This window comes from Triturus cristatus, chromosome 4_2, assembly GCF_964204655.1.
Source record: "Triturus cristatus chromosome 4_2, aTriCri1.1, whole genome shotgun sequence".
Classification (NCBI taxonomy): domain Eukaryota; kingdom Metazoa; phylum Chordata; class Amphibia; order Caudata; family Salamandridae; genus Triturus; species Triturus cristatus.
The window spans coordinates 53,650,296-54,701,406 of record NC_140586.1 but is presented as its reverse complement, the minus strand read 5'-3'; the positions used below and the strand labels follow the sequence as shown (position 1 = coordinate 54,701,406).

Here is a 1,051,111-nt window from a genome sequence, read left to right as displayed (position 1 = left end):
TGCATTAGTTGCAAGCCCAGGGAAAACAAAGACAAGAACTGCCGCTTCCGAAATATCTAAACAGATTTGAACGAAAAATTAGCAAGATGGAAAAAGCGTTGAGTGCAGTCCGACGATAACCCGTAAATAAAACCTGTGTCTTGTTTCCAGGGGCCAGGCTGCTAGTCTGGGAGAGGAAACTTACAGCACACCCTTGTGCTATCTTGGCTCCTATGCAGAACTCATAAGCAAGTTCCACAAAACCTGTGTACTTTTGCGTATGCCAAAAAGCAACTTGCACCACCGCACTTTAAAAGAAGTCTTTTGTACCATCTGGGGCACCAACTTTTGACTATCTTAATCTGCTATTTTAAATAGATTTTTAAACTCGAATGTTTTGTATATTGTTGCAAGGGTTTTAATAACTGAAGCAACTAAAGTTTACTTACTGAAGATAACTTGTATCAAACATCTTTTACCTTCACACGTCACAAATTGTTTTTTCCTCATAAATACATTTTTTTTCTTCAACCAATCACACGCTAACTGACTTTCCCTGTCAAGGTAATTCCTTCATCCACTTTGGTTTGATTAAATCACATTCCATTCCCACCTTGACTCGATTCTCAGACTACTTCGGTTCCGTACTGTACACAATACAATGGAGGCACTTTGTAATTATCTAACTGGGACCTGCTTAACGTACTAGTATACCATTCTATAAAGTTTACGTTTTTGCTTCTTTCTCTCTACAGGCAATCTTTCTTATGCACCTCTTACCTGTCTCTCATCACTATTTCATTACAAAGGGACGTGATAAATACATCAGATATGATTACAACTGACCCTCCTACTACATCATAATCTATACTCCAGTGCAAACTCCATTTAGGTTTCAATGTTCTTGCCTAAACGGAAAAAAAACGAGGAAGCATATCCTGAACCCTTAACGTCCTCTGAACTCACATGTATAAATCAAGTTGGATGGACAGGTCATATGTCCAGCTTCAGATGTCCATGGGTAATCCACTGAGTACAGGTGTATCAGTGAGAGTGCTCTGTATAGTAATCAGCACATTAAAACTGACAATTGGTGTCCTAAAATGGGACAGGGCTCGAGGTGATCAACAAAGTGGGTGCGTTGTAGTGGGCTCCAGTCTCAAATATACCGTCTCAGATGGGGAAAGGATGTGGTGTGGTCGAAAGGTTTTAAAGGTAAAAGTGGTAGCGGCGGTCTGAAAAGAAGGATACCTAGAGAGTGTTGGATGCTTAGAAAACAAGATTCGACTCTTAGAAGGGATAAGCTCACAGGAGACTGGGTGCTGAAGACATCCGCAGGAGGGGACCAGGAAGAACCCTCGTCATAGGTGGAGACTATGCAGAGATCGGTAACTGTTCTCAAGGCACCAAGTTATTTCTACTCTCAACAAAGGCGGCAGACTGAACTCCGTATATTAGGCCAATTTCCGGGCACGTCACGCTATCGCTGAGCTACCAATTTGAGAGATGGAATGGAAGATTCATTAAAATGGGGAGGGTTTTGTATAGAAGACGGGTTTGTGGGAGAGAAGCTCTTGATTTTGCAGTACCTCGTTTGAGGTGAGTGGGTTACACGGGGTAAGACAATTTTTTTGGGGGGGGGTAGGCAGAGAATAAAGCATGGGAGCTCACCGGTGGGAAGTGCGCATTGTACTTCTTCTTGCTTGGCATGGCTGTTGCTTCACACACCGTACACAAGGAGCGGCCACCAGTGCCGCTACAAGAGCCTCTGCAGCACCGCCGCCCGCTGTAGCCGGTATCCACAGGAGTCCCAGCGCCTGCTTCGCTCCGTAGAAGTAGAAAAGACTATCATCAGAAACAGCGGTGGCTTGACTTCAGTCAAAACGTCGCTCCTTTTGCGTAATGCGAGACCTATTGCATTTGCACCCACACACAGAGCCACACACACAAAGCCACCCACACAGAGCCACTCACATAGAGCAACCCACACACAAATAGAGCCACCCACAGAGTCACCTACACACACACAGTTACCCACACACAGGCAGACCCACCACGTATAGAGCCACCTACAAAAAAAGCCACACACACACAGAGCCACACACACAGCCACCCACAAACACAGAGCCACCCCCACACACACAGAGCCACCCCCACACACAGAGCCACCCCCACACAGAGCCACACAGTTGAAGTTAATGTTTTACTCAATGTTTATATGTTGCAGACATGCCGCTCTGCTGTCATATTGCACGAAAAAACAAACATCTGGAAAACACAAATTATCTAAGGTGAAGATAAATATAAACGGGACCTGCAGCGTGGACTTAGATGGCCATAAGGATTTTTAACGTAGTTGTTGACGACTTAATCAGTATTGTACCTTGCAATTTTATGACGATAAATAATGGACCCTGATACAAAAAAAAAATAAGTAGTTCTACCGTCCAAGCGTCTAGACAAGCTTCCCCACCCCCAAACTTTCCATTCTAGTTCCAGACACCAGAGCTCTTTACTTATGTAGATGTATCTAAAGATGCATTAGAATTGATAGAGCGCATGCAATTGCTGCAGATAAGCGCCCAGAGACTCCACAACTCGTTCCCTTCTTTCCCAGCAGCACTTACTCCCCGTGTTGATGATGTAGAGTTTTCCGACACAGAGAACACGTAGTCCCCGGGGATTGTGGTCGAGTCGCGCACCAGGAACGTCCCGTGTCGCTGGCCTTGCAAAAGGGCCACTGCCTCGACTCGGGTCTGTCGCCTCCAGTACCAAGCATCGCGGTCCTCTGAATCGAAGTGCCCGGACATGGCGCCACCGCCCCCGAGCGCAGCCCGAAATGGCGGCCGGAAACGCGGCCTCACCTACCGGAAGTGACGTTGAGAGCCGAGATCGCAACCAATGGGTGTTAACGGTAACCGGATTATCGGTCAGACGTTGCAGCTTTTCCTGTAACTATAGTAGGTGCCGCAAGTAACATAGAAAGGAGACAAAAGAAGTATGGCAACAAAATGAGGACTACATTTACCCTGTTGGGAATGGAGATAAAAAGAAGTCAGCATGTTAGGATTTCGAATTGAATAAACTTAAGTTGCAAGAGAATAACACTTTTGTAATCATTTACAGCAATTTGGAACACGCCAGCAGCAAGCCAGTGCCCCTCGTTCCGAGTCCATTGCCCCCACATCGTTCTAACTATAAATATCTCATAGAACAGAGACCGCGGGGCACGTTCCATATTGCATCATCTCATATCAGTGTCCATCTCAGCACATCGTCTCTTATAAAAAAAAGATTTGGCAAAACCTATTGGTCTTGGCTCTATTGTTTAGCCTCTAAATCTAAGTATACTCACGGCGGAGGCAAGTCGTGACCAACATCTCGGTGAGCATGACGAGTTAAACAAGCTACTACTTTTTGTACTTTAAATCGGGGGACAGTTGCAGTGAAATAGATTATTTTTTTAGGTCCCCCTCTCGTGAATCTGCAGACCGACACGGGAGCCGACAGCAGGGGTAGAGGACGCCATTAACACCGCCGCCTTTCTCCGAGATGAAGCAGAAATGCCTCGGAGAAACGCAGCGGCGTTTTCGGATTCGGGGGCGTGTTTTTCTTTTTCTCTCCTCTTGCCATTGGCTGGAGGAGAGAAAAACACGCCCAGCGAAAAGTAACGAAAAAACACGCCCCCGAATCCGAAAAGGACGGGGCTTGTTTTGCGAGACATGCCTCTTCTCCAATGGCTGGCCAGCATTTAAGAGGCCAGCCAATGGAGAAGAGGAGAGAAGAGGGGCGGATTCAAGCCCCTCTTCTCCAAGTCATTAAATCTCGCGAGCGAGACTGCGCAAGCGCAGCCTTCGTTAGCCGAGGCCTAAAAAGGACACTGACACGGCGAAATCCATGGGAGCCTTACAATCTCACCCTCCCAGACGCTCCTTTCGCCGCTCTTCCTTTCGGAGCACATCCAGAGGCTACTCCTCAGACACCGCCTCCACTTCATACAAATCCCCTACTCAGTCCACCTTTACAAGGGGTTACCAAACAGGCGGCTACAGGGGCAACAATAACAAAGGCAGAGGCAAAACAAACCCCGCCCGCTCTGCCACCGTGCCTACCCAATGACTTCCCTCCACTTCCCCCCAGACCATCCCACTCCGGTCGGGGGCAGACTCCAACATTTCCTTCCGGTCTGGACTACCATCACCTCAGACAAATAACACAAATAATTCAGTCAGGCGACTGCCTAGAAGTAATATCTACCCCCCCAAACATTCCACCCAGACAACGCCCAATGTCACCAGAACATCTACTGCTACTCAAGCAGGAGGTAATCTCCCTCCTAGACAAAAAGGCAATAGAACACGTTCCTACCAACCAACAAAATATGGGGGTCTACTCCCTATATTTTCTCATACCAAAAAGGGACGAGACTCTACGACCCATCCTAGACCTTCGCCCCCTAAACAAATACATACACTCAGACCATTTTCATATGGTGACGCTTCAGCAGGTACTTCCGCTACTTTCCCAAAATGACTTCCTCACCACTTTGGACCTAAAAGACGCTTATTTACACATTACAGTGCACAACACTCACAGGAAGTACCTCAGATTTGTAGTGGACGGCCAACACTACCAATTCAAAGTGCTCCCATTCGGAGTCACAACCGCACCACGAGTATTCACCAAGTGCCCAGCAGTGGTGGCAGCACATCTGCGAAGACAACCCATTCACGTCTTCCCATACCTAGACGACTGGTTGATAAAAGCCAGTTCATACAATCAGTGTGTACAACACACACACACCACGATCCAGCTACTTCACCAGCTAGGCTTCACGGTAAACCACAAAGTCCCATCTACAACCATCCCACATAAAACAATATCTAGGTGCCACTATTGACACCTCAAAAGCGCTTGCCTACCCCAATCCTGCCAGGATTGCAAGCATTCAGGCTCTACGCGCAAAATTCATAGCACAACACTCCCTTCCAGCTCGGGTGTTCATGCAATTAATAGGGATGATGGCCTCTTGCATCTTCATAGTACCTCACGCAAGACTCCAGATGCATCCTCTCCAAGAGTGCTTAGCGCACCAATGGAACCAGGCCCAGGGTCAATTAACAGATCTGGTGTTGGTAGACGGTTGTACCCATCGCTCTCTGCAGTGGTGGATCACCACAAACCTTTCCAAAGGTCGACCGTTCCTGGACCCGGTTCCTCAGATAGTACTAACAAACGCATCGCTCTCCGGCTGGGTAGCTCATCTATTACATCTCACCATGCAAGGCAAATGGACACCTCAACAGAAGCTACTCCATATCAACCATCTGGAATTACTAGCAATCTTCCTAGCCCTAAAATCTTTTCAAAGACAGATTTCAGGCAAGGCAGTCCTAATCCGCACAGACAACATGAAAGCCATGTATTATATTTAAAAACAAGGCGGCACACACTCTCCACAGCTCTCTCAATAAGCACAGAGCATATGGAGATGGGCCATACCCCAGAAAATCTTTCCCCTAGCCCAACATGTCCCAGGAGTTCAAAACACTATAGCAAATCTACTCAGCAGACAAACCCAACAACTCCACGAGTGGGAACTTCACCCGCAAGTTCTTCACCCATACTTTCAAATGTGGGGGCATCCACAGATAGACCTCTTCGCCACCCACGAAAACACAAAATGCCCACGCTTCGCCGCCAGATACCCACACCCATTGTCCAAAGGCAATGCGATATGGATGAACTGGTCAGGCAGATTTGCATACGCTTTTCCGCCTCTCCCACTCATTCCACTAGTGGGGCGCAAACTACAACAGCACTCCCTCATACTAATATTAGTAGCGCCAACTTGGGCCAGACAACCGTAGTACGCCAAACTGCTGGAACTATCGATAGTACCGCATCAAAAATTACGCCGCTCTCCACACCTCTTAACCCAGAACCATGGAGAGATCCGACACCCAGCTCAGCTCAACCTTGCGATCTGGCTCCTGAAATCCTAGAATTCGGGTACCTAAATCTTCCCCCTGACTGTATGAACATCATCAAAGAAGCTAGACGCCCTACCATTAGAGCGTGCTACACCGCCAAGTGGAAACGTTTGTTGTCTATTGTCATAACACCATCGATCCCCTAGATGTGTCCATTCAACACATCATAGGCTACTTACTCCACCTACAAAGGTGCAATCTAGCCTATACCTCCATTCGACTACACCGCGCAGCCATAGCAGCTTACCTACAAAACAGGCAACATCTCTCTCTTTAGAGTACCTGCCATTAAAGCCTTCATGGAAGGTCTTAAAAGAATAATTCCCCCCCAGAGTGCCACTCTCACCTGTGTGGAACCTAAATATCGTTCTCACCAGACTAATGGGACCTCCTTTTGAACCACTACACAAATGTGAACTTCAATTCTTAACATGGAAAACCGCTTTTCTTGTAGCCATCACTTCCCTCAGAAGGGTCAGTGAGCACTTACTATTCAAGAACCTTTTCTACAAATGCACCATAATAAGGTGGTTCGCCGTACCAACCCAAAATTCCTTCCCAAAGTAATTTCTCCATTTCACCTAAACCAATCTGTAGAACTACCAGTATTTTTCTCGCAACCACAGAACATTGCAGAAAGAGCTCTTCACACACTAGATGTCAAACGAGCCTTACTCTACTACATCGAGAGAACACAACCTTTTCGTAAGACCAAACAACTTTGTCTCTTTCTCTCCACCACACAAAGGCAACCCCGTCTCCAAATCAGGGATAGCTAGGTGGATTGTCAAATGCATTCAAATTTGCTACCACAAAGCAAAACGAATGCTATACGTTCCCCCTAAAGCCCATTCTACACGTAAAATAGGGGCTTCAATGGCTTTTTTAGGGAACATCCCATTAGATGATATCTGCAAAGCAGCTACATGGTCAACACTGCACACTTTCACTAAACACTATTGTGTAGATGTGCAAACTAAGCAACAAGCTAGTGTGGGCCAGGCTGTACTCAAAACATTATTTCAAACCACTGCAACAGATACCGGTGGTCGCCGCTAAGGATGGGTACTGCTATATAATCTATGCACAAGTGTGTAATCTGCAGCTCATATGCCTCGAACGGAATATGCTACTTACCAGTATGCATCTGTTCTTGGCATGTAGAGCTGCAGATCTACATACGCCCACCCGGCTACCTGTATCTGTTCCAGTTTATCTTATTTAGATAACACACACATGGGCCTCTTCACTGTTATTACTACGCTCCATCTTTCCCTGCTGGCGAAAAACAATCTGAAGATGGAGCCGAAGCCCATGCGCAATACGATCCAAAGGAGGAGTCACCACCTCGTGACTTCCAAAGACCTTCCAAGAGGAAAAACAAAGTGCAAACATCCGGGCCCAACACCAGATGGCGATCTATGCACAAGTGTGTAGATCTGCAGCTCTACATGCCAAGAACAGATGCATACTGGTAAGTAGCATGTTCAACGCTGTGGGCTGCTGAATTCATATCTGTGCATAGATCGCCGCCTAGTGTTGGGTCCGGATGATTGCACATTGTTGTCCTGGAAGAGTCTTCGAAGTATCACGAGATAGGTGGCTCCTCCCCTGGACTACAGTGCGCATGGGCATCGTCTCCATCCTTAGATTGTTTTTTTCCGCCATTGGGTTCGGATGTGACTATCTTAGCTCAAATTAGGAATACTCAGTTTTAGGCCAAAAGGCCTTTAGTTTTCGTCGGTACAGTTACCGTTCGGTGTCGACTACTAGCTTTAGTGCTCCGCACCCTCTTCCAACTTTCAGACCGGATCGGTCCGAACTTCGAAGCTCGATCGACGATGGAATCGAGGACTCCATTCAAGAGGTGTCCGTTATGCCAACTTAGGAATACTCAGTTCTGTAGTAGGGGATCTCTGTGTATAGTCATAATCTAGTGAATAGTCCCGCCCATGTGCGTGGACCCCGGAGCAATAAAAAATAATCTCTAAAAGGTGAAAAATCATGCAGACCTGCATACACCTTTAAGAGAGAATTTAATTTAAAGACAGATAATGCAGCCTATACCCACAGGCTACACTGTCCAGTACTTCAACTAGAATTCCACCAATATCCACAAACAGCACTGCCTGTCTAGTTTTTCTCCACATAGGAAAAAACCCTGCCTCTACCAGCAAAAGCCTCTGGAATGATAGAGAGGAAGGAGTGGACAGACAAGCCCCATAGGCTGCCATTATGTGGCTTGGAACAGGATACTGTGCCTTTAAGAAAACTTTCCAGTTTTCCAGAACTTTCCCCAGTATCCCAGAATGCCCAGCAGGTCCCATTTACTTTCAGTTCTTTTTTCCGGCTCCTGCTAGCAGGACCCTGGAGCATTGAGCTCTCCCCTTTTCAAGGGTTTAATTGAGATTTTGGCAATTTTTGTCACTTTTTCTTGTGTTTAGTAGCTGGTACTGTCAACATGCCTGGCTTGTTCGACAAGTGCCCGGAATGTGGTCGAAAGAAGGCTAAAACTGACCCACATGAGGTGTGCATAGCTTGCCTTCCCCAGTCCCACGTGCCTGAAAGCTGTACCATCTGCCACTCGTTTTCAGCCAGGACCCTGAGGGACAGGATGAAGAGCAGGCTTCAAGCTCTGGAGGAGCGAAGACTGAAGGCACCAGGTGGGTCTGGAGGGGCTGATTTGGCCCATACTGAGGCCTCTGGGGGGCTCCCCAGGGGCAGGAAGACCAGTAAGCGCTCCCGCTCCACGTCGAGGGCGTCGACGGCGACGTCGAGGAGGATGACCACCGTCTGTTCGCCGTCTCCCCAGGGCTCTGGGGAGAAGCGCCGTCGACGATCGCCGTCGAGGGACCTGAATAGGCCGCCGTCGACTACATCGCCGTCGTCGGCGACGACGCCGTCGTCGGCTTCGTCCAGCGGTCGGCGTCGAGTGCAGACCCGGCGTCGGCGTTCGGCGTCGAGGGATCGCAGCTCGCCGTCGATGAAGAGAAGGAGGTCGCCGTCGAGGCGAAGGTCGCCGTCGAGGCGAAGGTCGCCGTCGAGACAAAAGTCGACGCCGAGAAGATCGCCGTCGAGGCACAGGTCGACGTCGAGGCACAGGTCGACGTCGAGGAGAAGATCGACGTCGAGGAAGAGAGAGTCGCCGGGATCGGTGTACTCGGTGGTGTATACCCCGCCTCGGATGCCTCCGTTGCCTCCTCCTCTCCCACCTCTGCCACCTCCTCCTCCACCGCCGCCACCTCCTCCACCACCGTCTCCACCTCCGCCACCGCCTCCTCCGCGGCCGCGGACGCTGTCTCCGCCACCCCAGCCTCTGTTGCTGCCACGCACTCCTGCGGGACCGCCGCCGGTTCCCCCGAGGTCGGTTTCCCTTCCACGGTACCCGACTCCGCCGCAGGGGACCCCGAAGCCACGACGCCCACGGTCGCCTGGACCAGCGAGACCGGCGGACAGGCCTAAGCCGAAGAGGTCGCGCTCCCGCTCTCACAGGAGGCGACGATCGCGGAGCCGAGGGCGATCCTCGTCAGACTCAAGACGACGCCGCAGGAGGTATAGGTCCAGGTCGCGCTCCTCGGACAGGGACCTTTCCCCGACGCTGTCGGACTCCCCGGGGACTAGGGTGTCGCCGGTGGACGACTTGGTCTCGTTCCAGGAGGTGCTGTTGCGAGGGGCTGCGAAGCGGAATATCACGGTGACGGTTCCAACACCCACGACGTCCGTGATATTTGAGACGCTTCATAAAAGACACTTGTCTCGCCCCCTCCTGCCTCTCGTGCCTGGACTGGTAGAACCAGCCTTGGAACTGTTCCTCACTCCCGCAACGGCGAAGGCCGCTCCGTCCAGGCTCATGAAGAAGTATAGGGCCCCGGAGTCGGATCCGTCCTTTATGAGAGGGGACCCGAAGCCGGATTCGGTTATCGTGACGGCGGCGAGAAAACAACATGCGACCGCCCCGGCCTCCACGGTTCCACCGGACAAGGAAAGCCGCTGGCTGGACTCTGCGGGCAGGAAGGTGTGTGGTACCGCCGCCACCACGATGAAGGCGGCAAGTGCAGGGGCGTTGTTGGGCCGTTACGACTGGGCCCTGTGGGAATCCCTGCAGCAATATGCGGACCTCCTGCCACGAGACAAGAAGGAGGACTTCTTGGAGACGGTGCGCAAAGGCATGCTGGTTTCTAACCAAACGATCAGCGCAGCGGCGGATGTATCGCTATTGGCCGCCCACGCCTACTGTCATGGCGTCCACCAGCGGCGCCATTCCTGGTTGCGCCTGACGTCCCTCAAGCCGGAGGTGCAGCAAAGAGTGGCCAACCTGCCCTTCTCGGGGAAAACCCTGTTCGGGAAGCATGCGGACGATGAAATGGGCCGCATGAAGGCTGAGGCGGAAACCCTGACGGCCGTCGGGTTAGAGAAGGCCGAGAAAAAGAAACGACCGTTCCAGAGGAGGTTCGGGCCGAGGGCGTGGGCAGGGCTCGGGACAGCAGCAGCCACAACAGCAGCAGTTCCGCAAGCCCTTCCAGAAGCGCCAGAGGGGTAGAGGAGGCCAGCAGGCTACTACCACAAACAAGGGCCCGGCCGGGTCTCGGCCCTGAGCTGTTACTTCCCCCTCAACCGTTACCCACTCCAGTGGGGGGAAGCATTCAATTTTTTCCGGCAGAGTGGAGAAAAATTACTCAGGACAAGTGGGTGCTGAATATTGTTTGCAATGGATACAGTCTTCGGTTTATCAGCCCGCCTCCAGCGATTCCGCCGGTCAGCTCTCGCTTCCAGCTGAGGGAGCTCCAGGCGGAGGCAGACATCTTGTTGAGAAAAAAGGCGGTAGAAGACGTACCTTTGTCTCAAAGGGGAAGAGGTCTGTACTCTCGGTTCTTCCTCGTTCGCAAGAAGGACAAGAACGAGTTCAGGCCTATTCTGGATTTGCGACAAGCAAACAAGTGGATTCGCAGAGAGAAGTTTCGCATGCTATCGTTGCACCATATTTACCCTCAGCTGCAACGGGGAGACTGGCTCTGTGCCATAGATCTACAGGATGCGTACTTCCATGTGCCCATAGCTCGGAAGCACAGGAAGTTCCTGCGATTCCAAGTCGGCGCCAATCACTATCAATACACAGTACTGCCATTCGGGCTAAAGTCTGCTCCCAGGACTTTTTCGAAGTGCATGGCGGTGGTGGCGGCACACCTGCGGAGGAACAAGGTGTTTGTCTACCCGTATCTGGACGATTGGCTGATCAAGGCATCATCCTTCGAGGAAGCGCAAGAACACTTCCGATGGACGTGCGAGCTCTTGAACAAGCTGGGGTTACACGTCAACATGTCCAAATCGGTCCCGTCTCCGGTACAGTGCATACAGTACCTGGGGGCCTCCATAGATACGCGGTCAGCAAGCGTGTCTCCTTCGGAGGAGAGACGGTTATCACTCCTTCGGAAGGCTCAGGACCTCAGGACTGCTCCATCGACGACTGTGAGGAAGGTGTCGTCTCTACTGGGATCGATGGCCTCCTGTATCTTCCTCACTCCGCACGCACGTCTACACATGCGACCACTGCAGGAGTGCTTGGAGGATCAGTGGGATCAGAGGACAGGCTCTTGGGACGACAAGATCCGACTGTCTCTACATGCTCGTCAGTCTCTGAAGTGGTGGTGTTCGGCGGAAAACCTCCTCAAGGGGGTTCCCTTCCACAAGGACATTCCCACGACGAATGTGGTGACGGATGCTTCTCTCCAGGGCTGGGGTGCGCATTCCGGGGACCTGCAGATTCAAGGGAAGTGGTCTCCTTTGGAATCGACGTACCACATCAATTTCCTGGAACTCAGAGCTGTCTTCCTGGCACTGAAGGCTTTCCTTCCGTCCTTCCAGACCAACTCGCTGCTGATACAGACGGACAATACAACCACGATGTATTACCTCAACAAGCAGGGGGGGTCGAGATCGCGCACTCTGTCGCAGGGGGCGCAGGCGATCTGGCGCTGGCTGCTGGCCCGAGGACTGACGATTACGGCCACGCATCTGCCAGGGGTGCAGAATGCTCAGGCGGACGCCTTGAGCAGGCTGATTCAGGAAAACCACGAATGGGTCATAAACGACGAAGTACTAGGAGAAGTCTTCGCAAGGTGGGGGACTCCAGACGTAGATCTGTTCGCCACCGCCGAAAACAGCAAATGCCGAGACTTCGCATCCAGGTACTACCAGCGGGGGACGCTGGAGAATGCGCTATGGATCGATTGGTCGAACAGCTTTCTGTACGCTTTTCCACCCATTCCCCTGATTCCGGCGGTGCTCATCAAGCTGTCCCAGTCCAGGGCGCGGATGATCCTGATCGCCCCGGAGTGGCCCAGGCAGTGGTGGTTCACGGACCTTCTTCACCGGTCTCTCCTTCCTCACATGCGATTGCTGTGCAGGCCGGACCTTCTCACGAAGTTCGGGGGGCGGATGGTGCACCCCAACCTCTCGTCTTTGAGTTTGGCGGCATGGCTCCTGAAATAGTGCAATATGGTCATCTGAATCTACCAGACGATTGTATGGACATTCTGAAGGAGTCTAAGCGACCTTCCACTAGGACATCCTATGCTTACAAGTGGAAGAGGTTCTGTATCTGGTGTAAGTCCAAGAACTTTGATCCGACAACATGTAAGGAAGATGTCATCCTTCCATACCTTTTACATCTGGCGCAGTCTGGCCTTAATTTCCATTCCATTAAGGTTCATCTGGCTGCTTTGACTGCTTACAGGAAGTGCCCTTCACAGACGTCCTTCTTTCAAATTCCTGTGGTCAAGGATTTTTTGGAAGGCTTGAAGAAGGTGTTTCCTCCTGTCAGACTTCCCTCGCCTTCTTGGGACTTGAATGTGGTGCTGTCCAGACTGATGAGGGAGCCTTTTGAACCTATTCACAAGGCTTCATTGCAGCACCTATCCTGGAAGGCGGCGTTCCTAGTGGCCATTACATCGGCCCGCAGGGTGAGTGAACTTCAGGCATTATGTTGTCAAGAACCTTATACTGTGTTTCATGCTGCTAAGGTTGTGATGCGTACTCACCCTAAGTTCCTTCCTAAGGTTATCTCTGACTTTCATGTCAATCAGACCATAACTTTACCTACGTTCTTTCAGAATCCCTCTTCACCAGCGGAAAGGGCTCTCCATTCCCTGGATGTCCGAAGGGTGTTGAAATTTTATCTGGATAAGACCAAGGATATTCGTAGGTCTGACCAATTGTTTGTTAATTATGGCTCAGTCAGGACTGGTCTTGCGACCTCTAAGCAGTCCATCTCTCGGTGGATTGTGTCCTGCATACAGTTGTGTTATCAAAAGGCTAATAAGACCTTAGGGGGTAAACCTAAGGCTCATTCCACCAGGGGCAAAGCTGCCACGACGGCTTTGCTGCGTAATGTTCCGATTGCGGAAATCTGTAAGGCGGCCACTTGGAAGTCGGTCCATACCTTTGCTGCGCATTACTGTCTGGACACGGATGCCAGGGCAGATGCTCAGGTTGGGCAGGCTTCGCTGCGAAATTTGTTCGCCCAGTAGTGGTAGTGTCTTGTGTGTTCTCCACCGCTTTTGTTGTGTGGGGATGGGCTTGCCATTCTATTCACTAGATTATGACTATACACAGAGATCCCCTACTACAGAAGGAGTAGTTTCTTTTCTGTAACTCCAGTTCTGTAGTAGGGGTATCTCTGTTATAGTCATAAGCGCCCGCCCTCCTCCCCGGTGGAGAGATACTTATTCATATGTAGAATGCTACAGGTCTGGCGTGCTACGCCTTCAAAAAGAACTGAAAGTAAATGGGACCTGCTGGGCATTCTGGGATACTGGGGAAAGTTCTGGAAAACTGGAAAGTTTTCTTAAAGGCACAGTATCCTGTTCCAAGCCACATAATGGCAGCCTATGGGGCTTGTCTGTCCACTCCTTCCTCTCTATCATTCCAGAGGCTTTTGCTGGTAGAGGCAGGGTTTTTTCCTATGTGGAGAAAAACTAGACAGGCAGTGCTGTTTGTGGATATTGGTGGAATTCTAGTTGAAGTACTGGACAGTGTAGCCTGTGGGTATAGGCTGCATTATCTGTCTTTAAATTAAATTCTCTCTTAAAGGTGTATGCAGGTCTGCATGATTTTTCACCTTTTAGAGATTATTTTTTATTGCTCCGGGGTCCACGCACATGGGCGGGACTATTCACTAGATTATGACTATAACAGAGATACCCCTACTACAGAACTGGAGTTACAGAAAAGAAACTACTCCTTTTAGGCCAAAAGGCCTTTAGTTTTCGTCGGTACAGTTACCGTTCGGTGTCGACTACTAGCTTTAGTGCTCCGCACCCTCTTCCAACTTTCAGACCGGATCGGTCCGAACTTCGAAGCTCGATCGACGATGGAATCGAGGACTCCATTCAAGAGGTGTCCGTTATGCCACGCGAAGTACCCTCATATCGACGTCCACCCAGTCTGTAATAAATGTCTCTCGCCGGATCACGACGAATCGAAATGCATGGCCTGTGCACGGTTCCGATCTAAGAAGACTCTGCGGAATCGACGGGCAGCAAGGCTGGAGGCGCAGCAAGCAGCGCCTGCTCCCACCAACATATTCAGCACCGAGGACGCCGAGAGCGTGGAAGAAGTAGTCTCTAGCCCCGCTTCAGAACATGATTCCCGATCGGACGACGTCGATGAGGTAGGAGACTTCGACGCGGCCTACGGGGCCGAAGAAGACAGCTCTCCTGAGGAGCTAAGCCAATCCGTCGAAACGGAGGCCGAAACTGTACGTCGTCATCAGGCTCCGGTCGAGGGATCGCCTTCAGGCCTTACCCAAGATCAAATACATGGTTCCTCGGCCCCACCTTCCGGTCCGGCCTCGAACACTCTGCAAGAGCCACTATTACCGAAGTCGACCGGGTTATTAAACCCAAAACCATCCATCGCTCCAGTCCCTTCAAAAACGAAAGTGAAACTGGTGGTGGTCGGATCGAAGGCGTCGAAACCATCCACTGCTCTGACGCCGAAAAAAGTCGTCTGCTCCGACCGCGTACAAAGAGACTTCGGCGCCGAGCTCACCGCAGCGGATACGGTTGACACCCAGAAAAAGCACGCCCTCGGGCACCGCAAGGCACCGAGACCTTCGGTGCCGACATCGAAGGCCGTAACCTCCGCAGTCAAAATGGCCGCCCCGGCTACGTCAACGCCTAGCGCACCGGTGCCGACTAAGTCCTCGACTACGTTGACTGTCGATACATCCCTTCAGACCAGTGACCTTCCGACAAAAAAGTCGGGGCTGGCCTCGACGTCCACTACTAAGGTGCCCATCAAACCACCATCTGCGTTCACTGTGCAGCAGGTCTCCGCATCTTTGCAACGCATCCGTGACCGGGCAACCCTCCACTCTATCTCGGGTCCCGACACAACCAAACCCAGTAAATTGCACTCGGAGCCCACCAACATTACGTTTGGGCTGCCACCGGCATCGGCACCGAAACTATTTCAAATTCGGACACGTGTCCTCCACACACAGTCCACCACCTCTGGCCTTACAGAACAAGACTCTTCGGGGCCACAATTTATCGACGCCGTCACTGGCAGGTTAATGCTCCACAAGCGCAAAATAACGCCAGTTAGGGAAGAGGAGCCCTACAAAATTTCTCTTAAACGCAAGCTGCCAGCGGAGCAGGAACCAGTGCTCCAAGAACACTTCCAACTCTTCCATCCAGATCCGCAGTCCTTTTCTCCTACCCCTTCCGAATCGGACGCAATACAGGACTATGGCGGGGAGGATACCATCTACCCTGGGGACGTAGATCCTGATGAGCACCTACAAGACCCGGATCAGGCATGGGATGACCCCACAGACCAAAGTGTCGCGCCACATACTCAAGATGCGCAACTCTATAACGTAAAAACATCTCCTACAGAGGACACCGCTGCATTTAACGCCCTCATCGAACGGGCTGCTGCTCATCATGGGGTGGAACTCCATTCTGATGCCATTGAGGAAGACTTCCTGCTTGACACTTTCGCATATTCAGAAAGAACTGTAAAAACTCTGCCCATGTTAAAAGGGGTTCTCAAACCTGCCAAAGACATTTTCAAGGACACCACAAGAGCCCGGGTGTTAAATCCCAGGATTGAAAAAAAATACAAGCCTGCACCCGGTGACCCTAAATACATTAGGGGTCAGTTGCCATTAGACTCCATGGTGGTTGCCAATGCTCGCAAGAGAGCCCGCTCACAAACGACTGGTGATGCTCCTCCCCCAGACAAGGAGTCAAAAGTACTAGAAACATCGGGCAAACGCATTGCAGCGCAAGCAGCGAACATCCTGCGCATTGCCAATACACAGGCACTCCTGGCACGTTATGACAGGTCACATTACGACACGCTGGAGTCACTGCTCCAACATCTACCAGATGAGTATAAAGAGTCAGCGGAGCTACTCATTAGAGAAGGACAACTCCTCACTAATGCATCCATAAAATGCGCCCTTGACGCAGCTGACACAGCGGCTAGGGCAATAAACACAAGCGTCATGCTACGGCGCCATGCCTGGTTACGCATCTCAGGCTTCAAACCCGAGATCCAAAACAATATTCTGAACTTACCAGTTAACACAGAATTCTTATTTGGCCCAGACGTTGACACTACCCTAGAAAAAATAAAGAAAGACACTGACACTGCGAAATCAATGGGGGCTCTGCAAACGCAGCAATTTCGTAGTGGCTCCTTTCGTCGCTCCGGAAATAGGGGAACAACAAGGGGTCAGGGGTCACAACAGCAGTATGCTAAAAGTGGCGCACAAAGCACCTATGACAAAAACAACAGGGGTGGATATCGTGGATCCAGCACCAAGGGCAGGGGATGTGGCTATGGCAACACCAGGTCCTCTCCAAAGAACAAACAGTAACGCCCTCTCCTTACCCCCCGACCACATAACACCTGTCGGGTGACGACTCCAGCTGTTCCTGTCCGCGTGGAAGAACATCACCACGGACAGGTGGGTCAGGGACATCATCCAGCACGGGTACTGTCTAGAACTAACTTCCACTCCACCCAACATACCACCAAAGCACCGTCCTATGTCAGCCGAACACTTAGATTTACTCCAGCAGGAAGTGCTTGCTATGCTCGCAAAAGGGGGAATAGAAGTAGTGCCCATCGACCAGCAGGGCACAGGGGTGTACTCTCTGTACTTCTTAATCCCCAAAAAGGACGGCTCGCTCAGACCTATTCTAGACCTGCGACCCCTAAACCTATATATTCTGTCAGAGCATTTCCATATGCTCACCCTCCAGCAGGTTCTCCCACTACTCAGTCAGGGGGATTTCCTAGCCACGCTAGACCTGAAGGATGCATACTTCCACATACCCATACACCCTTCACACAGGAAATACCTCCGATTCACTATTCAAGTGAATCACTATCAGTTCAAAGTTCTCCCCTTCGGAGTAACAACAGCACCCAGGGTCTTTACCAAGTGCCTGGCAACAGTGGCCGCGCAACTGCGAAGACAAAACATTCACGTCTTCCCTTATCTGGACGACTGGCTAGTTCAGGCCAAGTCAGCACAACAATGTGCCACCCACATGTCCCACACCATTCACCTTCTTCACGATCAGGGATTCTCACTAAATTACCCAAAATCAAGTCTCCAACCTGCGCACGTACAACAATACTTAGGCGCAATGATCAACACTCTGGCTGCCACAGCTCAGCCAACTTTAGTGAGAATCAACAGCATACAACTGCTGATCTCAAAATTCCATTCAACACTCCCTTCCTGTGCGAGTGTTCATGCAGTTGATAGGCATGATGGCCTCCTGCATTTTCATAGTCCCACACGCGAGACTACATATGCGCCCGCTTCAGGAGTGCTTAGCACGTCAATGGAATCAGGCTCACGGGCAACTAAAAGACCTAGTGTTGGTGAGCGGTCGGGCATACAACTCTCTGCATTGGTGGAGTCCAAAAAACCTTTGCAAGGGCCGAATGTTCCAAGAGCCTGTTCCACAAATCATACTAACAGCGGACGCGTCTCTCCAAGGATGGGGAGCTCATGTACTCAATTACACAGTGCAGGGACTATGGACAACACAACAAAAGAAGATGCACATCAACCTTCTGGAACTGATGGCAATCTTCCTAGCCATGAAGGCATTCAAAGTACACCTGTGCAACAAAGTCGTGTTGATCCGGACGGACAACATGACTGCCATGTACTACATACAGAAGCAGGGAGGAACACACTCTCCACAGTTGTCTCATCTGGCTCAGAGCATGTGGAAGTGGGACATTCAGAGGAACATATTCCTCATGGCAGAACACCTCCCAGGCAAGGACAACCAGATGGCGGATCTGCTCAGCAGACACAGCCACCAAATGCACGAGTGGGAGCTACACCCATCAGTTCTCCAACCGTACTTCCAGCAGTGGGGTCATCCAGAGATAGACCTATTCGCCACAAAAGAAAACGCAAAATGCCAAAGCTTTGCCGCCAGGTTCCCACACCCACACCCACAGTCGCAGGGCAATGCGATATGGATGAACTGGTCCGGCAGATTTGCGTACGCTTTTCCCCCAGCACCATTAATACCGCTGGTGGCGCGCAAACTAAGGCAACACTCACTGACCCTTATCCTGGTTGCTCCAACGTGGGCACGCCAGCCATGGTACACCACCTTTCTGGAACTTTCCGTGGTGCCTCATCAACGACTGTGGATAAAACCAGCATTTTTAACGCAGAACCATGGCGAAATTCAGCACCCAGATCCCCAGCACCTGAACCTGGCGATCTGGCTCCTGAGGTCTTAGAATTTGGCTACCTAAACTTACCACCTGACTGTATGACTATCATCAAAGAAGCCAGGAGACCCACTACTAGAGCCTGCTATGCGGCCAAATGGAAAAGGTTTGTCATTTACTGCAACAACAATGACATTAACCCACTGGACGCATCTATTCAAAACATCATATGCTACCTCTTACACCTATACCGCTGTAATCTGGCATACAACTCAATACGCATCCATTTGACCGCGATAGCAGCCTACCTCCAAAACAGGCAGCACCTCTCCTTATTCAAGGTACCTGCCATCAAAGCTTTCTTGGAGGGACTCAAACGAGTAATTCCCCCAAGACACCCACCAGCACCAGTGTGGAACCTCAACTTGGTCCTCACCAGACTGATGGGTCCGCCCTTTGAACCTCTCCATTCATGTGAGATCCAATTCCTCACCTGGAAAGTGGCTTTCCTGGTGGCCATCACTTCCTTAAGGAGAGTTAGTGAACTCCAGGCACTAACCACTCAGGAGCCATTCATTCAGGTCCACGCAAACAGGGTTGTCCTACGCACCAACCCCAAGTTCATGCCCAAAGTCATATCACAGTTCCACATTATTCAAACTATCGAACTGCCCGTTTTCTTCCAAAATCCGCAAAATGTCGCGGAAAGAATGCTCCATACACTAGATGTAAAGCGGGCTCTCATGTACTATATTGACAGGACAAAGGTTTTTAGAAAAACTAAACAACTCTTCGTTGCCTTCTCTCCACAACACAAGGCAACGCCATTTCCAAAGCAGGAATAGCCAGATGGATCGTTAAATGCATTCAGATTTGCTATCACAAAGCTAAACGCACATTAACGGTTCCCCCACGAGCCCACTCAACACGAAAGTTAGGGGCATCCATGGCTTTCCTAGGAAACATCCATTTAAACGAAATTTGTAGAGCAGCCACATGGTCCACTATACATACATTTACCAAACACTACTGTGTAGATGTACACTCAAGACAGCAGGCAGCTGTAGGACAGGCTGTTCTCAAAACTCTTTTCCAGACTGCTGCAGCTGGCACAGGTAGCCGCCGCTAGGGGAGGTACTGCTATATATTCTATGCACAGATCTGAATTCAGCAGCCCACATGCCTCGAACTGATTATGCTACTTACCAGTATGCATCTGTTCTTGGCATGTAGGGCTGCTGACATTCATATCGCCCACCCTCCTCCCCGGCGCCTGTCGCGGCTGCAGCACTCAGTATTTTCTGTATAGCTTGGTCATCACTTACTATATCTACTCCATCACTGCCACAATGGCGAAAAACAATCTGAGGATGGAGAGGATGCCTGTGAGAAGTTGGCCTGATGTATGATGTCACTAGTTATAGTGTACACCTTATATCAGTCCAAATACCCTTATGGTGATTGGTTGTAAAGTCAACCTTATAGACCAGCTATCCTAGTGGTAGCATGGACAAGAGCAGTCTTAGGCTAAACTCTGAATGGCATGTGAAGCCAGCTGTGATACCATATATAATCCCTTGAATACCAAATGAAAGGACACCACAACAGATATATATATAAAATAAAGTGTATTTATTCTAAGCAAACCCTCAGCACTCTTTATGAGATTAGAGGTAAGTACAACACAGTCTTATTAATGCATACAGTAAGTCACACAGGTAAGTAATACAGTTAGGCCCTAGGGGCCACGCAAACCATATACTAAGTAAGTGGTATAAGAACCACTGTCACGGAAATAGAATAGGCCTAGGGAATCGCTGGGGCTACACTACACTAGCGTTAGTTAGGAAGTGGGAGGCCCACGGGATTCGTGTGCAGAGTGGAAACACTCACGCGTAATGCGTAAAAGTCAATAGCAATATTACAGTTTAGAAATAGATAGATTTAGGACACTTCCGGAGTAGCTAGGAAGTTGAGACTTGAAAACTAGACACTAGGATAGTCACTATCCTGATGAGCACCGGAGTACCCAAGTTACCTAGCCCACAGGCTGCGGGTGCATAGGGGTGAAGATGCGTCGTTTTCGTCGTCGACTCCTATGGATGCCTGAAGAAAGATGCTGACAGGCAGTCAGGGGAGAGTGTCCGGTGGATCCCAAGGCTGGGATCAAGAAGAGAAGAAACCTGCAAGCAGAGGGGACAGAGTCAAGGTCACTAGCCAGTGACCACGTGGAACCAGGAAGGAACCAGGCGATGTCGTGAAGAGTTGCAGGTGAAGGTGAAGCTTGTCGCTGCAGCCAGGAGGACCAGGAAGCGTCGAGGACGACCAGGACCAGGAGGCGAGCTGTCCCACGAAGGCTCTTGCTGTCGGCGGCGTCGAAGTTGGACTAGGACTCACCAAGCCTTGGCAAGCGGAACCCACGAAGAACAAAGGACTTGCTTCTGGTGCAGACCAGGAAGGTCTGGGGTGCTTCTTCTTTGCAGAGAAGCGGGAGCCAGTCTGGAGGAGCCAAACCAGCGCAGAAGATTTCAGGGTGCGTCGTCACAGAGGCCACTAGCCAGCGGGCAAGCAACCGGACAGACGCGGCAAGCAGGAAAATGCTGAAGGGCCCCACGCAGGACTCGTGGAGTGTGGGGGGCTGATCTTCGGTGCAGATGGTGCTTGGGGTTGGGGCTTCTCAATCCCCGGTGCACAACTTCGAGGGTACCTCAGAAGCTGCGCTGTAAGTTACTAGCCACTTTTCCCAGGTAGCCGGTCCCACGTCGCTCGTCGCCTCCACGGATCTCAGCTCTGCTACAGATGTGGATGAGGGTCGGAGAAGTCTGGAAGTCAAGGCTCTGGTCGGGCTCTGCAGTCGGTTCCTCGTAGAACGGTCGCAAAGCAAAGGGTAGTCTCTTGATGGTGCCTGTTTGCACAGGGTAGCCACTCCTTGGCTACAAGGGAGATTCTTCAGTCTTCTTCTTTCGTCGAATGTCGAAGGTCCAGAGTTTCTGTTCAGTTTTGCAGGTTCAGGATAATCTAAAGTCTTGAGGCCCAACTCCCACTCTTATACTAATCTGGGGGGCTGGGATACCTGCTAGGTCACGCCTTATGGGTGGGACCTGGGAGGGGGTGGTTACACCCACTTCCCTTTGTCCAGTTTCGCGCCAGAGCTGGGGCTGGAGTGCCCCAGCGCCGGTTTGAACTGGACTATGCAAGGAACACCTTGTGTGCCCCAGGCATGTCTCATTCCTTTCAGCCCACCCTGCCCCAATACACTAAAGGCTGTCTGGAGAGGTGCTAGCACCTCCCCAAGCAGGAAACCTATTGTCCAGGCCTCCCTGGCTGGGATCACTCCCAGCTGCAGGAGGTCAGACTTGTGTCGTGGCAGCAGCATCCATTTTGTGATGCTGAGGCTTTGGTCAGAGGCTAACAGTTGAAGTATGATTTTAACATGTCTTTTCCCTCTAGAAGGGGGGAATAATATTCTCATGTCCAGAAATGGCATGGGGGTATTATTCCCTAGTGTTAGACACCTTACACGACATGTTTTGATAAAGCCAAACCATAGTTACCATAACCGTCTAAGATTATAAGGCACTTTAAGAGTATATGGTAGGCTATATCATAGAACAGCTATAAGGACAAGGTTCCGAAAGCTGCAGACAGGCTCAGCTCATGCTAGAGCACCATCTCACATGTTACCAAGCACTCTGCCTCCAGGATTGTCAAGGCCTGCCATAGGAGTGACTGATAGGTACACATGTGTCTATATGTAAGTTAGGTATAGGAATACTACACCTAAGCAAGGGGTGATTACACGACCTTGCCCCAGCTGAGTGATCAGCCAGTTGTGTCAAAATGGAAGGCCAGGCCAGGGGTGGCATAATACATGCTGCAGCCCCTGGTAGGCCTAGGGTACACCTATGCCCTGGGTACCTAGGGTACACTGTACAGGGGCCAATAAGGTGATCCTATCCAAATGGGTTATGCACCTAAAGTACATAGTATTAATTTAGAGAGAGAACAGCAGGGCTGTGGGTCTGATTAGCAGGCCCACAGCCACATCTAAGTCGAAAACCAGTAAAGCAAAAGCAAAAAGTGGGGGTGAACATAGAAAGCAGACCCTACTCTCCTACACAACCCCCCCCCCCCAAACTTAGGGACATTAAACTAACCTTGACCAGTTGAGTCTTCATGTTCTAAGTGGAAATATCTGGAGAGTCCATCTGCATTGGCATGGTCAGTCCCAGGTCTATGTTCCACTGTGAAGTCCATCCCCTGTAGGGAAATGGACCACCTAAGAAGTTTGGGATTTTCACCCTTCATCTGATTTAGCCACAAGAGGGGCTTATGGTCTGTCTGAATCTTGAAGTGAGTGCCAAACAAGTATGGCCTCAGCTTCTTCAGGGCCCAAACCACAGCAAAGGCCTCCCTCTCAATAGCTGACCAACGTTTCTCTCTAGGGGTCAGCCTTCTACTTATAAAAGCAATGGACTGGTCTTGACCATCTACATTCAGTTGTGAAAGAACAGCTCCCACACCTAACTCAGAAGCATCTGTCTGGACAATGAACTCTTTGGAGTAGTCTGGACTTTTCAGAATAGGTGCACTGCACATGGCCTGCTTCAGGTCATCAAATGCTTTTTGACAGCTTACTGTCCACTGAACTTTCTTTGGCATCTTCTTGGAGGTCAAGTCATTAAGTGGTGTCACTATGGACCCATAGTTCTTAACAAACTTTCTGTAGTACCCAGTCAGGCCCAAGAAAGCTCTGACCTGAGTCTGGGTAGTTGGAGGAGCCCAGCCCTTTATGGTCTGGATCTTGCTCTCCAGTGGTTGAACCTGCCCCCCACCAACTAGGTGGCCCAGGTATACAACCTTGCTCTGCCCTATCTGGCACTTAGTGGCCTTGATAGTGAGGCCTGCCTTTTGCAGGGCCTCTAAAACATTCCTCAGGTGGACCAGGTGATCCTCCCAGGTGGAGCTAAAGACAGCAATATCATCAAGATAAGCTGCACAATAATCATCCAACCCAGTAAGGACTTGATTCACCAGCCTTTGGAAAGTGGCAGGTGCATTCTTCAAACCAAAGGGCATTACCACAAATTGATAATGTCCTCCTGGGGTCGAGAAAGCAGTTTTGGCCTTTGCACTCTCAGCTAGTCTGATTTGCCAGTAGCCTGCTGTTAGGTCAAATGTGCTCAAAAACTTAGCAGCTGCCAGTCTGTCAATGAGCTCATCTGCCCTAGGTATTGGGTGGGCATCTGTCCTAGTGACAGCATTGAGACCTCTGTAATCCACGCAAAACCTCATCTCTCTCTTACCATCTTGGGTGTGAGGTTTTGGCACAAGGACTACAGGACTAGCCCATGGGCTCTCTGAAGGTTCAATGACTCCCAGCTCCAACATCTTTTGTACCTCAACTTTTATGCAGTCCCTGACATGGTCAGGTTGCCTGTAGATTTTACTCTTCACAGGCAGACTGTCACCAGTGTCCACCTCATGGGTGCACCAGTTTGTCTGACTTGGGGTCAGAGAGAACATATGTCTGTAGGCCTGCAGAACTTGTCTGCAGTCCTGTTGCTGATGGACAGTGAGGCTGTCAGAAAAGACCACACCATCAACTGAGCCATCATCAGGGTTCTGAGTCAACAGGTCTGGGAGAGGGTCACTCTCTTCCTCCTGCCCCTCATCTGTAGCCATGAGTAGCCCCATGTCTGCCCTGTCAACATATGCCTTCAATCTGTTGACATGAAGCACCCTGTGGGGGCTTCTGGGAGTCCCAAGGTCCACCAAGTAGGTGACTTCTCCCTTTTTCTCAACAATAGTGTGGGGTCCAGACCATTTGTCTTGGAGTGCTGCTGGGGCCACTGGCTCCAACACCCACACTTTCTGTCCTGGCTGGTAAACAGTCAGTACAGCCTTTTGGTCATGCCAAGCTTTTTGGAGTTCTTGGCTCGCCTCAAGGTTTTTAGAAGCCTTCTTCATATACTCTGCCATCCTGGAGCGGAGACCAAGTACATAATCCACTATGTCTAGTTTGGGTTGTCTGAGAGGTCTCTCCCATCCTTCCTTCACCAAACACAGGGGTCCTCTTACAGGATGCCCAAACAAAAGCTCAAAAGGGCTGTAGCCAACCCCCTTTTGTGGGACCTCTCTGTAAGCAAACAGAAGGCAGGGTAAAAGGATGTCCCATCTTCGCCTAAGCTTGTCTGGTAATCCTTTTATCATTCCCTTTAGGGTCTTGTTGAATCTCTCAACAAGCCCATTGCACTGTGGGTGATAGGGTGTGGTGAACTTATAGTTAACACCACACTCCTTCCACATTGCAGTCAAGTATCCTGACATAAAGTTGGCACCTCTGTCAGAAATGACCTCCTTTGGAAAGCCCACTCTGGAGAATACTCCAAGCAGGGCCCTTGCCACAACAGGAGCTGTTGTGGTCCTCAGGGGAATTGCTTCTGGGTACCTGGTGGCATGGTCCACTATCACCAGTATGAATCTGTGCCCAGATGCTGTTTGTGGGTCCATTGGTCCTACAATATCTATGCCCACTCTTTCAAAGGGGACCCCCACCACAGGTAGTGGTATAAGGGGGGCCTTTGTGGTGCCACCTGATTTGCCACTGGCTTGGCAGGTGACACAGGAGCGACAAAACTCCTTAGTATCTTCCGACATATGGGGCCAGTGAAAGTGAGGGACAAGCCTGTCCCAAGTCTTGTTCTGGCCTAAATGTCCTGCAAGGGGAATATCATGGGCCAAGGTTAGAAGGAAGCCTCTGAACTTCAGTGGTATGACCAACCTCCTGGATGCACCAGGCTTGGGGTCTCTAGCCTCTGAGTACAGTAGCCCTTCATCCCAATACACTCTATGGGTACCTTGAGCATTCCCTGCAGCCTCAGCAGCAGCCAGCTGTCTGAGGGGTTCAAGAGAGGGGCAGTCTAATTGAGCCTGCCTCAGATCTGCCCTGGAAGGTCCCCCTGTCCCAAGAAACTCAACCTGATCAGGTTCAAGTTCTTCTAGGACAGTTCCTTCAGGGCTCTCAGAATCATCCTCCTGGGAGGGCTGATCCACCACCTGAGGCAGGGGGGAAGGCACAGCCTTAACCCTACTGCTCTTTCTCTTGGGTTGTGACTGGTCCATAGTTTCAGGATCCAGCACTTGTTCAGTGTTGCACTTTTTGGCCTGTGACCTGGTCACAGCAAGGACATGTGCATCTATCCCCAGCATTTCTGCATGGGTCCTATACTCCACTTCAGACCAAACTGAAGTTTCAAGATCATTGCCCAGTAAACACTCTACAGGAAGGTCTGAACTAACAACAACTTTCTTGAGGCCAGTTACCCCTCCCCAGGAGAAGTTAACAATAGCCACACTATGGGAGGTAGTGGCATTGCTAGCGTTGGTCACTAGGTAATTCTCACCTAGTATGATCTGTCCAGGGTCCACAAAAGCAGGTGTCACCATTGTGACACTAGCTCCAGTGTCCCTGTAGGCCTGAGCCATTCTTTGGTTGATAAAAGGTGTCTGTCTGTACTTGCCCAGGTTACTGGGGCCTACAGTAGAGGACAAAGCTAAGTCCCCATCACAGATCAGGACAGCCTGAGTAGGTACTCTGACTAGGCCAGAATCCTCCTCAGTTCCCAGGGTTAACCCTACTACACCCTTTTGCTGGGAACCACCACTTACAGCTGAACTAGGGGGTACAGTTGCCTTAGGGGCAATGGTGGCTGGGGGCTTATCCTTTTTGGTGCACTCACTAAACCAATGTGAGTTGGACTTACAATAGTTGCACCATGGTTTCTTTTGGCCATCTTTCTTCTTATCCTTTTTGGAACCACCCTCCCCCTGAGCCTTTTGGGGGCCTGGTGAAGACTTCTGGTCTTTTTGTTTCTGCTCATTACCCTTCTGGTCTGCCTTTTTCTGATCACCGCCCTGGTTCTGGTTTTTCTGCTTAACTCTAGTCCTGACCCATCTATCTGCCTTCTTTCCCAATTCTTGGGGAGAAGTCAGATCAGAATCAATCAGGTGTTGATGCAATAGCTGGTTTTGACAGTTGTTAAGTATTTGCTCTCTCATGATCAAATTATACAATCCTGTATAGTCCTTAACCTTACTTCCCATTAGCCAGCCTTCCAGAGCCTTAGTGGCACAATCTACAAAGTCAGTCCAGTCCTGAGTCTGTGTCTTCTGGGTATCCCTGAACAACAACCTGTATTGTTCAGTGGTTAGGCCAAACCCATCAATCAGAGCACTCTTCAGGACAGTGTAATTATCTGCATCCTCATCACTAACTGTGAGGAGCTTGTCTCTTCCTTTCTCAGAGAAGGAGAGCCACAAGATAGCTGCCCACTGACTTTGGGGTACCTGCTGTACTTTGCAAGCTCTCTCCAAAGCAGTTATACATTTGTGGATGTCATCCCCACACTTGTAGGGAGGGACAATCTTGCTCAGGTTTCTATTATCATAGTGCCTGTCTCTATCTCTAGGAATGTTGCTGCCACCAGTGGGTTCTAACCCACTTAACTTTTGCTCTCTAGCCAGAGCAAGCTTCTCTTTGGCAAGGGCAAGTTCTTCCCTCTGAATCCTCAGATTAGCCTCCCTCATTCTGGCTGCATGCTCCTTTCTCTCAGGTGAAGTCATTCCCCTGTGAGAGGAAGCATTAGAGATGCTAGAGACATGGGAGTGGATGGATTCCCTTGAAGGGGATCTGTCCCTCCTGCTTCTCTGTGAATGCCTACTTGTGGGTCTGTATGGGGGGACCCCATGCAAACTCCCATGTAAACTTAAGTTAGCCTGGCTAAGTCTCCTTACTTGGCTCTGGCTGTCTACCTCCCCATCTGAAGCCCCATCTGACTCCTCTGTGGTGGGTAGACCCTCCTCTGTGCCTAGGGCACCTGCCTGAGATGCCCTCTGAGCATCATACTCCTCTAGGAGTTGTCTTAACTGAAGGAGGGTAGGGTTTGCACCCTGTTTTATTCCTCTGGAGGTACACAACTGTCTCATCTCCTGGAATGTTAAGGTATCATATCTAGAGGGGATCTTTTGCAGACCTGATCCTCCTGAGAGAGCATCTACTTGATCTACTCTCAGAGACATGATCTAGTGAGGGTGTGGTGTGTGCACCTACCTACACTAGTTGTATCTACGAAACCTTTCTAGTAGTTGTAGTCAGGGTGTGTTATTCCCTTCAACCTACAACTACAAAGTCCAGTAGGACTTAAGTATAATAATCTATGTTATATGTACCTAGACAATATCTGTGTGATCTTTCAATTTAGTATCTCAAGATTACAATGGTATTACAACAGCAAGCTCAGATCCCAACCGCTGCTCACCAATGTGAGAAGTTGGCCTGATGTATGATGTCACTAGTTATAGTGTACACCTTATATCAGTCCAAATACCCTTATGGTGATTGGTTGTAAAGTCAACCTTATAGACCAGCTATCCTAGTGGTAGCATGGACAAGAGCAGTCTTAGGCTAAACTCTGAATGGCATGTGAAGCCAGCTGTGATACCATATATAATCCCTTGAATACCAAATGAAAGGACACCACAACAGATATATATATAAAATAAAGTGTATTTATTCTAAGCAAACCCTCAGCACTCTTTATGAGATTAGAGGTAAGTACAACACAGTCTTATTAATGCATACAGTAAGTCACACAGGTAAGTAATACAGTTAGGCCCTAGGGGCCACGCAAACCATATACTAAGTAAGTGGTATAAGAACCACTGTCACGGAAATAGAATAGGCCTAGGCATAGGGAATCGCTGGGGCTACACTACACTAGCGTTAGTTAGGAAGTGGGAGGCCCACGGGATTCGTGTGCAGAGTGGAAACACTCACGCGTAATGCGTAAAAGTCAATAGCAATATTACAGTTTAGAAATAGATAGATTTAGGACACTTCCGGAGTAGCTAGGAAGTTGAGACTTGAAAACTAGACACTAGGATAGTCACTATCCTGATGAGCACCGGAGTACCCAAGTTACCTAGCCCACAGGCTGCGGGTGCATAGGGGTGAAGATGCGTCGTTTTCGTCGTCGACTCCTATGGATGCCTGAAGAAAGATGCTGACAGGCAGTCAGGGGAGAGTGTCCGGTGGATCCCAAGGCTGGGATCAAGAAGAGAAGAAACCTGCAAGCAGAGGGGACAGAGTCAAGGTCACTAGCCAGTGACCACGTGGAACCAGGAAGGAACCAGGCGATGTCGTGAAGAGTTGCAGGTGAAGGTGAAGCTTGTCGCTGCAGCCAGGAGGACCAGGAAGCGTCGAGGACGACCAGGACCAGGAGGCGAGCTGTCCCACGAAGGCTCTTGCTGTCGGCGGCGTCGAAGTTGGACTAGGACTCACCAAGCCTTGGCAAGCGGAACCCACGAAGAACAAAGGACTTGCTTCTGGTGCAGACCAGGAAGGTCTGGGGTGCTTCTTCTTTGCAGAGAAGCGGGAGCCAGTCTGGAGGAGCCAAACCAGCGCAGAAGATTTCAGGGTGCGTCGTCACAGAGGCCACTAGCCAGCGGGCAAGCAACCGGACAGACGCGGCAAGCAGGAAAATGCTGAAGGGCCCCACGCAGGACTCGTGGAGTGTGGGGGGCTGATCTTCGGTGCAGATGGTGCTTGGGGTTGGGGCTTCTCAATCCCCGGTGCACAACTTCGAGGGTACCTCAGAAGCTGCGCTGTAAGTTACTAGCCACTTTTCCCAGGTAGCCGGTCCCACGTCGCTCGTCGCCTCCACGGATCTCAGCTCTGCTACAGATGTGGATGAGGGTCGGAGAAGTCTGGAAGTCGAGGCTCTGGTCGGGCTCTGCAGTCGGTTCCTCGTAGAACGGTCGCAAAGCAAAGGGTAGTCTCTTGATGGTGCCTGTTTGCACAGGGTAGCCACTCCTTGGCTACAAGGGAGATTCTTCAGTCTTCTTCTTTCGTGAATGTCGAAGGTCCAGAGTTTCTGTTCAGTTTTGCAGGTTCAGGATAATCTAAAGTCTTGAGGCCCAACTCCCACTCTTATACTAATCTGGGGGGCTGGGATACCTGCTAGGTCACGCCTTATGGGTGGGACCTGGGAGGGGGTGGTTACACCCACTTCCCTTTGTCCAGTTTCGCGCCAGAGCTGGGGCTGGAGTGCCCCAGCGCCGGTTTGAACTGGACTATGCAAGGAACACCTTGTGTGCCCCAGGCATGTCTCATTCCTTTCAGCCCACCCTGCCCCAATACACTAAAGGCTGTCTGGAGAGGTGCTAGCACCTCCCCAAGCAGGAAACCTATTGTCCAGGCCTCCCTGGCTGGGATCACTCCCAGCTGCAGGAGGTCAGACTTGTGTTGTGGCAGCAGCATCCATTTTGTGATGCTGAGGCTTTGGTCAGAGGCTAACAGTTGAAGTATGATTTTAACATGTCTTTTCCCTCTAGAAGGGGGGAATAATATTCTCATGTCCAGAAATGGCATGGGGGTATTATTCCCTAGTGTTAGACACCTTACACGACATGTTTTGATAAAGCCAAACCATAGTTACCATAACCGTCTAAGATTATAAGGCACTTTAAGAGTATATGGTAGGCTATATCATAGAACAGCTATAAGGACAAGGTTCCGAAAGCTGCAGACAGGCTCAGCTCATACTAGAGCACCATCTCACATGTTACCAAGCACTCTGCCTCCAGGATTGTCAAGGCCTGCCATAGGAGTGACTGATAGGTACACATGTGTCTATATGTAAGTTAGGTATAGGAATACTACACCTAAGCAAGGGGTGATTACACGACCTTGCCCCAGCTGAGTGATCAGCCAGTTGTGTCAAAATGGAAGGCCAGGCCAGGGGTGGCATAATACATGCTGCAGCCCCTGGTAGGCCTAGGGTACACCTATGCCCTGGGTACCTAGGGTACACTGTACAGGGGCCAATAAGGTGATCCTATCCAAATGGGTTATGCACCTAAAGTACATAGTATTAATTTAGAGAGAGAACAGCAGGGCTGTGGGTCTGATTAGCAGGCCCACAGCCACATCTAAGTCGAAAACCAGTAAAGCAAAAGCAAAAAGTGGGGGTGAACATAGAAAGCAGACCCTACTCTCCTACAATGCCCATGCGCACTGTAGTCCAGGGGAGGAGCCACCTATCTCGTGATACTTCGAAGACTCTTCCAGGACAACAATGTGCAATCATCCGGACCCAACACTAGGCGGCGATCTATGCACAGATATGAATGTCAGCAGCCCTACATGCCAAGAACACTTGTCATCATGGTCGGCCCCAAGGCAGTAGAGACACTGATGGTGGGGGTCGGTAACCGACATCAGTCGGTGACAGACGTCACACGGCTTTAACCCGTCCATCCCTACCGGCACCAGGAGTCAAGGTCGACTCGAAAGAATAGACCAAAAAAGTCCAAAAAGTTAGTCAAAAAGTGACTAAGGGTATGCTCTTCCCGAGTCTGCGCTTACTGGCGCGGAAAAAAGAACTGACGTCAGCGTGCGAGGCCGCGTCTAAGTACTCCGACGTCATCCCGGCGATCACGATGCCGACGAAGGAGGCAGAGTTGCAGACTCCGGAGTTGCAGACGACGCCTACCGACGCGCAAGGGTACTGCTGACGAAAAATCTTTCCGGATCCAGCCTGACGCCTGGGGATATTCTAAGATAAGGAATCTAACTAACGTGTGTCTTTCAGATGTGTCAAGTCAGGGAAGAGGCTGGTTTTGTACTCAGCTATGAGGGTGTGTCCTAATGGGGTATTGCTGTCAGGTGTGTTGTGTGGGTTGTCCTGGAATTTATATTTTTGTAGTTGCCATGTGGTTGTGTCATTGGGGTGTGTTCTGTGTTTTTGGGGGCATGGCTAGTTTGCTGTGTGCACTTTGTGGCCTCCTGTCGACCGCCATATTTGTCACGGAGCGTCCGCAGCGGTGGCTATGCTACAGCTCGCCCGCCAGCTATCCCATTCATCACTGTTAGCGAGCGCCGCGGTCGGAAACAGCGGAACGTAGTGGTAACATCGGGGATATCCTAATCTTCCGTGCAATGTCCCCACTGTCATGGCGGCGGGTTTGTGATTTTCCCCCGCAAATCGTTTTTTTTGGGCGGTTGATCCTGATTGTACAGCCGGTTTTGCCATGGTACCGGCGGGCGCTTGTTTTCCGCTACCATGGCGGTCGGGTGGTATTCCGACCGCCATCCTAATGGGCTCCTTTGTCTTCACTGCTGTAAAACTGATTTTTTGCCCAGTGACGTCAGAGGCCTGACATCATCACGCAAGGCTTCAGCAGTGCGCATTACCCTGTAAGGCTAGTTCCGTCGGCGAGGTTCCACGTCACAGATATTGCATCTCCCTCATGGTAATCACTGGCTGTAAAAAAGTAAGCCTTACATAAGAATGTCGCAGGTGTGCATAGGGCCTCACAATCTTGTCTGACTGCATGTCTGTGCTCGGAGAAAGAATTAAGCAGTCAGGGTCTGACTGTCAGGCACTTCAGACACTGCTTTTGAAATGAAAGATGGAGTAAAATTAGTGTAAAGTCACACAAGTAAGAGGGGCGGAGCACTATAGCAAAAGCCGCCCTTTCTTAAGCTGAGGAATCTGTGGTTAGAAGAACCCATCAAAATTAAAGAGACTTCTCTGACTGTGGGTTATGAGTTGACTGATGGCAGCAGGGCTTTAAGTGGGCCGGGTCTGAGCACCGGCAGTTTATTAAGGGAGGCCCCGAAACGGGTCTCTATCGGGCTCTGTTTTGTGCCCTAGCACAGGCGGCCCGTTATTTTTTCCGGACTGCACTGAGAGCAGGCACATCCATGTGAGCTGCTCACACTGCTCACTTCTCACTGGTGGAGAAGTTACTGCATGACTTCATGCCAGGTGAGCGTTGTAGGGGAAGAGAAATCCTTTAAAGAGAGTCTTTTTCTCGCTGGATTTCTTTCCCTTCTCTTTTTGAAACTCTGGAGCAGCAACATTGTCCTGTGGTAACCAGGGCTTTAAGTCGAAGCTTTTTCAATAATATTCAAGCCATAGTTGCTGCTTATTTATCTTATGCAACTATCGACCATCGACAAAGCCAATAGTCCTGACTTGTTGTAGGTATGATGCTACTTGTTGTATCATATATCTAGATGCAATGACCGAAACAGCAAAATACAAGTTGGGCGGCACACTATGGTAAACACAGATTTTTAGCTTACATATTTTTAAGCCACGCCCTTAATTACATTGGCCGTGCCCCTTTAAGAGACCCCCTCCCCCCCCCCCCCAGTTTTTACATCCCACTTAAAGCCCTGGATGGCAGTAATATTTTTCCTACATAGATAATAGTATCCACTATTGTGCTTTTTGTGTCCTGAACTAATTACACTTGCCTTGTACTGGGGTGACAGAAGCTGTAACTGCAATGATGATGCCTATTCTTTAAAGAGGGTCTACTGTTGCTAAAAAGCCATGGAATAACTGTTGCCTTGAGTTCACATTAGTCAGTCAGGTCCAGGCTTCATAAATAAGTTTATTTGAGACAATGCCCCTTAAACCATTTGAAATGTAGGAGTATTATATGGCAGCCACTGCTTCAGTGCCCTTAGAACCGAGGTGATAATATTAGTAATAAGTCTCCCTAACATTGCATGATTTATCACTCAAATTTCAGCTTTAAATAGATTTTGGAAATCCTTTTTTCTCAGAACGTTAGTTTATGAATTCTGAAACTACATACTTTTTCATATCAAATATAAAAATATGTTTGTCAATTTTGGTAACCATATATTAATTCAAACATGGGAAACCCTTTGATTTATTAGGCTGGGCTTCAATTAGGAGAGCTACTTGCAGGTTTCTGGAGAGCTACCAGTAGCTCGCGAGCTACTCGTTGGAGAAGCCTGTTTTGGGGATTATATCTTCTACTGAAGACTCAGAAAATAAAGCCAAGGTCTCACTGGCTACGGGGTCAAAGATCTGTGCGGCGAAATCACCCTTTCCCTTATAAAGTCCAGTTATGAACTCAACCCCCGAATCTTTTGGTAGCATGTTAATTTCGCCGTCCCCATTCCCTAGGAGGCCATATTTGGCCAGTTTCCAAATGTTTTGGACATCTTTCCATTCAATGGCCGACATCATCCCCTCCATTTTCCTTATAAAATGTTTCTTTAATATACTTTATTATACTTTTAGAACTGTTTTAACAATTCACAGTATGATAATCTATTTCTAATTGACTTCAAGGCCTACCGTAACTTAATTAACTTTCGCTTCATTAACTGGCTCTCCCTATCAAACCACCTATTCCTTTTCATCCCTTAATAAGTGCAAGGCTTTAATGTATTTAATTTCTTACGCCATTCTCTAACTAGGCACGTAACTCACAATGTTATTGTATTTACATATATATTTATAGGATCTCCCTCTTGAGATAAATGACAGTGTAGGTCAATATTGTTTTGTAGTTCCACTAGCGCATGGGTATGTTAAGCACTTATCCTCGTTGTAAGGTGCTTAGGAAATTCCATATCTAAGGGCATAATCGCTTCGCTACCTGCCATTTTTAAATGCAGTTTGGCTGTCAATGGGAAGTGATCACTCATTCGGTTTGGCAAAACCTGAAAGTCTTCAACCAGGGAGAAAAACCACGTTTGAATTAAAATATATAATGTATCGGCCATTCTATGGTACCATGCCTAAACGTCCGCTGCTCCGATATATCTGAAGCACAGCAGCTGTTTAGGCAGACAAAACTACAGCTTTGTAGAAAACCCTATAATTTGATCGATGTCTTGGAATTTTGGCACCATGGAAAGTAAGTCAAAGGTATCTTAAGGGCTTCCAATAAATCCCCAGTACTAGTCTCTTCCTGATCTGGTTGCATATTAAAAATCCCCAAAAACGAATATCAGACTTGATAGGTATAACACTACAATTTGACCAACATCTTCCTCCAATAATCTATAATGGATTACATAATATTTATATTCTCTCTGATTGATATACACCTTTACAATAACCATACTATATGCCTTTTCACCATAATTAAACAGATCTATCTTAGGCGCATGCAACACCTGGCTTACCCCCTTAGCAATTTGCGTAGAGATTAGAGTGAGTAATCCTCCCGAGTTGTACCCAGAGCCACTTGATGAAGCTTCACAGTAGATCTGAATAAAACCCGGGAAGGGCATGTATTCCCCCGACAGCCAGGTCTCCTGGAATTATAAAATCTTGTATTTCTCCAGATTTGTTTCCATTTGGTCAAATTCCAGGATACGTCTTAGCCCACAAACATTCCAAACTAATAGCGAAAGACTGTCAGGAGAAGTCCTGTCCTAATCAATATCATTTAACCTAGAAAAATTCCTGCCAGGTTACCTCCTACAGGCGAATTGGGCCACATCTATTGTAACCAAAGTTCCCTCTAATTTGTTTCCTCTGTGTGCGGCAGTGTAGGGTCTCTGTGCGCTGCAGCCATGGCTATGTGCGCCAGGAAATAGGCCGCGCGTGTGTGAAGCACCAAATATCACTCCAAACTTTTGCTTGAAAACCCAATCACCCCGCAGCCCAGCTCTGTTAAGAAGAGAAATTGTATTCCTCTGTCTGATGTAACATTTCCTATACATTGATTTACACACTATGATTCAGTGTCTCTGTGTAATGTGTATGCATTGTAAAGTGCTTAACACCTTTCACTGGTATGAGTGGCGCTAATAACAAAATACATATGAAAGAAAGAGGGGCTATGGAGACTTGAGGGGCACTGTTTAAGGTTGGTAATGAGAGTATCCATGGCGGAGGTGGTCATTGGGGCGCCAACAAACATTGTGACACCAGGCGCCACCAGCTCTAAAACCTGCCCTGTTCAATTGGCACTAATAATTACAGTGAAATTATGAAAACGTCCCACATTGCAATTTGAAACCTTGGCAGCTATGTTGCTGCATTTCTTTTCTTAATAGGGCTGGGCTGCGGGGTGATTGTGTGCATTTGTTAAGGTTTTCGTGTTAATTGCAGCTCATGATGGGGGCTGCGATTATCATGAAAACTTTAACAAAGGCACAGGGATATCTTAAGGATTTTGAGGGCCCTGGGCCAAACTTATTTCTGGGGCCCCTGATCAGAACAGCTTTTGATTTAAGATCCAATCTCAGCTTTTTCATGTCCTTTTTGGCCAGGTCACCGACACTGCAGAGGCACGCTGGTCCAAATTCTAAATGTACTTCCATCTAATATTCAGGGATAGTAATATGTGTTTTCAAAATTGTAACATAGCAGCCAGAAGTAAAATGAGAGGATACTAGTGAGAAATAGGATTTAGTGGCGGAGAAAGGGGGAGAGAGAACCAAAGGAGAAAAAAAGTAATGGCGCAAAGATGAGAAATGGAGAAGGGGGTAATGGAGAAATTGGTAAGAGAGGGACGGAACGAGAAAGGCAGCCAGAGGGTCTGGAGAACTGGGAGGGAGAACGGAGAATGGAAAACCGGTAAGAGAGAAAGCAAAGAACAGGCAGCGAGAGGGTAATGGAGACAAGAATGGGATGGGTGAGAAGGGGAAAGTGGGTAAATGTGGAGCGGGACAGATATGAGGAAGAGGAAAAAGAAGAGAAGGAAACGGCGAGAGCAGCTGAGGAGTGGAAGAAAAAAGGACAAAAGATATGCCAGAGAAGACAGCGAGTGTGATATGGCAAGGCTTCAGAAGTAGCATCTCTGCATTTCGACGTTGGGGTTCTGAAGGAGACTTTTTCGCCATCTTGTCATTTCTAAACGCTCGCTCCATGTAACCGTGCTCACTTGAACTAACTAAGAAGGGTGGAAGGCTGGTTAGGCCTTGCCAAGATTTTGAATCTTGCCAAGATGTAGGTCTTAGCAGTTGGCAGCTGCAAGTGTGTAAATGACTGATCCATCTGTCGGGACTATTCTCTTCACTAACACTTGCTCATTTCCTACCACACTCTCCAAACCACTTCCTGCAGGCACGATCTCAGGCTGCGGGTGCTTTGAATGGACTAGTCTTGCACTGGCATGGGGTCTATCCAGAGTGACCTCCCCCCCCCCGCATGGAAGACCCAACGCTTCCTGCAGCTTTTGGCTTCCACCCAGAAAACTCCCTTATTCGTGACATTTCCTCCTGGTAGTCTCCAAATCTCACATGTAGTGCCAGGTCTCATGTGCTAACTGGCAGATTTAGACTCTTTGTTAATCAGCACCTAAAGTGCCCTTCCTCACATTCTGATTGTGTGATGTTCCTAGCTGACAGTGGGTGACTTATGATGGACACAACGTTCAGGGCTCCAAGTGGGCCGGGTCTCACCGGTGCTGAGCACCTGCAGTTTTTTAAAGGGTCTCTATTGGGCTCTGTTTTGTGCCCTGGCACAGACAGTCAGTTTTTTTCCAGACTGCAGTGACAGCAGGCACATTGATGTGCGCGTGCCCACACTGCTCACTTTTCACTAGTGGAGAAGTTACGGCATGACGTCATGCCAGGTGAGCGTTGTAGGGGAAGGGAAATCCTTCAAAGAGAGTCTTTTTCTCTCTGGATTTCCCTTCTCTTTTTGAAACTCATGGGCAGCAGCAATGCCGTGGTATCACCAGGGATTTAAGTGGAAGCTTTTTCAATACTATATTCAAGCCATAGTTGCTGCTTATTTATCTTATGCAACTAACAACCACTGACAAAGCCAATAGCCCAACTTGTTGTAGGTATGATGTTACTTGTTGTATCATAAATCTGGATGCAATGAAAGAAACAGCAAAATATAAGTCAAGTGACGTACTATGCCCAGCACAGAAAAGTTTAATAAGTCACACAATCACCCCCAAGCTGCGCTCTATTAAGAAGAGAAATTCAGCAAGTCTACAAACAGGGGTGTGCTTTACATGCCATGTTTGTAGAGTTGCTACATATCTTTTCTTAATAGAGCCGGGCAGCGGGGTGATTGTGTGACTTAGCTAAACTTTTCAGGTTAATTGCAGCGCCCGTCACGAGCTGCAATTAACAAGAAAACTTTAACAAAGTCATACTATCACCCCGCAGCCCAGCTCTGTTAAGAGGAGAAATTCAGCAAGTCTACAAACAGGGGTGTGCTTCACACGCCGTGTTTGTAGAGTTGCTGCAAATCTTTTCTTAATATTTATTTATTTTAAAAGTTTTATATAGCGCTAGCTTCACCTGTGGGTATCAGAGCACTTTACATATACACAGGAGATAAAGGTTGCATTACATAGCATGATCTAAGGAAGCAAAAAAGATATAAGCAAAAGCATAATAATTAGGCACAACAGTGAGAGCTAAAGGTTGCATTACATAGCATGATCTAAGGAAGCAAAAAAGATACAAGCAAAAGCATAATAATTAGGCACAACAGTGAGAGCTAAAGGTTGCATTACATAGCATGATCTAAGGAAGCAAGACATACAAGCAATCCTCAGGAGGCGGAACGACGCACCAAACAGTCAAATATCAAATGGCATGAGCTGTGAGAAATACTCTTCTGAATGGAGCCAAAAGGACCCTATGAATATTTTACAGAACTGGTAACAATAGGTATGTAGAAAGCTGTGCTGTCTAGCCGTACCTACAATACTTGTAAGTGAATGGGTCTTTAGTTGAGTATTCTTTGGATCACACCAGCAACGCAGCCATTTACAACGCGCTGGAAAGTAGGAAGGGTCATCGAAAAGCAGAATAGGTAGCTTAAGTCAATCCAACCTCTTAAGTCTTGACAGCCCCCAAAAACACAATCTCTAAAACTCTTGAAAAACCATCTGCTTCGATAACTGGACTATAAACTGTAACTACAGTAAGAGCAGGATGTGTAACAGCAGCAAGTGGTCCCATCCCCTACAGAGGTTTGACTAACTACCACTTTCTGGAGGGAGGGAAGATGGTCCTCACTCTCTGCTTTGCTAGAGGGCATTCTAGCTAGAACCTTCTACATTGTCTTTTCCGAAATTATGTACCTCACAGCTTACTTTACCGCCCCCAAATGAAAAGCCAAAAAGCGACACCCGACGCCATACAAAATAAGTAAAATATTAATTCAAAAGAGAAACTTAACAAGATAAAATTATTATAACAACACGTTAATGTTCAGCATTAAAGTTGCTTCCCGTTAAGTCTGCTCACTACCAGATGGATAGCGAAGGATCGGCTCATTAATCTTTACCCAGCAAGCAAAAGACAGCGCTTTTTCAAACAGTAGCTATGGATCAGACGTCTGTATCTGGGTCAAAGAAGGGATTCCCTTGGGAGATGCCTCATTGCCCAGGGGAACCAAGGGCATATATTCGCTCTATGCATGAAACTGATAATCTATGGGCAGCGGGATGATTGTGTGACTTTGCTAAAGTTTTCAGGTTAATTGTAGCGCCCGTCCGAGCTGCAATTAACAAGAAAACTTTAACAAAGTCACACTATCACCCAGAGCAGCCCAGCTCTGTTAAGAGGAGAAATTCAGCAAGGTTACAAACACTGCGTGAGCTTTACACGCTGTGTTTGTAGACTTGAGAATTTCTTTTGTTACAAATGCGCTTATGTGGGCAGATTGTGAGCTTTTGTTTAACGTATTATGTTAATCGCAGCTCGTGACGGGCGCTGCAATTAACATGAATACTAAAACAAAAGCACACAATATGCCCAGCAGCGTGCTCTAGGTACAAAAGAATAAAGCAAGTGCCCTCCATAATCCCCCAGGAGGCTGCAAGACTTACCTGCCACTCCCTCGTCGTCTTTTCATAATTCCGCCCAGGAAATACCGTTTTTTCGCGCCGCTCGCTTTATTAAATGCAGCGGCGCAAATGCTCTTGCGGGATCATGTGCTGTGTGTGCGCGCTCCACACACAGCACTGCGCGCTCATGGCAACAGAGGTGCACGGGCGCGCATGCGCACAGCTTATTGCGAACAGTGATTGTAACTAGTCACTTCTATAATCATGCAGAGGTTATATCTCTTATATCCCATAGTTCTCCTTGAGCTATTGATCCTACCGTCTTCTAAAACCAGATCTACCTGTCTGGCACCAAGACCTGCATGATCATTTAAGAATGACTCCACATGCCTAACATCTGTTTTTTGGGAGAGGTACGAGTTTTATACCTTTTAAGGCTATTTCATCCCTTGCCTCCTCTACAATTGTCTTTATTAGCTAAAAAATAATGTAAGGTATGGTGTCTTACCTGTAATCCAAGTTCTCTCCTAGGGGAATCTCCAGTGAAGTCATAAGCATTGAATAGTTCCACCTACTTGTGAGAATCCCGGATCACTTTTCCATAGTATATCTTCTTAAGTGTAGATGTTCGCCTTTCTTCCAGAAGCCTGTAGAAACACTTAAGAAACAACATATTATGCAGTCCATAAGAACAGATTACAGAGGTGAAGTTCTTCAGATTGTACTTGCAAAAGGGTCATAATACCCATATATATACATAATTGAGATTTTCCTAGCGTTGGTGTCAGAAAGGCTAGATTTTATTAAGAACACAGAGGTGAGTATCATGCATTTTTTCTTGCTTTATTTTATAACAGCAGCCAAGAGAAGAAAAGACTACATAACCCAGAAAACCCTGGGAAAGAACTACATTACTTCACAATAGAACATCCAAAAGGACGTCGAGTACAGCCATAACTGTCTTGAGTGAGAGCAACAAATCCTCTTTTCTTGTCAAGAGTCAGCCAACATAAGATCCAAAAAGCCATAACAGAACAGAAACGTTAATAGAACAGTCACCAAATCCTTGAGAAAATCCAAAAGGAGTAGAGGACAATGTTACAAAAGGATGGCCTTGGAGCGGGTTTCTGCCATGAGGAATCCAGAGGAATAGATTCTCCAACAAGGTTAAGTTGACGATGCATTACTGGTTGAAGGCACTAGGACTGTGAAAGAAAGAAATCATGGAGGGATAGTAAAAACAGCAGTGGGGTAATACTCGCCTCCTTGTCTTTAATAAAAATCTAGCATTTCTGACACCAAGGCTAGGAAAATCTCCAGTTTATTACAAGACCAGAGGCTCATATTATGCTTGTTTGAAGAATTGAAATTACAGTGTCAGATGAGAAGTTGCTGTACAGTAACAAGTCCTGAACATATTAACGTTTGACCAACTACGAGCAGCAAGAAAAGAGGATTTATTGCTCTCAGTCAAGATAGTTATGGCTGTACTCGATCTCCTATTGGTAGTTCAATTGTGAAGTAATGTTGTAGTTCTTTCCCAGGGCTTTCTGTGTAATATAGTTATTTCTTCTCATGGCTGCTGTTAAAAATAAAACAAGAAAAGAATGATTAATATGAGCCTCCAGTCTTGTAATAAAATTTAAAGCCAATACTTTATAAAATAGCTTAAATCTTGTTCACAAACCCTTTCTGTAAAAGTAGAAAGATGAAGGATAGCAGGACAGAGTATTCCTATAGGCTGCTATTAAGTGAGTTTTAAAACCGCCTCTGTGCCTTTAAGCGCCCAGATACCACCAGTATCCCATCATGCCTAGCCGGTGGCAGTTGCCTCAGTTCTTTTTGACAAGATGCGTCAGTGATAGGGAAGTCCAAAATGTTCCTCTGTTTTGCCCACTGGGGGGGGGGGTAGGGTTGCTCATGACATTAATGGAGATTCCGCTAAGAGAGAACTGGGATTACAACTAAGAAACCATATCTTCACTCTTAGGGGAGCTCCATTGATAGACATAACCACTGAATAGAATAGCAAGTCCATTCCCACCAAGAGCGGTGGGAAAGACAGAGGAATGACGAAAGGACTGAATTAGGCAAATACATTTCTGAGAGAAGCTGGTCCTACTTGAGCATCTGCTCAAGCATCCGAATCCAATCGTGTGGCAGGGGATGTAATTATTCTAAATTTTAGGGATGCCTCTGCCGTCGAATATATATGCAGTACTGAAACCCATAGGCATAATACCCAAATAACCGCATTACATCTTTCATATTTTTACCCTACCCCTAGCCTGGAACCTTACCGCCCCAGAGCTAGGTTTGCCACTATGGGGCACTACCCTCCATCCTGCAATCTGGAAAATAGGGGAACATATAGGGAAGGTTGGTCCACCCGTGTCCCCCTTTCCCCGCTAAAACCACACTGGAATAGATTCAGTGTATTGGAAGAGGTAGATTGACTTAGTTTAGGCCCAAAAATAAACCATCAACCCACTACTGAAGCCCATACTAGGGTAAGCGCCCCAGAAGGGAAAGCACCATTAACAAACCCTAGTGCCAACCCACGAATTGACCAGATATCTGGGGGAAGGGCTAATAACATGACTAATTTGGCTACTGAGGGCCCTGAAAATTTGACTCAAGGTTGTGTAACACTGATTTCATGGAACATAGCCGGCCTTAAAAACAAATTGTGTACCCCAGAATGGCCTGCATTTATGGCAAATTTCGATATTTGCATAATGCAAGAGACCTGGGCATTGGAAGAGAGTTCCAGCCCGGCCTTTGCTACTTATGACATCTTGGCAACATTTACAGGCAAAGGCCGCCCATCCGGTGGACTAACAATCTGGATAGCTACGCATTTGGGAATCCAGGCTACGCAAATACCAACAAAATCCATGGATCTCCAATGCGTCCTATTAAAACCACCAAATAGTCCACCAGTAGCACTAATTAATGATTATTCGAGGCCAACCAGAAACGGTAAAGAATCGGACACAATCAATGACTTGGCCTCCTTTATCCTAGGGCTAGACTCCTCCATTGCCATAATCCTTGGTGGGGATTTTAACTGCCAATTCGAACCGCTGGGTGGTGTCGAGCTAGGCGACCAGGACGAAGTAGATGCGCTATGGCATATCCCAGATCCTGATATCACCCCAGTTAGAGCCTGGACACCTTTGGTGTTACAATTAAAATCTCTCTCGCTCACAATGTCCTTGCGGGCATGTAATGGGAGAATGGATTCTGACCGTCCTGCAACAGTAACATTTAATTGGGCTAATAAAGTATCCATCATTGATTATATAATGGTAGAAGCTAAAAATTGGGACAAGCTGAAGGACTTTAGAATAGAGAAAAGACGGGACAGTGACCACAATGCCTTAGTCCTAACTTTAAAGCCAGGGTCTTTTGGGCTAAATAACTGTGAGATTAAATCAACTATGGTAATGCCCCCACTCGTACTTACTAACAATAGAAGAAGGGTGAAATGGCCCCATTTGGCAAAGTCACCTTCGCAGCTAGCAAAAATCTACCAATTAGCGATACCTTTTATATCCCAGATGGCTGTCGCAACCGGGCATATACAGGCTGTGGAAATACACAAGCAATTAGTCACGACGCTAGGAGATGTCTTTTACCCTGTAGCCAGAGCCAAGAGGTCCGCGCCGAAAACCCACCCTTGGTATAACGGTGCCCATAAGAAATCAAAAAAGGAACTCCTTGCAGCTATTAAAGCAAAAAATAAATTGACTATTAGAGCTGCACGACAGTTATATAAGAAGGAATTGTCCAGAGGTAGGATGGAATGGGAAGAGGAGATGTGGGACAAATTAAGGGATGCCCTAGTGTCAAAGGATGCTAAACTCTTTTGGACACTAGTGAACTCCACTACGAGAGATAGTGGGGAATCTTTTTTCCCAAATATCGCTTCTTCAGTGTGGGAAACACACTTTGCCACACTGTACACTTCCCCTTCGGCCGCAATCTTGGAGAAATCGAATAGTGAAATGGCAATACAACTAGATGACTACCTCTGTACACCACCGGACTCAGATCCCCTGTGTGAGTCTCGACTACAGAGCCCAATGGATTGTGGGGACCATGTATGCCATCTAGATACCAGGCTGTGGCTGGCCCCTGGAAGTGTGGAGAGGATCTCAACTAAGGAAGTAGAACTCGCAATTGCTAGGCAGCCTTCTAACAAAGCACCCGGTCTCGATAAAGTCCCAGGAGATCTCTTTCGCTCCCAACCCAAAATTTGGGCACCATACTTAGCCTCACTGTTTAATGCAGTTTTACTGGGAGCCAATCTGCCAGAAACCTGGGTCGGGGCCGAGATTGTCCCTATTTTTAAAAAAGGATGCCCTTTAGCTCCCTCAAATTACAGGCCGATAAGCCTCTTGGATACTACCCAGAAACTTATGGGACAGATCATCCTGGACAGAATACTTGGCTGGGCAGATGAGAATAAAATAACTACTACTCTCCAGGCTGGGTTCAGAGCTGGGATTTCGACTTTGGACCAGCTTTTTAGGTTACAGGTCCTGTTTTGGAAGACTGTAAGATTGGAGGGTGGCAGTCTCTATCTGGTCTTCGTAGACCTACGGGCCGCTTTTGACCTCGTGCCCAGGGAAAATTTATGGAGGGTCTTGAAAAACTTAAATCTCCCCCCCTACTTATTAGACGTTTTAAAGCGTTTTCATAAAGGGAACTATGCCCAGGCACGTTGCGGGAAACACGGAGAGCTATCGGGCCGCTTCTTTGTTACTAGAGGAGTGCGCCAGGGCTGCGCCTTGGCTCCCACACTTTTTAGCCTCTACATAAACGGTCTGGTGGGTGAGCTGAACAATGTTAGGAATACTGATGTCCCTCGGTTGTCATCTGGACGGGTGCCTGCCTTGATGTTCGCAGACGACACTTTGTTGTTGTCGCGAACATCGACAGGCATCCAGAGGGTATTGGACGGCTTTGTCACATTTTGTGCCTCGCGGGGCCTTGAGATCAATTTAGAAAAGACGAAGTTTATGATCTTTGGCCCCCCAAAGCACACTCGCCCCTGCCCAGTTCTAAATGGTATCCCACTCGAAAGGGTTAGGACTTTTGTATATCTGGGTGTCACTCTGACTGAAGATTTCAGCTGGGGTCCCCAGGTAGTTAAATCTGCCCTGAGGCTTACACAGACAGCGGGTGGTATTAACAAATTTCAAAGGAAAACACAATTTAAACCAGTCTCCCCAGGCCTTGAAATGTATGGTGCCCAAGCCAGATCCGCCGCAATATACGGCACAGAACTCTGGGGTCATACCTGTGCACCGACCCTTTCCAAGGTAGAACATTTATTTATTAGAAACTTGCTAGGGCTCCCCCAGAGCACCCCGCTTATACCCCTGAGATTCGATTTAGGTCTAGAGCCCATTTCTGAACTCTTATCGAGTCGACCTCTCCTGTATTGGAGAAGGCTGTGGACGGCACCCGAGCTCGAAGACTTTAGAGCCGAGTTTGCTGCAATTTGGGTTCAGCTGAAGAGTAGAAACATACCCTGGCTATCCCATATTAAAACTGTATTATATCAGATAGGCCTCCCCCAATTATGGGAGACCCCCGAGGAAAGCTGTGTAGTGGTACAGAGAACAGAGCTGTTGGCTCTATTTAGACAGCATAATTTAGCTCTGTTACACCGCTTACCACCTAAGGGCAGGTTGACCATAGAATTTTTACAAATAAAATTGGTGCCGAGTAGGGAGGAGTTTCTAGATTTGATCCAACCCCCTATGGCAAAAAAGCTGTATATCCAATTAAGGCACGGTTGCCTTCCAATCGGGGAATTGACCTGTAAATGGGCGGGAAGAGATGTGGGGATTTGCCCAGTGTGCAATGAAACTAAATAAGATTTACCACATGTTCTATTCTTCTGTCCTGCCTACAAGGGAATACGCAGATCTTGGCTTGTGCCACTGTGCAGAAATCTGGGACTAAAAAAATGTGCCCAAGCCTGTAGGATCCTACGTTATGATACCTCACCTCCCATCGTGTTCTCCGTCTCTCGCTTTTTATATAGTATGTGGCGAAGGAGGTCCGCCCGGACTAATTAATTAACTGACTGTTTTTAACCCAGATGAATTAAATAGCTCATTATATTCTGCATGATAACCTTTGTTTAATAACCTTTTATTTCTTCAACTATTTATGTATTTTATTCTGTATGTACATATTTTATCTGTGCTTTTATGGTCATCGACCGAAATAAAGTTATCAAGCAAGTTTGGTGAATGTGTTAACAGATTTCTATGTAGCCGCTTTACAATTCTGCACAAGAGACATTTTTTTAATTAAAGTGGCAGTAGCTGCTTTGCCCTAGTAGAACGAGCCTTAGGTATTTGCTGAACGGGTTGATGGCCGTTTAGCCTCCTTGAGGATGTTCATGCAGTCTTGTGGCAGGTTCAAGTGTCTATACTGCACTAGCTCAAGACCAATGCTGACTAATTCAAGGAGGAGGGATTGGGGTGAACCATCTGGCCTCCGAATTTCATCAGTCTGGTCTGCATGGCAGCTTAACATGTGAACACTCTGACCAGTGAAGAAGGTCCGTGAACCACCATTGACATGGCCACTCCGGGGCTATTAAGCTCATTCTGGCTCATGAGTAGGACAGTTTGATGAGGACCGATGGGAACAGGGGGATCGGCCAAAAGGCGTAGATAAATTTGCCGGACTAGTCGATTCATAGGGCATTCCCAATTGTCCCTGATTGAAAGAATCTCGAGGCCAAGCCTTGGCATTTTTTGCTTTCTGCGGTGGAAAGCCGCACAGCCTGAAAATGCTTTGCACACTGTCTTCATGAAGGAACCATTTGGGGTTTTCTTGCAGAACTCTGCTGAGGGTGTCTGTCTGAACATTTTGTACACCCGAGAGGTGAGTCACCATGATCCATAGGTTTCTGACTATGAGCCATTTCTAAATTGCCTGGGCCTCGCAGGATAAGGGTCAGGACCTCGTTCCCCCCTGCTTGTTGAGGTAGAACATGGTGGTCGTATTGTCCATCTGAACAAGCAGGGACTGGGTCTTGAATTACGGGTGAAAGGCTTTTAGTGCTAGGTTAAATGCCCGAAATTCGAGGAGATTAATGGGATAGGTCATCTCTCTTAGAGACCATGTGCCTTGAATTTGGAGATGATCCATGTGGGCTCCCCACCCTAGTACTGATGCATCTGTCACTATGGTCTGAGAGGGAGCCTCTTGATGGAATAATGGTATCCCTTGAAGCAGGTTGGGTGGAGAACACCACCATTCCAGAGACAGCTTTGCATATGGGGAGAGTATGATCCTGTCCTCCCAGTTGGCCATCAGCTGGTCCCACTGATCCTTGGGGTATCCCCGAAGAGGACGCATGTGGAGCTGGACATTCGTAGTTAGGAAGCTACACAAGACCATCGAGCCCAGGAGAGATGACACTGACCTCACCTTGGGATCAGCTACTTTCATGAGAGAGTGATATTTAAGATGGATTGATTACAATCTCTCCTTCGAAGGACAACACACTCTTGCCTGAATGATGTCGATGGAAGCCCCCAAATAATGCAGAGTCTGAACAGGGCTAGACGTTGACTTGCTGTGGTTTATATGAAGCACTAACCGTTGAAGGACACTGCATGTCTAGTTGTAAAGGAGCTTGGCTTCCTGGGAAGAGGAGGCCTTGATCAGCCAACTGTCTAGGCGGTGGTAGATGAAGATTCAATGTTGCCTGAGGTGGGCAGCTACCTTTGCCATGCATTCCGAAACATTTCTGGGTGGCAACGTGATGCCAAATGGAAGTACTTTGTACTTATAATGATTCTGCCTTTTGACAAACCTCAAGCACATGAGATGTTTCTAGGTGATCGGTACAGGAAAATATATATCTTGAAGGTATATGGGGCAGATCCAATCCCCCTGGTGTAATTGGGGATAGATCTGATGTAATGCCAGCATCCAAAACTTTTCTCAACAAATCCATTTGTTGGCCAATTTCAGGTCGAGAATTGGTCAGAATTTGTTCTTGCCTTTCTTTTTCATGAGAAAGTATCTGGAATAAATGCTTGTTCTCTGTTGTTTGTGAGGAACAGGCCTCCACAGCATGCTTCTGCAGCAGGATATTGACCTCTGATTGTAACATTTGCAGATGGTGATTTGTTGATTTTGGTGGTGTGGTCGGTGGAGGACTTGTGAATCTGAAACAATACCCAGGCGTCTTTTGTGATTTTTTTGCCATTCTGCAAGAAAAAGAGAAATGCTTCCCCCCCGTGGTGGGTAATGGACGAGGGGGAAGAAAAGATTCAAGGCTTGGAGCCTGTTGTAGGTTTACCACTGTGAACAGGCTGTTGGGAGGATCAGGCTGCCTTCGCTGCTATTGTTGGTACAGTCGTTGCTGTTGAGTCTGCTGGCGATCATGAAACTAGTGAGGAGTTTGAACCCTCTGAGAGTTCAAACGCCACTGGTAGGGCTTGAAAGACCTCCTTTGTTCTTTTGGCCTTTCCAGGTTAACTGTTTAAGGGTCTCCATTTCGGATTTCATCTGAGCCATCTCGTCGTCAGTGTGGCTGCCGAAGAGTGTGGATCCAGAGAATGGGAGATTAAGGATCCTTTGTTGAGACTTTGGTTTGAGAGTCATGAGACAGAGCCAAGCAGGTCTACGTAAGGCCAAGCCATGACAATATCCATGTGCCGCCATCAAGCCTTCATTGACTATCTCTAGGAAGCCACCCCATTTGTTCCTGGGAAGACGTTGGCAAACTTTTGTATAGAGTCCTAAATGCACTATCATACCTGCCCAGAAGGGCTGCTGCACTGGCCCCCTTCATGGTGGTTGTAGCTGTGTTACATACTTTGCGACCTAGAGTCCAGCTTCTTGCTCTCTTCATCCGGTGGTACAGAAGAAGCATGCTGTTTCTTGGCTGCTAATATGACCACTATATCCTGAGGTGGGTCGGAGCGGAGGAAGAGAGGACCCTGCACGGGAGGTCAGTATTTTTTCTGTAGCCTCGATGGAGCAGACTTAGTTGAGGTCGGAGTCCAAAACATTTGCATTGCTGGCGCTAGGAGGCCTGGCACCAGATCTGGATCTTGTATGACTAAGATGGTGAGAGTGCCTTGAAGTTGGATGAACGCCGGGATCTGTGGCTTCTGGGATGTCGTGAACGATTGCACATTCCTGAACGCGATTTAGATCTTGGTAAAGGAGCTTCCACTAGTGGAATTGGTGCTGGTGGAAGGGGAACTGAAAGTGAAGGTGGAGATGGCGGTGGAGGAGGAGATTGTGGGGGAGGAGAGTCCTGTATAACTATCAGTGAAGAAGGAGTGTATACCCTCAAGTTTTCAGAGTCTGTTGACGAATAAATATGTCTCTCTTTCTCCTATGGTGATGTCCTCTGCACCGATATACTTGCCAACTCCGACCTCCTTCAATGTCTTAACGCCGCTAGATTTCTATTCGTTGACAGCTACGCACTCCTCAATGTCAATCTCAATCTGCACGTTGATGGCGTAGGTATCTTTGTGGTCAACCTACGCTGTCTTGACGTCGACCATCGCCTCTTCGTTGATGTCGACCCAGACCTTGACAGCGAACTAGTGGGTGCCGTACCTTGTCTTGACCTCGATCCTCTTGGTAGTCGGGAACAATGTTGTTTTTGGCTGGAACCCTTTTTTGGACCTTCCTCATCCTTCAGAGGTAGATGGCAGAGCCCTGGAAGAGGACTGACTCTCTCCTCGCTCTAAAGTCCCACCTTCAGACTGTGCCTGCTTCTTGCATCTTTCCTCAGTGCCATGGAAGCAAATTTTCTCCCTTTCTCTCAGGGTGCACCTTGAAAACTTCCTGCAATGCTGGCATTGTTCAGGAACATGACTTGCTGGAAGTCAGAGAATGCAGACGTAGTGATAGTCTGATTTGGCCTTCTTTCTTCACGGGCGGGACGCTTGTCAAACAAAGATGGCATTTTATTTGAAAAAATACCACAATTTTCTGGCGGAGAGATGAAAAACGTCAAATTAAGCGGTTGTCACCAAAATTTACTGCTGAATTTTGAAGAAAAAAAAGCCTAAAAGGCAGAGCTCAGTGCTCCAAGATACTGTCACCAAGAGCCAGAAAAAAAGAACTGTGGCAACTGCCACCTACTAGGTATGATGGGATACTGGTGGTCTTTGGGCCCTTAAAGGCACAGACGCTGTTTTAAAACTCACATAATAGTAGCCTATAGAGCTACACTGTCCTGCTAGCCTTCATCTTTCTACTTTTACAAAACAGTTTGTGAAAGAGATTTAATCTGTTTTTATAAAGTATTGGCTTTAAATCATGCATATATATGGGCATTTCAACCTTTTTTTTAACACAATCATCACTGTAGCCTGTTCTTATAGGCTGCATAATATGTTCCTAAGTGTTTTTACAGCCGTTCTGGAAGAAAGGTGAACATCTACACTTAAGATGATGTGCTATGGAAAAGTGCTCCAGGATTTCTGCATGTGTCAGGACTATTCAATACCTATTCAATGCCTATGACTATCAATAGAGGGCTGTACATGTATGGAAGACCTCAAGGAGCTTCAACCTATTTAGAGGTGTCATCTTCCTGACTCTCTTTCCTTGTTTGGCAATAGCAAAGTGCAAATACTAATGTCTCATTAAGTGGTTGCTGTCCCTCGACATATCTAGTTTTATTGGTTTTATCAATGTTGGCTCTGGTAACACACAACATTAGTTTTGACTGTTTTGGCAATAGTAATCCCATATGACTTCCTATGACTTTCCTGGGTAGATTCTAAAGCCCCACTTACATGGGCCGATGTTGTCCACATTTGTTTGCTGGTACCCTTATTAATGAATTGACCATAGCTCATTTGGCCAGCACCCCTAGGGAACCCCTTAGCTCTGGGCCTCAAATTTGACACTTGCTTCCCCTCTTGATATGACTTTTCTAATTCGCCTTTTTTGGGGGGGTTGTTTCTGACCAGAATATTTCTCCAGGTATTTGGTCTCTTTACTAGCAGCAGAATCTTGTCCCTTTGTATACAATTTCCTAACTTTTGGCTTCATCACCTTTTTACTATTCGTTTGTACCTCCTTTCATACCTTAAATTTCCCTTAGGTTTTCTCACCCTTTTGCAAGATGGTGCAGAGACAGAATATTGAATCACAAATATTGAGTTGCACAAAGATTGAGTTGCAAATATCGTGAGTCAGAAATATCGACAGCAAGAATTGACTTAAAGGTAGTAATACCGATTTAAAAAATATGAAAGTGTTTAATATCATTTGCAAAAATATAGGTGCCGATTCCGATCCTGGAAAAACCGGGTACGAACCGTTGGTCGGAGCGTTTTCTCCGTCCGACTCGTACCCGGTCTAAAAACATTACAACAATGCAAGTACGATTCGTATGGAAACACTATTTCCGTACGAATCGTACAAAACACCGACCGACAAAAATATACAGACAAATGTGATCCGGGAAAGCGCCGACGTGACGTCGGGACGCATCCAGGCTGCGTTTCACGAACCAGGAAGTACGATCCATACCGACGTCACCCCGCACGGATTATATTTTCCGGCTGCCACCATCCGCGTATGAATGGAGCGTTCACCCCACCAGTGTATGTAAGGCGCGTACCAACACCCCACCCGTGTATGGACGGCGCGTACCCCCACCCCTGTATGTACGGCGCGTACCCCCACCCGCGTATGTACGGCGCGTATCCCCACCCGCGTATGTACGGCGCGTACCCACACCCCACCAGTGTATGTACGGCGCGTACCCCCACCCGCGTATGAATGGAGCGTACCCACACCCCACCAGTGTATGTACGGCGCGTACCCCCACCCGCGTATGAATGGAGCGTACCCACACCCCACCAGTGTATGTACGGCGCGTACCAACACCCCACCCGTGTATGGACGGCGCGTACCCCCACCCCCATAAGAATGGAGCGTACCCACACCCCACCAGTGCATGTACGGCACACCCCCCCACCAGTGCATGTACGGAGCATACCACCACCGGTGTATGTCCCCAGCGTACATGGCCAGACACAGGAGGGGTGGGTGCCTATCACTCCCAGCAGTGCCCAGACACAGGAGGGGTGGGTGCAGAGTCCTCACAGCAGTGCCCAGACACAGGAGGGGTGGGTGCAGAGTCCTCCCAGCAGTGCCCAGACATAGGAGGGGTGGGTGCAGAGTCCTCCCAGCAGTGCCCAGACACAGGAGGGGTGGGTGCAGAGTCCTCCCAGCAGTACCCAGACATAGGAGGGGTGGGTGCAGAGTCCTCCCAGCAGTGCCCAGACACAGGAGGGGTGGGTGCAGAGTCCTCCCAGCAGTGCCCAGACATAGGAGGGGTGGGTGCCTATCACTCCCAGCAGTGCCCAGACACAGGAGGGGTGGGTGCAGAGTCCTCCCAGCAGTGCCCAGACACAGGATGGGTGGGTGCAGAGTCCTCCCAGCAGTGCCCAGACATAGGAGGGGTGGGTGCAGAGTCCTCCCAGAAGTGCCCAGACACAGGAGGGGGGGGTGCAGAGTCCTCCCAGCAGTGCCCAGACATAGGAGGGGTGGGTGCAGAGTCCTCCCAGCAGTGCCCAGACATAGGAGGGGTGGTGCAGAGTCCTCCCAGCAGTGTCCAGACACAGGAGGGGTGGGTGCAGAGTCCTCCCAGCAGTGCCCAGACATAGGAGGGGTGGGTGCAGAGTCCTCCCAGCAGTACCCAGACATAGGAGGGGTGGGTGCAGAGTCCTCCCAGCAGTGCCCAGACACAGGAGGGGTGGGTGCAGAGTCCTCCCAGCAGTGCCCAGACATAGGAGGGGTGGGTGCAGAGTCCTCCCAGCAGTGCCCAGACACAGGAGGGGTGGGTGCAGAGTCCTCCCAGCAGTGCCCTGACATAGGAGGGGTGGGTGCAGAGTCCTCCCAGCAGTGCCCAGACACAGGAGGGGTGGGTGAAGAGTCCTCCCAGCAGTGCCCAGACATAGGAGGGGTGGGTGCCTATCACTCCCAGCAGTGCCCAGACACAGGAGGGGTGGGTGCAGAGTCCTCCCAGCAGTGCCCAGACACAGGAGGGGTTGGTGCAGAGTCCTCCCAGCAGTGCCCAGACATAGGAGGGGTGGGTGCAGAGTCCTCCCAGCAGTGCCCAGACACAGGAGGGGTGGGTGCAGAGTCCTCACAGCAGTGCCCAGACATAGGAGGGGTGGATGCAGAGTCCTCCCAGCAGTGCCCAGACACAGGAGGGGTGGGTGCAGAGTCCTCACAGCAGTGCCCATGGAAATAAATGTGTGCAGTACCCACAGATACAATGCCCACAATTGTCAGTCAGGTGCACAAAGACCCTGCAGAACACGTTACACATGTGTGCGAGGCTGGGAGTACACACATGCATAGTGTGTAAAAGGGAACATGTCCACATGAAGTCACGTCTACATACTCGAAAGTCAAGTACAGTGACCACCCAGGATGCCACGAAGGATGCATATGGAGACATTGGCCAGCATGCATGGGCAAAGTTGAATGGATCCGTCACACACCAAGGATATGTAGACACAGCTCAGTACAACATTTAGGCAACACCCTGCAGGGAAGATGTCAGGGTCCACAGAGGAAGGAACACACCTTGGGACAATGTCACCATGCAGTAAGAGCTGAAAAGGAACAAAGTTATTTTGCAAATACCTTGTGATGGCACACAGATACCAGGGTCCACCCCATGAGCAGCACACTACTACATTTCCTAGACACCTAACACATTATCCCCACCCCAAATCATGGAGCAGCACCACCAACAGCAAGTCCAGGAAAGCATAAGTGTGCAAAAGAAAAACAAAAAGCTTTAATCAGCATTCGAATTGTCATTTTTGTAAATGTCCATTATTTACAAGGCCCATGGACCAGGCCATCAGCAAAGTCCTGGGGGGGTACACATCGGGACGTGTGTCCCCTAGCTTGCCTGCGCAGTTCACATGTCCATTTCATCCACAGAAGAGGGGGCATCATGTGGGGGGGAAGGACCAGGCACCGCAGGGACAGGAGGGGCAAGGGTAGGTGTTGTGGGTGCAGGGACGGAGGACTCCACCACAGGGGGTGGGGCAGCGCCAAAGGTGGAGGTGAGAAGGGCGCTGCACACGGTTGCAAGGTTCTCCAGCGTCTCCCCTGCACCCGAAGGAACCACAAGCCCCTAGGAGGGGGGGGGTCAGAGGGATGGGTCGCAGCGCTACTGGGGGAGGGTGTGGACAGGGGGGGGACTCAACTACCCTGACCGGGGACTTCTTTGACCGCTTGCGGGGTGGTGTCACCTTGGGGCTCAGGGAGAGAGCGGCCATGAAGGATTCCTTGTTGGAATCGTGGCCAGGAGAGCTGAGGGGAGTGGATTTGGAGGCAGGGGGTTGTGAAGAATGTGGACTCCCACTGTGGCTGCATGTCTTACGTTTTCCCCCGACCCAGTGGGTGTGCCTACTTCACCCTGTGTGTGCGTGACAGGAGGTGTGCGCTTGGGCTTCCCTGGTGGTGTGGTGCCTGTGTCTGGTGGGGTGCGTGCATGGGTACGTCTGGGTGTGCTTGGGACAGGCATGGGAGTGGGAAGTGTGGATGGTGCAGGGGTAGTGGGGGGGACGTAGCGCTGCAGGAGACCCACTGCTGCAGTCAGTGTCGAGTCTATGGACCTCAGCAACTGGCGTTGGTCAGACTGCGCAGCTGAGATGCCCTCCAGGTATGCCTCCATCTGGGTGATCACTCTGGTGTGGCCATGGAGGACATTCAGCATCGCAGTCTGACCAACCTGCAACTGGCGCAGGGTGTCCACAGACTCGGCATTTGAGGCAGCAGTGGAGACAGGGGCAGGGGGCGCGGTGCCTGGCAAGAAGGAGACACGTGGTGACCTAGCACGGCGGGAAGGGACCAGAGCAAGTTGGAGGCCGGTGATGGGAACGGAGGGGGCGGGTAGAGATTGTGTGCTGCTTTCAGCTGTGGGAGCAGCCTCCGCCCCCTCTTGGAGCTCAGCCTCGGACCCGTCTGCGTCATAGTCGGAGGTGTAACTGGACAGGTCCTCCGCCTCACTCCCCTCGGCCCCCGTACCTCTCGATGTGCCAGACAAGATAGCACTGCTGCCACTGGTGCTTGGTCCCTCCTCACGCTCCGTGCCAGTGTCTCCCTCGGAGTCCCCCGACGATGCTGTGGGCAAGGTGAAGAGACAGGAAATAATCAGACACCTGTATACATATGTCACATGAGTCAGATCTACATAGGTCACAGTGCATAGCCTGAAAAGCAACATGAGTAACATCTACAATACAAGGTACATATGTAGGCCCTGCAACACACAGCTGGTTGACCCACCATGCCACTGAGAAACAATGGAGTGCATGACACAACAGCAAATTACTTGATATCAAATTGGACAGAGGAGCCAGGCTCTGGGGACAATCGTGCACTGCATCTGTACCACACAGCATTGCCAAAAAAGGGATGAGCAGGAACCATGTCTATTGACTTTTTGCACATGCTGCAAAGCTAACGCATTGAAACATGCCCAACATGACTGGGTCACTGCACCTTGAGTGTATGTCCAGACAAACATCACACACAGGCCAGACCTAGCAAGGAGAATACAGATTTTGACATGTAGGCCTTGCCCGCACAAACCACCCCCTACCTGAGACAATGTGATTGAGACAGAGGAAGTACTGACACCTCTTACTCTGGATGAAAACACATGGGCTGCACTAAATCCTGATTGTACACAAACCACCACTGTTGCGCCTGTCCACATACATCATTGACAATCAACCATCATCAGATTGTCGTACCAAGACACACAGGCACTGCCCACCGTGAGTATGCACAAGCAAAATTGGGTCACACTGTAACGTGGACACATGTAGCACAGTTTATGCAAATACAGATGAGGCCAGGGTACAATGCCACAGAGCCAAACCTATGCCGAAGACACAGAGAATGTCCACATTGTTGGATGACACACATGATACCTAGGAAAAGGTGCCCCAGGGCACGGTAGTGGCCACACACCTCCATGGTCCTGGATGGATATGACTGCAACTGAAGCAACCGTACCAGCACTATGCATTACTCCCACTCATGCACATCATGTCAGAGGGCACAACATTAGACATGCATGCTGTAAGGCAGTACACTTCTAATACACACTCCTATGTCGGGACTCAGCATCAGTGCCAACTGACATGGACCCCACAATGACTGACCTGGCCAGGGCACAGGCAAGGTCCCAAAACCGCTTACACACCACCCCCACACATGATGCTGCAAGCATTGGGCACTTGGATTAACTGCCAGCCTAGATTACCTTGTGCAAGAGTGACTACCCACAGACCCAGGAACACATGGCAAGGAGGGGAGGGGAGGAAGAACAGCAGGTGTTCAATTTGGGGAACTGGTTATGCACTGCACATTTAAACCCTGGCAGTGTATCCATGCAACTGCGCACTTCCAAAAGCTGGGGACACACAACAAACACACATGTACCTACCCCCTTCCTGCTGCTGCTTCTCCTGTAAGCGCCTATCCAAGTCGGGGAAGACCACCGCCAGCACACGCTTATGGATGTGGGTCAGACGCCGGCGACCACTGTTCTTGGTGCTCTCAGGTGAGTCCCCCAGCAGGACCCGTGCAATCCTCCTTATCCAGCACCGGATATCCTGCCAGCGTTTCCTCACCTGGGCTAGGCGCCGCTTCCGACCCTCCGTCTTCCGCACGACACTGACGGCTCGCCTCCATATCTCCCCCTAGGCATGGACGCCTACCTGTGAGGATGCAAAAGTGAGAATACTTTAATACACCTGAGCAATGACACAGAGACACACATATAAATAATTTGTCTGGTTTGAACAGGCCATGGTATGCAGAAAACTCATTGCACCTTTGTCATAGGGACATTATCCTCTGGGCAAGGCAAAATGCACTACGTGGCAGTGAAAGTACACAGGTGGCATGAGGGGTGCCACACAATTAAGGATCCTGGATCACACTGTGCATCACAAGCTACACCAGGATTATGTACAGCACCTCAAAGCAGTCACATGCCCCAGCCCACTGACGCAACCTCAGCAGAGTACACAGACACACACAGGTACAGGACAATAACCTGCCATTGCCAACTGCGGGTACAAATCTCACTCTGCCCATGTGCCACTACACTGGGGGGTGTCACAGGTGTGGGGCTGGCTCAGCACGGCAGTCACACAGCACTGCTCCCTGCACACATCACATGGCCAGGGTATATCCATCCCTCATGCAGCTGGTGTACAACACTCCCCATATGCACTCACCCACATGACAGGGGACTTACACACACACACCAATGTCCAGGGGACGAACACATCATTTGGACACTCACAGCACAGGTACACTAAACAAACACACATCTATGGGTACTGTCACCTGTCACACTGGGGGGACCACAGAATCACATCAGGACTGTAGCAACAACATTCCCAGGAGGAGTAGCTAGGCAGAATGCGACATGCACCATGCATTGTTTTTCACAGTAAGCACTATGCAAGTGAGGAGTGCACACAGGAACTACAGCATGCGCTGCATGGGAGACATGAGGCCTTCCCCACCCTGGGACCCACTCCAAACAACATTGCATGTCTGTCACACAGGGACACAATGCCAGAAGTCACAATCATATAAAAGGGGCACAGTCTAAGCTAGTGGAGTCAGCCCTCACCTGCTCCCCTGGTCGACCATACAGCATGGTGTACTGTGGGAGGATCACATCCAGCAGGGCAAGGTTCTCCTCCTGTGTGAATGGCTGGGCCCTCTCCACAGACCTAGACATGGTGCCAGAGGAATCACGAGCAGCAGCAGTGTTGTGGAATGAAAGGATGTGCAGGCAAGTGCTCTCTCATGGGACCTGGCTGCCTTATATCTGCCTTGCTGGCCTGTTACATTTACCGGAGTACAGAGAGATTGGTCAGTCACATTAGCATCCTACGTTTCCTCCAATCCCTTTAAACCTACCCCAGTGAGGGGCTTTGCATGGTTTAAAAATTGAGCATGATGTCAAGTCAACAACCACTTTGCAACAAAGTATTTGTTTCAAACCGACTTCTGCTGGCCACCTGTTGCAAAAATTCAAACTGTAAACTCGGTCTCCATGACAACCAGCATGCATTTAGGCCATTATACTTGTCCCTCATGTGTCCCCTATGTTATTTCAACATTTTCACACAGGTACGGTGCGTTCCACGGCCCTAGGGCACCCCAAATGCAGTAATACGGACCGTACACGCGTGTGTAGGGTCCCTATCCCTATGGGTGTGCTGGCGTATGCGTACGCCATAGTAATACGGACCGTACACGCGTGTGTACGGTCCGTATCACTATGGCGTACGCATACGCCAGCACACCCATAGTGATAGGGACCCTACACACACGTGTACGGTCCGTATTACTATGGCGTACGCATACGCCAGCACACCCATAGTAATACGGACCGTACACACGCGTGTACGGTCCGTATTACTATGGTGTACGCATACGCCAGCACACCCATAGTAATACGGACCGTACACACGCGTGTACGGTCCGTATTACTATGGTGTACGCATACGCCAGCACACCCATAGTGATAGGTACCCTACACACGCCCTCAGAGCGTATGTACGGTGCGTTTCACACCTGACAGTGGTGACAGGCGGCACACAGACAGGAATAGAGCTGTCATACTTGGCCAAGGATGGACATCAAGGCATTGTCTGTGCAGTACTACATGTGTCGGGCACAGGTGTGTCAGGCTGTGATGTGGCACATTATTCCTGAGGTGTGAAGCTAATTTAAGTATGATGAGCTGCGTACACATGTCATGTGTGATGGTGCACTATGTGCCACACATCCCCTTCACTCCATTGACATGTGTGCATGTAGTACAGACTTGTTGAGCCATGCGTCACTGGCATGGCACAGTCACCGACACCCGCAACTGTCCCCTGATGCCAGGTAAACGGAATATCACCCCTGAGATGTGAATGCCCGCGTTGCACGCTGTGACTATGTCATGTGTGTGTCATGTGTTCCCATAGGTTTGCTGTAGGTGTTTGGTCAAATGCATCTGCAGTTGCTGCAACCAACATGTGTCTGTGTGTAGATGGGCATGGCACACTGTTACGCACACCAGCCCACATGTGTAATCCGACGTAAGGTGTGTATGTATGCATGGACGCGGAGTTTCATAACAAGGACATATCTGCATACTCTCAATGTATGTGTGATCAGTCTTGACATGTACTCCCTCATGGCAAGGTGTGTGGTCTGTCCTTTTTCTATGACATGTGACATGTGCATCTAGTGTTCCGCAACCTGTCTGTACAATAAACATCCTTCTTCTGCACATATGTGGATGTCTGTAACTCCTGTAATGCGTCTGCCTGTTCACTTACACTGGCCCACAGCTAGTTTCATGGCATGGCATATTGAGGTTGAGAATCGACGTTTGTAGCTGGCTCTTGGTAGGAGTGTCCCCTGCCTGGCATACGTGTCCAGGGCTCATTGCACAGACCTGACGCTGTATGTAGCATAAGTGTATTGCCTGTTGAACATGTGCTCAGAACATTGACATTGGTGGTGTACTGTACTCACTCTTCGTTGTCCCTTCAAATTCACTGCAGGGCTCCGCCTCTCCCTCGACCAATTCCGGACTTGGCTGACCTGAGGGAACATGACTGTATACGCCGCTACCGCTTCCCCCAACGTTTGATTGAGGACTTGACGACACGGCTGGCACCACACCTCCAACCGCTACACAGGTATCCTGGTGCACCGACACCCAAGATGAAGGTGATGGCAGCCCTACATTTCTTTGCCACGGGTACCTTTCAACATACCATTGCTCACGTTGGTGGCATGTCCCAAACCATGTTCAGCCGTGTGCTGCATGATTTTTTGGAGGCCATGTTGGTTCACCTAGATGAGTTCATTAAATTCCCAACTCCTGAGCAGTTGACAGGTGTCAAGCGTGAGTTCTATGCCCTGGGAGGGATGCCCCATGTCATTGGGTCCATAGATGGAACACATGTGGCTTTGGTACCACCACAGGCACAGGAGGTAGCGTATAGGAACCGCAAGAATTACCACTCCATTAATGCCCTTGTGGTGTGTCTTGCCAACATGGTGATTTCCCATGTCTGTGCTCGTTTTCCAGGATCAGCACACGATGCCTACATCATGAGGCGTAGCAGGGTGCCTGAAATGATGATGCTGCCGCTGCGCAACGAACGGGCATGTCTTGTTGGTGGGTATACTATGTCAGTCCTGTATTTAACGTCATCTTCCTGTCTTACTGCTTCTCCTGACCCACTTTTGTCCATGATATTTCCATGTAGGGGACGCTGGCTATCCCAACATGCCATGGCTGATCACGCCTCTCCGCAACCCCAGCACGGCTGCCCAGCACCGCTACAACAACGCCCATGGGCGGACCAGGCGAGTGATAGAAAGGACGTTTGGCCTCCTGAAGAGCCGATTCCGTTGCCTCCACAAGACCGGTGGCGCACTCCCATATGCACCGGTGAAGGTATGCAAGATCTTCCTCGTGTGCTGCATGCTGCACAACATGGCAGTGGAGAAAGCTGTGCCACTCATCCTGGATCCGGATGAGCAGGACCATCCACCCGTGGAGGATGAAGGGCTTGGTCACGAGGCAAGTGATGTGGAGGAGGAGGAAGCGGAAGAGGACATCCGGAGTCGCCTCATACGCAACTTCTTTGCTTAGTGGTGAGTTCCAGTGTCTGAGTGTGCACGCATTGGGCCGTGTGTGGTATGTGTTGCAATGTGTGTGTCCATCTGCATGTCTGCCAGGTGAGTCAGAGGTGTGTTTGGATGTGTCACTCGAGTGATGGTGCAATAGATGAATGTTTTTCCAGAGTCATCCTTGTCACCTAGCATGTTGACAACCTTATACGTGTTGAGTACCTGCACATGCATGCGGATGTGCTTCTAATGGCTGACTTCTGGTATGTCTCTCATCCACAGGTACTTGCGCATGCTGTCTGCTGGTGGCATTGTTGTGCTCCTGCTATTCCTCATGAACACGGCAACATGTGCTGAATCAGCGTTACATGCACGGACACGTTTGGAAATCGCCTTAGGGTAAGGGATGCAGTACGGCTTTTTGGGTGTGGTATTTGTTTTGATTGTGTGTGCACTGCTCCTGTTCATGTTTGGATACTTAGCATACATGTAGATTCACCATGGGGCACATGACATGGAGCTGAATTCACCTGAATTGATGGTCAGACTTGCTTACAGTCATCTGTAATGGGATTGTGGATTGTGATGGAGCCATCAATGTGTGTAACACTGCCCTCGGAAACATACGGGTTGCACCGGGTTGACATGGTGTGTGAATTCCCCATTGGAGGCACAATGGTGTATGGCAGCCTCTCCGTGAGCAGCAGGGGGTGTTTAGCTGTAACCCGTCACTTGTGTGCCAGTTCTATGGATTTCCAGCATATGTGGTGCAAGGGGGGTGCCAGTGTCGGTCCCACATGTTCATCCACATGACCTGTGTATGTGTTGACAGAGTTGCATTAGCATTCCGACACACATGACTAATAAAGGTGTCACTCTGCCTCCAAGGTGCCTCATCTCTGTCAATGGTGGTCTGTTGCCACTGTGCATGCGGCATGTCTGGCATAGTTATCAGAGATGGTGCATATGGGTCTATGTGTAGAGTGGCAAGATGCAAGCTGATTGTCAGGGATTAGAATCTGTATTGTGCATGATGTCCATGGCTGTCTAGGTATTGTGGCATGTCAGTCTCCACGACGGCCACTGTGCTGCATGTGCATCCATTGTGTGTGTGTGTGGCATGTTGAACTAGACATTCCTTCCTTGACATACACCTTTTGCATAGTTCCTTCCTGAGATCCTTGTATTTGTGTGCAACTTGGGGCATTGTTTTCTTGACATGGCGCATGCTGCTGCAGGGCCTGCAGCAAGGGCACCCAGTGTCAATGGAAACAAGCTGGTGTTCATCATGGATTGCTAGCTGACATGTGCTATGCTGATCAGCGGCATCTGTGCCTCATGCTGCAGCACACTCTGCATTATGCACAAGTTCCCCAGTTCCATCCACCTCAAGGCAAGAGAGACCATCCCCCAGGTCAACTACGACATCCGTGTCTAATCCTACCCTGCACTCTACAGACATGTGCGTTACAACTCCCATGATACTTGTCCACATTCAGGGTGCATCTGCACAGCTCTGCTTCTACATCCGGCGACCAGGCCACATCAACGTCAAACAGCGATGGGGGGAATGGATCACTGCCAGCAGCAGGTTGACCTTCTCAATCCACGCACACACTCAGGATGCAGCCCACAACCACAACACAACCTTGTGGCACTGTGATCCAAGACCCCATTGTGCCATCTCCAGGCATCCAACCTTGGCCGGACCACCATTCTCCACATCCACCTGACTCAAGCATGCAGGCCATGGTTCTGCCACCTGTCTACACATACCTGGGAGTTGCACCCCAGGACACTCCACATGATCCCTGACCTCTGCGCATGACTGTTGCTCTTCTAAATAGGTCTGTGGGCACAGTTGTGCGGGCACCCCCTCAGCTGGTTGGGCCTATCACGGGTGAGTATGGTGCTCCATGTCTGTATTGGATGATACATTGTGAGCCATGTAGGTCCTGTGCCAGACTCAGACCCCAGGGTATGCATGGTTGGAGTTACTTCAAAACTCAGGCATGGTTTGACTTTACAACACACACATGTAGTGGAATAATGCAAAATGAAGGCATCATCTCGTGATTGTGAAGATATTTATTTGTGGTGGGGTACGTGTTTGGGGGGATGACAAGAGGTGCTTGGCGGGAGTGTAGAATCCAAAGTTCACTGGGGGAGTTGGTATCCTTGCCAATGGAAGTCATCAGAGTCTTTGCCACAGTCTTTGTCAACATTGGTCAGACAGTGACCAGCAAGTCCATGTGGCAGAGAATGTCATTTGCTGTAGTGCTGCTGTTGGGCCCGAGGGCCAGGTGCCAGGCCAGGTGACCTGGGAGATGGTGATGTTCCGCTGACTCTCACGGTCTTTTGCGTGGACGACCCACCCTCCTGCGGGTACCCTCAGATGCAGGCCGTGACGATGCTTGTGATGCTCCGTCGGATGAATCCTCCTCCTCCTGATCCCTCCCTGTGGGTGGTGATGTTCTGCGCCTGGTGGCACAGGGAGGGTTGCCCATGTTGTCGGCAATCCGACGGAGTACATGGGTCATTTCCGTTTGCACCGCCACGAGCTCAGCCTGTCTTGCCTCCATCCGTCCTTGGTGTCGCTGTTGACAGGCATGTTGCTCGGCCTGCAGGGTCTTGATCTCCTCGAGGGTCCCCTTGATGTCGGTGAGGGTGGACGCAGTCTGGACCATGCCTCTGGTGTCACGCCGGTATGAGTCGAGGATGTTGCTGACGTGTGACATTACCGGTTCCTGAGCCAACTGGTCAGGTTCGCGCCTCCGCCGTCCTCCACTCCCACCACCCCTGCCCACTTGCACCTGGCCTGCCGTTGTGGGCACATCGGGTCTCCGGGACCCCTGAGGGATGGCATTTGCGGTGTCACCTGCCTCCTCCTGGGTGCCCGGGGAACCTTGTCCCTCCTGGACAGACTGGCTGTGTTGTTGTGTGCGGGCAGGGCTCCTGGGTGTCTCCTGGGATGTGGCAGGAATGGGGGTGGTGGTTGGCACAGTTGTACCTGACGCAGGTGCTGCAGGTGGTTGGACACCAGAGGGGCCAGGTTGGTCTGGGTCGTCCACGGAGTGTTGAGAGTCGTCGCTGCCGGTGGGGTCCTCTTCACGCAGAGCCTGGTCCTGTGAGTCTTCCCCCCCAGTGTTGGGGGGAGATCGACGACGTTGACCTGTGTGTGAGAGGGACAATGTTAATTGTGTTACATGCGACATCCATGTTTCATTCATTTTTGAGTTGGCACAGTTCCTCCGGGTGGTTGGATATGGCTTGCATTCCTCTCGCAGTGCACTTGTGCATGGGTATGTCCCTTGGCCACAGCTTTCGACACTTTACCCATGTGTGACACAATCTTAGTTGATGCATCTTTTTGGAACGCAGTGAGCAGTGTAGTGAGCGGACGTAGCAAGCCATGCAGAGCCACCTTACGTGTTGCACTGTACTTTGCCAAATGGTGTTTTCACCATGCTATTTGAGAATGCAGGTAGGTGACTTGAGCATTTGTGACAGGGTTCTACCAAACACAGTGGGTAGGTTTACTGGGTGTAAGGTTAGGTTTGTGCCTGCAGCACGGATGTACTCACTCGTGCACAGATTGACACATGTCCCAGTGTTTACCACAGGAAAAAGGGGGGGTTCAGGCACTGCCAAACCTTGTCTACATGCACACAGTCCACCTGCTGACGAGCGGACATGGCCACACCACCCAAGGGTGATTTGGTCTCCCTCTGTCTCCCTTTCTCCCTCCCTCTGTCAGCCTCCTCCCTCTGTCCGTCACTCTCTCTCTGTCTCCCTTTCTCCCTCCCTCTGTCAGCCTCCTCCCTCTGTCCGTCTCCCTCTGTCACCCTTTCTCCCTCCCTCTGTCAGCCTCCTCCCTCTGTCCGTCTCCCTCTGTCTCCCTTTCTCCCTCCCTCTGTCAGCCTCCTCCCTCTGTCCATCTCCCTCTGTCTCCCTTTCTCCCTCCCTCTGTCAGCCTCCTCCCTCCCTCTGTGTGTCACCCTCTGTCACCTCAGCCCAGCTTCCTGGGGACACACAGTCTGCAGGTCTTTCAAAGGCCATTGGCTTGTTCATGTGGGTTTGTTTGCATCTTGATTAGCTGCTGTTATGTGCTAATTGTGCCTCATACCCATGTCATCCGGCAACGCGGCCACCATTTGCAGGCAACACAGTACTGTGTGGGGACACACTGTTTGTATGGCTGTGCCCTAGGCCATATGGGCTGAGGGCATTGTTGTGTGCTTCAGAGTTGCTCTGTTAGTTTTGGGGCCCACCCTCCCGGCATCGGGGACATCCTGTCTTGTGTTGGTGTTTTGTGTGGCCTGTGACTTGGCATGGCCTTGCTTGGTGCATGGGGCATGGAGGCGCTAGTGGCATGTGTGTGTTTTTGGAGTGTGGTTGTGTCCGGTGCTGGCTTTGGGGGGGTTGCGTGCATGATTGGGATTTTGGTTGTGTATGGTGTTCCCCCCATGTGAGGTGAGTTGTTTGTGTACTCACCAGGGTCTGGGACTCCTTGTACTCCGTCTACTCCCACCGGCGGCAGCGTGGCCATCACCTTCTCCTCCCAGGGATGGTACTGTGCCGGTCTGCGGGGCGGCCCTCCTCCAGTGATGTTCCCCTGGTTGTGATCGTCCGTCATTTTGCGGCGGACCGTCCTCCGCAGATCGTACCACCTGGCTTGGCACTCATGCCTGGTCCTTCTGGTGGCCCCAACAGCATTCAAAGCATTGACTATCCTCTGCCACATGTCTGATTTTTCTGATATGCTGGTCCGTCTGACCAATGTTCCAAAGAGCTGTGGCTCGACTCTGATGATTTTGTCGACAAGGACCTCCAGCTCCTCCTTTGTGAAGTTTGGATTCTTGTTAGTGGGCATGGTGTGGGGTGTGGGTGTGGATGGTTGTGGGGGTGTGGGTGTGGATGGTTGTGGGTGTGTGAGTGTGGTTGTGAAGGTGTGTGTGTGTGAATGTGATGAGGGGGTGTTTGTGATGGTGGTTGTGTGAAGGAGTGCAAGTGTAAGGTGTATTGATGGCTGTAGTATGGTGCAGTGCGTTGTCTCTGTGGTCTGGCAGTGGTGGATCTGTTGCAAAGGATCATGGTTTGTGTGTGTTGGGCCTTTTTATTGGTCCATTTGTGGGTGTGGCTGCGTTTGAACTTTGGGTGGGTGTGTTATAAGGAGTTGTTGTGTTTTGGGCCTCTGTTTAGCTGTTTGCCAGTTGCAGGTCAGTATATGGGGTGTATTCGGGCTTGTTGGACATGTTTTGTGGTGTTGTCTGAATTGAATTGACTCTCCTTGTGTTGTTTGGGGTTGTCCTGGTTCAGTATGTGTGTTTTTGGCATCTGTACGGTATGTACATGCACTGGTGGGGTGTTGGTACGCGCCGTACATACACTGGTGGGGTGTTGGTACGCGCCGTACATACACTGGTGGGGTGTTGGTACGCTCCATTCATACACGGGTGGGGGTACGCTCCGTACATACACGGGTGGGGGTTCGGTGCGTACATGCACTGGTGGGGTGTTGGTACGTGCCGTACATACACTGGTGGGGTGTTGGTACGCTCCGTACATACACGGGTGGGGGTTCGGCGCATACATGCACTGGTGGGGTGTTGGTACGCGCCGTACATACACTGGTGGGGTGTTGGTACGCTCCGTACATACACGGGTGGGGGTTCGGCGCATACATGCACTGGTGGGGTGTTGGTACGCGCCGTACATACACTGGTGGGGTGTTGGTACGCTCCGTACATACACGGGTGGGGGTTCGGCGCGTACATGCACTGGTGGTGTTTTGGTACGCGCCGTACATACACTGGTGGGGTGTTGGTACGCTCCGTACATACACGGGTGGGGGTTCGGCGCATACATGCACTGGTGGGGTGTTGGTACGCGCCGTACATGCACTGGTGGGGTGTTGGTACGCTCCATTCATACACGGGTGGGGGTACGCTCCGTACATACACGGGTGGGGGTTCGGCGCGTACATGCACTGGTGGGGGTGTTGGTACGCGCCGTACATACACTGGTGGGGTGTTGGTACGCTCCGTACATACACGGGTGGGGGTTCGGCGCGTACATGCACTGGTGGGGTGTTGGTACGCGCCGTACATACACTGGTGGGGTGTTGGTACGCTCCGTACATACACGGGTGGGGGTTGGGCGCGTACATGCACTGGTGGGGTGTTGGTACGCGCCGTACATACGCTGGTGGGGTGTTGGTACGCTCCATGCATACACGGGTGGGGGTTGGGCGCGTACATGCACTGGTGGGGTGTTGGTATGCTCCATGCATACACGGGTGGGGGTACGCTCCGTACATACAAGGGTGCGGGTTTGGCGCGTACATCCGCGGCCGGGGGGGGGCGTTTGGCGCGTACATACGGGGATGGGGGGGGGTACATACGGGGGCTGGGGGGGGTGTTTGGCGTGTACATACGAGGGCAGGGGGGGTGTTCGGCGCGTATGCGGGCACATGTCTCCATGGTTGCTATAGGAGTTCGGTCCGTACGGTGTTTTTTCCATACGGTTGTAAAATTGGGAGGACGGGACGGATCGTACTTGCGCGGTCGGACTTCATTTTTCCGATTCGTACGGTAAATCGTCCGGGGATGTGTCGGACACATTTTCCGACCCGAGGACGTGTGGGGAAATTTTCCCAATGCGATTCGTATGGTCTTTTTCCCATACAAATCGTACTTGGCAGTTTGTACGCTACTTGTATGATTCGTACAGTAAAAAGACCGGATACGAATCGTACGGGGACATTTTTTCCTGGATCGGAATCGGCACCATAGTTGTTAAAAATATCATTTGTTTATTAATGTTATGTAATTTAGGAACTCATTATGATGGCGTGAGGATCGCCACCGCCGGCCCGGCGGTGGCGAGCCTCCTGCCATCACAATGTGATTTACCCACCGCCATATTAGGATGGCGGTGGGAATCGCATACGTTCCACGGCGGATGGAAAGTCTGTCCGTTATGGTCCCGCAAGGCGGTCCTTTTCCGCCCGTCTTGCGGAACCCGGAACCAGGGCATCATTGCGGCGGTGCCATGCAGGCACCACCGCAGTGATAAGGATTAGCTCTTCCGCCTGTCTTTTTGCGGCGGATATCACCCTGCAAAAAGGCAGCGCTACCCCCCTACATTTCCGTGCAAAGGTGGCAGGCACCACGTGGTGCCTGCCACGTTGTGCATGGAAATGCACATCGTGGACTTTTACCATTGCAGACGGTGCTTCAGCCACCAGCACCGTCTGCAAAGTTAAAGGGCCAGGATGTATCCTAATTGAGCTGGTGGGACCGCCGCATGTCTGGCGGGCTGTCCCATCACCGTTATGATGGCGGGCGGACTCATGTCCGCCCGCCATCATAATGAGCCCCTTAGTATATATTTTATATGTATGTGTTGTATTTTTTTGTGTAAGAATTGTTTTATATTTTTTTTTTATAACTCTTTTTATTAACCAAGAAGAAGTTTGTTGGTCATTATACATTTGCACGCAAGACTTTACAGTGTTGCATCTACAGACTGTCATACAAGAAGATCACCTCAAGGCTAGTAGTACTCAAGCCGATATCAGAGCAGGAACACTACGGTGTTAATGGTTCGTCAAGGGAAGGGAGCATGGGAGGTTCACACAAATGCCCACGGTATGCATTCCATTTTGACCAAACTGCCACCCATTTCATCGGGCACCCCATGCCGTATAAACTGTCTTCTCTTGCAGTATGCACCAGTCCATGTCCTTCTTCCATTCGCTAATCGTTGGAGGTGTTCCCGCTCCCCACAGGCGTGCTATATTTCGTTTTGCAATTGCCTGTCCAAGTGTTGCCCACATTCTACCTTTAACAGACAGGTCCGTGGGCTCCCAGATGTTTAAGAGGCACCTTTTAGCTTCAGGTCGTAATCTTACCCCCCAGATCGCACTCATACAATCGTGTACCTGCTTCCAATATGTTTATATTTGAGGGCATTCCCATACTATGTGAAGAAATGTCCCCTAGAATTGTTTATATTTTTAATATGTGTTACATTTTTAGTGGTCATTATTTTTTTTATTTGAATTTCGCATTTTTAGTTCTGTAGTGGGTTGTGGGTTTTTGGGGGGAATAGGGTGGGAAGTAATTTAATTATGTTAAATGTATTGATTATTTTTTATTTATTAATATTTGTTCAATTGAGATGTAGTGTTAAATATGTAAGGTTATTTATTATTAATTAATTGTGGTAATTGTGTAATTAATTTTAGGTGTGTGTGTGTGTGGTGTTAAGGGTGAGAAGTCATTTATTTTTAATTGGATGCTAATTAATTTTAATTAATTAATTAGGGTAATTGTGTAATTAATTGTAGATGTGTCTTGTGTTTATAGGTGTTAAGTAATATATTTTTTTAATTGTATTAATGAATACTTGGATGTTAATTTTAATTAATAATTGGTTATTATAATAATTGTGTAAATGCTTTTAGTTGTGTATTGTTGTGTTTATAGGTGTTACAGGTGGGAAGTAATTTATTTGTAATTGGTGAATTAATGATGTTAATTAATTTTAATTAATTGGTAATTATGGTAATTGTGTAATTAATTTTAGATGTTTGTTTTGGTAATTTGTATTTAATGAATATATAGTTGTTAATTAATAATAATAATTTGATATGTATTTTGGGTAATTGTTTTTATTTTTTTGTCTGTTTTTACTTTTAAAGGGGAAAATGGTGGGTCATATATACATTGTAATTATTATTATTTGTTAATAGTAATAGTTTTTAATTTATAAATAAGTTTTGATTGTTTTTTATTATTTTAGAGTTTAATTTAGGTGTGTGTTGTGGATATCATAGTGTTAAATTGTATGGAGTCAATTGATGTGTATTAGTTTTTTATTAATAATATTTTTAAATTGATTATTAATTATACTAATTTTGAGAAAAATTAATTAAAAATGTTGAAGTGTTTTGTTATTGGTATGGTGTTATAGGGTAGGAAATATAATAAATACATTTATGTATTAATTCATTTATTTGTAAATATTTTCTAGTTTAAAATACATTTTTAAATAAATGTATTTATTATTTTATATTACATATTTGTAGTTTGGTTTATATTTGGTTAATATTATAATATATTTTTTTAATGTATTTAATATATTTGATTTTCCATTTCTAAATATTGTTTATTTATTTTTATGATGTTTTATCATTTTTAATTAATTAATGTATTTATTTTTACGGTTTTGTATAGCGCAAACAAGACCCTAGCGGGTATCAGAGCGCTTTACAGGGCAAATATAGGTGAATGACATATACATATAAATACACAGAATTATGTGAATACAGTACTGGTAACTATTAGAGATTAGCAAATAACTACAAGTGAATTTGGATATGAGAATCGATTTCACTTCTTTTTTTAAAAAAGGAGCGGAGGGATTAAGTTTCGTTTCTGGGGGTAAGGCGTTCCAAATCCTGGGAGCCATTCCTAAAAAGGTACGATGTATGTTTTCTTCTTGGAGAAACGTTGTGGTTTAAGTAGAAGATTATCAGAACTCCTGGTAGATCTGCTACCACCCGATAGCACTAGTTTCTCCGCTAGGTACCTCGGGGTTTTGTGATGCAATGCCTTATGTGTCATTCAGGCGATTTTTTAATGGATTCTGGCATCAAAAGGTAACCAGTTGAGGGCATGAAGGTCAGGGGAAATGTGGCAGTTTCTTTTGTTGCCAGTGATGAGTCTAGCGGCTGTATTGATTGAGGCTCTTAGCAGAGCGGTCGTTAATTTAGGAAGGCCACAAAGAGCGACACTCCTATAATCAACTCAGGGAATTACTAGAGTTTGAACTCCCTGTTTAAAGTCATTTGCGGGTATGAAGGGTTTCATTTTTCTCAGGGTGCTTATCTGAAAATGTGCTCCTTTAGTTGCAGTGCTGATGTGCTTCTGCATATTTAGTTTATTATCCAGGGTTATTCCTAGGGATTTAGCGGAATCGATGATGAGAGGTTGACCGTCGAGTGCAGTTAGGTGCTTCATCCACTCGTGGATGATGGTTGCTTGGTTGAGGGGAGCAATTAAGAGGAATTCTGTCCTTAGTGTGTTTAGTTTTAAATGGTTCCTAGCCAGCCAGGTCTGTGTTTTTTGGAGCGTTGAGTTAGGGACTTGATGTCTTCAAGAGAATGGACCTTAATGTAGAGTTGTGTGTCGTCGGCGTACATGTGATATTGGATATTTGCGGAGTTGAGAAGCTCAGTGAGTGGTTCCATAAACAAATTGAAGAGTGTTGGGGAGAGGGAAGATCCCTGGGGTACTCAGAAAGTGACTGGGGTGGGGTTAAATAAGGATTGGTTGATCTTGAATATTTGTGTTCTATTTTGGAGGAAGGAGGTGAACCAGTTTAACACAGTTCTAGATATTCCCATTCTTTGCTTCAAGAGGTTCACATAGGTTGTCGTGTTTGACTGTATCGAAGGCTGAGGATAAGTCAAGTAAGATTAGCAAACAGGCTTTATTTTGATCCAGTATTTGTAATGCGTCATCTATTATGTGGGTCATGGCTGATTCGGTACTGTGCCCTCAAATCAAATCAAATCAAGGAGCATTTATTTTGCGCACACATCACCCGAAGGTCTCATGGCGCAGGCGGACGGCTCTCCTATTGTCGGCGGAAAGAGCCAGAGCTAGTGGTCAAACAGCAATGTTTTTGAGTTTCGGCAGAAACAATTATGGTCAGAAATAGTACGTACATCTGGAGGCAATTTATTCCATAGAGAAGGAGCAAGAAAAGAGAAAGCCCGACCCCCATTTCTGACAGTACGTACTCTAAATGGGGTGAGAAGAGATTTGTTACGAAATCGCAGGGGCCTACTTGGCTGGTACCAGCTGAGTTTTTTCCCCCAGTAGCCTGGACCCCTCCCATACATGTTTTTGTGTGTTAGGCATAAGATCTTAAAACATATTCTCTTCTTCACAGGTAACCAGTGAAGATGTCTAAGACTAGGCGCTGAGGGGGTTCTAGATGGAAGGTTTAACACCAGCCTGGCTGCAGTATTCTGCAAGACCTGAAATCTGGAAAGAAGGTCAGCATTTATTTCTGACAGCAGAGCATTACCGTAGTCCATACGGCTAACAATTCATCCCTGTACGAGAGGTTTTCTGGCTTCCAGTGGGATCCACTTAAATACCTTACGCAGATTGCGCATAATACCAAAACAGGTACCAATTATGTGGTTAACCTGTTTTTTCATTGATAACTGATTATCAATTTGGATTCCCAGATTCCTCACTGTCTGTTTGGGGGGAGGACAAGAGCCCAGGTTTGGTAGCCACCAATCGTCTGACCAATGTTCATGGGCCTTACCAAATAAAACGATCTCAGTTTTACTTCCATTCAATTGTAAGTGGTTGGTATTCATCCATTTATCTATATGGAGCATACAATTCCTGAAACGAGACTTTGTCTCGATGGGGTCAGGACCAAGGGTGATCAGAATCTGAGTGTCATCTGCATACGACACTACATCAAAGCCGTATGTTCTAATCACTGTGGCCAGAGGAGTCATATAGAGATTGAATAGTGTGGGGCTCAGAATTGAGCCCTGAGGCACACCCATCCTAACAGGCCTACTACAGGAAACCAGATCGCCAATCTGTACTGCAGAGACTCGGACCCTCAAATAACTTTTAAGCCACTCCAGGGCTTTCCCTCTGACACCAATATCCCAGAGCCGTTGTACTACAGTGCTGTGGGATATGGTGTCAAAAGCTGCTGATAAATCCAGCAAGATGAGAATAGATGACTGTCCTCTGTCTAATGCAATTCGGATATTATCAGTAACTTCTACCAGCGCGGTTTCAGTGTTATGAGCGGCCCTGAAACCGGACTGTAAAGGGTCTAATAGGCCGTCGCTCTCAAGATGGTCCACGGGCTGCCTATTGACCAGAGACTCGAGTACCTTCACAAAAAATGGGAGCAGCGAGATAGGGCGATAGTTGGTTAAAAGTTTAGGATCTGCAGTAGGCTTTTTCAAAATTGGTCTGACTCTGGCTGCTTTCCAAATCCTTGGTACCACTGATGTTGAAAGTGACCTATTAAATAAAATTGTGATGTCGTCTAATAGCACCGGAAGATTTTTAGACAAAAAACGTGGTGATACCGGATCGATTGGTGAGCCTGATTTAATTTTTCCCAAGGCCTTTGCCACTTCCTCAGGGCTATATTGGGAGAATACCTCTAGAAGAGGAAGAGGATCGTCTGGGGGGGGCGTGATGGTTTTCCTGAATGTTTAAATGTTGTTGCACAGGGAAAGAACTATGAATGATGGCAATTTTAGTTTCAAAGAATTCGGAGAGAGAGTCTGCCCACTCCTGTGAAACAGGAATTTCTGGCTGACCAGGAGGATTGGTAAATTCCTTTACGATGTTATAAAGTTCTTTGTTGGAGTTTGCCGCTTCTTCAATTCGGTTTAGGAGAAAAAATGTTTAGTTTGCCTAATGGAATCCATGTAACTACGATGGATATATTTATAGTTTTCCCGGTCAATTTGGGCTTTGCTTTTTCTCCATTTACGTTCTGCTGTCCAACAGGAGACCTTTAATATTTTTAATTGATCTGTAAACCAAGGGGCAATTCTGCATTTTATACTGACCTTGGTGAGAGGAGCTGTTTGGTTTAGTGTAGTTATTATTTCACCCTCAAAAAGAGAAGCTGCCTGGTCAATATTCTCCTCTTTACATAACGGTGAGAGGTTGAAATGGGCTGCAAAAGAGGTGGAGGTAACTTTCCGCCATGATCTGCGCCACATTTTCTTACTCCTCGTCTCATTTTGACTGGTTTGAAAGGGGCTTGTAAACTTCAGTAGGTCATGATCTGACCACAGTAGCGGAAGAGGAGGTTCTAGTATAATACTAGTGGCATTCGTGAATAAGAGATCAAGCGTATGACCTGCAACATGGGTGGGGCCAACCACCATTTGAGTTAATCCCAGAGTATTCATAGTGGTGATCAACTGATTTGTGTCTGAATCCAAAAGAATCTCGCCATGATAGTTAAAATCACCTATTAAAAGAAAAACGTCTGCAGCCAGAGCATGAGGAGCAATAGCTTCTAACAATTTATGAACAAAATCATTCTTTGGACCCGGAGGTCTATATATTAAAGCACCTCTCATAGTGCCTTGTTGAGCCAAGCCCTTTAAACCGAAAATGAAGAGTTCAAATTGACCTGTACCCATGGATTCTAGGGAGATGACTTCCAAACCCATAGTAGTTGCTATAAGAACCCCACCCCCTCTTTTCCCCTTCCTATTCAATCGGTTTATATTGTAGGTGGGTGGAAAGGCCGTAACTACATCCGTGGTGGCATTATCGTGTAACCAGGTCTCTGTTATAAAGCAAATATCTGGCGCTTCCATATCTAGAAGGTTCCAGAGCTCTATCGCGTGTTTAGGGATTGAGCGAGCATTCAAGTAGATTGCCTTTAGTAATTTAGTAAATGTGGTATTGTCTGATTTAGACCGAGGTCTAGGTGGGACCCATGGTATTGGGGCTTGTAAACAATGCTTTTCAAATGAACATGTATTGGTTAACTCCCTTAAATCAGCCGAGAGTTTACAATAGGGTTTATTTAGGCTTTTGAGCTCTTTACTGGAGTAAGATAATCTGGCCATAATCAACAACACACAGAAAAGTGCCAAGATGTATAACAATAAAATAGTGTAAAGTACCTTGGCTAGAACGGACCCCTGACCTGACAGCGTCCTGGCGTGGACGGGCGCAGACGGGCTTGCCTTTGGCGCGCCGCAGGCGCGTCCGTGCCCCGCCCCGCTTTAAGTAGGCCCGGGGACTGGTGGCATACCAGCTAGCGCGCTGACTGCAGTTCCGGTGAAAAGACTGGAAGAGTGAAAGAAATGGAGCCCGGTCGTCCCTCCGCTTCAAACGGCACAGGCCGTGACGGAACGGGGATTGAGGGCTAAATATACAGGTAAGCACTTTAAAAACATACAAATAGAAGCTTAAAAACCAACATGGAATACAATACGTCAATATGCAGGCAGAGACAGATAAAGTGGAATAGGGTGGAAAAACTACACTTCCGCCGATATTTTTAAGTTCCCTTAAGTCGCTATTTGCAATTAATATTCTAAAAACGGTTAGGCTTGTTAAAACAATTCCGTACTCAATAATAGCCGGCACTGAAGAGTGTCCCTGAACGAAAGCCCGATTGGAATTGGTCGAGCAGGTTGAAGTGGTCTATGTGGTTACTAAGCTGCACGTGGACACATTTTTCAAGCAGTTTGGCCAGGGTTGAAATGTTAGATATTGGGCGATAGTTATTCAGGTCTGATGGGTCTGCTGATACTTTCTTTAGGATGGGGGAAACCTGACCAGCTTTGAGGATGTCTGGGAAGGTTCCTTGCAGAAGAGAGATATTTATAATCCTAGTCCATAGGGGCACTAGCAGTGGAATGAAGGTCTTTAAGTGGGATGCTGGGAGAGGGTCTGTGAAATGATTGGAGGGATTCAAAGTAGTGAGCGCGTTTAGGATAGTTTCTTCGCTGTAGAAGTTAAAGGCGGTCTAGGAGGCGTTGTGCTTGAGGTCGAGCTTTGCAGAGCAGTTAAGCGGGGTCCCTGGTGTGGTCAGTGAGGAGTTTGTGTGTGGGTCGGTAAGGGATAATAGATCGTTAAGTAGGTCTGTCTTTAAGTTTTCAGTTTTTGTTGTGAAAAAGGAGGCAAGATCCTCGCAATTGGGGAGTGTATCCGGATTGGCTTGGGGGGAGTAGGAGACACCCTTAGATTGAGCTTTGATTATTTTGAACAGTTTTTTGGGGCGATTCTTAGCTTGGTCTAATTGTTTGCATATGAAATCAGCTTTTGGGCGTCTAATCCTTCTGTAATAGGCATTTTTGGTGCTTCTTAGTAATTTGAGGTGGGAACGGATGGGGTGGCTCTCCATTGTCTTTCAATTGCTCTCAATGATCTTCTGTCCTCATTTAGTCTACCATCATACCAGGGGTTTGAGATTTTTGTAGTGACTCTTTTTAATTGTAAGGGAGCTAAGGTGTCAAGTACCCTGTTCATAGAGTGGAAGTAGTGAGTGGTCATATCTTGTACATCCTTTAATCAATCCGGTGGGGGTGTGAGGATGTGACTAGCAGGATTGATGTTTTCTAGGTTCCTCCTCCAGATTTTCGCTCTTGATGGTTGGACAGAGAGTAGTTTAATTACTTCCCTGAAATGGAAAGTGATTATGTAATGGTCGGACCAATCGCAAGGGAGAATCGATTCCAGCTTGGTAGAGTCTGCTTTGGAAATTAATAGATCAAGGATTGAGCCTTTTCGTGGGTAGGGCTGTCACAGATTTGGGACAAGTTAAGGTCGGACAGGAACGCTTTGAGGCTATTGACCTCTGGGTCGTCAGGATCGTTCCAGTGGAGGTTGAAATCCCCCAGGAAGATCTGTGTATTCTGTTGTCCGACATTTGTGGCTAGGATATCCATCATGTGTTCGATGAAGGTAAGGTTGTTACCCGGAGGATGGTAGAAAGAGTGTAGTGAGCATATTGGCTTGTTATTGCTAGTGATGTGTAGGCAAAGGTATTCACAGGAGGAGTACACCGGGGAGTTGGAGCGGTTCACAGAGAGGTTGTTCCTATGGATGCAGGCAGTACCACCACCTAGCCTATCGGGTCTATCTAGTCTTGTGATGTGATAGTTTGGGGGAACTAGTATGTCTAAGATGGGCGTAGATGATTCATTTAGCCCAGTTTCCGTAAAAATTATAAGGTCGGGTTCATTGGTTATAATGAGGTCAGCTATATCGGCGGCATGACGAGCTGCCGATCTACAGTTTAGTAGGATACATTTTATCTGGGCCTTGGTCGGGGTGGTGTTCTGGTCGTGGTAGATGGGTACTCTTTTGAGGTTGTTTTCAACAATACCTCTGGGAGTGTGTCTAGTAATTTTGGAGGCAATGGAATGGATGGGTTGGATTAAGGACAGTTTCTGTGTATTCTCCGTGTGCGCAGATCTAGAGGGTAGGGAAGGGGGTTCGTAGGAATGAAGTAGGGAAGTAAGATCATTCGGTGATAGTATTTTCTTTTCCCTGATTGGACGGGATGAGGCATTGGGGTAAGGAACTGTTTTCCATCTGGGGAACAACTGAGGCGAGGGGCTAGTGCATGGCCGCTGGATGGGTTTCGCTTGTGGTTTGGGTTGTTGCCGAATCAGGACATGAAGAGTTTGGATGTCCTCTTTTATTTGTTGTAAGAATAGTAGTACCTCATCTAATCTGGGGTCAGATGTAGAAGTTGTCATATTGATCGCTTGGCCTTTGGTTAAGTGAGGAGGGGTTGTAGCTTGTGTGGAATCCCAGGCGTGACGTGAAGTTTTAACTGTTTGAGTGTGAATAGTAATTTTTACCTCTCCGCTATCCAGCACTTTCCCTACTGTTGCACTCATAGGAGTGGGAGTAGTAATTTTTATCCCTCTGCTATCCAACACTTCCTCTACTGTTGCACTCCCTGGAGTGGGAGTAGTCATTTTTACCCCTCCGCTATGCAACACTTTCCCTACTGTTGCACTCACTGGATTTGGAATAGTAATTTTTACCCCTCCACTATCCAGCACTTTCTCTACTGTTGCACTCACTGGAGTTGGAATAGTAATTTTTACCCCTCCACTATCCAAAAGTTATTCTACTGTTGCATTCAGTGGAGTGGGAATAGTAATTTTTACCCCTCCGCTATCCAACACTTTCCCTACTGTTGCACTCTTTGGAGTGGGAATAGTAATTTTTACCCCTCAGCTATCCAACAATTTCTCTACTGTTGCACTCTTTGGAGTGGGAACAGTAATTTTTTTCTCTCTAGTATCCAACACTTTCCCTACTGTTGCTCCCACTGGAGTGGGTATAGTAACTTCAGCACTGAAACTGCCCTGCTGGAGGTGGCCGAGACGGTTAAAGCCACGTTGGATAGGGGTGGGAGCGCAGTTCTGGTGCTTCTTGATCTCTCCGCGGCCTTCGATACCGTCCCTCACAAGCGTCTATTGCAAAGACTGGAGGAGGGCGGGCTTGGAGGCTCGGTACTGAAATGGATGCGATCTTTTCTCAGTAACCGTTCCCAAACAATCTGGACACCTCCTTTTTCAGCTGAAATCCCCTCCTTGAATGTGGGGGACCCGCAGGGATCTATACTTAGTCCCACGCTGTTTAATTTGTACATAGCCCCTCTTGCCCTTCTCGCCGAGAAGCATGGCGCTAAAATAGTGTCATACGCGGATGACACTCAACTGTTGTTGACGTGCGAGAAGGGCCCGGAGTTTAATGGGGACTGCATAAAAAACTGCCTCATGGAGATTTTTGCATGGTTTAATGACAACCAATTAAAGTGTAACTCTGATAAATCGGAGATCATCTTTTTTGGTTCCCAACCCCATGAAACTTGGCATTCCTGGTGGCCACAGGACATGTCCTCCCCACTATCGGAAGTCACGATTGTGAAAAATCTGGGGGTTAAATTGGATTCTACTCTCTCCATGAGGATGCAAGTCCAATCTGTGGTAGGCACATGCTTTGGGATTTTGAAGATGCTGAAATTTTTCTTCCACTTCTCCCACTATCACATCGTAAAACAGTGGTCCAGGCCTTGGTGTTATCAAGACTGGATTATGTCAACTCGCTGTATCTGGGACTCCCCGAGTATTTACTGAGTCGTTTGCAGATCATCCAGAATATGGCTGCCAGGGCTATTTTTCTAACGAAGCCTAGAACACATACTTCACGTCTTTTGTCTTCACTTCACTGGCTTCCAGTGCAAAAAAGAATTTATTTTAAAGCTCTAGTCCTGGTTTTTAAGGCCTTCCATGGGATCGGGGCACCGTACCTACGGGAAAGATTTCAGCCTTACTTACCTCAGCGCCCTTTAAGATCTTCCTCCCAGTCCCTGACTCCAAGGGTCAGGCTCTCGCGGGTAGGAGGAAGATTGTTTCAGGTTCTGGCCTCCCGACTTTGGAACGGTCTTCCTCTCTCACTGTGCCGGAGCCCGGACCTTTTGACTTTTAGACGAAACCTGAAGACGTGGCTTTTCCAGTTTTAGGTTTCTTTTCTGTTACGGTGACTAGGGACGTTTCGTTTTTGTTAGTTGTGGGTGGTCTTCTGCAGCGCCGGGACACTCCTTGGAGTAGCCGCGCGCTCTACAAATCACAGATAACATAACATAACATCCAACACTTTCCCTACTGTTGCACTCACTGGAGTTGGAATAGTACATTTAATTATTTTGCTATCCAACACTTTCCCTACTGTTGCAATGATTGTATAGGGAAATTTAAGTTGAAATATTTTTTAATAGATTAATGTTTTAATTTATTACAGATTTTTTAAAAAATATTTTAAATGATATATATATATTATTTTTATATAATTTTAAAGTTTTCAAATAAATTAAAGATAATAGTTTATCAATTATTTTAAAGTAAATATATATGTATTAATTATTATGTTTGTGTTTATCTTTTTAATTAAGTTTATTTGTTATATTTTGGTAAAATGTATATTAAATTTAATTTATTTTGTTGAAATTAATATTAATATATTATTTTATTTATATGTATATTTAAATTGATATTTTTTACATCTATATTTCTACATCGATATTTTAGATTCAATATTTTTCTACTTACCTTTTTAGGTATGGGAGTCAATATATTTGTAGTCTATATTTTTTCTCGATATTTTGAACATTGATATTCTATCAGTGAACCTTGCAAGACATCTGTGTCCTCCTTCGCTCTAAAGTCCTTCTCCTATAGACAACATAGTCACCTGTTTTCTTCACTAACATCGGGACTCTAGCTACAAAAATATCGGAGGCACCCCTTGCTCCTACTTCATTCTCCAAATGCCCTATTGGTATATTAGAATCATTCACCAACTCCACTGGTCGCACTAAGGAAGGCATACATTCATTAATAGCTTTCAATTCAGTTGCAATACAGTTGAGATACCCAATTTGTTTCTTTGATACATCATTATTTGCCACTGTTACTTTAAAAATCCCCTTCAGTTTTCTACATCAGTAATAATACATCAGCGAGAGACCCCTCCACCCTAATGTGCCGTAGAAATGTCTAGATTTGTGTAGATAACTGATTTGATTTGTCCAATAGGGATGGATATGCAGGGCAGTTAATGTCTTTCCGGCCTTTGTCTCTTTCATCCTTTGAGAAAGACAGTTCTTCATGATGCTTCTTACTCTTCTCCCAGAGAGAACTCCCCCCGTTCATCTTCTCTTTTGGGATCAGACATATTCACCAGCCGAATCACTGGAGAAGAAGATAATCGTGGTTCTGGTACATATAGTGAGTCTACACCCGGTTGAGAGACAAAAAGACTCCCTTCCAAACTGTTGATTTTCTTGCATCCACTACCATTGGATGCCTTGGGTACAGTAGTTGTTCCCCTGTTAACTTTTTCACAAAAATATTTCTCTACAAATTCCTTTATAGATGCAACCATTGGGGTTGTCTTAAGAGATTAGAGAGATCATATTTCTAAAAGCCTTCATGAAGCTCCTTTTGACAGTCAACACCAAATAGAATTTACCAGTCAATAGTCTTGGTAGTAATAAATAAAAATGTACTTGCAATGTAGAGTAGTTTGTAATACCACCAGCACTTGGAAAATGGACAAGAGACAGGGCTGAAGAGGAGCACTCTTACTTGATACAGTGCCCATCGGAAATACTGAAAATTTCTGTGCCTCGTGCAGATAGGGATATGGAAATATGCATCATGGACAGTAAATACCCTTGTACATTTGTAAATACCCTCTTCCGCACAGATCTGAGAGGCTCTGCATTGGTCTTCGTTCTAAAGAATTTCTTTGCCTGCATGAGAACATAAGGAAGAACATGAAATAGGAAGATCAGAAATTTTATGTAGAGCCTGTGTGGTAAATCAGGTAAGACACAACCAACACAACCATAAGGTTCACACCCCCAGCCAGTCCGCAGCGGTAGTTGAAGGAAGGTGAGTCTGCTGGGTTTTCAAAGCACTGCCTTCTTCAACCTCTCATGGAAGTATACTCTTTGTTTTCTCTGGGGAGGCATTTAGTAAATTGCTCCAGAGAATCCCATATGTGATCATAACCTGCTTAAAGAAAAGCTGTCTTCTGGGAGAACGTGTGAAGAGGCACTTTGTGTATAGGCTAGAATGGGTAATTAATGAGAGCTCCCAAGTCGGTGGGCTTTCAACAGAGGGGGCAAATATACACAAACATCCTTCCATGATGTCCTTCACTACTCTAGTCGAGAAGAGGGTAGGACCACTTGGAGCTATGAGATATCTGGAAATAGCCGCCAGATATGCTTTCAAAGAGTAAAGCTGTAATCCTGAGGTACTCAAAGAGTAAAGCTGTAATCCTAGGTATAGAAGATAAGGCAGGAATTCATGAGGACAGATCAATGCCTTGAAAGGAGGCCCAAAGCAGAACAGTTTTCAAGGACAGCAATATGCCTTTGCAGTGGAGAGTGCATGTTTCAATAATTTTCCTAGTTTGGTGGAATATTGAGGAAACCATACTTGGGTCTAAAGTAGCTACGTAGTCAGGTGTAGAAAGGCCATGCCATGTTGTAGAATTTGGCCCTGGTTCTTTGAGAGGAGATTTCGATGTATGTTTCTACTGAAAGATCCCAGTGATCTGAGTACCAAAATTGCTTGGCACACACTGGTGCGATTAGTATAAACCTGCATGGTTCTTTCCGAAGGACATGGGGAATTGAGGAAACGTGTAAGCAAATACACCTGACCAGGAAATCAAAAGCAATTCCCCCTTTGTCCTGGGACATCACCACCTGCTTGGAAAGTTTTTTCATTAGATTCATCTGGCATGAAGAGATCCAGGAGGTGTTTCCCACCTTCAAAACATCAAGCACAGCTGTCTTGTATCCAGTTCCCATTTGTGACAACCTACATTGCGTCTGCTTAAGTCATCAGACATGATGTTTTACAGTCCCAGCGCATGCTCCATTAATGTGATCCTTTATTTTAGAAACCAGTGCCGAAGAAAACGAGCTTCCTGTGGCAATGCTTTTGATTTTGTTCCTCCTTGTTTTCTAATGTAGTAAAAAGTTGTCATATTGTCTGCCATATAAGCACATTTTGGTGTATGATTAACAACAAGAATGCTTTCAGGGCAGACTTGCCTGCTCTGTGCTTCAGAATGTTTAGAGGCAGATTCTGTTCTTAAGGAGCCCAGAGAATGCTCGTGGAAAGATTTCACATACGTGAGCATCCTAACCTTCATGTGAAGTAAGTCATTTTCTGGAATTGTAGTTCTACAGAGTGAAGGACTTGGGCTGCATAAATATTTAATTTTGTGTCCCTACCAAATAGGGCTCATTTGATTTTGGAGGTTGTTAGAATTTGTTTATCCTATAGTCTTGAAATGCGTTTCCATTGCATATCTAGCTGTACGTGGAATGCTTACATTCTCAACCGACACTGTGGAATCAAGAGAATGAATGATATCCCCAACGGTATTTTGTATTTCATTACTGTATTGTGGGATTTTTCCTGGTTGTCCTGTCCCGATATTTTTTTTCTCTCTTTTTTGAGAAGGGTAATATTTTAGAGTATCAATAGTGAAGTGTGCTCCAAGAGGCAATGTCTGCTGAGGAGTGAGCATCGACTCTCTTTCACAGCAGGTTAGGCTCCATTTTTTTCACTCCTTTTCATGTCAGACCAACTGCTTTTATAGGTTGCTGCAATGAATGGGCTTTGATAATGCAGTGGTCTAGATATGGGAAAAGTTGTGCCCTCTGAAGCCATTGATATGCAGCCACTCAAGCCAGATATTTCATAAGTATTCTTGGTTCTGTCTTGAGCCCAAACTGAAGTGCTTTGAATTGTTAGTGACACTGTTACAGAGACAGACAACGTTTCCGTTTTTTGCTGATACAATATTTGAAATTATGTATCCAAGATTGTCTTTAACTAAAACTGCTGCCTCTCATTTGTATCAACCAACCAACCTACCTCTTTTTGCTGATACTTAATTTTACCTTGTCTTATTTTATTTTGGTTCTGGTTTGTTTACACACCTGGGGTCTTTTGCTACTATATTCTCTGTTGAGACACTTTCAAACTTAATTGTTTGAATGTTGTGGTTGTTTTGATTAAAACTCGGTTCGGCGGAACCGTATTACATATTGGCTGGCTTATCATTGCTGTTTCCAAATGTTTTTATTAACATTGTTATATCTGGATTTAATGTGCACAGAAATTTGTGTAATATTCATAATTTTCTTTTGAATGAGTACTATGTGAAGGATAAGTTACTTACCTGTAATCCTAGTTCTCTTCCAGGGGTATCCTCATCAAAGTCATAAGCACTGAATATTCCCGCCCATGTGCGGGACCCCGGAAATAATAAAATTATATATGCAAAAAACATACATATAAACAGCTCTGTATATGTATAAACATATATCATTTTTTCCAAGCAAATGCAGCCCCCATAATAGGCTAGACAATGTATATATAAATATCCAATAAAACATATAGGTATAATAATACACCTAAATCTCTTTTTTTTTTTTTTTTTGGTTAATGAGGTAAACACTCATAAGAAAGAAAAGAGAACACTGTGAGAAACACAGATCCACAAAACATTGTTAGCCTGCAGGCTGCATTGCAATACAATACCATAGAGACTGAAAAGCCTTGTACAGGTAAAAACTGGCACCGTGCCTTTAAGGCAGCCCTGACTCCAATATCCCATCATGCCTCAGGGGTGACAGTTGGGTCAGTTGTTCTTTGCGGGACCGTAGTCCTAAACACAAACATATATATCGTCCATGTGAAATAAGACACTCCTCTCGTTTGCCTGGGGAGGCGGGTGGGTTGCTTATGACTTTGATGGGGATACCCCTGGAAGAGAACTAGGATTACAGGTAAGTAACTTATCCTTCTCTTCCAGGGGATCCTCATCAATAGTCATAAGCACTGAATAGAATAGCAAGCCCACCTTCCACCTGCAGGCAAATGAAAAATGTACTATACATGGAGTAAGAAAATCATGAAACCAATTAATTATTGAACAGATTCCTCAAGGAGGCTTGTCCTACTTGAGTGTCTGCTCTGGTGTCCGAATCCAGACAATAATGTCTGGTAAAGGTATGGACAGATCTCCAAGTGGCTGCTTTGCAGATCTCGGAGAGTGGGACGTTAAGGAGAAAAGCAGCGGTAGCCGCTTTCCCTCTTGTAGAATGCGCTTTAGGGCGCGCCACCAACGGCTTCTGAGCCAGTTGGTAAGCCAATTTAATACTTGATACAATCCACCTAGCAATGGAACGTTTGGATGCAGCAAAACCTGTGCGGACAGCACCATAGTTCACAAACAATTGGTCAGATTTCCTGACAGCCTTAGTCCTATCTAGGTAGAATTTTAGGACCCGCTTAACATCCAAAGAGTGCAACGCCCTCTCCGCTGGCGAATAGGGGTTGGGAAAAAAGGTTGGTAAAGAGATAGCTTGATTGACATGAAAGTCTGACACCACCTTTGGTAATAAAGATGGATGAGTCCTCATCACTACCCTATTAAGATGAAACATCGTGTAGGGTTCTTTAGAACAAAGGGCTTGTATTTCACTCACCCTCCGTGCTGAAGTGATAGCTATTAAAAAAGCTGTTTTCCATGTAAGGTGCTGTAAGGTAGCTTTATGTATGGGCTCGAAAGGTGAACTCATGAGCTTTGAAAGAACCAAGTTCAGCTCCCAAGAAGGCGAGGGAGGCCTTACTGGGGGATAAACTTTTTTGAGCCCCTGCAAAAAATCCTTCACCACCTGCAGCTTAAAGAAAGACTGTTGCGATGGGGAGCGCCTATACGCCGTAATGGCCGCTAGGTGAACTTTGATGGATGAAAATTTCAACCCCGCCCTCGCTAAGTATAGAAGATAGGGCAAAATTACATCCTCTTGACATTTTGTAGGATCATACTGATGTTGACAACACCATATATAAAACCTCTTCCACTTACAGAAGTAAGAGTGTCTTGTCGAAAGCCTCCTGGCTTCCTTCAGTATGGACATACACTCCTGGGGAAGGTTCAAATGGCCATACTGGAGGACTTCAGGAGCCATGCAGTTAAGCTCAGCGAGGGAAGGCTGGGATGGTAAATCTTCCCCTGCATCTTGGTTAACAAGTTCGGCCTGCACGGCAGTCGCTTGTGAGGTCGGATCGACATGTGGAGGAGATCCGTGTACCACCACTGCCTCGGCCAGTCCGGTGCTCTGAGGATCATTTTGGTAGACAAATTCTGCAGCTTGGTCACCACCTTGGGGATTAGTGGGAGAGGCGGAAAAGCGTACACAAATGTCATTGACCAATCGATCAAAAGGGCATTCCCTATGGATCCTGGCCGATGGTATCTTGAGGCGAAGCCTCGGCATTTTGTGTAGTACTCGTCCGCGAAAAGATGTATTTGCGGACGCCCCCACTCCCCGAAGATGTCTTCTAGCACCTCGTCGTTGAGCACCCAGTCCTCTGGCTCTTGAAAATGACGACTGAGCAAGTCCGCTTGAACGTTGAGTTCTCCTGGCAGGTGCACCGCCTTTATCGAGATGTTCCTTGCTAGGATCCAGTGCCACAGGGACTGAGCTTCCAGCGAAAGCGTCCTGGATCGAGTACCCCCCTGCTTGTTCAGGTAGTACATTGTGGTGGTATTGTCCGTCTGTACTAGAATGGGACTCGTCCTGATGGCGGGCAGGAACGCCTTGAGAGCTAGGTGGACTGCTCTGAGCTCCAGCATGTTGATGTGGTACAACTGCTCGCTGCTGGACCACTGCCCCTGGGTTTGTAGTGATCCGAAATGTGCACCCCAACCTTGAAGAGATGCGTCGGTGATCAACGTCTGAGTTGGGGGTTCTTGATGGAAGAGAATCCCCCCCTGTAGATTGAGTGGCTTCAACCACCACTTGACTGACTGTCTGGCCGCTGAGGAAAGGCAAACTTTTTCTTCCCACCGGGAATTCCTCTGGTCCCATTTGTCCTTGAGATCTTGTTGGAGAGGACGCATCCTCAATCTGGCATTGGGCACTAGGAAAATGCAGGATGCCATGGCCCCTAGCAGAGACGAGATTTGTCTTGCCGTAGACAGATTGTTGGATATAATCTGCTTGCCTTTGAGGATAATGGATGACTGTCTCTCCTCCGAAGGAAACACTTTTCCTACTGCGGAGTCTATAGTTGCACCCAGGTAGTGAATTCTTTGTGTTGGCGAGAAGGTGGATTTCTTGACATTCACCCTGAGCCCCAATCTGTGACACAAATTCAGGCAAAGAGCCAGCTGCGAGTGAACACTCTGAGGCAATGGACCTTTCATCAGCCAGTCGTCGAGATAGGGATAGACGAAGACTCCTGCGCGCCTCAGCGCAGCCGCTACTACTGCCATGCATTTTGTAAATACTCGAGGAGCTGACTTCAGGCCAAATGGTAGAACCTTGAACTGATAGTGAGAGGTCCCCACCACAAACCTGAGAAACTTTCGATGACACTGTAGGATGGGAATATGAAAATATGCGTCCTGCAGGTCCAGCGAACACATCCAATCGCCTCTCCGGAGAAGAGGATATATTTGGTGGAGCGCCAGCATACGAAATTTTTCTCTTTTGATGTGTTTGTTCAGTATTCACAAGTCCAAGATGGGTCTGAACTCTGCTTTTTCGCTCCTTTTTTGAATCAGAAAATATCTGGAGTAAACTCCTCTCCCTCTTTGCGTTCTGGGCACTCTTTCTATTGCGGATTTGAGCAGAAGAGTTGCCACCTCTTCTCTTAGCCTCTTGAGATGTTGGCACAGGGCGAATCGAGGGAGGTTGACTCCGGAAACGAAGCGAGTATCCATGTCGCAGTATATTTAGAACCCACTTGTCTTTTTTGATGGATTGCCACTCTGGAAGATGGTGTGCAATACTTCCTCCCACTGGAGCGGTGGACAGCATCGGAGGAAGCGGTCCCTCATTGCTTTCCTGGAGCCTTGTTTCCAGAGTTAGATTGACGGTTGTTTCTACGTCCCCTAGATGGTCTGCGGGACTGGTATTGCTGCTTCTTTTGCCCTTGTTGGTCCTGATTTTTCTGCCACTGACGGGTTTGAACCCTCTGTTGGTAGTTACGCCTATCGTTCCCCCTACGGCGACGAAACTCCTTTCGTTTTTCTAGCCCCACGGCTTTCATGGTCTTAAGCTCTGCCTTCATGCGAGCCATTTCTTCATCCGTATGAGACCCGAAAAGCGAACTACCAGAGAAAGGCAGATTCAGTATTCTTGCTTGAGCTTCAGGCTTCAGAGCTGTCAACCTTAGCCACGAGGATCTTCTAGCTGTAATCCCATGGGCATACGAATGAGCTGCCAACGTTGCTCCATCCGCTGCTGCACTTATTACTTGGTTCGAGACCAGACTGCCCTCCTGTAGAATCTCTTCAAAGTCCTTTCTATCCTCTGAAGGAACTTTATCTATAAATCTCTGGAGGGAGTCCCACAGTGATCTGTCGTAGCGCCCCAGAAGCGCTGAGGCACTGGCTACCTTCAGGCTAGAGGATGCCGAGCCACATACTCTTCTCCCCCAAGAGTCTTGAGATTTACTGTCTTTATCTGGTGGCACTGTGGATGACCCAGCCACTGCATGAGTTTTTCTGGCAGCGGCAGTGATTACTGAATTCGGTGGCGGATCTGACTTGAGAAATAGAGGATCCTCAGGAGCCGGACGATACTTTTTAAGAATCCGCGCCGGCGCAGATTTGATAGACGCTGGCGTGAGGAAGATGTCCATTACCGGTTGCAGCAAACCAGGGACTAACGGCAAAAGTGGTCGAGATGCTGTTCGCTCATGAAGGGTTTCAAAAATGACAGAGGAGGTGGTCACTTGAACTGGCATTGGAATGTTTAATTTCGACGCTCCTCTGCACAACACTTCTTGGAAGGTGCTAATGTCATCCACCGGCGACACTCTAGAAGGTGGTGTATCTGAGAGTGTGGGCGAATAATCCCTTCTGGATGAACGGCTTGACGGAGATGATGTGGGGGACCTACGCCGCCTTCTCCCCGATCTGATTGATTCCCTTCTGCGAGAGGAGGACCTGGATCGCCTTCGTGGCGTACCAGAACAACGTTGGTATTCTCTTTCTCGAGAACGTGATCTTACTGCTCTCGACGGTAGAGTTACGTCTGTCAACCTCGCCAAGGAAGCATTAACTGCCTGAATCATGGAAGTGTCCTGCGGTATCTCCCTAGTAGGACTTTGAGTCAGAGCATTGTCTTCTTCTTGAGAGCTATGCTCCACTGGAGGAGCTGGAGATAAACCCAAAACCTCCGGCGATCCGGACCTAGATCTCGAACCATCGGATGCTGAAGGTGAAATCGAGATAGGACGCGGTGAATCGTGCTCAGATGTGGTATATACCAGCTTATGTGGAGATTTGCGTCTCGATACTGGCTTGAAAGTCAGACGTATGTGTGACGTTTCCTGATATCCCACCGCAGAGGAACGTCTCGGCGGTGATAGGCCTATCACCGGAGACCTGGATCTTGACACCAAGTGGATAATTGGCGATTTGTCCTGCCTCGACGTCGAGAGCCTTGTCGTCGACGGAGGACTTGTTCTGGACGGAGGCCTAGACCCCGACGGGGAATGTCGCCTCGACGTCGCTGTCTTCTCCAAAGCCTTGGAGACCTGTGAGGACGGAGGCACCTGCCTCGACGTCGATCCCGACGGAGGCGCATGCCTCGACGTCGACTCCGACGGAGGGCCCTGCCTCGACGTCGGTCTTGACGGAGGCGCCTGCCTCGACGTCGAATGTTCCGACGATGAATGCCTCGACGTCGTAAGTATATCCGCCGATGGTGGGTTCTTCTTCGACGGCGAACCTGGCCTCGACGACGATCTTGGCCTCGACGTCACTGTAGACTTCGAAGTCGAACGCCTACGATCTTCATGCGACGTCGACTTTTCTCTTGTTGATTTCGACGTCGAACGATGTCTTTCTCTTGACGTCGAGCGAAGTCTTCTTGACGTCGAACGATGATGACGTTCCTTCGACGCCGATAGATTCTTTGACGTCGAAGTTGCCGACGACTAACGCATCCGCTTCGCCGCCGGATCTGGAGTCGACGTTGATTTTCTTTTCGAAGCATGACTCCCCCTGGACTCCTCACCTCTCAGCGACGATCCCGCCGCTGGAGTCTTCGACGCCGAGCCCGACGCCGATGGAGAGCAAACAGGGACCAGCTGCTTCGACGTCGACCGCTCTGACAGGCCATAGAGCCTAATCCTCTCTCTCTCCTTCAAAGTTCTTTTGGAAAGGTCTTTGCAATGACGACATGACGCCGGAGAGTGAGATTCTGGCAGACAGACGATACACACAGCATGTGTGTCTGAAGAGGAATTCTTTTTGCCACAGGATGGACAAGGCATGAATAAAGAAGGCATTTTTCTGACAGAGAAAAATGTTGAAATTAGTCAGAAAACACAGGGTATACGCTTCCTCCACAGATATTAACAAGAGGAAGCCAAAAAAAAATTACAATAAAAGTAACAATTCTTGACTGACAATTCAAAAAGAAGAGAGCTGAAATCCAGGGTCCTGACTGAAGGAGCCGAAAAGAACAACTGACCCAACTGTCACCCCTGAGGCATGATGGGATATTGGAGTCAGGGCTGCCTTAAAGGCACGGTGCCAGTTTTTACCTGTACAAGGCTTTTCAGTCTCTATGGTATTGTATTGCAATGCAGCCTGCAGGCTAACAATGTTTTGTGGATCTGTGTTTCTCACAGTGTTCTCTTTTCTTTCTTATGAGTGTTTACCTCATTAAAAAAAAAAAAAAAAAGAGATTTAGGTGTATTATTATACCTATATGTTTTATTGGATATTTATATATACATTGTCTAGCCTATTATGGGGGCTGCATTTGCTTGGAAAAAATTATATATGTTTATAAATATACAGAGCTCTTTATATGTATGTTTTTTACATATATAATTTTATTATGTCCGGGGTCCCGCACATGGGCGGGAATATTCAGTGCTTATGACTATTGATGAGGATCCCCTGGAAGAGAACTCATGTTTCAAGGATCATACTCATCAGAGGCTGCCTCAAAAAAACGGAATGTAATGTATGAGGCTTAGATTTTTAAAGTTTTTTCTACGACTTACCCTGAGATTTAGAATGCCATGACGACTGACCTCTGGATGGAAAACAGGTCTGGGAACAACTGTTGGACTTGAACCTATCTTGCTGCGGAGTCTTACGATACTTGGGTGCGCATAGTATCGCCATTGGCACCCCTCAGTCCCCCCTCCAACAAAATACATTACCCAATAATAACACACACTCAGAATGTTTGATTGGGTACAAAATGCTGCAGGTTTATTACATACACCGTTATGTAATAGGTGGGTTATCTTACGGGCGATCCAAGGGCAGGCAACAAACTGGGCCGCCTGCCCGCCTGATGAGCCGGGTAGCACTGGGGCGAACCCCGCCTTTTCTGCCGTCCAAGTGATTCTCTTCCAGGATCACGTGACCGTTAGTAACTTCTACTCACGCCCCTTCCCGGGGCGGAGCGGAGCATAGCAAATCCCCGGTTGTTCACGCCCACAACCGCCCGAAGGACTAGCGGGGCGCCGACACGGCTTCCGGGACCCTCTCATGAGGCTCCTCGGATTTGGCTCTGGCACCCCCTATGGTGCCGCGCAGAGGTACCCTTGGTACCGGCCTGCTTCCAGATCGCCCTGTAACTCCGCCTGCAACGAAAAAAGGAAATATTACAATATTCTCACCCCCACCCACCTGCCAACCACGCCGGGTAAGCGGTAGGGAGGGATGCGGCGTGCGAGGCAACAAGAGGTCGCCGGCATGGTGGGGGAAGGCTATATAGCCTTCCCCCACGCCCAGCGGAGCCACGGAAGTGACGCCCGTCACGTCACTTCCGGGCAGGAAAGAGGAGGGGGACACTAGCCGGAGTCCCTGCCCCCCAGGAGGGGGGGGGCGGGGAGGGGTGACCGGTGCCCAGGCGACACTAGGGCGCCGACCGCTCTAGTGGCCCCCTGCGGGGGCCGCGGTCAGCGGCATAGTATCGCCATTGGCACCCCTCAGTCCCCCCTCGAACAAAATACATTACCCAATAATAACACACACTCAGACTGTTTGATTGGGTACAAAATGCTGCAGGTTTATTACATACACCGTTATGTAATAGGTGGTTTATCTTACGGGCGATCCAAGGGCAGGCAACAAACTGGGCCGCCTGCCCGCCTGATGAGCCGGGTAGCACTGGGGCGAACCCCGCCTTTGCTGCCGTCCAAGTGATTCTCTTCCAGGATCACGTGACCGTTGGTAACTTCTACTCACGCCCCTTCCCGGGGCGGAGCGGAGCATAGCAAATCCCCGGTTGTTCAGGCCCACAACCGCCCGAAGGACTAGCGGGGCGCCGACACGGCTTCCGGGACCCTCTCATGAGGCTCCTCGGATTTGGCTCTGGCACCCCCTATGGTGCCGCGCAGAGGTACCCTTGGTACCGGCCTGCTTCCAGATCGCCCTGTAACTCCGCCACAGCTCTGGAGGAGGCCACCGTCGCCGCCAGAGCCCCCCACCAAAGCAGCTCTAGTCTTACCTGCCACCTCTCCTGTCTGGAGCTTCCTGCAATCCAGATGAAAGAGCACCATCCCTGCTGGTTATAGATGGCCCCATCTATATCCCAAGCCCTTGACGCTATCCTGGGTCAGATAGTGACTGCTGAAACAAGAGGACCGTCAGGCCTGGGGAGTTGTGCCAAGAGCAATTCACCCCCATGCGTGAAAGTTCCACTGCTTCACTTGCCTCAGCCCCGAGCCAGCTCTGGGCGGGGTGACCGCCGACCCCCAGGCTCGCAAGGCCCCGTTTATGTGCTGATCTCACCTAGCTGTCGTTCTCCTAGCACTGAGTGCGCCTGAAGAACAAGTTACTTACCTTCGGTAACGCTTTTTCTGGTGGATACAGTATCTGCCTGTGGATTCCTCACCTTGTGAATATCCCTTGCGCCAGCATTCCACGGAACTTTTTTCCCGCAGCACTCCACGCCGACGACGTCATAATGCATCGGCTCCGCTCGCGACTCGTATGACGTCCCCGGAGCCATAAGAGAACCACGTCGGCGTGATGACGTCAGTTCCACCCATTTTTTCCGTGTCTCCGAGGCGAACAGGTGGACCAACGACACAGTATACAATATACAACCACATATACATAGTATACAAAGAAAAGGAATGCTAAATAACCAAGCATTTCCTACCAATGTACAAGAAAGTATAACAACATTTCAAACAAGACCTCTTTCACGGTATACAAAGGTGGACAACGGGGAGGCGGGTGGGCCAGTGAGGAATCCACAGGCAGATACTGTATCCACCAGAAAAAGCGTTACCGAAGGTAAGTAACTTGTTCTTCTGATGGATACATCTGCCAGTGGATTCCTCACCTTGTGAATAGATTCCCACAGCAGTCCCCACTCCCGGAGGAGGGTGTCCACCTTCCTATACCAGAAAGTCTTGCAAGACAGAGCACGCAAAGTAGCCCTCCCTCCTCATCTCAGAGTCCAAGCAATAATGCTTTGCGAAAGTATGGAGGGAGGCCCAAGTTGCGGCTTTACAAATATCTGCCTCAGGAACACCCCGGGCCAAAGCAGATGTAGATGATTTAGCTCTATTTGAATGAGCTCTAATACCCTCAGGAGGAGTCTTACCAGCCAGGGCGTAACAGATCTTGATGGTAAGGATAATCCATCTCGACAAAGTGCGCTTGTGCACCGCTCTTCCTTTCGAATGACCAACATAGCCAACGAAGAGCTGATCATCCAGACGAAAGTCTTTCGTTCTGTCCACATAAAAACTCACAGCCCTCTTTGGATCCAGGCGATGGAGTCTTTCCTCCTCTTTGGAAGGATGAGGAGGTGGATAAAAAACAGGGAGAGTAATAGACTGCCCCAAATGAAACGGAGTAACAACTTTTGGCAGGAAACCAGCCCTGGTCCTGAGAACCATCCTTATAGCATGTAATGTAAGAAAAGGGGGTTTAGAACTAAGAGCCTGAAGCTCACTCACCCTCCTTGCCGAGGTTATGGCTACAAGAAAGACCACCTTAAAGGACAACAGCCTCAAAGGACAGCTATGAAGAGGCTCAAACGGGGACCCCATCAGAAAAGTTAAGACAAGATTGAGGTCCCACTGTGGCATTACAAAGGGAGTGGGAGGAAACATGTTTGTAAGGCCCTTGATAAACCTCAGTACAACCGGAGATTTAAACAGTGACGGTTGATCAGGAAGGCATAGAAAAGCCGATAAGGCCGAAAGATAGCCCTTGACCGTGGCCACAGCTCAGCCCTGCTGAGCCAAGGAAAGAGCAAACTGGAGCACATTAGAAAGATGGGCTTTTAAAGGGTCAATGGACCTCTCTCCACACCATTTCACAAACTTAGACCACCTGTAAGAGTAAATGGACTTGGTGGAGTGTCGCCTGGCCGATAAAAAAACATCCACCACATCAGGCGGGAGAGAGAATGAACTCAGGTTGCCCCGTTCAATCTCCAGGCATGAAGGTGTAAGCTCTGGAGGTGGGGGTGTAGAACCTGCCCCTCCGACTGCGAGAGGAGGTCTACCCTCAGAGGGAGACGGCGCAGAGGGCACGAGGAGAGGTGGAGAAGATCTGTATACCACACCCTTCTTGTCCAATCCGGGGCGACCAATATGACTCGGGCCCGGTCTTGGCGAATCTTCCTCAGAACCCGAGGAATCAAGGGTATGGGAGGAAACGCGTAAAGGAGTTGCGAGCCCCAACTCAACTGAAACGCGTCCCCCAACGCTCCCTGCATCGGAAACTGGAGACTGCAGAATGACGGGCAGTGCGCGTTCTCGCGGGTGGCGAACAGGTCCACCCGAGGAATTCCCCACGTCCGAAAGACGAGGCGAACCACCTCCGGATGAAGCCTCCACTCGTGATCGGCGGAGAACTGCCGACTGAGACTGTCCGCACGTACGTTCAGCACCCCGGCCAGATGATTTGCCATCAGACAAATCTGATGGTCCTGAGCCCAGGACCATAGACGTAAGGCCTCTCTGCATAGACAAAGAGACCCCACTCCTCCCTGCTTGTTGACATACCACATCGCAGTAGTGTTGTCTGTCAGGACTTGAATCGACTGACCGCGAAGGGAAGGGAGGAAGGCCTTGAGCCCCAAACGAATCACCCGCAATTCCAGAAGGTTGATGTGAAGCAACCTTTCCTCTGGAGACCAAAGACCCTTGATCTCCAGATCCCCCAGATGAGCGCCCCACCCTAAGGTAGAGGCATCCGTTATCACCGTGGCCACCGATGGAGGTAGATGGAAGGGCTTTCCTTGAGACAGATTGCCCTCCACGCTCCACCAAGATAGATCCGCTGCAGCTTCTCTGGAGATCCTGATCGACTCCCTGAGATCTCCGTTGTGCTGATACCACTGCTTGCGGAGGCACCACTGGAGCGCCCTCATGTGCCAGCGTGCATGGCTGACCAACAGAATGCAGGAAGCGAACAGACCGAGCAGGCGAAGGACCTTCAGAACTGGAACAACCGCTCCATTGTGGAATAAAGGGACCATCTCCTGAATGTCGAGAATGCTTTGAGGAGGAGGAAATGCTCGACACACAGTAGTGTCTTGTACCGCCCCTATGAACAGGTTGCGTTGAGAGGGCACCAGGTGAGATTTGGGCACATTTATCGAAAAACCCAAGTCGAATAACAGCTGAGATGTTACCTGCAGATGATGTTGCACCATCTCTGGGGACTCTGCCTTCAGAAGCCAGTCGTCCAGGTAGGGGAAAACTGGAATCCCCGACCTCCTGAGATGAGCAGCCACCACTGCCATCACCTTTGTGAAGACTCGAGGTGCAGTAGTAAGACCAAACGGGAGAACCGCAAACTGGTAATGTTGCGACCCAACCATAAAACGGAGATACTTCCTGTGCGACTTCAGGATTGGGACATGGAAGTACGCGTCCTGCAAGTCGAGCGACACCATCCAGTCTCCTTGCTGCAACGCTTGAAGAACCTGCGCAAGGGTCAGCATCTTGAATTTCTCCTGTTTCAGGTAAAAGTTCAAGATTCTGAGATCCAGGATTGGACGCAATCTGCCGTCCTTTTTGGGAATCAGGAAATACCGGGAGTAGCATCCCTGACCCCTTTCCTGCTCCAGAACCACCTCTATCGCCCCTTTTTGAAACAAAGCCAGAACCTCCTTCTGTAAAAGAAGCAGATGGTCCTCTGAGCAGCAACCTTGGCAAGGAGGGTAAGGGGGAGGAAACTCCCGAAAGGGAAGGGCGTACCCAGTCTCCACGAGGTTCAAAACCCAAAGGTCTGATGTAATAGATTCCCAACCCCGCAGAAAGTGGGACACCCGACCCCCCACAGGTCTTACATGATCCGGGATGGGGGATCTAGGGCTGCTTCCCTGAAGCCTCATTGGGAGTAGAGGAGGAGGAAGAAGAAGAGGGGTTACGCCCAGAACCTCTCCGACCCCTTTGTCTCCCTCTATAGGACCTATAGAGGGGATTCTGTTGTTGCTGCTACTGCTGCTGCTGAGGCTGTCGGAAGGAGCGAAATGAAGACCTTCCGAAACCCCTACATTTTTTAAAACGGCTTTAGCAGGTGCTTGCAGACCCAAAGATTTAGCAGTCACCCTACTGACCTTGAATCTTTGAAGTGCGGAGTCAGCTTTTTCTCCAAATAATTTCTGTCCATCAAACGGCAAGTCCACCAATGTAGCCTGAACATCCGTGGAGAATCCAGATGAACGGAGCCATGCCTGCCTTCTTGTGGTTATAGACGAGCCCATAATTCTCGCCACTGAATCTGCTGTATCAAGCCCCGATTGGATAACTTGTCTAGCAGCAGCTTGGGTATCTGCGACCACCTCCATGAAGGACGCCTTATCATTATCTGGCAGCTTAGGGGCTAAAGACTTCATTGAATCCATTAAGGCATGCACATAACGACCCAGCAAGCACGTGGCATTGGTAGACTTTAACGCCATACTTCCTGAGGAAAAAGTCTTCTTAGCCGCCTGGTCAACCTTTTTGGACTCCCTATCAGCAGGAGACTGAGGGAACGCCCCTGAAGCATGCTTTGAGCAGGACGCCTGCACAACCAGGCTCTCTGGAGACGGGTGTGTTGACAGAAAATCCGGATCTCCAGGTGCCACCCTGTATCTTCTCGCCACCTGCCTGGAAACTGCCGGAGAAGAAAATGGTTTTCGCCAAACCTCCAAAACAGGCTAAAAAATGGCCTCATTAAAAGGCAGCAAAGGCTCAGATGTTGAAGTGGGTGAATGCAACACCTCTGTCAATAGATTAGACTTATATTCCGCAGAGGGTAGCTGCAAGTCCAACAGTTCTGCGGCCTTTTTAATAACCATATGGTAGGGAGCCAATTCCTGTGGTGGAGAGGATCTAGACGAAGTATGCTCCCACTCAGGGGTCATATCCAGGCCACTAGCCTCTTGTATCCCCTCAAACTCATCAGAGGATGTGTCCACTTCACCTTCCTCTACCTCCACTCTATACCTTCCTTCTTCCAATACCCTTTGGGCCTCCCTTCTTGATCGAATCCGTGGAGCCGGCGTCGTCGGCGTCGTAGTTGGAGCCAGAGGTGTCGGAGTCGGCGGCGCCAGAGACGGAGTCGGCGGCGTCGGACGCGGCGCCGAGGGAGTCGGCAACGGCGTCGAGGAAGGCTCCGAAGAAGGTCTATCCTGACGAAGCTGAGATGGGTCCCCAGACGGCGCCGGAAACTGCCACGAAGGCGCCATCGGCAGAAAGGGCATAAAGGGGGCCTGAGCGTAATGCTGCGGCACCCCTAACGTATACGCCATAGGACCCACGGGACCAGTCGGTGCACCGGATGGGAAGGCAGCCCGATTAAAGATTCCATACATGGCATTTGAAAAATGCAAAGAATCAGTACCTGGAGCCGGGAACTGTGGATAAGGTGCCGAACCTGTATCCTTCTGCGGAGTACCTGGCAGCGGCGCCGCAGTGTCCTCCACCGGAGCCGCAGAATCCTCAGTCCCTGGAGGAGGCTCTTCCCTTTGTTCCTGACTACCATTAGAGCCAGGCGACTCCACTGGAACCGGAGACGACGCCGGTGACTGCGCCAGTGACTGCGCCGGGGACTGCGCCGGTGATCGCGCTGGAGTCCGCTTCGGCGAAGAAGATCCTCCCGGAGACTTAGAAGGAGAAGGAGAAGGAGACAAGTCCTTACTTCGACGTCGTCGAGGCGAAGCCGACCTCGACCTCCTGTTCTTCGAGGACCGACGTCGAGAAGAATGTTTCCTTTTTTTATGATGTTTCTTCGACTTCAATGACCTCGAAGTCGACGACTCCGGCCTCGACCTCTCCTTCTTTCTCCCTCTCCTCTCCTTTCCGATCTTGGCCATAAAAAGCTTAGCCTTCCTCTCCTTTAATGCCTTCGGATTCATCCTTCTACAGCATACACAATCTTCAACATCGTGGTCAGACGAAAGGCACCACAAGCAATCCTCATGGGGGTTCGTCATCGACATATGGCCCCCACATTCCCTGCAGGGCTTAAAGCCCGACTTCCTCGTCGAAGACATTACAGATTTTACGAACAGTAACACCTAACAACTACAAAGTAGCAGGAGAGTACTGGAAAAACCGTTGCGCGTCGACGGCGTGGAAAAAAGGGAACTGACGTCATCACGCCGACGTGGTTCTCTTATGGCTTCGGTGACGTCATACGTAGTTGCGAGCGGAGCCGATGCATTATGACGTCGTCCACGTCGGCGTGGAGTGCTGGGGGAAAAAAGTTCAGTGGAAGGCTGGTGCAGGGGATATTCACAAGGTGAGGAATCCACTGGCAGATGTATCCATCAGAAACCTGCGTGCCCATCTATGGGACAGCAGCCCGCTAGCTAGGTGACGACTCCCCCACCCGCCTGGCTGCTCTGGCTATTCTGGCGAGAGGGATTCTATTTAACCTTTGAACAGTCCCCTTTGTTTGCTAAATCCTGTTGCGCAGGAGTGTTCATAACTGAAGTGTGTGGCCATGGACAAGGGACTCTCATGCCCTTGCCATGCATCCCTTATTCCTTATGGGAATTATGCCCGTTCAGCTCCTTCGGTGGTGAAACCCCCCAGGCATACTGGCTTAGAGAATCTGTCTGATTTAAGCAGTGCGCATTACCTGCGGCATGGTCCAAGCATCACGGATTGGCTAAGTCCTACTTTACCCATCCTAGAATGCTCCCAGATAAGAAGGTGTCAATGGGGGAGGGGAGGGGATACCCACCACCAGCCCAGGGCATCCCCAGTGGTGACAAATTACCTGCTCCGTTGAAGTTTAGTTTTAGTTACACACTGGGCGTGCCAAATGTTCTATTGACATAGTGTCCCATTGTGTTTGACACGCTGCTACCCCCATTATTGGGATGGCAGCACACTATGTTGGCTGACCGCAACCCCACCAAGCGAGGTACACGTGTCAGTATCACAGGTTCCCAGTTTCCTGCTAGCTCCAGTACACTACCATTGGTTCCGCTGGGAGGTACCCCAAACCGCAGTGGTCATCCGGACCTTAAGAAGCACCCCATTCTCACCTGGGCGCACCTCTAAATGATAGTGGTTTCACACAGCTGTAAGGCTAGAGACACACCTCTTAAACCTATTGACTGGTTTTGCTATTTGGCACCCTTATGATTGGAGCTCTGTGTTTACGCAGCGCGCATGCCCCCCTGGCACGGTGTTGCTGAAGAGCCGGGGTCTGTTACCTTAAATGTCTGAGGTGAGGGGTTGAGGAACACAAGACAGGTAGTATGCAACTGGAGGATGCATGTACTTCTGCCAATCCCTGGCAGCGGCCCAGCTGTGCCCCAAGACCTCGCAGAATTCACACCCTTGGGCTGTAAGCCGGTGGCATGGCAGGCTGTAGTTTAGCAGCTCATGACATTGCCTCCGTGTATAAACCCACACACTGTGCCCCACTACATGCCAGTGCCTATGGCTTAAACAATGCTTGTTAGTTGTATAAGAAGGATGAAGCAAAATTCCAGCTTCCCTGCGTAGCCTACTGCGGATGCTTCAATTCTGACCTGGTGGGACTGTCACCTTAACGTGTTGAACCTTCCTCAACCGTCTCCCTTCGATGAATAGCGAGCTCAACCACAAATGAACCAACACACTAATCAACTTCTGCAACAGCCAGACAGGTTACATACCCGTGATCAAGGTGCGAGAGCCCTTTGGAATCGGAGTGGTGGCGCACAATCCCCACCTTGGAGACCAAATGTTTTACCTCGTTGTACTGCGAGATCGGTGCATGCAGGAACAACACAACTATCCGTTGCCAACCCTGGGCCAGACGATAACTTTAGTCTAAATTGGGACCAGGGAAGACCCTGGTGATGTCACTGTTCAAGTCTGTGATGTCATATATGACCTCTCCCCCTGTGCTTTGTGTGATATTGGCCCTCCTAAGTGTGGGCAGAGCCCCGGGAAGTATACATGGGTTCTAGGCCGATAATGCACCCTTGTTCGTGGAGAAAGCTGAAGTCATGCTTGCCGGTACCCGGCCAAAAACCGACAGCCTTTTTCAACAGCAGCACATGCATCAAAAGACCTTGGTAAGCCCGGTTCCAAAGTAATCCCAATGTGCCTTGGCTGTAGAAGAGCTATCCCTGTACCTACTGGAAATGAAAACTTGGAGCTGAAGCCGCGAAAGCTAACTAACTGAAGACCAGGGACCGGGGTACTCCACAGGAGTATATACTCGCAAAGCTGGAGTCATGGAACACGACACGTATAGGATACCAGAGCCTGACCAGTGGACAGCGAGTCAACCGATACTCAGTTAAATATTGATGGATTTTGAGACACAGGCACCATCCAAACTACTGAAACCAAGTTGGCGAGACTAGTTCTATGGAGAAAAGCATTGAAATAATCGCTCCTCAACGTCAAATGACACAACTACGGTAACCAAGGCAGATGTACCGCAATGCCAACTGAAGGCAGAGTAAAACACAATTTCTGGCCTAGGGCTGTTCGCGGCAACACCTACATCGTGACGCCCAGTATTGCGCAAAGCTAGAATCGGCATACGCGCGCTTCTTACCGCAAGGCAGTTCTAAGGAACACCTGACAATTGTGCCACTATAAGCCAGGACTCCTGTCCGGCGGCCACTTCCTTATGCACCACACCTTGCTAACTTGTGCAAACTTGAAAATTCAGCCTATTTCAAGCCCTCAAAACTAAAAGGATGGCTTGGACGGCTGGCAACAGTGATTTTAATGCCAATTGCATTAATCCATGCCTTCGGGGTCATCTCACCAATAGACAGACAGTGCCAACTCCTGGCCGGCTGTCGCAAGCGCCAGTGAGCAATTAAGTCACGGGCAGCGCACCAGCACCCACTTAGTCAAATTACACAGTAAACTTTGTGCTGTAATTCAGCCTAGTGGCCGCTGTGTAGTTTGCCGCTATGTAATGGTCGCTATGTCATTGTATCCCTGTGATCAATACAATATGGGCACTCCCCTACAAGTTCATCTTATGCTTAGTCAATGCTTCTATTTTCATCAGATAAGTAAGCCACAAATCTGGCTCATTTGCGTAGCCACCAAGAGCTAGCCACCCCCATCGTAACTCAAAGTGTACTACGGGGGCCATATCAACTGTTAGGCAACACATCCCTTGCCTCTGCGAGATAAGCCGTTAACCAACCCTAAACCAAGGGACTCGTGCAAAGTGTATACACTATTAGCCATCGTCCCTTCTTCACTGAGGCTGCCTATACAAAGAATGGATAACACGCACCATTCCCATGGTCCTCCTGCTAGTACAAAGTAACGGCTCGACACAGTGCAACCCGGAATCCCAGTAGCTGCTTCTCAATCCTCCTGCTCACTGCTTTGTTTAGTACGGAGTTGACTGGATGTGCCTGTGCAGCAGGGCAAGATGACCAACAATTCACTGTGAATGTGGTTACCTACGTAGGGGTCATGAATTAATCCATCAAATATTTCCCACAGCATCTATGTTCCACAAAAGCACCACTCCGACGCAAACTGACGCCTCCCAGGTCCAAGGGCATCACTGATGTAAAGTGAGAGAAAGGGACCCCTGCCAGTGCCGTAAGCCGGTCCCCCTACTCAAGGCCTGTGCCACTCCCTGCTGGCCAGGCCAAACCGGTCGCTGCCCATGCTTCCGCATTGATCTCCAACAACCACTCCGCACCAGTGAAATAGTTATGTGGCAGAAAACCCATCCCACGGATGGGACAGCAACCCACTCGATCGATAAAGTGAACGAAACAACCCCAATCCATGATCATTCACGTAAACCACCGTGCCACCAAGGTGTGCCAAAACCCTTTGGTGCTACCGCCAACAAATTCGATTCCAGGTCGGCAATGTTCCCCCCTTGTGAAAAGGTTGCCTCTACCAAGGGGGGGGGGGGGAGGCCAGCTACAGGCGGCCTCTCTAACCTTGTAGTTTCCTGCAGCGCAGAAAAACATGGCAATGGAGTGGCAGATATTAATTAGGATGCATCGTGCTGTGCTCTGCCTGGTGAGGAGGCAGCGCTATCGTCCGCATGCACCGCGTGGCCTCAGGGAAGATAGTGCACGAAGCAAACCCCCTAGGGGCCCTGCCAGCCGCGTGATGACGTGCCCACAACCCAGCTCCTATTTCAGTCTCCAAGCGCAAATGGCACCGTGGCTGCAGGAAGACACTCCGGTGGAGATCAATTGGCCGCCTCTGCTCGCGCAGGGGTATGCTGCCCAGGGAGGAGTTGGCTAACTTCGCACTATGAAACTTATGTGCCATTTGGGACGTCGGGCTGCGGTCCCACTCCAACCGGGTCACTTGTTAATTTGTACACAGCAAAGCCTTAGCCTCTGCCCTGCAGCCTGAAATAACGCCCTAAACTATCCCGCCGGTCGTGCTGCCGTCACAGAGAAGCGGACCTTTGCTGTGACTGGCCTGGGGAAAACTGCCTCTAACCATACGTGCGCTCCGCTGTTCTGCTCCTACAGGCACCCGGAGCTTGCACAATTTGACCGGCCTCCCCCGGGAAAGGGACATAGCGCGCACCAATTATGCCCGCCCCTTCACCTCCTGTGGCCCGCGGTTGCTTTGTGGAAACCGCCACCCTTGCCTTGCCAACAGCAATCCCCCCCAGGTTCCTATCGCGCGACTCGAGAAACAGCAAGGCTTATTTATTTATTTATTTAGCATATTTATATCGCACGAACTCGAACCGAAGGTATTGGAGCGAAACAAACAGGACTGTACACGCCCTGCATATTTATATAGCGCGATCTCGACCCAAAGGTATTGGAGCGCATAACATGCGCACAGTGTTTGCATTCCCATTCAAAAGGGGAGATCGGGTAAACACGGAGTGATGAAATGACCCGCGCGACGAAACAGCAAGATTTTCCCATTGTTGTATATTTATGTAGCGCAAACTCCAACCAAATGTATTGGAGCGCTTAACGTCAGCACCGTGTTTACATTCACATTTGGGTAAACACGGAAGGATTAGATGATTTGCCCAAAATCGGGGACGTGGACGCGACCTCGAGGCCTCACACAAATGGCCTCCCCTCCAAACTCTGCCGGGCCCGACCGTGCTTCGCCGCCGGGTTAGGCACAACGAACCTAGTCAGAAATCAGCATGCGCGAGTTCCCTTCAATATTAATAACCGTGCTCGCGCGGGCATTTAAAAGACTACATAGTGTAACATGTGGGCGCATTCCCGGGCTATCGAGCGCGCGCATTTGAGCAGTATAATCCGCCCAGCCCCGCCCAGTACCGGAGCAGGGGCGCCGTGGTTGAGCTCCTATTTGACACCGGATCACATGTCCAAACCAGCGCACTGGCAGTTCCACTCGCCCAAGCAACACAGCAGAGACCGCGCAGGCATTCAAAAGACTGCACCTCTCAACACGTGGGCGCTCCCCATCGAACGCGCGCGGCGAGCAGCACATTTCGCCCAACCCCACCCCGGGCCGGAGCAGAGGCACCGCAAACAAGCCCTCGTTCAACACACGATCGAACGGCCCCGTTCGCGCACCGGCGGCTCGCTTGCCCAAGTCACAGCACAGGCGTCCTCAAAGCTCTCCGACCGTGGCAAATTCAACCCAGCGCGGGGGCGTCGCGGCCGACCCCGGGTGCCAGGCGGCATGCCTCCGCAGCATGCGGATGCCCCCCGGGGGCCTCCGAAACCGCGCGTCGTGCGGTTCGACTCGCCCGAGTCACACAGCGCAGGCATAGGGCACCGCGGCCAGGCCCTGACCCAATGCCCGGTCGAGAGTCTCGAACGCCACAGCATGCATCCACATACACGCTGGCGCCCCCCGGAGCCCCCGCCTCATGCACCGCAAAGCACCATGCGGGGCCTCGAACCCTGAAAGGGAAGGGCGCGCACATCGATCAGGCGGCACCTATCAGTAGCGCCGCCGGGAAACGCGAGGCCGCCCAAACCGCCCTGGATCGCAAGGCCTCTGTCCCTGGTTTCTTTGATCATACCAGGGAGGCTGGGTAGTCTGAACAGGTTATTACCAGCACTCCCACCCGCACCAATCTATACTTCTGCAAGCAAGGATGCAGACGACAGCCCCGCCCTTCCAAACCAGGTTCCAGGTAGCGCTGCTCGCCCCGAAGGCAGCGAAGCGCTCCCCTGAGCACCAGCTACGCCTTACCCGGGCACGGGGTGATGAAGAGCTTTGCCCAGAGTCCCCGTAGGTGGCGCGGCCCCGAGGCCCGGGGCCTGGTTTCAGCACCAAAGTCGGGGGCCTAGCCGACGGACCACATCCTCTTCCCAGCCAAACAAAGGGGGGGGGCCCGCAGCAGCCACAACCAGCCCGCGACCCTCCATGGGTTCCCGATCCGGGCGGCCGGACGGGCCGCATGCGCCCGGGTCCCCTTGCGTCCCACGCCTCGCACCTAGCCTTCTGCTCCGCACCCCACCCACGCTAGTGCCAGTCCGCCAAGCCAAATCAACCCACCTAGGGCCTGTGGGGCTCGTGCACCCCCCCCCCCCGCCCGTGGCAATCCATACCACAGGGCCCCGTACGCCTGGTACTGCCCAGGGACAGAGCCGGGGTGGGGGCGGGGTGCAAGCGGGACTCACCGTTATTCTGAAACACACGAAACGACGACGAGCAGGATGCGGCGTGCGAGGCGACAAGGGGTCGCCGGCATGGTGGGAGAGGGCTATATAGCCTCCCCCCACGCCCAGCGGAGCCCCGGAAGTGACGCCCGTCACGTCACTTCCGGGCAGGAAAGAGGAGGGGGACACCGGCCGGAGTCCCTGCCCCCCAGTATAGTATAGATTAGTGCGGGTGGGAGTGCTGGTAATAACCTGTTCAGACTACCCAGCCTCCCTGGTATGATCAAAGAAACCAGGGACAGAGGCCTTGCGATCCAGGGCGGTTTGGGCGGCCTCGCGTTTCCCGGCGGCGCTACTGATAGGTGCCGCCTGATCGATGTGCGCGCCCTTCCCTTTCAGGGTTCGAGGCCCCGCATGGTGCTTTGCGGTGCATGAGGCGGGGGCTCCGGGGGGCGCCAGCGTGTATGTGGATGCATGCTGTGGCGTTCGAGACTCTCGACCGGGCATTGGGTCAGGGCCTGGCCGCGGTGCCCTATGCCTGCGCTGTGTGACTCGGGCGAGTCGAACCGCACGACGCGCGGTTCGACTTGGAATGTCGTCAGTGCTGTGCAGAACTGCACCACCTGGTGGCAGACAGAGGTACTACTAAAAAGTTTCCGGATCCAATCAGACTCCTGAGGAAATATTTAAAAGGTGAGGAATCTATTAAAAAGGTGCGGAATCAGCGGTTATGAGGCTCTGTCAGAAACTACGACACATCAGCTAGCTATATGGAAAAAACACATGAATGCTGGCTAGGGACACCAACGAATATTGCATTGGTAGTGGTTTAAATTATAAAAATTTAAATAGAATATCTATGAAGTAATTGGCCAAACAAGACACCCACATGAGGTATCTACTAAGTAGGTGCTCACTGATAGCTGTTGGTGGATTTAAAAATAGTTTTTCTTGGAAGCACTGTGAATAAAATCATTAGCACCTAAGAATTTTACAGGGACACAATTGCTTATCTATATATAATTTTATGTATTTGAACTTACCAACTGATGGTCTGGTCCTTAATAAGGATTTCAGAGTTTATAAGGGAATACCAAAGGTATCCTGCCAGGCATTACAGCATTTTCCTGGCACCAGCGAAGGCCCAAAGAGACAGAGCAATCATTACAGTCTGGACCTGAAAAATTTAGTAAATAGGCGTTCTGTGTCCTTGCCAAATAATAATGGCTATAATGCACACAGAAAAAGGCTTGAGGAGATTTAACGACCGGCAGGGGGCAACTCCCCTCGTATCAAACTTGGCAACACAAACAAGCCACCCTGGGTCAGAATTGTAACAGCGGAGTCCCTTTTATAGGACGAATTCCCTCACTCACCCGTAGGTGGCATGCTTCACCTTCAGGGACCTTCTAGCACTGTGAACCTAGACACAGTGTGGGCTACACCCCTTCACTGTGAGGGAGGAGCTCAGGGATGTTTTATTTGAGATAGTGGGAGGCAAGAAAGAAAGCAGCGTCACACCTCTGCAGAGGGCATTTAGGCTGAAACATGTTGACCATTTGACCACGTAAAGACAATGCTAGGTTGAATCTTACTGTCATGGCCCACATTTTTCTTTTAATCCAGACCCCTGGATGTTCCATAAAAATGTATCTTTAACATACCAGGTAGTTAGTTTTAACCTCCCCTTCACTTTCTTCACACACTCCCTCCACGCCCGGCTCATTGGAAGGTTTTAGTATACCTCCGCACTATCTTAAATAAAACATCCCTGAGCTCCTCCCTCACAGTAAAGGGTTTGTAGCCCGCACTGCGAATAGGTTCGCAGTGCAAGGAGGTTCCAGATGATGAAGCATGCCACCGGGTGGGTGAGGGAATTCGTCCTATAGAAGGGACTCCCCAGCAATCCGCTTTTACAATTCTTACCCAGGGTGGCTCGTTTGTGTTGCCACAAATAATAATGGCTCCCAGTCCATGATCGAGCTCTGAAGCATGCAAGGCATGAAACGCAACTGTTACTGTCATGTCCTGCTCATTGGGGAAGGGGTGTGGCAAGAACACAGCACAGAAAAAGCTTGCTGTAAAGCAAACTTCAAGCGCTCTTTTAGGAAACAAAAAAGATGTAAACAATATGAATATATCAGCCTCACTGGCTTTCACTTTACAGCTCAGGTTTGAGCAGGAATGGAAGAATTACTCCTTTATTAGGGGTGAAGCAGCTAGTGTCTTTTTGTCTGGAGTACGGGTTGATGTACATCAGTCTTCATCAAGGGTTTTTTGTTTGCTTTTACTGTCCACATTTGTGTCTGGAATGGTGCTACACTGGAGTGTATTTATACTTAACTAAAATATGATTTAACCACAAGAGTAGGTTCTTTTTAAATCCACTCGATGTTCAAAAAATAACTTGAGAATGCCACCAAATGGAGAGGGGTTTTAAGGGTTTTGGCGACATACAGGGAGCATGACTACATGCATGTCCAACACTTACTGCCCACAATTGTAGTTTCTTGACAACTCTCATGGACAGTACTGCATCCTTCCACCATATCACAGGCCAACACATAGCATGGAACCCTGAATCAGGTATGAAGCAGCAAAATACTCAACAGCTTTCAGTCACAGAGCCTGAATCAAACATGTTTCAGAAAACAAAAGTCAAGTTAAGAAGTCAAAGAGCCCAGTGGAATTTATTGATTTTAAGAAATACTACAAAAAGGTAGAAAACATCACTGGCACTCCTACGTAAATGGACGTCTGCAGCACGGGCACTGCCCCAGGAGGCACGGACCAGGATAAAGACAACAGTCTCCCATTGAACAGCACGGCAAAAACACTGCTGCTGTAGCACACACAACTTTATATAATTTATATAAAATACAATATGTAGATTTGCAATAAAACATCTATATCACAGAATCAAATGCACTGAAAAGATTACATAAATAAGGCCATGATGGTTGAACACCCCCCAAATATTTGATATCTTTCCCCAAATCTCACAAGTCACACAACTTATCATACAGATCAGAAAATATCTACACAAATCACATGGTTAGTCGAACTACTGGGATGATTGGTTATCTGTTCACTCAGGTAGGGTGGTAAAAGAGCCACAACCACTAGGCCTGGTGTGCGGTGCATGAGAGCAACATCTCTGGGCAAGGTCGCGAATGGGCCATAGCCATGAGACCTGGCATGACAGATGGCAAAAGCACATTTGAGAACTTGAGGATTTATGAGGTGCAGGAAGGAAGTGAATGATGGTGAGCGGCAGACACCATGAGATGGTGAGTGACTGGAAGGCTGGTCGAGGGTTTCAGAAGGCAGGCTTTAGGTTGATGCTGAGCTGTGAGAACCTTCGTGATGCTTTGAGGTTAACAGGTAGGCCTAGGCAATGCTGAGTGAAGGGACGGCAAAATTAGCACTGTACTGAGGGGTTAGATGGCAAGAATGCAGATGAGCTGGGAAGGCAAGACCACGGTGATGCAAAAGAGAATGAAAGGGAAGGCCCAAGTGAGGCTGAGGGATGCAGGGAGGGGTTCAGGCAGAGGGATAAGAGGGAAGTTTCTGAACAATACTGAGGGACAATGAGGCGAGACTTGGACAATTCTCTGAGGGGTAACAAGAAAAGGACTTGGGAAGTGCTAACGGGGTCCAGAGGCAGTAAATGGGCCATGCTGGGTGGATGAGAGTGCAGGCACAACTGCGGAGGGCAAGGAATTGCCAATAGTGAGTGAGCAGAACTTGGTCAGTCGTGAGAAGGTAGGCCTGAGTGCTAATAATGCAGGGCATGTCAGATGGTGAAATCTGAACTATATTGATGAGATAAGAGGGAGAGAGCACTACATGGTGGATGCGGAGTCAGTGAGCAGGCAAACAATGCCTGATGGCGTAGGACACTGGTGACACTGAAGGCCATCGAAGGTTGCAGAAATGACTATGGTTCCTTTTGTCTGTTCTCTTGTCTCTCTCCAAGTAGGGATGTTTTAACATTCTCAGGCTTGTTAATGTCCCTGGATATTGTTGAGGAAAAGGCAGGGTTAAGGCAATATTTATCAACAAAGGAACATGCACACTACTTTCATCTGGAACCAGGCAACCAGCAGTATGGACAATCATCTACATACTATAGTCAGACCTTGTCCAAAGGATGGCAATGCTAGCAGGCGGTACGGCAAGACTTGGGTTGATAAACACAGTGTCAAAGCACGAAAGCTTATGGATCAGAGAGGAAAAGTCATGCTAGCTAAACTTAGCACTGATATTCTTAACTCATAAGGTTTGCAACTCCAGGGGCAGAATGACACCACGCCAACACTGCATTGATGAGAGCACACCAGGATAGTATAAAGTATGCAAGTGGCCCCTGCCTGAAGGCTGTCAGGAGGGAAATAGTTGGTAGCACTGTGTGGACAAGGGACCTCCTTTGCTGGCACTCCACAGGTGAGATAATATCACAGTGGCAATTCATAGACAAAACAATACCAGCTTGTTGTAGGAGCTTAGCCATATTGGACAGGAGAATGCTTAGTCATTACTGCATGGTTCCAAAACACCATGAAGGTTGGATGGGCAAAGGCTACCTATGACGAGGGCAGAGGGGCATGGATGGCACTGAACTTGCTGTAATTAATTAACAGCCCTTAACAGTTAGTAGCTAGTAAATCTGGCTGCAGGGAACAACATGCTGTTGCTCTTCTACACAAAAGGCACAACACACCCCTGCAGTGCCAGCTGCAACTCTAAGACATCTGCACAGCAAAGCATTTGCTACAGCTTACAACTGCTGCTCAGATGCACACAGAGCATCACACTGCGATTTCAGCACATGGTCTACCACCTGCCTGAGATAGCACACCTCATTGCCAGACTACTGCTGAAATACCTATAGGCACAGAGCACCCTACAGGAAAGGCTGATGCTGCTCCATTATCTTCAGCTCTCTACAGCACTACTGACAGCTTCAGCTCCAAAACCCATAAGTCAGGGAATTCAGACCTACTACAAACCAGCATAAAAAGGGAATGAAAACCACAGCGGTGTAGTGTCCAAGTATAGTACACTGCATAGTACTGCATGAGAAGGGACTCTATCACATAGTATACTACCCTGTACAGCAGCATCTGGGACTGCATGTTACTGCACAATGCTGGCTTAAGGTCTAATGCAGTGCAGCTACAGAGGACTATGGTCAGCTTCCAAGCACTGCAACATCTGGCTATTTCATAGACAACGTATGTCAAACTGTATCAGGTGCGCATATAAGATTCCTATTTTTGAGAGACCTTGACTGACTTGCATATATTTAAGGGTCATGCCAAAGGGTAACAATTTCTCATTGTACGTAGTGGCTTTGCGTTCTTTCTGGCAAATCAAATATATTTTGACGTGAAAAGATTTACCCAAGATAATCTTCAACTCCTATGCACTTACTACCCAGTAGAGACTGAGCCACGAAGAGAGCTTAAACACTGGGAATAGTATTAGCCCCTGGCATGGATACCCCATAATAGAGGCACACAATCCTGGGAAAGAATGAGAACCGAGGAAAGGTCAAAGAGACAGAAGAAAATAGGCCCGGGAAAAGAATCAGCTCCAGAGAATAAGGCAATGTGAAAACTTTGCATTTTGGCCTTACTGGAATCCGATGTTAAGCAGAAACCTTTACAAAAGGGCTACTAGCAGGCCTCTCCACAGAAAGAGAGGCGTAGCACATACACAATTGCACACATTCATTCCATATACACACCTGCACACATTTTACACAATAATGCAGAGAACACCGGCCTGCCGCGGAGGTCACTCTGCTCCACTTGTGCAGAATGTGTTTCTCTGCATGTGTTTTGCTGGTATGATGTTCTCACCCAGCACATCTGTCCAAAGTCTTCTGAGCATTACGAGGACCTTTGGCGTCATCTCCAGCAGGCGGCTTACCAGAAGGAGGCACTGCTGTCGGTGGGGGCTTTGCCCCTGAAAATTCCATTAGTATTCATGATGAGGACTTCTTGCAGTTATGATCTCCCAAGAGATAGGAGGATATCCTTCCCCAAGGGTCTTACTCCATGAAATGGCCAAATCCACTCAATGGAAGATTCCTTCAGTGGTTCTGAAGGCAGCAGAGCCAACAGAGCAGTTTGGCTCCCTCTGTTCGATTCAGGCTCCATCAACGCTAGGTGGAAGGGGGAGCTTGGACAAAAACCCCTCTGCTGTCTGTCCGTGCCAGCTTGAGTGGGGGCTCCATGGATTCTGCTACTAGGGTTGCAGAGTCATTGGTATGGAGGGAGATGTCCTGAGACATTTCATCATCACTTTCATCTTCTTCTTCTTCTTCCTCATCTAGTTGAGAGACAGAGAAAGACGCTGATGGTTATTTTCCAATTCAGTTCAGATCCTGCGCTTGACTAAGCAAGATTGACCTACCCATCCCCTTTACTTGTGAGATAAAAGCTAAAAGTCTACACTCCATATCCCCTTCCTTTCCTTTTCCTAGGATTCCATGGAGAAATAGGACATCCACTGTACAACTGCTTCCACTAAGCTAATCCTCCCAGTTCAACCACAGTGACCGGTAAGTCCACCTGCCCATTTCTTGAACACCCATTGTCCAGTGTGCAATCTTTCAGAGATTCACATAAGTCTGCACTTCCTGCTAAAGGTTGCGTTGCAGAGGGCCAGCACTGCATTACTGTTTCAGACCATCTAATAAATCCGAACTGTGAACCTCATGAAAAGGCCCCTTTTAACACAAGACCAGCTTCTGTCCTACAAGACATCTGTATTTACCTAACAGGCTTGCTTCTTCTGACTTACACAAGATCTGCTTAAAAACATATCTCCCTCTGCTTTACACCTGACCGGCCTTACATCAGACCTGACGCACAGCATCTTCTGTACCCTAGACCTGCTTGCATCCTTTACCAATCTTGGCTCAACCTCAAACCACACCTTTCTTCCGCCACATCTGCCTTACTCTAGACATGCCTCACAACACATCAGATTTTGCAACACATCAGACCAGCCTCCATCTTACAACAGCATGAAAATCCAGAATGCCCCCTCATTTCAGAGGGCAGCTTGCAGGACTCACCTTTATCAGGGTCAAGTGGGTTCAAGGTGCTCCCAAGGTTGGCAAACTAGAGATTGAAACAACAGGCAGGTTAGTCTTTGGGCATCTTTAGACTGTGCATTCCACAACAGTACACTTGCCACTACCTTTCACCGCTCATTCATTATGTTCCTTAAGAGGGGGGTCTACCACCAGTGACCTGTCGGTGATTTTTTATTTTGTCCCCTTGCTCTGTAAGCCTGTTACACAGGGGTCATGATTGTAGCAAAAGAAAGAATGAGAGGCATTGCCTCGTTTAATTCATGAAATGTGTCCCTGCACTTTAACACAGTGCCTGGCTGGGTCTCTATAGCTTGCTATACCCTGTTAAGCACAATCTAATACTTCCTTTCTGAGGGGGTTAGTTGTAAATATCAGGTAAATTATCTATACCTATTGCTTATGCAGGGACTGCACAGGTACTTTTCTTCATGCATCTGGGGTGAACCCTTGCAGTTCCTTCTGTCCTTTCTTTGGTCAATTCCAAGTTTGAAAGACCGAAATCAAGGCATATCATGTAAGTGGGTTTCTTATTTGTTTGTCATCGGCGTCTATACCGTTTCTATTTCCTTCTTTTTGTGTTAAAGTCAAATAAGATGTCCTTGATTTAGCCACACTGTTTGAGTATTTTCAGCTAAAAGTAGCTTTTCTATTTTTATTCAAATCTACCCCAGGCGATAACCTGAATTGCTTGTGCCTGCTGACACCTTGTAGATGGTTATCAGAGCACAAAGACCTTACATGGGTTAGGCTAGACTGATGATGGCCCTCAAGCTTTGGGATCTTTAATTGATTAACATGCTTTGAATTCCCAGAAACGTTATACACATATGAATTAAAACACATACATTATATGATAACTATATGTCAACAATTATATCCCAGAAAAATATGCATGGATCACCTCAGGCATAAGCAAAAGGTCTATGTCCAAAAAGTTAAAACACCATAGAAATAATGAACAGACAGAAGTAGGATAACCATACATATCCTAAAGTTGAATTCACAAATATGAAGAATTGTATTTCAGCAAGTTTGAATGAGGGATGATATATAACCACTCTACTCGTCCCCCACTGCCTACCCCAGCATTACTTGTCCTTTCAACTCTTTGTCTCTTTATGTATCAGTGGCATTTACTTTTTACTCACCCCACAACATTGTGTTATTGGTGTTATGTATACATTGCTCCTAAAGTTAAGTAACATTACCAGAATTTGGAACGTCAGTTATACAGTCTAGGGCTGTGATTACTGTTGTATTAATCTGAATGTTTACTGTACATGTTTAGGTAGAATGTTCTCATCCTACCTTAAGAAGATGATCAATCTTAAAACTTTTTAAACAGAATTAGGCATCAAGGAGACCTAGTTCATAAATTTATTTTCAGATCCTGTGCTTGATTAAGCAAGATTTCTATTCTCTTGAAACACCGGTAAAACCCATGCCACAGGAAACCGCAAACAAATAATCAACTGTTTAAGAATAATAACGATATACAAATAAGATACAAATGCGGAAGAAGAAAAAGTTACTTCCCCATAGTCCTAGTTCTCTGCAATGGGAATAACGTAGTAGGTCCATGAACTATCACTGTTGTGCCCATTCTAGCACTATCAGGACCAACCTAGCCTTGGAACGATACTGCTTAACCAGAACTGGGTATCAGCAGAATGTGAGGTGCAGGAAAATGTGAAAAGAAATTTCTTTGAATTATCTTTCAGAAGGCAGTCCATTTCGGCCCTGACTGGTAGTATCTGGAGGCATAACCTAGCAAGTCCTGTATCCTGCATCTGTAAACAAATCTGTTTGGGGATAACCACAGTCTTGGAAGGCATTTGGCAGAATGCAATTATTGAGAACCAGTCATAGTTTTCTTGCAATGACTTACTAAGGGGCATATCAACAACAACCAGCGATAATTATCGCTAAGCGCACTTAGCGCTAGGATAATTATCGCCGGCTAGCGTTGATTTTTATCGCTGAGATAGCGTGCTATTAGCAACGCTTATCTCAATAGCGATAAAAATCCTCACGCTAAGTGGCTAACGTGAGATTATCACTGGAAACCCAGCGATAATCACATGTTAGCTTGTTGATAGGGACAGACAAACTTAGCCATGATATCCTCCTTCCATAGGATATCATGGCTAAGTCAGAAAAATACCAGACGTAAAAAAGCAGCGTTAACCGCGGTTAGCGCTGCTTTTTTTGTCTCTAACAGGGTTAGCGATATTCTTGATAATAGGAGAAATGTGGCTTAGCGACATTTCTCCTATTATTTTACTCTGGAACGCCCCCTTTGCATCTCATTAGAGATGCAAGGGGAAGCGTAGAGTAAAAGGGTGCTAACATGCGAATTTGCATGTTAGCACCCTGTTGTTGATAGGGTGCTAGTTTTATCTCTGCTTCTTTGGCTTTTAAAGCCAAAAAAGCAGAGATAAAGCCCTTGTTGATATGCCCCTAAGTGAGTCTACTTCTGTTTTTTGAATCCCTGGAAGGGAAGAGCAGTGATGAGCAAGTCTATTAATCATTGCCAGATCGCTTGTGATTCCACAGAGAGAGGTCTGAAATGAGTCCGTCCCTGCTTGTTCAGATAATACAATGTTGTTGTATTGTACTTCTGAGGAAGGGAGTTTGATGTGAATAAAGGAACGACTTCAGAGCCAGAGGACTAATATCAATTGATATGAAAGATTTTCGGCTCTGACCATCTGCGTCATGAGCCTTTAGGTGACCTTTGTGAGCTCCCCGTTCCCAGAGAGACACAGCTGTAATTGATGTTTGGGCTAGAATGTCCTGATTGAATGTTATTCTCTTCAGTAAATTGTTATAATTGACATCACCATGGCATTTATTAGATTGCTGATTGCAACCGTGTCACCAGCTGCCTGAGACCTGATTCCACTGGTCCTCCTGGCGCTATTGTAAAGGCCTCATATGAAGTCTTGCATGACGAACCAGAAAAATGCAGGAAGTCATTTATCTTAGGAGGGATGATATATCTTGTGCCGTCGGATGAGGTGTTCATAACACACTGAGACAATTCAGATGAATAGATGATAGTCTCTCCTCCGAAGGGATAATATTTTCTGACCATAGTATCCAAGTTTGCTCCCAGAGAGGGTAACCTTTATACTGGAGTGACTATCAATATTTTTAGTTTGAAGTGACAACCCAATCGGGCCAGACACTTAAAAAAATGTTTCAGAGTTTCTTCCAATGGTGCTTGCTTTATTAACTAGTTATCTAATTTGGGCTAGATGAAGATTTCCTGTTTCCTCAGATGTGCTGCATTGACGGCCATATACTTTGAGAGTGTTTGAGGAGCTGCTTCAGCCCGAATTCTAGGACTTTATACAGGAAATGGCTATTGATCACCATAAAACATAGGACTTTCTGATGCTTCTTTATTATGAGAATGTGAAAGTAGGCATCCTAAAAGTCTATCGCTCACATCCAGTCCCTCTTACGTGATTGAGGGTAAATTTGTTGTAAAGTCAGCATCAGGAATTTTTCTCTCCTTCTTTATAACTTTGTTGTCCTGAGAAGAGTTTTGAATTCTTCATTTGGACTCTGGAGAACGTAACCGATAAATCCCTGTTACGTTTTGGTGAATGGAAACCACCTCCACTACATGCTTCTGTTTTGCAGTGTTTGCTTCCCTTCAAGGCAACTCCTCATGACAAGGAGAAGTCTTCTTTCGTTATTGAGTGGGAAAAGGAGACTTGAATCAACAAGAATATCTATTGTGAACAAATATTTAAGACCCATCTATGTGTTGTTATCAAGCGCCACTCTTGAAGATGATTTTCTGCAGCCACAGATTGTTGCTGGCCTCTCCTTTCTCTTGACGGCTTACGTGATTGGTGTGTCTGCCTCTGATGGTGTTGTTGATGTGACTATGGACAGGCTTGAACCCTCGGCAGGAAGAAAATTCTATCATATGACATGTATTGCTTCTTATATTCTTTCTTCTTCTCACGACTCCTAATATTTCAATCTATCTTTTCATTTGGCTTATTACTTAATTCACATGTGAGCCGAAGAGAGAGTTTCCTGAAGAAGAAGTTACCTTTGGTAACGCTCTTTCTGGTAGAGACTCTATCTAGCTACAGATTTCTCCCCTTTTGAATACTCCCAAAGCATCAGACTGGATCAGGCAGCAATTTTGTAGTGCCTCTGCACGTCGGAAGGTGGCACAGCACAGCTCTGCACTGACACTGTTCTGCTCTGGAAGTGATATGCAGGGTCTATAAAGGCACCCCGCCTGTGTGCTAATGTCAGCTGCTTTCTAGACTGTCCGTGCCTCCAGATGGGGAGCCCCAAAAGCAAACTGGTATACCAGTGTGCAGATTCCTACACTTGGGATCTTATTATGAGGTAGAGGCCAGTCGCAGACTAGGAAGGATGGAAATGTTTGTGAGGAATCTACGGCTAAATAGAGTCTCTACCAGAAGAACAAGTTACTTACCTTCGGTAACGCTTTTTCTGGTGGATACAGTATCTGCCAAGATAATCCATCTGGAAAGAGTGCGCTTGTGCACCGCTCTGCCTTTCCTGCAGCCAACAAAACCCTGGTCATCCACTCGAAAGTCTTTAGTCCTATTGAGGTAAAAGCTCACCGCCCTCTTAGGTTCCATGCGGTGAAGCCGCTCCTCTTCCTTGGAAGGGTGAGGGGGAGGATAGAAGGTAGGAAGGGTAATGGACTGCCCCAGATGGAAAGGAGTTACCACCTTGGGCAGAAAAGCAGCCCTGGTCCTGTGTACCATTCTTTCAGCATGAATGGTCAAGAATGGGGGTTTTGAACTCAGAGTTTGAAGCTCACTTACTCTCCTTGCCGAGGTAATGGCAATGAGAAAGACTGCTTTAAAAGATAATAGCGTTAAGGGACACTTGTGCAAGGGCTCAAAGGGAGAACCCATCAAGTAAGTTAAGACAAGATTTAAGTCCCATTGAGGCACAATAAATGGAGTGGGCGAAAATTTGTTGGTCAGGACCTTAATGAACCGTAATACAATAGGTGACTTAAACAAGGACGGCTGATCCGGCAAGCAAAGGAATGCCGACAAAGCCGATAAGTAACCCTTCACAGTAACTACAGCAAAGCCTTGCTGAGCAAGAGAGAGAGCAAACTGAAGGATGTTGGATAAACGAGCCCTCAAAGGGTCAAAAGACTGCTCTCCGCACCAAAGGACAAATTTAGGCCACCTGTAGGAGTAGATAGACTTGGTGGACTGTCGCCTGGCCGATAATATAACATCCACAACGTCAGGCGGGAGAGAAAAAGAATTCAGGTTGCCCCGTTCAATCTCCAGGCATGAAGGTGTAAGCCCTGGACGTGGGAGTGTAGAACCTTCCCCTCCGACTGTGAGAGGAGGTCTGCTCTGAGAGGGAGACGGAGCAGAGGGCACGAGGAGAGGTGGAGAAGATCTGTGTACCACACCCTTCTTGGCCAGTCCAGGGCGATCAATATGACTTGGGCCCGGTCTTGGCGAATTTTCCTCAGAAACCGAGGAATCAAGGGTATGGGAGGAAACGCATAAAGGAGATGTGAGTCCCATCTCAACTGAAACGCGTCCCCCAAAGCTCCCTGCATCGGATACTGGAGACTGCAGAATGACGGGCAGTGAGCGTTCTCGTGAGTGGCAAACAGGTCCACCCGAGGAGTTCCCCACGTCCGAAAAACGTGACGAACCACCTCCGGATGAAGCCTCCACTGTTGGTCGGCAGAGAACTGACGACTGAGACTGTCTGCATGCACGTTCAGAACTCCGGCCAGATGATTTGCCATCAGGCAAATCTGATGATCCTGAACCCAGGATCAGTGACGTAGAGCCTCTCTGCAGAGACAATGCGACCCCACACCTCCCTGCTTGTTGATATACCACATCGCGGTAGTGTTGTCCTTCAGGACTTGAACCGACTGATCGCGAAGGGAAGGGAGGAAGGCCTTGAGTGCTAAACGTATCGCCCGCCACTCCAAAAGGTAGATGTGAAGCAACCTTTCGTCTAGAGACCAAAGACCCTTGATCTCCAGATCCCCCAGATGCGCACCCCACCCTAAAGTGGATGCATCCGCTATCACTGTGGCCACCGATGAAGGAAGATGGAAGGGCTTTCCTTGACATAGATTGCCCTCCATGCTCCACCAAGAGAGATCCACTGCAGCTTCTCTGGAGATCCTCACAGACTCCCTGAGATCTCCGTTGTGCTGATACCACTGCCTGCGGAGGCACCACTGGAGCACCCTCATGTGCCAGCGTGCATGGTTGACCAACAGAATGCAGGAAGCAAACAGACCGAGCAGACGAAGGACCTTCAGGACTGGAACGACCGCTCCATTGTAAAACAAGGGAATCATTTCCTGTATGTCGAGAATCCTTTGTGGAGGTGGGAATGCTCGACACACAGTAGTGTCCAGTACCGCCCCTATGAACAGGTTGCGCTGAGAGGGCACCAGGTGAGATTTGGGCATGTTTATCGAGAAACCCAATTTGTACAACAGCTGAGTTGTAACCTGCAGATGATGAAGCACCTTCTCTGGCGACTCCGCTTTGATCAGCCAGTTGTCCAGATAGGGGAAGACTGGAATCCCCGACCTTCTGAGATGGGCTGCCACCACCGCCATCACCTTGGTGAAGACTCGAGGTGCAGTAGTAAGACCAAACGGGAGGACCGCAAACTGATAATGTTGCGACCCTACCGTAAAACAGAGATACTTCCTGTGCGACTTCAGGATGGGGATGTGGAAATACGCATCCTGTAAGTCGATCGACACCATCCAGTCCTCCTGTTGCAGCGCTTGAAGAACCTGCGCAAGGGTGAGCATCTTGAACTTCTCCTGCTTCAGAAAAAGGTTCAAGATCCTGAGGTCCAGGATTGGACGCAGCCTGCCATCCTTCTTCCGAATCTGGAAATACCGGGAGTAGCATCCCTGACCCCTTTCCTGCTCTGGAACCACCTCTATCGCACCTTTTTTTAGCAATGAAAGGACTTCCTCCTGCAGGAGAAGAAGGTGGTCCTCCGAGCAAGCACCTTGGCGAGGAGGGTAATTCGGAGGGAATTCCCGAAAGGGAAGAGCATACCCATTTTCTACAAGATTTAGAACCCAAAGGTCTGTAGTGACCGATTCCCAATCTTGTAGAAAATGGGTAAGCCGACCCCCCACAGGACCAACATGATTCAGAATGGTGGATCTAGGGCTGCGCTGCAGTGGTAGGAGGGAGGGAGGAAGAGGAGGAGGAGGAGAGCTGATGACCTCGCGCACAACCTCTGTTCCTGCCCCTGTAGCTCTTATGAAGGGTATTTTGCTGCTGCTGTTGCTGCTGCTGAGGCTGCCTGTAGGTCCGAAAGGACGACCTCCCAAAACCTCTGTATCTCCTATAAGATGAACCTCTAGGCTGTGCCTACAGGCCCAGAGACTTGGCCGTGGCTTTGCTATCTTTGAATCTTTCCAAGGCTGCATCAGTCTTTTTACCAAACAGCCCAGAACCATCAAAAGGCAGGTCCAGAAGCGTTGCCTGCACATCAGGGGAGAACTCTGAAGATTTAAGCCAAGCACTCCTCCTTGTGGCGACCGAGGAACCCATAATCCCCGCAGTGTCCAAGCCACTCTGGATAACCTGACGTGCAGCCGCCTGAGTGTCCGACAGGACTTCATTAAAATTCTGCCTGTCCTTCTCAGATAACTTAGGAGCTAGCTGTTTAGCAGAATCCATGAGAGCGTGGATATAACGGCCCAAGAGACAGGTGGCATTAGTTGACTTTAAGGCCATACTCGCCAAGGAGAATACCTTCTTGGCCGATTGGTCGAGCCTTTTCGAGTCCCTATCACTTGGAACCTGTGGAAAGGCCCCAGAAGACTTTTTTGAGCAGGCAGCCTGAACCACCAGACTTTCAGAAGAAGGATGGGAAGTAAGAAAGTCCGGATCTCCTGGAGCCGCCCTGTACCTCCTTGCAACAGACTTAGAAACAGCCGGAGCCGAAAAGGGCTTACGCCAAACCTCCATGACTGGCTCAGTGATGGCATCATTAAATGGCAGTAAAGGCTGTACCACGGTGGAGGGAGAATGCAGAACCTCAGTCAGGATGTTGGGTTTAAATTCAGCAGTTGGGAGCTGTGAGTCCAAAAGCTCTGCTGCTTTCCTTATGACCGTGTGGTAAGGAGCCACAACTTTAGAGGGAGCATAAGTAGGAGGAGTAAGCTCCCATTCCGGTGACAAATCAAGGCCACTTGCTTCTTTAAGTTCCTCAAACAAGTCAACAGACTCCATGAGCTCACCCTCTTCCATGTCTTCCACCTGGTACCTTTGCTCCTCCAAAATTCTCTGTGCTTCTCGCCTGGATCTAATCCTCAGAACTGGCGTCGGCGGCGCCGCCGCACACGACTCCGACGGAGCCGGAGCCGGCGTCGAACACAGATCCGGAGGAGGAGCTGGAGTCGAACGAGGTCGAGCTGGAGCCGGAGAAGAAGGGAGCGGCGTCGACGTCGTCGGCGCCGGGAAATGCCAAGACGGCATCGCTGGAAAGAACGGCATAAATGGAGCCTGAGCGTTGGCCTGAGGGACCCCCAGATTAAAGGCCATGGGACCCATAGGACCCGAAGGTGCTCCAGAGGGGTACATCGCTCTTGAAAAGACGCCATACACAGCATTTAAATAATGCGATGGGTCTTACCCCGGGCCAGGAAAGGGAGGGTAAGGCTCAGATTGAGGCATTACCGGACTCGGGCCAATCGCCGCAGACGGTGGAGCCAATGGAGCCGAAGACTCATCAGGAGCCTGAGCCTCTTCCACCGGAGCCGGAGAATGCGTCAGCGTCAGTGATGGAGCCGGAGCCGGAGAGCGCTCCGGAGAAGCCACAGGCGAAGTCGGGACAGGAGAAGCCGGATTTGACACAGAAGGAGAGGGAGAAACATAGTCCTTACGACGTCGAGGAGCAGGTGAAGTAGATCTCGGAAGCCGTCTCCATATCCGAACGGCATCGAGAGCCGTGCCTCTTCTTCTTTTATGTTTCTTCGACTTCGAAGCATGGCCCGACGTCGACTTCGAGCCCGACCTTGACCTCGACCTTGAGCGCCTTCGACCTCTCTTCTCCTTCCTCATTTTCGCTATAAATAGCTTAGCTTCTCTTTCCTTTAATACCTTTGGATTCATCTTGCGACAGCAAGAGCATCCCTTGACGTCGTGATCCGACGACAGGCACCAGACACAATCCTCGTGTGGATCCATGATGGAAATGTGTTTACCACACTCTCTACACGGCTTAAATCCTGACTTCTTCATTGACATCTTGAAAAGGAGAAAAGGAGAAAAGAAGAAAGCAGAAACACAAAGTAACCAGTAAAGCTACGGAGAGTCCCAGCAAACCATTAGCGTCGACGGCGCGGAAAAAAGGGAACTGACGTCATCACGCCGACGAGGTCCTCTTATGGATCCAGTGACGTCAGCGGAGCCGCGTGCGGAGCCGTGCTTCTGTGACATCGTCCTCGTCGGCGTGGAGAGCTACAAAAGTTTCCGAATGTTGCTGGCACAGGGGATATTCACAAGGTGAGGAATCCATTGGCAGATGTATCCATCAGAAAGTGTGTTACCAAAGGTAAGTGACTTGTTCTTCTTATTGAGACTTCTAAACGCAGATTCCTAACCTTTTGAATAGACACCCAAAGCGTTAGGGAGGTGGGCTGTAAATGGATTTACACCATAAAGTCCTTCAGGACCAAGCAGGCAAAGTGCCCTTCTCAGCAGACTTGACCATCTAGACAAAAAGTGCTTTCTACAAGAACATATGGAGGGACACCCACGCAGCTGCCTAGCAGATATCTAGGACAGTGATTCCATGTGCCAAAGCAGTGGTAGCAGCTTTGGCCCTAATGGAATGGGTATGTAGTCTTTCCGGAGGCTTCTTCTTCTCTTAATGAACAGATCTTAATGCAGAGCATGATCCAGCATGAGATGATAAACTTCTGCACAGCACAGCCTTGTTTTCACTCTAGTGAATCCCACAAAGAGCTGATCGTCTAACTGGTGCTCTCTGGTGCTATCAATGTAGAAGCTGAGTGCTTTTTTTGGGTCCAACTGATGGAGTCTCTCTTTCTCCTTATAAGGGCGAGGTGGAGCATAAAATGCCAGTAGAGAGATGGTTTGGTCAACATGGAACTGCGTCACATCTTTTGGGAGAAAGAGTGCCCTAGTACACAGAACCAGCTTGTCGGAAAAGAAGGTGGTGTATGGTGGATGAACACACAGAGCCTGAAGCTCACTCACATGACATGAGGAAGTAATGGCAACTAGGAATACAGTTTTGATGGTGAGAAGCTGTAAGCACACTGCGGAGCGGCTCCAATAGAGTAATAGAGTACACATCAGATACGTAAGGACAAGATCGAGGTCCCACTGGGGAATCACAAACAAAGATAGGGGAAACATATGCAGCCCTTTAAAAAAAAACACCTCACAACAGGGAATTCAAAGTGGGTTGATCAGGCAACCGTATGAAGGCAGAGAGGGCCAAAAGGTAACCTTTTAACTGTGCCTAGAGCAAGGCCTTGCTAGTCGAGAAACAGAACAAATAAAAAAACATCGGACAGTTTGGCCTGTAGAGGGTCAAGTGGGCGAGACCTGCACCAAACCACAAATCAGTCAACAGACCTATACAGTGTGTCGAGGGACGCCTGGCTTCCAGGATGACATCAACCAACTCCAAAGGAAGTTCAAAGGTGTTCAGCTTTCTCACTTAATCTCCACGCATGAAGGTGGATGTTGCAAAGGCTGGGATGGAAAACCAGACAGTACTGCTGTGACGACTGATTATTCTGCAGAGGCAGTCTGACTAGTGGGTAGATGCTCAAGCCCATGAGTTCTAGATACAATACTCGATGTCCCCAGTACAGAGTGATTAAGATGAGTTGGGCCTGGTCGTGCCTGTGGTCAGTTGGGCATCCGGATGGTGATAATTGTTGAGGGCTGCAGGGAAATCCTAGCAGCCCTAGCAGGCTTCCTGTGCAGCACACAAGAGTGGGCACATCTGTTTTTTGCTCCCACCCAGCGGGAGCAGTTTTTGTACTCCTTTCACCTTCAGATAGGAGCCGCAGACTTTTCAATGGATTGTTCCACTTTTTACTACCTGATTTTTATATTTTAATGTGAGTGGGCCTCACTACAAAAGTCTCACTCTTGGTCAACAGGCTGAGTGTGATAATCAGATTTGTATTATGGATGTCCAGACGGAATTTAAAATACCAATAACGTCTGTTTAAAAAACAAAACAGGCTGAGTGTGATAAGTGCCATTGTCTGAATTTTAAGATAAGGCAGCTACTGCACAGCTAGGTTAAGAGGCTCTGGGCTGCCTAAATGCGTGTTGCACTTGTGTGACTACTGTCTTGCGCAGCCAGGTATCTGCGCAGATGTAGTTTGTCTACGAAGAGACTCTTCAAGAATAAGTATTCAACGAACCCTCTAGAACGTTGTGTGTACCTGGGACATCATCTGCTTTGAGTTGTATTTGGTGTTGAGGTGCCCATTTCCAAATCATTTGGGCTTCTTGAGACAAAGCTTGAGATTTTGTACCACTCTGTTTGTTAATGTAGTGCACCATGGTGGTATTGTCCGTGCAAACCAATGCTGACAAATCCCTTATTCTGGGAAGAAAAGACTGAAGACTCAAAGATACAGCCCTGAGATCTAAGTGATTTATGTGAAGATCTATTTGGTGTTTTCCAGTGATCTTCAAGTCACATAGGTGAGCTCCCCACCCTTGAAGTGAAACATTGGCTGTGACAATTTGTGGTAGGAAATTTAATCCTGCCAAGAGATTTGTATCTAGAGTCCACCAAGGAAGAGTTGTCTTCATGTTAGGAGTGATGTGGATTAGATCTCCGTAAAAGCCTTGAGTTTGCACTCATTTTTTGTCCAGCTCTTCCTGCAGAAGTCGCATTTAAAGATGGCAAAATGGGACCAAAGGAAATCAAGATAACGCCATCCCTAAAAGGGACTTGAACAGGCAAACTGAAGCAGACTTTCTTTTCAGTAATATCTGTGCTATAAGCTTGAGCCTGTTTCTCTTTCTGTTGTTAACTATGCCATGTCCCATATGGGGAGGGGGAGGGGGGGTTTAAGAAAGCACAGGAACTTTGTTGACACACAAGTACCGCGGTTCCCAGTGTATGTCCTGCTGAATCCACTAACCTACCCTCTGAAGTCCTTAAAAGGTCATGGCGATGGCCCTAGGGGCAACGCAGCATGCAGTCCAGTCCCTTTGGGGCTCGAATAGAGTCCCTGACCACACCACATAACTACACTGAATGTGGCACTTGCTAAGCAAGGGAAAACTATCTTTATCTATAGAGAACAAATTGGACACATATCCAGTCTTGGGCCGCCTTTATTGCTCTCCTCTCCACCAACTTCAATGAGCTCACATGACCCAAATATCTTAAACGGCTACTACTCAAGTCCCCCCCCCCCCCCTCCACACGCAGGGCGGTGATGGACTCCAATTAGCAAATCACATTGGGGAATCAGAGACAACAGAAGGACCTTTGTAAGTGGGATATACTGTGATTTAACAGTGTGAAATTACTCAACTCTTTATTTACATCCGTTGAGATTTATTTCCGAGCCATGAGCTTCTGCTTTTTTAGTTTCCTTTGAGATATCTTTTTCTTTATAGCAACTTCCTTTTCTGGTTTAGGAACAATCTGCTCCTTTTCAGTGAGAATCATCTCAATATGGCAGGGAGAGCTCATGTAGGGGTTGATTCGGCCATAAGGTCAGTAGGTACGCCTGCGCATTTTGGGCGCCTTGTTCACTTGGATGTGCTCAATGACCAGTGAATCAACTTCCAGTCCCTTGAGTTCAGCGTTACTTTACGCGTTTTTCAGCATATGAAGCAAGAAGTCGTCACTCTTTTTAGGCCATCACCCCTGGCTCCAACCCCACTGCTTGGCCTGAGCACATCTTCCAACTCCACCATTGTAACGACGGAAAGGAACACACTGCTTCTAAAGAGTGACATCCTTCAGGTATTTAGTGGCTTTATGGATATGCATATCCTGGATAGCTTGAGGAGTCTCGCAGGTGTTCTTGAAATGGACCCGAAGGTTGGAACGCGTGCCTTGCATGATTTAGGAGGTTTTCTGGGTCGAGCGAAAAGCGCACCATTTTCAGATGAAATTACACATTACTTCTGCTATTGTGTGAAGGGGGGGTTCGGAGCGAGGGGGTTTATTCCGTCCTGGGGTAAGTTTATAATGCATCCCATGTATATGCTCCCGGCCTCTGGGTTGTAGGCAACAGAGCTGTGTGTTTGTTCTGTCTTTTCTTTGCCATCGATCAATTAAGCAAAAATCCTCCTAAAAAAAACCCCACTGACTAGCACTGATTTATTGAGTATTGCTGTTGAGTACCAGCAAGCTATGGTTACTAGCCCACAGCACCTCCCCAGAGCAGGCCTTAGACTGCTCAGCTTAGCTACCATTAGAGAGTCAATGTACTACAATGGGGTACTAGAGTCTCAGTAAAAAGACAATTGTGGACTTATTACTTGTGACGGGCTTGCATCCTTTGCAACTAATAAACAAATTTCCTTCCATCACCAGCACATTTCATGCATGTCATTAAAAAGTGTCCCACCCATCAGTGGTCCTCCCTCTTAAATAAGCACAATAATGCATTATCTACCAGTAGTCACCTACCTCTCCCATGACAGCGATTGGTGTTTCCCCCTTGGCTTGGGCCACACGGTGTTCGATGAGGTAGTACATGTACTCATCATAGAGAAGTCGGATGAGATGGAACGATCCAAAGCTTGCTGCACTTCGTAGAGTCAAATCACGAATTACCATGGAACTGGAAGAAGTGACAAAAAAGTTCATTAAATGGTGAAATTACCTGCCACCGTTCTTAACAGAGACAAGGCGAGGTGACCCAAACATGCACTGTAAAATAACAAGCCATCCCAGACAGTGCATCAAGCTAAATGAATTGCATTCAACTGTTACTGAAACACTACAGACCCAAAGCAGTCACACAGACAAAACAAACCAGAGTCAGGAATCAACACATAACAAGACCAAACTACTTCAACAAAGCAGTATACAAACCAACGCCATTTTAAGATCAGGCAGCCAGAAATACAAGGTGTCAATGAGCTGCAAAAGTGCAAGACAATGAAAATTCAGCAAAGCAACAACATCGCATTACCAAACCAGCCAAAGAAATAGACATGATGAAGTGAAGCTTACAATTGGGTAAGATGAAAAGGCAAAGGTGCGAGACCAAGAGACCCAAACAAAAGGACTTTAAATATCTCATACTTTTACAAGTTGAACCAAGTCAAAAAAAGCCTTGAAGAATCGCACATTTGAAACCTACCATAGCCATGAAAACAGTGTTAAGAACATCAACATTGCAAAACCAAACAAACCGCAGTGAAAAGCTGGCACCTCTGCAAGACCAAGTGCACCAAACAAACAGGCGCCCCACATTGTATGTGCGTTTCTGATCTTTGTTCTTCTCCAGTGAACATGCCAATCTGGGTGTCAAAAATGAAGGTCGTACACCTGTTATCAAGAGCTGTTTGACACAAGGGCTAAGGATCTGCTGAAAGAGGGTGTAATCCGAGTGTCCCCTCTCCCTCTACAACACACATTTGAGGATTGTTGCTATCCCGTTGGACCAAGCACTGAGGTGATTGGCAATTTGGGGCAGCTGGGTCTAGTTTCTCGTGTACTGGGCTTTTATTAACAGCACCCGCAAAACAGGTGGCTTCCTACTGTTCACACCACCATACCATAGCAGTTTTCCTTAATTGAAGTTCCTGCTTTTTCATATGTGTGGCATGCCATGTATGTACTTGTGTACATGTTTCACATACATGCAGGGTGGCTCGTATCCATATGGGGTAAAAGATATGGGCTGCACAGGACGATGGATGTTTTCCCTGCAGACTATCATGGTAAAGAAGTGGACACTGTGAACAAGCTACTTACCTTTGGTAAAGCCTTATCTGGTGGAGACTCTATCTACCCACAGATTCCTTACCTTAAAATATTTCCTAGACTGGATCCAGAAAATCTTGAGCAGTATCTCTGCATGCCGGTAGGTGGCGCAGATCGTCTCTGCAATGGCACTGTACACACCGGATGATGTGACGTGTGCGGTGTCTATAAAGGCGCATCAACATCAGTTTCTCTACGTGACTTTTTCCATGTAATAACCACAGAGTCACGCCTGAAGGCTGATTTATCAGTGTGCAGGGACTAACTGCCTACAGCCAGACAGATGTCCAAGACAGGGACTCCGTGAGCTAACGCAGTAATTGCAGCTTTGGCAGAATGAGCCCACAAGCCCTCAGGGAGTTGCTTTTTGGCCAATTGTAAGAAACTGGCTCTATATATACTGCACCAAAGTGAGGTACAGTGTGTATAGAGTCCATGAGTCCCCAAAGGTCGGCAGAGGTTAAAGTTAGATAGAACCTTACTCTCTAATAGTGGTAGCTTGGTTGAGCAGTAAGAGTATCAGAGGACAGTGTTAAGCATTTGATGTACACACTTAGTCAGCAAATGAATTCACACGCTCAAGAACTGAACTGTAGGCCAATTGTGTTTGTATAAAAAATATACTGTTAGAACCAAGCAAGCCTGGTACAGGTAAGCAATAAATAATTTTTAGTAATAAGTTATTGGATATAGAACAGTTTGAAAATGCAATAGAAATTGTACTTTGTTTGATTTACAGGGGAGCAGTAGTATGCAACACTTAGCAAATACAGTACATTGAAATGAATCGGCTTTTTCAGTAAATTACAGGTAACTTTTTGGAAGCACTGGGACATTTCCTGCAAACAGGTGAGTAAATACGTTTTGGTTATTTGAGCCATTTTTAAAGAATATGTTTAGTTTTCAAAACTCCACACTTAAAAACTTTTTGGAGAAAAAGTGTCAATGTTATCCTATGGAAGGAAAACAGGTTAACGGTTCACAGGTAAGGAATCGACTGTGGGAGTTAAGGTTCTGGGGTTAGACTCAGGGGTCTCCCAGGGTCAGTGATGCACTGTTGTTGCACCCTCAGCGGCACTAGGGCGGCCGGGTGCAGAGTGTTGAGGCCCAATGTTATCCGATGGGGGATAGGGGGCCTCCGGTTGGTGGCTGCTGGCAAGCAGGCCACTGGGTTGTGGGAGCAAAGCTCCTAGGGTTAAGCTTAGGGCAAGTTGGGGACCAAAGTAGCACTCAGCGGCACTAGGGCGGCCATGTGCAGTTTTGAGGTCGGGTGCCCTGTTATTTTCAATGAGAACCTCCGGGACAAAGAAACACTGCAGGTTCGGGGACGAGGATCTTCTGGGTGCGACCACCACTTCGAGGGGTAAGTTGGGATGTCGTGGTTTGGTTAGGCACTGTTGGTGTTGGCACACAGGGCCGCGGGGCGTCGGGTGCAGGGGTGCCTTTTGAGGTCGGATTTTCTTACCCGCTCTGGTCGCGGTAGGGGGGTCCTCTGGATTGAGGCTGGTCAGGGGTCGCCGGATCTCGGGTCAGGATCACCGGGGGGGACCTCCTCGTGGTGTTTTTCCACTCGAGCTCGGGCCGGGTTCAAAGTGGGCTGGATTTGCGGTTCTGGCTGGCACCAGAAGCTGCAGTTTAAACACGTCTGGTGTTCACGGTAGAAACAGTCTGGGAAGTGAAGGCAGGCAGATCCTCCGGGGTTTGTGAGGTTGCTGGTAGCTGGACACGCCTGGATTTCGCAAGAGCAGGTTCGAGGGGAGACAGGCCTGTAGGGCTGGGGCCAAGTCAGTGGACGTCGTCCTCTTCTTAGCTCTGCACGGCTCTTCGTCCTTCTTCTTCTTTTCTTCTTGTAGGTAGGCTGGATCTGCCTTCTTGGTTCAGGGCTGCCCCCTAAATACTGTATTTATGGGGCGTTTTAGGGGTCTTGAGGTCAGTAGCTAATGGGCTACTGATCTTAGGGTGACTACACCCTTGGTGTGCTCACCCCACGTGGGGGAGTGAGCACAATCCCTAGTCCTGATTGGGAAGTGCCTGCCATCTGCAAGATGGTGAGCACTGGAGAGTGGGCTTTACCTTGCCTCCCCCACCTGAGAGGTGGAGTTGGCAGAGGTGGGCACACCTCCTGGGCTGGCTAGTTTTTCCCGCCCGTCTTCCGGCCGAAAGGGAGGGGAGACAGGAAGGGGGCCTGCTCCTGATAGCAGGAGAGGCTGGGGGTCGCATTACAAAGGCTGCCAGGCCTTTGAAGCTCCCATGCCACAGATGGCTCTTCCTGGCCTGGGGGAAATGTGAACACCTCCACCCAGGAAAGGCTTTGTTTCTGGGCTCAGGGAGCATAGGCTCCCACCCTAGGGGTCCAGAAACATGCCTCGTGGTGGCAGGTTGGTGTGTACCAGTCAGAGAACCCACCAGAGGATGGTCGTTTTTCAGGGGGCATCTCTGAGATGCCCTCTGTGTGCATTTTTCATTAAATCCCGCACTGGCATCAGTGTGGGTTTAATGGGCTGAGAAGTGTGGGTTTAATGGGCTGAGAAGTTTGATACCAAACTTCTCAGCTTTCAGTGTAGCCATTATGGTGCTGTGGAGTTCGTAATGACAAGCTCCCAGCACCATATACTCTTAATGGCAGCACTGCACTTACAATGCCTAAGAATGGACTTAGACACTGTAGGGGTACAGGGCTCATACACATGTACCCTCACCACTGGCATAGGGCACCCAGCTAGAGGGGTGACTGATCTATGCCAGGGCAGTGGGCTGTAGGCATGGCACACAGGGATGTGTGCCATGTCGACTCTTTACTTTGTTCTGCACCAAAACACTCAGCCTGCAAAGGCAATGTTTGTGTATGTGAAGGTACAGGGCCTCTAAGGGTGGCACAATAAGTGCTGCAGCCCTTAGAGGTCTTCCCTGGTCACAGTGCCCTGGGTACCTGTGGTACCATTTACCAGAGGCTGACCTGTGGCCAGAGATGCCAATTGGGTTAGTTTTGGGGCAGGAACACAGGCCCTGGGAACCTGATTGGCAGGGACCCAGAGCACACCAAGAAAGAGTGCATCAGTAGTCTGGCAAAAAGTGGGGGGGGGGGTTACTGCAACAGGAACCCACTTTCCAACACCAATGTGTAGCAGATCTTAATGCAGAGTACCATCCATCTGAGTATGGTCCATTTCTGCGCGGTTTTCCACTTTTTCACGCCAGTGAACCCAACAAAGAGCTGATAATCCACCCGTTGTTTGTTGGTGCAATCAATGTAGAATGACAATGCTCCTTTCTGGTCCAACCTGTTGAAGTCTCTCCTCCTTCTAGGAGGGTAGAGGCAGAGGAATGAAGGTAGGCAGCAAGATGCTTCGGCCGATGTTGGAAAGTTTCACCAAGTTCAGCAAAAAGGGGGCACAGGAGCCTGTCTGGGAAGAAGTTGACTGTACAGAAGGTTAAAAGAAAGCTTCTGCAGCTTGCTGACCTTCCTGGCTGATGTGATGACCACCAAAAAGACTGTTTTGATCACAAGACATCTTAGGGGGCAATTATGCATGGGTTCAAATAGAGCATATATAAAAAAAAGTTAAAACCAAATTAGGGTCCCACTGAGGCATAACAAATGTTTGCAGGGAAATGATAAAGACCTTACAGAAAATGTTTCACAAAAGACAACTTGACTAGGGAAGGGTGGTCCAGCAACTGCAAAAAAGCTGTCCTCCACACCACTATAACAAAAGAAGCCACTTCTTCCGTAGCCACACCAGGAGCAGAGACCAGGCCAGTATCTGGTGAGGTGTCCACACCACTCGCATCAGTCAGTTCCTCATATCAATAATCCTCTGCCAATGGCACCTCAAGGGGGCCAGGGTAGCCATATGGATCCTTAGATCCGTCCCAAGCATATTTCTCACAGGGCCTGTCAAGAAATTAATACACTGCCTCCGATCTGACAGGTCATGGTCCAGTTGGCACAGGAGTTGATGTCTGATGACCCCGTCCGGTTCCATATCTAAGTTGTGAATTACAATGGGGTCGGCAGCGCTGGGAACCGCGCCTAATCCAAAGAAGGTTGTGGATTTGCACCCGCAGCTTGTCTGGATCTGGTAAAAGATCCAAAGGGTCCAACTGGTACTGAGGGCGAACCTGCCGGCGGGAATCCAGTTGGGGCACCTTCCAAGCCCATGGGTGCCTGAAGGGGCTCCAGAGGGGCCGGCTCGGCCAAAGATGAGGTATATAGCCTCATGGAATTTCTTCAATTGGGCGGGGTCGCTCCTGCTCTGGGAAATTCTGGGAGGCACGGAGTGAGCCAGACCCAGGCTTCGCAGTGGAAGTGTGGGAGCAGGTCCGAATTTGTGGCGTTGTTCTCACGCCATGTCCGATGACTTGTACTAGCAGAGTGAAGTCAGAGAGCGCTTTGACTTCTTGGTGGGCCCAGGATCTTCCACGCGATTGGGACCTGGAATGAAGCTGAGTTGTTCAGTGCACAGCAACCAGGAGCTTCATTTTGCTCTCCTGGACTGCTTAGAGGTTCATCACACAGCAGTCAGGGCAGACGTTGAAGTCGTGGGCCGGCTCCAGGGACCACAAGTAAGCCATGTGAGGGTCTGTCACAGACATTTGCAGCAACAGGCTCCACAGGGCTCAAAGTACACATTTCTTGGGGGACAATCCTAAGGCACACTGGGAGTAAGATTGCTTGAAAAATATTGATAAACGGTCAGAAAAAGGCAGTAAGAAAATGACTGTGGCAGCAACTTCCGTGTCCGTGCGGATGGCAAGAAAATAAAATAACTGATATCAGCGTGTTGGGATGGCCCCTATATAGGCACTGCATGCGTCACATGTCTGACGCGCTGCTGATTATTGCCACCTACTGGCAGAGGTACTTCTCAAGACTTTCCGGATCCAGCCTGACCCCTGGGGAATATCTTGAAGTAAGGAATCTACAGCTAGAAGTCTCTATCAGATATCCTACACATCCTTTGCAATAGAGCATTCTCCTCGATCCTGTGTGTGGGAGGTGGTTGAAAAGCACCATCCTGTCCGAAAACCAGGTCCCCTACTCTCCTTTGCACACCTGACACTCTGATCCCTTACTGAGCAGGTAATCATCAGCAACAAAACCACTTGGCTCAAAGCATTTGGATTTAATCAACAGAACATTGTGACAAGTTCTGACCAAGCTCACCAATGCCTACCTCGAAAGCACAGGGAGGAACAGGATTCAGAAGAAAGAAGCAAATCCTTTGATTTAAGAAAGAATTTGAATTTCAAAGAACGCGGGCCCTTTGATTGTCTCAGGCTTCCTATAAGAGGCCCAGAAGCAGATAAAAACTTGTCCCTCAAACAATAAAACGTGCTCTATGATTAAGAAGCTGCAAAGAAGCTACGCACGAGTGAAGCTTTGGTGAGTCTGCACTAGGTCCAACATGGCCAGTAACATCAGGGAAGACGTTTCTAGGGGGACGTGGCTTGGCCGGAGCCGATGGCGGATGCGTGAGTGACGGGCTCCACATCAGCCTCGCTGTTATCCTGCCTTAACTAAAGTCCGGGCCCCGGTATCACCCTGCCGACTATGCAAGGGAGGCGAAGGGACCTGGAGAGTGTCTCAACGGACCAGCGGCTCAATTTGACCCCGATTGGCGGAGTGTTACGAGGGAAATATCCCGAGGGGTTGAAGAGGCACAAAATGGCGGCGATCGAGGCTATGCTGCGCAGCTAAGCAGCACCCTGATACAGACTGGGAGTGCCCCGGAATCGGCGCGGCGCCTGGACTAGCGGCACCCTACTGTGCTGAATGGCGAGAACGGAATTGAGTTGAGGGGGCCGGCGCGGGGCCATACCGTTGAACTGAGAGTGCGCAGCCCTGCCCTGCGCTACGACATCGAGAGCCAGGACAGTCCCGCGACGAGGCCGCTGGAGACCTGGGACTGCCGTGGAGCCCACCAGGGCAGGCAGTGAGTCAGGGGCCGCCTGGGGACACGAGGACGGCCTGGGGAGAGAGACCAGCAGCGGTGGAACAGACGGTCGAGGGAGGAGCGCGCAGAGGCTGTGCACGCTGCCCGTGTCCGGGTAGATGCGGGAAGCTGTCGGACCCTCCCGGGGGCGCACTGAAGTTTGTTAATCGGGCGCTGTGAGGAGGAGGCTGACCTGATGAGAGGAGATACCAGCACGGAGGTCTGAGGAATATATGTAGGAGGCCGCACTGCAATGACCCTGGTGTAGAGCGAGAGGCGGTTGTGCAGACTAGCGCCCACTGAACTGGGGCCTGTGGTTGGACTGATCAGCAGTAGCGGAATCGAGCTGAGGGGACCGGCGCGGGACCGCACCATTGAAAGAGTAGACAGCTCGCTGCAAAGCGATAATAGCACGGAGGCCTGAGGTGTGTATGCAGGAGGCAGCGCTGCAGTGACCCCAGCACAACGCGTGGAAAGGCTGGGCAGACTAGCTCCCACTGAACTGGGGCCTATGGCTGTGAACGTGCGGTAGAAAATCTGAGGGACTGAGGCTCCTGCCAGGAAGGTTCTAGAGGGAGGTGATAGCTGATTGGCTGACTCTAAGAGTTTGGTCCTTTTTACATAAGGACTAGGATAGGCTGCTAAGGGGAGGCCCTTAGGCCTATTTTTCTCTATGTATGTCTATAAGACATTACTTTTTTATGTACCGGAGGCTCCCGTCTCGACGACGGGGAATGATTCAGGCATGTGAATCTATGAAAGACACCCCTAATACTGGATAATCCTAGATGGCACCACGCATTATATGGAATCCCCTAACGAGGCATGGGACTGGCTGGAGACCTATAGAAAGGAGGCGCCGAGAAGTGAGAACCCGGAGGGTTTACAGGAGAGCAATGCAAACAGGCCGAGGGGCTGACGCAGACGGCCCCGTAACGGAACCCAGAAGAAGCCCACAGATTCTCAAACGGCGCGGGAAAGAGCGGAAGTACTGCAGACAGTAGTGGCACTGGCGTGAGATCGAGCTGTTGGGTCGACCAAAGAAGCTGGCACCACAGGGGACTCAGCGGGCAATGACTCGGACACTTCATTGGGTAGCAGGGATCCCATGCCAGAGGTGACGCCACAGACGGCGGATGGCCTCATTTGATGGGAGGGAGTCCTGTCGAGGGTGTAAAGAGAAGCCCTGTTTGATTACTGAGCATGAGGGGCTGCTAGTATTGAGCCAGGAATGCTTTCTCTGCGAGAGGGCTGATGCACATGGAGGAGAGGGATCCAAGCCAACTGCGTACCCCAGCGCCTCTGTAAGCTGACAGAGGAATTTGTGTGTTTTTGAGGTTTGGATGGATACCTGTTCCAGAGTAGCTGTCCTGGGGAGGGGGAGGGGGAGTTGGGGATGTTGTTTAGTTTTGGGGAGTGTTGGGGACAGGCATGTCGCTACAGTCACTTTCAGTGTTGATTATTTAGTATGGCTGGGATGGGCTCCGCCAATAATCTGAAGTGTTTGTCATGGAATGTGCGGGGTATGCACTCTATGTGGCGCCGTCAAAAGTTACATGCCTACTTGATACGGAGGGGAGTGCACATAGCATTCTTACAGGAAACACACTTACAAGCACAGGAAGGAGTAGCATTATAGTGAAGATGGCGTGGTCAATTGTTCTATACAACCTATTCTGCTTTTGCTTGAGGGGTGTTAATTTGGATCAGGGCGGGGTGCCCTTACTATGTAGGGAAAAGCTCATAGACCCAGAAGGGCGGTATGTAGTGGTCCTGGGGAAATTGGATGGGCATGATATTGCTCTAGGGAGCATTTATGCTCCCAACACGGAGCAGCCAGCCTTTTTCTCGCAATTGTCTGGGAAACTGGCTCCTTATTTCACAGGCTCTGTGTTATGGGGAGGAGATTTTAACTGCATCTCAGGATTGGATCGCTCACACCCCCCGCTTCCAACTGCCCCCACACATAAGATTGCAGAGGCTAGACGTAATTGGCAACAAAGGTGGGGCTTAGTGGACATTTGGAGGGCTCAGCACCCGGAAGAGCCTGATTACTCGTATTTTTCCGCATTACATGACCTTCACCTGCGGCTGGATGCATTACTATGTACTCCGGACGTACATGCAGGAGTACAGGGGAGCGAGTATCTTGCTAGGACACTTTCAGACCATAACCCTGTCTTGATTTGGATGCAGTGGTCACGAATCCGGGCCCGGATACCAACATGGCGCCCGCGCCCGGAGGCTTTAGAAGACCAGGTATTCCGCGTAGCAGTGGGTGAATCTATCACGCAATATTGGAGGGACCGCCTCCACGCCCTTAGTGGAATGGGACGCCTTTAAGGCGGTGATTCGGGGCCGTAGCATTGCTGAGACAGTAGGGGTACGGAAGGTGTTGTTGGCAGAAGTAGCAGAGGCAGAACAGCGACTGCGAGAGGTAGAAAAAGACCGACCTGGGAGGCCTGACAAACAGACAGAACTGCTAGAGGCAAAAGAGGTAGTAGCAGGGCAGGTAGAGCGCTTGTGTTGTTTTGACTAAAAGGCTTATCTCGCCCGTACCCATGTAGAGGGGGACAAGTCGGGAGCTCTCCTGGCCTGGTTAGCTAGCCCATCGCGAAGAGGGACACCAATATTAGAGATCAGAGATGACCTGGGGAAGCCTGTTTTACTCAGGAGGGCATTAACGGGTTGTTCTATGACTTTTACAGGGAATTGTACAGGAGCAAGACGGCCAGCATGGGAGATGACTTATTTGAGTTTATGCACGAGCTTCAGCTTCCTCGACTAGATGACGATCAAGCGGAGGCGCTGGGCGGAGATATTGAACTACGAGAGGTGTGGGCGGCTATTAAACATATGGCACGGAATAAGAAACCGGGGTCGGACAGCCTCCCGATTGAATTTTATCTAACCTACACTGAGCTCCTGGCTCTGCACTTAGTAGACTTATATAACGAGGCCAGACGCCTGGGTCACCTCCCGGCCTCCACGAGAGAGGTGGTTATCATCCCTCTACTTAAGCCAGGAAAACCAGCGTGGGACAGGGCAGCATATGGCCCGCTCTCCATGCTTAACACGGACTACAAGATATTAAGTCGCGTATTGGCCACTCGGTTACTACCACACATGCCGACCTTAATCCATCGGGACCAAGCCGGCTTTATTCCTGCCCGAAATACAGCCTTAAATATTCAGCGCTTTTTGAAGGTGCTTAAAGCGGATACTTAGGCGAAAGACACTGCTGCAGTGTCTGCCGTTGATATAGAAAAGGCGTTCGATAGTTTAGAATTGCCGTATCTAGTCCATGTTATGGCTGGCTTCGGGTTGGGAGACACATTTTCAGCATGGACAGCGTTGCTCTGTCAGTCCTCCACGGCGAGAGTTAGAACAGGCGGGGTGATATCTGAAGCTTGTGAAGGGAGTCGGGGCACGAGGCAGGGGTGCCCACTGTCTCCACTCCTATTCGCACTAGCTATGGAACCCTTGGCGGTGAAAGCTAGAACTGGGAGGTACTACCGGGGTCTACAAGTAAGAGACCAGAACCACCATATCGCCATGGACGCGGACGATTTACTCATGTTCTTAGTGGATACGGCGCAAGCGTTAGAGGGGGCGAAGGCGCTGTTATGTGGCTTAGGTGAGGTTTCTGGCCTCAGAGTTAATTGGGCCAAATCTGCTCTATTTCCAACAGACGGTAGTAGGGGTGGCTCGCAGAGTGTAGCAGGAGTGCGGTGGGATAATAGATGCCTCCTGTATTTGGGGGTCCAGATTTATCATGCAAGACCGGATTTATTAGAGGGTAATGTGATTAGAGCAATGAGAGGACTGGTGGGCAGTTTTGAGTTCTGGGGCACGCTGCCATTGTCGGTGACGGGGCGAGTGGCCTTACTTAAAATGGTAGCCCTCCCTTGGTTGCTCTACTACTTTGCGACCATACCGCTTTGGATACCGGAGCGGGTTTTTAAACAACTTACGTCTATGATCTCAGGCTTTTTGTGGGGCACTGGGAGGCGCCGGGTAGCCCGATCTATACTACAGCGACCGCGTTCGGAGAGTGGATGGGCGGTTCCGGACTTCGAAACTTACTATTTAGCTGCACAGCTGCAGTGGTTGACACAGATAGTAGCGATGAGGTTGAGGGGCCCAGAACAGGAAAGAGGGGGAGCTCCGGAGCTGAAGTTGCTATCACAACTCGTCTTGGACCTTCCTGTTCGGATAGGAGACCTGCCTGAGGACCTTAAGACAGCGAGGCAGTGTTGGAGGAGGAGTGTTAAACGAGCGGGTACGACATTGCCATATGCTCACGATATACCGCTTTCCATGTGTGCGGCGCTTCCCCATGGGGGGTCTTGGCGAGAGCTGATCGACTGGGATGAGAAAGGTCTAACTACTATTAGGGACCTATATGAAGACGGGACTATGCTGCCCTTCCATGTATTGCAGGAGCGGTTTGACTTGCGAGGGGGAGACTTTTTGCTGCACGCGGCTCTTACGGCGGCCATTCGGGCGCACTGGAAGGAGGGCCAGACTGAACCCAGGACTTCTTTGGGTTGTCAGTATATTGTGACTTCTGCAGGGAAATATTAGGCAGTCACGTACCTCTACAAGCGATTGACCTAGGAGCAGCTGGCTCCCTTGGAAGTGCTTAAGCAAAAATGGGAAGTGGATGTGGGTGCTGAGATACCAGACAGAGTTTGCCTGACATAGTAACGCGGGTGTGGAAGAGCACTAGAAATGCTCGGTTTCAGTTGGCGCATTTCTATATTCTGCACAGGGCTTACCTCACCCCAGCGAAGATCAAAGCATATTTCAACACAGACGCGGATGAATGTCCACGCTGTAGAAGGGAGGGAGCGGATTTCCCTCATATGCTATGGGGATGCCCGTTATTAGCAAATTATTGGATGGAGGTGGTTGACCTGCTGAATGTAGTGACGGACAGAGGTTTGGAATTGGCTTTGAGGACATGCATGCTACACTGGTTTCCTCATACGGCTAAAAACAAGGTCACTAGTAAGTTCATAGACATGGGGTTATTGTTGGCCAAAAGGGCAATCACAATGCACTGGAAAGCGAGAATGCCCCCTGGAGTAGCTAGATGGAAGAAGGAATTTCTGAAATGGGCGGAATGCGATGGGGTAGTGCGGCTGCAACTGGCAAAGAGATCGGGGAACGAGAGGGCACTGTAGGCGGCCAGGGCATGGGAGCACTTGGTAGGATTGCTAAAAGACCCAGACAGTGATAGGGACGATAATACTGCGCCGCCCATGCAGAAGCTAGAGCAACGTCACGATGGTTCATAACAGCAATGAAGGGGATGCATTTGCAGCTAGTAGGATTGGCGGCCGGGGATGGAGCCACGCACATGTCCACATTTTCAGGCTATGGGACTAATCCAGCTTATGAGATGCTAAAGGTTACTGAAAGTAAGGTACAATATTAGACGCGACATGCCTGGGGGGAGGGAAGGGGGGAGGGTAGATGAGTGGTTTAGTGGCTTAGCTCTGAATTATTATGACTCATAGTGAGCTTATAACGCACAGATATTGTTTAATAGGGTGGTTTGGATTATTTTGGATTAGACTGAGGTTCATGCTTTTGTTTTTTTCTTTATTCTTGAATTGTTGATTGGATGGGAGTGGGTGGGAATCTAAGGGAGACCTCATCACAGAATAGGGAATTGTATGAATACAGTGGCGTATGAGATTTATGTAGCCAAGAATTGTCACCAATACGTGCCTAATGGATGTCAATTGGAAAACCAATAAAGGTTGTTTTAAAAAAAATCCCCCAAAAAATCAGGGAAGACGTATCTACCCCACTCAGACCTGGAGGTTTTTCCTCTCCACCTCAAATTTTAGGATTATGTTCCACTGCAACCATTTTGAGAGCAGAACCGTTCTTTAGGTCCTGTGAATACATAGTGACATAGGCATCAGAAGTTTAGACTGGACCCTAATCTTATATCTAAAATTCTTGTTTCTAACTGGTTGATCATGTGGAAGCCTTAAGCCCATTTGGTACCCTCAACTGGAGAACAGTGATCAGCTAAGTCTGAAATGCAAGCTTTTGAACTTTGGTACTCACTAATGGACACTGTTGTGGGTGCATCCACTATTTAGTGCCATGTCCTCCTTGCAGAGACTCGAGAGCAGTTAAGTCCCTATAGAGTCTCTCCCCCAGAGACTGTTCCCAATGTAACAGAACCCTGCAACTAGTAGTGCTTGCGAAAGGAGACCAAGACTTGTTTGAAGGGCCTTTCACACAATGAACTAATTGATTACACTGAATGTGGTCCCTGATTTGGTTTTAGGTGATGGATTTTGGATCTACTGGTTCTCCAAAGTCCCTCACCCAGTAGGTCAGAATAGGGCCCAATCTGTGTCATTGCCTCTATCTGGGATTTGCAGACAGAGCACTATCTTTTTCATATCTTGAAATTCTCATATTCTAAATATCTACTCATGCCATGTGAGAACCTTATTTGTACCTTGCAGCACTAGTATTGTCTGCAGTGCAGCTCTTAGGGTTATCACCACTTATCTCCCTCTCTGGGACCTCAGCAACTTTTCCAACATCTCCTCTATAACTGTTAACACATTCTACCAGAAGACAGTAAGCTTAAAAAATGCCACAGTAGGTATACTAATGTGCCCCTTTACATGCCACCCTCTCTAGCAATTCTGAGGATTGCTCCTATCCAAATCATGCATTATAGACAGGGTTTGATATCAAGACAACAATACATCACTAGTTTAGCATACAGGCTTCCTCCTCTTAGTGTTGTAGATGATTGTGTGTGTCATTTGACAGATACAATGTCAGTTTTCATCAGTGAGATGTTTCCCCAGCTCTTTCTCTCACCACCTTTGCCTGATGTGTTATCTGCCTGCTGGCTCGAAATTAGCCGCTCATAAATGGAAGATATGAAATGCCGATCATGGTTTTCGTTTAACATCCCTTTTCTAAAGTCTGTGAGGTCTCTGACAGATTGGAACCTCTCTTGCTCTGTCAAACCAAACTCTTTTTTCAGATCCTCAAAAGGGTTGATGTAAGACGTGTTTGTCATATGCCTCTATGTAGTTGCCAGAGCTTGTAATGAAGTCTGGGTTGGAGCAATGGGTATAAATGGGGACCGGTATATGGGGAATCCCTTATTAACAGCCACATTATTCCACAATCCCCTTGTTTCTGTTTTCCTTCTTAACCAATTTCTAACAAGTAGTGCAGTTGTGACACCTGACAGTAGAATGTCAAATTCGGCAGCGCCAAACTACCACTTTCTATAGGTAGGTGTAAAGTTTAATTGTCATGCATGGCTACTTCCCCGCTCAGACAAAATAGTTAATCAACAACTGATTGGGAGAGATAAGAGGTGCTAGTGTTTGCAAAAGGTACAGACACATTTGGAAGATTGTCATCTCCATTATGGCCACTCATGCCAAGTCTGAGAAGCACCACCGGTTCTATGTATGAAGGTTAGAGTGCACCTCTGCCAGGGGCAAGGAAGAAAATAAGTTACCTGTAAACTGTGGTTCTCCTGTATTGGTATCTTTCATAGATTCACATGCTTGACTCATTCCCCGTCGAAGTGGGAGTCCCACGGTGCATAAAAAGCAGTAAGTAATCACACTAACATTGATTTTTCTCTGTGAACTTTATTCACTTTAATATCAAGTCCTAGTCATTAGGTATGGTCCAAACTCCAGCCAATCCGTCAACAGCACCCTCTAGAACCCTCTCTACAGAGGCTACAGGCTCTCAGATTTTCGAGCACAAGTGTAGTATAAACCTATTAATAAAACAGGGGAGCCTCTATGGGGAGGAGGGTGGGTCGCATGTGAATCTATGAAAGATACCAATACTGGAGAACCACAGTTTACAGGTAAATAACTTATTTTCTTCTCCAGTATTCGGGTATCTTTCATAGATTCACATGCACAAATCCGGAAAGATAGCAGTTATAACATAGGTATGTATGTTCATACAAAGAGGTATGCAGTACACAATGTAAACAATCCTGTTCATCACCAAGTGTATATCAAACTCCTATACCACTTATTTATATATATATACATATATATATATATATATATATATATATATTATCTACTGGCGGTCGCCAGTAGATAGTTATAGTTAGGACCGTGTTTCCATAGGAAATCCGCAACATTCTATTTGGAATAACTTTGGCGCCGGTTGACGAATCCTCGCGAAATTTTCAAAATAGGTGGGGCGCTCCGCTCCGCTCCTACCCTGAAAGTCTCGGGGGGATTCGTCAAGCGGGGGCTGAGAAAAAAGGGGGGTCCCAAAACGCGTTTTCCCCATGCATTTTCCCATAGGACCTTTAGTCCGAGCTACAGCCCGAACGGCTGAACAGAATTACTTGAAATTTGGCAGAGAGGTAGTCCTCAGGTCAGAGATGTGCCTTTTGCAGGTCTGGTGTAAATCTGTTCAGTAGGTCCTGAGAAAATAGCATTTAAATCAATATATATATCTGTAAGCGCGCTCCGTGCGCTTACGGTAAGCTTACCGTACGCACCGTGCGCGCAGGGTGTGCGCACTGTGAAAAATCTGAAAAATAAATAAAAAATAAATACATAACTTAGCATTTAAAAAACCGTACAAATTCACTGAAAAAACCATAGGTTTCACACACGTTATAGTTAGGAATTAGCATTTAAAAAACCTTGCAAATTCACTTAAAAAACCATAGGTTTCACACATGTTATAGTTAGCTGTACATTTCACTGGTAAAAAACCAATGAAATTCCACGTTATAGTTAGATCAGGTAACTATAACTTGCGCGACCGCAATCCACAATGTGTCATTTCAGATGTCATCATTGATGTGATGAGTGATGTCAATGACCATGTCATGAGTGATGTAATATGTGACGTCATCAGCAGTTTATTGTGGGCGCGCAAGTTATAGTTACCTGATCTAACTATAACGTGGAATTTCATTGGTTTATTACGAGTGAAATGTACAGCTAACTATAACATGTGTGAAACCTATGGTTTTTTAAGTGAATATATATATATATATATATATATATACACACATACCTACACCTATGCATGTATATAAAAATGTATATACATACATTAGAATCTGACAATGCATATGCACAGAATAACAGTGACATCGACTATCGAAATAGCAGTTGTAAAACATAAAGGAAGGTGGGAAGGATAGAGGCTCACCTTATGAAAAAGATCATGTAGTACCGCCTTACTTGCAGCTTGGAGACCGTAATGCTTGGTGAAAGTGTGCCTGCTACGACCAAGTTGCAGCTCTGCAAATCTGCTGAATAGGCACACCGGCAAAGAGAGCCGTTGAGGAAGATACTGCTCTCGTAGAGTGAGCTTTCACTGTTGAAGGTAGAGGTTTGCCTGCTTGTTGATGGCAAAACTGGATTACAGAAGATATCCAATGTGCTATAGTTGAATGTATGACGTTACAACGCATACATTTACAACGCATGCTTTTACAACAGTTTTTACATCGCAACATCCTTTACAACGCATACATTTACATCGCATGCCACTACAACAATTTTTTTTAAAAATACATTTACAACGCATTCCATTACATCGCATTATACATTTACAATGCATACCATAACAACGCGTACCATTACATTGCATTTAATGTAAGTGTTGCATAGTGAAGGGGTAAAAATTACTATTCTAACTCCAGGGGGTGTAACAGTGGGTTAAGTGTTGTATAGTGTAGGGGTAAAAATGACTATTCTAACTCCAGGGGGTGCAACAGTAGGGTAAGTGTTGGATAGTGTAGGGGTAAAAATTACTATTTTAACTCCAGGGGGTGCAACAGTAGGGTAAGTGTTGGATTATGTAGGGGTACTATGCGTTGTAATGGTATGCGTTGTAATGACATGCAATGTAATACCTACGTTGTAGTGACATGCGTTGTAGTGACATGCGTTGTAGTGACATGCAATGTAATGGCTGCGTTGTAGTGACACGCGTTGTAAAGGATGTTGCGATGTAATGACTGCGTTGTAAATGTAGTGCGATGTAATGACTGCGTTGTAAAGGTTGTTTCCCATGAAGGATTTGTCCGAAGTATGACAGAGCCTTTAGTGAACTGGAGGAAAGGATGACGAGAAGTGAAAGCATGTATGTCTCTTACTCGTCTGACTTAAGTAAGAGCCAGTAGAAGAGACGCTTTTCATGTAATGTATTTGAGGTCAGCCCTATGAATAGGCTCAAAGGGGGCTTTCATAAGTTGCGCTAGTACAATGTTGAGATGCCAAGGCGGAGGTGGACGCCTAATTGGAGGGAACATTCTAAACAATCCTTTAACAAATTGTTTTATTATTCTTGATGACCAAAGAGACTGTGATCCATTCTGCAGTCGAAACCTGGAAATCGCGGCAAGGAACACTTTAATAGAAGAAAGAGAAGGGCCAGATTTAGCCAGTTGTAGGAAAAAAGGCAGTAACTGTTCCGGTGAAGATTGAATAGGGTGCACTTCAGAGCTTGCACACCAATGGCAGAATCTCTTTTACTTGAGTTTGTAAGTCTTGATAGTAGAACGCGCTCTGGCATTAGCCAGGACCTCCCGACAGTCAGCAGGTATTACTAGGTCGGCAAACTCATAGTGTTCAGGAGCAAAGCTGCTAATCATAGAGATGTTGGATCCGGATGGCAGACCTGGCCGCAATTCATTGTCAGCAAGTGCTGTAATGGGCGTAACAACCTGGGTTTGTACTCAGATAGGAGCAGAAGCTCTGTGAACCATAGAGGGCGAGGCCACCTGGGAGCTATGAGATAAATTAGGCAGGGTTCTTTCCTCATCTTCCGAAGCACCCTTGGGACTAAAGGAATCACAGGAAAAGCGTAAGCATAAATCTTTAGCCACTTTATGGAAAACGCATTCCCGTACGATCCCTGTTCGGGTAGCCAACTCGCGAAGAGTTGGCATTTGCAGTTCAGACTAGTTGCAAATAGATCCAACCTCGGTTTGCCCCACAACCGAAAGATGTGATCCAGCGTTGGCTGGTGAAGTTCCCATTCATGGTTGGTTGTAATCAACCTGCAATGAACCTGTCAGGATGTTGGCCACTCCTGGAACATGTTCTGCTGTTAGTGCGGTAGAAAATCTGAGAGCCTCGAGCCTCTGTGGAGAGGGTTCTAGAGGGTGCTGTCACCTGATTGCCTGGAGTTTGGACCATACCTAATGACTAGGACGAGATATTAAAGTGAATGGTTTTTCTCTATTAACTTTAATGTTAGAGTGATTTTTTACTGCTTTTTATGTACCGTGGGACTCCCACTTTGACGACGGGGAATGATTCAAGCATGTGAATCTATGAAAGATACCCCAATACTGGAGAAGCGCGATAACCATAGAGGTGAATGGCATTATGGATACACCCAGATACATCACTGCTTTTCTTTAAAGGGGAAGACTTGCTAAAGAGTCTCACATTGTTCTTGGGGGTGTGCCATGCCATGGCTTCAGACTTGGCTAAGTTTATCTTGAAGCCAGAGATCAGGCTGATAATGACTACAATGGGGCTGACAGCAATAACATAACATCATCTGAAAACATTGTTGAAGTTGTCCATACAAAGGGGATTGTTTTTATTTTTGCAGACAAGTGCAGCAAGGGCCTCCATCATGAGGCACACAAAAGGGGTGACAGGGGACATCCCTGCCATGTTCATCTATAGATTGCAATGGCAAAGATGTCATCACATTTGCCTTAACCCCTGGGGCTATGGTAGCTCGCCAAGGCCCCCGTCGTTAAGTAAGGCTCTACGTCAAATAATGAAAGTCTGGCCTTCTTGTAGGGCTGACTGACAATTACCTTCTTAGCATCTAGCAAGAGATGGATAGTATTTACTTCATGTCCCCTACAAACCCTCCACCGTATAGAGAATGTTCTTGGTATTGCACCACACTACTGGTCTGGGTCTACGTCTTATCTTTCAACAAATAAATAAATAAACAAACAAAGAAATTAAAAATCGCTGTATAGCTGTTAGACTTGGCTTTTTCAGCTTGTTTACCTCCAGACTTTTTGCTTTTTGGCCTCCTGTTTTTGACCCTTTTTTCGTTGGTTTTGGGACTCTGGGCACTTTACCACTGATATTCAGTGTTGAAGTGCATATGCTCTCTATGTAAATTGTGTTTATGGATTGGTGTTTTTCTTAGTTGGTCTATTTGATTTACTACTAAGTCCCTAGTACGGTGCACTGTGTGTGCAAAGGGCCAGTAAATAAAATGCTACTAGTGGGCCTACAGCACTGGTTGTGCCACCCACACAAGTAGCTTTTCAAAGGTGTCTCAGACCTGCCATTGCAGTGTCTGCATGCGTTTTTAACTGCCATGTCGACCCAGCAAGAGCACCCACTTGCCAGGTCCTTCCTTTTTCTTACATTTAATCACTCCTAAGGTAGGCCCAAGGTAGCCCCATGGGCAGGGTGCAGTGTATTTAAAAGGTAGGACATGTAGTGGTGTATTTTTGCATGTCCTAACAGTGAAAGAAGAATTGAGTTTAGTATGTCTGAACTGAGGATTTAAAACTACATCTTTTAGCAAAGATGATTTTTATATTGTGTGTTTGAAAATACCACTTTTAGAAAGTGGGTATTTTTTATTTGTCGAACCATCCCGTGTGCCTCTGCCTGTTTGTGTATTCCCCGTCTGGGTTCAGAGTGACAGGAGCAGGGGATATGCATTCATACTAGATGGACACATGAGGGAGGGGGGGGGGGATTTGAGGTGTGTTCTGCTTTTCCTGGGTGTCTCATATCCAGGCTGAATACACCTGGCTACATTTAGAGTAGCGGGAGGAGTTGTCGTTTGCCTCCGATTGGACTGTGGCTGTCTCTCACAACGCTGTCTCCACCTCTTGTGGTGAACCTGGCCTGAGCCAGGCTGAACTGGTTTATGAGTGCCAGAGGAACTTTGTTTGTACCAACTTCAAAGGAAAATGTGCTATAAATATTGGGGCCCAGAACTTTAGATTACTGCTGGACTAAGTAACCTACCAGAAGAAGTTGCTGCTTCTTTCGTGGGCAGGGAAAGGACTGGACTTTGCTTTTTGCATCCTAAGTATCTCCAAGGGCTTGATGTAGAGCTTGCCTCCTGTTGGAAGTCTCAGGAAAATCAAAGACTTCAACATCTTCTGGGTACCGGCTTCTGAATGTTTCAGCTGCCACAGTAGAGAAAAGGTAACACAACACAGTCAACGATGCTGCTGCCGGCTCCGTGACCTGAAGGCACCACAGAGGAGATCTCCACTCTTCGCATCGAACCCTGGTCCTACCGATGACACAGTTTGAAGCCGCCACTGATCCACTGCTTGCACCGTGATCTGTGCGCACCGCACTCCGCACCACCTCGCTACACACCGCCTCCCTGATGACACCACAGCACCATCACTGATGTGGCTGCCTGCACTGTGACCTGTGGACACCGCTTGTGGTGAACACGGAGCACCGTCCCACTTTGCACCGCAGCCCTGGTCTCACCAATGCTGCTGCCCCAAGCTGACATCGACGCCGCTGCCTGTACCATGGTTTGGGGGCACCGCTCGTAGGTTACTCGAGGCTCCGACCTGTGGGCCCCACACACCGCATTGCCCCTTCTCGCACCGCAGCCTTGGGTGTACCAACAACAGCGCTTCAGCAACAACAATGCCGGTGCCTGCACCAGGAAGAAAACAAGTTACTTACCTGTAACTGTAGTTCTCCAGTATTGGAGCTTTCATAGATTCACATGCCTGAATCATTCCCCGTCGTCGAGACGGGAGTCTCCAGTACATAAAAAAGCATTGCTTAGTATAGCAAACTGAAAAAAGGCCTAGGCCCATTTTCCTTTTACAACCCATAACCTTTGTTATGTAAAAAAGGACTAAACTAGTCTCTGAACCAATCAGAGCCTCTCACCCTCTAGAACACTCCTGAGAGAAACTTCAGCCCCTCAGATTTTTGTGCACTTGTGCAATAACACTCCTGGTGTTAAATCCGAGGTGAGCCTCTCAGGGGAGGAGGGATGTTGCATGTGAATCTATGAAAGCTCCAATACTGGAGAACTACAGTTACAGGTAAGTAACTTGTTTTCTTACTCCAGTTTTGGAGCTTTCATAGATTCACATGCCTGAATCAGAATAGTGAGCAGTAAATGAATGCACATTTTTTGTTACCCAATACCTGGAACAAGGGAACATAGGTAGTGTGATAAAAGCGGTATCCCTATACCAAAGCACACATATCAAAAATACTTTGCAAAATTACATCCAATACAATAAACAACAATAAAATGTGCAAATGTAGCTAATAAAGGAAGGAGGGATGGTAAAGAAGGCTCACCGTTACTGGATAAGGTTCCTCAGCACCGCTTCTCCCACCGCCACATCTCTTCCTGTAGCTGCATCCAAGCAGTAATGCCTGGTGAAGGTGTGCGTACTTGTCCAGGTTGCTGCCCTGCAGATATCCTGGATCGGCACTCCCGCAAACAAAGCAGTAGAAGTGGACACTGCTCTTGTCGAATGGGCACGGACTCGTGCATTCAGAGGTCGCCCAGCTGCCTGATGACAATACTCTATCGCACTGGAAATCCATCTGGCAATTCCCCTTTTTGACAAAGGGAAACCCTTCCTGGGTACGCTGAAGGCGACAAAAAGTTGTGAAAACTTGCGGAAAGGTTTAGGTTTTTGCAAATAGAACTTTAGACAGCGTTGGACATCCAGCGAGTGGAGAGTTTTTTCCGCCGCCGTTGTTGGTTGAGGAAAGAATCGTTTGAGAATTAGTGGTTCATTCAAATGAAAATCAGTTGGTACTTTTGGAATGAATTTTGGATTAGTCCTGAGTATCATTCTATCCTCCTTGAATTGTAAGAAAGGGTCTTGAACCGTGAGAGCCTGTATTTCCCCCACTCTCCTGGCTGAAGTGAGCGCGATGAGAAGTGCCACTTTCCACAACAGGAATTTAAGATCTGCCCTGTGTATTGGGTCGAAGGGCTGCTTCATTAACTGGGAAAGAACAATGTTCAATTGCCAGGGAGGTGGTGGAGGCTTTACTGGAGGAAAAACCCGGAACAATCCCTTCAAGAATTGTTTGATGACTCTTGCGGACCATAGAGACGGTCCAGAGGAAGTCCTTCTGTAGCGTGATATTGCGGCTAGGTGTACCTTTATAGATGCATGCGCCAAACCAGACTTTGCCAACAGTAAAATGTATGGAATAATCTCATGTGCTGCAGAGTTCAGAGGATGAATGTTACATCTTTTGCACCATAAACAGAATCTCTTCCACTTCATCCTGTACGTTTTGTTCATACTATCCGCTCTGGCTCTAGATAAGATCTCTCTGCACTCCGTTGTGATGTTTAGATGCTGAAATTCGCAGTATTCAGGAGCCAGGCCGCTAAGTGCAGTGATTTCGGATCCGGATGAAGTACTTCCCCCTGGAACATCGTCAGGAGTGATGGTATTGGCTGGAGGCGAATCAGGCGTTCCTCCGACAGTAGTAGAATCTCTGCGAACCAGTGTTGCCTGGGCCACCATGGAGCTATCAGGATTATCCTGCATGGTTCTTTTTTGATCTTCATAAGAACCCGCGGCAGGAACGGAATTGGAGGAAAGGCGTAGGCAAAGATGCCTGACCATGCCATCAAAAACACATTCCCCCAAGATCCCCGTTGGGGAAGCCAGCTTGCGAAGAACTGGCATTTTTTGTTCTCCACTGTTGCGAAGAGGTCTACTGTCGGTTTTCCCCATCTTTGGAAGATGTTGTCTAGACCCTTGGTCGATCTCCCATTCGTGGCAGGCGGATTTGAGCCTGCTGAGAGTATCCGCCTTGATGTTCTGATCTCCTGGAAGATGTTCCGCTGTTATGGATGTTATGTGTTGCAGTGCCCATTCCCATATCCATTGGTGTTCTTGAGACAGGGAGAGTGATCTTGTTCCTCCCTGTTTGTTTAAATAGTGCATTGCTGTTGTGTTGTCTGTTCTTATCAACACGGCTGATCCTTGAATCCTTGGTAGGAACGCTAACAATGCTAGGCGGACGGCTCTGAGTTCCAAGAGGTTGATGTGCATTTGCTGTTCGTGCAACTTCCAGCGACCTCTGACTTGGAGGTCCTGAAGGAACGCTCCCCAGCCTTCCAAAGACGCATCTGTCGTAATCACTAGGGGGGCTGGTTGAGTAAGGAATGAAAGACCTTGAGAGATGTTCCATTTTTGGGTCCACCATGTTGCCGCGTGGACCATGGTCGGCGTTACCCTGAGTATATCGTCGAAGGATCCTTTCGCCTGATGCCATTGAAGATCCAGCTGCTCTTGCAACGGACGCATCCTTAGCCTGCAGAAAGGTACAAGGGGAATGCAAGATGACATCGTTCCAGCAATGATTTGTACTTGCGTACTGAAAGAGACTTTCTTTCTATAAAAGCCTGGGATAGAGATATTATTCCCAGCTGTCTTTCCTTGGAGGGGAACGCTTTGTTTACCTCTGTATCTAGAATTGCTCCCAAGAAGGTGATGTTTCTTGTTGGCTGAAGAGATGATTTTCTTCGTTTAAAGTCAGACCTAATCTGGCAAACAGTTCCACGCAAGCCTTTGTTGACGACCGGGCCGACGCTGCTGATGGTGCTTTGACTAACCAGTCGTCGAGGTAAGGAAATACTTGGTGTTTTTGCTTCCTTAGAACCGCAGCCACTGGAGCCAGGCATTTCGTAAAAATTCTCGGGGCTGACTTCAGGCCAAAAGGCAGTACCTTGAATTGGTAGTGTTCTCCGGCCACCATGAAACAAAGGTACTGCCTGTGGGAAGGATAGATGGGGATGTGAAAGTACGCATCCTGTAGGTCCAATTTGGTCATATGATCCCCTGGGTTTAATAGCAGCAGAATATCTTGGAGCGAAATCATTCTGAAGGATTGCTTCTTGAGGAAAGTGTTTAGGGACCGGAGGTCCAAAATAGGGCGCCACTGGAGAATGTTTTTCTTGATTAAGAAAAAACAGGAATAAAATCCCCTTCCTCTCTGGGAATTCGGTACCGGTTCTATTGCTCCCTTTCGGAGCATTGTCCGAATTTCTCGACGCATCTGATGTAAGTTTTTGACCTCTTGGTGCTTTGGCGGTGTACAAGGGGGCGTTTGCAGAAGCTCTAGAGTGTGTCCGAATTGTATTATGTTGAGGACCCATTGGTCTGTAGTTATTTGCTGCCAATTTTGAAGATGATAAGAAATTCTTCCACCCAGGGGAACATTAGAGGAATAGGTGTAGCCGGATTCAGAACATCGTCATTGTCGACGTGTATTGTCCTTCCCCTGACGACCTCCTCGACCTCTAGGAGTAGATTTTGTGTAACCTCCTGCTTGTCGTGTATACTGCTGACGGTATGGCTGAGATGAGGTGGAGTAAGATGTGTATCTGCCTTGTTGGTAACCTCCTCTATAGGAGGATTGGCCCCTACCTCTTGAGCCTCGAAAAGGAACCTTCCTATATTGTAGCGTTCCTAGTGATTTTGCAGTGTCTGTATCTTTTTTGATACTCTGCAAGGCCTCGTCAATGTGCTTCCCGAACAAATCCTCTCCATTGAAGGGAAGGTCCAAGATTTTATCCTGGACTTCAGGCCTAAACGCTGTTGCTGTCAGCCATCCTTGTCGGCGTAAGACTGCCGCTCCCCCCAAAGATCTGAAGGCCGTGGTCGCAATGTCCATTGCGCAATCTATGACTTCAGCAGAAGTCCTTTCTCCTTCTTGGAGGATCTTTCTGGCTTCCTGTCTATCAGCCTCAGGAATGGTGTCCATGTAAGGCGAGAGGTCGCACCACATTTGCCTATCATACCTGCCCAGGATGGCCAGGGCATTAGCCGCCTTAACTAGAAGGGCAGACATGGAAGAAAACCTCTTCCCCGCATTGTCTAAGCGCCTGCCCTCTCTGTCGGGAGGTGGCGTAATTGGAGCTGATGGATTCCTTGATTTTTGCTGAGCCGCCTGGGTTATAACTGAGTCCGGCTTGGGGTGGCCTAGTAGACTAGCTGGAGCATCCGAGGGCGCTTTATATTTCTTGTCCAGTCTGGCGAGTACTGGAGTAACCGTTGCTGGTGTCTCCATGACCTTGAGACCTTCTTCCCATAAATGACTGACAATCGGGAGAGATCGAACTGTCATGCGATATGGCTCCTTGAAATCATACAAGAAATATTCCGTCATATCAGATGACATGGTGAGCGCATATCTCTGTGCAGCTCTCTCCATTAGATTATGGAACCCCCCGATGTCCTCCAGAGGAGAGTCGACAGGTCTCGATGAAGGAGATGAAGGGGACGGAATGAGATAATCGTCCCATTCTTTACTAGGGTCTGTTATCTCTCCCTCTTCCTGTTCATCATCAGAGGTCACTGGATCTTGTTGTGGTAGTGGTGATATAGGCAAGGACTCCGGTAAAACCTCTTGCTGTCCAACTGGCGTACATGGAATAGAGCGTGGCTGGAATGTAGTCACCGGAATTCTTTGAAAAGTCTGGGGTATAGGATGCCTCCTTTTATAATCGCCCAACATAAACTGCAGATCCGTTAGCAGTAAAGATGGAACGCTCACCATTTCTTCTTGGTATTCCTTACGATAGTGTTGCTGGGGATGATCCTGAAGCCCCCCATATTCGTCTTCCCAGTCATCCTCTTGGCACTTTACATGCAATTGCGAGGGGCTACTGGCATAGCCAAAAGGTCCATCATCATCTTCCTCCTGTGACTCTTCCTCCTCTAAAAGGTGGGATGGTAATAGAGGTGTCACCTTGCTTAGAGAAGTAAGATCTGAGGTAATTCTCCTCTTCCTTGCAAAATCCCGTTTTTCTGGGGGTTTTTGTCTCGTCGACGAGATCGCCGTCGAAACCACTGACGAAACTATCGTCGTCAACGCTGCCGTCGACGCTGCCGTTACCGTCGTCGTTGTTGCCGTCGATGATCCTGTTGTTGTTGCCGTCGACGATCCCGTCGACGATATAATCGTGATCGTCGTCGATGTCGTCGTCGTCGAAGGTCTCGTCGTCGACAGTGCTGCCGACGACGCTGTTGTTGATGGAAATATAGCCTTAACATTAAGTTTTACCTCACTTTTCTTCGTCGACAACACTACTTTCTTCGTCGACGCCCCCGTCGACAATGTAGATTTCTCTAATTTCTCTTCAGGAGGTGTGGAGGCTGGCTTCTTGAGAGAATGTTGAACTTTAAGGGGTGATTTTGAGGGCTCAGAGCTTGTCCTCTTAGTATGTTTTACCCCTGAAGCATGACCCTTGCTCTCCTTTTCCACACGTGGAGGAGATTTTGAGGGACTGCGCCCTGAAGACCCAATCGTGGTCTTTTTAAGAGCCTTCTCAGGTCTTTCCCCTGAGGTATTAGCCTGAGGAGATCTGTCTCTTTTCTGAGATCTCCTAGAAGTTGTTGATGCCTCCTCACTGTCACTAGACACAACGTCTTTCCTGGTCTTAAGTTTCTGAAGCCACAGTAAAAGCCTCCCTTCACGATCCCTCAGCGTTTTATTAAAAAAGTTATGACATACCTTACATTCTTTTGCCTGATGGTGTGGGTAAAGACAGTATATGCAATCCTTATGAGGGTCGTCTGTATATAGCCTTTTCTTTGAACAGTTGGCACAGGCTCTAAATAAACCTTTCTTTTCCTTGTCAGCCATCCTCAGAAGTTGGTGAAGAAAAAAGCAGTTGAATAAACTCTTCAATCTAGAATGAAGTAGAACCAAACTGTAGAATTTGAGCAGACCTCAAAGGAGACTCCCTAGCACAACGTGCGGTAGAAAATCTGAGGGGCAGAAGGTTCTCTCAGGAGTGTTCTAGAGGGTGAGAGGCTCTGATTGGTTCAGAGACAAGTTTAGTCCTTTTTTACATAACGAAGGTTATGGGTTGCAAAAGTAAAAGAAATAGGCCTTTTTTCAATTTGCTATACTACTAAGCAATGCTTTTTTATGTACCGGAGACTTCCGTCTCGACGATGGGGAATAATTCAGGCATGTGAATCTATGAAAGATCCAATACTGGAGTAACCGTCAGCACCGCAACGAGCACTGCCCTGCTTTGCACCACAGTCCTGGTCTTACCGACACGGCAAGACGACCATCACGAGCTGCTGCCTGCACCGCAACCTGAGGGCACCACACGTCGTACCACTCCGCTTCACACCGCAGCCCCAATGCCCGCCGACGCAAGTGCTCCTGACCTCAAACTCACAGAGTTTGATCTGCCACGCGTGTGAGCACCCCTACAGCAGCAATTTGAGCCCTAAGGCAGGGTGCATTATATTTTATGATATCTGCATGAGCAGATATGCCACTGTTATCTCTAGTTCTATAGCTAGATATTGCAAGTGAGAAGGGAAGTCATCTAGGATATGTACTGGGCACTGGTCAACACGAGTTTTCCAGCTTCATAATGGCTTCACTGAAACATGGTGTTTAGTATCAAACACCTCATATTAACAAACTCACCCTGATTCCAGTGATGGATTAATTAATACACACACCCAAAGGATACCTTTGAGGTACCCCTGGACCCTATTAGCCTTCTAGTGTGCTGGCGAACAAGTACAGTCTAGTCTGCCACCACAGACGAGTTTCTGATACCTAGGAGGTGAAAGCCCTGCTCTCACAGGACAGAAACAATACCTGCTCTGTGGAGAGGTGTTATCACCTCCTTCCCCCGAAAGGCTGGTAAATCACCATACCAAGGCAGGAGGCTTGAAAGGCCTTTGCTGCCTTTGATATGCGACCCAAGGCTTCCCCAGACAGGGAAAATGCCACCCTCTGCCCTGAGCCATCTGGCACCAAGACAGACGGGAAAATTAGCTATGCAAGAGGCGTGTTGCACTGCTACTGCACTCTTCTAGGGTGACCAAACCTGAAGTGAAAACGAATTTAGAAATTCCACCATTATGTGCAGGAACTCTGGGACAGGGTGATGCCCACTCCCCAAAGGAAGTGGTCATCTAGGGGCTGTAGTGAGCACAATGGTAAGTAGCCCATTGGCTACTTTCCTTAATGCCCCTAAATTGAGTATTCAGGGGAACCCCTGTTACTAGGACTTGAGATTTTGATGGACACAAAAGGAGTGGACACAGAAAACTGCTGAGCTGAGAACCGAGGAGCATGACTAACTCGGCGCCAACTCTGCCAGCATGCCTGCTGCGCCCGACCCTTGTGGATCCACTAACTCGTCCTGCAGCTGTACAGACTCTCCAAGAAAACCGGAGGTCTACCAGCGCTACGCCAATTGCCAAAGAAACTCCCTTGGAGTTGAGGCGCTACTACCCTGCAGCCGCAGGCACCAAAGACGCAAGACCCAGTTCACCAACCTGCCGCTCAACTGGACTACTGACACAGCAGCTGCCCAGAAAGAGGTAGCAGTGCTTCCACAGGTCAGGTCTGTGCTCCCTCCAAGTGTGGTGAAGCCAGGATCGATCAGAGCCACACAATAACAATACCTGGGGTACTGAACCCCTTGCAGCAGCCAAGGCTTGATGTGTCCAGAGCAGACAACAATGCAGAGGAAAACCAACCTGTACATCGAGGGACTTCAAGGAAACTGAGACCATTATCGTGAGTAGCCCAGCTGCCTTGTTTGCCGAGACAAAGAATTGAGTCTGCGACTGCCGCCACCTGACGCATCAAAGTAAACCTGCACCCGCACTCCACAGCTCAAGAAGTGGACCAATGGTGTCCCTACATGCCCGAGGATATCAAGGACGAGCCCCCCTGTAGGTCCCCACAGACTGGTCCCCAAGTCTCAGCTGGCAGCCTCTTTATGACCAGACTGTTTCCCATTGCAGTGAATGGGACACCGGACGCTGTAACACACCTCTGCACCCGGGCGCCCCAGAGTCATTAGAGGTGACCTACTGGTTTGGCCTTGGACCTTGCCCCATACTCACCTTAGGTTCCGGAGAACAGTCCCATAAGTCGCTGTTAAGTGCCCGAATGCAGTACATGTTTTCCCCCCATAGGATAACATTACCGCACCCACAAATTGCACTGTCAACTTTTGAAAACTGTAAAAATTGATAACTCGAAAAGTACTTACCCGATTCTGATGATCCTGGTATCTAAATTCATATAAAAGTATCTTATTTTTATAAATTAGTATTGGATTTCTTTATTGAGTGTGTGTCTCACTTACTGCCTTTGTGTGTGCAATAAATTTATGTAAGTATTAGAGTTTTATATAGCGCGACCCAAGAGGGTATTAGAGCGCTTTACAAAGGATCAAGGTGAGAGAAAAAGTCCAACGATAATAAACAGTAATAACAATCACAACAACAGTACAGGAAATAGCATAACCCAGGCGGGGTGAAAAACTTCTAAGCATACCGCTTTATAAATGATCAGGATGAGAGAAACAGGTAAGGCAGGCAATAATATACAATAATACCAATCTCAATGACTGTACAGGAAGTAGCAGTACCAGGGCGGGGTGAAAAACTCCCTCTAGTCCAACAGATAGATCAACAAAAAAGGCCAAAGTGTCAGAGATAGATTATTAGTGCGGACAGTGTGCGTTATCAGTGTTGAGATCATGGGAGCTAGAGCAAGAATTTGTTCATCAATTGCATTTTCATTTGTTTTTTGAAAGATGAGGTGAAGGGTTAACTCAGATTTCAGATGGTAGAGAATTCCAGAGTCTCTGGGCAATGCCAGAGAAGGCTTGATTGTAGGTTTTCTTCTTCTTGGATTTCTGCGGTTTCAACAATAACAACAAGGTGCTTCTTGAGGATTTAGAGTAACCAAACAACTCCAGTAGTTGTGCAATGTATCTCAGGTGTTGAAGTGTATGGCTTTGTGTGTCATGCAGGCAATTTTTAAATGAATTCTTGCTTCCTAAGGGAGATAGTTTAGTGATTTCAAATCAGGTGTGATGTGGTTATTGCCTTTAGATCCAGTAATGAGCCTTGCAGCTGAGCTCAGGGAGGCCCCTTTGGGGGGTCAACTTTGATCTAGGTAGGCCACAAAGGGTTATATTTCCATAGCTATGCCGGAATATCACTAGGGCTTGAACAACTGACTTGAAGTCATCTGGGGGAGGAAGAGTTTGAATTTCCTTAAGATGCTCAATCAGAAAATAGCTCCTCTGGTGGCTGCGCTGATGTGATCCTGCATGTTCAAGTTCTCATCAAACGGAATTCTCAGGCATTTTGTGGAATCGCTAACATGTGGAATGCAATTGAGGGTGGTTAAATGTTTTATCGATTTATCAATGTCTAGTGATTGTTTGGGGGGTTCAATTAGAAGGAATTGAGAGTATTTAGTTTGAGTTGGTTGCAGGTCAGCCAAGTTTGAGTTTTCTGTAGAGTTGCGTTGAGGGACCTAATATCTTCCAAGGAAGAGATTTTCAGGTAAAGTTGGGTGTCATCGGCATACATGTGATAATTGATGTTTGATGCTTTCAGAATTTCCTTAATGGCTCCACGAACAGGTTAAAGAGAGTGGGTGAGAGCAAGGAACCCTGCAGTACCCCTAATGAGACAGGTGTGGAGTTGGACAGGGAATGATTAATCTTTTGGATTTATTGTGGAGGAAGGAGGCGAACCAGTCTAAGATGGGACCACAAAGCCCCATCCTGTGTTCTATTAGGCAAGGAGGCTGTCATGTTTGACCATATCAAATGCTGACGAGAGGTCAAGAAGGATTAGAAGGCAGTATTAATTTCGATCGAGCATTTGTAATGAGTCAACAGCTATGTGAGTAAGGGCAGATTCAGTGCTGTGTCCCTGACGGAAGACAGATTGATATTGGTGCAAGAGTTGGAATTGCTCTATGTGATTGCATAGCTAGGCATGGATTCATTTCTCAAGGAGCTTTGAAAGAGTCAAAATGCTGGAGATATGGCGGAAGTTATTTTGATCAGTGTGGTCAGCCATGGGTTTTTTAAGAATGAGGGTTACTTGTCCGTACTTAAGGCAGTCTGGCATAGTGCCTTGAAGCAATGAAGCATTTACTATTTTGGTCAAGAGTGGGAGCAGAGAGGTTTTAATCTCACTGAAGAGATTCAAGGGAAGTGGATTGCTGAAGTCATTGAGGGTTTATGTGTTGACAAGATTTTAATATGGTAGTTTCATCAAAAGGTTTGAATGTGCTCCACAGGGCATTGTTTTTGCAGGTGTATGTGCAGGACGCTCAGGCCACACGGGTGGGTGGTGGCTGATGTGTGAGAGCACCGGTAGCAGATCCAAAGCAGTCCGTAGGTCATTTTCCATCTTACCCACGAAGAAGGCAGAAAGTTCTTCGTAGTTAGGTTGCGGATTAGACCCAGAGGGTTGGGTTGCCTGTTAGATTGCAATTTGACAAGTTCAAAGTTTTTTTGGTTGGTTCCTGGTGTAATTTAGCTGTTTCCTAAAGAAGTTTGTTTTTTAGCTACGTATGCATTTGTTGTAAATACTTCTCAAAGTTCAGGTGTTTGAGGTGTTCGAGAGAGGGGAAGAATCTTTATGACCATTCAGCCAATCTTAGATTGCGTCTTTCAGCATTTACGCTACCATTGTACCAAGATTTGGAGCCTTTGGTGGAAACTATTTAGTTGGAGGGGTGCATTAGCATCTAGAATAGTTGTCCTTGAATTAATGTAATGATCCGTAAGGACCTCAGTAAGTAGTCTGCCACTTGGGGGATATTTAAAAGGTAAGGAATCTGCAGTTGGAAGTATTCATCAGAAACCTAGACATCTAACCTCTTGAACTGCTAAGGTAGTCTTCACTGCCTTCAAATTAGGGGGTCCCATTTTTCGGATTAGAGAGCGGAGACATAGGAATAAACCTGATATATCAATTCAACAGATGATAGGGTTAGCTATGAACTGTGAATTTAACAGATGAAATCAGAATTATCGATCTAACAGTAGCAGAATTATTCAGTCTGTGAATCTAACTGATGACACCTGGCATGATTATAGAGTCATAGTAATGCAAAGAATGAGAATCTAGAACTGATGAGACCCAAAATAGCAATAGCATACCTGTAGAAGGACCACTTAAGGAGGAACAGTTTTGCTGCCTTTGGGAAACTAAGATTTCCCTGGTATGGTTTCAGCACTTGGTTCACTACCCCATCCAGCCAGGCTGCCCACTGCTCCAAAGAGTTTTGTTGCTGGAGGGTCAGCTTAAAGTCTTGCTCCAGGCGCTGCACCACTCGGTCCTCACAACGACACACCCAGGATGCCTGCTCCTAAAAGAAGGGAAAATCATATGCAGAAAAAGTTAATGTGACATGACCGTCACAGTATTAATGCTACATGCCGTGTGCAGTCCTCATAGGTCTAGGCCTCCAAGAAGGGAAATCACAGACAAAGGGAATGACTTGAAGAGATCTAGAACAGGCTTCACAAACCTGAACGAATGAAGACCGCATAGGCTCTTGCACATATAAAAAAAACACAAGACAGGGCCCAGATGGCAGGCACATAGATTGACTAGTCACCTGCCCTTGATGGAATGAAGACCAGACACATACAGACATGCAGGATGAAAAAAGGACAGGCTCTTTATGGCATTAACACAGATGAACTGCAGGTGGTCTACTTCTAAGGGAATGAAGAGTGCACTGAGACATGCATGGAGGGACGTATACCCACACACGCGAACCGGGTCTAGATGGCAGGCATACAGAGGAATCATAGGTTGTGTGGCTTTACTGTCCCTCATCAGGTTAGTATAATTATGAGGTAAGGTGACCCATAAGAGCTTCTGAGATTCCCCGCTTGGGTCCAGGAACATAGAGTGGATAATAGTTGGTATCCTAAGGCACTCTTAACAAGTTGCATAGAGGTGATGAGGTGCAAACACCACACTGATAATTACTTGTAACATACGATAACACCCCACCAGTACTGCACGTGTATGAGTTAAACCTCATAGAACGGAGACTAACTGCTGCTGAACCGGTTTCACCACTTCATAATTCTGTGGGGTTTCATGCTCCTATTTACCACATGGTTCATCAAGTAGTAAATGGGAGCAGGGGTTTATGTGCTTGGCAGTGGTAGCCTCAGGCATAAAGGAAGGGGTCAAAGTGTTCTGGCAAGGGGCACTGCTGCATCATCCCGTTTGCTAGAAAAGGTGGTCAAGCGGAGCCAGAGATGTGGCCTGCCTGCTGTTGCAGTGGAAGGCTAAAACAATTTTACTGGCCTTTTTTTCCAGGCAGTAAAATAGAGTGCTTTGTTTCAACACCCAGGAAACGAAGTGCGCAAACACTGGGCCACTCGTGATCAGGCAAGTGGAATTCCATACGGCAATTCTGCTCTGTCTGGCTCATAATGAGGGCTACATTTATTTTTTATTTTTCTTTGCTTTTAAAACACTGGTGTCCCAGGTCCACCAAGGTATTGCACTTGATTTTCCAGAGAAGGCAAGGAATCAAGGCTTAATCTGGATGTGATATGAGTTAGAGACCCAGATCAAGAATGACTCCTTTACGAAATTAAGAAAACACTCAGAAAAAAGTACAGAATGTGAATGGCATGTGCATACTTTTGTACACCTGCACCTGGAAACCTTGTACTGTCTCTGAAGTCATGGTGGAGAGAGGTGGAATAACCAAGTAAGAAATGAGTTACTTATCTGTAACTCCAGTTCTCCAGCACTGGTGTCGTAATATATTTACATGCTTAAATCACTACGTCATCAGGGTGGGTGTTGGAAATCCATCCCATATGTAAGCCTTGTTGCCCACAGGGGGAGGTGGGGTGTTTATTATTTAAACTTAGGACATGTAAAAATATAATGTTAATATGTACTTACACTGACAAACACCCAAAAGCTAATTTTCACTGTGACAGGCTTAGCTGTCCTATGTAGAAAACCAGAGTACATAATAAAATTATACTACTGCATCTCAAGAATGAGATGATCTAAAAACATAAGTAGACAACTATTTTAATAGATATTAAAAAACTCCAATTCAATGGTGAAGTCAGATTTGTATTAAACATTAAGGAAAATAACCTTTAGAAAGTTACCTTTTCCTTGCCTGAGGTTCCTGGGGACTAAATTTGTATTTGCAGCCTCACTTCTGCCAGCCTGAAATTAGCATCTGAACAGATGTCAAAATGGTGCAAAGTGCCACCACGAGCAAATAGACAGAACTGAATGAATGGGCACAGATGACTTCTCTGAACCTCTCAGAATATGCAGGGTAGTGGCCGTGAGCATCCCTTTTGACATTACAGTGTCAAATCATGTTGACAGGTCTGCTGGATTTTTACCATATAACATTGGGGTGCCTTCGGTATCTACTGTCTGGTTGCCACTTCAGAACAGTCCTGGACCTTAGAAAGATCAGAAGTGGACCGAACCTGCTATCTGCAACCTAAGAGCCCTGAAATGACTGGACCTGCTCTCTCTTGTACCCACGACAAAGATCTGGACTATAAGGCTGACCCCCGTTAAACTTACAGGCAAACAACACACTACTAGAGGTCTTTTTCTGCATCTATCCAGCTGATCAGTGGTAAATGGACCTGGAATGGACACTGCTATTTGGCCTTTGCCTGTCACCCTGTGAGTCTCGAAGTGCATCCCCTGAGGTCCTGGGGAGGCTTTAGAAATCTACTCCTGTGGTAGACTGGGACTTAAAAGACTCAAGGCAGAAGGGAAAATGTTTCACCAAGATGAACCTGGTTGGTGTATCTGACCCGCGCTCCATCACGGTCTGCATAAAAAGTGCACCAAGATACCGGTCTACCTTGCTAATGTATCACTGCCACTCTATTCTTCTTGAAGTAGTCCTATTGCAAAACGTTTTGTAAATTGATATCTCCGGTTCCCCTTATTGGATTTTTGTCATGTTTGTGTTATTTTGATTATTAAATTCTGCTCTACTTTTATAATTCGGATTTGGATTTTTGATGTTTTGAATTTTAGATTGATTACTGTTTTGGTACTGCATAAATACTTTATACTTTGCTCTAAGTTAAGCCCGTCTGCTCTGTGCCTTAATTACCAGATAGTTGAGCTCAGGTTAATTTAGTGAATTTGATGGTTTCACCCAGAAAAGGGTACTAGTGTTGTGAATATTCCTTGAAGTGGGTAGTCACCCACCCTAAATATTGATGCAGTGCCTTACTCTGGGAATCCCCTGGAATCTCTAATAGCAGCAAAACAATGTGAAAATGGCAAAAGGCCTCAACTTTTGTTTAGTAGCACATCCCCTTCATTTGAAGCAGCCCGAACGTCAGCCAATGAGGCTGAAAGGCAAGCCCTCCTACTTCCCTTAGAGGCCACTATAAAATTAGATTTCATAGCACAAAGTGTGAGAAGAGCATATAAGAACGGAACAGGAATGAGGGAGGGGTGCTTGTGAATATAACAAAGATGCCAACACTCAAGAACTGGAGTTACAGGTATGTAACTAATTTCTTCTCCAGCATTGGATCTTTCATTTATTCACATGCTTGAATCAGAATAGTAAGCAGTGCATAACACTCTTAATAAATATAAAATAGTGGGAAGCAGGCAAACCTTCACTGAAACAGGTTACGTAGGACAGCATGCCCCAATGCTGAGTAAGCTTGTGCGTTCACATCATAGTAAATGCATGCATTTCTCCATCTCCGTCTGCTGACGTACATGGCAAGAGAATCATTGTATTCTATGAAGTTAACTTTAGATGTGTTCTGTGGATCGGATTCACGGCGACAGCATGAGCTGGCTCAGGACAGTATTAAGCTCCAAGGGTACTGGTAGGCACCGTACAGGAGAACATTTTATTAACTGTGAGAAACAAGTGGTCGAATTACCTCCCGCTCTTCAAATTCGTGAGTTTACTGCCAGATGGACTCTTACAGACTAGTATTTAGACGCACTCGTGGCTAGGCTCAGCAAATATGGAAATATTTGGTGAGGTGCTAATGCGTCACTGGGAGGAACTCTTGGTTGTTTTACGGACATGGAAATGATGGATAATGCTGTGATAAGTTCTTGGAGTAACAGGTGCCTGGGCTTGTGCTAGAATGTTTTTATGCTCTATTGTGAGATCTAGATGATCAAACTCTAGGTCGTCGTGTACCATGCTGTCAAGCTCAATGACTGGAGAATTGTGGTATAGAATTTCCCAGTTGTACCTGGAGAGGAGATTGGGATGCATCTTCAATGGTACCGATAGGCATACAGGTAGGGTCAGAAATTCAGTGAACCAGTACTGATGAGACCAGACAGAAGCAGTGAGAATAAGAGTACAATGTTCTGCCTTAGCTTTCCTTGGGTCCCAGGGGATCTGGGAAAACCGCGGAAAGTCGTACTCAAAGACATTGGACATTTGATTCAAAAGGCATTGCCCCTGGACCCTAGTTGCCAAAACCTATTTGAGTAACAATGTTATTTCTAGTTGTTCTGGGTGGCAAACAAGTCCAGAGTGGGCCGACCCCCATTTGTAGAAGAGGTAGTCAACGTGATCTTGGTAAAGCTCTCATTCATGACAATCCAATAGTGTTCAACTGAGTGCGTCCCTCTAATTGTTTTGACATCAAGGGAAGGGCTCCATGGCGATGCCCACCTGGTGTGAAAGGGCCCAGTTGTATAGCATCTACCCCTCTTCCGACAGAGGTCAGGGCTTTGTTCCCCACCTGTTTGGTAATGTAAACATTGATGCAATGCAATAGCAAGAACGTGACCCAGCGCTGTTAAGAGTAAGCGCTATGTTTTAGGCTTTTTAATCTGAGGCACAGTTAAGCAAGTATGTGACGCTGCCGCTCTTAATAGGGCGCTGTATTGTACACCCTGTTAATTTGAGGCATTGTTCGGCAAGTAAGGGTGTGATGCCTCTGTCTTTGAGTTCGTTTTGGGAGTCTGCACAGAGATATGCCCTTAATAGCCGATAGGAATCTATCGATGACTGTTTACTTAGGTCTTTACAGCATTGAGATGTTATGCTCACTGCGCGAGGCTTTATAACATGAATGCGTTTAGAAACATCTAGAGGGGAGCCGCTAGAATCTCATGTGGTTATCATTACAGTTTATTTTTCGTATGCTCTACACCAATTAAGTTTGGCAGCAAATGTATTCCCTTTGTTGGCATTTACTGCAATAATATCGCCAAGTTACTTTTACTGAAGATATTTCTGTGATGTTTGCTAGGAGAAGTAATGGTGTCAGCTATTGGATAGTAACATCGCATACTCTGTTTGCTTACACCTAATGCTGCTTTAAAATGAATTCTTTTGAATACTAGTTTTCAGTTGAAGACTGAATCGCCATTTGTACGATCTTTGGATTGTGGCGTTATTATAATTTCGATTCCAAAATCATTGTAGGAGCCTGTCCATTTGTTTGATGTACTGTGTTTATGTATATAGAGTGCTATCACTGGTCATTGGTTGTTGACAATATCAGAACACGTTTTGAGTTTTGGAGCTGCTCATAGTGTTCGTTTATATCTTATGTTCCAAATGAGAGTTTTTTCAAAGTTGGTTAAACTCTTTTACAGAGTGGTGCCTCACGACCTGAGCTGTAGCCAGGTGAGGTGTTGTCCCTTACTCGCGAGAGGCGGGTAAGTCATGTTTGTACATCAGTGGCGTTATTATGTTAAAACTGATCTTTATGCACTGTTTTTAATCCTGACATTAAGAGGCAACCATTAAAGAATCTTTTGTCTCTTGATAGCCAGTTTTAGTTCACATTAGCACATTTTTTGCTTTAGTTTGCACTGCGCTAATCACTCACATTCAACAACATTAGCTCTTCATTCTGGGTTTTAGGAACCCCTAGATAGGGACATTATATTTGAAAACATCCCTGTGCTCTTTCCTCACAGTGAGGGGGTTGTAGCCCTCGGCTGTACTATGGTTTACAGCCGGGAGGAGATCCCAGATGATGAAGCATGTCACTTTGGTGAGTGATGGGATTCCATACTTTAAGATAGGACTTCCTCTGTAGATTTAGTTTTCATGGTGCACTTGTAGGCACATGAGTCATCATAACCTTAGGTGGCTTTCGTAGACCCTCCGACTGGTTGGTTTTATACATGTTGATTGGGGATTTAGTCTGAGCTGGTCTTTAACCCCTTCAGCGCGGCGCGGATTTCCGCGCCGCGCTGAAGGTTCCGTGCGCGGGCGGGTCATGACGGAGCGGTTCCGTCATGCGCACAGCGCAACCGACGCACATGACGGAACCGCTCCGTCACAAGCGTCGAACGGGTTAAAAGTTTCCCTTTGGACCTCCCTTCCAGGTTTTGTATTGTTGTTTTTGAGCGGCCATGGCTGCGGGCCTTTGTTTTTAGCTTCCAACATATTTGGTGAGCTTTTGTCAACACTTTTATTCTAGTTATTGGTCTTTTGTTTGTCATTAACTGGTATATCTAGCCTTCGATGATGACTTTGTTCAATCTATTCTAACCACCCCTATCATCGTGGACACGGTCCAGGGAAACAGCAGCAGCACCCAGTTAGATGACTGGGCATCACTCCTGGTATTATGGAAATCTCATGCCCGCACCCAGATACATGGGGCGGTCATGACCGAATACCTGAGAGCTAATTGTGCCCCCACTGGGTTCATTGTAACAAATGCACCTAGACTTTTTCTGAAGGATCAGAAATTCGTCAAAGATTGGTCACTGATTGCGTGGCGTTGCACGCGGGATTGGTTAGTGCTAATTATTAGCACGGCCAAACGCGTAGCAGACACCATACTCATTGAAATACAAGAGTTGGAAGCTCAAATTAAATCTGTAATCACAGTCACCGTTTTTAAGAAAAACAATGACGAATCAAACAAAACCACCAAAGAATTTAGAGATTCGATTCTGACCATGAAAATTGAGAAATTTAAGAAAGACCTGGCGAAATTTTCTTTGGAAAATATTTATCCTTATACCAGTGAGGGTTATATGCCACCTGAATTCAGTAAGAAAGGCCGCCGATATGGCTACAACTACTCCTCATCAGGAACCGATGAGTGGTCCAGTGACTCTGACTCATCAAATCCAACAAGCCAGAACAATCGCAATCAAGGGCGAGGCTGCAGGTTTTATCCAAGAGGTGGCGCATATGGACCTCCACCCCCTCCTCAACCTCAGTGGTGGCCACCGGGATCATGGGGTTATTCTAATACCTCTTTTCCTCCCCATGGCGTCCCTTTTCAACCACATTTTCATACTTACCCTGATCAGCCTTTTTTAAGGTATGGCAGAGGGCACGCACGGGGCAGACGAAGAAATCCTCAAGCACAGGTACACTAGGACTCACCGGTATCACCGATAGGCACGTGGAGCACGAAGAAGCTGACTCCACAACCAGGGACAAGCTCGAAAGGAATCTAGTGGTGAATCTTAGTGATCATGTTTTGACATCTGATGAATACGCGGCACTAAAAAGGGGACTCGGGTTTGTTCCCAGTTTTGAGGGAGATGCCTTTCAAACACAACGTGAATTGGCACAATTTTTTAGGAAGATACTGAATATGCTACTTACCAGTATGCATCTGTTCTTGGCATGTAGGGCTGCTGACATTCATATCTGTGCATAATTCGCCGCCTAGTGTTGGGTCCGGATGATTGCACATTGTTGTTCTGGAAGAGTCTTCGAAGTATCACGAGATAGGTGGCTCCTCCCCTGGACTACAGTGCGCATGGGCATCCTCTCCATCCTTAGATTGTTTTTCGCCATTGTGGCAGTGATGGAGTAGTTACAGTAAGTGATGACCATGCTATACAGTAATTCTGAGTGCTGCAGCCGCTACAGGCGCCGGGGAGGAGGGTGGGCGATATGAATGCCAGCAGCCCTACATGCCAAGAACAGATGCATACTGGTAAGTAGCATATTCAGTTCGAGGCATGTGGGCTGCTGAATTCATATCTGTGCATAGATTATATAGCAGTCCCTCCATTAGCGGCGGCTGCCCGTGCCAGCTGCAGCAGTCTGAAAAAGAGTTTTGAGAACAGCCTGTCCTACAGCTGCCTGCTGTTTTGAGTGTACATCTACGCAGTAGTGTTTGGTAAATGTATGTATAGTGGACCATGTGGCTGCTCTACAGATTTCCTGTAAAGGAATGTTTCCTAGGAAAGCCATGGATGCCCCTAACTTTCGTGTTGAGTGGGCTCGTGGGGGAATCGTTAATGTGCGTTTAGCTTTTTGATAGCAAATTTGAATACATTTAACGATCCATCTGGCTATCCCTGCTTTGGAAATGGCGTTGCCCTTGTGTTGTGGGGAAAAGGCAACGAAAAGTTGTTTTGTTTTCCTGAAGTCCTTAGTTCTGTCTATATAGTACATGAGGGCCCTCTTTACATCTAGTGTATGGAGCATTCTCTCTGCGACATTTTTTGGACTCGGGAAGAAAACAGGCAGTTCAATAGTTTGGTTCATGTGGAACTGCGATATCACTTTGGGCATGAATTTGGGGTTGGTACGTAGTACAACTCTGTTTGCGTGAACTTGTATGAATGGCTCTTGAATGGTTAGTGCCTGGAGTTCACTAACTCTTCTTAACGAAGTTATTGCCACTAAGAAAGCTACTTTCCAGGTGGGGAATTGAATCTCACATGAATGGAGAGGTTCAAAGGGTGGACCCATTAATCTGGTGAGGACCACATTGAGGTTCCACACTGGTGCCGGTGGGTGTCTTGGGGGAATTACTCGTTTGAGTCCCTCCAAGAAGGCTTTGATGGCAGGCAATCTGAATAAAGAGAGGTGCTGCCTGTTTTGAAGATAGGCTGCTATCGCGGTTAAATGGATACGTATGGAGTTGTATGCCAGATTGCATCGGTATAAGTGTAAGAGGTAACAGATGATGTTTTGAATGGATGCGTCCAGCGGGTTAATGTCATTGTTATTGCAGTAAATGACAAACCTCTTCCATTTAGCCGCATAGCAAGCTCTGGTAGTGGGTCTTCTGGCCTCCTTGATGATGTCCATACATTCAGGTGGCAGGTTTAGGTAGCCAAACTCTAAGACTTCAGGAGCCAGATTGCCAGGTTGAGCTGTTGCAGATCTGGGTGCAGAATTTCGCCATGGTTCTGCGTTAAAAGTGCGGGTTTGATCCGCAGCCTTTGATGCGGCACCACGGAAAGTTCGAGAAAGGTGGTGTACCATGGCTGGCGTGCCCATGTGGGAGCAACTAGGATGAGTGTTAGTGAGTGTTGCCGTAGTTTGCGTGCCACTAGCGGTATCAATGGCGCTGGGGGAAAGCGTACGCAAATCTGCCGGACCAGTTCATCCATATCGCATTGCCCTGTGACTGCGGATGTGGGAATCTGGCGGCAAAGCTTTGGCATTTTGCGTTTTCGTTTGTGGCGAATAGGTCTATCTCTGGATGACCCCACTGTTGGAAGTACGGTTGGAGTACTGACGGATGTAGCTCCCACTCGTGCATCTGGTGGCTGTGTCTGCTGAGCAGATCCGCCATCTGGTTGTCCTTGCCGGGGAGGTGTTCCGCCATGAGGAATATGTTCCTCTGAATGGCCCACTTCCACATGCTCTGAGCCAGATGAGACAACTGTGGAGAGTGCGTTCCTCCCTGCTTCTGTATGTAGTACATGGCAGTCATGTTGTCCATTCGGATCGACACAACTTTGTTGCACAAGTGTACTTTGAATGCCTTCATGGCTAGGAAGATTGCCATCAGTTCCAGAACGTTGATGTGCATCTTCTTTTGCTGAGTCGTCCATAGTCCCTGCACTGTGTAATGGAGTACATGAGGTCCCCAACCTTGGAGAGAGGCGTCCGCTGTCAGTATTATTTGTGGAACGGGCTCTTGGAACGGTCGGCCCTTGCAAAGGTTTTGTGGATTCCACCAATGCAGAGAGTTGTATGCCCGACCGCTCACCAACACTAGGTCTTTTAGTTGTCCGTGAGCCTGATTCCATTGACGTGCCAAGCACTCCTGTAGCGGGCGCATATGTAGTCTCGCGTGCGGGACTATGAAAATGCAGGAGGCCATCATGCCTATCAACTGCATGAACATTTGCGCAGGAAGGGAGTGTTGAGGTTTGAATTTGGAGATCAGCAGTTGCATGCTGTTGATCCTCACTAAATTTGGCTGAGCTGTGGCTGCCAGAGTGTTTATGGTCGCGCCCAGGTACTGTCGTACGTGTGCTGGTTGGAGATGTGATTTTGGGTAATTTAGGGAGAATCCCAGACTGTGAAGAAGGTGAATGGTGAGGGACATGTGGCTGGCACATTGCTGGGCTGACTTTGCCTGAACAAGCCAGTCGTCCAGGTAAGGGAAGACGTGAATGTGTTGTCTCCGTAGATGTGCAGCCACTGTTGCTAGGCACTTGGTAAAGACCCTGGGCGCTGTTGTTACTCCAAAGGGGAGAACTTTGAACTGATAATGATGGCCCTGAATAGTGAATCTGAGATATTTCCTGTGTGATGGGTGTATGGGTATGTGGAAATACGCATCTTTCAAGTCCAGTGTGGCTAGGAAGTCTCCCTGACTGAGTAGCGGTAGAACCTGCTGAAGGGTGAGCATATGGAAATGCTCTGAGAGAATGTAGTGGTTGAGGGGTCTCAGGTCTAGTATAGGTCTGAGCGAACCGTCCTTTTTTGGGATTAAGAAGTACAGAGAGTACACCCCTGTCCCTTGTTGGTTGACGGGCACGACCTCTATTGCACCTTCTTGCAGCATACTTAGCACTTCCTGCTGCAATAATGCCAAGTGCTCTACTGACATAGGACGGTGCTTTGGCGGTATGTTGGGTGGAGTGGACGTTAATTCAAGACAGTAACCGTGCTGGATAATGTCCCTGACCCACCTGTCTGTGGTGATGGTTTTCCAGACTGACAGGAACTGTTGGAGTCTCCCCCCGACAGGTGTTATGTGGTCGGGGGGCAGGGAGAGGGCGTCACTGTTTGTTTTTGGGGGAGGACCTGGTGTTGCCGTACCCACGTCCTCTGCCCTTGGTGCTGGATCCACGATATCCACCTCTGGTGGTTTTATCATAGTTACTTTGTGTGCCCCCTTTATTGTACTGCTGCTGTGACCCCTGACCTCTAGCTGCTCCTCTATTCCCGGGGCGACGAAAGGAGCCACTACGAAACTGCTGCGTCTGCAGAGCCCCCATTGATTTCGCAGTGTCAGTGTCTTTTTTAATTTTTTCGAGGGTAGTGTCAACTTCAGGGCCAAATAAATAGTCTGGGTTGCCTGGTTGACTTAAAATGTTGTTCTGAATCTCAGGCTTGAAGCCTGAGATTCTCAACCATGCGTGCCTCCGTAACATGACGCTTGTGTTGATTGCCCTCGCCGCAGTGTCGGCAGCATCCAGTGCGCATTTGATGGATGCATTGGTAAGGAGTTGTCCCTCTCTGATAAGGAGCTCCGCTGCCTCTTTATATTCATCTGTCAAATGTTGTAGCAGTGATTCTAGTGTGTCGTAGTGGGACCTATCATAACGGGCCAGGAGTGCCTGTGTGTTGGCAATGCGCCAGATGTTTGCTGCTTGCGCTGCAATCCGTTTGCCTGATGTCTCCAGCACTTTGGACTCCTTGTCTGGGGGAGGAGCATCACCCGTTGTTTGTGAGTGGGCCCTTTTGCGAGCATTAGCAACAACCATGGAGTCTAAAGGTAACTGACCCCTAATGTACATAGGGTCTCCGGGTGCAGGCTTGTATTTCTTCTCGATTCTGGGGTTCAGCACCCGTGCCCTGGTTGTTTCTTTAAAAATGTCTTTTGCAGGTTTTAGAACTCCTTTTAACATTGGCAGAGTTTTGACAGTTCTTTCAGAGGAGACGAAAGTGTCCACTAAGAAGTCTTCTTCTACAGTGTCAGAATGGAGTTCCACTCCGTGATTGGCAGCAGCCCGTTCTATGGGGGCATTAAAGGCAGCAGTGTCCTCTGTGGGAGATGTCTTTTTATTATAAAGCTGCGTGTCAGGAGTATGTGGTGCGGTACCCTGGTCGGTGGGGTCATCCCATGCCTGATCTGGGTCATGCAAGTGATCATCAGGATCGATATCCCCAGGGTAGGTGGTATCATCCCCTATATAGTCCTCTCCTGCGTCTGCCTCTGAATGCGTAGGAGAAAAGGACGGTGGATCCTGATGGAAGGGTTGAAAGTGTTCATGAAGCACTGGTTCTGATCCTGCCGGCAATTTGTGTTTGAGAGGAATTTTGTAGGAGTCCAGTCCCCTGTCTGGCGTGATTTTCCACTTGCGGAGCATCAACCTACCAGTGTCGGCGTCGATAAATTGTGCCTGTGAAGGCTCGATATCCTTTTGTCCAGTGGATGGGGACTGTGTTTGGCGGATAAGTGTCCGAATCTCGAACAGTTTCGGCGCCGTGGGTGGCGGCAACCCAAACGTGATGTTCGCCGGCGCCGAGGGTGACTTTGCGGCCTTGTGCGTGTCGGGACCCGACATAGAGTGGATGGTTGCCCGGTCTTTGATGCGTTGCAACGATGCTGAGACCTGTTGCATGGTGAACGCAGATGGCGCCTTGGGACCGATCGACACCTTGGAGGTAGGCGTCGAAGCGGCATCCGAATTTTGCAGTCTTTGGGTCGTGGATCCGAAGACAGGTATCGACGCTCGTCGGAGTCGATGACTTGGTAGGCGCCGCCGTCTTCGACGTCGACGCAGACGGGTTGGCCACTTTGACTTTGGTGGTTTGGGCCGTAATCTTCGGTGCCAGAGGCCGAGGTGCCATGTGGGGACCGAGGGCCTTCTTTTTCGGCTCGGCGCCCGAATCCGCTGCGGTGAGCTCGGCACCGAAATCTCTTTTGGCGCGGTCGGAGCCGATGACCTTTGCCGGCGTCGAAGGAGTGGAGGGCTTTGAGGCCTTCGAGCCGATCGCAACCATTTTCACTTTCGGTTTCGATGGAACCGGTGCGAAGGACGGTTTCGGTTTCACTGAAGGGAATCCCGTCGTCTTCGATAATAATGGCTCCTGTGAAATGTTCGAGGCCGGGCCTGGAGGCGGGGCCGAAGAACCGTGAGATCGATCTTGGGTAAGGCCCGTAGGCGATCCCTCGACCTGAGCCTTATAACCACTTGTTTTATCGGCCTCCGTATCGACGGCTTGGCCTAGCTCTTCGTTGGAGCTATCTTCCCCGGCCGCAAGGGCCTCATCGTAGTCTCCTACCTCTTCGACGACTTCTTCTCCCTGAAAGATCACCTCATCGTCGTCTTCCGATCTTGAGTCGTGTTCGGAAGCGGGGCTGGAGTCTACGTCTTCTACGCTCTCGGCGTCTTCGTCCTCGGTGCTAAAGATGTTGGCCGGGGCAGGCGCCCATTGCTGCGCCTCCAATCTCGCTGCCCGTCGGTTCCGGAGAGTCTTCTTCGAGCGGAACCGTGCGCAGGCCATACATTTCGAATCATCGTGATCGGGTGAGAGACATTTGTTGCATACCGGGTGGACGTCGATATGTGGGTATTTTGCGTGGCATAAAGGACATCTTTTAAAGGGAGTCCTCGATTCCATCGTCGATCGAAGTTCGATGTTCGGACCAAGCGGATCCGAAAAGCTGGAAGAAGGTGCTAAAGCACTAAAGAAACTGGTCGATACCGAACGGGAACAGTACCGACGAGAACTAAAGGCCTTTTGGCCTTAAACTAAATTTTCCTAACTTGAGCTAAGATAAGCACATCCGAACCCAATGGCGGAAAAAAACAATCTAAGGATGGAGAGGATGCCCATGCGCACTGTAGTCCAGGGGAGGAGCCACCTATCTTGTGATACTTCGAAGACTCTTCCAGGACAACAATGTGCAATCATCCGGACCCAACACTAGGCGGCGATCTATGCACAGATATGAATTCAGCAGCCCACATGCCTCGAACGTCTTCATTTCTTCTTTAAAGGTAAAGATCCAAACAGTGCTGTAACAGAGGCTGTTAATACTGGTCTTAAAGTTCGATCTCTGTTTAATCCACCTGCACACTCTGTTCCACCTCAGCTATTGGCATTCGAGAAAGCAGTCATTAATGAGGTTGGCGCATTACCAACATGCCAGAAACGGCAATTTCAGATTTTACCGAACAACGAGAGAAGAGCACTACAAACATTGCCGAAAGAAACGCAGATTACCATCAAGCCCGCCGACAAAGGCGGTGCCATAGTCGTCATGAATACATCTACCTATCGTTCGGAATGTCTCCGCCAGTTGGGTGATGTTCGATTTTATCAACTATTGAGAACAGATCCCACTGAGAGACTTTCATGTGAGATTAGTGATCTCGTGGAAGAAGCTAAGATCGCAGGTTGGATCACCAGCAATGAAGCTAATTTTCTCACTACCACGTATCCGGTAATACCATATTTTTATGTTTTCCGAAGATACATAAGTCCCAAAGACCACCGTTGGGGCGCCCTATTATTTCAGGTATAGGGTCTTTGCTTGAGCCTCTTTCCACTTTTGTTGATTACTTCCTATGCCCTGTGGTCAGTGAGATGCCCACCTATCTTAAAGACACTTCTGACATACTCAGACTATTACCAGACATTGAATTCAACCTGGCAACTGACTATTTGGTCAGTTTTGATGTATTATCTTCATATACCTGTATTCCCCAGGATGAAACTCTAGATGTCATCAGAGTTCTACTGGATAATCGAGATCTTGATTCCATCACTCCTGTTAACTTCATCATGGAGTGTGCCAGGTTGGCCATGAAGGAAAACTTCTTTCAATTTGAGGATTCAATGTACTTACAAATCTCAGGTACATCGATGGGCAGTGTTTTTGCGCCAAGTCTGGCGAATTTATATGTCCATCAGTTTAAACAGGAACACGTGCTCAACCTCACGAATCCCTTCCATGACCGCATTCTAACATGGAAACGATGTATTGACGATGTTTTCGTGGTCTGGAGAGGAGAAGAAGTTACAATCCATGAGTTTCAAACGTGGTTGAATTCAAGAAATGCTTTCCTGAAGTTTACTGTTGAAATCAGTAAGGCTAGTTTGCCATTTTTAGATCTGAGAATTTTTCCCATGGTGGATGGGTTGCAAAGTGACCTGTATAGAAAACCGATGGCTCGTAGTTCATTACTACTATATAGTAGCCATCATCCCAGGTCACTTCGCAATAATCTGCCTTTTGGACAGTTTTTGCGGATCAAACGCAACTGTTCAACTACAGAAAAATATAGAGAACACGCAGCCTCTCTCTCTTTACAATTAAAGGAAAGGCAGTATCCTAAAAAGCTGATTCGACAGTCTATGAAACGGGCATCCAATAACAACAGAGATGCGCTCCTAGAAGTCAAAACTACTAGGCCAAACACTGCCAGGCTCACGAGTGTCAACACATTCAATAGCGCGTTGAATGGTATTCAGAAAGCCATTAGAAGGCACTGGCGATTTCTGAACATTGAGAACGAAACTTTACCACTACCGCTCTTTGCCTTCAAAAGAAGCTCTAACATCAAAGACAGTTTAGTGCACACACGGCCTTTTGGTAAGGCTCTGACATCCTCCACTCAGAACACACTGTGGAATTTGCCACCGGTTAAGGGTCATTATCCTTGTGGGTCATGTGCGGCTTGCCCGCAGACGAGTCACACTACTACTGTCGACATTGGAACTGCGAGACCCTGGGCCCAAATGAAACATACGAATTGTAATAGCGATAAGCTCATCTATTTGATCACGTGTCCCTGCCAATTGAAGTACGTTGGCATGATGACTCGTAAGATCAAACTCCGTATATCAGAGCACAAAAGCACGATAAGGTGCAACAAGCAATCTACAAAACTGACCAGCCATTTCTTAACGTTTAAACATAGAGCAGATAAACTACGTTGGACAGTTTTGGAACAAACTACTATTTTCCCGCACGTTTCAGACATCACCCGTTTTCTTTTTCAAAAAGAACAACGCTGTGTGTTCAAACTTAAGAGTGATAGCTTAGGTCTTAATGATGAAGTACCTTGGACTCTGCTATATTTATCACAGTCCTCTTTTTACTACACAGTAATGACTTTTGTTTTGACTAATTGCCTTAATTTTATCGGGTCCTTAGTCATCACTTTAGCTTTTGATAGTGACGGTAGAAATCCAGACTGCTTGTGCGAAGTATCAAGCATTCTATGTCTTTACTTTTCTGGTCATCTTAACAAACATTGCCAAGTATATACGTTGTTGAGCAATTATATCTGTGTGCTACATCAGTATTTGACCAGATCAAGACATGCTGTCGAGGGTAACTTCTGGGTACTATGGAAGCACCTACTTTTGTTTTTGCGATTCTACCACTACGCAATATGGGCTCCAATGTACTCGTTCTTCTATATTGCCTACTGTATAGGTTTAATATGTTGTATTCTGATGTTAAGTTTATCTCTATTTCTATTTTCTGCCAAGTTGACACCGATTATAGGAATAGGTATCTCCAGGTTTGTTAACACAGTTTTTATGACGTGCTGGTTGTTTCAACATACTGCCAACTCAATGATAATTAGCTTATTGTTGATGAAACAATCAAGGTATTTTTAATCAGTTCAGAAATTGTTGGGTAAGCGATTAGCTTGGAAACCGGCAGACCAATATTACTCGGTCAGGAGTTTTGGTTTGAATTTGGTTTTTTCTAGGTTTATGAGTCGGGTTGCCCGAACGTATTACGTACTACATTCTCCATCATGCAAAGCGCCTCCGTCGCGTCAGGTCCAGCGCGACGTTGTTTGCCATTGATTGTTACACTATATAACGGCAACGAGGAGCCTCCCACGGTACCTTCGGTTGCAGCCTTGTACAGCCCGGGGTACCGACGGAGAGGTAAGTCTCTCAATAGGAGCGCTGTGTGTCCAGCTGGTTAATTCCATATTTTAGGCTTAGCCCGCAATGAAATAGCAAGAACGTGACCCTGCCGCTGTTAAGAGTATGCGCTATGTTGTAGGCTTTTTAATCTGAGGCACAGTTAAGCAAGTATGTGACGCTGCCGCTCTTAATAGGGGCGCTGTATTGTACGCCCTGTTAATTTGAGGCATTGTTCGGCAAGTAAGGGTGTGATGCCTCAGTCTTTGAATTCGTTTTGGGAGTCTGCACAGAGATATGCCCTTAATAGCCGATAGGAATCTATCGATGACTGTTTACTTAGGTCTTTACAGCATTGAGATGCTGTGCTCACTGCGCGAGGCTTAATAACATGAATGCGTTTAGAAACATCTAGAGGGGACCCGCTAGAATCTCATGTGGTTGTCATTACAGTTTATTTTTCGTATGCTCTACACCAATTAAGTTTGGTAGCAAATGTATTCCCTTTGTTGGCATTTACTGCAATAATATCGCCAAGTTACTTTTACTGAAGATATTTCTGTGATGTTTGCTAGTAGAAGTAATGGTGTCGGCTACTGGATAGTAACATTGTATACTTTGTTTGCTTACACCTAATGCTGCTTTAAAATGAATTCTTTTGAATACTAGTTTTCAGTTGAAGACTGAATCGCCATTTGTACGATCTTTGGATTGTGGCGTTATTATAATTTCAATTCCAAAATCATTATAGGAGTCTGTCTATTTGTTTGATGTACTGTGTTTATGTATATAGAGTCCTCTCACTGGTCATTGGTTGTTGACAATATCAGAACACGTTTTGAGTTTTGGAGCTGCTCATAGTGTTCGTTTATATCTTATGTTCCAAATGAGAGTTTTTTCAAAGTTGGTTAAACTCTTTTACAGAGCGGTGCCTCACGACCTGAGATGTAGCCAGGTGAGGTGTTGTCCCTTACTCGCAAGAGACGGGTAAGTCATGTTTGTACATCAGTGGAGTTGCTACAATGCACTATTATATGCATGTATCTTGATAACATCTGAGTAACTGATGTCTTGTAACCTTTTCTACACAGGTTGACCTTTACACATGGAACCTTCATCGGAATGGTAGTGTGGTATAGGTTGTATCGTATCCATTTAAAAAGTTTTTGGTTTACACGTTTTTTTAGCACATTTTACGCAGTAGCAATATATATCTAGGTCCTGAAGAAGGCTAGACACTCTTGGGTCATAGAGCCGAAACATGTAGACCACGTTTGCAGTTATTATTTTAAAACTGCTCGTTAGCCACTGTTTTTAATCCTGACATTAAGAGACAACCGTTAAAGAATCTTTTGTCTCTTGATAGCCAGTTTTAGTTCACATTAGCACATTTTTTGCTTTAGTTTGCACTGCGCTCATCACTCACATTCAACAACATTAACTCTTCATTCTGGATTTTAGGAACCCCTAGATAGGGACATTATATTTGAAAACATCCCTGTGCTCCTCCCTCATAGTGAGGGGGTTGTAGCCCTCGGCTGTACTAGGGTTTACAGCCGGGAGGAGGTCCCAGATGATGAAGCATGTCACTTCGGTGAGTGATGGGATTTCGTCCTTTAAGATAGGACTTCCTGTGTAGATTGTTTTCTTGGTGCACTTGTAGGCACATGAGTCATCATAACCTTAGGTGGCTTTCGTAGACCCTCCGACTTGTTGGTTTTGTACATGTTGATTGGGGATTTAGTCGGAGCTGGTCTTTAAACGTTTCCCTTTGGCCCTCCCTTCCCGGTTGTGTATTGTTAGGAATGCCTATGGACCATGTCTGTACTTCCTGACTGTGACCAACTGTTTGGCAGAGAAGGTCCTTGCCATGTGCCAAAACTTTATTAGCTTTTCTGCAGAGGAGTAAGTTTTTCCCAGGTGAGTATCCAGTATTGCTCCCAAGAACTGAAGCTTTGTTTGAGAATTGGAGAAATTTTCTGTGTTTAGTCATAGTCTCTGGATGAAGTGATGCCAGCAGTTGTAGAAGACTGTGCCTCTTCCCCCACGGTGCCTACCATGATGAGCCAGTTTCCTTGGTGTAGGTCCCTTGGTAACCCTTTTTGTCTGAGGAAGGCAGCAACTGGTGCTAGGCAATCGGTAAATATCTGAGGCACTGACTTGAGGCCAAATCGTAGTGCCTTGAATTTGTAGTGCTTCCCCACTGCTGCAAGACAGAGGTATTTCCTCTGCTTCTAGTGGATTGGGATGTGGAAATATGCATCTTGAAGATCCAGGGACGTCAGTTAATTGTTTTCCTGAATCACTAGAAAGACTTTCTGGAGCATTACCATGCGAAAGATTTGTTTCTTGAGGTACTTGTGATGGAGCAAGGACTCGTATAAAAGAGACTTGCTCGGATGCAATCTTCTCAGATAACTCATAATACTGTAATAATTGTGTTTGTAAATACTAATAATGCATCACAATTCGTACATTTAAGCTTAGGGGAAGCTTGCCTATGTGTCATACTAGCAAGTAACCAGAGTGTGACTAAAAGGGCTGCTAATGCAAAATTCTGTACTGCGTATGCGTCAACTACATCTATGTAGTAATGATGAGTTCTTGCTTGGAGGGAAATCTTTGCAGCTGCACAATCGCTTTCAAGATGGCCGCTTGGAACTTACATGTTAATGTGCATACTTTTGCTGAAACTAAACCATGCAAATTTAATAAAATGCTAATGCGAAAGATTTATACAAGTAAAGGGGTTTAGTGTAGAGATAGGTGGTATACAGTGAAATCATTTTATTTTGAATTTAATATGTCTCTTTCTGACTGCTTTATTAGTTCATATTTTGGGCCTCAAAGGATGACTGATGTCCATACCCCACGTGGTCTCCGCACAGGCGCACTTGTAACCCACCAGGAACCATGAAAATGTACTTGAAACTCCGCCAAGGACATGACCGCTACATGTCCTGGGAAAGAAGTTGTCTTCCTGACTGATGAATAAAGAAACTACTAAATGTATATTTTTGATCAATAAAAATGTGAATGCGGGTGGGAAATAAAGCTTGGGAAAGAAAAATTAAGGGGCAGGAACACTGAACAATAAGTTAAAAGAAAAGTATTAAAACTTAGCATGATGTGATGATCATCTCCCCTTTTCTGTCCAGGAGTTTCATATATTTGTTAGGAGTTTCATATATTTGAAACATTTAGGGGTGGTACATGCCATTAGAAAAGTATAATTGAGGTAGTTTAGTTAGTCAAAAACACCACAGCGAGACGAGAATGCTGAGAGACCGGGATGCTGTCCGAGAGTTGAATAAATGCTGAAGAGGAACCATTTTCCAGACTCAGAATTTTGAGCCAATTAATTAGAAGAACATCGCGGAAGAACCGAGGAGGCACACAATAGAAGAAGATCGCGGAAGAATCGAGGAGAAAGATAGTGTCAGAGAGGGGTGCGACGCAGGCGTCGTATCTAGAAGAGGTCATCTATCCTGTCTCTGAATCTTGTCCTGAGCCTTTTGTCACCTGATCTGTCCCAGGGGACCCATTTCAGCTCCTTGGCCAAGGGGTTGGTTTCCACACCATTCTAGGTAACTATAATTCTGTGTACTGCTCTCTCTGTTTTCTCCCTATTCAGGTACTGTCAATTTTTACCTACAAAAGTTAACTAAAAGGTCCATTGACCGGAGGAAAGTACATTTGGTCAGAAAGGTTTGGTAAGAAATGATTAAATACATTCATCTTACAGGTATTAGTACAACAAACTGACCCCAGCGGTATCTACTAGCCTATGTGAATGTGTGTGTGTTTATGGGCCCAGGTGAGTATATGGTAGTTGAGTACCTGAGGTTGGTAACCCGCTGGATCACTTGTTCATCTCCACAATATCCATAATAGATCTTCAATGTCCTGTTTTCTTCCTGATCAGAAAGAATCTGGAATGAAAACCCTTATTTCTTTAGGTATTTGGGGCTGTCTCTTTTGCTCCTTTGAGATGGAGGAGAGAATTTCCTATTGCAGCTCCCTAAAATGAAGGTGATGTTTTTGTCTGGGACGGCAAGCCTGTAGTTTCTGTAAGAACTCCAAAGTATGGTCTGAGTGTATAATATGCAACACCCAAAGGTCTGATGTTATGTCAAAAGTGGAAATTTCCTCTCTATATGCTGAGATGGAGATGTTAGAAGGGAGGCAGCTGAGAAAAGTAAAGTTGTTGGGGGGCGTGGCCAACCATAATGGCCTCGCGGACGTGATACGGATCGGCTCCGCTCCGAGCCTCGGAACTGCGGCTTCTGCAGTGCACCGAATGCCACGAACTTCGCCTAGAGATGTGGGGAGCGCTGTTAGCAGAGGACACTTCTTGTGCTTTCTAAAGCGGCTGGAGGAACGACTTTCTTATAGCAGCTGGGGCCGCAATGAAGACCTGCGCAACACTCAAGATGGCAGCAACTCCTGCCTCGCAATGATCGGCTCTGCCGGACTGAATCTCTACCCACTTTTGAGCCTGCTATACTGCGCGACGCCAGACCCCCCCCCACGTGACTGAAGAGAAGGCTGAGCAGGGCTGAACTCGGATCAGGAGTGAGGCCGGCAGAGCTCCCCTGGCCAGCATGACTGGGAGGCACGACCAGGAAGCACAGACCCAGGTGGAAGCGCGCGCTTTGAGCGGTGAGGGTGGGGTCTTCCTGGGCACCCACCACAGACCCACTTATGGACCCACAGAAAGTAGCCTTGGGGAGGGTGCCTCTGGCTCAATTGTTTGCTGCCTGACTTTAAGATGGCGCAGGGCAGGCTAATAGAGCCATCAGAGGTCCTGGCCGGTGGCTGATTCAACAGGGAGAGCTGACCGACATAAGGGTCACAAGCCCAGTGGAGCTGATCTTGTGAAGGATTCTCTCCCCACATTGGTTACAAGGAGCGAAGGAGCAACATGCCAAAGGACTTTGGCACTGCTCTGATTTGAGGCCCATCCATGGCAAGACCCCTGGGCCCGGAGCGTGCACCACACCCTGTCCTAGATCACACCGCTTTAATCAAATGCCCGCACGGTCCGGAAGCAGCTTCACGCTGACTGAGGTCCTCGCTCGTATGCCACCAAAAAAGACTCACACCAACAGTGTCTAAAGCTATTTCGCCCCAATGGAGTCCCGATTGGAGAACGAAGCAGAGAGCTGCATGCTGAGCGGGATGGCGCTCACCCGAGAAGAGAACCTGGTGACATTGAGAGACTTCAAGAAGGAACTCAGGGAAGACATTAAAGCAGACATTGGCGCCTTGTTTGACGCATTACGAGCAGAGGTGGGATCAAAGTTGGTTGCACTTCAGGCAGAGATCTTGAGGAGCAACTGAAACCTCTGGAGGAATGTAGGAAGGTGGATATCTGACTATGGTTACCCCCAACTTTTTGCCTAGTGTCTAGCTGGTTTTTCGACTTAGTTGGCCTGAGATCCTGCCATTCAGGGTCTCAGGCTGTCTGCTCTCTCTTTAAAATGGACTCCATGTACCCTAGGTACATAACCAATTGGTAAGGATCACCTTATTGGACCCTGTACAGTGTACCCTAGGTACCCAGGGCATAGGTGTACCCTAGGCCTCCCAGGGGCTGCAGCATGTATTATGCCACCCCTGGTCTGGCCTTCCAATCAGACACAACTGGCTGATCACTCAGCTGGGGCAAGGTCGTGTAATCACCCCTTGCTTAGATATAGTATGCCTATATCTACCCTTATATATAGACACATGTGTACCTATCAGTCACTCCTATGGCAGGCCTTAACAATCCTGGAGGCAGAGTGCTTGGTAACATGTGAGATGGTGCTCTAGCATGAGCTGAGCCTGTCTGCAGCTTTCGGAACCATGTCCTTATAGCTGTTCTATGATATAGCCTACCATATACTCTTAAAGTGCCTTATAATCTTAAACGGTTATGGTAACTATGGTTTGGCTTTATCAAAACATGTTGTGTAAGGTGTCTAACACTTTGGAATAATACCCCCATACCAATTCTGGTGATGAGGATATTATTCCTCCCTTCTAGAGGGAGAGACATGTTAAAATCCTACTTTGCTGTTTAACTCTAACCAAAGCCTCAGCATCACAAAATGGATGCTGCTGCCACAGACACAAGTCTGACCTCCTGCTGCTGGGAGTGATCCCAGCCAGGGAGGCCTGGACAATAGGGTTCCTGCTTGGGGAGGTGCTAGCACCTCCCCAGACAGCCTTTAGTGTATTGGGGCAGGGTGGGCTGAAAGGAATGAGACATGCCTGGGGCACACAAGGTGTTCCTTGCATAGTCCAGTTCAAACCGGCGCTGGGGCACTCCAGCCCCAGCTCTGGCGCGAAACTGGACAAAGGGAAGTGGGTGTAACCACCCCCTCCCAGGTCCCACCCATAAGGCGTGACCTAGCAGGTATCCCAGCCCCCCAGATTAGTATAAGAGTGGGAGTTGGGCCTCAAGACTTTAGATTATCCTTAACCTGCAAAACTGAACAGAAACTCTGGACCTTCGACATTCGACGAAAGAAGAAGACTGAAGAATCTCCCTTGTAGCCAAGGAGTGGCTACCCTGTGCAAACAGGCACCATCAAGAGACTACCCTTTGCTTTGCCCACGTTCTACGAGGAACCGACTGCAGAGCCTGACCAGAGCCTTGACTTCCAGACTTCTCCGACCCTGATCCACATCTACAGCAGAGCTGAGATCCATGGAGGCGACGAGCGACGTGGGACCGGCTACCTGGGAAAAGTGGCTAGTAACTTAAAGCGCAGCTTCTGAGGCACCCTCGAAGTTGTGCACCGGGGATTGAGAAGCCCCAACCCCAAGCACCTTCTGCACCGAAGATCAGCCCCCCACACTCCACGAGTCCTGCGTGGGGCCCTTCTGCATTTTCCTGCTTGCCGCGTCTGTCCGGTTGCTTGCCCGCTGGCTAGTGGCCTTTGTGACGACGCACCCTGAAATCTTCTGCGCTGGTTTGGCTCCTCCAGACTGGCTCCCGCTTCTCTGCAAAGAACAAGCACCCCAGACCTTCCTGGTCTGCACCAGAAGCAAGTCCTTCGTTCTTCGTGGGTTCCGCGTGCCAAGGCTTGGTGAGTCCTAGTCCAACTTCGACGCCGCCGACAGCCAGAGCCTTCGTGGGACAGCTCGCCTCCTGGTCCTGGTCGTCCTCGACGCTTCCTGGTCCTCCTGGCTGCAGCGACAAGCTTCACCTTCACCTGCAATTTTCACGACATCGCCTGGTTCCTTCCTGGTTCCACGTGGTCACTGGCTAGTGACCTTGACTCTGTCCCTTCTGCTTGCAGGTTTCTTCTCTTCTTGATCCCAGCCTTGGGATCCACCGGACACTCTTCACTGACTGCCTGTCAGCATCTTTCTTCAGGCATCCATAGGAGTCGACGACGAAAACGACGCATCTTCACCCCTATGCACCCGCAGCCTGTGGGCTAGGTAACTTGGGTCCTCCGGTGCTCATCAGGATAGTGACTATCCTAGTGTCTAGTTTTCAAGTCTCAACTTCCTAGCTACTCCGGAAGTGTCCTAAATCTACCGTTTTCTAAACTGTACTATTGCTATTGACTTTTACGCATTACGCGTGAGTGTTTCCACTCTGCACACGAATCCCGTGGGCCTCCCACTTCCTAACTAACGCTAGTGTAGTGTAGCCCCAGCGATTCCCTAGGCCTAGGCCTATTCTATTTCCGTGACAGTGGTTCTTATACCACTTACTTAGTATATGGTTTGCGTGGCCCCTAGGGCCTAACTGTATTACTTACCTGTGTGACTTAATGTATGCTTAAATAAGACTGTGTTGTACTTACCTCTAATCTCATAAAGAGTGCTGAGGGTTTGACTAGAATAAATACACTTTATTTTATATATATATCTGTTGTGGTGTCCTTTCATTTGGTATTCAAGGGATTATATATGGTATCACAGCTGGCTTCACATGCCATTCAGAGTTTAGCCTAAGACTGCTCTTGTCCATGCTACCACTAGGATAGCTGGTCTATAAGGTTGACTTTACAACCAATCACCATAAGGGTATTTGGACTGATATAAGGTGTACACTAGAACTAGTGACATCATACATCAGGCCAACTTCTCACATTGGTGAGCAGCGGTTGGGATCTGAGCTTGCTGTTGTAATACCATTGTAATCTTGAGATACTAAATTGAAAGATCACACAGATATTGTCTAGGTACATATAACGTAGATTATAATACTTAAGTCCTACTGGACTTAGTAGTTGTAGGTTGAAGGGAGTAACACACCCTGACTACAACTACTAGAGAGGTTTAGTAGATACAACTAGTGTAGGTAGGTGCACACACCACAACCTCACTAGAATCATGTCCCTGAATGGAGATCACACTGATGCTCCCTCAAGAGAGGAGAATCCTAGACAGGTTCCCTCTAGATATGATGCATTCACTTTCCAGGAGATGAGACAACTGTGTACCTCCAGGAGATTAAAACAGGGTTCCAACCCTACCCTTAGACAGCTAGTGGAGCTTCTGGAGGCCTATGATGCTGAAAGAGCTGCCAAGTATGGTGCCATAGCTGTAGATAAGGGTCTACCCACCACAGAGGAGTCAGATGGGGCTTCAGATGGAGAGGTAGACAGCCAGGGCCAAGTAGGAAGACTTAGCCAGGCTAACCTAAGTTTACATGGGAGTTTGCATGGGGTCCCCCCATACAGACCCCCAAGTGGGCTTAACCAGAGAAACAGGAGGGACAGATCCCCTTCAAGGGAATCCATCCACTCCCATGACTCTAGCATCTCTAGTGTTTCCTCTCACAGGGGAATGACTTCCCCTGAGAGAAAGGAGCATGAAGCCAGAATGAGGGAAGCTAATCTGAGGATTCAGAGGGAAGAACTTGCCCTTGCCAAGGAGAAGCTTGCTCTGGCTAGAGAGCAAAAATTGTGTGGGTCAGAACCCACTGGTGGCAGCAACATTCCTAGAGATAGGGATAGGTCTTATGACCATAGAAACCTAAGCAAGATAGTCCCCCCCATATCAGAATGGGGATGACATCCACAAATGGATGACTGCTTTGGAGAGGGCCTGCAAAGTACAGCAGGTACCCCAGAGTCAGTGGGCAGCTATCTTGTGGCTCTCCTTTTCTGACAAAGGTAGAGACAAGCTCCTCACAGTCAGTGATGAGGATGCTAACAATTACAAAGTCCTGAAGAGTGCTCCGATAGATGGGTTTGGCTTAACCACTGAGCAATATAGGTTGTTGTTCAGAGACACCCAGAAGACACAGACACAGGACTGGTCTGATTTTGTGGATTGTGCCACTAAGGCTTTGGAAGGTTGGTTAACTGGCAGCAAGGTGCAGGACTATACAGGATTGTACAACTTGAGTATGAGGGAGCAGATCCTTAGTAATTGTCAGAACCAGCTTCTCCATCAACACCTGGTAGACTCAGATTTGACCTCTACCCAAGAATCGGGAAAGAGGGCAGATAAATGGGTCAGGACCAGGATTAGGCCTAAAAATCAGGGTGGTGACCAAAAGAAAGATACCACCAAGCCTCAAGAGAAGGGTGGGGATAAAACAAAAGAGAAATCTTCCTCAGGGCCCCAAAACTCCACACAGGGTGGTGGGTCCCAAGCTCCCTCCTCTACCACAGTTAAAAAGCCTTACTGCCATGAGTGTAAAACTCCTGGGCATTGGAAAACTGACAGCAGTTGCCCAAGGGCTAAAAACAAAACTGTTCCTCCAACTACTCCTGTCACACCACCTATTACTATCAGCAGTAATCCCCCAGGTGGTGGGAGTGCCCCCCAAAATTTGGTTGGGTTTTCTTGGGGAACACAGGGGGATCCTGGCTTAGCCAATTCCCCTACAGCAGCTACTCTTGTCTGTGATGGTGGCATGGGGTTTGCCAACTTCACTGCCTGTCCCAACACTTTGGGTAGGTACAGACAGGAACCCTACATCAATGGTAGAAAAGCTGAGGCCTACAGAGACACTGGAGCTAGCATCACCATGGTGGCCCATAGGCTAGTTCCCTCTGAGCAGCTTTTGCCTGGTTTCTCATACCAGGTAACTAACATTGATGGCAAACAGAACAGTCATCCCATGGCAGAGGTATGTCTCAGCTGGGGAGGGGTCACTGGTCCTAAAACGGTGGCAGTGTCTCCAACCTTGCCTGTGGACTGCTTACTGGGGAATGACTTAGAACTCTCAGCTTGGGCTGAAGTTGAACAAGACACCCATTCTAAAATGGTAGGCCTTTCACAAAAGGGTAGTGGGGTTGTGCCAGCCACAACCCCTGTCCAAGTAGATTTCCTCCCTGAAAAGGTTGGAAGGGCAGTGGTAGCCACAGCCCAGGCAAAGACAGACTTCCCTGTAGAGACTGGCAGAGCTGTGACAGTCACAGCTCAAACCCAAACTGAGTGCCTCCCTGAAAAGGTTGGCAAGGCTGTAATGGGCTCAGCCCACACTCAGACTGACATAGGTGTAGTGAAGCCTGAAACTATGGATCACTCCACACAAACAGAGAGTAGTGGGGAGGAAGAAAAGTCTCCCTCTCCCCAGGCATTAGGAAAAGGTCAGCCTCCTCAGGGATCTGACCTCACCCCTTGTGAAGGAACTGCCCCAGAGGTAGCCAGGCCTGGCCTGGCAGAGCCTCTGATGTCAGTGGCCCCTTCCAAGGTGGGACCCAGTCTGGTGCAGGTAGCCTGCCTCTCTCTACCCTGCCTCAGTCAGCCCAGGGCTGCAGAGGTCAGGGAGGCCAGTGGACCCCAAGAGGGCCCCTGTCCACAAGAACCCCCCCATCAAAAGAATGAGGATTGCCTGGCTAGTAGCCCTAGCCAGGTGATGGGTAAAAACATTCCTGAGGGATCCCCTTTACAGGTAGTTAGGGACCTCCCCCAGAGGGATTCTGTTGGGCACAGGCAAACCTGGGACCTTAGGGCCCCAAACCTGACCTGTCCCTCCAGTAAGCCCACAAAAGGGACCCAGCCTCCAGCTTTAGGTAGCCAGAGGCTGACCCTGAGAGCACAGTGCAACTCAGTGAAAGAAAGAAAGGCATCCATGGTGGAGGATGATTGGAGGAAGCTGAGGCCTCACTTTGAGGACACTCACTTCAGTACTCCATCTCAACACCAGCCTTTTACTTTGCAAAGACACACCCAAGGTAGAGATTCCCTATGGTGGAGACCCTATGATACCTTTAGGATGAGGGATTGCTTAGTGGACCATGAGACAGGGGGTAACCATGCCAGTGCTGGTTCTTCCTTATATGGCCACTTAGGCAATAGAGGCTTACCTTGTCAAGGCCAGCCTTATCTCCTTTCGTTTGGGGGGGGGTTGTGTAGGAAGGTGGATATCTGACTATGGTTACCCCCAACTTTTTGCCTAGTGTCTAGCTGGTTTTTCGACTTAGTTGGCCTGAGATCCTGCCATTCAGGGTCTCAGGCTGTCTGCTCTCTCTTTAAAATGGACTCCATGTACCCTAGGTACATAACCAATTGGTAAGGATCACCTTATTGGACCCTGTACAGTGTACCCTAGGTACCCAGGGCATAGGTGTACCCTAGGCCTCCCAGGGGCTGCAGCATGTATTATGCCACCCCTGGTCTGGCCTTCCAATCAGACACAACTGGCTGATCACTCAGCTGGGGCAAGGTCGTGTAATCACCCCTTGCTTAGATATAGTATGCCTATATCTACCCTTATATATAGACACATGTGTACCTATCAGTCACTCCTATGGCAGGCCTTAACAATCCTGGAGGCAGAGTGCTTGGTAACATGTGAGATGGTGCTCTAGCATGAGCTGAGCCTGTCTGCAGCTTTCGGAACCATGTCCTTATAGCTGTTCTATGATATAGTCTACCATATACTCTTAAAGTGCCTTATAATCTTAAACGGTTATGGTAACTATGGTTTGGCTTTATCAAAACATGTCGTGTAAGGTGTCTAACACTTTGGAATAATACCCCCATACCAATTCTGGTGATGAGGATATTATTCCTCCCTTCTAGAGGGAGAGACATGTTAAAATCCTACTTTGCTGTTTAACTCTAACCAAAGCCTCAGCATCACAAAATGGATGCTGCTGCCACAGACACAAGTCTGACCTCCTGCTGCTGGGAGTGATCCCAGCCAGGGAGGCCTGGACAATAGGGTTCCTGCTTGGGGAGGTGCTAGCACCTCCCCAGACAGCCTTTAGTGTATTGGGGCAGGGTGGGCTGAAAGGAATGAGACATGCCTGGGGCACACAAGGTGTTCCTTGCATAGTCCAGTTCAAACCGGCGCTGGGGCACTCCAGCCCCAGCTCTGGCGCGAAACTGGACAAAGGGAAGTGGGTGTAACCACCCCCTCCCAGGTCCCACCCATAAGGCATGACCTAGCAGGTATCCCAGCCCCCCAGATTAGTATAAGAGTGGGAGTTGGGCCTCAAGACTTTAGATTATCCTGAACCTGCAAAACTGAACAGAAACTCTGGACCTTCGACATTCGACGAAAGAAGAAGACTGAAGAATCTCCCTTGTAGCCAAGGAGTGGCTACCCTGTGCAAACAGGCACCATCAAGAGACTACCCTTTGCTTTGCCCACGTTCTACGAGGAACCGACTGCAGAGCCTGACCAGAGCCTTGACTTCCAGACTTCTCCGACCCTGATCCACATCTACAGCAGAGCTGAGATCCGTGGAGGCGACGAGCGACGTGGGACCGGCTACCTGGGAAAAGTGGCTAGTAACTTAAAGCGCAGCTTCTGAGGCACCCTCGAAGTTGTGCACCGGGGATTGAGAAGCCCCAACCCCAAGCACCATCTGCACCGAAGATCAGCCCCCCACACTCCACGAGTCCTGCGTGGGGCCCTTCTGCATTTTCCTGCTTGCCGCGTCTGTCCGGTTGCTTGCCCGCTGGCTAGTGGCCTTTGTGACGACGCACCCTGAAATCTTCTGCGCTGGTTTGGCTCCTCCAGACTGGCTCCCGCTTCTCTGCAAAGAAGAAGCACCCCAGACCTTCCTGGTCTGCACCAGAAGCAAGTCCTTCGTTCTTCGTGGGTTCCGCGTGCCAAGGCTTGGTGAGTCCTAGTCCAACTTCGACGCCGCCGACAGCCAGAGCCTTCGTGGGACAGCTCGCCTCCTGGTCCTGGTCGTCCTCGACACTTCCTGGTCCTCCTGGCTGCAGCGACAAGCTTCACCTTCACCTGCAAAGTTCACGACATCGCCTGGTTCCTTCCTGGTTCCACGTGGTCACTGGCTAGTGACCTTGACTCTGTCCCTTCTGCTTGCAGGTTTCTTCTCTTCTTGATCCCAGCCTTGGGATCCACCGGACACTCTTCACTGACTGCCTGTCAGCATCTTTCTTCAGGCATCCATAGGAGTCGACGACGAAAACGACGCATCTTCACCCCTATGCACCCGCAGCCTGTGGGCTAGGTAACTTGGGTACTCCGGTGCTCATCAGGATAGTGACTATCCTAGTGTCTAGTTTTCAAGTCTCAACTTCCTAGCTACTCCGGAAGTGTCCTAAATCTACCGTTTTCTAAACTGTACTATTGCTATTGACTTTTACGCATTACGCGTGAGTGTTTCCACTCTGCACACGAATCCCGTGGGCCTCCCACTTCCTAACTAACGCTAGTGTAGTGTAGCCCCAGCGATTCCCTAGGCCTAGGCCTATTCTATTTCCGTGACAGTGGTTCTTATACCACTTACTTAGTATATGGTTTGCGTGGCCCCTAGGGCCTAACTGTATTACTTACCTGTGTAACTTAATGTATGCTTAAATAAGACTGTGTTGTACTTACCTCGAATCTCATAAAGAGTGCTGAGGGTTTGACTAGAATAAATACACTTTATTTTATATATATATCTGTTGTGGTGTCCTTTCATTTGGTATTCAAGGGATTATATATGGTATCACAGCTGGCTTCACATGCCATTCAGAGTTTAGCCTAAGACTGCTCTTGTCCATGCTACCACTAGGATAGCTGGTCTATAAGGTTGACTTTACAACCAATCACCATAAGGGTATTTGGACTGATATAAGTTGTACACTAGAACTAGTGACATCATACATCAGGCCAACTTCTCACAAGGAAGCAGCTGCCAATCTAAACTCTCAGCTACACTTTGTCTTGCTACGATGCGAGGATTTGAAAAATCGCTCCCGGAGAGACAATTTAAGAGTGAGGGTTCTGGAGGAGGGATGCGAGGAACCAGGCCTGGAGGCATTTATGGTGGGTCTTTTCTCCAGTATACTGGGAGACAACGGGATGGAAGTCCAGCTGGAACGAGTCCACAAGGTGGGCCCACAACTTCAAGGGGGAAACTAATGCCCAAGAGAAATTTGGATGGACTTACCTTTTTGGCATAGCCTTCTCGTTCGGCAACAAATCACACCACTTTATGGAGGTTGATGGGGCGGCGGCCCTGCTTGGTATCGAGAAGACTCCACCGCAGCAAGCAGCGACTTTTTGAGGGAATGCATGGAACCACGGTCACCGGGCCCCTGGCAGACACCCAAGAATGGTGGGAAGATGACGAGGGACTGAAAGATGCTGGAGCTTGTAATCCATGACTCTTTGCCTTTGCGTACCAACCTATCCACTCTGTTAAAAACTTAGAGCTATCACCCTGAGTGAGAAGTAACTTCGCAGCGGGCCTTCCAGAGCCCGAGAGCTTAGGAGGGTAGGCAATGATGGCGAAGGGGACCCAATATTTTATTAGCCCTGTGTTTACTCTTGCTCACTGAAGTGTTAGTTGAACTCCATCATTAGACAGTGTCCAAATAAGTCTTCAAGCGAGGCTCTAGGAGCGGACGTGGACTCGCCCCTCGAGTCACCAAGAGTGAGGGGTTTCCATAGTCTTGGAGATTTCCTAGTTCAAAGTTTTTGTTTAGTTTTCAATGTATGGTTTTCACCGTGGTGCATAATATGTGCTTTGAGTGACCAGGTGTGGGGGGGCTTGAAGCTGGGATGGGATGGAGGGTCGCTCGACCCGGTAAAGCAGTTCCCCACAATTATTTAAATGTCAGTTAACTGCAGGTCATGGAATGTAAAGGGTCTTAATTTCCCTAACAAGCGACAACTCCTCTGGAAATACTTAGGGGATCATCATGTCCGTATTGTAGCGTTACAGGAGACCCACCCCAGAAAAGGCGAGGTTCTCCCTTGCAACACAAAACTTACCCACGAATATTCTGATCGAGGCCACTTCTAAATAGAATGGGGTCGCCCACCTCTTTCACTCGTCAATTCACTTCCAGCCTCATGACACCAAAACGGATAAATCGGGGAGATTCCTCATGGTAAGGGGGATTTTAATAGGGTGCCCATGCACTGTCGTCATGATACATGCACCCAATTCCGGACAGTCAGAGGTTCTTCTCACATTTCCATCCACGTTGGAAAGCTTTGCATAAGGGGACATAATTTTACTGGGTGATTTCAACCTCATCTGGGACCCCACTGAAGACACCACCTATCCTCAAAGGTCAGTGGTGGGAATCTTTGGCAAGACCCTTAAAGCCTCACTACAATGCATGGGACTGATAGATTCCTGGAGGGCTCTCAATCCCACAGGGCGGAATTACTCTTTCTTCTCCCACTCACACAGATCCTACTCAAGGATCAACCACATCTTCATTAGCCAAGCACTCTGCAAGACGATCACGAGAGCTCAATTACACACGATATGTCTCTCGGATCACGCCCCACTGGAAATCCTGATCGACTGGCCGGCTCCGCACTCTAAACTCTCAAGGTGGTACTACTAAAACATCCTTAGCAGAGATAGACTTCTTGACGACAATTTGAGGAAGTCGATTAAAGACTTCTTCGCCAACAATGACCTCAAAGACACCGCTCATTTGATCAACTGGGACGCCTTTAAGGCGGTTATAAGGGGCAAATGCATTGCTCTTGCTACCACCTTAAAGAAGCAACAGACTGCGGAGCGACTGTCGCTAGAGGGTCAGCTGAGGGACGCCGAAAAAACACACAAGGACGCCCCATCTGTACTAACCTTATGGAAAGTAACCGCATTAAGGGGAAGCTCCAGGTGATATATACCAACAGAGCGGAAAAAACAATTTACATCTCCAGGCTCAAGGGTACAATGGGAACAATAAAATAGGCCCGTCAACTTAGGGCGAAACAAGAAAAAGAATATGTTAAACTTCTATAGCTCACTCTACACAGCAGACCCCTTAATAGCACAAGACCAATCTCACTATCTGGACTCGCTGACACTTCCACATGGTTTCATCTGCCATCCAACGAGAAGCTTAGCCAACCTCTTTCCAACGAAGAGGTCCAAAAGGCGATAGATACCCTTAAACTCAAGAAGAACCCAGGCCTCGATGGGTTCAGTGCCCAGTTCTACGGAACGTTTGCTGCTGAGCTCACCTGATGGTCCTTTTCAATTAAATAGCCACCTCCCAACAGGTATCCCCATCGACGGGATAAGCATTAATCACTACAATCCCTAAAGCAGGGAAAAGTCCCAAATTATGCACCTCATACAGACCTATAGCACCTTTGAACCTGGATGCCAAACAGTACTCTAAGATCTCAGTCAGCAGGCTGTAAAATATTTTACCTTCATTGATCCATCCAGACCAATCAGGGTTTATCAAGGGATGTCAGACCCATGATAACCTGCGCCGGATAATCCACCTAATAGATAAAGTACAGAAGAACATCCCGGCGGCATTACTATTAATAAATGCGGAGAAGACCTTCAACCGGGTTGACTGACCCTTCCTAATGCGCACCCTGAGCCAATTTGGGTTTGGTGAGACTTTCTTGAACATGGTGAAGGCTAACTATCATTCCCTCATTTCCCGAGTCTTGGTCAATAGAGTAGCCTCGAAATTTTTCAACCTATCAAGAGGCACAAGACAGGGTTGCCCCCTGCCACCCATGCTCTCCGCCCTCTGCATTGAACCATTTACAAAGCGGATAAGAGCTAACTCTGAAATTCGCAGGATCCAGTTTGGCCCAGATAAGCACAAAATTTCACTCTTTGCGGACGATGTCCTGCTTCCTATCACTGAACCGCACACCTCCTCCCTCCCAGTTATACAGGCCGAACTTAATAGTTTTGAGAAAGTAGTGGGTTTTAAAGTGAACCTTTCCAAATCTTTCTTACTTAACTTGACAATCCCCGATGATGGCCGCCATCACGGAGGCATTGCAGTTTCAATGTGTCCATAAAAAAATTACTTATCTGGGCATTACAATCACCCCTAAATTAACAGACCTCTATAAGGCTAACTTCCCTCCGTTGCTACGGCAACCTAAATCCGATTTTAAAAAATGGGGCTCCACATATATTACCTGGATAGGCCGAATAAATTCGATCAAAATGAACGTTCTGCCTCGCCTTCTCTATTTATTTCAGGGTCTTCCGATCACGATGCTTGCTGAGCTAAAGAGGATTACAAAATGTATTTGGCAGGGCACATGGCCCGCATATCCCAGCTACTTTTGACCAGACCGAGCCTGGAGGGGGGGTCACCCTCCCGGATTTTCCCCTCTATTACAGAGTTTCACAACTCCGGATTTTGGCTGAATGGTTCCTTAAAGCCTCTGACAAACACTGGATATGTAGAAAGTGCAAGTATTGTAATACTGGGAATGATTGTGCCTGAAAATATTACAAGACATGCTGTGAACTTGTGAAGAAGCAGTGTATTATCTTTAGATAACTGATGATCTAAGCTTGTGACAGAGCTCGGCTGAGCTTTACATGTTGTGATTTTTTCTTATAAAAACATTCTGAAAAAAAAAGTTACGTTGTTGGTTGCTTTGGGAGAACATTTGCGAAATGCTCCTTTTTCATTCTGAAATCTGCCACACCCTTGTCTATGGTTTCTATTGGGCGCATAAACTTGGTCAAATCTCGGTTGCCTTGGAGGTTAATATGGGGGGCCTTGACCTCCATATTGATTGAATCCTCCTCTGCAGCCCAGAGAGATCTTCGTGAGCTTGGTATGGAAGGGTCATCTTACTCTAGATGCCATGGGTCTTGGAGACTGATTTGTTGGAGGTTAACGGGGAGGAGGTGGTGTAGAGGTTGCTGGTATTGGAAGTGGTGGTGGTGGAGGCAATGGTGGAAACAGAGCAAGGGTGGACATAGGTGGCTGTTGAGGGATCAGTCCTTGATAGCTGTTCAGCATCTGTTGCAAGGTTGTGAAAAACACAACAGGTACCTGCAACACCTTAGGGTCCATATAGCCACAATGAGGTGCATAGGGCTAAGGGTAATCAGCTACGAAAGTCTGTGGCTGGTAGTCTAATTTGTGCTAACTCTTATCATCTAAATGCCTCCTTCAAACTTGGGGACACAACAAACATCCAACTGCATATGTCTACAATCTGTTTCAGAGATGTTCTGGTCGCTGAAATCACCTTCCAATTCAGAATCCAGAATGTGGTTAGGGAGGCTTACTGTCACATGGTGAAAATGTGACTGGCATAGAAAAGATTTGTCAATGTTGATGAAGTCGATGTTGGTAGTGACATCATCGGTGCTGTTGTTGAAGTGGGCCTGGTCATCTACAGTGATCTTGCCATCATAATTGTTACCATTATCGACAGTGATGTCAGCATCAAGGGTGTTGTTGTCGACAACTATAACTTTTTCTTTGCAGACGATGACACTTGAGTCACCTGTGGAGGCTGATGCTCATTTAGGACATACTTGATGTTGTAGTCAATGATGGTATTGACAATGATGGTACTATCATCTAAAACAAGGTCCAGTCTTCAAAGGTGTTGTCGTTGACAAAGAGGGTCTGGTCATCAATGATTTCTTTGGCATCGACTAGAGGACACTGAAGTCACCACCGGAAGCTGAGATTCACTGAGGACATCCAAGGAGTTGGACTGTCACGCTGATTTTTGTGCAGGCTAGTGTTCATTTTGCCTGGAGCATCTTTGAAGTAACTACAATTTTTTTCTGTGGAGTGGTGGCTGCGGGTGGTTTCGAATGCAAGCCCATCTCTGGGAAATCTTCATGTTTCTGTTTGTTCACCATCTTTGTAGAAGTGCTTTGTGGAGCACTTTTCACAGAATCATCCCCAGGTAAGGGGGCATCCCCTTAGAATGAAGGTATTATTTCTTTTTTAAGCCATATCCTTCAGAGTCTTTGAAGGGAAGGTGCTACAAATGCCACAGCTTGAAGGCTTATGCGCTGGATAAAGGCAGTAAATACATTGATCATATGTATCATCAGTTTAGATTTTCTTCTGACCACAAGTAGAGCAGGATTTGAATAGAGAGGTTTTCTCTCTGTCAGCCATGATGACAGTTGGTAACAGATGATAGGTCTCCCTGGTCCAGAAAAATGGAAAACATTCAGAAATGTACCTCAAAAACAAATTACAGTTCACTCAATGCTGCAAACCGGGTGGCAAAGCTCAAGGATACACAAGAAAATATCAGGATAAAGTCAATGAAAGGTTAGAGCAGAGCTTTCACAGAGACTCCCTCACACAGACATGCGGTAGAAACTTGTGCTATAGTGGCTTTTAGGGGGAATATGCGAGCTAGAACTTTCACATCTGTGACTGAAGTTCAGGTTGCTTCAAATGAGGTGGATCTGCTACTGAACAAATGCAACTGTTGTGGCTTATGCCCATTTTAACCTTTTTGATGCTATTTAAGAACACCGGAAATTCCCAGTCTGAAAACGGCAAATTATTCCAGCATGTGAATATTTGAAAGACCCAATGCTGTATTTAGCTACTGAGGCCAACATGGGAAGAAAGAACCACACCAGGGTATTTTGAATACTCAGTCAATGTGGGGATAGAGGCCAACACCAGGTCAGACTACCATTAACTGCACTCTGCGACTAGAGAAAGCATCAAACGTAAGCACCTTGTACCATGCCTATGAGGTTTTTATATATGAGGGAGAAAGTGTCACACAGTGAAAGATTATAACTTATTCAGAGTTCACCAAGAAGAAAGTACCACAGCAGAGCCCTTCATACCATCTTGGTGCGGTGGGCTTGAAGAAAAAAGCAAACAGTGCCACCTCACACCCAGCCACCATAGTCATTATGAGTATAGAGGCCGCACCAGGGCACCTTTTACCTGCACATTAGTAAAGTCCACACGGTTGAGGTCACTCAGCATCTGGTTGATTTGTGCTGTGTTTTGCAGGACTGCACGAGCCGCCTGGGCCAGGTGATTAAGGGATGTGTACCTCCGCAGTGTCTGGGCAAAGGCACTAGCAGCTGCCACCTGTGGGGAAAGCACGGGTCAAATACTGCTGGAAGTTATGGGCTGAGGATTTCAGATGGCATTAGGGGGGTGTCTCACCTTCACACGCACCATCTCTTCTGGAATATTCATCATGGCACTGCTTAGCCAGCTCTCCAAACTCTTGGCGAAGTTGCGGATGGCTTGTGTCAAGGCACCTGTAACAGTGAGAGAAATACCACACCAATTCGCTTTATAAAACATCAATACAAGATCAAGGCATGTAACAAAATGCAATGGATGGCACATGCGCCAAAGCTGTTGGGTCAAACATATATCATGTCACTTTAATATGAGCAACTCTGCATCGATTTTGTACGTGCTGTTTCACTTGGTATCTTTCCTGACAGGTAGACACAAATCATGAGTCTGTTATGATGTGCTTCATATTTTTTCTTTGATTGCTCCGGGTAGCTACCCTATTTGGCCCCACTGCTGCACCGGGACCTTTCAGGCTTGTAGAGTCCACCACTATGCTTGAAGAGTCTGGACATTATCTGTCTAGCAATGGCAGTTGATGATTCTCCCTTACTAACTCTGGCTCCTCTTAATAAAACCCTTTCATTACTTAAGAAAAAAAATCTCCAAAAGGAAAAAAGCATCAGAATAGGATATATCTATGTAATTCCACCACTGGCCCCAGTGCGGATCTGTTGTGATGGAAATGTCCCCTGCATGCATCTGAAATCCTGACTTTTCTTTAATTTAGCCCTGGAGTCACGCTAATCTAACTTGTGCAGAAGCCTAGGCTTCCCATCACATTGTAAGGTACAGGATCAGTTCTATGACCTGGAGGGCCCCACCAACACTGCCCTTCTATTTATCAATGGATTACAGTCCTTGCCCTGGGTACATCACATTCAGTGGTGGTGGCAGCAGTATAGCGTGTTTTGTGAATTTATGGTGTGACGAGACCTTTCTCTCTGTGCCAGTGACAGTGCAGTCTACAGACTGTAAGTAAGGGTGTGTGAGTCTGTATGTGCGTGTGTGGTGTGGGGCACATGTATGGTAGTAGCTGTTGGTGTGTTGTATGAGACTGAATACTGGGGCTAGTGGAATTAATTGCGGATGGCCCCGGTTGAGCATGGCACAAGAGAGAGGACGAGGAGAGCTTCCCCAGACAGAGGGCGTGCATACCCTGCATTGCTGTAGATGGAGGGTGAAGACCCAGACAATTTAGGTGAGGAGAATGGAGACAGGGCTATCGTTAGAAATTCCTTGAGAACCGTGGGCCAGAAGTACAAAGCATTTTTCCAGTCGCAAATGGCCTGATTTGCGGAATCCAACTATTTGCAATCGTAAAAATGCTTCTTCTTATGTACAAAACCAAACTGCTATTCAGCAACTTGTTACCATATTGCAATTTGGGTTTGTAACCAAATTCAGGTAAAATGATTGCTTCTTTTAAAAGCAATCATAGACATGATGGTCTGCTGACTATAAAAGGCTACCATCCCTGTGACAGCTGGAATTCTTAGTGTGTTACAAATTGTGACCTACTTCATTATTATTCATAAAGTAGGTCGATTTACGAACCAATGTGAATTGATAATTTACGAACTAACCTATAGGTTGGTTCTCAAATGAGCACTCTGGTCTCAAATTGCAACTGGAATTTTGCGACCAGAGTTTAGTACATCAGGCCTGTGTTAGCAAAAGGCTATTGAATAGTTCTTCCTAAGCACTGCCATTTGGTAGATGGAAAGAATGGGACTGCCTTTGCTGTTGTTTTAGATAAGAACATTTCTGGACAAGGCCTGCCTTTTGTCTTTATCTGATTACTGCTTCAGGAGAGCAATGGCATCCAGGTGCAGAGAACTCAAACAATGTTTTGGATACTCCTTTTGTAGCTTGCCACAAATCTATCTGCTGTGAGAACCATCACTCTGCACAATGAAATTTGAAAGAGAACAAACTTCTGAAGCCTGAGACAGGGCATCCACTACCCTATCTGGAATATGTGTATAAAGTTGGGATCCCAACCACCCTACTTTGTTCGAATTGTAAGTCCTTCATGACCAAGGAAGGGAGTGCTCCCTAGAGTACCGTGAGGACTGATGTGTGATCAGGGCTGGTGTCAGCATGACAGCCAGTCTTACTGGGCTCCGGGGTCATCACCTCAAGTCTACAACTTGCTGGAGAATCTGAGGGTCTGCCAAAGCACCTAGAAGCCTACCTGCCTGCTCAGAGACGGAAGGAGAGTGCCTGGTAGAAGGAGAGATTTTCGAGGAGGAGAAGCCTAGCATGTTCCCATGGTGTGGGGTACCTAGAAGTAGCTGACTTCTTACAGGGAGTGAGGCCAGTCCTAACCCAAATTCTAGTTGCTGCTCCCACCGCAAACTGCCTATAGAAGTATTCCCCAAATTGTCTCATGCAGCCTGGGGTTCCCACCATTGACAGGGGGTTATGTGCTGCTGCTACCGAACAAGGTGCCCAACCGAGAGAAGCGGCTTCATTAGTCGATGTCTGCTCAAAATGAGAGCCTATGTTTGAACATGAGGAGAGGAAACTGTTGTTGCTAAAACAAAGCTTTGCCGGCATGGAATTGATGGGCCAAAAGACTACTGAAATTACCTATGGACCAGTCTTTGGGTTAATCCCTTGTGATCTGTGCCTCTGTCTAGCCTGTGCCTGATCCATATTTTTGCCTGCGTCACACAAGAGAGTAGGAGGGAGGAAGCAGGCATCCTAGGAATAGCGGCATTATGTTCAGTCCCATAGGAGTATAGAACCCTGTAACCAACCACCTCAAGAACATGTAGTAACACTAAGTGATTAAAGAACAGGCTAATATTGGGCAAGACAATACTTTATTAAGTCTGTTGGTAGGTTGTTTAGATTTGAATTCTTGACCCCCCAACCCAAAAAAAAACTTCCAAACTACCTTCCTGAAATGCCTGTGACTGCATGCTATTGCTAACCTAAGAGTTAACGGACGAAACAGCTATTTTGGCCAAGTTTCTATAGCCATAGTAAGGCAGACACCAGGACACCAGTGGCAAACAACCTCTACCACCACTGTTGGGGCCCAGTGGTGCCTGTCTGTCCGGGGGCCACGCAATGGTAAGTTACTTACCTGTAATCCTAGTTCTCTTCCAGGGGTATACTCATCAAAGTCATAGCACTGAATAGTCCCGCCCACGTGCGGGGACCCCGGAGCAATAGCAAATAATATGCATATATCTACATATATATATAAATACCCATATATATAGATAATATGCATATATATATACATATGCAGCCTGAAAACATGTTACTAGGCTCAAAACTGCCACAATTGCAATGTAAATCCTTTACATTTGAAAATATAAAGAAACATAAGTCATGATATTCTTATAATATATATAAAGAAAACTGCTTTGAGTTTGCTTTGAAACACACAACCTTTATTTTTAAAAGTAAAAAGGCAAGATCATAGAGGCAGATTAGTCTAGAGAGGCTGCATATAGAAACAATTGGAAAACTGGCGCCGTGCCTTTAAGACCTCCAGGAACCCCCAGGCTCCAATCATGCACAACAGGTGACAGTTAGGTCAGTTCTTTTGGACGGCGTATAACAGTTTAATCACAGAATGGGTAACAGATACATATATATGGTCATGGTATTCGTCCGGGGAGGAGGGAGGGTTGCTTATGACTTTGATGAGTATACCCCTGGAAGAGAACTAGGATTACAGGTAAGTAACTTATCCTTCTCTTCCAGGGGATACTCATCAATAGTCATAAGCACTGAATAGAGTAGCAAGCCCATCCCCATACCCTGCGGACGAATACCAGCATATTAAAAAACATTTTACCAAAACATATATTACCCAAACAGATTTCTCAAGGATGCTTGTCCAAATTGAGCATCTGCTTGAGTGTCAGAATCAAGGCAGTAATGGCGTGCCAAAGTATGAACCGAACGCCATGTAGCTGCTTTACAAATTTCCTGACTAGGTACCCTTTTAAGCATTGCTATCGTAGCAGCTTTGCCTCTTGTAGAATGGGCCCTCGGCTTGCCCGGGAGCTGCTTATGTGCCAGTTGATAAGATGACATGATACATGACACTATCCATCTAGAAATGGACCTTTTAGAGACTGGGAAACCAGTGTTCAATGGACCATAATTCACAAACAGATTTTCGTACACTTTTTGTTTTATCTAGATAGAATTTTAACACTCTTTTTAGATCTAGTGAGTGCAGAGCTCTCTCTGCAGGAGTGACAGGGTTTGCAAAGAAAGTAGGAAGAGTAATCGACTGGTTGATGTGAAACTCCGAGACCACCTTAGGAAGGAACCTCAGGTGAGTACGTAACACCACTCTGTTCGCGTGAAAAACGAGATAAGAGCATAAGGCTTGTATCTCGCTCACCCTGCGAGCAGATGTGATTGCCATGAGAAAAGCAGTCTTCCACGAAAGATGCTGAAGGGAAGCTTTGTGGATAGGTTCGAATGGGGGACCCATTAACTTAGAGAGGACCACATTAAGCTCCCAGGAAGGAGATGGAGACCTAACAGGTGGGTAGACCTTTTTTAGACCCTCCAGGAAATCCTTAACAACTGGCATCTGAAAGAAAGACGCCTGAGTCGGAGACTTTCTATATGCTGTTATCCCTGCCAGGTGAACCTTTATGGATGAATATTGCAAACCTGCTTTGGCCAAATACAGTAAGTATGGTAACAGTACCTGTTCCTGACCTCGAATAGGGTCATGACCCTCAGCAGTACACCACATGTAAAAACGCTTCCACTTAAAAGCGTAAGACTTCCTCGTAGAAGGTCTCCGAGCCTCCTTCAAGATCTGCATGCAGTCTTGAGAGAGACCTAAATGTCCATATTGGATGAACTCAGGAGCCATGCTGATAACCTCAGGGACGGCAGGTTGGGATGGAACACCTTGCCGCCCGCCCTGGTCAGCAGATCCGGATGACATGGCAACCTCCTGTGTGGTACTTTGGAGAGATGAAGAAGGTACGGGTACCACCACTGGCGAGGCCACTCTGGAGCAGCCAGGATCATCTCTGTCTTGGATTTGTACAGTTTCCTGATCACCAGGGGAATGAGGGGAACTGGTGGAAAGGCATAGAGTAATGTCTCTGACCAGTCTATCAACAGAGCATTCCCCTTGGATTGTGGTTGTGGGTATCTGGAGGCGAAGACGCGGCATTTTGCGTTTTATGCGTCCGCGAAGTGATCTGTGTCTGGTGTTCCCCAGCCATGGAAGATGTCTTGCGCCACTTCTTGTTTTAGCACCCAGTCGTGTGCTTCTGCGAAATGCCTGCTTAGGCCGTCCGCTTGGACGTTGAGGACGCCTGGTAAGTGAATTGCGGAGATCTTCATGTCTCGTGCTAGAAGCCACTTCCAAATCGCCTGTGCTTCCAGCGACAGGGGTCTGGACCTGGTGCCCCCCTGCTTGTTCAGGTAGTACATCATTGTTGTATTGTTCGTCTGAACAAGCTGAGCAGTCGATTTGATGGAAGGAAAAAACGCCTTGAGAGCCAGATGGACCGCTCTGAGCTCCAGCATGTTTATGTGGTATAGTTGTTCTCTCTCAGACCACATTCCTTGGATCTGTAGTGACCCCATATGAGCGCCCCATCCCTGAAGGGACGCATCTGTCACCAGAGTCTGCTTGGGCAGTTCCTCTTGAAAGGGGACTCCTATGATGAGATGAGTACGTTGAATCCACCATCTGATGGAGAGCCGGACAGACAGAGGCAGAGTTAAAGTGTCCTCCCAGCGATTGGTGATTTGGGACCACTGATCCTCTAGAGTCTGCTGTAGAGGTCTCATGTGAAGTCTGGCATTTGGAACTAGAAAAATGCACGAGGCCATCGGACCCAGAAGAGATGAGACCTGCCTGGCCGTGGGCTGAGGTATCTTCAGGAGGGTGTGACACTTGTGGAGAATGGATGGTAGTCTCTCCTCCGAAGGATACGCTCTTGCGTTTACTGTGTGCAAAGTTGTGCCCAAGTAATGTATCCTCTGTGTTGGATTGAGGATGGATTTTTTTAAATTGACCTGTAGACCCAGCTGATGTAGTTGTTGGATGCAGTAAGCGAGGTGCTGCTGTAGAAGAGTTGGAGACACAGTCTTGAGAAGCCAGTCATCTAGGTAAGGGTAGATGAAGATTTGCTTCCTCCTCAAGAAAGCAGCTACTACTGCCATGCACTTTGAGAATGTGCGAGGAGCAGACTTCAGACCGAAGGGCAGGACAGTGAACTGGAAGTGGTCTGACTGGATGCGAAACCTTAGAAACTTTTGATGCTTTGGAGGGATTGGGATGTGGAAATAGGCGTCTTGAAGATCTATGGAACATATCCAGTTCCTCTGATGTAGATGCGGGATTATTTGACGTAATGCCAGCATTCTGAACCTCTCTCTCAGAATGAACTTGTTGAGAAGCCTGAGATCTAGTATAGGCCGGAACTCCTTGTTTGGACCTTTCTTTGGGACCAAAAAATATCGGGAGTAGACCCCCTGTCGACGTTGGTGTCAAGGGACCTCCTCAGTGGACTCCTTTAGGAGTAGAGCGGACACCGCTTCTTTCAGAAGATTTATGCGATGGATGACAGTCTTTCGAGGAGGAATAGGAGGTGGAGGGGACTTGAACCTGATGGAATACCCATTCCTCACTGCTTCTGTTGTTTCTTGGCAGCAGGTGTGGACTGTCTGGAGTTCCCTCCTCATCCTCTACCAGGACGACGCTGGTAGGACTGTGATCTTTCTTGATGTTGCTGGGATGACCACTGAGGGGTTAGAACCCTCTTTTGGTATTGGCGTCGATCATAGAGGCGGTAGCGCCGCCTGAAGTCCTTCCTCTTCTCGAGCCCAACCTCCTTCACGTATCCAGTTCGGTCTTCATCCTGGACATTTCTTCATCAGCATGAGAGCCAAAGAGCGATGTGCCATTGAAGTGGAGATTGAGGATACGATGTTAAGCCTCTGGCTTCAAACCCGTCAATCTCAGCCAGGCAGAGCGACGAGCACAAATCCGCTAAGTCAGAAGCATCAGCCGCTGCACTGATGACCTGATTGGCCATGAAGGATCTCCAGGAAATCTTGTTTGTCTTCCTTTGGGAGCTTCTCCGTGAAGCGTGAGAGAGAGTCCCACAAAGAGCGGTCATACCGACCCAGTAAGGCTGAGGTACTGGCAACCTTCATATATGATGCTGAGGTGGTGCACATTCTTTTGCCGACAGAATCCATGGCCTTACTGTCTCTATCCGGGGGTACCGCAGATGATGCTGCCCCCATCTGGTTCTTCTGTGCCGCTGACACAATAACCGAGTCCGGCGGAGGGTCAGCCCTTGGAAAAAAAAAGGGGGTCCTTCTCAGGAGCCTTGTACTTGTTAGTGATCCGAGATGGGGCCACACCACCGATGCTGGAGTAAGGAATTTTTGAAGAGCAGGCTCTAGCAGGCCAGGCACCAGGGGAAGCAATGGTCTAGATGGAGACCTTTGGTGAAGTGTTTCGAAGATGACTGACGTTTTAGCGGTAGAAACAGGCATCTCAATATGAAGCTTCGCAGCCCCTCTACATAGATCCTCATTGAAGGTCAGGATATCATCAATGGGCAATATTCTACTCGGAGGAGAGGAAGAAAGAGTAGGAGAGTAATCTGCCTTCGAATCTGAAGACCACGAAGAAGATCTATGGCTTCGTCTTCTAGGAGAGCGGTGGCGAGATCTGGATGCCCGACTCCTAGAAGAACGTGATGAGTGCCTTCTCAAAGATGGGGACCTTTGTGAAGTGGCACGTTGCTCATGTCTTTCAGATGAGTGCACTGATTGAATTATAGGAGACCTGGATCTGCTAGAGGAACGTGGCAGTCTTGTAATCCTGCGAATCTTCCACTCTCTTATGTCCCCCAGCCATCTCGGGGAGATATTAGTCACCCAGGCTGGAGTCGGCACTGGTGAGGGTTCAGGAGTGACTTGCATATCTGAAGTCCTGTGGAGGAAGAGGCACTCCTTGACGTCACAACCTGGGCGCCCTGCGTCGAGCGGTCTCTTGACGTCGCCTTAGGTCTCTTGGCAGGAGCAGACCCGTGATTGGAATGTGATCTCCTCGACGTTGGTCTCCTCGACATAGACCTGGATCGCGATCTTCTTGACCTCCTAGATCCAGAGGGCCTTTTGCGAGATCTCGATCTCCTCGACGGCGACCTCTCCGACGTCGACCTCCTTGGCAACCGATTCGTCGATGTCATGTGTCTTGACGGCGAATGCCTGTGCTGACGCAACGTCGGCGAACAACTGTGGCTCACTGGCGTTGAGGCCCTCGGTGTTCAGCTCGACTTCGATGCAAGCGGACCTCTCGACGTCGGTGGTGTTCTCGACGTCGCCATGGACCCTCTCGGCAGTGAGCTTCGACGTTGATGAGTCGACGTCGAGACACGGTCCCTTGACGTCGTAGGCGAGCCGGACCTGGACCACCTACACGTGGGTGTCGACTTCGTCCTATGGGTCTTCTCACCTGAAGTCGGTTGCTTCGACGGTGAAGGACGCCTCGGCATCGATTTCGACGCTGAATCAGAGCACAAAGGTATTTTAGATGTTGATCTGTCCCTTTATAGCGTGTGAGACCGGCGTCTCCTTTTCTCACCTTTCTCTTTGAGCTCCAGCCTTGGTTGAGAGGAGGGCTTCTTTGAGGGATGTACTTCTCGGCCACTTGCTGTTTAATTTCCTCTCTCCTGCATAGAGTGCAGCTTAATCTTCTCCCTTTCCCTAAGGGTTCTTTTTGAAAACTTGCTGCAGTGGTAACACTGATCTGGCTTGTGAGATGAAGGTAGACAAGCAAAGTGTGGGTCTGACTTAGCCATATTTTTTCCACAGGCCGGGCACTTATTAAATAAGGCTGGCATTATGACAGGAAAAAATAGCCAAAAATCAGAAAAAACAACAGGATTAGTAAGCTAAGTACTAAAGACGTCGAGTGAAACAAAATTATTTCACTTTAAACCAGAAAATAGTGATAAAAAACCACTAACTAGCGAGCTCAATGTTCCAGGATCCTCACAGAAGGAGCCGGAAAAAAGAACTGACCTAACTGTCACCTGTGTTGCATGATGGGAGCCTGGGGGTTCCTGGAGGTCTTCAAGGCACGGCGCCAGTTTTCCGATTGTTTCTATATGCAGCCTCTCTAGGCTGATCTGCCTCTATGATCTTGCCTTTTTACCTTTGAAAATAAAGTTTGTGTGTTTCAAAGCAAACTCAAAGCAGTTTTCTTTATATATATCATAAGAATATCATGACTTATGTTTCTTTATATTTTCAAATGTAAGAGATTTACATTGCAATTGTGGCAGTTTTGAGCCTAGTAACATGTTTTCAGGCTGCATATGTATATATATGCATATTATCTATATATATATGGGTATTTAAATATATATATGTAGATATATGCATATTATTTGCTATTGCTCCGAGGTCCCCGCACGTGGCCGGGACTATTCAGTGCTTATGACTATTGATGAGTATCCCACATAAAAGATCTTATTTGCTGAATTAATGAAACAGTGCAGCTTTTCTTCCGCATGAAGCTTTGTGCCTACAGAGTTTATTTTCTTTCTCAAACAATATACTGTAAATATACATAAGAAAACAAGTTACTTACCTGTAACTACAGTTATCCAGTATTGGTATCTTTCATAGATTCACATGCCTGAATCATTCCGCGTCACCGAGGCGGGAGTCCCACGGTAAATACAAAAGTAGTGCCAAGAGTAAATAATAGTAGTAGGCTAAAAGAAAAAGCCTAAGGCCTAAGTCTTAGTAGCCTATCTACATCATTATAGTAAAAAGAACCAAAGATTGGTCCCAGCCAATCAGCTGCTAGCACCCTTTAGAACCTTCCCAGCAGACGCAGTTCTCCTCAGATTTTCCTAGCACAAGTGAGAAGTAAGTATACCAGATATAGAGAACTGACTAGCCGGGGAGGAGGGTGGGTGCATGTGAATCTATGAAAGATACCAATATATAAATATTTAAAATCTTGCAGACATATAAATCTGTACATTTGCATGAATATTAAAGAATGGAATAATACATAAAAGCGCAAAAGTACCTGTTATCCTTAGTTTTCTGTAGGTAGAATTTTAATCAGCGTTTAACATCCAGCAAGTGTAATGCTCTTTCAGCTGGAGTGGGTGGATCCGGAAAGAATGTTTTTAAATCTTACCGGTTCGTTCAAGTGAAATTGTGTTGGTACCATAGGAATGAACCTGGGATTTGCTCGAAGGGTTACGTAGTCCCGAGCAAAATGTAAAAAGGGTTCCTTTATAGTGAAAGCTTGGATTTCACTAACCCTTCTTGCCGAGGTAAGAGCCAGTAAATGGGCAACCTTGCAAGTGAGGAATTTGAGATCAGCTTTATGGATAGGCTCAAATGGACGCTTCATTAACTGTGCTAGCACGGTGTTGAGTTCCCACTCTGGAGGGGTGCTCGCACTTGAGGGAAGGCTCGGAAAAGTCCTTTCATACATTTTTTGATAAGCGAAGAAGAGCAGAGAAAAGGGAATTATGAGCATTTCCTGAATCTAGAAAGAGCAGCAAGATGTACTTTGACCAATGATAAAGTAAGCCCAGACTTGGCTAGAGAAAGCAGATAATGGAGAACTTGTTCTGCAGGAGCTTGAATTGAGTGAATATTATTTGCCTCACACCAACAGCAAAATCGCTTCCATTTGAGGCGATAAGTCTTGATTGTGCTTTGGGCACGAGATTAGGCCAATATTTCACGACAGTCTTGTGAAATGTTGAGGTCCTTGAACTCTAAGAAATCAGGAGCCATGTGTGGAAGTGCAGTGACTGTGGGTCCGGATGAACCACTTGGCCTCCGTCCCTTGACAACATCGTAGGCGTCGGCAGTAGGCAAATGGGCTTGTCTTGAGACAATAGTAGAAGTTCCTGGAAACAATATTGGCTTGGCCAATGGGGTGCAGTCAGAATTAGACGGCAACCTTCCAGCTTCATCTTGCGGAGCACCTTCGGAATTAATGGTATTGGGGGAAAAGCGTACGCACAAATCCCTGACCATCGCATGGTATGTCTGGCTGTAAGGCTGTACTGGGATTGATACTGCCTATTCTGTTGGTTTTGGTATCCTCCTCTATATTAAAAACCATGTCCTCTCGCTCCTCTGAAAGATCCGCGCCCGTATTGATGGATGCCTAATGATCGTGCAGTATCCGTGTTAGTTTTTATAGCTAAGAGGGCCTCATCAATATGTTTACCAAACCAAAAACTCTCCATCATAGGCCATGTCTAGAATCTTTGTTTGCCCCTCAGGTCTGAAAGTAGTGGCTTTAAGCCATTCCTGGCGTCTAAGCACTGCAGCCCCTGCTAGCTGATGGAAGTTGGTGTTCACGATGTCCAAAGCGCAATCTATAGTTTCCGATGCGGCACGTTCTCCTTCCAACAGAATCTTTCTTGCTTCCTGCCTTCGGTCCTCAGGAAGGAGGTCAATGAGACTCGCCATGTCTGACCACATTTGACGGTCATAACAGCCGATTATGGCTAGAGGATTGGCAGCTCTAATAGAGGCCGCTGCCATGGTAGAGAATTTTTTGCCTATAAGGTCCAGACGACGTCCTTCCTTGTCAGGCGGTGTGGTGATAGGCGTTGCGGGATTTTTAGATCGCTGTTGGGCGGCCTGTGAAATTACTGAATCTGGCCGGGGGTGACCTATCAGACAGGATGGGCTGTTAGCAGGTGCACAGTATTTCTTTTCTATGCGCAGAAGCACTGCTGGAATAGATGTAGTCTATTATAGGTACCACTCTTGTGATCTTCCTGGACTCTTCCTTGAAATCATGAAGGAAACATTCTGTCTGTTCGACTAACTGGCAGTTGAAATCTAGATGCTGCCCGCTGCATTAAATTATGTACAGAATGCAGTCATAGATGAGGCCATCGTAGACGATCTCATCGTAGACTTTGCTGTCGTAGAAATGGTTATGTAGGCGAGGTTATTGCAGACGAGGCCGTCGTCATAGTTGACCGTCGTGAACAACCATCATAGATAAGGCTGTCGTAGACGACCGTCATAGACAATGCCATCATAGATGAGGCAATTATAGGTGAGGCCATCCGTAGATGAGGCAATCATAGATGAGGCAGTCCTATGATGGCCATCCATGGATGAGGCCATTTGGGATGAGGCCATTCATGGATGAGGACATTCGTAGATGGGGCCATTCGTAGATGGGGCCATTCGCAGATGGGGCCATTCGCAGATGGGGCCATTCGTGGATGAGGCCATTCGTGGATGAGGCCATTCATACATGAGGCCATTCGTACATGATGAGGCTGTCGTAGACGACCGTCATAGACAATACCATCATAGATGAGGCAATCATAGGTGAGGCCATCCGTGGATGAGGCCATTTGTGGATAAGGCCATTCGTAGTTGAGGCCATTCGTACATGAGGCCATACATAGACGTGGCCATATGTAGATGAGGCCTCATTGATAAGGCCGTCATAGATGACCGTCTTAGATGACCATTGTAGATGAGGTTGTCTTCGAGATGAGGCTGTCCTAGGCAATGCCATTGTAGATGAGGCCATTCGTGGGTGAGACCATCATAGACGAGGCCGTCGTAGACGGACATCGTAGATGAGGCCATCGTCGACGACCGTCGTAGATGAGACAGTCGTCGACGACCGTCGTAGATGAGGCCGTCATCGACAACCATCGTAGATGAGGCCGTCGTCGACGACCGTCGTAGATGAGACCGTCGTAGATGAGGCAGTCATCGACGACCGTCATAGATGAGGCTGTCGTAGACTACCATCGTAGACGACCGTCATAGGAGGCCATCGTAGACGAGGCCATCGTAGATGAGGTCAATATTGGTGAGGCAGTAATAGTAGACATGGAGTTTTGTTATAGACTCCTTAATGTCAGGTTAAGAGGATTTCCCTGATGTAGTGTCAGGGATGAAAAGGGAGTTGTAGGATCAGCCTCTGAGGAAGTTTTTTCCAATAGCCTTTCTCTGTGAGAAGTGCCTTATCAAGACAAGGTAAGTCCTTATGGCTTTTTTGCGCGCCCTCTGGAGGCTCCTGGTGCGACCTCTCCCTTTGACCTCTCCTATGAGGTGAAGGAATCCTCGTTGTCCTAATCAGAAGTGACAGATTAAAGTCTCTGTAATCCCAATAATAGCCTCATCTCTCAGAACGTGAGAGTTAATGAGGAAGAGGTTAGACATATTTCGTAGTCTATTACCTTGTTTTCTGCCACTCTGCCATATTACTGCCTTAATAGGGTCAGAGAAATGAAGTATGATCTTGGATGATCCAAAAAGAAGTAATAGCTGAAGAAACTGAGCAGAGCTCAGGGAGACACCCTTCACACACGACGTGCGGTGAAAATCTGAGGAGAACTGCCTCTGCTGGGAAGGTTCTAGAGGGTGCTAGCAGCTGATTGGCTGGGACCAATCTTTGGTTCTTTTTACTATAATGATGTAGATAGGCTACTAAGACTTAGGCCTTAGGCTTTTTCTTTTAGCCTACTACTATTATTTACTCGTGGCACTACTTTTCTATTTACCGTGGGACTCCCGCCTCGGCGACGGGGAATGATTCAGGCATGTGAATCTATGAAAAATACCCCAATACTGGATGAATATATAGGATACATAGGAAAGGGTAACAGTGCAATGTGGGCCCCTTTTAGAAGACACACGAATAGAGCAACCATGTAATATGGTCCAATGTTACCATTGAGGGGTTCTGTTGAAGTCCGAAATTAAGAGGACAGAGGGAAAGTGGTAAATGTCAGCAGAGTCCCAAGATGGCAATATAGAAACATTTTACTCATGTTTATTTTTTTATATCACATAGTAATTTTGGTTCTCAACGAATCAATGCTTTTTTCAACAAGGAAAGTTTTACTCAAATTCTGGAGTGCAATAGCGAGTGGATATACTTGTCTATAGTAAAACAAAGAGAAACATATTTAGTTATTTATCATGATTTAATAGGGTTGAGTTCAGATTACAACATGTTTTCTTCAAAGATTAAGTTCCAGTTTCACGAATGACTTATGATCACATAGTAGAAACCCACAATACACCATAGATTATTGTGTTTTCCCCATCAGAGCAGGTGTATGTGCATGTGTAGCAGTTAAATCGAACTGCTTAGTTAAGTTACGCCAGCAACTCCTATACTTTTCAACCACAGGGGTGGTGGGTGGTGCATCTGAAACTACAACACAAAAATCCAGAAACAGCATTTACAAGTAATATTTTCCATTTGCAGCATATGCTGTTGTAGATCACAGAAGTAGTGCCCCATTACCTTAATGCAGAGGCAGACAGAAAATGTAAGTAGTTGTACTGAATAATGTTTTTAGAGCAGTGTTGGCCACTTCAGGTTCTTTCCTTGCATTAAAGTCCAAACAGTAATGTCTGGTGAACGCGTGTGCAGATGACCATGTTACTGCCTAACAAATATCCATTCATGGGATGTTGCTTAAGAAAGCTATGATGGCACATTTTTTGAGAGTGAAATGAGCCTGCAGACTTTCCACAAGTTGCCTGTTTGCATGTGCATAACAAACTTGAATGCATTGTAGAATCCATCACTCTACGTCCCCATTGATAAAGTGGTGAGGGTGCAAAGGAAACAAATAACAGTTTTGTTTAGTGTAAGGGTTTGGTCCTGTCCATGTACTAACTAAGTACACATCTGACAACTAGAGAGTACAGTGCTCTTTGTGCCTTTAAAGGATATTTAATTAATTTTGGAAGCTCAATTGTTTGAGTAAGGTGAAAAAAGTGATTCCACCTTTGGAAAAGTGGAAGTGTACATATTACTTTGTCTTTGTGAACATCAATTAAGGATTAATCTACTGATCGCTCTTGCAGTTTTCTAACACTGAGTAAGAAAGTGAGTGCGACCAGAAAGCCAGCTTTCTAAGTAAAAGTTTGTATTAAGCATGAATGTTGCTGTTCAAAAGGCAGACACATTAGTCTTAAAAATACAATATTAATATCCTAGCTGGGCACAAGGGGCGCTCCTAGTGGGAGATCATCCCTCAACCCATTTTCGGAATGCTCTGACAATAGGAATTTTACAAAGTGTAATGGATTGTGTGATCTGGAAATAGGCGGCTATTGCCAGCAAATGGCAGTATAGGCTTGGTATTTTTTCTGAGAAAATAAAGGAATTTTACAACATAGAAAGATCTGTAGTAAGTGAAGGTTTGGTGTTTCATTTACAGGAATTAACAACACGTTTTTACTTTGCTATATAGCATTCTTGTGTAGTGGGGCGTTGTATGTCCTAAAGAAGAGTCATAAACTCAGATGTAAAGTTTGGGTAACCAAATTAGTTTAGGTAACCAAATGCTATGACCTCAGGAGCAAATTAGATGGATTAAGTGAATATGAATTGGAACGGTAAATTTGGCCATAGTGTATTGCAATCTGATTATACACTGACTTGTAATGTGGCTGTATCAACATTTCGAAGAAGTAAGAGTACCATACTGACACCTGGTGCATTTTGCACCCCATTGCTGGTATTAGCAGAAGAGGTGGAAAAGTGTATTCAAATGTCCCTGGGCAGTTTATCAAAAAGCATTCCTTTGGGAGGGAGGGTGTAGAAACCTGGGGGCATTTGTTGTTTTCTACTGTAGCAAACAGAACTCTCTGGTGTGACCCACTTTTGAAAGTATGTTTGAGAATCTTTATGAATCATTTCCCACTTGCATGTTTTCTGACTGGGCCTGCTGAGGAGTTTTGGGAAAAAATGGCTGTACCTAAAAGGTGTTCTAAAAGGAGGTGAATTTTGTAGATGAGCGCATAATCTTGTATTTTGTTGAGAGATCTGAGATGGCATTAACTAGTATGCCTCTCCTTGATACTAAACAACAGTCCATGGTTGTCATATTGATGGTGCAAATCAGGACAGTTTTGTGTTGTTCAATCAATCAATCAATCATAGCATTTGTAAAGTGCACTACATACCCCTGAGGGTCTCAAGGCTCTAGGGGGCGGGGGGGGGGGGGGGGGGGGGTGCTGCTACTGTTCGAAGAGCCAGGTCTTGAGGAGTCTCCTGAAGGATAGAAGGCCTTTGGTCTGCCGTAGGCGGGTGGGGAGGATGTTTCACGTCTTGGCGGCGAGGTGGGAGAATGATCTGCCGCCGGCGGTCACTCTTCGGATGCGGGAGATGGTGGCGAGGGCATGGTCTGCAGAGCGGAGCTGGCGGGCGGGGGTGTAGAGGCTGAGTCGGCTGTTGAGGTACGCTGGTCCGATGTCGTGGAGTGTCTTGTGTGCGTGGGTGAGGAGCTTGAAGGTTATCCTCTTGTTGATGGGGAGCCAGTGCAGGTCTTTCAGGTGTGGTGTGATGTGGCTGCGGCGGGGGATGTCCAGGATCAGGCGAGCGGAGGCGTTATGGATGCGTTGGAGTCGTTTCAGGAGTTTGACCGGGGCTCCTGCGTAGAGTGCGTTGCCATAGTCCAGTCTGCTGCTGACGAGGGCCTGGGTGACCGTCCTTCTTGTTTCTGTGGGGATCCACTTGAAGATCCTGCGAAGCATGCGGAGGGTGTTGAAGCAGGAGGAGGAGATGGCGTTGATCTGCTTTGTCATGGAGAGTGTGGAGTCGAGGATGACCCCTAGGTTTCGTGCGTGGTTGGTGAGTGTAGGGCGTGCTCCTAGTGCCGTCGGCCACCAGGAGTCGTCCCAGGCCGAGGGGGTGGAGCCATGGATGAGGACCTCCGTCTTGTCCGAGTTCAGCTTCAGTCGGCTGTTCCTCATCCAGTTGGCGACGGCTTTCACTCCTTCGTGGAGGTTGGTTTTGGCGGTGTGGGGGTCCTTGGTGAGAGAGAGGATGAGCTGGGTGTCGTCGGCGTAGGAGATGATGTTTAGGTCGTGCGGTCGGGCGACGTGGGCGAGTGGTGCCATGTAGACGTTGAATAACGTCGGGCTGAGAGATGAGCCTTGGGGTACGCCGCAGATGATCTTGGTGGCTTTGGAGCGGAAGGGGGGCAGGCGGACGCTCTGGGTTCATCCAGAGAGGAAGGAGGTGGTCCAGTCCAGGGCCTTCTCTTGAATCCTGGCGTCGTGGAGGCGTGCTCTTAGTGTGCGGTGGCAGACTGTGTCGAAGGCAAGCTTGGAAAGCTTTTAATGCTAGGGATACTACTTTCAATTATAAGACATTGTGTCACAATTGTTCTGTTTCCCCTGAACAGTGAGATGGGCAAGATGGCTCCCCATTTCTGAATTGAAGTGTCTATGGTGAGAGTTATGTACTCCCGGTGACCTACAGAGTCACTATATGGTGAGAATGCCTGTATTCCATCAAAGCAGTTAGTGCTTTATTTGAGGTGACAACAACACTAGATGTTTCTGAAGCCTAGTTGCCTGCGTCCACTGCAATTACAGACACTCTTGTAAAAGACGCATATGTAAAAGTGTATTGGAGAACTAGTGATGTGCATTAAGCCATCGTGGTCAATAGTTTGATCACAATCCTCAATATCAGAGATGTGATGTCTGGAACATTGGAATCAGTCTCTGAAACAGCCATACTCGCTCCACTGTTGCAAAGGCCAGGATTAACTGAATGTTTAGATTGCACTTAGCATTTTTTCTTTGGAGCGGGTGTAGATGAGATTTTGTTGGTGCTGATGATCAACCTAACACATATGACGTTAGGACACTGTTTTCTTTGTGAGTCGAGCACTGCTGAGCAGTTTTCCCTTTTTCCAGCCAATGAACCGAATAAAGGTAAAAATTAGTTATTTGGTGGTGTTCATGATTCATCATAACAGCAAGACTTTTGGTAAATATTATTGGTGCAGATTTTATTTCAAAAGGTAAAACTTTGAATTAAGAATGGTTTGCATCAACAGTAAATCAAATGTACTTCCAATTACTTGTTCGCACCAGGATATTGAATAGGTATCCCAGTGTGAACACTACTGAAGTCCTCTTCATGTAGGAGAGAAATCACTTTGTGTAAGGCTGTCATCTTGAAGTGGGTGGTGTGCGAGAAGGTGTTTAAAACCTCCAGACCCAGAACTGGAAGCAATGTGCTGTCCTTTTTTGGTAGAAGAAAGTACATGGAGTAGTCACCCTATCTTTGTATGTGCAATGCTACTTCCTCATTTGCTCCCTTGCTTATTAGTGAGTGCCTTTTTCTAGCTGAAGAGGCAGGAGGTCGTTGTTGAGCTTGTGCTTGCATTGCAGTATATATGGGGGTAAGTATGTGAACTCAATGGCGTATTCTATATAGCCTCATCAACATGTAGCCCAAAGAGGTGAGCACCAACAAATGGAAAATCTAAAGCACAAGTTACTTACTTGTGTAACGATATATCTGTAAGAGACATTAGTTAGTGATAGATTCCTTACCTTAGAATATCCCCAGGCGTCAGACTGGATCCGGAAAGTTTTTCGTCAGCAGTACCCCTGCACGTCGGTAGGCGTCGTCGTGCGGCTCCGCTTACGTCGCTGGCGTCGTAGCCGCCGAGATGACGTCGTCTGAGCTACTTAGACGCGCCCACGTGCGCTGACGTCAGTTCTGTACACAATTTTTCCGCGCCAGGAGCGCAGAGCCATGCCAGAAACCGACTACTTGTGCAATAGAACTAGGGCCCTAAAAGGGATGACCTGAACCTTAGAGAACAGTTCACAGAGCGGGAGGATGGGCGGGCCGTTAGGATTCTATAACTAACTAATGTCTCCTACAGATATATCGTTTTCACAAGTAAGTAACTTGTGCATCTGAAAGAGACACGTTAGTGATAGATTCCTTACCTTAAAATACATACCCAAGCAATAACAACCCCGGTGGTAGGCCTGCAAAGTGAGATTACACCAGAAAGTCACGGAGAACGGTACGGCCAAAGAAGCTGTCTCTCCGGACTTGACTTTCAAGGCAATAGTGCTTAGTGAAAGTATGCAGCGAGGCCCAAATGGCTGCCTGACAGATGTCCTGCAGAGGGACACTGCGTCCCAATGCAGTAGTAGCTGCCGTCGCCCTTGTAGAATGTGTGCGCAGCTTTACGGAGGTTCCTTTTTAGCCAGAGAGTTACAGGCGTTAATGTACAGGACAACCCAGTGGGAGACAGTCCGTTTGTGCACAGCCCAGCCTTTCGTGGCGCCCACGTAGCCAACAAAGAGCTGGTCATCTACTCGGAACGGTTGTGTGCGGCTGAGGTAGAATGAAAGCGCACGTTTTGGGTCCAGACGGTGGAGCCTCTCTTCCTCTCTGGAAGGCTGTGGAGGCGGAAAGAAAGTGGGCAGAGTGACAGTTAGCCCCAGATGAAAGGCAGTGACTCCTTTTGGTAGAAAAGAGGGACGTGGCCAAAGCACAACCGTGTCCGGATGAACCGCCAGGAAAGGAGGTTTGCGTGAAAAAGACTGGAGCTCACTCACATGCCTAGCGGAGGTGATAGCCACCAGGAAGACAGTTGTCATAGTCAATAACAGTAAAGGACTGTTATGAAGAGGCTCAAAGGGAGCACACATTAAGCATGTGAGAACCAGGTGCAAGTCCCAGTGAGGCACCACAAAAGGAATAGGAGGGAAAAGGTGAGTAATGCCTTTGAGAAATCTGTGGACAACAGCCTGAAATAGGCTGAAAGAGCAGAGAGGTAGCCCTTAACAATGCCCAGAGCAGAGCCCTGCTAGGTCAAAGAGAGAAGGAACAACAGGATCTCAGAAAGAGGGGCAGAAAAGGGGGGGGGGGGATATCCACAGCTTTCGCTGTGCACCATGCCACAAATTTGTTCCACCGGCAGGCGTACAGTTTAGGTGAGGGACGCCAGGCTGCCAGAATCACATTACAAACTTCAGGAGGCAAGTCAATTGGAATCAACTGACGCCGCTCAATCTCCACGCAAGGAGGTGGAGGCTGGACAGGTTCGGGAGGAGGACTGTCCCCTGTTGCTGCGACAGAAGAGCCTCCCGAAGAGGCAGTTGGATCGGAGGATCCACGCTCATACTGAGTAGCTGGGGATACCAAACTCTTCGAGCCCAGTCCGGTGCCACAAGAAGAACTTGGGCCCGGTCGCATCTGATCTTCAGCACTCTGGGTAGAAGTGGTATAGGCGGAAAGGCATACAACAGACCGACGGAATATGCTACTTACCAGTATGCTTCTGTTCTTGGCATGTAGAGCTGCAGAGCCACACACTTAGGATAAGATCGCCATCTGGTGTTGGGCTCGGATGGTTGCAGGTTTTTGTTGCCTTTTGGTCACGAGATAGGTGACTCCTCCTCTGGACAACAGTGCGCATGGGCATCCACTCCATCCTCAGATTGTTTTTCGCCATGATGGGAAATGATGGAGTGTATAAGAATAAAGAGAAAGGATGTCCATGTGTAATGTCTAATTAAGACAATGCTGGAACAGATACAGGTCCCGGAGAGGCGGGTGGGCGTGTGTGGCTCTGCAGCTCTACATGCCAAGAACAGATGCATACTGGTAAGTAGCATATTCCGTTCGAGGCATATGAGCTGCAGATCACACACTTAGGATAGACTATATAGCAGTGTCTCCCCTAGCGGTGGTCACCTGTATCTGTTGCAGCAGTTTGGAATAGAGTTTTTAGGACAGCCTGGCCTACGGAAGCTTGTTGTTTGGATTGCACATCAACACAGTAATGTTTAGTGAAGGTGTGTGTCGTAGACCATGTGGCTGCTTTGCAAATATCTTCTAAGGGAATGTTCCCTAAGAATGCCATGGAAGCCCCTATTTTACGCGTGGAGTGCGCTCTAGGGGGAACTGTAAGAGTGCGTTTAGCTTTTTGGTTACATATTTGGATACATTTAACTATCCACCTGGCTATACCTGATTTTGAAATGGGGTTGCCTTTATGTGGTGGAGAGAAAGCAACAAACAGTTGTTTGGTTTTGCGAAAAGGTTTGGTTCTGTCGATGTAATAAAGCAAGGCTCTTTTAACATCTAAGGTATGAAGGGCTCTCTCAGCTACTGAGTCTGGATTAGGGAAGAAGACTGGCAGCTCGACTGATTGGTTAAGATGGAAAGGGGAAATGACTTTAGGTAGAAATTGTGGGTTTGTCCTAAGAACCACTTTGTTACGATGTAGTTGTAGGAATGGTTCTTCAAGAGTTAAGGCCTGTATCTCACTTACCCTTCGCTGGGATGTGATTGCGATAAGGAAAGCCACTTTCCATGTCAGGAATTGCAGTTCGCATTTATGCATAGGTTCAAATGGAGGGCCCATGAGCCTTGTTAGAACAATATTTAGATTCCACACTGGGGAAGGTGGTAATCTTGGAGGAAAAATTCTTTTGAGACCTTCCATAAAGGCTTTGATGGCTGGTACCTTAAATAGTGACAGGTGTTGTCTATTTTGTAAGTAGGCTGCTAAGGCTGCTAGGTGTAGACGTATGGAGGAATACGCTAAATTGCATCTTTGCAAGTGTAGTAAATAGCAAATAATGTTTTGGATGGAAGCATCTAGTGGACGTATATTATTGTTAGTGCAGTAAATGGCAAATCTTTTCCATTTTGCAGCATAACATGCCCTAGTAGTAGGTCTTCTAGCTTCTTTTATGATATTCATACAGTCTGGTGGGAGGTTGAGGTAACCGAACTTTAAGACTTCAGGAGCCGTTCAGTTGCTGTGGATCTGGGTGTCTGATTTCTCCATTGTTCTGGGTTAATAAGGCCGGGGAAAGGGCAGTTTTTGATGTGGAACTAGCGATAGTTCCAGAAGTGTCGTGAACCAGGGTTGACGTTCCCAAGTGGGAGCTACTAGAATCAGTTTTAGAGACTGTTGTTTGAGCTTCCGTACCACAAGTGGAATGAGTGGGAGAGGCGGAAAAGCGTACGCAAATCTGCCTGACCAATTCATCCATATTGCATTGCTCTTTGACTGTGGGTGTGGAAACCTGGCGGCGAAGGTTGGGCATTTTGCATTTTCGTGTGTGGCGAACAGGTCTATGTCTGGTTGGCCCCATTTTTGGAAGAATGGGAACAGGACTTTGGGGTGCAATTCCCATTCGTGGATTTTCTGTGTCTGTCGACTTAGGAGATCGGCAACCTGGTTGTGAACCCCTCGAAGGTGTTCGGCTAGCAGGTAGATGTTTTAGGGAATTGCCCATCTCCAGATGTTCTGTGCGAGTCAGGACAATTGGAGAGAATGTGTCCCCCCCTGTTTTTGTATGTAATACATTGTCGTCATGTTGTCTGTGCGGATGAGGACAGTTTTGTTCCTTAGATGTACTTGAAAGGATTTCAGTGCTAGGAACACCGCTAGAAGTTCTAGGTGATTGATATGTAGCAGTTTTTGTTGAGTGGTCCATCTGCCCTGAGTGGTGTGTTGAAGGAGATGGGCTCCCCACCCTGTGAGAGATGCGTCGGTCGTCAGCACTACTTGTGGAAGAGGCTCTAAGAAGGGTCACCCTTTGGACAGGTTGATGGTGTTCCACCATTTCAGTGAGCGAAGTGAGCGAATGTCCACCAACACCAGATCGGTAAGTTGTCCGTGAGCCTGGTTCCACTGTTGTGCTAGACATTCTTGCAAGGGACGCATTTGAAGTCGTGCGTGAGGCACAATGGAGATGCATGACGCCATCATGCCTAACAGTTGCATAAACACTCTTGCTGGAAGAGAGTGTTGAGTTTGAAATTTTAAGATGAGGTTTAGTATGTTGGCTATCCTGGCTGTGCTGGGATAAGCTATGGCCTTGGAAGTATTTATGGTGGCTCTCAGATATTGATGTATGTGGCAGGGTTGCAGTTGAGATTTGGGATAGTTGATGGTAAATCCCAAGTCGTGTAGGGTTTGAATAGTGCGGTGAGTATGGAGAACGCATTTGTCGAAAGTATTGGCTTTTATGAGCCAATCGTCGAGATACAGGAAGACCTGAGGTGCGCTGCCACTACTGCTAAGCATTTGGTGAATACCCTGGGCGCAGTTGTTACTCCGAATGGGAGGACTGTAAACTGAAAGTGCTGTCCGTCTACCACAAATCTTAGATACTTCCTGTGAGCAGGATGCATGGGGATGTGAAAGTATGCGTCCTTGAGGTCCAATGTGGCAAGGAAGTCGTCTTGTTGAAGTAATGGGAGGACTTGTTGGAGAGTGATCATATGGAAGTGATCTGAGTGTATGTACTGATTTAGTAGTCTGAGGTCGAGTATGGGTCTTAAAGTCTCGTCCTTTTCGGGAATTAGGAAGTATAGAGAATATACTCCTGTACCCTGATGCTGGAGTGGAACTGGTTCTATTGCGTGTTTTTGAAGCAAGGACCGAATTTCCTGTTTAAGGAGTGTAAGATGGTGTGGTGACATTGGACGGTGTTTGGGTGGTATGTGTGGGGGGGTGTTTGTGAGTTCGAGGCAGTAACCAAACTGGATAATTTGTCTTACCCACTTGTCTGTTGTAATGGAATTCCAGACAGGTAGGAACTGTTGAAGTCTTCCCCCGACTGGATTGGAATGGTCTGGGGGGAGTGGGGGCAAGTCACTGTTTAGTGGCTGGAGAGGTGCGGGTGTTGGTATTGCCCCGACCTCGGCCCTTGGTGTTGTTTCCCCTATATCCTCCTCTAAAATATAATCTGTTAGGGGATGTTTGTGCTGAGGTTTTGAAAGTGGAAGAGGTGTCAGTTCCAACGTTTTTGGAGGCTCCCCTATAAAAGGAGCGTCGAAAGGAGCCTCGCGGTTGTGGAGACTGTAATGCTCCCATTGATTTAGCAGTCTCGTTATCTTTTTTCATCTTCTCTAGTGCAGTATCTACTGCGGGTCCAAATAGTTGCTCTTGGTTGAATGGTTGAGCAAGAATTGTTGTTTGTACTTCCAGCTTAAAGCCTGAAATACGTAGCCATGCGTGGCGTCTGAGTAGTATGCTTGTGTTGACCGCCCTAGAGGCAGTGTCCGCTACGTCTAGTGCACATTTGATTGATGCATTAGATATGAGTTTACCCTCTTGGATGAGGTCATTGGCCTGGGATTTGTACTGATCTGGCAGGTGTTGTAAAAGATCTTCTAACTGATCATAATGAGCCCTATCATATCGGGCTAATAGGGCTTGTGTGTTGGCAATACGCCAATGGTTAGCATCTTGTGCTGCAACTCTTTTGCCCGAGGCCTCTAATAGCTTGGACTCTTTGTCTGGGGGCGGTGTGTCGCCTGTTGTTTGGGAGTTAGCCCGCTTTCTTGCGCTTGAAACGACTAAAGAGTCTAGAGGGAGCTATGCTTTAATGTACGCGGGATCCTGTGGGTCCGGTCTATATTTTTTTTCAATTCGGGGGTTAAGAACCCTAGCTCTAACAGGGTCTTTAAAAACCTCTGTGGCGTGTTTTATGACTCCCTTAATCATGGGCAAGATCTGAACTGATTTTTGCGACTGCTCGAATGTGTCTAGAAGAAAGTCCTCTTAGGGTGTATCTGAGTGCATGGTGACGCCATGGAAAAGCGCCGCCCTGTTTATCAGCTGCCCAAACCCTAGGTGGTCATCAGGAGGGGAGGGTTTGGAGGGGTATGTAGTGGGATCAGGAATATCAGGTAAAGGGTAAGCCCAGTCATCTAAGGGTGCCGTATCCGGGAGTGTGAAAGGATCATTAGGATCATTAAGGTCATCCGATCCCCCCCGCCCCCTAAGTCATCATCATCATCCTGTGGAGGTGGTGTATGTGAAGGAGATGGTAGAGGAGAAGGAGATGGGGGCAGAGGGGGTGGGATGAGAGGTGATATAGGAGAGGAAGGACGAATGGGTGAGGTGGCGAAGTCCTTTTTCTTTATGGGAGCTGGAGGAGGTGTTGTGTCCAGCTTCCTTTTCTTGTATGGCACAGCGGTGACATGTCCGGTTTTTGGATTGATATAAATCCTTTTTTGCGTGGGATCCGGGCGAAAAAGTTCTTCATTGTCCGAAAGTGGCTTTGGTGCCGACTTTTTCGGTTCCGATCTATGTTTTGGATGATCGGTAGAGTCTTTGTTGACTTTTTTTGGTATCGACGATGGTTTCGGTGCCGAAGAACTTTTCGGTGCCGGCGGGGATTTCGGTGCCGAAGAACGTTTCGGTACCGGTGGAGATTTCGGTGTCGAAGAACGTTTTGGTGCCGGTGGAGATTTCGGCCTCGATGGTTTCGGAGCCTGCTTCGGTGCCAAGAGGTGTTGAGTCTTCGGTGCCGAAGGTATTGTGGGCACAATAACATGTGGTTTGCTCGAGCCCGAGCCACCTGTAGGCTTATATTTCTTCGGAGCCGGCCCGAGGGCGGGGCTTCTGAAGACGATTTTCGGTCGCGACTGGGGCCAGCTGGCGGAGTCTTGACCAATGTCTTTTTGGGGGGGTTGGGGTAGGGGCACTGGTACTCACTCGTTGCCCCGGAGTGATGAGGTCATCAGAATCGTCCGCCTCGGATACGATTTGGAGGTCTTCGGAATCGTCTTCCGGGACATCCTGGGCAAAGATGTCCTCTGGTTCTGGAGCTGGTCTGGCCATGATATGGCGTCGAGCTCTTCGGTCCCGGATGGTTTTCTTGGAACGGAATGCGGCGCAGGCTGGACAGCTGGATTTGTTATGTTCCGGCGAGAGGCACAGGTTGCAGACCTCGTGGTGGTCACTGTAGGGGAACTTTGTTCCACATTGGGGGCATTTTTTAAAAGGTGTCCTTTCCATGAGCCGTATCCGGAACCGGTCCGATTGGATTTCGACGTCGAGTTGTAAAGGTTTTTGGTTTCGAAAGCTGGATTTTCAGAAGTTTTCAGCCGGAGTGGAAAAGTTCATCCGAACTCAATGGCGGAAAAAAACAATCTGAGGATGGAGTGGATGCCCATGCGCACTGTTGTCCAGAGGAGGAGTCACCTATCTCGTGACCAAAAGGCTTCTTCCGAAGACAACAACAACCTGCAATCATCCGAGCCCAACACCAGATGGCGATCTTATCCTAAGTGTGTGATCTGCAGCTCATATGCCTCGAACAATATGATCAACAACAAATACTTTAATTTGTTTTAAATCATAGCATGCAGTGGAATAAAATAGCCAAATGTAACACAGTATAGCTAAACAAACACACTCAAAAAATCAACCATGCAGCAAGAGCAGTGTAGGAAGCTGGGTTTCTGTTGCAGTAACCCCCCACTTTTTGCCAGACTACTGATGCACTTTGACTTGATGTGCCCTTGGTCCCTGCCAATCAGGTTCTCAGAGCCTGTATCCTTTCCCAAAACCTGTACCTGTGTACCCCCAATTGGCACCTCCATGGCCACATATCAGTCCCTTGTACAAGGTACCGTGGGTACCAAGGGCACTGTGGCCAGGAAGGCCTCTAAGGGCTGCAGCACTTATTGTGCCACCCTTAGAGGCCCTGTACCTTTACACACACACACACCGCTATTGGAGGCCGCATGTTTTGGTGCAGAACAAAGTGAAGAGTCGAAATGGCACACATCCCTGTGTGCCATGCCTACAACCCACAGCCCTGGTATAGATCAGCCACCCCTCTAACTGGGTGCACTATACCAGTGGTGAGGGTACAGGTGCATGAGCTCTGTACCCCTACAGTGTCTTAGCCAATTCTTTGACATTGTAAGTGCAGTAATGCCATTAAGAGTAGATGGTGCTGAGAGTTTGTCATTACGAACTCCACAGCATCATAATGGCTTACTAAAAATTGGGAAGTTTGGTATCAAACTTCTCAGCACATTAAACCACACTGATGCCAGTGTGGGATTTAATGAAAAATGCACTCCGAGGGCATCTCAGAGGGTTCCCCGATTGGTACACACCAGCCTGCCACCATGAGACATGTTTCTAGACCCCTAGGGTGGGAGCCTTTGCTCCCTGAGCCCAGAAACAAAGCCTTTCCTGGGTGAGGTGTTCATACCTCCCCCAGGCCAGGAAGAGCAATCTGTGGCAGGGGAGCTTCAAAGGCCTTGCCACCTTTGTAATGTGACCCCCAGCCTCACCTGCTAACAGGAGCAGGCCCTATTCCTGTCGCCCCTCCTTTTCGGCGAGAAGACAGGCAGGAAAAATTAGCCAGCCCAGAAGGTGTGCCCGCCTCTTCCAACCCCACCTCTCCGGTGGGGGAGGCAAGGTGATGCCCATTCTTCAGTGCCCGCCTTCTTGCAGATGGTATTCACTCCCCAATCAGGATTAGGGATTGTGCTCACTCCCCCATTTGGGGTGAGCACACAAGGGTGTAGTCATCCTAAGGTCAGTAGCCCATTGGCTACTGACCTCGAGACCCCTAAAACGCCCCCTAAATACAGTTTTTAGGGGTTGCCCTGAAACAAGAAGACAGATTCCCGCAACCTAAGAAGAGAAAGGACAAAAGAAGACGCCCAGCAGAGGAGACTGCAGAGAACAACTGACTTGATCCCAGCCCTAACGGCCCGTCTGCAGTTTTCAAAAGTCACCTTGTCCTGCAGCCAGTGACCTCCAGAACCCTGGGAGGACTGACTGTCTTCAACAAAGACTGGATCTCCGGTGAACAGCAGCTCTGTTCAAAAGAAAATTCCAAAGACAGACTCTGAGCCAGCTGAGGACAAAGAAATCTGATGCCTGGAACAACCACTGCACCCGTCGCCTACCGCCCAAGTTTTAGTGGCCCACCGGTCCCAGTGAGGTCGCCCAGCGCTCCAGAGTCCGAGTCCACTGTGGGTTGACCCCTCCAGGACTCCCAAACGTCGCCTGCAGCCTTTGCACGGAGACGCCCCCCCAACCGCGAGTGGCCTCCAAGGTGAAAAGCAACCTCAAAAGACACCACTGCATCCAGCTGCCCTACGCACTGGAGAGATGCACCTACCTCCCCGAACCCTCCAACTTACCTGCCCAGCTGTTGGTTCCTTCTGGAAGTCTTTCTGGACCGAGCCTGCAGCAGGAAACCAAAACTGAAAATCCCATTGAAAACAACAGGGCACCCGACACCAAACCAGCACCCTGTGCCCAGCTGCCCCGGCACCGCTGCAGGTGCACTTTTTGTGCTAAACAGGATCCCCCTTTGCCCTGAGCTTAACTCCAGAAGCTTTGCTCCCACAACCCAGTGGCCTGCTCGTAAGCAGCAACCAACTGCGGGCCCCTTTTCGCCCATTGGATAACATTGGGCCTCAGCACTCTGCACCCGGCTACCCTAGTGCCGCTGAGGGTGTAACAAGAGTGCATCCTTGACCCTGGGGAACCCTTGCTCTAACCCCAGGAACTCAACCCCAAAGACCGATTACTTACCTGGTAACAGTTAACTTAATTTCTCTCCATAGGAATGTGGAGTTGTTTTTGTATGGAAACCTGAAAAATAACAATTGTGCAAAACTGATTTTACTTACCTTTTGTCTAGAAAATGTCCCAGTGTGATATTTAGGCATATCACACTGAGTAGAAAAAGTCATCTAAAAAGTAACTACAAAGTAATCTGTACAGTAATCTCAATACCTTGACTTACCTGTATTTCAAACATCTGCATTTGAACTTGTAAACACTGCATATTATATTGAAAAGCATGTATTTAACTTACCTGTGCTAGGCTTGGCTTGGTTCTAGAAATAAAATAACTAAACAAAACTAAACAATATTTTATACAAACAAAATTGGTATGAGTTCAGTCTTTGAGTGTGTGACATCATTTGCTGATTGAGTGTGTACAACAAATGCTTCACACTACCCTCTGATAAAGCCTTACTGCTCGCCCACACACTACCACAAATAGAGAGTAAGGTGCTATCTACTTTTACCTCTGTCTACCTTTGGGGTTCCACTGGACTCTGTGCACACTGTACCTCACTTTGGTATAGTATATACAGAGCCAGCTTCCTACAAGCAGCACGTAGGATGCTGCTGCATAAAATGAATTATTTTATTTCTTGCTCTGAATTCACAACTACATAGCTTGAATAACAAAATGGCCACACAGTTTGGGCTACAACTTTCTCGAGTTAGAAGCTGCTTTTTAGGTCTCGCACCTAGCGTTGCACTGCACAGAAGTGCTCGCGCAGCGCAAGGTATTTAGTAGGTGAAAAACGGGGTTTAAGCACTAACCTAGGAATCGCACATGCTCTTGCATGTGCTTTTCCTTTTGTGCTACCCCATTGGCCTTAGCGTGCGTCTTTTAATGAAAGACTGCATGCTATTGGCCCCAGGCGGGCGCATTGCTCCTCCCACGGCCTATTGGTGTCTATTACACACTTGGTGCGCGTAATAGACACCAATAGGCCATGTGGTTTCAATTATTGTGCCCAGACACGGGCGCGATAATTGAAACCACGTGTGTCGCTGTGGTGCGCGCGCACCACTCGAGGGCATGTTCTGTACAATAAGGAACGCTTTCGCGATCGCTTTCACTGTCGCAATTATAACATTTTAGAACTGCCGATGCAGCTTTCAGAATGCTCCCCAATGTATGTTCAAGGCGAGGTGAAGCAATTTCGAAGCTTCTGGTTTAGACTGAGGAACGTGTGATCTTGTGCTGCGGAGGTATCAGCGCACCTTAGATACACGTTATTTGGTTCACTGTGTATACTAGGGTTTCATTGTTGCATATGCTGCAGTATATGTCTATTATTGTTTCACGTTCGAAAATCAGGACAACTGTCTACTCTTTTAATAAGCTGTGCTTTTAGCTATCTCGTTTATAAACATCAGCTGCTACTGAGCGACTCGATCCTACTCAGCTGGAAGATAGACTTTGACCTACAGCTACAGACAACACACACAGCAGAAGCAGCTGCTGTGTAGACGGAGTCCCAGTACAAAAGCCTTAAGGGTCTTTCTAACAGCAAATCCTCCTCTGAGTGACACATCACGTCATTAGTAAGTTTAATTTATTCAAATTCTGCTTTAGGAAAGGATCTGTTTGTCACGATTCCACTTCATACCCTGTGTTTTCCAACCCATGGCTGCTGGTTTGCGCCACGCGCACATCTCTCAAATGCCGCATCCTGCAGCTCACTCGTCAGTAGCGGCCCCATTACGTTTGCGCGTGAAGGATTAGGCACGCTCCCTTGTATTCTTCAAGTGCAAATCCTGTCAAGAGCAGTCAGGTAATGGAATGGCCACGAGGGGGAAACTCAAGCAAAAGATGCTATCGAGCATGTTTATTCTTTGCTGCCAGGTCAGAGCCCCTCAAACACTGACCGGTGAAGCTGGAAAGGGTGATGAACAGCTGACAGGGCTACATAGTAATCACTCAAAATAGAACTTCTGCCTTAAGATTGTTGGCACCCAAGTGAAGAATGTTATCTCCCCACGCCATGAAGAGTCCTGGCCCTCATTTCAATTGGCAGGTTTATTTCTCAGGTCATTCTCTGACTTGGTTGAGTGATGAATAAGTTACTTACCTTCGGTTACGATATATCTGTAAGAAACATTAGTTAGTTAGATTCCTTACCTTAGAATATCCCCAGGCGTCAGGCTGGATCCGGAAAGATTTTTCGTCAGCAATATCCTTGCGCGTCGTTAGGCGTCGTCTGTGGCTCCGCGTCCGTCGTCGTGATCGCGGGGATGACTTTGTCTGAGTACTTAGATGTCAGTTCTTGTACATAGCCTTCTGCGCCAGGAACGCAGAGCCATGCAAGAAACCGACACTGGTGCCATGAATCTAGGGCCCTGAAAGGGATGACCTTAACCCTAGCTGTCAGTTCGCAGAACGGGGAGGATGGGTGGGGCGGTAAGGAATCTAACTAACTAATGTTTCTTATAGATATATCGTTACCGAGTAAGTAACTTGTTCATCTGAAAGAAACACGTTAGTTAGATTCCTTACCTTAGAATAGATACCCCAGCAATACCAACCCCGGTGGTGGGTCTGCGAACCAAGATCACACCAGAAAGTCCTGGAGAACGGAACGGCCAAAGAAGCCGTCTCTCCGGACTTGGCTCTCCAGGTAGTAATGCTTAGCAAACGTGTGCAGCGAGGCCCACGTTGATGCCTGACAAATGTCCTGCAGAGGGACTCCCCGTCCCAGGGCAGTAGTAGCCGCTGTGGCCCGAGTGGAATGGGCCCTCAGCCCCACAGGAGGTTCCTTCTTAGTCAAGGAATAACAGGCCTTAATGCACAAAACGACCCACCGAGAGATGGTCCGCTTGTGCACTGCCCACCCCTTCCTAGCGCCCACGTAGCCAACGAAAAGCTGGTCGTCCACCTGGAACTGTTTCGGGCGGTCCAGATAGAAGGAGAGCGCACTTTTTGGGTCCAGACGGTGGAGCCTCTCTTCCTCTTTTGAAGGATGTGAAGGCGGAAAGATGGTGGGCAGTGTAAAAGACTGGCCGATGTGAAAGGCAGTAACCACCTTAGGGAGGACAAGTCCTGAGAACAACCTTGTCTGGATGGACAGAGAGGAAAGGAGATTTAGAAGAAAGAGCCTGGAGCTCAGTCACTTTTCTGGCAGAGGTGATGGCAACCAGGAAAGCAGTGTTAAGAGTCAGAAGACGAAGAGGGCAATTATGAAGTGGCTCAAAAGGAGCGCACATCAGATAGGTTAACCACCAGGTTCAAGTCCCACTGAAGCATTACGAAAGGGACAGGAGGAAACATGTGAGTAATACCTTTAAAGAATCTAGCAACAACAGGGGACTTGAAAAGAGAAGGCTAATCAGGAAGCCGTAAGAAGGCAGAAACAGCTGAAAGATATACCTTGAGGGTGCCCAGAGCAGAGCCCTGCTGGGCCAGGGAAAGAAGAAAGAGGAGAACTTCAGAAAGAGGGGCGGAAAGGGGATCCACAGCCTTTGCTGTGCACCATGCCACAAATTTGTTCCACCTGCAGGCGTATACCGTTTTAGTGGAGGGACACCTGGCTGCCAGAATGACATCACAGACTTCAGGAGGCAAGTCAAATGGCATCAACTGTCGCCGCTCAATCTCCACGCATGGAGGTGGAGGCTGGACAGGTTCGGGTGTAGGACCGTCCCCTACTGCTGCGACAGAAGGTCCTCCTGAAGACTCAGTCGAATCGGGGGATCGATTGACAGACTGAGTAGCTCGGGATACCAGTATCTGCGTGCCCAATCCGGAGCCACGAGGATGACTTGGGCCCGGTCGCGCCTGATCTTCTTCAGCACTCTGGGCAGAAGTGGTGTAGGCGAAAAGGCGTACAACAGACCGCAACTCCACTTGCGACGAAAAGCGTCTCCGAGCGAGTGCCGCCTTGGAAATTCGAACGCGCAGAACTAATGACATTGCGCGTTCTCTTCGGTGGCGAATAGATCTAACCAAGGCTCTCCCCACTGCTGAAAGTGGCCTTGCGCCACTTCCGAGTTCAGACGCCATTCGTGATCCATCATGCACCGGCGGGTGAGTTTGTCCGCCCTGGCGTTCAGAGAGCCCGCCAGGTGATGAACCACCAGGGTGATGCCCTGATGTTCCAGCCATGTCCAGAGGCGCAGAGCCTCCTGACAAAGGGTCCACGGCCCCACCCCACCCTGTTTGTTGCAATACCACATGGCGGTGGTGTTGTCCGTGAACACCTGCACTACACTTCCCCGAACAGAGGGAAGGAATGCCTTCAGTGCAAGCCGGATCGGCCGCAGCTCCAATAGGTTGATATGGAGCCGGGACTCCGCCGGAGACCAGAGGCCTCTGATCTCCGCCTCTCCCATGTGGCCCCCCCCATCCCAGGAGGGACGCATCCGTCACCACTGTGTGCTCCGGTTGGGGTAGGGAGAGGCATCTGCCACTGGCCCAATCGCGGTCCGTGAGCCACCACTGCAACTGTCTTGCAGTGCCCTCCGAGATCAGGACGTGGTCGGACAGGTTGCCCTGATGTTGATCCCACTGGAACTTCAGGTCCCACTGCAGAGCCCGCATCCGCCACCTGGCGTGATGTACCAGCAGGATGCAGGAGGCCATTAGACCCAGCAGCCGCAGCACCAACCTGACCGAAACTCAGGATAAAGGCTGAAAGATCGGAATCAGAGCCTGAATATCCCGAACCCGCTGTACTGGAGGATAGACCCGAAACAGCGCCGAGTCCAGAACCACTCCAATGAAAAGAAGCTTCTGGGAGGGACTCAGATGTGACTTCAGCAAGTTGATGGAGAACCCCAGCGAATGCAGGAGGTCGGCCGTAGTCTGGAGGTGGGAGACGACTGCCTGGGGCGAGCCCGCCTTCAACAACCAGTCATCGAGATAGGGGAAGACTGGAACCCCTAATCTGCGCAGATGAGCTGCGACCACCGCCATCACTTTCGTGAACACCCGAGGGGCACTGGTGAGGCCGAAGGGGAGCACGGTAAACTGAAAGTGCTCGTGGCCTACCGTGAACCGCAGGTAACGCCGGTGGGCCGGTAGGACGGGGATGTGGAAATATGCGTCCTGCAAGTCCAACGCTACCATCCAGTCTCCAGGGTCTAGGGCAGCCAGAACCTGAGCTAAGGTGAGCATCTTGAACTTCTCCTTCTGGAGGAAGGCGTTGATGCTCCTGAACTCCAAGATAGGGCGTAGGCCCCCTTCGCCTTTCTTGGGAACCAGAAAGTAGTGGGAGTAACAACCCCGACCTACTTCTGGGCCAGGAACGCGCTCGATGGCCCCCTTGGCCAAGAGGGCCGTAACTTCCTCCTGCAGAAGCTGCAAGTGATCCCCCGACATGCGGTGGTACTGCGGTGGCATGGCTGGAGGGGTCGCCTCGAAGGGGAGGGAGTAGCCCCTTCGGACGATTTGCAGCACCCACCTGTCCGACGTGATGGTACGCCAGTGGAGCAGGTGATGGCAAACTCTGCCTCCCACTGGCGTGGAATGGGCCTGAAAGGTCGGACTAAGAAGGCTTTGAGGCAGGTGCAGTGGGGGCAGATGTGGGCTGACCGGCTCTCTGTCCCCCTGCTCCGCATTGGCGGAATCCACATCCGCGACCACGTTGAGGCTGGTTCTGTGGCCTGTGGCTATACAGACATGCAGGGGTGCCCCTTCCTTGGCCACGAAAGGGGTGAAAAGCGGAAGATTGTGGGCGCGGGCCGAGAGGCCCAAGGACTTGGCCGTAGCCCTGGAGTCCTTAAAGCGCTCCAGCGCACTATCCTCTTTGTCACCAAAAAGGCGACGGCCATTGAAGGGCATGTCCATGAGGGTGCTCTGAACGTCCCCGGAGAAATTCGTGGATCTCAGCCAGGCGTGGCAACGAATAGCCACCGTTGTCGCAAACACCCTACCTAGCGAGTCCGTGGTGTCAAGCCCACATCGAATTGAGTACCGTACGGCATCCCACCCCTCAGCAAGAGCCTGGGCGAGCCATGTCTGGGCCTCCTCCGGACACTGGGGCAGCACGTCCGCCACCGTATCCCACAAGGAGTGGGTGTAACGGTCCAAAAGGCACGCGGTATTAATGGACCGCAATCCCAGACTGAGGGAGGAAAACACCTTCTTCCCAAACTGTTCCAACCTTTTGGATTCCCGATCCGGAGGTGCGGACGGGAAGGCGGTCTGGTACGTAGAGGGCTGGATAACCAGGCTCTCAAGGGTGGGGTGCACTGACAGAAAGCGGGCGGTCGCCCGGAGCATGGCGGTGGCGCCGGGCCACGTACTGGTCCACAGGAGCGACTGTGGAGGGCTTGGACCAGGTGCCCATCAGAACGTCAGTGAGTGCTTCATTGAACTGCAGTAGAGGCTCCGAGGAGCTTACTGGCGGTTGAAGCACTTCAGTGAGGAGGTTAGTCCTCACGGCCGCTGCAGGGAGCTCCAGATGAAGGGCTTCGGCAGCCCTGCGCAGCACCACAGAATAGGTTGCACCCTCCTCCGTAGCCACGGAGGGAGGAGAGATGAAGCCAGTGTCAGGTGAAGTATCGAGACCACTGGCATCCCCCAGCTCTTCTGCCCAGTCCTGATTAGACTGGCACTGCTGTGTCAGAGGGTCCTCAGACCCCTCCCAGTCGTCCCCATCATCCGACTCCTGGTAGACAGGTTGAAAGGACGGAGCCGGGCGGTAGATAAATTGCTCATCCATCGGCGCCTCTCCGACGCCGGACCGTGGCTAAAACTGGGGATGACGTTGTCCAAAGACAGCGCCAGGGGCGGCACCATAGGGGTCGGCGCCGGCGGAGGGGTCGTAAGGTCAACCGGAGTTGACCAAGAGCCAGGCCTGGATCCCATGGGGGCCTGCGGCGTCGGGACCGTAGTCGACGACGGCGCCGGGGCCGGAGCCGCCGGCTCACTAGGCCTCCCAAGCGGACCCGCGTGGCCCGAAGGCGCGCCGACAGGCCGCGACGGCGGAGCGAGACTCCTCATGGCCACGAGCAAGTCCCGAATCTCGCCCGGAGTCGCATTAGGCCCAGGGACTGGAGGGTATGGGGCCGGATGCGACTCCTGCGGCTCCGATGGAGCCGCGCGGGTGGTGCCACCTGAACCCTCAGCCGAGTAGGGCGACCGGCGAGGGGAGTCAGAAGAGCGATGTCGCCTCTTTCACTTCTTCTTACTGTGCCTCGACTTACCTGAATGCCAGGACTTCGAACCCGACGAGCGGTGATGACTTCGGCTCCGCGACCGGTCCCTCGACCTCCTCCTCGACCGGGACCTTGAGCGGTGCGGAGCCGACTGCCGGAGCTCGAGGAGCTTGCGGGACCGCTCCCGCCTAGCCTTCGAGGTCAAGGCCCGGCAGTCGGGGCACGACTCGGCATCTGTCGTACTTTAATATTCGGGACCGCGTAGGGGACAGGGCCCTACCCCTGTCTATCTTGGTATTAGCGAACCGCAAATGGTAAACGCGGCATGTACGAGTGCTTTATATATCGTTCTAGCTATGAATGCACTGTGTACACGCTATTCAGCTTCACTACGCGGGTTCCATTTTAGAAGCAGTGGCCATCTTGTCATTGCCCTCACATAGGCTATAATGGAGTAAATACGGGCCTCACAGTACATGGGCTTTCCCTCTGACTTCTCAGTGACCTGGGCAGCTGGCTCTGCTGCCCCGGGTCAAACCGGTCTCACGAGCTCCCCTTCCTCCGTCCACCTGTGATTAGCATCAGGGCTTGACCCGTCATAAAACCCTTTCATTCTACACAATCCCCCGGCTAATCTCTTCCACACCTGCTTGTTCCTGCTTTATGACTTGTTTCCCAAAACAGGAGATGCTCATGTTTATTGGGGGGCCTATTGACATACGATGTGGGATCTGAACCTTACTGTGTAAATCATTGTGGGCTGGCCGAACTGGAATGTGGGATGGTCATCATGACTCTGCTTTTTCGTTTGTAATGTATACCTTTATATGGCCATGTCGTAAACCAAGGAATGTGTGCCTGGAGCATGATATTTTGTATTTAAGATGAAGTCCGTTCCTATGATTTTCAGCAGTCTCCTGAGAACATACACGCTGTTGTACTTCTAGGATACCTGTCATTGGTCTGCAGCCAATAAACGAATCTTTGACTTCACCCAGAAGACTCTGTGTTTCTGTAGGTCTGGAACAGGGTGAACCCAGAAGTCATAGGGTGTGTGCCCCTGCACCGCTGGGTCTAAAATACCCAGTACTTCAGTTTGGCGCCCAACGTAGGGCGATTTCAGCGGTACCAGTCCAAGCCAGAGGTTCGTGAGGAGCTTCGTGTGGAAATTCCGGAGGAAGGCCGCCACTTCATCGACCCCTGCATGTCGACGTGGTCCGAAAGTCTTTTCTGCGAGGTTCTCCGCGTCCCGACGGCTACGACGGACTGCTGCCCTGATTAATCGACCTGTTTTGGACCCTTGACGAGTTTTGAGAGAGCCAAACAATCGAGAGAGCCTTCTGGTGACGCCATCGATCAGCAATATTCAGTTAAGTATAAGTGGAGCGTCTCCTATTTGTTTTTGGTATCCTTCGGGATCGTTTGATTTGGTAATTTGGTACTTTGGAGTTTGCAAACGCCAAAACCAGAGGACTCGTGTATTCACGAGAATATCGTATTCGATAATCCTTTGACGTTTGGATCTAGACTAGTGAGCAAAGATGCCTGGTTCTGGACTATTTGGTAGAATATTCTGTTTGGGTTGTGGAAAAGATTTCCAGCTAGAGGAATCATGTCCGGTTCCTCCGGTTGGAACTCCAACTTATGAGCTCTATGTAAAACATGGCGTAGGCCCCATTGCATATAACGAAGTGTGGATCCACTACACCAGGAAAGATGGTGTTTTAAAATGGCCCCAAAATGGTAGTTTTGATACCGATATTTTAGATAATTTGGAAATTAAATTGTTTAAGAAGAAAGCCCGGCCGGCGATGTTTGACTCTTTCCGCTTATGGCGAAAGGAAGCCAAACAAAAGGAAATTAAGTTAGCGAAAAAGAATAAGAGAGAGAGAGGTATGTCAGTAATGCAAGCAGCTGTACAATTTAAAGACATTGAAGAGGAGCAAATGAGTGAGCAATTGCACAGGCAGCATAAGTTAGGGATTGACAAATGTTACCCAGCTTTGCCACATTCTAAGCAGAATGAGTCAGAAGAAAAGGAGAAAGATCCCCTGATGTCACATTTGTTGAGTTCGCCACCCCCGTATGCTCAAACTGCCACGGCGCCTCCCCAGCTTGTAAATATGCCGCCTCCAGTGCATATACTGCAAGCCTTGCCGTAACCGCCGGTTGCTTTGCAGCCAGTTCCTATTCCTGTAGCGCAGCCCTCTCAAGCGCCGCCAGTTGTGCTTCCAACTGCCCCCGCACTTCCTGCGACTTTGCCTAATCCAGTAACTGCCTCCCCTAACACTCTTCCTTCCACCACTCCAGTACCCGTCTCTACATCCTCTTTTCTTCCCTCTGTTTTTCCCCCTGTTCTCGCCTCAGCTTCTCCTTCAGCGCGACAACGCTTAGCTAATGTGGTTACTACATTAATGTCTCCTCTCTTTGAGTCAGCTGGTGCGACTCCTGGTTTACAGCGTAAGCAGTTGCGCAGCCAATTGCCTAACCCCGATGAGAAAAAGGTAATAGATAACATGGCGCGTAGATGGATCGTTTTTCCTTCACTGTATAATGTGGAATCAGTTGTCAACGTTTTCCATCAATGGGATGCCCCGAAACAGAGATATGTGTTTGAGAAAATGTGCGAAATTCTCTGTGAAGAATTGGAGGATAGTGGTAAAAATCCGAACCCGCAGGAATTGTGTAGAGTGAGGTTCGATTTTGGAACTGGTATAATTGTGGACCGCGAAGTAGATAAAGCAGTTGCGGTTGTATTGTCACTTAGGAATGATGATTGCCAACAATCATTGTTTGAACAAGAGGTCCTTGTGGGGAAAAAGGCAAAAGCGCGCCAATACCCTTTGAGAGAAGTTCCCCCGGTATGGAAGGAAGCGGTTGCAGCTGTCGGTGGTAACCCCGCTGTGGCAGCGCATTTCCAGCGTGTTTGGGTGCATGTTCCATGGAAGCGCTCTGAGGTGTTAGCGCTTAAGCAGTCCTTGCCTGATCCCCGTAAAAACCCAGCAGGTTATTATAAAGAGTTGTCACAGACGGCAGGGTCATGTATTATGAATCTGGCCGACATAGACATGTTGTTTGGTAATGTTGTTCCACAGCCTTTATGGGGATCAATTCGTAATGTAGATCACAATGCAGAACTAGGGGATACATGGGCCAACATTGTTGCTGCTGATGCTAGACAAACTGGTGGTGCGAAACCAGAACCTTTGGTAGCTGAATTGCCTGGTAGAATCATCACGTATATGAAGACAATAATGCCTGCGATGCGCATAAATTGGGACAAGTTATCTGCATGCAAGCAGAAGAAAGATGAGACAGTGTCAGACTTCTTTACTAGGTTTGAAGAAACGTTTATTGATCACAGTGGGCAGGATATGAGTACTGAGGGTGGCCAACGGTTATTTGTGGCTAAGTTTGTGCAGAATTTACTTCCTGACCTGTGTAAAAAATTAAAAGATTCAGAAAGTTCCTGGGCTGTTTCTTCTTCAGCGCAAATACTGGCTACTGCACAGTATTATGAAAATAGAGATAAAGACGAGAAAGATAGAACAGAAAAGAAAATGAAAGAACTGAAGACAAAGGTCCTTTTACAGCAGGCCTATCCGCCACGTGGAGGTCAGAATAATTATAGGCAACCCCAAGGTGTCTATCACCAACCCCAACAGTTTCAGAACAATCAGCAAATGAACGGGTATTATCAACCACGTGTCCCTGTAGGTCCCAACCAATGTTCATACTGCAAAGAGGAAGGTCATTTTAAATACAGTTGCCCTAAATTAATGCAGCGGAACGGTAATGCGTATGGCGCAAGAGGTAGGGGTGGTCAGCAAGCTCCTAGAGGCAGAGGGCGTGGAAGTGTTCCCCAGAACGCGCGTCCTCTGCCGCCTCAAAGTACCATCAATAGCTTTGATCAGCAAGCTAACGCGATTAGTAATACGGCCCAGTATTATAATAATGATTATTATGCAGAGGACGGTGATGCAGAGAGTAATGGTTACTAGGACAGCCGTAGACAGAGAGAGGGAGTTGTTTCAGTGCCAGTGGATCAGAGTGGACCGTATGTTGAGGTGACTACAGCAAATATAACGGAGCCTTTTCTGCTAGACACTGGTGCTGCAAAGAGTTCAATCATGCATTCAAAACTCCCTGGCGCACCTTTGTCTGGCGATATAAATGTTTCAGTAGGTTTTTCTGGCGCCCCGGTTAGGAACCCGATTTCCAGTCCCATGTCACTTTCTGTTGGACCTTGCGAGCTGAAAGCACCCCTAATTCTGACAACAGGTTGTGGTGAGAATTTGCTGGGATTAGATTTGTTGAAAAGATTGCATGCTACACTATATTGTTCTCCTTCAGGAGTACAACTTACATTAGGCAAGAAAGTGATTTCCCCAATGTATTTGTCTAAAAATACAATGCCGCCTGAATTGTCATCCCTTCCGGATGCCCTTTGGGCTACTGATCCCAATGATGTGGGCCTCTTGGAGATACCGCCATATGTGGTGACTCTAAAGGCTAATGTCAGACTGCCACGTATTCCCCAGTACAAGATCTCTAATGAAGGGCAGAAAGCATTGTTAGACATTGTCAGTGACTTGATTAATAAGGGTGTGATTGAAGAGACAAGAGGCAACGTTTGCAATAGTCCGATTTTACCTGTCTTAAAACGAACGGATCCTTCACAGCCACCTGTTTACAGGTTTGTGATTGATCTTAGAGAGGTTAATAAGATTGTTGTGCCACAGTTTCCGGTTGTCCCCGATATAACTGCCTTGTTAACAATGATTCCAGCCTCTGCTGCATGGTTTTCAGTGATTGATTTAAAGAATGCTTTCTTTAGTATCCCAATTGCAGAAGAGAGCAGAGACATTTTTGGGTTTAGTCTGGGAGGCCGAAGCTTCCGCTTCAAACGCGCTCCCCAGGGCTACTGTGAGAGTCCATCCATATACAGTCAGGCTTTGAAAGCGCAGCTTGATGCACTTGTTTTACCTAGTGGCGCTATCCTGATTCAGTACGTGGACGATTTACTGATCGCCGCGGATACTGAGAAGATTTGTAAAGAAGCCACATTGTCACTGTTGCGCCATTTATCCGCTTTCCATCACAAGGTGTCTCTCTCTAAGCTGCAATATTGTCGACAAGAAGTGACCTACTTAGGTCATCTCTTATCGAAGGAGGGAAGGAAACTGACCCCAGAAAGAATTCAAGCCATTGCACAGTTGAGTGTGCCAAAAACACAGAGAGAAGTACGTGCTTTCTTGGGCATCACTTCATACTGTAGGCATTGGATCCCTAGTTTTTCTTTGTTGGCAAAACCTTTAGTAGCTTTAACATGCAAAGACACACCGAATCCTATCCCATGGTCTGAAGAGTGCCAGAAAAGTTTTGTGGAATTGCGTAATGCATTGTGTTCAGCACCTGTGTTGGGTACCCCTGACTACAGTAAGCCTTTTACATTGTATGTTCACGAGAAAGATGGATGTGCGTTGTCAGTGTTAACACAGCCTTTTGGCGACAGACCGCGCCCATGCACATATTTTTCATCAACCTTGGACCCTGTAGCGAGGGCATTGCCAAGCTGTCTGAGAGCGACAGCTGCTGCAGCGATGTCTATCCGACAATCTGCTGGTTTGGTAATGGACAATACATTGATTGTTATGGTTCCACACGCTGTAGACACATTATTAAATAGGACCAAGACACAACACTTGACTAGTGCGCGGCTATCAGGTTATGAACTTACACTGTTAGCTAATCACATACACATAAAGAGATGTAATACGCTGAATCCAGCTACGTTATTGCCAGTCCCAGCAGACTCAGATGAGATTGAGCAACATGACTGTCTGTTCAGAACAGAAGAAGAGACGAAAGGGAGAGTAGATCTAAAAGATACTCCCCTGACTGAGTGTGATGGCACTTTATGGGTAGATGGGTCATGTTTTAAGCTCCCTAATGGTGACACGACTGCTGCATATGCTATCACGACTTTGCACACGGTCGTGGAAACTGCACGAGTGCCACATAATTCGGCCCAAGCAGCAGAATTAATCGCCCTCACGAGAGCATGTGTGTTGTCTGAAGGAATGAGAGTAAACATATACACAGATAGCCAGTACGCCTTTGGCGTGGCTCATAATTTTGGGCGACTGTGGAAGGAGCGTGGGTTCCTGACGTCGCATGGAGCTAAAATTCAGAATGGCAAGTTGGTGAATGATCTCCTTGAGTCACTGACCCTACCGTTGCAAGTTGCGATCATGAAATGCAGTGCGCACAGGAAAGTCACAGATGATGTTGGACGTGGGAATGCGTTTGCTGATGAGACCGCGAAAGAAACAGCACAGAACGTGAAGACTAGAATGTATGTTGCAGGCCCCGCAAGATGGGTTAATGATGTGGGAATGTGTGAGAACACAATAGAGAGTGTGAAGTCGCTTCAAGCTGAAGCCACAGAGGAAGAGTTAAGCAAGTGGAGAGAAAGTATGGGTAAGTTGGATGAGAATGGTTGTTGGATTGATCTGACAGAACATAGGCGATGGTTGTTGCCTGACGCATATGTGCTTCCAGTGGTTACTATGGCACATGGAATGGCACACATCAGTACGAAAGGTATATGCAAGTTGTTGGCTCCAGTATGGCAGAATGCTGGGATTCCCAAGTGTGCAGAGAATGTGGTCAAGAATTGCATAGTATGTTTGAAGTACAACCCTGGTAGGGGAACCCCAACTCCAGCTGGTCACTTTGCACCCCCATCATGTCCATTCGAAGTTTTGCAGCTGGACTTTATTCACATGGAAAGATGCAACAACCTGAAATATGTACTGGTGGTTGTTTGTGCTTTCTCAAAATGGATAGAGGCTTATCCTCTGAAAGATAACACTGCCCTATCCACAGCCAAAGCCCTTGTGAAGGAGTTTTTCCCTAGGTTTGGGATGCCAAGAATGGTGTGGTGTGATAACGGAAGTGAGTTTGTGGGTAAAGTGATGAAGAATGTATGTGAAGGGCTAGGGATAAAGCAGAAGTTCCATGCTGCAAATCACCCCCAATCAGCTGGATTAGTAGAACGCTACAATGGAGCCTTAAAGCTCAAGCTGGCCAAAATCCAGGCGAGCACCGGTCTTAAATGGCCTGACGCTCTGCCTCTAGCACTCCTGTCCACCAGAATGACCATACACTCACGAGTGGGACTTAGTCCTTATGAGGTCGTCTTTGGCCGCCCGGCTAATGTATGGGGCGTGCCAAGACCGGCGAAATTTAGTGAGATAGAACATCCAGTACTACTCGATTACCTGTATGATTTGACTGTTAAACTGCGTGTTTTGCACCAACAGGTACATGATACTCTTCCCCAAGCCTCTGAACCTCCTGGACACCCTATCAACCCTGGTACGTGGGTGCTAGTCCGAAATTTCCAGCGCAATAGCAACGACGAGCCTCGCTGGATCGGCCCTCATCTTGTTCTTCTTTCGACAAGATCAGCAGTGCGAGTGAAAGGGAAGAAGCACTGGATTCATGGTACCCACTGCAAAGTAGTCCCCTTGCCTCTGCCATATGACCAGTGGGTCAAGGAGGGTATCGCCGACTCGGAGACAGACATTGTACCTCGCTTTGTACCATTCAGCGACGCACGCATAAAAGGCACAGTTTCAGACCAAGAGAGTGACAATATTCTGCAGGAAGCTGTGCCGCCATCAAATCGACTGGACACCACTGAGCCTGAACTTTTGTTTCAAGACCAAACAGCACCTGGCCGTCTCCGCTATAATTTGAGACCTAGGCCCATGGACAAATAAAGATTTCCTCACTATTTTCCTTTTGACATTTTTGCTCTCCCATCTGAAGGACTTTCTTGATTTTTGTTTTTCGAACCACCATCCGGGTTCTGCCGCAGGGTCGCGGTGCTAAGACTTTGGGGTACAGGCCGAAGACGCTAGGTCGACGGTTCTGGTTGGTCTAGGGCGTTTCCCTGGACTGACAGGCGTGCCCCTCAGCAGAAGAAACTCATCCACCGCGAGCGGCCCGAGTAGAGGATGGAGTTTTTTAAGATGGAGAGACCAATTGAGGAAATGAACTCTAACGCAAGGATGTGTAAAATTATGAAAAGTAAATGTTTTGTCTTTTTGTGTCTTTTTATACTGTGAAGTATCATAATGTTTGTTGTAGGATTTGTGTTTTTCTCCGCTCAAAAGCCCATTGCACCCACTGAACAGCCTATATCTCCTTCTACTGCCTCCTCTCACTCTTTTCACCCTTTGCCTGAGCACGAACAGACCAGACGATCAGAGTTCGTAAATAACTCGTTTATCCAGCTCTTGCACCAGCACCAACTGGTAATGAATACGACCAATTGCTGGGTGTGTGGGTTAATGCCACATACCATTAACAAGGGTATTCCCTACCTGGTGTTGCCGTACAGTTACAATGGATCGTCATGGGCATTCCAAACCATGTTTCTCTATGCTCTAGATACATACTCCCCTCGCCAACCGCGTTCCATCAGACCTATCACCAATAATAAGGCTTTGATGAGAGGAGTTGCCGATATGAGTAGGGATATCGATGCATACTCATCCATTCCCAAAGAAGAGTTGAGACCTTATGTAGGATGGAACGCGACGGGGTATAGTATTAGTCTGGGTGAAAGACAGCGAAAAATCTCATCTCCAATCTGGGTCGTACCCCACATGGGTCGGTTCTGCTTACAGGGTAATGGTCAGAATCCTAGAGCTCAACTGGGAAGAAGTGACTGTACTGAAACGTACACCTTCCCGTCACAGTTTTCCCCTGCGTTTTTGGCTGCCAAGGGCACATATTTCATCTGTCATGACCGAGCATATACATGGCTGCCCCCTGATTTCTCGGGCACATGTTATATTGCGAACTTGCTACCGCCGACATTTACTGCCGCCTCTGACTATCACAAGACCAGAGTTGTGAGAGGTGTGATTAGTAAGGAGGATACTGCCGGTCAGGAAGCAGGAGACTTGTTCTTGGGTTTCCTGCCGTTTTGGGGACCTGTGGTCAATAGTAGGAACCTGAGACAGCTGACACGTGTGGTTGAATCCACTATCAATGTAACGGCTGGTGCCCTTAGTAATCTGACAGCTGAGCTCCAAGCGGATCGCCTTATGACTCTGCAGAACCGCATGGTTCTAGACGTTATTCTTGCAGACCGCGGTGGGGTATGCAAGGTCATCCAATCCAGTTGCTGCATTTTCATACCAGATAATGCTCCAACAGTGTATCAAGCCATCCCCAAACTCCATAAAATATCTGAAGCCATACACGTGGATAAGGGAGATTGGTCACTGGTGGGGTGGTTCTGGGAATTGATATCTGCCTGGGGTTGGAAAGTTCTGATGGTCATTGGAATGATCTTAGCCATTCTTTTCCTGTTCTGTCTGTGTATACAGTGTGCTCCTGCGATATGTGGTCTCTGTGCTACCTTATGTGTAAGGAAACCTGTATCGAGGGACGAACTAAGTAATAGGATGATGCTACAGCAACATCTCCATGACTTTGCGGACATTGACCTAGACTCAGATTAAGATGAGTATAGTGATTGCCTATGTACGGGCAAAAGGAGGGTCTGTCGTACTTTAATATTCGGGACCGCGTAGGGGACAGGGCCCTACCCCTGTCTATCTTGGTATTAGCGAACCGCAAATGGTAAACGCGGCATGTACGAGTGCTTTATATATCGTTCTAGCTATGAATGCACTGTGTACACGCTATTCAGCTTCACTACGCGGGTTCCATTTTAGAAGCAGTGGCCATCTTGTCATTGCCCTCACATAGGCTATAATGGAGTAAATACGGGCCTCACAGTACATGGGCTTTCCCTCTGACTTCTCTGTGACCTGGGCAGCTGGCTCTGCTGCCCCGGGTCAAACCGGTCTCACGAGCTCCCCTTCCTCCGTCCACCTGTGATAAGCATCAGGGCTTGACCCGTCATAAAACCCTTTCATTCTACACAATCCCCCGGCTAATCTCTTCCACACCTGCTTGTTCCTGCTTTATGACTTGTTTCCCAAAACAGGAGATGCTCATGTTTATTGGGGGGCCTATTGACATACGATGTGGGATCTGAACCTTACTGTGTAAATCATTGTGGGCTGGCCGAACTGGAATGTGGGATGGTCATCATGACTCTGCTTTTTCGTTTGTAATGTATACCTTTATATGGCCATGTCGTAAACCAAGGAATGTGTGCCTGGAGCATGATATTTTGTATTTAAGATGAAGTCCGTTCCTATGATTTTCAGCAGTCTCCTGAGAACATACACGCTGTTGTACTTCTAGGATACCTGTCATTGGTCTGCAGCCAATAAACGAATCTTTGACTTCAACCAGAAGACTCTGTGTTTCTGTAGGTCTGGAACAGGGTGAACCCAGAAGTCATAGGGTGTGTGCCCCTGCACCGCTGGGTCTAAAATACCCAGTACTTCACATCATGGTCGGCCCCAAGGCAGTAGAGACACCGACAGTGGTGATCCGTAACCGACATCAGTCGGTTACAGGCGTCGCACGGCTTGAAACCGGGCATCCCTACCGGCACCAGGAGTCAAGGTCGACTTGAAAGATGAACCAAAAAAGTCCAAAAAGTTTAGTCAAAAATTGACTAAAGGGTATGCTCTTCCCGGATCTGCGCTTACTGGCGTGGAAAAGAGAAGAACTGACGTCAGCGTGCAAGGGCGGCGTCTATATACTCCGACGACGTCATCCCGGCGATCACGACGCCGACGACGGATGCGGAGCCGCAGACGACGCCTAGCGACGCGCAAGGGTATTGCTGACGAAAAATCTTTACGGATCCAGCCTGATGCCTGGGGATATTCTAAGGTAAGGAATCTAACTAACGTGTTTCTTTCAGATAGCAACGTTTTACTGGAATGTTGTGCCTGCTCACTGTGACCACTTACAAGGCATTTAAAACATCTGTATTTGGCCGCAATGTGGCACTGGGATGTCGTAATTAACTTCTTCTCCTAGGTGTCTGCTAACGGTATATTATTAATCCTGCTATCTAGGCGCTTGGAGCTCCCCGCTTTCGAGCTCTGAAGGTATTAAATTCGGCATAAGTAAGAAAAAAGTATGCACAGATATACATAATAAACTCTTAGGGCAGGGATCAGTGCACAGTGCTTGTAAAACCCATGGCAGGCAGCTTTAGAAGTGTGACAATGCTGTCTTCCCTCTCTCTACCTCTCTCTCTCTGCCTCTCTCTCCCTCTACCTCTCTCTCTCTCTGCCTCTCTACCTCTCTCTACCTCTCTCTCTCTACCTCTCTCTCGCTCTACCTCTCTCTACCTCCCCCTCTCTACCTCTCTACATCCCTCTACCTCTCTACTTCCCTCTCTCTCTACACCTCTCTACCTCTCTCTCTCTCCCTCTCTCTCTACATCTCTCTCTACTTCTCTCTCTCTCTCTCTCTCTCTCTCTATCTCTCTCTACCTCTACTTCTCTACCTCTCTATACCTCTCTACCTCTCTCTACCACTCTACCTCTACCTCTCTCTCTCTCTAACTCTCTACCTCTCTCTAACTCTCCTTACCTCTCTACCTCTCTCTCTACCTCTCTCTCTCTACCTCTCTCTACCCTTCTACCTCTCTCTACCTCTCTCTCTCTACCTCTCTACACCTCTCTACCTCTCTACACCTCTCTACCGCTCTACGCCTCTCTACCTCTACCTCTCTCTCTCTCTCTCTACCTCTCTCTCTCTACCTCTCTCTCTACAGCTCAAACTTTAATAATGTGAGACCTATTGCATTGCAAATGCTTGTTTTAGTTTTACTTTGAGCTGGAATCAAAGCAACCAGTTATAGTCATTCAGTCTTTTCCTTTAGATCTCTAAATGACCAATCAGATACAACGTTTCATTTGAATGCCCCCAAATCAACAAGAACATGTTCACTCTCTCTCTGCATCTGAAAGAGGACAGAAGACTTGAGGGGAGTTCTGTTCGAGTTTAGTCATCAATACAGTGACTTAGCAGACACTGTGTTTTTCTTCCACTGGCTGAGTATCTCATGAGAGGTGCACTGCAGAGAAGGTTCCTAATCTTGCCAGGAACCTCCCAGTCAATAGGTAAGATCAGAGTCATCTGTGCCTCCTGATTATGACTCCTAGTTGCATATCCATCATTTCACCGGTTTACACAATTCTTGATTGAATGCCAGTTCTATATTCACAGACATGAAAAAGGTGATGGGAGGAATGCTTGCAAACAATCTAACCAATGGCAATTGCTTAGAGTAGCATTTGGTTCGAGTGGCACAGTGAACACTGGACCCATGTCTGGCATCCCCATCAACCATTCCACATATCACTTTTTTGTTTACTTTGGTTTCATGGCCACATCATGAATGTTTGGATGCTACATCTACAAAAAAACAACTCACCAAGTCATGGGGGGCAACTTTAAAGAGTGCATCTCCTGCTGTTTGTGGCATATTATATATGCCTATCTCAGTAACTTTCTTTCTTATTTCTCCTTTCCTTCCAGCAAAACACAAAAGCTGTTTATGGCTTCTGGGTATGGATCCTGAGACCACAGAAGGTTGGGGCTGATAAGTGCATGGCCAACCACATTTTCCAGTGCATTGGTACTCTGAACGTATTTTTCCAATCAGCAATCCACAGTCTGAGTCTCGGCCAAAGACTGATCAAGAGCCAGTCGAGTCAAAGTCTGATTGTCCCACAAAGCCTTTTCTGACTCTAAAAGATGGTTGTGGTGTAGGCAAAAATCATGAGAGCTCTGCTTTGAATTTATGCTACTCTGCCAGATCCTACCCACAACTTCGAGGCCATATTGCAGCATGAAAGCATCATGGCAATATTTAGCTTGATATTATAGTACATGAATCTCTCTGGAGTGTTCAGCTAAATTCCAAATTGATTCACCAAGATGTTAGTCCTAATGAAATGTCCCACTGAAATGAAGCACAGCTTGGGTATTTATTAATCATATGCACCCCTTTTCATAAGTAAATGAGGGGTTTGGAATGTCTACATCGTGCACCTGCAGCAAGCATGCCAACACCAAGCCTGCTCTGATCACCATCAACTACAAGCCCTCTCTGTCAACCACCAAACATTAATCTCTCACTTCTGGACTGGAATCTTGTCTGGGAACACCCTTTCCATACCTGCAGGGAATGACAATAATTTCTCAACACAAACAAGTGACGGTCTTTTCTGCAAACACCAAGACAATACATAATGGCCTGCACGAGCAGGTAGTGCAAATGGAAATTCACTGCAGTCAGCCCACCTTCCACAGAAGGGTGAACTAAAACTTCACAAATTAAGCAAGGAGCTCCAGCCCCATGCCTCCCTTCTTCAGTAAGTACATTCTGGGCTGCCTTTAGCCAGTTACAGAAAGCCATACAGAGAAATTCTTAAAGTGGTAAGAAAGTCTAGAAAGGACAAGAAGTTTCTGAAGGGAGATGCAGACAAAAAGAGGCAGAGAAAGTTTGGACCATTTACTAGATGTTCAATTCCCTCCATTCAAGATGTTCTACCCCAGAAATCTGGATCAGTCAGGAGCAATGATGGTTACCAAACTTCATCAAACCCACAACTAACTCCACCATCCTATCATTGAGTTATACAGTAGGCTTACGGAAAGGGTACACAAGAGAGAGAAACAGAAACTAGATATTGTCACATGCTTGGTTGAACAGATGGACTTGAGATAGGAACAATGATATCTAGCAAGTAAAGCAGAGCTTTAGTGCAGGCATGCAATGATGATTAACTTGTATGATACATGTGGTATACCTGCTGATTTTTACTGCATTTCCACTTTCTATTACAATTTGAAAATCAGTCTTAAATCAGTCTTTCTGTTGAACTGAAATACAAGTTTGATAAAGTACCTAACAATAAGGATTTAAATGAGCTTGTTTATCAATGAGAGCTTATTTCAGAATTATAAAACAACCTTTATGCTTGACTTATGTTTAAGGTGGCAAGTGGATAACTGTAACATGGAAGCATTCATTAATATCGCATGTGTCATTTCTACCCCTGGTTGGTGTGTGTGTGTGTGTGTGCAGCCGAAACGCGTCTCAGTGATTTGTTTTGCTGGGTTTGGAGAGGACCACACTTCATTAAAGCAGCCAATTTGTGAATTTACGTGTGCGTACTCCCTTTTTCATGGTGAAGTTGGGACTTTGTTTAATATATATATATATATATATATATATATATATATATATATATATTCCATATGAACTTGCTCCGCAATTGAAGACACCCACACAATGCTGAGTTTGAACCTTCTTTATTCGGGAGGCAGCAGCGGACTCAGGGAGAACCCCACAGCGTAGTGTTGCGCCACTTGCCTATGCGTTTCGAGAATCTATGCCTTCCTCATGGCATGGCGTTTGTCGGGAGAACGGAAGCATGGACATCATTTTGTACAGGTGATAAAGTTAATCTTAGTCCGGCCCCAGTGGGCGTGTTTCTGCAAAGCACCCTGGTTGATGTAGTCCAGAGCAATGTCAAGTGTCCATAGTGGGTGCCACTTCCATCGATCCCTCAGTCATTCTTGCCCATTGGGTCGCTGGCGATCCCCTTCCGAGTCCGTTACTTCAGTGATGCCCCTCCAAACAGGTACGTTGTTCCGTATACCGTGCCCCGGTTGTGACATACGGACCTGCGGCGAGCAGTGGGGTTGTCTTCGTGACCCTAGCTGGCCACACATATTCCATATGAACTTGCTCCGCAATTGAAGACACCCACACAACGCTGAGTTTGAACCTTCTTTATTCGGGAGGCAGCAGGGGACTCAGGGAGAACCCCACAGCGTAGTGTTGCGCCACTTGCCTACGCGTTTCGAGAACCTATCCCTTCCTCATGGCATGGCGTTTGTCGGGAGAACGGAAGCATGGACATCCTTTTGTACAGGTTAGCTATAAATCCTAAACCTTAATTCCTCAAAAACTACTAGGGGATTTACACCAAATCACAAAAGACATGTTTTCTAGGTAAGGATTGAGCTTTCTGCCAAATGTGGTGTCATTCTGTTTTGGCTGTAGCTGTGTCCAAAGTTCTTATAGGAAACTGCTTGGGAAAAACAAGTTTTGGGCCCAGCCACTTTTTCTGGGCCCCTGAAACTTTCCAGGAGGAAGCTGAAGAGATGAAACGTTTTTGGGAAAGTTTCGTAAAGATTCATCAAATGGTGCCAAAGTTAATTGCAAATCAAAAAAACTATTTTCTATGGAAACCTGGTCCTAACTAGAACTACAAAGTGGCAACTGTAAATATGCAGAATCCCCTTCCGAGTCCGTTACTTCAGTGATGCCCCTCCAAACAGGTACGTTGTTCCGTATACCGTGCCCCGGTTGTGACATACGGACCTGCGGCGAGCAGTGGGGTTGTCTTCGTGACCCTAGCTGGCCACACATATTCCATATGAACTTGCTCTGCAATTGAAGACACCCACACAACGCTGAGTTTGAACCTTCTTTATTCGGGAGGCAGCAGCGGACTCAGGGAGAACCCCACAGCGTAGTGTTGCGCCACTTGCCTACGCGTTTCGAGAACCTATCCCTTCCTCATGGCATGGCGTTTGTCGGGAGAACGGAAGCATGGACATCATTTTGTACAGGTGATCAAGTTAATCTTAGTCCCGCCCCAGTGGGCGTGTTTCTGCAAAGCACCCTGGTTGATGTAGTCCAGAGCAATGTCAAGGGTCCATAGTGGGTGCCACTTCCATCGATCCCTCAGTCATTCTTGCCCATTGGGTCGCTGGCGATCCCCTTCTGAGTCCGTTACTTCAGTGATGCCCCTACGAACAGGTACGTTGTTAACTTTATCACCTGTACAAAATGATGTCCATGCTTCTGGGTGCTGAGAGCCAACTTTAGTTGTATGCTCCCACCCAGTAGGAGCAACCCTGTTTTACCTGCCTGCCAGAGCGCGAGGAGATGTGGTTACTAGGGCACTGTCTACCAACAGGACCCAGGAGATGGGGCCTGTGGGCCATTAAGCGGTTTGTGGAGGGCCCCCTCGTATAGTTGTTTTTAAAGAGAATACAGCGACCCCAGGGCCCTGGCTCACTCTGGTTGTCTTTTAATTGAAAAGGGTGGGGGGGGCCACCTCTTTTAAGCACATTTATTTTTACCATGGTATTATTGCAATACTGCAAAAAAAATGTTGGTCCCAGTGAGGGTCCCTGTGGAACTCCCCACGAATTTGAAGGTGTCAGGCTATCCCTATTCTATATCCCCTGTATGTTATGTTTTTGTTTATTTTCAGGAAAAGGGGAATGAGTACGTGAGTTAAAAAATGGCTGCCAAACATCTTTTTTGATGTGAGACAGCCAATCAGATTTTATCTTTTGATCTGCTGGTTCTATGGTACGCAGCGTCTCTAGTTAGCTATAAATCCTAAACCTTAATTCCTCAAAAACTACTAGGGGATTTACACCAAATCACAAAAGACATGTTTTCTAGGTAAGGATTGAGCTTTCTGCCAAATGTGGTGTCATTCTGTTTTGGCTGTAGCTGTGTCCAATCTCTTATAGGAAACTGCTTGGGAAAAACAAGTTTTGGGCCCAGCCACTTTTTCTGGGCCCCTGAAACTTTCCAGGAGGAAGCTGAAGAGATGAAACGTTTTTGGGAAAGTTTCGTAAAGATTCATCAAATGGTGCCAAAGTTAATTGCAAATCAAAAAAACTATTTTCTATGGAAACCTGGTCCTAACTAGAACTACAAAGTGGCAACTGTAAATATGCAGAATGTTCATAATAATCAATGGCTCCAGAATGACATCCATTGGAGGCATGAAAAAACACAACTGTGGACATAGGTGAAAGATGCATCTTATATGGCATCCAGTACGTTATTTCCAATGAAGTCTGGAGACGCCAAAGACGCAGTGCCAAATCCAGGGACACTGCAGATGACGAGTGCTGTGGAGAACATTTTTGGATGCAGTCTGGCGTTTAAGAGAGGTTCAAGTAAGTTACTTGAGGGAGTTAATATCCTTTAGAAAGATATATGTTGAACTGGCAGCAGAAAGGTGGATGGCCTCCACCAGGAGATGAGGAGGAAGGAGTTCCCTTGAAGTTCTTGTGCTTCCTGAGTTTGGAAGAAAATTGACCTCTCCTTTATTCAAAAAGCCTTGGAGGAACGCCCCGTTAATGAGATTGGATGCAGACCCAATCTTAAGATCCGGAGGGAGATCTAAATTTAGATTTGTACAAACCAATGAGAGCTTCACTTTAGTCTCTTTTTAGACTTCCTTGGGTCACATCAAAGCACTTAAGTCGCATGATGCATCACCATGCAACCTCCTGGGATACAAAAAAAGTTAAGAATGTGGGTACATTACTGATATTTGATATCTGCATGAAGCGCAAGCCTGGATGCGGGAAAAAGTTTGGGGTGATATGGCCCTGCAGTCCCTAAAAACAGCAATTTCCCAAGAGCTCTGGAATAAAATCATTCTAAAAACTGTTGACACTCAGGGTCAGTTACAGGCACAGACATAAAGGAACATAGGCACCAGTGCACATCATAAGTGGAGTTCTGGCAGCCCTGATGATTAATTTGATTAGCGACAACTGGCAACAGTGGGACGTTATGACAACTTAAAGTTGTCTGCGTCCCAACTTCACCTTGATGGAAGGGTCAAGTAAGCAGTCAGCAGAATACTCCATCAATTAGAAACTGTGAATTACCTAACAAGGCACAATATTATTACTTATAAGCAAGAATTTTCTCAATTATTAATTTAGTCTTTATCAGACACCACATACAGAAGTCACGCATCATAAAGACAAAGGAGCTTTAAACAAATCTCAAATATCACACAGACCCAGGTTTCTCATACCTCACCAGCCCACATTTCATAGCAACGTCTCTCTGGAAAACTTGCACCTTGTACTTTACACCTAGGAGTCCCACACCTCTTACAGACCTCAAGTAAAACCAGGAGCCGTGCATATCTTACAGATCTTACATAGACCATCATTTGCACTTTGCCCCTGAACAATCCTGGTTTTCTTTGCAACCACTCCCTTTGCTTATATCAAAATCTGTCCTCTGCCACTCTCAATCCCACTGGCCTCTGCTCACGTCCTGTCTTCTACACCACTCCTCCCAATCTATTCACGACAAGATGTATTCTCTACACCAGCTCCACATCTTCACACAAGGAGGTCTGCATCTATACTGCTCTCATCTCTAACATGTGCAAGTCTTAACTACCACATCACCCCTCCCCCTAACCTGTGCCTACTGCACAAGCTATTGCAATACCACTCTTCCCTTTGCGTCATCCACCAGCCTCGTCTTCCTCTGTACTATCCCTTCCTCTGCTCTATGCTTCATGTCCAAACTGTAAAATATATATCACACAACCCCTGTCTATATTAACCCTCCTGATGAACAAGCCCTGACCTCACTTCCACAATCACACTATCTCCTGTAAATACTCTGTCTATCACCCTACCCCAAGCCTCATCATCTAGTTGCCCTCACACAGAGTCACTTACTAGGGATGGGCCTTAACACTTCCGGGATAAGGATCTCCACAAGGCCCTGGTACAGCAGGTTGTCGCAGTCCTTTGTCCATTTCAGAACAGGTTCATACTTTGAGAGGATGATCAGGTAATCTCGGGGCAGTCGCTTCTCGGCCTCATCATGTCTAGACACAGGAGAAGGACAAAATGTGAAGAACGGTGCAGAGGAAATTCATATGAAAGAAAAACTGTCACTTATTTACCCATGTCTTCTTCCATTAATCTTTAGCTATACATATATTACAAATATTTATTTTTCATAAAGACACATATGTCATCAGTGATGTAATATCTGACGTCATCAGCAGAGGATTGCGGTCGCGTGAGTTATAGTTGCCTGCACTAACTATAACGGGGGAATTTCATTGGTTTTTTACGAGTGAAATGTCCAGCTAACTATAACATGTGTGAAACCTATGGTTTTTTCAGTGAATTTGTACGTTTTTTTAAATGCTAAGTTATGTATTTATTATTTTTTTTTTAGGTTTTTCACCGTGAGCGCACCGTGCGCGCTCTGTGGGCACTCGGTGCGCTTCGGCGTGCGTGCACCTCGCGATTTAAAAAAAAATAATTGTTTTTTTCACCCTTGGGGGTCCTTCTGTGACCCCCTGACCAAGGCTAGGGGGTCAGGAACTGTCCACTCTGCCCCCTTTTCATGTTCTCCACCTTTTTTTTTCACCCCCTCAGACTGCGAGAGACAAAATGGCGGCCGACACTTCCTGGTTTCGACCGATTCGAATGTTTATCCGACATCTAACAACCAATCAGAATTGCGCTGGAAACTAGGTTGGAACTATAACTATCTACTGGCGACCGCCAGTAGATAATATACACATATACATATACACACACATATATATTATCTACTGGCGGTCGCCAGTAGATAGTTATAGTTAGGACCGTGTTTCCATAGGAAATCTCAAAATTCTATTTTGAATAACTTTGGCGCCGGTTGACGAATATTCGCAAAATTTTCAAAACTAATGGGGCGCTCCGCTCAGCTCCTACCCTGAAAGTCTCGGGGGGATTCGTCAAGCGGGGGCCAAGAAAAAAGGGGGGTCCCAAAACGCGTTTTCCCCATGCATTTTCCCATAGGACTTTTAGTCAAAGGTACAGCCCGAACGGCTGAACAAAATTACTTGAAATTTGGCAGCGAGATAGTCCTCAGGTCAGGGATGTGCCTTTTGCACATATGGAGTCAATCTGTTCAGTAGTTCCAGAGAAAATTGCAGTAAAAAGCACATACATATCTATAGCCGCGCACACTAACGTGCGTGAGCGTAATTCTGATTGGTTGTTACATGTCAGTCAACGTTCGAATCGGTCGAAATCAGGAAGTGTCGGCCGCCATTTTGTTTGTTTTCAGTGCGAGAGTGGAAAATGAAGGTGGCGAACGTGAAAAGGGGGCAGGGTAGAGAGTCCCTGACCCCCTAGCCTTTGTCAGGGGGTCCCTGAAGGACCCAGAAGGCAGAAAAAACCATTAATTTTTTTTTTTAAATCGCGGGGGTGCGCCAACCGTGCGCGCTCGGTGAAAAACCATAAAAAAAAAAATAACATTTTAATACGTAGTTTATTGAAAAATAAATATATAAAAAAAATAATAATACATACATAACTTAGCATTTAAAAAACCATACAAATTCACTGAAAAAACCATAGGTTTCACACACGTTATAGTTAGGAATTAGCATTTAAAAAACCTTGCAAATTCACTTAAAAAACCATAGGTTTCACACATGTTATAGTTAGGTGGATATTTCACTTGTAAAAAAACAATGAAATTCCCCCATTATAGTTAGTTCAGATAACTATAACTCGTGCGACCGCCACTCTATCACAAGGATGATGTCATCAGTGATGTCAAGAGTGATGCCACTGACCATGTCATGAGTGATGTAATATGTGACGTCATGAGCAGAGGATTGCGGGCGCGCGAGTTATAGTTATCTGAACTAACTATAACGGGGGAATTTCTTTGGTTTTTTACGAGTGAAATATCCACCTAACTATAACATGTGTGAAACCTATGGTTTTTTAAGTGAATATATATATATATATATATATATATATATATATATATATATACACACATATTATCTACTGGCGCTCGCCAGTAGATAGTTCTAGTTAGGACCGTGTTTCCATAGGAAATCCGCAACATTCTATTTGGAATAACTTTGGCGCCGGTTGACGAATCCTCACGAAATTTTCAAAATAGGTGGGGCGCTCCGCTCCGCTCCTACCCTGAAAGTCTCGGGGGGATTCGTCAAGCGGGGGCTGAGAAAAAAGGGGGGTCCCAAAACGTGTTTTCCCCATGCAATTTTCCATAGGGACCTTTAGTCCAAGGTACAGCCCGAATGGCTGAACAGAATTACTTGAAATTTGGCAGAGAGGTAGTCCTCAGCTCAGGGAAGTGCCTTTTGCAGGTCTGGTGTCAATCTGTTCAGTAGTTCCTGAGAAAATCAAAAGTAAAATCATATATATATGTGGGCGGAGCCTAACCACACATCTCATCCTGAGATCTGATTGGCTGTCAGCACTTCATCCAAGAAGTGTTGGCAGCCATCTTGGGACCAATATACATGATAGCACCTCATTAAAAAGCATTGCAGTTAATAGAAGGTTTTAAGACTTTAGTTACATTATAAATCATTTGTTGATGGTACCATACTCATTTTAGGAATTGTGGTGTGTTCTAAGGTGATTTCACCATGTGAAAAAGCCTTCTGCTGGGATATCATGATTGAGAGAAAAATATTTTCTCTTGCTTTTCCCACAGAGGTTTGGAAGGTGCTCTATAAGCTAAACTGAGAGCTTATTTTCTGTAAATTCACATTATCTTTCTCAGTCATGTGAGAATGAAGTCTGACATTCTCAGTAAAACATGTACATCCAACAAGGGCAGAGACTGTCAGTTGATTCCTTTGTGTTCTACTGCAGCTTCCCAGAGTGTTCCAAAGAACAACTAGAGCGCTAACAGTCCTACTTATGATAAACGTATGGCACACCTGAAGCCATCTTGCTTGGATTAAAGTGGTAAAACATTTAATTTAAAAAGGAACAAAATGAGGGGGTTCATTTTTCCATAACAAGTATGATTAGTGCTGCAGAAAGAAAAACTAGGGCACATTTTGACTTCTGAAATCCTCTTTTATTTCATTAAAAAATTCTGACATGCAGACTGAAACATGCACTTTCAATACCAGCAGCAGTTTCCCCTGGTGAGCAGTAGCTTTACTACAGTGATCTAATGAGCAAAAAGAGTGCTAACATTCTGAATTTATGGCAAATGTGTGACACATCTGAATGCCTTTTTGATGGAATCAAAGTAAAAAACTGAAAGTATTTCCTACTGAGGAGACTGCAGTAAATGAGGAAATTAGGAAACTTCATAACAAATAAGTCTCCCAAGATGGCCACCAGAGACAAAAGAGCCCAAATGTAGCCCAAATATCACCCAGATGTAGCCCAAGTATAGCCCAATTACAGAGTGTCCCAGAGTGTTCTTAAAAACAACTAGAGCGCTTACTGTCTTCATTATGACAAAAGTATGGCACACCTGAAGCCATCTTGATTAGAATAAACTGGTAACACTTAAAACATTTAATTTAAAAAGGAACACAGTGAGGGGGTTTATTTTGCCATAGAAATTATGATTAGTGCTGAAGAAAGAAAATGAGGGCACATTTTGAGTGACTTCTCAAATCCTCTTCTATTTCATTAAAAAATTCTGACATGCAGACTGAAACATGCACTTTTAATACCAGGAGCAGACTTCCATGGTGAACAGTAGTTTTACTACAGTGATCTAATGAGCAACTAGAGTGCTAACTTTCAGAATTTATGGCAAATGTGTGACATATCTGAATACCTTCATGATGGAATCAAAGTAAAAAACTGAAAGCATTTCCTACTGAGGAGATTGCAGTACATGAGGAAATTAGGAAACTTCATAACAAATAAATCTCCCAAGATGGCCACCGGAGACAAAAGAGCCCAAATGTAGCCCAAAATCACCCAGATGTAGCCCAAATATAGCCCAATGACAGAAGTGTGCAAAACACTTATTATTTTGTGTTTTTGCAGTGTTATATAGTGCAGACTTGTCAGGTATTGGAGTGCTTTACATGAGCATTGGTTACATCACACAAGAACAAATTCATTTTGGTTGTAGACATGGGGAGACTAAGTGATTTGACCAGAATCACAGAATGTCGAGCTGAAGCAGAAACTCCAACCTGGTTCCCCAGTTGCAAAGTCTGCAGTTCTGGAAGTAACACCACATCCTCTCCCCTAAGTGCAACATTTAATCAAGTGGTCAACTGGATAAAAAAACATAAAGATAACAAATAATTTAAAAGTGCTTTGTCGCTATTTGAAAAATCAGAAAATATGTCCTTATTTTAGTCTTTTAGAGCACTAACCATAATTTTGATGCCAATAAGACCCTCTCATATATGTAATTTCTAAAGGAAATGCTCTAGGTATTACAGTTTTGATTACATCAAGATGACGTCAGGCGTTCTACACTTTTGTAATAAATATAGAATGTTAGCAATCTAGTTGTTCATTAGGATACTGTTGAGAGGCAGAGGCCAGGGGCACGGACTCTGAAAATTGAAGGCAGGTAGGAGGGTGCAAAGGCAACAATTTAACCACACTGGGCAGGCAGGAAGGGCCTTGGCAGCACAACAGACTATGGAGGGCAGTGGAAAGGGGGGCAGGGGCAACAAACCAACAATACAGGACTTGCAAGAGAGGCTGTGGCAATGTAATAGACCATTGTGGGCAGAAGGAAGAGGCAATGGTAGTACAACCATACATGCCAACAGACCCGATTCAGCCAGGAAACGTCCAATGTTTTTAAGCTCAAATGGGCTTTATTTGATCTGTCTCCTGTCTACAATCTCCTCTTTTTCAATGTAACTCAAAGGGGAAAATCAATACCCCAGTTTTTTTTCAAAATCTCCCTCTTACCAAGTTCAAAATGTTCGCAAGTATGGTACATTGGATCATGGAAGGAAATGGGGTAGGGACATGGACTTGGATAACAGAGGACAGGAGGGACATGGAGAGGTGCACCAAACTGACCCTGTAGGGCAGGCATCAGGGTTTGCAGCAGCACAATACACCACACAGGGCATGCCGGACAGGAGTGCAGCACAACAATCCATAGAAAGCAAGAGGGAGGGGACAGGACCATGTACATGGACAACAGAGAACAGAGGGGCAAGAGGCAATGGTAGCTAGCTGACCATAATGGACAGACAGGAGAGAAAGCTGCAGCATAACAGACCATAAAGGGCAGGAGGGACGGATCAGGGGCATTACAATGGAACAGACAAGCCAGGAGGGAGGGAGTAGGGGTCTGCACATGTAAACAGAGGGCTGGGGGCAAGGGGGCACGGCAGGAGCAGCAAGATAGCCATGGAGGTCAGGCAGGATGGGCACTAGAAGCAAGACACACCATGAAGAGCAACAGTGAGACTGTGATGGCATACACACAGACCATGGAGGGAAGGTGGGAGGGGGTCAGGGGCAGCTAACTGACCACACAGGGAAGGTGGGATGGGCCATGGCAGCACAGAAGACCATGCATGGCAAGTGGGAGGGTTAGTGGCAGCACAATGGCTATAATGGGCAAGAAGGAGGGTGCAGGGGCATGCACAAAGGACGATGGAGGATAGAAGGGAGGGTCAGGACCTGTGCACAGACAAGAAAGTTCAGGGGAAGGGGCCTCACAACAGACCGCACGGGGCAGGCAGGAGGAGCAGTTGCAGCACAACAGACCAGGGAGGGCAGAAGGGTGTGGCAGTACAATGGACCATGTAGGACAGGAGGAAGAGGATAGGGGCATGGCATGTGGACAGGCAGGGTGGAGGTGGCAGGGACAGGTTACAGTCATCTGACAATGCTAGGCAGGTGGGAGGGGAGTGGCAGCTCAACAGAACACTCAGAGTAGATAGGAGTGGCAGGTCCATGGAACATGGTGGGCAAAAAGGATGGAGCAGGGGCATGCACAAAGACATCGGAGGGCAGGGGGAAGGAGAATAGGGGCAGCAAGCTAAGCACAGAGTTTAAGCAGGAGGTCAATGATGGGGCATAGAATTGGGCAATGGAGGGTAGGAGGAGGGGACTGGTACATCATACTAAATTGAGGGCAGTGGCAGCACATCAGACCATGCATGGCAGGAGGGAGGAGGCTAGTCCATGGATTCACACAACAGAGGATAGGGAGGAGGGGGATGGGGCAGCAAGCTAACTGTTCAGAGAAGGCGGGTATTAGGAACTTTATTGTTTTTAAAACGTGTGTCTGTGCGAACTACTTAAAATATGAACAAGTATGCAGCATAATCTCACTTTTATTCAGGAAGAAGAGGACGTTTGTGACTGTGACTCCGGGCTCACTTGGCAGAAACACCCCCTGACCCTCCACCCCCTATCGCAAAATGTAATGCCCGTGAAAAGGGTAGGTGAACACAGTGTTATATAGAACATAGTCCTGAGAGCACGATTGAAAATGAAAACTAGATGTAGTGTATGGTATAAACTATGCACCAAAAAGTGTGATATAAGATGAACCGGGAGTGAAATATAATATGCAATACATTGTGCGCAATGACAGATTCATTGGAGAGCGCGAGATAGCACAGGCACTAGCGCGTGCTATGCGATGTGCGGCTTGGAGTGTAATATGCACAGGGCAGTGTTGTGTAACCTAACTAGTCTCTAAAGTTGTAATATAAAATATGTGCTGGGGAGTGTAAGGTTGCATATGCACTGTGACAAAGATATGGATCCCAGATTGTAATATGTATGGCATAGCACTGTGCGTTATAACATAGGCATCGAGGAAGGCACGTTAGATGGGGCAATATAACCCGTGCGAAGACAAGTGTGGCATGACATATTCACGGGGTGGTGTTACAGTGCACATGGGCTAGAGAGTGTCATAGCATATGCACTAGCTGGTGGAATACAACACAGAGGTGTGTGGCACTCGGCAGGCAATGGTGGGTGTAACACAGCATTGGGCTCTGCCAGGAGCGCGCTGTGACTCTCAAGTGATGTTCGTCCCCTTTCCAGAGAGTAAAATAAAAAGTATTACACATCCGGCAGTGGATGTGTGTTTTATTAACCGTGAGGGGGGTTTCTTACATAGTTTTGGTCGAATTTTTGTTGAATCCCCTTTGAATGGCTTGGTGTGCATGTGTATTAAATGTGCCCGTCAATAGCTACCCATGTTTGTATAAATAAACGACAAGGGTGTCTACCGGGATTAGGCACGGTAGGGCATCAGACATGTCAGAGCTTCACTAGTGGTGTAAATACATTCCACGTGGATTCATTGTATGCATAGTCGCCTTTTAATGAATATCACTCAAATCGTCATGGTGATAGGTACGTACGGTTTGTCCAGCATGTCCTAGGTGTGTCTATAAATATATATTTTTTAAAAATAATAAAAAACAGTGGCCGGCCCTGGGGATTGGGGTCAAAAAAATATAATTAGGAGAAAGGCCCTGGGGGATGGGGTCATTAGGGCCAATAAATTAGAATAAGAAGGGGAACCACACAGCCCCCCTTCTTAAAAAATTAAAATAAATAAAAGACTGGCATCGTGCCGGAGGCCACGCCCCCTCCTTGCAGCACTCTGCAAACGCGCCCCCTGGCGAGTTGTAAGTTGGGGAATTAATTCCTCTTCAATACTGAGGGTCCCTGAGGGCCAACTAGCCCAACAGGCATCTCCAGTATGCGCCAGAGAGCTGCGCTGCAGACAGGTGTTCTGAGGCCAAGCCCCTTTTTACACCTCTCTGCAACGCAGCTCTGTGGCACTTACTGGAGGTACCTAGTGGTCTAGTTTGACCCTAGGGACCCTTAGGATTCAAGGGGACTTAATCTCTCAACTTAGAACAGCCACAGGGCGCGTTTACACAGTGGTGAAGGGAGGGGACGGGGCCTGAGGTGACGTGTGCAAACACGCACTATGGCACGTTTTAAATTGGGGATATAATTTCCCTTCAATACTGAGGGCCCCTGGGGGCTAACTAGCCCACCAAGTGCTTCCAGTAAGCGCCACTGAGCTGCATTGCAGAGAGGTGGTCCAGGCTGTGCCACTTTTTACACCTCTCTGCAACGCAGCTCTGTGGCACTTACTGGAGGTACCTAGTGGGCTAGTTGGACACTAGGGACCCTCAGGATTCAAATGAACTTAATCTCCCAACTAAAAACGGACACAGGGCGTGTTTACACAGTAGTGAAAGGAGGGGACGGGGCCTGAGTTAACGTGTGCAAAAACGCCCTGTGGCCTGTTTTAAGAGGTAGTTTTAATCCCCCTGCCCTATTATATACTAGGGGCTTACAGAGGAGCTCATGCTAATCACAGGGGGACCCCAACGCATAATGTTCCCTAGTGTATGTAGGTGTTTTCACTGTATTCTAAGTGTCTTTTAACATAGCACTGGCTCTAGGACTGGTTAGTCAGACTCAGTTACCACCAGTATCCATCTGAAAAAGTTGAGGGTACAGGATGATTTTGCAACAAGGATTCTTTCTGCTCTTCTTTTTGTTCTTTCTGCACGTTATCCTTCTTCCTGCACTTTTCTTCGTCTTTGAGGACTTCTGTTGCTTCTTTCTGCACTTCTTTTTTTTCTTTCTGTGCATTTTTTCTTCTTTCTTCACATGTCCTATCTCTGTAGGCATAGTTAGAAATTAGCATTTAAAAAACCTTTGAAATTCACAGAAAAAAACATAGGTTTCAGGCACGTTATAGTTAGGAATTTGCATTTAAAAAACCTCAGAAATTCACTGAAAAAACCATAGGTTTCAGGGGTGTTATAGTTAGCTGGACTTTTCACTTGTACAAAACCATTGAAATTCCCCCGTTATAGTTAGTTCAGCTAACTATAACTCGCGCGCCCGCAATGCACTGCTGATGACGTCACATATTACATCACTCATGACATGGTCAGTGACAACACTCATGACATCACTGATGACATCTCAAATGACATCACTGATGACATCACTGATGACATCATCCTTGTGATAGAGTGGCAGACCTCCTCTCACCCTAATATAACCTTTGATACACACATTCAAAAATAGAGACTAAAATTGTTAAAACAATGGACATACCAATACCAGTTACAACAACCTCTTCAGTAATTCTAAGATCCACATACACATCCACTCATTCACCAACAGTCCTATACAGTCACTCATACATGTACTCACTCATCATATGTACTCATACACCTATACATCCTGTTACACAATGCTACTCATCCATAGAGTTAATCACACACATAGTCACTCATGCTAATAAAGAATCAAACATACATTTACTTGCATATACAGTTATACACACACCACCACACTTACTTCTACGGAAACTTACACATACTTAGTCTTTTAAACAATCACTTATAGAAACACATACTTATTCATACAGGAACTCTTTCAATCTCTCACTCTCACATATACTCACTTATATACACCAATAGTCACATATACTAGTTTAAAACATATGTAGTTACTCATAAAGTCACTATTGAGACAGTCATTCACTCACTAACACACCCATACACACACTCATCCACCCATACAGTCCTGCACATATGCTGTCTTCAACACATACAAACAGTGAGTCACTCATTCATGCACCTATGCACTACGTAATACCCCCCACCGAACCATGCAGACACTCAGACTGATACTCAAAAAACCAACTAATAACCTATATAGACACCCATGTAGCTACTCACCAACCCATGCAGCCACTTATACACAAAGTGAGAGACTGATACAGATATTTACATATTTAAACATTACTCACTAAGCCATGTATTCACTATGATACACTTAATCAGTCAGTTACACAATCAATTTTTCAAAAACAAATCATCCATTTAGACACTTATATGCCCATTTATTCTTCCATCGACCTTGAGATATACATATATAAAACATATTTAATTTTCAGAAAAACAGACATTCACTGGATGATGTCATCAGTGATGTCATCAGTGATGTCATTTGAGATGTCATCAGTGATGTCATGAGTGATGTCACTGACCATGTCATGAGTGATGTAGTATGTGACGTCATCAGCAGTGCATTGCGGGCGCGCGAGTTATAGTTAGCTGAACTAACTATAACGGGGGAATTTCAATGGTTTTGTACAAGTGAAAAGTCCAGCTAACTATAACACCCCTGAAACCTATGGTTTTTTCAGTGTATATATATATATATATATATATATATATATATATATATATATATATATATATATATATATATATATATACATATATTACCTACTGCCGGTCGCCAGTAGGTAGTTATAGTTAGGACCACGTTTCCATAGGAAATCCGCAACATTCTATTTTGAATAACTTTGGCGCCGGTTGACGAATCCTCGCGAATTTTTCAAAATAGGTGGGGCGCTACGCTCCGCTCCTACCCTGAAAGTCTCGGGGGGATTCGTCAAGCGGGGGCTGAGATAAAAGGGGGGTCCCAAAACGCGTTTTTCCCATGCATTTTTCCATAGGACCTTTAGACACAGCTACAGCCCAAACGGCTGAACAAAATTACTTGAAATTTGGCAGAGAGGTAGTCCTCAGGTCAAGGAAGTGCCTTTTGTAGGTTTGGTGTAAATCTGTTCAGTAGATTCTGAGAAAATAGCCTTTAAATCAATATATATATCTGAGCCAGCTTACGGTGCGCTTACGGTGCGCTTACCGTACGCGTACGGTGGCGTGCGCGAGCGCGATTCTGATTGGCCCTTAGATCTTAGTAAACATTCGAATCGGTCGAAACCAGGAAGCGGCGGCCGCCATTTTCTCTCTCGCACTCTGACAGGGGGTTGAAAAACAAAGTGTAAATCATGTAAAGGGGCTGTTTACACAGCTCCCAAGCACCTAGCCATGTCGAGGGAGTCCCCAACGATCCCCCAAGTGAAAAAAGGCAATTTTAATTTTTTCAAAAATTTCGCCGATTACGCTTACCGTACGCGTACGGTAAGAAATTATATATAAAAAAAAAAAATATCCACATTCTCCCCACCCCGTGTGCAACATGTGCCCGAAGGGCACATTTTGTGCATGGCTCATCAGAGATAAACAAAACATATATTTTACCTGTCACAACAATGCTCATCATATGAGCTCCATGTGCGCACGGTGCGCGAAGCGCATCGTGCGTTCATGGCCCATCTAGCGTAACGTGGGCACGCGGTGCGCAAAGCGCACCGCGTGCTCACTGTGCGCGCACGGTACGCGAAGCGCACCGTGCGCGCACGGAACGAACTGCGTTAAGTGGGCGCGCACGCCACAAATGGCGTAAAGTAACTTAGCATTTAAAAAACCGTACAAATTCACTGAAAAAAACATAGGTTTCACACACGTTATAGTTAGGAATTAGCATTTAAAAAACCTTGCAAATTCACTGAAAAAACCATAGGTTTCACACATGTTATAGTTAGCTGGACATTTTACTGATAAAAAACCAATGAAATTCCCCCGTTATAGTTACTGTAGGCAACTATAACTCACGCGACCGTAATCCTCTGCTGATGACATATGTGTCTTTTTGAAAAAAAAATATTTGTAATATATGTATAGCTAAAATTTAATGGAAGAAGACATGGGCAAATAAGTGTCTAAATACAGTATTAGCATCAGCAGAGGATTACGGTCGCGTGAGTTATAGTTGCCTACAGTAACTATAACGGGGGAATTTCATTGGTTTTTTATCAGTAAAATGTCCAGCTAACTATAACATGTGTGAAACCTATGATTTTTTCAGTGAATATATATATATATATATACACACACACACATATATACATATATACACACATATTCACTGAAAAAAGGTAAATGCTACTTACCAGTATGCATCTGTTCTTGGCATGTAGAGCTGCTGCAGTCACATTATCAGATTATTGCATTAGATCGCCGCCTAGTGTTGGGTCCGGATGTTGCACGTTGTTGTCTTGGAAGAGTCTTCGAGATCTCACGAGATAGGTGACTCCTTCCCTGGACTACAGTGCGCATGGACAGCTCCTCCATCGTCAGATTGTTTTTTCGCCATTGTGGCAAAGTTGGAGGATAGTAATAGAAAGAAAAGGTGTCCATGTAAATGTATCTAAATAAGATAGTACTGCAACTGTGCCCGGCACCAGGGAGGAGGGTGGGCATGTGACTGCAGCAGCTCTACATGCCAAGAACAGATGCATACTGGTAAGTAGCATTTACCGTTCGAGGCATATGAGCTGCTGCAGTCACATTATTGCATAGACTGTATAGCAGTTCCTCCTCTAGTGGTGGTTACCGGTGGCAGTTGCAGTAGTTTGGAAAAGTGTTTTAAGGACAGCCTGACCTACAGAAGCTTGTTGCTTGGCTTGCACATCAACACAATAGTGTTTAGTGAAGGTATGTATGGTAGACCATGTAGCTGCCTTACAAATGTGTTCTAAGGGGATATTCCCTAGAAAAGCCATGGATGCCCCCATTTTGCGCGTGGAATGTGCTCTTGGGGGAATAGTTAATGTGCGTTTAGCTTTTTGATAACATATTTGTATGCACTTAACTATCCATCTGGCTATTCCTGCCTTTGAGATAGGGTTACCTTTGTGAGGTTGACAGAAAGACACAAACAACTGTTTTGTCTTTCGAATAGTTCTGTCTATGTAGTAGAGCAGGGCCCTTCTGACATCCAGTGTGTGGAGTGCCCTTTCCGCTACTGACTGTGGTTTTTTAAAAAAGACAGGTAACTCAATTGATTGGTTAATGTGAAAGCTAGTTATGACCTTTGGTAGGAATTTAGGGTTTGTCCTGAGAACTACCTTATTTTGGTGTATTTGCATGAAAGGTTCTTGAATTGTGAGTGCCTGCAATTCACTCACTCTTCTGAGGGAAGTAATTGCTATTAGGAAGGCCACCTTCCATGTTAGGAACTGTAATTCGCAAGAATGTAGAGGCTCAAAGGGTGGGCCCATAAGTCTAGTAAGTACGATGTTAAGATTCCAGACTGGGGAAGGTGGAGCTCTTGGAGGGATTACTCTTTTGAGCCCTTCCATAAACGCCTTAATAGGTGGTATGCGGAAGAGAGACACGTGTTGTCTGTTCTGGAGGTATGCTGCAATAGCAGCCAGGTGTAATCTTATAGATGAATATGCAAGATTACATCTTTGTAAGTGTAGCAGATAACAAATTATGTTTTGGACAGAAGCGTCCAGAGGATTGATTTGGTTATTTTGCCAGTAAATAACAAATCTTTTCCATTTGTTTGCATAACAGGCTCTGGTAGTGGGATGTCTTGCCTCTTTGATGATATTCATACAATCAGGAGGCAGATTAAGGTATCCGAACTCTAAGACTTCAGGAGCCAGATTGCTAGGTTCATTTGATTGGGGTCTGGGTGTTGTATCTCTCCATGGTTCTGTGTGAGTTGTTTTGGAGAGAGGTGTAGTCGTTGATGAGGGACGACTGAGAGTTCTAGGAGTGTTGTGTACCACGGTTGTCGTGCCCATGTGGGAGCAACCAGGATCATCGTAAGTGTTTGTTGCTTTAGTTTGCGTACCACTAATGGAATGAGTGGGGTTGGAGGAAAAGCGTATGCAAATCTGCCTGACCAGTTCATCCATATCGCATTGCCCTTCGACTGCGGGTGTGGGAACCTGGCAGCGAAGGATGGGCATTTTTCGTTTTCTTTTGTGGCGAACAGATCTATGTCTGGGTGTCCCCATGCTTGGAAGAATGGGAGTAGGACTTCCGGGTGAAGTTCCCATTCGTGGATCTGTTGACTGTGTCTGCTCAAGAGGTCTGCAATCTGGTTGTTCACTCCTGGGAGATGTTCTGCTAGAAGATGGATGTTTTGTGGAATGGCCCATCTCCATATGCTTTGCGCTAGGCGTGAAAGCTGCAGAGAGTGTGGCCCCCCCTGTTTCTGTATGTAGAACAGTGCTGTCATATTGTCCGTTTGGACTAGGACAGTCTTGTTGGCTATGTGTTTTTGAAAAGCTTTCATTGCCTGAAAAATTGCTAGTAATTCTAGGTAGTTTATGTGGTGTATCTTTTGGTGCGGCGTCCATAGACCTTGCACTGTATGTTGAAGTAGATGGGCTCCCCACCCTGTGAGTGATGCGTCTGATGTCAACACTACCTGTGGAACTGGCTCTTGGAACAGTCGCCCTTTTGAAAGGTTTTGTGTGTTCCACCACTGCAGAGAGCGATGGGTACGACTGTCTACCAACACTAGGTCCTTTAGTTTCCCGTGAGCCTGGTTCCATTGTGTTGCTAGGCATTCTTGTATGGGACGCATTTGTAGCCGAGCATGTGGGACTATGAATATGCAAGATGCCATCATGCCTATGAGTTGCATAAACACTCTTGCTGTCAAGAGAGTCTGAGGTTGGAATTTTTGGATCATTGCTTGAATGTTCTGTATCCTGGCTGGAGCTGGGTAAGCCTTTGCTACTGTGGAGTCTATAGTTGCTCCCAGATACTGCTGTATATGGGAGGGTTGTAGATGGGATTTTGGGTAGTTGAGGGAAAATCCCAGATTGTGTAATAGATGGATTGTGGTCACAGTGTGCTGCAGACATTGGTGATGTGATTTGGCCTTTATCAGCCAATCGTCTAGATATAGAAACACATGAAAATGTTGTCTCCGTAGATGTGCTGCCACTACTGCTAAGCATTTTGTGAACACCCTTGGTGCTGTTGTTACCCCGAAGGGTAGGACTTTGAATTGGTAGTGCTTTCCCTGCACTACGAATCTGAGGTATTTCCTGTGCGCGGGATGAATGGGTATCGAATATGCTACTTACCAGTATGCATCTGTTCTTGGCATGTAGGGCTGCTGACATTCATATCTGTGCATAGATCACCGCCTAGTGTTGGGTCCGGATGATTGCACATTGTTGTCCTGGAAGAGTCTTCAAAGTATCACGAGATAGGTGGCTCCTCCCCTGGACTACAGTGCGCATGGGCATCCTCTCCATCCTCAGATTGTTTTTCGCCATTGTGGCAGTGATGGAGTAGATACAGTAAGTGATGACCATGTTATACAGTAAGTCTGAGTTCTGCAGCCGCTACAGGCGCCGGGGAGGAGGGTGGGCGATATGAATGTCAGCAGCCCTACATGCCAAGAACAGATGCATACTGGTAAGTAGCATATTCGGTTCGAGGCATGTGGGCTGCTGAATTCATATCTGTGCATAGATTATATAGCAGTCCCTCCATTAGCGGCGGCTGCCCGTGCCAGCTGCAGCAGTCTGAAAAAGCGTTTTGAGAACAGCCTGTCCTACAGCTGCCTGCTGTTTTGAATGTACATCTACGCAGTAATGCTTGGTAAATGTATGTATAGTGGACCAGGTAGCTGCTCTACATATTTCCTCTAGAGGAATGTCACCCAGGAAAGCCATGGACGCACCTAACTTCCGTGTGGAGTGGGCCCTTGGGGGAATCGTTAATGTGCGTTTAGCAGCTTTTTGATAGCAAATTTGAATACTTTTAACGATCCATCTGGCTATCCCTGCTTTGGAAATGGCGTTGCCTTTGTGTTGTGGAGAAAAAGCAACGAAGAGTTGTGTTTTCCTAAAATCCTTTGTTCTGTCTATATAGTACATGAGGGCCCTCTTTAGATCTAGTGTATGGAGCATCCTCTCTGCGATATTTTCTGGATTAGGAAAGAAAACCGGAAGTTCAATAGTCTGATTCATGTGGAACTGCGATATGACTTTAGGCATGAACATGGGGTTGGTACGTAGTACAACTCTATTTGCGTGAACCTGTATGAATGGCTCTAGAATGGTTAGTGCCTGGAGTTCACTAACTCTTCTCAACGAAGTGATCGCCACTAAGAAAGCTACTTTCCAGGTGAGGAATTGAATCTCACATGAATGTAGAGGTTCAAAAGGTGGACCCATTAATCTGGTGAGGACCACATTTAGGTTCCACACTGGAGCCGGGGGATGCCTTGGAGGAATCACTCTTTTGAGTCCCTCTAAGAAGGCTTTGATGGCGGGCACCCTGAATAAAGAGAGGTGCTGCCTGTTTTGAAGATAGGCGGCTAACGCGGTGAGAGGATGTATGACGTTACAACGCACACTTTTACAACGCATGCACTTACAACGCATTTTTTACAACGCAAAATCCATTACAACGCACTACACTTACAACGCATGACACTACAACGCATTTTTAAAAACTACCTTTACAACGCATACCATTACAACGCATAATATTAAATTGCATTTAAGGTAAGTATTAGATAGTATAGGGGTAAAAATTACTATTCTAACTCCAGGGGGTGCAACAGTAGGGTAAGTGTTGGATAGTATAGGGGTAAAAATTACTATTCTAACTCCAGGGGGTGCAACAGTAGGGTAAGTGTTGGATAGTATAGGGGTAAAAATTACTATTCTAACTCCAGGGGGTGCAACAGTAGGGTAAGTGTTGGATAGTATAGGGGTAAAAATTGCTATTCTAACTCCAGGGGGTGCAACAGTAGGGTAAGTGTTGGATAGTATAGGGGTAAAAATTGCTATTCTAACTCCAGGGGGTGCAACAGTAGGGTAAGTGTTGGATAGTATAGGGGTAAAAATTACTATTCTAACTCCAGGGGGTGCAACAGTAGGGTAAGTGTTGGATAGTATAGGGGTAATAATTACAATTCTAACTCCAGGGGGTGCAACAGTAGGGTAAGTGTTGGATAGTATAGGGGTAAAAATTACTATTCTAACTCCAGGGGGTGCAACAGTAGGGTAAGTGTTGGATAGTATAGGGGTAAAAATTACTATTCTAACTCCAGGGGGTGCAACAGTAGGGTAAGTTTTGGATAGTATAGGGGTAAAAATTACTATTCTAACTCCAGGGGGTGCAACAGTAGGGTAAGTGTTGGATAGTATAGGGGTAAAAATTGCTATTCTAACTCCAGGGGGTGCAACAGTAGGGTAAGTGTTGGATAGTATAGGGGTAAAAATTACTATTCTAACTCCAGGGGGTGCAACAGTAGGGTAAGTGTTGGATAGTATAGGGGTAAAAATTACTATTCTAACTCCAGGGGGTGCAACAGTAGGGTAAGTGTTGGATAGTATAGGGGTAAAATTACTATTCTAACTCCAGGGGGTGCAACAGTAGGGTAAGTGTTGGATAGTATAGGGGTAAAAATTACTATTCTAACTCCAGGGGGTGCAACAGCAGGGTAAGTGTTGGATAGTATAGGGGTAAAAATTACTATTCTAACTCCAGGGGGTGCAACAGTAGGGTAAGTGTTGGATAGTGTAGTGTAATATTATGCGTTGTAATGGTAGGCGTTGTAATGGAATGCGTTGTAAAGGTAGTTTTTAAAAATGCGTTGTAGTGTCATGCGTTGTAAGTGTAGTGCGTTGTAATGGATTTTACGTTGTAAAAAATGCGTTGTAAGTGTAGTGCGTTGTAAAAGTTGCGTTGTAAAGGTTGTTCCCCGCGGTGAGATGTATACGGATGGAGCTATACGCCAGATTGCATCTGTATAAGTGTAACAGGTAACAGATGATGTTCTGAATGGATGCATCCAACGGATTAATGTCATTGTGAGTACAATAAATGACAAACCTTTTCCATTTAGCCGCATAGCAAGCTCTGGTTGTGGGTCTCCTGGCCTCCTTGATGATATCCATACATTCAGGAGGCAGGTTGAGGTAGCCAAACTCTAAGACTTCAGGAGCCAGATCGCTAGGTTTAGCTGCTGAATTGTGCCAAGGTTCTGTGTTAAAAGTTGGGGTGTTAGCCGCAGTCTTTGATGCGGTACCACGGAAAGTTCTAGAAACGTGGTGTACCATGGCTGGCGTGCCCACGTGGGAGCAACTAGGATGAGTGTTAGGGAGTGTTGCCGCAGTTTGCGTGCCACCAGCGGTATCAAGGGCGCTGGGGGAAAAGCGTACGCAAATCTGCCGGACCAGTTCATCCATATCGCATTGCCCTGTGACTGCGGATGTGGGAACCTGGCGGCAAAGCTTTGGCATTTTGCGTGTTCGTTTGTGGCGAATAGGTCTATCTCTGGATGACCCCACTGTTGGAAGTACGGTTGGAGTACTGACGGATGTAGCTCCCACTCGTGCATCTGGTGGCTGTGTCTGCTGAGCAGATCCGCCATCTGGTTGTCCTTGCCCGGGAGGTGTTCCGCCATGAGGAATATGTTCCTCTGAATGGCCCACTTCCACATGCCTTGAGCCAGATGAGACAACTGTGGAGAGTGTGTTCCTCCCTGTTTCTGTATGTAGTACATGGCAGTCATGTTGTCCGTCCGGATCAACACGACTTTGTTGCACAAGTGTACTTTGAATGCCTTCATTGCCAGGATGATCGCCATCAGTTCCAGAAGGTTGATGTGCATCTTCTTTTGCTGTGTCGTCCATAGTCCCTGCACTGTGTAAGTGAGTACACGAGCTCCCCATCCCTGGAAAGACGCGTCCGCCGTCAGTATTATTTGTGGAATAGGGTCTTGGAACGGTCGGCCCTTGCAAAGGTTTTGTGGATTCCACCAATGCAGAGAGTTGGATGCCCGACCGCTCACCAACACTAGGTCTGTCAATTTTCCTTGAGCCTGATTCCATTGACGTGCCAAGCACTCCTGAAGCGGGCGCATGTGTAGTCTCGCGTGCGGGACTATGAAGATGCAGGAGGCCATCATGCCTATCAGCTGCATGAACACTCGCGCTGGAAGGGAGTGTTGAGGTTTGAACTTTGTGATCAGCAGTTGCATGCTGTTGATGCTTACCAAATTTGGCTGAGCTGTGGCTTCCAGAGTGTTTATGGTCGCGCCCAGGTACTGGCGCACGTGTGCGGGTTGAAGATGTGATTTTGGATAATTTATTGAGAATCCTAGACTGTGAAGAAGGTGAATGGTGTGGGATATGTGGCTGGCACATTGCTAGGCTGACTTTGCCTGAACAAGTCAGTCGTCCAGGTAAGGGAAGACGTGAATGTGCTGTCTCCGTAAATGTGCAGCCACTGTCGCTAGGCACTTGGTAAAGACCCTGGGTGCTGTTGTTACTCCGAAAGGGAGAACTTTGATAATGTTGATCCTGAATAGTGAACCTGAGATATTTTCTGTGTGATGGGTGTAAGGGTATGTGGAATTACGCATCTTTCATATCCAGTGTGGCTAGGAAGTCTCCCTGACTGAGTAACGGTGGAACCTGCTGGAGGGTGAGCATATGAAAATGCTCTGACAGAATGTAGTGGTTGAGGGGTCTCAGGTCTAGTATAGGTCTGAGAGATCCGTCCTTTTTTGGGACCAAGAAGTACAGAGAGTACACTCCTGTCCCCTGTTGGTTTACGGGCACAACTTCTATTGCACCTTTTTGCAGCATACTTAGTACTTCCTGCTGCAATAATGCCAAGTGCTCTACGGACATAGGACGGTGCTTTGGCGGTATGTTGGGTGGAGTGGACGTTAATTCGAGACAGTAACCGTACTGGATAATTTCCCTGACCCACCTGTCTGTGGTGATGGACTTCCAGACTGACAGAAACTGTTGGAGTCTCCCCCCGACAGGTGTTATGTGGTCGGGGGGCAGGGAGAAGGCGTCACTGTTTGTTTTTGGGGGAGGACCTGGTGTTGCCATACCCACGTCCTCTGCCTTTGGTGCTGGATCCACAATATCCACCTCTATTGTTTTTATCATAGGTACTTTGTGTATTCCCTTTATTGTACTGCTGCTGGGACCCCTGACCTCTAGCTGCTCCTCTATTCCCGGGGCGACGAAAGGAGCCACTCCGAAACTGCTGCGACTGCAGAGCCCCCATAGATTTTGCAGTTTCAGTGTCTTTCTTAATTTTTTCGAGGGTAGTGTCAACCTCGGGGCCAAATAAAAAGTCTGGGTTGACCGGTTGATTTAAGATATTGTTCTGAATTTCAGGTTTGAAGCCTGATATTCTCAACCATGCGTGCCTCCTCAACATTACACTAGTGTTGATCGCCCTCGCTGCAGTGTCGGCTGCATCTAGTGCGCATTTGATGGACGCATTTGTAAGGAGTTGGCCCTCTCTGATAAGGAGCTCCGCTGCCTCTTTGTAATCATCTGGCAAGTGTTGTAGCAGCGATTCTAGAGTGTCATAGTAAGACCTATCATAACGGGCCAGGAGTGCCTGGGTGTTGGCAATGCGCCAGATGTTTGCTGCTTGCGCTGCTATCCTTTTGCCTGATGTCTCCAGCACTTTGGACTCCTTGTCGGGGGGAGGAGCATCACCTGTTGTTTGTGAATGTGCTCGTTTGCGAGCATTAGAAACAACCATGGAGTATAATGGTAATTGACCCTTAATGTACATAGGGTCTCCGGGTGCTGGCTTGTATTTTTTCTCGATTCTCGGGTTCAACACCCGTGCCCTGATTGTTTCTTTAAAAATGTCTTTTGCAGGTTTTAGAACCCCTTTCAACATTGGCAGAGTTTTGACGGTTTTCTCAGAGGAGGCGAACGTGTCCACTAAGAAATCCTCCTCTACAGTATCAGAATGGAGTTCTACTCCATGATTGGCAGCAGCCCGTTCAATGAGGGCATTAAAGGCAGCAGTATCCTCCGTGGGAGATGTCTTTATATTATAAAGCTGCGTGTCAGGAGCATCTGGTGCGTTACCCTGGTCGGTGGGGTCTCCCCATGCCTGATCTGGGTCTTGAAGGTGGTCATCAGGATCGATATCCACCGGATAAGTGGTATCATCCCCTATATAGTCCTCTCCGTCATCTGCCTCCGAATGCGTTGGAGAAAAAGACGGTGGGTCCTGAAGGTAGGGTTGAAAGGTTTCTTGAAGCACTAGTGTGGAACTCGCTGGTAGTTTCTGTTTTAAAGGAATCTTGTATGACTCCAAACCCTTCTCTGGTGTAATTTTCTGCTTGCGGAGCAGCAGCCGACCAGTGTCGGCGTCGATAAAGTGTTCCTGCAAAGGCTCGACATCGATTTGTCCATCGGATAGTGTCTGTGTTTGGTGGACACGTGTCCGAATTTCTAACATTTTCGGTGCCCTGGGCGGCGGCAATCCAAATGTGATGTGCGCCGGCGCCGAGTGTGCTTGTGCGACCTTGCGCGGTTCGGGACCCGACTTAGGTTCGAGGGTTGCCCGGTCCCTGATGCGTTGCAACGACGCTGAGACCTGTTGCAATGTGAACGCAGATGGCGCTTTGGAACCGGTAGGCACCTTGGAGGCAGGCGTCGATGCGGTGTCCGATTTTTTCCCAGTCTTTGGGTCGTCGATCCGAAGGTTGGTATCGATGCTCCTCGGAGCCGATGATTTGGTAGGCGCCGCATTCTTTGATGTCGACGCAGACGGATCGACCACCATGACCTTGGTGGGTTGGGCCGCAATCTTCGGTGCCATAGGCCGAGGCGCCTTGTGGGGACCGAGGGCCTTCTTCTTTGACTCGGTGCCGGAACCCTTCTTGGTGAGCTCGGCACCAAAGTCCTTTTTGGCGTGTTCGGTGCCGATGACCTGCGTCGGCGTCGAAGGAGTGGAGGGCTTCGAGGCCTTTGGTCCGACCTGAACCAGTTGCACTTTCGGTTTCGATGTAACCGGTGCGACGGATGGTTTCGGTTTCACTGAATGAAATCCAGTCGTCTTCGATATTAATGGCTCCTGTGAAATGTTCGAGGCCGGGCCTGGAGGCGGGGCCGAAGAACTGTGTGACTGATCTCGGGTAAGGCCCGCAGGCGATCCCTCGACCTGAGCCTTATGAAGACTTTGTCTCTCGGCCTCCGTATCGACGGATTGGCCTAGCTCGTCGCTGGAGCTGTCTTCCTCGGCCCCAAGGGCCTCAACGTCTTCATCCTCGAAGATCACCTCCTCATCGTCTTCCGATCGGGATTCACGTTCGGAAGCATGGCTGGATTCTATGTCTGCTACGCTCTCGACTTCCTCATCCTCGGTTCCGAAAATGTTGACCGGGGCAGGCGCTGATTGCTGTGCCTCCAATCTCGCCGCCCGTCGATTCCGCAGAGTCTTCTTCGAGCGGAACCGGGCGCAGGCCATACATTTTGACTCATCATGATCCGGTGAGAGACATTTGTTGCACACCGGATGGACATCGACGTGTGGGCATTTCGCATGGCATAAAGGACATCTTTTGAAAGGAGTCCTCGATTCCATCATCGAGCGTTGATCGATGTTCGGACTGAAGCGGATCCGAAAAGCGTGAAGAAGTTACTAAAAAAACAAAAAAGCTGGTCGATACCGAACGCGAACAATACCGACGAAATCTAAAGGCCTTTTGGCCTTAAACTAAAGTTTCCGAACTTGAGCTAAGATAAGCACATCCGAACCCAATGGCGGAAAAAAACAATCTGACGATGGAGAGGATGCCCATGCGCACTGTAGTCCAGGGGAGGAGCCACCTATCTTGTGATACTTCGAAGACTCTTCCAGGACAACAATGTGCAATCATCCGGACCCAACACTAGGCGGCAATCTATGCACAGATATGAATTCAGCAGCCCACAATCCTCGAACATGAAAGTATGCGTCTTTGAGATCTAGCGTGGCAAGAAAATCGCCTTGCTGTAGTACTGGTAGTACTTGTTGAAGTGTGATCATGTGAAAATGATCTGAGTGTATGTAGTGATTGAGGGGACGAAGGTCGAGAATGGGCCTGAGGGAGCCGTCTTTTTTGGGGATTAGGAAATAGAGGGAGTAAACTCCTTTTCCTTGTTGCTGCAGGGGAACTGGTTCTATAGCGTGCTTTTGTAGCATTGCTAAGACCTCTTGTTGCAATAGTATGGTATGTTCCTCTGACATTGGTCTGTGTTTGGGTGGTATGTTGGGTGGGGTAGATGTAAGTTCCAGACAGTAACCAGAATGGATAATTTGCTTCACCCACCTGTCTGTTGTGATGGATTCCCAGACAGGTAGGAACTGTGATAATCTGCCTCCGACTGGTGTTAAGTGGTCCGGAGGCAGGTGTAGGAGGTCACTGTTTGGGAGTGGTGGAGGTACGGTTGTTGTTGTTACCTCTACCTCTGCCTTTAGTATTGTTTCCTCTATATCCTCCTCTGCCTTTTTGAAACGTGTTTTGAGAGGTAGTTTGGAAAGATTGAGAGGTTTGTGTGTTATTCCCTGTACCTCTATAGGAGGATCTACGAAAGGAATGTTTGGATTGGTAAGAATGTAGTGCACCCATAGATTTAGCGGTGTCAGTGTCCTTTTTCATTTTGTCTAGTAGGACATCTGTTTCAGGCCCAAACAGGAAATCGTGGTTAAGGGGTTGATTGAGAATAGTGGTTTGCACCTCAGGTTTGAAACCTGATATGCGAAGCCAGGCGTGTCTTCTTAACATTACGCTTGTATTGACTGTTCTAGAGGCTGTGTCAGCTGCATCTAGAGCACACTTTATCGAGGCGTTAGTGATGAACTTTCCTTCTTGGATAAGATCAGTTGCCTGTTGTTTATATGGGTCAGGGAGATGTTGTAGTAGCTCCTCTAGTTTGTCATAGTGTGCTCTGTCATATCTAGCTAACAATGCTTGTGTGTTAGCTATTCTCCAGGTGTTGGCTGCTTGTGAAGCCACCCTTTTCCCTGAGGCCTCCAGTAGTTTGGACTCTTTTTCTGGTGGTGCAGCATCGCCAGTGGTTTGTGAGTTTGCCCTCTTTCGTGCATTGGCAACTACTAAAGAGTCTAGCTGCAGTTGACCCTTGATGTATGTAGGGTCGGAGGGTGCTGCTCTATATTACTTTTCCAGTCTAGGGTTGAGTATCCTAGCCCTAATGGGGTCTTTGAATATTTCTGGTGCATGTTTTAAAACTCCTTTGAGCATGGGTAAAGTGCGGGCACTTCTTTCTGTGGTTGGGAAGGTGTCCAGCAAGAAATCCTCTTACAGATGATCAGCATGCATATCTACCCCGTGGAAACTAGCAGCCCTGTCCACTAACTGATGAAATGCAATGGTGTCATCAGGAGGGGATGGTTTTGAAGGGTATGGTGTGGGGTCCAGAAGAGGTGTGTTATCTGATGAATATGGGTGTCCCCATGTGTCCAGGTTGGGATTTGGGTCATCAGGATCTTCATAAGGGTCCTGTGGATCATTATCTGTGTCGTCATCTGGGTCCCCAACAGGCTGTGGAGGCATGGGGGGTGTGTATGGCACATAAGGTAGAATAGGAGAGAGAGGAGGAGGGGTGACAGGCCTAATAGGAGAAGTAGCAATGTCCTTCCTCTTTAGAGGAATAGGAGAGGGTAATGCAAGATGAATTTTCCTCTTGTGGAGCACCACATGACCTGTGTCAGGGTCTATGATGATTCTTTTCTGTTTTGGATCGACAGGATCCGGAAAAAACAGCTCCTCCTCTGTATTTGGTGGTTTCGGCACCGAAGATTTGTGGTGTTTTTTGTTGGGAGTCGAAGGGTTTGTAGGTTTCGGCTTCGACCTATCTGGCTCGGGAACCTTCTTTTTGGTCGGTTCGGGAGTTTTCTTGATTTCGACGTCCTTTCTCGGATCGACCATTTTCTTGGGTTCGATCTGTTTTTTAGGCTCGGTGACCTTTTTGGAGTCGTTAGTCTTTTTCGGGTCGATTAACTTTTTCGGGTCGATATTTTTCTTGGGATCGACCTTTTTCGACTCGAGAAGCTTCGGCTCGACGTTTTTGGGAACGGTCGAGTCTTTCGGCGCCGGAGCTGGTGCCGTATGTGTTTTTCTCAGCGCCGAAGGCATTTTTGGTGTAGGGAGATACGGTTTGCTCGGTCCCGAGCTACCGGAAGGCTTTACTGTTATCTTCGGGGCCGGGCCCGAGGGTGGGGCTTCCGAAGGGATATTTCGATCGTGACGATGGCCTTGTGGCGATGTCTTGACCGGAGCCTTATGTGGGGTGATTGGGACAGGGGCATCGGTACTCACGTGCTGCCCCGATGGGATTGGGTCATCTGAGTCCGATTCTTCGACTGTGACGAGCTGTAGATCGTCCGAGTCCTCGGCATCCGAGGGGTCGTCGAAGATGTCGTCCGGTTCCGGTGCCGCTGCTTGCCGATGCATCGCTTGTCGATTGGCCCTTCGGTTCCTGATTGTCTTCTTGGAACGGAAGAGTGCGCAGGCTGAGCAGTCTTCTTCTCTATGCTCCGGAGATAGGCATCTGTTGCACAACGGGTGATGATCCGTGTGTGGGTATTTAGCACCACACTGGGGGCATTTTTTGAAGGGGGTCCTTTCCATGGGCCCGAGGCCCGAGTGGCGTCGATAGGCCCGGAGGCCTGCGTCGATGGAAATATGAGAAAATAAAGTCTCGTAAAGTTCTAGGGTATCGACCGGAGAGTAATCCCGTCGAGATACTTGGATTTGCCGTGAAGAAAGTTGAAAACTTCGGAGTCGAAGTTGGCGTCGCAGAAGTACATCCGAACCCGATGGCGGAAAAAAACAATCTGACGATGGAGGAGATGTCCATGCGCCCTGTAGTCCAGGGGAGGAGTCACCTATCTCGTGAGATCTCGAAGACTCTTCCAAGACAACAACGTGCAACATCCGGACCCAACACTAGGCGGCGATCTAATGCAATAATGTGATAATGTGACTGCAGCAGCTCATATGCCTCGAACACATAGGTTTCAGGCACGTTATAGTTAGGAATTAGCATTTAAAAAACCTTAGAAATTCACTGAAAAAAACATAGGTTTCAGGGCTGTTATAGTTAGCTGGACATTTCACTCGTACAAAACCATTGAAATTCCTCCGTTATAGTTAGTTCTGCTAACTATAACTCGCGCGGCCGCAATCCACTGCTGATGATGTCACATATTACATCATTCATGACATGGTCAGTGACATCACTGATGACATCACTGATGACATCAATGATGACATCATCCACGTGACAATCAGATACACCTCATCATACACTAGTATAACCTTTCATCACTCACTGTAAAATACAGAGTACCATATTTGAATTCATTGACACACCAATACAAGTTTCTAAAAACCCACTCAGTGATTCCTAGATCTACACACACCTCTAATCACTTACCTATTGATTCACTCATACATACTGTCAATGATCAATAGAACACTATCAAACATACTTATACACCTATATCGACATTACACACTAGCATACATCCTATTCACTTATGCAGTCATCCTACTCACTAATGCAACTTTTTCAGATGGGTGCTGGTGGTAACTGACTCTGTCTAACTAGTCCTAGAGCCAGTGCTATGCTAAAAGACACTTAGAATACAGTTAAAACACCTACATACACTAGGGAACACTATGCGTTGGGGTACTGACTGAATGATTAGAGTACTGCAAGGTGAGTGCCTGGGTGAATTTATAAGTGGTTGGATTTTGGTGCAGTGAATGGATTAGTACATGGTCCTGAATGGGTCACTAGAGGAGTGCATGCATGGTGGATAGGCGTTTGAAGCAGTCCATGTGCTAAGGCCTGGCTCAGTGCATGAGTACTTGGGTACTGACTGAATGATTAGAGTACTGCAAGGAGAGTCCCTGGGTGAATTTATAAGTGTTTGGGTTTTGGTGCAGTGAATGGATTAGTACTTGGTGCTGAATGGGTCACTAGAGGAGTGCAAGGGGAATAACAGGGTGTTTGCTGGAAGTGTATGGATACTGACTGGGGAATTGAAGGTGTGAAAGACTAGTGTGTAGGTGGTTAGAGGACTGCAGGCATAGCAGATTGGCTTTCGAAGCAGTCCATGTGCTAAGGCCTGGCTCACTGCATGAGTACTTGGGTACTGACTGAATGATTAGAGTATTGCAAGGAGAGTGCCTGGGTGAATTTATGAGTGTTTGTGTTTTCGCGCAGTGAATAGATTAGTACATGGTGCTGAATGGGTCAATAGAGGAGTGCAAGGGGAGTGACAGGGTGTTTGCTGGAAGTGTATGGATACTGACTGGAGAATTGAAGGTGTGAAAGACAAGTGTGTAGGTGGTTAGAGGACAGCATGCATAGTGGATAGGGCTTTGAAGCAGTCCTTGTGCTAAGGCCTGGCTCAGTGCATGAGTACTTGAGTAGTGACTGAATGATTAGAGTACTGCAAGGAGAGTACCTGGGTAAATTTATAAGTGTTTGGGTTTTGGTGCAGCTTTTACAATTTTTTCAGATGGATACTGGTGGTAACTGACTCTGACTAACCAGTCCTAGAGCCAGTGCTATGGTAAAAGACACTTAGAATACAGTTAAAACACCTGCATACACTAGGGAACACTATGCGTTGGGGTACCCCTGTGATTAGAATGACCTCCTCTGTAAACCCCTAGTACATAATAGGGCAGGGGGATTAAAACTACCTCTTAAAACGCACCACAGGGCGCGTTTGCACACTGGTGAAAGGAGGGGGGGCTGAGCTGATGTGTGCAAACACGCCCTGTGGCCGTTTTAATTTGGGGGATAAAGTCCCCTTGAATCCTGAGTGTCCCTTGGGTCCAACTAGCTCACCAGGTATCTCCAGTTAGCGCCACAGAGCTGCATTGCAGAGAGGTGTAAAAAGTGGCACGGCCTGGACCACCTCTGTGCAACGCCGCGCAGTGGCGCTTACTGGAAGCACCTGGTGGACTAGTTGGCCCCCAGGGCCCTCAGGATTGAAGGGGAATTATTTCCCCATCTTAAAACCCGCCACAGGGCGTGTTTGCACACGTCACCTCAGGCCCCATCTGTGAGAAAGTGCCATCTTTCTTGCATGGTATGCCCCCACTTTTTGCTGAAATGCTGATGTGCTTTGACTGAGTGTGCCCTGGGCTCCTGCCAATCAGGTGCCCAGTGCCTGTGTTCCTTTCCTAAAACTGTATTGAAGCTGAAACCCAATTGGCATGTCTGGCCATATGTCAGCCCCTGGTAAATGGTACCCTAGGTACCGAGGGTATTGTGACCAGAGAAGACCCCTAAGGGCTGCAGCACTTATTGTGCCACCCTTAGGGGCCTTGCACCCTGGCACCCACACACTGCCTTTGCATACTGAGTGTCCTCGTGCAGAACAAAATAAAGAGTCGACATGGCACACATCCCTGTGTGCTATGCCCACAAACCCACTGCCCTGGCATACATCAGTCACCCCTCTAGCTGGGTGCCCTATGCCAGTGGTGTGGGCACACGTGCATGAGCCCTGTGCCCCTACAGTACCCAGGGCCATTCCTGGGCACTGTAAGCGCAGTGATGCCATTAAGAGTAAATGGTGCTGGGAGGTTGTCATTACGAACTCCACAGCAGCATAATGGCTACACTGAAGACTGACAAGTTTGATATCAAACTTCTCAGCACAATAAACCCACACTGATGCCAGTGTGGGATTTAATGTAAAATGCACTACTGAGGGCGTCTTAGAGATGCCCCCTGAAACCTAACCTACAATCCATGTCTTGTATGAGAGGCTGCCTAGGCTGCCACACAGCAGACATGTTGCTGGACCCCTGGGTGGAGAGCCCCGCTCTCCTAGGCCTGCAACAATGCACATCCTGGGCGAAGTGGTAGGTCTCCTCCCCCAGGATGGGCGGGGGGAAGCTTCAAAGGCATACCGCCTTTGTGCGCTTCTCCAGACCACTTGCTGTACTTAGCAACTGGCCCCCACTGGTTCTGACCCCTTCTCTGGCGGGAAGACTGGTGGGAAACCCTACGTGAGGAAAGGAGGTGTGCCAGCCTGTGCCAACTCCACCCCTCAGGTGGGAGAGGCAGGTGAAGCACAACTCCAGGCCCCGGCCATCTTGAGGATGGGGAGCCCTGCCCAATGAGAGATAGGCACCTGCCCCCCTCCCACAGGAGAGGAGCAGGATAGGGTGTGTACTCACCCCAGGACAGGGACCTATTGGTCCCTGCCCTTCCCCCACCACCCTTAAATTTAGTATTTAGGGGCACCCTGAACCTTCCTTCCTCAGATCCCGATTTCTAAACAAGTGAGAAGACCAAGAAGAAGGCCTGCCGTACAGCTGCTAACAAGAGGACGACACCAACTGACTTGGCCCCAGCCCTACAGGCCTGTTGATCCTTGAACCTGCTCCTGCTAAATCCTGGCATTTCCTGCGGACAGCAACCTCAAGAACCCCGGGGGACCTGCCTGCCTTGACCCTCTTAGAGACTGGGACTCCCACGAGCAGTGGCTCTGCTCAAACAGCAACACCCCTGGTGCCAGCCAGGAACCGTGAATCCAGCCCACTCTGCATCCGCCGGGACCAGCCTGTGCCCGACCCTGAGGACATCCCCCCTGTGATTCTGACCTGGAATCCAGTGCCCAAGGGCCCTTCTCGACGACCCAGACAACGCCTGCAGACTTAGAACCAGGGACCCCTCCAACCGCGACCCGCAGAGGGTAAGATTTTCCGACGTCCAAAGACACCCCGGCACCCGGCGCCCCCCGTGCACCCGGCGCCCCCCGGCCTCCTGTGCCCAACTCCAGGGTGCCTACCTACCCTCCAAGATTCCAACTTACCCCTCGAAGTGTTCATCGCTCCAGAAGATCCACTGTCCCGAGCCTGCAGCCTTTGTTCCCTTTTAAAGATCTCCATTGAATAACATTGAGTGCCCGACGGCTCAAAAGCACCCTGCAACCAGCTGCCCGAGTGCCCCTGGCAGTGCAACCTTTGTCCTATCCTACTTCCTCATTTGCCCTGAGCAGGTCACCAGGAGCCCAGCTCCCACAGCCGCGTGGCCTGCTAGCCAGCAGCCACCAACCGAAGGCCCGCTGCCTCTCATTGGATAACATTGGGCTTAACTACCTCTGCACCCGGCTGCCCCTGTGCCGCTGAGGGTGTACCAACTGTACCTACCTGACCCTGGGAGACCCCTGAGTCTATGCCCAGAACCTTAACTCTGCCAGTCGAGTAGTTACGTAAAACCCGATAACTCACTTTTCTTCCATAGGCTAACATTGACTGGTTTCACTTGGAAATTCGTCTAAGTGTCGATTTTTGAAACTTACAAATATTCCTCTAAAATCAGCCGAACTACAAATTCCGATTTACTCACCTGTTATCAGGAGAGACCTCAGTGCTGCATCTTTGAGCCCAGTACTGATCCTGAAAAGTAATTCTAACCGTACTTACCAGTAACTTGAATTTCCTTCCATAGGATATCATTGCCTGCTTTTTGCTAAAAAAGTTTCTAAGTGTTGATTTTTGAAACTTGCAAATATTCTCTAAAAATCGTGCCAACGATAAAAACGTAATCACTTGCCTGTTTTAGATAGAGGTCCCAGTGCTGAACCTAGGAGTCCAGCAGTGGATTACAAAAGTAACGTGAACATACTTTACCTGCAAATTGATTGAAGGGGAATTATTTCCCCAACTTAAAACGCGCCACAGGGCGTGTTTTCACACGTCACCTCAGGCCCCATCCCCTTCCTTCACCACTGTGTAAACGCACCCTGTGGCAGTTTTAAGTTGGGAGATTAAGTCCCCTTGAATCCTGAGGGTCCCTAGGGTCAAACTAGCCCACTAGGTACCTCCAGTAAGCGCTGTTGCAGAGAGGTGTAAAAAGGGGCACGGCCTGCACCACCTCTCTGCAACGCAGCGCAGTGTCACTTACTGGAAGCACCTGGTGGGCTAGTTGGCCCCCAAGGGCCCTCAGGATTGAAGGGGAATTAATTCCCCAACTTAAAACACGCCACAGGGCATGCTTGCACACGTCACCTCAGGCCCCGTTCCCTCCCTTCACCACTGTGTAAACGCGCCCTGTGTCCATTCTAAGTTGGGAAATTAAGTCCCCTTGAATTCTAAGGGTCCCTAGGGTCAAATTAGCCCACTAGGTACCTCCAGTAAGCGCCACAGAGCTGCGTTGCAGAGAGGTGTAATAAGGGGCGTGGTCTCTGAGCACCAGTCTGCAACGCAGCTCCCTGGCGCATACTGGAGATACCTGGTGGGCTAGTTGGCCCTCTGGGACCCTCAGTATTGAAGGGGAATTAAAAGTAAAATCATAGATATATCTGGGCGGAGCCTCTACCACACATCTCATCGTGAGATCTGATTGGCTGTCAGCACTTCATTCAAGAAGTGTTGGCAGCCATCTTGGGACCAATATACATGATAGCACCTCATTAAAAAACATTCCAGTTAATAGAAGGTTTTAAGACTTTAGTTACATTATAAATCATTTGTTGATGGTACCGTACTCATTTTAGGAATTGTGGTGTGTTCTAAGGTGATTTTACCATGTGAAAAAGCCTTCTGCTGGGATATCATGAATCATGTTTGAGAGAAAACGATTTTCTCATCCTTTTCCCACAGAGGTTTGGAAGGTGATCTATAAGCTAAACTGAGAGCATATTTTCTGTAAATTCACATTATCTTTCTCAGTCATGTGAGAATGAAGTCTGACCTTCTCAGTAAAACATGTACATACAACAAGGGCAGAGACTGTCAGTTGATTCCTTTGTGTTCTACTGCAGCTTCCCAGAGTGTTCTTAAGAACAACTAGAGCGCTAACAGTCCTACTTATGACAAACGTATGGCACACCTGAAGCCATCTTGATTTGAATAAAGTGGTAACTCTTAAAACATTTAATTTAAAAAGGAACAATATGAGGGGGTTCATTTTGCCATAGAAAGTATGATTAATGCTGCAGTAAGAAAAATTAGGGCACATTTTCGGTGACTTCTCAAATCCTCTTCTATTTCATTAAAAAATTCTGACATGCAGACTGAAACATGCACTTTCAATACCAGCAGCAGACTTCCCTGGTGAGCAGTAGCTTTACTACAGTGATCTAAGGAGCAACTAGAGTGCTAACATTCAGAATGTATAGCAAATGTGTGACACATCTGAATGCCTTCTTGATGGAACCAAAGTAAACAAGCATTGAAAATGCAAGAGGTCTCGCCCTCGTTTAAGTTAAAGCAATTCTGTTTTTAAGTGGCTTTTTAGCTTTGCTTTTATTAGTGTTTTCCAAACTTTCATGTACATAACATGCATATGTATGGATATATGTATATGTATGCATGCATTTATATTTGTATTTATATAGATATGCAGATTATATATATGTTTATATATGTGTATGTATATATATATATATATATATATATATTTTTTTTTTTTTTTCACACAATTGAAAGAAGACGCGGCACTCCTCTCGATGATAGAGATGTTGGTTTAATCTCAGATAGTAACCCTCCTACGCGTTTCGAACCGTAGTTCCTGGTCACGGTAGACTGTTACAATGGTCCCTTTTCCCTTTCTTGGTTTTATACAGTTACTTCAAAATGCCATTAATGTTGCATTGTGGGTGTTGTAGTTAAACAAAATGCAAAATATACGGAATTAACATCATTCCTTACTGAAAAGTGCTACTTATACAGATAAAGTGGGTATTGTTACTTCAATGTCTTACTAAGTGTATAGAATTAATTGCTGAGTGCAAAACACCTACAGTGCAAGTGATTGATTTGTTTATATACAAATAATGTGTCATTGTAAATGGCAAATATTTGAGGCTGAGTGCCCATAAGTGCAGCAAAGTCTGCTGTTATGTGTGTCTGTATGGATACAAAGCAACCTGTAAACACAAATTAGTATACAGTTTCATGAGAAAATTGTTGTTATTATGTCATGTGTGTGTGATAATACAGCGATATTATTTACTGATACAGTTCTAGCCAGATGTTACTGTTATTGAAACGTTGTGGTGGAGTTGTAAAAAATGGTTGATGAGGTCTATAAATGTACATAAAGTTCCTCGTCCCCATTGAGGCCCCACGGCTGTTTCGTTTTGAACCTCATTATTAAGCGCGATTCAAGTCTGCGTAATTTTTGGGTGCGATTGCCACCTCGTTCACTTAGGGGCACTGTGATCAGTCCCGAGTACTTTATGTCCAACCATGATTTTCCCACATGTAGTGACATATGTCTGGCTATTGCATATGTCGTGTCTTGGTTCTGAATAGCACGCACATGTTCTAATATGCGCTTCTTGAGGGGGCACGTTGTACTACCAATGTACTGTTTTCCACAAAAGCATTGGAGGAGATACACTACAAAGGTGGATTCACATGTGATGGTCTCTCTTATCTGGAAGTTCTTACCAGCCGGATCATTGATGTTTTTAAGGTTTTTTCCAATCTTACAGGCTTTACAAGACAGACATTTGGTGAAGCCCTTCGATCTTGATTGTAGCCAGGTTTCAGGTTTTGTGGCTACAAAGTGACTCCGTACCAAGTGATCCGAGAGGTTAGGCGCTCTCTTGTATGATATCTGTGGATGTTCTCCTATAGACATGCCAATGTCGGGATCTTTTTGTAGTATGTTCCAATATTTGTTGAGTATTTTCCTGATCATAGGAGTTTCCTTACTGTAGGTGAGTATCAAGCGTGTTTGGTTGTCTTCTGTTGATCCTTTTGTCACATTTGATTTCTCACAGTTGGTTAACAGTTCCATTCTGCTTTTGTTCTTCATTTTCAATTCCCCTCTTGCAATATCAGCATGACTGTATCCTCGTTGTAGAAATCTGATTTTTGTTTCCTCGCATTTTTTCACCATCTCTTGCTCTTCTGAACAGTTTCTCTTCATGCGTAGTAACTCTCCGTAAGGTATGCTTTTCCTTAATGAGCGTGGATGGAAACTTTCGCCATGCAGGAGACTGTTAGTCGCTGTTTTTTTCCTGTGTACCGTTGTTTGTAAACGCCCATTTTTAATATAGACCTTAGTGTCTAAAAAATCAATTTCCTTAGGGCTCAGGTTATATGTGAAGCTGAGTCCCACGTTGTTGTTATTGAGTTCCATGAAGAAATTCTCAAATTCATTTGCAGTCCCTTTCCACAACACAAATAAATCATCTATGAAGCGTAGCCAGAGGGCTACGTTCATCATGTGGTGGTTGTTCTCCTCTCTCCAAGCTATGTTCTTCTCCCACCAACCCATCATGAGATTCGCATAGCTAGGAGAGAAGGAAACTCCCATCGCAGTACCACAGCATTGTACATACATTTTTCTGTCAAACAGGAAGATGTTATTGTTCAGACAGATAGAGATCATTTCAAGTAGCATTTCAGAATGTGCTAGTTGACTGATGGGTCTCTGCTTAAGGAAGTATTGAATTGCATGTAGGCCGTGATTGTGTTGTATTGAAGTGTATAATGATACTGCATCAATTGTTATTAAGAGATAGTTAGAGTTCCATTGGGTGTCCATAATGATGCGTAAGAAATCACCAGTGTCCTTTATGTATGAGCTGAGTGTTGGTACAATGGGTGCTAGAAAATTGTCCACATATAAAGACATGTTTTCATACAGACTCCCACAACTGGAGATTATTGGACGCCCAGGTGGTTTGTTTAGAGTCTTGTGGACCTTTGGAAGGAAATATATGGTGGGTATTATTGGATCCTCCACCATTATGAAGTTTTTTTCTTCTTCCGTTAGGAGGCCTTTGTTATGCCATTCATTGAGCCTGTTGTTCATCTCGCAAATTAAGTTGTTAATCGGATTCTTTTTCAGACACTGGTAGCTCCTTGTATCAAGCAGTTGGCGCATGGCTTCTTCCATATATTGTTGCTTGTCTTGGATGACAATGTTCCCGCCCTTGTCAGCCGGTTTGATTATGATTTGGTTGTTATTTTTGAGTTTTTGTAGGGCTGTGCGTTCTTTTTGTGTTAGATTTTCACGATTGTTGTTGTTGGGAACATTCTTGATTGATTCTAGGTCTCCAAGAACAAGTTCATAGAAGGTGTCAATCTTATTGCCCGGGTATAGAGTTGGGCAAAATTTGGACTTCTTTTTGAAATTTGTCGGTACTCGTTTGTCCGTTTTGATGTTCATTTCCACCAAAATTTGTTCGTCTGATATTTGAGTTGTTTGTGTCTCATTGGCTAATTCGTATGCAACACGCAACTGAGGTATTTCTTCAATGCGATACGGTTGGAGATCTTCCATATCTGATCCATGTAGTTGTGTGTCCTTCTTTTGAGGTGATTGTCTCGCAAAGAATTTCTTTAATTTCAATTTTCTTATATATTTATATAAGTCTATTTTGGTTTCAATTGGATCTTGGTGAATTTCCGGACAAAATGACAAGCCTTTGTTAAGGACATTATGTTCCAATTTGGTGAGGGTATACCTGGAGAGATTGATGACCAAGTCTGGTGATTTTTTGTTTCTATGAGATGTTGTTTCTATTTCCTTGTTGAGGTACGATTTCTCAGATTGTATCTTCCGCCTCTTCCGCTTGCCTCTTCTTGTCTTTCTTGTTGTTGGTCTGAGAAGAAGGATCCCCTTCCTCGTCCTCTTGTTCTGCCAGCACCACGACCTCTTGGTTTGTTCTTGGGTGCTTGCTGCTCCTGATAGAGCAGCTTCATCTCCTCTAAAAAAGTAAATTTCCGTGAGGCTGTTGGTCTCTGCTCCCCTTCACTCAGGTCAGACTCAGTTTCGCTTGACAGTTGACCAGTAGGCAGATCAGTGGTTGTCTTTTGCGTTTCCCATTGTTTTTTATAAACTTCAAACTTCCTTGCAAAAGTGAATATCGTACCATACTCATAATCGTCTTCATCTCTTCTGAATTTGCGTTGTTTACGTTGTATCACCTCTTCCTCGTGTTTATCTAAATTGCGTTCCATTTCTGCACGCAATTTTTTCATGGTATCGTCGTCTTCATTACTCGATAGTATTTGCGATTCAGCATTGGATATGAGTTGATGTAGTTCTTCAACATCACGCTTCGCATACTTAATAATGATGCGTATCATATTTTTGGAGCACTCCATATTATTTTTGCCCCACTCCTCCAACATTTCAGGTTTGGTATCCGGGTGGTTAGGAAGAGTGAATACGCGAAGACCCCTAGGTACCATATCATTTTCTAGGTATTTTTCCAGGGTGATAATTTCCCAACTGCGTGAGGTTTCCTTGCGTAAAAGTTTTTCTAGTTGAGAAAAAAGCTGTTTTATGGTGCTGGCACGAGGCGGTGTTGTTTTGTTTGTTCCACTTGTGTTTTGTAAGGTAGACCCCCTTTGGAACATGGTCTCAGCTTTGGTTGTCCTTTTCGAAGCTCTTAGTTCCATTTCTGCCGTTTGTTTGTGGTTTGTTGTTCTTAGTTTGTTTGTTGACTTTGACCCTTCAGACACTGTAAATTCGGTTGCTGTTGCCGTTGTTGTAATATCACTATATTCGTGAATATGTGGGACCCTGTAACGGTCTCTAATGGTTCTTTAACTGAGGCGATGGGGATGTGATGCCCCCACTGAGAGTACGCAGTTCATCGAGAGAGCCAAAATTACTCGTTGTTATACATTCGATAGATACGCGGCTTGTAAGTAGCAATTACGCGTGTCTGTTGAGGCTCGCTGCAGCATCAGAGAGGGAGGGTTACGAACACACAGCTCACAATCTTACCTGGGAGAATTTCCGACGCAGCGGCGTCCTCCGGCTCCGTGTGTCGGATTTCAACCTGGCAGTAGTGTGGCTCGGTATCGTTTTCTTCCTTTCTTGTTTTGCTGCTCATAGGTGAGGCAAAGACTGCTTTCTTCGTTCCATTCCGGAATTATCACAGTTCTTGTATAATGATGATCGAAGGCGCCTCACGTCGTAACGTTGTTTGTATTCTTGGGCAGCGATGATGCTGGGCTCTCCTCCGTTTAATTCAATTTCCACACAAGTGTCCCGCACGGAAGGAGCACCTTTCCAGCCGGTGCACACGTCGAGATCAGGACACGATCTCGGTATTAATTCCACACAATTGAAAGAAGACGCGGCACTCCTCTCGATGATAGAGATGTTGGTTTAATCTCAGATAGTAACCCTCCTACGCGTTTCGAACCGTAGTTCCTGGTCACGGTAGACTGTTACAATGGTCCCTTTTCCCTTTCTTGGTTTTATACAGTTACTTCAAAATGCCATTAATGTTGCATTGTGGGTGTTGTAGTTAAACAAAATGCAAAATATACGGAATTAACATCATTCCTTACTGAAAAGTGCTACTTATACAGATAAAGTGGGTATTGTTACTTCAATGTCTTACTAAGTGTATAGAATTAATTGCTGAGTGCAAAACACCTACAGTGCAAGTGATTGATTTGTTTATATACAAATAATGTGTCATTGTAAATGGCAAATAAGTAGCACTTTTCAGTAAGGAATGATGTTAATTCCGTATATTTTCCAGGAACTACGGTTCGAAACGCGTAGGAGGGTTACTATCTGAGATTAAACCAACATCTCTATCATCGAGAGGAGTGCCGCGTCTTCTTTCAATTGTGTGGAATTAATACCGAGATCGTGTCCTGATCTCGACGTGTGCACCGGCTGGAAAGGTGCTCCTTCCGTGCGGGACACTTGTGTGGAAATTGAATTAAACGGAGGAGAGCCCAGCATCATCGCTGCCCAAGAATACAAACAACGTTACGACGTGAGGCGCCTTCGATCATTATTATACAAGAACTGTGATAATTCCGGAATGGAACGAAGAAAGCAGTCTTTGCCTCACCTATGAGCAGCAAAACAAGAAAGGAAGAAAACGATACCGAGCCACACTACTGCCAGGTTGAAATCCGACACACGGAGCCGGAGGACGCCGCTGCGTCGGAAATTCTCCCAGGTAAGATTGTGAGCTGTGTGTTCGTAACCCTCCCTCTCTGATGCTGCAGCGAGCCTCAACAGACACGCGTAATTGCTACTTACAAGCCGCGTATCTATCGAATGTATAACAACGAGTAATTTTGGCTCTCTCGATGAACTGCGTACTCTCAGTGGGGGCATCACATCCCCATCGCCTCAGTTAAAGAACCATTAGAGACCGTTACAGGGTCCCACATATTCACGAATATAGTGATATTACAACAACGGCAACAGCAACCGAATTTACAGTGTCTGAAGGGTCAAAGTCAACAAACAAACTAAGAACAACACACCACAAACAAACGGCAGAAATGGAACTAAGAGCTTCGAAAAGGACAACCAAAGCTGAGACCATGTTCCAAAGGGGGTCTACCTTACAAAACACAAGTGGAACAAACAAAACAACACCGCCTCGTGCCAGCACCATAAAACAGCTTTTTTCTCAACTAGAAAAACTTTTACGCAAGGAAACCTCACGCAGTTGGGAAATTATCACCCTGGAAAAATACCTAGAAAATGATATGGTACCTAGGGGTCTTCGCGTATTCACTCTTCCTAACCACCCGGATACCAAACCTGAAATGTTGGAGGAGTGGGGCAAAAATAATATGGAGTGCTCCAAAAATATGATACGCATCATTATTAAGTATGCGAAGCGTGATGTTGAAGAACTACATCAACTCATATCCAATGCTGAATCGCAAATACTATCGAGTAATGAAGACGACGATACCATGAAAAAATTGCGTGCAGAAATGGAACGCAATTTAGATAAACACGAGGAAGAGGTGATACAACGTAAACAACGCAAATTCAGAAGAGATGAAGACGATTATGAGTATGGTACGATATTCACTTTTGCAAGGAAGTTTGAAGTTTATAAAAAACAATGGGAAACGCAAAAGACAACCACTGATCCGCCTACTGGTCAACTGTCAAGCGAAACTGAGTCTGACCTGAGTGAAGGGGAGCAGAGACCAACAGCCTCACAGAAATTTACTTTTTTAGAGGAGATGAAGCTGCTCTATCAGGAGCAGCAAGCACCCAAGAACAAACCAAGAGGTCGTGGTGCTGGCAGAACAAGAGGACGAGGAAGGGGATCCTTCTTCTCAGACCAACAACAAGAAAGACAAGAAGAGGCAAGCGGAAGAGGCGGAAGATACAATCTGAGAAATCGTACCTCAACAAGGAAATAGAAACAACATCTCATAGAAACAAAAAATCACCAGACTTGGTCATCAATCTCTCCAGGTATACCCTCACCAAATTGGAACATAATGTCCTTAACAAAGGCTTGTCATTTTGTCCGGAAATTCACCAAGATCCAATTGAAACCAAAATAGACTTATATAAATATATAAGAAAATTGAAATTAAAGAAATTCTTTGCGAGACAATCGCCTCAAAAGAAGGACACACAACTACATGGATCAGATATGGAAGATCTCCAACCGTATCGCATTGAAGAAATACCTCAGTTGCGTGTTGCATACGAATTAGCCAATGAGACACAAACAACTCAAATATCAGACGAACAAATTTTGGTGGAAATGAACATCAAAACGGACAAACGAGTACCGACAAATTTCAAAAAGAAGTCCAAATTTTGCCCAACTCTATACCCGGGCAATAAGATTGACACCTTCTATGAACTTGTTCTTGGAGACCTAGAATCAATCAAGAATGTTCCCAACAACAACAATCGTGAAAATCTAACACAAAAAGAACGCACAGCCCTACAAAAACTCAAAAATAACAACCAAATCATAATCAAACCGGCTGACAAGGGCGGGAACATTGTCATCCAAGACAAGCAACAATATATGGAAGAAGCCATGCGCCAACTGCTTGATACAAGGAGCTACCAGTGTCTGAAAAAGAATCCGATTAACAACTTAATTTGCGAGATGAACAACAGGCTCAATGAATGGCATAACAAAGGCCTCCTAACGGAAGAAGAAAAAAACTTCATAATGGTGGAGGATCCAATAATACCCACCATATATTTCCTTCCAAAGGTCCACAAGACTCTAAACAAACCACCTGGGCGTCCAATAATCTCCAGTTGTGGGAGTCTGTATGAAAACATGTCTTTATATGTGGACAATTTTCTAGCACCCATTGTACCAACACTCAGCTCATACATAAAGGACACTGGTGATTTCTTACGCATCATTATGGACACCCAATGGAACTCTAACTATCTCTTAATAACAATTGATGCAGTATCATTATACACTTCAATACAACACAATCACGGCCTACATGCAATTCAATACTTCCTTAAGCAGAGACCCATCAGTCAACTAGCACATTCTGAAATGCTACTTGAAATGATCTCTATCTGTCTGAACAATAACATCTTCCTGTTTGACAGAAAAATGTATGTACAATGCTGTGGTACTGCGATGGGAGTTTCCTTCTCTCCTAGCTATGCGAATCTCATGATGGGTTGGTGGGAGAAGAACATAGCTTGGAGAGAGGAGAACAACCACCACATGATGAACGTAGCCCTCTGGCTACGCTTCATAGATGATTTATTTGTGTTGTGGAAAGGGACTGCAAATGAATTTGAGAATTTCTTCATGGAACTCAATAACAACAACGTGGGACTCAGCTTCACATATAACCTGAGCCCTAAGGAAATTGATTTTTTAGACACTAAGGTCTATATTAAAAATGGGCGTTTACAAACAACGGTACACAGGAAAAAAACAGCGACTAACAGTCTCCTGCATGGCGAAAGTTTCCATCCACGCTCATTAAGGAAAAGCATACCTTACGGAGAGTTACTACGCATGAAGAGAAACTGTTCAGAAGAGCAAGAGATGGTGAAAAAATGCGAGGAAACAAAAATCAGATTTCTACAACGAGGATACAGTCATGCTGATATTGCAAGAGGGGAATTGAAAATGAAGAACAAAAGCAGAATGGAACTGTTAACCAACTGTGAGAAATCAAATGTGACAAAAGGATCAACAGAAGACAACCAAACACGCTTGATACTCACCTACAGTAAGGAAACTCCTATGATCAGGAAAATACTCAACAAATATTGGAACATACTACAAAAAGATCCCGACATTGGCATGTCTATAGGAGAACATCCACAGATATCATACAAGAGAGCGCCTAACCTCTCGGATCACTTGGTACGGAGTCACTTTGTAGCCACAAAACCTGAAACCTGGCTACAATCAAGATCGAAGGGCTTCACCAAATGTCTGTCTTGTAAAGCCTGTAAGATTGGAAAAAACCTTAAAAACATCAATGATCCAGCTGGTAAGAACTTCCAGATAAGAGAGACCATCACATGTGAATCCACCTTTGTAGTGAATCTCCTCCAATGCTTTTGTGGAAAACAGTACATTGGTAGTACAACGTGCCCCCTCAAGAAGCGCATATTAGAACATGTGCGTGCTATTCAGAACCAAGACACGACATATGCAATAGCCAGACATATGTCACTACATGTGGGAAAATCATGGTTGGACATAAAGTACTCGGGACTCATCACAGTGCCCCTAAGTGAACGAGGTGGCAATCGCACCCAAAAATTACGCAGACTTGAATCGCGCTTAATAATGAGGTTCAAAACGAAACAGCCGTGGGGCCTCAATGGGGACGAGGAACTTTATGTACATTTATAGACCTCATCAACCATTTTTTACAACTCCACCACAACGTTTCAATAACAGTAACATCTGGCTAGAACTGTATCAGTAAATAATCTCGCTGTATTATCACACACACATGACATAATAACAACAATTTTCTCATGAAACTGTATACTAATTTGTGTTTACAGGTTGCTTTGTATCCATACAGACACACATAACAGCAGACTTTGCTGCACTTATGGGCACTCAGCCTCAAATATTTGCCATTTACAATGACACATTATTTGTATATAAACAAATCAATCACTTGCACTGTAGGTGTTTTGCACTCAGCAATTAATTCTATACACTTAGTAAGACATTGAAGTAACAATACCCACTTTATCTGTATAAGTAGCACTTTTCAGTAAGGAATGATGTTAATTCCGTATATTTTGCATTTTGTTTAACTACAACACCCACAATGCAACATTAATGGCATTTTGAAGTAACTGTATAAAACCAAGAAAGGGAAAAGGGACCATTGTAACAGTCTACCGTGACCAGGAACTACGGTTCGAAACGCGTAGGAGGGTTACTATCTGAGATTAAACCAACATCTCTATCATCGAGAGGAGTGCCGCGTCTTCTTACAATTGTGTGGAATTAATACCGAGATCGTGTCCTGATCTCGACGTGTGCACCGGCTGGAAAGGTGCTCCTTCCGTGCGGGACACTTGTGTGGAAAAAAAAAATATATATATATATATATATATACACACACACATACATATATATAAATGCATATGCATATGTGTGCGTTTAGAGAGAGGCAGAGGTGTAGAGGTAGAGGTGTAGAGGTAGAGGTGTAGAGGTAGAGAGGTAGAGAGTGGTAGGTAGAGAGGTAGAGAGTGGTAGAGAGAGAGGTAGAGAGAGGTAGAGAGTAATAGAGAGTAGAGAGTGAGTAGTAGAGAGTAGTAGAGAGTAATAGAGAGAGTAGCAGAGATTGAGTAGTAGAGAGTAGTAGAGTGAGTAGTAGAGATTGAGTAGTAGAGAGTGAGTAGTAGAGTGTAGTAGAGAGTAATAGAGAGTGAGTAGTAGAGAGTAGTAGAGAGTAGTAGAGAGTGAGTAGTAGAGTGAGTAGTAGAGAGTAGTAGAGAGTGAGTAGTAGAGTGAGTAGTAGAGTTAGTAGAGTGAGTAGTAGAGAGTAGTAGAGTAGTAGAGAGGGTAGTAGAAAGTAGTAGAGAGTGAGTAGTAGAGAGTAAGTAGTAGAGAGAGTAGTAGAGAGTGAGTAGTAGAGAGTGAGTAGTACGTGAGTAGTAGAGAGTGAGTAGTAGAGAGAGTAGTAGAGTAGTAGAGAGTGAGTAGTAGAGAGTGAGTAGTAGAGAGCAGTGGAGTAGTAGAGAGTGAGTAGTAGAGAGTAGTAGAGTGTGAGTAGTAGAGAGTAGTAGAGCGTGAGTAGTAGAGAGCGAGTGGTAGAGAGCAAGTAGTAGAGTGTGTAGTAGAGAGTGAGTAGTAGATAGTAGTAGAGTGAGTAGTAGAGAGTAGTAGAGAGTGAGAAGGAGAGAGTGAGAAGTAGAGAGAGTAGTAGAGAGTGAGTAGTAGAGTGAGTAGAAAGAGTAGACGTGAGAGAGAGAAGTAGAGAGTGAGTAGTGGAGAGTGAGCTCTAGAGAGTAGTAGAGAGCGAGTAGTAGAGAGTGAGCAGTAGAGAGTAGTAGAGAGCGAGTAGTAGAGAGAGAGTAGTAGAGAGTGAGTAGTAGAGAGTAGTAAAGAGTGAGTAGTAGAGTAGTAGAGAGTGGGTGGTAGAGAGTAGTAGAGTGAGTAGTAGAGTAGTAGAGAGTGAGTAGTAGAGAGAGTAGTAGAGAGTAGTAGAGAACGAGTAGTAGAGAGTGAGTACTAGAGAGTAGTAGAGTAGTAGAGAGTGAGTAGTAGAGAGTGAATAGTGGAGAGTGAGTAGTAGAGAGTGAGTAGTAGAGAGCGAGTAGTAGAGAGGGAGTAGTGGAGAGTGAGTAGTAGAGAGCGAGTAGTAGAGAGTGAGTAGTAGAGAGTGAATAATAGAGAGTGAGTAGTAGAGAGAGTAGTAGAGTAGTAGAGTGAGTAGTAGAGAGAGAGTAGTAGAGAGTGAGTAGTTGACTAGTAGAGAGTGAGTGGTAGAGAGTAGTAGAGTGAGTAGTAGAGAGTAGTAGAGAGTGAGTAGTAGAGAGTGAGTAGTAGAGAGAGAGTAGTAGAGAGTGAGTAGTAGAGTGAGTTGTAGAGAGTGAGTAGCAGAGAGTGAATAGTAGAGAGTAGTAGAGAGTGAGTAGTAGAGAGTAGTCAGTCAGTGTCAGTCAGTGTCAGTGTCAGTCAGTCAGTGTCAATCAGTGTCAGTCAGTGTCAGTCATTGTCAGTCAGTCAGTGTCAGTAAATCAGTGTCAGTGTCAGTCAATCAGTGTCAGTCAGTTTCAGCTAGTGCCGCTCTGCTGACCTGGTTCTCTGGCTCTAAAGCAGCTCTGCTGACCTGGTTCTCTCCCTCTAAAGCAGCTCTGCTGACCGTGTTTCTCTGGCTCTACAGCAGGTCTGCTGACCTGGTTCTCTGGCTCTACAGAAGCTCTGCTGACCTAGTTCTTAGGCTACAGAGCAGCTCTGCTGATCTGGTTCTCTGGCTCTACAACAGCTCTGCTGACCTGGTTCTCTGGCACTAAAGCAGCTCTGCTGACCCGGTTCAATGGCTCTAAAGCAGTTCTGCTGACATGGTTCTCTGGCTCTAGAGCAGCTCTGCTGACCTGGTTCTCTCCCTCTAGAGCAGCTCTGCTGACCTGGTTCTCTCCCTCTAAAGCAGCTCCGCTGACCTGGTTCTCTCCCTCTAGAGCAGCTCTGCTGACCTGGTTCTCTCCCTCTAAAGCAGCTCTACTGACCTGGTTTCTCTGGCTCTACAGCAGCTCTGCTGACCTGGTTCTCTGGCTCTAGAGCAGTTCTTCTGACCTGGTTCTTAGGCTCTAGAGCAGCTCTGCTGACCTGGTTCTCTGGCTCTAAAGCAGCTCTACTGACCTGGTTCTTTCCCTCTAAATTAGCTCTGCTGACCTGGTTCTCTGCCTCTAGAGCAGCTCTGCTGACCTGGTTCTATGGCTCTAAAGCAGCTCTGCGGACCTGGTTTCTCTGGCTCTAGAGCAGCTCTGCTGACCTGGTTCTCTGGCTCTAAAGCATCTCTGCTGACCTGGTTCTCTCCCTCTAAAGCAGCTCTGCTGACCTGGTTCTCTGCCTCTAGAGCAGCTCTGCTGACCTGGTTCTCTGGCTCTACAACAGCTCTGCTGACCTGGTTCTCAGGCACTAAAGCAGCTCTGCTGACCCGGTTCAATGGCTCTAAAGCAGTTCTGCTGACATGGGTCTCTGGCTCTAGAGCCGCTCTGCTGACCTGGTTCTCTCCCTCTAGAGCAGCTCTGCTGACCTGGTTCTCTCCCTCTAAAGCAGCTCCGCTGACCTGGTTCTCTCCCTCTAGAGCAGCTCTGCTGACCTGGTTCTCTCCCTCTAAAGCAGTTCTACTGACCTGGTTTCTCTGGCTCTACAGCAGCTCTGCTGACCTGGTTCTCTGGCTCTAGAGCAGTTCTTCTGACCTGGTTCTTAGGCTCTAGAGCAGCTCTGCTGACCTGGTTCTATGGCTCTAAAGCAGCTCTGCTGACCTGGTTCTCTGGCTCTAGAGCAGCTCTGCTGACCTGGTTCTCTGGCTCTAAAGCAGCTCTACTGACCTGGTTCTTTCCCTCTAAATTAGCTCTGCTGACCTGGTTCTCTGCCTCTAGAGCAGCTCTGCTGACCTGGTTCTATGGCTCTAAAGCAGCTCTGCGGACCTGGTTTCTCTGGCTCTAGAGCAGCTCTGCTGACCTGGTTCTCTGGCTCTAAAGCATCTCTGCTGACCTGGTTCTCTCCCTCTAGAGCAGCTCTGCTGACCTGGTTCTCTCCCTCTAAAGCAGCTCTACTGACCTGGTTTCTCTGGCTCTACAGCAGCTCTGCTGACCTGGTTCTCTGGCTCTAGAGCAGTTCTTCTGACCTGGTTCTTAGGCTCTAGAGCAGCTCTGCTGACCTGGTTCTCTGGCTCTAAAGCAGCTCTACTGACCTGGTTCTTTCCCTCTAAATTAGCTCTGCTGACCTGGTTCTCTGCCTCTAGAGCAGCTCTGCTGACCTGGTTCTATGGCTCTAAAGCAGCTCTGCGGACCTGGTTTCTCTGGCTCTAGAGCAGCTCTGCTGACCTGGTTCTCTGGCTCTAAAGCATCTCTGCTGACCTGGTTCTCTCCCTCTAAAGCAGCTCTGCTGACCTGGTTCTCTGCCACTAGAGCAGCTCTGCTGACCTGGTTCTCTGGCTCTACAACAGCTCTGCTGACCTGGTTCTCAGGCACTAAAGCAGCTCTGCTGACCCGGTTCAATGGCTCTAAAGCAGTTCTGCTGACATGGGTCTCTGGCTCTAGAGCAGCTCTGCTGACCTGGTTCTCTCCCTCTAGAGCAGCTCTGCTGACCTGGTTCTCTCCCTCTAAAGCAGCTCCGCTGACCTGGTTCTCTCCCTCTAGAGCAGCTCTGCTGACCTGGTTCTCTCCCTCTAAAGCAGTTCTACTGACCTGGTTTCTCTGGCTCTACAGCAGCTCTGCTGACCTGGTTCTCTGGCTCTAGAGCAGTTCTTCTGACCTGGTTCTTAGGCTCTAGAGCAGCTCTGCTGACCTGGTTCTCTGGCTCTAAAGCAGCTCTGCTGACCTGGTTCTATGGCTCTAAAGCAGCTCTGCTGACCTGGTTCTCTGGCTCTAGAGCAGCTCTGCTGACCTGGTTCTCTGGCTCTAAAGCAGCTCTACTGACCTGGTTCTTTCCCTCTAAATTAGCTCTGCTGACCTGGTTCTCTGCCTCTAGAGCAGCTCTGCTGACCTGGTTCTATGGCTCTAAAGCAGCTCTGCGGACCTGGTTTCTCTGGCTCTAGAGCAGCTCTGCTGACCTGGTTCTCTGGCTCTAAAGCATCTCTGCTGACCTGGTTCTCTCCCTCTAAAGCAGCTCTGCTGACCTGGTTCTCTGCCTCTAGAGCAGCTCTGCTAACCTGGTTCTCTGCCTCTAGAGCAGCTCTGCTGACCTGGTTCTATGGCTCTAAAGCAGCTCTGCTGACCTGGTTCCTTGGCTCTAGAGCAGCTCTGCTGACCTGGTTCTCTGGCTCTAAAGCAGTTCTGCTGACCTGGTTCTCTCCCTCTAAAGCAGCTCTGCTGACCTGGTTTCTCTGGCTCTACAGCAGCTCTGCTGACCTGGTTCTCAGCCTCTAGAGCAGCTCTGCTGACCTGGGTCTCTGGCTCTAGAGCAGCTCTGCTGATCTGGGTCTCTGGTTCTAGAGCAGGTCTGCTGACCTGCTTCTTAGGCTCTAGAGCAGCTCTGCTGACCTGGTTCTCTGGCTCTACAACGGCTCTGCTGACCTGGTTCTCTGCACTCACAATGCATGCACCAGAGTTCGCGAAAATATATTTAAAAATAATATAGTTTTATTATAAGTACAAATATATTATTTTTATGAATATCTTCGATAATCTCTTGCCCTAATATGTATATTAAAGACACATGCATATCATTTTGGAACATAATTTTTTTTTGCAGGAGTCGCGCACATAGCGCGCCCCAGCACGTATATGACGTCACGCGGGACCCGTCACCGCGCAAGCATCTCGCACCGTAATACGCATGTGTCGCGAATGCGCAGGAGCAGGATTCGCGGACTGGTCGCATACCAATCGCGCACATCACGTAATATTAAATGTATATGATGACTGAAAAACATGCAGCCGTCGCACACCGTACGCGGATCCTTCACAACTTTTCTAAAATGGCGGCTAGAATCCACGCACCCACCGTGATGTGTACGCTTTGAGAGCGCGACTCCGGAAAGAAATTGGAATTTTTCTTTTTTTTTTTAAAGAAAATAATATAAATATATTAAAATAAAAAATGAAAACAATAAAAAATGTATCAATATTTCAGTTTGATTTTTTTTGTGCAATTTTCAGAAAAATATATAATGTTATTTAATGAATAAAAATTTATAAATAAACAGTTAAAAAACTGTAGAAAATCAGTACAAAAAAATAGCTAGAACTACTATCGCACTTAGAAATTAGCATCTAAGGGGGGGTTGGGATGGGAGGGGAGGTGAAGGGGGGTGTTGCAGGGGAAAAATAGAGAGTTCATTTATTGAAGAATCTTCTGTTCTAATTCTAAATTCAACACAGTTTTGGTACGGACAAGGCCTTCTGCCTTATTATTTGGTCTGATAAGTTCCCTTATGGTTTGCTTATTTGCACAAAGAGAGGGTTTGCTGCTACTATGTGATCACATTGATGTTCTGCCTTTTTTGCACAAAAGAGAGGTCTCTGCTGCTATTATATAACTGCACTGTATATTTGCTCATTTGCACAGAGAGAGGTTTTTTGCTACTTATTTGCAAAATTATTACACAACCGTATTACCCATTGTTTGTATAAAGAGAGGTTGCGCTCTTTTCATTTAACTTCACTGCTAAAGGCTCTGCTGCTATTGTACAACCATTTTGCTTATTTGCACAACCATATTACCCATTTTTTGCATAAAGAGAGGTTTCGCTCTTTTCATATAACTCTACTGCTAAAGGCTCTGCTGCCATTATACAACCACTTTGCTTATTTGCCTATTTGCTCAGTGAGATGTTCCTGTTCTTTAGTTGCATATTTGTACAAAGTGAGGTTTCGCTATTCTCATTATACAACGGTACTCCCTATCTGCCTATTTGCACAAAGAGTTTACTATTGAAAATTTTTGTATGATTATTTATTGCTGGTTTGTTGATTAATGCTTATTTTTACAGGCTGAAATTTAAAATTCCCTTAGCCATATTTATTTATTTCGGCTGCCTTGTCGCATGTTTCATCCTCCTCTTCTTGAAGAATTAATAATATGGTGAAGTTTATTTCTTTTAATACAAATGGTCTTAACAATGTTCGAAAAAAAAATGCTATTGAAAGTTGGTTAAAGAATTTAAACCCAGACATCATCTACTTACAAGAGACCCATTATAAAGATCAGGAGGACTCAGATAAAATTCTGAAGAATTGGGCCGGCCATAGGATATCTTCTTCAGCTGGGTTGGCACAGAGAGGAGTATGCATATTAATAGGAAAACATGTAGGTTTTACTCTGGCTGGCACAGCCATAGACCATAGAGGTAGATGGGCAATTGCACATGGTAAATTAAATAATATTGACATAATCCTCGCTACAATATATGCACCAATTTTAGATAACTCTCTGCCAATTTTACAGTTAAAGAACGCCATAACAGGGCTCCCTGGGTTAATATTATGGGGGGGGAGACTTTAATTTTCTTCAGATCCCTCAATTGGACTCCTCCAAAAAAGATCGCCGTCAAAATAAACCCCAAACTGCTTTGGCCATTCAATCTTGTAAATTAGATCTTGATATCATGGATCATTGGCGATTCTCCAATCCTCTTAAACGAGAATATTCATGTTACTCAGCAAAATATAATTCTGCATCCAGATTAGATTTTTTTTTAACTTCTCATGACTTAGAGTTATATAACTATTTACATCTGTCCAATGCTTTCTCTGATCATGTGTCAGTTTGCATGGAGGTAAAGTTGGGACTACAAGATATAAGCCCTATTAGAAGATGGTTTTTTAACAATCTTAACCTCCTTGATCCTAAATGGTGTACAGACATTGAAGAATTTATTGAGCAGTTTTTCACACAGAATAGAGGTACTGCCCCATTAAATATGATCTGGGATGCTTTCAAGGCTACACTCCGTGGGTTCATAACATCTAAAGAAATACCAAAGCAGAAGGCAAGAAAGGAGGAGAAAATAAAACTTCAAACCGATCTCACGGAAGGAACTCAAGAACACTACAAGACTAGATCAGCGCACTCAGGGCAAAAGCTTAATGAGGCTAAGGGCAGGATGAGGGATTTCTATTACATCCTGGGTGAAACTAATAGCAATCTCTATGCCCAGAAGATCTATGAGGAGAGCGAATATACAGGCAAGCTTTTGGCCTGGCAAGCCAAAGAAAAGCAGGCTCGCAATAGAATAGATCAATTAATTAATCCCATCACCAAATCATATGCTAAGACTACAGGCTCTATTGGCGAGTTGTTTTTAAAACACTATGAGGGAGTCTATCAAGCAATCGAAGGGGCCTCATCTGATTCCATTGGGGAGTTCTTAGAGCATCTGGCAATACCGAAATTAGACGATGAGGGCAAGAAATGCCTTACAGAGGACTTCTCAATGTCAGAATTAGATGACGTAATCAGCTCTTTTCCTAACGGTAAGGCAAACGGTGATGATGGTTTTCCTATTGAATTTTTTAAAAAATTTGGAGGAACCCTACATAAAGAACTTTTACTTTTATTGAATAACTTACTCCAAGGAGGTCCCCCGCCAGACTCCTTCCATTCAGCTGTGGTGGTTAGCATTTTGAAAAAAGGGAAGGACAAGGAGAATATAAATTCATATAGACCTATAAGTCTCCTAAATACAGATTATAAAATCTTTACAAAACTTTTAGCAAACCGATTGAATAAAATAGTGGGATACCTCGTAGCTAACGATCAGTGCGGTTTTATTGCAGGCAGACATCTCCACTCAAACACAAAGTTTGTATTGGAAGCACTAGATTTTTTTAAAACTAATCAAGTGAAGGCTCAAATCTGGTTTCTAGACGCAGAGAAGGCCTTCGACCTAGTGTCATGGGACTGCCTTTTTGCTATTTTGCACAGTTTCAATTTCCCGGATGCTTTTATCATACTTTTAAAACAACTATATATGGATTCTAAGGCACAGATTATCATTAACAAATCTAATATCGGGACATGTCTAGTCACTAGAGGCACGCGCCAAGGATGCCCTTTGTCGCCAATTTTATTTGCGATATTCATTGAACCTGTGGCGATTGCGATTAGGAATATACGCACCGACACAGCCCCAATAGTTGGTATGACTAATATAAAATTATACGCTGATGATATTGCCCTTTTCTTAGATTCCAAACCCTCTAGTCAATTGAAGATTCTAAAAATATTCTCAGATTTCCAGAATCTAGGGTGTTATAAAATTAATGTTAACAAGACAGAAATTATTTTAGTAAACTGCACTGTAGACACTTTAATACCAGAATTTAGGCAAATATATAATCTATCCCCAAAGAGGTATTTAGGAATATTTATATCGGATAATCTGGAAGATCTGTTTTCATTGAACTTCTCACCATTGTTAAAAAAGGTGGGGTCTCTTTTAGATCGTTGGAACTTATTACCCCTATCTTTGATGGGGCGAGCAGCATTAATACGAATGTCGGTCTTACCTCTTTTTAATTTTTTGTTTGATACCGCACCTTGCCCAATTCAGGTCTCTTTTCTTAATAAAGTGGATGCTCTGATTTCTTCTTTTCTTTGGGCTAAAAAATCTCCTAGGCTTGCACGTGACACTTTATATCTTCCTTTTGCACAAGGAGGGCTGTCCCTTCCAAATATTAGAGAATATTACTTTGCATCTTTTGCACATCATAGTTTTAGGTTTTTTTTCTCAGACACTAACGAAGCAGACAATTTTTTTATGAGGAAGATGCTGTCAGAAATAAAAATAATTGATCCAATTAGAATTATAAAAGATCCAAAGAAAGTTCGCTACAAGTCCCTTCAGTGGATTTTCAAACAGAAAATTCAGTTTTTGAAATTCTACTCCATCCCTAGAATAAGTAATACAACGGATTTGAACAACTTTAACTTTGGAGAAGAGGGAGGTATGGAGAGTAAAATAATAAATCTCTGGAAAGAAAACGGCTTTGTGAAGATTGAAGACTTCCTCATTGGCAATAGGTGGAAGTCATGGGATGAAATCTCCAGACAGGCACATTATTCACATTCCACCTTGAATTGGTCTTTCTGTATGCTCAATCAAAGGCTCAGAGGGTTGGATATAGGAAATCTATACCACAAAGAAACTATCTCGACAGCTATGAATAATAAAATTCCAAAAAAGATGAGCATCTGGATCAAATTATTAAAAGAGGATAAAGGGCAGGAATGTTCCAGTAGGATCATTGAGAGGTGGAAAAAGAGGGAAAACATTGAAATCAACAAGTTTGTATGGGACAAGATAAATAAATTTAATAAAATAATTTTCCGTGGCGCTAATTTTAGACGCATGCAATTTTACAAAAAATGGTTGATCTATAGAACTCCCGCTTATCTCCATAGTATCTTTCCCCTAGTTGTTGATAAATGTTTTCGGTGCGAGGAGAAAGGGAACTGGAAACATATTGTCTGGGAATGTCCTAAAATCCAGCCATTCTGGAAGGAAATTGAAAAATACCTCTCCTCTGAGCTTAAAACCATTATAATATTCGATGACTTAGTTCCTGTACTAGGCTGTTCTATGTGCCACACTCCATATGATGAGTCCCTTTTCATAGCTTCTTTAATAGCCAAATCTCTTATTTTACAGTCCTGGAAAACCGATCAAGTACCAACTTTTCAGGCTTGGAAGGCAAAATTATTACGAATCCAGGGCAGGGAAAGAAAATATGCACTGAGATCTGGGGCACTCAAGAAATATGAGAAGTTCTGGAGTGTGTTTGAATCGTAGTCCTTTTTACTGTATTTCCTGACAGCATTTAATTTTAACTATATCTTCTTAGCTAATAGTCTGCTAGAGTGTTTCTCCCTATGCATTTTGCACTTTATAATTGCACATTACACTTTACAATTGAGATTTGAATTGTCGAAATTCGTTGTTGTTTTTTGGCTTTACACTTTGCACTTTATAATCAAGTTTTCGAACTGATGAATTTGTAAAATGCTTTTACACCTATGTGCCTTGTACCGTATTAATCTTTCTACATATGTGTTCTGTATTGAAGATTTTGTTTTTATGAACTCTCAATAAAAAGAATTTAAAAAAAAAAGAAATTGGCATTTAAAAAACCTTTGAAATTCACTGAAAAAAACATAGGTTTCAGAGACGTTATAGTTAGAAATTAGCATTTAAAAAAGCTATGAAATTCACTGAAAAAAACACAGGTTTCAGAGACGTTATAGTTAGAAATTAGCATTTAAAAAAACCTTAGAAATTCACAGAAAAAAACATAGGTTTCAGGGGTGTTATAGTTAGCTGGCCATTTCACTCGTACAAAACCATAGAAATTCCTCTGTTATAGTTAGTTCTGCTAACTATAACTCGCACGCCCGCAATGCACTGCTGATGATGTCACATATTGCAACATTCATGACATGGTCAGTGACATCACTTATGATATCACTGATGACACCTCAAATGACATCACTGATGACATCATCCACGTGACAATCTGATACACCTCATCATACACTAGTATAACCTTTCATCACTCACTGTAAAATACAGAGTACCATATTTGAAACCATTGACACACCAATACCAGTTGCTACATACCCACTCACTGATTCCTAAGTCTACACACACAACTACCCATTCAACAACAGAATCATTTATACATGCAGTCACTAATTAATAGAACACTATCAAATGCACTTATACACATATATAGACATTCACACATCAGGATTTTAAGGGCATTTGTTCTGTGCTCACACCCTCTGCTATCATGTCTTCTCCAGAAGACCATTTTTACTCCTCTTATCAGGAAGTGGAGGAGGAATGGCCCCTCAACTTCTCCCTCCAGCAGTGGACCTAGCCCTCTCTCTGGCTATTTCTAAGGCGCTGGCTCCTCTTAGGGATCAGGTTGATAAGCTGGCGAAAAGCAGCCCTGGGGTGTTCAGTGACCCAGATCTGGTGGTGGCGGTTCCCAGTAGCTCCCAGATGGTGAATAAAAGAGCCGTTAAGCATAACGCGGGGCAGTTGGAAGGATATGATAAACTTACGGAGACCTTCCTCAAGAGTGCGCGAACGCTAAAACATGCACCCTGCCAGGAGGAGGAGGAGTCCGGAGAAAATTGCGACGCTGTCATCAATATTGTAGACCCCGACGGCGTGTTTCCCTTAGAGGGAGAGGGTGTATCGGAGGACGATTTCTCCTCCGATGAGGATAAGGACTCTGGCGTCCCTGGCATCCAGAGTCCCACTCCTCTCAGTCCCGGGTTGGGGACGGGGTCCACTCAGACATGTTCAAGCCTACCCAAATTTACCATCCTAGGTCGGTGGAGTGGACCCCTGACACCAAAGTGGCAGAGCATGTGGTGGGGAAAATCCATCAACCCCTTGAAAGGGAAGTCAGGAATAGGATGAGGGGAGAATGCCCCAGGCCCTCAGTGAAGGGGAAGGTGGCGCACACGCCTGAAATTGATGAGAAACTATGTACCTTTTTCTCCAAGTATATGAGTGATCCCAAGAAAGGAATTGATAGGTCTTGGACGTGGTAGGGCAAATGCAAAGAACGACCCATCTAGAGATGGTTCGTTTTTGCACGGCCCAAACTTTTTGGCGCCCACATAGCCAACAAAGAGCTGATAATTCAGGTGCAATTGTTTGTGCGATCCAGATAAAATGATAAAAAGTGCATGTTTTGGATCCAGACGGTGGAGCCTCTCCTCCTCTTTAGAAGGAAGCGGGGGCGGGAAGAAGGTGGGCAAAGTGATGGTCTGTTCTATGTGGAAAGAGGTAACTACTTTGGAAAGAAAAGAAGGTCTAGTTCGAAGGACAACCTTGTCCGGATGAACAGCAAGGAAAGGAGGTTTAGAGGTAAGAGCCTGAAGTTCACTCACCCTGCGAGCAGTAGTGATGGCAACCAAAAAGGCAGTTTTTAGGGTCAAGAGTCTGAGAGGACAATTATGTAGCTACTCGAAAGAAGCAGACATAAAGTAAGTCAAAACAAGGTTCAAGTCCCACTGGGGCATTACGAAAGGAGGAAACAAGTGACTAATGCCTTTAAGGAAACGATTTACAATAGGGGACTTGAAAAGAGACGGCTGATCAGGAAGGCAAAGAAAGGCCGAAATGGCCGAAAGATAGCCCTTGAGGGTGCCCAGAGCAGAGCCCTGTTGGGCCAAAGAAAGCAGCAAGAGGAGAACCTCAGAAAGGGGATCCACATCCTTTGCTGCGCACCATGCCACAAACTTGTTCCATCTACAGGCGTATACTGTTTTAGTGAAAGGACGCCTGGCTGCCAAGATAACATTTCAGACTTCAGGAGGAAGGTCGAAGGCTGTCAACTGTCGCCACTCAATCTCCACGCAAAGAGGTGGAGGCTGGACAGGTTCGGGGTGGAGGACTGTCCCCTGCTGCTGCAACAGAAGATCCTCCCCAAGGGGCAGTCTGATCGGAGGATCGATGGCAATATTCAAGAGCTCAGGATACCAGACTCTTCGTGCCCAGTCTCGAGCCACAAGAATTACTTGGGCCCTGTTGCGCTTGATCTTCTTCAGCACTCTGGGCAGAAGTGGTATAGGCAGAAAGGCGTACAGAAGACCACAACTCCACTCGTGACGAAAAGTGTCGCCTAGCGAGTGCCACCTTGTAAATTCCAACATGCAGAACTGCTGACATTGCGCATTCTCTTCGGTGGCGAACAGATCTAACCAAGGCTCTCCCACTGCTGAAAGAGACCTTGCACCACCACTGAGTGAAGACGCCATTCAGGATCCATCAAGCAGCAGCGTCTGAGTTCGTCCGCCCTGGCGTTCAGGGAACCTGCCAGCTGTTGAACCACCAAGAACATGCCCTGATGTTCCAGCCACTTCCAGAAACAAAGGGCCTCCTGACAGAGGGTCCACAAACCCACTCCGCCCTGTTTGTTGCAATACCACATGGTGGAAGTGTTGTCTGTGAACACCTGCATCACTCTTCCTTTGACAGAAGGAAGATACCTTCAGTGCTAGACGAATCGCCCTAAGCTCCAGAAGGTTGATGTGGCACCTGGACTCCGCCAGAGACCAGAGGCCTCTGATCTACGCCTCTCCCATGTGGCCGCCCCATCTCATACGTGACGCATCAGTCACCACTGTGAAATCTGGTTGGGAAAGAGAGAGGGATCTGCCATTGGCCCAATCCTGAGCCACCACTGAAACTGAAACTGATGTGCAGTCCCCGCCGAGATCTGGACGACATCGGACAGATTCCCCTGATGCTGCGCCCACTGGAACTTCATGTCTCACTGCAGAGCCCGCATATGTCACCTAGCATGATCTACCAGCAGGATGCAGGAGGCCATGAGGCCCAGCAGCCTCAGGGTCATTCTCACTGAAATCCGGGATAAAGGTTGGAACCTCGGTATCATAGCCTGAATATCCCAGAGACGCTGTTCGGGAGGATAGGCACAAAACTGCACTGTGTCTAGAACCGCTGCGATGAAAAGGAGCTTCTAAGAATGGTACAGGTGCGACTTCGGCACGTTGACTGTGAACGCCAGTGAATACAGGAAGTCCGCCATAGTTTGGAGTTGGGCGACGACAGCCTGGGGAGAGCTCGCCTTCAACAGCCAGTCGTTGAGATAGGGGAAGACTGGAACCTCTGATCTGTGCAGATGATCTGCGACCACCGCCAACACTTTCGTGAACACCCGAGGGGCGCTGGTAGGTCAAAGGGGAGCACAGTATACTGAAAATGCTTGTGTCCTACCGTGAACCATAGATAAAGCCTGTGGGCCGGCAGGACGGGGATATGAAAATAAGCATTCTGCAAGTCCAACGCTACCATCCAGTCTCCAGGGTCGAGGGGAAACAGGACCTGAGCCAATTTCAACATTTGAACTTCTCCTTCCGGAGGAAGCGGTTGACGTCCCTGAGATCTAAGATAGGATGCAGGCCCTTGTCCTTCTTGGGCACCAGAAAGTAGTGAGAGTAGCAGCCATGACCTACGTTTGGCACAGGGACTCGTTCAATGGCTCCCTTGGCCAAGAGAGCCGCACCTTCCTGGCAGAGAAGGGCCAAATGATCCTCCGACATGCGATGGAGTGTAGGTGGCATGGGGAGGGAGTAGCCCTTTCGGACTATCTGCAAAACCCACCTGTCCGACATGATGTTATGCCAGTGGGGGAGGTGATGGCAGGTCCTGGCACCCACTGGCAACTGGTGGCCCTGAAAGGTCAGACTAGGAAGGTTTGGAGGCTGCTGCAGAGGGGGCACTGGTGGACTGGCCCGCCTGCCCGCTGGCCCCAGACAAACGGCTGTGGGTTCCATGTCCCCTGCCCTGAAGAGGCTGGGCAGCCTGCGCAGGTCTGTGGCTCTGGGCGGAACATGGTAGGGCACCCCTTCTGTAGCCATGAAAGGGGCGAAAAGCATATTGCACGGGCAAGAGGTGGTAGCGAGGCCCAAGGATCTGGCCTAGCCCTGGAGTCCTTGAAGTGCTCAAGCGCATTGTCCGCCTTGTCGCCAAACAAGCAAAGACCATAGAACAGCATGTCCAAGAGTCGATTTTGACATCGCCCGAGAAGCTGGTGGACCTCAGCCAGGCGTAGCATCTCAGGGCTACCGACGTTGAAATCGTCCTCCCTAGCGAATCGGCAGTGTCCCGCCCACAGCGAATGGCGAACTTTGCTGCATACCTCCCCTCTGCAACTGCACGGGAGTACGGCCCGGGCCTACTCAAGGCACTGTGGCAGCCCCTGCGCAACAGTGTCCCACACAAAGTGGGTGTAACGACCCAAGAGACATGCGGTGTTCACCAACCACAGTCCTAAGCTGGCAGAAGAAAACATCTTCTTCCCAAGATGATCCAGCTTCTTGGATTCCCTATCTGGAGGAGCAGAACTGAACGCGCCTTTGGATGTTGAAGCTTGGACCACCAAGCTCTCAGGGGTAGGGTGTTGGGAGAGGAAAATGGGGTCACCCGGGCCGGTCTGTGAAATCGAGCAATCATCCTATCCACTGGAGCCCCTGTGCTGGGCTTGGACCACGTGCCCAGGAGGATGTCTGTGAGGGCCTCATTGAATGGCAGAAGGGGCTCCGAAGAGGCTGCTGCTGGTTGAAGTACCTCAGTCAGGAGGTTAGTCCTGACTGCCACCGTAGGTAGCTCAAGGCCCAAGGCCTCAGCTGCCCTACGCAAGACCACAGCATAGAAGGCTCCCTCTTCCGTAGCCACGGTAGGGGGACAAAGCATACCAAGGTCTGGGGATGTATCCAGACCACTGGCCTCACCCAGTTCCTCTCTTCAGTCCGGCTCTTCAAACTGGTCTGCCAGAGGGTCAATAGACCCCTCCCAGTCCTCCTCACCCTCTTCTGGCTGCCTCTCAGAACGATAAGGAACGCAAGGATAGAACAGAGGTACAAAAGTTCCAGTCAGCGCCGGCACTGGCGTCGGTCGATACCGATCTGGCTCCGTGTCCATGTCGAGGGGGAGGCCGGGGTCAACGTCGGCTGGGGACACAACCAGCGTCAGAGGGGGCAGAGGTGTCATCAATAGAATCGGCGCCGGAGGAGGTGTCGTAAGGTCGACCGGCGCCGATACGGATCCAGGCCTGGATCCCTGGGGGCCCTGCGGTGCCGGAGCCGCCAGCATCGAAGGCCTAGAACCCCCAGCCAAGTTTGCGGTGCCCGAAGGCACACCGGCGGAGTCGGGCTGCCCAAAGATTATTGGAGGGCTTTGTAAAAGGTATGAAGTTGAGCAGGGGTTGCTCCAGCTCCAGGGAAGGGAGCGAAGCTGGGAGCCGACCCAACAGGCTCTGCGGGCGGACCCGAAAGACAACAACCTTCCGCATCCCGTCGGCCGACGGACGGGTAGAAGGTGAAGTGTGACGATGCTTCTTCGCCTTCTTCTTGTGCTTCAACCTACCCGGAGACGAAGACTTCAAAGAGGAGTGTAGGTGGTGACTCTGCGACCGGTCCCACAACCTCCCTCTCGACCGGGACCTCGAGCGTCGCGGAGCTGACTGCCGGGCATCGAGAAGCTTTCGTGACTCCTCCCGCAAAGACTTCAGGTTCATGGCCCGATAGTCAGAGCACAACTTCGGGTCGTAGTCACGCTCCAGGCACCAGAGGCACACGAGATGTGGATCCGTGACTGACATCAACTTGTGACAAGAGTCACAAGGTTTGAAGCTGGTCCATCAATGTGACATCCCTCTGTGCACAAGGAGTCAAATGACTCAGAAAAAGAAGTCAAAAAAACTCGTCAAAAAATTACTAAGGGTACCGCTCTCTTCTGATCTGCACTGGCTGGCCTGGAAAAAGAAAGAACTGACGTCAGCGCGCAGGGGCGGCGTCGAAGTAGATACCGCGACATCATTTTGGCCATCACGACACCAACGACAAACGCTGAGTCGGCCGACGCCACCTTCCGACGCGCAGGGGTAGAGCTAAAGAAAAAATTCGCCAGCTCCAGTCTGACGCCTGGGGGTGATTCTAAGGTAAGGAATCCATAACTAATAGTCTCTTTCAGATTTGCCAATGTTGTTTAGTAGTCCAAGTCTACAAAGCAGCTTGGTTGTAGTCAGGATGTCCTGTGCTGCTTTTAGATGTGTGTCTGTTTTTTGAAGCCAGTTGTCAAAGTAGGGATATTCAAAAAGGGCCTCTCTCATTTAGTGAGCCACAACTACTGCAATACACTTGGATAAGATTCAAGGGGCACATTTTAGGTCAAAAGGTAGTATGATGTACTGAAAATGTTTGTTTCCCAATATAATTTTTAGGCATTGTCTTTAGTGGTGTGAGACGGGAATGTGAAATGCTTGTAGTATACTCCCTTGTTTCAATAGTCTGATGCAACTATTTCCACTGCCCACTTTTCTAATAGGAGACGGGGCACATCTTCCAATACCATAGCTAGTGATTTCCTGTCAGTTTTGGTAGAAATGGCCAAAAACGAATTGAGTATCCTCACTGTATGATGTTCAGAACCCATCTGTCTGTAGTTATTATTTTCCACTCTTCCAAGTAAGATGTAGCTGCTCCTACCTACAGGAGTGTTTAACTGAATTGGGGGTGCCAGGCCGTCATTGTGGCTTCCCAGAGGAATTTCTCTCCCTTTGGCATGTAATGTTTTTGGTGGGATGGTCTTTAGTTTTTGATTCCTCTTATGGGAGTATTTTACCTTGTTGTTGGGTTTACTACAACTACTTCAGGGACTGAACTTTCTAATGGAAGTAAGGTCTTTCCTTAGGTCTGTACTGTTGTCTGAAATACTTCTTTTACTCCCCAAATGTCCTTCAGAGCTTCTGCCTCAATTTTTATTAGAAGGATTACTTTTTCGTGTGTTGCCTGAAGAATGCTGAGCCAAAAAATGGCAAATTAGCAATCTCGAGTTGAGCATCTACATAAAGTAGTTTTGCCGATGTTTTGGTGTGTCTGCCAATAAAAGATTACATGCTTCCCACATTTTCACATGATGCTTACCCAGTAGGTTGCAGCACTGCTTATACAAAAAAAAATGATTCCATGTAGAATTCAGTCCCTTGCTGTCTCTCTCAGGTAGGGTAGATGCCTCTGGGGCAGAAGCGTTCTTGCGTCTGACTGCAGCCACTATGACCGAATCAGGTTTAGGGTCCATTCTTGTTGAAGAAGTTCATATATTTCTTTTAGAAGGTGAGGTGTTGCTGCCTTACTGGGGACATGAATGTTTCCTCTGTAATGTACAGGTGACGTAGAATGAGAGGCAAAAGAGTTCTGGGGGCCGGCTAAGGCTGAGGTGTCTCTAAACTTACTGACACGGCTGGCTTAAGGGATTTCAGCCCTGTGGTGAGAACTTCCTTAAGAGTCACAATATCATCCACAGATGAGAGATGGACACTGTGCTAGCAAGGTTGGAGTAAATGGCGAACAAGGATTGTCTGAGTAAGGTGAATGTGAGCATTAGTAAGATCCGTTCTTCTTACTGAAAGATGTTCAGATTGAAGAATATTGACCTTGTTGACTCTGCCTGATGAGGAGGTAACGGCTTCCACTTCCTGACTGGAGATATTGAGGTCACCTTTGACTATTTCCTTGGTGGCGAACGAACCAGAGGCTTCAAAGATGCTTGTACTGGATCTTCGAAGAAGACAATAGGTCTTAATGGGAGATGCGGAAGCCTTGCAATATGCATATTGAGTGCCATTCTGGAACAGCCAAAAGAAGCTACATCAGTCTCTTCTTGTTGTCTTTTCTTGGACTAGGTAGGTGAATACATGCCCTGTCAGACTGAGGTGACTGAATGCAGGGAGTGAATTGTCAAAACAGACAAGTGTCCAGCCCTTGGATGTCTCTGGGGATGGTTACAATATTCTTGAATTTTTCGGTGAACTGACTTTGATCAGGACGTCAACAGCAATATGGGCCTCTACAACCTTGAATGGCTTGACGATAATCTGGACATCCCAACAGTGACTGGGCTGACGTTGTTTGGAACTGTTTTTAATTCTGAAGAAGAAAATCGTGATGACAAAGGTCTGGAATGTCTATGCCATTGGCGAGCCATTAATGAACCATCCTTCGATGGCAAGCATGTTGGTGCAGTGTCGTCGATTAAAGTTTCGATATAGTCTCCCGAGCAGTCGGGTATGGTGGTGCAGAGCCAAACAGTTCTTAAGTAAAGAAACTGCACAATTAGGCCTGGCCTTCCGGAATATCTATTCTGGAGTCAAAGTCATTACAGTAATGTTTTGCAAACATGTAGGTTGCTGAACTGCAAATGTCTGCCATCAAGACATTTTGCTAACTTTTTAGATGTAGGAGTTTTGCCTCATGTGGAATGAGCCTAAGGATGACCAGGAAGTGGTCTGCTATCTGTTTGGTAACAACTGATTATATAGGAAAGAATGTATTTACTTATGGGTTGTTCAGAGGAAGTCAATCAAGTACGGACCACTCCTAAGTTAACAAACAGATGTTTGAATTTTCTAATAACTTTAGTGTTTACATTCGCGGTATGGAGTGATGATTCTTCCAGAGATGAATAATGAGAAAAGGAAGATGGAAAGAAAATTGATACTGCGAAAGTCGAGGAGATAAAAAAAAATGATGAGCTCCTAAGGAAACATTATGACGGTGGAAAACCAAATGTGGTTACTCTAAACATATAACTTGAAGCTCACTTACCCTGTTTCAGCTACTAAAAAGCCACTTTCAAAGAAAGATGCTGAAGGTCTACTTCATGCATCGGATAAAATCGGAGGTCCTATTATTATGAAAGTGCATTCTCAAGGAAAGGAGTATCTCCTAACTGTGAAAAGGCTTTCCTCAGATCCTCGAGAACATTCTTCATCACTGGAATGGTGAAAAAAGAACTCTAAGAAGGACTCTTCCTTTAGGCAGCAATAGCAGCTAAATGCAGTTTAGGAGAAGAGAATACAAGGCAAAATAGCAACTATTTGTAGTAAAGTGGGTTTCTGTTGCAGTAAACCCCCCCCCCCCCCCAACTTTTTACCAGATTTCTAATGCACTTTGACTTAGTGTGCCCTGGGTCCCTGCCACTCAATCAGATTTCCAGGGCCTGTGTTCTTTCCCTAACCTGTCCCATTGTTTCCACAATTGGCACAACTCTGGCCCACCTGTAAGTCCCTTGTAAAGGATACCTATGGTACCAAGGGCATGGTAGCCAGGGAAAGGCCTCTGATGGCAGCAACATATATTGTGCTACCCTAAGAACCTCTTACCACAAACATGCACCACTGTTATTCCAGCCTGCAAGATTTCGTGCAGCTAAAAGTGAAAAATCAACATGACACATCCCTGGTTGCCATGCCTGCCCAGCACTGCATGAGGCCTAGGTAAGTCACCCTTAAGGCAGGGTGCCCTACACCTCTTGTAAGGACCTATCTGAATGAGCAGACAGATCCCTATAATATCTAAGGCTTTTCTTAGATATTATAAGTGCCCACTAAAGCCATCTTGAGTATATGATCTGGAACTGGTCGTTATGAGCTTCCTAGCACCATAATGGCTTTACTGAATCCTGGGATGTTTGGTATCAAACATCTCAGAATAATAAACCTGCACTGATTCTAGTATCAGATTTATTATTCCCTGCACTTAGGGGTCCCTTCTAGAGGGGACCCCTGAACCTAATCAACATCTGGTGGGTTCCTGACTGGTGAGCATTAGCCTGCAACCACGAGACAAGTTTCTAGGCCTTTGGGGTAGGAGCCCTTGCACCCTGGGTCCAGAAACAAAGCCTTACCTGGGTGGAGGTGTTCACACCTCCCTCAGGTAAGGAAGAGCCATCTGTGGCAGGGGAGCTTCAGAGGCCTTGCCACCTTTGCAACGCGGCCCCCAGCCTCTCCTGCTTTCGGGAGCAAGCCCCCTACCTGTCTCACCCTCTTTTTGGTGGGAAGACAGGCTGGAAAAATTTGAATAGCCCAGAAGGTGTGCCCACCTATGCCAACCCCACCCCTCAGGTGGGGGAGGCAAGGTGAAGCCCACTCTTCAGTGTCCGCCATCTTGCAGATAGCACGCACCCTTCAATCAGGGTTAGGGATTGTGCCCACTCCCCCACGTGGGTTGAGCACACCAAGGGTGTAGTCACCCTAAGGTCAGTAGCCCACTGGCTACTGACCTTGAGACCCCTAGAACACCCCCTAAATACAGTATTTAGGGGACAGCCCTGAACCCAGAAGTCAGATGTGACGGACCAAAGAAGAAGACAGACCAGGACCGCCGAAGGACAAGGAACTAAACCGCTGCAGTCAAAACTTGGGAAGAACCCCGCCACCTGCACCCAGCTTGACCACTGGACCTGCTGTTCTTCCAGAAACCCTGCCTGACCCCCAAGAAACCCCGGTGGCCCTGCAACCTTCGCAAAAGTGCCAAGAATCTCCCTACGGACTAGAAGCTATAGTCCTCAGCGTCCACCGGTACAAGAACCACCACAGTGAGAACCGACTCTGGTGTTGATGCAACTCACTGCTACAAGAGAACTCTCTGACATCAGTGAAGGACCGACACTTGTGTCAACGTGACTCGGCCCTGCCAGAAGAAAAGCACCTCAGCCTCCACCGGCGCCTCCTGCACTACCGCCCGACCGCAACCTCCTTGTGATGGTCTGACGATGGCGGAACTCATCCAGTTGAGCTGCAGCAACCTGCCAACTGCGACCGCAATGGTAACTGTGTAGGCGGCCTGCTGAAAACCAACCTGCTTCATTACTCTCCGCAGACCCCTCATTGCCAGTATCGACCGTCCCGGCGTAGATACTGAATCCCGCACCTCTGGATGCCCCCAGTCCCTTACGACCTTTTGGCCTGGACCACCCGAAGACTGGATCTGTAAGCCAGGTACTTACTTGTAAGTCCATCACCAGTCTTTCCCTCCACAGGATTGCATAGCATTCTCCCTGTATCCACTAACTGTATGTCCTGAATACCAAGTATTTTCCGACTGAATAGTATTGCTTCAAACTCTAAAAGCATTTCTACCTGAAAAGTGTTGCTACTTTGAAAGTATCGGAACTTACCTGCATTAAGTACCCTTTGGTTTGCAAAGTATAACTTGTTATACTTACCAATTGGCCTGGATCCAGTCTTTCAGTGTGTGATAACATTTCTTGCCTGAGTGTGTACAATAAATGCTTAACACTGCCCTCTGATAAGCCTAACTGCTCGACCACACTACCACAAATGGAGCTGTTTGTATTATCTACTTTAGCCTTTGCTATACCTCTGGGGATCCACCGGACTTGTGCACACTTTGGTATAGTATATACAGAGCCAGCTTCCGACACTATTGTCTATTAATGGCAAGTTATACACTACAGTACGCTTCAGGCCTATCAATGTACCTGACTATAACAGTGCAAAACACGCATTAAGACCTATCAAAATAAACTCTTTTGACAGGGTCAAACCTTCCTTTTAAATATTAATATGTCACCCTATGTGAGCCTTGTAGCCCGCAGGGTAGGGTGCATGGCATTCAGAAGGAGAAATTTAATATTATCATGTTCCTTCAGTGACAAGGCCCTTAAAGCTATTTTCACTATGGCAGGCCTAGCTATCCTATGTATAAAACCAGAGTACAGTTTAAAATACTAATATTGTATCTTAGGAATTGGGCCAACTTGAAAAAGTTTCAAACAACTATTTTCAATAATTATAAAAAAACTAATTCAATGGTGAAGTCACATTTTTTATAAATATCAAGGAAAAGTTACTTTTAGAAAGTTAGCCCGTACCTGCCTCAACTGTCAGAAAACGAATTAGCATAAGTCTCTGCCCGCTGGTATAGGTGTAAAATGCCTCTCGGGAGCAACCAATAAACTGACCTGAATAGGCAGATATGACTCCTCTAAACTTCACAGAATATGCAGGGGGAGGGCAAGGGGTGGGAGGCTGTGGGCATTCTATGTGGCCTGGAAATGCACTGTACGTTTGGCTGACAACTCTGTCAACATCAAAGAGAGTACATCAAACGTACAACTTTTTTTTTTTCAAAAAGAAAATCCTAAAGCAGGATTTTCTTTTTGAAATAAATTAAGCAATGACTCCTGCATGGTGGGAGCATTATCACATGGTGTGTGGGGTCATTTAAAAATTTTCACTGCTCCTTACCACCATGATTTTCATGACAGTGACGGGTAGTGAAAACTGTCTATGTGTCTCACCAATATAAATACAGGCGGACAGACATATGGCCTTACTACATTGGCTTGTCGGAGGGGTGTATAGGCAGTGAAGACAGTGTAGTCTCCGCTGTCTATACACTGATGGTCCACTGGACTGGAACTGTTGCAGGTGGACCATCGGATTAGTGGGAAGGGTACTCCATTGCGAAAAAGTACCCTGTGTGACAACTTCTAAATCAGGCCCTAAGTCAGAAGGTAAACTCTTTGTCTAGGACGAACATGTTTAGTGTATCTGACCCAAGCTCCATCGTGGTAAGCCTGAATATACTCCTAGGTTCTTGGTTTACTGTGACCGTAGACTACCATTGGCACTTTGAGATTTGTGACGATCTTTTTCCGTTATATCTTTAAAACCTCATACCTCCAACTCCCCTCGTTAGAGTTTTGTCATTTTGGTGTCATTTTGTTGATTAAATTCTACTCAATGTTTCAAATTCAGTTTGGGATTTTTTATTGTTTGCCATTTTGACTTTATTACTGTTTTGTTACTGCATAAATACTTCACACAGTGCCCTGAGTTACAACTGTCTGCTCTGTGCCATAGCTGCCAGGGAGTTGAACTCAGGTTCATTTTGTGACTTTGAGGGTTCACACCAACAAGCATTTGGATTATTCCTCATGGTGGAAAGCCACTCACCCCAAATAATAATTCAAATTGTTCATCATGTAAAGAAACCTCTTCTACTTGAAAGCAAGTAAAGGGTCTTTTAGTTTCTTACTGTATAATCATATATTCAGCTGGCAGATTCAAATTGTCATATTGCAGGCACTCAGGCACCAGGCAGTCTGGTTCAGTGAGTGTGGGATGGGAAATACAAATCCCACCCGATATTCTGGAAGCTTGTGCGGAAGACTCCGGTGGATATGAAGTCACAGATGAAGTAGATCCAGACACCAATATCTGCATATCGGACCAATGAGGATGATTGCCATCTTGCCTTATATCATTTTGATTTTGGAGAGCACAGGGATCGTAGGAGAACCATAAGTGAATGTCCTCAACCACTATCAAAAGAGCATTTTTCCTTGAACTGGGCTCTGTAAAACTAGATGCAAATGCAAGGCAGTTCCATTTTGTCTTGTAGTGAACAAGTGGTTTTGCAGAATGCCACGCTTGCGAAAGAGGTCTTCGAGAAAGCAGTTATGTAACCCCCACTCAAGAAGGTACCTGATGAGCTTCTGCTTTCCAGTTCCGTAAAATGGAAGACGGGATGCCACCAGAAAAATGATTCTTACTAGAACCCAGTTTTCGATCGATTGGGCATCCCCTCGACAAAACTCTGTATCTTGCTCGCCCTTTTTTGATGTACTCCAAGGTCGTTGTGTTAGAAGCATTACTGCTGAAACGGATAAATAGTAGGATTTCAGAGGAGCCAAGTATCCAGCACTCATTTCTAGAATGTGGATATGGTAGAGGTTCTCCTTTGGCGACCATCTGCTTGAGCAGACAGGTCCCTCTTTGTGGACTCCCCAACCTTTAATGGAGGCATCTGTGATGACTGAGGTTTCTGGAACAGAACTCACTACAACATGTTCAAACTCGTGTACAGCCATACAACAGACTGAGTGGTAGAGTTGGTCAGTCTTATCTTCTCTTCCCACGCTCCCGTCTTCTGACTCCACTGGTCTTCCAGTCATTACTGAAGTGGCCATATATGCAATATGGCATTGGGAAGTGGAACGAAGCAAAATGCCATGCTGAACCGGAAGGAAAACCCTAGTCACACTGATGTGGCTGCTTTTGCCCTAACAGTAAAAGTCTTCAAATGTGTAGATGACCGTCCCTCTTCCAAAGGAGACACTTTTGTTTGCACCGTTTCTACTGGGTTTCCAAGTATTGTATTCTTTGGTTGTAATGGATGCAGAATTGGCTTTGCTGAGTTATTCTGCTGACCTGGAGATGGAGAGGTGAATCAGGTTAGTCTACCGGTCTTGTTGGAGTTTTAACCAATCAGTCATCCAAATACATTTAGGCAAATATTTCTTTCCATAGCACTACAGCAATACATTTGGAAAACAGTCTTGGTGCTGTTTTTAGGCTGAGTGGGAAACATAAGGTTGGTAATGAGGGCTTCTCTCTTAAAAGCATTCCTTGTATGTCTTGTGGATGGGTCTGTGGAAGTGTTCTAAGCCATCCAATCTTCCTGGTTAGAATGAAGGAAAAGCATGCAGAATATTTCCTCTTTTAAGCCATTAGTTGACATATTTTGGACCCAGATTGGGTCAAACTCCAAAATAACTTTTTTCTGGACAAAAGAAAGCAGGAGCATATTCCAGTGTTCATCTGTAACTTGGGATCCTTTCCGATTGCTTTCTTGTGAAGAACAGTTGTAACCTCTAGAGTCAGACGTTCCATGTGGAGTGCTCTTGAAACCTTGAAGGAAAGCAAGATAGAGAAGAACAGACACTGACACTATTCAGCATACAAACATCTTTTGTGATGCTCTGCAAGGAATGAAAATGGTTGGAAATATTTCCTCCCGACCAGGGTGTTGTACAGTGTTGACAGTGTGTTCCTGTCAGACCTTTCCTACAGCTGTGAAAGGCTGTTGTGAATTTATGCCCTACTGAGACTTTTCTCGCTAAAATAAATTGCTTCTGTAGTAGTTGTCTTTTCTAAAAAGGTACACGTGTTCTGTGTTTCCCTTGACAATGCCTTTTAAACTGTACTGCAGGAAAGTATATCCTTTTTCTAATCCAATGGACTTCAGAGTTTAAACTTCTGCCTTCTTCCACTGTAGGTCATTGACTGCAGCTGAAAAGAGAAGATCTGGAGGAAAATATGCCCAGAATCTTTTGTTGTGTTTGGGGTGTTGAGAATATCAGTCGAAGCCAAGAGAAGCACCTTATTGAGATATCATGGCATGTGTCTTGGGCGACCAAATCTGTTGAGTCCTTGGCAGCACAGGTTGTCTGGTCTGGTATTTAAATTCCTTTCTGTCATCCATGGTAAGCAAACAAGTAAAAGGTCCCAGGGAATCCAAAATATCTTGATTGTATCAAACTTGTAGACATGTGAACTTGTTGCTCTCAAAGGTGTAGCTGAAGTTGTGCAGACTTTTTTATTCACTGCTTAGATTTTTTTATTTTATTTCTTTGTTCTATGAAGCAGATAAGGTAGAACAAGCAGTATTGCAGAAATTCTTCACAGCAAGTACTACTAGAGAGTCCGGATGTGGAGTTTCACTCAAGAAAAAAACCCAGATCCGAGTCTGGAGGTCTGTACTTTTTCTCTTGTCATCAGTCCACAGGCTTGATGAAGGTCAGAGTCAGGAAGGTCTGCATATTGGGCTCTAATAACCCCAGAACCAGAGGTACCATAAACCCCTATTGTGGTTTTAGAATGTTAAATATGACTGAAGTTTCATAAAAAGGAGCTGGAGCCTTGACATTAGGCCTCCCTACCAAACAGCAATTCACCTTTTAGAACATGACTACATCACCCACAGGTGAAAGTCTATGAGGGGGAGCTTCTCAAGAAGAGCACTCATATCTGATGAGGAGGAAGTATTGCTTTAAGGAGAAATACAGAATCAGGATGTTTGTTATCTACAAAACTATTTCCCTTGACTGATGAGCGTGGTCTCCCTTTTTCCTCACCAGTTCTTCTTCTGAAGAATGTTGATGCAGATGACTTTTCTTTTTTTGTTCTCCTTGCTGAAGCATTATGAGCTGCTGGAGTAGTAGAGGGCACTATGGAACCACAGGACGCACCACTTATGTGAGAAACAATGTTGTGGAACCAGATAATCCCCCTTAATAACTGGATTGTAGTGAGTCGTACTCCTTCTCTGCAATAGAATGGGACATCATTGGTTAATGGAAAGGGCATCTCTTCAGTGATGTGATGAGGCTCTGGAGAAGGTGAGACATGTTGGATATGCCTTCAGTATCTGACCTCTTCACTAGAATTCTGCATCCGGCCTCTGAGCATCACAGAGCTTACAGGATGACCTCTCCTTGACTCTGATGTCCTCCACTACGACACAGACCTTGATGGGAATGAAGCACCATTAGCCAATAATGAAGGTGCTGCCACTCACAACTTTGAATGCCTTGATGTTGACTATATTCACGTTGATTAGAAGTGCCTTGAAGCTGACCGGGAAGGAAAATGCTGATGACACGAGGAGCAGCCCGAGTGTATACTAAAAAGAAATTCTTCCTACAAGCATGTTTTCATTGTAAAAATGCTTTAAACATGCCATAGAACCTGCATGGGCATCCGTACTGACACTCTGTTGTGCATGGACATGAGAGAGACTCCCATGGCAGTAATTATTTTACTCACTAACTCATGTGCTCATTTCCTTTCTTTATAGGAGAAGAGAGTGGACTGTTGATGAATTACCAAGTTTGGTAAATTGATACTTATACTGAGTAGTGAAGGTGTATCCATGATTACAGACATTCGTATTGCTTAAAGGAGGAATATAGAACTAATTAATATCAGTGCGAGGGGGGGGGCTTTCAGTTGTACTCAAACCATGTAGGTAGGATCCACGATTTGAACTCATGCTATGTGTTTGGGGGTGGCTAAGATTAGTGATTACAGACTCGTAAACAGACACAAATGAGAAAACAAACTAGGGTCTGCAACTGAATCCTCAAGACCAGGGCAAGTAGGTACTCTGAGAGCGCCGAAAGGCCTCAGCAATTGTAACACAGCCCTACACAAATCTTTGTAACATAACCTAACATTAAGTGGGGCATGCTCTAAGATTGAAATGTATTGTGTGCAGAAGAGTCAAGAACTGATACTCAGATTGTAAATGATTAGCATTCACACCACACAGGTCGCCTCCAGTGGCTGTTGGTACTCACATTATGGAAAGAGGGTTCTCACTGGGCTGGTTAGCGTTGTATCTCCAGAACGTCTTCCACAGGGTCTCCACCAGTGTAAACTGAAGGTTTATCATCACATCAACAATAGCCTAGAAGAGACAGCGAGGTCAGGTTTCAGGAGGTTGAAGAAAACTGCCTGTTCTTTTAATCTCCTTGACATAAGCGTTAGCTTGAACTGGAAGAAAGGCTTAGAGGCCAACACTTCTCTACCAGGGTGCAAACTCTAATATCCTGAAGATGGTAAGATTAGAAAAACAGGGCGGGTTAGTTAATGAAAAAATACAGCAAAAAGAAGAAGTACCTCGAGGCAGGCTCCTTCATAAAACTCACATACTGGATGAGAGGTTGGGGTACGTCTTCAACTGTCACAAAGAAGGAGGATGTCACCGGTCATGCCTTAGGGGACAAGGCTCTTTTATCAACTTGAACATAGGCTCCATCTAGGGTAACTAGTGTAATGTACCAGTGGAACGGCCCTTTTAGGAAATGTGCATCCTTGATTAGTGGAAAGGACATCTTTGAGTGACTTGTATAGAACCTCAGCAATGGAAGTCTACAGAAAAAAATGTTACTTGCTTGTAATCCTAGTAAAACATCATAATGAACTTCATGAAGTCATAAACATTAGAATAATTTCCTGTTGAGTGTGGGGACCCTAAAACACTTCTTTCCTAAATTATTTTCAAAGAGGGTATACAAATGTAACATGTCCAAAGGAAAGAGGCACCATCACACCTGGGTATTACTGACTGGACTGTGGGATAAATGGTCGGCTGATTTTGGGATAGCCTTCCATGACAAAGAATGGGGCAGAGTGTTAGCGTACCCTGCTAAGGTGTTGCCGAACATCAGATTCAAGCTCATTCAGTTCTTCCTCATGCACATAGCTTACCTCACTCACCCCTACAAAAATAAACTAGTATTTCACCGAAGCGAACTCCTGCTGCTTTCAATGTCACTTGCTTAGTGCTGACATGAGCCACATGTCATGGTCATGCCACTGACTTTTATAATACTGGATGGGGTCAAATTACATTTCTGTCACACTACACAGCTAGGAAGCTTGCGTACCAGGGCGATTTCAGTGAACTTAGAAGAATAAAGTTGCAACCTACTTATATAGACCTTGGTCTGCTGCTCGCAAAACTCAAGGTGATTCAGCACTGGAAGGCAACCACACCTCCATCAGTTTCTATGTGGTATCAACCAGTGAAAGTCTGGACAGAGGCGGAGCGGGGCACACTCCGATAGAAGGAGGCTAGGGGCGTGAGACAGAATCTCCTCTCACAGGGATGGAATGCACTGCTTGCTGCCTTGGACTCCGCCCAGGGGGGATGACATCCACCCACCCTGAGCCTATCGTTTCACAGAGAACCAAACTGGCCGTCTCCCTGGCTGCCCTTGAATATGAAGATCTATTAGAAATACATACCACCTACGCACTGCCCAAATGCCCCTGTACCGTAAGTTTTCACATACAAACACATATTCATTCCAACTGCATAATTCAAGTTGCGCTTGCTCTCTCCTATTGAGCTAATCAACAATTGATGATGCACCACCACCACTCACTAGTCCTCGTTATTATTTCTCAAGGCTTATTTCTAGTCATTCCTCACCGTCTGTTGAGTATTGTCTAACTTGTCAGATCAATGCAGGTTAATATTCATAACAAACAGAACTCTCTAGGAGTACCTATTACCAGGTTAACGGTCTAGACAGAGGACCATGTACTCATAAATACTTCATGTAAGTGCATATGCTATGTTCATATTGAACGTACCCCATGAAAATGAAGGTATGCCTGTCTCATTTGTAAGAAAAACTCAATAAAGTTATTTTTTTTTAAGGAAAAAAGGCACCATATTCTAACAAGGCCTGTTTTTGTCCCCAATTTACACTGATCTAATCAGAATGGCATTACAAAAATACAATGTAGCATCTTAATCCCAGACTGCTGCAAAAAGGTGAGTTTAGGGAGAGTAAAAGGAGGTATGATAGGCATCACATTAGTACAATGCAAACAAAGGCCACCTGCGCATAGATGCTTCCAAACTCCAGAATCCACTAAACTGGCAGTTGCCTCTTAAAGCCAGGAACCCAAACTTATCTCTAAGACTGCAAAAACCAGAGAAGTGGGCGCGTTGGTTAGGACTTCAATGAAGATCAAAATGACATAACACCAGGACTAAAAGTACGTAAGTATTTCTTTTACATTGTAAGACCTTCACTAATAGTCAAAAGTCCCTATAATTGAAGCTCAATGCCACCATAGGGAATACAAGCAACTATGAAGATAGGTTAAGTCTGGATTTAAATTTTTGAGGGTAGCGTAACTCATTATTGAGTTAGCTCTTGTGCCAGAGTCAAGCAAACAGCGTTTTGTTAAAGTAAGTACCAATTTCCAGGAGGCTGCCTTACAAATCTAAGACAACTTAATATTTTTTAAGCATGGTGTAGTGGATGCTTTGTCTCTGGGGTAATGTGCTCCAGGCTTTATAGGCCGAGACTTATTCACAATTGGTAAAAAGAGAGATACAACACATAACCCACCAATAAACGGGTTGTTTTGATGTGACCAGACTTGTCTTTATTGGACAGTAGGGAATAAATGGTAAGGTGTTGCTATCGATTTAGTCTTGGCTAAATAAAACCATAAAACCTTCTTGACATCTAATGGGTGTACGGAAAACTCAATCAGCTATAACTGGATTGCTAAAAAAGCTTGAAGTACAGCGCTTTAATGAATCTGACTATTTTGGGAAGACACAAAGGTGTGCCTTCCCATCGCTAACCAATGGAAATCATGGAGGGCTTGACATCCTATAGAGCCAGTAGCTCACTGAACCTACAAGCAGTAGTAATGGCAACAAAGAAATCCATCTTTCAAGATAGGTACTGCAATTAAGCCTTGTGGGTGTGTTCAAACAAAAAGCCCATTAATTAGAAAATACTTAATTTTACTGCAACTAAGGTGAAAGTGCTCTTGAAAGGAGGCTGTTCCATAAGCGTTTGAGAAAGTCTTTTATCTCCAGAATTCTGAAACAGAAGACTTGTGTCGGACTGCTCCTGAATGCTGATATCGCCGAAAGGTGTACTTTGATAGAGGCACATTCCAATTTAGCTTTAGTTAAATGTAGAAGTTATGAAAAAACACTTTTTCCTGCCAATCAATATTCAGCGCCTTGTCTTGGACACCATATACAAAATCTCTCTAATTTAAAAGAGCAAGACTTCCTTCAGGATATCCATGCAATGTTGTGGCAGATACAAAGGTCCATATTGCTGGAGCCCAGGAGCCATGCTGCTAAATTCAATGTTGTCAGATTTGGAAGACATACTTGGCCCTCTTGTTTTGTTAACAGGTTCAGTTCGCACTGCAGTCTGTTGTGAGGGGGTAAAGACATTTGCAGAAGGGCAGTGAAGAACAAAATGACTTATGCTTGGTAAAGCTACTTCTGCTACCACTGCCATACATTTGGAAAAAAAACCCTGAGGCTCACTTCGGAGTGAAAGGTATGACACAATTAATAAAGTGTCTCACTTTGAAGCGGAGAACATTCTAGTAGATCTTGTAGATAGGGATGTGGTATTAAGCATCCTGTAATCCAACTGATGCCATCCAATCTCCTTCATTAAAATGGAGAAGCATTTGATGGAGAGCCACTATTCAAAATGTTTCTCTATCACCTCAATTGTTGGCATATATGAAATCTAGGATGTGATGAAATTCTAAATTCTGACTATTGCTCTGTACCAAGAAATAATGGGAGTAAATTCCATTATTCTACTGCAGTTTCGAGACTGTGTAGCACTTTTCATATAAATACACTTGTTCTCTTGTGTTAGATGCCTCGAGGGTAGAGGCTTGGACATCTTCGGTGGAATGAAAGACATTGAAGAAAGAAATATGATTTTGTAACTAGATTTCACAATATTTAGCACATTTTTTGTTTAGTCTTTGAATTTTGTTATCTTCTTCCATGAGGAATGCCCAACTTTTGTGAGATTTTTTTACCCCGGAAAAAATTGCTTTTGCAACTATTGCTCTTGTCTTGTAACTGATGCTGCATTTTTCCAAAAAAGGAATATGGCTACATTGTTACCTTTCCCATAAGCCCTAAATGAACTTTTGGAAACCTCTTTCTTTTTTCCTAAACCAACAGAATTTAATGTTTCCAAATCTGTACTCATGCACTGGAGTTTATCATTGGCATGAGAACCACAAAGAGTTGATACAGAAGCAGGCACATCTATGATTTTTGTTGCGTCTAATAAGTCAAAGACTTGAGTCTTGCCCATGAGTTGTGTCTCAAACAGGTGTCACGACAGATATCACAAGCTGACAAATTTGAGGAATTCTTGGCTGCAATGAAGGTCTAGTCCGATGTGATCAAACCCTCTTGAAGGATTGTTTTTCAAGACCTACCGAACCTCCTCACGAACACGGTCAAGAAAACAGACTTATAGGTTCTAGGGTTCTCTGTTATTATGGCACAGCTGTGCCATGGAATTTGTAAGGGCTGTGTCCAAAGTCAAGCATACTTTCTTGCCAGGCGATGCCATTATTATTTTTTTTTTTTCAGGTGGAGATGACTATGTTGATCAGAAGGCATTGAAGTGCTTCCTGGCAGCAGATAATACCAATGAATCACAAGAAGGAGAGAGGATCTGATTCTGGGTTTTTGTTCTTGACAGTGGTGAATAGAATCTATAGATGCTGGGGTCAGAAAAGCATGCAGAATGGGTTCCAGAAGAGCTGGAACCCGGTCAACCCATAGGCCTTGCTTGTGGTATTGGGAGTACAGTCTAGAAAATAAACATTTATGAAATGTGTAGGAAGCTGGCTTTTTATTCAGTATACCAAAAGGAGGTATACTATGTAGAAAGTCCAGATGACCCTTATTGGCTTACAGGGTTTAAATAAAAAAATACCACATGCTCTCTTTTGTGGTAGTGTGGGCGAGCAGTTTAGGCTTATCAGACGGTAGTGTTAAGCATTTGTTGTACACAAAAGAGTCATTAGATGAGATACGCACTCAAGAAGAAACTCGATACCAATTTTGAAAAAAATAACAGGTGTTTTTATATCCAACACGAACTTCATAATTGGGTAAGTACTTTTTGAGATATCAATCAATTTTTACAGGTAAGTGTAGGAAAATGGGTAATTAGTTGTGTGGCCCGCACAAGTAATGGGTCCGTACTTATCTATCACTGGGAACCCATTGTAGCGTTTGATTCTCATAGGGTAACGCTGCAGAGCAGTCAAAGGCTTACTCATGAGAGGTGGTGTGGGCTGGTAATCACCATTCACAGATACACAATCACACTCAATAAATGATTGTCCAGTCTGTACTTCTTCTTTTGAAAAAGCACATTTATTACACACACACAAACTACTAAATACTATGCAGCAGTTTACAAATATACACAAACTGATGGAAATGCTTTTGGATGACATTGTGTCATCATTCATACCCTTCCAAAAGTGAGGTCTAGAGCAATAAATCACATGTCAGAACATTTACTTGTATTAGAAATGCAGTAATGGAATATCACTTTGAATGAGCACACAATTAATGTGGACATTTAAGCATTTTTACTTGGTGTATGCGTGGTTGTCAGCGTCATTACTTAATTAAACTGCTCACAAGTGATATGTCTAGGTATGTTTAGGTGATCTGGGTCATTAAAGTTACTTTTAGCATGAATTACGTGCTTTTAGAATAGCCCCTGAAGGCAACACAATTATAATTACAACATTTATGTAATTATAGTTCTCCCACCCCTAGAGGGTGTTCACAGCGTCAAGAGTTATCAAAATAAAAATACTGCACTTTAGAAATTGTACCTAGAGAATATATATATAAAACTACACCTGTGTGTAATAACCACCTTTCACAAGTAGTGGAGTCTCTCAACGTGAACAACTCACATTGTAATACTTCAGGCCACAACTTGCTGCAGCCACACTGGTCACCCCCAGAGGGTATATCAGTGCAATGCTGAAAAACAAAAGATCCAGCGAAAAACTGCTTTGCAATTCAGAAAAATCCGTAAGGGGTTATCTTCTTAGTGTCCCCCTAAACGTATGGTGGGGACTAGCGAATACCTTTTTTTGGGGGGGGGGGGGGAGTCTGCGTTGTTCCTGCAGCTCCCCCCACACTTTGCCAACATTCTGGTGGTGACTCCGCTCTCCTGGGGTCACCACGAGCCGCAAACGAGGTTTTTTTTTCTGAAGGTGTGGCGAAATTGACAAGCCTAGCATCATGGGGCACTCCTCGAAAGCTGCTCTCCCGCTGTGCCGGGGAGAGCCGCAACACTGGTTTATTTGGGGGGTTTTTCATCTCAAAATCATGTCGTTTCACACCGCGGCTTCTTTTCCTTCGGTCCCACCTGGGCACACCGTAGCCTTTCACCATGTTGGAGAGCAGCTCGGGAAGCCCACCCCCGCTGCTCTCGTCACCTCACATAACGGCCAGGACACTCGCGTACTGCTGCGGGAGCCGCCGATTCTCTTCTGGACTGCCCGCTCCCGCAGAGAGCAGTGCATGATGCAGCCTTCCGGGTCACCAGGGGAGTGTGACAGCACTCTCCACTTTGGCCATCAGGGCCCAGGGATGGGGTCCTGGGCCCCTCTCTCGGCTTTACGGGGGTACAAAGGTGCTCCCCAACTCTGTCTTCTTTGCTGGGCCCAGGGATGGGGTCATGGGCTTGTCCGCATCTTCTCCGGAGAGCGACTGCACTCCCCTGCTTTTCTTCTTCGCTGCAGGGGCCCAGGGATGGGGTCCTGGGCCCCCTTCCCGCAGGTGCGGGGAGCGCGATGGCTCTCTCTCGCCATCTTTCTTCTCCAGGCCCAGGGATGGGGTCCTGGGCCCCTTTTCACTTCACACGGAGGAGTGCGATGACGCTCCCTCGTATTGGAGGAATTCTCGGGCCCTGGGATGGGGTCCTGGGCTTCTTCCCTCTCACATGGGGAAAGCGCAACAACGCTTCCCTTCCGATTCTCTTTTCGGGGGTAGCCTCTGGACCCTCGCCCACCATGGAGGTAGAAATCAGCTTTGCTGCTGGAAAAAGGTCAAAGGTTGACCCAAACTTCTCCAGGGCATATCTCTGGCCCCAGTGGGTCATTTTTGACTATTCTGGTCTCCTTTTGTTTCTGGTGGCTAGGCCTTGCCACCTGAAGTGCTTCCTTCAGACCTCCTGACCTGCAAAGGTGACAACCTTTGCAGGGAGCTGGTTTCTCTGGTTCCTGCGCCAGCCTTTCACTTTGTTTTCTCTGGGCCTCTTTCTCCTTGCGCAGAGTCCAGTCTTTTACCCAACTGGTCCTCATGGGGTGTAAGGGGACAAGCTTGCCTGGTCCTGGGGAGTACCCCACTGGTCCTGGGGTCAATCAGACTCAGAGTCCTGGGCCTGGGGTCCCTCTTTCCAACTGTCCATGACGGCTGCCTTCAAGTCCAGTGTCCAGCAGAAAAGTGCAACCAAGAGAGCTCTCTCTCCTGCGCTGGACCTTTTAAGTGGGGGTGGGAGTGTCCAGCAGGGTTGATTCTCAGGCCTAACTGGATGTACCACATCATCTCTCTGCCCCTGTTCCAATCTTGCGGCACAGTTTTCTGGAATAGCTCAAAATGGCATCACCCAGGAGTCACTTGCCACATGTGCTCTGGGAATCTCAGCTACACCCCTCGGTGATATCACTGCCAGGGACTTCTCCCAACAAATCTTCAAAGGTGATACCCCTGGTTTGGCTCCAGTGGTCTGGACTCCCACTTTTGTTGAGAGGTCTGGGGCAGGCCTTCTTGCTGGCACAGGCTGATTAATCCAGAACAGTCCCCCTCACCCCCTTCCTTCTGAGGAGCTGACCGAAACAAGGGAAATTACTCTCTTTGTGGGGCGAAGTCTTTGTTCCTCATGCTGGAAAACAAAGTAATTAACCCAGCCAAGAAGGCCTGGGATTTGATCCTGAGCTGGGTCAGATAAATATGACATTCTTGGATGGACAAAAAGCTGCATAGATATGATTTTTGACTCAACTGCATTATTATTGTTACACAGGTTACAGTGTACATTGGTGTGACCCTGGAACCTCTACCCCAAAGAGAACTGGAGCTGCGCCCTAAGGCAGCCTTTCCCATAGAAATATAATGGAGTGCCCCTACCGTCAAGCGCACGGACTATCCCATACATGTGTACATCTACATTATATAGGCCTATCCCGGGTCACTACCAAATTCTACATAGTCCCCTCTGCACCAGGCTACCTGGGTGAAGTGTCTGGGCTGCAGACAACAGGAGTTTCCCACATGCAGCCCTCTCATGTGCACACATCTGTGACCAGCAAAGTGCCCCTTACCCTGGCTGCGTCGCTGCGGCCTTATCTTAAAAGGCAGACACTGGCGGTAAACACGTGCAGTACATTTTACTAGGAGTTTACCGTGGGTGAGTCAAAGGTGATTCACAGGTTATGAGGCTCCCCGCAGTAAAAGGTAAAAAAAAAAAAGGTGATCAAAAAATCCGGCCGAATAAGATGGGCAGAACCACCTTCCCACAGTAAGTAAAAATGTCACACAAATGCGTTTTACGCAGTAATGCTTTCCTATGGAGAAAGAAGCATATACTGCATACAGGTACTTGCAATTGTATTCCGGGGGTCCCCTTTAAGACTTAAGGTGCTAGGGGGCCAAGGCAAAGGTCCAAAGTACCACCAGCAGTTCAAATTTACCTGCCCTGGAATGTCCGGGTGCAGAGGTGCAAGAAAGGTTGGTAGCCTTGCACAAAGGGGGTGCGCCTAGAAACAGACTGCAGAGGGGGACTTTGGGGACAAGTCCGTGAGCTTCCAATGTGGGGACTCTGTTTGTGAGGGTCCTCGGAGCACGGGGGGTGGCATAGTCGGTTGTCGTGGACACAGGCCAGGTAGCTCAGGGGCAGGGGATTTTGGTCAGCTGGACCCGTGCATCAAAGACACTCAAGGTTATCTATTAGATCGGCAAACTGGGAAAAAACAGGACAGCTGGGCCACTCTCTGTGCTGGCAGCTGCAATGCTGACATTCCTAGTCGGCTGGTCGGTTTTCACGGCGTTGGAGTCTGGATTGGACTCAAAAAAGCTTTGGTTGCAGCAACGGGTCGGATTCCCCGAGTATTAGTGCAGAGCGACTCCGGTTGATCATGGCATCTTCCCACTTGGTGAGGAGACAGAGCTGACCTCTTGGAGCACAGTGCCTTCCTCCTGGGCGGTTGCTGTGTCGGTGGACCTAGGGCAGTCAGCAATATATTAAACCGGACGTTGCTGGCGATGTTGGCGGTGGTTGCATGCAAGGGAGATGCTGACGGCTTGGCAAAGTGATGGAGGCCCTCTGAGGCTTTTGGAGAATGCACTGCTGCAGGACAAGTCAGGTTTTTGTGATTGTCGGGACAGGAGCAGATAGGGTTTGATGCAAAGTCCACCAGTAGTATGCAGTTCTCACTTCTTTGGCTCTTCTTGGTCCTTCTTCTTCTGTCAGAGGAATAAGAGTACCTGGTGTCTGGGAGTCACCTAAATGAACAAGTTACTTACCTTCGTTAACGATATATCTGTAAGAAACATTAGTTAGTTATAGATTTCTTACCTTAGAATTACCCTCAGGTGTCAGACTGGATCCGGAAAGTTTTTTCGTCAGCAGTACCTCTGCATGTTGGAAGGTGGCGTCAGTCGGCTCCGCGTCCCTCGTTGGCGTCTTGGTCGCCGGGATGACGTCGCGGTAGCTACTTAGATGCCGCTCTCGCGCGCTGACGTTGGTGCAGTACACGACTTTCCGCGCCAGAAACGCAGAGCCATGCAAGACCGTGACCACTGGTGCACAAAACTAGGGCCCTGAAAGGACATCCTTAACCCTAGAAATCAGTTCGCAGAATGGGGTGGATGGGTGGGGTGGCATGGAATCTAAACCTAACTAATGTTTCTTACAGATATATCATAACCAAAGGTAAGTAACTTGTTGATCTGAAAGAAACAAGTTAGTTATAGATTCCTTACCTTAGAATAGATACCCCAGCAATACCAAACCCGGAGGTGGGTCTGCGAACCAAGATCACACTAAAAAGTCCTGGGGAACAGAACGGCCATACAAGCCGTCTCTCCGGACTGGATTGTTGAGGCAGTAGTGTTTGGTGAAGGTGTGCGATGAAGCCCACGTAGCTGCATGACAAATGTAATTCAGAGGAACTCCACGTCCCAAAGCAGTAGTGGCTGCCGTCGCCCTGGTGGAATGGGCACGCAACCCCCACTGGAGGCTCCTTCTTTGCCAGAGAATAACAGGCTGTGCTACACAAAACTACCTATCGGGAGATAGTCCGCTTGTGTACGGCCCGACCTTTTTTGGCGCACATTTAGTCAACTAAGAGTTGGTCATCCACCCGGAACTGTTTTGTGCGATCCAGATAAAAGGAAAATGCACGTTTTGGGTCCAGACGGTGGAGCCTCTCCTCCTCTTTCAAAGGAGACGGAAAGAAGGTAGGCAAAGTGATGGTCTGCCCGATGTGAAAGGCAGTGAGAACCTTGGGCAGGAAGGATGGACGAGTCCTGAGAACCACCTTGTCCGGATGGACAGATAGGAAAGGAGGCTTGGAGGAAAGGGCCTGGAGCTCACTCACCCGTCTGAAGGCTTAAGCGTTAGAAGCCTTAAGGAACAATTGTGAAGCAGCTCAAAGGGAGCGCACATTAAAAAAAGTTAAGACTAGATTCAAGTCCCACTGAGGCATAACGAAGGGAATAGTAGGAAAGAGATAAGTTATGCCTTTCAAGAAACGATTAACAACCAGGGACTTGAAAAGAGAAGGCTGATCGGGAAGCCGAAGGAAGGCAGAGATGGCCGAAAGATAGCCCTTGATAGTGCCCAGAGCACAGCCCTGCTGGGCTAAAGAAAAAAGGAACAAGAGAACTTCAGAAAGAGGGGCAGAAAGGGGATCCACAGCCTTTGCTGAGCACCATGCCACAAACTTGTTCCACCGGCAGGCATATACCGTCTTAGTTGAGGGACGCCTGGCTGCCAAGATTACATCGTAAACTTCGGGAGGCTGGTCAAAAGATGTCAACTGCGCCGCTCAATCTCCGCACAAGGAGGTTGAGGCTGGACAGGTTCGGGTGGAGGACCATCCCCTGCTGCTGCGACAGAAGATCCTCCCGAAGCGGCAGTCTGATTGGAGGATCGATGGCCATGTTGAGCAGCTCGGAATACCAGACTCTTCGTGCCCAATCCGGACCCACAAGAATGACTTGGGCCCGGTTGTGCCTGATCTTCTTCAGCACTCTGGGCAGAAGTGGTAAAGGCGGAAAGGCTTACAAAAGACCGCAACTCCACTTGCGACGAAAAGCGTCACCTAGCAAGTACCACCTTGGAAATTCCAACGAGAAGAACTGCTGACATTGCACGTTCTCTTCGGTGGCGCATAGATCTAACCAAGGCTCTCCCCACTGTCGAAAGAGACCTTGCACCACCTCCGAGTGAAGACGCCATTCGTGATCCATCATGCACCTGCAGCTGAGTTCGTCTGCCCTTGCGTTCAGGGAATGTGCCAGGTGTTGAACCACCAGGGATATGCCCTGATGTTCCAGTCATGTCCAAAGGCGGAGGGCCTCCAGACATGGGGTTCACGACCCCACCCTGCTTGTTGCAGTACCACATGGCGGTGGAGTTGTCCGTGAACACCTGCACTACTCTTCCCCAGACAGAGGGAAAGAATGCCTTGAGTGCAAGACGCATCGCCCAAAGCTCCAGAAGGTTGATGTGGAGCCCGGACTCCGCAGGAGACCAGAGGCCTCTGATCTCCGCCTCTCCCATGTCGCCACCCCATCCCAGAAGGGACCCGTCTGTCACCACCGTGTGCTCTGGTTGGGGAAGGGAGAGGGATCTGCCGTTGACCCAATCCTGGTTTGTGAGCCACCCCTGATCTACGAAGATGAGCTGCGACCACCACCATCACTTTCCTGAACACCCGAGGGACGCTGGTAAGGCCAAAGGGGAGCACGGTAAACTGAAAATGCTCGTGGCCTACCGTGAACCGCAGGTAACGTCGGTGGGCCGGCAGGACGGGGATGTGAAAATAAGCGTACTGCAAGTCCAACGCTACCATCCAGTCTCCAGGGTCGAGGGCAGACAAGACCTGAGCGAGCGTCAACATATTGAACTTCTCCTTCAGGAGGAAGCGGTTGATGTTCCTGAGATCCAAGATAGGACGCAGGCCCATGTCCTTCATGGGTACCAGAAAGTAGTGGGAATAGCAACCACGACCTACTTCTGGGGCAAGAACGCGCTCGATGGCTCCCTTGGCCAAGAGAGCCAAAACTTCCTGTTGGAGAAGTGCCAGGTGCTCCTCCGACATGCGGTGGTATTGAGGTGACATGGCTGGAGGGGTAGCCTCGAAGGGGAGGGAGCAGCCCCTTCGGACTATTTGCAAAACCCACCTGTCCGACGTGATGGTGCGCTAGTGGGGGAGGTGATGGCGAATCCTGCCGCCCACTGGTGTATGATGTGCCTGGAAGGTCGGACTAGGAGGGTTTTGAGGCTGCTGCGGGGGGGGGGGGGGGGGGGGGGGGGGGGGGCCTGAACCACGGCATTGTTTCTCACGTCCCCGGCTACACGGAGGTTGGGAAACTTGCTGCGGCCTGTGGCTCTGGGCGGGACATAGTGGGGAACCTCTTCCGTAGCCACGAAAGGGTTGAAAAGCAGACCGCCCTCGGCTGAGTGTTGACGCCGAGGGCTGGGATCTCATTTTGGCCGCCATCTTGGGGGTAGGACTCTCCGCCCTCGCGCTCTAGTAGCGCTATAAAAGGGAAACGGAACATCTTGCATGTGATTAACAACTGCTACCTACCTTTCCCTCCTGAGGCGGAAGCCGGGAGGTCTCTCTACTAATCTTTGGCATTTTTAACCTAGCGTGTTTGACTTTCATGCTTGTCATTTTAATTTTTGTCTTGTGCAGCTTGTGCTCGCGCTTGTGTTATAAGCGTGCCTGAGCCTAGCGCGCCTGCCTTAGACTTCCCAGCGCTTGTAAGCGCTTTGCCCTGCTCCCTCTCCCTTGCCTGGGACTGTGAGACCGCCCTCGGCTGAGTGTTGACGCCGAGGGCTGGGATCTCATTTTGGCCGCCATCTTGGGGGTAGGACTCTCCGCCCTCGCGCTCTAGTAGCGCTATAAAAAGCTCACCCCTCCCTCCGCGCAGCGGACGCGGACTGCGGACGCGCCGGACCTGCGCCGGACCTGCGCCGGAGTCGTGCCAGAGTCCTGCCCGTCAGCGTCCCGGAGGCGTTCGGCGTGGCAGGTACTTCTGGCCATTATGCTTTCCTACTCCGCTCAGGAACTCTACTCTTTGCGTGACGGGGATGCGTCCTGTCACTCAGTCTTTCCTGGCCGATATAGGGGTAAACATAAGTGCCCTGTCTGTAAATGGCATCCTACTCGCAATCTCCCTTCCCCCCGCTCTATTAAGGATTGTAGCATTAAACATCTTTGTCTACTCCTTAATACAAGGTCGTTGCACCGACACACTCAAGAGATTTATGATCTCCTTTCGACGACCAGTCCTACCTGTCTGATGCTCACTGAGACATGGCTCAATGAATCCTCCCACCCGGACATCGCGGTAGCCATTCCCTCTGACTATATCATCCATCGACAAGATAGAGACAAGGGTAGGGGGGGAGGAGTTGCCCTGGTTGTGAAAAAATCTTTTCCGTGCACGGTCACGCACACAAATACCATCGTAGGGGCTGACTCTCTTGCCTTTACCATCTCCCTATCGCCTCAGCAAGCGCTGAAGGGTCTTGTTGTTTACAGACCTCCGGGCCCGGTGGGATCCTTTCTTGATGATCTCCAGCAGGTTATGTCGGTCCTTGTTCTAAGATCGGAGCGGTGTATATTGGCTGGAGATTTTAACTTCCATATGGATGATCACCAAGATCAGGATGCTATCAAGCTGTTTGATATTACATCTACTCTGGGCCTTTCCCCCTATATCTTTGGCCCGACCCATGATAAAGGCCACACACTTGACCAGGTTTTTTCCACCTCACCTATTATGGCTGTAACACTTCTGCCAGTCTTATGGTCTGATCATTGTCTTGTTCATTTTGAAATATCATCTACTACGAATTCTATGGCCAGTGCCACGAGACAGCAGGGTAGCAGCTATAGGGCACTCCATCGGGTGACTCCGGATCTGCTAGCGCAGGCTCTGGTGGATCACCCCATGTCTTATACGGGTGACCTGGAGAAAGACCTGGAGAGCCTGCAATCCTGGCTCCTTGCTAGATTAAATGAGCTCGCCCCATTACAGCCACCCAGGTCTGCCGCCCGACGGGTCTCGGCCCCTTGGTTTACGGAGGAATTGGCCCATCACCGTAGGCAATGCAAAGTCGCTGAGCGGGCTTGGAGAGCCCAGTACGAACCTGAGGCCAAACAACTTTATAAAACCATGATGAAATCATATCATGATTTAATACTTCAGGGCAAGAAATGCTATTTTGCCAAAAGGATTGAAGACGCGGCAAACTCCTGTAAGGAGATTTTCTCAATTGTGCGAGAATTCACCAGCCCGCGGTCAATCTCAGCTCAGGACGCTCCGGTGGAGACCTGGGCCAACACCATTGCTAATTTTTTTACCACCAAAATTAGGCAAATTCAGGATTCCTTTCCTTTGAGACCTATAGATGACCCGTCAACTCTGCCGATTGAGACAACTCTCCTGTCGTCTCCAGGCCCAGTTCTGCTAGACTTCCCCCCCCTTTCGGCTGCCGCATCCTTAGCCTTGATGAGGAACCTTAAATCGGGCTCACCGCTAGATCCCTGTCCAGCAAAATTCTTAGCGAGAATGGCAGATGCCGTTAACCCCATAGCTAATCCCATTCTTAACCTTTCCCTGAGTCAGGGATTTCTGCCCCAGTCCTGGAAACAGGCCATGGTCATCCCTCTTATCAAAAAGCCTAATCTTGACCCAGAAGTGCCCTCCAACTATAGGCCAATCTCGCTCCTTCCAGCACTTACCAAGATCCTGGAGAAACACGTTCATAGCGTGCTTTCTAACTTCCTGGAGTCAAACGAGTTACTCCATGAATCCCAATCGGGCTTTCGCTCCAACTTAAGCACCGAGACGGCGCTCCTGGAAGTTTCTGAGATCGTGAAGGAGGTGCTGGATGTAGGAAGGTGGATATCTGACTATGGTTACCCCCAACTTTTTGCCTAGTGTCTAGCTGGTTTTTCGACTTAGTTGGCCTGAGATCCTGCCATTCAGGGTCTCAGGCTGTCTGCTCTCTCTGTAAAATGGACTCCATGTACCCTAGGTACATAACCAATTGGTAAGGATCACCTTATTGGACCCTGTACAGTGTACCCTAGGTACCCAGGGCATAGGTGTACCCTAGGCCTCCCAGGGGCTGCAGCATGTATTATGCCACCCCTGGTCTGGCCTTCCAATCAGACACAACTGGCTGATCACTCAGCTGGGGCAAGGTCGTGTAATCACCCCTTGCTTAGATATAGTATATCTATATCTACCTTATATATAGACACATGTGTACCTATCAGTCACTCCTATGGCAGGCCTTAACAATCCTGGAGGCAGAGTGCTTGGTAACATGTGAGATGGTGCTCTAGCATGAGCTGAGCCTGTCTGCAGCTTTCGGAACCATGTCCTTATAGCTGTTCTATGATATAGCCTACCATATACTCTTAAAGTGCCTTATAATCTTAAACGGTTATGGTAACTATGGTTGGGCTGTATCAAAACATGTCGTGTAAGGTGTCTAACACTTTGGAATAATACCCCCATACCATTTCTGGTGATGAGGATATTATTCCTCCCTTCTAGAGGGAGAGACATGTTAAAATCCTACTTTGCTGTGTAACCTCTGACCAAAGCCTCAGCATCACAAAATGGATGCTGCTGCCACAGACACAAGTCTGACCTCCTGCTGCTGGGAGTGATCCCAGCCAGGGAGGCCTGGACAATAGGTTTCCTGCTTGGGGAGGTGCTAGCACCTCCCCAGACAGCCTTTAGTGTATTGGGGCAGGGTGGGCTGAAAGGAATGAGACATGCCTGGGGCACACAAGGTGTTCCTTGCATAGTCCAGTTCAAACCGGCGCTGGGGCACTCCAGCCCCAGCTCTGGCGCGAAACTGGACAAAGGGAAGTGGGTGTAACCACCCCCTCCCAGGTCCCACCCATAAGGCGTGACCTAGCAGGTATCCCAGCCCCCCAGATTAGTATAAGAGTGGGAGTTGGGCCTCAAGACTTTAGATTATCCTGAACCTGCAAAACTGAACAGAAACTCTGGACCTTCGACATTCGACGAAAGAAGAAGACTGAAGAATCTCCCTTGTAGCCAAGGAGTGGCTACCCTGTGCAAACAGGCACCATCAAGAGACTACCCTTTGCTTTGCGACCGTTCTACGAGGAACCGACTGCAGAGCCCGACCAGAGCCTTGACTTCCAGACTTCTCCGACCCTCATCCACATCTGCAGCAGAGCTGAGATCCGTGGAGGCGACGAGCGACGTGGGACCGGCTACCTGGGAAAAGTGGCTAGTAACTTACAGCGCAGCTTCTGAGGTACCCTCGAAGTTGTGCACCGGGGATTGAGAAGCCCCAACCCCAAGCACCATCTGCACCGAAGATCAGCCCCCCACACTCCACGAGTCCTGCGTGGGGCCCTTCAGCATTTTCCTGCTTGCCGCGTCTGTCCGGTTGCTTGCCCGCTGGCTAGTGGCCTCTGTGACGACGCACCCTGAAATCTTCTGCGCTGGTTTGGCTCCTCCAGACTGGCTCCCGCTTCTCTGCAAAGAAGAAGCACCCCAGACCTTCCTGGTCTGCACCAGAAGCAAGTCCTTTGTTCTTCGTGGGTTCCGCTTGCCAAGGCTTGGTGAGTCCTAGTCCAACTTCGACGCCGCCGACAGCAAGAGCCTTCGTGGGACAGCTCGCCTCCTGGTCCTGGTCGTCCTCAACGCTTCCTGGTCCTCCTGGCTGCAGCGACAAGCTTCACCTTCACCTGCAACTCTTCACGACATCGCCTGGTTCCTTCCTGGTTCCACGTGGTCACTGGCTAGTGACCTTGACTCTGTTCCTTCTGCTTGCAGGTTTCTTCTCTTCTTGATCCCAGCCTTGGGATCCACCGGACACTCTCCCCTGACTGCCTGTCAGCATCTTTCTTCAGGCATCCATAGGAGTCGACGACGAAAACAACGCATCTTCACCCCTATGCACCCGCAGCCTGTGGGCTAGGTAACTTGGGTACTCCGGTGCTCATCAGGATAGTGACTATCCTAGTGTCTAGTTTTCAAGTCTCAACTTCCTAGCTACTCCGGAAGTGTCCTAAATCTACCGTTTTCTAAACTGTACTATTGCTATTGACTTTTACGCATTACGCGTGAGTGTTTCCACTCTGCACACGAATCCCGTGGGCCTCCCACTTCCTAACTAACGCTAGTGTAGTGTAGCCCCAGCGATTCCCTAGGCCTAGGCCTATTCTATTTCCGTGACAGTGGTTCTTATACCACTTACTTAGTATATGGTTTGCGTGGCCCCTAGGGCCTAACTGTATTACTTACCTGTGTGACTTACTGTATGCATTAATAAGACTGTGTTGTACTTACCTCTAATCTCATAAAGAGTGCTGAGGGTTTGCTTAGAATAAATACACTTTATTTTATATATATATCTGTTGTGGTGTCCTTTCATTTGGTATTCAAGGGATTATATATGGTATCACAGCTGGCTTCACATGCCATTCAGAGTTCAGCCTAAGACTGCTCTTGTCCATGCTACCACTAGGATAGCTGGTCTATAAGGTTGACTTTACAACCAATCACCATAAGGGTATTTGGACTGATATAAGGTGTACACTAAAACTAGTGACATCATACATCAGGCCAACTTCTCACACTGGATACCGGAGGCAGGGTGATGTTAGTTATGCTAGACCTGTCGGCGGCGTTTGACACCGTCCCCCATGAGGATCACCTCACTAGACTACACGACATCGGTCTGGGGGGGACGGTGCTCAACTGGTTTCGTTCCTTTCTAGCCAACCGCCGGCAGACGGTCTGGGTCCCACCTGGATCTGCCGAAATGCCGCCATTGGGAGTCGGAGTGCCTCAGGGCTCTGTATTGAGCCCCACTCTATTTAACATCCTTATGACCCCTCTGGCGACATTGGCAGAGTCCTATGGGGCCCGGATCGTCTCTTATGCTGACGACACCCAGCTTCTGTTCACCTGCCGTAAGAGCGAAGAGTTCGATGGAGAAAGGATCCGTGAGTGCCTTGGGGCTGTTTTTAATTGGTTCCAACTCAACAGCCTCAAGTGCAACTCGGATAAATCCGAAATACTATTCTTCGGATGCCCATCGGAACCAGATTGGCATGGGTGGTGGCCTGCTGACATGTTCCCTCCAACTCAGTCATCTAAGTGGGCTAAGAACCTGGGAGTAAAAATTGACAATGAGCTTTTGCTCAAATCCCAGGTTTCTACTCTTACGGGAACATGTTTCGGGATCCTCAGAATGTTGCGTAAGTTCTTTCCCCTTCTATCTGATGAACATCGGAGGATAACTGTCCAGGCACTTATAGGATCCAGATTGGACTATGCAAATGTTCTATATCTGGGTCTGCCAGAATATCTCCTTCAGCGTTTGCAGGTGACCCAGAAGAACAATTGTTACTTACCTGTAAACAGGTGGTTCTCCAGTATTGGTGTCTTTCATAGATTCACATGCTTGAATATTCCCCGTCGTCGGAGTGGGAGTCCCACGGTAAATAAAATAGCAATATATATATATATATAATAAAATATATACATAAGTAATCATATAATTAGCGCATGTAGGTGTGAAACACACATAGTGTACCTATAAGAGAAAACTCCATAGGAATACAATGGAGAGAGACAAAAGACCTTTGTAGTCTATCTCTGTCATTATGTAAGTCCGAACTCCAGCCAATCAGGCGTCAGCCCCTCTCTAGAACCTTCTCCTCAGAGCTTCTCACCTCAGATTTTCGTAGCACAAGAGAGACTGTAAAGTGCATGAGGAGAAGAGAGCCTCTGAAGGGAGGAGGGAGGGTCGCATGTGAATCTATGAAAGACACCAATACTGGAGAACCACCTGTTTACAGGTAAGTAACAATTGTTCTTCTCCAGTATTAGGGTGTCTTTCATAGATTCACATGCTTGAATATAGAATAGCTAGCAGTAACAATCACCATTGTTTCCATGCCAAAATAGATTCAACATATATAGATTATCAATCTTCTTATGCATAAAAACAGTATTGAACAACTGTAACATTGTAAATGCATAAAATACATATATGGAAACAATATGGAGGCGGGAGGAAGAGTCTCACCTTACTTAAAAAGATTGCGCAGCACTGCCTGTCCCACTGCAGCATCCTCCTCGCTTAAAGTTGCCAAGCAGTAGTGCTTAGTAAACGTGTGTCTGGTCGACCACGTAGCTGCTCTGCAGATGTGTTGCAAAGATACTCCAGCAAATAAGGCAGTAGATGATGATACTGCCCTAGTGGAGTGTGCCCTCACTGGAGACTGCAGAGGCTTATTTGCCCTTTGGTGACAAAAGACAATAGCTGCCGAGATCCAGCGTGCAATCGTTGGTTTAGTAACCTGACGTCCTTTATGACAGCGTCCATATGCTATAAAAAGTTGATCGGATTTCCTGAAAGAAGCTGTCTTACTGATGTAGAACTTAAGACACCGCTTGACGTCCAAAGAATGTAATCTTTGTTCTGCAGGTGTCTGAGGATTGGCAAAAAAGGTCTTTAATATTACTGGCTCATTAATGTGAAAGTCAGTAGGCACCTTGGGTAGAAATGATGGATTGGTGCGTAACACTGCAGCATCCGGTTTGAACTGCAGGAACGGAGGTTTGATGGTAAAAGCATGGATGTCACTGACACGACGAGAAGACGTTAGTGCCAGAAGTAGAGCTACTTTCCAAGTGAGATATTTTAGGTCGGCCTTGTGAATGGGCTCAAACGGAGGTCTCATCAATTGTGCCAACACAACGTTGAGGTGCCACAACGGAGGAGGACGCCGAACTGGCGGAAATTTCCGGAATAGGCCCTTAAAGAATTGGCGGATTATTCTTGAGGAACAAAGGGAACTTGATCCATCTTGCCGGAAACGGGAAATGGCTGCTAGAAAAACCCTTAGGGTTGCATGCGACAGTCCAGAACTGGCTAGGTGCAAGAAGAATGGTAGCAATTGCTCTGCCGTGGAATGTATCGGATGAACTCCGTTAGCAGCACACCAATGGCAGAATCGTTTCCATTTAAACTTGTACGTCCTGATTGTAGAAGGTGCTCTTGCCTGGGCCAAAATATCCCTACAATCCTGGGGGATGTCTAGGTGGGCGAACTCATGGTGTTCAGGTTCCATGCTGATAAGCTCAGTGAGGAGGGATTTGGATGACAAATTCTCCCTTCGCTCATTGTAAGCAGATCCGTCCGATGTTGCAGGAGGATTGGCTGGCATTGGGACAGGAGGAGCAGTTCTGAGAACCACGCTTGCCGTGGCCAGCGCGGGGCTATTAGGATCAGGTGGCAAGGTTGTCTCCTCATCTTCCAAAGAACCCGAGGTAGGAGGGGTATTGGAGGAAAGGCGTACGCAAATAGATTGCACCAGTTTATCAAAAGGGCATTCCCTTGTGATTGCTTGTGGGGATGCCAGCTTGCGTAATTTCGGCATTTCCGGTTCTCCGGCGTGGCAAAGAGATCGAGTTGCGGACGGCCCCATAGTTGGAATATCCTCTCTAGAGTGGGTTGGTGTAACTCCCACTCGTGGGTCGACGAGGAGGACCTGCTCAGGGAATCCGCTAGGACATTGGATACTCCTGGCAGGTGGACTGCCGTAAGCAAGATCTGATGACTGAGAGACCAGTCCCAAATTCTTTGAGCTAGCCTGGAGAGACTTGGGGATCTTGTTCCGCCCTGTTTGTTGACATAGTGCATACAGGTTGTGTTGTCTGTCTGTATTAGCACTGACTCTCCTTGGAGCAAAGGCAGAAACGATTTTAGAGCCAGAAAAATCGCCATGAGCTCCAACTTGTTGATGTGCCAAGATCTTTGATGTGTGGACCATCTTCCCTTCACAGAGAGATCCTCCAAATGAGCGCCCCATCCTTCCAATGAGGCGTCTGTTGTGAGTGTTCTGTCCGGTGGCAGCGACAGAAAGGACATGCCTTCCGTCAAGTTGGCTGGAATTGCCCACCATGCGAGTGCTGACTTTATCTGATCTGTGACACATATCATGTCGTGGAAAGATCCCGTTACCTGACGCCACTGAGCATCCAGAGCTTCCTGGATAGGACGTGTCCTCAGCCGGCAATGAGGGATCAAGGCAATGGATGATGACGCCATCCCCAGAAATGATTTTAATAGTCTCACAGAAACTGACTCTCTTGATCTGATCAGAGCCACCAGTCGCAGCATCTTTTTGAGACGCTCCTGGGAGAGGAATGCCTTCGCTGACACAGTCTCCAGAGTTGCGCCCAGGAAATCTCTTTGTTGGTACGGATGAAGTTGGGATTTTCCACATTTACGGACAGGCCTAAAGAGCGAAACACGTTCTGGCACAGAAGAGTGTGTTGTCGCAGGTGAGTGCTTGACTGAGATTTCAGGAGAAAATCGTCCAGGTATGGAAATATTTGCACTCCCTGGAGGCGCAAATACGCTATTACTGGAGCCAGTACCTTCGTGAACACTCGAGGGGCTGAGCGCAGGCCATATGGTAACACTTTGAATTGGTAATCGTGTTGACCCACTCGAAAACGCAGGAACTTTCGATGCCGCTGTAAAATAGGGATATGAAAATAGGCATCCTGGAGATCTATAGTCGCCAGAAAATCTTCCTGCAAGAGTAAGCGCAAGATGTCTACCAGCGTCATCATACGGAAGGATTGGCTCTTTATATATTTGTTTAGTGCTCTTAGATCGAGGATGGGCCTCCACTCTCCGTTTTTCTTTGTGATCAAAAAGAACCGGGAATAAAAACCTTTTCCCTTCTGAGACACTGGTACCAGTTCTATAGCTCCTTTTTGCCTTAAAAGTCGGACTTGATGCAACAGTTCTTTCATGTGAGCTGGTGGCGGTCCGGAGGGTGGAGTGGGAGGAGGGAATTTGGTGAATTCTAAGGCGTGTCCCTTCTTCACAATGTCCAAAACCCAACGGTCCTTTGAGATGGAGGACCATTGGGAAAAGAACAGAGAGATTCGACCTCCAACCTTGTCTGTCCGGTAAGAGTCACTGTCTCTTTGATGCGGATCCTCTGTATGAGGATTTTCCTCTATATGACTTGGAGGTTTGCTGCCGTGATGTTTGCTGTTGCTGTCCATAAGAGTAACGGTTGGACCCTTGATTGTAAGGTTTGTATTGTTTATTGTCTCTTCGAAAACTTGAGGAGGTGCCGCGTCCGCGTGCACCACGAAAATTACTCCGCTGAAATTGAAGGTTTCCTAGTGATCTAGCTGTTTCAGTGTCTTTCTTTATGGACTGTAGAGCTTCATCGACGTGGCTCCCAAATAAAGACTCGCCGTCATATGCCATGTTTAGGATCATAGACTGAACCTCCTGACGAAAGGATGTAGATTTTAACCATCCTTGCCTACGCAGAACAGCCGCTCCGGCAAGCTGACGGAAACCCATGCAGGCGATGTCCACTGCACAATCGATTATTTCCGCCGATGCCGCTTCTCCCTCTTGGAGCAACTTCATTGCCTCCACTTTAGATGGCTCTGGTAACTCCTGAACCACATCCGAGATATCAGCCCAAACTTGTCTGTCATATCGTCCCAGGATGGCCAAGGCATTAGCTGCTCTAACCACCGTAGAGGCCATAGAAGAGAATTTACGCCCTATGGCATCCATCCGACGTCCGTCACGATCCGGAGGCGAGGTGATAGAAGATGCCGGATTTTTCGCCTTACGTTGCGCTGCCTGCGTAACGACCGACTCAGGTTTAGCCTGACCCGTGAGGCATGCTGGGGTTCCTATCGGTGCCTTATATTTCTTTTCCAATCGAGGCACCTGAGCTGGCAAGGTATTCGGTGTCTGCATTAATTTCTTGCCTTCTTCCCAAATAAACTCAACTATGGGAATAGCATGAGTCTGTTTGTAGGGTTGATTCTTGAAATCATAAAGGAAGCAATCTTCCTCCCTGCGCTCCGTTGTTAACTTAAAACGGTGTGATGCCCTTTCCATCAGTTGGTGAAAATTGGCTATGTCCATTGGAGGTGAATCCCCTGTTACTATCTGTGAGGGGGATGGTGTTTGTGCCTGGTAATTGTCCCACTCCGCCATATCATCATCATTGTCATCTACATCCCCATCATCATCTGGGATTTCACCCTCTTCTGGGTCCTGAGGGCCTTCCTCTACAGGCTCATAATGAGGCAACACCCTTTCCGGAACCTGTCGTGGAGGTACAGGCGGCATCTGTGGAGCAGGATTTACAATAGGTACCGGTGGAATAATTGCTGGAATCACCGGGGTTGACGGAACCTCTGAACGTTGAGGGGATAGAGGGAACCGTTGGTTGTAGTCGTCCAACATGCGTTGGAGATTAGTAATGAGCGACAGAGGAAGAGTCGCCGTTTTATGCTTCGGAGGGGCCTGGTGTATATATACCGGATCCTCATCCTCACTACTGACATCCTGGCACTTAATAACCAAGTCGGATGGACTTTGTGCCGTTCCGAAAGACTCCGGTAACCTCTCGGATTCCTGATCCGAATCTGTAGCGAATAATGGTGAGGGAGGCTGTGCAACTCCCAAAGGAATATTATGTTCCTGGCTCTCCGAGCCCACAGTAGGAGGTAATGGTGTCCAAGAAACTCCTTCCCTTCTTGTTTTCTGGGTAGTCGCCACACCGCGTATTCGTACCCTTACGAATGTCTGTGGGGATGTACTCGTCGACGGAGCCGTCGTCGAAGGAATGATGGTCGACGGAATTATCGTCGACGACGTCTGTGGCAACAAGATTGCCGTCGTCGGATTCGCCGTCGACGGGGCCATCGTCGACGGAGCCACCGTCGACGGAGCCACCGTCGACGGAGCCGCTGCCGACGGAGCCGTCGTCGAGGTCTTCGTAGACAAGGCTTTCGTCGACGGAACCACCGTCGACAGTGTCGTCGTCGGGATCTTCTTTTTCTTCGCCGACGGAATGGGCGTCGACGAGCTCGACGACGTCTTCGTCGACGACACAGTCTTCGTCGACGGAACCTTTACCTTCTTCGTCGACGTCGAAGTAATGGGCACAACAGAAGTCACCGCCCTTGAAGAAGTGATGGTAATCGTCGACGAGGATAACGTCGACATAACGCTCGTCGACGACGAAGCAGCTGACGTCGTCGTCGGGGTCACCGTCGACGAGGTGGAAACAGCAGATCTCGTCGGAGGGAGCATCGTCGACGAGGCTGACAAAGTTTTCCCCGAGGAATGGGAAGTAGACGCCTCAGCAGCCTGAGAACAGTGTCCCATAGGCGACAAAGCAGTAGGTGAAACCACAAAGGTGGCAGTTGTCAGAGGCAAAGCCAGCTTCTTTTTCTTCAGGAAAGGAGATGGTAACTCCTGCACACTACTGCGCTTAGAGGCTGGTTGAGAACGACCAGAAAAGAGACTTTCCACATCAGAGAGAGGGTTATCCTTGTCCTTCAGTCTCTGTAGCCATAATAGCAGGCGACCTTCTCTGTCCTTTAGAGTTTTTGTAGAAAAAGTTCTACAAAACTTACATTTTGCCACCTCATGGTCAGGATATAAACAGTAAATACACTTACTGTGTGGGTCCTCAGAGAACAAACGCAGTTTTCCACATGAAGAACATGGTCTAAACAAAGATTTCTTACTAGAAGACATCCTCACTGACAAAAACTGAGCAGAGCTCAGGGAGACTCCCTGTCACACGACGTGCGGTAGAAAATCTGAGGTGAGAAGCTCTGAGGAGAAGGTTCTAGAGAGGGGCTGACGCCTGATTGGCTGGAGTTCGGACTTACATAATGACAGAGATAGACTACAAAGGTCTTTTGTCTCTCTCCATTGTATTCCTATGGAGTTTTCTCTTATAGGTACACTATGTGTGTTTTACACCTACATGCGCTAATTATATGATTACTTATGTATATATTTTATTATATATATATATATATTGCTATTTTATTTACCGTGGGACTCCCACTCCGACGGCGGGGAATATTCAAGCATGTGAATCTATGAAAGACACCCTAATACTGGAGAACGCTGCTGCTCGAGCGATCTTTGGCCTGCATCGTCGCACTAGTGCCTCTAACCTTCTTCTATCCCTCCATTGGCTTCCTGTATGGAAGAGGATACTGTTCAAGGCCATGACCCTAGCCCATAAGGCCCTGCATGGTAATGGTGCAAAATATCTCCAGAAGAGGCTGGACTTCTACCGACCTACACGATCCCTCAGGTCGGAAACATTGGCTCTGGCTCGGGTACCACGTATCAAAAGGGCTTGTCTAGGCGGCCGGTCCTTTAGATTCCTTGCCCCCCAGCTATGGAACTCTCTACCGGTGTCCTTGCGGACTACCTCGAACTTGCTTGCCTTCAGGAAGGACTTAAAAACTTGGCTGTTCTCTGGTTAGTCCGCTTCCTCTTTTAGGCTCCTGTCTTTTTACTGTTATGTTTTCCAGCTCTTTCTTTAGGTCTGGAGCACAAAGCGCCGGGACACTCCTTTGGAGTAGCCGTTGCGCTATAAAAGTCCCATTTTAACATAACATAACATAACTGCGCTGGGCGGCTGGAGAGGCCCAAGGACTTGGCCGTAGCCCGTGAGTCCTTGAAATGCTATAGATCGTTGTCCGCTTTGTTGCCAAAAAGGCCATCAAAGGGCATGCTTCGAAGAGCTTGCTGCCGGCTGAAGCACCTCTGTTAGCTGGTTAGTCCGCCACCATAGGAAGCTCAAGTTTGAGGGCCGTCTGAGGCAACACCACTGCGTATGACGCTCCCTCCTCCGTAGCTACGGTAGGAGGAGACAACATGCCAAGGTCAGGGGATGTGTCAAGACCACTGGCATCCCCTAGTTCCTCTCTCCAGTCCTGCTCAGATTCCATCTGATCAGTTAAAGGGTCACCTGTCCCCTCTCAGTCCTCCTCCTCGGCCTCATGTTGCCAATCTGACTGAAAAGGGACCCCAGGAGTGAACAGGGGCACAAAAACCCCTCAGGACGCCGGATCCGGCGTCGGGCGCCGCCAGTCCGGCTCCAGGTCCACATTGGGATGGAGGCCAGGGTCGACGCCGACCGGAGACACGGCCAGCGTCGGATGCGGTTGCGGTGCCAGGGGAAGCGGTGGAGGTGTAATGAGGTCAACCTGCATCATTCCGGATCCAGGCCTGGATCCAAGGGGAACCTGCGGCGACGTGGATCCCGAAGGCGCGATGGCGGGTTCGGGCCACCCAAAGATGACATGCATCGCTTCGTAAAACTTACAAAGTTGAGCAGGAGTCGCTCCAAGTCCCGGAAAGGCGGGTTCCGCGCGCGGAGCCGCGGGAGGGGCACCGTCTGCATCCCTCGTCGCGTCAGCCGACCGACGGGGAGAAGTCGAAGAGCGACGATTTTCCTTCGACTTCTTCTTCTGCTTCGACTTACCCGACCCCGTCTGCAAAGACTTCCATGACTTGGACAAGTGGTGATGGCTCCAGGACCAGTCCCTCGAACGGCGCAGAGCCGACCGTCGGCGCTTAAGCAGCTTTCGGGACTGCTCCCGCAAAGCCTTTGGCGCCATCGACTGGCAGTCGGAGCACAACTTGGGGTAGTGGTAGCTCCAGGCAAAATGAGGCACACACAGTGCGGATCCGTAACCGACATCAGTCGGGGACAGGAACCGCATGCCTTGAAACTGGGCATCAGAGGGTGAAATGAGAGACCGAGTGAAAGACTTTCTTGCTTTGTCCACCAAGATAAGGCATTCAACATGTGTGGCATAAAGTTGATGAGGTCGACAAAGTAACCTGTTAGTGGCAACAACTATTTGTCCAATTCCTCCTGAAGGGGACGCATCCGTAGGCAATAGAAGGGGACGAGAGAGATGCAGGAAGACCTCATCCCTAAAAGTGATTTGTAGTGGTGAATGGAAAGAAACTTTTTTGTTTCGATGGCCTTTGCCAGTAAGATGAGAAATAGTTGTTGCTCCTGTGTGAGATACGCTTTTGAGGATGCTGTGTCTAACTTGGCCCCTAAAAACTATATGGTTTGGGATGGATGTTGGTTTGATTTGTCTAGGTTGAGAGTGAGATCTAGCTACCTGAAGAGGTCTGGACAGGCATTGTGGATGCCCGTGCTGACTGCTGAGAAGGCGCCTTGACCAGTAGTTGTCCAAATAAGGAAAGATTTGATGGTGATTTTGTCTGGGAAAGGCTGCCATAGGTGCGAGACAATTTGTGAGGGTGCAGATTTGAGGCAAAGGGGGAGCACCTTGAACTGGTAGTGGCTTCCGGCTACAGTGAACAGGAGATATTTTCTTTGGTTTGGATGAATAGGTATATGAAAATATGCATCTTAAAGATCGAGGGTGGTCATTAATTCCCCCTGGTTTGAAAGCTGGAGAACCTCTTGTAAAGTGACCAAACAGAGGGGCTGTTTCTTCAGAAAAGTATTGAGATTTCTGAGGTCGCCACTGCCTTGACTTGCGTATTAAGAAGAAACAGGAGTACAAACCTTTTCCTGCTTGAGAGACAGGAACACTCTCGATAGCTCCCTTGTGCATTATCGTTTTGACTTCAAATTTTAGAAGAAGGAGATGTTTGTGAATGGATGGTTGGGGTGGATTTGGTGGTGGTTTTTGGAGGAAGTACAAAGTATGTCAGAATTGGACAAGGTATAAGACCCACTGGTCAGTGGTAATATCCTGCCATTGGCGAAGGTAGTTGGTAACATTGCCACCGAAGGCAGAAGGTGGGGGGGGGGGGGGTAGCTGGAGTCCGGGACACATCATTGGTGATGGTTGGTATCCTTTCCAGATTGTCCTGCCTTTCCTCTAGGCTGAGATTTTACGTATCAGGATTGCGGTGGTTGCCTCTGCTGATATTTGAGGCAATATGGTTGGGAGGAGGTGGAGTAAGAGGTGTATTGATACCGTTGATAACCCCCTCTGTAGGAAGGTTGTCCTCTTCTCCTTGAGGCACGAAAAGGGACTTTCCGAAACTGTAAGGTTCCTAAAGACTCAGCAGTATCGGTATCTGCCTTGATAGCCTGGACGGCCTCATCCACGCGTTTCCCGAAGAGAGCTTCTCCATCGTAGGTAGGTCCAGAATCTTGCTTTGGACCTCGGGACAGAAAGAGGTAGCTTTTAATCATCTCTGATGCCTGAGAATGAATATGCTACTTACCAGTATGCATCTGTTCTTGGCATGTAGGGCTGCTGACATTCATATCTGTGCATAGATCTCCGCCTAGTGTTGGGTCCGGATGTTTGCACGTTGTTGTCCTGGAAGAGTCTTCGAAGTATCCTGAGATAGGTGACTCCTCCCCTGGACCACAGTGCGCATGGGCATCCTCTCCATCCTCAGATTGTTTTTCGCCATTGTGGCAGTGATGGAGTAGATACAGAAAGTGATGACCATGCTATACAGTAATTCTGAGAGCTGCAGCTGCTACAGGCGCCGGGGAGGAGGGTGGGCGATATGAATGTCAGCAGCCCTACATGCCAAGAACAGATGCATACTGGTAAGTAGCATATTCAGTTCGAGGCATGTGGGCTGCTGAATTCATATCTGTGCATAGAATACATAGCAGTACCTCCTATTAGCGGCGGCCACCAGTGCCAGCTGCAGCGGTCTGAAAAAGAGTTTTGAGAACAGCCTGTCCTACAGCTGCCTGCTGTTTTGAGTGTACATCTGCACAGTAGTGTTTGGTAAATGTATGTATAGTGGACCATGTGGCTGCTCTACATATTTCCTGTAAAGGAATGTTTCCCAGGAAAGCCATGGACGCCCCTAACTTACGTGTTGAGTGGGCTCGTGGGGGAATCGTTAATGTGCGCTTAGCCTTTTGATAGCAAATTTGAATACATTTAACGATCCATCTGGCTATACCTGCTTTGGAGATGGCGTTGCCTTTGTGTTGTGGAGAAAAGGCAATGAAAAGTTGTTTTGTCTTCCTAAAGTCTTTAGTTCTGTCTATATAGTACATGAGGGCCCTTTTCACATCTAGTGTATGTAGCATTCTTTCAGCGACATTTTGTGGATTTTGAAAGAAAACAGGCAGTTCAATAGTTTGATTCATGTGGAACTGCGATATTACTTTAGGCATGAATTTGGGGTTGGTACGCAGTACGACCCTGTTTGCGTGAACCTGTATGAATGGCTCTTGAATGGTTAGTGCCTGGAGCTCACTAACTCTTCTTAAGGAAGTGATTGCTACTAGGAAAGCTACTTTCCAGGTGAGGAATTGAATCTCACACGAGTGTAGAGGTTCGAAGGGTGGACCCATTAGTCTGGTGAGGACCAAGTTGAGGTTCCACACTGGTGCTGGCGGGTGTCTTGGGGGAATTACTCGTTTAAGTCCCTCCAAGAAAGCTTTGATGGCAGGCACTCTGAATAAAGAGAGGTGCTGCCTGTTTTGGAGATAGGCTGCTATCGCGGTTAAATGGATGTGTATTGAGGTGTATGCCAGATTGCATCGGTATAGGTGTAAGAGGTAACAGATTATGTTTTGAATGGATGCGTCTAGCGGGTTGATGTCATTGTGGGTGCAGTAAATGACAAACCTCTTCCATTTAGCCGCATAGCAAGCTCTGGTAGTGGGTCTCCTGGCCTCCTTGATGATCTCCATACAGTCAGGTGGCAGATTTAGGTAGCCAAACTCTAAGACTTCAGGAGCCAGATTGCCAGGTTCAGCTGTTGCGGATCTGGGTGCTGAATTTCGCCATGGCTCTGCGTTAGAAGTGCAGGTTTTATCCGCAGCCTTTGATGCGGCACCACGGAAAGTTCCAGAAAGGTGGTGTACCATGGCTGGCGCGCCCATGTTGGAGCAACTAGGATAAGCGTCAGTGAGTGCTGTCGCAGTTTGCGTGCCACCAGTGGTATTAATGGCGCTGGGGGAAAAGCGTACGCAAATCTGCCGGACCAGTTCATCCATATCGCATTGCCCTGCGATTGTGGATGTGGGAACCTGGCGGCAAAGCTTCGGCATTTTGCGTTTTCGTTTGTGGCGAATAGGTCTATCTCTGGGTGACCCCACTGTTGGAAGTACGGTTGGAGTACTGATGGGTGTAGCTCCCACTCGTGCATTTGGTGGCTGTGTCTGCTGAGCAGATCCGCCATCTGGTTGTCCTTGCCCGGGAGGTGTTCCGCCATGAGGAATAGGTTCCTCTGAATGGCCCACTTCCACATGCTCTGAGCCAGATGAGACAACTGTGGAGAGTGTGTTCCTCCCTGCTTCTGTATGTAGTACATGGCAGTCATGTTGTCCGTCCGGATCAACACGACTTTGTTGCACAAGTGTACTTTGAATGCCTTCATTGCCAGGAAGATTGCCATCAGTTCCAGAAGGTTGATGTGCATCTTCTTTTGTTGCGTTGTCCATAGTCCCTGCACTGTGTAATTGAGTACATGAGCTCCCCATCCCTGGAGAGACGCGTCCGCCGTCAGTATTATTTGTGGAACAGGCTCTTGGAACGGTCGGCCCTTGCAAAGGTTTTGTGGATTCCACCAATGCAGAGTTGTATGCCCGACTGCTCACCAACACTAGGTCTTTTAATTGCCCGTGAGCCTGATTCCATTGACGTGCTAAGCACTCCTGAAGCGGGCGCATATGTAGACTCGCGTGCGGGACTATGAAAATGCAGGAGGCCATCATGCCTATCAACTGCATGAACACTCTTGCAGGAAGGGAGTGTTGTGGTTTGAACTTTGAGATCAGCAGTTGCATGCTGTTGATCCTCACTAAATTTGGTTGAGCTGTGGCTGCCAGAGTGTCTATGGTCGCGCCCAGGTACTGTTGTACGTGTGCGGGTTGTAGATGTGATTTCGGGTAATTTAGTGAGAATCCCAGACTGTGAAGAAGGTGAATGGTGAGGGACATGTGGCTGGCACATTGCTGGGCTGACTTTGCCTGAACAAGCCAGTCGTCCAGGTAAGGGTAGACGTGAATGTGTCGTCGCCGTAGATGTGCAGCCACTGTAGCTAGGCACTTTGTAAAGACCCTGGGTGCTGTTGTCACGCCGAAGGGGAGGACTTTGAATTGATAGTGCTGTCCCTGAATAGTGAACCTGAGATATTTCCTGTGTGATGGGTGGATGGGTATGTGGAAGTACGCATCTTTGAGGTCTAGAGCGGCTAGGAAGTCTCCCTGGCTGAGCAGCGGGAGAACCTGCTGTAGGGTGAGCATATGAAAATACTCCGACAGAATGCAGTGGTTGAGGGGTCTGAGGTCTAGTATAGGTCTGAGCGACCCGTCCTTTTTTGGGATTAGGAAGTACAGGGAGTACACTCCTGTCCCCTGCTGGTTGACGGGTACGACCTCTATTGCACCTTTTTGCAGCATACTTAGCACTTCCTGCTGCAATAATGCTAAGTGCTCTGCGGACATAGGACGGTGTTTTGGCGGTATTGTGGGTGGAGTGGAGGTTAATTCGAGACAGTAACCGTGCTGAATATTATCCCTGACCCACCTGTCCGTGGTGATGGCTTTCCACGTGGACAGGAACCGCTGGAGTCTCCCCCCGACAGGTGTTACGTGATCGGGGGGAAGGGAGAGGGCGTCACTGTTTGTTCTTGGGTGAGGACCTGGTGTTGCCGTAACCGCGTCCTCAGCCCTTGGTGCTGGAGCCACGATATCCACCTCTGTTGTTTTTATCGTAGGTACTCTGTGTGCCCCCTTTATTGTATGTCTGCTGTGACCCCTGTCCTCTAGCTGCTCCCCTATTCCCGGGGCGATGAAAGGAGCAACTACGAAATGTTTGCGTTTGCAGAGCCCCCATTGACTTTGCAGTGTCAGTGTCCTTTTTTATCTTTTCTAAGGTGGTGTCAACTTCTGGTCCGAATAAGTAGTCAGGGTTGACAGGCTGATTTAGGATGTTGTTTTGAATCTCAGGTTTGAATCCGGAGATTCTTAACCAAGCGTGTCGGCGTAACATGACGCTGGTGTTTATCGCCCTCGCAGCTGTGTCGGCAGCATCTAGTGCGCACCTAATGGATGCGTTTGTAAGAAGTTGTCCCTCTCTGATGAGGAGCTCTGCTGCCTCTTTGTATTCGTCTGGCAGATGTTGGAGTAGTGACTCTAGCGTGTCGTAGTGTGAACGATCGTAGCGAGCCAGGAGTGCCTGTGTATTGGCAATGCGCCAGATGTTTGCTGCTTGAGCTGCAATCCTCTTGCCTGAGGTCTCCAGCACTTTGGACTCCTTGTCTGGGGGAGGAGCGTCACCAGTTGTTTGCGAGTGCGCTCGTTTGCGAGCGTTAGCAACCACCATGGAGTCCAGAGGTAACTGTCCCCTAATGTACATAGGGCGCAGGTTTGTATTTTTTTTCAATCCTGGGGTTCAGCACCCGTGCCCTGGTCGTTTCCTTGAAAATGTCCTTCGCTGGCTTGAGAACACCTTTCAACATGAGCAGAGTCTTGACAGTCCTCTCAGAGGAGGCGAAAGTGTCCACCAAGAAGTCGTCCTCAACAGTGTCAGAGTGGAGTTGCACTCCATGATTGGCTGCAGCACGTTCTATGAGGGCATTGAAGGCAGCAGTGTCCTCTGTGGGAGATGTCTTTGCGCCGTAAAGCTGCGTGTCCTGGGTATCTGTTGCGGCACCCGGGTCTGCAGGGTCATACCAAGCTTGATCTGGGTCCTGCTGCTCCTCAGGATCTATATCCCTAGGGTAGGTGGTATCATCACCCATGTAATCCTCCATTGCGTCCGTGTCGGAGGGCGTCGGAGAAAAGGACTGGGGATCCGGATAGGAGGTATGCAGGCGTTCATATAGAACCGGTTCCGACTCTGCTGGCAGTTTCTGCTTTAGAGGGATTCTGTAAGAGTCCAAGGCCTGCTCTGGCGTGACCTTCCGTTTTCGGAGCATGAGTCTGCCGGTGTCGGCGTCGATGAATTGGGACGGTGAAGGCTCAGTAGGAGAGTGTCCAGTAGATGGGGACCTTGTCTGGCGGACACGTGTTCGGATTTCGAACATCTTCGGCGCCGTGGACGGCGGCAAACCAAAAGTGATGTTGGTTGGTGCCGAGGGTGCCTTCGGAGCCTTTTTCGGGTCGGGGCCCGACGTGGACTGGAGGGCTGCCCGTTCTCTAATGCGTTGCAATGATGCCGCAACTTGTCGCACCGAGAACGCCGAAGGTTCTTTGGTGCCGAGTGGTTCCGTTGTGGTAGGCGTGGACTGCTTCGGAGCCACCGAGTCATCGATTCGAGGAGAGGTAGTAGCGGTCGACGGAGTCGATGATTTGACCCGTGTCGCTGCCTTCGAAGTGGACTCCGATGGAGCGGCCATCTTAACTTTGGTGGTCGGGGCCGATTGCTTCGGTGCCGGGTGCCGAGGCGCCTTTGTGGTACCGATGGCCTTCCTTTTCGGGTCGGTACCGATGTCCGCAGCAGCGAGTTCGGCACCGAAATCCCTTTTAGCGCGTTCGGAGCCGACGGTTTGTGCTGGCGTCGAAGGAGTGGAGGTCTTCGAGGGCTTCGAGCCGACCACTACCAGTTTCACTTTCGGTTTCTGGGGAACCGGTGCGACGATTGGTTTCGGTTTCGTTGAAGGGAAACCAGTCTTTTTCGGTAATAATGGATGTTCGAGGCCGGGCCCGAAGGCGGGGCCGAAGAACTGCGGGATTGGTCTCTGGTAAGGCCCGGAGGCGATCCCTCGACCGGAGCCGTAGAATGACGCACTTTGATAGCCTCCGTTTCGACGGGTAGGCCCTGCTCTTCACCAGACCTATCTTCTTCGGCCCCAAAGGCCTCATCGTAGTCTCCTACCTCATCGTCGGCTTCTTCCCTGTGAAAAAGCGCTTCATCGGCGTCTTCCGATCGGGAATCGTGTTCGGAAGCGGGGCTGGAGTTTATGTCTTCCACGCTTTCAACATCCTCGGTGCTGAAGATGTTGGCCGGGGCCGGTGCCGATTGGTGCGCTTCTAATCTCGCTGCTCGTCGATTCCGGAGAGTCTTCTTGGATCGGAATCGGGCACAGGCCATACATTTCGATTCGTCGTGATCCGACGAGGGCATTTGTTGCACACCGGGTGGACGTCGATATGTGGATATTTGGCGTGGCATACAGGACACCGTTTGAATGGGGTCCTCGATTCCATCGTCGATGTAAGGTCGATGGTTGGATTAAACGGATCCAAAAAACTTGAAGAAGTTTGCTAAACTAAGCAAGAAAGCTGTCGATACCGAGCGGGAACAGTACCGACGAAAACTAAAGGCCGTTTGGCCTTAAACTAAATTTACCTAACTTGAGCTAAGATAAGCACATCCGAACCCAATGGCGGAAAAAAACAATCTGAGGATGGAGAGGATGCCCATGCGCACTGTGGTCCAGGGGAGGAGTCACCTATCTCAGGATACTTCGAAGACTCTTCCAGGACAACAACGTGCAAACATCCGGACCCAACACTAGGCGGCGATCTATGCACAGATATGAATTCAGCAGCCCACATGCCTCGAACCTGTAGCAGCTGCCAATTGCCTGAATCAGGTGACAGCAATATCCATGCCAATCACTATCTATGATTTCACTGGATGTGCGCTCTCCCTCATGTAGGACTTTTTTGGCTTCTGCCTTGAAATCCTCAGGTAGCTGGTCAATATAAGGATTAATATCCAACCACATTTGTCGATCCTACCCTGCCGAGACTGCCAAGGAGTTGGCTACCCTGACTGTGAGTGTAGACATGGAGGAAAAATGTTTGCCAATTGTGTCCAGGGCCCCCTCTTTATCTGGAGGCGCAGAGAGTGGTGCTGAGGGATTTTTGGAGCGGCGCTGAGCTGCTTGCGTGACCATCAAGTCTGGTTTAGGATGTCCAGTGACACATGTGGGGGCCTCCTCAGGTGCTGTGCACTTTTTATCTAGGCATGGTAATACGGCAGCTACTGAAGCCGGGGTCCTCATGACCTTAATGCCTTTCTCCCAAATGAGATCGATAATGGGTATGGCTCGACATATTTTCGTAAGGGCTCTTTTAAGTCATAGAGAAAGCAGTCCGACCGCTTTGTTGGCATGGGGAGATCAAACCTCTTAGCTGCTCTCTCAAAGAGGTTGTGGAATCCTCCCATATCTTCGGGGGGAGAATCCCCCGGAGGTGTTGGTGATGAGGGGAGTGGCAACATATAATCATCCCACTCTGCCACTGTGTCACAGGGCTCACCTTCTTCCCTGCCATCGTCTGATGTTGAATGATCGTGACAGGGACCTATCTGCGGTGTACGCAGAATCAGTGGAGACAAAAGCAGCGGCCTTGGAGGCAGTGATGGTGAAGATGGTTTACCTGGTGACGTTGAAGGTGGAGATGAGTGTGTGGTGGGAGACATTGATGGTGGAAAGTGCCTGCGATACTCATTTAGCATAAACTGCAAATCATTTCCTCCTGATGTTGTTGGTGGAAATGCTCAGGTAGAACATAATAGGATTGTTCATAATATCCCTCTTCTTCATCCTACGTTTGACACTTTACATGTAATTCTGAGGGACTGTGTGCGACACCAAAGAGACCTTCCTCCTCTGAGTCTTCCTCTTCCTGCAGGTGAGTGGGTAGTAGAGGGGATATCTTACTTGGAGAAGTGTGGGCTGAAGTAAGAAGAGGAGACTGTCAATGCTATGCTGTTTTTTGTCTCGTCAACGATACTTTCGATGGGATCATCGTCGCAGGTAGCATATCCTTCTTCGACGTGATGTTGTTGTCAACTACGTAGTCTTGGTTGACGGCGGTGACTTCGTCGACAGCTGTGTTCTCGCCAACAAAAGAGTCTTGGTCGGCGATGGCTGCGACATCAACGGTGGAGTCTTCGTCAACGATGGTTGCTTTGATCAGGATAGTATGTTTGTGGAAGCAATCAGAATGTGGCTTGTAGACGAGAGTAGCATTGTTGAAAGTGAAGAAGCTGTGGAAAATGTAGTTGAAGTGGAAGTACTGGAAGTAGACGTAGTCGGAGGGGATTTTTTCATCGTCGTTGAGACACTTCTAGCCTTCAACTGCGCTGAAGATGGCTTTTTGAAAGAGCGCTTTATCTGTGGTGGAGGTGTAGGCGGCTCAGATACAGTTTTTGAAGACTGTTTCTTCTGCAGATGACTAGTAGATCCTTGTTCCTAATATTTGCTCGCTAAGTGAGGGCCATGAGAGGATTTTTTAGAATATTTGCTGGGAGGCTGCTGAGAGGCATGTGAAGAGTCTCTCTGTCTTTTGTGAGATGTCCTGGAAAAAGATTCTTCACTGTCAGTATCAGAGGGAGGCTACTCCCTAGATTTAAGTTTTTGGAGCCACAGAAGGAGCTTCCCTTTCCAGTCTTTAAGGATCTTGGTAAACAAGGTATGACATACCTTACAGTCTGCTGCTTTGTGAGCAGGGTAGAAGCAGTAGATGCAGTCTTGATGTGGGTCCTCTGTATATCGGCTCTTTTTCCCACTGTTAGCATAATCTCTGAAGAGTCTTTTTTGTCTTCTCTGACATAATGCAGTCAAATTTAGTGGCAAGACAAAAGTACAGATATATAGGTGGAAGAAATATCTGTGTGTGTACACACACACACACACACACACACACACGCGCACATGATAGATTTGCTGTGAAGAAGTGTAGAACAGGAAAAACTAAGCAGTGCTCAGTGGAGACTCCCTAGCATGACATGCGGAGGAAAATCTGAGGGACTGGAGCATCTCACAGGAGTGTTCTAAAGGGGGATTCATTCTGATTGGTTAATGCCAAACGTTTAGTCTCTTTTCTTAAAATGACTACAATAAAATACTACACTAAGAGGCCTAGGCTTTTTCTAGTCTATAACTATCAGTACATTGCTTTATTAGGGTACCAGGGGACTCCCATCTCGAACACGGGGAAGGATTCAAGCAAGGAAGGAAGCAAATCCTCCGCCAATCCGAGAGGCTATGGCGCAAATCATACCACCCAGTCGCGCTTGCAAGATATAAAACCATGCTAGCCTTAAGGCTGAATACTATGAGGCAAGAATTACAGTCCCTACAAACAAACAGAGGGAAACGTTTAGAATTTTAAAAGAACTCAGCCAGAAGTCAGAACAGAAACCTGCACCGAGCGGCGGAATGCAACAAATTTCAGGCCTTCTTTCTTCTTAAAGTCAGGAACATTCTAGCTGAGATCGACAACACTCCAATTAACCAGCGCCCCCTGGACCGAAATTTAGCCCCTGGGACTCCCGGTGAGCAACTCACCTCCTTTTCCAATCTAGACTTAGCCTCCCTGTCACGCCTGATGAATCGCGTCAATTTAGGCTCCCAGCAGACCCCTGTCCTCCGAGGAGTTTTCGAATGGCCCTTCTCGGGCTAGAGAGGGAGATGCTTTCTCTACTTAATCATTCCCTGGAGACAGGTTACTTGCCCTCCAGCCTGAAGGAGGCCAGGGTTATTCCCCTGCTGAAGAAACCAGGGGCAGATGCGGCCAATCTTAAAAACAATAGGCCCATTTCCCAGCTTCCTTTTCTGGCAAAATAAGTGGAGCAACATGTCCTCAAAATACTCTCATCTTTCATGGAGCAACACCAGCTACTTCAGGTGCGGCAGGCCGGTTTCAGGGCCCACCATAGTACTGAACTGGTGATGTTGTCTGTGCTCGACTAGCTTAGAGTTCTGGCCGACAACAAAAAACCAAGCGCCCTGATTCTGTTAGATCTGTCAGCAGCGTTCGATATAGTCAATCACGCACAGCTTCTGGCCCAGATTGCCGACTTGGGAATTCGTGGATTGGCACACCAGAGGCTTGAGTCCTTTCTGTCAGGGCAGTCCCAAAGGGTCCAACTGGGTGAGCAGGTGTCTAACAGTAGTGCCCTCACATGTGGCGTCCCCCAGGGCTCAGCACTGTCCCCACTCCTGTTCAACATGTATCTCCAGCCACGGGTGGCCGCAATGGCCCGCATGGACTGTCAAGTCTTTAACTACGCGGATGATACCCAACTTATTCTCCAGATCGAGAATTCCCCGCAAGCCTACACTCATGTGCAAAACATCCTCAGATACACAGTGAACTGGATGACAGCTAACTCGCTAAAAGTCAACCCAGATAAAACTGAGGTCCTTGTCATCTCTTCTAAAAACTACTCCTGGAACGACCTCTTCTGGCCACAGGAGCTTGGAACCTCCCCTACACCAGTTCCTGTTGTAAAATGTTTGGGCATCAAGATTGATGCCAATCTCTCTATGGCCAATCAAGTAGCTTCTGTGGTCGGCACCTGTACGGGTTTAATGAGACAGTTCCAGAAACTTACCCCCCTTCTCTCACCTGCCACTTAACAGATGATCGTGTCGGCCACGATTGTGTCTAGATTGGACTACGGCAATGCTTTATACATCTGCCTCCCTGAGAAACTCATCAGCAAGCTACAGGTGATCTTGAATGACGCAGCTAGGCTGATAATCAGGCTCCCTAGAAGGGCTCATGCTACCATTTTGCTGTGTAAGTTGCACTGGCTCCCAATCAAACAGAGAGCAAAGTTCAAGGGCCTTTGCATTGCCCACAAAGCCATCCATGGCCAGGCCCCAGCCTATATCAAGGAACGCCTAGGGTACTATGCGCCGGGACGTACTCTTCCATCGTCCGAGGCAGGCCTCTTGGCCTACTCACGGGTCAAAACCGCATCCAAAGGTGGCAGAGCTTTCTCTGTCTTAATTCCCCAACTTTGGAATCAACTGCCTGAGAACCTTCGTAAAGAATCCGCACTCCTCCCTTTTTGGAAGCAACTCAAGACTCTTCTGTTTAGGGAGGCTCTGGACACAGTCTAAATTATCCGCCAAGTGTCTAACGGCGATTGCTAGTGGACTTTGGTCTTCTCAAAGTGCTAAGAGACCAGCTGCTTATTACGCGCTACACAAACATCAGTTAACATAACATAACATGTGAATCTATAAAAGCTCCAATACTGGAGTAACGGGGTTTACACAGCTTACTTTGGTTTTTAGTGATGTACAGTTTGGCTTCACAATCTCGTGTCCTGAACTCAAAAGATCTGTCACAGACATCTGCTTGCAACAGTCCCTTCAATGTTTCACCCCATCACCTCATCAGGTCCGCCAAGAGGACCTCCTCGAAAACGATGCACACAACAGCAAGGAGCTCTTCAGCATCGTGAAGGAACTCTCCGACCCCAGCTCCAACGCCAACGACATACCGCCGACGCAAGCCCTGTGTGATTCCCTCGCCATCTTCTTCCACCGCAAGATTTCGGACATCCACGACAGCTTCGAGTCCCGGACGAACCCAACAGGCCGCGACACATCAGACCCGCCGCACCCCATCGACCACGACCCCCTGACAGCCTGGGTCAACATGAACACCAAGGACACAATCAAGACCATGGGCACAATCCACTCCGGCTCCCCATCAGACCCTTTTCCACACCACATCTTCAACAAAGTCGGCAGCTACATCGCACTCCACCTGCGCAACGTCATCAGCCTCTCCTTCGAGACCGCGACCTTCCTAGAGAGCTTGAAACATGCCGAGATCAACGCCCTACTCAAAAAACCCAAGGCGGACCCGAGCGACCTCAAGAACTTCCGGCCCATCTCCCTGCTTCCATTCCCAGCAAAGGTCATCGAGAAGATCGTCAACAGACAGCTCACCCGCTACCTCGAAGATAACAGCATACTGGACCCCTCCCAGTCAGGATTCCGCAGCAACCACAGCACCGAGACCGCCCTCATCGCCGCCACAGACGACATCAGGATCCTGCTGGACAACGACAAGACGGCGGCCCTCATCCTCCTGGACCTCTCCGCCGCCTTTGACATGGCCTGCCACCACACACTACGCACACGCCTCCACGACACAGGGATCCGAGACAAGGCCCTGGATTGGACCACCTCCTTCCTCTCTGGCAGAACCCAGAGCATCCGCCTTCCCCCATTCCGATCCGAAGCCTCCGAGATCATCTGTGGCGTACCCCAGGGATCTTCCCTCAGCCCGACACTGTTCAACATCTACATGGCTCCACTCGCATGCATCGCCCGACAGCACGACCTCAACATAATCTCCTATGCCGACGACACTCAACTGATCCTCTCCCTCACCAAGGACCCCCTCACCGCCAAATCCAACCTCCACGAAGGAATGAAAGCCGTCGCCGACTGGATGAAGTGCAGCCGACTTAAGCTGAACACAGACAAGACGGAGATCCTCATCCTCGGCTCCAACCCATCAGCCTGGGACGACTCCTGGTGGCCCTCGTCACTAGGGGCACCCCCGACACCAACCGACCACGCACGCAACCTGGGAGTCATCCTCGACTCAAGGCTCACCATGATCAAGCAAGTCAACGCAGTCTCCTCCTCCTGCTTCAACACCCTCCGCATGCTCCGCAAGATCTACAGGTGGATCCCGACAGACACAAGAAGAACTGTCACCCAGGCCCTTGTCGGCAGCAGACACGACTACGAAACGCCCTATACGCAGGAGCCCCGAACAAGCTCATCAAACGACTGCAAAGAATCCAAAACGCCTCTGCACGCCTGATCCTCGACATTCCACGCCACAGCCACATCACCCCCCCACCTGAAAAACCTGCACTGGCTCCCCGTCGACAAGAGAATCTCCTTCAAACTCCTGATCCATGCACACAAGGCACTCCACAAGGCCGGCCCAGCCTACCTCAACAGTCGACTCTCCTTCTACGTTCCCAACCGTCACCTCCGCTCCGCCGAACTCTCCCTGGCCACCGTCCCGCGCATCCGGAGAACCATCACCAGAGGCAGATCCTTCTCCCGTGCCTCCAAGATCTGGAACACCCTTCCCCATAACCTACGACAGATCCAAGACCTCCTGACCTTCAGGAGACAACTCAAGACCTGGCTATTTGACCAGTAGCGACAACCTCCCCCCCCCATCTTTCCCTCAGTGCCTTGTAGTGCGCTTTACAAATCTTGTGATTGATTGGTTGATTGACCCCTGTACTTTTAGTAGGTGACATGTTTCCTTGCACACTGAAAAGAATTTTGAGAGAATAAACTTGTAAACTGACAAGAAAAGTTAGGCACTAGATCTGGATCTGAGTACGAAGGCACAGAAAGACGGGAACTCAGGTCAGTGCCCTAGGTTGGTTCCAGCTTAACATGATACTCGCTGAAAGGTGCCACACCACCTGATCAGGGGAGCAGGCACTATATAAATGCAAACCCTTCCCTCTTCCATCCCTCCACTATCCTGTTCAATCCAAATAACAGACTAACATGTCCACCACTCAAATTTAATTTCATACTTCCCTAGACTAATTCACCACTAATTCTCTTCTGGCTCCAGAGTAGCGCACTACTGACCGAAAAGCGCTTCAACACCTCATCAGTAGTAGGAAGCGCTATATAAATGCAAACATTTTCCTCTTCTGTCCCTCCACTATCCTTCTCAATTCAAAACAGACTAACATATCACCGCTCAAATTAATTTCATATTTCACTATATTAATTCACCTCTAATCCTTTTTGGGTTTCGGAGTAGCATGCTACTCGCCGAAAAAGCACTTTGACGCCTCATCAGGGGTAGTAAGCGCTACATAAGGAAAATGCTACTTACCAGTATGCACCTGTTCTTGGCAAGTAGAGCTGCAGAATCATATACTTGTGCATAGATCGCCATCTGGTGTTGGGCTCGGATGTTTGCACGTTGTTGTTGTATTGGAAGAAGTTCTTTGTAGTCACTAGATAGGTGACTCTACCTTAGGACGATAGTGCGCATGGGCATCGACTCCATCTCCAGATTGTTTTGCCATGGAGGGTCATGATGGAGTTAGTAAGAAATAGAAAAGGATGTTCATTTGTAATGTATCTAAGTAAGATAGTACTGGAACAGATAGAGGTATCCGGGGAGGCGGGTGGGAGTATACGAATCTACAGCTCTACATGCCAAGAACAGATGCATATTGGTAAGTAGCATTTTCCGTTCGAGGCATATGAGCTGCAGAATATATACTTGTGCATAGACTCTATAGTAGTACTCTCCCTAGCGGTAGCCACCTGTATCTGTTGCAGTGGTTTGAAAAAGTGTCCTTAGTACAGCCTGGCCCACACTAGCCTGTTGTTTTGCCTGCACATCTACACAATAGTGTTTTGTGAAAGTGCGGTGTAGACCATGTTGCTGCTTTACAAATGTCATCTATAGGAATGTTTCCTAAGAATGCCTTAGAAGCCCCTGGTTTGCGTGTGGAATGCGCTCTAGGGGGAATTAATAATGTACACTTTGCTCTTTGGTAGCATATCTGGATGCATTTAACGATCTACCTGGCAATTCCAGCTTTTGATATAGGATTGCCCTTATGTGGTGGTGAGAAAGCTACAAAAAGTTGTTTAGTTTTCCTGAAAAAGGATAGCTCTTTTGACGTCAAGCGTATGAAGAGCCTGTTTTGCTACTGAGTCTGGTTGAGGAAAAAGACTGGCAGCTCAACAGACTGGTTAAGGTGGAAAGCAGAAACGACTTTTGGTACGAATTTAGGGTTTGTCCTAAGAACCACTTTGTTGTGATGTATTTGCAAAAATGGTTCTTGTATGGTTAATGCCTGGAGTTCACTAACTCTTATGAAAGATGTGATCGCCACAAGGAATGCTACTTTCCATGTGAGAAATTGTAACTCACATTTATGTAAAGGTTCAAATGGGGGACCCATGAGCCCGGTAAGGAAAATGTTTAGATTCCACTCTGGAGAGGGTAGAACTCTGGGAGGAATAATCCTTTTAAGGCCTTCCATGAATGCTTTGATGGCAGGTACCTTAAACAAGTGTTGTCCGTTTTGTAGGTAAGCGGCTATGGTAGCAAGATGTAATCATATAGATGTGTATAACAGATTACATCTTTGTAGATGGAGCCGGGCCAGAGAGCAGGGCATCTGAAGTATTATCTTGGTGTCGACCTCAGCCCGAAGGTGAAGGTGTTACCGGAGCCTTATCTTTTGTCTTAGATGTGGCAGGGGTCTCGATCTCGGTACTCACGATCCGTTGACCTGGAGTAACCGTCTGATCCCCGACATCTGACTCGTCGGCCTCGGAGTCTTTGTCCTCGTGTTCTGGAGTGAGGCAAAGGTTACAGAACTCATGGAGATCGGTGTGTGGGACTTTAGCACCACACAGAGGGCATTTTTTAAATGGAGTTATTTCCATTGACTGCAGGGCCTGATGGCGCAGATGGGCCCAATGGCCCAAGCCGATGACCGGAATCGAAGGTCTTGATGAATTTTTAGATGCATGTCGAAGGGGAAACGCGATCGAAACAATACCATCGAGCGGTGAGGGATTGCGCGTCGAAGGGGGATTGAGTAAAACACTGACCCGGAACGCAGCAATTTACATCCGAACCCGATGGCAGAAAAAAACGATTTGAGGATGGAGTCAATGCCCATGCGCACTATCGTCCTAAGGAGGAGTCACCTATCTCATGACTACAAAAAACTTCTTCTAATACAACAACAAAATGCAAACATCCGAGTCCAACACCAGACGGCGATCTATGCACAAGTATATATTCTGCAGCTCATATGCCTGGAACATGCAATTACAATACAATATATATATGGGACTCTGACCATCACTTCCAGGGAGGAACAAGACCGACGCAGAGCCATACAACGGCACCTACTGTGGCACAGAGAATATGCTGAAAAAATCTTCTGGGTATGGTCTGGCACCTGGGGATATTCTAAAGACAAGGAATCTGTGGTTAAAAGTATTTACTGGAATGTGTGTTGGAATGTGTTGTACGTTAATATGACTAATTGAATTTACTTTTTAAAACAGAAAAGGGAAAAAAAAGAAAAGCATAATATTTTGCCTCTTATAGGCATCTGTTCATGAAAGAGAATGTATTTTTCGTTGTAGAAAATATATGGGTATATTTCCTGACAAACAAGAAGTCACTACTGTTGTTTTTGTTTGGGGGAAGATTTTCTTAAAGGAGGTCTTTGGAGGGAGGGGATGAGATGCAGGCAAAATGTTTAGACTGCTCTTTGTTCACAAAAATCAACGACTCCAAGTAAGACAATCCTCTTATAGGCATCTACCCATGTCAACAAAATAGGCAGTATAGATTTTAGGTTATGTTAATTTTGCCATCAAAGCAGAAATCTGTGCAGTGTAGAGCAAATGCACATCCAGGACCTTGACAGGGCTGGTCAAGGGCTACAAGCAGGTATGAATGGGTATGGGTTTTACTGAAAAGAGTCTCCAAATTGTTTCAGGGTCCAATTATTGGCAGTCAGTGATTTATCAGGGTGACATAAAGATTCTGATCCTTGAGCTGTGCTCTCACTAACCAGGACCCTGGTATACTTTGTCTCTAAGTACTTCCTATAGAAAGATGTCAGAACCCTTTGACAATCTGATAGCAAGGAACTATTATCATATTTTTTATTACAAGTTCCCAAACAGGTTCCACAGTTCAGAAAACGTTAGCTCAGATACAGAGATCAAGATTTCCAGGGAATCGCTAACTCTCTCAGATGGCATTAGTTATTAAGGTAAACCCAGGCACCAAATGCCTCTGGAGGAGGTTGTGTTTAGTATGGCACTCTCTACCAACACACTGCTTATTAAAGTATTGCCTGGAAAGACCTCTTCTGTGCCTTGCTGCATATCTGTCACTTCTGATCTTTCTACACAGGCAACCAAAAGCACTGCAATGCAATTCAGATGATTTGCTGTGTGCAACTGAAACCATTGCAAGTGTCACATACCTCACAGTGCTCACGGTACAGAAGTTGGAACTCCTTCACATCCTCAGCTCCCAGCCCCACAGGGAGAGCTTTCCCCAGCAGGTCGATCTCCACAAACTCAGGAAGGCTCCGCGAGGCATCTACAGTGGGAAATAAACAAATCATCTGAAATAACATAAAACCAACTGTACCAAGAATACAACCTTGTACTATCATTGAGTTGTACATTCACCTCTTTGTTTCCTCACCCCTTCTCATGCAAAGTGGTCTGTTGCTCATGCTCACCAGCTAGGTTTGACCTTCATGAGTACATATACACTAGCACAGCGTTAACACTGTCTACATTTCCTTCAGTTACACTAAAGCCGGGTAGGAACAGTAGGGTTGAGGAAGGCCACAAAGGACTATGGAGGAGGAAAGACATTGCAAATGAGAGTTCTTAGAAGAAGAGGTGGTAATGGAGAGACCGGGTTTTGCAGAGGAAACACAACCATCAAAGACTGTTTGTTAGTAGGCAGGGAACATATAAGGGATGGAAGAAGAAATTGTGCTATTCATATTCTAGTTATACATCAGTCATATTATCATTAAAAGCATAATCATGTCTGTGTAGTTCCAGACCACTTTTATTTTTTAATAAGAAAGAGTATCTCCTTAAAATACTTTATCCTATTTTAATGTAATGGTACAGGAAACAATACAGCTGTTCGTTATTCAGATTAACTGATAGCTCCAGAGTACATGCAGTAGTGTCTTAAAACTGTATGAATCTTCTCAAAGAGGCAAAGCGTGTTGCTAGGTGGTTCTTGTATCCATTCAAGTGGAAGAGGTTCTGCATTTGGTATCTAGAAAAGATAATTCTCAAACATGCCAGTAAGAAAAGTAATTATTTGCCTCTTTTATTTGGTAAATTCGGTTAACAACTTTCTTATATTAAGTTTCAATATAGCCTACAGGAAATGTTCTTGAGTCTCCTTTTTGACAACACATATGAAGGATTTTAAGGGAATGTAAGACAAAGTCTCGCCCCGCCATGTAAGAACACCATCTCCATCTTGGAAGCTCATTATGGTCCCTTCTAAGTTAATGGACCATTCTTTTGAACATGTGCTTAAGTGATCTACCGCTTCTATTGTGAAAAGTAACCTTCTCAGTAACTATTACATCAGCCAGAATGGATATAATTGAATAATTATTTTAATCTGTACTCTAGTTATCTCATAGGACAACTATAGCCTTCTACAGTGAAAATAGCTTTTGGGGACTTGTCATTGCAGGGACTTGGTAACATTACATTTCTGCATGTCCCACTTTTAAATTCCTGCACCCTACCTTGTGGGCTACAAGGTCTACATAGAGGTGACATATTAATATTATATTTAAAAGAGAGGTTTTTCCCCTGTTAAAAGGGTTAGTTTGACAGGTTGGACTACAGGTTCAAACTGCAGCAGCAAGGCCATGTTGGTAGGCCTGAAGTCATGTTTTCCTTGCCAAACTAATTGATGGCAGATTAGGTGCTGCAGTCCACAGATTACATTGAACATTTCATGACATGAATGTAATATATACCCATATATTATACCCTTACAAGAAAGTTAGGTATAGGAGGCAGGGAATTGCTAATTTTTACATGTTTTAGGCATCATAGCACATGCACTGGGCACTGAACAGCGGTGCCTTCACTTGCACAGTCTAAAATTCAGCAATAACATTAAGCAAGAAAATAGGGTCTCCATGCAAACAAATGCATGTTCTGACAATAGCTACGTAGACATATGAAGCAGGAGCAGCAGTGAACACATATGACTAGGTAATAGCAGTTACACATTCGATGGAGAATGCAGAATGGTTGTCACATTGAGTGAAAACAGCAGATGACAAGGCAGGAGAACAACACAATGTCACTTAGTAAGTGCACAGTGCATGTGACATTGGATAGAGGTTGTGAAATGATACACTGAACGGCGAAGAACACTGCTGACGCACAAGGCTTTTAGAAAAAAAAATCTTGCACTTTTGAGTAGCCAACAGGTTAGGAGAATGCAGGAAGATGGTGGCATAGCTTACCCAAGAATGGCTGGTACTGCTGCACCTGGGCACTGATTTCGGATAGCCCCGATGATTGCTGCTGCCCAACTCCAACGCCATTTGTCATACTGTCCATCTTTTGTACAGGCTTAAGTCTAGAAAGGAAGCAGACTCAGGGCTTAGTGACAACTTGAAACATTAGCCCTCCCCTCTGCCTTAAACACAGACGCACATACTTTTCTTGCAACACATGCTGACGCAGACACATATTAAGTGTAGCACATAGAGTACAGTGTTTTATAGCACTCAAAATACTTGCAACAACCACTAAAACATATATGAGACACCCTTGGGTAAATATACTGTCCTGAAACGTGCAGTCACGCCACCACAAAGAGTCTTTTAGCATGCAATGTGTAGGAAAGTACCTTTTTTGACATGGCCACCCCTACTTTGCCTGGTATTCAAAGCAATTTTGACTGGAAGTACACTGGGTTCCTGTGAGATGCCAGGTCTCTTCCCCAGAACTGTACAATTGTTTCCCCAATTGGCAATACCTTTAGCACTCCCTATAAGTCCCTAGTAAGTGGTACCCCTGGTACCTGGGGCAAGGAGGCTAAAAAGGGTCCCTAAGGGCTGCAGCATGAATTGTGCACCCTAAGGGACCCTCACCAAACACATACAGACTACCACTGCAGGCTGCATGTCTTCGTGCAGCCAAAAGTGAAAACACAATATGGCACACATCTCTGTCTGCCAAGCCTGCAGACACTGCATGCAGTATAGTTAAGTCATCCCTACAGGAGCCCTTAACATCCCTAAGGCAGGGTGCACTATACTACAAGCGATGACATATCTGCAAGAGCAGATATGTCCCTGTGCTGGGCAGTTCAGTTGCTGCCAGTGCATGTGATCAGAGAAGCCATTTTAAGTACATGAGCAGGGTACTGGTCAAAAACAAGTTCCTCAGCTACATGATAGCTTCACTGAAACCAAAGATATTTGGTATCAAACATCATGTATTAATAAGCCCACACTGATCACAGTGATGGATTTATTAATACAGGCACCAGGAGGGCACCTTAGATGTACCCCTGACAACCTACCAACTACTGATAGGACGGACTGGTCTTAGCCAGCCTGCCACAGCAGACGAGTTTCTGACCCCCAGGGGTTAGGGCCATTGCTCTCAGGCGGTCAGGCACAAAGACTGCTCAGGCAGAGGGGGTTTATACCTCCTCCCACAGGATGACCTATGAATTAGCATTTCAATGCAGAGAGCTTCAAAGAGCCCACCGACAGTCACACCCTCCCCCCCTCCCCTCCAGGGCCTATTTGGCACCTGGATAGGGCGGGAAAATTACTAGTCAGAGAGGAGTGTTCACCTCCAGGCCAGTTCCACCCCTAAGGTGAGCTGCCTGTAGTGAATACGAAATTTCAGGGTCTGCCATCCTTGTGATGGCAAACGTAGGAACTCTGGGACAGGGTTATGCCCACTTCCCACATGATGTGGTCATATAGGGGGTGTAGTGCCCCAGGTGTAAGTGACTATTGGCTACTACCCTACACTTCCGTAAATCTAGTATTCAGGGGAGCACCAGGAAAGCAGATCCTGCCAGCCTGAAAGAGGACAGACATGAAGAGTCGCAAGAAGCAAAAACAGAAGACCAGCAACTGACTTGGCGCCAATCCTGCCGGCTTGTCTGCTAACTTTGACAATTGCAATAGAAATACAATAGAAACTGCAGGAGCAGAGAAGGGCTTATGCCATACTTCCATTACCGGTTCTATAATGGCGTCATTAAAAGGGAGCAAAGGCTACGATGCAGTAGAAGGAGAGTGCAGAACCTCTGTCAGGATGTTAGGCTTAAACTCTGCAGAAGGCAACTGCAGATCTAAAAGTTCAGCCGCCTTCTTAATAACAGCGTGGTATGAAGCCACATCCTTTGAAGGAGCATCAGCAGGAGGAGTAATCTCCCATTTAGGCGATAAATCCAGGCCACTAGCCTCCTTCAAATCATCAAACACATCGTCCGACTCCATCAGCTGACCCTCCTCTACTTTCTCCATCAGGTACCTCTGTTCATCCAGTACCCTTTGGGCCTCCCTCCTAGATCTGACCCTCACAGCAGGAGTCGGCTGCGCCATGACCGAATCCGCATGCGCCGGATCCGGCGTCGAGCGTGGATCCAAAGGGACTGCCGGCGTCGAACGAGGTCGAGTCGGCGCCGGTGAAGGAGGGAGCGGCGTCCATGTCCTCGGCGCCGGCAGATGCCAAGACGGCGTCGCCGGAAAAAATGGCATGAAGGGAGCCTGAGGCTAAGCTTGGGGAACTCCCAAACTGAAGGCCATAGGACCCATAGGTGCACCAGAGGGGTGCATGGCTCTGGAGAAGACTCCATGCATAGCATTAAGATAATGCGTAGGATCCTGACCTGGGCCTGGAAATGATGGATAAGGCTCAGTCTGAGGCATCACCAGACTCGGGCCGATCGGCGCCGACGGTGGAATCAGCGGAGCCGAAGGCTCACCCCGAGCTGGAAGCTCCTCAATCGGAACCGGAGACGAAGCCGGAGATGGAGCCGGCGTCGGAGATGGAGCCGGAGAATGCTCCGGTGAAGCCACAGGTGACGACAGGCCAATAGGTGAATCAGGAACAGGCGAAGGAGATACAAAGTCCTTACGGCGTCGGAAGGGCGATGTCGATCTCGGAGCAGTATCCCTATCCGAGTGATGTCGAGATCCATGCCTCTTCTTTTTCTTGTGCTTCTTGGACTTAGAAGCATGCCCCAAAGTCGACTTCGACGCCGACCTCGATCTTCTCCGGCCTCTTTTTTCTTTTTTCATCTTGGCTATGAACAATTTTGCTTCCCTCTCCTTAAGAGCCTTGGAGCTCATCTTGCGACAGCAAGAACATCCTTCAACTTCGTGGTCTGATGATAGGCACCACACGCAGTCTTCATGCGGATCCGTTATCGACATGTGCTTTCCACACTCTCGACAGGGTTTAAAACCAGACTTCTTCGTCGACATTTCAGCTGAAGAAGAGAGAGAGAAACCAGCAGAAAACAAAGTAACAAGTACAGCTACAGAGAGAGTCCCGAAATCCGTTGGCGTCGACGGCGCGGAAAAAAGGGAACTGACGTCATCACGCCGACGAGGTCTTCTTATGGAGCCGGTGACGTCAGCGGGGTCGCGAGCGGAGCGGTGTCTCTGTGACGTCATCTTCGATCTCATCGGTGTGGACTGCTACAAAAGTTTCCGAATGTTGCTGGCGCAGGGGATATTCACAAGGTGAGGAATCCACTGGCAGATTTATCCATCAGAAGACTTGTTCTGCAGCTGCGCATTTCCAATGCCTGGAAGATCTGCCAGCACTTCACGCAAGAACCAGGAACTCCAGTGGAGCAGCAGACTTGCTTTCCTGCATCCTGCTAGCACCCCAAGAGACCTGTGAGGACTCCGGACCGCCAAAACCCGACATCTGAAAGCACCAAACCACCTAGCCGGAGCTGAAGTGGGCCAACTGTGCCAGCGTGCCTCCCCAACCTCCATAGACGAAGGCAACCTTTGACTTGCCCTCTTTGGACTTCCCAATGCCACCTGCAGCCTCTCTGCGCAGGCCCCCTCAAACCTGGCTCCTCAAATTACCTCTGCACCCGTCACTCCTGGCCTGTGGAGAAGAGGACCAATGGTGTCCCTGAGCATTATGAGACCTAAGCCCCCACTGGGGTTCAGACCGAATGGCCTCCCCGTCCAAACCTGCAGCCTCTTTGAGACCGGACTGATCCCCATTGACTAACACTGGGCCGCTGATGCTGTATTGAACCACTGCACCTAGCCGCCCTAGTGCCGCTGGAGGTGACCTGCTGGTGCTGCCTTGAACCTTGCCCTGTACTCACCTTAAGTCCTGACGATTGGTCTCGTAAGTCGCTGCCAAGAACTTTTATGCTGTATTTGTTTTTCCGCCCAGAGGATAATATTACAGCCTCTGAAAATTGCACAGAGTGTCAACTTTTTAAAACTAAAAGTATTTCTATCTCGAAATGTACGTACCTGATCATTTTAATTCTGGTGCCTAAATATATATAAAGATACATGTTATTTTTATAAATTGGTGTGGATCTCCTTATTGAGTGGTATGTATCATTTATTGACTATGTATGTATTTGCAGATGTCTAACACTCCTTCTGAAAAGCCTAAGCTGCTCAACCCACTACCCCTTAGAAGAGCACCTTGAGATTGCTAGACCTGCCCGCTAGTTCGGGAATACCTGGACTCTTAGCACAGTATACATCTTTTTTGGAGTAATATATAAAGAGTCAGCTTCCTACACATAGCTAATTTCCCGCCTGTCCTGGTGCCAAATGGGCCTCGGGCAGGGGTTGTGATCTCCCAGGTCTGGGGGAAGCCGGGGTCTCATATCAAAGGCAGCAGGGGCTTTAAAGCCTCTGGCCTTGGTATGCAGATTTACTAGATATCCCTCTGGAAGAGGTGTGAACACCTTCCTCTGGAGCAGGGATTGTTTCTGGCCTCAGAGAGCGTGGGCTCTCACCTCCAGGGGGTCAGAAACTCATCTGTGGTGGCAAGCTGGTCGATACCAGTCAGCCAGCACACTAGAGGACTAATAGGCTTCCAGGGGCACCTCTGAGGTGCCCTCGGAGTGTATGTCATAATAAACCTTGTACTGGAATCAGTACAGATTTATTAAGACAAGGTGTTTGATACCAAACCCCATAGGTTTCAGTAAAGCCATCATGTAGCTGGGGAACTCGTAATGACTAGGGCCCAGTACATGTACTTAAGATGACTTCCCTGTTCACTTGTACCATCTATTAATTGGACTAGACAGCAAGGGGGCATATCTGCAGATGCACATATGCCCTCACATGTAATATAATGCACCCTGCCTTAGGGCAACTAGGCCTGCTGTAGGGGTGACTTACATATATTACATGCAGTGACTTTGGCATGGCACGCAGTAAGTGTGCCATGTCGTGTTTTCACTCATGGTTTGCATCATGACACGCTGTGTGCAAAGGTAGACTGCATGTAATTAGTATGGGTGTCCCTTAGGGTGGCATGATACATGCAGAAGCCATTAGAGACCCTATTTGGTACCCATGCCCTAGGTACCAGGGGTACCACTTACTAGGGACTTACAGAGGTGCCAAGGTGTGTGCCAACTGATTTACAATTAGAAAATTGCACCTTGCATTAGTGAAAAAGCACTGGCACTGGGGTCTGGTTAGAAGGCTCCCAGTGCACATCAATCAAAAAACATCAGTAACAGTGGCAAAAAAGTGGGGATGACCATGACAAAAAGGGGCTCTTTTCTACACCCCTGTAGTTTCTTTGTGGTCAGCCTGGCCTTGCAGCTATCAGTTCGAGTTTCTTCTTGATGTTGCTCAATGGAGCTATATTTTAGGTTCAGTGTTGGTGCCTCTGCGTCCCCCAATGGAACCATCAGATTTGCAGCTGATGGGCATAACTGTTGCTGATTATGTGGCTCCACATAGACCTGTTGTGTTGCAGAATTATCCCATTTCAGTTCAGGGGCAATCAAATTCTTGCTCATTTCTCTAGTTAACTTTTTATTTGTAGCTCTCCTATGGCATTTCACTCACTTTACCGTAGAGCTAAATTCATCTGAAAAGCTCGAGCTACTGCTTAGAGCAGATGAACAAGTTACGTCTTCAGGATCCTCTGTGCTAGAAACATCTGACCCGTCGGCCAGTGAAAAAAATCTATTCCCTGGATCTGGGGATTCATCAGGCGCCTTAATCCAACGCAATCTACTAGTCTCCTTAAATCCTTGCTGCTAAGTTTAACCAATAAAGAACCATCTCTTCCCTTTCGGAGTACTGTTGCTTCAGGGAGATTGACCGTCGGGCCTCCTCTTGAGCCAAGTGACTGTTTGCTAGCTTTTTCTGGTAGCTCAATTTGATTTATAGAACTCCAATTGATATGACCCACGTAAGTTCCAGTTTAAGGCCTATTGCATTTGTGTCATGAGATGAAGTGGGCGGGGGGGTCAGCATCTTTGGGGCACCAGATGCTGTCACTAGAGCTACCCCCTCAAGTTGAAAAGAGAAAAGTGCAGCAGGCAAATCATCAATTGCCCCGTCACCCCAGCCATCATGTTCCCTTCCCTTCCATAACATGGCCAAAAAGGATGCTGACCTGGGGTCGATCTCTGCCATCAAGCTGCCGGGTTGCTGGATCAGACCGCCCTTTTGAATATCTCCTGTGCTGACGGCCAAGGTGATGGTAACAGACAAAGCCCGGTTAGGGGGAATAAGGCCTGGTTTCCACCATATTGTTGGCCCTGAATCTGAGGACTGTGTCCACACTGTCCCTCACCCTGATGAGATTCTCCTCCGATATCTGCTCCTCTGGGGCTTCCCTGCCCCTACAGCTGATGCAAAGAACTCTCCTATGTAGGGCTGAGGTCCAGATCCATGGGCCAAAAAGGCACCATCTGTGTCCTTTTTCTCTGCTTCCTTCTCCAGCTTTTGGAGCTCATCCCCTTTTAGACCCATTTTCCTTATACCCCCAGAGCCACCACTCCAATCCACATTCGAGCTGGGTGGACCAGAGGTGCACAAGGCTGCAGTGAGGCTCTCCTCTGCCCGGTCTCGAGTCGACCATAGACTCTTAGGCGGTATGCTCTATGCTTTTCCCACAGAGACACTCGCCCTGCCTGTGAAATCGAAATCTGTAGCACCAGCCGTGCCTGACTTCACTTGGGGCATGCCAGACAGCACAGGTAACAGCCGCTACAATGGCTGCTTGAAATCCCAGTAAACACTGTGACCAGAGCCGCGTCCCTGTATACCTGTGGAGGCACTTGTTCATCCAGTGGGAGTCCCTCTGCGCTCTATCTCATGCAGATCCAGTAAAGCTGGAGAGGAGCAGAGTCAAACGCGGCTGCTCACTCGGCCGTCATCTTGTTCCTCTTGAAAAGCAGTTCATAATTTGTAATTAAGTCAGACTCCTCCCACAGCTGATGGCCATATCATCTTAACATATATTTAGTTATTTACTATACACCATTGCATGGCTGAAGCATTTTTTCTCTACTGTATACTGTCCTTAGCCAGAACCAGACCAATAAATGCTGGTGCATTAGTTCTTTTGAGAGCTGTACTTTCTAGCAGAAAATCTGCTGCAACATTGCACTCTATATTTTGCATCCTGAAGAAAGGCTTTGTATTTTTAACTCAAACCTTGATGGTACAGCCTTGGATTAAGCTGGTTCTTTACATGCTTTTCTGCCTTGCTGCAATGTGATTGGGAGGAACTGGTAATTTATTTGTGAAGAGTAAAATGTTTTTTAGAAGGAAATCTAATTCTTCCTGTTCCTCCTCTAACTGTACACGTCTCCTGTCATTTTAATAAGAGATTTACATAGACAGATTATCCAGTGCTGATGGCTTGGATAAGTATATATCTACCTCTTCTTCTGAAGAGTCTGCTTCTATTTTTTTCCTAATATGTCCTCATCTTGATGTGTGATGCCCTTCTAGTCATTGAGGTTGTGGTGTATTATCCACATATGAAGAGTATTCCCTTTTCTTCCTGGCTTCGCTATTTATGTTGGAGGGATGAAAAGTCTTCCCTGACCTCCATTATTTCCTCTCTAGGTCTACTGTGCCTTGATTTCCTTCTAATTTTAAAGGAATTTAATGTGTGATAATTTTTTACATTTGTAATAAAACCACAGTTTTGGCTTTGATTTGGCTCATTTTTATTTAGACAATCAGAGTCTTTTCTTTTGCTTCAACGTCAAGCAATTGTACATTCCACCTTTAGGCAGAGGAGGTGTATGTTTCTCCTTGGCCTTCCACTGATCTCGATCTTCCTTGTGAGTTGAAACAGAATATTTAGGCTTGTTCACAATGATGTGAAAAAGTTACTTACCTGTAGACATAGTTCTGCATCGTGGGAATCTTCACTGCACAGACCCCAAAACACCTTCTTCGATACACAACGAGAATCCAGAAAAGAGTTCTGTGTAGTGTTGATCACTGAAAGTCACTTTCCATACATTTACGGTATAGACTGTCAATAGGTATTTTGGTGGAGAATGCTGGCAAGAATTGCAGGAGGAATGTACTGAAAAAAGCTTACAACACTTTGTCATAGGAAAAGAGCTGCATCAGGTAGACACTGCATGGTCGGAAAAGACAGCCTAATAGGCTAACACTGGTAAGTTCAATATCTGACCTGTACCTTTAAGGACCCTAAAGAGATCCTATCTCACAATGCAATCCTATCTCACAATGCACTGCAGTGGCAGTCTGCCTGTGAGAGTCAGTTATTTTTTACGCGAAGCACAGGATAGCAATACTGCCTGACCGCTGCAGAAGATGTAGAACTATGTCTACAGGTAAGGATAAGTTACTTACCTGTAATCCTGGTTCTCTTCTAGGGGTACCCTCATCAAAGTCATAGGCACTGAATATTCCCGCCCATGAGCTGGGACCCCGGAATATATATAAAACATTATATATGAAAACATATATACACAGATATATATATATATATATATATATATATACACACACACACATCATTTTTTACAAGCCAATGCAGAGTCCCAGAGAAAACAAAGGCTAACCAATGCTCTGAAACCTTGTTTTTGCAATAAATACAAAACAACAGGAGGACAAGGAGACACTCGAACTCTCTTTAATGAACAGTAGAAAAATTACCCTGCAAAGAATACAGGCATTGTTAGCCTATAGGCAGCATTGAACGCTTAACAGCATAGGAAAATAAAGCAACTGCAAGCAAAAACTGGCACCGTGCCTTTAAGGCAGCCATGACCCCCAGCTTCCCATCATGCCTCAGGGGTGACAGTTAGGTCAGTTGTTCTTTGCGGAGACCCAGAGGTCAGGACACAAAGAGATGACAGAATTCTGAATCATTTGCTTGGGGAGGTGGGTGGGTTGCTTATGACTGATGAAGATACCCCTGGAATGACAACCATAAAAAACAGTAATATAGAAATCACATCAAATGACTTTAGCGTTGTAATAAATTCCTCAAGGAGGCTTGGCCTACTTGAGTATCTGCTCTAGTATCAGAGTCGAGACAGTAGTGCCTAGTGAAAGTGTGTACCAACTTCCAAGTGGCTGCTTTTCAGATCTTAGCAATCGGTACATTGTGCAGAAAAGCTATCATAGCTGCCTTTCCCCTAGTGGAATGAATCTTGGGAGACAACAAAGGGGGTTTATTTGCCAATTGGCAAAGCCAGCTTGATACATGACACTATCCATCTGGAAATGGAACGCTTGGAGGCTGGGAAACCTCCCTGATGGAACCACAGTTTAAAAAATAATTGATCGACTTCCTAATAGCCTGAGACTTGTCTAGGTAAAATTTCTAGACTCTTTTAAGGTCTAAAGAATGGAGGAATCTCTCAATTGGTGTAGGGGGTTTGGGAAAGAAAGTATGCAGCGAAATGGTTTGATTAACATGGAAATCCGACACCACTTTCGGCAGGAAGGAGGGCGCGGTGGATTCCCAGAACCACTCTGTTGTGGTGAAAAACATTGTACGGTTCCTTGGAACAGAGAGCCTGAATTTTTCTCACCCTACGAACAGAAGTGATTGCCACCAAAAAGGCGGCTTTCCATGTAAGGTGCTGAAGGTTCGCTTTGTGAATTGGCTCAAAAATGGGCCCCATGAGCTTGGAAAGGATCAGGTTTAGCTCTCAGGGAGGCGAAGGAGGCTGGACAGGGGGAAAAACTTTCTTTAAACCCTGAAGGAAATCCTTAACCACCTGAAGCTGAAAGAAAGAAGGTTGAGTAGGTGACTTTCTATATGCCGTAATGGCAGCCGGTGTACTTTTATGGAAGCAAATTTTATACCTGACTTGGCTAAATGTAATAGATAAGGCAACATTACCTCCTCTTGCCCTCTGGTAGATTGATAACCATTTTGCACACACCACAAATAAAACCTTTTCCATTTAAAATAATAGGAATGTCTTGTGGAAGGCCTTCTAGACTCTTTCAAGATGCTCATGCAGTCCTGAGGAAGACCTAGGTGACCATACTGGAGGACATCAGGAGCCATGCTGCTAAGTTGAGCGAAGAAAGGTTGGGATGATGGATCCTCCCGTTCATCTTGGACAGGAGGTCGGGTCTTCACGGAAGCCTCCTGTGTGGACACTCTTAGAGATGTAGAAGGTCCGGGTACCACCTCTGCCGTGGCCAGTCTGGTGCAATTAGTATCATACTCGCTCTGGAGTGTGTGAGCTTGGTTATGACTTTCGGCACGACAGAGAGAGGAGGAAAAGCGTAAACAAAGTCCCCTGACCAGTCGATCAAAAGGGCATTCCCTAAAGATCCTGGTCGGTAAAACCTTGACGCGAAGGCATAGCATTTTTTGGGGGTATCCTTCGCAAAGAGATTGATGGTTGGTTGACCCTTTTGCTGAAAAATGTCTGCCACTACTTCGTCGTACAGAGCCCAGTCTTGTTGATTGTTGAAGTGATGACTTGGAGAGTCCGCTTGAGAGTTTTGTTCCCCTGGCAGATGGACTGCTGTGATTGAGAGCTCGCTGGCCAGGAGCCAATACCAAATCACCAGAGCCTCCAGGGACAGAGGGCGAGAGCGGGTTCCTCTCTGCTTGTTTAGATAGTACATAGTGGTCTTGTTGTCCGTCTGGACCAATATGGACTTGGACTGTATGGAAGGGTAGAAGGCCTTGAGAGCTAGATGCACTGCCCGTAGCTCCAGCATGTTTATGCGATATGCCTGTTTCTTGCTTGACGACCGGCCCTGTGTCTGCAGAGGGACCATGTATGCTTCCCAGCCCTGAAGGGAAGCATCTGTGATCAAAGATTGTGTTGGAGGAGGTTGGTGGAAGGGCACTCCTAGTAGGAGATTTTTCAGATGAGTCCACCATGGAATGGATGATCTCGCAGAAGAGAAAAGTAGAATTGTAGTCCCAACGAGCCGTCTTTTGATCGCGTTTGTCTTCCAGGTCCTGCTGCAGAGGCCTCATCCTCAGCCTGGCACTGGGGACTAGATAAATGCAAGATGCCATCGATGCAACATGCTGAACTGTGGGGTTGATGAACTTGAAGTAAGACTATTGTATTTCAGACTGATTGATAATAGTCTCTCCTCCAAAGGAAACACCCATCCTGTACTGGAGTCTAGAGTAGCACCTAGGTAATGTATCCTTTGAGTGGGCTAATGGACTGATTCCTCCAGATTGACCTGAAGGCCCACCCGCAGTATCAGATTCAGACAGATTCGATAGTGGTCTTTCACAGTCTGAAGAGATGAACTGTTTAGGAGCCAACCATCGAGGTTTGGATAGATAAACAGATCTTGGCGACGTAGAGCAGCGGCTACTACTGCCATGAACTTGGTGAACACTCGAAGGGCCGACTTTAGGCCAAACGGCAGGACTTTCTACTGATAGTGCTTGGAGCCTACCATGAAGCGCAGGAACTTCCAGTGTCATCAAGCAATTGGAACATGGAAGTATGCATCCTGAAGTTCTATCGAGCACATCCAGTCTTCTTGATGGAGATGAGGGTATATTTGATGGAGCGCTAGCATACGAAATTTCTCGCTGAGGATGCGATGATCTAATATAGGTCTGAATCGTGCTTTTTGGCCTTTCTTTTGTACCAGGAAGTATCTGGAGTAAACCCCCTTTCCTCGTTGAGAAGGAGGAACAAATAAGTGACTTACCTGTAAGGAATATGCTACTTACCAGTATGCATCTGTTCTTGGCACGTAGAGCTGCAGAGCCACACACTTAGGATAGTAGATTGCCATCTGGTGTTGGGCTTGGATGCTTGCAGATTGTTGTTGTCTTCGGAAGAAGTCTTTGGTCACGAGATAGGTGACTCCTCCCATGGACCACAGTGCGCATGGGCATCCACTCCATCCTCAGATTGTTTTTTTCCGCCATTGGGTTCGGATGTAACTTTTCCACTCCGGTTGAAAATCTCAAATACAAGCTTTTCGAAGCAAAAAAACTTCTACAACTACATCGAAGCACCTTCACTCGACATTGAATTCATCAGCTCGATTCCGGACGTCGACGCGGATTGCTGGGCCTATCCACGCCGTGAGGCTGCGGCTCATGGAAAGGACGCTGTTTAAAAAATGCCCTCAGTGTGGAGCAAAATTTCCGCACAGTGACCATCACAAAGTCTGCAACCTGTGCCTATCGCCGGAACACGATGAAGCCAGCTAGCGCTCCATCAAATATACCCTCATCTCCATCAAGAAGACTGGATGTGCTCGATAGAACTTCAGGATGCATACTTCCATGTTCCAATTGCTTGATGACACTGGAAGTTCCTGCGCTTCATGGTAGGCTCCAAGCACTATCAGTAGAAAGTCCTGCCGTTTGGCCTAAAGTCGGCCCTTCGAGTGTTCACCAAGTTCATGGCAGTAGTAGCCGCTGCTCTACGTCGCCAAGATCTGTTTATCTATCCAAACCTCGATGGTTGGCTCCTAAACAGTTCATCTCTTCAGACTGTGAAAGACCACTATCGAATCTGTCTGAATCTGTTACTGCGGGTTGGCCTTCAGGTCAATCTGGAGGAATCAGTCCATTAGCCCACTCAAAGGATACATTACCTAGGTGCTACTCTAGACTCCAGTACAGGATGGGTGTTTCCTTTGGAGGAGAGACTATTATCAATCAGTCTGAAATACAATAGTCTTACTTCAAGATCATCAACCCCACAGTTCAGCATGTTGCATCGATGGCATCTTGCATTTATCTAGCCCCCAGTGCCAGGCTGAGGATGAGGCCTCTGCAGCAGGACCTGGAAGACAAAAGACGGCTCGTTGGGACTACAATTCTACTTTTCCCTTCTGCAAGATCATCCATTCCATGGTGGACTCATCTGAAAAATCTCCTACTAGGAGTGCCCTTCCACCAACCTCCTCCAACACAATCTTTGATCACAGATGCTTCCCTTCAGGGCTGGGAAGCACACATGGTCCCTCTGCAGACACAGGGCCGGTCGTCAAGCAAGAAACAGGCATATCGCATAAACATGCTGGAGCTACGGGCAGTGCATCTACCTCTCAAGGCCTTCTACCCTTCCATACAGTCCAAGTCCATATTGGTCCAGACGGACAACAAGACCACTATGTACTATCTAAACAAGCAGAGAGGAACCCACTCTCGCCCTCTGTCCCTGGAGGCTCAGGTGATTTGGTATTGGCTCCTGGCCAGCGAGCTCTCAATCACAGCAGTCCATCTGCGAGGGGAACAAAACTCTCAAGCGGACTCTCCAAGTTCCTAAGCATTATTGCCTGGACTCTGAGTCGATGAGAGATGCTGCGGTGGGACAGGTGCTGCTAAGACATCTGTTTCAGTGAGCCTTCCTTCCTTCCCACCAACCTTTCTGATGCACATTTCTCTTTTTCCGTTCTTTATCCCAGTGTTGAAGAGTATCCGTTATATATGTGTGTGTGTGTGTGTGTGTGTGTGTGTACACACACACACACACTCACACTCTCTCTCTCAAGAAATAGTTATTGACTGTTTGTATATGTATGGTTGATATATAGAGAAATGTGCTGATTACTGCTTTTTACTCTAATTCAAGCATGTGAATCTATGAAAGTTCCAATACTGGAGTAAGAAATAAGTTGCTTACCTGTAACTGTAGTTCTCCAATATAGGAATCGTTCATAGATTCAAGTGCGACTCACCCACCTCCCCTGGAAGGGCTAATTTTTACCTCTCAGTTGTTTTTTTTTGTACGCACGGTGCTTGAGATAATCTGAGACTGGAGCTCCTTTCAGGAAGGTTTCAGAGGATAGTATCAGCTGATTAGATGTTTCTTAAGTTGGGTCCTTTTTTAAATAAGGACTTAGATATTTTACTAAATAATGAGGCCTTAGGCCTTTAACTTCTATGTCTATTGTGACATTACTTTTATAAATGTACCGGGGACTCCCATCATGACGACGGGGAATGATCCAAGCAGGTGAATCTATGAAAGATTCCAATACTGGAGAACTACAGGTTCATGTATGGTGAAAGCTCAACAACTCTTCTTGAGGATGTAAGGGCCAGAAAAAGAGCGATCTTCCATGAAAGGAACTTTATGTCAGTTCCGTGTATCGCTTCAAACGGGTGCTTCATAAGCTGAGCAAGCACCGTGCTGAGTTGCCATTTTGGAGGAGGAGATTTCACAGGTGGAAAGGTCCTGAAGAGTCCTTTAAGGAACTGTCTTATCCATCTGTTAGACCATAAGGACAGGCTCTTGGATGATCTCCGGAAACGGGAGATAGCCGTTAAGTGTAGTTTAATCGAAGCATGAGCTAAACCTGAATTTGCTAGATGGGGGAGATATGGTAAGACTTCCTCTGGGGATGAAGTGAGGGGATGCACCTTAGCCGACTACACCAGATACAGAATCTCTCCCATTTTAAAGAATACGTTCAGTTGGTACTGTCCGCTCGAGCACAAGCCTGGATCTATCTGCAATCCTGTGGAATGTTTAAGTGTCCAAATTCCTGGAACTCAGGAGCCAAGCAGATAATCTCAGAGAACTTGGATCCGGGTGTTGAACTTGTCCCTGGTTCATAGTGACAAGGGACGGAATCGGCTTCAGAGGAATCGGCGGTCGCAGGGACTGAAGATGGAGTTCCATGAACCAATGTTGGCGAGGCCAGCTGGTGCTATTAGTATTACTTTGCGGGGTTCTGCCTTCATCTTCTTCAGCACCCTGGGGAGGAGATGAATTGGAGGAAAATAGTAGGCAAATACACCGGACCATGCTATTGAGAAAGCATTCCCCCAAAATCCCTGTTGGGGATGCCAGCTTGCGAAGTGTTGGCATTTGGCGTTGTCGCCAGGGGCAAACAGGTCTATAATCGGTTTGCCCCACTGAGAGAAGATTCGGTTGAGAGTACTTTGGTTTAATGCCCACTCATGGCAGGTTGTCTGCAATCAACCCCGCGAATCCGCTATGGTGTTCTGCTTCCCTGGCACGTACTCCGTTGTCAAGAAGATTTTGTGTTGAATTGCCCAGTTCCAAATCAGTTGAGCTTCTTGAGAGAGAGGGAAAGATCGAGTTCCTCCTTGCTTGTTTAGATAGTGCATTGTTGTAGTGTATGTTCTGACAAGCACTAGTGAATTCTTTATTCTTGGTAGGAAAGCTTGTAGAGCTATAAACACCGCCCTTAGTTCCAGGAGATTTATGTGTAGGCTCCCCTAAGATGGTGGCCACTTGACACTGATCTGAAGCTCATGAAGGAAGGCACCGCAACCTTCCAGAGAAGCATCCATTGTTATTACTAGAGGAGAGGCTTGCGGTAGGGAAGGTAACCGTTGAGACAGATGGTGAGGGTGAGTCCACCAAGATAGCGAGGTGACCATTTGAGGGGTCATTTGGATTAGGTCGTCTAATGTTCTGTTGACCTGTACCCATTGGGTGTTCAAAGCTTCCTGAAGAGGATGCATGTGTAAACAGCAATGAGGGATCGGAAGAATAAAGGAGGACATCATGCCCAGCAGAGATTTGTATAGGCGCACAGAAAGAGACTTTCTATTTCGTATGCGGTTTGCCAAGGTCAGATGTCTCTGTTGTCTTTCTACTGTGGAATAAACCTTTTTTAGAATAGTAGGCAGTATGGCTCCTAGGAATGTAAGTCGTTGAGAAGGTTGTAGGACTGATTTCTCTGGGTTTAGAGTGAGACCCAACTGGCTGAAGAGACATAGACAGGCCTTGGAGGACTCCTTTGCGGAGTTGTAAGTAGGAGCCTTGACTAGCCATAAGTCGATGTAAGGGAAAACTTGGTAATGATGCTGTTGAGATATGCAACTACTGGTGCTAGGCATTGTGTAAAAATGTGAGGAGCCGATTTGAGCCCGAAGGGCAACACTCAAAATTGATAATGCCTACCAGCTACAGAGGATCTGAGAAACGTCTTGTGTTTCTTGTGTATGGATATGTGAAGATATGCGTCCTGAAGGTCTAGGGATGCCATGTAATTGTTTCCATTGAGAAGCTGTAAGACTTCCGGAATGGTGATCATGTGGAATGACTGTTTCTTGAGGAATTTGTTTAGATTTCTCAAATCTAAAATTGGTCTCCACTTTTTCACCTTCTTGCACACTAAAAAGAAATGGGAATAAAACCCTTCTACCCTTTCATGAAAAGGAACATATTCTATTGCTCCCTTTTGGATCATGGAAACGATTTTCAGCTGTAAGAGGTGCAAATGCTTGTGAGTCAGTGGTTGGGGAGGGGTTGGAGGGGGTGGCTGTATGAATTCTAGGGAATGGCTAAATTGTACCAGGTCTAAGACCCAACGATCCGTTGTAATTTGTTTCCAATTTTGGAGAAAATGGGAGATTTTGCCTCCTATCTTGGGCGGAGGTGAAGAAATAGTAACCGTCAGCAATGGGAGGTCATTGGAGTCGGGTGGACTCTTTCCGTCATCCCGTTTTTCCTCGAAAGGAATATTTGTTGTAGGCAGTTCCAGGATGTTGCCTCTGATCAAACTGCGTTCTGTATTGCTGGTTGGAGGAGGTAAAGGTTGGGTACCGGTATTGTTGGTAACCTCCCCAGTAGGATGACTGACCCTTACCCCGGACACCACGAAAAGTCATCCTTTTATACTGGAGGGTACCCAGAGCTTTAGCCATGTCTTGTGTCCTTTTTGATTCTCTGAAGGGCTTCTTTGATATTCTTACTAAACAGTTCCTGTCCATCGTAAGGCATATCTAAAATTTAGGTATGAACCTCTGGCCTGAATGTTGTGGCCTTCAGACATCCCTGGTGTCTCAAGACTGTGGCCCCAGCTGACTGATGGAAACTGCTGGAAGTGGTGTCTATCGCGCAATCAGTTATTTCAGACGCGGAGCGTTCGCCCTCCAGTAGGAACTTTTTTACCTCATCTTTGATGTCTGATGGGAGGTTGTGTATATAACGTTTGCCGATATTGTCTAGTCTCCTACCCTCCTTGTCTGGAGGCGCTGATAATGGATCTGATGGATTCTTTGACCTGTGAAATCAATGAATCAGCCCTTGGATGACCAGCGAGACAGTCAGGCGTGTCGTCAGAGGCTTCATATTTTTTGTCGAGTGTTGGTAAGACTGGTGGCACTGTTGCTGGGTTCCGCATTATCTTGACTCCCTGTTCCCAGAGGTAGTCGATAATGGGCATTGACCTGACTGATTTCTTTAAGGGTTCCTTGAAATCATAAAGGAAACAGTCTTGTTGTTGAGTAGGCATTGAAAGCTCAAAACGCCTGGCTGCTCTCTTCAGGAGGTTATGAAAGCCACCAATATCGTATGGAGGCGAGTCCACTTGTGGCGGGGATGGCGATGATGGTGGTGGGATAATATGATCATTCCATTCATCTTGCTGTAGTTGCACATCTTGTATTTCCCCTTCCTCCTGCTGTTCCTCTTCCTCTTCATCCATGGATGGAAGTTGCTGTACAGGCACTTGAGGCATAGGAAGGGGTGGAGGCTGACTTTGAACCATAGGTAGTGGTGGGGGCGCCAGAGCAGGAGACTGTGTCGACGAAGGAAATCTCTTTTTATAATCCGCCAACATCAATTGTAAGTCTGTTACAAGAGTGGAGGGTGGACAAACCATTTCTGGTTGCAATTGCTGCTGACGTCGCTGGTCAGGATAGCAAAGTTGTTGGTTATAATATTCTTCATCATCATCGAAGTCTTCTTGATACTTTACATTCAGCTCCGAAGGGCTTTGTGCAGCTCCAAACAGGCTGTCTTTGTCTGAGTCATCCTCATCATCTAAAACAGTGGTTCCCAAACTGGGGTCCGTGACACATTCCCAGGCAGTCTGGAGAAATCAGTTTCAAAAGCACTGCAAAGTTCCTTGTATAATCAGCAGTTTTCAAAGCAACAATAAAAGTGTCAAGATAGCTCCGGTGATTAATGTGCCTGCTGGAGAGAGATGGGAGTTTTGTCTAGTGACAGCTTTGACTCCTCAAAGGAAGAGCGGAGGTTTAATATACCTGCTGCTAAGAACGTGTACCATGCCTTTAAAAAAACAATATTTCATGTGCATAGCTCAGTGGATACCTGCTTTTGTCACAGAGCTTCTCTTGTTACTGTGCAGTTCATAAGTTACAAACCAGCACAGTGAGCTATAAATTGCCATCAAAGAGATGCATTCAAACTGCATGGTACAAGTTAGTAAGTTACGTTTTCTCTCAGTCTTTCATTATACTGATGATGCTAATAAAGGTTTATTTGGGTGGAAATAATTTTTTATTATGAACGTCAATGCTAACCACTGTTATGTTCTGAATCCTGAGTCTGTGCTTCTCCAGACCAAGCACTCTTAAAAAATACCTACCAGTATAGATGACATGTGAATCCTACACCTTGAAGTCCCCTTTGCCGTTTGTAACATTTTCTATACACTGATTTAAACATGTATGATTCATTGTCTCTGCCCTACACTGGCATGACAGATGCTATAAAACAACTGCAATACATGTAACAGAGGGGCTATGGAGAGATAAGAGGCACTGTTGGAGGGTGATAGTGTGGGAATCATTGAAGAGCCCCAACAAAGATCGTTATATACTGGTACACAGTAAGGTCATCATTCACTATGCTTTAAAAGCTAATACAATTCAATATATAATGACAAATGTATGTGGAATGCACCATTTTCCCTAATTTTATTGGGGGGAGAGCCCCCAAAGCTCCCTTTGTGGTCAGGCTCACTCGCTGCACTTAGTGCGCACCGTACAGAGACTGGGCTGACAAAATTCGGCAGGGCTGCTTTAGATTTCCAGTATGGCCCTGGCAAGAGCAGGAGTCTCGAATCGCGAAATAAAAGCAAACATTTAAAAGTTAGTCGCCGAGGTGCAGCATCAACCTTCCCATTAACATGTTGACATTTTTGCAAACCTTTTCATATAAAATAATAAACGTTCTAGCTATTAGAGTATTTGTTTGGTGTGCACTTGTTTGTGTATTTTTCATGAATTACTGTTTTAATGTTTGAAATTTAAATAGTACAAATTGCTGGGGGGTCCCTGGCTTCCAGTAGTGACTTATTGCGGGTCCTCAGGAGTCAAAAGTTTGGGAACCACTGATCTAAAAGATGAGCTGGTAACAAAGGCTGGACTCTACTTGGTGAAGTCAAAGAAGGTGTCGGCCTCTCCCGCTGAAATTTTGGTTGAAAAAACAATTTTGCTGATCCAGACATTTGGGTCGTCGCCGATGTAGATGTCGTTGCCGGAATACACATCTTCGTCGAAGAGTCATCAACGGACATTGATAGCAACATTCCATTCAAAAAGGGCTTGGATGACAAAATTGTCGTTGATGATGCATCTCTCGTCGACGAGGCTGTCGACGACGTAATGGGAGAAATCATCGACTTGAGAGCAGTCAACGGTAAACTTGCCATCGACGCGGGTAGCGCCGTTGACGAAGCAATCGTCGTCATCTTCGTCGTCGGAACCTTCGTCGACAACACCAACTTAGAGACAGTGCAAATCTTTATCGTCAATGACAAGGGAACTTGACTCGTCGACGAAGACATTATCGATGAGGAGATTGACGCAGACGAGACTGTAACCGTGGCGACGGTAGTCGCCGACGATGTTACCCCAATGACGGTCAATGGAGATCTTGTTGTAGTCAGCACTGCCGTCAACGGGGCTGAAGAAGGCTTCTTAATAGCATGTTTGACCTTTGCAAGAGTAGTAGGAGGGTCTGGAGCTGATTTCTTGAGAGGTTTTTTGACAGAACCCGAACTCTGAAGTGGGAGAGACAACCTGGAAGTCAAGATCCTGCTTTTTAGTACCCTCTGAAGACTTTTTGTGCATCTTCTTTGGAGGTTGCTACGAGGAATGACCTGGAGAGTCATCCAGTGGTCCTTTTTGAGGCGTCTTAGAGGAGGACCTAGATGAAACAGGTCTATCTCTGTCTTTAAGCCTCTGCAGCCATAGTAAAAGCCTCCCCTCACGGTCCTTTAAAGTTTTTGATGAAAAAGTATGACATACCTTAGTCCTTAGGTTTATGTTCTGGATAAAGGCAATAAAGGCAGTCTTTATGTGGGTCGTCGATAAGCAGCCTCTTCTTCCTGCATGTACAACAGGGCCTGAAACAAGCCTTTTTTAGGTGTATCTGACATGGAGAAGTCAGTTAAGTCACCCAGGAACAGAAATTAGAAGCTGTAAAATACTTTGAATCTAAGAAAAACCTGAAGACAGGGATAGTCCAAAAGTTATGAGGAAAAAACTGAGCAGAACTCAGTGGAGACTCCGTAGCACGACGTGCGGTAGAAAATCTGAGGGACTGGAGCTCCTTTCAGGAAGGTTCTAGAGGGTGGTATCAGCTGATTGGTTGTTTTTTAAGTTCGATCCTTTTTTAAATAAGGACTTAGATATGTTACTAAATAATAAGGCCTTTAACTTCTATGTCAATGTCTCCCATCTCGACGAAGGGGAATGATTCAAGCATGTGAATGTTCCAATACTGGAGTAACTTCTTTTATGGCAGATTTCTGTAAGAGAGTTGACACCTCCTGTTGTAACAGCGACAGTTGGTGATCGCTGGATTTTACCGGAGGAGTCGATTGCGGTGGAAAACAAGAGTAGAGCATAAGCATTTTGCAGTATATTTAGCACCCATGAATAGTTTGTAATGCTGCGCCACTCTTGAACGTGATGAGTGAAACTTCCTCCCACCGGAGTGGGTAACGGCGACAGAGGAAGCGATTGCTGATTGCTTCTTAGCATTCTTGGTGGTAGAAGAGGATTGTTGAGGTGCATCTCTACCCCGGGAAGGTCTACGCCCTTGATAGTGCGTTTTGGTCTGGTCATAATGTTTCTGAGACCAATGAGGGGTTTGCACCCTCTGTTGGAAAGGTCTGCAATCATAAGTCCTGTGCCGGCACCTGAATTCCATCCTCTTTTCCAGACCCACAGCCTTAAGTGTCCAGTTCCGTTTTCATCCTGGTCCTCTCTTCATCTGTATATGAGCCAAATAGGGTATTCCATGAAAAAGGGAGGTTCAAAATGCGTTGCTGGGCCTCCGGCAAGACGTAACCTGTAGGATCTTCTGGCGCAGATTCCATGTGAGTACGAGTGAGCAGCCAGAGATGCTTCATCTCCCCAGGAATTACTGGGGACCATACCAAGCATACCTCTGAAGTAAAACTGATGATGCTGTCCCGGACACACAAATTGCTGCCACGGAGGCATTGTCTCAGGAGGCTGACACACAGATAATTGAAGGCAACTTAGGTCAAGGTCAGACTATATTAGCTGGCACATTAAGTAAGAATTAGAACTCGCATGAGGTACTGGTCAGCACAGTGACAAATAAAATCACGCAAGATGTTATCCCACCTCTAGTTGTATTTGTAACAAGCATTTGCAATGCAATAGGTCTCGCATTTACGCGTGTTTGAGCTATTGGCATTGTAAATGACAATGCCTCTTATTTATGTTTTGTTTTTTAAAACATAAATAAAACGCATTATCCTTTACAATGCCAATAACTTAAACTCGCGTAAATGCGAGACCTATTGCATTGCAAATGCTTGTCTTTATAAAGTTGTTAATCCTGCACTATTGTCTCTGTACTACATAAGAAAAGCACACTTTAGAATGAATGTTTGAATGAATGAATGCAGGAGTAACGCTGCGGCACAAGTGGGCACCTTCTATGGATGGTGAAAGCCATTCTAAAGGCCTCCAGGGGTCCATGTTCGGTCACTTGCAAGTCTCTTGAAGATGCACCACTGGTTCTTCAGTGTATGGTAAATAGTGTGTAGACAGCACAATTGTGTTTGTGTATCCTGAAATGTGTTGGATGGTCATAGAAGCGTTGAGAAAAATTATACTCTAGCTGAACTGTACCTTTCTAATTCATCCATCTGAAACTTCATTCCTAACTCTAGTTTGTGCACTGTCCCGCATCTCTTTGCATAATAACTTGTATTGGAAGGTGTGTCGGATTACTTTCACTATAACCGTTTTGTACAGGCACTATAGTTTACACAGTAAACGATGTGTCCAAATAGGGCGCGCAGCCTACGCCAGGCGAGACCTAAAAAAGGAATCCTCTGCATGCCTGATATATGCTTTTCAAAATCGATGACTTTCTGTACTGATATGGCTGTTCATGATGTAACTGTGTCCTAAGTTGTATGTATATTGTTTTACAATGAAGCTAATACAAATAAAATAATTATTTTGTTTTAAAAAGAGATGCTCCATCTGCCACCACACTGATCATCTGGTTTGCTACGAGAGCACCCTCCTGGAGGATCTCTCCAAAATCCTGGTGATACTCTTTGGGCAGTTTGTCTTTGAAGTGCTCTAATGAATCACACAATGCCCTGTCATTATATCACATTAGGGCTGCCGCGCTAGATACTTTCAAGGATGCAGCTGCCAAGCCACATGCTTTCCTTCCCCCATGAATCCTGAGCTCTGCTTTCCTTGTCCGGGGGAACCATTGAGGAAGAGGCTACTGCGTGAGTCTTCTTCGCAGCAGCAATGATCACAGAGTCTAGCGGAGGATCCGCCCTGAGGAAATAAGGATCCTGCTCTGATAGTATGTATTTCTTTAGGATCCTTGCCGGAGTCGTTTTGAGGGTCGCTGGGGTGAGAAGAATGTTCATGACCGGCTGTAAAAGGCCTGGAATCAAAGGTAGTAGACGTCTTGACACCGTTCTCTGGTTAAGATTCTCAAGATGACTGACGTTGATGTCTGAGGAGCGGACATTTCGATATTCAATTTCTGTGCCCCCCTGCCAGTACATCATGAAAAGTATTGATGTCATCCACAGGCGATATTCTTGAGTATGGACTGTCTGTCAGTGTGGGAGAGTAATCTCTCTTAGAAGAGTGCGTAGAGGAGGAAGACCAAGAAGGTGATCTACACCTTTGGTGGTGGGTACGGGAAGCGGACCTCTGTGGAGATGGAGACCGGGTCCGCTGATGACCCCTGGAAGGCGTGGTAGGGGAACGAGCCACTGCCTGCACCAAACCAGCCAGAGGAGATCTATGGAGAGGGCTAGAATAGTCCAGAGGTTGTTGGATCTGAGTAGAGGTCACTTTCTGCCAGTGGTGTACTGGAAGGAGCCACCTGGCAGAAAGGTGAACAGATGGAGATCTGTGCCCTTCTTCCCATTGCTCAGGAGGAAAAGTGGTCTGCGGAGTTGTCTTCTATGCTCGTCGTTCTGGAGACGGAGAAGCGTAGCTTCTCTAAGTCAAGAGAGGCGGAGGAGATCATGCCTGCAAAACTGAAGACTCAGAGAGACGCTTCGATATTGAGCGGTGCCTCGCTGAGGGTGAGCGGTGCACCAACGTTGACAGAAGGGAGTGCCTCGACATCGAGCGGCTACGTGCTACTAAGACTTGGGAATCCACCAATGGAGTTCTAGGCCCCGACGCCGGAATGTGAGGAGCCAACTGAAGTCTTGACGTCAGAAGAGACTTCTGTTTAGACGTCGACCGATGACCCGCCAACGGAGTCTGGTGCTTCGACGTCATAAATGGACTACCCAACGGAGACGGGAGACTCAACACTCAACATCGTTAGGGGAGAAGGTGAAGGGGAGCGTTTTCTTGACGTCGAACCTCCTCTGGACGCCACTGTGACAGACTGAGGTCTCGACGTTGACCGCCGCCTTGTTGACAGCAACGGAGGAGTCCACTTCGACGTCGAACCCCTTCTGGACGTCGTAGATGACTTAGGCCTTGACGTTGACAGCCGCCTAGATGACGGTTATGGAGGACTAAGCTTCGACGTCAAACGCCATAACAATCGCGAAGATGGAGAGCGATGTCTCGCCGTTGGGCGATGAACCGGCACCAACGGAGATCAACTCCTCGATGTTGACAGTAGCCGGGTTGACGGAAGCGGAGGATTCGACGTTAGAGTATGACGCGACGTACCTCTATGTTTCGACGTTTTCGATGACGACCGATGCTCCGATGTTCTTGACAGTGGTGGGAGTGCCGAAGCCGATTTCTTCGACATTGGAGGCATTTTTGACACCGAGCCCGATGCTGAAGAAGAACAGACCGGGACTTTACTACTGGAAGTCGCCCTGGGCCTCTTCTTCTTGTGTCTCACAAGAGATCTGCCTCTGGATGTAGTCGATTTATTCTTCTCAGAGAGACCATAAAGACAGATTTTTTCTCATTACTTGAGAGTGTGTCTTGACAAATTCTGACAGTGTTGGCAGGTCTCAAGAGAATGAGACTCAGGAAGACAGAGGATACACACAGAATGGGAATCTGTCTTGGCCTTTTGTTTGCCACAGGAAGAGCAAGGATCAAACAGAGAAGGCATCCTCTGACTGAAAAAGCCAAACATTTGCTCGAAAAAAGGCAATTCCTTACTTCAACAGGTGTTAGATGTCGAAGTAAAAGGAGCTACAGCAAAAAAAGGATAACTTTTGGAGCTGAGTAAACAGGGTCCTGACTGAAGGAGCCAGAAAGAGCAACTGACCTAACTGTCACCCCTGAGGCATGATGGGAAGCTGGGGGTCATGGTTGCCTCAAAGGCACAGGACCAGTTGTTGCTTGCAATTGCTTTCATTTTCTATGTTGTTAAGCTTTCAATCCAGCCTATGGGCTAACAATGCCTGTATTCTTTGCAGGTTAATTTGCCTGCTGTTCAATAAAGAGAGTTCAAGTGTCTCCTTGTCCTCCTGTTCTCTTGTATTTATTGCAAAAACAAGGTTTCAGTGCATTGGTTAGCCTTGGTTCGTGAAAAAATGATATATGTATATATATGGAGCTGCATATGTATGTTTTCATATATAATTTTTTATATATGTTCTGGGGTCCCAGCGCATGGGCGTGAATATTCAGTGCTTATGACTTTGATGAGGATCCCCTGGAAGAGAAGTAACAGTTCCTTCGGCATCGTAGGATCTTCATTGATAGTCATAAACCTTGGATAGAATAGCTAGCTAAGAAAAAAATCAGTATAGCGACTGTCAAGTATTTATACCCTGTGAGAACGTAAAGTTTTGTATTAGAGGCTGCTATCAAGAATCAGTAGTTTAGGCCCAGAAGGACAAGAGTAATTATTTGAAAAGGTTTCTTAACGTCTCTTGTCCAAACTTAGAGTAGGCTTGAGTATCCGATTCTAAACAGTAATGTTTTGCTTAAGTGTGTAGAGACTTCCAAGTGGCAGCTTTGCAAATGTCTTGAATAGGGACTGGCCTCACCCAAGCTGTGGTGTCATCTTTTCCTCTTGTTGAGTGGGCTTTTGGTCTGCCTGGCAAAGGTTTGTTGGCGATCAGGTAACATAAGATAATACAGGAAACTATCTACCTAGCTATGGATTGTTTGGAGGTCGCTAGACCTTCTCTGATACATCCATAATTTATGAACAGGTGGGAAGACTTCCTAATGGATTTTATATGGTCTAAATAGAAGTGAAGGACTCTTTTAAGATCAAGATAATATAATGCTCTCTCTGCTGCGGAAGTAGGATTTGGAAAAAAGGTAGGTAGAGTGATAAAGTGGTTGAGATAAAACTCTGATACTACTTTGGGCAAGAAAGAGCGATGCATACGTATGATAACACTATTGTGATGGAAACCCATGAAGGGTTTTAGAGAGGATAGAGCCTGCAACTCACTGAAAGCTGAAGTAATTGCAATTAAAAAACCATTTTCCATGATAAGTGTTGCAGCGATGCTTTATGGAATGGTTCGAAAGGAGGACCCATCAATTTAGACAACACCAGATTCAATTCCCAATGAGGAGAAAGATTTCTGAGTGGAGGAAAAACCTTTTATAAGGTTTTCTAGAAAATATTTAACAACTGGAATCTTTAAAAAAGACTGCTACTTTGGAGATTTTAGATATGCAGTGATAGGTGTTAAGTGAACTCTTATAGAGGACAGATAAAGTCCTGACCTGGCGAGGTGCAATAAATATGGTAAGATGATATTTTCCTGTACTGTGATGGGATTATAGTTCCTCAAACGACACCATATGCTGATGTGTTCCCACTTAAAAGCACAGCATGTCCTTGTGGAAGGAAGCTTAGCTTCTTTCAAAATGTTCATGCAATCGTCTGGAAGATTTAAGTGTCCATACTGGGTGACCTCAGGAGCCACGCTGCCAAATTCAACGATTTATCGTAGGGTGAAGAATTTTGCCCTGAAGTTAGGAGAGAAGGTCTGGTCTGAATGGGAGATGCTTGTGATGAGCTATGGAAAAGTGGAGGATATCTGTGTACCACCACTGCCTCGGCCAATCCGGAGCTATGAGGATCATTGTGATGCGTGATCTCAGTAGCTTTAGAAGAATTGGTGGAAAGGCGTACACAAATGAAATCGACCAGTCTATCAAAAGGGCATTGCCCAGAGACTTCGTTTCTAGAACCCTGGATGCGAAGTCTCAGCATTTTTTGTTTTGGGCGGTGGCAAACAAATCTAATGTTGATGTGAACCATTGTTCGAAGATGGATTCCAATACTTCGCTGTTGAGGACCCATTCATGATTTTCCTTGTGGAAACAGCTGAAGAAATCCGCTTCCACATTTGGAACTCTTGGGATGTGGAATGCTGTAAAGGAAAGTCCTCTCGCTAAAGCCTGATGCCATGTTTGCTTGGCAAGATAGTTGTCTGGACCTTGTTCCACCGTGTTTGTTTGTAGGAAGCTGGCTCTGTATATGATATTGCCACTAGGTGCACAGAGTCCAGGGATTCCCCAAAAGTGTACAGGGCTCAATTTAAAATCCAAAGTGCTCTATTAGCGGTAGTGTTGGCGAGCCGCCTAAGGCCTAACACAGAAGAGTGTAAGACATTTATTGCACAACAGTGATCAATAATGGACACATGACTCAAGAAGGAGATCCAGACCAATTTTATAAAATTTTACTTTGTTTGTACTTTATTTTAAGAGCCAGGGCTTCGTAATCAGGTAAGTACATTTTTAATTAAAAATACTTTTCACTTTAACACTTAGAAACTTTTTCGCACAGTCCAATGCTATCCTACGGGGAAAGCAATATTGCGGTTATACAGGTATGTGTTCAACTTACAATCTCAGTCTTCAGAGATAAAAGTCAGCAAGGGCTAGGGGGTCAGGTTAGTACCAACACTGCACCACCAGCGGCACATGGGCAGACAGGTGCAGAGGTCAAAATCGGAGTTCAACTCAATGCTTTCCAATGGGAACAAGGGTGCCTGGAGCCACACTGCTAGCAGGTAAATAAATCGGTTGCAGGGGCCAAGCTTCGAGGGTTAGCACAGGGGGAGCACAAAGCACCACCAAGCATACACCACCAGTGGCACAGGGGCGGCCGGGTGTAGGGTGCAAATTCGACATCTGGCACTAAATGCCTTCCAATGAGAATTTTCTTGACGTAAAAGAGGCTGCGGGAGTGGCACCGGAGGTTGCAAGAGGGAGACCAGCGACAGCAGAGGTAAGGTGGGATGTAAAGGGCTCGTAGGGGCACCATCAGCTCATCTCACCAAGGCCGGGGACTTCGGGTGCAGGGGTACCTTTTGACATGGAAATCTTCTTATCGGAGCCGAGCGCCGTCGAGGGGAGCCTTGGGATTCACACTCCAGGTACCGTTGTGGAGGGCAGGAGAGGTCAGCTAACACTGGACACGAGATCAGGAAGCCGAGGAGACTTCACTGCACAGGTGAGTCACTCAGACTCGGGCCATGGGCATTGGGCGCAGAATGGGCAGGAGACGCGGATCCACCTGGATCCGGAGTCTTTGCATACGGTTTCTTCTGGACAAGTCCACAGTCCTCAGGAGATTGGAGTCTTTATCGAAGAGAACAGTCCTTTCCGGGGTTTTGGAGGTAGTTGTTGCAAGACAGGTTGCATGGTTGTCGAAGCTGGAGACAAGCCGGTAGGGCTGGGGCCAAGGAAGTTGTTGTCCTCTAGCTCCTGCTGCAGGGTTTCTTCTTTCTTCTTAGGTCATCGCAGAGCTGAGAGTAAGGTCTGGAGGAGTCACTAAAATACTAAATTTAGGAGGCATTTTAGGGGAGTAGCAGGTACGAACAATGGACAACTTACCTGGGGTGACTACACCCTCAATTATGCCACCCTTCTGTGGAAGGGGAAATAGGCCTAGCCTTGATTGGAGGGGTCCCCCCATTCTTCAAGATGGCAGAGGATGAGAGTTGTGCTTCACTTTGTTTCGCCCCACCTTAAAGGTGGAGTTGGCAGAGATGGGCACACCTCCTATCCTTTTGAATTTTCCTGCTGGTTTTCCCGCCCAAAGTGGGGGTGTAAACCAGGGGCTGCCATCTGCTGCTAGCAACAGAGGATGGGGGTCGCATTACAAAGGCGGCAGGCCTTTGAAGCTTTCCTTCTTCGAGCACTGGTCCATCCTGGGGGAGGAGGCATGACACCTCTGCCCAGGATATGCATTGTTTCTGGTCCCAGAGAGCGGGGGTTCTCCACCCAGGGGTCCAGAAACATGTCTGGTGGTGGCTGCCTGCCTACAGTCAGCCAGAGACCACACCAGGGTTGGTAGGGATTCAGGGGGCACCTCTGAGGTGTCCTCTGGGTACATGGTACAATAAATCCCACACTGGCATCAGTGTGGGTTTATTGAAAGGAGTAGTTTGGTACCAAACACTCCTGTATTCAGTAAAGCCATCATGCTGCTTTGGAACTCGAGTTGTCGAGTTCCTAGCCCATGTACTCCCTATGGCTTCACTGGCACTTACAATATAAGGAAATGGTGCTCAATACTGTAGGGGCATATCTGCTCATGCAGATATGCCCTCACCTGTCGTATAGTTCACCATGCCTTAGGGCTGTGAGGCCTGCTAGAGGGGTGACTAACTAATGCTGCCAGGCAGTGCTAGCTGTCGTTTTCCCCCTCACTGGGGCATGCAGGCTGCAAGGGCAGTGGCATGGTCCCAGTGAGGGAGGTCCCAAGGGACCCTCTTCAGCTCTCAGGTCCTAGGTACCCAGGGTACTATTACTAGGGACTTACAGGGGGCAAAAGTAGTGATTGGGAGTTTGTTTAGGGAGGGAGCACTGGCACAGGGGACCTGATTGGCAGGGACACTGTACACTACATTTGAAACCACATCAAAACCAGGCAAAAAGTAGGGGGCTAACCATGCAAAAGAGGCACTTTTTCACATTGTTGGTGTAAAACATGGTGGTGATGCTGTCTGTTTGAATCATAAGGTCCTTTGATTGCAGAGACTGAAGGAAAGCTTTGAGAGTCTGAAGAACCTCTTTCACTTTTAACAGATTTATATGATATGTTTTTTCTTTTTCGGACCATAGACCTTGGAAAGCCAGATCATTCATGTGAGCGCCCCACTCTGTCAGTGATGCATCTGTGATGTTAGTCTGAGATTATGTTATTTTCTGAAAAGGTACTCCTGCCAGAATATTGTGAGAGTTGGCCCACCATGAGAGACATTGGTGTGCATTGATTGTCAGGAGAATTCAATCTTCCCAGAGTCCTGTCCTCTGAGACCATTGATCTTCTAGGCACATTTGGAGAGGTCTCATATGTAGGCGTGCTTTCAGGCCCATAGTGATTCAGGAGGCCATTGACTCAAGAAGAGATGCTACCTTGCAAACTGTTAGTCTGTTCTTCTGCAAGTTTTGAGTACATTTCATTTGAACTGATAACACTCTCTCCTCCGAAGAACACACACTTTTGTTTCGAGTGTCTAGATTCGCTCCCAGGAAGGTGAGACAATGAACTGGTGTTGAGATGGACTTTTCTGCATTGACCTCGAGACCCAGTTTTGCCAGAAGAGATGTACTGGTGCTAAAGTCTTGTTTCACTTGGTGAGAAGAATCTGCTCTTATGAGCCAGTCGTCCAGGTATGGATCTACGAAAATAACTTGTTTTCTTAATTGTGCCACTAAAACCGTCATGCACTTGGAGAAAGTCTGAGGAGCTGACTTTAGACCAGAAGGCAATTCCGTGTACTGATAGTGGTGTGAGCCTAACAAAAACCTCAGAAACTGTCTGTAATGCTGTAGTATAGGAATGTGGAATGTGCGTCCTGGAGGTCTACTGCACAGAGCCAATATTTTTTTCTTAAGTGCGGAAAAATTTGGTGAAGTGATAGCATTCTGAATTTCTCTTTCTTTATAAATTTGTTGAGGGAATTGATTGAGTTGATTTTCTTTTTGACAAGGAAATACCTTGAATAAACCCTTTTGTTTATTTGATGTTGACAAACTTTTTCTATTGCTTTTTTCTGCAGTAGAAGAGCTGTTTCTTGTTTAAGGTCGCATAAATGGGCCATCATGACTTGTTGTGGAGGGGCTTGTGATGAAATGCTCGTGAAGCGGCGTGCATAGCCATTCTGAAAAATGTTTAGGACCCATTTGTATGTAGTTATATTCTTCCACTCTTGCAGGAAAAAGTTTGTAGCTCCCCCCGCCACTGGAGTGGGAAACTGTGGAGGGTGTGTGTAATCCTCATCGTTTTGACTGAGAATTATTTCCTTGTTCTGCGATGGCTTATGTGGTGAGGACTGTCTCCTCTGGGATCGGCACTGAAAAGGACTTTGAGCCGGTCTTTGTTGTTGTTGATAGTGATAGGGCCACCTAGAGGTTTGAACCGTATAGTAGAAGCCTCGTTTGTTCCTGGGCTTGAACTGCTTGAAAAACGTCTTTGTTCTTCCAAGTCCACTGCTTTTAGTGTTTCAGCTTTATTCTTCATTCGCAGCATTTCCTACTCTGTGTGTTGTCCGAAGAGGGAGGATCCAGAAAAAAAGTAAGTTAGCAATCTTTAAGTGGGCGTCTTGTTTTAAGATGAAAGAAAGTCTGAACAAAGACGTATGCCATAGAGAAATGCCATGTGAAAAAGCAGTGGCTGAAAGTTCCATGTAGTCCACTAATGGACTGGTTTGAGATTAGGGAGCCCTCTTTAATCATCTCTAGATAGTCTTGTTTTCTGTGATCTGGCAGGTCAGTCATGTATGATTTCATGCCTTTCCAAATTTCCAGATGGTATCTGCCCAATAATGCTGCTGAATTGGCATTGTGTAAATGTGCAGATGCGTTGCCACACATTTTCTTTCTGTGGCATCCATTCTTTTGCTCTCATAGTCTGGTGGTGCTATGGTCTTAGGAGCAAAAGCGTGTCTTCTTCGTACTGCTGTAACAATGATAGAATCGAGTTTAGGATCAGTTTTGAAGAAGTCTGAATCTTGTGGCAGAGGTTTGTACTTTTTCAACAGCCTTAGCATTGCAGGTTTTACTGTGGCTGGAGTAAGGAATTCTTCATGAATGATATCCGTAAAGCCTGGAAGCAGAGGTAAGTTAAGATGCTCTTTTGACTAGAGCATTTTGAAACGTGATATCATCAACGGGTGAAGCAGCAGACAGGGTGTGGGGTGGAGAGATCGGCATATAGGATGTTGAGGGTGGTGTTTTGACAGGTGATGGAGCCTTCCATTAGCGAATTGGTGACATTGAGGTCGCTCTTGTGTACTGTTGCACATGAGATATGTTTGGAGGTTGCAAAGGAACCTGTAGAGGATCATTAGGTGGAATAATGGGGCAGATTGGTGGAAGACTTGTGTCTTGGTCAGGTGATGGAGGGTCATTACATTGGGATGATCATGACCAATGTAAGGAAGAAGAAGAAATCTCCATATGAATGACGTTCGACACAGGGATTGGAGTAATCAACGTCGTACACAGTCGCCAGAGTTCTCGGTGGAGAAATTAGCCTCTTGGACGCAGAGTGGGAATGCTGCTTTGGCGACAACATAGGTAATTGAGATTTCAACGCTGAATGGTATGACCTCGAAGTCGAGTGACGTGATTTTGACGTAGACCGGTGAGATCTTAACGTCCAATGATGTGAGGCTGACGCTGATCAAGAGTGCGACGGCGGTGCCGTGACGGTATTAAGCATTGAGTAAGCTCCTGTCGCCGATTTTGACATCGAACGGTGACGATGTAGGAGTCTCGTTGACATTGAGCCTTCCTTTCAAGGTGAGCAGGATGAGACCAGGTCACTCGACGTCGATGACTTTGATGCCGGCACTTGGCCTTGATGCGAATGATGACAGTGTGGGTGTCGAGAGGAGCATTTTTTAAACTGAGATCTCCTCTTGTGGGAGTCTGTACCTGTGTTTCGCAGTTTTTCAGGAGAGTGGTGTGAGGTAGAACTCTCCAATCATTTCCTTTTCTTCCTTTGTTGGTCCGCTTTCAAGTCTTCCATCCAGCCACGCAGCCTGATACCGCCCCAATCTTGAAGTGTTCTTTTCGACATTTTGCTGCAAATGTCACATACCTTTGTGAGGTGCTGAGGGGATAAACACACCACACAAACCTTGTGGGCATGAGAGGAAGCTTTCCTTCTGCCACAGGTGGGTCCTTCGTGAAAAGAGCAGGCATTTTGAGAAAAATTCTCTTTAGAAAACTTGAAAAAAGGGTTTTACTCGACAAGAAAGGTGATACAAAGTCAAGTAAAGTAGCTTTAAAAAACGCGGAGACAATATTTTCAAATTAGGTGGAAAAAAAACACCTGAGGTGTTCTGAGATCCTGCCTGAAAGAGCCGGAAAAAATAACTGACTCTCACAGAAAAAATGCCACTGCAGTGGGTTGTGGCATAGGGTCTCTCTAGGGTCCTTAAAGGTAAAGGTCAGATTTTGAACTTACGTTCTGATGGGTTGTCAAGGCAAGATTAGTGTATTCTGATTCTTGGAGGAAAAAATTCCAATTCAAAGCAAGTTACTGAAAATGGACGTTTCCACGATGTGCTAGAAAGATATAGTCGGATTCTCAAATCTTGGCTAATGCCCGGTACGAGTGTTCTGTTTCATTCAGTTCAACAGTAATACCCGCCCTGAAGAAGCCCCAGGCCTATAGGCCATGTAGGGGGCGAAACACGTGTTGGCTGTGCCACCCCTTGGTTTTTTCTCATACCCACCCCTATGTATGAGTGCAAATAAAGGACTAGCTCACGTTTAAATCAACTTGCTTTGAATTGGAATTTTTTCCTCCAAGAATCAGAATACACTAATCTTGCCTTGACAACCCATCAGAACTTTTGCTAAAACTAGGGGGATAGGGGTTTCCCCCTGTCATTGGGCAAGAACCAGTACCTCTCGACTAACGCTTATTACCTGGCGAGTAAGGGATAGGGGCCTTTCTCCCCTCTTCCACAGATTTTGAACTTACCAGTGTTAGCCTATCAGCCTGTCTATGATAAAGTGTTGTAAGATTTTTTCAGTACATTCCTCCTGCAATTCTTGCCAGCATTCTCCAGGAAATACATCTCTGACAGTCTACACTGTCAATGTATGGAAAGTGAGGATTAGTTACTTACCTGTAATCCTAGTTCTCATCCAGGGGTATACTCATCAAAGTCATAATCTATGAATAATCCCCGCCCACGTGCGGGATCCCGGAGCATATAGAAAATACATATATTTACATATATATGCATATGTGAAAACATAAACATGCAGCCTAAAATGTTTAAAACATGGCAAAAATGCTGAAAATTACATAGGTTTGCATTGTAGTACCCCTAACCGATAAGGAAAAAAGGAAGCACTAAGCCAATTGTCACACAACAATGCTTTATTCCCATATAGCAAACTTGTAATTGCAGGCATTTGCCTGTAGGCTGCAGTAGAGTATCAAGAAAACAAAGAAAATTGACACCTTGCCTTTAAGGCATTAGAGTAGGGGGACCGTGATTTAAGACCTGCAGGAGACCCCTTGCTCCCATGATGCACCACAGGTTACAGTTAGGTCAGTTCTTTTTGACGGTGCACACGCACCTGAGTAGATCTGCAATCAATAAACAATAACTTGAGGAGAATGCTCGTCCGGGGAGGTGGGTGGGTCGCTTATGACTTTGATGAGTATACCCCTGGATGAGAACTAGGATTACAGGTAAGTAACTAATCCTTCTCATCCAGGGGATACTCATCAATAGTCATAAACTATGAATAGAGTAGCAAGCCCATACCCAAAGTCTCGTGGACGAGCAATAAAGCATCTAGAACATGAAGTAAAATCACATTCGAATAGCAGTTATGCAAATAAATTCCTCAAAGAGGCCTGCCCCACCTGGGCATCGGCCTGTGTGTCTGAATCTAGGCAATAATGGCGTGTAAAGCTATGTATAGAGCGCCATGTAGCTGCTTTGCAAATTTCAGATATAGGAACGTTGCGAAGGAGAGCTACAGTAGAAGCTTTCCCTCTAGTAGAGTGTGCTCTTGGTCTGACCTGTAGAACCTTGTGGGCCAGTTGATAAGACAAGGCTATGCAGGAAACAATCCATCTAGAAATAGACCTTTTTGGAAGCAGCCAGCCCGGTATTTGTCGAACCGTAATTGACAAAGAGCCTATCAGACTTTCTAAGTGAAAGGGTTTTAGCAAGGTAAAATTTCAATACCCTTCGGAGGTCAAGAGAATGTAAGGCTCTCTCCGGGGGAGTGGTAGGCTGAGGAAAGAAAGTGGGCAGCGTGATAACCTGATTAATGTGGAAATCCGAGACCACCTTGGGCAGGAAGCTCGGATGAGTACGTAGCACCACTCTATTGGCGTGAAAAACAGTGTAAGGTTCCTTGCAGCACAGGGCCTGAATCTCACTTACCCTGCGGGCAGAAGTGATGGCTACTAAGAAGGCAGCCTTCCAGGTCTAATGCTGCAAGGTCGCCTTATGGATAGGCTCGAAAGGAGCACCCATCAACTTGGAGAGAAAGATGTTGAGCTCCCAGGGAGGAGAAGGGGACCTCACTAGTGGAAAGACTTTCTTAAGCCCTTCTAGGAAATCTTTTTGACTACCGGCAGTTGGAAGAATGAGGCCTGGGTAGGAGACTTTCTATAAGCTGTGATAGCAGCTAAGTGGACTCTGATAGAGGTGTACTTTAAACCAGACTTTGCCAAGTGCAGTAAGTAGGAGAGAATAACTTGTTCTTGACCCTGGATCGGCTAAAGAGCGTTATCTCTACACCAAATGTAAAACCTCTTCCACTTGAAGGCATAGGACTTTCTAGTGGAGGGCCTTTTTGCTTCCCGAAGAATGCTCATACAGTCAGCCGGAAAAAGCTAAATGTCCATACTGGATGACTTCAGGAGCCATGCCGTCAAGCGAAGGGAGGGGAGGTTGGGGTGGAACACTCTCTCCTGGTTCTTGGTCAGTAAGTTCGGGAGGCAGGGCAACCTCCGGTGTGGCACCTCTTACAGTTGGAGGAGATCCGGATACCACCACTGGCGTGGCCACTCCGGAGCTATCAGGATCATCCTTGTTCTGGTCCTGTAGAACTTCTGTATGACCGCTGGGATGAGAGGGAGAGGAGGAAAAGTGTAAAGCAATGTCTGCGACCAGCTGATCAAAAGTGCGTTCCCCCGTGATCCCTGTTGGGGAAACCTGGAGGCAAAGACGGTGCATTTTTTGTTTGCCGCGTCTGCGAACAGGTCGATGTCCGGTGCTCCCCACTGCCGGAAGATCTCCTGGGCGACGTCTTCGTTGAGCATCCAGTCGTGCGCTTCTACGAAGTCTCTGCTGAGGCCGTCTGCCTGCACGTTCAGGGTTCCTGGCAGGTGGACTGCGATGATTGAAACACCTCTCGCCAGCAGCCACCGCCAAATGGACTGAGCTTCCAGAGACAGAACTCGTGACTTGGTGCCTCCTCGCTTGTTCAGATAGAACATAGTTGTTGTGTTGTCTGTCTGAATCTGAACGTGGCTGGTTTGAAGAGACGTATACAGGGATTTGAGAGCCAGATGGACTGCTCGTAGCTCCAAGAGGTTTATGTGACAACTTCTCTCTGTATTGGACCAGAGACCTTGTACCTGAAGCTGGACCATATGAGCACCCCAGCCCTGCATTGAGGCATCTGTGACCACTGTCCGTGTTGGAGGTGTCTGATGGAAAGGAACACCTTGCAGCAGATGAGAGCATTTCATCCACCATCTGATGGAGTCCCTGGCAGCTTGGTGGAGAGAGACAAGATCTTTCCAGCGACCTGACCTCTGCGACCATTGATCTTCGAGCGCTTGTTGTAGAGGCCGCATGTGAAGGCGTGCATTGGGAACAATGTAAATGCATGAAGCCATCGACCCCAGTAGTGAAGACACTTGCCTGGCTGTGGGAAATGCAGTGTCGAGAAGAGTGTGGCATTTCTGAAGCATGAATGATAACCTCTCCTTCGAAGGACACACGCTTGCCTTTGCGGAGTCCAGAGAGGCGCCCAGATAGTGTATCCGCTGAGTGGGATTGAGGACTGACTTTTTGTAGTTGACTTGTAATCCCAATGACTGTAGTAGATTCAGGCAGTACGAGAGATGGCTCTGGAGTACTACAGGTGTGGAACTCTTCAGGAGCCAGTCGTCTAGATAGGGATAGACGAAGATCTTCCGCTTGCGGAGGAAGGCAGCTACCACCGCCATACACTTGGGGAATGTCCATGGTGCGGATTTGAGGCCGAACGGCAGAACTCGGTACTGGTAGTGCTGACGAGAGATCTGAAACCTGAGGAATTTTCGATGTTTCACTGAGACAGGAATATGAAAATAGGCGTCCTGCAGGTCGATGGCACACATCCAGTCTCCCTGGTGAAGGTGCGGGAAGATTTGATGCAGGGCTAGCATTCTGAAATTTTCCTTCTTGATAAATCTGTTTAGCAGACGCAGGTCGAGGATGGGTCTGTACTCTTTGGTTACTCCTCGCTTTTGAACTAGAAAGTAGCGGGAGTATACTCCTTTATTTCTTTGCAGAGGTGGTACTTCCTCTATGGCATTCTTGGAGCGGCACGAAGCTACTTCGTCCAGTAAAAGCCGATTTTGAATTGGAGGAAGGTGCTGTAACTGTGGGGGTACTTGCGGAGGGGGAGACTTGAACCTCAGCAAGTAACCATGCTGTACAATATTCAGTACCCATTTGTCTCTTGTAATGGCTTCCCACTCTTCCAGGTGAAAACTGATGCTTCTCATACCGGAGTGGCGAACGGGCATGGAGGAAGTAAGACCTCACTGTTTCGGAGGCTGCTTCGTGGTGGACTGTTGCTGTTTGGCATTCCCTCTTCCTCTGCCATGACCCCTTTGTTGGAATTGGGGTCTCTGCTGGTTCTGAGAGGACCATTGAGGGGTTTGAACCCTCTGGTGAAAGGAACGTTTGTCGCTCTGACGAAAGCGCTTCCGATATTCCTTGCGCTTCTCCAGCCCAACAGCCTTGACGGTGTCCATCTCTGGTTTCATTTTGTTTATTTGGTCATCGGCGTGCGCACCGAACAAGGACGATCCGTTAAAAGGTAAGTTTAGAATTTTCTTCTGCGCATCAGGCTTGAGGCCTGTTAGTCGCAGCCAGGCTGATCGTCGAGAACATACGCCATGGGAGTACCCATGAGCGGCGAGGTCTGAAGCATCCGCAGCCGCACTTATGATCTGATTGGCTACAAGCCCACCCTCAAGGAGAATTTCGTTGAAATCCTTTTCAGCGAACCTGGAGAGGGAATCCCAAAGTGCACGATCATAACGCCCTAGAAGGGCTGAAGCAATCGCAACCTTCATGTATGAAGCAGATGTGTTGCACATTTTCCTGCCATAGGAATCCATCTGCTTACTGTCCTTCTCTAGGGGGACAGAAGATGAAACAGACGCAGAGTGCGACCTCATGGCAGCCGCCACAATAACTGAGTCCGCTGGAGGATCCGCTCTTAGGAATAAGGGATCCTCGGCTGGAGCCTTATACTTCTTGGCGATCCTTGAAGGCACAGAGCCCACAATAGCAGGAGTGAGAAATGTGGCCATAGCTGGCTCCAACAGTCCTGGCACCAAAGGAAGTAATGGTCTGGGAGCTGATCGATGATGTAAGGTATCAAATATAATCGATATGGGAACCACAGGGGTGTGGAACGTGATGTTCAGTTTTTGCGCATCCCTACCCAGGACATCAGAAAAGGTAGCGATGTCATCGATGGGAGACACCCGCGATGGAGGAGTGGAGGAGAAGGTCGGAGAATAGTCCCGGACCGAGGACCTCGTGGAGGAAGACCATGTGGGTGATCTTGTGCGTCGCCTCTTGTGGGGACGGTCACTGTGATGAGCCCTGGACCGTGATCTGTGTCTAGAAGGTGATCTTGACCTTCTGTGAGGAGAAGAACGATCTCTGGATCGTGACCGGCGTGTAGTAGGCGACCTTGGTCTACCAGGAGGGGACTTGCTTTTTCACGGGGAGATTCTAGAGGGCGAATACGTGCAAGAATAGTCCGAGCCGGACTTCTGCAGCCACCTGTACCTACATTCTCCAGCCAACGAGGTGAAAGACCAAACTTTTCTGTCGCCTTAGGTGATTTCTCCGGAAAAATCTGAACGATATGTAGACCTGGGGACGATGATTGATCCCCCGATGATGACCTGGATCTGGACATAACTGCACGCTGGATCTCCTCCGTGGCCGCTGCAGTTTTATCCCTCGATGTCGAACGTCTCGACGTCGATGAAGTCTGCGTCACCATCGGCGTCGATTAGCTCTGGGAACGCCGTTCCGCTCTCGACGGCGATGCGGAGACCTCGACGTCGACCTTCGTCGTCGGGCCGGTGATTTCGACGTCGAACTTCGCCATCGAGTTGGTCATTTCGTCGTCGACCTTCGCCGTCGGGCTGGTGATCTTGACGTTGACCTTCGCCGTCGGTCAGGCGTTTTTGACGTCGACCTTCCATGACGTCGAGTTGGGGTCGATCTCCTTGACGTCGAATGATGAGCCTTTGACGAAGATCTTGACGTCGACAGGCCCACTTGCGGTGAGATATACGTTGTCGCACCTCTCGACGCTGACCCCCTTGAGGGCGGCGGAGAGTGTCTCGACGTCGACGGAAGCCTCGACGTCGACAGAGACTTTCCGGATCTCATAGGACTAACAGCCTTCGAGCCCGAAGTGCCGTGCCTCGACGCCGACTTACTTGTATGCGGCGGAGAATCTCGACGTCGAGATGGTGTTTTATCTCTTGACGCAGAAGAAACCCTGGGTCTTTTAGACGGTGACTTCGACGGTGAATCTCCTGGAACCTTTCCTGGGATCAGGAGAGGTGGTATGTGGCTGAAGAGGGTGGTTTGAAGGATGTATGGTCGCCTTCATGACGGCTTCTTTCCTTCTCCAGCTGGGCATCTAGTTTTATGCACTCTCTATTGCGTAGAGTGCACCTGGAAAATTTCTGGCAGTGGGGGCACTGGTCAGGATTGTGTGAAGGTGGAAGACACACAATACACACAGAGTGTGGATCTGCCAGTGCCATCTTATTGCCACAGGAAGGGCATTTCGTGAATAAAGCAGGCATTCTAACTGGAAAAAATTTGAATTATACTAAAAAACCAGCAGAATAAGCTTTCAGGAGTCAGAAAAACTTTCAGTCAAAAAACTGAAGGGCTCAAGCTCCAGGATCCTCATAGAAGGAGCCGGAAAAAAGAACTGACCTAACTGTCACCTGTGGTGCATCATGGGAGCAAGGGGTCTCCTGCAGGTCTTAAAGGCCCCCTACTCTAATGCCTTAAAGGCAAGGTGTCAGTTTTCTTTGTTTTCTTGATACTCTACTGCAGCATACAGGCAAATGCCTGCAATTACAAGTTTGCTTTACGGCAATAAAGCATTGTTGTGTGACAATTGGCTTAGTGCTTCCTTCTTTCCTTATCGGCTAGGGGTACTACAATGCAAACCCATGTAATTTTCAGCATTTTTGCCATGTTTGAAACATTTTAGGCTGCATGTATATGTTTTCACATATGCATATATATGTATATATATGTATTTTCTATATGCTCCGGGATCCCGCACGTGGGCGGGGATTATTCATAGATTATGACTATTGATGAGTATCCCCTGGATGAGAACTTTCAGTGATCAACACTAGACAGATCTCTTTTCTGGATTCTCAATATGTATTGAAGGAGGTGTTCCAGGGTCCGCGCAGGCAGCAAAGAATTATTAAAGGTTTATGACTATCAATGAAGATCCTACGATACAGAACTACTTTTTCCGACCCAAAGGGCTCCTGATTTTTGCCTTGCATGCCAAATACTTCACTGCTGATGATTTGTTCTCTGTCTGGGAGTTCAGCTTTGAAGACATACCTTCTTAAGGCATTGTTTCATGAACCTTAAGGGTCTCGGGGAGGGTCACCAGGGGAGCAGCTGTGACAATGGTCAATCCTCAAACAGGAGGGCAGCCGGCAAAAAACAGGAACAGAAGGGAGGAAGTGTGAGAAGAGGAGGAGGGGAGGAATATCACCCTGTCTCGAGAGTCTGCAAGCGGCAGAACCTTGTAATACTACAGGAGTGATGTGCGGAGTCTTTTAGATACTGTACTGGTTTTATTTTATGACAATGTGATATTGCATGGAATGCCAAGCCAGGTCAGGCACTATTGCACAGACACCATGCTGAGATCAATTACCACAGTACAAGTATTTCAGTACCAGCTGTTGTACCATTGCACGAGAAATACATACCTCTGTTTCTGGGAGAAAGGCTGCTGCCTCATTGCCAGGTGTTGTTGGTCTTCCATCAGGCGGAGGAGGGCAGAATTGGCTTTGATGCGTAGCCCATAGTAATGGTACTTGGAATTCCCCCTGAAAAATAGATTTGTTACATTCCACTGAGCATTAAAACTGTGATCTATGAACTGACTGTTGCGATTACCTGCACCTTGCAAACTGGCTATTTAGTCATGTATATGTCGACCTAAACGATTTCCTTTATTAATATGGGGAAAAAGCACCACAGTATAGCTTTATCCAGAATGTTATAAAACAAGGGTCGCCAACCTTTTCTGTAGTGAGATCTACTTCTGATCAGTAAAAATCATTGTGATCTACTGAAGGCTAAGCAATTCGATGGTGTTGTTTTCCAGACACCCTCACACCCAGCTCTATTGACTTTAAGCCTAATGGTTATAGAACCAGACACAATGGTTTGAAAAAAATACTTTGACTAGGGGGACTATGACAGGACTGCCAGGTGTGTCAGTACCATGTGGTTTTTGAGGATGTATGAGCATGTGTCCGCATGAATGGGATAAATGTGTATGGGTGACTGAAAGACTATGTTTTTTTTTTTAAACATATTTTTATTGACATTTTCAAATTTTATATACTGTACATTATACAGATCCATCGAGGACTGAAAGACTATGTTATATGTACTTGTGGCACTGGAATTTCTTATGTCATATGTGGCCCCACTACAGGTATAATACAAAAGTATAACCATTTTTTTAAATGGGAGAATTGTAAAGTTAGGAAACCTTCTGCAAAAATGTTTATGATATGGAACACTTTAAATTTCTCCCACTTAAAACAATGGCTATATTTTTCAGTTATAAGTGTGGCACCGTGTCTACTAGTCACTGGGAGCAAGATGCCTGCTGTGTGTAAAGGTGACACTTTGAAATGGGAGAAAATTAAACTGAAGAGTTAGCTTTATGTTAATATGGATTTCATAAAACTCATCAGTTAAATGTAATCCAATTTCTGAATGTCACATTTACAAATACCAGGTATCTTGCTGCCAGTGGCCTATAGACAAGGGTCCATATTAATAACATAAAAATACATCCATTTGTGTAAATGGAAGGAATTTAAATTGAAGAAAAATGCTCCATAGGACATTAATACGTAATTGGTTTAATTGAAAGTGGAGAAAAACATGTTTCATAGAAATAGATTCTTCTCTTTCAATTTCTCCCATTTAAAAAGAGGACTGTATTTTTTAGTTATAAATATGGCAAAGTGTCTGTCTACCGGCTACTGGGAGCAAGAGGTCTTCTGTTTGTAAATGTAACACTTTAAAATGGGAGAAAATTAAAAAGGAGAGTTAACCTTATCATTAAGGTGACTTTTCATTTTAATTTTCTACCACTTAAAAGCATTCTCACACCCCAATATTGAGTTGACAGGTACTTATTTAAGTGTTAAATACCTCAGTGCTTCAGTTCTTCACCTCTGTGCACTGAGTCATAAATCTCACTTCAGCGCTGCTCATTATCAGGCCTGCTATCTCCAGCCTTAAGATAGTGATGCAAAATAAACACAGCCTCTTCTTAACTTAAAATAAAAATGTGACTATGTGCTTTTTAAAAAATGAACTTAAGACTGTGAGCTACTCTGAAGGTGTCAATGAGCTACTGGTAGCTCACGATCGAATGGTTGGAGACACCCGTTCTAGAAGGTCATGTAATACGAACAACCCAGCCCCATGGCTTTCCTCCAAGACCCTCACCCATAGTTCCTATATAGCTTTCCTCCTCTAATGCGACCAGAAGCTGTAAACTGTGTCAATGACATGATAGAATCAACCCCAGGAGTTACTACAGATGAGTAACTCTTCAGTAGTCTTAAGTTGGCTCCCTCTATTCCCAGTGTGTTGGAAGATTAGCAAGAAAAAGAGGACTAGTGGGTTAGAGGTTGCTTAGAACACGGGTCCTTAACCTGTGGTCTGGGGACCCATGGCGGTCCATGACGTCTAACGAAGCGGTCCACAACTGCTTAGAAAATTAACTAATATTAACAGATTAATAATGTGTAAAAAGATAAAGTTTAATTTTTTTAAAATGTTTTGTAAATGCAAAGGAATTCGAGACTGGGGGCTGAAAATGAAGTTACTATCCTAAGATTGATCTGTGGGAAGCATATACAACAAAATGTAGTGCGGATGATGGGTGGCCTCCCACTTTCATAGTCTGTCTGTCTGTCTGTCTGTCTGTCTGTCTGTCTGTCTGTCTGTCTGTCTGTCTGTCTGTCTGTCTGTCTGTCTGTCTGTCTGTCTGTCTGTCTGTCTGTCTGTCTGTCTGTCTGTCTGTCTATCTATCTATGTATCTATGTGTGTGTGTGTGTCTGGACAAAGCTATACCTCTCTGAAGAGCTCTAATGTGAGCGAAACACATGTCAGGGGTTGCTTTTATTCATTTCAGGTTGGCTGGGATGGTATTTTACCAATCCAAACCTGTAATACTGTGCCTGGAGTGGTAAATGGCTTTAGCCATTGCACAGCTCGGCATGGATACTACTGTGCTAATCCTATGCTTTGAGACATTGCTGTAGAAATGGCAAAAGACTTTGTCCCATTCTATCGCAGCATGGATGGCACTGTAATAATCCTACGCTTAAAAACTTTGATAGAAAAGCAGACATTTGAGTTTAGCAAATTTAGAGTCGCTTGTGTTGAGAGTGCTGTCTACTGGAGATGCTTTCCACCTAAACTTGAGAACTACCCAGAGTTCTCAGCTTCTTTTTTGCATATTATATATGTTTATTTTTTCGTATTTGTTTGTGAATTTAATTAAATAGTTCCTCATTTGTGTATTTGTTTGAAGATTACTCGTCTCCATATTTTTGTGTATTGTTTTATGGCTCAAATCATCAAAATAGGTTAGGCCAGGGTCTCCGGATTCAAATAATGATTCAAAGGGGACCTGCAATAATAAGCAGGGATCCACAACTCCGGCTTAGACCATAGCAGTCTGGTGAAAAGATTTGTACAAAACAAAGTCCACTCTAAACACCTTCAGCCCGTTCACTAACTGCATTTCGTAGCACATAAAGTAGCACTACTTGCATACTGCAAAATGGAATTCACAAACCTACAGCCAAACACTATGCCTCTATTAACCTTTCTGGGAAAAGGTCTCTGCTCAGAAATGTGCGTAGGTATATGTTTTGTTATTATATGTGGGAGTGCAGGAAAACTTACTACTAAATGGGAAGGGTGTAGGGAAAATTTAAGGACGGGTTTGAGAGGGACATACTTATAGAAAACACATATCCAAACAAGAGAAAGACACTTGCTATTCACAGAACACACTTCAAAAGTTACTTTAGCCCTAAAGGGGTCAAAACATGCGTTATTGTGCTTGAGCCTGACATTGCACCACTGGTACCGTAACACACTCACAAAGAAATCAATAGAGGCAGGGGAATAAAACAACACTCTATGGGAACTACAGTTAAATTAAATAACTTAGTTTAACATTAAATATATTTTTAAGTGATTAAAAATGATACAGCAATTATTATACATTTCTTTTAATTACTCTTTTTTAAATAATGTAAACTAATCAAATATATAATTTTTAATAAAGATTATAAATATTGCATAAAAAGAAAAATGATAGTGGGGCGATGAAGTTTGGTTTAAACTATTATTTAAAAATTCCTATTTATAAACAAAGTCTTTGCTTTGGGTACTTCCAGCCGCAGCATACCCCAGAGGGAGAGGAGGAGCGTGAGCCCCATTGCGCATTAACCCCTTCAGCGTGGCGCGGATTACCGCGCTGTGCTGAAGGTTCTATTGCGCGGGCGGGGCCATGACGGAGCGGTTCCGTCATACGCACAGCGCAACCGATGCGCATGACGGAACCGCTCAGTCATGCGCATCGAAGGGGTTAAAGTGGCAACAGTTTCCCCGCTGTGCGGGACAGAACTTTGCTTTGGGGAATTCCAGCATACCTCATATAAAGGAAGGTGACAGCGGGGGAGGAGGAGCGTGAGCCAACAGTTTTTCTACTGCAGTGAAAGCAGTCTTTGCTTTGGGGATTTCCAGTCCCAGCATACCTCGCATCAAGGAAGGCACCAGCGGGGGATAAGGAACGTGAACCCGCAGCGCTTTAAAACAGCAACGGTTTTCCCGCTGCTCGGGACGATAACGGACCGGGCTTCCATGCCCTGGCGAAGCCCGGGCCCAACTATACCCTTTAGGAGGCTGGGCTGGGCCACCCCTCTTGATTCTGCTCTTTCCAGGTACTAGTGCATTCAACCTCTTTGTGTCCGCATTCTGTTTGCCCAGGTTTTGCAACAGTAGTAGCATGCTCTTTCCTTTCTCTGGTTGAGGCCACCCGTGTGTTGTCATGGGGCAGAAAAACAGACTTGGTGGCCACCTAGCTTCTGTCCCCCTAGGGAAATGCACTTCTATTGACAGAATGTTGGAGAGGGCTATGGGGGCCATTAGTGTGAGAAGTTGGCCTGGTATATGCTGTCCACTACTTATAGTGGGCACCTTGTACCAGTCCAAACAACCCTTATTGATGATAGGTTTAAAGACAACCTTTATTGAAAGCTATCCTAGTGGTAGCTATAGAGAGCAGCGATATGTAGAGATATAGTGAACCTATATCTCAGTAAGGGGTGCATGCACCACCTTACCCAGGCTGCAGTAGCAGTCCTGTGGTATAATTTTGGAAGGCTTCCCAGGGGTTGCATAATACATGCTGCAGCCCCTGGTATGCCTCTGGGGTACCTATGCCCTGGCTACATAGTATACCATATACTAGGGACTTATAAGGGTACCCCAGAATCCAATCTGGAGTGTACCTAAAATACTGGTAATCAGTTTAGAGAGGAAGCAGCTAGGCTGGGGTCCTGGTTAGCAGGGCCCCAGCCAGACTAAAGTCGAAAAACAGTGAAACATCAGCAAAAAGCGGGGGTAACAATAAGAAGCAGATCCTACTCTCCTACACAACCCCCCCCCCCCCCCCAAACGTAAGGACATGAAACTACTAACCTTGACCAGTTGAGTCTTCATGTTCTAAGTGGAACTATCTGGAGAGTCCATCTGCATTGGGATGGTTACTCCCAGGTCTATGATCCACTGTATAGTCCATCCCCTGTAGGGAAATGGACCACCTCAAATGTTTGGGGCTTTCACCCTTCATCTGTTTAACCATAGGAGGAGCATATGGTCTGTCTGAACAATGAAGTGTGTGTCAAACAAGTATGGCCTCAACGTCTTCAGAGTCCAAACCACAGCAAAGGCCTCCCTCTCAATGGCTGACCAATGTTTCTCTCTGGGGATCAGCCTTCTGCTAATAAAAGCTACTGGCTGATCCTGACCTTCATCATTCAATTGTGATAACACAGCCCCAACCCCCAACTCAGATGCATCTGTTTGAACAATTAATTCTTTGGAGTAGTTAGGACTTTGCAGAATGGGAGCAGTGCACATGGCCTGTTTTAGGTCATCAAATGCCTTTTGACAGCTGACTGTCCACTGAACTTTCTTGGACATTTTCTTAGAAGTTAAGTTATTCAAAGGGGTCACTACGGATCCATAACCTTTGACAAATCTTCTATAGTACCCAGTCAGGCCCAAAAAAGCTCTGACCTGAGTCTGGGTGGTTGGAGCAACCCAGTCCATTATGGTCTGGATTTTGCTCTGCAATGGTTGAACCTGGCCTCCACCCACAAGGTGGCCCAGGTACACAACCTGACTCTGCCCTATCTGGCACTTAGTGGCCTTGATAGTTAGGGCTGCTTTTTGCAGGGCCTCCAAAACATTTCTCAGGTGGACCAGGTGATCCTCCCAGGTGGAGCTAAATACAGCAATATCATCTAGATATGCTGCACTATAGGCTTCCAGGCCTGTAAGGACTTTATTCACCAACCTTTGAAAAGTGGCAGGTGCATTTTTCAAACCAAAGAACATACTACCTCCTTAGGGAAACTTCCGCACTCTGGAAAAGATTCCAAGCAGGGCCCTTGCCACCACAGGAGCTGTAGTGGTCCTAAGGGTAATGGCTTCTGGGTACCTGGTGGCATGGTCCACCACCACCAGTATAATTCTGTGCCCAGATGCTGTATGAGGATCCATGGGACCAACTACGTCAATTTCAACCCTCTCAAAGGGAACCCCCACCACAGGTAGTGGTATCAGGGGGGGGGCTTTGTTGTACCACCTGCCTTACCACTGGCTTGACAGGTGACACAGGAGCAACAAAACTCCTTGGTGTCTTCAGACATGTGGGGACAATGAAAATGAGGGAAAATTCTGACCCAAGTCTTGTTTTGGCCCAGGTGTCCTGCTAAGGGAATATCATGGGCTAGTGTCAATAGGAAGCCCCTGAACTTCAGAGGTATAACCGACCTCCTGGAGGGACCAGGCTTGGGGTCTCTACTCTCTGAGTACAGGAGTCCATCATCCCAATATATCTTATGGGTTCCACTAGCCTTCCCAGCAGCCTCATCAGCAGCTTGCTTTCTGAGGGGTTCAAGAGAAGGGCAGCTCAGCTGCTCCTGGCTCAGATCTGCCCTGGAAGGGCCCCCTGTCCCCATGAACTCAACCTGGTCAGGTTCAAGCTCATCTGGGACAGTTCCTTCTTCAGGTCTGAGATCATCTCCCTCAAGAGACTGATCTGCTTCCTGAGCCAGGGGGGAAGACACTGCCTTACCCCTGCTGCTCCTTTTCTTGGGAGGCACCTGGTCCATTCTTCCAGGATCCAGGGTCTGTTCATCTTTTGACATTTTTGACTGTTACCTGGTCACAGCAAACACATGTGCAGGGATTTCCAACATTTCTGCATGAGTCCTGAGATCCACTTCAGCCCAAGCTGAAGTTTCCAAATCATTGCCAAGCAAGCATTCAACAGGGAGGTCTGCACTCACCACAACTTTCTTAAGGCCAGTTACCCCTCCCCAGGAGAAATCAACAACTGCCAAGGAATGGTCTGTCCTGACATTGCTAGCATTGGTCACTTGGTACATTTCACCAAGTATGATCTGCTCAGGAGCCACAAGATCATTTGTCACCATTGTCACACTTGCTTCTGTGTCCCTGAATGCCAATGCCTCTTTTCCATTGATTAAAAGCTGCTGTCTGTATTTGCCCAGATTACTGGGACTCACAAAGGAGGACATATCCATGCTTCCATCACAGATCAGTACAGCCTGAGTTGGAACTCTGACTAGGCCAGAGTCCACCTCAGAACCCAGGGTTAACCCTACTACATCCTTATTTATAGTACCACCACTTGGAGCTGAACTAGGGTGAACAGTTGCCTTAGGGGCAATGGTGGCTGGACTTTGTACAATCACTTGTCCAATGGGTTTTCTGCTTACAGATTTTACACCATGGTTTCTTTTGGCCTTTTCCTTTGTTAGATTGGGACTCCCCACCAGATGCAGATTTTTGGGGCCCTTGAGAACACTTCTGGTCTTTACCCTTCTCCTCAACCTTGTCTGAGGTTTTAGAATCTTGCTTCTTAAGAGTCACCACCTTGGTTCTGAACCTTCTGCCTCACCCTGGTTCTGACCCATTTGTATGCCTTCTGACCCAATTCTTGGCGAGAGGTCAGATCAGAGTCCACCAGGTACTGATGCAACAGCTGATTTTGACAATTAGTAAGGATTTGCTCCCTCATAATTAAGTTGTACAATCCTTTACAATCACACACCTTACTGCCAAGTAGCCAGCCCTCCAGAGCCTTAGTATCACAATCTACAAAGTCAACCCAGTCTTGAGTCTGTGCCTTTTGGGTATCTCTGAACTTCAACCTGTACTGTTCAGTTGTTAGGCCAAACCCATCTATCAGTGCACTCTTCAAGACTTTGTAACTGTCAGCATCCTCTTCTCTAACAGTGAGGAGCTTGTCTCTACCTTTGTCTGCAAAGGAGAGCCACAAGATTGCTGCCCACTGCTCCTGAGGGACCCTCTGTACTTTACAGCCCCTTTCCAGTGCAGTTATCCATTTGTGGATGTCATCCCCACTCTGGTAGGGAGGGACAATCTTTTTTAGGTTCCTATGGTCATGAGTATGATCTCTACCTCTGTTTGCTGCCACCATGGGGCTCTAGCCCCCATCTGTGTGAAGCTCTCTGGAGCTCCAGGGATTCCTTATCCAATGCCAACTGCTCTCTCTTGATCCTAAGCTTAGCTTTCTCAAACTCAAGCAGTCTGCACTTTCTCTCATAAGAGGACTCTCTCTAGCGACGGAAAATAGCCCATGAAAGACAGAGGCCCCTACAGCTGTACCAGAATTATTAGACTCCTGAGAAGGAGATCTTGATCTTCTTGGTCCACCACCAATCCTTCCAGGTGGGGTATGGAGAGGACCACTGAGGCCTTCTCCCTCACCTTCAGGATGGATTGGATTTTCCAGGTTAGAATCACCTTGATCCTCCTGGTCAGCTTCAGAGTCACAATAATACAGTTCTAAAAAAACGACAGTAAATAGCACAATACACAATGGGCCCTAGGGGTGGACGAAACCATATATTAAGAAAGTGGTATAAGAACCACGACTTGACTAGACACAATGCCTAGAGCACGTAGAATCGCTGGGACCCCAAGGGACCACTCAAGGTAGTGACACAGGAGACCCACGGGGGACGTGTGCAGTGTGAGAACACAGGTGCGAGCCCCATACTATTCTATGGGAAAGTCAGGGTCGGAATTTTAGACGTTAAGGACACTTAGGAGAGGACTTTGAGCAAACCCCTTTAGACTTAGGGGGTTCTAGGGCCAGCACACATGGGAGCACCGGAGTACTCGAGTTACCTCACCCATGGAAGCCGGATGCATGGCTGTCAAATGGTGTCGGGAATCGTCGTTGATTTCAATGGCGATCTGCTGCAAAGTGCTGCTGCTGGGAAGAAGAAAAGTGTCCGGTGTGATCCAAGCCTGGATCAAAGACCAGAAGAACCTGAAAGCAGAGGGGACAGAGTCTGGGTCACTTGCCAGTGACACGACAGACAAATGACAAACAAATTGATACCAAAGCTGTTCCTTAAAGCTAATGAGACGGACCAAGAGAGTATACAGGTGACTAGTCTGTGTAGTACTTAGTCGGATATTGGAGTCCTGGTAGATCGGGGTAGGTCATCAGGAGACGCGGACTCGGCGCGTCAAACGCAAGGAACTCCTTGCGTCTTCTACCAGGAACTGCAGCACGCTAACCTTTGAATACGATAGGGTAGACCGAGTTGCAGGTAATCTTGTTAAAAAATGCTGTTTTAAAACTTGTTATGCAGCCTAAAATGTAGATAGAATCCAATAGGTCCTGATGAATCGCCAGAGTAATTCTCAAACAGGGCGAGAAACATGTTGACCCTAGATGAGGCAGTGTTGACTACCTAGCACATAACTCTGGGCATCCACACTCCACCTCACACTATTTTTAATTAGGTAAGAAGGCCCCAAAATAAACTGATTAAGTGGGCACTCCCCTACCTATTTTAACATTCTCACTTATTCTTTCATCTACATCACAATAGAGCCCCCTACCCTCAATCACCTAACGGCTGTCCGGATAAAAAGATCTCCATAAGAGCACTCCTAAAAGAGCCCGTTGAGCATTGCACCAGCCGGCCCAACGCAGGAGCAGCCCGATGATGACGCTTCACGTCCCAATGGGTGCGTGATTCACGACACCTAGACGGTTGTATGAGGGCTCCAATATCCGACTAAGTACTACACAGACTAGTCACCTGTATACTCTCTTGGTCCGTCTCATTAGCTTTAAGGAACAGCTTTGGTATCAATTTGTTTGTCATTATAGGGCACACCTAGCTGGACCTTCTTTTCAAAAGCCCTTTTTCGCCCCCCTCCTTTTTCTCGTTGACGACAGACAAATGCCCATCGTTGTCGGGTGATTCAGGTGCGAAGACGTGAAGCTGACCACCAGGAGCGGGATTCGAGCTGTCCCACGAAGGATGTCGAGTGCTGCAGTGTCGGAGCTCGGACTGAACACAACAAGCCTTGGCAACTGCAACCCACGCAGGAAGAGAAAAGATGATTCAGTGCGGACCAGCAAGATCCTGGGGACTCCCCAAGCGATGGAGAGTCAGGACACGTCTGGAATCAACCAGGTAAGTCCAATTAAAGTAAAAGTTGCCTTCACAGGGACCCACCAGTTGACGGACCAGGGATCGCAAAGGGACCTCGACAGAAAACACAAAGGGCCAGCTCACGGAACACTCGTGGAGTGTAGGCCGGCAATCTTCGGTGCAATTGCTGCTCGGGGTCAGGGCTACAAGTAACCCAAAGCTCAGCTGCAGGAGTCGTTGGAAAGCTGATGATTCTGCAAAGTGACGCGGTGTCCAGGGGTTCGGGTTGCACGGTCGCCACGAGGGATACAGGCCTCAGACTTGCTGTGGGCACTGATCGACCTCTCAGACCACGGAAACCCACCTCCTGTGTTGCAAAGTTCTTCGGAGTCCTCAGGAGCTTCGGAGATGCAAACCGGTCAGATGCGTCTTTGGTGCCTGCCTTGCAGGGGAGTAACTCCTTTACTCCAAGGGAGATTCTTCAGTCATCTAGTTCAATGTAGATCGTCGAAGCTCCAGGATTATGTATCAGAGTATTTATTTATTTATGCATTTTCAAGAGCAAAACAAAAAGGCAGACATAAATATAGGTAATGTATCATGACGTGTACAGGTTAAAAGCGATAAACGAAATGGTGGATCTCGCATTAAAGGCTAAAAAGAACACATTGAGCAATATATCTGTGAACAAAAGAAACATCAGAGGTGGCATACTGAGGGTGGCTATTGGTACATACAGTGGTAGCGAACAGTCGTGAGATGGCAAAAGCAAATAACCCTCATGGAGAGCTCAGGGAGATGTCACATCATCAGTCTGTGTATTTTCAGATCCCTCAATAGGGTGTGTCAGTAGGTATGCCGTGAGGGGCCCCCAATTATCTCAAGGACATTTGGTCCTGCCAGAATACCATGTCCTGGATCCAATCCTTGAATTTAGGTGCTCTGCCCCGACCCCACCGGCATGCTATGCGCCGTTGGCGAGGAGGAGGCTAAATGAGACAAATTTCCGGTGTTTTACTGCTAGGGCCTCACTGTATCCAAGGAGAATGAAAAGGGGGGTGTGCGGAAGGTGTAGCGAGGTCATTTGTTCCAGGGCTGCGAGCACACAGGACCAATACTCCTGCACATCAGGGCAATCCCAGGCTAGGTGAAGGAAGTTCGCCCTTGCAATCCCACATCGGCCGCATCTGTCATTGTCACGCAATTTGAAGCGGTGGAGTCTAGCAGGTGTATAATATGTGCGGTCTAGAAATTTGTTATGGAGGATACGGAGGCGGCAACTGGACGTGCTGTGTTCCGTCTGCTTGCAGCAATAGGTCCACTGCCCCTCAGTAATGTCCAGTCCCAATTCTACTGACCATTTGTCCCTAGTAGTAGTCTGCGTGAGGCTCTGAGTGGTGTACAGTGTGCGGTATAGGGAAGAAACCAGATGGGGCGCTGCATCTTTATCTAATATAAGACGCAAAGGAGTAACTTCCAGGGATTCCAGAGGGAAAGTGGGGGTATGTTCTTTAAGTCCCTCGCGCAATCAGATGTATAAAAAAATATCCATGGGGGAAGGTGGTTGTGTGGAGAAAAGTTGTTGCGAGGTGCGGAATGTACCATGAAGGTAGAGGTCCCCCCAGGTTTTAATGCCATATTTGACTTGAGTTTTCCTAAACACGCCTTCCTGTAGGACAGACATTTTCAGGTGATACACCAGGGGAAGTCGGGGTGAATATAGCATGGGGGCCTGTGTGCTGGCAACAATATGCGTTGCCATGCCTTCACAGCACTGATGATTGGGGATGGGTCAGTAGCGCGCGGTGCGGTATCGGTGAATATGGCACCCTCTAAGTGGATGGGATCGGATAACCAGTGTTCAGCAGCCATCTGAGGCGTGTATCTGGGGGGGGGGGGGACCAGAAGTGTTCATAATGTGCCTGTGCACATGTGTAATAGAGTTCAAAATTGGGTATGTCGAACCCCCTTGAGAGTATGGCCGAGTGAGAATGTCCCATTGTATTCTGGGCTGTTTACCACCCCAAGTAAGGCGAATCAGCTCCGTCCGAAGCATTGTGAAGAAGGCCCTACCTGGATTATAGGGTATGTTCAGGAATAAATAAAGGAGTTTAGGAAGGATAACCATTTTGATCAGGGATATGTGTCCTGCAAGAGACAGCGGAAGGGTGATCCAGCGTGTGACACTGTCCCTTATTCCATCTAGAGCACGACCGTAGTTGAGCCGCATCAATTTGTCGTGGTTCGCGGAGATGTATACACCAAGGTACTTAACCTCCTCAGCACACCATACAATGGGAAAGTCCGGAGCAAATTCCGGGATTGATGATGTAAGGGGGAAGATTTGAGACTTAAGACCAGTTTATATGGGTCCCGGATAGTCCCCCAAATCTTACAAACTTACAGAGCAGCGGGTTGAGGTTTGTCTGGGGCTCCCTAACATACAGCGTAGTATCGTCCGCATAGAGAGAGATCAGAATATGGCGTAGGAGACATCGGAGAGCTTTGTCCTGGTGGTATTGTATAATCTTGGCAGCGAGTGGCTTGACCGCAAGGGCGAAGAGGAGAGGGGAGAGCGGGCATCACGGGTTCCGCGGGAGATGAGAAAGGATGGGGAGGCGTGGCCATTGACAAGGACCTGAGCTTCGGGTTTGGTGTAGAGCAGGTGCACCCAAGATATAAATCCCCGCAGCATGCCCATGTTTTGCAGGATTATAAAAAGGTAGTCCCATTCCACAGTCTCGAACGCCTTTGTGGCGTCAAGAAATACAGCAGCCAAGGGTATCTGTGGGTCTACCGTACGGAGGGTGGAGAAGAGTGTGCGAAGATTATGCAAAGTCGTCCGGCCCGGGATGAAGCCAGCCTGGTCAGGGAGAACTTACTTGTCCATTAACAAGCTGAGGCGGTTAGCTAGGACTTTTGCGAGAATTTTTGTATGCGTGTAAAGTAAGGACAAGGGCCTCTAAGAGTCACAGCATTCTGCTGCTTTACCGGGTTTCAGGAGGGACGAGATCAATGCCAACCTCATGGAAGGGGGGAGACAGCAGAGGTCTTGCGGCACATTGAAAACGAGTTTGAGGATTGGGAGTAGTTGGACGATATACGCTTTGTAGAAATCAATAGGGAGGCCATCCGATCCTGGGACCTTGGCAGATTTCATCTGCATTATCGCCTCATGTAGTTCATCGTTCTCAAAGGGTGCAGCAAGGAACTCTCGCTGTGCATCACCAAGCCAGCCAAGGGCGATATCCTGCAGGAAGGGGGTAAAATCAGGGGGTTCTTCTCGGCAGGTGTCATATAGGGCTGTATAGAATTTAGTAAAAATGAGTAGAATATCTTGGCTGCCTCTGTGTCGCACGCCAGCAGAGTCTTTAACCTCAAGGACGTAATTAACAAATCTAGGGTGGCAAATAGTTTGTGCCAGCTCCCTTCCAGGGCGTTCTCCTTCACCATACCTATGCGCATTGTAGTATTTCCCCCGAAAGCATGTCTCGGAGTCAGCCGTCTCTTTATATTCCGTGAGTTTTTCCCGAAAGGTTGCGAGAGTCGGGCCCGAGTTTACCCCCCAAAGGTCAGCCTCCAGGAGCTTGAGTTCTCCCTCCAGCCGGTGAAGAGTGCGGCGCAGATCTCGCAAAACCCCAAAACTTTTAGCCATGCAGACCCCGCAAATTGTGACCTTAAAGGCCTCCCAGACCACACCCACCGAGGGAACCGAATCAATGTTGACCTTTATAAAATTGGTGATTTCCTCCCCGATCTCCGCCCTAAAAACGGTGTCTAGCAATGTCTCAGGCACGAGTCTCTAGAGTCGAGGAGCGGACTGAGAATTAGGCAGGGCGATCGTTAAATGGACTGATGAATGATCGGAGTAGGTCCTGGCTAGGTGTGAGGCTTGTCTGAGCCAGGAGGCAGCCCCCCGGGAGACCACCCAGTAATCTAGGCTAGCCCAAGAAGCGTGTAGGGCAGTATAGTGGGTGCCTTCTCTTTGTTCAGGGTGGACATGGCGCCAAGCGTCTGTGAGCCCGTGAGCCGCTAGTATATCCTGTATGACTGCTTGCGTTTTGGTATAATGAGCGGGGGATGGGTTAGATCTATCGACTACCGGGTTGAAGGCGGAATTGAAATCACCCCCCCAGATAATATGAGTAGATCCTACCTGTAATATGCGACCCCACAATGTAGTATAGAAATCAGGGTCATCAATATTTGGTCCGTAACTACAGACGATAGTGACCGACTGTGTTCCCAATATGCCCCAAAGTATACAGCTGCGCCCCATGGGATCCTGCTGTATACCCCCGAGAGCAAAGGGCATGTTCTGTTTAACCAAAATCTCTACGCCTCTGGAGTAAGTGGAGTAGGAGAAAATAACCTGTGTCATGGCCCATTTGTTAGCGAATGTAGGGGAGCGGGCCGGATCCAAGTGGGTTTCTTGGAGAACTGCTATATGTACATGATGTCTGTCCAGATATGTGAGGATTTGCCTACGTTTCCGGGGATCGCGAAGGCCTCTAACGTTCCAAGTAATTAAATTAAGGTGTAGAGGCTCAGCGTGAGATAGCATGTCCGTTTACAATAAGAAGGGGTCCAATACATCCTGTATTGAGTGTTATACAATGCGCCTTGCAGTACAGTGCCTGTTTCTGTCAGTGAACAAAAAGAGCAATACAAACAATTATCACTACCCCTCCCGCCACCCCCACCCACAACGGCACCCCAAATATGCCGGTAGTACCACCATAACCCAGAACTACTAATAAATTGCAACAGTGCAATAGAAAAAAGTCATTGTTCAATAAGTTCTTCGTGAGGGGAATGCCCGTGTGAGGGTACGCCAGTGGGCAACAAGGCCTCCCCCGTCGATAGTATTCGGGGGGGGGGGGGGGGGGGGAGGGTTACTTGGCTAACATGGATAGTAGGTTAAAGTAACGCCTACAACGAAGGATTGTTTTGGGGCAGAGAGGTCGAGCAACAGATGAGAGTCATAGTATGCCAGCAACATTAAGAAAGGAGTTATGACAATAACCAATGAAGTGATACATCAGGGAGCATGCAACTTCAGTACTTATCTGTAATCGAACAACAAGCAGAATAGAGTTCAAGCACGTCCGGAGCAGGAACGGGTGAGGTGACACTCAGCGCCGCCTCCCTTCCAGGGTCCCCACTGAAAGGGACCGGAGATGCATCAAGGCAAGGTAGTCTCAGAGTGACAGGGAGAATCACCAAAGTGGACAGTCATCACGTGAAGAGAAGAGTGCCTGCAGACTAAGATGGGTATAGTCAATCAGCAGACAAGGATGGAGATTGTGAAAGGCGGTCTGGAGAATCTCTCGCCGGAGTATTCTTCTTCACAGTACGGAGAAAGTCTTCTACTTGCTGACTGCTCGTGAAGAAATGCTGTTTGTCTCGGTAGGTGACTCGCAGTCGGGAGGGGTACAATAGGGCGTAGTCAATCTGTAGTTTGCGTAGTTTCTGCTTGACTGGTAGAAATTTACGCCGGGTCTCCTACACAGCCAACGTAAAATCGGGGTAAATCGAAATGTTTACGCCCTCGAATTGTAAGTTTGGGTGATCTCTGGCTAATTTCAATGCGGCGACTCGATCCCTGTAGTTTAGGAGGCGAGTGAGCGGTGAGCTCGTTCCACAATAAACCGAGAGGAGAAGGCATCTGCTCCAAAGGTGGTGCGCAGAAGGTGCTCAATGAAATCCTCCATTCGGCCTGTGTCTGTACTTTCAGATATGCCAGTAACGCGGATATTTTTGCGCCGACTTCGAGCTTCCAAATCTTCATTTTTGGCTGCTATCATCTTGAGGAGTTTATCCATCTGTGCCACCTGTTGCGTCACCTGAGAAGTAGCGTCCTCCGTATCAGAAATGCGTCTCTCTGCCTCCTTCAATTGTTCGCCATGTCTCTCCAATTTTAGGACAATATAGCCCATGTGGGTGTTCATGGAGTCCATTTTGTTGGAGAGATCAGTCAAACTATGCTGCATTGCCAAGAAAGAGACTTGACTTCATCAGCTGGATTCAGTGGGATCTGCCGGCACCTCCGTTACGTCAGCATTGGAGTGGGTAACAGTTTTCTTTGTGTCAAAAGGGAGCCTAGATTGACGGCCGTCAGGTTTCCCCATAATGGAGGTGTCCTGGAAGGAGATTGACTTATGGCAAGTGAAAGTCTCAACTGTGGGGTAGGCGTCGGGGGGATCAGCTCTGGAGGAGGATTTCACAATGTCTTCGATGTGGGAGAGGCAGAGGACCCCAAGCGTGGAGTAGGAGCATCCGGTAATGACAACGTCGTGGCCCCAGGCAGAGAGGATGCTGGTGCAAGAGCCCAGGAGCGACTACCCACGCCAGAAGGGGAGGACGAAGGGCACCCACCTCTGTGTCCCAGAGAGAGCAGGCAGCGGAGTTGAAACTAGGGTATGAGATGGTAGCTGGAGGGTTGCAGGCAAGACGGCGGCTCGGCCAGACCCAGTCTCGGAAGCTGGTGTGGCGTAATCCAGTCCCACTCAGAGTCCCGTCCCAATCCCAAACCCAGGCACTGGATGGGCCACCAAGGGAGGGAAGTAGCTGGCACCGGGAGGGAAGTCACTAGAAGGTATTACGGCCGCAGCGAGGGTGAGTAACCTCAGCCCCACCATTAAAGGGGTTGTGTCTGCACCAACCTGTAGTTTGTGACGGTCTCTGAGGTCCGGCCAGCTGAGTCAGGATAAGGGCTGCCTCCCATACCAGGCCTCTGCGCCACAGGACAGCAGCCGAGTCCGGGACAGGCAATGCAATGCAGCCAGAGCAAGATTAGGCCAGGTGCAGACCAGTGTGGGCGTCAATCCTGCCCTCCGTCCCCCAGACGCGGAAGAAAAGGAGGAGAACCAGTCTGTTGTGTAAATGAGGGGGGGAGGGAGTAACGGCGCCGGCAGCAGACAGCAGGAGAGCCGAAGTTATGGGCGCGGAAGAGAGCAGTGGAGTTCCGCGCCAGTTCACAGGTGGAAGTGCACGCTGCCTCACCACGTCTGAGTCCCTCACAAGAATTGCGGGATTCGGCGCCGCACCGCAGGATCCGCGTTGCCGGGAAGATCAGTCAGCTGTGCCGGTGAGAAACTGCAGCCCGGAGCTCCGGGCAACAGTGGCCGTCAGAGCCCGAGCGCCAGTGCAGGCCGTGCGGCCCAGTTGCCATGTGGGATCCCCGATCTCACCCAGCCAGGGTGTCAGAGCACGAGACCCCGTGGAGCTCCGCCTCCATCCGCCGATAAACACTCCAGCTGGTAGCTGCGCCTGACAGCCGATGCGAGGGCTGAAAGCTCCAAGAGAGGTTGCAGGGATTGTCCGGAGCTCCCGCCTATGCAGGGAAGGTACGTGGCGCCAAATTAAGTCAGGATAATTTTAAAATAAAGGGGCTAAGTGTCCAAAGCCTCACGGGCGTGCGGCCATTTTGGTCGTGCGCCACCCTTCTGTATCAGAGTTTCGTCCAGGTGTAATCTAAAGTCCTGTAGCCAGGGGTTCCTATCTTATACCCAAGGAAGGGGTTGGACAAACTCTAGGGACCCACCTATGGGAGGGGGCAGGAAAGAGGGGTGGCTACACCCATTTCCGTTGTCCAGTTCCGTGCCAGAGCAAGGGCTAGTAGCCCCTGCAACCGGTTTGAGCTGGACTATGCTCAGGGACACCAAATGAGCCCCCAGTGCTGACTTCAAAGCACTCTTGGAGTGCACCCACCCAGCCCCAATACACTAAAGCCTGTCTGGGAGGTGGTGACACCTCCCTGTGACAGGAAACCTATTGTCCAGGCCTCCCCTCCTGGAGTTTCGTCCAGCAGGAGGGCAGACTCGTGTCTGTGGCTGGCAGCATTCATTTTGCTCTGTTAGCTGGTACTGGGTATACCGGTGCTATCATGTCTCTCCCTCTAGAAGGGTGGGATAATACTCCCACACCAGTTACTGGTGTGGGGGTATGATTCCAAGGTGTTTGACAACAAACACAACATGTTTCCATGCAGCCATTCCAAAGTTAGCATTTACCGTTTGGTTATAATGCACTTAAGAGTATATGGTTTGGCTGCATCACAAACAACCTCGGAATAAAGGTTCCGAAAGCTGCAGAGGGGCTCTGATCATGCATGGGCACCCTCTCACATGAAACCCAGCACCCTGCCTTCAGGATTGTTAAGGCCTGCCATAGGGGTGACTGATAGGTTTACACGTACTGTGATATGTAGAGATATAGTGAACCTATATCTCAGTAAGGGGTGCATGCACCACCTTACCCAGGCTGCAGTAGCAGTCCTGTGGTGTCATTTTGGAAGGCTTCCCAGGGGTGGCATAATACATGCTGCAGCCCCTGGTAGGTGTCTGGGGTACCTATGCCATGGTTAAATAGTATACCATATACTAGGGACTTATAAGGGTACCCCAGAATCCAATCTGGAGTGTACCTAAAGTACTGATAATCAATTTAGAGAGGAAGCAGCTAGGCTGGGGTCCTTAGCAGGGCCCCAGCCAGACTAAAGTCGAAAAACAGTGAAACATCAGCAAAAAGTGGGGGTAACCATAAGAAGCTGATCCTACTCTCCTACAATTAGAACCGAGAATGCCTTGACAGAGAGATGGTTTTCTTTTAATCAGGGGTCAGCCTCTCCCTAAACAGGAAGTAATACAATCGTGCTGTAGAACAATCTCTGCTCCTCTCCTGCGGGAGAGGCGTAGCCCACACTGGTACTTTGCGGCCCCTGTGTGAGGAGGGGACCATGTGATGAAGCACGTCACTCTAGGGTGAGTGAGGGTTCTCGCCCTAACACAGTTGTGCTTACTTGCTTCCTCCCTTCTTACCCACATACATAATGTGAGTTTACAACCTCTACTATCAACACCTCATTAGTTGAAGCAGCTGTTGCTTCATATCCCTTAGGTGGGACTGGAGCAGAGGTTGGCAATGGGAGCCCTATTCATAAACTTCCAGCTTGAGATTGTTCATCAGCTAGGCCAGGTAGGGACTTATCATACATTGTGCTGCACTAAAACCAAACCAGGTTACTATTAACCTTACCTCAGCCGCTTGCCCTTATGTGGTGATTCTGAAAGGAGTTCTCCCCTTACATAAGAACCAAGAGGAAACTCCACAGGGTTTGCAAAATAAGGATTTGGACTGGCTTGCACGACACAGAGGTTTTCCATTTTGCTCAGCAAATGCCATCTTACTGACTCACAGGGTGGGTTGAATTGGGCCAAGTATTCCAGACACAAGGAGAGGCTGCATTGCTGTGAATTTTAGATCAGCTCTTCTGGTACAGAACTTACTGTTTGGATCGTCAAACAGAAAAGGCAATGTGGGGAACATTATTCTGGTACCTTTAGGGTATTTTTACAAGCCTAGCCTCCTTCATTCTCAGGCAGATATACACAGTAAAATCAGAACTGTTGATTGTGGCAGGATTTCTCAGGAGCTTACTCCATCCATGCCACAGGTCCTGTATTTGTCTAAGACCCCTATAGATGCTTGACTTGTTGGAATTGCTTTAAAGCCCGTTCCAGTGTGGAATGAGCTATAGATGCCAGTGCGTTCCCTCAAAAACAAAACCATCGGAGGGAAGAGTCATCCACGAAAGGTTATAAACACAATATTGTCAAAATTGTTAACCATCCTTATTGTTTACTGAGCTGGAAAATCGCAGGTCTTAAGGATAAGCTGACAAATCTGGCCTGGCTAAGAGTTGTTACCAGATATGATAATATTGCTCTAACGGAAAGCTGGGCTAGTGTTTCCCAAACTTGTGAAGGTTTTGCCTGCTACTCTTGTCCTGCTACTCCGTCTATTCGCGGCAGAGCGAAGGTTGGACTCTCTATATAGGAGAATTTGAATCTAAAGGTGGATATTTTAGCAAATCAATTCAGGGAGCTTGGCCTTTATTGGTCCTACTTATTATGGACACTAAGTCCCTTTTATTTTTACTTGATTTATTTTTATAACAATTTTTCTAATTTTGCATGTGCCACCTTTGATCAATTGCTTTCATTTCTACTGAACCTAAAGCAGCTAGAAGCCCAATTTCCCTCACAGCCCCATTTTATGCTTTTTGGGGACTTTAACATTAACTAGGCAAACATCCCTGAGGGGGATGGGCCCAAGTGCTTTCTGTACACTTGGGTTCAGTCTGATTGCAGAGGAAAGGAGTTAATGCAGTTTCTTGCCGTACATGATCTTGTTGACGCCATCAATAAGCTTGGGGGTTATATATCTTCTCTGCCAACAAATAGAGGAACTGAGAGGGGGCTGGTTATTAATCATATGTTTGACACCTGCAATTTCTCTTCTAGGTTTTCACAGGGTGCCATCATTGAAACAGATTGGGGGGATCATAATGGCCTAGCTGCAGTAGGACTGTTCCCAGTGTTAAGGATGGAGTAGTTTCTTTTCTGTAACTCCAGTTCTGCAGTAGGGGTATCTCTGTTATAGTCATAATCTAGTGAATAGTCCCGCCCATGTGCGTGGACCCCGGAGCAATAAAAAATAATCTCTAAAGGTGACAAATCATGCAGACCTGCATACACCTTTAAGAGAGAATTTAATTTAAAGACAGATAATGCAGCCTATACCCACAGGCTACACTGTCCAGTACTTCAACTAGAGTTCCACCAACATCCACAAACAGCACTGCCTGTCTAGCTTTTCTCCACATAGGAAAAAACCCTGCCTCTACCAGCAAAAGCCTCTGGAATGATAGAGAGGAAGGAGTGGACAGACAAGCCCCATAGGCTGCCATTATGTGGCTTAGAACAGGATACTGTGCCTTTAAGAAAACTTTCCAGATTTCCAGAACTTTCCCCAGTATCCCAGAATGCCCTGCAGGGCCCATTTACTTTCAGTTCTTTTTGAAGGCGTAGCACGCCAGACCTGTAGCATTCTTCATATGAATAAATATCTCTCCACCGGGGAGGAGGGCGGGCGCTTATGACTATAACAGAGATACCCCTACTACAGAACTGGAGTTACAGAAAAGAAACTACTCCTTCTGCAGTAGGGGATCTCTGTGTATAGTCATAATCTAGTGAATAGAATGGCAAGCCCATCCCCACACAACAACAGCGGTAGAGAACAACAAGACAAAAAACCACTACTGTGCGAACAAATTTCGCAGCGAAGCCTGCCCAACCTGAGCATCTGCCCTGGCATCCGAGTCCAGACAGTAATGCGCAGCAAAGGTATGGACTGACTTCCAAGTGGCCGCCTTGCAGATTTCCGTAATAGGAACATTACGTAGCAAAGCCGTCGTGGCAGCTTTGCCCCTGGTGGAATGAGCCTTAGGCTTACCCCCTAAGGTCTTATTAGCCTTTTGATAACACAATTGTATGCAGGACACAATCCACCGAGAAATGGATTGCTTAGAGGTCGCAAGACCAGTCCTGACTGATCCATAATTAACAAACAATTGGTCAGACCTACGAATATCCTTGGTCTTATCCAGATAAAATTTCAACACCCTCCGAACATCCAGGGAATGGAGAGACCTTTCCGCTGGCGAAGAAGGATTCTGAAAGAACGTAGGTAAAGTTATGGTCTGGTTGACATGAAAGTCAGAGATAACCTTAGGAAGAAATTTAGGGTGAGTACGCATCACAACCTTAGCAGCATGAAATACAGTATAAGGTTCTTGACAACATAATGCCTGAAGTTCACTCACCCTGCGGGCCGATGTAATGGCCACTAGGAACGCCGCCTTCCAGGATAGGTGCTGCAATGAAGCCCTGTGAATGGGTTCAAAAGGCTCCTTCATCAGTCTGGACAGCACCACATTCAAGTCCCAGGAAGGCGAGGGAAGTCTGACGGGAGGAAACACTTTCTTCAAGCCTTCCCAAAAATCCTTGACCACAGGGATCTGAAAGAAGGAAGTCTGTAAAGGGCATTTCCTGTAAGCAGTCAAAGCAGCCAGATGAACCTTAATGGAGTGGAAATTAAGGCCAGACTGCGCCAGATGTAAAAGGTATGGAAGGATGACATCTTCCTTACATGTCGTCGGATCAAAGTTCTTGGACTTACACCAGATACAGAACCTCTTCCACTTGTAAGCATAGGATGTCCTAGTGGAAGGTCGTTTAGACTCCTTCAGTATGTCCATACAATCGTCTGGTAGATTCAGATGGCCATATTGCACTATTTCAGGAGCCATGTCGCCAAACTCAAAGACGAGAGGTTGGGGTGCACCATCCGCCCCCCGAACTTCGTCAGAAGGTCCGGCCTGCACGGCAACCGCATGTGAGGAAGGAGAGACCGGTGAAGTAGGTCCGTGAACCACCACTGCCTGGGCCACTCCGGGGTGATCAGGATCATCCGCGCCCTGGACTGGGACAGCTTGATGAGCACTGCCGGAATCAGGGGAATGGGTGGAAAAGCGTACAGAAAGCTGTTCGACCAATCGATCCATAGCGCATTCCCCAGCGTCCCCCGCTGGTAGTACCTGGATGCGAAGTCTCGGCATTTGCTGTTTTCGGCGGTGGCGAACAGATCTACGTCTGGAGTCCCCCACCTTGCGAAGACTTCTCCTAGTACTTCGTCGTTTATGACCCATTCGTGGTTTTCCTGAATCAGCCTGCTCAAGGCGTCCGCCTGAGCATTCTGCACCCCTGGCAGATGCGTGGCCGTAATCGTCAGTCCTCGGGCCAGCAGCCAGCGCCAGATCGCCTGCACCCCCTGCGACAGAGTGCGCGATCTCGACCCCCCCTGCTTGTTGAGGTAATACATCGTGGTTGTATTGTCCGTCTGTATCAGCAGCGAGTTGGTCTGGAAGGACGGAAGGAAGGCCTTCAGTGCCAGGAAGACAGATCTGAGTTCCAGGAAATTGATGTGGTACGTCGATTCCAAAGGAGACCACTTTCCTTGAATCTGCAAGTCCCCGGAACGTGCTCCCCAGCCCTGGAGAGAAGCATCCGTCACGACACTCGTCGTGGGAATGTGCTTGTGGAAGGGAACCCCCTTGAGGAGGTTTTCCGCCGAACACCACCACTTCAGAGACTGAAGAGCATGCAGCGACAGTCGTATCTTGTCGTCCCAAGATCCTGTCCTCTGATCCCACTGATCCTCCAAGCACTCCTGCAGTGGTCTCATGTGTAGCCGTGCGTAAGGCGTGAGGAAGATACAGGAGGCCATCGATCCCAGTAGAGAAGACACCTTCCTCACTGTCGTCGATGGAGCAGTCCTGAGGTCCTGAGCCTTCCGAAGGAGTGATAACCGTCTCTCCTCCGAAGGAGACACGCTTGCTGACCGCGTATCGATGGAGGCTCCCAGGTACTGTATTCACTGGACTGGAGTCGGGACCGATTTGGACATATTGACGTGTAACCCCAGCTTGTGCAAGAGAGCGCACGTCCATCGGAAGTGATCTTGCGCTTCCGAGAAGGATGAAGCCTTGATCAGCCAATCGTCCAGATACGGGTAGACAAACACCTTGTTCCTTCGCAGATGTGCCGCCACCACCGCCATGCACTTCGAGAAGGTCCTGGGCGCAGACTTTAGCCCGAATGGCAGTACTGTGTATTGATAGTGATTGGCGCCGACTTGGAATCGCAGGAACTTCCTGTGCTTCAGTGCTATGGGCACATGGAAGTACGCATCCTGTAGATCTATGGCACAGAGCCAGTCTCCCCGTTGCAGCTGAGGGTAAATCTGGTGCAACGATAGCATGCAAAACTTCTCTCTGCAAATCCATTTGTTTGCCTGTCGCAAATCCAGAATGGGCCTGAACTCGTTCTTGTCCTTCTTGCGAACGAGGAAGAACCGAGAGTACAGACCTCTTCCCCTTTGAGACAGAGGTACCTCTTCTACCGCCTTTTTTCTCAACAAGATGTCTGCCTCCGCCTGGAGCTCTCTCAGCTGGAATCGAGAGTTGACCGGCGGAATCGCTGGAGGCGGGCTGATAAACCGAAGACTGTATCCATTGTAAACAATATTCAGCACCCACTTGTCCTGAGTAATTTTTCTCCACTCTGCCGGAAAAAGTTGAATGCTTCCCCCCACTGGAGTGGGTAACGGTTGAGGGGGAAGTAGCCGCTCAGGGCCGAGACCCGGCCGGGCTCTTGGTAGTGGTAGTAGCCTGCTGGCCTCCTCTACCCCTCTGGCGCTTCTGGAAGGGCTTGCGGAACTGCTGCTGTTGTTGCTGCTGCTGTCCCGAACCCTGCCCACGCCCTCTGCCCGAAGACCTGAACCGCCTCTGGAACGGGCGCTTCTTCTTCTCGGCCTTCTCCAACCCGACGGCCGTCAGGGTTTCCGCCTCCGCCTTCATGAGGGCCATCTCATCATCCGCATGTTTCCCGAACAGGGTTTCCCCCGAGAAGGGCAGGTTGGCCACTCTGTGCTGCGCCTCTGGTTTGAGGGACGTCAGGCGCAGCCACGAATGTCGCCTCTGGTGGACGCCATGACAGTAGGCGTGGGCGTCCAACAAGGATACATCCGCCACGCCGATCACCCGATTAGAAACCAGCATGCCTTCGCGCACTGTTTCCAAGAAGTCCTCCTTCTTGTACCGGGGCAGCAGGTCCGCATACTGCTGCAGGGACTCCCACAGGGCCCGGTCGTAACGGCCCAACAAAGCCCCTGCACTCGCCGCCTTCATGGTGGTGGCGGCGGTCCCACACACCTTCCTGCCCGCAGAATCCAGCCAGCGGCTTTCTTTGTCAGGCGGGACCGTCGATGAAGGGGCGGTCGCATGTCGTTTCCTCGCCGCCGTCACGATGACCGAATCCGGCTTCGGGTCCACCCTCAAAAAGGTAGGGTCCGACTCCGGGGCCCTATACTTTTTCATGAGCCTGGAGGGGGCGGCCTTCGTCACCGCGGGAGTGAGGAACAGCTCCAACGCGGGTTCCACCAGTCCTGGTACAAGGGGCAGTAGAGGGCGAGACAGATGTTTCTTATGAAGTGTCTCGAATATCACGGACGTCGTGGGTGTTGGAACTGTCACCGTGATACCCAACTTTGCTGCCCCTCTCAACAACACCTCTTGGAAAGAGACCAAATCGTCCACCGGAGACACCCTAGTCCCCGGCGAGTCCGACAACGTCGGGGAAAAATCTCTGGTCGAGGATCGCGTGTGCGACCTGGACCTGTGCCTCCTACGGCGTCGTCCTGAGTCCGACGATGACCGTCCATGGCTCCGTGATCTTCTCCTCCTGATAGAGCGGGAGCGCGACCTCTTCGGCTTCGGTCAGCCCGCCGGTCTAGCCGGTCCTGGAGACCGCGGGCGTCGTGGCTTCGGAGTCCCCTGCGGTGGAGTCGGGTACCTCGGAAGGGAAACTGACCGCGGGGGAACCGCCGGCAGCCCCAATGGAGTGCGTGGCAACGACTGAGGTGGGGGCGGCGGAGGCAGTGTCCGCGGCTGTGGAGGCGGTGGTGGCGGTGGAGGTGGTGGTGGTGGCGGCGGTGGTGTTGGCGGTGGTGGTGGAGGCGGAGTCGGAGGTGGTGGGAGAGGAGGCGGTGACGTAGGCATCCGAGGAGGCGTATACACCAGAGTACACCGATCCCGATGACTCTCTCTTCCTCGACGTCAACCTTCGCCTCGACGGCGACCTTCGCCTCGACGGCGACCGTCGTCTCGACGGCGACCTTCGTCTCGACGGCGACCTTCGTCTCGACGGCGATCTTCGTCTCGACGGCGACCTTCGTCTCGACGGCGACCTTCGTCTCGACGGCGATCTTCGCCTCGACGGCGATCTTCGCCTCGACGGCTATCTTCGCCTCGGCGGCTATCTTCGCCTCGACGGCGATCTTCGCCTCGACGGCGATCTTCGCCTCGACGGCGTTCTGTGCCTCGACGGCGATCTGTGCCTCGACGGCGATCTGCGCCTCGACGGCGATCTGCGCCTCGACGGCGATCTTCTTGACCTCGAGCGTCTCGACGTCGATCTCCTCTTCGACAGCGACGTCGACCGTCTCCTCTTCACCGACGGCGAACGGCGATCTCCCCTCGACGGCGAGCGCCGACGCCGGGTCCGATCTCGACGCCGACTGCTGGACGGCGCCGTAGACGGCGTCGTTGCCGAATATGCCGATGTAGTCGACGGCGGCCTATTCAGGTCCCTCGACGTCGACCGTCGACGCCGCTTCTCCCCAGAGCCCTGGGGAGAGGGCGAACAGATGGTAGTCATCCTCCTCGACGTCGCCGTCGACGCCCTCGACGGGGAGTGGGAGCGCTTACTGGTCTTCCTGCCCCTGGGGAGCCCCCAGAGGCCTCAGTATGGGCCAAATCAGCCCCTCCAGACCCACCTGGTGCCTTCAGCCTTCTCTCCTCCAGGACTTGAAGCCTGATTTTCATTCTGTCCCTCAGGGTCCTGGCTGAGAACGAGTGGCAGATATCACAGTCTTCAGGCACGTGGGACTGGGGAAGGCAACCTATACACACCTCGTGTGGATCAGTTTTAGCCTTCTTTCTACCACATTCCGGGCACTTGTCGAACAAGCCAGGCATGTTGACAGTACCAGCCACTAAGCACTTGAAAAAGTGACAAAAATTGACAAAAACTACAATAAACCCTTGAAAAGGGGAGAGCTCAATGCTCCAGGGTCCTGCTAGCAGGAGCCGGAAAAAAGAACTGAAAGTAAATGGGACCTGCTGTGCATTCTGGGATACTGGGGAAAGTTCTGGAAATCTGGAAAGTTTTCTTAAAGGCACAGTATCCTGTTCTAAGCCACATAATGGCAGTCTATGGGGCTTGTCTGTCCACTCCTTCCTCTCTATCATTCCAGAGACTTTTGCTGGTAGATGCAGGGTTTTTTCCTATGTGGAGAAAAGCTAGACAGGCAGTGCTGTTTGTGGATGTTGGTGGAATTCTAGTTGAAGTACTGGACAGTGTAGCCTGTGGGTATAGGCTGCATTATCTGTCTTTAAATTAAATTCTCTCTTAAAGGTGTATGCAGGTCTGCATGATTTGTCACCTTTAGAGATTATTTTGTATTGCTCCGGGGTCCACGCACATGGGCGGGACTATTCACTAGATTATGACTATACACAGAGATCCCCTACTACAGAAAGATAGATATTATAAAATCATCCGCGATCCCCAGCATACTAAGAATGGTCTGAAGTGTCTGAAGTTAGTATGGCATTTAAAAGAACCAGGGATAACTCTGGTTTATTGATTTTGATGCGACAATGTACAGGGAAACAGTTATTCATGTCCTCCTTTCATATATTCAATATATCTGTATCGTTACATGTTTGTGTATTACTTATCACTTCAGCATAACATCAGATGGTGTTTACACAGTACATGACAGAGTGCCCATGGAGTCCTGACAGATGTTCCTTCAACAGAAAAGAGACACATACATTTCTAGAGTTTCAGCTATCTCCAAGTGTTGTGTAGAGCTGTGGCAGTGTGTAACGAATTATAAATAATACAGGTGTAGTTCTCTACAAAAGTTCTTCCTGTTTCAACACCGTGACTTTATGCACAGATGAATCAAGTATGAACAAAAACAACAAATTCAACAAGAACAATGACTTGCCCATGGTATCTTCTCCTCTCCTTCTTTGAGTGCGTTGGTGTAATGTCCCCCCTTCCTTGTTGCCGCATTACTCGACGTCCCGTATGTGTGGTGTCCATGCTTGTTCACATTGTTATATAATCTATGTGTGTCCATGGAATATTGCGGTGCGCCCTTTAGTGCTGTGCATGGTTCACTACATCTACCCCCTCACCCCCTTCTATCTGGTGCAGTTTTTTTAAGAGGCTGTCCCAACTTGCTGCTATGGGTTCTCTATGCAGTCCTAACGTTTAAGAACCAGGGATAACTCTTGGCACAATTTTGAAGGCACATCTTAAGGTTTTTCTCGATTGCCTGACAGAAGCGAGCGTGGGAACACTGATAGAGCCATATGAGGAGCTAAGTGCATGTATTAAGAACCTGTTGCTAAAGCCGTTTTTGTGTACTCCACAGTGTTCATGGTGGCTTGATAAACAATGCTCCGCAGCAAATCGCAGGTTAAGAGTGGCACTTAAATCCAAACCAAGAGACCCTGCAGAGGTTAGTGCAGCTAGGAAATGTTATAAGTGCACTCTGAGGAAGAGGAGGGAGGCTTTGAATAAAAAGGATTGGGAGTGCTTATAAAAAACAACGTGATGAAAAAAAATAGTACATTATTTTGGGACGTGGTAAAAAATTGTGACAAAGGGATGCTCGGACTCCTTCCCTATCACAGTGGAATGTTGCAGACCCCGAATGGGTCTCATATTTCCGTGCAATGTACCATACAGAATCTGAGGATAGCTTGTTGGACGCACTTCGGTGCAAGCGTGCTAACTCGCCAGACCTACATATTACTTTGTCGGAGGTAGAGGTAGCCAATAGGCAAAGCCCAGGTGGTAAAACCCCGGGACCGAATGAAGTCTCTATGGATTTAATCGAATATAATGAGAGCTTATGGGGTCCATAAATTACAAATGTATTCAATAACCTGGCTGATAATAAGATTCCTCCTTCGTGGGCTCTCTCCACCAACGTCCCTATATTTAAGAAGGGAGATCGGATGTTGCCAACATGTTACTGCCATATCTCCCAATTCCTGGGTAGTGTGCCTGATTTTAACTGTCTGGGGATTGTTTTCAATTCTATGGGCTCTTGGCAGCATCAGATCAGTTGTTTTCGAACTAAGCTGGTACATTTGCTGAGGTGTCTGAACTTGTTGAGAGGGATGACTCTGCCAGAACTACTTAGGAGTAGAATAGCCCCTAAATGTTCCCTATTTGCTGCTATTGCTTCTTTGTTGAGCCAAGATCCAGCAAGAAGGCTGCACCTCTGCTATCCCTAAAGTATTTCAAAGAAGAGTTAGCTCTCTAACCGAAGGGCATATCATTAGAGTGACCTGAACATCTACTGAAAAGCCAGCTGAAAGTCCTGGCATCGCAACATAGTATGATGGCAGTGCCCATAGATTCAAGCTAGCCTGGCTGATGAGGGGTGTTACCCCGAAACCAGTCCCAGGATGCTTGTTTCTGGTTCAGGGAAGACTTGGCTTGGCAGGTCGTGCTGGACTCTTCCCATGAAGCACAGGGTCAAGACTGATTTGTATATAGCTGGGTCTAAACTGAGGTGGCGAAGTGAGCTAAAGAACAATGATGGATTCAACCCAGATCTGTGACTGGGGGTGAGTGTCTGAAAGGTTTCAGCGCTCCGTCCATCATCTCCTCGTGTTTGCTTTATTCGCCCTAAGCTGGTAGGGTAAGCCCAGGTGTGGGTCCCTTGCTTACTATGCCACTGGATTCAAGCTAGCCTGGTTGATGAGGGGTGTTACCCCAAAACCGGTCCCAGGATGCTGGTTTCCAGTTCAGGGAAGACCTGGCTTGGCAGTTTGTGCTGGACTGTTCCCATGAGACACAAGGCCAACACTGATTTGTACATAGCTGGGTCTGAACTGAGGTGGCAAAGTGAGCTAAAGAACGATGATGGAGCCAACCCAGATCTGTGACTGGGGGTGAGTGTCTGATAAGTTTCAGCGCTACGTCCATCATCTCCTTGTGTTGGCATGGGCCAGGCAACAGCATACATGGAATCCAAGCTGCAATTCAGGATCTCCTTTGAAGAACTGATCAAATTGGAAAATTGCTTTTCAAGTGGCCAGGAAAGCTAACAATCACCGGTTTGCACAATTTCCAAAAGACATGTACTTAGCAGCCTTACAGATATGTGGCATCCCTGTTCAAAGTAAGACTGGCAGATGCACAAATCTACTGTCCCATTGCTTCCGTTTTGTTACATTCACTGTCCTAAGCAGAAACTGAAAAGGACTGGGATTCAGGTTGAAAGAGGAAGTTTGTATTCCCAAGATCTCTTGTGATGGGTGTGCCTCATTAAATGGTAGCAAGGGCTCCATGACCAATCAAGTAGTTTGCAAAATTTCTGAGTTGGACCTCCTCCGTCTAGGGAATTGTTTAGGACCTTGCTAGAGACAGTTACTCAAGGAAATTCTGATCCTTGTCTTGTGCCACCAAATACCTTTAGCTATATTTGAGGGCTGCATTGGTAAGGACTCTTGCCAGACAGGAGATAGTAATTGCTAACGTATTTCCAGGCGCGAGGGCTGGAACCTGTATAGGGAAAGAGTTGGGAGGAGTTGGGAGTCAGAGTTGTACGAGTCGTCAAGCCTAAAGAAGTGGCTCCACCCTTGGTATGTGACACTGAGGGAACTAGAGCCCCCTAAAGATGCCCAACATATCTGAAGTCTGTAGACCTTCACTTTCACAGTCAGCAGATGGAGCAGGAAATGTTGGCTGCAGCTTATAAATCAGCTCCGAGGATGAAGAAGAATTCATATTCTTAAAGAACCCTATTTATCCGGTAGTGCTACCGTCTACTGGCTAATGCACATCGCAAAGTTTTATATAGGAGAAAGAAAAACAGGATTAGTCTTCCAGTAGGATCTACAGAGATTCCTGTTGGGCTTGATTGTTTTACAGTCACTAATGGTTACTCTACATGGGTAGGGGATCCTATTCCTGCACCCATGACATTGCTTTATTATCATTTGATAGCAAGTCCCCTGCAGAAGAGTTTTGGTATTAGTGCAGTAATGACTCTGTGTGTGTTTTCTTTTTTGTTGTGGAGTGGCCGTGACTTCGAAAGGTAAGGGAGTGGGATCGCTTCCTTGAGAAAGAAATGGATTTCTGCTTCCTATTGAACTACTTATGTTTGTTATGGGGATATTTTGGGAGACTGTTCCCTCTCAGGAGACTTACCTGTGGGCTTTGGCATCTTCCTGTGGACCTTTGTCAAAAATAACCTGGCCTCCTGCTCCCTGATGGCATTTGGAGGCATCAAGGGACATACATTGCAGCTCATGGCATCATGGTGGATTCAAGACACCACAAAGACATCTGCTTGCAGCATGTAGGAAAGCGTTTGAACCCGGAGTCTTTCAGAGGAGACACCTAATCACTGTGGAAGCAGAGGAAAGTTTTATTGGTGAAGCACCAAGAGAACGCTGTGCAAATGAGGTGCTCAAAAATAGAATATGATGTTGACAGCAGGGTGGCACCAACTGTAAGTTGGTGGCATCATATATGGTGGGTTGCCATGGCTAAAGCCACATGGTGCCACCTCACGGAATGTTGCTGGGGAAAAGATCCTGCCAGCCAGTCTAAAATTTGGGGAATATTCTTTAGGTGACACAAGAGAGACACTAATACTAGCATAATTATGAATGAATAATTATTATAGAGCTCTGGAAGTGGCCACACATTCATGATTCTTCTACATGATGGCTGTAGTTGTACGAGTAATAGGTCTGAGCACAGTCAGTTTCTGAATATGAGGACCGCACTAGAATAAGATACCGCTTCAAGGGTGCTTGACTGCTGTGATAGAATGAAATACTTGAGTGTTAAGGGGGCTACACAGAGATGGTAGGAGTTACTGACTTTCATTATTCAATATATAGAAGGGTGCTGAGGGTCCTTTCTGCAACTTTGAAATCAATATCATCACCCCCACTCTTAGAAGAGTTCTGAAGAAGCCTTACCTGGTGCCCAATCGGCGAGTGCGCAAGCCCATAAAAACAGAGCGGATCAACTTTCCGAAAGATGCGGCATTGACAGGTTCTAACTTTTGCTCTTGGCAATGCAGCAGGTAGTGGCAGTACAGGGTGCTCCGGGGCAGGCTTACACCCTCAGCCGTCTCATAGTTATCCAGCAACCACTGCACCTAAGGAGGAAGAAGATGGGTCACCAGGCAGCAAGGAGTAAGTCTAACCATTGAAAAACAAGAACCTCTAGTCGCTAATGCAACACACAGAACATTAGATCATGAGTAGGGCTGCTCTATCCAACGTGCAATGACACTAGTGCACACACACTGCCTACAATGGAGTAGTTGAACTAGGAAAGAAACATAAATACTGTAAAGGCTAACAAGAAAGGGGAAACATTAAGGATAAAAGAGAGAATTCCCACTGGGGAAAGGTTTCACAACAAAAGCATTGGTACTTTGTTATACGATGGTAGGGATAAACTGTGAAGGAGGTGGTCATGGAGCATAAGAACAAAAGTTACTTTCTACAAACTCCCGCATTTTTAGTTCAGTGGATTTTACGGAGTGCTGAGTGCATTAGTCCGCATAAGAGCATGTTGTCAGTCACTTTATGATGAAAGAGGCTTATTTCTAGAAGGCAGTAAGTGGCAGACTTTACCCAAACCCATAATTCTGTTGAGGTTCTGGCTCCCCAATCTGACTTTTTCCTGGATATAAGTGAAAGCATATTGTGGCCACATCAGAGTAGAGTAGTGTGGGTTTTAAGATGTGACTGAAAGACTATGGATACTGGCTCTAAGGGTCCCTCTGGATGTATTTCTTAATAAATATAACATTGACATCAATGGGGGTTTATTAAGACCAGATGATTGTTACCAAACATATGGAGGTACAGTGAAGCAATTGTGTAGCTGGGGAACTCGTAATCACTAGTGTCCAGTGCATGTACTTGGTATGTCTTTCCTGTGCACTTGTGGTATTTAAGGGGGAACTTGGAAGTTACAGGGACACATCCACACATGGGCATAGTGCACCCTGCCTTAAGGCTATTAGGCCTGCTGTAGGGGTGACTTACTTATACCACATGCAGTGCTGGGTAGGCATGGCACACAGGGATGTGTGCCCTGTCGACTCTTTGTTTTACTCTGCACCAAGACACGCAGGCTGCAATGGCAGTTAACATGAGCTTGGTGAGGGGTCCCTTCGGGTGGCACTATTCATGCTGCAGCCCTTAGGAACCCTTTTTAGTTCCAATGCCCCAGGTACCAGGGGTACCACTTACTAGGGACTTACATGGAGCCTAAAGTGGTGCCAATTGTGGAACAATGGTACAGTTTAGGGAAAGAACACTCATACCGGGGAACTGGTTAGTAGGAACCCAGTGCACTTTCAGTCAAAATTGCATTAGATACCAGGCAAAAGTGGGGGTAACCATGTCAAAAGGGCACTTTCCTACTGGTAAGTAAAAATAAAAAGTTAGAAGAAAGTTATAAAAAAATATATAAATAGTATAAAAGAATTTGATAAAATTAAAGGAAAAGTAAAGAAAAATAGATAGTTCAAATGGCCCTCCCGAGACTATGTAAGGACCTACAATATAATGAATGCAATGTAATCCCCTGTGATTTAGTGGACATGATGTAGGACCATTAATTCGTCTCACGTTTCTGTAAGTCAGTATCGCCTGGACTACTGATATCTTGAAAGGGAGACTTAGGAAAGAAGGAGATGACTGAGCACTTCATGATGACTCAAGCTTTTCTTGACATACAGGTATTGCATGGAACAGTGACCAGAGTTGGGTTGCATCGAAGCAGAGTACATATAGTGCCTATGAATTGATTTGGATCCTCCAGTGTTTCTACTTATAAATATGCCCTTTTCTTTCCCGATTCCTGTGAACACAGCATAGATTTCCTTGCCTGATGCAAAAGTTGAAAACCTCTCATCTGCCAAAAGCCTTCAAGACATTATCAAACAGAGGAGTCCTTTTTCCAAAGGTGAGTGAACAGATTATGGGTCAAATTTCTCAACAGCAAACCTATTGATACCAAAAGCTTTGACATTATTTTCACTCTAATTAAAACATTTTCTTTTGGCATACGCATCATTTTTAAGCAGGAGGTGTTCTTTTCTTTGACACTGAGTAAGTAGATGTTGATCCTGAAGAAGTATACTGTTGTGGCTTAAGAGTTTTTCATGTTGAGGACTGTTGATGTCAGTAGAGTAAACTGGGAAAAATGTCATCAAATGCCTCAATGCCTTTTCCTGGATCCCTCCTGAAGAGGATCCTAAGTTGGCTCACAATAATGCGGAAATGATGGAGCAGCAGCTCTCTTAGGCTTGCTAACCAGACCCCCTAGCTCGATTTAACATGAAAATTTAGTAGGCATGCAATACCCACTATATTGAACACATTTGCAGTGATAAAAGCTGACGTCCTGCCAGCAGACAGGATAAATACGTTTCTTAGCCACAGGAATGCATGGTAGCCAACAGAGACACAGCTTTCTCCCCACTCCCCTCCCTGCTGCAATAAATAGGTGCAAGAGTGTGGACTCCAGAGTGACTCTTAGAGACACCCCAGGACTCCAAGCATCTCCTTTCTGTGACATATCTTGATGTCGAAATGGACAAAGCATTAACTTCTGATCCAATCAGCAAAGGGATACCCATGTAGTGACAGAATGCTACAAATAAATCAGAAAGCCTCGGATCAATCCTGGCTTCCCACCTGAGTAAATTATGTGATAATAGGGGCATGTTTAATTTCACCAAACCTCCTTTTTCTTCATTATAACATAAGAATTTGATTTAAGAAGGATAAGTCATGTACCTGTAATTCTAGTTCTCTTCAAGGGGTATCCTCATCAAAGTCATAAGCACATGAATATTCCCGCCCATGCGCGGGGACCCCGGAAAATATATAAAAATATATGTGAAAACATATATGTAGCTCTATATATCATCATCATATAATCTTTATTGCGATCACTTAAGATCATAAAAGACATTATCAAATATAACATCAACCCAACCATTTAGGGGTGACAGCATAATTAAACATAAAATATATAAAAAATGAACATTCTTCTATTAAAAAGATATAAAATTTCATAGATATATAAAAAGATAAAGCTTAATTCCGGTAAAAGTCCATTCTACTAGCTATTTAAAATCTAAGGAAATACAATCAATGATGAGCACAATTATTTTGAAATAATTAAATAGCAAGTATATACAGATTCATACAACGGCGTATCTTAAATCACAATGTTTATGAAGAGAAGAAGAAGTAAGATCCTGATTTCTGGGACAACACACCATTTATGCATTGAGCTGTTAACAGCAAGATGTTAACCTAACCATTCCTTTATCTGTTATCTTCCTGTACAGCCAATTGGGGTTTCTCGGCCTATTCAGTTTTTACAATTCTTTTCCTCGAATTAGCCACATTCAGCTTAGGAATTTAGCAACAGCTATTACACATGGTACTTCCGTGCTGGTTAATACAATTCTCATGGCTATAGCGCTACACCTAACACCCATATTTCTGCATAATGGCCGTAGCCATTTTCTCCGTGGTGTCTGGTATGCAGGGCAAACAAATAAAATATGCGAATACGTCTCCTCACCCTCTAGACACAATTTGCACTTGCTGTCATTTCCTGTCTGCCATTTGCATGTGGTAGCGATCCAGCCCGAAATTCAAAATATAGGCGTCTGTCCCTGGGTTTGGTGATAATATCCCAAAAATGCTCATATTGAGGGTAAGGTTTAAACTCTAAAAATTTACCAGTCAGGGAAATAGGCTCAGCGGTAAGTAAACTATTCCTATCCACCATGGTCCAATATAGACCTTTCAGTTCTTTTTTTGAAGGGAATTGTTTACCCTCTGGGTCATCCCACAAGTGTCGAACTCCCATACCAATCAACGGTATTTTGATGTTTTGTAACCATTTAATCTTACATGAAGTGTCAGCCATACATACATCTTTTAAAGCGGCAGCATAATTCACTAGCTCAGGAGTAGACCATAATTTGCGCCAACAAGCAATAGGACGAAATTTGGCGACCTCTGCCAATCTACTACACCCTAGGTCGTAGAAGACCAGCTTCAGAGGGGTACTAGATGGCAAACCAATTACATTTCGCACAAATTTGTTCTGCACCAAAACTAGTGGCCTCAGATCATCGAATCCCCAGAGCTATCCTCCGTAGGTTACAGAGGAAATAACCTTGGTGTTGTAAATCTTAAGTAGTGGGTAGATGGGTTGGGTCAGGGACAACTTGTGTTCCTTCAGTAATGCACCAGCAAGGTGACCATGCTTTAGAGCCATGGTTTCTATCTGGGACCTCCAGCTGAGTTTACTCCCTATTGTAATCCCCAGGTAAATAAAAGCCTCTGTTTGGTCTAGGTGTTCTCCATTTAGCGACACCCTTCCTTTAATGGCCCGGTGCTTGTGGAGGACCATATACTTGGTTTTACTAGCATTTATCTCCAACCCATGTTCCTTGCAAAATCACTAAAACCTGTTCAGGGCCCTCTGCACATCGATCTGTGTTTTTGAAATAATGAGAGTGTTGTCTGCAAACATAAGTATAGGTGTTCTTACGCCTGCCAGAGTTGGTGCATCAGTCGGGAATGTGGAGAAATATGCTACAACTCCGTTAATAAACAGTGAAAATAATGTTGGCGCCAAAACACATCCCTGCCGCACCCCTTTAGATACAGGGAATCGATTGGTCACATTGCCCTGTGAACTCCAGCGTACTTGTGCTAAGTTATCTGTGTACAAGTGCATCACAACTGTTAATAATTCTACAGGCATACCTAAATCCCTACAAACTCCCCACAGTTTGTTTCGACACACCAAATCAAAAGCGGATTTTAAATCCACAAATGCGGCGTAATAGTGGCCTCCAGACAGCACAACTACACGCCAATATATTAAGACAAACCTAAAAACTTGATCTACCGTGCTTACATTGGTGCGAAACCCTGCCTGGATTGGGGACAATATATCCTTCTCAACAATCCAGTCTAATATTCTGTTAAGTACCATTCTTGCTATGATTTTTTGGATGGCATCTAAAAGACTGATTGGATGATAATTGCCCGGGCAGGAGCGATCGCCTTTTTTTATATATTGGTAAAATCTCTGCGCCCTTCCAGGAAGAGGGAGTTGGTGCACCACTAGATATTGCATTCGCTAGAATAAGTATATACTCTAGACAAAGTGCCCTATCATTTTGGAACAGGTCGGCCGGTACACCATCAGAGCTAGGAGCTCCACCACTTGCAACCTCACCCAACGCTATTTCAGCATCTCCCCTTGCAAATTGTAATACACTTGCACAGGACAGTGCAATGCGGCCTTACTCATTCTCACCATCTGCCCCTAGGGCATTCCGGATTTATATTTCTTTCAGGCGATCTTAACTAAGCTACATTCATTTTGTTTAATGGCAACTGCCAGTGCTTTATAGGCTGCCCTACAGTTCTTATTATACCAGCTTGCTTCTTTACTCTTCTGTTCTTTCCTGTCGCTAACTGGTTTTAAAAAAAAGGTTCTAATATTACAAAACAATTCATTGTGCAAATCCGTAATTCTATCATTTATCTCAGGTCTTGTGTTAATAGCTCGTAACTCTCCCAGTGTTTTGGAGACTGCAGTGCTTATACCTGTAAGTGCGTGTTTATTACTCACTATCTTGTCCCATTTTAGCCTTCTCATGTTGTTGCATAACTGAACCTCTCTAGTGGAACATGTGAGAAGTTGGCCTGATGTATGATGTCACTAGTTCTAGTGTACACCTTATATCAGTCCAAACAACCCTTATGGTGATTGGTTGTAAAGTCAACCTTATAGACCAGCTATCCTAGTGGTAGCATGGACAAGAGCAGTCTTAGGCTAAACTCTGAATGGCATGTGAAGCCAGCTGTTATACCATATATAATCCCTTGAATACCAAATGAAAGGACACCACAACAGATACATATATAAAATAAAGTGTATTTATTCTAGTCAAACCCTCAGCACTCTTTATGAGATTCGAGGTAAGTACAACACAGTCTTATTTAAGCATACATTAAGTCACACAGGTAAGTAATACAGTTAGGCCCTAGGGGCCATGCAAACCATATACTAAAGAAGTGGTATAAGGACCACTGTCACGGAAATAGAATAGGCCTAGGCCTAGGGAGTCGCCGGGGCTACACTACCCTACCAACAGTTAGGAAGTGGGAGGCCCACGGGATTCAGGTGCAGAGTGGAAACACTCACGCGTAATGCGTAAAAGTCGATAGAATCACTAGCAGTTAGAAATAAGCAGTTTTAGGACACTTCTGGTATAGCTAGAAAGTCGAGACTCGGAAACTAGACCCTAGGATAGTCAATACCCTTGTGAGCACCGGAGTACCCAAGTTACCTAGCCCACGGGCTGCGGGTGCATAGGTGTGAACTTGCGTCGGGTTTCGTTGTGGACTTCTATGGATGCCTGAAGGAAAGTTGCTGACAGGCAGTCAGTGAAGAGTGTCCGGTGGATCCCAAGGCCGGGATCAAGAAGGAAGGATACCTGCAAGCAGAGGGGACAGAGTCTGGGTCACTAGCCAGTGACCACGTGGAACCAGGAAGGAACCAGGCGATGTCGTGAAGATTGCAGGTGAAGAGGTGAAGCTTGTCGCAGCAGCCACGGGTACCAGGAGACGTCGAGGACAACCAGGACCAGGAGGCGAGCTGTCCCACGAAGGCTCTTGCTGTCGGCGGCGTCGAAGTCGAACTAGGACTCACCAAGCCTTGGCAAGCGGAACCCACGAAGAATGGAGGACTTGCTTCTGGTGCAGACCAGGAAGGTCTGGGGTGCTTCTCTTTTGCAGAGAAGCGGGAGCCAGTCTGGAGGAGCCAAACCAGCAGTGAAGATTCAAAGGTGTGTCGTCGCAAAGGCCGCTAGCCAACGGGCAAGCAACCGGACAGACGCGGCAAGCAGGAAAATGCAGAAGGGCCCCACGCAGGACTCGTGGAGTGTGGGGGGCTGATCTTCGGTGCAGATGGTGCTTGGGGTTGGGGCTTCTCAATCCCCGGTGCACAACTTCGAGGGTGCCTCAGAAGCTGCGCTGGAAGATACTCGCCACTTTTCCCAGGTAGCCGGTCCCACGTCTCTCGTCGCCTCCACGGATTTCAGCTCGGCTGTGGATGTGGATCAGGGTCGGAGAAGTCTGGAAGTCAAGGCTCTGGTCAGGTTCTGCAGTCGGTCCCTCGTAGAACTTCAGCAAAGCAAAGGGTAAGTCTCTTGATGGTGCCTGTTTGCACAGGGTAGCCACTCCTTGGCCACAAGGGAGATTCTTCAGTCTTCTTCTTTCGTCGAATGTCGAAGGTCCAGAGTTTCTGTTCAAGTTGCAGGTTCAGGATAATCTAATCTCCTGGGGCCCAGCTACCACACATATACTAATCTGGGGGGCTGGGTTGCCTGCTAGGTCACGCCTTATGGGTGGGACCTGAGAGGGGGGTGGTTACACCCCCTTCCCTTTGTCCAGTTTTGGGCCAGGACTGGGGCTGGAGTGCTCCAGCACCGGTTTGAACTGGACTATGCATGGGACACCTTGTGTGCCCCAGGCAGTGTCTCGTTTCTTTCATCCCTCCCTGCCCCAATACACTAAGGCCTGTCTGGGGTGGTGCTCGCACCTCCCAAGGCAGGAAACCTATTCTCCAAGCCTCCCGTGCCGGGATCACTCCCAGCAGCAGGAGGTCAGACTTGTGTTGTGGCAGCAGCATCCATTTTGTGATGCTGGGGCTCTGGTTAACTTTAACCGGGTAAGTAGGTTTCAACATGTCTTCTCCCTCTAGAAGGGAGGGATAATATCCTCATCACCAGAAATGGGATGGGGGTATTATTCCAAAGTGTTAGACACCTTACACGACATGTTTTGATAAAGCCAAACCATAGTTACCATAACCGTTTAAGATTATAAGGCACTTTAAGAGTATATGGTAGGCTATATCATAGAACAGCTATAAGGACATGGTTCCAAAAGCTGCAGACAGGCTCAGCTCATGCTAGAGCACTATCTCACATGTTACCAAGCACTCTGCCTCCAGGATTGTTAAGGCCTGCCATAGGAGTGGCTGATAGGTACACATGTGTCTATATATAAGGTAGGTATAGGAATACTACACCTAAGCAAGGGGTGATTACACGACCTTGCCCCAGCTGAGTGATCAGCCAGTTGTGTCATTATGGAAGGCCAGGCCAGGGGTGGCATAATACATACTGCAGCCCCTGGTAGGCCTAGGGTACACCTATGCCCTGGGTACCTAAGGTACACTGTACAGGGGCCAATAAGGTGATCCTATTCAAATGGGTTATGCACCTAAAGTACATAGTATTAATTTAGAGAGAGAACAGCATGGCTGTGGGTCTGATCAGCAGGCCCACAGCCACATCTAAGTCGAAAACCAGTAAAGCAAAAGCAAAAAGTGGGGGTGAACATAGAAAGCAGACCCTACTCTCCTACACAACCCCCCCCCCCAAACTTATGGACATTAAACTAACCTTGACCAGTTGAGTCTTCATGTTCTAAGTGGAAATATCTGGAGAGTCCATCTGCATTGGCATGGTCAGTCAAAGGTCTATGTTCCACTGGGAAGTCCATCCCCTGTAGGGAAATGGACCACCTAAGAAGTTTGGGATTTTCACCCTTCATCTGATTTAGCCACAAGAGGGGCTTATGGTCTGTCTGAATCTTGAAGTGATTGCCAAACAAGTATGGCCTCAGCTTCTTCAGGGCCCAAACAGCAAAGGCCTCCCTCTCAATAGCTGACCAACGTTTCTCTCTAGGGGTCAGCCTTCTACTTATAAAAGCAATGGGCTGGTCTTGACCATCTATATTAAGTTGTGAAAGAACAGCTCCCACACCCAACTCAGAAGCATCTGTCTGGACAATAAACTCTTTGGAGTAGTCTGGACTTTTCAGAATAGGTGCACTGCACATGGCCTGCTTCAGGTCATCAAATGCTTTTTGACAGCTTACTGTCCACTGAACTTTCTTTGGCATCTTCTTGGAGGTCAAGTCATTAAGTGGTGTCACAATGGACCCATAGTTCTTAACAAACTTTCTGTAGTACCCAGTCAGGCCCAAGAAAGCTCTGACCTGAGTCTGGGTAGTTGGAGGAGACCAGTCCTTTATGGTCTGGATCTTGCTCTCCAGTGGTTGAACCTGACCCCCACCAACTAGGTGGCCCAGGTACACAACCTTGCTCTGGCCTATCTGGAACTTAGTGGCCTTGATAGTGAGGCCTGCCTTTTGCAGGGCCTCTAAAACATTCCTCAGGTGGACCAGGTGATCCTCCCAGGTGGAGCTAAAGACAGCAATATCATCAAGATAAGCTGCACAGTAGTCATCCAACCCAGTAAGGACTTGATTCACCAACCTTTGGAAAGTGGCAGGTGCATTCTTCAAACCAAATGGCATTACCACAAATTGATAATGTCCTCTTGGGGTCGAGAAAGCAGTTTTGGCCTTAGCATCCTCAGCTAGTCTGATTTGCCAGTAGCCTGCTGTCAGGTCAAATGTGCTCAAAAACTTAGCAGCTGCCAGTCTGTCAATGAGCTCATCTGCCCTAGGTATTGGGTGGGCATCTGTCCTAGTGACAGCATTGAGACCTCTGTAGTCCACGCAAAACCTCATCTCTCTCTTACCATCTTGGGTGTGAGGTTTTGGCACAAGAACTACAGGACTAGCCCAAGGGCTCTCTGAAGGTTCAATTACACCTAGCTCCAACATCTTTTGTACCTCAACTTTTATGCAGTCCCTGACATGGTCAGGTTGCCTGTAGATTTTACTCTTCACAGGCAGACTGTCACCAGTGTCCACCTCATGGGTGCACCAGTTTGTCTGACTTGGGGTCAGAGAGAAAATATGTCTGTAGGATTGCAGAACTTGTCTGCAGTCCTGTTGCTGATGGACAGTGAGGCTGTCAGAAAAGACCACACCATCAACTGAGCCATCATCAGGGTTCTGAGTCAACAGGTCTGGGAGAGGGTCACTCTCTTCCTCCTGCCCCTCATCTGTAGCTATGAGTAAGCCCATGTCTGCCCTGTCAACATATGCCTTCAATCTGTTGACATGAAGCACCCTGTGGGGGCTTCTGGGAGTCCCAAGGTCCACCAAGTAGGTGACTTCTCCCTTTTTCTCAACAATAGTGTGGGGTCCAGACCATTTGTCTTGGAGTGCTGCTGGGGCCACTGGCTCCAACACCCACACTTTCTGCCCTGGCTGGTAAACAGTCAGCACAGCCTTTTGGTCATGCCAAGCTTTTTGGAGTTCTTGGCTTGCCTCAAGGTTTTTAGAAGCCTTCTTCATATACTCTGCCATCCTGGAGCGGAGACCAAGTACATAATCCACTATGTCAAGTTTGGGTTGTCTGAGAGGTCTCTCCCATCCTTCCCTTACTAGCCATAGGGGTCCTCTTAAAGGATGCTGTTAGAAAGGGTAGACGGACCGGGAGGGTCGGCCGGGGTCAGGAGGAGAGGTCTCCGGGGAGAGCCGTCTCCAGCGATCGTACAGACAAGTAACTTCCCCCCCCACAGACAGATACCACACACGGATAAGGTTCAGTGTTCTTTATAAGCACTTCTTAAGGTACGGTTGAATGGTACAAGGAGGTCTGGACTCAGGGGTCCCCTCGATTCAAGTCTCTCAAAGCAGGGTAAGGGGTAGCGGGACAGTCTGTCTACCAGTCAGGTAGTTCGGATGAGATGATGACTAGCTCACAATCCTCGAGCTTGGTGGTTTAGTTGGTACGGGCCGCGGCAGCGCCAGCAGGTCCCGGTTGAGATGGTCGGTACACGGTCCGCGGCAGCGCCAGCAGGTCCCGGAAAGATGGTCGATGTACGGTCCGCGGCAGCGCCAGCAGGTCCCGGTGAGGATGGTCGATACAACGGGCCGCGGCAGCGCCAGCAGGTCCCGACGAAGATGGTCGTTACAACGGGCCGCGGCAGCGCCAGCAGGTCCCAACTAGGATGGATGTTGCAGAAGGCCGCGGCAGCGCCAGCAGGCAGGACGATGGTTCACAAGAGCGGGCTACGGCAGCGCCAGTAGTCCGTCAAGGCTGAGTTCTCTCGGTGTCTCTCGACTCCAGGATACAACTGCCTTCCTGCTCCGGAGTTGCCCCAGTTATAGGGCAGGCGCCCTTTGATCTCCGGACCCTCGCACGTGGAGGTCGGAGGGCCCGGGATGAAGGTGTCCAGACACCCAGCAGGGGGTGGAGCCAGCGCCTGGGGGAGCTGGAGGCGATCGGCACCTGGCGGGGGAAGAGCTCTTGACACTTCGTTCTCCCATTGACCTGCCAAGTGATCCGCTCACCTCCTGGGTGGAGGGTGGTGCCGGGATGTCGGGGCCGGCCAGGCCCGGGGTTAGGGTCGGGCCGAGGCCACGCGGCCTCGTGGTGCAGGGCCCAAGATGGCGGCTTGAACCGGCCGGGGAAGCCGGTGGGGCTGGGCCCCGTGATGAGTAGAGGTCCGAGGGCAGAAGATCCGTCGGGAGACGGGGTACAGGTGCTTTTCGTGGGTTATGCCTGGTGGGCCGGAGCTCGGGCCCTGTCGTGCGGGGAGGGAGCAAGCCCTTCGTGTGGCCTGTCCAACATGCGTCCCCCCCAGCTGAAGGCGGGGAGAGTCACCCATCTCCTTGGGGACTCTCTTCGTCGAGGCGGAAAAAGCGGGACAGGCCATCCGCGTTGGCGTGGTCTTGGCCTGGTCGGTGCTCCACAGTGAAGTCCATTCCCTGCAGGGAAATGGACCAGCGCAAGAGTTTTGGGTTCTCCCCCCGCATCTGCATCAGCCACTGCAGGGGTCGATGGTCGGTTTGTACCCGGAAGTGGGTACCGAAGAGATAGGGCCGGAGCTTTTTGAGGGCCCACACCACTGCGAAGGCCTCCCTCTCGATGGTGCTCCAGCGCTGTTCTCGGGCCAGGAGACGTCAACTGATGAAGGCCACCGGCTGGTCATGACCCTCGGGGTTTAACTGAGAAAGGACGGCTCCGATGCCGTGGTCGGAGGCGTCGGTCTGTACCACGAATTCCCGACTGTAATCGGGGGCCTGGAGCACGGGGGCGGTGCACAGGGCGGCCTTCAGCTTCTCGAAGGCCGCTTGACAATCGGGGGTCCAGTTAACCCGCCTCGGCTGGTTCTTAGACGTGAGACCCGTGAGGGGCCCCACGATGCTGCTGTAGTCTTTCACGAACCGCCGGTAGTAGCCGGTGAGCCCCAAGAAGGCTCGGACCTCGGTCTGGGTGACGGGGGGCTGCCAGGACTGGATGGCAGCAATCTTAAGTTGTAGCGGGGCCACCAGCCCGCTTCCCACTTGGTGCCCAAGGTAGGTCACAGACCCTTGGCCAATTTGGCACTTGCCGGCCTTAATTGTGAGGCCGGCCCGCTGGAGGGCCTGTAGGACCTCGTGGAGGTGACGGAGGTGGTCGGCCCAGTGGCGGCTGTATACAGCGATATCGTCCAGGTAGGCAGCGCTGAACTCTTCGAGCCCCGCCAAGACCTGGTTCACGAGGCGTTGAAACGTGGCGGGGGCATTCTTCATGCCGAAGGGCATGACCTTGAATTGGTAGTGGCCATCGGGGGTAGAGAAGGCTGACCGTTCCTGAGCCCTGGGTGTGAGGCCGATCTGCCAGTAGCCCGCTGTTAGGTCGGAGATACTAAGGTAGCGGGCGGCCCCCAGCCGGTCGATCAGCTCGTCTGCTCGGGGAATCGGATGAGCGTCGGTCCGGGTGACAGCGTTCAAGCCCCGGTAGTCGACGCAGAATCTCAGTTCAGGTGCGGTGCCGGGGGCAGCGGCTTTGGGAACCAATACAACCGGACTGGCCCAGGGACTGTCCGAGGGCTCGATGACCCCGATTGTGAGCATCTTGGCCACTTCCTCCTGTATGCAGGCCCGTACCCGATCTGGTACGCGGTAGGCCCGGTGTCGGACAGGGGGACTGTCCCCGGTGTCCACGTCGTGCAAACACCAAGGGGTGACCCCGGGGGTGAGGGAGAACAGGGTAGCGAACTGCAGCAGGAGGTCCCGGCAGCCCTGGCGTTGCTCCGAAGTGAGGGCGTCAGAGAGCCGGACCCCGTCCACGGAGCCGTCATTCTCCTGAGTCTTCAGAAGATCCGGGAGGGGTTCGGAGTCTTCCTCTGCCCCACTGTCCGTAGCCATCAGGAGGCTGAGTTCTGAGCGCACAAAGTGTGGTTTGAGTCGGTTGGTGTGGAGGACCCGGAGGGGGTTCCGGGAGGTCCCCAGGTCGATGAGATAAGTGACGGGGCTTTTGCGCTCGACCACTTTGAAGGGCCCCGTCCACTTATCTTGTAAGGCACATGGTTCGGTGGGGGACATCACCCATACTTGTTGTCCGGGCTCGAACTCAACGGAGGAGGCATTGTGATCATACCACCTCTTCATGTCCTCCTGGCTGGCCTCGAGGTTCGCCTTGGCCATCTCTCTGAAGCGCCGGGTCTGATTGCGTAGGGCCAGGATGTATTTGAAGACGTCTGGAGGGGTCTTTAGGGGGGCCATCTCCCAACCTTCTTTTACGAGGCTGAGGGGCCCTCGCACAGGGTGCCCGTACAGGAGTTCGAGAGGGCTAAAACCGAGGGACTTCTGGGGAACTTCTCGGTAGGCGAAGAGGAGGCACGGGAGTAGTACATCCCACTGGCGACGGAGGGGCTCTTCCAATCCCCCAATCATCCCCTTGAGAGTGCGGTTAAAACGCTCCACTAGTCCGTTCCCTTGGGGGTGATAGGGGGTCGTGAATCTGTAGGTGACCCCGCATTGTTGCCAGAGGGACTTCATGTATTTGGATATAAAGTTCGTGCCTCGGTCGCTGACGACTTCTCGGGGGAAGCCTACCCGGGAGAAGATCCCCATTAGGGCCCGGCCGACCACCGGAGCTGTCACGGTCCGTAGGGGCACCGCCTCGGGGTAGCGGGGGGCATGGTCCACCAGTACTAAGATGAACCTGTGTCCTTGTGCCGTGCGGGGGTCCAGAGGCCCCACAATGTCTATCCCCACCCTCTCGAACGGGGTGGTGACCACAGGGAAGGGTTGCAGAGGGGCTTTCAGCTTCCGACCACTCTTCCCGCTGGCTTGGCATGTGGGGCAAGATCGGCAGTGGTTCAGGACGTCGTTCCTCATTTTCGGCCAGAAAAAGTGGGTCACTAGGCGGCTGTACGTTTTGTCCTGGCCCAGGTGTCCAGCCAGGGGGACATCGTGGGCCAGGTTGAGCAGAAAGTCTCTGAAGCGGAGAGGTACCACCAGTACTCGACCGGCCCCCAGCTCGGCGATTCTTTGCTCGCTGTATAGCAGGTCGTTATCCCAGTAGACCCAGTGAGTTCCGGTGGAGTCCCCTGCGTTCTGGGCGCTGGCTTGTTGGCGGAGTCCCTCGAGGGAGGGACAGGTCTTTTGTTCCTGGCGGAACTGTTCTTGGGTGGGCCCCCCTTCTTGACGCCACTGAGCCAGGTCAGGAAGGTCCTGGGGTTGCTCGTCCCCTTCGGTCGTCGGGTCTGGGAGGCTGGCCTCGTCGTTGTCTTCTACTGGGGCGACCGGGGGCGGAGGTGCTGGCCATTCCGGTTCTTCTGATCGAGGGACGGCACGGGCGGCCATGGACCGGGTGGTTATGCAGGCCCAGTCCGGGAGGCCCAGCATCCCCAGGTGCTCTCTTCTCTCAACGGTGGCCCACGGGGAACTCTCGAGTTCATTCCCCAGGAGGCAGTCCACGGGGGCATCGTCCCGGACCATCACCTTCAACAGGCCGGAGACCCCTCCCCATTCGAATGGGACGCAGGCCATTTGACACATACTTTCAGAGTTGTCTGCCGAGCGGACGGGGCAGAGAATGTTCGGCAGGATCTGCTCGGGCTTCACCAGGTGACAGCGGACGGCCGTCACACTGGCGCCTGTGTCACGCAAGGCCTCGGCTCGCTGTCCATTAATGGTCACCCACTGACCGTATTTCCTGGTGTTAGCGGGTAGGGGAGCCCGCGGGACCATGTCTCTTCCCCCTAAGCACGCCAGGACCATGGCGGCCGGTTCCCACTCTTGCTGGGCCGGCTCATACTCTTCTGGTTCCTCCGATGATCGCTCTTCCCCCAGGGCGGCGGCAGCTACCTGGCGGGGCTTGGGTGTTTGGTTCTGCGGGCAGCTCGGGTCATTGGCGTAGTGGCCGACTCGCTGGCATCGGTGGCACGTGACGTTGGCTCGGACCCCAGGACGCCACGGGGGGTTGCCCCGGCCGGCCGGAGGCGGGGTGCTGGCCACGGGTGTTGCTGGCAAGGCGTCTCTCCCTCGCCCCTGGCCCCCTCCTCCTCCCCGAGGACGGTGCTGGCCTTGGTTGCTTCTGTTCTGTTCGTGTGGCCCCCTCCGGCCCACTCGGGTGCTTTCCCATCGGTCAGCTTCGGCGGCGAGCTGCCGGGGGTCAGTCAGCTTACTGTCGAGGAGGTGCTGCCTGAGCTCGACGAAACAGTTGTTCGACAGGTGCTCCCATACCATAAGGTTAAAGAGTTGTTCGTAGGTGGTGACATGGCTCCCCTTTATCCAACCCTCGAAGGCACGGCTGAAATAGTTCACGTATTCTACCCAAGTTGTGCCTGGGATCCGGGTGCAATCTCTGAACCTCTGGCGGTACATCTCGGGTGTGAGGCCGTAGCGGGTGAGGAGGGCAGCCTTCATGTGGTCGTAGGACGACATTTGGTGATCTGGGAGCTGCAGTAGGGCATCGCGACCCTCGTTGATAAACCTCCCCCAAAGTCCGGCTCCCCAATCACTCCGGTCGATCCGGTGGGAGGTCATGGCGATCTCGTAGGCTTTAAACCACTGTTGTATGTCGTCTTCTCGGACATACTCGCGGACAACATCCTTGGGGATGTGGACTTTTTTCTCGATTGGCCCCGGGGTGTGTGGTCGCTCAAGCACCCCCAGTTCTTTATTCTGTTTCCGAAGTTCTATCTCCGCTAGTTGGCGCTCGTGCTCGAGCGTTATTTTTTTCTCCTCCAGCTCTCTCTGTCTCTGCTTCTCTTCTCGTTCATCTCGGAGCCGCATATGCTCGAGGTTGAGTTTCTGTTCAGCCAACTTGAGTTCCCCATCCATCTTGAGTCGTGCCATTTCCAACTCGTGCAATCTGGTTCTTTCTCTTTCTCGGATCTCCTCCTGCGAGAGGCCCGTTCCCCGCTCCTCGGGAGCCGTGGCGTTCCCCTCTGGTGTGATGCTGCTTTGGTCGGAGGGTCCGGCGACCCCAGTTTCTGTCCATGACTCTAGGGCGTGCTTTAGATCATCCTTGGTACTTAGGCCGGTGGTAGCAATGCCAAGTTCTATGCAGAATTGTCTCAGTTCGCGGTGGTTGTATTCTTCTAATTTATCCATTTGGAATTTCTCGGTGGAGCTGCTATCTTTGGCTGACATCGTGTTTTTGTCGTGGGGTGAGCTACTCTCTGTACGATTATGCGTTGATTCGGATCGCGCCGCTGGCCACCAATGTTAGAAAGGGTAGACGGACCGGGAGGGTCGGCCGGGGTCAGGAGGAGAGGTCTCCGGGGAGAGCCGTCTCCAGCGATCGTACAGACAAGTAACTTCCCCCCCCACAGACAGATACCACACACGGATAAGGTTCAGTGTTCTTTATAAGCACTTCTTAAGGTACGGTTGAATGGTACAAGGAGGTCTGGACTCAGGGGTCCCCTCGATTCAAGTCTCTCAAAGCAGGGTAAGGGGTAGCGGGACAGTCTGTCTACCAGTCAGGTAGTTCGGATGAGATGATGACTAGCTCACAATCCTCGAGCTTGGTGGTTTAGTTGGTACGGGCCGCGGCAGCGCCAGCAGGTCCCGGTTGAGATGGTCGGTACACGGTCCGCGGCAGCGCCAGCAGGTCCCGGAAAGATGGTCGATGTACGGTCCGCGGCAGCGCCAGCAGGTCCCGGTGAGGATGGTCGATACAACGGGCCGCGGCAGCGCCAGCAGGTCCCGACGAAGATGGTCGTTACAACGGGCCGCGGCAGCGCCAGCAGGTCCCAACTAGGATGGATGTTGCAGAAGGCCGCGGCAGCGCCAGCAGGCAGGACGATGGTTCACAAGAGCGGGCTACGGCAGCGCCAGTAGTCCGTCAAGGCTGAGTTCTCTCGGTGTCTCTCGACTCCAGGATACAACTGCCTTCCTGCTCCGGAGTTGCCCCAGTTATAGGGCAGGCGCCCTTTGATGTCCGGACCCTCGCACGTGGAGGTCGGAGGGCCCGGGATGAAGGTGTCCAGACACCCAGCAGGGGGTGGAGCCAGCGCCTGGGGGAGCTGGAGGCGATCGGCACCTGGCGGGGGAAGAGCTCTTGACACTTCGTTCTCCCATTGACCTGCCAAGTGATCCGCTCACCTCCTGGGTGGAGGGTGGTGCCGGGATGTCGGGGCCGGCCAGGCCCGGGGTTAGGGTCGGGCCGAGGCCACGCGGCCTCGTGGTGCAGGGCCCAAGATGGCGGCTTGAACCGGCCGGGGAAGCCGGTGGGGCTGGGCCCCGTGATGAGTAGAGGTCCGAGGGCAGAAGATCCGTCGGGAGACGGGGTACAGGTGCTTTTCGTGGGTTATGCCTGGTGGGCCGGAGCTCGGGCCCTGTCGTGCGGGGAGGGAGCAAGCCCTTCGTGTGGCCTGTCCAACAGATGCCCAAACAGAAGCTCAAAAGGGCTGTAGCCAACCCCCTTTTGTGGGACCTCTCTGTAAGCAAACAGAAGGCAGGGTAAAAGGATGTCCCATCTTCGCCTAACCTTGTCTGGTAAACCTTTTATCATTCCCTTTAGGGTCTTGTTGAATCTCTCAACAAGCCCATTGCACTGTGGGTGATAGGGTGTGGTGAACTTGTAGTTCACACCACACTCCTTCCACATTGCAGTCAAATATCCTGACATGAAGTTGGCACCTCTGTCAGAAATGACCTCCTTTGGAAAGCCCACTCTGGAGAATACTCCAAGTAGGGCCCTTGCCACAACAGGAGCTGTTGTGGTCCTCAGGGGAATAGCTTCTGGATACCTGGTGGCATGGTCCACTATCACCAGTATGGATCTGTGCCCAGATGCTGTTTGTGGGTCCATTGGTCCTACAATATCTATGCCCACCCTTTCAAAGGGGACCCCCACCACAGGTAGTGGTATGAGGGGGGCCTTTGTGGTGCCACCTGATTTGCCACTGGCTTGGCAGGTGACACAGGAGCGACAAAACTCCTTGGTATCTTCTGACATATGGGGCCAGTGAAAGTGAGGGACAAGCCTGTCCCAAGTCTTGTTCTGGCCTAAGTGTCCTGCAAGGGGAATATCATGGGCCAAGGTAAGAAGGAAGCCTCTGAACTTCAGTGGTATGACCAACCTCCTGGATGCACCAGGCTTGGGGTCTCTAGCCTCTGAATACAGTAGCCCTTCATCCCAATACACTCTATGGGTACCTTGAGCATTCCCTGCAGCCTCAGCAGCAGCCTGCTGTCTGAGGGGTTCAAGAGAGGGGCAGTCTAATTGTGCCTGCCTCAGATCTGCCCTTGAAGGTCCCCCTGTCCCAAGAAACTCAACCTGATCAGGTTCAAGTTCTTCTAGGACAGTTCCTTCAGGGCTCTCAGAATCATCCTCCTGTGAGGGCTGACCCAGTGCCTGAGGCAGGGGGGAAGGCACAGCCTTGACCCTACTGCTCTTTCTCTTGGTTTGGGACTGGTCCATAGTTCCAGGATCCAGCACTTGTTCAGTGGTGCACTTTTTGGCCTGTGACCTGGTCACAGCAAGGACATGTGCATCTATCCCCAGCATTTCTGCATGGGTCCTATACTCCACTTCAGACCAAACTGAAGTTTCAAGATCATTGCCCAGTAAACACTCCACAGGAAGGTCTGAACTAACAACAACTTTCTTGAGGCCAGTTACCCCTCCCCAGGAAAAGTTAACAATTGCTACACTATGGGAGGTAGTGGCATTGCTAGCGTTGGTCACTAGGTACTTCTCACCTAGTATGATCTGTCCAGGGTCCACAAAGGCAGGTGTCACCATTGTGACACTAGCCCCAGTGTCCCTGTAGGCCTGAGCCATCCTATCATTGATAAAAAAGAGTCTGTCTGTACTTGCCCAGGTTACTGGGGCCTATAGTAGAGGACAAAGCTATGTCCCCATCACAGATCAGAACAGCCTGGGTAGCTATCCTGACTAGGCCAGAATCCTCCTCAGTTCCCAGGGTTAACCCTACTACACCCTTTTGCTGGGAACCACCACTTACAGCTGAACTAGGGGGTACAGTTGCCTTAGGGGCAATGGTGGCTGGGGGCTTATCCTTTTTGGTGCACTCACTAAACCAATGTGAGTTGGACTTAACAATAGTTGCACCATGGTTTCTTTTGGCCATCTTTCTTTTTATCCTTTTTGGGACCACTCTCCCCCTGAGCCTTTTGGGGGCCTGGTGAAGACTTCTGGTCTTTTTGTTTCTGATCATTACCCTTCTAGTCTGCCTTTTTCTGATCACCGCCCTGGTTCTGGTTTTTCTGCTTAACTCTAGTCCTGACCCATCTATCTGCCTTCTTTCCCAATTCTTGGGGAGAAGTCAGATCAGAATCGATCAGGTGTTGATGCAGTAGCTGGTTTTGACAGTTGTTAAGGATTTGTTCTCTCATGATCAAATTATACAATCCTGTATAGTCCTTAACCTTACTTCCCACTAGCCAGCCTTCCAGAGCCTTAGTGGCACAATCTACAAAGTCAGTCCAGTCCTGAGTCTGTGTCTTCTGGGTATCCTTGAACAACAACCTGTATTGTTCAGTGGTTAGGCCAAACCCATCAATTAGAGCACTCTTCAGGACAGTGTACTTGTCAGCATCCTCATCACTAACTGTGAGGAGCTTGTCTCTACCCTTCTCAGAGAAGGAGAGCCACAAGATAGCTGCCCACTGACTTTGGGGTACCTGCTGTACTTTGCAAGCTTTCTCCAAAGCAGTTATCCATTTGTGGATGTCATCCCCACACTTGTAGGGAGGGACAATCTTGCTCAGGTTTCTATTATCATAGGTCCTGTCTCTATCCTTAGGGATATTGCTGCCACCAGTGGGTTCTAACCCACTTAACTTTTGCTCTCTAGCCAGAGCAAGCTTCTCCTTGGCAAGGGCAAGTTCTTCCCTCTCAATCCTTAGATTAGCTTCGCTCATTCTGGCTTCATGCTCTTTTCTCTGGGGGGAAGTCATTCCCCTGTGAGAAGAGGCATTAGAGATGCTAGAGACATGGGAGTGGATGGATTCCCTTGAAGGGGATCTGTCTCTCCTGCTTCTCTGGTTAAGCCCACTTGGGGGTTTGTATGGGGGGAGCCCATGCAGACTCCCATGTAAGCTTAGGTTTGCCTGGCTAAGTCTTCCTACTTGGCCCTGGCTGTCTACCTCATCATCTGAAGTCCCATCTGACTCATCTGTAGTGGGTAGACCCTCCCCTGTACCTAGGGTACCAGCCTTGGAGGCCCTAAGAGCATCATATTCCTCTAGGATCTCTACTAGCTGAAGGAGGGTAGGGTTTGCACCCTGTTTTAACTTTCTGGAGGTACACAATTGTCTCATCTAGAGGGGATCTTTCTCAGACCTACCCCTCCTGAGAGAGAATCTACTTGATCTCCTCCCGGAGACATGATCTAGTGAGGGTGTGGTGTGTGCACCTACCGACACTAGTTGTATCTACTAAACCTCTCTAGTAGTTGTAGTCAGGGTGTGTTAGGCCCTTCAACCTACAACAACTAAGTCCAGTAGGACTTAAGTATTATAATCTATGTTATATGTACCTAAACAATATCTGTGTGATCTTTCAATTTAGTATCTCAAGATTACAATGGTATTACAGCAGCAAGCTCAGATCCCAACCGCTGCTCACCAATGTGAGAAGTTGGCCTGATGTATGATGTCACTAGTTCTAGTGTACACCTTATATCAGTCCAAACAACCCTTTTGGTGATTGGTTGTAAAGTCAACCTTATAGACCAGCTATGCTAGTGGTAGCATGGACAAGAGCAGTCTTAGGCTAAACTCTGAATGGCATGTGAAGCCAGCTGTTATACCATATATAATCCCTTGAATACCAAATGAAAGGACACCACAACAGATATATATATAAAATAAAGTGTATTTATTCTAGTCAAACCCTCAGCACTCTTTATGAGATTCGAGGTAAGTACAACACAGTCTTATTTAAGCATACATTATGTCACACAGGTAAGTAATACAGTTAGGCCCTAGGGGCCACGCAAACCATATACTAAAGAAGTGGTATAAGGACCACTGTCACAGAAATAGAATAGGCCTAGGCCTAGGGAGTCGCTGGGGCTACACTACCCTACCAACAGTTAGGAAGTGGGAGGCCCACGGGATTCAGGTGCAGAGTGGAAACACTCACGCGTAAAAGTCGATAGAATCACTAGCAGTTAGAAATAAGCAGTTTTAGGACACTTCTGGTATAGCTAGAAAGTCGAGACTCGGAAACTAGACCCTAGGATAGTCAATACCCTTGTGAGCACCGGAGTACCCAAGTTACCTAGCCCACGGGCTGCGGGTGCATAGGTGTGAACTTGCGTCGGGTTTCGTCGTGGACTTCTATGGATGCCTGAAGGAAATTTGCTGACAGGCAGTCAGTGAAGAGTGTCCGGTGGATCCCAAGGCCGGGATCAAGAAGGAAGGATACCTGCAAGCAGGGGGGACAGAGTCTGGGTAACTAGCCAGTGACCACGTGGAACCAGGAAGGAACCAGGCGATGTCGTGAAGATGCAGGTGAAGAGGTGAAGCTTGTCGCAGCAGCCACGGGTACCAGGAGACGTCGAGGACGACCAGGAACAGTAGGCGAGCTGTCCCACGAAGGCTCTTGCTGTCGGCGGCGTCGAAGTTGAACTAGGACTCACCAAGCCTTGGCAAGCGGAACCCACGAAGAATGGAGGACTTGCTTCTGGTGCAGACCAGGAAGGTCTGGGGTGCTTCTCTTTTGCAGAGGAGCAGGAGCCAGTCTGGAGGAGCCAAACCAGCAGTGGAAATTCAAAGGTGTGTCGTCGCAAAGGCCGCTAGCCAACGGGCAAGCAACCGGACAGACGCGGCAAGCAGGAAAATGCAGAAGGGCCCCACGCAGGACTCGTGGAGTGTGGGGGGCTGATCTTCGGTGCAGATGGTGCTTGGGGTTGGGGCTTCTCAATCCCCGGTGCACAACTTCGAGGGTACCTCAGAAGCTGCGCTGGAAGATACTCGCCACTTTTCCCAGGTAGCCGGTCCCACTTCTCTCGCCGCCTCCACGGATCTCAGCTCGGCTGTGGATGTGGATCAGGGTCGGAGAAGTCTGGAAGTCAAGGCTCTGGTCAGGCTCTGCAGTCGGTCCCTCGTAGAACTTCAGCAAAGCAAAGGGTAAGTCTCTTGATGGTGCCTGTTTGCACAGGGTAGCCACTCCTTGGCCACAAGGGAGATTCTTCAGTCTTCTTCTTTCGTCGAATGTCGAAGGTCCAGAGTTTCTGTTCAAGTTGCAGGTTCAGGATAATCTAATCTCCTGGGGCCCAGCTACCACACTTATACTAATCTGGGGGGCTGGGTTGCCTGCTAGGTCACGCCTTATGGGTGGGACCTGGGAGGGGGGTGGTTACACCCCCTTCCCTTTGTCCAGTTTTGCGCCAGGACTGGGGCTGGAGTGCCCCAGCACCGGTTTGAACTGGACTATGCATGGGACACCTTGTGTGCCCCAGGCAGTGTTTCGTTTCTTTCATCCCTCCCTGCCCCAATACACTAAGGCCTGTCTGGGGTGGTGCTCGCACCTCCCAAGGCAGGAAACCCATTGTCCAAGCCTCCCGTGCCGGGATCACTCCCAGCAGCAGGAGGTCAGACTTGTGTTGTGGCAGCAGCATCCATTTTGTGATGCTGGGGCTCTGCTCAACTTTAACCGGGTAAGTAGGTTTCAACATGTCTTCTCCCTCTAGAAGGGAGGGATAATATCCTCATCACCAGAAATGGGATGGGGGTATTATTCCAAAGTGTTAGACACCTTACACAACATGTTTTGATAAAGCCAAACCATAGTTACCATAACCGTTTAAGATTATAAGGCACTTTAAGTGTATATGGTAGGCTATATCATAAAACAGCTATAAGGACATGGTTCCGAAAGCTGCAGACAGGCTCAGCTCACATGTTACCAAGCACTCTGCCTCCAGGATTGTTAAGGCCTGCCATAGGAGTGGCAGATAGGTACACATGTGTCTATATATGTAAGGTAGGTATAGGAATACTACACCTAAGCAAGGGGTGGTTACACGACCTTGCCCCAGCTGAGTGATCAGCCAGTTGTGTCATAATGGAAGGCCAGGCCAGGGGTGGCATAATACATGCTGCAGCCCCTGGTAGGCCTAGGGTACACCTATGCCCTGGGTACCTAAGGTACACTGTACAGGGGCCAATAAGGTGATCCTATCCAAATGGGTTATGCACCTAAAGTACATAGTATTAATTTAGAGAGAGAACAGCAGGGCTGTGGGTCCGATCAGCAGGCCCACAGCCACATCTAAGTCGAAAACCAGTAAAGTAAAAGCAAAAAGTGGGGGTGAACATAGAAAGCAGACCCTACTCTCCTACACAGCATAACTGAACTAGGGTTTGTGAATGGCCTATAACCATAATTTCCATCTTTAATAGAAGGGGAATGTGATCGCTTTCAGATCTCTCCAGAATCTCCATATCATGAATAAGATACCAATATTCCAGGTTGATAAGTATATAGTCGATTCGGATGAGCTTACACCATTACTAAATGTGTTGGCTCCCTGTTTATCGGAGGGTGAGCGGCCATTTACAGCTCTGAGCCCCCTCGCCATACACAGTGCTTTCATTTGGAGAGCTGCCTCAGACCATCGTTTTATCGGGAGCAGTTCTAAGATGGGGACGCTCCATAACATATCTTCCTCCTCAGTCAGTTTAAAGTCTTCACTGTCAAGGGGTTCAAAAGTAGTGTTAAAATCTCCTGCAAGAATTAGGTTTGAGGCACTAGTCAACCCCCCCCACATAATTCTCCAAAATGTCAACTGTGTTAGACTGCCTACCACCCCTAAGACCTCGTGCATAGACGTTAACAACAATTATACGTTTATTGGAGTTAGCCTTTAGACAGATGGCCATAATATCTGGACTATCAATTATGATTGTACTTATACTAAAGGGCAAGTTCTGCCTGACCCAAATTGTCAAACCCCCTGACGGTCTACCCTTTTGACCCTGCACAGCTGGTTTATAAAAATTTAAATATCCTAATTGGTGTATTGGTTTGGTAGACCATGTCCCCTGGAATTCACAAATTTCATTCTGTTCTATTTGTTCTTGTCAGTCCCTGGACTCTATCTTAGAATGTAGCCCTGCAATATTCCAGGACATACAGGATAATAATGCGGGTGTAGTTGGCTTCATCAATTCAATGGGACCAATCTGTTCACATGATTGCTCTTCCCTTTTTTCCTTATTCGAGCTAGCAGTGTGGGACAGGACTAAACCGTTATTACTCATAGGGGTGACGTGATTCGGGGATGTTAGTTAATCACACTGATCTATGCCACTTAGGTGAGCAAACCTGTTTACTATTCTAGCTCCCCTACATCCAGGGTTACCCATTGTGTCATGCCTTGCAATACTACCCATCGTATGTGCACCTAATCTGTCAACTTCATTGTTCGATACATATGATGGATTGAAAAAAAATGCATAAGGCAGTGCTCTAATTTGGGTGTTACCACCTGTAGTCCAACCCAGATGATTCACAAGAAATCTTGGTAAAAAACAATTATTAAAATTTAAGACCACACAGTCTCCCGCCAAAGTTGTTGGTCCTGGTCCCAGCGACTCTACTCTCATAGCCATTATAAGTTGGCTGGTGAGTGAATCCCCCTGAATGTCTCCTGTCTTTACGTGATGGCACAGCCAGTGCAGGGACTTATTCAGTAATTGTGCAGTGGACTCTATCTGATCCTCTCTCAACGGGGGGACATTCCCTAATATCAAGACGAGCGGGGATGATGCTTTAGGGAGGTTTAGCGACTGAAAAGCACTCTGGGTTCACCTTAAAGCTCCCTCATCATGCGTTTCATCAGCCCTCTTCTGCCCCGCCGGCAATGGTAACCCAACATTTATGCCCTCACCTATAGTGTTACCTGTTTGATTGGTCCAAGGTTTGGCTTTTGGGTTTACATTCCCGCCCAGTTTCCCCTTGTTTACATCGCCAACAGAATTATATACGCCTAGGCTAGAACCCTCAATATTGGATTGCCCCCTCGAGGGTCCTCTTGTCGTGGGTGTTACTATGGTATCAGAGCCTCCATCTTCTACAGGGTCTACACATTTACAACAACATTTCCTGGTATCAGCTGATAATCTATTTAACCTAACAATTTCTGTCAGTCTCTCCTCAATTGACACCATTTTACTTAATAAGGGGTCTAGTAGTGCTGTAACTAGTGACTCAAGCCTAGTCCAAAGTTCAGAGTCATAATCAGGGACCAGCGGGATGTGTGTTCTCTTATCGAACATAGACTGCATTGTTGTACTTTGTACTGTTCCCTCAGACAATGAAGCTTGATCTTGCAATTTAGGGATCTGCTGCTTTGATTTAGTCTTCGGCGTCTGTTTACACTTCTGCACGACACCTCCCCTGCACCTTTTGGTTGGCGGTTCCTCGTTAGCTACTATAGACTGCCTTGTCGAGCCCCCCCACATTGGTTTCTTAGATCTAGTTGAGACCACATTTGCATTAGCCTCAGAGTCAGATATTAGCGCAGCGGGAGGGGTGGCTGCACGGGGCTGTAGGGACTTTGCCATCACTAGTGGCACTTCTGGTACTATTTCCAGAGTAGCACTAATAGATTCTCCCATATTAGTAGAGACATGGCCTATTGATACTGGTACCTGCTCACCCAGTAAGCAATTGTTCATCAAATGCTCGAGGGGTGCTGGGGATTTAGCTATGCTCAGGCGACCTATTGAGGAGCGCTTCTTGGTGGCAAAAGTGTCCAGGGAGAGTCTCTTTTCAGCCAGCTGGATCTCATGGTTCAAAACTGACTCAGCCCTGGTAAAAAAGCATCTAATATCCCCACGATGCCTCCCTCTGCCGATGCACATGTCTCCTTCCTCTTAACCATGTTTTGCTCAGAGTATCAACTGCCTCTGTTTAACCAGGGTGATATACACAATTGCTGATACTATTCAGGTACTAATCGGGTAAATACCGTTGGAATCGCGATGTCCAGGGTGGTGACACCAAGAGCCTGGGCCCAGCCCAGCCTCCTCCGGGCTCTGACTGGCCCGGGCATCATCCGGGCGCGGCCCACGTACGTCCCGCGCAGCGGGGGCCCAAGGCTGCTTTTTTTTTTATTTATTTAGCCAAAAGAGAGAAACAACCAGACAAATTACAAAACATACCATAGAATCAGAGAATCCAGACTGGAAAAGCAGATATAAGGTATATAAAATATACAAACAAAATCATCGCTACTCTTTAGTCCCATTGCAGGCAGTGCCAGATTCGTTCTGTTCTAATCTGAGAGCGAAGGCCCCTGGCCTTTGCCAGGGCGATCTCTAATTCATATACCCCTCTTAACAGCTGCCAAAACTCCGCAAACGTTGGAGGTTTAGGCTCAATCCAGACCCTGGCAATGCATAGTTGGCAACAGGCCATAATGATAGAAAATAAGGCTGCTGAGATTAAACCTGACTCGTCTATTAGCCCCAACAGTATCTCTTTCTCCGAGATAACAATATTAGTCCCTGAAAGGTTACATAACTCCTTAGCAATCCTTGACCAAAAGGCAGATAGTGAGGGACAGGTAATAAACATATGTCTAATATCCGCAGCATACAATGTACATTTAGGGCAGAGGGTTTTAGGTGCCACATTGGACATAGCCCATTTTGAAATGATTTCAGGCATATAGTATAGAAGGAATAACATCCGATGCTGCTGAAGTTTTAGGTTAATAGACGTAACAGAGGTGTTGATAATCGATAATGACCTATGCAGAATAGTTGTAGTGATGCTAATACCAAAATAACAATTTAGTTTCTCAACAGCCTGAGAGGCGTCATCTACTACACCTAAAATTAAACATTTGTAAATTTTTCCAATACAACCCCTGCCCCGGAATCGTAAGAATGAGCTTGCGGGTTCCTCCAGTATATTAACTCTCACTAAGCCTTCCCCATTAATAAAAAAATCTCTAATTTGCAAAAATTTAAAGAAAGAGTGATTGGGAACCCCGAATTCGTCTCTAAAGGAAGAAAATGGCCTAAATCCATCCTGATCATACAGTTGCCCTAACTGCAGTACGCCGCATTGTTGCCAAATCTTCCAAGCAGGATCACCAAATAAGACCCCCAGCCTAGGATTCCCAAATAAATAAGTACTAGCATGCAATTCGGGGATGTTATACTGCTTTGAAATATCTCGCTAGATCCAAGCAGCATGCCTCAAAATCTTAAAGCGAACACGTTTGAAGTAATTTGGGTCTGTCATCTGGGCTAGTACAAACCTATAATCCGACCCACATGTTAACTGATATGAAGTCCACTTTTGAGACATAGCAGGACCTTCCATCAGGCTCTGCAAGCGCGTAGCAAAGGCCGCTGAAAAGTATAGTTTAAAATCGGGTAATCCGAAACCGCCCCTCTCGTATGGAAGTTTAAGAAGTTTAATAGTCCGCCTGGCCCTTTTATACCCCCAGATAAAACTGCCTATAATGCCATCCAGTCGTTTAAAAAATGAAAATGGAACCCGCAGGGGAATACTCCTAAACAAATACAAAAACTTTGGAAGGACATTCATTTTAATAACATTACAACGCCCCCAAATAGTTAAAGGCAGTTGATGCCACCTACGCAGGTCCGTAGCCACTTTCTTGAATAGTGGTTCATAGTTAATCTTCACTATTTCCTCCGTATGGCTATTAAGACTAACCCCTAGATAAGTGGCCTTTTGAGTAACGCCCAAAATAGATGGACAGGGGCTGTATTCAATATTAGTGATTGTTTGAGTTTTGCTAGTGTTAAGTTTATACCCGGAGATTGATCCGAAACGCTGAGCCTCCAAAACAATCTCCCCCATCGCTTGGACGGGGTCCGTAGTAAAAACAGCTATATCGTCCGCATAGGCGGTTATTTTAATATAAACTTGGTTAAAGAAGACCGGGCTAATCCGCTGATTCCGTAACAGATGACAAATGAAAGGTTCAATGTATAATGCAAAAAGTAGGGGAGAGAGGGGACACCCCTGACGGGTGCCCCTCTGAATAGCAAATATATCCGAAGTCAGGCCGTTAAGCCTAATAACAGCCTGCGAATTTGCATAGATTTTCTGGATTGCCGAAACAAACTTGCAACCGATCCCTACTTTCAACATTATAGCCCAGAGTGCCCCCCACGTAACTCAGTCGAAAGCCTTCTCGGCATCCAACATTAACATCGCTACTTTGCCACCCAGACATTGGGCCGCATCAAACACAGCTACGGCAGTATTAATATGAGAAGTAGTATCTCGCCCTGGAACGAAACCATGTTGTTGATCCGACACTATTAGCTTTATATATGGAGCAAGTCGAGAAGACAAAATCTTGGAGAAAATGTTGGCGTCATGATTAATAAGTGAGATTGGGCAATAGGAGCCTCTGTCATCTTGAGTCTTCCCTTTTTTGAGAAACAACAAGGCTGCTTTTATGCACCGGCTAGTTCTTTAGTATTGCGGGTTTATTTGGCAGACAAATGACGCGTTTCGATCTCAGCCGAGATCTTGGTCACATGACCTTAGGTGAGTTTCAGAAATATTTAAAGGTGCAGTATACAAGCACGACGCAGCGTGCAAAATTAACATAAAAGAAATACTTTTACACATCCAAATGTGTTTGTTCAGTTTAAATTGTTAATAAAGTTCAAAACAATACTTGTTTATTTGTTTACATTATGTATATATAAATAAAATGAAAAAACAATGCAGCCTCTCATAAAACTAAGGGCTGAGCAATGCCATAAGAATCTCTTTTGCACATAAATATATTTAAACAAAAGAAAAGCAGGAAAACATTGCACATTTGAAAACTACTATAATGCACAGTAGATAACAATAATCATGCAAAGAGGAATGAGGGCATCACCAGTCCATAGAGGCTGCATTGTAAGAAACCATTAGAATAGAAAGCTGAAAAGCTAACCCTTAGAAATAACACAGAAAACTAGCACCGTGCCTTTAAGGCAGCCATGACCCCTGGCTTCCCATCATGCCTCAGGAGTGACAGTTAGGTCAGTTGTTCTTCGCGGAGACCCGAAGGCCATGGCACAAAGAGATGACACTTTCCTCGATCATTTGCCAGGGATGTGGGAGGGTTGCTTATGACTTTGATGAGGATACCCCTGGAAGAGAACTAGGATTACAGGTAAGTAACTTATCCTTCTCTTCCAGGGGATCCTCATCAATAGTCATAAGCACATGAATCGAGTAGCAAGTCCACCCCTCTTCCAGCGGGCAAATGAGAACCATAACACAAGCAGAACACATTCAAATACAAAAACATTCCAAATAATGTTAGCATTGGAATACATTTCTCAAGGAGGCTTGGCCTACTTGGGTATCTGCTTTAGAGTCAGAATCGAGACAATAATGTCTCATGAATGTGTGTACCGATTTCAAAGTTGCTGCCTTGCAGGTCTCGGCCATCGGTACATTGTGTAAGAAAGCTATTGTAGTTGCTTTACCCCTAGTGGAATCGGCTTTAGGAGAAACCAATAGGGGTTTGTTTGCCAATTGATAAGCCAGCTTAATGCAGGACACTATCCACCTTGAGATGGAGCGTTTGGAAGCTGGAAAACCTGTCCTAATGGCTCCATAGTTTAGAAACAACTGGTCAGACTTTCTGATGGCCTTTGTTCTATCCAAATGGAATTTGAGAACCCTCTTAAGGTCTAAGGAGTGAAGAGACCTTTCCGCTGGTGTAGCGAGATTAGGAAAAAAGGAGGGTAGAGAAATTGTCTGATTGACATGGAAGTCAGATACAACTTTTGGTAGGAAAGTGGGGTGACTCCTCAAAAACACTCTATTGTGATGGAAAACCGTGTACGGTTCTTTTGATCAGAGAGCTTGGATTTCACTCACTCTACGTGCTGATGTAATAGCCACTAAAAAAGCAACCTTCCATGTCAGATGCTGTAGTGTGACCTTATGAATGGGTTCAAAAGGAGGACCCATCAACTTGGATAGAACCAGATTCAACTCCCAAGGAGGTGAAGGAGCCCGGACAGGAGGGAAAACTTTCTTCAAACGCTGAAGGAAATCCTTGATCACCTGGAGCTGAAAGAAAGAAGGTTGGTTAGGAGACTTTCTGTAGGCTGTAATGGCCACCAAATGAACTTTTATAGATATATACTTCAAACCTGATTTGGCTAAATAAAGAAGATAAGGCAAGATTACCTCCTCTTGCCCGCTAGTAGGATTAAAACCATTACGCATACACCACAAGTAAAATCTCTTCCATTTAAAAGAATAAGAACTTCTTGTGAAAGGTCTCTTTGACTCCCTCAAAATTCTCATACAGTCTTGAGGGAGATTCAGGTGGCCGTATTGCAGGACCTCAGGAGCCATGCTGCAAAGTTCAGTGAGGGAAGGTTGGGATGGAGGATCTTCCCGCTTATTTTGGTCAGGAGGTCCGGTCTGCACGGAAGCTTCCTGTGAGGACACATTGAAAGCTGCAACAGGTCCAGATACTACCATTGGCGAGGCCAGTCTGGTGCTATCAGGATCATGTTCATGTTGGATCGGATGAGCTTGGTTACCACCTTCCAGATGAGAGGAAGGAGCGGAAAAGCGTACACAAATGTTCCAGACCAGTCTATCAAAAGGGCATTCCCTCTCGGTCCTGTCCGGTAAAATCTGGACGCAAAGGCGTGACATTTTTTGTTTAGATCGTCTGCAAAAAGGTCGATGGATGGTTGACCCCAATGATGAAAGATGTTTGCCACTACTGCGTCGTTGAGTACCCAGTCTTGTTACTCTTGGAAGTGTCGACTGAGAGCGTCTGCTTGTACGTTTTGTTCACCTGGTAGATGAACCGCTGTGATCGAAAGGTTCCTGGCCAGAAGCCAGTGCCAAATTGCTTACGATTCCAGGGACAGTGGGCGGGAGCGTGTTCCACCTTGTTTGCTTAAGTAATACATGGAGGTCGTGTTGTCTGTCTGTATTAATATCAGCTTGGACTGAATCGATGAATGGAACGCCTTGAGGGCTAGGTGATCGTCCCGCAGTTCTAGCATGTTTATATGATAGGTCTGTTCTTTGCTCGACCACTTGCCCTAAGTCTGTAGGCAACCCATGTGTGCCCCCATCCTTGAAGAGAGCCATCCGTTATCAAGGATTGCTTTGGAGGAGGTTAATGGAAGGGGACTCCCACTAGAAGATTTTTCGGGTGAGTCCAAAAGAGAATGGACATCCTCGCTGATTGAGAAAGAAGAATCCGATCCCCCCAATCACCGAGGATTGGTCCCATTTGTCCTCCAGATCCTGCTGTAGAGGTCTCATTCTCAATCTGGAGTTGGGATCAGGAAAATGCAAGAGGCCATCGACCCCAGCAGAGGTGCCACTTGTCGAACTGATGGATGATGCACATGGAGGATGGTATTGCATTTCTGCTTCATTGATAATAATTTCTCCTCCGAACGAAACACTTTTCCTACGCTGGAGTCCAGGGTGGATCCCAGATAATGGAGTCTTTGAGTTGGCTGATGTACCGATTTCTCTATATTCACATGGAGGCCCAATCGGTGTAGTAGATTTAGACAGATCCGGTAATGGTTCTTCACCATTTGTGGTGATGAACCCTTCAGCAGCCAATTGTCCAGATACGGATACACGAACAGGCCTTGGCGATGTAAAGCTGCAGACACCACTGCCATGCATTTTATGAATACCAGTGGGGCAGAATTCAGGCCGAATAGTAAAACTCTGAACTGATAATGTTTGGCGCCCACAATGAAACGCAGGAACTTCCGATGACGTAGTGCAATCGGGATATGGAAGACCTGTGGTGCAGAGTTTCGATTATGACTGATGTAGATGTCTCGCGTGCGGACATCCCTATATTCAGCTTCGTGGACATCGTGGTAAGTATTGATGTCATCAATAGGTGATATCCTAGAGGGAGGACTGTCCGTGAGGGTAGAAGAGTAGTTCCTCTTGGAGGAGCGAGTTGAGGAGGATGACCAAGAAGGAGATCTTCGTCTTTTACGGTGAGCATGAGAAGATCTACGTGCAGGAGATTTGTCGGGCAATCTCTGGGCAGAGTAGTAGGCGATTTGTCAACAGCTTGCACCAACCGTGCCAGCGGAGATCTGTGTAGAGGACTGGAGTAGTCCGTAGGCTGTTGTGCTGCACCCGCAGGTTCTTTCTGCCAATGATGTAAGGGAAGGCGCCATCTTGGAGATAGATGAACAGAAGGCGATTTATGCCCTTGTCGTCGTGACTGCGTGATCTGCGGAGATTTCTGTGCTCGCCGCTCTGCAGACAGAGAAGATGAACTTCTCGACGTCGAGATCACTTGAGGAGAGCCCATAATTGACAATGAAGGCTCTGAGCTGTCTTTAGAGGCGGGACGGTGTCTTGAGGAAAGCCTCGACGTCGATGGTGAATGTCTCAACGTCGAACGGCTATGCGTCACTAGTACGCAGGAACCTTTCGAAAGAGATCTTCGCTTCGACCTCGAACTTTCTGCCTGTCTCGACATCGACCGATGCTCCGTCGACGGAGACAACCTTCTCGCCGTCGAACCCTTCGACCTCACTAGTCTCGTTTTCGACGTTGAACGTCTAGGAGACTGCAACGGGGGAGTGTGCATCGACGGAGAAAACCTTCTCGACGTGTGTATTGACGTCGGAGTTTGCTGTCTCGACATTGAACGTCGTCTCGAATACTTCACCTTAGCTCTCGACGACGAATCCATCTTCGCTGCCAAAGTAGATCTGGACCTCAACGTCGACCGCCGCCTGGTCGACGTCTACGGAGATGCTCGCTTCGACGTTGATCACCATTCCATTGGCGACGACAGAGCATGTCTCGACGCCGAACGCCGTACTGTCGGTGATGGTGGATAGGTATGCCTCGACGTCGTGCGATCCCGCACCAACGGAGAGCGACTCCTTGACGCCGATCATCGCCGGGTTGGCGACGGCGGATGATCAGATGACGTACCTTTCTTCTTCGATGACGACCGCTGTTCTCTTGACGGCAAGCCCGCCATCGATGGTCATTTCATTGACGTTTTCTTTGCCTGTGAAGGCTTTTTCGGCGCCGATGGTGAGCAGATCGGAATCTTGCTTCTGGAGGACGATCTGGCTTTCTCTTTCCTCTGCCTCACGGGAGACCTGCCTTTAGAGGAAAACTTTCTTGTCTCAGCCAGTCCATAGAGGCAAATCCTCTCTCTGTCCTTCAGAGTACGTTTAGACAAGGACTGACAACGGTGGCAAGTATCAGAAAGGTGAGATTCGGGAAGGCTAATAATACAGACACGATGGGAGTCTGATTTAGCCTTCTTTTTGCCACATGAAGAGAAACAGTCAAACAGAGAGGGCATTTCTGAGTGGAAAAATATGCTCAACTCCTTGAAAAATAGCAGAAAATCACTTCAACAAGTAAAAAATTTCGAAGTAACAAGTTGTTAGTCAAAAAACAGGAAATAATTTCTGACAGAAAATCAGAAAAAGAGAGCTGAATTAACCAGGGTCCTGACTGAAGGAGCCGGAAAGAACAACTGACCTAACTGTCACCCCTGAGGCATGATGGGAAGCCAGGGGTCATGGCTGCCTTAAAGGCACAGTGCCAGTTTTCTGTGTTGTTTCTATGGGTTAGCTTTTCAATTTTCTATTCTAATAATGGTTTCTTACAATGCAGCCTGTGGGCTGGCGAGGCCCTCATTCCTCTTTGCAGGATTATGGTTATCTAATGTGCATTAAGTCAGTTTTCAAATGTGCATTGTTTCCCTGCTATTCTTTTATATATATATATATATATATATATATATATATATATATATATATATATATATATATATATATATATATATATATATATATATATTTATAGCTACATATATGTTTTCACATATATTTTTATATGTTTTCCGGGGTCCCCGCGCATGGGCGGGAATATGCATGTGCTTATGACTATTGATTAGGATCCCCTGGAAGAGAATAGGCGCTGTAAAAAAATATTATTTCAATAGACTATAATGTTTATCCATATATAATAGGAATCAAAGCCACATATAGGGTACACATAACAAGTAACTTCCCTCTTAGGCATTGTCATCAAGGTGGGGGAGTGAGGGCAGGAATGTTTCCAAGTTCATGTTTAAAAAATACCACTTTTAATAAACGGCTCTCAATGCAGTGATATAATCTGATGTGCTAAGGTGAAAGGTTTCCGTGTGTTAAAGACATATACTTTTGGAATCTTGACAAAACTTTACCATATTTTTACATGATGTTTTGCCTGATTTACATGTCAAACATTTCCATGGCTCTTCTTTTTTATGTGGTTCATAAAGGCAAGCCAATTTGAAGGCTTGAGATTTTGTGTATATGTGTGTGTGTGTATACTATATATGTGTGTGTGTGTCCACAAAGTTCAGTAGACGCGCTCTCAGATACAGCAAGGTCCACACCACGATATAAGCAGGAAACTGTTTATTCACATAACGCGTTTCGGCTGCCTAGCAGCCTTGTCCACGTGTGAAATCGCCACCACTAGGGTGCCTTAAAAATGCATGATAAACATAGAAAAAGGGCAACAGTGAGGATCTAAAATTTCGGCCATAATGGAATGGTGTCAAACCATGGTCAGAACAGGTATTAAGCTTACATGGTGCATCTAAAACATGGTACTGAGTGAAAATTGGAAATCCAAAGGCAGTAACCACAAATGAGTATAATGACCGAACATCATTGACACGTGACACAATGCACCTGACATGTAACGGCATAGTGCCTGTACAGTGTTGTGTGGTTGAATAAAGACCACCTAAAGAAAATGACCAGTCCAGACAGTTGCCACAAATAAGCATGACCTGGTGCTGGACAGCAAGGATCACAAAACACAATACACAATAGTCCATGCGCATGAAGGCATAGTGCCTGTAGACTACTACTGTGTAAAGGCATGTCGACCCCTAGAAATAGCCTTGCAAAGTAAGAGAGTTACCCCAGTTAGGCCAGAAGGGACTGGGTAAGAAAGTTACACACAACTAGATTCCCCTCTGTGCTTCAATTTATAGAAGTAGTATCAATCAAATAGTAACCACTGAACCAAATACTTCCCTTAAAATAACTAAGTAGCAAAAAACATATATTCAAATCAATTTTATTACATTAAGTTCATTTAAAACATAAAACACATTCCATAAAACATTATTTGTTATAATCCAATGGAGATGGATGTTACCTTGTCAAGTAATTTTTTGCGTATATTTCAGGGTCTCATCACCATTCACATGTCAATACCAGTTACATATTTATGTTCTGTATATTGAACAATATAGCTTTCAAATAGTTATGAACAATTGTGAATACAATATAAACAATGATTCACATAAAAAAACAAATGTCTAAACAATGACTCACATTAAATAAAACAGGTGTCAACAATGATTAACATTAAAAAACAATGTGTTTAGACATCCTGAAATATACACAAAAAATAACTTGACAAGGTGACATCCATCTCCATTGGATTTCAAGATGTGTGGTGATACATTATGAAACCAGTGAGCAAGTGAGAGTGCGCTCTGTTCTTTGTTGCAAAGGATATTGAGGAGTAGGATATGCATGTGGGTGTAAATATATATGTGAATAGTTATAAATCTTCTAACATGGTGACTCCGTTTACATTCAAACTCCAAACTAAAACTATGAAAAAAATAATGAACGGCAACAAAATAAATCAGCTAAAAAATGCTGCCAAAAGACCAACAGTATGCCACAAAATGTCACACATTGTGCTACAAAATATCCTTGTCTATGTCGCTATATCTGGGCAGATTGTATCAGGTTGAGCTATTTTTAGGACCTTCTGGTCTGTTCTGGCAGTGAACCTAAGCTGGAAAGGAACAGGTGTTCTGTTCATTCAGAAAGTGAATGAGCAATAAAGATGCCTTTGAATCTTGTTTTTATGTTGACACGTTTGCTGCCTGTTCAAGGACGGAGGTCAAATGTCAGTTTGTCTTTTTACTAATTGCTGCTTATCTTATCCTGGAAAATGGTGTTTACTTTTCTTTCTCTTATTACAATCAGATGATGTTATCACTTGAGCTGTTTGACAATTATGGTGAAACAAAAGGTAGCAGGATGTCATTAGGTCTCGCGTGGCGTTGCAGCGCAACGCGTTGCTCGCTCTGCGAGACCTCTTGTGAACAAGGAGATTTGAGAAGGGGACTTGAAGCCCCGCCCCTCAATTTCATTGGCCAGCGTCACAGTTTAGGTAAAACGGTGGTCGCCGATTGAAACAGAGGCTTTTTGGTTGCAGCCCTTTCGCCTTTTAGTCCGGCCCATCCGGACTGGATCGCCTGCTTCACAGCTGTCGTGAAGCAATTCCTTATCTTTATAGGGGCCATCTGTGGTTCTGTAATAGTGGCTTGTTTACTCGCACGGAGCGAGGCAGCAGCGTGTTCATTTTTGCTTAGCGCTTTCACTTAAAGTGAAAGCACGATGCTAAAATAAACTCGCTGCTGTGTGCGTAATGGCGATAGCTTGATAGGTGTGTCACAAGCTGAATGTCTGTTTTGGTTGTTGCTCTTTTAACACCTGGAAACCAATTGGGATATTGGAGTGCTTTGCAAAATATACATAAGACAACACAATACAATTTTTTAGAAGATCGCCTTTTGCAATGGTTAGTCTCCTTTGCAGGAAAGGGCCTCGAGGTCAGCCGTTGCGTGAGCCTTGCCTCATTGTTGTATACTCATGCCCAGAATCTAGATTACGTCATTCTATTCTATTAGAGCCCAATGGTTTCCACGTGTCATTTGAGCGCTGTGTTTACAAACATCGGCAATTATTTGTCAAGCGCACTCTCAAAGGTGCCATTTTCTTTAATCTGCTGTTGTTGTGCTGTCGTAAGCAGGCAGAGAGCGGGGTTTATTTAGCTAAGTGTGCATAGCTTTCATGGCGAGGCGATCTGTGATTACAGCTCTGCACTGCGACTACCCACTGTCGTTACTAAATGTGGAGTAACTGAAAATGAAGTGCCCGTCCGTACAATGTGAAGAGGAGCGTTGAGTTTCCCATAGATCACAGGAATTAAATGGTGTTTGGCTGAATGGGGATCCCTTGACAGGCTAGTGGGGCTCTAAGAGGCAGGATCGCAGCCCCTGCACCCCGCGGGCTGCGTGGACCAGCGTTAAGCCCTAAACATAGACTACATGGAAGTTTTGGCAAAGTGCCCGGACTTTTAAAGTCCAGTATAAAAGATCTGTGATATAGAGATTTGTCTACAACTTATCAATAATAAACAATGTTTTACTGTTTCCGGAATGCAATATCCGCACCTCTTTGCTCCCTGATGCAGTCTGGACGCTGCTGAACACACCCTCTTTGTAAGTAAAATACAGGAGAGGTTTGTATGTGTTCGGCGTGTGCAGCATCATGTGAAAAAAACAATATGATGCAATAAGGCCTGAGTCCTTTGATGGATTAGTTGCGCTGTGACTTGTCTGTGCTCAGCGCCTAGTGCAACGTCCGTTGATGCATTTCTATGACGGTAAGTGTCGTAAATTGTAGACAGGTCGTTCTTCTATGCGCAGTGCAGCATACAACTGAGCACTATAACTTTAAGGTGTTTCGCATATATGTGTTATTTGTTCTTCAAAGCAGGAAATCTATAAAATAACAGCATTAATTGTTTAAACTTAATAGTATGGAATGTGTTAGGAACAAGTGCTCCATGTGCATCACGTTTTAAAAACACACGATACTCTTAACAAAAGCCAGCACTGCTTTCTGAATTTTATGTTTATGTCCAGCCTCCGACATTCACAGTGGGGCTCACTGCACCACGCTGAACACTTCTTTGGTGCTCCATTTCCCAGCGCTTCATGACCAACTCGCCACATTAGTAAGCAGTTGGCCCTGAGTTCACAAAGTGACTTTATCGTTACGATAGATGTGTTACGTTGCAGCACCGAGCACGGCTGGGGAGTGCATTATTACATATACATATATGGACTGCGGTAAAACTGCACGTATGAGTAGAAGGGCAAACAACTGTCTCTTGTCCGGTGACAAGGCTCCATCTCGTCACGTTGCTCGTTTTCGAAGGTGTTTTCACTACACAATTGGGGCACACAAAATAAGCGTGGGTCTGTACAAACTCAATGGAGCGTGCCTCCTTTGTAGCTTCACACGTTCCTAGCAAAGGCTCAGGATATTGTCTCAGTCTTAAGGCGGTGTGAGATCATTGGGGCCTGTATCAGTCAAAGTCCAAAGTTTCTGCATGGTGTGTAAAATGTGAGACATTCCATTGTTTCCATGGAAAGTTTGAGCTTCACATGCTAGCTAACACTGGGGGCAAAGCTTTAGAAGGTTGTTTGTATGCATTAGATGTGTCTGCATAGTAGTTCTTTTACACAAATGCATTGGTGTACAAGTTACTTACCTCCGGAAACGATGTATCTGGTAGAGACGATTCTAGCCGCAGATTCCTTAACGTAGAATTATCCCCAGGTGTGAAACTGGACCCGGAAAAGTTTCTTATCTCTGCGCGCCGGGGAGCAGCACCACGCGATTCCGCCCGCCGTCCTCAGCGGGCGTGACATCAGTGAGGTCACATAAGCCCCACCCCGGCGCGATGACGTCAGTTTGCTTCGGATAACTTTTCCGCACAACAACGCGGAGCCATCACAACAAAACTGAGGAGAGCATGGGAACAGTGAGCGAAAAACCAGAGAAACAAAACAGAAAGAAACAAAGGGTGAGGAACAGCACCAGTTGGCACCAGTTGGCACCAAGGCACCAAAAAGCTATAGCAGCGAAGCCTTAGCAGGGAAAGAACTTTGATGAACAACTGTGCAAGCCAAGGCGACAGTACCAGTCGGCACCAAAGTACCAGAAGGCCAAAGCAGCAAAACCATAGCAGGGAAAGAGAAGAGCACCCCACCCGAGGAACAACCGAGCAAGCCAAGGCAATAGTCATCCGGGAGGCATAAGTATATGAAAACGCCGGAACAGAACGGAGAGAGAGAGAGAGAGAGAGAGAGAGAGAGAGAGAGAGACTGCAACCACAAACCACATAGGGAAGGGCCACAAGCCCAGAACAGAGGAGCAACAGCAATCCACCTCCAGACCCCACGGTCAAGGAAGGCCAGGACCCCTGAAAGGAGCAGGAGGCCAAAGCACAGGTAAAGAATCCCCAACACAGAAGACCGTAAGGGGACCAAAAACTCCAACAAAGAGAGGTAAAAAGAGCAAGAGGAGACCCCTACTCTGGAGAGAAACCAGCTGGAGGGAAGCAAGGGCACGCAGCAACCAACCATCCCTGTACCAAAAGAAAGAAGGGGAGGAAAACAGAACCGGACAGCCTGACCGGTAGGAAGCGAAGAGGACACCCACAGAAGACAAGCCACCCCGAGGGGGACGAGTGCAGAAACCCAAGCAGAGGGTCCTCGCAGAATGGGGAGGAAGGGCGGGTCATGAAGGAATCTGCGGCTAGAATAGTCTCTACCAGATACATCGAGGTAAGTAACTTGTGCATCTGACAGAGACTACTAGCCGCAGATTCCTTAACGTAGAATAGATACCCTAGCCATACCCAGAAGGGAGGAGGGCCGGCGAGAGAGCCTCCCCGACAGGAGAGACACTGGGCCCTAGCGGGGGACATGTCACAGGAACAAGGGAAGGCCAGGAGATCCCAAGCCCAACTAAGGGAGAACCGCCCAACACCCCGCAGGGGCAGAAAGCGCCCGAAGGGCCTCAGGGAACAAAAGAACCACCTCGAACCCCAGGGAGAAAAGGTAGAACCGGAAGCAGGGCCCACCGTAAAAAGCACACACAGTGAGAGCAAACAGCCGAACACACCTCGGCCACAAGCAGCGTACAGGGCAGGAACGGCCCCACCGCCAATAGCGCAGGCGTAAGAGGAAAGGCACAGGTGCACAAGCCCCAGCGGAACCAGAGGCAGGGGTACAAGGGAACACATCAAAGGTCACGACGGTGGACCAGAACAAGCAGGCATGTGCAGGCATGAACAAGCAACAGCATGGAGAAGTGCACCAGAACAAGCCAGGCGCAAGCCGAAGGCAGAGGCCAGGGAGGGCCAGAACACACCCTAAAGGAGGGGCCGGTCCAGAAACACACACTGACCCACGAAAGAAAAGGGACCAGGCAGAAGAGAAAGAGAGAGACACCGAGGACGGACCCAGGCCGGCAACCAGAACGCAGAAAGGCAAGGAAAGCCAAGGTAAGCCAGTCCCCCTGGAACACCAGACAGAATACCAGGCCGAAACGCCGGACAGAAGGGCGGAAGCGTCGCAACACTATACCGCAGACAGCAGGCCAGACTAGCCTAGCGACGCAGCGAACATGGAGAAGGACAGACCCGGGCGCAACGCAAGCTGCGCCAAGACAAGTGTCAAAGAGATCGCGCCTGCGATATACCGTGACGCCAAGGAGAGCAAGGAACCCGAAAGGGTGACCACACCTCCTCAGCATATAACAGAGCTATGTAATAGCTACAAGTACCCCAACTAGGGTACGCTACGTCCCAAGAAAACATGGGAACACCTCTTAGAAAACAATTCCGCAGCAGAGGACAAACTGAAAAGACTGCGGGTAGAACCGCAGACGGCTTGCCAAGCGGCCAATAAAGAAGATACAAAAGGCCAAATCACAAGACCTACACGGGCTTACCAACAGCCAAAACCACAAGTCAAAAAAAGAGGCTGAACCAGCAGCCAACAGCACCGAAGGACCCTGAAGGCACACTAACCACACAGAACACACAACCGGGGCTACTTGTTACTAGGCCCCAGAAAACAACGGGAGACCACCTCCCAGAACACAGACCGACATCCAGGTTCACTGAGGAGGAGGAGGAGGAGGAGGAGGGGGAGGTGGAGGAGGAGGAGGAGGGGGAGGAGGAGGAGGACGAAGCCCCGCAAGGAACCTCTGAATGGCAGAATCCGCAGGGGCGTGAAACAAAAGAGCGCCATCGAAGGGGATGTCAACCAGCCGTTCCCTAACGTTCTCAGAGAAAACACTATCCCTCAGCCAAGCATGGCGACGGAGGGCCACTAAAGAAGTCATGGTGCGACCAAGCACCTCAGAAACATCCAGAGCCGAGCGAAGAATAAACGCCGCCAGCTCCCGGCCATCCAACACATGGTGCCACAGATCAGCGCAGGCATCCTCCTGAGAAGCGGAAGACAGAAGGGACTCCGCCGAATCCCACAAGCAAGAAGTGGCCTTGGCCAACACACAAAGCGTGTTGAGCGCCCGCAAGGCAGCACTGGAGGAGGCGAAGATGTTGCGCCCCCAGGAATCTAACCACCGGGCCTCCCGTGACAGGGGAGACAACACCGATGGCAAGGAGGGAAAGGCAGTCTGCAAAAGAGGGCCCCTGGTAGAAGGAAAGGCAGACAGGATCATGCGGAGCAGGACGGTGGCGGTGCAGAAGCGGCTGGGGCACCGTGTCCCCCATGGCAGGATGCCCCCAGGCCCCCAAGAGAGAATTATGGAGCGAAGCTTCGAAGGGAATAAGCAGCTCCCGTCCACCAGAGCCCTGATGGAGAACCTCAAGCAAATGATCCGCGGGGAAATGGGCAGCCAGGTCGCCCATGCGCAAAATCCTCGCAGTCGCGGAGACAGCCCGGTCGAAGGCAGCACTCGCCTCCGTAGGGCAATGCGGTGGGCAGAGCAATTCCTCCATGGGCGACGGCTGTAAGCTAAGCCGGCCGTCCCCCAGCCCAACCGGAGGAAGGAAAGGCCAAGCTTGGAATGGGGGAAGGTTGACCGACGAGTGGGGAACTTGAGGCGCCTCCGGGGAAGACCGCGGGGACGGCGAAGAGCCCTCCTTGGAAGATGCCGGGAAAAAGGCCACGACGCGGCGTCCCGTCTCCGGAGAAGAAGAAACAAACTGTTGCCGAACCTCTTGAGAAGAGGGGGCGTCCGAAGACTAATCTACGACCCGACGCCGGCACAGCGCCATGGAGTCCGCCACCGGCGTCAGCTCAATGTCGACTGGCACCGAAGGGGACGCCGAGACAACCTCTGCCACGACTCGCACAGCGGGAGAACGGGGCGGGGTCGGAGCCGGGGCGGCCAAAGAACGGTGCCGAAAAGGCGCCAACTCGACCTCCGATTAGGCAACCGCCTGCGGGGAGAGATGAGGGGGGCCCAGGGATGCGCCCCGGCCCCTAGCCAGCCCCTGCGGCGCCGCCAGGGGCCAGCAGCCGCCGGCGCCTGAGCGGCATCAACTCGGTCTCGGACAAGGCCGCCGCCTGCCAAGAGGACCGAGGGGGACTCGAGGATGAGCCCCGAGTACCGGCAACCTTCCGCAACACCACAGGGACCCCCAAGGGGGTTTGCGGCGAGGCAGAGGTGCCGTGGTCCGAAGGAGGGAACCCCGTAGGGCCGCACCCCGACGACACCACATCTCCAGAACCTGAAGCCGAAAATGTTGGCGCCGGGGCTGGAGCCGCCGGCGACACCGCAGAAGGCCCCGCACATGGCATGGGATCCGCAGACGTCCCAGGAAGAGGAGGAGGAGGAGCCAAAGAGGCCTGCAAGGCATAGGCCTTCATTTAGGCTCTGGCCGCCCCCACGCTGGGGAACGGCAGGTAGAGTGGCGACTCGTGAGGCCGCACAACCCGCGGAGAACCTGCACCCCCCACAGGGCGGGGACCGGGCCTCTGGGACAAACTGCAACACTTACCAACAGGTGGGTGACGCCCTTGCGGCCTCGGAGAGGGATGATGTCGGAGACGGAAGCGGCGGTTCTTGAACCCTTCAGCGGGGGACGGACGCGGCGACGACGCCGACCTGGACATGCGGGCCGAGAGGAGTTTCATCCGGCACTCCCGCCGGGACTTCAGCTTCATCTGCTGACAAGCCTTGCAGTCCGTGGAGTCGTGGTGCTCCCCCAAACACCACATACAAATGGGGTGAGGGTCCGTCGCCGACATCTGGTGCGCGCAAGACGAGCACGTCTTAAAGCCCGAAGGAATTCCCACACTGTTCCCAAAGAAACGCAAAGCGTAATAAAGAAGGCCTGAAAACAGACCAGGAACACGATCCGGATCCGAAAAGGAGGAAGCTGACATCAGCGCGCCGGGGTGGGGCTTATATGACCTCGCTGATGTCACGCCCGCGGAGAACGGCGGGCGGAGTCGCGTGGTGCCGCCCCCCCCTCCCGGCGCGCAGAGATGCTGGGACAAGAAAGTTTTCGGGGTCCAGTCTCACGCCTGGGGATAATTCTATGTTAAGGAATCTGCGGCTAGTAGTCTCTATCAGATATACAAATTATTCTGCTTTTTAACGTTCGTGTGTCATTTGATGTTTTACATGAAGTGTTTTTTTTCCAATTGGCTCTCTTTTCCACTAGATCCTGTGTAGAGAGTTTGACTGGATAGTACCTTTTTTATTTTTATACCTTTTAATATGAATTATAAGTAAAATTTAGACACTTTAAAGTGCACAGCCTGATCGTTCAGGCTCTGTAATTAAAACCGAACAGTGCCTCTTTCAGTTGCATTCGTTTATATATGTTTGTTTAATTCCAGTTATTTAATATGAACTCATATTTTAGACTTTTCATTTATTTACTTAGGATACTTGTAAAGTGCTGCTAGACATACGGCAACAGTGCCCTGTACATAGAACTTTTTAAGCAACAGAGTGAGTGATAGAAATATCTAGAGAATCTGAAAGCATTGATCTTACACTATACTTCAAAGTATTGGTGGGGATCCTGCATAATAGCCCAAAGTTTACTAACCATACTTTTCATTTGCAATTTACAGGAACTAGCAAGGGGGGGGGGGGGGCAGACCCCTCCAATGGATCACAAAGTGAAAGCAGGGCCATAGAATGACAAATGCGTAAATGAGCCCCTCCCCCGCTCAAACTGTTCCCTGCCCATTGATCAGCAAATACCTTCACCTGGGGCCTTTTTACATCCAATAACCCACCTCCTCACTCTCATCAAGCTTTTCAAGCCATTAGCCTCTATGTATTAGTGTGTCTGTCTCACGGGGTGCGTGTGTTTCTCTTTGTGTGCATGCATGTGTGCCCGTTTGTAGTGCGGTTTCTACGTATGTCTGTATGCAGGGCTCAACAGGGGGTAAAAGACATTGTCATTTACAACGCCATTACTTGAATAATGCTTCACGAAGGGAAAAAAAAGAAAATTCAATGCCAATAGGTCAAAACAATGTCATTGCGAGACCTATTGTATTGTAAATGCTTGTTTTTTTTTTCCTAACACACATTTAATTAGCTTGTAAATGAATAGTACAAATATTTCAAAATATATCAATAATTACGAAAGCACTTTTCTTGTCTTTCAGAAGTGTGATCCAAATTTTCTGTATTTAAATCGGCGCAAAACAACTCAGAACATTTTACTTGGTGATGTGCAAATGACATATTTGCAGAAACTCAATTTCCAAACATTATTGATTGTACACTGCATCGTTTTATCAGTAAAACAGTGAGAAATGTTGTGGCTATTTCAATGGAAAATGTGCGGATTGCAAATGACAGTGTGCTACCACTTCATGGTTTAGTTATGTATTTCTTAAAAGTGATTTGAGAAACATTCCTGCCCCTGCCCTGAAGACAATGCTGTTAATGAACTAAGAATCAAGTCAGGGGTCATGTGTATACTATATGTGGCTAGATTTGTATTATATATGGAGCAAAAGTTTAGTCTTTTACATCAAACCAATGTTTTTTGTACAGCAGACATGCTGAACTCGCGTATTTGAAGGGGCTCTCATTTGTGATAATAAAGAAAGTGGCGGCTCAGTGAATAAAAATATTTGCCCAGGATAACATAATTTGAAACCAGTTTATGGGTCAAAAGCATTACAGTTAGGTCAAGTAGATTATTTAAGACACTAGGCCTGCAGATCTGGTAATATTTTCATAATTTGTCAAGGCCTGCATGGCATGTGACATGAGAAATAACTGTAGAGACTTACAGTGGCCGGGGAGGCACGTGTGGTATGTGAGTAGGTCTGGCTGGAGCTGCCCAGTAGGTATCCTCCTGGAATTACGTAAGTGCCCGCTGCTGCTCCGCCTCCACTGCCTCCACTCTGGTTAGACACAATCTGCCCTCCACTGACGTACATGGGAACGGATCCACTGCTGGCCACTGCCTGCGAGGTGGCTGGGGTGCTGTCCTGTTCAGGAGCATCTTGAGACTCATAGTAGGTGGCTGGCGGGTTCTGGCTGTAAAGCTGAGTCTCAGTGTAGGGGTAGGCGCCTGATCTGCTGTAAAGGAAAGATGAGGAAATGTCTGAAAGTTGGAAGTAATACAAACTGATCCTTTCTCCAGGAAAAACAACTGCCTTGCTTCCCCATCTGATTCACTCCAATCTCCCAACCTAAATGCAACACCACATCGTTGCTCCTAAACTGAATATGCACTGTCAGTGACACAGCTTCCTTCACACTCTGTGCATGCTGATTTTTTTCCTTTATTACTCTAGCACTGGTGTCCTGCATGGATTCATATGCTGTGTAAGACTCGCTGAAGCAGGTGACAAGGGGCAGAAGACTTAGATTTAACTAAATAAGCACACACATGCAGAAAAATACCAGCATTATTAATACGTAGTAAGTTTTGGACCACAAACTGAACAGTTATTAGGTAATGGTCTAACTTTTAGTAATCATTTGATGACAATGAGAACAATTATTTTCCTGTAGCTACAGGGCCACAAGATCATGGAGGGAACTCTACAGGAGTGTAACACGCACCCAAAAACACACTCAGACATTATAGCTAAAGACAACCGAAATGTACATTTGGAGCATGTTTATTGCTCATGTTGTTTATGATGTATTTGTATTTACAGACAGCTTGATGCTTCATGCTTGCACTATACAGAACCCATGCAATACACATTAAAGCAAACGCAGTATAGCAGCACAGAAGTGTTTCAAAGGCAATCACTATTTTAGCCAGAGGCAGAAGGATCATATGGAAAGCCAAGAATGGCTGGGGTACAAGCTGTCTGATAGGACAAGAAATGTTACTGCCTCTACTCATGCCCTAGTGCTTGTATCAGAGAGTAAAGGATGTGAGGCCTATTCTTGGAACAGGCAAGACTTTAGGAGGTTGTTGGGGTCAAAAACTAAGTAAGGTATGTCACAGCACAGAAGAATTCAGCATTGCAATTTCAGAGAAAAAATTGACTATTATTATAGCGAAGTAAAAAGGACAGCAGTGTAAAAAGGGCAGTTAAAATTAGATAAAGACCATCTGCGGCAGACGTTCAACCTATAACATATTCATTGGGTTGCCGTGCTATTTCTTTCTAAATATACAGTCTAATAAATTTAAAATAATTCTAAATACATTATATTCAAATCAGAAGGGTTCAGTTATTCTTAGTAATCTTTGGGACTTGGGTTTTACTACAGTATCTGCAACCAGTTCGAGTCAATGGGAAAGAAGTGCCAGACAAAGGAATGCAATGTATTAATTGTGTATGTCACACGTGCCACGTGGCCTTTTGTTTTAATGCCTCTTCACACCTCAGTGGGTTTGTGATTTGACGACTTAGCTAACAGCTTAAATTCTACCAGAAATCCTTTTTAGCGCAATATCTCACAGCCCAAACAAAAGAAAAGTCTGATCTAATTCATAAGGGTGAATTAAGGGGGTTTAGGGTCTTGGTGTCCAGTTTAACATGGCTACCAGGGGTCTGGTAGTCCATTTTCACTTGGGACACAATTCAAATGGAAACAATCAAGAAGTTAACTGGATTCACAGTCACCAGAGAATTGAATGAGGTAGCTGTAGCCATGGGTCAGCACAAAGTGTAAAGTCCCCTGTCAGACCGTGTGGTGATCAGATTCAACAAACATTACTGACTAAGTTGATAAAGTCAATGCTGAAGAATTCCCAGTCTGCTCAAGGGGGGTCCTATAGACATGCACACCTTTACACTAGAGCAATAACCTTCTCACTGCAAGTGTCTTACAACCACAGTGACAATCAAAGGGGCCATACCCCAAAGTGTGAGACATACATGGAGTACCACAATACTCACATTGTACTTGCAGTGTAACTGGCATCGCCTCCTTCCACATACTGCACCTGGTTCTGGTACACATGTTGCACAGGCACCTGCTGGAGCTGCTGAACCTGCAAGGACAGTGATGGCTGCAAGTAAGTGCTGGAAAATAAGAGATTGAGCCTCTACACTGAAGACATAATTCTCCAGAGCGTTCTTTATACCACACTCCTACCTTTGCAGCGTCCCCAATGCAACCCTTCGCGTTACCATAGAACATGACTGAGTACACTCATAGACATGTGCTCTGTGCCCCAGTGCCATCCTGCACACGCTCATATTAAACTTAACTCCCATGCACATAGCCCACTCACATCAAATGCTCATATTATAAAAGCTTCAATCATACACACTCTACTAATTCAAGAGGGCTCATCATGGCCTGTGGCTCTGCTGTGCATGCCAATATTACAAGTTCCCCTAGCTTATGTGTACAATTATTGGCGCAGATTCTGAAAGTATGCAATTCAACGTGCACAGCATACCACGTAAACAAAGACTTCTGAGATATCTCATCATGCCACACAACCTGTTGATTTCAGCAAAAGAAATGTTCAAATTTATTTACATGATAGAGACACAAACAACATTAACATGTCAAATAGATTCAAACGTTTTAAACGAATCACAGTTGTTAAAGAGTAGTAATTTATTTTTTAAAAGGGTAAGTGCAGACAGTAAGAGACAGTCAACAGCACAATCAAATGGAAATACAAGATACTCACACTACCAAAAAAAAAAACTATCAACCTCTGTGGAATACTTGATTAACAGGTAACGAAAAGCAATGCTACTTGAAATATTAGTTTCATATTGTGGGCATTTTCTTTGATTGTTAAAATATCTAAGCCAATGTGCGGGGTCCTGCAACACATTCCTATAGATAAAATTATAGGCGTTGCACCTTATCTCATAAGTCATTGTAAGATAAGCAAGTTCTGTCTTTTTTAATAGAATCAGAATTAATTTTATGAGCTATAAAACATATTTGACTGAACGGCCCATCCCAAAATAAGGAATACTACATCACCTGAAGGGAATATATGTACATTTGTTTTTATATGTCCTGTCCAGATGCAGGAAGAATGAAGCCGAGGAAATAGTTTATTCTGATTAATTTGAAAATTAGTTCTTGGGTGAATTTGTTTCTCAGAACACCAAATGCAGAGTCTCTTTCTCTTGAGTGCACAATGGTCTTTTGAAACGATGTTATGTTATTTCATGTCTTGTTATGTTGATTTGTATAGCGCACTGATCACCCGAGAGGGTATCCAGGAGCTCGGGCAGGTGTGTAGATTTGTGGTTCCATGGTGCTTATACGAAGAACCAGGTCTTCAGCTTCTTATGGAACTCAAGAAGTAAGGAGCAGGCTCTGATGTGCTGAGGAGGCAATTCCATGTCTTGGGTGCGACGTAGGAGAATGAGCAACCTCCAGTTTTGCTTTTGTGGATGATGGGGTTTGTGTCGAGGGGTTGCTCCCTTGCTGTAACAGGTACCTGGGTATTGAACCAGTTGAACCTTTCTGAAGAATAAAAACCAGTACAATCAAGTTCCTCTGAAGAGCTTCAATGAAAGCAAATCTCATGATGTCGGGAGAGTGCATTAATGAAAAATTAACTGTACCCTTTAAATAAAAAGGAGTTTACCTCATTGAAAATGTATCAGTATGTCACTGTTAAATAAAGATTGAAAACGAAATTAATGAGGTAAGGAATACATCAACCACAATGCTAAGAAGCCTTAATGAAGACAATACACCTTTGTACGAGCGCTATCACAAAGTGTTTGTGTTTTACACGCTCTTATTCTGCTCTTGAACTATTCTCATTTAGCAGAGATTTTGCTCACTTTTACTGTAAAGTGTTTATCACAGAAACAAATTATTTTGTGTCTTTTATTTTTGAGGAAAATTTTAATTTCATTGTGCTTCAAATCAAATAGGATTTCCAGAAGGAACCCTGTGCCATTTCCATCGCACAAAAGAAAATGTTGAGATAATACAAGTTATTATTAAAATGGTCAATCTTTACTTTGAATCAGAAATTGTTCCCAATAAATGGGAAAAAGGTACCACCAAGCCACTTCCTAAAAATGTTAATGTGTGCGGTTGGGCTGTACTGGTAGAGATTCTAAATTTCTGCATTTCTTGTTTGCTCTCCACAGCTCACTTTCATTGGGCCACACTCGAGCTCTGAGTGAAGACAAGTTTGGGAAGCACTGGTCCCGACTGCCGACAGGGTGGAATACCATATCTTACCCCTTCAAATGGTGTAACCAGGTATGATCTTAGATATTGCAGAACCGCGTCTAAGCTTATGACGGATGCCTGAGTGGCAAGATGACAATGGAGGATTGGTCCTTATGGGTTATCCAGTGTCTTTCTGCGCACATGATGGAGCATTGGCCACAAGTTGGGAGCAGTTGGGAGCTCAATGACCTGCTGTCTGCGTTCAGTCAACCATAATAGTCTTGCTAGGCACAGTGGGTACCACCTCATTAGCACCTCATCATGTCCCTTGAGGAAATTAAGATTTGGCCCCCCAATAGTCCAGAAGGATTTTTTTCTGCTGAAATTACTAGCCTCCAAGGATCTTTCAGGGGAGCGAGTCAGAGGAGTTAGCTGACATTGATCTGACTGGACAAATGTTGAGCTTGCCATATCTGCTGCCAAACTTGCAGAAATTAAACCCAAATATAGAGTCTATTATAGCTCACTTTACGGCGTTATGGGTGACATAAAGGGAAAGGTAATGAGCAACAACAAGGCTGTGGGCTGTTTAGGCAAGGATGTCTTGGCCTTGAAATCAGAAACAGATAGACTGCCAAGTCAGATCAGAGAATGGATTTTGAGAACTGTGCATTCACTGCCCTGACCCATTTTGACACAATAACTTAAAAAACAAGGTAAGCACTCCCTCTCCAACCTATGGACCCCTTGGTATGCTGCCCACAGAAGAGCAGGAAGACCTGAAATTCCCTCAAAGTGAATTTGTGGGCAACTAAGCTGGGGGGCTGAGTGTGCTTACCAGGGTGACATGGCATCCAAAGAGGGAGTTGCATTACCTTGGATGGGTACAGGAAATTTGAAGTTTCAGAAAGTCTGCTCCTGCTCACGGGACATTAAAAATGTCTTGATGCAAAAAAATAATCTGTGCTTTGTGATGATTGGTAAATGAAATATGCACCCAGCAAATCTTTGGTGGCTATCCAAACCCCAAACAGTAGTCGAGCACCAGCAGCCAGAAATTTTAATTTTTTAACCATTTCTACCTTTGGAATCTAATATGGATTGAAAAAATCTTTTAAGAGTTTCTTTTGTTACCAAGAAGTAGCAAGATTAAAACTCTTCCAGTTGCTTATCTGCTGCTCACTAGGTGTACCACCTGTGCTTGACTGCCTGTGGAAAATGTTCTCGACACCCAGTGCAAAATGCTGGGTGAGGAGCTTTGAAATCAGAGCTTGTAACCACGCTATAATGGACCTGACAAGCAAGTTACTTACTTTCAGTAACGCATTATATGGTAGAGATAATATCTAGTTGCAGATTCCAAACCTTTGAATTTCCCAGGCATCAGGCTGGATCCTGAAATTTTTGCTCAAGCAATGTACCCTGCGCGCGCCATCGGGTGGCTCCATTCGGGACCACGTGATGTCGTCTGCAACGGTTAGGACGTCGCGGTCACCTATATAGGTGCAACCCAGGCGCACGGACATCAGTACTTTCAGTTTTTTCCACGCCAGAAGCACAGCGCCACGAAGTAACTGACGTAAACGTGTGCAAACTAGGGCCCTGAAAAAGGGAGTAACCCTAGCCCTAACAAAAGAAGTACGCAAAACAGGGAGGCATGGGTGGGCCTGTAAGGAATATGCAGCTAGATAGTGTTCCTCTGATAGAGACTTCTAGCTGCAGATTTCTTACCTTTGAATTAGATACCCAAGCCATACTCTATCAGCAGTGGGTTGCGGACTGAAAGAGCAAAATGCACGTCCCTGCGGACCTGACTGTCCAGGCAGTAGTGCTTGGCAAACGTGTGCATAGATGCCATTGTTGCTGCCTGACATATGTCCAGCATAGGGACACACCGAGCCAAGGCCATAGTCAAGGGCTTTCCACTGGTGGAATGGGTCCATTATCTCTCAGGAGGATGCTTCTTAGCCAGGGTATAGCAGATCTTAATGCAGAGAACAACCCAGTGACAGATGGTCCTTTTCTGCACTGCCCGACCCTTCTTAGCTCCCATGTACCCCACAAAGAGTTGGCCCTCCACCCGGAACTCTTTTGTGCGGTAGAACGACAACACTCTTTTTGGGTCCAGACGATAGAGACGCTCCTCTTCCTTAAAGGGATGCAAGGGAGCAAAGAAGGTGGGCAGCGTGATAGACTGACCCAGATGGAATGGGTTATATAAACAGAATACCTCTGAAACCATAGATTAGACTCTTGTTTTTTGCCTCATTAGTCCTTTTTATTGACAATGGGCTTTGAGCAATTTCTCATATTTTTCTTTATAAGTATTTTTTCTGTTCCATAAACCAATATGTTTTAGAACATACTTTTTAGATAAATTGCAGTTATTGGCAAAAAAATTCATTACTCACATCTATACAATATAAACAATACAGACAACAATGACACAAGTTTTTGACATAAAACCTTAATAAACAAATACACTTTTCTAAATAGTGGTGGTCCTACACATTATTGATTATTGTTGGAACCTTAGTAGTTAGATCCTCAACATAAAGCTTCACTCAAGGTCCTCTGGAGGTCGGGAACACTTTTATATTCAATGTTATGGACTCAAAGAATAGATATATAATTTCACTATCCCAAAATGTTCACTATTGAATAAGTCAAATTTGTCCATGTAGACCCAGTTACCCCAGAAAAATAAAGTGCCAACGCGTTTCAACCCTCGTTGAGAAGGACCATAACAAAATAATTATATGAAGGTCTTCATCAGGGCAGTGTAGTTTTCAAGTAGGACATTATACCTGTGTAAAAAACATAAAAATTTATATATATTTACAAAAAATAATAATTATAAATCAATCGTTGTTTTTCATTGAGTTGCATTCTGCAACTTACGTACCAGGATATTTGTTCTCTCATATGCTGGAGATATATGGTGCAGTATTTCACGGCCTGCATTAATAAACAATAAAGTTTAAAGTGCCCAACTCAATCAAGTATCTTGTTATTTTGAACTTTAAAGAGGCCAAATATATTGAACGTACCGTTTTGATTTTATTCAGATGGGTATCAAATCTTTATACCACATGTCGGTCGTTAATCCATTCTTTTATAGTTAATAAGAAAGGGGATCCATCCAATTTGTTTTCAAAGGTGTTGTGTACCGATTTAGGACTGGAAAAACATAGGAATCATAAAGAAAATTTTTAATACTGGTGTAACTGCACCTGTACTCGTGCACCATCACCAGTGTGCATTTTTGGGGAACTTGATTTGTGAAAACAGAGGAAAGTTATTGTGAGGCCTATTGTGATTTTAGCTAAAACGCAGTGCCACACACTCATTTGGTGAAGTACCCCTTATCAAGCTTCTTCTAAAATGTAAAGGAGTAAATTAGTGCAAAACTAGCATGGAAATCGATTTCTCCACCTGCTTCACCCGTGTGCTCCTCAATATATGCGTCTAATACACGTATACCATTCAATGTACCTGCTTTTATCCCGTATACGGCTTCCACTTCTTGTCCGGTCAGTAAAGAAGTCCTTTCCGTTATTTCGCGTATCACGCGGGAAGACGTTCGACAATATATTTAAACTTCCTGGATCGTCAGCGGCAATGACGTGGTCCGCATAGACGCATGCGTGATAAGCCTGGCTTCCGGATTGGGACTGTCTGATGAAGACAGCCTGACTTCCGGTGGACACATTCGTGTTTGCCGTGATCGTTGTTATGAATGATGAACTGTTTGAAACGTGATAGTGAATAACGTTATAATAGGTGGAACACAATAGTGCCGCATTAAATTACCGGTACTGATCGGCACAAATAGACCAAACACATGTCCTTATTTACGCCAATGTCCTTTCAAGGAAACAGCTTCACTCCAAGTAAGCTGGTCAAAACTTAAGAGTTTTGTTGCCCATGCATTTATTTACAGTCCCAAACGGGAAAATAGATACTTAAAAGTTTTGTTGGCCATGCAACTATTTTATTTTATTTTATTTCCCAGTCCCAAATGGGAAGAATGGATCAAAGAATATATGTATATATATATATATGCCGCAATTCTACCGCCGTGTCTATTCTGTGTGGCATCTTCACTCTAAGAAACTACCCACAGTGTATCATTTCAGTCATTTAATTTAGCCCATTTTCTATCGTTCCTAAATACATGATTGTTTTAGCTTCTAGTCGTGATAGGGAGCTTTCAATATTTGGGCCAGTGACATGTCTAAATATCGTCAATTTGATATCATTGGGACCATGACCTTCATCGATGCAATGTGATACCATAGGTGCATTTGGAGTTTTGCATCTTATCTTTGAACGGTGTTGCGCTATTCTTTTCCTGATCGGTTGTGTCGTCTTCCCAATATATGCCTTTGAGCATGGACAAATTACGCAATAAATTACGTTGTGTGTATTACAATTTGTAAACTCCTCATGTTTGATTAATTTGTTGCCGTAAGTAAATTCAGTACCTTCAATTGTGCTCTCGCATGAGATGCAATTCCCGCATCTTCTATGGCCTTTTATTGGTGGAAGAGACAGCATTGTTCTCAAGGATGGTACTTCTTTCTTTATGGTTGTATTGGCTCGTACCAGCTTATCTTTGATGCTTCTATTTTTCTTTAAAACAAAGATTGGTGTCTGCTCAAAAGGTTGGAGACATTTTACCGTATTCCAGTTTTTTCTTACTATTTTTTTCACCTTGTTTGTGAGGCAAGAAAAAGTAGTTACGCAAACTAACGGCATGCCGTCCTTTTTTGTTCTCGGTGCTAGGAGGGACTCCCTAGGCGTATACCACACCCTTTTCATGGACCGTTTAAGTAGCTTTCTGGGGTAATTTCTCTCCAATAATTTGTTCACCAGAGTTCCTGCATTATTGAAGTAATCTTCCTTCTTTGTGCAATTTCGTCTTATCTTTAGGAACTGGCTCAATGGCAGGTTTTCCCGAAGGTTTCTTTGGTGAAAACTTTTAAAATCAAGGAAGGTATTTCTATCCGTCTCTTTTGTATACAAAGTCGTGTATAAGTGGCCGTCCTCATGTCTGATCCAAAGGTCAAGGAAATTCATCTTGCTCTTACTCCAGTTTACCGTGAATTTTATGTCTGGGCTTCTGTTATTGATCCAGTTGGTGAAATCATTCAGTTCTTCATGGGTTCCTCTCCATAGCCTAAAGATGTCGTCAATATAACGATGCCATGTTTTTATATGGACTTCAAATGGGTTGTTCTGATAAATCCATTTGTCTTCAAAGAGAGCCATAAACATTATGGCCATCTCTGGGGCGAAGGGACATCCCATCGCGGTACCTTTAATTTGTAGGTACTGCTTGCTGTTAAAGGTAAATAAGTTGTATTTGAGACAAATCTCGGCTAATTCAAGGATGAAGTCGGTGGGCACATTGTGAGGTCGTTCTCGCTTGTCCAGAAACACTTGAATAGCCTCCAGTCCTGCTTCTTGGGGTATATTGGAGTAAAGGCTTACAATGTCTAGTTTAACTAATAGTTCTTGCTCTTCTTCAAATGGTAAACCTTCTAGCAGTGTAATTGCTTGCATTGTATCCCTTATATAGCTCAGGGTTTCACATACCAGAGGTTTGAGAAATGTGTCAACCTATTTCGCAGGTCTCTCTAGACTCGAATTTACTCACGAAATAATTGGTCTCCATGGTGGATTAGTGGAGTCCTTATGGATTTTAGGTAGTATGTATATAAGTGGTTTCCTTGGATTTTCGTTTATCATGTATTGAGCTTCATTCTTAGACAGCCAACCTAGTTTTGTTGTAATCAATTTAATCCAATCTTCATCTATTCTTCTATAGTACCCTACATCGGATACTTGGCGTAGGACTTCAGTCTCATACTTGTCACGTTGTAGAATCACTATAGCGCCACCTTTGTCTGCAGGCTTTATGATGATGTCCTGATTATTTGTTAGTTTATCCAAAGACTGTTTTTCATTTTTGGGCAGATTCCATTTTGTAAAGATCTTTTTTTTATCTAATTTGTCAAGGTCTCGCAGAACATTCTTTTCGAATGTTAAGAGCTCCATTGGCATGTTCGTTGAGCTAGGAAAAAAAGTTGATGGATTCTTTAATCCTGAATAGTTTTTTGGCGTTAGATCAAACCTTTCCATAAAAAATATTTTTAGTCTCATTTTTCGGAAAAGTTGTATGATTTCGACATTTGTTTGACCTATATCAAGTCTGATAGTGGGAATGAACGATAAACCCTTTTTCAGTACCTCAATTTCATCAATAGATAACTCATGTTGGGACAAGTTGAAGACCGGGGTATCTTCATCTCCATTCACCAGCGATAGACGTTTCTTCTTGTGGTTATTTCCCCTTGGTATTGATTGGGCGGGTACCATCGCCTGGCTCTGGCTCTTCCGCTGGGTCGTCCGGATCCTCTGTCTAAAAAAGGTGCCGGTTGATAAAACGGTCTTATTTGGTTATCGCGTGTACTGGTTGATGGTTCAGCGTCACCTGAACTTTCCGATGTCGAAGATGCGTCTGAAAAAGTTGTAAATTGTCTCCGACTTCTCCCTCCGTAGGTTCAAAACATCCCAATGTTGGATTGTTGTTTGTAATACTCTTTATACAAGTATGGATAAGTTTTGATTTCACTGAACTTGGCGATATCTTTTTGTAATTTAATTCTTTTGGCGTCTTCTGTGTTCTTTTTAAAGATTTCCAGATTCACTAATAATGCTTGGGCATTTTGTATCGCAGTGTTGTTTAAAAGTGCTTCTTCAAGTTCTTTTATAAGTTCAAGTTCTTTAAGACTGAGGCATTCAGCTGTTTTTATTGAATGAAACATTCAGTCACGAGAGCATTTTGTACCAATATGGCTGAATCCAGCTAGGTATTCAGGTTGGTCAGTAAAAATTACTGGAACATTCCAGTAATTTTTAGTGACCAACCTGAATACCTAGCTGGATTCAGCCATATTGGTACAAAATGCTCTTGTGACTGGATGTTTCAATCAATAAAAACAGCTGAATGCCTCAGTCTTAAAGAACTTGAACTTATAAAAGAACTTGAAGAAGCACTTTTAAACAACACTGCGATACAAAATGCCCAAGCATTATTAGTGAAGCTGGAAAAAGAGAATGTAATCTTTAAAAAGAACACAGAAGACGCCAAAAGAATTAAATTACAAAAAGATATCACCAATTTCAGTGAAATCAAAACTTATCCATACTTGGGTAAAGAGTATTACAAACAAAATCCAACATTGGGATGTTTCGAACCTACGGAGGGAGAAGTCGGAGACAATTTACAACTTTTTCAGACGCATCTTCGACATCGGAAAGTTCAGGTGATGCTGAACCATCAACCAGTACACGCGATAACCAAATAAGACCGTTTTATCAACCGGCACCTTTTTTAGACAGAGGATCCGGACGACCCAGCGGAAGAGCCAGAGCCAGGCGATGGTACCCGCCCAATCAATACCAAGGGGAAATAACCACAAGAAGAAACGTCTATCGCTAGTGAATGGAGATGAAGATACCCCGGTCTTCAACTTGTCCCAACATGAGTTATCTATTGATGAAATTGAGGTACTGAAAAAGGGTTTATCGTTCATTCCCACTATTAGACTTGATATAGGTCAAACAAAAGTCGAAATCATACAACTTTTCCGAAAAATGAGACAAAAAATATTTTTTATGGAAAGCTTTGATCTAACGCCAAAAAACTATTCAGGATTAAAGAATCCATCAACTTTTTTTCCTAGCTCAACGAACATGCCAATGGAGCTCTTAACATTCTAAAAGAATGTTCTGCGAGACCTTGACAAACTAGATAAAAAAAAGATCTTTACAAAATGGAATCTGCCCAAAAATGAAAAACAGGCTTTGGATAAACTAACAAATAATCAGGACATCATCATAATGCCTGCAGACAAAGGTGGCGCTATTGAGATTCTACAACGTGACAAGTATGAGACTGAAGTCCTACGTCAAGTATCCGATGTAGGGTACTAAAGAATAACAGATGAAGATTGGATTAAATTGATTACAACAAAACTGATTACTCTATCAACAAAAGGAGAAGAAGAAGGTTGGCTGTCTAAGAAAGAAGCTCAATACATGATAAACGAAAATCCAAGGACACCACTTATATACATACTACCTAAAATCCATAAGGACTCCACTAATCCACCAGGGAGACCAATTATTTCGGTAGTAAATTCGATTCTAGAGAGACCTGCGAAATATGTTGACACATTTCTCAAAACTCTGGTATGTGAAACCCTGAGCTATATAAGGGATACAATGCAAGCAATTACACTGCTAGAAGGTTTACCATTTGAAGAAGAGCAAGAACTATTAGTTACACTAGACATTGTCAGCCTTTACTCCAATATTCCCCAAGAAGCAGGACTGGAGGCTATTCAAGTGTTTCTGGACAAGCGAGAACGACCTCACAATGTGCCCACCGACTTCATCCTTGAATTAGCCGAGATTTGTCTCAAATACAACTTCTTTACCTTTAACACCAAGCAGTACCTACAAAATAAAGGTACCGCAATGGGATGTCCCTTCGCCCCAGATGTGGCCATAATGTTTATGGCTCTCTTTGAAGACAAATGGATTTATCAGAACAACCCATTTGAAGTCCATATAAAAACATGGCATTGTTATATTGACAACATCTTTATGCTATGGAGAGGAACCCATGAAGAACTGAATGATTTCACCAACTGGATCAATAACAGAAACCCAAACATAAAATTCACGGTAAACTGGAGTAAGAGCAAGATAAATTTCCTTGACCTTTGGATCAGACATGAGGACGGCCACTTATACACGACTTTGTATACAAAAGAGACGGATAGAAATACCTTCCTTGATTTTAAAAGTTTTCACAAAAGAAACCTTCGGTAAAACCTACCATTGAGCCAGTTCCTAAGGATAAGACGAAATTGCACAAAGAAGGAAGATTACTTCAATAATGCAGGAACTTTGGTGAACAAATTATTGGAGAGAAATTACCCCAGAATGCTACTTAAACGGTCCATGAAAAGGGTGTGGTATACGCCTAGGGAGACCCTCCTAGCACCGAGAACAAAAAAGGACGGCATGCCGTTAGTTTGCGTAACTACTTTTTCTGGCCTCACAAACGAGGTGAAAAAAATAGTAAGAAAAAACTGGAATACGGTAAAATGTCTCCAACCTTTTGAGCAGACACCAATCTTTGCTTTAAAGAAAAATAGAAGCATCAAAGATAAGCTGGTACGAGCCAATACAACCATAAAGAAAGAAGTACCATCCTTGAGATCAATGCTGTCTCTTCCACCAATAAAAGGCCATAGAAGATGCGGGCATAGCATCTCATGCGAGAGCACAATTGAAGGTACTGAATTTACTTACAGCAACAAATTCATCAAACATGAGGAGTTTACAAATTGTAATACACACAACGTAATTTATTGCGTAATTTGTCCATGCTCAAAGGCATATATTGGGAAGACGACACAACCGATCAGGAAAAGAATAACGCAACACCGTTCAAAGATAAGATGCAAAACTCCAAATGCACCTATGGTATCACATTGCATCGATGAAGGTCATGGTCCCAATGATATCAAATGGACGATATTTAGACATGTCACTGGCCCAAATATTGAAAGCTCACTATCACGACTAGAAGCTAAAACAATCATGTATTTAGGAACGATAGAAAATGGGCTAAATTAAATGACTGAAATGATACACTGTGGGTAGTTTCTTAGGGTGAAGATGCCACACAGAATAGACATGCCGCTAAAATTGAGGCATATATATATATAATATATATATATACATATATTCTTTGATCTATTCTTCCCATTTGGGACTGGAAAATAAAATAAAATAGTTGCATGGCCAACAAAACTTTTAAGTATCTATTTTCCCATTCGGGACTGTAAATAAATGCATGGCCAACAAAACTCTTAAGTTTTGACCAGCTTACTAGGAGTGAAGCTGTTTCCTTGAAAGGACATTGGCGTAAATAAGGACATGCGTTTGGTCTATTTGTGCCGATCAGTACCGGTAATTTAATGCGGCACTATTGTGTTCCACCTATTATAACGTTATTCACTATCACGTTTCAAACAGTTCATCATTCATAACAACGATCACGGCAAACACGAATGTGTCCACCGGAAGTCAGGCTGTCTTCATCAGACAGTCCCAATCCGGAAGCCAGGCTTATCACGCATGCGTCTATGCGGACCACGTCATTGCCGCTGACGATCCAGGAAGTTTAAATATATTGTCGAACGTCTTCCCGCGTGATACGCGAAATAACGGAAAGGACTTCTTTACTGACCAGACTAGAGGTGGAAGCCGTATACGGGATAAAAGCAGGTACATTGAATGGTATACGTGTATTAGATGCATATATTGAGGAGCACATGGGTGAAGCAGGTGGAGAAATAGAACCGCGTTATATCGATTTCCATGCTACTTTTTCACTAATTTACTCCATTTTAGAAGAAGCTTGATAAGGGGTAGTTCACCAAAAGAGTGTGTGGCACTGCGGTTTAGCTAAAATCACAATAGGCCTCACAATAACTTTCCTCTTTTTCACAAATCAAGTTCCCCAAAAATGCACCTGGTGATGGTGCACGAGTACAGGTGCAGTTATACCAGTATTAAAATATTTCTTTATGATTCCTATGTTTTTCCAGTCCTAAATCGGTACACAACGCCTTTGAAAACAAATTGGATGGATCCCCTTTCTTATTAACTATAAAAGAATGGATTAACGACCGACACGTGGTATAAAGATTTGATACCCATCTGAATAAAATCAAAACGGTACGTTCCAATATATTTGGCCTCTTTAAAGTTTAAAATAACAAGATACTTGATTGAGTTGGGGACTTTAAACTTTACTGTTTATTAATGCAGGCCGTGAAATACTGTCACCATATATCTCCGGCATATGAGAGAACAAATATCTGGGTACGCAAGTTGCAGAATGCAACTCAATGAAAAACAACGATTGTTTTATAATTACTATTTTTTGTAAATATATACACATTTTTATTTTTTTACACAGGCATAATGTCCTACTTGAAAACTACACTGCCCTGATGAAGACCTTCATATAATTATTTTGTTATGGTCCTTCTCAACGAGGGTTGAAACGCATTGGCACTGGAGTATCTGGGTCTACATGGACAAATTTGACTTATTCAATACTGAACATTTTGGGATAGTGAAATTATATATCTATTCTTTGAGTCCATAAAATTGAATATAAAAGTATTCCTGACCTCCAGAGGACCTTGAGTGAAGCTTTATGTTGAGGATCTAACTACTAAGGTTCCAACAATAATGAATAATGTGTAGGACCACCACTATTTAGAAAAGTGTATTTGTTTATTAAGGTTTTATGTCAAAAACTTGTGTCATTGTTGTCTGTATTGTTTATATTGTATAGATGTGAGTAATGAAATGTTTTTTGCCAATAACTGCAATGTTATCTAAAGGGTATGTTCTAAAACATATTGGTTTATGGAACTGAAACAATACTTATAAAGAAAAATATGAGCAATTGCTCAAAGCCCATTGTCAATAAAAAGGACTAATGAGCCAAAAAACAAGAGTCTAATCTATGGTTTCAGACGTATTCGGTTTATATAATTGTTTTGTTCCTTCCTCTGAATTCCGTAATAGAATCACTCCCCTATTACTGTAACCCAGATGCAATGGGGTCACCACCTTCGGCAAAAATTAAGCAAGGGTGTAAAGCACCATTTTATCTGGAAAAGACATCATGTAGGGAGGCGTACAAGATAACACCTGCGACTCACTCACCCTCCGGGCAGATGTTATCGCCACAAGAAGGGCTGTCTTGATCGTAAGCAGCCAGAGGGGACAACTTTGCAGAGGCTCGAAAGGAGCACACATAAGGAAAGTGAGAAACAAATTAAGGTCCCACTGCGGCATATCAAAGGGCGTGAGCCAGCTCCTTTAAAAACCTATTTACAATTGGAGATCTAAAGAGAGAGGGTTGGTCTGGCAGCCGCAAAAAGCAGTTAGAGCAGATAGATAACCCTTAAAAGTACCGAAAGTAAAGCCCTGCTGGGCAAGGATTAGAATGAATAGAAGAACAGCAGAAAGAGAAGCAGAAAGAGGGTCAATAGACCTTTCTGTACAGTATAATACAAACATCTGCCAACAGCAGGCATATACCATCTTAGTGGAGGGCCGCCCGGCCACCAAAATAATGTTGCATACTTCAGGAGGAAGGTCAAGAGCCATCAACTGCCGCCGCTCGATCTCCACGCATGGAAGCGAAGAGATGACAGGTTTGGGTAGAGGACCCTCCCCTGCTGCTGCCACAGAAGATCCTCCCGAAGGAGCAGCCTGATTGGAGTATCAATGCTCATTTTCAGAAGCTCTGGATACCAGACTCTCCTCGCCCAGTCCGGAGCCACAAGAATGACTTGGGCCCGGTCGTTCCTGATCTTCTTCAGAACCCTGGGCAGGAGTGGAATGAGCGGAAAGGCATACGTCAGACCTGAGCACAACTCACGACGAAAGGCCTCGTCTAGCAATAGCCGCCTTGGAAACTCCAGTGCGCAGTAATGCTGACTATGCGCGTTCTCTTCGGAGGTGAACAGATCTGACCAAGGATCTCCCCTGTGCTGAAAGAGACCTTGCTCCAACTTCAACTGGAGACGCCATTCATGATCCTCTAGGCAGTGGCAGCTGAGTTTGTCCGCACTGACGTTCAGAGAACCTGCCAGGTGTTGAACCACCAGGGTTATGCCCTGCTGTTCCAGCCATGTTTAGCGATGCAGGGCCTCTCGCCAAAGGGTCCACAACCCCGCCCGGCCCTGCTTGTTACAGTACCATGTGGCAGTGTTGTTGTCTGTGAACACCTGCACTAACTTCCCCTTGACAGAGGGAAGAAATGCATTCAATGCCAACCGAATCGCTCGAAGCTCCAACAAATTGATGTAGAGCCCCCGACTTCGCCGGAGACCAGTGTCCCCTGATCTCCACCTCTCCCAGATGGCCGCCCCATCCCAAAAGTGACACATCTGTCTCAAATACGAGCTCTGGTTGGGGAAGGGGTCTGCCATTGACCCAATCGCGGTTTGTCAACCACCACTGCAGTTCTCTCGCAGTTCCTTCTGAGATCTGGACCACATCAGTGAGATTTCCTCGATGTTGTGCCCACTGGAACTTCAGATCCCACTGCAGAGCCTGCATACGCCACCTGGCATGATTTACCAACAGGATGCCGGAGGCCACGAGGACCATTAGCCTCAGAGTCAGTCTCACCGAAATCCAGGATAGAGGCTGAAACATCGGAATCATAAACTGAATATCCTGTACTCGGCTGCTCGAGAGTATAGGCCCGAAACTGCACTGTGTCCAGAACAGCACTGATGAAAGGGAGAGTCTGAAGAGTCAGGTGTGACTTAGGCATGTTTATAGACAAGCCCAGCGAATGCAGGAGGTTCTCTGTAGTCTGAAGGTGGGAGACGACAGCCTTGGGCGAGAACACCTTCAACAGACAGTCGTCAAGCTAGGGGGAAGACTGACACCCCTAAGCTGGGCAAATGAGCTGCTACCACCGACATCACCTTGGTGAACACCCAGGGAGCACTGGTCAGGCCAAGGGGAGCACGGTAAACTGGAAGTGCTCATGGCCTACCTTGAACCACAGGTAACGCCTGTGGCCTGGCATGATGGGGATGTGACAATAAGCATCCCGCAGGTCGAGTGTTAAAATCCAGTCTTCTTGGTCTAGGGCAGATAAGACCTGAGCTAATGTAAGCATCTTGAACTTCTCATTCTTGAGGAAGAGATTGACGGTACGAAGATCTAAAATGGGCCGCAACCCTTTGTTCTTCTTCGGAATCAGAAAGTAGGGGGAATAACATCCACTGCCTACTTCTGAATCCAGGACCCTCTCTATAGCTCCCGTGGCTAGGAGAAATGTAACTTCCTCTTGGAGCAATTTTATATGATCCTCCGCCAGCCGTTCTTGATTTGGCAGAATGGGAGAAGGAAAAGAAATTTGGCAGAATGGGAGAAGGAAAAGAAAGGAAAGGCAGAGAATAGCACTCCTGAAGGTTCCGCAAGACCCACTTGTCCAAAGTTATTGAATTCCAGTAGGGGAAATGATGATGATGGATTCTCCCACCAACTGGAATGGTGTGGTCTTGCAGAGTCAGACTAGGAGTGCTTGAAGGCTGTGGAGGACAGGGTGGCCGACAACTTCTGCCTTGCATCCCTTGGACGGAATGAACCGTGTCCACGTCCCCTCACAACTTGGGACATCTGCGCAGGACGGTGGCTGGGATAGGGCAGATGCAGCTGTAACCCCCTGCCATTGCCACGAAAGGGGTGAAAGCTAGACTGGCCACGAGGTTTAAAGAAGAGTCCCAAGGATCTGGCCATAGCACGAGAGTCCTTGAACCGCACTAGGGCAGAGTCTGCCTTGTCCTCAAAAAGACGGGATCCATCAAGCGGCATGTCGATCAAGTTTGCTTGGCCATCGCTCGAGTAGCCAGACGTTCTAAGCCAGGAGTGGCGCCGCAAGGTCACTGTCGATGAAATCGCTCTGCCCAGCGAATTAGTCGTGTCAAAGCCACACCTATGGTGAATTTTGCTGCATCTCTCCAGTCTGTAACTGCCTGAGTGAGCATAGCCCGGGTCTCACCCGGGACTTGTGGCAGCACTTGTGCAATCGTCTCTCAAAGGGAATTGGGAAAATGGCCCAATAAGCATGCAGTATTTACCAACCGGAATGCAAGGCCAGAGGAAGAAAACAACTTCCCAAGTGATTCCTGCCTCTTGGATTCCCTATACGGAGGGGCAGAAGGGAACGCACCCTGGGAGGTAGAAGCCTGCACCACCAAGCTCTCAGGGGTGGGGTGTTGGCTGAGGAACTTTGTGTCACCCAAAGCCGGGTGATAGTGGCATGCAATTGTCCTATTCACAGGAGCCCCAGTGCTAGGTTTGGACACGTGCCTCTAAGGACATCAGTAAGTGTCTCATTGAAGGGCAAAAGGGGTTAAGAGGTGGAAGCCCCAGGCTGAAGCATTTCGGTCAAGAGATTAGTCCTGACATGCACAGAGGGGAACTCCAGTCCAAGGACCTCGGCTGCTCTCCTGACCACCATGGCATGACATACCCCCTCCCCCAAAGCCACAGTTGGCGGAGAGAGCATGCCAGTATCTGGGGAAGTAACCAGTCCACTGGCCTCCCCAAGTTTCCCATACCAGTCCATCTGCTCTGCAGAAATATCCTGTTGTTCTAAAGGGTCCATAGACCCCTCCCACTCCTCTCCCGTGTCTAAAGTACCATTAAAATGTTCAGGCAATGACAAAGAACCCCTGGGTTCTATCGACGTCTTAATCAGGCTCGAACGACAGCGTTCCGACTCCGTGTCGTCGGGGATAAGGATGGGACTGGGACCACCGGTGGGCACCAGCATCCGCGAATGCACTAACTTTGGGTCTGACGCCGGGGAAGATCGCGATGGCACCACCGGCGCCATACCGGATCAGATACCCGAGGCCCCAGTGTCGCAGTGGCCGGAGCCAGTGGCATCTAATCTGATGGGGCCCCTTCTGACCCAACGGGCCCGAGGGCTCACCAAAAGGGTCGGCCCGCTCAAACACGCAGAGCATGGCCGCGTAAAATTCTTTAATTTGATTGGGGGTTGCTCCAGCTCCCGGAAAGGGAGGGAGGCTCAACATTGACCCTGCAGAGCCGTGCCTAGAGTGCTAGTACTCCTTACTTCGTTCTTCGACAGACGACAGTTGAGGCAAAGACGAAGTCCGCTTTGGACTTATTCTTTTTCTTATGCCGATTTCCCGAGTGTCCAGATGACCTCGAGTGAGAAGAAGAGGACTTGGGGCTCCGGGAGCAGTCTTGCAACCTCCTCTTCTTCAAACCCGACCGGGACCATCCCAGGGTCTCGCTGGATGGCGTCAACTGCCGAGCCACAAGGAGTTTCATAGCCCGCTCTCGCAAGGCCTTCAGAGCCATAGTCCGAGCACGACTTTGAGTCGTGGGCGCGCTTAAAACATCAAAGACAGAATAGATAGGGGTCGGTTACCGACATCATGCAGTTACAGGCACCGCACGGTTTAAACCCGGTCTTCCTCAAAGAAACAATTATGAAGTCGACAAAAGTCAATAAAGGCCTGTCAAAAAGTGACAGGGGGTAAGATCTTCTCTGGATCGGCACCCAGGGGCGCGGAAAGAAAAGAACTGACATCCGCACCCCCGGGTGGTGCCAATTTAGATGACTGCAACATCATACCCGACGCTAACGACGCCGTCACGCAGAGCCAAATGGAGCCAACAGATGGTGCGTGCTAGGGTATTGCTCAAGCAAAAGTTTCCGGATCCAGCCTGACACCTGGGAAATTCAAAGGTAAAGAATTTGCAGCTAGAAGTCTCTATCATGCTGGAAGATAACTCAACATGTTTCCTCCGAATGTGGTGCTGACTGGTAGATCACTTCTCTACCAGATAAGGCGCTACCATAGGTAAGTAACTTATTGATCTGATAGAGACATCTAGCCGCATATTCCTAACCTTTCAATTAAATACCTAAGCAATACTATCCCCTGAGGAGGGTCTGCGAACTGACCCTTCAAAGATCCATGACTAGGACTAGTCGGTCTATTATAAGAGAGAGAGAAGGAGTGACCGGCTGCTAGGAAGGTAGGTGCGAAAAGAAGACATTCCATCAGAAATATTGTGGAAAAATTATACGGAACTGAAGTCCGTAACTAAAGAAGAACATGGGAAAGACACCCATGGTAGAAGAATAAGGAGCTGCTGGAAAGAACACTTTGTATAATCATAATACTACATAGCTCCCCAAATGGTAACCGGACCATTAGTGGACGGGGATGAATGCCAAGGACAAAAGTTAATACCTCTGACTCAAAGATCCTTGCCATAGAAAGGAGCAATGTAGACAGCACCAATCAATGCTTTGAGAAAAGCAGTGGGAACAATAACAACAATTATGGGCATAGACCACTTGTGGTGAGAGGAAACACTTCGAGAGAGAAGAGAGCCTGCTGGGACTATTCAACGTAGAGCCCACAGAGGAGAAAGGGTTAGCAATTGCAAAGCAACAAACAAGTGAAGGTCTCTCTAGGACACGAGAAAAAGCACAGCGACGTAAGCAAAAATGTAATTAATCGTAAGAAAGGCAGAATAACATGACTGTTTATAGAGATACCTATATAAAAGAATGTATCAAATATATATATAAAGGTATACCTATACATACATTTATATACATATACGCTGTATAATAAAATATTTCCAAGAAAGGTACATATAAACGTTCACAACATCGGTCATTGACCGAAGCTGTTACAACAGCGAGCTGGCAAACAGCCACATGGTACCGTATAAAAGAACAGAGGGAGTGAAGGTATCACAGACCTCAGAAAAATAAAAGCAATTAGACAGAAAACAACACTACAGACTGAATGGTTACAATCAGGTGACCAAGAGATAACTGAAAAAGAAAACAGCAGGTGAAAAACAACCTTGCTAGAATAGAGAAATGAAGACCACTATCTGGGACTGTAAACAGATCGAGTTGAACAAAGGCCAACACAGGGAAGGCCTATTCAGATAACCAGTCTCCGTCCTTAAGAAATGATATCAGACAGAAAAAGGGACATGGTTGAAGCAGCTGATAAAAGACAGAGTAAATGTTTGATTTGTTCAGCATTCCGTCCATCATCTGTTCTTTTTCCATTTGTCGCCCTAAGTGGGAAGGGTATGCCCAGGCATGGGTCCCGTGCTTGCTATGCCACCAGATTCAAGATAGCCTGGCTGATGAGGGGTGATATCCCTAAACCAGTCCCAGAATGATTGCTCCTGGTCCAGGGAGGACCTGGCCTTGCTGTTTGGGCTGGACTGTTACCATGGGGAGCAGGGTCAAGACCGATTTGCATATGGCTGGGTGCGCATTGAAACGGCATGCCGAGCAAATAAACAATAGATTGAACCCAGATCTGTGACTGGAGTGAATGTTTGATGTGTTCAGCATTCCGTCAAACATCTGTTATTTTTGCATTTGTCGGCCGAAATAGGAAGGGTATGTCCAGATGTGGGTACCGTGCTCACTGGGACACTGGATTCAAGCCAACCTGGCTGATGAGGGGTGATACCCAAAAACTGGTCCCAGCATGCTTGTTTCTGTTCCAGCAAGGGCCTGGCCTGGCAGTTTGGGCTGGACTGTTCTCATGGTGAAGACTCATTTGCATATGGCTGGGTCCAAACTGGAGAGTCAAAGGTGAGCATAAAATTGACGGATTAAACCCAGATCTGTGACTGGGGGTGAATGTTTGATTTGTTCAGCATTCCGTCCATCATTGGTTCTTTTTGAGAAGGAAACCTGAGGCAGACATTATTTTGGTCTACCCAGAAGCTCAAACCTAGCCCACACATTAGCTCCATCTCTGTCCTTGAACCTCCCTAATTGTTTCTTCAGATATCTGTCAGACTCGTAAATGTTGCTAGAATCTGGAAGGCAAATCACTCAAACTGTGCACTTGTCCATTCAAGATTCCCTACCACCATTGTAATGACACTTAAAAAAGCGTTCATATAGTGACACAAAGGATGAGGAGACAATTTCCTTGTTTAAAGAGGAAAATAAACTCCCTACTTCTGTAAGAACGAGAAACATCCTAAAGATGTTGAGTGAAAGTAAATAAATTACTTTCTAAGGCTCTGTACCTGAACAAAAGCTCAAAACAGGCCCAGCTCTGTTAGTGAATCCTTGCATATCAGAGCCAGGATAATTAACTGTCTCTGACTGCTATCAACTCTTGGAAAACTGAACTTCTGGATTCCTCAAAGGAACAATAATAACATTAGTATATGGAAAAGGTGATGCCTATATGCAGCATTCATTGTTTTTTTTTCTATTTTGGGGTGGGGGGAGAACTGAAGTGGGTATTTTATTTAGGTAAATATGTTTTATGGAGCTGACTTTTAATAATGGATGGCTTAATCCCTACAAAATGTTGCATTTTTTCTTTATGAGAGTTTTCAAAAATGAAATTTATATCTACAAAAATGTGCTCTTTGATACCGCTCAAAGACAAAAATATTCTAATGTTTCTGGGTATCAAAGAATGCCTCACAGTGGAGAAGAAAACGAGTTACTTACTGTAACTTCAGTTATCCAGTATTGGTATCTTTCATAGATTCACATGCTTAGAATCATCCCCGCCAATGAGGTGGGAGTCTCGCGGTACAATAAAATATATACATAATAGTCATAAAAAACATTATACAATAGGCTACTATGGACAGTAAAGTCACTACATTAGCCTATCTTAGTCCTTTTGTAAAAAGAACCAATTCTGGAACACAGCCAATCAGGCTCCAGCACCCTCTTAGAACACTCCAAAGAGAGGCAAACCCTCAGATTTTCGTAGCACAAGTGACAGTAAGTATGTAATAGCAATCAGGTAAGCCTCTCCAGGGAGGAGGGTGGGTCGCATGTCAATCTATGAAAGATACCAATACTGGATAACTGAAGTTACAGGTAAGTAACTTGTTTTCTTATCCAGTATTGGGGTATCCTTCATAGATTCACATGCTTAGAGTAAGAATAGTTAGCAGTAAATATCCTTAGTTGTATAGCGGATGGCGGGTATCATAAGAAACACAATAGATACCTCGTAATACCAATACAGCAATGCAATATAACATTCTAACCCTAATAGGGGAAAGCATTATATACATACATATATATATATATATATATATATATATCAGGCTCAAAACTTCATCCTGAGTAGGAAAATGAAGGGACCGCACTCAATCGCGCCTTTTTTCCACTGTACAAAAGTGCCGCAAGTTTAACACAGTTATATCCTGCTATACACATTAAACTTCCGGTGCAATCTGCTTGTTTAAGTAATGCATGCAAGTGGTGTTGTCGGTTCTGATGAGAACTGTTGACCCTTGAATCCTTAGGAGAAAAGACTGCAATGCCAGGAAAATGGCTCGAAGCTCTAAGAAGTTGATATGCATTTTTGCCATCGCAGCGGACCACTTTCCTCTTATGCAAAGATCTTGAAGGTGAACGCCCCATCCTTCTAGGGAGGCATCTGTAGTCAGAATTAACTCCGGCAGAGAAGGAAGAAAAGTAAGCCTGGTTGAGACATTCTTGGAGCGCAGCCACCAAAGCAGCGCTTCCCGCATAATGGGAGTTATTTTCACTAAGTCATCGAACGACCATGAGATCTGCAGCCATTGACGGTCTAGTTCCTCCTGGATAGGCCTCATCCTTAGACAGGTGTGAGGTACTAACAGTATTGCTGATGATAGTATTCCCAGGAATGATTTGATGATTCTCACAGAAGCGAACTGACTTCTTTGAAGGTCTGATGCCAGAGAAATCAGACGTGATTGCCTTTCTTTGGACAAGAATGCCTTGTCCTGGATAGTATCCAAGACTGCCCCCAGAATTTGAATACTTTGAGAAGGTTGAAGAACTGATTTTTGGATGTTGAGGGACAGTCCTAGGGATTGAAACAGTTGAAGATATGTGGACGTTGCTCGAGAGGCCTGCCGAAAAGAAGGGGCCTTTATTAGCCAATCGTCCAGATAAGAGAAAAGTTGTATGCCTTGAAGTCTGAGGTGAGCTGCCACCGGGGCCAGGAATTTTGCAAAGACTCTCGGGGCTGAACGTAGACTGAAGGGGAGGACTTTGATTTGAAAGTGAGCACCTGCAACAGTGAAACGGAGAAATTTCCGATGTTTGGGATGAATGGGGATGTGGAAGTATGCATCCTGAAGATCCAATGTTGTCATGACATCTGCATGGTCCAGAAGCTGAAGGATTTCTTGGAGCGTGACCATGCGAAAGGATTTCTTTTGAAGATATTTGATCAGCTTTCTTAAATCCAGGATAGGTCTCCATTCCCCTGATTTTTTCTTTACTAGAAAAAAGCGGGAATAAAACCCTTTCCCCACTTGCCCCTTTGGAGAGCATGGGTTTTGCCTCCTTCCAGAGAAGAGCAAGATGTGGTGGATGTTTCTTTAAAGGTGGGTGAGGAGGAGGGATGCTGACGAATTCTAGGGTGTGCCCAAATTTGAGAATATCCAAGACCCACTTCTCGGTCGTCAATCGTTTCCAATTGTTGAGATGTTGGGATACATTCGGAATCCTGGAGATAAGGTGTGAGCTGCTGCAGGTGCAAGGAATTAGTCACTGTTTTCTAGCAGAATCCCTGCCCTGTTGAGGCTGTCGACTTCTATTCTGCTGTCTATAAGCGGCAGCCGGAGGGTTTCTCTAGGACTGCTGCTGTTGCTGCTGTTGATAGTTATATCTTCCCTGATAGCGTTGGGACTGGTATCTATAGCCACCACGAACGGAATAAGATCCTCTACCCCTGGATCCCCGAAAAGGAGTCTTCCTATATTGTAAGGTGCCAAGGGCTCTGGCAGTGTCAGTATCTTTTTGATGTCTTGCAGAGCCTCATCTATATGTCTGCCAAAGAGCGCATCTCCATTGAATGGTATGTCCAAAATCTTTGTTTGGACCTCAGGGCGAAAGGTGGTAGATTTCAACCATCCCTAACATCTGAGGACTGCCACTCCAGCTAGTTGACGAAAACCTAAAGAGGCTAGGTCCATATCAATTATTTTGGATGCAGCCCCTTCTCCTTCAAGGAGAATTTTCCTTGCCTCCTGCTTCTTATAATCAGGTAAGAAGTCGAGATATGGAGCAATGTCCGACCATAGTTGGCGGTCATATCTCCCCAGAATTGCCAGGGAGTTTGTGGCACGAACTGAAGCACCCGCCATGGTGGTGAATCGCTTACCGATGTTATCAAGGCGCCTCCCATCCTTATCCGGTGGTGCTATAACAGGAATGGATGGATTCCGAGACTTACGTTGAGCAGCCTGTGAAATAACGGAATCTGGTCTAGGATGACCAGACAGGCAAGCAGGCGCATTATCTGGTGCTTTGCATTTTTTATCGATTCTAGGAAGGATCGCAGGCACTGAAAATGGATTTTTCGTTATTTTAGTTCCTTCTTCCCAGATATGATCTATTATAGGGATAGAACGGACAGACTTTCTACTCTGGTCTTTAAAATCGTAAAGGAAACAATCTGTTTGCTTCACAGATACTGGAAGGTGAAACCGGGTTGCTGCCCTCTCCATAATTGCATGAAAACCTCCAATATCTTCAGGAGGGGAATCTACTGCCTGAGGAACTGGCGAAGATGGCGTAGGGATCAAGTATGCATCCCATTCATCTACAGTCGTGGGCGAATTTGGTAGTTCCTCATCCTCTGCAACAGTATCGTCGTCATCATCATCCTGGATTGAATGATGCACAGGTAAAACATCCTGAGGTTCATCAATAGGGACAGACAGACCTGCGATCTGCAAAACAGGAGGCGAAGTAGGTTGTGTTGGAACAGGCTCTGCTGGTGGAAAACGCGTATGATAGTCCCTTAACATAGCTGTCAGGTCTTGCACAAAGGCAATAGGCATTTGCACCATAGGTTCCTGCTGCAATGGGGTCTCTTGAGGACCTCGTAATGACTCACAAGGCTCATAGTACTCTTCCTTATCTTCTTCATCCTGATATTTAATCCAGAGTTGAGAAGGATTGCGTGCTAGGCTTAAAAGCCCAACATCCTCTGAGTCTTCAAGATAGTGACTAGGAGGCAAGGGTGAAATATGAGAATCGTCCTGGAAATAGTTTCTTGAAGATGGGAACGTCGGTGATAGTTTCGAGGTAAAAACTGGTGTAATCTGTAAAGATGTAGGCCTCTTACGCTTCAGCGTCGACTAGGGTGTACATAGATGGTGTTTCAGTTCTCATCCTCAACGAGGTGGGCGTCGACGAGAAATGACTAGTCGTCGTCACTGGTACCGTCAACGGCGACGAAGCAGGCAATGTTATTATCGTCAACGGCGCCGCAGTCGACGGAGCGATCGTCGACGGCGGGATGTTCTTCGTCAATAAAGAGGAAGCACTCACCATCGACGGTGCTTTTTTCGACGTGAAAGGAATCCTGATAGATTCAGGGTGTGTTTTTTGCTGTTTTGAAGCAGTTTTCAGTGAAATTTTTCCTTTTCCACCCGTTTTCTCCTCTGAAGAAAATGAAAGCTTCTCTTTTCTAGAGGAAGAGTGACCAGTCTCAGAGTGAGGCTTCTTCAAGGTCTTACTCTGTCGCTCAGGGGGATCATCAGATCTATCCCTCTTCTTGGCTAGAGGGATGGACACCTGAGGACTCACACTGCCATCATCTCCTGAAACGACGTTAGATGTAGTTTTCAACTTCTCAAGCCAAACCAGCAATCTTCCTTCTCTGTCTATCAAAGTCTTGGCAGGAAATGTTCTACAAATTCTGCAGTCTTTAACTTTGTGAGCCGGATAAAGACAATAAATACATTCTTTGTGGGATCTTCAAAATGTAGTCTCCTCTTCCCACATGAAGAACAAGGTAAAAACAAGCTTTTCTTTGAAGTATCTGACATAGCTACTCACAAAGTTCAACCAAAGGTGAAGAAAACTGAGCAGAGTTCAGGGAGACTCTCTGTCACACGACGTGCAGTAGAAAATCTGAAGGTTTGCCTCTCTGTGGAGTGTTCTATGAGGGTGCTGGAGCCTGATTGGCTGTGTTCCAGATTTGGTTCTTTTTACAAAAAGGACTAAGATAGGCTAATGTAGTGACTTTACTGTCCATAGTAGCCTATTGTATAATCTTTTTTATGACTATTATGTATATATTTTATTGTACCGCGAGACTCCCAACTCGTCGGCGGGGATGATTCTAAGCATGTGAATCTATGAACGATACCCCAATACTGGATAAACACAATACTTGGGGGTGAAACAAAATCAGTCTGCTTTCTAATATACAAAGATCAGGTTTAGAAAAGTAGGTAAACCAGCTCTTGAAAAGCTGACAAATTTATACAACACTGGTACTTCCAATGCAGAATTGTCAGTTTTTATCACATAACTCCAGGAGCCTACACCCTCACTACCCTTAACATGCTTACTTATATTACACCAATTCCTTCTTGCACTTCTGCACTGATCATACATCCCCTCCTTCATCATAGTGTACCTTCCACCACGTACATTTGCACAATCAGCCACACAATCGCACACAAATTATTTATCGATCTATGTGAACAAGAATGCTAAAATGAAGGATTACAGTTACAAGGAATTCAAAATGAAGAATCATATTGCTGAATTTTTCACTTTATATTAAATTAACACTAAGGAAGAACTCATAATAAAGAACACCATAATGACAAAAGTATGCCGGCAACAATAGCCCTATCTCACAACTGGATACAATTACTCTATGTTAACTCTAGTTCTACTCACTTTAAGATGGAACCCCACACTTACCCCTACCCCTGCACCCGCCCCTCAACTATATCTAATGGTACACCTATTTTGATACATTGTCTATCTTTATATATGAACCTTAATCATTTTTTTATTTGCCTCTTTGCCATTTTTCAAAATCGCAAATGTACATTACTTTAATGTTTTTCATTTTATCATTACCCCTCAAAAAACATATCTTAATTTTAACATTGCCTCGTTTCAGATTTGTAATTATGGTATTTCTTCATTATGATTTATTTGTTTTCACATTATCTAGAGTCTACACTTCATCCCTCTGAAGCCTAGACATATAAAATATGGAGCAATATATCTGAATGTGTGTTGATTGCTGTAGTGGACGAGGAATAATCCACATGCGGTTTCTTCTTGGCATGGGTTGAGGTTCCCTTCACCCCAAGATGTAGCAAGTTTTTTTAACTCCTTGTTGACCTGGCTGTGACCTACTTTAAGGGCTGTAGCTGATGTTCCGAACACTAGCACCTGAGGCAGCCTCTGCACCTCGACTCTCTGATCTGGCCTTTCAGAGTTGGGTACCAGCATCTGTTCCATCACCACTTTTTGCTGGGGTAGAACTCTGACCAGCTCCACCCACTGCTCTGAGCCAGACTGCAGTGACTGTAGGTAGTGCAACCGGTGCTCAGCGCCTCTCAGGCTGCGGCAGACTAACTGCTGTGTCGCTACACTGCTCTCTAACTTGTTTGACTGCTCTGAGGCTGGCAGCTGCTGCAGTTCCTCCTCCTTGTTCTTCAGCTTCTGCTCTTCCTTCCTTTTCATACCCATAAAGGGCACCTGACTGACTGAGCTCTGTATGATAAAAAAAGAGAAAGATGAAGTCCACACAGTCCAGGAAGATAGCAGCTAGGGTGAGAGGCAAGTGATAGTGAAAAGAACTCTAAGTTTAGGAAGACATCATTAGCTAATGAACAATCTTTCCTGCTTTACACATCTCTATGAAGAGGAAAGCATCTGCCATCCCTAAGTGGGTTGCAGGAACCCACCTTTCAAGTACAGGAATTAAAATCCATATTGTTACTTTAGGGTTGCACTCTATTTCATCATGCATATCATTTCTGCACTACTGTTTCTATCTCAGTTGTGTTAAAATGAACAAAGAAATCTTCAATGGAAATGTTGAATATATGTCCTGGGTGTTGGGTTTGTGGGAAATGTGTTGGAAACTGGAGGTTTATGATCAAATGCGTGACAGATGCAATGTTTTGAGCTTTTAAGCTTTTGTGCTAATGGATTAATTTGATCATGTTCACCATGAATGCAGCAAGTTGCTTTCTTTAGAAGGAAGATGTGTGTGGTTTGGACCGTTTAGGATCCGGCTCATACCCACGACATAGAGATTTATAATCTTACTGATTATAGATATATAACTTTGATTTACAAAGCACAAAATTCCCAGAATAAATTAAAACACATTCTAGAAAACATTTATGTGAAAATCACACAGGATGAGGGCAGAGAGGAATATGAAATCATCTACATAGAATGATTAATGTACACACTTATTGGCAAACAAACAAGTGAACATCCAGTTGGAGGAGGGAAGCAAGAAATGTAAGTTTACCAGCAGAGAATAGTTAAAGATTGCTAGGTTTACACTGTAGAACAAATCAGTTAATACTCAAAAGTTGCAAGAATTGAGATAACCTGCACAGTTCTAGTTCAATTCAGTCACTCTCTAAACCATTAGTGAATACCCAATGGACAGCAACATAAAAACTTGGTTTACTAATCCTCAGCATGCTGGCCCATGCAATTGCTATGAAGTAGAATAGAAACCACCGCAAATGTTTTCTTTGACTGCCATTTTTCAAACTACTGAAGAAAAAAAAGGTCTGATTTCACTGTCATATAAGAGTCATCTCTGCCGCGTCAAAAAGTTCTCACATTGTACAATTGAATGGATGAGCCTTTTGGTCTCTAATGTACTTCTCTTTTTAGCCTGCACTATACGTTGCAGGATGCAGCAGCAACCAAAAATAATTCAGTATTTAGATTCCTGGTAAATCTAGATATTTATAGGAGGATGACTACGATGCAACATGTGTCTTGTATCCACACCTGCTTGGCAGACGGAAGGGACTGAAGTTTTACTGCTGTATGGAACGTTTTGAATAGAACAATCTGACCTTCAGTAAGAATAATGAACTTTAAATTGCACTCCTTGCATTGTACATATAATGTGTTTTATTCTATCATAACAAGATAAAAGGGAAACAGGAAAATTGTTGTGTAAGGATGGGCTACACTGGACTTATCTAACTACTGCATCTTTTCTGAACATATCTATTAAACTTTTTTATTGATGTTGTTTAATTTGATCTAACATTTTAAACTTTTATATCAAATAATATACATACTGAGAAGTTTAAATGATATACTTGATTATATATATATATATAATCATAAAACTGGATTTCGATTAGTTGTCCCAGCTAAAGCCTTTGTAATGAATATGCACCAGGAGGACAACATCTAAAAGGATAGTTGCTTGTAAATTTAGCTTTCTTGTCTAGCAAATATTGACTGAATTTATGAACGCTGACTAGTTCTGCCTTTGTGCAGGATTTCTCTAACACGTAACAAAAGAAAATAACTTCATACATGCCAAAACAACAGTTGATGGTCTGAAGAGGCATTCCCTTAATATCCTTTCCCTGGTGGTGCATTTGATTCTACAGACTATGCGGTGCTTTCTAAGCCCTATTTTGCTTTTTGAGATATCGTTTTCACTGCTTTTTCCCTGTAAACAAACGTCCTTTGGCGCACTTCCTGTATTCCTCACATACCAGGCATATCTTGCTATACACATTAACTTCAGTGGCGTCAGCCACCTCTTTCAAAACTGTTTGCTGCTTGTAAGATTCCCTGTGATTTACAAGGCAACCTGCCATCGGTAATGTACTCCGTCACCAAGGAGGAACCCTTACCCTTGCAATGAAGTACACTGCCTGAGACATACCTACAGCCCCCTCCAAAGAGAAGTCTGACATCCTGTGAGGCATACTACCTCCATTGAGGCACCATATCCCCACGAAAGGTGCCCTACCTCCTGTGTGGTATGCACCGGCTGCAGGCCTTGTACCGCCAACTGCTGTACCGGGCTGGATTTAGGAACCTGAGTTGTGGACTGCACAACCGACCTCTGAGGAAGCAAACAAGACAACAGGACTCATGAAAACAAAGACATTGCACACATTTAACAGTTCAATGAAGACAAATAGAGATGGAATACAGTGCACGAAGATTCCCCATCAAAGTCAGAGGGAGGGTGGAAGGTGGGTGAGCCCTGAGGGGGTGTGCAGTGACTGGAGAAGCTTATCAGGTAGAAGGGCTTTCCCGTGAATACCTGCATTCTGATTGATGAAGCTATGGAAAGAGGCTGAGGCATAGCTACCAATAAAGCAGCAGCTGCAGCGGAACAGGGACTCAGCTGCATAAGGAGATCCACTGAACCACAATTATTCAAGTCATTTACTGCCCAAGAAAAACACAGTAGTGAATTGGTGGAATCTTTGAATTAATTTCAACCACTAGTAATCACTCTCAGCCGCATTCCAACCCATTGTTTTCCCTCACTGCGCCACTGCAGATATCAACCAACCACATGTAATCAGCCTTGGTTTGCTACAAAATGTGCCATTGGCTCTGAATAAAAGTACAAGCAAGCCCAGGCCAGTTTTGGCCTATCAAGACCTAAGTGAGGGGCAACTTTAATCACAAGGTTTGTACTACCTAACAAGGCGCAGTGAAGTCCATTTACCTTGCTAGCCTTAGGGTCAATGCAGCGTAGCTACCCAACTGTACAAGTGGTAGGTAGGAAGTCTGCAATGGAGGTCAACATCCTGGTTGGAGAACCTAGTTGGAGAGGGAAGATCAGCTGGGAATACATGAGTGGTCATTTTGAAAGACCTACTCAGAAAGACAGAATGTCATAAGAGAAGGCATGTAATCTGAAGGAGATTCTCAGAATGGGAGCATCTTCATAAAATCCTCAAAGATGGTGGTCTCTAGCACTCCGACTAGAGCATCTGCTCAGTTTGAGATGGTCTGTGGGGTAATTCTGTGCGTTGGCAAAGAGGGGAGTCAATAGGGGCACACATGCTTTGTGGATGAAGGAGCAGAAAGTGAAGGAGTATTTCAGAAAATGAAATGTTGCATTAAACTACTATGTGCTGACTGGATGAGTCAACATAGAGAAACCCTTGCAGGGAAAGTCTGCACTCTGAATAGATGAGCAGGGTATACAGATGGAATTATACAATGTATAACTGCATTCCAGTACAATACTGTCATCTGCTGAGAGTTGCTAGTGCTGTGATTGAAGGGCTGCCTAGGAGACAAGGAAGGTCTGCACAGAACACATTTTTTGATTGATTAGGTGGGGACTGGGCAAAGTACATTCTTCAGAGTGACCATATTCTGATTGGAGGCACAACTCAAAGAAGGTTCTGCAATAGCAGTTGGTTGGGAATCATCAGGTGACGCACAGCCTGGTCCACAAAGTTTCCATACCTCTTGTGTCACAAGTACTGGCTGGACTCCATGCACCTGCAGCTGCTCCAGGGGTCCTGGTTTGGAGGCTGAGATGTGGCTTTGCACCGTGGATCTCTAAAACACAAAAAGGAGATCGTCAGAGTTGCAGAACATCAGATCCTCTGTTGGTCACCTTCTAAAAGCAACAATATGGATGGGAATCAAGTGCCTACAATATAATTTCTTACATTTTCCACAAAGTCTGCTTTACATGCCCAATGCCTGGCTCATCAGCCAAACATCAAACAGTGGTGCATTGAGAGTATTCCATAGAAATGTACCCTTTGATAAGACAGCATTTCTACCACTACATGTCCTATACGTTTATTCATTGTGATCTAAACGACTCAGGTAAGCATACTAATTCATTGGGAGAAAATTCACAATGCAAAGCGAATATAGACCCATTGACAAAAAGCCTAGTGAATACACAGTACTCTGCTGAGCACCCAGCTCAGATAGTAGGGTGGTATTAGGAATGCCTGGTCGCACAGAGAAAGTCCGTGTTCACTGGTTCTAGAGGCAGTCATGCCAGCAGGCATCATGTAATTCTAGATCAGCAATAAATTGCATGATGTAATCAATACCTCCAAAAAAAGCTCATTACACAAGTTCAGAAAAGCAACCATACCTAATTCAAATGGCTAATAAATCTGAAATTAAATTCCGCTGTCAGTGACTACCTGGCAACTATTCTGCTTTGTCAGCCACGAAAGTACCAGAAGTCCAAAGCCTGCTTTTTACTGCATTTCTCTCTCCATCGGGGCATTTTCTTTGAATTCATAAATAGGAAAATGTCTATGCCATTGCACAATATCCCGGAACACATTTTTTAAAATTGTAACATTTTCACTTTTGAAGATATGTTTGTAAAGAAATCATGCCTTTTAAAAGGCATCATTTACGTTTTTTAAACCATTGTAAGCTGTCAATTATTACCTACTGAAAACATTTGGCTGACTGAGGAACAAAAAAAAACAGGTAGGAAATTGTGGCATAGGGAATACATTTTGCGGGGCGAGAGACATTTTGTATCTGTCCTAGAGTGTTCTGCTGTGTCATTCAGCAGATCATTGCTAGGTAAAAGAGTTCAGAATGCTCACTCCTTTTTTTCTATTCACCTAGTTTTTTGGGGAGGGAGAAAGAATGTTGATGTCTTTAAATTAGATGTACACAAAAGAGAACCAGAATAGTAACCAGGTAACTTTTCCGCCCCATCATGGGAACAGTAGGATAAAGTAGCAAGGTAATCTGGAACAGAGGAAGGAAAACCAGGAAAAAGAAGACTTGTTGAGGAACTTTAGTAAAAGGCGAAAGATTTATTCGTTTGACTTGTTGGTGAACTTACCACCTCCCCGGAGCAGAAATCAAATCACCAAGGGGGTCCATTGTGGACCTTCAGGCCCAGGGGACCACCACCATCCATACCAAATGTCATGAAAGGCGGGGGGCTGCGTGGCCCCCCTGCAAGAGCCCTAGATGGCCCTGAGGACCACCCCCCCATGGCCAGGCTCCAGCAATGTCCCAGGGTGACATTGCAGTTTGCTGTGGCTTCTCCCACCAAGCCATAGCAAACTGTGGTCCGCTTCATGGAAGTGAGAGCATGGAAAATGCTCTCGCTTCCATGAAGCGGAGCAGAATTGCTTTTAGACAGAGGGAGCTGAATGTTAGCAGCTCCCTCTGTCCAAAAGCAATTACGGCTCCCTCATGAGGAGGGGAGCTGGCAGGGACTGCGGGGGCCAAACGACCTGGCCATGCCCCGGAGGATGGGGTCGAAATAGGCCCTCCCTTAAAAAAAAAAAAAAGATAAATAAAGTCCTGGCCTTGGGGGATGGGGGTCCACGGGGCGAAATTGGCCTTAGGATGGGGGGCACGCTTCCCCCCTCATTAAAAAATAAAGGGCAGGCCCCGGGGGGTTGGGGTCCCAGGGGCCAAAATTAGCCGAGGGAAGGGGGGGCACGCAACCGCCCTCCACATTTAAAAAAAAAAAAAGGTCAGGCCCCGGGGATGGGGACCCCGGGGCCAAAATAGGCCTAGGGAAGGGGGGGGGTGGCTATAAAGCCCCACTTCCCTAAAATACAAATATTTAATTTAAAAAAAACATTTAAGTTCAGCTCAGCTAACTAGAACTGCTGAATTTCTCTGGTTTTGTACAAGTGAAATATGAGCCTAACTATAACGCTTTGTAAGCTTTGTTTTTTCAGTGAATTTCTAAGGTTTTTTTAAATGCTAATTCCTAACTATAACATCCCTGTAACCTCAGTGAATATATACATATATGTATGAATAATCTGTCTGTGCGCCATAGGCAGTCAGCTCCAAATGTAGTCATGGGATGGTATTAAGAGTAGGCAAACTTCAGAAGATAGTCCAACGCACCAGAAATAGATGCTGGAGTGATTGTAGGGAGGAGTACACGCCTTACATATCTAGTGGGAATATCCCACAATATGACTGTGTTTGAAGGAAATTTTGGCTGCCATTGACATGAAGGTAGGTATTTCTATACCTGCCAGCATGGATGCTATGCCTTCAGGGGTGGCGGGCGTTGGATCCGCAGCTCCCGCTAAAAATTAAATTAAAGTCCCCTTGGATGCTGAGGGTCCTTGGGAGTCATAAACCCCTCCTGTTACCTCCAGCAAGTACCACACATCAGGATTAATGAGAGCTGGTCAGAGGCCCGCCCTCTTTCTGCATCACTCTGTAAATGTGGCTAGTAGTTAAAAAACATAGAAATTCACTTTAAAAAACAAAGGTTACAGGAATGTTATAATTATGAAATAGAATTTTTAAAAACTTAGAAATTCACTAAAAAAAACAAAGGATCTATAGAAGTTATGGTTATGCTCAGATTTCACTCATATAAAATCATAGAATTTCAGCAATTATAGTTGCATGAGCTAACTATAACTTACACCACCCTGCACTGCACTGCCTATGACCACTCATATTACATCGCTCATGATATGGTCAGTGACAATATTGGTGACATCATCCACAGAACCACTCACACCCCCCTACAACCTCTCACACACCCACTCAAACCCCAAAAACTAGTCACATCCCCATACCAGTACTCATACATCCACTCACTCATCCATAGAGCCACTCGCACACCTAACCACTAACTCATACAGCCACTCACACAACCATACAGCAACTCATACAACAAGTCACTCACCCATACAGCCACTCACACAGCCACACACTCACCCATACAGCTACTACAAACCCACGTATTCACCTAAACAGCCACTCATACACCCAGTCACTCACCTATACAACCACTCAATACAGCCACTCACTCACCCATACAACTGATCACACTCACACCCACACAACCCCCTACATACCCATTCACACATCCATACAAATACTCACATATCCGCTTACTCACCTATACAGCCATTTACCAGACACATAATCTACAATACAGTCACTCCCACACCAACTCACTTAACCAAACTCCCACTCAAACAGCCACTGACTCACCTACACGGTATACTTACACACCCAGCCACTCACTCATACAGCCATTCAGACACCCACTCACTCGCCCAGTCACACATTCACCCACTCACCCACCCATACAGCCACTCACACAGATACTCACTCACCCATACAGCCACCGACACACCCATTCACTCACCAATACATCCACTCACTCGCCCACACAGCTACTCACACACCCACTTATACACCCATACAGTCACTCATACACCCACTCACACATCCATTTAACTACTCAAGACACCCACTCACACATGGATACACATAGCCACTCACATATTATATGCTAAAAGTAGTATCACTCATTAGCAGTACACCTAGTATAGTAATTAAACTATTGAAGTAGCTTAGTATATATGTTCAACACTCAAACTCATCTGTGATGTCCTTTGAGATGTCATCAGTGATGTCACTGACCAGGTCATGAGCAATGTAATATGTAGGTCATAAGCAGTGCATTGCATGGGCGTAAGTTATAGTTAGCTCAGGTAGCTGCTGAACTACTATGGTTTTATAGAAGTGAAATCTGAGCGCAACAATAACGTCTCAGTAACCTTTGGTCTTATAGTGAATTTCTTAAGTTTTATTTTTTAATTCTATTTCGTAATTCTAACTTCCCTGTAACCTCTGTTATTTTAAGTTTAAAAAAATGTATTATAGATAGATAGATAGATAGATAGATAGATAGATAGATAGATAGATAGATAGATAGATAGATAGATAGATAGATATGAGACCTTGTTAACCAATAGGCTGCATTTAAAAGAGTAGGCATAAAACTGGCACTGTGCCTTTAAACATCTCGCCGTATCCCCTGTATCCCCACAGGTGGGTCAGATAAACTTTATGGAAAACTAAGGAATCCTGCATACAGAACTTTTTCAGAGCAGCCATGGCTTCTGTCCTGACAGGTGGTTGAGTTGCTTATGACTTTGATGAGGATTCTCCTGGAGGAGAATTACGATTTCAGGTAAGCAATTTATCCTTCTCATCCAGGGGATCCTTTTCAATTGACATAAGCATTCAAGCAATCAATCAATCAATAGGTTTTTTGAAGTGTAAGCTACTCACCCTGGCTGGGTCTCAAGGCTCTGAGGGAAAGAGGGACAGGAGGGGGGTTCCGCAGATCCTGGAGGTTCACAGAGTTCCATCGAAGAGCCAGGTCTTGAGGTCCTTTGGGAACTTAGGGAGCGATGCAGTCTGTCGGAGGTGGAGTGGGAGGGAGTTCCATGCCTTGGCCGCGGGGAGGGAGGAGTGCCCTCCTGTTCGATTTTCTTGATCCGAGGTATCGTTGCGAGGGAGAGCTGGGCTGAGCAGAGCGAATGCTGGGGAGCGTGGAACACGAGGCAGTGGTTCAGATTGGCAGGTCCGGTGTTGTGGAGGGCCATGTGTGCGTGGGTGAGGAGCTTGATGGTGATTCTCTTCTTGACGGGGAGCCAGTGTAGGGTCTGTAGGTGTTGGCTGATGTGGCAGTGGCGCTGTAGATTGAGGACTAGTCTAGCAGCGGCGTTCTGGACGGTCTGGGGTTTGCGGGCAATGTTCTTGTTGATCCCGGTGTAGAGCGTGTTGTTATAGCCCAGTCTGCTACTGATGAGGGCCTGTGTGGCAGTTTTCCTGTGTTCGGGGGGATCCACTTGAAGGTCTTGCAGAGTAGGCCGTGGGTGTGGTAGCAGGAGGAGGTGATGTCATTGACCTGGCGGTCCATTTTGAGTTCAGAGTCCAGGATGATTCTGAGGTTGCGTGAGCGGTCAGTGGGGGTGGGAGGGTCTCCAAGGGCACGGGCCACCAGGTGTCCTTCCAGGCATCGGGGTGTGGGCCCATGATGATTATCTCGGTTTTGTCAGTGTTGAGTTGAAGGCAGCTGTTCTTCATCCATCTGGTGATGGCTTTCATTCCGTCTTGAAAGTTGCGTTTGGTGATGTTGGGTTCGTTGGATAGGGAGAGGATGAGTTGGATGTCGTCTGCGTACGATGTGATGTTGAGTCCGTGTGCTCTGACAATGGATACGAGCAGGGCCATTTAGATGTTGAACAGGGTCGGGCTGATGGAGGATCCTTGTGGGACTCTGCAGGTGTTGGAGTCTGTTCTGAGAGAAATGGAGGGAGTCTGAGTCGTTGCATTCTGCCGGAGAGGAAAGATTGAATCCAGTCGAGGGCCTTGTTCCAGATTCCCATGTCGTGGAGTCTGCGGGCTAGGGTGCGGTGAGAGACAGTGTTGAAGGCCGAATAGAGGTCAAGGAGGATGAGGGCCGCTGTCTCGCCTCGGTCAAGGAGGGCGCGGATGTCGTCTGTTGCTGTGAGAATTGTGGTTTCGGTGCTGTGGTTCTTCCTGAAGCTTGATTGGGAGGAGTAGAGGATGTTGTTTTCTTCAATGAAGGCGGCGAGTTGACTGTTGACGGCTTTTTCCACGAGAGTGGCTGGATAAGGGAGTAGGGAGATCGGTCTTAAATTCTTGAGGTCGGAGGGGTCGGCTGAAGGTTTTTACATGAGAGGGTTGATCTCGGCATGTTTCCAGTCGTCAGGGAAGGAGGCGGTTTCGAAGGAGCGGTTGTTTTTTTGTTTAAATTTGTTTTTATTATTATTTTTTTTGTTTGTTTGTTTTGTGACTTTCAATACATCCGTCACAACTGTAAGTCCATTCAATTTACATTTTAAATTGCGTTAGACAATTCAGACATTATCACTTATTACAGATTCAGGGTATCATTAATTGGTGTATTGTCTTGATGTTCGGATTTTAACCATAGCCAACTTAACTCAAATAACACATAACAGTGTGCCCTGCCTCCTGAAACTCTTACATTATGTCCATATATCACCACATGTACTACAGCTATTATTCCTTGCATTTCATTGTGCTATCCCAACCACCCGCTCTGACATTATGTGGTGTGTGCTTAACTCTTTCTGTTTGCCAATGCCCAATGTATACGAGTTGTATGGTTTACAGCGGTGCTTGGGGGCTCCATACGTATCTGGAATGGTAGATGGGGAGGAGGCGGAGGAGGAGAGATTGGGGGCCTCGGAAAGAATTGGGGGGGGAATGGAGCAGGCCTGGAAGGGAAGAGGGAGGATGGTGGAGAAAGGTAGCAGGGGCAAAAAAATGGGGGGGTAAATAGTGTCCCACTCGCAATCCTATGTAGGTTTCCTTGGGAGAGTATTAGTCGCTACTCTGCTATCCGTGCACCGCATGTCACTTTCAGATATTTACCCCCTCGTCACTTTCGGGTCCATCAGCTGACGCTTTTGATTGGTCCTGCCAGTTCGCACGGAAGTCTGATAGTATTGCATCCCATGCCGCTGCCACTTGCTGTTTCCGCATCCCCATGGCGTCCTCCCTGGGGAGTGCCACACTTTCTGCCTGCACCCAACACAATAGGGATTGATACCAGGATTTTGCCACTAGGGAGGTAGGGGACTTACAGCGGCACGTGAGCCAGCGCGTGGCCCAAATCTATGCTCGAAGGAGCAGTTGATGATACGTTTAAGCTCGGGCGATGATGTCTGTGGCTTTGCAGTAGATGTGGTGGGGGCAGGGGTCCGTGGGGGCCTCGGAGTGGCTAGTCTTCATTATCCTCAGAGTGTCTTCAATGCCGGGGGCGGTTCATCTGTCAAGTGTCAGCAATGTGCTGCTGGGAGCGGTAGAAGGGGGTTCCTCGTGGGGGTTGTTGTCGTCAAAGTTGTCATAGATGGTCTTGATTTTTTGATGGATGAAAGCACTGAGTCTGACGCAGAGGTCCAGACAGGAGTGACGTCTATGGACTTGCTGCTGGGTTGGGCGAACTCTTTGATGATGCTGAAGAGTTCCTTACTGTTGTGTGCGTTGGTGGAGATTGGTGATGCTGAAGCACTCAATAGAATAGCAAGCCCATCCCACAAAGCGCGGACGTAGAAGCTGAAATAGCTCCAACATTTAACCAAAAAGATTCCCCCACGAAGCCTGTCCTACCTGAGTATCTGCTTCAGCATCTGAATCCAGGCAGTAATGCCCAGTAAAGGATTGGGCAGATTTCCAGGTAGCGACTTTACAAATTTCAGAAATTGGCACATTTCTTAACAGAGCTGCAGTAGTAGCGTTTTCCCTAGTAGAGTGTGCTGTAGGTCTAGCAGGTAATGACTTTTTAGTTAGGTTGTAAGAAAATATAACAATCCATCTTGAAATAGATTGCTTAGATGAGACTAAACCTGTTCTCACCAGACCATAATTACCAAACAAGTGATTCGATTTTCTGATACTGCTGGTCCTGTCCAAATACAATTTTAAAACTCTCTCAATATCTAGTGAGTGTAGTGACATTTCAGCTTGACTTGAGGGGTTAGGAGAGACAGTAGGCAGAGAGATATTCTGATTGATGTGAAACTCTGTGACTACCTTTGGGAGAAAACTGCGATTGGTTCTCATCACCACCTTATTGGAGTAAAACACAGTATATGGTAATTCTGAACGCAGAGATTGAATTTCACTTACCCTACGGGTGGAAGTGAAATCCACCAAAAACGTTGCTTTCCATGTGACATGTTGAAAAGAGGCTTATGTATTGGTTCAAATGGAGTGCCCGTTAATTTGAAAGGACAGTGTTGAGTTCCCATGGAGGTGATGGATACCTGGCTGGGGGAAACCCTTTTTTAAGCCTTTCAAAAAAGTATTTTACCACAGGAAATCTGAAAAAAAGATGTTTGTGAGGGAAATTTCCTGTATGCTGTAAATCCCCGATTTAGCCACGTATCGCAGATACGGGATGACAAAATCCTCCTGGCATGAAATTGGATTGTGATTATTCTATGTACACCACAAATAAAACCTCTTCCATTTAAATGCATGTGATCTTCTAGTGGAAGGCCTCCTAGCCATTTTTTCTTTGGAAAGACTTAAATGCCTATATTGGAGAAATTCAGGAGCCATGCTGTAAAATTCAAGGAGGAGTGGTTGGGATGTAGTATCTGTCCTCCGAACTTGAACAGGAGATTCTGTGGGTAGGGAAGTCTCTTGTGTCGCCTTTCTACGAAAGATGTAGAAGGTCCATGAACCACCACTAGTAAGGCCACTCACGGGCTATGAGTATCATTCTAGTATGAGTTAATTTCTATGCTTCTTTACTCCTCATCACACAGACTCATTACTGCACAGTCGAGAATATACCAGATGTATATAGAATACGTGGCTCCAGGGCTTTAAATGGGCCAGATCCTGCCGGTGCTCAGCACCAGCAGTTCTTAAAAGCAGGTGCAGAGATGGATTTCTATCAGGCTTTACATTTATACCCTCAGGATGTTGAGTCGACGTGAGGATCAAACCTGTTTTCTCAGCTCCAAAGTTCGGCAACTCTAGCCTTACAACACAACCTCACGCACAAGAAGTGAAACATTTTCAAAGTTATATAGAACGAAGTCACAATTGTTGCTTATTTATCTTATGTAATGTACAACCATTGACAAAGCCAATAGTCCTGGCTTGTTGTAGGTGCCATGTTACTTGTGTTATATATCTGGATGAATGGACAGAAGCAGCAAAATACCAGTGAGGCAGCACACTATGCTAAGTACAGATTTTTAGCTTAAGTGTTTTAAGCCACGCCCCTAATTATATCGGCCATGCCCCTTTGAGAGACACCCCAGTTTTTCATCCCACTTAAAGCCCTGCGTGACGCTATTGTTGTACTATATTGCCTGATTTCTCAAAGTTATGTATCTCATTGTAGGACATGTATTCCGACATTTGAATGTTTGTTGCACTGCGTATCTAGTGATAAACACAGGAAAGACAAAAAAAAAAGATAAAACCATAATTTTCTCAATAAACAGTTTCAAACCAAAAAATGAGTATAATTCTGGTGTGAGAGCGGTATAACGTGATGGAATGAGAAGAGTTGGTCGAAAAGCGTAGAGAAATTTCCCTGAACAACTTATTAAAAGGGCATTCACCGGTTACCCTGGCTTGGCGAATATAGATGCAAAGTGTTGACATTTTCTATTCTGGATGTCTGCGAACAAGCCTGTTTGAGGATATCCCCAATCTCGAAAGATTTTGTGCAAGACATCGTTGTTAAGAATCCAGTTGTGATTGTCTTGAAAATTTCGACTGAGAGTGTCTGCCTGCATGTTTTGAGTGCATGGCAGATGGATGGCTGTTATCGTGACATTTCTGGCTAGCAGCCATTTCCAGATGGTCTGAGCCTCTTGGGAGAGAAGACGAGAGTGAGTTCCTCCCAGTTTGTTGGGGTAATGCATAGTTGTCGTATGCAGTTAGATGTGAGAGCTGGAAAGAAGGACTCAGAGCAAGGTGGACTGCTATCAGATCCAGCATGTTGATGTAGTCATTCTTTTCCCTGTCCAACCACAAACCCTGAATTTGAATGGAACTCATGTGAGCTTCCCATCTCTGTAAAGAGGCCCCTGTTATCAATATTTGACTGGGTGGGTCATGATGAAATGTTCCTCCACCATCAGATTGTTCTGCTGAGACCAACATGGTAGAGAGATTGGCGTGCAGCCTGTGATAATGACAGCTTGATTTCCCAGCATTGGAGAGTTGATTCCACTGGTCTTCCAAGCATTGCTGTGGGGCCTCATGTGCAACCTAGCATTCAGCACTAAGAAGATGCGATAAGCCATTGACCCCAGTAGAGACACTATCTGCCTTGCAGATGGATGATGCACCTGCATGAGATTAAGACATTTTAGAGAAATTGATGATAGTCTCTCTTCCAAAGGATACACTCTTCCAGACTGTGTATCAAGTGTGGCCCCCAGGTAGTGCAATTTATGTACAGGGTAAACTGTTGATTTTTGGAAATTGACCCGAAGCCCCAGATTTGTGTGTGTCTCTATGCAAATGCGAAAATGCTCCATTGTCTGTGATGGAGAGAAGCTCGTTATCAGCCAGTTGTCGAGATAAGGATACACAAAGATTCTCTGCCTTCTTAAGAATGATGCGACCACAACCATACATTCTGAAAATGTTTGTGGGGCTGATTTGAGGCTGAATGGGAGTACTTTGTACTTGTAGTGTTAAGATCCAACCTTCAAAAGCAGAAATTTTCAATATTTGGTGGACATCGGAATATGGAAATATGCATCCTTAAGGTCTATCACACACATCCAATCCCCTTGCTGGAACTGTGGATAAATTTAGTACGGAGTAAGCATTCTGCATTTCTCTCAGTGTAAGTTCTTGTTTAGTACCCGAAAGTCTAGAATGGGCCTGACGTCTTGCTTCAGTTCTTTCTTATTTACTAGAAAGTAACAGGAATAGATTCCCGATTCCCTTTGATGGCACAGGACCTCCTCTATGGCCTCTTTTTGCATTAAGGTGTTGACTTCTGACTGCAAGAGGTCTAACTGGTACCGGCATGTTAAAGCTGGTGGAACATTTGGAGGAGGGGACTTGAAGCGAAGCTAGTCGTCATTCTGTACAAGTTTCAAGACCTATCTGTCTTCTGTAATGGACTGCCACTCATCCCAGTGATTGACAATACATCCCCCCCTCACGGCAGCAGGAAACAGAGAAGGGGGAAGTTGTTCTTTATAGCTTTGCAGTAGCTGCAGGATGTTGCTGTCGTTGGGCACTCCTTCGTGTAGATGGTCTACGAGGGTGAAATGGAAGTGGGATCTTGCCTACTGCTGATCTTGCTACCACTGAGGGGTTTGACCCTCTGCTGAAAATACCTCCTGTCGTAGGGCCTGAAATGCCTACGGAATTGTTTCTTCTTTTCAAGGCCTACAGCCTTTACAGTGTCCAGCTCCATCTTCATTCTGGAAACCTCTTCATCCCCATGGGAACCAAAAAGGGTGTAACCTCAAAATGGAGATTCATTATGCGATGTTGTGCCTAAACCCCCATAAGGCGCCGTCAGGATGATCTCCTTGCACAGATGCCATGTACATACCCATGCGCCACCATTGCTTAAGCATCCACAGCTGCACTGATGATCTGATTGAAGACCAGGCCAGGCCTTAAGCACCTCCATGAAACCCTGCTGCTTGCTCTCTTTGTCTGATGGGACCGAAGATGAAAAGGAGGCAACAGAATGAGACTTCCGTGGAGCCGCTACTATGACCGAGTCTTTAGGAGGGTCAGCACTGAGGAATAACTAATCTTGATCAATAGCCTTGTATTTCTTCAGGATCCAAGATGGTGCAGATCTTACAGATGCTGGTGTTAAAAACAGCTGCACTGCTGGCTCTAGAAGTCCAGGCACAAGAAGCAAGAGTGGTTGTGATTACAAAATCACAGATGAGGATATCGTTGTCATTGGGATGTCTAAATTCAGTTTGGTCGTGTTCAGAAAAACAAGGACCACCCTACTCACACGGAACCAGGGTATCTAGTCTGTAACAAGGATACAACGATTCCTGTGGACAATGTATTTAATTTTAATAGTAATCGTACTAGATCGTAATATTCATGGGTAAAGATAAATCACAGAGGGAGTCATAAATACACACAATAAATCTTTTTGAAATTGAGTTTTTAGAAGGATTTGGATGCAGTGGAAAAAGTAGGTAAAACGAGGTGCTCGGTGTCCCAACTGAACATAGCATGTTTGTGGAATTTCTGCGTGCTCGCGGAGATTTTTTACCGTTCTGCCCACCCCTACTTTTTACCAAAAAGAAGTGGGAATAGAACCCCTGATTGTGATGATCGGGCAGCACGTCTTCGGTTTCCTGCTTGGTTAAGAGCAAACGGACCTCCTTCTTGAGAATATGGAGATGACGGTGAAAAGTCCTTTGTGAAGGCATGTTCGGAGGCTGTTGAACAAATTCCAGGATGTGACCGTGGCAAAATACGTCTAACACCCACTTGTCGGAAAAATCATTTGATGTAAATTAGTATTGGTGCAGTACCTGTTTCAATAATTATACTTCATATTCATTTGATTTGGAACCATGTATTGCCCCCCTAAGATTACCATGTACAAATGTAATATGCAAAAAATGTATTCAAATATCGTGCTGTCTATGATTTAGCTGGAATGAGAATCCATCATCCAACTGACTGGGAGGAATACAGGAAAAAAAGAGAAGCGGAAAGAGGAAGGAGAAAAAGAGAAAGAAATATAATGAAAAATAAAGAGGAAGAGGGAGAAGGAAGAAAAGAAGATAAAGAAGACTTGTTGAAATGTTCTTCACTTTCTCATTATCGTGAATGCGTCCATAATTCCTCCTCCCTATTAAGACCTCAAGGAACTCAATTCTACAATATATTTGGATTCACAGCGTCTCAGACATTTATCTCTGTCACCTCCTCTTTCTTTGTGGGTTACCTGATCAATGCAAAAGTAACTTAACATATCACTTCTACTTTGCTGAAACTCCATAAAGTGTCTTCCTACTGGATATGTGACATCCTGATTAGTTATTGCTCAAGTATGTTCCGGTACTAGTTTCTTGGCAGGATGAACCGTGCTGCTGTTATACTTTTTTTCACACGTGCATTGTAGACAATAAATTACAAAATTTGAATTACAATTCAGTAATTTAGTGATGGCTGTTCATTCACTTTCGCCTAGTATTTCGAAATCCTTTACCTTGACACTCTTCCTACATGCTTTCCATTTAGCGCATGGATAGAAGCCTATGACCTCCTGTTTCTTCAGGGGATGTTCAATAAAATGGCTGAGTACTAAAAGATCTTTAAGGGATACACTTTTCCTGTGTGTAATCTCAGATATATCTGGTAACTTATGTCCCAAGATAGTATCTGACTGTAGGACACTCCAATGTTTTTGAGCTAGCTCTCTGATGCGATTTGATCCTGGTGAGAAATTCCGGTTAACTACTACTATTACTGAGAATTTCACATCATAGAAAGATTTGAATAAGATCGCTTGCTTGAAAAATGGATGCGCAAAAATAACAGAGATTAAATAGATGAAACTCCTCTATGAGTACTAGCACACTCAAAATTAGATTCATGCGGTGCATTTGAACTTTTTAAGACGAAACGCGTTGGCTGAATTAAGTATCGCAACAAAGAATGATCTGATATATACAACAAAGCTGCAAGTCTTTAATTTGAAAAATCGAATGATCATTTCTAAGAAAACACTTGATTCGAATTACAATAAAGAAGAATGGATCTACATTATGAACTATCTGCCTAATGACTTCTTTCGTTTTGAAGATGTGATTCTAATATAGACATTATTGTATTTAAATTGTGTTGCTCCTTCTTCTTGTAATTAAGAAAAAGAAATATATATATATATATATATATGAATTTGAAGTTATACTGCTTTTACTGATAGTATATCCGTAAGAGCAGTATAGCATTTTTAGATACTGAAGTATATGTGCAGGGGGGAAGCTAGAGACTAAACGCCACAGGAAGGAAACGGCAGGAAATACAACTTTGCATGCCACTAGTTTCCACCCAACCCACACCAAACTCAGTATACAATACAGAGAAATGCTGCGAGCTAACAGGAACTGCAGACACGGCAACTGAGTTAAATAAATGTCAGAATGAAATGAGTCAGCGACTTCTTGAGAGGGGCTACAGCAAAAGAGTGGTAGATGAGGCGCGCAGGGTTGCCAATAAAAAGAAAAGGGAAATGATCCTATTCTCCAAGAAAGTGCCATGGGAACAGGAAGGTAAACCACAGGTGAGGTTTTTAACCACCTATAATACCAAACACAGAGAGTTTAGAGATTTATGTAATAAAAATTGGCATATCCTTAAAGCCGATCCCATCATCGGCAAGTTACTTCCCAGACACCCCCCTTAACTTACTGGAGAGCCCCATCATTGAGGGATGCATTTGTGAAAACAAGCCCAGAGATTGAACGTGAAGTAAGCTGCTTGAGACCACCACCGGGCTTTAGGACGTGCAGTCACTGCAGGGTTTGCAGCATAGGTCAGGATACTACTACATTTTCAACCCCATTTGGAGGAGGAGAAATAAAGATTATGGGATCATTCAACTGTAAGACTGACTTTGCGGTCCATGTGTTGACTTGCACATGCAGGTTACAATACATAGGCAGCACTATCCTGCAAGTCCACGAATCCTAAAACACATGAGGGCTATCACCAATGGTGATCGATCATATCCAGTAGCCCGACATTGTGAGGTAGTACACTAAAAGGACCCAACGCATGTTAGGTACTTTGTCATTGATGCAGTACCAGTTAACAGGAGGGTTGGTGACCGCACTAGGGAGCTCCGGGAGCTAGAAACCAGATATATCCTGACATTAGATAGTAAGGCACCAAATGAACTGAACCACAACAAGGAATTTCACTCCTGTTTGTAATTCTGGAGGTTAAATATTCAACTGTATGCCCGTTGATACACATGGAGGATCTATTGTGTAACTAACGAAACTCCCTGTAAAGGTGGCCTATTTTTTATGACAATCTTGAATGATGAGAAAACAAAAGATGGCAATAAGGATTGAAATATATCAACAAATTAGGGACAAGGGGGTTAGTTTTTTAGTGAGGTCCAGTGTACAAACCCCGTCAACTAATAATACAAAAGGGTACAAAGTTCCTCTAATAAAGGAAAAAAGGGAGGGGGAAAGGAGACAAAGAGATGTGTTGTCATGTGTCTCAGAAAATGAAGCCTGGTCAAGAGTAGCACAGGTTGAGAAAGGAAGGGGGGGAAATCCCTTATTAGAACTAGGGCTCTCACACACCCAGCAAGCTAGGTGTCATGCTTCATCATATGAGCCTGCCCCTCGTCAGGTCGGCGCTGCAATTCCTGACGGGCTCCCAATATTGTGGCTCTTTGGCGGGGATCTTTTGTTCCAGCCGAAGGGTGCCGTGGGGGTAAGAGGCCCTAGAATGTGTAGATGTGAGTGAATGAATAAAATAGGTACTGTTAGTCCACACGTGAATTTAATGAAGTGGTAAACAGCCTAATTAAAAACAATAGAAATTGAGGTGGGTATAGGCACTAGTGGTTTATGAGACTAGTTATGCATGCCCTACTCTCAAAAAGATCAACATGTTTCGTGCCTTGGTAGCCAAAAAATTGGTCACGGCACTTCCTCAGGATCAAATAATAAGAACTATCTACAACAAAAGTTCAGTGACTAGTCTACATACCCAAGAGGTTCAATAAGGTAACCTACAGACAAAGACAAAAAAGTTACAATAGACAACACATCAAAATGCACTCACATGATGAGATAAACTCGAGTTGATAGGAAGCAATAGTATCATGATGGACACATGGGAACACCAAAGGTGCGTGGAAGTAACAATCACCCAGATGAATGGTGTACAGTTGTATACAGCGAAGTGATAAAAACAATGCAGTGACCGGAACACTCACCTATACTGCTATCAAGGCAATCTTGCAGCAGAGACCGGCGGGTAAAAAGGACTCCAAATTGGGTCCTAGAGATTAATGCCGGAAAGGTGAGAAAATTGAATAAAATCTCTGTCAATGCGGCAAAATGGGGGTTATGGTAAATCCATGAAGCCCTATAGGGTGAGAGAGACCAGGGAGAGTCAGGGCGTCCCAACACCCAGTTGTACGCTAACACGGGCGGTGTGGTGTGCAGCCATGGTAACCCAACAAACAGAAGGCGGACGGCGCGGGAGCCAGGTGCACGGAAGGAGATGTCACAACAACCCGTGCTAGCCTCCTGGTATGTATTACCCGCGCCGTCCCCCCAGAGTAAAGGCGGGCCAAGTCATGGACGGTAACGCCTATGGAGTCACGAACATGGAGTAGGTGCCAAGCCGCTCCGCTATAAAAAGTCTCACCTCAGTATGGATCAGGAAGAGGGGGTGGAAGACGCGTGTAGTACTCACCCGCGTCGTGGGACGCGCGGAATTCGTGAACCTACCCCTACCGCCGGACCTGGGATGGTTGGTGGTAGGACAGGGTGCAAGCCTATTATGCTGCATGGGGATGACGTATAATGCGTCATGTGACCAAAGACGCGTGTCACCAATGGTGGTGGTGTTGCGTCTGTGGCGGCCATGATGGAACGGGAAGGGCGCCAAAATAGACAGCAATTGCTGAAGTCTATAATGCTGACGTGTATAACGTCACGTGACCAGGGAGCTACTCAAAGTGCAAGGGGTCGCCGCTCTGGCCGCGGTGGCCATATTAGACCGGGAAAGAAGTTAAAGGAGTTACAAAAGGGGACTACGGACAGATAGGGATGGAAGTTATCCTAACGGTAAGATCCCGGTAGTAAGAAACAATATATAAAAAAAAATTTTTTTTTTTTTTATATAGATAAACAGGTCAGAACAAGGGGACAAAATTAAGTCCACCTTGTAGAACAGAAGGGAGAGCTTAATGTGCCTCAGGGGGCTAAGCGATACAGGGTGGGCTTGGTAGGGAGGCCAACCAAGGGTATCAAATAAGTGTGACAAAGGTCACGGAACGCTGTACGTTGTACGTGTCTGGAAAGTTGTGTAAAATATCAGTCACGTCAAAGTAAGGGATCAACAAGCATTGGAGGTTGGGAATTAAAGTCAAGGGCAGGAGGATCTCATCCAGTGAGTGCACCCCATGGGATGTCATCATTTAGACCCGTCAGGTGTGAGGATAATCTAAGGACCCATCTCTGCTCAGGCCTAAATAATGCATTTTTGGAAATCTGCGGATGAGCCTCTAAGGCTATCCAGTTCATAGAGTTCGCATGGTGTTGCGCTTCCTTAAAGTGTGTGTAGAGTTTAGTCGTCACTCTCTGGCAGCGTATGTTACTTCTATGCTCCGTTATCCTGGTCTTAATCTTGCGAGTTGTCATGCCTATGTAATGTAGGTCACAAGGACATGTAATCATGTAGATACCGTTTTTTTATGTTGCAATTAGTATGTCTGGTCAGGACCCAGTGAAAACCATTATTGAAAGTGATATCCTTCGTGGTAGTGGTCAAGTTACAGGCCACACACGAACCACAGGGGAAGTGAATTGATTTTTTGCAGGCAAATGCAGTGCAAGGCACCTGCCTAGAATTATGTTGTAGTTTACATAAGTAATTAGTTTGCACTTTATAAACTGATGAGACACAAGGGACGAAGAGATACAAGCAAATGAACAATTGTTACTTACCTGTAAACAGGTGGTTCTCCAGTATTGGTGTCTTTCATAGATTCACATGCTTGAATATTCCCCGTCGTCGGAGTGGGAGTCCCACGGTAAATAATATAGCAATATATACAGCCATAATATATATATATATACATAAGTAATCATATAAAACAGAGATATAAGTAAGTAATAACATCAAGAATGTCCCTATATGAAATTTCCATAGAGATACATGGAAAGAGAAAAAAAGACATTCGTAGTCTATCTCTGTCATTATGTTAGTCCGAACTCCGGCCAATCAGGCGCCAGCTCCTCTCTAGAACCTTCTCCTCAGAGCTCCTCACCTCAGATTTTCGTAGCACCATAGTGACTCAGAGTGTATGAGGAGAAGAGAGCCTCTGAAGGGAGGAGGGAGGGTCGCATGTGAATCTATGAAAGACACCAATACTGGAGAACCACCTGTTTACAGGTAAGTAACAATTGTTCTTCTCCAGTATTGGGGTGTCTTTCATAGATTCACATGCTTGAATATAGAATAGCTAGCAGTAACAATATCATTGTTTCCATGATCACACAGCTTCGAAATTGTAATGACAATCAATCTTCTTATGCATATGACAGTACTGAATAACTGTAACAGTATAAATGCATCATTATGTCAATTATAAATGGAAACAATATGGAGGAGGGAAGGAAGAGGCTCATCTTATTTAAAAAGATTGCGAAGCACTGCCTGCCCAACTGCAGCATCCTCCTCGTTTAAAGTTGTCAAGCAATAGTGTCTTGTAAACGTGTGTCTGCTCGACCACGTAGCTGCTCTGCAGCTCTGATGCAAAGGCACTCCAGCAAATAAAGCAGTTGAGGAAGACATTGCTCTGGTGGAGTGAGCCCTCACTGGTGACTGCAATGGCTTGTTTGCCTTTTGATGGCAGAAGACGATGGCAGCTGAAACTTAACGTGCAATAGTTGGTTTCGTCACTGGACGACCTTTGTGAAAGCGTCCATAAACTATGAATAGTTGATCAATCCTTCGTAAAGCAGCCGTTCTGCTGATGTAGAATGTTAAACCTAGTTTCACATCCAGGGAATGTAATCTCTGCTCCGTAGGAGTTTGCGGATAGCAAAGAAAGTTCTTAAAATCACTGGTTCGTTAATATGAACGTCTGAAGGCACCTTCAGCAAGAAATTTGGATCTGTACGCACTACTACAGAATCTGGTTTGAACTGTAGGAAAAAGGTGGATTTATTGTAAATGCATGAATGTCACGGACGCGACGTGAAGACGTTAGCGCCCGAAGAAAAGCCACCTTCCATGTTAGATACTACAACTCGACCTTGTGAATCGGTTCGTACGGTGGTCTCATTAGTTGAGCCAATACGATGTTCAGATGCCACAATGGAGGAGATTTACAAAATAACCCCTAGACGAATTGATGGATAATCCTTGAAGAAACAAAAGGGAAGTTGAACCATCCTGACGGAAACGGAAAATTGCCGCCAGAAAAAACCCCTAAAGGTTGCATGAGAGAAACCCGGAGTTAGCTAAATGCAAGAAGAACGGTAAAAATTGTTCTGGTGTGGAGTGAAAACGGGTGCACCCCATTAGATGCACACCAGTGGGGAACACTTTTCCACTTTAATTTGTACGTTTTCACCGTAGAAGGAGCCCTCGCCTGAGCTAAAATGTCTCTACAGTCCTGTGGAGTATCCAAATGGGCAAATTCACAGTGCTCAGGTTCCAAGCTGATAAGCTCAGTGAGGAGGGATTCGGATGACCAATTTTCCCCTTGTCCATCGTGAGTAGATCTGCACGAGGCTGTAGAATGATTGGTTCGGATTGAGACAATAGGAGTAGTTCTGAGAACCATGCCTGCCGAGGCCAACGGGGGGCTATAGAAGTAGATGGCAAGGTTGCCTCCGCATCTACCACAGAAACTCGAGGTACGAGTGGGATTGGGGAAAGAAAAAAACGTAGTCAAACAGATCGTACCAGTCCATCAAAAGGCATTGCCCAGAGATCTTTTGTGGGGAAGCCAGCTTGCGTAATCACGGCATTTCCGGTTCTCTAGTGTGGCAAAGAGATCCAGCTGTGGGCGACCCCATCGTTGAAATATCCTCTCTAGAGTTGGTTGATGCAACTCCCATTCATGGGTCGATGAGGAGGACCCGCTCAGGGAATCCGCCAGGATATTGGATACCCCCGGTCGATTAACTGCTGCATATCGTGATGCGATGGTTGATAGACCAATCCCAAATCGACTGAGCTAGTCGAGACAGTTTCGGAGATTTTATCCTGCCCTGCTTGTTTATATAGTGCATGCAGGTTGTATAGTCTGTCTGTATCAGGACTGATTCTCCTTGGATTAAAGGATGAAAAGCTTTGAGAGCCAGCAATATATAGCCATGAGATCCAACCTGTAGAAGTGCCAGGTTTTTTTTTTTTTGACATATTGACCATTTTCCTTTTATTGATAAAAACCTCCAAATGAGCACCCCATCCTTCCAGAGAGGCGTCTGTTATTGTCATGTCTGGTACCATTGTCAGAAGAGAAATGCCTTCCGTTAGATTTAACAGTTGCGTCCACCACCTTTGCGCCAACTTCATCCGATCTGTGACGTTTACAACATCGTTCAAAGAACCTGTAACCTGGCGTTCTTGGACATCCAGTACTCCTTGGATGGGGCGTGTCTGTAATCTGTAATGAGGGATCAATGCAATGCATGATGACGCCATTTTCAGAAAGGACTTCAATATTCTTACAGAAACGGGTCTTTTTGATCTGATAAGGGTTACCAGTCGGAGAATTTTTTGAAGACGGTCTTGGGAGAGAAGTGCCCTTGCTGACACTGTGTCTAAAGTTGCTCCCAGAAAATCCGTGCGATGAGAAGGCAGTAGATGGGACTTTGTGGTATTTATGGAGAGCCCTAAGGCGCGAAACCACCTCCTGTCAAAGATGTGTGTGTTGTAGAAGTTGAACTTTCGATTGTGATTTTAGGAGATAGTCGTCCAGAAATGGAAAGATCTGAACACCCTGGAACGTAGGACGCTACCACAGGGGCTAGCACCCTTGTAAACCCTCGAGGGGCCGAGCGCAGTCCGAATGGTAAACTTTGAACTGGAAAATCCCCTCGACCCACTCGAAAACGAAGAAATTTCCGATGTTGTCGTAGTATGGAGATATGTAAATATGCATCTTGGAGGTTGATTGTTTCCATGAAATCTCCTTGTGAAAATAATCGCAAGATCTCTACATGCGTTCGCCTACGAAAAGAATGTTTCTTTAGATACCTGCTGAGAGCCCTCAGATCTAGAATGGGCTTCCATTCCCCCTTCCTTTTGGTGATAAGGAAGAATCGGGAATAAATCCTTTCCCTCTTTTGAAATCTTGGTACTACTCCTATGGCTCCCTTGTGTTATAGAAATTGAACTTGTAACAGTTCTTTGATATGAGCCGGTGGCAGTCCGGTAGGTGGTGTGGGTGGAGGGAATTCGATGAACTCCAAAGTGTGACCTCTTGCTATAATTTCCAAAACCCAACGGTTCCTTGTATGGAGGACCATTGAAAATAGTACCGATAGATTCGATCTCCAATTTTCTGGGACTGATGGAAGTCATGTCTCTTAGGAGTGTAACCCTTGTAAGAGGATTTTCCTCTGTAAGTCTTGGAAGACTGCTGTCGAGAAGTTTGCTGTTGGTTAGAGGAATATCGGTTTGAACCCTGGTTATAAGGTCGATATTGATTGATTTCTCTTCGAAAATAGAGGTGCCGCGTCCGCGTGCACCCCGAAAGGGTTGTTATCAAAATTGCAATGTGCCCAGAGAGCGAGCAGTATCTGTATCTTTCTTTATCGATTGGAGAGCTTCATCCACCTGATCTCCGAATAAAACCTCTTCTTCGTCATATGCCATGGTCTTTGACGGTTCCGGCAGTTGCTCAACTAGTGTTGACATATCCGCCCATACTTGACGGTCCTAACGACCCAGGATGGCCAAAGCATTAGCCGCTCTCACCATGGTGGAAGCCATCGAAGAGAATTTTCACCCTATGGCATCCAAACGACGTCGACCACGATCAGGTGGTGCAGTGATCGTAGATGCAGGGTTTCTAGCCCGGCGTTGCTCTGCCTGTGTGACTACAGAATCTGGCTTCGCTTGACCAGTGAGGCACGCTGGTGCTCCTAATGGTGATTTGTACCTTTTTCTCCAATCAAGGCACCCGTGCTGGAAGACTATGAGGCCTCCATAATCTTTTTGCCTTCCTCCCCAATAAATTCGATTATAGGGATTGTATGTGTTTGTTTAACAGGCTGATCTTTGAAATCGTACAGGAAATAATTGTGAGAAGTTGGCCTGATGTATGATGTCACTAGTTATAGTGTACACCTTATATCAGTCCAAATACCCTTATGGTGATTGGTTGTAAAGTCAACCTTATAGACCAGCTATCCTAGTGGTAGCATGGACAAGAGCAGTCTTAGGCTAAACTCTGAATGGCATGTGAAGCCAGCTGTGATACCATATATAATCCCTTGAATACCAAATGAAAGGACACCACAACAGATATATATATAAAATAAAGTGTATTTATTCTAAGCAAACCCTCAGCACTCTTTATGAGTTTAGAGGTAAGTACAACACAGTCTTATTAATGCATACAGTAAGTCACACAGGTAAGTAATACAGTTAGGCCCTAGGGGCCACGCAAACCATATACTAAATAAGTGGTATAAGAACCACTGTCACGGAAATAGAATAGGCCTAGGCCTAGGGAATCGCTGGGGCTACACTACACTAGCGTTAGTTAGGGAGTGGGAGGCCCACGGGATTCGTGTGCAGAGTGGAAACACTCACGCGTAATGCGTAAAAGTCAATAGCAATGTTACAGTTTAGAAATAGATAGATTTAGGACACTTCCGGAGTAGCTAGGAAGTTGAGACTTGAAAACTAGACACTAGGATAGTCACTATCCTGATGAGCACCGGAGTACCCAAGTTACCTAGCCCACAGGCTGCGGGTGCATAGGGGTGAAGATGCGTCGTTTTCGTCGTCGACTCCTATGGATGCCTGAAGAAAGATGCTGACAGGCAGTCAGGGGAGAGTGTCCGGTGGATCCCAAGGCTGGGATCACGAAGAGAAGAAACCTGCAAGCAGAAGGGACAGAGTCAAGGTCACTAGCCAGTGACCACGTGGAACCAGGAAGGAACCAGGCGATGTCGTGAAGAGTTGCAGGTGAAGGTGGAGCTTGTCGCTGGAGCCAGGAGGACCAGGAAGCGTCGAGGACGACCAGGACCAGGAGGCGAGCTGTCCCACGAAGGCTCTTGCTGTCGGCGGCGTCGAAGTTGGACTAGGACTCACCAAGCCTTGGCAAGCGGAACCCACGAAGAACAAGGGACTTGCTTCTGGTGCAGACCAGGAAGGTCTGGGGTGCTTCTTCTTTGCAGAGAAGCGGGAGCCAGTCTGGAGGAGCCAAACCAGCGCAGAAGATTTTAGGGAGCGTCGTCACAAAGGCCACTAGCCAGCGGGCAAGCAACCGGACAGACGCGGCAAGCAGGAAAATGCTGAAGGGCCCCACGCAGGACTCGTGGAGTGTGGGGGGCTGGTCTTCGGTGCAGATGGTGCTTGGGGTTGGGGCTTCTCAATCCCCGGTGCACAACTTCGAGGGTACCTCAGAAGCTGCGCTGTAAGTTACTAGCCACTTTTCCCAGGTAGCCGGTCCCACGTCGCTCGTCGCCTCCACGGATCTCAGCTCTGCTGCAGATGTGGATGAGGGTCGGAGAAGTCTGGAAATCAAGGCTCTGGTCGGGCTCTGCAGTCGGTTCCTCGTCGAACGTTTCACAAAGCAAAGGGTAGTCACTTGATGGTGCCTGTTTGCACAGGGTAGCCACTCCTTGGCTACAAGGGAGATTCTTCAGTCTTCTTCTTTCGTCGAATGTCGAAGGTCCAGAGTTTCTGTTCAGTTTTGCAGGTTCAGGATAATCTAAAGTCTTGAGGCCCAACTCCCACTCTTATACTAATCTGGGGGGCTGGGATACCTGCTAGGTCACGCCTTATGGGTGGGACCTGGGAGGGGGTGGTTACACCCACTTCCCTTTGTCCAGTTTCGCGCCAGAGCTGGGGCTGGAGTGCCCCAGCGCCGGTTTGAACTGGACTATGCAAGGAACACCTTGTGTGCCCCAGGCATGTCTCATTCCTTTCAGCCCACCCTGCCCCAATACACTAAAGGCTGTCTGGGGAGGTGCTAGCACCTCCCCAAGCAGGAAACCTATTGTCCAGGCCTCCCTGGCTGGGATCCCTCCCAGCAGCAGGAGGTCAGACTTGTGTCGTGGCAGCAGCATCCATTTTGTGATGCTGAGGCTTTGGTCAGAGGCTAACAGTTGAAGTATGATTTTAACATGTCTTTCCCTCTAGAAGGGGGGAATAATATTCTCATGTCCAGAAATGGCATGGGGGTATTATTCCCGAGTGTTAGACACCTTACACGACATGCTTTGATAAAGCCAAACCATAGTTACCATAACCGTCTAAGATTATAATGCACTTTAAGAGTATATGGTAGGCTATATCATAGAACAGCTATAAGGACATGGTTCCGAAAGCTGCAGACAGGCTCAGCTCATGCTAGAGCACCATCTCACATGGTACCAAGCACTCTGCCTCCAGGATTGTCAAGGCCTGCCATAGGAGTGACTGATAGGTACACATGTGTCTATATGTACGTTAGGTATAGGAATACTACACCTAAGCAAGGGGTGATTACACGACCTTGCCCCAGCTGAGTGATCAGCCAGTTGTGTCAAAATGGAAGGCCAGGCCAGGGGTGGCACAATACATGCTGCAGCCCCTGGTAGGCCTAGGGTACACCTATGCCCTGGGTACCTAGGGTACACTGTACAGGGGCCAATAAGGTGATCCTATCCAAATGGGTTATGCACCTAAAGTACATAGTAGTAATTTAGAGAGAGAACAGCAGGGCTGTGGGTCTGATTAGCAGGCCCACAGCCACATCTAAGTCGTAAACCAGTAAAGCAAAAGCAAAAAGTGGGGGTGAACATAGAAAGCAGACCCTACTCTCCTACACAACCCCCCCCCAAACTTAGGGACATTAAACTAACCTTGACCAGTTGAGTCTTCATGTTCTAAGTGGAAATATCTGGAGAGTCCATCTGCATTGGCATGGTCAGTCCCAGGTCTATGTTCCACTGTGAAGTCCATCCCCTGTAGGGAAATGGACCACCTAAGAAGTTTGGGATTTTCACCCTTCATCTGATTTAGCCACAAGAGGGGCTTATGGTCTGTCTGAATCTTGAAGTGAGTGCCAAACAAGTATGGCCTCAGCTTCTTCAGGGCCCAAACCACAGCAAAGGCCTCCCTCTCAATAGCTGACCAACGTTTCTCTCTAGGGGTCAGCCTTCTACTTATAAAAGCAATGGGCTGGTCTTGACCATCTACATTCAGTTGTGAAAGAACAGCTCCCACACCTAACTCAGAAGCATCTGTCTGGACAATGAACTCTTTGGAGTAGTCTGGACTTTTCAGAATAGGTGCACTGCACATGGCCTGCTTCAGGTCATCAAATGCTTTTTGACAGCTTGCTGTCCACTGAACTTTCTTTGGCATCTTCTTGGAGGTCAAGTCATTAAGTGGTGTCACTATGGACCCATAGTTCTTAACAAACTTTCTGTAGTACCCAGACAGGCCCAAGAAAGCTCTGACCTGAGTCTGGGTAGTTGGAGGAGCCCAGTCCTTTATGGTCTGGATCTTGCTCTCCAGTGGTTGAACCTGACCCCCACCAACTAGGTGGCCCAGGTATACAACCTTGCTCTGCCCTATCTGGCACTTAGTGGCCTTGATAGTGAGGCCTGCCTTTTGCAGGGCCTCTAAAACATTCCTCAGGTGGACCAGGTGATCCTCCCAGGTGGAGCTAAAGACAGCAATATCATCAAGATAAGCTGCACAATAATCATCCAACCCAGTAAGGACTTGATTCACCAGCCTTTGGAAAGTGGCAGGTGCATTCTTCAAACCAAAGGGCATTACCACAAATTGATAATGTCCTCCTGGGGTCGAGAAAGCAGTTTTGGCCTTTGCACTCTCAGCTAGTCTGATTTGCCAGTAGCCTGCTGTTAGGTCAAATGTGCTCAAAAACTTAGCAGCTGCCAGTCTGTCAATGAGCTCATCTGCCCTAGGTATTGGGTGGGCATCTGTCCTAGTGACAGCATTGAGACCTCTGTAATCCACGCAAAACCTCATCTCTCTCTTACCATCTTGGGTGTGAGGTTTTGGCACAAGGACTACAGGACTAGCCCAAGGGCTCTCTGAAGGTTCAATGACTCCCAGCTCCAACATCTTTTGTACCTCAACTTTTATGCAGTCCCTGACATGGTCAGGTTGCCTGTAGATTTTACTCTTCACAGGCAGACTGTCACCAGTGTCCACCTCATGGGTGCACCAGTTTGTCTGACTTGGGGTCAGAGAGAACATATGTCTGTAGGCCTGCAGAACTTGTCTGCAGTCCTGTTGCTGATGGACAGTGAGGCTGTCAGAAAAGACCACACCATCAACTGAGCCATCATCAGGGTTCTGAGTCAACAGGTCTGGGAGAGGGTCACTCTCTTCCTCCTGCCCCTCATCTGTAGCCATGAGTAGCCCCATGTCTGCCCTGTCAACATATGCCTTCAATCTGTTGACATGAAGCACCCTGTGGGGGCTTCTGGGAGTCCCAAGGTCCACCAAGTAGGTGACTTCTCCCTTTTTCTCAACAATAGTGTGGGGTCCAGACCATTTGTCTTGGAGTGCTGCTGGGGCCACTGGCTCCAACACCCACACTTTCTGTCCTGGCTGGTAAACAGTCAGTACAGCCTTTTGGTCATGCCAAGCTTTTTGGAGTTCTTGGCTTGCCTCAAGGTTTTTAGAAGCCTTCTTCATATACTCTGCCATCCTGGAGCGGAGACCAAGTACATAATCCACTATGTCTAGTTTGGGTTGTCTGAGAGGTCTCTCCCATCCTTCCTTCACCAAACACAGGGGTCCTCTTACAGGATGCCCAAACAAAAGCTCAAAAGGGCTGTAGCCAACCCCCTTTTGTGGGACCTCTCTGTAAGCAAACAGAAGGCAGGGTAAAAGGATGTCCCATCTTCGCCTAAGCTTGTCTGGTAATCCTTTTATCATTCCCTTTAGGGTCTTGTTGAATCTCTCAACAAGCCCATTGCACTGTGGGTGATAGGGTGTGGTGAACTTATAGTTAACACCACACTCCTTCCACATTGCAGTCAAGTATCCTGACATAAAGTTGGCACCTCTGTCAGAAATGACCTCCTTTGGAAAGCCCACTCTGGAGAATACTCCAAGCAGGGCCCTTGCCACAACAGGAGCTGTTGTGGTCCTCAGGGGAATTGCTTCTGGGTACCTGGTGGCATGGTCCACTATCACCAGTATGAATCTGTGCCCAGATGCTGTTTGTGGGTCCATTGGTCCTACAATATCTATGCCCACTCTTTCAAAGGGGACCCCCACCACAGGTAGTGGTATGAGGGGGGCCTTTGTGGTGCCACCTGATTTGCCACTGGCTTGGCAGGTGACACAGGAGCGACAAAACTCCTTAGTATCTTCTGACATATGGGGCCAGTGAAAGTGAGGGACAAGCCTGTCCCAAGTCTTGTTCTGGCCTAAATGTCCTGCAAGGGGAATATCATGGGCCAAGGTTAGAAGGAAGCCCCTGAACTTCAGTGGTATGACCAACCTCCTGGATGCACCAGGCTTGGGGTCTCTAGCCTCTGAGTACAGTAGCCCTTCATCCCAATACACTCTATGGGTACCTTGAGCATTCCCTGCAGCCTCAGCAGCAGCCAGCTGTCTGAGGGGTTCAAGAGAGGGGCAGTCTAATTGAGCCTGCCTCAGATCTGCCCTGGAAGGTCCCCCTGTCCCAAGAAACTCAACCTGATCAGGTTCAAGTTCTTCTAGGACAGTTCCTTCAGGGCTCTCAGAATCATCCTCCTGGGAGGGCTGATCCACCACCTGAGGCAGGGGGGAAGGCACAGCCTTAACCCTACTGCTCTTTCTCTTGGAGTGTGACTGGTCCATAGTTTCAGGATCCAGCACTTGTTCAGTGTTGCACTTTTTGGCCTGTGACCTGGTCACAGCAAGGACATGTGCATCTATCCCCAGCATTTCTGCATGGGTCCTATACTCCACTTCAGACCAAACTGAAGTTTCAAGATCATTGCCCAGTAAACACTCTACAGGAAGGTCTGAACTAACAACAACTTTCTTGAGGCCAGTTACCCCTCCCCAGGAGAAGTTAACAATAGCCACACTATGGGAGGTAGTGGCATTGCTAGCGTTGGTCACTAGGTAATTCTCACCTAGTATGATCTGTCCAGGGTCCACAAAAGCAGGTGTCACCATTGTGACACTAGCCCCAGTGTCCCTGTAGGCCTGAGCCATTCTTTGGTTGATAAAAGGTGTCTGTCTGTACTTGCCCAGGTTACTGGGGCCTACAGTAGAGGACAAAGCTAAGTCCCCATCACAGATCAGGACAGCCTGAGTAGGCACTCTGACTAGGCCAGAATCCTCCTCAGTTCCCAGGGTTAACCCTACTACACCCTTTTGCTGGGAACCACCACTTACAGCTGAACTAGGGGGTACAGTTGCCTTAGGGGCAATGGTGGCTGGGGGCTTATCCTTTTTGGTGCACTCACTAAACCAATGTGAGGTAGACTTACAATAGTTGCACCATGGTTTCTTTTGGCCTTCTTTCTTCTTATCCTTTTTGGAACCACCCTCCCCCTGAGCCTTTTGGGGGCCTGGTGAAGACTTCTGGTCTTTTTGTTTCTGCTCATTACCCTTCTGGTCTGCCTTTTTCTGATCACCGCCCTGGTTCTGGTTTTTCTGCTTAACTCTAGTCCTGACCCATCTATCTGCCTTCTTTCCCAATTCTTGGGGAGAAGTCAGATCAGAATCAATCAGGTGTTGATGCAATAGCTGGTTTTGACAGTTGTTAAGTATTTGTTCTCTCATGATCAAATTATACAATCCTGTATAGTCCTTAACCTTACTTCCCAATAGCCAGCCTTCCAGAGCCTTAGTGGCACAATCTACAAAGTCAGTCCAGTCCTGAGTCTGTGTCTTCTGGGTATCCCTGAACAACAACCTGTATTGTTCAGTGGTTAGGCCAAACCCATCAATCAGAGCACTCTTCAGGACAGTGTAATTATCTGCATCCTCATCACTAACTGTGAGGAGCTTGTCTCTTCCTTTCTCAGAGAAGGAGAGCCACAAGATAGCTGCCCACTGACTTTGGGGTACCTGCTGTACTTTGCAAGCTCTCTCCAAAGCAGTTATCCATTTGTGGATGTCATCCCCACACTTGTAGGGAGGGACAATCTTGCTCAGGTTTCTATTATCATAGTGCCTGTCTCTATCTCTAGGAATGTTGCTGCCACCAGTGGGTTCTAACCCACTTAACTTTTGTTCTCTAGCCAGAGCAAGCTTCTCTTTGGCAAGGGCAAGTTCTTCCCTCTGAATCCTCAGATTAGCCTCCCTCATTCTGGCTGCATGCTCCTTTCTCTCAGGTGAAGTCATTCCCCTGTGAGAGGAAGCATTAGAGGTGTTAGAGACATGGGAGTGGATGGATTCCCTTGAAGGGGATCTGTCCCTCCTGCTTCTCTGTGAATGTCTACTTGTGGGTCTGTATGGGGGGACCCCATGCAAACTCCCATGTAAACTTAAGTTAGCCTGGCTAAGTCTCCTTACTTGGCTCTGGCTGTCTACCTCCCCATCTGAAGGCCCATCTGACTCCTCTGTGGTGGGTAGACCCTCCTCTGCGCCTAGGGCACCTTCCTGTGATGCCCTCTGAGCATCATACTCCTCTAGGAGTTGTCTTAACTGAAGGAGGGTAGGGTTTGCACCCTGTTTTATTCCTCTGGAGGTACACAATTGTCTCATCTCCTGGAATGTTAAGGTATCATACCTAGAGGGGGTCTTCTGCAGACCTGCCCCTCCTGAGAGAGCATCTACTTGATCTCCTCCCAGAGGCATGATCTAGTGAGGGTGTGGTGTGTGCACCTACCTACACTAGTTGTATCTACTAAACCTTTCTAGTAGTTGTAGTCAGGGTGTGTTATTCCCTTCAACCTACAACTACAAAGTCCAGTAGGACTTAAGTATAATAATCTATGTTATATGTACCTAGACAATATCTGTGTGATCTTTCAATTTAGTATCTCAAGATTACAATGGTATTACAACAGCAAGCTCAGATCCCAACCGCTGCTCACCAATGTGAGAAGTTGGCCTGATGTATGATGTCACTAGTTATAGTGTACACCTTATATCAGTCCAAATACCCTTATGGTGATTGGTTGTAAAGTCAACCTTATAGACCAGCTATCCTAGTGGTAGCATGGACAAGAGCAGTCTTAGGCTAAACTCTGAATGGCATGTGAAGCCAGCTGTGATACCATATATAATCCCTTGAATACCAAATGAAAGGACACCACAACAGATATATATATAAAATAAAGTGTATTTATTCTAAGCAAACCCTCAGCACTCTTTATGAGTTTAGAGGTAAGTACAACACAGTCTTATTAATGCATACAGTAAGTCACACAGGTAAGTAATACAGTTAGGCCCTAGGGGCCACGCAAACCATATACTAAATAAGTGGTATAAGAACCACTGTCACGGAAATAGAATAGGCCTAGGCCTAGGGAATCGCTGGGGCTACACTACACTAGCGTTAGTTAGGGAGTGGGAGGCCCACGGGATTCGTGTGCAGAGTGGAAACACTCACGCGTAATGCGTAAAAGTCAATAGCAATGTTACAGTTTAGAAATAGATAGATTTAGGACACTTCCGGAGTAGCTAGGAAGTTGAGACTTGAAAACTAGACACTAGGATAGTCACTATCCTGATGAGCACCGGAGTACCCAAGTTACCTAGCCCACAGGCTGCGGGTGCATAGGGGTGAAGATGCGTCGTTTTCGTCGTCGACTCCTATGGATGCCTGAAGAAAGATGCTGACAGGCAGTCAGGGGAGAGTGTCCGGTGGATCCCAAGGCTGGGATCACGAAGAGAAGAAACCTGCAAGCAGAAGGGACAGAGTCAAGGTCACTAGCCAGTGACCACGTGGAACCAGGAAGGAACCAGGCGATGTCGTGAAGAGTTGCAGGTGAAGGTGGAGCTTGTCGCTGGAGCCAGGAGGACCAGGAAGCGTCGAGGACGACCAGGACCAGGAGGCGAGCTGTCCCACGAAGGCTCTTGCTGTCGGCGGCGTCGAAGTTGGACTAGGACTCACCAAGCCTTGGCAAGCGGAACCCACGAAGAACAAGGGACTTGCTTCTGGTGCAGACCAGGAAGGTCTGGGGTGCTTCTTCTTTGCAGAGAAGCGGGAGCCAGTCTGGAGGAGCCAAACCAGCGCAGAAGATTTTAGGGAGCGTCGTCACAAAGGCCACTAGCCAGCGGGCAAGCAACCGGACAGACGCGGCAAGCAGGAAAATGCTGAAGGGCCCCACGCAGGACTCGTGGAGTGTGGGGGGCTGGTCTTCGGTGCAGATGGTGCTTGGGGTTGGGGCTTCTCAATCCCCGGTGCACAACTTCGAGGGTACCTCAGAAGCTGCGCTGTAAGTTACTAGCCACTTTTCCCAGGTAGCCGGTCCCACGTCGCTCGTCGCCTCCACGGATCTCAGCTCTGCTGCAGATGTGGATGAGGGTCGGAGAAGTCTGGAAATCAAGGCTCTGGTCGGGCTCTGCAGTCGGTTCCTCGTCGAACGTTTCACAAAGCAAAGGGTAGTCACTTGATGGTGCCTGTTTGCACAGGGTAGCCACTCCTTGGCTACAAGGGAGATTCTTCAGTCTTCTTCTTTCGTCGAATGTCGAAGGTCCAGAGTTTCTGTTCAGTTTTGCAGGTTCAGGATAATCTAAAGTCTTGAGGCCCAACTCCCACTCTTATACTAATCTGGGGGGCTGGGATACCTGCTAGGTCACGCCTTATGGGTGGGACCTGGGAGGGGGTGGTTACACCCACTTCCCTTTGTCCAGTTTCGCGCCAGAGCTGGGGCTGGAGTGCCCCAGCGCCGGTTTGAACTGGACTATGCAAGGAACACCTTGTGTGCCCCAGGCATGTCTCATTCCTTTCAGCCCACCCTGCCCCAATACACTAAAGGCTGTCTGGGGAGGTGCTAGCACCTCCCCAAGCAGGAAACCTATTGTCCAGGCCTCCCTGGCTGGGATCCCTCCCAGCAGCAGGAGGTCAGACTTGTGTCGTGGCAGCAGCATCCATTTTGTGATGCTGAGGCTTTGGTCAGAGGCTAACAGTTGAAGTATGATTTTAACATGTCTTTCCCTCTAGAAGGGGGGAATAATATTCTCATGTCCAGAAATGGCATGGGGGTATTATTCCCGAGTGTTAGACACCTTACACGACATGCTTTGATAAAGCCAAACCATAGTTACCATAACCGTCTAAGATTATAATGCACTTTAAGAGTATATGGTAGGCTATATCATAGAACAGCTATAAGGACATGGTTCCGAAAGCTGCAGACAGGCTCAGCTCATGCTAGAGCACCATCTCACATGGTACCAAGCACTCTGCCTCCAGGATTGTCAAGGCCTGCCATAGGAGTGACTGATAGGTACACATGTGTCTATATGTACGTTAGGTATAGGAATACTACACCTAAGCAAGGGGTGATTACACGACCTTGCCCCAGCTGAGTGATCAGCCAGTTGTGTCAAAATGGAAGGCCAGGCCAGGGGTGGCACAATACATGCTGCAGCCCCTGGTAGGCCTAGGGTACACCTATGCCCTGGGTACCTAGGGTACACTGTACAGGGGCCAATAAGGTGATCCTATCCAAATGGGTTATGCACCTAAAGTACATAGTAGTAATTTAGAGAGAGAACAGCAGGGCTGTGGGTCTGATTAGCAGGCCCACAGCCACATCTAAGTCGTAAACCAGTAAAGCAAAAGCAAAAAGTGGGGGTGAACATAGAAAGCAGACCCTACTCTCCTACAATAATCCTTCGTTAATTTGAACGTTAGTGCTGTCCTATCCCTTAACTGGTGGAACTTGCATATCAACAGGTGGTGAGTCACCAGGTAGCACCGGAGAGGGAGATGGTGTTTGGGCATGATAGTTATCCCACTCCGCCATACCATCATCATCATCATCAGCATCGCCACCATCATCGAGAATCTCACCATCCTCCCTGTCCTGAGGAATTTCTTCTTCTTCTTCAGTATCATGAGGAGGTACTGTCCGAGTTGAAGAATGTCTCAGCGGTACTGTAGGTATTACCACAGAAAGTATTGGAGCCGGTACCGGTTCCGATATAGTTGTTGGCACCACTGGAGTAAGCGGAACCACAGACACTTGTGGTGATAAAGGAAAAACCGCCGATTATAGTTGTCACAACCGATTCAGCTAAACCTTCTTCTGAATCTTGATCTGAGTCAGTGGTAAAACAATGGTTAAGGAAGGCGGGAATCCTCCACCGATATAACTTCACCCGACCTTTCTTGTCAAGTACTCGGTGGTAATGGTAATAAAGGAACAGCAGCAAAGGACGAAGTAGTCGCTGTATATGTCGAAGAGATTTGGATTTTTAATGACCTCTGTGCAGAAGTCGTCTTTTTTAAACCCTTATTTTTACCGATGAGACTGCAGTCAACGGGCTCTGAGGCATAGAAGGCTATTGAAGAGATCTTTGTAGACGGAATCGTCTACGGAACCATCGTCGACGGAAACCACCATCGAAAGATTCATTGCCGATGGAACCATAGTCGACGGAACCATCGTCGACGGAACCATCGTCGACGGAATCACCGTAGACGGAATCACCGTAGACGAAATCACCGTAGACGGAACCACCGTAGACGGAACCACCGTAGACGGAACCACCGTAGACGGAATCACCGTAGACGGAATCACCGTAGACGGAATCACCGTCGACGGAATCACCGTCGACGGAATCATCGTAGACGGAATCATCGTAGACGGAATCATCGTAGACGGAGCCACCGTCGACGGAATCATCGTCGACGGAGCCATCGTCGACGGAGCCATCGTCGACGGAGCCATCGTCGACGGAGCCATCGTCGACGGAGCCATCGTCGACGGAGCCATCGTCGACGGAGCCATCGTCGACGGAGCCATCGTCGACGGAGCCATCGTCGACGGAGCCATCGTCGACGGAGCCATCGTCGACGGAGCCATCGTCGACGGAGCCATCGTCGACGGAGCCATCATCGACGGAACCACCGTAGACGGAACCACCGTAGACGGAGCCCTCGTAGACGGAGCCCTCGTAGACGGAGCCCTCGTAGACGGAGCCCTCGTAGACGGAGCCCTCGTAGACGGAGCCCTCGTAGACGGAGCCCTCGTAGACGGAGCCCTCGTAGACGGAGCCCTCGTAGACGGAGCCATCGTAGACGATGAAGCCATCTTTGAAAAAACTGGAAAGTTGAAAACCTCACTAGCCTGAGAACTATGTCTCGTGGGCGACACAGCAGTATTCAAAGAAGAAGAAGTGGCAGATGTCATAGTCAGAGACATTTTCTTCTTTTAAGGAAGGAGTAGGTAACTCCTGTACACTACTGCGTTTTGAGGCTGTGTGGGAACGGCCAGAAGTAAAGTTTTCTACCTCAGAAAATTACTTCATATTTATCCTTAAGTCTCTGGAGCCACAACAAGAGACGGCCTTCCCTGTCTTTCAGAGTTTTTGTAGAAAAAATTCTACAGAATTTATATTCACCCACTTCATGGTAGGGTAAAGACAGTAAATACACTTACTGTGTGGATCTTCTGAGAATAACGTAGCTTTCCACAAAAGAACAAGGTCTAAACAAAGACTTCTTACTTGAAGTCATCCTGAAGAGAAAAAACTGAGCAGAGCTCAGGGAGACTCCCTTTCACACGACGTGCGGTAGAAAATCTGAGGTGAGGAGCTCTGAGGAGAAGGTTCTAGAGAGGAGCTGGCGCCTGATTGGCCGGAGTTCGGACTAACATAATGACAGAGATAGACTACGAATGTCTTTTTTTCTCTTTCCATGTATCTCTATGGAAATTTCATATAGGGACATTCTTGATGTTATTACTTACTTATATCTCTGTTTTATATGATTACTTATGTATATATATATATATTATGGCTGTATATATTGCTATATTATTTACCGTGGGACTCCCACTCCGACGACGGGGAATATTCAAGCATGTGAATCTATGAAAGACACCCCAATACTGGAGAAGTACTATTATGAATTTGAATCAATGCAACGGGCACTTGCCCACAATGTTGTAAGGTTGTACATTAATACATTGTATATTGAATAAAATGCACTTTAAACAAGCCCAACGGGCGTACCTGCTTACAATAATAATATTGGTGTGGTTGGTATATGATATACTTTTGACATGAATTAATGTTATGATTTAATGTTTAATTTTCTTTGCTGTGATCCGAAATGCCAAAAATTGGAAATGTATCCATGAATATCGCATTCTGTTTAGTGTTGTCAGGAGTCTTTCTTTAATGTTAGTCTGACTCCGGAATATAAAGGGCAGTCCTGAACACGAAGGAAAAAGAAGCATGTGATTAAGGTAGCTGAGACGACCGAAACGCGTCATGGCTGACGAATAAATAAAACAACAAAACGGCATTTGAGTCAGCTCCGTTTTGTTGTTATATATTTTGGGTGCACTATTCCATGCTTATGACTATTGATGAGGATCCCTTGGAAGAAAAGTACATTATACATAAACTCTTAGTAAAACCAAAAGGTCTTGGCTAATGCCAGAATTTACAAGCATTTGCAAAGCCAGCAGATCTCGCCTCTGGGATCTACTGGCTTCGCCATTGCCTTATGGCGATACTCTACAATGTTGGGCTTTTTCCAGACGCTGTGCACAATTGCAAAATAAATAAATAAACAAAAAGGCGGGATGAAGAGAATGCAGATAGCCAGCACATCAATCCAGATTTATGTGCATGCATGTGCCAGAATACATGAGCAAGCCAGCAGAATTATGCATCGCCATTTGATTAGGATTTGTATTTACCAATTCAAGATTTTTGCAAAAAAGGACTGCGGGCCGGAGGTAATGGAGGAGAAGGTGGGGGCAAGAATTGGGAAAGCATTGCACGTGTGTTAGGACTCAGTCCGGGACACTGGCATGTGTCAGGGACTCTGGCAGCAATTGGTGCCAGAGAAGACAAATTAGGCAGAATACTGGGTACAGAGCTGCCCAAGATCACAAAGCGAGTCAAAGGAGAAAAGGAATCCTTAGAGGAAGCTCTGTACAAAAGAGTAAGAGAGTTAAGGCTCAGAAAGGACAGGTCCTCAGAGGTGGTTTAGCATTCAGTAAAACTACACACAGGACGGCTATTCAAGACAAGTATATAAAACAACATTAACAATAAAGGGAATGTGGGGTAAAGCACTCAAGAGCTCCACACGGTAAGACTGAAGCTCAGTAAGTTCCTCACCCACAATTGCTGTTAGAGATACTGACTGCAAATTCCCACATATAGGATATGCATGCAAAGGCAGGGTCTGTGGAGCTAATACCTATGGTGATGTTATAAATGTAACTCAAAGACAATACTCACAGTGAACAAGAAACACCACCTAGGTTGTCAGCTGTGCCCACGGATCCTGGCGATCAAACAGGAACACGCAAGGCAGTACCAGCAAGGGGGCAGAACTAAACACAAGCACGATAGACAAGGAGCTAGCAAGGAGGGGTGCTTAATAGGAAAAGAAGGAATTCACAGGACACACTTGGCAGAAAGCAAGGAACTAACATACAAGGTAATTAGAAATAAGACAGCAGGAATAGAAAGACAGAAAACTAGGAACTGGAACCAAGGAAATGGGAAGAAAGGCAGGGACTGGAAAAGGATATACAGAAGGGTAGGCTACAAGGGTATACTAGAATAGTGCAGGTTCAGAAATCAAGAAAACAAAGCAGCATTAGTGCTGGGGCAGGAACAAGAATTGAGCTAAGGCTCGGGAGTCAAGGTGGCACTGCAGGCAGTGCTAATTCAGGAACAGGGAATTACTAAAGCTCATGAGTCAAGGTAGCACTGCAGGCAGTGCTGGTTCAGGAACAGAGTATTACTAAAGCTTCAGGAGTCAAGGTAGCACTGCAGGCAGTGCTAGTTCAAGGAAACAGGAAATAGCTACAGCTCAGGAAACAAAGAGTCAAGAGAGCACTGCAAGCAGTGCAAATCAGGAACAAGAAATGGCTGAAGCCCAGGAACAGGAACAAAGAATAACTATAGCTCAGGCTCCCAAGAAACAATGTAGCACTGCAGACAGTGCTAATTCAACCACAAGGAATAGCTATAGCTCAGGAATCAAGGAACAAGGATTAACTATAGCTCAGGAATCAAGGAATATCAAAAGCTCAGGTAACAAGGATCAGTCTCACCGGAACACAGCCACAATGACCAACCCTGGACTGAAGGGAGCTGGGGCTTAAAAGAGCTCACACTAATCACATGCAACAGGTGTGGGCAGGTTAGCAGCAGCCAGCCACAGGTGAGCTGAATTCCTTCATCCATCCTTGGCCTGCAGAGGTGGAGACGAAGCAGTGAGCAGGGAATCTAGGTAATAGACTGCCAAACATGAGCAGACTGGCTTCAAGCATGAGCAGGCTGGCTTTCATAAAGCCCGGCATGGATTGGGAATGGATGACAATTTGCAAGTAGAATCCAAATGACTGGAAGTCAGTATATGCATTAAGGGGAGGGTCTGGAAGATTATTAGAACACTGGAGAGCCCCACAATTCAGCCCCCTGGTGTGGGCACGAGAATGCATCGTGACAACGCGGGAGGGAGCAATATGGAGGCAAAGTTTTATTTTTTACTGCATTATGTCTTTTTCTTTCACCATCACAATAAACCTTCTACTACTAGCAGTCAGAACCATCATTTTGTGCTAGAACAGTAGAACCCGTAGAGAGGCATTCAGATATTTTCCTGGCTAGTCTTTTAACATGAGATTCCTTTGAACTTGAGTTCTGTTATTCTGGAAGTAAAGAGCCACCATTCTCTGTTGTTTGCTGTGGAAAACACATTTTACAATACAGTCACCACCACATTGCTTTAAACCATGCACGCTTCTCCTGCAGAGATCTACTCTGCTCATCTGCCTTGGTACTCTGCAGATCTGCTGAAAATACCGCTAAGTTGTTGATGTTCAAAGCCCATAACAGATGGTCTAAAACGCTTTCACAAAAATGTGCTATCTTGTTCCTGCTAGCTGAGATCCTACATTGCTGTTGCCTTTGCTATATCAACAAGGACCGAAAGTGAATGAATAAAAAGTACAAAGTTAGGTAGACTGTTCTCAATTCTATGGTGGAAACTACTCCATGGGGGAACTACCTCCCCTGATCTGTCATTTTGTGCGTGTAGACTGTCTAATCTTCTATCAGTCAGTCTGCGGCAAGGGATTGATCTGGGTGAGTCTTTTAAAAAGGCACTCCTTCCAACATATTTCTAATGCACCACTAGTTAGATGGCTGAATTGATGCTTGGGATAGAGTCAAAATGTTGTCAGTCGCCATTCTTACACATCACTGGTCCTCCAACCACTTCTGCAACTTTTTCACATGAACCCTAAAGCATGAAATAATGAAGACATAATGGACATTGGGAGGCTTGCCTTTGTCAGGTGTAATCTGAAGTTGTCTGCACGTGAGGACTATGGCTCACAGACACTCCTCGGAATTAACAAGCTTCTTGATTTTGATTACAGAAGAGCTCCTAGGTATTGGATTGGTAGTATTGAAGTTGTAATTCATCTGCAGCCTGAGTGTGTGCAAAACCACTACCTCTTTCGGGTATATTACAGTACTTATTGGTGAGATGAAGCCTTGATTAAGCTTTCAAAAATCAAATGCTTAGGCATTTTGTCACTATTGCAACCAACCTGGAGGAGGCCTAAGGGGAGAATTTAAGGCTGAAGGCAGGTCCTAACCTTGAATTGAAAGTGCCTGATTCCTATTCGGAAGCATAGATGCTTCCTGCTTCTTTACTACTGAAACATAAAATTATGAGTCGTGGTGGTCGACGATGGCTATCCAACCCTTCTTTAAGCAGTCTTGAGGTTTAGAATGGGATGACATTTGCTTCTAGGTCTGTTATACAGCACAAGGAAGTGGTAAGAATATATTTGCCTCGTTCATTGGAACATCATTTGTATTGCATTCTTTTGAAAAAATAACTCTGTATGGCCTGCAGCAGCAAATCTGGATTATTTATTGGCACATTGGGTAGAATGTTCAGCCAAGAAATCCAGAACCTGAATTTGGATCCACTTTGTAGAACATCTAGCACCCATATGTCTTTCATTATATTTTCCCATGCCGGAAGATGTGGTGTTATGCTTCTGCCCTTCCCTCATATTCAAAGGCCAAACCAGAAGACAATGGTGGCCTACAGGGGGGCGTCTTTAGTGCTGCGGAGGTTCACCTCCATCTTCTTTGAAATAGCTTTTCCTTGGGTGCAGGTTTAGGTAGCCCTCTTGCCTCTTCTAGAATGGTAAATGAACCCTAAGGCAATAACTGAATCCTTAAAATTGTTCGTTTCCAAGACAATTGTTTGGACTGTGCCTGCTTCAGATATCATTTTCCATAGATCTTCAACTGGATTAGTCTGTTGGTGTACTGGATTAGTCTGGTGGTGTGGGTATTTGTGACACTTCCTTTTAGGCAAATGCCTCCATTTTGAAGTAGATTTACTTTAAAACAAGTATTTTCTTTCCAAATAGCAGAGATTTAGAAACTAGGATATCAGAAAGAAGACTTGACATGGTCTATGAAAGCTGTAATGGGATCAGAGCAATCGAAGTGACCTTAGATTGCTCTGATCCCGGCCTCAATGCCCTGGGATTGTGCTATTCTGACATCTTGCCATGACCTGGGTAGCTTCAAGTCTAGCATCCCACATTAAGAGTTACAGCTTACAAAAGGGAATAACCCAAAAACCGTTTGGGTAGCAAAAGATCAACGTCAATAAGCTGTAGAATTAGATCTATAATTCAATTTGTCTATAGATTTGAGGTGGATTTAACATCTGCCTGAAGCATGCAATTGTCAGCGGTTTTGTGGTATTATGCAATCTAAATTCAAATGGAGGACAAATTCCCCCTACAGCCCCATGCCTTTTATCCATCCTCCTACTCCCATGCCACACCTTATTTCTCGTAATTGTTTTGTTTTATTGTTGTACCTGCTGACCTAAGGTTTTTTTCACCACCGAAGTACCCCTCTGATTGGAAACAGATGTCAGAAGGAAAATGCTACTTACCAGTATGCATCTGTTTTTGGCATGTAAAGCTGCAGAGTTGTACACGTTTACATAGATCACCATCTGGTGTTGGGCTCAGATGTTTGCATGTTGTTTTTGTCGAAGAAGTCTTTGTAGTCACGAAGTTGGTGACTCCTCCTTCGGTCGACAGTGCGCATGGGCATCGATTCCATCCTTAGATTGCTTTTGCCACGCAGGGTGAGATGGAGTAGTGAGAAGTAGAAAGATGTCCATGTGTAATGTATCTAAGTAAGATAATACTGGAACAAATAGAGGTATCCGGGGAGGCGGGTGGGCGTGTACAACTCTGCAGCTCTACATGCCAAGAACAGATGCATACTGGTAAGTAGCATTTTCCGTTCAAGGCATATGAGCTGCAGATTGTACACTTTTGCATAGACTATACAGCAGTTACCTCGTTAGTGGTGGCTACCTGTATCTGGTGCGGTAGTTTGAAATAGTGTTTTTAATACAGCCTGGCCAACACTAGCTTGTTGTTTTGCTTGCACATCTAAACAATAGTGTTTTGTGAAGGTGTGTGGTGTAGCCCAAGTTGCTGCTATGTCATCTAGGGGAATGTTCCCTAAGAATGCCATAGAAGCCCCAAGTTTGCGTGTAGAGTGAGCTCTAGGGGGAATGGTTAATGTGCGTTTGGCTTTGATGTAGCATATTTGCATGCATTTTACAATCCACCTTGCAATTCCTGTTTTGGATATAGGATTACCTTTATGAGGTGGGGAGAAAGCCACAAAAAGTTGTTTGGTTTTCCTAAAGGATTTTGTTCTTTCAATGTAGTAGAGTATTGCTCTTTTAACGTCTAAGGAGTGTAGAGCTCTTTCTGCTACTGAGTCTGGTTGAGGAAAAAACACTGGAAGTCCAACAGACTGGTTGAGATGGAAGGCAGATACTACTTTGGGTAAAATTTTTGGGTTAGTCCTAAGAACCACTTTGTTATGATGGATTTGTAAAAATGGTTCTTGTATAGTTAATGCCTGGGGTTCACTAACTCTTCTGAGAGATGTGATAGCAATTAAAAAGACTACTTTCCAAGTGAGGAACTGTAATTCACATTTGTGGAGAGGTTCAAAAGGAGGACCCATTAGTCTGGTAAGGACTACATTAAGGTTCCACACCGGAGAGGGTGGAGCTCTTGGTGGAATTATTCTTTTAAGTCATGCCATAAAAGTTTTGATAGCAGGAATTCGAAACAAAGACAAGTGTTGTCTGTTTTGTAGGTAGGCCGTTATGGCGGCGAGATGTAACCTAATAGATGTATATCCTAGGTTACATTGTTGTAGATGCAAGAGGTAACAGATGATGTTCTGAATGGAAGCATCTAGTGGGTTGATCTTGTTGTGCGTGCAATAAATGATGAATCGCTTCCATTTTGCCGCATAGCATGCCCTTGTTCATACAGTCTGGTGGGAGGTTGAGGTAGCCGAACTCTAAGATTTCAGGAGTCAGATCGCAAGGTTGAGTTGATTGGGATCTGGGTGTCTTATCTCTCCATGGTTCTGAGTAAGAAGTTTGGGTGAGAGGTGTAGCTTTTGATGTTGTACTACTGATAGTTCAAATAGAGTTGTGAACCATGGTTGGCTTGCCCATGTTGGAGCAACTAGGATCATTGTGAGGGAATGTTGTTTGCGTTTCCAAACCACTAATGAAATGAGTGGGAGAGGCGGAAAAGCATAAGCAAATTTGCTTGACCAATTCATCCATAGCGCATTGCCTTTGGACAATGGGTGTGAATACCTGGATGCGAAGTTTGGGCATTTTGCGTTTTTGGTGTGTGGCAAACAGATCTATTTCTGGGTGTCCCCACATGGGAATGAAAGGAAGAAGAACCTGAAGATGAAGTTCCCATTCGTGGATCTGCTGTGCTTGACGCCTGAGCAGATCTGCAATCTGATTGTGTACCCCTGGGAGATGTTCTGCGAGGAGGTATATCTTTTGCGGTATGGCCCATCTCCATATGTTTTTAGCTAGGTGTGAGAGCTGTAGGGAGTGTGTCCCGCCTTGCTTCTGTATGTAATACATTGCTGTCATGTTGTCTGTTCGGATCAGGACAGCTTTGCCTAGAAGGTGTAGTTGAAAAGATTTAAACGTTAGGAAGATTGCTAACAATTCCAGGTAGTTGCTGGAAAATTGTTTTTGTTGGGGGGTCCAGATACCTTGGATGGTTTGGGTTTGAAGATGAGCTCCCCAGCTGGTGAGTGATGCGTCTGTTGTTAACACTATCTGTGGAAGTGGCTTGAGGAACGACCGCCCTTTGGAAAGGTTCTGTGTGTTCCACCATTGTAGAAAGCGATGGGTGCGGTCGTCCACCAACACCAGATCTGTTAGCTGACCTTGAGCCTGGTTCCACTGACTTGCCAAATACTCTTGTAATGGACGCATTTGTAGTCTTGCATAAGGAACGAGAAAGATGCAAGAGGCCATCATCCCTATTAATTGCATGAACACTCGTGCTGGTAGTGAGTGTTGTGGCTGAAATCTTTGAATCAGCCCCTGCATAGCACTTCTCCTGACTGGGTTGGGATATGTTAGGGCTGTAGAAGTATTTATCATAGCTCCTAGGTATTGTTGTATTCTGGACGGTTGGAGGTGGGATCTGCCCAGATTTACTGTGAATCCCAGACTGTGAAGCAGTTGTATTGTGTTGAGCGTGTGTTGAACACAGCTGTTGTGGGATTTTGCTTTTATGAGCCAGTCGTCCAGATAAGGGCAGACATGAATGTGTTGTCTTCTCAAATGGGCTGCAACCACTGCGAGGCACTTGGTGAAAACTCTGGGTGCCGTGGTGACTCCGAATGGTAGAACTTTAGATCTAGAGTGGAGAGAGAGTCGCCTTGCTGAAGTAGTGGAAGCACTTGTTGTAAAGTGACCTTGTGGAAATGGTCTGATTGGATGTAGAAGTTGAGCGGTCTGAGGTCCAGTATTGGCCAGAGAGGGCCAACTTTTTTCGGAATTAGAAAATAGAGGGAATAGAGCCCTGTGCCTTGATGAGGCAAGGGAACTGGTTCTATTGCATGTTTTTGTAATAATGCAATAACCTCTTTGTTATATTGAAGAATACGCTACACACACAGGTAAGTTGATGCAGCCTTTATTCACTGACCATCCACTCTCACAACAATGAAAGACTTCACCTGAACATTCCAAGGTGAGCTCCCTAGGGTCATACCATATACTAGAAGGGGAGGGGAGGGGGGGGGGTTTGGAACATACCAACTCACTATAAGTATTTCAAGATTATAACACATCTCCCTTTGACAGGATTGTAGGAGGACATTAATTCACACAGTGTTTACAACTCTGTCTTTGCTCCAAGTTTGTCCGTTCTCCAAACGAACTACACTCTTACTTGTTCTTTCCACCCTTTGTGGAGCTCCAAATTTGCTCGTTCCAGGTTGCACCCTACCAGGGTTTCACCTCCACTTCCCTTGCTCCATGTTTTACATCATACCATGACTTGTACTTCTGTTGATGAGATTCTACCCGTTCCTCAGCACGATCTAAGTCAGGCACAACACTTCTTCCCCCACCCAACCACCTCGAGTTCATTTTGGTGCTGGGCTCCCTTCCTCTAAGAAACACAAACGGAGATAGCCCTGTAACCCCATTGGGCGTGGTGTGATATGCCCACATGGATTCTCTCAATGCTTCCTCCACATTCAACCCATTAGCTATGGCTAGTTGTATGTGTTCCTTGATCATGCGATTTGCCCTTTCCACCAATCCATTGGCCTTTGGGCAATAGAGAGCAGTCCTCTCATGTTTTATATTGTGTTCCTGCAAAAACGCTCTCATAGTCTCAGAGACGAACTGCACTCCATTGTCCGTTACCAAAGTGGCTGGGATCCCTTCATACACAAAAACGTTTTTAAGAAATGCAATAAGATTGCTGGTTGTGGTGGACGCTCTGAACTTAAAATTCACCCAGTGGGAAGTGTAATCCACCAACACAAACAAGAATCTCTTCTGTGGCCCAAGGATGTCCATGGGACCCACTATGTCCATGGCCAGCTTGGTCCACGGAATCATCGGCACATTGACTGGGGCCAAAGGAGCCCTGTGAATGATTTTGCTCTTGTCGCTTCTCGCACAGCTGACACATTCCTTTACTGAGTGTTCCACCATCGAATCCATTCTGGGGAACCAAAAACAGCTTCTCACTTTGTTTTTTGTTAGGCTCCTGCCCAAATGCCCTTCATGGGCCAGGTCTATGATCCTTTCCCTCAACCCTTCCGGTGGACCAATTCTCTCCCCCCTGTGTAAGCGACCCGCTATAATCGAGAGTTCAAATCTGACTTCCCAGTAGTCTCTGATTTTGTCGGGAACCTCTGAAATCTTCTCCGGCCACCCCTTGACAATGAGCTCTTTCAACATGTCCATTGTCTTATCTTCCTTCATGCTCTTTTCCCATTCCACATCTGTCAACGAGGGTAAATGTACCGCGCAAATGGGCACATCGAGTACCTCCTCACTCAGTTTTCCTTTGAGCGGTAACCTTGACAAGTAATCTGCAATCACATTTTCAGGTCCCGGTAGGTACTCAACTTTGAAACAAAAGTTCTCCAAACCCAGCACCCACTTACTTATTCTTGGGGACATGTTCTGCGCCTGCTTCGGCGAAAACATGAAGGTAAGAGGCTTGTGGTCCGTGTGTATGGTAAACTTGGTTCCCCACAAAAATAATTTAAAATGGTGTACCGCCCAAAAACACGCCAATGCCTCCCTCTCGATGACTGAGTAATTGCGTTCTGCCTCGCTCAAGGTGCGTGATGCAAACGCTATTACTCTCTCCTCGCCTTCACCTTTTTGGGACAACATGGCCCCCAATCCCTTGCTTGAGGCATCCGTAGTTAAAATGGTTCTCTTTTTGGGATCGAAAGAACCCAGTGCTGGTGACTCCAGTATGCGCTTCTTTATCATCTCAACCATGCCACTGTGTTCTTCCTCCCACACAAATGCAGTATTCTTCTTTAGAAGCTCACGTAAACCCACACACAATTCTGCAAAATTTCTGACAAATTTAGACATATACTCCACTAAACCCAAAAATGACTTAAGCTCCTCCTTGTTCGTTGGGTGTGGGGCATCCCTTACGGCCTGGACTAAACTGTGCTTGGGTCTGAACCCATCTTTGGTGATGGTGTGCCCTAAATAGTCCACTGACGTTAACTTTATTCTACACTTGTCCAGCTGTACCGTCAACCCTGCATCAGATAGTCTGCGACACACTGTATGGAGGGTGGTATCGTGTGCTTCCTCCGTTTCCCCATACATCAGGATGTCATCTTGGAAGCAGAGTGTGTTCTTGACTCCTTTTAATACCTGCTGCATTATTATTTCTGAAATACCGAGGCTGCTGAGGCGAGACCGAAAGGCATTCTTACAAACATAAACGCCCCAAAAGGCGAGGTGAACGCTGTCAGCGGTCTCGACTCGGGATGCAGTTCCACTTGGTGGTACGCTCTGGACAGATCAATTACTGAAAAATAACATGCCTTACCCATGGTGCTCATCATATCATTGATGTTGGGGAGAGGAAACCTCTCCACCCAAATATTCTCATTTAAAGAGCGTAGGTCCACACACAAGCGGATGCCCCTCCCATTGCCCTTAGATGCCAAAACTAAGGGCGCAAGCCACTCCGTGGCCTCAATAGGTTGTATGACCCCTATTTCACATAGTTTATCAAGTTCTTCCTTGAGCGTCTCCCTCAGGTGGAAAGGTACTGACCGTGCTTTGTGAACCACAGGTTTTGCTCCAGATCTGATTTTAATTTTGTGCTGGAAATCACGTAATTTACCCAACTCCTCATTGAAGAGCTTGGGGAACATCATCTGTAAACCCTCCTCTTTGCCAACTCTGTCGATCATGATCACCTGATTTTCTCTGCTGGGATCTAGTATAATGCCTAATTCCCTTTGGTGTTGCCACCCCAGGAGATTGGCCCCACGTTCTACAATGTATACATTACCCTTTGTGGTCCTCCCATTAAAATCTATGTGGCTGTTCAACATGCCTACTAGGGGAATCGGATCTCTCGTGTACCCTTCAGGTCAGGAGTTTCTAATACTTCTCTAGATCCGCCCAGTGATTCCACAAAATCTTGTACATTTATTAACGTGAAAGGGGAACAGGAATCTGCAAACACCTCCAGTGGTTTGTTATCAAACAGTACAATACATTTGGGGTAGTTCTGTTTGGCCCCCACAGCCATGCTCCTCACCTGGAAAATGTACTTGGCATGAGATTCCTCCCCACTACTCACCACACTCACAGTGTTACTCAGGGGTGGGGGAATCATATCGCCCGACGCCCGAAACATGTTGATTTTTATGTTGGCCAAGAAGATTTAATATCTACTTTGTCCGACGGACAACTAGACATTAAATTACTAAAAATATACGAGCTGCGTGCACTCTCGGGTACTTGCGGCGATTAGACATGCTGACAGCCTAAGAACATTGGAGGCTTCTGATTGGCTAAAAGTCCATGACTGGGCTCTAGCCAGTGATTGGCTGGAAGTCTTTAGCCCAGCAAAACATCACGGTTTCTTTAGTGGGAAAAGCGCGGGTTAAACACTGGTGCAGCCCACCCACTCTCTGAACCAAGCTGCCGAACATGCAAAGAGTGGGGCGAGGCAGGAAATGCTTTCTCTGCTGCCTGGTACAAGCGTCGTGGGACAGGGCATCCGTGTAGTCTCTCTCTCGTCTTTATGGAATTGTCAGTGGCAGGTGTCTCTGACAGGTGAGTCGGACCCTGAATAATGAATATGCTACTTACCAGTATGCATCTGTTCTTGGCATGTAGGGCTGCTGACATTCATATCTGTGCATAGATCGCCGCCTAGTGTTGGGTCCGGATGTTTGCACGTTGTTGTCCTGGAAGAGTCTTCGAAGTATCCTTGGATAGGTGACTCCTCCCATGGACTACAGTGCGCATGGGCATCCTCTCCATCCTCAGATTGTTTTTCGCCATTGTGGCAGTGATGGAGTAGATACAGAAAGTGATGACCATGCTTGCAATAATTCTGAGAGCTGCAGCTGCGACAGGCGCCGGGGAGGAGGGAGGGCGATATGAATGTCAGCAGCCCTACATGCCAAGAACAGATGCATACTGGTAAGTAGCATATTCAGTTCGAGGCATGTGGGCTGCTGAATTCATATCTGTGCATAGAATACATAGCAGTGCCCTCTATTGGCGGCGGCTACCCGTGCCAGCTGCAGCGGTCTGAAAAAGTGTTTTGAGAACAGCCTGTCCTACAGCTGCCTGCTGTTTTGACTGCACATCTACGCAATAGTGTTTTGTAAATGTGTGTGTAGTGGACCATGTGGCTGCTCTGCATATATCATGCAGGGGAATATTTCCTAGGAAGGCCATGGAAGCCCCCAACTTGCGTGTTGAGTGGGCTCGTGGTGGAATAGTTAATGTGCGTTTTGCCTTTTGATAACAGATTTGAATACACTTAACTATCCATCTGGCTATCCCTGCTTTGGAGATGGCGTTACCTTTGTGGTGTGGGGCAAAGGCAACGAATAGTTGTTTTGTCTTCCTGAAGGGTTTAGTCCTGTCGATGTAGTACATGAGGGCCCTCCGTACATCTAGTGTATGTAATGCCCGCTCTGCAACAGTTTGTGGGTTTTGGAAGAAAACGGGCAGTTCAATAGTCTGGTTCATGTGGAACTGCGATATTACTTTGGGCATGAATTTGGGGTTGGTACGTAGTACGACCCTGTTGGCGTGAACCTGAATAAATGGCTCTTGAACGGTTAGTGCCTGGAGTTCACTAACTCTTCTTAGGGAAGTGATCGCTACCAGGAAGGCTACTTTCCAGGTAAGGAATTGAATCTCGCATGAGTGTAGAGGTTCAAAGGGTGGACCCATCAGGCGTGTGAGGACCAAGTTGAGGTTCCACATTGGAGCCGGTGGGTGACTAGGTGGAATGACTCGTTTGAGTCCTTCCAAGAATGCTTTGATGGCAGGCACTCTGAATAGAGAGAGGTGCTGCCTGGTTTGCAGATAGGCTGATATTGCGGTCAAATGGACACGTATAGAGGTGTACGCCAGATTGCATCGGTGTAGGTGTAAGAGGTAACATATGATGTCGTGGATGGATGCGTCCAGCGGGTTAATGTCATTATTACCGCAATAAATGACGAACCTTTTCCATTTGGCTGCATAGCAAGCTCTTGTAGTGGGTCTCCTGGCCTCCTTGATGATGTCCATGCAGTCAGGTGGCAGATTGAGATAGCCAAACTCTAGGACTTCAGGAGCCAGATCGCCAGGTTCAGCTGTTGCGGATCTGGGTGCTGAACCTCTCCATGGTTCTGCGTCAAATGCGCGGGTTTGATCCGCAGCCTTTGATGCGGTACCACGGAAAGTTCGAGGAAGGTGGTGTACCACGGCTGGCGTGCCCACGTGGGAGCAACTAGGACGAGTGTCAGGGAGTGTTGTCGGAGTTTGCGAGCCACCAGCGGTATCAACGGTGCTGGGGGAAAAGCGTACGCAAATCTGCCGGACCAGTTCATCCATATCGCATTGCCCTGCGACTGCGGATGTGGGAATCTGGCGGCGAAGCTTTGGCATTTTGCGTTTTCGCTTGTCGCGAATAGGTCTATCTCTGGGTGACCCCACTGCTGGAAGTACGGTTGGAGTACTGATGGGTGTAACTCCCACTCGTGCATCTGGTGGCTGTGTCTGCTGAGCAGATCCGCCATCTGGTTGTCCTTGCCGGGGAGGTGTTCTGCCATGAGGAACATGTTCCTCTGAATGGCCCACTTCCACATGCTCTGAGCCAGATGAGACAACTGTGGAGAGTGTGTCCCTCCCTGTTTCTGTATGTAGTACATTGCGGTCATGTTGTCCGTCCGGATCAACACGACCTTGTTGCACAGATGTACTTTGAAAGCCTTCATGGCCAGGAAGATTGCCATCAGTTCCAGAAGGTTGATGTGCATCTTCTTCTGTTGTGTCGTCCATAGTCCCTGCACTGTGTAGTGTAGTACATGAGCTCCCCATCCCTGGAGAGACGCGTCCGCTGTCAGTACTATTTGTGGAACAGGCTCTTGGAACGGTCGCCCCTTGCAAAGGTTTTGTGGATTCCACCAATGCAGAGAGTTGTATGCCCGACCGCTCACCAACACTAGGTCTTTCAACTGTCCTTGAGCCTGATTCCACTGACGTGCTAGGCACTCCCGAAGTGGGCGCATATGTAATCTCGCGTGCGGGACTATGAAGATGCAGGAGGCCATCATGCCTATCAACTGCATAAACACTCGCGCTGGAAGCGAGTGATTGTGTTTGAACTTGGAGATCAGCAGTTGTATGCTGTTGATCCTCACTAAACTTGGCTGAGCTGAGGCCGCCAGAGTGTCTATAGTCGCGCCCAGGTACTGTTGTACGTGTGCGGGCTGGAGATGGGACTTTGGGTAATTTAGTGAGAATCCCAGACTGTGAAGAAGGTGAATGGTGCGGGACATATGGCTTGCACATTGCTGGGCCGACTTCGCTTGAACGAGCCAGTCGTCTAGGTAGGGGTAGACGTGTATATGCTGCCTCCGTAAGTGTGCTGCCACCGTAGCTAGGCACTTCGTGAAAACCCTGGGCGCTGTTGTCACGCCGAAGGGAAGGACTTTGAACTGATAGTGCTGCCCCTGAACAGTAAACCTGAGGTATTTTTTGTGTGAGGGGTGGATGGGTATGTGGAAGTACGCATCCTTGAGGTCCAGTGATGCTAGGAAGTCTCCCTGCTTGAGAAGCGGAAGGACTTGCTGTAGAGTGAGCATGTGAAAGTGCTCTGAAAGAATGTACTGGTTCAGGGGTCTCAGGTCTAATATAGGCCTGAGCGACCCGTCCTTTTTTGGAATTAAGAAGTAGAGGGAGTAAACCCCCGTGCCCTGCTCGTGGATGGGTACGAGCTCGATAGCGCCTTTTAGAAGCATACTTTCTACCTCTTGCTGTAAGAGCGTTAAGTGCTCTGAGGACATAGGACGGTTTCTTGGTGGTATTGTGGGTGGAGTGGAAGTTAACTCCAGACAGTAACCGTGTTTTATAATATCTTTGACCCACCTGTCCGTGGTGATGGAGTTCCACGTGGACAGGAACCGTTGTAGCCTTCCCCCGACAGGTGTTATGTGGTCGGGAGGAAGGGAGAGGGCGTCACTGCTTGTTCTTGGGGGAGGACCTGGTGTTGCCGTAGCCACGTCCTCTGCCCTTGGTACTGGAGCCACGATAGCCACCTCGGGTGTTCTTATCGTAGGTGGTCTGCGTATTACCCTTGTTATATGTTTGTTGTGACCCCTGTCCTCTACCTGCCCCCTTGTTTCCGGGGCGACGAAAGGAGCCGCTCCGAAAGGACTGAGTTTGTAGGGCGCCCATGGACTTTGCAGTGTCCGTGTCCTTTTTTATCTTCTCGAGGGTGGTGTCAACCTCAGGTCCGAACAAAAAGTCGGGGTTGACGGGCTGATTAAGTATATTGTTTTGTACCTCAGGCTTGAATCCTGAGATACGTAGCCAGGCGTGACGTCGTAGGATGACGCTAGTGTTGATGGCCCTGGCAGCCGTGTCTGCAGCGTCTAGTGCACATTTAATGGCAGCATTTGTGAGTAGCTGTCCCTCTCTGATAAGGATTTCTGCACCTTCTTTGTAGGGGTCAGGGAGGTGCTGAAGAAGTTGCTCCAGTGTGTCATAGTGCGCTCTATCGTAGCGAGCGAGGAGCGCTTGAGTGTTAGCTATGCGCCATATGTTTGCAGCTTGTGCGGCAACTCGCTTGCCGGAGGTCTCTAGCACCTTGGACTCTTTGTCCGGGGGAGGAGCGTCACCCGTTGTCTGCGAGTGTGCCCTCTTGCGGGCATTCGCCACAACGATGGAGTCGAGTGGTAATTGGCCTCTGATGTAAGTAGGATCCCCAGGTGCTGATCTGTATTTTTTATCGATCCTGGGGTTTATCACTCGTGCCCTGGTGGGTTCCTTGAAAATGTCAGTGGCTGGCTTGAGGACCCCCTTCAACATTGGCAGAGTCTTTACATGTCTTTCTGAGGATGCAAAGGTGTCCATTAGAAAGTCATCTTCGATGATATCAGAGTGAAGCTGTACATCATGGTTGTTTGCCGCACGTTCAATCAGAGCGTTGAACGCCGCAGTATCCTCTGTGGGTGATGTTTTTGGCCCATATAGTTGTGTGTCCTGTGCATCAAGAGGTGCACTGGGGTCTGCAGGGTCGCCCCAAGTTTGGTCAGGGTCCTGCTGGTCATCAGGGTCCGTGTCCACATGGTAGGGGACTTGTTCATCCAAGTAGTCCCCCAACGCATCCGTGTCGGAGCGTGTGGGGGAGGCCCGGTGTGGATCCTGGTAGGGTGAATAGAAGGGTTCATACAGGAGAGGTTCTGAGTCCACAGGCAGCTTCCTCTTTAGCGGGATCCTGAAAGGCTCCAATGGCGGTTCCGAAGTTATCCTTCGGCCGTGGAGAATCATCCTGCCAGTGTCGGCGTCGATGACGTGTGACGGAGACGGCTCGACAGGTGTAACCGCAGTTTTGGTGACCTGTGTCCTGAGTTGAAACGCCTTCGGGATTGTGGGTGGAGGCAAGCCGAAGGTAATGCTGGTCGGCACCGACGAAACCGCCGGAGCCGAACCGGAACCCGACGGGTCCTGGAGGGCGTCCTTGGATCTGCAGCCTGGCATCGCGCCAGGCCGTACTCGGGGCGCCTTAGAGGTCGTGGCCCCCGCCAGGGTCGTCGAGGCGGCTGCAGATATCTTCTGCGCCCGTGGCGCATCGAGTCGAGGTGCGGAGATCACCGTCGACGTCTTCGACACGTGAGGTTTTGGTGTCGTCGAGGGAGTGCTGCGAGGCGTAGCAGGCGGGACGGCCCTCGGTGTCGGTGGCGTCGACGCCGGTAACCGGGCAGGTTTGTCGGCGCCGATGACCTTCTTCCGTTTGTCGACTCCCATGTCGCCCGTCTCGAGTTCGGCACCGAAGTCTCTCTTGGTGCGGTCGGTGCCGACCCGGTGCGCTGGCGTCGAAGGTGTTGAAGGCCTCGATCCGACTAGCGCCACTTTCAGTTTCGGTTTCGTAGGAACCTGAGCAGCTTTCGGTTTCGGTTTCGTGGAAGGGAAACCAGCTGGCTTAAGCGGTAATGGCTGCCGCTGAACGTCCGAGGCCGGGCCCGAGGGCGGGGCCGAAGGACTGCGTGATAGGTCTCGGGTAAGGCCCGAAGGCGATCCCTCGACCGGAGCCATAGTCTGTGGCGCTGGTGAAATTTCGGTCTGAACAGGTAGGCCTTGTTCATCATCGGAGCTACTCTCTTCGGCTCCTAAGGCCTCCTCGTCGTCTCCTACCTCGGTGTCGTCTTCACCTCTGTGGAAGAGTGACTCGTCGGCCTCGTCCGATCCGGGTTCGTGTTCGTGTTCGGAAACGGGACTGGAGGGTAAGACTTCTACTTCTTCGACGTCGTCAGCCTCGTCGAAGATGTCAGCTGGGGCCGGTGCCGCGTGCTGCGCTTCGAGCCTCGCCGCTCGACGATTCCGCAGAGTCTTCTTTGAACGGAACCGGGCACAGGCCATACATGTCGATTCGTCGTGGTCCGGCGAAAGGCATTTGTTGCACACCGGATGGACGTCGATGTGTGGGTACTTCGCATTGCATACCGGACACCTTTTGAATGGCGTCCTGGATTCCATCGTCGAAGTAGAGTCGATGGACAGGCAAATGCGAACAAAGTCGGTGCTGAAAGTTAGTAAACTAACAAAAAGTATCGAAACCCGATCGATAAACAGTACCGACGCGAACTAAAGGCCTTGTGGCCTCGACAAAAGTTTTTCCTAACTTGAGCTAAGATAGCACATCCGAACCCAATGGCGGAAAAAAACAATCTGAGGATGGAGAGGATGCCCATGCGCACTGTAGTCCATGGGAGGAGTCACCTATCCAAGGATACTTCGAAGACTCTTCCAGGACAACAACGTGCAAACATCCGGACCCAACACTAGGCGGCGATCTATGCACAGATATGAATTCAGCAGCCCACATGCCTCGAACACCCATTAATTATCTGCAGAAAACCGCACCATTTACTAAGAAATGTACGGAAACTGTGATGCTGCATGCTACGGGCCGGGATCAATGACCATGGGAGCGGGGGTTAAAAGGTAATTTACAGCAAGGGTATGAATTTATCACGCATAACCACATTATGTTAGTTAGTGCTGGGCAACTATTTTCCCTTTGCTGAAAAACCACACTCCGGTGACAGTGATCGATGGATTCAGTAGTCACAGGAGCCCATCAGCTTGGATGTACTCTAGACTGGAGTACATCTAGAGTAGCAGGAGAGCTCTAGATGTACTAGAGCAGCTGGAGAGCTCTAGACTGGGTCATATTTAGTCCCAACTGTGGCCTCGCATCTTCCATGTTGAGACAGAAACCTTGTATTCTGTTTACTATGGCTGTGGTTATGTCACGCGAATATGGCGTCTTTACACATGCCCCTATATGAGCAGGGCACTCTTCTATGTAAATTGACACTATTTATGCAGCTCACCTCTTGATAACTAATGATCGTGATATATTGGGCACTAAAATAATTGAACACTGCCCCCTGTCATTTCCAAGGATGCATTAGTGACAGTCTGTGAGTCTTTTACTGTAAACACAGGGTATTCTAATCCCTGCAGGAGATATACCTATGCACAACATTTACAGTACTGCAAGTCATTTTGTTTAGGTTTATTAAGGAAAACCTCAATAAAAAGACAAATGAAACGTTCTTTTATTTAAGTTTATGCCTTAGCTGTTCAAAGTGTGCTAACACGCTATTCTACATCTTCAGCATCGCAATCTCAATCACTTCAAGTTCATATTGTCAAAGACAGATATTCTCGCACATAAAGCAAACTTGGACACAGTATCACCTCTTCACCATCTGGACACAGGGGCTTGAACCAGAGCTATCAAATGAAGTGAGAAACATGATGGGGACTATGGCCTCGACCCACTGCTAAGGTAAACTAAGTGACTAAGGCATGTTTTACTCAATGTGAACTCAATTCCACATTTTTCTACATCTGGGGTTTCCTCACAGGGAGATGGCCACCATCTCTTTGGGTCAGTCACACCTACATTATGCCAAGAGTTTATTTACTGGTGCCCAATGCTATTTTTCCTCCCCAACTTTGAGCTAATTATGAATGCAGGCATCAGACAATATCAACACCCATGTATGCATAATCCTATCCCTCACATTCTTCAAGAATGACACTGGCTGCAAGAAACAGCTAATTCATGGCTCTCTGCCTCGCACACGAGACCATCCATTACACAGGACCGATCTTTCTTCAACTCAAACGTCACACCTACTGCTAAAGAATGTGTCTCTGGTACAGACTGGCTCTGCGAGTCACACTCTGGAAAATCTCCCAGTCAAGAATACGGATACTTCAAAAACACCCAGAATTTCAGACAGCGGTAAAGAATTGGCACCTCCCAAACACACACGCCTTTCCCAGCAAAGGTCCAACAAAAGAATTGAAAAACATTACTTACCTGTAACTTAGTGTGCACCTTATAGATGTTACAAATCACCATGCTGTTCCTTTCGTGCTGAGCTTAGACCACTGGAAGGTGTCCTTCGTTGTTGTGCAAATTTTGGTTTCAAGCTTGTGACAAGACGTATGATCAGCATGATCAAATACCCTGCAACCAAAAATGCACCATTCTCTATCACATCATGCCTAAATACAACTGCAAGCTTGCCACAACAAAACTGGAGCACTTTCAAAACCCCCTTGCAACATCCAAAACAGATATTTTTAACCCACTGTCTACAAAATACATGCTTTAAAGGACATGTTGGCATGCTATAAATCAACTTAATAAATCTACCATTCATGCAAAGCTAACGAGGTGGTAACTTCTCAGAAAATCCAGAGTCCCCTTCAGGCCCTTGACAGGAGCACGCAGTGCTGTAGAAATGCAACAACGTGTAATACAAAATAAAAATATAGTGAATGTTTCTCTGTCCGCTCTTATAATTATGTCGGGAGTTGGTGGGACAAGTGGATTTTTCAGGACATGTAGATCTTAGTAGCATTTTGTCCCTTGGCCAAGTAGATTATTTTAAAAATTCCACACCCCTGGTTACTTATCCCCTCTCTGCACACCCTTGCTAGATGTCCCCTCCTATTGCATTTTTTGCACATGACACTTCTGGCTGTACACACTGGGTTATTGGCAAGATGGTTACTGCTGCCACACCTATAGCATTTTAAATTACTAACTTTATGGGTTTGAGCCTCCTTCGTGCCCCATTTATCTGACACTTTTAACAACTCTTTACTCTGCTCGTCCACCTGTACAGACGCTACTACATCCTCTCTAACATTCATTTCTTTTACGCATTTCGCAGTATGTTCCACGGACTGAGCAATGGCCACGGCGTCTTTCAAGGTGGGATTCTTTGCCAACAGTTTCTCTTGGATCCTACTACTATTCGTGCACCTAACTAATTGGTCACGTATGAGTGAGTCATTCAGCTCCCCAAACTCACACAACTGCGTTAGCCCCCTTAAAGCTGCAATGTAATTAGAGATAGATTCACACTTCCCTTGAACTCTGCTGAAAAATGTGTGTCTCTCCAACACCACGTTGACCTTATCCCCAAAATGTGACTCCAGTTTCATCAATGTCACATCAAAAACATCAATGTCATCCTCCTCCTCCAACTCTGGTTCAGGAAGAGTCTCATAAACCTTGCGACCATGCACGCCTAAATTATGCAGAAGAATGTGCTGTTTCCTCAATGCTGAAAACCTTTCACCTCCCATGGCAATCAGGTAGGATTTGAACAGTTTTGCCCAATCTTTCCAGTGGATCTCTGGGTCCCCACAGTCATTCAAAAAGGACGGGGGTTGGCTCATGCCTGGCGTGCCCATGGGGACTGACTAAAAACCTCTTACACCGACAGCAGAAACCGCAGGACATGAAACGCCTTATGGAAGGACGTTAGTGACACTTAAAGTTCCTTGAAGGGCTTTATGGTGGGTACCACCTTGCACACTTAGCTCCCCCTCACGAGACTAGTATGACAGTCAGCGAGGAAACTGCCCAGTTGGTGTGCTTCACGGGTTCAAAAATGGGTGGCACTAGTATACCAGTCACCTCCTTGCGACACTGCCTGGAGCTTTTTTCACCCCCCCCCCCCCCCACGCAGTTCAAATAATTTCGCTGGACTCACCACAGTCACGATGTAAGAGGCGCCCGATACCGCTCCTGACTGGCCTTAGCGTAGTTACCACAATGCACGGTGATTCCCCTTCCCTGGGTTACAGGACGCGAAAGTCCTCCCACAACACTGCCAGAAGAACGAAATGGAAGAGCCCTGAATAGACTCACCAGGCTCACACGAAAATCTCCAGGGAATCGACACCGGCTCGCAGGCGGCTGACGCGCCGGACAAGCTGACTGAACTTCCTGGGCTGTGCGGTCCTCAGAGGCTGGAGCGCCGGTTCCTCGGAGAGGAACTGCTTCACCGGACGTCCGCTCGTAGAAGAACCTTGCACTGCGGCTGATTGGGGTGCGCGCTTCCCACACAAATCCGCTAGTACACAATCTCTGCCTGAGATATCTTCCGCCACAGACTGGAGCTGCACTCGCTTCACTGCCTCACAGGAACGCCTGGAAGTTGATCGTCACCCCGGGGTGTGGAACCTGAAGCACAGACAGCCCTTGCTGTCTCACCACTGTACTTGTATCTGTGACGCAACGCAGGGACCTGGGTGATATTCCTCGTTGTCCACGCCGCTGTAAGCTTTACTGCGGGTCACAAAACGAGACGCCTCCTTCCTCCTCACCACTGCTACACCCGTAATTCACCTGGCATGCTCTCAGAGTACCGTAGAGTACTGGCACCCCACAGCGATGCACACGGGGTACCCAGTTGACCAAATGGACCGACGAGCCACGCACTCCTTGGACTGCAGGAAATCTAGGGTCTCTTGATGACCACCAGACAATGCTCTTCAGAGGCGCTGCCCTCACAAAAGGTGCCCCAGCACTCGAGAGGTACTGATCCTTCTGCTGCTTCGAGAGAATAAACAGAGGGGAGATGGTCAGCTGCCCCCTTCGCAGTTCGTCGCCAGTGTTATATTGGAGAATACGCTACACACACAGGTAAGTTGATGCAGCCTTTATTCACTGACCATCCGCTCTCACAACAATGAAAGACTTCACCTGAACATTCCAAGGTGAGCTACCTAGGGTCATACCATATACTAGAAGGGGAGGGGGGGGGGGGGGTTTGGAACATACCAACTCACTATAAGTATTTCAAGATTATAACACTCTTGTTTGAGAAGAGTCAGGTGTTCTGATGACACTGGACGCTGTTTGGGAGGAATGTTGGGAGGGGTAGAAGTGAGTTCCAGGCAATAACCATACTGGATAATTTGTCTTACCCACTTGTCTGTTTTGATGGAATTCCAGACAAGAAGGAACTGTGAGAGACGTCCCCCGACAGGAGTGGGATGATCGGGGGAAGCGCAGGGAAGTCACTGTTTGGTATTAGGGGAGCTGCGGTGTTATTACCCCTGCCTCTGCCCCTGTTGTTGTTCCCCCTGTAGCCTCCTCTAGAGTACCCTCTGGAAAAGGATCCCTGGTTGGGACTTTTGTAGGATGAGGACGGGTGTTCCGGAGTATTTGTTTTTGAGCCTGCTCTATAGAAGGAACGTCGAAAGGAGCCTCTTGTAGAGGGTGACTGCAGAGCTCCCATAGACTTGGCAGTCTCTGTGTCCTTTTTTTAAATCTTTTCCAAAGATGTGTCAACTGCAGGGCCAAAGAGGTGCTCATGGTCAAAAGGCTGATTAAGGATACTGTTTTGCACTTCTTGTTTAAAGCCAGATATCCTGACCCAGGCATGTCTGAGTAGTAAAACACTTGTATTTACTGCGATGGGACGCAGTGTCTGCTGCGTCGAGCGCCCATTTGATGGATGTGTTAGCGATTAATTTGCCTTCCTGTATAAGGTCATTGGCTTTGTCTTTATATTGTTGAGGTAGGTGTTGAATGAGCTTTTTCAGCTCCTCATAATGAGCCCTGTCATACCTCGCCAGGAGGGCTTGTGTGTTGGTTATTTTCCATTAGTTTGCAGCTTGAGACACCATACGTTTGCCTGATGCGTCTAATAATTTAGATTCTTAGTCAGGAGGTGGTGTGTCGCCTGACCCCTGACAATTTGCACTTTTATGTGCATTTGCTACGACCAGGGAATCTAAAGGAAGTTGACCCTTGATGTATATAGGGTCAGTGGGAGCTGCCTTGTATTTCTTATCTATTCTGGGGTTAAGAACCCTAGCTCTAACCGGGTCTTTGAACACCTCAGGAGTGTGTCTAAGAAGACCTTTAAGCATTGGCAAGACATGAGAAGATCTTTGTAGCTGGTCAAAGGTTTCTAGAAGAAAATCCTCTTCTATGGGGTCTGAGTGTAGTTTAACTCCATGGTATGTTACGGCCCTATTTATTAGTTGGGCAAAGTCCACATTGTCATCTGGTAGAGATGGCTTTGAGGGGTGGAAATCCGGATCATTATGTAGATCAGGATCGGTATTATAGCCATGCCATGGGTGTGGATCTTGTGGTGGATTACCAAGATCCTCAATGTCTACTGGTATTATATTTTCATCTTCTTGCCCATCCCCATGTGCATCGTCACTAACCTCTGGTTGTGGAGAATGTGCTGGAGAAATTAGTAGATTAGGGTAAATTGGTGGGGGGGGGGGGGAAGGTGGTGGTGAAGTATTAGTGGTCATGTGTATTTTCTTTAGAGGAACCGGTGCATGTGGTAAATGTTCTGGTTTCCTCTTTGTAGGTAGCGAAGTAACTATATGACCAGTCTTTGGATGGCTCCGAGACGTTCGGTGCGGATTGTTTCGGCTCCTTGTTTCGGAGGCTTAGTCATGAAAGGGTTCTCTTTAGATGGTTTCAACTCCGAGGTCTTCGGTGCCGAGGTCTAATCCGGCTGCTTCGGTGCCGAGGTCATATCCGGCTGCTTCGGTGCAGAGGGGTCTTTTGGCGGTTTCGGTGACAAATGTTTTCCAGTGCCGACGGAGGGGGCCTGGCATCTCGGGAGACTTAGCTTTTGGCACCGAAGATGGTTTTTCGGGACCGGGTGGCTGTCTCGAGTTGGAACCGTAAGGCTTTTGTTTTTCCTTCGGAGCCGGGCCCGGAGGCGGGGCGCTCAAAGTCTTTGTTCGGTGTGGACCTGAGCCCGGAGGTCTCAGTACTCACGTCCCATTGAGCCGGGGTGACGTCATCTTCGGCGTCGGTGTCGTCTTCGAAGACCGGGACCTGTTGTTACTGTTCTGGTTCAGGAAGGCTATCGGGACCTGGATGAAAGATGTCCAGAATGGAACATGTGCCTCGGGACATCTCGTGGCGTCGAGCCCGACGATCTCGGATGGTCTTCTTGGACTTGAAGGATAGACAAGCCTCACAGTCGTCCTCTCGATGTTCTGGAGAGCGGTACAGATTACAAACGGGATGGAGGTCCAAGTGTGGGAATTTAGCACCACACTGGGGACATTTCTTAAATGGAGTCCGTTCCATTGACGCGGGTAGGCACAGCGGCCCATGTCGTAGTTCGCAGGCGTCGAAGTTTTCGAACGTTGTGGTCGAGGGTGCACGTCGAAAGGAATGCGATCGAGACAATACCGTCGGTTAGCTGTGATTGTGCGTCGAAAGGGGGTTCGATAACGAAACACTGACCCGGAGCACAGCATGTCACATCCGAACCCGATGGCGGAAAAAAACAATCTAAGGATGGAGTCGATGCCTATGCGCAAAGGAGGAGTCACCAACCTCGTGACTACAAAGACTTCTTCGACAAAAACAACATGCAAACATCCAAGCCCAACAACAGATGGCGATCTATGCAAAAGTGTACAATCTGCAGCTCATATGCCTCGAACATGTAATTACTCGCATAGAGAGGTGTGGTTTTAGAAGATTTGCCACTGATGTATTTTGTGGAGGTGGAGAGCTCTTACAGGATCAGCTGCAGCTTTTTGGCAGGAAAAAGAGCGGATTTCCAGAGATGGTAAGCGTGATGGGAGGCCAAAGGAAATATGCCATTGGTCCTGTGCAATGACATGTGAAATAAGGAGAAGGATAGCTGAAACATAGGGGAGTCGGCTGAGAGTGTGCAAGTGGCAGACAGCAAGGAAGACTGAAAGCATGTGAAATACAGCTGCAGCCTAATCTCCATCCTATGTTCTTGTACTGCATTTGTTTTGCTATAACGAAGTGACTAGTGCAGGTAAATAACTGGAAACCTACTGTAATGCCTTATTGTGAGCCGGAGTAGTAGCAGATGAAGTAATAAGGATGCCCACCTTAAGAGCTAGAGTTCAGAAACAGGAAGATCAAACAGAAGGTTATGTTTGGGTGCCCACCAGAAGGACCAGAGAAACTGCTCTTACCCACCTCAGGAGGTGAATGGACCTGCTGCTGGATGGTGTGCACAGCCAGTGCAACCTGTGGTCCCTTTCCAGCTTGCGAGGTGCTCTGTACCACGAGTCGCTGAAAATGAGATAAGATACAGGAAGGCTGCGATTAAGGTATTTTATTTGTTCGTCTTTCACACAACTATAATTGTGACTGAGGAAAAAGACTTCCATGTCTACACCATCTATATAATTGTAAAGGAGGGCACCTGACAGTCAACTCCTACACCTAATCATTGGGTTGCTAAAGATGTGGACTATTACACCCAACCACATCTGCAACAAGAGGAACAAGACTGTCTCTCATACACTTGTGATTGAGGGAACAAGACTGCTGCTTCAACATCCAACCACATCCTTGAGTGAATAAGTAAGATGCTTAGTCCTAAACCCAGCTACATCTTAGCAATGGGGAACAGGGCTAGCTTTTCTACAAGTAACCACATCTGTAAAAAGACTCTTACCCACACACGTAACAAAGGGAATATGACTACACTCACACCAAACCATTTCTGAGACTGAAGTACCAAGATTAGTAAAACTCCAAATCTCCTAAACTAATTCATATCTGGACTGGAGAAAGAGTACTGCAACTCCACTAGCAATCCATCTTAAATCCTTGAAGATGCTCACTACCACTCTCATTCCTGCACACAGCCACATCTGTAATCACAAGTAAAACATATGACGTTTGCAATTGGCCAATGAAAGCCAGCCAACCCAAAGGGCTGTCCTTCTTGGCCAATGCAACACAGAGAGCCTCTGCTGCAGAGAAGGCATTTAACAACAGAAATATGTTCGCATTCATGGCCCCCTTCGCTGTCTATTGAATATGTGAAATGAAAGAGACTGCCGCCATGCACAGGGCATAAAACTTTCAGAGGCACTTCCTCCTCCTTCGAGGGGTACAGGAAACCCTTCATTCGCCACTAGATTTCAGACATTGAAAGTCCCTTGTGTTCACCAAAATATATACAACATTCAAGAGCACACTGCCCTTTCAAGCTATTAAACATTTAGAAGCTGACAGCTTAAAGATCCTGGCTGCCTCTAGTTTAAAAGTGTTGAGCAGGTCCAGCATGAACACCTATATCAATGTGTCTGGGGTCATGATTTTACAATCAGTCCATGACAAGATGTGCATATGGTAGTGTATAACACTAGACAGCAAGCATGCACAAAGAAAACATACATGCAGAGACCACACCAATAACAGAATGAGGATACAGTGCAAAGAGCTGTAGAGTGACTCTGCTTGCCGTGACTATGGGGAACAAAAGGTGAAACAGAGCACTCTCACTATACATAGGCTGATGTGATGAGACCCCCTCTGCTCCAGGACACAAAGGGGATACAGACTTGAAGGGATACCTGCACTCCAGCCAGCTGCAGAGAGGGGAGGGCAGTGGCCTTTGGCTGAATTCCAGCTTGGACAAGCAGTCTCTGTGCACCAAAACATTAAAACTGGCAGTTAGATGATCAGGAAAATAACAGAATAAAGCCAAGGAAGCCAGCTACAACAGTACACACGCATCAGCCTTCACAGAACTGTCTTCAGTAAGTTAGCAAAATCCAGAGGCTGGTAGCGGCTCTCAGCCTTTCATTGGACAAGAGAATTGTAGGTGGTTCCAAGGGTGCAACTACCCAAGCTTTCCTAGAAACAAGCAGTTCAGTCACTATGTCTGTCAAAGCAAATTAGGACTCTAAAGCCACCTCCATACATCTTCAGTGGTGAGGCTGAACCATAAGGCCAAAGCTATTCAGGTTGTGGGTTGGAGGGAGGCATAGATAACACAGCAGTAAAATATCAAATAAATCAATGCTTGCGCACCCAGATCAATTATGCAAAAAAAATGGACTCTTAATTACCTTAAGATGGATGAAACATTGAAAACATGGTAAATGTTGAAACATAGGATTCAACAGGCGGCAAAAGTACACTGGTACTTAGGCAACAATGGGCCCAACATTATTGGATACAGTGAACTTTGTGATTCTGTCAAAAGTGCCATCCTCTTTCTATACCTGCTGAGCCGCTTGGACATGCTGCACCACCTGTGTTGGCACTCCCACTTGGGTAGGAGGTGTACCAGGACTGGTTTCTGACAGGGCATCATTGGGCCTCAAGACACCATCTGAATTAAATGCAAAACAGAGGAATCAGAGAATTGATGGTGGAATGACATATAGGTGTGCCACCCCCTAACCCTACTGCACAATCCATACAACTACTGTTACCCCCATCACATTCACAAATACCAGAAACATTGTTGAGTTATCCTTCCGCCGCAAGTTACACTTCTCATGCTTATCACAAGGAATTCAACAAGACATGAGCAGTATAATAACTTCAAACACAAGATTTAAAGCACATACCTTTGCATGTTCTCAGAAATTATAATGCTTTGAAATGACTTATTGCCGGCATAAGCACTAGACAAAAATAATCAGATAAATAAATAGGAAATCTTGACAAGTGGAAAAGGATGGAAATGCTATTTATTTTTAATAAATACTCTTCAACGGGGCTTTCCAGATTCATACTCACGCCTCGTTTTCTCGGTAGATATTTACAGGTGAACTTGCTAAAGCAAACAAAAAGGAACTGACATATGATTCCTTTATGAACATCCTGAGGCAGTATAATTCCAGCTGACAGGTAAAAAGAAATGTCAAAAGCCAGTATTTTCGCTTGTGAGAAGTTGGCCTGGTATATGATGCTCACTAGTTAAAGTAATCACCTTGTACCATGCCAAGCAACCCTTATGGTGTGGTTGTAAGTCAACCTTTTCGGACTAGCTGCCCTAGTGGTAGCGTAGGCTAAGCAGTCTTTGAGGCTAAACTCGTGAAGCGTGTTAAGCCAGCTGTTTTACCAAATGCAACCCCCTTTTATACCAATGAAAGGACACCACACAGATATATATTCAAAATATATATGTATTTATTTCTCAAAGTAACCCCTAGTCTCTTTATGAGCACAGGGGCACAAATCGTCAAACAAGATTACAGTAGAATACACAGAAGTTGCACTTTATATGGATAGGCCCTGGTGGCCGCTCAAACCATATACTAAAATAGTGGTATAAGTACCACGAACAGAAAGGGGAAAAGGCCTAGGGCATCTAGAATCGCTGGGCCTACAAGGAGCTAACTTCAGTTAGTGACCAGGAGGTCCCCGGGTGGCGTGTGCAGAGCAAATAGTCACACGCGTGCTCCCATAGGTTTCAATGGGTGCGTAAAAAGTACAAAGTTACTGCAAAGAGGATCTTCCGGATGGACTAGGAACTCAAGATTTGGAACACAGGCACTAGAGATGTAATACTACACTTGGGCACAGGAGTGCCAGCTTTACCTCACCCACAGGAAGCGGGTGCATAGGCCTCGAAGTGCGTCAGGTTTCTTCTATCTGTTCCGTGGAGCCTGAAGACAAAGATGCTGCAGGCGGTCGGTCCGGGAGAGATGTGGTGGATCCCAGAGTGGATCGGAGATGTTGAAGACCTTTGGTGCAGATGCTGCTCGAGGGTTGGGCTTCTCAAATCCCAAAGCACAACTTGGAGGGAGCCTCGGTTGTTGCACTTGTCAGCTTGTCGTGGTCGTTTCAAGATGGCTGGCTCCACGTGTCTCGGTGCCTCCACGGGTCTCCTCTTTTCAGGGACTGTGGATCGGGCGGTGAGAGGTCTGGAGGTCCAGGTCTTGTCAGTCTCTGGGCTCGGGCTCCGGCGGGAGGCGGCGGCAAAGCAGACGTTGATTCGCTGGATGGTGCTTGCGTTAGCAAGGTGGTCACTCCCTGACCACAGGGGAGATTTCCTTCAGTCTTCTGTGCAGCACAATGTCGAAGTTCCCGTCTTCTTCTTAGTTTCAAGTTGACTCCAGGATGTCTGAAGTCTTAGGACACAGCTCCTACCTTTAAGCGGATTCTAGGGGCCGGACTACCTGCTAGGTCCCTCCCTATGGGTGGGACCAGGAAGGGGGGTGGTTACACCCCCAATCCTTTGTCCAGCTCGCCCCAGGCCCGGGACTGGTGTGCCCCAGGACCGGTTTGAACTGGCATATGCACCGAGGCTCCTTGTGAGCCACAGGCATGTCTGGTTTCTTTCAAGCCCTACCTGACCAATACACAAAATCCTGTCTGGGGTGGTGCATGCACCTCCCCTGGCAGGAAACCCTTTGTCCACACCTCCCCAGCTGGAAGGACTCCCAGCAGCAGGAGGGCAGACTTGTGTCTGTGGTGGCAGCATCCATTTTGTGGAGCTGAGGCTATGTCTGATTTTACCCGGGTTTCAGGTACTGTACATGTCGTGTCCCTCTAGAAGGGTGGAATGCTAACCCCGTCGCCAGAATTGGCGAGGGGTTAGTATTCCAATTCGTATGACACCTTACTCGACATGTTTTGATAAAGCCAAACCAAAGATAGCATTTAACCGCGAGGTTCATAATGCACTTAAGAGTATATGGTATGACGATATCTGGAAACAGTAGAAGGAAGTTGTTCCGACCACTGCAGACAGGCTCAGCTCATGCCAGAGCACCATCTCACATGGAACCAAGCACTCTGCCTTCAGGATTGTTAAGGCCTGCCATAGGAGTGACTTATAGGTTACCAGGTGTCCCATTTAAGGTTAGGTATAGGTATACTACACCTAAGTAAGAGGTGATTACACCAACTTACCCCAGCTGAGTGATCAGCCAGTTGTGTCAAATTGTTAGGCCAAGCCTGGGGTGGCATAATACATGCTTCAGCCCCTGGCAGGCCTTGGGTACACTAATGCCCTGGGTACCTAGTGTACACTGGTACAGGGGCTGACAGGGTGATCCACTTCCAATTGGTTATGCACCTAGGGTGCATAGTTTTAATTTAGTAGAGAGAATAGCAGGCTGGGGGTCTGATTGGCAGGCCCACAGCCTCAATATGTCAAAAACCAGTGAAGCAAAAAGCAAAAATTTGGGGTGACCATAGGATAGCAGACCCTACTCTCCTACACAACCCCCCCCCCCAAACGCTGGGACATTAAACTAGCCTTGACCAGTCTCGTCTTCATGTCCTAAGTGGAAGTACCTGGAGAGACCATCTGCATTCCCATGGTCAGTACCTGGCCGGTGCTCCACTGTAAAGTCCATCCCCTGTAGGGAAATGGACCACCTAAGCAGTTTGGGGTTTTCACCCTTCATCTGATTTAGCCACAAGAGGGGCTTATGGTCGGTCTGAATCTTGAAGTGAGTGCCAAACAAGTATGGCCTCAGCTTCTTCAGGGCCCACACCACAGCAAAGGCCTCCCTCTCAATAGCTGACCAATTCTTCTCTCTGGGGGTCAACCTTCTGCTAATAAAAGCAATGGGTTGGTCTTGACCATCTACATTAAGTTGTGACAGCACAGCTCCCACACCCAACTCAGAAGCATCTGTTTGGACAATAAACTCTTTGGAGTAGTCAGGACTTTTCAGGATAGGTGCAGAGCACATGGCCTCCTTCAGGTCATCAAATGCCTTTTGACAGCTTACTGTCCACTGAACCTTTTTGGGCATCTTCTTGGATGTCAGATCATTAAGAGGAGTCACAATGGACCCATAGTTCTTAACAAACTTCCTGTAGTACCCAGTCAAGCCCAAGAAAGCTCGAACTTGAGTCTGGGTGGTTGGAGGAGACCAGTCCTTGATGGATTGTATCTTACTCTCCAGTGGTTGAACTTGGCCTCCACCTACAAGGTGGCCCAAATACACAACCTTACTCTGCCCTATCTGGCACTTAGTAGCCTTGATAGTGAGGCCTGCCCTTTGCAGAGCCTCAAGAGCCTTCTTCAGGTGGATCAGGTGATCCTCCCAGGTGGAGCTAAAGACAGCAATGTCATCAAGATATGCTGCGCAAAAGTCATCCAACCCAGTAAGGACTTGGTTCACCAGCCTTTGGAAGGTGGCAGGTGCATTCTTCAGACCAAAGGGCATCACCACAAACTGGTAATGCCCACCTGGGGTTGAGAATGCTGTTTTGGCCTTAGACTCCTCAGCTAATCTGATTTGCCAATAGCCAGCTGTCAAGTCAAATGTGCTCAAAAACTTTGCAGAAGCTAGTTTGTCTATGAGCTCATCTGCCCTTGGAATAGGGTGTGCATCTGTCCTGGTGACAGCATTGAGTCCTCTGTAATCCACACAGAACCTCATCTCTCTCTCTTGCCATCTTTGGTGTGAGGTTTGGGGACCAGAACCACTGGGCTAGCCCAGGGGCTCTCTGAGGGTTCAATGACACCTAATTCCAGCATTTTATGTACCTCAGCCTTTATACAGTCCCTGACGTGGTCAGGTTGTCTGTAAAGCTTGTTCTTTACAGGCAGACTGTCACCAGTGTCCACCACATGGGTACACCAGTCAGTTTGACTAGGTATTAAGGAAAACATATGTGAAAATGATTGTAGAACCTGTCTACATTCAGTCTGCTGATGGGCAGTGAGGTTGCCTCCAAGGGTCACTCCTTCAACTGAGCCATCTTCAGGGTTCTGAGACAACAGGTCTGGGAGAGGGTCACTCTCTTCCTCCTGTCCCTCATCTGTAGCCATGAGCAAGCCCATGTCTGCCCTGTCAACATATGCTTTAAGCCTGTTAACATGGAGTACCCTGTGGGGACTCCTGGGAGTTCCTAGGTCTACCAAGTAGGTGACCTCTCCCTTCTTTTCCAGGATTGTATGGGGTCCAGACCATTTGTCTTGGAGTGCTGCTGGGGCCACTGGCTCCAACACCCATACCTTCTGTCCTGGCTGAAACTCAACCAAGACAGCCTTTTGGTCATGCCAAGCTTTCTGTAAGGCCTGGCTTGCCTCAAGGTTTTTGGATGCCTTCTCCATATACTCAGCCATCCTGGAGCGGAGACCAAGTACATAGTCCACTATGTCTTGTTTAGGCTTTTTGAGAGGTAACTCCCATCCTTCCTTCACTAAACACAGTGGGCCTCTTACAGGGTGCCCAAACAACAATTCAAAGGGGCTGTAGCCAACCCTCTTTTGTGGGACCTCTCTGTAAGCAAACAGAAGGCAGGGTAGAAGGATGTCCCATCTTCGCCTGAGCTTTTCAGGTAATCCTTTGATCATACCCTTTAGGGTCTTGTTGAATCTCTCAACAAGCCCATTGCATTGTGGGTGATAAGGGGTGGTGAACTTGTAGTTGACACCACATTCCTTCCACATAGCTGTCAAGTATCCTGACATAAAGTTGGTACCTCTGTCAGATACTACCTCCTTAGGAAACCCCACTCTGGAGAATACTCCCAGCAGGGCCCTGGCCACAACAGGTGCTGTAGTGGTCCTAAGGGGAATTGCCTCTGGATACCTGGTGGCATGATCCACTACCACCAGTATAAATCTGTGCCCAGATGCAGTGGGAGGATCCATGGGACCCACTATATCTATTCCCACTCTTTCAAAGGGGACCCCCACCACAGGTAGTGGTATTAGGGGGGCCTTTGTTGTGCCACCTGATTTGCCACTGGCTTGGCAGGTCACACAGGAGCGACAAAACTCCTTTGTATCTTCATTCATATGAGGCCAGTGAAAGTGAGGGACAAGCCTGTCCCAAGTCTTGTTCTGGCCTAAGTGTCCTGCTAAAGGAATATCATGGGCCAAGGTAAGAAGGAAGCCCCTAAATTGCAGAGGTATAACCAACCTCCTGGTAGCACCAGGCTTGGGGTCTCTAGCCTCTGAATAAAGGAGCCCTTCATCCCAATAAACTTTATGGGTACCTTGAGCATTCCCAGCAGCCTCAGCAGCAGCCAGCTGTCTGAGGGGTTCAAGAGAGGGACAGGATAACTGAGCCTGCCTCAAGTCAGCCCTTGAAGGTCCCCCTGTCCCCAGAAACTCAACCTGATCAGGTTCAAGCTCTTCAGGGACAGTTCCTTCAGGGTCCTCTAGATCAGCTTCCTGGGAAGGCTGATCATCACTCTGAGGCAGGGGGAAAGGCACAGCCTTGACCCTCCTGTTCTTCTTCTTGGTAGGTGCTTGGTCCATTGTTCCAGGATCCAAGACCTGAGGTTCAGTGAGGCACTTTTTGGCCTGTGACCTGGTCACAGCAAGGACATGTGATGATATACCTAACATCTCTGCATGAGTCCTGTACTCCACTTCTGACCATAGAGAACTCTCTAGGTCATTGCCCAACAAACATTCTACTGGGAGGTCTGCACTAACCACCACCCTTTTGAGGCCAGTTACCCCTCCCCATGAGAAGTTAACAACTGCCACACTATGTGAAGTAGTGGCATTGCTGGCATTGGTCACCAGGTAATTCTCACCTGGTATGTACTGTCCAGGGTCCACAAAGCCTGGTGTCACCATAGTGACACTGGCACATGTGTCCCTGTAGGCTTGAGCCACTTTTTCATTTATTAAAGGAGTCTGTCTGTACTTGCCCAGGTTTCTGGGGCTCACAGTCAGGGACAAATCAATGTCCCCATCACAGATCAAGACTGCCTGTGTCAGGGTTCTGTCTAAGTCAGAATCTCCTTCAGTTCCCATAGTGATTCCCACTACACCCTTTGTCTGGGGACCAACACTGCTAACAGTAGTACTGGGAGCAGGTGCCTTAGGGGCAACAGTGTTGGGGGCTCCACCCTTCTTACAATCACTAGTCCAGTGAGTTGTATTCTTGCAATGATTGCACCAGGGCTTCTTTTGACCTTCTTTCTTCTTTCCCTTAGTTTGTTGTTGGGACCCACCCTCCTTAGCAGTAGTTTGGGGCCCTGTTGAAGACTTCTGGTCTTTAGATTTCTGATCTCCACCCTTTTGGTCTGTTTTCTTCTGATCACCCCCTTGGCCCTGGTTCTGGTTCTTTTGCTTAACCCTGGTTCTGACCCATTTGTCTGCCTTCTTTCCCAATTCTTGGGGAGAGGTCAGATCAGAGTCAACCAAGTGTTGATGCAGTTGCTGGTTTTGACAGTTATTTAAAATCTGTTCTCTCATCATCAAATTATACAATCCTGTAAAATCAGATACCTTACTTCCCAGCAACCAACCCTCCAAAGCCTTAGTGGCACATTCAACATATTCAGACCAGTCCTGAGTCTGTGTCTTTTGGGTGTCTCTGAACATTAACCTGTACTGTTCAGTGGTTAAGCCTAACCCATCAACCAGAACACTCTTCAGGACTCTGTAATTTCTGACATCCTCTTCTCTAACAGTGAGGAGTCTGTCTCTGCCTCTTCCTTCAAAGGAGAGCCAGAGGATTGCTGCCCACTGGTCTTCAGGAACCTGCTGTACTTTGCAGGCTCTCTCAAGAGCAGTTATCCATTTGTGGATATCATCCCCACTTTTGTAGGGGGGCACAACCTTAGACAGGTTCCTATTATCAAAGACCCTATCTTTGTCCTTAGGGACAATGCTGCCACCAGTGGGTATAGACCCACTCTCTCTAGGTTGCCTAGCCTTGTTCAGTTTTTCTTCCATCAGGGCTACCTCTAGCTCCTGCTTCCTGATCCTCAGCTGGGCTTCCTGCATTCTGGCCTCATGTTCCCTCCTCTGAGGGGTGGTCATCCTTTTCCTGGAGTGACCTTGAGAGCCTCTAGAGGCATGAGAAGCATTAGAGTCGCCTGAGCGATTCCTTTGCCTCCCAAGCCCCTGGTTAAGTCCACTGGGGAGATCCAATGGGATGATCCCATTGTCAGTCCCCAATAGCCTTAGTTTAGCTGGGCCAAGTATAACACTTGGCACTGGGCTAGTTCTCCCTTCATCATCACTACTCTCTGTATCCTCTCCACTTTCCTCCTCTGTAGTATGGTTCTCATCTAAGGGATGGCTATTGGAAAGGGGTACTTCTGTAGCATCTTCAGAAGGGGGGCCTCCTGTTCCTGACCCTAAGGGGGCTAACTGGGAAGCTTTCTTGAGCTCTCTCTGATTTTCATCATTTTGCAAGAGTTCTCTGAGCTCAGCAGAGGTAGGGTTCTTGGGCTGTTTAAGGCCTCTAAGAGTTGCCAAATGCCTGAGCTCATTCTGATTAAGGGTAGCAAAGATGGATGGTGCCCTCTGGGGGTCACTCTCAACAGAGATAGGTACATTGGACCCCTCTGCCCCAGCCATTGCTCTTAAGTGTGGGTGGATGTGTTGCAATCTACCTACACTTGGGTTTACCTACTAAACCTATCTAGTAGTTGTAGTCAGGGTGTGCTACTCCCTTTGCTCTACAACAACTAAGTTCAGTAGAACTTATGTATATCTAATCTTGTTTTATATGTACCTACAGGTACCTATGTGATCTTTCAATTGGTAACCAAGAGATTACAATGGTAAAACACAGCAAGCTCAAATCCCACCGCTGCTCACCAATGTGAGAAGTTGGCCTGGTATATGATGCTCACTAGTTAAAGTGATCACCTTGTACCATGCCAAGCAACCCTTATGGTGTGGTTGTAAGTCAACCTTTTCGGACTAGCTGCCCTAGTGGTAGCGTAGGCTAAGCAGTCTTTGAGGCTAAACTCGTGAAGCGTGTTAAGCCAGCTGTTTTACCAAATGCAACCCCCTTTTATACCAATGAAAGGACACCACACAGATATATATTCAAAATATATATGTATTTATTTCTCAAAGTAACCCCTAGTCTCTTTATGAGCACAGGGGCACAAATCGTCAAACAAGATTACAGTAGAATACACAGAAGTTGCACTTTATATGGATAGGCCCTGGTGGCCGCTCAAACCATATACTAAAATAGTGGTATAAGTACCACGAACAGAAAGGGGAAAAGGCCTAGGGCCTCTAGAATCGCTGGGCCTACAAGGAGCTAACTTCAGTTAGTGACCAGGAGGTCCCCGGGTGGCGTGTGCAGAGCAAATAGTCACACGCGTGCTCCCATAGGTTTCAATGGGTGCGTAAAAAGTACAAAGTTACTGCAAAGAGGATCTTCCGGATGGACTAGGAACTCAAGATTTGGAACACAGGCACTAGAGATGTAATACTACACTTGGGCACAGGAGTGCCAGCTTTACCTCACCCACAGGAAGCGGGTGCATAGGCCTCGAAGTGCGTCGGGTTTCTTCTATCTGTTCCGTGGAGCCTGAAGACAAAGATGCTGCAGGCGGTCGGTCCGGGAGAGATGCGGTGGATCCCAGAGTGGATCGGAGATGTTGAAGACCTTTGGTGCAGATGCTGCTCGAGGGTTGGGCTTCTCAGATCCCAAAGCACAACTTGGAGGGAGCCTCGGTTGTTGCACTTGTCAGCTTGTTGTGGTCGTTTCAAGATGGCTGGCTCCACGTGTCTCGGTGCCTCCACGGGTCTCCTCTTTTCAGGGACTGTGGATCGGGCGGTGAGAGGTCTGGAGGTCCAGGTCTTGTCAGTCTCTGGGCTCGGGCTCCGGCGGGAGGCGGCGGCAAAGCAGACGTTGATTCGCTGGATGGTGCTTGCGTTAGCAAGGTGGTCACTCCCTGACCACAGGGGAGATTTCCTTCAGTCTTCTGTGCAGCACAATGTCGAAGTTCCCGTCTTCTTCTTAGTTTCAAGTTGACTCCAGGATGTCTGAAGTCTTAGGACACAGCTCCTACCTTTAAGCGGATTCTAGGGGCCGGACTACCTGCTAGGTCCCTCCCTATGGGTGGGCCCAGGAAGGGGGGTGGTTACACCCCCAATCCTTTGTCCAGCTCGCCCCAGGCCCGGGACTGGTGTGCCCCAGGACCGGTTTGAACTGGCATATGCACCGAGGCTCCTTGTGAGCCACAGGCATGTCTGGTTTCTTTCAAGCCCTATCTGACCAATACACAAAATCCTGTCTGGGGTGGTGCATGCACCTCCCCTGGCAGGAAACCCTTTGTCCACACCTCCCCAGCTGGAAGGACTCCCAGCAGCAGGAGGGCAGACTTGTGTCTGTGGTGGCAGCATCCATTTTGTGGAGCTGAGGCTATGTCTGATTTTACCCGGGTTTCAGGTACTGTACATGTCGTGTCCCTCTAGAAGGGTGGAATGCTAACCCCGTCGCCAGAATTGGCGAGGGGTTAGTATTCCAATTCGTATGACACCTTACTCGACATGTTTTGATAAAGCCAAACCAAAGATAGCATTTAACCGCGAGGTTCATAATGCACTTAAGAGTATATGGTATGACGATATCTGGAAACAGTAGAAGGAAGTTGTTCCGACCACTGCAGACAGGCTCAGCTCATGCCAGAGCACCATCTCACATGGAACCAAGCACTCTGCCTTCAGGATTGTTAAGGCCTGCCATAGGAGTGACTTATAGGTTACCAGGTGTCCCATTTAAGGTTAGGTATAGGTATACTACACCTAAGTAAGAGGTGACTACACCAACTTACCCCAGCTGAGTGATCAGCCAGTTGTGTCAAATTGTTAGGCCAAGCCTGGGGTGGCATAATACATGCTTCAGCCCCTGGCAGGCCTTGGGTACACCAATGCCCTGGGTACCTAGTGTACAGGGGCTGACAGGGTGATCCACTTCCAATTGGTTATGCACCTAGGGTGCATAGTTTTAATTTAGTAGAGAGAACAGCAGGCTGGGGGTCTGATTGGCAGGCCCACAGCCTCAATATGTCAAAAACCAGTGAAGCAAAAAGCAAAAATTTGGGGTGACCATAGGATAGCAGACCCTACTCTCCTACATCGCTGTATGCTCTGTTTTTAAAGATTGAGAACTTTTTTAAAGGTTTTTCTTAAGAGTTATTCTAAGATTATTACCTACTGGCGGTCGCCAGTAGGTAGTTATAGTTAGGACCCTGTTTCCATAGGAAAACCGCAACATTCTATTTGGAATAACTTTGGCGCCGGTCGACGAATCCTCGCGAAATTTTCAAAACTAATGGGGCGCTACGCTCCGCTCCTACCCTGAAAGTCTCGGGGGGATTCGTCAAGCGGGGGCTGAGATAAAAGGGGGGTCCCAAAACGCGTTTTTCCCATGCATTTTTCCATAGGACCTTTAGACACAGCTACAGCCCGAACGGCTGAACAGAGTTCCTTGAAATTTGGCAGAGAGGTAGTCTACAGGTCAAGGAAGTGCCTTTTGTAGGTTTGGTGTAAATCTGTTCAGTAGATTCTGAGAAAATAGCCTTTAAATCAATATATATATCTGAGCCAGCTTACGGTGCGCTTACGGTGCGCTTACCGTACGCGCACGCCGCCGTGCGCGAGCGCGATTCTGATTGGCTGTTAGATCTTAGTAAACATTCGAATCGGTCGAAACCAGGAAGCGGCGGCCGCCATTTTCTCTCTCGCAGTCTGAGAGGGGGTAAAAAAACAAAGGCCCAATACATGTAAAGGGGCTGTTTAGACAGCTCCTAAGCACCTAGCCATGTTGAGGGAGTACTCAAAGATCCCCTAAGGCCAAAAACGGAAATTTAATTTTTTCGATAATTTCGCCGATTACGCTTACCGTACGCGTACGGTAAAAATTAATAAAAAAAAAAAAAATATCCATATTCTCCACACCCCATGTGCAAATGGTGCCCGAATGGCAACATTTGTGCATGGCATATCACAGATGTGAAAAATTAAAATATTACCTTTCACAGCGAAGCGCATCATATGTCCTCCATGTGCGCACGGTGCGCGAAGCGCATCGTGCGTACATGGCCCATCTAGCGTAACGTGGGCACGCGGTGCGCGTAGCGCACTGCGTGCCCACCGTGCGTGCACGGCACTAACTGCGTAAAGTGGGCGCGCGGTGCGCAACGCGTGCTCACTGTGCGCGGACGGTGCGCGAAGCGCACCGTGCGCGCACGGAACGAACTGCGTTAAGTGGGCGCGCACGCCACGAATGGCGTAAAGTAACTTAGCATTTAAAAAAACGTACAAATTCACTGAAAAAACCATAGGTTTCACACACGTTATAGTTAGGAATTAGCATTTAAAAAACCTTGCAAATTCAGTGAAAAAACCATAGGTTTCACACATGTTATAGTTAGCTGGACATTTCACTCGTAAAAAACCAATGAAATTCCCCCGTTATAGTTAGTGCAGGCAACTATAACTCACGTGACCGCAATCTTCTGCTGATGCTAATACTGTATTTAGACACTTATTTGCCCATGTCTTCTTCCATTAAATTTTAGCTATACATATATTACAAATATTTTTTTTTCATAAAGACACATATGTCATCAGCAGAGGATTGCGGTCACGTGAGTTATAGTTGCCTGCACTAACTATAACGGGGGAATTTCATTGGTTTTTTACGAGTGAAATGTCCAGCTAACTATAATATGTGTGAAACCTATGGTTTTTTCACTGAATAAATATAAGGATCATATTCTCTCAGGCAGAAAAAAGTGCTGACCTGGAAATTGAAGAGATAGCTCAGTACTCTTGGGTGAATATACACTGGTGCTCACTAGTTAACAGGTGTGAGTATATTATGTCTTTCTCAGTAGTGGTGCTCCACGGGTATGGAGAATCACCCAACTCCCTTAAATGAGACCGCAAGCATCCCTCCGCAATAATAAACCAATGCACGAGCACACACTTCACTCAGTACAAGTCTAATTTCATAACAAAATTCTTGTCTTTTTCTTGGTCTTTAATTTTCTTTCTATTTGGTTGCCCAGCCAGCTAACTCGTGTTTTGTCGTGTAGGGTGTTCTCCACAACTTCATCAGGGCTGTGTTCCTAGAGTATCTCTTGTTTGAATCTCCAAGCAGATTCTACTTCCGTCCTGGCACAACTGCAAGGAAATCTCCCTTTCAATGCACCACGAATCTGGGTGACCCTTAAAATCCTTAGGTTCACTTGTATAACACCTCGATATGGATATCCTTAACTTCCAATTGTTTCAATAAAATCAGTAGTCCATGTGTATGTGGCCCCCGTACCTGGCACCTTTAAGCTGTACTCGGCGGAAGATACGAGTGTACCGGAATAATTAATGTCGTTCTTTTTAAAGGTTGCAGATATGGGGGTCACATACACATGGACTAACGATTTTATTGAAACAATTGGAAGTTAAAACTATCCTTATAGAGGTGTTATGACAGCTGTAGAGCTAAAACTGAATTACGGCACTGGTGAACACTTCTGGGACATATACAAAAGAGGTCCTGAAAAAATACGGACAGCTTTTTATAAGTCGAAATAGTGAAAGAGAGGAACTAACAGCACACAGGAATGGAATTAAACACATTAGAGATGGGAGAAACTACGCTGATTTTTGACTTGGTTTAAATAGATTACGATAGGTTTATGGTATGGGAATGCACTGTGAAATAAAAAAAAATCATAAGAGAAGACAACTAAAGGGACATAGAGGGACATTTTATGATGACAGTGCAGATTAGAATAGAAATTGTTGCCACATCAGGTCAAGATACATAATGCAGAAACAACGTACGAACAGAGATTTCTATTTTTGTTACTGATAATACTATTTGATTGATGAACAGTGTATGTTTTTAATATCTGAAAAGTGCCCAGGTATCTATGCTGGGAAAAAGTCACTCAGTGTCAGCACAGTGGGTAGTCACTATAGATATTTAGCCAAATCCTATTTTATTCATGTCTTTTCTCACTGGTGATCTATTTTGTTAGACAAGAATAGTTTGTCTAACAAACAATTCCAGCCATACCATAGTATGCAGTGATTTTCCTATAAAATCAAGTGTTGAAAACTTCACCCACAGAATCGAAGGTTTCTCCCAGAGCATATCTTTAAGAGGCACCTGACATACTTTAGTAACAGTATCTAGTGTGAAAATCCAACAAGTAATAGCCACCAAAGTTATGACTATACAAACAATTTGCTCCCTACAGTTATCAGCCAACAAGTATTTTGCATCACAACTGCAACTGAAAACAAACGTATCTTTGGGTAAATTGAGCTCTTGGGTTTCCTGAAAGGAATCCATTTGCCTTTTGGTGGTGGGACTTCATGCACTAAACAATCCAGATGGACACAGTACGTTTGAAAAAAAGCATTTCTTAAATAGCCTTTTCTGAAGTAGAACAGAGGCTGAGTCATGGTATTAATGTCCTTTCAAGAACATAGAATAGAGTCCTTTTCACATACGTGTGAATGCATCACAATGATTTTGAAAGAAAGCAGGCACGTTAGTGGACTATTAATAATGGACTAATTAATTGTCATGAAGATCCAACAATACTCATGGTAGAAGAGTACCCGCTTAGTACTACCTGTTCATTATGAGCCCCTGTGAAAAATGTTCATTTGCTGAATGGCCTGAATATCACTACTTCTCTTAGTTGATCTTATCGCAATTAAGGAGTTACTTTACATGGCAAATACCAAAGTTGGCAGTAGTGACAGGCTCAAACTGTGCTTTCTTAGGTTACGCTAGAATAACGTCAAGCAACACAATTGAAGTCCTTACTGATAAAAATATTATTTCCAGTGCCTTAAAAAAATTTATGCCAGACGGACACTTGAAAAAAGTGTTCTAACCTAAGGATTGAGATTTTCTGGATGTTGTAGCAATGGATAAATTAGACATAGAAGAGCAGTGGAACACAGCTGTAGCCACAAGTAACTGATATAAAGTCAATGCCTTTTCTTAATAAGACAGTGAATTGGTGGGTTATTGCCAGTGGCAATGCACAAGACACATAATAGGTGCTTATATCTGCATTTCACAGCGTCCCTTAAGGGCATATTTGGGACAGCACCATTTAGCGTTGGCACTCAAGTTGGGAGTAGCCAGAATGGGAGGTTGATGAGGATTACATGGTCGCTAGCATATCTGAGACAGGTTGCCTAGTGTCTGAATGCTCATTTTTTAAATGAGGCTTTGCCCATACACAGTAGTGACATGACTCAGCAAAACGGAAAGGGCAGAGGCCACAACACATCAGTTTCAGGTGATGGTCTGAAATGTAGCAGGATTCAAGTGGTTTCTGGGGCATAAGGATTCAGATTTATGACATTCTAATTTCTATTTTGCCCCTTCAGTCAGGCCAGCATAGATTCTGATACTATACCTCAAGAGCTAACTATTATTCGATCCAGGCCTTTTCTATGATTGGTTTGGATGTCATGGTTTTTGGTTTCCTAGCTGGATGTCTGGGGTAGAAATCACCTCTTGGCCTACAACACTGAAATCTCACCAGACTGCAAGGGCTGGTGCTGTTAAACTTCCAACCCTCACAACTTGAAGCCAGTGTTTACATATAGAACAGTACTCACTTTCTTTGCTCATACTGCCCAACCATACCAAATCATCAGTCACAATACCTACCATTCTATCAACATCCACAGTGCACATGCCCAACATCCACCAAATACATCCAATGTCTATGCGACTGCCCATCGCCAACAACCACATTATCTTGTTACGAGCTGGGTAGTTTAAAGTATGACATCCACCATAGGAGTTAATGCTTACAAAGGGAGTTACAGCTAATAAATAACAACCTCACTAAGAACGGCCTTTGACCCCTGTGCCCATCAAATTTTCAAAATGCCTTGACCTACAAAACCTCTCATTATTAGAACACATACACCCCTTAACACACAATCCCGGTGCACACACAATGACACCATCAACCCTCAGGTCAATGAATGCTACATACAGATGCTCCTTATTCAACTTTAGATATTTCCACTGTAGGAGAGTTGGATCTGCTTCACATGGTTACCCCCACTTTTTGCTGGTGTTTCACTGTTTTTCGACTTTAGTCTGGCTGGGACCCTGCTATTCAGGGCCCCAGCCTAGCTGCTTCCTCTCTAAATTGATTGCATGTACCTTTAGGTACACTCCAGATTGGATTCTGGGGTACCCTTGTGAGTCCCTAGTATATGGTATACTATGTACCCAGGGATAGGTACCCCAGAGGCCTACCAGGGGCTGAAGCATGTATTGTACCACCCTGGAAAGCCATTCAAAATAACACCACAGGTCTGCTACTGCAGCCTGGGTAAGGTGGTGCATGCACCCCTTACTGAGGTATAGGTTCACTATACCTCACCCATCACTGCACATAGTAACCTATCAGTCAGCCCTATGGCAGGCCTTATCAATCCTGAAGGCAGGGTGCTTGGTTATATGTGAGAGGCTGCCCAGGCATGAGCTGAGCCCCTCTGCAGCCTTCGGAATCTCTTCTCCGGGGATGTCAGTGGTGCAGCCTGACCATATACTCTTGAGTGTATTATATATAAAATGGTTAATGCTTACTTTGGACTGGCTGCACGGAAACATGTCGTGTTTGGTGTCAAACACCTTGGAATCATACACCCACATCAATTTCTGATGTGAGAATATGATCCCACCCTTCTAGAGGGAGAGACATGGCAGTACTGGTATACCCGATAGAAACTTAACAGAGCCCTGGCATCACAAAATGGATGCTGCAGCCACAGACACGGGTCTGGCCTCCTGCTGCTGACCGACACTCCGGCAGGGGAGGCCTGGACAATAGGTTTCCTGTCACAGGGAGGTGTAACCACCTCCCAGACAGGCTTATGTGTATTGGGGCTGGGTGGGAGCACTCTCAGAGTGCCTTGAAGTCCTGCACTGGGGGCACATTTGGTGCCCCTGTGCATAGTCCAGCTCAAACCGGTTCAGGGGCTTCCAGCCCCTTCTCTGGCATGAAACTGGACAAAGGAAATGGATGTAGCCACCCCTCTTTCCAAACCCTCCCATAGGTGGGTCCCTAGAGTTAGTCCAACCCCTTCCTTAGGTATAAGTAAGGAACCTCTATAACCAGAACCTTAGCTATCCCTGGACAAAACTCTGAAGCTGAATCCTGGAACTTCGACGCTCTACTCAAGACTAGAGGACTGAAGAAATCTCCCTTGGGGTCAAGGAGTGACTCCCCTGCTTGGCAGGCACCAACAAAGCATTTTGCCGGTCTGCATCTCCGAAGCTGCCGCCGGACTCTGAAGTATTTGCAGCCCAGTAAGAGGATTTCCAGACATCTCAGAGGCCGACCCGAGTCCCCAGCAAAGCTGAGACCCGCAGTCCTTGTGAGTAGCGTGGAACCGGAACTCCTGGTCACCGTGCACTTTTGCAAGTGCATTGACTTCTCGACGTCTCTTGAAGTCGTGCTTGAGGTTACTCGTAGCCCCCACCTCGAGCAGAGAATCCACCGAAGATTGTCAGCCTTGTCACCCCGAGTGACCCGTGGGCCGCCATTTTGTGTTTCCTCTCGAGGTCTCTTCTCGATCCCTGGTCCGTCGACTGGTGGGTCCCTGTGAAGGCAACTTTGATTTTCCTTGGGCTTCCCTGGTTGCTCCAGATGTGCCCTGACTCCCTACCAAGTGGTGAGTCCCTCAGACCTTGCTGGTCTGCACCAAAGCATCTTTCTCCTTTCTGCATGGGTTGCTGTTGCCAAGGCTTGTTGTGTCTAAACCAAGCACCAACGCTGCAGCACTCGACATCCTTTGTGGGACAGCTCAAATCCAGCTCCTGGTCGTCCTCGACACCTCCTGGTCCTCGTGGCTGAAGAGTCAAGCTTCACCTTCTTTACCTGAAATCACCCTACATCGGTGAGCATCCGCCTATTGTCCTCCTGGTCACTGGCTAGTGATCCAAACTCTGTCCCCTCTGCTTTCAGGTTCTTCTCGACTTCGATCCAGGCTTGGCTCTCTTCGGACACTTCGCATCTTCCCGACAGCAGCACTTCTTTGCCAGCTCCCATTGAAATCGACGATGCGACCCGACACCATTTGACACCTATGCACCCGGCTTCCCTGGGGGAGGTAACTCGAGTACTCCGGTGCTCCCGTGGGTGTTGACCCTAGAACTTCCAAAGTCCCAAAGGGTTTGGTCCTGACTCGTTTCTAAGTGTCCCTAATCTTTAAATATCTAACCGCGACTTTCCCCATAGAAGCTAACGGGAGCTAGAGGCTGTGTTCTCACACTGCACACGGCCCCCGTGGGTCACCTGTGTCACTACCTTGGGTGGTTCCTTGGGGTCCCAGCGATTCTACAGGCTCTAGGCCTTGTGTCTAGTTAAGTCGTGGTTCTTATACCAGTATTTTAGTATATGGTTTGGCTTGCCCCTAGGGCCTGACGTGTATTTGTGCTATTCTACTGTACTATTTGAAATGTAACTTATGTGTTTTGACCTCTAGCCTCATAAAGAGTCTAGTAGGGTGTGTTTAGAAATAAATACATATATATTATATATATATACCTGGTGTGGTTGTCTTTCATTTAGCCATTCAAGAGGTTATAGACTGGTAAAACAAGCTGCTTTACCTTCCTTCAAGACTTAGCCTGAAGGCTGCTCTCCATAGGTACCACTAGGATACCTTTCAATAAAGGTTGTCTTTAACCTATCATCAATAAGGGGTTGTTTGGACTGGTACAGGGTGCCCACTATAATTAGTGGACAGCATATACCAGGACAACTTCTCAAATCCACATTATTAGAGCAAAACAAGCAGACACATGCATCAACCTTTTTTGCAAGCGCAAACGGTGCGTTTCGCAAAAATCGGCCAAAAAGGGCTTTTGCGATGCATCAAAGTGTAAGGCACTCGCAATTTAAGAAATCGCAATTTATTGCGATTTTTTAAATTGTGATTGCAGTTAAGGAATCGCAATTTGTGATTCCTTTAATGCAATGCAATAACCACTTTAAAAATAACGATTTCGCTATTTGGGGCCGCAAATTACCGAGCAATTGAACTGGTCGGTAATTTGCAAAAACTTTGAAAAATGCACTAAAGTGCATTTTTCAAAGTTTCATGTTGCACACACACATGCCCTTGGGGCATGTGTGTGTGCAACATGGGTGCACATCTCAATTCCAGGGGTGCAACAGGGTGTCCTTTTGACACCCTTGTACCCTTGAAATTGCATGCGCAATTTCCCATTCGTTTCTATGGGCATGTAGGCCCATAGGAATGAATGGGGAGCCACTCCTTAATTGTGACTCGCAATTAAGGAATGTTTAGGAATCGCTATTTTTATAGCGATTCCTACATGCATAGGCTTTTGCGAGTCCTTAATTGCGATTCTTTAATAATTGCAATTAAGGACTCGCAAAATCATACCTTGATGCATGTGCCGCTAAATGTTTTATCTACCGTACTGGTTTTTGCTCTGAAACCTGCTTGCAAAGGGCAAAGTACCTGAGTCGTATCCATCCACCCCAACAATATGTCTTATATTTGTCTACAACACACCTTTTGCAAGTTATTGATCAGACTGACTGGTCTGTTATTTCGTGGCAGACTTCGTCTTCCTTCTTAATAATAGGAATTATTTTGGCAACACGTTGTGAATTAGGCACGCTGTCACCTGACAATCTTATTGGAAAAAGGTTTATATAGGGACCCCATACGGTAACTTTAAAACAATATAAGTGCCCTGGAATCTAGACGGGTCCTGGGGCTTTCCCAGATTTCATGGACTCAATTGCTTTAATGGTGTCTATTATGGAAAACAATGGGACATCAGGGGCAGCTGGCCAAATAGCTGATTAGAGTTGAGTATCAGTAGAAGGTGTATTGGAAACCAGGTTATCATTGGAATATACATCTCTGAAATGTTTAACCCAAATATGGGGTTGTATGAAATGCTCAATTGTGCTATTACTAGTAAGACTGCCATGTGCTACAATTCTCCAAAATGCATTTAGAAAGTCTAACCAATTAGAATCCTTTCAATGCTGTCTTTTGTAATTAGATCTCGCTTCTCTGATTTCCTGCGTATTACGTGTTTTAATGGCTGTAATGAGAGAGGATTTTGTCTTCGGCACTCACTCATGTACCATGGAGTAGATTTAGATATTAGTGAATTGGGTGTTTTACTTCCTTTCCACAAATGATTTACAATGCCTTGAACACAGAAGAATGTAATGGGATGATAGGGATATTTTACATATGATAATCTGCACAAAGGGCTACAGTAGTGTAAAACAAATTGTGGATTTGAATAAGAGTGTCAGTGTTAAATCCTAGTCTGTGCCATTTGACTGACTTTCTGGTATTCCGGAGAGATAAACAAGAATTAAATAATTTGGAGACAAATAAAGAGTTAGAAAGCATACTGCCACTTGTTGTTAGGTGTAGCACATTGTGATCAGTGTCTGTTCTAGGTATAGCCTCCAATCCAATAAAATGATGCCACAATTCAACATCCAAAATGATGTAATCTATAATACTACAATAATTCTCTCTAGAATAAGACCTACCTGCGTTAGATTTCGAACGGCCATTGCAAGCGCATAAAGCATGTGAGAGGGTTATGGAAGCTAGTTGGTTAGCTGCTGACGACCAAGATTTAAACACAATCAATATCATCTGAGCCCATAGTGAATATACTATACACAAACCAAGGGCTACAATCAATTTTGACTAGATTCTTACAATAATGAGATACCTTACAGAAGCAGCTGTGAAACATTACGCACAAAGACCTACTCCTGCTCCTGACAACAAGAAGCTTTCATAACCTGGGATCTTGGCAGAGGCAATCCTTCGAACAGGACCAGCCTTCGAACATGTAAGCACTACCTAGATGCATCCGTAGGCCTCTGTTCAGAAGAGGCATCTGATGGGGACTTAGCTTTTAAGACATAGTCCTTGTCTGCTTCACTTATACAGAGTGCATGTATGATGGAGACTTGCAATTCAAAGTCGGGCTTACCTCGGGAGGTGTGTCATGAAGAGAGGCTTGAAACTGTGCATGTCTGAGAGACACTTTGTGCAGCATGTTTAAGGATACATAGTGAAGTGCCCATTTCAAAAGGTTTTGCTCTGAGCAGAACTTTTAGCGGACACCAGTTTACTGTCAGCAATGCCCTTCTTTAGGACATGGACTAATGTTAATCGAGCACTGAAGCCAGCACAAGTACAAACCACACAGCAGTTGCAACATGAATAAACATTGTTCAGTACTTGCTGCATGGTATGAATATGTTCTGCAGTTCCTTGGCCATACTTCCCTTACACCCTAGTCCCACTCCCACACCCGGAAGCTGCTCCTCTCCTGGTTATCACCCCAGACAATGCTGCTTTCCACACTTCCTTCCCCAAGTCATACTCTTCTTGCTGGTGATACCACAAGAGTTCAGCTCGTCTCCTTACTCTTAATACTCAATCTGCTCCTCTCTGCGATGCCAATCCTGGCTGCTATTTTACCCCAGCATAACTCCAACCAGACTGTTTCCTAACATGCTAATCCATGCCTGGTCTCCTCCTGCCACTGTCAGCAAATCTCGACTTTTTCCTTTCCCGGCACCCAAGCCCTGCAGTTCTCTCTTACTGAGTAATCCAATTTAAGAGATTTCCTGTTAAAATAACCTAATCCTTGCAGCTTCCATTCACTGTCTAACCAAGCCCTGTATGGCCTGCAAGTGCAACCAAATGGCTTCTGTTTCCTGTAACTGTAACTCAGTTCCTATTGTTTCCTGCCACTGAAATTCAATTTTTGTTGCTTTCTGCGACTGCCATCCAATGTAAGAGGTTTCCTGTTACAACAACCTAATCCTTGCAGTTCCTGGTCACTGAAATCCAACTGCTGCTCTTTCCTGTCTGTGTAATCCTCTTTCTCCTGTCCTCGTAAACCGTTCTTCTACCGTTTCTATCACTGTAACCCCATCACTGTGGTTTTCATGTCACTGTAATATAGTTCCAAGTCTTTCATGTTGCTGTAGCCTAAGTCTAGCCGCTTTCAGAGTGCAGTTTAGTTTCACTGAGATCCACTCTGAACTGAAAGGAGGATTAAGAAGGCCACATATGCATCCTTACCAGATACAGTCACCACGATGTACTGCTGTGGCACCGGGGAAGGAGTCTGTGGCCCAGACTGGGGCTGTGGGGACTGGATCTCGGACACAAACTGTTTCTGTGTCTGTATAGTCTGCAGCTCTGCGACATACTGCTGCTGTGGCTGTTGTGGCACCTGTGAAGCTGCTTGCGGCTGTTGTGCTGCTTGTAGTTCTGTCACATAGGCTGGGGTTGCCATGCCAACAGAAGGAACAGGGTGACATATGCGGTTTTAAACTTCCTGCCAAAAGAGAGAGAAGAAAAGAGATTACATCTTTGTCAAGGGCGCCCTATTCAGTGTAATATACATGTAGGGGCTGTCCTGAGAGCTGTAAGTTTCACAGACTTCACGAGCAGTTCACTACGAAAGTATCAAGCAGCTGGACCAGAAATCAGCAAAATGCAAGCACTGAATGTAGCTTTACTTACAGACTCAAGAGAACAGTAAACCAAACAGTCAGGGAACGGATGACTTTAGAGCTCCATAAGCACAGCACAAAATGCACACATCAGAGACCAGCGCTGTATGCAGGCACTAAAGAACTGACGTTGCATACAAGTGTATTCTTTAGTTGCTTAAATTCAATTACATTTCGACTGGAAGCTCTCAACAAAAGTTAAATGATAGTACACCCAACTGAGGGAGGGAAGAGGTTAAGATAAAGTTGTGTATGGAAAAAATGTGCGACTGTATAGAGAGAGTACTTAAATGATGAGCGCGGCTGGGTTAAAATCTGCGCATAACCGCAAAGCATCCTAAATTCCTCTTAACGCTCCCAAGGATAAAGAAGAAATGGCCACCCCACGTTTCAAAGAATTCTCTGGACTAACAAACCCCAAAAGTATGAGTAACCATCAGTCTTTATCCTGAGCAGAAACAATGATGTCCAAGAGTTCGTAAGGTATAGTTGTTGGAAACCTTCTTTAATTCCAAGTATTCATTTCGTATTTCATGAAAATCACATCCAGTAGTACATCGTTACAGTTTAGTTGGTACAATGGTTGATACAATCGCAGCCAGATGATAGATGTAGCTAACATGTGTTTCGTCATTGGGTCATCACCCACGACTTCCTCAGGGCTACAACAAGAACAAAACGTACCCAGTAAGTATCTACGATATAATGATTTTCAAAGGTTAGTCTAGTTAGGGTGTCAATAGAACCCACGAGAAATGAGTGCCGTGATTTCAGTTATTTTCAAAAACGAGAAAAAGTGAGGGGGAGGGGCAGTGTAAGGGGAAAAAAACTCAGATTTCTTAGAGGCTTTTCTGGAATTCAGCAATTTGCTGCTAATTTGCAACTAATCTAATTGATTCCAGAAACAGGTCAAAACCACAGACATTAATTTTCTTGAATTTAGCAATTTGTTAACAGGCAATGATCAGCTGATGTCAAAGCTTGAACGGGCTGATACCAGCAAAAGTGGAACGAGAGTGGAGTTAAGCGGTTGGTATTAAATATTTTGTGGACAAAGCACATATTTAAACACACACTTTTGTTTAATAGATAGCCAATGTGAACTTTTTAAGGCTGGGGAGATATTTCCTCACCTAGATAGAGTACCAGTATATTGCCATTGATGCTGTCAACATACCATGGCTGCCCCGTATGTCAAAAAACACCCTCAGTATGTCAGGCCAGATTTTCTCTTGGGTGCCTCTCCTCCTTCACATGACACTGTTGCTCTTCCTTAGGACAACGATTACATCTAATATGCCAGCACCAGTATTTTGCCATTAGTCGCCCTATAGTACAAGAATTACCCTTTAAATCCAAGGCCTAAATTTTGCCAAGTTTGCCCTCCCTTAAGCTAAAATGTACCTCCAATAAGCCAGAGCCAGCAGTTTTCCCTTGGTACCTCCTTAAATTCAGAAATTCATATATAGTATGCCATTGCCAGGGGGCAGGTGACTCAAAAGGACAATGCACTCCTCACTCATTCTAATTCACTCACATTCATATTCATATTCAACCACACACGTAATCATACTGACACACTTACTCACAAAGACACACACTTTCACTCTCACTTTCACAATTCCTCACTCGTTATTACTCACTCCTACTACCTCAGTAACTCCCTCTACCACACTCACTCCCTCTTTAGGTCTCGCCTGACCCAGCGCATGCGCTGGTCTGGCGAGACTTATTGAGAGGGCTCCAAAAAGTGCTACCAGGCCAGCCTAGAGCTACAGTGCATGTGCGCGGGCGCGTGCGCGCCGTGCTTTGCCGCGATTACTTTCACTTTCGCGGCCTCGCTGCCGCTTTGATGTTTGATCGCGAACGGGATCGCGATCACTTTCACTTTCGCGGCCGCTTGGCATAGCCAATAGGTCTTGCTTTTGGGACCTTATAAGTATTTAGTTATGCAACTGTTGCATGGCTAAACACTTATAAGGTCCCAAAGGCGAGATCTATTGGCTATGCCAATGCTTGTTTTCACTTATGCTCACCTTCACTAGGTCTCAATCACACACATAATAATAATAATCCACATTTTTAAAGCGCGAACAATCACCCGTTAAGGGTCTCTAGGCGCCGGGGGCCGTCAGGAAGATTAAGCAAGCTATTGCCCAGAGTCAAATGGTGCTGGGCTAATCTGCCGCCGGCGCCGGGGACCGAACCGTGATCCCCAGTTTCCGGAGCCAGTTGCCCTGGCCGCGACGCCACACACATACATTCACTCTCACTCACACACACTCACAGCCAAAAACACACTTACTCACACTCTCAGGTACCCACTCGCTCACACACAAAAACATAAACTCACTCAGAAACACACTCACTCTCACACACCCAGAGAGCAACAACGTTGGATTTTTTTACTCCCACTAATTCATGTGCTGGTGATTCCTCCATTGAAACAGCAGGATAGGAATCCGGTGCAGGACATGAGAACCAGCATTGCATGAGTCTCAGGCTGGAAGCTAGAAGCCGGACAGCTGGTAAGGCAGTAATCTCAAACCTCTCAGAAGCTGGAACAAGCATCTGCAATGCAATAGGTCTCACATTTACGCAAGTTTAAGCTATTGGCATCGTAAATGACAATGCCTTTTATTTATGTTTTAAAAACGAAAACAAAAATAAAAGGCATTGTCATTTGCAATGTCAATAGCTCAAACTCGCGTAAATGCGAGACCTACTACATTGCAAATGCTTGTTATAGAGGGAGATGGGAGATGTGGGGGGTGGGGTGCGTACAACAGCGTCTCTTTGCTTCTTTCCTTTTAAAGGTGTTATGTGGGTTTGCTTTTTCACTAATAAGAATGTTTGATTTTTGCATTCATCGACTGGGGAAACGCAAAGGCCTTTGAAGTGAAAATAAAAGTAAAGATAGACAGATAGATAGTATCAGTATACAAATACGTATATAGGCATACATATAAACAGCCATGCTTATATATACATATACACACAAGCACACACGCAGGTTTGTGAAATACAAATCTGAACATTGCAGTGAAATAAAATCTCAGTCTTTAAAATTGTAAAACATCTATTTAAGTCATCTTATAACCCTGCCCAAATCAACGTAACATGTCGCTCTATGGTTCAACTGGGAAGCAGCAGTGGGCAAACTGGGCTGCTCTTGCAGGCATGCAGGGGTTAATATGCAAGGCAACACACCAATATCCCTAGCAAAACCTGCTGCATGGAATGGCTGCCTTGATTTACAATGAAAATCAGGAAATGAAGTTGCAATTCTGAGACTGCCAGCCACACCTCCAACAGTTCCTCCAATTAATTTTACAGGAGGCAAAGTTCTTGAAAATTACTAGGAGATCAAGTGCACAGAAGCAACGCCCGTACCCCCAGCGTGTTCAAGACTCTTACTGTAATATTCCTAATTGACACAAATGACACCTTGAAGATGTGGGTGCAGATAATAACCTTAGAATTCACAGGAAACCGACAATCAGACAATCAAAGAGATCGACAGGCAGATGTTGTTAAATTGCAAAATATTCCTTGGAGTTCCTACTATTCAGGGGTGGCCAGAAAGGCTCAGTATTTCAAGAGTGTACATCTATTGGGCAAAGTTATTCCCACAATTATAAAATATGTGTACTCCCGTACGTAGAATGAAAGGGAGAGGACACGGAAATGCAGGCATGCATTCCCCTACAGAAAATGCTCATGAGATATGGAAATGTATATACGTGAATTTATACACATGAACCATATTCATTTATCCACATGCACAATATATAGCAGTTTATGCCTTTACATGTACACATATAGCTTTGAATGTATATTTTCTCGACAGATAAGCTACATCTGACTCAGAACTTTAAAAACCAGACGTCGTGAATGTGTGAACAGCTCCAGCGTCGACCAGCTTTGCGGTCTCTCCCACGCGGAACCATACCCTCGCACTGCCCTGTCTGCACTGCATCCCGAAAGGGCATCCTGACCAAATAACTATTTATTTTTGTTTCCACTCACAAGCCTTCTTATGGGAAGGGGGTATGAGTTCCTCGGGAAAGGCAGGGGTAGAGGGATTTTGGCACCCTTCACCGTGACTTTCCAAACACGTGCAACGAAAAGCAGACATGTCAGTCAGGCAACAGCAAGCCTCTGTTTAATAATAGGAACCCTGCTATTGATCTTTTGGTAACAATTCTAGTCATCCCTTCCAAAATAAAGAAACACGCTGGGAGTTCAGGTTTCGAGTGCAAAAAAATATGTAACCAAAATTGCATGCACGGAAATAAACAGAGCGCATGAACCCTTTTTTGCCACTTCGCGAAGCAGGGCATTTGTCGTGTTTAAGGAAGGACTGTACGTATTTCACAGAACACTACAGTGAAAATAAATACAAAACGCGAGCACTTATGATCAGTGCTGGGCCACAAACAACCGGTTGGTATTTTAAATGGATTTAATTTGGAAGTCATTAGGCGGATTGGTGGGTAGATATGTGTCCAGCCCTACTCGGGGACAGGAGGTGTGCACGCGTACGGAGTGTACATCTCCTGTCCCCCTTCGGCACAGAAAGTGAAAGCGCGCCATGCGGGCCCTACGCGGGGACAGGAGCTGAGCACGTGTACGGAGTGCACATCTCCTGTCCGTACGCGTGCACATCTCCTGTCCCCCTTCGGCAGAGAAACCGACGGCAATAGATCTCACCGAGGCGAGCAACGCATGCGCTGCGTCGCTAGGCGAGACCTAAAAAGGCTCAGGACCCCGCTCCTGCTGCTCAGTGTGGATTCTCACTGGATACAGAGATGCACTGATGAGCCACATATTAGCAGTAATACTGTGCTCTCTGAGGTATGCACAGCATGTCTACTAAATACAATGGACTATCATACCTGCCAACTTGAAGAACATTCTCACCCTGTAAGGAGGTGGGGGGCGGGGTCAACAAGTGATTTTGAACAATTTCCACAGTTTACGGACAGACTGAGGACATCAGTGAACCCAACTATATAGACAATGCACATTAGTCTTGATGAAGTTCAAATATATGGAGCAAAATGCAGTGCCTGATTGATTTGTGTAAACGTTTAACTACTGAACTGTAATTGAAAAACAAATGAAAGATCATCATAATATAAGTATCCCAATGAGTTATTTTGGAAATTTGAATTGCTGTGTTTTGGAACCTCAAACTGATGCAGTAAAACCTGAAGTTATTTTGAAAATTCGAGTTGATTGGTACAAGTTGAGAAGGTCATAAAGCATTGCTAGAATAGTGTGCAATAATGCCACTCAATGTGCATTGTGTTTGTGAGTGGTTACAAACATATATGAGCTATCATGTGATGATGAAACAAACATAACACTGCTTGTCAACACTGCTTTGCGTCATCTTCTTACTCTGGCCACACTAGGCCTCTCGCTTGGTGACGTTGCCAGTTCAAGCAACTTCTACACACAGGCTCCGAGCATGAGTTGATGTGGTTCCTTCTACATCTGATGCCCTGCAAACAGTGGAGCACTGCTCGCTCTACACAAGTAGCACAGCTGACCTAATGCTGCAGTGGAGATTTGAGGCTCTCAAATGCGTTCTCAAACTGCATTTGACTTAGTAGTAATGAACCAACACCACCCTGGTGTTCACAGTATAGGGTGGGGTGGGTAGAGTTCAATCTGTACACAAATCTCTCAATGGTTTTAAGCTAGGTAACAGAGCCATGCTATTGACAACTATATGTCAAAAAGGTCTATGTGCAATACCACATAATGTAGCAATCGATGCCTGCCACATTTCAGTCAAATAGCAAATTAGGGAATCTAACCATTTGACGACATTGCTGAGCTCATCTACCCTCCGACTAATCATTCAGAATTGTTCCCTCATGTTGGTCCTTTCTTAAATGACTACTGACTATTGGTTGCTGTCATTGTCCAGGACACACAGATGATTCTCTGAGAGGGTTCAGCTGACAAATCTAATGCAGCAGTCAAGGGTGTTGATGGTGTGGGTTTCTAGGAAAGACCCGTTTCTAGGAGTGATGATAGTGCCACAGCTGTAGTGGTTTCAGCATACTCTCTTGTCCCTCCTGTTGGGTTAACATTCTATCTCACTGGCATACTTCAGTGTCTCATGAACATAAGACTTGTAGGATCAAAGAGAAAGGAGATGGGGAGTGAAAAGCAGTTTTCAGGTATACACTATGCCTGTGTTAATTTGAAAGTCTTCCACTCATGTCTGAGTTAAATGAGACATATTTACTGACAAAAAGGCACATTATGCACCTGGGTGGAATTTGCCATGTATTCATTCATAAGGTATGGTGCACTATTATCTCAGAACTTATGTTTGCATTGCACAAATGTAAGGGACATTCTGAAAGGTACTCTTCATGATACGGGTGGGTGGTGGATTAATGCCGGGTACCACACCTGTTGCTGGTGAATCCCCAGTCTACCAGAATTACAGTCATGATTATTACGACTTTTCTCATCTATGTATCCCTCTTTCTGAGTTATGTGTGCTAATCAATCAAAAGCGAGAGTGTCTGATTAACTTGCAGAGTAGAAATAAATAAAAAAAAAGGCCACCAGGTCATTTTCTGTTAATTGTTTATTCTAGAACATTCAACAACAATGACTAATGTTTAAAAAGCGGAGCACATGGTGTTAAGAAGATAATAACCTTCACACCAGCAGGGCGGGACTGAAAACTGCTGCAGCGCTTTTGTTATAGTAGGATGGTTTTCCAGCACTGCTGCAAAACCGGCCCCCAGTAAGCGCCCCCACCTGTCCAAAACTGGCCTCCGCCCTTCCGACCCACGGGGAAAACGCCCGGTGCCAGCTACGGCCAGTCTGGTCCAGCACACCAGGCGAGAAGATAGGCCATGCAGAACTGCACCACCCACTTTATTTGAAGGATACGGTGAAAGGCATTCATCCTTCCCTTGTTGAGCCTATCGAACAAGTTACTTACCTTCGGTAACGATGTATCTGTAAGAAACATTAGTTAGTTAGATTCCTCACCTTAGAATATCCCCAGGCGTCAGACTGGATCCCGAAGATTTTTCGTCAGCAATACCCCTTGCGCGTCGCTAGGCGTCGTCTGCGGCTCCGCGTCCGTCGTCGGCGTCGTGCGTCGGAGTGACGTCGTCGGAGTACTTAGACGCCGCCCTCGCGCGCTGACGTCAGTTCTTGTACATAGCTTTCCGCGCCAGGAACGCAGAGCCAAGTAAGAGACCGACACTGGTGCCAAAATAAAATCTAAGGGCCTGAAAAGGATAACCTTAACCCTAGATGTCAGTTCGCAGAATGGGGAGGATGGGTGGGTCGGTGAGGAATCTAACTAACTAATGTTTCTTACAGATACATCGTTACCGAAGGTAAGTAACTTGTTCATCTGAAAGAAACACGTTAGTTAGATTCCTCACCTTAGAATAGATACCCAAGCAATACCATCCCCGGTGGTGGGTCTGCGAACCAAGATCACACCAGAAAGTCCTGGAGGACAGAACGGCCAAAGAAGCCATCCCTCCGGACTTGGCTGTCAAGGCAATAATGCCTGGCAAACGTGTGTAGCGAAGCCCACGTCGCCGCCTGACAGATGTCCTGCAAAGGGACACCCCGTCCCAAATCAGTAGTAGCCGCTGTTGCCCGAGTAGAATGGGCGCGGAGCCCAACAGGAGGGTCCTTTTTTGCCAAGGAATAACAAATTTTGATGCACAAAACGACCCACCGAGAGATGGTCCGTTTGTGCACAGCTTTCCCCTTCTTAGCACCCACGTATCCAACGAAAAGTTGGTCGTCCACCCGGAACTGCTTTGTGCGGTCCAGATAAAAGGAGAGCGCACGTTTTGGGTCCAGACGGTGGAGCCTCTCTTCCTCTTTGGAAGGATGCGGAGGCGGAAAGAAGGTGGGCAAGGTGACAGACTGCCCAAGATGAAAGGGGGTCACCACTTTCGGAAGAAAGGAGGGACGAGGCCGAAGGACAACCTTGTCCGTATGAACAGAGAGAAAAGGAGGCTTGGAAGATAAAGCCTGGAGCTCACTCACCCGTCTAGCCGAGATGATGGCTACCAGAAAAGCAGTCTTAAGCGTCAGCAGACGAAGAGGACAATTATGAAGAGGCTCAAAGGGAGCGCACATTAGAAATGTGAGAACAAGATTCAAGTCCCACTGAGGCATTACAAAAGGGACAGGAGGGAACGTGTGAGTAATGCCTTTTAGAAAGCGTGTAACTACAGGGGACTTGAAAAGAGAAGGCTGATCAGGAAGCCGTAGGAAGGCAGAGATAGCAGCAAGATAACCTTTCAAGGTGCCCAGGGCAGAGCCCTGCCGGGCCAAAGAAAGAAGAAAGAGGAGAACCTCAGAAAGAGGGGCGGAAAGGGGATCCACAGCCTTTGCTGTGCACCATGCCACAAATTTGTTCCACCGGCAGGCGTATACCGTCTTTGTGGAGGGACGCCTGGCTGCCAGAATGATATCACAGACTTCAGGAGGCAAGTCAAATGGCATCAACTGCCGCCGCTCAATCTCCACGCATGGAGGTGGAGGCTGGACAGGTTCGGGTGGAGGACCGTCCCCTGCTGCTGCGACAGAAGATCCTCCCGAAGGGGCAGACGTATCGGAGGATCGGTCAACATACTGAGTAGCTCGGGATACCAGTACCTTCGTGCCCAATCCGGAGCCACCAAGATGACTTGGGCCCGGTCGCGCTTGATCTTCTTCAGCACTCTGGGCAGAAGTGGTATAGGCGGAAAGGCGTACAACAAACCGCAACTCCACTCGCGACGAAAAGCGTCGCCGAGTGAGTGCCGCCTTGGAAATTCCAACGCGCAGAACTGCTGACATTGCGCGTTGTCGTCGGTGGCGAATAGATCTAACCAAGGCTCTCCCCACTGCTGAAAGAGACCTTGTGCCACCTCGGAGTTCAGACGACATTCGTGATCCATCATGCACCGGCGGCTGAGTTCGTCTGCTCTGGCGTTCAGAGAGCCCGCCAGATGTTGAACCACCAGGGTGACGCCCTGGTGTTCCAGCCATGTCCAGAGGCGCAGAGCCTCCTGACAAAGGGTCCACGACCCCACCCCGCCCTGTTTGTTGCAATACCACATGGCGGTGGTGTTGTCCGTGAACACCTGCACGACACTTCCCCTGACAGAGGGAAGGAAGGCTTTCAGTGCAAGTCGGATCGCTCTCAACTCCAACAAGTTGATGTGGAGGCGAGACTCCGCCGGAGACCAGAGGCCTCTGATCTCCGCCTCTCCGATATGGCCACCCCATCCCAGGAGGGACGCATCCGTCACTACGACATGCTCCGGTTGGGGAAGGGAGAGGCTCTTGCCCGCGACCCAATCGCGGTCCGTGAGCCACCACTGCAACTGCTGTGCAGTGCCCTCTGAGATCAAGACACGGTCGGACAGGTTGCCGTGATGCTGGGCCCACTGAAACTTCAGGTCCCACTGCAGAGCCCGCATGCGCCGCCTGGCGTGATGCACTAGTAGGATGCAGGAGGCCATCAGCCCCAGAAGCCGCAACACTAGCCTGACCGAAACCCAGGATAGAGGCCGAAAGATGGGAAGCAGGGCCTGAATATCCCGGACCCGCTGTTCCGGCGGATAGACCCGGAACTGCGCCGAATCGAGAACCGCTCCGATGAAGAGGAGCTGTTGAGAGGGACTCAGGTGTGACTTCGGCACGTTGATGGAAAACCCCAGCAAATGCAGGAGATCCGCCGTAGTCTGGAGGTGGGAGACGACTGCCTGGGGCGAGCCCGCCTTCAACAACCAGTCGTCGAGATAGGGGAAGACTGGAACCCCTGATCTGCGCAGATGAGCTGCGACCACCGCCATCACTTTCGTGAACACCCGAGGGGCACTGGTGAGGCCGAAGGGGAGCACGGTGAGCTGAAAATCCTCCTGGCCCACCGTGAACCGCAGGTAACGCCGGTGGGCCGGCAGGACGGGGATGTGGAAATATGCGTCCTGCAAGTCCAACGCTACCATCCCTTCTCCAGGGTCGAGGGCAGCTAGAACCTGAGCCAACGTCAACATTTTGAACCGCTCCTTCCGGAGGAAGGCATTGACGTTCCGGAGGTCCAAGATAGGGCGTAGGCCCCCTTTGCCCTTCTTGGGAACCAGAAAGTAGTGGGAATAACAACCACGACCTACTTCTGGGCTCGGAACGCGCTCGACGGCCCCCTTGGCCAAGTGGGCCGGAACTTCCTCGTGGAGAAGATTCAAATGATCCCCCGAGATACGGTGGTGCTGCGGTGGCATGGCTGGAGGGGTCGTCTCGAAGGGGAGGGAGTAGCCCCTTCGGACGATTTGCAGCACCCACCTGTCCGATGTGATGGACCGCCAGTGGAGCAGGTGATGGCGAACTCTGCCGTCCACTGGCGTGGAATGGGCCTGAAAGCTCGGACTAGGAAGGCTTTGAGGCGGACGCTGCCGGGGTGGATGTGGGCTGACCGCGTCGTCCTCCGGAACCGCCTCGGCGGAAACCACGTCCGCGACCGCGCGCAGGTTGGTTCTGTGGCTGGTGGCTAGGCGTACGTGAGGAGGCACCCCTTCCTTGGCCACGAAAGGGGCGAAAGGCGGAAGTTTGCGACCGCGGGGCCGAGAGGCCCAAGGACTTGGCCGTAGCCCGGGAGTCCTTAAAGCGATTCAGCGCACTGTCCGCTTTCTCACCAAAAAGGCGAGTGCCATCAAAGGGCATGTCCATGAGAGTGCTCTGGACATCCCCCGAAAAAGACGTGGACCGCAGCCAGGCGTGACGTCTAAGCGCCACCGTGGTAGAAATCGCCCTACCCAGCGAGTCCGTAGTGTCTAGCCCACATCTGATAGCATGTCGCGCTGCATCCCTCCCATCGGCCACAGCCTGGGTAAGTCGTGTCTGGGCCTCCTCCGGACACAGGGGCAGCACGTCCTCCACCGTATCCCACAGAGAGTGGGAATAACGGTCCAAAAGACAGGCGGCGTTCAAGGACCGCAGGCCCAAACTAAGGGAGGAGAACAGCTTTTTGCCAAACTGTTCCAGTCTCTTGGAATCCCGGTCCGGCGGAGCGGTCGGGAAGGAGGATTGGGAGGTAGAAACCTGGATAACCAGGCTCTCGGGGGTGGGGTGTTGGGACAGAAAACTGGGGTCGCCCGGAGCAGGGCGGTGGCGCCTGGCAACGTTCCTGTCCACAGGAGGAACTGTGGAGGGCTTGGACCAGGTGCCCTGCAGAACGTCAATGAGGGCCTCATTGAATTGCAGCAGAGGCTCAGTGGAGCTTGCTGCAGACTGAAGCACCTCAGTGAGGACGTTAGTCCTCACAGCCACGGCAGGCAGCTCGAGCCCAAGGGCTGCGGCCGCCTTGCGCAGCACCACAGAGAAAGCAGCACCCTCCTCCGAAGCCACAGTCGGAGGAGAGATGAATCCAGTGTCTGGTGAGGTATCCAGACCACTGGCCTCCCCCAGTTCATCTGCCCAGTCGTGTGACAGCTGAGCCTGAACAGCCATAGGGTCCTCGGACCCCTCCCAGTCGCCCCCGTCATCCGATTCCTGGTAAACAGGAGGAAGGATCGGAGCCGGACGGTAGACATAATGTGTCTCTAACGGCGCCGGGTCCGGAGCGGGGCTGAACTGGGGCTCGACGCCGAGCGGAGCCGGCGTCGGAGGTGGAACCGGTGTCGACGCCGGCGGAGGAGGCGTGACGAGGTCGACCGGCGTCGGCGGGGACGAGTCCCGCGGGCACTTGCGGCGTCGAGGCCGGAGCCGCCGGCATGCAAGGTTGCCCAGTCGGGTCCGCGGGGCCCGAAGGCGCGCCAGCGAGCATCGACGGCGGAGCCAGGTTCCTCATGGCCGAGAGGAAGGCACTGACTTCCGCCGGCGTCGCGTCAGTCCCAGGGACCGGCGGGTATGGGGACTTGCGCGGCGCCTGCGGCTCCGCTGGTGCCGCGGGGGTGGAACCACCCTGACCCTCGGCCGAGTCGCGCGACCGGCGAGGGGAGTCCGAAGAGCGGTGTCGCCTCTTGGACTTCTTGGAGTGCTTCGACTTACCCGAAGACTTGGAGCCAGACGATCGATGATGACGTCGGCTGCGGCCGAGTGGCGAAGCTCGAGAAGCTTACGGGACCGATCCCGTCTAGCCTTCGAGGTCAGGGCCTTGCAGTCCGAACACGACTCCGCGTCGTGGTCGAGGCCCAAACAGTAAAGGCACCGGCGGTGATGATCCGTAACCGGCATCAAGCGGTTGCAGTCAGCACAGGCTTTAAAACCAGGCATCCTACCGGCACCGGAGTCGATCGACAAGATCAAAAAGGATCAAAAAACTTAGTCAAAAAAGACTAAAAGGGGTAGCTCTCCCGGATCTGCACTTACTGGCGCGGAAAAAAGAAGAACTGACGTCAGCGCGCGAGGGCGGCGTCTAAGTACTCCGACGACGTCATTCCGGCGCACGACGCCGACGACGGACGCGGAGCCGCAGACGACGCCTAGCGACTTGCAAGGGGTATTGCTGACGAAAAATCTTCCGGATCCAGTCTGACGCCTGGGGATATTCTAAGGTGAGGAATCTAACTAACGTGTTTCTTTCAGATAGCCCAGTTGGCCTCACAAGATGAGAACAGCAGGGTTCACTATTATATTATACACAAGCCATACTGTTCAAACAGATATAGGGGTGAACAACTCTAAAACCCAAATTAGGCATTCTTTTCTCTTATATTCTAAAATTAGTTTAGTGAATAAATCGAAGTATAGGAATAAGGGTAGGTTTGCTATAAAAACAAACAGCAAATATGTGAGAGTTTGTCTTGGTATTTGTGTTTTAGTAAAGGTTGCAGCTGCCATTCCATTTGTGTTTATTGTGGTTACAATTCATATTGCGTGCACTAGGATTGGGATTTGATTTTAAAATTATTTAAAATGAATCGTATGTTTCCTGGTGCTTTTAAGCCAGGCATTTCTTAATGAAAGAGGGTTTGGAGGTTCCTCTAAATGTCCTTGTTATGGCTCGTGGAATTGATTGTTACCTGAAACACATCGACCTCAAGTATTGTTCAGAGGGTTGTGGAGTGGTTTCAGTTCCACTGATTTTCGGTCTTGGATTGGCACACTGACTGAGTCCTTAGTGCCAGGGGGGTCTAGAAAACCGAACTCTGTGTTCTGAAGTAGTCTAAAAAACGTATAATTACTTTTGCTAATAACTGGATGTCATACCACCTGCTACAAAAAAAGATCAACATTATCAGTGACTCACCCCTCCACCAGTACCTCGCGTTAAGTGTTACTAAACTTCTTTTTTTCTCCTCCATCTTCTATCATCATGAGACTCCTGACTTGACATGTTAGTATTTGGAAGTTTGCAGACTAGTGGACAACTCCTGCACTTTCCTAGATTGCTGCTGGTTAATTTCCTTGTTATACTGGGTCATCAACATCAACATCTGCTGATGCAATAAATATTGGCAATTTGCAACAGAATCTGAAAGGCTATTGGAATTCCTTTTTGTTTTTTTTAATGCCCTTAAGTATTACACACTAAATGTGCAGTTTCCAAACAGCTACATTTTACATACATACTTCAGGGCCTTAGTAGCAGTGCACTTAGGAGACACAAGGATACCAGTCCAAACGCTAAGCAGCCTGCATGCACCAATAGCAGCATACTTTTAAGGACCCAGAAAGAATCACCAGATCAACATAGCTTGCATGCCAGTGCACATTGCAGGTGCTCAGGGTAAAACCCTTTGCAGGAACTAAACAGCCCACTTTGTTTTTACCTACTTTAGCCAACTTATTACACTCTAAAATCAGGACAAGCAGTTAGCACCAACACTGGCATACTTTATAGGCAACAAAATCAGCAAACACTGTAGCTACAAGAACAGTGTCCCTTGGAAGAAGTAACATCACACTACTGCGGTTTAAGCTATGTTCAGGCTTCAGCAAAGGAAAAAGTCACTCCTCTGTAACTTGAACTTCAAATGTCTACAGGTGAACGAATTACTACTCTCCTTCTTTGCCATTATTTAAAGAACGGCTCCCCAGTATATGGTAAGGGACTAAAATTCAGACCAGTCAGATTTAAAAAACATCAGAAGCACAATCCCTAACCAGCACCACTTCATTCCTCTCCTCATTTAAAACTTAAGAGTCACTGGAACTACTTCCAACTTGTCACACAGCTCTTAGAGTTAGAATAACGCATTCTAGGACAAGAAAGACAACAGAAAATGGCCAAGGAAAAGCAAGAGTATAGAGTGGTCATTTGACCAAACCGCAAAGTGTGGGTCAACTGTAACAGGCAACAATAATTTATTCGCCACACAGATTAAGCAGGGTAAGAATATTTAAGTCCAGTAATAAAGACACTGACAGAAAATGCCTTGTAGAGGTAACGTACCTACATCGTGCTTCATGCTGATGTGTTGTGAAAGTATTCAATGACTTCCACAGGGGATTTTGCAGATCTCAACCATGTGAAAGTTAGTGGGGCTAGGTGTACGAGCACTGCATTTCGTATAATGACACGCAGTACAGTCATTTGTTTAGTGCTTTGGATAATGTTGCCCTCAAGTAACTTAACTTTTACTGTAAGGTGGTAATGATCTTTCTCATTACCACCTTCTCCCCAGGCATATATAATAGCCACTAACAATTTCAAAAAAAGTTTTCTGCCTGCTTCACAAAAAACAGGTTTGCAGGTTGGCCTAATGTCAGTAGAGAACAGAATTTAGAATTCACTGCAGTTTGCAAGCAGAAGGATCGAAGATATATCAGTTCAAACCATTTGGATATTTTCTTTTATGTGTGAACATCTCAACCCAGCAGATAAACGTCAGCATGAACCCCTCTGCTGTCGGATGAGAGGTTTAAAGTCAAGTCTACAGATTTATGGTGTCTGGTGGAGAATAAAGAGTTTGACAGGAGAGGTGTTTGGATGCGGCGCTACCAGGAAGGAATCAATGCTTTACCCCCCTCTAGTCCTTTGGGGTCGGGGGACTACGGGGGAATAACGACGACATATTAGAAGTTCATCTTTTTGGGTGCAAGGTGAACACTAATTGTTCTGGGCATGTGCCAGCACTGCACATAGAAGGGAGACTTTAAGAAGCCAAGAGTCGTTTGCTGTTTGTCTTCCCGAACAGAAAACCTTTCTCCAAGTAATTCTGATAAAGGCTCCCTAGAGGGTCAATCAGGATTATGTCCCTTTTGCTGCAGTACGATGATAATCAGCCACTTTGATCTGGAACCATGTGCACCATATGTTGCACTCTGCTACTCCCAATATATGCAATAGCGCAGCCTCTACTGCCCAAATCAGGGCCCTGATTGCAGCCAAAGGCATAAAATGGGCGCCAATAATAACCTCCATAACCGGGCCTGCCATCGGGAGTATCTGTTGTCAATTACTCACTAATGAGCTGTTCATGAACCACTGATACATTGGTACTATGGTATGGCCTACGAAGGTATATAATAGTATGGTCTGTAACTGTATAGTATGGCGTGGTCGGTCACTGTATGGTATGGTTTGTCATTGCATAGTATGGTGTGGTATGCCCTGTCATTGTATAGAATAGTATGATATGGCCTGTCATTGTATAGTACAGTATGGTATGATATGGCCAGTCATTGCATAGCCTGGTATGGTCTGTCATTGTTTAGTATGCTATGGTATGGCCATTATGCAAATCTGCTGCCATGGCATTTTTCGCATAGTTATGGAATTGTTGCATTTGCCACATAATCCATATCTGCTGCATAGTTTGCATATTTTTACAAACAAAATTGTTTCTAGCTCAAACAGATCAAAAGTTGCTAAATGCCTTCTCCACCTCCAATGACGCGCCCGACATCACCCAGCAACAGTGGGAGCAGCTTTGGCAAGACATCCCGCATATACACAGAAGCATCCCACAGCAGGAGGTAGCCTACAAGGTCATGATTCAATGGTATTATAGTCCCACCTGTCTACATGCCATGCTTCCTGCAGTTCCAACATCCTGCTGGTGATGTGGGGCACCGAAAGGTAAGTTCCACCACATATCAGTCAGTCAAGAAGGCTTTATTTCGATATAAGTATATCTTAAAAAGCAAAAATACAATAATATACAATAAAATGGTAAAAAGGAATCAGTGCATGGAGAGATAGACAAACATTTGATACTGCAACTGATGCCAATAAATTAGCTAAAAACAAGTAGGTATTTTAGATGAATAAAAAAGACAATTAAACAACATACAAAAGCCTAGTTGACCTGATACGCCAAGCCCATCCAAGGAACTTGGCTAAACCACAAGCAAAGAGAAGCCTTGGGTCGTTTTTTAATATTCGTAGGGCATCTATACAATATCTGGTTCCAAGTTCTCTGCAAAGTGGTTTTAACCATCTACTCCAGGGGGCTGCATAGGCCGGGCATACAAACAAAAAATGGGGAATGGACTCAGACCTCTTGTCACAGAATGGGCAAAGGGAAGTTGTCTGAGTTGGTACCTTCCACCTGGAAGTTAGTTCTCCAACAGGGAGTAAACCTGTTCTGAATTGGAAATATAGAGCCCTGTCTTTACGATTGGAGATAACATCCAGGTAAGGTTCGCAGAAGTGTATTTCTTTGACCAAAAGAAAATCCAGAGTGGACCTGCACAGATTGACATTACTGCTTCTGATGCCGGCCACCCAGCTCCAATAAATCTTTTTCAGCTCAGACTTAGGAGGTGCGGTTCTATTATTCCAGGCCTCGCCAAGACCAAGGCAGAAGAGAAGACGCTTGACCTCCCTCAGCCAATGGATCTTGGCCCAGCCTGGTGACCCCAACACCTCGGTTAGGCCATCCGCATAACTGGATAATTCTGGTGTTCTCCAAATTCTCGCCCATAAGAGGAGAGGGCGGAGCCTAGCCTGATCGCTAATTGGCCGAGTGCCCAGATCCAAAAGCAGTGGGAGGGTTGGAGTGCTATAAGGGAGCCCCATAAGATCTTTATGGAATTTATTTTCAGAACGGGACAAATGGTCCACCTTGTAGACCCCCCAAAGTTCAGCCCCATAAAGAGCGGCGCTAACACCCCTTGCCCTATATATATCTAGGACTGGAGCAATGGGTTTCAGGGATGAAGCACGATGTTCCTTAAGCAGAGCACCCACCACCCTCTTATGGGTCAACAACATCTTTTGATGGTGACATTTGCAGCTCATGGAGTCGCAGAGACGAATACCGAGGTAGTCGAACTCTGACACTCTCTCGAGGGTAGCTGAGTCCAAAGACGGTGGTTTAGCCAACCTTCTCGGGGGGTTAAGGACCAAATACTTGGTCTTAGCTGTGTTAATAACTAACCCTCTCATATCGCAAAAAGACTTAAAGTTAGTTAGTAAACTCTGCAAACCTACCGGGGTTTTAGAAATCAGAAGGGTATCATCTGCAAATAGAAGGGTAGGTATTCTTCAGCCGGCCAGGGATGGTGCATCTGCAGGGTGTTGTAGCAGGTGCTCCACCACTCCGTTGACATACAATGAGAACAGAGTGGGGGCAAGGACGCATCCCTGGCGTACCCCTCTATTTACAGGTATACGTGCTGTTTTTTGCCCCTGATTTCCCCACCTAATCTGAGCAAAATTGTCAGAATGGAGGTTTATCAACAAGCTTAGCAAATAGGGTGGTATACCCTGTTCGTTGAGCACACTCCATAGTTGGCTACGGGGAACTAGGTCAAAGGCAGTCCGCAGGTCTATGAAAGCAAGATACAGACTGCCTTTGCCCAGTAGAACCACTTTCCAGTATAGCATCAAAAGGCGAAAGGATTGCTCTATTGTCCCCGTGCCTGTTCTAAAACCAGCCTGAAAGTCTGAGAGAATACCCTTTTCCTCTACCCACTGCAATATCCTGGCCAAAACCACTTTTCCAGCCACTTTTTGTGAAGTGTCTAAGAGGCTTATTGGGCGATAGTTAGCTGGGTCGTTGCGACAGCCTTTCTTAAAAATTGGAACGACCTCAGCGTCCTTCCATGAAGTCGGGAGGGATGCCCCTTCAAGACTGGAATTCAATAGGGCGGAGATAAGTTTTCCCCATTCGCCTGGGTTGATACGAAGCAAATCTCCTGGGATGCCGTCCGGACCTGCAGCTTTATTGGGCACAAGGGTATTAATCGCCTCCACCACTTTCCTAGGTGTGAACACAAGCTCGTCCATGGACTGAAAAGGTGCATGAGGGTGACATATTCTCAAACCTTCCCCCTGGTCCTGGGCCATTGAATAAAGTTGAGAGAAATGGTCAACCCACGCGCACTCAGGAACGTTACATGTAATCATTGTGTCCATAGGTTTCTCCCTAGTTCTTAGTAGGTCCCAAAATCCCTTTGCATCCTTCCTTAAACTAGCGGCCTTCAAATCACACCAAAACTGGTCTTCCCATTCTGTCTTTGCCTTTATTAATGCCCTCCTGTAATTGCCCCTCACGGTACAAATCAGAACTCTATTGTTAGATTTTACTGCCTTTAGTAGTTCCCGTTTGGCCATTCGACATGCAGCTGAAAACCACCCAGCAGGGCCCTTCCTGCCACCTCTCTTGTTGACCCTCTTCCCCCCAGTGGGAGCTATAAATAACTCGCCTATAGCCTTTGTGGTTCGTTTAAAAACTGCAGGTGCCTCTTGCGCACTGAAAGAGGGGGAGTCTAGGCAAGGGATAATATTAGCCATTACAGATTGTACCTCCAACATCTTGGCCTCATTACCAATGATATTTTTCCATTTCAGTCGCCTACCACAATTAGAGGGGCACACTTCATGTGTTGATTTCCACACATGTGAGGTTAAAAGAGGGGACCAACCCTTCCACAAAGGGGACAAAGACAGGGTTAAAGGGTTGTGGTCGCTATCAATAGAAGGCCGAACCTCCATGTCCACCAGGAAAGACCACAGACGAAAATTCAGCATAATGTAGTCAATCCTAGAGGAATGCCCTATTCTATTAAACATATGTGCCCCCATTTGGTCTGATTTGGATCTACCATTAGTTGCTCTGAGACCATGCTCCAGACAAAGAGCATTAAGGTCAATTGCATTTTGGGTCCATCTTCTAATAGGAGTAATTGACAGCGGTGGGATGCCTCTCCTTGCATCATCGTCGCTAATGCCCAACACATCGTCCACAGCAAGAGGTTCGAATGTGCAATTGAAATCCCCAGCTAATAAGACAAGGGAGTCTGGACCACAGCGCTTGAGTTCTTCATCGATGCCAGATGGTACAAGAGTAGATAAACCACCTCTAGTACTTCTAACATAAATATTAAATATTTCGAGCACTCCTCCTCCAGACGGGCCTCTCACTGATAATCTCAAAAGGTCCGGGGAATTAGTGTCTATACATCTAATAGAATACCGCAGGGAAGTGCTTACCCATATTAGCAGACCTCCGGAGGGGCGCCCTTTGCCTCCGTTCGGTCGAACTGCTGGTGCAAAATAAGTAGTGTACCCCAGCTTATGCTGTGGGTCCAGGCACCAGGTTTCCTGGAACAAACAAATCGCAAAGGATTCAATAAAAATGTTCCAGTCTGGGATGCTTATATTCCGAGCTAGGCCGGCAATGTTCCAGCTTACTACCTTCAGAGGAATGCTGGGGGTCTCTCCCTGCCCTAAAGCCAATGCTCCTATAGTAGGAGTATAATCAATGGCAATATCCTTATCGCCGACAGGTGATGCCACTGCAAGAGGAATTTGAGAGCCTTCAACAGGCGTCTCCTTGTTAGACTGGGGCAACACCTGTGGATATCCCCTAGACGTAAGAAAAGGGAGGAGGGTAGTGATGGAAGAGCTCACCTGCAGCTCTCCAAGGGGTAAACTATCGATTGATGACTCCCCAGATGGTCCAATATACAACTCCCGTATAGAGGGGATTACCTGTCAATAACCTTGCCAGAATCGACCCTGCGACTGGCCAGGGCTATTATTAAATAGACTGAATTGAGAAATACAGCCACGAATTTGTCTACTGTCCCGACCTTCCCACATTTGGGTTCCGGTCTGCCTCGGGAGAGTTGGGGGATTAAAATAACTAAGGTCACAAGTGCCAATTGAACCAATGCTTCCTACTAAGCTATGTTCCTTCATGGGTCCTCTACATATGAAACTGGCAATCCTTCGGTCTTCAAAATTCACTATGATACAGTCCCCACAGATTGATTTTTCCCTAGTACCAATCCATCCGACTTTACGTACATGTATTATCCGGCCCTCCCAAAACTCAGGCAGGGGTCTGTTCTCTTTGAGCCAGAATAAGGTCTTATTGAACAATTCAGTATAAGACTCTCGCTTACCCGGACTAAGGACCGGTACCCCGGTCAAGACGACTACATAGGGCTGACACTCAGGAGTGAGATTTATAATAAGGTCCCTCCCACAGGGAGGGGCCTCACCTGGATGCAGCACATGGGCTTTTACAATTTCAACTGAATTAGAAGTTGGAATCTCCAGTGCACTATGGGCTAATGGAGATTTAGCTGTAATAGTAGAATTTCCCTCGCCTGCGCAAACTGAGGCCAGGGGACAAGCCGTCTTATTGCCTGGGATAATGGTAGTAACTTTAGGAGATTTGAGTTTCTCTGCAGGCTTAGGGAGAAGTAGGCCGGTGGTACTGGAAGTACCAGCCACAGAAACCATAGGGTGCAAGTTACGATTAAACGCTTCCAATACAACTGGTGAGTTGTCAACTGTAGAGACTAAACTGTGTTGGGCAGTAGACGTCACCTTATTGGCAAGTCCCCCGCCTAAGCCATCATCCCTAGATCTTAGCTGCACTTTTATAAAAGATTTCAATGAGAAAACATTATCTAAAGTTGTCTGCTCCATTTTATCCATTCGCTCGGTTAGCCCTCTAATTTTATCTAATACTGACAAAAGTAAAGATTTCATTATTTCCTCCATTTTTTTAATCAGGGGAGAATCTGGGGAGAGGGTCGCTACACTACCAACAATCTCAGTATTAAAAGCAGTAGTTGCACACCCCTCAGGAGTGCCCTCTTCTTCATCTTCCTGGAATGATCTAGGATCCCCCCCTGTTACATTATTGGAATCACCCCTCCGGACGGCCACCCGCCTCTGATTTTTACAAATTTTGGAGGGTCTACTTTTCTGTAGGGTAGTAAATCTTCTACTCTTTAGGGGGACTGGGTGGATTTACGCCTGCACCATGGTAGCCACTGGGGTAGGTGAAATAAGGAAAGTAGTGGGGTCAGCCGGGTGAGAAATAGAGATGGCTGACTTGGTTACTGCTAGGACAGGGGCCACATGACTTTGGGCATTTAGTGCCGTAGCCGTCAAATTTTCGAGCCCTTCTAAGTTGGTTCTCAAGGCCACCACACGAGGATGATCCAAGGGAGAGGGGGTAAGAGGAAGCGGGAGCGAGTCCAGTATGCGCTCCGGGGAGGGTATCTGAGCTATCGGGCCCATCGAAGATCGTCTATCACCAAATGGGCTACCAGATAGCCGCCGCTCGGCCATGGAAATTTCTTTATCGATGACGTTGGCCACACGGGTAATAAACTGATCCATAGTGCCCGCCATACCCCCCACACTCCCCCTCAAGCTTTTACCTGAACGAGTTGACATTACTAGTACAAGGTCAAGCCGTGGAACAAATCAGAACAAACCCCGGCAGGGTATATAATGGGCAAGAGGTAGAAAAGGAGTATATGTGGCTAAAACGTGCAAGTATCAAAGAAGGGAGTCCCTAACACACGGACACCTGGCGTATGTAGGGCGACTATCTCAGATATTGTTCAGTAGACACAACCCAGTCCGAGTCCACAACAGGGGGCAGTTGACAATGCTACTCAATGACAGTACCTGATTAGGGTCGGAAGCATCAATACCAGTGTTTGGAGGGGGGGCCCAGCCCAGCCTCCTGCAGCCCCTGACGGCCACAGACGGCCCGCCCTCTGCCCGGGCTCTGCGTCCTTCGCGTCGCGGGACGCGCGTGGGCGGCGCCGGGCTCTCTCTTTTAAAGCGCCTCCGGGCGCGCTGGAAAGCGGAAGGTGTCACCCCCCAAAGGATCACGGGAGCTGTAGTCTCCCCCAACGGCGGCCAAAGGTGAAGTATGGCAGCGGGGGAGACGCACAGCGTAGGCAGCCCGTCAAAGTTTCACTGCCCTGACCCCAAATGCAGAAAATTCAGGTAGGATGTTGCCTCCGATGCTGGTGTGTAGAAAATGCGGCCCCACCACATATCATGGGCATGCCCTACCCTGAAGGCCTTCTGGAAGGAGATCCTGAGCCATATCAAGGGCACTCTGAGAGATCCAATACCAGATGACCATCACACAATCATTTTAGGCGCCCGCCCTATATCACTGACCGCAATGACCCACTCAGATTGGTACCTGGTGCGGCACATGACGGGAGCAGCGAAGCAGCTCATAGCACGTTCCCGGCGCTCCCTGCTGGACCCCTCCATAGCATCCTGGTTCACACAGCTCTGGCAAACCACTGCACTGGAGCAGATGACGCACAAGCTTGCACACACTGACAAGAAATTACAGCGACTCTGGTCGCCCCTTCTCCACTACCTATCTCACTTGGAATACTCCTGTTTCCAACCCCCTAGGTTGCGAGCCCTCTACCTCTTTGATGATTAGACATGAAGTGTCCTCTCCCTACTTTGCAACTCTGACGGAGCAGTCCCAGCAACCCACTGTTCCAAAAACAGCAACCCCCCCTCCAGCACCACATATGGCTCAACTCCCTGAAGACCTCGCTGGGGACCACTGGTTCCCTCTCCCCCTTAGATCCCCCTCACCTATCCCAGGTTTATTCCCCTCTCCTTGTTCACTCGCCCTCTGTTTGGTGTCCACATCGCCTGAAAGACCCTCAAGCCCCGGCACAGCTCTTTGGTGGGCCTGATTTGCTCCTGCTAAGTTCCTCCCATTTGCTCACGCAATTCCAGTAGATATGTCAATTTTGCTTGCTCGCACTGTTGCGGCAATGGGTATGCCGATTGAATGATTTTGTCTACTTTATGTAATGACACCTTATGTATCCTTCAAAACTCAATAAACAGACTTTGAGCAAAAAGAATTTACTAAAAATTTGTCACCATATGTTTCAGTGCAGCGGAAGGCATCTCACAAAGGTTGACAGTTCACCTTCCAGTTGTATATTGCTGTATTTGGGTATTAAACTAGTACTAATGAAGTGAAGCCTTGGTCCAGACAGTGTTTACATGTGAAACAAGCATTGGCATTGCCAATAGGTCTCGCCTTTGGGACCTTATAAGTATTTAAGTATGCAGCATAATATCCTTGGTGCAACATCAACTGTTGCATGGCTAAACGCTTATAATGTCCCAAAGGCGAGACCTATTGGCTATGCCAATGCTTGTCTTACCAGGCCACAAATTTCTGCCAAGTGTTTCCACTAGCTGTAAAAATGCTATGCTTACCCCTCAAGCTCTTACCCCAGGGACTGGCAAGGGGATGCAACGAGTATCATACGACCTCTCATTGCAAGCATGCAACACATACCTTTTATTTGAGGAAATGGCTCGATAAGGAGTTATGTTTTAATCCCTTATTTCAAGAACAAAGAACTTGCTACCATTAACCCTTCTATTGTTTAAGGAACTGCAAATTTGAAGTTAAGTGCTTTTTGAGGTTAAGAACACCAGCAAGAAACAGACATACTTTAACAGCAAGTTTAATGTTAAAAATATACCTAGCACGTTTTGATTACTCCCTAGAAGCAGTTTAAGAATGAAGTGTACATGCTTCACATGGCTGCTTTAAATATATTTTCACTTTTAGTCAAATCGGAGCTCAGTAACACCTTTCATATATGGAAAATAAATGTAACTTCAAAAAAGGAAAATTAAAAATGTGCTATTTTCATATTTCTTTTTGCTTGTTACTGTGCCGTTCCTGGAAAATAGACCCTTGACCTATTAAGTAAGGATTATTAAAAAGGCAAGGCGTCACTTCTTGTGACCTCACTTCCTGTGTCGTCATTTGTGATTTGCATATCGTAATTAGTCCCTCCACTATTTGCTCAGCCTGTGGGCCGTCTTCAACATTGTTTTCATGAGCTTATCTTCATCATCCTTCACACATGTTCAGCACATAAGGGCACTTGGACGTATGATGCTGTGACAGAGTGAACCTCACACCGCTCAAGTCACCCCCATCTCGTGCTGCCAGAGCGTGCGGCTGTAAATAATGGTTAGTATGCAAACTGTTTAGTAGGCATTGAGAAAAGGCATCCATTAGTGTGAATGAAGTTCCTAAGTGGGTACTTTAACCGCGAACGACCGGCATGGCAATGAGAACGCCACTGCCGAGGTCACTGTATTAACTTACAAGACTAGGAAAGGAATGGGCCCGTAATGAAAATGTATGGCGTAGAATAGAGTGGTGGTGTCGGCCGGGCAACGCTGGGGACGTTTGCATGTAGCCGTGTTTGTTATCGCTCTGAGCGCCGGGTTGGGGGTCGGGATTGAGGGGTGGGGGGGGTTAATCTCATGAGGGAGACAAATGGAAGGAGGGTTCCCCCTGAGAAAGGAGCGAAGCTTCTTTCCTGGAAATTACAAAGGAAGGCAAACGCGCTAACACTGCATTCTTGCTCAGGTGGAAAATATTAGAATCTAACTGATTCTTACTGTCTGGGTATTTGCTCTCAGTCATTGCTGGGGCAGATTTATGTGCACAAATGGAAATAATTTAGCATGCATGGCCACCATACCTCAGCGGTGCAGATGAAACTGCCGAAGTGCTTGAAACACTGTCATCATCGTTTCCTAGACGCTGGTTGGTTCAGAATAAATACTAATACCAATGCTTACAACGTAAAGAAAAATGTGCAGGTTTGTTTTTAACAATGTATTTGAACGCTGAGCATATTAAGCTGTAACATTTACATGTTTCCAGACGTTAAATAATGATGCGAGGTGTACGGTATATACCTGGCACTTGTCTAGAAATCGAAACCAGTCTTAATTGAAAAAGCCACAAAGCGAATAGAGTGAAAGTGGCTAGTCCAACCATTACTTCACCGGGCTTGTGCTTGTGGCGCGCCGCTGCTCGCTCCCGCAAGGTGGATGCCGCCACAAGCATGAGTGCAGTGCTTGAAAAGTGAAGACCGATGGCTAAAGGCCCTCCTAGAGCAGCGCATGCAGGCTACCTAGGCGAGACCTAAAAATGACAAAATAATGAATTTATATTATCACAGAATGTGCTGCACAATTCCGCATAATTTGCCTTTTCTTACCGCATACTTTAGTAAGCCCAGCTGCATAATTTTGTCCTCTTGTGCTGCATAACTCCCGTGGCCCTGAGTATGGCCTGTCATTGTATGGTATTGTTTGTCATTGTATAGTATTGTATTGTATTGTAATGTAATGTTTATATAGTGTTTATATAGCGCTTGCTGTCTCGCTTGCCTACATGAGTAGTATGCTACACCATGTACAGTGTGTGGATTAAAACAAAGACAACATTCTTCCAACCAATGTGGGAACTAGTGTTTCCATGCTGAGCATAATGACCAACAAGGTGCGGTTATCATGAAATGGGACGCAACGCTTCACAGTGTGATGAGCGAAGAACTGTGAGAGATAGGCAGGCAGTTTGTGGCTTTCAGTAAGCTGGCAGCTTTGAGCAGCTCTGAAAGTCTATTTATGGTATTTGGTATGTTAAAAATTCCCTTAACTGCTATTTGCTATGTTGAACATATACTTAACTGGTTACTGCACTGTGTTGTCCATTCTGAGATACTGTGTTTAAAGTTTATAGTCCTGAGCAGGCCATGTTAAAGTGGGAGATGGTCGAGAGATCTACTGGGAAGGACTTAGTTACTTTCATCCGATATCTGATTGTCACTGAGAGATGTCAAGAAGAGGTTATAGTATGTAGCTAGCTGGAACCTGCACTGGTGAACTAAATTAAAAGCCTCTGCTGGCCAGCAAAATGTAGCAGATCTCTTCAGTTATTCAGTGCCTCAGTTTAGTTCAGTTCAACTGGCGATGGCTGGTTTATTTTGCAGTGGAGGGGTACATTTCTGGGTGATGAACATTGCTCCTTAGCAGTTTTGTCTTTTGTCAATATTAGGGTGTCAGTCAGTAAAAGAGAATTGTTTTGCAGCCTGTACAAAACCACAATCTATTACCCAACCGCTGAGTGGTCTGATTACTATACGTCTGAGCTGTATATTGTATTTGTATTGTATTTGCATGTATATAGTGCTTACTCCCCCATACGAGGTGTTGTAGTGGTACGTCAAACAGCATACTGCTCTGGATTCCAGGGTTAGTAGGTTTTTAGTTACTTTTTGGTTATCGCGATTAGTCTTTCACTCCTAAGGGAAGCCTGCCACACGTTTACTCTAGTATCTATGTGGTATATTAAATTAATAGCAGTTGAGTATGATTTTTAGTGATGGGGTGGGTTAGATGAATTAATGCATTTGTTGGCAGGTTTAACAGATGAGCTAAAGAAAATAAGGTATTGTTAGAATTAGAATGCAGGGGTATGACTTTTAAAGCAGAGGTTGTGATCTTTGAAATTAGATGTGGGTAGTCTGCACAGATACAATAATAGCGATTAAGGCAAAACATACAAGTTGCTTAGAGTAAGCCATGCTCAGAGAGAGGGGATATGCAGAGGATGGAAAGGAAAGAGAGATTTGTTCAAAAGAAAGGTGAGTCGACAATCAGAAGTGTTAGGTCAATGTTAGTTTTCATGAAGGGTTTTTAAGGATCTGGTGGAGGCTTTATGAGAGAGAGCATGCCAAACTGTAGAAGGAAACAACATTATTTGCATGTGTTACAACACACTTCGCAATGAGAGTCACGACCCCCTTATGCGCCCCCTGTTTAGTGTGCCTAGAGCGCAGAGCTCATGTAGCGTTACCCCTGTGGGGCTTTATGGCACGCTATGATAACTTGCCTGAGTTTCTCCCAGACCATTGATTCCATTACCCTTGATTCAGTGTAGTATCATTCCCCAAACCACAAGTGTCCTTTACCTTTGACTCTGTTTTACCTGCTGCGCCTTATGGTGTGCCATGATTCCATGCCTGAGTTTTCCCAATCCCCCTGATTCCAGAACGCCTTAGCTTGCAAGCATTTCCTGAACACGTGAACCAATGGCTTGCCTTGTTCCCGCTGTTACTAGGGTGTTGGAGTGTCGTCCCTTGTGCACCTTTAGAAAAAACGAAACATTTGTTTCCTGTTAAGTGATTCCATCTGTTAGTTTGCACCTGCTCTTCTGATACAGTTAAAGCAAGTGTACTAATACATGTTTCCTTCAGGAGTCTTGGAGAAAGTTCCAGATTGTCACATGCACCACATGCCACGTGATCCCGTTGTAACCATTGGACCCTGAAAATGTTATATAAACCACACCCAAACCCGAGGCCCTTACTTGGCCTACACTCCCTGCGAAACAAGCTTCCTGCCTACCCACTCACGTGAAAAACCGTCCAGACCTGTGCAGCGCACTTTTCGGCTGCAGTTCAAGCTCCTCCGATGATTCCCTTGGCTTCAGCTCCCTCGATTAATCCTTTGTCTTCCTCTAGCATAGCTACCCAGTTCCTCAGCGATTTCCTGAGTCAAGACCTCAAGACCTTATTTGAACTTAGGACAAGTTGAAGTACAAGGCTAAGTAGTTGATATTAGGTTAGTGCGCACTATCCTTGTATAGTAGTAAGCAGGCTGGGGTATTCCAGACTAAACACTTGCATTCACGTTTCCATCCAGGGACTTCCCTCCAATTCACCTTGATTGATCTTGCTCCAGACCCTTTCTGAAGTTTGGCCTTTGAACTGTGTTTATACAAGGACTAGAGACTTTGCTCTGTGTTTCTCTGATGAACAGAAGTGCTTAGAGAATTCTCCTCAGAGTGTTTGACTCGTGTATGATCCTTGTACCTAGATCAATGTTCTTTGTATTCCTTGGGAGTGTCATACTCCAACCCGTGTTCCTAGCATACCTTGGGAGTGTCATACTCCAATCTGTGTTCTAAGTGTAACCTTGGGAGTGCCAGAAACTTCAACCCATGTGTCGAGTGTAACCTTGGGAGTACCAGAAACTCCAACCCATGAGTCGAGCTTTACCCTGGAAGTGTGAGAGGCTCCAACCAGTATTTGGAGTTCATCCTCAAGGGTCTCAGATTCCTATATGTGAACCTGGTTATCCTTCTTACATGCGTTATTGTAGAATAAGCATGTAAGTTAATGTTACAATGTTAATGCAATGACAATGTATAAGAAGGCCTGCAAGTGTACCAATGGCAATTGCCTTTTCTCGTTGTTTCCAATGTATTGCATCGTCAAACCATTCATCCCTACCTTCACAAACATAGAAGGTCTCAGGAGCGACATGTCCTGTTAAGCAGTGTGCATCGCTGAGAGCAGATCTAGAACCGCTAGTCTCTATTTTCTTATTTTGTCGCTACCCTCCTTCCCCCCTCGAAGCAGTGTGCGATTCAGAAGTGTCGTCCCTGGGTCTCATGCTTTTCTGAGAGGGATAGGAGGTCCAGCACCGACTCCAGTGTTGGCTCTGCACCTGGGACCAGGTGAGTGCCTGATAATGAGAACCGAAGCATGTGTACACCATCACCACCCAAGGGTAAATAAAATGTATATATGGTTTCTTTCTCCCATAAAATCTGACAGAGCACACCAATGAAACAGGAATGTTGTATTTAAATGTCTGTGCTAGAGATGCCCCTTCCCTTTCCCTCTGATAATCATGTTACAGCCTGTCATGGCATGATATAATATGGTATTTCATTGTATGGTATGGCCTGTCATTGTATAGTATGGTATGATATGATTTGATTAATCTTTGTAACACATTAAGCTAAGGGAGGAAGTACAATTAGGAGCAGCCAAAACAAGCAAAAAACAACGTTATTTTCATGCTAGAATGTTCTATCTAAACCGTAATCGTGCCAACACCCATTTAAAAAAGATCCTGTATTTGGCATAAAACATCTTAATCATGCCCATGACATCCTATAAGTCATTAGACATGTACAAAAAAAGCAATTTGTTAGAAACTAAACTAGTGATTACGTAAGAGTACAAAGCCGTTGATGTATTTTTTAATAATTGTTAAAAGTGACACAACCAACGTGTGGCCTAATGGTAGTGTTATGCTGCACCAAAAAGTGGAAGGGTAAAGAAAGAAAATGGAAAAAACACTGGAAATGAGCAGTGAAAGCAACAGCACAAAGCAAAACCAGGAGAAGACAAACTAAAAAGACATACATTCTTACGAAGTGCTGCAAGTATGTGCTGCAGTATGTAAACAAAATGTCTCACAAGCGATAGCAAATGGTATGTCTCAGACGAGACCGAAAAAAAAGAAGAGAAAAGAAATTAAATTGGACCTATACAAAAGGAAAAAAGAAAAGAAAATTAAAGGGACTGGCCTTCTAGCGTGGCACTCAACCACATTAATTATCATGTGAATATGCACATGTGATCAGGTAAAATTCTGTCACTCACACGGCAATAGTGCCAATGGATTAAGTGAGCTGAGTAATAACCTCATGCGGTTTGTTGATATGGGCATTAGAAAAATGATGAGGACAACAGAACAAACCAGTGGTAGAAAAGGGTTGACCCATTTTTTTTTTTTCCTCTCTCTCTCTCTTGATCTCTCTCTCGATCTCTCTCTCGATCTCTCTCTCTCTCTCTCTCTCTCTCGATCTTTCTCTCTCTCGATCTCTCTCTCTCTCGATCTCTCTCGACACAAACCTCTCAAGCCCTCCCAAAAGTATCTAGCAAGGATTATCAATGTGCAAGCCTTCTAGCCTCAGAGTTTGCCAAATGTAGTAAACACCACCAAAAACCTTGTGTCTGATCAAATAATATGTAGGATTCCATGTCACAAATATCTGCTTACAGGATTTAATATGGAACAATAACAATCCATCCGCAAGGGCTATTGGCTTTAATGGATGTTTTATAATAAATAAAACAGCTCTATTTTATTTTTGCTACTTTTCACAATAAACAGTGTAGGAACATAAATGTAATACTGAGCAACCGTTCATCATGTTGTATTTTCACCGTTACTTCATGAGCCATGCAGCTGTACAAACCCTGGCTTTTGCACTTAGGCTGAGGAGGGTAAAAGTACATGAACTGTTTATTTATGTTAGCTGCCCCTTTGTTACCCAATACCTGAAGGATCAGGTAGGTAAGAAAGGTTGACAAATAGTAGATGTCAAAACCGCACCTGTCCCTAGCACAGTCAAAATGTATTCATGCTTTGATAAGATTTGGATCAGTGTTTTCCTTTAACATAACGTACACATTTTATTTTGTGCACACGTCTGAATCAGCTATTTCAATATAGGTCAATGATGTTTAAACAATACAATTGGATTGTGCCAGCTGCGTCTAGCAGAGAATACTTGGAAATCGAGTGTTTTGTTTTGCTCAGGCTTAAGCTTAAATTAATATACCTGCACTACTGTGTTTGATTTGGATCTCTCATTAACAGACAAGTGTATCTGATTTGTGCGTTCCCAAACTGGGGTCTCGTTCGTGATCCAACAAGTCAATCCAGACAGACCAGAAAGAGCCTCAGTCAAGGGGCTGGTTGGCGAACCGACTCAATATGAAGACCGTTCCAGCAGAGGGGATTGCATTTCCTGCAGTCTGAGGGGTTCACTGGTACCCAGAGACACGGGGCTGACTTGGATGGATCCAAAGAACTCAGAGGCAACACAGTTGTTGAGGCCTGGTAAGGAGTACCATGGATGCGTGTAATTATGTGGAATGATATGAGAGACGTCTAATGATAAATATGGCCATAGGGACAGTACAGTGTGCTTTACTTTGTTCTGTAAAAGTCCCACATGTTGGTGATTTTTAGTGGTTAGTGGTGTGTGACGGGAAGCATTTGCATTGTGACAAAGAAGATTCGCCATTAATGCACTAAAATAATGATCTTAGAGAAGCAGTGAAAAATGGGTAGTTGTAGCAAATTGTGCAGTGTAAATAAAGATTATGTAGATTAAGTACAGCCATGTCAAGTAGAAGGAACTCCAGCAGGGGAAACGATGACTAGACAAGGGATGGAGAATGAGCTGGTTTTGCATTTATGGCATGAATATACTGAAAACGGTCCCTCATTACAGTTTCCATTAAATGGCACTTTTTATTATGATTAATTGAATTATCTAAGGGAAAGTACGTTTGAGAAAGGAAAGAGGAAAGTGAGACTGTTGCAGTTTGATGTGCTGAAAAGGTGGGAAAAATATGGCAAGCAAAAACAGATGAAGGAAGTAATGAAGATGGAAATGGAAAAAGCAAGGGAACATTATATGAAGTAGAGTAAAATATTTGTGGTCTATAAACCAAAACAGATGGCCTGTGCTTCTTTCATTTTGGAAGACCCTATAATTAAACACATTTCACCAAACGACTGCACCTGCCACCCTATCATGCGGCAAAAAAGGGTCATATCAGAAACTTTCAGTTCCAATATGTCTGCTTTAGAAGAACAGGGAGACCCAAAGGAGGATAGACCTCCTTCGAGATCCCCCCCACCCCCAACCACCCTCACACAAATGATCTGCCTACCAGGGGACCTGCTCTCAGTACTAAATTAAGAAGTGCCATAACACCAGAAATGCAAGATCAACGGAAATATTAGTTCAGAACTGCATGAATCATGGCACTAAGCAATATGCAGATAAGGAAGGTAGGAATCTGAACACCTGTGTAAAAGCACAAAAACACACACTATAATACAAGACATGGGAAAGGTTATATATCCATTATGCATTAATTATAATTCAGTAAGGTCTAAACAGGGTCAGCTACAGGACCTGACGCTGCCCAATACTTTCACTCACTATGACAGCGAATCCGAGACATTTGGCCTGACGGATGCTGAATGTAACAATGTGGTTGTCCTATATCTTGAATGGGATGATACGTACGAAACCTTATGTGCCTCCATGATTTAGGTACCTAGGTTTGACGCCAATTACCCTCATTATCATGTAAATGTCCCCTGGACTATAACAGTACTCATTGCCTTTCCCAAAGACTACCCTGATATGTGGAAAACACAGATGAATGGTATGCCAGAACAGAAAAGATATTGCGCAGAGGCCAGTTAACATTGAATGACATAGACCACATTTTTTCCTGCATTCTCCCACCTAATATATGGAGGAAGTGCAAGAAAGAAAACTTTGAAAATGTCGACTGGACCAAAATTATTACAACAGGAGATGCCTGGAAAGCCGATGGTCAAGTGACTGATGAAATAGCAGCCATTCCAGACAAATTAATGGCTACATTGCAAGAATTAGTGTCCCATCAGAGACTAGACTGGACAAAATTGAACAACTGTAAACTCCCCAGTTGTTCTGTAAATTGAGGGGGGCAAGGGGATACTCTGCAGTAACTTACAGACCCCAGAATGTCCAAATAGATAATGGGTGCCACAATTGTAACTCGATTAGAGTGCCTGTTACCACAGAAAACAACCAGAGGGCGCTCCAGGTAACGAGGACGTGCCCAAGGGGCATGCAGAAATTCTTTTCACATAGGGTCACAACAACATAATGATATATCCAATAATGGCCCCTACGCCTAATAATGTCCCAGCGCTGGAACACGTCCCAGCTGACATAGCTGTGCGCTCTACAAATGACCTTTTTATTACTATTATTATGTTAATAACACCACTTATCAGGGACACCAACAAAACTACTTCGACAGACAGGCTAATGGGTCTTAGATGGTAACTGTCCCATTGCCAGATTATGATGTTGCCCAATAGGGTTGCTAGGAAGAAGACAGGAATGGGTGGAAATTCCAGTGGACCCAAAAAGGCCATATGTTAAAGCAATGTTACAACGACAGAAGGTAAAATTCCTCCTGGACTCTGGGGCCACTAATTCTTTCATTTCTCAAAAGATTATCCCACATGCACCCCTCTCGGGAAAATATAATACATCTGTGGGATTTTCTAATGTACTTGTGCCCTTCCCGTCATCGCCCCACTGACGTACACCACAGGCCCAATAACTGATAAATATTGTTTTGTAATGACAGACAAATGCGCCCATAACTTGTTGGAAATAGACTTACTTAAAAAGTTACACATAACCATAAAATGCACCGCAGATGGCAAGCATCTTGAATTTACCGACAACTCTCCTTTTCACACTAATGTCTACTTTGCCCAATCCCAAACTACAGTATCTGAATGGGTGTTTGACAAAGTTGGCAACAATGTTTGGGCCTCCAGTAAAAACGATGTGGGACGTATGACAATAGCACCTGTACAAATAACAGTGAAACAAAATGTTCCTCTCACACAAGTGCCATAGTACAAAATATTACCAGAAAGAGAACAGGGAATGGAAATAGTGATACATGCAAAAGCCTGATCCTCCATGTATTATTTTGTTTTTAAAAAGAAAAAAAAAGAGAGTGATGAACCCATCAAGGAAGATGTTTTGAGGTTTTTCGTTTTTATTCACATGCACTTTTTAAAAGCACAACTAGACACCTTTCAGTTGACACCAACCACCACTCTCATACAATACATAGATTAAATATTATTGGCCAGCACCAGCTAAACAGACTGCACTTCTGACACTCCACTATTACATTTCCTTGGTGCATATATATATATATATATATATATTGATAGCCAATATGCATTTAGAGTTGCGCATAATGTTGGCAGACTTTGGGCAGAAAGAGTTTTCCTCGTGTCTCCAGGAATAAAAATACAAAATGGTTCACGGACTGTAAACTTACTAAATGCTTATCATTGCCAAAAAGAGTAGCTATCATCAAATGTAATGCACACAAAAAGACAGTAGCTGGCATAGGCAAAGGGAATGCTTTTGCTAACGAGACAGCCAAAGAGAATGCACAGAATGTCATATCATTAACATATATTTCCCATTGAATATTTATTGAAGAGAAAGTGCATATGGCTTCAGTGATAGGGGCAAAGCAGATTTGCTAAATCAAGAAACTAAAAAAGACTTACAAAAATGGCAACAATATGGTACTCTGGTGAATGGCTGTTGGAAGTATCAACATAGTTATCAATTCATACTACCTGACAGACTATTATATCCTTTAACATTGATGTTGCAAAGACCTTCCCATTTCGGTAGAGATGGCATTGTAAAACAGCATGAAATATATTTCGGAAAACACAAGTATACGAAAATTTGGATCCAAGTCTACCCAATGACTACAGCTAACTGCTTGCTGAAAGAATTATTTCCACGCTTTAGTATGCCTCAGGTGATTTCAAGTGACAATGGAGGTGTACTTTGCAAATAAGGTAATTGAATTGGTGTACAAGGCAATGGCAGTACACCAGAAGTTTCATTGTGTATATCACCCGGAAGCAGAAGGTGCCATTGAAAACAGAAGTGACGGGGGCATGGCCACAGGAGCAATGGAGTGTCTCCAGCGAGGTCCGTCTCCCTGGGGCCCGCTATAACGCAGCACAGCGTATCAGAGGAGTGTTCGCGGTCGGAGGCACTCGTGACCGCTTCCGGAGCCTGCAGGGACTCACCTGTTTGCTGCTTGAGGACCAGGCGGCTGGATTCTTGGGCTGTCTGAGTCCACGGTGGCGAATGGAGGTCGACTGCTGCCATCTTGGTGCTCCGTTGGCGGCCGGAATCCGGGGTGATTGACTGCCGCTGCATCCTGGGGCAGCCTCAACGGGGGGTGCCGAAGCCCCCAGAGACTTTTGCCTGATGACACCCCTCCCTCCTGGGACTGCAGGGACGGGCCCACAACGCACACGTTCAGCAGCGGGAAGCCGCGGTCGGCGGCTGCCATTTTACAACCTGCCCGGAGGACCGCAAGCGGACTCTGGAGATTAGCAGCTGCTCTGCGGGCCTGCCGCGACCTGCATGGTGAGAGTCTGGGACTGTGGCTGCCTTGTTGGACCGCGTCTAGCACCCCTGGGCCAACACGATCTGCAGGGGAGGGCAGAACAAGCCATTTTGAACTGGTCAACTGCGCTGTGCCCACCCCCCGATGCAGATCATCACCTGCACCTGAGCCTGCCATGTTTCGGCTGGTGGGGACCTGTGGCCGCCTTGGTGGGTTGCCGCCTTGGTGGGCAACGCCTGGCGCCCCCGATATCTGCGGAAGATTGGGTGTCTGCGGTCGGTCTGACCCTCCCCTCCAGCATAGGTGCATTGGGCCTCATTTGGCTGGCTTACCGGAGGTGGACTTCAGACTGATCACCTGGGGGCCTCCCGGCGACCAGAGGAGCGGTGGGTGGAGGCGCGTGGCGCTGCAAACCTTGGAGGGGACAGAACAGAGCAGCGACCCTGAGTCTGGGCCCTGTGTGGAGCTAGGCGCCTCTGCTGGCTGTCGCACGTCACCCAGGGCCCCGAGGGAACGTCGCTACTGCATGCCCAGCTCTGCTGCTTGGGCCACCTGGATTAGAATGGGACACCCCTTCTCGCCGGCGCACGAGAATCGGCCGGGTGGCAGGCCTTCAGGGAGGCCATAGGCTTAACAGAAACGGGTTTGCCTGCTGCTGGTGCACCGAAGTTGGACAGCCCCTGGTGTGCCTGCAGCATCTAGGGGGGGAGCTGCCCTCTCGATGATCATCCCCGTGGAACTGCAGAGGACAAATCCCCTACCCTGAAGCACAGTACTGGGCAGTGACAGGTTGTGACGCCCCAGAGTGCCTTTGAGGACGAGGAGCTCCTTCATCTGCTCACAACGCAGCCACCGTAGCTGTCGGGCAACAACTATAGCGGATTAGCGATCCTGCACATGGAGGCCTGTGCCCTTGGGCTGCCAATCGCCTGCTATGACACGCTTTAAGACACTCAGGGGCAATACGATGGCATCACTGTGGAACAAGGCCCTGCAGCCAGGAGAGACAATGCAGACCTCAGCCTCGAACTCGACGCCGGCAGGGGGAGAATCCTCGCCACCCATTACGCAGGGATATATGGACCACTTTCTACAGGAGATACAGACAGACATCTCCTCCCTCAAAGAAGAGTTTAACTCGGGCCTCCATGACATCCGTAGAGGTGACTGAGATTGGAGACAGGGTAAATGACCTGGAGCGAACGGTCGAACACAGATCAGAAGATCATAAAATGCTGCTGAAGCACATCAGTGCACTTCAAGAGCAAAACATTGAGCTCCAGACTAAGCAGGAAGACTTAGAAAATAGGAATCGCCGCAACAATATTCGCATCCGCGGGATACCGGCCAGTGCGGAAGGCACAGACATTGTGGCCTTCATGGCAGAGCTGTTGCAGGCGTTCCGCGGAGATGATGACGCATCCCCACCCGCTTTTGATTGAGCCCAAAGTGTCTTCATGTGAACAGCACAAAAAGGCAGCGGGCCAGACATCCTGACCAGGGTGCACTTTTTCACCAAAAAAGAAGAGATTATGCAGGCGGCCCACAAAAATACGGAGTTCAAGTTCCAGGGGCACATGGTACAGCTCTACCAGGATCTTTCTGCAGTCACTCTGCTCAAAAGGCGAGACTTCAAACCTACCACAGACAGGCTGCGGGCGCAGGGTATCCGATAAAAGTGGGGTCATCCCTTCACACTCCTGTTTCAATGGGAGGGCAGGCGCTGCTCTCTTCACTCGCTGGCAGAGGCCAAGACACAGCTGGGCATAGCGGATGATTCCCCTGCAGAAGAAAACCCTACATGCATGGGCGCCTTGAACCGTGATCTCAAGCCCGTATGGACAACAATACCCCAATGCCACACCAATAAACAGCAAACAGAACTATTGCCCCAAGTGTCAAAATAAGATGTCATCGACCACCTGCACTTGCTTGGCAGGGGCCCCTCCCCTACCCACTCCACTGCTGAATCTACCTGAGGGTGACTCACCCCGATCTACGCCATATCCAATACGCGCAGTCCTGGTCCTGACTGAGCAGCGATGCCAGATCAGCATCAAAGGCGGCAACACGATCTTCTCCCAGGAACTATAGAGGTAACTGGCGGGCCCCGGGGACACGCGGGGCCTGCCTGGGATGTACTTTGACACTCCAACTACACCCCTGATGACATGCCTCCCCGAAACTTCTCCTGAAGAGGGTGACCCTTCCAGCTGGATCAGAGCACCTTGGTGCCGGTCTCTGCGGTCCGAAAAGGTCTTGCTGGGCCAAGTAGGTCCGCTGTTTGTTTTTTTGTTAACTTGGTTGCTTTTATCGATTCCATATAGCGGTACCCGTAGCAATGATAATGGATTCACTATGGCTGTGGGTGGGGGAGAGGGGATATGGGCGGACTTGTGCCCTCTTTCACATGCACTGACATTTTACACAGGCGGGAGTCTGGGGAGCGGGGGCTCGCTTGGCCTGAAAATGGCAGAAAGGCACACACAGGATGCGGGGATGGTAGCTCCGACCTACAACACAATATAAATTGGCCTGTCAAGACGGAACACAACACATAACTTGGGAATGCCCACCCTAATCATTCACCTCCCATGGGGGACACTAAACTACTTTCCTTAAATGTTCGGGGTATAAACTCCCCAAAAAAGCACAAGCAAATATGGCGCTACATCTCACACCATGACCCAGACGTTATAATGCTGCAGGAGACCCTCCTGATGAAGGCAGACCTGCACCGCATGGTGCATCCGAAATATCCCCACTGATACTGGGCATATGCCTCCTCTTAGACCCTGGGAGTGGGGGTACTGTGCAAGGCCAACTATAACACCTCCGTAACCAGTGTGACCTGGGATGGGGAGGGCCGATATCTAAAACTGCAGCTACAGTGGAGGAATCAACAGCTGATGTTACTTAATGTTTATGCCCCCAAACACTGCCCAGGACGTGTACATTAGGCGCGTGCTAGCTGCACAGCTCGGGTGGATGGGGACATAGCAGTATGTGGGGACTTCAATTTGGTCTGGGACCCTACTCTTGACAGGAGTAAGAAGACATTTCATAACACTGGGGCAATGTCTGCGCACCTAATGAGGTACATTGAAGAATGGGTACAGGACTATTACTCGCATATGCACACTTGCTATTCGCGCATTGACTACGCCTTTGTCACAACATCCCTCCTTACATGCCTGCTGCGCTCAGCAGAACTCTCGGATATCTCCATCTCCGACCACGCTCATCTTGAACTCACATGGGAAGATCAGTTCTCTCGAACAGCCTGCCCACCTAGATGGCACATGCCCTCGCATCTGCTACGGGATCTGGTAGATGTGGAAGAGATACGAAAGAGTATCACAGAATACTTTCACCTTAACACCTCTCCCGAGATATCTCTACACAAACTGTGGGATGGGTTCAAAGCGACGATCGGGGGCACGATAACGTCTATTGCCATTGCTAGACAGGGAAGCTAAACTAGTAGAACCTAAACTCACCGCAGAGATCAATCTGCTAGAGCATTCGGACAAGGAGGCCCCTACCTGACGTATTAAAAGGCAGCTAGCCATATTGCACGGCCAGCTACGCGCCCACTGCGTGGGAAAGGCAGAGAGCAATCTGCTGACCCTGCAGCAGAAATACTATGCAGGAGGGATAAAGTGGGCAGGCTACTGGCTCGTAAACTGTGGCAGCACCAGGCGAAAGCACACATTGTCAAAATCCAGACAGGTGCCACTGCTTGGGCAACAGCAGAAAAGGACAAATCTGAAGAGTTTCAAGACTACTATCAGAGACTCTATTCTCGGGAAGACTCCTCTCCTGCGAGACTCCACTCCTACCTCGCAGACTGTGAGTGGGAACCCTTGTCCGCACACCACGCGTCTCTCCTAGACAGCCCCATCACAGCAGAAGAACTCTGTACCACCGTTAAGGGTCTTCCCCTGGGCAAAGCACCAGGACCGGATGGGCTACCTGTGCTTTTTTACCGCTCCTTTCTCCCACAAATACAGGAACACCTCCTGCGTCTATATAATTCCTTCACGGACAACACAGGCCTCGCCACGGCAATGGCCAAGATCTCCCTTATCCCTAAGGCAGACAAGGACCCGGTGCAGTGCTCCTCTTACCGCCCGATAGCCCTGCTCAATACGGATGCCAAGATTTTTACCAAAATATTAGCCACGTGCCTCTACACCTAACTTTCTGGCCTTATCAATCCCGACCAGGTGGGGTTTATCCGCCACCAACAGGGCGCGGATAACGTCCGCCGCATAGCTCAACGCCTGAATATCACCATGTGCTGTCTGTCGCTTGATGCAGAGAAGGCGTTTCACAGGGTAGACTGGTCTTATCTCTGCACTGTGCTGACTAAGATCGGCCTTGGGCGGGGCTTCATATCGAAGATCATGGCATCGTATGTGGCCCCAAAAGCTTGCATTCTGGTAAATGGGCGGGCTACAGGAGCGATATCACTGCACCGGGGAACGAGGCAGGGGTGCCCACTCTCGCCCCTGCTTTTCGCGCTAGCAGTGGAATCTTTGGCCATCCGAGTAAGAGAGTTAGAGGAGATAAAGGGCTTAATATTTGGGGGCAAAGTCCACAAGATCAACCTGCTTGCTGATGACCTCTTGCTTACGCTGACTCAACCTGAACTTTGGCTCCTCTGTGTGGTTGAAGGTCTGCAGGCCTTTGAAGCGGTTTCCGGCTTCAAAATGAATCTCTCTAAATCATTTGTCCTAACGTCAATATTCCAGCCCCAGAGGCTAGTGTGCTGCAGAGCCTAAACCCCTTTCAATGGACGGCAGACTCCATCAGGTACTTAGGGCTGCAGATCACCCCCACACTCGCCTCCTGGTCCCACACAAACTGGGCAATCCACCGGCGCTCAGTACTAGCCGACCTTCAGAGGTGGAAGCCCCTCCATATCTACTGGTTGGGACACATCAATATTATTAAAAGGAACATCTTACCGCAATTTCTATACATATTTCAAGCACTGCCAACCCCAATCCCACAGGTGGACAATCAGTGGCTCCAGGGTGACCTGCGTGCCTTCAAGGGTAGCCTAATCACTATTGATGCGCCGGCGTGATAGAGGAGGCCTGGTGTGCCCAAACCTACAGAAATACTATTGGGCAGCTCACTTGCGATACATCTCCAAGTGGGTCGTGCGGGAGTGTGGGAAGCATTGGTTCCACATGGACCGTGCGGTGGCGTGCCGGCCATTGTGGGACCTTGCTTGGCTGCCTAAACACGCCCGACCTTGAAGTTCGTATGTCGCGGCACCAACCAAACAGTCCTTGAGATCTGGGATAAAATTGTGGTGGTTAAAAAGGGGTGGACTTATTTTCCGTCCCTGAACAGAGACGTTCAGTAGATGGAGCGCTGGGGAATGTCGGATGATTCGCGACTTATTTGCAGGAGATGACATTAAAACATTTGATACATGCCGATCCGAATATGCGCTGCCCCGCACGGCGCGACATCAGTACATGCAACTAAGGCACTGGCTCTCTGCCCCCGAGATCTGTGCGGCGGTGACACAACCCTCCACCCTATTCGAGAAACTGGTGCAGGCCTTTGAGGGCACCCGGGGGCTAATCTCTAAAACCTATCAGGTGCTGCAGCACTCGACCCCGATGCATGGTCATAAATATCAGACCACCTGACAGGACGCCACCCCGGGAGGGATCCCTCCCAAACAGTGGGATAAGCTATGGCAGGACATCCCCAAAACGTATCGCAGCCTTACCTCCTGTGAAACCGCATATAAGCTAATGCTCCAATGGTACTACACACCTTCTTGTCTTGCTACTATTTACCGCATGGCCCCCAACCTCTGCTGGCGTTGTGGCACTCTATATCACATATGGTGGTCTTGCCAGGTGATAACCACCTTTTGGAAGGAGGTCCTGGGACACATTAAGGGCGTTGTGGGATACCCAAACCCATATTTGCAACACGTGGTAATACTAGGAATACGTCCCTCTACACTGGTGGCAATGACCGAGGTGGATTGGGTCCTCATAAGCCACTTACTCCTAGCAGCGCGCCAGCTTATAGCGTGTACATGGAAACAAACCTTGCTCCCCTCAGTGGCCCAATGGTTCATCAAAGTTTGGCACATATTGGCAATGGAGACACTCTCTCATAATATCGCAAACACTGAAAAGAAATTCCAATGCATCTGGCAGCCACTGATCTCTTACTTAACGCGCATTGAGTTCACTTGCTTTAGCACCTCCGAGGCTGAGGGCCCTTCAATTATTTCCCAACAATTGATCGGTATCTTTATTCAGCCTCCGCGAAAGGTTCCGGATGCACCGGACAATGATTACCTCCCCCACTCCCCCCACACGTTTCAGTGCATGGAACACACTAGACGTCCCATGCCACATACCACGCCGAAGCTTGTACCGCCTCTGTTTAATTGTTGTTACTTGTTTTTCTCTTTTTCCTTAACGCCGCCCTGGCCATAGGGGCACGCACGCATTCTAACGTGTAGCACATCTGACACAGTGGGCTAACAAACCCATCAAGGAATTCCTGGGGGCAGATACGCCTGTTGGGGCGCGACCACGCTTCTCGGCCCCTCACTCTTGATTGCACCTTCCCAGGGCCCCTGAACACTGAACTTACATGTCCCTGATTATACTACATAATCACATGCCTTGTTCAGCTAGAAGGCCCTTCTGCAGCTTGTTTAGCCTGTGGTTTAGCCTGTGTGCCATATTTGACTCTACGCAGCCAGCCCGAAGTGGTTGTAGGCGACTTGCTGTGTATTCCTATGCTGATTGCCCTGATGCTCTGTCAGTCTCTACGCTACCGGCCAGGGTTGTAGGCATCATGCTGTGTTCATTATAGCACACTTCGCCTATCCAGTTCTCCACCACCTCCTGTGATGCTTGGATAGCCTGTTAAACACCGTCGTATCATGGGGTTCCACCAATTTGTGCGTGAAAGCGGCACCCGTGGCAGACATGGTAAATGTATCCACTTAGGTTTGGGCCGCAGGGCCCTTATCTTTACCCATGAGGTCTTCCAGGCATCACCCAAGCGGCAATGACACTGGAAGTCTCTCCAGTTCCGGCCCACTTGGCCCCACGCAAGGTCCCAGCGAGGAAGAGGGGCCAGCATGAGCCACCAGGCAAGCCCTCACTGCAGAGTGGGGCAGGCAGCGGTGATGCCGGTACAAAGAAGAGCTTGCTCCTTAGGTATCCCAAAAAGCCAAGGCACCCAGGCTCCGTCAGACTGCGCAGCCACAGGCGCGGGCAGGTGCGGGCTGTGCTGTCTCCAGCTCACCTGCCTCTGAGATGGGCGGAACAGCCCTCCTCCACCAGTCTCTCTTCGGGCCCAGGGTGCCCGCAACGCCTTAGTCTAGGTCCACCGCCTCCCAGTTTTTTGCCGCCTCCCTCAGTGGGCCGGCACAGACAGCTGCAGGTCTAGCCCATTGCATTGTGCTGCAGGCACTTTTAGGTGCTGGATCAGCGGGCTAATAATCCCTGCCATGTAGTACCTCAGGAACATTGCCGACAAGACAGGGGGTGTCCAAGAACACCTGTCAAATCCATCCGAGTCCGTGGGTGCTCTCTGGGCTCAAGGATGGTGCAGGATGGGTCGGAGATGCGGGAGCATTGTTACAGAGCAACGGCCCTCTTTGGCGTCCTGGGCCACGCCCATGTGCTACATACTTTTAGCAGTAAAAACGCAAATCTATGCAAATTTAGTGTTCATTTCAATGGAAAATGTGCTTCCAGTAAATGGAAGTGTGCTACAACACCATGCTTCTGCAGTATATTTGCAACAGTGTGTTCCAAAATGTACCACCAGCTACATGCCACAAGCTAGCTTACCATGCGCCTGTGGAATGCACATGCCTCATTTGATACACTTTGTGTGACATTTGGATTTTCACAATCCCTATGCCTTCAGTGATATAACATTGATGACAGCACCTCCACTTCGACAATTGTTCCAGCAACTGTGGTTCTGTACACTCGGCAATTATCAATTCTGCTGATTAGTGATATCAGCAGAGACAGTACTACATTAATCTAGAAAGGAGAAAGATGGGGCCATCACAAAGTCTGTGCGATGAATTGTGGAAATGTGGATTTTCCTGATCAGTTATGTCCCCTATCTTGGACCCCAACGGTTCTATATGCATGTTACAAGTACATGTATGTTCCCTCCAGTTCCAGTTTCTAAGACGCAAACATATGTGTGTCTACCGTCGACATGTTCTCTGTCAGATCCGCCATCACAGGGTTGGATATTCGATTTCTAAGTATGAAAGGCCACCGACTTTATATGGCTAAGTTACTTCATTTTTACAGTTCAGGCAAGTAGGCCCGATTCTGTCCTCAAGCCTTTCCCTGCTCTCTGTCTCTGACAGCTTCAGCTTGAGCTCGCATCTGTATCCATGAACTTTGTCCTACTCCCTGTGCAGCTAACGGTGCCTGCCTCGGCCAGTTTTCGCCTGTCTGCCAAGAAGTTGTATTTCACCTTCGAATTATCTATTTTGCTCTCCAGCCGATGCATTCCTGTCCAGTGATTTAGGTAAACATTTCCTTTAGCTCACAAGCAAAGGACTCAGCCTTTCCGTCCTCCTGCAAGTGATTCATAGCCCTGTTGCCATGGAAAGTTTTCTATCCCTCGCATCTCATATAGACACTTAGACGCTTGTACACGTACACAGTCAGTATAGAATAGATTCTGTCCGAGAGTCTCTTCCTTGTGGATAACATAGTTCTTTAAACATAGGATGTTAGATATGATTTGGGATTAGGTTGACTTGACCCCCAGACTTCTCGTCTCCACATGTAGAGCTAAATGTCAAGTCCCCTTCACCCCCTAGTTGCACGTCAATTACACGTCATGCTGCCGCGCGCGCATCTATGCCAAGTATTATCTTATAGATCCACCTATGTCTGATAATTCTAACCAATCATGTTTCTTTTATTCCTTATTACGCCTAGTTTCGATTATGTCACTGTTTTGTCACTTTTCTTATCAAATGTTACGCCTTCTACATTCGTTTCATTGTAATGTAATTATTATAAAAATACATGTCTGTTAATAAATTATTGTACTTCACTTCCTGAACCCTCGTGGTGACGGAACCTGAAGGCCGCGACTCGAGTCGGCCATTTTGAATGGAATAAAGCCCATTAGAAAACCTCTTATACCACGGATTCTGCCTCTTGTTATTTTGAGCTATTTACTTTATTTTAAGATTCCGTATGAAATTCAGTCCGGTATTTTTATTTACCACATAATGGCGCCCGAACAGGGACACTTTCTCATCTCACGCGCCGGCGGTGCGTTGCAGGCCCGGTCTCCTGCCACAGCTGGACGGACCATAAACGCGTACCAGCAGGATTTCCTGTAAGCTCCCTCCGGTCAAGCGGGGGCGACTGAGGCTGCGATCAACCCAGACGAGGCGGTGAGAAGTGCGAAGTATCCCGACCAGAGCCTAGCTGAGAGAGCAAGATCCGAGGTATACAGAGGCCCACCAGGTTTTCCGAAATCCCGACGTCCAGAGGGTCCGATGTCCGCAGTTATCGAGTCCTGTCCATTCTCTGAGGCCTTCCGTTTCAAGGAGCTACTCGGTGAGTACCATCGCCGGGGAGGCGTGTTGACGCGCACATAGGTTGTGCCGGTCAAGACGGATTTGGGTACACAAATCCGGTCTGCACTGTTTAGCAGTGTATATGTACTGTTTAGCAGTATATCAAGTATTCCGAAGTATTCAGTTATTGTCAAGAATTCAGCGTGGTGATTAGTTAGGCAGACTGTCATCATTGTCGATCATTGTTATAATGTTTAATGTTTAATGTTTAAAGTATTCAGAAATGTCTTGCATATTGTGGTATGAATGACTGTTCATTGTTCACTGTTCATTTATGGTGTTTTTCGTATTAAGAAAATTCAAGAGTAAGTATCAGATCAGTTGTCAATATGCCGCTCTTCTCGAAGTTAAGACAGATTACTACCAGAAAAGGGGTGCTTGAAGAAGCGGTTCCTATTCCTCCTAGGGACACCCCAGGGCATTTTATGTACCATAAACATGGCTTAGATGCCATATTGTTTCTTGATCTATGGGTAGATTATACCAAAGGATTACCGGAAAGTCAAAGGTGGCCCATAGCGGGAACCTGGGATGCAGAGTGCATCATGAAAGTGGAGGAAGAGTTATGGAAAAGAAAGGTCAGACAGTCACAGAAAGACGCTGTTGAGTTATGGCGTAAAGAATCTCATAGACGAACAGAAAAAGCACGTAGACAAGAAGAGAGGAGTAAAGAAAGTTCAAATAAAGTTCAAGAAAATCTATTAATTGAGGAAGGTATCCGAGTGAAATCAGAACAAGTGAATAGACAAAGAAATGCTCTTATGAATGGTATGTATCCCCTTCTAGCCGAAGGACTACCTAAGGCTGTTACAGAGATGCCAAAAGACTTGCCACCCCCATTATTTCCAATTAAGGTACATCCAAAGGGGCATCCCAGAACCGCAGAAGATGTTTTTCTTTCCTCATATCTAGACGATGCAGCTCCCGAGTATGCTAACGCCACACCACATAGACTGTCTGGCGGAGGGGTTCAACGTCAGGATCAGGTATCTGTCCCCGTGCAACAGCAAGTCCCGATACAAGCTTCGGCAAGCACATCTGTTTCCGCATCTGTCTCCGCAGTCGATCCTATAGGGGTATCGACACCCATAGTTGCTGTGTCACGTTCAACGAATCCATTCACACCCGACGCCCCAGATGGGGCCACGGGAGGTGCTAGCAGTACCTTTACACCACCCAGAATAAATAAACTTGTTTTTCAAGAGTCAGCGCATTCACGTACACCTAAATTCGTAAGTGAACGTACGCTTAAGGAACTCCTTGTAAATTGTAGATATGACCCAGTGGTTGGTAAAGAGGACGAGATGGTCCTGGCATCATTACGTATCAGGCGAGCCGCAGAGTATTTAGCAAGGTTACCAGGGATGACTACGCATCTAGATAACATATATCATTTTGTTCAAACAGGACGAGATCCAGGATGTATTAACAGAGCTATGGAATTCCAGAAAGTAGAGATACAGGGGGAACTGTTACGTTTCCTCATAAACTGTGTAATCAGAAATCAAGATCGTCCGGGGGTAGACCCGAATGCAATGCTTATTCTTACAAGTTGGAGTCAGAATATATCAGAAGGGAGACACGATAAGCAAAATTGTATAATAGCCATGTGCCGAAAAATCCGTAAAGAAATAGAGCGTATTCATGAAGAAAGATTGGGAACAGACGAGTTTGAGCAAGATGAAGTGTCCGAATCAGGGAACTCTGCAAGACAGTCAGAGACCATAGCCTATGTAGGCAGAGGAAGATCTTGTGAAAATACTAGATGTTTTTCTGATCCAATACACTCTGTATGTCCAAATAATAGCAGAACGTATCCGACGCCTGTAATGAATCTGAAGTCTCCTGAACATTCGTTTCAAGCCGCAGATAAAATACTACGAGAACGAAGAGGTTATCACCTCCTCGATTCCATAGATGAGCAAGAATTAGCCAGATCAGCCGTTCACTGGATTGTTAGTCCTGAAAAATACGGTGATGAGACCGTAGCACACACGTTTCTCAACCTCAGTACAGATGAACAACGTTTAGCTGGAATATATATGATTCAGCAACTCCTCATATTATATAAGAGCCAACATGCTGACCCTGGTCCTTTACCTGATATATTAACGGAACTACTCACGAACAGATGGAGAGGTTCTAGTAACAAGCTAATTAAAGAGATATTAGTGTCACGTAAGCAGTATGTCCTTTTTGTAAGTCCGGATTCTCTCTCGCTGCCCCACAGAGAAAGAGCGTCGTACTATATGGATAGACAAAATCCCCTACGAGAAGTGCACCCAATAAAAGGCGAAGACAATGAGTTTCACCGTGTATTTGTTTACACACCCATATCAAAAATGGAATTATTAGAAATGAAAAAAGTAGTACCTAGTCATGACAAAGACCCAGCGGGTTTCCACCGAGAAATTAAAGACATGTTACTGATGGGAGAGTACACCTTTCCTGATATTATGACGATATTAAAGGTGCTTTTGCCTGCTGGCATATATGAAAAACTGAAAGAAAAAGAGTGGGAAGTGGGAGACCAAAAGATAGACTGGACAGCATTAGCAGAGGAAGAAAGGGGCCGAGCTGCAGGTTCAGGGCTCGGGGATAAAGTTAAACTATTACCAGGTTTACTAGTACAGGTACTGCCACGTTTATTAACTACAAAAAAGGAAGATTGGGGTGCAATCACAGCCTGTAAACAAAAGCAAGATGAAGACACAAGCGATTATTATGCTCGATTTGAAAAATGTTTTGGTATAAATAGTGGTATAAAAGCAAGTAGTGACTCATATCCACATTTATTTGTGACAAAATTAGTGGAAAATGCATTGCCTCCAGTGAAGAATAGAATATTGAAATTCGAGAGTACCTGGCAAAGTAACACTCCGTCGCAAATGCTACAAATGTTACAGTATCATCACAATAGAATTAGGGATGAACAAGAACACGAGCATAGACGCATGAAGGATACAAAAATGAAAATGCTAGTTTCTCAGACAGTACCAGCAGATGGTCACAAAAAGGGTGTGACACATTCTGGTGATTCTGCAGTTCCTGTAAAAGGAACCTGCAATTACTGTAAACAACTAGGCCATTATGTACACGATTGTCCAGTCCTGAAACGTAATATAGCTACAGGTATTGCAAAGGAGAGACCACGATTAGTTAGACAAGATCAGAATGAACAAGGAGCTATGCAGCATGGACAGTCCATGCCAGTTCAGCAACAGTCCATGCCAGCCTCACAGCAACCCATACAGTTTGTGCCAGCTGCACCACCGTTGCCTGCTACTGCCACACAAACCACAACACGACAAATGTATCAGACTGCACAGTATGAATACCCTGAGTATCAGCGTTACGCATGAACCAGCCTAGAGAGGGAAGTTGACTTACCGCTTATCGAGATTCCTGTAGATCAAGAAGGACCTTATGTACATAGTGAATTATTAGTTCAAGATAGAAAATTCTTACTCGATACAGGGGCAAGTCGAACAACCATAAAACGTAGTGAAGTTCCAGGGGCACCCCTCTCAGGCTCTCAAAATGTTTCCCTTGGTTTTTCAGGAAAACCTATTGTTAATGAAGTATCACAGCCTCTACCACTTACGATAGGACCTTTGACACGAACTACAGATTTATTGCTTACTAAATCATGCCCAGAAAATCTGTTAGGAATTAAGACTCTGAAAGCACTAGGAGCCATAATATGTTGTTCTCCGGAAGGAGTAAGGTTGTTTTTACGTGATTTTAAAGGTCACTATGTGTCCAGAGACATGGATCCCCGACTACAGACTTTACCAGTACATCTATGGGCACAAGGCCCTACGGATGTTGGCTGCATGAACATTACACCCTATCGAGTTACATTGAAAGCAGGAGTGGTACTACCACGAATGCGACAATACAAGTTACCGCATGATGCTGTAGTGGCTTTGTTGAAAATCATTGATGAGCTGATTGCCCAGGGAGTAGTTGTAGAAACAGACTCCAATGTATGTAATTCACCGATAATTCCGATTCTTAAACGAACTGATCCTACTGCTCCGCCAGTATACCGATTGGTTATTGATTTGCGTGAACTAAACAAGTGTATTGTACCACAATTCCCTGTGGTCCCTGATATATCATCATTGTTGACAGCAATTGATTCCGAAGCAACATTCTTTACTGTAATTGATCTCAAGAATGCCTTTTTCAGCGTCCCAATAGATCCGGAAAGCCAATACTTGTTCGGATTCAGTTTAAATGGGCGCAGCTTTAAATTCTCACGCGCTCCTCAAGGATTTACAGAAAGCCCCAGCATCTACAGCCAAGCATTGAAACGAGAACTTGACAGTATCCACATGCCAGTCAATACTGCACTGCTTCAATATGTCGATGATCTGCTGATCACCGCGAGAAGCGAGCCAGAATGTGAAAAAGCTTCTCTGACAGTTTTACATTTCCTAGCCGACAAGGGGCACAAGGTGTCCCCTTCTAAGCTGCAATTCTGTGTTCAGCGAGTTATTTATCTTGGTCACTCGCTGTCCAAGGAGGGAAGGCAGCTTACACCAGATCGCATCCAGTTAATTGCTAACATGTCAATACCCCAGACACAAAAGGAGGTGCGGGCTTTCATAGGCCTCACTTCATATTGTAGGCAGTGGATCCCTCAGTACGCATTTCTAGCAAAACCACTCATTCAGTTAACCACACAGGAGGCAGCCACATCGACTGTTCTCCCTTGGACTCAGGAACATACACAAGCTTTTGAAAGCCTAAAGGAAGCTTTATGTCAAGCACCTGTTTTAGCAACACCATGTTATAGCAAACCTTTTACACTCTTTGTTACAGAACGCGAAGGTACTGCCTTGTCAGTACTCACTCAGGATCAAGCAGGATCATGCAAGCCATGTGCTTATTTTTCCAGTACATTAGATCCCGTAGCTCAGGCTTTGCCTGCATGCCTGAAATCAGTGGCAGCGACAGCTTTAGCAATCAGACAAAGCGATGCCATAGTATTAGGACACCCATTGACAGTTCAAGTACCACATGCAGTAGAGGTTCTTGTGAACCGAACACAAACACAACACTTGACCATAGCAAGACTTACCGGTTATGAACTGACATTGTTTCAACCACACATAGAGATCCGACGGTGTAATACATTGAATCCTGCTACACTATTACCTGTAATTGGAACAGACCCACTAGCTCATGATTGTGTTGAAATCATTGAAATAAAGACGAAACCTAGACAAGACTTGACAGACGTTCCATTGTTAGATCCAGACCTGACGTTGTATGTAGACGGCTCATGCATGAGAGCAAGTACAGGAGATTTAGTGGCCGCGTATGCAGTCACAACAGACACTGAAGTTATTGAGACACATTGTATAGATACTCTGTCAGCCCAAGCAGCAGAACTTATTGCTCTAACGCAAGCCTGTATTCAAGCCACAAATAAGAAAGTTAATGTATACACTGACTCACGTTATGCATTCGGAGTTGTACACGACTTCGGCGTGCTGTGGCGAGAGAGAGGTTATCTAACGTCCCATGGTGCCCACATTCAGCACGGGCCCCTCATTCATGCTTTGTTAGACGCAATACATCTACCCACTGCTATATCGATTATGAAATGTAAAGCACACACGAAGGTTACTGATACCATTTCTCAAGGCAATGATTTAGCTGACAGAACAGCTAAACAGACTGCTCAGAATCGCACATTAGACATGACAAAGCCAATAGTTCAGACACCAACACAGTGTATGACAATTAAGGATCCCACACTTGACGTAATTGACATACAGACACATGCCACAGCAGAAGAAATAAAGAAGTGGACTGAACTAGGAGGGATCCAGACAGATCAAGGATGGATGACGAAGGAGAAATCTGTATGGTTTCTCCCTGATTCCATGGTTCAAGCCATTATAGCTACAGTTCACAGTCCAGCACATTTAGGAGAGAAGGCTATGCTAGACAGCATTCAGCACATTTGGTTCAACAAACATTTACGAGCAGCAGCTAAACAAAAAGTTCGTACCTGTATGATATGTTGTCAGTTTAATCCAGGAAAGAGTGTTCCCGTAGAGCAGGGTGGATTTCAGCCTCCTGACCATCCTTTTGAAGTCCTCCAGATGGATTATATTCAGATGGAACGTTGTCGAGGATTCAAATATGTCCTCGTAGTTGTCTGCGCTCTCTCCCGTTGGACAGAGGCGTATCCCGTATCAGATTACACTGCCCCGACTACTGCCAAGCAGCTAGTTCGAGAATTCTTCCCACGGTACGGTTTACCACGTGTTGTATATTCAGATAACGGTCAGCCTTTCTCATCCGAATTAATGAAACATGTCTCACTCTTGTTGGGATATCAGTGGAAATTCCACTGTGTCCGACACCCCGAGGCAGCAGGTCTCGTAGAAAGACATAACCAGACACTGAAAATCAGACTGTCCAAAATATGTAGAGAGAAAGGTGTCGACTGGATAGTAGCATTACCAGTTGCACTCTTTTACATGAGAATGGTAGCACACTCTAGAACAGGGCTATCCCCGTATGAGGTGATCTTTGGTAGACCACCGAATATGTGGGGGACGCCTATACCACGCAAAATAACTGACATTGACTGTAACATGCTGACAGATTACTTGGCTTCCTTGATGTCTGCACTACAATCTTCTCGTTCACAGGTAGCTGCAGCCTTTCCCGACAACACTGAGGCGAAACCCCATGACGTTGTTCCGGGTAATCTTGTCTTTGTGAGAAATTTCGACAGGAAAAGTCAACTGGAGCCCAGGTGGAAAGCACCCAAGTTGGTCCTGTTGACCACAAGAACAGCCGTGAAGATCGAGGGACGTAAAGGGTGGATTCATTCAAGTCACGTCAAAAAATTTCATGGACTACCTTCAGATATAGACACTGTGCCCTGCACTCCCTCACAGACTGATTCAAAACTTCCTTTTGTTGAACAGAATGACTCTCAGTGCTATAAATTAAAGCTTAGGCCCAAACAGTCGAGCAATTTGATTGTTTAAGTCCTCTCCAAGGTGAAGCGGTTGAATTGTCTCCGACATGTATCCCTTGGACCTGAGTAGAGAAAATACCCGAGAAATGTTGAAACGACAGGCGTATTGTAAATCACTGCGTAGCTACTGTATGAGGACATTATTAATTTTGTTTTTATTGAGTATTTTAGTAATTATTACGAGTGTGATTTTGCACATATATCATCCTATCTCTAGACATGTTTATAATGTTGCTGCAGAACATTCTTTTAGTGACCTACCGCCACATGAATTATCTTATAGACTTGCGCTGCGCAATAACACCTTCATTAGTATGTTACATCATTCCCATCAGACTAGTAATGCGACCAATTGTTGGGTGTGTGGCCGACTTCCTCCCTATCAGAATAACAAAGGAGTTCTGCCTTTCTTTCCACATCCGTTCACACACAATGGCTCCTGTGGAGCATGGTTTAGTTTATTAAATTCCATAGACCCAGACACAGCAGTTTATCAACAACATTGGATATGGGGAAATCTGAATCTAGTTTTATTCAAAGTCTGTCACCCTAATAAGGAGGGTCACCCCAGTAGAACAGGAACTGATTTAGAAAATGAAGTGTATAAATTAGGTAATTTTACGCCTAATCTTATGATTCTGAATGTCAAATCCGAAGTTGAACTAATTCTGCCCACTATGTCAGTATTTCCAGTTAAGGGTGAATTATGTGTAAGAAAAGTTGGTTCCATACATATGGGCCATAGCCAATGCGTTACCACAGTAGAATATAGTGATCAAGGTAAATCTTCATTTAGAGCTTCTCGCCATTCTTACTTCATATGTGGTCAGACGGCATATATGCGTCTGCCTCTAGATTGGGATGGTACCTGTTACATAGCATTCCTTTTGCCACCTGTTTTCCTAGCTCCCCCTGATTATTATCGAAATGTTCATTTAGTACACAATAGAGAGCAAAGAGATCTCCCAGTTGTCGATTATACTGAGACAGCATGGGACAAGTATGTAGATTTCAATAAAGGTATCTTTCCCTATATAGGTACAATATCAAATAGTAAGCTGATACGCAGACTCACCAAGACTCTTGAAGCTGTAGTAAACGAGACTATAGCCGCCCTAGGCAATCTGACAGAGGAACAATCAGTGATGAGAATTGTTGTTCTCCAGAATCGTCTTGTCCTTGACGTCATCCTGGCCGATAGGGGCGGAGCTTGCAGGGTCATCGGATCCAGCTGCTGCATATTCATACCAGAAAATTCGCCATCTGTATATAAAGCTATAACACGCCTTCATAAGATTGTAAGCCAGATACACGAAAATCCAGGCACTTGGACGTGGTCCGGGTGGTTTTGGAGTGTGATATCAGCCTGGGGATGGAGAGTTTTATCCTTCCTAGGTATTGGCCTTCTTATGCTCTTCAGTTGTTGTTTATGCCTGCAAGGTGGACCAGCGATTTGTGGTCTGTGTGCCACATCATGCATTCCACATCACAGGTCCCGTTCAGAATGCCGGAAGGAAGAAGAAATGATGCTCCATGAGCAAATTAATGGAATGATGAAGATTGATGTCTCGTGAAGGGCAAGAAGGGGACAAGGAGGGAATGTGGAAATGTGGATTTTCCTGATCAGTTATGTCCCCTATCTTGGACCCCAACGGTTCTATATGCATGTTACAAGTACATGTATGTTCCCTCCAGTTCCAGTTTCTAAGACGCAAACATATGTGTGTCTACCGTCGACATGTTCTCTGTCAGATCCGCCATCACAGGGTTGGATATTCGATTTCTAAGTATGAAAGGCCACCGACTTTATATGGCTAAGTTACTTCATTTTTACAGTTCAGGCAAGTAGGCCCGATTCTGTCCTCAAGCCTTTCCCTGCTCTCTGTCTCTGACAGCTTCAGCTTGAGCTCGCATCTGTATCCATGAACTTTGTCCTACTCCCTGTGCAGCTAACGGTGCCTGCCTCGGCCAGTTTTCGCCTGTCTGCCAAGAAGTTGTATTTCACCTTCGAATTATCTATTTTGCTCTCCAGCCGATGCATTCCTGTCCAGTGATTTAGGTAAACATTTCCTTTAGCTCACAAGCAAAGGACTCAGCCTTTCCGTCCTCCTGCAAGTGATTCATAGCCCTGTTGCCATGGAAAGTTTTCTATCCCTCGCATCTCATATAGACACTTAGACGCTTGTACACGTACACAGTCAGTATAGAATAGATTCTGTCCGAGAGTCTCTTCCTTGTGGATAACATAGTTCTTTAAACATAGGATGTTAGATATGATTTGGGATTAGGTTGACTTGACCCCCAGACTTCTCGTCTCCACATGTAGAGCTAAATGTCAAGTCCCCTTCACCCCCTAGTTGCACGTCAATTACACGTCATGCTGCCGCGCGCGCATCTATGCCAAGTATTATCTTATAGATCCACCTATGTCTGATAATTCTAACCAATCATGTTTCTTTTATTCCTTATTACGCCTAGTTTCGATTATGTCACTGTTTTGTCACTTTTCTTATCAAATGTTACGCCTTCTACATTCGTTTCATTGTAATGTAATTATTATAAAAATACATGTCTGTTAATAAATTATTGTACTTCACTTCCTGAACCCTCGTGGTGACGGAACCTGAAGGCCGCGACTCGAGTCGGCCATTTTGAATGGAATAAAGCCCATTAGAAAACCTCTTATACCACGGATTCTGCCTCTTGTTATTTTGAGCTATTTACTTTATTTTAAGATTCCGTATGAAATTCAGTCCGGTATTTTTATTTACCACAGAATGGAGAAGAAGGTGGTTTATTTCAGAAAAGGTGTACATGGTGGTTCGCTCCTTTAATCAGTACGTTGATCTGGAGCTGGAGTATATACTCACTGACATGATCAGCCCCAAGTTCCTTGCTTTTCAATTAAATGGGGCTTCTCAGTGTGCAGAGCCCGACTAAATACAAGTGACTTCTCAAGTTTGTCCCAGAATACAAGACTTGTTTTGACTCTTACGGACAGAAAACTCTGCTTCATCTAACATACATGCATTTGAGGCCCTGCGCGAAAACAGTAATGGTTGGAAAAATCATTTCAAGCCAAAGTCAGGTCGGTGATGACAGGTGCATACATACTAATGTGAAGAGAGGTTACAATTCCTCATGATTTCTGAGATGTAAGGGCACAGTTCTGTATTGGAACATAAGCCGGGAAAAGGAGACCTAGGTTTTACTGGAAGTAATCATTGTCTTGCGAGCTGACATGCTTATCCAGATTTCCTGACTTTGATGTGCGACTTTGTGATTGTTTCACTTGTGTGAAAGGACAGGGAATCCTGGCCATTCTCTATGCGAGTGATCAGAATATGCTGACCCACGGACTGCTGACTCTAGAGGGGACCTTTTATGCCTCAATAAAATTCTGAATAATTCAGGTGACTTTACAGCCCAGAAATGTACTTGGGAAAGGGTGTTGAGAAATGTTGACAGCTGCTGAGACCCTTGGGGTATAATGGTATAATACATGCTTTTAAGCTATGATACCATGTCTTAAAAAGCCAGGGCCTCTGCTTTGCATAACTGACATTTCGAGGACCACGGTGATGTCAGGCAGTAATGTGTTGTGCATTTCCATGTTCTAAACTGCTGCACATGGTTCACTTGTCAGGCTGGATACCATGGTTCTGTCTGCAACTTCGCCAATACTTGTCTCATGAATGTGTCCGCCTGTAATGCAGCTGGTGCTCATGTAAAGCACTCTGATAACTTCGGGTCAAGTTCGTGCTATATAAAATACCGAAGAAAAAATAAACAGTGTTAAAAATTAACTCCAACATTTTTATCGGTGCTATTCTGGATGTGAGATAGAGGGATACCTTTCCCCTACCTGAATAAGTTATTGCTTTTCAAGTGACTACTTGAAACCCTACTTTATGAACTCTACTTGTTGCAACAAGATTCGCTGTACTAGATCACTAGGAAGGCTCTTCAAAGACGACACAGATTCACGAGACCCAGAAAAAGAATCAACAGTGCCTATCTGCAGAATCCTATGTGTTTGACGGAGCAGCTGCTATTTCATATTTTGCTTCCCAATATGTCATGCCTTGTTTTCCTTACCTACCACTTTAGACAATACCAACTCTACCCAACCGGAAAACATCTTCCTCAATTTAGAATCTTCTTTGTACCTCATTGAATTATTTAACGCGCACCAACCAGGTTTATTTTCAGCCTGATTCTGCCTGTTGTTTCAGATATGATCAACACAAACCACTACTCTGTTTTTGTACTGTACAAGCCTGATTTGTGTTTTTTGCCAGTAATACTGTGTATTGTAGTATTCTTTCTGTCCCTGTGTGAATACGGTTAAGGTTATAACTGTTCCTTGTTTCCTGAGCACATTGTTTATTGTGACGCACTGCGAGAACGTGAACTTCTATATATCATTAGCCTATGTTAAACTGGAAACTTACAACTTTCTAAAGTCCTACCATATAACTTAATAAACACTAAATTCCAGCATTACATCTCCCTGAGGCATACACAGTCCTTCGAAATGCTGCTATTCCTTGCAGTGGTATTGGTAAAAACTGTAGTCGCTCGTGTGGGCCCTTGACAGAGTAATGTGGGATGGTTTGCAACTCCTCGGATCCTCACAATCTTGCCCACCCTTCGTGACTGGATTGCGCGAACCTTTGAGTGTGCTTGTCTGGTCTCTGTCGATTCTAGAAACGTGATCATCTAACATGCAGCTGACAGAAACGCATAGTTCCTTATCGTCTACTGTGAACCATATCCCATGGGTGAGTGTAGTATCCCAATTCCGTGGTGTCCTTAAACTCTTACCATGACACCTCTGTCACCATACTTGCTCAGTGCGGTGATCTGCCCTGGGTAACCCTTGCTTCTTATATTTATTGCACAGATATGCTCCTGCAAGGAAGCAATGCTGCATTACGAAGCGTCCCCATGATAGTCTAATAATAATGTATAATGTGCTTCCTCGGTATGCATAAAGACTACAAATACCAGACAGCATTGGGTTGTAAAATAAAAGCATAGGGCTAAAGCAATGTCAAAGGTGGAATGCACAAAAACGAAGAGACAAAAATAGTTCTGACTGATTACACACACACCCGACAATGCAGATTAATCACCGAAACCCCGGTTTCTATACCAACCACTTTTATTGAGTCTATAGTCCCCACCTTCGCATATTTTATAGTAAACCTCCCCCTATGTGTTTATAGTGGTCCTTTCATCCATCGCCATGGCGACTCGCCCTCTGGCTTCCATAGTAACCGTCCCTTGGCCGACATCTTGTACTTCGCCGCCATTTTGTATCGCCATAACAACAGCGACTACCCCCACCTCAGCCCACCCTCCCCCCGGGGGCTCAGCTCCCAGTCCCTTCACTTCCTGCTATCTCTCACCTCTCCCCGTAGGGGCTCTCTGGGCGACCCCCAAGACTGGGTTTCGGGGGGGTGGGTCTCAGGAGGGCGGGGCTAGATAGGTCCAAGCTCCGCCTCTTCGATGGGGGGGTGTGCTCGGCTGGGGCCGGGGCGCCGCTCCCCGGCTTGTTGTTGTTGTCTCCCGTTGCCGGGCTCTGGTCGCCAGGGCTACCGTGGCTATGGCGCTCCGTCCTCACCCCGGCAACTGTTGCTACCCGCCTTCCGCGTCACAGGGGCCGCGCCGGTGTCGATTGGCTATTGTTACGCATGAACCACTTTTTTTCTTGACTGTTATTGGTGTATTTATCCGTCAAGCATTCGCCTAAAATTCTCATTCGTTTGTTCTAACGTCTATCATGCTAAGTGAGCCATTGGCAGATGCGGGGACGTTACTTCCTTTTCTGCATTATCTAGATTGGCTGTTCATTATGTCATTTCTGTTCTCGTCACTCTGATTTAATTTGTTGGCTGTCATTAGCTATGGAGGTAGGCCCAGGTGCCATGGAAACGCACTGACAGGTACCGCCTGCTGCTCCATGACGCAGTTGGCTATCCTTGGCGGTCCTTCGTTATTAGTCGTTGACTCTTGTTTTTCAGCGAATGTGCTTGGCACAATGTTCAGTTAGCGCTAACTGATTGGATACGGTACGATCATCGCGAACTTGCATTGTGGGGTATGTAGTTACACTGGCTAGGGTGACCGAGAAGACAACAAGTGCCGGTTAGTGAGGAGTGGTCGAAAGACATAAAAAACAGACTTCACTCAATAGGACAACTCTTTCTTCAACCTCTTGAAGGGCATGAAAAACAAGCATTGGCAATGTCAGTAGGTTTCGCATTTGTAGGGCGACCAGACTTCCCGGATGGTCAAGGTTTTCGGAGCAGTGTCCCGGTGTCCCGACACTTTGCTCCAAATTACAGAAATGTCCCAGTTTTTGTGCAGTGCTTGGGTTAAACAGAGAAATGCCCTGGTTTTTAAATAGTCTCTCGCACGCACCAAGACACTTTAAAAACCGGGACATTTCTCTGCTTACTTCGCACAGGTGCTGAAACGTGTCTCAATTGGGCGCTCCATTTTTGTCCACAGGATGTAAAGAAAATCTTACCGCTGCAGCAATACCACCCTTCTTCACTGCCTTCAAGGAGACCCGTTATGATACTTTAACAGTTTCATCATTCTAGAACTGAATCTTTTTCAATGTTATGTACAACGAAGCCAAAGTTGTTGCTTATTTATCTTATGCAGCTAACAACAAATGACAAAGCTTATAGTCTTGGCTTGTTGAAGGTGTAATGTTACATGTTGTATTATTTATCTGAATAAAATTACAAGAAGTACATTTTAAGGGCGGGACAGTATGGTAAGCATAGACTTTTTTGCTTATGTGTTTTAAGCCATGCCCTTAATTACTTCAGCCAACCCCTTTGAGAGACCCCCACAGTTTTTTCATCCCACTTAAAGCCTGGGTACTTATGTCACCTGGTCTTTGTAGAGCTCTGTATGGGACTTCAGCAAGTTGCCCTGTTTGGGAGTGCTGGGAGGGCACAGGGTGCATGAGTGGTTGAAGGGAGTGTGGGAGTAATCGTTAGGTGTTGTGTGTGAGTGGGGATATGGTCAGGTTACCGCAGCCTCCAAGCCAGCTCGGGGAGTATTTCTACTACATTTGAGGTCCCTGTGTGGCGTAGAAGCGGTGAGATGTCTGCAGGTGCGGTTGTCTCATGGAATATGGTTGTGTGAGATACACAGGGTCAGAGGCGAGCTCTGCTTGCTGTGACCAACATCACGTCCGTGCTGTAGTACCCTTCTCCACACTACTCAGACCACCTACCTGGGAGGAAGCTGGGTTCTACCAGACGACCAGAAATGCTGGCTTGTACTTGCACAGTAACTGCCCCCTGAAGAAAGGCACTCCCCAAAATGCACTTGGGGGGAAATGTTTTTGAGCACTATGATGTCATGGGTTTTATCACAGCAAAGAATGGATGCATACACTATGCCTAGAGTTGTTTTTAAAGCTGCTCAACAGGAGACACTTATGTACGACAGCAGCGTACATAGAGCTGACATCACCAGTAACATTCTGCATCTAATTTAGAGTTAGCCATGTACCTGAGGAATGCCACAGTACCCGCCCTCCCATCTCAGAGACAGGCAGGGCACAAGTCAGGGGTACACGCAGGTACACCGCCTCAACCCACTTTTTCACAGGGTGGACACCGTCCATCCTGCAAAAAGTTGGGGCCCACAGAAATATGCTGAACTGGCCCTGGTGTCATTTTCAGACACCGAGACACGTTCAGCAGGGCCTGCACAGTTTCTGCTTTCCATTTCCACCAGCAACGTGCAGGTAGGGAAGGGAGGTTTTTTATTTTCACCTCCAACTGGGCCACCCATTAAGGCAGAAGTTGAGGCCCTCCAGCTTCCTTTTGATTAAGTATCCTGACTGTGCGTGGCCTGGAACCTCACACTTGAATGCAAATGCAATGGATGGGAAACAAAAGCATACAGCTTGTTACCACTTCAGAGGTACTAAAGAGAGGCATGCTTTTGACTTTAAGTCCCTGTATATAAGAGATGCATGCACTGTAAGAATGCCAGATGTGTTGGTCTGTCCCAGTATTTACACAAATAACAATTTAAATAGCACTATTTTTTAATAGTGCTACTCATCCCAGTGCAGGGTGTCAGAGCACTTTTATGTAACATACACATTGACAATAAATGTAATTGTGTAAATCAGTGTACAAGATGCATTAAATGAGACAGTGAGGGTTACATGGCGTAGGAGTCACATGTCCTTCATAGCTCACTGTGCTATATTAGAAGGATTACAATTTATGAACTTGTAGTAATTAAAGGATCTCAGTGTAAAAAGCAGTAACCCACTTACCTATCTACATGAAATAAAAAGTTGTCATGTGATTGCACGCGCCATGATGTCAATTGCATCCTGCCTAACTTGGTTAATTCCCTCACTTCTTTTTTAGGATTTGTGACTTGGAGACAGGCCTATAGTCACAGCCCATCCCACACCTCAGAGGCACAGGCAGGCCTTCTCTCAGCCCTCCCCTCATCTCTGAGACACAGACAGGCCTACCTCCTCAGCCCTTCCCGCATCATAGTGCCTTTTGTGTCCCTTTCTCTTCCTTCTTCCCCTTCCCAACTTCTGGCATGGGGCAAGCTTTTTTGCCTTTTTTGCAAGTTACTAGTTTGGAGGCAGTTCTTGGCATTGTTAAAGCAAAAAACCAAGATCCTATAATGCACATGCTGTTAGCTTAAAAATCCATTGCTGTCTGAGTCACACATCTGATTTGTCATCTGTAATTCTTAATCTTTGTCGGTGGAAGCGGCTGTCATTGTAGTCCTTTTTCTATGTCTCTGACAGCTGTCAAATAGTCCTACTTTTATGTCGACAGTTACTGCAAACTGCAGTCCTACTTCTATGTCTATAAACTGTCCCTTTTTTTGTTTTGAGAATCTGGTCATCTTACGCATTTGGCTATTGGCGTTGTAAATGACAATGTCTTTTACCTATGTTTTTTGATTTGGAATAGAGTGGATGTATGTGGTGTGGAGTAGAATTATAAGGAACTATGCGGGTTGGATTGGAATTGTTTGTTGTGAAATTATGTGTGGTGTGGAGTGGATTTGTGGAGTGGAATGTCAATTCCCAGAGGTTGCACTGCATAGAGAATTGTGATTTTATTAAAGACAAGGAGGCTAGCATTATGCATGAAACCCTTTATTGCCACTTCCAAGCAGTACGCTTCAAAGTATTCCAAAAAGAGCTTAACAACCAAACAATGAAATAGAACCTTGCAGTCCAACAAATGACTCCTGCCAGCCCTCTACTTCCTCTTTTGTTCTGATGACTTCTTAAAAACACTTTATCCTCCAAGTCTTGTTCCAAAATCAAATATCTGAATATTTAAAAATCCTAAATTATAAAATATTTATTATTATTACTTTTACACATCTCCAAAGATAATACGTATTACCAGTAACAATATCTCATCCAAATATCCTTACCACACCCAGAGAGGGTGGGTGGGATAATGCTAGCCTCCTTATCTTTAATAAAATTATGATTCCCTATGCACTGCAACCTCTGAGAATCGACATTTTATGGCAAGACAGGAGGCTAGAATTATGCATGTTCAAAGCTTTCCAACACCTTGTTTGATACTTGCTCAATTGGCCTGAACTAAAACTTCCTAAAAACTCCTGCATTGCTCCAATCTGCTATCTTCAAGATCTACTCCTGTCTTCCACCATTCAAATAAACCTTGCTCACCATAGCACTTCTTACTGAATGTGCCTTAAACTGATTTAAATTCACTCTTGCTTCCTTCATAACCGACTTCACCCATCTTGCAATGGTATCTGAGGAAACCCCTTTAAAAGGCTTCACATATGAAATCCACAACTGATCCTCCCCATGACATCTGTACTCGCTTACTCTTGCTTCATACTCTTTTTTTTCTGTTTTTTTAAACATTTTTATTGTTTAGGATTTTGTACAGCTTAATCCTTCTTAGCAGCCTTTCTCATTGCCGACAGGATGTTGCTGAGCTCTTCCCACTTTCGCTTTGCACGAATGTGAGTACCAACCCTTTTCTTGATAAATTTAAGAGCACACTTGTCCTTGGACACTTTGAGCAACTCCATGGCACGCCTCACATAGGGAGCGAAGCCTCACACTTCACGAATCATGTCTCTAACAAATTTGGTGTGTTTGGTCAAACGCCCTCTCCTGCTGCAATGCCTGGGTTTAGACACGTTCTTGGTAACTTGGTGGCCTTTGTTAAGACCAACGGCCATAGGATAGCGGATCGCCATAGCTGGATTCCGTTATGGCGGACACAACGGAAGGAAAGAGTCGAACCGGAAGTGTCTTGCTTCATACTCTTGCAAACAATTCACAACACACAATTTTGAATTTTGTTCAAATCTAGGGTAGAACACAGATTCCAACATTGTTTTGGTTCTTTTCCATATTTCAAAATGCATCCTTCAGGATGATAAAAACGTCTACTTACCTCCAATGCTCTGACATCTGACACTCATTTGATCGAAATTAAACACAATAGAGTAGCCACCTTCAATGATAGCTGGTTTATTGAAAGGTATTTATTTCCTGGCCAAGATTGAAAAAGTCTTAACACCAAATTCACATCCCAAAGTGCCTCATATTTTGAAACCAGAGGCCTTTTTAAACAAATAACTTTCATGACCCTACAGATCAAAGGACTTCTGCTTATTGAAACACCAGTCACCAATGAATGCCCAGCTGCGATAGCTGACCTATAGCAATTCACAGTTCTATACGTCAAACCCTTCTGAAAAAAGATCTGCAAAAAAATTTGCTATTTTAACTTCATCAGCCTCCACGGGATCCAAATCCCTTGCCATGCACCAACATACCCAGACATTCCATGCACTTCAGTATCTTTTATGAGTTCCTGGTGCCCAAGCTTCATTGAGCAACTCTGAAAGCTGCTCTCGAAAGATCTTTGAGTCTTCCTGAACCCCTGAAACTCTCCGAACTAGAAGGTTGAGTAAATTCCACTCTACTAAAGGAAGTTCTACTCCTACCAACGCCTTGCAACAAGTTATCAGGTAAGATATCTCTACCGTCATTTCCATTATCGCAGTAAACCAAACCTGAGATGTCCAAAAATGAGTTACCAACACTAACTGGCATCTTTGCCTTTTCACCTGAACCAGTACTCTCTGTATCATCGCAAAAGAAGGAAATGCGTAGCCTTTCATTTGCGTCCAATCCTCAGTAAACGCATCCACCGCTAAAGCTCCCGGATCCGCAGTGTGCCTAGGAAGGCCAGGAAATGGCGGATTTTTGTCCGGCTACTCGATGGGGACCCCACCTGAATTGAGATATCTAACTTGGAATGTGCGGGGGCTCACCTCTATGGCGAAGAGATATCAAGTCCATGCATCTAGAGGGGGATACAGGTGGCCTTCCTCCAAGAAACCCACTTAGATCAGGCGGAAGGGCGGGCATTACATCGGCGCTGGAGGGGCCAATTGTTTTACACTACCTTTTCGAAGTTTGCACGAGGGGCCCTGATTTGGGTGAGGGCGGGGGTCCCTTTCCAACCATTGACAACGCTGGTGGACCCGGAGGGGAGGTTCGTAGCGGTGCAAGGGCGACTGGACGGGAGGGACGTGGCATTATGCAGTGTCTATGCCCCTAACATAGAACAGGCTGCCTTCTTTTCACGACTGTTGGGGAAGCTAGCATCATACTTGACGGGTACGGTTGTTTTGGGAGGTGACTTCAATTCGGTAACTGACGTCAGTTTGGATAGGTCCCACCCGCCCCTTGCTCAGTCCGTTGTCCGTAGGGTGGCTAAAAGTAGACGGGCCTGGCAGGACACCTGGGGGTTGGTAGACACTTGGCGGACCCACCATCCAACAGATAGGGACTATTCTTTCTACTCAGCCCCGCATGAGTTACATGTACGGTTGGATAGTATATTGTGTTCTCCGGATGCCCAGGCATTGATGCGTCATAGTGAGTATCTGGCGAAAACTATTTCAGACCATAACCCTTGCCTAGTGACGCTACAGTGGACCAGGCAGCGGCAGGCGATTCCTACTTGGCGTCTAAACCCCTTGCTACTGGAGGATCAGGTATTCCGGACCGAGGTCAGCGGTTGCATAGCACAGTATTTTGCGGATAACACAGGAACAGCGTCAAGTAGGGCATTGGAATGGGACGCGTTTAAGGCGGTCATTAGGGGGGTATGCATCTCCTCCACCACTGGGGTTCGGAAGACGTTGCTGAGGGATATAGAGGGGGCGGAGGCCCAACTGCGTACGGCCGAATGCGCGCATCAGGCAGGGGAGGAAATGTTAGATGCGGTTGTTACGGCACGTGAGGGAGTAGCTGCACGAGTGGAGAAGCTTCGCTGCTTTGATCATAAGGAATACCTTACCCAGGCTCATGCGGAGAGAGATAAAGTGGGATCCCTCCTGGCCTGGTTGGCGAATCCAACAGCCCGGGGTACCCCCATACTTTCCTTAGCCGTGGCAGGGGGGACTTCGGTCTACTCCCAGAACGAGATTAATAGGCAGTTTCTCAGTTATTATGAGGGGTTGTATGACAGCACAATGCAGGATGCACCCGGAGAGTTGGATTAGTTTTTATTGGCGGCTCGGCTGCCCCAGTTGGACCCGGAGCAGGAGAAAGATTTAGGGGGCGCCATATCATTGAGCGAGATCCGCGCTGCGATTAAACATATGGCTCGAAGGAAGACCCCAGGTATGGACGGGCTGCCCGTCGAGTTTTACGCGGCGTATGTGGAGTTGCTAGCCCCGCAGCTGCAAGTCCTTTATAGTGAAGCCTGGAGAGTTGGGCGCCTGCCCACCTCCGCACGAGAGGCGATGGTAGTGCCCCTGCTGAAAGCAGGAGGAGTTGCTAGTGCACGGGCAGCATATCGCCCGCTCTCCATGTTAACGGTGGACTACAAAATTCTGAGTAAAATATTAGCAACACGCCTGTTGACCCACATGACCGCCCTGATACACCCGGATCAAGCGGGCTTTATTCCTCGACGTAGCACGGCAACTTCCGTTCGACGCCTACTGCGGGTAATGGGGGTGGATCGAGAAGATTACCCAGAGGCCCTAACGCTTTCTGTCGACATAGAAAAAGCCTTTGATAGCGTAGAATGGCCATACCTATTTAGAGTGCTGCAGGAATTTGGCCTAGGGGATGGCTTTGTACGCTGGACCACCTTGTTATATACTGACTCCACAGCCCGCGTGCGGACGGGAGCTACCGTCTCAGCTCCCTACCGGATGCGGCGGGGGACCAGACAGGGCTGTTCGCTGTCCCCATTGTTGTTTGCCTTGGCCATTGAGCCACTGGCGGCTCACGCCCGACAGGGACACTCATATGCTGGGTTGTGGCTCAGGGGGGAGGCCCACTATATATCCCTTTATGCGGATGATCTGCTGCTGTTTTTGGCCGACGCAGATGGCGCACTACACAGAGCGACCGCCTTGTTGGATGTCTTTGGTCGCCTGTCGGGGCTCAAAGTAAACTGGGGCAAAACGTGCTTGTTCCCGTTGTCACCTAATGGACACCCCCTAATCGCTGGAAGTGATACGATGGGAGGATCGCTGTCTGCGTTATCTGGGTGTCAATATCTATCATACCCAGCTTGATTTGCTGGAAGGGAACGTGGGTAGAGCAATCCGGGGCTTGAGTGGCAGCATAGGTTTCTGGAGCACGCTCCCACTATCGAGTGCTGGGCGAGTAGCGCTGCTGAAGATGGTAGCGCTGCCGCGCCTACTGTATTTTTTTCGTACATTGCCCATATGGATACCGGCATCGTTTTTTGAGCGGCTTCGAGCACTGTCCACGGGCTTCATATGGGGCTCGGGTAGGCGGCGGGTAGCTTTGACCACCCTACGGCGGCCAAGAGCGGAGGGGGGCCTGGCGGTCCCGGACTTCGAGTGGTATTATCTGGCAGCACAATTACAATGGCTCACGCAGGCGGTGGCATGGGAGTTTAGAGGCCCTGAGGGCCCGCAGGGCAGGTTAATTCCTCGCCATGTGGTCTCTTTCATAGTCCTCCAACAGCGGATGGACCTAGCCCAGCTCACTCTTGAGGAACGCACCCTTAGGTTGTGCTGGAACCGATGTCAGAGGAGGGCCGCCATTATCCACCCTTATGCCCCGGAGATCCCCCTTGGTATGTGCACGGCGCTCCCACACGGGGGTGATTGGTCGGGACTAGCCGCTTGGGAGGACCTTGGCATACAAGTGGTGGGCGACTTATATAGGGAGGGGGTGCTCTTACCCTTCCAGGAACTGCAGGACTCCTATGGGCTCCCACGGGGAGATTATTTACTTCACGCTGCTCTCATAGCGGGCCTCCAGAAGCACTGGAATGCGGGGCTCTCGGAACCGCCAGTCGCCGCGGGCTGCCAATATGTGGTCATGGCCGCGGGTACGGTCGGGGCTATTACCTGCCTATATCGACGGCTGTCGACGGAGCGCTTGCTGCCCCTAGTCACGTTGAAAGATAAATGGGAAGCTGACCTTGGGAAGCCCATCCCCGAGTCGACATGGCCAGCGTTGGTGCGGCGGGCCTGGAAGGGTACGTGTAATGCCTGGTTTCAGCAAGTACAGTTTTTTACACGGCACAGGGCATACCTGACGCCAGTCAAAATATTGCAATATTTTGGGGGCACACATTCTCAGTGCCCGCGGTGTGGGGGAGATGGGGCTGATTTTCGCCATATGTTTTGGTCTTGCGCGGCGCTGGGTAGTTACTGGGAAGACGTCACGGAATGCCTGAACCAAGTGACAGATCGCACCATTGATTTTGAGATGGGGGCCTGCCTGTTGCTTTGGTTCCTCCACACCCGCCGCACGAAGGTTACTAGCAAGTTCTGTGACTTAGGGTTGATCATGGCCAAGAGGGAGCTAACCATGCATTGGAAGTCAAGGGTGGGGCCTAGCTTTCTGAGGTGGCGGACGGCGTTCGCGAAATGGGCAGGTGCGGAGGGCACACTTCGCTTGCAATTAGCGCATAGGAGGAACGACGAAAAGGCGTTAGCGACGGCCCGTGCATGGGAGTCACTGGTGGTTGAACTTCAGGGGCTGATGTCAGAAAACATAGGGGAGGGGGACCTACCCGACCGCCATGAGGATGCGATAAGCGGGGAGTAGGAGGGGGGTCACTATGATATGTGGACACATTCAACGCGGCTGAACCCAGGGGAACGCCCAAGCTGACAGAGACAGGATTGAATACCACTACATGTATCATAGTAATAGGGAGGGTCACATCAGAGGGAGGATAGGAAGGCGGGGGCACACTGACAAGGGTTGCGGGAGGGAGTGGGAGGAGGGGGCCCAAGCGGGACGGGTAACTTTTCCGATGCATAACTGGTTGAAATGTTGTATGTACTAACTTTTGCTGAGCTGCTTGGGCACTTGTGGGAAGTGTATTGGTATGTTGGTAAGAAAACAATAAAAAATGTTTAAACAAAAAAACAAAAAGCTCCCGGATCCGGTCTCCAGCTGTAATAATTTTTCAGCTGATGTGTCAGTCTGGAGGTAAACAGATCTATCTCTAAGGGACCCATTAAGTCTAGAATCCTCAAAAACACACCCTGTTCAACTTCCAATTGCTGAAATCTAAAAGATTCTTTGAATTCCAGTCTGCTACACAATTCTCCTTACCCGGCAAATATTGTGCCACTAATCCAATCTTGTGCTCCATACAATACTCCCACATTTCCGTTGCTTCATCTGTTAGCCTCTTTAACCTGGTTCCTCCCAACTTGTTTATATAAGTTACCACTGTTACATTATCCATCCTTAGTAAAACAGAAGCTCCCTGAAACTGGGAACTGAAACTCCGTAAAACAAAAAACCCTGCCTTCATTTCTAAACAACTGATATGATCCTCTCGGTCTTTCAAACTCCAAATTCCACCTGTCTCATGATCCGAACACAAAGCTCCCCATCCTAAATTGCTGGCATCTGTTTCCAGTACAAAATCCGGTTTCGTTCCAAAAATTGCCCTTTCATTCCAAGCATAAAGATTCTCCTACCACCATTTCAACTCCTCTCAAACTTCCAACGAAATCCTCACCACATCTCCATAGCATTTCCCTTTCGAAAGTTCCAATCTTTTCATTATCTGTAAAGCCCTGTAATGTAACAGACCTGGAAACACAGCTTGAATTGATGATGACAAACGTCCTATCACTCTGGCCACCGCTCTCAATTTGACCATCTCCATTTTTAAGACAAATCTTATCTGCTTCATTATTTTTGAAATTTTCTTGTCTGGTAAGAAAAGTTGTGCCTTGACTGTGTCCACCACAAAACCCCAAAAACTCCAGATTTTGTGTGGGTTGCAGAATGGATTTCTCTATATTTATCACAAATCCCAAAGACTCTAAAAGTTCCTTCACCATCCTCAATTGTGACTTTAATTCCAAACTGCTTTGATTCATTATCAAAATATCGTCCAAATAAATTAAAAGACGAACTCCCCTCACTCTCTCTCTCAAAAAACCTACTACTGCCCTCATCACCAAGGCGCCAACGCTAATCCAAATGGAATGCATACCAACTGAAATAACTGACCCTTTCCACGGAAGTGCAGAAATCTTTGGCTTTCCTCTGCTGTAGGCACTGTGAAGTATGCATCTTTTAGATCCATTTTTACCAACTAATCTCCTAATAACACATCCCTCAGAAGATGTAATCCCTCTATCTTGAAATGTCTGTAAGTCACATAAACATTCAGTTCCCTCAAATGTATTGTCTGTAAGTCACATAAACATTCAGTTCCCTCAAATGTATTACTAGACGCCAACCTTTGTCATTTTTTCTACTACAAAGTGCTTACAAAACCCACTTTTTCGTTGCAAATCTTTCTTATTGCTCCTATTTCTCAGCATGGATACAATTTCGCAACTCACCACATCTTATAACTCTACGTTGAAACTGAGCTCCTTTGGCTCTTGGACCTGCCATGGCATTGAATTGAACTCTATTTGATAACCTGTTATTGTGGATATTACCCATGCATCGTTTGTTATCGACTTCCATTTTTGTACATGAAATCGCTATTTTCCTCCCACTCTTGTGTAGGTGAAACCAATGACTTTCTTCATACTCACCTGTTCCTGACGACGTTGAATGTCCTCTTCCACGATTTGTCCTTGCTCTTGAAGGTCTTCCTCTCTGAGGATAGAATCCTCCATTACTTGATCCTTGGGTTCCTTTAAATGAACCTCTTCCAGCATACTGGGTCTTATAATAGGCAAGGCCAAGAGGTTGCCCTCTCCTCCCAGCCCTACCAAATAAATTTTTCTGCCCTGAAAAAACTCTCTTCATAGAATAATGTGCCTTGTCTAAGGCAGTAAAAGTGTGAACATATTTTCCCAAACTTTTAACCATTCCTTCTACGAAAAGGAATAATTTTGCCTCCTCACTTGGTTCTCTTCTAGCCACATCTCCTAATTTGGGATTTATCCGTAAAAGAACAGCTATTGCATTGCCTAAAAAACAAATTGCACGCTTGCTCCAACCTCTTAATACATTAATATCTAAATCCCAAACTTTAATGTACGAATCCTCCACCAAATCAAAAATTCTGGCCAAAGGACCCAGAACATCTAGCAGCTTATCCTCACACCGCTTCAAAGAACGTTCCAACCCTTTTCTTGGATCACGTCCTAGCTTAAAAAGGTACGTAATCAACTGATGATCCAAGTTTGGAGTCAAAGTCTCCTTATCACCTATCACTTGGCGTGAACATTCCGCCCTCATAATTATCCATTTCTCCTTCTAAAAAGGTTTGTGTATCCATTTCTTAATATATTTTCCTACATGAGGCAAAGGCCACCATTCACTCCCTCTTGGGTGTTTAATTTCTCTTGGATCAAACAAATTCTCCCCCCAAGGGATCCATCACAGAACCTTTAGAAGCTTCTTTGGTCTGAAAACTTCCATCCCCATCGTCATCAAACAAATCTTTATAATCTAGATCCAAGATGTATGCGTCAACATCTTCCATTTCAAATGCAGGGTTAACCTGCCCATCTGACGTGTCACTAAGGACACTCTTTCTTTTTGAGCCGCTTGGGACTCCTCCTTGCTCAATCTGAATATCCAAATTCTTTCTCTTCCTTGTGCATTTCTCCCTGGACCTCTTACAGCTCTATCCTCACCTTCTAATATTGAAAAATACTCTTCCTCCTCATTATTAAAATTCCTTTATCTTTCCTGACAATGCTTCACGCAAAGACTCCTGTAAACGCTCCCGTAATTCTTTAGGAATAAAGTCTACCACCTTACCAGAGTGGTTTGCCTCATTAGATGCCTGTTGTGCCATTTAGCTTTAATAAACGTGAACCTATTTTTAAAATAAATTAACCAATTTCCAAAGTCCTACTTCCAAATCACTAAATAACTCTTAAAACTGTCACTTTCCTATCAATTCCTAAAACAAGCTCTAAATAATACTATCATCTCTGCTTTGTGACTAGAAAAATAACTGTCAACAGTTCCTCCAACAGAAGTGTCACCTAGCAACCCATACACTTCACCTTCCTCTCGAAAATAGATTAAAAAAAAACAACAAAGCTGAGTGCCTCTGCACGATAAAACTTTTTAGCCCTGTTAGACCTGCCAGCCCTTTGGATGTCCCCTCCTCATTTTTCGTCCTTTACCCTCTAATTTTTCTGTCCACTAGTTTTTTTTGGTGTTGGCGTAGAGGCTCTGGGTGCCCCATTATCACTAATTGATGGTGTGGCGCAAGGTGCTCCCCTAAGATGGAGGGAGGGAGAGAGCTCCTCCACAAGATGGTGGCCTAAACTGTCACCTCAGAGCCTAGACCATAGGCTGGCATGAGGAGTTCCAGAACCTTCTGGACCACTCTAGACAGTCAGGGCACAGGCTATATATAGAGGTGAGGTGCGTCGGCCATTTTGTGTGACGTGAGGTAGTCAGGAGTAAGGCACCTGAGTGGGGAGGTAGGTGCGCTGGAGGGGGGAACTGACTGTTCTTAGGGCCTGCTTTAGCCCCCCCGGTTGACACTGCCCCCTACCTTGTGACCTAGCCCTGCCTTCAGCCTCTGACCCTGGGAGCACATCAACCTTTTGTGTTCCCCGCCTGGCCAGGACCCCTGAAGAGAACCGGGGAAAGGAGCTATCATCTACGACGTTATCTTCTATTTCCCTGACTGGGCCTGGGTTCCCCCTATCTTGATCTGCCTCTGGCTTGTGGACTGCCACCTCCCAATCCACCTGCCCTGAGCCAGGGCGTCGCTGTGAGGAAAAAGGAGCGCTAGGCGCTGAGAACATCGCCACCCCTGAACTGTAGGCCACTCCTTAATTCGTGTGAGGAAAAAGGAGCGCTAGGCGCTGAGTACATCGTCACCCCTTAATTTTAGCCACCCCCGTCGGGGTGGCCGCAAGGAATATCTCACTGCCGTGGCCCTGGGCCATGTCGCCTGTTCCCTGCCATCCTTGGGGCCCGCGGGGAAGACCGGGGCCCCACCGCTGCTGTCGCAGCCTCAGCAACGCGACCTTTCGTGTGAGAGGGCCGCCGGAATTCAAAGAAGGCCGTGTTAGGCCTGGAAGCCAGCCTCCAGCATCACGTGACGGGGGCGGGCGGCTCGACGCCGCCCCCGCCGACTCCCGAGGCAGTAGAGGCCGCGCCCCCGCAGGCCGCGCTGCCAACGGTGGCCGCGGGAGCGCCTCATCGTCCACACACGTCGCTGGATCATCACTAATGAGGAGGCCCTCGACCCGGACATCGCTGGGAGGCTGGGAAGCCGCCGTGAGGAGCAAAACCGGCGCACGGGCCTTGAGACGGCCATAGAGTCAGGTAATTCCCGGGGAGGAGGGCGGGAGGCTCACGAGGCTCTGAGCACGCCCCTTCCCCCGGGGAGACCCATCGAGGCGCCGATAGACCCCTACTGCCACAGAACGTGATTGAACTGGGCCACGGCCCCTTCACTAGGGGCCTAACTGAAAGGACGTGGGGGAGAACCAGGGGGACCACGAGGAGCGTCCTCATCCCTACCAGTCGAGGAGTCATAGTCTGGCTTGACAGTGGAAAAGTGGTTCCAAGTTCCCTGCCTTATGCTCCCAGGAGAGGCAAGGTGTAATACTTCAATTGGGTGTCAGGGGTAGAGCTGTGATGTCTGGCCCAGGGGTATGAAAAGGGCCATGCTCAAAGGACTTGAAGCGCTATTGATTTATTGAGTACAATGTTATGCTTGAGGGCCAGATCTGAAGTGTTATCGATCCCATATTGCTGTTTGCAGCGCTATGTTTAACAACCTGATTTCAAGCGCATTGTAATTGCTATTTGCAGCGCCATGTTTAATGACCTGATTTCAAGCGCATTGTATTTGCTATGTGCAGCGCCATGTTTAATGACCTGATTTCAAGCGCATTGTATTTGCTATGTGCAGCGCCATGTTTAATGACCTGATTTCAAGCGCATTGTAACTGTAATGTGCAGTGCTATGTTGAATGGCTCTATTTAACGCGCTATTGAAATTGCTGGGTGTGACCACCAGGTGGCGCGCTTGATTCCATACCAGGTCTAAGGTAATATAATACTGCCAATTTAGTCACAATGAAATGGTTTGACCCTAATGTGATGTAGATAAAAACTGATTGGTTTCATTCGAAAAGAAAGGAGAAACATGATAAAAGGAAAGATGAAGCTTTTCTAATTTTTCTAATTCCTTGGTGTAGCGTCGTTTTTAGTGGTGGTACGCTGGAGTGCTGAGGTGAGTGTGATGCAAGCACGACATGTTACTCTGGAACAAGGCCTTTCCACCTGAGCCAAGCTACCGTAGGTCTTTAGGTCCAACAAGTTGGTGTTCAGCGGGGGGATTCTGAGCTTGTGCTTGCGTCCACTCATCAGCAATTCAGTGTGCGCCACACACCCTACACCTGATTTTTGTTTTTATTGGAGTTTTCTCCAGGTTGTCTCCCTGATTGGATTCTTTGGATTTTCCAAAATTATCCCTGTCCTGTGGTGTGGTTTTCTTTTTAAAGAAGGTTCTTCTTACCTTGAGAGTTCTTTTCCGCATTGTTAGGGCCCCACCTGGCAGGATGGAGTTTGAGCTGGGTAGTCTAGAAGAGTACACTATAATCCAGCTAAAGGAATTCTGCCAGGAGAGGGGGGTATTTTTCAAGCAGGGAGCAAAGAAAGTGGAGCTCCAGACTAGCTTGAGAGCCTGGGTGATTGTCCACCCTAGCGGGGGAGGGGAGGAGGAGGGACCGGGACCGGACACCACGGAAGGGGCAGAGTCACTTCTTCCCCCTGAGAGCAGCAATATGGTTGCAGGATCCAGGGCACCTTCAAGGGCCAGTAGTAGCGCTTCAGGGGGAAGCCTGTCTTCGGCTGATTTAGCCGACAGGAGGGAGGAGAGGCAATTCAGGATGGAATTAGCCCGCTTGGAGAAGGAGAGGGAAGAGCGGAGGTTCCTTCATGAGCTCCATTTGAAAGAATTGGATCTCCGGGCCCTTCAGTTAGGGACCCCCAGTAGTCCTGTTGGTGGCAGCGTACAGAAAGAAGTTCCCAGGGAGCCTAGACCCCACTTACCAAAGGACGTAGTTGCCAGCTATGGTGTTGGGGACGACATCGCCAAGTGGTTGGCTGCCTATGAGGTCTCCTTACGAGCCCATGGGATCCCGGAAGCTCAGTGGGGGAGTGGTCTGTACAGGTACATGCCTCCGGTGGGGAGGGATGCCCTTTTAGCCCTAGAACAACGGGAGCAGACCAATTACCCCATCATGAGGGTTGCCTTTATTAGGAAATTTGGGCTGACCCCTGAGAAGTACAGGCATAGATTCCGGGGTAGCCAAAAGCTGGCCGCCCAGAATTGGGTGGACTTCCTGGACTACGCCAAAAAGGCTTTGGAGGGCTGGGTGCAGGGCAGTGAGGTGAAAGACTACGAGGGGTTGTATAACCTGTTTTTGAGGGAGCACCTCCTCGAGAAAAGTTTTCCGGAGCTGCGTCAACACCTGGTGGACAGCAAGCTGACTAATCCTAGGAAGCTTGCAGAGGAGGCGGACATTTGGGCTAGTACCCGGGTGTCTTCAAAAGGAACAGGGGGGGATTCCCAAAGAACTGGACAGGGCGCTCCCCAGAAGAAAGAAGGGGGAGACAAAAAGAAGGAGTTCCCTAAAGGCCCCCAGGGAAAGGGATCAGGTTTCCCTCCTAAGGTTGGCCCCCACAAACCCCCTTATCCTGACTGTGGTCAGCAGCCTAGGGTTGTCCGTTGCTATGAGTGTGGCGAGATTGGGCACTACAAGGGGGATACCAAGTGTCCCAAGAGACCACACCCTCCCACTGGAGGAAAGACCCCTGGGGTGGCGAGTGTAGTGCTTGGGGAGGAGTTGCCCCTAGATAAGGGAGGTGAGTGGGCAGGGCTAACATTAGTGTCCCTGGGAGACTGCGAGATGGTTCCTAAGACCCATGTGCCCTCGAATACTAGCAAGTACAGGCAATGGGTCACCATCAATGCCCAGAGGGTGGAGGCTCTGAGGGACACAGGAGCCAGCATGACTATGGTAAGGAGTCAGCTGGTGTCCCCAGAGCAGGTGGTTCCCAACGTAGTCCACCCGGTTGTGATGGCTGACAACCGAGAGGGTCACTATCCGGTGGCCCAGATTCCCTTTGAGTGGGGAGGGGTTGCGGGTCCTCTTCGAGTTGCGGTAAGCCCTGCCATGCCGGTCGACTGTCTGTTGGGAAATGACCTTGAACATACGGCCTGGAAGGAGGTTGAAGGAGGTTGAGTTCAAGGCTCATATGGAAATGTTGGGGTCGCCTGAGTGGACCTGTGCCAACACGCGGTCCGTCACTGCCCGAAGGGGGAGTTCACAGAGGTTGGAGCCTGGGACAAAGGCCCAACCAGCTGCCAAAAAGGGTAGACGGGGACAGGGAAAGCCTGCCCCGGCATCTGCACCTCGTAAGATGGATGGGGCAACTGAGGTGGTCCCGGAGTCCACAGAGGGGGATGTGACTTCCCTGGAGAGCTTACCTACCCCTGCAGGACCTACCAGGGAGGAGTTTTGTCGGGCCCAGAAGGAGTGCCCCACCCATGAGGGCTTACGGCGACAGGCCGAAGCCCAGGCAGCGGGTAACGATCCGGGGAACTTCCACATATATTGGGAAGATGGTCTCCTCTATAGCGAACCCAAGGCTCCGGTGCATGGATCATCCCGGGCCTTGGTGGTTCCCCAGCGTTACCGAGCCTTCCTTTTGGAATTGGCTCACGAGATACCCTTGGCAGGACACTTGGGACAGGACAAGACCTTTGCTCGGCTTGTCCCTCACTTCTACTGGCCTCAGATGAGGATTACGTCCGACACTTTTTGTAGGACATGTGTCAGCTGCCAAGCTAGTGGGAAAACAGGGGTGAAGCTGAAGGCTCCCCTGGAACCACTGCCTGTCGTTGGCACCCCATTTGAGAGGGTGGGCATCGACATTGTTGGGCCATTGGATCCACCAATGTCTGCCGGTCACAGGTTTATCCTGGTTCTGGTGGATCATGCCACCCGGTACCCAGAGGCTATTCCTCTGAGGACCAGCAACACTTGGCCGACGCAACAGGAGATAGACTTTTCAATAAGCCAAAACTGCCTATCCATTGCAGCAGAAGAGCATAACAGCCCCGCGGCACTGGCCATAAAGAAACAAATAGCTAAAGGCAGATGGGCGGGAGCTCCCGGCCCCAACGGCATTCCACCAATGCTGTTTAAACAAGACCCAGAATTCTGGAGCAACGCACTGGTACCAGTTTTTAGATATGCACTAAGAACACCCACACTCCCAGATTCATGGAGAGGCTCAATTATCATCCCTATATAGAAACAAGGCGAGAGGTCCATCCCAAACAACTACCGACTGATAGCCCTCATTGATACTGAGGCCAAATATTACGCAGAGATTATCCTAAAAGAACTAGCCAACTGGGCCTCCGAGAACCACATCATCCCCACAACACAAACAGGGTTCCGCCAAGGCCAAGGTACAAGAACTAACATCATGGCCTTAACCATGCTTATGGACGCTGCGAAAGAGGGCAAATACCCCCTGTACCTCTGCATTATAGATGACACAGCAGCTTTCGACCACGTTGACCGCACTAAGCTCTGGCACAAGCTGGCCAGCTGGGTGATAGCAACTTCTCTGCTAGATCAACTTAGGCACTTGCACACCAACACGTGGTTCAGAATAAAACTAGGTGAAGGGACAAACAGAATTCCCACAACTAAGGGACTAAAACAAGGATGCGTCCTAGCCCCACTGCTATTTAACCTTTTCTTGGCAGACTTACCGGGGGAACTGGACAGCTGTTCATCACACGCCCTGAAGTTAGGAGATATGACACTGACAAATTTGTTATATGCCGATGACCTAGTCTTGATCAGTCAGACCCCTATCGGTCTTCAACATCTTCTGGACGTGACGTGCAACTTTTCTCAACGGAATGCTTTCAAAATAAACCTAAAAAAAACTAAAATCATGACAGTAAATTTACACAAGAAGACAAGTCCGAGCTGGTATCTCGACGGGAATCGTCTAAATCAAGTAACAAGCTACAAGTACCTGGGGATACTTTTAGATCAAAACAATTCCTGCAAGCCACAGTTGGAATCCTTGCAAAGGAAGGGTGCTATGACCTACCTGGCACTTAAACCTCTGAAGAAGATGCTGCCAGATCTATCATTAGACCCTTTCTTACAAGTCCTGCGAGCCAAATTACAGCCCACGATCACCTACGGGAGTGAACAAATGAGAGGAAGAGACGCAGCAACTTTAAACAGCATAATAACAACCAATTACCGAGTGATATTTCAGCTCCATAAATACGTTTCTCCGGCCCAAATACGGGTGGAATTTGGGCTACAAAATCAGGCGACAGAGAGAATGGGAGCCTATGTAAAATGCTGGCATAAAATCAGAGCTGCCGAAAACGGATCCCTAAATAACCATCTCTGGGTAGAACTAACGCGTACAGGGAAATTGCCAGCCAACAAGTATCTCTTGGATTCCATCAAAGCTCTAGGTCTGACAGACCTTTGGAATACCTCAACGGCTCACTGTGTGTTACAAAAATTAGTTACAAAGTCAACCACACTTATATCTGCTCTAGAGGATAAGGAAGCACTGTCAACGGCCCATGGCTGGGTTATGCTCAACAATTATGAAGCCTGCAAACCCCAACCTTACAGGAATAAAGATAACAACTAAAGAAATTGTTTTTAAACTTCGCTTGGGAGTTGGTTCAATTAACTCATTCTTAACACCTTGGGAAAGTAGAGGAGGAGACCAGCTATGCAGGCTATGTGCTTGCGGAGTGGAGAACCTCATCCATATCATTTGTATCTGCGACAAACTAAAGGACATAAGGAATACTTTATTAAAACCATCCTTTAACCAGCACGGCATCAGGTCCTGCAGGCAGGCGGTAATCCTGTGCTTTAATCCAACCTTAGCACAGTTGAATTGTCGCCTTACAAAATTCTTTGATCTCACCGAACAGAGACTGAAAAACATATCTTTGCTGGTTATGAACTAGCTCCACATGATGGTCCTGGGTACTATCATAGTCAGCTCAGCAAAGTTACTTTAAAAATTTAAGCACAGCATCACAAACTCACCAACAGACATAACTTGAAGCTGTTCTTGTTGCCCTGAACACTCTGAGTGGCAAGAGAACCTCTCGGAGAAAAAATATTAACCCACAGAGAAAAAACGTTGATAATGAATTTGGGGGACTGATTGCTTAATAATACAACCCACATGAGATTGACTTTTAATCCGACTAAACACTAATAGCGTTTTTATATACAGTTTTATGTGCGCCACAATGTGGATCATTTTAAAATTGGTTAATTCTTTTGTAATAGTGAATTGTGTTTTGATTTTAATGACCATTTAATGTATGCAACGGTTTTAATTAATCACGCATAATACAAATTACCTTACCTAACTGCCACAAATAACTGAGCATTTCAAAGGTAATTAACCTCTAGTTTTAAACCACATTTAGTTCAAATTAAATAAATCTGTATACGCTTGCCAGATACCTTTAAACTCTTCAAAATAAATGTATTCACACCAACTTTTATTATTTCCCAAATACTTACCTTAAAGCCTATCACTATTCAAAAGCAAATAAATCTATATTACCAAAGCCTTTATATCAATCTATCCTTCACCACACCTTAAACTTTCATCATTTTTCACATTTAATTCACCATTCATAGCACACAATCCAGTAGTTAAACATGAATACTTATCTGCTCAGACGCAGCAACAAAAGAGGAAGACGAGCTAAAACCACGAGGACTATCCTACTTCTTCTGTGTAGAAAGAGCGCACCGCGTGCCGGTAGGGAGGCCATGACCAGGTGCTGCCCCCAGACCAATTCTGGCACGCATATTCAACTTCAAAGACCGAGATGCAATTCTGCAAGCGGCAAGGATAGCTCCACCAATCCATATTGAGAACTACACGGTCACACTCTACCCGGATTACACTGTAGCGGTCACCAAACTAAGGCGCAGTTTCCTGGAAATAAAGAAAGAATTACGGATCAGAGAGCTCAAGTACTCAATGCTCTTCCCGGCAAAGCTCAGAGTCGAAGCAGACGGCAAAACCTGGTTCTTTTCCACGCCTGAGGAGGCCTGGGACTGGCTGGATGGATGGCGTCCAGCAACGAGGTCTGGCAAACCAAGAACCCAACAGCAACATCGGCTTCACGAGTCACAAAGGACAAGTTCGCCGGAATCCAGCGACAAAAGGGACTGAAAGAACACAAACCAATAATTGAAACCTACAGTAACTCTGAACCAATCCGCAGACCGGCTTCTCTCTAATGCACAAACTGATCTACCGGATGATCGCCTCACTTCTCAAGGCTGAAACATTGGACAGTCAGCATATACAGTAACAAGTCCTACACCTCCAGGAAAGATGCTAGCCGTTGTTAGAGACACGATTGAGAGGGGGCCTTGAAGAATCACGGACAATCTCTCACCCCCACGCAAGTACTAGTTCTGAGACATAAGCACTCTGCTCAGTTGGGGAGGCGGGTAGTTTGGGGTCCGCCGGGCAGGGAGGCAGGGAGGGGGGAGGGGAAGAAGAGACTGTTCTTGGTTTTATGTTTTTTTTGGTTAAGTTTATCGGTAGGCATACATAACGACAGACTGTGGTGGAAGAAACGACAATCGCTACACCCTAACATGATTACACTCGCTAATGGCACACGCAAACACGCCGACAGACATCACAGGTGACCCCTACCAAAGCTCCAGGGAACGACCCCTTCCCTTCACAGTGTTATCATGGAATGTCAACGGGCTGGGTGACAATATCAAAAGAGGACTCGTCTTCCAGTACATAAAGCACAAAGATCCTGCGATAGCACTGATTCAAGAATCGCACTTTGTGAGTTCAACCACTAAAGCCCTGGATAGATGGGGGTATAGAATTGCAGTACACTCTGAATTCACCGCAGGTTCACGGGAGGTGGGAATACTGGCCAACAAACGCTTCCCACTGGTACTCACTGGATCTAGTACGGATGAGCTGGGACGCTTTGCAGCGCTGTCATGCCAGTGGGAGGGATGGCCATACAATTTAGTCTCAGTGTATATTCCACCAACACTGCATCAGACAACCCTCCTGGCACTGGGGACATTTTTACTATCACTGCCACAGGGGGAAGTTATAATGGGGGGGTAATTTTAATAGCGCAATAGATCCATCTGTAGACAGGAAACCACCACAGGGCCCCAGCAGTGCCAATCTTAAACTGGTGGACTTTGTCGATGCCATCGGACTCATTGACGTTTGGAGGACTAGGTATCCACAAGACCGACAATTCACATACCACACCGGGTTACATAATAGTCTTTCTAGAATAGATTACATATTCGCAATAGCAACAGGGTTAGAGAGGGTACTAGAGATCCAACACTTGCCCCGGGGTATATCAGACCATTCGCCACTACTAATAACATTCACGTCCCACACCCCAGCTCAACGTCGGATTTTCCCACTGTACCCAGGGTATCTTAAGAACCGTAAGATAGACAAGAGTCTGCATACAGCCACAAAGCATTACTTCGCTGAGAACGAACACTCAGTGTCTTCGCCACTAACACTGTGGGAAGCATACAAAACAGTGCTCCGGAGCCACGTAATTTAATTGGTTGCTGGACATAAGAAGTCACAGAGACAACAGATCGAAATGCTAGAACAGGGGGTAGCCGAGGCAGAGATTGATCATGCACTAGCTACTAACGAACGCACAGACTACATTTAGCACAGCAGGAATACAAGGATTTTGCGCGTGAGGCAGCAAAGACCAAACTCACAGCCACGCAACACGCAATTTACGAATTGGGAGACAAAGCGGCAGGCTCCTCGCGTGATTAGACAAGAAGGAGTGATCCAACCGTTGGATAGCCCAACTCCGATTGGATAATGGAACTATGACCTCAGACCCCCAACAAATAGTTGACGCGCTTGCCCTACATTATGAAACGGCATACACGCCCACAGTCAATAACACACTTGAAGACAACCTAGATTTCCTGAAAGACGTCCACATGCCTACACTGCCACATGATGCCACCTTGGCGCTTGAGGCCTAGCTGTCACCGGATGAACTAACCTTAGCAATTGATGCACTGAATACGGGAAAAGCCCTGGGACCAAATGGTATCCCGGTGGAGTTTTATAAAAGATCTGCGACTCAGATTACGCCACATCTACTCAACATGTATCGGGCCAGTCTGGAATTAGGAGAATTGCCCAAAGACCAACGCCTGGCGACGATAGTGGCGATTCACAAGATGGGCAAGCCTCCGCAGGAATGCACATCTTATCGACCCATATCACTGATGAACGCAGAAGCGAAAATACTAGCCAAGGCGCTTGCACTCAGGCTACAGCCGTATCTCACAACACTCATTCATCCGGACCAGTCAGGTTTTATGCCTAAACGTAGTACGGCCCTAAATCTCCGAAGACTGCATAGTGTCATGGCCCGAGAATCGACAATTGAGGAAGACGCAGTTATTCTATCCCTAGACGCACCCATGGCATTCGACATGGTCGAATGGCCTTTCCTCTTTGCCGTTCTCCAACATATGGGCTTTGGCCCCAACTTTTGCAAATGGGTGCACCTACTATACAATAACCCTATGGCGCAGGTTGTGGCGAACGGCCGAATCTCAAAGGATTTTCCACTTGGTAAAGGAACGAGACAGGGCTGCCCGTTGTCCCCACTCTTGTTTGCGATAGGGCTGGAACCCTTGGTGGCATGGATACACCAGGATCCGGTCATCCGTGGGCTGAGGTGGACATTCGGTTGGGAAGATCGCATATCACTATATGCGGATGATATTTTGCTATATTTGGCGTCGCCATCATGCTCCATTAACTGCCTCTTAGATATTTGTGCGGCATATGGCAGGGCCTCAGGTTATACCATCAATTGGTCGAAATCACTGTTATATATCCTACACGGGCCCCCACCCAGACTACCGCGCGATTGTGAAATACAAATTGCGAAACATGGTTTTAAGTACCTCGGCATATACGTCACCCCTCAGATCACACTCTTTTCGGAAGAAAACCTTATGAAACCCCTGGCGCGATTCAGAAGAGATGTCAAACACTGGCGTTCACTACCACTTACCTTACTGGGCAGAGCGGCCCTTTTCAAAATGATGGCACTGCCCAAATTCCTTTATATCCTGCAAAACACCCCTTTTCCTGCCCCCCCTCCTACTTCATGATGATACGCTCTGAAGTAATTAAACTGCTGTGGGATGGTGGATCTGCGCATATTGCTATGACGAAGCTTGTAAAAGGCTGGTATGATGGAGGTATAGCCCTCCCACATATTCAAATATATTACTGGGCTTCACAGCTCATTGTGATAAATCAATGGATTCACGCACTGCAGGAAGACCCAGCATTTCGTATAGACAGACATCCTCTGGAGCGTGAAGGGATCATGGGAGCGCTGTACAACAAAACTAAACGTCCGACTCACACAGGCCCCACGGCTCACACAACACATGTCTGGCACGCGGCGCAACGGGAGCTGGGTTGGGAGGGGACTATCATGCAAGCGACGCGATTGTGGGACACCCGTACATTAGGGAAACTGCGAAACACCAAGGGATTCCACCAATGGGACCTCTTAGGTATCTCTAGAGTGGGAGACCTATGGAAAAAAGGCAAGGTTATCCCATTTGACCAACTACAGGTCACCTACAAACTAGCGCGGACAGAAATTTACAGATACGCACAGGTTAGGCATGCACTAATGGCATCAATTCCAGCTGACACACAGCTTCCAGAGGCCTCCCCACTGGAAGATAGACTCCTAACAGACCACCTCAGTAAGAAAACTATCTCCCTGACATACAGAAAACTAATAAATAATCAGCCGGATCCCACGACAACCCTTAAAGAATGGTGGGAAACAGATTTGGGAGAGTTAGACGAAGACGACTGGCGGATGGCCCTGGCATCACCGAAGGAAGTTGCGATACCTTCAACATTGAAATTAGTACAATAAAAAATTCTACATCGCATCTATTACACAAGACCATTGATGCATAAGATAGGTAGGGCGGATAATCCACTCTGCCTCAGACAGTGCGGCACGATAGGTACCTTCTGGCACACGCTCTGGGAATGCCCGGTAGTTACTCGCTTTTGGGAGGATGCCATACACACAATGTCCCGGGTCACTAGAGTAGAGATTGCACCGGAACCAAAAAGGTGTTTGCTTAACATAAGGGAAACCACAGAATTAAATCACGCAGCATAGGACTGGGTGACACTAGGCCTGACATTAGCAAAGCGTAATATAGCACAACACTGGGGGTCAGAAGTGACCCCGACACATCGGCAGTGGTGCAGGGACATGGACGGCATGATGATTACGGAAAAATCAGTCTACATCCACCGAGGTTGCCCCAAAAAATGGACTAGGGTATGGGGGCACTGGAATACATTCTGTGGGGACATCTGCGAACCACCCCAAGAAGAACACGAGATGGAAGATAGCGACTAACCATGATGGAGAATCAAACAAAGACTACACTGTAATGCACAATACGCCAATGTTATCGAGGGGGGCGGGAACACATTCCCAAATGTGAAAGGTACACCACCGCGAAGTATGATTCGGTCATTTATTGTATGCACTACGAAATGTTCCTTCTTTGTAATGATTGTCAATATATACGTTGAAATGCCAATAAAATGGTATATAAAAAAAAGTTTTAAAAGAGGAAGGAGAGGGCTGGCAGGAGTCATTTGTTGGACTGCAAAGTTCTATTTCATTGTCTGGTTGTTAAGTTCTTTTTGGAATACTTTGAAGCTTGCTGCTTGGAAGTGGTAATAAAGGGTTTACTGCATAATGCTAGCCCCCTGTCTTGCCATAAAATGATGTGGCATGGTGGACAGATAGGGGTGAGAGCTGCACAGAATAGATAGCCCATATTAGGATGTGTAGACACCAATATCTGCTACATTTAACTGACCTAGACTGGCACAGACTTGTTTCCACCTGCAGTTTATAGCTGAGGAGCTGGCCTTCATATAATCACACTATTCTCAATGTGGAACTGTCAAGCTCATGTCAGTTGCCATCACATAGGTAAACTGTTGCACACTTGTTTGTGATCACTGCAAGGAGGGCAGAGCACACAATGCATGAGTCTGAAACCTATGGGAAGCCGTTCATGTCAAAATTACAGATCCCCATATAGGACACCTTCTGAAATCCATAGCCTGCTGCAAAATGAATATGACACACACCAGAATGAATGTAATATGTGTCAAAATAATTATGATACCTGGCAGAGTGAATCTGACTTGAATCAAAACAAATATGAAACTTGGCAGATTGAATATGCTGCTTAGTGAATGATATGAATAAAACGCAGTACAAACTGAATAAGAGCAGTACTGAAATACATATCAATCATGCTAAAATAAATATGGCACTCACTGTAAATAATATAGCTATTACTGAAATGTATACAATATGCATCAGACAGAATGGGACATTTCTTGAAATGACTGACATATGCCAAGAGGTATACGGCATGCATTGAAATGAATATGACATTGAAATGAATGTAAGTTACTGAAATGAATATATTGTATCCTGAAAAGAATATAATGCACATTGAAAATAATATAACATAAACTGAAATAAGCATTACACATGTTGCAATGAATATGAATTGTGGTGAAATGTTTGTTACCCAGATTCCAATGAATATGAGATATACAGAAATAAATAGAAGATGATTTAAAATGAATCTGGCTTGTGCTGAAATGATTATAAGCCCCATTGAATTGAAGTAGACATGCCTTAAAAAGAGTATGACCAAGCTGAAATTCTCATGGCATTTGTCACAATGAATATGGCTTGCATTGATATGAATATGACACATATTGAAGTGAATATGATATGTGCTAAACTGGAAAAGTTGCATCCTAAAATTAATATGACAAGCGTTACTATGCATATGGTATCCATTGAAATAAATATAACATTGATTGAAAGGAATATAACACATGCTAAAATGAATATTCAATGTGTTGAAATGAATATGAGCTTCATTGAAATTAATTTGACATGTTTCAAAATTAATACAAATAACGTTAAAATGAACATGGTATTTATCAAAATGAAGACGGGTTACATTGAAAGTAATATGATGCACATTAACATGATTATAATACCTGTTGAAATGGATATGTTTCATGTTAGAATGAATATAAGATGTGTTAATATGAATGAGACATCCATTGAAAGGAGTATGATACATGCTAAGATGACTATGACATGCGATGAAATTAATATGAGCCCCATTGAAATATATTCAACTTGTCTTAAAAAAAGTATGACCAATGCTGAAATTAAAATGAAACCTGTCAAAATGAATATATAATGCTTTGAAATTAATCTGACACACATCAAAACAAATATTACATGTACTGAAATAAATATGACCTATGTTGAAATGGAAATGACCCATGTTGAAAATATTATGGCAGGTGTTAAGGTGAATATGACATCAATTGAAATAAATATGACATTCATTGAAAGGAATAGGACACATGCTAAAATGAATATGAACCACTTTGAAATGAATATGACACCTGGTGAAATTAATATGGCCTACATCAAAATTAACATGACATTTATTAAAATTAATATGACACCTTTTGAAATAAATATGAAACTATGTGAGATAAATGTAGCATGCTTTGAAATGAATAAACCACATAACAAAATGAACACAAGCCATGTTTAAATGAGTATGACCCCTGCTTAAATGAACATGGCTTGCATTGAACTTATGTTGAGCAGCTGTAAAATAAATTAATATTACATATTAAAATTAATATTACATATTCTGATAGGATATGATAAGGACTAAAAATGAAGTAACTAAAATGAATATTACACACAGGAGCCAGCCTTTACCACGCATCAATTACATGCATCCATTTGCCACACAATTAAGTATTTCTACATTTGTCACACAGCAATTTATCAGGCAGGTAAGTATTTTTGTAAATAAGATAATTTTTTATGTGCGCACAGAGATAAAGGGAGGTAAGGATGACTTTAGGGTTTAAAGGTGGTTACAAGTAAAGGGAGGTAAGGATAATTTTTGGTTGTAGGAAGTGGGTAGAGGTTAAAAAATAAACACACACACACACATATATACATTTATATATATGCATAGATATATAAATATATGTCCCATGTGACGACATGCAGACAAAAAGGATTTCCCAGGTATTTTTGCAAGGGAGTACAAGAGAAGTTATGTCTCCTCTTGCCAACTTGGTCTCTCTGGCATTGTGTTCAAAGATATGGTGATACCATGGGCAGTACATCATGAGGACTTTAAACATGGAAGGTAAACGCTACACAATTTATATGTGACATTTCATTTTTTTAACATTACATTGCATGCAGACTTTTAAACTGCGATTTGGGACTCTATCCAGCAAGATCTACATTACATCACAGTCCAAGCACTGGGCAATGATTTTAATCAGACTGTGGCATCAAGATGCTATTCAGCATTATTGTACATCTACCACAGTTTGCATCAACACCCCGGTGCATTTTTGGAAATGTAGGATTGCACCGGGTCACGTGATCATTGTGATTTAAATGATGCGAGTTTATTCAATGAGACTTTCCTCACCTGTGAGCAAGGCCATGACCAACAACCGAAACGCTTAAGGACTGATGCTCTGCCACCCTTGAGACACAATAAAGCCAGTGATTTACCGAGTTGGGGTTCACTTCTCTTTTTTTTTGGTGTGCCAAATCATGGAATGCTCCATGCCCCTTTCTGTGAAGCCGCCCTGCAGGATGGGGGCTCCCTTTAATTGGAGAATTTTCCATATATATATATATATATATATATATATATATATATATATATATATATAGGGGCTCCCTTTAATTGGAGAATTTTCCATATATATATATATATATATATATATCCAAACACAAACCTCCGAGTACCGGGGCCCCCGACCCTTCAGGACGGCCTCAATTAACAATGGACTAAACTAAAGAAAGGGGTTGGACATACTCTGGGGACCCACCTATGGGAGGGTCTGGAAAGAGGGGTGGCTACACCCATTTCCTTTGTCCAGTTTTGAGCCAGAGCAGGGGCTGGTAGCCCCTGCAACCGGTTTGAACTGGGCTATGCACAGGGACACCAAATGTGCCCCCAGTGCTGACTTCAAAGCACTCTCAGAGTGCACCTACCCAGCCCCAATACACTAAAGCCTGTCCGGGAGGTGGTTACACCTCCCTGTGACAGGAAACCTATTGTCCAGGCCTCCCCTGCCGGAGGTTCGGTCAGCAGCAGGAGGCCAGACTCGTGTCTGTGGCTGCAGCATCCATTTTGTGACGCCAGGGCTCTTTAAAACTATTACCAGTGAGACCAGTGTGTACATGTCTCTCCCCCTAGAAGGGTGGAATTCTACCCCCGCTGCCAGGACTGGCGGGGGGGGGGGTAGGATTCCAAAGTGTTTGACACCAAACACTACATGTTTCCATGCAGCCATTCCAAAGTTAGCATTTACCGCAAGGTTATAATGCACTTAAGAGTATATGGTCTCGCTGCATCACTGAACAGTCTCAGAGAATAGGCTCTGAAAGCTGCAATGGGGCCAAGCTTATGCATTGGCACCCTCTCACACAAAACCAAGCACTCTGCCTTCAGGATTGATAAGGCCTGCCATAGGAGTGACTGATAGGTTTATATTTGCAGTGATTAAAGGTAGATATAGGTAACCTATATCTTAGTAAGGGGTGTATGCACCACCTTACCCAGGCTGCAGTAGCAGTCCTGTGGTGTCATTTTGGAAGGCTTCTCAGGGGTGGCATAATACATGCAGCAGCCCCTGGTAGGCCTCTGGGGTACCTATGCCCTTAGTACCTAGTGTACCATATACTAGCGACTCACAAGGGTACCCCAGTAACCAAACTGGAGTGTACCTATTGTACATGAAATCAATTTAGAGAGGAAGCAGCTAGGCTGGGGTCCTGGATAGCAGGGACACAGCCAGACTAAATTCGAAAAACAGTGAAACACCAGCAAAAAGTGGGAGTAACCAAAGAAAGCAGATCCTACTCTCCGCAGTGGCACTGAGGAAAATATATATGTCCATGGGGACAGGTGAGCGCCCTGTGAGTTCGAGAGGGGCCTGCTTGGCCTTGGGGTCGCCCTCATCTCGGCATGTTACTGATGCCCACCACTGAGGCCCATATATCCTTTTAAAGTACCCCTGTGGTATGTACAGGTGCTACACAGCACAGCTTGGCCCCACTGCAATTGCTTGGCCTGGGATGGGCTCTTGCATTGTATTTGGCCCCCTTGAAACCCTAAAGCAAATTGATTGGCTGCTGTGCATCGTTACTGGGACTAACCTTGAGGGTAGCCTGCTGTATTTCCAGTGCCAGGAGCAAAAGTGGACATAGACTTCAATGCCTTCATTGTGTAAAATTCTGTCGGGTGTCCAGTCCCTCGTCCTAGCGACGTTGGGGTGATCTGGAGAGAAGTGGACTGCATTGAGAATGTTGAGATCTGCAGCATATGTACTGTAGGGCATGTGCCCTCTATTCCCAGCTGAGCTCCGCCAGCAACCACAGCATCCACCAATGATCACATATCCTACCTCTACTGTGCATCTGGGAGCTTCATGCAATGCCCAATTACCTATACCCTTGTATGCATGATGGGGTAGGATGACACCATGTAAGCTAAATTGGACTTTGAAACCAAGAGGACAGACATAGCTCACTCATCGGAACAAGCATTATCCTCTCAGGGAGCCATCATGGAAACGGATGACGACAAAATTAATTTGCACCTAGTACATATCCAGTAAAGCTTGACATCTATAGATAACAAGATTGAAATGCTTTACTCCAGAGTGGACACGCAAACCACTGCTCTCAGCAAGCAAGAAAAATGGATTACTATAGCTGAAACTAGCGCAACACAGCTGACTACAATGAAAAAAATAGTAAACATCATTTAAGTACTAAATGTCATAAAAGGGAAGAGCGAGCACTTGCAGCCAGATCATAATGCAACAACCTATGAGTCATACTTATGCCTGAGGCAACAAACACAGGCAATATGGCTTCTCAAATACCTTTGTGGAGCTGACAGCTTTTCGCATTGTTCGCTGTGGAAAGGGCTTACAGATCTCTGGGTCCTAGCCTCTCACATGGGGCTCAATTATCTCTAGAATGTTCACCTGGCCTGAGAAAAGCAGACAGTGACGTTCTGACACACGAGAACATCACTCTTTCCATCGTTCTGTATTTCACGCTAACAGTCCAAGAGGCCCGGTGTGGGTGTTTGACATTAACTGAAAACTGTGCCAAGCTGGAATACACTGTGCAATGCTGTATCCAGTGCTACTTAAGATCATGCATTGCAACAGGCCCTACCTTTTCCTTACTTCTCAAAGCACTGCACCTTTTGTGCAGAAATGCATCAAAAACTAAGACTGTTTGTGTCACCGCATGAGCCTCCTGTCCCAGAGGAGGGTTCAAGCAACGTAGACTGAGCTAACCAATATTTGCCCTACGAGCTAACAAGTTTAAAATACTTTCTGTACACTAAATACCGCCAAACTCTGATTGAGGCAGCCACTTTAGAATTGCACCTGATGTCCTCCATCCTTGTTTGTCCCAGGACTACTGATATTGAGACAGAAGCTCCCCAGCCTGATCCGAGGTTTGCGGGATGGGGGAGCGCCACTCTAGGCCTTGCCGCATGCTTCTTATGACAACCTGCTCCTGGGAACTTGGAAGACTGCAGCTCTTTCTTTTCCTCCCTTCCTAACCCTAATGCTCAGGCAACCAAGTGAGAGTTTGTAGATTACCTTTTTCTGGACAGTTGAAGGGATTCCGTAAAAAAATGTTATTGGTATACCCTGCATACTTACCCATAGTCAGGAAGGTAGAGAGGCCCTGATGAAAGCTGAATGAACCATATGGGCAGTGTTAGATTTGGGGGTCTCTATTTGGCAGAGGTAGGCACCTTTGACCAAATAGAGACCCTTGTGTCTAGTCAGGGTAAGGGGGTACACTCCTAAATTAACCCCTGCTCACCCCCTTAGTAGATAGGCACGAGAAGACAGGCTTATCTCAGAGGCAGTGTGTAAAGCATTTGTAAACACATACAGTAACCCAGTGACATCATTACACATCCTAAAGGAACATCCGTAAAAAAATGTATCAAGCCTGCACATAAATAAAAGAGGCACAACCAGAAAGCAAAAAATATAAAAAATATAAATTCACCTAATTAAACTAAGTAAAATGTTGCTTCTGGAATAAGGGTATTGCATACATTTTAAACAAATCCAAAAATAAAGGAACATTGCGAGAAGAGTGCGCAAACAGAGGTAAAATGTGGGAGAAATAAAGGTCATAAACCAAACAAAAGCAAGCTTCTACGAAACACATACATTTGAACGACTAGCCAGTAGGATGGTTTCAATAAGACACATTTTGAAGTTGATATAACTAACAGTGAGGCAAATAACACTGTTCTCGATATGAATAGGGACACCACTGAAATTGGATATGAATCACATTGTGTTGTATAGAATATTGAATGAACTGGATAAGGATATGAATGAATTGGATATGGTGAATTGTGTGTATAACACATACTGAAAAGCACATGACTCTGACAGCCAATCACAGTGGAGTTCAATGCAAGTTGCAGAGCTCACTTGGACACTGAACGGGGCTGCTCAGGAAGAGGAGGGATTGTGGACAGGAACACATTGAAAAACACGTGAAGAAAACAGGCAGCACAGATTCCAGCCACACCCTTCCCTGCTGTGCTGTTTGGATCACAAAGCCGTCAATCTCATAGACCTGAAAGCCTACCAATGACGTCCATGTATGTTTGAGGTTTTGCTGTCCTCTATAGAGAGTCAGAGTGATTTTGAATTTATAATAAATAGAAATATTAAAAGAAAGTTAACATTATTCTGCCTGATCTCTCTCACAAGGCTAAATAGCATTCACTTTTGCCAACTCCCAAGCTGTTCTCAAACCTGGTAATAGGTGTGCAAAATGTGTGAACTGCATCCCAGAAGCAAATAGGCTGACTTGAATGGGCAGAGATGACCTCTCGGAATGCTACAGAATATTCACAGGGGAGGCTGTTGGCACTGTAATGTCCAATCATGCTTAACAGTTCTGTTGAGCCACATCTAACAATTGACAGAGAGAGAAAAGGATACCAAGACTATTCTTTTGTATCTAATGCCTTTTACTGATAGACCGTGCTTTGTTGTGACCTACCAGGAGTCAGTCTCTGGGTTTGTTCTAGGTACAGAGAGTGCTTCAAACTGCATTTTAGTGCTAGATGTGGGACGGCACTAGGATTACCATGGTACACTCCCCACTCACACCCACAGCCTCAGAGCCCAGGTTTAGTGTGGCCAAAGACCTTTGTCATAGTGGATTTGCTCTGACACATTGCATTTTTGGCCTGTTTAGAGTAACACAAAGAGGAACTATGGCAAAAGTAGGTTTGTCATGGCCTGGGAGCCATTGGTCATAGAGGAACTAGGAGTGTCATAGGATGTCCCCCCTCAGGCTGATGAACTGTGCAAGTCTGGACCCTCATCATTAGTCATTGCTCAGAAAATGCTGAGCTTGCAAAAGGATGCCAGGCAGACTGAATCTGCTGCACTTGGCTTTTGTGAGCAGCAAGAAGCATGCTGGACCTGACTGTCCAGGCAGTAGTGCTTGGTTAACATGTGCAGAGATGCCCATGTTGCTGCCTGACAGATGTCCAGGACAGGGACTCCTTGGGCAAACTCAGTGGTCACAGCCTTGGCTCTGGTGGAATGAGTACGTAAGCCCTCAGGGGGTTGCTTCATCCATTGAAGCCACCGTGCTTCACACTGACGGTCATCCTGCCGTCTAGGACCCCCTGATTTCGAGCACCGACCGGCTGCCTACACTGAAAGTCATATGTGCCACGTTGACGTGCAGCCCCTACTGCCAGATCCTACACACGGACCCCTTGCTTAGAGCACTGCGGGCATCCATACAGCCGAAGCTACCGTGGTACACGGTAAACAGAACCCTTGCTTTCAGCAACGCCCGTTATTTCAAATAATTGACTACCATGGCATATTATGCCTAACTTCAAGACCCCAAGCAACGGCATTTCCTTAGCACTGATTTAAACCGACTCAAGCACCCCGAGCCGCTCCCGTCGCTTAGCATTGAACCACCTAGTGGCCACGGACTCCTAGCACTTAGTACCTATTACGGTTTGTACTAAGATGTATGTCCTTCAGGCATTTATCTAATGTTGTCCTGATGTTGATCCCAATAACCATGTAAAAGGGATCAAAACGTCGTCGACTTTTAAAAACACAGTGCACACACACTTATCTAGATGTAACGTGTAGCAGCTGTTATTGATTATTACGCTTGTTTAAACCCGTTACATTTACAAACAAGCACTTTGTTTTGCCTGATTATTTGTCCTTTCTGTTAATTGTCTCCACATGTATGCTTTGGATACAGGACTGTGTCCCACTTTAGTCATATGCAGTGTGACCACCAGATATTTTTGTTGATTAAATCTTACTATCCGGCTGGTTAGTAATTATATAGAACTGATTTCCTTCTATATTTATTTTCACCAAAAATTGACCTTCAACAAGGACTAGTGTTTTTATAGTAAATTGCGACCCAAGGTCCTTGTACACCTCTTGGGTTCCCTTGTCTTGAATAAACACATTGGTCAATGCATAGCAGATATTTATGCAAAGCATTATCCCTCTTGAGGAGGTCAGTTTCAGCACAGCCTTCCCTTTCTTAGCCCCTAGGTACCCCACAAAGAGTTGATCGTCTACCTGGAACTGCTTTGTGCGATCAAGGTAGAGCTACTACTCTCTCTTTGGGTCCAGACCGTGAAGTCTCTCCTCCTGTGAGGTGGAGAAAAGAAGTTAGGCAGTGTGATATTCTGGCCTACATGGAAAGGAATCACAACCTACAGGAAGGAGGCATGTGTCCAAAGTACCAGATTGTCCGGATAGAAGATGTTGTACGGAGGGTGAACAGAGAGTGCCTGCATTTCGCTGACCCTTCTGGTCGATTTCTATTAGGCATTAGAAAAGCAGTCTTCATAGTTAATAAATGGAGAAAGTATTAGACCTGGCATCCTTGGCGTGGTTTCCCCTGTCTTTTTGCCTCTTCCCACTGTATTTTTGCTGTGTGCTGGATTTCGTTTTTGCTGGTCTAGATGCTTTGGGCACTTTGCCACTGCTGATCAGTGCAAGTGCTCCCTACAACTGGCACAGCTTCAGACCACTTTATAGGTCCCTAGTAGAGGCTACGTCTGTTACCAAAGGCATAGGAACTGAAGAGGGACCACTGGGGCTGCAGCACCAATTGTGCGATACTAGGGTCCCCTCACCAAGGATATGCAAACTGCGACTGCAGGCTGCATGCCTTGATGCAAGCAAAACTAGAAGAGTCAACTACAGTCACTGCCTGTGATATAGGTAAGTCACCCCTACAGCAGGCCTTACCAGCCCTAAGGCAGGGTACACTATACTTCAGGTGTGGATTTAGCTGCGGGAGCAGATATGCCCCTACAATATTTAAGTCCATTCTTGGATACTGTAAGTGCACAGAAAAGCCATATCGAGTACATGGGCAGGACACTTGTCATTATGAGTTTGCTAGCTCCATGGTGGCTTCACTGTACCCACAGATGTTTGGTACCAAACATCAGATGCCCCCTGAAAACCTACAGACTGCTAGTGTGGTTACTGACCATTCCCAGCCAGCTGCCACCACTAGATGTGTACCTGACCTCATGGGGTGAGAGCCTGCGCTCTCAGAGGCCGGGAACAAAGTCTCCTCCCAGCGGAGGTGATTCACACCTCCTCCAGGGCAGGAACAGTCTTCCAGGGTGCAAAGCTTCAAAGGCCATTCCATCTTTGAAATGTAAAGCAGGCAGCTCCAACTAGTGGAGGATGCCAACCCTCCTGTCATAACCTCACTCTTGGCAGGAGGACAGGTGGGAATACTAGAAAGCACAGGAGGCATGCCCACCTTCAGCTAGCACCTCGGCTAAGGTGTAGCAGGCGAGGTGAAACACATTTTTCATTCCCCTCAATCTTGATTTGGAGGGAAATCATCATGTTATGGGTATACCCATTCCCCAGTGGGAGGGGTCATACAGAGGGTATAGTCAACCTAAGGGAGATGGCGAAATGGACATTACCTGGTACTACATTTAATGCCCCTACATTTAGTATATAAGGCGGCATACCTAAGCCGCTAAACTTCAGATCTGATGGACCTAAGAGAAAGGACAAAGAAGAGCTATTGACCCCAAGAACAGAAAACCTGCTGTGGACATTTGGGCACGAAACCTTGCCCGCCACTGCCAGACTTGACAATCCGTAAAGACTGTCTCTTCCTGCCACTGAGACCTCACCAAACTCCAAAGGTCCTCAGACACAATCATTCTTGCTCACTCTGACTCATTCAGTATCACTCTCTCACACTGACTCACTGTCCCACTCATTCTGACTCACTAAGACTCCCTCAGTCTCACAAACAGTAACATTCAGTTACACTCTCTGTCTGTTTCCCTCACTCATTCATTCTCACTCTTATCACTCACAGTCCTCACTTTGACTCACTCCTTCATTGACACTCTTTTACTCACACATACATGCACACAAATACGCACACTCTCATGGACACACACTCACATATACATACACACTATTTAAAAGCATTTTTACTTACCTTGCTGTCTATGCAGGTCCCTTTTGCTGCTGAACCTTTCAGCTTTGGACAATTAAAACTGAAACCTCAAACCTGTGCAGTCGCAGATTCGAGTTTTCAGACTCTGCTCATTCACCCCACCCTTTCCCAACTCTGGGACAAGCTCGGAAAGGGTGGGGTGACTTGCATATTGATATGTGGCCTCAGGCACTGCAGGGCTTCAGGCTGCAACACCGGTGTCTAACTTTATCTGTGACACTTTACCACGTCACAGATTGGGAGGCACTAAGGAATGTCAGGGGCCTGAGGCCAGAGCTGAGGGTTTCAACAGCCGCAGATACTCTCTGATGGCTGGTGCAGGTGCCTTTATGTGCCTGCACCAGACATTGTCTCTAACAGAGCTGCCTTAACCTTTTCTTTTTATACCAAAGTGAATAAAAGATTATTATTCTCTCTTGGTATAACAAGGTGGGGGCATAGCCCTGGAGCCCTAAAGGGACCACCCCCCGCTGGGTGCATATCATTAATAGAGAGAACTGTGGAAAGTAGTGTACACTCATCAAGGGTACTCCAGTGATCTCCTTCTTCAGGAGAAACTTAGTAGAAACAATGCCTCCACTGGCGATGGTAAGAAGATGGAAGGCCTGTGACACCCCAGTGGTGCCAGGCAGCAGTCTGAGAGGTACTCATGCACCCAGTGTGCCTCCTAAGAATAAACTCCTGATGGTCGGGAGGCACAGAAATTATAGCAAGGTTAGAGACAGCTAGTAAACAGCTTGGCAGGGAAAGTGTAGGCAGCAGATAGGCGTCAGCCCTTCGGTCAGCAGTGAAAAGCATGTAAACCCTAGACAGAGGCAGGAGTCATGGTGGCCGCAGACAGAATCCAGCGCTGAGAGTCCAGCAGATAATGGGAACAAGCGACGAGGAGTGTATACTATCAAAGCACTCCCATACATGCCAATATTTTAGAAGAGGAAAGCCGGAGGTTTTTAACAAAATAAACGGGAGAATGTTTTTTTCCCATTGACTTCTAATGAGGCCTGAATCAGGTCTATTGTCATGTGTGGGACTTGCAAATGTGCTTCCGCAGGATCAGATATCAGAAGTGTAAATACAATTTTTTTCCTGTACCTGTCAGGAGCACAGAGAAAGCGCTGTGGCAGGCAGAGAGAACGTGGCAAACATGTTGTCCAACTCACACAAGAGCAGTCCCTGTCGGCAGAATCCCTAAGCTCTGGCTGTTTGGGCATCCGCGCGGAACATGCTGTATTATCTATGGCCATACTTTAATTGTAAAAATAAAACTACAAGGCTCACAATGTTGAGTAGTGTAATAAACAGTCAGGGCTGGGTGAAGTAGTCGCACATGACATGGGACGACTTGGCTGCTTTTTCAAAATTTAGACACCAGGCAGAGGGGGCATTATGTTATATTATCGCTCGACTACAGTTGACATTTCCTCTGTGCCCAAGAACTAAATGGTTATAGACAGGGACAAATGGAAGCCCACACGTCCAGGGTTGCTGGCCCATGTTTGTTCAAGCTCATAATCCGCACCAACACATACATTCCAACAGACTTGGAGACTCCTGATTCAGAAGCCAAAAATGGCTTTCTTTTAGGTGTCTCCATCCTGAAATAGCCCCTGCTTCATTAGAAGTCAATGGGCAAGAACCTTTAGCTCGATTTTTGTTTTCAAAATCTCCCTTTTTGCTGTTCTAAAATGTTTGCATGTATGTAACATGCCCGTATTTTTACTCTCCCTACTTGTCAAAAGTACTGCGAGGTTGGCAAATACTCACCAAGTATTCGAGGACTACTATAGAGTAGTAAACCCTCATCTCTTCTATTCTTTGGAGGGTATTTCTTATGTGCCTCATCAGTTTCGGGAACCAGCACAGACAGGTCCTTTCTCTGATGTGAGCAGCAGTCACCCGGTGCAAGAACTGCAACAGGTGAAGTATATTAATTTCTGCTCTGGGCAGGCAGGGATTGCTGGTGCGACTGAGGCTGTCACACCAGGTTTTTTTTAGGTCTTGGCTAGACAGTCCATGTACTGTATCAAAGAGACTGCTGTGTTGAATATGTGGGCCTTAGCCAGCCCACATGCTTCCCATTTGCTCACTCCATTGTCTGTCTCATATTCTTTGTCACCATTTGCCCCTGGCATGTATGGTAATGCCTCTTTTAGTGTTTAGCCCTCCGACCAGAGTATGGACCAAGTACTTTAAAACAACCACTGCTCCCGCTTTTACGATCACTTTTGGACCTACTTTTTTTATTTCTTTTTCAGCACTCTACAGAGAGCTCATGCTTTTGCAAGCTCTGTCCCCTCCCACCCGCCCTCATGCCCCGTCCACTGATCACCACCTCCCCCGACCCCACCACTGCTTTTTCCTTTGTTGCACTTTCCCTGTTTCCCACACCTCCCTACTTCCACTGCTTATTCCCTTGCACCTCCTCCAATCCTAGGATCTGTCGAGAGAAGGGAAGTTTGTTCACATAGCAAAGGAATGATGTATCATTGTTGGTATATTTCCTTTAGATGTTATCCTGGCCCAGATTCCTCTTTGGATAATGGACTGCAATGATACTTATAGTGCGTTTTTCTTAATAAGTGCATGGGATTTGAAGGATCTCCAACCTCTTTGCTCATTCGAGGTGTGTTAGCACACATGGAAACAGCAAAAACGAGGAGAAATAAAGCATTTCTTCTCATTTCGCCTGTTTAAGACCAGATTTTCCCTGGTCTTAATTTTGGCACTGCCTTCTATTTACGCATCCTTTGTAAATAGGGGGCAGCATCAAAATCAATGGGTGGGTGGAACGCCCACTGCAACACCCATTGCCCTCCTTTTTCATGCTAAATACAGCGTGAGGGGTGCCTTATTTACAAGGCAGCGTTAAGCCATGTTAAGTGGCTTACTGCTGCCTTGTAAATAAGCCGAGGCCCCTATCGCCATCACATCCTCACTGAAAGTGACGCTGTGGTGGCGATAGGGGCTTGTAAATAAGCCACGTACTTTGGAGTGCGTGCAAATCATACATTACCAATACCTGGGGAGTTGCACTTCTACTAATAAAACAAGGCCAATTGAGGTCCCAATGGGTGAGGCAGACTGGCCTCAGGGATCCTGTGACCTCAGTGACAGTTACTGTTGTGCTAGGGTGTGCTGCTTTGGCTCATCCGCAAGTCTGGAGGTGAACTTCAGTATGGATTGTGGTGGACAGGTCTTTGAGTTTAACCCACACGTGCCACTGTTAGGTTCCACCTGCTTGTGCTAAGTGTTAGACCTGGCACCTTGGCGTGGGTCTCCCTTTCACTTTTTGCTGTTGCCTCGTGTTTTTGCTGGTGTTAGATGCTTTGGGCACTGTGCCACTGCTATCCATTGCCACAGTACAAGTACTCCCTATTGTAAATTCATGTATGGATTAGTGATTCCATGATTGCCTGGTTTGGATTACCTGTCAGACCCTAGTACAGTGCACCAGGAGTGACCAGGGCTGGTAATCCGAATTGCAGCACTGGTTGACCCACCCACAGAAGCAGCCTGTAAAAGTGTGTCTAAGGCTTGCCATTGCAGATCCTGGGTGCAGTTTGGTACTGCCATGCTGACTGGGCAAGTGCACCCACTTGCCAGTCCCTAAACCTTCCCTTTTCTTCATATCAGACACCCCTATGGTAGGCCCAAGAGCAGGGTGCATTGTAAGTATAAGGTAGGACAAGCTCTGATGTGTGTGGCTTGTCCTAAAAGTGAATTACAGCATTTTAGTTTTTCACTATTGCAAGGCTAACTGTTCTCCATAGGCCAGAATGGGCAGTTTGATTATTACATATTATAATCCTAACTGACTCAGGCAGCATGGTAGAAATTCGAGTTTAGTATGCCTGAACTCAGAATGATAAAATACATCTTTTAGTGAAGTTGCTTTTAACATTCTGTGTTTGAAAATACCACTTTTTGAAAGTAGTTATTTTCTTGTCTAACCATCCAAACATGCTTCTGCTAGGTTGTGTATTCCTTGTCTGGAGTTTGAGTGACAGGGGCTGGGGAAATTCCAGGAGACAGGCTGAATAGAGATCTCCATGTAGATGGGTGGGAGGAGTTGCACCTGGGACCTGAATAGGGCTGTGCCTTCCCTCCACAATGCTGGCTCCACCTCCTGTGGTGCGTCTGATGTCTCTGCCCTGCACTGTGAAAGGAAAGGAGTCATGTAAACAGAGGGCTCCAGGACTGACCAGAACTAGTTTGGACTAGGCAAAGGCCTCTCTGCCTTCAGAGAACAAAGAGAAACTGAGTATAAATATTGGGACCCAAGAACTTTAGATCACTTTGGCACACAAGAAGAAACCTTTGCTGAAGAGCGGAACCAGAGAGACAGAGACCAGAGAGACTATCCCTAAGCTTGAGGGATTGGCCTGCAGTGGTTGCCTGACTGCCAAAGAGAGGAGAAAGGAACTTTGTGTACTTTATTCAACTTGTGAAGGATCTCCAAGGGCTTGAGAAAAGAGCTTGCCTCATGCTGAAGTCTCAGGGACAACAGACTTCACTCACCAGCTCCCCAAGAGTTATTTGGAAGTGCCTGCTGTTTTGCGAGGCTTTCTGAGGGACTGCGTGTCGCAAGGAACTGCAAGCGTGACTCATGAGCAAGAAGTGTGTCACTGCACTGCCACTTCACAACGAGAAAGTGCCTCGCATCGCCGGAGAAGAGGATCGACGTTGCATCAGACACCGCCGCCTCACTGGGAAGCGTGTCGCAGGGTCTGTCACAGCTTGCATTGTTGGCGAAGCAACTCGCATCACCAGAGAAGAGGATCGGCGTCGCATCAGATGCCGCCGCATCACCGGGAAGCGTGTTGCAGGGCCTGTCGCGACTCGCATCGTGTCGCACCAAGAAGACGCCATCTTTGTTTCTGTGCACCAGATCTTCAACGCATCACCATCCTTGCAACACTTTCGTTGTCTTGCGTTACGCATCTTAAGGTATATTGAACTCGGAGTGTCACATTTACCATCTTAAGAGAACTAAGCTAATTCTACCATTTTAAGTACAGTATTGTGGATTTTTGTCATTTGTGGTCTTGTGATAAGTCTATACAAAGAATACTTTTGATATAAACCTGGTGTGGTGTCCATCTGTAGTGTTGTCACTTGATTACTGTATGTGTTCACAAATGCTTTACACACTGCCTCTGAGATAAGCCTGTCTGCTCGTGCCAAGCTACCATGGGGGTGAGCAGGGGTTATTTTAGGAGTGTACCCCCTTACCCTGACTAGATGCAAGGGTCCCTATTTGTCACAGGTACCTACCTATGCCAACTAGAGACCACCAAATCTAACACTAAGACACCAGGGCTTCTATGGTGTAGCATGGGAATGTGCTTCCTCAGGAGAGTGGTCTGGTGGACTGGTCATGAAGTTTGAACCTGGTTTCTCAATTCTAAATTCAGCAGCTTTGGCCATAGTGCCACATCCTCCCCCTCCCCACTGAACACCATACGGCCCCACTGAGAGAAACTCATACTGCCTTCAGCTACAACCCAATTGTGCCCCTCTATAAACACCTGGATGCGACTCAATTAAAATTATGCACTAGACAAGCGTATTATGCTGCATAAAAAAAAGTACCACCATCTTGGAAAAAGCGAAAACATAGGGAATGCAAGATTAAGTAAAGCATGTGAAATGTAGGCAGGAACAACATGGTTACCTTTATCCTCTTACACTCATCATTCAGAAATCAATTAGTGTTTTTGCCTGGAAGGGACCCATTTCAATGTCCTTTGTTTATCTCATTACAAAACATAAGCAGTATGGTTTAACCCCTTCGCCGCGGCACAAATTTTGCCGCGGCGCTGGGGGGGTTCGGGGTGTTAGTGGCGCAGCCATGCTCGTGACGGAACCACTCCGTCATGAGCCACGGGCGCGCTGTGCTCATGACGGAGTGGTTCCGTCACGACTCCGCCCACTTGCATTGTTCGCCCGCACAGGCGTGGAATCAGTGCCGCGAGGGCGGAGCGGCCGCCAACGGCCGCAGCATGACGGAACCACTCCGTCATGAGCACACGGCGCCCGTGGCTCATGACGGAGTGGTTCCGTCATGAGCAGGCAAGGAGTTAAAAAGACCACTTTCTCAACACAGAGCCGTGGTACATATTTTACAAACTAAAATAAGGACAATAGCTGATAAGGATCACATTGAACATTTTTCACTCTACAGACGATTACAAAAGTGGCTCTCAAGATACAACTACAAGACTGCAAATATTGTTCTCGGGCATCATGTCAATACTTCTGTAATTCTTCAGAGGGTCTCAAAAGCCGCTTCCAAATTGCTGATTTATTTGAATAGGTGCACACTACAGGACTCTGCTAGCCTCTCACCACTATCTGCTTTTTTAGCTCATTAATGGGGGTTGTGATCTACACTTGTCCAGCTCATCACTAGGGCTGATTAGGTGGGCTAGTGAGCATCTTTGAAATAACTGCTTGCCCTCTTTGTTATTGAGCACCAGAGAGCCAATGGCTTGTTTCTGGAACTTTCACCCTTAACTGTGTGTCTTCAACGCTCTCCGCTCCCTGACTGACTACACTGCTTAGCTCCCTTTTCCACAATCCACTCACTTGTACACAATAGGTGAGACCTATTTGCTTTTCCCAGAGCACGAAGAAAGTGCCATGGCCAGCAGAGAGCGTGACAAAAATGTACACTGGCCTGCAGGGAGAGAAGGTCACTGGCACTGGTAAGGGATACTTTGAGTCACACAAACTGTGCCTGTACGGAGAAGCCCACAGAGGAATCGGGGTTTTCTCAGCAGGAATCAGGAGGTGCGAGACTAGCCTTGAAATCGGTGGTCTCCCACCTGAATCGGGAGGGTTGGCAGGATGCTGATTCAGCGCGCAGCCCGTGTTTAGCCAGGATGCAGGCCCAGATGGAAATTGCATCACCTTGTTATAGAGCGCTGATCTGATGCCGAAGCGTCTATCTCCATCACTTTCAGTATTTAATGGCACACTACTTTGAGGGCCTTATAAGGAGTGTGGTAACAGCTTGCACGCTAGGAGCAGGATGGACATCATGTAGCAATGGAGCCTCATACAGTAGCACTTTCCAGGGCGCCAGTAGAGATCCGGAAGGTAGCTCGTACTCAGGGCCGGCTTTAGTGCTGGTGGCGCCCTCTGCGACAATGTTTGTTGGCGCCCCCCCCCCAATGACCACCTCCACCACGGATTCTCTCACTAGCACCCTTTAACAGTGACCAAGGGGCATATCAACAAGGGCTTTATCTCTGCTTTTTTGGCTTTAAAAGCCAAAAAAGCAGAGATAAAACTAGCACCCTATCAACAACAGGGTGCTAACATGCAAATTCGCATGTTAGCACCCTTTTACTCTACGCTTCCCCTTGCATCTCTAATGAGATGCAAAGGGGGCGTTCCAGAGTAAAATAATAGGAGAAATGTCGCTAAGCGACATTTCTCCTATTATCAAGAATATCGCTAACCCTGTTAGAGACAAAAAAGCAGCGCTAATCGCGGTTAACGCTGCTTTTTTACGTCTGGTATTTTTCTGACTTAGCCATGATATCCTATGGAAGGAGGATATCATGGCTAAGTTTGTCTGTCCCTATCAACAAGCTAACGTGAGATTCACGTTAGCCACTTAGCGCCAGGATTTTTATCGCTATTGAGATAAGCGTTGCTAATAGCACGCTATCTCAGCGATAAAAATCGGCGCTAGCCAGCGATAATTATCCGAGCGCTAAGTGCGCTCAGCGATAATTATCGCCGGCTGTTTTTGATATGCCCCCAAGTCTCCATGACCACACTCTCTCAGATGCATTGAATTAGTTATATAGCGCCACTCATACCAGTGTAGGGTGTCCGAGCACTTTGAATCACATACACATTACACAGAGACAATCAATCATACGTGTGTAAATCAGTGTCTAGGAAATGTTACATAAGCCAAAGGACTAAAAGTGTAGGAGTCACGTGTCATCCATACTGGTAGGCAGTATAGTTTGAGTGCTTGGTGTGGAGAAGCACAAACTCAGAGTCGAAAAATAAACAGCATAGTTGGGAGTTTTCTTTAATAATAAGAATCGATTTCTAGCCAAATTAACCCTTTTTGCAACATTAATCAATGTTCTAATAATGTATACTTTGCAGTGTGTATGCAGTTCTAGGATTAAAGTTAATAGCTCACTATTCTATATTAGGACTTTAAGTTATAAATTGCAAGTAATAAAAGGATGTCTCTTGTGAAAGCAGTAACCAGCTGATCAGTTTACATCACACGCACTCTGCAATCTACTTGGTACACGTTCTTTGCAGCAGGCATATTAACCCTCTGCACTAACTTCACCCAAGTCAAAACCTCAACTATACAAAATGCTGATCTCTCTCCAGGAAGATAATTAATCACACAAGTTATCTTGACATTTATGTGAGGCCTGGTAATTGCAGGCGGAAAGAAACGCTGCAGCAGGTGCTTCAAAGGCACAATAAACTTTCAAACACGGCGCCCCCAGGAAGGTGGCACCGGTCGCACTGCCCTAAAGCCGGCCCTGCTCGTACTACCTCCGTACATGGGCCGGCTGACCAACAGGGGCTCATAAGGGAGAGCGGAGTCCGCTGGCACGCCGAGTAGAACGGTGTTCTCACCGCTAGCGCATCCGGCCACGGCCTCGTGGCCGCAGACGCTATCACCACCACAGCCTCTCTCAACCAAAAATATGCATCTCCGAGGGGCAGCAGTGGCTCCTCGCTACGATACAGCAGCGACACTCGGCTAGAGCTCGGGTGGGTGGCGCTGATGGACACCTGAGAGCGCGGCTGCAGTGCTTCGCAGCCGTAGGAAATTTAGTTCCCATAACAGTTTATAGGACATGCGCCGTGTCAAAGGGCCCAAAGATGCATCAAGCACGGAGCAAGCCTGGCCATGCCCGCCTCACTCCTTCAGCCGCTGATGGTCATCAAGGCTCCGCACTGAGTAGCAATAATGGGCATGGACACTCCAGGATTTCCCTGCCGTTCATAAATGCGAGCGGAGCTCGTGGTATGGGGTGAACGCAAGGGCCACAGCGCCCTGACCTCCGACAGGATCCACGCCCACCAGCGCACTGAACCATTAACTTCCCTACGCCAAAATGCGGCGTCAGAAGATCCAACAGTGATTGGCTGTCGGTGTCACGTGCTTTTCAGTATGTGTTATACACACAATTCACCATATCCAATTAATTCACATCCTTATCCATTTCATTCAGTATTCTATGCAACACAATGTGATTCATATCCAATTCCAGTGATGCATATATTAATTTCAAGAAAAGTGTTATTTGCCTCACGGTTATTTATATCAAGAGTTCTCATATTTAAACCATTCTGTAATTTTTTTATTTTTTTATTTATTTTAAATTCACTTTGTGTTATATGAACTCTATACAAAACAATAAACTTCCCTGTAGTAAATACAGTGCCTTAACACATGGGGCAGCATATATTTTAATAGATTAACAATACAACAGTATCCCTCTTTTCTCAGAACATTTTTTAACACATCAGGACGGCATCTCCAAACCATAGTGGCATTCATCAAAGCTACAATGGGGTCGAGATGGCGCTTCAGATACTATTAGATTTAGAGCTTTTGTCCTGGAATCAGTGTGTATAAACATTCCCACCATGTCACCATCCATCCCCCATTTTACTCTTTGGACTTACACCACTGTTTGGGGACTCCATGTCCTAGCTGCCATCGCTCCAGGAGGCGTGCACCTGCAGCCAGGGGAGGAGTGTGTTTAGCGCTTAAAGCAATCCCCAAACTCCTGCAGCGCGGGCCACGGCCTGGCATGTCCTTACCCCTGATAGAGCCCGGAGGAGGCTGGGCCCACCCTTGTCCTCGTGATCCTGGGGTCTATCTATTATTGTATTGGAGAGCTGAATAGCATGGAGGTGTTAACGTGTTTGGGTATAGCTCTACCCTGGTTGCTATTCTGTGGATACTGCCTCTCATGATCTTGAGGTTTTGATAACGCCAAATTACAATGGGAAAACGCAAACCCCAGTCGGTTGAGGCGAAAGAACCTTCTCCCTCTAAGACTACTTGCATCGATAAAATGTTGCAGAGGACTATGGAGATAATTTCCACAGAAATAGCCTTGACTGAGAGAATATTGTCTCAGGTAGTCCTAAATGTTTCAAGCTTGGACGGCTCCTTATCATGCAGCCCAACTGGTACAAATAGTGCAGTGGACCATTTGAGGTTGGGTAACAACCAAGCCAGTGATGAGGAGGCAAATTTGTCCCATAATCCAACAGGGGCGTGCCTGAATGTTACATCTCGACCTTCTTGAGCCACCAAACCGCCTAAACAGCAGCACACGTCTCAGTCCCCTCTAGCCCCTGCTAGCCCATATGCTGACTCGAACATTATTGACCCTTATAATTCCATCCTAGAGGGGATCATGCTTACACCTCCTGGGGCTGCGGATGTCAGAGTTCAATTTGGAAAAAATTAAAGACTATCCACATAAAGAACTTTCCTCATTGATAGTGCGGTTGGAGGCCATCCAAAGGGGCCTCGGTTGCGTTTTATCCCAGCAAAAGCAAGTTGTATGTTCAATACCAGTAGTAGAGGATGGTGCCCAGGTTATGACCTCCAACTGCCAACTCAAACTGGTTAAGGACTCTAGCACCAGCTACACAGCCACTTTACCTAGAGATGCTGTAATTAGCCATGGTAAAGGGACTGAGGTTGCAGGTACTTTTCACACATACACAGCATTAGCAGTTAATAAGGCCTCGTTGTCCTTTAACACTAGAGCTGCGGGGATACAGCCACCTATTCTAAATACCCCAGTATCCATACAGAGGCAACCAGTGACCGGTCTCACCACAGCATCTTGCGCCTATGTACTTGTTTTGGTAAGAGTTCCTGAGTTGAATGTGAATCAATGAATCGTATGTAGGGCTAGGACGAATTAACTAATACATGATTTAAATTGGCTGGCCCAACAGAGGAAGTTCCCCTATTACATGGCTAATGAGATTTCGCTCACATGGAGAGTGGGGTGGTTGATGTCGGGACCCAAGGATCATTGTAGTGATTGCATCATTATACATTTCAGATCCCCAGGTAATGGCAGTGGTTATTTGGCCAGCTTCCCCAACTCAGGACAGAGTCTATGATTGGGTTATTCCAGCTGGGGTATTTTTATAAACCATTATGTTTTAGGGAATGTGATAATTTTGCAAAAAAAAAGGTCATGTATTTGCATTGGCCCTGTAAGGACTCCTATTGAGCATGTGATGAGGCCTGTTGCTTTTACAATTCCCACCTCAAATCGTTTTTATGCCCTAAATGGGGTGGAGTGACTAGCCCCTGACAGGAAAGGTTCTCCTGGGTTGAGTTCTCCATTAGGGAAGGGCAGGAGAACTATCCACGGTGATAGAGCACACAACAATGACAAGGGCAAGTCACGGTTTGATGTCGCCGGTTTTGGCTGTTGACGACAGGTCGGTCAAGCTATGGCGATTTTTGACAAAAATGCTCCAAATGATCTCAAACTTCTGAATCTTCTTACAAGAAGGTCCTTTTGGAGGTTCGGTGTGTCCTTAACAACAATCAAATGCTCCAGAAGCCCTGGACCCTCATCCTTCTTCCCTCATCCTCCCTTCATTCTTCCTCACCTTTTACACCTAATCGCTCATTCTATACCTCTTGGATTTCACCTCTTCTTTTCGCTTTGCTTGATAAGTGCAATTGACAAATTATGATATCCTAAAATGTTCACCACCCTGTCTATTTTAGGGCAATCTAATACCTCACACCACATGCCTCTGTTCTTATTACGTATTCCTTATCACTCATCCCTATCTCCAATTTCCTTTGTCCTCATGACTCAGTGATCACCCCTCATTCATCAAACCTCCCTCCTTAACCCCCATTCTCCACGTCACCATTCAATTCTTATTTATCAGTGCTAGTTCCTCATCCCATCCGACACTCTTCTACTTTCAGACCTCATACCTCACTCTTTATCTCTCATTCCTCATCTCTCACTCTTCAGTTTCATTTTCATCTCTTTATTGCCTTACTTCAGACTTCTCATCCCTCAATCTTCATCTCCCATTCCTCAATTTTCATTCTGACCTCATTGCTTTTCATTCCTTGCTTCCTATCCCGAAGCCCTCATTTCTCATTTTTCACTTCTCTTTCTTCATCCTGAGACCTTTACATCTCTTCTTTCCTTCCTCATACCTTATCGCTTACACCTTACTCCTGCCAGATTCCTTGTCCCACACTCTTCTCATTTTTCACTGCTCAGGCCTCAACCCTCAGTCATCATCCCTCATCTTTCAACCCTCACACCTCATTTTTACCTCATTCTTTACCTCTCTTCTCTCACTGCTTGTCCTACACTTCTCCTCTCTTACTCTTCATCCTTTATCATCACTAATTATTCCTTGTCCCTCAATAACCTTTCACATCTCTTTCTTAATCTCTCACTAACAATTACTCACTCTTTAACTCTCATCCCTTACTTCTCATTCCTCATCCCTCAGCCTTCATCCTTGGTTTTGTACTCTTACTCTTCAGTCTTCATTTCTCAGCCTTCACTCCTAATCACTCATCCCTCGTTTACCTTTTTTCACTGCTTATCTCTTGCTCCTCATACCTCATGCAGTACTTCTCATCTCGCACCACTTACTCTTCATGCCTTAGTCTCAGTCCTTATCCCCATCCATCACCCTTTCATTTCTGATCTCTATCAGCCCTGATTTATCTTTCATCACTCTTCCCTAACATTTCATCCCCACACTGTGAATATAGGCTCAGTGATGAATTATTGAGTGTTGTATTCCTTTTAACATTTCTAGGTCTCGCTTAAGACTTGCGCTGTCTCTTCGAGACATGCTGGTTTCAGAATATGGGCTTGACATCCTGCCCATTTTCTGGCTATGTACTTAATTGGCTCCTTTGACTGTCTTTTTTAATTGTTTTTTGTTCATTGGTTAATTTGTTTCTAAGTCTCTCCTTAGTACCTCTTTTTCTCCTGCTGTAGCCTCCCACGAGGACTGCCCCTCTTACTCTGGATGTTGTATTTATAGTGACACATGTCTGCTTTTCTATCAAAGTCTTTGATAGAAAAGCAGACATCTGAGATGACCAAATTTAGAGTGTCACTGGTGTTGAGGGTGCTCTATACAGGAGCTGCTTTCAACCTAAGCTTGAGAACTAGCCAGAATTCTCTGCTTCTTTTTTGCATAATTTATGTGTCACTCTAAGCCTGAAAGGGTATTGTTTTGACTTATACTGGGTGCTCCCTTGTGTCTGGACAAAGCTATACCTCTCGGTAGAGCTCTAATGAGAGCGAAACACATGTCAGGGTTGCTTTTATTCATTTCAGGTTGGCTTGGTTGGTATTTTACCATTCAAAGCTGTAATACTGTGCCTGAAATGTTAAAAGTCTATTGTCATTTTATTACTCGGCTTGAATATCACTGTGCTAGTCCTATGCTTGAAAACTTTGATGTAGAAATGGCAAATGACTTTGTCCCTTTCTATCTCGGCGTGGATGGCACTGTGCTAATCCTACGCTTTAACACTTTGATAGAAAAGCAGACATTTGAGGTGATCTAATTTAGAGTGTTGCTGGTGTTGAGGGTGCTTAATACAGGAGCTGCCTTCCACCTAAACCTGAGAACTACCCAGAGTTCTCTGCTTCTTTTTTTATATATATATATGTGTGTGTGTGTGTGTATATATATATATTCACTGAAAAAACCATAGGTTTCACACACGTTATAGTTAGGAATTAGCATTTAAAAAACCTTGCAAATTCACTGAAAAAACCATAGGTTTCACACATGTTATAGTTAGCGGAAATTTTACTGATAAAAAACCAGTGAAATTCCCCCGTTATAGTTAGTGCAGGCAACTATAACTCACGCGACCGCAATCCTCTGCTGATGCTAATACTGCATTTAGACACTTATTTGCCCATGTCTTCTTCCATACATTTTTAGCTATACATATATTACAAATATTTTTTTTTCATAAAGACACATATGTCATCAGCAGAAGATTGCGGTCGCGTGAGTTATAGTTGCCTGCACTAACTATAACGGGGGAATTTCACTGGTTTTTTATCAGTAAAATTTCCGCTAACTATAACATGTGTGAAACCTATGGTTTTTTCAGTGAATTTGCAAGGTTTTTTAAATGCTAATTCCTAACTATAACGTGTGTGAAACCTATGGTTTTTTCAGTGAATTTGTACGGTTTTTTAAATGCTAAGTTACTTTACGCCATTCGTGGCGTGCGCGCCCACTTAACGCAGTTCGTTCCGGGCGCGCACCGTGCGCGCACAGTAAGCACGTGTGGATAATTTTTTCTTTTATTATTTTTGTTTAACATATTGTGGTTTTTCACACCTCGAATAAGCGCTGCACATTTGGTGGCCTGCGGCCACCAAAAGCACAGGGGGTGGGGAAAGGGTGGATAGTGTTTTTTTTACTACATTTTTTACCGTACGCGTACGGTAAGCGTAATCGGCGAAATTAGCTAAAAAATAAAAATTCAATTTTTGGCCTTGGGGGGTCTTTGGGGACTCCCTCAATATGGCTATGTGTGTGGGAGCTGTCTAAACAGCCCCTTTACATGTTTATTGGTTTTATTTAACAACCTAACTCTCAGTGCGAGAGAGAAAATGGCGGCCGCCGCTTCCTGGTTTCGGCCGATTCGAATGTTTACTAAGATCTAAGAGCCAATCAGAATCGCGCTCGCGCACGCCACCGTACGCGTACGGTAAGCTTACGGTAAGCGTACCGTAAGCTGGCTCAGATATATATATTGATTTAAAGCCTATTTTCTCAAAATCTACTGAACAGATTTACACCAAACCTACAAAAGGCACTTCCTTGACCTGAGGACTACCTCTCTGCCAAATTTCTAGTAATTCTGTTCAGCCGTTCGGGCTGTAGCCCTGTCTAAAGGTCCTATGGAAAAATGCATGGGAAAAACGCGTTTTGGGACCCCCCTTTTATCTCAGCCCCCGCTTGACGAATCCCCCCGAGACTTTCAGGGTAGGAGCGGAGCGTAGCGCCCCACCTATTTTGAGAAATTCGCGAGGATTCGTCGACCGGCGCCAAAGTTATTCCAAATAGAATGTTGCGGTTTTCCTATGGAAAAGGGGTCCTAACTATAACTGGTACCTATATGTATGTATAGTATCTATACATATGTTTGTGCACACACTCCTATATGTATATATTTATATAAGTATGCAAATATATGTGTGTGAGACACCTATACTGGGTGCTGTCTTGTGTTTGGACAAAGCTGTCTCTCTCTGGAGAGCTCTAATAAGAGCTAAACATTTGTTGAGCCGGCCGGAGGAACTATTCCATTATCCAAACTTCCCTGGGGCATCTTTCCCCCCATTTTTTCCTACCTCTCTCCTGGATTTGCTGCGGCTGCACACAGCCTTGATTGGGTTGGTTGGGAGCCTGGGCAGCGTAGCTGAGAGGCTACCTGCTGGGGGTGTCCCAGGTTGTGGTGTGCCAGCCGTGCCTCACCCATGTGGCCTTGCAGGTCGGGATTCTGCGCCTGGTGCCGGCCTCGGACGCAGCTGCCTTCTTGGGTGTGGGGTCACCACAGCTGGCCAGCGCTTCTCGCCATGGCTGGCCAGAGCTTGTTGCTATGAGGGGACCTGTGGCGGCTCTGGAGTGCATTCATGCCCGCCCTGACTGACATTGTGGGGCCCTGGTATGCTCTTGCTGCCCCTGCAGGGCCTGAAAATCCACCGAGAGACTCTGTGTGAGTGACTGCTGACACACTCTGCTGAGGCACGCTGTTTGGGACTGCCACCTTCTCTTTTTTACTCCTTACATGATTTCTGCTTTTCTGTCACTTTTTCACTTTCGGCATTTTTCTGCTTTTCTGTCACTTTCTGCATTTTTCCGCTTTTCCACTTTTTCCTGTGTTCACTTTTGTACATTTTCCTCGCCGTGTCCCTACCACTGCTTTTCCCTGCAGCCCCACCCTCCTCCAACGCACCTTACCGCCTTCTCCCGCCCCCCAGTTGTCCAGACCTCCCCCTCACGTTACTTAATGGCAGCCACACTGCTGCACGCCGAAGGCTCCTGGACCACGCCCAGCCCCACGGACCCTGGTCCTCGGACCATTCACCACTATGACACCAACACCCTCCATGCCTTAAACAACTGACAGCCACACTGCTTGCCGCCGGGCATCGCCAAATGACACCCAAAGCCCTTTTACCTGCCAAAACTGCAGTTGTACCTTCGCCTGCCACTGCACTCCAGCCCTACCCACCACACGGCCGGCAAATACTGGACCCAGTCGCCTCAGCTGTATCCTTCTCAACACATGCTCCCTCCACAAAAACGCAGTGGATATCTGGGACCTATTCTACTCCATCAACCCCGACATCATCTTCCTCATTGAAACCTGGATGAACTCCACCTCTGCCCCGGACATCACCACCGCCATCCCGGATGACTACAAGATCATTCACAAGAACTGCATCAATAAACCAGATGGAGGCATCCTCATCGTACACAAAAGTACCCTCCACCTCCACACCCACTCGGACGACCACTCGCCTAACATGGAGCACCTGCACTTCCAGGTCCATACCAACCCGAACACAACCCTTTGTGGCACCCTCATCTACAGACCCTGTCCACCCTTCAGCGACTCCATCATCGACTTCAACGCACCACCCGCTCTGGCCTCCGCAGACTACATCCTCTTCGGTGACCTCAACTTTCACCTGTACAACCCTAACAACAAGAACACATCATCCCTGCTGGAGGACCTCACCACTGTCAGACTCAAACTACGGGTCACCTCCCCAACCTACTCAGCAGGACACACGCTCAACCCCATCCTCTCCGCAAATGGCAACATCACCCTCAGCCACACCTCGGAGCTCCTTTGGACTGACCACTGCTGCATCCAAACCCACCGTACACCACTGTGACCCCCCGATACTCTTGCAGAAATTGGAACAAGGTCACGAAGAACAGCTCACCACCTCCCTCAACGAAACCCCACCTTCGACATCTGCGGACACTAATACCTCAGCACGCAACCACCGATGGATCTCCAACTGCGCCGACACACTGGCTACCCTCAAGAAAACCTCAGGCAAGCAACACTCCAAAAAGCCAGCTGGTTCTTTCCCGCCTTTCATGAGTCCAGACGCACCTGTAGATGACTCAAGAAGAGATGAAGGAGCAGCAAGACCCCAGAGGAACACTCAGTCTTCAAAACCGCTGTCATTGCACACCACCGCCTCATTAGAACAAAGAAAGCTGCCCTACAAGAAAGGATCAACAACAACGCACTGAATAGCAAATACATTTTCGCCATGGTCAAAAAATGTGCCAAACCCAGCACAGAGACAGCAGACATCCCACCCTCCCAAGACCTTTGCAACATCCGCAGCACCTTCCTCCACTGCAAGATTAAGTAGATCTACAACAGCCTCAATACCCAAGACCCTCTCACCCCACCCGCAACCACCACACCAAATGACACCGGACCCCAGCAGACCCTGTTCAGTGGGACTCCCCTTATTGCTGAAAACACCCTCAAGATCATGAAGAGCATTCTGTCTGGAGCCCCCTCGGACCCATGCCTGAACCACATCTTCAACAGAGCCGCCACCTCCATCGCCCCGAACTCTGGTGCATCATCAACTGCTCCATCAACTCTGACACCTTCCTGAAAGACTGGAAACACTCAGAGATCAACCCCTTGCTGAAGAAACCCTCTGCTGACCCGAAGGACCTCAAGAACTTCAGACCCATCTCTCTGCTCCCTTTCTTAGCCAAGGTCATCGAGAAGGCAATCAACGCCCAACTTTCTGAGTTCATTGAAGAGAACCACATCCTGGACCTCTCCCAATACGTCTTCCGAAGCAACCACAGCACCAAGACCTCACTCTTCACAGCCACAGATGACGTCTGCACCTTCCTTGACCAAGGCAAAACTGCAGCCCTCATCCTCCTGGACCTCTCGGCCATCTTCGACACCATCTCCCACCACACCCTATGCACAAGACTCTATGAAGCCAGCATCGGTGACAAAGCCCTGGAAGGGATCCGCTTCTTCCTCACTGATAAAACATAGAGAGTCAGACTACCACAGTTACACTCTGAACCCACAGAGATCAGATGCAGAGTGCCTCAGGGATCCTCCCTGGGCCCCACTCTCTTCAACAGCTACATGGACCCACTTGCAGCCATCGTCAGGAACCACAAACTCAACATCTTTGCCTACGCCCACAACACCCAGCTGATCCTATCCCTCACCAACGAACCCACAGTCGCCAAGAACAACTTCAATGACGGGATGAACGCTGTCACCACCTGGATGAAGGACAGCTGCCTCAAGCTCAACTCAGAGCAGACTGAAATCCTCATCCTGGTCTCCACCCCCTCTGCCTGGGACGACTCCTGGTGGCCCACAGATTTTGGATCCCCCCACACTCACAGATCACACACGAAACCTCTGCATCATTCTGGACTCCTCGCTCACCATGCGCCACCAGATCAACACAGTCTCATCATCCTGATTCCACATGCTACACCTGCTCCGAAGGATCTTCAAGTGGATCCCCACCAAGTCCAGAAAGATGTTCACCCACACACTCATCAGCAGCAGACTCAATTACGGCAAAACACTCTAAGCCGGCATCAATTAGAAACTCCTCAAGAAACTGCAGAACATTCAGAACGTCTCTGCCAGACTCATCCACAATATCCCCCACCACAACCACATCACCCACCAACTTAGAGACCTCCACTGGTCCCACTCAACAAATGAATCACCTTCAAGCTCCTCACACGTGCCTGCAAAGCCCTACATGACGTGGGACCTGCGTAACTCAACCACCGTCTCGCATTCCAGTCAACCACCAGAGACCTCCGATCAGCTCAACTGGCCCTGGTCACGTATCCATAAGACCACGGCCGGAAGAAGATCCTTCTCCTCCAGTAAAGACTAGGAAAACAGTGCATCTCCACCTCAGGCAATCATCATCACTGCCTCGATTCAGAAAGGACCTCAAGAGCTGGCTCTTCGACTGAACCACAGTGCCTTCGACAGATCAGCAGTCTTCTCCCCACACACCCCCAGCGCTTTGAGACCCTTATGGGTGAGTAGTTGCACGTTACAAGTCACATGATTGACTGATTGACTCATGTGTCAAGGGTTGCTTTTATTTAATTCAAAGTTGTGATACAGTGCCTGAAGTGGTAAAACACCTTGGTTATTTTATATCTCGTCATGGATGGCGCTAGCTAATCCTATGTTTAAAAACATTGTTCTAAAAATGACAAAAGACTTAGGGTCTGATTAAGAATTTGGCAGTCTGATGGACCACCAAACTCGCGGAGGCGGTGGGCTACCAGTGGTCCAATTGCCGTATTGCGAGTTTGACGGTCAGACTGCCCATAGGACTGCTGTTACCACAGGGATCCATAATCCCTGTCAGTCTTGCAGCGGTCTGAGGCCCACAATATGCTGGTGGTGCTGCTGTGGCACTGCCAAGCATATTACGAATTTCCCTCACCGCTACGGTTTTCATGGCGGTAAGCCCACCATGAAAAGTGTGGAAACTGAGGGTGCCCCCTGTTGCCTCTGGGCCAGGGAATGCAGGCAGGGGGCACATGGTTTCCACCCCTGTCTGCATGCGCCCCCTGTTCCAGCACAACATAAACTCCACAGTCCATGCCGCGCTGGAACGAGCTGTGGCAGTTACACTGCGCTGGCTTTCTAAGGTTCACATATGAGTCTTTGATAGGCACCGCTGTGGGCCGGCCAGCTGCCGCAGGACTGCCCGACCTGTATTCCAATTGGAATACGGCGAGTGGCCAGACTATGGGTTTGGCGGTCTTGGAGCATGGCGCTGGTGTGGCAGCCCGATCCAAGACTGCCAAAGTCGTAATCAGGCCCTTAGTCACTTTCTAGCTTGGAGTGGATCACACTGTACAAATCCTATGCTTAGAAACTTTGCTAGAAAAATGGACATTTGAGGTGAGCAGATTCAGTGGTGTTGTAGAGTGCTCCATAGAAAGGAGCTAAACTCCATATAAACTTGGGAACTACCCAGAGTTCCCTGCTTCCTCTTTTGCATAATTTAGACGGCATTGTAATCCTCAAACAATAAAGATATATACATTTGTGTGCACACCCATGTATATGGATATATATGTAAATATATATAAATGTATATGTGTGAGGGTTTTCTTTTTATTTTGTACATGAGAGACCCTTTTTTATATCTTACCTCCCTTTACCTCAAAACAATTCATAAACCCCAAAATCACCATTACCTCCCTTTACCTCTACCACCCCTAAAACCAAATATTATTCTTACCTCCCTCTACCTCTAACCATCACTAAACCCTAAAATCATCCTTACCTCCCTTTACCTCTCCGCCCACATAAAAAAATTGTGTTATTTACAAAACTACTTACCTATGTGATAAGTACAGTGAGACAAATGTAGAATACTTACCTGCGTTGCAAATGGATGGATGTAATGGATGCATGGTAAAGGCTGGTTCCTTGTTTTATATTCTATTACATTTGTGTTATATTAATTTTAGTTAATTCTATTTAGTCCTTATCATATTCTTTCAGAATATGTAATATTCAATTCTATATGTAATACTAATTTTAAAGTAAATCAACATAAGTTCATTGCAAGCCGTATTCATTTGAACAGGGGTCATATTCATTTAAACATGTCTTGTGTTCATTTCGATGTGTGCTTATTATTTCAAAGCATGCTACATTAATCTCAAATAGTTTCATATTCATTGCATAAAATGCCATATTCATTTTAATAAATGCCATATTCATTTTGATGTGGCCATATTAATTTCAACAGGTGTCATATTCATTTCAAAGTGGTTCATATTCATCTTAACATGTCATATTCCTTTCAATGAATGTCATATTCATTTCAATAGATGTCAGATTCACCTTAACACCTGTCAGAATAATTTTAACATGGGTCACATCTATTTCAACATAGGTCATATTCATTTCAATGCATGAAATATTCATTTTGATGTATATCATATTAATTTTAAAGGATAACATATTCATTTTGACAAATTTCATTTTATTTTCAGTATTGGTCATATTCATTTAAGGCATTTTGAATCAAATTTAATGGGGCTCATATTCATTTCAATGCATGTCCTATTCATCTTAGCATATTTCAATAGATGTCTCATTCAAAATAATACATCTTACATTAATTTAACATGAATCATATCCATTTCAACACCGATCATAATCATGTCAATGTGTATCAAATTACTTTCAAAGCAAGCTGTATTAGTTTTCATAAATGTCATGTTCATTTTGATGTTACTCGTATTCATTTTAATACATGTCAAATTAATTTCAATGGACCTCATATTAATTTCAACTCATTTCATATTCATTTTAACATGTTTTAGATTTTTTTCAATCAATGTTATATTTATTTCAGTCAATGTTTTATTCATATTAACACTTGTCATATTCATTTTAAGATGCAACTTATCCATTTTAACATATATCATATTCATTTAAATATGTATCATATTAATTTCAATGCATGCCATATTAATTTTGACAAATGTCATGAGAATTTCAGCTTTGTTCATACTCATTTTATGGCATGTCAAATTCAGTTCAATGGGCTTATATTCCTTTCAACACAAGCCATATTCATTTGAAATCATCTCCTATTGATTTCTGTATATCTCATGTTCATTGCAATCTAGATAATATTCATTTCAACTCAATTTATATTAATTGCAACATGTGTTATGTTCATTTCATTGTATGTTATTACAATTTCATTATGCATTATATTCTTTTCAGAATATAATATATTCATTTCAGTAACGTGCATTCATTTCAATCTGTCATATTAATTTTAATGTATGTCATATTCCTCCTGGCATGTGTCAGTCATTTCAAGGAATGTCCCATTCTTTTTTATGCATATTGTATTTGTTTCACTGATTGATACATTTTTTATAGTGAGGGCCATACTCATTAAAGTACCATTGATGTATATTTCGATATATCTCTTATTCAATTCACAGTGTGTGTTATTCATATTAATCACTAAGGAGTATATTCACTCTGCCAGGTTTCATATTTGTTTTGGTTCAAGTCAGATTCACTCTGCCAGGTATCATATTTACCTTGACAGATATTACATTCATTCTGGTGTGTTTCATAATCATTTTGCATCACAATATGCATTTCAGAAGGAGTCGTATATGGGGATCTGTAATTTTGACGTGAACGGCTTCCCATAGAAACCTGTGCATGTCCTAGGTCGTCGCTGTTGAGCAGGGTAAGTACACTTGTACTGCTGCCCAGGTCTTACTTTCCCAGTGCCTTTCACATGAACACCTTACACAAGAGCCTAGAGGGAAATCACTTTATGATATCTGTCTTATAACGAAGTTCCACGTGAAGCATGTGCCTAACACTAACAGCACAGGTAGCCTTGACTATATGAGGTTTATAACAGGATAGGTCAGCGCCTGGTACAGAGATTTTGTGAAAGGGGCTCCCTGTTGACGACGTCTATGCCTTTTGGTTCAACAGAAAACCACACCGTAGTGCTGGAAAACAGGAGCACCTCTTACTAACTCAATTTGAAGTGCAGGCTGTACACTTATTAGTCAGCAGTACTACTTTTAATTAAGCCAACATCAAACACCCACTGTAGTGTAGAGAAGAAAAGAAACGTTCTGCAGTAAAGGACTATAAAATACTGTACATCTGCACATAACTGCAACTCAAAGAACCACAAATACAATTTTATTTAGCATCAAATGCTCAGTATGAATACACGGCTCACAGGAGTGCCAGATCTATTTATCCAAGAAGTGTTGCCTCTCTAGCTTGTGGAGAGACTTAAAGGTAATATGTCATATCAGGCGAGCTTCCTGCCCTTGGGTTTTAGTTGAAACTGCAAGTGTCATGTCCCCTTGGAGATGCTTCTTTAAAGTGAAGCCCAGGACTCTGGCGGTTTTAATCAACTTTTTGGTTTGGAAACTGAATGCATAGTGTCTGTGGGAGGAGTGTGCTACTCTCCTCATTGTGTAGTCAGGGAAGCATTGAGGGCACTCTGCAGACAGGAGAATTCTGAGGGCAATCATTATTAGCTTTCCACGAAATGCTTCTATTGTCCGCCTGGCCTGCCACATAACATGTATTTAAAGTGAATAAAAAGCACACTCGTTACATTTTAGGAAGCCACAACTTGCCTCCTTGCTGACCAAAGCAGGCCACCTCCCTCCTCCCGGAGGCTGGCAGCCTTTCTCTTCCATTTTGGAAACGCTGCCTATAACAGATAATCACGTTTGGCTAATAAATGGACAATTGGGGTTGTCCCATGCCTGTGTGGGGTGGTAGTGGTGGTGCGGTTCATGGTTCAGGGGTGCCCCGTTGCTCTAACAGCTCTGTCTGCAAGTCCCGCTATCTTTCACTCTCTCTCCAAGGACAGAGCAGCTCTCAGGATCACCTCAAGTAAACCCTGAAAGGTAGGTGTAATTCAAGGAGGTGGCTGCCAGTACCCAGGCATCATGACGACCTCCTACAGGCACAAAGTGTTGGACGTTGTCCATGGAAATGAAACCAAAAACATGTATACTTTTCAGCCCACAATTATGCCCACACTTAAAAAAAACTTATAGTGACTTGCTGAAACAAACTAAAAAGATGACAAAGTATATTTAATTCAATTCTTTAATAAGATTTGGATCTCAAATGAGATCCACAAAAAAGGTTAAGACAAATTACACTCAAATTTAATCGCATTGTATCATAATATTAAATGAATATATATTTAAATCTTTTACCCGCAATCATTCAAATACATATATTGGGCATAGTTCCAAAAGACAACAGGACCGCAGTATAAAACAAATATTCCATTTGTTGTCCAGAACAATCTCCCTAAAAATATAGTGCTAGATCCATATATACACACATACTTCAAATAAAACAAAAAAGAAAAATCTGCCCCCTAGACAACCATAGAGCCAAATCCAGTAAAATACATGCATGTATTTTATTATAATTAAAACATCTATGGATAAAAGCAATTCATAAAACATAGGCAAGTTACAATTTTGTGCAAATACTCCCTTTCTACTTCAAAATCCATTCTCCCATAGCAGCAAGATTATGTACAAATTACTCCAAAAATATATAATCAATAAACAATCTTAGTGAAAGTCTGCATCCAGATCCAAAGATTACATTCCTACTAATAACAATTACCGGGGCCCAAAATAATTAACTTAGATTCAATTTTAGACTCCCATTATTCCCGGTCGAAACTCTCACCCCCCAGCATTGCAGCAATCAATATATATGAGATACTCCTCAAAAAACAGTACCATAAATTCCTTCCACTCATTTAGCAATACTCTAAAAGAACAAAAATAAATTTAAAAATTCCTTAAAAAATGTAAATATTTTTGTACATATCATTTCATCTTTGGATTAAAAAGAAACTCACAAGCTGCCGCTATAGTTTTAACATTATTCTGTGAGAACATTGGCCATAGCAGCTGATAACGATGCAGTAATAGGGCCGGACAGACAAAAAGAACATGGTTAAGGTTCTGAGTCCCAAATTGCACATGTTACAATCTTTCCCTGTTCTCGCAAAAGATAACAAATTTGCCATTAAATCTTTTAATGGAAGTAAATTCATATAGAATAAAGTAAGCAAACATGGTACCCAATGGTCTAGATTCCAAGCCAGGTACATCTGGGCTACTTTTGGATAGCAAGATAAAGATATTACCTCCAACCTTTTCTTCATCCTACAGCTCTTAAAATCTCTCTGAAAACTAACAATACTACTAGCACTCCTTATATAGATTTTAAATTCTATATAACTTCTAAAGGAGAAAGGGAAATCACAGACTCTTCCTGTACACCAAAGTAATTCAACGCCAAAATTAAAATCACAGGAGAAGGAATATTTGTCTGCTTCCAAATCAAGCATTTCATGGTTCAAAAAGCCTTTTATAAAATCTGACTCACTATTCTTCAACTGGTACAGTAAAAGTATACTGCCAAGAAAAGGCCACGCACAACCCTCGAAAAAAACACACACTTAAAGCAGGGTGAACAAACAAACTCTCAGCAAAACATGCAACTTCTCTCTCCCTCTCTCTCTCTTTCTCTCTCTCTCTCTCTCTCTTTCTCTCACTCGCTCTCTCTCTCTCCACCCCCCCCCCACACAAAGGGGAGCGCATTAACAAAGGCACGTGCACATAGGCTCCTGAGGCCCGAGGCCACGAATAAACATAACAATCCTAAACCAGAAACCAAGGCAATAGGAAAAAGTAGTGCGCTGAAACTAACACACATAGCCGATCATGAGATGATCAATGTAACAGGGCCAGTCTCCAGGACGTGACCAAAACAGCAAAAGGAGGGACGAATGTAACCTATTCACAAACAAAAACAATGCAATTTCGAAAAGAACATGAGGGAACCAATCACAAACAATGGGCGTGCTGAAGCCCCATACAGTAGATACAGCACGTTGAGAGGGCATGTGCTCCCCACTCTCGACCTAAAAAGCATATGCTAATCTCCTGAGACCCATTTCCTAGGAAGTTCCAGAATTTGTTTCCAAATTGGCAGGAACTTTGGACATCTCTTGGCGAACTGATTATCTCTGTGGACTGTATGTTGTGTTCATAATGTTATAGAACATTCTATACTCAGCATCACAGTATATATTGCTGCAAAGAATACCATAAGATCCTTAAGACAGTATGACAAGATGTAACCCTAATTTACGACCTGACACTGGGCTCCAACCAGTGATCTAAAGGGGTAGGAGAATGGAGTAACAACGTTCCACAGCTTTATTAATTTGGTCAAAACAGTTTTCATACTTTTTATTAAAGATAATACCATTTCTGAACGATTGAGTTCCTGCGTGTTGAAGGGGGAGAAAAAGTGTCTCTACCGTAAAGTGGGAAACAGCTAAAGAAGAAACAAGGCTTCTCTCTAGGGTGCCTGTTACCTGACAGAAATGTATATGCCTGCACCTGGTTAATCAGCAAATGTAAAGGCTGCTTGAAAGCCACTACAGGCTTTAATTGATGAACTTTGTTTTGGAAAGTTTTGTGAAAATGTCAAACAGGGCCAAAGTCATTAGCAAACCAAAAACGATCCATCTATGGAAAAGCAGACTTAACTATACCTACCTAAAGGCAACCACCGCTGGGAGGGGGGGTAAGGAGGGGATGGGTGTGTGTGTGTGTGTGTGTTGACTGTGAGAAAGTGCCATCTTTCTTGCATGGTATGCCCCCACTTTTTGCTGAATTGCTGAATGTACTTTGACTGAGTGTGCCCTGGACTCCTGCCAAACAGGTGCCCAGGGCCTATGTTCCTTCCCTAAACACACAAAATCCAAATTGGCAAACCCTGGCCACATGTCAGCCCCTGGTAAATGGTACCCTAGGTACCCAGGGCCTTGTGACCAGGGAAGGCCTCTAAGGGCTGCAACACTCATTGTGCCACCCTTAGAGGCCCTGTACCCTTACACACACACACACTGCCCTTGCAGGCTGGGTGTCTGGGTGCAAGACAAAACAAAGAGTCGACATGGCACACATCCCTGTGGGCCATGGCCATCACCTACACTGCCATGGCATATATCAGCCACCCCTCTAGCTGGGTGCCCTATGCCAATGGTGTGGCCACAGGAGCAGGAGCCCTGTGCCTCTACAGTACCCAGGTCCATTCCTGGGCACTGTAAGTGCAGTGCTGCCATTTGAGAGTACATGGTGCTGAGAGCTCGTCAAACACAAACTCCACAGCACCATAATGGCAACACTGAAGACTGAGAAGTTTGGTATCAAACCTCTCAGCACATTAAACCCACACTGATGCCAGTGTGGGATTTAATGTACCAAGCACCCCAGAGGGCATCTTAGAGATGCCCCCTAAAACCTAACCTACAATCCACGTCTGTTCTCAGGCTGCCTAGGCTGCCACACAGCAGACATGTTGCTGGACCCCTGGGTAGGCGAGCCCCTGCTCTCCTGGGCCTGCAACAATGCACATCCTGGGCGAGGTGCTAAATCTCCTCCCCCAGGATGGGCAGGGGGAAGCTTCAAAGGCATGCCGCCTCTGTGAGCTTCCCCAGGCCACTGCAACCCCCCACTCTGGCGGGAAGCTTGGCCGGAAACCCCAAATAAGGACAGGGGATGTGCCAGCCTGCCAACCCCACCCCTCAGGTGGGGGAGGCGAGGTGAAGCACATCTTCGGACTCTCGCCATCTTGAAGATGGGAAGCCCTACCCTATCAGGACTAGGCTACTGCCCCCCTCCCACAGGAGAGAGGCAGGATAGGGGGTGTACCCACCCCAGGACAGGGACCCATTGGTCCCGGCCCTTCACCTACCTGTAACGCCCCTAAATCTAGTATTTAGGGGCACCCTGAACCTTCCTTCCCCAGATTTCAAAATCTGAAGAAGAGCTAGAAGAAAGAAGACCTGCCCTGCAGCTTGCGAAGTGGGTCGCACACCGCTCGTCATACTAGCAAATAGCCCCATAGGATTCTGGAGGATGTAGTGACAGCGGCGGGTACACCTATGCCACGAGTAAAAAGTTTAAAATGCCATCCCTGGACACGTGTTTCGAGGTAATTGCCTCTCGTCAGCAGGGAGCAGGTACGTATGCGGGGTGCTGTAGACTGCCAAAAATTATCAGGTCTAGTACCTCTCACGGCGCACGGGTGCGGGATCCGGGCTCGTCAACCCATAGCTCAGGGAGCTTTAAATACAAAATGCGAAGTGGGTCGCACACCGCTCGTCATACTAGCAAATAGCCCCATAGGATTCTGGAGGATGTAGTGACAGCGGCGGGTACACCTATGCCACGAGTAAAAAGTTTAAAATGCCATCCCTGGACACGTGTTTCGAGGTAATTGCCTCTCGTCAGCAGGGAGCAGGTACGTATGCGGGGTGCTGTAGACTGCCAAAAATTATCAGGTCTAGTACCTCTCACGGCGCACGGGTGCGGGATCCGGGCTCGTCAACCCATAGCTCAGGGAGCTTTAAATACAAAATGCGAAGTGGGTCGCACACCGCTCGTCATACTAGCAAATAGCCCCATAGGATTCTGGAGGATGTAGTGACAGCGGCGGGTACACCTATGCCACGAGTAAAAAGTTTAAAATGCCATCCCTGGACACGTGTTTCGAGGTAATTGCCTCTCGTCAGCAGGGAGCAGGTACGTATGCGGGGTGCTGTAGACTGCCAAAAATTATCAGGTCTAGTACCTCTCACGGCGCACGGGTGCGGGATCCGGGCTCGTCAACCCATAGCTCAGGGAGCTTTAAATACAAAATGCGAAGTGGGTCGCACACCGCTCGTCATACTAGCAAATAGCCCCAATAGGATTCTGGAGGATGTAGTGACAGCGGCGGGTACACCTATGCCACGAGTAAAAAGTTTAAAATGCCATCCCTGGACACGTGTTTCGAGGTAATTGCCTCTCGTCAGCAGGGAGCAGGTACGTATGCGGGGTGCTGTAGACTGCCAAAAATTATCAGGTCTAGTACCTCTCACGGCGCACGGGTGCGGGATCCGGGCTCGTCAACCCATAGCTCAGGGAGCTTTAAATACAAAATGCGAAGTGGGTCGCACACCGCTCGTCATACTAGCAAATAGCCCCATAGGATTCTGGAGGATGTAGTGACAGCGGCGGGTACACCTATGCCACGAGTAAAAAGTTTAAAATGCCATCCCTGGACACGTGTTTCGAGGTAATTGCCTCTCGTCAGCAGGGAGCAGGTACGTATGCGGGGTGCTGTAGACTGCCAAAAATTATCAGGTCTAGTACCTCTCACGGCGCACGGGTGCGGGATCCGGGCTCGTCAACCCATAGCTCAGGGAGCTTTAAATACAAAATGCGAAGTGGGTCGCACACCGCTCGTCATACTAGCAAATAGCCCCATAGGATTCTGGAGGATGTAGTGACAGCGGCGGGTACACCTATGCCACGAGTAAAAAGTTTAAAATGCCATCCCTGGACACGTGTTTCGAGGTAATTGCCTCTCGTCAGCAGGGAGCAGGTACGTATGCGGGGTGCTGTAGACTGCCAAAAATTATCAGGTCTAGTACCTCTCACGGCGCACGGGTGCGGGATCCGGGCTCGTCAACCCATAGCTCAGGGAGCTTTAAATACAAAATGCGAAGTGGGTCGCACACCGCTCGTCATACTAGCAAATAGCCCCATAGGATTCTGGAGGATGTAGTGACAGCGGCGGGTACACCTATGCCACGAGTAAAAAGTTTAAAATGCCATCCCTGGACACGTGTTTCGAGGTAATTGCCTCTCGTCAGCAGGGAGCAGGTACGTATGCGGGGTGCTGTAGACTGCCAAAAATTATCAGGTCTAGTACCTCTCACGGCGCACGGGTGCGGGATCCGGGCTCGTCAACCCATAGCTCAGGGAGCTTTAAATACAAAATGCGAAGTGGGTCGCACACCGCTCGTCATACTAGCAAATAGCCCCATAGGATTCTGGAGGATGTAGTGACAGCGGCGGGTACACCTATGCCACGAGTAAAAAGTTTAAAATGCCATCCCTGGACACGTGTTTCGAGGTAATTGCCTCTCGTCAGCAGGGAGCAGGTACGTATGCGGGGTGCTGTAGACTGCCAAAAATTATCAGGTCTAGTACCTCTCACGGCGCACGGGTGCGGGATCCGGGCTCGTCAACCCATAGCTCAGGGAGCTTTAAATACAAAATGCGAAGTGGGTCGCACACCGCTCGTCATACTAGCAAATAGCCCCATAGGATTCTGGAGGATGTAGTGACAGCGGCGGGTACACCTATGCCACGAGTAAAAAGTTTAAAATGCCATCCCTGGACACGTGTTTCGAGGTAATTGCCTCTCGTCAGCAGGGAGCAGGTACGTATGCGGGGTGCTGTAGACTGCCAAAAATTATCAGGTCTAGTACCTCTCACGGCGCACGGGTGCGGGATCCGGGCTCGTCAACCCATAGCTCAGGGAGCTTTAAATACAAAATGCGAAGTGGGTCGCACACCGCTCGTCATACTAGCAAATAGCCCCATAGGATTCTGGAGGATGTAGTGACAGCGGCGGGTACACCTATGCCACGAGTAAAAAGTTTAAAATGCCATCCCTGGACACGTGTTTCGAGGTAATTGCCTCTCGTCAGCAGGGAGCAGGTACGTATGCGGGGTGCTGTAGACTGCCAAAAATTATCAGGTCTAGTACCTCTCACGGCGCACGGGTGCGGGATCCGGGCTCGTCAACCCATAGCTCAGGGAGCTTTAAATACAAAATGCGAAGTGGGTCGCACACCGCTCGTCATACTAGCAAATAGCCCCATAGGATTCTGGAGGATGTAGTGACAGCGGCGGGTACACCTATGCCACGAGTAAAAAGTTTAAAATGCCATCCCTGGACACGTGTTTCGAGGTAATTGCCTCTCGTCAGCAGGGAGCAGGTACGTATGCGGGGTGCTGTAGACTGCCAAAAATTATCAGGTCTAGTACCTCTCACGGCGCACGGGTGCGGGATCCGGGCTCGTCAACCCATAGCTCAGGGAGCTTTAAATACAAAATGCGAAGTGGGTCGCACACCGCTCGTCATACTAGCAAATAGCCCCATAGGATTCTGGAGGATGTAGTGACAGCGGCGGGTACACCTATGCCACGAGTAAAAAGTTTAAAATGCCATCCCTGGACACGTGTTTCGAGGTAATTGCCTCTCGTCAGCAGGGAGCAGGTACGTATGCGGGGTGCTGTAGACTGCCAAAAATTATCAGGTCTAGTACCTCTCACGGCGCACGGGTGCGGGATCCGGGCTCGTCAACCCATAGCTCAGGGAGCTTTAAATACAAAATGCGAAGTGGGTCGCACACCGCTCGTCATACTAGCAAATAGCCCCATAGGATTCTGGAGGATGTAGTGACAGCGGCGGGTACACCTATGCCACGAGTAAAAAGTTTAAAATGCCATCCCTGGACACGTGTTTCGAGGTAATTGCCTCTCGTCAGCAGGGAGCAGGTACGTATGCGGGGTGCTGTAGACTGCCAAAAATTATCAGGTCTAGTACCTCTCACGGCGCACGGGTGCGGGATCCGGGCTCGTCAACCCATAGCTCAGGGAGCTTTAAATACAAAATGCGAAGTGGGTCGCACACCGCTCGTCATACTAGCAAATAGCCCCATAGGATTCTGGAGGATGTAGTGACAGCGGCGGGTACACCTATGCCACGAGTAAAAAGTTTAAAATGCCATCCCTGGACACGTGTTTCGAGGTAATTGCCTCTCGTCAGCAGGGAGCAGGTACGTATGCGGGGTGCTGTAGACTGCCAAAAATTATCAGGTCTAGTACCTCTCACGGCGCACGGGTGCGGGATCCGGGCTCGTCAACCCATAGCTCAGGGAGCTTTAAATACAAAATGCGAAGTGGGTCGCACACCGCTCGTCACTACATTCTCCAGAATCCTATGGGGCTATTTGCTAGTATGACGAGCGGTGTGCGACCCACTTCGCATTTTGTATTTAAAGCTCCCTGAGCTATGGGTTGACGAGCCCGGATCCCGCACCCGCGCGCCGTGAGAGGTACTATACCTGATAATTTTTGGCAGTCTACAGCACCCCGCATACGTACCTGCTCCCTGCTGACGAGAGGCAATTACCTCGAAACACGTGTCCAGGGATGGCATTTTAAACTTTTTACTCGTGGCATAGGTGTACCCGCCGCTGTCACTACATTCTCCAGAATCCTATGGGGCTATTTGCTAGTATGACGAGCGGTGTGCGACCCACTTCGCATTTTGTATTTAAAGCTCCCTGAGCTATGGGTTGACGAGCCCGGATCCCGCACCCGCGCGCCGTGAGAGGTACTATACCTGATAATTTTTGGCAGTCTACAGCACCCCGCATACGTACCTGCTCCCTGCTGACGAGAGGCAATTACCTCGAAACACGTGTCCAGGGATGGCATTTTAAACTTTTTACTCGTGGCATAGGTGTACCCGCCGCTGTCACTACATTCTCCAGAATCCTATGGGGCTATTTGCTAGTATGACGAGCGGTGTGCGACCCACTTCGCATTTTGTATTTAAAGCTCCCTGAGCTATGGGTTGACGAGCCCGGATCCCGCACCCGCGCGCCGTGAGAGGTACTATACCTGATAATTTTTGGCAGTCTACAGCACCCCGCATACGTACCTGCTCCCTGCTGACGAGAGGCAATTACCTCGAAACACGTGTCCAGGGATGGCATTTTAAACTTTTTACTCGTGGCATAGGTGTACCCGCCGCTGTCACTACATTCTCCAGAATCCTATGGGGCTATTTGCTAGTATGACGAGCGGTGTGCGACCCACTTCGCATTTTGTATTTAAAGCTCCCTGAGCTATGGGTTGACGAGCCCGGATCCCGCACCCGCGCGCCGTGAGAGGTACTATACCTGATAATTTTTGGCAGTCTACAGCACCCCGCATACGTACCTGCTCCCTGCTGACGAGAGGCAATTACCTCGAAACACGTGTCCAGGGATGGCATTTTAAACTTTTTACTCGTGGCATAGGTGTACCCGCCGCTGTCACTACATTCTCCAGAATCCTATGGGGCTATTTGCTAGTATGACGAGCGGTGTGCGACCCACTTCGCATTTTGTATTTAAAGCTCCCTGAGCTATGGGTTGACGAGCCCGGATCCCGCACCCGCGCGCCGTGAGAGGTACTATACCTGATAATTTTTGGCAGTCTACAGCACCCCGCATACGTACCTGCTCCCTGCTGACGAGAGGCAATTACCTCGAAACACGTGTCCAGGGATGGCATTTTAAACTTTTTACTCGTGGCATAGGTGTACCCGCCGCTGTCACTACATTCTCCAGAATCCTATGGGGCTATTTGCTAGTATGACGAGCGGTGTGCGACCCACTTCGCATTTTGTATTTAAAGCTCCCTGAGCTATGGGTTGACGAGCCCGGATCCCGCACCCGCGCGCCGTGAGAGGTACTATACCTGATAATTTTTGGCAGTCTACAGCACCCCGCATACGTACCTGCTCCCTGCTGACGAGAGGCAATTACCTCGAAACACGTGTCCAGGGATGGCATTTTAAACTTTTTACTCGTGGCATAGGTGTACCCGCCGCTGTCACTACATTCTCCAGAATCCTATGGGGCTATTTGCTAGTATGACGAGCGGTGTGCGACCCACTTCGCATTTTGTATTTAAAGCTCCCTGAGCTATGGGTTGACGAGCCCGGATCCCGCACCCGCGCGCCGTGAGAGGTACTATACCTGATAATTTTTGGCAGTCTACAGCACCCCGCATACGTACCTGCTCCCTGCTGACGAGAGGCAATTACCTCGAAACACGTGTCCAGGGATGGCATTTTAAACTTTTTACTCGTGGCATAGGTGTACCCGCCGCTGTCACTACATTCTCCAGAATCCTATGGGGCTATTTGCTAGTATGACGAGCGGTGTGCGACCCACTTCGCATTTTGTATTTAAAGCTCCCTGAGCTATGGGTTGACGAGCCCGGATCCCGCACCCGCGCGCCGTGAGAGGTACTATACCTGATAATTTTTGGCAGTCTACAGCACCCCGCATACGTACCTGCTCCCTGCTGACGAGAGGCAATTACCTCGAAACACGTGTCCAGGGATGGCATTTTAAACTTTTTACTCGTGGCATAGGTGTACCCGCCGCTGTCACTACATTCTCCAGAATCCTATGGGGCTATTTGCTAGTATGACGAGCGGTGTGCGACCCACTTCGCATTTTGTATTTAAAGCTCCCTGAGCTATGGGTTGACGAGCCCGGATCCCGCACCCGCGCGCCGTGAGAGGTACTATACCTGATAATTTTTGGCAGTCTACAGCACCCCGCATACGTACCTGCTCCCTGCTGACGAGAGGCAATTACCTCGAAACACGTGTCCAGGGATGGCATTTTAAACTTTTTACTCGTGGCATAGGTGTACCCGCCGCTGTCACTACATTCTCCAGAATCCTATGGGGCTATTTGCTAGTATGACGAGCGGTGTGCGACCCACTTCGCATTCTGCCCTGCAGCTGCTAAGAAGAGGAAGACACAAACTGCTTTGGCCCCAGCCCTACCGGCCTGTCGACCCTCGATCCTGCTCCTGCTCCAACCCGGCATATCTTGTGGCCAGCAACCTCACAAACCCCGTAGGACCTGACTACCTTTTGACTCTAAGCCCCTGGGACTCCCATGAGTAGAGGCTCTACTCAAAACCTACCTCTAATCCCTGGCAGCAGCCCGGAACCGCGAACCCAGCGCACTCTGCACCAGCCAAGCCTGGCCAGTGCTGGAGTGAACAAAGGCCACGAGGATGACCCCACGGCGACTGTGACCCCGAGTCCGGCACCCAAGGACCTCCCTCGACACTCCCGAAGAAGCCTGCAGCCTCAGAACAAGGTGCCCCCCCTACTGCGATCAACAGAGGGTAAGATTTCCCGACACCAAAAGGCACCCATGCACACGGCGCCCCGCGGCCCCCTGTGCCCAATCCTGGGGTACCTACCTATCCTCCAACTACCCAACTTACCTCTCGAAGTGGTGGTGGCACCTGAAGAATCCTCGTCCCCGAGCTTGCAGTCTTTTTCTAAACCGGAGATTTCCCATTGAAATCAATTGAACGCCCGAAGGCTCAAAAGCACCCTGCACCCAGCCGCCCGAGTGGCCCTGGCAGTGCAACCTCTACACCTACCTACTTCACCACTTGCCCTGAGTAAGTGACCAGGAGCCCAGCTCCCACAGCCGTGTGGCCTGCTAGTCAGCAGCCACCAACCAAGGCCCTCTACCGCTCATAGGATAAGATTGGGCCTAACTCTCTCTGCACCCGGTCGCCCTTGTGCCGCTGGGGATGAACTAACTGTACCTACCTGACCCTGGGAGACCCCTGAGTCTATGCCCAGAACCTTAACTCTGCCAGTCGAGTACTTACCTTTAAACCGATAACTCCATTTTCTCTATAGGGTAACATTGACTGGCTTTTGCTGAAATTTCTTCTGTGTGGACTTTTCAAAACCTAAAATATTCACCAAAAATCAGCCGAGTAACGAAAACGAAAATACTCACCTGCTCTTAGGTGAGCTCCCAGTGCTGGATCTTGGTGCCCAGCACTGACTCTGAAAGCTACTTACAACTGTACTTACCAGTAACCCAATTTTCTTCCATAGGAAATCATTGACTGTTTTTCTGTGAAATTTCTTTTAAGTGTCGATTTCTGCAATCTTTAAATATTCTTAAAAAATCGTATAATATCTGAAAACGTAATTACTTACCTGTTTTGGATAAAGGTCCCAGTACTGAGTCTAGGCAACCAGTACTGGATTACAAAAGTAACGAGAACATACTATACCTGCAACTTGAATTTTCTGCCATAGGGAATCATTGACTGTTTTCTATGAAATATTTTCTAAGTGTCAACTTTTAAAATAGCAAAATATTGTCTAGAAATCATCACAGTACTTAAGTCGACTTTTATCACTTGATTCCAAGTACTGACCCAGGACTGAATCTAGGATCCAGTCCTGGAATTCCAAAAGTAATCCTAAAAGTAATCTGTGGCAAATAACATGAAACTTCCATTGAACTCAATGCATTATTGTGTTTAAAATAGTGTTGCTTATTGCAACCACTTGTAACTGTTTACAAAAGTCAATTGCATATTGCAAAAGTATTTATATAAAGCATCTCATCTGAGAAAGTATATTTTAATTCCAATTGTTGGTTCTAAAATAAAACAAGCATATATTTTTTATATATAAACCATTGGCCTAGAGTTCAGTTATTGAGTGTGTGAGACCATTTGCTGACTGAGTGTGTACAACAAATGCTTTACACTGTCCTCTGATACTGCCTTACTGCTCGACCAAGCTACCACTTTAGAGAGTAAGGTTATATCTAACTTTAGCCTCTGCCAAGCCTCTGGGGACTGTGGACTCTGTACACCCTGTACCTATTTGGGAACTGTATATACAGAGCCACTTTCTCACAGTGACATAACGTGTATTTGTAAAGTGCACGTTCACCCAAGGGTATCTTAGTGCTGAATAACAGATTTTTATTGTTACCCAACTCAATTATACAATAAAAGGTGTTTGTTATAATTAGGGCTCCAGGTTATATGGTATTTATATCTTTGTTGTTTCTGTCTGTATTTATCCATAATTATTTTTTGCTAATTTTACCTGTATTCATCCATATTTAATTTAGGTTTTGTGAAACAATTAAGTTGAAATGTGTATATTTCTGCATTTATTGAACCAGTTAATGTGCACTTGTGCCTGAACGCCTGACAGGTTTCAAAGATATATACACAATAAGATGGAAAAATGTGCAGCTGTAAGAAAATATGTACATTTTAGTATCAAGGTTGGGCAAATCTACTGCTGTTAAAAGCTCTTTACTAAAATCCCCATATTTTTTTTAAACCCCTTGCCTGTCACTCCGCACTGTTATTGGCCTGGTAGTAATGATTGACAGCATTTAGAATCACTCAAAAACAACCCAATTTCCGTTTTTCTTCACATTTAAAAATAAATACAGACAGGAAAATAAATGGTTTTCTGTCTATATTTATCTGTAAAAATCAGTAAAAACAGAAAACAGGGAGCCTTACTTATTATGTCATATATTCCTGTCCTTTTTCAGATGTTTACAGAGCTATCTAATTGGCCTTCCTTTCCAAAGCGTATACTGTTCTACTGCCAATGTTTTAAGTCCATGTTAAATACAATTGATACAGAAATATGAATGTGACACTATCAGAATGAGTACTTCTGGGTTGGCCGTCTGTAGGACCAATAATAATGAGTGTGTTTCAGCTCTTTGAGTAGCTAAAACTTTACACTTTTGTTCATGTGGTGACGGTTTAAACTAAGAACCCTCAAACATTCTTTTAACTACTGTACAAGCAGCAGAGTATTTGTGCTTTGTAAGTGTAGCAAGCTGAGCTGACCATGTGTGTAAAAGCCGGTATGGCTGGCTTCTAAAGTCAGTGTAAGTGGAATATGTGGTACAGAATTGTTGGTTTGCAAAATAACCTGATTCATAAGTGTTGCATCTCATTGAAACTTTATGTTTAACACAGTTTGCGTGAATGCTTATTGCACCTGTGAAAATGGTATGGCTTTATAATTTGGAATGTTCACTACCTTTTAAGAGAAAAATACATTATGGTTCATTTAATGGGTTATAATGTGACATGTATTGCTGAGGGCTAGGGTTAAAGTTGGCTTTAGGGAAAGGGTAGAGATGTGCTGTAGGGTTAATGTTAGGCTAGGAATAAAGGTAAGAGGAAGGGATAGGAATAAGTGTACTGTTATGGTTACGATTAGAGTTAAGGATAGGTTCACAGTCTGGGTTAGGATAAGTTTTAATGAGACAATTAACGTTAGATATGAAATAAGGAAGGGTACATTGAAGAGATAGTGTTAGAGTTAAGGTAGTAGAGTTAAGGTAGTAGGTGTTGTTAGGATTTGGGGATTGGTTTAGGATTAGGCAGAGTATTAGGATTAGGTACAGGGATGAATAAATGATGGGGCTAGGGACTATGGGTAAGTGTACATAGCAGTGCGAGATACATGATGGGAGTCAATATTTGGTTTAGAGCCCTTTAAAGTAGGAGTCAGAGTCTGGACACAATTTCAAATCTTTGGTTTTGAAACTAATTTCCAGATACATAAGCTTAATTAAAACCCAAAATGTTGATTTCTTATTTTTATTTTCAAAGTTTTGGTTTTCACACCTTTTCAGTCAGTCCTTTGAGACAGCTTTAGCTGCCTGGCATATGTGAGAAAGTGGCTCTGTATATACTGTTCCTTAATAGGTACAGGGTGTACAGAGTCCACAGACCCCAAGGGTTTAACAGAGTTTAATGTTAGATATAACCTTACTCTCCAAAGTGGTAGCCTGGTCGAGCAGTAAGGCAGTATCAGAGGACGTGTAAAGCACTTGTTGTACACACTCAGTCAGCAAATAGTTCCACACACTCAATGACTGAACTCTAGGCCAAAGGTTTGTATATAAAAAAATATATGCTTGTTTTATTTTAGAACCAACACTTGGAATTAAAATATACTTTCTCGACAGGAGATGTTTCATAAAAATACTTTTGTATATGCAATTGACTTTTTAGTAAACAGTTACAAATAGTTGCAGTAGGCAACTCTATTTCTAAACACAATACATTGAGCTCAATGATAAATTCAGATTATATGCAACAGATTACTTTGTAGATTACTTTTGTAATTCCAGGCTTGGATCCTAGATCCAGTCCTGGGTCAGTTCTCAGAACAGCTGTTAAAAGTCGACTTTGGTACTGTAATGATTTTTAACTAATATTTAACTATTTCAAAAGTGAGCACTTAGAAAATATTTCAGAGCAAACAATCAATGATTCCCTATGGAAGGAAATGTAGGTTACAGGTACAGTAGGTTATCGTTACTTTTGTAATCCAGCACTGGGTGTCTGGACTCAGTACTGGGACATTTATCCAAAACAGGTAAGTAATTACGATTTCAGATGTTATACGATTTTTGAGGAATATTTAGAAATTGCAGAAATCAACACTTAGAAGAAATTTCACAGAAAAGAAGTCAATGGTTTCCTATGGAAGAAAAATGAGTTAAAGGTAAGTATAGTTGTGGGTACTTTTCAGAGTCAGTGCTGGGCACCAAGATCCAGCACTGGAAGCTCACCTAAGAGCAGGTGAGTAAATTCGTTTTTGGTACTCGGCTGATTTTTGGTGAATATTTTGAGTTTTGAAAAGTTCACACTTGGAAGAATTTCCAAGAAGAAGCCAGTCAATGTTACCCTATGAGGAAAATGAAGTTAGCGGTTTAAGGGTAAGTACTCGACTGGCAGAGTTGAAGTTCTGGGCATAGACTCAGGGGTCCCCCAGTGTCAGGTAGGTACAGTCAGTTCACCCTCAGCGGTTTCAGGACGGCCGGGTGCAGAGAGAGTTAGGCCCAATGTTATCCTATGAGGGATAGGGGGGCCTGGGTTGGTGGCTGCTGTCGGGCAAGCCACGCGGTGGTGGGAGCTGGGCTCCTGGTCACTTACTCAGGGCAAGTGGGGAAGTGGGTTAGAGTAGAGGTTTCACTGCCAGGGCCACTCGGGCGGCTGGCTGCAGGGTGCTTTTGAGCCGTCGGGCGCTCAATTGATTTCTATGGGAAATCTCCGGTTTGGAAAAAGACTGCAGGCTCGGGGACGAGGACTCTTCGGGTGCCACCACCACTTCGAGGGGTAAGTTGGATAGTTGGAGGATAGGTAGGTACCCCGGGATTGGGCACAGAGGGCCGTGGGGTGCCGGGTGCAGGGGTGCCTTTTGATGTCGGAAATCTTACCCTCTTGTTGATCGCGGTTGGGGTGGCACTCTGTTCTGAGGCTGCAAGCTTCTTCAGGATAGTCGAGGGGGGTCCTTGGGTTCCGGACTCGGCGTCACAGTCGCCGTGGGGCCGTCCTCGTGGGTTTAGTTCACTCCGGCACCGGCCAGGCTTGGCGGGTGCAGAGTGGGCTGGGATCGCGGTTCCGGGCTGCTGCCAGGGGTGAAAGGTAGGTTCTGAGTAGAGCCTCTACTCATGGGAGTCCCAGGGGATTAGAGTTCAAAGGTAGCCAGGTCCTCAGGGGTTTCTGAGGTTGCTGGCCACAAGAGATGCCGGGTTTGGAGCAGGAGCAAGTCCGAGGTCGACAGGCCGGTAGGGCTGGGGCCAAAGCAGTTGGTGTCTCCCTCTCCTTAGCAGCTGCAGGGCAGGTCTTATGTTCTTCTCGCTCTTCTTGTAGTTTTCGGAATCTGGAATCTGGGGAAGGAAGGTTCAGGGTGCCCCTAAATACTAGATTTAGGGGTGTTACAGGTAGGTGAAGGCCAGGGACCAATGGGTCCTCGTCCTGGGGTGGGTATACCCCCTATCCTGCCCTTCTCCTGTGGGAGGGGGGCAGTAGCCTAATCCTGATAGGGTAGGGCCTCCCATCTTCAAGATGGCGAGAGCCCGGAGATGTGCTTCACCTCGCCTCCCCCACCTGAGGGGTGGGGTGGGCAGGCTGGCACATCCCCTGTCCTTGTATGGGGTTTCCGGCCAAGCTTCCCGCCAGAGTGGGGGGTTGCAGTGGCCTGGGGAAACTCCTAGAGGCGGCAGGCCTTTGAAGCTTCCCTTTGCTCATCCTGGGGGAGGAGATCTATCACCTCACCCAGAATGTGCATTGTTGCAGGCCCGGGAGAGCAGGGGCTCTCCCACCCAGGGGTCCAGCAACGTGTCTGCTGTGTGGCAGCCTGGGAAGCCTCAGAGCAGACGTGGATTGAAGGTTAGTTGTAGAAGGGCATCTCTAAGATGCCCTCTGGGGGGGCTTGGTACATTAAATCTCACACTGGCATCAGTGTGGGTTTAATGTGCTGATAAGTTTGATACCAAACTTCCCAGTCTTTAGTGTTGCCATTATGGTGCTGTGGAGCTCGTGTTTGACGAGCTCTCAGCACCATGTACTCTTAAATGGCAGCACTGCACCAACAGTGCCCGGGAATGGACCTGGGTACTGTAGGGGCACAGGGCTCCTGCTCCTGTGCCCGCACCATGGGCATAAGGCACCCAGCCAGAGGGGTGACTGACATACGTCTTGGCAGTGTGGGTGGTGGGCATGGCACACAGGGATGTGTGCCATGTCGACTCTTCATTTTGTCCTAAGGGTGGCACAATGAGTGCTGCAGCCCTTAGGGGTCTCCCCTGGTCACAAGGCCCTGGGTATTTAGGGTACCATTTACTAGGGGCTGACATGTGACCAGGGCTTGCCAATTGGGAGTTTGTGTGTTTAAGGAAGGAACATAGGCCCTGGGCACCTGATTGGCAGGAGTCCAGGGTACACTCAATCAAAGTACATTCAGCATTTTAGCAAAAAGTGGGGGCATACCATGCAAGAAAGAGGGCACTTTCTTACAGCATCCACATGCATCCACAGACAGGCTTTAGGTCTGTTATGAACCCCAATGTACCCCAATATAGCCCTAGGTAGTTACACGACCTACCATTGTTCTACATAACAGGTTGGTACTGACCTTTTACCTAGTTAGGTGCTAACTGATTGTTGTGTAGTTTTCTCCGAAAACTAGCCTCATGTAATATGCAAGAGGATTCTCAGTATCACAGCAGGAATATGATCTTCTGCATAACTTTGTATAAGAGTCACTTCTATTGTTATCCTTGCCCGACACACCCACAGTACACTTCTAGATAGAACCCCTGAGGGTACCTTTTCGGGTATATAAGCACTACATCTTCACTGGGCAAACCAGAGGAGAAAGACTTCCATGCTGACACACTGACACGAGACGCTGAGGTCCCTGCACGCAGACACTCCAGTACACAGTGGTTCGACATCCCTTTTGGGGTGTCCAGCTCGAGACCAAGATGGGGTCCTTCGCTCTCCCACATCAGTTAATGGGGTTGGCTCTATCCTAAGGGAATTCTTAGCTATACACCTACATACATGCCAGGTACACTTAGGTACATCTAGTTAGGGTTTGCAACATAGGAGTACGCATTTTTTACTGTTATGTATCTATTTGCCTGCATATATTCATTGTTTCAGCACTATGGTAGAATTCTACCTTTTCTTTACTCTGTTTGTGCTTATAACTGTATACATATGTCTGTGTTTAATGTTCATTGCAGTACACATATTTTATACTAGAATGACGCTGGTTCAATAAATACTTGTTGAAAACATCCCCACTGTTTATTCTGTATATCTCTCTGAGACTAAGTGAGCACGAGTGACAGAGCGAAAAGTACTGTACTATTTCCACGATCCCTGAGGGGTCAGGGTTGTCATGTTCAATAGTTGCCAGAAACTATTTGCTCCTTGGTAAGAGGGGCTCATAGTGGCATTTTGAGCTAGCTGGTCTACATACTAACATATCCTACGGGGGTGTCTGGAATCAGCCTGGATACCAATCCCTTAGTTTATGTTGTCTAAACGCACAGATCATATATAGATTTGTAGGAACTACACGACATGGCGCAGACAACGTTGGTTTGGTTCTTATTTAACGGTCAAATCTGAGTAGTTCAGTTGTGCTTTCTCAGAAACCCCTACTCACATTTACCCAGAGACGTCTGGAATTGGAAGGGAAAAATCCGCCACAGCTAAGTAGGCATATCCTATGTATTAGCTGTAGGTTTATTCAAGCTTGAAGGATTGTAGTTCCCTACATTGTGCATAAAACCATATCTAATTTTCCTTGAAACACTTTCAACAATGTCTGTCGAGGACAACGCTGCAGCAGCATTACATACGAATGCAGCCAAGGAAGGATACCAGGAAGGTACTATAAACATTTGAGAAAATGTCATAAATGCACTTACCTTAACAACTAGCAGAGTTTGGAGTCTCAGCATTAGGTGGGACTGTAACATTCGTGATTGAGGCACACAAGTCATTCAGGACGGAGGAATTCTATTCATGGATTAAATTCCCACCTGCAGATGTACGCATCACTACATTTCATTTTTACACTCCGGATGAAACACCAGAAGAATATTCTCCATACGAGGACATTGAAGTTCCGCTCAGTTACCAGGGGCATATAAACTAGTTTAAAGGTGGCTTCCTACACACCACAGATAAAGTGAGACTTGGTCTGCTCAGCAGAGACCAAGCAACTTGGCCGGTACTAGCAGCTTACACATCGCATCCAGATGTTGACACATTGCCAATAGCAGACTTACGTCCACTTCACAAAGAAATAATATAACTTTATAGAAATCTGACATAGTTTGTTATGAGAACACTCCCACTTCAACCAGCTAAAATTACCCCAGCAGGTCAACTACATGGAACTGCAACTAAAATTACCCTACAAACACTGAACACAGTTATGGGAAGAATGCCCACTAAACGTGAGCATGTGCCATTCTGGATAGCACAGAAAATAGTACAGTTAGGGGCAGTGTTTCCACACACAGACCCACAGGAAAAACACAGAATATTGACAATTTGCTTGCCAATGGGGATAGCACCCCCGATAGAGGATTGTACCACTTGGGGTACAGTTTTTGCTGCCATCTATACCAGAACACATGGTATCCCTTCAATAGCAGTGATACCAGAAGTATTAAGACAAATAAAGAACGAGTATGGAGCAAAACCCGCCCTGAACCTGGGGATGAAATTATTAGGCAATTTTTTCCCAGGTATCTACAATTATGTTAGCAAATATAAAAGGGGAGGCAGCAGCGATGGCTATACGGCAATGCCTCAGGGAATGCACTCCTGCACAATGGGAGCAAGAATTACCAAAAATTATCAAAGATACATATGCCAAATTAGGTAGAGATAATGTGGGAGCCAGAGCTATGAAACCACAAGTAATGGGTAGCCCTGAAAAGGATAACACCAAGCAAGCACCTGATTCTTAAAACAAGTAATGGGATAATAAAAAACAAAAAAATAGACAGAATGGATCACACTCAAGGGGTGGGTCTCCACAGAAGGAGCCCTCCGAAAGGAGGTATACCCTTAGAAATCATGACAATATTAAAAAACCTGACAGGTATCAGAATACTGATACAGGCTTCTCTCATTCTTTTCAGGGTTCATCAAAAAACTCAGAGAGGGAAGGACAGTCCGAATACAGATCAGAAGAACAAAAAAGGTGAAGAGACACAACACAGTTCAGACTTTATTATCAAAAAAGAAGATAAACCAAAATCAAAACCTCAATTTAAGAAGAAGTAAGTAGCAGGACTTAAAATACGGAATGCCCAGGCTACTGCGACACAGCTTCTGAACGGGAAATGGGCTCTGACGATGCTAGACAGCGCAGCAGAAGTAACAATAGCTTGCCAATACCAGATGGAATTTCTGGTAACAACGGTGTTGAATAAACATATCACGGTGTAAACACCTGATACTAGGGTAAGTGTCCCACACCTGTTATACGAAATAACACTCCATATGGAGGGGGACATACCTAGGAAGGTTAAAGGTCTCTTTTGGGAGAACCTGTCCTTTGGGTACAACATTCTTTTAGCAGAAAAAGATTGGCCACCTGAGTTTGTTATGGATTGCCCAAAAGGAGAAACAGTTATTTTACCAGCTTTCTCTTATCTTGTTCAAGAATCACTGAAACATTCATACGGGCAGGAGTGGGTAGTAGCACTAGCTTCTGCATTATATCGCAATCATGCAGGATGGGATGCTGAGTCACCTCACCATGTAATCCCAGTAAAAACTACCCCAACTCCACAGAGACAGTACTCAATAAAACATGACGCGAAAAAACAAGTCAGGGAAATCTTAGATCAAATTGAATACCAAGGTGTAATAGAGAATTACACCTCTTCCATGAATAATGTTTTGTTTCTCATAAGGAAATAAAGGATTATTCATATCGTCTAGTTTTGGACTACAGGCATTTGAACACATGCACAAAGACATTTTCAGTACAAAATGCACACAGTGCAGCATTGATGTATTACATTGTGTGGAAAAAATACAAAACAACACTAGATATCTCAAATGGATTCTTCTGCTAGAATATAGCGCCTTAAAGCAGATATTTGACAGCATTTTCAGCCCTAGGCTCTCAGCATCAATTCTGTCAACTGCCCCAAGGGTAAAATAATAGCCCCTTGCTCTTCTCATCAAGAGTAACAGAGTTGCTTCAAACTTTTGGTGAGGAGGCATTGCCCTATGTAGATGATGTCTTTCTGAGGGACAATATATTTTTGGATCATTTGACCAGAGTGAACAACATAATTCTGGGAGTCGCCTCTGAGGGCCACAAACGTAACTTTACAAAATCAACAATGCCCACCTCAGTGTCCTATTTTTGGGATATGAGCTCTCAAGTGAAGGGAAAAGCCTTGCAGCTAACTTTCTAGAAAATTGTGCGCTGCTTCAACCTCCAAAGACTGAAAAACTTACAATCCATTTTAGGATTCCTAAATTTTGGCAGAACAGTTCAACATTGGACACAGGAACATACAGAAATACTTTGTTCCCGACAAGCTGACATGATACCTTCACAACACTTACACATACATGTGTTAACACTATGAATTTGGTGATCCTTGTAATCGCAGGTCAATCCGGGTATACTTACCTCACCTTCAATGAAGCCAAACTGTACTGATTGCTTACAAATCTCATTTGTACACAAACGCTGAGATGCATTTTGCATTAACTGGAAAAAATCTTAGCAGTACAGACTGCTGTAGTGAGACAAAGAGCACTGGCTCAGGGGAAATTAATAATTGTCGTAACTCCAGTACCAACCTTAGAGGCTGTTACCAAAGCAAGCGTTCCAAAAGCTATAGCGTTGCATCCTCGATGGATACAATGGGCTAATTCTCTCACTGCAACAGATGTAGACTACAAGTTTGACTCTACATTGAAAACACAAGTATTACTGCAGTACGAAAAGGAATATCCTCTCCCAAATGAAATGTAATGCCTCTAGATCAGTATGAATTCATTATTTACACTGGCGGTTCTGATCAGCCTGCCATAGGAAGTAAATAAAAATACAGCGCAGCTTGTGCAATTGTAAAAGGATGTATGCGGAATGGTAAGTTCCGTCCTAGCAAAACGCATGGCTCAACTGGCAGAACTAAAAGCCCTGGTACTGGCACTAAAAAATACGGATCGAGAATTCTCCCCACTCATAGTGTGCGATTCATTTTACTGTGTCAGTAGTACAATGAATATCTTCACTATTGGGGCCAGAATGGGTTTAAAGATTCTAAGGATTGCACAATAAAGCACAAGTTGCTTTAAGAACATGTGTTGGAGCTGAAAAAGGGCTTTCCGCGGGCTCACATGATTAATACGCGGAGTCATTAACGTGTTGGCGTGCAGGTTGAAGGAAATGAATTGAGTGATAAAGCTGCATAGGCGACAGTGAGAACTGCTGCCGTTGCTGCAATTACTCATTCTCACACGAGAGAAGACGGAGACATAATAGTAGCTGTCATCGTTTCATGCAAACACAGCTCAGCCTTCCCAAAAGGTTTCCCACTCAAGAACTCCCACTAGTTAGATGTACAAAATATACCATATACTCAAATTCCAGGAGTGGGGGGGACAGAGTAATACAAAACATGGATCGTAGATTAGGTTTAATATTAGCTACACACGAGGGTCTGGGCTCAGCGCACACAGGTATCACTGCAACAGTTTCATTGCTGAAACAACATAATTGGTGGCCGGTCTTACCAAACAGACAGAATCATTTGTACTTAAGTGCGACATCTGTCAGCAGATGAAGGCTTCCATGTAGCAAGTCCACAACAAACACCACTACTGATTTCAGACAGACCTCTCGCATGTGTCTACTTGGACCACTGCGGCTTCTTACAATCTGATGGGGCTTACAAATATATCTTGGTGGCAGTGGATTCATGCTCTAGACTCCTGTGGGTTTGGCCTCACCATTCAGTTTACGCCAGAGCTGTTATAAAGGATTTGCGAGTCTTCATAGGGACATACGCAATTGGCACATTACATTCTGACCGTGGCCCGCGTTTAGCTTTCGGGCTTACAAGGAAGCCATGAGAAGTTTGGATGTAGCATTGTGGTACTGCTCTCCGTATTATCTCAAGAGAAATTCGATTGTGGAAAGGAAAAACCGGGACTTGAAGCAATCCTTAACAGCAAGGGTATTAGGCTCGGGTGGCAGTTGGGACAATCACCAATTTGGGGTCCAGAGGGCACTTAACATACCAAGAAGCTCCTTGGGAGGCCATACTCCACAGGAGGTCCTGTTTGGGACAAGAATGTGGATACCCGACCTCCATTGTGGCAACACAGTGGCGGATGAAAAAGCATTTGACATCAATGATCGTTTGGCTGTTTGACAGGAACTCTATGAATTCCGGGCATTAAAAAGCAACATCTAAGTAAAACGCACCGCCACTGGGTAAGTTCCGGCTGTTTCGGCAAGACCTGCCTGAGTCCCAAAGATTGGGGACCTGGTCAGAGAAAAGATTGTGGACAAAAAATTATTTGGATCATCTTACAGAATGCCTGTACCTGTCCTGGCTGTCAAAGGAACAAGAACAGTACTTCTACCACCTCTTGCCGGCAAGAAAGAAAAGAGATTAGCCTCCATTGATCTGATCAAACCAAGCTATATGGCCGATACTGAATAGTAGGCAGTGTGGACTCGTGGGTAGCCGCCGATCTCCTCTCGTTACCATATGGGGGGACCCAGCCAACCAGAGTGAGGCATATGCCTCCCTCCCACCCCATGGATGGAAACCATTGGTCCCAACCTTTACTTACCTGTTACGCCCCTAAATCTAGTATTTAGCGGCACCCCTGAACCTTGCCTCCTCAGACAAGCAACAACCAAGAAGTAAAGAAGAAGAAGGACTGAACAGCCGCGCCGAAGCTAAGAAGCGGAGGACAGCCACTGACTTGGCTCCATCCCTACCCGCCTGTCCCCACCTCGAACCTGCAGAAACTAAACTCCGGTGTGTCCTGCAACCAGCAACCTCAAGAACCCTGGGGACCTGCCCTGCCTCCCAAAGAAAAGACTTGGTCTCCCGTGAACACCGGATTTGTTCACCCACAGACATCAGCTCTGGCCAAATCCGTAAGTCTGCACCACTCTGCTCCCGTTACCCTCTGTCCCTAGTTCGAGTCGCCCAACACCTCAAGGAGGTCTCCCCGGTGATTCTGACCTGAGATCTGGTGATCTCTGACCTGCCTCAAATCCCTCAGCGAAGCCTGCAGCCTCTTTCTGGAGGATCCCCGCGACCGGAGCTGCTAAGAGAAAGCTGATGCCTAAAAACACCATGCACCCGAAGTCCCATTGTCTTGGGTGGCCCAACCAACTGTGTCCGAGCATCCCCAGACATCCCAACATACCCCTCTAACCGGTGATCACTTCCAGAAGATCTTCGTCCCCAAGCCTGCAGTCTTTGTTGAAACTGGAGAATCCCCATTTAAATCAACAGGGCACCTGACCCCAAAACAGCACCCTGCACCCAGCCGCCCCTGCGCCGCTGTGGGTGTACTTTGGGAGCTAACTCGGATCCCCCTTTACCCTGAGCCTAACACCAGGAGCTTTGCTCCCACAACCTAGCAGCCTGCTTGTAAGTAGCCACCAACCAAAGGCCCCCTATCCCCATTGGATAATATTGGGCTTAGGCATTCTGCACCCGGCTCCCCTAGTGCCGTGGAGGTTGTTTTGAGAGTGCATCATAGACTCTTTGGGAACCCTTGTTCTACCCCGAGAAACTCAACCCCAAAGACCGAGTACTTACCTGGTAACCGATAACTTCATTTCTCTCAATAGGAATCCATTGACTGTTTTCTCTGAAAAATGTTTTAAGTTATGTTATGTTATGTTAACCCAACTTGTATAGCACAACAACTGCCTCAGCGAAGAGGCGTCCCGGCGCTACCAGCAACAAGACATGGAGGCTAAGGTCTAAGCCGGGGGGAAGAGATAGGTTTTGATATCCTTCCAGAACATCAGATAGTTGTCCAGACAGCGGATCTGGGAGGGAAGGAAGTTCCAAAGTTTAGCCGCTAAGCTGCAAAACGACCTCCCCCCCGGCACAAGCACGTTTCACCCGAGGGACGGTAACCAGGCATTGCCCCAAGGAGCGCAGAGGGCGCAAGGGTGTATAAGGCACTAACAGATTGGCCAAAATACCCGGGGAAGAGGTCTTCAGAATTTTAAAGGCCAGGCAAAGGGCCTTGAATTCGATACGCTTGGCCTTTGGTAGCCAATGTAACAGTCGAACGGCACCGGTTGTCGGGCAGCTTCTAGGGAGCCCAAGCAGGGCTCTGGCTGCCGCATTTTGGACCCTTTGCAGATGCATGACCTCAGCCTTATTTACCCCAAGGTAGACTGAACTGGCGTAGTCCAACCTTGACAGGATAGCTGCTTGGACAATCATTTGTCGGGGAGACGGATCAAAGTACCCCAACAGGGGTTTCAATCCCCGGAGTAAGCCAAAGCACATGCCTGCCACTTTCTTGGTGTGATCCTGAAAGCTGAGGGTCGAGTCCATCCACACCCCTAGATTTCTCACCACCAACTTAGGGGTGGGTGGGCTCCCAAGGATATTCGGCCACCAATGCTCACTCCAGAACTCAGTATCTCTCCCTACCAGCAACACCTCAGATATATAGGCGTTGAGCTGAAGACAGTTGGCGGTCATCCACTCCGCAACTGCCGCCAGACCGCTCCTGAATTTGGGAGCATCCTGTGTGATGTCGTCGAAAAGTACCAACACCAACTGCGTGTCATCGGCGTAAGAGACAATGGAGAGACCCCAGTCCCTGGCCACTACAGCCAATGGTTGAACATACAGATTGAACAGTACGGGACTCAGAGCAGAGCCCTGTGGCACACCCTGTCTGATAAACTGGCCACGAGAGAGAAAAGGTCACCTGAAATGTTCTCTCAGAGAGGAAGGATCTAAACCACTCTAGAGCTGAGCTGACGATGTAGTAGAATCTGGTGGGAGACCGTATCGAACGCGGCACTAAGATCTAACAGTATCAGTGCGGTGCAGTGTTCCCAGCATCCAGAACGGTCTACAGATGTTCAGTCACAGCAAGTAGAGCTGTCTCGATGCTGTGCCCCGGGTGGAAACCGTTCTGTGAGAGATCCAGGATACCGTGGTTGTCCAAAAATGCCGTTAGAATGGAATTAATATGTGCCTCTGCAATCTTAGCCGCCCAAGGTAAAAGAGAAATCGGACGGACGTTTGCCATTTTGGCTGGATCCAGTGAAGGTTTAAGTGTGGAGTTGATTTGTATGGAAACCTGAGAAAATTACAATTGTGCAAAACTGATTTTCCTTACCTTTTCTCTAGGAAATGTCCCAGTGTGATATCTAGGCATATCACACTGAGTAGAAAAAGTAACTCAAAAAGTAATCTACAAAGTAACTAAAAGTAATCTGTACAGTAATCTCAATACCTTGACTTACCAGTATTTCAAACAACTGCATTCACTTGTAAACACTGCATAATATTTTGCAAAGCATTTATTTCAATTACCTGAGCTAGGCTTGGTTTGGCTCTAGAAATAAAATTACTTAATAATATTTTTATACAAACAAAATTGGTCTGAGTTCAGTCTTTGAGTGTGTGACAAATGCTTAACACTACCCTCTGATAAAGCCTTACTGCTCACCCACACTACCACAAATAGAGGGTAAGGTGCTATCTACTTTTACCTCTGCCCACCTCTTGGGGTTCCACTGGACTCTGTGCACACTATACCTCATTTTGGTATAGTATATACAGAGCACGCTTCCTACACACCTTCTCTCCGGATCCAAGTGAACCTGAGTCACCGCCACCTCCTGTTTCCCAAAAAGTAAAAATATATAATATCTACCATTGGCTGGAAAATACTTCCTTTGTTTATCCCTGGCTACAGCTCTGGATTGTAAGTGGTCTACTGTTCCTGGTCCTCTGGATAGGTGTAGTGACTGTCTTTTTCTTGCTTCTGAATGGACATTATCTCCCAGAATCCTCTGCAGTACCACAAGTGAACATGGTCCTGAAACCACATACGTCATCTCATCTTGAATGAGGACACCTGTCCTTGGTGAACATTACAGCGGTTTCGATTCCTGAAGGAATAGTTTGGGCTAGGGTTTCATATGATGTATTTGGTCCCAATGAACTTTTGAAAATACCATATTTAAAATGTATTTGAATGCTATCATCACCTCCAGCACATTCTCTGATGATTGGGACTTTGAAACTGTAAATAGAATGCTGTCTGATTTAGAACAAAGTGCTGCTTTTTCCAAAAATGAATTGTATGATGATACATCTGACTTTGACATCACGTATTGCTATCAATATTATGATCATCAATTTTTGCACAAAGCAAGTATCACATATTACGTGTTTACTTACCATCAATTTGAACGTTGCCCGACATCACCGAAAGGTAGTTCACAAGTGTTTGCACACAAGTTTGCTTATTTTTCTGGTTTTAACACTTCAGAGCCGACCTTATATTATTACAAGGTTGCACCTACACCTGCAAAGAAAAATATGCTTACCAACACAGAACAGATATACTCTGCTTCCTTTATTTCCCAGCTGTCTTTACAAAGGTTTGACTTTTGGAGGGACATTATAGACACAAAATCTATCTGGGGGACTAGAGATTGGCAAGTTCAGGGACCTGAGGCATTGTTTAGAGCATGTCTCATACCACAACAGATTATTTCCCTGAACAATACAGGGCAGCAGACCTCTTGTCTTGGACTAGCCAAGATCAAGGACTTGAACACACCTCAGATTCCCTCCCTTACACACTTTGAGGGATGGCAAAACTGTACACAACATAGTGAGGATAATCTGGATGACATTAAACATGATGGCTCATACAATTCATCAGACCCCAATTGGAAGGGATGGTTGGTTTGGCCTATAGACACAAATAGGTGTCAGTCAAGATTCAGGGGTTCCACCAAAGTGTTTAGTAACCATAGGCCTGACCAACGCTATGCACAACAGGAACATCCGGGAGTAGTGTCATCATACAGTGTTGGGAAGTTATGCCTAGATTGGCTAAAAAACTCAACACTGTCCCAGGTGAAACAACAGTTTTCCTTGCTTTCAGATGACATGGATCTAAGGGATTTTTTGTTTGGTCCCCAAAAACCACGTAAAAAATGCTTCTTATATGCCATTTACAATGAAGTATGGAAGTTCTCTCAACAGGGGCTGCAGAGAGATTACGTGAAATTGATAGAAAAAGGTTTGGCAGTGGTCGACAATGGCATGACCACACTTACATCAAGGATTTATTCACTAGGCAACATTCTGTCTTCTGCTATAGATATTATGGAACAGGATTTAGTCATTCTTCGACATGGACAATCACAGCTATGATCCGTTCTGTTGCTAAGCTGGATGCTACTATCATTGTGCTCCGAGCATGTGCCTTGGTGATATATCAACAGCACGTCTTTGTTTTCTGCTTATAATTTAACAAAAAGACAGACTACAATGGCACGAAGAGATGCAAAATATACAATGTTGCACATTAAAAAATTAGACCAATTACCTTTCACCGTGGCTGAATCACCATCCACAGAATGGTTAATCCATGGCCATATAACATTGCCAGTGAAAACATTTCAATTTCAATATTGTCTACAGTACCACCAGGTAGGCAGATACGAAGCATTGGTGAGGAATACATCCATGAATCTTGGGAGTTACCGTATAGGTTTAGATGCATAAATAGTGACATTGAAGTCTATCTCAACGGTTCAGACTGAGAAAATTCTTTAAGTGGATCTTTAATTTGTCAGGATATTATGCGTCACAGAACTTGCAATGCTTCGGTTGTAAACCTATCTTGTCACTTGAAAGGGTCCCCATCTGCTGTGATTAATCCGGTGTTCAAACTACTCTCGAACAGGAGTTATTTGATGTTGAATGATCAAGGTTGTTGTGGGATGCTGCCAGGCATCGCATATCTGGTCACAGTAAGTTCCAGGGTTACTTGTGGTATGCAAGTATGGTTTCCACTCACCCACACAGTCAGGGAGGTGCCTCTATGGCCTTCAGTGAATGTTTCCCTAATATGGTTTGATTATCTGAGGAGACTAAAAGACATTCTTTTACAGAAAGAGGTGGCCTTAGCCTCGGCCTGTGAGTCTTTTGATCTACAGGTTGCAAGGTCTTCAGCTGAGATACAGGCCCTAGTCCGAACTAACTTCCCGCTCCATTTCGGGGAATTGGTACATCGTATCTTTAACATGTCTGATACGAGAGGGAGAGTACACCTATTTAAGATCATAGGTTCTGGGCTATTAAGCACCTTTCAGACAGTTTTCGGAGTTATTCCATCTTTTATACACTCCGTATCTGGAAGCATTTTTGGAGGTCTTCCGCAGAACCTGCTACTTGTAGTGGGTATCTTGGTTTTAATTTTCCTGCTACGCAATGGACGTCCCAAATACCAAGGAGATGGAGAAAGCGCTCTTGGAGCGACGTTGCAGTGAATGCATAGTACTCCATCTGCCACAACTTGGCTTTGGGAACTAATTAAGCATTGGTTAAGATCATTCAGATCAGTCTGGGTTGACTGCATCTTGCCTGTACTCCGCTCATTTTACGGACAAGAATGCGCGTTGGACATCTGTCTAATGCTTCCATCGGTTGCGCCTGCGGACGTGGGTGTACTGCTGGACCAGTTGAAGGCCCATGCAGTGCATTGTCCTCAGCGTATTCCAATCCTGCTGTCGGCATACTTAGAGCCACCATGGGATGCTTCAGCTCCTGTTGGAATGGAGCCCGGCTCTGCACCAGGCCAACAGGCATCGAAAGCTTCCTCAGCAACAGCTGTGGGAACCGGAGAAGATCACCTTTGCTCCATATACCTGATCCAAGAGGTGTTGCAGGGACCATTGTCTGCAAAGGCAGGCAACAGTGATGTTGCGTCTACCGCACAGGACACATAAACATTTGGCTCTCCGTATGCTGGGAACAATTTGGATTTTTCTAAAACAACCAAAACTGGAATTAAAAAACATAATTTTTGTTTTATTTTTCCTCTTCTTCTCTCACTGAGCACCATGGCTTTTGTCGTGCTCAGTTGGTCTGACAGTATATTGGCCTTTTAGAGGACTTATAGAGCTTTTTATCTTTGCATCAAATTTTTTTTTTAAGAACACATTTTTTATTAGGTTATCTCGCAATATATATTGGTCGCAGCCCCACCTTGGCCACAGCGATGTAGGTTTCATTCGTATCAATAACCATATTTCTAACAAATAACAACACCTACCAAACACGTAGATGTCATAAACGATAAACTTACAGACAGGTTCCGGTCTCCAAATTTGTACAAACGGTGCAATCATCATAGTGTGCCTCATTAATATACTACTTACACATGTTTTAAAAACTCTCATTGGGGATATACCGATACAGAACAACACAACAAGACAATTCTCAGGGGTCCTATTCAGGCGGGGGGGGAGGTCAATACTGCGATAATCCGCCCATCTGGTCCATATTTTGAGGTGTTTAGCGGGGCATCCACGGGCCTCGAAAACAGCAATCTCAGCCCCCATACATTTGTCCAGTTCAGTTTTCCATTTACCCCGGGTCGGGGTGATGTTGCCTTTCACATTTGGGCTATATCTCTTTTGGCCACTGCGAGAGCTAAAAACAAGAGGTGTTGTTTATACCTATTCCCCCCTATATCATCCGTGGAATGTAACAAGAAAAGGCGGGGGTCGAGCGGGAGATCCCAGGACAGCACCTCATGGAGACATGAGCGAATTCGGCGCCAAAATGGCTGTAACGCCGAGCAGCTCCAAACCGTGTGTTGGAAGGTCCCCTCCTCCCCACCACACCTCAAGCATACAGGGGACTGAATAACCCCCATCCGCCATAGACGTACCCTAGTGTAATATGCGCGGTGTAGATATTTAAATTGGATAAGTCGAAAGCGCATGGACACCGCTGCACCCCTAGGGCTGGCGATGGCTTCGGTCCAATCATCGTCAGTGAGGTCAGGAATGTCTGCTTGCCAAGCAAGCCTGGTCTTGTCCAGTGTGGTGGGTGAATGGGTTGTCAGTGTCTGATAGACCTGTTTGATCTTGTGAGATTCTAGATCCCCTGTAAGCAGTCACCCCTCCAATGGTTGAAACTCAGGGAGGGATTCTAATGTGTGGATCTGGGAACGAAGTGCGTGTCGGAGCTGAAGGAACTTATGGAATTGTGTTTTGTGTAAATCAAAATCGGTCTGTAATTGCTGAAAAGATTTCATGGTGGTGCCGCGCATTACATCGCCAAGAGTCGAAATCCTGACACGGTCCCACCATTTGAACCCCGTTAATGCTGCTACGGAGCGGAGATATGTGCCCTGCCATAAGGGGGCCATTTGAGTAAGCGTCCCCTTCCATTCCATCTGTCGGGTCTTGGCGCGCCAGAGCTGTATCACCACTCTGCCGGCCGGTGGTAAGTGATCGAGGCGAACTGTGCTGTATAATATATAAAGGAGCGGGACCTGATCCATAGCAGCATGTTCTGCCGAATATGCGGGATCCGTGGGGGAGCAGTACCGCCATTCGTTTATTACCATCACATGGGATGCTACATAATAGGCATAAACATCCGCTGCGGCGATCCCGCCGCAATATGTGGATTGTGTACATGTGCGGAGCGCCACTCTGACCCCCCCACCGTTCCACATGAATTTATTTTGTATGGCTGCTACTTGTGCGAACCATGTACGCGGAATGGGGTATGGGTAATTCTGGAGACGATATAAAATACGGGACAGTGATACTGATGCAGCGCGGAAACTTAGGTACCGGGAAAACAGGAAAAGATCCCGTACCAAATATCCTCCCTTCGTCACAGACCAAATATCACATTAACACATTCATTCCTACAATCATTGGTGGGGTCCATAACACCAACATTCACGCTTCACTTCTTTCTGGCCTGCACTTACAGGAGAGATGAATGTTCCAAGCGCTGACATGAAAGGAATACCTTGTAACCTATAGAGACAAATTTATTTACACAATTATACACTAATATCCTTACCCCTACAGATCTCAATCCTAAGCATTAAGATACTCCTCCCACGTGATCAATGGATCATTTAGTTGGATTAGTATGGTGATTTAGACCAGCTAAAACTCACATTTAGGATTTAATTTATCCTCTCTTAATAAATGACAAAACACATTTGCTCGTTAATCAATAGTTGTTTATCTAATTAAACAAGGATTTAGTTCCATCTATTACATTTTTCTTTTTAAGTCACAGAACATCATATTTACCTAATCTGGCTATTAGTCGTCCTCTAAGTCATCAAATTTAGTCGTCAATCAGTCGGAATTCGAAAGTTCTTCATGTGGCACGCTACAGTCCCCAAAGATGGACAAGGACCAGAGACGTGCAAGCATCTATCAGTGCCCATAAAGTTTGCAGTTCATCAAGGAAATGGGCAGCATTCAGTCTGTCAAAATACAGGTCCGCAGCAGTCACGTAGCGACGCCGTCGTCTCCGTCAGCAAAGGAAATGAGATAACTTCTCTCTATTCTACCGTCATTTTTATAATAAAAGTAATGACAAGATGTTACATTTTACAAAATGTGAGCTTATCTCATTGGTCGGTTGGGATCGTCCGGTGGGGTTTCACACAGTTCAGGAGGTTATGTCATCAAACATGATCTTTCCGGTTCCTTGTGTCTGTCCATTGTTAATGCACTTGGCGGGCTTCCCATCGTGGCCTTGCTTGGGTACAGCGAGAGTAGGGTCATGTCGAGGCCATAGGAACAAGTTGTAGCGCAGGCGCACTTTGTCTGAAACCTCGTGGAATGGTGTCCATCGCGTCGTGTTAAGTCGGTGGCCATTTTTACTTTAGGCCCAAAAGACAACTTAAGCGAAACAAACACAAAAGAGTAATTAATGCATAGAAATAATGAATAAAATGTTAAACCCTCACTAATTCCCCTATGTGCTTGTAATTATCTAGCGTATAGCGACATTTAAAGCGTTCATATTCACCCATTGATGTCATCTGGTGCGACATTACGATAACGTCACAGAAGCAACATATATCATGCGATATTCTATTTTCTACTGTTAGTATGCGTACATATGTTAATTACAAATTATTTAGCCATGCAAAATGCAAATCCCATGTGTATTTCAGGCAGGGCCACATACGTCCATTCCGGCGACTTATACTTCTGGTTAGGTTTCCTCGTTCTTTTGCTTTCTCCAATTTCAACTATTTCTTCGTTTTTTGATTTCTCTTGACTTGTTATTTCATTCACCTGTCCAGCTCTTGGTGAATTTACTCGTGTCAGTCGATATATCAGTCTTTTAATTTTATTCGGCCAAACTTTGTCTTTTGCTGATCTTTTCAGTTTACTTCCTTTATTATTCCATTCAGTTCTCCAAGCTCTCTTTCTTAGGACTCGACCTTCTGGTACTTCGTCTTAGCTTTCCTCTGACTCTGTTTCAACTTGCTTTTTACTTTCAACAGCTTTTCTTTCCAACACTTCTTTCGTTTTCCCTACTTCTGTCCCTCCTCGTGTCTCCGGCACGCAATCTTCCTGCTGACTACTTGTCCCTTCCTCTAACTGGATGTTGGAGTTCCCTACACCTCCTCGGGGGTCTTCTGTAATAATCTTTCCCTCTCTCTCTCTGTATCTGGCACCTGTCCATCTAATTTAGAAATTTCAGGTGGAATTTCTCTCAACCTTTCATCTAGAACTTCTTTATCAACAATTTCTTTATTTGTCTTTTCACTGTCTTTTGCATTTCTCGAGTGTAAAGTTACTTGTTCAGTCTCTGAGTCTGAGCTGGTATCAGACATCTGTAACCTTCTTCTCAAGGAAATACTTTTTGGGACAAAAGTTAGATCTATCTCAGATTCCCCCCTTTCAGGGTTTTCTTTGGTTCTTGTCCCTTCATCGTCTGATTCAGTACTTGATTCTGTTTCATCAAAATATTCTCTTTCAGTGCTATCCACTGGATTTGGAATTCTCAAAGTGTGACTTGCATGAATCCAGTTCTTGATTCCAGCACACTTCACAGCTGTTGTTGTAGTCAAAATCACTTGTCGTGGTTTTCCCCACCTTGGAACCAAACAGTTTCTTTTTCTGTGTACTTTGATTCTTACCCAGTCCCCTGGGCTCAGATCATGAGCTTGCTTCTTTTCAAAGGTGGTGGCATCCGCTCCAACCTGATGAAACACAGAATGAACTGCATCAGCCAGGCTTTTACAGTAATCCAACACCATGTCATCAGTTATAGGCAACAGCTTGTTGACTGGTATGAACACATGACACATTGCTCTACCCATGATAATTTCATGGGGGCTCAACCCTTTAGTTCTGTCTGGAATTGATCTAATAGTCATGAGTACTAGAGGCAAGACATCAGGCCATTTCATACCCGTGGCTAAACACATTTTCCCTATCCTGTTTTTGATAGTACCATTCATTTGTTCCACCACACCACAAGCCTCTGGGCGATAGGCACAATGTAGTTTTTGTCGTACATTCAATGCTTCACAAATCAATTTTATGATCTCATTATGGAAATGTCTTCCTCGGTCTGATTCAATTGTTACTGGGAACCCGAATCTGGGAATAAATTCCCTCAAAGGCAATTTTGCCACTGGGATTCCATTGTTTCTTCCCGTTGGGTATGCTTCTACCCATCTCGAAAACAAACAGACCATAACTAGAACATACCTCAACCTGTTACAAGGAGGCATTTCAATGAAATCTACTTGCATTCTGGTAAAAGGTCCTCCTTCTCGACCTATTGTTCCTAGACTCACCACTGTCTTTCTTCCAGGGTTGTATTGCTGACATATAAGGCATCTTTGACAAAGACTTTCGCCTACAAGTCTAAATTTTGCATTGTACCAGGTCTGTTTGAATGACTTGATCATAGCATCTCTCCCTATGTGTCCCTGACCATGATACATCCGTGCCATGGCAGACATCATGCTATCAGGCATAACTGGTCTTCCATCCCGATAGACCCACACATGGTCCTTCTCCCTTGGTGCACATCCTGCTTTTACCCACTGCTTCATTTCCTCATCTCGTGCTTCTTCCTGCAATTGTCTCACTTCCTGCCAAGTACCCACAATGTTAGTAAACATTAAGGTGCAAGAAGTCACTTCCTTCTCCTTTGCCCGATTAATGGAATTCTGATTTCGTGCACAGTATTGGGCCAAATCATTGGCGTACTTGTTGCCGATGGCGATGTAATCGCCAGACTGACTATGTGCAGCACACTTCACGCCAGCCAATTTCTTAGGCAGCTGTATCGCCTCAAGCAATTTTCCAACCACTTCAGCATTCTTAATGGGAGTTCCACTTGATGTCAAAAATCCTCTCTGTAGCCATATTTGGCCAAAGTCATGCACCACACCAAATTCATACTGACTGTCAGTGATCACAGTCACTCTCACACTCTTCCCAATTTTACATGCTCTAGTCAAAGCAACAAGTTCAGCTACTGGGCTGATCTCACTCCTTTCAGGTAGGATGCTTCCATTACTGCTGCAACTGTACATACTGCACATGCTGCACTCAACATTTCATCATCTGTTCTCAGGCAAGAACCATCTACAAACATCACAAAATCGCTTTCTGGCAATGGTACATCTTTTATGTCAGGACGTGGTTTGGTACATCCAGACAATCATGATCCGCTTCATCTCTGACTTCCACATTCTCAGCAACAAGCAATAATGTTGAAGGATTCACATTCAAGCACCTCTCAAGGCTCACATTCGTTGCACCTAATATAACTTTCTCATACTTAGTCAGCCGACTATGGTGCCGATCACGATCCTGTAAAAACCGGGTACGAACCGTCGGACGGAGCATATTCTCCGTCCGACGCGTACCCGGTCGTAACAATATACCAACATGGAATTACGATTCGCACGGGAACACCATTTCCGTACGAATCGTAAAAAACCCCGACCGAACCAAATAAACATACAAATGCGATCCGGGAAAGCGCCGACCTGACGTCGGGACGCTCGCAGCCTGCCATTCACGAACCAGGAATTACGATTTGCACCGACGTCATCCCGCACGGTGATTATTTTCCGGCTGCCAAAAACTGCCGGGAAATCAGGACGACGCGAACAAGGACCACCAGTACGCGATGGACACACAGGACGACGCGAACAAGGAGGACCAGTACGCGACAGGACGACGCGAACAAGGACCACCAGTACGCGACGGACACACAGGACGACGCGAACAAGGAGGACCAGTACGCGACAGGACGACGCGAACAAGGAGGACCAGTACGCGACGGACAGACATGGACCCGAACCTCGAGTCATCCCGGCCCTCATAGCAATCGACCTCCTCTACAGGTTCGGACGCAGACGCCGCAGAAGGTCAGAACAACTAAGGGAGGGGGGAAAGTGGGGTGGGGTGGGGGTGGCAGGACCAGGGCTGGCCACAAACCCCCCACCAAAGTCACACAGCACACATGCCCTGGACATACCTGACTCCCATACCCTGGTCACTACGAGGGGGTGGGGGCGTGTCCAGATAAACCAGCGACCGCCACAACGGAAGTCCGTCACGATGCGAACCGGCAACACAAACAGACATGTACGTCCCGTACCCACGCCTGAAGAGCGTGGGTACGAGTCGAACCACGCCCACACCCACGTCACCCCAACAATGGCGGGACGGCTCGTACCCACGTGGCAAAGGCCTGGGTACGGCCCGCACAAGCATCACACAGCGTGGGGACGGATATGTACGGACCCTACCCCCACCCCGTATGCATGGAGCGTACCCCCACCCCAACAGTGTAAGCACGACCCGTACCCACCCGCGTACGTATGGAGCGTACCCCCACCCCAACAGTGTAAGTAAGACACGTACCCCCCACCCGCGTACTGCTGGAGCGTACCCCCACCCCAACAGTGTAAGTACGACCCGTACCCACCCGCGTACGTATGGAGCATACCCCCACCCCAACAGTGTAAGTACGACCCGTACCCACCCGCGTACGTATGGAGCGTACCCCCACCCCAACAGTGTAAGTACGACTCGTACCCCCCACCCGCGTACGTATGGAGCGTACCCCCACCCCAACAGTGTAAGTACGACTCGTACCCCCCACCCGCGTACGTAGGGAGCGCACCCCCACCCCAACAGTGTAAGTACGACTCGTACTCCCCACCCGCGTACATATGGAGCGTACCCCCACCCCAACAGTGTAAGTAAGACACGTACCCCCCACCCGCGTACGTATGGAGCGTACCCCCACCCCAACAGTGTAAGTACGACTCGTACCCCCCACCCGCGTACGTAGGGAGCGCACCCCCACCCCAACAGTGTAAGTACGACTCGTACCCCCCACCCGCGTATGTATGGAGCGTACCCCCACCCCAACAGTGTAAGTAAGACACGTACCCCCCACCCGCGTACTTATGGAGCGTACCCCCACCCCAACAGTGTAAGTACGACCCGTACCCACCCGCGTACGTATGGAGCGTACCCCCACCCCAACAGTGTAAGTATGACCCGTACCCACCCGCGTACGTATGGAGCGTACCCCCACCCCAACAGTGTAAGTACGACTCGTACCCCCACCCGCGTACATATGGAGTGTACCCCCACCCCAACAGTGTAAGTACGACTCGTACCCCCCACCCGCGTACGTATGGAGCGTACCCCCACCCCAACAGTGTAAGTAAGACACGTACCCTCACCTCGAATGCATGGAGCGCATCCACATCCGTGTATGTCATGAGCGTACATATTGTGAAATCGGAGAGATGGGTGCAGAGTCCTCCCAGCAGTGCCCTGAGACAGGAGGGGTGGGTGCAGAGTCCTCCAAGCAGTGCCCAGACACAGGAGGGGTGTGTGCAGAGTCCTCCCAGCAGTGCCCAGACACAGGAGGGGTGGGTGCAGAGTCCTCCCAGCAGTGCCCAGAGACAGGAGGGGTGAGTGCAGAGTCCTCCCAGCAGTGCCCAGAGACAGGAGGGGTGGGGGCCTATCACTCCCAGCAGTGCCCTGAGACAGGAGGGGTGGGTGCAGAGTCCTCCCAGCAGTGCCCAGACACAGGAGGGGTGTGTGCAGAGTCCTCCCAGCAGTGCCCAGAGACAGGAGGGGTGGGTGCAGAGTCCTCCCAGCAGTGCCCAGAGACAGGAGGGGTGGGTGCAGAGTCCTCCCAGCAGTGCCCAGAAACAGGAGGGGTGGGTGCAGAGTCCTCCCAGCAGTGCCCAGACACAGGAGGGGTGGGTGCAGAGTCCTCCCAGCAGTGCCCAGAGACAGGAGGGGTGAGTGCAGAGTCCTCCCAGCAGTGCCCAGAGACAGGAGGGGTGGGGGCCTATCACTCCCAGCAGTGCCCTGAGACAGGAGGGGTGGGTGCAGAGTCCTCCCAGCAGTGCCCAGACACAGGAGGGGTGTGTGCAGAGTCCTCCCAGCAGTGCCCAGAGACAGGAGGGGTGGGTGCAGAGTCCTCCCAGCAGTGCCCAGAGACAGGAGGGGTGGGTGCAGAGTCCTCCCAGCAGTGCCCAGAGACAGGAGGGGTGGGTGCAGAGTCCTCCCAGCAGTGCCCAGACACAGGAGGGGTGGGTGCAGAGTCCTCCCAGCAGTGCCCAGAGACAGGAGGGGTGAGTGCAGAGTCCTCCCAGCAGTGCCCAGAGACAGGAGGGGTGGGGGCCTATCACTCCCAGCAGTGCCCTGAGACAGGAGGGGTGGGTGCAGAGTCCTCCCAGCAGTGCCCAGACACAGGAGGGGTGTGTGCAGAGTCCTCCCAGCAGTGCCCAGAGACAGGAGGGGTGTGTGCAGAGTCCTCCCAGCAGTGCCCAGAGACAGGAGGGGTGGGTGCAGAGTCCTCCCAGCAGTGCCCAGAGACAGGAGGGGTGGGTGCAGAGTCCTCCCAGCAGTGCCCAGACACAGGAGGGGTGAGTGCAGAGTCCTCCCAGCAGTGCCCAGAGACAGGAGGGGTGGGGGCCTATCACTTCCAGCAGTGCCCTGAGACAGGAGGGGTGGGTGCCTATCACTCCCAGCAGTGCCCATGGAACGCAAAGGGTGGAGTAGTCACAGATACCATGCCCACAAATGTCAGTCAGGTGCACAAAGACCCTGCAGTACATGTACCACATGTGTACGATGCTGGGAGTATACACATGCATAGCGCAGAAAAGAAGACATGTACACATGAAGTCATGTCAATAGGCCACATACACAAGTACAATGACTACCAAGGATGCCACGAATGATGCAGGTGGAGACATCGCTCAGCATGCATGTGCAAAGTTGAAGGAGTCCCTCACACACCCAGCTAATGGACACACAGCTCTGTCCCAAAGTCAGGGGACACCCTGCAGGGAAGAAGTCTGGGTACACAGAGGAAGGAATACACCTTGGGACTATTGCAACATGCAGCAACTGCTTACATGAATGGACAAAGGTAGCTAACACCGTGTGATGGCACACAGATCCCAGGGTCCCCCCTATGAGCAGCACACTACTACATTTCCCACACACCCAACACATGACCAACACCCACAACCATGTAGCAGCCCCACCAACAGCAATGCCAGCAATGCAGGAGTGCTCCAAGGCCAAAATTAAAGAGCTTTATTCAGCATGATAAAAAAAGTAGTATGACGTAAGTCCAATTATAACAAAGGCCATAGGGCAGTCCAGGAGTCCCAGCTGGATGGGGGACACAGTGGGATGCGTGTCCCCTAGCTTGCCTGCACAGTTACAATCCATCGTCTTCCACAGGGGTGAGGGCATCATGTGGGGGGGAAGAAACAGGCACCGCAGGGACAGGAGGGTGAAGGGTAGGCGTCGTGGGTGCAGGGATGGAGGACTCCACCACAGGGGGTGGGGCAGGGCCAAAGGCGGAGGCCAGTATCTCGCTGCACACCTTAGCAAGGTCCTCCAGGGACTCCCCTGCACCCGAAGGAACCACAGGCCCCAAGGAGGGGGGGGGGGTCAGAGGGTTGGGTCGCTGCGCCACTGGGGGAGGATGTGGACAGGGGGGGGGGGACTCAAGCACCCTGACCGGGGACCTCCTTGACCGCTTGCGGGGTGGTGTCACTGTGGGGCTCAGGGACAGAGCGGCCATGAACGAGTCTTTGGGGGAGATGTGGCCAGGAGAGCTGAGGAGAGGGGATTTGGAGGGAGTGGATTGGGTGGAATGCGGACTCCCACTCTGGCTGCGTGTCACACGTTTGCCCCCCGACCCAGTGGGTGTGCCTACTGCACCCTGTGTGTGCGTGTCAGGAGGTGTGCGGCGGACCTTCCCTGCTGGTGTGGTGCCTGTGTCTGTTGTGGTGGGTGCATGCTTACGTCTGGGTGTATGTGGGACAGGCATGGGAGTGGGAATTGTGGAAGGAGCAGGGGTAGGGGGTGGGACGTAGCGCTGCAGGAGACCCACTGCTGCAGTCAGTGTGGAGTCTATGGACCTCAGCAAGTTGCGTTGGTCAGCCTGCGATGAATGAATGCCCTCCAAGTATGCCTCCATGTTGTTGAGGACCTGGCTGTGGCCATGGAGGACATTAAGGATCGCAGTCTGACCAATCTGCAACTGCCGCTGGATGTCCACAGACTCAGCATTGGCGGCAGCAGTGGAGACAGGGGCAGGGGGTGCGGTGCCTGGCAGGAAGGAGACATGTGGGGACCGGGCACGCTGGGAAGGGACACGAGCACGTGGGAGGCGGCTGATGCCAATGGAGGGGGCGGTGCCAGATGTAGGGCTGCTGTCAGAAGGTGGTGCAGCCACCGCCCACTCGGAGTGATCACCCTCGGACCCGTCAGCTTCGTAGTCTGTTGTGCCAGTCGACAGGTCCCCGGGGTCACTCTCCACCGCCTCTGTCCCACTCGAAATGCCAGCACTGATGTCACCGCTGGCACTGGTGCTCGGTCCCTCCGCGCCGTCTGTGTCCATGTCTCACTCCGTGTCCCCCGACGATGCTGTGGGCAGGGTGAAGAGACATGAAGTTATCATACACCTGTATACATAAGTCACATGAGTCAAATCTACGTAGGCAACAGTGCATAGCCTGAAACAAAGGAAGAGTTATATCTACATCACAAGGTACATATGTAGGGCATGCAAGACACAGTTTTTTGACCCACCATGCCATTGAAAATCCATGGAGAGCATCACACAATAGCAAATGAGATGATATGGAATTTTGACTGAGGAGCATGGCCCTGGGGACAATCCAGCACTGCATCTGCACCACACAGCGTGGCAGGAAATAGGGATGAGCAGGGACAAAATCCAGGAACTAGAGGCACATGCAGCATAGGAAATACTGAGAACATGGCCACCCTGACTGGCACACTGCACCTTGAGTGTATGTCCAGGCAAACATCACACACTGGCCAGTCCTAGCAAGGAGTAATCAGGTCTTAACATGTCGGACATGCCCGCACCACCCACCCCCTACATAAGACAAATCAATGGAGACACAGGAAGCACGTACATCTCTTAGTCTGGGTGAAATACACATGGGATGCTAAACTTCTATATTGCACACAAACTACCCAAGGTGCGGCAGTGCAAATTATCATGTACAAATGGGCAGCATCAGATGATTGCAACAAGACACAAAGGCTATGGCCACCGTGAGTATGTAATAGGAAAATCAGGTCAGGCTGTACAGTGGACACTTGTAATACACCTCACGTCAATATACATGTTTGCAGGGGACAATGGCACAGAGCACAACCTATGCTGTAGACACAGCGATTGTCGACATTCTCGGATTACACACATGAGACCTAGGAAAATATGCCCCTGGGGACAGTAGTGGGCACACAACTCCATGCTCCTGAATGGGAATGACTGCGACACACGCTAACATCCCTGCACTAGGCCTAACGCACAATCATGCACATCATGTCACAGGCCACCACATGGGACATGCCTGCTGGAAGGCCTGCCACTCGAGAGATTAACTCCCATGTCTGGACACAGCATTAGTGCCAACTGACATGGAACCCACAAGTCCAGAACTGGACAGGGCACAGGCAAGGTCACACAACCTGTTACACACCACCCCCACACATGATGCTGCAGGCATTGTACACTTGGAGAAGGTGTCAGGCAACATAACCTTGTGATGGAGTGACTACACACAGACCAGGGAACACATTGCAAGGAGGGGAAGGGAGGCAGGAGAACACTGCAATACTGAGGGGAACATGATCTGCACAGCACCATAAACCCTGAAAGTGTATCCATGGAACAGTGCACAGACAAATGCTGGTGAAACACAACAAACACACACATGTACCTACCCCTTTCCGGCTGCTGCATCTCCCGTAGACGCCTGTCCAAATCAGGAAAGACCACCGCCAGCACACGTTTCTGGATGTGGGAGAGACGGCGGCGCCCGCGGTTCTTGTGGCTCTCAGGTGAGTCCCCCAGCAGGAGCCGTGTGATCCTCCGCGTCCAGCACCGGATATCCTGCCAGCGTTTCCTCACCTGGGGCAGGCGCCGCTTCCGACCATCCGCACTCCTCACGGCGCTGACGGCGTCCAGCCATATCTTCTCCTTGGCAGAGGCGTCTACCTGTGAGGATGGACAAGTGACACTACATCAATACACCTGGCACATGTCACAGGGACACAAATTAGAACACATTCACTGTTTACAACAAGGCCTAGTATGCATCCAACGCATTGCACCTTTGTCATAGGGACATGATCCTCTGGGGGAAGGCCAAAAGCAGTACGTGCCATTGAAAGGACACAGGTGGAATGAGGGCAACTACACAATCAATGATCCAGGCTCACACTGTGCATCACACCCACCCCTCCTGTCTCAGGGCACTGCTGGGAGTGATAGGCCCCCACCCCTCCTGTCTCAAGGCACTGCTGGGAGTGATAGGCCCCCACCCCTCCTGTCTCAGGGCACTGCTGGGAGGACTCTGCACCCACCCCTCCTGTGTCTGGGCACTGCTGGGAGGACTCTGCACCCACCCCTCCTGTGTCTGGGCACTGCTGGGAGGACTCTGCACCCACCCCTCCTGTCTCAGGGCACTGCTGGGAGGACTCTGCACCCACCCCTCCTGTCTCTGGGCACTGCTGGGAGGACTCTGCACTCACCCCTCCTGTCTCTGGGCACTGCTGGGAGGACTCTGCACCCACCCCTCCTGTGTCTGGGCACTGCTGGGAGTGATAGGCCCCCACCCCTCCTGTCTCAGGGCACTGCTGGGAGGACTCTGCACCCACCCCTCCTGTGTCTAGGCACTGCTGGGAGACATCAGGCATTCCCACCCCAGGGACCCCCCTACAGTACATTGCATGTGGGTCACACCTGGACACAATGCCAGAAGTCACAGTCACGAAAAAGGGGCACAGTCTGTGCCAGTGGACACTGCACTCACCTGATATCCTGGTCGCCCATACAGCATGGGGTACTGTGGGAGGATCACATCCACCAAAGCCATGTTCTCCTCCAGGGTGAATGGCTGTGACCTCTCCACAGCCCTTGACATGGTTCCAGGGAATCAGTAGCAGCAGCTGGGTCGTGGAATACAGAGATGTGCAGGCAAGTGCTCCCTCATGGGACCTGGCTGCCTTATATCAGCCTTGCTGGCCCATCTCATGCACAGGGGTACAGAGTGATTGGTCACTCACATTTGCATCCTATGTTTCCTCCAATCCCTTCAAACCTAGCAGTCTGTGGGTACTCTATCGGTTTCATTCTCCTGCATGATGTCAGCCCCACAAACACATTGCAACAAAGTAGAAGAATTCCAACTGACTTCTGCTGTGCACCTTCCAGAACAATTTCGAAATTTGAACTTGGTCTCCATGACAACCAGCATGCATGTAGGCCTTAATACTTGTCCCCTATGTAATTTTCAGCGTCACACACAGGTACGGTGCGTTTCGGGGCCCAAGGGCACCCCAAATGCATTGCAACGGCCCCTACACGCATGCCTACGTTCACTATCATTATGGGTCTCCTCGCGTATGCGTACTCGTCGTGGTACGGGCCGTACACACGCCTGTACGCTCACTATCACTACGAGTACGCATACGCGAGTCCACCCATAGTGATAGTGAGCGTACAGGCGTGTGTACGGCCCGTACCACGACGAGTACGCATACGCGAGGACACCCATAGTGATGGGGCCGTACTCACGCCTGTACGCTCACTATCACTACGAGTACGCATACGCGAGTCCACCCATAGTGATAGTGAGCGTACAGGCGTGTGTACGGCCCGTACCACGACGAGTACGCATACGCAAGGACACCCATAGTGATGGGGCCGTACTCATGCCTGTACGCTCACTATCACTACGAGTACGCATACCCGAGTCCACCCATAGTGATAGTGAGCGTACAGGCGTGTGTACGGCCCGTACCACGACGAGTACGCATACGCGAGGACACCCATAGTGATGGGGCCGTACTCACGCCTGTACGCTCACTATCACCATGGGTGGACTCGCGTATGCGTACTCGTAGTGATAGTGAGCGTACAGGCGTGTGTACGGCCCGTACCACGACGAGTACGCATACGCGAGGACACCCATAGTGATGGGGCCGTACTCACGCCTGTACGCTCACTATCACTACGAGTACGCATACGCGAGTCCACCCATGGTGATAGTGAGCGTACAGGCGTGAGTACGGCCCCATCACTATGGGTGTCCTCGCGTATGCGTACTCGTCGTGGTACGGGCCGTACACACGCCTGTACGCTCGGCATCACGATGGGTACACATACGGCAGCACTCCCATAGTGATATGGGAACATACACAGGCCCTCTTCGCAGCAGTACAGCGGTTTTCACACATCACAGTGGTGACAGGCGGCACACAGGTAGGGATAGGGCGGACATACTTGTCCATGGATGGACATACTTGTCCATTGATTGACATCAAGGCATCATCTGTGCATTACTACATGTGTGGGGCACAGGTGTGACGGCCTGTGATGTGGCACATGACTCCTGAGTGGAGAAGGCACCAGATGTATGATAAGATGTGTACAGATGTTCCGTGTGATGGTGCAATGTGTGCCAGGCCCAAGGGCACCCCAAATGCATTGCAACGGCCCCTACACGCATGCCTACGTTCACTATCATTATGGGTCTCCTCGCGTATGCGTACTCGTCGTGGTACGGGCCGTACACACGCCTGTACGCTCACTATCACTACGAGTACGCATACGCGAGTCCACCCATAGTGATAGTGAGCGTACAGGCGTGTGTACGGCCCGTACCACGACGAGTACGCATACGCGAGGACACCCATAGTGATGGGGCCGTACTCACGCCTGTACGCTCACTATCACTACGAGTACGCATACGCGAGTCCACCCATAGTGATAGTGAGCGTACAGGCGTGTGTACGGCCCGTACCACGACGAGTACGCATACGCAAGGACACCCATAGTGATGGGGCCGTACTCACGCCTGTACGCTCACTATCACTACGAGTACGCATACGCGAGTCCACCCATGGTGATAGTGAGCGTACAGGCGTGAGTACGGCCCCATCACTATGGGTGTCCTCGCGTATGCGTACTCGTCGTGGTACGGGCCGTACACACGCCTGTACGCTCGGCATCACGATGGGTACACATACGGCAGCACTCCCATAGTGATATGGGAACATACACAGGCCCTCTTCGCAGCAGTACAGCGGTTTTCACACATCACAGTGGTGACAGGCGGCACACAGGTAGGGATAGGGCGGACATACTTGTCCATGGATGGACATACTTGTCCATTGATTGACATCAAGGCATCATCTGTGCATTACTACATGTGTGGGGCACAGGTGTGACGGCCTGTGATGTGGCACATGACTCCTGAGTGGAGAAGGCACCAGATGTATGATAAGATGTGTACAGATGTTCCGTGTGATGGTGCAATGTGTGCCAGGCATGGCCTTGGCTCCTTTGACATGTGTGCATGTCGTACTGCACACTTGGGGTTGGCGTCACTGGCATGGCCCGGACACCAACACACGGAAGTGTCCCCTGATGCCCGGTACAGGGTTTATCACACCTGACTTTTCACTACCCACGGTGCACAATGTGACTATGTCATGTATGTGTGGGGGCTTCCCATCAGGTTGATGTTGGAGCACCCTCAAAAGCTGCAGCCGTTGCAGCAACCAACATGTGTCTGTGTGTAGATTGTCATTGCACACTGTTCCGCACACCATGCCACATGTGGTATCGGAAGTGAGGTGCACATGTATGCATGGGACACGGAGTAGCGTAACAAGGACATGTCAGCATCCTCACAAGGAATGTGTGGTGAGTCATGGCATGTGCACCTTCATGGCGAGGTGTGTGGGCTGTCCTAGTGTAATGTCATGTGACCTGTGGATCCAGTGTTCCGCTACCAGTCTCTGCAATCGGCATCCTACTGCTGCTGATGTGTGGGCGTATGTCACTCCTGTCTTGCGTCTGGCTGTTCACTTGCACTGGGACACAGCTATTCCCATGGCGTGGCATGGGGAGGTTCTCAATCGCCGTGTGTAGCTGGGTCTTGGTAGGAGGGTCACCAGGCAGCCATACGTGTCCTGGGCATGTAGCACATACCCGACTCCCTATGTAGCATATGTGTATTGACAGATTAACATGTGCTCAGTACATATGATTTGTTGTCGTAGTGCACTCACTCTTCCTTGTCATTTCCTAATTAATGCAGAGCGCCGCCTCTTGCCCGACCTATTCCGGACTTGGCTGCCATGCAGGAGAATGACAGCATCCGGCTCTACCGCTTCACCCAACCGTTGATTGTGGAGTTGACGGCGAGACTGGCACCACATCTGCAACCGCAGCACAGGTATCCTACGGCACTGACACCCCAGCTGAAGGTAATGGCTGCCCTACATTTTCTTTCCACGGGTACCTTTCAAAATACCATAGCTCATGTTGGTGGCATGTCCCAGAGCATGTTCTGCCGTGTGCTGCATGATTTCTTAGAGGCCATGTTGATTCACCTGGATGACTTCATCAAGTTCCCAACCCCTGAACAGATGACTGAGGTCAAGCGTGGATTCTATGCCCTGGGAGGGATGCCCCATGTCATTGGGTCCATAGATGGAACACATGTAGCTTTGGTACCACCACACGCACGGGAGGTGGCGTACCGCAATCGAAAGCACTACCACTCCATTAATGCCCTTGTGGTGTGTCAGGCCAACATGGTGATTTCACATGTCTGTGCTCGTTTTCCAGGATCAGCACACGATGCCTACATCATGAGGCGTAGCAGGATGCCTGAAATGATGATGCAGCTGCGCAACGAACGGGCATGTGTTGTTGGTGGGTACAGTCTGTCTGTCCTGTATTTTGCATTACCTACCAGCACTACCGCTTCACCACTTCTAACGATGTCCATGTGCTTCCCATGTAGGGGACGCTGGCTATCCCAACATGCCTTGGCTGCTCACACCTCTCCGCAACCCCATCACGCCGGCCCAGCTCCGCTACAACACCGCCCATGGCCGGACAAGGCGAGTGATCGAGAGGACGTTTGGCCTGCTGAAGAGCCGATTCAGGTGCCTCCACAAGACCGGCGGCGCACTCCCATAAGCCCCGGCGAAGGTCTGCAAGATCTTCATGGTCTGCTGAATGCTGCACAACATGGCAGTTGAAAGAGCTGTGCCACTCATCCTGAATCAACATGACGAGGACCATCCACCCGTGGAGGACGAAGGGCTTGGCAATGTGGCTAGTGATGTGGAGGATGTGGAGCCGCAAGAGGACATCCGGACTCGGCTCATACGCGACTTCTTTGCTTAGTGGTGAGTACCAGTGTCTGAGTGTGCACGCATTGGTCCCCGTGTCCCATGTGTTGTGATGTGTGTGTCCACCTGCATGTATGGCACGTGAGTCAGAGGTGTGTGTGGGTGTGTCACTGGAGTGATGGTGGCCGTGATGGTAGTATTTCCCCAGTCATAATTGTGACCTAGCATGTTGTCATCCATACATGTGTCGAGTCAATGCACATGCAAGTGGCTGTGCTTTTTGTGGCTGACTTCTTGTGTGTCTCTCTTCCCCAGGTACTTGCGCATGCCGTCTGCTGCTTGCATTGTTGTGGCACTGCTATTCCTCCTGGACACGACATCGTGGGCTGACTCAGCGTTACAGGCACGGACACGTTTGGAAGTCTCCATAGGGTAAGGGATGCATCAGGGGTGTATTGGGTGTGGCAGGTGTTCACGATGTATGCACACTGGCCCTGTCGATGTTTGGTTCCTCTGCAGCCATGTGGCATCAGCATGGGACATGACATGCAGCTGTGTACACCTGAATAGATGGTCTGCCTGGTAGACAGTCATCAGTGATGGGATAGGGGATTGTGATGATGGCATCAATGTGTGTGACACTGCCCTCGGACACATACGCTTAGCATTGGCTTGACATGGTGTGGGACTTCCACATCAGCGGATCAATGGTGTATGGCAGTCTCTCCGTGAGCAGCTGTGGGTGTTGAGCTGTTAGCCGAGGCTTGTGTGCCAGTTCCATGGCGAACACACATTTGTGCTGCAGAAGGGGGGTTCCAGTGTTGGACCCACATGTTACTCCACATGATGTGTTCATGTGTACTTCAAGTAGCCTCTGCACTCCCGAAAACATGACTAATAAAGGTGTCCCTATGCCTCCAAGGTGCCTCTTCTCAGTCAATGCTGGTGTGTTGCCACGGTGCATCCAGCATGTCTGGCATGGTATTCCCTGATTGTGGCTATGTGTCTATGTGTCGAGTAGCAAGATGAAAGCTGTGAGTGTGTGCTGAGACTGTGTATTGGGCATGATGTCCATGACTGTGTGGGTATTGTGACATGTGCCATCCCCATGCATCCAACGTTGTCCATGACCCCATTCTCTGCATCCACCGGACTCAAGCTTGCAGGACATGGTTCTGCCACCTGTCTACACATACCTGGGTGCCCCCCAGGACACTGGACTGGATCCCTGACCTCTGCGCATGACTGTTGCTGTACTCAATGTGTCTGTCAGCACGGTTGTTCGGCCACCCCCTCAGCTGGTTGGGCCCATCACGGGTGTGTATGGTGCTCCATGTCTGTCTTGCCTAATACACTGTGACCCATGTGTCCTGTGCCAGACTCAGGCCCCAGGGTGTGGATGGTTGAAGACAATAGATGACTCAGGCATGTTTAGACTTTACAAGACACATGTTAGCTAATTATGCAACCAGCAGGCATCTACTCTTCATAATGAAATTTATTATGGGGGGGGGGGGGACGACAAAGTGAGGGGCTTTCCGGGAGTTTGGAATCCAAAGTTCAGTAGGGGAGTTGGTGTCCTTGCCATTTGAAATCCTCAGAGTCCATGCCACAGTCTTTGTCAACATTGGTCAGCCAGTGACCAGCAGGGCCATGTGGCAGAGAATGTCTCTTGATGCTGTGATGCTGTTGGTCCAGTGGCCCAGGTGCCAGGCCAGGTGTCCTGGGAGATGGTGATGTAGCGCCGACCCTCACAGTCCTTTCCGTGGACGACCCGGCCTCCTGCGGGGACCCTCACCAGCAGGCCGTGACGACGTCTGGGATGCTCCATCGGATGTTACCTCCTCCTCCTCCTGATCCCTCCCTGTGGGTGGTGATGTTCTCCGCCTTCTGGCACAGGGAGGGTCGGCCATGTTGTCGGCCATCCGACGGAGTGTATCGTGAATCCCCTGGAACGCCGTCACTTGCTCAGCCTGTCTGTCCTCCATCCTCCGTTGGTGTCGCAGTAGACAGGCATGTAGCTCCGCATGTTGCTGGGCCTGCTGGGTCTTGTTCCCCTCGAGGACGGACACAACCTGGCCCAGGCCCGTGGTGTCCTGCCGGTATGTGTCCAGGATGTTACGGACATGGGCAAATACCGGTTCCCCAGCCAACTCGTCAGGCTCGCGCCTCCGCTGTCCTCCACTCCCACCACCCCTGCCCACTTGCACCTGGCCTGCCCTTGTGGGTACATCGGGTCTCCGGGACCCCTGAGGGGTGGCATTGGCGTTGTCGCCTGCCTCCTCCTGGGTGCCCGGGACACCGTGTCCCTCCTGGCCAGCCTGGCTGCATTGTGGTGTTGGGGCAGGGATCCTGGGTGTCTCCTGGGATGTGGCAAGAGTGGGGGTGGTGGTTGGCACAGTTGTACCTGACGCAGGTGCTGCAGGTGGTTGGACACCAGAGGTGCCAGGTCGGTCGGGGTCGTCCACAGAGTGGTGAGAGTGGTCGCTGCCGGTGGGATCGGGCTCCCGCAGATCCGGGTCCTGTGAGTCTTCCCCCCCAGTGTTGGGGGGTGAACCACGACGTTGACCTGTGTGTGAGAGAGACAATGTTAATTTTGGTCCATGCAACATCCATGTTTCATCTGTTTCAAAGTTGGGACATTTCCCCTTGGAATTGGGATCTGTCTTGCATTCCACTCACAGTGCACTTGTGCATGGGTGTGTCCCTTGGGAACCACTTTGGCCCCTTTAACTATGTGTGGCACAGTCTTACTTGCTGCGTCAAGTGTGACTGCAGTCAGCAGTGGAGTGGGCAGGTGTGGCGAGCCATGCATTGGCGCCTTCCGTGTAGCACTGTACATGTGCACATGGAGTGGATCCACACACTTATATGATCCAGGTAGCTGTCGTTGTGCTCGTGAACAGGTTGTGACATAGACCTGTGTTTTGTCATGGGGAAGAGGGGGTGTTCTGGGACTGGCCACCCTTGTCTACATGCACGCAGTCTACCTGCTGACGAGCAGACATTCGCACACGCCACACGGCTGATTTGCTCTCCCTGTGTCTCGCTCCCTCTCTGTCCCCCTCTCCCTCCCTCTCTGTCCCCCTCTCCCTCCCTCTCTGTCTCCCTCTCCCTCCCTCTCTGTCCCCCTCTCCCTCCCTCTCTGTCCCCCTCTCCCTCCCTCTGTGTGTCACCCTCTGTCACCTCAGGCCAGCTTCCTGGGCACACACTGTTAGCAGATCTTTGAATGGGCCTTGGCTTGTTGCAGTGAGTTTGTTTCTGATCTCCAGGCACCCATTGGGTGTAGTGTCTGTGTGTGCGCTGCTGCTGTGGTGGTGTGTGCTGCCACTCTTTCACAATGTTGGCTGTTCATTAGCTGCTGTCATGTGCGAAACAGTGCCTTTACCCCCATGTGTTGATGCAAGGCGTCCGCCATTTGCTGGCAAGTCATTCCTGTGTTGGGACACACTGTTTGTCTGGCTGTAACCTAGGCCATATGGGCAGTGGGCATTGTTGTCTGCTTCGGAGTTGCACTATGTGATTTTTGGTGCCCAGCCTCCCGCCATCCGGGTTACCGTGTCATGTGTTGGTGTCTTCTGTGGCCTGTGACTTGACATTGTCCAGCTGGGTGCATGGGGCATGGTGGCAGCAGTGGCATGTGCGTGTTCATGGAGTGTGGTTGAGTCATGCGATGGCTTGGGGTGGTTGCGTGCCTGTTTGTGATTTTGGTTGTGGATGCCGTTCCCCCCATGTGAGGTGCGTTGTTTGTGTACTCACCCGGGTCTCGGAGTCCTTCTAATCCTTCGACTGCCTCCACCGGCAGTATGGCCATCACCCTCTCCTCCCAGGGCTGGTACTGGACGGGTCTGCGGGAGGGCCCTCCTCCGGTGGCGTTGGCCTGGTCGTGTTCCTCCTGCCTCTTGGCTCTGACCCTCCTCCGCAGATCGTACCACCTGTTCTGGCATTCCTGCCTGGTCCTTCTGGTGTCCCCAACAGCATTCACAGCATCAATGATGGTCTGCCACATGGCTGTTTTTGCTACCATGCTGGTGTTTCTGACCAATGTTCCAAAGAGCTGTGGCTCGACTCTGAGGATTTCATCAACAAGAACCTCCAACTCTCGGTTACTGAACTTTGGATTCTTGGTAGTGGGCATGGTGAGGGGTGTAGGTGTGGATGGTGGGGTGTGTGTGTGGATGGTGGGGGGGGGGTGTGGATGGTTGTGGGTGTGTGGGTGTGGTTGTGCAGGTGTGTGTGTGTGTGAATGTGATGAGGGTGTGTTTGTGAAGGTGGTTGTGTGGAGATGTGCAAGTGTAAGGTGTGGTGAAGCTTGTAGTAAGGTGCTGGTAGTTGTCTGTGGTGTCTAGCAGCAGTGAGTCTGTTGCAAAGGCTCATGGTTTGTGTGTGTGGGCCCTTTTTATTGGTCCATTGGTGAGTGTGGCTGTGTTTGAACTTTGGGTGGGTGTGTTATAAGGAGTGGTGGTGTTTAGTGCCTCTGTTTGTTTTTGGCAGTTGCAGGTCAGTGTATGTGTTTTTTCAGTGTTTGTTGGCCATGTTTAGTGGCTTTGTGCCATTCGAATAGTGTATTCTTGTGTTGTTTTGGTTTTTCCTGGTTGTGTACGTGCGTTTTGAGCGTGTGTACGGTGTGTACATGGGCCATTTGGTTGTGCGGTGCTGGCCTTGTGTGTGGCTTGGTACGACTCGTACATGCGGTTGTGATGTTGGGGCCTGGGGTGCGCTCCGTACTTAGGAGGTTGTGTTGGGGGTGCGACTCTGACGTACTGGGGTGTGGGTACACGGTGGTACGACACGTACAGGGGTGTGGGTAGGACTCGAACGTACTGGGGTGTACATACACGGGTGGGAGTTCGACACGTACAGGGGTGTGGGTAGGACTCGAACGTACTGGGGTGTACATACACGGGTGGGGGTTCGACACGTCCAGGGGTGTGGGTAGGACTCGAACGTACTGGGGTGTGGGTACACGGTGGTACGACACGTACAGGGGTGTGGGTAGGACTCGAACGTACTGGGGTGTACATACACGGGTGGGCGTTCGACACGTCCAGGGGTGTGGGTAGGACTCGAACGTACTGGGGTGTACATACACGGGTGGGCGTTCGACACGTACAGGGGTGTGGGTAGGACTCGAACGTACTGGGGTGTACATACACGGGTGGGGGTTCGACACGTCCAGGGGTGTGGGTAGGACTCGAACGTACTGGGGTGTGGGTACACGGTGGTACGACACGTACAGGGGTGTGGGTAGGACTCGAACGTACTGGGGTGTACATACACGGGTGGGGGTTAGACACGTACAGGGGTGTGGGTAGGACTCGAACGTACTGGGGTGTGGGTACACGGTGGTACGACACGTACAGGGGTGTGGGTAGGACTCGAACGTACTGGGGTGTACATACACGGGTGGGGGTTCGACACGTACAGGGGTGTGGGTAGGACTCGAACGTACTGGGGTGTACATACACGGGTGGGGGTTAGACACGTACAGGGGTGTGGGTAGGACTCGAACGTACTGGGGTGTGGGTACACGGTTGTACGACACGTACAGGGGTGTGGGTAGGACTCGAACGTACTGGGGTGTACATACACGGGTGGGGGTTCGACACGTACAGGGGTGTGGGTAGGACTCGAACGTACTGGGGTGTGGGTACACGGTGGTACGACACGTACAGGGGTGTGGGTAGGACTCGAACGTACTGGGGTGTACATACACGGGTGGGGGTTAGACACGTACAGGGGTGTGGGTAGGACTCGAACGTACTGGGGTGTACATACACGGGTGGGGGTTCGACACGTACAGAGGTGTGGGTAGGACTCGAACGTACTGGGGTGTACATACCCCCTGTGTATGTACACCCGAGTACGAGTCGAACCCCCCCGTGTATGTACACCCGAGTACGTGTCGAACTGTACGTGTCGGGGGTACGCACCGTACATACACGGGTGGGGGTACGACTCGAACGTACACGGGTGTACATACACGGGGGGTTCGACTCGTACTCGGGTGTACATACACGGGGGGGTTCGACACGTACAGTTCGACACGTACTCGGGTGTACATACACGGGGGGTTCGACTCGTACTCGGGTGTACATACACGGGGGGTTCGACACGTACAGTTCGACACGTACTCGGGTGTACATGCACGGGGGGGTTCGACTCGAACGTACTCGGGTGTACATACACGGGGGTACGGCGCGTACATGCGGGGGCTGGGGGGGGTACGGCGCGTACATGCGGGGGCTGGGGGGGGTACGGCGCGTACCGGGCATCTGTTTGGACGTCTCCATGGTTGCTATTGGAGTTCGGTGCGGACGGTCTTTTACCCATACGGTTGTACATTCGGACGCCCGGGACGGATCGTGATTCCCCGGTCGGACTTCGCTTTTCACGTTTGTACGGTAAATCGTCCGAGGACGTGTCGGACACTTTTTCCGACCCGAGGACGTGTGGGGAATGATTCCCAATGCGACTCGTATGGGCTTTTTACCATGCGAATTGTGATTGCCAGTTTGTACGGCACTTGTACGATTCGTACGGTAAAAAGACCGGATACGAGTCGTACGGGAATTTTTTTTACCGGATCGTAATTGGCACCATTGTGTTTTCCAATCCACCCATCAACCAGGTATTGCAGTACCTCCAGGAATGGTACACGTTCCCACCTGGGGACAACAATGCTGTTCAAAGAAAGACGAGAAAACAAAAGTAGCGCTTCACTGGCAAACTCTGTAAAGTGATGCTGGTGTATTTGGATGTAAATAAAACCAATCTGGCCACTTTGCAACCCCTCTGTCTTGCTTTATTTAGTTATGTATTTATTTTTCATATTTAAAACCTTCTATTTCTCTCCATCCCGCTGCACTTTGGAATAGAACAATGTCAGAAAAAGGGCATTTCTCGCAAGAGTGTTTTTCTTTTTTGGATCCATTTCACAGGGAAGCAACTAAATGAAAGAAGGAAAGAGAGGTTGTGAACCGTTTCTTCAAGTCACGGTTTTCAGTAAGTGAGAAGCAAGACAGAAAGAGAGGGAATAATAGGAAGAGAGGGGGGACAGCTGCCAGCACAAAAAAGAAGAGGACATTGCCCGAGTCCTATTCCTTTTCTGCCCGTCCCCGAAAGCAAGCCGAGCCTTATCTGAATGCCTTTGTCCGCCCCCAAAATAATGCCGCCTGGGGCGGACCGACCCCACCACCCCACCCTAGCTACGCCACTGAATATCGGCCCAGCCCCAGTCAGTGCCTGAAAGGACTTTTTAATTTTAAACGTTGCCTGCCACTGCACTTTTTTACTGAAGGCAGATCTAAAGTGCAGTGGCAGACAACGCTAAAATCAAAAGGCCTTGCAAGCACTGAGTGCTTTTACCCGGCGACTCGGCTCATGCAGGGTCAGGGGCCCCTCTTACCTCAGAGCTGCTCCAGGAGGCCCAAGTGAAGTCAGTGGAGTGGAAGATGATGGGAAGCGCGGTGCCAGCCTGTAAAAGACAGGTGGCGCGTTAGTAGGAGGAAAAACGTCACGGTCTTCAGCCTGCCCCGCCCCAGCTAAGCTCACTACAGCCAATCAGAGCAGCTGGTTTGTGTGAGGGCGGGCAAGGGCTGTTGAGTTGTGGAAAAGGGCAGAAAGTTGTGAAAGAAAATGACGGGATACAAAATAAAATTGTAAATGACGTCTCAAAAATTAAATAGCAGCGCGAGCTACTCTCAGAGGGTCGGCGAGCTATCGGTAGCTCACGATCGACCTGTTGGAGACCCCTGATTTACTCCATACCCTCTTGCGTCTATATTATGTCTCTTTTCTGCACATTTTTCCCCTCCAATTTCTTCTGCAGTTCTCACAGGAAACAGACCTTCCGTCATACTTGCATTCTGCCATCTTCTCATTCTCTCATCATGAGTGTCATGCCCATATCTACCAAACATGTACTTATACCTTCTGCCACTTCTCTGTCTTTCTCTGTCATGCATCTCATCTTCCCATTCTGCTAGTGCTTCAAACTGTGTTGGTCTAGGTCTTGGTTCTAAATGCATAATTTTCTCTCTCAAATTTCTCAAAACCGCTAAATTAAACGAACCATGCTCTGGAAATGCCAAAACTCCATCATTGTTTGTATATTTCACCCAATGATCTAACCAAATACAAGTATGATATCCGTATTTCGCAACCATAAAGGATACAGGGGTTTTCGGTGGGGGAAGCAACTGTCCCTCCCTAGTCACAATCGGTTTGTCCCTTTTAAACAATTTCTTGATTTTCCCAAACCAGGACTTTTTCTCCTTTTCCGGTGGATCGTAATACATCATTTTGTCTTTCGTGTATTGCTAGTCTTTTCCTTACGACTGTTCTGTTATTTTAACCAATCGTAGCGCGACTCACACCAACGCACCAATCCGGAGCATCTATGTCACTCCTTCAATTCTCCAATCCCAGCGCGTCTCACACCAACGCACCAATCAGCAGTGTCTACGTCCCCCTGTAATTCTCCACTCCTAGCGCGACATGCACTAATACATCAATCAGGGGCATCTACGCTTCTTACTGACTAGCCAATCCCAGCGCGGCTTTTCTGACGTCAGCTCTTTCTCGCTGTCGCAGCTCCTGCTGACCCCTCCTTTACAAAAATGTTATAAGTAACTTTTCTTACATTCTTTTATTTACAAATCTGTTAGTAACGACATAAAAACACCACCATTATCTGTTTCGCTAACAAAGAATAGTTAATGACCTTTCTTACAAGAATTCCGTCTTTCCCGAGAGCAGCGCTTACCTCTGCCCTACTACGGAATCGTTACTTCCGTTGATAAAGTAGCACATCCCTCTACCTTACCCTTCTAACAAGCATTAGCTAACCGTTTCTCTAGAATTAAGACACCTAGTTGGAGACCCAATGCTCCTGAGAAATAAAACCAGAGTTTCACAATTAACCTGAATGCTATTTCATTCACGCACTTTCACACGGAAAATGTAGCAAATTCACACAGAATTCTGTCTTTCCCGAGAACAGCGAACAGTCTGTCCTACTACAGAATTATGACATACGTTAATAAAGTAGCACTTCCCTCTACTTTATCCTTCTAGCAAGCTTAGGGAACACCTATTACCTTTCCAGTGATAAGCGTAATCAGAGTACCTTTTGGACTCCTGGTACCTAAGACCAAAATTTCACAGGTGACCTTCGCTACCATATATTTCTCTCATACAGAAAATGTCCCTAATGGCAACACACGGCGATGTTACCGAGTCGAACCCAGACAATGCATTGTGCGACTCAAATCGTCACACGTTTTGCCTGTGTACCTACAGGGCAACAACAATTCCGTCTCTCCCGAGAGCAGCGCTTACCTCTGCTCTACTACGGAACCGTTACAAACTTCCGACTTCCTACATCCCAGAAGCCGTCAAACAACATAGAACTCAACGTGACTCAACATACAGTGTTAATACATAAACCAATACTTTCCGATAATTAATAAGCTATTTACAAGCAATAATCACCAAACCAAAACAATAAAAACCATCATCTTGCTACCAGAAAAACTGATGCAGCGCGGAAACTTAGGTACCAGGAAAACAGGACAAGATCCCGTACCAAATATCCTCCCTTCGTCACAGACCAAATATCACATTAACACATTAATTCCTACAATCATTAGTGGGGCCCATAACACCAACATTCACGCTTCACTTCTTTCTGGCCTGCACTTACAGGAGAGATGAATGTTCCAAGCGCTGACATGAAAGGAATACCTTATAATCTATAGAGAGAAATGTATTTACACATTTATACACTAATATCCTTACCCCTACATATCTCAATCCTAAGCATTAAGATACTCCTCCCACGTGATCAATGGATCATTTAGTTGGGTTAGTATGGTGATTTAGACCAGCTAAAACCCACATTTAGGATTTAATCTATCCTCCCTTAATAAATGACAAAACACATTTGCTCGTTAATCAATAGTTTTTTATCTAATTAAACAAGGATTTAGTTCCATCTATAAAAATTTTCTGTTTAAGTCACAGAACATCATATTTACTTAATCTGGTTATCAGTCGTCCTCTAAGTCATCAAATTTAGTCGTCAATCAGTCGGAATTCGAAAGTTCTTCATGCGGCACACTACAGTCCCCAAAGATGGACAAGGACCAGAGACGTGCAACCATCTATCAGTGCCCATAAAGTTCGCAGTTCATCAAGGAAATGGGCAGCATTCAGTCTGTCAAAATACAGGTACGCAGCAGTCACGTAGCGTCGCCGTCGTCTCCGTCAGCAAAGGAAATGATATAAGGGGATCAACAACAACTTCTCTCTATTCTACCGTCATTTTTATAATAAAAGTAATGTCAAGATGTTACATTTTACAAAATTTGAGCTTATCCCATTGGTCGGTTGGGTTTCACACAGTTCAGGAGGTTATGTCATCAAACATGATCTTTTCGGTTCCTTGTGTCTGTCCTTTGTTAATGTACTTGGCGGGCTTCCCATCGTGGCCTTTCTTGGGTACAGCGAGAGTAGGGTCATGTCGAGGCCATAGGAACAAGTTGTAGCGCAGGTGCACTTTGTCTGAAACCTTGTGGAATGGTGGCCATTGCGTCGTGTTGAGTCGGCGGCCATTTTTACTTTAGGCCCAAAGGACAACTTAAGCGAAACAAACACAAAAGAGTAACTAATGCATAGAAATAATGAATAAAATGTTAAACCCTCACTAATTCCCCTATGTGCTTTTAATTATCTAGCGTATAGCAACGTCACAGAAGCAACATATATCATGCGATATTCTATTTTCTACTGTTAGTATGCGTACATATGTTAATTACAAATTATTTAGCCATGCAAAATGCAAATCCCACGTGTATTTCGTTCATTAGTAATGTTGATTAAAGTTTATGCAAACACATTAATAGTTTTATAATTAATAGATTATTCAAATTAGTATAGGCATGCAGATTAGGGGGGTATACAAAATTTTGTACTACCCGCTCCATCAATACCATTTTAAAAATGGCTGAGCGCCCGTACAGAGAAAGAGGGGGAGAGGACCACACAGAGGTTTCGTTATGAAGACTAGCCATCAAAGGGGAGATATTGTGAGCCCAGGAGACTTTCAGACAAGGGGAAATATATATACCAAGATACTTGAAGCCCTCCGTCGTACGGGAAAGCTGTGATGCCCTTGATGTCCGCACACCGGAAAAAAAATAGATTTGGCGGGGTTGGCATGGAGGCCCGAGGTACCTCCAAAAACCCTAAGGATTTCAAGTATACGAGGGCCAGAGTTCCAAGGATTGGTCATGAAAAAGAGGACATCGTCCGCATACAAAGCTATACGGTCCGAACGTGACTGGGACCAGTCGAACCGCCGAAGGACCGGATCGCTCCGAACCCACGCCGCCAGGGGCTCTATCGCAAGAGCAAATAATAGCGAGGACAGGGGGCAACCCTGTCTGGTGCCCCACTGGATAAAAAAGGGCTGTGAATGGTGTCCCACAACTCTGACCGACGCGGTCAGCTCCATATATAACAATCGCACATAGGCCATGAAACGAGGCCCCATGTTTATTGCCTCAAGGAGCTGAAATAGATACACTCAACTCAGGGAGTCAAACGCCTTATCTATGTTGGCGAGAAGCAAAGCAGCTGGCTGACCCAACGTCGGGGCTGCCGCCATGGCATTGTGTACCCGTCTGATATTATGTCGAGTAGACCTATGTGGCATAAAACCTGATTGATCTGGGTGGATCAAGTCACTGATGCAGCTGCGCAGGCAATCGTCCAACACCTTCTCCAGCAATTTTGGTTAAAAATGTATGAGGGAGATGGGGCGGTACGAGGAAGGGTCCTCCGGAGCCTGGCCCGGCTTATGAAACAGTACAATTTCCGCGTCCCGCCAGTCCCTAGGCAAGATGGTAGACTCCACAGCCTCTTGTATTGTAGCCAATAGATGGGGCCCCAGCGTGTGTATATTGGGCCTGAGGAATTCCATTGGGAACCCGTTAGGCCCGGGAGCGCGGCCTGGATTGAGGGCATTATGGGCCCCAGTGAGTTCTTCCATGGTAATGGGAGCGTCCAGTTGTTCCCGGAGGTGATCGGGGAGCCGACGAGGAGGGATATCCACCAAGAACTCTGCGATCAGCTCCGGTGAAATTTGTTCATGCCTAGTATAGAGTGCAGTAAAGTGTCTGGCAAATTCCGCAATGACACCCTGCGGTGTCATGTGGAGGGACCCATCGGTGCCACGAATGGCGGGGACTACTGCCGGAGACGCATCCACTCTGCAAAGTCTATGGAGCATCTTACTGGACTTATCGCCCCAGTGATAAATTCGGTGTTGGGAAGCCTCCCATATCTCTTTCGCTTCACCCATGAGGTGTTGCCGAAGGTCCCGCTGCGCCTGCAGTAGGTTCCGGCGAAGAACTGGACTAGGGTCAGTATTGAGTTGCAAAGCCAGTGACGCTTGACGTGTATCTAGAGCCTCCAACTGCTCCCGCCGCGCCTGCTTTTCATGTGTGCGATAACTGATCTCAACCCCGCGAACCGTTGGTTTTAGGGCTTCCCATAGAGTAGTCCGAGAGGGAGCTGTGGGGCCGTTCTCCTCCAATTATGTGTTAACTGCGGTGTGCAGCATATCTTGGAATGCCGGGTCCCGAAGGTGCCATGGTGACATCCGCCACCGGAAGGGGGGTTTACGGGAGAGAGTAAGAAAATGTAATCGCAGCGGTGAGTGATCAGAAAGCCCCAGGGCATATGAGTTATATGCGAAAATCTGTGCAGTGTATTCGCGGAGCGAAGGAATAGTCTAGCCACGATTGTGAGCCATGTACCGTGGAGAGATAGGTAAAGTTAAGTTCGGAGGGATGATATTCGCGCCATATGTCAGCCCATCCCAGGGTATTGACCAGGGTATGCAATTTTGTCTGGCCTGGTAGGGGTACACTGACCGGACTGCGCTGACGATCCAGTGGACCCATGGTGTCATTCCAGTCGCCCCCCAACAATGTCAAATTCTCGTGCACCTCGCCCCAGGGGGCGCATATGTACTGCCTATGGTGACCCGCTTCCCTGATAACGTGCATGTAACGAAAAGGAATCTGCCACCCAAATCCGCCTGATGTGTAATGTATTGGAAGGGGACCCTACGATGGATGAGAATAGCCACCCCCCTGGATCCCCGAACAAAGCCAGCGTGATACACATGAAAAAGCCAAATAGAGCTAGACAGGGCGTCTTGGTGCCTAATAAATGGGTTTCCTGTAATAATAGGATATCGGCCCCATACCTTTTGGCCTGGCGTAAAATTGCACCCTGTTTCACCTTGTTAAGAAGGCCCCTGACGTTCCAAGATACCATGGTTATATCCCAACCGAAGTAGCCTCACCTGACACTAACACCCCTTAGGGTAACAAACACATCAAAAGGAGGACGGAGAGCATGACCTGTCAGTGGAAAAAACATAGTACTACAAACACAACAAAACCAAATTCCCATAAAACCCCCACACCCCCCACTGCCCAGAAATAGGAGTATCTGTCGCGGTGTGTAATGTAGGAGACCCCCAACTGGGGGACTCCCCGCACCTACACCAATGAATCCCTTCCCTCCCTATAAACATACCCAACAAGGGGGGGGGGCATTGATTCTGTGGCCTTGCAACCCCATGGCCATTCCCCACTCCCCCACCCAGCAGAGACTGAGAATAAGAGGTTACTATATAACACAGCCCCCAAGTCAACTTGCATTTAAGAGGAGAAAATCCCTCTTCCGGATCATCGCCTAGGGAAGGCCAATAGGAAAGAGTCACTATATAGACCAACCCCAAGTCAACTTGCAATTAAGATGTCCACACGATTTCCCAGTCATCAAGGTGGCCGCTCCGAACTTGCCGATCTTCTGCTGGACCCAGAGCCACTTCTCTTTGGGATTTATTGCGCCTCGGGCGTTGAGTGCGAGAGCTGCAAGAGGAATCCGAGTCCACTAAAGGCGGAGAGTTAGGTCTTAGGTGTGGGCGTTCAACAGTCCATGCAAAAACAGCCTCAGGGGTATCAAAGAAAAAGGATTTGGAGTTGTAAATCACCCGCATCCTGGCTGGATATAGCAACATGTATTGCATGTTCAGCTCGCGTAGCCTGCGCTTTGCAGCCGTGATGGATTGGCGCTGTTGCTGAACCAGACGCGTATAGTCTGGGAACACCATGATGGGGTGGGAATCATACTGGAGGCCATCCTTATGTGTTCTGGCGAACCGCAAGATCGCATCACGGTCAGCATAGTTCAGAATCTTGGGGATGACCGGCCTTGGGGCCGCCCCTGAAGGAGGCTTTTGTGTCAAAGCTCGATGAGCCTGTTCCACTACAAAGGACGTTGACAGGAGATCCTTTGACAAGATGTCCGTGAGCCATTTGGCGATGAAGGTGGTCATCGATCTATCTTCGCATCCCTCCCGCAGGCCCACAAAGCGTAGATTGTTGTGCCTTGCGCCTCCCTCCACGTCCTTCACCCTGGAGGCCAGCTCCTGCGACACCACAGTGAGCTTATTCACTTTTTTTTTGAGGGATGACACTGTGTCCTCCACCGTCGAGACCCGGGTCTCAGCCTCGGCAATCCGGTCCACAGCCGTATAAAGATCTTGGTGTAGGAAGGAAACTTAAACTTCAGTCCCCACCGTGCCTATTTTGGCATAGAGAGTGTCTCTGGCATGATTAATTGCTGCCAGGAGGGCCGCATTGTCGGGTGCAGCAGGGACACCATCTCCTCCCGTGATCAATGGTGCCCTGTTTGGGGCCAGCGCCCCCGGGCCCGCCCTTGCCCATCTCCAGTGGACCCAGGTGCGAGAAGAGAAAGCGACACGGTGGAGGGCCCAGCAGCGTCAATAAGGATGAATTCCCGCACAGCTCCCAAGGCGACCCGCTGGTCAGGAGATAGTGTTGGCCCCAATCGAGGGGGCGCTCTATGATGGCACACGTACTCTGATCTCCTCCCCACCGAGCCACACTACTAGCTGCAGGAGCAAGACCCCCGAGGTCTACACCCAGCAGGCTAACGCCGGCCGCACTCACCAGTAGGGGGAAAAGATCAGCACGCCGGTCTCTGTGCCTCAATCTGTCCCAGGCCCGGCTGCAGGCCTCCAGGGCCTCACACACAGTGCTGGTCGCCCCCCACCAGGGAGGCCTCACATGGGCCCAGCAACAGAGCAGGAAAACCAGCGGGGACCCTCTCAAATCACCACTGGCACATGTGCATCACATGCCTAGGGATGCCAGTAAAACAAAGAGACCGCCGTCCCCACTGCTGAAATCAGTGGGCAGTTCGGGGCAGGCCCCGACGTGCTCCCACGCACGGGCAATCACAGTGCGGGCCGTCGCAGGGAAGGGAATCCCAAGGATCGGAGAAGAAGGAGGGGGGGAGGGCTGAAGCAGCAGTGACCGAGGCATCACAGGGTGCAGGGCACAAGCCTCACGCTCACCACTTGAGGCCGTGACCCGGCTCCAGCGCCGTCCAGCACCAGCCGTGTGTGGTCCAATCCGCCAGGGCCCGGGCGCGCCGCCCCCACCAATCGAGCTGCAGCAGGATAATCTAGAGGGCGCCAGTTAGCCCTTGGTCCTCTCTGGTGTGTCTCTGCCCTCCGGGACCCGGGCAGACTCCAGGGATCCGCTAGTGACCACACCGTCATCCGCTTCAGTCAACACGCATACACAGACGTCACCCAAAGATTACACTGACACTTTATTTGTGGGTGAAGTACTGCTGCAGGTTTATTTCATACAACACAGTATGATAATAAAATTGGGTTATCTTACGGGCGATCCAGGGCAGGCAGCCCCTTGCTGCTCCGCCCGCCTGGTGAGCCAGCACACACGGTGGGTCGATGCCCGGCAGTGTGGCACATAATTATTTACAGATCATCCACTGGGTCACGTGATCTGTCTCCTACTCCCGCCCCTTCCGACAGGGGCGGAGCGTGTTGTGGCACACCCCCGGTTGGTCAGGCCCCCCAACCGCCCGAAGGACTAACGGGGCGCCGTCGCGGTCTTCCCATAACCCCCTTCGGCTCCTGGACCTTGGCTCGGGCACCCTTACTGTGCCGGACAGGGGTACCCTTACTGTACCGCCTGTCGCAGAGGTACCCTTACTGTACCCGTCTGCATCCAGATCGCCCTGTAACTCCGCCTGCAACGCAAAAGAAAACATTAAAACATTCCAATAACGCGCTGTGCCTGACACGTGGGGTAAGTGGAAAGGGTGGGAAATCGCGTGTCCAGGCTGGAGCAGCGCGCAGGAAACAGAGGAGGAACTGGGCGAGAGGGCCTCCTAAGTAGGGGGGCAAGCCGCGCCCCCCACCCCCAATGGCCCGCCTCCAGCTCCAAACTATAGGGGGTTATACCTTAGTGGGCGTAGGCCTCGCGCGCGAGGCAGCAAGGGGGAAGGCTCCGACGGGCGGCCACTAACATGCTGCCCTGCTGATGTCCCACTGCTTGGGACGCAGGCAGCGGCATAGTGACCACACCGTCATCCGCTTCAGTCAACACGCATACACAGACGTCACCCAAAGATTACACTGACACTTTATTTGTGGGTGAAGAACTGCTGCAGGTTTATTTCATACAACACAGTATGATAATAAAATTGGGTTATCTTACGGGCGATCCAGGGCAGGCAGCCCCTTGCTGCTCCGCCCGCCTGGTGAGCCAGCACACACGGTGGGTCGATGCCCGGCAGTGTGGCACATAATTATTTACAGATCATCCACTGGGTCACGTGATCTGTCTCCTACTCCCGCCCCTTCCGACAGGGGCGGAGCGTGTTGTGGCACACCCCCGGTTGGTCAGGCCCCCCAACCGCCCGAAGGACTAACGGGGCGCCGTCGCGGTCTTCCCAGAACCCCCTTCGTCTCCTGGACCTTGGCTCGGGCACCCTTACTGTGCCGGACAGGGGTACCCTTACTGTACCGCCTGTCGCAGAGGTACCCTTACTGTACCCGTCTGCATCCAGATCGCCCTGTAACTCCGCCACAGCTCTGGGGAGGCTACCGTCGCTGCCAGAGCCCCCCTTCCTCCCTTCGCTGTTTATAGGTGCCCGCCCCTGCGAGCCAGCTTTTAGTGGGCTAAATAATGGGTCCTGTTCTGTAACCGTAAATATACGGCATTAAGTTGCAACATTACTCAGAAGCCCAGGGCAGACTAACAACGAATGACTCTTGGCCCCAATGCCGCTCAGCTTAGGCGTGACTGGAGTTACTAGCCTTCTTAGCGATGCCACTGCAGATCTTCCTAACGTAATTATGGGAAGATCTAGCACCTACATATGGAGCCAGAACTAAACCATAGCTGAATTCGTCAATCCATCGATTCCCTTCATATCCTAGCACTAAGGTGTTGTTTTCCGCTTTGTCTACAAAGGTGATGAATAGATAGCGTCATGGTACCTGAATAGCAGCTGCTGCTGCGGGGGATTGCATGATTTCTTTAGCAGGACAGAAGATTTTTATGTAACTGCTAAATGGACGTATTCTTCTTTCATGACTCCGGATAAAGCCAATATGACTGACTGAGCTGCCGAAGGTACATCGCTCAGCTCGAGGACCCAAATTTGTGAACGTTTCCCCCCCTCCCTGGCTCCAAGGAAAGGCTGGGCGAGAAGAGTAACACCTAAATTTGATTCTCGAGCTGGAAAATATGGCATCGGTAACAAGGCATTGGTGAAATAGGCGCTTATGGACCTGCAATCCCATTAAGATTTTTCAATTGGCCAAATTAGGTGCCACCTGGCACGGAATTGTGTTCCCAACAGCTACAACACCATGAGCAGGGTGAAGGTAACGTGTGAGTTAACCACTTCACCTACGTATATAAACACAAGCTGACATCACGGTTACCTAAAATTGCTTCCTTTCACATCGTATTAGTCTATTGTTTACTACAAACTGGCCCATATCTTAGCAACATCTCCCGGTTTTAGCCTCTCTACTTGCAAATTAAGTTACCTTAAATTGGACGATAGAGTCTTATACTAGTCCCGCTGTTATCCCACTCTTTTCTTGCTCTCCACTGGGACAGCGTATCCAATTCCTTGCTTGTTGAATAGCAGCTAGCTTTGGACTCTATTGCTGCTGAAAGTAGTTAATATCTTTGCCTACAGTCCTTGTTACACCGATGTTGCAGTGCTGTAGGTAAGTCGTGGCACCGACATCGTGGCTTGAAAAGGAAACTTCTCATTTCTATCAAATAATTTGTTGTGAGCCCCAGTTATGATTTCGTTCCTAACCCATAATTGGCAGTGTCTCTATCTTGCCAGTACCTCGGTCACGTCCACCTTAAATCATGACAATACATCTGGCTTTTCCGCTAGCCTTGTCCATTAACCTGTCAAATGTCAGTGGAGAGCAGCACATCTCTGGTCATGCTTGTTTCAGAAGGTGATAAGCCCTTTTCACTACTAGAAAGTTTAAGTGCAATATTCAAGAGGTATGGTCGCTCCCTGCTCTCTCAATATTACCATGTAGATGAGGGCATGCCATTCCCGGGTGTCTGGTTGAAGTATGCACAGGTAATTGACACACATTCTGTGGTGTCTGGGTGAAGTATGCACAGGGCATTGCCACTCTCCCCCGTGCAGTGCCGTGAACCGTTTGAAGTAGTTCATCAGATTCAGCCAACCACCCCCTAGGTGGAGGCTTGCACTCTCAAACTTCTGCTCGTGTAAAACCCGGCCACACCTTCAGTTCAGGGAATTTTAGTAATTCACGACACTGACAACCCCAGGGGCCAAATACTGCGCTGTGTAAATGCGGCCCAATACCACCATGAACAATTAGCTTGGAGGGATGGGTGTTAACCTAGGCTGGCTGAAGGCAAAACCTTTGCCAATCACTCCTGGCAAGACGTGCCACCGCAGGTAGAATAAAGAGTTATCCAGCCCTCCTTCCTTCCTTTCCCAGTTCGACACAGGTCGAAGAAGAATGCCCCTTCCAGAAAGGTCATGGCCTTATCCCTGAAGCTTATCCATCCAGCATTCTACCGGAAATCTACAGCATTGCCTTGTAAAGTTTTTTTTTTTTTTTTTTTATTGTTCCACAATTATTTGTGGTCGATATGCTCTCCCTCAGTCTGAACAAATCATAGCTCATCGTACGCCTGCCTAAGTCCTAGGGCTGTCTGGCTTAATGCTTACGCCTGGAATTGCCCAACCAAATGAAGCCTCGAAATGAACTTAACTTGGCTGTCTCAACTATCCTTTTAGAGCTCGGAACGCCCCCCGTGCTTACTAAATACCTTTGTCATTTGTACTCCTGCTACCATGATAACACATATATATATATATATATATATATATATATATTATATACGCATATATATACATCCCCTCCCTTGTCCTGTTGCCCCACTCGGGACACACAAGGTTCGTCACTTCGTGAGAATGACTTTACGGATGGCTTGCATGACTCCAACCCAGACCCTCCGCTTGTCTTACAACAGCTCAGGCTGCTGACTGTCCTGTATAGACTAGGCTGAACATTACACCAGCTGTTTCCGAATAGCAAGGCTAAAGATGAAAGGCAGCAGCATCTCCTGACCTAAGCGTGGAACTCACAATAATAAATCAGTATTCCGAGACCAAACATTTTAACCAAGACCCGATCTCATGTGACTATCTTATCCACCATCAGCCAGGCCTACTTCGTTAATAAAATCGCGGGTGGCTGGCAAGGGGTGCGTTCGCAATATCAAAGACATGCATGTTCAACATGCAGACAGGAATCGGAGGAAAGCTTGGGGGGCGAGTGTGAATAGTGAAGGTGGCATCTGGTTCACGGCTTTCAGGAATGAAAACAGCCTTCAAGGTAAATTTTTTAAGTGTATGGTAGTGCTGCACGACCAGCAAGGTATCGAGTGTTTGCGCACCAACTAACGCTACACCAGGGACACACTCTTTTCTTATTAGGCACGGGGAGATTAAGTGATTTTCCCAGAATCACTGCATATTGATAAGGCGCTGAGACTTCTCTCTTCTTATGCAAATCTACAGTTGTCTTGAGGCATCACACCAGAGGTGTTTGATTGCATTTCCTACGTAATGAAAACACGCTTATATGTGATTAGATATTATGGGTTTTCCTAGCGCCACTTGTGTTTAAAACACATCTAGAGTAAGTAAACTTATTTGAGAAGCGGCATTTGTTGTAGGAGTTGTGACAGTCTGAAATTTAGAAAGTAAATATATCCCCCCTTTCCAAACACGAGAAAATATATGTTGAGGGGTTCACACGGAAGGAATTACGAATAAATACGGGTGGACGGGTGGATTGATTATGCTATATGCTCAAGGCCAATATGTTCATTGACCTCCCCTGGTTCTTACCCTTTTGATATCTGGCTTGACAGGGCATTTTCTTATGACATTATAGCTACAAATGCTTTGAAATTCGAAATGGGATAAAATGTTGGTTCCCCAGAGCAGCGGTACTCACATCATGTTACTGGCTGCTCGGTGGATTATTCCACCTCCAAGTGAATGCTTTCATTGAAAGTATCAGGGACTGCTTAACATCTCCAAAGTACAATATATCCTCACACTCTTGTTTTCCCCATAGATGCATCAACTAGAGTGACCAATCGTTATTGCTTTAGTTTCTCTGCCTTTTACGTGTTGTAGTTAGGATACAAACTGAATGCTCGCCAGGCATATCGGCTGTGCCATTGTTGCTTATGTTTGTATTATTGTTAGGGTCAGTCTGGTATTTTGGTGTTTATGTGTGATTTTATTTATTCTAAACATAGTAATCGGTTTACATGAAGGTCAATGCCTTACAATTTAACCACTCATATTTATCAATGTAGGAAGTTTCATGATACGAGTGCCTAATTGCAAGTATTTCCAAGACACCTGCCTTAGTAGGCTTCAACTCACTAGCAATGTGCTGGGCTTACCCAATGCAGATAGGCTGTTAGGCCGCACGCCCAGAGTCTAGACCGGAGAATGGAGTTCTAAGTAGGCTGGGCCTCCGCTGTGTGGCCACCAAGGTTTGGGGCTAGAGGATCGCTGCAACCCAGATTCCCATATTTCAAAGTTCCCTCCTGGATGGTCTACCTTCTGCACCTATCAAGGCTGCCAGAACACTAAAACGTCTATTATTTCCATGGGGGATAACTTCGTGCATAGATGGGACCAGGGGCATACATATCCGTTGCTGCACGTAGGGCCCAGGTTCCTTGTTCTGTGAATGCGGGCAGTTCAGCCACCTTTCATTTTTTGGCCCCAAGCACCGACTGTGAGGCCCACCCCCCAACTGCTTATGGCCACGGGGCTGCCGGCGAGATGGTGTGCAGACAACTGGGCACCACAAACGAGACAAACTGCCCTCGTGTAGCGGCGCCACGCACAAACACGAAACCACACCTGTAAAGCGCGAACAATCACCCGTCAGGGCCACCAGGCGCCGAATCGCCGCCGGCTCCGGGGAAAAGCGAGACCTATTGCCTTGCAAATGCCAGCCCGTGTTAGGCAGGGGCAGATAGGGTGATTTGCAGGATCACAGGATGCTCAGCGTCATTCCCGAGACTCTTTCCCATTCCCAGCGCTAGGATGAGCGTTCGAGCGCACTGTTGACTATCAGGGCTGTCAGATATATCCTGCAAGGAACAAAGGAAGCCTCTTTTGAACCTACGAACCGGCTGACCTATTTAAATCATACGCACTCTGCAATCCGTTCTGCACACGTTCTCTGCAGCCGGCACACCACTCTTCGCACTAGCCACCCTGAAGCACAGTGGCCCACGGCGAAAGCAGGCATCATCGGCGCACAATGACCGAAACCGCTGCGCACCCATACAGCGCGAACTCGACCCGAAGGCAGCGGAGCGCCTCACATGAGCACAGAATCAAAAGAAGCGGAAGCGACCCCGAGACTCGAACTCCGGCACCCAGCCCCACAGTCGGCAGGCTAGCCAGAGCTCCACATCCCCCTCCCCGATTCATAAACGGGCCCGACCACCATGTATAGAGCACGACTCCGCCGAACCGCCCTGGGACGCACCAACGCTAGTAACCCAGAGATTCACATCGGCCCGTGACAACCTCACACACCGCTGGCAATCGCTTTCAAAACAACCACAATTGTAAGGGGCGAAGCGAAAGAGCAGGAAGAGCCATGAAAGTGCAAACAGGCTTCCTCTGTAGTTTTTCCTCAACGGTATACCATTAACCAACAATGCACATTTTTGCTGCGTGCTGGCCAAGCGAGAAATATAAACACAATGAACATTATGAAATGGCTGCCACATTTTTAAAGATGGAACGAGGCATAGCTGAGGCCTAGTTTAGGCTAAGCCAAAAACACATTAAAGCACAACATAACGATTTTGTCTCAGTTGCAATCGTTTCCTGTTATTTCACGTATATAATTCAAATGTGGTATAACGTCCAAATATATACACAATGAACATTATGAAATGGCTGCCATATTCTTAAAGATGATATAAGCAACTTCGTGAAGCACAAGAGAAACACACTGAACTCCAAAACTTATAGTCATCAAGTAAAATCTGATTACAAATCATGTGAAGCGAAGAACCAATCATAAGAATAACATCAGTGTTATTAAACATTTTCCCTGCGAGACTGAGCTAGCACACGAAACCGCCAAGAATTCCGAAAATCTGCAACTGCGCAACCGGAAACCCACGGCGGCTATGCACGTCGATCCCTTCCTGGCCAAGCGAAACTCCCCCCCACGCCAGAAGAGAAACTACAACCACTAGACTTGCGGCTTCAAAAGCATCACGTAGCCACAGTCTATTGCGTGGCACACGGACCCAATCGGGGCAGAATCTTTTCCGTAGGCACGGGGAGATAGAATGCTGTTCCCGGAGCCAATTGCCCAACCATCGAATTTAGAACAGTAGTGTAGCTCCATGCGATGCCCCAGCGCATCCCACCCCGGTGAGGCTCCGTGGAAATCTACCCGCCCGCCATAAAGCACCTAGCCATGCTCAGCTATGTTCCGCAGTCGGGGCGGCGCTGCAACCGCCAGCCCCAAACTCGCCTCCCGGGGAGCCAGGCCCACACGCACCCTTGCTCGAACCATGTGGCATAGGCCACTAAAGCCAACCAGGCCACGCCAAATATGGGAGGCCCAGGGGAGATGCCCCCCCCTAGACCCGGACCGAGGCATGCACTCCCACGGGGCGGGGGGATACCAAGTACATGTAGCGCGAACCTGAACCAGGGGGATTGGAGCGCTAGACAAACACCGGATGCCCTGGGGAGGATCTACCTTACACGAGGGCCTGCGCGCCCGCTCTTGTGAGGCCACCACGACTGCCTCTTTCGGGACCACTCCCGGCACCCGTACCACTTCTCTGGCCCCCACCCCTCTTGCAGCGACCGCTCACCTCCGCAGTCAAATGTCATGGGGGGGGTGCGAACTGACCTCTTCATCTACCATGCCGATGGCAGCGTTGTCTCCCACTACGAGTTCAACAGGCAGGGTCGCCGAGAGGCCCTTGCATTCGGCGTCATTGTAGGCCTCGGCGACGACGGGACAGAAAGAGGGCTACTCTCTGGGGGGGGGCGGGCAACAATGATGACGTAACTGAATACGTAAACAGTCTAAAAGAGCAGGGTTTAAGAATTTTGATGAATAGGTAATTATAATATGCCATGATTTGTATAGGCTGGGGATGTATGTACGCTGCCTGCATTCATTTTTATAACATAATAAATATTCTGCTATTTTTTTTTTTTTTTTTTCAGCGTGACGTTCGTCGTGATGTTTCAATGCCCCTGGGAGTCAGTGCTGTTACTGCGCAGCTATATTGAAAATATCGCCCTTACTACCAGCTATTAAGTTATCACATGTTGAAAGCTCGCCTGCTAACAAACAGGGCAACTCTTCCAAGGTCGTCGGGGAATCACGCGCCATTTGTCCCTTTGAAAGCACCCGACACGTTTTGCACCATTGCTCGGTGACGGGAGAAGACAGACACGACTGTGCACTGAAATCCCTAAAAGCAATTACCTCTGAAATCACGACAGTGTGACTAACCACAGGAACGTAAATTAATTTAAAAGGCTGCGAAATCTCCATGGATGACTTCTGACCTCTCGGGCATGTAAGTCAATCTGAAAACAGTTATCACGGACACAAACGTGTGACCCACGCCAGACCTGAGCTACGACTCCTGCTGCGGCACTGGAGACCAACGGCATGTAAACCTTGCACAACAAAGACCCCTCCCCCGGCCTTGCACCTACACAGCATAAGTCTCGCTCCCCTCTGCCCACCTCCCGAGCCCCACCAGGCAACCCAGCAACATCCAGGCCAGTGAGGCTCGGGGACAGGGGACAATTAACACTCACCGGACTAACACGAAGGCACAACCCGACGCCAGACAGGACGACCAGAACGCCCAAGACACTCAAAACGGCGGCGTGGTGACGAAAATCGCGTGTCCAGGCTGGAGCAGCGCGCAGGAAACAGAGGAGGAACTGGACGAGAGGGCCTCCTAAGTAGGGGGGCAAGCCGCGCCCCCCACCCCCAATGGCCCGCCTCCAGCTCCAAACTATAGGGGGTTATACCTTAGTGGGCGTAGGCCTCGCGCGCGAGGCAGCAAGGGGGAAGGCTCCGACGGGCGGCCACTAACATGCTGCCCTGCTGATGTCCCACTGCTTGGGACGCGGGCAGCGGCATTCCCCATGTACTCCGCCCAGCACGGGGAAGATGGCGGCCCCGAGAAAAAGGGGGGAGGGGCGGCAGCGTCACCTCCTTTGTTCAGGCTCTCCGGCGCCGGCTTCCACAAGTGGCACAGGGAGCCCGGCAGAGGACCTTGTCGCTTCCCCCTCCGGCTCCGGGAGAGGCTAGCCCCGCGGCTATAACCCACGGGCTCCGGTCGGGCCGCCGCGAAGAAAGCAGGCCATAGTGCGCCAGGTGGGGACATCAGGAATCAGCAGCCACAGCCCAGCTCACCGCCTCATCGGGAGTAGTGTCACAGTACCAGGACGTAGGGGCAGCTGTAACATCGATGTGAGACGTCTCTGGGTAGGATCAAGGTAGGATTTTGGGCGGATTACGGCGTGGATGGACGGAGCTCGATCAGGCTACGTGCACCATGTTGGCCTGCCTAGCCACGCCCCCCCTTACATCAATTTTAACACATACCATGTTTTTAGATGTTTTTAAACTCAGATTTTTGAATGTTGTTATGCTTTTGAAACTGGCATATTTTAGCATTTAGCATAATTTCGTCCAGTCGGATGGGGAGTGGGTGTTATAAACCCCAATTCACCCCAATATAGGCTTAGGTGGTTCCACGACCTTTTACCTACATCTGTCCTATCATTGTTCTACATAACGAGTTGGCGCTGACCTTTTACCTAGATAGGTGTACATGACTGTTGTGTGGTTTTCTCCCAAAACTAGCCTCATGTATTATGCATGAGGATTCTCAGTATTTCAGCAGGATTACCGTCTTCTGCATAATAACTCTGTATAAGGGTCACTTCAATCGTCATCCTTGCCCGACATGCCCACAGTACACTTCTAGGTAGAACCCCTGAGGGTACCTTTTCGGGTATAATAAGCATTACATCCTCGCTGGGCAAACCAGAGGAGAAAGACTTCCATACTGACACGCTGACGCGAGACGCTGAGGTCCCTGCATGCAGACACTCCAGCACACAGTGGTTCGACATCCCTTGCGGGGTGTCCAGCTCAAAACCAAGATGGGGTCCTTCACTCTCCCACATCAGGGAATGGGGTTGGCTCTATCCTAAGGGGATTCTTGGCTATACACCTACATACATGCTAGGTACACTTAGGTACATCTAGTTAGGGTTTGCATCATAGGGGTTTGCATTTCTTTACTGTTATGAATCTATTTGCCTGCATATATTCATTGTTTTAGCACTATGGTCGAATTCTACCTTTTCTTTATTCTGTTGGTGCTTATAACCTTATACATATGTCAATGTCTAATAGCCGTTGCAGCACAGGTATTTTATATTAGAATTACGCTGGTTCAATAAATACTTATGGAAAACGTCCCCACCATTTATTCTGTATATCTCTCTGAGACTAAGGGCCATATGTAGGTAGCCTAACATTTACCACTTCATAAATACCGAATTTTACCGATTCGGTATTTATGAAGTGGTAAATGATATGTAGGTAATCCATCGGTAATATTTACCGATTCGGAATGGGTCGGTAATTTAGAATCGGTATTTACCGATTCGGTAATGGTAACTGGCTTCCCATTGATTCCTATGGGCCAGGCCCATAGGAATCAATGAGAAGCCAGTTACCATTACCGAATCGGTAAATACCGATTCGGTAATGGGGGAGCACAATAAAGGGTGGCAGGGTGTCACAGTGACACCCTGTTGCACCCCTGATTCCTGCATGTGTGTACATGTGGCACACATACATGCCCTAAGGGCATGTATGTCTGCCACATTGCACACTTCAAAGTGCAAAAAAATGCTTTTTTCCAGCCATTCGTCATTTACCACCAACTTTTAGTTGGTGGTAAATAACGAATCCCCACAACAACCACACACTCCCCCTACATCTCATTTCAGGATTCGGTATTTACCGAATCGGTAAAATTACCGATTCGGTAATTTTACCGATTCGGTAAATTACCGAATCCTGAAATGTGCCCCCTACATACCAAAAGCCTGAATACCGGTCGGTAACGGGATATTTACCGAAAATCGGCTGTTACCGACGGGTATTGGGCTTCCTACATAAGGCCCTAAGTGAGCAAGAGTGACTGGGCGAAAAGTACTGTACTGTTTCCACGATCCCTGAGGGGTCAGGGTTGCCATGTTCGACAGTTTCCGGAAACTATTCGCTCCTTGGTAAGGTGGGCTCATAGTGGTGCTGTGAGCTAGCTGGTCTACAGACCACCATATCCTATGGGGGTATCTGGAATCAGTCTAGACACCAATGCCTTATTTTATGTTGTCTAAACGGGCAGATCCTATATAGATTTGTAAGAACTACACAACAGGTCAGTGGTGTTTATCTGTTGCTCTGTTAAATTATCATCCACATGTTGGTGTGGTGTGGGACAGTGGGTCAGATTATGTAAGGCATTGTCTCTCTTGACTTTGAGTGACTGCATTTTGCTTGTACACATGTACTAAAACATTGTTCTCTTCCAAGCCAGGTCTAGTGGGCTGACATTTTTCCTATTTTGTGCTATAAACTCTTTTTTTTTGTTTAGCATTTTGTTTTTTACTTTTTTCAGAGCCTGGCACTACATAGGCACTTAAGCTCCCCCCTCCCTCTCACTGCATTTGTAATGTCTGTTCCATGATCCATCACTTTTCCTGAAGAGCAGCATTTGAATTTTGAAAGCGTTATTTAGTGTAAATGAAAAACTACTGCAGGAATCAGTCAGTCAGAAACAGCTTGGTGGTTTAGCTAGACCATAAAAGTATAAAAGCAATAAACCCATACAGATTGAGATAAACTGCAATAAGATTGCACAGCAAGCAGATTTTAATTAAAAGACAGTAGAAAGCCAATAATACAGATAATCATAAAAAGTGAGAGACCAATTCAAATATAAACAAATAAAAAAGTACATCTATTACTACATAATCAGCGTCCCCTCTGCCTTATAGCATGTTGGATGAAAGAGGCAGTTAAAAAACGGATTTTCACTGAAGAAAGAGTCTACAAATAATTAAAAGCTGCTTTGCAATATTTAATATTTGCCTCTTTCAAAAGAGGTAACAAGTAGTGTATTCTCAGGGATGTGAAAAAGTTACAGAAAAACAAAAAGTGATTTGTGCTTTGTGCTGAGTGATTGTCACAGGGACAGGCAGGTAGGCTGTGGAAAAAAAGAGCCCTTAGGAGGAAAAGCAGCCAAAAAGTGCACTGTGCATAGTCCTAGTCTATCCAACAATAATCTGTGGTGTTGGTTCGCACCCAAGTTAGGTAGGGTTGAGTGCCAGTACTTGTACAGATCCGCATATGCGCTTGAAATGTAGACATCAAAGACTGACAAAGGAGGGTGGAGACAAACTGCCCCTCTTACTTACTTTATTTTTTTTCTGCTGGCAGAGTGACAAGGACAATTGTACTTTCTTGCCTGACTTGCCAGCTGAAAAAAGGTTGATTGATTGAATGACAGGGCAATGGAATTTCAGTGCAAACCAGCCATGGCTCTATTTGCAATACACCCGGTTTTACTTGAATCAAATGTCACAACTCGAACAGTCATTTTCCTTCAAAAGTGAGAACTTAGCTCGAATTCTGAATATGTTGCTAACTCGAGGTCTCTGCTACTGTTCCCCTATTGGCATTGTGACTTTGAAATGGGAGCAAAACGCTCTTACCTACCTGTTCTCAACTTTTTGACTTCTGTGCACCCCGCTGGATTATTATTGGATGCTGAGGATCCTGCTTATGTAATTGCTGCGATTTGAATCTCAAAAAATCCAAAACAATTACTGAATTATATATACATGCTTGCCTGGAACTTTGATAAAATATGGGACTTTCAAGTAGGGTCTGAAGAGGGAAGTGATCACCATCCTCTGAAATTAAATTTGCTGAGAGGCAAAATGATGCTGAAGGAAACGGTGAACCCTCTTCGGATGGATTATCCAAAACGACTGACCACTAGACTAACAGATGAACATATGAAAAAACTGTTTAATCGTCAGCAAAATATAACACTGAAGGACGCCTGAATAATACATCCTGAGTGGTATGAGAATATAATTGGACAGGTGGTACAGTGCCTTAGAGTAGTTCTAAAAGGAAAGGGAGGAAGGAATGTGAAAGCTCTGAATAACCAAAGTAAGAAAAACAAATGGTTTACTGGGGAATGTAGGAATCTAAAGGCGCAGATAAGGAAAGGGGAAAGAAACATCAAAATAAGATATGAAATAGAAAGTCATAATGTTCTGATGAAGTCAAGGAGAAGGTATAAAACTTTAATCAGAGACCAGAGAAGAGATCATAAAGAGAGGTGTTGGGGACATATATTAGAGGCAATAGAAACCAAAAACATAAAACCTTTTGGGAAACTGTTACAAGAAGGATCAGGAAAAACGCAGGATACGATGGCCTGTGTGGTAGAAGAAGAAGCTTGGGTGGATTATCTAGAGGAGATATACGGCAAAAAAGAGGAACAAGGAGGGAAACAAGTAACCTCTTGGGAGACAGTGGGTGAGGGCTTAAGGTCCAATTTCTCAATAAGTAACATCAGAAGTATCATCTCAAGATTAACCTTGACTCACGCGTGTGTGGACATGATAATATACCTTCAGTATTTATAAAAACCTACCCAGATTGGTGGGCCAAGCACCTGCATAGGTTGTTTGCTAAGATTTTGGATACAGGGAATATCTCTGAAAACTGAAGAGATGCAATTATCAGACCGATACACAAAAAGGGAGATATAAAACCCTTCAATAATTATAGGCTGATTAATCTTCTGGATGTGGCAGAGAAGGTATCCGCAAAAATAATCTTGGGAATGTTAAAGGAGTGGGTTGACTTGAATGATATAGTGCCGCCAGAACAGGGAGGCTTCAAGGAATGTCACTTTACAATTGACCACTGCTTCGCACTCTGGTCCATTGCCTGTGAGTCTGTTGAGCAGGAGGAATTTATTCTGAGGCTTCGTAGACTTCTGTGCAGCTTTTGATGTGGTAGACAAAAATTGCCTATGGGAGGCACTAAAGAAACAAGTCATCCCAAAAGACCTTCTAAGGCTAATCCAGGAGCTACATAGGAGCAATTGGGCCCAGGTCATTATGGACACAGAGGGGACTCTAACACATAAATTATAAATTAATAACGGGTTGAGGCAGGGGTGTATATTAGCCCCCTTATTTTTCTTCCTATTTGTTGCCGATCTGCCAGCGATCTTAGCTGCTGCTAAAGGACTTAGCCCTAGAGTGAATGGTAAACATGTGGCATGCTTTATATATGCAGATGATCTTGTGATAATATACCAAACAGAAATTGGTCTGCAAAGGAAATTAGACATATTTAGAGATTACGGTAGTTGTAAAACATTAGTGGTAAATATGTATAAAACCAGGGTGCTTTTCTTTGGGAAGACAAAAAGTAAATTTAGTTGGCACCTAGGCGCTGAGAAACTAGAATTAGTTAATGAACATAAGTATCTTGGAGTCTGGTTTGAGAGGTTCCTGAAATTAAAAACACATTTCGAGGCACTGAAGATCAGGGCTATGGCCTCAGTAAGACACTGTGTCCTCCACCGTCGAGACCCGGGTCGCAGCCTCGGCAATCCGGTCCACAGCCGTACGAAGATCTTGGCGTAGGAAGGAAACTTAAACTTCAGTCCCCACCATGCCTATTTTGGCATAGAGAGTGTCTATGGCATGATTAAGTGCTGCCAGGAGGGCCGCATTGTCGGGTGCAGCAGGGCCACCATCTCCTCCCGTGGCCCCTCCAGCAGCTGTCGTAAATTGATCAATGGTGCCCTGTTTGGGGCCAGCGCCCCCGGGCCCGCCCTTGCCCATCTCCAGTGGACCCAGGTGCGAGAAGAGACAGCGACACGGTGGAGGGTCCGACCCCGGTCTTTAGCCCAGCAGCGTCAATAAGGATGAATTCCCACACAGCTCCCAAGGCGACCCGCTGGTCAGGAGATAGTGTTCGCCCCAATCGTTGAGCGCGCGTACTCTGATCTCCTCCCCACCGAGCCACACTACTAGCTGTAGGAGCAAGACCCCCGAGGTCTACACCCAGCAGGCGAACGCCGTCCGCACTCACCAGTAGGGGGAACGGATCAGCACGCCAGTCTCTGTGCCTCAATCTTTCCCAAGCCCGGCTGCAGTCCTCCAGGGCCTCACACACAGTGCCGGTCGCCCCCCACCAGGGAGGCCTCACATGGGCCCAGTAACAGAGCAGGAAAACCAGCGGGGGCCCTCTCAAATCACCACTGGCACATGTGCATCACGTGCCTAGGGATGCCGGTGCAACAAAGAGACCGCCGTCCCCACCGCTGAAATCAGTGGGCAGTTTGGGGCAGGCCCCGACGCGCTCCCACGCACCGGCAATCACAGTGCGGGCCGTCGCAGGGAAGGGAATCCCAAGGATCGGAGAAAAGGGAGGGGGGAGGGCTGAAGCAGCAGTCACCGAGGCGTCACAGGGTGCAGGGCGCGAGCCTCACGCTCACCACTTGAGGCCGTGACCCGGCTCCAGCGCCGTCCAGCACCAGCCGTGTGTGGTCCAATCCGCCAGGGCCCGGGCGCGCCGCTCCCACCGATCAAGCCGCAGCAGGATAATCTAGAGGGCGCCAGTTAGCCCTTGGTCCTCTCTGGTGTGTCTCTGCCCTCAGGACCCGGGCAGACTCCAGGGATCCGCTCCCCCATGTACTCTGCCCAGCACTGGGAAGATGGCGGCCCCGAGAAAAAGGGGGGAGGGGCGGCAGCATCACCTCCTTTGTTCAGGCTCTCCGGCGCCGGCTTCCACAAGTGGCACAGGGAGCCCGGCAGAGGACCTTGTCGCTTCCCCCTCCGGCTCCGGGCGAGGCCAGCCCCCGCGGCTATAACCCACGGGCTCCGGTCGGGCCGCCGCAAAGAAAGCAGGCCATAGTGCGCCAGGTGGGGACGTCAGGAATCAGCAGCCACAGCACAGCTCACTGCCTCATCGGGAGTAGTGTCACGGTACCAGGACGTAGGGGCAGCCGTAACATCGATGTGAGACGTCTCTGGGCAGGATCAAGGTAGGATTTTGGACGGATTACGGCGTGGATGGACGGAGCTCGATCAGGCTACGTGCACCATGTTGGCCTGCCTAGCCACGCCCCCCCTTACATCAATTTTAACACATACCATGTTTTTAGATGTTTTTAAACTCAGATTTTTGCAATGTTGTTATGCTTTTGAAACTGGCATATTTTAGCATTTAGCATAATTTCGTCCAGTCGGATGAGGAGTGGGTGTTATAAACCCCAATTCACCCCAATATAGGCTTAGGTGGTTACACGACCTTTTACCTACATCTGTCCTATCATTGTTCTACATAACGAGTTGGCGCTGACCTTTTACCTAGATAGGTGTACATGACTGTTGTGTGGTTTTCTCACAAAACTAGCCTCATGTATTATGCATGAGGATTCTCAGTATTTCAGCAGGATTACTGTCTTCTGCATAATAACTCTGTAGAAGGGTCACTTCTATCGTCATCCTTGCCCGACATGCCCACAGTACACTTCAAGGTAAAACCCCTGAGGGTACCTTTTCGGGTATATAAGCATTACATCCTCGCTGGGCAAACCAGAGGAGAAAGACTTCCATGCTGACACGCTGACGCGAGACGCTGAGGTCCCTGCACGCAGACACTCCAGTACACAGTGGTTCGACATCCCTTGTGGGGTGTCCAGCTCGAGACCAAGATGGGGTCCTTCACTCTCCCACATCAGGGAATGGGGTTGGCTCTATCCTAAGGGGATTCTTGGCTATACACCTACATACATGCTAGGTACACTTAGGTACATCTAGTTAGGGTTTTCATCGTAGGGGTTTGCATTTCTTTACTGTTATGAATCTATTTGCCTGCATATATTCATTGTTTTAGCACTATGGTCGAATTCTACCTTTTCTTTATTCTGTTGGTGCTTATAACCATATACATATGTCAATGTCTAATAGCCGTTGCAGCACAGGTATTTTATATTAGAATGACGCTTGTTCAATAAATAATTATGGAAAACATCCCCACCATTTATTCCGTTTATCTCTCTGAGACTAAGTGAGCAAGAGTGACTTGGCGAAAAGTACTGTACTGTTTCCACGATCCCTGAGGGGTCAGGGTTGCCATGTTCGACAGTTTCCAGAAACTATTCGCTCCTTGGTAAGGTGGGCTCATAGTGGCGCTGTGAGCTGGCTGGTCTACAGACCACCATATCCTATGGGGGTATCTGGAATCAGTCTAGACACCAATCCCTTATTTTATGTTGTCTAAACGGGCAGATCCTATATAGATTTGTAAGAACTACACAACAGGTCAATGGTGTTTATCTGTTGCTCTGTTAAATTGTCATCCACATGTTGGTGTGGTGTGGGACAGTGGGTCAGATTATGTAAGGCATTGTCTCTCTTGACTTTGAGTGACTGCATTTTGCTTGTACACATGTACTAAAACATTGTTCTCTTCCAAGCCAGGTCTTGTGGGCTGACATTTTTCCTATTTTTTGCTATAAACGCTTTTTTTTTTGTTTAGCATTTTGTTTTTTACTTTTTTCAGAGCCTGGCACTACATAGGCACTTAAGCTCCCCCCTCCCTCTCACTGCATTTGTAATGTCTGTTCCATGATCCATCACTTTTCCTGAAGAGCAGCATTTGAATTTTGAAAGCAATATTTAGTGTAAATGAAAAACTATCGCAGGAATCAGTCAGTCAGAAACAGCTTGGTGGTTTAGTTAGACCATAAAAGTATAAAAGCAATAAACCCATACAGATTGAGATAAGCTGCAATAAGATTGCACAGCAAGCAGATTTTAATTAAAAGACAGTAGAAAGCCAATAATACAGATAATCATAAAAAGTGAGAGACCCGTTCAAATACAAACAAATAAAAAAGTACATCTATTACTACATAATCAGCGTCCCCTCTGCCTTATAGCATGTTGGATGAAAGAAGCAGTTAAAAAACGGATTTTCACTGAAGAAAGAGTCTACAAATAATTAAAAGCTGCTTTGCAATATTTAATATTTGCCTCTTTCAAAAGAGGTAACAAGTAATGTATTCTCAGGGATGTGAAAAAGTTACAGAAAAACAAAAAGTGAATTGTGCTTTGTGCTGAGTGATTGTCACAGGGACAGGCAGGTAGGCTGTGGAAAAAAGGAGCCCTTAGGAGGTAAAGCAGCCAAAAAGTGCACTGAGCATAGTCTTAGTCTATCCAACAATAATCTGTGGTGTTGGTTCGCACCCAAGTTAGGTAGGGTTGAGTGCCAGTACTTGTACAGATCCGCATATGCGCTTGAAATGTAGACATCAAAGACTGACAAAGGAGGGTGGAGACAAACTGCCCCTCTAACTTACTTAATTTTTTTCTGCTGGCAGAGTGACAAGGACAATTGTACTTTCATGCCTGGCTTGCCAGCTGAAAAAAGGTTGATTGATTGAATGACAGGGCAATGGAATTTCAGTGTAAACCAGCCATGGCTCTATTTGCAATACACCCGGTTTTACTTGAAGCAAATGTCACAACTCGAACAGTCATTTTCCTTCAAAAGTGAGAACTTAGCTCGAATTCTGAATATGTTGCTAACTCGAGGTCTCTGCTACTGTTCCCCTATTGGCATTGTGACTTTGAAATGGGAGGAAAACGCTCTTACCTACCTATTATGTTGTTATGTTATGTTATGTTATGTTATGTTACTGATTTTTGTACCGCGCACAGCTGCCCCAGCAAAGGGGCGTCCTGGCGCCAAAAAGGTGGACACAACAACACAGAGTGCAGCGGGATTACTTAATTTTATTAAAAAGAAACGTTTTAATGACCCCTCTAAACCTGGTTAAATCTTTCACAGCACGGATGTCAAAGGGAAGAGCGTTCCAGAGCTTGGCAGCTACCACTCGGAAGGAGCGGCCACCCGTCCTATTCAACAGAAAACGAGGAACAACAGCTAAGTTCTGGCCCAGGGATCTCAACGAGCGAGAAGGGATGTACGGAGTAAGGAGATTCGTAAGAATAGGAGGGGCCAAGCCTTTCAAAATTTTGAAGGCCAGGCAAAGCACCTTAAACTCAATACGCCGCACAACAGGCAGCCAGTGAAGAGTATGCAGTACTCCGGACACTGAGCAACGTTTGGGCAACCCAAATATTGCTCTTGCGGCGGCATTCTGCACTCGTTGTAGCTGCAGAAGTTCAGCCTTGTTCGTGCCTGCAAGCAGCGCACTGGCATAGTCTATTCTGGATAAGACCGAGGCCTGGACCACCAGCTGTCTCGTGCTGGCGTCAAAAAATTTGAGCACCGGCCTAATGCTCCTGATAATGCCGAAACAAGAAGCAGCTACCTTCTTCGTATGGCAGGTGAAACTAAGTGCAGGGTCCAGCCAGACCCCGAGGTTCTTTAACTCCAATACAGGAGAAGGGGTCATACCTAGCTCGGAGGGCCACCAACTATCATTCCAACATCCAGGACGCTTACCAAACACCATCACCTCTGTCTTCTTAGTGTTCAATTGGAGACAGTTCTGATTCATCCAATTGGCCACCGAGCGCAACCCCTCACAGAAGTTGAGGGCATCCATAGCTGAGTCCCCACTTAGTGTGACCGCCAGCTGCGTGTCATCCGCATAGGAAACCATTGTCAGGCCCCAGCTTTTGACTACAGCAGCCAGCGGCCTCACATAAAGATTAAAAAGAGTGGGGCTCAGAGATGAACCCTGAGGAACCCCCAACGTGAGCGGGTGAGAGGTGGACTTACCGGGTGGTATCGCAACCTGGAAGGATCTGTTGGAAAGAAAGGAGCGAAACCAGCCTAATGCCAAACCCCTAACCCCGGCTTCCTCTAGCCGCCGCATCAAGATGTCATGGGACACCGTATCGAAGGCGGCACTCAGGTCTAACAAAAGGAGTGCCGCTGTGTGTCCGGTGTCCAGCACGGAGCGCAGATGTTCAGCCATATATAGCAGGGCAGTCTCCGTGCTGTGGGCTTTACGGAAACCATTTTGCGTGGGGTCCAAGATGTTAGCTTTATCAAGATGGTCCGCCAGGATCCCATTCACATGGGTTTCGATGACTTTAGCAGCCCACGGCAGCAAGGAGATGGGGCGGTAGTTCTCAGGTTTAGTGGGGTCGAGGGTAGGCTTTTTCAGGATGGGAGTGACTACCGCTTGCTTCCACTTGATAGGAACAGTCGCTGAGCCAAGGGACATATTGATAAGGGAAAGCAAGGGAGCACGACATGAATCCTGCAGGTTTTTAAATAGTTTGAGGGGGTCTGCCGGGGAGCCAGATTTAATTTTTTGGCTCAAGAGATCAAAGCCCTCCTCTGATAGGGGGGCTAGACAGTCCAGGATCACATCCTTGAACTCAGGGCAGTCAACTGGCTTCGAGCAGTGCATGGCAGTAGGGAAGGTTTGATAGATAGCTTGCACCTTCTGAACAAAGAACGAGGCCAGGCGCTCACAATGGGAGTCTGTGCATATTTCAGCCGCAGGGGTCCTCTTAGTTATGAGGTCCTTTAGGACCTTGAAGATTAATTTGGAGGGGTTCGGGCTGTTCCGAAACTCCCGCGCATAGAAAGCGGCGCGTGTACGACACACCGCTCTGTGATATGACTTGGAGGTAGTGAGGTAGCAGATCTTAAGCGCGGGATCATAGGCCTTCCTCCATCGCCTTTCCGCTTGCCTACATTCTCTCTTGAGAGACGCCAGTGTCTCATCATACCACGGGCTATGAGCCTTGGTCCGGCATTTGGAACGTACACAGGGAATAAGAGAGTCCAAGGCCGAGCCAATCCAAGTGCAGAATGCATCATACCCACTGTCCACGTCAGCAAAGAGGGGTAGGGGGCTATTTCCTAATAAACGATAAAAATCATCAAGCTTTAATTTGCACCACTGGCGGGACAGAGATGTTTTATTCAGTGCCACAGAAAGAAGATCTGCCACAGGGAGAACTGCTTTCACTAACATATGATCTGTCCAAGCCAGCTGGACAGGGTGGCATAGAGTAATCTCCTCTAAGGAGGTAAAAAACGGGTCCAGTATGTGACCACCAGAATGGGAGGGGGACATCACTCTCTGTGTAAGCTGCAAAGCTTCCAGATCTGCTAGACAGCTCCTAATGGAAGCTTGGGAGGGACAGTCAAAATGCAAATTAAGGTCACCGACCACATTAAAATTTGCACAGCCGAGAGCTTCTATACTAATGACGTCCGGGAGAGCAGCCCTAAATGCCGCATCGCAGCCCGGAGGCCGATATATTAAAAGACCTGAGAAGCTAAAGCAATGAGACAGAGAGATTCTGAAACGAGCACATTCACAACCTGGAAGTGTTAATTCTTTCCATTCACATGGAAATCGCCGTTTCACCGCCATAGCAATCCCACCACCTCTCGAACCGCGATTGAGCGTTACCACGGTATACTCAGGGGGGAAGGCAAGGTTTAAAATCGCAGTGTCATCGTCTTGTAGCCATGTCTCAGTCATAAACAGCACATCAGGGGAGTCATTGTTCTCAACTTCTTGACTTCTGTGCACCCCGCTGGATTATTATTGGATGCTGAGGATCCTGCTTATGTAATTGCTGCGATTTGAACCTCAAAAAATCCAAAACAATTACTGAATTATATATACATGCTTGCCTGGAACTTTGATAAAATATGGGACTTTTAAGTAGGGTCTGAAGAGGGAAGTGATCACCATCCTCTGAAATTAAATTTGCTGAGAGGCAAAATGATGCTGAAGGAAACGGTGAACCCTCTTCGGATGGATTATCCAAAACGACTGACCACTAGACTAACAGATGAACATATGGAAAAACTGTTTAATCGTCAGCAAAATATAACACTCAAGGACGCCTCAATAATACATCCTGAGTGGTATGAGAATATAATTGGAGAGGTGGTACAGTGCCTTAGAGTAGTTCTAAAAGGAAAGGGAGGAAGGAATGTGAAAGCTCTGAATAACCAAAGTAAGAAAAACAAATGGTTTACTGGGGAAAATAGGAATCTAAAGGCGCAGATAAGGAAAGGGGAAAGAAACATCAAAATAAGATATGAAATAGAAAGTCATAATGTACTGATGAAGTCAAGGAGAAGGTATAAAACTTTAATCAGAGACCAGAGAAGAGATCATAAAGAGAGGTGTTGGGGACATATATTAGAGGCAATAGAAACCAAAAACATAAAACTTTTTGGGAAACTGTTACAAGAAGGATCAGGAAAAACGCAGGATACGATGGCCTGTGTGGTAGAAGAAGAAGCTTGGGTGGATTATCTAGAGGAGATATACGGCAAAAAAGAGGAACAAGGAGGGAAACAAGTAACCTCTTGGGAGACAGTGGGTGAGGGCTTAAGGTCCAATTTCTCAATAAGTAACATCAGAAGTATCATCTCAAGATTAACCTTGACTCACGCGTGTGTGGACATGATAATATACCTTCAGTATTTATAAAAACCTACCCAGATTGGTGGGCCAAGTACCTGCATAGGTTGTTTGCTAAGATTTTGGATACAGGGAATATGTCTGAAAACTGAAGAGATGCAATTATCAGGCCGATACACAAAAAGGGAGATATAAAACCCTTCAATAATTATAGGCTGATTAATCTTCTGGATGTGGCAGAGAAGGTATCCGCAAAAATAATCTTGGGAATGTTAAAGGAGTGGGTTGACTTGAATGATATAGTGCCGCCAGAACAGGGAGGCTTCAAGGAATGTCACTTTACAATTGACCACTGCTTCGCGCTCTGGTCCATTGCCTGTGAGTCTGTTGAGCAGGAGGAATTTATTCTGAGGCTTCGTAGACTTCTGTGCAGCTTTTGATGTGGTAGACAAAAATTGCCTATGGGAGGCACTAAAGAAACAAGTCATCCCAAAAGACCTTCTAAGGCTAATCCAGGAGCTACATAGGAGCAATTGGGCCCAGGTCATTATGGACACAGAGGGGACTCTAACACATAAATTATAAATTAATAACGGGTTGAGGCAGGGGTGTATATTAGCCCCCTTATTTTTCTTCCTATTTGTTGCCGATCTGCCAGCGATCTTAGCTGCTGCTAAAGGACTTAGCCCTAGAGTGAATGGTAAACATGTGGCATGCTTTATATATGCAGATGATCTTGTGATAATATACCAAACAGAAATTGGTCTGCAAAGGAAATTAGACATATTTAGAGATTACGGTAGTTGTAAAACATTAGTGGTAAATATGTATAAAACCAGGGTGCTTTTCTTTGGGAAGACAAAAAGTAAATTTAGTTGGCACCTAGGCGCTGAGAAACTAAAATTAGTTAATGAACATAAGTATCTTGAAGTCTGGTTTGAGAGGTTCCTGAAATTAAAAACACATTTCGAGGCACTGAAGATCATTACCCCCAGGTCCCTCCGTCCTCGACACCGCCATGGACAAGTGAGATCTACTATCTCACTGACAGAAAAAAGAACGAAGGAATGCTGGACCTACCCTCCCCCTCCCACTGGGAGTACTTAAGGAGTACCGTCCCAGCATTCCTCCTGTTCTTTTTTCTGTCATCCTGACAGTGTGAGGACGCGGCAGGAGCGTGGGCGCTCCTGCCTTCTTTCTGGATGTTGCGTTGTGGCTGCTGGGTCTTACCTGGTGCCGGCGGCCCTTCGCTGTTGGCCTCTCTCTCCCTGCTGGGCTTGGGGGGAGTGGCGTGGGCCTCTTCGTTTTCCGGACCTCGCGGCGGTGTAATACTGCGTTGGTTCTCTCCTGGCCCGATGGCCGCCTCTCCCGGCCTGCTGGGCTTGCTGGGGGGCGCGGCCGCACTGCTCCTCTGGATTGGTTGGAGCTGATTCCCCGGCCGGATGTGGTCATGCCTGACTTCCGGTTTTTGAGCGTGGGGACGGAAGTCAGGCGCCTCGAGGTTGCCGGCTTTGGGGAAACTCGTTTAAAACGAGCGTTTGGGGTGAGTACCGCATAGCGGTTGTTATCTCTGGCGATTTTGCTGTTGTTGGTGTGTTCTTTATGATGGGAAAGCATTCCAGGAAAAGACATCACCGGGAGAGGTCTTCCTCTTCCTCTAGTGCTTCCAGGTCTCCCTCACCTGCCAGGTCCAGGCGCCGTGATACTGGTGCTGATGCGCATATTAAGCGCTTGATCAGGGAGACTTTGACTGAGATGGGTGATGCTGGATCCCGTCGCAGGTGTCCTGCTCCTGTTTCTTCGGACTCTAGTGGCGATGAGTCTGCGGGTTTGGGAGATGAGGAGTTAAAGGGCAAATATGTGGACAAGGAGACTATGACCACGATTGTGCAGCATGTTAAAGAGAACATGGGGTTCCCTGACAGAGACGCGCCTAGTACCTCTAGGGGCCCTTTGTTGCGACAATTTCAGAGTGCTGCCACTGTCGATGTACCTGTCCATCCCTTCATCAGGGATGTTTTGAAGCGCGAGTGGGCTGACCCGGATCGCATCCTGATTCCGCGATTCATGACTAAACTCTATCCTCTGCAGGATATGGCTACTGAACTGCCTGATTCAATTCCTATTGACTCGTTTGTGGCTAGTTTGGTGGGGCGTACTTCCCTTGCTGAGGATGCTGTACTGAAGGATCCGGTTGACAAGAAGGCGGATGTGGCGCTCCGTAAAGTGTATTCTGGTTCCCACCTGGCCTTACGGGCAGGCATCTACGGGACTTATGTGTCGCAGTCACTGTTGTCTGACCTGAAGTCCCTCTATCAGTCTATGGATAATGCCACGGACTGTTCTGGTTTACTGGAGCTGATTGAGCGTCAGGTGGAACTCCTATCTGATGTCTCCTTTGACGTTGTGCGTGCTTCGGCTCTTTCCGGGGGAGCTTGTGTGGCTGCATGTCGCAGTCTTGTCCTTAAGGACTAGAAGACTGACTCTGCGCAGAAAGCATGCGCTTTGAGGTTGCCCTTTCAGGGTACTATGTTGTTTGGGGGGGAGTTGGAGGCGAAGTTACACAAATTGTTTAAGGAAAAGAAGCATTCCTCTTCCTTTAAGGTCTCTGCTACTGCTCCTGTCCCTTCTAAACCCAAATCTTTCTTTCGCCCTGCTTCTCGTAGACAGTTTGTGAGAGGCCAGGGTAGGTTTGCTTCTGGCCGTGGTCGGGACCGTAAGGCTAAATCCCCTCCTCCTGCCAAGCCGCGTTCCTGACTCTTTGGCGGTGGTTCCCGGGTAGTTGGTTGGAGGGCGGCTGCGCTTCTTCCTGGCTGCCTGGGTTCAGTCTTGTTCCGACGTCTGGGTGTTGGACATCATTCGCCAGGGTTATGTTCTGGAGTTTACGACTCCACCTCCAGACTCGGGTGTTCGGCCGACTCCTTGGCCTTCGAGTCGCGTAAAGCGGTCTCATCTCTCTCTCGGGATTCTGGACCTTCTTCGAAAAGGTGCCATTCAGGAGGTTCCCCCGTTGGAGACGGGGTTGGGTTTCTATTCCCTGGTCTTTCTAGTTCCAAAGAACACAGGGGGTTTCCGCTTAATTTTGGATCTGCGGGTTATGAACAAATGGGTGGCCAAGATTCCTTTCCGCATGGAGACTTTGCAAAGGGTAATTCCGTTGGTACTGCCGGGGCACTTCATGTGTACCCTCGATCTTCAGGATGCGTACTACCATGTCTCGATCCATCCTCGGTCCCGCAGGTTTCTGAGGTTTTGTGTTCAGGGACGTCATTTCCAGTTCATGGTCTTGCCGTTCGGTCTCCGGTCGGCGCCAAGGGTGTTTACAAAGGTGGTGGCGCCTTTGGTCGCGTGGCTTCATCTCCAAGGGGTGATGGTATACCCCTTTTTAGATGACTGGTTGATCCATGCTCCATCTCGGGTCCTGTTGCTGGAGGCCAGGGAGGTGGTGTGCTCGGCATTGCGGGCCCATGGTTTCCTGATCAACTTGCCCAAGTGTCAACTGACTCCGTCTCAGGACATGGTTTTTATTGGGGCCCGATTCCGTTCGGATCTGAACCGTGTGTTCCTCCCCGAGCCTCGGGTGACGACGTTGGTGTCCCTTGCTCATCGTTTCTGGTTGGGGGGAGCCTTTCCGGTGCGCCTTTGGTTGCGTCTTCTGGGTCTGATGGCGGCGACTGTTTTTACAGTAGCGTGGGCGCGGTTTCATCTGCACCCCCTTTGGGTGTACCTTCTGTCTCTTTGGGATCCCCGGTCCCTCGCTTTGGAGATTCTCATTCCTGTGTCTCCAGTGGTCCTCCCGGTTCTTCTTTGGTGGTCTGTGAGGGATCATCTGTCTTTAGGTCTGCCCCTGCAGTCTTCTCCTTCTCTGGTCTTGACTTCGGATGCCAGCGCCTTGGGTTGGGGGGCGACCTTGGGGTCTCGCTCCCTTCAGGGTCGTTGGTCCCTCCTGGAGAGCCACCGGTCATCCAACTGGAGAGAGCTCACGGCGGTGTCCCGGGCTGTGATGGGTTTCCGAGCTCTGTTGCTCGATCGGAACGTGTTGGTGCGGTCCGACAATATGGTGACGGTGGCCTATCTGAATCATCAAGGGGGGATTCGTTCGGCGTCTTTGAATGCGGTAGTGGTGCCCCTGTTTTGTTGGGCGGAGGGCCATCTGCTGTCTCTGACGGCGGTTCATCTTCGGGGAGTGGACAACTTTGTGGCGGATGCCCTGAGTCGGTGCTTTCCGGATTCTCTGGAGTTGTCTCTCACCCCGGTTGCGTTTCGGCTTGTGTGCGGGAGGTTTGGGCGTCCCTTTCTGGACCTCTTTGCCGCCCGGCACAATGCTCAGCTCCCTCGGTTTTGCTCCCGGTTTCTGCAGGAGGGTTGCTGAGGGGTGGATGCTCTGTCTCTCCCGTGGCCGTCGCGTCTCCTCTATGCCTTCCCCCCCCGGCGCTGGTTCCCAGGTTTCTGGCCCGGTTGTGTCAGGAGGATCGGGAGGTGGTGGCGGTGCTACCGTTTTGGCCTCGGAGGTCTTGGTTTCCGACGGTGCGGCTTTTGGCGGTGCAGGGTCCTTGGTTTCTTCCCCTGTCTCCGTCTCCTCTGCGGTCTTCCCCGTGCCTGTCTCTTCTCCGGTTGCGGTTGTCGGTGTGGAGGTTGAAAGGCAGGGTTGGCGAAGGCGCGGTTTCCCGGAACATTTAGCGATGGCTCTTCAGCGTTCCCGACGGCCTTCTACCCTTAAGGCTTATGATCGGCATTGGGGTAATTTTGATCGTTGGTGTTCTGCGTTGGGTGTCTCCCCTTTGTTCTGTTCCGTGCCGGTTGTCCTTCAGTTTTTGTGGGAGGGTTTCGAGAAGGGTTTGGCTGTTTCTACGCTGCGTGCCCAGTGGGCCGCTGTTCGGGCTTTTCGTTCCCCATGGGGGAATCTTTCGGATGTTGAAGATTTGGTTTCTCGTCTTCTTCGCAGTTTTACTGTTTCCCGGCCTGTGCCTCGCCCTTCTTTTCCCCTGTGGGACTTGCCTTTGGTCCTGCGGGTTTTGATCGGTCCTCCTTTTGAGCCCTTGGATACGGTGGATTTAAAGTTTCTCACCCTCAAGGTGGTTTTCCTGGTGGCTGTCACCTCTGCTCGACGTCTTGGGGAGTTGGGGGCCTTGATGGCACGTGCTCCCTTTCTGTCTTTCACGGAGGGTGGGGTAGTCCTCCGCCTGGATTCTTCCTTTGTGCCAAAGGTTTCTTCGCAATTTCACAGGTGCCAGGAGTTGGTGTTGCCCTCCCTGGGCTCTGTCTTGGATTCTCCCGGTGGTCCCCGGTGGTCTTTGTTAGATGTGTGCAGGGCTCTGCGCATTTATCTTGACCGCACTGCGGGATTTCGCAAGTCGGACTCCCTTTTTGTCTCCTTTGGTGCGGCTTCTCTGGGGTGTAAGGCTTCTTCTGTGTCCATCGGCCGTTGGCTGAAGCACGCCATTTCCTTGGCCTACTCTCTGTCTGGTTCTCCTCCTCCTTTGGGGGTTCAGGGTCGTTCTACGAGAGGGGTGGCTGCTTCTTGGGCGGAGGTTCGGGGTGTTCCTCTCTCTGAGATTTGCAGGGCTGCCACGTGGGCCTCTTCTAATACCTTCATCAGGCATTATCGTCTCCTCAATCTTTTGGGGGATGATGGAGGTTTTGCATTGGGGGTGTTGAGCTCTGTTCGCTCCTAAATGTTTTTTCTGCTTTATTTCCAATAAATCTCTGGGTTTGTTTGCTATCCTAGTGGTTTGTTGTGTTTTCTGGTATGAATGCCGGTGTTTGCTTTGGTATTTCTCACTTTTCCATGACGGTGTCGAGGACGGAGGGACCTGGGGGTAATGTCCTATTACTTACCGGTAATCTTCATTACTCCGGGTCCCGTAGTCCTCGACACCGTCATGACTTCCCTCCCTCCCTCCCTGTCTGCCGGCCTTCATTGGTGCTTGGTATTTCAGGAGGAATGCTGGGACGGTACTCCTTAAGTACTCCCAGTGGGAGGGGGAGGGTAGGTCCAGCATTCCTTCGTTCTTTTTTCTGTCAGTGAGATAGTAGATCTCACTTGTCCATGACGGTGTCGAGGACTACGGGACCCGGAGTAATGAAGATTACCGGTAAGTAATAGGACAGGGCTATGGCCTCAGTAAGTGGCGTGAAAAAATTAAATAGGGACTTCGGAGAAATGTCATACAAACCTGTTCTACAAGCCTGTGTAGCAATGATGCCCCCGCAATTGCAATACGGAGCCAAGCTGCTATATATTAGTAGCAACAATAGGTGGGATGCTGAGGAGGGGAAATGTTTGAAGAGTTTATTGTCCCTCCCTGCTTAGTCATGATCCAAGCAATAAGAATAGAAACTGGTATGACATCATAGAATATAATGACTGCAAAAGCGTTAATAAAATTCTGAGGAAGATTGAGTGGGGAGGAGGTACAGAAAGTTTCTCAGTGGTGCAAAAACGAAATCCTGCATAGTAAATTAAAATGTGCAAAAACTTTTAGGAACAAATTGAGAACTGTTTGTAAGGATATAAAAGTAGTGTTGCTCCTACAGAAGCTACAAATTGAAATCTCAAAGAGCGGGTTAAAAACGCTAGGTAAAGACCTGTTTTATGAATGCGACTATCACTATTTAAGTGGGAAAAAAACTGTACAATTTATGCTAAAGTTGTGGCGGAATCAAGTGAGTTTTCCATATATGGGGATACATTACTAAATCAGCTGCTAACAAGTGATTTATTGAGAGTAAGGGTTGGAATTAACCCCTGTAAGATAAATGATATGGTAAAATCTAAAATGATCCATTCAGGAGGCAATTTATGGCCAGAACACTAAATGTGATATGTTGCACATTCTGTTGGATTGCTTAAAGGTTAAACAATAGTGGAGACAGTTTTTACGCCCAATATTTTTAAAATATGGGATTAAGACTCATGGGAATGCTGCAGAATTTTTAACTGATATGCATTTTTGGGATATAGCAGTGCCATTGGGAGATTCATGAGGGCAGTCAGAAATGTGATTACTGACTTTTAGTAAGTATGACGTGTTATGTAATTTATGGGACTATATTAGGTGTTTCACTTGAAAGCCTATTTTAATGGGTAGATTTTTATAAAATGTTATCTGATGAAATTGTTATATATATATATATATTTTTTAATGTTTTAAAAGGAATTAGAAAGTGTATATAGTACAATGGACATACGTTTGTATACTGTTTAAAGGCCAATGGACAAAATAAAGGTATTTTTTGATTGATTGAAAACAATTACTGGAATAGATATGCATCAAACACACATATTTTGAAATAGTTTCTTTGACACAAAAAAATACACAAAATTCTAATTTTTAATTTAAATCGGAAGGTTGCGGCTTTTCAAAATGTCGTTTTATTTCTAAAAGACAAAGATTTATGCAAGAGACTAGCACACTACTTCCTCTCATTTGCTGTGCTTTCACGAATCAAGATAAGGATACCTACGAAATTGTTAGCCTCCAATTTCAAATTCCTCCACATTTACAGAACACTTTAAAATATTTCAGTTTTACTTTTTATCTTCTTATCCGTATATATTTTATTAATCTGCTAATACTGTTTAATTTTCTAGACAATTGCAAACCCCCTACGTAGGCGTTGCGGACCCCCAGGTGTCTGTGAATCACAGGTTAAGAGCCGCTGCTGTGATAACTTTCCTTCTTTTGGCTCTGAATGTTCCCCATATAAATGCTGCAATACAATACGATGACGCTTTTTTAAAATCCAGCAATATGTTTATCGCTTTGGAAAGTTGAGTAGTGTCTTGTGAGTTAGAGATGACTGGACCGTTTTGTTTCCTGACAGACTCTGTAGAACAGTGATGTAAGTGCGTAGGTGTGGGTGATAGAATTCATGATGTAGAATGTTCAGTTAACAGTTACATGCTGAGGAATAAAGACGTGTAGTACCCAGCTCTGTGTGTGGCATGATCATTTGCATGTACCCGGACTGGGGAGGACGCTACAAGTTGCTTTTCCTTTTCGGGCACAACATTTCAAAAGTTGCACAAAATAAAAATGCAATACAGTGTGAGCTTGATCGCACCATGGCAGAAGCATCTGAAACACTAGACCATGTAGTTGTTCTGTGAGCGAGCCAACAGATTAGCAGGGAGAACCAAGACAGAGCTGATCCAATGATCTTCCTTGACTCTAAGAGCTCCTACACAACCTGAGCCATGAAAATGTTAGGCATGTAAATCGAGCAACAACCATCATGTACAAATATGATAAGATCTCTTCCAAATGAAAAATGTATTTTTGTTTCTTTAACATTAAGAAGCTTTTTAATCTAAGTACATCAGATGATATCATTAAGAGGCATTTCATAAAAGTAGTAGCTTGTAAACATAAGTTTAGAAACATACATGGCCCCAGTGACAATGCCATTAAGTCAAGTTAGTTGTCATGTGCTCCCTTTATGTGGTATAGATTCTTCTTATACATGCAGCAACATTATAGTCTATTATAAAAAAAAGAAGAGATGGTTTTGTATGGGTGCACATCCAGAACACATATATTTCAGGATGCTCTCGTGCAATAGCAAAGAAAAAGGAAGCTCAGTGAAATAAAAATATTTGCCTAGAAACACAAAATTTGGTCAGATAGGGAAGTCAGGATTGACCTTGCGTTTTCTGATTTCAAATTGTGCAATTCAGCCACGAGATGAATATCTTTCTCTCTCCTTTTTTACAACAAAGGTTAATGCTTTGTCTTTAATTATTAATGCATCAGATTACAGTGTGGGTGGCAGGCAGAAGCCACATTAAAGCTCGGTTTGTTTTGGACTCGAAAGTCCGAGAGGTTCTCGAGCTAAGCCAGAGGCAGGCATCTGGCTCCAGCCTTCAGTGGCTCGCCTACCTCTGGTTGTTGCTACCTGCACTGGCTGCACCGCTATGTTCGGTGTCATTAAACGGCCTCACAGTAAGGCTTCTCATAGTCACATGTAGCAGAGGGGAAAGCGATCACTCGGGCAACCTAATGAATCTGCCGAAAAGCGTCTAAACTAATAATTATATAGAAATTATATTGTACCCGTCGAATCTTGCAAAGGCAAGACATTTGGCGTAATCTTCTACAAAATACATTTTAAAGTCATTTTAAACTGGCTCTTTAAAATGGATCAAAAGATAAAATTATTTAAGTTGTACACATTTTTTGTCTTTTTAGCCATTAAAACTACATTGAAGGCATACATTTTTAGTATTAATTTATGCTGTAGAAATACTGGAGCAAAATGAATGCTTGTGAATCAGGGGTCCAGCCCCCATGGTGAATAGCTATATAGGAGCCAGAGCAGATGACTAATAAGGGTTCTTCTGTGAATGTGCAAGAGACAGCTGCAACAATTGAGGTCTGAAGGCACTCCATACACTCCTTTCCTGAAGCAGCTAGCAGAAAAGTGCATTGGAATAGGTACGTTTTCTGTATCTGCCACAGGTGAAAAAATACAACCAATGAAGACTTGTACTCTTTATATAAAATGACTTATATGGTTCTGGTCACCATGCCCCATTACCACCACTACTGCACTATCAAGACCACTACCATCACTATCACTCCCCACCAACACCCTGTCTTCAACCATACACTTTGCCACTACCACCAGGACTGTAAAACAACATGCATTTGTAAATCACAATGCCCCATAAGAAGTAGTAAGAGCTACACAAATGCAATTGTAATGATTTCCTCCGTTATTTCCGTTTATGGACATTATTTTCAAAGGAGAAGGACATTATTAAATTAATTTATGGAGATAGGGTATGCACAATGTGGGAAGTTTTATCCTACAAGCTTGAATAACCTACAGCCAATACATAGGGTATATCTACTCAGCTGAGGCGGACTTCCCTACCACCATGGATGTCTCCGAATTGGAGGTTAGTAGGGGTCTCTAAGAAAGCACAACTGAACTACTCAGGTAGATCGTTAAATAAGAACCCCACCAACGGTGGCGGCGCCATGTGGTGTAGTTCCCACTAATCCGTACGATCTGCGTTTGTTAGACAACATAACCTCGCAGGATACGTTGGCCTAGAGACCAGCAAGCTCACAGTGCCACCATAAGCCCCCCCCTAACCCTACCAGGGACTGAATGGATTTTGGCAACCACTGAACATGACAACCCTGATCCTTCGGGAGTGTGGTAACAGATCGGAACTTCTCGTTCAGTCACTCATGCTTACTTGTTCTCAGAGAAATATACAGAGTATACACACTGGGAGGTTTTCAATTTATTTATTGAACCAATGTTATTCTTGTATAAAATACATGTGCTGCAATAATCAGTAGACAGAAGCAGATGAAACTGATTACAAGCACCAAAAGAGTAAATAATAGCTACAGTTCTGCCATATTGCTAAAACAGTGTATATATGCATTGCAAATTAATGGGGTAACCCAATCATAGTCAACAGGACCTGGGTACCGTACAATATGAAAAGCAATCGGTCCTAGACTAACTTAAGAAAAAAATGCAAAGTGAGGGAAATTCATCATAAGGGGGTTGCCTAGTTAATCAACAGCTAGTAATCAATACTAATAAAACACAATGGCAGAAGGTATCCTTGCACGACACAAAGATAGCTGGTAAAAAACACAATCTAATTGCAGGAACACTTGAGCTCCAGGCTGCTATCCATAGCGCAACCACACGTTCCTAGGGTTCACACGCGCACTGTTACCCAAATTAGTGCATACTTTCAAGCTCCTAATTCGGGCAAAAAACTAGCAACAATACCAAAGACCCATATTTGTAGTAAACCAAAACTTCCAAGCAAAAATAGATCGATCCCGGCATGCAGCTATTAAAGAGAAGACCAGCTGCTTATATAAACCGCTGGAAAATCCTACAAAGCAGCCCAGCGGGAGGCAAAGTTAGAATGGGACGAATCCCGCTGGCAGCAACTTAAAGAAGCATGCTCATCCAAAGACACTAATCTGTTTTGGAAATTGGTCACCTGGGGGAGTAAATCAGGTGCATGCTCACCTGCAAACCACATCACCGGTCAGGCATGGCACGATCACTTTAGAAAGCTTTACTCAATGCCAGAGGCCACCGCATCTGAGGAACCAAATTATTTAAATGGGCCCCTTGCAGAAGCTGAGGGTTTTAACTTATTAGAGATAGAAGCCGCAATAAGTAAAATTGTCCCCTCCAAAGCAGCAGGACCAGATGGCTTGCCAGGCAACCTCTTTTTGTTTGATCCTTCCTACTGGTCACGTTACATCCTATTACTAGTAAATGCAATAGCAAGTGGAGCCCTGGTCCCAGAGTCATGGAGGGCCGCTGAAGTGGTCCCCATTTATAAAAAGGGTGCTAGGGACGACCCCTCCAATCATATGCCAATCAGCCTGATTGATGCTATGCAGAAGGTCTTCGGCCGGGTCCTTCTTCATTGGATACACTCGTGGACTGAGGATGAATCCATCCTCTCCCAGTACCAGGCCCGGTTTAGACCAAAGACTAGGACAATCAACCAGGTGTTTAGACTCCTCCTTATCTATTGGAAGGTAGTGGTGCTAGGCAAGGGCAGTCTTTATCTCGCATTCATCGATTTGAAGACTGCCTTTGACCTGGACCCTAGATCCAAACTGTGGATGACGCTTGGTGAGATGGGAATCTCCCCCTTTGTCCTTAAACTACTGATACGGCTCCACGAGGGCAACTTCACCCAGGTCAGATGGAGGGCGCAAGGGCAGTTAACACAGTGCATCCCTGTCAACAGAGGAGTCCGACAGGGCTGTGTTCTGGTCGCAACCTTATTCTCACTATGGTGAATGGGGGGGTTGGTTTTCTTCAGGAGGACCCTGCAGACTCGCCTATCCTGGGGGGCAACAAGGTACCAACCTTGTTGTTTGCAGATGACACACTGCTGATATTTAAGACTCTAGCCGGGTTGCAACGCGTTCTTGATAGATTCCAACTTTTCTGTGACAATTGGGGACTGGTCATAAATTGCGCAAAAAGAAAATGTATGGCCTTTAACTGCCATAAACCATACAGGAACAGCCCTCTGCTAGGTGGGGTGCCCCTGTAAAGGGTAGATACCTTTGATTACCTAGGTGTAAGACTCTCTGACGAAATGTATTGGAGGACCCACTTAGCAAAGATGCTGTTGGGACACAAGCGAGTGGCTGGAGCAATAGGGAAAGAACACCGTCTCTCACACACTAGGCCGGCAGCCCCCGCCCTCCAAGTTTATGATGCCAAAGCAGTCAGCTCTGATCTCTATGGAGCAGAGGTCAGGGTATTCGACAAGCTTGATGAGCTCTGCCGATCCGAGCACAAGTTTTTTAGAGATCTGGTAATGTTACCTAACTATGTCCCACTTACCCCTTTATTGCTGGACATGGGCAGGCGGTCAATTGGCAATGTAACTAGGTTACGCCCAATACTCTTTTGGGCCCACATTAGGCAGACCCCTGAGCTTCTCCCCTACTCCGAAGCTCTCACCGAAATCATCCGCCTAGATACTAGCTGCAAAATAGGCTGGATTTCTAATGTAAAAAAAAACGCTGACAGCCATTGGACTCCAAGCCTGTTGGGATAGCCAGGAATCCCCAAGGAGAGACGAGCTCAAACAATTGTATTGGGAATGGGTGGACCGACGGGAGAACCGCAAACCTAATGTGGGCAAATTATCAACAGAATTTTATTCTCATAAACAAATTAGATATCTTGAGCCCTTCCTTGACATAATCCCGGTCCCCAGGGACAGGATGTTGTATATACATTTTAGGTTTGGAACTCTCCCAGTTCGCGAAATGACTGCGAAATGGCACCCAAACAATAGAAAAGACTGTCCATGCTGCAGAGCCCCGACAGAAAGCATCGCCCATGTAATGTTCGCCTGCCCGGCATACAACATCTCGCGGGCCAAATGGCTAAAATTGATTTGCCAGCAATTGGGCACACGAGACCATCATACAGCACTGCGCATCCTTAGGTCTGTTTCTAGACCTCTTTTTGCATGTTGTGCAGCAAAGTTTTTAGGCCCGGCATGGCTTATTATGAAATCTGTTTATTGGCATTTTCTTTTTTTGTTGTTACAAAATACAATGAAAGTATATGGTACACTTAAACAATCCCACGGCCAGTGGCTGGGGAGGTCTAGCGATACATCTCTAGTCTTGTGGGCAATAATGTTCATAACAGTTGTTACACCCACTTTCTGAGACGGATTAACATTGCGAGCCTCTCAGCCAGCTCCGCCATCCCAACATCCCCCTTTGTTTACACAACATAGGGGGCCTTCCTCTAAAGCAGCCATCTAGGGGGCGTGGCCAAGATGGCGGGGTGAGCGGACGCTTCCTCTGTCGGCTCCCGCTCCGCTGAACCCCTAGCCCTGATTCCGCAGCAGGATCTCCCCCCAACCTGAGGCGCAAACCGGCGGAGGGGACGGCGGAACTGAGGGGGAAGCGGCTCAGAGACCTGGGGCCTCGGGGAGCTCACGGGAGTGAACGGCGGGCCGTGGAAGCTGGGACGCCGAGAGGAGGCGGAGCTTAGCGCCGGGGGTGACGGCAGCGCTCTCGGCCTGCACGCCACGAGAGAGCCCGACATCGCGGAAGAGGCCTAGCGAGAGGCGGAGTGGTGAGCGAGCCCGCGATGGGACGCGAGAGCGGTCCCATGCTGAGCAGAGAAGTCCCGTAGACGGAGGGGGACGCAGCCCGGCCGCGAGGACGAGTTGAAGCGGACAAGGGAGCTCCACCTGAGAGAGCCTGGGGAGACCACCAGAGGCCAGCAGACGAAGGGGTAGGAAGCGGCGACCCCAGTCGGTGGGGGCTCCACGTCAGGAGTCCCTTGGTGGGTCTCGAAGGGGGAAGACTACAGGAGCGGCGAGGCCATCGGGGCTGGAGCACACGCGGGGCCCCTCTCCCGTCCGTGCCCCCCCCCCCCCCGAGCCACGTGGACCGGTGGATCGGTGGCAGAGGGGGAGCAAGCGAAGGAGCTGAATCAACCGCAGCGAACCGGGGACCAGAGGGGCTGGCACGGAGACGGACTGCAGGACCAAGCTCAAGGGAGAGACCAGGCGCCGGCCGAGAACACGGAGGAGGCCCACAGCCACGTGCAGAGGAAGGCTTTGGCCCGAGGGTCGGCGCCGGCGGGGGCACCGGCGATGTGACCCCTCCTTAGAGGTGGATAGGGGTCTAGCCTTGTGTGGTGCCCCTGCGGCGGTGAGTGGATGACGCCCAGCGGCCGAGCGGCAGAGGTCGGAGCGCGAGCCACCGTCGCGACGGATGGACCCGGAGCTGGTGTAGTGGCGGTGCAGAGCTGTTGAGGGCAGCGGAGACCGGCGGCTGACGCACCAGGGTGAGCAGAAGCTTGGACGTCGCTCCCCCCAGACAGGCGCTACGGTGAAGGAAGGGCAGAGGGCCCGGTGCCTAAAGTGAAGGGCGGTGGTGCAGAGATCGGAGTAGCCCCCCGGAGAGCGGGGATGACCCGGAGCAGTGAGGACAGATGACGCGGCAGGGGGGCCGAGCCAGTGGGGATCGGGACCGTCGGGAGTCCGATCAGAGCACCGGGTGAGGACCGAACGGAGAGCGCAGCCGGGCTCGCAGCGACCACAGGCGCCCGTTGTCGGGAAGTTCGTCCTGAGGAGGAGGGGCCGGAGGGCGAGGGACAGGTGGCCCAGAGGAGCGCTCGGACACGGGACGCCCGGGGGACAAAACCAGGCCCAGGGTCAGCGAAGCGGTACAGACGCCTGGACTTCCGACCCAGCGGACATGGCCGGAAGCAGAGGTGGACGGAAGGGGGAGCGTACTCTCCCCGAACTGTTGGGCCGGCAGTCGCAAAGGCTGGACAGAGGGCAGCGGTCACCTCAGGCCCCCGGACCGGCAGCAGACCCCGAGGGGGGGGAGGCCCCGCTCACCAGATCCTTTATGGAATCCCTCTTCGGATCTCTGCGGGAAGACTTTCAGGCCCTGAAGAAGGAAGTGGCCAGTGAGGTGAGGGAGATCAAACAAGAGGTGGACGGATTAGGCGAGCGGGTGGCCACGGTGGAAGAGACTAGCCAACAACGGGATGAGGAGGTTGAGCACTTACAACAGGAGGTATTGAGGCTCCGTGACCAGCAGATCGATCTCCAGGCCCATGCCGAAGACCTGGAAAACAGGTCTCGGCGAAACAACATACGGGTCCGGGGAGTCCCATCGTCGGAGGAGGGAACGGACATTGCTGACTACTTGGGGGCGCTGTTCCGAGAGGTCCTAGGAGAACCAGAAGGGTTCCAAGTCCGAATCGACAGGGCACACAGAGTGGGGGCACAGCGGAGGGGACCAGCGCCGGCCCCGGACATTCTAGCCTATCTCCCAGACTTCCCACTTAAAGAGCGGATCATGGCAGAGGCGCGGAGGCGGCAGCCTCTGACCTTCCGGGGGCACTCGGTGGCCCTCTATCAGGATTTGTCGGCAATCACGCTCCAGAAACGGAGGATGTTCAAACCAGCCACCGATTTTCTCCGAGAAAACCAGGTTCCCTATGCTTGGGGCCACCCCTTCAGGCTCATCTTTAGGTGGAACGGGGTTCAGCATCAGCTGCGCTCCCTGCGGGAAACCTGCGGAATCCTGGGCTTGCCAGAAGGAGAGGAAGATGCACCTACCCCACGTCGGGGGCGCGCCAGAGGAGGAGACTGGCGGCGAGTGACCGGGCGGCGCTCCCGGGACCGTCTGGCGAGGCGGGACGCGCCCGCCGACCGGGCTGAAGGGGACAGAGCGGCTCCAGAGGTAGTCGAGAACACTTGTCCCGGCGACGTCGCGTTAACGGCATAGAACTGCTCCGGGGGGAGATCACATGAGGATACATCAGCTTCCAGGTTCAGGGTAGGGGGGGGGAGGGGGAGGGGGGGCTGGCCAGGGGGGGGGGGGGGTAGGTGTTTTAACGTCCACTGGAGAGGGTTACCAAAGACTTGTCCTCTAGAGGACCGGACTTGGACTATGCAGACAGGGGAATTGGGGTTAGGGAGGGGGGTGTTGTTGGGGCAGTTGTTGGATTGAGTTGGGGGACCGGGTTGGGGGGCGGGAGGGGGGCAGTTGAGGTTACGGCGAGATGGGGATGAGAGAGCGGGCACTACACCAGGAAGGGGCGCAGGGGTGGCAGGTCACGGGGTGGGGAGGGGGCACCGTCCAGAGCAGGACAGATTGCAAGACAGGGAAAGAGGGCAAGACAGGAACAGCGACCTCACGGCAACGCCATTTGACACCGGGGGAGCACAGAGCGGGAGAGACGCTACTACTACATGTCACCCACAAGTCTTAAAATAGTGACACTTAATGTGCGGGGCCTTAACAACCCGACCAAACGGCGGGCGGTGCTCTCTTTATTGGACGAGACTCAGGCGGACATCTGTCTGCTTCAGGAAACGCAACTCCTACCCAGGGATTGTGCCAGACTGCGTTCTCATAAATTCCCCATGCAGTTCTTCTCCTCTAATAACACCAAAACGGCGGGGGTGGCGATACTGGTGGCTCGACGATTTCGGGGAGAGGTCCTCCACAAGCTAGCGGAGCAGCGGGGCCGTTTATTGGTCTACAGATTCCGGGTGGCGGGCACAGCCTTCACAATTGGATCTCTATATAGCCCGAATGACCGGCAGGATAGATTTCTCGAGGCAGCGCTGGGGGAGGTGGCGGCTACACCGGACAGACACATAATTGTAGGGGGAGACTTTAACCTCGTTTTCGATTCGACACTGGATAGATCTGCCCAACGGTCGCAGCAGGCAGGGGAGTTCTCAGCGGGCAGCAAGGCTCAACTCGTAGACATGGGACTGAGGGATCTGTGGCGGCACTTGCACCCGACGGACCGGGACTACACCTTCTACTCACATGCACATAAAACTTACGCACGGCTGGACAACTTTCTAGTGACCGAGCCAGTCAGCACGCTGGCCACGGCGGCGGACATAGGAGTAATCTCCATGTCGGACCACGCCCCGGTGGCGGCCATCTTCTCGGTACCGCCGGTGTATAATACCCCTGGAGTGTGGCGCCTTCGGGACACCTTACTATACAGAGGGGACGTCATCAAACAGGTGATCGCCGCGATTCGGGAGTACCAATCCCACAATGAGAACACGGAAACCTCCAGGGCGACACAATGGGCCGCCCTGAAGGCAGTCTTGCGGGGGGAGTTCATCGCGATATCGGCGGCGGATAATGCACATAGACGTAGCAAACGGGAGGAACTTACGCAGAAAGTCAGGGAACTGGAACAAGTGCATCGCCGAACGGGGGCTCCCCGGATATGGCGGCAGCTCCAGGGAGCGAGAAAGACCCTGGTCGCTTTGGATATGGACCGGGCGGAATACGCCGCGCTTCGCCTTAAGCATGCCTACTACGCCGGGGGGGATCGGTGCGGCCGCTTGCTAGCGAGTAGGCTCCGAGTGGCGAGACAGAAGCACCGGGTGAAGGGGATCACCGACCCCTCGGGGTCGACAGTCACGGAGGACTGCCTCATCGCGGAGGCATTCCGCCAATACTACGCGGACCTTTATGCTGGGGACCCCCCGGACGGGCGTGCCACGAGAGGGTACTTGGAATCGGTCTCGCTGCCCACGCTGACGCCGCTGCAGGCGGAGGGACTGGACAGGGACATTAGAGTGGAGGAGGTGATCTCAGCCATTGCCAAACTCAAGTTAGGTAAATCCCTGGGGCCGGATGGCTTTACCGCTTTCTTCTATAAAACGTTCTGCACTACACTCGCACCGATCCTCGCACGCCTCTTTAACACCTTCGCGGAACAGGGGACTATGCCGCGGGACTTGCTGCGGGCGTCACTTACGGTTATCCCTAAACCGGGGAAAGATGGCTCACAATGTGGCTCCTATAGGCTGATATCCTTATTGAATGTGGATCTAAAAGTATACACGGGGATCCTAGCGACCCGATTAGCCCCCCTGCTGCTGGGGCTCATAGGTCCAGATCAGGCAGGCTTTGTTCCCGGGAGGCAGACAGTGGACAACACCAAACGGATCGTGCACATCATAGAAAAGGCGTCACGGATCCGGGGTGAGAGAATGCTGCTGGCGGTAGACGCCGAAAAAGCTTTCGATCGGGTGCACTGGCCTTACCTAGAGCAAGTGCTCGAGAAAGTGGGGATACGGGATAAATTCCGTAACATGATATTCAACTGTTACGGGACTCCAACCGCGGTGGTGAGGGTTAATGGCTGCAGCTCCGGGAGCTTTCATATTGAGAGGGGCATGAGGCAGGGCTGCCCGTTGTCACCCATACTGTTTGCCTTGTACATGGAGCCGTTTGCGCAACGTATTAGGGACAACCCAGAGGTGAGAGGAGTGAAAATGGGCGGGTTCTATCACGCTGTCAGCCTATATGCGGATGACGTGCTTTTCTCTCTGGAGGAACCGCTCCGGGCCCTGCCGGCATGCCTCGAGGAACTGACCTCGTTCGCTGCAGTTTCCGGATTTAAGATGAATATGGGGAAATCGGTGGCCCTGGGCCTGTCGCTTACGCCGGTGACCCGGACGCAACTGCAGCGTCTAGCCCCAATAGCCTGGTCAACGGGCACGATCCCGTACCTGGGGATACAGCTGGCCCCCACCTTGCCGGAGATGACGGCGGTCAATTACGCTACCCTAGGTAGGAAGATACGGGACGAATTGGCTAGGTGGGACCGCGGTACTCTGTCGTTACTAGGCAGAGTGGCAGCCATAAAAATGACTATCCTGCCCCAGATACTCTATCTGTTCCTGCGAAGGGCCCATCGGCCAGCTAACCTCTATGCCTCCTTTGTCACCAGAGTGCCACTGAGGGTGTGGGACGCCACAAACCTGGCATACGGGTTGACCTCGTTTCCGTCCCCGCTGACGCCCTTGGCGGACAACCCGGACTTTACGCCGGGTATGCAGAGGGGTGCGTTCGCCCATTGGCGGGCGGCCGGCTGTAGAGCTCTGTGTCATCTATACACTTCGGAGGGGATTATCCCCTTCTCGAGCTTTAGGCAGGAATACATGCTGCCCGAAGCTGAGAGAATGCGATATCTGCAGGCCCGACATTGGGCGCTGAGCCCTCAGGTGAGAGAGACCGCGGATAGGAGACTATCCCAATACGAGCGCTGGCTCATGACTCGGTCGTCCGACGCGAAGCTTATCAGTGATCTCTATAAATTTCTCCAGTTACCTTCCTCACACTTTTATCACCCGGGCCGGGCGCGCTGGGAGACAGAACTAGGCAGGACACTAAGCCATAAGGAGTGGGAACAAATTGCGTATAGGACACGGCACTCGGCGTATCACACAGGCCTGACAGAAACTCTCACGAAGGTTTCTATGTATTGGTACTACACCCCGGCACGCATTCACGCAATGGACAACAGTAAAGACTCGAGATGCTGGCGGGGGTGCGAGCAGGTAGGGACACTGACCCATATTTTGTGGGAATGCCCGCGACTGGGGGACTTCTGGAAGGAAGTGCTGGACACGGTGGACTCCCAGTTTAACATTGAATTACCACGTCTACCGGCCTACATCCTGTTGGGCCTCCCTAACGCATTGATGTACCCGCTCAGATCTCGCAGAGGGAGGCAGATAGCGATAGCGCTAGGATCAGCCATTCAAAACATTCTCACACACTGGCGAACACCCACGCTCCCCACAGTCACAGGGTGGTTGCACAGACTATGGTACGTGCTAGGAATGGAGAAAATGTCACTGACAGCAAGGGGAGAGGTCGAGCAGTATCGGGAGATCTGGGAACCGTTTATTTCTTTGCTCGCCAACGAATTCAGAGAATTGACATGTCCCAGATACCTCAGACTCTTACGGCTTGCGGAACCGGAAGGACAGGATGGGTGAGGTCATCTGAGCAGGGAGGCACGGCTGGGTGACGTAGCAGAGGGCTGGGTCTTTGGCCAATAGCTATGGACGGGGGGGGGAAGGGGGAAGGAGGAGTGGTGCAAAAGGGGGGGGGGGAAGGGAGGGAGGGTTAAAAGTTTGCCGGCGTATGGCCCCAGGAAGTAGGGAAGCTCTCAGAGGATGATATGAGGGAAGGGGGAGTAAGGGATCACCCAGACAGGGCGACAGGGCCTAAGGGGGACCAGGGGGAAGAGGACGTTCCATTTGATACTTGCCGGCCCCAGTGGTTGTAGGCGTATGCATGGACTGTTATGGATGACGCTGGTTTGTTGTTGGTACTTAATAAAGAGATTTAAACATAAAGCAGCCATCTATAATTCGCCCACACATTCCCATTGCATTCCTATGACTGATACACCAAACAGAAAAATTAGGGCCAAAACAACAAGTGCCCCTAACAAGACAACAGCAGCAAGTCTGGCCTTCATTTTAACCACTCCATTTTCTGTCCCCCGGCCCAGTCCCTTCCCAGCAATCCTGAGTCCCCTTATGCAAACAGCTCCATTGATATTAACACCATTGCCCAGCGCCTCGCCCAGACACCAATTCCGCATCAACTCTTTTCATGTCCGACTCCCGGTCTGACCTCCGCCCCCCCCCCCTCCTCGGTAAGGGCCCCCCCAATATTCGCCTCGCAGGTTCTCAGGGTGTCCCCATCTAGGCGTGTTAGGGTTTGCAATAGTGTGTCCCACTGGCCCGCTATCGGTGTTCGTCTGAGGCCTAGTGTTTCCTCCCTCAAAAGGGCCGGGCTCTCCGCCCCTGCCCACACCAGCATTGAACTTCGCCACGTTCGTGCCCGGGGGGGGAGGTCCGCTGCCTTCCAGCGCTTGGTAATCAATCGCTTAGCCACTACCAAACCCAGATCGAAAAATCGGGAAGCGACTTTCGTGGAGGGGGTTCTGCGGAACAGGTGCAGAAGGCAGACCGGCCATTCGAGTGGGGCTGATTGACCCTTGCATACACGTAGTGCTCCATACACCGTCCGCCAGTACAAGTCCAGTGCAGGGCAGCTCCACATCATGTGAACCAGTCGAGCATCCAGAACCTCGCAACGAGGGCAGCCCGCGTCCACGCGATGGAAATACCGGTTTATAGAGTCGGGTGTAAGATATGCTCTATGTAGAATAAAATATTGGATCTGGCGGAATCGCATGTTCCTGGGGATCCGCGTCGGGCCCTGCAGTGCTCCACTCCATTCCTTGTCTGCCATGGGACGGGCCAGGACCGTCTCCCATTTACGGCGCAAAGGGGATAAGTCGGTCGCCGTCTGTGCGCGCAGGGAAGCTGCAAACCATCTTATAATATGCCTCCCCCGCCCCATGACATGTAGATATTGCATCATGAGGTGCTGCTCTGGCTCCTCCCTGAGATCTCCCCATCGACTCGCCAGTGTCGATATCAGTGAGCGGTGACAGAGAAATTGGCCATTCGGTAACCCAGTCTCCTCCGCCAACAAGGCGAACGGGACGAGAGCACCATCTCGGTAGAGATCCCCCAATGTGTGAATATCCGCCGCATGCCAGTCCGCTAGCTGAGCCGAGCGCAGCACCCTCCGCCCACTAGGGGAGCCCTCTATCGGCTTGGCAGGAGCATAAGGGACTCTATTTTGGGTTAGATAGAGAGCACGGCGGTAACATTTGTAGGCAACTTTAACAAGGAGGGGCTCCGGCTTAAACACCTTTGCGGCCGGGTGGAACGACTCGATAACAACAGCCAGAGAAATAGGGGGTTCCGCAGACGCCGTGTCGTCCCGTTCTCTGTCTGCCAGCCACCTGGCCACCCATTGTAATTTCGCTGCTAGATAGTAATGCGCAAAGCTCGGCATCGCAAGGCCTCCCTGACCTGTAGGGAGGTATAACTTAGAGAGTGCGACTCTGTGGCGTGTGTTACTCCATACAAAATCCCGGAACGAACGCTCCAGGGTTGTAAAAAAGGATGCCGGTATGTAGATGGGTAGGTTAGTAAAATAGTATAGGAGTCTGGGCAGAATCACCATTTTGATTAGAGCGATGCGCCCGTAACCGCGAGAGGGAGAGTACTCCAAAACCGCATCTGGGCTCTGATCACGTTACCGCCTTACCCAAATTGCCCTCTACTAAATCAGCCGGTCGCCGGTATATTTGGATGCCCAAGTATCGGAAGGTATCTGGTTGCCACTTGACCTGTACACCCCCCAGACAGTACTGCGGATCCTGAGTGTCTGCTCGGAACGCATAAAGGCACAATTTAGCCGCATTCACTCGTAGGCCGGAAAGCACGGCGAAGTCAGTCAGGACCCGCTCTAGGTCCCCCGGAATATGCGTCACATCGTTGATGAAGACCAGGAGGTCATCCGCATATAGGGAAACCTTATGAGTCGCGTCACCCAGGGTGATGCCATCCGTCAATACATTACGTAGTGTGGCCGCCAAAGGCTCTCTTGCGAGTGCAAAAAGGAGGGGCGAGAGAGGACACCCCTGTCTGGTACCGCGACCAACCGGGATGGCATCAGAAATGTAGGGGCCAGTCCTTACCCGCACCACAGGGTTCTTGTAGAGGAGCGGACTTGTAGGTCGTGTAACGCCGAATAGTATGAATAAATACGGTCGCTGGGATGCAAGGTGCGCCACACATCGCGTAAGGTCCAGTGTGATAACCAGTCAGCGAGACTCCTGGCATTCGAGGTTGCCTGTGTGCTACGGAGGGGCGGGTAGGACCTGTCGAGGTATGTGTCGAGTACTGCGTTAAAGTCCCCACCCAATAACCAGGGAAGACCTGCATATGGCGTCAGAACTACGAGAGTTGGTCCAGGAACGAGTGCTGGTCGACGTTCGGGGCATAGAGGGAGCCCAGAAGCACATGCTGTCCATTAAGTTTCCCACTAACCAATGTGCATCGCCCAGCAGGGTCAACCACCGTGCCTACGCATGTAAAAGGTGTGCCCGCCCTCACCCAGATCAATGCGCCACGGGCGTGTGCAGAGTATGTGGTCCCAAAGAGCTGACCCTTCCATCGAGCACGTAGTTTATCTAGTTCCGGCTGCGTCATATGGGTCTCCTGGAGTAGGGCAATGGCCACTTTATGTCGTTGTAGGTAGGCGAACACAGAGTAACAACGCACTGGTGTGTGCATTCCTCTTATGTTCCATGTAACTAACGTAGTGTCAGCCATCGAGGGTGGGTAAGGACTGTATGAGGTTCAGGGCTAGGAGCGGGGCGGCCGAGGGGAGGGACTGCAGTCGTAAATGTCGTGTCAGTCTGCTGCAATAACATAACGAACTAAAAACTACCATGTGCTGCTGACGGCACCTAACAAAAATCAAAAATCTTGAAACTATGAGGGCAAATACCATAGCTGGCATTCGTCCAAACTTACAACTCAGTCACCTGTGAAGTGTTAAGCCAGGTGTTTGCTAGTGGGTGCTAAGGGCGATGATATTGGTCCCGAGTGATAAAAGCCCAGTGGTACTCCGGCCTTTGATATGTAGGTCTACTGAGGTGCCAGCGGTGCCAAGCACTCACTAACGGTGCGATGGCGCCCACTGCCGCCGCCCGCCGCCCACGGGCCCTATTAAACGTGTTCCCCTCCTCCCTTTACCTGGGATGGGAATTCCCCGCCGTCCCCCCCCAACTCCCCCTGTTAGCCACGATGTCCCAGCTAGTCTGTATGCACCAGAACGATGGGCCTCGCCACATCAGGGAAGGAGGCAGGAAAGTCTACAACCCCCCCCCTCCCCCCCTACCAGCACAGGGGTGCCTAGCCTCATCCACTCTACCCCCATCACCTGTACACACTAGCTCCCCAGCGTGTCAGTGTTCAGACAATAATGTCAGCTGTTTGAGGCGTCACCACTGGTAGCATTTGGTCATCAGAAAGCATGGCAGACGGGGTGGAAGATCTGCTAGTCTCAGTGTCACTGTGCTCGCGAGCTGCCGCGTCTCCCTGACTGCTCACAGATCCCAGTGTTGCCGCCGCTTCAAGAGCATCCTGACGTTCCAGACGCATCTTCTCCGAACTGGGTGCCGCGAGGGGGCTCGACCTCATCCCTCCCTGGCTTTCCCTCCGCCACCTCTGCCGCCTCCGCCTCCGCCTTGATCGTCTCTCCCGCCGCCCACCAGTGCCCGGGGGCTTCAGGCCACTGTGCTGTCCCGTTTCCTCCAACCAGTCCCAGACATCAGACGGCGCGTCGAAGAAGTGCGTCTTCTCCTTCGTTATCACCCTGAGGCGTGAGGGGAACAGCAGGGAATATGGTATCTGTAGTTCACGCAGACGACGCTTCACCTCTAGATAGTTACTTCTCCGTTTCTGAACTGTCGCTGTATAATCTGGGAACAGCATCACGGGGCCACCCCCTACCGTAAGGGCCCCCAGTTTTCTCGTTTCACGGAGTATCGCATCCCTGTCACGATAGTTGAGGAGTCTGAACAGGAAGGGACGCGGCCGAGCCCCAGGGACAGGTCTCCGCGCCGGGACTCTGTGCGCCCGTTCCACCACAAACTGTGAGGAGAGCACCCCTGAAGGGAACGTGTCTCGCAGCCAACTTTTCACAAACTGCTCTGGTGCCGTCCAGCCTGACCTACCAACATTCCCACGACGCGTACGTTCTGGCGTCGAGAGCGACCCTGTGCATCTTCGGCGCGGTCTTCCAGAGTATTGACTCTGTTAGACCCGGCCCTCGTAACATAGACAGACCTGACCCTTGCACCTCACACCAGCCCCGAGCCCACGGCCTAGCCGATCCTTCCCACCAGAACGCACACACCCGACCCGGACTTCCCCCGTCCGTGGCCTTCCTCCTTCGGCCACCCCGGGCCCGCGTGCCCACTTCATGCACCAAGATGGCCGCCCGGCCCCAGCGCGACCCTAGCCATAGGCGCCACTCCGGCTGGAGGACATCGCGCTCCCCTTGGGATGAAAAGGGAGGAGCAGTTTCCATCACACCTCTGCGCTTCCCTGGGAAGGTGGGTTTCGATCGACCCGCCGGCCTCCCCGAGGGTTGGCTCCACGCCTGCTGGGTGTCTGGGGCTCCTCCCGACCCGGCCCTGAAAGGATCAAAGGACAATGGCAGGAAACCCCCAACAAGCGACCCCCAGGTGACAAGACCCCTGCCTGCACAGACTCTGGACATCAAAGAGGAGTCGCCCTATAACAAGGGGTGCTCTGGAACTGTCCGGCAGATTCGCCTTGGAAACACCTCAGCCCTGCTGAGTGACTCGCGGCTCCCTGAAGATCGTCAAACCTCCGAACGTGTACCTGAGCCCTGCTGAGTGACTCGCGGCTCCCTGAAGATCGTAAGACCTCCGAACTTGTGCTTGAGCCCTGCTGAGTGACTCGCGGCTCCCTGAAGATCGTAAGACCTCTGAACTTGTGCTTGAGCCCTGCTGAGTGACTCGCGGCTCCCTGAAGATCGTAAGACCTCCGAACTCGTGCTTGAGCCCTGCTGAGTGACTCGCGGCTCCCCGAAGATCGTAAGACCTCCGAACTTATACTCGAGCCTGCTGAGTATCTCGCAGCGCCCACAGACTCTCTTGGTCCCGCCGGACCCCACAACGACAAGCGTATCCCCCAGCTCGAGGATTGTGAGCTGTGCGCCGGGTACGCTCCTGCATTTGATCCATATCCCCAAAGACTGTCCCGCTACCTCCTAACCCCCCTCCAAGACTTTGTGAGCCCGCGCTCTACTTGTATATATTTTACCTTGCTGATCATAAAGATCCTACCACTCCGATCTGATAAAGATTTGCTCTTAAGAACTCCTCGTGTGGTGTCTCTCTGTCGTGTGGTGCCGAGTGTGCGATCCTAGATACGAGGTTCCTCCCCTGAGGAGTCTCCCGCCAGTGCCCGGCTACGATACCTCGAGGGTGGGTCTCAGGGCAGTCAGGGCCCCCTCCGGGCCCCTCTGAGGTCGCCTTCTAACATTGGTGGCAAGCGACGGGATTCGGGCCCATAATCTAGAGATCGTACCGTGAACGGCTGACGCACTACCGACAAAGATGGCAGAAGGAAACGCCGTGGTTGTCATAGAAAACGACGCCAGTACCGTGTTCCAGGTGGAACAGCTGGAAGAGTACACTCATAAAGAACTAAAGCAATTCTGTAAGGAACTCAGAATCGCTACCACTGGCCTCAACACCAAAGAAGATATGCAAAAGGCACTGAAAGCTTGGGTGGATTCTGGAGCCTCCCGCCCAGAAGGAGCGGGGGAGCCACACGACGAAGCTGGACCCTCCCAAGGAGAACGCAGCAGCAACCAGGTGCGAGGCTTCGTACCAGACGGGGGCCTATCCCCGGAGGAACTCGCAGACAGAGAAAAAAGTCGCCATCACGAGCTCGAATTAGCCAAACTCAAAATCGAGGGCGAGTTGAAATTAGCCGAGAAAAAGCTAGCAGTAGAACAGTTGCGAGTACAAGGAGAACTAGAAGAGAAGAAACTCCAACGAGAACACGAGGGAAGGAGACTTCAACTGGAACATGAACGCAGCCTGAAGGAAATAGAACTGAAAGAAAGAAGCGAAGAAACGCGGCCCCCGGGGAACCGGGAGGCGGCCGCCCCGACGGAGCAGAAGGTCCACATCCCCAAGGATGTGGTCAAAGAATATTACAAAAATGATGACATTCAGCAGTGGTGCCGGGCCTACGAGGTCGCCATTACCTCCCATCGGGTCCCGCAGAAGGATTGGGGGGCTGGGTTATGGGGACGATTCCTGAGCGAAGGGAGAGACACCCTGCTCGACCTACCCACCTCCATGTAGACCTCCTATGAACACATGAAAGCGGCCCTCCTCACAAGGTACGGCCTCACCCCGGAGATGTACCGCCAGCGGTTCCGGGACTGCAGGAAGATCCCGGGTACCACCTGGGTGGAATATGTGAATTTCTTCAGCCGCGCCTTCGATGGGTGGATCAAGGGCAGCAAGGTAACCACCCTGGAAGAACTAACCGACCTTATGTTGTGGGAACACCTGGCTGCCAACTGCTTTGTGGAACTACGCCAGCATCTGCTCGACAGCAAGCTCATGGACCCAAGAAAGCTGGCTGTCGAGGCGGATCGCTGGACCAACACCCGGGTCTCCCGGGGCCCTGTAGGAGAGTACCCCCGAGCCAGTCAGGGACCACCCCGCCAGAGAGGGGGGGGAAACCAGGGAGGGCAGAGAGAGTCCCAGGCTAGTCCCCCGAAGTCCCAACCTCCACCTTTCCCGGCACCCCCACCAGCTGTATCCGGCCCCCCCTGAGACGGGGGCACCGGGTAACCATCACTTGTTTCCGTTGCCAGAAGCCCGGGCATTACGCCAACGACCCTGATTGCCCCATGGCCCCACGCACCACCCAGGCAGCACCCCCTGCTAGACAGATAGCCAATGTAGCCCTGGGGGAGGAGGTTGAGGAGGCCGAGGAGTGGGAACCCGCCGCTATGGCCCTAGTATCCTTAGGAGATAGAGAGATGGTCCCTGGGAGCCTCCTGCCCTCTAACACAAAGAAATATGGGCAGCTCGTAACGATCAATGGCCACCAAGTAGAAGCCCTCCGTGACACCGGGGCCAGCATCACCGGTGTCCTCAGCCATTTAGTCCACGAAGACCAGGTCCTCCCCAACGTATTTTGCCCTGTCATTTCAGCCGACAACACAGAAAGCCTATGTAAGGTAGCCCTGGTGCCCTTTGAGTGGGGAGGGGTGGTCGGTAAACTGAAGGTCGCAGTGAGAACCTCCCAGCCCGTCGACTGTCTCCTGGGGAACGACCTGGAAAGTTCCCCCTGGGGACAAGTTGAGCGCAAAACCCACCTAGGGATGATGGGCCTCCCTGAGTGGGTGTGCGCCACCACTCGATCCATGGCAGCTCGACTGACCCCCCTGAGGGAAGTCGACGACGCCCCGACCCTGAAGATAGGATGCTCCCGGCCGAGGGTCCCCACATTCCCCCACCAGAAGAGTCGATCGCCAGTGACGAACCCCCGCCTTCCGACTCCACCCCAGTCACCGAGTTAGGCGATCTGCCCGAATTAGCCCAGTGGCGCCACGAGGGGGGCCCCTCCCGAGAGGAGTTCTGCCGAGAGCAGGCTACCTGTCCCTCCCTGGTCGGGCCCCGGCAACAGGCAGAGGCCCAGGCCGCAGGCGACCAGACGGGGACGCACCGGGTGTATTGGGAGAATGACCTTTTGTACAGCGAACAGAAGTCGGTGGAGCTAGGGTCCGGCCGGGTGCTGGTGGTACCCCTACGCTTCCGAAACCTCCTCCTGGGCTTGGCCCACGACGTTCCTCTCGCAGGCCACTTGGGTCAGGACAAAACGTACAGTCGCCTCGTGACCCACTTCTACTGGCCCAGAATGAAAGCGGATGTGGAAGCCCACTGCAAGTCCTGTCCCACGTGCCAGGCCAGTGGGAAGAGTGGAGGGAACCGCAAGGCTCCCCTCCAACCCTTCCCTGTCGTCAGTACCCCTTTTGAGCGGGTCGGGATCGACATTGTAGGACCTCTGGACCCCCCAACTTTCCAGGGGCACCAGTTCATCCTCGTCCTGGTGGACCATGCCACCCGTTACCCAGAGGCCATCCCCCTGCGCACCGTCATGGCCCCCGTGGTGGGCCGGGCGTTGATGGGGATCTTCTCCCACATGGGTTTCCCCCGCGAGGTCGTGAGCGATCGCAGTACCAACTTTATCTCCCGATACATGAGGTCCTTATGGCAACAGTGCGGGGTGTCTTATAAGTTCACCACCCCGTACCACCCCCAAGGAAACGGCCTGGTAGAGCGGTTTAACCGGACTCTGAAGGGGATGATCGCGGGCCTGGAAGAGCCCCTCCGGCGTAAGTGGGACATCCTGCTCCCCTGCCTCCTATTCGCATACCGAGAAGTTCCCCAGAAATCCTTGGGTTTCAGCCCCTTTGAGTTACTCTACGGGCACCCCGTAAGGGGGCCCCTCAGCCTGGTCAAGGAAGATTGGGAGGCGGCGCCCCGAGGCCCCCCCCGAGATGTGTTCCGTTACGTCCTGACCCTCCGAAATCAGACTAGGAGATTCTGGGAGATGGCAGAGGCCAACCTGGAGGCGAGTCAGGAGGAGATGAAGCGCTGGTACGACCAGAATGCCACGCTGGTCGAGTTTCAGCCGGGCCAGCTGGTGTGGGTCATGGCCCCCGTGAAACCCTGCGCTCTCCAGGATAAATGGACCGGGCCCTTCAAAGTAGTTGAGCGGAAGAGCCCGGTCACGTACTTGGTAGACGTCCAGTCACCCCGGGACCCCCTCCGGGTCCTCCACGTGAACCGCCTCAAGCCCCACTTTGTGCGGACGGAGCTGAGCCTCCTGCTGGCCACTGATGACGGGTCCGAAGAAGAGTCAGATCCTCTCCCTGATCTTCTGTGCACCAAGGAGAAGGACGGCTCCGTAGAGGGAGTGAACCTCTCCCCGTCTCTCACTCCCCAGCAACGTGAGGATTGCCGCCAGCTCCTAGGGCAGTTTCCGGACCTTTTCTCCCTGGTCCCCAAGGTCACCGACTGGTGTCTCCATGATGTGGATACCGGGGACAGCCCGCCAGTGAGACACCGAGCCTACCGAGTCCCTGATCGGGTCCGGTCCTGTATCCAAGCCGAAGTCTCGAAAACGTTGACCCTAGGCGTGATCGAACCCTCAGACAGCCCCTGGGCCAGCCCCGTGGTCCTGGTCCCAAAAGCAGCTGCCCCCGGTGTCGCTCCAGAACTCCGCTTCTGCGTGGACTACCGGGGACTCAATGAAGTCACCCGAGCGGATGCCCACCCCATTCCCCGAGCCGACGAGCTCATTGACCGGCTCGGAGCTGCTCGGTTCCTCAGCACCTTCGATCTCACCTGCGGCTACTGGCAAATTGCGCTCACAGAGGGAGCCAAGGAGCGGTCCGCCTTCTCCACCCCGGATGGGCACTATCGCTTTCGCGTGATGCCCTTCGGGATGAAAAATGCCCCGGCCACCTTCCAGCGACTGGTAAATAGAGTCCTGGCCGGGCTGGAAAAATTCAGCGCTGCATATCTCGACGATATTGCAGTTTTTAGTTCCGAATGGAGTGAGCACCTCCAGCACCTCCGGAGGGTGCTGACCGCCCTACGCCAGGCGGGCCTCACCGTGAAAGCCAGCAAATGCCAGATTGGGCAAGGTTCGGTAACCTACCTGGGGCACCAGGTCGGAAGCGGGCAGGTCGCCCCCCTACAGCCCAAAATCGACGCCATCCTAGCCTGGGAACCCCCCACTACCCAAACAGAGGTCCGAGCCTTTCTGGGCCTCACGGGCTACTACCAGAGATTCATCCGGAATAACGGCAGCCTGGTCGGGCCCCTCACGGGACTCACGTCCAAGAAGCAGCCCAAGAAGGTGCAGTGGTCCCCCGCCTGCCAAGAGGCGTTCAATGCCCTGAAAACGGCCCTGTGTATGGCCCCCTTCCTCCAGGCCCCCGATTACTCCAAAGAGTTTGTGGTACAAACTGATGCCTCCGAGCATGGCATCGGGGCAGTCCTCTCCAAGGTAAATGACCAGGGTCTAGACCAGCCCGTGGCCTTCCTCAGCCGAAGGCTGTTGCCCTGGGAACAGAGATGGAGTACCATCGAGCGCGAGGCGTTCGCCGTAGTCTGGGCCCTCAAGAAACTACGCCCTTACCTGTTCGGCACCCATTTCAGGGTCCAAACCGACCATCGCCCCTTGCGATGGCTCATGCAGATGTGAGGAGAAAACCCCAAGCTTCTGCGGTGGTCAATCTCCCTCCAGGGGATGGATTTCACCGTAGAACATCGCCCTGGTACGGACCACGCCAACGCCGATGGCCTCTCCCGGTTCTTCCGCCTCAGCGGAGAGAACCCCCAAGAAGATGGGTAGTTCTCTCCGGCTTTCAGCTGGGGGAGACGCGTGTTAGACCCGGCCCTCGTAACATAGACAGACCTGACCCCTGCACCTCACACCAGCCCCGAGCCCACGGCCTAGCCGATCCTTCCCACCAGAACGCACACACCCGACCCGGACTTCCCCCGTACGTGGCCTTCCTCCTTCGGCCACCCCGGGCCCGCGTGCCCACTTCATGCACCAAGATGGCCGCCTGGCCCGAGCGCGACCCTAGCCATAGGCGCCACTCCGGCTGGAGGACATCGCGCTCCCCTTGGGATGAAAAGGGAGGAGCAGTTTCCATCACACCTCTGCGCTTCCCTGGGAAGGTGGGTTTCGATCGACCCGCCGGCCTCCCCGAGGGTTGGCTCCACGCCTGCTGGGTGTCTGGGGCTCCTCCCGACCCGGCCCTGAAAGGATCAAAGGACAATGGCAGGAAACCCCCAACAAGCGACCCCCAGGTGACAAGACCCCTGCCTGAACAGACTCCGGACATCAAAGAGGAGTCGCCCTATAACAAGGGGTGCTCTGGGACTGTCCGGCAGATTCGCCTTGGAAACACCTGAGCCCTGCTGAGTGACTCGCGGCTCCCTGAAGATCGTCAAACCTCCGAACGTGTACCTGAGCCCTGCTGAGTGACTCGCGGCTCCCTGAAGATCGTAAGACCTCCGAACTTATGCTTGAGCCCTGCTGAGTGACTCGCGGCTCCCTGAAGATCGTAAGACCTCCGAACTTGTGCTTGAGCCCTGCTGAGTGACTCGCGGCTCCCTGAAGATCGTAAGACCTCCGAACTCGTGCTTGAGCCCTGCTGAGTGACTCGCGGCTCCCCGAAGATCGTAAGACCTCCGAACTCGAGCCTGCTGAGTATCTCGCAGCGCCCACAGACTCTCTTGGTCCCGCCGGACCCCACGACGACAAGCGTATCCCCCAGCTCGAGGATTGTGAGCTGTGCGCCGGGTACGCTCCTGCATTTGATCCATATCCCCAAAGACTGTCCCGCTACCTCCTAACCCCCCTCCAAGACTTTGTGAGCCCGCGCTCTACTTGTATATATTTTACCTTGCTGATCATAAAGATCCTACCACTCCGATCTGATAAAGATTTGCTCTTAAGAACTCCTCGTGTGGTGTCTCTCTGTCGTGTGGTGCCGAGTGTGCGATCCTAGATACGAGGTTCTTCCCCTGAGGAGTCTCCCGCCAGTGCCCGGCTACGATACCTCGAGGGTGGGTCTCAGGGCAGTCAGGGCCCCCTCCGGGCCCCTCTGAGGTCGCCTTCTAACAGACTCGATCAATCAGGTCCTGTAAAGTTGCAGTGTGGCTGCACACCACAGGTTGAACATCTTGTAGCGTCTGGCATTGGTGTGCAACAGTGTCCGCCAGTTTACGATGGTCAGCATGGAGTAAAGTAAAATCCACTGTGACTTTGTCGATGCGGGATTCCAGGGAAGTTCTAGTCTGTTCCAGGGTGTTGCTCAGCCGATCTACTGCCGCCAGCATGGCATCCATTTTGGCTTCTAAACACGACGCTGGCAGTCCCGTATTTCCATCAGTGCGTCCCAATGCCAGGCCAGGGCCCTCCACCCTCGGCCGGCACTCACCCTGCTTGTTCCGCAACCGCCCCATGGCCAATTGTTGCGCTGACGGCATTCACGATTGTCCTCGATGCGCGTCAGGTAGATGTGACCCCGGGCACCGCCGTAGCAGAACTACAAGGAGTTAACTTCCCACCTCGTCGATCAGCGCCGGAGAGGGGAAAAGGGTCACCGGGTCCTCCCAGTCACTATCACCTCCCCTGTGGGGTCATATATGTCCAACTAGCACCCCCGGCTGGACGAGACCGTCCCGCCCGGTCCGCAGTGGGCTCTCTCCGCAACAGGGCCGTCCGCCAGTTGTCTCTTTCTCCAGCCCCAGCAAATGCGGCACTCACCAGCAGAGTCCGATGTTTCTCCGCCGCAGTCGCCAGCACCCAGCACACAGGGGCCACCGACCAGTGTGACTCCGCCTGAGTGATAGCGTCCGCAGCTCAGGTCAGGCAGCACTCAAGACACACCCACGCCGAGCTCCACTGGACTTGCTTCTGCAGCCGGGATCTCTCCCCCACACGATACTGTCCGTGGCCTGGTCCCACTAACCTTCGCCGAAGAGTTCGTGAGAGCCTCGCCGCCTCCAGTGGGTGTCCGGTGCGGAGAGAACTGGGCCCCTCCACAGGCAGGCGACCCCCAAGGGTGATGCTCCAGGCAGTGTCCCCGCTGCGGTATGGTCACAGCTCCCCGCTTCTCCGCTGCCGCTCAGCTTATGGCCAGTGTCCGGGTGTCAGGTCCCACTCCGCTATGCTCCTAGAGCCTGGGACAGAACGGTGCTCTCCACATCGTCAAAGCGGCCCGCCTCCTCTCAGTAGCACTCGAGGGTACATGGCTGGCCCTTCCCTCTTATGTCGCACACAGGGACTCGCCCTTCGTCCCAGGCCGCGTCTTCACAGCGACAGCGGTCGCCTCTGCACCGGGCGGTGGCCCTATGCGCCTCACCCGGCCTCTCCAACCGGCGAGCGCCGGGGTCACACCCAGGAGATCACGGTCGGGCCGGGGGATTCCGCCCGCCCGCACACTGGCCACTTCAGACCTCACCTCCGATGGCACCCCCGCTGCTCGCTGTGTGCGTCACATCCTGGCGGGACCATCAACCACAGCAGGACCCTCCGTTCCAGTACTCCTCTCATGTGGCGCCGCAGCGCAGGTGAGCGCCAACTCCTCCACACCCCACTGTCTCTTGGGGGAGCATCAGGACTCTCGTATGGCACCAGTGTGTCTCTCGCTTCTCGCCCCATGATGCGCGGCCCGCGCGGCTTGGTCCCCGCGTGGTAAGCCGCGGTCTGTGGTACTCTCCCTCATCCGGGCGCCACCGATAGTGCGCTCCGCGCGTCTCGCCGGGGAATCTGTGAGGATTGATATCTCCGGCGTCGGGTCTTCTCTGCCTCCGGATGTTTCCCCGGGGGCCGCCGGAATCCCGCAGTGAGCAGCGGGCGGCCACAGCAGCACCAACACACTGCGCAGACAGGAGAATTTTAGAATAACGGCCCTGGGCTGCGGGAGCTTTACACGGTTGCAGCCATCTTGTTCACGCGCCCCCTAGCACCCCAGGCCAGGCATGGCTTATTAGGTGGAAAGCTCTTTTAAGAATGGCATAGTTTTAATTCCAACTAGGTTGTGACAAATTCTTGTCACAACTCCAAATCCGTTTGGCCAAATACATGATCAATTCCTATGCACAAGCACTTTACCTGTTACGTCTTGCTGCTATGTTAGGAAAAATCTAAAACTCTTCAAATATTAACGATTAATTATAGCATAGTGAAGATTTGTTATTGAGATGAAATGCTTACTGTTTTTCCATCAGTGCGTCCCGATGCCAGGCCAGGGCCCATCACCCTCGGCCGGCACTCACCCTGCTTGTTCCGCAACCGCCCCATGGCCAATTGTTGCGCTGACGGCATTCACGATTGTCCTCGATGCGCGTCAGGTAGATGTGACCCCGGGCACCGCCGTAGCAGAACTACAAGGAGTTAACTTCCCACCTCGTCGATCAGCGCCGGAGAGGGTAAAAGGGTCACCGGGTCCTCCCAGTCACTATCACCTCCCCTGTGGGGTCATATATGTCCACCTAGCACCCCCGGCTGGACGAGACCGTCCCGCCCGGTCCGCAGTGGGCTCTCTCCGCAACAGGGCCGTCCGCCAGTTGTCTCTTTCTCCAGCCCCAGCAAATGCGGCACTCACCAGCAGAGTCCGATGTTTCTCCGCCGCAGTCGCCAGCACCCAGCACACAGGGGCCACCGACCAGTGTGACTCCGCCTGAGTGATAGCGTCCGCAGCTCAGGTCAGGCAGCACCCAAGACACACCCACGCCGAGCTCCACTGGACTTGCTTCTGCAGCCGGGATCTCTCCCCCACACGATACTGTCCGTGGCCTGGTCCCACTAACCTTCGCCGAAGAGTTCGTGAGAGCCTCGCCGCCTCCAGTGGGTGTCCGGTGCGGAGAGAACTGGGCACCTCCACAGGCAGGCGACCCCCAAGGGTGATGCTCCAGGCAGTGTCCCCGCTGCGGTATAGTCACAGCTCCCCGCTTCTCCGCTGCCGCTCAGCTTATGGCCAGTGTCCGGGTGTCAGGTCCCACTCCGCTATGCTCCTAGAGCCTGGGACAGAACGGTGCTCTCCGCATCGTCAAAGTGGCCCGCCTCCTCTCAGTAGCACTCGAGGGTACATGGCTGGCCCTTCCCTCTTATGTCGCACACAGGGCCTCGCCCTTCGTCCCAGGCCGCGTTTTCACAGCGACAGCGGTCGCCTCTGCACCGGGCGGTGGCCCTATGCGTCTCACCCGGCCTCTCCAACCGGCGAGTGCCGGGGTCACACCCAGGAGATCACGGTCGGGCCGGGGGATTCCGCCCGCCCGCACACTGGCCACTTCAGACCTCACCTCCGATGGCACCTCCGCTGCTCGCCGTGTGCGTCACCTCCTGGCGGGACCATCAACCACAGCAGGACCCTCCGTTCCAGTACTCCTCTCATGTGGCGCCGCAGCGCAGGTGAGCGCCAACTCCTCCACACCCCACTGTCTCTTTGGGGAGCATCAGGACTCTCGTATGGCACCAGTGTGTCTCTCGCTTCTCGCCCCCCGATGCGCGGCCCGCGCGGCCTGGTCCCCGCGTGGTAAGCCGCGGTCTGTGGTACTCTCCCTCAGCCGGCCGCCACCGATAGTGCACTCCGCGCGTCTCGCCGGGGAATCTGTGAGGATTGATATCTCCGGCATCGGGTCTTCTCTGCCTCCGGATGTTTCCCCGGGGGCCGCGGGAATCCTGCAGTGAGCAGCGGGCGGCCACAGCAGCACCAACACACTGCACAGACAGGAGAATTTTAGAATAACGGCCCTGGTCTGCGGGAGCCTTACACGGTTGCGGCCATCTTGTTCGCGCGCCCCCTAGCGCCCCAGGCCAAGCATGGCTTATTAGGTGGAAAGGTCTTTTAAGAATGGCATAGTTTTAATTCCAACTAGGTTGTGACAAATTCTTGTCACAACTCCAAATCCGTTTGGCCAAATACAAGATCAATTCCTATGCACAAGCACTTTACCTGTTACGTCTTGCTGCTATGTTAGGAAAAATCTAAAACTCTTCAAATATTAACGATTAATTATAGCATAGTGAAGATTTGTTATTAAGATGAAATGCTTACTGTTTTTATATTGTTTTTATCGCATTTGATATTTGAATATGACAAATGTATTATTGTCCCAAGGGCCCAATTGGCTATTATGCCTTATTATCTGCTCATACAAGCTCAAGATGTTGCACATTTGTATTTCTCCTTTTTTTAAAATATATCTTTTGTTTATAGCTTTTATGGCATTTTCTGTTGACTAAAGCTTATACAACAATAAAACACACACATATATACAAACTACACCCACAATTTTCTGTTATATGAATCATTTTTTATATTTTCAAAATTAAAATGCAAATAAATGGTAAAGACATTACCACGCAAGTTAGAGATATAAACAGGTTGCTCAAGGAGAAAGGAGTAGGGGAGAAGTGTGCTTGTGTTGGAAAGAGAAGGTGGCGATCACAGGCTTTAGATCATCAAGATATTTCCTGTTTTTGGTTGATGCTGGTTAGAAAGGAGAACCAGTACAGTGTGACCTGTCCACAACATTATTTTATACAGCACATTTTGCTTTATTCAGTAGGTGTATCGATGCAACATCCGATAAGGGGCAGGATGGTCAAAGGTGGTACAGGTCCTTGTTAGGAGGAATGTGTCGACGTTTCGACCCGACTTGTGCGTGGAGGGTAACTTATGACCTCCGCTTGCAGGTCCTCTTCATCACAGAGGGGAGTGTAGGGCAACCTAATCCCGGTGCCAGGGTGGGGCGACCCAGGTCACTATTCCCGTGCGGTGAATAGTCCGCTATAATGCGGAGTATCACGCTAAGAGTATCCAAGTGAATGCGCTCAGGGTATCCAAGTAAATGGGATGCCCAACAGGGTATCCCAAACACAAGAAAATTCACGGACTGACTAATTAATCCAGTCCTGTGAAATGTATAACGCTCCGTCTAATACCTGCTTTTCCGTCTGGATCCAGAAGCATCATAGCAGGCATATAGACAAGGTAGTAATCAGGTGTATTCCCATTATGCAAACCCTACTGTGGGTGTGCCTAGAGTGTGTGTAGGTATGAAGCCAAGAATCCCCCCAAGGGACGATCCATCGCCATTACCTAGCGGGAGAGAATGTAGGACCCCGTCTTTGTCACGAACTAGACACCCCTCATGGAGATATCAGGCTGCTGCATGGTGAAGTCTCTGCATGCAGGGACCCTCAGTGTCAGCTTCTGCTAATTCTATGATATGCTGATTATTTATAATAAAAAGCATCCTTGCAATGTACATGTAGATTAGCAACGTTATGGATATTTTAATAGTCCTGTCGCCCATGGATAAAGATAGAACGACATTTGTACATACGTGCGTAAAGGTCTTGTACTTGGTGTTCGGGGCATTTTGATAATGTTATGCAAAGCCAGATGTGTAAACAGAAGTAGTTTCTGCACGCCCCCTCCCCCTCAGCGCCTTGAGACCCTCACAGGTGAGTAGTGCGCTTACAATTCCCTGACTGATTTCAGAGTCATTGTCACACACGTGAATATGTGCAAAAAGTCCTAGCAGAAATGCTATTGTGAAAAAGAGGACAATGTAAGAAATGAGCAGCTTTGCTACATGGGCCTAGCCCGGGCACATAACATCACCTCCACAACCATTACAAGAATCATAGCCACCACTGCCATTACCACCACCATGACAGCCATTACCACCACTGCTACAAACCTCTACCATCACCATTAGCACCACTATCACACTTTATCAGTGCCACAATTACCACCACCATTATAACCCCCATTGCCACTATTACCAACAACACTGCCATTACCACTAATACCATCAACCCCTCCACTGTAACCATATCTACTGCCATTGCCACCCCCATCATTACCAACCCCCAGCTACCATTACCACTGTCAACACTACCAGTACTATGACTGCTACAACTGTCATCACCACCTCTGTCACTATGACCATGACACTGGTACCACCCCTACTATGAACATGACTATCAATACCACTATCATCATCATCAACACTACTACCATCCTCACCATTTTCACCAATGTTACTACCACCAGCACTATCAACACCAGTACTACTATCAAACCTACTTCCAGTACCACCACATCACTAATCCCAACATGACTGCTACTACTACCACCACAACATTCATATGCTTTATATGTGAAAGGGCATTATATGTTTGAAGTGTTTTGTGTGTGTGTATATATGTGTATGTAAGAGAAAGGGTGATATCGGCATATGCCTGAGAGGCATTGTGCATTTCCTGCCATTTTAAAAGGCCAGACCTACAGGCTTTTTGTTTCTGTCTCCATGGTAATCTTTTCCCTTTTCTGCAGCTCCTTGTCAAACGTGGACCAGTCTCCAAGCCTTCGTGCTGGTGTTTACAAAGTCTCCCTGAATCTATGGTGATGTTTTCCTGTCTCCATTTCTATTCTTCCATCTCTTTTTTATCTGTCTTTCCCTGTATTCACATCTGTCTCTTCTTGTCTTTGTGTCTGTCTTTCACTGTCTGCGTGACCTTGTGTCACGCAGCACCATGATTCGGGTCTCTTTCATCCCATATCGGGCCTTCCGGTCCCTGTGTCTGTCAAAGGGCCAGCGTTTATGTCTATTTCTCCCCAGCTGTTTATCTTTCTTTGGGATTCTCATATATGTGTCCCCCTGCGCATGTGACGCCGTCTTCCTGTGTCTCATTTTATTTGAAATCCTTACTTATTATCATATACTCTTATTGCCCTTCTTTTTTATTGCCTTGACTCTTTCTTATTACACAATATCATTCGTTGTACCCCCAACTCATTTCATTATATTTTATCACCCGGTGGTTTCTTTTATCAACCTACCTCGTTTTACATGACTCTTTGTTTTATTGTCCATGGACTTTTTTTTAAAATAAACTTTTTATTAAATCAAGTCACAGAGTCATCATTATAGAATCATAGTAATCAATCAATCAATCCATCATGGCATTTGTAAAGTGCACTACATACCCGCGAGGGTCTCAAGGCGCTAGGGGGGGAGGGGGGAAGCTGCTACTGTTCGAAGAGCTAGGTCTTGAGAAGACTTCTGAAGGTCAGAAGGCCTGCCGCCGGCGGATGGGGAGGGTGTTCCATGTCTTGGCGGTGAGGTGGGAGAATGATCTGCCGCCGGCGGTCACTCTTCGGATGCGGGGGACGGTGGCGAGGGCGCGGTCTGCGGAGCGGAGCTGGCGGGTGGGGGTGCAGAGGCTGAGTCGACTGTTGAGGTACGTTGGTCCAGTGTTGTGGAGTGCCTTGTGTGCGAGGGTGAGGAGTTTGAAGGTTATCCTCTTGTTGACAGGGAGCCCGTGTACGTTTCTCAGGTGGGGTGTGATGTGGCTGCGGCGAGGGATGTCGAGGATCAGGCGTGCGGAGGCGTTCTGGATGCGTTGAAGCCGTTTCAGGAGTTTAGCTGGGGCTCCTGCGTAGAGTGCGTTTCCGTAGTCCAGTCTACTGCTGACGAGGGCCAGGGTGACCGTCCTTCTTGTTTTGGTGGGGAGCCACTTGTAGATCCTGCGAAGCATGCGGAGGGTGTTGAAGCAGGAGGAGGAGACGGCGTTGACCTGCTTCGTCATGGAGAGGGTAGAGTCGAGGATGACCCCCAGGTTGCGTGCGTGGTCGGTGGGTGTGTTCCTAGTGCAGTCGGCCACCAGGAGTCGTCCCAGGCCAACGGGGTGGATCCAAGGAGGAGGACCTCCGTCTTGTCCAAGTTCAGCTTCAGTCGGCTGTTCCTCATCCAGTCGGCGACGGCCTTCATTCCTTCGTGAAGGTTGGTTTTGGCGGTGTGGGGGTCCTTGGTGAGGGAGAGGATCAGCTGGGTGTCGTCGGCGTAGGAGATGATGTTGAGGTCGTGCCGTCGTGCGATGTGGGCGAGTGGTGCCATGTAGACGTTGAACAATGTTGGGCTGAGGGAGGAGACTTGGGGTACACCGCAGATGATCTCTGTGGCATTGGAGCGGAAGGGGGAGGCGGACGCTCTGTGTTCTGCCGGAGAGGAAGGAGGAGGTCCAGTTCAGGGCTTTCTCTTGGATTCTGGCGTCGTAGAGGCGTGTTCGTAGTGTGCGGTGGCAGACCGTGTCGAAGGCGGCTGACAGGTCCAGGAGGATGAGGGCCGCGGTTTCTCCGTTGTCTAGTACATGTCAATAAAGAGGTACAGTGTATACACAATCACATGTTATACATTGTAAGCAACCATAGGTTTTACTGTTCCGTTCACCTGCGCATTGCCATATCGTCTGTTGGTGATCTACAAATATTGCCTCTAAACTTGTTCCATCCCCCCCATTTCCGATCGCATTTCTTAGGGAAGCCCCGCATTTTGTAGACCTCCTTCTATGCTATCATGCAACGGTCCATTTCCACCATCCATCCCACTGTTAAGGGCTGTGTGCTGGAACCCCAGAAACGCGCAATAGCTCTCTTTACTAATAGATATCCCAATGCCACCCATTGTTGTTCTGTTTCCGTCACATCGGTAACCTCCCATATGTTCAGGATTACCAAACGTGGTGTCAGATTGACTTCTTTATCTAACGTGTCCCTCATTTTTTTGGTCGCATTATTCCATAAGGGGCGTATTTCGGGGCAGTCCCAGAGGACATGATAAAAGGTGCCATCTTGACCACAATTTCTAAGACATAGTGTGGTTACCCTGCTGCTTATCTTGGCAAGAAGTACCCCTGTGAGATATGAGCGATGGAGGATTTTCAGTTGGATAAGATGGAAGCGATGATTTATCGCTGTCTCCCTAGGGGACATCAGCGCGGTTTGCCAGTCCTCGTCGTCTTTTGGTCCTACGTCCCCCTTCCATTGGTCCCAGAGGGTCTGAAAGGGATCAGGTAAGTTATTACAGAGCTTGCGATACGTACAAGATACAGCTTTTGTTAGGAGCGGTTCAGATAGTAGACGGCCTTCTGGGGGAGAAGAGTCTGGTATGGAGGACATGTCAGGGATATTGGTCTGAAGTGCGTGCCTGATCTGCAAATATTGAAACATTTCCCCCGATGCAAGGTTATGTTTGGTCTGCAGCTCTTTAAAGGTGAGGAGTTTGCCCCTGTGAATCAGGTCGCCAATATTCGTTATGCCAATAGTGTCCCATTTATCGAAGCCCACGTGGTGGCAGAGTAGTCCCAGCCTCTGTGTGGACTAAAGCGGTGTAGCTTTTGTGAGTTTGTCTGTCCATCCCAGACCTTTTGTTGCTTGGTGCCAGATAGACACTGTCTGCGACATAGGTCCAAGGTATCGACCCTGCCGAGCCTTACTATAGTGGGCACCCAAATAGCCCTCTCTCCCAGTTTGGTAGCTCTCCAGGTGGAAGGCCGGATTGGACGGGGAGCCGTGAATCCAGTGGTTTGTTGCCACTAATTGTGTGGCCCAATAGTATAAGCGCAAGTCACGGAGGGCAATCCCGCCGTCGTACCGTCGTACCACCCCTTTGTCAATATGCGGAGAGTTATGCGAGTCGTTTTCCCATCCCATAGCAAAGTACGGATTTCTCCCTCTATAGCAGTGAAGCAGGTGTCAGAAATACGGAATGGGCAATTTTGGAGCACGTATAAAAATCTAGGGAGTGCGAGCATTTTAAATGAGGCTGCTCTTCCATGTCATGAGTGATGTCACTGACCATGTCATGAGTGATGTAATATGTGACGTCATCAGCAGTGCATTGCGGGCGCGCGAGTTATAGTTAGCTGAACTAACTATAACGGGGCAATTTCATTGGTTTTTTACGAGTAAAATGTCCAGCTAACTATAACATGTGTGAAACCTATGGTTTTTTCACTGAATTTCTAAGGTTTTTTAAATGCTAATTCCTAACTATAACGTGTGTGAAACCTATGGTTTTTTCACTGAATTTCAAAGGTTTTTTAAATGCTAATTCCTAACTATAACGTGTGTGAAACCCATGGTTTTTTCAGTGAATTTGCAAGGTTTTTTAAATGCTAATTTTTTTTTTATTCTTCAATTTTTTCAAACATATTTTTAATTTAATTTTCTTACCTTTTATAAAGACTATGCTTTAATTTTTAAAATCCTTAAATATTTTTTTTTAATATATTTTTTAAAATAAACATGTAAAATTTATTTCCAGTTCTTTTTTTTTTTTTTTATTTTTTTTTAGTACGCGTACCGTAAGCTCACGGTAAGCGTACGGTTTACGCAACGTCCGTAATCTATCTACGCTGCTTGCGTATAGTTACGCACTTTGCGTAGCCGCGCGTACTGCGCGTGGGACGCGTGCGCGCTTACGCCACACGCGCACGTTACGCGGAAGTGCCGGGGAGTGACTGTTATGCGCATGCGCGCAAGCGCGTGTCTTTTTTACGCGCACGCGTACTTTTTGCCGTAAGCGTACCGTAAGCGTACCGTAAGCGTACGGTAGGTCATGTGATCTTGAAACACAACTTTTGATTGGTTGAAACTACTTTCAGTTCTAGAACTCTCCTACACCACACCCATTCCCCTCATTTCTGCTTGTGATCCCTTGGGAGAAGGAGCTGGTTTGTCTTTGGGATACGATGGCAGAACAGCAGAGCTCTTCTGAGAGTGAGGCTAGCACTAGCAGCACTGTCTTGAGGCAGAGATCGAGGAAACAAAAGCCTTCTTATGTTTGGGATTATTTTACTTTTCCAGAAGGCCAGCAAAAGGTGAATGCACCCTTAGTTACTTGCAGGCTGTGTAAGCGTGTACTTTCTAGAGGTAATCCTGACAGGAAGTATTCCTTTGGGAATCACACCATGAAGAGACACCTCCAGGATGTACACAGAAGGACACATGGTCATCTTTTTGGAGGTAACTCTTCAGAAAGACGAGCCAGTACATCCACAGCAGCTCAGCCTGGACCATCACCTGCAGGGCTTACTCCTTCTTCTGCAGGTCAGGTGAGCCCTTCATCTGTGGGGGGAGAATCTCCTTTTGCTGGCCCTCTGGAAATGAACCCTCGATTTCGGAAGGTTGATATTCATTGCACATTTTGTAAAGATCTAATTTGCCATAGGGAGACCAGTGTTTCCCTAGTGAACAACAAAATAGATCAGCACATTTGTCGCTTTGAATAATTTTCCCATGCTTCCTTTCCTCTGTCCCTGCATGAACACAACGGTTCTTTTAAGAGCCAACCTTATCTTTCATCTTTTTTTTACATATGTTTTTAAAAACTTTTTTTTATTTTTCTTTTACCGTACGCGTACGGTGCGCGTACTTTTTTTTTATTTTTTAAAAAAAACACTAAAAATCATTTATCACATTACATTGTCCTTGAGAGACTACAATTATTATTATTGACTTACCATACTCACTGAAAAAATATTTATTCATTTCTTTTTAAAAAAAATAGTTTTAAAAATGTTTGTAGTTTTCGAAAATTTTCTATATCTATCTGGAAAAAAAGAAAAAAGTATTAATATTTTTTAAACATTTTATAATACAGTACACATATTTACATTTTTTACCAAAAAATCTTTTTGCCTTATTTTTGCTGTTTTCAGAATATATTGCATTTCACTATAAATTGTGAAAGCAATTGCCTGACGCGTTTCGAAGCTCCATATGCTTAAATACTGTGCATGACTATACATGGCAAGCACATGGGTGTGTGCTAAGACTCTGCTTCTTCCCCCAAAAATTCGCCCCCCTTTCCATCTAATGCAACTGTGAAATCACCAGAGCAAGACGCAATAAATCTCTGCCTATAATTCCTCTATGCACACAGAGTCATGTTTTCACATTAGTCCCAAAACGAAATTTCTTTGCCATTTTGAAAGCACACTTACTGCTCTTTTTTTTTCGGGCCAAGTGAAAATCACTTTTTACAATTGGAAATCACTTTTACAGACTGACACATTATGAAACCACTTTTTTTGATTTATTTAAATGCACATGTCCAAGCTGTTTTTTCAGACCACCACCATGTGTATTCTCTGTGACTGCCTACACTCCAGCAAGGGCAACCAGCCTTAGTGATGCTGAATGTATTTGCATTACAGACTTAAACCTGAAAACCCCACTCGCTTCTAAATACTGTGCATGACTATACATGGCAAGCACATGAGTGTGTGCTAAGACTCTGCTTCTTCCCCCAAAAATTCGCTCCCCCTTTCCATCTAATGCAACTGTGAAATCACCAGAGCAAGACGCAATAAATCTCTGCCTATAATTCCTCTATGCACACAGAGTCATGTTTTCACATTAGTCCCAAAACGAAATTTCTTTGCCATTTTTAAAGCACACTTACTGCTCTTTTTTTTTTCGGGGCAAGTGAAAATCACTTTTACAGACTGACACATTATGAAACCTTTTTTTTAAATTTATTTAATTGCACTTGTCCAAGCTGTTTTTTTCAGACCACCACCATGTGTATTCGCGGTGACTGCCTACACTCCAGCAAGGGCAACCAGCCTTAGTGATGCTGAATGTATTTGCATTACAGACTTAAACCTGAAAACCCCACTCGCTTCTAAATACTGTGCATGACTATACATGGCAAGCACATGGGTGTGTGCTAAGACTCTGCTTCTTCCCCCAAAAATTCGCTCCCCCTTTCCATCTAATGCAACTGTGAAATCACCAGAGCAAGACGCAATAAATCTCTGCCTATAATTCCTCTATGCACACAGAGTCATTTTTTCACATTAGTCCCAAAACGAAATTTCTTTGCCATTTTGAAAGCACACTTACTGCTCTTTTTTTTTCGGGCCAAGTGAAAATCACTTTTTACAATTGGAAATCACTTTTACAGACTGACACATTATAAAACCACTTTTTTTGATTTATTTAAATGCACATGTCCAAGCTGTTTTTTCAGACCACCACCATGTGTATTCTCTGTGACTGCCTACACTCCAGCAAGGGCAACCAGCCTTAGTGATGCTGAATGTATTTGCATTACAGACTTAAACCTGAAAACCCCACTCGCTTCTAAATACTGTGCATGACTATACATGGCAAGCACATGGGTGTGTGCTAAGACTCTGCTTCTTCCCCCAAAAATTCGCTCCCCCTTTCCATCTAATGCAACTGTGAAATCACCAGAGCAAGACGCAATAAATCTCTGCCTATAATTCCTCTATGCACACAGAGTCATTTTTTCACATTAGTCCCAAAACGAAATTTCTTTGCCATTTTGAAAGCACACTTACTGCTCTTTTTTTTTCGGGCCAAGTGAAAATCACTTTTTACAATTGGAAATCACTTTTACAGACTGACACATTATAAAACCACTTTTTTTGATTTATTTAAATGCACATGTCCAAGCTGTTTTTTCAGACCACCACCATGTGTATTCTCTGTGACTGCCTACACTCCAGCAAGGGCAACCAGCCTTAGTGATGCTGAATGTATTTGCATTACAGACTTAAACCTGAAAACCCCACTCGCTTCTAAATACTGTGCATGACTATACATGGCAAGCACATGGGTGTGTGCTAAGACTCTGCTTCTTCCCCCAAAAATTCGCTCCCCCTTTCCATCTAATGCAACTGTGAAATCACCAGAGCAAGACGCAATAAATCTCTGCCTATAATTCTTCTATGCACACAGAGTCATGTTTTCACATTAGTCCCAAAACGAAATTTCTTTGCCAATTTGAAAGCACACTTACTGCTCTTTTTTTTTTCGGGGCAAGTGTAAATCACTTTTACAGACTGACACATTATGAAACCACCATGTGTAACTACAACAAAAACAATTCCCATTTCTATTATTCATTTCTTAAGTTACCACATACATCCCCTCTCAAACTGTAAACTCACCTTTAAAATTAGTTAGTTGTGAAAGAAATGTGACACTCAAACAGCAGATTATCAGAGCCAGGATCTCTGTTGTGTTCACCTCTCTCCTCTCAGCAGAACCAGATAATGGCAAACTTTCCCTCTATTTTTCCACACATATACATGTAAGTTTCAAATCTCAGTGCTTCCCCCTTTTTTTCAAATGTAATCACACATTTCTATTGGTTGAAAACCAACCCTTTTCCAAAAGTACCCTTCCCCCAACTTGACTTCTGCCTAGTACCCTTCCCCCAACTTGACTTCTGCCTGCTACCATAGCAACAGCTCATGGAACACTGCTGTGTGGAGTTAGGTCAGAAGTTCACCAAACAATGTTTCAATTCCACAGAGCAAGAGTGCTTGACTTTTCAAACCTAACAGCAAATCCATAGTACTGTTCTTTGGTAATACATTTTTCTGTACCAATACAAAACATGCTTCTATTAATTTACACATACAGCCTAGTTTTTATTCTAGAATGGTATGAAACAGCCAATCAGTTCTTTTTGTTTTGAAAAAAATATGTATGCCTCCATTTCCAAACTGTCTTTCTTTTCATATTGCCATTCTACTGAAAGACACCTCCTGAGTGCATCCAGTTCTCCTTTGAAGATGTTCACAGTGTGGATTGTAGGGCACAGCTATGTCTTCTGGAGTGAAAAGTTTGCAGAGAAAACAGGTATGGTGAGAGACCTTGCTTTGCCAAATGTAGACATTAAATGGATTGGTCAGAGAGGGTTAAAGTGGCACCAATTGATGCCATTGGTGAAATCCTTCATTCAAATCCAACACCCTGACCTCATAATAGTGCACTGTGGTGGCAATGACCTAGGCACTTTGACTGGGGTAGGTCTGGAAATGCTTATGAAGGACACCTTTGCACAACTGTTTACACTTTTCCCTAAAACTGCCTTTGTGTTTTCCAACATATGCCAAAGGCAAAAATGGAACTGGTCCAATCATTTCTGTCCGCAGATTGACAAAGCAAGAAAGCACGTCAACAAATCTGTTTCTGCTTTCCTCCGTGACTATGGTATGGGTGCCATTTACCACAACAACTTGCGTTATGACATGCAAGACATTTATAGAGGAGATGGTGTGCACTTCAATGATGAAGGGAACAGAGTCTTCCTCTTGAACCTTAGACTCTGCATCGGTACTTACTTGTAGGTACCACTAAAAAAATGACTTCATAAACACAACAGCTCTTTTTAGAGCTCCCTAATTTCTAAACTCTTAAATCTGCTTTTCATTTATTTATTTTTATTTTTTTTACCGTACGCTTACCGTAAGCTTACGGTACGCGTACCCCGTGATTTTTTTTAAAATCAATAAATGTTTTTTTTGTACTTTTCTGTCCTTCTTTGACCCCCTTACAAATGTTAGGGGGTCTGTAACTCTCCTCATTGCCCCCTTTCCTTGTTTTCTCTGTTTTTTTTCTGAGTGAAACACACAAAATGGCGGCCGCCGCTTCCTGGTTTCGGCCGATTCGAATGTTTACTAAGATCTATGGGCCAATCAGAATCTCCTTCGCGCATGCCATGTTTCTTCCGTACGCTTACCGTAAGCTTACCGTACGCGTACCCCGTGATTTAAGAGCCAATCAGAATCGCGCTCGCGCACGCCACCGTACGCTTACCGTAAGCGTACGGTAAGCGTACCGTAAGCGGGCTCAGATATATATATTGATTTAAAGGCTATTTTCTCAGAATCTACTGAACAGATTTACACCAAACCTACAAAAGGCACTTCCTTGACCTAGGGACTACCTCTCTGCCACATTTTGAGTAATTCTGTTCAGCCGTTCGGGCTGTAGCTCGTTCTAAAGGTCTTATGGAAAAATGCATGGGAAAAACGCGTTTTGGGACCCCCCTTTTATCTCAGCCCCCGCTTGACGGATCCCCCCGAGACTTTCAGGGTAGGAGCGGAGCGTAGCGCCCCACCTATTTTGAGAAATTCGCGAGGATTCGTCGACCGGCGCCAAAGTTATTCAAAATAGAATGTTGAGGTTTTCCTATGGAAACGTGGTCCTAACTATAACTACCTACTGGCGACCGCCAGTAGGTAATATATATATATATATATATATATATTTGCTCCAAACTTTTGCCCCGAGTTCGTGCACTCAGGAACGGGTGCTTTTTAATGAGAGGTGCACCCGCTTAATATCAGCTTCCAACTTTCCACTCTTCGGTCAAAAAGGAAGAGCACTCTCGGGGGTGAGTCCAAACTTAATTTATTACGGACTCATAAACGCAACCAGACGCGTTTCGGCAGACGCCTTTCTCGATGGTTACTAGGCGCGCCGGAAACAGCCAGTATTTATGTCAATCTCATTAGTTTCCTGAAACACGAATTGACAGCGATAAAGGACTCAAGTCCATAATTCATTCAGCGCCATCTTATAACATGCAATAATACCTTAATGCAATGCAGGTCAATGTTTCAAAATGTCTCAACCTGATGAAACCTTGGCAACCACATAAAACGCAAACATTTCCATATTTACGATCATTTTCAAAATATACAAAAACACGTCTGGTTGCGTTTGTGAGTCCGTAATAAATGAATTTTGGACTCGCCCCTGAGAGTGCTTTTCCTTTTTGACCGAAGAGTAGAAAGTTGGAAGCTGATACTGTTTCAGTCAAGGTGTTTTGTTTGTACTTTCTTCAATTATTTACGTTTCGCAAATTTCTTCCGTCTTTATTTTTTACTTTTATTGTTAGATAAAATGTAAAGTTTGTTTTAGATCTGCAATGTAATTTCATTGAGGAATACGATACAGGTCAATGACTAACCTGCTTTTCTGTTAATACTACATTTGAAAGAAAAACAATGATCGGGCGTTGACCTTATCCAGTCACAACCTTGAATAAAGTATTTTATAAACCTGAACATGGGCGTGCTTGTTTTGTTATAGTGGATCATCAGATGTCCATAGATGTCACGACGGCCGTTCGACTTTAAACATATAATTGCTCATATTTCAAGCAGCTATGTACTGTTTCGCTTAGGTAGTTTATGACATGTTGCAGGTGGTACCTAGCTCATTAGGGACCTCTAGAAGCAGCTTACGGTGCTGCACCCAAACATGCAGTACTGGTGTCTGGCTCACTAGGGACCTCTAAGAGCAGCTTGCTGTACTTCACCGAGACATACAGTGCTGGTGCCTGGCTCACTACGCAAGCATTTGCAATGCACTAGGTCTCGCATTACTGAATGTTTGAGCTATTGGCGTTGCAAATAATAATGCAACGCCAAGAGCTCAAACATTCAGTAATGCGAGACCTAGTGCATTGCAAATGCTTGTTATTGATTGATAGTGCTTTTCTTACACCAAGCCCAATGACCACTGTCCTACCAAGAAGTGCACTTCAACATAGTAGTCCAGGTCCGATAGCACTCAGTGAAACCTTATTTAAGGGGGTTTTGCCCTTGGAGGATTTTCAAGATTTTGGACCTAAAGGTCCCTACTTTGGGAAATAGATCAGAAAGGGCTGCATATTGGCTGCTGGATATAGTGTGGCTGCTTGGGATTCCTGCCCGGTGAGATATGATAGCCAAGGGAGCAGGTAAGCCAATAATGGAATAGGATTGGAGCAGGCTGGCACCACTGGTTGGAGCAAAGTAATCGCTCGCCTAGCCCCTGAGGTAGACAAGACCCAAGAAACAAAGTATAACTGAGCAAAGAGATCTGCAAGCAGGAGACCCACCAAGTAATATTTTAGGTATATATAATGGTTCAGCAGTCTCCGTAGTCTGGGCATTGGTCCCCAGATGGATAGTGTCTCCCTCAGTGGGTTAAAGGTAAGAGTCCTCTTGGGTGATGCAGGAGGAACTTGAACCGCAAAATATCTAGAAGTAGGTTACTCCATGATTCAAACTTATGCTCATGGCACACCACTGTTTTTCTAGCCTATAGGCTTGTTCTTAGCATCTTTTTAAAATCTGTCTGAAGGTGAAGGGGCAATGGAAGGAACTTGTTTTTTCTTTTCAAATATTTTATTGCATTTTATAAAGATGAAAATGTGCAAAACAGTGATAGTATATATTGCAAATGTTTTTTCACTGACAAATGTAACTATTATGTATAAAATGCAACTGTCCAGATTGGAAGAGTATTTTCAACGAAGATTGGTTGGGAAGAGTAGCATTTATTGTCCATAGTGACTGTTTAAAGACAACTATTTTGGTAAAGAAAGTGCAATAAAGTTTGCCTGATGATTGTAAAAAAAAAGTCAATGCTCCCACTTCACATGCTGTCTGCGTTTTTTGATTTGCCCAATTAAAGATGAATACTCAAACACAGTACTGCATAATACGGTGCATGCTTTTGCGTTAGACACGAAACTTGAGCACAAGCTGTATAAATAAAATCTCATGTTGCTCTGGCACAATAAAATAACTGAAACTGATTGAAGTAACCTCTTTTTGGTATGGTTTATGATAAAAGACAGATCTAGGATCTGTAAACAGAAAAAAGTCCTTTGAGTTACCCTGAACTACAAATCAAGTTTGAGCTACCAAACATAGACTTCTTTACAAACTTCAGACACTCTTTTCCAAATTAAGCTGATAATGTGCTTCAGTCGTGCAAATAATGTTGAAAAAGCTGTGCATATCTGGACAACGTGCATCCAAGGTTTCTAAGTTACTTACAACTACTAAATACACCTTCAGCCTTTCCCTTCAAGAAAAATGGAATAACGATGTAAAATTGTCGGAGAGAGCTCCCTTCATTTGAGCTGCGACACTGTATATAGAAATATTTCTGCTTTGGTTCAATACATATACCTAAATCCTCACAGGCCCTACTGGAGCCGGGTCAGACTCCACGAAGTTGGTCTTATAGTGAATGAATGAATGAATGAATGAATGATACATCTTATAAAGCGCATGAATACCAGGAGGCGTCTTAGCGCTGTAAAGATCAAGAAGGAACAGTACGAGGGCAATAAACTGCCGGATCATTGGTTAAATCACCACGTGTTCAGGTTCTTTCTAGAAGCCAGGTTTGTGGGTGCTGATTTCAGTTCCAACAGCAAATGATTCCAGAGAAGAGCTGTGCTTCTAAAGAAACTCCTGCCACCCCAAGTGGCCCGTTTGAAGGGGGGAACCCTCAGCAAGTTAGCTGAGCAGGACCAAAGATTTCGGTTTGGGAAATAGCGCACCAGCATTGCCTTTAAGTAGGCAGGTGTATTTCTGTAAATTGTCTTGTACACCAAACAGACAGCCTTAAGCAAAATGCGATGGCAGACTGGAAGCCAATGCGATTGCCTAATAGCGGCCCTTGCGGACTGATGTTTTGGGATTCTTAGGGGAAACCGTGCTGCTGCATTTTGAATGACCTGCAGTTTTTAAAGTGAGCCTTTGGAGAGGCTAATGTAAAAACTATTGCAATAGTCAAGTCACAAAAGAACCAGGGCTATGACCACTGTTTTCAGTATGTCAGCCCGCAGAAACTTTTCAATTTTCTTGACAATTCTGAGCAAATAGGAAGTGATTAGGTTGATTTGTTCTTTGAAGTTTAGTTCATTGTCAAGCATGAACCCCAGGTTTTTTGCCTTGGATGTTGGCATAGGAGCCATACCCAGGTCTGATGGACACCACTGGGAGGACCAGAGTGCTGGTTTATTACCGAATTGAATGATTTCTGTTTTCAAGAAGTTGAGCTTTAAACAGTTGTTGGCCATCCAGCTATTGACTCTGCTTATACATTTGTTGAGTGTATCACCAGCCCCAATTTCATTTTTGGCCATTGACACTATGATTTGAGTTTCATCGGCGTACAATGCCAATGACAAACCGAAAGATCTGATCAGAGCAGCAAGTGGTGTAACGTACAGATTAAATAAAGTTAGGGACAGAGAGGATCCTTGAGGGGGCCCGCAAGGCAGGCAGAAAGTTCCTGAGTTAAAAGTCCCCAATGACACCATTTGTTGGCGACCTGAGAGGAAAGATTTGAGCAGCATCAGCGCTGAATCACTAATTCCAAGGTCCTGCAGTCTGTCAACCAATACGTCGTGGTTGACCGTATCGTATAGTGGAGGACAGTGTAAATTTGTTTTAAAACAAGGGAAGAGATTGGTTCATAGATCGAGGAAATATTTAGTACACAATTTAACCTAAATTCCGTCACCACAGATGTACGTATATTTTCAGCCAGCCATACCCTCAAGTAACAGATGCCTTATCTACTACTGACGGATTTTACTTTAATGATAGCAGCAATACTTGTGTACGTCTACTAGACCTTTGTCAGCAAATTCCTGATGGGCATGGCTGAACTTTTCAGTACAGACAACTTTCTTGAAAAGATAGAAAAGGTTTGAGGTTTTATAATTCATATTCACATGATTCGTTAATGAGAAAACTTACATTTTTCAGAAAATATATTGATTGCAATACATCAATTTTTTGAGGAAAAATTGAAGTTTTCTCATTAGCGAATGATGTGAATATGCGATATATAAACTCAAGCCTTTTTTGTCTTTCCATTGTATCTCACATGGTGTCAGGGGTTATAACGCTACATTACGGACTATTTTTAGTCTAAAAAGAGCCCTTTCTACTCCCCTCAAATCTTAAGCAATGTTGTTGTATATCCTGCAATCCACACAAACTGTCAATACCTTATGGGAGAAAACTGACCTTTACATGCCAAAAATTAAGCACCCCTCCCTAATGACAATAACCCGATGTTGTTATACAACTTACATAGCACCCATGTTACACCCTACCAGATAAATTTGTATGAAACTTGGGCTATCAGTTTTGGTGTGTTCTATTTTGTAATTGTCTATAGTAAAGATTCAGCTAAGTGGCTTGACAGTTTTTCTCTTTATTATGGTGTCGCTTCTTTTGATCTCTTTATTTTACTCTGTACCAACATTGTTCTCTTTTACTCGTCATGCTGTACAAGGGAAGAGACATCAAATGGCTGGCATATTATGAATGCAAGGCTTTCTCTGACCTATCCCTTTTATTTCATAAGTCCAGATGTTACTGTTTCTTGGTATATAGATGGTGTTTCACAAATATATGAAAAGAATACTCTGAGTGATTTACAAAAAAATTTAAGTTTACTCTTTGACTTACATCTGTGTTTGGATTAATTTTACAATTTTGAGGGAATGTTTCTTAATGGTGGCCGCTGTGCGGCTGTGCGCAGTGGGCGCGCCGATGGAGCGCCTAAGGCAAGCCCGTCTGCGCCCGTCCATGCCTGGACCGCGCCCAGCGGCAAAACCCCTGGCCCCCGCGAGCGCCATGACACCCGACGCCACTACGACGCCAACCTCCTCCACGCTCTCAACGCTGGCCGATCTTTCACCTGCTTCCAGGCCTCCCCGAAGCTCACCCACGGACCCTTCACCTGCCGCAACTGCAGCTTCACCAGCCAGCGAACGTCTGCACATCCTGCCCCTCCTACCAGGGCAGGCCACAACCATCTCAGATGCATACTATACAACACCCACTCAGTCCACAGGCACGCCGTCGAACTCTGGGACCTTCTCGACTCATCCTCCCCGGACGTCGCCTTCTTGATGGAGACCTGGATGAACCCCTCCTCGGCGCCCGACATTGCCATAGGCATCCCGGACGGCTACAAGATCACCCGCAGGGACCGCACCAACAAACCAGGAGGAGAAATCGCCATTGTCCACAGGAACTCCCTCAGAATTTCGACCAGCACCGAAGACACCCTCAGCATGGCAGAACACCTGCACTTCCAGATCCACATCGATCACAACATCAACCTCAGAGGAACCCTCGTCTACAGACCCCCTGGACCCCGACCACAGTTCAGCGACTCCATCACCGACGTCGTCAGCATGCACGCCCTTGTCTCCACAGACTACATCCTTCTCGGAGACCTGAATTTCCACCTCGATAACACCAACAGCAGCAACTCCACCACCCTGGTCGACAACCTCGCCAACCTCGGACTCAAACAGCTCGTCACAACACCCACCCACTCCACCGGACACACGCTCGACCTCATCTTCTCAGTCAGCAACCACGTCACCTTCAGCCACACCACTAAACTCCACTGGACCGACCACCACTGCATCCACTTCTCCTTCAAGAAACACACCATGCACAACCACCCGCAACGAATCCCTCACCGAAGACCAGCTAATCACCACCCTTGCCCGGGGCCCACCTACCGACCCCACCGACACCGACACAGCCGCCCGCAACTTCAAGCAATGGATCGACGACTGCGCCAACACTCTCGCCCCGATCAGGAAACCCTCAAACAGATGCACCGACAGAAGGGCCATCAGGTTCACCACCGACCTCCAGGCTTCCAAGCAGACTTGCCGAAGACTCGAGAAGAAGTGGCGCCACGAACAGACACCGGACAACCATGCAGCCCTCAAAAATGCCAGCCGCAAGCACCACCAACTCATTCGAACTGCCAAAAGGACCTCCTTCAAGGAACGGGCACAACAGCAAGGAGCTCTTCAACATCGTGAAAGAACTTGCCAACCCCAGCTCCAACGACATCCCGCCATCACAAGACCTCTGCGACTCCCTAGCCACCTTCTTCCACCGCAAGATCGAAGACATCCACGACAGCTTCAACACCGAGACCCACCCCAACAGAGGCCGACACCTCAGACTCACCGCCCCCTAAGCACACCGGCCTCCTGTTCTCATTGAACCACATCAGCGACGACGACACCATCAAAATCATGAACACCATCCACTTCGGCTCACCATCCGACCCATGCCCCCACCACATCTTTAGCAAAGCGAGATCCATCATCGCACCCCAACTCTGGAAGATCATCAACAGCTCCTTCGATACTGCCACCTTCCCGGAGAGTTGGAAACACGCCGAGATCAACGCCCTACTCGAAAATCCCAAGGCGGACCCAAAGGACCTCAAGAACTTTCGGCCCATCTCCCTGCTCCCGTTTCCGGCAAAAGTCATTGAGAAGACTGTCAACAGACCCACTTCCTAGAGGAGAACAACACCCTGGACCCATCCCAATACGCAGCAGCAACCACAGCACCGAAACCACCCTCATCACCGCCACCGACGACATAAGGGCCCTGCTGGACAACGGCGAGACTGTGACCCTCATCCTCCTGGTCCTCTCGGCCGCCTTCGACACTGTCTGCCACCACACCCTACGCACACGCCTCCACAAAGCAGGGATCCGCGACAAAACCCTGGACTGGATCACCTCCTTCCTCACTGGCAGAACCCAGAGAGTCCGCCTCCCCCATTCCGATCCGAAGCCACCAAGATCACCTGCGGCGTACCCCAAGGTTCATCCCTCAGCCCGACCCTTTTCAACATCTACATGGCACCGTTCGCCAACATTGTCTGATCGCACGACCTCAACATCATCTTGTACGCCGACAACACCCAGCTTCCTCACCAAGGACCCGGCCACCGCCAAAACCAACCTCCACGAAGGAATGAAGGCCGTCGCAGAATGGATGAAGACCAGTCGACTGAAACTGAACTCTGACAAGACGGAGGTCCTCATCCTCAGCCCCACCCCTCCGCCTGGGACGACTCCTGGTGGCCAGCCACGCTGGGAGCTGCACTGACACCCACCAACCACGCACGCAACCTGGGGTTCATCCTGGACTTAACACTATCTATGACCCAGCAAGTCAATGCTCTCTCCTCCTCCTACTTCAACACCCTCTGCATGCTTCGCAAGATCTACAGATGGATCCCCTCCGGAACCATAAAGACGGTCACCCAAGCCCTCGTCAGCAGCAGGCTGGATTACGGCAACGCCCTCTATGTGGGAACCAAAGCCAAATTCCCAAAAAGACTTCAACGCATCAAGAACGCCTCCGCACGCCTCATCCTCGACATCCACAGCCACATCAGTAGCCACCTAAGAGACCTGCATTGGCTCCCCGTCAACAAGAGGATCACCTTCAAGCTCCTCACCCACGGTCACAAAGCACTCCACAACACCGGACCAGCATACCTCAACAAACGACTCACCTTCTACACCCTGAACCGCCAGCTTCGCTCTGCTGACCTTGCCCTCGCCACCGTCCCACGCATGCACCGTACGACCACCGGCGGCAGATCATTCTCCCACCTCGCCGCCAAGACATGGAACCCCCTCCCCACCCACTTTCGACAGACCCAGGACCTTCTGACCTTCAGAAGACTCCTTAAAACCTGGTTGTTCGACTAGTAGCAGCAACCCCCCCCCCCCCCCCCCCCCCCCTTTAGCGCCTTGAGACCCTCACGGGTGAGTAGTGCGCTCTATGAATACACTGATTGATTGATTGAAAAAGGTAAGGAATACTACTGGATGCAGCTTTCCAGAAATACTCATATTTGCTTATTCACTTCAGTAAATATACACGATGAACACTTTACACAAGTGCAAATGCTAATCAAAAGTGGATTTCCATTAGTTTCTTTTTCTCCACAAGGAAATATATATTTTTTTCCTGTGAATAAACCCCTCTCCCCGCATTCTTTAGAGGTGTTCCACGCCATACTACTATGGATTTACTCCTTGCCTTGACAGTAGGACATCTCCAATCCTGTTCATCATAAGAATGGAATGAGAGCAGTTTTGAATACCCAAAACCTCACAGTTGGTATGTGGGTGTTTACCTTCTTTCTGTGGCAATCCCTGCCTAGAACAACCACTGCCTGCCCATAGGAGTGCAGATTTACTCACAAATAATATTACATCATAATATTGTAATTGTGGGCATGTCTAAATCAACGTATACGAGCATGACTTCTGATTTTGTGAACCCCTAAGGTGAATTTCGTACTTGTAAATCATGCCATTTGTGCAACTAATTTTATTTTTATTTGAAATACATAACAATCGTAATCATAAATGCTTTATATTTGTGCAACTAAGTTGAGCTCCTGTGCGCAGATGGCTTACTCCCTCGGGCTCACTGTGTACAACCAAACGTGGACCCTCCGTTACTACTCTCGATATGGCACATATGACCCTTCGGATAGCTTTGGCCTAGTCCCAAGGGAAGGGTACATAATTAAGGGGGATGGCCTCCCTTAATTATGTACCCATCTCTGAATCCATTTTCCCTGGAGGAATTTGCAATTGCCATCATAAGCCAAAAAAGTGGCAAAGCCCTTGGAACGGGCATGGTTCCCTTAAACCTTTGTATGTACTTTATGTTAAGTGCTGTTGAATCCATGTATCGTCCCGAAGAGCTTTCAGAATCTGTGCAGCGATTCTGGGGTAGTTGTAGACCACAGAAAATGGTCTGTTGACAGCATTTTGTTGAGTTACACACTGTTTAGAGTCATATTGGACAGTGACCACCAAGGCTACGACATGCTAATGTAATTATTTTTGTGACTGGTTATATCTGTTAGTGACCAGGTAGATCCTGTAAATGACCTCTTTCGAGCATTATGTGCATTCATCTGTGTCCCGAAGAACCATAACAGTTGTTTTGTACTGCAGCGGGTGCTGTCGTTCAGTGGATGGAGGTACGTGCCTGATGGGCCTGCTTCATTTTAGGGGCCTATGCATACATGGCCGCATATCAGAACAGGAAACTGGGAGATTTTGAAAACAAAATGGGGGGGAATTAATTTTCCCCATTAACTTCTATTGAAACATAGGCAATTTAAGACGGAGACAGCTAAAGTAAATCCAAAATCGTAAGTCTATTGGCATGTATGCCTATGTTTCAGTCTTGTGCGAGTCCTTCTCGGGCAAGTTGAGGTGTACACCCCGGTCTCTACCTCCTCGTACCTACCTCAGCCCTTGGCACGTCTATGCCCCCCTTCCCAAACCATGATAGACTTCCCTTCCTGCCAGAGTACCAGAGTAAAGTCCCTTTGAGTCGGAGCGGTGCCTACAGCGGAAGAAGGCCAGCGCCTGCGTAGCACCAGCCGCGGCGCCGAAAGGTTATCTCCAGCCCCCGATAATTGCCGGCCTCGCCTATGGCGGAGCAGCGCAGCCATGCCGGCGGTAAGAAATATCAACATGTCAAGATGGCGCGGAAGACGGGGAAGCGGCCATTGTTTCATTATCCAAAGGAATAAATTAGCAGGTCTAGGCCTGAAAGTTCACGTTATCTGCAGCGCCTTCGATGCGTCAGGCTACGGAAGCCATCGAGGGGAGAGTTACGTTGCGGGCGGCGCACTTTTGTGAGAAGCGCGAGTTTTAAGGACATGGCCGTGGTTATTGTCTCAATTATCAACTGGAATATATTAGCAATCTTAAATATTAAAGGTCACTGACGCCCTTTATCTTGCGTGCCTTCGATGTGCAGGGCCAGGCTAAGGAACGGAGGCTACTCACATGCATACATGCATGAGGGGGGGGTACACTTTTGTGAGATGTTCTCTGTAGATGGAACGTTGACACAACCAATGTATAATTATCAGTGCTAAGCCAAAAGGTTAGAAAAACCAGAAAGGTCACGTTGTGGTACCTGAAAGGTCGTGTGGCGCTTGTTATCTGCTGTCCCTTTTGACGCACGAAGTGACGAATGCTCACTAGATGGAGACCGGGGAAGAGAGAGTGCACCTTTGAAAAATTGTGGACTCTATAAAAGGTCTAGTAAAGGAAGACGAAGTTGGGCACCACTGAGCGCAGCATTGAACCGCAGCGCAGAAGGCACACGGGCAGGTGAACAGCTGCACATACAAACCTCCGACACGCACCATGCACAAGTTCCTGCTGGTGGCAGCCCTCTGGTTGCTGGCTGGAGAGCAGGGCGTGGAAGCCGAAGTCCGGAACCCTCCCTATGGTGTGAAACTTTGTGGGCGGGAGTTTATCCGTGCTGTCATCTTCACCTGCGGCGGGTCCAGATGGAGGAGATCTGGGGGCATGATGACAGGTAGTGTATTTTATTTGCCTTTATATAGCTAGCGCTTACTACCCATGACCAGCCATTAAAGAACTTTATGGCAGGTAGCACGCTACTCCGGAATCCAAGGTGTGTGGTTATTAGTTATTTTTGCTTGTTGGAATTTAGTCTTGTCCACTCAGTAAACTGTTCCATAGGTTTTCTTAATTTATTTTATGGTTAGAGTTACTGGTGATCATTAGTGTTAGTTCAATCAAATGAAGGGTCTGAGCAGTGCTTAATTTGTGAAAGATGAAGTGCTGGTGCCCAAAGCTCTGCCCTGGTGGTGCTATTAAAATTAGTGCGCGGAATACCAAGGCTTTGCAGTCTTAAATTCACCTCAGGCCTCTTTATTTAGACACCACGGCCCCTTTATCTCACTCTTGTCCCTGGTTTCACCCTTTGTATCTTTTTTTCAATCTTTCCCTTCCTCTGTCTTTTCACTTTGTGTATTTTTACCTGTCTTGATTGTGGTCAGTATCTGATGAGGGAAAATACGTACCAGTCCCCAAAAATGAGTGCTGGTAGGCCCCACTAGCAACCATGACTCATATTAAGCACTGGGGAGGAGTTGACAGACTAGGCAGAGTTCTCCAACCTTTTCTATAATAAGAGCTATGAAAGTAAAAAAACAATATCGGCCTAAGCTCCTAATATTATTAGTTTTGTAAAAGTGACCACATCGAAAAAGTTTACATTAGTGACCACCTTATGCTAGTAAATAATAAGTTTCCCCAATGCCACATAATTCATCACTCATATCAGTTTTAAATATAACGTGTATTTGTAAAGTGCAAATGAGCACTTATGTTATTTCAGCACCAAGATACTCGATAGGGTAAATCCCTATCGATTATCTTGGGGCTGAAATAACATATGTTTATTGTTAACCAACTAAATGGTTGCAATGGTTGAATTGGAACTTCAACTGGAAATCCAACCATTTTAGACAAACTTCCAACTATGCGTTCTGAAAATGCACACATTTTCATCTTATATACACGCTTTTGAATTTTGGTATACATATATTCATTCAGCAATGCAAAATATTCTAATGTAGTTAGTTGGGCTCCACACAGGAGAGCTACTTGCAGCTAGTTTGAGAGTTACCAGTAGTTCACGAGCTACTAGTTGTAGAAGTCGGGATTAGAGGGTGTTATATATTGTTTGATTGACTAGGCCACATATTCACGCAAGCATTTACAACGCATGCCTATACAAAGTGGGCTATCAACGAACGCGCCATTACCGCGCGTTCCATTACAACGCAAGTCGTTACAAAGACTTGTTTTAGGGAAGTGCTGGAGTTTGGAATAGTATATTTTACTATTCCAACTCCAGTCTGTGCAATAGTAGGAAAGGTGTTGGATTTAAAATCCAACACTGAGTTCTCTATAGTAAGTCGTTGTAATGACTTGCGTTGTAATGGAACACGTTGTTAGGGCGTGTTCGTTGTAGTGCCTGCATTGTTCTAACAGCGTTGTAAACGCTGTTTCCCTGTTTGATTGCAAGGAATGGTTACACAAAAGGAGAGTTTGTGGTTTGTGACTTGTGAGGAGAGGTGGTGACAGAAGCAATATAATAGGGAGTGAGGAAGGCAAGCATGCAACAGAAGAGGCTGCACTCAGGCACTGTAAGTAATGGAGTAGCATACATGCCAACCCTCCTGATTCAGGCGCAAGACTACCGATTTGAAGGCCAGTAACCTGCTCCTGCAGGCCAATGCACATTTCTTACACACTTTCTGCTTGCCACAGCGCTTCTCTGTGCTCCTGTCAGGGAATGAAAAAAACTGAATATTAGCATTTCTCATATCCGATCCTGCAGCAGCCCACTTGCAAGTCCCATACATGACAATAGACCAGATTCAGGCCTCAATAAAAGTCATGCGGAGAAATACATTCTACCGATTATTTTTTAAATCTCACACTTTCCGCTAAAATGTTGCCATGTATCTAGTAGTGGGAATAAAATGTAAGGTGTGTGTAACTACGCCAGTCTATTATAATAGTATGATATTTGTACTTGATTGGTGAGGTGTGTATGTGTTGGTGCCTGGGTATGTTTGTCTCAGATTGTGTGTAGTTCGGCGCATACATTTATAGAATTGTCTGTGTGCGGTGGGTGTGTAAGACATTATGTGGAGGTGTGCCTGCAAATAGTTTCAGTGTATGCTTCTGTGCATCTGTCCAGTATGTTTTTGTGTGGCTGGTCTCTTTTTGTGCAATGTGCATTTTTGAATGTTTCTGTATGTTAGTATGTGCCAGTCTATGTCTGCGTAGGCATATGAGTGGGGAATTGTGGATCTGTGTGTTGGGAAGAGAGAAGACTGAATACTCTGTGGATTTATTTATGTAATGCTGGTAATATTGTAATGTTTAATTTGCACTTTCAGTAAGTACCTTCTTTTTTTCTTTCACATTTTCCTGACAACCACTGCATCTACTGAATGCAAGTTTCAAATCAACCTGGTGAACTCCTCATACATCTCCCTCAAAAGTTCAACCTGCTCCCTCCAGTGCATGTGGATTTAAATGTATCCGAGTAGCCGTCTCTGTCACCTCGTGTATATAAATCAAACATCCCCAAGTGCATTTGTGCTTGGAGGGTTGGGGGTCAAATTGAAAACCGAGGGGACTGTCTTCCCGTCTCAACTTTTCGGTCCATGTTAATGGAATCTGGGGTCCTTTATGGGCATTTCACAGGGATTGGGGTTAAGTGACTTATCATCATTATAGGGAGACCTCGATCCGTTGCTAATTTTAGTGAGATCTGGGGCCCACCCTTTTGGGATTTTAGGGAAAGAAGAAGCCAGCCTAGAGCTTCATGCGACAAATTTGACTAGTCTAGCCTTTCTCGCAGTTCTTTGTAAATCCCCATAATGTGAGTGATTTCTCATTGTATTCACTGAAACATTGGGCGCTTGCCATGAAATCACGAAGTCTTGGTGTAATTGGTCACCATGTTATAGGTGTGCAGTTATTTCAGAGAGATTTGAGAATTTTTCCAGTATTGAAAGGGGAATATATTGGTTTGCTGTTTTAAAGAAATATAGTTTTCTTTCAAGTGCCACACTGGCATAGCTGCGCTGCATTTACTGACCATACGTGCTTATACAATATATGTAATTAATAGGAATTGTCTATTTTTAAATGTAGAAATTATATTTAAAAACAATTCCAATAACCTTTATTGTAATTGCCATTGGTACTGATTGTACTGTTTTGTATTATTTATGTGTGTCATTGTCTGATACCGCTTTTGAAAATGGTGATTTCTGCTGGGCCTGGGCATAAATGAGTCTGTCTCTGAGATGCTGTCTTTTTTGCGGGGTACCAGTCCAGATTTGAGGGAGATGTGCAGTGACGGGAGGGAGAAGCCAGTGAGGGATTCAAAAGTTTTTGCATTTGGGTTTTGCATTTTAAAGTGCTATGTTCTGCTCCTCATTTAGGGTTGCACTGTTTTGTTAAAGATGCGTTCTGTCCTCACCGTAGAAACCGGCCCATTATTTATCCCAATAGCTGATATTTGTTTCCTGGTAGTCCCTAGTGTAAGAACTAGCATGTTACTCTTCCCCAATAATTGATATTTGCTTTTCTCTTCACCACTTTCTTTTTTTCAGATTTCTATTTTTATAGCACCCCTCCACCCCCGCCTTCCCCGCCTCCAGGCTCTCTCCTTAGGGCAGCCTTCAGTATAGGAGGCAGTATGTTATTGGTTGTTTGGTTGCTCTTTGAACGGAGACGATTTAAGGCATGGGTAAAGTTCACAATAGTCCAGGGCACCACATTCCAACAGGGGCTCCTGGGAAAGAGAGCATTCTCTCTTTTAACATCTCTGACCAATGTCTATTTCTGTATCTCAACCTCTTTTTCTCTCTCTGCTTTCCTCTTCTTCTGACTTTTTCTCTTTTTAATCAATGTCATGTTAAGGGTTTGTGTTTCAGCTGTTTCTGCATGACCCCATTTTTTAAAGTTTAATGTATAATTCTATATTGTTTGGAATAATGTGAGCTTAAATTAGCAGAAAATGGGTAATAAAATTAAAAGTTGTTCTAAGCAGGGACTGCCAAATATGTTTTGACCAGAGCCCCAAAAATCCCTAAAATGGCACTAAGGGGCTGATTAAAATGACGATGAGACTGCCACCGACAGCCTGACAGTGGTGGTCTCACCTCCATCGTGTGCATGTTTAACGCCCGCCATGTTATAAGATGGCGGGCGGACGGTCAGGGGGTGGAAAGACCGTCCGACAGTAATCCAACAGGCTCAAGGAGCCTGTCGGACAGTATGTAATGCCTACAAAGGCATTACTGTGTTCCTTTCTGCCAGCCCTTTCATGATAATAAACCCGCCATGAAAAGGCGGGCAGAAAGGGAATTTGGGGGCCCCTAGCTTGCCCCCTTTACCCCTGCCCCCAGACACGCGACCCGGGGGCACCTATGGTACGCCCCTACATATCCCTGCACCATTTGGCAGGCACCACATTGTGCCTGCCACGTAGTGCAGGTATATGTCAAGTAGCCCTTTTTTGCAGCACCCGCCGTAATGCAAAATATAGGCACTGCGACCGCTGTGGTGGCAGTTGCATCCTAATTGCTACTGTAGGACCGCTGACATCCAGTCGGCCGATCTCAATCCCTGATAGGGATGCCCGCCATCGTAATCGGGCCCTAAGCTCTCAATTTAGGAGAAGCCATTAATCAACAACATCTTTAATTGGTCACAGCATCTGTTAGACATCTCCATTATGGGGTCAATAAAGAAAATGACAGGCTACTGGTCACCAATATCTGATATTTGCTTTCTTCTCTCTCCTTCACACATTGTTTTTCTCTCCTGTTCTTGCTCCCTCTCTAACTTTCCCTTTCAGTACTCACCTCCCTGTCTCATCTTGTTGACCCTCAACAGGATATATGTATAATCTGGTGGCTTGTCTGTAGAAGCAGTCACAGGTCACTCTCTCGCTTTCACTTATCTCTTAGTTCTCTCCTCCTTGGTATTCTAGCCTCTTACTGTGTTTCTTATAGCTCATAGTGGCCTTAAGTATCGAAGGCATCACGCTGTTGATCCCCAATATCTAACATTGTCTCTCTTCCTCATTTGTTCTGGTAACTATCAATATATGATAGGGAGGATGTGTTTTTGAACCAATCTGTCAGTCTGTGTCTCTTCAGGATAGGAGAAGATATCTTCTTGACCACAGAGATCTGATATTTGTATTTTTTTTTTGGGGGGGGGAGTAGTAATACAAAATGCTATTGGTCCACAAAGTTTGAAATTTTTGTTCTGTAGCAGTTCAGTTTAGGAGAAAGCATGGTATTGATCCCTAATAACTGATAATTATTGCCTGATGGCTCTCAGTGTAGAAGACTGCATGTTATTGATCCCAAATAACTAATATTTATTGCCTGGCGGCTCTGGGACTAAGCAATGTCATGTTATTGAGTCCCCATATCTGATACTGGATTTTTGTTCGCTCCACGCCTCTTTATTTATCCAATTCTCTCTTCTCTCAATCAGTGCTCTTGACAGGAGAGGTTAAGCTTTAGATTGATGTATTTTTTCTCTCTCTTTTTCATTCTCTAAGGGCCAGATGGACAAACGTTAGGAATACCGATTTCCTAATTGAGATTCTCTTCGAATCCCAATTAGGATATCAGTATTCCTAATGTATGTAACTCATTGAGTTTCATTTAGGGACTCCTTGTGGGTCGCAAATCGACCTACCCCATGAATATTAATATGAATATAGGCACTGCGACCGCCGTGGTGGCAGTCGCATCCTTTTTGCTACTGCAGGACTGCTGACATCCAGTCGGGCGATCTCAATCCCTGATAGGAATGCCCGCCATCGTAATCGGGCCCTAAGCTCTCAATTTGGCAGTTTGCGACCCATTAGGAATCACAACTATCACAGGGATAGTTGCTTGATGAGTTCAGCAGACCACCATGTCTGTGATTGTTTTATAATAAAGTATTTTTTTTTTAAATGGCGCCTGTTTTCCTTAAAGGAAAACGGGATGTGTTAAAAGAGAAAAAAAAAAAAAATGCGATTTGGTGATAAGTTACCAATTCACATTTTCTACATTTGGGGCCACATGTATCAACATTTGTTATAATGATTACCTCATTGCGATTTTCAGCGGATCTCAATTGGGTAATCGCTATTAAAAATTTATGAAACTCCAAGAGTTTCAGATAGCGATTCTTAGGGGGTCGCAAATCGACTTACCTCATTAATATTAATGAGGTAGGTCGCAATTTGCGACCCATTGGGAGTTTTTAAAGTCACGGGGATGGTGGCCTGCTGAGGTCAGAAGACCACCATGTCCGTGATTGCTTTAAAATAAAGCAGGCTTCCTTTTTTTTAAAATCCACCCCATTTTTCTTAAAGGAAAACGGGTTGAGTTTAGAAAAATAATGACTGGTTCACTTTTCATTTTGTAAGAGCAGGCAGTGGTCTGTTAATACATTCAGTAAGGGGAAGGGGACCCTTGGGAACCCCTTCCCGTTTGCGAATGGGTTACCACCAACTTGAAGTTGGTGGTAAAATGCTTATGTTTTCTCACCGCATTCACGGTCACAAAACATTCATAGATACCGTTACGATTTAGTATTTGGTAGGGGCGCCCTAAATACGCCCCTTCCAAATACCGAATCGCAAACCCATTTTGCGATTTGGTAGCAGGCTACCGAATCGCAAAATAGGGTTTGATGCATGTGAAAAACATTTTTTGCTTTCGCCAATCGGCTGATTCTAAGAATTGGCCCATTTGCGAACGCAAAAATGCATGATACATGTGGTCCTCAGAAAAGCATTCTTCCAGTCGCAAACGGACTGAAAACATACCTCGTACATCTGGCACTTAGTGCTTCAGTAAAGGATACACCGTCCTTAAAATCAGATATTTACTTTATTGAAGGAATGAATATAGGAGCGGGATGTTATTGATACCCATTGACTGCTATTTATCTCCTGTTGGATATCAGTATTGGAGAGGAACGCATTTTTGGTCTCATATAACAAATACTTGTCTATTTTCTCTAGCTTAGATTACACTTAATCTATTGTACGTGGTAAGGCTCTGGGACCGGATGGCATCCCTGGTGATGTCTTTCTAAGTGATATTTCCAGTTGGTCCAAATATATCTGGGCTTTGGCAAATGGTATTGCTGCGGGGGCTCCCATTCCACCTTTCTATAAGGAAGCCGAGGTGATCTCAGTTTTTAAGAAAGGGGACCGTTCACTAGCAACCAACTATAGGCCCATCAGTTTGATTGATGGTGCGCAGAAAGTTTTCTCTCTGGCACTTCTAGCAAAAATAACTGCAGGGATGGAGGAGGAAGATATTCTGTCCCCCTTCTAGGCAGGGTTTAGAAGGAAATTTAGCACAATTGACCAGATGTTACGTTTCAGTTTACTGGCCTGGAAAACTGTGAACATTGAAAAGGGGAGCTTATATATTGCTTTCATTGGTCTGAAGTCCGCCTTCGATCTTATTCCCAGTTGCAAGTTGTGGCATGTTTTACAGGAGCTAGGTCTTCCCCCTGAAATCCTGAGGTTGGTTGTCCGTCTTCATGAGGACAACTACGCCTGGGTCCGCTGGGGAGACCAGGGGCAGTTGTTGGACCCGATCAGGTTGGAAAGGGGGGTCAGACATGAGTGTGTGCTGGCCCCCACTTTATTTTCAATATTTATCCATGATGTTGTCCAATATTTAGCGGAAGTTCCAGCCGATGCCCTGGTATTGGGGGGAACAAAAGTAACAACTCTTCTGTTTGCGAACGACACATTGTTAGTGTCCAAAATTCCCAGTTGTCTGCAACTACTCTTGAATCTTTTCAAAGCATTTTGCGATCAAAGAGGTCTCGAGGTTAATACCTCAAAAACCAAACTTTTGTTAATAAATCCACATAGAACATTCAGGGGCAAAATACTACTGGGAGGGATACCGTTTGAGAGAGTGGCTACCTTCGAGTATTTGGGTATTACCCTATCTGAGAAAATGGTATGGAAAGATCACATTACGAAGCGGAACCTCCAACAGAGACAGACCACTAGGGCACTGATTAGGGAACATGGAACCTCCAAAACGAAGCCAATAGCCACCCCTTGCAGATTTATGACCAGAAGGTAGTGAGTTCCACCCTCTATGGGGCCGAACTCTGGGGATTCGAAAACATTGATAGCCTGCTTACCAGAGAAAACAAATATTTAACATCTTTATGTTCACTCCCCAGAGTACACCTCTTTATCCACTGCGGTTAGATATGGTTAGACGCTGAATTGTGGATGAAGCTAGGTTGTGCCCCCTTCTATATTGGCAGGACTTGAAGAGGTTTCCAAGCTTGATCGTTTTAAAAAGTTTAGGTGGCCAAATGAAGTCAGATCACTATTAATAGCGATAGGTCTGGGAAGTTCTTGGGAAGCTAGAAAAGTGGACGAATTGCCAAGTAAAGAAGTGGTTAAAACCCATTATACAGCATTGTCCGGGCTGTCCCACAATGATTGAATCCATTGGCCACATTTTCTTTGCTTGTCCTCTCTATAATTCCCCAACACACCAGTGGTTAACCCCTGTTTGTAGGACATTAGGAACTCGTTGCCACCGGGATGCGCTCCGCATCTTAAAATCAGATTGTAGGCCTTTTGTAGCATGTGGAGTTGCAAAATTCCTTGAAAAGATGTGGATTATCAGAAGGTTTGCATGTACGACGAGATAGTTTGCTTCCTGCAACTTTCCCTTAAAATAGTAATTCCATGTTATGTGATAGCTATATAATGTCATATTTGTAAAACGATTGAATCCTGCTATTTCTTGGTTTCCCTTTTTAATATGGCACGTTTTAAAAATATTATTACATTTTATCTTTTTTTGAAAAATTTTTGCTTTTATATTAGCAGTGACAATATAATAACCTTTTAGCAGATGTGCATTATCTAATGATGTTTTTTTAGGTATAATATTAGATCATTGTATTGTAAGCACTCGCACTTTAATGGCTGTAATGACCGTATAAAGTTATAACGATGAAAAAAAAACCACTTGTGTCCTAGAGGGGCTCAGTATAAGACACAGAATCATATTAATCACTATAAATGTATACTTATTAACTGTTAGGGCTAAATATGGAAGACTACTGAGCCCCAATATGTAATGAATATGTACAATTGTACTGAACCCCAATATGTGCTTTTCTTTTTCTCTTTCCCTCATTAGCGGATCTGCTCGATGGTCTCACTGGCCCTGGTACCGCAGAGTCCGAGGAAGGACTAGCTATTGACTGGAACATGGCTGGCTTCTCTAACAAAGAACTGGGTGACTACGGAAGTCTGCCGGCCTGGCGGGAGCTGCTGACTGGCTCAGTGCGACAGAGTCAAGGGCCTGGCGGGGTATCAGGCGAGGGGCTGGGCTCTCTGCGACCCTCAGAGCGTCGGGGACGTGATGTTGTTGTGGGCTTGTCCAATACCTGCTGCAAGTGGGGGTGCAGCAAAAGTGATATCAGCTCCCTGTGTTGATATCAGGAGTTTGGGCATAGGGCAGAATCATGCCTACACTGGAAGCAAATGCGAGTTTCCGCCTGTAGATTCTTTGGACTCATATCTTGGCTGTGAAATTTAAGTTGTTTTGTGTTGAACACTTTACAACCCTGAATAAAAAGGCTACTTCAATAAACAAAGTGTGTGTCTCTCTCAGCACAGGAACCATTGTTTCCCACTGTACCTTTCAGCAGATAAATACAGGTTGCTTCAATGTCTGTCTTTATTAGCAATTAAGTAAAACAAGCATTGGCAATGCCATTAGCTTATAACTGAAAATGTAAGGCGAAAACCCACACGAATAATGAAAGCACAGTCCTGGGCACACATAATAAGGTTATAACAATGGTTGAAATGTTTTGTATTGTAAGAATATCTGTGGTCGACACCAGTATAATATGCAAATGTATTTAATAATGCAACAAAGAAAAACAACCAGCCAACACGTGTTTCCTCTCATTTCTCAGTTAAATTTAGTGAGATATTTCTCAATTGCCTTTGGCTTGAGAGACCCTCTTACATCCTCTTGCGCACTAACTCTGTCCAAGTTGTAAGTATAGTGACCCATAACCTCTTAATCTCTCGAAGGTCCTTTTTCTTAGCTTTAAGTAACATGAGCTGTGGCAGGTCATTTTCCAGTAGATGAGTTACCATTAAGTCTGGGCAACCGTGCCCACTGAACATTTTCGCTAACGTCAGCAACAACTGGGCCAACCTCACACCCCATTCACTCAGCCAGTGCATAGATATTCACCTTCCAGTTAGGCCCAGTTGTTTGCTGAATGGCCCTGTTTACGCTTGTTTGGTTACCCATATTATGAATGAATGAGTGTCCTGTAATCCAGACCTGAATCATTCTGCCCTTCACAGGGATACATCGTGAAACATAAAACCTAGCAAAGCAGGGAAGTTATTGTTGTAAAGAAGTACTCTATACTTAAAGTGGCTTTTGATGATCCTCTGACTAAAACATTCTGTAAAAAGGGTGAAAACACCTCACCCACATTATGTGGCATGCTTCATCATAGAGGTGCTCTTTCACCATCATAAACTAGTTCCAGGTGGGCTCATTCAGAGCTCTAATTGTGAGTGTCTCTTGGATTTGAGAAGGATGGAGGGTAAGCTTGAAATTGAATTAACAATCGAACAGGATAAATACTGTAGCTTTGTTACGCCCCACGGGCCCTGATCCCACATTATACACGTTTAAAAGCTGAAAAGAGAGTGGGTAGTGTTAGGACACCTCATCTCTGTTAACGGTCATCATCTGTCTGCCCTTCCTAACATGTGACAATATCACAGGGCTTTCATCAGGACCAAATTGACCTTTCTGTGTAATGCCACCTACCCTTTATTCTATAGCATCAGTTAGAATATAAAATGAGATGCCAGCCAGTGTTCATGGGCATCATTTAGAGGTCGCCAGGGGTCTCTGCTGTGACTCCTGGTTTGAACGTGCAATCCCTGGCAATGCATTTGTAATCCTTGGTCTCAAAGATATCAAAGATAGTGCAAGGAGCAGAAATGAATCAGGGCTCTCTAAGCTTTGATTACTTTCTGTTGCCTGCAAGGAAAACCGGCCCCCACCCATGCGGCCCACCGGGGGATTGCCCGGTGCCCGCTACGGCCAGTCCGGCCCTGAATGGGGACATTTCTCTGTTTAGTATAATATGCTACCGTCTTATATAATTTGTGATGTAGTTACTCCCTTCCGAGGTGCCCCTCAGATTACTTTGCAGCCTGTATATCAAAGTACAAAAAACGCATGAAAACAAAAAGTAACACACTTGCAAAAAGCGCGTCTCCATGTGTTTGGCTATGCCTGGTTACCTAAAGGAAAAGGGAAATATAGAAGAGCCCAGAGAGAGAGAAGACCATGGAAAACTGTAAGAATGGAAGAGAGAAAGGTCACTGTGAAGAAACAGATGAGAGGCAGAAAGACAAAAAGGCACGAGTGTGCATGTGTGTGAGAGAGAAAGAGACAATGCAGACCTGAGATACGCAGAAGGCAGTTGTGAGAGAGAGAGAGAGAGAAGAATGCCAGAGGTGATACAGATGAGGGGGTAATAGAGACACAGAGACATGCAGGAAAGAGACAGGAAAACAGGTGAAAGTTTAAAGCAGGTATGAAGTGTTGTAGGGCAGTGAGAGAGAGGTGAAACATATATTCTGGTGAGAGTCACCTCAGAGTGATTGGAAGAGAGAGAAAGTTATTAATGAAGAAGAGACAGAATAGAAACAGACAACTGAGAGAGTTGGGTAGGGTAGACAGATGGGAAAGAGAGATTATAGACTGATGAGATAAAGACAACTAAGATACAGGTGATAAAGAGATAGATAAGAGAACGTCGAAAGAGAGGGCAAAGAGGATACAAGACACAGTATAAAGTGTAGTAGGTATGTTATAAAGAGACAACTTAGACAGGGAGGTGGGGAAGAATGGACAGGTGAAAGATAGAGAGGGGATAGGCAAGAAAGCAAAAGGTGAGAGAGAGGTGAGAAACAGGTGAGAGTAAGAAGAAAGACAGGTGAGAAATGTACCTGAGACATCAGGGGAGACATGTCAGAGTTGATAAATAGCAGACAGGTGAGAAATAGATTGTTAATAGGAGAGAAAGGTAAAAGAAAAAGATAGATGACAAATAGTCAGATTTTGATGGGAAAGGGACAACTGAGAAAGAGAGGGGGAGACAGGTGAAACAAAGTCAAATGATTTAGAAAAGGGAAAGAAGAACGATGACAACATAGAGAAACATGAGAGGAGAGAAAAACGGGAATAACGAGAAAGAGGGCCAGGGAGAGAGGTGATATGAGAGATAAAGCAAGGGAGAGGACAAAGACAGAACAGGACAAGGCAGATGTGAAGGAAGAGCTGTGCAGAGAAATAAGCAACAAAGAAATTTGACAATTGAGAGAAAGAGATGAAATGAGAGAAATGAAGAGAGAAAAGAAGGAGAACTGGGCAAGTAAAGTAGGCATTTTCTCTAGGAAAATAAATATAATATAGCATATTATGGCGGCTGTTCTCCACTGTAGCATGATGAAGAATGCTCGAGCATTCAGTAGTTGTGCTTGGACATTGTAGGCTTCAATTGCATATGATCACATTTGGAGTACGATGGTGGTAAATGGACAGGTGATACCTATTCCTTTGTCATACCTTAATCTATCCTACTTAAAATATAGGTGTTATCTATAATAGGCACTGAACTTATTTCATGGGTTAATTTCAGTGACACATCTTCCAAGGATGACATCAAGGCAAAGGCCCATCTGGAGCTAAGATAGGAACCATACTTTTGAGAGAATTTACACATTGGGGAACTAATATGCTAAGTTTCAATTCTCTAAATGTTGTCATAAATTGCACATTCTCAAAAGAGAAACTTGTTTTTTTTAGCAGCCTGTGTTGCTTTGTTTGTTTAAGAAATCTTCAGAAGGAGCAAACAGTGGTCCCCTGGAGCACTCCCTACTCCCCCTGATGGTGCCAACCCAAAGGTTTTTCAACTCATAATAGGGGTTTTGTACATAATCAATATGTATTTTAAGGTCCCAAACCAAGTAAATTTACAGATAACACAGTTGGCAATCTCAAAATCATGGATAAAAACAGCCAAATACGTAGAGACCAATCAGTGAGTGGGAAATATACCAAATTTGTAAAACTGCCCTCACACACAGCAAGCAGTTTCATGCTTCATCATAGGGCTGCTACAACACCTCCGCGCCAGCCAAACGCCCGGAGGTGGAGCAATAGGGGAGGGGAGACAAACAAACAACGTACAAAATAACGTGGAACCAATGGTGAGTTTAAAGTGCAGAACCAGTGATAGAGAGTGATTAAAAACCAATACTGGGAAAACCTTAATCCAGTTTTAATATTAGGTGCCAAGTTTGGAATTAAAAAAATCAAAAAACGTGGGTGATGGGTTTGGAGAGCTTATAATGAGGTTCCAACCCCCCCACTCTGCATGGATGTCGACATGTTTCAGCCGGTACTAAAAATTAACCCAGCTTTCCTCAGGACTTCTCACCACTGTTGTTCCCAGTTGTGAAACCTTCCTACTCCCAATTTGGGAAGTACAAGGAAAAAATACCTCAAATGAGGTCTCTCGCCTTTCGAGAGGAACCTGTAGTGGTATATGAAACAAAACATATGTAAAGAAAAAACCATAATACACCACCACCACTATATATACTACAGAATATCATAAAAAATGGCGATTACTGCCCAACCACAAATTTAAAAGTCTCCACGTCAGCATACTCAAACTTGCCCCAATAGAGATATAGTTGGTTGCTTATAAACAAAAAGCCAATGCAATTCTTGGCTATGTACTCCCTCCAGTAAATGTACATATCAGGAGGTGTAATTATACCCAGTGGAAGATAATTAAAAACAAACAATTGCTCGAAAGACACCACAACATCTTTCCCTTCATGGTACACAACTTTCCGAGTTTATTAAGTTTATAAACTCGAAATGGCGGGGGAGTGAGGACAGCCGCCCACACGCACTCTCTGGGAACAAGAAAATGCCAGAAAACGAGATTTAGATATTGAGTTTTTAAGTTTTAAAGCAGAAAGGTATGTTTTATGTACAGAAACCTCAACTCTCAAGCGCTTGACCGTATATTAGCGCATATATTATTATTGTGCAGGCGTCGTCTCATAAGAACATGTATTTCTCTTCATCTAGGAGGTAACTTTGTTGCCCATATTTATATTATTATATGTAAACAAAGGCTTTTAATTTAAAAATGCCGCAAAGTAAATCAACAGCGCCACAATTTTCACAATGATCTAAAGAAAATTATTCCTCCGATATTATTTGCAGAGACTACTTAAATCAATGGGGAATGGCAAACCCCTTATATTTAGGATTACAAAACCTCAATTAATTATCTCCTCTGGCATGGTGCGTCCTTAAGTATATTTGACAGCCTCACGCATTCTACTCCCAGGCTAACCCCCTTGGGGACCCCCTTACTGCTTTCTAGGGCTGCTGTCCGCCAACGTATTTCGCCTCCTTCACCGCCGTGCAGGGTGCTCAAAGCGGCGTATCCTCCTTGTTTTTGAGGACGTCCCGGTAACGCCTCTCAACGCGCGTCGTCCCACGTGATCCGTCACATTTGGGGATGATGCAGTAGCAACAATCCTCAGAGGGCCTTCATTGCTCGGAGACACCACAATTAACCAGGTCCTAACACAAGGGGAGGGTTGGGATCCTCCTAGAGCTGAAAAGATCCCATGTTAAAACGATCTTACATGGGGCTATTTTAAAAGAATATTTAAGAGGGAACGCGGCTCCTAGAGGACTCCTGGTAACTAATGAACCTTTGATATTCCTTGAAGACCCTGTATTTCATAGGGAATGGTCCTTGATTGCCTGGAAATGTACGAGGGATTGGCTGATTCTCATTATTAATACAGCTAAGAGAACAGCCGATGCCCTCTACATTAAAATCCAGGAAAATGAACAAGGAATAAAAACTACAATTCTATTGGGATCCTTCAAAAAGAAATTGGAGGAAATAAATAATGACATAGCAGAGCACAAGGATTATCTACTTAGATCAAAAGTGAACAAACTCCAGAAGGACCTGAAAAGGTTCTCAAAAGAGAAAGTCTACCCTTACATTACCAATGAATACGCACAGAAAAAAATGGAAGATATGAAAAATGGCAACAATAGGGATAGTAGAACTCCAGACAGAACAAGCTCTAGTAGTGAGGACAGTGACTATGAGAGCAGACCCCGGAGAAGGAGGGGGAGAGGGAGAGGAGTCTTTCGAGGGCCCCATCCTCAGTTTACACCATACCCTCATTATCCTAATAATAATTTTGGTTGGCCTCCTTTATATCCACCACAGTTCCCAGCATGCAGGGAGGACCCATGACACAATTTCCCCAAATGCCGAACCCTCCTTTTTTAGGGAGGGGCCAAGGGAGAGGGAGGGGCAAGCAGAAGGGTACCCCAGGAGTGCAATGGGAAGACCTGGAACAGAGGGTAGCCAGGAGTATGGCGAAGGAACCAACCCCAGGGACGAGCCGGGAAGGATATCCCTAGTGATTAATCTGTCAGAAACAGAATTGTCAGACACCCAAATCGTAGTATTGGAGAAGGGATTGGGATATGTACCTAGTAATAACTCAACAATACAAGAACTAGCCGGTTTCTTTAGGAATATCCGTCTGAGAGTATTCTTTAGTGACCAGAATATAAAGGAACCTGAGAGGGGTGACACCAACTTTTGCCCAAAATCTAAATTAACACCTACATTAGGACAACTTCCTATTGAGGTAGAGGCTTTTGAACAAGCTATCATTCATGAAGTAGAATTGTTATCCAGACAGAAATCCGCTACCTTTGTGAATTTATCAACTAAAGAAAGAAGGGCCCTTGATGAGTTGAAAAACAACAATGAGATTGTAATTAAGCAGGCAGACAAGGGTGGAGCTACGGTAGTGATGAGCAGAATTGCCTATGAAAAAGAATGTCTGAGACTCCTTTCCGATTGAAGAAACTACAGGATATTAGAACAGGATCCCACTGAGGATATTAAGAAAGAAATCACCTCAATGGTTGAAGAAGCTATTCAAAATAATTGGATTACTGAGAAAGAGGGTAGATTCCTCTGTCAAACAGAACCAGTGACCCCATATTTTTACATCCTCCCGAAAGTACATAAACCTACGAGACCCCCCCAGGGAGGCCCATTGTGTCGGGTATGGGGTCACTTTTGGAGCCATTGTCACAGTTTTGTGACTTTTTCTTAAAGCCCATTGTACAATCCAGACCAGCATATCTGAAAGACACAACCGAAGTTTTAAAACTACTAAATACTTTGGAATATGACCCTACAGTGGATTATTTGGTAGGTCTGGACGAGTCCTTATATACCAACATACCTCAGATGGAGACATTAAGGGTGGTCGAAGACATCCTATACAGTTTGGATTGGGAGTACAGTACCCCTAGACCTTTTATCTTACACCTGGCTGAGATAGCCCTGATAAAAAAACTTCTTTGAATTTCAAGGCACCTACTACCTTCAGACTCATGGGACTTCCATGGGCAGTGTTTTTCCTCCCAGCTTAGCTGGGTTGTATATGTCGGCCTTTGAGGACCAGTACATCTACCCCCAGGAGGGCCCTTGGTCTGATCACATTAAGGTCTGGAGGCGATTTAATGATGATGTACTCCTAATATGGAAGGGCAATAGGGAGTCTCTTGATGATTTCCTCATGTGGCTGAATAGTAGGAATCCCCTACTCCTCTTCACTTCTACTATATCTAAGGAGAGTTTGCCTTTCTTGGATTTGACCATTTTCTGTGAAGGCGGCTACCTCCAGACAAGAATGTTTCATAAGCCTACAGATAGGAATAGTCTGTTATCATTTAAGAGCTTCCACCCAAGATCCCTTAAGGAAAATCTTCCTGTAGGCCAATTTTTGCCACTCCGGCACAATTGCTCTAATCGTGTAGACTAAGTCGGAAGCAGAGACTTTAGAAAAGAAGCTTTTACAAAGAAACTACCCTGCGAGAGTAATGCGTAGGGCTAAGAAAAGAGCATCTAATTGCCATTGTGAGGTACTCCTGGAGTCCAAAGTAAAAACACCTACAGAAAGAACAGTGTGTGTGACTACTTTTAATACATCCTCCAATAACATTCAGAAAATCATCTTACGGAATTGGAGAATTTTAAATTCCCAGGGACTCGATTTGGAGAAGCCACTGTTTTCATTTAAGAGGAGCCAAAATATCAAGGATATCCTGGTCCATACTAGACCGAGACTTACCAGAAAAAGGCAAGTGGAAGGAAATGAAGGGAACCAGATAGGTTTTCTTCCTCCAGTTTCAGGGCATACCAGATGTGGGATGTGTGATGTCTGCCATCTCACCACCAACACCAAAAGTATAGAACTGGGGCTTTCTTATCCTTGGGAACAACGTAGCCATACGAATTGTAACTCTGCCTATGTAATCTATCTACTGAAGTGTCCTTGTGATTTAATATACCTTGGCATGACAACCAGACGAGTTAAGATAGGATCATGGAGCATAGGTCTACCTTCAGATGTCAACGGACAACAAGTCGTTTGACTAACCATTTCAAGGATAAGAAGCACTCGGCGGAGGACTTCTTCTGGACAGTATTAGACAAACCAAACATCAACCTAAGTAGTGGTGATCCTGAAAGAGCCCTTTTCTTACGGGAACAGAAATGGATCTATCGAGTCGGGAGTTCAACAAGGGGACTGAATGATGATATTCCCTGGAATAGTCTCCTGAATTCCTAGTTGCATTTGGAAATTGTTCCTATATGGTCCACACACCTATCTTTTTACTCCTGAGGGATCATTAGAGATATGTGATCATTAGAGATGGAATGCAAGGGTCTGTCTCTATTTGGGTCTCTGTTTTATCCCCTAATCTTTGGATGAATAAATAACAAGACCTTAAATACTCTCTGTCTGATCTTTCATTTGGGTCATATTGAGGGCCGCGTTATATGGATCTCCACGGGACCCTCCTTTGCCCAATATCTTTACTTCAGTTTCATGAGTCTCTGTGATATTTGTGTCTTATTACAAGCAACAAATGTATTAATTACTCTGCTATTTTGCAGAATTCTTACTGTGAAGTGTTGATTGGATGAGTGGTATGAGAGGCAATGGACAACATGGCATTCTGTACGATTTTACAAAAACTCAATTTTCCAGCTGCATTGCCTCATCATGAGTTGCCACCTTATTACACACTTTAAGCATGTAATTCCATTCAAATATACTTAAGGTGAGGGAAGAAGTTTCTCTATTGTACATTACGCGGTCTAGTGTTCCCACGTGATACCGCTACATGTGACGGATCACGTGGGACGTCGCACGTTGAGAGGCGTTACCGGGACGTCCTCAAAAACAAGGAGGATACGCCGCTTTGAGCACCCTGCATGGCGGTGAAGGAGGCGAAATACGTTGGTGGACAGCAGCCCTAGAAAGCAGTAAGTTGGTCCCCAAGGGGGTTAGCCTGGGAGTAGAATGTGTGAGGCTGTCAATATATACTTAAGAAACGCACCATGCCAGAGGAGATAATTAGTTGAGGTTTTGTAATCCTAATTAGAACATTGGAATGTTGGAGGCTCCATTGAAAACAATGAAGTGCTCTGGGCATATAATGGCTGGTATAAGCCCGGAGCTCCAACATTCCAATGTTCTGTGAACAAAGGCTTCAGGGAGCCTGAGGGGATTTCAATCCCCTCCCGCTCCCTGAAGGCTTTGTTTAATTTCTTAGAACATTCTGCCCTCTAGTGGTAGAATGTTCTAATAGCCTTATAGCCCTTTGTAGCAGGGCTATACCGGCTTTTAAAGTCCCTCTGCTTTGTTAAAGTCCCTCGCCTTCGACTCGGGCCTTTAACGCTGCAGTGGGCCTTTAATAGCCGGTATAGCCCGCTACAATATAAGGGGTTTGCCATTCCCCATTGATTTAAGGTGTCTCTGCAAATAATATCGGAGGAATAATTTTCTTTAGATCATTGTGAAAATTGTGGCGCTGTTGATTTACATTGCGGCATTTTTAAATTAAAAGCCTTTGTTTACATATAATAATATAAATATGGGCAACAAAGTTACCTCCTAGATGAAGAGAAACACATGTTCTTATGAGACGACGCCTGCACAATAATAACATATGCGCTAATATACGGTCAAGTGCTTGAGAGTTGAGGTTTCTGAACATAATACATACCTTTCTGCTTTAAAACTTAAAAACTCAAAATCTAAATCTCGTTTTCTGGCATTTTCTTGTTCCCAGAGAGTGCGTGTGGGCGGCTGTCCTCACTCCCCCGCCATTTCGAGTATATAAACTTAATAAACTCGGTAAGTTGTGCACCATGAAGGGCAAGATGTTGTGGTGTCTTTCGAGCAATTGTTTGTTTTTAATTATCTTCCACTGGGTATAATTACACCTCCTGATATGTACATTTACTGGAGGGAGTACATAGCCAAGAATTGCATTGGCTTTTTGTTTATAAGCAACCAACTATATCTCTATTGGGGCAAGTTTGAGTATGCTGACGTGGAGACTTTTAAATTTGTGGTTGGGCAGTAATCGCCATTTTTTATGATATTCTGTAGTATATATAAGGGTGGTGGTGTATTATGGTTTTTTCTTTACATATGTTTTGTTTCATATACCACTACAGGTTCCTCTCGAAAGGCGAGAGACCTCATTTGAGGTATTTTAACCTTGTACTTCCCAAATTGGGAGTAGGAAGGTTTCACAACTGGGAACAACAGTGGTGAGAAGTCCTGAGGAAAGCTGGGTTAATTTTTAGTACCGGCTGAAACATGTCGGCATCCATGCAGAGTGGGGGGGTTGGAACCTCATTATAAGCTCTCCAAACCCATCACCCACGTTTTTCGATTTCTCTAATTCCAAACTGGGCACCTAATATTAAAACTGGATTAAGGTTTACCCAGTATTGGTTTTTAATCACTCTCTATCACTGGTTCTGCACTTTAAACTCACCATTGGTTCCACGTTATTTTGTACATTGTTTGTTTGTCTCCCCTCCCCTATTGCTCCACCTCCAGATTTACAAATTTGGTGTATTTCCCACTCACTGATTGGTCTCTACGTATTTGGCTGTTTTTTTCCCTCTTCTTTTTGTGATATCCTAGTCCTGAGTGGGAGGTCGAAGAGGGATATTCCTCTCACCCCTCTGTAGCTTTTGTGTTTTGCAATCTCAAAATCATACCGTACATCAGACCCTATGTTGTTAATGTTGAGCCTTAAACCAATGCTATCCTCTGTGGCAGAGTTAATGATCTCTTGGGTGTAAGCAATTGGATTGTTATTTGAGGTGGATGACTACTGACCTCAAGTAATAATCACAACCCTTATCACTAAATTAACCTGGGCTCAACCCCCTGGTAGTTATGGGACATATGGCATTAAACCATTGACCATAATCACACATGAAGATCCTGCAGATATTGAAGGTCTCTTGAGAACCTGCTCCTTTGTAGGTACTATTCTAAATCACAAAAACAAAATATTCAGAGAGACTCTACTGAATAGAATAGAGAATTAGAAGACTGAGGTCAGCAACACTAGGGAAGTTGTTTAACACAACAGAATAGTTGAGTTATTACTAGGTGAAATCAAATACAGTTATATATCTGTTCAATTAAGGCTGATACCAGATAATTTTGTAGCTTCTGTTCTACCCAAGGCAGAATTACAGAAGAGCTAAATGATATCTCAAGGCTAGTTGAACTTCCACAAAGCCCTGGAATTCTGTTGCTAACACAGTCTACTGAAATGCACATCTGTCATGTTCTAAACATAGACGTCGATTCATCAAAATGCCAGGGGTAGTGGAAGTGACATCACATGCCATGTGCCCACTCCGATGATGTCACAGGAAGTGACATCACACAAACTTTGACCTAGTGAAATCGCAGGAAGTGACATCACCTGCCCTTTGTTTCATCCCGGTGATGTCACAGGAAGTGACTTCACACAAACTTTGACCTGGTGATATCACAGGAAGTGACAATACCTGCCCTTTGGATCCTCATGAAATCAAAGGAAGGGACGTTGCATGACCTTTGACTTGGTGCTAGCACAAGAAGTGATGCATTGAATGTTTGGTTACTTACATCACACCCAGAGGCTGGCAAATCTCTACAGATACAGAGTACCTATAAACAGAAATACTACAAATCCTATTCACGGGCGCGAGATCAATTAGTAGCCTAGCCAGTCTGTCATTGGCAGTGCTTGAAATGGAAAAATAGAAGTGCCGGTACCAGTGCTTCATTTATAATAGAATAAGTGTTGGGCCCAAAATTTCATTGAAAAGTCTGCGACCAGTGCTATTGCATGTCGGTGTGCTGAATACCAAGTCTGCCTAGTCTTGATTCCACCTCTCAGGCCTCTCTAATTCACCGCTAGACACTCCCTGTCCCTTTATCTCACTCTTGTGTGCTCTTTTTCACCCCTGCTTTCACTCACTGTTACATTTTTTCTATCTTTCTCTTCCTACTTCTTGCCCCCTTGTGTGAATTTCACTCTTTTTCTGGGTCAAAGTCTGATGAAGAAAAATAAGGGCTGGTCCCCAAAAATGAGTGGCGGTGGGCCCCACCTGCAACTACTGGCTCAGATTAAGCACTGGCAGTGGCAGGTACCGTATGACAGAGTGTCTGCTTGTTTCTCAGAAATGTCATTACTCTCCAATTAAAAATTTCGCACCACTGCTGAGAAGTGCAGGTACTCTCCCTCTCAAAATAACCTGACAACACCGGCCTATTTAAAGCACCAGTCATGCCCCCTAGTGTAAGACAACAAATGGCCCCCCGGTTGGTGTTTGAATGTAAAAATGCAGCAATAGTGAAGGTTCAGTGGACCTAGCTTCCATTGGTGCAGCAGGTGCACTGGCACCAGGGCCAAGATCCCTGAGTGGTCCACTGAACTCTGATTATTGCTGTATTTTCTCAACACTGCCAATGGATTTACAGGTGTTTATTGGTGAGCAATAAACATGCAGACTCAGGGATGATAGTTCACAGGCTCAAGAGTGGGCAAGTAGTCCTCAGGCTTGGAGGGGAGGCAAGTAGCTGACAGGCGTCACGCAGGTAGGCAACAGGCTTGAGTCTGGGCAAGGAGCACACAGGTTTATGGGTGGTTTGATGGTTTACAAGTTCAGGGGTGGCAAGCAGCACACTGGTTCCACAATGTCAAGTAGCACATAGACTTGATGCAAGTAGCACACAGGTTTGAGCTGGAGCAAGTAGCACACAGGCTTGAGGGCGAGGAAGTAGCACCAAGGCGTACAGGTGGGTTAGTAGAAGCACACATGCTCGAGACAAGTAGTGTACAGGCTGAAAGGTGTGTTTTGGACAGATAGGGCAGATTGAAATACCCTAGTACAGTGCCAGTGGGAATCATTCAATATTAGAGCAACAAGCCCTTTTCAATTCTATATCACCACAAAGCGCCTGCAGTTTTTATTTATGAACTGAATGCAGTTTAAAATAGTTTATCAAGCAGCAGGCAAACAATAAAGCCCAACATCGCTTTATGCTGGATTAGTTGCAGGGCCAGCCACGAGCAGCAGTGCCCAGGGTGCCAATATTCTGAGGGGCGAACAGAGCTGGGTGCATTAAGGTTATTTCAACAGCAGCACCCTTGTCATCTTGCTCCAGTCTCGTTCGTGCCCCTGGGCGCTCGTTTCTGTCTAATTTGCAAATTTAAAGCAGTTTGCAGGTTTAAAGCAGTTTAAATCTTTCAATATACTGTGGGGATATTTTTTACACCCCATTAGCCCCCGTCCTTGTCATCTCTTCATCCTCTCACCCCTGCTGACACACACCAACAACACCCTCATCAGCTTGAGGCAGCAAAGTTATCAGTGATTTAGGTGAGCTAGGGGAGGTCCAGAGATGTTTGTGTTCAGGGGCCCGTCACCTCTCAGCCAGGGACTGACCAGTGAACACAAAAGGGTCCCCTGCTGCCTCATTTATTTCAATGCAAAAACAACAGTTGATGGACAGAATGCAGAGCAATGTCATACATTCACCCCAGTACAGAGATCTGGGCCTAAATCCATCGTTGTTTTGCTCACCATGTCGTTCCAGTTTGAACCCAGCCATATGCAAATCAGTCTTGACCCTGTGCCTCATGGGAACAGTCCAGCCCGAACTGCCAAGCCAGGTCCTCCCTGGACTGGAAACATGCATCCTAGGACCGGTTTCGGGGTTTCACCCCTCTTCAGCCAGGATAGCTTGATTCCAGTGGCATGGAGAGCAGGGGACCCACGTCTGGGCATACCCTTCCCACTCGAGGTGACAAATGCAAAAACAACAGTTGATGGACAGAATGCAGAACAATGTCATACATTCACCCCAGTACAGAGATCTGGGCCTAAATCCATCGTTGTTTTGCTCACCATGTCGTTCCAGTTTGAACCCAGCCATATGCAAATCAGTCTTGACCCTGTGCCTCATGGGAACAGTCCAGCCCGAACTGCCAAGCCAGGTCCTCCCTGGACTGGAAACAAGCATCCTAGGACCGGTTTCGGGGTTTCACCCCTCTTCAGCCAGGATAGCTTGATTCCAGTGGCATGGAGAGCAGGGGACCCACGTCTGGGCATACCCTTCCCACTCGAGGTGACAAATGCAAAAACAACAGTTGATGGACAGAATGCAGAACAATGTCATACATTCACCCCAGTACAGAGATCTGGGCCTAAATCCATCGTTTTTTTGCTCACCACGCCGTTCCAGTTTGAACCCAGCCATATGCAAATTAGTCTTGACCCTGTGCCTCATGGTAACAGTCCAGCCCAAACTGCCAAGCCAGGTCCTCCCTGGACTGGAAACAAGCATCCTAGGACCGGTTTCATGGTGTCACCCCTCTTCAGCCAGGATAGTTTGATTCCAGTGGCATGGAGAGCACGGGACCCACGTCTGGGCATACCCTTCCCACTCGGGGTGACAAATGCAAAAACAACAGTCTAAACTGGGGTGGCATGGTCAGCAAAAGAATGATGGATTTAACCCAGATCTCTTGACTGGGGTGAATGTTTTGATTTGTTCTGCATTCCGTCCATCAATTGTGTGTCTTTTGCTTTCTCGCCCTAAGTGCACCAGGTATGCTCAGACGTGGGTCCTGGGCTCACACTGCCACTGGAATCAAGCTATCCTGGCTGAAGAGGGGTGAAACCCCAAAACCGGTCCTAGGATGCTTGTTTCCGGTCCAGGAAGGACCTGGCTTGGCAGTTCGGGCTGGACTGTTCCCATGAGGCACAGGGTCAAGACTGATTTGCATATGGCCAGGTCTAAACTGGGGTGGCATGGTGAGCAAAAGAATGATGGATTTAACCCAGATTACTTGACTGGGGGTGAATGTTTTGATTTATTCTGCATTCCGTCCATCAATTGTGTGTCTTTTTCATGAAATTCAATAGCACCTGCAAGGGTGCCAAGTTTCTCTCTGCCCAGGGCGCTATCTTAGAAAAGGCCGGCTCTGATTAACGGCATGTGTTTGCTGTGTGGCAGTTGAGGATATAGGTAACCGTAAGAGTGTCCGAATTTGAAGCTGGGAAACCGGGTTTGCGTCTCGGCAGGAGACTCAACATCCTGTGCTCCTGGGCAAATCTCTTAATCTCCCCGTGCCTAAAAAATGAATGTGTCTGTCTGTAATGCAACTGGTGATCATGTAAAGCACTGATACCTTTGGGTCGAGTTTGCGCTACATAGAACTCCTCCCTAAAAATAGTAGTATGATAAATAACATATCCCAAACATACACTATATGAACAGTGGAAAACCTCGCCAATTACCACCACCATATGAAGTCAATTGACCAGGGGCCTCATCCATCCACAGTAGCGGCCCGTGGTGGGAGTGCTGCTGGGCCCTGACGTGGGGTGGGGGAGGGGCAGGGTGGGGGGTAGTAAACTACGGATTATGGCTGATTAGAGGTAAGTAAACATATAAATAAATAAAACGAATTTCGTTGCGCGCGCTGCATCGCCGAATGCATATAGTTTCCCACCACTCCAATCAGACCTTCCAACTTACAAAAGGATCTCACAATGTGAGAAAGGGGCGTGGCCTAGAAAGGGACAGAGCCTCATAGCGAGAACTACCTAGGAGGCACTCTGCCCCCTCCCCCAACAACCCCCATTCCCAAAAAAAAGAAAAACAAAAGCTTGCTGAGGCTGCCGGCGATATTCTGGGGTGGCTTTCGCACTCCTTAATGGACATCAACAGCTCAGAGCCTCCAAAAACCAGCTAGAAAACCAATCTGTGTAGTGGTTTTCAGTTAGTCTTTTCAGCCATCCTTCGATATCAGCTTCTCACCGGGTGACTGTGTGAAGGGAGCCGAAATTGTTTGACACACGGTGGCACCTAGTGTGTTGCCAGGACTGCAATCCCTTATATGAAACCTCATTTGCATAAAAGGAAAGTCCACCGAAATCGTTCCCTGTTTTTTTTTGTTCCTGTGCAGGTAATCACCAGGTTCAGATCAATCTAATTTATTGTGTTTATTTATTTAAGTTATGGGAGAGTCTGTTATAGCAGCTCCATTTTTAGGTTTTGCCTACAGCGCACTATTGTGAATAAAAAAAAAAGCTTAAAAACAGGTTTAGAGCCCACTCCATATTTGCCATCTCACACGTTGCTTTCATTTCCTTCCCATTGGTCAGGGTCCCCAGCTGCTTTCACGTTCTCTTCAGTTCTTCATTGGTTCCTTCATGGAGCTTGGACGAAGTACAATATCCTGTCTCTATGGACAGTATCCTTCCACTTGCCACAGCTTGTAGAGCTACTTTTATTTTAAGTTTTAACCCAGCACTCCTTAAGAGTGCATGTGGGTGCAGGCCCTCTTTATTCCCCCCCAACCTTGTTGTTTGCCCTGCCAATGCTCTGACGGAAGGCGTCTGTGTTTCACACTATGACCATAGATTCGAGTACTTAGCCTTTATTCCTCCTGATGGCAATTCAATGAGTGACGTTGAGTTGAGTACAAATAAACATTTGTTTTAGAGCACCCAAAAACCTTTTAAGGAGAATGCACAAATGCACACCATGTTACATGTCAGCTGTGGCACAGCACAGATTTACTTCACTTGGTGGCAATGCCTAGTTGTACCTTTCCAGTGAGTGTTAAATATAGCTTGCGTTGATGGAATTCTACTCACAGCAGAAAAGTTTGGACTGCCGAGGAAACAGGTAAAAAAATTGGGGGGTATTTGTATTTGTCATGCATCATCTTCCTCTAGAATAACCCTGGCTGATGCCCGTCTCATTATAAAATCCGTTTTCATAGCTCAGTAACCCGGCAACAAGGCACCTAATGTGCGCTAATTTGATTTTCTGGAAAACAAACTTGTAACACATTCATTGTTCATCCTCTTTTATTTCACACATCATTTGCACGCTGCACTTTTTATTTATTTTTATTTAATGCGATTTTATATAGCGCGAACATTACCCGAAGGTGTCAGAGCGCTTTACAAAAGAACCAGTTGCCTTACATGAGTTACTTAAGAGATTCAAACAGAAAAAAATTGCAAATGTACAAGGTGTAAAGTCACTCAAGGAAGAGCTATAAACAGGAAAAAATTGCACATGTACAAGTTGTAAAGTCACTCAAGGAAGACATACAAGCAGATAAACTCTAAAATCACATAGGAATGGTAGTGAGCACAAAGGTCTACTACATATACTAGTGGTTAGAGTTCTATATATACAAATAGTAAGTTCACTCAAGATTACATTTTAACAGCGATTAGGCTTGGACAATTATATAATACATATATATAAATTTAAGGCAGTCCAGCAAAAAGAGAAAAACGATCGAGGGTCATCAGGGGGATTCGGGACGGAAGAAGGAACGGAACAAAGGTCAAACAAAATGGCGGGTCCGGGCCGTGGGTATAGATGGAGACCATCTAAAAAAATGGCGGGATGCACAAAAGACACCAAAGTCAAGAATCCAGAAGAGGAACCCAGAGAGCAGGATTCCATTGAGTAAAGTCAGAGGGAGGACTTTAATGGATGACTCAGAAACCTCAAACAGTTATTCTTTTCTTTAATTCAGGTAACAACCACTGGTCGGGTAAACACATTTCACTGAAGTATGTCGAATGTGCTATCTGCTTCGCCTGTTTCTTTTTACTTCACTGCCTCCCTTTCTGCTTGGGGCAAGCGAAGAGTCAAGCTGCATAACATAATGACCAGCTGAGAAGCAATCTGCACGCAGCTAGAAACCTAGAAACTGCAAGAATTAGCAAGCAGAATACTTCAGGCATCATGAGCTGATTATGGCATTTGTTTGCATGTTTAAATACGCATTGGCAAAGCCAATAGGTTTCTTCTTTGCCATACCTTTTGGTGGCGTCAATGTATTTTAAAGATGTTGCACAGCAACGTGGGCTGCTGTATAACCATGGTTTAAAGTAAACAAAACAAGCATTGGCATAGTCAATAGGTCTCACCTTTGGTATCTTGTAAGTGTTTAGTTATCTAGCAGATATTCTTATGTGCAGTAACTTAAAGTGTTGCATGGCTAAATATTGATAAGGTCCTAAAGTTGATACCTATTGGCTATTTTTGTATAGCAAATAGATGTAAAGCAAAAATTTTGTATGTGTAGGAATATTTTTTTTAATGCAACCTACTGTTTTTGTAATAGCACTTTAGCATTTTGTTCTATGACTTTATTACCTTGTTATTAGTATTGTTTATATTTACTTTGCACTATAGTTCACTAAATCTGCATGTAGAATAATTATGTATTCACATAGTTGTACTATAAAAGCGAAGTAAACATTTTTAAGATTATAAAGGTGATACGGATTGGTTATGGTAATATTTGTGTAAGTGTTGGTCTTGGTAAAATTGTTTTATTGTTGGTCACTTGTGAAAGTATTTATGCAAGATATCAACAATAATATGTAAAGGGATAATGGACCAATTTGTTCATCTTTAAAAATTTTAATTGGCAAAATTATTGGTAACATTTGTATTAGTACAAAATAAGTTGTGCAGGGGAAAAACAGTTATATTTGACAGTTATACAATTTTTAGAAAAATATAATTATTCTGTTGTAAAATCTTTTATGATCTCCGTGATAATGTCATTGCTCTTTTTTGTTAGGCACGGAGAGATTAAGTGATTTGGCCAGAATCACAGAATGTTCAGTGTCGTTGCCGAGACTCGAACTCAGTTACCCAGATTTGAGGTCGACCGCCCTAGCCGTTAGGCCAACTCCTCTCCCTTTTAGCTATGAGGTGAGGCTACTTAGACCCTGCTAAACTGTGACTCAGACTTGGGCCCCTATTGATGATGGGTAGGTTACCAAGCGCTTCATACTAATTAGGACGGGAATCCTAAATAACCCAGGAGCAAATGAATGTACAGGAGATAGTGAAATATTAATTGGGGGGGGGGGCGACACAAGGAAAGAGTGAGGGAGAGGCAGAGACAGTGAACAGGGATTATGACAGAGGGCAGGCTACAGGGCTTAGGACAGGACAAGGGCAGGATAAGGGCAGTGTAGTGGTAGAAGGAAGGGGCAGGGAGCATGGCCAATGTGTAGTAACAGAGAGTGGGGCAGGGAGCAAGGACCGAGTACAGGGGAAGTGACAGAGTAGTGGCAGAAAGGCTGATATGTTGGGCAGAGCAAGGGATAGGGGGAGAGTGCAGCGATAGAGGATAGTAGCTATGGTGGGGAGTAGGGGCAGGGACCCTAGCCATGGGAATGCAGTAGGGGGTGGGACAGAGACAGGGTGCTGTGGCATAGAGCCGGATAGGCAGAGGGCACTGAAGCATGGGGAGGAAGGAGGGAAGGACAGACAGTAGAGGCAGCGGACAGGGCCGATAGCATGGGTATGCAGCAGGGATTTGGACCAGAGACAGGAAGCAGGGTGCTGTGGCATAGAGCCGGGCAGGCAGAGGGCACCAGAAGCACGGGGTGAGAGCGTTGGGGGCGCAGAGAGTAGAGGCAGGGTGCTGTGGCATAGACTTAAGCAGGTAGAAGGTACTGGAAACAGTTGGTGAGAGCGGGGGGGGTAGGGGGGCATAGAGTAGAGATAGGGAGCAGGGTGCTGTGGCATAGAGCCGGACAGGCGACAGGCAGAGGGCACCAGAAGCACGGGGTGAGAGCAGGGGTGGGGGGCAGAGAGTAGAGACAGGAAGCAAGCAGGGTCCTGTGGCATAGAGCCGGACAGTTAGAGAGCACCGGAAGCTTGGGGTGAGAGCGGGGAAAAGAGTAGAGATAGGGAGCAAGCAGGGTGCTATGGCATAGAGCCGGGCAAGCAGAGGGTACCGGAAGCACAGCGTGCAAGCAGGTGGGGAAGGGAGTATCATAGGAAGTGCCATTCATATCATGCTCAATTATACTGCTCCCTCTTACAAACAGTGACTTTTGCTGCAGGTAGCGTGTTCACTATGAGCAGCGCCATCTCTGTCGGCACCAGCCTTTCCTCTCTGACGCCAAGTCATACGTTCCCCTTTTGGGACATGTAAAAAAATAAACACAGCACAGCCAGGTTTATGAATTCTGACGTACTCTGGGGCCATTTATTTTTTGAGCGGTGACTGCAGCTAGACAATGACTCAAATCTGAAAAGCAGAGTTCTGCAATCTGCAACATGTCAAACATTAACTAAAGTAGAAATAGAAAGAACCTACGGAGGATCGGTCACCGTTGTGAGAGCACGGCGGCCATAGCGAAAAAGCAATTTTACGAGACGGGCAGAAATTCTTCAGGAAAATCAGCATCTTTCTTGATAATTTTAATACACAAAAATATGAGACAGTTGGGGTTATAGCTTACTTGCGCTAGCGAATAGTAAAGCCTACTTTTTACTTTTAAGCAAGTATTTGTCGAAACGCATTTTACTACTAATTTATAAACATATGCATACTTACAAAAGCATCTACTTACACATTTTTATCACACATACTCTTTTAACTAGAACACCCGACTGCTTTACATTAAACAAACGCCACTCCAATATGGCGGAGGAGGGTCCAGACCACTGTATGACATCAGATGTGGAGAGTAGTCCGTGGCCCGTTTGATAAGTCTATCCCGTACCCTGTGTGTGGGGACGGTGGAAAGAACATAAGTACAGAAGAGACCTTACCTGCTAATCTGAATGGCGGAAGAAGAGGGGGTCATTGCCTTTCCAAGAGACATTCTTCAGAGGAACGAAACAAGATGTGGGAGCTGCTGGTGTGCGCACGCGGTTGCGAGCAACAGCATATGTTTCCAATTATCGCGCCCGCGTCTGGGCACAATAATTGGAAACATATGCTGCTGCTGCGCGTAACCGCAAGCATTAGGACGTGGGCGTGAACATTGGGACAAAAAGGTGGTACAAAAAGACGCCTTTGGCCAATTGCGTGCTGTCTTTGTTAAAAAGACGCACGCAAAGGCCAATAGCCTGGGACAAAACCAAAAGCACACGCACGAGTGTGTACGAGCGTGTGGTGAGATTTTTAAAGCCCCTACATAAAGTCTCGCAGAGCAGCGCATGCGCGCTGCGCTAGGCTCGGCCTAAAAAGCACTATGACATGGTCAATGCTGGTCGTTCCATAGCACTTTGTTTTTAATTACTTTCAGCCATGTTGTACAGCAACCTACACTGCTGTGCAACATCTTTAAAAAAACATTGACAACGGCACTAGGTCTTGCATAGGCAAAACTATTGGTTTTGACAATGCTTGTTGATATATGGCGAGTGGTACAGTGGCGGCTCCTCCGCAATGGCGAGGAGCATCGCCCCACTGCTTTCAAGCAGTGTAAGAAGTACCTTTGGAGGGGATGGGCGCTTAGAACAGGGCAAGAGCGGAGTGGTTTGCCCACTCCTAAGTGCGCAGTAACTGTTTGGTCGGCCCTCTCTGGCCACCCAAACCAGTCATGCGCACTTTCCCCATTCTACATGCAGGCTGCATTACAGCCTGCATGGAGAGCATGCCCAGGTCCCCATTCCCTGGTTGAGCTTCAAACCAGGACGCTCAAAACCAATCACAACGCTGCATTGCAGTGTTGTGATTGGTCAGGGGAGCCTGGGTGCCTACCAGCAGTGGGGCCTGGCTGTGCTTCCTGATTCTTGAGGAAAGCAGGAGCAGAGTCGTAGGACCCAACGGGAAGGTAAGTAATTTTTTTTTTTTTAAATTGTTTTGCGCATCCTCGCGCGACCCCCGTGCCTGCGACCCCCCCGCGCCCACTACCCATGAGCCATGTCGGCCACCACTGGAGTGGGAAGATGTCCTACCTCAGTGGATTCTCATGCTTTATGTAATCTATGCAAAGCACAGATATTTATTGGGTAAGAGGCCACAGATATTTATTGGGTAAGAGGTCCTACAAATTTAAATGGACCCACACGCTAACGAAAAGCTGCACGACGTTCGGGTTATGCAGATTATTAAGTCCTGCTTTAGTGAACTATTAGTAATTTGTATGCGCTCAGGATGAGCACGTGTTTCAGTTTTGGAGTGAGGCGCAGCCTGATCTTAAAACGGCAGCATCTCACATGACTTGGCTGCCAGTAATCACATAGAGCAAGAAGAGCCTTCGCCTCAGTGTTGAGACCAGATTTGAAGGTGGATGAAAAAGTCTGTTCTTGTGCATGAAATCAGGGCCTTCAGTTGAAAGACTGCTTTTTGGTGCCAGTGTAGAGCAGCACAAGAAATGTGGTGAAAAAAGGCACAATGCAAAGAGAAATATTTCTACACTGGAGGCAGAGGAAAGTCCAGAAGGCTAATATTTAGGGCATGATTGAGATGACTGTGGCGGTAGCATTCAAATCCAGAGATAATACTCCCTCGCTAAAGAAAATGCACCCAGACCTGATGGATGCGGACAGGCTAGATGATAAGTTAGTTTTCCATGATGGAAAAAAGTGAGGACCTGTTCTGTCAATATCAAAAGAAGGAACTAGAAATGCTTTCTTACATGTGCCATTAAGGTCACTGGTTCTGGATACAGAATGGAAGGATACAGACATTCTTTCACACAGTTTTTATCAAATAGATATTGTAGAAAGTCTGCCTTTTCTGTGTGTTCACCAAGGATGTTTCACATTTTGCTGGCCCCTATATTTCTGCTGGCTTCAGAACTCTGTGCACTTTACCTCTACTAACCAGTAAAAAGTATGTGTGCTCCCCCGCTAACCATGTTTAAATTAGCTTATTCCTGATTAGCACATTTAATTTTCTGGTAAGTCCCGAGTATGTGGATAAAAAGTGCACCCAGGTTCTGGAAGTTAAGTGCCAATTGTGGACCGCAGCACCTATTGTGCCTTCCACTACAGTTGCAGTGCAAGCAGTGCTAGAGGCCTGCCCCATGTTACCGGACTACTGCTGTGTATAACCTGCAGTGCGACCTGTTAAGTAAACCTTTCTGAGAGGTAAAAACCTCCCATTGAAATATTCACAAGTCACCACTATATAAGCCTTGTAGCCCACAAGGTAGGGTGCATGGTATTTAAAAGTGGGACATGTAGAAAATTAATATTACCATGTCCCTACAGTGACAAGGCCCAAAAAGCTGTTTTCACTGAGGCTGGCTTGGCCAGGGTGTCCTTGTAGAAAACTAGAGAACAGATTAAAACACTAATTCTGTATCTGAGAATAGGGCCACCTAGAAAAATAATTCAACATTTATTTTGTAATAGTTATTCAAAATCCAAATCAATGGTGAAGTTGAACTAATAATAAATATTAAGAAAAAGTTACTTTTAAAAAGTCAACATTTCCCTGCCTGAAGTTCCTTGAGACAAAAATGCATTAGATCTCCAGCTTCTTCCATCTTTTGCTCAGCTTTGAATTGGCATGAATGAGGTGTGAAATGCCTCCCGGGAGCAAACAATAGGCTGACCTGAATGGACAGAGATAATTCCTTGGTGCTCAACAAAATATGCAGTGTCTAGACGTGGGCCTTCTACTTTGACAGTACAGTGTTAAATGCTGTTCAACTGGTCTGTTCAGCCACATTTAACACTTGGGGCACAATTGAAAGGGAGAGAACAGACTGCCATGACAATTCTTGCAGATCCTCTGTTTGAGTGCTGAAGGACCCTGCTGTGGCCCTACCGAAGCAGGGTCCTTCTGGGTGCAGGGTGGGATTGTGGGCCTCCTTTGGACAGCACTGTATCAAATGTTGCTTGACGGGTCTGCTCAGCCACATTTGACACTTGGAACTCACTTGAAAGGGAGAGAACAGGATTCCAAGAAAATTATTGTGGCTCCCTTGTCTGGTTACTGAGGGACCCTGCTTTGGTCTCTGGGTTTGTTATGGGTACAGTAGCTGCTTCAAACTGGAATTTAGTGTTAGGTGTGGCAGGACACTAGGATTATCACAGTGCACTCCCCAAACACACCACTAGCCCCCAAAGCCCACGTTTGATGTGGCTAAAGATTTTCATCTAGTAAATTCCCTGATACATTACATTTTGGCCTGTTTGTGGTAAGGCAAACAAGAGCCACTGCAAAAGTCGATAGATCAGGACATGGGGACCTTTACTTCATGGGTCAGAGAAGAACTAGGATTGTCTTAGGATGTTCCCACCCAGAGGCTGGTGAACTCTACAAAGCTGGATCCTCACCCAGCCTAGCTTAGAACACTTTCTGGAACTGCGGAAGGATAGAAGAGGGTTGGACGTGCTGTCTGTGATCCAAGAGGAGCCCAGATGGACACAGTTCATCTCTCAATACCCTCAGGTAGGGCGCTTAAGATAGTGTCTTGGAATGTGGTGGGCATAAGGGGGAAACTCGATCACCCCCACTGGCTTGAGCTCATTGACCATCACGAGATTTGTTTACTTCGGGAAACTTGGAGCCTGACCCCCACATTTATACCTGGGTTCATGACTTTTCACAGACTGGCAATTCCATCTAAACATGGCCGGCCGTCAGGTGGGTTGCTTATACTAATTAACACCTCACTTAACTGCGACTTTAAGGAATTGGACACCAACAGCCCTGACATTCTAGGGGTAAGGCTAAACAATGGCAAGGGCAAGTCTATTGACTTTTTTATCGTATATGCTAGAAGTACCAGAAAAGGTAGCTCTCCAACCTTGTATGCCCTGGACCAACTATTGGAAGCTAGACAGGATGGTCACTCCCTAGTAGTCGGTGGTGACTTTAATGTGACATTTGAACCACTAGACTGGGTAGAGTCCCATGATGTGAGTGAGGAGGACAAAGCATGGATGGTGCCACCTCTGGAGCTTACCCCTATTAAAAAACGGTTGAAAGCAGCATTACAGCTGAATGCTATTACTCTAGAACACAGGTTAAGAGCCGCAAATGGGAGAACTAGCTCCGACAAAGGAGGAGGGATGACCTTCAGCGGACCGAAAGGGGCGAGTAGGATTGACTATCTCCTAGTATACCTTGCATTATGGCCACTGGTACAGAACATGGTTATCATCCCGTCCTGTGACAGCGACCATAATCTCCTTAGCCTGACTGTCGCTCACCCATGGAGTGAGAGGGCGAAAGTCAGACTGATACCATTAAGCACCAAGGAGGTAATCCCCTCCAATAACACATGTCGGCTCAAATGGCCTGCCATTATGGCAGATGAAACTAAGACAAGATTGATCATAAACGACCTAGAAAAGCACCTAAAGACCTTGGTGCCGAGTCCGACGATTCTCCCAAAACTTTTGCTTGCAGCAGCTCACATTATGACTTCTTTGTCCACCTGACCAGTTTCTTTCTTGACCATGGCCACAAGACCGGGCTGAAACAGGGCAGATCATGGGGTTCCAATTTATGATTTAATAAGGAATGTAGACCGTCAAGGGGGAGACTGTTTATAGCTATTAGAAATAGGGACGCATCAAGCATTCGCGAAGCCAGGAAGGAATACAAAAAAGCCCAGGCCAAAGCAAAGAGAGAATGGGATGAAAGGAGGTGTGAAGATCTTGGGGAGGCCATTCGCCATCCAGATAGCAGGAAGTTTTGGACCCTCTTGTCCAAAGGTAAGTTTGAAAGATCGCCAACTTTGGCCAATAATATTCCAGCTGTAGAGTGGCATAAACACTTTAGTGACCTCTATTCTTCCATTGGAACATATGATAGAAATCAGCTGTTCCAGGACATAGGCCACCCAGTGCGTACCCTTTCAGTCTCTTGAGAGGAAATGTTGTCCTCCCTGGACACCATTGTACCTGCGACAGCTCCAGGCCCCGATGGCATTCCAGGTGACCTTTTTCGTGCAGACAGGGAAAACTGGGCTACGTATTTTGTGTTATTGGCCAATGACCTAGCTGGTGGGGGGAGGATCCCCAACTCGTGGAAAGGGGCTGAAGTAGTGCCCTTTAAACAAGAAAGGGGACAGGTCGATGCCTTCCAACTACCGTCTGATCAGCTTGATCGATTGTGCCCAAAAGGTCTTCTGTTGTTCCGTCCTGGCTAAAATCCAGGACTGGATGAATGAAAATAACATCCTTTCTCCACTCCAAGCAGGATTCCGGCGGAGGATCGGCACAATGGATCAAGTATTTTGCTTAGTTATGTTATACTGGAAGGTTGTTGTTTTGGGCAAGGGAAGTCTATACCTTGCCTTCATTGATTTACAAAAACGCATTCAACCTTGTTCCCAGGGACTCATTATGGTGGGTGCTTAGGGATATGGGAATGCCATTGGAGATCCTGGAAATATTAGTTAGGTTGCATGATGGAAACCACGCTCGGGTGAGGTGGGGAAATCAGGGCCAACTTACTGAGCCCATCACGATCCAGCGAGGGAATGTGTATTAGCTCCAACTCTTTTCTCCCTGTATGTTAACCAGGTAGCAGAGCTCTTGTGTACTCTACCAGCTGATGCACCATCTCTGGCGAACCAAACAATTGCTACACTGCTATTCGCTGACGATACCCTATTGGTTTCCAAAACTCCCATAGGTCTCCAAAAAGTTTTTAACAATTTCATGGCATTTTGCGAGGAGAGAGGCTTAGTTATCAACACCACCAAAACCAAGGTAATGATGTTTAACCCACACAAATCTTTCAAGGAGAATATATTTCTGGATTATGTCCCGCTCGAGAGGGTTAGCGCCTTCGATTACTGGGCATCAAATTATCAAAGGGAATGGCTTGGAAGAGACATTTAGAGAAGGTTTCCTTGACATTTACCCAGCTTACTGGGGCCTTGAGGAGGGAGCATTGTTTGTCGTATACCAGGCCCATAGCTCCTGCTCTTAAATTGTACAACTGTAAGGCTGTGACTAGTTCCCTTTATGGGGCACAGCTCCCTCTAATAAACTCATAGCTTTGGAAAACAAGTTCCTTAGGAACCTGATATCCCCCCACTAAGTACACCCCTTCTCCCTCTTAAGCTTGATCTGGGTATTAAATCCATCAATGATCTTGCGAGGCTTCGCCCATTGTTGTTTTAGCATAAATTGGCCTCTACCCCTGACTTGGCACATTACACAGCTGCTTTTTGGGAGGTCTCTAATTTGGAGACAGCAAACAAGATTGGCTAGATTAAACAAGTAAACGCCCTACAGTCTAGTATTAGTTTACCAATCCAGGCTATCAGCCATCGACCCTCATACTCAAGAAGCCAAGTAAAACTTCTGTATTGGGCTTCGGTCGACGAGAATAACCTTCGGAAAAGCCAACCTGGCAGCCTCACAGATGCTTTCACTGACCTGAAATCTAATTGCCATCTAGAAAGCTATTTCGATATCATCAAGGTGCCAGCCGACAAGAAGTTGTAAACACAGATTAGACACGTCAGTTTACCAATTAATGCTTTTATGAATTCTTGGCAGAATAATAAACTCCAACCTAAGGACTGTCCTTCTTGCCCATGTCCACTCGAATCCATCTGACATGTACTTTTTGCCTGTAAAACATATGCGAAGCCAAGAAGAGAATGGCTAGCTCCTGTGTGTAGACAATTAGGGACCCGGAGCTCTAAAGATGCCCTACGGATTTTAAAATCAGATGCCAGACCTCTTTTCACCTGTGCCACAGCGAAATCTTTAGGCCATTTCTGAGCGATTAGAAGGAGGGCACAGCTAACAGGGTCGAATGGTATGAATAGATAAAATAGATTGTGCTGACCAATCAAGACTGTATTGACCAATTAACGCTGATATTATATACTTTTTAATAACTGTTTTTATAATTGTATTTAATGTATCTTGTCTTATTTTATCTATCGTGACTAGTGTTAGTGCCTTGCTTCTTGATAAGGGGCAATCCCCTCTCTTCTGCTCATTGTGTGGGCTACTAACCTGGAAATTGATTTACGCAATTTTTTTTAAAAAAAACAAATTTTATTGCGTCAGAGTAGCGATCGCCATGCAGAGCCCTGTAATCCAGAGACGTCTGCCATATCCTTCATGCATGTACATACAGGCAACAGACAATTGTATATTCAAAAACCCTCAACTTCCCTTCCCGAACCCCCTCCTCCCCCCAACACCTGTGATCGCACTTCCTCCGCCTAGTCCTACTCTCTCACTGCCATCCCTCACGCTCTCCCCTTGCATCGTTCGCGCTCCTGCGTTGCCCCCCCCAGGGCCACTGACTCCTATGTATCGCCACCCTTATAGATTGATCTCCCTCTCTACGGATTTACACAAATTTTGATGATCCACTTGCACTTTAGTCCCATAACCCTGTTAGAGAGACCAAAGGAATGAATTGTGTGAAATTATTTTATTTACATAATGTCAATGTCATTTTTAGGTCTCGCCTGACCCAGCGCATGTGCTGGTCTGGCGAGACTTATTGAGAGGGCTCCAAAAAGTGCTACCAGGCCAGCCTAGAGCTATAGTGCATGTGCGTGGGCGCGCGCCGAGCTAGACCGGTATTACTTTCACTTTCGCGGCTGCACGGCCGCTCTGATGTTTGATCGCGATCACTTTCACTTTCGCGGCCGCTTTGATGTTTTATCGTGATCACTTTCGCGCCCGCACGGCCGCTTGTTTCCTCTCATTATCAGATTAGCCTAGTGGATGTTTGCGATGGTTGGGGGATACACTGTTTCTCACTTGCAGTGTCAGACCCGGATAACAATTCCAATCTGATAAATGAGTGATTATCTGCCTCACTGGAACTCCTTCACCCTAAACGTATGCTAGGGCTGGTACGCAGAAGCTTTAAAAGAAACCTAGTTTAATTGTTGGAGAAGTGAAAGGTTACAGGGAAAGTCAAGCAAACTGACCGCTAAAATCACATACAAAAGTCTATCACAACAATACAAAAATTTTTTTTTTAAACTCTATTGCACAACACCTGGTTCATACATTCCTACCATGCTCTACTGCTACTCGTGTTCGTTCTCTACAACCTAAGTACCAATATTTGATCAATGCACCCAAATACAAAAGAACCAGACAGAGAGGTCAAGGTTGTCCGTACTGACTGCCAAGGCAAGGAATGACATGCCCATGTCTCTTCGTGCCCAACCGAATTACGAACGCTTCAGGAAAGGGCTGAAATCTCACCTGTTTGCCAAAGAACATCTCTTCTGCCAGCTCCTTATTCCTCCCTTTCTTTGTAGAGTGATTTAAGAAGTGCCCAGACACTTTTTTTCTGAGGTTTTGTGTGCTAAATAAATGCTTAACTCATTCATTCATTCATTCATGCTGCAACAGCTAGATATAAAGCAGTATTAGAAATACAGCGGAGGTTCATGTTGTTAGGACGCCATGTTTCCAGTCACATATTTTTATATGACACCCTAGTTTGCTGCGGGATTTGCAATCCTGAATTACCTTCATTGAATCAATTGGAAAGCATACAGAAAAAGCACAACATACATTACACTTGTTACGTTATGTTATGTTATTCGTAATTTGTAAAGCGCACGGGCACCCAGAGGTTTCATGGCGCTACACTTGTTAATGTCCAAACGTTTGTCCTATTTAAAGGAAAACGCACGTTTCCGTACAAATTAAGCTATGTGTAATTCCCTACACTACGTGGAAACCGTGGCGAGGACATGGGAAACGGGCCAGACTGGGACATATGCGGGGTGAGATAATTTCCCTGTGAGCTGCTTCAGATAAATATTGTGCATGGGTCCTGTAGGAGTCTTTTGGCTTCCTTCTCCCCAGGGCTGTAGTTTTTAGGTCTGGCTTGGAAGGGAAATTGACGTTAACCTGATGTGATCAACCGAAAAAAAGAGCTTTCAGGTGTAATACAGAGAGGGTCTTTGACTCCGACCGCTTGTTGGTGGGCAGGAGTACATGTTTTGATTGGGCAAGAAGCTGTGTGCTTCCCCTCTACACAGCTGTGATTATTTTATTTCTCTATCTGTCTGAGCTAGTGACAGTATGGCCTAATTAACAGTCATAAAGTATCAAACTTAGAATGGGATGGAGCTTAACCTTTCGGGGAACACCACTTGGCACTGTACTGCTGTTTAAGTGTCTTAGCTAAGTAGATCATTTAAGGTGTTCTCTGGCAGCAGTGCAGATGGCAGGAGGGCCGTCACAAGGAATGTATTGCTATTTTCTAGCCTTAGCACCCTCCTCTTACCTTTCCATTATTAACTTCTGACTTTAGAGGGCATTTGTGTTTTTGAGAGCAGTATTTTATGCCCGGGGCTTCAATAATTTGCATACATTTTTACATACGTTACCATGCCATTCCTTGAAAGAATGGTGTTTTTTATTTTTTATTCCTTTAGTACAATTTGCTAGACACCCAGTGTTCAGAAATGGAGATGGTATGGGATGGACTAATGTTTAGGAAATGTGTGCATAATACCAAAAATCGCTTTGAAACTAATTTAAAAATCTGGATTGTGAAATCTTTTGGTGTCATTGACATAGTAGCTACAATTGGTTCTAGGCGCTGTTATAATGGCTTTCCTGAACGCTCTTATTCAAAGGTGCACATTACTACCCAGAGCACGTTCAAGGTGTCTCTGTTGTATGCAGAGATCAGTTTTACTGAGAATTTAGGGAGGAAGCATACAGGAAAATGGATGGGGATTGTCTACTAAGCATAGTACAGCATCATCTTAAACATCTCAAGTTGAACTAGCAGATAAATAAACTGCAGAAATATGTGTTACTTTCTGTTTCAGGATGCCAGATACATAAAATAACAAGCATTGGCATAGCCAATAGGTCTCGCTTTTAGGACCTTATTAGTGTTTAGCCATGCAACAGTTGATGTTGTTGCACCAAGGATATTGTGCTGCATAACTAAATACTTATAAGGTCCCAAAAGCGCGACCTATTGGCTGTGCCAATGCTTGTTTTATTATGTCAACATAAGCGCTTTTATTCCTCATTTGCACACTTGTCTTCTGAAACGCTCTTTTAGTCCTAAATGACACACTCATGATCTGTAGGGTTGCTTCTTTTATGGTTTGCTAAACCGAAATAAAGAATTGATTGATTGGGACTCAGTTCAGCGTCAGATGGCTAACATCCTGAGTGGCTAGAGGGGACAACAAGCTGCAAGATGCCTTTTTCTAGAAGTATCTAGCTGACCAATGGCAACTGTGCCCGGACTGGACCCTGTTGTTGGCCTCTGCCTGACATCCTATGAGTATTTAAATGCCCCCAGAGGTTCTGGGGGTGGGCTTTGGAAGTGCACTCTTAAAACTTCATCCAGACCAGTGATACTTAGAAAATGTTATCATACATTGGTTCTAAGTTAAGCCTGACTGGCCTGTGCTACAGCTACCAGGGGGTTGAGCTCAGATTCATTTAGTGACTTTAATGGTTTACACTGACAAGGAGTGTGATTACTACTTGAGGTGAGCACTTAGCTCCCTCAACTAAGAACCCAATTTCTTTCAAAAGTGAACTTATGAATTCCTCAAGTGTGGTTCAGAATGATATATTTTCACATAGAGGAGCTGCTGATATCTATTTCCAAAGGTTGTTCAATAGATGTCCGGAATCAATTTTTTAATTTGTCCCGATCAATCTTATGTATCAGATATTGTCCTGAAACATAACCATTCTAGATGTTAGGATATCCACAGATATTGGAGAAGACGCCTCACTCACTAATAGTGACATGCTTCATCATTGGCGTCTTTCCACACACAGGTAATATGGACCAACTGTTGCACGTGAGAGAGAGGAAGAAGAGGACAAGCACATACCAGGGACTGACAACCATACATCAGAAGGTGCAGCGGCAATGGAGGACTCTGGAGGTTGGGGAGGGTCCCCCAACAAAGGGGCTCAGAGAGGGAATGTGACCCACACAACATCAAGAGTGTCAATGGCTTCACTGGGTGGGAGAAGCTACTCATAAGGACTGAGACCCAATCTGACCTCCAATGAGAGACTCTGTGATTGTGGTTCCTGCCATCTGATGTTGGATGGGATGTATTGAGCTACCCAGGCAATATGATATGCCTTGATGTCAGCACGCACCACCTTGGCTGGTCGCGTCGAAGGTGTTAAATAAACAAGAGCTGACCGCTCAGGGTCAGTCCTGAAGTAGTAATAGCTGTGCATGTGTGACTCATTTGCACACGCCGAGTGAGTGTTTTGATCTGTGCTGAATACTTGCCCAGCAGGGGTGGCACCCCAGCACAGTGTCCGCATCACCATACTAAAATGCATCAGTCACGCATATTATAGCACTCTGAAACCACACCGCGAGGCACACTCTACGATGAGCTGCAGGAAGCTGCACTGGAGGTGACTGTGCTCTGTCAGAATACACTGGTATAACTCGGTATTTTTTACTTCTATTCAGTGAGTTTTCGTGTCTCACAGCGTTAATCATGCACGCTGTTAAATGTGTACGCAGAATCATAAATACTCACAACCAACCTGTGGTCAAGGGACGGGGAAGTGAGCGGTACACTCTTAATGGCTGTCAGCTAGAGTGAAACCCTGAGCAGTGTTCTAGTGGTCGAGCAGGACAAGCCCCCTGAGAAGGCTGTGCCCACTTTTAGGAAGAATGATGAGTCAGGAGGTGTGTGCAGGAAGGCGGAGGTGGAAGATATCTCAAATGTTTCCCCTGCAGGATGCAAAACGGCCATGTGGAAGATCTTTCTTGTGGTTCGGCACACTACTAAAACAACCACACCGATTCTGAATCATATCTGACATCCTGCTACAGCAGTGTCAGAAGTAGGATATTAGGTAAATTCCTTATTTGGACGGTGGCTATGACTCAATCAGTAATCATGGAAGATTTAATTAAGCAGCTGGCTGAAGGAAAAAGACATCTGCAGCTCATAGTCGAGCAACAAACACAAGCTGTGCAGCAGGAAAGAGAAAACATCCAGACAGCCCTGAAAACCCATGCCACGGTAATCGCAGATAACAGGCCCAGGATACCGCTATCTTGAGATTGACTGATGTCATAGGCAGCGTTAAAGTCCACCCAAATGTCCCTAGTTCGGTTCAACAGACGAACAAAGTAGGGGCAGAACCCCGGATAATATTGGAACCACTGGATTAAACTACTGGATTCTACAGAGTAAAATTCAGGAAGGAGAAATGGAACACCCACGAAAATCCCTGGGCCCTGTTCTATAGGATTAAGGACTAGGGGAACCAATGGTTGAAGCCCACAACCACCTCATTGGAAGATGTTTTGGAAATGGAGCAGTTTTGGAGGCCTTATACAGACCCACCAGAGCGTGGTTTAGCCAGTATCCTAACATCGCTGTCCCAGTCACAATTAACATGACCTGTGCTTACCACATACCCCCTGATTTCAGGGTCAGCAACCCCAGAGCACAGCCCTCCTTGCCACAGAACTGGAGAAGCCTCCCGAAGACCATGCCCAAATAGTCCACTGAAAACAAGAACCTGCCCCGCAACCTCAGGAACGAACCAGGGCATGGACCTCAATGCTTAAAGTGTGTGGAATGTGGGTCACATCACAGGTAACTGTCCCCAAAAGCCTCAGACCTCCAAACTTATGGATGTGGGATATTCAAATGCACGTGTCTTGTGGGTAGATGGCAGCCTGAAGAGGTATTGGAAGCTACTGGAGCAAAATGGCAAACCTGTATTGGCATTTATAGACTCTACGTGCCATTGTTATGTGGTTAGCCACAAATGGGTGGAACCCCAGCAGCTGCAGAGCAGGAGAGAAAATCTCCATCACCTGTGTTCACGGAGATAGTAAGGTGTATTGCGTGGTTGAAGTGATCATAAGTTGGAAAGGGTATGTCGAAGGATTGAGGGTAGGTGTAATCCCCCACCTGGTCAAGGAATTGATCAAAGGAACTGATTATCTGAAGTTCCCCATACTTGTATGCTAAGCCTCAGGAGATGGCGCTGAGAAGTATTGGTTGGAGGAGGCACCTTGTCAGGCAGAAACTCTTGTTGGGGGTAAGACCAGGGGGAAAATGTCTAGGAATAAAAAACTTTCCAATAATAAGTTCTGTGTGCTAGCAGAAGACCCTAATCCTCCTTCTGTTTCTTCACCTACAGCTGAACAGTGGGGGGAGCAGTGTAGCTTCGGATCTGTCCAGAGGGAGGACACCATCCTAGTACAGGCATGGGGCCATGTAGTGGCGGAAGTAAAATGACAGGTTGGACTATATATCTTTGGTGTGAAGGGTCTGTTATACAGAAGGATAAACATAGAGGACCGGTTGGTCTCCCAACTGGCCGTCCCCCTTCCCTTTAGGAACCAGGTTCTCCATTTGGCCCATTGTCAGGTTGGAGGTAGACATTAGGAGAGGGAAAAATGGAGGAATATTTGTTAAGAAGATTATATTGGCCACAGTGTTTTCTGATATCTGTTGGTTTTGTGCTTTCTGAGACAGGTGTGAGGTGGTTAACCCACACAAGCATCCAAAGCACCCTTAAGACCACTACCCATTATCGGCATCCCCTTTACGAGGGTTGGGATGGCTCTCTTGGGTCCCTGGTAGCCTCGGTCTGCAGCTATCAATACATATTAGTCCTTGTGGAATACGCCACAAGATATTCTGAGGCAATACCACTATCCAGGATGAACACTGCCTCAGTTGCACAGACTTCCTTGCCAGGATGAGATTTCCAAAGCAGCTCTTCACCTATCAAGGGACCCCATTCATGTTGAAGTTAATGTCTCATATATGTAAGATACTGGTGATTAAACAAATCTGGACTTCTGTTTACCACCCCCAAACGGATGGCCTAGTCGAGTGGTATAACTGCACTATAAAGACCATTCTAAAGAAATTGGTCTCAGACACAGAGGGATTGGGATAGAAAGTTGCTACACAGTCTGTTCGCCATCTGTAGGCCAGGCCTTGGCGGAGTCCGCAGAGTTTCGCATACCAAAAAACTCTGCCGCGCTACGCGGAGTTCCGCAAGCGGCGGGATGCATTTGTCACACCGTTTGCACTATTTTTCAGCGCAGGGTGTTTGTCCCGCACAGTAAAATAAGTGCAAACGGCATCATGTGCAGCGCAGGAGGGTGCTGCTTCTTTTCTGCCGCTTGATTAGATTTTATACTCGAGCTGCAACTTTCTCAACGTGAATTGAAGATTTCTCAACGTGAACATTCGTGAACATCTGCAACCGCCCACGTTGAGAAATCGCCCCGTGATGTGGATTATCCTCGCTCCTGTTCGCCAATTTGACATTGGCGAACACGAGTGGGAAAAAAACTTCACTCAGCATAGGAGCGGAAATTTTTGGAACTCTGTGTGCTCTGCGGAATGTGGAAAACTCCACAAACTTTGCAAGCGGAGTGGAGTTTGCCGCCTAAACTTACCGTAGGCACTCCCAGTCCTCCACTGGCTACAGTCCCTACAAGCTAGTTTCTGGCCATCAGCCAAGAATATTGTTGGACATGGCAGCTGAGTGTTAGAAAGTGGAGGAAGATAAAGGTCTATGGTTACTTGAATATGTGGCCAGCCTAAAGGCAAAGGGTACCAACATATGGGAGGAGATTAGACAAACTATGGAACAAGCACAGAAAAAACAAAAAGGTAACAAGTCCATTAGGTTCCCCATCGACTTCTGCCAACTCAACAGCAAGTCCAAATTCAATAATATGCTATGCCCCGTGTGGACGAGCTGCTTGAGATCCGAGGAAAAGATGTACATTTAGGCACTCTTGATGTGCCAGATCTTTCTGGGAATCAGTTGAAGTTTCAGTTCAGGTAATATAACTCTCCCCACTATGCAGCCCTTCATGAGAGAGAAATGTGGGTACCATCCACGGTAGAGTGCGGAGGGGCTAGAGCTACATAAACCAGTGACAACACCTCCAAACTGGCTCAGAGAACCCTGCTGTTCCATCTACCCCTCCTCAACACCACAAATGGGCCAAGAAGGCCCATACCCACAAGTCAAGGGGGGGCACCTAGAAGACCCAGACTCCCCAAAACAAGGAGTGTCCATCCTCCTTGCAACAGATGGCACCTAGAAGACACAGACCCTTGGAGTCAAGGGGTGCTGCTCCTCCTCGACATAGAATGCACCTAGAAGACCCGGACTCTTGAAGACAAGGAGTGGAATGTTGCAACCTCTCCAGAAACTATTTATTTCTTTTAAGAATTGCGCAGGCGGCGGTTTCACAATAGGGACAAAGGTCACATTTCATAATCACGAGCTGAGAAGCGTGAGGTATTTAACAATCTCTGCAGTGAGGAGGCCCGGGCTGATGGGCCAGGAAGGAAGGGTTGGGCCTGAAGGGGGTCAGTCTAGGCTGAGGACAGGGAACTGCACAGGCAGTGCCAGGGTGTGATGTAATGGCACACTAAAGAGGCTTGGGGGTGGAGGGCAGCTAGGGGGACAGAGGACCGGGCTCCATACTGTCCCTGTTGCTGTCTCCTTTGGATACCATGGCAGTGAAAAGGCTGTGATTGTTGCACCTGCTGAGGATGTTAGTGGTATGAGAACCCCCTACCATAGCCACGGAGTGGGAGAAACTGCTGGTTTGGCTGGCATAGAGGAGCAGAAAGTCCAAAGGAGCACACTGTTTCCCTGCTATCTTTGTTGCACTCCAGGGCCGAGTTTGCTTTGTCCCCAAAAGCAAACAAATGGCATGTCCATAAGGCTGGCCTGAAAGTTACCCAAAAGCCAGTAGACCACATACCGGCATGCCTACGAATGGCCACACAGATGCCAATAGCCCTCAGGTATCTAGTCTGCAGCGGATGGTGAACTTGGCTGCATCACAACCATTTTGCATAACCTGGGAAAGTATGGCCCGGGCGTCTTGCGGAACTATGGGCAACACTTGGGACATGGAGTCCCACAAGGCGTGAGAGTGGCATCCCAAGAAAAATAAATAAATCCAGGATCTGTAAAGCATGACAAATCAGCTGTGAGGGTTCCAAGGCACTGCATTGTAGGCACAGTTAGATAAAGTGATTTGCCCACAATCACAGGATGTTGACACCAATGCAGAGACTCAAACCTAGTTCCCACCGGCTCCGAAACAGGCAGGTCAGGCCGTTACACCAATTTCACTTCACTGCCCAAGTGGCAGCTGGCATTCACTAAGCAAAGGTTCAAATAAGTAGAGGAGAAAGCGCGCTTACCAAATGTCTCTATCCTCTTCAATTTTCTGTCGGGAGGAGTAGCAGGAAATTAGTTTGGGTTTACTGTGCCGGCCGATGCCTGCACCACTAGGTTCAAAAGGGTAGGGTGGGATGCTGAGTGAGAAAGCTGGGTCTGCTGAAGCAGGGGTGTCAGAACATTTGTTTTAACTTCCTAAGTAAGAAGTTGAAGATCAAGAACTTCTAACACCCCTTGCATATTGATAGTAAAATAGGCTCTATCCTCGGTGGCAGGCCCGGGGGTTTGGGATATTCCACTGTCTGGGGAGGTATCCAGACCACTGGTATCTTTCAGTTGTCCTCTTGGTAAGGCTGTGGAATCTTACCCCCAGCATCATAGCCCCCATCATTAGAGTCTGTGCTGAATAACTCATGAAGGAAATGAACCCTGCCATAGGTTAAAGGCACTGGATCGAAGTCAGAAGCATGGTAGAAAGGTTGCTGCTCATAAAGGAGCATGCAGCCTCAGTTGAGTTTGGGGCAGCACAGTCTTAGCGTCAGGAAAGCACTATGGGTTGGATGTCATTGTCCAGAGTTGATGGCGCCTGCATCAGCATCGATGGAGTGGCACCAGCAAAGTGTCATACCGAAGTCATCCGAAGCCCTGAGAGGATCCAGAAGGTCCAACTGGTGTAAAGGGCAGACCTGCCAGTAGAAGCCCAATTGGGAGGCCTCCGATCTCCTTGGGGAACGCTGGTGCACCAGAGGGAGGATGTAATGTGTCACAAAGCAGCAGCATGGCTTTGCAGAAGTCCTCTATTTGCTCTGCCATTCCGACAGCCCCGGTGTAGGAAGCTGGCTCTTTATGTGATATAGCAATAAGTTGATATGCCGTGTAAGGTTTCCAGGGGTTCCCTTGTGAGTGGACAAGGCTTGCTATGCAATCCCAAAGTGCTCTATTAGAGGGTAGTATGGTCAAAAGTCTTAGACTTAACACAGAGGAGTGCAAGACATTTGCAGATACACACAATGTTTGATAAATGACTTCACAACTCAAGAAGGAGATCCACACCAATCTAGAAATAGCAAGTATCTTTATATATTTTTAGGCCTCAGAGAAAACTCATTCAAGTAAGGATGCTTTCGAAGGTAAATTCTTTTCACTTTAAAAAGTGGACACAGTGCAATTTCTGAGTTCTGAAATGTAATCCTATGGAAGGAAGAACAAGTTCTGCAAACAGGTACAGTATATCAACTTACAGGACCAATCTTCCGGAGTTAAGGTGAGTAGTGGACAAGGTCCAAGGCAGTGTAAGAAACTGGCTCTATATATACTGCACCAAAGTGAGGTACAGTGTGTATAGAGTCCAAGGGTCTCCAAAGGTTTGGCAGAGCTTAAAGTTAGATAGAACCCTACTCTCCAAAGTGGTAGCTTGGTTGAGCAGTAAGGCAATATCAGAGGACAGTGTTAAGCATTTGATTTACACACTCAGTCAGCAAATGAATTCACTCACTCAAGAACTGAACTCTAGGCCAATAGTTTTTGTATATGAAAATAAACTGTTCTTTTATTTCTAGAACCAAGCAAGCCTGGTACAGGTAAGCATATAAATACTTTGCAGTGGTAAATTACTTGTATGAACACAGTTCAAAAGTGCAGTATAACTTGTACTGATTTTGGTTACAGTTTAAGTAAGCAGTTTGCAACACTTAGCAGGCATAGTTCATTCAAATGAATGGGCTTTTTAAGTAAAATGCAATTAATTACTTTTCAGATTACTTTTGCTAACACAGTGCTGGATCCTAGATTCAGCACTGGGACATTTCCTGAAAACAGTTGAGTAAATTCGTTTTAGTTAGAGGTACGATTTGTAAAGAATATTATTGTATTTCAGAAGTTAACAAAAAAACTTTTTCACATCGAGTCACCAATGTTATCCTATGGGAGGAAATTCACTTAGCAGGTAAGTTACTTTTCTTACTCAGTGCTGGATACCTAGATTCAGCACTGGGACATCTCCTGAAAACAGTTGAGAAAATGCGTTTTGGTTAATCGGGTAATTTTTAATGAATATTCTCAGTTTTCAAAAGTCGACACTTAGAAACTTTTTGGGAGAAAAAGTGTCAATGTTATTCTAGGTGAGCAGTCTATATATCGACTTTTTAATATCGAGGGACATAAATATCGAGTCCAAAATATCGAATGTCCAAAATATCGAAATAGCTAATATTGATGTGAAAAATATCGTTTTTTTTTTTTTACTTATATGTCGATGTAAGTAATATCGTTCGTAATAATATCGACATGTGAAAATATCGTTATTGTGTAATATGAGAAATATTTATATTGTTTTAGGGGCGGGATGTTGGGTTATAGGGGATAAGGGTGGGGAGTGTTTTAAAAAAGTAAATTTATTTTTGTAATATATTGTAAAATTTAATTATTGAATTTAATTTAAAATGTGAAATGTATATTTAATTTTAGGAGCGGGATGTTGGTTTATAGGGGATAAGGGTGGGAAGTGTTTTAATTTTTTTTATATATTAGTAAATTTTTTAAAATAATTTTCTAGAAATTCTAAATTAAATTTAGAATTTTATAAAAAAATTTAGGAGCGGGATGTTGGTTTATAGGGGATAAGGGTGGGAAGTGTATTAAAAATGTTTATATATTGTTAGAATTTTTTTGAAATTTATTTAGAAATTCTAAATTTAATTTAGAATTTTAGAAATCATTTTAGGAGCGGGATGTTGGTTTATAGGGGATAAGGGTGGGAAGTGTTTTAAAAATGTTTATATATTATTTAATTAAAAAAAAAAAAATAATTGAAATTGTAATTTAAAATTTGCATTTTAAATAAAATTTTAGGAGCGGGATGTTGGTTTATAGGGGATAAGGGTGGGAAGTTTTTTTAAAATTTGTATATATTATTTAATTTAAAAAAAAAAAAAAAATTTGACATTGTAAATTAAAATTTGCATTTTAAATTAAATTTTAGGAGCGGGATGTTGGTTTATAGGGGATAAGGGTGGGAAGTGTTTTAAAGATGTTTATATATTATTTAATTTTAAAATAAATTTTTTTTAGAAATTGTAAATTAAAATTTGCATTTTAAATAAAATTTTAGGAGCGGGATGTTGGTTTATAGGGGATAAGGGTGGGAAGTGTTGTAAAAATGTTTATATATCTGTTAATTTTTTAACAAATTAATTTAGAAATTTAATTTTTTTTTTAGAATGTTACAAATAATTTTAGGAGCGGAATGTTGGGTTATAGGGGATAAGGGTGGGAAGTTAATTTAACATGTTTATATATTGTTACTTTAAAAAATATTAATATTTAGAAAATTTAAATTTATTTTTAAATTTAACTAATCCCATAATTAAATATAGATTTCAGTCAGAGTATTAAATTAATTAAGTTCACTGTCCAGCACTTATTTTAATTTAATATAGAATGGAGTGGGAATAGTAAATTAATTTAGTTCAGTGTCCAGCACCTACCCTAATTTAATATAGGTTGGAGTGAGAATAGTAAATTAATTAAGTTCATTGTCCAGCACTTATCTTAATTAAATATAGAGTGGAGTGGGAATAGTAAATTAATTAAGTTCATTGTCCAGCACCTACTGTAATTTAATATAGTTTGGATTGAGAATAGTAAATTAATAAGTTCAGTGTCCAGCACTTATCTTAATTAAATATAGATTGGAGTGGGAATAGTAAATGAATTCAGTTCAGTGTCCAGCACATACTCTAATTAAATATAGGTTGGAGTGAGAATAGTCAATTAATTAAGTTCAGTGTCCAGCACTTATTTTAATTTAATATAGACTGGAGTGGGAATAGTAAATTAATTTAGTTCAGTGTCCAGCACCTACCCTAATTTAATATAGGTTGGAGTGAGAATAGTAAATTAATTAAGTTCAGTGTCCAGCACTTATCTTAATTAAATATAGAGTGGAGTGGGAATAGTAAATTAATTTAGTTCATTGTCCAGCACCTACTGTAATTTAATATAGTTTGGAGTGAGAATAGTAAATTAATTAAGTTCAGTGTCCAGCACTTATCTTAATTAAATATAGATTGGAGTGGGAATAGTAAATTAATTAAGTTCAGTGTCCAGCACTTATTTTAATTTAATATAGACTGGAGTGGGAATAGTAAATTAATTTAGTTCAGTGTCCAGCACCTACCCTAATTTAATATAGGTTGGAGTGAGAATAGTAAATTAATTAAGTTCAGTGTCCAGCACTTATCTTAATTAAATATAGAGTGGAGTGGGAATAGTAAATTAATTTAGTTCATTGTCCAGCACCTACTGTAATTTAATATAGTTTGGAGTGAGAATAGTAAATTAATTAAGTTCAGTGTCCAGCACTTATCTTAATTAAATATATATTGGAGTGGGAATAGTAAATGAATTCAGTTCAGTGTCCAGCACATACTCTAATTAAATATAGGTTGGAGTGAGAATAGTAAATTAATTAAGTTCAGTGTCCAGCACTTATTTTAATTTAATATAGACTGGAGTGGGAATAGTAAATTAATTTAGTTCAGTGTCCAGCACCTACCCTAATTTAATATAGGTTGGAGTGAGAATAGTAAATTAATTAAGTTCAGTGTCCAGCACTTATCTTAATTAAATATAGAGTGGAGTGGGAATAGTAAATTAATTTAGTTCAGTGTCCAGCACCTACCCTAATTAAATATAGGTTGGAGTGAGAATAGTAAATTAATTAAGTTCAGTGTCCAGCACATATTTTAATTTAATATAGACTGGAGTGGGAATAGTAAATTAATTTAGTTCAGTGTCCAGCACCTACCCTAATTTAATATAGGTTGGAGTGAGAATAGTAAATTAATTAAGTTTAGTGTCCAGCACTTATCTTAATTAAATATAGAGTGGAGTGGGAATAGTAAATTAATTAAGTTCATTGTCCAGCACCTACTGTAATTTAATATAGTTTGGAGTGAGAATAGTAAATTAATTAAGTTCAGTGTCCAGCACTTATTTTAATTTAATATAGACTGGAGTGGGAATAGTAAATTAATTTAGTTCAGTGTCCAGCATCTACCCTAATTTAATATAGGTTGGAGTGAGAATAGTAAATTAATTAAGTTCAGTGTCCAGCACTTATCTTAATTAAATATAGAGTGGAGTGGGAATAGTAAATTAATTTAGTTCAGTGTCCAGCACCTACCCTAATTAAATATAGGTTGGAGTGAGAATAGTAAATTAATTAAGTTCAGTATGTAGTGGGAGTAGTATGTTAGTTAAGTTTGGTAAATAGCAAATATTAGAATTAATTATAGAGTTGAATAAGAATAGTTAAATTTATTGGATTTAATTGACAAAAAATGTTTAGATTTTAGTTTGGGTTGGATAAAACATAGAAGTTATATCAGAATGCAAATTCCAAATTATTTTTAAATTAAATAGTAGATAGGAAAATAATATTTATTTTATAGTTGTTGGAATGTATATTCATTCGAGAGAAAATTTTGTTTATTATTACGCATATTTTAATAATTACATCATTGCAATAAACATGTCTGATATATACCATACGAACTGTCTAAAGCTATCGACCTATTACCTAGATTGAACTCTGGGTCCTGCCGATTTCGTCATACTACCCCCCGTTTTGACGTGTAAATATTTCTTATTGTTGAAACTCGCCTTGAAAATCCCATGTTTGTGCGAAATGCATTGGCTGCGGATCTGGTCTCACTAAATCTTGGAATAAAGGAATTCAAGCAAATACTCAACTACTGTGTGGATTCGAAACACAAAAGTTTATTTTGACATTAATTTACATTTCTTCCAATATGTTGCCTCTCATACTTGTGGATAATTGTTGTCTTGGTGGTCATTTGAGCAGCTGACCATTTGAGGTGGGCAATATTATCGTTACTGATAAAGTGAAAAGTCCAGGCTGAGCATTCACCTAAAACCGTGCTGCTTTAATTTTCAAACTTCCTATGTTTGTTTGGTTCTTTTATTTTGTAACCGCTCGCTGTTGTTTTGGGTTATTTTGGTCGAATCCAGGTCGCGGTTCGGAGCTGTTTCGCGTTTGAGAAGGTAAGAGTTATTTGCTTTATTATTAAATAGTTTTAAGTGTTTTGTGGAAGTAGTTATGTTGTAATAAGTGTGTATTGATTGATGTTTTAGAAGTTAGGGTGTTAGTAATAGTTTGTATACGGTTTTATAATTAACGTTGTGTTCCGTGTTTGTGGCTTTGTTAGTGTTTTGGTATTTCGGTGTGTTAAAGTTTTATAGTGTTTGAATAACGTTTGTAGTGAGGTTTGTACGTGCGTTTTGTGTGTTTGTGGGTGGGTGGGAATGTTTGTTTCTGTTTTGTAGGTTTTACGGAGAAGATATTTTCGTCGGTTTCAAACACCTTATTTTTTTAAAGGAAGTGTGTATTAGTTGTGTTTACTAATGTTTATTTAACACTTCCTTTATTGTTCGGGTTTCCAGGAGCGGTTATTTACTTTTTTTATATTTTTCGGGATTTTTATGGTTAATGGATAGTCATTTTTTGGATAACTATGGATTTTGAACTCCCTGGATTTATTTGGAAGGAATGTTATTATCCCATTGGAGATACTACACAGGTAAGTTCATTTAAATATTTTTATTGTTGGTGGCGAAACCTTATATATTTAATATTGTTGTTGTGTACTTGGTTTGTTTAATTATGTTGTCTAAATATATGTCCATATAATTCATGTATATATTTTAGACCACATAATTAAATATGTGATATAATAAAGTGGATTATTTATGTTGTGATAGTTGTTTTAGTAGAATTGTGGGTTAATATTTAGAAAAGGGTTTAGAAGAGAGTTTGAGCTATTATATTTAAGTACTCAAGTCCTCTTGTGGATGGGTATAGCTGTACCTGTTGTTGTAGGTAATTATACATTTGAGTAGTTTGTCTAGACTGTTTTGGTTTTAATTGTAGGACAGATTGTTGCATTCTTAATTCTTGGAAACTTTGTTCCTTTTGTATGGCAATTAGTAGTTTTTGTAGTGTTGGAGTTGTTCTCCCAGTAGAAATTAGGAATGCATTATGCCAGCCCTCGACGGCGTTGTTAGTTTTGGCTTGTTGGTTGAGTGTACTTACATATACATTCCACCAAGGTATTTGGAACTTGGGCTGACGTCTATGGCCTGATCTGTGCAGTCTCCCCACCCAGGTATCCTCAAAATAATCTAACAGGGGAGATAACTTTACTTCATTTTGTTTGTAGAATGGACTTTCTAATAAAAGATTGTAATGTTCTGCAACATCTGTGGTTGGTACATAAGCTAGGGCTGTTAGAAGTTTTATTTGATGTGCAAAACTTATGTTAGTGGCGTATTCTACACTTAGGTGCCGATCACGATCCGGCAAAAACCGGGTACGAACCGTCGGACGGAGCATAATCTCCGCCCGACGCGTACCCGGTCGTCAAATTTTACAAACAAGGAATTACGATTCGCACGGGTACACCATTACCGTACGATTCGTAAAAAAGCCCGACCGAACAAAAAACACCTACCAATGCGATCCGGGAAAGCGCCGACCTGACGTCGGGACGCACGCAGCCAGCCATTCACGACCCAGGAATCACGATTCGCACCGACGTCACCCCGCACCGTGAATATTTTGCGGCAGCCAAAAACTGCCGGGAAATCAGGACGACGCGAACAAGGACCACCAGTACGCGACGGACAGACGACGCCGCGAACAAGGAGGACCAGTACATGACGGACAGACATGGACCCGAACCTACGAGTCATCCCTGCCCTCATAGCAGTCCACCTCCTCTACAGGTTACGACGCAGACGCCGCAGAAGGTCAGAATAACTAAGGGAGGGGGGAAAGTGGGGTGGGGTGGGGGTGGCACGACCAGGGCAGGCCACAAAACAACCACATGAGTCACACACCACACATGGCCTGGACATACCTGACTCCCATGCCCTGGTCACCACGAGGGGGTGGGGGCGTGTCCTGATAAGCCAGCGACCGCCACAACGGAAGTCCGTCACCACGCGAACCGGCAACACAACCAGACAGGTACGTCCCGTACCCACGCCTGAAGAGCGTGGGTACGAGTCGGACCACGCCCACACACGTCACCCCAACAATGGCGGGACGGATCGCACCCACGTGGCAAAGGCCTGGGTACGGGCCGCACAAACATCACATAGCGTGGGGACGGATATGTATGGACCCTACCCCCACCCCGTATGCAAGGAGCGTACCCCCCACCCCAACAGTGCAAGTACGACCCGTACCCCCACCCGCGAATGCATGGAGCGTACCCCCCATGCCAACAGTGTAAGAACGACCCGTACCCCCACCCGCGGACGTACGGAGCGTACCCCCCATGCCAACAGTGTAAGTACGACTCGAACCCCCACCCACGAATGCAAGGAGCGTACCCCCCAGCCCAACAGTGTAAGTACGACCCGTACCCCCACCCGCGTATGCATGGAGCGTACCCCCCATGCCAACAGTGTAAGAACGACCCGTACCCCCACCCGTGGACGTACGGAGCGTACCCCCAGCCCAACAGTGTAAGTACGACCCGTACCCCCACCCGCGAATGCAAGGAGCGTACCCCCCTGCCCAACAGTGTAAGTACGACCCGTACCCACACCCGCGGACGTACGGAGCGTACCCCCCATGCCAACAGTGTAAGTACGACTCGAACCCCCACCCACGAATGCAAGGAGCGTACCCCCCAGCCCAACAGTGTAAGTACGACCCGTACCCCCACCCGCGTATGCATGGAGCGTACCCCCCATGCCAACAGTGTAAGTACGACTCGAACCCCCACCCACGAATGCAAGGAGCGTACCCCCCAGCCCAACAGTGTAAGTACGACCCGTACCCCCACCCGCGTATGCATGGAGCGTACCCCCCATGCCAACAGTGTAAGTACGACTCGAACCCCCACCCACGAATGCAAGGAGCGTACCCCCCAGCCCAACAGTGTAAGAACGACCCGTACCCCCACCCGTGGACGTACGGAGCGTACCCCCAGCCCAACAGTGTAAGTACGACCCGTACCCCCACCCGCGAATGCAAGGAGCGTACCCCCCTGCCCAACAGTGTAAGTACGACCCGTACCCACACCCGCGGACGTACGGAGCGTACCCCCCATGCCAACAGTGTAAGTACGACTCGAACCCCCACCCACGAATGCAAGGAGCGTACCCCCCAGCCCAACAGTGTAAGTACGACCCGTACCCCCACCCGCGTATGCATGGAGCGTACCCCCCATGCCAACAGTGTAAGAACGACCCGTACCCCCACCCGTGGACGTACGGAGCGTACCCCCAGCCCAACAGTGTAAGTACGACCCGTACCCCCACCCGCGAATGCAAGGAGCGTACCCCCCTGCCCAACAGTGTAAGTACGACCCGTACCCACACCCGCGGACGTACGGAGCGTACCCCCATGCCAACAGTGTAAGTACGACTCGAACCCCCACCCACGAATGCAAGGAGCGTACCCCCCAGCCCAACAGTGTAAGTACGACCCGTACCCCCACCCGCGTATGCATGGAGCGTACCCCCCATGCCAACAGTGTAAGTACGACTCGAACCCCCACCCACGAATGCAAGGAGCGTACCCCCCAGCCCAACAGTGTAAGTACGACCCGTACCCCCACCCGCGTATGCATGGAGCGTACCCCCCATGCCAACAGTGTAAGTACGACTCGAACCCCCACCCACGAATGCAAGGAGCGTACCCCCCAGCCCAACAGTGTAAGTACGACCCGTACCCCCACCCGCGTATGCATGGAGCGTACCCCCCATGCCAACAGTGTAAGTACGACTCGAACCCCCACCCACGAATGCAAGGAGCGTACCCCCCTGCCCAACAGTGCAAGTACGACCCGTACCCACACCCGCGGACGTACGGAGCGTACCCCCACCACACCAGTGTCAGTAGACTCGTACCCTCACCTCGAATGCATTGTGCGTACCCCCACCGTGTATGTGCCAAGCGCACATATCCAGAAATCGGAGGTGTGTGTGCAGAGTCCTCCCAGCAGTGCCCTGAGACAGGAGGGGTGGGTGCCTATCACTCCCAGCACTGCCCAGAGACAGGAGGGGTGTGTGCAGAGTCCTCCCAGCAGTGCCCTGAGACAGGAGGGGTGGGTGCCCATCACTCCCAGCAGTGCCCTGAGACTGGAGGGGTGTAACACATGTGTGTGAGGCCAGAATTATCCACATGCATACTGGCTACAAGGGAACATGTCCCCATGAACTCATGTCAACAGACTCCACACACAAGTACAGTGATCACCAAGGATGCCACGATTGTCGCAGGTGGAGACATGGCCCTGCATGCATGGCCAAAGTAGAAGGGCTCCGTCACACACACAGCTCATGTAGACACAGCTCTGCGCTAAACATTGGGAACACCCTGCAGGGAAGAAAGCTGGGTACACAGAGGAAGGAATACACCCTTGGACAAGTGCACCATGCAGTAACTGCCTACATGAACAAAGAAAGTTAGCCAACACCTTGTGATGGCACACAGATCACAGGGTCCCACCAATGAGCAGTACACTACTACATATCCCACACACCCAAACCCTTACACACCACCCAAAACCATGTAGCAGCCCCACCAACACCAATACCAGCATAGCAGTAGTGTGATAATGAAAACAAAATTAAGCTTTATTCAGCAGGAGCACAATGTCCGTGGATCGCAGGCAGTTCAATCTTCACAAAGCCCATAGGGCAGTCAATGATTCTCAGCTGGATGGGGGACACAGTGGGATGCGTGTCCCCTACCTTGCCTGCACAGTCAAATGGCATCGTCTTCCACACTGGTGAGGGCATCAGGGGGGGGGGGAGCAACAGGCACCGCAGGGACATCAGGGCAAAGGGGCGGCGTTGTGGGTGCAGGGATGGAGGAGTCCACCACAGGGGGTGGGTCAGTGCCAAAGGCGGAGGCCAGGATGGCACTACACACCTTTGCAAGGTCCTCCAGGGAGTCCCCTGCACCCGAAGGGACCTCAGGCCCCAAGGAGGGGGGGGGGTCAGAGGGATGGGTCGCAGCGCCACCGGGGGAGGGTGGAGACAGGGGGGGAGACTCAACCACCCTGACCGGGGACCTCCGTGACCGCTTGCGTGGTGGTGTAACTGTGGGGCTCAGGGACAGAGCGGCCATGAAGGAGTCCTTGGGGGAGATGTGGCCAGGAGAGCTGAGGGGAGGGGATTTGGAGGGAGTGGACTGGGTGGAATGCGGACTCCCACTATGGCTGCGTGTCACACGTTTGCCCCCCGACCCAGTGGGTGTGCCTACCTCACCCTGTGTGTGCGTGTCAGGAGGAGTGCGGTGGACCTTCCCTGCTGGTGTGGTGCCCGTGTCCGTTGATGTGGGTGCATGCCGACGTCTGGGTGTACGTGTGACAGGCATGGGAGTGGGAAGTGTGGATGGGGCAGGGGTAGGTGGGGGGAGGTCGCGCTGCAGGAGACCCACTGCTGCAGTCAGTGTGGAGTCGATGGACCTCAGCAAGTTGCGTTGGTCAGCCTGCGATGAATGAATGCCCTCCAAGAAAGCCTCGATGTTGGTGAGGGTTTTGCCGTGGGCATGGAGGACATTAAGGATCGCAGCCTGACCAACCTGCAGTTGCCGCTGGATGTCCACAGACTCTGCATTGGCGGCAGCAGTGGAGACAGGGGCAGGGGGCGCGGTGCCTGGCAGGAAGGAGACATGCTGTGACCGGGCACGCTGGGAAGGGACACGAGCAAGTGGGAGGCGGCTGGTGGAAACTGAGGGGGCGGTGCGAGGTGTTGTTCCGCTGTCAGCTGCTGGTGCAGCCTCCGCCCACTCGGCGACATCGTCCCCGGACCTGTCAGCTTCGTAGTCTGATGTGCCAGTCGACAGGTCCTCGGCCACACTCTCCTCCGCCTCTGTCCCACTCGATGTGCCAGACCCGATGTCACGGCTGGCACTGGTGCTCGGTCCCTCCGCCTGGTCTGTGTCCATGTCTCCCTCTGTGTCCCCCGACGATGCTGTGGGCAGGGTGGAGAGACAGAAATTATTCAGACACCTGTACACATCTGTCACATGAGTCCAATCTACATGGGTAACATTGCATGGCCTGAAAAGGAAGATCCCTAACATCTACTGAACAGGGTACCGATGTAGGGCATGAAACACACAGTTGTTTGAGCCACCATGCCACTGAAATACCATGGAGAGCATGAGACAATAGCTAAACACAGGAAAAGGAGTCTGACATAGCACCCAGGCCCTGGGGACAATCCAGCACTGCATCTGCACCACACAGCGTTGGCGAAAATACCGATGACCAGGGACCATATCCATGAACTTGAGACACATGCTGCATAGGTAATGCTGAAAACATGCACAACATGACTCGGTCACTGCACATTGCGTGTGTGTCCAGGCACATCACACACTGCCCAGACCCAGCAAGTGGTAATCAGGATTTAACACATAGGCATTGCCCGCCCCAACAAGACCCTACACGAGGCAAATTGTGGAGACACAGGTGGCACCAACATCTCATGGTCTGGGTGATACACACAGGGGCAGGCAAAAAGCAAGATTGGACGCCAAACAGCCAAGGTGCGCCTGTACAAATAATGAGGTACCAGTGCCCATCCTCAGATGAGTATAACAAGACACACAGGCACTGGCAACTGTGAGTATGAAGAAGGACAATCAGGTCAGGCTGCACAGTGGACACCTGTACAAATTAGCACGTCTATATACATGGTGACAGGGGACAATGGCACAGAGCACAACTTACGCTGTAGACACTGACAGTGGCCACGTTTATGATGACACATACACCACTGAGGAAAAGGTGCCCCAGGGGACAGTAGTGGGCACGCAACTACATGCTACTGAATGGTAATGACAGCAACACACGTCACCATCCCTGCACTATGTGTATCGCACAGTCATGCACATCATGTCACAGGCCACTACATAGGACATGCGCGCTGTAAGGCATGACACATGAGAGACCAACTCCCATGTCTGGAGTCAGCATCAGTGCCAACTGACATGGAACCCACATGCAGTGAACTTGACAGTGCACAGGCAAGGTCCCACAACCTGTTACACACCACCCCCACACATGATGCTACAGACATTGTTCCCGTGGACAAAGCGCCAGCCTACATTACCCTGTGAAGGAGTGACTACACACAGACCAGGGAACACATTGCAAGGAGGGGAAGGGTGGCAGGGGCACAGCGCTATACTGGGGCAAACAGGATCTGCACAGCACCTTTAAACCCTGCCAGTGGATTCATGCTACTGTGCCCTTACAAATGCCGGTGACACACAACAAACACACATGTACCTACCCCCTTCCGGCTGCTGCATCGCCTGTAAGCGCCTCTCAAGGTCTGGAAAGACCACCGGCAGCACACGCCTGTGGAGGTGGCTCAGACGGCGGCGGCCGCGATTCTTGTGGCTCTCAGGTGAGTCCCCCAGCAGGAGCCGTGCAATCCTCCGCGTCCAGCACCGGATATCCTGCCAGCGTTTCCTCACCTGGGCCAGGCGCCGCCTCCGACCATCCACACCCCTCACGGCACTGACGGCGGTCAGCCAGATCTGCTCCTTGGCAGTGGCGCCTACCTGTGAGGAGGACAAGTGACACCACATCAATACACCAGCCACATGTCACAGAGAGACATATGGGTACAAATTAGCTGGTAACAACAAGGCATGTCATGCAGCCAACGCATTGCACCTTTGTCATAGGGACATCATCCCCTGGTGAGGGGAAAAGCACTACGTGCCACAGTGGGTACACAGGTGGAATGATGGCAATGTCACAATCAATGATCTAGGCTCACACTGTGCATCACACCCACCCCTCCTGGCTCAGGGCACTGCTGTGAGGACTCCACACCCACCCCTCCTGGCTCAGGGCACTGCTGTGAGGACTCCACACCCACCCCTCCTGTCTCAGGGCACTGCTGGGAGGACTCTGCACCCACCCCTCCTGTCTCAGGGCACTGCTGGGAGACATCAGGCACCCCCCCCCCTGGGACCCCCCCGACAGTACATGGCATGTGTGTTACACCTGGACGCAATGGCAGAAGTCACAGTCACCACATAGGGACAGTCTGTGGCAGTGGCCTATGCACTCACCTGATAACCTGGTCGCCCATACAGCATGGAGTACTGTGGGAGGATCACATCCAGCAGAGCCATGTTCTCCTCCAGGGTGAATGGCTGTGTCCTCTCCACAGCCCTTGACATGGTTCCAGGGAATCAGTAGCAGCAGCTGGGTCGACGAATGCAAAGATGTGCAGGCAAGTGCTCCCTCATGGGACCTGGCTGCCTTATATGTGCCCTTCTGCCCAGTCTCATGCACAGGAGTACAGAGAGATTGGTCACTCACATTTGCATCCTATGTTTCCACCAATCCCTTCAAACCTAGCAGTCTGTGGGTTCTCTATCGGTTTCATTCTCCTGCATGATGTCAGCCCCACAAACACATTGCAACAAAGTAGACAAATCCCAACTGACTTCTGCTGTGCACCTTCCAGAACAATTTCGAATTTTGAACTTGGTCTCCATGACAACCAGCATGCATGTAGGCCTCAATACTTGTCCCCTATGTAATTTGGAGCATCACACACAGGTACGGTGCGTGTGGGGGCCCTAGGGCACCCCAAATGCATGGCAACGGCCCGTACATGCATGCCTACGCTCTCCATCACTTTTGGTCTGCACGCGTATGCGTACCCGTAGTGGTACGGACCGAACACTCGCATCTACGCTCACTATCACTATGGGTCTGCACGCGTATGCGTACCCGTAGTGGTACGGACCGTACACTCGCATCTACGCTCACTATCACTATGGGTCTGCACGCGTATGCGTACCCGTAGTGGTACGGACCGTACACTCGCATCTACGCTCACTATCACTACGAGTACGCATACGCGTGCAGACCCATAGTGATAGTGAGCGTAGATGCGAGTGTACGGTCCGTACCACTACGGGTACGCATACGCGTGCAGACCCATAGTGATAGTGAGCGTAGATGCGAGTGTACGGTCCGTACCACTACGGGTACGCATACGCGTGCAGACCCATAGTGATAGTGAGCGTAGATGCGAGTGTACGGTCCGTACCACTACGGGTACGCATACGCGTGCAGACCCATAGTGATAGTGAGCGTACATGCGTGTGTACGGTCCGTACCACTACGGGTACGCATACGCGTGCAGACCCATAGTGATAGTGAGCGTAGATGCGTGTGTACGGTCCGTACCACTACGGGTACGCATACGCGTGCAGACCCATAGTGATAGGGCCGTACACTCGCATCTACGCTCTCTATCACTATGGGTCTGCACGCGTATGCGTACTCGTAGTGGTACGGACCGTACACTCGCATCTACGCTCGCCATCACGATGGGTACACATACGGCAGCACTCCCACAGTGATTTGGGAACATGCACAGGCCCTCTCAGCAGCAGTACTGCGGATTTTACACATCACTGTGGTGATAGGCGACACACATGTCGGAATAGGGCGGACATACTTGTCCATGGATGGACATACTTGTCCAGGAATGGACACCAAGGCATCGTCTGTGCATTACCACATGTGTGGGGCACAGGTGTCACAGGCTGTGATGTGGAACATGCCTCCTGAGTGGAGAAGGCACCAGATGTATGATGAGATGTGTACATGTGTACTGTGTGAGGGTGCAATGTGTGCCAGGCATGCCCTTGACTCCTTTGACATGTGTGCATGTGGGACTGCGCACTTGGGGTGAGCGTCACTGGCATGGCACGGACACCAACACACGGAAGTGTCCCATGATGCCCGGTACAGGGGTCATGACACATGACTCATCACTACCCACAGTGCACAATGTGACTATGCCATATATGTGTCCGGGATTTACATCGGGTTGATGTTGTAGCACCCTCAAAAGCTGCAGCCGTTGCAGCAACCAACATGTGGCTGTGTGTAGATTGTCATTGCACACTGTTCCGCACACCATGCCACATGTGTTATCGGATGTGAGGTGCACATGTATGCAAGGGACACGGAGTAGCGTGACAAGGCCATGTCAGCAAACTCACAAGGAATGTGTGGGGAGTCATGACATGTGCACCTTCATGGCAAGGTGTGTGGGCTGGACTAGTGTAATGTCATGTGACCTGTGGCTCAAGTGTTCCGCTGCCAGTCTCTGCAATCAGCATCACACTTCTGCTGATGTGTGGGTGTATGTCACTCCTGTCTTGCGTCGGGCAGTGCACTTGCACTGGGACACAGCTATTTTCATGGCGTGGCATGGGGAGGTTCTCAATCACCGTGTGTAGCTGGGTCTTGGAAGGAGTGTCACCTTGCATCCATACGTGTCCTGGGCATGTAGCACATGCCTGACTCCCTATGTGGCATGTGTGTATTGCCAGATTTACATGTGCTCAGTAGACATGAGTTGTTCTCGTAGTGCACTCACTCTTCCTTGTCACTTCCAAATTACTGCAGAGCGCCTCCTGTTGCCCGAAGAATTCCAGACTTGGCCACCATGCAGGAGAATGACAGGATCCGGCTCTACCGCTTCACCCAACCGTTGATTCTGGAGCTGACGGCGAGACTGGCACCACACCTGCAACCGCAGCACAGGTATCCTACGGCACTGACACCCCAGCTGAAGGTAATGGCTGCCCTACATTTCCTTGCCACGGGTACCTTCCAATATACCATAGCTCATGTTGGTGGCATGTCCCAGAGCATGTTCAGCGGTGTGCTGCATGATTTCTTGGAGGCCATGTTGATTCACCTGGATGACTTCATCAAGTTCCCAACCCCTGAACAGATGACTGAGGTCAAGCGTGGTTTCTATGCCCTGGGAGGGATGCCCCATGTCATTGGGTCCATAGATGGGACACATGTAGGTTTGGTACCACCACACGCACGGGAGGTGGCGTACCGCAATCGGAAGCACTACCACTCCATCAATGCCCTTGTGGTGTGTCTGTCCAACATGGTGATTTCACATGTCTGTGCTCGTTTTCCAGGATCAGCACACGATGCCTACATCATGAGGCGTAGCGGGATGCCTGATATGATGATGCAGCTGCGCAACGAACGGGCATGTGTTGTTGGTGGGTACAGTCTGTCTGTCCTGTATTCTGTTTGGCCGACCAGCACTACCGCTTCGCCAGTTCTAACGATATCCATGTGCTTTCCATTTAGGGGACGCTGGCTATCCCAACATGCCTTGGCTGCTGACACCTCTCCGCAACCCCATCACGCCGGCCCAGCTCCGCTACAACACCGCCCATGGCCGGACAAGGCGAGTGATAGAGAGGACGTTTGGCATGCTGAAGAGCCGATTCAGGTGCCTCCACAAGACCGGCGGCGCACTCCCATATGCCCCGGCAAAGGTCTGCAAGATCTTCATGGTCTGCTGCATGCTGCACAACATGGCAGTTGAAAGAGCTGTGCCCCTCATCCTGGATCAAGATGACGAGGACCATCCACCCGTGGAGGACGAAGGGCTTGGCAATGGGGCTAGTGATGTGGAGGATGTGGAGCCGCAAGAGGACATCCGGACTCGGCTCATACGCGACTTCTTTGCTTAGTGGTGAGTACCAGGGTCTGAGTGTGCACGCCTTGGTCCCCGTGTGGCATGCGTTGTGATGTGTGTCTCCACCTGCATGTATGGCACGTGGGTCAGAGGTGTGTGTGGGTGTGTCACTGGAGTGATGGTGGCAGTGATGGTAGTATTTCCCCACTCATAATTGTGACCTAGCATGTTGTCATCCATACATGTGTCGAGTAAATGCACATGCAAGTGGCTGTGCTTTTTGTGGCTGACTTCTTGTGTGTCTCTCTTCCCCAGGTACCTGCGCATGCCGTTTGCTGGTTGCATTGTTGTGGCACTGCTATTCCTCATGGACATGGCATCGTGGGCTGACTCAGCGTTACAGGCACGGACACGTTTGGAAGTCTCCATGGGGTAAGGGATGCATCTGGGGTGTATTGGGTGTGGCAGTTGTTCACGATGTGTGCACACTGCCCCGGTCGGGGTTTGGGTCCTCTGCAGACATGTGGCATCCCCATGGGACACGACATGCAGCTGGGTACACCTGAATAGATGGGCTGCCTGGTTGTCAGTCATCAGTGATGGGATAGTGGATTGTGATGAAGGCATCAATGTGTGTGACACTGCCCTCGGACACATACGGTTAACATTGTCTTGACATGGCGTGGGACTTCCACATCAGCGGATGTATGGTGTATGGCAGTCTCTCCGTGAGCAGCTGTGGGTATTTAGCTGTTAGCCGACACTTGTGTGCCAGTTCCATGGCTATCACGCATTTGTGCTGCAGAAGGGGGGTGCCAGTGTTGGAGCCACATGTTACTCCACATGATGTGTTCATGTGTACTTCAAGTTGCCTCTGCAATCCCAAACACATGACTATTAAAGGTGTCCCTATGCCTCCAAGGTGCCTCTTCTCAGTCAATGCTGGTGTGTTGGCACGGTGCATCCTGCATGTCTGGCATGGTATTCCCTGATTGTGGCTATGTGTCAATGTGTCGAGTGGCAAGATGCAAGCTGTGTGTGTGTGCTGAGACTGTGTAATGGGCATGATGTCCATGACTGTGTGGGTATTGTGACATGTGCCATCCCCATGCATCCAACGTTGTCCATGACCCCATTCTCTGCATCCACCGGACTCTAGCTTGCAGGACATGGTTCTGCCACCTGTCTACACATACCTGGGTGCCCCCCAGGACACGGGCCAGGATCCCTGACCTCTGCGCATGACTGTTGCTGTACTCAATGTGTCTGTCAGCACGGTTGTTCGGCCACCCCCTCAGCTGGTTCTGACCATCACGGGTGTGTATGGTGCTCCATGTCTGTCTTGCCTAGAAAACTGTGACCCATGTGTCCTGTGCCAGACTCAGGCCCCAGGGTGTGGATGGTTGAAGTGAACAGATGACTCAGGCATGTTTAGACTGTACAAGACACATGTTAGGTAATAATGCTACCAGCAGGCATCTACTCTTAATAGTGTGATTTATTATTGGGGGGGGGGGGGGCAAAGTGAGGGGCTTTCCGGGATTAGGGAATCCAAAGTTCAGTAGGGGAGTTGGTGTCCTTGCCATTGGAAATCCTCAGAGTCCATGCCACAGTCTTTGTCAACATTGGTCAGCCAGTGACCAGCAGGGCCATGTGGCAGAGAATGTCTCTTGATGCTGTGATGCTGTTGCTCCAGTGGGCCAGGTGCCAGGCCAGGTGTCCTGGGAGATGGTGATGTAGCAGCCACCCTCACGGTCCTTTCCGTGGACGACCCGGCTTCCTGCGGGGAACCTCAGCAGCAGGCCGTGACGACGTCTGGGATGCTCCGTCGGATGTTTCCTCCTCCTCCTCATGATCCCTCCCTGTGGGTGGTGATGTTCTCCGCCTTCTGGCACAGGGAGGGTCGGCCATGGTGTCGGCCATCCGACGGAGTTCAGCGTGAATCCCCTGGGACGCCGTCACTTGCTGAGCCTGTCTGTCCTCCATCCTCCGTTGGTGTAGCTGTAGACAGGCTATTAGCTCCGCATGTTGCTGGGCCTGCTGGACCTTGATCCCCTCGAGGACGGACACAACCTGGGCCATGCCCGTGGTGTCCTGCCGGTATGAGTCCAGGATGTTACGGACATGGGAAAATACCGGATCCCCAGCCAACTGGTCAGGCTCGCGCCTCCGCCGTCCTCCACTCCCACCACCCCTGCCCACTTGCGTCTGGCCTGCACTTGTGGGCACATCGGGTCTCCGGGACCCCTGAGGGGTGGCATTGGCGTTGTCGCCTGCCTCCTCCTGGGTGCCCGGGACACCGTGTCCCTCCTGGCGAGCCTGGCTGCATTGTGGTGTTGGGGCAGGGATCCTGGGTGTCTCCTGGGATGTGGCAGGAGTGGGGGTGGTGGTTGGCACGGTTGTACCTGACGCAGGTGCTGCAGGTGGTTGGACACCAGAGGGGCCAGGTCGGTCGGGGTCGTCCGCAGAGTGGTGAGAGTGGTCGCTGCCGGTGGGATCGGTCTCCTGCAGATCCGGGTCCTGTGAGTGTTCCCCCCCAGTGTTGGGGGGTGCAGCACGACGTTGACCTGTGTGTGAGAGAGACAATGTTAATTTTGATCCATGCAACATCCATGTTTCATCCGTTACAAAGTTGGCACATTTCCTCTTGGAATTAGGATCTGTCTTGCATTCCACTCACAGTGCACTTGTGCATGTGTGTGTCCCTTGGGCACCAATTTGGCCCCTTTAACTATGTGTGGCACAGTCTTACTTGCTGCGTCAAGTGTGACTGCAGTCAGCAGTGGAGTGTGCATGTGTGCCGAGCTATGCATTTGCGCCTTCCTTGTAGCACTGTACATGTGCACATGGAGTGGATCCACACACTCATATGATGCAGGTGGCTGTCCTTGTGCTCGTGTACAGGTTGTAACATGGCCCTGCGTTTTGCCATGATGAAGAGGGGGGGTTCTGGCACTGGCCACCCTTGTCTACATGCACGCAGTCCACCTGCTGACGAGCAGACATTCCCACACACCAAAGGACTGATTTGCTCTCCCTGTGTCTCCCTCCTTCTCTGTCCCCCTCTCCCTCCCTCTCTGTCCCCCTCTCCCTCCCTCTGTGTGTCAGCCTCCTCCCTGTGTCCATCTTCCTGTGTCTCCCTCTCTCTCTGTCCCCCTCTCCCTCCCTCTCTGTCCCCCTCTCCCTCCCTCTGTGTGTCAGCCTCCTCCCTCTGTCCGTCTCCCTCCCTCTCAGTCCCCCTCTCCCTCCCTCTCTGTCCCCCTCTCCCACCCTCTGTGTCCCCCTCTCCCTCCCTCCGTGTGTCAGCCTCCTCCCTCTGTCCGTCTCCCTCCCTCTCAGTCCCCCTCTCCCTCCCTCCCTGTCCCCCTCTCCCACCCTCTGTGTCCCCCTCTCCCTCCCTCCGTGTGTCAGCCTCCTCCCTCTGTCCGTCTCCCTCCCTCTCAGTCCCCCTCTCCCTCCCTCTCTGTCCCCCTCTCCCTCCCTCTGTGTCCCCCTCTCCCTCCCTCCGTGTGTCAGCCTCCTCCCTCTGTCCGTCTCCCTCCCTCTCAGTCCCCCTCTCCCTCCCTCTCTGTCCCCCTCTCCCTCCCTCTGTGTCCCCCTCTCCCTCCCTCCGTGTGTCACCCTCTGTCACCTTGGCCCAGCTTCCTGGGCACACACTGTTAGCAGATCTTTGAGTGGCCCTTGGCCTGTTGATGTGAGTTTGTTTCTGATCTCCAGGCACCCATTTTGTCTGCTGTGTGTCTGTGCGCTGCTGCTGTGGTGGTGTGTGCTGCCACTCTTTCACACTGTTGGCTGTTCATTAGCTGCTGGCATGTGCAAAACAGTGCCTTCACCCCCATGTGTTGATGCAAGGCGTCCGCCATTTGCTGGCAAGTCATTCCTGTGTTGGGACACAGTGTTTGTCTGGCTGTGACCTAGGCCATATGGGCAGAGGGCATTGTTGTCTGCTTTGGAGTCGCACTATGTGATTCTTGGTGCCCAGCCTCCCGCCATCCGGGTTACCGTGTCATGTGTTGTTGTCTTCTGTGGCCTGTGACTTGACATTGTCCAGCTGGGTGCATGGGGCATGGTGGCAGCAGTGGCATGTGCCTGCTCATGGAGTGTGGTTGAGTGATGAGATGGCTTGTGGTGGTTGCGTGCCTGTTATTAATTTTGGTTGTGGTTGCAGTTCCCCCCATGTGAGGTGCGTTGTTTGTGTACTCACCCGGGTCTCGGAGTCCTTCTACTCCTTCAACTGCCTCCACCGGCAGTATGGCCATCACCCTCTCCTCCCAGGGATGGTACTGTACGGCTCTGCGGGAGGGCCCTCCTCCGGTGGCGTTGGCCTGGTCGTGTTCCTCCTGCCTCTTGGCTCTGACCCTCCTCCGCAGATCGTACCACCTGTTCTGGCAATCCTGCTTGGTCCTCCTGGTGTCCGCAACAGCATTCACAGCATCGACGATGGTCTGCCACATGGCTGTTTTGGCTGCCTGGCTGGTGCTTCTGACCAATGTTCCAAAGATCTGTGGCTCGACTCTGAGGATTTGGTCAACAAGGACCTCCAACTCTCGGTGACTGAACTTTGGATTCTTGGTAGTGGGCATGGTGAGGGGTGTGGCTGGGGATGGTGTGGGTGTGGGGGGGGTGTGGTTGTTGGGGGGGGGGTGTGGATGGTTGTGTGTGTGTGTGAATGTGATGAGAGGGTGTTTGTGAGGGTGGTCGTGTGAAGGTGTGCAAGTGTAAGGTGTGGTGTAGCTTGTAGTCTGGTTCTGTGGTGTCTGGCAGCAGTGAGTCTGTTGCAAAGGCTCATGGTTTGTGTGTGTGGGCCCTTTTTATTGGTCCATGGGTGGGTGTGGCAGTTTTTGAATTTTGGGTGGGTGTGTTATAAGGAGTGGTGGTGTATTGGGCCTCTGTTTGGTTTTGGCAGTTGCAGGTCAGTGATTGTGTTATTTAAGTGGTTGTTGGCCATGTTTAGTGGCTGTGTGCCTTTCGAATGGTGTATTCTTGTGTTGTTTTATTTTGTCCTGGTTGTGTACGTGCGTTTTGAGCGTGTGTACGGTGTGTACATGGGCCATTTGGTTGTACGATTTTGTCCTTGTGTGTGGCTTTGTAAGACTCGTACATGCGGTTGTGATGTTGGGGCATTGGGTGCGCTCCGTACTTAGGAGGTTGTGTTGGGGGTGCGCCAGGAACGTACTGGGGTGGGGGTACGACTGGAACGTACTGGGGTGTGGGTAGACGGGGCTATGACACGTCCTGGGGTGGGGGTACGACTCGAACGTACTGGGGTGTAGGTTCACGGTGGTACGACACGTCCAGGGGTGGGGGTACGACTGGAACGTACTGGGGTGTGGGTACACGGGGGGTACGACACGTACAGGGGTGGGGGGTGTACATTGACGGTGGTACGACACGTACTGGGGTGGGGGGGTGTACATTGACGGTGGTACGACACGTACTGGGGTGGGGGGTGTACATTGACGGTGGTACGACACGTACTGGGGTGGGGGTACGACTGGAACGTACTGGGGTGTAGGTTCACGGTGGTACGACACATCCAGGGGTGGGGGTATGACTGGAACGTACTGGGGTGTAGGTACACGGGGGGTACGACACGTCCAGGGGTGGGGGGGTGTACATTGACGGTGGTACGACACGTACTGGGGTGGGGGTACGACTGGAACGTACTGGGGTGTAGGTTCACGGTGGTACGACACGTCCAGGGGTGGGGGGGTGTACATTGACGGTGGTACGACACGTACTGGGGTGGGGGTACGACTGGAACGTACTGGGGTGTGGGTAGACGGGGCTATGACACGTCCTGGGGTGGGGGTACGACTGGAACGTACTGGGGTGTAGGTTCACGGTGGTATGACACGTCCAGGGGTGGGGGTACGACTGGAACGTACTGGGGTGTGGGTACACGGGGGGTACGACACGTACAGGGGTGGGGGGTGTACATTGACGGTGGTACGACACGTACTGGGGTGGGGGGGTGTACATTGACGGTGGTACGACACGTACTGGGGTGGGGGGTGTACATTGACGGTGGTACGACACGTACTGGGGTGGGGGTACGACTGGAACGTACTGGGGTGTAGGTTCACGGTGGTACGACACGTCCAGGGGTGGGGGTACGACTGGAACGTACTGGGGTGTAGGTACACGGGGGGTACGACACGTCCAGGGGTGGGGGGGTGTACATTGACGGTGGTACGACACGTACTGGGGTGGGGGTACGACTGGAACGTACTGGGGTGTAGGTTCACGGTGGTACGACACGTCCAGGGGTGGGGGGGTGTACATTGACGGTGGTACGACACGTACTGGGGTGGGGGTACGACTGGAACGTACTGGGGTGTGGGTAGACGGGGCTATGACACGTCCTGGGGTGGGGGGGTGTACATTGACGGTGGTACGACACGTACAGGGGTGGGGGGTGTACATTGACGGTGGTACGACACGTACTGGGGTGGGGGTACGACTGGAACGTACTGGGGTGTACCTAGACGGGTGGGGGTATACATACACGGGGGGTACGTGTCGGACGTACGGGGGCTGGGGGGAGTGTTGGGCGCGTATGCGGGCACATGTCTCCATGGTTGCTATAGGTGTTCGGTGCGGACGGTGTTTTTTCCATACGGTTGTACGCTCGGACGCACGGGATGGATCGTGATTCCTCGGTCGGACTTGGCTTTTCACGTTTGTAAGGTAAATCGTCCGAGGACGTGTCGGACACATTTTCCGACCCGAGGACGTGTGGGGAAATATTCCCAGTGCGGTTCGTATGGACTTTTTACCATGCGAATCGTGATTGCCAGTTCGTACGGCACTTGTACGATTCGTACGGTAAAAAGACCCGATACGAGTCGCACGGGGGAATTTTTTACCGGATTGTGATCGGCACCTTAGTGAAGATTTTTGTAAATGTCTCCATATACATTGGTTAAGATGGAAGTAACATCCTTGGATAGCTGTATGGGGGTACAGTTTTAGAATGGAATTTATCATGGCTTGCTCAAAGTCTATGATAATTGTTTGAGGGTAAAAATCATTAGATTCTTGTTTTACTTTTCCTAGCATTTCATTATATGTTGTGTTTTGTTTGTTAGGTAATAGTGCATAAATTAAAGGTATGGAAGTGTTGTGATATTGACCGTGTATTGTGTAAAGCTGATAGAATGGTTTTGGGCATATTGTAAAGGTGCCATCCATCATCCATGTTTGGCATTGTTGCAGTTTAGTTATATTGTTTGCAGTAGCAAACATTATGATTCTTTTTTCTGGGCTTTTGTTATCAAAAAAAATAAAAGGTTCATTACTGTGGGTGATACTTAATTCTGGTGGAATGATGATCTCTTGAAAAGTTTTAGGGGATGGTATAGTTGTCGTGGTTGCTTTTTTGGTCCTAGCAATAGTTCTTTTTATAGAAGCAATTGATGGTAATTGGCCTCTTGCTTCTTTGGGCACTCTAGGTAATAGTTCTTTTAGGATTACACTTGTAGCAGTTTGTGAACCTGTGCTTAATTCTTTGATATTTTCAAGAGTTGATCTGACTTCTATTTCAGAGAGATTGGGTGGATGGTTATGCTCTCTTGTATATAGTACAGTTGTTTCTCTTGTTGTTGCTCGGCCGTAGCATTTGTTAGAATAATATTTAGTACACTTCCAGTTCACTTTTCGGTCCGTCTGCTTTTCTTGGGTGTATGTGTAACCCATGTAACACAATAGGAATTTTCCTTTCTGCGAAGTTATAAATTGGGCTTCTTCTGTCATCGTGATGTGTTACAATTCTGGAAAAAATGTATATGAAAATATATGCTATAGTACTTTATATCTTTATATGAAATTAGCAAAAAAGCATTTTTTTTATATATACTTACCAAGTCTTTTTTGTTGTATTTGAATGAAGATGTTGTTTGTCGCAAAAATGTTGTTTAGTTGATTTAGTCTCTGAAAGTTAAAGAACATTTATTGTTGTGGTTGGTTTAGTTTTTTAAGTGGGGTGGTATTGCTGTTTGGTATAGACTATATTTTTATTGAAGAGACTTTTTTTATTGTTTTACAAATTAACAATTCAAAAAACATTCCCCCACTTTCATCTGTCCCGGAAGTACCACACATTTATCATCAAGACCAATTATTCAGGAGAATGAACAACCTTTCCACCCAGTTCTCTACCCCCCCCCCCTCCCCCACCACATGTCAATGTACCCCCGTCTCCTACTCCTCTTACTATGTGCCCCTCCTGCCTAATAAATAAGATGCAGTAGCCTAACCTCTCACTAAGCAAACAGAGCCTACCCTCATGCCCAGTGGTATAGACTATAGGTGTTAATTTATACAGGTTTTTTACAATTTAAAAAAGAGAACATGGATTTGTTTAGGGGTTTAGGATGTTTTGGGGTTTGAGTAATTAATATTTTATAAAGTATTTTGATAGTATACTTACTTTTTAGTGAGTCTTTTCTGGCAATCTTCAATATTTTCTTTAGCTGTTTGGAGTAATATCTGTAGTGGAAACATAAAGAGATGGAATATATAAGTTAGTTATTTATTTGAGTAAAGATAAATTAGTGTTTTAGTTTAGTTTGGCAGTTTAGTTAGAAAAGAATATTTACTTACGTTTTTAGAATAGTAATAGGATGTAGGTTTCTTCTGTTTAGTAGAGCTTCTTCTTCGTTCAATGCTTTGGTTTAAGGCACCGTGGAACACTTGTTTTAATTGGTTTATATAGTGGTTTCAAATTGTTTCTTGAATGTTATTGGTTGTTTTCTGTATGTGGCCTTTCTATTGGATGGTTTGAATTTTTTTTAGTTAATTGGTTTCCTTTTATGGAAAATGCTAAGTAAGAGTATATTTAGTTTTAAAGGAGGAGAGTTTTAAATTATTATATATAAAAAGATTGTTTATAATGTGTACTAATTTTATTTAAATGTGTTCGAAATGCCAATGTGATAATTATTTTAGTTTTTTTTTATTATGTTGTTAAATATAGAGATCGCTATAAATGTTATGTTTATGTTTAAGTAGAATCTCATTTGAAAATGTATGTTTTGGTAAAATATTGTCTTTATGTTGTTGAAAGTATTGGTTTTATTAGTATTAGAATTGTCGATATATTTAAAAAAACGATATTATTGATGTCTATATTTTGGTTATCGATATTTGTGACATGTGTCATATTTATTAACTTATGTCGATATTTAGTATTTCGATATTAATGTGTGCGATATTTGTGTGATCTATATAATTCTATTACGATATTGTAGTGTCGATATTAGTGTAGTTTTTTAAATAAGTATACAATGTCGATATTTTTGATGTCGATATATTTGTTGCGATATTTGTGTAGTTCGATAATGTGTCTGTCGATAATATGTCAGAGATCCGTTATTCTATGAGGAAAAAGAGGTTATCGGTTTCCAGGTAGGTAATTGGTCTTTGAAGTTAGGGTCCTGGGGTTAGACTCAGGGGTCTCCCAGGGTCAGTGATGCACCCCCAGTGGCACTAGGGCGGCCGGCTGCAGAGTGTTGAGGCCCAATGTTATCCCATGGAGGATAAGGGGACTCCGGTTGGTGGCTGCTGGCAAGCAGGCACCAACGGGGTTGTAGGAGCAAAGCTCCTAGGGTTAAACTCAGGGCAAGTTGGGGACCAAGTTAGCACCAAAGGGGCACCCTCAGCGGCACTAGGGCGGCCGAGTGCTGTTTAGAGGTCAGGTTCCCTGTTGACTTCAATGAAGTTTCTCTGGGACAAAGAAACACTGCAGGCTCGGGGACGAGGATCTTCCAGGAGTGACCACCACTTCGAGGGGTAAGTTGGGATGTTGAGGGATGGTTAGGCACCGCTGGGTTGGGCACACAAGGCCGTGGGGCGTCGGGTGCAGGGGTGCCTTGGGACATCGGATTTTCTTACCCGCTCTGGTCTCGGTAGGGGGGTCCACTGGGTTGAGGCTGCAGGCATCGTCAGGAGGCTTGAGGCAGGTCAGGGGTCACCGGATCTTGGGTCAGAATCGCCGGGGGGACCTCCTTGTGGTATTTGTCCACTCGAGCTCGGGCCGGATTTGGCTAGTGCAGAGTGTGCAGGATTCGCGGTTCCTGGCTGGCACCAGAAGCTGCAGTTCAAACACGTCCGGTGTTCACGGGAGAAACAGCTTGGAAAGTGAAGGCAGGCAGGTCCTCCGGGGTTTTTGAGGTTGCTGTCCGCTGGACACGCCGGGGTTTTGCAGGAGCAGGTTCAAGGGGAGACAGGCCTGTAGGGCTGGGGCCAAGTCAGTGGGCGTCGTCCTCTTGTTAGCTTTGCATGGCTTTTCGTCCTTCTTCTCTTCTTTTTCTTGTGGTTGCTGGATCTGAGGAAGGAAGGTTCAGGGCGCCCCCTAAATACCAAATTTAGGGGTGTTACAGGTAGGTAAAGGGCAGGGACCAATGGGTCCGTTCCCTGGGGTAGGTACACCCCCTATTCTGCCACTCTCCAGTGGCCTGTCCCTGGTTGGCTGTGTACCCCATCCTCAAGATGGCGGGGACTCAGGACTCTTTTCCTCACTTGTTTTTCCCGCCGGTTCTCCCGCCCAAAGTGGGGGGTAGAACCAGTGGAGACCAGTTGCTGAAAGCAGCAAATGGTCTGGAGAGGCTCACAAAGGAGGCATGCCTATGAAGCTTCCCCTTCGTGAACCCTGCCCATGCTGGGGGAGGAGGCTTGGCACCTCGTCCCAGGATGTGCATTGTTTCAGGCCCCCGAGAGCAGCAAGCAGCAAGCTCTTGACCCAGGGGTCCAGAAACGTGTCTGGTGGTGTCAGCCTAAGCAGCCACTGAGCCAGGTCACTAGTAGTTGGTCGAATTTCAGGGGGCATCTCTAAGATGCCCTCTGTTGTGCATTTTACATTAAATCCCACACTGGCATCAGTGTGGGTTTAATGTGCTGAGAAGTTTGATACCAAACTTCCCAGTCTTCAGTGTAGCCATTATGGTGCTGTGGAGTTTGTAATGACAAACTCCCAGCACCATATAGTCTTAATGGCAGCACTGCACTTACAATATCTAAGAATGAACTTAGACACTGTAGGGGTACAGGGCTCATGCACCTGTACCCTCACCACTGACATAGGGCAACCAGCTAGAGGGGTGACTGATGTATGCCAGGGCAGTGGTTTGTGGGCATGGCACAAAGGGATGTGTGCCATGTCAATTCTTCACTTTATTCTGCACTAAGACACGCAGCCTGCAAAGGCAGGGTGTGAGTGTCAGGGTACAGGACCTCTAAGGGTGGCAGAACAAGTGCTGCAGCCCTTAGAGGCCTTCTCTGGTCACAGTGCCCTGGGTACCAGTGGTACCATTTACCAGGGGCTGACATGTGGCCAGAGATGCCAATTGGGTTTATTTTGGGGAAAGAACACAGGCCTTGGGAACCTGAATGGCAGGGACCCAGGACACACACCAACAAAAGGTGCATCAGTAGCCAGGCAAAAAGTGTGGGGTGGGGGGGTTACTGCAACAGAAACCCACTTTCCTACAGGCAGCACCAGCCGTACACCACCAGCGGCATGAGGGTGGCCGGATGCAGGGTGCAAATAAGTGTTGAGAGCCAAATAAGTTTCAATGGGGAGCTGTCTCTGTAAAAAGAGGCTGCAAGCTCTGGCTAGGAAGATAGTCGCGTTGAACCAACAAGGTGGGGGGGGGGGGGGGGGGGGGGTTCAGGGCTAGTGATATTCAGGAACGTAAGGGCACCTGGGATCCTCTTCTCCACGGCCCAGGGGTGACTGCTGCAGAGGTGTCTTTAGGCGTTGGGTTTCTCTTACCGGGAGCAGTCGTGGTTGAGGGGGTCTGCGTGCAGAGGCTGCAGGACACGTCAGGGAGACCACAAGTGGTGAAACCACAATGGACTTGATCTTTGGAGGGCTGGGGAATCTTGTGGGCGCCATTGGCCCACTTCAATTCAGGCCGGAGATGACGGGTGCAGTGGTTGCCTTAGTGTTGGGCTTTGATGGTTCCGCAGGCCTCAGAGTCTTCTCCTTTGGAGTTCTTCAGAACAGGTCAGCTGTTCACTGGAGTTCTTGATCTTTATTGAATGCAGGCAGTCCTCCCAGGTTTTGGAGCTGCAGGACGAGCCATCTTTGGTGTAGGGTGGACAGAGAACGGCAGACAGGACATCTGGGATGGAGCCAAGTCAAGTGCTCTCTTCAGTGTTCTGCTTTTGCGGCTCTTCGTGTACTTCTTCTTCTTAGGTCATCAGGATCTGCTTCTCTGGAGTGAGGCACTCCCCTAAATACAGAATTTTGGGGTCTTAGGGGAGCATAGGGTAGAAGCCAATGGGCTATAGACATTTGGGTTCAGTACTCCCCCTTATGACCACTTCCTTTGGGAAGTGGGCATAACCCTGTCTCAGAATTCCTAAACATGGCTACTTTTGAAAAGTTGACTCCACGTCACAGTAGCCCTCCTTAGGGGTGGTACTAACCTGGGGGTGGCACACCTACCTGATTAGCTAATTTTGCTGCCTATATGGGGGCCAAGCAGGCTCTGGACAGGGGGGGTTGCTTATTCTCCTTTGAGGAGAGTAAGATTTGCATTCCAAAGGCGGCAGCTTCTTTGAAGTTTGCCGGCCCAACGAGGATAATCAGCAGGTCATCCTGGGGAAGAGGTGTTACTCTCTCTTCCCATACAGCCTTTTTTGCTAGGTCTTCTGAGAGCAAAAGGCTATCACCCTTGGAGGTCAGACCAGCATCTCAGGTGGCAGGCTGGCAGAAACAAGTCAGCAAGGACACCAGAGGCTGATACGTTTTCACGAGGCACCTCTAAGGTGCCCTCTGAGTGCATGCATTAATGAATCCGACATTGGCATCATTGTGGGTTTACCAATACGAGATGTTTGATACCAAATATCCCTATTTTCAGTGAAGCCATCATGTAGCTGGGGAACTTATTTTCACCAGTGTCCAACACTGTTACGTGCTCGCTAGGAACATTGGCGACACCTTTAACCCCTTGGGTGCCCATGACGAGCTGGACTCGTCATGGAGCACAGTCGCGCTGTGCCCATGACGAGTCCAGCTCGTCATGAGGCATTCCCTGGGGAATCCCTCTGGTGCGGGCACCAGAGGGATTCCCTGTCACTGCAAATAGCCTCGGGAGCTGGGGAAGAGCTTCCCCAGCTCCCGAGCCCCCCCCCCCCTTTCACTGTAATGACGATCGGCGCGCACGTCGCGCCGACGTCATTACAGTGAAAGTGAAACTGAAATGAGCCAAGAGGCTCATTTCAGGTTTCACTTTGTACGTGCTCAGGGGGCTATCTCAGCCCCCTGAGCACGTAGAAAGACGGGAGAGGTATCGTTGGAAAGGGGAGAATGTCCCCTTTCCAATGGTACCCCTCCCCAGTGGATCTCTGCTTGGGGATCGCCACAGGAGGGCGATCCCCAAGCAGGGATCCACCCACTAGACACCAGGGAGGGGGGAGCGGCCTCTTGGGCAAGGGCCTTTGCTCCCCCTATAAAAAATTGCCATTATTTAGTCTTTTTGCCCCCCCTGGGGGGCAGATGGGGGCAGAGGCCCCCAATCTGCCCCCCCGGGGGGTAAAAACCCCACTAGACACCAGCGAATTTTTGTAAACAGAAAAATAGGGGTGGGGGCTGCCCAAAACGGGCAGGCCCATGCGCCCCCCCAATTACTACAGTCTTTCTGCCCCCCCCCAGGGGGCAGATGGGGCATTGGCCCCCTAATCTGCCCCTTCGGGGGGGCAGAAAGCCCACTAAACCCCAGGGATTAGTTTTTAGTTTTTTTTTAGGGTGGGGGCTGCCCGCAACGGGCATGCCAATGCCCCCACCCACCATCATTACAGCCTTTCTGCCCCCCTGGGGGGCAGATGGGGCCTCGGCCCCCAATCTGCCCCTTCGGGGGGGCAGAAAGCCCACTAAACACCAGGGATTAGTGTTTAGTTTTTTTTTTAGGGTGGTGGCTGCCCGCAACGGGCACGCCAATGTCCCCACCCACCACCATTACAGCCTTTCTGCCCCCCCTGGGGGGCAGATGGGGCATCGGCCCCCAATCTGCCCCCCCGGGGGGGGGGCAAAAAGCCCACTAGACACCAGGGAATTGTTAAAACAAATAAAATAGGGATGGGGGCTGCCCAAAACGGGCAGGCCCATGCCCCCACCCCCCAATTATCACAGTCTTTCTGCCCCCCCGGGGGGGCAGATGGGGCATTGGCCCCTAATCTGCCCCTTCGGGGTGGCAGAAAGCCCACTAAACACCAGGGATTTCTTTTGAGCAATTGTTTTTAGGGTGTGGGCTGCCCGAAACGGGCACGCCAATGCCCCCACCCTCCCACCCACAAAAATGACAGTCTTTCTGCCCCCCAGGAGGCAGATGGGAGCTGTAGCCCCCAATCTGGCCCCCCTGGGGGCGCAGAATGTCCACTAGAAACCATTTTTTTTTTTTATTAGTGTAGGTGTAGAGGCTCCCCAAAATGGGCATGACAATACCCCACGCCACCCCCAGAGAAATTCCAGTCTTTCTGGCCCCCCGGGAGGGCAGATGGTGGCAGTGGCCCCTGATCTGCCCCCTGGGGGGGCAGAAAGACCACTAGGTGCCAGCGAGTACGCAGGCTTTTTTTATGCGTGGGGGTGGGGGCTGCCCAAAATGGTCATACCAATGCCCACACCCCCACCAAAAATAGCCAGAGTCTTTCTGCGCCTTTAGGGGCATATCAGGATGAAACCCCCTTCTCCGATTCCCCCCCAGGGCGGCAGAAAGCCCACTGGGCTCCGAATTATTTTTAGCAATGTGCATACCTGTGATTTCTGGGCCCTAGCGCAGTTGGCACGTAGGAAAACCTAGCAAACCTGTAAATTTTTTTTAACTAGACACCAAGGGGAATCCTGGATGGGGTGACTTCGCTGGCTCTCAACAGGTTCTGTTACCCAGAATCCATTGCAAACCTAAAAATGTGTCCAAAATAACACGTTTTCCTCACATTTCTGTGGTGGAAAGTTATCGAATCTGCGTAGGTCCACAAAATTCCACCCACCCTGCGTTCCCCAAAGTCTTCAGAGAAAAATGGTACCTCACTTGCGTGGGTAGGCCTAGTGCCCACGTCAGGCAAGGGCCCAAAACCTATTGAGGAGATATCAAAATTACCTATCACAAAACAACCTGGTTTTGCAAAGGGGGTCCCATGAGTTTTTGGCCCCGGGCTTGGCGGCCATCTAGGGAAACCTACCAAACCCACACATTTCTGAAAACTAGACACCCGGGGGATTCCAGGGAGGTATGGCTTGCGTAGATCCCCCAACGTTTCCTTACCCAGAATGCCCTGCAAACCTCAAATTTAGCTGAAAAAATCACCTTTTTCACACATTTTTGTGTGGGAAAGTTGTGGCATCACCGGACTGACACAAATTTCCTACCACCCAGCATTCCCCCGGGTCTCCCGATAAAAACGGTGCCTCACTCGTGTGGGAGGCCCAAGTACCCGCGACAGGCAAGGGCCCAAAACGTATTGAGGCGACATGAAAATTGCCTACATCAAAACGACCTGGTTTTGCAAGGGGGGGTCACCTGGATTTTTGGCCCGGTGCTCGGTGGCCACCTAGGGGAACCTACCAAACCCACACATTTCTGAAAACTAGGCACCCGGGGGATTCCAGGGAAGTATGGCTTGCGTGGATCACCCAACGTTTCCTTACCCAGAATGCCCTGCAAACCTCATATTTAGCTGAAAAAATCACCTTTTTCCCACATTTTTGCGTGGGAAAGTTGTGGCATCACCGGGCTGACACAAATTTCCTACCACCCAGCGTTCCCCCGGGTCTCCCGATAAAAACGGTGCCTCACTCGTGTGGGAGGCCCAAGTACCCGCGACAGGCAAGGCCCCAAAACGTATTGAGGCGGCATGAAAATTGCCTACCTCAAAACGACCTGGTTTTGCAAGGGGGGTCACCAGGGTTTTTGGCCCGGTGCTCGGCAGCCACCTAGGGGAACCTACCAAACCCACACATTTATGAAAACTAGACACCTGGGGGATTCCAGGGAGGTATGGCTTGCGTGGATCCCCCAAAGTTTCCTTACCCAGAATGCCCTGCAAATCTCAAATTTAGCTGAAAAAATCACCTTTTTTCACACATTTTTGTGTGGGAAAGTTGTGGCATCACCGGGCTGACACAAATTTCCTACCACCCAGCGTTCCCCCGGGTCTCCCGATAAAAACAGTGCCTCACTCGTGTGGGAGGCCCAAGTACCCGCGACAGGCAAGGCCCCAAAACGTATTGAGGCAACATGAAAATTGCCTACCTCAAAACGACCTGGTTTTGCAAGGGGGATCACCTGGGTTTTTGGCCCGGTGCTCGGCGGCCACCTAGGGAAACCTACCAAACCCACACATTTCTGAAAACTAGACACCCGGGGGATTCCAGGAAGGTATGGCTTGCGTGGATCCCCCAACGTTTCCTTACCCAGAATGCCCTGCCAACCTCAAATTTAGCTGAAAAAATCACCTTTTTTCACACATTTTTGCATGGGAAAGTTGTGGCATCACCGGGCTGACACAAATTTCCTACCACCCAGCATTCCCCCGGGTCTCCCGATAAAAACGGTGTCTCACTCGTGTGGGAGGCCCAAGTACCCGCGACAGGCAAGGCCCCAAAACGTATTGAGGCAACATGAAAATTGCCTACCTCAAAACGACCTGGTTTTGCAAGGGGGATCACCTGGGTTTTTGGCCCGTTGCTCGGCGTCCACCTAGGGAAACCTCCAAACCCACACATTTCTGAAAACTAGACACCCGGGGGATTCCAGGGAGGTATGGCTTGCGTGGATCCCCCAAAGTTTCCTTACCCAGAATGCCCTGCAAACCTCAAATTTAGCTGAAATAATCACCTTTTTCACACATTTTTGTGTGGGAAAGTTGAGGCATCACCGGGCTGACACAAATTTCCTACCACCCAGCGTTCCCCCGGGTCTCCCGATAAAAACGGTGCCTCACTCGTGTGGGAAGCCCAAGTACCCGCGACAGGCAAGGGCCCAAAACGTATTGAGGCGACATGAAAATTGCCTACCTCAAAAAGACCTGGTTTTGCAAGGGGGGTCACCTGGGTTTTTGGCCCGGTGCTCGGCGGCCACCTAGGGGAACCTACCAAACCCACACATTTCTGAAAACTAGGCACCCGGGGGATTCCAGGGAGGTATGGCTTGCGTGGATCCCCCAACGTTTCCTTACCCAGAATGCCCTGCAAACCTCAAATTTAGCTGAAAAAATCACCTTTTTCACAAATTTTTGCGTGTGAAAGTTGTGGCATCACCGGGCTGACACAAATTTCCTACCACCCAGCGTTCCCCCGGGTCTCCCAATAAAAACGGTGCCTCACTCGTGTGGGAGGCCCAAGTACCCGCGACAGGCAAGGCCCCAAAACGCATTGAGGTGACATGAAAATTGCCTACCTCAAAACGACCTGGTTTTCCAAGGGGTGTAACCTGGAATTTTGGCCCGGTGCTCGGCGGCCACCTAGGGGAACCTACCAAACCCACACATTTCTGAAAACTAGACACCTGGGGGATTCCAGGGAGGTATGGCTTGCGTGGATCCCCCAACGTTTCCTTACCCAGAATGCCCTGCAAACCTCAAATTTAGCTGAAACAATCACATTTTTCACACTTTTTGCGTGGGAAAGTTGTGGCATCACAAGGCTGACACAAAATTCCTACCACCCAGCGTTCCCCCGGGTCTCCCGATAAAAACGGTGCCTCACTCGTGTGGGAGGCCCAAGTACCCGCGACAGGCAAGGCCCCAAAACGTATTGAGGCGACATGAAAATTGCCTACCTCAAAACGACCTGGTTTTGCAAGGGGGGTCACCTGGGTTTTTGGCCCGGTGCTCGGCGGCCACCTAGGGGAACCTACCAAACCCACACATTTCTGAAAACTAGACACCCGGGGGATTCCAGGGAGGTATGGCTTGCGTGGATCCCCCAACGTTTCCTTACCCAGAATGCCCTGCAAACCTCAAATTTAGCTGAAAAAATCACCTTTTTCACACATTTTTGTGTGGGAAAGTTGAGGCATCACCGGGCTGACACAAATTTCCTACCACCCAGCGTTCCCCCGGGTCTCCCGATAAAAACGGTGCCTCACTCGTGTGGGAGGCCCAAGTACCCGCGACAGGCAAGGCCGCAAAACATATTGAGGCGACATGAAAATTGCCTACCTCAAAACGACCTGATTTTGCAAGGGGGGTCACCTGGGTTTTTGGCCCGGTGCTCAGCGGCTACCTAGGGGAACCTACCAAACCCACACATTTCTGAAAACTAGACACCCGGGGGATTCCAGGGAGGTATGGCTTGCGTGGATCCCCCAATGTTTCCTTACCCAGAATGCCCTGCAAACCTCAAATTTAGCTGAAAAAATCACCTTTTTCACACATTTTTGTGTGGGAAAGTTGAGGCATCACCGGACTGACACAAATTTCCTACCACCCAGCGTTCCCCCGTGTCTCCCGATAAAAACGGTGCCTCACTCTTGTGGGAGGCCCAAGTACCCGCGACAGGCAAGGGCCCAAAACGTATTGAGGCGACATGAAAATTGCCTACCTCAAAACGACCTGGTTTTGCAAGGTGGGTCACCTGGGTTTTTGGCCGGTGCTCGGCGGCCACCTAGGGGAACCTACCAAACCCACACATTTCTGAAAACTAGACACCCGGGGGATTCCAGGGAGGTATGACTTGCGTGGATCCCCCAACGTTTCCTTACCCAGAATGCCCTGCAAACCTCAAATTTAGCTGAAAAAATCACCTTTTTCACACATTTTTGTGTGGGACAGTTGAGGCATCACCGGGCTGACACAAATTTCCTACCACCCAGCGTTCCCCTGGGTCTCCCGATAAAAACGGTGCCTCACTCGTGTGGGAGGCCCAAGTACCCGCGACAGGCAAGGGTCCTAACCGTAGTGCGCCTCAACAGGCAAGGGTCCTAAACGTAGTGCGCCTCACTACGTTTTGGGCCCTTGCCTGTCGCGGGTACTTGGGCCTCCCACACGAGTGAGGCACCGTTTTTATCGGGAGACCCGGGGGAACGCTGGGTGGTAGGAAATTTGTGTCAGCCCAGTTATGCCTCAACTTTCCCACACAAAAATGTGTGAAAAAGGTGATTTTTTCAGCTAAATTTGAGGTTTGCAGGGCATTCTGGGCAAGGAAACGTTGGGGGATCCACGCAAGCCATACCTCCCTGGAATCCCCCAGGTGTCTAGTTTTCAGAAATGTGTTGGTTTGGTAGGTTCCCCTAGGTGGCCGCCGAGCACCGGCCAAAAACCCAGGTGACCCCCCTTGCAAAACCAGGTCGTTTTGATGTAGGCAATTTTCATGTCGCCTCAATACGTTTTGGGCCCTTGCCTGTCGCGGGTACTTGAGCCTCCCACACGAGTGAGGCACCGTTTTTATCGGAAGACCCGGGAGAACGCTGGGTGGTAGGTAATTTGTGTCAGCCCGGTGATGCCTCAACTTTCCCACACAAAAATATGTGAAAAATGTGATTTTTTCAGCTAAATTTGAGGTTTGCAGGGCATTCTGGGTAAGGAAACGTTGGGGGATCCACGCAAGCCATACCTCCCTGGAATCCCCCGGGTGTCTAGTTTTCAGAAATGTGTGGGTGTGGTAGGTTTCCCTAGGTGGCCGCCGAGCACCGGCCAAAAACCCAGGTGACCCCCCATGCAAAACCAGGTCGTTTTGAGGTAGGCAATTTTCATGTCGCCTCAATAAGTTTTGGGCCCTTGCCTGTCGCGGGTACTTGGGCCTCCGACACAAGTGAGGCACCGTTTTTATCGGGAGACCCGGGGGAACGCTGGGTGGTAGGAAATTTGTGTCAGCCCAGTGATACCACAACTTTCCCACACAAAAATGTGTGAAAAAGGTGATTTTTTCAGCTAAATTTGAGGTTTGCAGGGCATTCTGGGTAAGGAAACGTTGGGGGATCCACGCAAGCCATACCTCCCTGGAATCCCCCGGGTGTCTAGTTTTCAGAAATGTGTTGGTTTGGTAGGTTCCCCTAGGTGGCCGCCGAGCACCGGCCAAAAACCCAGGTGACCCCCCTTGCAAAACCAGGTCGTTTTGATGTAGGCAATTTTCATGTCGCCTCAATACGTTTTGGGCCCTTGCCTGTCGCGGGTACTCGGGCCTCCCACACGAGTGAGGCACCGTTTTTATCGGAAGACCCGGGAGAACGCTGGGTGGTAGGAAATTTGTGTCAGCCCGGTGATGCCTCAACTTTCCCACACAAAAATATGTGAAAAATGTGATTTTTTCAGCTAAATTTGAGGTTTGCAGGGCATTCTGGGTAAGGAAACGTTGGGGGATCCACGCAAGCCATACCTCCCTGGAATCCCCCGGGTGTCTAGTTTTCAGAAATGTGTGGGTGTGGTAGGTTTCCCTAGGTGGCCGCCGAGCACCGGCCAAAAACCCAGGTGACCCCCCATGCAAAACCAGGTCGTTTTGAGGTAGGCAATTTTCATGTCGCCTCAATACGTTTTGGGCCCTTGCCTGTCGCGGGTACTTGGGCCTCCGACACAAGTGAGGCACCGTTTTTATCGGGAGACCCGGGGGAACGCTGGGTGGTAGGAAATTTGTGTCAGCCCAGTGATACCACAACTTTCCCACACAAAAATGTGTGAAAAAGGTGATTTTTTCAGCTAAATTTGAGGTTTGCAGGGCATTCTGGGTAAGGAAACGTTGGGGGATCCACGCAAGCCATACCTCCCTGGAATCCCCCGGGAGTCTAGTTTTCAGAAATGTGTTGGTTTGGTAGGTTCCCCTAGGTGGCCGCCGAGCACCGGCCAAAAACCCAGGGGACCCCCCTTGCAAAACCAGGTCGTTTTGATGTAGGCAATTTTCATGTCGCCTCAATACGTTTTGGGCCCTTGCCTGTCGCGGGTACTTGGGCCTCCCACACGAGTGAGGCACCGTTTTTATTGGAAGACCCGGGGGAACGCTGTGTGGTAGGAAATTTGTGTCAGCCCGGTGATGCCTCAACTTTCCCACACAAAAATATGTGAAAAATGTGATTTTTTCAGCTAAATTTGAGGTTTGCAGGGCATTCTGGGTAAGGAAACGTTGGGGGATCCACGCAAGCCATACCTCCCTGGAATCCCCCGGGTGTCTAGTTTTCAGAAATGTGTGGGTGTGGTAGGTTTCCCTAGGTGGCCGCCGAGCACCGGCCAAAAACCCAGGTGACCCCCCATGCAAAACCAGGTCGTTTTGAGGTAGGCAATTTTCATGTCGCCTCAATACGTTTTGGGCCCTTGCCTGTCGCGGGTACTTGGGCCTCCGACACAAGTGAGGCACCGTTTTTATCGGGAGACCCGGGGGAACACTGGGTGGTAGGAAATTTGTGTCAGCCCAGTGATACCACAACTTTCCCACACAAAAATGTGTGAAAAAGGTGATTTTTTCAGCTAAATTTGAGGTTTGCAGGGCATTCTGGGTAAGGAAACGTTGGGGGATCCACGCAAGCCATACCTCCCTGGAATCCCCCGGGTGTCTAGTTTTCAGAAATGTGTTGGTTTGGTAGGTTCCCCTAGGTGGCTGCCGAGCACCGGCCAAAAACCCAGGTGACCCCCCTTGCAAAACCAGGTCGTTTTGATGTAGGCAATTTTCATGTCGCCTCAATACGTTTTGGGCCCTTGCCTGTCGCGGGTACTTGGGCCTCCCACACGAGTGAGGCACCGTTTTTATCGGAAGACCCGGGGGAACGCTGGGTGGTAGGAAATTTGTGTCAGCCCGGTGATGCCTCAACTTTCCCACACAAAAATATGTGAAAAATGTGATTTTTTCAGCTAAATTTGAGGTTTGCAGGGCATTCTGGGTAAGGAAACGTTGGGGGATCCACGCAAGCCATACCTCCCTGGAATCCCCCGGGTGTCTAGTTTTCAGAAATGTGTTGGTTTGGTAGGTTCCCCTAGGTGGCCGCCGAGCACCGGCCAAAAACCCAGGTGACCCCCCTTGCAAAACCAGGTCGTTTTGATGTAGGCAATTTTCATGTCGCCTCAATACGTTTTGGGCCCTTGCCTGTCGCGGGTACTCGGGCCTCCCACACGAGTGAGGCACCGTTTTTATCGGAAGACCCGGGAGAACGCTGGGTGGTAGGAAATTTGTGTCAGCCCGGTGATGCCTCAACTTTCCCACACAAAAATATGTGAAAAATGTGATTTTTTCAGCTAAATTTGAGGTTTGCAGGGCATTCTGGGTAAGGAAACGTTGGGGGATCCACGCAAGCCATACCTCCCTGGAATCCCCCGGGTGTCTAGTTTTCAGAAATGTGTGGGTGTGGTAGGTTTCCCTAGGTGGCCGCCGAGCACCGGCCAAAAACCCAGGTGACCCCCCATGCAAAACCAGGTCGTTTTGAGGTAGGCAATTTTCATGTCGCCTCAATACGTTTTGGGCCCTTGCCTGTCGCGGGTACTTGGGCCTCCGACACAAGTGAGGCACCGTTTTTATCGGGAGACCCGGGGGAACGCTGGGTGGTAGGAAATTTGTGTCAGCCCAGTGATACCACAACTTTCCCACACAAAAATGTGTGAAAAAGGTGATTTTTTCAGCTAAATTTGAGGTTTGCAGGGCATTCTGGGTAAGGAAACGTTGGGGGATCCACGCAAGCCATACCTCCCTGGAATCCCCCGGGAGTCTAGTTTTCAGAAATGTGTTGGTTTGGTAGGTTCCCCTAGGTGGCCGCCGAGCACCGGCCAAAAACCCAGGTGACCCCCCTTGCAAAACCAGGTCGTTTTGATGTAGGCAATTTTCATGTCGCCTCAATACGTTTTGGGCCCTTGCCTGTCGCGGGTACTTGGGCCTCCCACACGAGTGAGGCACCGTTTTTATTGGAAGACCCGGGGGAACGCTGTGTGGTAGGAAATTTGTGTCAGCCCGGTGATGCCTCAACTTTCCCACACAAAAATATGTGAAAAATGTGATTTTTTCAGCTAAATTTGAGGTTTGCAGGGCATTCTGGGTAAGGAAACGTTGGGGGATCCACGCAAGCCATACCTCCCTGGAATCCCCCGGGTGTCTAGTTTTCAGAAATGTGTGGGTGTGGTAGGTTTCCCTAGGTGGCCGCCGAGCACCGGCCAAAAACCCAGGTGACCCCCCATGCAAAACCAGGTCGTTTTGAGGTAGGCAATTTTCATGTCGCCTCAATACGTTTTGGGCCCTTGCCTGTCGCGGGTACTTGGGCCTCCGACACAAGTGAGGCACCGTTTTTATCGGGAGACCCGGGGGAACACTGGGTGGTAGGAAATTTGTGTCAGCCCAGTGATACCACAACTTTCCCACACAAAAATGTGTGAAAAAGGTGATTTTTTCAGCTAAATTTGAGGTTTGCAGGCCATTCTGGGTAAGGAAACGTTGGGGGATCCACGCAAGCCATACCTCCCTGGAATCCCCCGGGTGTCTAGTTTTCAGAAATGTGTTGGTTTGGTAGGTTCCCCTAGGTGGCTGCCGAGCACCGGCCAAAAACCCAGGTGACCCCCCTTGCAAAACCAGGTCGTTTTGATGTAGGCAATTTTCATGTCGCCTCAATACGTTTTGGGCCCTTGCCTGTCGCGGGTACTTGGGCCTCCCACACGAGTGAGGCACCGTTTTTATCGGAAGACCCGGGGGAACGCTGGGTGGTAGGAAATTTGTGTCAGCCCGGTGATGCCTCAACTTTCCCACACAAAAATATGTGAAAAATGTGATTTTTTCAGCTAAATTTGAGGTTTGCAGGGCATTCTGGGTAAGGAAACGTTGGGGGATCCACGCAAGCCATACCTCCCTGGAATCCCCCGGGTGTCTAGTTTTCAGAAATGTGTGGGTGTGGTAGGTTTCCCTAGGTGGCCGCCGAGCACCGGCCAAAAACCCAGGTGACCCCCCATGCAAAACCAGGTCGTTTTGAGGTAGGCAATTTTCATGTCGCCTCAATACGTTTTGGGCCCTTGCTTGTCGCGGGTACTTGGGCCTCCCACACAAGTGAGGCACCGTTTTTATCGGGAGACCCGGGGGAACGCTGGGTGGTAGGAAATTTGTGTCAGCCCAGTGATACCACAACTTTCCCACACAAAAATGTGTGAAAAAGGTGATTTTTTCAGCTAAATTTGAGGTTTGCAGGGCATTCTGGGTAAGGAAACGTTGGGGGATCCACGCAAGCCATACCTCCCTGGAATCCCCCGGTTGTCTAGTTTTCAGAAATGTGTGGGTTTGGTAGGTTCCCCTAGGTGGCCGTCGAGCACCGGGCCAAAAACCCAGATGACCCCCCTTGCAAAACCAGGTCGTTTTGATGTAGGCAATTTTCATGTCGCCTCAATACGTTTTGGGCCCTTGCCTGTCGCGGGTACTTGGGCCTCCCACACGAGTGAGGCACCGTTTTTTCGGGAGACCCAGGGGAACGCTGGGTGGTAGGAAATTTGTGTCAGCCCGGTGATGCCTACACTTTCCCACACAAAAATGTGTGAAAAAGGTGATTTTTTCAGCTAAATTTGAGGTTTGCAGGGCATTCTGGGTAAGGAAACGTTGGGGGATCCACACAAGCCATACCTCCCTGGAATCCCCCGGGTGTCTAGGTTTCATAAATGTGTGGGTTTGGTAGGTTCCCCTAGGTGGCCGCCGAGCACCGGGGCAAAAACCCAGATGACCCCCCTTGCGAAACCAGGTCATTTTGAGATAGGCAATTTTCATGTCGCCTCAATACGTTTTGGGGCCTTGCCAGTCGCGGGTACTTGGGCCTTCCACACGAGTGAGGCACCGTTTTTATCGGGAGACCCGGGGGAACGCTGGGTGGTAGGAAATTTCTGTCAGCCCGGTGATGCCTCAACTTTCCCACACAAAAATGTGTGAAAAATGTGATTTTTTCAGCTAAAATTGAGGTTTGCAGGGGATTCTGGGTGAGGAAACTTTGGGGGATCCACGCAAGCCATGCCTCCCTGGAAGCACACGGGTGTCTAGTTTTCAAAAATGTGTAGGTTTGCTAGGTTTCCCAAGGTGCCCGCAGAGCTAGGTTTCAAAAACTACAGCTAGACATTTTGCCAAAAAAGGGTCATTTTTCACTGCGAAATTGAGGTGTGACCACGTTGCGTTTTGCGCCCGTTCCTGTTGCGGGCACTAGGCCGACCCACACAAGTGAGGTACCGTTTTTCTCATAAGACTTTGGGGAACGCGGGGTGGGTGGAAATTTGTGGATCCACGCAGATTCCGGAACTTTCCACCACAGAAATGTGGGGAAAATGTGTTTTTTTTGTCAATTTTTTAGGTTTGCAAGGGATTCTGGGTACCAGACCCTGGTGGGAGGCAGTCAAGTCACCCCATCCTGGATTCCCCTGGGTGTCTAGTTTTCAAAAATGTATAGGTTAGCTAGGTTTCCCAAGGTGCCCGCATAGCTAGGGTTCAAAAACTACAGCTAGACATTTTGCCAAAAAAGGGTTATTTTTCACTGCGAAATTGAGGTGTGACCACGTTGCGTTTTGCGCCGTTTCCTGTCGCGGGCACTAGGCCGACCCACACAAGTGAGGTACCGTTTTTCTCGTAAGACTTTGGGGAACGCGGGGTGGGTGGAAATTTGTGGATCCACGCAGATTCCGGAACTTTCCACCACAGAAATGTGTGGAAAATGTGTTTTTTTTGTCAATTTTTTAGGTTTGCAAGGGATTCTGGGTAACAGACCCTGGTGGGAGGCAGTCAGTCAGTCAGTCAAAACCACTTTAATCGATTAGTTAAAATCATAAAAGTACATCACAAGAATTCATACAAATAAAAACATTACAAAATACAGTATAAAATAGTTCACATGGGGGTCGACCAAGCCAATGAATGTGCCCCTAACGACAGTATACAAACTGAGCATCAAGTTTTTTCCTTTTCCTTACCGCAGTTACCAAAAAGTTAGCAATATTAAAAATTACCCATGGGGAGACAAGTAATTGGAGGTACATCAGTGCTGGTTTTACTTGATAAAAACCTCTCCCTTGTAACAAAGGTAAAATATACTTTGTTCTAATTACTGTATAATAATTACAGAATAGGATAAAGTGCGCAGTGTCTTGGATTGAACTGTCGTCGCATTTACAAAGAACAGCATCTTCTGGTTTGCACCAACCTTGAAAGCTACCTAAATTAAAATGTATTAGGTTAAAACGAAATCTAGTCAACAACCAGCGGTGAAAATGATTCGAGACTATCTTAAGATAAGGCTCAATCTGGGGGGAAGTTATTATTAAAAAATGGGCCTTTACAGACACCTTATTAAGTTCTTCCCCCTCCCGCTCTAAAGACCTTAGAATCAAGAATTGGGCTTTAATCTGTTTAACATCCCCCTTAGTAATCATTTCTGGGTTGTCATAGAGCTCAGGGCACCCTAAATTATAAAATGTTTTCTTAATATAAAGGAGCCACGGGATATCTAAAGCTCTATCTAGACCCTTACAGTCTTTTAAAATCAGTCGGTTCAGAGAGAGTTCAGGGTTCAACCAAATTTTCAGCCAGAATAATAGAGGGGCCAGACTAATACGGTCAGAAACATAGTCCATTCCCAATTCTTGATGTGTTGAAAAGGTCGGGGAGAACTGGGGGACGGAGAGGATAGAGCGAAAAAATTTATTTTCTACGGATTGTACACCCTCCGCATTTTTGTACCCCCAAATGGCAGCACCGTAAGTCGCTAAGGCAAGACATTTCGCCATGTAAATGGCAAGAACTGCCTCACATGGTTTGCCACCCAACCGTCGAGCAAAACTTAATATAGCTGAGGAGGCTCTACCTACGCTATTCTTCTTAGCTAAAAGCTGGGGGGTCCATGAACACCTATCATCAAACAGGACCCCCAGGTAGGTAAATACCTTTACCTTTGTGACCTCAACTCCATTGCAATAAAAAGTTTTGCCTCTGTTTTTGCACATACCAAGGGACATGACATGTGACTTAGTGCTAATCACCATTAAATCCAAGGAGTTCATGATGAACTCTCCAAAGGAGTTCAAAAGTCGCTGCAATCCCAGAGGGGTACGGGCCAGTAAAACAGAATCGTCTGCGTACAGGAGAACAGGTAGACTACTGTTCCCTATACGCGGTACGTCCAAGCAGGCCTTACCTAGGGTAGTATCTAACCTATTGATATAAAGGGTGAAAAGTATGGGGGCAAGGATGCAACCCTGACGAACCCCTCTGGATGATTTAAAATGTTGTGTACATTTCCCGTCATGAGACACCCTTATTGCAGCATGTAGGTCTTGGTGAAAATCCGCAAGAAAAAGGACTAAGCAAGGATCAATCCCCATATCCAATAGGATCGTCCACAGCTTTGATCTGTTAACCAGATCAAAGGCTGTGGACAGATCCATAAATGCCAAATATATGGGGCCTTTAATTGATTTAGTGTACTTGTTAATTAACATGTACAGGTTAAGACATTAATCCATGGTGCCTCTACCAGATCTAAAACCATATTGGGCCTCTGATAAAATCCCCCTCTCCGTTACCCTGTCTAAAATTTTGTGCAAAATCACTTTGCCCAGGATTTTCACCGCTGAGTCAATTAGTGAGATGGGCCGGTAACATCTCGGGTCCCCCCTCTCTCCCTCCTTAAAAACCGGTATAATAATCGATTTGGACCAGGACTCCGGAAACCCATTCACCACACTAGCATTAAAGACGTTGGTTAAGATGTTACTCCAGAGCTCGATGTCACCTTTGTAAAGATCCAAAGGGACACCGTCTGGTCCTGGGGCTTTATTTGAGGCAGAATCTTTTATAGCCTTACAAACTTCATGTTTATCAAAGGTTAGGTGGTTAATGGTGGAGGGTGTTTCGGAGGCCTCAGAGTTGACCAGGGTCATATTACTAGCATAAATTTGTTCAAAGTGTGCCAGCCACTCCTCCTCAGGGATATTAATATCCAATGGAGCATTTTCTTCCCCTGTTAGGAGTGGGCTATTCACAATGTTCCAAAACTTGGCACTATCCTTGAGGACCTCTACCGAGGTTAGAGCATCCCATGCCTCTTTCTTAAGTTTGTTTTTGCGCCTCTGGATAGTTAGTTTATAGTTTTTCCTGAGATTAGAAATTTGGGCCTTATCCCGAGGTTGTTTTTTCAGCGCAATTAATAAAGTTTGATGGGCCCTAGAACAGCTGGAGTCAAACCACTTTTTCCCCTGTAATGGGCGCGATTTGCTGGTAATAGTAAGGTCAGATGCAACCTGGGAGCAGATGGAATCATAAGCGGAGATAATTTCTCCCCCCGTAGAGGAGGGGTCCAAACACTTCCCAAACGCATCACTGTTGTTTACCAGTACATTTTCCATAAAATCCTCTGGGACTACTTTGGCCCATTTTATTTTCCTTCCATAATCACAGGAGACTAACGAAACAGGTTGGGGTAGGGCTAGTGTTATGTCCTTGGGGCAAAAACCCTTATCTAAAACTAGAATTACAGGGTTATGGTCACTAAATGGGGACCGGAAAACAAAATACCTAAAGACCCACCTTAAAAGAGCTGGAGATAGAAACATGTAATTGATAATTGATTCGCTGTCCCCAGCTTCAAACGTCGCCACCCGTTGACTCTTGGATAAAAGACAGGGCTCATACAGATGCGCAGATTGAAGAAGCTCTTCAAGAGCTTCACCCTTAATAGAGTGTTCAAAATGAGGGGGTACAGAATGCGGGGGGCCATGTAGATCAACAATCTTACAATTATCCACACAAAGATGAATATTAAAATCACCCATAAAAACAATTTGTACTAAAGTGGTCTGACGTGTCATATAAGATTCCAAATAATGTGATAAAAAACTAAGATTCGCATTCACAGGAGCACAATCCCCAGCATTATAGAAATTAATAAACAACATTTTGGGTTGCGACTCTAATGTACATTCCAATATTTGGCAGTTATGGGAGTTCGTGTCTAGCTGGGTGAACTTGGCCTTTAATTTTATGGAGCAGAGGAATAGCAGGCCACCCTTAGCTCGTCCTGCGGGCGATGGGGATGCAGGGAGGGAAAAAGATTTAAAACCATCGATCCACAGAATATTTTCCCTAGCCCACGTCTCTTGTAGGGCTATGATGTCAAAAGAAGAAACAAATTTTAACCAATTTGCGTCTTCTTGTTTAGACCGTAGGCCAGCTATGTTCCAACTCATTATTTTCACAAAGACACCTAGATCCTCTATGTTATTAGAGTCACAACCGGTATTACTAAGTGTGGGAACTGTGGGGGCTAGTCAGTCATTGACATCTAATTGTGACAAGGGTAAAAACCTATTAGATAGAGCGATAGTGTTAATGGGCCTATCTATCCTGTTGATGCTGGAGTGACCCTGGAAAGGGGCTTTAATAAAGCGCCACGGCTCGGAATCTACACTAGGAACAGCACAACGGGGCGCTATCAAAGGGCGCACCGTTCGTGCTGGAGGACAGTATCTCCCCCGGGAAGAAGAAGAAATAAGGGGCAGTGGATAAAAAAGGCTTAAGGGGACAGCCCTAATGTTGTCATCCCTAGCCCAATCAGAGGCATCCCATAACAAACGAGGGGCTGCATAAGGATTATTAAAATTTACCACCACACAGTCTCCCTTGAATTTTTTCTTAGTTTCACCTATCCAACCAACCCGCCTGGCTGTCAAAATATAGGGCGATATGTTAGCAACACCCGAGCAGTTCTGGTCGCACCATTTTCTGGTATCTGCCAGTAGTTCCTCGGTGTTTCACTTTTCCCTTGCAATAGTGGAGGGACGTTTACCAAAATAACCACCAATGGGACAGCCTCAGGGGGAAGATTAATATAGGGGTGAGCTGGGGTATTACTTGAAATGTGCTCACTAGCGACATTAGCCTGGGGTGTAGGTTGGGGCAATGAGCTAATATCCCTATTAGAATGCCCCACTTGGGCGCTAGTCACTGGAACTGTGATGGTGGGACTTGGGTTTACCGGCGGGTCAGCACTCTGTAACCTGGCGGATACACCCGATGACCTACTACTAGGACCAGATGAAGCTAAATGAATCAAGCTGGGTGGAGTACTCTTTTGCAATAATTCAGGTGCCTTGTTAATAGCTAAAAGTGTAGAGTCAATTCGGGCACATTTCTCTAATAAACTTGCCACACACATGTTCAGCGTATCAACAATGTCCTTAGCAATGGTGGTAAGAGACTCCTCAAGTCTACTAGTGAAAATGTTTTCCACCAAATCCCGAACAGAAGAGTGGAGGGAGTCGATGATCACTTGGGTAGGGTCCGATGCATTACGGCTGGATATAACGTCCCGCTTATTATTATTTCTTTTGCCCATTTTTCTTGTGCCTTTTAATTGGGGCTTGGGTTGTCTGTTGATAACAGGGGGCTGACAAATGACGGGTGTGTGCGAAAATATCAGGGGGTCAGGGGCCAGTACAGTTCCAGCATCATTTTGTTGATCTTAAGTCAGAGGTGGGGGGCCAATAATAACGACAGGCTTTAATGGGACTGGGGTAGCCTCCAATGGCTGTATGGGGCCAGGGTCATGAACTTCGTTGACCTTAAGGCCCAGTTCTCTCTCGGCCTGTGCAATTTCCAATGTTAACACCCCCACAGCAGAGGTTAAATATGAGATAATGCTTCCCGATTTCCTAGGAACTTTTGCTTTGGCCCCCCCCTGGGACTGAGTGATATGTAATTTCCGCTTACCCATGATTGCGTCTTGGAGATTTGCTGAACAGAGGGTGGGCCCGGCCTGGCCTCCTCTGGCCCCGGACGGCCACAGACGGCCCGCCCTTTGCCCGGGCTTCGCCCTTTGCCCGGCGCCCGCCCGCGCGCGTCCCGCGAAGCGGGATGCGCGAGCTCCTTTGTAGGTCCGGTGCAAGGAGGAGGGAGGGGCCACAGGTCACTACACTGCCCCTCTACCTCCTGGGGCTTGAAGTCCGCTATCTTCCGCAATCCTCCAGTGCACTTGGTCACACAGCCCCTGTTTCACCTGCGACGCGCGTCCCGCGAAGCGGGATGCGCGAGCTCCTTTGTAGGTCCGGTGCAAGGAGGAGGGAGGGGCCACAGATCACTACACTGCCCCTCTACCTCCTGGGGCTTGAAGTCCGCTATCTTCCGCAATCCTCCGGTGCACTTGGTCACACAGCCCCTGTTTCACCTGCGACGCGCGTCCCGCGAAGCGGGATGCGCGAGCTCCTTTGTAGGTCCGGTGCAAGGAGGAGGGAGGGGCCACAGGTCACTACACTGCCCCACTACCTCCTGGGGCTTGAAGTCCGCTATCTTCCGCAATCCTCCGGTGCACTTGGTCACACAGCCCCTGTTTCACCTGCGACGCGCGTCCCGCGAAGCGGGATGCGCGAGCTCCTTTGTAGGTCCGGTGCAAGGAGGAGGGAGGGGCCACAGGTCACTACACTGCCCCTCTACCTCCTGGGGCTTGAAGTCCGCTATCTTCCGCAATCCTCCGGTGCACTTGGTCACACAGCCCCTGTTTCACCTGCGACGCGCGTCCCGCGAAGCGGGATGCGCGAGCTCCTTTGTAGGTCCGGTGCAAGGAGGAGGGAGGGGCCACAGGTCACTACACTGCCCCTCTACCTCTTGGGGCTTGAAGTCCGCTATCTTCCGCAATCCTCCGGTGCACTTGGTCACACAGCCCCTGTTTCACCTGCGACGCGCGTCCCGTGAAGCGGGATGCGCGAGCTCCTTTGTAGGTCCGGTGCAAGGAGGAGGGAGGGGCCACAGGTCACTACACTGCCCCTCTACCTCCTGGGGCTTGAAGTCCGCTATCTTCCGCAATCCTCCGGTGCACTTGGTCACACAGCCCCTGTTTCACCTGCGACGCGCGTCCCGCGAAGCGGGAGGCGTGAGCTCCTTTGTAGGTCCGGTGCAATGAAGAGGGAGGGGCCACAGGTCACTACACTGCCCCTCTACCTCCTGGGGCTTGAAGTCCGCTATCTTCCGTAATCCTCCGGTGCACTTTGTCACACAGCCCCTGTTTCACCTGCGACGCGCGTCGGGAGGCAGTCAAGTCACCCCATCCTGGATTCCCCTGGGTGTCTAGTTTTCAAAAATGTATAGGTTTGCTAGGTTTCCCAAGGTGCCCGCAGAGCTAGGGTTCAAAAACTACAGCTAGTCATTTTGCCAAAAAAGGGTCATTTTTCACTGCGAAATTGAGGTGTGACCACGTTGAGTTTTGCGCCGTTTCCTGTCGCGGGCACTAGGCCAACCCACACAAGTGAGGTACCGTTTTTCTCGTAAGACTTTTGGGAACGCGGGGTGGGTGGAAATTTGTGGATCCACGCAGATTCCGGAACTTTCCACCACAGAAATGTGGGGAAAATGTGTTTTTTTGTCAATTTTTTAGGTTTGCAAGGGATTCTGGGTAACAGACCCTGGTGGGAGACAGTCAAGTCACCCCATCCTGTATTCCCCTGGGTGTCTAGTTTTCAAAAATGTATAGGTTTGCTAGGTTTCCCAAGGTGCCTGTAGAGCTAGGGTTCAAAAACTAGAGCTAGGCACTTTGCCAAAAAAGGGTAAATTTTCACTGCGATATTGAGTTGTGACCACGTTGCGTTTTGCGCCGTTTCCTGTCGCGGGCACTATGCCTACCCACACAAGTGAGGTACCATTTTTATCGGGAGACTTAGGGTAATTCAGTTTTGTAAAGGAACTGTTATTATCTATTGACTTTCAATGCATTTCTGCCTTCCAAATGAAAGATATTGTGTAAAAAAGAAGTCATTCTAAAAAATGACTGATAATTCTCATGCTAGTATGAGTATTCCCAATTTCAGAAATGTGCAAATATCTACTGTTTCTAAACTCTATATTTTGTTCCCATTTCAGAAATACATAGGTGTCTTTCATACCGATTTTTCCATGTACACATTTTTACAGAATAATTACTATATACCCGGTACATAATAAAAAACCATTGCAAGTTGCTGCTCAGTTTTTGGCTCTGGGTTCGTCGGGTTCTTGGTGAACCTACAAGTCCTATATATCCCCACAACCAGTAATGTCCAGCGGATGTAATGGTATATTGCTTTCAAAGAGCTGTCATAATTAAAAGAAGTTACAGGTGAAAACGTTGACACAAAAGGCTTTTTTTTTTCAACTAATTTTCAATGTATCCTATATTTAACTGTTAGTTTCTATAAAAAAACCTTGATGGATCTACACAAATGACCCCTTGCTGAATTCAGAATTTTGTCTTCTTCTCGAAAATGTATAGCTTTCCAGGATTGATTTTGTACCCATTTCTGCCATTAACTGGAAGGAGGTCAAAAGCACAAAAAATAGCAAAATTAGGCTATGTCCCAGAAAAATGCCAAAACTGTGTAAAAAATGTTGGGTTTCTGACAAAAGTCTGGTATCCCCGAAAAGCTGGGAAAATGGTTATTTCAACCCCACAAACCCTTTTTTGATAACATTTGCAGGGAAAAACCCAGATGCTTTCATTTGCAGCCCGTTTTTCCAATTTTTCCGAAAAAAAACAAAATTTTGCTGTGTTTTGGATAATTTCTGTGACCCCTCTAGGAGAATCCACAAACCCTGAGTACCTTTAGAATCCCCATGATGTTGCAAGAAAAGGACGCAAATTTGGCGGGGATACCTTATGTGGTCAAAAAGTTACAGGGGCCTCAGCGCGCACTACCCCAAATAGCCAAAAAAGGACGTGGCACAGGAGGGGAAAAGGCCTGGCAGCGAAGGGGTTAAGTTAGCATGAGCCCGGTAGTCATGATGCTGCTTTTGCACACGTCACTACATGTGTTTATTTTTGCATGACTCTGTTTATACCTTTCACATAAGAACTCTCTGCTGTGCTCATTCTCTGCCTGTTCATGGAATTTAGTCTGAACATTGTCAGCAAGGTCGATAAACACTGAACCTTGTTATTCTGTTCTGATCAAGCCCTAGCACCTAGACAAAATATACCAATGCAACTGTTTTTGCTGGAATCTCATACTTTGATATTATGGGGGTGCATGCTTAGGTAAAACACACTTGGAGAGGGACCTTTCCAGGAAGAAGAACAACACGCACCTGTGATGTAGAAATACGATCTATGGCCATAGGTATGGGGTCTGCTGACAAAGCCCAGAGATCTTCTATTATATAATAATCCTTTTTCTCACCAAGAGGAGAAAGCATAGGCACTGTAGTCCTTTCTCCAAAGTCTTTGTATAATGACTTCTCCCTTCATGATATATGGCCTTACTGCAATGCTAATGATATTGGTGTTATGCACCTTTATGCTTGTTGTGGCACGTACACTGCATTTTATAGCACGTTAGTTAAAATAAATATTTTAAACTATCTTCGTGTCCCAGTCAGATCTTATTGTAAACAAGTACGAGAGTGTAAGCGAAAAGGTGTGTCTTGTTACCGCAATTCCTGAGAGATCCGAGAGTGTTGTGTTCTGGGGTGTCTAATTATTGATACCTCTATTTGTGAGTAGGAGAGCGAGTGAGACACTATAGCTCGTCAGTCCTGGGCTTGTGGGCCCCAAGGTGGTAGGAAGGCTTAGCCCCTATACACCAAGGTCTCATAATCCTGCGCCTAGTGTTATTTTTTATATAGGTACCCTAATACAGGCCGGGGTGATATCATACACCATCACCTACATTATCTCCCTTACACTACACAGTAACGAGCCTTTAGGATTGAACCTTTACCTAGTTCTAGTCCTGGGTGTAGGAGGAGGGTTTTTCCTAAACAATAGAGTCCTATAACTTCATCACTAGACTCACACAGTATGAATGAATATTCATAAGAATTCTCGGAAACCAGGCAGGGGCTACACTACCTACCCCACCATATCTACATACAAGGTTCATCCCATAAGTCATCCTCAAATCCAACAATGGCTAATACATGAGACAAGGGACAAAGAAAGCCTAGAAACTTTTTGTATATATACAACACATCTTGCAAGGGTCGGTAGTGGGAACCGAGACTTCCAGGCCAACACACTGACCGGAGATCCTGAAGCCTCTGTATGCAGATGCTCCAGCTGACAGTGGTCTAAACATCCCTCGCGGGGTGTCCAACTCGAGACCAGGACGGACTCCTACATTCTCACACTCTAGGTAATGGGGTTTGACTAAATCCTAGAGGGATTCTTGGCTTCACACCTACTCACATACTAGGTACACTCAGGTACATCTAGATAGGCATCGTAGGAGTATGCGCTTTCTTCTATCATGCATTTTATATCCATGTATGCATTCATGATTATTGCAAAATGGTAGAACTGTACTATCCATTTATATTTACTGTTCTGCTGATTATATATACCTGCTACTGTCTAACGGGGATGTATGACGATTCAACGCAAACCAACACAACGCACACCACTACATCGCATTCATTACATCGCACACACCGTTACATCGCAAGCATTCACCACGCAAACCACAACATCGCACGATGTCTTCACACGCATGCAAAAGACATTTACAACGCACACAAAGACCACGCATTCCATCACTCCGCCCGACACTCACGGCAAAACATTACCATACACTAACATAAACCCTAAGCCCTAGCCCTAAAGCCTAAAACACTAGCATATATACCCCCTAACCCTAAGCCCTAACCCTAAAGCCTAAAACACTAGCATATACGCACCCTAACCCTAAGCCCTAACCCTAAAGCCTAAAACACCAGCATATACGCACCCTAACCCTAAGCCCTAACCCTAAAGCCTAAAACACTAGCATACACGCCTCCTAACCCTAAGCCCTAACCCTAAAGCCTAAAACACTAGCATATACGCACCCTAAGCCCTAACCCTAAAGCCTAAAACACTAGCATACACGCCTCCTAACCCTAAGCCCTAACCCTAAAGCCTAAAACATTCCCATATACAACAATTAACCCTAAGCCCTAAAACCTAAACCCCCCCCTCCACTGCACTACCCATAAACTACCCTAAACCCTAAAACAGCGTCGACCTTACCTGGTTCCAACGTTGTCTCCCCTGCTGCCCGTGTACTCGCGCCTGCGTTCTAACAGCGCCCGCGATGCAATGGCACCCGCGACGGAACCTCGTGCGTAGTGAACGCACGCGGCTTAACGTCGCGTGCGTTGTGACGGCATGCGATGTAAACGCATGCGATGCGACGCATGCGTTGCGATGGGTGTTCCCCGTCTAACGGTTGTTGCAACACATCTATTTTACACTAGAAGAACAACTGTGCAATAAATACTTATTGTAACACGCCCAACTGTTTCTTCTGTGTAACTCTCTGAGACCGAATAAGTGAGCACGAGTGACTGAGCAAAAAGTAGTACAATGTTTACATGATCCTGAGGGATCAGGGTTGTCATGTTCTAAGGTTCCCAGAAACTATTCTCTCCCCGATGAGAGGAGACACTAGTGGCACTGGGAGCTAGCGAATTCAAACAGGCTAACATTTTTGAAGGGGGTGCTCAGAGTCAGTCCGCTACCAAAAACCCACAGTTTATGTTATCCGAACCTGCCGGTCCGGTATGGGTAATATAGGAACTACACGACATGGCGCCGCCAACGTTGGTTGGGTGCTTCTTTAATAGTAGAATCTGAGTAGTTCAGTTGCGCTAATTCTCAGAGACGCCTACTCACAAAACGCCAGAGACGTCTGGAGTGAGTGGGCAAAAAAACTCCGCTACAGCTCAGTAGGCGAAATATCCTATTTATTGGCTGCTGGTTAATCAAGCTTGAAGGACACAGTGTTCCTAAATTGTGCATAAAACCTTATCTTAGTTCCCTTGAACAAACATCTCCTTTACAAAAACAACTGAGGGCGAAAATGACCCAGTAGTGGATCTGCACCTCTCAGCAGGAGAAGAAGATTTAAAAGCAATATAAATTGCACCAAAATTTAGGCATACAATCACCCTGAAACTATTAGAAAATGGTTTAACACCTAGGGGTGACTTAGTAGCTTTCGTGATTGAGGCTCAAAAATCAAAGAAAACAGAGGTATTCTATTCATGGGTGACATTCCCAGAAGCAGATTTAAGAACACAGACATTTCCCTACTATATAGAAGGAGATTCACCAGTGTAATATGGTCCATTCGAGGTCATAGAGGTTTCACTTACGCACCAGGAACACTTATACTGGTTTAAAGGCGCCCTACCCCACGTAAGAAACAAAGTAAGATTAGGCCCGCACCGAGGAGACGGGGCAACATGGCCGATATTGGCAGCCTACACACCACGTCCTGACATTGAAACAATGCCACAGGGAAACTTACTCATACAACACAAGGATTTAATTAAAATCTACAGAAACGTGACGCAAATCGTCATGAGGAATTTCACAGTCCAACCAGCAACAGTTGCAACAAATGGACCTCAGGGTACAGCAACTAAAATCCCTGGGCTCTGACAATGCAAGACAGTGCGGCAGAAGTAACAATAGCTCACCAGAACCTGATGGAATTTCTGGTGACAGCAGACTTGAATGATTACATCACGGTGGAAACACAAACATTACACGAGGTAATGGGCAAAATGCCCATGAAACGTGAACAAATGCCATTCTGGGTAGCTCAGAAAATAACTCAGCTCGAGGCAGTATTCCCAAATACTACCCTGTTTGAAAAACACAGAATGCTAACAATCTGCTTGCCCATGGAGAAAACACCACAAGTAGAGGATTGCACCTTTTGGGGTACAGTCTTTGCTGCCATATATATAGCAGGACACATGGTATTTCTCCATTAGCAGTGATACAGGATGGATTAAGACAAATACAAAACGAGTACGGAGCAGAACCTGCTCTAAACTTAGGGATGAAGTTACTAAATAATTATGACCAGGTATCAGCCAAAATACTAGCTAATATTAAAGGGGAAGCAGCTTCAGTGGCAATCCACCAACGCCTAAGGGAGTACAGTCCATTGGATCAACAACAGGAACTACCCAAAATAATTGAAACTGCATTTGCAGAATTAGGCAGAGACAGTTTGGGTGGGAAAGTAGCAAAACCACAACTGATGAGCAGTCCTGAAAAGGACACTTCCAAGCAGACACCTGCTTCTTCAAAAAACGAAGTGGGATAAGAAAAAAACAACAGAACTTTAAGGGTAAGAGATCTGAATCCAGAGGTAGATCTCCTCCACAGGAACCCTCTGAAAAGAGGTACAACCTTAGGAATAGGGATAATATTAGGAAACCTGACAGGTATCAGGATACTGATACACATCCTCTCGTTCCTTTCAGGGGTCGACAAAAAACTCCAAGCGAGAAGGAGAGTCAGAACACAAAGAAGAGCGTACAAAATCCAGAGACAAGCAGCACACTCAAGACTACACTTCTAAAAAAAGGAGAAAAGCCAAAATCAAAACATCAGTTTAAGAAAAAGAAAGTTGCAGAGCTAAAGATCAAACATGCCTAGAATTCTGAGGACACAGCTTCTGAACGGGGAATGGCCTCTGACAATGCAAGACAGTGTGGCAGAAGAACAATAGCTCGCCAGAACCTAATGGAATTTCTGGTGACAGTGGACTTGAATGATTACATCACGGTGGAAACACCAGATACAAGGGTGCGTCCCACATAAGTTACAGGAAATAACACTCCAAATGGAGGGCGACAAGCCCAGGAAGGTTAAAGGTCTCTTTTGGGAAAACCTATCATCTGGTTATGACATCCTATTAGCAGAACAAGATTGGCCGCTGGCATTCGTTATGGAGTGCCCTAGGGGAGAAATGGTAATTTTTCCAGCATTCTCTGACCTCGTTCCCATACATCTTAAACATGCATATTCACAGGAGTGGGCACTTGCCCTAGCTCCAGATTTGTAAAAAAATCATGCCGGGTGGGATGAGGATTCAACCCACCATGTGATCCTGTTAAAAGTTTCACCAAATGCTCAGAGGCAATACCCAATAAAGCAAGAAGCTAAAAAACAGGCCAGGGAGATCTTCGATCAACTTGAATACCAAGGGGTGATTGAAACATGCACCCCACCAATTAACAATCCTTTGTTTCCGGTCATTAAACCTGACAAAACATATTGTCTAGTTTTGGATTGCAGACATTTAAACACTTGCACAAAGACATTCGCTGTCCAAAATGCACACAGAGCCGCATTAATGAATAACAATGTGCGGAAGAAATACAAAACCACACTTGATATCTCAAATGGATTTCTCTGCCAAAATATAGCGCCTGAAAGCAGGCATTTGACCGCATTCTCAGCGTTGGGGTCCAGCGACAATTTTGTCGCCTCCCCCGGGTGTATAAGTACAGCCCGGGGATATTCTCAGCAAGAGTAACTGAGTTACTACAAAATTTTGGTGAAGAAGCATTGTCCTATGTGGATGGTATTTATCTGACGGACGATGACTTAAAAAGGCACTTGACCAGGGTGAATAACATAATTTCGGGATTCGCCTCTGAGGGCTACAAATTAAATTTTAAGAAATCGAAAATAGCCCACCTCAATGTCCTGTTTTTAGGATATGAGCTTTCAAGTGAAGGGAAAAGCCTGGCAGCTAACTTTTTAGAAAAGAGTGGGCTGCTTCAACCACCATAATCATTGAAAATCTGCAGTCAACACTGGGATTCCTAAATTTCGGGAAAACATACATTTTGGATTACGCAGAAAGAGTAAAGCCTTTCCATGACTTAATAAAACCTGACTTTTCAGTTAGACAATGGACACAGGAACACCCAAACATCCTATGTTCACTACAAGAAGACATGATGGATTACAAACACTTACAAACACGCGTAAACGTACGCAACCTAGTGATCCGAATATTAGCGGGTCAATGCGGGTACACTTACTTAACCTTCAAGGAAGGCGAAACCGTACCAATCGCTTACAAATTACACCTGTACACAAGCGCAGAAATGCATTTCGCTTCGACAGAAAAACATCCTGACAGCAGTTCAGACCGATGTAGCAAGAGAAAGAGCACTGGCTCAGGGGAAACGCATAATCGTCGTCACCCCAGTACCAGCCTTAGAGGCTGTTACAAAGGCTAGCATTCCGAAAACAAAAGCCTTACATCCGAGATGGATACAATGGGCTAATTCTCTTACTGCAACGGATGCTAAATAGAGATTTGATCCTAGTCTAAAAACACACGCATTTCTGCAATACGGACAAGAATATCCTCTACCAAATGAAATTTTGCCTCTAGATCACTATGAATATATTATTTACATTGACGGATCTGCTCCACCGGCCACAGGGAGTAAGCAACAATACAGCGCAGCATGTGCTATCGCTAAAGGTTGCATGCGGAATGGAAAGTTCCATCCAAGTTGCACCAAAACGCAATCTCTAGGAGACTGCACGGCTGGCAGAGTTAAAAGCACTGATACTGGCACTTCCTTTTACTGTGTGCAGCCATACAATGAATATTTACATCATTGGGAACTAAACGGGTTTAAAGATGCAAAAGGTGGCACAATTAAGCATAAAATGCTATGGGAACAGGTAGTTAAGTTGAAAAACGAACCACCATGGGGTCACGTGATACACACACAGTCATCAACGTGATGGCGTTCCCTTTGATGGGGATTTTTGGCTGATGAAGCCGCGAAGGGGGCTGTACTCACAGTTTCCGCAGCTGCAATCACTCGTTTAAAAACGAGAAAAGACGGTGAGATTATGGTGGGTGTCATTGCTTTGCGCAAAGGCAGCTTAGCAGTACCAAAGAAATTTCCACTCAAGTACTCCTACAAGTCAGATGCAAACAACATTCCATATGTTCAGATTCCTGGAGTGGGGGATAGATTAATACCAAATATGGATCGTAGGCAAGGTTTAAATATTGCTACACATGAGGGTTTGGGCTCTGCACATACAGGCGTTACAGCAAATATTTCATTGCTGAAACAGCGCTATTGGTGGCAAGGTCTAACAAAACAAACTAAAGACTATGTCTTGAATTGTGACATCTGCCAATAGATGAAAGGCTCCACCATTGCAGACATCGTAACTAATATCTGACAAACCTCTCACATGTGTGCATCTGGACCACTGCGGCCCCTTACGATCTGATTGGGCTTACAAGTATATAATGGTTGCATTCATGCTCAAGATTCTTATGGGTTTGGCCTCAGCGCTCGGCTGACGCTCGAACTGTTATCAAAGATTTGCGAGTCTTTCGAGGGGCATACGCAGTTGGAACGTTATATTCTGACCGTGGCCTGGCGTTTAGCTCTCGGGCTTACAAAGAGGCCATGGAAAGTATGGGCGTAGCATTGCGGTACTCCTCTCCGTACCATCCTAAGGGAAATTTGGTTGTGGAGAGGAAAAACTGGGACCTAAAGCAATCTTTAACAGCTAGGGTATTAGGCAAGGGCGGTGGTTGGGTCAATCACTTATATGGGGTACAGTGAGCACTCAAGAACCAGCCAAGAAGTTGTCTAGGGGATGTCTCTCCATATGAGGTCCTATTTGGGATGAGAATGTGGGTACCTGATCTTGATTGTGAAGGAACAGTGGCAGATGAAAAACCATTTGATATCCATGATTGTTTGGCTGTTTTACAGGATCTAAATGAATCCAGGACACAACAAAGTAAGGTGTTCCAGGAACAGACCACCACTAGGGAAGTCAAGGCAGTTACGGCAAGACGTTTCTGGATCCCAGAAGTCGGGGAACTGGTCAGGGAGAAAATAGTGGACAAAAAAGAATTTGGACCATCATACAGAAAGCCTGTACCTGTCTTAGCAGTTCAAGGAAAAAGAACTGTACTTTTGCTGCCTCTTGCCGGGACAAAGAAGAAACGATTTGCCTCAATTGACTTAATCAAACCACACTATGTGGCCGATACTGAACAGTAGGCCTTGTTGATGCCACAGTAGCAGACGCCCCCCTCTAGCTACAATCCAAGAAGTTCAAACAGAAAGACTCATCACGTTCAAAGAGCCTCCTGTACAGAATGAAGGACTATACAACAATGCTATGGAACTCGTTCCCCTTGAACCAGAAGTTCAACTTCAAAATCAAACTCAAAACAACACACGAGTTGCAATAAGACCAAATACGGATGTTTACATCAACATGCCTCGACAAGAGCACACTACAATTTCAACAAATCCTGATGCAATTCCTACAATTGATCGAACTGCTTCTGACTACTTCATGAACTTTGATACGTTTTCCTTGGATCCAAGCGAACCAGAAACGACGCCAGCCCAACAAACACGCAAGCAACAAGTCAAGAACTTTCTGCACTTTCTCAAAAAGACTTACCTGCTATTGCCTTGGTTAGAACTCTGGGATTCTATTTTTTCTTATCGCTAGGCTTAGTTATAACTTTTAGCACGCTTATTAATGGATGATATCTTCAACAAGGCTCTACAGCCGAATAAGTTGGTTTTATTTTAAAACCGCATCAATCATCCCATCGTGAAAAAAGAGACTTGTCATCAGTGAACATCACAGCAGTTTCTATACCAGATGGTATAGTTTTGGACAAAGTTGATTTTGATATATTCGGTCCGACTGAACTTTTAAAACGTTCTCATATGTTTAAAATTTCATTAAGTGATATCATTACCTCCAGTACATGGTCTGATGATTGGGATTCTGAAACGGTTAATAACATGTTGTCCGATTTAGAGAAATCTTCCGCATTTCCAAACACTGAAATGTTAGAAAGTACTTTAGACTGTAACATTTTGTACTGCTACCAACATTATGGTCAACATTCCCTACACAAATCTATTTCACCGACAAATGTTTTTGAGTACCACCAGTGGGAGCATTGCCCTACACCACCTAAAGGCAGTTCACAAACATTTACACAGAAATTCTCATATTTGTCAGGGTTTTACACTACTGACCCAACATCATTTTATTACAAAGTGGCATCCACATCGCCCCAGAAAATTATGCTGACAAACACCAAGCTGATTTACTCTGCTTCCTTTATTGCTCAACTGTCTGAACAGGGTTTTGACCTATGGAAGGACACAATAGACTTAAAATAAGTCTGGGGTTCTAGAGACTGGCAAGTCCAGGGAACAGAAGTGCTATTTAGAGCATGCCTCATTCCACAGCAGATGATATTGCTAAATGACACTGTGTAATAGACATCCTGTCTTGGACTAGCCAAGAACAAGGACCTGAACACACCTCGTTTTCCAACACCATCACAGATAAAGGAGGAAAATTCGATTTAACAAGAAGGGGCAACAATAGATGACATTTTACAGTAGAATAGATCAGACCCTAATTGGAAAGAATGGTTGATTTGGCCTTTAGACACAAACAGATGTCAGAAAAGATTCTGGGCATTACAAGTATCACATGAAAGGATAGGAGACATGGCACTCAGGGATGTGTGACATCCTGTGTTTTCACTTTTGTCTGCACCAAGACATGCAGCCTCCAATGGCACTCGTGCCTGTGCCTGGTGAGGGATACCTTAGGGTGACACAATTCATGCTGCAGCCTGTAGGGACCTTCTTTAGTACCTCAGGCCCTACGTACCAGGGTCCCATTTAGTAGGAACTTACAGAGGGTGCTAAAGGTTTTGCCAATTGGGGGAAGAACTGTAAAGTTTTGGGAAAGAGCTCTGATCCTGGGGACCTGGATAGCAGGAACCCATTACACTTTCAGTCGAAATCACATAATTTACCAGACAAAAGTGGGGGTAACCATGTCAAAAAGAGGCACTTCCCTACACCTGGAAATTCTGTTTGTCGTGAAACAAGGGCTGGAATCAACTCCAAAGTAGAACAGCTTTGAGACCCTGACCTGAAATCACGATGACACCCTTGCACCTTCACAGGAGACCAAGAATGATGGAACGAGGCCAAGTCTCATTTGGACTTCTTGTGTTTTTTCTTTGATTTGCCGGTGGACTTACATCGTGCAAACAACCTGTTGCAGGAGCAATCTCAGGAGCAGCTAAGAGACCTACCTTTAGACCTCAATCGATACCGCGCAGGATCTTGCAGTGCCTCGCAAAAAAGAACTTTGCTTCCCGGTCTTAAATGGCCACGGGGACGTGTTCCGATCCCAGGAAAATGGAAACCACATGTGGGTCAGTGACAGACATTTATTTGAGACATTTCCCACATGATTAAAACCCGTAGATTTGGCAGGTGACATAGTTACCTTGCATTCTTAGAATTTTCTGAAGAAATTGTTGCTGGAAAGAGTCTCAAAGAGAGTGGTTTTCGTTCCAGAGCCACATCTGCTAGTGTTGGAATTGATGTCAGCACGCATTAATGGTGCCTAAATAGCCCTGCGCAAGCCACAACTGTCGCAGAACGATCTCAACATAGAGCTGCTGGTGCAGCTTCCAGGGCATAGCTTCAGGAGGTTGTGAGGGGTGTTACACCCCCCTAAAAATGTATTCTATAGTAAATAGTTGGGTAAAAGTGCTTTCAGTCGGGTACGGTAAGGTGTCTGTCATATTTCACCTGTAATTTATATATACAGACAGATATAAACTCACACACTCTCCTCTCTATTTCAAAGGTCTTAAAGAAATGTGGGTGTAGGACCTGGGGTCACCAAGCCCTAGGGGGGTAACGTGACTCGAGCGGCTGGGCACCTGAAGGCTTATGTGTAAAGCGACCATACAACACACACATCCTCTAAAGCAGGAAACGCACACAATAAGGGACGCCACACAGTAAGATCAATGCAAATTAATCAGTTTTATCTAATCAAAATGTGCAAGCACAGTTCCTTAGATGGCAATGGGCATCACTTGAACACATTAACATTAGAGTCACCAGGATTTCATTATGGTCACAGAGGCAGTACCTGAATACCTTTGCGTCAGATTCCAGGGCGCTTCATCATAGCTCCAGTGGCAATACCTGGCGAACCTGGGGGAGCGGTAACTACAGCGGTTAATCAGAGCGCCACGCTCCTCCCACCACTAGCGTCTCCCCCTGCCCTGGGTACCCCGCGTGGTGACTAACACTTATCAGCGCTTTGAAATATGGCTGGGACACTTAGCGCCACCTCAGAAAACTAATAGTGCGTCAAGGCAGGACTTGCCAGCATATCGTTACCCCGGGCCTTACTAGCGCTTCGGAGCAGAGCTTGAGCACACAGCGCTACTCATAGTCACAAGGCATTAGGCACTTCAGAGCATAACCTGAGAACACAGGGCTGCTCGTAATCATAAGCATTAAACACTTCGGAGTAGAACTCGGAAACACAGCGCCTCTCGTAATCATGAGACATTAAGCATTTCTGAGCAGATCTTAAGAATGCAGCGCTTCTCGTAATCATGAGACATTAAGCACTTATGAGCAGAATTTAAGAATACAGCGCTTCTCGTAATCATGAGACATTAAGCACTTGTGAGCAGAACTTAAGAATACAGCACTTCCCGTAATCATGAGACATTAAGCACTTATGAGCAGAATTTAAGAATACAGCGCTTCTCGTAATCCTGAGACATTAAGCACTTATGAGCAGAATTTAAGAATATAGCGCTTCTTGTAATCAGGAGACACTAAGCACTTATGAGCAGAACTTAAGAATATAGCGCTTCTCGTAATCAGGAGACACTAAGCAAGCGGTCCCCTTTTAGGCGGCAGTCCCAAGGCAAGGGGGGGGGAAATCCCACGGAGGGGAGTCAGAGTCTCCGATGCACTGAGGGAATCCCACGGAGGGGAACCAGAGTCTCAGAGTGCGGTGCCGCTCCCACTCGACAGGGGGCGCACCGGGTCCTTCCCAAGCCTCCCGGGGAGCAGGGGGGTGAGTTCCAGGCCTACACACAGCCACGCTACCTCCCAGCCCCCAGGGGTTACCTTGCTCTTGGCGTCCTGGTCTCGGGAGACACTCGGGGGCTCCTGACGGCTTCAGGCCCCGCAGTCAGCTTGCTCAGCGGCGGGGGCGGTGACGCGCAGGCCGCCCTCGTCACGTGGGGCTGTAGACGACTTCACTGCCTTCCCCAGGCCTTCTGCGACTCACTCAGACTCTGCGACGGCAGCGGCGGGGCCCCGGGCTTCTCCGCGGGCCCCGACTCGAGGAGGAGTAACTTCTGATCCCTGGACCGCGGCGGTGAGCTCGCTTCCGGTCCCCGCGCCAGGGGGGTGTACAAATTAAGCGGGATACCAGCGAGCTCAGAGCTCAGCGTGGGACTGGCTTAGGGGATCCCAGGCAAGGTCGGAGAGCGCAGGGGTCACAGCGCTAGTACCTGGTTGATCCCCAGCAGTCCAGCAATTAGTTGTAGCTTAGGTTTCAATAAGGAACTTCAGCATTAGATCTCAGCATTCAGTTTCAGCATGAAGTTCCAGCGTTTAGGTTCAGCATTCATTTTCAGCATGAAGGTTCAGCATAAAGTTTCAGCATTCAGTCTTAGCAGTCTTTCTGGCGCAGATGTCTCTGGCGCCCTTAGGGGTTCTGTTCCTTGGGGGGTAGGGAATGAGTTGGTGACTAGTTCCCTCCTAGTCAAGCTTGGCAGAGGGTCTCTGGGTTCTCCTATCGCTGGGCAAGATCAGTGGGCCTTACAGGATCCCTCACTCACTTAAGAGGCAGCACCTAAGTCCTGTCACTCTCAGAGGCATAAGTCCCTGGCTAGGCCCTACCGCCTAAAACTCCTGCGTGGATTCTCCAGCTCTGCTTTACCCCAACCCCAATGTTCCCTCCCTCTGTTAAGTAGCCCTAGGTCAGGTGACCTCTAGCCAAGGCGGCAAAAGTAAAAACCACACCTCCCTTCTAGAAGGTTCCAGCACATTCAGGAGCTTCCCCATTCTACCTATGGGACAAAAAAGGCGGGCTGGTGTCGCAACATTGTTGTGGGGTCCCAGCCAGCTCCTGGCAGCTAGGGTGCTACTAGTAAAGACCACTCTGCAGTAGCAGGGGCCTGTGGCAGCCAACTTGGGAGAAGGGAGCACCTGCACCTTAACACTGTAAAAACGAAAAAATTCAGGGAAAAAGGGCCAAGTCCAACAGTGGGTTAGTATGAAAAATATTGTTTTAAACTGCTAACAATACGCACTGCCTCTCAAGCACCCCTTTTGGTCTGCTTCTCATACAATGTATTTTAACAAGCTATGCCAGCAATATGGCAAGTTTAGTCTAATAATTCAAACAAAAGAGATTTTTGTACAGCAGACATGCTGAACTCACTCATTTGAAGGTGCTCTCATATGTGATAAGGAAGAAAATGCGGGTCAATGAATTAAATTATTTGCCCACGATCACATCATTTAAAACCAGTTTATGGGTCAAGAGCATTGCCTAGGTGTGGCGTTTGTGACGCATGCGCACACGCAGGCAGACAGGTGTCCACAAACCAACACATGACAGACACACGTCACATGGTTCACCAGACATCCTCAAATACACAACTAACACCCCTCAGAGCTCCCCGTTTTCTGTACGTCAGACTTGTGTTTGCAGTGTGACGTTTTCCCGCCATATCTGACCTTTTGCATCACACTTAATGCCGATCATAAAAGGAGGGCCATGCTGACATCTCCAGTCCTGCTTTGTCTTTGCCTTGAAGGATATAGTTTTGTGATTACCGTGAACATAATGAAAATATAAGAACTACAAGTACCAGAATGCACTTTTAAATGAACTGACTGCCTATATATCTTTAACGTTGGTCTGTGCTCGGTGGGGTTAGTTCCAGTACTGTTTTGTCTTGCATTCTGATATGTTTAGCATTTCCCTTTCGTTATCCAAAACTACAGGTGAAAGATTTAAAGTATACATTGATGATGTATTTAAACGCGATCAGGGGTAGATAACTCGTGTTCTGGTTTCTGCACAGATCTGTAAATACTCCGTTTCTGGAAGCCTTAGGCATACGATCAGTGCTTGTTTATTACACTGATGCTGCTCTGTCGTTCAATCACATTGTTCCCCGTTGATCTTTTAATACTTTATTTTGTATCAATAAATCTTTTAGATTAAACGTTTCAGTATGCTCTTTAATATACACTCTCCTACTTTCAGGCCCAAAGTATTTACATGTTTAAAGAAAAAATATATTCCCGTGGAACAGAAAACAAAGAGTTCAAACCTCTTGATCGAGGGTTTTCAGCAACAAACACACATGCATTTCACTTTGCACTTCATTACTTTAATAAACCGTAAAAACACAGCCACACAACAAATACTTACATTACAGAGGGAGCAGCAGCAGTGTATTAATTAGCCCAGCCCACCTGATGACACCACCGAGCCCCAGTACCACCGATAGTAACAACAGTAAATGTGTTGTACTTGTATAGCGCACTGTTACCCTAGGGTGTCCTGGCGCTGTACTCATACCGCTGTGGAACCCTTCGTGGCTTTTCCCTGTGAAATGTCCACTCCTGGGCACCCCCAAGGTGAAGCCAGGAATCCCAGCGTTGTTGGGGCTGTTGTGGAGATTAAGCAAGCTATTGCCCAGAGTTGCAGATGGGACCCATGATTAGAATAGGCACCGAGGCGAGAATTAACAGGTCCGAGGAAATTGAGCCCAAGAGCCACTGAGGCAGGAATTGAACCCTGGTCCCTGGCCAGACATCTGCATCAGGGTCTGCCGCTCTAACCATTGAGCCACACTTCTCCACTCCACTATATAACAGTAGTAGCTGCAGACAGTTCAGATGGGACCAGTTAAACAAAACAAACCTTTACATCCGAGGACTTCCTCCAAACACCGCTGACCGGGATCCGGTCAAACTGTTCCAGCCCTATGTACTTTTTTTCCAATGGAAACAAAATTTAAATCTTAATTCATTTTTTTAATGTGTGTAATTTGGGTGGTAACCTCAAACAGAAACGTACGTTAAAACATTTGTGAAGTAAATCAGTTAATCAACCCTAGGATACATGTTTTTAATCTGGTCACTACACTTATGTGATATAATTTACATTTTTGCAAAGATTTTCCATTTTTAGTTGATATGGGAGATGTTAGTTGGCTTTTACTCGCGTGAGTGCATTCCTAGACCAAAACGATGGTTTTTGATTTAAATAGCTACAGGCTATCTGGTATTTCTTTCGCAAAAAGAATATTTTCTGAAGCTTGCTACCTCTAGGAATTTTCATTGCCGGATGTTTCTGAGTTTCTTTTCGTGCCGGTCAGTGGAAAAAAAGTGCTGTGTCGTGCCACTTGTGTGCATAGACTACTGGCAAAATTTAAAAAAAGAGTGCAGTTACATTTACTTAAAGTCAAGTTGTGAAGTATCGGTCTGTGGGAAAAAAATGTGAATATGTCGCCATTGCCAGATGGCACTGATTACTACTATTTTCCCCTGTGCGAACAAAACAGGTGCTTTTAAAGCCTTTAGCTCTTGCAACTAATGTGGACCACAACATTTATTTGGATTTCACATTGCTGGGGTCCCTTGTATTTGTAGCGATTACTCTGGCAACGCAGTGGATGCAACAAGCAGAAACAGTCTCTCTGCTATGAGGGCCTAACATGCTCTAGTGCTGTTCATAGCTTGATAACATGTTTGTCGCCAGTATAATAAATAACTGGTGAGAAACTATGAATATACTTCTCCTCCCTTTGATGCTATACCTTATATAAACAAGCATTTGCAATGCAATAGGTCTCGCGATTACGCGAGTTTAAGCTATTGGCATTGTAAATGACAATGCGTTTTATTTAAGTTTCAAAAACATAAATGAAAGGCATTGTCATTTACAATGTCAATAGCTCAAACTCGCATAAATGCGAGACCTGTTGTGGTGAAGCAGTCTAGTGTTGTATGCGCCGCTCCGTGACGTCACAGGATGTCCGGTGGCGGCCATTTCGGGGAGTTAGTACGAGCGCCGGATTCAAACTGTACGGAGCTCTGAGCCGGCGCTCCTGTGAAGGAATAAAGTACATGACACCACACTCACGTGTACTGGTGGTTATTGTCAGGTGAGGCAGCAGGGAACAACATTACAATGGCGACGAGCTGGCGATTGTAAAGGGGGACGTCGCTTGTCACCCGAGTGAACCACGCAGCACCTGCATCCCACCAGCAGCCATCTCATGACCCACAGGAGCGCGGCAGCGCAACGGAGTCAGCGTGCGCCGCACTCGCGCTGAAGGACCCCAGGGGGCACCAATCGACGAGCCGCAGCGGGAAAACCCCGCAAAGCAGAGGCCCAACAGGCAGTGGCACGGGGCATGTCCCACCCTCACCCGGTAGAGTGCGGAGAGCACCCTGGAATACGCAAGCAGCAGCCCCGTGGACGGGAGCAGTCCTGGCACGGTGGACAACGGGGGAAGCGGCGCCAGCGGAGAGGAAGAGACAGTGAGCACACCCACGCCCGGAAGAGGTAGGGCTAGAAGCAGGAGGAAGATGGCCTCCCAAGCGTGCTCCTTAACAAATCCGGTACCGTTCTTAGCCAAGCCAGGAGCACCTGAGATGCCGTGGGAAGACTGGAGGATGTACTTTGTCAACTATCTAGAAGCACTTGAGGAGGAGAGTGACACACCATACACAAGTTCACGACGGAAGAAAATACTCCTGCACAACCTGGGCCCGGCTGGGCAACGAGTATACCAGGACTTGGTGAAGGCGGACAGGCCAGCAGCGGATGTCGACGTGTTTCGACACGCGTTAGAGGATCTGGACGCGCACTATCGACCAGTGGTGTGTACGGCGATCGACAGATACAACTTCTACCACCGGAAACAAGGCAAAAGCGAAACAGTTGACGAATATGTAGCAGCCCTACAAAAACTGGCTTTAACGTGCAAGTTCGGTAACCTCCAGGAGGACCTGATACGGGACCAGATCATAATGCACACCGTGAACACGAGTATCCAAGAGAAACTATGGATCAATGGGGACGCCCCACTGAAAACGGTGGTAGCGCTAGTAAAGAAGGCAGAACTCTCCAGAAGATGCGGGGAAGCGGCCAAGCGCGAGAACCCCCCAGGACAGACTGTGTGCAAGGTAGAGGACCGGAGGACGACAGACAACAGACAGCCGGGGGGGCCACAGGGCACACGATCGAACAGAAGATTCAACCCCAGGACGCAAAGAATGCAAGGACAAAGGCAGAGTAACAAGACGGCCTGCTACAGGTGCGGCAGCGACAACCATGCAGCCAGCGACAAAAGATGTCCAGCATTTGGCGCCAAATGCCTGTATTGCGGACTCATCGGGCACTACGAAAAGGTATGCAGGAGGAAATCCCAAAGGCAAGAGGTGAAGTTCGTAGCCCAGGGGACGCGGGAAGAAGACGACGACGAAGGAGAAGCGGAAGAGGATGAAATCCTGATCATAGAAGAGCAGGTGCTGGGCATAGAGGCCATAACGGACAGAAAACCCCGGTGCGACATGAACATTGGAGGAATACAAACCACCATGGTGGCCGACTCAGGGTCACCATACACCATAGTACAAAGAAAGATATGGGAGGAAGAGTTCGCACCGAAAACGACCTATTACTGAGGCCCACGGATATCCATCCCGTGACCTTCACGGGAGAACCGATACCCATGGTAGGGTACTGTCCGCTCACCTTCGAATTCCGTGACGCACATGCGAAGGAAAACTGTATGTGGCGGAGAAGGGACCATCGGTGTCGGGCTGGAGAGATCAAGGAGCGTTGGGCATAAAGTTGAACCCAGGTGGGCACATTGTGGAAATATGGATTTTTATGATCAGTTATGTCCCCTATCTTGGACCCCAACGGTTTCATGTATAAATCACAAGTACATGTATGTTCCCTCCAGTTCCAGTTATGAAGACACAAACACATGTGCGTCCACCGTCAACATGTCCTCTTTCAGATCCGCCATGAATGGGCCGGATATTCTATTCCTAAGTATGAAAGGCCACCGGCTTTATATGGTTCATTTATGCCATTTTACAGTCCAGGCGAGTAGGCCCTGATTCTGCCATTAAGCCTTTTCCTGCCTTCTGCCTCTGAAAGCTCCAGTCTGAGCTCGCATCTGTATCCATGAACTTTGTCCTACTCCCTGCGCGGCTAACGGTGCCTGACTCAACCTGTCTGCTTGCCAAAAACTGTATTTCACCTTCGAGATTATCTGCTCCGCTCCCCATCCAATGCATTCCTGTCTAGTAGTTTAAGTAAACATTCTTCCAGCTACCGAGCAAAGGGCCCGGCTTCTCTGTCTTTATGCAAGTAATTCATAGCCCTGTTACTATGGAAGATTTCTGCCCTCGCATCTAGTGTAGACACTTAGACGCTTGTACACGCACTAACAGTCAGTATAGTCAGTATAGAATAAGATTCTATTCTAAGAGACCTCTCTTTTTGGATAACATAGTTCTTTAAACATAGGATGTTAGATATGATTTGGGATTAGGTTGACATAACCCCAGACTTCTGTCTCCACATGTAGAGCTAAATGTCAAGTCCCCTTCACCCCTAGTTGCACGTCAATCACACGTCATGCTGCTGCGCGCGCATCTCTGCCAAGTATTTCTGCTGACATTGCGAAATTCTTTCATGGAACCACCCATTTGTGACATCATAGCTAAATGACGTTCTTTTGTTACGCCTAGTTACACCCATTTTAGTTACGCATGTATGATTTTATCTCTGTTATCAACTGTTACGCCTCCTGCATCTGTTTCAGTATAATGCCCCTTCTATAAATATGATTATCTGTCAATAAAGTATGGTCCTTCACTTCCTGAACCTTCGTGGTGATGGAATATGGAGTCCTCAATTCGAATTGATTTTGGAATAAAGCCCGTTCCGAACCTCTAATACCACGGATTCTGTCTCTTATTTTACTGAGCTATTATTATAGATTTTCCGCATCAAATTAAGTACCGGTAATTAAATTATTTACCACATATATGGCGCTCGAACAGGGACACTTTCTCATCTCACGCGCCGGAGGTGCGTTGCAGGCCCGGTCTCTTGCCACAGCTGGACGGACAACAACGCGTACCCACAGGATTTCCTGTATCTCCCTCCTGCCGAGCGGGGGTAACTGAGGCTGCGATCAACACCCAGACGAGGCGGTGAGAAGTGCGAAGTATCCCGACCAGAGCCTAGCTGAGAGAGCAAGATCCGAGGTATACAGAGGCCCACCAGTTTCCGAGGTTCCGAAGTTTCGAGTCGAGTCCAGTCCGGTTCAAGTCCAGTTCAGTTCAGTTCCGAGGCCTTCCGTTCCGAGCTACCCAGTGAGTACCATTGTCGGGGAGGCGTTCTGACGTGCACATAGGTTGTGCCGGTCAAGACGGGTTTGGGTACACAAATCCGGTCTGCACTGTTTCAGCAGTGTATCTGTACTGTTTAGCAGTATATCAAGTATGTCTAGTATATAAATTCAGAATTACCTAGTTAGTGCCGAGTATTATGCTTAGTGACTAGTTCCCTAAATAGCCATCATTGTTGTTTATTAAATGTTAAATGTTAAAATGTTTTAAATACGTTCTGCATATTGTGGTGTGAATGACTGTTCATTATTGTGTTTTGTTGTATTAAACGTGTTCAAAATTAGGTATCCGATCAGTTCTCAATATGCCGCTCTTTTCGAAATTAAGACAGATAAAAACTAGAAAAGGGGTACTCGAAGAAGCTGTTCCCATTCCTCCTAGGGACACTCCAGGGTACTTTATGTATCATAAACATGGCCTAGACGCCATATTATTTCTTGATTTATGGGTAGACTACACCAAGGAATTACCAGAAAGTCAGAGGTGGCCCGCAGCTGGGACCTGGGATGCAGATTGCATCATGAAAGTAGAGGAAGAATTATGGAAAAAGAAAGCTAGACAGTCACAGAAAGATGCCATTGAATTATGGCGTAAAGAATCATATAGACGTACAGAAAAAGCGCTCAGACAGGAAGAGAAAAGTAAGGAGAATTCAAATAAAGTTCGAGAAAATCTATTAATTGAAGAAGGTACTCGAGTAAAGTCAGAACAAATAGACAGACAAAGAAATGCCCTTATGAGTGGTATGTATCCTCTTCTGGCCGAAGGGTTACCTAAGGCTACTCCGGAGATACCAAAAGACTTGCCACCCCCATTGTTTCCGATAAAAGCTCATCCCAAAGGGCATCCCAGAACCGCAGAAGATGTTTTCCTTTCTTCTTATTTAGACGACGCAGCTCCCGAGTATGCTAATATTGCACCACATAGACCGCCTGCCGAGGGGGTTCAACGCCAAGACCCTCCGTCTGTACCTCCGCAACAACAAACTCCGACACAAGTTCCGGCAAGCACATCTGTTCCTACAGCTGTACCCACACCTATGGTTGCTATATCACGTTCAACGAATCCTTTCATACCCAGCACCCCAGGTGGTGCTACGGGAGGTACAGCAAACATTTTTTCCACGCCACCCAGAGTAAATAAACTTTCCTTTCAAGAATTAGCCCACCAACGTACGCCCAAACTAGTAACTCCCGACATGCTTAAGGAACTTCTAATAGATTGTAGATATGACCCTGTGCCCGGCAAAGAGGACGAAATGCTGCTGGCATCATTACGTATCCGGCGAGCTGCAATATATTTAGGGAGGCTACCAGGAATGACTACACATTTAGAAAATATATATCACTTTGTCCAGTCAGGGCGAGATTCTGAGAGTATTAATAGAGCCATGGAATACCAGAAAGTGGAGATACAGGGGGAACTGTTACGTTTCCTCATAAATTGTGTGATCAGAAATCAAGACCGACCAGGGGTAAATCCGGAAGAAATGCAAATTCTTACCACATGGAGTCGGAATATATCAGAGGGGAGACATGATAAACGATTAAGTATAATAGCTATGTGCCGAAAGATCCGCAAAGAAGTAGAACGAATACACGAAGAAAGATTAGCAGTAGACCAGCCTGAACAAACCGAAGAGGAGGAAGAATTAGAACTACCCACAGGACAGTTAGAAACAATGGCCTATGTAGGTAGAGGAAGATCTTGCAATAATACTAGATGCTTTACTGATCCGATACGTCCAGATAATAGCAGAAATTTCCAAACACCTATAAATAAATATAAGGTCCCCCGAACATTCGTTCCAAGCCGCTGACAAATTACTCAGAGAACGAAGGGGTTATCATATACTCGATTCTATGGACGAACAAGAATTAGCCAGGTCAGCCGTTCACTGGGTTGACAGTCCCGGGAAATATAGTGATGATACACTCGCACATACGTTTTTGAACCTCACCCCAGATGAACAGCGTTTAGCTGGTATCTATATGATTCAACAACTCCTTATATTATATAAAAGCCAACACTCTGATCCTGGTCCCCTACCTGATATATTGACTGAATTACTCACGAATAAATGGAGAGGTTCAGGTACTGAGTTAATTAGAGAAATACTGGAATCCAGAAAACAGTACTTTCTTTTTGTATGTCCCGAACATGTCTCACTGCCCATAAAAGAAAGAACGACGTATTACATGGATAGACAGAATCCCTTACGCGAAGTGCACCCGATAAAAGGTGATGACAATCAGTTTAAACGTGTGTTTGTATACACACCCATATCTAAAATAGAACTATTAGAAATGAAGAAAGTGGTACCCAGTCATGACAAAGACCCAGCGGGTTTCCACCGTGAAATTAAAGACATGTTGCTCATGGGAGAGTATACCTATCCCGACATTATGAAAATATTGAAGGTATTAATGCCTGCGGGCATTTACGAAAAACTCAAGGAAAAGGATTGGGAGGTGGGAGACCAAAAGATAGATTGGACAGCATTAGAAAACGAAGAAAAAGCTCGAGGTCCAGGTTCAGGGCTTGGGGACAAGACCAAAACACTACCAGGTTTACTAGTACAGGTACTGCCACGTTTATTAACTACGAAAAAGGAAGACTGGGGTGCAATCTCAGCCTGTAAACAAAAGCAAGATGAAGACACTAGTGATTTCTATGCCCGATTCGAAAAATGTTTTGGTATAAATAGTGGAATAAAAGCAAGTAGCGAATCGTATCCACATCTGTTTGTGACAAAATTAGTTGAAAATTCCTTGCCCCAAGTTAAGAATAGAGTATTGAAATTCGAGAGTACCTGGCAAGGTAACACTCCGTCACAAATGTTACAAATGCTACAGTACCATCACAATAGAATTAGAGAGGAACAAGAACATGAACAAAGACGCATGAAAGACACGAAAATGAAAATGCTAGTTTCCCAGACAGTTCCAGCTGACGGTCATAAAAAGGGTATGACACAGTCCAGTGTTTCAGCAGGTCCTGTAAAAGGGACATGCAACTATTGTAAACAGCCAGGTCATTATGTACACGATTGTCCAGTTTTAAAACATAATATCGCCATAGGTAATACAAAAGAAAGACCACGGCCACTTAGACAGGATCAGAACCAACAAGGAGCCCCGCAGCATGCACAGTCCATGCCAGCTCCGCAACAATCTATGCCAGTTCCACCACCGCAGCCTATTGCTGCCACACAAACAACGACACAACAGATGTACCAGACCGCACAGTATGACTATCCTGATTATCAACGATACTCATGAAACAGCCTAGAGAGGGAAGTTGGCTTACCCCTTATCGAGGTCCCTGTAGATCAAGAAGGACCTTATGTACACAGTGAACTATTAGGCCAAGATAGAAAATTTTTACTTGATACAGGGGCAAGCCGAACAACCATAAAACGTAGTGAAGTTCCAGGGGCACCCCTCTCAGGCTCACAGAATATTTCCCTTGGCTTTTCAGGAAAACCTATCATTAACGAAGTATCACAGCCTCTTCCACTTACGATTGGTCCCTTGACACGAACTACAGATTTATTGCTTACTAAATCATGTCCAGAAAACTTGTTAGGTATAAAAACATTGAAAGCTCTAGGAGCTATAATATGTTGTTCTCCGGAAGGAGTAAGATTGTTTTTACGTGATTTCAAAGGGCACTACGTGTCCCGAGACATGGATCACCGACTGCAGACTTTACCCACACATTTATGGGCACAAGGCCCTACAGATGTTGGTTGCATGAACATTACACCATATCGAGTCACACTAAAGACAGGAGTAGTACTACCACGAGTGCGACAATACAAGTTACCCCCAGATGCTATAGTGGCTTTACTGCAAATCATTGACGAGCTTATTACCCAAGGAGTGGTTGTGGAAACCGACTCCAATGTATGTAATTCCCCGATAATTCCGATTCTTAAACGAACTGATCCAAAAGCCCCGCCAGTATATCGATTGGTTATTGATCTGCGCGAATTAAATAAATGTATTGTACCACAATACCCCGTAGTCCCAGACATTTCTTCATTACTGACAGCCATTGATTCCGAAGCAACATTCTTTACTGTAATTGATCTCAAGAATGCCTTTTTCAGCGTCCCAATAGATCCGGAAAGCCAATACTTGTTCGGATTTAGTTTAAATGGACGAAGCTTTAAATTCACACGCGCACCTCAAGGATTCACTGAAAGCCCCAGCATCTATAGCCAAGCACTGAAACGAGAACTTGACAGTATCCACATGCCAGTCAACACTGCCCTGCTTCAATATGTCGATGATCTGCTGATCACCGCTAGAAGCGAACCTGAATGTGAAAAAGCCTCACTGACGGTTTTACAATTTTTGGCCGAAAAGGGGCACAAGGTGTCCCCTTCTAAGCTGCAATTCTGTGTCCAGCGAGTTGTTTCCCTTGGGCACTCGCTGTCCAAGGAGGGAAGGCAGCTTACACCAGATCGCATCCAGTTAATTGCTAACATGCCAATACCCAAGACACAAAAGGAGGTGCGGGCTTTTATAGGCCTCACTTCATATTGTAGGCAGTGGATCCCTCAGTATGCATTTCTAGCAAAACCACTCATTCAGTTGACAACACAGGAGGCAGCCACATCGACTGTCCTCCCTTGGACTCAGGAACATACACAAGCTTTTGAAAGCCTAAAGAAAGCTTTATGTCAAGCACCTGTTTTAGCAACACCATGTTACAATAAACAGTTTACACTCTTTGTTACAGAACGCGAAGGTACTGCCTTGTCAGTACTCACTCAGGAACAAGCAGGATCACACAAACCATGTGCTTATTTCTCTAGTACGTTAGATCCCGTAGCTCAGGCTCTGCCTGCGTGCCTGAAATCAGTGGCAGCAACAGCTTTAGCAATCAGACAAAGCGATGCCATAGTGTTAGGACATCCATTGACAGTACAAGTACCACACGCAGTAGAGGTTCTCTTGAACCGAACGCAAACACAACACTTGACTATAGCAAGACTCACCGGTTACGAATTAACATTGTTTCAGCCACACATAGAAATCAGACGTTGTAGTACATTGAATCCTGCCACACTGTTACCAGTAAACGGAACAGACCCACTAGCACATGATTGTATTGAAGTTATTACTATCACGACGAAACCTAGACAAGACTTGACAGATGTCCCATTGTCAGACCCAGACCTGACGTTGTATGTAGATGGTTCATGTATGAGAACAAGTACAGGAGAGCTAGTGGCCGCGTATGCAGTCACAACAGACACTGAAGTTATTGAAACAAATTGCATAAATACCTTGTCCGCTCAAGCAGCAGAGCTCATCGCTCTGACACAAGCCTGTATTCAAGCTACGAATAAAAAAGTCAACATATACACTGATTCACGTTATGCATTCGGAGTTGTACATGACTTCGGCGTGCTGTGGCGAGAGAGAGGTTATTTAACTTCTCACGGTGCTCACATTCAGCACGGACCCCTCATTCATGCCTTATTAGATGCAATACATCTACCCACTGCAATATCAATTATGAAATGTAAAGCTCATACGAAAGTTACTGATATCATTTCCCAAGGCAATGACCTAGCTGACAGAACAGCTAAACAGACTGCTCAAACTCACACATCTGACATGACAAAGACAATAGTTCCGACACCAACACATTGCATGATGGTTAAGGATCCCGCTCTTGACGTAATTGACATACAGACACATGCTACACCAGATGAAATAAAGAAATGGACTGAATTAGGAGGGATCCAAACGGATCAAGGATGGATGACGAAGGAAAAATCTGTATGGTTCCTTCCTGATTCTATGGTTCAAGTTATCATTAATACAATACATAGTCCAGCACACCTAGGAGAAAAAGCTATGCTAGACAGCATTCAACACATTTGGTTTAACAAACATTTACGAGCAGCAGCTAAACAAAAAGTTCGTACCTGTATGATCTGTTGTCAGTTTAACCCAGGTAAAAGCATCCCCGTAGAACAGGGTGGATTTCAGCCTCCTGAGCACCCTTTTGAAGTCCTCCAGATGGATTATATCCAGATGGAACGATGTCGAGGATTCAAATATGTTCTTGTAGTTGTCTGTGCTCTTTCCCGTTGGACAGAAGCATACCCGGTTTCAGATTACACTGCCCCGACTACTGCCAAACAGTTGGTTCGAGAATTCTTCCCACGGTACGGTTTACCACGTGTTGTCTACTCAGATAACGGCCAGCCGTTCTCATCCGAACTAATGAAACACTTTTCACTTTTATTAGGCTATCAATGGAGATTTCACTGTGTCCGACACCCCGAGGCAGCAGGTCTCGTGGAACGACATAATCAAACTCTGAAAATTAGATTGTCCAAAATATGTAGAGAGAAAGGTGTCGACTGGGTAGTAGCCTTACCAGTTGCACTCTTTTACATGAGAATGGTAGCGCACTCTCGAACAGGGCTATCCCCTTATGAGGTGATCTTCGGAAGACCACCAAATATGTGGGGGACACCTATACCACGCAAAATAACTGATGTTGACTGTAATATGCTGACAGATTACTTGGCTTCCTTGATGTCTGCACTACAATCTTGTCGTTCACAGGTAGCTGCAGCCTTTCCCGACAACACCGAGGTGAAACCCCATGACGTAGTTCCCGGGGACCTGGTGTTAGTGAGGAATTTTGACCGAAAGACTCAGCTGGATCCTAGGTGGAAATCGCCTCAACTCGTACTGCTCACCACGAGGACAGCCGTGAAAATCGAAGGTCGCAAAGGCTGGATACATTCAAGTCATATCAAGAAATTTCATGGACTACCGTCCGATGTAAACAACACACCTCACGTGTCTTCACCGATTGACTCAAAGCTTCCTTTGGTTGAACTGAGTGACAAGGAACTATATAAACTAAAACTACGGTCTAACAAGTCAGACAATTTGATTGTTTAAGTCCTCTCCAAGGTGAATCGGTCGAATTTGTCTCTGACATGTATTCCCTAGACCTGAATAGAGAAAGAAACCGAAAGATGCAATTGAAACAACATGCGTACTGTAAATCACTGCGTAGTCATTGCACAGTGACGTTATTAATTTTGTTTTTCTTAAATCTTCTAATAATCGCTGCAAGTATATTGTTGCACATATATTATCCTATTTCTAAACATGTTTACAATGTTACTGCTGAACATTCTTTTAGTGAATTACCCCCGCATGAGTTGTCCTATAGATTTGCGCTGCGCAATAACACTTTTATTAGTATGTTACATCATTCCCATCAGGCTAGCAATGCTACAAATTGTTGGATATGTGGCCGACTCCCTCCCTATCAGAACTATAAGGGAATTCTGCCTCTCTTTCCATATCCGTTCACACACAATGGCTCCTGTGGAGCATGGTTTAGTTTAATTAATTCCCTAGATTCGAATTCCGCAGTTTATCAAGACAACTGGGTATGGGGAAACCTGAACTTAGTTTTGCTTAAAGTCTGCTACCCTAACAAGGAGGGACTTCCCAAAAGAACAGGAACTGATCTAGAAAATGAAGTATATGGATTAGGTAATTTTACGCTTAATCTCATGATCCTGAATGTCGAATCCGAAGCTGCACCAATTTTGCCCGCTATGTCAGTATTTCCAGTTAAAGGTGAATTGTGTGTAAGAAAGAATGGTTCCATACATATGGGCCATAGTAAGTGCACCACTGTAATAGAATTCCGTGATCAAGGCAAGTCTACATTTAGAGCTTCTCACCATTCCTACTTTGTATGTGGTCAGACTGCATATATACGTCTGCCTCTAGATTGGGATGGTACCTGCTACATCGGATTCCTTTTGCCACCTGTTTTCCTAGCTCCTCCTGATTATCACAGAAATACTCATTTAGTACACAATAGAGAACGGAGAGATCTCCCAATAGTCGATTACACTGAAACAGCATGGGAAAAATACACAGATTTCAATAAAGGTCTCTTTCCTTATATAGGTACAGTTACCAATAGTAAGCTGATACGTAGATTAACCAGAACCCTTGAAGCAGTAGTGAACGAAACTATTTCCGCCTTAGGCAATTTAACAGAAGAGCAGTCTGCTATGCGGATTGTTGTGCTTCAAAATCGTCTTGTCCTTGACGTCATCCTGGCCGATAGGGGCGGAGCTTGTAGGGTCATCGGATCAAGTTGTTGCATTTTCATACCAGAAAATTCGCCATCTGTATATAAAGCCATAACTCGCCTTCATAAGATTGTAAGCCAGATACACCAGAATCCAGGCACCTGGACTTGGTCCGGTTGGTTTTGGGGTGTATTGTCAGCCTGGGGATGGAGGGTCCTATCCTTCCTAGGTATTGGCTTTCTCATATTATTCAGTTGCTGCTTATGCCTACAATGTGGACCAGCGATTTGTGGTCTGTGTGCCACATCGTGTATTCCACCACCAAGATTTCATTCATCCCGGAAGAAGAAAGAAGAACAAATGATGCTATATGAACAGATCAACGGATTGATGAAGATTGATATCTCTTAAGGGCAAGTAGGGGACAAGGAGGGAATGTGGAAATATGGATTTTTATGATCAGTTATGTCCCCTATCTTGGACCCCAACGGTTTCATGTATAAATCACAAGTACATGTATGTTCCCTCCAGTTCCAGTTATGAAGACGCAAACACATGTGCGTCCACCGTCAACATGTCCTCTTTCAGATCCGCCATGAATGGGCCGGATATTCTATTCCTAAGTATGAAAGGCCACCGGCTTTATATGGTTCATTTATGCCATTTTACAGTCCAGGCGAGTAGGCCCTGATTCTGCCATTAAGCCTTTTCCTGCCTTCTGCCTCTGAAAGCTCCAGTCTGAGCTCGCATCTGTATCCATGAACTTTGTCCTACTCCCTGCGCGGCTAACGGTGCCTGACTCAACCTGTCTGCTTGCCAAAAACTGTATTTCACCTTCGAGATTATCTGCTCCGCTCCCCATCCAATGCATTCCTGTCTAGTAGTTTAAGTAAACATTCTTCCAGCTACCGAGCAAAGGGCCCGGCTTCTCTGTCTTTATGCAAGTAATTCATAGCCCTGTTACTATGGAAGATTTCTGCCCTCGCATCTAGTGTAGACACTTAGACGCTTGTACACGCACTAACAGTCAGTATAGTCAGTATAGAATAAGATTCTATTCTAAGAGACCTCTCTTTTTGGATAACATAGTTCTTTAAACATAGGATGTTAGATATGATTTGGGATTAGGTTGACATAACCCCAGACTTCTGTCTCCACATGTAGAGCTAAATGTCAAGTCCCCTTCACCCCCTAGTTGCACGTCAATCACACGTCATGCTGCTGCGCGCGCATCTCTGCCAAGTATTTCTGCTGACATTGCGAAATTCTTTCATGGAACCACCCATTTGTGACATCATAGCTAAATGACGTTCTTTTGTTACGCCTAGTTACACCCATTTTAGTTACGCATGTATGATTTTATCTCTGTTATCAACTGTTACGCCTCCTGCATCTGTTTCACTATAATGCCCCTTCTATAAATATGATTATCTGTCAATAAAGTATGGTCCTTCACTTCCTGAACCTTCGTGGTGATGGAATATGGAGTCCTCAATTCGAATTGATTTTGGAATAAAGCCCGTTCCGAACCTCTAATACCACGGATTCTGTCTCTTATTTTACTGAGCTATTATTATAGATTTTCCGCATCAAATTAAGTACCGGTAATTAAATTATTTACCACAACATGAAAGTCGTCATGACGGATGACGGCCCAGACATGGAAGGAAGGCGTTGGAAAGAGGAGTTCCCTGAAGTATTCAAAGACACCATCGGCCGGATGGCGAAGTTTACGCACAAAATCCAACTGAAAGAAGGAGCAACACCAGTGTCCCACAAGGTGCGCAACATACCCTTCCGCGTACGAAGTGCCGTGCAGGAAGAACTACAGAGGTTAGAGGATAATGGCATAATCGAGGCGATAGACAATGCGGAATGGCTGGCACCCTTGGTCGTAGCGCAGAAGCCCAACGGGAAGGTGAGACTGTGTGTCGACCTTAGAGAGCTGAATAAGAACATCGTCGTCGACAAGTTTCCCTTGCCTAGGATCAACGAGATGCTGGCGAAGACCCACGGAGCACAGTGGTTCTCCACAGTGGACCTCACATCCGCCTATCACCAGATTGCCCTGCATAAGTCATGCAACCATCTAACATCCTTCATAACACCATTCGGGTGCTATAAGTTTCTGAGGATGCCGTTCAGACTTGCGTCCGCGGCAGCGGTCTTCCAGAAGCTGATGCACAAGCTATTCCACAGGAAAATGGGTATCCAATACTTTCAGGATGATATCTTGGTGATGGGGGCCACCCAAGAAGAACACGACAAGAGACTGGCAGAAGTCCTAGCGGTGTTGCAGCAGAATGGGCTTACCGCCCAATGGGACAAATGCAAGTTCAGCGTGAACACCGTCACCTACCTGGGCCATGAAATAAGGAAGCACGGCATAGAACCCAAATCATCAAATGTCGCCGCTATAAGGGATGCGCCTACACCATCGAGCAAAGAGGACGTACGTACCTTCCTGGGCATGGCGGAGTTTTATAGCAAATTCGTAGCCCACTTCGCCTCCAAAACGCATCTCATGAGGTCACTCCTCAAGAACAAGTCCACCTTCGTATGGACGGGAGAGCATCAACAGGAGTTTGAGGAGATGAAAAAGAACATCAGCGAGGCAGTGCCGATCCACGGATATGATCCGGAAGCCCCCACCATGCTGACGACAGATGCCAGTGATCGAGGGCTGGGGGCAGTCCTCATGCAAAAGACAGCAGAGGGGGGCGTATCTACGATCAGTTTCGCATCGCGGGCGCTAGCGCCGAACGAAAGCAAGTTCAGCGTCATTGAAAAGGAGATGCTAGCGGCTGTGTGGGCGATGGAGAGGTTCCGGCAATTCCTATGGGGAGGACGGTTCTTGCTGCGAACGGATCACAAGCCGCTAGTGAAGGTCCTCACGTCAGGGGGGCATGAGCATGCGACACCGAGGATCGCGAAAATGACGCTCCGGCTGATAGACTACGTCTACGACGTGGAATACCTACCAGGCCATCGCAACAGTGTGGCGGACTTCCTGAGCAGGGCTGCGGCCAAGGAGATCGCGGAAACTCAAGAAGAAGGAGGTTGGGAAGACTATGCGGTAGCTTTCACAGGCGACCATGAAAGAGCAATAAGTGCCCAAGAATGGGAAGAGGAGTACAGCAAGGACGATCAGTTGAGTGCAATCAAAGCATACGTAACTAGAGGATGGCCAGAGAAGAGATTGTTGAGTGAGGAGCTAAAACAATTTTGGGAAGTGAAGGAAGAACTGTCCCTAGGAGACAACCCAGGGTTTTTGCTGCGCGGCAACAAAGTGGTTCCTCCCATCGCATTGAGACAACGCATACTATCTCTCACCCATGAAGGACATTTGGGCATCGTAAAGACCAAAGGAAGAGCCAAGGAGGACTACTGGTGGCCGGGGATAGATCTAGCGGTAGAACGGCATGTACGAGGGTGTGAACACTGCAGCAACGCAGACAAAACACAAAAGATGCTAAGACCACCACTGGGCAAATTTGCGTGCCCGGATAACCCGTGGGAGGAGATCTCTATCGACGTCCTGGGACCCATCACGGACGCGAACGAGATCCAGAAGTACATCACCGTAGTGGTAGACCGGTATTCCAAGTGGCCGGAAGTCCACGTGGCAGACAACGCGGAGACGGAGACGATTCTGGAGTTCCTGACGGATATCTTCATAAGGGAAGGGATACCCAAAGGGATTCTGAGCGACAACGGCCCGCAATTCACCTCCAACAAATGGGGTACATTCATGGACCGAAACGGAATTTCCATCCGGCACACTCCCATCTACCACCCAGCCGGGAACGGCGCGGCGGAGAGGTTCAACAGAGTTATCATGGGTTCTGTCCAAGCCGCCATAAGCCAAGGGAAGGACTGGGAAAAAGAGTTGAAAAGGCTGATGTGGGCGTATCGTATCACCCCCACGTCAACGGGGTACAGTCCCTTCCGGGTGCTTAGGGGGCGAGAACCCTTCACGAAGGACAATGTGGCCTGGAAGCGACTCACCGTACAGAGCCATTGGTCCCCGGCGGTGGTGCGGAAAAATTGGGAGAAGGCACAAGCAGTGTACACAGAACACTACGACAGGGCACACAACACGAAGGAGGTGGCCCTGGGAAAAGGGGAGTGGGTGAGAGTCAAGCTACCCACCATGCAAAAGAAGGGAGACAGCAAGTTCACACCGCCGTTCCAGGTGCTGGAACCATACTCACGATCGGCGCTTCTCAGCGACGGGAAGATATGGGCACAGGACCGCATGGCGAGGTGCTTACCCGCAGGAGAGAAAACAGCGGCGGAGGCGACACCTGCAGAGACACCTTGCAAGGCGGTGAGTTCTGCAGAAGAGGGGGAAAGCCCTCCAAGAGACATGGGACGCAGTCCCCAGGATGAGTGGAGACACAGTGCTGGAGGGAAGAAGGAGCAGGAAGGAGAAGCCCGAGAGGACAGAGCGGGCAGTGCTAAAGGACAGGCAAGCCGGGAAGGTGAAGAAGGGACACCTGACATGCAGAGCATGACCACCACCCCGAGAACAAGTGAACCTGACCGGCAGACGCGACGGGGAAGAAGAATCATACTGCCCCGGAAGTTTGGAGAATATTGCATGGACAACAAGTAAGACTGTACAAGTTACAGGGGTTCTGTTGGGATGTTGTTTTGGTAACGGGGGAGATGTGGTGTAGCGGTCTAGTGTTGTACGCGCCGCTCCGTGACGTCACAGGATGTCCGGTGGCGGCCATTTCGGGGAGTTAGTACGAGCGCCAGATTCAAACTGTACGGAGCTCCGAACCGGCGCTCCTGTGAAGGAATAAAGTACATGACACCACACTCACGTGTACTGGTGGTTATTGTCAGGTGAGGCAGCAGGGAACAACATTACACCTGTTGCATTGCAATTTTTTTTATTTTTTATTAGAAGCGTTGGAAAAACTGTCAGTTACCCCGTTTCCTGGCTGTGATTGGTCCCTACCTGTAGATGTGGGCGGGGCTCTGCGGACACCATGTATTCTTCTGAGGCTCGCGCAACGAGGAATGGTTTGCTGCTACACAGCGCGTGCGCCGCTTCAATCCGCGGAGCCCCGAACATGGTGAGGGCCTCAAGGCCTGCGCGGGTCTTAGAGAGCTGCCAGGGAACAGACAAGAAAGAGGCAAGTGCGAGGGAAGGGTGATAGAGAGCATGCAACAAGGCAGGCCCGGTTCTAGGGTGTGGGGGCTGGTCAGCCAGGCCCACCCAAACATGACACTTCCCACCCAAACATGAGCCTTGGCCCTCGCAGTGAGGACATGAAGGCCAATAGAAAATGGGCGTTTATAATTTTAAACGTTCCGCCGAACGTTGTTTTTCTTACAATTCTGGAAGTGCAAGATTGAGCATTGGCTCTTTCTCACAGCCAACCCCAATCGCCCACTCCTTTTAGAAAGGTGGGTTGTCGTGCAGGTACAATAGGGGTTATGGCAAAGGGGACTTTTGCCTACTCTTATGCTGCTTGCCTACCGTCCAGCTGCGTGGATGTTTCCTTTTCTGTTGAGCTCTGTAGAAAATAAGTTTTGTTTATTCTGATTCACCTTTCCTGACCCCGCAACTGCTGATCACATCAGGCTGTGACATAAAGTTTGACTAATTTGAGTACGTAAGAGAATGTGTTACTATTTGTTTTTCTTTTAAAAATCTGTACAGGCCCAGCAAGGCACATATTTGGTGTATGTTTCATTTAATTTATTTTTAACATGGCCATGGATGCAAGATAACAATAACACTGTCAAGATAACTGGTGATTTATGATCCTGCTGGGTTGCAATCCTTTGCCTGTTGGTAGTTTTGAAATGCCAACCCCCAACCACTGGGGTATGCTTTAAATCCCGAGTTTGTGCTTTCCTAGCCCAAACCATCCTAAAATATACTGCCCACCAGTATGGATGGCATGTGATTCCTACACCTTGTAATCCTCATTGACTTATGTGACATTTCCTATAGACTGATTTACATACTTGTATGATTCATTGTCTCTGTATATGTGCGTGAGGTAAAGTACTGTGACACCCTACCCTGATATGAGTAGCGCTATACAACAAATGTGGATACGGACAGATGAAGGGCACTGTTGGAAGGTGGTAGTAATGGTATTGTGGAGAAAGAAGTCATTGGTGGAGGATGCTGTTCTCCTCGAGGTAGCGGGTCAGTTGTCTGTTGACAGTCTTCTCTATGACCTTCGCCGGGAACGGGAGCAGGGAGATCGGCTGGAAGTTCTTGAGGTCTTTGGGGTCAGCCTTGGGTTTTTTGAGCTTCCAGCTCTCTGGGAAGGTCGCTGTCTCGAAGGAGATGTTGATGGCTTTCCAGAGGTGGGGTGCGATGGTGGTGCTGGCTTTGTTGAAGATGTGGCGAGGGCATGGGTCTGACGGAGATCCGCAGTGGATGGTATTCATGATTTTGATGGTGTTGTCGTCGTTTATGTTGGTCCAGGAGAGCAAGGGGTCGGTGCGAATGGTGGCCATGGGGACGGAGGTCTCAGTGGTTGTCGGGATGGTCATGGCGTTGAAGCTGTCGTGGATGTCTCCGATCTTGCGATGGAAGAAGGTAGCAAGGGAGTCGCACAGGTCTTGCGAGGGTGGAATGTCGTAGGTGTTGGAGCTGGGGTTGGAGAGTTCCTTCACGATGTTAGAGCTCTTTGCTGTTGTGTGCCTTCTTGTCTAGGCGGTCTTTGAAGGAGGCCCTTTTGGCGGATCCGATGAGGTGATGGTGTCTGCGGGTGGCATTCTTGTGGGCTGCGTAGCTGTCCTGTCTGTTCACGGTGCCATTTCTTCTTTAGCTTTCGGCAGCTTTGCTTGGAGGCCTGGAGGTCTTCAGTGAACCAGCTGGCTTTCTTGCTGGTGTGTCTGTTGTGGGGTTTCTTGATCGGGGAGAGGGTGTTGGCGCTGTTGTCGATCCATTGTCTGAGGTTGTGGGCGGCGGAGTCTGGGTCGGTGGGGTCGGTGGGTAGGCTCCGGGTGAGGGTGGTGGTTAGCTGATCTTCGGTGACTTTGCTCCAGCAGCGGCGGGGGATCTGTTGGGTGCGGTGGTGGGTTTCTGGAAGGTGAAGTGGATACAGTGATGGTCAGTCCAGTAGAGTTCGGTGGTGTGGTTGAAGGAAACGTGGGAGCTTGCGGAGAAGATGGGGTCAAGCGTGAGGTCTGCGGAGTGGGTGGGTGTTGTGACGAGTTGTCTGAGGTTGTCGATCAGGGTGGTGGAGTTGCGGTCGTTGTTGTTCTCGAGGTGGAAGTTCAGGTCCCCCGAGAAGGATGTAGTCTGTGGATGTGAGGGCGTGTGTACTGACTAAGTCGGCGATGGAGTCGCTGAACTGTGGTTGTGGTCCGGGGGGGTCTGTATGTGAGGGTTCCTCTGAGGGTGGTGTTGGGATCGGTGTGGATCTGGAAGTGCATGTGTTCGGTGGTGCTGAGGGTGTCGTCGGTGTTGGTCGAGACTCTGAGAGTGTTCCTGTGGACGATGGCGATTCCTCCTCCTACTCCGTTGGTGTGGTCCCTGCGGGTGATCTTGTAGCAGTCCGGGATGGCTATGGTGATGTCTGGTGCCGAGGAGGGGTTCAGCCAGGTCTCCGTCAGGAAGTCGACGGCTGGGGAGGTTGAGTCGAGTAGGTCCCAGAGTTCAATGGCATGTTTGTGGGCGGAGCGGGTGTTGAGAAGGATGCATCTGAGGTGGTTGCGTTCCTTCACGGTGGCTGGCTTGGCGGATCGGATGCTGTTGAAGCTACAGTTCTGGCAGGTGAAGGGTCCTTTGGTGCGCTTTGGGGCGGCCAGGAAGCAGGTGTGTGACTGTCCGGTGTTGAGTGCGTGGAGGGTGCTGGCATCGTAGCGGTGTCGGGCGTCATGGCGTTCGCAGGGCCAGGGGTTCCAGCGCTGGGCACGGATGGGCGCAGACTGGCTTGCCTTAGGCACGCCCGCTGCGTGCGGCTGCGCAGCGGCTGCCATAAGGGGAGGTGGGAGGGAGGAGGCAGCTGGGAGGAGGGAGCGGACGAATGGGTGAGCGGGGCTGCAGGGGACGCAGCGGAGGGAAAACGGGGCAGGAACGGCGACGGAACAGAAGGCAAAAGGGCAGTCTATAGGGTGGTCTGGCAGGGTTGAAAAATATCCCAGTCTCTAGAGGCTGCGGTAAAAGATTAATGTGGCCTAGAAGCATGTGAACCCACTGTACTGTGGATGGATGTCTTTGAGTTATCAGGGAAGGCGGGGAAGCGTGGCAGAAATAGTTGTCATTGCCATTCCACCATGTACCCTTTACGAGTCCTGAAGTGTTGGTGACTGTTTTAGTAATGCATGTTCCGGGACAGTCACATTGAAGGAAAGCGATTATCTGCTGAGATTTGAGGCTCTCTCTTTGTGTTTGGAGCTTGTTGCATGTGGTTTTAGTTGTGTGTCCTCTTGAAAAGGAGTGGATGACTGGAAGGCAGCCAAGTCCATTTTCAGTTTTCAGCCAGAGATATTGATGGAAATGAGATGCCCCAGGATAAATATAATTTAGTGGGAACTGTACTCCTTCCGCTCTTAGGAATTGCGTCTCGCATCTGCCTGAAGTGGACAGACACATGCTGATGGTCCTTTAGTTCTGTATTCTCGTCAGCCACCTTATGTTTCACAGACTGCTTAGAAGAGCGTTTAAGCCCCCCACCAGGGCTTCATTATTTTCAATCAGCCCACCTCCATTGCTCCTTCCTCTTTGTCCATGGAGTCAGTAATCATTACTTGTCTCTAGTGGTTACACAGGCCCCTCCATGTCCATCTTCTTTCTCCCCACAATCACGTTTTGGCATTTTTGATTCCATTAGACCCTTCATCATCTTTCATCTGCCGGAGTCAACGATCTTCTGCAGGGCTCTGCAGGTGACACTACATCCTCTGCAGTCTTCTTTTTAGGTCTCGGCTGCGAAGGCTGCGCTTGCGCAGTCTCGCTCCGAGATTTAATGACTTGGAGAAGAGGGGCTTGAACCCGCCCCTCTTCTCCCCTGTTCTCCATTGGCTGGCCTCTTGAATGCTGGCCAGCCATTGGAGAAGAGGTCAGTCATTCAGATTAGGCCCCGTCCTTTTCGGATCGGGGGGCGTGTTTTTTGCAAGAAGTCTCAAGGAGGAGACAACAGCAAAACACGCCCCCGAATCCGAAAACGACGCTGCGTTTCTCCGAGGCATTTCTGCTCTGCCTCGGAGAAAGGCGGTGGTGTCTTCCGGTGCCCTCGGCTTGTTTTTTTAAGTTAGAGAAAATGAAGTAATTTAAAAAATATTTTAAGATTATAGCACTTTTGGTGGCAGGATGGCACCGGCTTGTGTCTCATTTATTAAGGAGAGAACGAAACGAACCACTGACCAACCACAACGTCATCAGCAGAGAGCTATTAGCAGGCTCGACACCCAGCCCTCGTTTTCTAAACGCTGAATCAAATTAATCCAACAGGAACAGATGACCTGTGAGAATTCACCCTGCCCAGCAGCAAAGTCAAAGCGGGGACTGGCAGAGGCAGACAAGCAGGGCTCTCGGCGTGCAGCGCGCAGCACAGACACTAAGAGGGCTTCCCATTGTTTATTTCTTTCACAAGGCCCCCCACCTTTCTTCTCCCCGCCATCGCCCTGTCTCCTCCCACCTTGTTATTACCTCCCGTTATGTTACAAAATGAAAAGGACCCTGGGTTGGATTCGTTCTGTTTTACTTTTTTAGGAATGAAGGTGGCTTCCGAGCTGTTGTACCAGGTATGAGAAGCACCGATGAGCGCCCGCCGTGTTGCGGGGGCATTGAGTGGCACCCTGGTACCCCTGGGCTGTGGCCGGGTACCGATGCTCACTGCTCCCGCACGGGGAGCTCGGATGGGTACCCTGCAGCCCCATATACCCCCGTCCCTGCAGATGCCCCAGTCCTGCCCCCGCCGCCGCCATGTTGTGCGCTAGGCGGGCCCGGATCGGAGGTAGGAGGAGCGCTCCCGGGATGACGCTTCCCAGGCTGCAGCGCGGTGCGGGATGATGGGAGGGCCCTGGTGCCGCCGAAGCCAGGAGTGCACCGGATAGGGAGGCACGGGGGACACCCGGGACCGGCGGTTCCCAGACACCGACCCGGGCTGAGGCAGACCCGCAGAGATCGGACATCGGAGAAGGGTCGGAGGGAGCGAGGGGTTCGCGGAGCCTCCATAGCACCAGCCGGGATAGGAGGTGAGCAGAACCCGCCGGGGCTTCGTAGAGCCCCCACCAGGATGGGCATGAGCCTCCCTGTGCCACCCCTGCTCGGGGTCTTTTTGTCTGCCCCCTCTAGGATCAGCCTTAACCCTGATCCTTGCTGCATTCCCTTCATTTGTGAACCGAGCTCGAGGCAGCCCATTGTGTTTAATTCTGCACTGCACACTGATTTTTTTGGGTTGAGGAAAATGGTTCAAAACGTGTGTTGGCGGGGCTGGGAGGGGGTGTAGGCGCGCTCTGCAGTGTCCTGCAGACATGGTCCTACACTGTGCTCTACCCAGGAAGAGCCTGGGAAATCCAACAGGATGTGTGTGTATGGGAAGGGGTGGGATGGTGGGACCAGTCCTAGCTTCAGATCGCCCCTTATTTCACAGGGCTGGGATGCACACACAGTGGGGGGCAGTGCCAGCGCTTCTAACGGGAACTAACAGCTACTTTGGACAGTTCTGGAAGGTGTAGCAGTGTTCATCTAGCCGGGGGTTATGGTTGGTGAGGTGCCAAGTATGCTAGGTGTGAGGTAACTGCCGCGCCTGCACACACCTCCCAGCGCCAGGAAGTGTAGACATGTGTTCTTGGTCAGGGACAGAGATTGGTTCCATGCCTTCCTGGATGGGGCAGAAGGCAGGGGGCAATTGGAATGCCCCAAGAATAAACACGACTCTCAAGAATCTATAACTTCACAGTAAAGCTATAATCTTGAGGTCTTTCTTCTGGGTGAGCTGTATTTCATTACCACATTTAATTGTTGCTCTGTTGTAGCTTTGTGTTTACCCAATTACAATGTATTACTTCTTAATTACGCGGATCTCTTATGCACATTCGTAAAGTATGCACATTTATAAACTGTGCACATTGTGAGATGAGAAGTAAAACCTCGCGGCAGATGAGATAACTTGCCCTCACGTCATGCTTTCAAACTCAAACATCCCCCTCAACAAAGAAAGCATTTCTCGGGGGGCCCGATGCCCGATTCATGTGTATTCTAAATGAAGTGTTCAGGTCGTCATACATTGTCTAGGAGGTACTGCGGCCTGTGTGACGATTATTCACTTTTTATCCCCCCTTCACCTGGAGTTACGCGCTCTGACTCGTGAATTTTTGAGCCCTGTGTGCATGAAATTAAAGTTTGCTTGATTTTTTTTTTTTTTTTTAAATTTGCTACGATGGTTGTAAAATCCTCACATCTGGCGGAGACATCAGAGCATAGCAAACAAGCATTTACAATGCAATGGTCTCGGCATTGGTAAAGTTAGAGCTATTGGCATTGCTCATGACATTATTTTTGTTTATGTCTTTGTTTTTAAAACATTTAAAGAAACGGCATTGTTATTTACAATGTCAATAGCTGAATCACTCTCAAATGCGAGACCTATTGCATTTGCACCCACACACAGAGCCACCTACACACACACTGATTAAGCTATTGACATTGTAAATAACAATGCCATTTCTTTACATGTTTTAAAAACAAAAACATAAACAAAAATGTCATGAGCAATGCCAATAGCTCTAACTTTAACAATGCCGAGACCGTTGCATTGTAAATGCTTGTTCCCTGCTCTTATCTGCCTCTCCCAGTCACTAGCTGGAGATATATAGACCTAGAAGACCCCATGCTGTCTCTCTTTTACAGAGTGGGTGGAGTTCCTCCTGCTTCAATTCAGACATCACACAACAGAACACCCCAACACATTCCTCTTCCATGGCGTGGGGTGTTGTCTCTCTGATCCTCTTGCTGATACTTAGGGACCAGCTGCATCTACCTGAACCTTTTATAAAGCACTTGACATGGGCCCTCTGCTCTGGTTCAGCTACAGGCAGTATACCTAGGTAAGGAAACTGCAGCACAATAAACCCCTGTAGACAAGGGCATGTTCCCGCTACTCTGGGGGCAGCTGAAGCTCTTGAAACGGGATTAAAGGTTCTGTACTCTCCTCCACTAGAGTCAGGGTATTGTGTCCATGCTCCACAGAATGCTACTCTTGGTTCTCAGGTAGATCACAAGGTTCATAGAGAGCCATTTCCCTTAGAGTTGCCTTGTTGCATTGTGTTAGCATTGGAACATCCCACATGAGCCAGAAAGGTTATCATCTTTTCTTAGTGATTGAGGAAGATTCTTTGGTTGGAAAGGTTGGGATTTGCATCATGTTGGAGTAGTTTTGAGTAACCTCTTGAGAAAATGCTCTGTTGAAAGTAAATAAACCTGTTGAAATAATCCATGCTTAAGATTAATTTAAATGGCAACAAGATTAGGGCAAAATATGTTTTGGCTCAGGGTGTGAATTTGTGGGGTGCATACCTACCACTAATGGAGGTCAGGATCTTCTTTTTGCCTGTATGCTTCTTCCAGTGGTGCACAGCTCTTGTGCTGGTGCCTGTGTACACTGCTGGACCGAAGAAGTCAGTAGTATGAAAAAGTATGCAGAGGTTAGGGGCACTGATCAGCCTGGCTCCCCACCCTCCATGGAGAATTTGAGGAGGGCTGCAGTACATGAGGAATGGCTGTCGAGGTGCACATTCTCTATTTGTCTCCGTTTAGCCCAAATAGAGTACCTCCAAAAGAAGAGACCGAATTTCAGGAAGCGCTTGGATCTCAGAAACCCTTCAACTTTGCAAAAATGCAGCATTAGCAGCAAGGAACATCCAAGACAGACAGGAGTGCTCCTCACCTTCGTAAGAAACCTCAAAACCTGGCTTTTGGACAAACCCCACCCCGAGGCTCTGGAGCTTGCTACCCCCCACCCCCAGCGCCTTGAGACCCTCGCAGGTGAGTAGTCGCGCTTAATAAACGCCTGATTGATTGATTGAAATGCACAATGTGTCAATCAGCCACTTTGTATAGTATTTAGATTCTAATATTATTGGCAGCATAGCCACCATGGTATTACAATGTGGCCTTATTAGGCACCTACTGTATGAAAGATTACTTCTGCATTGATTGTGAATGGGATTTGTCATACCTAGCAGAGTGAAGAAGGAAGAAACTATTCCAAATCCTTGGTGCCAGCTGTTCTCCCATTCTATTGCATAATCTTCTTTCCATTATACTTCTGTGCTGTACTGCATTCATACTGCTGAACACAAGTGGCATGAATCAAATAACTTGTGCACTGTTGGGTACTATTTTGGTGTACCTATGCCTTGGGTACCTTAGTACTATATACTAGGGACTTACAGAGGTACACCAGTAGCCCTTCTGGAGTGTTCCAAAGTACTCGCCATGTCCAATTTAGGGAAGAAGCACAGACTGAGGTCCTGATTACCCGGATTCCAGTCAGACTTGTCAGTAAAACAATCAAAAAGTGGGGCTGACAATGAAAGCAGATCCTACTTTCCTAGACCACCCCCCCCCTTCCTAAACGTAAGGAGATGAGACTAACCTTGCCCAGTTCTAAACTGAACTGAAATATCTGGAGAGCCCATCTGCGTTGGCATGGTAATTCCCATGCCTATGTTCCACTAAAAAGTCCATCTCCTGTAGGGAAATGGACCACCACAAAAGTTTGGGATTTTCACTCTTTATTTGTGTAAGCTATAGGAGGGGCTTATGGTCTGTCTGAACAAGGAAGTGAGTGCCAAACAGGAATGGCCTCAACTTCTCCAAGGCCCAGACCATAGCAAAGGCCCGCCTCTCTATACCTGACCAATGTTTCTCCCTGGGGGTCGACCTTCTGCTTATAAAAGCTACTGGTTGGTCCTGGTCTACAAATGCCTACACAACAACGGACCCAAATACCTCAACGACAGAATCAACTTCCACGTACCCAAAAAAAGCCTCCAATCTTCCAACCTCGCACTGGCCGAAACCCCTCGCATCCACAGAGCCAGAGCAGGCTGAAGATCCTTCTCTCACTTCGCAGCCAAGACCTGGAATGAGCTACCGGCAGACATCAGACACGCCCCCTCCCTGAACACCTTCAAGAAGACCCTCAAGACCTGGCACTTCAGCTAAACAGATCTGCGGTTCCCCCTCCCCCCCTCTGCGCCATGAGACCCTCACAGGTGAGTAGCGCGCTTAAAATTCCCTGATTGATTGGCCCACTGCATTTAGTTGTGACAAAACAGCTCCTACCCTATCTCAGATGCATCTGTCTGGACAATGAAGGTTTTGGAATAGTGCCTTTGCAGAATGGGAGCAGTGCACATAGCCTGCTTCAGGTCATCAAATGCCTTTTGACAGCTAACTGTCACTGAACCTTTTTAGGCATTCTCTTGGAGGTGAGATCATTAAGGGGAGTCCCAATGGACCCATATCCATTGACAAACCTCCTGTATTACCAAGTCCGGCCCAAAAAAGCTCTAACCTGAGTTTAGGTAGAGGGAGCAACCCAGTCCACGATGGTCTGGATCTTGCTCTCCAATGGCTGAACTTGGCCTCTCCCTACTAGGTGACCCAAATATACAACCTTGCTCTGCCCTATCTGGCACGTTGTGGCCTAGAAAGTGATGCCTGCCTTTTGCAGGGCCTCCAGAACTTACCTGAGGTGGACAAGGTGGTCCTCCCAAGTGGAGCTAAAGACAGCAATATCCTCTAGATTTTCTGCACTATAGGCTTCCAGACCTGTGAGAACTTTATTCACCAACCTTTAAAATGTGGCATGTGCATTTTTCAGACCAAAGGGCATCATAATAAATTGATAATGCCCACTGGGGGTTGAAAATTCTGTTGTTTTTGCTTGGCATCCTCAGCTAGTCTGGCTTTACAGTAGCCAGCAGTCAGGTCAAATGTACTCAGATATTTGGCTGAGACCACAGTATCTATTGTATTGTATTGTAATTGCATTTGTATAGTGCTTACTACCCCTGACGAGGCGTTGAAGTGCTTTTTTTCCATAGTGGATTAGTGTTGAATTAGTATAGTGAAACAAGCAAGTACTTTTTAAGTGGTGGATAGGTTAGTCAGTTATTTGGATTCGGAAGGATAGAAGAGGAAAAAAGGTTTGTATTTATATAGCGCTTTTTACCCCTGATGGGGTGCTGAAGCACGCTACTCTGTAAACCCATAAAGGATTAGTGGTGAATTAGTGTGGTGAAATATGAAAATAATTTGAGTGGTGGATATTAGTCAGTTATTTGGAGTGAGAAGGATAGCGGAGGGATTGAAGGGGAAGAAAGGTTCGCATTCATATAGCACCTGTTACCCCTGATGGGTGTTGAAGCGCTTTTCTGGCGAGTAGCACGCTACTCTGGAACCCATAAAGGATTAGTGTTCAATATTAGTATAGTGAAATATGAAGTCATTTGAGTGGTGGATATGTTATTCAGTTATTTGGATAGAGAAGGGTTGGTGGCGGGATAGAAGAGGGAAAGAGGTTTGTATTTATATAATGCTTTCTACCCCTGATGGGGTTTTGAAGCTCTTTTTTGGCGAGTAGCATGCTACTCTGGAACCCATAATGATTAGTGTTGAATTAGTATGATGAAACATGAAATTTATTTGAGTGGTGGATATGTTAGTCCGTTATTTGAATTGAGAAGGGTTGGGGAGGGGTAAAAAAGGGAAAAAAGGTTTACATTTATATAGCGCTTGTAACCCTGATGAGGTGTTGAAACGCTTTATTGGCGAGTAGCATGCTACTCTGGAACCCATAAAGGATTAGTGGTGAATAAGTATAGTGGAATATGGAATCTGAGAAGGGAACCTGTCAGTCTGTTATTTTGATTGAAAAGGATAGTGAAGGGATAGAGGACCGAAGGATTTAAAAAACATTTTTTTTTTTTTTTAGGTCATAGCAGTAGGAGAAGGCGCTTGGATAAGTAATAAGGGTTTTTGGTGTGGAAGAGCCAGAGGGAAGAGTTTAGAAAGGTTTGTTTTGGGGGATCAGTATTGTAAAAGAGGTGTCGGATGATGCAAGGAGGGGTAGAGTAGGAGAGAGTCTAGAAAGGGTTGTTCTGGGGGTCATAGTAGTGGTATGGGGTTTGGGATACATGAGTGGACGTAGAGGCTATATTGATAGATGTAGAGGGTGAGAAATAGGGTAGTGCATTTGAAAGAGTAGTAGAAAGTAGTTTGAGATGTGTCAGACAGTTGGGCTAGAAGATATATTGAGAGAAGTATAGGCTGAGAAATAGGGTAGTGCATTGGAAATGCAAAATTGGAAGAAAGTGATAAATATATAGATCTATGAGCTCATCTGCCCTAGGAGTAGGATGGGCATCAGTCCTAGTGATTGCATTGAGCCCTTTGTAGTCCACACAAACCTCATCTCTCTTATTCACCCTTGGTGTGAGGTTTTGCAACAAGGACTATTGGACTAGCCCAAGGTCTATCTGCAGGTTCAATGACCCCAATTCCATCATCTTTTGGACCTCTGTCGTGATGCAGTCTCTTATATGGTCAGGCACCTGATGCAGTCTCTGACGTGGTCAGGTTGTCTGTTAATTTTGTTCTTTACTGGCAGACTGTCTACTGTGTCCACTTCATGGGCACACCATGTGGTTTGACTGGAAGTTAGAGAGAACATGTGTTGGTACTGATTGAGAACCTTCCTGCAATCAGCTTGCTGCTGGTCAGTGAGGCTGCCTGCCAAGGCTACTCCAACTGACCAATCAACAAGGTACTGAGAGGAGATCAGGGAGCGGGGTCACTCTTCATCCTGTCCTTCATCAGTGGCCATGAGCAAGCTCATGTCGGCCCTGTCTACAAAAAGCTTTAGGCGGTTCACATGAAGTACCCTGTGGGGACATCTGGGAGCGCCTAGGTCCACCAAGTAGGTGACCTCTCATTTCTGTTCATGGATTGTGTGGGGCCCACTCCATTTGTCTCGGACAGTTTTTGGGGCCACAGACGCCAACAGCCACACTTTCTGGCTTGGCTGGTACAGTCAGGACAGCCTTTTGGTCATGCCAAGCTTTCTGAAGTTCTTGGCTGGCCTCAAAGTTTTTGCTTGCCTTTTTCATATACTCAGCCATACCTGAATGTACTCCCCATGTCCAATTTAGGGAAGAAGGACAGAGGCTGGGGTCCTCATTAACAGGATCCCAGTCAGACTAGTCAGTAAAACATAATGGCACAAGCAAAAAGTGGGGGTGACCATGAAAGCAGATCCTGCTTTCCTACAGAGAGCAACCCTGTGCAACATGGTCTGGAATATGCAATGCTAATTGTGTCTCTCCATGTTAACTGAATGCTTAGTGTCTAGGCCCTATAATATTATTTTGGGTCAGAACTCTGGCCCAGAGGGTTGTAGCGACATCTGTATTTCACTGTGTGTCCTAGTTTTATGTGTAGTGTGTATTAAAGAATGTTTATTTTCAAAACATAAATTGCTGACTGGATATTGAGTTTATCAGCTGATAGTTCTGTGTGCACTGTTTTCTGAATGTTAAAACCCACCTCACCTCCTTGAGTAAGCCTTGGACTTTTCTGTCTCACTACCCTGAGAGAGTTAAAGTGCTGGAGAGGAGTACTTGGTTATACAGTTTTGGGTCCACTAGTACCAAGGCCCCAGGACACCAGCTGGGAACACTCCAGTTGATGCGATTGGAGCCTAGTAACGCCTGAGTGCCCTAGTTCCCAGGTATCTGGGCCTAACAGTCTTATTCAGATTTAAAGACACCTCTGTATTGAGAATATGATCTCAGAGCAGAGACTGATATAGCCATGTAAGAACTCTTTTTTTGAAAGTTTTATATAGAGAGAATTCAACTCCCCACCTGCCAATAAAGGTATGTAATGGGTAGCCACGGCCAATAGGTCAGGGGAGCTGCTGGTTGAACAAGTTTGTAAACCACTGGCATAATACCTCCCATTAATATGTGTCTTAATTATCTCTGACGCTGAAGGAATTTGATATCTGTAGCAACATATGGTACAGGACACCTTCAATCAGCCAGTTCATATAGGTGATAACACCAGGTTCCGTTCTTTACCATCACTCGATTTTTAACAATATTTCCATATGTAATAAGGGCACATAACCACCGTTCCCCTTTTTTTTACAAGAGGTACTAGTGACAATCCTACATTCTCTTAGCTGAGAATATATATATTTTCTTAGCTGAGAAATATTCATCACAGGTTTTTCACCTATATCTCAATAAACGACAGAAAAATACACCCAACAGCCACATAATAACTACAAAATAAGGACCCAAGGCAGATGAGGGCATGCAGCTAAAGCGCGCCCATGTCTGCTGCCCTTGGCACTGCAAGAGGAACTAGGAAGTGGTTCCACTCGCGTCTGCCATTTTAGAAACGACTAAACGGTCTAGTTGCTCTCTGCTCTAGACAGTGCAGCGAGGACGCACAGCCCATGCACCTACTCACCAGCACATAATATATGAACAGCTCTATGGGGTAATATTCAGGCCCCGGTGCAGTTCCTTAGGTGAATTGGCACATAGGATCCCTTAAAAGCAGTGAGTACGGCACAGCTGCTTAAGTTCCCATACAGCATAGTTCTCTGAGTGAGCTCATTCTTACGAGCACGACATGATGGCAATGATTTGTGTTTTTTTTAAACACAGGCTCGTCTTGCCACCGGAGGACCTATTCTGCAAATCTCTAGCATCATTTTTGTAGTGTTTGTGCCAAGTCTGTGTGTCATTTTGCTTTGTGTTTTACACCATAGGGATCACTTTTTTATTAGATGTGCTCACCTCAGCAAGCATTGTATTTTAGTTCACATGACCTGTCACGTAGAGGTCACTTCTTTAAAATATATAAAAAGCATATACAGGGTACTTGTTTAATTTACTAGTCTAAGCGCACTGTTCTCCTGTTTTCTGCCCAAACTTTGCCAGGCTAGCTCTCTTATTATACATTACAGGTTGCCAAGCAGTAACACCAAGCAGGTGCTAAAAAACCTTTTCTGTTAGCATGCAGTGTGTATGAGGTCACTTCATCAGTACTATTTTAGGAATGGAATCAGTGAGTTAGATCCGTGGTCCTGAAGACAAGCCTTGGGGATTGTCTTGAAACATGTAGACTTATAGAAAGTAAGGTACATTTCAACCTACACTTTCTATTCTCTCTCCCTACTTTTTAACAATACCGCCTGGAGGACTGTTTAAAGTATTACTTATTTGCCAGGCAGTTATTTTTAAACCTCCAACAATACCCCTCCCACTTCTTATATTTTCATCATTTAGAGCATAATACTTAGTACTCCCCCATATCTCGCAGGTCCGCATAACTCGCAGGCCCGTTCCGCAGCAAAATGGGAGGAACCCTATGATGAAGCATGCCACCAAGGGGCAACCCTAGTGGCTGAGGGTTATATAAGAAAACCTAAAGTTTTCTCTTTATCTTGTGAAGGGTTACCACACAGAGTACAGACGAGCTCTCTTGTTTTGAAGAGGATGAACTCCTCGTGATATTCCTCTCATCTCCCCTTTTCTCTTGAGACAACCGTATCCTGCCCATGACCGATAAGAAAAGAAAGCTCCAGAGCTGGATACTACCCTTCAGGGCTATCACTGCGCTAGCTATATTGCTCTTAAGTATGCCTGCTTCGTTGCGGTATAACTGAGCCCCCAGATAGCGGCACAAGTTAGATTCCCATTTTAGACCCTGATAGTTAATCTGCCTGTCAGGTCCAATGGGACTGGGTTTATCAGTAAAAATGCAAGAGTTCATCCTATTGGCCCTTAATCCTGACACGTCACCAAAGGTCTGTACTACTGCCAACTTTGATGGCAAATCTGATGTGATGCTCCTTACATAAAGCAGTATATCATCTGAGCATAGTGATATATGTGTGATGTCCTGTATACGATATGTGGATTCCTCTATCTTTATTATCTCATCTTCTTTCATTAGCCATGCCCACCATCGCCATAGCAAAAATAAAGGCTGAGAAAGCATACATGGCGAGTTCTCCTCTTTATCTGGTATGACTCTCACACCGTTCACCCTGTCTTAAAGCATGCAAGTGGTGGAACAAATCTGAGAGCGACCCAATGCATGATATTAGGCCTGTGGTCTAGTATTCTCCTGACTGCGAAGATAGATCGGAATCCTATTGTGCCAAAATCTTATTCCAGATCAGTTATGACCACTACCGGCTTTAATATGGTGCAAGAGGTCTTGTCTAGGTTTTGGCAACAACAGAATCATCCATTTTTTTGAGAGTCCGGTAGCTGCAATGTGTACCTCTACTAGGCTCAAGGCTAGCTCCTTCACTTAGGTCATTTAAATATCTGCTGATAGTCTATCGGCTACTGGGGTTTTGCTCCTGGCCAACTCTATCAGTTTTCGTACCCCTTACACATTTAATACAGCCACCAGAGCTTCTTTTTCTGGATGAACTCCAAGGTTTTCTAGAGCCAAGCCAGAAACCTCAGTACTTTCCTCACACCAAGTAGAGAAATAACCCCCAAAAAACTTGATTAAAACCCTTTTGCGCTTGTATCCTCTGTATCTCTGCATTCTGTATTCTTGTGCTTTGTCTCTCTCTGGTTTTCGGATTGGTCAATCTGGCCAGTAGCCTCCTTGATTTAGCCACCTTACTAAGCTGTTTTGGAGTGTATTCTTTGCCTCTGTAATCCTTCCATTATGGTGGCTTTGGCATGTTTTTCCCTGTGTAGAAGTAGCACTTTTGGTACATCGGAGTCTCATCAGGGAGCCTGTTCCCGTTCCCTGGGGCAGTGGTTGATCTAGCCCAGTCATTTGCCTCTGTTATTCTTTCCCGTCTCTCTGTTGTCCATATGATGTTTCCCTGATGGCCATCTTGAAAGCCTACCATTCTATCAATCCACCGGAGGCTGTCCAGATGTTGTCTGAAAACTAGTGGCAAATCGTTTCACTCATAGTGTCCCCATACATACAGTCCTCCTGTGCAGCAGATTGAAGCCTCCCAGTAGAGACTTCTGATCTGGGCCTGCTTCATCAAATTCCCAACAGGACGGCATTATAGTCAGGAGGACACAATCGACTTATGGTCCTGAAGAAGTGATCTTGGCCAAATGTTCTTCTATTTCTAAATAGGAAAATAATGGAGATATAAGATACTCTTTGTATTCATGGCCTTTGCTTTTAAAGTTCTGAACATTTATACTCTTACTCACTATATTCAGAACCGGTGACAGGATCGTAACAGCTCCCTAGCACTAACACACCCATAGATGACCTTTAATTACCAACAACCATGTGTTGCAGCATAAAATGGAGCGAAAATTTTCAATTTGCCAATTTCTGAATGTTAGATTGGACAGCCTTATGGTGGTCGTCCCTAAAACCTTTGCCTTCTCCCCTCCTATTTTGCTCTAATTCGCTTTTGTCGGCTTTTGGACTCTGTACACTTTACCACTGATAGCCAGTGTCAAATTGCTGGTGTTCACTCCTTAAAACATAGTGCCAGTGGACTACACGCAACTGGCACATTTAATTTACTTAGGTCCCCAAAGTGTACAACATGTATCCAGGCCTGTAAATTGAATGCTGCTAGTGGCCCTGCAGCACATATTGTGCCACCCGCTTAAGTAGCCCTTCAAACATGTCTTAGGCCTGCCATTGCAGCCTATGCAGAGTTTAAAACTGCCAGTATGACTCACAAAATAACCCTTTCCAAAGCCTAAAACTCTTTTTTTAATACAAATATGGCACCCCTAATGTAGGCCCCTATCAGACCTTAGGGCAGGGTGCAGTGTATTTAAAAAGTTGGACATGTGGTTTTAAGTTTTGTCCTCGTGGTGAAAAGATTCCAAATTTGTTTTTCACTACCTCTCCCATGGGATAATATTGGGTTAGCTTATTACATTTAATCAGTTGTTGGGACTGGAAAGTTCTCTGCATGGTAAGTGATGTGTACCTCTGCCGGGTGTCCTACTGTACTGTTTGAATTCATAATGCTAATTTTTTTGTCTTAGTCAAACATGAATCATGCGTGTGTGCCATGACATAGGCCTGTCTCACGGATTGCGGTCTTGTTGGAACGGGAGTGGCGCCCAAAGCACTACCCTCATAGTGGTGGAAGGCTACAGCCTTCACGAGGAGTTGAGCAGCACAAGCGTGGTGGTGGCAGCTTACCGTGTAGTGATCATTAGTCGTGAACAGCTCCCTTTTACCCTCTGCCACTAGAGTGAGGCCTATGGCTACTCGCCAATTTAAAAGTTCCGCTGCTGTGTGCTTAACTCACCCTTGGCCCACATCAGTTAGATGTGGAAGTGCTGTGCAGCAAAGAGTAGTGCCTCAGTATGTGTGCCTGTGAAGGGTACAGTACAGGGATATGGAAGCTCTACACAGTATATGCATGGTTAGTGCACGCACCGAATGTATGCATGCCTGTTGGGGTACAGTACATAAGAGATGTAATACTGGGCAGTGCATGCAAAAAAAGGCACATGCTGAGTCTGTGTGCTTGCATCAAGTACAATACATGAGGGGTGAAGTGTTGTGCAGCACACATGGTTAGTGTGTGTGTTATAAAAAACAAAAGTACACCCTGGTGTAACGCATAATGTCTTCAGTGCTGAACAGTGCACAGATTGAATGTGTGTGCTGAATGTATGTGTGCCTGTAATTGTACAATGAATGGAAGTAGAAGAGCTGTACAGTAAGTGTGCTGTGAAAGCATACGGAGTACCAATGCACCTGCAATGGTACATTACATGAAGGACCCTGGGTTCCTTTTTGAGAGGTCCAGGTTTGCCTGGTGAACACTAGGGGTGGGTGGAATGTTGTATTGGCAAATCTACATTACTCTTGTAACGCTGAGTTCCAGCCAGATTCCACCAATGGCTGCTGGGCAGTTTTTTCCTGTGAGGCTCCAGAAATGCTAATGAGATTTAGCCTCCCATAGCGCCATTTTCTAATTAGGGCAGTTGCGGCCAGAGTGCTGCTCCTTGAGTAGATTTCCTGCTGCTCAAGTGGATTTTCTACTCGAGCGACAGCAAAATCAACTTGAATGGCTACGCTTTCGTTCACACCGCATGCTGCCATTTGCGCTGATTTGTCAGTGCGTCTCGAGCTACTGGCTCTAAAGTGCAGTGCAAGCAGCACAAAATGTATATTTTTCTGTTGGATGGTGGAGCTCTGCAGAATTTAGCGCGGTTTTTATGCAACTCCCCAGAATTCTGCAGAGTGAAACTCCGAAAGTGTTGCCCATTCCATGAGCAGATGAATCCCCCCAGACAGGTTTGTGTATTGATGCATTCCTGTGAGCTGTGTGCGACACAACGCCGGAGGGAAAGCAATGCTCCCTCTGTGCACTTCAAAGAGTGCTCTTTGATTCAGTGATAGATCACAAGGATTGGTCCTGTACACATCCCAGGAAGGGAATTGGGGTGATAAAGGAATCATTACGACCCTGGTTGGGAGCCCGGGATTAAACTTTTTATGCACATAGCTCTGAGGCTGACATCCGGATGTGAACTCAGATCATTCCCATGAATTTGGTTGTCGGTCAATAATAATCAGTAAAGTCTGTGTGACAACCATCCCTTCAGAGGAAAGGAGAAAAGTAAAGATGTCCACAAAAAAAACGCAAAACCACAATATAAAACTTCAAAGGCTCAGACCTAAAATCACATTTTCTGTCTGGAAAAGGACCACAAAAAAGGGAGACATACCAGAAACACTGTCATCAGCTAAGCAGCCAGATGGGTTGTATGAGGAGGTGAAGCTCTGCCAGACTTCTGCCTGTGACCAGGACTTGGGGCAAAGTCCTGCTACTCTCCCTGCTGGCTGAGGGGACACCAAGATCACGAAGAAGGGTGAGACAGGGATTTGCCTGACAACTACTAGAAACTCGACCTCAGGGAGGATTGTGTTTTTGCTTCAGAATGTCATATTCCTTTGCATGTGAATAGTTAGAAATAAAATACTTATTTTTTTTATATAAAAGCATGTATTGGACTGGGCATTGGTTTATTGTAAGTACTTTTTGCACTTTGAGTCATAAGCGGTGTTCATTGATCTGTATCTACATCTGCCCAGAGAATAATCATCATCGAGGGGTGGTATCTGGGAGAATGGTGCTTTCCTTCATAGAGACGATGGGAATAAGCTGCTGTGCTTCACTGACGATTTGTAACTGAAAATTTGCTACTCTGCCACATTGAGGGTCGGTAACTGGAAGTACTCTGATTTGCTTCACTGTGTTTTGGAAATCGAATACGCTGCTGTGCTTTATTGAGGGATTGTAACAGAGTATGAGGGGTGGTAACAGAGTATGCTACTGTGTTTTATTGAGGGGTGGTAACTGGGAATACACTGCTGTGTATCACTGAGGGTCGGTAACTGGAGTACTCTGCTGTGCTTAATTGAGTGGTGGTAAATGTGTTTATGGTCTACTGGTTTCTTAGTGAGGCGATTCTCATACCTGTGACTTGCTCTGCTTAAGCAACCTCAGTGCTTTTGATACTCTGGTCTCTTCATGGGGCGACCTTCCATACATCTGACTTGCTTCTCACTTTCCTCTCTTCTACAGTGTGCCCAAATGGATGACTGGAATGCAGCCAAGTCCATTTATGAGTTCTCATCCAGACACATTGATAAAAAGGTGTCCCTGGAAGAATGCAGGTGAGTTAGACTTGTACCTCCTCCACTCTTGGGATTTGCATCTTGCGTCTACCTGAAGCTGCCAGACTATGCTGATGGTTCCGGGCTCGCATGTCTCAGCAGCCACTATGTTTCATAGAGTGCTTAGAAGAGAGTTGAAGTTGGAGACATGCTCTGAATAAATGGGTAAAGAAAGGTTTTCTATGACCATTTTCTTTTCCGCTTCAGTCTAGTGGGCCTGTTTGCATCATTGTCAACTTGCCCTCCAAATGAGGAAAGACCCTGTAAACTACACTCCTCTTGTTTACCTTTACCCAACTTATGCTGAGAAGGGTTCATGGATCCCAGGTTTCCCTTCCAACCATTTTGTTAAACAGGTCTGTAATGGGCAAGGGGGTGAGGGGTGGTCTTTGAGGAGCGTAATGGGAGTTCAGCTCATACTTGAGGCTTTAATTAACTTAAGTGGGACATTACACAGTGATTAGGGCGCCAGAGGCAGGTAGTGCTGCACCTACCACATAGCAGCTTCTATGCACATTGACTGATGCTTTTCTCCCTCAGGAACCTGAGGATCCAGGTGCAGATTCAAGCCTTTGCCGGGTGCAGTCCGTCACATATTTAGCAAACTTTGTCAAAGGCGATGGAGCCTATCCTCTATGGATGTGGATGAAGAAGTAGGCCAAAGACTGTGGAACCTTTGGTGAGTGAGTATGTGCAGACTATGACTATCTGCTGGTGCTCAGCATGACTTGTTTAATGCATTCCTTACAGCTGAGGTCTGTTCTGCGTGATTGACGTCTCAGTGCTTTGATGGACAGGCTTCTTCATGGGGAGACCTTGCATACTAAGGACTTGCTCTTTGTGATTGAAGTCTCAGTTCTTTGCACAGGCCTCTTCATGGGGTGAGCTAGAGTGCCTCTGACCTGCTCTTCGTGTTTGGCGCCTTGGTACTTTTACGCACAGGCCTCTTCATCGGGTGACGCTGCATACCTCTGACTTGGTCTGCTTGTTTGTCCCCGTGATTTTACTGACATACCCTCTACTCAGTGATTGACTTCTCAGTGCTTAGACTCTTGGGCCTGTTTTTGGGGCAATCTTGCAGACCTCTGACTTGCTCTGAGTGAGTGACACATGCTCCTCTTCATGGGGCGATCTTGCCTTGATGCCCTGGTCTCTTAATGAGGCCACATTGTGTATCTCAGACTTGTTCTGTTTAATTGATTTCTCAGTGTTTGATGCACTGATCTTTCTATGTGGCAATCTTGCATACCTCTGACCTGCTCAGAGTGATTGACATCTCAGTGCTTTGACGCATGGGCCTCTTCATGGGGTGAGCTTGCGTACCTCTGGTTTGCTCTGCACAATTCACTATTATGTGCTTTCATGCATGCTTCTCTTCATGACTCGATCTTGCATACCTTTGACTTTCTATGCAATTGACTTATCATTGCTTTGATACACTGGACTCTTCGTGGGGTGAACTTGCATACTCAGATTTGCTCTCTGATTGGCATCTTGGTGCTTTGACCCACGGGCCTCTCTAGGGGACAATCCTGCATACCTCAGACTACCTCTATGTGATGTATATCTTAGTGCTTTAGAAAACCAACAGGAGAGGAAGGGATCAACACGACTAGTCCCCTCAAGAAATTATTCAAAAACAACAAAGTCAGTGTAAGCCAAGTCAGTAAAAGGGGCACTACTGATTAGAAGAGCACTGATCCACAAGTTCCGAACAAGCCGATATGTTGTTGAGAAGAATGCAGACCTCAATGAATATTACCCAGTTGGTATAAAAGCCCTCACTCGCCAACCTGGTTGGTGACATGCTTCATCATCGGGCTCCACTGGGATGACCGAATGTCATCCCAGTGTGCTACAACGCCAGGTTACTGCGGAGCGGGGTTCGTGTGTGGTGGTAGTGAATTTAAAATATCCAATTGAGTCAAAAATAAAACTTTAATAATTTTGCTAATTGGAAAAGAATAAAAAGGAGTGAGGGTCAAAAAATAGAAGACCTGTTTCACTCCACGGCGGTCAACATGTTTCTGCCTCAGTGAGTGTTCATCAGGCTTTCATCAGGACCAGAATGGAAGTGCGGAGCCCCGGTGGTATGAAAGCGCTAAGGTTCACCCTACCGTGGACTGCTGTGTGAAAAATTATTTACAGTGAAAAAATCCGCCATAAGGTATATATAATGGGGGAGAGGAACGAGTTTATTCTGACATTGAGAAAGACACACAAACAAAAGACAAAACATAAAGGAGTCATAAGTGTTTGTGACAAACTCGTACTGTAATACTCTAGGATTGAGAAAAGTAGTGCTCAGAGAACGAAGGAGTGCCACTAAGTCTACCTCAGGTGCCAAAATGGTGAAAAAATGTGCACCTAGGTGTATCCAGATATCGGTGTAGGACAATACCTTTGCTGAATATCCTGTAGGATGTGACTAGAGTCGTATATCGGAACGCACGTGGAATTATACAGCGTGCCACTCTAAATACGGAAAAATGGGGAGGGCTAGGGAATGACAAAGCGGACCCCGATACTTAATATACAAGAATTTTCAAAAACATCTTACAAAGAGGCCAATCCGTTTGATGCCTCAAGGATCCCGGGAGGGGGGTGGGAGCAATATGGCACACCCTGCATGAAAGAGGAGAGAGATAAAAAAGGGGGCGAGTCACAAACTCGAGCGGAGAAGTGTGATCCCGCTTACCTTCTGGGACAGGGAGCAGTGTAAATAACTTACGCCCTTGCTGCTCAGCACCCGTATGGCACCTATACAGCCTCTAGCTGCCGGTTCCGGATAGTAGGGATCCGTGACCGGAGGCTGGTATAAGAAGAGATTCGAAAAGACCCCGGTGGGGCTGAAAGAGAGAGCACACACGGGATTGGGCAGAATCGCCAAACTCCGTTTCTGATTGGGTGTAGAGATCTGTGAACATCCAATGGAAATGCGGAAAAGAGAAGAGTCGTTCACAGTACTGAACGACACGCAAAATAGAAAAAAGGAGCACATAACTTTATTGAAAGGCTCCGTGAGGAACAATCAATGGACCAAGACAAAACCACACGGAGAGCGTGTAAAGGGGAATCGCTATTGTAAATAGGAGCACGTTATGTTAAGGCAAAGATCAGTGATTCCACCATATAGGTGACAGAGTGCAATTAGTTCAGTACATGCGTGCAACTACAGAGTAATGAGATAATCAGCTCTGCTAGAGACATTTATTCGGCAATATTGCGTGTTTTAGTAGTGCCTAACGGAGTCTACCTGATTTCCTGAGTAAATACATAAAGGACAGGGGACATAATTAGATGCTGCGCCCCCAGTGGACCACAGGAAGATTATAAGGTATTAGTCCGAGGTATATTATCATTCGAGCAATGTATCAGCTCTGCTAGAAACATTTAGTCGGCAAGATTGCGTGTTTTAATAATGCCTGACGGAGTCTACCTGATTTCCTGAGTAAATAAAGGACTAGGGAAATGATTAGATGTTGCGCCCCCAGTGGACCACAGGTAGATTATAAGATATTGGTCCAAGGTATATTATCATTCAAGCCATGAAGGTTGGTACCAAGACGGTAAACCCATCCCTGCTCCTTTTCAAAAAGGGTTTTGGGGATGTTTCTGCCTGTTGAGATCTCTTCAATAATGGTCCACTTTAAGTCATTTGTTGTGTGATTGACAGATAGAAAATGTTCGCTCAGTTTAGTGGTAACACGTTTACACCTGATGTTGCTCCGGTGCTCGCATATCCGGAGTTTGACCTTCCTCGTAGTCATCTTAGTGCTTTTGCACATGGGCCTCTTCATGGAGGGATTGGTCTCTCATTGCCTGGCGTTGTACCCGAGACTGGTTAATCCTAATCATCAGCACGGCAAAACGCCAGGCAGATGCCATCCTCATTGAAATCCAAACACTAGAGGGACAGATCAAAACCACCATTACATCTGCCCTATACAAAAAACATTTAGATGAGACGAACAAGACTGACAAAGAATACAGAGATAACATTCTAATCAACAAGATAGACAAGTTTAAGAAAGACCTAGCTCATTTTTCTTGGGAAAGAATCTACCCCTATACGAGCGATACCTATGTGGCCCCACTTTTCAACAACAAAGGCAGGCGGTATGGATCCAATTATTCATCATCTGGGTCTGAGCCAGGATCCAGCGATTCTGACACTTCCACCAATGGGTTTCCTCAAGGGCGAGGGAGAGCACAATTTCGTAGACATAATAAGAGGCGTGGAACACAGGGTTTCTATTCTAATCAAGGCCAATGGTGGCCACCGGCTCCCTGGGGCTACCAACCACCTCCCTTCCCACCACATATGCTACCATTCTCACCACAACAACAATACTATCCGAACCAGTCTTTTTTAGATCAGGGCCAAGGGCGTACGAGGGGCAAACAGAGAGGCACACCCACTGTCCATTGGCAACCAGACCAGACATTCCCGAACACTCGGAGCAGGAGGGGCAATCTGCAGCAAACCTCCAGCTCAACAAATGAATGAATGGCTTGGTGGTCAACCTGAGCTCAAGGACCCTTACGGATAATGAACTTAGTGTCCTCAACAGAGGTTTAGGTTTTGTGCCTACTTACTCAGGTGATCCGTTCACTCTGAGATGTGAGTTGGACAATTTTTTCAGGAAAATCCGACTCCATTTCTTTTTTAAGAATAGAGAATCAATCAATCAATCAATCAATCAATCAAAGCATTTATATAGCGCACTACTCACCCAGAGGGTCTCAAGGCGCTGGGGGAGGGGGGTCCGCTACTGCTCGAACAGCCAGGTCTTGAGTTGCTTCCTGAAGGCGAGGTGGTCCTGGGTCAGGCGGAGGTGGGTCGGGAGGGAGTTCCATGTCTTGGCGGCGAGGTAGGAGAAGGACCGTCCCCCTGTGGTGGCTCTTCGGATGCGGGGGACGGCGGCGAGGGCGTGGCCGGTCGATCGAAGCTGGCGTTCGGGAGCGTAGAAGTTGAGGCGGCTGTTGAGGTATCCTGGGCCTTGGTTGTGTAGGGCTTTGTGTGCGTGGGTGAGGAGTCGGAAGGTGATTCTCTTGTTGACCGGGAGCCAGTGCAGGTCTCTCAGGTGTCCGGAGATGTGGCTGCGACGGGGGATGTCCAGGATGAGTCGTGCTGAGGCGTTCTGGATTCGCTGGAGTCTCTTCTGGAGTTTGGCGGTGGTTCCGGCGTAGAGGGAGTTGCCGTAGTCCAGACGGCTGGTGACGAGGGCCTGGGTGACCGTCTTCCTGGTCTCGGTGGGGATCCACCGGAAGATCTTACGTAGCATGCGCAGGATGTTGAAGCACGACGAGGAGACGGCGTTGACTTGTCTGGTAATGGAGAGGGAGGAGTCCAGGATGAAGCCCAGGTTGCGTGCGTGGTCTGTTGGTTTGGGTGCGCTGCCTAGGGCGGGGGGCCACCAGGAGTCGTCCCAGGCAGAGGGTGAGGATCCCAGGATGAGGACTTCCGTCTTGTCCGAGTTCAGTTTCAGGCGGCTGTTCTTCATCCATTTGGCTACTTCTTTCATCCCTTCGTGAAGGTTGGCTCTGGCGGTGGCGGGGTCGTTGGTGAGGGAGAGAATCAGCTGGGTGTCGTCGGCGTAGGAGATGATGTTGAGGTTGTGCTGGCGTGCGATGTCTGCGAGGGGGCTCATGTAGGAGCCTTGAGGAACAAAGCAGATGACTTTGGTGGCTTCAGATCTGAACGGGGGGAGGCGGACTCTCTGTGTCCTTCCGGCGAGGAAGGAGATGATCCACTCCAGTGCCTTCTCCTGGATTCCGACGTTGCTGAGTCGCTGCACTAGTGTACGGTGGCAGACAGTGTCGAAGGCCGCGGAGAGGTCTAGGAGGATGAGGGCTGCTGTTTCTCCGTTGTCAAGCAGTGCTCGGATGTCATCGGTGGCTGCGATCAGGGCGGTCTCGGTGCTGTGGTTGGCCCGGAAGCCAGACTGCGAGAGGTCGAGGGAACCGTTCGTCTCGAGGAAGGCGGCCAGCTGCTTGTTGGCGGTCTTCTCGATGACTTTTGCAGGAAACGGGAGCAGCGAGATGGGGCGGTAGTTCTTGAGGTCGGTGGGAATCGGGCGATAACACATCTCCCAGTGATGACACTGACAACGTGAACACCGGGCTACGCCCTAAAAGTAATTTCACACCTGTGGCACATCAGGTTCCCCCCCCAGGTCTCCACCTTTGAGAAGGCAGTGACCTTTGATGCAATGGCGTTGTGTGACATACGGTGCACAAATTTTTGCAACTTTTCCAGAAAGGACAGACTGGCCCTTCAGAATTTAACCAAAGACACGTCCGTTACTATTAAACCAGCGGACAAGGGGGGTGCTACGGTCTTGCAAGACACCGTCACCTACCGGACGGAATGCCTCCGGCAACTTATGGATACTAAGTCCTATCGGATTCTAACAACGGATCCCACCCCTAGGCTTACGCTGGAGATAAAACATCTGGTTGAGGAAGGGGAGGCAGAAGGGTGGATCACGGGGCAAGAGGCCCAATTTTTGGTAACTAACAATCCGGTGATGCCCTACTTCTACTGCCTCCCCAAAATCCATAAAAGCCAACGACCACCCCCAGGACGACCCATTATTTCTGGGATCGGCTCACTACTCGAGCCTTTATCTAAATTCGTGGATGTTTTTCTACGACCAATGGTGATTGAAATGCCGACCTACCTTAAAGACACCTCTGATGTCTTACGTCTCCTGCCAGATATCGAGTTTAACACCAGTACCGATATTTTGGCCAGTTTTGACGTGGAGTCACTTTATACGTGTATTCCACAACAAGAAACTCTGGATTCCATCAAGAGACTTTTGGAAGCACGTGACTTGAACAGCATGACCCCCGTCAACTTCATTATGGACTGTGCCAGAATAGCGATGACAGAGAACTTTTTTAGATTCGAAAATCAGATCTTTCTACAGATCTCTGGCACCTCTATGTGGAGTGTTTTTGCGCCGAGTCTCGCCAACCTTTATGTTCATCTGTTTGAACAACATCATGTACTGAACCACAGCAACCCTTTTCGTAAACATCTGGTGCTGTGGAAGAGGTACATAGACGATATACTGGTGGTATGGCGGGTCACGAGCGAAGAGATCCTGGCCTTTCATGCCTGGCTCAACCAACAAAATGCCTTTTTGAAGTTTACCATCGAGTACAACCAACATCGGCTGTCCTTTCTCGACATTTCTATCTTTCTTTTAGGGGACACACTGCAATGCGAACTTTTTAAAAAACCAATGTCAAACTCTCTCCTCCCATTTGACAGCCATCACCCGAGGGCCCTCAGAGAGAATCTTCCCGTGGGACAGTTCCTACGTGTTCGGAGGAACTGCTCCACCAGGGATCTCTTTGACAAACATGCCAAGGAACTGGCACTCCAACTTCGGTCGCGTCAGTATCCTAAGCGATTGGTGCGTCAGGCATGGAAGAGAGCATCTAATAACAATCGAGATGCGCTGCTGGATAACAGCACCCCGAGGACTCCCAACGACAGGCTTACCTTTGTAACCACCTTCTGTACCCTGTCCAACAAACTACAAAAAACTGTGCGCAAACACTGGCATATCCTCAATGTGGCTTCTGAGAACATCTCGCCTCCTCTGTTTGCATTTAAGAAGGGTCCTAGTCTACGGAATAGTCTGGTACACACACGACCATTACCACAGCCCACACGTACCGTTAACACCCTGTGGTCATTACCCCCGGTACGAGGTCACTATCCCTGCGGTTCCTGTAGCGTCTGTCCTCAGACAACTAAGACCACATCCGTGGACATAGGAACGAGCCGTCCCTGGATACTTAACAATCACACAAACTGCAATTCTGAGTGTGTGATATATATGATCACATGCCCCTGCTCTTTACACTACATTGGCCACACCACACGCAAAGTGAAGCTCCGCATCAGTGAGCATAAGAGCACGATTCGATGTATGAAACAGTCGACTTGCCTAACAGATAATTTTTTGGCTAAACAACACAAAGCGGATGATCTGAGGTGGATTGTGCTCGACCGACCTCTCATTCCCCAGCACATAACAGATACTTCAAAGTTTCTGTTTTCCAAAGAGCAAAGGTGAATTTTCAAATTGAAAACAGACACACATGGCCTGAATGATAGCATTCCATGGACCTCCATTTAAGAGTTTGTCCGACCACCTGTCTTGCGTGTTCCATCATTGTACTAATACCTCATGGAACCTAACATTTACAACCTCTTTAATTATAGTTAGGATTGATGATTGGAATAAACACCCTTGTAAATGTATTTATGGGTACACATTTTTGTATGAACATCAGATGCACCAACATTCCATTTTTGAATCCTACGATATACTTCATCTTTAGTAAATTGATGGGACCTTGACTGTTTTAAACATCCACACTTTTGCTTATATGAGGTTTGAGATTTCTCTTGATCGAGACATGAGTGTGACGAGGGATGCCATATCCCGTATGCACCATCTGTTATTAGAAATTCTATAACATCTAGGTGCCAGATGTGTTCGAACTAGATGGGCGACTGTGAAGGTTAATTGCCCGTGTGACTGTGTTTGGCTTGTTCCTCATCTCCGCGTGGAGCACTTGTATTGGTGGTAAAGGCCCATGTCCCTTCTCCTGCTGTTCACTACTTTAGATCTGACATTTAGCTCTTAATCGGGCGTTATTTCTTGTGAGCACAGGCAGGGAGATATGCGTATCATCGACTTAAGTGGTGACCTCAAGTAGGTAGTGGGCGCCCCAAATCAGACATGGCAGTAGATCTTGCTTATCGTTGATTTGGCGACTCTAACCTAACTATCTAGGTAAATAATTATCCCAGCATACCTGCCCGCTGGTAAGGATGCGTCATTTTCCTGCGCAGCGTTAGAACCCGCTGAAGGGATTTACTCGTGGGATGGCCATCTCTGTGGATGATGGGCTTGGGTCCATCTTTCCGGTTTTTCCCTTCTTCCCTTCCGTTTCTCTGGATTGTACTATGTTGCAGTAAGTGCGCCTAAGCTCCAACTCTCTTTGGTACACGCTCCAGCGTATGTGTCATCATAGACATCCCAGCCATTATGGACTGTGGCAGATCTCCACCATTCAGGATAGGCAACGCATTTTCCACCTGCACGAAACACTAAACACAAAGGAAACAATAGCATTTGTGTTGCTTTTTTGTTTTAATCAAACTTCAACATAGTGGGGTTGCTACATCACGAACGTATTCCACGTATGGAATTTTAGTCTTTGGCGTGGCTTGGATTCTCTATCGCGCATGCCCCTGATGCAGACACGACAATTACCGATCACTTTGATCGGGCTCTGTCATACGCATGCGTGGTGACGAGACCGTTTACGCGCATTGGTGTGCTTATGCTTTATTTACATAACCAACTTTGAAACGGTTGTATCCTTGCCTATAATCGCAACTTTGCAGCGATATGAGTTGCATACTTTGACCCTAAGCAGTGCAAAAAATTCTTACGTGATCGCTGCTCCAAGTGATTAAGTATACGCATGCGCTGGGGTTAGATACTATAACCGCTCTAGTCGTCCGTATCTGTCCCCACCAGGCATATGCATGGAGAGGAGTGTCCTTACGCCCGAGCACGCTCTATCAGACGCTTGGACGTGTAGAGAGTCAAATACGAGCACCTGAGTCCGATACGAGTAATTGTGTCAATTAGGGCGCATATTTAAGGAGCCCCTTCCTTCCTGCCATCACCTCCCAGACAGCTCGCAGTCTGGCCTGAAGTACCGACGGACAGGTAAGGAGAGGGATATCCTATGGCCTATATTCTGTATGCTGAATACTGGTTCATCTTTGCTTAACTTTGCTTAATTTTATTCAGCCACTTGGGAATAGACATTGATATAGTAATATTACTCCCTCTGAATTACTCCATAGGGTGACTGTGTTCTCCCCCTTGTTTGACTGTATAGGTGCCTCTATATAAATTATTTATTTAGAAAATTAGGGGAGGCTGATCCTGTCTAACTAAATCTACAGGGTGGCAGCATTTTCCCCTTCACTTGACAATACTAGTCAGGGATGCAGGATACCTTGTGTGAATGTCAGCTCCGGGTTTTCTCCCAATAGAGCCTACTCCCGAGGATACCATCTTCTTATACATCTAGATTGTCATGCCTGCGGAGTGAGGGTTTTTAAGGTCTTTTGACTTGTTGGTTTTTATGTTTAAACATATTGTAAGGATTGTGGAGGAACAAGTATCAGTGTGCAACGTGTTCTTTTGTCCTTACATTTCAACTGAGCGGTGCATCCTTCTCCGAGCAGTCAGCCGGGTGAGGTGAGGCTTTCCTCCCACAGAAAGCTGGGTGAGTTGATCTCAGTGTTGTGATAATATGCTTCATCTGTAAACCACGTTTTGGGTTCATTTATAGTGAGAGCAGTGCATAAAGGGCACTCCAGAATAGTAGTCATCGATGCTTTATTCGTATGTGAGATGCCTTTCTGATGGTTGATTCTCCCAATTCCTTCTAGGAAAGAAGACAAAGTTCTTATATCCGAGCAAAAGGTTGCTTGTCCGGTAGGGTGGCTTTTGCCACATACTTACCTGATTATCACACTTTCACTGTTTTTTACTTTTCACGTAGTATACACTAATAAGTTAGTCCTGCAGTAGCCTTGATTTCCATCATTTATAGGTCCTGAAGAAAGCCGGGTCAGTGCACCCTAACGGCTGAAACATGTCGACCACACCAGATCAAGTCAGGAGATAGTCAATTTTTTCAAGACTATCGGCTTTTTTAACATGACACCTGGTCAATCCTCAATAAACATACTTTTTGCCCACGTAGTCATTTTTAATGCACATTTACACTTGAGCACTGCACATCTTTAGAGTCTTCATAAGTTTGAGTATACACCTTGGCAGGAGGTTTTCTATCCTGGGATCATTGTCGGGCACCCGGCAGGGCCTGTTGGCTCGATATTGTGGGCCCAGACCATGACCCCATAGAGTCTCATATGACGAAGCTCCGCCAATAAGGGTGGGCTGATGGACTCTTAACTCCAGCCAGGTGACACACTCACCATTTGAAGAGGTTCTCACTTTGTCTATAGCACTCGGTGGCTATCTGTTCTCCATGAATGGACTGAACACCTTCTGTTGGTTTTTTTCCGTTTTTTTTTCCTCTTCATGGAGTAACCTTCAATAAATCTGACATGCTCTACATGATTGACTTCTCAGTGCTTTTATGCATGCTCCTCTTCATGGGGCGATCTTGCATACCTCTGAATTGCGCTGCATATGACTTCTAGGTGCTTTGGTGAACTGGTCTCTTCAGGAGGGGAGGTAACAGAATATGCTGCTGTGCTTTATTGACCATTGGTAACAGGGAACATGCTGCTGTGCTTCATTGACAATTTGCAACTGCGAATTCTCTACTGTGCTATATTTAGGGGTGGTAACTGGGAGTATGCTGCTGTGCTTCACTGAGGTGGGGTTACAGAATACGCTGTGTGCGTTGAGCGTTGGTACCAGGAAATTCTCTGCTGTGCTTCATTGATTGATAACAAATTCGCCATTGGGTTTCATTGAGGAGTAGTAACTGGGAGTACACTGCTTTGCTTCAGTGAGTTGTGGTAACAGAATACGCTGCTGTGCTTAATTGATCTTGGGTAATGGGTAATACGCTGCTGTGCTTAATTGACAATTTGTAACTACGAAATCCCTACTGTGCTATACTGAGGGGTGGTAACTGGGAGTATGCTGCTCTGCTTCATTGAGGTGTGGTAACCGAATGCGCTGCTGTGCTTTATTAAGCGTTTGTAACATTGCAAACCATTGGGGATTGGTAATTATGAATTTTCCACTGTGCTACATTGAGGAGTATTAACTGGGAGTACACTGCTTTGCTTTACTGAGGTGTGGTTACAGAATACGGTGCTGTGCTGTAATGAGCGTTTGTAACAAGGAATACTCTGCTGTGTTTCTTTGATGATTGGTAACTGCAAATTCGCCACTGTTCTACATTGAGGAGTGGTACCTGGGAGTACACTACTTTGCTTCAGTGAGGTGTGTTAACAGAATACTCTGCTGTGCTGTATTGAGCATTTGCTACTGGGAATAAGCTGCTGTGCTTTATTGACTATTAGTAACTGCAAATTTGCTGCTGTTCCACATTGCGGGGTGATAACTGGGAATACTCTGCTATATTTCACTGGGGTTTGGTAACAGAATAAGCTGCTGTGCTTTGAGCGTTGGTAACTGGGACTACACAGCTGTGCTTTATTGAAGAGCAGTAAGGACTATGAGGGGGGTAACTGGGAGTACGCTGCTGTGCTTTGATGATTGGTAACTGCAAATTTGCTACTGTGGTATATTAAGGGGTGGGAACTGGGAGTACGCTGCTATGCTTCATTGAGGTGTGGTAACAGAATACGCTGCTGTGATTTATTGAGGTGTGGTAGCAGAATACGCTCCTGTCCTGTATTGAGCGTTCGTTACTGGGACTAAGCTGCTGTGCTTTAGTGACAATTGGAAACTGCAAATTTGCCACTGTTCTACATTGAGGAGTAGTAACTGGGAGTACACTGCTTTGCTCCAGTAAGGTGTGTTAACAGAATACACTGCTGTGCTGTATTGGGCGTTTGTTACTGGGAATACGCTGCTGTGCTTCTTTGATTGGTATCTGTGAATTCTTTACTGTGCTATATTGAGGGGTGGTAACTGGGAGTACACTGCCCTGCTTCATTGAGGTGTGGTAACAGAATACGCTGCTGTTCTTCATTGAGGATTGGTAACTATAAATTCGCCACTTTGCTACATTGAGGAGTATTAACTGGGAGTACACTGCTTTTCTTCACTGAGGCTGTGGTTACAGAATACACTGCTGTTCTGTATTGGGCATTGGTAACAGGGAGTATGCTGCTGTGCTTCATTGAGAATTTGCAACTGCAAATTCGCTACTGTGGTATATTGAGGGGTAGTAACTGGGAGTTTGCTGCTCTGCTTCATTGAGTTGTGGTAACAGAATACGATGCTGTGCTTTAATGAGCGTTGGTAACAGGGAATACGCTGCTGTGCTTCATTGACAGTTTGTAACTGCAAATTCGCTATTGTGTTATTTTGAGGGGTGGTAACTTTGACTGCGCTGCTGTACTTCATTGAAGAGTGGTACGGACTATGAGAGGGGAACTGGGAGTACGCTGCTGTCCTTCACTGAGGTGTGTTAACAGAATACTCTGCTGTATTGAGCGTTTGCTACTGGGAATAAGCTGCTGTGCTTTATTGACTATTAGTAACTGAAAATTTGCTGCTGTGCCACATTGTGGGGTGGTGACTGGGAGTACACTGCTATACTTCACTGGGGTTTGGTAACAGAATAAGCTGCTGTGCTTTAAGCATTGGTAACTGGGACTATGCTGCTGTGCTTTATTGAAGAGCAGTACGGACTATGAGGGGGGTTAACGGAGTACGCTGCTGTCTTTCTTTGAGGTGTGGTAACAGAATATGCTGCTGTGCTTTATTAAGCGTTTGTAACAGGGAATGTGCTGCTGTTCTCCATTGATGATTGGTAACTGCGAATTCCCCACTGTGCTACATTGTGGAGTATTAACTGGGAGTACCCTGCTTTGCTTCACAGAGGTGTGGTTACAAAATACAATGCTGTGCTGTTCTGTATTGAGCATTGGTGACGGGGAATATGCTGCTGTGCTTCATTGACAATTTGCAACTGCAAATTCGCTACTGTGGTATATTGAGAGGTGGTAACTTTGACTGCGCTGCTGTACTTCATTAAAGAGTGGTACGGACTATGAGAGGGGTAATTGGGAGTACGCTGCTGTCATTCACTGAGGTGGGGTAACCAAATATGCTGCTGTGCTGTATTGAGCGTTGATAACAGAGAATACGCTGCTGTACTTCATTGACTATTTGTAACTGCTACTTCACTACTGTACTATGTTGAGGGGTAGTAAATAGAAGTATGCTGTTGTGCTTCACTGAGGTGTGGTAGCAGAATACGCTGCTGTGCTGTTTTGAGCGTTTGTTTATGGGGATAACCTGCTGTGATGATTGGTTGGTGCGAATTTGCTACTGTGCTATATTGAGGGGTGATAACTGGGAGTACGCTGCTCCAATGAGGTGTGGTAACAGAATACGCTGCTGTGCTTTATTGAACGTTTGTAACAGGGAATACGCTGCTATGCTTCATTGACAATTTGCAACTGCAAATTCGCTACTGTGCTACATTGAGGAGTAGTAACTGGGAGTACACTGCTCTGCTTCATTGAGGTGTGGTAACAGAATACGCTGCTGTGCTTTATTAAGCGTTTGTAACAGGGAATACGCTGCTGTTCATTGATGATTGGTAACTGCAAATTCGCCACCGTACTACATTGAGTAGTAACTGGGAGTACACTACTTTGCTTCAGTGAGGTGTGTTAAGAGAATACTCTGCTGTGCTGTATTGAGCGTTTGCTACTGGAAATAAGCTGCTGTGCTTTATTAAAGAGCAGTATGGACTATGAGGGGGTAACGGAGTACGCTGCTGTCCTTCTTTGAGGTGTGGTAACAGAATATGCTGTTGTGTTTTACTAAGCGTTTGTAACAGGGAATATGCTGCTGTTCTCCATTGATGATTGGTATCTGCTAATTCCCCACTGTGCTACATTGTGGAGTAGTAACTGGGAGTACACTACTTTACTTAGGTGTGTTAAAAGAATACACTGCTGTGCTGAGCGTTGGTAACAGGGAATATTTTGCTGTGCTTCATTGACAGTTTTTAACTGCAACTTTGCTACATTGAGGGGTGGTAACGGAGTACGCTGCTCCATTGAGGTGTGGTAATAGAATACGCTGCTGTGCTTTATTAAGCGTTTGTAACAGGGAATACGCTGCTATGCTTCATTGACAATTTGCAACTGCAAATTCGCTACTGTGGTATATTGAGGGGTAGTAACTGGGAGTTTACTGCTCTGCTGCATTGAGGTGTGGTAACAGAATGCGCTGCTGTGCTTTTTTGGGGGTTGGTAACAGGGAATACACTGCAGTGCTTCATTGAAGAGTGTTACGGACAATGAGGAGGGTAGCTGGGAGTAGCTACTTGCTGTCCTTCACTGAGGTGTGATAACAGAATACGCTGCTGTGCTTCATTGACAATTTGCAACTGCAAATTCGCTACTGTGCTATATTGTGGGGTGGTAACTTGGACTACGCTGCTGTACTTAATTGAGGTGTGGTAACAGAATACGTTGCTGTGCTTTATTGAGGTGTGGAAGCAGAATACGCTGCTGTGCTGTATTGAGCATTCTTTACTGGGAATAAGATGCTGTGCTTTATTGACAATTATCAACTGCACATTTGCTACTGTGCTACATTGAGGAGTAGTAACTGGGGAGTTCACTGCTTTGCTCCAGTGAGGTGTGTTAACAGAATACTCTGCTGTGCTGTATTGAGCGTTTGCTACTGGAAATAAGCTGCTGTGCTTTATTGAAGAGCAGTATGGACTATGAGGGGGGTAACGGAGTATTCTGCTGTCCTTCTTTGAGGTGTGGTAACAGAATATGCTGCTGTGCTTAATTAAGCGTTTGTAACCGGGAATATGCTGCTGTTCCCCATTGATGATTGGTAACTGCTAATTCCCCACTGTGCTACATTGTGGAGTAGTAACTGGGAGTACACTACTTTACTTAGGTGTGTTAAAAGAATACACTGCTGTGCTGAGCGTTGGTAACAGAATATTTTGCTGTGCTTCATTGACAGTTTTTAACTGCAACCTTGCTACATTGAGGGGTGGTAATAGAATACGCTGCTGTGCTTTATTAAGCGTTTGTAACAGGGAATACACTGCTATGCTTCATTGACAATTTGCAACTGCAAATTAGCTACTGTACTATATTGAGGGGTGGGAACTGGGAGTACGCTGCTCTGCTTCATTGAGGTGTGGTAACAGAATGCGTTGCTGTGCTTTTTTGCTGGTTGGTAACGGAATACACTGCAGTGCTTCATTGACAATTTGCAACTGCAAATTCGCTACTGTGGTATATTGGGGGGTAGTAACTGGGAGTTTGCTGCTCTGCTTCATTGTGTGGTAACAGAATGCGCTGCTGTGCTTTTTTGTGGGTTGGTAACAGGGAATACACTGCAGTGCTTCATTGACAGTTTGTAACTGCGAATTCGCTACTGTGCTATATTGAGGGGTGGTGACTGGGACTATGCTGCTGTACTTCATTGAAGAGTGGTACAGACAATGAGGGGGGTAGCTGGGAGTAGCTACTTGCTGTCCTTCACTGAGGTGTGGTAACAGAATACGCTGCTGTGCTGTATTGAGCTTTCTTTACTGGGAATAAGCTGCTGTGCTTTATTGACAATTATTAACTGCAAACTTACCACTGTGCTACATTGAGGAGTAGTAACTGGGGAGTCCACTTCTTTGCTCCATTGAGGTGTGTTAACAGAAAATGCTGCTTTGCTGTATTGAGCTTTCATTACTGAGAATACGCTTCTGTGCTTCATTGACAATTTGCAACTGCCAATGTGCGACTGTGCTATATTGAGGGGTGATAAGTGGGAATACGCTGCTGTGCTTCATTGAGGTGTGGTAACAGAATACACTGCTGTGCTTCATTGATGATAGGTAACTGCGATTAGCCACAGTGCTACATTGAGAAATAGTAACCGTGAGTACTTCTTTTCTTCAGTGAGTTGTGGTAATAGAATACACTGGTATGTTTTATGGAGCGTTGGTAACGGGGAATAAGCTGCTGTGCTTCATTGATTAGTAGGTACAAAAAAGCTACTGTTCAAAATTGAGCGGTTATAACAGGGAACACTGCTGTGTTTCACTCAGGTGTGGTAACAGAATACGCTGTTGTGCTGAATTGAGCGTTTGTTACTGGGAATATGATGCTGTGCTTTGTTGACAATCGGTAACTGCATATTTGCCATTATTCTACATTGAGTAGTAACTGGGAGTACACTGCTCTTCTTTACAGAGGTGTGGTAACAGAATATGCTGCTGTGTTGTATTGAGCGTTCGTTACTGGGAATACGCTGCTGCAGATTATCGGCAATTGGTAAATGCAAATTTGCCACATTGTTACAATGGTGGGTGGTAGCTGGAGTATGCTGTTGTGCGTCTTCGAGGGGTGATAACTGGTGTTCTCCACTGTGCTTCATTGGAGGGTTGGTAACAGAGTACGTATTTTTATGATTCAGGTGTGGTAACTGGGATTACGCTGCTCTGCTTCGAGGGATGGTAACTGGGAATATGCTGCTGTGCTTCATTGATGTTTGGTAACTGCAAATTTGCTACTGTGCTACATTGCGGGGTGGTAACTCGGAGTGCTGTGTTTCACTGGGATGTGGTAACAGAATATGCTGCTGTGCTTTATTGAGTGTTGGTAACGGAATACACTGCTATGCTTAATTGACAATTTGCAACTGTGAATTCGCTACTGTGCTATATTGAGGGTTGGTAACTGGGAATATGCTGCTCTGCTTCATTGAGGTATGGTGACAGAATATACTGCTGTGCTTTATTAAGCGTAGTAATAGGGAATACGCTGCTGTGCTTCATTAATGATTGGTAAGAGTGAATTGGCCACTGTGCTACATTGAGTAGTAACTGGGAGTACACTGCTTTGCTTCAGTGAGTTGTTGTAACAGAATACACTGCTGTGCTTTAATAAGCGTTTGTAACAGGGAATACGATGCAGTACTTCAAAGATTGGTAACTGCGAATTCGCCACTGTGCTACATTGAAGAGTAGTAACAGGGAGTACACTGCTTTGTTTCACTGACGTGTGGAAACAGAATAGGCTGCTGTGCTTTATTAAGCGTTTGTAACAGGGAATATGCTGCTGTTCTTAATTAATGATTGGTAACTGCAAATTAGCCACCGTACTACATTGAGTAGTAACTGGGAGTACACTACTTTGCTTCAGTGAGGTGTGTTAACAGAATACTCTGCTGTGCTGTATTGAGCGTTTGCTACTGGAAATAAGCTGCTGTGCTTTATTAAAAAGCAGTATGGACTATGAGGGGGTAACGGAGTACGCTGCTGTCCTTCTTTGAGGTGTGGTAACAGAATATGCTGCTGTGCTTTATTGCTATTAGTAACTGAAAATTTGCTGCTGAGCCACATTGTGGGGTGGTGACTGGGAGTACTCTGCTATACTTCACTGGGGTTTGGTAACAGAATAAGCTGCTGTGCTTTAAGCATTGGTAACTGGGACTACGCTGCTGTGCTTTATTGAAGAGCAGTACGGACTATGAGGGGGGCTAATGGAGTACGCTGCTGTCTTTCTTTGAGGTGTGGTAACAGAATATGCTGCTGTGCTTTATTAAGCGTTTGTAACAGGGAATATGCTGCTGTTCTCCATTGATGATTGGTAACTGCGAATTCCCACTGTGCTACATTGTGGAGTATTAACTGGGAGTACCCTGCTTTGCTACACAGAGGTGTGGTTACAAAATACAATGCTGTGCTGTTCTGTATTGAGCATTGGTAACGGGGAATATGCTGCTGTGCTTCATTGACAATTTGCAACTGCAAATTCGCTACTGTGGTATTTTGAGGGGTGGTAACTTTGACTGCGCTGCTGTACTTCATTAAAGAGTGATACGGACTATGAGAGGGGTAATTGGGAGTACGCTGCTGTCATTCACTGAGGTGGGGTAACCGAATATGCTGCTGTGCTGTATTGAGCGTTGATAACCGAGAATACGCTGCTGTACTTCATTGACGATTTGTAACTGCTACTTCACTACTGTTCTGCATTAAGGGGTGTTAACTGGATGTACTCTGCTGTGTTTCACTGAGGTGTGGTAACTGTTACGCACATACACTCGGCTGCAGGTCAGAGGGCGCCAAGGGTAATTCTAGCAGTCCCGGCGGTGAACTTGAACGAGGCAGTGGCGCTGTTCAAAGCCTTGTTCAGCTTATGGACAGAGGAGGAGACTGAGGAAGTACAAATCCCATGAGCCTTGAGTGCATCACCGTTACGTGGAGGAAGGAGGCAGACATGGTATTTATCCTGCAGTAGCGAAGAACGCGGGCAGATTATTTGATCCGTGTGTCTGGATCGTTTGGCTGTTACCGCAAGAAGTTTCCCGAGTGTGGTATTGGGTAAGGGTGCGCTTTGCACTATTTTTGCAGTATGCTTTAATTCGGACATCTGTTGTTCGTATGTCCTTCTGAGAACATTCCCCGAATAAGCCGCCCGGTTCGCTGGAGTTGCTGCCTGGCGTCTTTAACCGTGGTTAAAAGTGGGATACTGCTGAGGTCGCTCCACAATCCGGCCTTTTGTACGGTCGTCTGTGTGACTATTAAGCGCTGCAGATCTTTCGGTTATAGCAATTGAGTTCAAGACTTTTGTGGAGTATTCAACAATACTGTTTGTTTACAATTATTATTTATTGCATGAACTAGAAACGTGTTTGGATATAATTCCTGGCAAAGAAGAATGAAGGTCTATGACACAGATAGCCTTCTATGACATTATTGTGCAAATTGGGGGAAAAAGGATCTTTGCTTTGTATGTGCTTCTAGATTCTATAGAAGGCACCTACTCATCATCTGTACTATTGTTTTTCTAACCGGAATCTTGAGTCCTGAGATTAAGGATCATACTGTGTGAGGTGGGGCACATGATAATTTTAGGTGGGTATGCAAATAAGAAGGTTCATACCTAAAAAGATAGCATACAGGAATGTACTATACTTAAAAATATAGGTCCTTACCTCATTTCAGATAGTTCCTTCCCTTTCACCAATGAGATATCACAAACACCTGTTTAAAAGATATGCCTATAACTAACATGAAGTGTTCTAGGTGGTTTTCTTTTTCTTTACAGATAATGATAATATAGTGCTATATATTGATATGCCAAAAAAGTGTTACAGTGAGTGATAGCCATATTGTTTATTTCTTACAGGTCTCCCTCCTGTACCTTCCCTCGCTTGATCACCTTAATCTTCCGTGCTGTAATAGCATATCTGAATTGAGGCGGTCAAGAGGTGGACCAAATAAGCATCGAACCCGCTCTGAGGATATATTGTTCATATGAATGCTAAAAGTAACAGAATACGCTGCTGTGCTGTATTGAGCGTTGGCAATGGGGATTAAGCTGCTGTACTTCATTGATCATTTGTAACTGCGAATTTGTCACTGTGCTACATTGAGGATTAGTAACTGGGAATACACGGCATTGCTTTACTGAGGTGTGGTAAAAGAATATGCTGCTGTGCTGTATTGAGCATTGATAACGGAATAGTCTGCTGTTTTGAGCGTTCGTTACTAGGAATACACTGCTGTGGTTTATCGGCGATTGGTAACTGCAAATTTGCCAGTGTGCTACAATGATGTGTGGTAACTGGAGTATGCTGCTGTGTGTCTTTGAGGGGTGATGACTGGTTTATGATGAATGTCACGTGAAGATGTGTACAATGAAAGTTATTTCATGGCTTAGGTGGTTGGATGCAAATAGCATCACCACCTCACACTAGGCGACCCCCCCGGCCATTGGGGGGGCCCTTGTGCGTGACCCCCCTGGCCATTGGGGGGGCCCTTGAGCGGGACCCCCCCGGCCAGGGGGGGGGGCCCTCGTGCGTGACCCCCCGGCCATTGGGGGGGCGTCTCGCGCATGACCCCCCTGGCCATTTGGGGGGGTGTCTCGTCTGTGACCCCCCATGGCCATTCTGAAAAATTAGGGGGTTGGGGGGGTCACCCCTCCCAATGGCTGGGGGAGGGTCATGCACGTGGGCCCCCCCATCCTCCCCTTCCCCCTCTCCTCTTTAACCTCTACATCTACCCCCTCATTGCTGCTTTGCTCAAACTGGAGATCTCCGTCTATAACTATGCGGATGACCTCCAGTTAATATTTGATGTTTCCTCCTCTTCTAACCCTCTCCTCAAATTCCAAAGTACACTTGTCTTTATTTCGGACTGGATGAGTCTAAATCATCTTAAACTCAATCCGGATAAAACGGAGCTGATCCTGACTGGTGGGACCTCTAACCCTTGGTCCTCTGCCTTCTGGACCCCCAGCCTTGGCTCCCCCCCGGCCCCCTCTGCCTCAGTGAGAACCCTTGGTATCAAAGTCAGTAAGGATCTTTCCATGCGCCCTCAGATCAGCTCCGTTGTTTCCTCATGTTTCCTCGCTTTACGAATTATCCGTAAGATTTCCCGTTTTTTTTCTGTAGATGCTCTCAAAATAATTGTTTTAGCCATGGTTCTCTCCTGCATAGACTATGGTAACTGTCTTTATGCGGGTGTCCCCGCATACGAGCTGCGACGCCTTCAAACCATCCAGAATCAGGCGGCTCGCCTCATCCACCAGCTCCCTAAATTTCATCACGCCTCCCCCCTTCTTAAATCCCTTCACTGGCTCCCCATTATGTACCGTACCCTCTTCAAAATGGGTTGCAGTCTTTATGGCTCGTGCCCACACTGCCCCTCTCTTCATCAACTCGCTGATCACTCCTTACATACCCAGCCGTACCCTCCGTTCTTCCAGTCAGGCTCTCCTTATCATTCCCCGTTTTCGCATGTCGAGAGCAGGTGGTACTAGGTTCCCTGTCCTTGCCCCCCGCTTTTGGAATGACCTCCCATTTTCCATCAGATCCATTACCTCTTACCCATCCTTCAGGAATGCACTCAAGACTCACCTGTTCACTCTAGCCTTCCCCTCTCACTGATCCCCCTCACTGTCTGACTCATGTAATCCTCTAGCGCCAGGAAACCGCATGGTCACAGCGCGCTTTATAAGCACTTTCAACTTCTTCACGCGCGTGGGCCCCCTCCCCCCAATAGCCGGAGGGATCACGCGTGTAGGGCCCCCCATGGCCAGGGGGGGGGTCACGCACGTGGGGCCCCCCATGGCCAGGCGCATAGGGGGGGCACGCGCGAGGAGCCCCCCAATGGCTGGGGGGCCCTACGCGCGAGGGCCCCCCCCCAATGGCGGGGGGGGGGCCCTATGCGCGAGGGCCCCCCCCCAATGGCGGGGGGGGGCCCTACGCGCGAGGGCCCCCCCCAATGGCGGGGGGGGGGGCCCTACGCGCGAGGGCCCCCCCCCAATGGCGGGGGGGGGCCCTACGCGCGAGGGCCCCCCCCCAATGGCGGGGGGGGGGCCCTACGCGCGAGGGGCCCCCCCACCCAATGGCTGGGGGGGGGCCCCCTACGCGCGAGGGGCCCCCCCACCCAATGGCTGGGGGGGGGGCCCCCTACGCGCGAGGGGCCCCCCCACCCAATGGCTGGGGGAGGGGGGCCCCCTACGCGCGAGGGGCCCCCCCACCCAATGGCTGGGGGGGGGGGGCCCCCTACGCGCGAGGGGCCCCCCCACCCAATGGCTGGGGGGGGGGGGGGGGCCCCTACGCGCGAGGGGCCCCCCCACCCAATGGCTGGGGGGGGGGGCCCCTACGCGCGAGGGGCCCCCCCACCCAATGGCTGGGGGGGGGGGCCCTACGCGCGAGGGGCCCCCCCACCCAATGGCTGGGGGGGGCCCCTACGCGCGAGGGGCCCCCCCACACCCAATGGCTGGGGGGGGGGGCCCCTACGCGCGAGGGGCCCCCCCACCCAATGGCTGGGGGGGGGCCCCTACGCGCGAGGGGCCCCCCCACCCAATGGCTGGGGGGGGGCCCCTACGCGCGAGGGGCCCCCCCCACCCAATGGCTGGGGGGGGGGGCCCCTACGCGCGAGGGGCCCCCCCCACCCAATGGCTGGGGGGGGGGGCCCCTACGCGCGAGGGGCCCCCCCACCCAATGGCTGGGGGGGGGCCCCTACGCGCGAGGGGCCCCCCCACCCAATGGCTGGGGGGGGGGGGCCCTACGCGCGAGGGGCCCCCCCACCCAATGGCTGGGGGGGCCCCTCGCGCGTAGGGCCCCCCCCAGCCATTGGGTGGGGGGGCCCCTCGCGCGTAGGGCCCCCCCACCCAATGGCTGGGGGGGCCCTACGCGCGAGGGGCCCCCCTACCCAATGGCTGGGGGGGCCCTACGCGCGAGGGGCCCCCCCACCCAATGGCTGGGGGGGGCCCTACGCGCGAGGGGCCCCCCACCCAATGGCTGGGGGGGGCCCTACGCGCGAGGGGCCCCCCCAATGGCTTGGGGGGGCCACGCACGAGGGCCCCCCAATGGCAGGGGGGTGCCCACGTGTGAGGGGCCCCCCCAATGGCAGGGGGGTGCCCACGCGCGAGGGCCCCCCCAATGGCAGGGGGGTGCCCACGCGCGAGGGCCCCCCCAATGGCAGGGGGGTGCCCACGCGCGAGGGGCCCCCCCCCCCAATGGCAGGGGGGTGCCCACGCGCGAGGGGCCCCCCCCCCAATGGCTGGGGGGGCCCTACGCACGAGGGCCCCCCCCCCCCCCCATGGCTGGGGGGGGCCCTACGCGCGAGGGGCCCCCCACCCAATGGCTGGGGGGGGGGCCCTACGCGCGAGGGGCCCCCCCACCCAATGGCTGGGGGGGGGCCCTACGCGCGAGGGGCCCCCCCACCCAATGGCTGGGGGGGGCCCTACGCGCGAGGGGCCCCCCCAATGGCTTGGGGGGGCCACGCACGAGGGCCCCCCAATGGCAGGGGGGTGCCCACGTGTGAGGGGCCCCCCCAATGGCAGGGGGGTGCCCACGCGCGAGGGCCCCCCCAATGGCAGGGGGGTGCCCACGCGCGAGGGCCCCCCCAATGGCAGGGGGGTGCCCACGCGCGAGGGCCCCCCAATGGCTGGGGGGGCCCACGCGTGAGGGGCCCCCTGCAGTAGCGAAGAACGCGGGCAGAATATTTGATCCGTGTGTCTGGATCGTTTGGCTGTTACCGCAAGAAGTTTCCCGAGTGTGGTATTGGGTAAGGGTGCGCTTTGCACTATTTTTGCAGTATGCTTTAATTCGGACATCTGTTGTTCGTATGTCCTTCAGAGAACATTCCCCGAATAAGCCGCCCGGTTCGCTGGAGTTGCTGCCTGGCGTCTTTAACCGTGGTTAAAAGTGGGATACTGTTGAGGTCGCTCCACAATCCGGCCTTTTGTACGGTCGTCCGTGTGACTATTAAGCGCTGCAGATCTTTCGGTTATAGCAATTGAGTTCAAGACTTTTGTGGAGTATTCAACAATACTGTTTGTTTACAATTATTATTTGTTTACAATTGGGGCATGAACTAGAAACGTGTTTGTATATAATTCCTGGCAAAGAAGAATGAAGGTCTATGACGCAGATAGCCTTCTATGACATTATTGTGCAAATTGGGGGAAAAAGGATCTTTGCTTTGTATGTGCTTCTAGATTCTATAGAAGGCACCTACTCATCATCTGTACTATTGTTTTTCTAACCGGAATCTTGAGTCCTGAGATTAAGGATCATACTGTGTGAGGTGGGGCACATGATAATTTTAGGTGGGTATGCAAATAAGAAGGTTCATACCTAAAAAGATAGCATAAAGGAATGTACTATACTTAAAAATATAGGTCCTTACCTCATTTCAGATAGTTCCTTCCCTTTCACCAATGAGATATCACAAACACCTGTTTAAAAGATATGCCTATAACTAACATGAAGTGTTCTAGGTGGTTTTCTTTTTCTTTACAGATAATGATAATATAGTGCTATATATTGATATGCCAAAAAAGTGTTACAGTGAGTGATAGCCATATTGTTTATTTCTTACAGGTCTCCCTCCTGTACCTTCCCTCGCTTGATCACCTTAATCTTCCGTGCTGTAATAGCATATCTGAATTGAGGCGGTCAAGAGGTGGACCAAATAAGCATCGAACCCGCTCTGAGGATATATTGTTCATATGAATGCTAAAAGTAACAGAATACGCTGCTGTGCTGTATTGAGCGTTGGCAATGGGGATTAAGCTGCTGTACTTCATTGATCATTTGTAACTGCGAATTTGTCACTGTGCTACATTGAGGATTAGTAACTGGGAATACACGGCATTGCTTTACTGAGGTGTGGTAAAAGAATATGCTGCTGTGCTGTATTGAGCATTGATAACGGAATAGTCTGCTGTTTTGAGCGTTCGTTACTAGGAATACACTGCTGTGGTTTATCGGCGATTGGTAACTGCAAATTTGCCAGTGTGCTACAATGATGTGTGGTAACTGGAGTATGCTGCTGTGTGTCTTTGAGGGGTGATGACTGGTTTATGATGAATGTCACGTGAAGATGTGTACAATGAAAGTTATTTCATGGCTTAGGTGGTTGGATGCAAATAGCATCACCACCTCACACTAGGCGACACCCCCCGGCCATTGGGGGGGCCCTTGTGCGTGACCCCCCTGGCCATTGGGGGGGCCCTCGAGCATGACCCCCCCGGCCAGGGGTGGGCCCTCGTGCGTGACCCCCCGGCCATTGGGGGGCGTCTCACGCATGACCCCCCCGGCTATTTGGGGGGGGGTGTCTCGTCCGTGATCCCTCCATGGCCATTCTGAAAAATTGGGGGGTCACGCGCGCGGGGCCCCCCCTCCCAATGGCCGGGGGGGTCACGCGCGCGGGCCCCCCTCCCAATGGCCGGGGGAGGATCATGCACGTGGGCCCCCCCATCCTCCCCTTCCCCCTCTCCTCTTTAACCTCTACATCTACCCCCTCATTGCTGCTTTGCTCAAACTGGAGGTCTCCGTCTATAACTATGCGGATGACCTCCAGTTAGTATTTGATGTTTCCTCCTCTTCTAACCCTCTCCTCAAATTCCAAAGTACACTTGTCTTTATTTCGGACTGGATGAGTCTAAATCATCTTAAACTCAATCCGGATAAAACGGAGCTGATCCTGACTGGTGGGACCTCTAACCCTTGGTCCTCTGCCTTCTGGCCCCCCAGCCTTGGCTCCCCCCCGGCCCCCTCTGCCTCAGTGAGAACCCTTGGTATCAAAGTCAGTAAGGATCTTTCCATGCACCCTCAGATCAGCTCCGTTGTTTCCTCATGTTTCCTCGCTTTACGAATTATCCGTAAGATTTCCCGTTTTTTTTCTGTAGATGCTCTCAAAATAATTGTTTTAGCCATGGTTCTCTCCCGCATAGACTTTGGTAACTGTCTTTATGCGGGTGTCCCCGCATACGAGCTGCGACGCCTTCAAACCATCCAGAATCAGGCGGCTCGCCTCATCCACCAGCTCCCTAAATTTCATCACGCCTCCCCCCTTCTTAAATCCCTTCACTGGCTCCCCATTATGTACCGTACCCTCTTCAAAATGGGTTGCAGTCTTTATGGCTCGTGCCCACACTGCCCCTCTCTTCATCAACTCGCTGATCACTCCTTACATACCCAGCCGTACCCTCCGTTCTTCCAGTCAGGCTCTCCTTATCATTCCCCGTTTTCGCAAGCCGAGAGCAGGTGGTACTAGGTTCCCTGTCCTTGCCCCTCGCTTTTGGAATGACCTCCCATTTTCCATCAGATCCATTACCTCTTACCCATCCTTCAGGAATGCACTCAAGACTCACCTGTTCACTCTAGCCTTCCCCTCTCACTGATCCCCCTCACTGTCTGACTCATTGTTAGACGGACCGGGAGGGTCGGCCGAGGACAAGGGGAGAGGTCTCCGGGGAGAGCCGTCTCCAGCGATCGTACAGATGAATAACTTCCCCCCCACAGATATACACCACACAAGGATAAGATTTAGCGTTCTTTATAGGTGATTTCTTAAGGTACGACGAAATGGTACAAGGAGGTCTGGACTCAGGGGTCCCCTCGATTCGAGTCTCTTAGTTTGGGGAAAGGGGGTAGCGGGACAGTCTGGTTACCAGTCTGGTAACTGAGATGGTATGGTGGATAGCTCACAATCCTCGAGCTCGGTGTTCTAGCTTGGACGGGCCGCGGCAGCGCCAGCAGGTCCCGGTGAAGATGGTCGTTACACGGTCCGCGGCAGCGCCAGCAGGTCCCGGTGAAGATGGTCGTTACACGGTCCGCGGCAGCGCCAGCAGGTCCCGATGAAGGTGGTCGTTACAACGGTCCGCGGCAGCGCCAGCAGGTCCCGACGAGGATGGATGTTGCAGAAGGCCGCGGCAGCGCCAGCAGGCAGGACGATGGTTCACAAGGCAGGGCTACGGCAGCGCCAGTAGTCCGTCAAGGATGAGTTCTCTCGGTGTCTCTCGACTCCAGGATACAACTGCCTTCCTGCTCTGGAGCTGCCCTAGTTATAGGTCTGGCGCCCTTTGATGTCCGGACCCTCGCACTTGGAGGTCGGGGGGTCCGGGATGAGGGAGTCCAGACACCCAGCAGGGGGTGGAGCCAGCGCCTGGGGGAGCTGGAGGGTGATCGGCACCTGGCGGGGGAGAGCCCTCGACGCTTCTTTCTCCCATTGACCTGCCAAGTGGCCCGTTCACCTCCTGGGTGGATGGTGGTGCCGGGATGTCGGGGCCGGCCAGGCCCAGGGTTAGGGTCGGGCTGAGGCCGCGCGGCCTCGTGGCGCAGTGTCCAAGATGGCGGCTGATCCGGCCGGGGGAGCCGGTAGTGGTTCGGCCCCATGATACATGGATGTCCGGGGGCAGGAGTTCCGTTGGGAGACGGGGTGCGGGTTGCCCTTGGGGGTAACACCTGGGAGTCCGGGGTTCGGGCCCTGTCGTGCGGGGAGGGAGCAAGCCCTTCATGTGGCCTGTCCAACATGCGTCCCCCCCAGCTGAAGGCGGGGAGAGTCACCCATCCTCTTGGGGACTCTCCTCGTCGAGGCGGAAAAAGCGTGACAGGCCATCTGCGTTGGCGTGGTCTTGGCCCGGTCGATGTTCCACAGTGAAGTCCATTCCCTGCAGGGAGATGGACCAGCGCAATAGTTTTGGGTTTTCCCCCCGCATCTGCATTAGCCACTGCAGGGGTCGATGATCGGTTTGTACCCGGAAGTGGGTACCGAAGAGATAGGGCCGGAGCTTTTTGAGGGCCCACACCACTGCGAAGGCCTCCCTCTCGATTGTGCTCCAGCGCTGTTCTCGGGCCAGGAGGCGTCTACTGATGAAGGCCACCGGCTGGTCAAGACCCTCGGGGTTCAGCTGGGAAAGAACTGCCCCGATGCCGTGGTTGGAGGCGTCCGTTTGTACAATGAATTCCCGACTGTAATCGGGGGCCTGGAGCACAGGGGCGGTGCACAGGGCGGCCTTCAGCTTCTCGAAGGCCGCTTGACAGTCGGGGGTCCAGTTAATCTTCTTCGGGTGGTTTTTGGACGTGAGACCCGTGAGGGGCCCCACAATGCTGCCATAGTCCCTCACGAACCACCGGTAGTAGCCGGTGAGTCCCAAGAAGGCTCGGACCTCGGTCTGCGTGACGGGGGGTTGCCAGGACTGGATGGCAGCAATTTTGAGTTGCAGAGGGGCCACCAGACCGCTTCCCACCTGGTGTCCGAGGTAGGTCACGGACCCTTGACCAATTTGGCACTTGCCGGCCTTAATCGTGAGGCCGGCCCGCTGGAGGGCCTGCAGGACCTCTTGGAGGTGGTGGAGGTGGTCGGACCAGTGGCGGCTGTACACAGCAATATCGTCCAGGTAGGCGGCGCTGAACTCTTCGAGCCCCGCCAAGACCTGGTTCACTAGACGTTGAAAAGTAGCTGGGGCATTCTTCATGCCGAAGGGCATGACCTTGAAGTGGTAGTGGCCATCGGGGGTAGAAAAGGCGGACCGTTCCTGGGCCCGGGGTGTGAGACCGATCTGCCAGTAGCCCGCTGTCAGGTCGAAGATGCTGAGGTAGCGGGCGGCCCCCAGGCGGTCGATCAATTCATCCGCTCGGGGGATAGGATGAGCGTCGGTCCGGGTGACAGCGTTCAAGCCCCGATAGTCGATGCAGAATCGGAGTTCAGGAGTGGTGCCGGGGGCAGCGGCTTTGGGGACCAGCACGACCGGGCTGGCCCAGGGGCTGTCCGAGGGTTCGATGACCCCGAGCGTGAGCATCTTGGATACTTCCTCTTGGATGCAGGCCCGCACCCGATCTGGTACGCGGTAGGCCCGGTGCCGGATAGGGGGACTGTCCCCGGTGTCCACGTCGTGCAAGCACCAAGGGGTGATCCCTGGGGTGAGGGAAAACAGTGTAGCAAACTGCAGCAGGAGGTCCCGGCAGCCCTGGCGTTGCTCTGGGGTGAGGGCATCGGAGAGCCGGACCCCGTCCACGGAACCGTCGTTCTCCTGGGTCTTCAGGAGATCAGGGAGGGGCTCGGAGTCTTCTTCCGCCCCACTGTCTGTAGCCATCAGGAGGCTGAGTTCCGATCGCACAAAGTGGGGTTTGAGTCTGTTGGTGTGGAGGACCCGGAGGGGGTTCCGGGGGGACGCCATGTCGATGAGGTAGGTGACGGGGCTCTTGCGTTCGACCACTTTGAAGGGCCCCGTCCACTTATCTTGCAAGGCACATGGTTCGGTGGGGGACATCACCCACACTTGTTGACCAGGTTCGAATTCGACGGAGGAGGCATTCTGATCGTACCATTTTTTCATGTCCTCCTGACTGGCCTCGAGGTTCGCTTTTGCCATTTGCCTGAAGCGCCGGGTCTGATTGCGTAGTGCCAGGAGGTACTGGAAGACGTCTGGAGGGGTCTTTAGGGGGGCCATCTCCCAACCTTCTTTGACTAGGCTGAGGGGCCCTCGCACAGGGTGCCCGTACAGGAGTTCGAAGGGGCTAAAACCGAGGGACTTCTGGGGAACTTCCCGGTAGGCGAAGAGGAGGCACGGGAGTAGTACATCCCACTGGCGACGGAGGGGCTCTTCCAATCCCCCAATCATCCCCTTGAGAGTGCGGTTGAATCGCTCCACTAGTCCGTTCCCTTGGGGGTGATAGGGGGTCGTGAATCGGTAGGTGACCCCGCACTGTTGCCAGAGGGACTTCATATATTTCGAGATAAAGTTTGTGCCTCGGTCGCTGACGACTTCTCGGGGGAAGCCCACCCGGGAGAAGATCCCCATTAGGGCCCGGTCGACCACCGGAGCTGTTACAGTTCGCAGGGGCACAGCCTCGGGGTAGCGGGTGGCGTGGTCCACCAGTACCAGGATGAACCGATGTCCTTGTGCTGTGCGGGGGTCCAGGGGCCCCACAATGTCTATTCCTACCCTCTCGAACGGGGTGGTGACCACTGGGAAGGGTTGCAGAGGGGCTTTGAGCTTACGGCCGCTCTTCCCGCTGGCCTGGCACGTGGGGCAGGACCGGCAGTGGTTGAGGACGTCGTTCCGCATCTTCGGCCAGAAAAAGTGGGTCACCAGGCGACTGTAGGTTTTGTCCTGGCCCAGGTGTCCAGCCAGGGGAACATCGTGGGCCAAAGTTAGTAGGAAGTCTCTGAAACGGAGGGGCACTACCAGCACTCGACTGGCCCCTAACTCCGCGATTCTTTGTTCACTGTATAGCAGGTCGTTATCCCAATAGACCCAATGGGTTCCGGTGGAGTCCCCTGCGCTCTGGGCGCTGGCTTGCTGGCGGAGTCCCTCGAGGGAGGGGCAGGTCTTCTGTTCCTGGCGAAACTGTTCCTGGGTGGGCCCCCCTTCTTGACGCCACTGAGCCAGGCCGGGAAGGTCCTGGGGCTGGGCGACCCCTTCGGGCGTTGGCTCTGGGGGGTCGGTATAGCCGTTGTCCTCTACTGGAGCGACCGGGGGAGGAGGTGCTGGCCATTCTGGTTCTTCTGGTCGGGGGATGGCACGGGCGGCCATGGACCGGGTGGTTACGCAGGCCCAGTCCGGGAGGCCCAGCATCCCCAGGTGCTCTCTTCTTTCGACGGCAGCCCACGGGGAACTCTCAAGGTCATTCCCCAGGAGACAGTCCACGGGGGCATCATCCCGGACCGTCACCTTCGACATGCCGGAGACCCCTCCCCATTCGAAGGGGACGCAGGCCATCCGACACAGACTTTCGGAATTGTCGGCTGAGCGGACGGGGCAGAGAATGTTCGGCAGGATCTGCTCTGGTTTCACCAGGTGACAGCGGACGGCCGTCACACTGGCCCCTGTGTCACGTAGGGCTTCGGCCCGGCGCCCATTAATGTTCACCCACTGGCCATATTTCCGGGTGTTGGCGGGTAGGGGAGCCCGCGGGACCATGTCTTTTCCCCCTAGGCACGCTAGAACCATGGCGGCCGGTTCCCACTCTTGTTGTGCCTGCTCATATTCTTCCTGTTCCTCGGAGATTTGTTCTCCCCCCAGGGCGGCGGCAGCTACCTGGCGGGGCTTTGGCGTTTGGTTCTGCGGGCAGCTCGGGTCATTGGCGTAGTGGCCGACTCGCTGGCATCGGTGACACGTGAAGTTGGCTCGGAACCCCGGGCGCATCGGGGGGTTGCCCCGGCCGGCCGGGGGCGGGGTGCTGGCCGCGGGAGTGGCCGGGATGGTGTCTCTCCCTCGCCCCTGGCCTCCTCCTCCTCCTCGGGGACGGTGCTGACCCTGGTGGTTTCGGTTTTGCTCGTGTGGCCCTCTCCGGCCCACTCGGGTGCTTTCCCACCGGTCAGATTCGGCGGCGAGTTGCCGTGGGTCAGTCAATTTACTGTCGAGGAGGTGCTGCCTGAGCTCGACGAAGCAGTTGTTAGACAGGTGCTCCCACACCATAAGATTAAAGAGCTGCTCGTAGGTCGTTACGTGGCTTCCCTTGATCCAACCCTCGAAGGCTCGGCTGAAATAGTTGACGTATTCCACCCAAGTTGTACCCGGGATCCGGGTGCAGTCTCGGAACCTCTGGCGGTACATTTCGGGTGTGAGCCCATATCGGGTGAGGAGGGCAGCCTTCATGTGGTCATAGGATGACATCTGATGATCTGGGAGCTGTAGTAGGGCATCGCGGCCTTCGTTGACGAACCTCCCCCATAGGCCGGCTCCCCAGTCACTCCGATCGATCCGGTGGGAGGTCATGGCGATCTCGTAGGCTTTGAACCACTGTTGTATGTCGTCCTCTCGGACATACTCTCGGACAACATCCTTGGGGATGTGGACTTTCTTCTCGGTTGCTCCCGGGGTGTGCGGTCGCTCAGGCACCCCCGGTTCTTTATTCTGTTTCCGAAGTTCTATTTCCGCCAGTTTGCGCTCGTGTTCGAATGTTAGTCTTTTTTCTTCGAGCTCTCTCTGCCTCTGTTTTTCTTCCCGTTCTTCTCGGAGCCGCAGATGTTCTAGATTTAGTTTTTGCTCGGCTAACTTTAGTTCACCGTCCATCTTGAGTCGTGCCATTTCCAACTCATGTAATCTGGTTCTTTCTCTTTCTTGGATCTCTCCCTGCGAGAGGCCCGTTCCTCGCTCCTCGGGAGCTGTGGCGTTCCCCTCTGGTGCTACACCGTTTTCGTCGGGGGATCCGGCGACCCCGGTTTCCGCCCACGACTCAAGGGCGTGCTTCAAATCGTCTTTGGTACTCAGGCCGGTGGTAGCAATGCCTAGTTCCATGCAGAATTGTTTAAGTTCGCGATGGCTATACTCTTCCAATTTATCCATCTGGAATTTCTCGGTGGAACCGCTCTCTTTGGTTGACATCGTGGTTTTGTCGTGGGGTGAGCTACTCTCTGTACGATTACGCGTTGATTCGGATCGCGCCGCTGGCCACCAATGTTAGACGGACCGGGAGGGTCGGCCGAGGACAAGGGGAGAGGTCTCCGGGGAGAGCCGTCTCCAGCGATCGTACGGATGAATAACTTCCCCCCCACAGATATACACCACACAAGGATAAGATTTAGCGTTCTTTATAGGTGATTTCTTAAGGTACGACGAAATGGTACAAGGAGGTCTGGACTCAGGGGTCCCCTCGATTCGAGTCTCTTGGTTTGGGGAAAGGGGGTAGCGGGACAGTCTGGTTACCAGTCTGGTAACTGAGATGGTATGGTGGATAGCTCACAATCCTCGAGCTCGGTGTTCTAGCTTGGACGGGCCGCGGCAGCGCCAGCAGGTCCCGGTGAAGATGGTCGTTACACGGTCCGCGGCAGCGCCAGCAGGTCCCGGTGAAGATGGTCGTTACACGGTCCGCGGCAGCGCCAGCAGGTCCCGATGAAGGTGGTCGTTACAACGGTCCGCGGCAGCGCCAGCAGGTCCCGACGAGGATGGATGTTGCAGAAGGCCGCGGCAGCGCCAGCAGGCAGGACGATGGTTCACAAGGCAGGGCTACGGCAGCGCCAGTAGTCCGTCAAGGATGAGTTCTCTCGGTGTCTCTCGACTCCAGGATACAACTGCCTTCCTGCTCTGGAGCTGCCCTAGTTATAGGTCTGGCGCCCTTTGATGTCCGGACCCTCGCACTTGGAGGTCGGGGGGTCCGGGATGAAGGAGTCCAGACACCCAGCAGGGGGTGGAGCCAGCGCCTGGGGGAGCTGGAGGGTGATCGGCACCTGGCGGGGGAGAGCCCTCGACGCTTCTTTCTCCCATTGACCTGCCAAGTGGCCCGTTCACCTCCTGGGTGGATGGTGGTGCCGGGATGTCGGGGCCGGCCAGGCCCAGGGTTAGGGTCGGGCTGAGGCCGCGCGGCCTCGTGGCGCAGTGTCCAAGATGGCGGCTGATCCGGCCGGGGGAGCCGGTAGTGGTTCGGCCCCATGATACATGGATGTCCGGGGGCAGGAGTTCCGTTGGGAGACGGGGTGCGGGTTGCCCTTGGGGGTAACACCTGGGAGTCCGGGGTTCGGGCCCTGTCGTGCGGGGAGGGAGCAAGCCCTTCATGTGGCCTGTCCAACACTCATGTAATCCTCTAGCGCCAGGAAACCGCATGGTCACAGCGCGCTTTATAAGCACTTTCAACTTCTTCACGCGCGTGGGCCCCCTCCCCCCAATAGCCAGAGGGATCACGCGCATAGGGCCCCCCATGGCCAGGGGGGGGGGTCACGCACGTGGGGCCCCCCATGGCCAGGGGCATTGGGGGGGCACGCGCGAGGAGCCCCCCAATGGCTGGGGGGCCCTACGCGCGAGGGGCCCCCCCAATGGCTGGGGGGGGCCTACGCGCGAGGGGCCCCTCCCAATGGCTGGGGGGGGGGGCCTACGCGCGAGGGGCCCCTCCCAATGGCTGGGGGGGCCTACGCGCGAGGGGCCCCCCAATGGCTGGGGGGGCCTACGCGCGAGGGGCCCCCCCAATGGCTGGGGGGGCCTACGCATGAGGGGCCCCCCCATGGCTGGGGGGGGCCCTATGCGCGAGGGGCCCCCCAGCCATTGGGGGGGCCCTATGCGCGAGGGGCCCCCCCAATGGCTGGGGGGGCCCCTACACGCGAGGGGCCCCCCCAATGGCTAAGGGGGCCTATGCGCGAGGGGCACCCCAATGGCTGGGTGGCCCTCCCAATGGCTGGGGGGCCCTACGCGCGAGGGCCCCCCAATGGCTGGGGGGCCCTACGCGCGAGAGGGCCCCCCAATGGCTGGGGGGGCCCTACGCGCGAGAGGGCCCCCCCAATGGCTGGGGGGGCCCTACGCGCGAGAGGGCCCCCCCCAATGGCTGGGGGGGCCCTACGCGCGAGAGGGCCCCCCCCAATGGCTGGGGGGGCCCTACGCGCGAGAGGGCCCCCCCCAATGGCTGGGGGGGCCCTACGCGCGAGAGCCCCCCCCAATGGCTGGGGGGGCCCTACGCGCGAGGGCCCCCCCCAATGGCTGGGGGGGGCCCTACGCGCGAGGGCCCCCCCCAATGGCTGGGGGGGGCCCCTCGCGCGTAGGGCCCCCCCAGCCATTGGGGGGGCCCCTCGCGCGTAGGGCCCCCCCAGCCATTGGGGGGGCCCTACGCGCGAGGGGCCCCCCCAATGGCTGGGGGGGCCCTACGCGCGAGGGGCCCCCCCAATGGCTGGGGGGGCCCTACGCGCGAGGGGCCCCCCCAATGGCTGGGGGGGCCCTACGCGCGAGGGGCCCCCCCAATGGCTGGGGGGGCCCTACGCGCGAGGGGCCCCCCCAATGGCTGGGGGGGCCCTACGCGCGAGGGGCCCCCCCAATGGCTGGGGGGGCCCTACGCGTGAGGGCCCCCCCCCAATGGCTGGGGGGGCCCTACGCGGGAGGGCCCCCCCCCCAATGGCTGGGGGGGCCCTACGCGCGAGGGGCCCCCCCCAATGGCTGGGGGGGCCCTATGCGCGAGGGGCCCCCCCAATGGCTGGGGGGGCCACGCGCAAGGGCCCCCCAATGGCTAGGGGGGAGCCCACGCGCGAGGGCCCCCCCAATGGCGGGGGCCCATGCGCGAGGGCCCCCCCAATGGCTGGGGGGGCCCACGCGTGAGGGGCCCCCTGCAGTAGCGAAGAACGCGGGCAGAATATTTGATCCGTGTGTCTGGATCGTTTGGCTGTTACCGGAAGAAGTTTCCCGAGTGTGGTATTGGGTAAGGGTGCGCTTTGCACTATTTTTGCAGTATGCTTTAATTCGGACATCTGTTGTTCGTATGTCCTTCAGAGAACATTCCCCGAATAAGCCGCCCGGTTCGCTGGAGTTGCTGCCTGGCGTCTTTAACCGTGGTTAAAAGTGGGATACTGTTGAGGTCGCTCCACAATCCGGCCTTTTGTACGGTCGTCCGTGTGACTATTAAGCGCTGCAGATCTTTCGGTTATAGCAATTGAGTTCAAGACTTTTGTGGAGTATTCAACAATACTGTTTGTTTACAATTATTATTTGTTTACAATTGGGGCATGAACTAGAAACGTGTTTGGATATAATTCCTGGCAAAGAAGAATGAAGGTCTATGACGCAGATAGCCTTCTATGACATTATTGTGCAAATTGGGGGAAAAAGGATCTTTGCTTTGTATGTGCTTCTAGATTCTATAGAAGGCACCTACTCATCATCTGTACTATTGTTTTTCTAACCGGAATCTTGAGTCCTGAGATTAAGGATCATACTGTGTGAGGTGGGGCACATGATAATTTTAGGTGGGTATGCAAATAAGAAGGTTCATACCTAAAAAGATAGCATACAGAAATGTACTATACTTAAAAATATAGGTCCTTACCTCATTTCAGATAGTTCCTTCCCTTTCACCAATGAGATATCACAAACACCTGTTTAAAAGATATGCCTATAACTAACATGAAGTGTTCTAGGTGGTTTTCTTTTTCTTTACAGATAATGATAATATAGTGCTATATATTGATATGCCAAAAAAGTGTTACAGTGAGTGATAGCCATATTGTTTATTTCTTACAGGTCTCCCTCCTGTACCTTCCCTCGCTTGATCACCTTAATCTTCCGTGCTGTAATAGCATATCTGAATTGAGGCGGTCGAGAGGTGGACCAAATAAGCATCGAACCCGCTCTGAGGATATATTGTTCATATGAATGCTAAAAGTAACAGAATACGCTGCTGTGCTGTATTGAGCGTTGGCAATGGGGATTAAGCTGCTGTACTTCATTGATCATTTGTAACTGCGAATTTGTCACTGTGCTACATTGAGGATTAGTAACTGGGAATACACGGCATTGCTTTACTGAGGTGTGGTAAAAGAATATGCTGCTGTGCTGTATTGAGCATTGATAACGGAATAGTCTGCTGTTTTGAGCGTTCGTTACTAGGAATACACTGCTGTGGTTTATCGGCGATTGGTAACTGCAAATTTGCCAGTTTGCTACAATGATGTGTGGTAACTGGAGTATGCTGCTGTGTGTCTTTGAGGGGTGATGACTGGTTTATGATGAATGTCACGTGAAGATGTGTACAATGAAAGTTATTTCATGGCTTAGGTGGTTGGATGCAAATAGCATCACCACCTCACACTAGGCGACGCCCCCGGCCATTGGGGGGACCCTTGTGCGTGACCCCCCTGGCCATTGGGGGGGCCCTCGAGCGTGACCCCCCCCCGGCCAGGGGGGGGGGCCCTCGTGCGTGACCCCCCGGCCATTGGGGGGGGCGTCTCGCGCATGACCCCCCCGGCCATTTGGGGTGGTGTCTCGTCCGTGACCCCCCATGGCCATTCTGAAAAATTAGGGGGTCGGGGGGGTCACCCCTCCCAATGGCTGGGGGAGGGTCATGCACGTGGGCCCCCCCATCCTCCCCTTCCCCCTCTCCTCTTTAACCTCTACATCTACCCCCTCATTGCTGCTTTGCTTAAACTGGAGATCTCCGTCTATAACTATGCGGATGACCTCCAGTTAATATTTGATGTTTCCTCCTCTTCTAACCCTCTCCTCAAATTCCAAAGTACACTTGTCTTTATTTCGGACTGGATGAGTCTAAATCATCTTAAACTCAATCCGGATAAAACGGAGCTGATCCTGACTGGTGGGACCTCTAACCCTTGGTCCTCTGCCTTCTGGCCCCCCAGCCTTGGCTCCCCCCCGGCCCCCTCTGCCTCAGTGAGAACCCTTGGTATCAAAGTCAGTAAGGATCTTTCCATGCGCCCTCAGATCAGCTCCGTTGTTTCCTCATTGTTAGACGGACCGGGAGGGTCGGCCGAGGACAAGGGGAGAGGTCTCCGGGGAGAGCGTCTCCAGCGATCGTACAGACAAATAACTTCCCCCCCCCACAGACAGATACCACACAAGGAGATGAGTTAGCGTTCTTTATAAGCACTTCTTAAGGTACGATGAAAAGGTACAAGGAGGTCTGGACTCAGGGGTCCCCTCGATTCAAGTCTCTCAAGATGGGAAAGGGGGTAGCGGGACAGTCTGGTTACCAGTCTGGTAGTTGAGGTGGTATGGTGGGTAGCTCACAATCCTCGAGCTTAGGTGGTCTAGCTGGTACGGGCCGCGGCAGCGCCAGCAGGTCCCAGTGAAGATGGTCGATACACGGGCCGCGGCAGCGCCAGCAGGTCCCAGAGAAGATGGTCGATGTACGGTCCGCGGCAGCGCCAGCAGGTCCCGGTGAAGATGGTCGTTACAACGGGCCGCGGCAGCCCCAGCAGGTCCCGACGAGGATGGATGTTGCAGAAGTCCGCGGCAGCGCCAGCAGGCAGGACGATAGATCACAAGATAGGGCTACGGCAGCGCCAGTAGTCCGTCAAGGCTGAGTTCTCTCGGTGTCTCTCGACTCCAGGATACAACTGCCTTCCTGCTCCGCAGCTGCTCCAGTTATAGGGCAGGTGCCCTTTGATGTCCGGACCCTCGCACTTGGGGGGTCGGAGGGTCCGGGATGAAGGTGTCCAGACACCCAGCGGGGGGTGGAGCCGGTGCCTGGGGGAGCTGGAGGCGATCGTCACCTGGCGGGGGAGAGTCCTTGGCACTTCGTCCTCCCATTGACCTGCCAAGTGATCCGCTCACCTCCTGGGTGGATGGTGGTGCCGGGATGTCGGGGCCAGCCAGGCCCAGGGTTAGGGTCGGGGGGAGGCCACGCGGCCTCGTGGCGCAGGGCCCAAGATGGCGGCTTGACCCGGCCGAGGGAGCCGGTGGTGGCTTGGGCCCGTGCTACAGGGAGGTCCGGGGGCAGGAGTTCCGTCGGGAGACGGGGTGCGGGTGATTCTCGTGGGCCGCGCCTGGGGGGCCGGGGCTTGGGCCCTGTCATGCGGGGAGGGCGCAAGCCCTTCGTGTGGCCTGTCCAACATGCGTCCCCCCCAGCTGAAGGCGGGGAGAGTCACCCATCTCCTTGGGGACTCACTTCGTCGAGGCGGAAGAAGCGGGACAGGCCATCTGCGTTGGCGTGGTCTTGGCCTGGTCGGTGCTCCACGGTGAAGTCCATTCCCTGCAGGGAGATGGACCAGCGCAATAGTTTTGGGTTTTCCCCCCGCATCTGCATCAGCCACTGCAGGGGTCTATGGTCGGTTTGTACCCGGAAGTGGGTACCGAAGAGATAGGGCCGGAGCTTTTTGAGGGCCCACACCACTGCGAAGGCCTCCCTCTCGATGGTGCTCCAGCGCTGTTCTCGGCCCAGGAGACGTCGGCTGATGAAGGCCACCGGCTGGTCATGACCCTCGGGGTTCACTTGGGAAAGAACCGCTCCGATGCCGTGGTCAGAGGCGTCTGTCTGTACTATGAATTCCCGACTGTAATCGGGGGCCTGGAGCACAGGGGCGGTGCACAGGGCGGCCTTCAGCTTTTCGAAGGCCGCTTGACAATCGGGGGTCCAGTTAATCCGCTTTGGTTGGTTCTTGGACGTGAGACCCGTGAGGGGCCCCACAATGCTGCTGTAGTCCCTCACGAACCGCCGGTAGTAGCCGGTGAGCCCCAAGAAGGCTCGGACTTCGGTCTGAGTGACGGGGGGCTGCCAGGACTGGATGGCAGCAATCTTAAGTTGCAGTGGGGCCACCAGCCCGCTCCCCACCTGGTGCCCCAGGTAGGTCACGGACCCTTGACCAATTTGGCATTTGCCGGCCTTAATCGTGAGGCCGGCCCGCTGGAGGGCCTGTAGGACCTCCTGGAGGTGGAGGAGGTGGTCGGACCAGTGGCGGCTGTATACAGCGATATCGTCCAGGTAGGCAGCGCTGAACTCTTCAAGCCCCGCCAAGACCTGGTTCACAAGACGTTGAAATGTAGCGGGGGCGTTCTTCATGCCAAAGGGCATGACCTTGAAGTGGTAGTGGCCATCGGGGGTAGAGAAGGCGGATCGTTCTTGAGCTCGGGGTGTGAGACCGATCTGCCAGTAGCCCGCTGTTAGGTCGAAGATACTGAGGTATCGGGCGGCCCCCAGCCGGTCGATCAATTCATCCGCTCTGGGGATAGGATGAGCGTCGGTTCGGGTGACAGCGTTCAAGCCCCGGTAGTCGACGCAGAATCTCAGTTCAGGTGTGGTGCCGGGGGCAGCGGCTTTGGGGACCAATACAACTGGACTGGCCCAGGGACTGTCCGAGGGCTCGATGACCCCGATCGTGAGCATTTTGGCCACTTCCTCTTGTATGCAGGCCCGTACCCGATCTGGTACGCGGTAGGCCCGGTGCCGGACAGGGGGACTGTCCCCGGTGTCTACGTCGTGCAAGCACCAAGGGGTGACACCGGGAGTGAGGGAGAACAGTGAAGCGAACCGCAGCAGGAGGTCCCGGCAGCCCTGGCGTTGCTCTGGGGTGAGGGCATCGGAGAGCCGGACCCCGTCCACGGAACCGTCTTTCTCCTGAGTCTTCAGGAGATCAGGGAGAGGCTCGGAGTCTTCTTCCGCCCCACTGTCTGTAGCCATCAGGAGGCTGAGTTCTGAGCGCACAAAGTGTGGTTTGAGTCTGTTGGTGTGGAGGACCCGAAGGGGGTTCCGGGTGGTCCCCATGTCGATGAGGTAAGTGACGGGGCTTTTTGCGTTCGACCACCTTGAAGGGCCCCGTCCACTTATCTTGCAAGGCACATGGTTCGGTGGGGGACATCACCCACACTTGTTGTCCAGGTTCGAACTCGACGGAGGAGGCATTGTGATCATACCATCTCTTCATGTCTTCCTGGCTGGCCTCGAGGTTCGCCTTGGCCATCTCCCTGAAGCGCCGGGTCTGATTACGTAGGGCCAGAAGGTACTTGAAGACGTCTGGAGGGGTCTTTAGGGGGGCCATCTCCCAACCTTCTTTGACGAGGCTGAGGGGCCCTCGCACAGGGTGCCCGTACAGGAGTTCGAAGGGGCTAAAACCGAGGGACTTCTGGGGAACTTCCCGGTAGGCGAAGAGGAGGCACGGGAGTAGTACATCCCACTGGCGACGGAGGGGCTCTTCCAATCCCCCAATCATCCCCTTGAGAGTGCGGTTGAATCGCTCCACTAGTCCGTTCCCTTGGGGGTGATAGGGGGTCGTGAATCGGTAGGTGACCCCGCACTGTTGCCAGAGGGACTTCATGTATTTGGAGATGAAGTTCGTGCCTCGGTCGCTGACGACTTCTCGGGGGAAGCCCACCCGGGAGAAGATCCCCATTAGGGCCCGGCCAACCACCGGAGCTGTTACTGTTCGTAGAGGCACCGCCTCGGGGTAGCGGGTGGCGTGATCCACCAGTACTAGGATGAACCTATGTCCTTGTGCCGTGCGGGGGTCCAGAGGCCCCACAATGTCTATTCCTACCCTCTCGAACGGGGTGGTGACCACCGGGAAGGGTTGTAGAGGGGCCTTCAGCTTACGGCCACTCTTCCCGCTGGCCTGGCACGTGGGGCAGGACCGGCAGTGGTTCAGGACGTCGTTTCGCATCTTCGGCCAGAAAAAGTGGGTCACTAGGCGACTGTAAGTTTTGTCTTGGCCCAGGTGTCCAGCCAGGGGGACATCGTGGGCCAGATTGAGCAGGAAGTTTCTGAAGCGGAGAGGTACCACCAGTACTCGACCGGCCCCTAGCTCTGCGATCCTCTGTTCGCTGTATAGCAGGTCGTTCTCCCAGTAGACCCAGTGAGTTCCGGTGGAGTCCCCTGCGCTCTGGGCGCTGGCTTGTTGGCGGAGTCCCTCGAGGGAGGGGCAAGTCTTTTGCTCCTGGCGGAACTGTTCTTGGGTGGGCCCCCCTTCTTGACGCCACTGAGCCAGGCCGGGGACGTCCTGGAGGTGCGCGTCCCCTTCGGTCGTTGGCTCCGGGGGGTTGGCCTCATCGTTGTCTTCTACTGGGGCGACCGGGGGCGGAGGTGCTGGCCATTCCGGTTCTTCTGGTCGGGG

At 47.6% G+C, this 1,051,111-nt stretch overlaps 2 protein-coding genes, 1 long non-coding RNA gene and 1 pseudogene across 9 annotated transcripts; 1 reads left to right on the top strand and 3 right to left on the bottom strand.

Moving 5' to 3' along the window:
• Positions 1 to 105,880: 105,880 nt before the first annotated feature.
• Positions 105,881 to 655,384, bottom strand: RFX1 (regulatory factor X1). Of its 7 annotated transcripts, XM_085600475.1 has the most exons (22): positions 648,731 to 648,885; positions 647,792 to 647,868; positions 597,763 to 598,021; positions 576,173 to 576,282; positions 575,519 to 575,590; positions 574,128 to 574,223; positions 513,790 to 513,885; positions 512,324 to 512,419; positions 482,621 to 482,715; positions 480,542 to 480,833; positions 435,297 to 435,478; positions 403,724 to 403,843; positions 363,345 to 363,460; positions 361,299 to 361,417; positions 316,405 to 316,514; positions 246,943 to 247,094; positions 193,226 to 193,323; positions 192,998 to 193,147; positions 156,264 to 156,472; positions 124,024 to 124,177; positions 110,308 to 110,353; positions 105,881 to 109,556 (listed from the first exon to the last, which is right to left on the bottom strand). In XM_085600475.1, the coding sequence occupies exons 3-22, from the start codon at positions 597,977 to 597,979 to the stop codon at positions 109,390 to 109,392; spliced, it is 2,697 nt and encodes an 898-aa protein (XP_085456601.1). In that variant the 5' UTR covers positions 597,980 to 598,021; positions 647,792 to 647,868; positions 648,731 to 648,885; the 3' UTR covers positions 105,881 to 109,389. The 7 variants fall into 7 exon arrangements, with proteins under 7 accessions (XP_085456601.1, XP_085456600.1, XP_085456603.1 ...); XM_085600474.1 differs by lacking the exons at positions 647,792 to 647,868; positions 648,731 to 648,885 and adding an exon at positions 655,129 to 655,384; XM_085600477.1 differs by lacking the exons at positions 647,792 to 647,868; positions 648,731 to 648,885 and adding an exon at positions 655,129 to 655,384 and having other exon boundaries at positions 480,542 to 480,830.
• A 4,287-nt stretch (positions 655,385 to 659,671) lies between these two features.
• Positions 659,672 to 659,986, bottom strand: LOC146832956 (large ribosomal subunit protein eL36 pseudogene; annotated as a pseudogene).
• Positions 659,987 to 859,710: 199,724 nt separating this feature from the next.
• RLN3 (relaxin 3) lies at positions 859,711 to 869,599 on the top strand. The gene is made up of 2 exons (XM_085600030.1): positions 859,711 to 859,984; positions 869,217 to 869,599. The coding sequence occupies exons 1-2, from the start codon at positions 859,810 to 859,812 to the stop codon at positions 869,513 to 869,515; spliced, it is 474 nt and encodes a 157-aa protein (XP_085456156.1). The 5' UTR covers positions 859,711 to 859,809; the 3' UTR covers positions 869,516 to 869,599.
• Positions 869,600 to 931,367: 61,768 nt separating this feature from the next.
• Positions 931,368 to 932,544, bottom strand: LOC146832954 (uncharacterized). Its single transcript, XR_014960185.1, has 3 exons — positions 932,484 to 932,544; positions 931,915 to 931,984; positions 931,368 to 931,824 (listed from the first exon to the last, which is right to left on the bottom strand). It is a non-coding gene; the product is annotated as an uncharacterized LOC146832954 (long non-coding RNA).
• Between the last annotated feature and the right edge of the window lie 118,567 nt (positions 932,545 to 1,051,111).

Excerpts from the sequence above, each read along its gene's own strand:
- RLN3 (XM_085600030.1), top strand. The coding sequence starts at position 859,810 with ATGCACAAGTTCCTGCTGGTGGCAGCCCTCTGGTTGCTGGCTGGAGAG. Across the intron at positions 859,985-869,216 it reads ATCTGGGGGCATGATGACAG|CGGATCTGCTCGATGGTCTC; the intron begins GTAGTGTATTTT and ends TTCCCTCATTAG.
- RFX1 (XM_085600480.1), bottom strand. The coding sequence starts at position 597,979 with ATGGCAACCCCAGCCTATGTGACAGAACTACAAGCAGCACAACAGCCG. Across the intron at positions 574,224-576,172 it reads ATGTCCAAGCGGCTCAGCAG|CGACTCGTGGTACAGAGCAC; the intron begins GTATAGAAAGAG and ends TCTCATTTTCAG. Across the intron at positions 124,178-156,263 it reads CTTAAGTGGTCCTTCTACAG|TTCCATGGTAATTCGTGATT; the intron begins GTATGCTATTGC and ends CACTTCTTCCAG.